The 965,095-nt window shown below is 37.9% G+C and overlaps 6 protein-coding genes, 1 non-coding gene and 5 pseudogenes across 20 annotated transcripts; 5 read left to right on the top strand and 7 right to left on the bottom strand.

The window, feature by feature from the left end:
* The first annotated feature begins 24,266 nt into the window (after nt 1–24,266).
* PCCB (propionyl-CoA carboxylase subunit beta) lies at nt 24,267–121,188 on the top strand. 3 transcript variants are annotated; one of them, XM_015074286.3, is made up of 15 exons: nt 24,267–24,508; nt 26,895–27,014; nt 28,015–28,083; nt 30,979–31,035; nt 33,558–33,671; nt 61,000–61,110; nt 80,384–80,492; nt 83,571–83,691; nt 85,709–85,790; nt 104,363–104,486; nt 117,881–117,988; nt 118,241–118,341; nt 118,772–118,870; nt 119,652–119,751; nt 120,871–121,188. In XM_015074286.3, exons 1-15 carry the CDS (start codon nt 24,326–24,328, stop codon nt 120,990–120,992), a joined length of 1,620 nt encoding a protein of 539 aa, XP_014929772.2. In that variant the 5' UTR covers nt 24,267–24,325; the 3' UTR covers nt 120,993–121,188. The 3 variants fall into 3 exon arrangements, with proteins under 3 accessions (XP_014929772.2, XP_014929781.2, XP_026917597.1); XM_015074295.3 differs by lacking the exon at nt 33,558–33,671 and having other exon boundaries at nt 24,268–24,508; XM_027061796.2 differs by lacking the exons at nt 30,979–31,035; nt 33,558–33,671 and having other exon boundaries at nt 24,268–24,508.
* LOC113600047 (uncharacterized) lies at nt 35,633–35,735 on the bottom strand (annotated as a pseudogene).
* On the bottom strand, nt 53,227–53,494 carry LOC113599958 (barrier-to-autointegration factor-like; annotated as a pseudogene).
* On the bottom strand, nt 106,897–109,213 carry LOC113599994 (60S ribosomal protein L27a-like; annotated as a pseudogene).
* A 4,758-nt stretch (nt 121,189–125,946) lies between the features above and the next one.
* On the bottom strand, nt 125,947–520,495 carry STAG1 (stromal antigen 1). Of its 4 annotated transcripts, XM_027061785.2 has the most exons (34): nt 520,282–520,495; nt 406,949–407,059; nt 397,091–397,193; nt 384,209–384,373; nt 348,599–348,695; nt 305,142–305,218; nt 289,315–289,519; nt 269,283–269,434; nt 267,075–267,148; nt 248,851–248,974; nt 233,322–233,420; nt 232,726–232,805; nt 226,429–226,536; nt 223,325–223,439; nt 215,563–215,680; nt 207,484–207,587; nt 199,767–199,859; nt 199,572–199,661; nt 199,220–199,423; nt 197,958–198,028; nt 196,098–196,185; nt 178,407–178,487; nt 164,256–164,348; nt 161,783–161,957; nt 159,746–159,885; nt 156,976–157,077; nt 153,119–153,267; nt 152,266–152,394; nt 136,680–136,885; nt 132,879–133,053; nt 130,656–130,766; nt 129,978–130,092; nt 128,065–128,145; nt 125,947–127,982 (listed from the first exon to the last, which is right to left on the bottom strand). In XM_027061785.2, exons 2-34 carry the CDS (start codon nt 406,975–406,977, stop codon nt 127,959–127,961), a joined length of 3,777 nt encoding a protein of 1,258 aa, XP_026917586.1. In that variant the 5' UTR covers nt 406,978–407,059; nt 520,282–520,495; the 3' UTR covers nt 125,947–127,958. The 4 variants fall into 4 exon arrangements, with proteins under 4 accessions (XP_026917586.1, XP_026917587.1, XP_053077391.1 ...); XM_027061786.2 differs by lacking the exons at nt 406,949–407,059; nt 520,282–520,495 and adding an exon at nt 386,525–386,626; XM_053221416.1 differs by lacking the exons at nt 397,091–397,193; nt 520,282–520,495.
* Nucleotides 200,902–206,813, bottom strand: LOC128315358 (60S ribosomal protein L9-like; annotated as a pseudogene).
* On the top strand, nt 353,435–353,541 carry LOC113600071 (U6 spliceosomal RNA). The gene has a single exon (XR_003421039.1). It is a non-coding gene; the product is annotated as a U6 spliceosomal RNA (small nuclear RNA).
* A 56,997-nt stretch (nt 520,496–577,492) lies between the features above and the next one.
* Nucleotides 577,493–620,868, top strand: SLC35G2 (solute carrier family 35 member G2). Of its 2 annotated transcripts, XM_053221415.1 has the most exons (3): nt 577,520–577,633; nt 579,885–580,146; nt 619,426–620,868. In XM_053221415.1, exon 3 carries the CDS (start codon nt 619,444–619,446, stop codon nt 620,680–620,682), a length of 1,239 nt encoding a protein of 412 aa, XP_053077390.1. In that variant the 5' UTR covers nt 577,520–577,633; nt 579,885–580,146; nt 619,426–619,443; the 3' UTR covers nt 620,683–620,868. The 2 variants fall into 2 exon arrangements, with proteins under 2 accessions (XP_026917585.1, XP_053077390.1); XM_027061784.2 differs by lacking the exon at nt 579,885–580,146 and having other exon boundaries at nt 577,493–577,633.
* A 5,402-nt stretch (nt 620,869–626,270) lies between these two features.
* Nucleotides 626,271–707,927, top strand: NCK1 (NCK adaptor protein 1). 5 transcript variants are annotated; one of them, XM_027061782.2, is made up of 4 exons: nt 626,271–626,424; nt 687,963–688,206; nt 704,303–705,015; nt 706,999–707,927. In XM_027061782.2, exons 2-4 carry the CDS (start codon nt 687,981–687,983, stop codon nt 707,191–707,193), a joined length of 1,134 nt encoding a protein of 377 aa, XP_026917583.1. In that variant the 5' UTR covers nt 626,271–626,424; nt 687,963–687,980; the 3' UTR covers nt 707,194–707,927. The 5 variants fall into 5 exon arrangements, with proteins under 5 accessions (XP_026917583.1, XP_026917582.1, XP_026917584.1 ...); XM_027061781.2 differs by having other exon boundaries at nt 626,301–626,459; XM_027061783.2 differs by having other exon boundaries at nt 626,304–626,509.
* On the bottom strand, nt 657,467–658,893 carry LOC106976859 (tripartite motif-containing protein 77-like). The gene is given in 1 exon segment (XM_015074323.3): nt 657,467–658,893. A coding segment is annotated over 1 exon segment (1,356 nt). The 3' UTR covers nt 657,467–657,537.
* Nucleotides 666,246–666,779, bottom strand: LOC106976810 (40S ribosomal protein S13-like; annotated as a pseudogene).
* A 7,944-nt stretch (nt 707,928–715,871) lies between the features above and the next one.
* IL20RB (interleukin 20 receptor subunit beta) lies at nt 715,872–751,991 on the top strand. 4 transcript variants are annotated; one of them, XR_008297975.1, is made up of 8 exons: nt 715,872–718,401; nt 731,371–731,497; nt 732,975–733,165; nt 737,206–737,330; nt 739,097–739,247; nt 743,234–743,376; nt 747,260–747,478; nt 749,945–751,991. XR_008297975.1 is itself a non-coding variant. In XM_053221413.1 (7 exons), exons 1-7 carry the CDS (start codon nt 718,362–718,364, stop codon nt 750,050–750,052), a joined length of 885 nt encoding a protein of 294 aa, XP_053077388.1. In that variant the 5' UTR covers nt 715,875–718,361; the 3' UTR covers nt 750,053–751,973. The 4 variants fall into 4 exon arrangements, 1 of the variants encoding a protein (XP_053077388.1); XR_008297976.1 differs by lacking the exon at nt 747,260–747,478 and adding an exon at nt 742,836–742,933 and having other exon boundaries at nt 749,945–751,988; XR_008297977.1 differs by lacking the exon at nt 749,945–751,991 and adding an exon at nt 742,836–742,933 and having other exon boundaries at nt 747,260–747,396.
* Nucleotides 751,992–965,095: the final 213,104 nt, after the last annotated feature.

Below are 965,095 nucleotides of genomic sequence, written 5' to 3'. Positions count from 1 at the left end.
TTTCTGCAGGAGACCAGGACACATATAAATAAACAAGCTTAACTTAACGTCGGATTCCCCTCTCCTCAAAAGGTACAAAACCGCACAGGAACCATTTTTTATCTCTGGATAACACCAAAGCTCTTCAGCATAGTTTTTTGCACAAAATAAATGTGCGTGCACACACGCTTGCAAAGCGAAATTTATGACATACCTTTTGGGGCACAAATAGTTTTAGGGACTTGCTACTTAAAGTAGAAATTGAGAAGCCATATAACTTCCGATAATTTCTAGTGCCACTTGAAGACAGTTTTATTTTAGTATGTTATCTGCACTTACATATTAATAAGAATCTAACTTCTAATTTTGTTAGGTAGCAAGCAGAAATTAAAGCTGTGCAAAGTACATTTGGTCATCTTGTATCTGGAAACCGACAAGTGTTCTCAAATTCATTCTCTTGTTTAAAAGCCCCATCTTCCTTGGGTTGGTTGGTTGATAAGTGATGTTTTCTAAGCTCACCTTCAAGTAAAACTGTTACATTATACATTTCTATTTTTATTTCAGACTCTAACTTCTTCCACAAACCACAGGTTGTTTTCCTCCAGAGGAGCAACATGGAGAGTAAAATAATCAGTACTGTTTTCCATTCAGACAACATAAATTATCAAGTGATTACTTGCAGGCCCTTAACCTTGCTGATTTTCTCATAACTGGATTTTTTTTAATCACTTGAGATGTGCACAACCCAAATTAAAATTAATTTTATTGATGGTTTGTGTGTGGGGGGGGACTTAAACCAGTTTTTTTTAGGGTCTGAAATTGCTTACAACTGGTGATAGTTTATGGCACTGAGAGGCAAAGCATCTCATTGAAATATAGTACCTGGTTTAACTATTTGGTTGCTGGAGGCTTGCCTAAAAATAAAATAAATGAACTATTTATAGAAAATGAAGTGTTTGGATCAAATATTTAGGAGAAATCATATATAATGTAACTCAAATCTCAAGTTATCAATTGAATATAATTTTTTCATATTTTATCTTTAATTATTATTTGGCAGTAACAATGTTAGGGTTGCTAGATCTAAGGAATACAAGATACCAGTTTAAAAAATTTTAATAAGCTTTTTACTTGAGAACAGTTTTTAATTTTCAGAATTATTGTACAGATAGTACAGACAGTTCTCATATATTCCATTTCCCCTATTATTAACATCTTACATTAGTATGGTATATTTGTCACAATCAATTAACCAATAGTAATACATTATTATTAAACAAAATCCATATTTTATTCACGTTTCTTCAGTTTTTTCCTAAATGTCCTTTTTCTGATCCAGGATCCCTCCAGGATATCACATGACATGTAGTCATGTCTCCTCAGGCTCCTCTTGGCACCCAGCTAAATATTCATTTCAGACGAACAACAAATACTTGTTTCCTTCTTATTGTCTGTATTTCCTACCTATTTTAAGTTAAAGCTCACCTTTTCCATCCTCCAATGTTGCCAACTCCTTGCTGCTTTTATTGCACTTCTCAAACTACATGGCAGTTGTTGGCTTTACCCTGCCTTCTCCCTATCATACTATAACTACTAGAAAGTCAGAGTTTCTCCCTCTTTGCCTTTTATCATCATTGCCTAGCATAGGGCATATATATATGACATATAATGAGTACTCGGTAATTGTTAAAACAATGATAAATTACTAGAAATGCAGTAATGTAAGTAAACTCCCCAGTACAGTGTAAGATGCAAAATAGGCATGGACAAGTGTTTGCCTTTCCTTAGGGAGATACACAAAATGTCTTATAAATTTAGAGACAGTTCTTATCTCAGCTTGATCAATGTCGATTCTAAGATCCTTAATAAAACCAGAAGTGTGGATTGATTTGAAATACTCAGAATAATCAATCAACAAGTATTTATTGATTGTACTTAAGCACTTTGAGGACAATGAAGGAAATGCATAAGTAGTTGTAGCTATACTTTCAAAGAACAAAGATCAGGTTGGCAGTAAGTCAGAGGGACTTTATGAGTGGTTAGTCTCTTTATAAAATTATGAAATAGTTTGCCTCCCTTCCCCTCCCCCCTTTCTCTGCCCCCACCCTTTTTCTTTCTCCACCAAAAGTATCCAGAAGTTATGTTCCCTCTCTCACCTTCCCAGGTTGCATTCTCCCTGACCTCCTAGTATCTCCACTCCACTGCCTTCAGTATTATCTTCATCTCTTATGAACTGAATGTTTGTGCCCTCACCTGCTTCCCAAATTCACGTACTGAAATCCCAGCCCCTACATGATGGTATCAGAAAGTAAGGCCTTTGAGGGGCAATTAGGTCATGAGAATAGAGCCCTCATGAATGGGATTAGTGCCCTTACAAAAGACCCCAGAGAGCTCCCTCAGTCTCTCTGCTATGTGAGGATAAAATGGAAAATCAGCCTCATCTTCAACCCAGAAGAGAACACGCACCAAGTGACCATGCTGGCACCCTGATCTCACACTTCCAGCGTCCACAACTGTGAGCAGTGTTGTTGCTGTTAAAGCCACCCAGTTTATAATATTGTATTACAGCCACCCAGGTAAAACACCATCCCTACCAAATTTTAAGAAGCACTTACTGTCATTGTGGAAAGAAATCAATCTGATCAACCTCAATCTATGGGAGAGTGATAATACTTTAATCCAAACTAACAACAAATCTTCAGAGACTGGCCAGAGCAAATACCTCTTTACAGAGAGCAATAAACCAGGGGAAAGTAAATCAGGGCCTAATCCAAACCAGTCCTTTCATTTTTCCCTGACCACTGTTCTCTGTTACCAAATCTTATCTTCTCCTTAGCTGTGGTCATACATCTCCCCTCCTTGGTCTTAGAGCCCCTGAAAAGAACTGCTTCCCTTTGCATATCAACTCCTGTTGATATTTTTTCTGTGACTTTTTTCAAATCTGTACATCTATCCACTTGCTTCATCCAAAAACATTTTTTAAGCAAGTCTAGCACCCACTTTATACCTTAAATATTAAATTGCCTCCAGCATCTTCCCTACCTCTAGCCCAAACAAAGCAGTTTGCTTTATTGGTCATCTGCCTAATACAGTGCCAGACACTTATTAAGGTACCCACTAAATGTTACTGTTTTTATTCCCTAGCACACTTTCAACTCTATTCAAATGCCTATTAAATTTGTTCATTCATTTATGCAACCAACATTTATTGTCAGTTATATGCCAGGCATTCAGAACAGAAAATGAATAATTCAACAGTTTCCAGCCCTCAAAGAGTTCACAGTCTAGTTGAAGTGGCAGCTACGTACATAGCTAATTTATAATTCAGAGTGGTAAGGATTTAGGGATGCACTCAATGTAAATCCAAAATGTCTTAGCAGATATTTCTGCAACATTATGGGTTAAACAAGCTTGTGTGGACTTCCCTGGGAAAATAACTGCAATTATTCATAGCATTGTTTCTAAGGGAAAATGTGTTCTGCATTCCAAACAGTCAATTTAAAATTGAATTTTTGGAACACAGCCCGTTTGTCCCTGGAGGCTATTTCTCCATTATCTAAGGTCTCTATCTGTCTTAGGACAATGTATATCTTTTTACAACTCCCACCTGTTTCCATACGGCGGGCGGGGGGGGGGGGGGGGTTACTAGCTGACGGTTGCTGGTCAACTTACTTTCCAGGGCTCAACACTGCACAACTGAGACTGCTCTGGTCAAGCAGGTTGAGTCAAGCAGGGGATCAAAGGAGGCTCAGTCTTAAATTTGTTCAACATTTTGCTCTTTTACTATTAGGGAAAGTAGGAAAAAAAGTACATTGAGTGAGTGCTGAAAGTTTGAAATTGCTGCAATATGAAATGAGAAAGGGAGCTGCTTAGGGACAGGAAAGGACCTTATCTCTATTTTAAGGAGAGAATCAAGACCTTCTCTACATCAAATGTTCCATAATTCCCCATCACTCATTCTTCCCTTCTGTTTCTGGATTCCAGAGTTTTCTTCAATGGTTTTCCCAAGGCTTACTTCTTCAGCCTGCCACCCCTCTTGCTATATATATATATATATATCCCCCCTTCTGCCTTGCTATGCCATATGCTTCAAAAACCATCTTTCACATATTCTCTCTTTCTCTCTAATCTGTCAAACTTTTGATAGAGCTCAACCCCATTTCCTTTCTTTCATTAACCATTAATTTCTTGACCTCTTTTAAAAAAACTTTTTTTTAGGGGCGCCTGGGTGGCTCAGTCAGTTGAGCGGCTGACTTCGGCTCAGGTCATGATCTCAAGATCCATGAGTTCAAGCCCCGCGTCGGGCTCTGTGCTGACAGCTCGGAGCCTAAAGCCTGCTTCTGTTTCTGTTGTCTCCCTCGCTCTCTGCCCCTCCCCCATTCGCGCTCTGTCTCTCTCTGCCTTTCAAAAATGAATAAATGTTAAAAAAATTTTTTTAAAAACCTTTTTAAAATATTTATTTATTTTTGAGAGAAGGAGAAACAGAGACAGAGAGACAGAGTGTGAGTGGTGAGCAGGGGAGGGGCAGAGAGAGAGGGAGACACAGAATCTGAAGCAGACTCCAGGCTCTGAGCTGTCAGTACAGAACCCGACACAGGGCTCAAACCCACAAACTGTGAGGTCATGACCTGAGCCAAAGTCAGACGTTCAACCAACCAAGCCACTGGGGGACCCCTTCTTGAACTCTTGAAGTAAGATATCTTTCTCTACCACTTTGCTGAAACTATATTCTTCAAAACCGCAGAGTGTCCCACTGTTTGACTTATTTATTGTTCAATCACTGCTTTCAAAAATGTTACATTAAAATGTCCTTTCCGGGGTTGCCTGGGTGGATCGGCCTGTTAAGTGCCTGACTCTTGATCTGGCTCAGGTCATGAACTCATGGTCCATGAGATGCAGCCCAATGTTGGGCTCTGTGTAGTCAGCCAGAGCCTGCTTGGGATTCTCTCTCTGTCTCTGTCTCTCTCTCTATCTCTCTATCTATCTCTATCTCTGTCTCTATCTCAAAATAAATAAACTTTAAAAAAAAAAAAAAGAGGAAAAGGGACAAGTGCAGTAGCATTCTTAGGTCCAGACTAGAAAGGGCAGTTGTGGCAATGCCTTTCTTCCTGTCAAGTTGAGGCGTCCACAGAGGAAAAGAGATTTGCCCAAGACCTGAGAAGTGGTCAAAAGACAGCAGTTGGTAATAGAGATTGGATGTTTGGGTTGAGGTGAGGCCAGTTAGTATCCTTGAAGAATGAGAAGGAGTCAAGGTAGGAAGAGAAGGGAGGTGATCCAGGATTTATGGTTGGCAGACAAATTCTGCCACATTCTGGAGTGAGACTCCAAGGATTTCAAAAATTCTAAATTCAAACCTGGCCTTTCATGTTGTTTTGAAAATATACTTGTCAGAGTAGGAGGATGAAACATATTTTATTTAAAATTTTGTTAGTTTGATTTATAACTTGTAAATTTGTACACATATGGTATGTGGGCTGCCAGTGGTACTCTTGCCCTGGGCCCTGCAAATGATCAGGTGGACCTGTACAATTGTCTGCTCAACTGAGAAGGACTGCATCTCTCACTAATGGTTGCCACTGCTTGTCTGGCTAATGTTAACTACCAACTGAAGTTCTGAGTGGCAGGCATCCAAGTTCAGAGTCTCTCTTAGGGGATGCATCTGCTTTTTTCTAGGACTACTTCTGAATGTTCACTCCCATGTACCCTCATGTGGGAGAATTATCTCTGGCTTGGCCACTTCCAGAGCCTCTTTGGTTCCCATTCCCAACACTCTATCCCATAGCCTCTTGCAGCTAGGACCCTTTTGTGGTGATAGATCCCTTAAGTGGGGTATTGCCAAAATGGTTCAATCCAAGTTACTTTCGTTAAGGCCCATCAAATAGGAAATACTCATCTTTGCTATGACAAAATGGTGGGACCTTAGACTAGACTATTCCATAGCACACCTCCAATCCCTGCTTGACATCTCTTCAGTTTCTTTGCCTTTGCTCAGATCGAATCACCTGCCTAAGAATATGTTCAATCAGGAATCAGCTTCCCCTTCCCACCCACCTCCACTCCAGCCTCACTTGATGTTGGGAATAGAGAAAAAGCATGGCTTCCCTGTGAGAGGAACCAAAAGCCTCTTGCCATAAACCCACAACCGTAAGGCTGGACTCTGACTCTCTATTTCCTCTCTCCTTTTCTGTGAACTGGGAAGAGAGAAAGGGTTGGGGTGGTGGCTGCTGGTGGCAGGGCTAGTTTTATTGTCTCTTGGTCCTGAGGAAGATGGTTGCAACGTTTGAGGTCCTCAGCTTCATTGTCCCTAGCTGCGGGCCCTAAGTTCCAATCCTGGAGTAAAGGATTGGCAGCATTCAACAATATCAGCCTAATTTACCAAATCTTAACCCTTACTTTCTTTCACTGCTCTGTCTGAAAAAAAAAAAAATTATCATATTACATCTCCCTTCTGAAAACATTCTCCATTTTTCTGTGATTTTGCACTGTTTTCCTATTTCTGTGTATTCTCTTTCTCTTTCTCATTTGCAGATTATTTCCTCCCATTTCAGTTTGATATTTAAGATACCCCTAAATTGAAATCAGCTATTTACATCTCTGTCTCACTTATTAGACTGTATTTTGAAAGCTTGAAATATTAGTTCATTTATTTTTGAATGAATGAATGAGTAGTTGAAAGAATGAATTCAGGCCACAGTCATTAGCCCTTCTTATTTCATACTCTCACTCTGGCAACTCATCCACTTGAATGGTGTAAGCTATTCCTTCTTCTTAAATAACTATTATATCAATATCTCTACTTTGATATCTCTTCTGAGCTTCAAATTCATGTCTCTAACTTCTTGCTTCCATTTTCACCTAGATATTCTGCAGTGACCTTAAAATGCATATATCCAAACCCAAATCATGATCATTTTCCCAATATCCAGAACTTACTTTACTCTTTTCTATGTCTTTTTCACTTTCTCTTTCTCTAAAACATATAACCTTGGAGTTCCCACTTTGACCACTCCCCACAAGTCTTATCAATTCCTTTTCTTAAAAGCAACAGCAAATCCCTTTATTACAATTATTATGATTCCACTTATATGAGGTATTTAAAAGACTGAAAGTATAATAGTGGTTGTCAGGAGATGAGGAGAGGGGATAATAGAGAGTTATTATCTAATAGGTATAGAGTGTCAGTTTTACAAGATGAAAAGAGTCCTGGGGATGGATGGTGGTGGTGATTGCACAACAATGTGAATGAACTTAATACCACTGAACTGGACACTTAAAAATGGTTAAGATGGTAACTATTATGTTATGTGTGTTTTACCACAATAAAAAAAAGTGAAAACAACAAACTACTTTTCTGTTGATGTGTACATAAATACATATATTTTTCTACCAAAATGAGATCATGACTATAATTTTATTTTGGAATCTTTTTTTCAATTGACAATATGCTATAAGCATTCTTCCATGTCGTTAAATTTTCTTCTTCAACAGTGGTTCTCAAATTGTGGTCCTTGGCAAAATCAGCATCATCTAAGTACTTGTAAATACAAATTCATTTTTTAATATTTATTTATTTTAAGAGAGAGGGCTTGTGAACACAAGTGGGGGAGGGGCAGGGAGAGAGAGAGAGAAATCCAAGCAAAGAGAGGACAAGTGGGGGTGGGCAGAGAGAGAGAATTCTTTGCTGTCAATGCAGATCCCGACATGGGGCTCCATCCCACAAACCATGAGATCATGACCTGAGCCGAAATCAAGAGTTGTATGCTTAACAACTGAGCCACCCAGGTACTCCAATGCAAATTCTTGCTCACTGCCCCAGACCTACTGAATCAGAAACTGCAGTAGCTCAGTAGGCTGTGTTTAAACAGACCCTTCAGGTAATTCTGATGCACTCAGAAGTGTGAAAGCCTCTGTTTTACAAATATAACTTTTTTTTAAGTTGATTTATTTATTTGAGAGAGAGAGAGAGAGAGAGAGACAAAGCGCAAGTGGGGGAGGGGCAGAGAGAGAGGGAGACACAGAATACAAAGCAGACTCCAGGCTCTAATTTGTCAGCACAGAGCCCAACATGGGGCTGGACCCACCAACTGGGAGATCATGACCTGAGTTGAAGTCAGACTCTTAACTGACTGAGCCACCCAGGTACTCCTACAAATGTGCCTTTTTAAGAGGTGATGGCTATTCCATTGAATAACAATGCCACAATCTACTTAAATATACTGCTATTGTTGGATATTGAGGTTATTAATTTATCACTATTTAAATAATACTCTAGTGAATATTGTTGCAGGTAATTTGTTTCATCTCTACACCTAACGTGGGGCTTGAACTCACAACCCTGAGGTTAAGAGTCATTCCCTCTTCTGACTGAGCCAGCTGGGTGTCCCTGTTGCAGGTAAATTTTGAAGACATCCATGAGAGAGAAATACACTTTTATTTCATTGAAGCCATTGTATTTAGGGGTTCTTTTATACAGCAACTTAGCTTATACCTTAATACACTGTCTTTACCTCTGCCTTATAATTGACTTCTAACCAGACTCTGTCATCTAAATCTCTCTAACCTATAATTTGTTTTAACCAGTATTTACTTATTAAGTTATCTGAAACTCTATTTTGCACAAACATCACCACCCTCCTCTGCTCAAGAACTACTGATCATTCATTCATGAATTCATCATCTATGGTACTATGCTAAATATGTTTTAGTTGTTGTCCTAAGTGATAAAAAAAGAATAAAAGTATAGACACAGTGCTTGCCCTCATGTGTCTTTACAGCATAGTTAGAGAGACTAACACCACTTACATTAATCAGATATTCACACAAATAAATATAAAATGATAACTTTGATAATTACAAATAAAAAGAGCACAGTACTGAGGCATATACAGAAGATCTGATTTCGGTAAAGAAGTAGGGAAGGCTTCTGTAACAAGTGTCACACTGAAATATGAGGTGAGCCTTCCACCTAGTGAAGGCAAAGACCCTGCAGAAGGAGAAAAATGGTGATTTTGAGGAGTTGACAGAAGACCAGTGTGACTGGAACAGATATTGGGGGATGGTACTTGATGAGTCAGAGCGATCAGTAGGGTCTAGGTTGTGCAGGGTCTTACAAGCCATATTAAGAATGTTTGTCTTGGGGCGCCTGGGTCGCTCAGTCGGTTGAGCGTCTGACTTCAGATCAGGTCATGATCTCACGGTCCGTGAGTTTGAGCCCCGCGTCAGGCTCTGGGCTGATGGCTCGGAACCTGGAGCCTTCTTCCGATTCTGTGTCTCCCTCTCTCTCTGTCCCTCCCCTATTCATGCTCTGTCTCTCTCTGTCTCAAAAATAAATAAACGTTAAAAAAAATTAAAAAAAAAAAAGAATGTCTTATATGAACATTGAGAAGCCATTAAAGAGTTCAGGTTTGAGAGTAGCATTATCATGAAATATGTGCCTGGATAGATTGATTAATGAAATAACTAATTAATTCTACCTGTAGACCTCTGCTCTACTCCATTTATATTCTCACTTGGGCAAACCACCCACTTTCAAGTCATGGGAGACTGCACAAAGGAGACTGAGAATGAGTGGCAAATGATACAGGAAGAAAGCTAGCAGTATGTTACACCGAGGAAGCCAGAGGATTTTTTTGGAAGGAGGAAGTAAAACAGGACAGAAGGATCATTAGTTTTTAGTTCTACTGAGAGGTTAGGTTAAATGTAGATCTACTGTTCATGGCTTCCCAATGCCTATAGGATGCAGTCTAAATTTCTTACCCTGGTAATCAAGGTATTCTATATTTACCTACCTCTCCAACATTTTTTCCTAAGACACTGCTAAAATGAGGCTTTTAGATAAGGTGTCCTTCAGATAAGGTACCCTATTTATTTTATCTAGAACACAATAGTACACTCTGCCTACCTATCTATGGTCAGTGAATGTATCTTCTGCCCATCACCGCTTCACTAAATCCTACCTATTTCCTAGGCCCTGATCCTATTTTGCCTCCTCCGTGAAGATTAATGTGGTGGCCATGAGGATACACTTCTCAGATCTCTGAATGCAGTGAGCATAATTGACCGAAGGCCTCAGCTACTACCCTCTGAAATTTATCACTGTGTTTGTGCCATGGTTCTTCTTCCTTGGGCTGCTCCCAGCCAATGACTGAGCATGGCAGATATACTAAAACAGGCCCATTCCTGGGAGATACCAGAGTCCTCTGACAAGTGACTGAGAAATCCCAAACGATCCTGTTAACTTGCTTTAGAACTGCACTGGGATGTAAGATGCTTCCATCCAAACTTCCTTCCTTCCCTCCTCCCTTTCTTCCTGCCTTCCTTCTTTCACTCAGGAGCAGACTTGCATTGTAGTCTCTTGGCTTTCGAAGCCTCCTTTATTTGCCTCCCCATTTTCTCTTATAGGCATTTTCTCTAATAAATTTCTTGCACTGTTAATCTTTTAAAAAAATTTTGTTTATTTAAATTCAAGTTAGTTAACATACGATGTAGCATTGGTTTCAGGAGTAGAACCCAGTGATTCATCACTTACATATAACACTTGGTGCTCAGTGCCCAGTGCATTGTTAATCTTATCTGGCATCCATTTCTTAGGGACCCAGATAAACACAAGTGGTACCGAGAGTGGTCCAAGAAAAAAGGGGTAAGATAGGAATTTGGACTCGCTCACCTACTGCCCATCAGGCAAAGAGGTTGCCACCCTGGTTAGTAAATGAGACATAGGTACTTCCTGGCACAAATGGTAGCTCAACTGCTTAAGTTTTCACCAGTGTTGACCTGGGAGAATGTCCCAGTGGAGAGGAATGTTGTGGCAGATGTGATGATGCAGGCATTTGAAAAACATGGGGCAGGGGGAGGGACAATGCCTACAAAGATAGTAAAATTGGGTGATCACTGTAAGTTGTATTGACGTCTTGCAGAGAAATCATGAGGGACTGAGGGCCATTAATAAGCAGTTTTTGGTTAAGTGAAAGAGCCATAGGGCCTTTGGGAGAGCTTACAAAGAGACCTTTATCTCTGTCAGGGGAAGGGAATGCACAGCTGAGTGGCAGGATGAAGACCTAATTGTTAGAGCAGCAGAGCTCCAGAGACATTAAAATGCTCAGCCAAAGCAGGTCTAAAATGACCTAACAGCACTGAAGTACAGTACAGAGGCAGCGGTCTGGATTGAGAAGTGGGGCCCTATAAGACGCAGTATATGTTTTTTTTCCAATGTTCATTTTTGACAGAGAAAGAGAGAGAGAGAGAGAGAGAGAGAGAGAGAGCATGAGTGGGGGAGGGGCAGAGAGAGGGGGAGACACAGAATTTGAAACAGGCTCCAGGCTCCGAGCTGTCAGCACAGAGCCCAACGCAGGGCTTGAACTCACGGATAGCGAGATCATGACCTGAGCCAAAGTCGGACGCTCAACCGACTGAGCCACCCAGGTGCCCTGGACACAGTGTATGTTTTAAATCACAGACCTCTATATAGTGCTGTCTTCAATAGTGAGAATACGTGGGTCTGGGAACCAAGAGATAGAAGCAGGAGTGATTCTACTTACTATCACACCAAATGCCCCATGGAGGGATTTTTTTGTGCTTCCTGTCCCCGCAACTCTTAACTCTGCAGGATTAGAGGTCCTAGTCCCCAAAGACAGCATACTTTTGCCAGGGGATATAGCAAAGATCCCATTGAATTACAAACCACAGCTGCTGCCGAGACACTTTGAACACCATGTGTCCAGGAACCAACAGGAGAGAAGAATTATCATCCAGCAAGGGTAATTGACCCTGATCAGCAGCGGGGGTTGGGGGAGTGCTTTTATACAATGGGGACAAGGAGGAACACATATGGAAGTCAGGTACTCCACTTTGGTGCCTCCTGGTATTCTCTTGCTTTGTTGTAACTATCAATGGACATAGGAAGCAACTCTGCCTTAAGAAAGGTGTGATTACCAACACCTCAAAACCTTACAGAATGAAATTTTGGGTCACACTACCAGGTAAGTCACCAATACCTGCCAAGGTGTGGGAATTTGAGAATGGATAGTGAAGGACCAAGAGGATGAGTACCAGTTATGACCCTGAAGTCAACTGCAGCAACAGAATTCCACTAAGTACCTTCAGGAAGAAAGGACCACAGGAAGCATGGAAGAACTGATTCCCAAACCTGTGGGAAAGAGGTAGATATGTGTGAAGCATAGAGTAGGCTATGATGGCCATGAGAATGTACCTCTCAGAACTCCACTTGCAAGGAGAGTAATTGACCAAGGGCCCCAGCTTCAGCCCTCTGAATTTTCATGGCTGGTTCACTCTGAGGCTACATATCTTGCAGGCTGCACCCAGGCAATGCTTGACTGTAGCAGGGAAACTGAAGCAGGCCCTTCCTGAGATATGTGGGACTCATCTGACAGGTGATTTTGCTCAAGGATTCCCTTGATAGTCTTTTTTTTTTCAAGTTTATTTATTTTGAGAGAGAGCACATGTGCACAAGTGGGGAAGGGGCAGAGGGGGAGAACCCCAAGCAGGCTCCACACTGTCAGTGCAGAGCCAGATGCAGGGCTGGAACTCACAAACCGTGAAATCATGACCTGAGCTGAAGTTGGACACTTAACGACTGAGCCACCTCACTGCCCCTCCCTGATGGTCTCTTTCCATTTTCCTTAACCTGCTCTACAGTGTAAAATGCTTCCACCCAGCCTGACTTCTCTTCATTCCTCTCTCCTTCATTCAGGGTCAGATTTGCCTTATGTTTGCAGTCTGAAAGCTCTCCCAGACTCCCATGGCTCCCTCCCCGTTTTCTCTCACAAGCACTTATCCTAATAAATTTCTTACACATTCAATCCTATCTTGGCATCAGCTTCTTGGAGGACCTGGACTAAACACATGCCCTAAGCTTCCAGCTGTCAGTGATAACTTCCCACTTTGAACCCTTAAAGTGTAGTACTTCCCACTACTTCCCAAATGCTACCCAGAAAACAAAACTTATCTTTCTATGTACGTATCTTCCCAATTAGTTTAGAAGCATTCTGGAGATGGTTACCATTATGTCACCTTTGCTAATCTCTGTGCTTCACCAAGTGCCCTGTACATAGAAGGATTTCAATTCAACTGTCATGGGAAAGAAGTTGTTAAGGGTGCTGAGTTGTTCAGACAATCCTATACCCTAGAATTAATGTTCCCCACCTACTTCAACTTCTCAGCATATTATCCCGTTTCCCACTCCCCAAATCACCTACTCAAATGGTTCCTCGTCTTCTCAGGGTCCTTTAATCCTCAATTCCCTGCCCTACTCCCTATATATTTTACCATATGCATTGACCCAGCAGAGGCTGTGGCATAGACAGCTATTCACCAACCAAAGGTTAGTGGATCCCCACCTCCCCCCACCCCCCGCCAGCCACAAACTTTCTATAGTGTGGAGTTGTTGCTGGAAAGTGGCTGGCCAGCAAGGGACTACATTCCCAAGCTTGACCCTATATCAAGTGGTAGCTAGGGTGTTTAAGAAGCAGACCTCTTCCTGGGTGCTGGGTGGCTCAGTTGACTAAGCATTTCACTCCTGATTTGGGCTTAGGTCATGATCTTGTGGTTTGTGAGTTCAAGCCCTGCACTGGGCTCTGTGCTGACAGTGCAGAGCCTTCCTGGGATTCTCTGTCCCTCCCCTTCTTGCTCTCTTTCTCTCTAAATAAATAAATAAATAAATAAATAAACAAACAAACAAACAAACATTTTAAATAAACATTAAAAAAAAAAAAGAAGCAGAACTCTTCCTCTACCTATATCCTTCATGGTCTCCAGTTGAATACAGAGGACTCTAGGGATGGTGAGGCCACAAGATGAGAAAAGCCTGTGTCCCTGAACTCCCACATGGAGGAAAGCTGCCCACTGGAATGTTACATGAGTGAACAGTACTGCCCTACACTGGAATGTTACATGAGTGAACAGTAAGCTTCTCTTATTTACGTTAGGTCACTGAAATTTGGGGTTTTGTTATAGTCGTTAGCATTATACTAAAGAATACAGATATCGTTGTCCTTCTTTTGGCTATTCCCATCTTTAAATTTTTCTTTAACATTTATTTATTTTTGAGAGAGACAGAGCATGAGCAGGGGAGGGGAAGAGAAAGAGGGAGACACAGAATTCAAAGCAGGCTCCAGGCTCTGAGCTGTCAGTGCAGAGCCCAATGCAGGACTTGAACCCATAGACCTCGAGATGGTTACCTGAGCCGAAGTCAGATGCTTAACCGACTGAGCCACCCAGGTGCCCCTTGGCTACTTCCATCTTAACTCCCTTTTATTTAGAAGGAGTCTCCCATTATGGGATTCTTGATGCCAAACGGGTTAGATCTTTCTCAGGCTGGGGTGTAGGCATGTTACTTAGTCTCTCACAATCTGATGCATTCCCAGTCAAAACTATGAATGTGGGAGTAATGCAAAAATACATGACAATATAGAAACTATTCACAGTGGTGGTATGGCCTTGAGAATCCAGGGTCAGTGGCAGCAAGGCCTGGCAATAGTGGTTTTAGGTCAGTATCCTAACCAGACCGTTCTTGTGGCATGAGCTTCTCTGTGTTTTCCTGCTTCTCAATTCACTTGATTTTTGACTTTTTTTTCCAGCTTTCTTTGACAATTTCCTCCTTCCAATAATTAATTTTCTTCTTCATATATCCAGAACCAATTTCCATCTACACTATCCGTCCCATCTATACTGTACTCTCCTCCCAAACTAGAGTCACTAGGATTACCATTTATTAAGCACCTAATACATACCTGCCACTGTGACAGGCACTTTACATATGCTATCAAACTTAATTCTTCCAAGTATTCTATAGTGTCAGTGTTATTATTGCCATTTATAAATATGACAATTATAGCTCAGAGATTGATTTTCCTGGTTACACTGCTTGTGAGTGTCACTTGGCATTCAGTTTTGATGGCATCAAGCATGTTCTTACATTGCACCAGAAATGCTTCACCAAGTTTTAAATTACTGCAGTACTTCTTTCTAGGGCTTCTTACAGCCTATGACCATTTGATTCTGTAAGTGAAGACTACATCAGCATTTACTTAATCCCTTCCCTTTCCTCCTTCCTTGCTTTCTTTCTCTCTTACCCTCCCTCCTGTTCTCTGTCCTTCCTTCTCGACAAAATAACAAACCATGTGTGATGGCAGAGAGTACATAGTGGCAATCAGTTCTCTTGCTGACCTTCCTTAGACTGCATTGCAATCTAAGATGTTTCCTCCCAAGCTTCCTTCCTTCTTCCTCTCATTCATTCAGGGCACACTTGCATTAATTATAAGGTTGAAATCTGGGGGGAATTGGATAGTATGAACTATACCTTGATGATACTCATTACTTTTGATGTTCCCCAGTAAGCGTGCCTCAAATGTCAACAACACCTTCAGAAAACAAGGTTCCCCAAGCCCCATGAGAAAGAAGCTGCCTCTAGTGATGGAGGTGAGGGTCAGATCATTTCATTTTTCGAGAGAAACTGGAGTAGGGAGAAAGACAATTCATTCAGTGATCGAATATCTTTCATATATCAGGACCCATTGGGCAGTGGAAACATAGAAATATAAATTATAAAATCCTTCCTCTAAAATTTTTTTTAACGTTTATTTATTTTTGAGACAGAGAATGAACGGGGGAGGGGCAGAGAGAGAGGGAGACACAGAATCAGAAGCAGGCTCCAGGCTCTGAGCCATCAGCCCAGAGCCCGATGCGGGGCTTGAACTCATGGACGGCAAGATCGTGACCTGAGCTGAAGTTGGACGCTTAACAGACTGAGCCACCCAGGCGCCCCTAAAATCCTTCCTCTAAAGAAGCTCATAATCCAGTAGAGTCATATCTAGTTAATTTTTCCAGTTCTAGATGTTAATTGCAATTGCTTTAGAACAGCATAATTCATAACAAGTGTTTAAAATCATCTATTGTAATAGAAATGATTGTGAAATTAGTATAATCCATAGAGACTTTTAGAATTGTAGCAGGAATTATGAAAGAAAAAGAAGTTAGGAGGCAAAGGCACTCATTAAAAGAAACATTTATTAATCTAGTATCATGACTCTTAGACTTTTTAAGTAGTTGGAAGAGGGCTAGGAAGGAGGAGGGTGAGAGAAAAAGGAAGAGTCCTTGTTGTATCATGGCTTCATTTTAGCTTAAATGCAATATACAATATCTAGAATGCAAAATCCAGTATCCAGAAATGTAGAGAATCACTAAGACTCTTTTGGTTGAGAAGAGAAAGGGCATCCTCAAGGGTGGTAGAATCACTATATTCGAAAGGCAATAATGGAACTGTCCTTGTGAGCTCAAAGACTCTTTGAATCTCCATCCCTTTTCATACCTTTAACCATTGCAGCTAGTGTACCCAGTGTTTCACTGTTCTGAACACATAAATCCAAACCTCAGGTATAGCTATAAACTATAACATGAGTGGGAAGGGTGAGGTCAGCAAAACGTGAACAATGCAACATATTAAGCAAGTACTCATAGAAGTAGGGACAAACTGTGGGAAAAAGAGAAGAGTGCACAACTTTTGTGGGATTAAAAGCTGTTGGGTATCAGAAGGAAGTGAACTAATACCTCAAGAAAATCCAGGAAGGTGAAGAGTATTCTTGGAGAAAGTGAAGGGTATCTAGTGGGTCAGGTACAGAGGTTGGAGAAGACCTCCAAGGAAGTACTGAACTGGTGGAGGAGAGAATAAGGAAGCAACTGGTGGCCTAAGGGGCAGAACTATGCTTCACAGGTCTGAAAAAGGTGGGAGACTGAGAGGGGGAAGTAGAGAAGGGGCAGGTTGCTGAGCAGAGGACAGGGGAAAAGGAGAAGCTAAGAGGCAGGAATGCAGGGAACTGCTTAGGGAAGAGGAATCACTAAAGTTCTGTTGGTTGAGAAAGACAGGGACCTTTAGATAGAGGGACCAGGGCAGCATGTTCAGTGATGGCAGGAGCAACACAAATGATTCTAGCCAGACCAAAGTTTCCAAAGTGAAATTTGCCGATGGGACAGTAGGGAAGCACTTTCTGCAATCCAGGTAGCCAGAGAAAGTGTAAAGCTCTCTCATATAGATAGCACCCATACAAGGTAGAAATTGATGAGAGCCATAAATGAGCAGGGGGTGGGGTGGGGAGCAGATGTGAGTTTAGAGAAAAGAGAAGTTACTTATAATGGGAAATAGTGGAAGAGGTGATGTTTAGAATTGGATACATTAGATTTGGATACACAGAGATGGGGTTGAAGAGAACAGCAAGGAATAGCAAGAATCATCCGTGATTTATTATAGTGTAGTGAATTGTGTCCCCCCCCCCCCCCCAAGAAGACATATTTAAATCCCTAATCCCTGGTGCCTGTGAAGGTGACCTTAATAGAATAGAGTTTTGCACATGTCATCAAGTTAATGATCTCAAAATAAAGTCATCCTGGATTTGGGGTGGGCCCTAAATCCAATGAATGGTGTCCTAACCAGAAAAAAAAAAAAAGGAGAGGGAGATCACAGACATGGAGACAAACGGAAGAAGGGTGTGTGAAGATGGACAAGAGATTGGAGTTCCTCAGCCCCATGTTAAGGAACACCAGGAACCTCTGGAAGCTGGAAAAGGCAAGAAAGTATTCTCCTCTAGAGACTTTGAAGGGAGAGTGGCCCTGCCAACCTTTGATGTTGGATTCATGGCCTCTTTCTAGAACTGTGAGAATAAACTTCGGTTGTTTTAAGGCACCAATTTTGTGGTTATTTGTTGCAGCAGTTCTAGGAAATTAATATAACTGGTATGATTTCTGTGACTTCTGCCAGCAACCGAGGGTGTCTCTGACTAAAGTCAGAGTTATCTAAAAGAAGGGTTGGGCCTTCACATGGTGATCATGATGGAAATGCAAGGGTTTGAGAGACAGGAGTGTTAGAGCAGGCAGAGTTTAAATACTTACACAGAGGGAACCAAAGTGTTATATTGAGGGCATGGACCAGGTGCAGTGTGAAGAAAGGGTTTGGGAACAGTAGGAGGTGAGTTGAGAAAAGTGCCTGGTTCCAGCTCTTAGAAGTGGAGCAATTTTTAGGGATTACAAGGTCCAGTGTGTTGGTGGCTGAAGTGGTTAAGAAAAGTGCCTGGTTCCAGCTCTTAGAAGTGGAGCAATTTTTAGGGATTACAAGGTCCAGTGTGTTGATGGCTGAAGTGGAACAGAGTTGAAGGCCTTTCATGTTGAGAAAGCTGAAGAATTCTGAGGCCAGGGAGCCAGGGCATATCAGCATGATGGCTGAATGGACTCTTTAAGAATGGTGGTGGACATGCATCTTTTCCTGCCCTAGGACGTCCACGCTCTAGTTCTAATACTTTCAGACTCAGATGCAGGCTTACGCCATTAGCCCTCCTGCTCTCCCTTTCTCAGACCTTTGGACTCTGACTAAATTGCAACGCAGGCTTTCATGGTTCTCCATCTTTTTAAAAAAATAAAACCATCTGATCTTTAATATTCATTGATATATATGAAAAACATGCAATAAACTATAAATATTACAGAGCACTTTTTATTGAAGTATAACTGACATACTATGTTAATTTCAGGGGTACAACATAATAATTTGATATTTGTATATATTGCAAAATGATCACTATAACAAGTCTGGTCACCATACATAGTTACATTTTTTTCTTGTGATGAGATTTTTAAGCTTTACTCTCCTAGCAAGTTTCAGTAATGCAATGTGGTATTATTAACCACAGTCACCATGCTGTACATTTCATCCCCATGAGTTACTTATTTTATAACTGGAAATTTTTACCTTTTGACCCTCTTTGCCAATTTCACTGACTCCCCACCCCCCACCTCTGGCAACCACCAATCCATTCTCTGTATCTATGAGCTTGGTTTTATTCTTTCCTTTTTCTTTCCTTCTTTTTTCTTTCTTTTTCTTTCTTTCTTTCTTTCTTTCTTTCTTTCTTTCTTTCTTTCTTTCTTTCTTTCTTTCTTTCTAGATTTCACATATAAGTTAAATCACACTGTATTTGTCTTTCTCTGCTTAATTTATTTCACTTTATGCCCTAAAGATCCATCCATGTTGTCACAAATGGCAAGATTTCATTCTTTCTCATGGCTGAATAATATTTTGATATTATATCTCATAACTCCTTTAGCTATTCATCTGTCAGTGGACACTTAGGTTGTTTCCATGTCTTGGCTATTATAAATAATGCTTCAATGAACATGGGGGTGCATATGACTTCTTGAGTTAGTATTTTTATTTTCTTTGGATAAATACCCAGACATGGAATTGCTGGATCATATGGTAGATCATTTTTTAATTTTTTTTGAGGATTATCCATACTGTTTTCCATAGTGGCTGCACCAAATTACCCTCCCACCATCAGTACACAAGGGTATTTCCCATCCTTACCAACACTTGTTACCTCTTATATTTTTGAAATTAACCATTTTAACAGGTGTGAGATGATACCTCATTATGATTTTGATTTGCATTTCCCTGATAATTAGTGATGTTGAGCATCTTTTCTTATACCTTTTAGCTATCTGTCTTCTTTGGAAAAATGTCTATTCAAATCTTCTGCCCATTTTTATTTTTATTTTATGTTTTTGGCAATTTTTAAATTATTTATTTGAGAGAGAGAGGGAGGGAGAGAGAAAAAGGGGTAGATGAAATCCCAGCATGGAGCTGGACATGGGACCCCATCCCATGACCCTGGGAACATGATCTGAGCTGAAATCAAGAGTTGGATGCTCAACTGACTGAGCCACCCAGGTGACCTGGTTCTGCCCATTTTTAAATAAGATTTTTTTTTATTGAATTGTATGAATTCTTGATATATTTTGAATATTAGCCTTTTATTAGCTGTATGATTTGCAAATATTTTCTCCCACTTAGTGGGTTGCTTTTTCATCTTGTTGATGTCCTTTGCCACACAGAAGACTTTTAGTTTGATGTAGTTCCACTTACTTTTGCTTTAGTTGCCTTTACATTTGGCATCAAATCAAAAAATCATCGCCAAGGCCTATGCCAAAAGCTTACTGCTTATGTTTTTTTCCTAGGAGTTTTATGATTTTTGGGTCTTATATTCAAGTATTTAATCCATTTTTAGTAAATTTTTGTGTATGCTATTTGGTAGTCATCCCAGTTTCATTCTTTTGCATGTGGCTGTATAATTTTCCCAACACCATTTATTGAAGACATTGTCCTTTTACCATTGTATATTCTTGGATCCTTTGTCATAAATTAATTGATCATATGTGTGTGGGTTTACTTCTAGGCACCCTGTGTTTCTTCCAATACCATACTGTTTTGATTACTATAACTTTGTAATATAGTTTGAAATCAAGGAGTGTGATGCCTCCAGCTTTTTTCTTCTTTCTCAAGAGTGCTTTGGCTACTTGGGTTTTTTCATGGTTCTATACAAATTTCATATTTTTTAATTGTATTTCTATGAAAACTGCCATTGGAATTTTGATACAGATTGCATTGAATCTACATACTGCTTTGGGTAGTATGGACACGTTAACAGTATTAATTCTTCCAACCCATGAGCTTGGAATCTCTGTCCACTTATTATGTCTTCTCCAACCTTACATTAACCTCTTACAGTTTGAAGTACACAGGTCCTTTATCTTGGTAAAAATTATTTTCAGATATTTTATTCTTTTGATGCAATTGTAAATGGAATTGTTTTCTTAGTTTCTGATAGCTCATTGTTAGTGTATAGAAACACAGTGGATGTTTGCATATTGATTTTATCCTGCAACTTTGCTGAGTTTATTAGTTCTAATGTTTTTCATTAGAGTCTTTAGGGGTTTCTCTATATAATTTCATGTCATCTGCAAATAGTGACAGTTTTATTTCTTTCTTTCCAATTTCGGTGCCTCTTGCATATTTATTTTTTTCTTGCCTACTTGCTCTGGTCCATCTTTCAGATAGAAGAATGCATGACTTCTTAGCCTCAATAACAACATGAGCCAATTCTTACAATAAATCTATTCATATGTATATCTACATATATCCTAATGGTTCTCTTTCTCTGGAGACCCCTGAATAATACAGCAGGAGAGAGGAGGAAAGTGAGCCTTATGTGGAAATCACAGGAGAAGGGAGAGGGGTGTGTGTTATGGAGGTCAGAAAATGCTGAAGGGTGGCACCAACAGATGGCAAAAACTTCAAAGAAAGAACAGCTCAACAATGGTGGAAGAATGGTCTGGAAGTGCCTCTGGGAAAAGGTACAGAAGAGCTCTGCTCATTTCCCACAGAGCTCAGGGAGTCAGAAAAGATGAGGATTTTGGTGTGTGGTGTGGGAAAACCAGTTTCCAGTTCTTAATAATTACAGTTTCTTTAAAAAAAATTTTAAATGTTTATTTATTTTTGAAGGAGAGAGAGACAGAGCATGAGAGGGGGAGGGGCACAGAGAGAGGGAGCCACAGAATCCGAAGCAGGCTCCAGGCTCTGAGCTGTCAACACAGAGCCTGACGTGGGGCTCGAACCCAGAGCCATGAGATCATGACCTGAGCCAAAGTCAGATGCCCAAACAACAGAGCCACCCAAACGCCCAATAATACAATTTTAACTGAAATTTAAAGACAGGGTTCTTATGACCCAATCTTAGCAGTCCAAGGCACGCAGTCTAGAAAAAAAAAAAGTAACTAAAGCATTTCATTTTTTTTCCATTAAAAAATAAAACACTAAGGAGAGAAGTACATTCATAAGGCATAAGAAACATCTTAAAAATCCTCTCTTCTCATACGGATGGCAGCTCCTCTCCAAAATTTCCTCTCACACCCTTTTACTTTCAACCACCTCAAACTTGCTAACGTGACAAGACACCTGGATTGCATTAAGAGTAATTGATTGATCTGAAATTAATTGCTGCATTTGTACTGAGGCCACACCTCTCATAGGCTGCTACCAGCCAAGCATGGGCAGGAATATTTTGGCTCTAGGACTCCTTGACAGCCTTGCTGAACTTTCCTTAAACGTGCACAGTAGTCTAAGGAGCTCCTAATCACCTTTTTTCCTTCCCTTTCTCCTTGGCTGGGGTTCAGACTTGTACTGCAATCTGATAGTTCTCCCAGCCTCTCCCAGCTGCTGCCCCATTTTCTCTCACAGGTCGTTCCCCTAATTGATTTCTTGCACATTTAATTCCTTTCTTGGCAGCTGCTTCTCAGAAGATCTGGATAACACGCTCACCCAAATATGTGTGACCTTTTCCAAATTTACTCCTTCCTTCCATTTCACCCATCTTCACTGACAGTGATCACTGACTAGGATAGAACAGCTAGGTCAGGGTGACTTCTGTTTCAAAATGGAGAAATAATGCAAGCAAGGAGGACTAGGGGCAGGAAAACAGCCGGGAGTATGCTAGGATTCCAGAGGGTAATTACCAGGTAGTTCAATCCTCCTTCTACCCCACCTCCACCCATCCTAGGCTGGGAATTCCATCTGAGGTAAAGAATAACAGTATAGATCTATAGGGCTGTATATATAATACCCATGGTAGGGCACTAAAACAGTGAGGAGGAAGAATGAGAGGAGGGGAAAGGGAAAGTGGAGAGAGAGGGAAAAATTGGATTCAGTCTAACAGTTATTTATGGATCCCTCCTGGGCTTTCTGCTAAGCACTGGTTATTGAAAGTTAAATAAGAAAAACTTCCTTGCTTTCCTGAGGGACTGATACTTTCCCTAACCTAGGCAGAAGGGGGATCAGAGTACTGCCTTGAGGAGATGATACCCGAGCAGAGCTTGGAAGGATGCATAGGTGTAGGAGAAAACCTCTTGAGCCACATGCCATTGCCTATCTGCTAGCTCAATTCAATTCTGCAAATACATTCTGAAGGCTTCCTATGTACAGGGCCTTGTTCTAGGTGCAGGGGCTACAGTGGTGAGCAAGCCAGCCACAGTTTATGCCCTCTGACTTGGGAATCTAGCTGAGAAATGAGCTAACCAATCTTACCACAGTGTGAGATGTGCCACTGGAGAGGGATCTGCAAAGCACGTTAGAACGAGAGTCTCATGGCCCCCAGCCCAAATGAACTCCCAATTTCTGAACATGGCAAAATTCTTCATACTTTAACTCTGTTATTGCTTTGCAGTCTCATTTACCACCATTCCCAAAAAGTGGATGGTAGAACCATACGGGAATCTGAATATGCTACATGCAGTTACATTTCAGAGCTACTCTTCTTGACACATCCAGCCTTGCCCAAATTCTCCCCTGTGCTACCAGGCAGATCCTTTGTCTCTCTCTCCGGGTTGATGAGGTTCTTAAAGCAGGGACCAAGATGCCGGGCCAACAACATCTACTATGGGGTTAGGCACATGCAGGTAGGCTTTGTCCAGTCACACAACCTCAGACTTTGGACCCTCAGCTTCCTTGCATGCTAGGTGAACAATTCCTACTCCAGGAAATATGAAAAACACTGGTGGTTCTTGGCACATAGTAGGTGCTCAAAAAGATTTGCTGAATTGAATTAACATCAAAGTCCCAACCCAGAATTTGGACTTTATGAAGGCTCTAGCTGTGAGCTGGAGCTTGGAGGGTTTAATGATCAATTTTAGTAGTTTTCTGTAGCTAAGAATGCAAAATAGACACCTTGCACTTTGCCTTAAAGAGCTGCTTGTTAGCTGGGGAAACAGATGGACAAGCTCCTAAGAGTTCAGTTCTAAATTCCTAGAGGAGTAGTTCTCAAAATCTAGCAAGCGTCAAAATCACCTAGAGGTCGTCTGGTGAAACAGATTGCTGGCTGCTCCCTCAGAATTTAATTCAGCTGGTCTGGGGCGGAGTATGAGAATTTGAAAGTCTGCATTTCTCACTTTTTCCCACTGCTGGGCTCACATTTTGAGAACTACCCACTAGACGTTAAGTGACCTGTGCTCAATATGCGGCACATAGTTGTCCTGTGTGTCTGAATCCTGGTTCCACCACATCTTTAGTGTTGGCTCTTGATCAAATCACTCTCCCTCTCTGTGCTTCACTTGCCTCATCTGTGAAATCAGGATAATAAGCTAATGCACGTGAGTGCTTTAAGCCACACCTGGCAGTGTTTAATACATGTTGGTTAGCTCCTATTACCTACTCATTTTCTGGAGGTGGTGGGACGGCCAAATTCGAGGTCAAGGTAGCCAGAGAAGAGCAAGAATTAAGTCCATCTTCTGTGCAGCAAGGAAGGCACCAGATCTGAGGACAGTACTATCGTTCTCAGGATGATGTCCCAGAGCGGTATGGAGTCTCAAAGTCTCAGGCTTTTCTTCTAAGCGCGCTGAGACGTCCAGCCCATAGGCTCTCTACGTCCCACCCATGCTGCGCAGGCGCAGAACCCGATACCCACGCTTGACGCAGAAGCGTACTCAGGCGCACCGGCTGGGAGCTCGCCGCGGAGCAAAGATGGCGGTGGCAATGCGCCTGGTGGCGGCTGGAGCAAGACTCAGCGTTGTGGTGGGCGGTCTCCGCGGTGCGGTCCGCAGCCTGTGTAGCCAGCCCGTCTCGGTTAACGAGCGCATCGAAAACAAGCGCAACGCCGCGTTGCTGGGAGGAGGCCAGCGTCGCATCGACGCGCAGCATAAACGAGTGAGTCCTAGGGAGACCCGACCATCCCCCTGGCGTTCGCAACCTATTACAGAGTTTCCGGCTCGCGGCGCCCCACTCCTTTCAGCCAATCCGCGCGATGCCGAGGAGGGGCGGGGACGAGAAGGTTCACCCTGACAACCTGTAGCCTTTCACCAAATAGCAGGTAAAACGAGAATAAGTACCTTTGTGCCTCATTGCCCTGTCCTTTACTTCTGGATTTTTAGTGGCAGCTGCTCGGCCCCAGACAACTCACCATTTAACTTCTATAAACTTTTGGACCAGTTAATCACTAGGAGTCAGTTTATTGAAAGGAGAAAATAGTATTTTCCCCCTCACAATCTTATTGGTAGAGCTACAGAAGCGATGACGGGCACTTAATAAAAAAACGAAACAAAACAAAAATTCTGCGTGTTCTTCTCATGCCCGGAGGAAGAGTGGTAGGTAGTATACGGTTCTTGCTCCATCATGGTAGCAGGAAAATCGAAGCATATGGTGGGGGAAGTAATTTGGGCAAACTCTCACATTAATCTGGGGTGGATTGAGCTCCCGGATCTTGTGGGAACTTCTGCCTCCTCAATGCTGGCTGAACGCCTTTAGGATCTCAGCATGCATAGACATGCTGGGTAGGAAAGGCACGATGCGCGACGGAGGCAGGGAGGTTTTTGAGGCGAGAATTACAGCTGGCCTTCAGAGATAAGGTGGGTGGCCATTTATCAGCAGGAGAAACTGAGGCCCAGATGGGTGACCAGGCACTTGGAAGTAGGCTCACGCGGTGCGTCACTGATATGTGTGTGAAACTGGACCTTTGTGCTGGGTGAGTTAAATAACCGGGAAGATGCAGAAGTGAAATTCTTAGCGGTGAAGGGCACCGAGGCACATGTCAAGCCTGGGGGTGGTGACTGGGGTGGAAGGCTGGGGGTCTTCAGTGAGGAAATTCGAACTAGTTCTTGATTGAATTCTAGGTGTTGATTTAGATGGAAATCCCCATTTGACAAGAGCATGAAGGTGACCATTCCTTTTTGACAAGTTACTTAATCCTGAGGAGTCAGTTTATTCTAAACAGAAGATAGTAATAATTCTTAACTCTTGGGAGCAAGATGTAAATTTGGTTGTGTGTGGTGCCAGGAGTGCTTTCCCTTCCTCCCCTGGGGTGGCTCTGTCTGGGTTGAAGGAATTTTTACATCATACTTTGGAAAGGCCTGGCAGTGCTCCTGTGCATGCTTTGTATTGGGGCCCGTTGCTGAATTCTCCCTGGAACATCACCCCACCTCTTTGCTAGGTGGACCCTACTGGGTTTTGATGCAGGCTCCAGAAGCTATTTTTCTTTTGCCAGAGCTGACTTAGGAGGCTGACTTGATTTAAATCCCCCACTCCACCCCCTTTTCAACAATTTTTGGATGACTTCCATAGGATAGATTTCCAGAAATGGAATCACTGGGTCAAAAGATAGGAATATTTTGAACACTCTAATATATGTTGCTAAATTGCTTTCTGGAAAACTTACTCCACACAACAGTGTATATGTTTGTCTGTTTTAAAACGACCTCACTGGCTTTGGCTGCTTTATTATGGGGGAAACAAAGAGCCAAACTTCAGGTTTTTCCCTGGGGTGGAGAGAGGGCAGAGGACAGTAGGCCTGGGTGTTTGGCTTAGTCTAAGGGCTTGAGAGTCCAAGCAACAGAGGCTCTTGATAAGTTGAAGGTTCCAACCTCATCTCCAAGAAGCATTTTTTCACTCCTCTCACATGAGCTCTTTACCACTCTGTTTAACTCCTTTTCATCTCAGGCACTACCTGCTGTGGGGTTGTTGCCATATTATAGTATCACTGTCAGGTGTGGGGTTTCTAAGCCGAGCCCCAATGTAGGATAGTAGGAGAAGCCATGGAAGAGGCAGAAGAACCAGGAAGTAGTCCTGAAAGTGTCTTTGGGGTTGGACACTAGTGAGGTGAGTTTGTGTGGGGTTCCCTAGAAGAAACTTGTGAATGTGGGGGTGTAGCCTTAGGCCCTTCAGTAAGCCTGATTTAGTTTTCCACCTCCTACTTTTCCATTCTTCTTTTTATTACTCCTTAGGTCTCCAGTAAATGTTTGTGGAACTAGTTATCTTGTTCCAGGGTCAGGCTCTCCTTACCCCCACTTCTCTCCATCTTTTCCTCTTCCTACTTCCTTATTTGCCCTCCACAGTTGGTAGCTCCTGGAGTAGCCTGTCTGCCCTGATTTACTTACTGGCTGATATCTACTGATAACACCAGTGTTTTGGGTGGGTTGATGGAATAGAGGCTTTCATGTGAAGTGAAGGGGCAAAACCTGTCTTCGTGGCCCACTCACAAGCACTCCTTGCTTACTGACCTCTATGATGACATGACTGAATGGTTTTTGTTGTATTTTAGGGAAAGCTGACTGCCAGAGAGCGGATCAGCCTCTTGCTGGACCCTGGCAGTTTTGTTGAGAGCGACATGTTTGTGGAACACAGATGTGCAGATTTTGGAATGGCTGCTGATAAGAATAAGGTATCTTTTTACAATGGTGGTGTGAGCCTCTAAGTTGCACTGTCTAGCCGTGGCCCTGCTGACCTACTCATTAGCCTAATAATGAAGGCCATCTGGAACTCAAGGTACATTTAACAGTTTTCAAGTTAGAGGCCTGAAACTGTAAGAGTGCCTCTGAAGAAATACTATTGGGCCTCCAGATTCCCCCAGTTACCTTTGCAGATGAAGGAATGGAATGGGACTGTTCATACCTTGTGCAGTGTGACTATGGCCCAGTTTCCAGGTCTCTGGTTGTGGGTTCAGAGTTCTTGCAGGTATGGAGTGACAAACTTAGAAGGAAAGGCAAAAATGTCTTGGTTGTGTTCTGGTCCATCTAGGCACCAGAGACCCCTAAAGCAGGACCACTTGCCTCTTTTGACACTTTGACTTTATGGAGTTTTTAAAGTCAGAGTCACCGACACTTTTTTTAATTGGATGTTCTCCATGGGTATGCAGAGTTCTCTGTATTCACTTTTGATCAGTTTTCCTCAGGTCTGTATATATGCTGTTATTCACCAAAGATTTGTGAACTTGGCATCGCATCAGCTGGCTCCGTTTGAGTCATTATGGGCTACACAGTATTCCAGGATTCCAAGCAAAATGATGGGTTTTCCCTAAGGCTTGGAGGTGGGGTGTGTGGCTTTCTAGAGTTGCCATGTGTTATTATATGCCCTTCTCCTTCCTGTGGCATTTGGTAGCAGTGGCCCTAGGGGGAGTCTTGATTATTTTACTGTTAAGAAGGAAGATGAAGCCTAACTATAGTGCCCGTTACTTCTGTTGATGAACCAGTAGCCTAGTGCTTGCTATTGCAGAGCTGAGAAGGGGAAGGGGAGATTCCTTCATGTTCTTGATTCATATTGAATTTTAAGAAATTTAGGGTGGGTTATTTTATTTTTTTGGTCTTTCATTCGGACATAATTGTCAAATTCATTAAAAGATGTATTTGGTTTTTTTAACTTTTATTTTTCTGTTTTTCTGGTAGTTTCCTGGAGACAGTGTGGTCACTGGACGGGGCCGAATCAATGGAAGATTGGTTTATGTCTTCAGTCAGGTATTTAATAACTCGAATAGGCTGAGCTTTCCTGGAGGGCAGAGCCAGGACCAAATATGTGAGAAGAAAGTCTTGAGGAATGAAAACTTGCCTGTAGTGGGGGCAGAAGAGGGATATACTTTGTTTTTCACTGCATGTGTCCAGAATATTCTACCATAGTATGTGTTTTTCTCAGAATCCTGAGTCTGTTTTAGGGATAATCACAGGGCAGTAATCATGTAAAAAGTCCCAGGAACCAGGAGTTTATTCTAAGTGAATGAGATGTTTCTTGGTGGGTTGGGTGTGTGCCTGGAGGGCATCCATGTCCTGGGCAATGTGTGGGCCTAAGAGAGTGCTGTGAATGCAGCCTGGGTGGAAGGGACTTGAGTCTCAGGAACATAGGCCCCTCAGTTTTGGGCTTCATGAAACTATTCAAACAAGTTTTGTTAGGCTTCCTAAGGACGGATACAGTTTCTTCACACTGAAACCATAGGAAAATATAGTAGGCAGAATAGCTCCCAAAGATGTCCAACTCCTAATTCTCAAAACCTGTGACTATATTACCTTACATGGCAAAGGGGAATTAAGCTACAGATGGAATTAGTGTCACTGATTAGCTGGCCTTAAAATAAAGTAGGCTGGGTTACCCAGGTGGACACATATAATCACAAGGGTCCTTAAAAGAAGGAGAGGCAGAAGAGGAGGTCGGAAGAATGTGCTGAGAAGGGCTTCACCTGCCATTGGTGTTTAAGAAGATGGAGGAAGGAGGTCATGAGCAAAGGAATGCATTTGGTTGCCAGAACAGGGAAAAGGCAAGAAAACAGATTCTCCCTTGGAGCCTTCAGAAAGACATCTAATCATGCTAACCTTGAGAGTAGCTCAGTGAGGCCCATGTAAGACTTCTTAATTACAGAACTGTGAAGAGAATAAATTTGTGTTGTTTTAAACCACTGAATTTGTGGTAATTGTTACAGCAGCTAATAGTAAACTAACACTATATTATTTTGGGTTTGATTACCACCCCTCTCCACCTCAAGACGTGGAAGAATACATATAATTCTAAATACTTAGTTCCTTTTACAGATCTAACATTATAAAGCTTGTTAAATATTAAAATTATGGGTTCAGTATTAAATAACTGGTTAATTTTAAATGTACTTAGACAGTACTCATTCACTTAATGAATTACCTTTGACATGTTTTAAAACTGTTATAAATGGGTCTACCAACTACTTAACTAGAAGAAATTATGAGAGCTAGGCAAAAACTTGTACAGAAAGAAAGATGCAAAAACGTGTACAGAAGGAATTATTAATAAGATAGCTAGAACAAAGTAAGTTATTGTACTTTCTGGACTCAACCTTCTAACTTTTGAGCAAATACAAAATTCATTGAATTGATACTTTTGATTACTTCTTATGCCCATGGGGTAGAGTAGGATGAGGATTGGGGGCGAGGAGAGGGAGATGACTGAGCCACAGTTCCTGCCCTGAAGAACCTAATCTCATTTTGTAGATAAATTGGGACAGAACAGGAGTTCTGTACAGATGAGGGCAAGAATGATTCTGGGTAAGTGCTGTGGGCCCGGGACAGTGGACGATCACATTCAGCCTTGAGGAATGCTTTAGGGAAAATGGGGCATTTGAAATAAGCCCTGAAGGATACTTAGGGTAGGGAGTGATGAGCCAGTTTTTTGTACTGATCCCCAAAATGTTAATATCTGCAGTTGTTTTTTCTGGGGATCTTCTGCTTTTCTGTAGAAGCAGCCTTAGTCTCTTGACTGATAATTGTTCATAGCTATGTTCTGGGGGAGGACAATCTATTCTTGTATAGGTTCCTAATCTCAGATGTTTTTAGCCTCACCTTTGCTTTCTTTTGCCACTGGTGATTGTGAATCCAGGGTCCTTCTGGTGAAATTGCTTTAGAGAATAAATGTTTCCTCTTCTCAAGGTGAAGGAGAGGCCCTGTGGGGTCCAACTGCTCCTAACCCAGAGTTTTTATCAGTCTGTTCCCCTGCCCCCCCCCCCCCCACTTCCTATAGTTCCTGGGTTGTTCCATCCTTGTGGTTACTCCCCCTGCAGTATATAGGCTTCCATTTGCTCCAAGTCAGATATTCTTTTTGTGCTTTCAGTTCCCCTGAGTTTGTTGTTCACTCTCTCCTCTGCCATTGTTTCCTCTTCCTTTTTTGTCCTCCTGGGCTGACTCTGTTTTTAATTACTCGCTTTTTGAGGTGGTTTTAGAAAGGAGGTCCTTCCCACAAGAAGCCCTTTATATCAGAAGGTAATGAAATTCCATAAGCAAGAGGAAGCCGTGAGGGCTCTGATTGTCTTTTTTTTTTTTTAACCTCTCGTCAAAATGGCAAATATTTCTTTTTTTTTTTTTTAACATTTATTTATTTTTGAGACAGAGGGAGACAGAGCATGAATGGGGGAGGGTCAGAGAGAGGGAGACACAGAATGTGAAACAGGCTCCAGGCTCTGAGCTGTCAGCACAGAGCCCGACGTGGGGCTCGAACTCACGGACCATGAGATCATGACCTGAGCCAAAGTTGGACGCCCAACTGACGGAGCTACCCAGGCGCCCCAGAATGGCAAATATTTCTAGTAATAGAAATGCCTGCCTGACATCTATAGAATCTGATTTTTCAGGTTAATTCTGCATGAAAAGTTTTCCTTAGAGAGCTAGGATTCATTTTTGTAGAGCAAAGACTAAATCTTTTGCTGTTGACAATACATGAATTCCCTCTAAGGTACAAATTACTCCATAGAATAGTGAATAAAAGACCATTCCTAATTTTTTGAACTCCTGAAAATCCTTCAAAAACTTTTGACTAAGAGTTTTTCATTTCGTCTTCCTCCTGGCTTTTCATTCCTGGCTAGTGACTATATTTTATTTGTTGATTTGTTTTCTTTTTAGGATTTTACAGTTTTTGGAGGTAGTCTGTCTGGGGCACATGCCCAAAAGATCTGCAAAGTAAGTATTTAATCTTGAAAACCCAGTACTTTCATCAGTCACATAGTTCATATTAAATATTGGGGTGCAAGACAATGAGCTGTGTATGTGGGGTGGGTGCAGACCCAAACATCCCTTTAGTCCAAGGCAGGAATTCTTCACATTTTTTGTATCATGGATCCCTTTGGCAATCTGGTAATGATTTACATGCATAAGATATGTAGGATTACAAAGAATGAAAAAATATTAAAAAAAATTACAATTATAATATTCATGCTTTTTATGTTTGTTTATTTTGAGAGGGAGGGAGGGAGAGAGAGAGAGAGAGAGAGAGAAAGAAAGAAAATCCCAAGCAGGCTCTGCACTGTCTGCACAGAGCCTGACATGGGGCTTGATCTCCCCAACTGTGAGATCATGACCTGAGCTGAAATCAAGGCTTGGATGCTTAATCAACTGAGCCACCCAGGCACTCCTATTTGTAATCTGTGTGCTTTCAAATTTATCAAATAACAAGATTTAGCTGTGCATTTAAACCTCTATAGTTTCAAAGTAGGCATGAGTGAAAATGCTACTTCAAGGGGCGCCTGGGTGGCTCAGTCGGTTGAGCGTCCGACTTCGGCTTGGGTCATGATCTCACAGTCTGTGGGTTCGAGCTCCACATCGGGCTCTGTGCTGACAGCTCAGAGCCTGGGGCCTGTTTCAGATTCTGTGTCTCCCTCTCTCTCTGACCCTCCCCCGTTCATGCTCTGTCTCTCTCTGTCTCAAAAATAAATGTTAAAATTAAAAAAAAAAAAAGGAAAAAAAAAAGAAAATGCTACTTCAAGATACCTGCAACTTTAGTGTGACATAAAAATATCCATGGCTTCTTTTAATATAAAGTCACAGGTATTTCTCATAAAATAATGATTTTGTTTCCTGTGTTCATAATTAAAAGGTATGGTAAAGATCAGCTAGAGTTAATAAAGGTAAAGATTAAATTTTTTCCCATCCAAGCAATGCATGGATGAAATCTATTACAGACCCCTTGGGATTCTGAAGACTCCAGGTAAAGAGCCCATGATCTAGGTGGAGAATCCAGGTACTAAAGGATAAAGAACAGTGCAAGGATTACATGATGGTATTTTAAAAAACACTGCTGGGGCACCTGGGTGGCTCAGTCTGTTGAGTGTCCAACTTCGGCTCAGGCCATGATCTCACAGTTTGTGGGTTCGGGCCCCGCATCAGGCTCTGTGCTGACCACTTGCTCAGAGCCTGGAGCCTGCTTCAGATTCTGTGTCTCCTTCTCTCTCTGCCCCTCCCCTGCTCATGCTTTGTCTCACTCTTTCTCAAAAATAAATCAATGTAAAAAAAATAAAATAAAAAAAACCTAAAAAACCTCCACTGCTAGTGATGAGATGCTCTGGAGATGAATAAAAGTATAGATCATACTTGGAGAAATGTGGAATTAAAGGTACGGTTGACTGTTAATAGTCAAGCAGTGCTTCCCTGTGTAATGGAAAACCTGGATTCTAGATGTAATCTTGTCATGTATTATTTCTGAAACCTTGGGCCAATCACTTTTAATCCTCTCTAATTTTTCTTTTCACTGCCTCTGTTATCAGGTTGAATGAGATAATGGAAGTGGAAGTACTTTGTGAACTGAAAAGGGTTCTTAGGAATGTTGCTTATTAAGCCCTCAACTACTGACCCATGAGGAAAATATGCCTTATTACAAGTGAAATCAGGCTTGGGCCTGGCTCTGGTTAACAGATGGATCTACATGTACTTTCATAAAAATACTATTTTGTTATTGTGTTTAGTGTCAGTTCTTTCAAAAGAGTAAGGGGGGGGGGGTAGGTGGTGACGCCTGACTGGCTCAGCCAGTAGAACATGTGACTCTTGATCTCAAGGTCATGAGATCTCAAAGTCATGAGTTCTCAAGGCCATGCCTAATCCCTACGTTGGGCATGGAACCTGCTTGAAAAAAAAAAGTTGGGAACAAAACTGGATACTGGAAAATATTATAGCCTGGGCCTGTGGCTCAGAAATGGTTGCTATGAGCAGTCTTATCCCCTGCTGGTGGGAAGTGCTTTGGCTCTTGGATGCCTGAAGGGCTTTAATCAGCCCTTAAAATTTTGGTTCTGTTTTCCATGGAGGTACCTAATCATCATGGGGAATGAAGCCAGTGTTAATGATTCCTGTTTTGAGAAGTGTAATTAGGGTTACCCAAATGGCTCACTTGGTTAAACATCCAACTCTTGATTGCGGCTCAGGTCATGATCTCATGGCTCATGAGATTGAGTCCTGCATCGTGCTCTGTGCTGACAGTGTGGAGCCTACTTGGGATTCTCTCTCTTCTCTCTCTCTGCCCCTCTCCCTATTCACATGCGCATGCTCTCCTCTCTCTCTTTCTCTCTCTCTCTCTCTCTCTCTCTCTCTCTCAGAATGAGCATTTAAAAAGAAAAGTGCACTTGGAACATTTTCCAGAAAACACCATGGTACTTTATAAATTGTTTTTGATAAAAGGATCAGTTGTCTCATAAAAGATTGCTTTGATGTCTCAGATCATGGACCAGGCCATGACAGTGGGGGCTCCAGTGATTGGACTGAATGACTCCGGGGGAGCACGGATCCAAGAGGGAGTAGAGTCTTTGGCTGGCTATGCAGACATTTTTCTGGTAAGAAACCTGTTAATAGCATTTACAGAATAAAATAATACAAGGCTTAATTTCTAAGCTGTGCCCTGGTTAGAGCTTTCCCATCCCTATTCCTTGTTATCTACCTTGTGTCTGTTCTGTGGCTTCTTCCTGTGTCACTGGGGAAGGCATGGAAGGTGTACAAAAAGCAAGAGAGTAGGTGGAGAGGGTTTACTTTTTTTTATCACAGAGGGCAACTCTTAGGGGAAAACAAAATTAAAGATCACTTATAGGGGAAATCACCTAATTATTTTTCTCAAAAGCAAGGGACATGGAATATTATGAAAGTTTAAAATGAATTGATTTGCTAGAATTAGGAATTAAAAAAATATGTAGTATTTTATTTTGTTTAAAACACAATATCATCATATGAAGTTCAAGTTGTAGTACAAAGAAGAAAAATCAGCCAAATCCCACTATTCGGAAACATTTGATGAACAGTATATCAGATCTTTCTGCTTACTTACAAACTAAAATTACAAAGAAAGAAATGAAAAACACAAAAGTAGATTAGATGTATTACTTGAAGTAGGAAGTATGTTATAAGAAGGTAAAGGAGGTTGGGGTAAGGGAGAGAGATACTGCCAGATGGAAACTTGAGGAAAGGGAGAGGTCTGTATTTCTGGGGAGGGGAGGAAATAGGGAGAAGGCAGGAAAGAGACAGGCAGACATTGTTTCTAATCAGGCCAGCTGTTCTTGTCATCTCCCTGGCCTGCAGGCTTATGAATGTTTTATCCCTGGCTACTGCCCTTTGTGATCCATCAGAAAAATGTGTATTTGTGTAAGCTGCTCTGCTAGTTGTGGGAATACACATGTTCGTTGAGAAGCCACTTTGTGAACCTACTTTTTAATCTTTAATCTTGAACTCTAGGAATAACCTACTGGGGAGAATTAGCACTTTGGGTGGCATAGTCAGAACAGTTTAGGCCTGGAAAATCTCCTTTGCCCCCTAACCTGGTAGTCATGCCTGTGTTGGAAATGAAGGAAAGAAAGCATGGCCATAAGAGAAGTGGCAGTAAATCCCCACATTTTAGAGGTTATCAGGGTTTTAGAATATCTCCTAGTCTAACCCATCTTTGTGAGTATAGGCTCACATCTTTGTGAGTATAGGTTGTGTTGTGTTTTCTTTTCAGGAGATAGGCTTCAGTGACTTTAATATTTACTAATGCTGCTTGTCATTTCTACACCTCCAGCCACTTCCTGCTACTGTACTGTTTAAATTTTTTTTTGTAATATAATAAAATTTCAAATTTTACATAAAAATTGCAAAAACAGTTCAAGGAACTCCCTGTATGTCCTTTACCCAGATTCACCACTTGTTTACATTTTGCCCATTTGCTCTATCATTTCTCTCCATAAGTATATATTTGCAGGTTATATTTCTCTCTGAAACATTTGAGAATAAACTGGAGATTGTACCTCCTTTAGCCCTTAAATCCTTCATTGTGTGTTTCCTGAGAACAAGGACATTCTGTGATAAAACGAGTACAGTAATAGAAATTAGGAAATTTAATATGAATTCATCAATATTTTTATCTATGGCAATTCAGATTTCATCAAGTGATCCTAATAAAGCCTTTGGTAGCTGTTCTCCTGTACCCCTATGCCCCATCCAGTCCAGGATTAAGTACTGTCTTTAGTTGTCTTACCTATTTAATTTCCTTTAATTTGGGACAGTTTTAGAGGCGCCTGGGTGGCTCAGTCGGTTAAGCGTCCGACTTCAGCTCAGGTCATGATCTCACGGTCATGAGTTTGAGCCCCGCGTTGGGCTCTGTGCTGACTGCTCAGAGCCTGGAGCCTGTTTCGGATTCTGTGTCTCCCTCTTTCTCTCTGACCCTCCCCCGTTCATGCTCTGTCTCTGTCTCAAAAATAAATAAACGTTAAAAAAAATTTTTTTTTTAATTTGGGACAGTTTTTCTTTTTCCTCTTTTTGGAAGTTTTATAAGAGGTATAATTTACAAACCCTAAAATCCATCCATTGTAAGAATGTAACTCTGAAAAGAACAGATACTACACTTGATCTTAACCAAAAGGCTGAGAAGAATGTAAGCATGTAATTCAGTGACTTTTTGAATTCCAGTAAAATTAACAACAGTATTAGTTTCAGGTGTATAATGTAGTGATTTAACAGTGCCATACGTTACTCAGTGCTCCTTACTGATAAGTGAACTTTTTTTTTTAAGTTTATTTATTCTGAGAGAGAGTAAAAGTACAAGTGGGGGGGGGGGTGAAGACAGGGAGGCAGAGGATCTGAAGCGGGCTCTGCCTTGACAGCAGAAAGCCCGATGTGGGGCTCGAACTCATGAACCATGAGATCATGACCTGAGCCAAAGTCAGACACTTAACTGAGTTGAACCACCCAGCTACCCCACAATAAGTGAATTCTTAATCCCTTTGACCTATTTCACCCATCTGCCTCCCCCAGCTCCTTTCTGGTAACCATCAGTTCTGTATACTTAAGAGTCTTTTTTGTCTTTTTCTTTTGTTCATTTTTATTTATTTATTAAAAAAATTTTTTTTTCAACGTTTATTTATTTTTGAGACCGAGAGAGACAGAGCATAAATGGGGGAGGGCCAGAGAGAGAGGGAGACACAGAATCTGAAGCAGGCTCCAGGCTTTGAGCTGTCAGCACAGAGCCTGATGCGGGGCTGGAACTCACAGAGCGTGAAATCATGACCTGAGTCGAAGTCGGACACTCAACCGACTGAGCCACCCATGCGCCCCCATTTTTTTTTTTTTAAAGTTTATTTTTGAGAGAGAGAGAGAGACAGAGATGAGTGGAGGAGGGACAGAGAGACAGGGAGACACAGGATCTGAAGCAGGCTACAGGCTCTGAGCTCTCAGCACAGAACCCAACATGGGGCTTGAACTCATGAACCGCAAGATCATGACCTGAGCTGAAGTCAGACACTTAACTGACTGAGTCACCCAGGCACCCTGCGTTTGTTTTGTTTCTTAAGCTCCACATATGAGTGAAATCACATGGTAGTTGTCTTTCTCTGACTTCTTCCACTTAGCATTATACTCTAGTTCCATCCATGTTGTTGCAAATGGCAAGATTTTATTCTTTTTTTATGGCTGAGTAATATTCCTGTGTGTGTGTGTGTGTGTGTGTGTGTGTGTGTGTGTGTGTGTATCACTTTTATCCGTTCATCTATTGATGGATACTTGGGTTGCTTCTCTAATATGGCTATTGTAAATAATGCTCCAGTAAACATAGGGGTGCATATATCCCTTGGAATTAGAATTAGTGTTTTGTATTCTTTGGGTAAATACCCAGCAGAGCAATTATTGGATCATAGGGTAATTTTGTTTTTAATTTTTTTTGAGGAACCTCCATACTGTCTTCCACAGCGGCTGCACAAGTTTGCATTTCCACCAGTGGTGCATGAAGGTTCTTTTCTCTGCGTGTCCTTGCCAACACTTATTGTTGTGTTTTTGATTTTTGCCACCTCACAGGTGTGAGGTGGTATATCATTATGGTTTTGATTTGCAGTTCCATGATGATAAGTGATGTTGAGCATCTTTTCATGTGCCTGTTGGCTAAGGATGTCTTCTTTAGAGAAATATCTGTTCATGTCTTCTGCCCAGTTTTTGATTGGATTATTTGTTCTTGGAATGTTGAGCTATATCAGTTCTTTATATATTTTGGGCACTAACCCTTTATCAGATACGTTATTTGCAAATATTTTCTCTCATTCAGTAGGTTGTTTATAGTTTCATTGATTTGTTTCTTTCACTCTGCAGTAACTTTTTTATTTTGATGAAGTCCCAATAGTTTATTTTTGCTTTTGTTTCCCTTAGGAGACCTATCTAGAAGAATGTTGCTATGGTCATTATCAGAGAAATTACTGCCTGTGCTCTCTTCTAGGACTTTATTATTATTTTTTATATATTTTTTAATATTTATTCATTATTTATTGGTGAGCAGGGAGGGGCAGAGAGAGAGGGAGACACAGAACCCTCCAGACTCTGGCTGTAAGCACAGGGCCTGACATGGGGCTCGAAATCACAAACTGTGAAATCATGACCTGAGCCAAAGTTGGACACTTAACTGACTGAGCCACCCAGGTGCCCCCTCTTCTAGGACTTAAATGGTTTTAGGTCTTTTTTTTTTTAATGTTTTATTTATTTTGAGAGAGCATAATCAGGGTGGGCCAGAGAGAGAGAGAGAGTGAGAGAGAATCCTAAGCAGACTCTGCCCTGTGAGGGTAGAGCCAGATGTGGGGCTTGATCCCATGATCCTGTGAGATCATGATCTGAGCCAAAATCAAGACTCAGACACTTAACTGACTGAGCCACCCAGGCACCCCTAATGGTATCAGGTCTTACACTTAGGTCTTTAATCCATTTTGAGTTCATTTTTTGTGTGTGGTGAAAGTGGTCCAGTTTCATTTTTTGGCATATAGCTGTCCAGTTTTCCCAATACCATTTGTTGAAGAGACTGTCTTTTTCCCATTGCATATTCTTGCCCCCTTTGTTGAAGATTAATTGACTGTATAATTGTGGGTTGATTTCTGGACTTTCTAATGTGTTCATTGATCTAAGTATTTCTGTGCCAGTATCCTATTGTTTTGTGTACTACAGCTTTGTAATAAAACTTGAAATCTGGGATTGTTATACCTCCAGTTTTGTTTTTCTTTTTTATTGCTTTGGTTACTCAGGATTTGAGTGGTTCCATACAATTTAGGATTATTCTAATTCTGAATTACTGTTGGTATTTTGATAGGGATTACATTAAATCTATAGACTGCTTTGGGTAGTATGGACATTTTAACAATTTTTCTCAGTCCATGAACATAGTATATATTTCCATTTGTATTGTTTTCAGGTTTTTTTTTCTTTTACCAGCATTTTATAGTTTTCACAGTACAAGTGTTCCACCTCATTGCTCTTTTATTCTTTTTGGTGCAATTGTAAATGTGCTTATTTTCTTAATTTCTCTTTCTGTTACTTCCATTATAAGTGTATAGAAAAATGCAGTGGGTTTCTGATGCTGATTTTGTATTCTGTGACGTTATTGAGATCATTTATCAGTTCTAGTAGTTTTTTGGTGGAGTCTTTATAGGGTTTTCTGTATATAGTATCCTGTCATATGCAAGTAGTGATTTTTTCTTCTTCCTTACCAATTTGGATGCCTCATTTTTGTTGTCTGATTGCTGTGGCTGTTTTGTGTGCTGTATTGAATAAGAGGGGTGAGAGTGGACATCCTTGTCTTGTTCCTGACCTTAGGGAAAAAGCTCTCGATTTTTCATCATTGAGTGTAATGTTAGTCCTGGGTTTTCATATATGTCCTTTATTATGTTGAGGTATGTTCTCTCTGACCCTATTTGTAGAGGTGTTTTTTTTTTTAATTTTTTTTTTAATGTTTATTTTTGAGAGAGAGACAGAGTGTGAATGGGGGAGGAGCAGAGAGAGAGGGAGGCACAGAATCTGAAGCAGGCTCCAGGCTCTGAGCTGTCAGCACAGAGCCTGATGTGGGGCTTGAACTCACAAACTGCGAGATCATGACCTGAGCTGAAGTTGGACACTTACCGACTGAGCCACCCAGCCAACAAGGTGCCCCTTGTTGTTTTTAATCATGGATGGATGTTGTACTTTGTCAATTGTTTACCTCTGCATCTTTTGAAATCATGTGGTTTTTATTCTTTCTCTTACTGACCTTATGTGTATCATGTTGATTTTGCAAATACTGAATTACCCTTGCAATCCAGGAGTAAATCCCATCGATGGTGGTGAATGATTTTTTAAATGTATTGTTAGACTTGGTTTGCCACTATTTTGTTGAGGATTTTTGCATCTATATTCATCAGAAATATTAGTCTGTAGTTCTTTTTGTTGTATCATCTTGGTTTTGGTATCAGGGTAACGCCTCATAGACTGATTTTTGGAAGCTTTTCTTCTATTTTTTGCAATAGTTTGAGAAGAATGGTTATTAACTCTTCTTTAAATGTTTGGCAGAATTCACCCATGAAGCAGTCTGGTGCTGGACTTTTGTTTCTTGGGAGTTTTTTGATTACTGATTTAATTGCATTGCTGGTGATTGGTCTGTGCAAATCTTCTATTTTTTCCTTGTTCAGTTTGGGAGGTTAAATTTCTAGGAATTTTCCACTTCTAGGTTGTCCAGTTGGTTGGCATATAATTTTTCATAATATTCTGTTACAATTATTTGTATATCTGTGGTGTTTTTTCTCCTTTTTCATTTTTTTATTAAAAATTTTTTTTTAATATTTATTTTTGAGAGACAGAGATAGCATGAGAGGGAGAGAGGCAGAGAGAGAGGGAGACAGAATCTGGAGCAGTCTCTAGGCTCTAGCTGTCAGCACAGAGCCTGACATGGGGCTCGAACTCACAAACTGCAAGATCATGACCTGAGCCCAAGCAAGTCACTTAACTGACTGAGCCACCCAACCACCCCTCTCCTTTTTCATCTCTGATTTTTGAGTCCTCTCTTTTTTTTCATGAGTCTGGCTAAAGGTTTATTAATTTTGTTGATCTTTTCAAAGAACTAGTTCCTGGTTTCATCGATCTGTTCTATTGGTTTTTTTAGTTTCTATTTCACTTATTTCTGCGCTACTCTTTAATTCCTTCTGCCGGTTTTGGGTTTGGTTCTTTTTATAGCTCCTTTAGGTGTAAGGTTAGGTTGCATATTGGAGATTTTTATTTTTGCGGTAGGCCTCTATTGCTATAAATTTCACTATTACAACAGCTTTTGCTGCGTCCCCAAGATTTTGGACTGTTTTCATTTGCCTCCATGTTTTGTTTTGTTTTTTTATTTTGATTTCTTTGTTGACTCATTCATTGTTTACTAGCATATTATTTAACCTCCATGCTTTGTGTTATTGACAGATTTTTTTCTTGTGGTTGATTTCATAGTGTTGTGGTTGGAAAAGATGTATATGACTTCAGTTGTTCTGAATTTGTTGAGACTTGTTTTATGGCCCAATATGTGATCTATTCATAGAATGTTAAATGTGTGCTTAAAAAGAATGTGTATTGCACTGTCTTAGGATGGAATGTTCTGGCTATGTATTAGATCCATCTGGTTCAGTGTTTCATTCAAAACTATGGTTTCCTTGTTGATTTTCTGTTTGGATGATGTATCCATTGATGTGAGTTGGGGGTTAAAGTCCCCTGCTATTACGGTTTTACTATAGAGTATATTTGTTATTAGCTGCTTTATGTATTTAGGTGCTTTTATGTTAGATGCATAAATATTTACAATTGTTACATCGTCTTGTTGGATTGTTCTATTGATGATTATATAGTGATGATTATATAGTGTTCAAACTTATAAACCATGAGATCATGACCTGAGCTGAAGTTGGATGCTTAACTGATTGAGCCACCCAGGCACCCTGGTCTGCATGTGTCTTTGTCTGATATGAAGGTAGCATATTGATTGGTCTGGATTTTTTATCCATCTGTCATACTATGTCTTTTGATTGGAGTGTTTAGTCCATTTACATTTAAAATAATTATTGATAGGTATATATTGCTATTTTGTTACTTGTTTTATGGTTGTTTTTGTAGTTCTTCATTTCTTCTCTTGCTCTTTCATAGTTTGCTGGCTTTCTTTAGTGATATACTTGGATTCCTTTCTCTTAATTCTTTGCATATCTATTACTGGTTTTTGGTTTGTGGTTACCACTGGGTATATAACATCTGCATATAACAGTTTATATTAAGTTGATGATACCTTAAATTTGAACCCATTCTTTACTCCTCTGCCCCCCACGTTTTAGGTATATGGTGTCACACTTTACATCCTTTTACTTTGTGTATATCTTGACTGATTTTTTTTATAAATACACTTAATTTTACTGCTTTTGTGCCCCCTACTGACTCTTATGATCTGTCCTTTCTATTCAAAGAGTCCCCTTTAATGTTCCTTGTAGGGCTGATTTAGTGGTGATGAACTCCTTTGGTTTTTGTTTGAGAAACTGTATATCTCCTATTTTGAATGATAGCTTGCTGGATAGAGTATCTTGGTTGCAGATGTTCTTCTTTTTTTTTTTTAATTTTTTTTTTAAATGTTTGTTTATTTTTGAGAGAGAGAGAGGGACAGAGTGTGAGCAGGGGAGGGGGAGAGAGAGAGGGAGACACAGAATCTGAAGCAGGCTGCAGACTCTGAGCTGTCAGCACAGAGGCTGGTGCGGGTCTCGAACTCAGAAACCATGAGATGATGACCTGAGCCCAAGCCAGATGCTCAACTGACTGAGCCACCCAGGCGTCCCACAGATGTTCTTCTTTTAGCACTTTTTTATTAAAAAAAATTTTTTTTTTCATGTTTGTTTAATTTTGAGAGGGAGAAAAAGAGAGAGCAAGGAAGGGTCAGAGAGAGAGGGAGACACAGAATCTGAAGTAGGCTCCAGGCTCTGAGCTGTCAGCACAGAGCTGACATGGGGCTAAGACTCACGAACTGTGAGATCTTGACCTCAGCCGAAGTCAGACGCCCAACAGACTGAGCCACCAGATGCCCCTCTTTTAGCACTTTGAATATATCATGCCATTACTCTGTCCTGTGAAGTTCCTGGTGAAAAATCAGCTGATAGCCTTAAGGGGTTTCCTTTGTATCTAACTGTTCGTTTTAAATGCTTTTAAAATGCTCTGTTTATTGCTGCTTTTTGCCATTTTAGTTACAAGGCTTTGGTGTGGACTCCTTTGCTTGATTTTGTTGGGTACTCTCTGTGCCTCCTTGATCGGGATTTCTGTTTTCTTCCCCAGATTTGAGAAGTTTTCAGTTATTCAAGTAAATTTTTGTCCCCCTTTCTCTTTCTGGGATCCCTATTATGTGAATGTTATTTTGCTTGATGGTGTTGCTGAGTTTCTGTCTCTACGGTTTTTGTATCATTTTTCACTTAACATAATTTTTTTTGAGGTTGATTCATATTGTACTTTGTGTCAGTTGTCATTTTTTTATTGCTGAATAATGTTACATGGATATACCATATTTTATCCATCTATCAGTTGATGGATGTTTATGTTGTTTCAACTTTTTGGCTGTCATAAATAATGCTGTGAACATTTGTGTATCACTCTCTGTGTGAACAAAGTTTTTCATAAGAGTGGAATTATTGGGTCTGATAAGCTTATGAGTTTTTAAGAAATTGCCAATTTTTTTTCCAAAATGACTACCAGTTTACATTACCACAAGCAATATATTCAGGGTTTCATGTTCTTCACATCCTTGTCAACCCTTGAGTATTTCAGTTTTTTTCATTATGGTCATTTTTATGGTATGTTGTAGTAACTCATTGTGGTTTTATTTGTATTTAAATGCTGACTAAATTATGTTGAGCATCTTTTCATGTACATGTTATTCATATGTATGTCTTTTACAAAACATTTTTTCTAATATTTATTTTTGAGAGACGAGGATGAGTGGGGGAGGAGCAGAGAGAGAGGGAGACACAGAATCAGAAGCAGACTCCAGGCTCTGAGCTGTCAGCACAGAGCCTGACACGGGGCTCAGACTCACAAACTATGAGATCATGACCTGAGTCGAGGTCGGATGCTTTACCAACTGAAGCACCCAAGCATCTTCCTATGTGTATCTTCTTTGCTGAAATGTCTATTTAGATCTTTTGCTCCTTTTATAATTGGGTTTTGAGTTGTAAGAGTTCTTTATATATTTTGAATACGAGTCCTTTATTAAATACATAGTTTGCAGGTATTTTCTTCTAGTCTTACAGCTCTTCTTTTTTCATTTCAAATGTCACCATTAAGAAAGAAATGTTTTAAGTGTTGAATTCCAAAAACTCAGTTTGTTTCCTTTGCAGATTATACTTTTATTGTCCTATGTAAGACAATGGTCTTTTTATTGTCCTATATTTTATTGTCCTATGTAAGAACTCTGTGTAATAATACAAAGTTATGAATATTTTGTCCAGTCTCTTTTATGTTAGGTCTGTGATACATATAAAATTTTTGTCTATAGTGTGAGGTCAGGGTCAAAATTCATCCTTATCTCACATTTATTGACATGACTATTCTGTCTCTATTGAATTGTCCTGGCACTTTGGTGCAAAATGAATTGGCCATAAAGGTAAAAATTTCTGGACTCCGTTCTTTTCCATTGATCTATATGCTTATCTTTATAAAACAACCCCTCCCCCCCTTTTTTTTTAATTGAAGTATAGTTGATGTATAATAGTTTCAGGTGTATAGCACATTGATTTAACATTTACATAAATTATGAAATGCTTGCCATGGTAAGTATAATTAATGTCTGTCAGCATACAAAATTGTTACAATATTGACTGTATTTGTTTTGCTGTATTTTTTCATCCTTAGGAGTTTATTTTATAATTGGAGGTTTGTATTTCTGAATCCCTTTCACCTATCTGGTTCCCCCACCCCCTCTAGCAACCGTTAGTTTTGCATATTAGCATCTGTTTCTGTTTTGTTAATTTAGATTCCATATGTAAGTGAAATTATATAGTATTTGTCTTTCTCTGACTTAATTCCCTTAGCATAACACCCTCTGGGTTCATCTGTGTTGTTGCAAATGGCATGATTTCTTTTTTTTTTATACACGCGCGCGCACACACACACACACACACACACACACACACACACACACACATTACCTCTTTAGGCATTCCTTTACCTTAGGTTGCTTAGGGTACTTAAGTTGCTTCCACATCGTGGCTATTGTAAATAAAGCAGTGAACATAGGGGTGCGTATATCTTTTTGAATTAGTGTTTTCATTTTCTTCCCATAAATACTCAAATGAAATTGCTGGATCATATGGTAATTCCATGTTTAAATTTTTGAGAACCCTACATACTGTTTTTTATAGTGGCTGACCTGATGTACATTCCATCAATAGGGCACAAGCGTTCTCTTCTATGTCCTCACCAGCACATGTTATTTCTTGTCTTTTCAATCCGAATCATTTTGATAGGTACGAAGTGATATCTCATTGTGGTTTTGATTTGCATCAAAAATGTTGAGTATCTTTTGTGTCTGTTGGTCATCTATATATCTTCTTTTGAAAAGTCCATTGAGGCCCTCTGCCCATTTTTTAATTGGAGCTTGGTTTGGTTTGGTTTTAAATTAAAGGAGTTCTTGATATATTTTGGATATTAACCATTTAATGGATATGTGATTTACAGGTAACTTGACCCATTCAGTAGTCTTTTTGTTTTGTTGATGGTTTCCTTTGCTGTGCAAAACTTTTTAGTTTGATTTAGCCCTAGTTGTTTGTTTTTGCATTTGTTTCTCTTGCCTGGGGAGAAAGATGAAAAAGATAATGCTACAACTGATATCCAAGAGTTTGCTGCCTTTGTTTTTCTTCAAGAATTTTATACTTTGGGTATTCTTACATTTATGTCTTTAATCTATTTTGAGTTTATTTTTGTGTGTGGTGTAAGAAAGTGGTCCAGTTTCATTCTTCTGCATGTCGCTGTCCAGTTTTTCCAGTGCTATTTGCTGAAGAGACTGTGTTTTTTCCATTGGATATTCTTTTCTGCTTTGTCGAAGATTAGTTGACCATACATTTGTAGGTCCATTTCTGGATTCTCTGTTGATTTAAGTGTCTGTTTTTGTGCTGGTATCATACTGTCTTGATGATTATAGCTTTGCAATACAGCTTGAAGTCCAGAATTATGATGCCTACAGCTTTGGTTTTCTTTTTTCTTTTTTCTTTTTCTTTTTATTTATTTATTTTTTTAATATATGAAATTTATTGTCAAATTGGTTTCCATACAACACCCAGTGCTCATCCCAAAAGGTGCCCTCCTCAATACCCATCACCCACCCTCCCCTCCCTCCCACCCCCATCAACCCTCATTTTGTTCTCAGTTTTTAAGAGTCTCTTATGCTTTGGCTCTCTCCCACTCTAACCTCTTTTTTTTTTTTTTTTCTTCCTTCCCCTCCCCCATGGGTTTCTGTTAAGTTTCTCAGGATCCACATAAGAGTGAAACCATATGGTATCTGTCTTTCTCTGTATGGCTTATTTCACTTAGCATCACACTCTCCAGTTCCATCCACGTTGCTACAAAAGGCCATATTTCATTTTTTCTCATTGCCACGTAGTATTCCATTGTGTATATAAAGCACAATTTCTTTATCCATTCATCAGTTGATGGACATTTAGGCTCTTTCCATAATTTGGCTATTGTTGAGAGTGCTGCTATAAACATTGGGGTACAAGTGCCCCTAGGCATCAGTACTCCTGTATCCCTTGGATAAATTCCTAGCAGTGCTATTGCTGGGTCATAGGGTAGGTCTATTTTTAGTTTTCTGAGGAACCTCCACACTGCTTTCCAGAGCGGCTGCACCAATTTGCATTCCCAACAACAGTGCAAGAGGGTTCCCATTTCTCCACATCCTCTCCAGCATCTATAGTCTCCTGATTTGTTCATTTTGGCCACTCTGACTGGCGTGAGGTGATATCTGAGTGTGGTTTTGATTTGTATTTCCCTGATAAGGAGCAACGTTGAACATCTTTTCATGTGCCTGTTGGCCATCCGGATGTCTTTAGAGAAGTGTCTATTCATGTTTTCTGCCCATTTCTTCACTGGGTTATTTGTTTTTCGAGTGTGGAGTTTGGTGAGCTCTTTATAGATTTTGGATACTAGCCCTTTGTCCGATGTCATTTGCAAATATCTTTTCCCATTCTGTTGGTTGCCTTTTAGTTTTGTTGGTTGTTTCCTTCATAAGGTCCCAGTAATTCACTTTTGCTTTTAATTCCCTTGCCTTTGGGGATGTGTCGAGTAAGAGATTGCTACGGCTGAGGTCAGAGAGGTCTTTTCCTGCTTTCTCCTCTAGGGTTTTGATGGTTTCCTGTCTCACATTCAGGTCCTTTATCCATTTTGAGTTTATTTTTGTGAATGGTGTGAGAAAGTGGTCTAGTTTCAACCTTCTGCATGTTGCTGTCCAGTTCTCCCAGCACCATTTGTTAAAGAGACTGTCTTTTTTCCATTGGATGTTCTTTCCTGCTTTGTCAAAGATGAGTTGGCCATACGTTTGTGGGTCTCGTTCTGGGGTTTCTATTCTATTCCATTGGTCTATGTGTCTGTTTTTGTGCCATGGTTTTCTTTTTTAATGTTACTTTGGCTTTCAGGGTCTTTTGTGGTTCCATACAAATTTTAGAATTGTTTGTTATAGCTCTGTGAAGAATGCTGGTGTTTTGATAGGGATTGCATTGAATGTGTACATTGCTTTGGGTAGTATTGACATTTTAACAGTGTTTGTTTTTCCAATCTGTGAGCGTGGGATGTTTTTCCATTTCTTTGTGTCTTTAATTTCTTTCATAAGCTTTCTATAGTTTTCACCATACAGATCTTTTACCTTTTTGGTTAGGTTTATTCCTAGGTGCAATTGTAAATGGGATTGATTCCTTGATTTCTCTTTCTGCTTCATTATTGGTGTATAGAAGTGCATCTGGTTTCTGTATGGTGATTTTATAGCCTGTGACTTTGCTGAATTTATGTATCTGTTTTAGCAGTTTTTTCTTGAAGTCTTTCAGGCTTTCCATGTAGAGTATCATGTTGTCTGCGAAGGGTGGGAGTTTGACTTCTTTGACAATTAGGATGCCTTTTATTTCGTTTTGTTGTCTGATTGCTGAGGCTAGGACTTACAACACTGTGCTCAACAGTAGTGGTGAGAATGGACAACCCTTTTGTGTTCCTGACCTTAGAGGGAAAGCTCTCCATTTTTCCCCATTGAGTAGGATAGTAGCTGTGGACCTTACATATATGGCCTTTATGATCTTGAGGTATGTTCCTTCTATCCCTACTTTCTTGAGATTTTTTTTATCAAGAAAAGCTGTTGTATTTTGTTGAATGTTTTTTCTGCATCTATTGAGAGGGTCCTGTGGTTCTTATATTTTATTTTATTAATGTGATATACCATGTTGATTGATTTGTGGATATTGAATCACCCCTGCAGCCCAGGAATAAATCTCACTTGATGGTGGCAAATAATTCTTTTAATGTATTGTTTGATTCGGTTTGCTTTCTTGGGAATTTTTGCATCCATTTTCATCAGTGAGATTGGTGTGTAATTCTCCTTTTTAGTGGGGTCTTTGTCTGGTTTTGGAAACAAGTAGTGCTGGCCTCATAGAATGACTTTGGAAGTTTTCCTTTTATATTTTTTGGAACAAATTCTAAATAATAGGTATTAACTCTTCCTCAAATGTTTGGTAGAATTCCCAGGGAAGCCATCTGGCCCTGGACTTTTTTGTTGGGAGAATTTTATTTACTAGTTGAATTTCTTTACTGATTATGGGTCTGTTCAAATTTACTTCTTCCTATTTCAGTTTTGGTAGTTGATATGTTTCTCTTTCTCTGTCAGAGGGAGTGCTTTTCATGCATGATTTTGATGCACTGCACTCCCCCCCGACCTTCTCTTTTTCTCTCTGACCTCTCTCTGCAAAAAAATGGCTCCCTATCCTCTGTAGCTCTGTGGCTTTTCTCTCACCTCTCCACACCATGTACCTGCCAAGTTCTCTGGTTCCAATTATGCATATTGTTCCATTAATCCTCAGATCAATTTCTTAGGTGTTCAAAATGGTTTGATGCAAATAAAGCTGTGTTTCAGGGATGAGACAAGCTTAGGGTCCCCGTGATGTTCTGGCATTTTTAACTCCTCTCCACTCACTGAATGTTTTTTTTTATTCTGTGTCCTCATCTCTAAAGTGAGGTTCCTGTGGAAAAATATGGAGATATTTTAATTTAATTTAATTTTTAATTTTTTATTCAATTTATTTAAACTTGAAAAGCATCTTCCCAATCTGTTTCCCTGTCTTCCCCACCCCCATCTGTTCTCTGTATCTGTAAGCTTCTTAAATATATATATATACATTTATTTTATTTAGTTTCCACATATATCTTATTCAGTATTTGTCTGTCTTTGTCTGACATTTCACTTAGCATAATGCCCTCGAGGTTCATCCATGTTGTTGCCAATGGCAAGATTTCCTATTTTATGGCAGAATAATATTCCATTGTACCTGTGTACCACAATTTATCCATTTATCCATTGATGGACACTTAGGTTGTTTCCATATCTTGGCTATTGTAAACAATGCTGCAGTGAACTTAGGGGTGCAGATATCTTTTCAAATTAGTGTTTTGGTTTTCTTCAGATAGATACCCAGTAGTTGAATTACTCGATCTTAGGGTAGCTCTAGTCTTAATTTTTGAGGAACCTCCATAGTGTTTTCCATTGTGGTTGCACCAATTTACATTTCCACCAACAGTACACAAGAGTTCCTTTCTTACACACCCTCACCAACACTTGTTAATTCTTTTTGATAATACCCATTCTAGTAGGAGTAAAGTGACCTCTCATTGTGGTTTTGTTTCATGTTTCTATGATGATTGGTGAAGCTGAGCATCTTCTTTTGTACCTGTTGGCCATCTGTATGTCTTTTTTGGAAAAATGTCTTATCAGATCTTCCCATATATATATATATTTTATTTTTATTTTATTTTATTTTATTTTATTTTATTTTATTTTATTTTATTTTATTTTATTTTATTTTATTTTATTTTATTTTATTTTATTTTATTTTATTATTTATTTATTTTTGAGAGAGCGAGAGCAAGTGGGGCAGGGGCAGAGAGAGGGAGACAGAGGATCCAAAGCAGGCTCTACACTGACAACAGCGAGCCTGATGCGGGGCTCAAACTCATACACCATGAGATCATGACCTGAGCTGAAGTTGGACGCTCAACTAACTGAGCCACCTACTTGCCCCAGAGCTTCCCATATTTTAATTGATTTCCCATGTGTAATTTAATTCCCACGTTCTGTTGAGTTGGGTGAGTTCTTTATATATTTTGGATATTAGCCCCTTACCAGATATGATTTGCAGATCTCTTCTCCCATTCAGTAGATTGCCTTTTCATTTTGTTGAAGGTTTCCTTTGCTATGCAGAAGCCGTTTAGTTTGATTTAGTCCCACTTGTTTATTTTTGCTTTTGTTATTTTTACTTTTGGTGTCAGAGTAAAAGAACTATTGCTAAGACCTATGTTAAGGAGCTTATTACCTATGGTTTCTTCTGTGAGTTTTGGTTTCTGGTTTTATGTTCAAGTCTTCAATTCATTTTGAGTTGATCTTTGTGCATAGTGTAAGACAGTGGTCTAGTTTGAGTCTTTTGCATGTGGGTTTCCAATTTTCACAACACTAATTACTTAAGAGGCTGTCCTTTCCCCATTATATATTCTTGGCTCCTCTCTCATAAATTAATTGACCATATATGTGTGGTTTTATTTCTGGGTGCTCTCTTCAGTTGGTTTGTGTCTTATCTTTAATTCAGTCCTATAGTGTTTAGATTATGATTGCTTTGTAATATAGCTTGAAATACCTCCAGGTTACTTCTTTCTCCAGATTGCTTTGCCTATTTTAGATCTTTTTTTTTTTTTAAGGTGTTTTTTTTTTTTTTATGATTTTATTTATTTATTTTGAGAGAAAGAGAGAGCGAGCATTAGTGGGGGACAGGCAGAGAGAGAATCCCAAGCGGGCTCCACTTTGTCAGCATGGAGTCTGATGTGGGGCTCAAACTCAGGAACCATGAGATCATGACCTGAGCCAAAGTCAGACACTTAACCAACTGAGCCACCCAGGTGCCCCTGTTTTAAATTTAATTTTTTATTTATTAAAATTTACATCCAAATTAGCAAATAGTGCAACAATGATTTCAGGAGTAGATTCCTTGGTGCCCCTTACCATTTAGCCCATCCCCCCTCCCACAACCTCTCCAGTAACCCTCTATTTGTTCTCCATATTTATGAGTCTCTTCTGTTTTTTACCCCTCCCTGTTTTTATATTATTTTTGTTTCCCTTCTCTTATGTTCATCTGTTTGGTCTCCTAAAGCCCTCATATGAGTGAAGTCATATGATATTTATCTTTCTCTGACTGACTAAATTCACTTAGCATAATACCCTCGAGTTCATCCACGTAGTTGCAAATGGCAAGATTTCATTCTTTTTGATTGCCGAGTAATACTCCATTGTGTGTGTGTGTGTGTGTGTGTGTGTGTGTGTGTGTGTGTATACATGTATATACATATACATATATATATACACACACACACATATATATACTTCATTGTGTGTGTGTGTGTGTGTATATATATACACACACATATATATATGTATCTATATATATATATCTATATATCTCACATTTCTTTATCCATTCACCCATCAATGGACATTTGGGCTCTTTCCATGCTTTGGCTGTTGATAGTGCTGCTATAAACATTGGGGTGCATGTGTCCCTTTGAAACAGCACACATGTATCCCTTGGGTAAATACCTAGCAGTGCAATTGCTGGGTTGTAGGGTAGTTCTATTTTTAGTTTTTTGAGGAACCTCCACAGTGTTTTCCAGAGTGGCTGCACTAGCTTGCATTCCTACCAACAATGCAAAAGAGATCATCTTTCTCCACATCCTCACCAACAACTGTTGTTGCCTGAGTTGTTCATGTTAGCCATTCTGACAGGTGTGAGGTGGTATCTCATTGTGGTTTTGATTTGTATTTCCCTGATGATGCGTGATGTTGAGCATTTTTTCATTTGTCGGTTGGCCATCTGGATGTCTTCCTTGGAGAAGTGTCTATTCATGTCTTTTGCCCATTTCTTCACTGGATTATCTGTTTTTTGGGTGTTGAGTTTGATAAGTTCTTTATAGATTTTGGATACTAACCCTTTATCTGATATGTCATTTGCAAATATCTTCTCCCATTCTGTCGATTACCTTTTAGTTTTGCTGGTTGTTTTCTTGGCTGTGCAGAAGCTTTTTATTTTGATGAGGTCCCAGTCATTCATTTTTGCTTTTGTTTCCCTTGCCTCCGGAGACGTGTTGAGTAAGAAGTTGCTGCGGCCAAGGTCAAAGAGGTTTTTGCCTGCTTTCTCCTCTAGGATTTTGATGGCTTCCTGTCTTACATTTAGGTCTTTCATCCATTTTGAGTTTAGTTTTGTGTATGGTGTAAGAAAGTGGTCCAGGTTCATTCTTCTGCATGTCGCTGTCCAGTTTTCCCAGCACCACTTGCTGAAGAGACTGTCTTTATTCCATTGGATATTCTTTCCTGCTTTGTCAAAGATGAGTTGGCCATACGTTTGTGGGTCCATTTCTGGGTTCTCTATTCTGTTCCACTGATCTGAGTGTCTGTTCTTGTGTCAGTACCATACTGTCTTGATAGTTACAGCTTTGTAGTATAGGTTGAAGTCTGGGATTGTGATGCCTCCTGCTTTGGTTTTCTTTTTCAAGATTGCTTTGGCTATTCGGGGTCTTTTCTGGTTCCATACAAATTTTAGGATTATTTGTTCTAGTTCTGTGCAGAATGCTGGTTTAATTTTGATAGGGATTGCAATGAATGTGTAGATTGCTTTGGGTAGTATCGACATTTTAACAATATTTGTTCTTCCTATCCAGGAGCATGGAATATTTTTCCATTTTTTGGTGTCTTCAAGTTTTTCATAAGCTTCCTATAGTTTTCAGTGTGTAGATTTTTCACCTCTTTGGTTAGATTTATTCCTAGGTATTTTATGGGTTTTGGTGCCCTATTTTGGAACTTTTAAAGTTTCATAGAAATTTTAGGATTCTTTGTTTTTGTTTCTAAAAAAAGTGCCATTGGAATTTTGATAAGGGATTGCACTGAATGTACATATTGCTTTTGGGTAGTATGGACAATTTATTCTTTCCATCTATAACTATAGAATATCTTTCCATTTGTGTTTTCATCAGTTTCTTCTATTAATGTTTTGAGGCTTCAGTATATAGATCCTTGGTTAAATTTATTCTTGGTTATTTTATTATTTTTTTAATGTTTACTTTTGAGAGAGAGAGAGAGAGAGCGAGCATGCACACATGAGTAAGAGAGGGGCAGAGAGAAAGGGAGACACAGAATACAAAGCAGGCTCAGGCTCTGAGCTTTTAGCACAGAGTCCAACATGGGGCTTGAACTCAGGAGCCACGAGATCATGACCTGAACTGAAGTCAGGTGTTCAACCGACTGAGCCACTCAGGTGCCCAGGTATTTTATTTTTTATTGATGTAATTGTAAATGGGATTATTGTTATTTTTTCTAATACTTATTAATGTGTAGAGATGCAGCATATTTTTGTGTCCTGCAACTTTACTGAATGTATTCTAATAGTGTTTTCTGGTAGAACCTTTCAGTTTTAGGATTTATTTATTGTTTTTTTTGAAGGCCACTGATTTAATTGATTTAAAAAACTTTATAAGGACAGTGACTGTTCTGCTAAGAAAGGAGCCAAAGAACATAAAACAGACCAGAGGTGGAGGTGGGAGTGGGAGGTCTGGGAGGGGCCAGGAATCCACTGGAAGAGGCTGAGAATTGTTGACATGAAACTGGCAGGGGAAGGAAAAGGGAGACTCATGCAAGAGGGAGAATTTCTGGAGGGGGAGAGAACTTCCAAAAGATTTTGAAGTACAGCAGAGGTTGAGTACAACAGAAATCTCTTCCTTTGTAGAGGACAGGGGAGGAGTCCCTACATGGCTGCACACTCTGAGACTCAATGCTGGGCCTTGGGGCTGGGGGCCCCCCAGAGAGCCTCACAATAAGGCGTCACACCACTCTTGAAGGCACCTAAGCAGTCCTGGGACTGTCTGGCCTTGGCACTGCATGTGTCCTTTAGCCATTCCTGGAAGAGATCTTCATCTTTCTTTAGCATGAGAAACTGGCCAAGGACCACATAGGCCTTGTCAAAGCCCCTTTTCTCCAGCTTCTTGCCCAAGACTTCACCAGTCTCTGCTGGCTCCCCACTGGCTTTTCCCCCATGGGCTCTGTCACAAAGTTTCCGTGCTTTGGGGAGGTTGTCATCTTGATCAGCTTAATAGGCAACTTTAGCTTCTGTAATGGCTCCTTCTACCACTCGGCTGCTCCCACTGATACCTTGACCCACTAGAGGGTTCAGTGTTTATATCTATATCTATATATCTATATATAAAATATGTCATCTGCAAATAGTTTTATTTCCAATTAGGATGGTGTGTGTGTGTGTGTGTGTGTGTGTGTGTGTGCGCGCGCGCGTATGTGTGTATAACTACTTGCTCTGGTTAGGACTTTAGTACTATGTTGCATAAAAATGGTGAGAATGGGCATCTTTCTTGTTGCTGATCTAAGAGGAATTGATTTTAGCTTTTCATCATTCAGTATGATGTTAGCTGTTGGCTTGTTATACGTGGCCTTTATTATGTTGAGGTATGTTCTCTGTTTTGTTGAGAGATTTTATCTTAAATGGATGTTGAATTTTATCAAATGTCAAAATTTTTCTGCCTCTGTTACGATGATCATGATTTTTATTCTTCATTTTGTTAATGTGGTATATGCTGGTGACTGACTGTAGATGTTAAACCAAGCTTGCATCCCTTGAATAAATCCCACTTGATCATGGTATATATTTTTAATGTATTGTTGAATCAAGTTTGTTAATATTTTGAGTGTTTTTGCATCTGTGTTTATCAAGAGTATTGGTCTGTAATTCTTTTTTCTGTCATCTTTGGTTTTGCTATCAGGGTCATTCTGATCTTGTAAAATGAGTCTGGAAGAATTCCCCTCTCTTCTGTTTTTTTTGGAGGAGTTTGAGAAGGATTAGTAAACGTGTAAAAGCTCTCCTCCAGGGGACAGTGGTAAACTGGAGCCTGTTAGAGGTTGAGTGCAAAGATACTGCCTGCCCTTTGAGGTCTCTGGAAAGGATTACAGTTGGCCCCAAGATACATCCCTAATTAAAAAAAAGTCTGCCCTCAGACTGCAATCATGATGATGAACTAACAGTCCTTCACAGACAGTTCCTGGGCCTGTTGCTCCTTGTAGTGCATTGTAGGTTATGGCTGCTTAAGAGCTTTTTCTCCTTGGTTACAGTCCTGCAGATCCTAGGAGTCTAAGTCCTACTGGCCATCAGAGTCAGGTGATGTAGAGGTGTCCCCTAGAGACAGTCGCAGAAATTAGGGTCCTCAATGGTGTGAGCTCCTTTCTGGGTCACACCAATTATTACAGTCCCATGAGACCAGAAATGTAAGGTCCTCTGGCCTCCAGAACCAAGTAAGCAAGAGTGGTCCCCTAGATGGCCCCTGCAAAAATTGGGGCACCAGGTGTATTCAAGAGCTGCCTTCTGGGAGACGCCGGTGTTCTGGAGCATGGCAAAGAGACCACAAGGATGGTGTCCCCTCAGCCTCCATTCCTGTTGAGTGTTCAGGCAGGCTCCTAGATGTATGTGTGTGTGTATGTGTGTGTGTACGTTTGCCTCTCAGGCTGATGCTTTTATATAAGCATGTGAGCCACCTTCACTGTAAGTCTGGGTGCAATTTGCTGCCTTTGAGTTGTGCTTTGGGGTGAGTTTGAGGGTGTGAGCCGCCCTTTAAAAATGGTTTTCCAGATAGCTTCAGTCTTGTGGGTTTCAGGACATGAGCCCTGGTAAGTTAAAAGTTAGGTGTTTTGGGGGCTTATCTCTCAGGTGTTTATCCTAAAAGTTTGGGATTCTCAATTTGGGGTTCTAACTCTTTGCTCCTGAGGGAGAAGGTCCAGGTTTTGAGTTCCTTCCTAGGTTGTGGGACACTGTGCCAGAGGTGGGGTGGAGTTTATGGTGATAGTGTGCCTCAGTCTCTCATATCTGCCTATGTGTAGTTTTCTTCTGTGTAGTTGTCACTCATTTAGCCTTTATGTGTGTTTTTTTTTTTTTTTTCCTTAGAGGAAATTGTTCCATATGTAGCTGTAGACTCACTGTGGTGTTGGGAGGGGGTGAGTTGAGGATTTTCCTATATTACCATCAAAAACTAGATTTTTATTTTACTTGCATTTATTTATTTTTTAAAAACTAGATTTAAATCTAATCTATATTAATAGAGGAACTTAATCCATTTACATTTAATATGATTACCAATAAAGGGTTTATTTCTGCTATTTACCTATTCTCTGTGTTACGTTCTTTTGTTCTTCAGTTCCTCTATTAATCTTTAGTGTCATTTTTTTAAGTGTGCCGTTTGGATTCACTTCTTTCATTTTCATTATTCTTCCCCTAGTAATTACCTAGGGAATTACAATTACCACCTTAAATTTACAGCAATTTTGTTTGAATAATACTAGTTTAGCTTCAATAGTGTGTGAAAGTTCTGCTTTTATACATCTCTATTCCTTCTCCATGTTGTTACCATAAGTTATATTTTTATATGTTGTGTACCCAAACATATTTATATTTGTTTTGTGCATTTGCTTTTTAAATACCTTAGGAAGAAGGAAGATGTTACAAATCAAACCAAAATACCAAAATAACACTGCCTTTTATGTTTACTTAGGAAATTACATTTACTAGTGTTTATTTTTTCTCATGATGTCAGGGTATTTACTGTGGTCCTTTCATTTCAGGCTGAAGGACCTGTAGCATTTCTTGTATGTCTACTGTAAACAACCTTCAGCTTTTGTTTGGAAATGTCTTAATTTTTCCTTTATTCTTAAAGGATAGTTTTGCTGGGTATATTTGACAGTTTTCTTTTTCCTTTTGAGACTATAATATCCCACTGGACTCTATGATTTCTTTTTTTTTTTTTTAAGTTTATTTTTGAGAGAGAGTGAGTGAGCCAAGTAGGGAAGGGGCAGAGAGAGAGAAGGGAGAGAGAGAATCCCAAGCAGGCTCTGCACTGTCAGCATAGAGCCCAATGCGGGGCTTGAACTCATGAACTGTGAGATCATGACCTGAGCCTAAATCAAAGTTGTATGCTTAGTGACTGAGCCACTGAGGCACCCCTGGACTCTATGATTTCTGGTGAGAAGTCAACTGTTAATTTAATTGAGGATTTCTTGTATGTGACAAGTTGCTTCCTCTAGTTGCCCTCAAATTCCTCTCCTTGTGTTTAGGTTTCAGCAGTTTGAATGTAATGTGAGTTTGGTGTGGATCTGAGTTCATCCTATCTGCATGGAAATTCAGAGATTTTTGGATGTGTATATTCACATCTTTCATCAAATCTGGGAAGTTTTCAGCCATTATTTCTTGAAATCTTTTGCTTCTTCCTCTGAGATAACTGTAATGTGTATGTTGGTACATGTCATGCATCCTTACAGATTCCTTAGGCTGTTCATTATTCTTCATTGTTTGCCTAGCTGCTCCTTAGACTGAATAGTTTCAGTGTCTTCAAGTTCTCTGAATTTTTCTTTTGCTTGTTGAAGTCTGCTTTTGAACCCTTCTAGTAAGCTTTTAATTTCAGGTCTTGTCCTTTTCAGCTTCAGAATTACTGTTTGGTTTCTTTTTATTTCTGTCTCTTTACTGGCATACTCATTTTGTCATTGTTTTTGCTGATTTCCCTTTTTTCCCCCCCTCATGATTTCCTTTAGCGCATTGACCATTTAAGACCATTGCTGTAACATCTTTGACAGTTCCAATGTTTTAGCTTCCTCAGCAATTTTTTTTTTTTTTTTTTTTTTTTTTTTTTTTTCCTGTGAATGGCCCATGGTAGCCTGTTTATGTGTTTGGTAATTTCTTTGTTGAATACTGGAAATTATGTGTATTTCTGGTAATGTTGGAAATCTAATTCACTCATTAGAGACTACAGAGTTTTGCTTCTTGGGGGCTGAATCTATCCATTTGTGACTTTCTGAGCTGTTTTTGCAAAATATGTTACATGTTTAGTGTGGTCACTGAAGATTCTGGCAGCCCGTCATTGAGCTGACAAAGATTTCCTGAAAAGTCTGGCTCCCAGAAGAGAAACCGTCTCTTTAAATCCCATCTCAGCCAGAGAGCTACTTGAATCTGTCAGGGTTCAAACAGTTGCCAGCCTCTCTGTTGGTCCCATATTGATCAAAAACCATGATCAGTAATCAGTACACATAACTCTGAGTTTTGGAGGACAGGGTTCTTATTGCTTACTCTGACACCAGCTAGCTGCAGTAGGAACATAGGCTGCCAATCCCCTGGCAAGGGGTTGCAGGGATGGGGGAGGGATGGTTCCACTACACTCTAGGGTTCCAAAATAGTTGATTCAGACAGTTCCTGCTAGCTCAATAGTGGGTTAGAGGCATAGATTCTTAGAACTTCTTGTTCTAGCATCTTCTATGATGTCACTCCAGTTCTTCCATGTTACGCACATATTTTTAGTATACCTTTCTAATTCCTCTGACTTAAAAAAAACAAAACAAAACTATGTTGAGTTAATGGGTGTTTGCTCTAAGGGTTACAATATGTATCTTAATTGATCACAGTCTACTTCAAATGAAAACTGACTTAATTCTGGTAAAATCTAGGATCTTTGATCTGATATAGCTCCATTTTACCCCCCTTTGTTTTCTTATTAACACTTTGCTGCTAGGTTTATAAGTTATTTAAAATTACGGCTTTATATAATCTTTTAAAGTATCAAGACAGAACTATATTTATACAGTATTATATATTTAATCACATGATGTTACTTGCTTCTTGTGGATTTTAATTACCATCTGGTATTATTTTCTTTTACCCTGAAGGACATTGAGCTGGTTTGGGCAGTGGTAGCAGCCTGAGTTAAGAATGCTACTGCTCTTAGCTCAAGTTTAGCAGGTTTTTTTTTACTTTAAATCAATAAACACTTCTCAAGTTGTTAATATTTGGTTGGGTTCCTAAGCCTTCAAATGTTTGTTTTTGATAATTCTTACTAGTTTTATAGTTGTTGTTTTGGAGGAGAGTTTTCTAAACTATTCTCTCTGCCATAGCTAGAAGTTCACCTGTGTACCTTGATATTTTTTGCATAGTATAGACAACTTTTTCAACTTTTTTTATTGTTGTAAAATACACTTGAAATTTACCAATTTAACCATTATTAAGTGTACATTCAGTGGTAGTAAATACATCCATAATGTTGTGCAACTATCACCAGTATTCATCTGGGTAACTATTTTCATCTTGCAAAACTGGAACTCTAGGAGTGCCTGGCTGGCTCAGTTGGAAGTACATGTGATTCTTGATCCTTGGGGTTGTGAGTTCGAGCCCCACATTGGGTATAGAGATTACAAAAACAAACAAACAAAACCAAACTGGAACTCTATACCCTTTAGGCAGTTTCCCCTATTATTCCCTCCCCCAGGTCCCTGGTAATCAGTCTTCCACTTTGTCAGTATGATTTTGACTACCTTATATAAGTGAAATAATATTGTTTTTATTTGTGTCTTTGTGAATGGCTTATTTCATTTAGTATAATGTCCTCAATGTTTATCCATGTTGTAGCAAGTTTTTTCTTTTTAAGGCTAAATAATACTCCATTGTATGTACATATCACATTTTGTTTATTCATTCATCCATTGATGGGCAGTGGGTTGCTTCTGTGTTTCAGTTATTGTGAGTAATGCTGCTATGAATATAGGTGTACAAATATCTCTTTGAGGGGCGCCTGGGTGACTCAGTTAAGCATCTCTCTCCCTTCCGGTGATGATCTCCATGCTGGGTGTGGAGCTTGTTAGAGATTCTCTCTCTCCCTCTCCCTCTCGCTCTCCCCTGTTCATGCACATATCTCTCTCTCAAAATAAAATTTGCTTCTTACAATGGTTCAAGTGACGGAATAAATTCTAAAAACAAAACAAAAAAAACCACAACACAAATATGCCTTTGAGACCCTCGTTTCCATTCTTTTTGGTATATTGCTATAAGTGGAATTTCTGGATCACATGGTAATTTTTAAATTTTTGAGGAACCTCTGTGCTGTTTTCCACGGTGGCTGTACCATTTTACATTCCCACCAGCAGTTTGCAAAGGTTCTAATTTCTCCAAATCCTTGCCAACATTACTTGTTTTCTGTTTGATAGTAGCTATCCCAGTGTTTCTGTTGTGGTACCTACAACACAACCTTCTAAAAAAATTTTTCTTTTTAATGTTTATTTTTGAGAGAGTGCGTGTGAGTGAGTGCGTGGGGCAGGGGCAAAGAGAGGGAGAGACACAGAATCTGAAGCAGGCTCCAGGCTCCAAACTACGGCACAGAGCTCGATGCGGGGCTCGAACCCATGAACCGTGAGATCATGACCTGAGCCAAAGTTGGACACTTAACTGCTTGAACCACCCAGGTGCCCCTGTGATACCTCATTCTAGTTATGATTTGTATTTCCCTAATGATTAGGGATGTTGAGCTGGAATGACAGGGGCTTGCAGCAATGAGGTAGGGAGGTAGAACCACAATGGCCACCGTCCTTTCTAACTACATTTGTGTAATCAGAATCTCAGCAGTGGGCAATCCGTGATATTTGGAGGACAGAGTGCTTTTTGTCTACCTGGGCTCTTTTTGAAAGCTCTGTATAAGCTGCTCCAGGAATATGTTTACCGCTGCTGGCCTTGTGGCTAAGGGGGCAGAGGATGAGTAGCTGCTGTTGTGCTAAGAGCTAAAATTGACCGAAATTAACTGCAGTTTATTCCCCAAAGTTTCCTCTGGGAATTGGAAGCCTTCTATAGACTCTAGAGTTTCAAAAAGTTTTTTCACATAGATTATGTCAGTCCAGGTGTTGTCTAGGTGAAGACAGATTCCTGGTGCTTTCTGCTCTGCCATCTTCCCATAATCCTCTCTATTAGATGGCTTTTTGTGCTATTCTCAGCTATGTCCTATGATTTATAAAAATTGGGTTCAGAGCCTAGACATGGCTAAAAGTGGACATGCTTCTCTTATGCTGATGGAGCCGAGGGAAAGGAAAACAGTTGGGAATTGGGCAAGGAGTCATTGGAGTATCATCTTGCTTGGGTCTTTCAGTCCCATTCCTTTCTTTCCCAGAGGTGGCCTGAGGCTTGGCCCTTTACATACCTTTTCCCCCATTGAAACATTCTGGCTTCAGCTGCCTCCCTTTCTCCATATACCCTGTCTAGAGGTGGGCAGACATTGAAGACAGAGAGTAAAGTTGCACCTGCTTCTTAACCTTGCCTTGTAACTGCTGGGTACCCTTTGTGGTTGGTGTGAAGGGACTCCAACTAGAGGTCATGGCTCCAGGGTAAGTGTTGGCTCTGTACATCCTGCCTAAGGCTTTCATTCATTTTTTCAGCCAGCTTTGTGAAGGTAGGGATGCTGGGCTTGAGGTGTGTTTGGGGCTGGGGTGAAATTGATGGGAGTCACTCCGAGCTCATGTCCTGATGGAGCTTTTGGGAAACTACTGTCAGGGAGGGGAGAGAGGGTATTTGCCCCAGAAATTAATATGCCAATAATCCCACCTGTTATGTGGAGAAATTGCACATATATAATTCTGGAAGAAACTGTACTGATTAGGTCTCTTGCCTCCAGGATAGAATTTCTGTGACTAAAAGCCAAATGTAATTTTATTATTGCCTTTATTTTTCTGCAGTTAGTGCAATGAACACCTCTGTAACAAGATGCCTTGTCTTTCTCTTTTGGCAGAGGAACGTCATGGCATCTGGAGTCGTCCCTCAGATTTCTCTAATCATGGGCCCATGTGCTGGTGGGGCCGTGTATTCCCCAGCTCTAACAGACTTTACGTTCATGGTAAAGGTAAGAAGGAAGGGCCTGTTTCTCCTGCCCTTTGAGAGTTGTTCAGTAACTCACCTGCAGTAAAAAGAATCCCTGACCTAGATCTGGGTTATCTGCATTGTCATTGGCTTTCAGCATAGTAATGATAAGATGTTAGTGGAGAGAAGGTTTTGGCATGAAATCTGTAGCTTATGGGGCTTCTGTGGCAGAATGTGTTTGTGTACTTCATTGGTGGGTGATTTTACTTGTTGATTTGAAATGCAAATGATTTCCAAGGAATCAAAGGATCCTATCTGCCCAGACAGATGATTGTTTACTGAATCCTTTTAAGAAGTTTCTCATGGTAGGCTTTCCTGTAATCTATTGGGAAGTTGTTTCTTATGTCCTACCTTTATTTTTTCAGCTTTTTGCCATTTCATTACATACTGTTTATAATCGTAATGGTAAATCTGATTTCTAACTTCATTTTGAGAGGTGCATATCTTTAGTACATAATTTTTATGGAATGATATTTTTAATTTTATTTTACTTATTTTTTTGAAAAAAAATTTTTAATTTTATTTTCTTAAAATTACATCCAAATTAGTTAGCATATAGTGCAACAATGATTTAGGAGTAGATTCCTTAATGCCCCTTACCCATTTAGCCCATCCCCCCTCCCACAACCCCTCCGGTAACCCTCTGTTCTCCATATTTATAAGTCTCTTCTGTTTTGTCCCCCTCCCTGTTTTTATATTACTTTTGTTTCCCTTCCATTATATTCATCTGTTTTGTCTCTTAAAGTCCTCATATGAGTAAAGTCATATGATATTTGTCTTTCTCTGATGGACTAATTTCGCTTAGCATAATGCCCTCGAGTTCCATCCACATAGTTGCAAATGGCAAGTTTTTATTCTTTTTGATTGCCGAGTAATAATCCATTGTGTGTGTGTGTGTGTGTGTGTGTGTGTATGTATATATACATGTATATAAATATGTGGTGTGTGTGTGTGTATGTATATATATATATATATATATATATACACACACACACACGCATATATATATATATACACACACACGCACCACATCTTCTTTATCCATTCATCCATCAATGGACATCTGAGCTCTTTCCATGCTTTGGCTATTGTTGATACTGTTGCTATAAACATGGGGGTGCATGTGTCCCTTTGAAACAGCACACCTGTATCCCTTGGAAAATACCTAGTAGTGCAATTGCTGGGTCGTAGGGTAGTTCTATTTTTAGTTTTTTGAGGAACCTCCATACCATTTTCTAGAGTGGCTGCACTAGCTTGCATTCCCACCAACAATGCAAAAGAGATCTCATTCTCCGCATCCTCATCAACATCTGTTGTTGCCTGAGTTGTTAATGTTAGCCACTATGTCAGGTGTGAGGTGGTATCTCATTGTGATTTTGATTTGTATTTCCCTGATGACGAGTGATGTTGAACATTTTTTCAAATGTCGGCCATCTGAATGTCTTCCTTGGAGAAGTGTCTATTCATGTCTTTTGCCCATTTCTTCACTGGATTATCTGTTTTTTGGGTGTTGAGTTTGATAAGTTCTTTATAGATTTTGGATACTAACCCTTTATCTGATATGTCATTTGCAAATATCTTCTCCCATTCTGTCGATTACCTTTTAGTTTTGCTGGTTGTTTTCTTGGCTGTGCAGAAGCTTTTTATTTTGATGAGGTCCCAGTCATTCATTTTTGCTTTTGTTTCCCTTGCCTCCGGAGACGTGTTGAGTAAGAAGTTGCTGCGGCCAAGGTCAAAGAGGTTTTTGCCTGCTTTCTCCTCTAGGATTTTGATGGCTTCCTGTCTTACATTTAGGTCTTTCATCCATTTTGAGTTTAGTTTTGTGTATGGTGTAAGAAAGTGGTCCAGGTTCATTCTTCTGCATGTCGCTGTCCAGTTTTCCCAGCACCACTTGCTGAAGAGACTGTCTTTATTCCATTGGATATTCTTTCCTGCTTTGTCAAAGATGAGTTGGCCATACGTTTGTGGGTCCATTTCTGGGTTCTCTATTCTGTTCCACTGATCTGAGTGTCTGTTCTTGTGTCAGTACCATACTGTCTTGATAGTTACAGCTTTGTAGTATAGGTTGAAGTCTGGGATTGTGATGCCTCCTGCTTTGGTTTTCTTTTTCAAGATTGCTTTGGCTATTCGGGGTCTTTTCTGGTTCCATACAAATTTTAGGATTATTTGTTCTAGTTCTGTGCAGAATGCTGGTTTAATTTTGATAGGGATTGCAATGAATGTGTAGATTGCTTTGGGTAGTATCGACATTTTAACAATATTTGTTCTTCCTATCCAGGAGCATGGAATATTTTTCCATTTTTTGGTGTCTTCAAGTTTTTCATAAGCTTCCTATAGTTTTCAGTGTGTAGATTTTTCACCTCTTTGGTTAGATTTATTCCTAGGTATTTTATGGGTTTTGGTGCAATTGTAAATGGGATTGATTCCTTGATTTCTCTTTCTGTTGTTTCATTGTTGGTGAATAGGAATGAAACCGATTTCTGTGCATTGATTTTATATCCTGCAACTTTGCTGAATTCATGAATCAGTTCTAGCAGTTGTTTGGTGGAATCTTTAGGGTTTTCCATATACAGTATTGTGTCAAATGGGAAGAGTGAAAGTTTGACCTCCTCCTGGCTGATTTGGATGCCTTTTATTTCTTTGTGTTGTCTGATTGCAGAGGCTAAGACTTCCAATACTATGTTGAATAACAGTGGCGAGAGTAGACATCCCTGTCTTGTTCCTGACCTTAGGGGGAAAGCTCTCAGTTTTTCCTCATTGAGGATGATTTAATGTTGGGTCGTTCATATATAGCTTTTATGATCTCGAGGTATGATCCTTCTATCCCTACTTTCTTGTGGGTTTTGATCAAGAAAGGATGCTGTATTTTGTCAAATGCTTTCTCTGCATCTATTGAGAGGGTCATATGGTTCTTGTCCTTTTTTAATTGATGTGATGAATCATGTTAATTGTTTTGCAGATATTGAACCAGCCCTTCATTCCAGGTATAAATCCCACTTGGTCCTGGTGAATAATTTTTTTAATGTATTGTTGGAGCCATTTGGCTAATATCTTGTTGAGGATTTTTGCATCCGTGTTCATCAGGGAAATTGGTCTATAGTTCTTTTTAGTGGGGTCTCTGTCTGGTTTTGGAATCAAGGTAATGCTGGCTTCATAGAAAGAATTTGGAAGTTTTCCTTCCATTTCTATTTTTTGGAACAGCTTCAAAAGAATAGATGTTAACTCTTCTTTAAATGTTCCGTAGAATTCCCCTGGAAAGCCATCGGGCCCTGGACTCTTGTTTTTTGGGAGATTTTTGATTTCTAATTCAATTTCTTTACTGGTTATGGGTCTGTTCAAGTTTTCTATTTCTTCCTGTTTCACTTTTGGTAGTGTATATGTTTCTAGGAATTTGTCCATTTCTTCCAGATTGCCCATTTTATTGGCATATAGTTGCTCATAGTATTCACAATAGTATTGTTTGCATATCTGCTGTGTTGGTTGTGATCTCTCCTCTTTCACTCTTGATTTTATTTATTTGGGTCCTTTCCTTTTTCTTTTTGACCAAACTGGCTAGTGGTTTATCAAGATATTTCTAATTTTAAATCAGGCCTACTTGCATTTATACAAGAACTTGCATTATACTTGAACTTGATAACATTTTTAAAAAATTAGTTTTTCTTTATAAAATACATTTAACAGTAATGAGCAAATAAATTCCAAGACTGATTGGGAGTAGGATGGGGAGAAAAGCTAGTCTTCTAGTATGAGGAGAACAATGTAAATGAGGGAATGTAAATAAGGAACACTTTTTTTCTCAAGGGTAGTTTGGCAGTAGGAATTGACAAGTTTTGAACCTTTGATCCAGATATTCTGTTTTTCTTGATGGATTGAAAGCAATCTGTATGTTCAACAGAGGTGGTTTTAACAATGAAGATGACCACTTCTCTTCCTGAACAAAGCAGAATTCCCTATACTTTGCCCACTCAGTCAATATATACAATACCTATCTGAGCTAACCCAGCCTTCTTCTCCCTGCCAGGAACAGAGGTGTCAATTCTTTTGGCTAAGGACATTCTCTCCTGCTCTCCCTACATTCATGCACATTGTGTAATAAGACTCCTCACACTTTTTCAGTAGCCAGACTTCTGTTTGTTCTCTTTCATCTACTGTTTTCAGCCTCTCCCTTTGTACTGGATCCTCCCATCAGAACTAACTCATGTTCAGGTATTTCTTATCTCAAAAACTAACACAAAAGTCCTCCCCTAGTCTGTATCTCCCTGTGGCTATTGCCCTATTCCTATCTTCCCACTTTCCTTAACACATTCCAATTTGGCTGTGTCCCCTCACTCCACTAAACCTGTTTTTTTAAAGGTCATCAGTGATTTCTGTGTCACTGTAAGTGATCTTTAGCATGCATTTCCCTCCATGTGTTAGCAACATTCTTTCCCTTTGCTTCTACTCTGTTGTCTCTGGCCTCTCCTCTCCCCTCTCTGGCTGTCTTGGTGTCCCTTGTCATCTCATGCTATTCCATTCACTGTATATGCTGGGTTTCATTCTACATGGCTTTCTCCCTCTTTCTTTGTGGTTATTTTCCAGCTTTATTGAGAGATGATTAACATATAACATTGTATAAGTTTAAGGTGTATGATGTGTTGATTTGATAAACTGATATTTTGCAAAAATAATTACCATTGTAGTGTTACTTAGCTAACACCTCCATCACCTCAAATAATTACCATTTCTTTTCTATGGTGAGAACATTTAAGATCTACTCTCGTAGCAATTATCAAGTGTATAATACAGTATTAACAGTAAGAGTCACTCTGCGCGTATGTGACATCTCCAGAACGTACTCACCTTATAATTGCAAGTTTATAACTTTCACCAGTACCTCCCTCCCCATTCCCCCAGTCACCAGCTGCTGGTAACTACCATTCTACTCTGTTTCTAGGAATCCAGATTTTTTGCTTCTTTTTAAAGAATATTTGTTTGTTTATTTATTTATTTAGAGATAGGGCACTCAGGTGAGCGAGCAGGGGAGGGGCAGAGAGAGGAAAAAGAGAGAGATTCCCAAGCAGGCTCTTTGCTGTCAGTGCCGAGTCCAGTGTGGGATCTCACAAACCGTGAGATCATGACCTGAGCCAAAATCAAGAGTCAGACATTTAACCAACTGAGTCACCCAGGCACCCCTAGGAGTTCAGCTTTTTAGATTCCACACATAGGTGAGATCATACATTGTCTGTCTCTTTCTGGTTTTATTTCATTTAGCATATGCATTTATACATGGCTAATAATAATAAGCTATGAGTGAAATGCTCTCAAGGTCCATCCATGTCACAGATTGGCAGGATTTCCTTTTTTCTCATGGCTGAATAATGTGCGTTTCTTATTTTCTTCATTTATCTGTTTTTGGACACTTAGGTTGTTTCTGTATCTTAGCTATTGTAGTAATGCTACAGTGAACATTGGAGTGCAAATAATATCTCTTTGAGGTGCTTATTTCATTTCCTTTTTAAAAAAAATTTTAATTCCGGGGGTACCTGGGTGGGTCAGTTGGTTAAGCATCCAACTCTTGATTTCTGTTCAGCTCATTGTCTCATCATCGTGGGATTGAGTTCCATGTTGGGCTCTGCACTGGGTGTGGAGCCTGCTTGGGATTCTCCTACCCACCCCTTCCCCCCACCCCATGACCCTACCCCAGGCACACACGCTCTCTCTTTCAAAATAATAAAATAAAATTTTAATTCCATTGTAGTCAACATACAGTGTTATCTTAGTTTTGAGTATACAATACAGTGATTCAGTAATTCCTTATATTATTCATTGTTCATCATGATGAGTGTACTATTAATTCCCTTCACCTATTTCACCTATCCCCCCACCCACCTTCCTCTGGTAACCATCTGTTCTTTATAGTTAAGAGTCTGTGTTTGGTTTGTCTTTTTTTTTCTTTGTTCATTTTGTTTCTTAAATTCCACCTGTGAGTAAAATCATATGGTGTTTGTCTTTCTCTGACTGATTTATTTCTCTTAGCATTGTACTCTCTAGCTCTTGCAAATAGTAAGATTTCATTCTTTTTGATGGCTGAATAATATTTCATAGTATATATATACATATATATACATATACACATACACATACATATATATACACACACATACACACACATGAATGCACGCATGCACACACACACACTGCATCTTCTTTATCCATTCATCAGTCAGTGGACATTTGGGTTGCTTCAACAATGTGGCTATTGTAAATTATACTGCAATAAACACAGGGGTTATGTATCCCTTTGAATTAGTGTTTTCATATTCTTTGATAGTATGATTACTGGATCATGGGATAGTTTTTTGAAAAAATTTTTGAGGAACCTCTATACTGTTTTCCACAGTGGCTGCACCAGTTTGCATTCCCACCAACAATGCACGAGGGTTTCTTTTTCTCTACATCCTTTAATGTAAGGTCTCATTGTAGTAATTTTGATTTGCATTCCCCTGATGATGAGTGATGTTGAGCATCTTTTCATGTGTCTGTTGGTCCTCTGGATGTAGTCTTTGGAGAACTATCTGTTCATGTCTCCTGCCCATCTTTTGATTATATTGTTCTTAGGGTGTTCAGTTGTATCAGTTCTTTAGTAACCCTTCATCAGATATGTTGTTTGCAAATATCTTTTTCCATTTAGTAGGTTGTCTTGTAGTTTTGCTGATGGTTTCCTTTGGATATATACCCAAAAGTGGAAATGTTGGATCATATAATAATTGTATTTTTAATTTTTTGAGGGACCTCCCTGCTGTTTTTCCATAGTGGCAGTATCCATTTACATTCCCGCCAGCAGTGCACAAGTGTTCCCTATTCTCCACATTTTTGCCAACAGTTATTTCTTGTCTTTTCCATAATAGCCATTCTAACAGGTTGAGGCAATACCTCTTTTTGGTTTTGATTTACATTTCCCTGATGATTAGTGATGTTGGGTATCTTTTCATATGCTTGTTGACCTTTTGTATGTCTTCTTTGGAAAAATGTTGAGATCTTCTGTTCATTAAAATTTTTTTTCTAGCTTTATTGATACAGTTGTCATATAACACTGTAAGTTTAAAGTGTACATTGTGATAGCTTGATACATGCATATATTGTGAAGTGTTTATCACAGTAAGGTTAGTTAACACATTCTTCACCTCACATAGTTTTCATTTTTGATTTTTGTTGTTTTTATTGAGTTATAGGTATTCTTTAACTGTTTTTGATATTAACCCCTTTTCACATACATGGTTTGCAAATATTTTCTCCCATTCAGTAGGTGGCCTTTTCATTTTGTTGATTTTCTTTTTTTTTTTTTTAATTTTTTTAATGTTTATTTATTTTTGAGACAGAGAGAGACAGAGCATGAACAGGGGAGGGGCAGAGAGAGAGAGGGAGACACAGAATCTGAAATGGGCTCCAGGCTCTGAGCTATCAGCACAGAGCCCGACGTGGGGCTTGAACTCACAGACTGTGAGATGATGACCTGAGCCGAAGTCGGACACTTAACCGAATGAGCCACCCAGGCGCCCCTCATTTTGTTGATTTTCTTTTGCTGTGCAGAAACTTTTTAGTTTGATGTTCTGCTTATTAATTTTTGCTTTTGTTGTTTCTGCTTTTGCTGTACTATCCATAAAATTGTTGCCAAGATCAGTATCCAGGAGCATTTTCCCTATGTTTTCTTCTAAGAGTTTTATGGTTTCAGGTCTTTAAGTCGTTAATCCATTTTGAGTTATTTTTTGTGAGCAGTCGAATATATGGGTCTGATTGCATTCTTCTGCCTGTACTTACCCCGTATTCCCAAAATCATTTATTGAAGAAATGTCTTTTCCTCATTGAGTATTCTTGGCTCCCTTGTCAATATTAGTTGGCATTATATATGAGGATTTACTTCTGGGCTCTTGATTCTGTTCTGTTGGTCTGTATGTCTGTTTTTATGCTATTACCATACTGTTTTTATTATTGTAACTTTGCATTATAGATTGGAATCAGAAAGTATGGTGCCTCCAGGGGCGTCTGGGTGGCTCAGTCAGTTAAGTGTCCAACTTCAGCTCAAGTCATGATCTTGTGGTTTGTGGTTTCCAGCCCCACGTCGGGCTCTGTGCTCACAGCTCAGAGCCTAGAGCCTGCTTCAGATTCTGTGTCTCCCTCTCTGTCTGTACCTCCCCTACTTGCATCTGTCTCTCTCTCTCTCTCTCTCTCTCTTTCAAAAATAAAGATTAAAAAAAAAAAGTGTGGTGTCTCCAGCTTTATTCTTCTTTGTCAGGATTGCTTTGGGTGTTCTGGGTCTTTGGTTCCATGCAAACTTTAGATGTTTTTTTTCTATTTGTCAAAAATGTCCCTGGAATTTTCAGAGGAATTGCATTGAATCTATAGAGGGCTTTGGGTAGAATGGACATTTTAACAGTATTCTTATCCATGAACCTGAGATCTCTTCCATTTATTTGTGTTCTCTTCTGTGTCTTTCACCAAAGTCTTAGAGTTTTCAGTGCTTAGATCTTTCACTTCTGTGGTTAAATTTTCTTTCTTTTTTTTTTTAAACATTTATTCATTTTTTGAGAGAGAGAGAGAGATGGAGTGTGAGTGGGGGAGGGGCAGAGGGAGACACATAACCTGAAGCAGGCTCCAGGCTCTGAGCTGTGAGACAGAGTCCAACGACAGGCTTGAACCCATGAACTGCGAGATCATGACCTGAGCCGGAGTCGGATGCTTAACCAGCTGAGCCACCCAAGCATCCTGGTTAAATTTATTTCCAATATTTTTTTATGTTTGATGCTGTTGTGGATGTGCTAGCTTTCTTTTTCAGATATTTTATTAGTGTATAGAAATGATACTGATTTCTGGATTTTTTTTGTATGCTTTCTCAGTTATGTGTTGCTATCATAAGCACTCCCATCCTCTACTTGCAGAACTTTCTTTAATGTCTGCATATTGGTGCCATCAGCCTTCTTTTGTCCTCGATAACTGATCATCTGGTCTTAACTATTCTGTATGTTAAGTATGTCATGTATTTAATGCGACTACAGTAAAAATGCTAACAGATTGGTTTTTTTTTTGTTTTTTCTTAAAGGACTAGACAGTCCATGAAAGAAGTGTAATGAAAGGCTAGCCCTGCCAGGTAATAAAATATAGAGTGAAAATAACTGTTTAATCAACTTGTAAGTAAGTAGACCAGAGGAACAGATTTGAGAAATAGATCTGAGTATACTTGGATAGCTAGTTTATGATGAAATGGATATTACTCTATTCAGGGTCACCCATGATGTCAATTTTTTGTATCAGAGACCCCAGAGATTCCTGCATTACTAAATCCATTTGACATTTCTCAGTCATCATCTTACTTGACTTTTTAGCGTTTGACCTAGCTAATCACTCCTTCCTCTGAAACATCAAAGTACCATGGTCTTTTGGTTTTCTTCCTCTGTCTCTTCTCTCATTCTCTTGGTGATCTTATCCCATCTTAAGACTTTATTTTTTTAATTTTTAATTTTTCAACATTTATTTTTTTTGGGACAGAGAGAGACAGAGCATGAATGGGGGAGGGGCAGAGAGAGAGGGAGACACAGAATCGGAAACAGGCTCCAGCCTCTGAGCCATCAGCCCAGAGCCTGACGCGGGGCTCGAACTCACGGACCGCGAGATCGTGACCTGGCTGAAGTCGGACGCTTAACCGACTGCGCCACCCAGGCGCCCCCCATCTTAAGACTTTAAATATCCATCTCTATGCTGACAACTCTCCTAACTGTGTCTTCAGGAATGAAACACTCCTGAACTCTAGAATTACATACTCAGTTGCTTACCAGTGTTTCCATTTGGACGTTAGTGGTGTCTCAAACTTGATGGGTTTTGGTCTCTAACAAGCCTCCTCCAAAGTGTTCTCTGACAGCCTTCCTCATCTCAGTAAATGGCCTTCCACTGGCTCAGGTAAAAAAAAAAAACAAAACATTGCAGTATTTTAACTCTGCCTTTTCTGTCGCAAGCTAAGTTCAGTTCGAAATCGTAGTCTCTCTACTTTAGGATGTAATTTGTAATCAGATTGTTGTGTACTTCTTACTATTTACACTGCTGCTGTTTAGATTCAAGCATCCCATCTGGATTATTGCAGAATCGTTCTAACTGGTCTCCCTGATTCTTCTTTGCCTCCTCACCTGTTTAATTTAAAAAATTTTGAGCATTGTTAATTGTCTCATACTTAGCGAGGTACGTGAAATATGTACAGTTCAGCAATTTCAAAGTACAAATCCACATAAATAACACTGAGATCAAGAAATGGTCGCCAGAGTCCTGCTCCCATTACCTTTATTGATCATTATTGCCTCCATTCATCCTGTCCAGAGTTATTACCTCAACTTTTATGGTAATTTTTTTATTTGCCTTGATTTACAGTTAAAAATCATGGTTTAGTGTTGCTTATTTTGACCTTCATGTAAGGTGAAAGGATATTCATTCTTTCGTTCATTCTTTTGTATATGGCTGTGACTCGTTGGCTTTAAGAGTTATCCATATTCTTCGTAAATGTAGTTCATACATTTTAATAGCTCCATAGTATATTAACTTATTCATTCTACTACCATTTGTGTTTAAAGACTTCTGCCGTTGCCATTGATGCTGATATAAGCATTCTTATAGTTGTATCTCGATTTGAGGTTCTCAAGGGCACAGTTATGTCATAGGATGTACATACCTTCAACTTTTTTAGGTAATGCCTGACTCTTCTGTAAAGAGGTTGCAGCAGTTTACATTCTCTTTGTAATGTTTGAGAATTTCACTTGTTCCACATCCTTGCCAGCACCTTTATTAATATAATTATGCCAGTTTGCATGTGGTGTGATTTCTCATTGCATTTCCATGACTAATGAGGTTTAGCACCTTCTCATGTTTCTTCTTTTGTGGCATGCCTGTTCATCTATTTTGCCCATTTAAATTTTTTTAATGTTTATTTTTGAGAGAGAACGAGGGAGCACACAAGCAGGTAAGGGGCAGAGAGAGAGGGAGACAAGAATCTGAAGCAGGCTTCAGGCTCTGAGCCGTCAGTGGAGAGTCTGAAGCGGGTCTCGAACTCACGAACTGTGAGATCATGACCTGAGCCGAAGTTGGATGCTTAACTGACTGAGCCACCTAGGCACCCCTATCTTGCCCATTTTAAAAATTGTGTTTTTTGTTTTTTTTTTCTTATTTTTAGGAGTACTTTGTATGTTCTGGATATAAGTTCTTTATCAGTTGTGTTGTACCTGTCTTCTCCCATGCTGTGATTTTGCAATTTTCCTCCTCTTAATGCTAGCTTTTGAACAGATTTTTTGAAAAGTCTTTATTTTAAAATTCATACTTGCAGAATTCTTAACCGTGTGTGTGTGTGTGTGTGTGTGTGTGTGTGTGTGTGTGTGTGTGTGTGTGTGTTTTAGAGTGTGAGTGGGGGAAGGGCAGAGGAAGAGGGTAAGAGAGAATCTTAATTAAGCAGGCTCCATGCCTAACACGAAACCTGATGAGGGACTTGATCTCAAGACTGTGAGATTATGACCTGAGCCAAAATCCAAGAGTCAGATGCTTAACTGACTGAGCCACTCAGGTACCCTAGAATTCTTAACCATTTGTGAGTGGGTGGTACATATCATGTCTCTTTATTGCTTAATGCTTTGGTATATAATTCTTAAGAATTAGGATATTTTCTTACACAACCAGTTATTCAAGGAGTTTAACACTGACACAGTACTTCAAAAGAATTGTGGTAAAATACACAAAAAAGTTTACAGTGGTAAATTTCAGTTACATTTCTGTTGCATTAGGTGCAATCACATTTTTGTGCAACCATCACCACCATCTATCTCCAGAATTTTTTCATCTATCCCAACTGGAACTTTGTACTTACTAAACACTAGCTTACCATTACCTGCTACTCCTAGTACCATTCTGTCTCTGTGAATTTGTGGAATCATATGTCATTTGTCTGTTTGTGACTGGCTTATTTCAGTTAGCATAATGTCTTCAGAGTTCATCCATGTTGTAACATTTATCAGCCTTCCTTTTAAAAAAAATTTTTTTTTTTAATTTACATCCAAATTAGTTAGCGTATAGTGCAACAATGATTTCAGGAGTAGATTCCTTAATGTTCCTTACCCATTTAGCCCATCCCCCCCCCATCCCTCCAGTAACCCTCTGTTCTCCATATTTAAGAGTCTCTTATGTTTTGTCCCCCTCCTTGTTCTTATATTATTTTTGTTTCCCTTCCCTTATGTTCATCTGTTTTGTCTCTTAAAGTCCTCATATGAGTGAAGTCATATGATTTTTGTCTTTCTCTGATTACTTTTGTTTAACATAATACCTTCTAGTTCCATCCACATAGTTGCACATGGCAAGATTTCATTCTTTTTGATTGCCAAGTAATACTTCATTGTATATATATACCACATCTTCTTTATCCATTCATCCATCAATGGACATTTGGGCTCTTTGCATACTTTGGCTATTGTTGATAGTGCTGCTATAAACATTGGAGTGCATGTGTCCCTTTGAAACAGCACACCTGTATCCCTTGGATAAATACCTAGTAGTGCAATTGCTGTGTCGTAGGGTAATTATGTTTTTAATTTTTTGAGGAACCTCCATACTGTTTTCCAGAGTGGCTACACCAGTTTGCATTTCCACCAGCAGTGCAAAAGAGATCCTCTTTCTCCACATCCTCTCCAACATCTGTTGTTGCCTGAGTTGTTAATGTTTACCATCTGACAGGTGTAAGGTGGTATCTCATTGTGGTTTTGATTTGTATTTCCCTGATGATGAGTGATGTTGAGCATTCTTTCATATGTCTGTTGGCCATCTGCATGTCTTCTTTAGAGAAGTGTCTATTCATGTCTTTTGCCCATTTCTTCACTGGATTATTTGTTTTTTGGGTGTTGAGTTTGCTAAGTTCTTTATAGATTTTGGATACTAACCCTTTATCTGATATGTCACTTGGAAATATCCTCTCCCATTCTGTCGGTTGCCTTTTAGTTTTTATCAGCCTTCCTTTTTAAGGCTTATTAGTGTTCTTTTGTATGATACACCACATTTGTATATCCATTCATTGGTCAGTGAACACTTGAGCTGTTTCCGTCTTTTGACTGTTGCACATAATACTGCAACAAATGTTGGTGTACAAACATTTCTTTGAATCCCTGTGTTTGTTTTTTGGGGCATACACCTAGGAGTGGAATTACTGGATCAAATGTTATTTCTCTTTAATATTTTTAGGAAAAATCATGCTGTTTTACGCAGTGGCATGTCAGGAAAAAATTCTGGTCTTGTATAATTCTTTTAAAATGTCGAGTTAGGTTTGTCATTATTTTGAGTAGTTTTGCATCAATATTTCTATGGGATGTTGATTTGTAGTTTGTTTTTGTAGTGTCTTTGGCTTTGGTATTAAGGTAATGCTGGGCCTTAAGAAGTGTTCCATTTACTTTAATTATTTTGGAAGTATTTGAGAGGGATTGGTTTTAATCCTTCTTGAAATGTTTGGTAGAATTCACTAGTGAAGCCATTTGTTATTGATTTAGTCTTGGTAAGTTGTTTCCAGGAATTGTCCATTTCATCTAGGTTATCCAATGTGGTGTAGAATTGTTCATAGGGCTCTTATGTATGTATGTGTGTATGTATGTGTTTATTTTTATTTCTTGTAAAATTGGTAGTAACGTCCCCATTTTCATTTCTTATTTTAGTAATTTGAGTCCCTTTTTCTTAGTCCACCTAGCAAAAGATATGTCATTTTTACCAGTCTTTTTGAAAAATCAACTTTTGGTTCCCTTGAGGAGTGTGTGTATATATCTATCTATATCTTGCTTTTCTATTTTTCATGTATCTCTGTGCTGATCTCTGCTAACTTTGGATTTAGTTGGTTCTTCTTTTTTCCTTAAGGTATAAAGTTATGTTATTTGGGATTTTTCTTCCCTGTTGTGTTTTCACTTCAGTGTGTCTCAGGCTATTTTCCTGTTTCACTTGATTTTTCTCTTTGACACTCTTTTTTTTAAGTTTATTTTCTTTTATTATTTTTTTAATTTATATACTAGTTAGCATATAGTGCAATAATGATTTCAGGAGTAGAATCCAGTGATTTATCACTTACATATAACACCCAGTGCTCATCCCAACAAGTGCCCTCCTCAATGCCCCCTGTCCATTTAGCCACATCCCCCCAACCAAAACCCCTCCAACAACCCTCAGTTTGTTCTGTGTATTGGAGTCTCTTAATGTTTTGTCTGCCTCCCTGTGTTTATATTATTTTTGCTTCCCTTCCCTTATTTTCATCTGTTTAGTATCTTAAATTCCACATGAGTGAAGTAATATAATATTTGTCTTTCTCTGACTAATTTCACTTAGCAAAGTACACTGTAGTTCCATCCACATTGTTGCAAATGGCAAGATTTCGTTCTTTTTGATTGCTGAGTAATATTCCATTGTATGTATGTATATGTGTGTATGTATACACACACACACACACCCCACATCTTCTTCATCCATTCATCAGTTGATGGACATTTGGGCACTTTACATACTTTGGCTGTTGTCAGTAGTGCTGCTATAAACATTGAGGTGCATGTGCCCCTTGAAAACAGCACTCCTATATCCTTTGGATAAATACCTAGTAGTGCAATTGTTGGGTCATAGGTTAGTTCTATATCTCATTTTTGAGGAACCTCCATACTGTTTTCCAGAGTGGCTGCACCAGTTTGCATTCCTACCAACAGTGCAAATGGGTTCCTCTTTCTCTGCATCCTTGCCAACATCTGTTGTTGCCTGACTTGTTCAATTTAGCCAGGTGTGAGGTGGTATCTCATTGTGGTTTTGATTTCTGTTTCCCTAATGATGAGTGATGTTGAGCGTCTTTTCATGTGTCAGCCATCTGGTGTCTTTGGAGAAGTGTCCATTCATGTCTTTTGCCCATTTTTTCACTGGGTTTTTTTTTTTTTTGGGTGTTGAATTTGGTAAGTTCTTTATAGATTTGGGATACTCACCCTTTATTTGATATATCATTTGCAAGTATCTTCTCCCATTCCATCACCTTTTAGTTTTGCTGATTGTTTCCTTTGCCATGCAGAAGCTTTTTATCTTGATGATGTCCCAGTAGTTAATTGCTTTTGTTTCCCTTGCCTCTGGAGTCATGTTGAGTGGGAAGTTGCTGCCTCTTAGGTCAAAGAGGTATTTGCTAGGATTTTGATGGCTTCCTGTCTTTTGTTTAGGTCTTTCTCTATTTTGAGTTTATTTTTGTGTATTGTGTAAGAAAGTGATCCAGGTTCATTTTTCTGCGTGTCGCTGTCCAGTTTTCCCAGCACCATTTTGCTGAAGAGACTGTCTTTATTGCATTGGATCTTCTTTCCTGCTTTGTGAAAGATTAGTTGGCCGTATGTTTGTGCGCACATTTCTGGGTTCTCTATTCTTTTCCATTGATCTCTGTGTCTGGTTTTGTGCCACTACCATACTGTCTTGATTACAACTTAGTAATAGATCTTTAAGTTTGGAATTGTGATGCCTCCAGCTTTTGTTTTCTTTTTCAGGATTGCTTTGGCTATTTGGGGTCTTCTCTGGTTCCATACAAATTTTAGGATTCTTTGTTCTAGCTCTGTGAAGAATGCTGGTGTTATTTTGATAGGGAGACACAGTGGTTTTTAAAAAGTGTGATGTTTAATTTTCACATACTTGAATTTTCCAGCTCTTCTTCTTTTTCTAGTTTCATTCATTGTGATTTCAATACTAAAAACTGTTTTATCATCTTAAAAACATTTTTTTTTAATGTTTGTTTATTTGGAGAGGGGGCAGGGGGAGAGAGAGAGAGGAAGAGATAGAATCCCAAGCAGGCTTTACGCTGTCTGTGCTGAGCCCAATGGAGGGCCTGATGTCATGTACTGTAAGATCATGACCTGAGCTGAAATCAAGAGTTAGAAGCTTAACCAAATGAGCCACCCAGACGCCCCATCTTTTTAAATTTATTAAGACTTGTTTTATGTGTGCCCAATATGTAATCTACCTTTGTAATACTTTTTGTCTACCATTCAGATTCTGGTTTGGTCAGTTGTCCCAATGATGTCCTTTATATCATTTTCTTTTTCCAGTGCAGGATCCATTTGGAGATCACATATTGCATTTAGTTGTCCTATCCTATTAATGTCCCTTAATCTGGAGCATTTCTTCAGATTTTGTCAAGGTGCTGACATTTTTGAAGGCTACAAAAACAAATTATTAGGTTGTTCCTCAGTTGTGTTTATCTGATGTTTCCTTATGATTAGATTCAGGTTGGGTAACCCATTCTGTCTGCTACATAAGCAATGTATCTTGGTCAGTTGATCACATCTAGAGACAAATGATGTCTATCTTCCCCTCACTGGCAATATTAATTTGATCACTATTCATTGAAGGTGTTATTTGGTTTCTTTGTGGTATAGTTACTGTTTGTTTTTGGTTTTTTTTTGGTAACTAATTAATAGTCATTGGGAGATACTTTGACATCATCCAAGCATGCTATTCCACATTATACTTTCCTCCTTGATTTAGCATCTATTGAAGATACTTGTCCAAACCAATTTTCACAAAATTGATATTTATCAACTGTACCATTTGTCATCCATCTCTAAGGAAGAGCCCTATATTCTTGGGCATTTGTTTATTTCATGGATTTATTATTTTTTTTTTCTTAGTGTGTGAATAAGTAGGGAAGGGACAAAGGGAGAGAGAATCTTAAGCAGGCTCCATACCCAATGCAGAGTCTGATGCAGGGCTCAAATCTTAGGATCATGAGATCATGACCTGACTGGAAATCAGGAGTCGGACTCTTAACTGAGGCATCCAAGTTCCCCTCATGGATTTATTATTAATGTGGGTTCATGGATTTCCTATTTTACTCAGTGGTTTCTAATTCATTGTTAGCATTATTTGTTTTCATGCTCAAATTGCCTTTCTCTTAGTGGGAGTCCATTTAGGTTTGCTTCTGTGTCCTTTTGATATGAGAACCAAAGTGAAATTTATACTTTATGGGTAATGTGTTTTAGTTCTTGAAGAACTTTTTTCAACCTCAAAGTCATGAAGATTGTTTGTTTTCTAAAAGCTTATTTTGCCTTTTACATTTATGTTTAATTCTAGTTGGAATTAAAATTACGCATAGTATGAAATAGAGGCTAGTTTCATTTTATTCAGCATGGTTACCTAGAGCCTTTTATTGAAAAAAAAAAAAAGTCCTTTCCTACTCCGCAGCACCACGTGTATCACGAACCAAGTGTCTGTATACAAGAGTGTTTCAGTGAGCTCTTTTGCTCTGTTTGCTTGTCCGTGTGCCAGTACCACACTGTCTTCATTACACTGGCTGCATAACAAATGCTGGCACAGCAAGTTAAGTTGTCCCTCCTTATTCTTCTTCAAGTGGCATGGGATATTCTTGGCTCTTTGCATTCCCACATTTTTTGCAACTTGGAGGCATAATTGTATCATGAACTGCACATATTTAAGTTGTGCAGTTTGAGTTTTGACACATGTATACAGTTGTGAAGCCATTACCACGGTCAAGATAATAAACATAGCCACCAACCCCCTAAAGTTTCCTCCTGTATTTTTGTAATCCATTTCTCCTACCTCTCAGCCCTGTCTTTAGGTAAAGTTTCATTTGCTTTCTATCACAATAAACCAATTTGCATTTTCTAGAATGTTACATAAACAGAATCATACAAAATGACATTTTCCATGTATAAAACATACAAAAACTGTATACCTTTTTGGGGGGGGGTGGAATGGGTGGATGCTGGCTCTTTTCACTTGGGATAATTATTTTGAAATTCACCTGTTGATGGACGTTGGGTTGTTTTCCAGTTTGTGACTGTTACAAATAATGCTTCTGTGAACATTTATTTATAAGTCTGTGTGGAATAGGGAAGAAAGACCTTTCTAGTAGCATTCCAAACCAAGGATCCATAAAATAGACTGATAAAACACACATAATAGTCTAAGGACTAATTCCTCAGTACACAAAAACAAATTTCCAATAGAAAAATGGGCAAAGAAAATGAACAGTGAGCTGAGAGAGATGACTCTAGTAAGATATTTACTGTAGAAATGCTTGTTACAGCAAAATACTGGACATATTCTAAATGACTTTTGGTAGGTGACAAATTATTATATGTATCCTACTATACTGATAGGGAATGGTTTTCAAGAAGATTCAAAACTGTGTAGAACACTGGAAAGAAAATAAAAGGACAGATTATCTATCTATCTATCTATCTATCTATCTATTATTCTTCACATATGTATGGATGTTTTGTAAGGAGAGAAACTGATAGTAGTTGCCTTTGGGGAGGGAAATTAGAGGCCTGGAAATAAGGGCTTGGATATAGACTTACATTCTACTGTTCTATTGTTTTTAAGTTTTTTACACTATACCTTTATCTTAAAAGTTTTTTTATTGGTTATTTTTGAGAAAGACTGAGTGCGAGTAGGGGAGGAGCAGACAAAGAGGGAGAGTCTCAAGCAGGCTCTGCGCTGTCAGTGCAGAGTTGTTGTGGGGCTTGAACTCCTGAAGCTATGAGATCATGACCTGAGCTGAAATCAAGAGTCAAATGCTTAACCAACTGAGCCACTCAGACGCCCCTCCCTTCATCTTTAAATTAGAAACTAAAAAGTCTGTCACCCTCTTGAAACACCAAAGCATTGATTATCATGGTCTTCAAATGGCTTCACTTATGATGGTTGGTTAATTTTAGGTAAACTGTATACTGTCACAGTGACTCAGTTTCCTCATTTATAAATGGGGTGATGATAGTACCTAGACTTTAAGGACAGAATCCCATGAAGTGCTTTAGAAAAATGGTGGTGCCCAGTGATCTCTGAATAAGGCCGCCCGTTAAGGTGTTTACAGATGAATGACCCTGAAATGTTAGCCACATGGCTGATAATTTTGCTGAGACAAAACCGTGCAGTGAAGATTTTGTTAGTTGTGGTACCTGGCTGGCTCAGTTGGTAGAGCATACGACTCTTGATCTCCAGGTTCTGAGTTCAAGCCCCATGTTGGATGTAGAGATTACTGAAAAATAAAATATTTGGGGGAAAAAACAATTTTGTTGGTAGTGAGACAAGGAAACTTTGAGTCTTTAGTTTGGATAGGTATCTTTGAGTGACCTCCTAATCTGGTTCTGTCCCCACATCACTAACTTCTCTGCATTTGTCTTGGCTGTGTAAATTCTAAGGCTCCATGTAGCTCTCGTGTTCTGAGACTGATTCTTTTGGAATTCTGATTTTAGGACACCTCCTACCTATTCATCACTGGCCCGGATGTTGTGAAGTCTGTCACCAACGAGGATGTTACTCAGGAGGAGCTCGGTGGTGCCAGGACCCATACCACCATGTCAGGTTAGAGGCCTTGAGGCTCACCTTACTGTTTTTAAACACTGAGAAGCAGGCACTGCCCAAGAGAATAGTTATAATGTTTTATAAATATCATTTAATTGAGAATTTGAGAGGGCTGTGGTATGGTATATTTACTATAGATATAATAATAAAGAGATTTAGTAGCTCAAATTTGTTAAAACAAAAACAGTTACTACTAAAGCTTTGATATTATTTAAAATTTTAAAAGTAACTGGAATGGTGGTTATAACATTTGACCTTTAAAAAAAAATAGTGTGACTTTAAAAAAAAATTTTTTTTTAATGTTTATTTATTTTTGACACAGAGAGAGAGAGAGAGAGAGAGAGAGAGAGAGAGAGCACGAGCAGGGGAGGGGCAGAGAGAGAGGGAGACACAGAATCCGAAGCAGGGTCCAGGCTCTGAGCTGTCAGCACAGAGCCTGACACGAGGCTCGAACTCAGACCGTGAGATCATGACCTGAGCCGAAGTTGGACGATCAACCAACTGAGCCACCCAGGCGCCCCTAGTGTGACTTTTTTTAATCCAAAGTTGGGTATGTCTGAGATGGCAGTGTTACCAATTGCTTTTGGTCAGGTACAGTCATAATGTGTTGGTCATGGCCCACATTTTCACCTCTTTGGGGTTATGTGTTACACATGCTGAATTCAAAATGTGTAAAGATTATTCTGTACATGGGCGTTGAAACAAAGGGTATTGTTTATGTAGAGTGGCACAGAATTTGGTGCAGGGAATGAACCTGACATTAATGAAGACATTTGTTGTTAGAGTGATATTTGGAATTTCATATTTTCTTGGAAGAAGACACCAAGTTGTGTAAGGATTGTCTATGACAACAGAAGCAGTGTAACTGAAGGCAGGAGAAATTGCCTCTTGGAAAGATTTCAAAGCAGTGAGAAGCCGGTGTGACCAATTTATACATTTCTTCTCCCACCTCAGGTTGGCATCAACTTTGACTCATTCCTTTCCCTCAGCCGTCAGCTCTGTTTAGCAGTCTCCAGCACACAGCTAGAATCAGAACCTTCTCATTGCTGATTCTCCCACAGCTGGTCCTCTCACTCTTGTCTCAGGGCTTAAATGACAGCAGTATTTTTTATTTATTTTTAGAGCGGGGGAGAGGGGCAGAGAGAGAGAAAATCTTAAGCAGGCTCCATGCTCAGTGCAGAGTCTGATGCAGGGCTTGATCTCGCGACTGTGAGATCATGACCTGAGCTGAAATCAGGAGTCGGACTCTGAACTGACTGAGCCACCCAGGCACCCCAGGTGTTTTTCTTTTTCACTGGGATCTAAAATAATGTTAAGTATTGGTGACATCTGAGGTATTCACCTGTATATCTCCAGAGCAAGACCTATACATATTTTTTTTCTTTTTAAAACAGCTTTATTGAGGTACAGTTTACATTTTATATTTGTGACATACTCATTTAAAGTATATAATTCAATGATTTTATGTGCTTAGTGTTTTTCAGTTATCACCACAACTTTAGAACCTTTTATTGCCCCTCAAAGCCCTGCATCCATTAGCATATGCTCCCCATATTCCCCCAAATAGTCTACCTCTAGGCAGTCACTGATCTACCTTCTATTCCTTTGTCTAGGAGTCATGTGATAATGGTCTTTTGTGAGCGGTTTCTTATATTTAGCATAACATTTTTAAGGTTAATCCATGTTGCAGCATGGATCAGTACCTCATTTTTATTGCTGGATAATATTTCAGAGTAGGAATATACCACATTTTATTCATTCATCACTTAAACACTTGGATTGCTTCCACATTTTGGCTGTCGTGAACATGCTGCTGTAAACATTCATGTACAAGTTTTGTGTGACATGTTTTTGTTTCCTTTGGAGTGGAGTTTCTAGGTCAAATGGTAACTCCCCCTTTTTGAGGAACTACCATGCTGTCCTTCAAAGTGACTGCACCAATTTATAAGTATTTCTTGAATAAAAGAATTCTGTGTTGAACACGAAACATTCATTCAACATATATTCATTGAGTGCCTGTGTGTCAAGCATTATTCTATGTGCTAGGAATACCTTTGTGAAAGAAACAAAGATCCCTGCCCATATGGGGTTATATTCTAGTACAGGATGTAGACCATAAATAAACTTAAAATAAGGCCATTGTATAGTATGGTAGAAGATAATCTGTGCTCTGGAAAAGTAGAACAGGGCCTGGGGTTGCTGTGGTTTGAAATAGGGTGGTAAGAGCAGGCTGCACTGTGAGGGTAACAGTTGAGCAGATCTGAAGGAGTTAACTGCATGAACACCAAAGGGAGAAAAGCTGCAGGCAGAGGGGATAGGCAATGCAAAGGCCCTGAGGAAGGGAAGTGGCTGGCATGTTGAGTGAACAGCAAGAGGGTGTTTGGAGACATGACATAATCTGGCCCAGTTTGGCTGCTGTGAGAAGAGATGGTAGGGGAAATGGTGGAAGCAGGGATTCTGGGAGAGAGTTTCTGGCCCTACTTTGTCACGTCTGTGGCGTTATTTGGCTGTTCTGTGATTTCAGAGTATTCTTGAGGAATGATGGCTTCATTCCTCACTAGGGCAGGTGGTTCCCCACCTTCCCCTCCACCGTTGCTGAGTACCATGACATTATGTGCCAGCCATTATTCTTTTATTTTTTTGTTTTTCAGCTGTATTGAAAGCTAAGTGACCTGTAGTGAGGTGTAATTCTTGATGTGGGACTATAGTGGTTTAAGATGGGCCTGTTCTCTACCCTGTTAGAGCTGATATTCTAGAGGAGATGTCATGCAGGAAACAAGGAAATGGACAGACCAGTGCTGCAGGGAAGGGTATGAAGAGAGCTCCCACAAGGATGGGGAGGCACATGAGGGCTGCAGGGAATAAAGAAAGGAGTGACCCTGCAGAGGTGTGGGTACAGAGCAGAGGGAACAGATTGCATAAATTGGAGGTCAGCCTGAAGATGTGTGGTATCCCATCCTCACAGAGGTGTTACTACGGTCTCCTGCCAACATGCCCTAGGAGTGGCAGGTGGACACGAAACAGCATCTGTGGGCTGACAGGTGTCTAGGCCTATTATAGCCCCTCTGTTTTTTTCAGGTGTTGCCCACAGAGCTTTTGAAAATGATGTTGATGCCTTGTGTAATCTCCGGGAGTTCTTCAACTATCTGCCCCTCAGCAACCAGGACCTAGCTCCCATCCGTGAATGCCATGATCCCAGGTGAGTTACAGGCCAGGGCACCAGCTCTCGTTGTGCAGGTTGACTTACCCTTTTCTGGCTCCACTGCCCTGGCAGCACCTCCAGGCTCTGCCCTATTGGGCAGCTTGGAGTGGATTGTGGAGTGGAGCCAGCGAGGCTCCTAGGTGTTGGCATGGTGGTGGCATGTCTGGGTACAGGAGCAAAGAAAAGAAAAATTTTATTTGTATTCATTTTTTTCCTCTCTGTAATATCTGAAAAATAACTTGGGAGTAAAAAGTGCCCCCACCCCCAGTTCTATAAGTCTTGATTTGTCCAGAATTGGAAATATTTTTTGTTCTGCCATGAAATGTGAAATGATGTAGACAGCATGCCCTTTTGAAAATGTGCTTATGCCCACCTGCTTGTGGCCAGAGGCCCGGGCAGTCCAGGGGAAGGTGTATTGTTGGCCACCTAGTAAACGCTTTCTCTCCTTATTATTGGGGCCACTGCCTCATGGGGTTACATCATCAAGTGAGCCAGAGGCTCATTTGGGGAACTATTGTTCCAGATCTCTGGCTATTTTCTTCTCCATTCTGTTTCCATTCTGAGATTCAAACTTCAGACTCCAACTACTTCAAACTCACTTGGCCTGGACTTTGTTTTGCAGAAAAAATTTAGAATTCTGTCTCCTAGTAAGAAGCCATTTTTAGACACTGTTCTGTGGAATGGACCTGAGCTTCCACATGCGTCAGCCCCACTCTTCAGGGGACCTAACCAGTGGTATATTATGTGTAGGCTTGAAAAGGAAGGTGGTCATAGGCCCAGAACGATGGACACAGCGTCCTTTTCTGAGCAACTGTACTATTTGGGATTCTTGAAAAATTTACGACATCATTTGAAGGTATTAGGGCCCAGGGGCTTAGGAATGACTGAATAGCCTGCTTAGCTCCAGTCATATCTCCTCTCCATTGATCCAAGAGTAGCTGTATGTATAAGTAGCAAATGAAAAATAAGGGAGGACTTTATCTGGTAGGGCTGTACCCAGTATCCCCCTATGTGGAGTTCTCTGGGAAGTTGGGCTTCAGGCATGTGGCTTTTACCAAAGTCAAACCTCAGCCCAGGTGTACATGTCAGGGCCAGAACAGTCCCTGCCTGCCTGCATGAGCAGGAGGGGATGAGAGCATGTGGGAGAGTGACACATTGCTGCTGAGCCCTCCTGTGGTGTGGGTGTGGGCCCTGTCAGGCTCTCTGCTCAGCCACAAAGGTGCATGAGGAAGCAGAATGCCATGAGCCTGGGTGACTAGTTAGTCCTCAGTGATTCTCCCCACCAGGGGGGCTACAGTTTTACTTTTTTAATATTTAGTTTTTAAAAATTAAATGTACTGTATCTCATTTTTTTATTGAGAGAAAGAAAGTATGAGCACAAGAGGGGAAGGGCAGAAAGAGAGGGAGGGAGAGAACCTTAAGCAGGCTCTGTGCTCAGAGCAGAGCCTGACATGGGACTTGGATCTCATGAGTTCATGACCTTAGCTGAAATTAAGAGTCAGATGCTTAAATGACTGAGCCACTCAGGCACCCCAGTTTTGCTTTTTTAAAAAGGAGCTTTAGCAGGTTTATTTTCCAACAGGGAATATGAACCCACAATGTTGAGTAACAGAACTCTGCCTTTGCATTTCCAAGTCCTTGTTCTTTTATTTTCAGTGTCTCAGAAAGTGAGAGTAGCACTTGCTAGAACAGTGTCTTGTTCACTACAGTGTCCTGTAGTGCCCCATACTGTACCTGGAATGTAGGAGGTATTCAGAGGGGATAAATGAAGGAACCACATTGAGGAGAATAAGCTCGTTTCTTCTCTCTGAATGAAAACAAAGATCTTTTGGGTTAATATCAAACTCCTTTCAGTTTGATATGGTGGTAAGAAAGGAATGCATCTTTTGGGACTACTTTGCAAGCCCAGCAGGGACAGAATCAGCTCTGCTCCCACGTTTCTCCCATCCCCCAGCCACAGAAGGCAAATGGCTCTTCCTGTCTTGATTGTATCTGCTTCTTTTTCTGTCCAAAGTGACCGTATGGTTCCTGAGCTTGACACAATTGTCCCCTTGGAATCGACCAAAGCCTACAACATGGTGGACATCATACACTCTGTAAGTGCCACATCTGCTGGTTTAGTCTGTGCTAGCTCAGCCACATCCATGGTCCTGTGCTTTGGCATATGGAGGAAATGCCAAATCCACAGGCTTTAACATTGGGCAACAGAGGCAGAGCATGGGTTGGGCACAGAACAGGGGCCACTCGTTAGTGTGTTCTAGGAAGAAATAGTGGCGGTAGCCTTTCTACTGCTTCTCCTGGACCTGAGGGCTGGGGGTGGGAGGAGCCACTTGGGTCAGGAGGTTTCAGGGGTCTTTAGACAGCACTGTGAGGTGCAGGGAGAAGAGTCGATGACCCCAAAGTCTGGAGTCGAAACCAGGGAGTCTTTTTGTTAGGTATCTTTGGAATCTTATGCCTAAGAGGGTATTTGTTTCTCTAGAGATACACAAGGTATCCTTTGACAAGTTAGAGGGGGAATGTGTGGTTCTGAGGATGATAAGAGTCATTTGTACCACCTTTTTCTCGGTGTGGCAGATTCCCGGATCATTAAGTGAAACAGTGTTGGGGCAAGCTGGGACATGGCCATTGTCTCCTGCACATTCTTAGGTCGTGCTGTGCTCTCAGCAGTCCTTGCTTGATGTGCCCAAGAGCCATCTGTGTTCCAACCTTTCCCAGACTTACGGCTACCCTTCTCCTGTATTTTGGGGAACCAGCATGAGCCAGCAGCAGTGGCCAGATTCAGCTCCTCCTCATTGCTCAGTTCTTCAGCCTGTTGAGCACCATTTGAGCTGTGAAAAATATACCTCGCTAGGAGCATGCCCTTCTCTGACCTCAGCCTTCAGGACTCTCCATATCTGCATGCTTGCCCCTGTCTCCCTCCCACTGCCTCTGCTCCCTGACTCTCCAGTTCCACTCTTCCCATTCCTCTGGAGCCCCTAGTCCTCCTGGCCTCTGCCTTTTTGGTCCAGCTTGGGTTCTGCCATTCTGCTGGATACTAATGACCAGGCACTGTTCTCAGTGCTGTAACTATAGGACACCATGAAGGGTAAAATCCCTGCCTCAGGAACTTCACTGTGGGATTGAGAGAGATGGAGAGCAAAAGTATACATGGCATTGGTAGTTTTAAGTCCAAGAAAAGTTTTAAGTTTAAAGAAGGTAAAATAGGGTCTCTGTCATCAGGTCCCCTGATTCTCCTTTTGCTGCATCCCACTGTCCTTCCATGTCTCCCCAGACTTACAGAATGAGGTTCCTCTACCTGAACTTCTGACACCATCCTTGCCCATCTGGGGTCTTGCTTGATTGATTGATTTGTATAAATCTCTTAACTTCTTCTCCCTTTAACTTGTCCCGCTAGCAAAACCCCCTCTTAACCCATATATGTGTTTAATTGCTGTCCAAGTCTTTTTCTTCCTCTTCATTTAAACCTCTTTTGTCTCTTTTTTCCTCCTCACTGGAATTTGGCCTTTGGTTGTCTCCCTCTCTAGCTACATGCATATCATTGCAAATGGCAAGGTTTCATTCTTTTTCATGACTGAATAATATTCCAGTGTGTGTGTGTGTGTATGTGTGTGTGCGTGTGTGTGCGCACGCGCACGCATGCATGTGTGTGTGTACACACACATTTCTTTATTCATCTATCGATGGGCTGCTTCCATATCTTGGCTAATGTAAATACTGCTGCTATAAACATAAGGTACATGTATTCCTTTGAATTAGCGTTTTATGTTTTTTGGGTAAATAACCCAATAGTGCGATTGCTGGATTGTAGGGTAGTTCTATTTTTAACTTTTTGAAGAACCTCCATACCGTTTTCCATAGTGGCTGCACCACTTTGTATTCCCACCAAGCGCACACGAGGGTTCCTTTTTCTTTTTAAAAAAAAATTCTTTTTTTAACCTTTATTTATTTTTGAGACAGAGGGAGACAGAGCATGAACGGGGGAGGGTCAGAGAGAGGGAGACACGGAATCTGAAACAGGCTCCAGGCTCTGAGCTGTCAGCACAGAGCCCGACGCGGGGCTCGAACTCAGGGGCCGTGAGATCATGACCTGAGCCGAAGTCGGATGCTTAACCGACTGAGCCACCCAGGCGCCCTGAGGGTTCCTTTTTCTTTACATCCTCGCCAACACTTGTTTCATTCTGACAGGTGTGAGGTGATATCTCATTATAGTTTTGATTTGCATTTCCCTGATGATGTATGATGTTGAGCATCTTTTCTTGTGTCTGTTGGCTATCTGGATGTCTTCTTTGTGAAATGTCTATTCATGTGTTCTGCCTACTTTTTAATTGGATTATTTGTTCGGGTGTGTTGAGTTGTATAAATTCTTTACATAGTTTGGATACTTTGTTCACATGCATATGCTGATCAGCAGTCAGATTAAGATTCAAGGGGGTACAACCTTAAACTTACACAGTATTATATGTCAATTATATCTCAGTACAGCTGGGAAAAGATTCAAGAGGAATCCTCTGAAGCTCTCAGGAACTCTGTTGCTCTTGCCTGTTTGGTATGCTGGGCTGCAAACTTTAGCTTTATCAGATATGTCATTTGCAAATATCTTCTATTCAGTAGGTTGCCTTTTGGTTTTGTTGATTGTTTCCTTCACTGTGAAGAAGCTTTTCATTTTTATATAGTCCCAATAGTTTATTTTTGCTTTTGTTTCCCTTGCCTCAGGAGATCTATCTAGAAAAATGTTAGTTGGTATGGCCAATGTCAGAGACACTACTGCCTGTGTTCTCTCTTAGGATTTTTAAGGTTTCTGGTCTCCTATTTAGGTTTTAATCCATTTTGAGTTTATTTTTGCGTATGGTGTAAGAAAGTGGTCCACTTTCATTCTTTTGCATATAGCTGTCTGGTTTTCCCAATACCATTTGTTAAAGAGACTGTCTTTTTCCCATTGCATATTCATTCCTCCTTTATCGAAGATTAATTGACTATATTGTGGGTTTATTTCGGGGTTTTCTATTCTGTTCTATTGACCTATATGTCAATTTTATATACCATATGACAACTGGTGTTACTACAACTTTGTAATATAATGACAAGTCTGGAATGGTATCATCTCCAGTTTTTTTCTTTTTCAAGATTGTTTTGGCTATTTGGATATATTCTGTGGTTCCATACAAATTTTAGTATTGTTCTAGTTTGGTGAAAATGCTGTTGGTATTTTGATAGGGATTGCATTAAATCTGTAGACTGCTTTGAGTAGTATAGACATTTTAGCAATATTCTTATAATCTATGAGCATGGAATGTCTTTCCATTTCTTTGTGTCCTCTTGAATTTCCTTCGGAGTACAGGTCTTTTACCTCTTTGGTTAAGTTTATTCCTAGATATTTTATTGGTTTTGGTGCAGTTGTAAATGGGATTAATTTCTTAATTTCACTTTCTGCTGTGTCATTATCAGTGTATAGAAATGCATCAGATTTCTGTATGTTGATGTTGAATCCTGTGACTTTACTGAAATTGTTTATCAATTGTGGTAGATTTTGGTGGAGTCTTCAGAGTTTTCTATGTATAGTATCATGTCATCTGCAAATAGTGAAAGTTTACTTCCTTCCCAATTTGGGTTTTATTTATTTATTTATTTACTTACTTATTTAGATGTCTAATTGCTGTGGCTAGCACTTCCAGTACTATGTTGAATAAAAGTGGTGAGAGTGGACATCCCTGTTTGTTCCTGACCTTAAGGGAAAAGCTCTCCGTGTTTTCCAATTGGGTATGATGTTAGCTGTGGGTTTTTATATGAGGCCTTTATTATGTTGAGGTATGTTCCCTCTGAAACTACTTTGTCAAGGGCTTTTATCATGCATGTACTTTGTCAAATGTTTTTTCTGCATCTATTGAAATGCTCATATGGTTTTTATCCTTTCTTTTATTGATTGTTTTACAAATGTTAAGCCACTGTTGTAACCCAGGAATAAATCCCACTTCATCATGGTGTTTGATTTTTTTTTTTTTTTAATGTAATGTTGGATTCAGATTGCTAGTATTTCACTTTTTATACTTTTGAGACCTATGGTCTCTTTCCCACTCAAAGAGTCCTCTTATATTTCTTGCAGGGCTGCTTTAGTAGTCATGAACTCCTTTCGTATTTGTTTGTCTGGGAAACTCTTTATCTCTCCTTCTATTCTGAGTGATGGCCTTGCTGGATAGCATATTCTTGGCTGCAGATTTTTCTCTTTCAGCACTTTGAATATGTCATGCCACTTCCTTCTGGTCTGCAGTTTTTCCTTAAAAATCCACTGATGTTACGGGGTTTCCCCTTATATGTAACTATTTTTTTTTCCCTCTTGGTGCTTTTAAAAGTTTTTCTTTGCACTGCTTTTGCCATTTTAATTACTGTGTGTCTTGGTGTGGACTGCCTTGTGTTTATTTTTGGGGGCAGGGGGTGCTCTCTGTACCTTTTGCATCTGGATATCTGTTTCTTTCCCAAGATTAGTGATGTTTTTAGCTATTACTTCTTCAAATAAATTTTCTGCCTGCTTTGTCTCTTCTTGTGGATCTATAATGCAGATATGATTATGCTTGATTGAGTCACCGAGATCTCAGACTGTTTTCAATTTGCATAATTTTTTTCCTTTCATTTATTCAGCATGGTTACTTTGCATTACTCTGTCTTCCACATCATTAATTCGTTCCTTTATCCAGTCTATTTATTCCATCAAGTTTATTTTTAATTTCACTTATTGTGTTCATAATCTCTGATTCAGTCTTTATATCTTTGTGTTTTTAAAGTTTTTAAAAAATTTATGTTGAGAGAGCACAAGCATGAGTGGGGGAGGGGCAGAGAGCAATGGGGAGAGAGAGAAAATCCCAAGCAGGCTCTGCACTGTCAGTTTAGAGCCCAATGAGGGGCTCAGACTCCCATACCATGAGTTAATAACCTGACCAAAATCAAGAGTCAGACACTTAACTGACTAAGCCACCCAGATGCCCCTAGTCCTTATCTCTTTGTTAAGGGTCTGACTGATGTCAGACCTCTACTCTTTTCTCAAGTTCAGTGAGTATCTTTATCATGACTTTATATTCTCTATCAGGCATATTAGTTATATCCATTTCACTTAAGTCTCTTGGTATGGTTTTGGCCTATTCTGTCATTTGGGACATATTCCTCTGTCTCTTCATTTTATCTAACTCTGTGTCTTTTTCTGTGTGTTAGAATCAGCTACGTCTCATGTTCTTAAAGGTAATAGCCCTATGAAGAAGAGATCCTGCAGTGCCCTGCAGTGTAGTGTCCCTGTTCGCCAGAGCCTGGTGTTTTAGGGGTGTCTCCTGTTTGTGTTGCGTATGCTCTTCTATTGAGTCTTGGTCTCTTTTTCCTTCAGTCTGGTTGTCTGCAGAGACTGTCTTTGCCTATTGTGGGCACTGTTTCATCCCCAGCAGGGCTGGGATGTATTTTAACCAGGTGTGTGCTGGTCTGCTTATAAAATGAGACCTGCCACTGCTGCCAGAACTGAGGTCCTGCAAAATGTACCATTTGGGAGATGAGTTGGTGTGGTTTGTGCCAGTCTTCTGGGGGACTGAAGCAAGACTGACTGGGATGGGCAGATCCACTGAAGCACAGAGAGGGTGGGGCTTGGTGTAAGTAAGTTTGTGTCCTCACTGCAGTGATCCCCTTAGGTTGCCCTGTGTTTGTGCTGGGGAGTGTGGGGGAGAGAGATGGCACATAATAGCTCCTTTGTTCTTGGAGGGGTCTCCCTTTGATCCCTCTGTCTCTGGACCTTGCTCTGAGATGAGTAAATCACTCTCCCTCCTGTCTGCCCCAGCAGTTTTCAAACTGCTTTTTCCAGGCTGTATATCTGAGGGCTGTTGTGCTGTATTGTTAAGGGTGGGGAAATCTAATTCCTAAGCCCTTCTGGCTCTCCCAGAGCCCAGCCCTCCAATTTTAAAAATTCCAGGCTTTGGGGCACCTGGGTGGCTCAGTCAGTTAAGTGTCTGACTTAGGCTCAGGTCATGATCTCCTGGTTCATGAGTTGGAGCCCCGCATGGGGCTCTCTGCTGTTAGCATGGAGCCTACTTCAGATCCTGTCTCTCCCTCTCTCTCTGCCCCTCCCCTGCTTGCTTGTGTGCTCTCTCTCTCTCTCTCTGTGTCTCAAAAATAGATAAGTATTAAAAAATAATAAAATAAGAATTCCATGCTTCAAGTCTTACTGGTTTTAAGAACTCACAAAATTCAGCCCTTTTCATTTAAAAAATGTTGTTTTAGTTTAGAGAGAAAGCAGGAGTAGGGGAGAGGGGAAGAGGAGTAGAGAGAAAGAGAATCTTAAGCATGCTTTATACTCAGTGTAGAGCCTGGCATGGGGCTCAGTCCCATGACCCTGAGATGATGACCTGAGCCAAAATCAAGAGTTGGGTGTTCACCTGTGGACTCCAGCCCTTCTCACTTACAAAGCCAAATATTATGGGGATTCATCTTCCCTGTGTGGGCTCCTCAGTGTGAAAGTGTTTTTCACCCTTGTCCAGCCACTGGTTTTCTCACCACCATGGATGGCCACAGTCCGTTTCCCTTCTGACAGTGTCTTTACCCTTCCTACCTTCTTTGATGTGTCTTCTTTTCTACCTTTAGTTGTGGAGTTTTGGCCAGTCTTCAGGTTGTTTTCTGGATTATTTATGCTAGTATGAATGTTACTGTGTTGTATATGTATGGGACGAGGTGAGCTTAGGGTCCTTCTACTTTGCCATCTTCTCCAAATGGTAATTACATGAAAATAGTTCTATCTTTTCCTTGGCAATTATTTTTGCCCTTTATTTTTTATTAAGAAATTTTTTTCTTAACATTTTTATTTATTTTTCCAAGACAGAGCATGAGTGAGGAAGGGGCAGGGAGAGAGATGGAGACACAGAATCTGAAGCAGGCTCCAGGCTCTGAGCTGTCAGCCCAGAACCTGACATGGGGCTTGAACCCACCAACTGTGAGATCATGACCTGAGCTGATGTCAGATGCTCAACCGACTGAGCCACCCAGGCACCCCAATTTTTGATTATTTTTTAATGTAGGCTCCATGCCCATCTTAGGGCTTGAACTCACGAACCCAAGACCAAGAGCACAAGTCACATTCTAGTGAATAGGCCAGATGTGCACCCCCATGCCCTTTCTTTGTCTTGTCCAGTTGAGTTGTCTATAGCTCCAAAATTTTTTTCATGTTTATTTATTCTGAGAGAGAGATAGAGCATGAGCAGGGGAGGGGCAGAGCGGGGGAGAGAATCCCAAGCAGGCTCCACGCTGTCCGTACAGAGCCCATCAATGGTTTCAAACTCATGAATCATGAGATCATGACCTGAACTGAAATCAAGAGTCAGACGCTTAACTGACTGAGCCACCTAGTGCCCCTGTAGCTCCAGATTTTATCACAGTGACGAGTAATGGTTGTGATAGTGGGCATATTTGTCTTGTTCCTAACTTCAGAGAGACTGCCATTAGTGTTTTCTGATTTTATCTTTTTTTCATGTTAACAAAGCTATGACTGGTTTCTATTTTAATTTTTGTTCTTGTTTACCTGTTTTTTCTTAAGGAAGTATTGATTATCTTTTAAATGCTTTTAGCATTTATGGAAATGATCTTTTTTCCCTCTAGATCTATTTATAAATTTATCTTAATAGATTTACTAATATTAAACTCTTCTTACATTCCTGAGTAAAAGGAATTTGATATTTTGTTAATATCTTATTTTGGATATTTGCATCAATGTCATGTGATATGAGCTGATTTGCTGATTTTTTTTGAGGTATTTAAAAATTTTTTTTATGTTTATTCATTTTTGAAAGAGAGAGACAGAGCACAAGCAGGGGTGGGGTGGAGAGAAAGGGGGATGCAGAATCTGAAGCAGGCTCCAGGCCCTGAGCTGTCAGCACCAGAGCCCAACGTGGGGCTCAAACTCACGAACCGTGAGATCATGACCTGAGCCAAAGTCGGATGCTCAACTGACTGAGCCACCCAGGCGCCCCATTTTTTGATGTATTTTAAACTTAGGTTTTTTGGTATCCATGGTGTGCTTATTTCATGTATTAGTCTGTTAGCGCTGCCATAACAAAATACCAGAGACTGGATTGCTTAAACAACAGAAATTAATTTTCTCATATTTCTGGAGGCTAGAAATCCAAGACCAAATTAACAACAGGCTTAATTTCTGGCGAGGCTTGTCTTCCTGGGGGTGTAGATGGCTTTCTTCTTGCTGTTTCCTGTTGTAGCCTTTCTTCTGTGTGTGCGAGGAAAGAACTCTCTGGTGTCTCTTTCTCTTATAAAGACACCAGTTCTGTCATATTAGGGCACCACCCTTATGACCTCATTTAAATAACTTTATCTCCTTAAAGGCTCTCTTACCAAATACAGTCACATTGGGGGTTAGGCTTCAACCTATGAATTTGGAATGGTGAGAACACAATTAAGTTCATTAAGTGTCCTAAAAGAATTTGCAGATTTTCTATGTTCTGATAATTTAAATGGCATTGGGATTATCTGCTCTTAAAAGATACGGTAGAGGTTCTCTTGTGAAATTGTCAGGACCTAGTGTCTTTTGTGTAAGGGAGGAGTGGCTTTTTGATAACTTCCTCTAGTCTTTAATGTTAATGGCTCTTTAAACTTTATCTTTGGGATCAGATGAGGTAAATTTGTAAAAAAAAAAAAATTATTTCTTCCACATATTCCATTTTATCTGCATAGGGTTTTGCACTGTAGTCTCACAAGTTTAATGAAATCTATTACAGTGGTTTTCTCTGATATTTCTTGTTTTAGCTTTTTTTTTTAAGTGGGGTATGGTTAACACAAAGTTACATTAATTTCAGGTGTAGAACATAATGAGTTGACAACTCTATACACTATGCTGTGCTAATAACCACATGTGTAGCTGCCATCTGTCACTGTAGAATGCTGTTCCAATACCTTTGACTGTATTTCCTGTGCTGTACCTTTCATCCTCATGAATTATTCATTCCACAACTGGAAACCTCCCATTTGCCTTCACCCATTTGGCCCATTACTTACACCCCTCCCCTCTGGCAACTACCAGTTCTTTGTATTTATAGGTCTGTTTCTGATTTTTGTTTGTTTTGCTTTTTAGATTCCACATATAAATGAAATCCTATGGTATTTGACTTTGTCTGACTTAAGTCACTTTCTAGGTCCACCTATATTATCACAAATAGCAAGATCTCTCATTCTTTTTTTTAATATTTTGAGAGAGAGAGAGAGACGGGGGTGGGGGAGAAGAGAGGCAGAAAGAGAGAGAGAGAGAGCGAGAGAGAGAGAGAGAGAGAGAGAGAGAGAATCTTAAGCAGGCTTTATGCTGTCAGTGCCGAGTCTGATGTGGGGCTCAGTCTCACGAACCATGAGTTCATGACCTGAGCTGAAATCAAGAGTCAGATGCTTAACTGAGTGAGTCACCCAGGTGTCCCTGGAACATATGGTATTTCTATTTTTAATTTTTTGAGGAACCTCTATACAGTTTTCCACAGTGGCTGCACCAGTTTACTTTTTCATCAACAGTGCAAAAGTGTTCCTTTTTCTCTGTATCCTTGCCAACACTTGTTATTTCTTGTCTTCTTGCTACTATCCATTCTAACAGATGTGAAGTGATATCTCATTGTGGAAATGATTTACATTTCCCTGATGAGTGAAGTTGAGCATCTTTTCATGTGTCTGCTAAGTCTGTATGTCTTCCTGGAAAAATGTCTATTCAGATCTCTTTTTTAATTGGATTGATAGGTTTCTTGGTGTGGAGTCAAAGAAGTTCTTTCTACAGTTTGGATATTAACCCCTTGTTGGATATATCATTTGCAAATGTCTTTTCCCATTCAGTATGTTGCCTTTCATTTTTGTTGATGGTTTCTCTTGCTGTGCAAAAGCTTTTTTATTTTGGTATAGTCCCAGTAGTTTATTTTTGTTTTCCTTACCTGAGGAGACACATCTAGACAAATGTTGCTAAGGCTGATGTCAAAGAAATTACTGGCTATGTTTTCTTCTAGTAGTTCCTTATTTTCAGGTCTCATATTTAGTTCTTTATTTAAGTTTATTTTTGTCTATGATGTAAAAAAGTGGTTGAGTTTCATTCTTTTGGATGTAACCGTTCAGTTTTCTCAGTGCCATTTATTGAAGAGACTGTCTTTTCCCCATTTATTGCATAAGTAAGAGTTTATTTCTGGACTTTCTATTCTTCCATTGATCTATGTGTCTGTTTTTGTGCCAGTACCATCCTGCTTTGCTTATTATAGTTATGTGATACAGTTTGAAATCTGGGATTGTGTTACTCCCAACGTTGTTCTTTTTTTCTCAAGATTGTTTTGGCTATGTTTAATATGAATTTCAGAATAATTTATTCTAGTATTGTGAAACATACAATTGGTATCTTTGATAGGGATTGAATTGAAACTGTAGATTGCTTTGGGTAATGTGGGTATTGTAACGATAGTAATTTTTCCAGTCCATGAGCATAGAATACATTTCTATTTGTTTGTGTCATCTTTAGTTTCTTTCATCCGTGGTTTATTTATTTGTTTATTTTTAATGTTTGTTTATTTTTGGGGAACAGAGCACAGGTGGGGAGGGACAGAGAGAGTGAGAGAAGGCGACATAGAATCCAAAGCAGGCTCCAGACTCTGAGTTCTTAGCACAGAGCTGGACGCGGGGGTCAAACCTACAAGCCATGAGAACATTACCAGAACCTAGTTGGATGCTTAACTGACTGAGCCACCCAGGTGCCCCATCATCTCTTATCAGTGTTTTAGTTTGCAGGGTACTAGTCTTTCACCTCCTTGCTAAGTTCGTTCTTGTGTATTTTATTCTTTTTGGTGCAGTTATAAATGGAATTTTTTTAATTTCTCTGCTACTTTGTTACTAGTATATGGAGATACAAGAGATTTCTTTGTATTTTGCATCCTGTGACTGCTGAATTCATTTATTCTAGTAGTATTTCAATGGAGTCTTTAGGATATTCTATGTGTAATATCATTTCAGCTGCAAATAATGACATTTCACTTCTTCCTTATAATTTTGATGCCTTTTATTTCTTGTCTGATTGCTGTGGCTAGTACTTTCAATACTATGTTGAATAAAAATGAGAGTGTAGATTTCCAACTTGTACCTAATCTTAAAAAACTCTCAGTTTTTCACCATTGAGTATGATGTTAGCTGTGGGTTTTTCTTGTATGGGTTTTATTATGTTGAGGTATGTTCCCTCTAAACTCATTTTCTTGGGTGCCTGGGTGGTTCAGTTGGTTGGGAGGCTGACTCTTGATTTTGGCTCAGGTCATGATACCACAGGCGTGAGTTCAAGCCCTTCAGTGGGCTTTGTGCTCACAGTGTGAAGCCCGCTTTGGATTCTCTGTACCCCTCTTTCTTCCCCTGCCTGGCTCATGCTCGCTTGCCCTCCCTCCCTCCTTTGCCCCCTCTCTCAAAAATAAATAAATGTTAAAATTTTTTTAAACTAATTTTCTGGAGTTAAAAATTTTTTTTCAAATGTTTAAATTCTACTTAGTTGACATACAGTGCAATATGGTTTCATGGGTAGAATTCAGTGATCCATCAAATATATACAACATCCAGTGCTCATCATAACAAGTACCCTCCTTAATACCCATCACCCATCTAGCCCATCCCCCATTCACCTCCCTCCATCAACCCTCGGTTTGTCTCTATTGTTGAGTCTTTTTGGTTTGTTTCCCCTCTCTCTTTTCTCCCCACTCCCATGTGTTCATCTCTTTGGTTTCTTAAATTCCAAATATGAGTGAAATCATATGGTATTTATCTTTCTCTGACTTATTTTGCTTAGCGTAATATACTCTAGCTCCATCCATGTTGTTGCAGATGGCAAGATTTCACCCTTTGTGATGGCTGAGTAATATTCTATTGTGTATGTATACCTTATCTTCTTTATCCTTCATCAGTCTGTGGACATTTGGGCTCTCTCCATAGTTTGGCAGTTGATAATGCATTTATAAACATTGGGGTGCATGTTATTACTCCTTTGAATCCATATTTTTATACCTTTTGGGTAAATACCTAGCAGTACAACTGCTGGATCTTAGGGTAGGTCTATTTTTAACTTTCTGAGGAACTTCCATACTGTTTTCCACAGTGGCTGCACCAGTTTGCATTCCCACTAACAGTGCAAGAGGGTTCTTGTTTCTCCACATCGTTGCCAACACCTGTTTCTTGTGTTAATTTTAACCATTCTGACAGGTGTGAGATTGATCTCATTATGGTTTTGATTTGTATTTCCTGGATTATGAATGATGTTGAGTATCTTTTCATGTGTCCATTAGCCATCTGGATGTCTTCTTTGGAGAAGTGTCTATTCATGTCTTTTGCCCATTTCTTAACTGGGTTATTTGTTTTCTTGGGTGTTGAGTTTGATAAGTTCTTTATAGATTTTGGATACTAACGCTTTATCAGATATGTTGTTTGCAAATATCTTCTCCCATTCCATAGGCTGCCTTTTAGTTTTTGAGTTTTCATCATGAACAGATGTCTAATTTTGTCAAATAGTTTTTCTGCATCTATTGAGATGATCATATAATTTTGTCCTTCATTTTGTTAATATGATGTATCATGTTATTGATTTTATGAATATTGAACCATTCTTGTTTCCCCAGAATAAATCTCACTTGATCGTGGTGAGTGATCTAGTTAAAATAATGTATTGTTTAATGAAGTTTCCTATTATTTTGTTGAGGATTTTTGCATTGATGTTGATCAGGGGTATTGGCCTGTGGTTTTCTTTTTTTGTGAAGTGTTTGTCTGGCTTTGGTATGACAGTATGGTATGGTATGGATCAGTATGGTAATACTGGCTGCATAAAATGTCATTTGGAAGCTTTCCTCTTTTTTTTTTTTTTTTTTTGTACTTTGTGGAAAATAGGTATTAAGTAAAACAAATTTTTTTTAATCTTTATTTTGGAGAGAGAGAGAGAGCGAGCGAGCACATGGGGAAGGGGCAGAGAGAAAAGGGGGACAGAAGATTCAAAGCAGGCTCCATGCTGACAGCAGCGAGCCTGATGCAGGGCTTGAACTCATGAACTGCAAGATCATGAACTGAGCTAAAGTCAGATGCTTAACTGACTGAGCCACCCAGGTGCCCCAGTATTAATTCTTTAAATGTTTGGTAGAATTCACTTGTCAATCCATTTGGTACTGGGCTTGTGTTAGGGGTTTTTTGATTATGAATTGTTTTGATACTAGTAATTAATCTGTTCAGATTCTCAATTTCTTCCTGATCCAGTTTTGAAAGGTTGTATGTTTTTAGGAATTTACCCATGTTTTCTACGTTATCCAGTTTGTTGGTGTATAATTTTTCCTAGTAGTCTTTTAAAATACTTTGTATTTCCATGGCATGGGTTGTTACTTATTTTTTATTTTATTTCTTTGGGTCCTCTTTTTTTCTTTTTCCTTCATGACTCTGGCTAAGGTTAACCTCTTTTATATTTTCAAAGAACCAGTTTTTGGTTTCAGTGATCTTTTCTATTTTTTTTTTTTTAAGTCTCCATTTCTTTCTGTCCGATCTTTTATAATTTTTTTCTTTCACTTACACCACTGGAATAGATCAGACAGAAAATCAATAAGGAAACAGTAGCCTTAAATGATACATAAAAATACACATATATAGTATATTTCATCCAAATACAGAATACACATGCTTTTCAAGTGCACATGAAACATTCTTATCTTAAATTCTTTTTTTTTTTTTTTTACGTTTGTTTATTTTGAGAGAGAGCGCGAGTAAGGGAGGGGAGAGAGAGTCCCAAGCAGGCTCTGCATTGTCAGCATGGAGCCTGATGTGGGGTTCGATCTCACAAACTGTGAGATCATGACCTGAGCCAAAGTCGGATGCTTAACTGACTGAGCCACCCAGGTGCCCCCTCAAGTGCCCATGAAACATTCTTAAGGAGAGGTCATATGTTAGGTCACCAAATAAATTGCAATAAATTTAACAAGACTGAAATGTCATTCATCTTTTCCAACCACCACAGTATGAAACCAGAAATCAATTACTGGGGTGAGGTGGGAGGAACAAAAACTATAAACAAATGGAGGCTAAACAACATGCTATTAAAAAAATCAGGAAGTCAACAAGAAAACCAAAGATAAAATAAAAAAATACATTAAGAAAACTGAAAATACAATGGTCCAAAGTCTTTGTGACATAGCAAAAGCAGTTCTAAGAGGGAAATTTATAGGGATATAGTCCTACCTCAGGAATCAGAAAAATCTCAAATAAACACTATAACCCTAGGCATAAAGGAGCTAAAAAAAAAAAAAAAAAAAAGCCCAAAGTTAGTAGAAGGAAAAAAATGATAAAGATCAGATAGAAATAATTGGAGACTTAAAACAGAAAAGATCACTGAAAACAATAGCTGATTCTTTGAATAGATCGACAGAATAGGTAAACCTTAGCCAGAGTCATGAAAGAAAAAGAAAAGAGACAAAAAGGCCCTTACATAATGTTAAAGAGACCAATCCAACAAGAAAATATAACAATTTTAAATATCTATGCACCCAACCCTGGAGCACCTAAATACATAAAAGCAAATGTTAACAGACATAAAGAAATTGACAGTTATGGTAATAGCAAGGAAATTTAATACCCCACTTACACCAGTGGAATACATCATCTAGACAGAAAATCAATAAGCAAATGTGAATATTGCCTTAAATGATATAAAAATAGACATATATAGAACATTTCATCTAAAAATAGAATACACATTTTTTTCAAGTGCACATACTGCTCCCTTCTGTCTACAAAGTTGGAATCCTACTATTTCCACTATTAACGTTTTACTAGAGATATTAGCCAATGCAATCAGACAAGAAGTGGATCACCTAAAGGCAAAAGCCTTGGAAAAGAAGCTAAGCTACATTTGTAGTTGATCTGGTATACTAAAAAATGCTACGGAATGTATGATGAAACGGAAACAATAACCAGGGAAAAAGATATAAAATTGACATATACATATTGTCATCAACACAATAACCAATTATGGTAGCATACAAAGAAAGAAGTTTAAGTATTTAGTAGTAACCCTATGGGAGAAATTTTTAAAATTCTGAAAGATATAAAAGTAGACGAACAAATGAAGAGACATTCCTTGTTCTGGTTGTTGAGTTAACATCATAAAAACAGTTCTTCCTGAGGTAGTTTGTAAATTTAAAGCAATCTTTAAAAAGTTTTCTTAATGTTTATTTTTGAGAGAGAGAGAGAGCGAGCACGCATGTGAGTGCAATTGGAAGGGGTAGAGACAGAGACCCAGAATCTGAAGGGGCTTCAGGCTCCCAGCTGTCAGCACAGAGCCCGATGCAGGCCTTGAAACTCATGAACCGTGAAATCATGACCCAAGCTGAAGTCAGGTGCTTAATCAGACTGAGCCACCCAGGTGCCCCTGAAACAAAAATTTTAAAATACATCTAGACAAGTTCATAGAAAAGTTCATAGGGATTCACTTCAACTTGTTTTTAAATTAGACTGATTTAAAAAGAAGACTAAAAGGGTGCCTGGGTGGCTCAGTTGGTTGAGCATCTGACTTAGGCTCAGGTCATGATCTTGCAGTTCATGGGTTTGAGCCCCTTGTCAGGCTCTGTGCAGATAGCTCAGAGCCTGGATCCTGCTTCAGATTCTGTTTCCCTCTCTTTCTTCCCTCACCTGCTCGTGCTTGTGTGCATGCTCTCTCTCAAAAATAAATAAACATTAAAAAATTTTTTTAATTAAAAAAAAAAACCCTAAAGTTTCCCTTAGTTTAAGAAAAAGATGTTCATATGAATAAGAATAACTAGGAATATACTACAAAAGAAAGACTATGGCCATATCCCATATTAAAGCATACTGTAATTAAAACAGTGTGGTGCTGTTCCATAAACCAGTGGGACAGAATAGAAAATCTAGAAGTAGATCCAAGTACATATAGAATATAGGTAATACGGTAAGATTATCTCAAATTCTAGGAGCAAAGATTAGCTTTTTAAACTTTTTTTTTTTTTTTTTAAGTTAGAGGAAGAGAGAGAGGAAAAAAAAAAAAAAGAGCCAGGGAGGGGCAGAGGGGGAGAGACAGAATCCCAGGCAGGCTCCATGCCATCAGAGCAGAGCCCAATGCGGGGCTCAAAGTCACAAACCAGGAGATGATGACCTGAGCAGAGATCAAGAGTAGGACACTCAACCAACTGAGCCACCCAGGAACCCCAAAGATTAGTTTTTTAATAAATGGTGGTGAACAACTAGGTAGCTAGCTGGTTAGAAAAATATAAAATTAGATTTGTACTTTATATCATACACAAAAATGAACTACAGATAGATCAGAGAACTAAATATAATAAGTGAAATTCATGTAAGCATTAAAAGAATGTATAGATGGATTTCCTTAACTTCAGGGGAAGGTAACGAAAGGATTTTGAATATGACTCAAAATCCAGTTTCAGTTTTGTTTAAAAAAAAGTGGCAAGTGTGACTGTGTAAAGAATTTAAAAATCTATAAAGAAAGTTAAAAGACAACCAAGTAGAAGGAAATATTTGCAGTGTACATCACAAATAAAAGATAATATCCCTAATATGTTTTTAAAAACCTCTTAAAAATTGAGGAAATAAAGACCAAAATTGATAGAAAAAAAGGCAAGAAACATGGATAGCTCACAAAAATGTATATAAAATAGACCTTAAACATATGGAAAGATTTTCAACTTGACTCATTATGTTTGAAATGAAAGCTAAAATTACACTGAGTCATCATTTCTCTCATCTGTCAGATTGGCATAAAATAAAAAACTTAAAAACGTTTTCCATTGGTAAGTCTGGCAAAGCACCCTGTCATAAATTACTGGCAAGGGAGTGTAATTGCTAAGACTAAATGGGCATATTTACATGTGAACCCCGCAGTTCCCCTTCCAGGTGTTTACACTGAACATATACTGATTCTCATCATCCAAAATTATAGATGTACAAGGTTACTACTGTTGTGTTATTTGCAATTGCAAAATATTCTAGGCATCCTGGATTTAACTTTTAAGTTGCTGTGAACAACACAAAGGAGATTGGTTGAGTAAACTTGGTACATCCACACAGTCGAGTAGTAGGCAGGAAAAAGTGAGCATGATCTCTGTGAACTGATAGGGAGTGATTCTCGGGATATATTGTTAAGTGAGGAAACCTGAAGTGCTAAACAGTATCTGTGTGTAGTAGGTCACTTTCCATTTATGATAGAATTGGAAATTAAAATGATTTGTTTTCCAAAACAAACACAAAACGAAACAAATACATGTATTTGCTCATTTCTATATTGCACACATGAGACATAAATCAGAAAATAATGGCAGGATGGATGGAAATAGGGGAGAAAGGATGGGGAGTGACATTAAATTATATTAATGTTTACATGTTAAAATCAAGACCGAGGGAAAACCTTTAAGATAAAAACAAATTAACCCATATTTCAAATGAATGACTTTTGAACATGGTATTTTGACTATGTATCTTTAGTCCAGTAACAAATAGTTGTAAAGTACTGAATTTTAGTGTGTTTTTTTTGGCAGTCATATGGGGTAGCAGTTCTGACACCAGTTTCTCAATATTTGAGGAATCAATAAGTCCATTTGGAAGATAATGGGAGTCTGATGTCTACTGTAAGGGGGAATCTAGAATTGCGGTCATTAGTATGAACCGAGCATTTTCTTACTACTTTCAGAAATGTGTGTGTGTGTGTGTGTGTGTGTGTGTGTGTGTGTGTGTATTTGTGGATTTCCTAGCTCTGTCCTCTGGGACAGCTTCTTGTTTTTGTTTTGAGAGAGAGAGGGAAGGGGAAGGGAGTGAGGAAGGGAGTGGGGAAGAGGGACAGAGGGAGAGAGAGAATCCCAAGCAGCCTTCTGGCTCAGCATGGAGCCCCACTTGGGGCTTGATCCCACGGCCCTGGGATCATGATGCTGGCCGAAGACAGAGACAGACCATTGCAAGCACATCGTGCTCTCAGGTTAGGCTCTAGAACCAGACTGTTGTTGCTGTAAAGGATATTATTGCAATAACTGGCAAAATTTGAATAAGGTTTTGTAATAGATAGTAGTGGTGTTACTAGTTTCCTGATTTTGGCAATCTGATTGTAGTTATGAGAATGTTCTTGTTCTTGGGAGATGCATACTGAGGTATCTAGAGGTAAAGAGGCATCATGTCTATAACTTATTGTCAGATAGTTGAGAAAATTCATATATATGTACATATGTAGAGAGAGGTGTGTATATATAAATACATAGAGAAAGGGGAGGTAGGTGGGAGGGATAGGGAATGACAAAGCATATGTGGTAAAATGTTAAGAAATGGAGAATCTGGATATATACTTTTTATTTTATTTTTTTACTATTCTGGAAATTTTTATGTTAAGTTTGAAATGATTTCTAAATAAGGTGAAAGAGTAAAATAATGCCAAATTCAAATAGAACCCTTAAAAAAGGCTGTGCTGGTATATCTTCCCCAGCAGTGTGCAAGAGGGTTTCCCCTCCAGCAGGGAATGGGTGCTGCCACTGCCCCCAGTCCTTTGTACTTGGAGAAACTGCGGTGGGGTCGGGGCTATCCAGCTCGGTCGTTCTGTACTGTGTCTGTCATTCTGTAATGTTGTATCTGGCTCTTTATCATTTTGAGCTCAGGTGTAAATTTATCCCTGCAGGTTGTCGACGAGCGAGAATTTTTTGAGATCATGCCCAATTATGCCAAGAACATCATTGTTGGTTTTGCAAGAATGAACGGGAGGACTGTTGGAATTGTTGGCAACCAACCTAAGGTGGCTTCAGGTAGGTACAAGAGGCTCTCACAAACCTCAGGTGGCAGTTGGGGGCCATGGCTGCGGGGTGTGGTGTCTGCCTTCTGCCTTTTCCTCAGATGAGTCTCCATGGCCAGAGAAAAAACTCAGGGAAATGTTGTTGTAAAAGCTCTCTTCTTGGGGCGCCTGGATGGCTCAGTTGATGAAGCATCTGACTCTTAATTTCTGCTCAGGTCATGATCTCAACTGTTTGTGGGATTGAGCCCTGCTTTGAGCTCCTCTCTCTTCCACTCTCTCTGCCCCTACCCATGCACTCTTGTGAGCACTTCTCTCTCTCAAAAAAAAAAAAAAAAAAAAAAAAAAAGGTCTTTTTTAATTGTTCATAACTCACAATGCTTCTCTCATAATTTTATTTTTTAAGGGTTTATAGACAACTTTCTTCAGCTTAAGATGGTTTTTACATTTTCAGAGGTCTGCTTTCTGTCTCCCCTAGTTAGATTCATGTCTCACCCCTAAACTATGAGTTCAGTGAGGGTGGGGGTGTTGGTGTCTTATTCGTAGTTTTAAATCCATTGTCTTCAGTGGTATCAGGTACAGCATCTTCCTGTGTCTTCCAGTGACATGGCCAGAGCTGAGCTACAGCCAGGTCAGGGGCACTCTTCTGTGGTTGTGCCCTGGGTGTGGCTGGAGGTGTGGGATGGGGACTATAGACACTGCTTTCCTCCTATTTCCTGTGTAGGTTTGTTTTGAATACTGTATAGGAGAAATATGCACTCCCTTACTGACCCAGACTTATCTTTTATGTCTGTCATGGCAATTTTTCCTTTTCTTTAGAAAAAAAGTTGGTTTTTTTTTAATTTTTTTTTATCATGGTAAAACATGTGTATAACAAAGTTTGTCATTTTAACTATTTTTAAGTGTATAATGTAGTGGCATTAATTACATTCATACCATGTGCTGCCATTACCACTGTCTTCCAAAAATTTTTCAAGTAGAAATGACTCCCTTTCCACCCTACCCCTGAGTCCTTGGTAATCTAAGTCTCCTCTCTATGAATTTACCTATTATAGATATTCCATGTAAGTGGAATAATATAGTAATTGTCCTTTAGTGTCTGGTTCCTTTTACTTAGCATATGTTTTCAAGGTTCATCTATGTTGTAGCATGTATCAGAACTTTATTTTCGGGGCGCCTGGGTGGCACAGTCGGTTAAGCGTCCGACTTCAGCCAGGTCACGATCTCGCAGTCCGTGGGTTCGAGCCCCGCGTCAGGCTCTGGGCTGATGGCTCAGAGGCTGGAGCCTGTTTCCGATTCTGTGTCTCCCTCTCTCTCTGCCCCTCCCCCGTTCATGCTTTGTCTCTCTCTGTCCCAAAAATAAATAAACGTTGAAAAAAAAAATTTAAAAAAAAGAACTTTATTTTAACTTTCATGGCTAAGTAATATTCCATTGTATGTATATACCACATTTTGTTTACTCATTCATCTGTGATGGACACTTGGGTTGTTTCCACCTTTTGGCTATTGTGAATAATACTGCAGTAAACATTGGTATACAAGTATCTGTTTGAATCCCCGTTTTCAGTTCTTTTGGGTATACACCTAGCAGTGGAATTATTGAGTCATATAGTAATTTTATGTTTTTGTTTTTGTTTTTAAGAAACATCATACTGTTTTTCACAGTGGCTGCACTGTTTTCTCAGTAGCAATGCATGAGGGTTCCACTTACTTTACACTGTCGCTTGAACTTGTTATTTTCAGGTATGTTTTGATAATAGCTATCGTAATGGGGTGTGGAATATTTTCTCATTATGGTTTTCATTTAAATTTCCCTAATAATTAGTGATGTTGAGCATCTTTTCATGTGCTTATTGGCCATTTGTATATCTTCTTTGGAGAAATATCTATTCAATTCCTTTGTGCATTTTTAATTGTTTTTTGTTGAGTTGTATGAGTGCTTTATATTCTGGATATTTATTAGGCCTTTATCATCTATGTGATTTGCATGTATTTTTTCCCATTCTGTAGGTTGTCTTTTCACTTTCTTGATAATGTCATTTGATGCACAGAAGTTTTAAAATTTGATGAAGTCCAATATACAATTTGTTTGTGTTTGGCGGAGTACCTGTTGACAAATCCAACATCATGAAGCCCCTCCCTGTGTTTTCTTTTAGGAATTTTATGCTTGTAGCTTTTACATTTAGGTTTGACCAATTTTGAGTAAATTTTTATATATGGTGTGCATTAAGGGCTCAACTTTTGATTCTTTTGCGTGTAGAAATTTAGTTATCCCAACACCATTTGTTGAATAGATTGTTCTTTCCCTATTGAATAGACTTGGCGTCCTTCTCAAAAATCAAGGGGCTGTAGATGTATGGGTTTTTTTCTGGACTCTTAATACTATTTAAGTGGTCTGTTTATGTTTATTCACATGCTGGTTTTGATTACTGCAGCTTTGTGTAGTAAGTTTTAATATCGGTAAATGTGTGTCCTCTCATGTTCCTTGTAAAGATTCTTTTGACTTTTGGGGCTCCTTGCAATTCCAAATGAATTTGAGGATTGGTGTTTCCATTTCTGCAAAAAAGGATGTTGAGGTTTTGATAGAGATTGCATAGAATCTGCAGATCACTTCAGGTATCTTTCCATTTATTTTGGTCTTTTAATTCTTTTGGCAGTGTCTTATAGTTTTTAGTGTATAAGTCTTTCACCTCTTGGTTAAATTTACTTTTATGTATTTTATTCTTTTAGATACTATTGCAAATGGAATTGCTTTCTCAATTTTCTTTTTGGAATGTTCATTATTAGTATATGGAAAGATGACAACACAACTGATTTTTGTTTGTTGATCATGGAACCTGCAACTTTGCTGAGCTTATTAGCTTTATGAGCTTTCTTGTGGATCATGTTTTTTGCAAATAGTGTTTACTTCTTCATCTCCAATTTGGATACTTTTTATTATTTTTTTCTTGTCTAGTTGCTTTGGCTAGAACATCTAGCACATTATTGAATAGCATTGGTGAAAGCAGGCATCCTTATTTTGTTCCTGATCTTAGGGGAAGAACTTTGTCTTTGACCACTGAATATGATGTTAGCTGTGGGTTTTTCGTAAATGCCTTCATCATGGTGAGAAAATTTCCTTCCATTCCTAGTTTTCTGAGTACTTTTTTTTTTTTATGAAAGGTTGATAGATTTGTATACCTTTTCTGCAACATTTGAAATGATCATGTAGTTTTTGTCCTTCATTCTATTAATGTGGTGTATTGTTTGATTTTTTTCTACATTGAACCACTTTTGCTTTATTGGAGTATATCTGAGTTGGTCATGGTATATAATCCCTTTGGTAAAATAAATTTTATTTTTTGGAGCTCTTTAAGTTTCAGAGCAAAATTAAGTGAAAACTGCAGAGTTCCCATAATACTCTATCACACATACACAGCTTACTTCACTGTGAATATCCTGAACCAGAGTAGTATATTTGTTACAATTGATGAATGTACATGGACACACCATAATTGCCTTAGGTCTGTATTCACATTAGGGTTCACTCTTGGTGTTATATATTCTCTGGGTATGATAAGTGTATAGTATGTAACCCACCATTGCAGCATCATAAAAAATGGTTTCACTGCCTTAAAAGTCCTAAGCGTTCCACTTGTTCATCATTCCTTTCTCCCAACCCTGATAACCTAGTAACCTCTGGCAACTACTGATCCTTGTACCCCTCCCATAGTTTTACTTTTTCTAGAATATCATATAGTTGGAGTTAGAGTATGTAGCCCTTCGAGATCAGCTTCTTGCACTTAGTAATATGCATTTAAGCTTCCTACATGTTTTCTCATGGCTTGATAGCTCATTTCTTTTTAGTGTTGAGTAATATTCCATTGCCTGGGTATACCACACAGTTCACTTATCTGTTCACCTCCTGAAGGACATTGTGGTTGCTTCTAAGTTTTGGCAATTATGAGTAAAGCTGCTGTAAATGTCTGTGTGCAGGTTTTTGTGTGGACATAAGTTTTCAGCTCATTTGGGTAAATGCCATGGAGTATGCTTGCTGGCTTGCATAGTATGAGTATGTGTAGTTTGTAAGAAACTGCCAAACTGTCTTCCAGAGTTGCTGTACCATTTTGCATTCCTGCCAGCAAGGAGTTACAGTTCCTGCTGCTCCACATCCTTGTCTGGATTTGGTGTTGTCAGTGTTCTGGATTTTGGCCATTCTAATAGGTGTGTAGTGGGATCTTTTTTTTTTTTTGTTTTTCACTTCACTTGTAAGTATTTAATGAATCTCCCTCCATGTGGCTTCAAGCTACCAGGACACAGGTGCCCTCCCCCCCCCCCCCCCCACACACACACACCCTTAACCTTCTCCTCAGCAATTCTACTGAAGAATTTGGCCCTCACGATGACAGGCTGTTTGGGGAGCTTTCCCTTTCCCAAAACTTTGTAGTAGCATGAATGCACCACATCAATGATAGGAACAAGTCCAGTCTTGTTTTTGGCAGCATTACCCGTGTCTGTTGACTGACCAGGGTCCACAGTTTAATCAAGGTTGACAGTTGGGTAGAATATCTGGTTCCTTTTTAAGTAGTAATGCCTCATACCCGCTTTTCCAAAGTAACCTGGATGATATTTGTCAAAGTTGATCCTGTGATGATGCATGCCACCAGCATTACCCCAGCCTCCTGGGTGCTTCCAGTGCTTGCTGATGCTGCTGTGGCTTACATGACTCCCAGGTTTCCAGGTCTTCCTCAGTCTGGATGGCATGTCAGCAGTCCAGACAAAAGACCTAGTATCTTCTTTTAATTTGCATTTCCCTGATGCCATATGACATGGGGTATCTTTCCATGTGTTTATTTGCCATCTGTATGTTTTCTTTGGTGAGGTGTCTGCTCAGATCTTTAGTGCCCGCCCGTTTTTAGTCTATTTTTTAATCAGATTTTTTTTCTTACAATGTTTATTGTGAGAGAGAGAGAGAGAGAGAATGTGAGTGGGGGAGGTGCAAAGAGACTGGGGGACAGAGGATCCGAAATGGGCTCCATGCTGACAGCAGACAGCCTGACATGGGGCTTGAGCTCACAAACTGTGAGATCATGACCTGAGCTGAAGTTGGACACTCAGCCAGCTGAGCCACCCAGGTGCTCCTGTTTGTTTTCTTATTGTTGAGTTTTAAGAGTTCTTTGTATATGTTAGATAGCAGTTCCTTTATCAGATGTGTATTTTGCAAATGTTTTCTCCCAGTCTATGGTTGTCTTCTCTTTCTCTAGACAGTGCCTTTTGCAGAACAGAAGTTTTTAATTATGAGGTCAGCTTATCAATTATTTCTTTTTCATAGATCATACCTTTGGTAGTGTATCTAAAAAGTTACCACCAATTCCAAGGTTATTTGTTTTCTCCTGTGTTATCTTCTAGAAGTTTATCACTTTTGTGGTTTACATTTAGGTCTCTGGATCCATTTTGAGTTAGTTTTATGAAATGTGTAAGGTCTGTGTCTAAATTTTTTTGCTTGTGGATGTCCAGTTGTTCCAGCACTACTTGTTGAAAAGACAATCTCTCTTCCATTGTATTGCCTTTGTTTTTTTGTCAAAGATCAGTTGATATTTCTTGGGGTCTATTTCTGGGTTCGCTGTTCTGTTCCATTGGTCTATTTGTTTTTTTTCATCAGTACCACATGTCTTGATTACTGTAGCAAGTCTCGTGGCTAGGTGTTGTCAGTCCTTCAACTCTGTTTTGTCCTTCAATACTGTGTTGGCTGTTCTAGGTTTGTTTTTGTTTTTTTGTTTTTTGGGGTTTTTTTTGCATCTCCATAATACACTTTAGAATCAGTTTGTCAACATCCACAAAATAACTTGTTGGGATTTTGATTGGAATTGTGTTAAATTAAGAAATCAAGTTGGAAATACCTGCCCTCTTGACAGTATTGAGTCTGCCTATCCATAAACGTGGAATATGTCCCCATTTATTTAATTCTTCCATTTTGTTCATCAGAGTTGTGTAGCATTCCTCATATAGATTTTATAATGTGTTTTGTTATTTTATGCCTGTGTATTTCTTTTTCTGAATGGCGGGTGCTAATGTAAATGGTATTGTGTTCTTTGTTTCAAATTCACTGCTGGTATATAGGAAAGTTATTAAGTTTTGTATATTAACTTTGTATTCTGCAACCTTGCTATAATTGCGTATTAGTTTCAGCAGTGTTTTTGTCAATTCTTTAGGATTTTCTACATAGATTATTATGTCATCTGTGAACAAAGACAGTTTGATTTCTTCCTTCCCAGTCTGTGTACCTTTTGTATATTTTCTTGCTTTATTGGATTAGGTATGACTCCCAGTACAGTTTTGAAAAGTGGTGAGAGGGGACATTTTTGTCTTATGCCTGATCTTAGTGGGAAAGCTTCTAGTTTTTCATCATTATGTGTGATGTTAGCTGTAGATTTTTTGTTAGATGTTCTTTATCAAGTTGAGAAAGCAGCCCTGTATTCCTAGTTTGCAGAGGGTTTTTAATCATGACTGAGTGTTGGATTTTGTGAATCCCTTTTCTGTATCTACTGATGTGTTCATGTAACTTTTCTTCTTTAGCCTGTTGATATAGTAACGTTGCTGGGTTTGATTTGCTTTTATTTTGTTAGGGATTCTTGCATCTGTGTTCATGAGAGTCATTGGTCTGTAGTTTTCTAGTAATGTGTTTGTCTGGTTTTGGTAATAGCATAATGCTGGCCTCAGAATGAGTTAGGAAGTATTCCCTCTGGTTTTTCTGAAAGAGATGGTAGAGAATTGCTGTAATTTGTAGAATTCATCAGTGAAACTTTCTGGACTGCATTTGTTTTTTTAATCACATAAGAAAAAATGGTTTTACAAATCAAAAATATCCTGTGTTTTACGTTTCCTTGTGTAGTTACCTTTACTAGAAATCTTTATTTCTTCATAATTTGTGTGGTACTGTCTAGTATTTTTTTTTTTTTCCTTTCAACCTGAAGGATTCTCTTTTATATTTCTCGTAGGGTAAGCCTAGTGGTAATGAACTCTGCAGCTTTTGTTTATCTGGGAATGTCTTAATTTGTCCCTCATTTTTCAAGGACAGGTTGCCAAACAGAGTCCTTGGTTGACAGTTTTATTCTTTCAGTGGTTTACATCATTCCATTGTCTTCTGCCTCCGTGGTTTTTCTACTCAGAAATCAACTGATAATCTTATTGAGGATCTCTTGTATATGGTGAGTCACTTCTCTCTTGCTGCTTTCAAGATTCTGTCTTTACCTTTTTTTTTTTTTTTTAAGTTTATTTATTTTGAGCGAGAAAGAGCATGAGTGCAAGAGGGGCAGAGGGAGAGAATCTCCAACAGGCTTCCCACTGACAGTATGGAGGCCCACGTGGAGCTCAAACCTGAACCGTGAGATCATGACCTGAGCTGAAATCAAGAGTTGGACACTTAACTGACTGGGCCACCCAGGTGTCCCCAGATTCTGTCTTTATCTTTTAATAATTCGATGATAATCTGTTTCAGTGGGGGTCTGTTTGTGTTTATTCTACTTAGTTTCTTTGATTTGTTGCTTCATGTCTTAAATTTGGGAAGTTTTTGGATGTATTCAGATAATCTCTGTCCCTTTTTCTCCTCCCTGTGGTATTGCCTTGCTGCAAATATTGGTTCAAGTGATGGTATTTCGTAGATCTGTAGTTTCTGTTCACTTCATTTTTTCTTTTCTTTTTGTTAAGACTGGGTAATAATATAAACTATCTTCAAGTTTCCCAATCGTGTCTTCTATTTTCTCAAATCTACTCTTGAACCCCTGTAGTGAATTTTTTATATCATTTATGGTAGTTTTCAGCCACAGAATTTGTTTGGTTCCTTTTTATAATTTCTTTCTCTTTATTGGTATTCTCATTTTGTTCATACATTGTTTTCATGATTTTTAAAGTTCTTTGTTCATGTTTTTCTTTTTTTCTTTGACCATCTTTAAGATAGTTATTTAAAATTTTTTTTAAATAAACTTTTTGTTTTAGAGTTGTTTTAGATTTATAACAAAATTTCTAGATAGCACAGAGTTTCCATGCACTCCACACTTAGTTTTCTCTGATTCTTAACATTTCACTTTAGAGAGCACTGTTATCAGATATTTCACTCTAAACAAAGAGACAGTGGGTGACTAAGCTAGAGGGAAACTGAGGTTAAATGGTTTTGCTGTTGGACTCAATCACTGGTTCCTTTCATTGGTTTTGTTTATCTGTCTGTTGGTTTAAGATGGAACAGACCTGATGTATAAACGATTAGAATAATTCTGAAGACAGAGGATGACGATGGCTTTGAGATGTGACTTCTTAGCTTATAACTGACATTATTGATGCTTTTAGACAAAACTGTTAAGCTATTTGATTTAAATTTTTTTTTTAATCTTTATTTCTTTTTGAGAGAGAGACAGCATGTGAGCAGGGGAGGAGCAGAGAGAGAGGGAGACATAGGATCTGAAGCAGGCTCCAGGCTCTGAGCTGTCAGCACAGAGCCCGACACGGGGCTCGAACTCATGGACCGTGAGATCATGACCTGAGCCGAAGGCAGATGCTCAACCAACTGACCCACCCAGGCGCCCCAAAGCTATTTGATTTAATGCACACTACACTGTCAGGAATAGTTTAGGGAAGCTCTAGTGTGACTCTCCTATTCTAAAAAAATGGACATTGGCCTTATATCTGAAGTTATTATTACCAGCTCATGTGCACTTTGACTCTGATGGTACTTCTGTGTACCAGGCTGTACATAGAAGTTCATTTCAAATCTTTGGGTATTTTTTCATTTGTTTACTTACAAATTTAAAAAAAGTTTTTTAATGTTCATTTTTGAGAGAGAGAGAGCACAAATGGGGTAGAGGCAGAGAGACGGAGACACAGAATCCGAAGCAGGCTCCAGGCGCTGAACTGTCAACACAGAGCCTGATGTGGGGCTTGAACTCACAAACCATAAGATCATGACCTGAGCCGAGATCAAGAGTTGGATGTTTAATCAACTGATTCATCCAGGCACCCCTATAAAAATCTTTATAATGTTTATTTTTGAGGGGGGGAGGCAGAGAGAGAGGGAGACACAGAGTCCAAAGCAGGCTCCAGGCTCTGAGCTGTCAGCACACAGCCCGATTCAGGGCTCGAACCCACAGACTATGAGATCATGACCTGAGCCAAAGTTGGCGCTTAACCAAATGAAGCACCAAGTTGCCCCCAAGACCATTATTTTAAAGTCTTTGTCTAATAAGTTCAGTGTCTGGGCTTCCTTAGGGACAGATTCTGTCAGTTAATTTTCTTCACTTGAGCGGCTTTTTTCCTGTTTCTTTGTAAGCCTTGTTATTTTTTTGTTGAAAACTGGACATTTGAATATTATGAGGTGTTGATCCTGGAAATCATATTCTCTCCCTTTTCTAGGTTTTGTTGTTGATCACTGAATGCTGTAATAGCCATCGTCTAGTGCCGTTTTCCAATTATTTTTGCAGACTATATTCCTTGCTGTAGGTGGTCATGGAAGTTTCTTTGCCTTAGCTTGTGTCCAGCTAGTGTTTTGACAGAGATATCCTTGAATACCAGCTACTAAAACAGGCAAACAAGAAAGTACCTCATCTAGTCTTTGAGAATTGGCCCTGTGCTGGGGCTCCTCTTCAACACTTGGCCAGACTTAAACTGAACTTAGGGGTCAGCCCACTGTTAAAACTTAAGGTCTTCTTAGGTTATTTGTTTTGTAAAGTATTTTCATTTTCATTCCTCTCAAGATATTTTCTAATTCCCTTTTCCTGGGTCTTTTCTGAGCATGCATCTGGTCCTAGGCATATCTGTGTCTTTCTGAAATGCCCTGTGTACACAGGTGTTCTTGACTGCCCTAATTTTCTAAAGAATCTCTCTCCCTGGTTCTTTCCTCCTAGGCCTTAGGCAGTCTCAAGCATCTGCAGGTTGTTCTTTGTTTTTGAGCAATGTCTGCCACTTTCTGGCCTGGTGAGCTCCATGTTAGGTAAAGCAGGGATGAAAATCCCTGCAATATGCGTATCTGACAAGATAGACAAATTAGAACACACCTATGTGATAATTTGTGACTGACTCTTTATTCCCTCTAGAACTAGGGAGAGAGTGGGGCAGGTGTAATTAAGAATGTCACAAAGCTTTCCTACTATTTTTAAGTTGCCTGTTTCTTGATTTGACTTTCTCTTGGTGGTTGGTAAACCTTCACTTGTTCCAGGGTTTCTGATTCTTTTGTGATGTTTTTGTTGGAGGGTAGGAGTTTGGAGCTGACTTCCCCCCCATTTTGTTGTTGAGAAAAAGTGTTTAAAAGTCAGGAATTCACACACACTGAAAATGCATTTTGTTCCTCCAGTAAATTCTTAACTGTTGATACATCCTTTTAGTTTCTCCTTTGAGCTGTGTCAGTCACTGGCATGGACTTCACATGATTTCTTGTGTCTGCTTCAAGATCTTTCTCATCCCATGACTACCTCTGTGGGTCCTGATGGCCTGCAGCACAGGTTGACTTTGACAACCCCACTTTTTAAGAAACTGCTTGGCTTGTCCTGGAAAGTGTATCTATAGATATCTAGGATGTCCGTCCCACTGCCCAACCTGGCTGGAGCCTGAACGCTTGATTCCATGGTGGTTCCTTGACTTCCCCTTTTCTTAGAAATTCTTTGTTATGTTTATGGAGTGGCAAGTTATGGAAGTTCAGTAGATTACTGCTTTTTTGAAAAAAAGCTTCATGCATTTTATGGACTTAATCATTCCCTGTTACTAAAAGACAGCTTCAGAGGCTTACATAGGGGGCTTCTGTTCTAGGTCTCATTTTTTCTTACAGGAATTAGCCAGTGCTCACTGGGCTCTCTCTGGGTTCCAGGCGCTCAGTCTAGTTCTGGGACGAGGCCTCAGATGCTAAGACCTGGCCTCTGGTCCTGGAGCCCGTCCCATGGCCACTCGGGCTGCAGGTTTTCCATTCCTGTGTTGATTTCCCCAGTGATTCCATCATGTTCTGGTTGTCGGTGCCCATCTTGCTTTTCAGTTTAAGTATAGCTTCTGGATACTTTTTGAAGTTTCTTAATTTAGAATTGTTTTTATTCTGGGACTTATCACTCAGATTTTTTATTTCAGGTCATTAACATAGATTTTGAGGAGAGAGGAAAGAGGGGAGATTTAAAACATTTTTATTGAGTTACAATTTACACACAATAAAATGCACAGGTTTCAAATGCTCATTTTAATAGGTTTTGATAATTTGACAGTAGTATACAACCTTGTTATCACCATCCAAAACAAGATACGGAACATTTCTGTCCTCTCAAAAAATGCATTTAGTAAGAGGGAAGTTTTGCCAATTTTTCTTTTTGAGTTCTTTTTGTTTCTAGCATTCTTTATATATTTTGGATGGGAGTCTTGTCAGATACGCATATTGCAAATATATTTTTTTCCTGATTTGTGACTTCTTCAATAAATTGTGTCTTTTGACTCACATATTTTTAAACATGTGATGAAGTCCCATTTATCAGTGTTTTTTATTTATGATTAGAACTTTTTGTGTCCTTTCCAAACAATCTTTGCCTATGACAATGTTGCAAACAAAGATAGTCCGATATCATTGGCTAGCTTTGTAGTTCTGGGTTTTATGTTAAGACCTATGATCTATTTTGAATTAATTTTTGTATATAGTTTATAGAGTGAAATAGTCTACTTTCATGTTCCCCCTCCCCCCCATATAGACAGTTAAGTGTTCCATCACCATTTGTTAAAAAGACTTTCTTTCCACAGCGAATTGGTTTGATACCTGGTCTGAAATCAGTTGTGTGGGTCCATTTCTTCACAATGTATCCATTACCATTTTGTCTACTTTGATGCCTGTGCCATACTGTCTTGATTACTGTAGCTTTATAGTTATCAGCTTGGGGCAGTTTCAGGATCCTGGGGACACTTGACAATGTTGGAAACCGTTTTGTTTGTCACAGGTGTGGGTTGTAGGGGAGTGAGTGCTACTGGCATCTAGTGGGTGGAGGCCAGAGATGATGCTAAACATCTTGTGCACACAAGACAACCCCCCACAACAAAGAATTACCCAGCCCAAAATACAGATGGCCCTGAGGTTCAGAAATCCTGCTTTGTAAGAAAGTCTTGAAGTCAACTAGTATAAGTTTTCCAATTAAAAAAACAAAACAAAACTGTTTATTCTGTTTCCTATGTATTACCATATGAATTTTAGAATCTGCCTATCAGTTTCTGTAAGAGAATGCCTATGATTTTGGTACTAATTGCTTGAAAATCTAGATCTGTTCAGTATGAGAGCTTAGTAAACTTCAAGATAATTAAATAGTATAGACAATTAAAATTGAATGCAATTAGAGACTTAGTTTCTCATTTGTGCTAGCTGTTTTTCAAGTGCTTAATAGCTTTAAGTGGCTATCATGTCAAATAGCACAGCCAGAGAACATTTCCATAATTATAGAAAATTCTTTTGGCCAGTACTGGTATAGATCATTTAGGAATTTATTTATTCTTATCAATGAGTGTATAAGCTTTTTTGTAGATACTCTGTCAGATTATGAAAGTTCCATTGTATTCCTAGTTTACTGCTTGTTTTGAATTATGATTGAGTATTGAATTGTCAGATGTGTTTTGTCTGTTGAGAAAGAAAAGCCTATAGGGTTTTTCTCCTCTATTTAGTAATTTTGTTGGTTTTTTCACATATTAGATCAGCCTTGACTTCTTGGGATAAACCCCACTTAGAATGCATCAGTGTTTGATTTCATAATATCTTGGGGATTTTTGCATCTGTGTTCGTGAGGGATTTTGTTTGGTCTGCATTCTTCTTTTACGATGTCCTAATCTTGTTGTGGTATTAGGGGAATGTTGGCCTCATACAGTATGTTGGGAACTATTCTAGGAGAGGAGACATATTAGTAACTGAACTCTTACTCTGCACACATTACAGATACCACCTCCTTAAATCCTTGAAACTATGGTAGGAGGTAGTAACATCCCAACTTTGCAGGTGATGAACCTCAGGCTCAGAAAGGTAAAGTCATTTCTCAAGGGCACATAGCTAAACTGGTGAATCTTATTCCAGGCTATCAGGAGTCTCTAACAGCAGCTCTTGAATGATACCTCTCACTACTGGTTCCATGGGGACAAGTCAGGCTGTACCCCAGGTGGGTACATAAACCTCAGTTAATGAGGCAGAGTCTAGCTGCCTGCAATAGACTGTGCTCCCGGCAAGAGAGCCTGAGGGTCCACTCTTGGACCCTCTTTGGCCACTGCCCGGTGGGTTCTCCTGTCTTTCCTCGAGTGTAAGGATTTCCCTTTACATTCCCTGGTGAGGAGACTTTGGTGCCTCCATAGAAATCAGCTCTGAATGGTTGCTGAGGGCACATTCCCGTTGGGGGTAGAGCTGGGAATTGCCCAGAAGCTCAGCATGGATAATCTCTCTCATTCTAGGATGTTTGGATATTAATTCATCTGTGAAAGGGGCTCGTTTTGTCCGATTCTGTGATGCATTCAATATTCCACTCATCACTTTTGTTGATGTTCCTGGCTTTCTGCCTGGTAAGTCATTGATAGGAGGGGGGCGAGGAGAGGTAGTTTTGCCCAGTAAGGCACCCACTTAATTTGGAGGTTTTGTAAAATTCTCTAAGGATTTGTGACTTCTCCATATTCTAGGTGTCTGGAAGATGGGGCTGTGGGGGGTGAGTGGCTCTCTCCTGGCCCTCTGGGGAGCAGGGGAAGACCTCATAGCTGAGAGTGACAGGCATACCTTGTAAGGACTTCTGTATCTCGTAACTCTTCCTCATGACATAGGCACAGCACAGGAATATGGGGGCATCATCCGGCATGGAGCCAAGCTTCTCTACGCATTTGCTGAAGCAACTGTGCCCAAAGTCACAGTCATCACCAGGAAGGTGAGAAGAGCTGGTATCAGAGGCTGTAAACCCACACACTTCTAGCAGCATGGCCATGGTTGGAGGTCTGGCCAAGAGTTTCAGGGGGGCTGGGAAGAGGAGTACACCTTGCTGACCCTTAAAAAGATCTTTGGAGCTCAGGCAACATTTACAGCCCTGTGGACACACCCTGCAGATATGTTGGTGGTCACGTCTGGGAAATGAGAGCATCAGTGGGAAAGAGCCAGGAATGACAGTGAACATTAGTTGTGAAAGGCCTCTGGACTGTGCCTGTGTTTTCTCTGCGCTGGCTTCCCAGCCTCAGAGACACTGGGCCTTCAGTAGCTCAGGAGGGCTTTTCCTTTTGTCCTCATTTCACTTGGCTTCCTAGAGTCTTTCAGGGGTATGATCTGATTCAGGCTCTAACATTCAGCATTTGGGTTTGTTCTAGGCCTATGGTGGTGCCTATGATGTCATGAGCTCCAAGCACCTTTGTGGTGACACCAACTATGCCTGGCCTACAGCAGAGATTGCAGTCATGGGAGCAAAGGTGAGGACTTCTAGCTTTCCCTTTTCCTGGATCCAGGTACTGGTCATTTCCCAGCAGGAGCTTGTAGTTACGAAATGTGGAGAGAGGCCCGGACCCCTTGGATGGGCCAGGATTCCAGGGAGTTGGGACCTAGACCTTGCCGAGTCCCCACCTTGACCCCTGGGTCAGCTCTGGGTCCTGTCCTGCACTGTCACTTTAGGCACATGCTGGTGTCTTCATGCTTGGGGGGTGGGGGTGGGGGTGGGGAGGGGGGGATGCTGAGTGGGTTTTGAGATTGTCAGTAAAGCAGAAAGGGTTGAGTCAACTGAACTAGCCTTTGGGAGGATTGGACATTCCCTGTGATCCCATTCCCATCTCCTCTCCCAGGGAGGGCCCCGGAGCCACTGAATTGTGTACTGAGGATAAGGAAGAAGGAAAACAGCATTTTACTTCACCTGATTCAGGGGACCATGGATCTAACTATGGAAAATGGGCAAAACATCTTGGCCTGAAAGAAGGATAGATGCAATTGGATGGAATAGGATGGAATTTGGGGAGACAAGTGACTGGCTTTGCCTGGGCTGCCTGTTGTTGGGGCAACACTGAACATTGGATCACAGCCCGTGGGATCGTGCTGGTTGACTCCAGCAGTGCTCACCTCTGTGCCCTGGTGCCTGGAGCCGGCATTTCTCGCCAGGGCACTGTGGCCTCGAAGTTCACAGCCACACACTGTGATAGTGGTTTGAGGGAGGTCGCCTGGGTTGGGACTGCCAGTTAAGTTCATTAACTTCTCCTATGACAGGGGGCCGTGGAGATCATCTTCAAAGGGCATGAGAATGTGGAAGCAGCTCAGGCAGAGTATATTGAGAAGTTTGCCAACCCCTTTCCTGCCGCAGTGAGAGGTAGGGACTGTGGTGGGGAGGGCGGTGTTGGGCATTTGTTGGGTCACTTGCTCATCCTTTTGCTCCAGAAAGTCTCACATCACTGCCCTTTGCCCTCACTGTGGAATCTGGAGACTGGTGAGGGTTGGGGGTTGTCTCTGGACATTGTATATACTGCTTTGGTCACCAAGGACTGAAACAATATTGCTGAAATGGCTAGTGGTGTTCAGTTACCTAATATTGTGTAAAAGTCCACTCCTAAACAAAGTGGCTGACACAGCCAACTTTTTTTTTTTTTTTTTTTTTTTTTGCTCATGTTTCTGAGGGTCGGCAGTCATTCACAAATAGTCAGTAGGTAATTCGGGGCCGGATAGTCCAAGATGGCTTCACTTACATGGTTGGTAATGGCAGTAGGCATTTTCTGCACAGGTTGCTTATTTATTTTAATTTTAATTTTAATTTTAATTTTAATTTTTATTTTTATTTTGAGACAGAGGGTACAAGTGAGCAAGGGACAGAGACAGAGAAGCGGTGCTCACCTGAGGTGGGGCTCAAACTCTCAAACTATGAGGTCATGACCTGAGCCGAAGTGAGATGCTTAACTGACTGAGCCACCCAGGTGCCCCATGGTTTCTCTTTCTGAACCTGGCCACACCGTGCTTGCTGGTGTCCTGAGCACCTTGAGACCTAGATTTGGAAATTGCATAGTGTCATTTTTGCCACATTCTGTTGGCCAAAGCATATCACAAGGACAAGTAAAATTGAATCCAGTTCTTGGTATGAGGGGTGATGAAATCACATTACAAAGGGACTTGTGTTACAGGGGTAGGAGGAAGGTGTACTGATTGTTGAAAATACAGACATATTTTCTTAATTTTATTTCCTATTGACTTCATCTTGGCAGCAAGGGGGTCAGATTGCATTTTTTTGCCAACTAGTCCTAGGCCAGAAGTTGAGGCCCTGCCAGAGGAACAGGGATGCTCCTGGGATATGGGGGAGGGTTCACAGGGCCCGTGCCCTCTCCTATCAAGTTGGGTCCTGCTCACACCCCAGAGATGGTGCCCAGGCTGAGCACAGATTGGGGGGGGTGGCCTTATTTGGGGATGCACATGATCTACTTCCTTTTCTATGCTTCACCAGGATTTGTGGATGATATCATCCAGCCTTCCTCCACACGAGCCCGAATCTGCTCTGACCTGGATGTCTTAGCCAGCAAGAAGGTACAGCGCCCTTGGAGGAAACATGCAAATATTCCATTGTAAACCAATCAAAGGAAAATAAACCAAGAGCCAGTTACCGCCTGGCCATTTGCACCCATCTCTGCCTTTTGCAATCATGAAACCTGGAAATCTAAATATCAGTAATAACTTGAAATGGCTGTTTATTAAATCCTAGGAAGATTTCATTTGTGCCTTACTGTAAAATTAATTGCTTTATTAAAAATTTGTTTAACTGGTATTTTTTGAGCACAAATTTCATTTTTTACGGTATAAATCTGAAAAATCTAGAAAACAGTGTATTGTCACTTAGAGCTGACCCTTATTTGACACCTCTGTGTATTTTCCTCTTCCCCCAAGATGTTTTTCTTTGTAGGTGAGATAATAAGCTTTTAGGGCAACATACTTACCTGGTTAGCCTTCATTCCGCACCCCCCCCCCCTTTTTTTAAATGCTTATTTGAGAGAGAGAGAGAGAGAGAGAGAGAGAGAGTGTACAGGCAGGGGGAGGGGCAGAGAGAGAATCCCAAGCAGGCTCCTTGCTATCAGTGCAGAGCCTGATGTGGGGCTCAATCCCATGAACCGTGGGATCATGACCAGAGCTGAAATCAAGAGTTGGATCCTTAACCGACTGAGCCACCCAGGCGCCCCTATTTCCTTATTTTTTATTTTATCTTATTTTTATTTTATTTTTTTAATGTTTGCTTATTTTTGAGAGAGAGAGAGAGAGGGAGGGAGGGAGGGAGGGAGGGAGAGCAGGGGAGGGGCAGAGAGAGAGAGGGAGACACAGAATCCCAAAGCAGGCTCCAGGCTCTGAGCTGTCAGCACGGGGCCCGATGTGGGGCTCAAACTCACGGACCGGGAGATCATGACCTGAGCCGAAGTTGGACACATAACCGACTGAGCCACCCAGGCAGCCCATAAATAATATTTAATAACATGCCCTCAATTCCTCTAGGAATCGTTGAGGATGTTTGTAGTTGTATCTGGCAGAATAGATGCTCAGTCATATGGGATATAGTACCCTATATTAAATGCTTTTCAGAAATGTGTTGTCACATTTTAGAAAACTTAGTTTGGAAAATTTCAGACCTGTAGAAATGTTGCAGGAATGGTATTTGTATATCTTTCACTGAGGGTATCCACTTAATTTTCTACATTTACTATATGTATAATAGCATATGCTATTATGTATGGTATATAGAATGTAGTATATAGAATACTATGTATTCTCTTCCATAAACACATAATTATTATTTTTATTGACCCATTTAAGTAAGTTGTAGAACCATGACCCTTTGTCCCCCACCCTGCCAAATGTATTTATTTCCTAGGAAACAAGGCTCATTGCCTTACAGTCTTTCATTACATTGACAATTTGGAAGAATGGTTGCCAGTTATTTTGTAGAATGCCCCTCAATTTGGGTTTGTCTGATTGTTTCCAGATGTTCAGACCAGGTAAGAATGTTCTATGTATCACATAAGAAGCACATGATGCTAGTTTTTTCCATTATTGATGAAATTGACTCATCACTTGGTTAAGGTGGTGGCTGCAAAGGTTACCATTTTTTCTTTGTAATTAATAGCTGATCTGGGGGCATTCTTTAAGCCCGTCAACAAATTTTCATCCTGTACTTTTAGTACCTATTGATGGTTCTTGCCTCTCAATCAGCCATACTGTAGAATCTGTTGATTCTAAAATGTTGCATTTGTTAGTTTGTTACTGTGCCAGAAGAGGTTTCTTTTCTGTTTTTAAGTATTTGTTAGACTCATGGATTCTTTTTTTTTTTTTTTTAAACATTTTTTCCTGAAATAATTTTTTTTCTTACCATGCTATCACCCTGTCAAATTTTCAAACACTAAGTACTTTTGCAGGTGTCCTTACTGGTGTTTCTCTGTGGCCTACCTTCAAGTTAGAAATCTTGTTCCAAGTTAATACACTAATTTCAGGTCTGGATTTTGTTGCATTCTTCTGCTCTAGCACTTCCAGTGCATAGGGCCTTTCACTCTGGTCATTAGCCCACAGCCCTGTCACCTCCCCCTTGGGACATCCTTTTGCTAAATAGCTCCAGTTTGCTCATGCTCAAGGACCTTAGTTCCTCTCAACCTGTGAGCTAGAACTGATTTTGCTTATTGCAGGTTTTTTTTTTTTTAAAGCATCTGAGTGTGCATTTTTTTTCTCTGTATATTTTTATCTTTCTAAGTAGATGGTGAGTTTCAAGGGGGCAGAGACTGGACACAAGTTCTTTATGTTCCTCTTTGGCACCAGCAGAAAGGTTATAAACTGTGGGAAAGGAGTTGGCCGATTCTTGGGCTTTTAGAGGTCTCCTAAGAAGCCATGCAGGTTGGTTAGCATGTGGCTCAATTGCTTAAAATTGATTAGCAAATCGAATTTCTGGGGTCAGCTAACCTAGGATTTGGAATGCTTGGAGGATGACTGTGCTATCATCTATATGAAAATAATACATACAAGTTTGTGGGGTTTTTTTTGTTTTTCCTTTTTGAGGAAGGGGTCCAAGATGTGTTTTACTAGGTTGTGAAATCTGGATGCTGAGAAGGGCTTGTTCCTGGGCCTAAGAGATAGAGGAACCAGCCTAATAAAACACTTGGGCAAGAGACTTCTGGGAAGCCTTGGAATGGAGATGGTTAATAACCAATAAACAAAGCTGGTGGCCAAGGAAACAAAAAGCTGCAAGACCTTGCAAGTAGACCAGCCTCTGTGGATGACAGAATGCCATGAGAATGGTGGCAGAGTATTTTCAGTGGCTGTTGTTTAGGAATGCCTTTCCCAGGTGGTATTCGGTCTTTAAGGGGAAAAAGAAAACTGTGGGCTTTAACCAGAGGACTTGGGTTTACTGAGCAGAGCAGTGGCAAGTGTCTCTCTTTAGACTGAGAGCAGGTAATATGGTGAGAATGGAGATGGAGTTTAAGAGGTACGGAGGGTCCTGTTGCACCTGCCCCAGCTCCTCTTGCCTTAAGTAAACCAGTTTATCCTGAGCCACGAAGCTAGGGTGGTGAAGCTGCGATTTGAACCCAGGCAGATTTGTCTCAACTCTACGTCTCTATAACCAGTCAAAACACTGCTTTCCAACTGATGTAGTAGGTGGGATGAACTCCTAAGAGGGGAGTGAGAAAGGTGGTGGCTCGCTCCACTGGAATTGTCTCACCCTGAAGAGCTATTAAATTTAGAAAGCTTTCCTACCTTATGCATGATGGCCTGTCAGTCCTTACTTGATTTGCTCGAATAGGGAGTAAATTCACAATGCAGCCTTCCAGTTGCTTGTGTTTGCAGAAAGTTCTCCTAGCTTCTCTTCTGATCATGTTTTGTCTCCTTACTGAGTCCTCTGCCTGTGGGTTCACTGATGCTTTTGGCTGCTTCGGGGTGTTTTAGATATGGTCTACCTAGAGAAGACCGTGAAGGACGCTCATCCATATATTAACACTTTAGAGCAAGCAAGTACGGGGAGAGAGTCAGGGAGAGTGGGAGAGAATCTTAAGCAGGGCTTAAGCAGGGCTCCATGCCTAGTGTGGAGCCCAAAGTGGGTCTGGATCCCACAACTCTTGGGATCACCTGAGCCGGCATCAAGAGTTGGACGTTCAACGGAGTCACCCAGGCGCCCGAGTTAACACTTCTGATGTAGTTGAAGCAACCTAGACTTAACCTGTTTGACAGATATGAATATTTTATGTCTTTCTTGTTCTAAAGGATTTCTAGACAGCTGTGGCTAGAAACTACTGGTTCTCATGCTGTTGCACCTCTGTGGGTGTGGGATCTCCACCACAGGACCTATGGCCACTTTAACGGGCAGAGCCTCAGTTTGGGGCTCCTATGGAGCCTAGCCAGAACATTTGGGTAGATGTAGCAGTCTTAGTAGGGAAGTTCTGACCATGTCCACACTCTCCTAGGTGGTGAGTAAAAAACCTCCTTTACATGTCCTTGGGAGCAGAAAGCCGTCCTTCAAAAAGTGATGTGTAATAAAGACCCCGATAGAGCAAGGCACTTAGGAGGGCAGGGCTGGAACCTTACTGGAGCTTGGTCTGCTATGAAAAACCTAAGGGGGAGGCACTAAGCCTTTATTTTCCATGAAGACACCGTTCATTTGATGGATTCTTTTCTGGAAGCAGGGCCAAAAGAGTGAGTGAAGTCACATCTGGGAGGTTTCCAAGTTTGTCCCAAGGTAGAGCTGCACTGAGTAAAGCCCTGGTCTAGTCTCATAAGCTTGTAAAGATGAGAGCTGCCGGAGACCCATCCTTATTATCTTCCTCCTGTGCCCAGAGAGCTCACCTGCTGATTTAGCCCTTATATCCCTGCTTTTCCTGCAGACATTTTAGGCCATCTAACAAACACAGCCCGAAGAACATGGCCAGGCCCATGAAGTGTAGGGCATGACTTTTTTTTTTTTTTTAGTTTATTTTTGAGAGATCAAGAGAATGGCAACTGGGGGAGGGGCAGAGAGAGAGAGGGAGAGGATTCTAAGCAGGCTCCATACTATTAGTGCAGAGCCTGACACGGGCTCAGTCTCACAAACGGGGAGATCAGGACCTGACCTGAAATTAAGAGTCCAATGCTTAACTAAGTCACCCAGGTGCCCCAAGGCATGACCTTTGTAAGAGTGATGTCTGGCACCAGTATCAAGAAACTCTCACATGGCCCTATAGAATCCAAGTAATCTTTAAAAGGCCACTGTTTGTTAGGGGGAACCATGCATAAGCCTCGGTGCTGGATATGTGGCCAGGGCAGGATCCAGGCTACAAACTCTGAATGCCTCCTTCAGAATTCAGCCTGCAAGAGACCTCCTCTTGAATCATAGACAACTCAGCCTACCCACTTTCTCCAGGGAAATCCAATTAATGAAAGATAATGAACTAGTCCTAAATTTCTTTCCTTTAAAAACAAAACTGATACAGTTAAATGATTAGAGTGAGCAAACTCTCAAGAGCATTGGGACATAAAATCATCTCTGAAGCTTTACATAGTAAGAACAATAGGATGACAAGCCTGATTTTGAATAGTTTATTAAAGGAAAGGTGAAGCATCAGTTTCAAATTGTACAAAAGGAAAAAAACCTCATATTGCAAATGTACAATTTACAGAATTACTAGCAAAACCAATCAAGGAGACACTGAAAATACAAAAATTCGATTGACTTCAAACTGAACTGCAAACCCATTTGAGTAGATATTAAGCCTTTTTTTTTTTCTTTTTTTTCTTTTTTTTGTTGCATGTAGTCTACAATTCTAAGTCAGCATCTGATTTCCACATGAAACTGTCAAGCAAAGGATCAATCTGTGCATGTGCCAAAGCACCTCCCAGCTTCCTCCCTGGCCAGAACCACAGGCAGGGGTGACGCTGGTGGACGGTCCAGTTATTCCTGCCCCTTCATGTCCAGTGAGGTCCACATTTCTGGAAGAAAGTGAGACCCCAACCCCTCAAACTGGAGCCCAGGAAATACTAAATTAGCAGATAAAATATTTTTTGGTGACCAGGTTTTTTTCAGAACTGTACAAATATTGAGAAAAATCTGTTTTGTGTTTACTAAAAGAATGAATAGAATAATCCATTTCCTTTCCCAACAAAAGATAATCAATTATTGGGTGCAAAGATTAGTAAAAAAAAAAAAAATCTTTTCATTTTTGGTAAGAAGGGAAAGCCTCATGATTCCATTGCAGCTACTTTAAAAACCAGCCCAGAAACAGCTGTGGATGGATTGGTTTGGAATTGAGGCTTACTTTTAAAAATCAGAAAGAAACTAAGTGGGCTTTTTAAAACAATAGCAGCAAGTCATAAAAGTCTAAGCAGAATGTAACTCTAAACCATTGAAGGCTGTCCTGAAGATTCATAATTTCTTTCCCCAAAATAATTAATATGCACATTTAACACTGAAATGTAGCTGTATTTCAAGGTAAGCTTAGGAACTTCACCCTCTAAGCACAGACTTCTATGCAGCACATACTTCTATAATTGGTAAACTTAATTCACAAAATTAGCGCATAAGGTATTAAGTGCATGGGAAGTAGACACAGTTATGTTACACTTAAAATTACTTTTGAATGGCAAAGAAGTTCTTCATGATTATCTTTTTAAGAAAACGGAAGTTTATGTAACTTGAATTTGGCAGGGCATGAAATAAGTAGTAAAAACAGCAAACTGATAACTTGAGAACCATTTTTTTTCTGAGAATACTTTATTTGCTGGTAGAAGTTGCTAAAAATGCACAGAACAAATACCAATAGAAAATGTACTGTATTTGAATCTCCCTATTCTATATAAAATGAATGGTGCACAGCATCTGTTGGAAAATGGCTGCGTGGACATTTCTTATTTTATGCCCCCTTATAAATAAAAATAAACCTTTTTATTCAAGAGTATATAAAATCTGGGAATCCATATCCACAGAGGGTGTGTGGTTTTTGGCAGAGATGCACTGTCAGAATTTCATCTTAGCTTGTCGATATTCTGCTCCTCCGCATTTCTGTATTCCACAAGGTCAACCAAATCCAGTGAGCTCCAAAACACTCTTCGGCAATTAGGATGAGCTGCTTACTCATAGGTTTAATAAAAATGGTTAGCTTTTAAAACATAAAAAGGCAAAATGTTAAAACGGTTTTTAAATTGTACAACAGGAAAATAAAGTTAAAAATATTTTTTTTTACTCAATGCTGAGTTTCATAAAACAGGTGTATAACAGTGTTTATCTTGACAGTTGTTTTAAAAATTTAAAATTTTTTCCTCCCTCCAGAAAAACACACACATCTGTATTGGGATAAGTCCAATATTAGGACACAAATGATTTTTCAGGTCAGTCTTTCTGAGGTGACATTCACCAACATTCCCTTGGGTAATTTACATGCTCCTCTTCTGTCACTGCAAAAAGGGATTGACCTCAATCATTTGATTAAAAAACAAATCAGATCACATCAAAAGTGTTTTTTCCCCCATACAAGCTATCACAGTATATAGGCCTCTAGCTCTAAATAATAGAGTTCCAGATTTGTAAATTTTCTTCAGACTTCAGAACATAGGCATTCCAAATCCCTAGAAAAATGAAAAACACAATTAATTTCATGCATACGCAAGACCTAGAAACCATAAATAAAAGTAATAATTTAACATTTACTGAATCGTCTTCTATGATAGCTGCAGAATCAAAGAAATCTGGCCTCAGCTCAGCTCTCTCTCGCCGATTTCTTGATGGGGGCTAGAAAAAGAAGCCAAAATGTTTTCCTGAGATATAGTAAGACAATGAACTGTGATAATAAGCAGCTAATATTTCTGATGGTATCACAGAATAGAGCTACTAAAGATATAATTTTGAAATGAAAAGAATGTGGCTTTTACATGGAGCCCACCTTAAAAAAACAGGATTTCAAATTACAATGAATAAGCTGAACAAGTAAATGCATGTAATTTGGGGGCCTACAAACATACAACATGCCTTTGAATCGTAGAATGATTATAAAAATTGATCCCTAAATTCCCCAAAGCAGGTAGATGGAAAGCTACTGATGGGAGGGGAGAGACTGGAGGCATATGATCTCCTTTACATTTCTTAGAAAAATTTTTCATTATGGAACATTCAAAACCTGTAAAGAATGTTATAGGCTAAATTATGTCCCCCCCCTGCCCCTGGCAAATTCATATATTGAAGAGGTACCCCCAGTACCTCAGAATGTGACTGTTATTTGGACAGAGGACCTATAGAGAGGCTATTAAGGTAAAATGAGGTCATATGGGTGGATTCTAATTTTTAAAAAAATTTATGGGCACCTGGGTGGTTCACTCAGTTAAGCATCTGATTTTGGTTCAGGTCCTGAGTTCACAGTTCGTGGATTCGAGCCCCGCTTTGGGCTCTCTGCTGACCACTCAGAGTCTGGAGCCTGCTTCGGATTCTGTGTCTCTCTCTGCCCCTCCCCTGCTCACACTCTGTCCTCTCTTTCTCAAAAATGAATAAAACAAAAAATTTTTAACTTTTAAGTTTATTTTACTTATTTTGAGAGAGATCATGGGTAGGGAGTCAGAGAGAGGGAGAGAGAATCCTACTCAGGCTCTGCATTGTCAGCACGGAGCCCGATGTGGGGGCTCAAACACACAAACTGTGACATCATGACCTGAGCTGAAATCAAAAGTCGGTTGCTCAACCAACTGAACCCCCCAGGCGCCCCAATTCTAATCTGATTCACATCCTTATAAGGAGACAGAGGAAAGATCACATGAAGATAAAGGGAGAAGATGGCCATTTACAAATCAAGGAAAGAAGCCTGAGAATGAAATAAATCTTGCTGACACCATGATCTCAGACTTCTAGCCTTCAGAGCTGTGAGAAAATTTCTATTGTTTAAGCCACCTAGTCAATGGCATTTGTTATAGCAGCCCTAAATACATAAAGTGGTATGATAAACTACCATGTACTCATCACCTAGCTTCATCAACTGTCAAATCTTTGACCAATCTGTTTCATTGAGTCTCCTCACGGTTTTTTTTCTTTTCTATGTCATTTCATCTATAACTACCTTCAATATGAATCTCTGATGGAAATTAAAAAAAAAAAACATAACCACCATGCATTACTATTCCTGACAAAGTCAATAATTTCTTAATATCACCTACACCTAGTCCATATTCAGGTTTCCTTGCTTCAAAGATGTTTTTTCCACACTGAACAAATATGGTCCATATTCTGTGTTTGGTTGCTGTGCTGGAACACACTCTATATATCATCAGACTCCAAGTTAGTTTAAGAGACCAGATGTACACTATACTGAAAGGCAGATCTAGTGAGAGCCCCTTCTCAAGAAGGTAAGGAACCAGTTTCCATTACTGCCAGAAATTTACAATCTGACTGCTTAGAAAGTAAGCTTGAGAAACACAGCTCATCCAAATGCCCTAATAAGTGTGACACTGGTCCTGCCTGCTGCTATTCTATGTTACCACCTCCACACCTCTCTCCTCGGGCTTCTGGAAACAAGAGCATCATCTTACACCGATGCCTTCACATATTTTAAAAGAAGAAAATGTACTGAGTTTCTTTACCAGATCAATAACCATGGTGTCTTCAAATTCTTCATTCATATCTTCTAACTGGCTCCGGGATGACATCATCACATCTTCAAAGATGGGCTCAGCATCTTCCTCCATTAGGCCCCGACTGATAAGGAAAAACCATCGTCAGGAGACTGTTCAGACTCATCTAATGTGGAGTCCTGGCTCTTATATTAGGTCTTATAATCAATGAAAAGCACATCTTCCAGTTAAAATCCACGGGCTGCACAAACTATGATCCTGAACTATTAAGATAATCAAGGATCATTCATTTGTTTCATTCAAGATTTCATCTCAACTCATCAAAAGGAAGTATAATTTAAATGCAATAACAACAAAAGAAGTTAACATTTATTTAGCTATGTGTCAATTTCCACAAAACTATGTGATTGGTAGTATTATCCCATGTTTACAAATGGAGAATCTGAGGCACAGAGGTTTCAGACTTTGCCCAATGCCACATAGCTGGCAAGTGGCAGCACTAGGATTTAAATGCTGAAAGCTTCAGAAGCCCACACCCTCCATTCCTATTCTATACTGCACAGGAGATCCTGAATTATGATCTTAACTCCTTTTCTAAGACCAAATGTCAAAGGAAACCAGTCATTCCACAAAATGACCAGCATCACATAGTCATTATGTTTTTGCAATACTTGATGTAACACTTACACGGCATGCCTTACTCCAGTTCTCACTTTCATGTAGTTCATTCCTGTTCTGTCCTTCCGATTTAAGTCTTCTAATTTCGGCTGGCCTAACCAAGAGATCTGCATCTGAGGACTAAGGGAATAGGAATACATTATTCATTTATGGCAGAAGATGAATTTCGCTCATCAGTCCCATGCTAAGAAAGCCACCGTTGGCTTGCCTAATCCCCGAGTATGGGGAGTTAGCTGGATTTACTTGAGTCAAGGGTGAGACAGACCATTACTGAAGGATCTACCTTTGCAGAAATGGCATTTAGTTGCTCAGAGATGCCTAAGTCTCTAAGAGAAGCTGGCTGTGGCCAGTTGTTAGCTGTAAAGGAAACCAAAGTATGTCACCCCAAAATACTGCTTCTGAGATAAAAGTTATTTTGAGCTGAAGGCAATTAAGAAGTGGTAAACACAGAAAAACCTCCTTTTCTGCTTAAAGGCAGAATTCTTGTTTTATGGGAGACAGACTCTTACCAACTCAGAGATGGTACCAGAGCAATCTGCAAACAAACCTTCCTACTAGTTAAACTAACCCTTACCTTCCTAGTTGAGGAAAATGTAGACTACATAGTCTCAGTTAAACTACTCCTAGTACAAAACCCTTTGTCTTGTCAATTCTTCAGGCCTTCATTCTCTGCTGAAAGCTCCCCTGGACATGTAAAACACTCAATAAAATGTGTATCCTTTTCTGTTGATCTGTCCATTTAATTTTCAGACCCAGTTAGGGATCCTAAGAGGATTGGATAAAACCTTTCCCTCCCCTACAGGTGCTTAATTTATCAGCTTTGTTCCCCAAATCTCTGCCAAACAAGAGACTGCTTCTGAGACCTCTGTATCCAGCTACTGCCCTGGAACAAGTGTTCCTGCTTGGACAGCCAGTCCCCTAAGGGACAGAAAGGATGCTGGCCTTGTGGGAAGAGCTCTTCAGAGTTGAACAAGGAAAGGTATTAACACATTTTTTTCTCAGTCCTTCTGAAAAAATTTGGAGTCAGGTGCATGCTGGGTCAAATTTTCACCTGTCCTCTATACTTACTGGTACATGGACACTTGCATAAACATGCCTCCTGGGAATTTTACAGGATGTAAACCTTAATGATTTTTAGTAGATAACATCTGTCACATGAGCAGCTGTCTTTATATCATATAGTGTTACCACCTTGATTAAACCTATAAACAAACCTACAGCAGGGAAAGGAAAGTAGACCACAGAGGGGAGGAATTGACAAGTGGTAAAGTCAGGGAAGTAAGACAGGCTGCTCAAATAAGGAAGAATCCACCCTCTAAGAAGCAGGGTGAGAATGCTGGTCATAAGGCAAACTACCCTCTAAGAATGCTGTTACGCAGTGGCTGTCTGACAATGATTATCCTTTTAGCTTTGAAGAAAGGCAGATCCTCTGAGCAAAGAGGCTTTCTGAAAACCCAGGATCTGAAAAATTCTAACATTTCCTCTTTCCATTTCCAACCTGCTAAATTTGTTGATTTTAACTGAGAATTCTCTTTTCCATCAGAGTAAATCACAGCATTTTACCCCAATGAGTAGAAACATAAGAAACTAGAAGAATTACATAGTTGGATAGAAAACAACAAAGAAAAAGTTCTTTTATAGCAAAAGTCGTACCATTATCTTGCCTTTTCCAAAATTTTTGGGGCCATGGTACTAGAAAACATACTAATTACTACTAGCTTGGAAAAAGGTAAGACTTTGATTCTCTCTTAGAGAAAAGGCAACTGTTCTCAGAATTTATCAAATATCTTGACAAATACCTTAATCCCTAACAGTTTAAGTTTAAAATATAAACTTGACCAAGACAAAATGCTATTAATGAATGAAAAAGGAATAGTCTATTTGTTCAGACTAGTACAACCTTAGCAGAGACTCTTATAGGCTTTCTTTCCAAGGAAGTAACTTGCATGTCTTCTTTGCAAGTCCCTGAGAAAAAACAGACCTGCCCAATGATAATCTGTAAACTCCAACTGAAATCAGCACTTAGTGATGCACCATGGTTTAAAGGTCTTTGGGCTTTGAGTAACTGATATCCACAACTGTTGGCAGACTTATGTATCTTCTAATACAAATTATTTAGCCTCTGCTTGTGGTTTTTCCTCATGAACTGACCAGTAACATGCTTTAAGAAGGTTTTTCTTTTTTTTAACAATTAAAGGTTTTATACCAAGAAAATAAATTTTTACTACTTACTTGTGTAAAAAGTCAGGTTCAGAACCATGTTCAGACTCAGGTTCCTGAATCTGTTCCCCCACGGGCCTACTATTCTCCCGCAGTACAGTGGAAGTGAGCTGTGGTGCTGGCAGGGGCCCAGGAGTCTGAATCATGGTGTCAGTCCTGTTTAGCCAGGTATTATCCAGACTTTCATCTGTAAAATTCCAGTTAGAGTCACAACATATCATTAGTGGAATGAACTCTGGTAGAAGTTCTAGAACACACTAGAAGAGCGTGGCTTCTGGGTTAAACTGTCTAGTTTGAATTCCAGTCATACCACTAGCCTGTGTAACTTTCTGTAAGTTACTAAACTTCCAAAACTCCGTTTTCTTATATATTCTTACATTATCCTCTCTTCTGAATCCCTCCATCTATAAGGATTAATTCAACCACAGGAAGGGAAGAATGGGGCCAGCCAGAGATACTTCTAACCTTGCTTTACTCAAGCAATAAAGGGCCTATTTGCTGGGTCTTAGAGGGGCCCCAGGTAGCAGCACTTAAAGTCTGGTGGGCCTTTACTGACAAATCAGCAAACCCCACTGCACAACTGGGATATTGGAGAAATAACTTTTTTCTAGGCAATTCAATATGGGGATGGGTTAAGAGGCTCACTGTTTTCATGCTTCTAAGTTCTGCCTCTTTAGGGAAGCCCTCCTCATTCATCCTACCCAGCCCCCACTTCCCATTCTCCTTTAACTTCTAGAGGAAATAGAATCATTCCTACTTACTAAGGATTTAATTATACACTGGCCTGTGTTGGCAGGTCATCTGTCAACTGTATAGGTTATCTCTTTAATTAAAATTAAATTTTGTCAAGGGACCAGGAAGTGTTTCTTCCTTTTTCTGAAGATCATTCATGAAGATCTGAACAGATTAAAGCATTATTTGCATATGTAAACTATAGCCTCATATAATGTTACATAATTATAGTTTCTACTACAAACATTCTAAGTTATTTTCCTAATATGGGAAGACTTAAAAGTATTACTGCTATGCCTTCCCTTCTGAAGAATTAAAAAAAAATTTCAATCACAAAGTACACAGTATGAATCTTACTGTTTTTCTTCCTCCATTAAGTCTTAGAGATGTGTGCATGTTAGGTTCTGTATTTGCTATCAAGCATCCCACCTCTCAGTGTTTCAACAATTGTCAGACATATGTATATGTTCTGGATCAGCTTCTCAGTTCCTGAAAATACTTACCTATTGTCTTGTTAATGTCATTCCAGTGATCTGAAACTCACTATTGAATCTTTTCTTTAATCAGCAAAAAGAGGTTTCATCTTCTTTTATTCATACCACTTTTGTTTCAACATTTAATTCCTAACTTTTATCTTCTGCTGCACTTAAAATTTTGTAAAAATGGTACCATTTAGGTTCTTAACCTGGTAAACCCATGTTTCAGCTCTACTACATACCATATTTTACAGAAAATCTTTCCTGATTCATTAAGAGTTCGATCACTCCCTGTATGTACCCAGAAAATCTTTTTGGCCCATCAGAGCACTTCCCTTGCTGAATTAAAATTGCCTGCTTCTGTCTTCCCATCTGTACTATGAGCATTTTTTAAAGTAAGTTTCATGCCTAGCACAGAGCCCAAAATGGGGCTTGAACTCATGACCCTGAGATCAACAGTTAGATGTTTGACTGAGGTGCCCATGCACCCCTGAGCATTTTTATTAATACTTAATCTCCAGCATTTTGCAGGTCTTTGAAAGGTGCTTGGTAAAGACTTGATGAATGAATGACTAACTTCAGGAAGAACTCACTCTTCTTGAGGAGATCCTGCTAACCCCTAAGGGTTCCTCAATGAAAACACTTCTTACAAGGCTTTCTCATCTTTATTCCAAACAGATGAAACTGCTGCCTAAGGATTCTGGGCACATGACCTATGTTAGTCGCTTGGTAAATTTCAAACTGACATACAGCAAGTTTTCTTTTTTTCAGTCATTATTTAGACAGAAGTTTAGGATTCTACACTACAGAGAGGGTTCAGTATTTTCATTCTCTGAACCAAAAGATTTTAAATCCCAAAGACAAAACTTGACACAAAATCTTTAACATTAATTCTGTAAATATTTTTTTCTTTTTTAATTTATATCCAAGTTAGTTAGCATATAGTGCAATAATGATTTCAGGAGTAGAATCCAGTGATTCATCCCCTATGTATAACACCCAGTGCTCACCACAACAAGTGTCCTCCTTAATGCCCATCACCCATTTAGCCGATCCCCCACCCACCACCCCTCCAGCAACCCTTAGTTTGTTCCCTGTATTTAAGACTCTCTTATGTTTCCCCCCTCCCTGTTTTTTGTATTATTTTTGCTTCCCTTTCCCTATGTTCATCTGTTTGTATCTTAAATTCCACATGTGAGGGGCGCCTGGGTGGCGCAGTCGGTTAAGTGTCCAACTTCAACCAGGTCACGATCTTGCGGTCCGTGAGTTCGAGCCCCGCGTCAGGCTCTGGGCTGATGGCTCAGAGCCTGGAGCCTGTTTCCGATTCTGTGTCTCCCTCTCTCTCTGCCCCTCCCCCGTTCATGCTCTGTCTCTCTCTGTCCCAAAAATAAATAAAAACGTTGAAAAAAAGAATTAAAAAAAAAAATTCCACATGTGAGTGAAGTCATATGATATTTGTCTTCCTCTAATTTTGCTTAGCATAATACCTGCTTGTTCTATCCATGTTGTTGGAAATGGCAAGATTTCATTCTTTTTGATTGCCAAGTAATAGTCCATTGTGTGTGTGTATGTGTGTGTATGTATATGTATATATATATATATACACACATACCACATCATCTTTATCCATTCATCAGTCGATGGACATTTGGACTCTTTCTATACTTGGTCTATTGTCGACAGCGCTGCTATAAACATTGGGGTGCATATGCCCCTTTGAAATAGCACACCTATATCCTTTGTATAAATACTTAGTAGTGTAATTGCTGGGCTGTAGGGTAGTTCTATTTTTTTTAATGTTTATTTATTTTTGATAGACAGAGTGTGGGCAGGGGCAGAAGCAGAGAGAAGGGGGCAGAGAGAGAGAGGGAGACACAGAATCCGAAGCAGGCTCCAGGCTCTGAGCTGTCAGCACAGAGCCCAACACGGGGCTTGAACTCATGAACCATGAGATCATGACTGGAGTCAAAGTCAAATGTTTAACTGACTGAGCCACCAGGTGCTCTGAGTTTTCTTAATTCAAGAGTAATGCTCTAATAAAGCAATTTTTAGTCTTTTTGAATATATGAATAATTACACATTTTCACATTTTCATGACAATTCAACTCCTTGTTTCCCACAGTCCATGAGGTATGTTATAAAACCAGAGTCAGCTATCATTATTTTAATGCACAAGAATAAGTTATATTCCTGGGGTAGAAATCGAAAGTTGTTTTGGTCATGTTCAATTTGCTGCACAGGTCTACCCTTAGCTTATCAGAATCTCTTCTATATTAGGATGAATTTTGATAATTAATGTTATGACTACACCTTATTTTAAATTTTAATGTATTAGAGGGTCTATGATATGGAGATCAATTTTATAAACCTTTGTAACTGTTTTCTCTTTTTCTCTGTACCTATCTTTCTCTGTGTTTCATGCTCTTCTAACTTCTTTCTCCTTGACCCTTTTCTGTTCCACTTTGTTCTAACCTTTGAGTATGTGTCAAATATACAAGGAAATAATATGGTTAACAGTATTACCTTGCTTCAACAGATCTGTCACTTTATTTACCTTTGCAATAGTAAACAAATTACTTGTCTCATAGGTTAAAGGTAGACTTACCTTCTACTCGTTTTTTGTGAAGTGGGGGTCGTCCTTTCTTATTCCTTACTGAGGAGGTTTTGCTGCTGCTACTTCCACTGTTAACAGACATCCTATCATCTTCACCTCCAGTGACTAATGAATTCCTATAGGAGATAAGTGGAAGCCACACATCTTCTCTCCTTTCCATCATCTGCTCCGTAAGGAATTTTTCTAGGTATGAATGACTAGAAACACAACAAAGGAAACAGTGATTTTCATAGAAGCACTTCATGTATCACTTATTTAATTTTTTCATAGACTGAGGCTGTCTCTCTGCAAGTTCTGAAGAATCCCTAAGGGTACATATTACATTGTTAACAGTGGTTACCTTTGGAAAAGAGGGATGAGAATGTAAGGTTTTGCTGCACATATTCCTGGAATGCTTTTATTGTTCCAATTTTAGTACATGTGCTGAAGTGAGCACTGGAATGCTTTTAAATAGGTGAATGTATTACTAAGGCTGTGTATGTGTGCGTGTGTGTGTGTGTGTGTGTGTAGTCCTTCCTAGGCCAATGTTCAAAAAAAAAAAAAAAATCAGAAGTTTAGCTCAATAGGCTATTGAATTTTTTTTTAAACTGTTTAAACCAGGGCAGGATTTCTATAATGGTGGAGAGAGGAACTAGGCATATCCTCTTCCCAGCAAAACAATTTTTTAACTGGTGAAAATGATAAAAGACAATCATTTAAAGTCTTTAGAAACTGTCCTAAGGGCACATAGCAAATGGAGAAACATTTATTCAAGAAAATTCCTAAATCTCAGTAAAAACAGAGTTTGTTGCATTTGCATCATAACCTGTTCCCCTCCTGTGTCCCCTCTTCTCCACCACTGTCCTGTGCTATGAAGGCATTACTCCAGGAGCTCTACTCTGGGTAGACATGGATAAGAAGACAGGGTTTCCCTCTTTCTTTCACTTCTCATCCGGAGCTGCCCTGGAAGAAACACTATTCTGGACAGCAGCTGGGAGGAAGGAGGCTTCCTTCTTCCCCATCCTCTACTTGTCAAGTAGTGACTCTCTCTTAGGCACAGCAGGCAGAGACCACCTGGAGGGACAAGCTGACAATGAGGGGTTACCCTTGGTCCCCTGCTCACAGAATAGAGGTGTTATTCTGGGAGAAGAGGGATGCTGTCCCACCCCCAGTTCCTGTTCAATGGCATAAAAGTTCTGCCCAGCAACCAAAGAGAGTAGATAAGCCAGAAATTTAACAGAGAAAACGAGAGAAAAGCTAGCCAAGAAGAGCCCTCAGACAATCTTGGAAGTTGGGAAGGCTCTGCACATATGCTTAAGCTGCACCTACTCATGGGCAAAAAGAACAGGGAATGAGGGCAGTGTTGAAATCATTCCCCAGGCCCCACACTGACCTATCAACACAGGGAAGAAGCCTCACTGGCACCAGGGGCTTAAGCACAACTGCTAACCAAATACTAGTTGAACAATAAGCTGCTCTGACCCAAGAGCAACTCTTAGAAAGCCAGACTTAAAGATAAAATCATAGTAGACTATTTTCCAGTTCTGCGTATAAGGAGTTTCAAAGTTGTCACTGCATCCTAACAAGTAAAAAGCTCAACAGACTAAAAAATCAGCAACTTCCTGGATCCATAAGAGAGGAAAATAGCTGTCCCCAAGATTGGGAGATATATGTGAATACAGGAGGCAACAGCTTATTGGAACAAACTCACTAGTGGAAACTAACTTGAGAACCAGTGCTGGAGTAGGAAAACCTGAGCTGTAATTCACAAACTGGGGGTGCCTGGGTGGCTCAGTCCATTAAGCATCTAACTTCGGCTCAGGTCATGATATCACTGCTCTGAGTTTGAGTGCCCCATCAGGCTCTGTGCTTGATAGCTCAGGGCCTGGAGCCTGCTTCAGATTCTGTGTCTCCCTCTCTCTCTGCCCCTCCCCCATTCATGTTCTGTCTCTTCTTCAAAAATAAACAAACATTAAAAATTTTTTAATTCACAAATTGTTGGAGGTTCACTGTGGACAAGTCTGAGAGTTCAAAATTCCAGGAGGACCCAGTCCAGGGTCCAGTCCAGGGGGACCTCCCCATAATATGAGATTTACCTCCAGAAGTTCAACCAGGTTTCCACAGTAAACATTAGAGCAAACTCCTCTGTGCTTCCAGCAAGGGGAGAGGAAAAGGATATTATTTTGAAATCTGCCAGAGTATATTGTTTTTAACAAAGCCTCTCCTCAGGGGAAACTGGTAAAGCAGAGCACAGCTTACTGGGATATTAGTGGATGTTAACCAATCTGGGGGAAGGGAAATACCAACTCCAGCCCACTCCACCCATTATGTCCCAACTATGGGTTAAGAAAAAAGTGAGAAATACTTGAGGAGTTCACAGTCCAGAGGCACAGGCTCACTAAGACACAAACCTATAATCTGAGATTATAGATTGCTTCCCCTCCTCCCATACCTCATTACCATATTACTAAAGGTATATTTATAGCAGTTCCTTCTACCCAGTACATCACGTCTGCTAATCAAGAAAAAATTATAAGGCATACCAAAAGGCAAAATTACGATTCAAAGGACAGAGCAAACATCAGAATCAGACATGGCAGAAATATGAGAATTATCAGACTGGCAATTTAAAACAACTATGACCAATATGCTAAGGGCTCTAATGGGAAAAGTAGACAGCATGCAAGAACAGATGAGCAACAAAAGCAGACAGATGGAAATCCTAAGAACCAAAAGAAATGCTAGAGATAAAAACTGTAAAAGAAACAAAGAATGCCTCTGATCGGTTTATCAGTAGACTGGACACAGCTGAGGGAAAAGCCTCTGCTCTAGGGGACACAACAACATAATCTTTGAAAACTGAAAGCAAAGAGAATGATGATGGAGGAAAATAGAATATCCAACTATAATACAACTACAAAAGGTGTTAACATATTGAGAATGTCAAGGGGAAGCAAGAAAAGAACAATAGCAACAATAATTGAAAACAGAAATGGCAGGGGTGCCTGGGTGGCTCAGTCTGTTAAGTCATCCAGCTTCGGCTCAGGTCATGATCTCATAGTTTATGAGTTCGAGCCCTGCGTTGGGCTCCCTACTGACAGCTCAGAACCTGGAGTCTGCTTTGGATTCTATGTCTCCTTCTCTCTCTGCCTCTCCCCCGTTCATGCTCTCTCCTTCAAAAATAAACATTAGACAAAAATTAAAAAAACAAACAAACCCCGAAATGGCAGAGAATTTTCCCAAATTAATGTCAGATACCAAGCCACAGATCCAGGAAACTCAGAGAATACCAAGCAGGATAAAATGACAGAAGAACTATATCTAAGCATACTGTTTTCAAACTATAGAAAATCCAAGGCAAAGGAAAAATCCTGAAAGAAGCCAGAGGAAAAAAAATGCTTCATACACAGGGGAATAATGATATGAATTATACCTAACTTCTCAGAAACCATGCAAGCAAGAAAAGAGTGGAGTAAAGTGTTAAGAGAAAAACCCCACCAAACTAAAATTCTGTGCCCTACAAAACTCTCCTTCAAAGTGAAGGAAAAATTAAGACTTTCTCAGGCAAATAAAAATTGAGAGAATTTGTTGCCAGTAGACCTGCTTTCCAAAATTTGTTAAAATAAGTGCATTAGAGTGAAGGAAAGTAATATAGGTCACAGACATGAATCTATATAAAGTAAGGAAGAACAATGAAGAAGGAATAAGTGAAGGTAAAATAAAAACTTAAAATTTTTAAAAATATTTATTTTTGTGACAGAGAGAGAGAGAGAGAGAGGGAGCGAGCATGCAGGGAGGGACAGAGAGAGAGGGAGACACAGAATCTGAAAAAAGGCTCCAGGCTTTGAGCTGTCAGCACATAGCCCGGCGCGGGGGTTAAATTCATGACCCATGAGATTGTGACCTGAGCCGAAGTCTGAGGCTTAACTGAGCCACCCAGGCACCCCTAAAATAAAAACTTTTATTTTTCTTAACTGATCTAACAAAGGAAATTTTTGTTCAAAATAACACCAACAATGTATTTGATTATGTATGCTTATGTATATATCACATATATGCATAGATATATATGATTACATATGCTTATATATTAAATGAAAAGAATGACAGCAATGATACAAGGGAGAGGAGGGAGAAATTAGGATTATTTTGTTATTATAAGGTACTCATACTACTCATGAAGTCATAGAGTACTATTTAAAAGTGGATTTGGATTAATTGTAAATGCACATTGCAAATTTTAGGGCAACCACTTAAAAAAAAGTATCAATATGCTAAGAAAGTAGAACAAATGGTATCATAAAATGCTTAATTAAAACTTTTTACAAACAGCAGAAAAAGAGTGGAAGACAAAAAATAAGAGCAACAAACAGAAATAGTAAGGAATATGGTAGGTATTAATCCAACTGTATTAATAATCAATCTGAACATCAATGGTATAAAAGTGCACCAAGTAAAAGATTGCCAGAGTGGATCAAAAAACATGACCTAAGTACAGGCTGTCTACAAGAAATCCACTTTAAATGTAAAGACATATAAAATAAAAGTAAGTAAACGGATGGAAAAAGTTATACCATGCAAACACTAATCAAAAGAAACCAAGAGTAGTTACATTAATTTCAGAGCAGACTTCAAAGTACAGAAAGTTATCAGGGATAAAGAAGGGTATTACATAATGATAAAGGAGTCAGTTCTTCAAAAAAGATAATAATTCTTACCATGTATGTGCCTTAAAACAGAGCATCAAACTATGTGAGGCAAAACTAATTGTAAAGAGAAACTGCAATTAGAAATGCATGAATCCACTATCACAGTTGGAGACTTAATCCTCTATCAGAAATGGACAGATTCAGTAGCCAGAAAAATCAGTAAGGACATAGTAGAAATCAAATACACCATCAGTCAAGTGGATATAATTAACATCTATAGACTAATCCCATCCAAAAGCAGAATACGTATTTTTTTCAAATTCACCTGTAACATTCACCAAGAGATCACATTTTAGGTCATGAAACACATCTTTTTTTTTTTTTTAATGTTTTTATTTATTTATTTTGCAAGCACGGGAAGGAGGGAGAGAAAGCGAGCCCATGCACTCAAGCAGGGGAGGGGCAGAGAGAGAATCCCGAGAAGGCTCTGAGGTGTCAATGCAGAACCCAATGCGGGATTTTGATCTCAGGAACTGTTATATCATGACTCGAGCCGAAATCAAGAGTTGGACGCTCAACAAACTGAGCCACCAAGGCACCCCAGTCACAAAACACATCTTAACAAATTTAAAAGAACAGAAATCATACAATGTCTGCTCTTAGATCACAATGGAATTAAACTGGAAATCAGTATCAGAAAGATACATGGAGATTAAAGAATATACTTTAACACATGATACAAAGAAGAAATCCCAAGGGAAATTTTAAATGAAAATGAAATGAAATGAAAATAATAGCACTTCAAAATTTGTGTAATGCAGTGAAAGCAATGGTTAGAGGGAAATTACAGCACTGAATGCACATATCAGAAAAGAAAAATCCAAAATCAATAATCTAGAAGCTTCCACCCTAGAAAACTAGAAAAAGATGGCCAAATTGAATCCAAAGTGAAAGAAAAGAAACACTAAAAATTAGAGTAGAAATCAATGAAATTAAAAACATAAAGCAATACATAATATCAGCAAAATCAAAAGCTGGTTCTTTGAAAAGATCAATAAAATTGATTAGTCAGCCAAAAAGAGTTGGGGGGAAGAGAAGCTACAAATTATTAATACCAGAAATTAAAGAGAAAACATCATTACAGATCCTATGGACATTAACAGGAGAATAAAGGAATACTATAAACAAATCTGTGCCTGCATATTTGATAATCCAGATGAAACAGACCAATTCCTTGAAACACACAACTTGCCAATTTCACACAAGAAGAAATGGACAATCTGAAAAGGCCTATATCTATTAAATAAATTGATTCAATAACTAATAACTTTCCAAAGCAGGAAGCACCAAGCTCAAATGAGTTAACTGGTGATTCTACCAAACGTTTAAGGAATAAACCTACCAATTCTCTACAGTCTCTTTCGGATGACAAAAGCAGAAGCAGTACTTTCTACCTCATTCTACGAGGCCAGCATTATCCTAATACCAAAATCAGACAAAGATATTACAAGAAAACTACAGACTAATATCTTCATGAATATAAAGCAAAAATCCTCATCAAAATATGAGTAAACTGAATCCAACACTGTACTGAAAAATAAACATATACACTATGATCAAGTGGGATGTTACCCAGGTATGCAAAGCTGGTTCAACACTTGAAAATCAATTAATATATTCCATCACATCAACAGGCTAAAGAAGAAAAATCAGTATCTTATCAATAAATATAGAAAAAGAATTTGACAAAACCCAACAGCAATCCTTGATAAAAACTCTCACTAAATCAGGAATAAAAGGGGATTTTCTCAATTTGATAAATACAATCTACAAAAAACCGTATAGCTAACATGCTTAATGGTGAAAAACTTGAAGATTTCCCAGTAAATCAGGTATAAGACAAGAATGTCCCTGCTCACCAATCCTTTTCAACACTGTACTGGAAATTCTAGTTAATTCAATAAGACAAAAAAGGAAATATAAAGTATACAGAGTAGAAAGGAAGAAATCAGTTATTATTTGCAGATGACACGATTGTCTATGTACAAAATCCTAAAGAACTGACAGAAAATCCCTCCTGGAACTAACATGCAATTGCAGCAAGGTTGCAGGATACAAAGTTACAAGTGGAATTTGAAATTAAAAACATAATGCCATTTACATCTGCACCCCTGAAAATGAATTAAGATATAAATCTAACAAAAAATATACAATACCTATATGAGGAAAACTACAAAACTGATGAAATGAAAGAATTAAATATATGGAGACACGTTCCATATTCATGCCTACAAAGACAAAGCACTAAGTTCTTTCTAACTTGATCTATATAGTCCATGCAGTTCCAACCAAAATCTCAGCAAGTTATTTTGTGGATATTGACAAGTGGATTCTAAGTTTTATATCGAGAGGCAAAAGACCCAGGATAGCCAGTACTGATGGAGAACAACTAAGTTCGAAGACTGACATGACACAATTGTAAAACTTACTATAAAGCTACAGTAAAATCATTTTGCAAAATATAAGTATACCATCATCACACTGTATACCTTAAACTTATACAATGCTATATGTCAAATTTATCTCAATAAGGCTGGAAAAATGAGAAAAAAAATCTATAGTAACTAAGATAGTGTGGTACTGGCCAATGAATAGACATATAGATCAAAGGAACAGGCCCACATAAATATAATCAACTGATCTTTGTGACAAAGGAGCAAAGGTAATAAAATGGAGTAAAAGCAGTCTCTTCAATAAATGAACAACTGGATGTGCAAAGCAAATAAATGAGTTGAGACACAGAGCTTACGTTGTTCACAAAAACCAACTCAAAATGGATTATAAACCATTTTGTAAATGTAAAATTTATAAATGTAAAATGTAAGACTATAAAACTCTTACAAAATAATATAGGAGAAAACCTAGATAATCCAGGGTATGGCAATGACTTTTTACAACACCAAAGGCAGGGTCTCTGGAATAATAATTGATAAGGCAGAGTTAATTAAAATTAAAAACTTCTGTTCTGCAAAAGACACTGTCTAGAGAAAGAGAAGACAACCACAGACTGGGAGAAAATATTTGCAAAATACATATCTGATAAGGGAATTGCTATCTAACATATAGAAACAACTCTTAAAACTCAACAATAAGAAAACAAACAACCTAATTTAAAAATGGGCTACACATCTGAACAGATACCTCACCAAAGAAAATATACAGATGGCAAATTAAGCACATTAAAAGTTGTTCCACATCATATGTCATCAAGGAAATGCAAAATTAAAATAAGACACAACTAGGGGCACCTGGGTGGTTCAGTGGGTCAAGCGTCTGACTTCAGCTTAGGTCATGATCTCAGTTTGTGAGGTCAAGCCCCGTGTCGGGCTCTGTGCTGACTGCTTGGGGCCTGGAGCCAGCTTCTGATTCTGCGTCTCCCTCTCTCTCTGCCCCTCCACCACTCACGCTCTGTCTCTCTCAAAAAATAAACATTAAAAAAAATTAAAAAAGAATAAGACACCTATTAGAATGGCCAAAATCTGAAACAATGACAACACCGAATCCTGGTGAGGATGTGGAACAAAAGAAACTCTCATACATTGCTGATAGGAATAGAAAATGGTACAGCAACTTTGGAAGATAGTTTTACAGTTTCTTATAAAACTAAACACACTCTTACCATGTGATCCAGCAATCACAAGCCTTAGTATTTACCCAAAAGACTTAAAAATTTAAGTCCTTACAATTACCTACACAGGGATGTTTATATCAGCTTCATTCATAATTGCAAAAATTTGGAAGCAACCAAGATGTCCTTCAGTAGGTAAATGGCTAAATCAATTATGGTATTTCTAGACAATGGTATAATTCTCAACATGAAAAAGAAATGAGCTTATCAAGCCATGAAAGGACATGGAGGAACTTTACATGCATATTACACTAAGTGAAAGAAGCTTATCTGAAAAGGCTACATACTTTGTGATTCCAACCATGTAACATTCTGGAAAAGGCAAAACTACGGAAACAGTAAAATCATCAGTGGTTGCTAGGGTTTGGGGGATGAGAGGAAAGATGAACAAGCACAGCACAGAGGATTTTTATGGAAGTGAATAAAATACTCTGTATGATTCCATAATGATGGATGCATGTCATTATACATTTGTCTAAACCCACAGAATGTACATCAAGAATGAACTATAATGTAACCAATCATGAACTTTGGTGATTATGATATGTCAAGGCAGGTTTATCAATTATAACAAGTGTATCATCTTGGTGGTAGATGCTGATAATGGGGAGACTATGCATGTGTAAGGGCAGAGTGATACATGGGAATTCTCCTTCCCTTCCCCTCAATTTTGCTGTGAACCTAAAACTTCTCTAAAAATTAAGCTAAATCAAATCAAATCAAATCAAATAGTTCTCTGTTAGTTTGGAAGACTGCACATACCCAAGGCTGCCCCTTCTCAGGAGCAATGAGAGAGGGAACTTCCAAGCTGCTAGTCTTCTGGCTGACTGTGGAGCAAAATAACACCCCTGAATTGTGACAGCAGTCTTCAAGCAACACACACAACAAAGAGGAAAAAGTAAAAATCTAAATGGCCAAGGAGGTTTAAGCACAACCTTTGATTAATGAGTCTAATGCTGACATAGGCTTGACTCCTAGGAATTCAAGCCAAATGATAAAAAAAAAAAAAAAAAAAAAAAAGGGGGGGGGGAAATCTGAGTAGGGATAGCAGAGGCTGCACACTGTAAGAGAAATAGACTTCATAGTTTGTTCATCCAAATCTCTAAACAAATGACCAAGCAAACAACATCAATCTCTAGGGGTGCAGTGAATTGGTATGAAGTGTACCTAAATTATTTCACAACGTATCATGTATGCAACATATTATCTAAATTGTTCAGTTTTAAACAAAAAATTATGAGACATGCAAAGTAATAGGGAAATATGACCTACATATAGCAGTAAAAAAGTGAGCAATAAAAACAGTGGCCCATAAAGATTGCAAAGCAATATTTTAAATATGTTCAAAAAACTAAAAAAATATATACATAAGGAATGAAAAATATGTCACTATCTCATTAAATAGAGAATAAGAAGAATAAAAAGAAATGATAAAAAGAGAACAAATGGAAATTTTGCAGTTGCAAATTACAATAACAAATTAAGAATTCTCTATAGGAGCTCAACAGATTTGAACTGGCAGAATAAATAGTTGGTAATCTTGAATATACATCAGTAGAAATTATGTATTCTGAAGAGCAGAAAGAATAAAGAAAAATGAACAGAGCCTCAGAAATGTGCGATACCATTAAGTGCACTGATAGGTGTAGTGGAAATACCAGGAGAAGAAAGGAGTAGAAATGCATTTAAAGATATAATAGGAAAAAAAAAGATATAATAGTTAATACTTCCAAATTTGGTGAAAAACATTAATCTACACATTATCAAAGCTCAACAAAGTCCAAGCAAGATAAATTCAAAAAGACCCACACCCCGATGCATCATAGGCAAAATGCTAAAAGCTAACACTAAAGGAAAACTCTTGAAAGAAGAGCAAGTAACTCATGATTTCTCATCAGATACAACGGAGGCCAGAAGTCAGTGGGGTAGTATCATCAATGTACGGAAAGTAACACACTATCAAATCAGAATATTTTATCTAGCAAAACTATATTTTAAAGCTAAAGATAAAATAAAGACACTCCCAGATGGAATAAAAATAGAGAATTTGTTGCTGGCTGACCTGACTTAAAAGAAACAATAAAAGATGTTCTTCAGGCTGAAAGCAAATGATGCCAGAGAATACACATGAAAAAACAAAGAGAGCTAAAAGGTAATTATTAAGTAGTTATGAAGGCCAATATAATTACATATTTATTCTTTTCACTAATTTAAACAAGAATTGTATAAAATAATATGTATCACTGTATTGTTGAGCCAATAACATAGAAATGTAATATATTTGGTAATAAATACAAAAAAAAAAGGTGGGAGCAAAGATATATTAGTGTAAGGAAATGATGCCAGATGGTATATCAAATCCACAGAAAGAAATGAGGAGAACCAGAAAGGGCAAATGAGATTAATAATATAGCAGGCCCCTGGGTGGCTCAGTCAGTTAAGTGTCCAACTTCAAGTCAGGTCACAATCTCATGGTTTGTGAGTTTGAGCCCACACTGGGCTCTGCTGTCAGAGCAGAGCCCACCTCGGATCCTCTGTCCCACTCTGTCTCTGCCCTGCCCCCACTCACACTCTCTCTCAAAAATAAATAAACACTAAAAAAAAGGTTACTATAACAAACTCTATAATAAATGTATACTTGGCTCCATTTCTTCTCTCAGTGTATTTAAAAGACATACAATTATATCAAATATAATTATAATGATGTACTGTTGGGTGTGTAACATATTTAGATGCAGTATGTGTAACAATAATGGCACAAAAAAGAATAGAAATGGAGCTATATAGGGGCGCCTGGGTAGCTCAGTCAGTTAAGCATCCGACTTCAGCTCAGGTCACGATCTCACGGTTCATGGGTTCAAGCCCCGCGTTGCGCTCTGTGCTGACAGCTCAGAAGAGCCTGGAGCCTGCTTCGGATTCTGTGTCTCTCTCTCTGTCCCTACCCTACTCATGCTCTGTCTCTCTCTCTTTCAAAAAAATAAATAAACATTAAAAAAAGAAAAGAAAAGCTATATAGAAGTAAAGTTTTTATATTTCCCTAGAATAAATTTGAAGAAATTTTGATAAGATGTATATTTTAAGGCCTACAAAAACCCACTAAGGACATAACTAAAAAAGTACAATTAAGTAATTTTGAAGTAAGGGACACCTGGGTGTCTCAGTCAGTTGGGTGTCCAACATGATTTCATGGCTTGTGAGTTCAAGCCCTGCATTGGGCTCTGTGCTGACAGCTCAGAGTCTGCTTCAGATTCTGTCTCCTCCATCTCTCTCTGCCCCTCCCCTGCTCACACTCACTCACTCTCTCTCTCAAATACAAACATTAAAAAGAAAAAAATTTTAAATAATTTTGAAGTAAAATGTTACACTAGAAAATATCCACTTAATATAAAGGAAGTCATGGCCAACTAATCTTTGACAAAGCAGGAAAGAATATCCAGTGGAATAAAGACAGTCTCTTCAACAAGTAGTGCTGGGAAACCTGGACAGCGACATGCAGAAGAATGAACCTAGACCACTTTCTTACACCATACACAAAACTAAACTCAAAATGGGTGAAAGACCTAAATGTAAGACAGGAAGCCATCAAAATCCTAGAGGAGAAAGCAGGCAAAGACCTCTTTGACCTTGGCCGCAGCAACTTCTTACTCAACACGTCTCCGGAGGCAAGGTAAACAAAAGCAAAATTGAACTATTGGGACCTCATCAAAATAAAAAGCTTCTGCACAGGTAAGAAAACGAGCAAAACTAAAAGGAAACCGACAGAATGGGAGAAGATATTTGCAAATGACGTATCAGATAAAGGGTAGTATCCAAATCTATAAAGAACTTCTCAAACTCATCACCCAAAAAAAAGATAATCCAGTGAAAAAATGGGCAAAAGACATGAATAGACACTTCTCCAAGGAAGACATCCAGATGGCCAACCAACACATGAAAAAATGCTCAACATCACTCATCATCAGGGAAATACAAATCAAAACCACAATGAGATACCACCTCACATCTGTCAGAACAGTTAACATTAACAACACAGGCAACCACCGATGTTGGCAAGGATGCAAAGGAAGAGGATCTCTTTTGCATTGCTGGTGGGAATGCAAACTGGTGCAGCCACTGTGGAAAACAGTATGGAGGCTCCTCAAAAAATTAAAAATAGAACTACCCTATGATCCAGCAATTGCACTACTAGGTATTTATCCAAAGTATACAGGTGTGCTGTTTCGAAGGGGCACATGCACCCCAGTGTTTACAGCAGCACTATCAACAATAGCCAAAGTATGGAAAGAGCCCAAATGTCCATCGATGGATGAATGGATAAAAAAGATGTGGTATATATATACAATGGAGTATTACTTAGCAATCAAAAATAATGAAATCTTGTCATTTGCAACAACGTGGATGGAACAAGAGGGTATTACCCTATGTGAAATTAGAGAAAGACAAGTATCATATGACTTCACTCACATGAGGACTTTAAGATACAAAACAGGTGAACATAAGGGAAGGGAAGCAAAACTAATATAAAAACAGGGAGGGGGACAAAACATAAGAGACTCTTAAATATAGAGAACAAACAGGGTTGCTGGAGGGATTGTGGGAGGGGGGATGGGCTAAATGGGTAAGGGCATTAAGGAATCTACTCTTGAAATCATTGTTGCACTATATACTAACTTGGATGTAAATTAAAAAATAATTTTTAAAAATATATAAAAAAGGCAATAAGGGAGGAAATAGCAAAAATAGATCTATAGAAGCAAACAGTATAATGGCAGAAAGTGAAGTGTCTGACTCTTGATCTCAGCTCAGGTCTTGTTCAATCCCCACAGTGGGCTCTGTGCTGGGTGTGAAGCCTACTTAGAGAAAAAAAAAAACAAAAAACAACCCAAAACATGATCAAACTACACGCGATCTATAAGAAGCAGAGTTTACATTCAAAGACAGAAAGCCAGAAAGTGAAAGGATGGAAAAAAAGTATACCATGCAAACAGTAAATAAAATACAACTGGAGTGGTTATATTAGTATCAGACAAAATAGAATTTTAAGACAAGAGTTACTAGAGCCAGGGAATGACATTTTATAATGCTATTTAAGAGTCAATCCATCAGGAAGACACAAGTATACACATAAATACACCTAACAAAAGAGCTATCCTCAAAAGGCATGAAGCAAAAAATCGACAAATTTGAAAGGAAAAATAACAATTCAGTAATAGTTGAGGAGACTTCAATACCCCACCCTCAATAATGGATAGAACTAGACAAAATATTAACAAAGAAATAGAAGACTTGAACGCTATTAAAAAAAAAAAACAAAACCAACAATATGCCACCTGACCTAACAGATACCTCAACACCACTGAACACCAGCAGAAGAATACATATTCTCCTGAAGTACATATGGAACATTCTCTAGAATAGACCATATATTGGTCTATAAAACAAGCCTGAATAAATTTGAAAGGATTAAATTATACAAAGCATGTTCTCGGGGCATGTGGGTGGCTCAGTTGGTTAAGCGTCCAACTTCGGCTCAGGTCATGATCTTACAGTTCGTGCCGGCAGCTCTGAGCCTGGAGCCTGTTTCAGAATCTGTGTCTCCCTCTCTCTCTGCCCCTCCCCTGCACACTGTGTCTCTTTCTCTCAAAAAAATGAATAAAACATTAAAAAAATTAATTAAAAAATGCATATTCTCTAACCAAAATGTAATGAAATGAGAAATCAATAATGGAAGGAAAATTTGGAAATTCACAAATATGTGGAAATTAAATAAAATACTCCTTAATAACTAAGATAAAAGGATACATCACAAAGAAAATGAGAAAGTCATGGAGATGAATGAAAATATAAATGCAACATATCAGAATCTGTAAGATGCAACTAAAGTAATGCTCAGAGGAAAATGTATATCTGTAAATGCCTAGAATAAATAAGTTTTCAAACTAACCACCCCCCTGCCCCCCCCCCCCAAATACCCAACATCACTCATTCTCTATCATATTATTCTATTTCAGTGCCTAAGACTCTTGTTCCTATGTTATGTTGTGTCCCCCTTACATTAGAAACTTTGTATTGTTCGCTGTCTGGCCATACTACAATAACAGTTATACAACAGTACCTGACCATATTGTTTAATAAATCTTTTTTGACCAAATGAAGTCGGCATCTCTCCTTAGAATTATCACTCATATTCATATGATTTTTAACTGTCTCTCCAAATTTCTGTTCATTTAACATTATTACAACTGATACACCTTTCTACCAAATTCATAAAATTCAGTATCCCATCAATATTTTTTATGAAAACTGCATATACTACTTCTTTAAACTATTATCAGTTATCAAAAATAAAAAATAGAAAAAGAAATCAATCTTCTTGGACCAAGTCAAATAAAAAATTCAGTTTACCTTTGAACATGGATTTGAATTGTGCACATCCACTTAAATGTGGATTTTTTTTCAATAAATACACTACATACCATAAATATATTTTCTCTTATGACTTTAACATTTTCTTTTCTCTAGCTTACTTTATTATAAGAAAGCATAAAATATATATAACATATGAAAGATGTTAACTATTATCGGTAAGGCTTCTAGTCATTAATAGGCTACAAATAGTTAAGTTTTTAGGAAGTCAAAAGTTACACAGTACAGCATAGAGGGTATAGTCAATAATACTGTAATAATGTTGTATGATGACAGTTACTAAATTTACCATGGTGAGCACTGTGTTATGTATAGAATTCCTGAGTCACTATATTATATACCTGAAACTAACATAGTATCATATGTCGACTATACTTAAGTAATAAAAAATAACATTTAAAAAGTGTGAAATTTAAAATTTAATAAATACCCTTTTATTTTAAATTAAAAAAAAGTTAAAACACGATTTTTGATTGTGAGGAGGTCTGCACCCCTAACCCATGTTGTTCAAGAGTCAACTGTAAAACTAAAATATAATTAATGTAAGAGGGAGAAAAGAAAGGGTTACACAATGGCTAAGCCAATGTTCCTACTTCTTTGAATTGTGGAATAAGAAAAGAAATCATTGCCCACTTATTCAATTTAATCTTGCAAATTCTAGAGTACTGAAGGTGAACAGTGAAAGAACAATTATATAGATGCTTGAAAGAAAACTATGGTTCCTTAAAACAATCAGAGCATATGTTATCAACAGTAATTATATCTAGATGACTAACATTTTTCCAAAAAATAAAACATTTAAAATTACAAGGGTATCATGATGAAAGTAACTTACACAGTCTTTTTGTCCTGTCGAAGAAGTTTAGAAGAAAATTCACTTAATACTTCCAGGAAAGCCAGATTAGGAGGGGGATATTCTTGTCCTTTCTGATTTTGGTATTTAAAGGCAAACTCTATGCCATCCCTGAAGTAAAAGAAAATAACTTCTTATTTTTCCAGATAAGCAGTGTAGTTCTCTGAATGGGTTAGAATTTCAAAGTAGTTGGAAAGGCAGGAAAATCATCACTGAAGGAAGTAAAATCCGATAAATTTGAAGGGCAAAACAATGTTAACTTGTATGACATATATACCTATTAGTATTCTATTATTTACAGTAGAAAAGTATGAGTTGTAGCAAATAATATAAAAAATAGCTGAATAACCACAAAGCTAAATTCCTGTATGTATCTTATAGGGGTAACACAATACCCTGGAAAGGGCACTAGACTGTCAGAAACTTTGGTTCTCAGAGTTGGGTCACGGGACCAAGCAGCTATATGAGGTATTTAAACGTAAGGTATTTAACATTTTCTGTCATTCAGTTTTTAGTTATGAAATAAGGTTGACCAAATTAGTATAGTGTTTTTAAACCCATGTCTCCTATAACATTTTCTCACTGACTGACCAGATATTTTGTTAAATTTTACTTTCTATTCTTTATAAATGAAAAAATAGACAGTTGAAGTATTTTTCAAATTCAAAAGGCCCTCCTAGTTGAGAATAACTAGATGACACAACCTCTGAAGTTATTGTAACTTAAAAATTCTATCATTTGTCACTTTAAAAATGGGCCAAATAACATTTATTTCAGTTAAATTCCAGTAAAACTAAAATCTTTATAACATAAAGGGTTTAGTCAGCTCACTCACTTGTGAAGTGTGGCAACTGCTTCTCGTGTCTTGATCTGATCCAGTCCGAACGTAAGGGCAAAACGACGTGCCAGTTCTTTAATGCCACTGACATGGGCAGATGTCCTATCTAGATTGGGACCTTGCTCTTGGACAAGTTCATTAAACAACTGGTTGAAAGAAAAAAAGAGGAAAAAATCTACAGCTAAGAAATATTTATTTCCTTTATTATTATTAGAATAGGTAATATAATTTAAAAATATTTAAAAGGCGCATGGTAAAATTTCCCTCCTTATATTTAACTGTAGTCACACTGTTCCCCTTCTCCAAGTCATCTACCATTACTAATTTCTTGAGCTCATTTTCATGCTACTTGTGTGATTAAATGTGAACAGGAATTTTTTTTTTTTTTAAGTTTATTTATTTATTTTGCAAGAGACAGAGACAGCACGTGTGGGGAAGGGGCAGAGACAGAGAAACACACACAGGCTCATACAGCCCATGCTGCCAGAGCAGAGCTTGACGTGAGGCTTGAACTCATGAAACTGGGAGGTCATGACCTGAGCCAAAAGCAAGAGTTGACACTTAACCGACTGAGCCACCCAGGTGCCCTAGGAATTTATTTCTTTTTAACAAAAAACTAATATATTTTAAGCTGGGGGAAAAGAAATATGTTTATAGAAATACACTTTATATTCATAAACATTTATGTGTTCTTTTTGTTGTTTCATAAGGATGGCAATACACGATATATAGGGTTCAGAACGTTGGTTTTTTTCACTGATTATATCTTTAGACAAGAACACTATGTAAAAAAAAAGACATTTGGATATATGGGGTGATTTTTCCTACCCACCAACAAAATATACAAAAAGGTTCTTAAGCTGGGTGGAGGGATTTTATAAATTACACACAGATTGCACATATTGTATCAAAATCACAACAACGAAATAAATCTGGAGTACTAAAGAATATAAAAGCTATCATTGTTCTACCACCAACGTCAGACACTTAAATTTATCTATACATATCTGTCTGCCCTACAAGATATGAATAGTCCAGGCTTTCATCTAAAGCCACTCCCTACTTATTTACTAGATCTCACTCCATTTTACCTATTTAGCAATTTTGCTCTCATGCTTACTGCTCTGTCCTGCATCCTTAACTATTCCCTCTCTACTACCTGCATGCATCTTAAAAAGAAACCAACATTAAAAAAAAAATATATATATATATAACTTAACTCTATCTCCTATGTCAGCTAGTAACACATCGTTTTGATTCTCTTTATGGCAAAGATCCTAAAAAGGATTGTTTACAATGTTTTTCTTCACTTCCTCACTCCCAATCTCTCAGTTCACTCTAATCATACTATTCCATTGAAATGGCTCTTCTAGTAATTATGTTGTCCACCTTCTCATTTTCTTCACCAACAGAGTGCCATGACTAGAAACAGCAGGTCTTCAAAAGATTTTCAAATTTATTTACAGATAATTACTTATAAATTTTTAAACTTCAAAATGTTTTCAGAAATGGTTGTACACAATAGCCTTAAATTTTAAAATGTATACTTAAAATGAATACAAAAAATATATCTTTGTGCAAAATTCAAGTAATATAAAAATAAAAGTTCTCCTTCCTCTGTCCCATTAAATATCATTCTTCTCTCCAAAGGTAATTTATGTTAAAGTTTCAAGGTTTTCTAGACTAGTTTAGACACACCAATATATCACATACACAAAACTTCTAATATAAATGGTACTATTCTATATATTTTGTCCTGAAACTTGCTCCGTTTTTTCCCGCTTTTTCAAGTTTTTATTTAAATTCCAGTTAGCTAACAGAGGGTGTAATATTAATTTTAGGTGTAGAATTTAGGGATTCATCACTTACATACAACACCCAGTGCCCATCACAACGAGTGCCCTCCTTACTACCCATCACCCATTTAAGCCATCCCCCCACCTACCTCCCCTCCATCAACCCTCAGTTTGTTCTCTGTTAAGAATCTGTTTTGTTTCTTAAATTCCACATGAGAGAAATCATATGGGGTGTCTCTCTGACTTGTTTCGCTTAGCATGATGGTCTCTAGCTCCATCCACACTGCTGCAAATGACAAGATTTCACTCTTTTTTATGGCTAAGGAATATTCCATTGTATATTTTTGTGTGTGTGTGTGTACCTCTTTGAATGTGCGTGTCTCTTTCAATTAGTATTTTTGTATTCTTTGGGTAAATACCTAGTAGTGCAATTGCTGGGTATTGGACAGTTTTATTTTTAACTTTTTGAGGAACCTCCATACTGTTTTCCAGAGTGGCTGTACCAGTTTGGATTTCCACCAACAGTGCATGAAGCTTCCCCTTTCTCCAAAACTTGCTATTTTTCACTTAATATTTTGTCTTAAAACTTTTAGCTACTTCAGAGTTTCACACTTTAACCAATCTTCTGCTGAATCTCCAATCTTTCAATATTATAGACTGCTACAATAAAACATATTTTACATACATACCTTTGTGTGTACCTGCATGTACCTCTATAGATACCTAGCAGCAAAAAGTGACTTTTCAAAGGAGTATTTATCTTCAAGTTTGATATATTCTGCAAAATTGTATTTCAAGAAGGCAACAGAATTTTCTTAAAAAAAAATTTTTTTTTTTTAAGTTTACTTCATTTATTTTTAGAGAGAGACAGAGAGAGAGCACGGGAGGGGCAGAGAGAGAGAATCCCAAGCGGGCTCTATGCTGACAGTCATGTGGGGCTCAAACTCACGAATTGTGAAATCACGACCTGGACTGAAATCAAGAGTCGGACACTTAACTGACAACTGAGCCACCCAGGTGCCCTGGCAATAGCAATTTCTTTCACAAAAGACCCTTTTTCTCTACATCTATATCAACTGTTGGTATTAACAATGATTTAAATTCATGCTAATCTGTTCATCAGTGATAAATATCTCTTTGTTTCAATTCGTATTTCATCAATTATTTAAAAAAATTTTTTTTAATGTTTTATTTATTTTTGAGAGACAGAGACAAAGCGTGAATGTGGGGGAGACACAGAATCTGAAGCAGGCTCCAGGCCCTGGGCTGTCAGCACAGAACCCATCACGGGGCTCAAACCCACAGAACGCGAGATCATGACCTGAGCCAAAGTCAGACACTTAACCAACTGAGCCACCCAGGCATCCCTTTATTAATTATTAATGAAGTTATGCCTCTTTTCATAGGGTTATTGTTTTATAAGATTTCTCTTCTGAAAAGTAACTTTTCATATCCCTTGCTCACTTTTCTAAGGAATGTGTTTTTGTTATTGATTTGTAGGATTTATTATGTATGATTGAAAATATTTCCCCCAACCTGTCATTTGTTTTTTAACTTTGTTCATAGGGCTGGTTGACATATAAATGTATTTAAGTTTACATACACAAACCTAAGGCCCCACCTACCCCCTGAAATCTCTGTATTAATTCATGAGGCATTTATTAGGGACTCTGATTTATATATGTGACCAATTTCATTATTTGAATACTATTCTTGCCCTTTCTTCATTAAATATGTTAAAAAAATATTTATGTATTTTTCTTTTTAGATGAGTACTTTTTAAAATATCCATTTGCATTTCATCTGGTCCAAGAGTAGATCACTTTAGGATTTCATTATTTGAAATGTGTACTATAAGACTATCTTCCAAAAGAAAAGACAGATAACACATGTTTTTGTACCAGAAAGTATCCATAGTAATGTACTGATTACTACTTATTATTACTTAAACAATGACCTAGTTTAAGTGAGGTAAAATATACCTAGTACATACTAAGCACATAAAAGTGCTCAGTAACATTAATTCTAACCTTTACCTCTTTCCTTTAGATTTCTTACCTGCTGTAAACTGAGAATGAGGGTCTTGGCACACTGAATTTTATCAATCTGTCTGGTTTTACTCAGTGTTTCCTTAATAATATCACCATAGTCATTGTAATACTATGAGAAAAAGAAAGAAAATACAGCTTTAAAATTATTGAAATTTCATGAGACAAAGTAGATTGGTGAAAAAAATGGAAGGGGGAGTTCAGAGGTGTTTAATTTCTTCATCTTAAACATAATGAGAGACAAAAGATATTGTCTAAAGTTAAAGGAATACACATTTGATATTTAAGATTAAGAAACAGTGAAAGTTAACGATAAAACTGAAAACCGGGAATTGTAGAAGAGGAAGATAGGTAAACAAAATTCCTTATTCTCTGTAATACGGATTCAATAGACATCACTTAAAAGGTAACAAATCAACAAACAGAACTTTGGTAGAAACTTAGCAAAGAACTAAACCAGAACAATTAAAACTGCTTACCTCTGGGGAGTGAGCCTAAATAAGTGGGAAGGGCAGATTAGGGTCACAGACTTAACTTTAAATACTTTTGTGTTGTATCTTATTCCCTGTCACCACCACATGTGTGTATGTTACTATTATAAAAAATAAAAACAATGACTTGTTCGATAGTGACTGAGAAAAATCTAACTAATTTCTTTATAATTCAGTTTTTTGATATAGGATTTAAAAAATTTTCCTTGTGAGTAAATAATTTAAAAAACCCTTATTTAAAGCCATTAAATCTGGATGTTATTTCCAAGTGAAAGCTTAAAAACCTACAACTTATGTGAAAAAGTAATATATTAGCTTAGTAATTGGATTTTTATAATTTACAAAAAAGATGGCTATGCGTCCATGATATAAGGTGCAAAAAAAGAGAAAGATACAATAATACACTAAAGTGGTTAAACAGGGAGATCTCTAATAAATTCAGATTTGTAATGGTCATACAGAGAACTGGGGCAAAAAGCTATATATACATACCTAAGGGTATATAACAAAGACTAGCAAATAACTATCAGAATACTCTCAAAAAGATTACAGCTTTTAATGAGAAGCACAACAATTGCTAAGGATGATAATAAATTTTGGATAAGGCTCATTTCTTGAAATCAATACAGTATTATAAAGGGATGAAAAGGAAAAACCATGGTATACTCATATTTATCCATCCAAACATAATGTTTAGATATTATGCTAGGAAGCCATCTCAGACTCCTTTCACTTAGGTCTCTCTCTATATCCTGTGTTTGCTTTGTAATTTGTACATCTACCACTACAATAATTGTGCTGAGGTTTTATGGTCTAGTGGGAAGAGCTAAGCTTGGAAGCTAGACAAACCTAGAATCAAATTCCAGTTTTTGCTATTTATAATAGTTATGTGACCATGGAAAGTTACTTAACCTCTTTGAGCCTTAATTTCCTTATCTGTAAATGACAGGATTACTGTAAACAACAAACATTATGAAAGAGCCTCAGAACAGTATCTCATATATAAATTGCACAGAACAAAGGCAGCCACTCATTATTACCATGTTACATTATATTATGCTTGTATTTCAGTTTCCCTATTAACCTGTAAGCTCCTTAGTGCAGAAATCATGTTTTATTTAAATCTCTGGCTATCAACACAGTGTTGGTCACACGGCAGTTGTTCAGCAAAATATGATGAATTAATTACTATTTATCCTACCTAGAACTGGACCATACATAACTAAACATGGATAAAGATGCAAGTGGATCAATGGCACACACAATATTCTGAACATGCGCAAAACAAAACACTATCTGTGTCAGGAGAACAAGGTAAAAACACATAAACTGAGAAGTCTGCCTGTCATAAAGATTTCTGAGCAATGCTTTTTTAGAGGGTCGGGAACAAAATGGAGCTTAAGGAAAGCAAATAGCCAGGAAGGTGAGTACCTACCAAAATCCTATCATAGGAAGAATGGTTTAAAACCCTTCAGCGTTTCCTTACCACCCTGAGGAAAAAAATTCAAGCTTCTCACACAGCATATAGTCACTAATGACACCTTCTTTAAATCTTATCTCTTGCTCCACTTTCATAAGCAGTGTATGTTGTCACATCAAATTACTTGCACTTCCCACAAAGAATTCACATTCCTTTGTCTGTACATGAAGTTCAATCTGCCCACAAGTCCTCCCACTACTTCTTTGCTTACTAATTTATGCTTAATGTCTTAGACTTAGTTCCGAAGTCACCTCTAAGCAATTTCCATTAACCCTTATATTTCTTTAGAATATATAAAGAAACATATATTGTCTGTTTTATATATTTCCAGGAACCCCTATACATACCTTGGTTATACTATATAATGCAATTGTCTAATTGTTGACAGTCTTTTTGCCTTTAGACTACTTTAGAATGGAATTAAAGAAAATCTTTATAACTTCAGTGCCTGGCAGGCAGCATGGTATATAGTAGGCATACTTATAAAAATGTCTTGAAGAGATGTCATAAGGAAGAGAGATTAGGTTTCTTCCATGTTATCAAGAGAGTCTATAAAGCTTCATGGAAACAAAAAGGTGTTCTTCCAATAAATGTGAAGATCTCCCACATTATGGGGTTGATATAATGGAACAGATTGACAAAAAGCTTATACTTCTATAAAAGAGAGAAACTTTAAATATATCAGAAAATCATCAACAATACATAGGTAAAAGCTGTGAATTTTAGCTTCTGTTCTCATCTTTTCATTTTAATTGCAAATTTCTCTGCCACTGAGATGGAAGGAGAAAAATAAGGATATGAAACTATACCTTCATGTAGTGTTTAAAGATGTCTGCAGCTGCATGCATGTCAACAATATCATAAATGATAAGTTTGCTGAAGGCAGCAAGTAGATTCCTTCTTTTATGTAAGGCCTCAATTTTATTAGCTTCATCTTCTTCATCACCCTCTAACCACAGAAAATAAATTCGTTATGAACTTTGGCCCTTTATACAAGGCAAAACAAAATAGACAATCTGTATAATCAAACACTGGCTTATAACTTTACAAGTAGTACCATTCAGTTTTAGATAAGATAAAAATTGTGATTATTTTAGGGTGGTATATTTAGTTGCACTGATTATACATTTAGTAGGTACCAAGGTTCCTACTTCCAAGAGACTGTCACAGCAAAGACTGCGTAAGATAAGCAAATCATATATAAATTCTTTTTCTGATATTTTTATCCTAATAATACTGTTGTCTGTCAATCTTGAAGATGCTATCTCTTCTAATTTCAATTACATGCTATTAGCTATATTTTAACAGAGAAGAAATTTCTGGAAATGTTTAAGACATAGAGAAAAAGTTTTCTTTTAGAAAGAAATATGCGGGGAGTAATGGAAATATATGGAGGTGTTAGTTTTCAGTGCTTGTCCTAAACATGGTTACATTATACATTTTGCAAAACATTTATGTATATATACATTTTTTAAAACAAAGCTTACTATCAAATACTTTCCAAATGAGAAGTGTTTCTTCCTCAGTTTTTTAATTCTCAGGTTCCACTGGCTTGTCTATCTTTGATCCCTGAAAAAATTTCTTCATAAGGCTCCAGATGTTCACATGTTAATGTTTGTTTTAGGCTCTGTACTGACGCTCCTATGTCTTGGCCTGCCCATACTTGGAGAGTGTTCTTTCTTTCCTTCTTCACATGTATATATTCAGAAAAGAACTTACTCAACTTTTCTCTTCCCTTTCCATTAATTACTCCTGCTGTGAAGCACCAAGGCTTCGAGAAGTTGGAAATCTTTTTGCTTAAAACAAGTAGTAGGTAAATTTTATCTCCTGTGATTAAAATGGACTCTAGAGATTTTGTTTCACAATTGAGTATTTTCTAAAATGTTCTGTTAAGTAAAGAATACTCTAATAGCACCAGACAGATCTGCAGATTAGATATACAGATCTTAAACAGCTGAAATAATCTATTTCACAAATATCCTATATAACATTTATTTATAGTCAGCCTAATTATGCTATGTTATCATTATGCAGGTTTAGCATAATTTTGACTGGTAAGGTTTGATAACAGTCTTTTAGCACTTAATACCTTACAGTTACATTTTGTTAAGAAATATATGGTCATTCTCAGGAATAGAAAGGAACTTGGATGCTTTCCTTTAGAGAAATTGTGAACCTGGACATAGTTCAATTAGGAACATATCTATCCTATATATACATTTTGCACATGTGGGAAATGACAAATGTACACATTTACTGTAGTATAATTTATAATAAGCAGAAGATTGAAAACTAGGGGTGCCTGGGTGGCTCAGTCTGTTAAGTGTCCAACTTTAGCTCAGGTCATGATCTCGCAGTTAGTGACTTTGACCCCATGTTGGGCTCTGTGCTGACAGTTCAGAGCCTGGAGCCTGCTTCAGATTCTGTCTCCCTCTCTCTGCCCCTCCTCCGCTCACACGCTCATGCACACTCTCTCCCTCTCAAAAAATGAATAAACATTAGAAAAAAAAGATTGGAAAGTAGCCTAACATCAATCAATAGGAGACAGATGACATAAATTATGCTATAACGAATAATTATGCTATAGCTGTTGGAAAAAGAATAAAGAAGCTCTGTATGTAGTGACAGGGAAAGACCTCTGGGGTACTATTCTAAAGAAGGGAGACTTTCACTGTGTACATTTTTATTCTTGTTGGTTCCTGAACCACATGAATGCATTAACTCTTTTTTAAAAGAGAGAAATGCTAGTACTTTTTAGGACTGAATTTGAATTTTTTCCTAGTATCTTTTGTGATCGGTTAAAAAAAAAATCAATATTATATTGATGAGATAATAACTAAAAATACCCATGCTCTGGTTCTCTTCGTCTTGGTCAATGAAAACATGATCCATCACAAAACTGAGGAGTTCAGACTGGAGTCCAGTATCTGGATTAAACACCAAAGGCTGGAGGCCTTCCCTGCCACCTGTCATTAATTGGTGGCTAAATATCATCAGAAGATCACAGAGTAACATGAATGCCTAGAATGCAAAGGGAATTAATTCATCAGTAATGTAATATATAAATAGAACTATAACTAGAGATCAATGTTAATGAAAACATACTAAATTAAATGTACTTCATTAACAATACCATAACAGAAACTGAGTAGTTTTAATTTCCAAACTTATTGAATATACTTTTTCTCATTAAATACTAGTCCCATTTAAGACTTTTCCTCCCTAAACATAATCTATTTCTTTTACATGGCTGTATTAACTCAAAACAGTTAAGAGATTTTGACTTGAAGTTAAGAAAAATGACTTAAAGCTAATTGTGGAAATACAAAATGAACAAAATAAATTATTACAGAGGACAGAAATCAATCATACACTTCTTAATCAAATAATAAGCATAAATCTTAAGACAAACTGTATTATTCAACAAATTACAATGCAGTACTCTAAATCTTAAAGCTACTATTTAAGGATTCTGCTTTAAAAAAATCTAACGTGGGGGTGCCTGGGTGGCTCAGTTGGTTAAGTGTCTGACTTCAGCTCAGGTCATGATCTCATGGTTCATGGGTCTGAGCCCTGCATCAGGCTCTGCTGACAGCTCAGAGCCTGGAGCCTGCTTCACATTCTGTGTCTCCCTCTCTCTCTGCCCCTCCTCAGCTTGTGCTCTTTCTCTCTCTCTCAAAAATAAACTTAAAAAAAAAAAATCTTTCAGTAGGTTTAAAATTGAATTTAAGACCATTCACATAAAAATCACTATATGAAAGCTTGCCACAAGTTTAATCACATAAGGGAATTTTCAATACATTTCCTAAAGAAACAGTATGATAATGTTGTCAAATTTGCCCTATTTAATGGATGGTATGAAATGAGTCTGTGTTATCAGTTTACTGTAACTGAATGATTTTGTTGTAGGATAATCGAGGGCTCTGGTAACTCAAAACAATTCACTTACACTGTTCTAAATATTGATTTCTATGGGAAAACACAATTTTGGTATGTATTTGCAGATGAGTGCATACTTGGCTGTCTACCTCCAGCAAGAATCATGGCAGTTCATGCTCTGACTACACCACCATGAACTACTAAATGTCTAAAGATATTCAGAAAGAGCCACTTGAAAAGGGGAGCATGAAGAGAATCCAGGGGGATGGATATATATAGAGAGAGAAAGAGAGAGGGAGAGGGAGAGGGAGAATCCAGGGGGAGGGAGAGGGTGAGGGCAAGGCAGAGGGCAGAGGGCAGGGGCAGAGACAGAGGGAGAGGCAGAGGGAGAGGCAGGCCACAGTTTTGGACATCACCAGTGATGATGCACAAACAATGAATTTTTGGTTTAAATGTCCTAAGCTAGGTAGTTTTAGACAGCACTCACTGATGGGGTTCAGCAGGTTTAGAGAGTAAGGTTTAGAGAAGACCATCTCTGTTCCCATTTAAGTTAGATGCTGATAACTTAATAGATAACTAATAGATGTGATAACCTACTTAGAAGGGATAGCAAAATGTGAGTACTACAGTATTCTAATTAACTAGACATTTTCTAGTCCAACATTACGATGAAAAGAACAATATGGAAAAAAGTATTCTTTTATATAAAACAGTATATAGAAGTTTTTATATAAAACAGTATATAAAAGTACTTACCAGAAGAATAGTATAATTAAACAGTTTTAAAAAATCGCTTCATGGAAACAGTACTGCCTCGGGCTCTGCTTTGACCCTCTTTGGGCTGTGCTGCCCTTCCCAAGGATTGAGGAGTCTGCTAAACCAGTGGGATATATCCACCTGCACTCCTACTATCCAAGTACAGGGACTCAGGGATTCCTTGCCCTAAGAGACCTGATTCTGCTATCAAAGCCTGCACAGCCCTCTTCTCTGGGGAGACTATATCATTTGTGTGTGTACTCCAGGTCTCAGGGTGGCTGTTTGAGGGGATAATGTTGATAGTTTGGATTTATAGGCTGAAGTGTTTACATGCATGTGTGAGAAGTTCTTCCTGGTGTGATGAGAAGAGGGTAAGGTCAGAGGAGGGTGGACCACAGGCCAGCTTCAACCCTCCCAGTTTTGGGATAGAAGTCCCAGGAATCAGGAATTATGGAACCAGGTCATTATGATAGTGTATTTGTCTAGATAAAAAGACATAAAACAAATCTGTTAGCTTGCTTTGTTAAGTTAAATATTCAGACATCCATATTTTTGTCCCAGGTTCCTTAAATGTTAGGGATAGATCTGTATGTTAAGAACTGTCATAAAAAATTTACATCTTCTTACTGTTCTTCAATGAATTTAGTTATTTTTATTGAGAGCTCTTAACTGATAATTTCTTACCTGTTCCTTCACTGGAGTATTAACATTAGATAGGCACTGTTGGCAAACAGCCAAAAAGGATTTCACTGTTTTCCTCAATACCAACAAATCCTCCTGTAAGACACATTCAAATTTGCAAACATGAATTACAATATCCTATAAACCTGATCCGTAAGAAATAATAAATGGAAATAGCCAATTGACTTACTGTTAAGGAAATTCATAAAACCAAATTTATTGTTGGGAACCAAATCATATAGTTATTTCCTAGTTATCCTAATGGAAGGGCATAATCCCAAACACTCAATTCTATTTAGCTATGGAATGCTCAGTATGATTTCCTCCAACATGTTTTCCTTTATAAATATGGTTTACTTGGGTTAATATTAAAATTGTTAGACATTCCAAAATACATACTAGTTGGTAGTAAGGTGAGGGGGCAGAGCAGCACACTGAAAAAAAATCATTAAGCAACAAATGTGCACTTAATTTCCCCCATATTCTCAGCACTCTGCAAAATGTCAAGGGAAGAAAACTAAATGTTTTTTGAGAAAAAATAATTTTAAAACAGTGTCCTTGCCCTCAAGGGGTTAACATCCTAGCAGGGAGTTAGGCTAATCACAGAGTAATTAAATGTTCAATTTTTTTTTTTTTTTTTTGTACTATCTCTACCTCTAACTGTAGCAGAGAGAGCTGAGCTGGAGGGACTTTTATAAAAGGATGGGCTTTAATTTAAAATTGAATGAGTGAACAGGATTTAATTAGATGGCCATATAATATTCAATGTGAAACATTTAAAAAGTATAAAAGGAAATTTAAATTTATCAAGCACCTAAATGTGTCAGGCACTGGTTTGAGGGCTTAGTGTTACATAATCTAACATTTGTATTGATTAGTAGTAGTCATTATTAGCAAGAGTTTGAAGCCAGGATTGTCTGATATCAGAGCTCATATTCTCACTAATGAGGAAGACACATGAGATAATTCAGTATTACATCGATATTTAAAATAGTAATGAAGAGTAATTAAATTAGGCTGATGTAGAAATCACTTCTAAAAAGTATTCTGTTACTAAAGTTCTTAAAGCTACTCTTTGTGCAGATGACAGTACTAATTCCTTTTGGGGATCTTCACATCCCAAATAAAGATACTTAAAAAATTATACACATTTCCTTTTGCTATCATGAGTGTAGTATTTGGAAGAAGGAATAAGCTCATTTTGTGCAGAATAGTAAAAAAAAAAAAAAAAAAATGCTGTCTTAAAAACTTTTCATGTTCCTGCAGATGAGCACCCAATAACCAAAACTCAACATTCTTTGACCTTCTCTAATTTCAAAGATTCATTATACATTAGGGGAAACAGACAAGAGAACAGTCAGCTGCAACAGAATGTAAGAAATACTATGTTGGAAAGCCTAATCCAGAGTCAAAAGTAGTCACAGAAGGGCTCCCAAAGAAGGTAACATGTAAGCTGAGCTCTGAACAACTAAAAATTATCCAGCTATATAGAAAAAGGTATCCCAGAGGGCACAAAATGTTCAAAAGCCTGAACATGCTTGTGAGAGGCTGTTAATTTATTGTGGCTGGGACACAAATACGGAGGTGAGTGGCAAGAGAGAAAGCTGAAGAGGAAAACAGGATTTATTTCCATTTAAACAGGAGATCACTTAAAATTCCGTGTTAAATCATCTGGTTATTATCCTACTAGCAATAACGAACTACTGTAGAAGAATCTTTATTATGAGAGTGCTACAATTTTGTTTTAAAGAATAATATTATAAGCAGAATGGAGAATGATATGGAATAGGGAGGCTAGTTAATAAATACAATCTTCTGAGTGCTAATTATGTACTAAGTACTGTGTTCTACGGTCCATAAATTTAAATCTCACAATCACCATATGAAGTAAGTGTTAATATTTCTTTTATACCCATGAGGAAACAACTTCAGAACACCCATGGATTCTAAGTGATAGGGTAAGGATCCAAATGTAGGATTATCTTACTCTTGTGACTCTAAAGTAGTCCATGTTCTTAATCATTATTCTTTGGTTCCCTTACATATTAACAAAGGCCATAGGAATAATTTAGAATGAGGGTCTGAAAATAAAATGTTGGCAGTGAAGATGTGAATAGACTAAAGAGAAATTATAAAGCAGCAGCATAGAATTTAGGAACTAATCAGAATGGGGCTGTTGATGAGTCCTAAATTTCCAGGTAGTCACCTATTAGGTGGATTATGGTGTTTATCACTGAAATAGTTAATGTAATAGTTCACAAAAATGCTAACATAATAGTTCAATTTTAGAGATGATGATCTGAGATTCCTGAAAAATATCCTACTGATGTTTAGTAGGCCATTGAATATAAGAGTTCAAAGGCCATGGGAAAGAATTTAAGCAAGAATAAAGATTTGGCAGTCCTCGGCATTTAAACGGCAACAGACATGATGGAAGAAGATGAGATCACTCAATGAGGATATGTAGAGAAGGTGGACAAAAGTATCTTGGGGAACACCAACATTTAACAGATGGATAAGAAAGAAGAGCATATGAAGAAATCTAAGAAATGGTATGAGTAGGAATAAAAACCAGAAGAATATGGCATATTCTGGAAAGAAAACATTAAAAAATGGTTTTCTAAAAAATGTTTATTTACTTATTAAAGTTTACTTATTAAGAGAGAAACCAAGAGCAGGGGAGGAGCAGAGAGAGAGAATCTCAACTTGACTCCAAGGATCGAATTCACAAACCATGAGATCATGACCTGAACCAAAATCAACAGAGGCTTAACCAACTGAGCCCCTCAGCTGCACCTAAATGTTTATTTTGAGAGAAAGGGTATGCACACATGTGAGTGGATGGGAGAGGCGGAGAGAGAGAGGTAGAGAGATAATCCAAGCAGGCTCCATGCTGTCAGCACAGAGCTAGATGTGGGGCTCACTCTCACAAACCATCAGCTCATGTCCTGAGCTGAAATCAACAGTTGGATGCTTAACCAACTGAGCCATCCAGGTGCCCCAGAAAATGTTTTTAAGGAAAAAAAAACATTAAAAAATGGAGATAGTAATTTAATAGTGACAAATGCCATAACAGAAAAGACAAGCTAAGGATTAGAAAGTATCCCATAAAACAATGATGAGGTTGTGAGTGATTTTGGGGAGAAAACTTTTAATGGAATTAAAAGGGCTGAAGTCAGACTGCAGTGGAAATCTTCCATTTTCTTGAATGGAAGAAAAAGAAGGCAACTCTTTGCTGAATAAGTAACTGAAAGAAAAAAAGCAAGCCATGCTACTGACTAGCTCTATGATCTTAGTCAATTATTTTATGTCTCAGAATTACAGAGTTTAAAAATCTATAAACAAGACAGCTGAACTATGAGATTCTATGGTACTCTGTGATTCTGCTGAATTCACTCATAGGCACTCAAACGAGAACAAGACAGGTGCTAAGTGATAATAAACCTCCCACTATTCAAAGAATGAATGTTCACTGTTCCATTGCTAGTACCTAGAATAGTGCTTGGCACACGGCAGGTGTTTAATAAATACTTACTGAATGAAATGCAAGTATACGTAATACAGATAATATCACAATCCTAGGGTCAATGTGTAATATCTTCATTTTATCAAACTCTAAACAGAGTTTGAAAAAATGGTGCTAGGAGGTATTAATGCTCCTTTATTTCCTTAAATTTCTCAGCGTGCAAAGAAGCAGTCTAGGGAATCAGCTATCTTTGGAGTTGAAACCAAATATTCCTTTAAAGGTCGATCATAAAGCAGATGTGTCTTATGTAAAATGGTAACTTGCCAATTCTTTTGAAGAATTATAAATTAACATCGCAACTAAGTAAGCCGCCTACCAATGACTAATCAGTAGAAGTATTTTAAGAAGAAACTGGAAATGGGAAGCAACCAAGAAAATAGAAGCTAAAGTCCTTTAGCAGTAAAGTTTGCACTAGATTTGGATGCAACTTAAATATTATCTGAGTGCTCAAGAAAATTAATTTAATTATAGTCAGTTCGATTCCATTAAGAGAAATATAAAACTAATAGTTTTAGGTAAATGGGCAGAGATACTATATATTTTAACTAAATCTTATATGGTAAAGCCCTTTAAACAGCTGGGAAGAGACAGGTTCTTGTAGATTTCAGAATACAGTGCTTTTATTCACTTTACAATATTTCATTTGATTAAAATAGTTGGAATGATGACTCCCAAGGCTGTGATTGTGCTAAGTTAAGGCAGGCAACCACTTCTGGGATATGTGGTAATAAATATCTTGAGAAATTTTCAGGATGTTCAATCAAAACTTTAAAAGAGGTTCAGGGTTTGCCAGCTTAAAGCTCAAGTATTAAGGTAAGTTTCAGAGAATGGGCTTTATTCTTAATGTCTCTTAAAAAACAAGAATAAGGATAAGAAAAAATAAAAACATAAAAAGATTCTAAATAGGGCCAATAATAAGAGCTTAGTTTTAAAAGCACAAAAATTAGTAATTTACTTGAACTCCTTTAAAATATAAACCACTGAGGGGCACCTGGGTGGCTCAGTTGGTTTCAGTATCTGACTCTTGGTTTCAGCTCAGGCCATGATCTTACAGTTCGTGAATTCGAGCCCCATGCTGGGCTCTTGCTGACAGTGCAGAAGCTGCTTGGGATTCTCTTACCCACAAGCCCTCCCTCCCCCACTTTCTGCCCCTCCCTGGCGCACTCTCTCTCTCTCAAAATAAAGAAATAAACTTAAAAAATTTAAATATAAGCCACTGGCTATTTTAAAATTTGAGAAAACTTATTACATTCCACGTATTCTGGAATGAAATACTTTCTCTCCTGTTGTAATAGTTGCAAAGTCATTGTGAAAAAAATTAAATATGTTCAACTTACACTGAATAAACAAGAGCATTTTGTATGCGGTATTTTTCTGGGCTAGAATTCAATAGTAATAAAGTTAACATTTACTGGCACTTACTGTGCACCAGGCACTAATCTTAGCTTTTCATGAATTAAATTCAACTAGTCCTCATAACTGTGATGGGTACTGATATTATTATCACTCCCATTTTATATATGAAGAAACAGGCACAAAGATGTTAAATGCAGGCCCAAAGACCAAAGCAGTGTGCTTCTAGTCTGTGCTCTTAACCATTCTGCTATAATGACTTTTTTCTATAAATTGAGAAAATTACTATGTTGAGGAAACAGGCATTATGGAGGTAAGATATTTGAAACTCAAATTACTCAAGTATATTTACATATAAACAAAACAGCCAGTCAACCTGATGGACTCTGAAAAACAATAACCCAAGAACAAGATATGCTGATTATCCAGACTGCAATTTTAAGAAACTAGAATATTTAGGGAGTACCTCTACAACTTTTAATAGGATGGTACTTCACTTATAAATTCCCTTACAAGCCAGAGTACCTGAATTACAGAGGTGAGAAAACAGAAGAGTAATCTGCCACTTAGTCCAGGATAAGCTATATATAAACTAAGTATATGGTACTTCTTTTCAAACACTTTTTCCTAAATGAAACAGTATTGTCTCTTATTTTCAGAAAGCAGCTTGGCATCATGAACACTTTTCCCTAAAGTAGCTATGGAAAGGAATTCAAATGGGTCAGGTGATAAGATTATACTGAGACTTAAGTTATATCTTGGGGCTAGATTCTTTCATATCCATTTTGCAAGCTGCTTAACTAGCCTGGCTGAAGTTTTTCATTTTTTGGTTTTTTCTTCCTGGTAGTACTGAAACCAAAATTTCAAGGAATTAAGATGTTTTACACCCTGGTCGGCAAAATCTCAACAATGAAAAATTTTCAACAAGGCTGGCATAATTAAGATGGTGAATTTATCATATAAGCCATATTAGAAAGAAGTTTTCTCAAAGGCACAAAGGCTCAAAGTTGACTTACTCTAACATCTTGAGAAGAAAAACAGATCTTAAATGTAGACTGTGCCTTAAGAACCAAGTATCTCAACATGATTATAGTCAGTGGAGAAAGGTCAGAGTTTAGTTCCTACACACACGAATATGTAGCTACTGTAGATCTGACATGCAGCATGGTAGATTTTGTCCTTCATCTGCATTTTGGAATAATGTTGGAAGTTAAGTTTGTCCCTTTGGTCCTAACAGTCACTATTTTGCCCCTATAACTCTGACTTCTCCTTTAGCTTTCTTCATTTTTGTGATTCCTTTTTATTACGTATCACAACTTTACATGTCGAGAGAAAGACTAAATTTAGTTGTCCTTTTATCTACAGCTATGAAATACCCTTAAGATAACCACAGCCAGAAACTGAAGCCACAGAAAAACTAGTAGTACATCCATAAAACTCATTCAGTATTACCTGCCAAATACACATTTTTAAAATGGGCATAAATAGAAAAGTTGTAAAATAAGGACCAAGACCAGGTCAAAGATGTCAGGATATGAAAATAAAGCCTGTAAAGAATTTGGTGATCAGTGTTCATGACAAAAAAGGGGCACAAGACTAGTTACCCAGAAAAGACAAATAGGGTTATTGACAAACAAGACCATGGGGTTACCTTACGAAGCCAGGGATTGGCAAACTTTTTGTGTAAAGGGTCAGATAGTAATATTTTAGGCTCCATCAGCCATGCAGTGTCTGTCCCAACCACTTAACTCTGACACTTAATATAAAAGCAGCCCTATATAGCACATAAATTATTGAGCATGGCTGTGTTCCATTAAAACTTTATTATAAAAACAGGGGACAGGCCACATTTGGCCCACGGCCTGTAGTATGTCCTGTCTGTACTGGGCTATAAAACTCTTTGAAGTATAAACTGTGTTATGTTTACCTGTATTTAGCACCCTTACTAACACATAGTGAGGCTCATTATTTTTCAGTCCAGTAAGTGATTATTCACATTAAATATGATAAAAACAAATGAAACTATATTCATTCACTTGGGATACATCAGTGAGCAAGAGACATAGTAAAAAGTGTCACCACTGTAGTGGGGTACACACTATGTTTAAAACTGCTTTCGTATGTTTCAACCCCATGTTTAAAAACCCTTTAAAACTGCTTTCTTGTATGAATAGCTGCTACTAGCTTCTCTTTTGGGGGATGGGGACAGGGTGCGCCCCTTCTGTGAATACACAGTAAATTAACTACTGAATATTTAACCCCCAAATGTAATACCTAGTTTTCAGTGTTGTTGCTGTTCTTGGTAATTTGAATCCCCACCTGCTGACTCTTGCCATTGCCTCAGATTAATCCATTTATGATCCAGGTACCCTTAAACTGCCTACTGTAGTTCCAAAACATCTTCTGACTTCCTTCCTATAGTGTACCAAGATGAAGGAAGCTAAAGGAGGAATCAGAGGGGCAGGGGAAAAGTAGCGACTGTTAGGACCAAAGTGAGAGACCTGAATCCCCCAATCATTCCAAGATACAGATGGAGAACAAACAACTACCATGTTTTCTCTACACTAGCTACTGGGCATGTTTACCCACTTCCACAGCCTAAGATAATAGTTCATTTAGCACCCATTCTTGGTTGTGAAAGGGGAGACTAGGAAAGCATAGACAAGGACTCAGTTTAATGCCATCAAAACAAAGTTGTTTGCTGAAACACTCTTTTCAATTCAATCTTCCCAACAACCATATCCAACAGTGATTGATCACATACCCATTAGGAAACTCAGGTTCAAAGGTGAAGTAACTTGCTTATCTTTGCCACAGGAGGTAAAAAATGGCACCAAAATTCAAACTTACATTTAACTCCAAAGATAATGCTCCGACACAAAAAATTCTGGAAATATACCTTATTTACAAAGTAGGAGCTTCTTATATATATATGAATTGGGTATGTGACAAGAAATCATATAACAAATTCCTAGAAATTTTAGAATGGCTGCTGGAAAAAACATTTTAAAAACAAAAAACCTATTGTAGGAAGGAAAAGGCATTATGATATCAGAGGATATTAAGTAGAATATAAAACACACATTTCCTTTCTATTCTAAATGGACAGAGGAAAACAAAGTTCTTTTATCACTTATTCTGGTGAGGCAAATCTCCAGTCTCTGTACAAGAAAGTGGGAAATGTTATGTTTTATTTAAACATTCTTAAAACTGCTTTAGACCTCAGATAAGCTCTGTTAAAACATACTTTTACATTATAATAACTGTTACTTAGAACAGATCTTCTCAGTCCTGGCTTACTACTTATATGAAAGGCATTATATATGTTAAGGAGTTTCAGTGTTTATAAATTAGGTGCTTTAAAGACCACTGTCCCCGTGTAAGTAGAAACAGCACCTGACTGGACAAGCTAGTAAAGCTTGAGGAAGACTTACATGGTCTTTCCCCACCAGACAGCAATGTTCAAAACTGGAGGCCCAGGAGGAATAGGGTTGCAAACAGCATGTAATTCTTAATGGAATGTTAGAATCATGGCTTGTAAGTTCTTTTCTAAGTTGAACATATTTACTTCTGATTTCAGAGATTTTTAGAATGTTATATAAAATTTTGGAGAAGTTTGGAATGTGGTATAAACAGTCATCTACTTCAGTATTCCAGACTTTTTATTTTTCCTTCAAAGAACATTCTGAGAGCTGAACAAGAAAAGGGTATTAAACAAGATCTGGATCCTTTTCCCCTAACTTTCCTAGACCAGCCATAAGGCACCTGAGATAGGACTTAATATTAATAGAAACATAACTATCAAAGAATGACTATGAAGTCTTGGAACAATCAAAATGAAAGGCTTTAAATTAACTAGATACTTACTGAGGATGGAATTCTCATGAAATAAAAGGTAAGGGTTAAAGATTTAAGAAGAAAAGAATGAAGTAAAATGGTTATATGCTACTAAAAATTTGTTCCTAGAGAGACAACTATTACTTCCCATTCTTGGCCCCATTCCTTCCCCATACAAAGCAGTTAACTCTGCAGATGGAGAGGTATTTTATGATTCTAGGAATCTGGAGCAAGGTCCCAAGTGAGCTCTCTTATTTTTGTTATTTTAAAGGACTAGGAAGGGAAAAGAAAGAGGTGTAGAAAGCCGCCTGTAGATTTTTACACATTTTAAGACTATTTCTAGTACATTTCTAAAAATGTATGTTTGTACAAAGAATAGCAAGGTTAAACGTCTCCTCACTGAGCTTGGCCATCTTCAGGTCCCAACTTCACCCTAACTCTTCCCTTCCTCAGTCTGTTTGGAGGTAAACAAGTTGGACTCTGCAGAGGAGACTCTTCAGTGAAGAAGGTAATGGAGGAATAAATTTTGCAGCTAAATACCTCAATAATAATGTGACTTACAGTTACCTGAGGGATGCTGATTTTCTTTAACTTTAAAGATTAGGGAATAGGGCCAGGGTCCAAAAGGCAGGGATGTCTGCCCCAGGCCCTGTCTACCACTGTCTTAGGAACATGCAGGGTAAGGGAGAGAGCTACAAATTTAAGGTTAGAGAGAGTAGGACAGCTCCTCCCAGGAGGGAAAAAAATACTTAGGGTAAATTCTAGATCCCCAGGCCAAAAACGGCAATAGGGGCATTATATTAGCCCTAACTCTTATTTACCTGGCTCTTTAAATGTCTTTGTATATGTCCAGAAGGAGCTGAAGGAAGAAGGATGTTTTCTGTTAGAGAAGAGAAACTGAAGGCTGCTTCTACAGGACCAGCACTAGGGGGCACCGGAGCAAAGTATACTGAGCATGACCTGTGTGACTGCCAAAGAGCTTCAACTCTGGAAATTAGGGGAACAGAGGAAATACCCATTGGTGAAACCCAATGCACTTCCAGTTCAAATAAAGATCTAATCCTGTTCTTGATATAGTCTTCTCACATACTTAATTTTATAAAAGTGTTCACTGTTGTGTTGAATTTAAACTTCAAATATAACTACCATTCATAAATTTCTGAATGACCATGTTCATGACAACAGAAAAGAAAAATAAATTTTAGAAAGTACTCTCTGAAAGGCAATTTGGCAATATAAATCAAGCCTTAAAAGTATGTACCATCTTTGACCCAGCAGTTCCATTTCTGAGAATATAATACAGGATGAAACAATGTAAAACACAGAACAAACTTTTGTACCAGAATGTCCATCATGGCATTAATTTTATTTCTTAACATGCTTAAACAACCTAAATATCCAAGAGATAAGAGTGGTAAAATAAATTATGGTAGAGCTATACAATGGACTATCATGCATACATTAAATATATTATCTATAAACACTTAATAACTGAAGGAAATGTTGATTGTAGAGGAGACACAAAATTTTGGAAACTGCAAACACATTATGATTTCAATAAGACTGAAATATGTTAGAAAAAGTATTGAAGGAAAATACACCAAAATATCAACAGTGGTTATCCATAGGTGGTAAGATTCAGAAATTTTATTTATATATTTTTTACAATGAACAAGTACTCTAATAATAGAGGTCAAATTTATGAAAACCTTTCTGCTTTATATTATACACCAAACACTAATAAACAATTTATTAATCAAAAACATAAGTTGACCTCATAACTGTATACTTAAACTGTAACCCACTGGGCATTACAAACTGAGGCATTTAAAATCACAGTCACTTCTCATTTAAATGTATCCTCTTCAGGGATACAGAATGATGAAAAGTGGCTATATAACATAACTTCAGTATCCAACTGATTAACACACATTGTTAGCTTGTGTTCAGCAAGTAGTCAACCAATGTGTCCTTAGAAAATTTGTTTAACAACAACAACGACAACAACAAAACTCTCTAGAGCTAGTTGTATTAAAATCTTAATAACGGAAGAATTTAAAAAGTGCTAACAGAAGAACTACTCGATTGAGATTCAAAAGAATTGTGCTCTAAGTTTCCGATCTTAGTCAAGTCCCAATGTTTCTAAGTATCAGGTTCCTTATCAGTACAATGGGGTTATCACAACATCCACTTTAGAATTATTAGGAAGACTTAATTAAAGCATTTAATTCAAGTGATTTACAAAATCACTTGATGTAAAACATCAACAAATATTAACAGCAATGTCCTCTTCTAGGCCTTATCTACAACAGGTTCCATCAAATCACTTCCAAACTTCCTTATAGCTTTAATATCACATTTATAAACAATAGAATAATGTTGCTACAACAAATAAGATACAGGACACATTAGGCATTTTTCTAGTATTCATCCAAGTTTAACAACTCTGTGAGTTATATATGATAAGTCAAAACGTAAGATTCGGATGGAGAATCAAGATGTTTTTGTACTAGTAGTTTTTGAAAGTTGTTGTGATAAAATTATCACTGTTAGATATCATCAATAAAAACAATCCCTCAAACAGTATCAAAAGGTATAAAGCAAAAAGTAAATTTATTTCCTTACGCCTGCCCCCAAAGAATTTCTATTTCCTAGAGCCAATCACTGTTGAGATTCTTATACATCTACCAGACATCTGCAGTTAAGGAAGTTATTAACCTTAGCAGATTGAAGAATTGTAGAGCTAGAAAAAATTGGCCCAATATAACTTTCAATTTTATAAATAAGTAACCTGACACACGTGATTATTTTAGTTGTTATTAATACCTGGAACGCAATTCACAATAGATAAAATGCTATGACATAAATTACTGGTTTTAAAATTATCCAAGTGATTTGCCTCAAGGTTATTTACACAACAAGCTAATGATGTGGCTGGAACTACAGTTAGGAAGCTGATAACAAATGGGATAGTAATAACATATATTAAATGCATACAAAGCTTACGTTTTTAAAGTTTCAAAGATCTTAAAGTTTCAAAGATATTCTACATCATACAGCGGATTACAAAGTTTGGCAATTCATGAACTAGTTATTACTATGCATAAAAATCAATACAACTGTTTTATAAGGAGAAATCTTAGCAATGAGAGACTTTTAAAGTTTGCCTGTGTTTTGAAGATTCACGCTTTTCAAGATTATCACTTAGAGAATTACTTTTAAATTATAGATATAAACAACACACAATGGTTAATTACTGAATACATTTTGGTTAAAAAAAAACCCAACAACTTCAAAATGAGAAGAAATAATGTTAGAGAGACACTTAAAGTAAGGAGAATTTCATATATGATATGAATGCACACAAGACTATAAACAGAAATCAACTGAATAATAAAGCACCTAAAAGATCCTGCAGCATTCTTTCTAGCATAAAGAAAATCAGTGTTGACCACAAAAGCTGCATTGCCACTGTGGCAATGACAACTACAAAATCTGTATTATGACTAATGACAAAAAAAAGGAAGATATCTTTTATTAGAAGAATGTGTGAGAAATTAAACAGAAAGGTAAGGAATCTCAAAATAATTCTACCGTAACAGGATTTAAAAAAACAGAAAACATTCAAAGAAGTGGGTTCAAGAATAAGTCTCACTCCAATTATGGAATATAGTTATAAAAGAACAAAACTGAAATTAAACTTAATAGAGGAATTAACCATTAATTATGCTAAATTTTTAACAAGTATATATTCCAATTTACTTAAATACAAGTATCAATATCCAGCCAAATTATAAAGAGCTCAGATAACCTAAATAATCTAAGTGGAAAAAAAATGAATGCCAAAATCAGATGGAAAAATCAAAGTAAAAATTAAGTAATTGTGTGTAATATACACACTCTTGCTATCAAATTATAACTTACATATATTCAAGCTCCTTTAATTTTGCCATATTAAAGAACATTTCAAAGACATGAAAATGTAATACACCTTTAAATGACTTTTGTTAGTAACAAAAGGTTAACTCTGATTTTTGCTTTTTAAGACTAACATTGTCAATAAAATAGAAAAACGAGGCGGCGAACCAATATATTACTGTTGTTCTAACTGAAAATAAATAAAACCCCAAGTATTTTCTAAAGGCAGAAAAATCCTCAAATTATTAACAGGAAAGAAAAGAATGCTCCATATCAAGTTGTTGGTTCTATGATGTATTATTAGCCTTCTTTACTGGTTGAATAGCACCTGTTTTATTAAGAGGAGGATATGTAAACATAATATTTTTATTTGGTTCTTTATCAAGTATTTGTTTTTACTCCTATGTTCAAGCCTTTCTCATTTCATGAGACAACTGAAATATATTTATATTTGTATCAGACAGTTCTAATATATAAATAGTTTTTTTTTGGTCTGATTCTCTTCATGGTTCTGTTCATGGTTTCTCATTTTCTTTTTAGTTGAGTAGTCTTTACTATAAGCTCATTTTTCTTTAAATTTTCTTTGCCTCTTAGAGGCAAATTCCTTCAAAAAGGAATTACATTTGATTCTATTAGGTGCTTGAAGATATCACTACCACAAATATTTTAAATCAAAATCTTAATTTGCTTTAAAAAAATTTTTTTCATGGAGCACTGAAGTAGTATGAATTTAGGGTGGGAACCTATATGAAAACTCGCTCAAGGCTATCAACTTTCATGAAAGACGTATTTTCTCCCATTTAATCAATGACAAATTTTAAGACAGGCTATTTTCCTTACATCCCCCCATGAATGGAGCTGGTGTGGGCTTATTTCTAATTTACCCTTGTGTGGGAAGTAGCTCTTTAGGATCCCAAGTTTATCAGGGAGATGTGCTACCCATTAGATATTCCACCTTGGAAGGGCCTTGGGATTTGTCTAGATTAGACAATATCCTCAAGGTTAACTAGGCTTTAGGCTCTGATTTGATTCTCTTAGATCCTAGTTTCATTTTAATCTCTGATTTGTATTTCCTTTATTTCGAATGGCTATGCATAGATTAAAATTTTAAAAAATTTATCTAACAATTTGTTTTTAACAAGAATGTTGTTTAGTTTGGGCCCCAAGGGGCCATAATTCAATAACTAAGAGCTACACAGTATTACCTTCAGTATTTTTCTTTTAAATAGCATGCCATTTATCAGAGCTCTTGTGGTTTCCACTACAATTATTCCTTATAAGACTTTTAACTTGGTGTATCTATACAACTCTGCATCTGTTGAAGAACTGGTTATCTTCCAAAGAGGTAAAATATACTTACTCATAGGATAAAGCAAAATTGATAACAATAATTATTATATATTTTATTAAAAATTATAATTTATTATAATAACTGGTAACAATAAATTATTAAATAATGATTTAAACAAGGTTATTTTGTTTTAGTAATAACCCTTCTGCCTTCAGAAACTCTTACTTACTTTGGAAGGAGAACCATCAGTAATTTTCACCAACTGCCAAAGAATCGAGTAATGGGAACACTGCAGTGCCTGTACGACTATCTGTATCAAATAAAAAAATTCAAACAAATGAGACATAATTTATGTTTGTACAGTATTAACAATGTTTATCATAGTTTTTTTCTTATAATAAGGTTTCAAGTCCAAATTTTTGTAGAATTAATGGAATGTGTAAAATAATATTTGGTTAAAAAAAAGACAAACCAACATATCAATCTAGAGAATAAAGATATAACATGTCTTGATAAATATGGACCCAAATAACACTATGTTTTAAACAAAAATCTACTGTTATGAATAGTTTGCACAGATTTTTAAAGGGAGACTGAAGAAATAAGTTTTATCCAAATTTTATAATGATTACTTTTGTTTTAAAGCATTTTTACTATGAAATAGAACACTTATACAGAAATATACATAAAACATTTAATAACTTAATATAAAGAAAGTTATCTATGTAACCACCACCCAGATCAAGAAACAGAACATTGCCAGCAATTTCTCCCAATATTTTTCTTCCCTCTAAGGAAGGGTAATAGTCATTTTGACTTATCAGGCAGTCAGTACATTTTATCTACCTAAGTCTCCATCTCTAAATACTGAGTTTATTATGTCTAGTTGTGAATATTATATAAATGGAATCATGTAATATGTATTACTTTGATTCTGATTTCTTTCATTTTAACATTTATAGTTAGGATTCATACACATTGCTGCATATAGCTATAGTTCATTATTTCTTTATACTATATTTAGAATATCCTCCTATTTATTCATTCATTCCATTGTTGCTTTTACAGTGCTTATAGTTTGAGGCTATCATGAATAATGCTGCTATGAACATTCTTATTCTATGTCTCCTGGTACCCATACATGCATTTGTCTAGCTAAGAGGTTCTTGAAGTTTTTAGTTCTCAGGACCTTTCTACACTCTTAAAAATTACTAAAAAATTCCTTTCAAAGAAACCTAAATTGCTTTTATTTATGTGAATTATATAACACATTTATCATATTAGAAATTATAAGTAATGTTTCAAATACACATTAATTCATTTAAAAATTAATAGAGGTGCCTGGGTGTCCCAGTTTGTTATGTCTGACTCTTGTTACCGGCTCAGGTCATGATCTCACAGTCTGTGAGTTCAAGTCCATGTTGGGCTCTGCACTGATGGCATGCAGTCTGCTTGGCATTTGGTCTCTCCTTCCCTCTGCCCCTCCCCCACTTATGTGCTCTCTGTCTCTCTTGCTCTCAAAATAAATAAGTAAACTTAAAAAAATTAAAATGAACAAATTATATAATAAAGAATACATATTTCTGAAAAAGCACTAAATTTTCTAAAATGAAAATCATTTAGTGGGAAGAATGGCACTGTTTCACAGTTTTGCAAATCTCATTAATGTCCAGCTTAACAGAAAACAGGGTTTCAAATCTGCTTCTGCATTTTATTAAAATATGCTGTTTTGATTGAAGTATGTGAAGAAATTCCAGTGTCACAGATTGCTGGAAAAAGAATTACATTTTAGTAGTCTTTATAGATAAATGTGGATATTCTTTGACATGACACCAATACTTCAATGTACATTTGTGAGATAATAAAAGCAAATAATATCTTCCTCTTATCATAAAAATAGTTTGATCTCAAAGACCTGTCCTGGAAACTAACAGGGCTCTCCAAACTACACTTTGAGGGCCACTGTTGTACGAATAGGATTGCTGGATTATATAGTGTGTGCATGTTTAACTTTATGGTAGATAGTACCAAGAGTACTATCTTAATGTAGTATTAACTTACATTTCTCTAAATACTAATGGACATAGGCACATTTTCATTTTCTATTGGCACTGAATTCTTGTTCTATGAAATATCTGTCCCTATTTTCAGAGACAAATAACAGAATTCAGGAAGACAAAACTGGTTAAGAATCATAACTATAGAATAATTTCATTTTGGATAGGGCTTTTACTACATTTTTGTTTGAATACATGATATATTTTTATTGCAATAAAGCATTATCTAATAATATATTCCATCATTATAGTATCTCTATTATCTTCCCCACTTGATAAACTAAAAATTATAAGAAGAGATATATGTAGATAATAAATCAAAATAGAAATCAGTAAGTAGAATGTGAAGAAAGTGGTTAAAATTTCAGCTGGTTTGAACTTCAAAAATTTTAGGATCCAGATCACATAAGCAAAACATATCTCCAATACACCTATTCACCACTGAAAATAACTCATCAGAATTAGAGGGATAAGTAGTGCTGCCTTTCATGTAACATCAGTAAGATGATGTCAGGATCTTATCAAACATAGTAATAATTAAATGACTGACTCATGTCAGAAACAAGACTACTGAAACACTGTCAAGTTATGAACATTAATGCTAAAGAAATCACCTCATTATACTCAGGAAATGCTCAATATGCGTACATATAATGGTTGAGACATACTGTGATAACCTCTAATTTAGAATACAGGTACACTGGTAATGTGATTTGTGTGGAAGGAAAAGAGAATATTAAAAAAAATTCTTATTTGAAACAACCTGAATTGTTAAACTACCGGAAAAGTAATATACAAATAACATTATCAGTAGGAAATTAAGATATAGAAAAAAGTAATGTTGAAGAATAGCTTAATTTTACCATTTCTCCTAATCATCACAAATATAATTTCCTTTCCTTCTACATTTCTATTGACCTATATACTAGGAAGTTATGCAAACTGTTCCAAAGTTTTGCAGAAGTATCTTAGAAATGGTTATGAGGAAAGCAGACACTTGTCCACTCCAATATTTATTTCAAATACAGCATCCCCATTTTATTTTTTCATAGGTCAGTATTCATCATGAGTTTACTTCAAAAAGGCTCTACTGCATTATTTTAAAATAAAAAGCTCACTTTCACTGACTAGGAAGCATTCTGTCTTCTCACAGGTATAATTATATAACAATATACCTGATCCCATTTCAAAAGAAAATTTAGAATGCTTTCTTCCTGGCTTTACATCATTATCCTCCATACTAGTGATGTTATACTAACTTGTCCAGACATCATTTATTCAGCAACTTAATTTTTCTGTAGTAGAGACAGATGAAACAAGGACAAACAACAAAAAACAGAAAAAGCCAAAAGAGATTGTTTTAACTGGTGAGGACCACAGTCCTTCTCCCTTTCCTTGACTCCCTGGAGAGGGTCTTCCAATAATATATCAAGTATAAGGCTGATGACAAAGAATTTCTTCCAAACCTACCCCTCTGTCCTCCTGTTTCCAAGAGCTAACACTGTTCCTGGGAGAACACAGTAATGTATACTGCACACTTCTGGGCAAAAGTAGTTAAGAAGCAGGAGTGCCTATTCTATCTTCTACTCTCCTATCTGCCAGCAGGATACCAATGACCCAGGAGACCTTGGGTCCTTCAATGACTGGGTGGTGCAGTGACACCCCACTTCCCTTAATTGCACTTTATAAGAGTGAGAATAAATTTCTATTGTGTTAAGCCACTGAGATATTGAGATTAATCTATTATAGCAGTTAGCATTACCATAATCAACATAAAATTATTTATTAGCCCTTTTCCTTAATAATTACTTTTACCTATTTAAAGGAACAACAGCTCTTTATCTTTGATTAACAGATTGAATTAATGAGAGTCAATCAACTTCTGGCTAATGATATCACATATCCTAAAGATGAACTGTAGGATTATATGTAAATAAAGAAAGGTGGTGGGGAGGTGCCTGCGTGACTCAGCTAGTTAAGTGTCCAACTCTTGGTTTTTGCTCAGGTCATGATCTCATGGTTTGTGGGTTTGAGCCCCATGTCAGATTCTGTGCTGACAGTGCAGAGCCTGCTTGGGATTCCCTCTTTCCTTCTCTGCCCCTTCCCTGCTTTCTCTAAGTAAATTATTTTAAAAAATAATTAAAAAATGAAGACTAAATGACAAGCTCCTAGAATGTTTATGTTTTGAAAAACTGAATTTTTATGGAAAATACAATATGACTATAGAATAATAAGAAAAATGATTATGCATACGTAATATATACATGTGTAGATATATATTAACTACATGCATAGGGCATGTTTAAAATACTGAAAATCCACATAATGACTGTGGGATAAATTGGGGTTGTTTCACTTTTCTGTTTGCAACAGACTTTAAGGGGTTGGAGGATCAATTTTTTTTAGTAGCTACATGCATGACAAGAGAGTAAATTCAACCTCATACTAGTCTGCTTTTCATATCCAATACTGGTTTTTCTATCATATTCAGAGTAGGTTAATGTGAGTGACAATATCCCCTTAAAAAAACGTCTTTAGATGCAAATTGATAATCAACATGGCTGTACCAAGAAGAATGTAAGGCTGGCAAATAAGCACATGAAAAGATGTTTAACATCATTAGCATTAAGGAAATGTACATTAATTAAAAGCACAATGAGATACCACTACATACCTACAAGGAGGGCTAAAGTAAAAACAAGCGCTGCTAAGGATGCGGAACAAATGGGACTTTCGCGTTGCTGGAAGGAATGCAGAATGGTGCAGACACTCTGGAAAATGGTGTGGCAGTTTCTAATAAAGTCAAACACACACTGATACCCTAATACCTGCAACTATGCTCTTGGGCATTTACTTTCGAGAAGTGAAAACTTATGTTCATATGAAAAGCTGTACACATATGTTCACTTTAGTTGTGACAGCGAAAAGATGGAAACAACCCAAATGCCTTTCAACAGGTGAATGAATAAAACAAACGGCTACACAATGGAGTAGAATTGAACCAACGATTAATTAAAAAATGAACCAACTACTGATTCAAACAATTTAGATTAATCTCAAAGGCATTATGGTCAGTGAAGACATTATGCTCACTGAAAGATTTTATGTTCTAAAGGGTTACAACACTTTATGATTTCATTTATTTGGAAACCTTAAAAAGACAAATCCATAAGTGATGGAAAACAGAGCAGTGGTTTGCAGGAGTTGTAGGTAGGGCAAGCATCTAATTATAAAGGGATCGAATGAAGAAAAAAGTAGATATGTGATATCCCTTGTGATGGTGATTATATAAATCTATGCACATGTTAAAATTCATAACTTTACATAAAAGAAAAAAAGGTCAGTTTTACCATATAATAATCAAAAATAATAGTCAATATGGCAAAGAGTTTGCAGTAATAATTTTCTTGAGAAAATGCTAACAAAAGCAAAAACATTAAGGCAAGTCATAGTGATAAGTAACAAATAATTCTTTAATAGAGAAGAAAGATTCCTAAGTTCTACATGTGCTTTGAGAATGAAGAATCATCCCATGCATTGTATTACCAGTGGCCGTAGTATACTATACATTAAAAAAAAAAATCATCGTAAGGGTAAAAAACAGAGTTAAAAATACAAATAGTAAAAGATTAACTTCTGCAACTAAGAAATTAAAAAACTTCTCAAGGAATGGATTACACAGCAGGCTAATGCATATTAATCCTTAACAGTTTTGGACCCTGGAATTCTGCTGTCAAGCTTTCTCATAAGTTCCAAGTAGTATTTAAAACAAGGAAGAGTGGGGCGTCTGCGTGGCTCGGTCGGTTAAGTGTCTGACTTCGGCTCAGGTCATGATCTCGCAGTCCGTGAGTTCGAGCCCCGCGTCGGGCTCTGTGCTGACAGCTCAGAGCCTGGAGCCTGTTTCAGATTCTGTGTCTCTCTCTCTCTCTGACCCTCCCCCGTTTATGCTCTGTCTCTCTCTGTCTCAAAAATAAATAAACGTTAAAAAAAATTTTTTTAAAACAAGGAAGAGTATGAAGAAAAATGTGATATGTCAATGATAAGGTCCAGTGTGGAATATTATAATCTCTTTTAGTGAGATTTCTTCATAGTGATCTCCAAAAGAGGGTTTGGCATATAGTGAAAAGGACACTGCCCAGGCATTCACATCATACAACCTTAGGCCTACTCTTAAACAGTTCATGTGTACTAGCCTTTTCTTCCCAAACAATGTAGGCTTTAACATCAAAAAAGATCTTGCCACTTTTCATGTCATTGATCAGCTTGAAAGATCCAATGAGCAATTTCTGCTGACCTTGAAATTCTCTAGTAATACAAGCAAACAATTGTCCAAACAACATATACAACATCTCAACCATTCCTAAATCATTAAGAAACCATAACATAATACTTAGTGGAGACAGGATTTTGGTCCACATAAAATGGTGAAAGTAGGGAACATTCATAATTCCAAGAGAAGAATAGTCACTTAAAGACATATTCAAAGTAAAATGAATAATTTATGCAAATAGATTCCAAACATTTTTTTTTAAGTATATATATATTTAGAGAAAGAGAAAATGCAAGTGGGGCGGGGGCAGAGAGAAAGAGAGACAGAATCTCTTTTCGTGGGATTTGATCTCACAAACCGTGAGATCATGACCTGAGCTGAAACCAAGAGTCAGATGCTTAACCGAATGAGCCACACAGGTGCCCCCCCTAAACATTATAAAAAATAACACTATTAAAACACAAGAAAAAAAAGAAGTGAATATTTAAATGACTTAGAAATGTGTGGGAAGGCTTTCCAAGTAAGACATCAAACAAAAAACTGATAATTCTGATTATATAAAGAATATTTATATACCAGACAAGATATAATAAAATTAAAAATTCCCATTGGTAAATTACTGCAACAAATGACATAAGCTTAAGAACATTAATATAAAGAACTTAAAAAGTCAAATGAAACTGGAGATCTGCCATACAACACTGTGCCTATAGTTAACAATACTGTACTAGAGACTTAAAAATTTGTTGAGAGTAGACTTCATGTTATGTGTTTTTTACTATAAAAACAAAAAAAAATAAAATTAACACAACAAAAAGATAGGGAAACATAAAGAAAGGTTATTTTAGAGAGGCATATAAAAACTAATCAGAGATATAATTGTACGGCAATTTAAAACTGTAATCTGAAAAATAAGAGCTCTGTTTTTCTAACAGATGTTTTACTCAGTATCCAAGTCTTCTGCTAGACTAGGAGCTTAAAACAAATATATTACCTGATCTTAGAGAATAATCTAGATGGAAAATAAGTTTCAACTGTAACAATTTAGTAACTGGTGTGACTAAGTGTACACATGCAGGGTCAGGTGTTAAGGGGCAAGAAGAAGGACTCCTGTCTTAGCCAGGAAGAGTAATATGGTTAGGAAAAACTTTCTAGAGAAGCAAAAGTGTATACTAAATCTTTAAAGAAAGATGTAAGATTTAACCTGGCAACAAAGGGACAATGTAAGTTGAAGAAAAAGCAATTTCAAAAAAAAGCCTCACCAATAAACTGTGAACAGTCTGATACAGAGTAAGTATAAGCATATACTGAGGCTAGATCAGCAAAAACCAAATCACAGAGGGCCTTATAAAAGAGTGACTATATATACTGGTTTATACCTATGTCTTGGAATAATCATTAACAGTACTCCTTTTCACTTTCAAAAGTACACTTGTTTGGACAACAACATGGTCACCTCAGTATGACAAAAAAATTTGGGTGTTATCCTAAGAATGCTAGGTAATGCACAGATAGTAACATGTTCATATCTGAACAGAAGAGTAACATGATCAGGTGTTTCAAAAATATCCTACTAGCAAGAACAAAGAAAAGTGCTTCCATTTGTTCTTTGTTAAGATATTTTAATGTAATATTTGATACTTCAAAATAGTTGTATTATAAAGCACAATAATAAAATTAACCTATGAACAGACTACCGAATTTAAGAACTACTATGATATCAATAATTTGGTATCCATCTATGATCTCTTCCCCTATTCCTTAAGACTGGCAAACCATTCTACTAAATTTCATATATATCATGTCCTGGCTCTTAAAAAAATAGTTTTATCACATATACATATCATTGGAAAATACACTGTTTGATTTTTCTAGTTTTTCAACTTTTAAAACATGGTATAACACTATATGTTGTCTTCTAAGAGAGCAGATGTACTTCACTCTAGCCATGCTTCTGAAGGATCTATGAAGATTAAAAAATAGAAATTTTCATGTTGCACCCCTGAAGATTTAGAGTCAACAAAAACAGTCCAATAATCGCTTTAAACAACTAATTTTAATTTAAATAATATCGGCAGCCATTATATATAACTTTGCTAGAGAGCTGAAAAATAAGAATGAAGGTTATATCAAACTTTTCTACCTAAGGCTCTTGGTTCTGAAATTTCCACCATGTGATAAATGTTTTCTTTTGTTCTTATGGTTGCGTTTTGGTCCGGGGCTTTCTAAACTTCAAAACATACATTGGTCAGGCTTTGAAATGGACTTCATTAAGTATGAGCAATAATTACTCTTATTTTTGTCCTTGTGCATTAAAAAAATTAAGATATAATTTATATACAAAGAAAAATTTACTGTTTTCAACATATAGTTCTGCAGTTTTGACAAATGTATCATCAGGTAGTCATCAAAACAATCAAGAAACAGAACAGTTCATCATCCTTCAAATTCCCCCATACCCTTCTGTAGTCAGCTCCCTGCACCATTCTGGATTTGTTTTCTGACTCTGTAAGTTTTGCTTCTTCCAAAATGTATAATAAAATTGTACAGCACATAGCTTTGTGCATCTGGTTTCTTTGACTCTGTATGTTACTGAGACTCATCCATGTTGTTGCATGACAGTGGTTCAGTGGTACCTTCCATTTTATTGCTGAGAAGTATTCTGTATGGATGATAATATAATTTGTTTTTATACCTTCACCACTTGATGGGCATTTGAGTTGTTGGCAGTTTGGGGCAATTATGAATACAGCTGCTATACACATTCCAGTATAGGTTTTTATGTGAAAAAAAAGTTTTTATGTGAAAACTTAAGTTTTCATTTCTCTTGGATAAATACTCAGGAGATGGACTGCTGGGCCAGATGGTAAGTGTGTATTTAACTTTATAAGAAATTGCCAAATTGCTTTCTGAAGTGAATGTACCATTGTGCATTCCTTCCAGCAACATACAAGTTCCACTGCTTTCTAAATCTCATCATGCTTTTAATCTGCATTTCTCTAATGACTAATGAGATAAGCTGCTTTTCATGTGTTTTTCATCTATCTTCTATGGTGAATTATCTGTTGTTTTTACCACTGAATTTTGAGAGATCTTTATCATTTTGAGTACAAGTCTGTTATCAGATATGTGATTTGTAAATGTCTTTTGGTCTTATATGCTTGTATTTTCAATTCTCTTAACACGATCTTTCAAGAGCAGAAGTGCTTAATTTTGCTGAATGTGTATTTTTGAAATTTTTAAATTATGGATCATGCTTCTGATGTTGTATGTAAGAAATCTTTGATTAACTTAAAGGTCACAAAGATTTTCTCCTGTGTGTACTTTCAGATGTTTTATACTTGCAGGTGGTGCATTTAGTTTTATGGTCTAAAGGTCTATTTTGAGTTAATTTTGTAGATGGTATGAAGGGTGAACTGAGATTCTTTTTTCTCCCCATATATATATATTCATTTTAGAACCATTTGTTAAAAAGGTTATCCCTTCTCCAAAGAAATGCCCTAGCACCTCTGTCAAAAATCAACTTACCACATATATGTGAATGTATTTCTGGATTCTCTATACTGCTCCTTTGATCTATGTCTAGCCTTTCTTCAGTACCACACTGTCAAAGTTACCATTTAGTCTTTAAGGTAGTGTGAATATTCTACCTTTGTTCTTTTTAAAAATTATTTTGCCCTTCAATATAATTTTTTTTTTACATTTATTTATTAATGAGAGACAGAGAGACACAGAGTGTGAGCAGGGGACAGGTAAAGAGAGGGGAGACATAGAATCCGAAGTAGGCTCCGGGCTCCGAGCCGTGAGCACAGAGCCCAACGCGGGGCTCCAACTCACAAACTGTGAGATCATGACCTGAGCCGAAGTTGGTCGCTTAACCAACTGAGCCACCCAGGCACCCCTGCCCTTCAATATAAATTGTATGAATCAAGTTGTCAGTTTCTACAAAAAATCCTGCAGAGATTTTAAATGGAATTGTGTTAGTCAACCTAAGATCAGTTTGGGGAAAAGTGACATCTTAACAATATTAAGTCTTCTAATTCATGAACATGATATAATCTTCATTTATTAAAATCTTTGATTTCTTTCATTAGTGTTTTGTAGTTTTCAGCATACAGATCTTGCACACATTTTGTTGATTTATGCCAAAGTTATTTCATGTTTTTTGGTGCTATTATAAACCATACATAGTTTTTAATTTTTTTAATGTTTATTTATTTTTGACATAGAGAGACAGAGCATGAGCGGGGGAGGGGCAGAGAGAGGGAGACAGAATCTGAAGCAGGCTCCAGACTCTGAGCTGTTAGCACAGAGCCCGACACAGGGCTCGAACTCACAGACTGCGAGATCATGACCTGAGCCTAAGTTGGACGCTCAGCCGACTGAGCCCCCCAGGCGCCCCTAAACCGTACACAGTTTTCAAATGTCAATTTTGAGTTATTCGTTACTCAACAACAGATTTTTAAATTTAAAAAGCAACTGATGTACATAGTGAAATATCCAACAGTATAATGGTGTACAATTCAAACTAAGTTTCTTGAACACTACCGATCTCTAGTTTTCCATTAAAAAAGCCATTGTTCAACAGTTCCTTATGTATCATCCCATATACAATCTGTCAATTAACAGGTGTCTGTATATTGAAATCTTATCACCTCTTTAAATTTATATAACCATTCTACTCCTTGCCTTTTGCATTAAATTTTCTCACATAGAATATTTAACATAAATAATATTAACACTTTAAAATTTACAGTGACCTAGCACTGCATAGAATCAAAACTATCCTACCAAAGCTAACTGGTTCTCTCCTGATCAAAATTTAGATTATTTCAAGTTGTAATTTTTTATAAGTAATGCTACGATGAACGTCTTTGTACCTACGTCTTTTTACACATCTCCAAGTATATATCTGTAGTCTAAATTCCTAAAATATAAATGTCAATCAAGGGTATATCTGCTTTTAATTTTGATAAGAATTTGACAAGTAACTTTCTAAAGTGATTACACCAATTTAGTCTACAATGGTATTTGAAAGTATGTGAGTATTTAAAAACAAAAAATAAAACATCCAACAACTCCATAAGGTTTTCTGATACATACATACAGTTGAGAATTACTAGAACAGAGCCTAGATTAGAAAAAGGTTAAAACTAAGGTTACTAAGACAAAATAGGTAACTACTACTGATTCACAAGAGAAAATATGAAGGATTAAACTAAGAAAATGATAGTAGGGCTAAAAGAATGGTGGCAAAAGAGATATTGAGGAGGTAGAATTTTTTAAAAGATAAAAATCTCTTGAGATTAAGGATGCTTCTAATATTCCCTCCCTTAGGATCTGACACTCAAACACATTTTTGATCAATAATAAAAAGGTAGGTGGTAATCTGGATGTATGTGGGGGTGGTAGCCATATTTTGATATAACATGCCCAAGGAATAGTCAGGAGTAACTGAAATAATGTCTAAGTTCAGTCAAGGAAAAAAGTGTGTAGTCTTCTAAGGAACATATCAGCATTCTTCTAAAGACAGTATGACTGCATTATTTACACAGAAAGTCATAATCTATCCAACAGCAATAATGTTACTGAAGTTAAACTCAACCTATGTTCATTCTAAAGAAATGTGTTGATTACGAGTTTATGATGGTAAAGTACAAGCATTTAATCTCTCCCCACAATTCCCACTGAAAAAATACAAAAGATGTTTAGACAAAATAAAAGATTAAAAAAAAAAAAGAGTTTGACACGGGGCAAACATCAGAAGGGATGCGATAGCAAACAGCAGTAGCAAATTAGTAGCAAGAAATGTGAAGAGACACTGAAAAGAATTTAAAAGCTTGGTTTGAGTGGATATGCAACAGCTATGTAACATTAGGCAAGTTATTTAATATCTCGATGTTTCAGTTTCATCATCAATAAAAATAGTATAAGCATACATATCCCATAGGGTTGTCATAAGGCTTAAACAAATGTATACATGTAAAGACTTAAAATATTACTATATGTGAAAAGTACAAAAAAAATTTTCTATTATTGATGCCTTGAGAAGCCCAGAGTTAGTGACCTGTGATTATATTCCCTTCCTCTTTATGGGTTTACTCTCACTATCTTGTTATATAGCAAATATTTACCAAAACAATTCACAAATGTTCTTTACTGGCTTTCAATTTGTAGGATCAATTCAGACAATTCTGGCAACTATATATTAAAGCAGAAGTTTAATATTTTATTTTTGATAGATGTTATCTAAAACAAGGTATAAACTTACAAGGACACCAACAGGCAATAGGCATAAAATCACAAAACAAAATAGGGAGAATTTAAATATTTCTTGCCTTTATTTTACAAAAAAATTATATGAAGAAATACTACAAATTGGGGCACCTGGGTAGCTCAGTCAGTTAAGTGTCCAACTACTGACTTCGACTCAGGTCATGATCTCACTCCTCGTGGGATTGAGCCCTGCGTCAGGTTCTGCGCGGTCAGTAGAGCCTGCTTGGGATTCTCTTTCCCTCTCTTCTCTCTGCCCTTTCCCTGCTGGTGTTCTCTCTCTCAAAATAAATAAACTTAAAAAAAAAAAAAAGAAAAGAAATACTACAATAAATTCTGAAATGTGGATTGTTTACTGTGTTATAGAACTGTAATAATTTTTAATACTTTTTGTAGGTTAAAAACTCATTAGAATAGGGGAGGACACAAACAGATGCCAGATGCCATATTCTTGCTCCGAAGTGTTCAAAAAAATATTTAAAAGCACACAGGAGGAGGAGGTATCAAAGCAACTCCCTCTGTCTAATTCCACAACAGTTTGAACACCAAAATAAATTAACAATAGAACTCAATTTTAACCAGCTGGACAGAAGAGGAATAAAGTAGTAATCCACGAGTCTATATGAATTTTAAAAAATGAATAAATGACTGAAGAAGGGCAAGTTCTTCTTTATAGCAGAGGGCCAACAAATAAATGACATAAATAAATGACATAAATAAATGATGGAAAGTCACTATTTACTTCATTTGTGACCATGAGAGAAATAAATGACTGAGGCAAGAATCATAAATGGATGCTAACATTATATCAAAGTTTGATAAGAAACAGGAATATTCTTAAGGAATCTTTCCACATTAAAAAAGAAAATGGAAACTCTACACAGGATAGACTTGGCAGAGCCTACCTTATTAAAGTGATCAAAGTTAATATCACAATAGGAAACAAAATGACATCATGTGCCTCCTGATGTGATGCACTGAGGGCAGAATATCATTTATTGTAGCATTCTACCGAGAATGCATTATATGAATGAATCTAAACATGTAGATTAGACAAAACTAAGTTGAGGAGATTCTTTTATTATTTTTTTAAATATTTATTAATTTGAGACAGGGAGAGTGTGTGTAAGCCAGGGAGAAGGACAGAGGAAGAGAGAGACTCTTAAGCCCCAAAGTGGGGTTTGATCTCACGACCCTGAGATCACAACCTGAGCCAAAAACCAAGAGTCATTCGCTCAACCAACTGAGCCACCCAGGCACCCCAGTTGAGTACATTCTATAAAATAATTAGTCTGTATCTTCAAAGTGTCAATGTCATGAAACACAAAGAACAAGAAAGCATTCCAGATTAAAAGACCAAAAAAAAAAAAAAAAAAAAAAGACATCAAAAACTGGATGCAATGTATTATTATTGCTTGAATTCTGGGCTGGGGGAAAACTGCTATGAAGAATATCATTAGGGGTGTCTGGAGGCTCATCGGTTGGACTTCTGAGTTTGGCTTAGGTCATGGTCTCACAGCTTGTGAGTTCAAGCTCCGCGTTGGGCTCTGTGCTGATAACTCAGAGCCTGGAGCCTACTTCAGATTCTGTGTCTCCCTCTCTCTCTCCCCCTACCCTGCTTGTGCACTGTCTCTCTCTCTCTCTCAAAAATAAAATAAAACATTAAAAAAGAATATTACTATTTTACATATGCATATTTATATGAAAATAAAATATATATATATGGGGAGAGAGAAAGTGAGAAAGCTTGCGAGTATGCAACTGTGGAAAACTTGTGACAATAGATGAATCAGATGAAGGAAATAAGAGTTTATTTTTCTATATAACTCTTCTATAATTTGAGTTAAAAGATTATTATACACAGGTAAATTCTCCTAAACTTCAGTCTCACATATTCTAAACCTGTAATAGTTAAAACAGTATTGGCATGAGAAAAGAGATCAGTGGAAGAGGAAAGAAAAAAAAATAACTCAGAAGACTAGGAAACTTCTAGTTAAAACGGTTACCATGGAAAACAAACAGTCAAGCATATGGACAATACAATTACCCAAAACTGCTAGATGATTAATTTTAAATTATCTTCAGAATATTAAGCATAACTAAAGGTAAGCAATCACAAACATTCTGGTAGTTATTTGTTATCTTTACTCAAAAAGGGTATTTTCTCTGAATTTTAAAGTACAGAGTGGCAATCTACAAAAGTGAGCCTGTATGGTCTTATGAAGAACTGGTTGAATTCTGTATACTTTGCAGATTTTCAATTGTAGGTATCTAAAGACATGTTTCTAAGAGCTGCTGACTGCTAAATAGTTTCTATTGCTAAAACAAACAAGAGCACAATCTAGTAGTGATGCACTAAAACTTCATATACATGATTAAAGTTTTAAGGACATGTCTAACGACACAAATAGAAATATATTCCATGATTGTGGATTGGAAGAACCAATACTGTTAAAATGTCCATACTACCCAAAGCGAACTACAGATTCAATGCAATCCTTATCAAAATACCGACAGCATTTTTCACAGATCTAGAAAAAACAATCCTAAAATTGTGACAGAAGATCTTGAACAGCCAAAACAATCTTGAAAAAAAAAAAAAGAACAAAACTGAAGTTTGACATAAACTACAAAGTTGTAGTAATCAAAGCAGTAGGGTCCTGGCACAAAAACAGACATATAGATTAGTGGAACAGAAGGGAGAGCACCAAAATAAACCCATGATTACATGGTCAATTAATCTTTACAAAGGAGGCAAGAATATGCAATGGGAAAAAGTCTCTTCAACAAATGGTGCTGGGGAAACTGGACAACATGCAAAACAAAGAGGCTGGGACCATTTTCTTTCACCATACCCAAAAATAAACTCAAATGGATTAAAGATCCAAATGTGAGACCTGAAACCATAAAAATCCTAGAAGAGAGAACAGGCAGTAATTTCGCTGATGTCAGCCACAGCAACATTTTTTTAGACAGGTTTCCTGAGGCAAGGGAAAGAAAAGCAAAAATAAACTATTGAGACTGTATCAAAATAAAAAGCTTCTATACAGCGAAGGAAACAATCAAGAAAACTAAAAGACAACCTATGGAATGGGAGAAGATATTTGCAAATGACATATCTGATAAAGAAAGGGTTAGTATCCAAAATGTATGAAGAACTTACACAACTCAACACCACAAAAACAAATAATACAATTAAAAAATGGGAAGAAGACAGAAACAGACATTTCTCCAAAGGAAACATACAGATGACCAACAGACACATGAAAAGATTTTCATCATCACTTATCACTAGGGAAATGCAAATCAAAACTTCAATGAAATATCACCTCACACTTGTTAGAATGGTTAAAATCAAACAGGAAACAACAAGTGCAAACATGGATGTAGAGAAAAAGAAACATCTGTGCACTGCTGGTGGGAATGCAAACTGGTGCGGCATTCCTCAAAAAAATAAAAATGATCCAGTAATTCTCCTACTGGGTATTTACCCAAAGAATACAAAAATACTAATTTGAAACATTTGCACCCCTATGTTTACTGTAGCATTATTTACAATAGTCAAATTATGGAAGCAGCCCAAGCATCCATCAACTAAATAAATGGATAAAGAAGATGTGGTATGTATGTATACATGTATATGCATGTGTGTTTACACACACACACACACACACACACACACACACACACACACACACCAGTGGAATATTATGGTTCATAAAAAAGAATGAAATCTTGACATTTGCAACAGCATGGATGGAGCGAGAGGATGTAATACTAAGAGAAATAAGTCAGTCAGAAAAAGACAAATACTATATGATTTCACTCATAAGTGGAATTTAAGAAACAAAACACAGAAACACAAAACAAAAAAAGAGACAAATAAAAAAACAGACTCTTCACCTTAGAGAACAAACTGATGGTTCCCAGAGGGGAGGTGAGTGGGGGGATGGGTGAAGGAGGTGAAGGGGATTAAGAGTACACTTTTGATGAGCATTGAGTAATGTACAGAACTATCAAATCACTATATTGTACACCTGAAACTAATATAACACTCTGTTAACTATACTTGAATTAAAAAAAAGAAAGTATGTGTTAAGATTAACAAAGTATAAGCAAATGTCACATGTATGTGTTCTCTTACTCTAAGAAATTAAAAATGGAAGAAATAAGAAAATAAGTAAGAGAAAACCAAGATAATCAAAGACGACAACCAAAGAAGTCACAAGTCAGTTCTACAACAATAAATGATGGTGTAGTGAATTAAAAATAAATTTTGACATAATTATAATCCCCAGATGAAACAGAGTTGTGCTATTCTCATTATCTTCTTGAGGAAAATGAGGAAACCAAAACAAGGAATACCTCAACTCTATCCCTTTCAACTTTAAAGAACAGCTTGAGAATATAAACAGAGCAATGAGAAAGTATATTTCTCTGATTAACTTTTAATATGAAATCATAATTGTTATACCTGCTGAAATTCTTACTGCTTTAGTATTTAAGCATTCATTACCAAATGGAAATACATGAGACCACCCCTAAACACCACCTATACTTCACTATTGGTTGATATTTTGGTCTAATGAATGAGTATATGCAGTATACAAAACAACTCTTAATTCTTACAACAGACTGTTATTGCTAAGTAACAATAACTATATGTAATTGTCAATTAAAATTAACTACATTACATGTAACCACTAACAACTGTAATAACTGTTAACTGTTAATTAACAATTAACAACTTAATTCTCATATAGAATTGACTATTTTAAGTGTCTTCCAGACTAGAGAAATTTGGTGAATTCCTGCCCTTTCCATTCCAACTTACATATGAAGGCAAAAAGGTCTAAAATCTAAATAGAGGCTCCAAGTTTACTTAGCTATGGTTCTGCTATAAAAAGTAAGCCGTACCTCAGGCTTACCATTATCAATACCTAGAACAGTACCTACAATATAGCCATAATTAGGAATTTTCATCAAACTGAATCAAGTTTTGAAGTTACTACTATGGAAATTAATGGGATTTTTCCTAAAAGAACAATAATGTTTACTTTAGTATTAAATTTTTAAAATACATTATAAAAAAGTTTCTCTACTTTTTTCTGTTCAAACCTGAAGATATATTACACCTACCAGTAACATCCAATCATGAACACCTGCAAGTAATATTCAATTACTATAGCAATAATTCTCAAAAGAGGCATCCGCATTTAAGGATTATACTTTCTATGTAAGGCTTTTAATAATCCTGTGTGATCTCAGAGAAGCTTCGTCTTCTAAAATGGACAAAGAAGGAATATCAACAAACTCCTACCTGTTCTGGCATAGCTCCATGTTCAATTCCAGTCTTCAATAATCTGTAGCAATTACCAAATAGATCCCATTTTGTGAGATCATGAGCACTAAAATAAACAAAAATGCATTAACTTTATTCTAGAGTAGAAGAAAATTGAAATTTGAACTCAGTTTGAGTAGGTAGAAGTATAAACTAACTTCATTTTCTTATAGAATCAAAAAAGATGGATAAAAAATGTTCAAGTACTCAGAAAGAAAGGAAGAACTAAAGAGGATGGAAGTAGAGAAAAAAGGAAGGAAGGAAAGAAAAAGGAAGAAAAAGGGAAAAGGGAAAGAGGGACAAGGACGATGAAGGGGGAGAGGAGACAAAATATATAAGCTGATATTAGGAATTAATTAAAAGAAACTAATTAACAATAAAAATTTGCACCTTTCAATGAAGGTTACTACTACATAGTCAACCTAAGCTTGTATTCCATTTCATTCTTCCTAGTATATTTTTAAAACACATTTTAACAAATCCATTCATAATTTCAAAACATAAAAATACATATGTATTTTTTAAAAATTTTTTTTTAACATTTATTTATTTTTGAGACAGAGAGAGACAGAGCATGAACGGGGGATGGTCAGAGAGAGGGAGACACAGAATCTGAAACAGGCTCCAGGCTTTGAGCTGTCAGCACAGAGCTCGATGCGGGGCTTGAACCCACTGACCACGAGATCATGACCTGAGCCGAAGTGGGCCGCTTAACCAACTGAGCCACCCAGGAGCCCCCATATGTATTTTTAAAAGAAATTTGTATTCATAAAATAGGGATAAAGAAAGACAGAAATAGGGGAAAGGAAATATGGCAAAGCATGAAATTTAGTGTGGCTATAGGCTTCTTAATTGAAATAATGCTGACATTTTATTTTCTCATGAGTTCTACTACTAAAAATAGATCAGTGAATGTTAACTTTCATTTTGAAATGTCAAAATATTTTTTAAAATAGGAGTTTTGACATTAGTTGTCAATTATTATTTTGAAATGTCAAAATATTTTTAAAACTAAGAGTTTATTTCTCCATAGAAGTCTAAAAAATGTACGTGTGTAAAAAGAAAATCTAAAAGTCTTAGATTTTAGACATTGCTTTTGAAATCTGAAGTGTTCATTAATGTAAGGGCTACACTTAAACATTCTTTAGAAAACAAAGATCTTTATTTTCCTTTCTTTATGGAGCACACTTCATTAACAAGGGACATGTAAATTACAATTTGAAAATGACACTTAGATGAACTTTCATGGCTTCCTCCCAAATTTTTTTTTATTAAGATTTCTAAAAGCTATCAATTGAAAATTATACCTATAAAACTCTATCTAGCTTATGGGGCGCCTGGGTGGCTCAGTTGGTTAAGTGTCCGACTTCGGCTCAGGTCATAATCTCAAGGTTTATGAGTTTGAGCTCCATATTGGGGTCTGGGCTGACAGCTCAAGCCTGGAGCCTGCTTCAGATTTTGTGTCTCTGTCTCTCTCTCTGCCCCTCCCTCACTCATGCTCTGTCTCTGTCTTTCAAAAATGAATATTAAAAATTAAAAAAAAAAACAACTCTAGCTTATAGAGTAAGCCCATCTAATGTGTTAATAATATTGATTAACAAATTTTTACAGTGTACAGTGTACATCTGTTACACTTGAATTATAAATCTTACTCCTTAAATAATCAAATAATAAAAACCAATAATTTATAGAGAGAAAATCTGAATAGTAAAAAAATCATAACATCTCTATATTTGTCTAAAAATTTCCATTGTTATACAGACGTCAAATATTATCAAAACAGTCTATTTTACGTTGGCTAATATATGTTATTAACCAAATCTAAATAAAATGACGTACTTATGAAAAGAGGTTAACCGCTTTAATGTAGAAAGAACATTGTAAATATCATCATCATCAGCTTCTTCTCCCTATAAATAAAAAAAAGACATCACTTCATTACCATAACTTTACTCACCCTCAAATTCACACGAAAGTCTGTTAATGCTTACTGCCTAAAAGAATTCTTTTTTATTATATAAAGAGTACATATTCACTGTTGGTAAGAAACAAGGTACAAATAAGCAAAAAAATAAAAAATAACAGCCATAATTGTAATACCCAGAGATAACCATTTTTGCATTTTAAACAATGTCATAAATGTTAACTTTGTACATTTTTTTGATTAATAGTTTAGCATAAATTCACTGAAACTGCTGAGTGAAAAGGTACGTGCTTTAAAGATTTTAATGGTTACTTCAAAGATTTTACTGTCAGTTCCTTTGGTAGCTCAAAATCACAATGAAAAATAAAAAATGGTTGATAAAACTCAGAAGTTAAAATTAAAAATTAGAAGTTGGAAAAATTGGTTACATAGATTAAAAAGAAAATCCTATCAGTCTGGCCATCAGAGCACAGAAATCTGTGGGGGTTCCAAATTGCCTTACAATGATTGGAGGAAGAGGGCAAGAAATGGGAATCACAAAAGTAATTATAAAAATAACCAGCTGGAGAAGTGCCTGGGTGGCTCAGTTGAATAAGTGTGTGACTCTTGATTTTAACACAGGTCATGATCTCACAGTTTGTGGGTTTGAGCCCCATGTTGGGGCTTCAGATCCCCTGTCTCCCTCTTTCTCTCTGCCCCTCCTCTGGTCATGCTCACTCTCTTTCCTTCAAAAATAAAACAAACATTAAAAAAAAAAAAAAACAGTTGGGAGAGGTCTGCTGCTATCCTGGGCACACCACTGGTGAGTGGCTGTTCCTTATAAGTACACTTAATTTTTATGTTGTATTCATTAGCACATTATAGGAGTTGAATAATATTAAAATATAATTTAGGTTCCAGGAATAAAAAATGAAAAAATGAATTAAGAAAAGCCAGACCTTAAAAAGGTATTTCTTAAAAGAGAAAAGATTTAGCTTTCATGAAATAGGTGTTTAAAATAAAGTATAACCAAGGCTAATCTTTACAGGATGAACAGCTGCAATAATGCTAAGATCTGAAAGAGGTAGGGAATTCTACTAGATTTTACTTTAAAATGGAAACAATTTACACATTCAACAACTCTGAATAACTATTAGCCAAAATTATCACATATATACACATTAACTTTAAAACAGACCTCTTGCAGTAGATCTTCCACAGAATGATTGAATCGATCTACAAACTCGTCAATTAGCTGACTTCGAGCTATGTCAACTCTGTTCTGGATGGTATACTCTTCACTGCATAATATGCTATAGGTTTTACTGCAGGCTTCTAGAACATCTGATTCTACATGTTTCTCCACAACAAATTTAATCTGTTTTAATAAAGCATCCAGATGCTGAGGAGGAAAAAAAAAAAAAAAACTATGATATTTAGATTAATAAAAATAAGCATCTGTCAAATTATAAGCCTATAGATTACATGAAATGAAATAATCTAGTTAATTAAACTGACTATAATAGAATTTCAATTTCACAGTGTCTTACCTTTTCCATTCTACCTGTGCTATAAATTTCTAGATCAAAATACTGTGGGATTTGTAGCAAGTTTGCTACCTTCTCTGCATCTGCAGAATACTAGAAGGAAGAGAAGCAAAGAAAAAAGAAGTGACTACTTTAATAGTTCAGTGTAATAAGCAAACTCAGTGGCATATTAGCACAGAAATGTAAATGAAACTATACCTTTGATAGCAACATAGGAAGTGTGATAATAAAATGCTCAGTCAATTTGTTTCTATCATCAATTTGAGTTTTTCTCTCTTTGGCAGTTAGCACCTAGAAATAAATTTAAATGGGCAAAGAACATAATGTCACATACTAATTTATAAATCTAGAATGTTACACAGAACAATGAAGCACTGGCAGATAACGTACCCGAGAATTTTCAGAGAAGCTTAACAAACTAATTACTAAAACAAATATCTCTAGTTTTATGCTTATTTCTAGTTAACATGCAGTATTACTTTATGAAATAACTACTTATTTAAGAATCACCCAAATTTAGATAAATTACTACTTGTTTAGGTTAAATAAAACAAAAACAAACACTTCTATAAAACCAATTATCAACATAAAAATATTAGAACTAATGGTGATACAATTTTTCCAGAGTTTTAACCTCAATATGTTAACAGTAATCTCCCCTATGTTAAATACACTTTTCTGAAAATACTTTAGAAAGTAATGCTTTTATATTATCAGCAGCTAATAAATTTTCACTTATTTTTTGACGCATATACTAACAATATCTGTGCACTCAAGATAATCATTTCCCCAAAATATTCTGCATTTTGTATTTATCTTGAAGGAACTTAGGATCATAATGTTGAATGGTATTACAAAACAGAAACATTCCAATATAAATTACCACTTTATAAATGTAAACCCTCATTTAAAAAAAAATCAATACAGCTTTTATTGTATCTTTAAAACACCACAAGTAAGTCTGAGAAATCATTTGGTACCTTGCTGTTTCTGTAGCTGGGACATCTTTTCTATTGTCTGAGAGTGAGAGAGTGCGGGGAGGTGCAGAGGGAGAAGGAGAGAGAGAATCTTAAGCATTAAGTTAGATGCCTGGAATGCCTAGGTGGATCAGTAAATTAACTGTACTTAAGCATTCAGGCTCAAGTCATGATCTCATGGTTCTTGAGATCAAGCCCTGCGTCAGGCTCTACACTGACACTGGGATTATCTCTTTCCCGCTCTCTGCCCCTCCTCTGCTCACACTGGTGTGCGCACGCTCTCTCTCTCAAAATAAACTAGAAAAAAAAAAAAAAAGAGCTGACTTTTAACCGACTGAATCACCCAGGCACCCCTGGAAAACTTAGATCTTATTCATCAGGCTGCTGAACTTTTTTTTTTTTTTTTCACAGATACCATCCCAACATTTTCTGATATTCTTGTTTTTAACTGTTGTGGCTTTCTGAATCAAAGCAGCTGAATCTGACACAAGTTCACTGTCATTTGCTTAACGAATTAACTCATCTTTCTGGGCCTGAGATACTCAACAAGCAACACCTTGGCCTCATCCGAAGCTTGCAGATGTATTTTTCACTCAAGAAATTTCAGACTTCAACAAGAGAACCACTGTCCCGAATAACAATGTTGTTGGGGAAGTGAGCATACAAAGACCCTCCCTTGTAACGGAAGCCCAGTGTAACGCCCTCAATCATGTTCTGTACATGACTACAGATAATGCGAACCAGAGCCATTTCTTTTCTATTTGCCCACCATTTGTCAATTTGGAGCCTCTTCTTTTTCTTTCCAAGGAGACTGAGTCTCTTTGCAGGGTTTGTCTGGCATCCTTCACAATAGTAGTGCATCCCTTCAGAGCGATGTCAACATTTTTTGGAATGTTGATAGTTTGCTGAGAATGGTCTTCATTCTCACAGATGTTTCAGAATGTGAAAGAATAGGGTCTCCTATCTGATTCTTCTTCCAGGAACTTAATATTGTTTTTCTACCTCTTAAAATACAAAATAATCACTCTGGAATGATTTACCAAGTATTGTATTCAGTTCTGCACAAAGTAATAAAAAGGACTACATATAAAGTGGAATATACATCTAGGAATGTATTCAGGGTATTGAGAAGTCTTGAAATTCATTTGATAATGTATGAAAGGTCTAAGAATATTGATTTTAGGGAAAAAGCTGTCTTTGATTGAGTGATCATGTTAGGCAGTCTACATGCACGAACTCAGTTAATCCTCCCAGTATCTCTGATGGAATGGTAAAAATGGAATACCACGTATGAAGGGAGACTTTGCCAGTATCTAACAAAACTGTATACATATCTTTCCTCTGATCTAATGATCTCACTTTGAAGCAATCTACCCCACCAACACACATGGTACAAGTATGAAATGACACAAGATTATTCACTACACATTATTTCTAATAGTAAAAGACTGGCAACAATCCAAAAGACTCTCAGTAGTGTATCCACATAATGGATATTATGCAGCCATAAAAAAATAAAGATCTCCAAATACAGTTATGGAGTGATATCTAGGATATACTGTTAAATAAAAAATGTAAGGTACAGACACTGTACAAAATATACTATCTTTTGAGGGTGAGAGAAAGGAGGATGGAGTACATGCATTTACCTATACTTGTAAAATGAAACACTGAAAGGATAATCTGAAAACAAATAAAAATGGTTACTGGTAGGAGGGAGAAACGTGTATCAAAGACTTCTCTGAATGTTTTTTATTTAAAAAATTTTTAAATTTATATCCAAGTTAGTTAGAATATAGTGCAATAAAGTTTTCAGGAGTAGATTCCAGTGATTCATCCCCTATGTATAACACCCAGTGCTCATCCCAACAAGTGTCTTCCTTAATTCTTCTTACCCATTTAGCCAGCCCATTCCCCCACCCACAACCCCACCAGCAACCCTCAGTTTGTTCTCTATAGTTAAGAGTCTCTTATGTTTTGTCCCCTCTCTGTTTTTATATTATTTTTGCTTCCCTTCCCTTATGTTCATCTGTTTTGTATCTTAAATTCCATGTATGAGTGAAGTCATATGATATTTGTCTTTCTCTAATTTCACTTAGCATAATACCCTATAGTTCCATCCATGTTGTTGCATATGGCAAGATTTCATTCTTTCTGATTGCCGAGTAATACTCCTCTGAATGTATATTTTTACATATTTTTCACCTTTTAACTACATAAATGTTTTACATATTTCCAAAAACTAAAAGAAAAAACATACAAAATCAAAGAGGGAAAAACCTTGTTATGCTAAATTTAAGTCATAAATATCAACATAAATGTGTAATTTAGTATATATGGATATATACAGAGAAATATATACATACATATTTTTAGCTCTGTATACTCAAAATGCCTATCAGAAATAATAATCAATTGACAGTGAGTACTCTTAGGTACAAGATTTTAACTTTAAATACTACTCTATTAAAAGGAACCAGGGTTTCTTGGAGATTCCTATGCTAGGGTAATGTAAGAATCAGCCGTCAAGTGACACCCAGTAACTCCTTCCTGGTATTCATGCCCTTGTAGTCTCTTCCCACAGTGACTAAGGCTGACATGTGTAATCAATAGGAGATTGTGGAAATGATGTTGTGTGACTTTTGAGAACTAGATCATAAAAGACACAGAAGTCTACCTTACTTTCCTTTGGTTCATTCATTCTGCTTTATTCTCACTTTGATCATTCACTCTGGGAGCAGGGGGAGGGGGTAGCAACCATGTCCTGAAAGCACTCAAACAGTCCTACTGAGATGTCCACATGGTGAGGATCTAAAGCCTCCCACTAACAATCAACACTAACTCGCCAGTCATGTAAGTTAAGCCATTTATAGAAGCAGTAAAATAACAATAAAATCTTCAGAGGCTAAAGCCCTGACTAACATCTTAAATGCAAACCTATAAGAAACCTTAAGCCAAAAGAACAGCTAAGGCACTCCCAAGTTTCTGACCCACAGAAACTGTATGAGACTATAAAGCCTTATTGTTTTAAGTCTCTAAGTTTTAAAGTAATTTTTTTACATAGCAATAGAAAACTAATATAAACAGTAAAGGTAGAAAGTAAACTTGTTGAGAAAGCAAGAAGGTGCTTAAAAAATGATTAACACAAGTCAAAAGGGTAAGAAATGTTTAGCCTGAAAGGGCTCAATTAAAGTTGGAACAACACATAAAGTTTTTAAAACTTTTATTTTGGAAAAATTTGAAAGTACTCATTCTGTCACTATTACTTCATTCATTTCCTAAAGACTTTAATTTCCTGTAGCATTTTAAGGCAAATTCTTGGTATATCATTTCACTTCACCCATAAATATTTCACTGTATGTTTTTAACAGATGAAGACTTAAGAATAAAACTTGCCATCTCCAACAAAATTAAACAATAACTCCTTACTATCTTTCCATAGCCAGTCCATAGTTTTTTCTATTTTTATTTTTTGGATTTCTGTACATTCATATTTAATGTAAGCTTTGATATGGTTGCATTTATGTCAGCCATTTTGTTATCTATACATCTCATCTTTTTTTGTGCATTCCTTCTTTACTATGTTTTTTGGAGTTAAACATTTTTTAGTATACTATTATAATTTATTTGTTGATTTTGCTTTCATTTTCTTTAGGTATCAGTAGTTGCTCTAGGGATTATAATATACTTCTTTAGTTTACTATAATCAACTTTAGATTAATATTGAGTTACAGCAAAATACAACAATTTTGCTCCGATATAATTCCATTTCCTTTACCCTTATTTTATTATGTGTGTTATTATATATGTGTTATTGCTGTAACATATATCTGCATATCTTATAATCTTAATGCTTTAGTGCTATAATTATTGCTTTTATTAATCTTATGTCCCTTTAAAGAAGAGGAAAAAGAGATATATTAATATACATGGCCTTTTATAGCCACCCACATAGTTACTATTTCTGGTGCTCTTCATTCTTTCCTATGAATTAGAATTAACATCCAGTATTACTCTTTATAGCTTAAAGGACTTCTTTCAGTATTTCTTCTGAGGCAGGTCTTCCAGCAACATATCTCTAAATTCTCGTTTATCTGGGGATGTTTTTAATTCACCTTCATATTTGAAAGGTAATTTTACTGGATTTAGAATTCTTGGTTGGCAATTTTCTTTTCTTTCAGTGAATATTTCATTCTGTCAGTCTTCTGGCCTCTACTGTTTTATAAAAAATTAATTAGTAATCTTATTACAATTGCCCTCTACATGACATGTTTTTCCTCTTGCTGCTTTCAAGATGTTTTCGTCTTTGGCTTTCAACAGTGACTATCCTGTCCAGAGATGAATCTTTTGTGTTTACACTACTTGAGTTTTGTGAAGCTTCTTTATCTGTGGATTATGTTTTTCACCAAATTTGGGAAGTTTCTGGCAATTATTTCTTCAAGTGTTTTTCTTTCCTCTTTCTCTCCTTTCCTTCTGGACCTCTCATTATACAAACTTGATGCACTTAATATTGTTTCACGTATTTCTCAGGCTCTGTTCATTTTTCTTCAATCTTCTTTACTCTCTGTTCTTCAGAATGATTTTTATTAATCTAGGTTCATGTAAGATGTTTCTTGTCATCTCAAATGTGCTGTTAAACCCAAATAATGAATTTGAAATGTCATTGTACTTTTCAACTCTAGAATTTCCATTAAGTTTTTTCATTATTAAGATTCCTTATTTCTGTTATATTTTCCTGTAATCCTTTGAACATATTTTCCTTTAATTCTTTCAACATATTTTCTGAAGTATTTGCTAAATCCAATAATTAGGCCTATTGAAAAGCCATTTCTATCGTCTGCTTTTTTCACCCAGAGTATGGTCACATTTTACTGTTTCTTTGCATGGCTGTAATTTTTCTGGAAGAGTCAACATTTTTAGGTAATACGGTGAAGCAATTATGGATTTTTAACTGATTTTTCTGAGTTTCATTACTTAAAAAAGTAATCTTAAACCTGAAATGTATATATAATCTGTCTCTCCCATGATGTATGTGGCCTCTGCTTAGAATTTTCATTATTTTTGTTTTAAAGCCTGTTTCCTAAGAGTTTTCAGTATTTCAATAGATTCCTGGTCAATCAATGATTTGGGCAGAGTTGGTGCTTAAATACTTCCAACATATAAGGCTTCTCCCCTCTGAGACCTGGGTTAGAAAGTATATTCAAAGATCAGCCACTTCTTCAAGAAACAACAAGTGTTGGCGAGGATGTGGAGAAAAAGGAACACTCATGCACTGTTGGTAGGAATGCAAACTGGTGCAGCCACTGTGGCAAACAGTATGGACATTCCTCAAAAAGTTAAAAATAGAACTGTTCCACAATCTAGTAATTGCAATACTGGGTAAAATGCAAAAAACACAAAAACACAAACTGAAAGGGATACATGCAACTCTATGTTTATTGGAGCATTATTAAAATAGTCAAATTATGGAAGCAGCCCAATGTCCACTGGTAGATGAATTGATAAAGAAGATACTGTATACATACACAATGGAATATTATGCAGCCATAAAAAGGAATGAAATCTTGCCATTTGCAATGACATGCATGGAGCCAGAGAGTATAATGCTAAGTGAAATAAGTCAAGACAAAGATAAATAGCATATGATCCTACTCATAGGCAGAATTTAAGAAACAAAACAAACGAGCAAAGGAAAATAAAAAGAGACACACACAAACCAAGAAACAAACTCTTAACTATAGAGAAGGAACTGATGGTTACCGGAGGGGAGGTGGGTGGGGCATTTGGGGATTAAAGAGTACACTTATCATCATGAGCACTGAGTAATGTACAGAATTCCTGAATCACTATATTGTACATATGAAACTAATATAACACTGTATTTTAACTGTACTGGAATTAAAATAAAAAACTTAATAAAAAAAAAAAAAGTCCAGCTAATACCTAAGTTTGCTTTGACTTTTATTTTCCATTGGGTTTTCTCAGGTTTCTCAGTCAGCCAGTGATGTATGGAGAGCTCATCTCATCCTTTTATGGCTTTTTCATTTCCAGGATTTTTTAGATTCTTGGCTGGTCCACTGTTCTTCCCATCTGGGACCACAACCTCTGAATATCACAGCTGTGGGTTTTCCTTGTTTGTTTCTACCATGTTTGCCATTTTTAGTTCACAAAGCTCTGGACTTTTGCCATTTGTACCATATTGAGTCTGCCCCCTCTGTGAGCAAAGCTGCTGTTTTTTGCAGACAGTACCACTCTGGTAACACGACATCAACTTTGTGGATGGGTGTGTGTGCATCATAATCCCAGGCAAGAAGGCAGCAGACTCCTGTTGCTTTTACCTGAAGCTTTAGCAGCTTTTCAAAACAAATCCTTCAATTTGTTTTTTTATCTCTGGTGAACTTCCAGAGCTCTTTGATAAGTTTTTTTTTAACAAATTTTGCAGTTTCATTTTTTCTTTTTTTGTAGAGAGAAATTACCTACCTCTGCACACCACCAGAGCTGGTCTTTCCATCAATGACTATCTCAATTCATCTTTATAACCAATAAAACTTGCATTATTAGCTCCATATTACAAATAAGAGAATTAACACACAAAGAAAATAATCAACTATCTGAAGATTAAATAGTTGCTAAATGGAAGAGTAAAGTTAGGCAGTTTGCTTTCAGAGCCTTTCTGCATTTTTAACAGATATGAATGTGAAAATTATTAAAGTACTAGAACAGAAGCAGGTACAGGTGCTTTGGGAACATGGAAGAAAAGAATCTATTTTTGAAACCTAAGTGCAGTAGACAGTATATAATGACAAAGCACCACAGCATGTATCCTTTACAGAAATTCCATGTTTTTATGCATACATATACCATCAAAATTTTCAAATATTTAAGACAGTTAATTACATTAAAAGTCTTTTGGTAGATTTCTCACTAATTTAACTTACTCTCTTGCCAGTACCCCTTCCCACTGGAGGATGTGCCTCAGCAGCTTGACGAATTGTACAAACCATTAGCTCTATAAGAGCACTCTCTTGACGGTCAGACATTGCTAAAGTGAAACAAAACGCATTAGTATGAGTAGACAGTTTTATAATAACCATATATTAAAGAGAACACACAGTTATAAAAAACTGCAAACATATTCTATTACTGGTTATTTTAAAGACCGAAGTTAAGCTCGCTTATCCTAAGTCAAACATGAAAGAGAATTAGAAAGTAAAGAAAAAGAGGACACTGGTTTCTTCTAATACCCAGTCTAAGACCATATTTCTGAATTAGGCAATACCAAAATTTTACCATATTTCCTTCTCATCATTTAAAGCTCATACAATAAGACATCTTCTTCTAAATAAAAAGTGAGCTCTACATATTTTTAAAAAATAACAATAGATTTTGAGTATCTTTCAAGTCACTATGTACACATTATGAATAATTTCTTAAATAATTATAAGTTATTACATAATAAGTGTTCCACAATTTAGTCAACCTTCTTCTACCTTTTACTCAAATTGTTTCCAAATTTTTGTCACTATAAACAATGCAGTAACAAATATCATTAACACACATATATTTATGTAACTGATACTTATGTTTCTGTAGAATAAATTCTGAGACAGGGTAATGGGTCAAAGGTTAAAATAAATATAAGGTTATTTATGGAAATTCAAACCTCCAACTGCAATGATGTTTGGTTCCTCATATCCCTAGCCAGCACTAAATCTCACAAATCCCTTTAATTTCTGCCAATTTGAAAAATGGTTATTTCGTTATTTTGCTTCTTCCTTTGTACTAATCAGTGAAATGTATTTTCTTGTTTTATTGGCTTAGAACTTTTTTCTGAGATTTTTATATTTATTCTTTGCCCATTAAGGAGTAGTAACTTTGTCTTTTGAATGAGGCAAATATCTTCTCCTAGTTTGTCCTTTTGATGCCAGAATCTTCAGGGTATCTTTTGTTAGACTTTTTTTTTTTACAGAAATTGTTAATTTTTACAAAGTTACATCTGTACTGTTTCATGGCTTCTGGCTTTTTTTTTATCTTTCTAGTTTTAATGAGATATAACTGACATATAACACTGTACAAGTTGTACAGCATAATGATCTGACTTACATATATTGTGAAATTATCACAAAGTTAACAAACATCTATTATCTCATACAGATACAAAAAGGCTCCTGGGTTTCTTGCATTGCTTTCAAAGATCTCCTTGTCCTAGAGATTATTGGAATATATTTTCTTTAATTAAAAAAAAGTTTATTTTTGAGGGAAAGAGAGAGCAAGCAAGGCAGGGGGGGGGGAGGGACGGACAGAGAGGGGGACACAGAATCCAAAGCAGGCTCCAGGCTCCGAGAGATTAGCACAGAACCTGAAGTGGGGCTTGAATGCGTGACCTGCAAGATCGTGACCTGAGTTGAGGTCAGATGCTCAACTGAGTGAGCCATCCAGGCGTCCCTAAAAATATATTTTCTAATTCATTTTCTTCTCTCTCTCTAGCTTTTATAAATTTATTCTGTCTGAAATTTATTTCTGCTGGTTGCATGAATATGGCCTATTTATTCCTACACCAGATGAACAGCCAATTATGCCTCTACCATTGTTAAGTAAACCAGCTTTCCCTGCATTTAAATGTCCCACTTAAACATTTAAAAAATGTTTTAGGCTCTCATATATGGTTAAATGATTTCTGGATTCTTTAGGTTCACTAATCTATTTGTCTATTTCTATTACAACGCCATCCTATTTTGATGATAGCTGCTTTATAATGTGTTACACCTTAATATATAACTTAATTCAACTAATCTGAACATTTAGTTGAACAAGATTCCCTTACCCAGGCCTTTTTCTAAATATTTTCTAATTTCTATAATGTTAATAGCAAACAATTAAGCACTGAAAAAAAATTTTTTAATGTTTATTTTTTAGAGAGAAAGACAAGAGCATGAGTGGGGGAGGGGCAAAAAGAGGGAGGGAGACACAGAATCCGAAGCAGGCCCCAGGCTCTGAGCTATGAGTAGAGAGCCTGAAGCAGTGCTCTAACTGTGAACCCCGAGATCATGACCTGAGCTGAAGTTGGACACTTAACTGACTGAGCCACCCACACATTCCTAATTAAGCACTTATTATGAGTAAGGCACTGTTGTAACTGATTTGTATGTTAACTTGTTTTATCTTCAACACAATTCCAAGAGATAGAACTAATATCTTCACACTTTACAGATAGGGAAAGTGAGCCACAGAGTTAAGTAACTTTCAAAGTACTCAGGTAGTAGTGGAGTCAAGACATGGACTCAGGTAGTCTGATTCCTGGGTCTGTGCTCTTAAGCACTATCCTTTTAAACAAAAGAAAACATTTTATATGAAATCATTTTGCTTAGTTCCTCCTCTCATCTCATCTTGAAGAACTTGCAGAAACCCACTGGAATTCAAACTGGTATTTTATTTTATTTTCTTATTTGAGAGACACAGAGAGAGAGAGAGAGAGAGAGCGAGAGAGCATGAGTGGGGCAGAGGGAGAGAGAATCCCAAGTATGCTCCATGCTCAGTGTGGAGCCTGACGCGTGGTTTGACCCCATGACCCCAGGGTCATGACCAGAGGCAGAATCCAGAGTTGAGTGCTCAACTGACTGAGCCACTCAGGCACTTCTTGCATTGGTATTGAAAAAAAAAAAAATTATATACTACACGGGAAGAATGGACATTTTTGTAATATTTTCAGTCAAGTACATAGCATAGCTCTTTATTTTTGAGATCTTATCTAATGTCAAATTAACAAAATGCTATGGTTTTCTTCACACTGATTTGGTACTTTTCTTATCGAATTCATTCCTATATATTTTTAAAGATAGAAATTTGACACTGATTTGAATAGCTTAATTCTATCTGTCTGCCTCTCTCCCCCTTTCTCTGTATACTTATTTATGTTAAAGGCTAAAAGATACGGGGATTATAGAGACAGACTTAGGTATAAATTAAAAGAGATTAAGCTTTAGAAGTTATATTGATTATTAAAAAAATGGGCAATATCAATGAGAAGGAAAAGACATAATAAAATCCTGTCCTTTTTATTCTGTACTAAAATCATCCTGTATAATATGATGTATGGATATCTTAATGCAATCATTTTTTGGTTTTAACATTTTAATTGTCTTAGGAAAAACACATGAAGTTCAGCCTGTCTTAGGAAAGCCACATGAAATAGCTTCAGCTCTTCCATTTATACTCCTTGATCCAAATAAAAGGAAAAAAGCTTCCCACTCAATAAAACAACTAAGTTTCTATTTTTATGATTCTAGAATTTTATACTTTTTCACATTTGATAAAAGGAATGACAAGTTTGTCTATGAACTAAATGTATTTTCTTTTACTTATGAAGAAAATTTAGTTGTGTAGAAAATGAGGAGAGAGAACTTATCAAGTACAGAAACATTCCCCTACTCTGTATAAAAATCCTTAGTGTTGAAGAATAACCCAACCTTACAGTGTCCAATGACATTAATTTTGTTAGTTTATAATTTTGAATCATCTATTTAGACATGGTAAACTCAAAACAGTTAAAATTTAATTGAAATTCCCTTTGAGATATGACAGCCAAGCCAAATAATAAAATTTAAAAGCATAACAAGCCATAAGTCACAGACAAGAGCCAAACAGCCACAGTGAGGGTAAGAAATGGGTAGCTGTTTGCACTATGAATTAGCAGGTAACTATACAACTTTCTAAAGCTTCGGAAACCTCTTTGTACATTATCTCCATTTCCTCACTAATGTTTTATTCACATCACCTTGAACTGTGGCTTCTTTCCCTGACTACGATTGAAAAGAAATGCTTAAAAGTCACCAACAACCTAAATCACCACTAAAACTAATAATCTTTGCAGTTTTTCTTCTTCTCTGTAATATATGTTATTAACCCCAGGTCTCTTGAACATCCTCTTTACTGAGCTTCTATAGGGTATAATAATTTCTTACTACCTTTTTTATATAGCTTGCTAGAGGCTCTTAGTCTCTCTTGCCCTTCCTGCTTTTGTCCCCTAGCCACAATCTTTAAAACTCAGCCATGGGCTCTTTTTTTTCTTTTTCTTTATAATTCATCTTCCTCTTCTATATTTTTATTATCATTTCCCATACAGACCATCACGGCAGTTTCCGAACTGGTCTTCTGCCTATTCCAAATGATGTTTGCAAATATCACTTTTCTTAAAATATGAATTGGATCATATCACTCCCATGTTTAAAATCTTTGCATGCCTATTACTTAGAATGAACTAAATAAATCTCCTTACAAGCTAAAATGTTCTACATTATCTGGCTTCTGGCTGTATCTCATCTTGTGCCATTGGTTCACTACACTCTAGCTACTGCAGCTCCTGCAACATAATATCATTCATGCTTCAGATCCTCTATAATTGCTATCTACCCTACCTAGGAGGCTCTCTTTTGACACTTCCCATGGCTAGCCTCCTCATCCTTCAGATTCTTTTTTTTTTTTTAAATGTTTATTTGTGTGTGTGTGTGTGTGTGTGTGTGAGAGAGAGAGAGAGAGAGAGAGAGAGAGAGAGAGAGAGAGAGAGAAAGAGAAAACATGAGCAGGGGAGGGGCAGAGAGAAAGGGAGACACAGAATCAATTCAAAGCAGGCTCCAGGCTCCGAGCTGTCAGCACAGAGCCCGATGTGGGGCTTGAACCCATGAACTGCGAGATCATGACCTAAGCGAAAGTCAGGTGCCTGACTGACTGAGCCACCCAGGCGCCCCCTCATCCTTCAGTTTCTTGACTCACAGGTGGCCTCCTCAGCGAATTCTTCCTTTAGGGATTCAGTCTAAAGATAGACCCCTCATAATATTATCATCCATCACACTTATTAACTCCTAAATTATTCTTTTACTTGGTTTTGATCTGCCTTCGTTAAGAGAATGTAAACTTCTTATGGGCAGTTAGCTGACCTCGCTCAGGAATTCACCCTGAGTGCTTAGTGTTACAGTTAGAATACAGAAGGTGGTTAATAAATATTTTAAAATTGTAAATAAATTAATGATTCCTGCTTTGAAGAATTCCATTTGCCCATATATACTTTATCCAGTACCTAGATACTAGAATTCTACTAGCAGAAATGACCACAGAAGATTATCTACACTAGATTTTTTGGGATTTTCTTTTTAACAGATGAAGAAGCAGAAAACCACATAAGTCAAATGACTTAGTTATGGTTTTGTTACCTGGCTACCTGTTACCCAGGCCCTCATATTATACTAAAAATTTATCCAGTAATTTGATTCTGCTAACACACACACACACACACACACACACACACACACACACACACATATCAACAAAACACCACCACCACCATCACCACCACAACTTGACCCTTAAAAACACCATGAGGCATTCTTTAGGATATGATGATTTAAACTGCTATTGTAAATCTTTAACAATGTGTCTGTTTCCCCAAATTTCAGTCCTCTGTCTCCAACTGTTAACTGAACTTTCATCCACTGTCATGCTCCACCTACCTAAAACATAACTTAATTTCTAATCACTCTCAAAAATAAAGGTTACTAGTGGTATTTTGTTACCAGAAAATACAGCTAAATACTAGCAAAGAAGATTGCTTTGGATGCCATTCCATGCCTGAGCTAGTATGTGGTACAGCATGCATGGGAACAAATGTGTGAAAAAAGTGGAGTCATGATATAGATACAGTTTTGTGCTTGTTATTCATAATCTCTTCAGCCTTGCCTTCATATCCTAAAACTTTGGTTCACTTAAAAACTTTTTTCCCATTTTATAACTCACTTTTCTAGCTAAAATCAAACTAAACAAACCTATGTCACGCTAAACCAAACTAACTTCTTGACTGAAGTTAAACCCAATGTCTTAACTAAACTTAAATCACAAAACATCTAAGAGTACGTAGTTATTTCAACAAGATAAATCCATGCAAAACACCTTGACAACTGACATAGTAATTACTATTTACTGACTGACATATCTTATTTAAATGAGTAAAAGGTTAAAAGTACCAAAGCATAGCACTTTGTCTATTCTTTCCGTAATTTATATTCCCCTGCCTCCCTTCTTCTCCTTGGAAATAATCTTATAGAGCATGGGATGACAAAAAGAAAAAACAACAAGTTCTAACCCACTCTGATAATACGCTGATTCTCTGGAAACAGTCAAGGGTAAAAAAAATGAATGGAACGTACTACTATATACTATGGCAGGCACTTTGCTCAAGTGTTGACTGGACTGTATTTTATTAGAGAAAATGTTAAGATTCACTAGAAACAGAATGCATAAAGTCAGTGAATGTAGCAGGAACCCGTGTAAGTAAAATAAAGAGAAAATTTTGGTGTAATGTTGAGAGTTTGACCTAGTGAAACTAGTTGGACCATCAATTTTGAAATAGGGCCATCTTCTTAACAAGGATATCCAGGGAGAAAAACACATGAGAATAAAGTAAATTATAAAGTAGGGTCAAATATACTATAAATACCTGCACCTTAAAAGAGGGTCTGGGAAAATTTGGGGAAGGATTTTTGTTACAGATTAAGAATGAGGTGTGAGGCAAATATTTGTTTAAATGAGGCAATGTGAGCCACTTTACTGGAGTGTATTTGTATATGATGCATACCTGTTGTTTCTCTCACTGAATTTGTTAAAGTCAGAGTAGATAATGCCAATTAGCATCACTGCTTAGAAAGAACACTAGGGGATGATCACTTTCCTAGTGACCTGTTCAGGTAGTCTATTGCAGGAGATGGCTCATTTTATTCTTTTTTTTTTAATTTTTTTTTTTTAATTTTTTTTTCAACGTTTATTTATTTTTGGGACAGAGAGAGACAGAGCATGAATGGGGGAGGAGCAGACAGAGAGGGAGACACAGAATCGGAAACAGGCTCCAGGCTCTGAGCCATCAGCCCAGAGCCTGACGCGGGGCTCGAACTCACGGACCGTGAGATCGTGACCTGGCTGAAGTCGGACGCTTAACCGACTGCGCCACCCAGGCGCCCCCTCATTTTATTCTTATATCCCAGAGGGCTGAACCACACAGAAAAAAAAAAATAGGGGAAACCGAAGAGGAAATCAAAAGTATACTACCTTATTTAATCCTCACAAAACCCACATAAGATATGTAAAGAAAATAACCTCTGTATTATGAAGAAAAAGAAGCTAACAATCAGAAAAAAATGAGAATTCTAGTGACAAAAGATAAGAGTTAAAAATCTGAATGTATTTCTTTTGATTCTGAAGTCCATGTTTGGTTCACCCCAAGTGTCACTTATATCAAAGTGTCCATATTCCAGGTCTGTTGTATGGATTAAGTAAAACAGCAGTTCTTTAAAGTATTATCATGGGTTAGTTTGAAAAACAAACCATTTGTAGGAAAAAGCATTTCTAGTGTTAAGGAGCTCATATTCATATAAGCTTTTAGAATTAGAATATAAATACTTTATTAAATATACATATCCATTTTGCTGTTCATATTAATTATGTAACATGTAGTAAGATACATACTTCAGAAATTTTCATATAACAATTATTTCTATTTCTTGAAACTAGGTAAATGACTTTTTATTTCCTGGTTTTAATATTTAAGAAAATATAATAAAAGGGGATGGCTCTGGTCTAATTAAATCCTTTTCCAAATTCACACATAAATACAGTAAAATTCTAGGGGCACATTTTTTTTTTTTTAATGAAGTACATCAGTATTTTGTGTCTTAAATCAGCATAAAGAAAACTTTTTTGAGTATTACACAACACATGGATTTTTAAAAACTGTGCAGCATGGTAGCAGTCTTAATCTAGAACGATGTTATAAACTCTAAAAACTATAGAGATGTTATAAACTTTATAAACTATAGAGACATTCTTACTTGTTACAGGAAACAAATTGTTCTCTTTGCAAAAAGACACACAGTGTGCTTACATATATTTAATTTTAAGAAGTGACCTATATAGGATGGTATGATTATTCATGAAAACCCAAACACCATGTAAATCAACTTGTCAAAATACTATACCTTCCTCTCCTTGAACAGGTTCTTCTAATAGCAACTCTGTCATACATTCCCAGTCTTTCAATAGTTCTTGAGAGCTCTCCCACAAACTGTCCACCAAGTAGGCTGCATGTTCATGTAACTAAAAATAACAAATCAACTGTGACTGAAGAACATTTAATGAAGAAACTACTAATAATAATTTCAATTTGATAAACCATTTTCTTCATAAATGAAATGGCTTGGTCACAATATTTCCAAGAGCCACTTAGAAAACAATAAACATATTTGTATGTCATTGTAAATAATGGGGATGCAGTATGAAGACTTGATAATTTTTTGTTTTTTCCAGTAGTAAGGTTAAGGATCTATCTCCTAGTCCAACGGCATCATTTATAGATGAGGAAACTGAAAGTATAACTAGTTAACAGAATTCCTGAAATTATAAATTAGATCAAGGTCACTTTTCATTATTCTTGATTTGTTTCTAGAACTAGCTTTTTTTAAAAAAGGACATATATTCCTTTCTCCCAGAATTCCATTTGAAAATTTGGTGTCAGAATTACTTACTTTACATCTCTCATCTTGGTCAAGGTCAAAATGTTATGTTAAGCTACTGTATTTCTTTTCTTTCGTATTGTAATTTCCATTTAACTCAATGCATTCCCATCTCACCCCAAACCAATTTTTTGCTGCTCGTTACTCTTGACAATCTTCTTTGGAATCTATGTTTCCACAGTAACAAACACTCTCATGTTCCTCATCAAACACTTCACAGTACACTCTCTACCACTTGTTAGTTATTACACCATGAAGAATATTACTCAAAAAGCTCCTCAGAGAAGGTAAGTAGAGATGTTGGTGTTGCTCTGATTTCTGCTACTATAACTAACTTCTCCACCCTTATTGTAAAAAAGTTCTTCCACCCTTGAGGCTCATGACATCCAGCGAAGCCCAAACTAGTTTCTTGTTAAAACTAATTTAATACATTGAGACCAATATTAAAAAAAAAAAAATAGAAAAGAGTATATAGCACATATAAAGTTTAAGTACTATTTCATACAATTCTTACTTCAGTTTTATGTGCTTGTACTAGTGAGAGACAATAGTTTTCACATCACGAATACTGGTCCCAAAATGTATAAAAGTGTCCTTTCTAGATGTACTGGTTGTTTGCTGATATACTGGCATAACTGAGAAGTGAGCTGGTTTTCATCCTCACTCCTAATTCTATCATTAATTCTTCTATGTGCATTTTGATGATATATTTAAAGTTCTGCTTCATTTGCACTCCTTAATTCTATACTTCATTTCCATCGTATTTCAAATCTTCCATTCCTCAAATGCCTCAGGAAAGCCACACATACATATATGCACATGCATATGCACACACAGTTTTCCAATGATTTTCTCCAGAGTAGATAATACTTATTACTATCTCTGCTTAGAAAGAACACAGGCAAAAGTTTACAGCAAGATACATTCAAACTTTCCAAATTTACATATCTTAGAAAACTATTCCTAGGCCATCAGTAACATCATTCCAACAATGACAGGTACAAGTAGTGTACAACTTGGTTTCAAAAATGAAAATTTGCAGCAGAAAACAGAAAAATCAATCATTTTCAAGTTGTAGCTATTAAAACCTATGCTGGAATGGAGTTATTATTTAAGGGTACAGAGTTTCAGTTCAGGAAGATTTTTAAAAAGTTCTAGAGATGGATGGCATTGATAGTTGCACAGTCATGTAACTGTACTTAATGCCAATGAACTATACACTTCAAAATAGTTAAAATAATAGATTTTATTGTCTACTTCATCACAATTAACTCCTCCCCCATGTTCAATAAACTTGCTTTTATGCCTATGTGCACGTTACATATGTCTGTAAAACAGGTGTAAAAAAGATTCACAATTGTATTTTTGGTGGATTAGACCTTCAATACATATAAAACCTCCTTTCTCTTAATATATTTGGTTCTCAATTCTGGCTTATCTTATATGATACTGTCTCCCCAGCCTTCTTTAAGCATTTGTTAATTATATCTAGCCTTTATTCAGCTTGTTTACTTCCTGTGTTGATTAATGTTTTAAAAACAATACTTTTCATTTTATTTCACCCTAAATGACAATCTGCCTTTTATAAAGCATGTTAATCCAATTATACATTTACTGAGATAACTGATATTGGAAATTCTCCTGGCAACTGATTCCCTGTGCTCTACTGATGACATTTTCTTGTCTTATCTGTGCTTTTTTCAGTTTATTTTCTAACATCTATTTTCCGTCACTAAGGTTGCTAACACATTTATTTACTTCTCTTCATTTAAGTTTACATTACACTCCCACATTTTAAGAATAATTTTAGGTATTTGCCTTAAGTTTCACTATCATATATTTAGGTTTAGTTTTAGTTTTTTTCAGATTTATTTGCTCACCAATGTTACTGACATTTCTTATTTTCCTTTTAGTGTATTTGTTTTTTATTTTTCTAGAAAACATCCTCAAGTAATACTCTGTATATAGGGTACATGGGTAGTAAACATTTTAACTGCCTGTCCTTAGATTAGTTCCTCTTCTCTATTCTCTCCACAGAACTCCTAACTAGATGATAAAACTTAATCTGTACTACCTGTCTTTTAATTTCCTTCTCACAATTCTTTTGTTCCATCTTCTGGAAAAACCCCATGGTTTAATCTATAGTCAATCTTTGACTAGGTTCATGTGGGCCATTTAATGAGCTGCTTCACCTCTAAATTTTGGAAATCATGTTTTTAAGTTCTATGAACTCCCCTCCTCTTTCATAATAACTTCTTACATTCAGGGGAATTAATCAAAAATTTTCATCAGTATGTTGGGTTTTATGCTTGCTCAAGTTTCAGTGATTCGTGGTTGCTAGTTCATGTAATGTTAATACTCCAGATTCAAGAATACTGGTAGCTAGAATCCCTTTCTTAAGTCTGATTGCAAAGTCCTGGGTTCCTTGGTTGTACAGGGGAAGTGAAAAGAGAGAATCTAGAATCTATAATCGGGCAGCCTTTTCCCTCTAACCTGTAGGTATGCAATGTCTTTTGAATGCCAAAGTTCCCTGTTCCTCCTGGTGGCTATAAATTATCTGGGGCATACATCAGCTCCTTTGTTCTCAGACCAAGGTCCACATCCCAAATATACTTGTAAAGTGAAGAATAAGCTCAACTAAAGGCAGCCACTTAATTACTACCTATAGCTTAATCCTTTTACTAGCCTGTTCTGCTCTGACCTTTGCTTTATTTCAGATATCTATCAGGAAACCTCTAAAAATTTCCCTCTATTTTTGTGCCTTGTATGGGACTCCGGGTTATTTAACTCTAATAGAATTCATAATAACGTACTTTATAGCTTCCACAAATTCCTCACAGTTCTTTCATCTTGAGATATTCAGCATAAAGTTTTCAGGTGAATGAGTTGTTGGCACAATTCAAGGCTTTAAATAGTATAATTCTATTACCATTGGCATTTTAAAAAATGATTTCTCTATGCCTTGAACCACAGCATATTAAAACTTAGCTCAGGTATGTATGTTGTCATTGTTCCAGAAATTTTTTTGTATGTGATAGCCAATACTCTCAATATACTTGCTAACTTCTTTGACAACTTCCTTATCTTTTTGATTAGTTAAGATGGTGGCTTAGTAGAACCCTTCTGTTAACACCAGTAACCACTTCTTGCAAACTGAATGTGTATACTAGAAGGACATGACAATGTGTTGGCCCATTTTCTGATTATGAGTTTCAAATTCACCAATATTAGCAACAATAATTAGCATAACATGATCAGTCAGGAATTAGTTTGACATAATGTTTATGATACAGTCTCTCTATCTTGGGGCATCTGTGAAGACCACATAACTTGCTAGTTTCAAATCTCCTCAAGAATACCACGTAAGTCCATGTCTGATAAAAAAAATTCTAACATGGCCAGTAAAAGCTTGTAATCATCTTTCAGACACTTTATACCAAGGATCTATTGGTAGTGAAAGATAAAGCTATCGAAAGGAAGGCCTTGAAGTGTTCTCAGTGGCTATAAAAAATCCTGGGAATAAAAAGCATGTGGAGCACTAACAATGAAACAAAAATAAATTTTCTAAAAATAGTTTCTGGTATCATAATTTTATAAAAACAGCATGAAAATCAAGTATCTGGAAGCATACTTCAGGAAGCATTCTTCAGGAATTAGATTTAAAAAACAGTAACTCTATAAAGAGTCATTGTGTATCAAAATAATTAAAATTACATTTAAATTTATTTAAAAACTATATGTAACATATAAATTAAGATTATATATAAAATTATATCTATATCAAGGTGGATTTTACTCTTCTATATCTGAGTGTAATTTATTTCATAGGTTCTCCTTTAAACCTATATGTAAGACAAATTAATCTCATTTCCCTGGTGAGTAATTACAATTTTCTGGGTATATTCTGATTCATCTTTAATTGGCTTCAAAATTACTCATAATATTTTAACTGAAATTTTCTCTGCCTGCTGACTTTTCTGCCAAGTAGTTAAATACAATAAGGAGTTCACTGTATAATGGAATCTTATTTTGATTCTTTTTATGAAAAATCATTCACAGTGCAAATAATTATCCCAAGTTACTAAGCTTAAAATTCTAAATACTCTTATATGGGGTTTTATTCTCTGCTGAAATAAAGCCAGTTATTGTTGTATCTTGAATACATAAAAAAAAAGTTATCATTCATATACTATCATTCATGATCACTCTGTAGAGATTTCTTGGATATGTCAATAAATCTGTTAATTTTCTGTCTTAAATGACTGATATAATTAACTTCATCATTTCATATGCTTAGAAGGAGGGTGACCATACTTCTGTATATTATCTAGCAATGTCTTAGGCTATGCTAGTTGCTGTGGAATAATTATTAATAACATTTTTGTCACTCTGAAAAGCCTCAGTTTCTATAGTAAGTTCTATGGTCACATTAGGAACCTGGACCTACCACATTCAAGTACTGATTGTCATACGTCTAAAATACACAAGGTATTTTATCATTGAAATCACTGAATGCTATAAAGGTTGTATTGGCTTTAAAATGTTACTTTCTGATACAAAAAGAAAAGAAAATTAACAACTAGTTTAGACCTATCTCTTAATCTCCATTATTTCACCTGTAATTCATGGAAGCTACTCCATGGACTATAAACTTCTTTTAATTCAGTATTTTAGAATTCTATTACTAAAATGTCACTCTTGTCATCCAGTAAAAGAAAAAGGAAAGCAATAGGATAATCCTTCCAGTTAATCCTAGTTAATTGACTAGTTAACTCATCTATAAGTTAAACTCATTCTTTTTTAAAATTTTTAAAATGTTTATTTATTTTTAAGTGGGGGTCGAAGGGCAGAGAGAGAGGGGGACAAAGGATCTGAAGCAGGCTCTGCACTGACAGCAGAGTGCCCAATGTGGGGCTTGAACTCATGAACTGAACTGTGAGATCATGACCTGAAACAAAGTTGGACGCTAACTGACTGAGCCACCCAGGTGCCCCTAAGTTGGATTCATTCTATGTTATGACTTCTAGGGTCTCTTGCAACTCCACTTTATATAAGTCTATTACTAAAATATTACTAATTAATGTGTTGTAGTAAAACAAAGAATAATTCAGAGTAGGACACCATCAGAATCCCACCCTAAGAGTATGGCTTTAACAAGCATCCGGCTCCAGGTGTACACTAGTTTTATAGGGCAAGAAGGAAGATTTTAATAAACAATGTTTCTTATGAAACAGAGGAGGGCATAAAGAGCATATTATGATTATGAACCAACTAAAAAATAAATATGATTTGCAGTCGTTCTGCAACTGAAAAGAATGCCATAGAGGAGTGGGAAATATATTTTAATCTTCTTATAACATTTCAGTAAACAGCGGCAAACACAGGAATACAGTAATGCCACCTGAAAATAGAACAGTAATATACATTATAAATTACTGCTTTAATTAAAAAAATGAAACTATAAAACTAAGTACTTATACCTTTTAAAATATCAAAAAGTCCTTGAGCTTTCAGAGATTTGAAAATTTTTCCTTCAATTAATAATCAAGATCAGTTAGTCCAAATTATCACATATTCCTTAAACTTTTCAACAAATAGTTTAAATAGTATTTGCATAGGGGTGCCTGCGTGGCTCAGTTGGTTAAGTGTTCAACTCCTGATTTTGGCTCAGGTCATGATCTCATGGTTCCTGAGACTGAGCCCTGAGTCGGGCTCTGCATTGACAATGCAGAGCCTGCTTGAGATTCTCTCTCTCCCCCAACCTATAAATAAATAAACATTAAAAAAATATCATTTGCATATCCCATCCCTATCAGTTTTTGAAACTATTGTTGTTACTAAAGTCAAATTTTCATACAGAACCTGATTTTCTGTAATACTTGTAATCATGCTCCTTTAAAACCTATATGGCTAAAGGTATAACTTGAAATGGCCTATCACAAGGGTGATATTTACTGAATATTTAGTGTTTTATCTTAAACCTTACAAGTATTTTGTATTTTACACCATTCTATATCTACACTTGCTTTGTTAAGAAAATGTTTTAAACCCTTACAACATAAAGTGTAGTCAGTCTCTGGACCAGAGGCATAAACAACATAAATATGCATCTAAAAATATTTAGAATATGCTACACCACATCCCAAAGCTACTGAATAGAACGGGTATGCTATTTAACAAGATCCCCATGTAATTTCTATATGTATTTAAAACACTATTCCAAAAACATCCTTTACTCGAATGTAACTCTCCAGACGTTTTGTTTCTTTATTCATTTTCTGTTCATTCCAATTTGCTTAAAAAATATCAGTAACTCTTCTGCCCTGTTTTGCCCTAACTCCACTCATTCCATTGACACAGTTCCTAATTCTCTCTGATCTCAATTTTCATATAAGCTGCCTGTTTGTCTATTTCTCATTCCTACAGTTTCTTCAGTACTTTCAAATTTGAATAAGAATCTTTGAAGTATCTTACCTTCCTGGACATTCGACACAAACCAAAAATATTTTTCCAAGTAAAATTCAGGGTCCAAGATTTCTAGATTTTCTCCATTTTAATTCTGTTCCCACTCATTTCTAAGACAAGTAGTTTATTCATTCAGGGACTCTCTTTAGGTTTAGTTTACCATTCCCTCAGTGTCATACTAGCAGTAGGTTCTAATACCAAAGAGCATTTTAGTGGGCAAACCAAAGTTCACTTGTGGAAGCAGATTCTGATTGACACTACATTATGAATGTTAATTACAAAATTATTTAAGGATAACTGACATCAAAATGTCACATGGAAATACTGCTAATGGAGATTATAATCTTTCAATTAAAACATTTAAATTCATATTTTTATTTGTCTTTAAAAAATGTAATTTTCAAACAAGTTAGAACTAATTTACAACCTGACAATTTTCACAGGCTCTTTATATAATTTAAAAGCTACAGGCAGAAATTCAAGAAAAACAAAGAGGAACAACAAACAGGTATGCAGTACTATATTATAAAAGTTTAAAAACTGTTAGCCTCTATTCAGTGTTGACCCACACCTACATATGTACTCCTACAAAAGGCAGAATAGAGATTCTATAATCAGGAAATCCATGCAGGCAATTCTGTAAGAAACAGGCTTATTTTCATAGGATTGAAAAATAGCAATTAATTGCAATGAATTAAATAAAAATTTTATTTAAAATTTAATCTAATACAAAAATAAAACAAAGAGCTATGTTAAAATTTACCTCACTTTCAAGAAAGAAAAGAACCAGCATTCTAATGAGGTTCCCATTTGGACTATTCCTTCCCCTCCTCTTTGCTAATGCTTCTTCTGCTTGTGGATCATGTCTGCTAAACAGCCTAGAAATAAGTAACAAAACAAGAGTGTTACAAACCTGCATAGATATGCATTTTAGTCTTTTCCTTCACTGTGCAAATTATTTCAGTGTTAAAAAAACAAACTATCAGAGATCAGGTTACTGATTTATTTCAAACCATGTAACTGATATTTTTATAGGCTAAAAAATGGTTAGATCTAAAGAATTTTGTACAATTCAATCATATATACACTGTAAAAGGAAGCTTTTTAACTTAGCAGTATTCAAGTATTTATGAAAAATATAAACTGTTTTATCCTATATGATACTAGAATATATAATTTTAAATAGTCCTATTTTCTTAAATATTAATTTCAGAGTCAAGTTATTAAAGAATTTAACCAAATGTTCTATCAACAATTATAAAAATTCACACTTGTAACAATTGTTTCTAGCATTCTTTTCAGCTCATTACCTAAAAACAGTACTAACTACAGAATAAAATGACATAAACTGGAAATTTTAAAAAATATCACTTAGTGACAAAACTTCTAAAATATGATGAAGATATGACTTGAAATTTTTCATTGGCTAATAAGATTTATTCTAAAAAAAACCTTAAAGACTGCTATAGGTGCCTTATTCCCAGGCATTGCTCTAGCTAAATGGGATATAACAGTGAACAAAGACAAACTTCCTATTCTCACTGAGCTCTCACTCTAATGGATAGAAATAAATAGTAGGTAAATATATGCTATCTCAGGTGTTATAAGGAAAAACAAAACAGTAGAAATAGTGATATAGTATATGATGGTTTAATTATGGAAATTACAGTGGGCCTTTCAGATGAGAGGCTAAATAACTGAATAAAGAGAATAATTTCATATAACATAAAAATAAACCAATCTCAAGCAGAAAATGAGTACAGAATAACATAAAAATAAACCAATCTCAAGCAGAAAATGAGTACAGAGAAATTGAGTTTTGGGGGAGAAGGGAAGGGGAAGCTATATGGCAGGGGGAAAAGATTAGAGCATTACTTTGAAGCTACATCAGCATAGCTATCAGACTGGTTTAAGAGAAAGTTCTGTTTGCTTGGGTGGCTTTCAGAGGAAAGAATAAATGGGAAAAAAATGAGGGTCCTTTATAACTAAAATGTACAAAATTAGATAATTATATCAGGTACTGAGGAATTAACCTAATTTTTCTAAAACTAAATTATAGACTTTTGATGACATTAAAGTACTCATTTCAGATATGTTTTACTAATTTATGGATGTATGGTTAACCTTGTGTATAAGCTTATAAACTAAGCTGCTAAACAGACTAAATGTGTATGTGCATGCAGGCATATTTTCTTCTAAACTTAATCATAGAACTCCTGGGGCTATTCTACAGCTTACTTGTTAAGATTTTAAAGATCACAATATTAAATGATGGGAGAATGCTCAAAGACATCATTAAGAATCAAAAGTTCTCAAACTGTATCTCAAGGGCAAGGGCATAGAACAAGCTTATTGAGTGAACCTTCCATTTGAATAGGAATTGGCTTCATTTTCACAAAGAAATAAGAAATAACAAAGGCTTATTACACTTGTGGCTTTTAATGTAGAACATTCCAATTTTAAACTTTTTAGCAAGTATTTCAAACTTAGCAAAATACAATGTAGATAAAATAAGATATATCAAAGGGTCTTTCTGACACAAGTGCTGCCAGTTTATGGTCTCTATTCTGTAGAGAACCAACCAATCTCTATAATCTATTTTTTCACAGAAACTATAATAGCAATAAATTCTAAAAACACAAAGCTTTTTGAAAAGTAAAGTAGAGAACAGACGCTAATGAGAATATAACAGTCCTGGAAAAGGAAGAAAAGTTAAGACTATAGTACACCCTTGATATTTGTGACAGACAACACCTCAAGATAAATATGGAAAGAGAACGGTTCTACTAGCCATAGATGTCACAGTCAGTGGCAAATTCAATATATTACTTTAAAAAAAGTCATGCTTGAAAAATCTGGACATTCTTCCTTACTTTCATTACCAGCATGTACTAGTAGTCAACTTCTGTCTTAAAGAAAGATTTTTCACATAGAAATAACTTTTCCCACTTTGAGAGGTACCAGTGAGTACACAACAGTTTGTTGCTGCAGCACTGAGATGCAGATGCTGAATGGAGGGCTAGGCCTGCTCATTATGAAAGTTAATCACCCATGCACAACAGATGCCTGGTGCATGATTTATATCTGTGCTTAGCATAGTCACAAATTACTACATGTAGTAGACTTTTGGGGTTCACCTGCCAATGATCAAAGTCACTAAGTTAAATCTATAAACGAAAAAACAAAAACAAAGTAAAACACAGCCCCCTCCCAAATATGTTTATACTTTAAGAATGATTTACTAATAAATTATAGAACATACAGTAGGCCACCATCAAAATGTACTGCATAAGAACAATTATACTCATAAAATCTCATTAGCTCAAGCCTTTTCAGTAATAAGATAAAAGTTTTGCTTTTTAATTAAACCGCAACTGTATAGCTTTCAGAATCATTATAAATTACTGGTCAAAATAATCTTCACCCCCATAGAAAGAGTGAAAAAAAAACATGAAAAGTTGGAAGGCATTTTGAAGGTGATTTTAGATTACAAATGTTGAGAAGGTGATGAGAACTAAGAATTTTAAGAGAGGGGAAAAAAAACCCTGGTGAAATGAAATATAAATTATAAACTTCATGTGGAGCTTTTATAAACTTCATGCACTTCCCCAATCTCCACTCACACCTCTAGCTGAGAACCATCCTTTTAGATTTCAGGGAAAAGGAGTATGTCACAAGGGACATCAGTCTTATGCGGATCTGATTCGTGATATGCACATAAGGTTGTAAGCAAATTATAGTCCCCAGAATTTGAAGTGGCCACTTGTAGCACTGTTTTTAGTCACTATTACTTTCTTCCACTAACACTAAAACAACAACAAAACAAAATGCAAAATTAGAAACTGTTTTCAAAGATCATTAACTCACTTTTTGTGAAGGAATTCTCCAGCTGCCACAGCAACAGGGCGATGTGCTGAGTACACCAAGTGGTAAACATTTTCACAGTCTTCATTGGAAAGAGCTTCTTCACTTCCACTGAAAAATTCAGAAAGCAACATCTGAGCCAAAATAAATGTTTACTTTCAGTTCTATCTCTATTTAAATTTTGTAAAGTTCATAAAAGCTCAAGGCATACTGACTTTATTTTTGTCTCTTTTAATCTTACTTTGAAAGTGTATTTCTCTTTCATTATAAAATATACCTAATCATCATTATGTAAAATTCAGAAAATACAGATAAAATAAGAAAATAAAATGTCCACGTTTCTTTCCACACATAGACACCCATGGTACGTACACCTTGGGATATAGCAGCCCAAATTAGCTAAATTTCTTTAAATGTGCCTAACATTTTTGTTGACAGGCACTAGGAATATATCTGTCCCTTTCACAGTTAAATTATTATTATAGTAGGTAACTCTTCTTTCCAGAACTGTCTTTCTTTCTTTTCTTACTTCCTTGCTCCCTCTCTCTTTCTTTTTAAGTAATAAGCTCTACATTCAATATGGGGCCTGAACTAACGAACTCGAGATCAAGAGTTACATGATCCACTGACTGAACCAGCCAGGTGTCCCAGAAAAATGTCCATTTTAAATTATATTTTATCACTATATTTACAATACCACTTTGTCTTCTTTCTATATAAAGTGGATTCAGTAGTCAAAACCATTCCTTCACTTACACAAATTCCTCATCTTTCTATTCATGTATTCTTAAAGTAGGAGCCATTTCAGCAATGTGTTTTTAATTTTTTTTCCAAAAAAGGAACATCCATTTCCTGACTATTAACATGTTTAAAAAGGTCTGATACAATTAAAGATGAACAATGAATAAAGTACAGAATTCTCAGGCTGTACAGGTACTTGACAAGATGTAGGGGTATAAGTTCATTCCTCAGAATTCAATCCTAGATATGCCTCAGAAGAGGAAATTGAAGGAACTGTCAAATAACCAGAAAATCAGAGTAACCTTTGCAGCAAAAGAAGGTAGTTGCATCACAGTATAAGAGGCTGTAGTTCTGAATGAAAAAGGGCTGCGTATCAAGGATGGCAAACAGGTTAGAGCATTTTTTTTTTAAAGTATATTTTTCCCCCTCTCATCAATGCCTGTTCTAATTCCACTGTGAAGCAAAAACAGTAGCCAAATATAGCATGAGAGGGTTACAATAGGGTTGTGTTGGAACCAAGAGGCACTGAAAAATTAACAGTATGTTTAGGCAGACTGGCTAGCCCATGACCTAAACGTCCCTGTATTTCCCTTCCATACTCTGAGAGTCATGAGATTACCACTGAAGGAGACAGTTTTAACACTGTCAAGGAGAAGTTACAAATTATAACCAGAGGTTTTCTGTCTTGAAGCAGAAATGTTTTGCCCATGTCCAACTCATACCCCTAAATTATGAGGAGAGGTACAAGGCTAAGGCCTAAGTTTTATTCCTTCCCCCAATTATATGATGACATCAGCTAAATTAGCTAATACCTTTACGAGAAAGTTAAACTCACAGGAAACAAAATTTAATGAGATAACTCAGGAACCCAAATTTATAAGTGAAAAGAAAATAATCTATACCCAAAGAAGGAAAATTAACAGATAGAAAAAGAATTTAAAGGAGATATAACAGGATTACATGTGACTTTACATGTTATTTTGATAGAGATCCCATAAGCCAAGAGAAATAAGGCCAGATCATTTCATACAAACGCTGTCAAAGACTAGAAAGCTGGTTTTGTGATCCTCAGCTCATTACTCACAAAAATAATATACAAATAGAAATCAGGGGATTGAGCAATACAATGGATAGAGAGTATTTCTTTCAAGAGAAAATGTCAGAGTATTGTGTAACTCCGAAACCTCCCCCAGAGAAATTAGAGCCAAAGTTTCAGAGAACCACTATAAAAATTTTATAAACATCCCTTACAATTGTGAGGAGGTTTAAGGAAATGGTACCAGGTGTAGAACTTAAAAAAGTGTAAATGTGAAAAGCTGACTGGAGCAACACATGGTAGTAAATTAAGATGAGAAGGGATACAAGGGGACCATTCATAAATGGCTGTGTTACCTGTAGGCTGGATACGGAATACTTAAAGGGAGCCAGTCTGAATAGTTTTAAAAGACTTTGCCCAACAAGACTACCTATAGGGCAAGCAACGCCAACAGAGGAAATATGAAAGTCAGGGGCTGAGACTCAAAAGTAAATAGCCAGAGGAGGTACCATCTACTCGGGAAATTGAAGTCACAAATACCTAGAGTGGGGAGAGATCTCTGAGGAATCCCTAAAAGGACCAATGTACCTAATGAATCAGGATATCTGATAGAGCTGGAGGGCCATAACTGTACCTTTTAAAGAAGGTTGTACCCAAATCTCCTCCAATGAAAATGGAGAAAAGAACCTTAAAACTAGACTTTTGAAACCAGCCAAACCATTTTCTGAAGTGTGAAGAAAGTAGGATTTTTTAGCCAACAAGGTCTCAGATGATTTGAAACATTCTTCAAGAAATAAACCAGCAGGAGAAATAATCTTGGAGAAGTCTACGAAATAATTACTCTTCCACAGAAACAAAGGATGAAGAAATATCAAAGAGAAGTTTACTCTTGTCTAAATGAGCAAGTATTGAAATTAGATAAAGGACACACAAGGATGGATGGACACACACACACACCCTTAACAATACATATCTTAAACTCCAGATAATTCCAACAAAACAGACAGGTGAATGTCAAGTATTTTTTTATTTGAGGGAAAGATACTGGTAAGTTTGTGAAATTTACAAGGAAACAATAACTAGGGTGTCAAATATTTTAAAATAGACTTGAAAAGGAAAAAAGTTCAAAGATATAGGTAATTTAAATAAATTCAAAGTAATGAATATAAATACATAACTGTACACGCAGTTAGTTGTTTTTAAAACATATTTAGAAAATACAGAAAAATGACCAAACCACTCAGAACACATTCTCAGATAATACAATAAAATAAAAAAGGACAACTTAAGACAATCTGATTTGGAAGGAACAGAAACCTACCACTGAATAATCCATAATTAAATCAGTAATCATAAAAATAATCAAAATATTTTTCACTAAATGTATATACAAACACTTTATGTCCAATTTTTTTGAAAAGTAGTAAAAGAGTACTTAAAAGCGTATTTATTACTTTAAGTATAATTATTAGAAAACATGAAACAAATGACTTAAAGAAGCTAGTTCATTAAAAAGAAGGTAAGATAGGGGTGCCTGGGAACTCAGGCAGTTAAGCATCTGACTCTTGATTTTGGCTAAGGTCATTATCCAATGGTCATGATATTGAGCTCTGCGTTAGGCTCTGTACTGAGCATGGAACCTGCTTAAGATTCTCTCTCCTTCTGCCCCTCCCCTGCTCAAGTTCTCTGTCTCTCAAAAACAAAAATAGTAAGACAGACATGACTGATCAACAAAAAGAGGATACAAATAAAATAGATGAAAAAGAGAAATAGCACAGTTTTATAGAGTAATAAAAATATCAACTGTAAAATTTAAAAACTGTGATGAAACGGATATATAAAAAATGTTTCTAAAAGCCAAAATTAGTACAATAAGAAATAAAAGTTAATTTAGACAGATAACCAATGAAGAAGTAAAAATGGGAATCAAAGACTTTTTTTCCTCAAATTCAAAAGTAACATGGCTTTGATAAGAGTATACTCTCAAAATTGCAAGGAAGTATTAATCTGTCACAGAACATTTGTTTCAGAAAGGGAAGGCAAGAAATTACTGAAGATAATTTTACAAAGAGGATAAAACCTAGATTTCAAAATTGGATAAAGGACAAAAAAATTCTGTCAAATTTAGACATAAACACAGATGTGAAAATCCCAAGATATTAAATATGACACTGTATTCAAGCAAAGCACAATAAAACCAAATATATTCTGTTCAAATATGATTTATTCTAGAAATGCCAGGGTGATTTACCACCAAATTATTAATTTCATTCAGTCTCATCAATACATGAAAGGAACCTCCCAGAAAACTTATAATACAAAGGGATTTCTATCATTTATCAAAAACCTATCTTAGAAACCACAGCAACAAGAACTTTAGATGCCATCCTAGAACAAGAATAAAAAGATTCACTCTCAGTGATACATCACAGTGCTCAAAGTCCTGCCTAATGCAATTAGCATGAGAATGAAGCCAAAGTGTTAAGGGGAGGAAATGAGACAAAACTGAAATTGTTTGCAGGTGATATATAATCATCTACATAGTAACTCTAAAGAATCGACAATTCATCAGAATACATGAGAGTTCTAACAGGTTGCATGTATAAGACTAACATAAAAATTAAACATTTCTGTGTCTCAGCAATAATCAGGTAGAAAATATCATTAACACTAAATACTAATCATATAACAACAAAACCATAAAATATTTCAGAATTGACCTAAGAAATACTTTTATGAAAAAATTAAACCTTATGTAGAATATCTAATGGGATTTGAATAGAGAAATGCATCAGTTTAATGCATAAATGACACAAAATTGTAAAAAACTGAATTCTCTCCTAAATCTATCATAAAATTCAATGTGTTAGCCAGCCCTTTTCCTCAACCACAGACCTCAATAGTTAAAACCAAAAACAGACAAGACAGCTTAACTCTCACCAAACATGTTCTAACCAAACCCATTGTGATGATTTCCTATCACAGCTTCTTGAGGCACCACTGCTAAAGGTGTTTTGCAATGACTGGAACATCCTTACTGCCAGACCAGAAAAGCCCTAATAGTAACAGAATGCCTGGGAAGACCACACCCCACACATCCCTTCCCTGTCCATGATGGTGGGCTGAACACATACTGATCCTCGTCCACGATGATGCGCTATTTGCCTGCTCTCTTGTACGTACCCCCCCAGAACCTCTCCCTATAAAACTCTAGGTGTCCATCTTGCTGATGCAGAAGTCAGTTGGTAAGACCTGAGCTTGCCATGTCCCTCGGCTGCCAGCACCCCGAATAAACTTCTCCCTTTCTCTTTTCCAAGCCCTCATCTCTTGAGTACTGGCTTCTCTTACAATGAGTTTCTCTGAGTTTGTTTGGCAACAGTGTTGGCAAATCTAGACAGGAGCTATGCTTTCGATTTGTCCAGTTGCTTCATTATTCCTCGGGAAGAAGTATGGCTGCAGCAGAACACTAAGGTTTACTCATTTGGTTTCCCGAGTTAGCAGTTAGGAATGAAAGATTGTTCGGTAACAAATGCAGTTCTAATATTTAAAAAAATTTTTTTTTTAACATTTATTCATTTTTGAGACAGAGTGTGAGTGGGGCAGGGGCAGAGAGAGGGAGACACAAAACCTGAAGCAGGTTCCAGGCTCTGAGCTATCAGCACAGAGCCTAACGCGGGGCTCGAACCCATGGACCGCAAGATTGTCATGACCTGAGCCGAAGTCAGATACTTAACCAACCGAGCCACCCAGGCACCCCAAATGCAATTCTAATATTTAAAATGCCGAAGTTTTTGAGCAATTAGACAAATGTACTTAAAAAAATCATACAGAAGAAAAATAATCCACAGGTAGCTAGTGGTTTTAAAAAGAAAGGCAAAGAAAAAGGAATCAACCAAAAAGGGGAGGTCTTGCTTATAACATATATCATAAAGCTACAATGATAAAGAATATGGTACTAGAGCATAAAGGGGTAGAAAAGATCAAAACAGTAGACATGGTACAGATGGTACATGGTGTATGATAGAAACAATGTAACAAACTGGGAGAAGGATTTGTAATGATTTTGCTAAGACATGCATTCTCTCACATGCATTCTTCCCAGTTTTTAGTCAAAGCTCTATAGATAAAAACTACTGCTATTAAAAAAATCTCTATCATACGAATGACACAATTTAAATGGCTTATTTCCCTTCCCCTACTTCTATACCATTCCAAAGAAGCCTATTTGAAAAACCTATCCCTTTGGATACCTTCTCTTTCTTGCTCTCTTTTTAAAAATAGAAAGGTATTTACTTTGCTGATATTTCCTCTGGACTGCAAAAGAAAACTTCTACATTGAAGAAACAAACAAAGTCAAAATAAAAAACAAAAAGAGAGACAAACAGAAAACATTTCCTTAAAATGTAAAAGTAGAATCTAATGTGATAACAATATATATTAGGGTTATGTATGTGAAGTACATCAATAAAGCTGGGAAAAAGACATTAAAATATCAAGATTAAATTATTAACAAATATACTTACTGAAGTATCAGAGTAACCAATCGAATAGCTTCCACAGCAACATCATATTCCTTATCAAGTGTCATTGATACAATGCGATCCTGAAAAAAAAGTTAAAAATCAAATGAAACATGAGCAGAAAATAAATTGGGACTGACCCAAGAGAATATCTTTGGGAAGTATATGCAAGATTAATGATAGATTAAATAGAAAGCTTTACTCTTAAAACCATATTATCATAGTCTTACACATATAAAGGAGGTGGTTAGTATAAATGTTCATAATCTAAAATCTTTCTCATCAACTGGCATTCCCTAACACCGAGACTAGTAACACTTCATGTACAAAATTAATATAATTATAAAAAGTTATATATAAAGAAAATATTATTTTAAAGCAGGAGAGCCTTCTGCTGAAGGCAATACATACGAACTCATGTTGGTAATATCTTTTGTAAAGCAGAGATTCATTAATCTATTTAATACAGACTTATTTAAAAAATATGTAGAAAAGAATATGAGCTAAACACTTGTTATGGTAAGGTTATTTGCTAAACTAGCTAGAACTAGCATGTTAAAAGTAAAAAACAAAATAAGCTAAGCATTTTTGATGCTTACCTTGAATCGGTTAGTGAATAACTCCAACTTGGGGAATAATTCTCTATTGGTATATAGACTTTGTAGAGCTTTCAAACATTTCAGTCTGACTTCTCCTTGCTTCAGAAATACAAATAAAAACACAACAGAAGAAGTCAATTCCACACCACAAAAGTTGAAAAGATTTAAGTCTATGTGAAGACTAAAGTAATTTTCAGCTTAACTATTCAATTTACATAATAATGTAACTCAACATAGGGTAGAACTGAACAATTGTATAGTCTGTGTTGCACTTCTATTTAATTAAAAATGCACTGAAAATCCCTTAGTTGCTTGAGAGTAAGCTACACCTTTTTCAAACATTTATCAACTCTGATTCAACATAGAGTATTTCTCACACAGTACTGTGGCATTTTGGGAAAATGTTTAACCTATGGTTTTAATTAGAGCAGGGTATGCTAATTTGCCCTTTATGTAACTATTAAATAATCCCGTAGAAAAAACTAATTTCATATTATAGGGTCATCATTTTTTCATTTAACAAATATTTTCTGGGTGCATTTTACATTCCACAAAGAGGAGTTAGGAAAGAAAACAGGTAAAGAGAAGAATGCTTAAAACAGAAACAAACTGATAAAGTGAAATGTCCTGAGGCTGCTATTTACTAGAGGAGTATCTTCAATAAAGCCATTAACTTGGAATAGAAAATGTTTGTGATCAAAGTATATTGACGATCACCTAGAAATTTAGCCAACCCTCTCAAAGGATTCAAAAAAGAAAGCAATGTGCTATAACAGAAGTCCACATTCTAGAATCAAACAAACTAGATTTAATTTCAAATTCTATAGCTTATTAGCAACATGAGAGATGGCAAGTATATTAATCACTCTGATCCTCAGTTTTCTCATTTATTAAATGGTGAAACCAACTTCATAAGGTTGTAGCAAGGATTAAATACAGGTGTATGCTGGTCAAAGTTTGAACAACCAGTTCTGGGGGATGGGGCCCCGAACTGTTGCATTTGCAGATTTCTGTGATGTAAATACTCCATCTACAGTCAGTTTCAAGCTACCAACAACAGATGTTATGGAACTCGTATTTGCAAGGGGATGTGCATAATGTCTTGTAACCTGATTCAAGTTATCTCTAGCATATCACTGAATGAGATGACGTTTGTTGGTAAAGTCTCGACCACATAGGAGGAACTTGAGACACCTGTAGTAGATGCTGTTGATGCCCCACCCAGATCCCCATATCCTAATATACAAGGCTAATCTTCCTACTTGCTCCTGTGTTGACTGCTAATGGTTCATAGCTGCACCTCTCTCTGGAGAAATGACCATGCTTGAAAGGAATCACCTGACACAAAGATTCCTGGGAGGTTATGCTCCACAGTGTCCTCCTGTCTAAACCCTTTCCCTCCTCCATGATAAGGCCTACAGCCAGTGGGGAATGATACAGGATAAAACAGCCCAATCTCCTTGCTCCAGGGCAGGACGACCTCTAAGATGACCCTTTAATATGAAATTAGTAACTCAATATATGCTACGGAGTGCTATAGGAAGGGGGCAACTTGAACCAGCAAGAACCAGGAGAATATGTCGGTGGTTGCTGAGGGTGTGGGAACAGAAAACAGAATGTGGGAGACTTTTTGGATAAAGGGCAGTCTCCTTTGAAAGAGGATGTAAGGCCCTGTAAGGGCCTTTGGAAATGGCCTAACACATTGCTGGATAGCTCTAGGAAAAAGCAATGGTGAATATTACATGAAACAGAGATGCGAGAATCACTGTGGCACAATGAGAAAGGAAGAAATTTAAAGACAAAGAAAAGCATGCCGGATAGGATCTATTATATAAGCTCAGAAGACCTACCAGTTGAATATGTTCCTCATAAGGGCCCAGAGAATACTCTGTTTACCAAGGTAATAAGGAAAATACTGGTGATGGGTGCACAGACATTACTGAGAAGATCCAGAGTGATAGTGTTCTGTAGACTAGGGCTGACAGGAGACACTCAAAATTTAGCTTCTGGTAGCGATGGAGATAAGAGCACAGAATAGCAGAGATAAGGTAGAATTACGTAACCATTAGACGCAAGGGAGGCATAAATATGTTAATGAGCAGCAAAGTCAAAGGGCAGTCCAGAGATTCATGGAGATGGCTCAAAGGAGATGGTCTTCCTGGAGGCAAGATAGGGAGAAACCCAAAAAAAGTATTATGTGATATATTTACTCCCAAGAAATCAACAATGGATGAGCCAAAGACTAAGGAGAGCTGTCCCAGCATAAAATCACAACCCCAGATCTAAGATAGCATATAGGTAGTTTCCTCACTTCTTTCCAATTATAGATTTGAAAATAGGCCATCAGGGCGTCTGCGTGGCTCAGCAGGTTAAGCATTTGACTTAGGCTGAGGTCATGATCTTGTGGCTCATGGATTCAAGCCTTGCATCAGGTTCTGTGCTGTCAGCTTGGAGCCTGGAACCTGCTTCAGATTCTATGTCTCCCTCTCTGCCCCATCCCAGCTCGCGCTCTGTCTCTCTCAAAAATAAACATTAAAAAAATAAAAGAAAAAAAAAAGAGAAGAAAGCCATCAAAGATGAAATGACTATCCAAGTTCCACAGCCAAATATAGGTAGAGCAAAGACACTAACTGAATCGTACTTCACTTTATCCAGTCATGCCTCTCAACTGACTGCCTCTCTTCCTAAGTCTTGGTTCTTTACCTATAACATGCCCTGCCCACAATGCAGGAACTTAATTAAATAAGATGGTACCCATGACAGCACTTTAGAAACTATAAAATAACTTAGATGAAAACTCCAGTTGCCTTTTTGGTAATGGATCTATTTTGGGTTTCTACTATACTCTGACGCTTATTTCTATTATACTATCTAAAAGCATTGTTGTCTTCCATTACACAAAATTCTATTCAAATGTGAATACTGTTTAACACAGTGCCTAATACATAGTTGCTTCTCAATAAATAATTTTGAATGAATAAATATACAAATATATGAAAACAGAAAAGAAACACAGATGAAATGATTTGCTGAACGAAGAGGCTGGGCATATTTGTCAGATGCTCTAACTAATCAATATTTTTGCAAAATTCCTTTTGAAAGAAAATGTTAAGAGCTGTAAAAATTATTGTGTAGCATGATATCATAATGAGTTGTGTTTTTAAGGGACAATAATTCATGCTTCTAGAAGAAATGCTAATTTTTACTAAAATGCATTTGTGTTATATGAATACTCCCAATAGGAATACAGTGAAAGAGTTAAAATGAACCAAATGCAGGTGGCCTGTCAAGAAGAGGATGTGTTTGCAGCAGAAATACAAACAATAATAAGACATTATTATGAGCAATTATATGCCAATAAAATGGGCAATCTGGAAGGAATGGGTAAACTGCTAGAAACATATACACTACCAAAACTGAAACAGGAAGAAATAGAAAATTTGAACAGACCCATAACCAGTAAAAAAATCAAATAAGTAATAAAAAAATCTTCCAAAAAACAAGAGTCCAGGGCCAGATGGCTTTCCAGGGGAATTCTACCAAACATATAAGGAGGAGTTGACACCTGTTGTCTTGAAACTGTTCCAAAAAATAGAAATGAAAGGAAAACTTCCAAACTCTATGAAGCCAGCATTACCTTGATCCAAAACCACACAAAGACCCCACTAAAAAGGAGAACTATAGACCAATTTCCCTGATGAACATGGATGCAAAAATCCTCAACAAGATATTAGCCAACTGGATCCAACAATACATTAAAAAAATTATTCACCATCACCAAGTAGGATTTATACCTGGGATGCAGGGCTGGTTCAATATCCACAAAACAATAAATGTGATTCATCACATCAATAGAAGAAAGGACAAGAGCCACATGATCTTCTCAAAAGACGCAGAGAAAGCATTTGACAAAATACAGCATTCTTTCTTGATAAAAACCCTCAAGAAAGTAGGGATAGAAGGATCATAGCTTGAGATAATAAAGCCATATATGAAAGATCCAACATTAATATCATCCTCAATGGGGAAAAACTGAGAGCTTTCCCCACTAAGATCAGGAACAAGACAGGGATGTCCACTCTCGCCACTGTTTTTTAACCTAGTATTGGAAGTCTTAGCTTCAGCAATCAGACAACACAAAGAAGTAAAAAGCATCCAAATCAGGCAGGAGGAGTTCAAACTTTCACTCTTCACAGATGACATGATACTCTACATGGAAAACCCCAAAGATTCCATCAAAAAACTGCTAGAACTGATCAATGAATTCAGCAGTTACAGGATATAAAATCAATGCATAGAAATCAGTTGCATTCCTATACACCAAGAATGAAGCAACAGAAAGAGAAATCAAGGAATTGGTCCCATTTACAATTACACCAAAACCCATAAAATACCTAGGAATAAATCTAACCAAAGAGGTGAAAAATCTATACATACTGAAAACTATAGAAAGCTTACGAAAGAAACTGAAGAAGACACAAAAAACTGGGAAAAGATTCCATGCTCCTAGATAGGAAGAATATTGTTAAAATGTCAATATTACCCAAGGCAATCTACATACTCAATGCAATACCTACCAAATAACACCATCATTCTTCACAGAGCTAGAACAAACAATCCTAAGATTTGTATGGAACCAGAAAAGATCCCGAATAGCCAAAGCAACCTTGAAAAAGAAAACCAAAGCAGGAGGCATCACAATCCCGGACTTCAACCTATATTACAAAGCTGTAATCATCTGGACAGTATGGTACTGGCACAAGAACAGACACTCAGATCAATGGAACGGAATAGAGAACCCAGAAATGGACCCACAAACATATGGTCAACTAATCTTTGACAAAGCAGAAAACAATATCCAATGGAATAAAGACAGTCTCTTCAGCAAATGGTGCTGGGAAAACTGGACAGCGACACGCAGAAGAATGAACCCGGACCACTTTCTTACACCATACACAAAAATAAACTCAAAATGGATGAAAGACCTAAACATAGGACAGGAAGCCATCAAAATCCTCGAGGAGAAAGCAGGCAAAAACCTCTTTGACCTTGGCTGCAGCAACTTCTTACTCAACACGTCTCTGGAGGCAAGGGAAACAAAAGCAAAACAATTGCTGGGACCTCATCAAAATAAAAAGCTTCTGCACAGGGAAGGAAACAATCAGCAAAACTAGAAGGCAACTGGCACAATGGAAGAAGATATTTGCAAATGACATACCAGATAAAGGGTTGGTATCCAAAATCTATAGAGAACTTATCAAACTCAACAGCCAAAAAACAAATAATCCTGTAAAGAAATGGGCAAACGACAGGAATAGACACTTCTCCAAAGAAGACATCCAGATGGCCAACCGACACATCACTCAACATCACTCATCATCAGGGAAATACAAATCAAAACCACACTGAGATACTACCACACATCGTCAGAATGGCTAACATTAACAACTCAGGCAACAACAGATGTTGTTGAGGATGTGGAGAAAAAGGATCTCTTTTGGGGGTGCCTGGGTGGCTCAGTCGGTTAAGCGGCCGACTTCGACTCAGGTCATAATCTCATGGTCCGTGAGTTCGAGCCCCACATCAGGCTCTGTGCTGACAGCTCAGAACCTGGAGCCTGCTTCAGGTTCTGTGTCTACCTCTCTCTCTCTAGCCCTCCCCCCTTTGTGCTCTCTCTTTCAAAAATGAATAAGTGTTTAAAAAAAAAAGAGGATCTCTTTTGCACTGCTGGTGGGAATCCATACTGGTGCAGCCACTCTGGAAAACAGTATGGAGATTCCTCAAAAAATTAAAAATAGAACTACCCTACAACCCAGCTATTGAACTACTAGGTATTCATTCAAGGGATACAGGTACGCTGTTTCTAACGGACACATGCACCCGAATGTTTATAGCAGCACTATCAACAACAGCCAAAGAGTTGAAATGTCCACTGATGGATGAATGAATGGATCAAAAAGATGTGGTGTATTTATATACAATGGAGTATTATGCGGCAATCAAAAAGAATAAAATCTTGCCATTTGCAACTACGTGGATGGAATAAGAGGGTATTATGCTAAGCAAAATTAGTCAGAGAAAGACAAAAATCATACGACTTCACTCATATGAGGACTTTAAGATACAAAACATGAACAAGGGAAGCAAAAATAATATAAAAACACGAAGGGGGACAAAACATAAGAGACTCTTAAATATAGAGAACAAACAGAGGGTTGCTGGAGGGGTTGTGGAGGGGGATGGGCTAAACGGGAAAGGGGCTTAAGGAATCTACTTATGAAATTGTTCCACCATGTGCTAACTTGGATGTAAATTATAAAAAATACGTAAATTGTATAAAAAAAGAAGATGTGTTTGTATGCAGCAAGTGGAAGAGAGTAGAGAGAAGGAAGTCTTTTTTATTTTTAAGAATTTTAGTGAGACATAACAGATACACAAGGAAAAATTCATGTTTGTTTGATGAATCTGGACATATGTGTACATGCATGATATTACAATCAAGGCAATAACATATCCATCACTTCCAAAAGTTTCCTTGTATGCATTTTTTTCCTTTTTCTTTTTTTTAATTTGGTAAGAAGAGAGGAAGTAATATTGAAAGGGACTTGTTATGTACCCTTGGGTAAGGCAGTCTTATGCATGCCGTCTTTAGACCCTCAACTTGGTAAAGACCCCCAACTTAGCTGCATAAGAATGGGCCTTGGGCCTGGAACACTTCCTTACCAAGAGATCCAGAGCTGCTAATAAAACACCATGAAATGGTGGACACAAAAGGGCTAGCCCCACTGAAAAGACTTGCCAGTTCTGTAGATGGGGTAGTAGTGATGGACTGACTGTACTGGTCTCTCCCTCTGGACATATGATGACAAATGGGATGTGGATTATCTAACAACAAGGATGAGCTGGTGCAATGGATGAGGGTGGAAATGTGAGGTGGGTTCTCAAAAGAGTATGGAAACTATATTCTGGCTTTTGACTGCCTTCCTGCTCTCATGCCAACTCCCAACTCACATGGTGTCTTAGGGGTCACAATTGATCTCAGAGAGAAGTAAAGGGGTCCCATGTAGGAAATGTCTCCTGATCCTGGCTTCCTACACACATCAAATAAGATGAGTTTTCACTTAGTGTGAAACCACTGATGGCATTGCTGAAAACAAAACTGTTGAAATGAACTCCTTCTCTGTAAGTGGAGGACAGATGTGGATGGACCCAGGGGAGCCTCATGCACCCTGGCTGGTGCACGTTTGATGATGGGGCATAGTAGACTCAAATGTCTACAGCACAGTTAGGGATGGGGCCAAGGTCTCTGAGTCCCTACCTGAAACTAGAGGCCCTATGCCCCTGTCAGGACAGAATGAAAGATGGAGGTGGAATTCAGACTTTTATGGGAGCCCTTGGGTACTGGTACTCCAATGGCAATAATTTTAGGTCCTCGTAGGAGTAGCTTTTGGTGGTTGAGGATGGTGTAGTTACCCATGATGGATAAGTCCACGTGTGTTTGTGGATAGGGTCCTCTGGACCATTTTGTGTGCTGATGATTATAGTCCCCACCACTAAGTATATAATTAGGTTATTAACATTCTGACTATGTGTAGTATTGAATGCCATCACCACCTCAAGGGGTATGCACCACAACAAGGACAGACTCAAGCATAATGGGCCAGGTACATTCCTTGCAAACTACAGAGTTGCCCAAACCACTGCATACTGTTCAACAAAAATACTGAATCCATGATGGGGAAAAGGACACTATTCTGTTAATTCAAGACAAGATAAGCAGAGGAGCTGATAGCCATCCTGCCATAATATAATAGCCCTGTCTGGCTAGTTAGGAAAGCCTCAGAGCATGGAGGTTGACAGATTTTCACAGGTTAAATGGAGAAGTTCCAGCTTTGGCCCTTGATATTGTCATCAGTACACAATGGTGGCAACCCATAGGGAAAACTTGTACACTGTTACTGATCTGGCTAATGACTTTTACTCAGTCTCTTTGCATGAAGAGGATTAGGACCAATTAGCATTCACACAAAACAGCCTGCATACACTTTTACTCTATTTCTTGTAATATGTCATTATTGACTAGGTCTTGATCTTCAATAAGCCCAAGTCCTCATTGACATTTTAGTCATCCATTACATTAATAACATTCTGACAGTAGGGCTAACTGAAAAACATGTGGCTGCAGTGCTATACTTAAGTCACTGATGAAATGATTACTGCCAATGTGACTATAAAACTAGATGAAGTCCCGGGCCTGGCGTATCAGGTGCAATTATTAAGGGGCACTTGGGTGGGAAACTAAAGAAGTATCCCAGAGACAATCAAACAAAAATATAGGCATCGGCAGCACCCATTAATAAAAAGGAATCCCAAAAGCAGTGGGCCTCTTTGAGTAATTAAAGAGCATGTGTCCCACCAGGGTGCTTTCTTGGCTCCTTTAATTAAGATGAACCACAGAGCAGCCAATTTTATTTATTTTGAGAAAAAAACAGAGTGCGCACGCGCGCACACACACACACACACACACACACACACACACACACACACACGAATGGGGGAGGGGCAAAAGGGAGAGGGAGAATCTCAAGCAGGCTCCACCATCCAGTACAGAGTCTGATACAGGGCTCAATGTCTTGACTGTGAGATCATGACCTGACCTGAAATCAAGAGTCAGACGCAACCCACTGAGTCACCCAGGTACCCCTTAAAGCACCAATTTTAAATGAAGTCTTTTGCTGCAGCAGGCCTTGGAAGCTATTCAACAAGCCAAGGCCCAGACACAGCTTTGGGGACCTTTGAAACTTGCTAGACTGATGGAACTGCAGGTTTCCACACACCCCTAACATACTGATTGGTCTGTGGCAGGAGGAAATTGCCACTGTGGTGCCCTGGCTTCTTGGACTCTGGATCTGCAAAATTCCAGAAGCTACCACCCAATACACCCCTTTTGAACGACATTTCCTTGCTTGCTATTGGGCACTAATAGAGATGGAGCATCTTACATCCAGAGTGCTATACACAAACACTACAACTTGAACTGTCTATTTTCACTTGGGTAATTACAAAGCCTACCAATAAAATTAGAAAGGTTCATACCAAAGTTCAATCATAAAATGGAAATGGTACACCCAATATAAGGCCTGGACAGAATCCCAAGGGACTAGCAGGCTCCATAAGCAAATAGCCAGCTTACCAGAAAGGCACAAAGAACCTATAGGGGATGCTCTGGCCTCTCCTAAGGCTACCTAGGGCACAAGATTTTAAAATGTGCCTGGTGACTGTAAGCCATGGTTTACTGACTGCCCTGTGGAACTTAAAGCAGATAGGGTCTGCTGGGTTGCAGTTGCCACCTGGCCAAGAGATGGCCATCTTTCGACTGAGACAAGATGTGGATGTTCTATCCAATGGCCCAAGCTCTGTGCTTTGGTGATAGCTGTACAGGCCACCCCTACCACCATGCCATGATACATTTTTACCAACTCACAGGCTCTCGTCAATGGTCAGGAGAAGGGCAACTAAAAGACTAGACTGTTAAGGGATGTCCCATATAGGAAAAAGAACCAAGGCAGCAGCTTACTGTCTATAAAGAAAAAAATATGTCACTCATGTGGATAGTCAAGACAAAAGACCTTTTAAAATAAAAGCATAAGTAGCACTCTTATGCCAATCCACCCTGTGCCTTGCAGGCTGCAACAATCTCTCACTGGGTATATCTATGAACTGGACATGGGAGTCCACTGCATATGTGAAAAATGCAGCAAAGCCCAAGGGATAACCCTGGAAGACACCAAGACTAAGGATGCAGTGCAATCTTATGATTCTTCTCAATATACTCAAATCATCTAGAGAGAACTGGGACACATTAACCAAGGACTGGGACCCACCTGGGTCTAGTAGATTGATCACACTGTATCCCCAACCCATAGCCATGAGCACAGATGCTGCCTCACTGCCATTAACACCTACTCAGACTATGGTATTCCTATTCCAGTCTGACATTTGGACGCTGACTGAAACTATCATAGCTGTCCTTGAACAAACCTTATGTCATATTTTTGGATGCCCTAAAAGATTTCACTCTGACCAAGGAATATCCTTCATTGCCCAAGCAAGACAACAATGGGTATATATTCTCATGGAATATGAACTTTTTATGCATATTATCACTTTCATGCCAATGGAGCCACTAAATGAATGAATGGGTGACTTACACAGCAACTAAAGAAAGAATACCAAGACAGCCTGCTAATGAATTGGTACCCCCATCTGACTAGGGCTGTATGGCTACTAAACAGTGCACGGCAGTACAAGGGGAAAATGGCACTATGATGCATGCTGGGAAATACTGAGGTTAGATGCGGTGGAAGGCAGGGAGTAGGCAGCCATGTGTTTAGGCTATGCCTGCAAAATACCAATCTCAGTATAGCAGTCATTCTTTTTTCCCCTTGGTGTACTGGTTTGCAGTTCTGGCTGCCACAGCACACCGGACGTGGCCCCCTGACCCTACTCTGGATGTGATGCTTCCATTGGGCACCTCCCTTCTATGGGAAACCATAAGGGTAGGAGACAAAACCAAGAAGTACCACAGTGCTAGTGTCCTTCAGATCAGGTGGGTGATGTTACTGGAATGTCAAGTATGTGCAGCACATGACCTCCCTTTCTGGATTGGCCAATTAAGGCCAAAAAGTATGGATCAAGCAACGACACTGGGTGCTCAAAAAGATAGTAGCATCAGGATTGGGGCAGATAGCCTGGGTTGCAACACCTAAGTAATTAGCACCACAAGTAGTAGACTGGAGCATCTTTGGCCTTAGGAGGTTCATGGAGTAGAAGACAGGGAGGAACATTACTCTTTCTTCTCATTCCTACAGAATCCTCTGCTACAGAATGCCTGGTAAAACAACAACTTGATAAAAATCTGTACAGCCACAGTAAGAGAAGGGAAACTTAACCAATGCTGGATTTGTTATTCTGGAATAAAGTCCCTCTTGCCCTGCATTCCCACTATAATGTCCTGGCCAATTACAACTATTCAGACCTTCCTTAGTTATCAATGGGTCAAATCACTGGGTGAGTCCTTCAATACAGTCCAGATGCAAGCATACTCTGGAGTCTCCTGCTTTATTTTTTTTATTTTTAATTTTTTTTAACGTTTATTTATTTTTGAGACAGAGAGAGACAGAGCATGAACGGGGGAGGGGCAGAGAGAGAGTGACACACAGAATTGGAAGCAGGCTCCAGGCTCTGAGCCATCAGCCCAGACGCGGGGCTCGAACTCACGGACCGCAAGATAGTGACCTGGGCTGAAGTCGGACGCTTAACAGACTGAGCCACCCAGGCGCCCCTGGAGTCTCCTGCTTTAATATCATCCATGATGTGACAGAAAAAAGACCCCTGTACTAGAATGGTTATTACTAATCTTTATTGAAATTCTGGATGTGGACACCCAATATGTAACTTTTCTTTCTTGGTAACCACATGGCAAAAGCAGGCTGAGACGAGTCAGCATTTTGAGAACAAATCCCTGGTGGATGTCACCCACACTCTTGTATTACGTATTTCTCTGTGGACTCCAATGGACAACAGAATGTATGCCTCCAAGGGAAAGATTTTATTGCCTCACTGTCCATGTCAGGAACTGCAGAGAGGGCTGGAAAGGACATGCTTTGCTGACACACCACAGAGTGATGCACAGTTCCCTCCTGGGAAGACATATTAACCACCGGTTTCATTCAATTATCCAAATTCTAATACTGGGTATAGGTATGTAGCCCTAGAAAAAATGGTATACAACCTGTCCTTAACCATGGCAGAAATAGTTAATGCTACTGTGTAAGCCATTCAAGATCAACAAGACTCAATGAACTCACTAGCCAGTGTGGTGACAGCCCTCGATCATCTGGTGTAGAAAAGTGTGGCATGTGTGTACATATGTCAATAATTCAAGTTAAAAACTGAGCTGGTGAATATCCACATTCAGATGGGATGGTTATTAGCTGTATATTCACAGGCCCTCAGACTTAGTTTTTAACCTCTTTAGTTGGCCTAATCTAGGCACTTGGGGTTTCTAGTTGAGCACCATCCTCCAGGGAAGCCTGATCATTCTCCTGGGTCTGGCTCTCTTAAGCACCCTGGTAAGTGCCATCTCCAAATGACAGGGAAGCTGTATGAGCAATCCACATCCATATAGGTTGTTCAAGGACCCTATCGGACCTAATTCTGTCTTCGGGTTTGGAGCGGGCAATGGTCCTACAGGATATGATTTGCTTTATCTGCCACTTTGATGACCAAGCAGGGGTGAGGTGTGGACTGCTGGGAAAGGTAGTCTTCTGCATGCATTCTTTTGACCCCTACTTGGCTGCATAAGAATGGGCCGTGGGTCTGGAACATTTCCTTATCAAGGGATGAGTCTTTGCAACCTGTGCTGGGATAACTGCCTTTTGTGGAAATATCGTTCCTATTTCAGACTCATTGTAGGTCCCCATGGTCTTCTTAACCATGTGAGTCACAAGGCACCTGGCCAAACTCACTACTAAAACTATCTCTTCAGGGGAGAGGACAGGGTCCTTAGTTTTGTGGCATAAGAGAGGTACATGCAGGGCAACTGCCCCATGCTGATTTGCTGCTTGGAACCTGCTGGCCATGGAGGACCAAGGCCCACTAGTAAAGTCGATATTGTTCTGTCCCCTCTTATGTGAGTAAAACATTGCTCCATCCAGTGCTTGACTGTGTTGTCTTTTCCTTGGCAAACCTGGTTTCAAGATGCAGTGGGCATAAGTGTTTGAACTTCTACCCTGGTGACAGGCGTCAAGTATCATTTTGCTTGACATATAAAGAGCTAAAAAGGTTTTAGATGAACTTAAAGAGGATATGGGATGATTCAACACAGAGAAGAAGAAATGGGGTGGAACAACAGAAAATAGGTTCCACCCAGGAACTACAGAGATTCTGATATGAGGTATCAAGCACAGGCAAGAAAGAAGAATTTTACAGAGCGCTAAAAGCAAAAACAATAAAGAGCAATACTGACAAACCATAAAGGAAAGTGAAAGGTAATCTAGTGTCATGAGCATAAATGTAAAGAGACTAGGATATTTAGTCTAGAACACAGAGATTACCACAGCTGAATTTAAATTAGACCTATTTTGTGTCACCATCAATGAAAGAACTAAAAAAACCAACGAGTAGAGAAATTAGAAATAAGTTTTGGTCAATAGAAAGACTAACTGAATCTCTAATAAATAACTCCTTTAGTCAGAGACTGCTTGTCTTTCTATTGACCAAAACTTATACAACAAAATTTAAATGAACTTGCAGTATTAAGAAAAAAGTTTGTCTTATTGAGGAATGTGGACTGATATTCTGAAATCAAGACATAGGAATATCAAATCTTTATGTTGTACACCTTAAACTAATACAATGTTATGTCAATTATATCTCAATAAAACAAAAAATGCAATTTATAATTAAAATGTAATCTTAAAAAAAGACAGGAATTTTATCAGCTCATTTGAAAAGGCACAGGACAGGTTGGAAGGCAGAGGCCACAGCCTATAGAATAAGCACTTTCAAACAGATGATTAAAAGGAGATAAAGAAGGGCGCCTGGGTGACTCAGTTGGCTAAGTGTTGGACTCTTGATTTCGGTTCAGGTCATGATCTTGCAGTTCGTGAATGACAGCCCTGTGTCAGACTCTGTGCTGACAGTGTGAAGCCTACTTGGGGTTTTCGCTCTCTTCCTCTCTCTCTGCCCCTCCCCTGCTTGTGCACACGAGCTCTCTCAAAACAAATAAACACATTAAAACAAATTTTTTTAAAAAGGAGAGAAAGCAAATGACTACAGTCCTCATATGGAAAAAAGTGCAACATTTCAGTGATATTAGAGTGACAAAAAGGAAAGCTTAGAAGGGATTACTTACTACTGACACTCTTTTCTAAATAAAGTAATTGTAAAAGAGGTTTATAAAAATCTTCTACTGAAAATAGTATTCTCATATCCTTTTATCAACAATGTACAAAACCTCCCTCCCTCTTCCTTTATCTGGACAGAAAACTTCTATAAACATGGTTTTGGGATTTATTTTAAAGTAATGGTGGTTTGTATTTGGTAAGTCCCAACAAATATGTCTTCCCCAGAATTTGCAGCCCTACATAAATTCTGTTAAAACTGGCAATTTTACTGTTACTTAAATTTAGTAGGATACTCTATTAGGGAGATAGGAGGAGGGAGGAGAAGAAGGAAAACTGGTATGGTAGTGGTGAGGAATAAAAATACAAGACTTTAAATTTATTCCTACTAAAAAGTTTGTCTTGTTGGATTTAGCCATGCGTGTATGCTTGTGAGGACACACTGTATAATTCTTTCTCTCAAAATGCATAAAATTTAATTGGATAAACCTGAGATGAGGCTTAGCTGTGAAAGTCCTGAATTCCACACGAGGATTAGAAGAAAGAAAACATAGGATCAAACTTGGGATTTATTAGTGTAGAGAAAAGGATTCTGAATTGCAGCAAAGATAAATATTCAGGAAAAAATTCACTGTGTACTAACTGGATATTCCTTCAAATAAGGTAGGGGATAAGAACCCCTTATAATCATCAATTAAACATTAGTAATTGTGGGGTTGAACAACCAACGGGTGATGATCTTCCTATACTCTGAACTATTTCTTATAGCAAAAGTGGTCTGTAAAATCCCCTGGGCTGTTTTATTATAATATATGAAATTTTATTGTTTTCAAATTATCTTTGGTAATATTTAGCATGCTTTTATTTAAAAAGTAAATGCCCTACAGGCTGATAATGGTAATACATAAAAAATAAGTCTTAGAGTATTACCAAATTGTCTTAAAAGTCTAATAATATAATTGCATTTAAAAATTTAAGATAAATTATAAGGTTTCTCTATTAGTGAATATCTGGCAATTTAAGTTATAGAATATCAGGTCATTCAATATAAAAATTCCAATAATTTGTCACTCCCCCCCCTTGGTTATTTTGAGGATTACTTATTCAGCATTTGATAATGTGGGATTCCTTTCAAAATGAGCGCCTTTTCTAGGAGCACAGAAATAAAAATGGATTTTTAGATCAAATATTCTAAAATCCAACAAATCTACTCAACTCTTATAAAATACTCTACTGTCATATGGCTTTAACAAATTCAAAACAAGAAGGTTTTGTTGTTGTTGTTGTATATTAAGAGAAACAAGGAATCTCTTTTGATTCCAAGCTAGAAAAAGATAATTAGCTTCTTGGGATGGTATATTCTCTTAAAACCTTAGATGTACTAGATTGTCAACTTGGTTTAAGATGGTATTACAGTAAGTTAAGACAGAATTTCCACACAGGCCAATGTCTCAAAGTTTTGTCATGGCCATCAAATGAACAATTTATTTAGGTGTATCATCTTAAATTTTCATATTATTACAACTCTTAAAAACAAAAACTCAACTAATGCCATCATAATTCCTAGCATTCTAGTATTGAGACAAGCATATCTTCTATCAAAGTCTGAAACAGTAACTTACCCTATCATGAAGAGTCCAGCCAACATATTTTAGGTAACTGTCATTTAGGAAGGCATCACTATACATTTTCATCCATACTCCAATTTCTTCAATACAAATGGCTCTAATCTCAGCAATAGCATCACTAGAGAAGAAAACCAGACAAACCTCAGATTAACATCCAAAGCTAGAATGTACTTCATACTCATTTACAGCAAGTAAATATTAACATTTTTCCTAATACTGTATTTATATCTGCACTCTAAAAAATCCTCCAGTTTTAGTATATTCTGTTTTTTAGATGTCTTCTATAAAATAAAAATTACCAGTACCAAACTGAAAAAAAATATGCTTCTGGAAATCATCTAATTTTGATTTTACTTTCATTGGACTAGGAAACCTGGGAGCTTTCTGAAAGCCTCACAACTATTATGGAGTCAAGAAACATGTTAAGTCTGAGGAAACCAGCATACCATCATCTAAACACAGAATAATATGGAACTCAAAAATTGTTTCTCTAAATAATTATCAATCTTTTAAGCTAGCACACATCTACTGAATTAAGAGAAAATAAACATGACCAAAACACAAACTAGTATCTTTAAGGGAAAATGATGGAAGCATATATTATTTGAAAATGTACAATAGTTTAAAAACCAAAACCTTGAAGTAACTGCCCTAATAATTCACAGTCAAAATGGGAACAATCCTGGTGACTACACTGTGAAGTGTACCAAGTCAGGTTTCTGGCACCGTGCCCAGATGACTTTTCATCTCACTTTAAGCATCTAATATAACACTCCTGGGATGATTTTCATACTGTAAGACTTGTGAACCACGAACAAATACAATTTTAATATTTTTACTTTATCTTTTAACAGGTTATTAGTTATAGCTTTAAAAAATCATATTAAAGATCATACGATAAATCTTAACTTTCTTTTGTAGCTCAATCTTCGAGGTTTCTGATTTACCATATATAGGTAAGTTAAAATTTTAGGTAATTTTAATTCTCCAATTTAAAAAAGACAATCAATCGTCTGTTAATTAATTGCTAATCTGGCAATAATTCAGCTAGAATTTTACTGTTAATTCGGGAGCTTTTCTTAGTTTCTCTTTTATGACAAAAGAGAATTCAGAATACAGAATTCTGGTATTTGATTCTCTGTTTTAATAAATCTCAATTCCTTCTAAGTCCCCTTGTTCAAGAATAAAAATGTGAGAAATTTTCTTTCTTTTTAAAAATTTTTAACGTTTATTTATTATTGAGAGACAGAGCATGAGCATGTGAGGGACAGAGAGAGGAGGAGATGCAGAATCTGAAGCAGGCTCCAGGCTCTGAGCTGTTAGCACAGAGCCTGATGCAGGGCTCGAATTCCCAAACTGCAAGATCATGACCTCAGCTAAAGTCGGACACTCAACCGACTAAGGCACCCAGGAGCCCTGATATTTTCTCTTTTAAAGCCATTCTACTAAATTACAATCTTTAGTTTTCCTACATATTTTTAATGCCTTTTTCTTATGGAAAGATCCTATTGCACAGGCTAATGGTACAGACTCTGGAGCATGACATACTAAGTTCAAATCCTAACTCCACTATTTACTAGCTATGTAGCTTTAGGCAAGTTACTTCCCTCTTAGATTTTCTCAATTGTAAAATAGTTATAATAACTGTACCTAGCTTAGGGCTCAGAGTTACTGTGAGAATGAACACACCTGGAACCTACTAAACCTTCCATAAATGCTCCCTTCTGTATCTTTATGCTTTAAGTTCATATATATAGCTTTACAGATTTTAAAGCTTTACATAAATAGTATCTTGTAGGTATCCTCTCCAAAAATGATGTTCAGTTCTCCTTTCTGCATACAGAGAAATTATTATAAATTATTTATACATTTTCTCATTGGCAGACATTTAGGCTGTTTCCAAGTTTTTGCTTTTATTAACAATGAATGACATAAACATTCTTGTATATGCCTTCTTGTGCACACATCTGAAAGTTTACGTAGGGTAGTGTTTTCAAACAGTACATGACTACCTATCAGCACATTATGAAATACATTTATTTAGTGAAAAACAAAGGATTTAGGATAGAAAATATGAAAAAGTGTCACATGAGGTAAGCCAAGTGAATATTTTTTTTGAACTATTGTGTATCTGATGTTAGGATATGGTCAACTGAGTCTGTAACACACTTTTTATACCTAGAAGTGAAATTTCTGGAAAAGGAGTAATATACATCTTCTGCATTATTAGATATTAACAATCTTTTCCATAAATTAGTGTTTCATATCCTTACCCAACTTGGTATTATTCTACTATTTAATATATATTTCCATCTCTGTGAACTACAATTTCATGTATTTTGTCTTCCACTGGGTTGACCAAATGAAAACAATAACAGCATAATTAAAACAATCACAAAACACCCAAATCTTATCACTTTACTCTCCCAAAGGTATGTTACACTTATTCTGTGCTGTATTACCCTTGTAAAAATCAATCCTAAAAAACAAACAAAACAAAAACAAAAACAAAACAAAACAAAAAACCACCCAAAATCCAGAAAGTTAAAAAACAGGCTAAGTTTTTGTTTGTTTGTTTATTACACAATACTATGAAAGCAGCCTGAAGACAAAATGAATGGGTATAGTACGTTGATGAAAAATTACAAAGACTGTGGGCTCCTGGGTAGCTCAGTTGGTTGAGCATCAGACTTTTGATAGTCCAACTCTTCTTTTTTTCTTAAAATTTTTTTTAACATTTATTCATTTTTGAGAGACAGCGAGCGAGCAAGCAGGCAGAGAGAGGGAAACAGAATCTGAAGCAGGCTCCAGGCTCTGAGCTGTCATCACAGAGCACAATGAAGGGCCCAAACTCGTGAACTGGGAGATCGTGACCTGAGCCGAAGTCTGATGTTCAACTGACCAAGCCACCCAGGCGCCCCTTAATAGTCCAACTCTAGATATCAGTCCAGGTCATGGTCTCATTGTCAGTGCTTCACACTCCCTTAGTATGGCTCTGCACAGAGCTATGTGGAGCCTGCCTGGTATTCTCTCTCTCTGGCTCTATGCCCCTCCCTCTCCCTCTCAAAATAAATAAACTAAAAAGAAAAAACAAAACCTACAAAGACTACTAAGTATGGTAACTGCACATATACACAGTTCAAACATTCTTCCATTCATTGCCACTGGTATTACCAATACGAATACCATTACTATTGGTATTAACATCATGAGTGTATCGGTATTAAGATCTAGAAATGACAAAGGCTTATAGCTTTCAGGAGAGAAATCTTGTTCAAAATCTTTTTATAACCATCTTTATGTCTAAATCTAATTTCTAATGATTATTAGTCTTACCATTCTCCTAAAAGCTTATGTTCTTGGAAATAGATCCTCTCTGCATGCACTGCCAACATTTTGATACAACTCGTCTTCTTGGAATCCCAATCCTTGTCTATTTCAGATGCCAGTCTGACCCCTCCCCCCCTTAACTAAAGAATTTTTAATATCCAGGGCTCCTGGGTGGCTCAGGTGGTTGAGCATCTGACTTCGGCTCAGGTCATGATCTCATGGTTTGCGAGTCTGAGCGCGTGTCGGGCTCTGCGCTGATAGCTCAGAGCCAGGAGCCTGCTTCAGATTCCGTGTGCTCTCTCTCTCTGCTCCTCCCCTGCTCGTGTGCTGTCTCTCTCAAAAATGAATAAACATTAAAAAAAATTTTCTTAATATCCTTTCTAGACTTACAATTTGACTATGTGTGGTCAGACAGCACATTCTGCTACTATTAAAAGTCCCGAGGCAATTTGTTTCCTGTTCAGGTTTTGAAATTCCAATCCACTTTGCCTGCTGATACCATCCTATTAGACTAATCATTCTCTATAGGTAATTATATTGTGTAATCACAGATTATACATAAAATTAGAACTCCTTTGTGGTAGTTTTAAAATATGTCCACAAATTCCTTGTTCATTGTTTTTCGTAGAGATACATTCTTATTTTTTTAAATGTGGGTATACTTAGTAATTTGTTTCTAACAAATACAGTGTGGTAGAAATGATGGATTTTGACTCGAGGTTAGGTCATAAAAGAGATCGTGACTTCTGCTTTGTGACTTCACTTTCTTGGATCACTCTCTCTGAGTCATGTCCTGAGGACATTCTAGCTGCCCTACAGAGAACTCCACATGGTGAGTAACTGGGGTCTTTCTGCCACCAGCCACCTAAGTAAGCCATATTAGAATCAACCACATGGAGTGGTTTGTTACATGACAAAATATATCATTACTTTCTACTATTATCGAAGACCCATACCAATAACCAATCTTCTAGTCTGGTCCGTGAGTGAGTTCTTCCTTAGTCCAAATAGCTTAAGTGCATCAGTATCTACATGTCTGTGGTCATCTCTATGCTTACAATGCCTTCATTTTACTCTAAATAACAACACTGATTGTTCTTTCAAGCTCCTGTGATGTTAGTTCTGTCATATCCTCTTATTACCAGATAAAGCTTTCTTGCCCTCTATGAACATTTTGAGCAAAGTGTACAATAAAAATGCAGTATGTTTTTGAAATATTCCACTAACCCTTGATTTTCATATTAAATTTCTTTTTAACACCTTAATATCTATTTCCAACACCCTCAGTCCATTTGGAAAAGTAATGTTTAGGGGTGCCCAGCTGCCTTAGTTGGTCAGGCATCTGACTTCAGCTCAGGTCATGACTTCATGGCTCATGAGCTCCAGGCCCACACTGGGCTTTGTGCTGACAGCTCAGAGCCTGGAGCCTGCTTCAGATTCTGTGACTCCCTTTCCCCATTTGTGCTCTGTCTCCCTCTCAAAAATAAACATTAAAAAAATTAAAAAAAAATAGTAATGTTTACGTGATATTTGGGAATTTCCAAAGCAAAGATTAAAGGGGGTAAAAAAGTTAGTACAACAGGGGAAGGTGTAAAGGCAATCATAAGATTAACTGATTTTCCTAATTGTGGTATTGCAGCCTTGAAATGAACAACTAAAACTGAAGTCAGGTTCACTTTACTTTTGAACTCAAAAAGAAAAAAAAAAACCTAGAAAATAATAATTCTGTGGTGATCAATCATTTGTTGTAACTCTATGTCACAGCACAAAAAAATTATGTTCATTTCTATGAAAAACTTATCTAATTGACTGACCTTCACAGTTAGTGTGCGTTTATGGGAGATGTGGCTCTTTATTTATTTATTTATTTATTTTTCAACGTTTATTTATTTTATTTTTGGGACAGAGAGAGACAGAGCATGAACGGGGGAGGGGCAGAGAGAGAGGGAGACACAGAATCGGGAACAGGCTCCAGGCTCTGAGCCATCAGCCCAGAGCCTGACGCGGGGCTCGAACTCCCGGACCGCGAGATCGTGACCTGGCTGAAGTCGGACGCTTAACCGACTGCGCCACCCAGGTGCCCCAAGATGTGGTTCTTTAACATATAGACTTTAAAGTTTTCATTTTGAATTGCTTTCTTGGCAGATGGAATTGAAATTATTTTCTGCTTACAACAAAATAAATTTTAACTCCAGTGTATTTTAATGAAATGTTTCTTGTACTACTCTTACAGATGCTTTCCCAGTAAGGAAGTAGACTAAATTAAAATGACTGCAATACAAATTTTGGAGAATAACTCTTGGCTAATATGGGCATTTTGACACTTACAATTATCTCTCATGTACAAGGAATCTCACGAGAGCTCTAGAGTGAGAAATAATTACAAGTGCCAAGAAGGCTGCTATCTAAATTGTAGCACAAAATGAATTCATGTCTCAACCAATTTTGTCACTAATATTTGGCTAAAAAAATTACATTTTCTAAACTAGAACTTAAAGAATTAAAAAAAAAAATAGCCCAAAAGCGAAAGGAACAGCTAAAGAATTACTGAAAAGTCATATTGTATCCTTTATTAGACTGAGAACAAGAACTTAATAAAAACCTTAACTTACAGAAAGATGCTTAAAATAAATTATCTAAGCAAATGATAAATGTTAGTAAAGGGCAGTACAGGGAACACAGAGGCATAGAAAAATGTTAGAGGGGTGAAGATGGGGTCAAGGAAGGATTCTGTGAAGCAGTAATGTTTAAAAGCAGACCCGAAGAGCTGCAACTCTCTTTTCTGTTAGTTAAATCCAGATTTTTCATTTAATTATTTCAGGATAATCAAATAACGATCAACCTGGATTATCCAGGATGATTAAAATGCATTAGAAATACAATAGTTTAATAAATTGCAAATATTTTTCACCTCATTTTTATTCCATTATCCTTTAGTGAAAATAGTGACAAAATGAAAGGCACTACATCACTGAGAGTTTCATACAGAGCAGGTGACATGGCTATCTGCTATCCTGCATTACTATTTTACTATTAACAAAAGTTTAAGGCATAAGATTAAAAGTTGAATGTGAAGAATACATTAACTTTTAAAGAACATTATCTTTAATTTATATTCACATTTGAACTATCAACCTGACACACAGGTTAAGTAAGAAATGAAAAATATTAGGGGTCATGGGTGGCTCAGTTGGTTAAGCATCAGACTTCAGCTCAGGTCATGATCTTGCGGTTCATGGGTCTGAGTCCTGCATGGGGCCCTGTGCTGACAGCTTAAAGCCTGGAGCCAGCTTTCAATGTGCATCTCCCCTCTCTCTGCCTCTCCCCCACTCGTGCTCTGTCTCTCTCCCTCTCAAAAATAAATGTTAGAAAGAAATTTAAAAAAATATTAGGAAGATGACTAAAATTTTAAAAAGATGGCAATTTGCTCAGAATAAATCATAACAAAGTATTGTATAAGAATAACTCTGAAAACATTATTACAAAATGTTTCACTATAGTATAAAAAAGTAAAAGAGAACAAAAGACATCCATTTTTTGTCCTCTCAAATTATTGCAATCTTTCCTCTGTTACCTCCTCTTCCATTGTTTGTTCCTACGGTGTGTTCCACCACTGAAATAACAGTCTTTTTTTTGGTTGCTTTTAAGATTTTCTCATAATGTTTCATGTTACGCACTTTTACTATGGCATGATTAAAAGTGAAATATTTTCTTAACCTACTCAATACTCATTAAGTCTTTCCAATCTGACAATTCTATTTTAACTGATTTTATAAAATTTCAGCTTTCTCATTAATACTACTTCTTTCCAATACCTTTCTCTTCTTTTGGAATCCTATGTAAAGAACTTATGAAGCCTCTCAAACAATCCCGCATGTATTAGAAATGTTATTCCAGATCTACTTTGCTGGGGTTAAATCCTCAGTATTATATTCTAATTCACTAATTGTCCCTTCAACAGTCTAGAGTGTATTTTGTTCACTAAATATCTATCTATATCATAAATATATTTTTCATATCCAATATTTTATATTGTGTTTTTATACCTACTTGTTCTTATTATATGCCATTTATTTGTTGAAGGAAATGGGTCAATTTGGTCTGTATAATTCATTACATTCTGGGCTAAAATGATACCATGAAGACGGAGTCATACAAAAGCCTCTTATATTTTCCATTATCTCCTATAAATTAGTAGTTAGATCTACCAGCATATAGATTAATATTCAATATTTTTATTTTATAATTTTTTTAACATTTATTTATTTTTGAGAGGCAGAGACAGAGCGTGTGAGCAGGGGAGGGGCAGAGAGAGAGAGGGAGACACAGATCTGAAGCAGGCCCCAGGCTCTGAGCTGTCAGCACAGAGCCTGATGCGAGACTCGAACTCACAGACCGCGAGATCATGACCTGAGCCAAAGTCAGACATTTAACCGACTGAACCACTCCAATATTCAATATTTGTCTGACATTAAAGTAGCATGTGAGACTCAAGGCATTAAAGTGCCATCACTGCACAGCACCTTCTATTTCTAGTACGTACATGCAGTAACATCACCCCTTTACAGAGTAAGTAATACTTCTGGAAAAATCAATGATTGGTACCTCTAACTGATAACTTTGGAAGGCAGGTCACATTCTCAACTGTTTGTAATTCTGGTTCACACAGCTAAAATTTTAATGTATCAAAAGTAAGCTGTGACAGATGAATACTAGTTTAAGGCCTCATTAAATAAAAATCAATAAGGTAACAGAAAATTAAAGAATTGTTGTTTTTATGAGAATGATTGGTTGAAGCTTTGGCAAGATTCAATAAGGGTGAAACTCTAAAATAAAAATTACGTAATGTTAGCATTGAAGACTAAGGTAAAATAATGAAAAATAATATGGATTCCGTACTAAGATTGCATGGCTGAGTCACGATGGACAGGATTTAAATACCCACTTGAAAAAACTAAAAACCTGAGTAAGATATATAAAATAATAACTTTTAGATGTTGGCTATTAGGCAGAGCAGGACAGTAATCTTTGAGAGAGGGTAACAAATAAGGTAATTCAGAATGCACCAGATTGGTGCCTGCCAGGTAGCAGTATTGGCAGAGGAACCAAGACAGAGCCTGGGTATATCCCTGAGTTGAGGAGAAAGAGTTGGGACTCTAGAGTACAAAGTGGCTAGATTTTTACAAGGCATAGTATCAGAGGGGAGAGATGTACATAGACAGTAACCTCTGAAGATCTGCACAAAGACTATATCACCTCATCAGCTGAATACTAAAAAGCACACACACACACGAACGAACCACCTAAAGCTGGAGAAAGAATGGGGAGAGGAGATAGCACATGCAGAGCTGGGAGTATTTTGTGTCCCAATGAGCCAGAGCAGAAAAACCTTGTAATTCACAGGGCTAGAGTTCAGAGTAGAGTTCAGTTCAGAAAATGCTATTATCTTACTATTGGAAGGAAATTAGTCTTAGACAAAATACTGCTCTGGTCCATATAACAAACCTTAAAAATAAGGATTACACATAATCATGTCTAAGAAAAAAGTAGATGAATATTTATAAAAACATTCAAACAGTTGTTATAACAAGTATTATGTTTAAGGAGAGCATGGAAGAGATGAAAGAAACATTAAGAAAATGGCAGCAAAGAACAGTGTAACAGAATAGGTTAACAGCATTGGTTATCTCTACTAGTTGTAGCGATAAAACTTTTAAACGCAATCACAGCAAAAAAATAAACTATAAAATATGTAAGAAAAGAATGACAGATTTCTTTCTAGTTGGAATCAAGGGAAACCAAAGAGAGTGGATCAATTCCTTTCAAGTGCTAAAAAAAATCCCAAAATGTCAACCTAGAATTCCATAACAAGAGAGAATATCTTTTAAAAATGAATGTGAGGCAATAGGAGAGTGAAGTGGTTGGGAAATGTTTTCTCCCAAAAAAGAACTATGAAGACAAAAACAATCATTTCAGCTTCCTGGAAATCAACCAAAAGAACTGAGAAGCATTTATTCAAAAAAGTTGTCAACCTTTGGGTTAAAACAGCAGAAACCTATGGCATTTTGGCATGGAACTATTTTTTTTTTCAATAATTCAAAAGGACAGGGAAAAAACAAGTCCCATTAAATGTAAAATGATTGAAATCCCTTAAAGTATGTTTAATAACCACAACAAAGTTAAATTAGAAATTAATAATAGAAATTAATGGAAGATCTCCAAATATTTAAAAATTAAACAAAAGACTTAATAACCCATGAGTCAAAGAAGAAATCTCAATACAGAAATAAGGAAATGATTTGTATGGAATAAAAATTAAAATACATCATTATCAAAAATCCTGCTATGTCACTAAAGCAGTGCTTTGTGGAAATTTATAGCTTAAAAGGCTAGATAAGAAAGGAAGAGGGATATAAGATCAGTAACCTCAGTTTCTACCTTAAGAAACTAGAAAGAGATGAATAAATTAAAATGAAAGCAATCAGGGGCGCCTGGGTGGCGCAGTCGGTTAAGCGTCCGACTTCAGCCAGGTCACGATCTCACGGTCCGTGAGTTCGAGCCCCGCGTCGGGCTCTGGGCTGATGGCTCAGAGCCTGGAGCCTGTTTCCGATTCTGTGTCTCCCTCTCTCTCTGCCCCTCCCCCGTTCATGCTCTGTCTCTCTCTGTCCCAAAAATAAACGTTGAAAAAAAAAATTAAAAAAAAAAAAATGAAAGCAATCAGACAGGAAATAAGGAATAAAGCAAAAATCAGTGAAATAAAAAATACATAAATAATGTCAATGAAACCAAAAGTTCAACCTTTGAAAAGATCAGTAAAATGGATAAACCTTTAGCTAGACTAAGACAAAAAGGAAAGAAGATACAAAAACAAACAAAAATCAAATAGGCATCACTGCCAATCCTACAGAAATAAAAAGGATTCCAAGGAAATATCTATCAAAAGCCACACTATGCCATCAAATCTGCAATATACATGAAATGGACATATTGTCTGAAAGACAAAAATTACTATAATGAATCAATAAACAGAAAAACCAGAGGCACCTGGGTGGTTCAGTCAGCTGAGCCTCTGACTTTGGCTTAGGTCATGATCTCATAGTTTGTAAGTTTGAGCCCCGCATCGGGCTCTGTGATGACAGCTTAGAGCCTGGAGCCTGCTTTGGATTCTGTGTCTCCCTCTTTCTCTGCCCTCCCCCACTCGCACTCTCTCAAAAATGAATGAATGTTAAAAAAAAACAAACAAACAGGAAAAATGTATAACAAGATATTTAATCAGTAAATGAAAATCATCATCCAAAAATACCAGCTAGGCTTAAAGGGCTTCACTGGTGAATTCTATCAAATTAATAAAAAAGAAATAATACTAATCTTTCATAAACTCTTTCAGAAAACAGAGCAGAAGGGAAGACTTCCCAGATATTCTATGAGGCCAGTTAGCAGATTAATGCCCCCCTATGAGAGGAGACACAAAAATCCTTAACAAAATATTAGCAAACTGAATCCAGCAGCATGTAAAAGGATTATGTATCAGGATGATGTAGAATTTTTACCAGAATGCAAAATTGGTCTAATACCTGGAAATCAATTAATATAATTAATATAATGCACTATCTTAACAGAATAAAGGAAAAAGTCTGTATTTTCATCTTAACTGAAACAGAAAAAAAATAAAATCAGTCAATCATGATAAAAACAACATATGAAATAAAGTTATAAGGGAATTTCCTCATCTGACTAAAGGGTATCAATATAAAACTTAATAGCTACTGACATTAAAGGCTGTTTTCCCCTTAAGATTAGGAAAAAAGGAAAGCTGTCCTCTCTTACCACTTTTACCCAGTTTTGTAGTGAAGTTATATAGCCAGTGCAATAAAGTTAAAAAAAAAAAATTAAAGACACAGAAATAGAAAGTGTTTAGACTTAGATAGAAAGTAGGAATTAAAACGGTCTTTATTCACATGTGACATGACATGTTATGTAGAAAATCCTAAATAATCTACAAAAACAAACAAAATCTCAAGACTATAGAACAATGAAAGTATCTTGTAATTCTGAAGGAATAAAAAAAAAATCACCTGTATTTTTTATACATTAGTAAGGAAGAATCTAGAATAGAAATTAAGAGAACAATTTCATTTACAATAGAATAAAAAATGAAAACACTTAAACTAAATTTAATGAAAGTAGTAGTGTAAGATTTGTACTTGAAAAATCATGAAAAACAGCCAAGAGAAATTAAAGAATATCTAAACAAGTGGAGATAACAATCTATATTCATAGATTGGAAGATTCAAAATGTGAAAAATGCAATTCTCTCTGCATTGGTCTATAGAGTCATATTCTCCATCAGAATTCCAGCAGGCTTTTATGTAAAAATTGACAAGCTGGGGGCACCTAGCTGGCTCAGTTGGTTAAGCATCCGACTCTTGGTTTTGGCTCAGGTCATGATCTCACAGTTCATGAGATCAAGCCCCGTGTTGGGATCTGTGCTGACAGCGTAGAGGCTGCTTGGATTCTCTCTGTTGCTCTCTTTTTGTCACACCCCTGCTTGCACTGTCTCTTTCTCTCTCTCAAAATGAAGAAATACAAATTTTTTAAAAATTGACATGTTGACTCTAAAATTTACATAGAAATACAAAAATCTATCATTGTCACAACAATTTTGAAAAAGAACAAAGTAGGAGGATTTAACACAACCTAATTTTTTAAAGGTACTCTAAAAAAAGACAAGTAAGCATGTTCTACTTATACATGGAATCTAAATAAGCCAAACCCAAAGAAATAGAGTAGAATGGTGGTTGCTGGAGGCCAGGGAATGACAGAAATGGAGATATGTTGATCAAAGCGTACAAACTTCCAGTTATAAGATGAGTAAGTTCTAGAGATCTAATGTACAGCATTGTGACTATAGTTAACAAAGCTGTATCTATTACATACTTGGAAGTTGCTAAGAGAGTAAATCTTAAATGTAATCACCACCATACAAAGAAGGTGCTTACGTGAGACAACTGGGGTGTTAAGTAACCTTACTGTGGTAATCACTTCACATCATATATGTGAATCAAATCATCACATTGTACAACTTAAACTTACAGTTCCTACATCAATTATGTCTCAAAGCTTTAATCAATACAGATGGTATGGGTATAAGGACAGATTAGAAAAATCCATAAATTAATCTTTGCATTCATGTTCATCTAGTTTTCAAGAAAAGCTCCAAGGAGGGGTACCTGGCTGGTTTAGTCAGTAGAGTGTGGGACTCTTAACCTAATCTGGGGGTCATGAGTTGGAGCCCCACATTGGTTGTACAGATTACTTAAAAAAAGAAAAAAAGCTCCAAGGCAATTCAATTGGAGGAGGGTAGTATTTCACCAAACGGTGCTTGGACAAATGAATATCTATACGTAAAAAGTGGACTTATACCCTTATATCCAAAAAATACATAATAGTTAACTGTATATATATTTTAACTTATAAGATTAAGTTATTGAATTTCTAGAATAAAACACAGAAAAAAATTTGGGGTTAGGAAAAATGTTCACAGATATCAAAAGCATGTACACAGAAGAAAAGTGAGTAAATTACTTCATTCAAATGGAATACTTTTGCTCTTCAAAAGGTAAGGTATCATTAAGAAAATGAAAACAAAGCCACAGGCAAGAAAAAAAATTGCAAACCATTTATGTGATAAGGGACTTGAATCAAGAATACAAAAGTACTTCTACAAAAACCCCCTCAATATTGGTTAGAATAAACAGACAGAAAATCAGTAAGGATAGAAATTACTTGAACAACACTAACAGATTTTGACCTAAAAACAAAAGCACAGTATGTAATTTTTCCTGAGTAAATAGAACATTTCTTAAGATAGACCATATTGTGGGTCATAAAACACAACTCAATAAATTTGAAAGCATTCAAATTACACAAAGTATGTTCTCTGACTACAATGGAATTAAATTAGAAATCAGTAACAGAAAGTTCTCAGATGTTTGTAAACTAAATACTTTCTTCTTGTCAAGGAAACAAGTCAAAAGGAAATTAGAAAGTATTTGAGCTGAATGAAAATGGAAACACAACATATCCAAATTTAGGGGATACAGCTAAAGCAATACTAAGAGAGATTTATAGCAGTAAACTCTACTGTTAGAAAACAGGCCTCAAATCAATTACCCCACTTTCCACCTTGTGAAGCTAAAAAGCAGAGTAAATGAAACCCAAAGTAAGCAGAAAAAGGAAATAAATAAAATTGCAGAAATCAATGTGATAGAAAATAGAAAACTAATAGAGTTCAATGTAACCAAAATCTTATTTTTTAAGAAAAATAAATACAATCGGTATGAGAGATGTGAAACCAATGATATTTTATGAACTTTATGCTGATAATTGTTGAATATAATTCAACAACGCAGATCAACGTATCATTTTCTTGATACTGAAAAGACTTATATCTATTAAAAAAATTTAATTTGCAATTAAAGACATCCCTACAAGGAAAACACTCGGTCCCAATGGTATAATGCCTATGTGAAAAAAAAAAAATATTAAACTCTTCCAGATGATTAAAAAGGAGATAACACATTGCAACTCATTCAACAAAGCCAGCATTTCCACAGTACCAAAAGCAGTCAGAGACATTCAATAAAATTAAAAGTTAAGAGATACACATCTCTCTTGGGGAGCCTGGGTGGCTTAGTTGGTTGAGTGTCTGACTTTTGATTTTGGCTCAGATCATGATCCCAGGGTTGTGGGATCAAGCGCTGTGTCAGGCTCCGTGCTGAGCGTGGAGCCTACTTGGTATTCTCTCTCTCCTTCTGCTCCTATGCCCCTCCCCCTTGTTGATGCACATGCTCTCTTCTCTCTCTCAAATTTAAAAGAAAAAAAATTTTAAAAAAGATCTATAGAGATCTCTCTTGAACACAGAACTATAATTCTTAGGAAAATTTTAGCAAATTTATTTAGAAAGAAAAATTTATCATAACTGTGGGTTTTAGCCAAAGAATTTAAGGCTAAGATTATAAAATCAACCAATTTAGTTCACATTAACAGTCTTAAAAAAGAAAAACCATATATACCAACCTCCACAGATGTAGAAAAGTATTTGACAAAATCCAAGATTCATTTCTAATAAAAAGTCTCAGAAAACTAGGAACAGAAGGGATATTTCCTCAATCTGATAAAAGGCATATGTGAAAAACTTATTTAAACTCATGAAACTTATGAACACTAATTAGGCTTAGTGAAAAAAGTCAGATGAAAACAACAACAAAAATCAGGAATACATACTGTATAATTCCATTCCTATGAAATCCTAAAAAATGTAAACAGTTAGCAAACTGATAATTGACTGATTCTGGGGAGCAGGAGAAGACTGGAAGAAAGGGAGGTAGGGAGGAATTACAAAGTGGCAAGAGAAAATTTTTGAGGATGATGGATATATTCCATTATCTTGCTTGTGGTAGTTGTACAGGTGTATATATGTCAAAACTTAGGCACTTAACTGTGTCTGACACCAACTCTTTTTGGGTTCCTGGACCCAATTTGAATTTGGGGCATGGGTTTTTGCCTGCACGCACACACACACCAACAATACCTACTGGTTTCTGAGAATTCAGCTCAATTCTGACACTATCTACCTGGACACAGCATCAGACTCTACAGGTTAAGAGCTCAGTCCTTCAAGATTGTCCTCTATCCTCCATTTCAAATGCCAATCATTAGCCCTAGGCTTTTTGTTACCAGTGCTTGTGACCCATGGGCTATTAGACTGGAGGTTCCAACCACATCCTCTTTATATTCTTTTAATATGCAAGAGCAGCTCATAAAACTCAGGGGAACAATTACATTAACCAATTAACTAAAGGAGATGATAAAGGATTTGAATCAATAGCCAGATGAAGATATACACGGGGCAAGGTATGGAGAAAGGGCACATAGCTTTCATGCCCATTCTAGGTGTGTTACTTTGTTTGTATTCACCAAGCTCTCTGAACCAGTCCTTTGGATTTTTATGGAGGTTTCAAGCCACTGCCATCAGCTGATTCAACCTTCAGTCCCCCAGGCCTCCAGTGGTTGGCAGGTATGACTAAAAGTCCCAAAGGACCAAATATATAGATCTTATAAAAAATTATATAACATGTAATTTGTTTTACATTAATTATACCTTTATAAAGTTATAATAGAAAAAGACTACATGGCAAATATATGGAAATTCTTGTTTTTTAAAAATTTTTTAATGTTTATTTTTGAGAGAAAGAGTGACAGAGCATGAGTGGAAGAGGGGCAGAGAAAGAGGGAGACAGAATTTGAAGCAGGCTCCAGGCTCTAAGCTGTCAGTTCAGAGCTCAATGCGGGGCTTGAACCTACGAATTGTGAGATCATGACCTGAGCCTAAGTCAGACACATAACGGACTGAGCCACCCAGGCGCCCCTGGAAATTCTGGCTTTTTAAAAAATTAACTTTTCCATAACTTACTACATGTGTAGTTTATGAACAAAAGAGAATATGAAATTATAATCAAATATTCCATACTGAAATTAAAGGCCTTGGTCCTATTTTTTTTTTTTGGTGAAATAAAGAGTTTTTCATATAAAAAAATAAAACAGGCAGAAGTAAAGCAATAACAGAGAAACTCAGGAATGAGGAAAGCTGGAAATGGTAAATTTGTGAGTAAATATAAATAATTTTGTTTTCTTATTCTTAAGTTTATTTAAAAGACAGGTGGCTTTTTTCCTTTTCTTTTTTTTTTTTTTAATCGATTGGTTTAGTTCCCCAAATCCCAAACATCTCCAACTTCAGGATGTGTGTCCCTATCAGGCTACAGTCTCTCTCAGTATCTTTTTTTAATCAGCTATTAAACACATTTTCCCAGTGCGTTAAAGAAAAAAAAAAAAAAAGGTTTATTTATTTTGAGACAGCATGAGCAGAGAAGAGGCAGAGAGAGAGGGAGAGAGACAATCCCAAGCAGGCTCTGTGCTATCAGCACAGAGCCTGACACAAGGCTCGATCTCATGAATCATGAGATCATGACTTGAGCAGAAATCAAGTCAGACACTTAACTGACTGAGCACCCCAGATACCCCTTCCCAGTGTATTGTAATCTTCCAGGTTTCTTCTAAAAGTTCTATTATTCATTCAAGAAGTTAGGTGCGAATTTATTAAACTTGCCTAAATTTCCTAATACTACAGCAGATAGTCACAAATTACTAGATAACAGCGAGCTAACTTCTGGTGCTGTTCAGTAGTTCATCTTTTTTTTATCCTTTTTACTTTTTGACCCCCTTCACCCATTTTCCCCATCCACCCATTGGCAACCACCAATCTGTTTTCTGTATCTATGAGTTTGTCATTGTTTTTAGATTCCACATATAATCCACAGTATTTGTCCTTCTCTGCTTGAGTTATTTCACTCAGCATAATGTTCTTGAGGTCCATCCATGTTGTTGCAAACTACAAGATTTCATTATTTTTTAATGGCTGAAAATATTCCATTGTATATATAAAATTTCTTTATCCATTCATCAACCTATAGGTTGTTTTCATATCTTGGTTATTATAAATAATGCTGTAATTAACATGGGAGTGCATATCTTTTCAAGTTAGTGTTTTCTTTTTCTTTGTATAAATATCAAGAAGATTTAAAAAAAAGGTAGGGGGTGTGTGGGTGGCTCAGTCCGTTGAGCGACCAACCCTGGATTTCAGCTTAGGTCATGATCTCATGGTTTGTGGGATTAAGCCTCACATCAGGCTCCATGCTATGCATGGGTTTCTCTCTTTCCCTCTCTCTGCCCCTCTCCCACTCACGTGGCGTGTTCTCTCTCAAAATAAATAAACATTAAAAAAATTACCAAGAAGATCAAACGTCTTTTTCATACTCTGAATTAAAACAAGACGTTTAAGTTAAAATATCAAACTACATTTCTTTTTTTTTAATGCATTTCCCTGTTTCAACTAACTTTTTAAATTAACTGGCCAATTAAAAGTCTCAAATGTATCTAAAAACAGTGCTTCTATTATCTGTGTCTATCTACCTAAACATACATCATGCCTAACTAAAAGAACGTAGCAAGTTAATGTAGATGATTCATTAATTCTCTGTGAAATATGCTGCTTAATAATGTAGTCAACAATTAAAAACTTCACAGAAAGACTAAACTGGCTTGCAATGGAGCATGACAAAAATACTTTGGTTCTATTTTCATGTGTATAGATGAAGGTAAAGAGGAGTTGTTGATTATTTACAGAGGTGCCCTTTTTTTGTCAACTTTTCTCCCATCTTCAAAGATGTATTTTTAAAACACTCCTGGTTAATTTGACCGTGAAACAAGATGAGTATCACAGGACAGGAAGCAGGGCATTGAATTTTTTCAAATATCAAGACAATCACATCTTATTAAGGCCACATTAATTTAATGATATCCTATTAATAAATACTCCATCAGTATAAATCCAAATATACTGAATGCTTCTAACAATATATGATCTGAACTTAAAAGAATATGGCAGTGTTACAATTTCTTCCACAACAGGGGTGCCTGGGTGGCTCAGTTGGTGCAGCATCTGACTCTTGGTTACGACTCAAGTCATGATCTCATGGTTTGTGGGTTTGAGCCGCATATTAGGCTCCATGCTGATAGTGCAGAGCCTGCTTTAGATTTACTCTCTCTCTGCCCCTTCCCCACTTGTGCTCTTTTTCTAATAAACTTAAAAACAAAAAACAATTTCTTCCACAACAGTAGTATGACATTTATTTAGCTTTTAGAGCCAAAGCTGTTTCCCAAAGAACAAAACAAATAGAGAGTTTCCTATTTTTATAATTACCTAGGACTACAAAAAAAGCAATAAATTATTTAAGTTAAAAATCTAAGTGATTTTTAAAATTCCTTACCGGTATCTATGAACAAATATACCCTTAAAAATAGAATTCATCATATTTTCAATTTCATCCTGGTTTTCCTGTAGCTGAAATGAAAAAACAAAAAAAGTTAAATCCTGATCATCTTATTTGAAATGAACAGCTCCAGTTATTTTTAATTCCCAGTTATTCCCATTCTGAATAATAATCAATCCTTTTTTTCACTTATTGTGTGTGCATCACTTGTTTGAAATTACCAGTACTACTGCATTACTTCAAAAGCTTTACTAAACTGACTTCAGAACCTCTTTGTCTCTCTTTACACATACATACACACAGTAACTAACAAAAGTGTGATGTGGCTAAATGTGGCCAGATTCCAATATCCAAAATACTACCTGCTTTGAGAAGAGGCCTCAATTTCTTTCTTTCTTTCTTTTTCTTTCTTTCTTTCTTTCTTTCTTTCTTTCTTTCTTTCTTTCTTTCTTTCTTTCTTTCTTTCTTTCTTTCTTTTTCTTTCTTTCTTTCTCTCTCTCTCTCTCTCTCTCTCTCTCTCTCTTTCTTTCCCTTCCTTCCTTCCTTCCTTCCTTCCTTCCTTCCTTCCTTCCTTCCTTCCTTCCTTTCTAAGAAGTCTCAATTTCTATACCTCTTCCAACAAAGTCAGGCCCCTGGCTTGTTTTGCCTCTCTTGGTAACAGGCCATCCTTGATCATATTTGCCACTATAAAAGAAACTTACTATTCGACCTAAAGTATCCAAATATTACTCTGCATCTGTTTAGCCCATAACTGAGACTAGGCCAAGTTCCCAATACAGAAGGCATAATTGAAGATAGAAGCAATCCTCGCCATTAGTCATAGAATGCAGCAACAAAATAAAATAGTCTAGTAATGATATAAAATTCAGGAAATACTACTGATCATAGTTAAAGTTTGAGCTTATTTACTGCTCAAGAGGCACAAAAGCACTTATACAAAATTACATTCCAAGTGATATTTCTTATTATAATCTCTTGTGTAGTAATACTCAGTGAAATAATTTGCTTTTATTACATATAAGAGTGTGAGAATAAAATTCCTTCAGACTTGCTCTTTTGCTGTATGCTTTATTTCAGTTATACTGAAATAATTTTTTTATTTTATGTTTTATTATATAAAAATTTAATTTATAAGAGGCATACAGTTTGGTTAATAGTACTTACTGACGCACAGTTCCAAAATTTACTTTCACAAAATTTCAAGTATTATATATGATTGTAACTGTGTTCCTCAGAAATTCATATGCTGAAGTCCTAATGCCCCAGTACCTCAAACCTTATTTGGAAATAGGATTGTGTCAGATGTAATTAGTTAAGATGGGGTCATTCTAGAGTAAGATGGGCCCTGAATCCATTATTACTGGTGTCTTTATAGAAAGCAGAAATTTAGAGACAAACACACACACGGAAGTCATGGAGAAACTGGAGTCATCTTCAACTTGAAGCCACTTAGTCTGTGTTGGTATCTGTTATAGCAGCCCCAGCTAGCACCCTAATACAGCATGGGTAATAATTTAAAATTAGTTTGCGTTTCGTGTTGCCTGTTATAACCCATTATTCATCAGTAATTTATTTGTAGCAATGTGATATTATTCTGTTTTCAAGTTAAAATACTGTATATTTAAAATTTGATTTCCTATTGGGCAAATAAAAATATTACCTACTAAAAACCCAGTTTAAAACACTTTCAAGATAGATATATATATATATATATATACACACACACACACACACACACACACACACACACATACATGAAAATTGCAGTATAAAACTGAGACCAATCTTATTTATAGGAATGCCTTATTCATCAGCTAATAAGTAGTCTTTGGCTTCCTTCTAGAAGGGCAGCTTTGCTAGCACCCAGCTCTGACCATACTATTTATTATGCTTTCTGAATTCACAGCCTGATAATCTTTCTGAGTTACCTGACCCCTAGACTACCTTCTTTCAAACACAGGATTGTTTTATGATTCTCTTCAGCCATCAGACAGCACTCAGATAATCAATGGCTAAACATTCCAGTTTAATTTGAAACCTTGAGATCACACATCTGACTTAAATAAATAATTTAAAATACATACAACACACTTGCTCCCTCCCTCTGTCCCTCTGTCTCTCTCTCACACACACAGCCACACGCAGCCCCAACAAAAACAAACAAAAAACAAAATCACACATACCTTAAGACAGTATGAAACTTACCTCTTTGCGTTTCTGAAGAAGTAACTCCAACCTTTCATTGGCTCTCTTCCCAATCATTTTATTTCTCTCAGCTTCATATTGTCTTTGTGTGTTATCCTGATGAATACTGAGGTTTAAGGCAACATTCACCAATGCAGTCATGAGCTTCATGGCTATGAAATAAAGGAAGATTACGGTTTTCACCTATTAATCAGATTTTCATCCGTAAGATAACAAATGTATAATGGAAATGGGTGAAGGAAACAAATAGTCAGTTTCTATGTTTTTACAACTCCAGCATAACAAATTAAAAAAAGAAAACTTAACTTTATAGAAATAAAGTCACGATCTTAGGCTGCAACATAATTTTCTGTGCCTTAGTGTCTCTATAGCTTAGTTCACAACATTTTCCTCCTTAAAATCAGCTCCATCCTAATTAGCAGCAGGAAGAATTTAACACCCCCTCTTCCCGACCTTCAAACATGCATGTTAGGTTTTTCTCCTGCCCATGAGTTCTGTGTATACAATTGCATCTTTAATACCTTTAGACACTTCAAAGATGGCTTAGATATTTACAATCAATTCACGGCCCTTACCCACAAAGATGGTTTGTTCTCAGTGAATAGCCTAGCTCCCAAACCCTGAAATACAGATCCTACCAAACTCATTAATCAAAAATGTACCCCATGAACTTCTGATTGACCTATTTTCCTCACAGTGTTAATGTACTTTTAAATGTTCACTTGGATTTGCAAATCTTTAAATATTTTCAAACTTGTGTTTCAAGTCATCTGAAAAACAGGTATAACACAAACCTTAAACTTTTCTCTACTCATATTTATTTTCATTATTGATAGTGTAGAAAAATACTGACAAAGGACTAAGAATTTGTGCTGGTAAAAAAAACTTCCTTTTTTTTCTTTCTAGGTTATTTATTCATCTGCAAGTATGAACGAATGTGCAGTTTTAAAAAATGAACTGATCAATGTTTTGGAATACTGATCCACTTATCGGCAAACATCCATAACTATATAGGAGCATGCATGTCTCTTAAAACTTATGATTTCCCTTTAAACACATCTATTATCTATACTCGCGCGCGCACGCACACACACTATATATATATATATATATAATGTTAACCTGAAACTCTGTCTGCTTTTTGGCAACTCCATGTTAATAGTGATTGCTGCCTTTAAGCTAAAATATAAGACAAGATGTAAACAAATATATTTAAGTTAGTGACTACTTAGAAATACATTTAATTAAAATACTTTTTCCTAAGATACAGTGTCTCACAATAGTAAGTTGAGAAATATTCTCATGTTTCAAAATACAGGCTAGTGATTTTACAATATTTTACACACTGTCAGAGTATCTGATGATACTGTGAAAGTTAAAAGTACTTTTTTTTTTTTTTAAGTTTATTTATTTTTGAAAGAGAGCACAAGCGGGGAGGGGAAGAGAGAGAGGGAGACAGAATCCAAAGCAGGCTGCAGGCTCTGAGCTGTCAGCACAGAGCCAGAGGTGGGGCTCTAACTCATGAAGTGCAAGATTATGACCTGAGCCGAAGTTGGATGCTTAACTGACTAAGCCACCCAGGCACCCCTAAAAGTACTTTTTAAATTAATCTGTATAAAAAAGGAGAATAGCTCAAAGAAAAGGGGGATCTGGGGCATTCACACTGCCCAAGGTCATGGAAAATATTGCAACAGAGTTTGTCCTGAGCATACAAAATCATACCCTTTGGAGTTTTAATTCAGGATATACCTCCAGGTCCCCAAAACAAAATGACTTATATGTCAAGGAGTTGAAAAGCTTTAAAATTAACACCAACCCTGGATGGAATTCCTTAGTGGAAGCTGAGACACAAATTTTCTTCAATTTAATGATTTTTGCTTTTAGTTACATATCTCCTTATGAACCCAGATCCCACACGCCAACTGCCACTGTGTAATGACCCTCTTCCCATCCTAGACATATAAACATAATGCAAAATGGTCAATATGTTTTCACAAAAAGACAGGATATAACAGTATTTACTGAGATAAAATGCTTATTGATCTGTAAAACAAATTTCAACTGAAATTTTCATTTCATTTACCAACAATTAGCAAATAAATGGCTACTGAGAGACTGCTAATTTAATGACACATACATAACATGGGGACTGTGATGTCTGAGTCTAGTGAAAAACACTCATTCCTACATAGAGTGAGCACTAATTAAATTTCACTGGTATTGCTAAAGGAATTATTTTATAAATTAATAATTCTACAGGAATTCAGCCTGGTTCTGTGACACTGGCTAGGAAGTAGTTTCTCCTTGTTTACCGAAGAGAAGAATACTTCATTTAGCCTTCAAATTTTAACTACTGGGTATAGAAGGGCAAACCTGTTTTAATGCTGTGCTACTCATAGTATGGTCTGCAAACAGGTGCTGACCACAAATGGTTTATTCACAGTTGATTATCAGTACAATTCAAAAGTAAGTTTTTAGAAATTTTCTTAACAATCTGACAATGATTGTATGTCTACTGACTAATAATATGACACTAAGAAACATATAATTCATTTGCTTGCATTTTACAAAAGTATTAGATTGTGAAAGACTGGTAATTAAAAAACTAGCCTTAATACCACAGAGTTTAATAAAAACTTATTTAGTGCTTCCTCATTCACCTATCAATCCAGTATGTACGTAACCACTATTCTACTACAAACTAGACGTACAGAAGTGAATTAGAGTATCTATCTTCATGGTTATTACATTCTAAGTTAGTGAACATAATAAACTAATACAGAATATACAAACGAAAAAAGTATGCCAGTTAATAAAAAATCTATAATGAAAAATACAGAATTTTTTTAAAAAGTATGGTAAAAAGAGTAGTCACAGGCAAGAAGGCCTCTCTGCAGAGTTCACATTTGACCATTAAGTGAAGGGATGAGTATATGATTATATGACAGAACATTGTTCCAGGGAAAAGGAGTCCAAAGGTTATAAGATAAATTGTTATGAAGAGGGCACTCATAAAAGAGCAAGGTATTTAATGTGGCTGAAGCACAGAAACAGAGGCAGGAGATGAGAGTAAGAAAGAAATCAAGAGACCAGTTTACAAGAGTTCTACTAGAATCTAGTCAGAACTCAGGAATTAAATCTAAAGCAGATAAGACCCACCAGAAAATATGGTATAGGTGAGAAATAGTTTGATTTGCATTTAAAACCGCTGTGCAAACAGATTATAGAAGAGTAAAAGTGGAAGAAGGAAGACTAAATAGGAGAACACTAGGAGCTGAAAATATTTTGCCAAAAGTTTGGAATAATGATTCTCAAGTTGTTGGCTTTCAGCAACTCAGTACAACAATGCTGGCGTGAAGTAAAGTGTTAACCAATAGGTAGAGAGGTTCTGAAGATTTAGCTAAAAAAAAAAATTATAGATTATAATGTAGGAAAATAAGATCAAAAGAAAAGACAAGGGTAATTAGAAAGCTTTGATTTTATTAGGTATCTAAGTGGAAATATCCAGTAGATATATATATTTGAAGTCATCATCAAAGACATTACTTAGAGCAAATAAAACAACACATCATCCAATGAAAAATGAGGCATGATTTATGTGCTGAAAAGAAAAGCTTATCAAGACATTTGTTGATGGGGGAAAAAAAAAGCAAGAAGCTTGTGAGTATGTATACAATGCTATCATTTATGAAAAAAAGGAATGTTATTTATTTTTATGTGCCACTCTTGTAAGCTCTTTACACATACTTAGTCATTTATACCTCATAACTCAAACAAGTAAGTATATTAAAACTATTCTTTTTGTACATAGGAGAAAACTGAGACCAAGATCAGCTAAGAGACTTGAAAGTTACACAGCCAGCAACGGGCAGAGACAGAATTTGATTACAGGGAGTTATGCTCCACAGTCCAAGTTCTTAAGCACTATATCACATACTGCCTCTCAATCAATATGTATGTGCTATTATATTCATAATCTTTGGAAAAAAATTTATGAGACTGCCAAATTTGGTTGCCTTCAAGAAGATAATTTGATAGCTCAGAGCCATGGGTGAACGACATTTTACCATATATATAAATCATGTGACTATATTACCTCTTCCACCATCATTATTTTCTAACAAAAATAATAAAATTATGGAATTGGTTTTCACTTTATTCACCAAAGAGTGAAAAAAGACAGGAAAGACAAAAAGGTCTGAAGACTGAGTTCTGAGATAATTCAGTATTTACAATTTAGCTTTTTAAGATCCATTATGACAGTGTGTATTCCAGAGAACAAGTTCAGACAGTGACTTAAGAAGGAAGAAGTAGCTATGTCTACTGAGAGAGAAACATAATACCTGGGAGCTTCCCTGTGATTTGGACAATAAAGAGGTAACTGCTGACTAAGAACAGAAACACTGAAGTGGCAGAAACAGATATCTGACTGGAGTGTGTTTAAAGAGAATTAAGAAGACAAAAAGGAGTGAACATAAATAATTGAGATTTGCTGCGAAGAAAAGGAGAGTATTAGGACTGTAGGAAGAAAGGCATGAGGAAACAAGGGAGAATGTAATGGTCAGTCTTATGTATCAACCTGGCTAGGCTACAGTATCTAGTTATTGAATCAAATACTAATCCAGGTGTTACTGTGAAGGTATTTCATGGATATAGTTAACAGCGACATCAGCCAGTTTTAAGTAGAGGAGATACCCTCAATAAGGTGGTGGGTTTCATGTAGTCAGTTGAATACCTTAAGAAGAAAAAACTAAGGTTTCCTGGAGAAGGAAATTCTGCATCAGGGCTGTACAACTCCAACCTCCCTCTAGCTTGCTGTCCTACACAGATTTCAAATTTGCCAGTTCCCACAATTGTGTCAGCCAACTTACTGAAATACATCCCCCTGGCACAGACCCCTCGCACGCACCAAGTCTACTGATCATAGAGTGTTGGAAAGCTTCAGTTTGAGGGGAAACAGGATCTATCTTCATTCTTTTTTCACCCTTGGATCTAGCTTCTTTTAACAAACAAACCAAAACACACCTAGAATCTAGCTTCCTTTTCTGGGGGCTGGTGGGGGGGAACCTCGTCTTAATATAGCCATTACTTGGAAGAGTACAACGGTCTTTCGTAACAATCAAATGCAGAAAGTAACCCAGACAAAATGAGAAGACGGGAATTAACCCCAAAAGAAAGAACAGAGAAGTCACAAGGATTTAATCAATGCAGATAAAAGTAAGATGTCTGAACCAGAATTTAAAACAGTAATCATGAGGAAACTAGCTGGGTTTGAGATAAGCACAGAAGACACTACAGAATCCTTTACTGTAGAGATAAAACAACTAAAAACTAGTCAGGCAGAAATAAAAAAATGCTATAACCAAGATGCAAAGCCAAATGAATGCAATGCTAATGAAGATGGATGTAGCAGAATAGCAAATCAGCGATACAAAAGATAAAAACTATGGAAAATAATGAAGCTGAAAAAGAAGGAAAGAAAGGTATTGGATCACAAATGTAGACTCAGGGAACTCAGTGACTCCTTAAAGCATTATAATGTTTGTATCACAGGAGTCTCAGAAAATGAAGAGAAAAAAAGGACCAGAAGGTTTATTTAAGCAAATTATAGCTAAAAATCTCACTAATCTGGGGAAGGAAACAGACATCAAAAAACAAGAAGCATAGAGACCTCCCATTAAATTCAACAAAAGCTGCCATCACTAAGACATATCACAGTGAAGTTCAAAAATACACAGTCAAGGAAAGAATCCTGAATGAGGAAAGGGAAAAAAAAAGTTGTTAACATACAAGGGAAGACAGATCAGGTTCGCAGCAGATCTGTCCACAGAAAACTGACAGGCCAGAAGGGAGTAGTATGATATAGTCAACATGCTAAATGGGAAAAGTACGCAGCCAAGAATACTTTATCCAGCAAGGCAATCAGAGTAAAAGGAGAGTTTCCCAGACAAAAAATGAAGGAATTCATGACCAGTAAACAGACCTTCAAGAAATACTAAAGGGAACTCCTTGAGTTGGGGGGAAAAAAGACCAAAAAAGCAACAAAGACTAGAAAGGAACAGAGAACATCATCAGAAACACCAACCTTATAGGTAGCATAATGGCACTAAATTCATATCTTTCAATGATTACTCTGAATGTAAATGGACAAAATGCTCCAATCAAAACACAAAGAGTATTAAAATGGATAAAAAAAGAAGACCCTTCTATATGCTGCCTATAAGAGACTCATTTTAGAACTAAAGACATCTGCAGATTGAAAGTGATGAGATGAAAAACCATATATAATGCTAATGAATGCCAAAAGAAAGCCTGAGCAGTCATACCTATATGAGACAAACAAGATTTTAAACCAAAGAATATAGCAGATGAAGAAGAGTATTATACCATAATTAAGGAGTCTATCCATCAAGGAGATTTAACAATTATAAATATTTATGCCCTCAACATGGAAGCACTCAAATACATCAATCAATTATTAACAAATACAAAGTAACTCAATGGTAATAATACAATAATATTAGGGGACTTTAACACACCACCTACAACAATGGACAGATCATCAAAACATAAATCAACAAGGAAACAACAGCTCTGAATGACACTGCACCAGATGGACTTAACAGATATATTCAGAACATTTCATCCTACAGCAGCAAATGCACATTCTTTTCGAGTGCACATGGAACATTCTACAGAGCAGATCACATACTGGGTCACAAATCAGCCCTCAACAAGTAAAAAGACTGAGATCAAACCATGCATATCTTCAGAACATAAAGCTTTGAAACTTGAAGTCAATCACAAAAAAAATTTGGGAAGACCACGAATACATGGAGATTAAAGACCATCCTACTAACGAATAAATGAGTTAACCATGAAATTGAAGAAGAAATTAAAAAATACATGGAAGCAAATGAAAATGAAAACACAAAAGTGCAAAACCTTTGGGTTGCAGCAAAGTCAGTCTTAAAGGGAAGTATATTGTAATATAGGCCTATCTGAAGAAGCAAGAAAAGTCTCAAATACACAACCTAACCTTATACCTTAAAGGATCTAGAAAAGGAAAAGCAAGGGGTACCTGGGTGGCTCAGTTGGTTAAGCATCTGACTTTGGCTCAGGTCATAATCTCACAGTTTTGTGAGTATGAGCCCTGCCTTGGGCTCTGCACTGGCAGTGTGGAGCCTGGTTAGGATTGATTCTCTTTCTCTCTCTGTGTCTGCCCCTCCTCCTCTTGCACGTGTACATGCACGCTCTCTCGCTCTCTCTCAGACTAAATAACCTTAAAAAAAAGGGAACAGCAAATGAAGCCTAAAGCCAGCAGAAGAAGGGAAATGATAAAATCAGAGCATAAATAAATATAGAAACAAAAAAATCACATCAATGAAAATAAGAACTTTTTCCTTGAGGTGATAAACCAGTAGACTAGACTTATCAAAAAGAAAAAAAAAGAACCCATATAAATGAAATCACAAATGAAAGGGGAAAGATCATAACCAATATCATAGAAATACAAACATTTATAAGAGAACGTTATTAATAATTATATGCAAAAAAAACTAGGCAATCTGCAAGATATGAGCAAATTCCTAGAAACATACAAACTACCAAAACTGAAACAGGAAGAAATAGAAAATTTGAACAGAGCCATAACCAGCAAAAAAATTGAGTCAGTAATCAAAAAACTCTCAACAAATAAAAGTCCAGGGCCAGATGACTTCCTAGGGGAATTCTACCAATGTTTTAAAGAGTTAATACCTATTCTTCTCAAAATGTTCCAAAAAATAGAAAAATAAGGAAAAACTGCAAACTCATTCTACAAGGCTAGCATTACCTTGATTTCAAAACCAGACAAAGATCCCACTAAAACAGAGAATTACAGGCCAGTATCCTTGATGAACATGGATGCAGAAATTGTGAACAAAATTCTCACAAATGAAATATACAGTACGTTAAAAGAATTATTCACTATGATCAAGTGGGATTTATTCTTGAGCTGCAGGGGTGGTACACTATTCACAAATCAATCATCATGATACACCACATTACAAAAAGGATAAGAACCATATGATCCTCTCAATAGATGCAGAAAAAACATTTGACAAAGTATAGCATCCATTCCTGATAAAAACCTTCAATCAAGCGGGGATAGAGAGAACATACTTTAACATCATAAAGACCATATATAAAAGACCCACAGCTAATATCATCCTCAATTAAAAACTGAGAGCTTTTCTTCTATGGTCAGGAACAAGTCGGGGATGTCCATTCTCACCATTGCTATTTAACACAGTACTGGAAGTATGAGCCACAGCAATCAGACAATAGAAAGAAATAAAAAGCATACAAATTGGCAAGGAAGAAGTCAAACTTTCACTATTTCACAGATGAGATGGTACTCTATGTAGAAAGCCCAAAAGATTCAACCAAGAAATTGCTGGAAGTGATACATGAATTCAGTAAAGTTGCAGGATATAAAATCAACATACATAAATAAGTTGCATTTCTAAAGACCAATAATGAAGAAGCAGAAAGAGAAATCAAGGAATCTATCCCATCTGCAACTACACCAAAACCTGTAGGATACCCAGGAGTAAACCTAACCAAAGAGGTAAGAAGTAAAGGTCAAAAATCTATACTGTGAAAACTATAAGCACTTATGAAAGAAACTGAAGAAGACACAACTAAATGGAATAACATTCCATGCTCATGGATTGGAAGAACAAACATTGTTAAAATGTCTATACTAATCAAAGCAACCTTCACATTTAATGCAATCCCCATCAAAATACCATGAGCATCTTTCACAGAGCTAAAACAAACAATCCTAAAATTTGTATGGAACCACAAAAGACCCTGATTAGCCAATGCAATCCTGAAAAAGAAAAGCAAAGCTGGAAGCATCATGATTCTAGACTCCAAGTATATTACAAAGCTGTAGTCATCAAGACAATAAAGTACTGTCACAAAAACAGACACATATAGATCAATGGAACAGAATACAGAACCCAGAAGTGGACCCATAACTACATAGTCAACTAATTTTCGACAAAGCAAGAAAGAATATCCAATGGAAAAAAAAAGACAGTCTCTCCAACAAATGATGTTGGGAAAACTGGACAGCGACATGCGGAAGAATGAACCAGGACTGCTTTCTTACACCAAACACACAAATAACTTCAAGATGGATAGAAGACCTAAATGTGAGATAGGAAACCATCAAAATCCCAGAGGAGACCACAGGCAGCAACCTCTTTGACTTCATTGGAGCAACTTCTTAATAGACACATCTCTGGAAGCAAGGGAAACATAAGCAAACATGAACTATTGGGACTTCATCAAGATAAAAAGCTTCTGCACAGCAAAGGAAATAATAAAACTAAAAGGTGGCCTATTGAATGGGAAAAGATATCTACAAATGACGTATCTGATAAAGGGTTAGTATCCAAACTCTATGAAGAACTTATCAAACTCAACACCCCAAAAATAAATAATCCAGTGAAGAAATGGGCAGAAGACATGAATAAACATTTCTCCAAAGAAGACATCCAGCCAGACAGCTAACAAACACATAAAAAGATGCTCAGTATCACTCACCAACAGGGAAATACAAATCAAAACCACAATGAGATACCACCTCACACCTGTCAGTATGGATAAAATTAACACAGGAAACAACAGATGTTGGTGAGGATGTGGAGAAAGGGGAACCCCCTTCTATTGTTGGTGGGAATGCAAACTGGTGCAGCCTCTAAGGAGAACCATATGGAGGTTCCTCAAAAAATTAAAAAAAGAACTACCCTATGATCCAGCCATTGCACTAACCAGGTATTTATCTAAAGGATACAAAAATACAGATCTGAAAGGATACATGCACCCCGATGTTTACAGCAGCAATATCAACAACAGCCAAACTATGGAAACAGCCCAAGTGTCCACTGACTGATAAATGTGTACACGTACACGCACACACACATCCATCCATATCCAATGGAATAGTAGCCATTAAAAAGAATGAGATCTTGCCATTTGCAATGATGTGGATGGAGCTATACTGTATAAGAGAAATAGTGCCAAGAGAAATAAATCAGTCAAAGAAAGGCAAATAACACATGATTTCACTCATATGTGGAATTTAGGGAACCAAACAGACAAACATATGGGAAGGGAATGAAAAAAAAAAGAGAGGGAAGCAAATCATAAAAGACTCTTAACAGAGAACAAACTGAGGGTTGAAGGAAAGATGTTGGTGGTAGATGGGCTAAAACCCAGTGACGGGTATTAAGGAGGTATGATGAGCAGTGGGAGTCTTATGTAAGTGATGAAATCACTAAATTCTATTCTTGAAACCAATACTACACCATAAAATTTTGGAAAAAAAGAATTTCATTATTAAAACATTTGCCTTCTGAGAAAAAAAATAATTAAAAATAAACTTAAAAAACCCCTCCCCCTCCTCAATATATATGTGTATGTGGGTATGTATGTATGTATCAGTAAGGACATCTTCTCTTGGTTCCGTGTCTCTAGAGAGCCTTAACTAACAGAGAATGTTTCTAAAAGATAAGAGCAACTGCGGCATATTAGTATAATGATAAGAATTATCTAATAAAAGGGGGGAACTGAAGCCAGTAGAGCGAAAAGAGCAAAGTTCTTGAGGGAGAGAACAGGGCTCAGATCTACTGAACAAAGGCAAGGACTGACCTTAGAAGTAACTGTAGTAAGAGAAAAAGTAGAGAATCTGGGTATAGCTGCACCTAGATTAGTAGGTTTAATCCTTGAAGAATTCTCTGTTGACTCTATTAAGCAATTAAAATAATCAGCTAAGTGTGAAAAAAAGATAATAGGAGATATTACAGGTCTGAGGAGAAGGTATGAAATAATCCTGTAAGAAAGTAGGAATAATATGGAGTAGAATGCTGTAATGGGATTTCTAGGCAACATTAAAGGTCCACTTGTGAGAAAAATCTAAAGCCTAGCCATTACAAGTATATGTTTTTCTTCAGCCACTTTCAAGCGCTCTGGTACAGGTACGGAGCAGGTGGTAATATAGGGTTTTCAAAGGAGGCATGATGGAAACAGAGGCAAGGATGTTGAGGATATGAAGACGGACAGGATTATAATAAATCTAGTTGAAAATGATCTATGCTAGGAAAACTGAGGAAATGAGGAAATGGTGTGAAGAACACTAAAACTATGGCATCAAAGGATCTGAAGTCCCAATGAAAGAAAAACAATACTGGAATTGGGAACACAGAGGAAAAACACTGAAACAAAAAGAAGTGGTTATTGGCAAATGGGATGGTTGAAATTAAGATTGTAGACATCGACTCTTTCAATCAATATCCAACAATTTATATTTATGTGTTCCTAAACATAAAAACAAAATCTAAAAAACTGCATTTATATTTAATGATCTATTTCTGAAATACACTTTAAAAAAATTTTTTTTAATGTTTATTTTTGAGACAGGGAGAGACAGAGCATGAACAGGGGAGGGTCAGAGAGAGGGAGACACAGAATCTGAAACAGGCTCCAGGCTCTGAGCTGTCAGGACAGAGCCTGACGCAGGGCTCGAACTCACGGACCGCAAGATTATGACCTGAGCCAAAGTCGGCCGCTTAACCAACTGAGCCACCCAGACGCCCCTGAAATACACTTTTGAAAACTAATACTGTATACCAAAGAAATATGTTTGATAATGGGACAAACTATATTTTTAAAAGAGGGATGATTATATTCCTTTAGTTTTAAAAAGCTTATTTTAACAAACAAAAAAGCTTACAAAAAGCTTCCACTTTACAAATAACAGTTTGTTTTTAATTTTTCATTTAATTTTATTTTTAAGCAAACTCTATGCCAAACATGGGCCTCGAACTCATGACCCTGAGATTAAGAGTTGCATGCTCTACTGACTAAACCAGCCAGGCACCCCCATAAGATAGAGATTTAACCATTCCCTTTATCTCTTAAAACCCAACCAAAATAATGAGAAAACAAATTTCACCTTCAATAAATTAAGAAAAATACTGGTAAACCCAAACCATAATATATGTATGTATGTGTACATGGAAAGCAGGAAAGTAAGCACAGAGCATACAAATCACACCAAGTGGTCAAAAAAGGAAATACAACTAGGTATATCTAAAAGATAAAAAAGAAAAAAACACACAAACATTTCATTCTGCAGAACCCAGAAGCATTCAGGAATTAGAAATACCAGGTTCCATAGAAGAAGGAGGGAAGTAAGGTCTAAAGTCAAAGTTTATAAAATAAGTAATTAAATCCCTAAGGCTCTACTCCAACAACCAAGGGCAGTCAAGCAATTTTTCCCCCACACACCCATCTTGAAAGTCCAGAAAGTTTATTCTCTCAACAAAATTAGCGAGAGATTTGGAATCATCAAACATATCAGAGGGATATAAGTGAAATCCAGATTGCCCTGGATGCTGCTTCACCCTGCCAAACTCCCAAATGGTAGACAGCAACTAAACTTAAGTAGATTGAAAGATCCTCCTGCAAAGAAGCTGAACTTTCCCAGGGAAAATAATTATCAACAGTTTAGGATCTACAATGAAAATGCCAGGTGACCACATAACCGTCCTACAGTGATGCTCACCAAAGAAGACAAAGCCACTGCCTTACCCTGTCAAATACAACACATTCACAGAGACACACACAGCCCCTCTGTTAACTGCCTTTGTAGTGCCATATTCTAAGCAACAGAATACCAAGAAATAGCTATTTGAGGAAAGGTTCCAACATGAAAGAGAGTGATTGGAGCAGAGAATCAGAAGAAAAGAGTAGGGAGCAGAAAAAACTTCAGAGTAATAATAATGAACAGTATCAAAGATATAAGAGAAGATATTACATCCATGAACTAATACTTAAAAAAAAAAAACCTGGAGAAAGAACTCTTAGGAAACTTATATGATGGTCAAAATTAAGTTCAATAAATTTGAGGAAGTATAAGAAAAAATGTAAAAAAACACTAAGAAATGGAAAATGGAAGAGAAATAATAAGACACTGAGGATTGATTAAAGAGATTAATATCTAAGCAATAGGTATTCAAAAAAGAGTACCAAGAATAATGAAAGGGAAAAAATAAATACACATCAGAGTGTATCACCATGCTATCTCAGAACACGAGGAATAAAGAGAAAAATCTAAAAGCTTCCAAAGAAACAGGATCAGAATCAGAAGCTGAAACAGCACTGGACTTCTGACTTGTTAAGAAATGATAATCAGCAACAATGGAAGCTAGAGGAAAAATTCTGAAGATAATTTTCAATGATGAATTCTATATTGGGTCAGAGAATTAAACATGAGTATATAATATACTTTTCAGGCATGTAAAATCTCAAATATATACTTCCCCAATACCTCTTTTCAAAGCTATCAAAAAATAAGCTAACCAAAAAGAAGAGAATAAATTAAGAAAGAAAGCAAAAAATGATAGGGAAAAATGGAAAAGTGGTCTCAGTATGCTGGGTAGCCAGTCTTGACCGCTGGTGAAGTTAACAGGTCACTCTCTTTTCCAAAAATAGGTCACCATCTTTTCCAAAAAAAAGATGAAGGATTCAAATAATAGCAGAAAAGTTAAGAAACTTAAAGGACATCAAGATTTTAGAAAATGAGCCTGCCTTATCATACATGATTATAAAAATTAAAAGCATAGAAAATACATGCTATAAAATTGATATTACTATTTGCTTAAAAATGAAACAAAAAACCCTCAAAACTATGCTTATGAGGAAAAAAACTGAAGGAAATACAAACATATTCTGGGCACAATGATAAGTAGAACTATGGGTAATTTTTATTTTTGTACTTTTTTCCTTTTCTGAATATATCACTATAGTAATTTTATATGCACAGAAAACATTTAAATGTACAATATGGAAATGTTAATGAAATATATACAAAAAATTTTCTCAATTTCTCTGCCCTCTTTAGAACTAAGCCAAGTAAGCTCTGTCATTCTGTTGTAGTTATAGTATCAATTTTACTGGGTGACTTTTATATGTTAAACATTTAACACGAATTCATTTAAGCCTTTCATTCCTACAAGATGGGATTATTAGTATTAACAGTATACAGATGAGGAATGTGAGGCACAGAAGTGATTTGTCTAAGGTCACCAAGCTAATAGATAATGATAAGCAATGTTTGTAAAGTGATTTTAAAACCATGATTTCTTTATAAAAGCTGGCCCCCAAAAGAAAGCTAATTTTCATATCTGATGAAAAAGATAAACCTAAAAAAATGATAGTTAACTAGAAAACTTAACACATTACTATAGATACCTATATTTACATATTTGAAGTAAATATTTATATCACTGCATTTTTAAAGTTTACTGTATTTTACAGATACAGCTAGAGATATAGTGGCATTCATAAATTTGGTCAATTATTGAGAACACTTAAGGTCTATTCACAAACTCTGGAAAACTGGGAACTGTTATCTTTAGGGGAGAGGTTAATAAAAACAAACAAAGGTTATGAAGTAAAAAAAACAAAACAAAAAATACAACGGTAAGAGTACAAAGCAATGAGAAAGTAAGACTTTAGAAGAATAAAAAAATGAACATAAGAAAAAATGAAGAGATTATTTATACTCTATAGTCTGCTTTTTGATGATGTCAGACCTAAAATTTTCAAGCCCTAACCATAGAAACCAAAAATATTCTGTCTAGTTAAGAATTCCAAAACACTTAACTGAATGTAATAAAGAGAATTTGTGACAAAATTAAAATAAAAGATAAAATAAAAGACGAGACAAAAAATAAAAATGCATGCTATTAGTTTTGTTTTTATTATTTTTTTAATTATTTTTTTCTTAACAGGAGTTTTTGAAAGATCTAATTTGTTTCTGATTTCCTCATTGGCAATGTCTTTTATTACTAAGAGTAGGTGTTCAATATATTCTGAATAAAAACATGAATGAAGTGAAACACTGCCAACACTATTAGCTCTTCTTGTCATTACAGAATAATAGGAACAGCTTATTAAATGTCAGGCACTGGTCTGTGCTCTCCTAATTTCTTTCTTTTAATCTTTTTTATTTATTTTGAGAGAGAGCAAGTGTGCCTGAGCAGGAGAGGGGCAGAGAGAATCCCAAACGGCTCGATGCTCAGCATAGAGCATGACAGGGGCTCAATTCCACAAACCATGAGATCATGACCTGAGCTGAAAAGAGTCAGATGCTTAACCAACTAAGTCACCTAGGCGCCCGACTCTCCTAATTTCTCTTAATGAGATCACTATTATGATATTCCTCACTTTGCACGTGAAGAAAGTGAGGCCAGGAAAGTTAAAGATTTGTCCAAGTTACCAAACCAGTAAAAGGCAGTGAAGGATGTGGATCCAGACAGTCTGGTGTGAACCACTATATTATATGGTTTCAGCAACTGAAAGTGAAAGAAAAGATGCCAATTTACTGATGCAAAGTGATTTTCAGTCTATGACTGGAGAGCAAAGCAATTTCATATATTGTATATTTCTTCAGAGTAGAAGTCCAGAGACTGTGACTTCGTAAGAAATGATAATCAGCAATGAATCATACGTCAATATAAAATTAACTATATGTAAACATAATAATGTTAAACAATAAGGTATAAAGAAATGTTTATTCCCCCAAGGGTCTGAGAGTGACCGATTAACTTCAACAGTGGTCAAGTCTGGCTACCCAGCATACTGAGACCACTTGACTCTCATATGATGATCTTAACCACATTTTCTAATTTTCCCAGAATTCATCTCAGAAAAAAGTAGAATAAATCACCATGCTATTATTAATATAATTTTGTGTTCTTAATCCTCTTTGTCCAAATTAGCATTTTCACCTTAGTAGTGAGTGGTAGCCAATATTAATCTATTTGTAATATAATAGAAAATCATATAGGTAAGAAAAGAGAAAAAAAAATAACGTTACATCAACATTACTTATCCTACAAATTACCACCTAACAAAAATTAGAAATAAACACTTTATGAAGTATTGGCATACATTTTTAAAGCAAATGTCTAAAAATAATGTAACTATAGATCTGAAAAAGATTCTTTGAGAGTAGAATTATCTTCATAACACCAAACAACAAAGCTATTTTTTTTTTTTTGACCTTCGAGGAAAAAAGACAGATTATTACCTCATGAAAAGTTCATCAAATTGAGGAATAAATAAATGTGCCCAGTCTCAGATTCTAAATCCACCAAAATAAGGACAAAATGTTATTTAAATTACATCCACAAACTATGTTCCAATATGTGCAACTGAGGAAGCTATTTAGAACAGAAATAAGGGCACTTAATTCTAAAGATTAATAGTTAATGAAAACTGTACTGCAACCTGAAGTACTACCTCAAACAAATTGGAGAGCATGTTTTAAAATTCCAATTAAGAGAACAGAAAAAATAATAAGGAAAATAGAAAATGTAATAGCTAACAGTGTGTTCAAATTTAACAGCAAAAAGAATTTCAATTAAAGAGGAAACATAGTTTACCTCCAATGGAAAAATGAGACTACTGTAACTGTAGAATAAACAGACCTAAAGAACTACAGAATGATGAAAATTTTCAATAAAAATATGGTAAAAAGTATACAATTAAATGCAATGCATAAACACTGACAATACGGGACACATTATTTAACTGAATAAGAAAATGAGTTATCTGGAAAACCAATTAAAAGTGCTACTGATAAGATCACTCTGATGACTTATCAAGCTCTGCAACTCATCACATCTGTACCCTACAGAACAACTAACCTGATTGTCTCTCTTCTCAGCTAAGATATAAGCAATGTCAAGGAGCATTTTATTCCAAAGCCGATAATCATATCTGGCCATAACTGCCTTGTAACTGTCCATGCACATAGTCTTTGAAGCAGAGGATTAAATGTTCCTGCCCATTTTATCTAGTCCCCAAGACTCGTCCTGCAAAGTGAATAAAAATGATTATCTTTTCATCTGCCCCTTGCATACATACCATAAAAAAAAAAAAAAGAGAGAGAGAGAGAGAGAGGAGGGCAAAGATGAGAAAAAAAAAAATTCTTGAAAATATGGATAATTATTATCTAGTCTAGAATTAAGTCCTCAGTAAGATCTCTGTGCTTTGTTGAAGGGTGGGTGATTGATATGTCCCACATTTTATGAAACTGGGCCTTGGGAGATACGATCATTAATTAGTCATATAGTAATATTTTGAAGTAAATTTGAAAATGACTTGAAAATTAAGTTTCTACTTTTGAAAAATCAGTAGAAATATAATGTTGATCTCCTTCCATTTTTCTTATCATATTTTTAAAAATAATTTCAAATTGAAATAGGCTAGATCATGATATACAAAGAGCTTAGGTAAAAACAAAATGGCATTTATCAAGCAGTTTCAAAAGCTATCATGATCACGGGTAAACTGTGGGAAAAGAAAGACAGAAAGGCACTGGAAGGAGGAGGAAGCTACTCAACTCAAAAGGAACAGAAGAGCCATAATTAAAATATATTTAAGAATATTTAAAATTAACACATATATAGGTCATGAAAAGGATAAAAATAGGGAAAACAATAATAAAAGTCACTAAAAACAGGCCAATGGAAAGGAGGTGGAATGGACCATTATAAAGTCAGTAAAAGAATGTAATACTTTGTTTACACTGTAGTGGAGAACAAATGCAAATGAAAATTAAGTGCATTTTTCAGGAAACTGAGACATTTTAAAAGTCAAAATATTCTATATTATTCTCTTATGTTCTTAAATACAATATGTGGCATATATTTAATCTTTTATACAGAATACACACAGGTTTCTGGATTAAAGAGAAGTACCTTGCCCCTACAGAAAAGCTCCAGGTTATTCTCTCTCTCAATATCTGTAAGCAAAATCTTTTGTTTTCTTTTTAGTATAAATTATTACTTCATAGTTCTATCAGCAGGACAGCATTTAACATTTACCCTCCACTGGGCATTCCTTCATTCCTCCATTGTTGGTTCTCCTTTCTCTCCTGGTCTTATGAGATGAAAATATAAACTTTTTATGAGAGCAACTTGGACTATTTAGAAGCAATTTCTATTTTATGTTTAGTTCCATTTATTTCAAACTGCTGCATTTACCATGCATCTGACAACCAGCTAAATGGGCATTACTGCATAGGAGGAAGATGAAAACTAAATAGAACATATAAAGAAAAAAAGAGCAAACTAAAATGCAGAAGATAGCAAAAGTCATGAAATTAGAAAGGAAAATGTATAACATCAGATAATTTAAAAATAATAGTGTATTTACAGTATCTTTAAAGGATCTTGGGTATAAGATCTCTTTTTCTTCCTAATAATGAGGAAGAAAATACTCTCAAAACACAGAATTTAAGGTATCTGATGTGTGTCCTGTACAGAAATTTTTTTCAGCAATATAACTGTATTTTTATTTTACCTTTTTAAAAAAAATTGGGTAGATATTCCTCTTTTCCTAATAATAAGAAAAATATTACTCTCAAAAGCAAATATAGTAAAACCTTGGTTTGCAAGCATAATTCATTCCAGAAACATGCTTGTAATCCAAAGCACTTGTATATCAAAGCAAATTTCAAGAACCACTGGCTCGGTCGTGATCATGTGACATTCGGGGTCACATACTGATGCCGTATTGCAAGACACTGTATTGCAAGACACCGTTCATTTATCAAGTTAAAATGTATTAGAAATGTTTGCTTGTCTCAGGGAACACTCACAAACAAGTTACTTGCAATCCAAGGTTTTACTAAACTGTTTCATGTTTCATACAGACATGTAACTAAAAGAATAATGGACACTAATATAGATTAATCACATTAAAATAAGAAAAAAAAAGAAATGAAAAAAGAGAAATGGACAAAAATATGGATGACCCAAGGTAATATACAGCTTTAGGCAACTGATTACGCCAGAATATGACAAAATTTTAAACTAGGGGTTTGCAATGTGTATTCCCCAAAGTATTAGCATCAGTATAACCTAAAGTTAAACTCTGGGGGTAAGTCCATGCAATCTGTTTTAATAAGCTCCACAGATGATTCTGATGCATGCAAAAGTTTGAGAACCAATGTTTCAAACATATTTGATAAATGAGAAATACAATGTAAATGCAAGATGAAATGTAATTAACAAAATTAAATTTGGCGTTTCTTATGATAATGTGTAAGATGAATATAAAGTCACTGCTACTAAAAAGGATGTAATCTGGGAGTATTTACACATAGGTGCATGTACACACACACGTGTGTATACTCCACATCACAGATCAAAAAGAACAGTCATTTTAGGTAAGCAGAGTTAAAGTAGTTGAGGGAAAACAGAACAATTGCTAAATTAATAAAATTGCCTTGTTATGGAAAGAAACAAGGAAAAAATGAATATACTTAGCTGAAAACTCTCTAGATAATTCTAAAATGAAAATAAAAGTGAGACCTAATCTGTCAATTCCTCAGATTATCTATAGCTGACCTTAATGAACTGACTGCAGAGATATTACAGTTAGATACAATCAAGTTATTACAGCAGGAGAAGAATGCTGGCTGTGCAGTGACTGCAATTAGATGGAATTGTTTCAAATATAAAAACAAATAAAAATTTATACACTTAGGTATAATAATGAGCAATAAAGCAATGTACTTAAATAAAAAAAAAGACTGAATCTCAAACTTCAACTACTAATTTTGGGGTTTATCAAAGAATATGGCCTAATGAACTCCTAAAATATCCTGAATTATGAAATAATGATATATGAAAGTAATTAAATGTTGAGAGACAAATTTGCTGAAATTTTCCAGAAATTTTCCATTTTCATTCTCAAGGCAATCAAATGCCAGTTATCAAAATCGGCATATATCGTACCTAAACAGATAACATAAGCCATTCAGATGAATTTGGGGGAGGGGAGAGATGGTATTTTTCAGGAGCACAGCAATTAATTTAAATACTTAATCTAAATAAATTTTAACTGGAATAGAACATTTAACAAATCTAATTGAAGAAGAAATAAAATGTTGGTTACTTACCAGCAAGGGTACTTGTATGCCTAAAAGCTCTGACCTGGGAGTCTGACAAACCAGTCAAAAGGGAAATTACTGTGTCCATCATATACTCATCATAAATTATGCTATACTGACATTGTCGAATCAGGACTCCAATAAATTCACAAAAGTTTGAACGAAATTTTTTCCATTGAGGTCCAGGCATGGTAAGGGGATAATCACCACTGTCCTAAAAAGGATAAAAAGGACATTATTAAATTTGACATATGATATCAATTTGATCAAAGTTTTTTTCCTATGTATAAGCCAACATTTTTTTCTCAAAAGTAGATGTGGACAGAAATTGAAGGTACACTGAAGACTTTGTATTTATTGTTTGTTTTGATCTCCCACAACTAAATAATTCATAAAGTATTCAAAATTGTTACTGAGAACCAGAATTTAATTCATTATTCTAAGCCAACATTAAAAAAAAAAAGTGATTCCAATTTGTATCCTAGTTGAGATAATTTGAAGTAGGAAACAAAAAATATTAAAGAAGTTTAGACTAGAAAGGATATCTGCTACTGAATTCAGGTCAAACTAATCATGATTCCTGTAGCATATAGCATCTTTCAGTTATTTTAAATAGAATTTTTAAGAATTGAGAGATTCAAAAGTGTAAGCATTTCATTAAGAAGTCCAAACCTAATTTTTCACATCCGAAACTGCAACCTTATCTCTTCCAGTTTTACAATATACGGGTTCTATAACTCTATTTTACAGAGCAGATTTATCAACTTTTCAAAGAATAAAAATCTAATATGGGCTCTTGATATTACCAGATTGTGTCATCTTGTTTAAAACATGAAATTGACAATGAACCCAATTAGAGGTTTCCTACTCTAGCCTAAAACATTTTGGTAGAGAAATGTAAATTCACAAGGCAAAGAATGAGAAATCCTGTGAACATGGTGCCTGAATATTCTCATTTTATAGCTATTTGGTTTTTTCTAGGCCAAACTCTGCTAGAAAATTAGTTATGAGTGAAGTTATTAGCTGCATATATTTAATATTTTCTTTTTTTAATTTAAATACTTCTTTAGAAAGTTTTTTTCATGTTTATTTTGAGAGAGAGAGACAGACAGAGCATGAGCAGGAGAGGGGCAGAGAGGGGAGAGAGAATCCCAAGCAGGCTCCATACTGTCAGCAAGCACAGAGCCCAACACAGGGCTCCAACCTATGAATTGTGAGATCATGACCTGAGTTAAAATCAAGAGTCACTCAACTGACTGAACCATCCAGGTACTCCAAATACTTTCTTTAAGTTTATTTACTTATTTTGAGAAGGACAGAGATAGCGTGAATGAGGAAGGGGTAGAGAGAGGGAGGGAGGGAGGGAGAATCCCAAGCAGGCTCCCTGCTGCTAGCACAGAGCCTGACTTAGGGCTCAAACTCACCAACCATGAGATAATGACCTGAGCTGAAATCAAGAGTCAGATGCTCAACGGACTGAGCCAACCAGAGACCTCTAATATTTTCTACCTTAATTAAACAATTCAGCTAATGAATCGAAGGAAAGAATAGTCCTACTAATGATAGGAGATTCGTTAGTGGTCTGGAAAATAATGTGCAAGAAATATCTGAGGAAAAAACATGTATTTGGTTAGGTGGGGCTTCTGGAAAAGCCTTTAACATGACCAGACTAGGTAAGTATGACATCTTCAGTCCTTTGTCCCTTCCCCTCTCAGTGATCTAAAACTCATGTGTAATGCTGGATGTTCAACAGTGATTTTGCAACCATCAAGGGGACAAGTATGGAGATAAAAATGACAGAAGGAGACGGAAAAACTCTAGGTCTCTGCACTGCTGAGATGCAGTACAATAATGTTTTACCTACTCCCAGATTTATTTTGCATAAGACAAATATACTCCTGTGAATTCAAGCCATTGTTGGTCAAATTTTCTACTACTTACAGGCATCAATCCTACTGTTATGGTAGAATTATAAATAGTGGGGAAAGATGAATTTTTCAGTGAGTGATTTTGGTGCATTTGGCTTTTCGTTACAAAGAAAATGAGACAGATATTGCACCTTACACCAAAATTAATTCCTAAATGAATCAAAACACCTAAAACCAGTAAAAAAGAAAAAAAAGGAAAAAAGAAAAGAAAAATAAATGGCAGACAACATGGGAGAATATTCTCAGGGTGAGGAAGTCTTTTACTAAACACAATACAAAAATTAGAAGTCATAAAAGACCAATAGGTTCAACCACATAACATTAATTTTTGTATTTAAAAAAAACCATTAAAAGCAAATCCAAAAGCATAACAATAGGGTTTGGCTTTCACTTAGAATGTGGAAATCTACCAACAATGAGAATAAGCTGAATCAACAACAACAACAAAAGTTTTCTTGAGCCCATCTTGAACTGAAGTAATTATCATTCCAAAGAATAAGCCCCTCCAAGAAGAGATCAAACATACAAGCTCTATCATGTATGGCACAGCCTAAGAAGAAAAGGTGGTCTCCACAAAAATGAGTAAGAAGATGTGAGCCTAAAATTTTAAGGAACTATCAAAGATGAAGTGTGAGCTAGTTTGTCACAGTGGTACAACAAGGAGTTTACACTCACTCAAAAGCTCTTTTCCATAGGTCTCAAGTGGGTACTTAAAAACAAATTCTGAGACAGAGCAGAACAGAGAGCACCTCTCTTGGTGCAGACTTGCAGGTGATGATCTTCAATTACTGGGGGAAAGGTAAGAAGCCTAGCTCACATCTCCAGGCTTTTCGTCCCCTGCAAACTAAAAGACAATCTGACGGAGGTGAGTCCGCAAACTGAATCACCACCATAGTCAGGCAAAGAATCACTGCAGCTAGGAGAAGGTAAAAGAAGAAATCTTCCATCTGGGGGAGAGAATAAGACAAAACACTGGCCTGGACCCTGAATCCTAATACCAATATCAAACCAGAGGTTTGATAGCATTGGGAAGGGGACAGGAAACCACCTGAGGCCTGTCACAGAAATAATGGCCAGGAAAGCTGAGAGGGTCCCTCAAGGGCTCCAGGCACAAAAGGCATGATTAAGACTCAGCACTAGGGGCACCTGGGTGACTCAGTCAGTTAACCGTCCAACTTTGGTTCAGGTCATGATCTCATGGTTTGTGAGTTCGAGCCCTCCCTGCATCAGGCTGTGTGCTGACAGCTTGGAGCCTGGAGCCTGCTTCAGATTCTGTATCTCCCTCTCTCTCTGCTCCTCCCCCACTCATGCTCTATCTCTCTCAAAAATAAACATTAAAAAAAAAAAAAAAAAAGACTTAGCACTAGGACAATAAAGAGTCCCCATGCCCTCATTATAATAGAAGGCAATAAAGCAACACCAGTCTACCACTAGATGGAGGGGCAAGAGTGTGGGGAAGGAGTGCTCTGTGCCACAAGAGAACAAGAGAGCTGAAAGCTGAGGGTAGAGCATGAGTACTGAGAAAACCCCCTTTGGGTATCCTATGAAAAAGGCAACAGCAGTTACTGTTAAAATCTGAAAAACAGAGAAATATGAAGATTATGGCACACTAAAGACGGTATCAACAGCAGAACACAAAACTAGCTCAATTCCTAACTAAACTGACAATGTATACTATTATATCCTTTTTAAATTTTTGTATCGTGCAAAAAGTTATTAAAATGAAAAACATTTTTAAAAAAGAAAGAAAAATCTGTATCTACTTCAAAAGACAGTTTCTTGCTTTACTCTAATGCCAGTTATAAATTTCTCTTTGTTAGACACATTTATACATGCCATGTAAAAATAATTGTCTAGGGGCACCACGGTGGCTCACTCAGTTGTGCATCAGACACAACTTGATTTCGCCTTAGATCGTGGTCTCGTGGTTTGTGGGGTCAAGCCCTGCACTGGGCTCCACGTTGTCAGCACAGAGCCTACTTGGGATTCTCTCTCTCCCTCTCTCTGCCCCTCCCCAACAAATGCACACCCATGCACACACAAATGCTGTCTCTCAAAATAAATAAATAAACTTAAAAAAAAAAAAGAACTGTCTAGAATTGAAGGGCAGAGGTGTACTGAAAACTAACTTCCTTCACAAGGCAATAATTTCTTTTTTTAGCAAAGCTAAGAAAACAAAATAATAATAGCAAAATAAAGATAATAATCAAGTAGCCTAAATACCTTATCCACAAGTAGTATTTAAATTCTTTGAGTGCAGTTTTACTATGATGCTCTGCACAAGGAAATTATTGAATAAACTAATGAAAAGTAAGCAATATCAAATACGAGACAAGTATAGAAAGGAAGAAAGATGCTCATGGTGCAAGAGTATCAGGCAGAAATCTGCAAGAAGGGTAATAGAGAGCAAACCAAAAAGGTCCAGTAAGAAAGCAGTTTCTCCAAATACATTTAGATGACTATAAGGGGAGAAATTTCCATGTACAAAACATAACATAGCTAGGATTTATATTGTATGCACTTTTCACATCTGTAATTTTGTATTATCAGTATACTGTGGTAAACACTGGTATATATAAAGATAAGAGAAATAAGATCTTAAGAAGTTGTCCTAGGTAACAGACATACAGGGTTCTAGTTCTGGGACTGTGAAGTCCACGTATTCTTAACTCTACAATGGAGCTTCATCTGGTTTACTATAGGAACCTTGGAGGACATAAGGATTATCTAGTAATTGCTCTTCCAAGGAAGAACATTAGAGTTCTGCTAACAAATGGACACACAAGCAACTAATGGAAAAGTTTATTTTGGAAGTTTTGGGGACAATGATGGGGGAAAGAAGTAAAAGGATACCAACCCTCAAAGATAAGAGCCAGCAACAAAAAGTACAAAATTTAGAGCCCCTGAGATGAGAGCAACAATCTTAAGAGAGGTCCACTGCAAGGTAGAGCTCATTCAGCTGACAGAGTTGGAAGGTTAACTACCTAATCCCTAAACATTTGATATTTGGGAACCCAATCTGGTCACAAACTATAGATAGCTGAAGAGATAAAATACTCTTTTAAGAGTAAATCCAAGAGAAGAGCAGCTGGGTGGCTCAGTGAGCTAAACATCTGACACTGGATCATACCATGATCTCATGGTTCAGGAGTTTGAGCCCCCACACTGGGCTCTCTGTCAGCACAGAGCCTACTTCGGATTTCTCTGCCCCTCCCCTGCTCAATCTCTCTCTCAGAAATAAACATTAAAAAAATAAAAATAAGCCAAACAAAAACAAAAAGAATTGTTTAACTCAGCTGATGGACAATGTCTCTCTCTCTCTCTCTCTCTCTCTCTCTCTCTCTCTCTCTCACACACACACACACACACACACAATCACCGGTTTTTGGTGAAACTGGCTTTTGGTTACCTAATTTCAACATACTTACCCAAAGACATATTACTAGGACTGCTTAAAATGGTGATGTGTAAACACTTACTTGGAGAAAGTATCCATCCACCCAACTGTCCATCTATTCAGGTATTTACTAAGCAATAAATATGCTCCAGGCCCTATGCCAAGTTCTTAACATACAAAGATGAACGCAACAAGGATCTTCTCCTAAGAACTTCTACTTTATTTTTTTCCAGCCTTACTGAGATTTAATTGATATATAACACTGTTAAGTTTAAGGTATAAAAGAAGCTGATTTGATACATTTATACACTGCAAAATGATTAACACCATAGCATTAGCATAACACATCCTATCACATTACATTACTCACTTATTTTTTGGTGAGATCATTTAAGATTTCTTAACAACTTTCATGTATATAACATAGTACTATTAACTACAATCACCATGCTGTATATTAGATCCTCAGAACTTATTCAACTTATACACCTGGAAGATTATACTCTTGGCTAACTTCTTCCCATTTCCCCCCATACTCCAAAGAACTTCTACTTTAGTTGAAAAGAAGGACACATAAAAAATAAACAAGTAAATTAAGTACAATGATAGGAACGTTATATGGGTACACAGTACTACTTAGGAAGGAATGTCAATTCTCTGCAGAGGCAACTGGGCAGGGGAAACAGGGTCAACAGCATTCTAAGCAATAACATTAGCAAGTGCCTATAAAACAAAGCTAAGCTATGACAATGAGATTACAGAACTACTTTAAGTTTGGCAACCTAAGCCAGATTTTGTGGTGGTAACCAAGAGAAAAGATGGGGCCAAGTCACAGGGAGCCCCTTCCTCCTATAAAGTCTTCATTAAAATAAAGCCAAGCTTTATTCTGGAGATAATGGGTGGCCACTGAAAAATTTTGGGCAAATAAGTATCATGAACAGATGTGAGCTTTAAAAAATATTTCTGGTTCCACTGTGGAGAGTAACTGGAAGTAAAGGTGAAGGAAATGGAGGAAGGAGACTGCTGCCAAGAGATCCAAAAACGAAGGAGGCGGGACAGAGAGCGCCTAACTAAGGTAGTAATGATGATGATGGACCAAATAGGAGAGATGTGATATATACTCAAATACTAATAAAATAAAATCTACTGAAGTAAATGACTATTGGACAAAAATGACTTATTTCTGGTTTGATTAACTGTTGGGTTTATTCACAACTGGAAACAAAAATGAATTGTTTGCCCCTGACTCCCTGCAGGAAGAATAACTCTTTTGTTTAGGGATGCCTAATTACTAAGTCCCATAAGAGACCAATACCCTTTAATAAACAACTGATACAGAATATCCTATTTCCAGACTTTAGGACACAATGGTTTCTACATTCAAAATAAAAAAAAATTTCAGAAACAGATCAATGGATATTAAAACCACTGAGTGGCAAGTTGAGTGGCATAAGCGTAACAGAGTACTAATATTTGATAGTTGCAAATGTAAAGCATTTTTACAAAAAGATTCAATGGGGATCTCAGTAAACAAGTGACCAATTGTAACAACCTACCTGAACAACCTGATATTGCATATACTATCTACAGTGACCTAACATGCAGTACACAGCATCACCTATGAAATTTCCTTGCAAAAAAATATAATGAAGTCATAAGACCTAACTTTCAATTATAAAATACAAGAGATTTAGGAACAAGTTAAATGAAACCATGAGGAAAAAATTAGAGGAACAAAAATGTGGGATACTTTACAAAACAACTACATTGTGGTCAATTAAAAGTTAATGCCATGCAAAGAAAAAAAAATGTGAAGGAACTGTTTTATATCTTGGAAAAGTACTGACAACAAAGCAATCAAATGCAACATATAAAACAGTGCACTCTAGCCGCACTGGCTTCTTTGTTGTCTCTAATACCCTAGGTATATATATATTTCTGCCTCAGGGCCATTTGTGCATTTGAAATTTTCTCTTCCCCTAGACATACCCATGGTTGCTCGATTATCTCCTTCAAGTCTTTACTTAAGGTCACATTCTTAGGTTTTCCTGACTATTCTATTTAAATTCATTCTTCCACTCCCAATCTCTTCGCCCTTCTCTGCTTTATTTTTCTGCATAGCATTTACTATCATTTGTCATAGTATAATATTTTGCCGACGTATTTTATTCACTGGCTGATTCTCTACTCATCCATAGATCTTCACAAACATTTTGTTAAAGGTAATAAATGATCTATCAAAAAGAAAAAGAAAACTTTATAAAATTCAAGATTTTGATTACCTCCAGAAGCACTGGAATGGGAGAATGGAGGAGCACAAAGATATTTGGGTAGTATTAGCAGTATTTCAGTTAGGTTGGGGGTGGCAGATTTATATACATATATATATTACATATATTCTTTTGGGTATATCAAATGACACATGATTTCTTTAAATGAGTACATTAAAACGTGTTTGAAACTATCCACATTAACATCCTTGAGAATACCATTTCCTGAAATTACTAGGAGAAATTCCAAATTCTGGAGTACCATTATCTAAATTATCACAATGTTACAGTCAGTATTTAAGATGCAAAATCACCTGTGAATTTATATATCACAGTGACTGGATGAGTTTTTCACTTTTGCTTTCCCTCAAAAAGTTAGAATGCATAAAAACTGTGTGTCAAGGGAACAAAAAAAAAAGACATATTACTTATCCTTGGAAAGATCCAGTGGATTTTTATAAAACAAAATTCTGAGTGGCCTAAATAAAATTGGTTATTAAATATATTGTTTGAGCTTTTGTTTTTAAGTTAAATAGCCATAAAGATTAATTATTTAGACAGATTATTTTGGCTGACTGCCATAATGCAATTAAAGAGAAAATGCTCTTTACTATCAGACCTCTGCTAATTAAACCTAAGATAACTCTTCCAATTCTGGCAAACCTCAGCCTTAAAGTATCAAGAAATTCAAATGGTATATATACACCAGTTAAAGAAATAATGCAAAAATACATTTGGAAAGAAAAATTCTACAAGTCAATGCTATAAAATTTTTGTTGTAATTTTCAAACCTCTATCTTATCTCTGTTAAGTCCAGCATTTATCTAAGACATTGTCTAGTGTGCTCAGGAGCACAAAAATGTTTTGGGGATGGCTTATTTGTAAGTATTAAATACAATGGGGCACCTGGCTGGCTCACTCGGTGGAATGTGAGACTCTGAATCTTGCGGTTGTAGGTTCAAGCCCAACAATGGGCATGAGATTACTTTAAAAAATCAAGTAAAATCTTAAAAAAATATTACAGTTACCATAATCTGTATTGTCCAGTTTCGTATCTGTTTCCTTCTACACATCCAAACTATGTCTTTCTGATAAGCTCCTTCCTGGTTTTTCTGGTGAACTTCTATTGATCTTTCAAACCTAGTTTTAGGGCTAAGTAACTTGTGATGCTCCCACATCTCAGAAAATTTAATTCACCCTATGGGTTCTCACGGGGTGTTATATTTCTCAACTACTGAATGTGTCAAGGTATTACTGCTATTAGTTTACAATGCTTTCCCCCCATTTAAACATGAACTCATTTTCTAGAGCTATAACCTTGTTAATCTCTAAATATACAGTTCCTAAGACAAATGTTATGTTCAATGGATGTTTACTGAAGAGAATAAAGTGAATATTAAAAAATAAATCCTGTATAAATAAGTCTGAAAGACTAAATAGTTCATTTAGCAGCTGTTAAAATAAAAAGTTATACAAAATCAATAAAAGATATAGAGCTTTTACAAAATGTTTATTTATTTTGAGAGAGTGCACTTGAGAGGGGGAGGGGCAGAGAAAGAGGGAGATAAAATCCCAAGCAGGTTCCATGCTCAGCACAGAGCCCAACTTGGGGCTTGATCTCACAACCATGAGATCATGACCTAAGCCTAAATCAAGAGTCGGATGCTTAACCAACTGCACCACCCAGGTGCCCCAAGAAATAGAATTTTTAATACCTAGCTTTAGCTAGATAATTTAAAAGGTGTCCATAATGATTAGCAAATATAAATGTGGTTCCTTTATATCGCTGTAAAATCATGTTTTATAGACATATTTTTTTTATTTATTTATTTATTTATTTATTTATTTATTTATTTATTAAGAGAAACAGTGAGCAGGGGAAAGAGCCAGAGGGAGAGAAAGTGTGAATCCTAAGAAGGGTTCATGCTCAGCACAGAGTCAGACGCAGGGTTGGATCCCACGGCCCTGGGATCATGACCTGAGGCAAAATCAAGAGTCAGATGCTCAACCAACTGAGCCATCCAGGCACCCCTCTAGATATATTTTAAAACTGAAAAATAAAAATCTTGAAATGTCCAGGGTGTAATTACAATCTCAGTACATAGTTCATCATGACTAATCACAATCAGATGTGGATTTAAGCCAGTACCCACTGACACAAATGTTATTGTTGGCTTATGATTACTTCATTTAAGCATTTCTCATAATGAGAGTTGATGTTTCAAACAATATAATGGAATGGCGTAACTCCAAAAAGATTTAACATATATCAATAGAATATAACTGCTCCTTTCAAAAAGATACTAATTTAATTCCATAACTTATTTGGTCAGTCATAAGACATCTGGTAATAAAAACAGCTGGAAATTTATTATATGACTGAAGGTGTCTAAGTGGACAGAGCAAAATTTGTTACTTGAGTGACCCTTTCTCCAGCTACTTCAGGTTACATACTTGCAGTTGTATACTAGGCAGAATAGGGTAGTGGTTGTAAGTATGAATTCAGCAGCTAGATGGTTTGAGTTTAATTCATTTACTAACTGGTGGGACCTCAGGCCAAGTTTCTTAACCCCTTTTGCCTCAGTTTTCTCATCTGTAAAATGGAGATAGTAATGATATACAAGACCTATCTCATAAAATGTGTATTATTAGATATATGTAAAGAATATACAACAGTGCCTGGCACAGAGTAAGCATAAGTATTTACTATTACTTTCATTCAACATGTTTCCTCTGGTCTCCAACCTATTTTGTACCTTTTCACCGTACAAAAGATTACAATTTCTTGGATCTTCATGAGTTTTTCTATGTGATTATTCCTTTTCTGGGCACTTCTCACCTCCAACTTTGCTTCCTTTCTTTAATATTCTGTTTACCTTCCTCAATGTGAAACAGACTCCAAAGTGATATGTACAACACAAACTGAGTGGTGTACTGCAAGAAAATATTAAAACCGCTCTTTAGTTTTAATTAAATTAAGAAATCAATTACTACTATTTAATATATAGAATAAGCTTTGTATGCCCTCACTAGGTCCATATTTTAAACTGGTTTGTGTCACAAAGGTATCTGAGGTAGCCCAAGAGAAAAGAGTAAGAAGAGTTCAATGCTCAAGGGGGTTAGTATTATAACACTTACGTTAGTATTATGACGCTCTTTCCTGGTTTATTCATTTTGTAAGTTGCATATGACCAATGCAATGGATATAAATATATTTTAAAATATTTATTTTAACTCTTCAGAAAATGGAAACAGATTTCGGGAAAAAACAGAAACAAAAAGAAAAATCTGAGTGCGTAATAACAAGTGAATTACAAAAAATATGAAGGCACTAACATTGCTTTTATAAGCTCATCTTACACCACTATTAAAGTTAAAGCCACGATGATCTAATAACATCTGATAAGAAACTGATCTAGCAATGTATGCATTTAATTCTATAAACAAACATATGCTGCAAACCACACTGTAATATAAGAAATGAGGTCTATATACTCAGTCTTCTGATTACCAAAGATAGAAGGAAAAAAACCTTTTGTCTATTTTTATCAGATATTTAGAAAATAAGGTTTAGTTCAGAACTAAGGTAGTTACCAAGTAGTTACGTCTGTTTTATAAAGCTAGATTGAGACTTTTAATTTGCAACAGAAAGACTTAAGAATAACAGACAATATCAATTTTAGGGTGAGTTAACCAACATAATTTTATTAGATATTCAATTTCATCTTTTAAAAATTTTTTACTGATCCATTTCCTCTTTCTATCATGATTTGGATTTCCTTATAGATATGAGTTAGGATTGACCATTTATACTCTTTACAACTATTTTCATTGTAATCTATCTTTCTAAATTACTAAACTAGCATTCTATTTCTGTACTGACTTTCTGAATGGGTTGAACACAGGAGATATGCTGACTATGAAATCACATACTCATACATTCTGGTATATAAGAGCTATTTTAGAAAGTTACTTCTAATTAATACATTGGAATGCTGTTGATATAAATAACTCCTACAAGCAAGATTTAGGTTTATATCAGGTAGTTACTTCTTAAGTACTCTCCCTACAAAATAAGAACTCTACCCTTTTGAGAAGAAGCATGGAGTAGAGGGAGAAGAGGGGAGACTAATAATTTAGTTTTATCATAGGTATTCACTATTAAGACAACAGACTAAAAAATATTTTATTGATGGAGTATAAAATAAAAAATTAGACTTTAATTTGGGACTGGAGATAATATCTTTGGCATTTCCTTTTTATTTTCTCAGTTTGTATAATATTTAACCATTTTTACATTTCTTAAAATTTTTAATCCTTTGATTAGTAAATGCTCAAATGGATAAACAAATGAAGAGTTCTATACTTAAGTTTAAATAAACAAATCCATAGAAGCACACAAGATTAGAAACAAGAGGAGAAAAAACAAGACTCTGGATAAGTTGGACTCATTACACAAGGGCACAATATATAAAACTCTGTGAGCAATATAACACAAAATAACACAGACAAGAATTTAAGGCACTAAGTAAGTAATATATTGTGTTGCAAAGTTTCCCTACACATAGATGCCACACTTCCATATATGAAAACTATGCAAATTGGCCTTTGGAACACATAACTTAAGAGTTTACATTTGCAGATGTGACTCTAATAATCTAATAATAATAGCAGTAATACTATTACATTTTGCTTTATGTGTTGGGCTCCAACAGGAACTAAATGTATCTACCAACTCTAAAGAGCTACAGACTGCTCCAGGAATTAATATATTTCTAAATTAGGTTGCCATTACAATTACAAAGCATTTTGGCTATGTGCAGGTTTGTAAGCCTTAAAAAAAAGTAATGAACATTAGAATAGAATCAGTTTGTAATAAGGAATAGTAGCTACACTATACTTTCTCAGGCAGTAACATACTCTTGGACCACCTTACCCAAATATAAACACCTTCAACTGAAACTATTTCTAATTTATCTAATCTTTATTTTGCTATAATATAATATATAGATTTATGCAACAAAATTTCAATGGCTACTCCCTATGAAGCAGACATTGCTCTAAGCTCTCAGGATCCAGTGGATCTTATTATCAGATCTTTCTGAATTTTACTAAAAAGTACAAATTACCAGGGTACCTGGTGGCTCAGTCAGTTGAGTGTCCCACTGAATTCAGCTCAGGTTATGATCTCACAGTTCATGAGTTTGAGCGCCCTATCTTGGACTCTCTGCTGTCAGCACGGAGCCTGCTTCAGATCCTCTGTCTCCCTCTCTCTCTGCCCCTCCCCACACACTCACTCTCACTCTCTATCTCTCAAAAATAAACACTGGGCCGCCTGGGTGGCTCAGTAGGTTAAGTGTCTGACTTCACTTCGGCTCAGGTCATGATCTCACAGTTTGTGAGTTCAAATCCCGCACTGGGCTCAACTCAGAGCCTAGAGCCTGCTTTGGATTCTGTGTCCCATTCTCTCTCTGCCCATCCCCCACTTGTGCTCTGTCTCTGTCTCTCAAAAATAAATAAATGTAAAAAAAAAAAAAATTAAAAAATAAAATAACCATTAAAAAAAAATACACTTCACCAAAACTAACCTCCTTCCACTCCCAGGGGACTAAATGACCTATACAGTATTCTGAAGAAACAAAAACAATAAAATACTGTATATTTAACAATATGTAAGCATTTAAATGCAGTTTCTTGCTAAAATGCTTAGTGATAAAATGAATAGCCTTAGAAAATAATATATAATTCTTCTTTAAATGAATATATTCTAATAAAACTGTGTTAGCTGTACTGTCAAACAGGACAGAAAATAATTGTTTTAAAGAATCTTTCCTAGTTTCATTCATTGATTTATATATTTTTATTGAAGTATAGTTGACATACAATGTTACCTTAGTTTCAGGTGTACAATATAGTGATAAAACAACTTCATATGTTATGCTATGCTCACCACACGTGTAGCTACCACTGTCACCATACAACCCTATTACAGTATCATTCACTATATTCCCTATGCTGTCTGTATCCCTTTAACCTCATGAATTATTCATAAAATGGTGGTTTTTAAAAAATTCTTTTTTGATTTAGTCACTATTCTCAAATATTGGGAGAAAAATATTTAACCATATGAACACTTTTTGAGTAATTTCATTTGCTGCATTTAACTATCAGTTTTGATAACAGTTTACTATTCTTCCAATACCTGAGTATTTGACAATATTCACAGGAATATTTTCTTGGGTACATCATGATCTTCATTTTGCTGAATTCCTCATCTTCCCCTATTTATCTCAATATCTTAATACAAAGCAATGATAATCTTGTTTTGAATTTTCAGTGTATTTTCTCTCATACTATTTTCCTATATGAAGTGTTTTTATAACTTAAATCTCAGTTTTGTCTCAAAATCTCTCCCGAACTTTACTGTGCATTGGAGTCAGCTGGTGACCTTTTAAAAATCCCTATGCCCTGGATGCATGCCTTAAAATTTAAATAAGAAGGTCTGGGGATAAGGGAGAGAGTCAGGCGTCAGTTTCCAAATATACCCAGGTGTTATTAATATGCAGCAAACTTTGGGAACTACTGTCTTAAACTCTTATATAGTGCCCTGAAGGTCCAATATGCATACTATTTAATCTGTGACCTCAATCACTTGTGTTGCAAGCCTGGCATGGTAGTTAGTACAGTAGTTGGTGAGTAAACCTACTACTTGCACCTTAATCTGGCTTGGTTATCTTCTATTTGCCACATATAAACTCACAAAGTTACAATAAAAAGCTTAGTTTTAAATGAAAAGTAATTTCAAGAATTATTTCAGAATCCAGAAATTTTTGAATTTGAGAAGTTAACATAATGCATCTATTTTAATTCCATCACAACCCAAGAGAATTTGGGGCAGCCCCCTGTAATCGAGAACCTTAATATTTCACCAGGAATAAATATAAATATTCACGCTGACTGAGGTAATAAAAATTGTAATGAATAGCCTCAGGTAAGTTGGGGCTAGGTTTTGCCACCATTAAATTGTGAAAGAAAGTCCTTTGGAATTTCAGAACGTTTTGGATTGCAGAAATGAAGACAAGTGATTATGGACATATACACATAGGTCACAAAGTAAGGTCTCCCCTCCCTCCCAGAGAATGTGACTAAACAGCATGAAAGTCATTGACAGAATGTTTCTGTAAAGATGCACATGACAATGTTTTGGTGTGTATCACTAGAATAAAGGTGAACACCTGATGAGAAAGATATGTATTGTGTGACATGTGTTTGTTTTACCATGCATGTGTAATACTTTTGTCAATTAAATATAAATATTCCTACTAAAAAAAAAAAAAAAAAAAAGCCTGAGCCCACCTCACTGACAGAGTGGATCTGGAAAAAAAAAAAAATCTTTGTTATTAGTTTTAAAGTTAAGAAAAGGGAACACCTACAAAAAATAGAAATCTTATTTAAATCAAAAGGCAGAATGTTAAAACTAGAATTAATGGTGGCATAGAGCATGACATGAAATGAGTTCACCATAAACAAACAAAATTGTGAAAGTGTTTACACATTTCATTAATGTAAAGTTGATTAATCTGTGAAGACTAGCAAAGAAAACACATACATTTTTTTCTTTTAAGAAAATACGTATTCTAAGTGGAAATCAGAATATTTTAAAGTAGACTGCCCCAAACAGAAACTTAAGTTTTACAGGAACACAGAAAAAGGGAGTGAGGGGTGGGGAAGTAAGGAGAGATGCACATCATTTTAGGAATTCTGGATTGCATGAAGTTAAGCAGGCTATTTTTCCATCAGGATTTCTAAGAACCTTAAATAATGTGCTTTGACAATCTCTAAACAGGTATAACATGCAGGCTATTAACACTTATTTGACCTCTAAATCCTTTTTTCTTTAAAGCATTTAATATGACAAATTCCACAGAACATAAAACTATTGGAGATGTATTTATAAATTTAGGAATTTTAGATGGTCTTCAAGAATGAATGTCCAGAACCAACTTCTACTTCACACCACTAATTTTATTATCCTTATCAGTTACCAGTCATTAAGTGATACCTCCATACAATGCAATGAAATCCCCAAAGATCGTTAACTATGGAATTAGTAGCACGGATTATTACATAAATGAGAACAGAGTATCTTCTCTTAAACACCGAATCAAAATAAAACTTAAAATATATTCACCATTTTAAAAGTGTAAGTTGGCAATTTGTATAAATATTGAAATGCTATACCTCATCAAATTCTTCAGTCATTTTTCTGATGATTTCTGCATTCTGCATATTTCGAAACATCTCTATTCTCACAGTACCTGTGGAACAACAGATTTTACAGTTAATCCTTTTCTATCCCATGCTAAACATTAAATTTGATCTGACCAATGTTTGAAAAATTTTATTTGAAAGTTTTTGGGGTTTTCTCCTCCCCCAAACTCCTACCTAAAGGAATCCCTTAAGAGCTTCAAAGTTCTTTAGACATTTTTAAAAATCCCTGAATATTCTGCGAATAAGTATGAGGGGGGAAAAACTGAGAGGAGTGTTGGGGCAGGAAAAGACAAAAAAACAATATATTTATATAAGGATTGACTGGTGCTATCCAGACATATAGCTGATATTCTTTATCATCAGAATATTCTTCTATAAATTAAAACTAAGCGTTCCTTAATCTAATTAATACGTCAGCTAAATCTGTTTTCTGTTAACATGAAAAATAGCTCAGTAACTTCAACCTAAGTATCGAACCAACAAAAAACAAAGTTAACCCCTTTCTCTCTCATTCTTTAGTATTACTTTTGCGTTAGCTATATAATTTTTATCTCAAGTATGGCTATATAAATATTACCACTCTTAAAATAGTAAGAGTGGTTTAAGACTTGTGTTAAAAATTAACATAATTTAAATAAAATAAGGTTCAAAATCTACCTTGAGCACAGAGAATATTGAACTAATAATTACATAAGGTTCAGTTTCAACTCTATACATGTCAATATTCAAGATAAAAATCACAGGAATAAGACTCAATGAATCAATAAGAAAATACTTTATACCCTCTGACAGATTCCTTGCCAATGATTAGCAGCTCCAATTCAAATCACATTTAAGAATGTAAGAAGGAAAAGTCTCTAAAGTGTACTGTACTTTTACAAGAAAGAGCATGGAACAACTGACAGCCACTAAAAGTCATCAAAGTGTGCTCTTCATTTAGAGTCCCAATAAAAGACTACAGTGGCACATTTCGCATATCAAACTTAATTTGACTTTTTATTAATCTGTAACATGAAAAAAATGAGATCTTTCTCATCATTTTAATTACAACCATTTCTAACCATGTTTTAGTTACTTGATATATAGCTCTTTTGTTCATTTTCAGTATAATGAATTAAGTACTACCAACAGGTATCCCTACACCAAGCTGTAGAGATGACAAGTAAATCTACTCTCAAAAAGTACTAAGCAAGCAAAAGAAATAAAATGAGATTTTTAAGTTATTAAACATGAGAAGAATTAGTTGTTCTTGGAGAGATGGAAATATTTTATGTTTTGGAGTGTCATTAAATAGCTATATGCATTTCTCAAAGTCATCTATCTGTACACTTAAAATGTGCAACTTTTAATGTATGGAAATTATAACTTGGTAACACTGATTTTTTTTAATTTTTTAATTTTTTTAGATTTACATCCAAGTTAGTTAGCATATAGTGCAACAATGATTTCAGGAGTAGATTCCTTAATGCCCCTTACCCATTTAGCCCATCCCCCCTCCCACAACCCCTCCAGTAACCCTCCATTCGTTCTCCATATTTGAGTCTCTTATGTTTTGTCCCCCTCCTTGTTTTTATATTATTTTTGCTTCCCTTATGTTCATCTGTTCTGTGTCTTAAAGTCCTCATATGAGTGAAGTCATATGATACTTATCTTTCTCCGACTATTTTCGCTTAGCATAATACCCTCTAGTTCCATCCACATAGTTGCAAATGGCAAGATTTCATTCTTTTTGATTGCCAAGTAATACTCCACTATATATATACACCACATCTTCTTTATCCATTCATCCGTTGATGGACATTTGGGTTCTTTCCATACTTTGGCTATTGTTGATAGTGCTGCTATTTAACATTGGGGTGCATGTGTCTGTTCGCAACAGCATACCTGTATCCCTTGGATAAATACCTAGTAGTGCAATTGCTGGGTTGTAGGGTAGCTCTATTTTTAATTTTTTCAGGAACCTCCATACTGTTTTTCAGAGTGGCTGTACCAGTTTGCATTCCCAGGTAATACTGATTTTTTAAAGAACTCAAGAAAAAGGACAACACTAATCATACCAGTTCACTAAAAAGTGACACGTTATTGTTAATTATTAAACAATGTTCTATTTTATTTCCATGACTGATATGGCAATTTTCATATACAGTGGAGTCTTAACTATAATTACAATGGACTACCAAGTTAGTTCATAAAGGGAGGAATATTTTGCTGCATTAATTAAAATTGTAAAGTGAAAGGCAACAAAACAACAACTAGCATTAGAAACAACATAAAAACCAGTCTCATGCTTAGCATCTTTAAAAATGACTACCATATTTAGGGGCATCTGGTGGCTCTGCCAGTTAAGCATGTAACTCTTGATTTCAACTCAGGTCATGATCTCATGGGTCATGGGCTCAAGCCCTGCTTGGGATTTTCTCTTTCTTTCTCCCTCTGCCCCTTCTCTACTCACTCTCTCTCTCTCAAAATAAATAAATAAACTTCTAAAAAAATTGACTACCATATATAAGTAACAATGACTAATAAAGTAAAATCAGATGTTTAAAGCTGTAATTTTGAAAATGAACAGAGCCTGTCACTGAAAATTTTTTAAAGAAGAAAATCCTGCTGCTGTCACAATGACTTTTGATACATAGGCCTATTTACTTACTACGTTCTACCTGTTCATTCTCCTTCCATTAGGTCCAACAACTCTACTGAAACTGCTTCCTCACACCTATTATCTGCTAATTGTTACATCAAGCAGTCTTTCTTTAGTAATACCCTACATATTCTATTGAAAACATTTGCCCATTATATTGGTTTCTATTAACACTATATCCTTGTACTGTATTCTCTAATGGCTTACTTTCATTTCTTTCACTTCTACTTACCTGAATACAGGTTATTTCCAAAGTTCTGTCCTACACATTTTTTTTGTCCTTTTCTACATTTTCTAACCTGGAAATGGTTCACATCTAGCTTACCCACCAGAGAAAAGTATGGCAGAATACTACTTATTAATCTTTGTATTCTCTATAGTTCCTTGAAATATGCCTAACATCTTAAGTCTTCTCTCTACTATTTTAAGCTTTGACAATGGATAGCTATTAAAAGTAAATTAAAGGGGCGCCTGGGTGGCTCAGTCAGTTAAGCAGCCGACTTCGGCTCAGGTCATGATCTCACGGTCCGTGAGTTTGAGCCCCGCGTCGGGCTCTGTGCTGACAGCTCAGAGCCTGGAGCCTGTTTCAGATTCTGTGTCTCGCTCTCTCTGACCCTCCCCCGTTCATGCTCTGTCTCTCTGTGTCTCAAAAATAAATAAACATTAAAAAAAAATTTAAAAAAAAAAGTAAATTAAAGATCTGAAATAATTCAGATTCAGAGAAACAGAAATATTTGAAAATAAGGAATGAAAAAAAAATAGATTATCTTCCACTCCCTAAAACACTATCTGCGAGAATCTTCAAATAATCTACCAACATACGTATCTTACATTAAAAAATAAAAGATTGTTTGATCAAGCCCTACTGACAGGATTATACCTCTAATGAAGATAAAGGAAGAACTTTCAAAAGTGTCGTTTTTTTTTTAATTTTTTTTTTCAACGTTTATTTATTTTTGGGACAGAGAGAGACAGAGCATGAACGGGGGAGGGGCAGAGAGAGAGGGAGACACAGAATCGGAAACAGGCTCTAGGCTCTGAGCCATCAGCCCAGAGCCTGACGCGAGGCTCGAACTCCCGGACCGCGAGATCGTGACCTGGCTGAAGTCCGACGCTTAACCGACTGCGCCACCCAGGCGCCCCAAAGGTGTCATTTTTAACTATCAATAATTCCAGAAATAGAATAACATCAAAAAACTACCATCAAGTTACTGATCACTTAACTTTTATCAAACTGCTGGAGAGAACATAACTTGATACAATCCCTATGGTATGCAATTTGGCAAATATTACCGAAATTACAAATTTACATACTCCTTGGCCTGGATATTGTACTTGTTGCGAAAAATCCATAAACTCACACACATATGAAATAACGAAGGTACAAGGTTATTCCCTGAAACACTGTGATAGCAAAAGGAAAAATGCATATACCCATAAATAAGATTCTGATTAATAACTGCAAGTGTTGATGATAATGACGATGGTGGTGGCAGCTAACACTTGGGTGCTCACTATCTGCCAGGCGTTGTTCTAATAAATATGCCCTATTAAATAAGTTAAAACATTTACTTTTCACAACAATAGAAGAATGTACTACTTTTCTCTCATTTTATAAAAGAGAAAATTGAGGCACCTAGAGATTTAGCAACTTGCAAACAGGGTTTCCCAGTAGCAGATTCGTGGTCTATACGCAGACAGTCTGGCTACAGGGTCCATGACTAACCACTACTTTTAACTGACTAAAATCAATGGAATCCATGCAGCTCTCAAAAACAATAAAGTGGTCTATGCTTGATATGGAAAGCTCTGTAGGATATATTCATAAATGAAAAAGGAATATTTATGCATTTGATAATATATGATTTAAAATATTTCTATAAAGATACACAAATATCTGGCACAAGTGGTTGCCTCAGGGAAAGAGAAATATGTGGTTGAGGTTTAGGGATATATGGAGGTATTATATTGCATACCCTTTGCATTTCCTGAAATTTGAACTATATAAATGTATTACTCAAAATAAGGAATGAATACATTTCAAATAAAAAATAAAATGTTAAAAAACGAAACTGAAGAACAGACTGCTATTAATCTTTTCCTGTCAAGCATTTGTGTAGTCACTACCAATATGCACTCATTAGAGGGTAGGCTAAGAATGCTCCATTTAAGTTTGCCAGAAATGTGAAATTTTATGTTTTACTTACCAGGCTATTATAGAACACAAAAAATGAAATTGAAAAGCAATATGAAAATGAGGCTGGAGAACATATCCTTGGCAAAATTAGTGACATGGACAACAATGAAAAGAAACTTTAACTGTGGTTATAGCAACCACAACATTTAGCAGAACCCTCAAGAAGTCATCGTAGGGTCATTTAAAATCTTTGGCATTAGACACAGTAGGGTTTAAGTCTCAGCTCCCCCAGTTACTAAGCTATAGGAGACTGAAAAAATCAATTGTTTTCTATAAAACTCAGATTTCTAATCTTTAAAGTGGTGAGAATACCAATGCAGGGATTTTTTTTTGTTCAATGCTGTAATTCCTAGTACATAAGCAGCACTGAAAAAAAATGTGGAACAAATGACTAAGGATGATATGAGAACAAAATAAGAAAACAAGTATAAAGAATTTAGTATTGTGCTTATAGCACGTAAGATGCAAGATGCATGTAAGATGCTCACCTACTTTGAGCATTCCTTTTTTGAAAGATTATCCTGCCCATTTAGAGGAAAGCTAAAAGCTCGAGTTTTTGGGCTCTACTGAAAGCCAGATCCCTAATTGTGCATGTTGTCAGATTATTGCCACTTGAAGAATGAGACCAGTCATCTCTTTTATTCCAGAACTAAGCAAAGTCAGCAGTTTTCTAAGCACCCAGACCAAAGCTTTTACTTCCAGACACTAACCGTCTCTTTCCAAAATGTCTAGAATCCACCATAACGATGAGTTAAGGTGATAAAGAAGTCAATGCCGAAGAAGCAGGAACCCACAAATTCTTATCCCCATTTACACGAACCCCATGGTTTAGAACACGGTCTCATCTCATCCTCTTCATTTTGAATTTTACCCTTACTCTATTCTATGATGAGATCCAAAGCCAGAACTCTAGCCTTGTTTGTATCCTTCCAACTAGGTACAGAAGCAGACAGAAGAGAAGACTGAAAGCAGAGAGAACTTTCTTTAAAAATATTTTTTAATGTTTATTTATTTTTGACAGAGAGAGAGAGAGAGACAGAGAGACAGAGTATGAGCAGGGGAGGGGCAGAGAGAGAGGGAGACACAGAATCTGAAGCAGCTCCAGGCTCTGAGCTGTCAGCACAGAGACTGATACCGGGCTCAAACTCGCAGACTGCGAGATCGTGACCTGAGCCAAAGTTGGACGCTCAACCGACCGAGCCACCCATGCACCCCACATACAGAACTTTTTGAGCAGCAAATCAACTTACCCAAATACAACAAAAGGCCCTTCTGGGTTTATACCTTTTATGACACTAACATTCTGGTTCCCTCAAATTACTGAACCTGGCTCCCTTAAATTACTAAACCAAACCAATTACTGGTGTTATATACTAACACTGCCTAAGAGTGTTTAACAGAGAGCCTTCCTAAGAGCTTTCTTACTAATTGTACCATGTATGAAACAGGTTTCTATTTTAAAGCTTTTATTGTAAAGACTGGATTATAAAGTATTAATTTAAAAACCTAATCTGGTGATGGACCAGAGATAATTCATACATATAACAGGAAAATTTCTGGTAGTCTCATCTTCTGCTTCATTTTTACTGTAAGTAACAGTACATTATACATCAAAATAAAGTGGAGAAAGACTGAAAAAAGTATGGATAAATTACAAGACAAAATCTAAGTCAAAAAGGAGAAGAAATGCTGAGGCTACTAAAACTGAGAAGTATTTACTAAAGAAACACTGCATACCAGAATATAGAATTTAACAGTTACCTAAGATTGCAGTGACTGTTGAGGAAAGGGAATGGGGAAAGATAAAGAGACAAATACTTTGGTTGCTTTTTAATGATCACTTCAAGCTTAATACTGGAGCTTGGTTTAGCCATGTTAGTATAGCCCAGGAACAAAAGCAAGCATTGTCTTATAACAGTGATGTTTCAAACTACTTTCACCAAATCTTCCAACAACTATTAAAATATCCTCAAGGGACGCCTGGATGGTTAAGCGCCTGACTTCGGCTTGGGTCATGACCTCATGGTCTGTGCCCACGTCGGGCTCTGTGCTGACGGCTCAGAGCCTGGAGCCTGCTTCAGATTCTCTGCCTCCTTTCTCTCTTTACCCCTTCCCTGCTTGTGTTCTGTCTCTCTCTCTCTCTCAAAAATAAAATAAATAAACATTAAAGAGAATTTTTTTTTTAATATCTTCATCTTCAGTCCACATAAGAATTAAAGGACAGGGCGCCTGGGTGGCGCATCGGTTAGGTGGCCGACTTCGGCCCAGGTCATGATCTCGCGGTCCGTGAGTTTGAGCCCCGCGTCAGGCTCTGGACTGATGGCTCGGAGCCTGGAGCCTGTTTCCGATTCTGTGTCTCCCTCTCTCTCTGCCCCTCCCCCGTTCATGCTCTGTCTCTCTCTGTCCCAAAAATAAATAAACATTGAAAAAAAAATTAAATAAAAAAAAAAAGAATTAAAGGAAATGGCAATGAAAAAAATAAACATACTTTTTAAAATGTCCATCTGCTACCTCAGGCATTACTACTAATATTAACATGATTCAAGAGAAGCAGGACTTCTTAATCTATGGCACATGGATTCCTAAATATCTATGGACCTTTTGTATGAAAATTTAGGTCTATGCAACTTTTGTGGAGAAAGACCCAAATTTTCAGGTTATTATTAAAGGAATTGGAGAACTCAAAAAGGTAACAATAGCACATTAGAAGAAAAATATCAGCCAAAGATTTTTAGTCTTAGGGAACTGAAGACAAAAATTAAATTGTGGCAGTAAAGAATAGCTCTAAAGAAGAATTACTCTTCATAGCATGGTATGGAAAAGCAAAAACTAGGGACTGAGAGATGCAGGGGAAAAAAATGCTGAATTATGTTTCTTTCTCATAAATTAGACCATGAGTGCAATGGTTATCATCTAAGTAGAACCAGGTTTCATCTCCAAGTAGCAAAGGAAAAAGAGCACAAGAGAACTTCCCCATAACGTTGTAAGAATCCATAAATTAAAGAGTGAACATTTTTATTTATAAGTACCTTGTTTAGAGCCAACACTACATATCTGACTTCAGTTACATAATATATATAAGATAATTTAGGATTTAAATGTGTGAGATAATTTAGGATTACTTTGTATTTTCCTATCAAAGTGCATATAAATGATCAAGTCATACTCTTTAAGCTGTACTTCAAAGGTGTGTCACTACAAGGTCCCAAATAATCTCAAGTATACTTTTGCAAAGACTCTCTCACAATTTATTTGCCACTAAGACTTTCTCATCTTTCTCTAGAGCACCACTCTTTTCTATTTCATTGAACTTCTATGTATATGATTAAAAAGGGGAAAAAAAAAACTAGGTGGTTGGGCTTAATAAGAGTCTCAAAGAATTTTCCTTAAACTGAATTCCACAATGTTTTAAAAAATACATACTTTTTATTTTAGAATAGTTTTAGACTAATAAAAATTACACAGTGCAAAATGTTTCCATAAACACCAAAACCAGTTTCTCTTATTGTTAGTACCTCATATTAATATTGTATATTTGTCACAGCTAATGAGCAGATATTAATAACATTTTTGTTCTTCCCCTAGCTTCACTGAGAAATAATTGACATACATCACTACAAGTTTAAGGTGCACCGCATCATGGTTTGATTTACATATATTGGAAATGATTATCACAACAGGTTTAGTTAATATCCATCATTTCTTATAGATATAATTAGAAAAGTAATTTTTCCTTGTGTAGAGAATTCTGAGGATCGATTCTCTTAACAACTTTCCTATGTATCATACAGCAGTATTAACAGTAGTCATTCACTTACACTACATCCCTAGTATTTATTTATCTAGTAACTAGGAAGTTTGTACCTTTTGATCGTCTTTCTCAAATTCTTTCTCCCCTCAACCTGATAATATTAACTAAAAGTCATATTCAGATGTTCTTACTTTTAACCTAATATACTTTTTCTGTTCCAGGATCTCATCCAGAATACCACAAAAGGTGGTAGTTGTCGTGTCTCCTTAGGGTACTCTACACTGTGACAGTTTCTAACTTATTTTTGATCATCATAATGGTGTTACAGAGCAGTCAGGCAGTTTACAGAATGTCTGTCAATTTGGGTTTGTATGATGGTTTTCTTATGGTTAAATATGGTTTTTGGTTTTTGAGAGAAAGATCAAAGAAAAAGTGCCATTGTAATTGTATCAAAACAAAAGTATTTTTTAATCATATGCTAATTAATCATGATCATCTAACTGAGGTAGAATTTGTCAAGTTTCTCCAAGGTACGTTATATTTTTCCCCTTTTTCCATACTATATTCTTTGGAAAGAAGTCACTATGTACAGCCCACACCTAAACGTGTAAGAAATTATGCTTCTTTAAGTTTATATATGTATCTATATAAATTACATTGAATTCTTCTACATGAAAGATTTGTCTATTACCCATTTGTTCCATTTTCAATCATTTATAACATGGACTCATGAATATTTTATAGTTTACATTATAAGCCAATTCTACAGTATTTTGTTGCTCAAATTGTTCCACTTTTGGCTACTGAGTAGGGTTCTTTTCAGTTGGTTCGTATGTCCTTTTGACAAACCCTCACTGTCGTTTTGTTTTCACTGAGCACTTATTTACTTCCAGAAACTATGAAATGCTTCAGGTTCACCTTGTATATTCCCTGTCCCAGTCTTAGAATCTAATATTGCTGTAAGGATCCCTGACTTCCTCAACTGGAGAATGGAATAAGAAGCCAAGATTTATATGCTAAGTGTGTTCCTTGCTACCGGCTCATTGTTAGTGTAATGTCATTTCTTTTAGGCCCTCTCGGCTTAAAGAGCAAGGAAATATATATGTATGTAACTACTTCTGTATGTAGCCATATGTATCTATATTAAGCTATATATGAGTTATACTAATATCTTCAACTCCATGACCACACACACCACACGGAATATTCCAGAGTTCTCCCCTTGCTTTTATCTATGATTTCCTACAGTGAAATCTCAAACAGTGAAAACTCTGGTTCCCACCATCAACTATCTACTTACTTAATTTTTTAATTCCAGTTATACATATGTATAGTGATTTCAAAATTGTATACACATGTATAGTGACTTCCGTACCACAATGGAAAATAACTGCCAACCAGAGTACCATCCTTACATACAGTTCCTTTTGCCTTTAGTCTTATAATCTCTACTCTTAAGTATTTAGGACAGTACTTTTATCCCAAACCCCTGCAGTGAGGTTATTTCATGTGTTTGTAATACAGTTTGATTCTTTTGTTAGTCTGACTTCAACTGGGATGACCTCGTTAAGTGTTTTTTTTTTTTAATTTGCATACATCAATGTTTACTTTTTGTTCTAGCAGTTCTATGGGTTTTGAGAAATGCACTGATCATGTATCTACCGTTACAGCATGATACAGAATAGTTTCACCAGCCTAACCCCTTATGATTCACCTATTGAACCCTTCTTCCTCCCCAAAGCGCTGGCAAACATGGATCTATTTACCATCTCTATAGTTTTCCCTTTTCCAGAATGTAACAGAAACTGGAATCATAGTATGTAGCCTTTTTAGACTGGCTTCTTTCACTCCACAATACCTACTGAAGACTCATCTATGCTTTTTGCATGGTTTGAGAACTAATTCCTTCCTATAACCGAATAATATTCCATTTCATGGATGTACCACTGTTTATCCCTTTCATCGACTAAAGGACACCTTGATTGCTTCCGATTTTTGGTAGTTAATGAATATAATTACATTAAACATATGCAGGTTTTTGTGTGGGCATGTTTCAGATGAGTTGGGTAAACACCTAAGAGCACAATTACTAGATTTTACAGTAAGGTTATGTTTAGTTTTGTAAGAAACTGTTACACTGTCTTCCAATATGGCTACACCATTTTGCATTCCCATCAACAATGATTTCCTGTGCCTTCACATCTTGACAGTGATCAATACTGCCAGTTTTTTGGACTTTAGCCATTCCAATAGCTGTGTAGTGATATCTTTTTGTTGTTTCAATTCACATTGCCCTTATGACAAATGATGTTGAGCATCTTTTCACATGTTTAATTGCCATCTGTGAAATGTCTTATTCAGTGAAATGTCTATTCAGGTGTTTGCCCACTTTTTATTGGGCTGTTTATTTTCTTATCACTGAATTTTTAGAGCTCCTTGTATATTTTAATTACAAGTCCTTTACCATATATGTGTCTTGCAAATATGTTCTCTCAGTCTGTGATTTAATTTTCTCAATAATGTCTTTTGCAGAGCAGAAAAATTTTAATAAGGTCCAACTTGTCAATTGTTTCTTCCATGGGCTTCCATGTACTCTTGGTTGTTACAGCTAAAAACCTCAAAACCTCATCACTAAACCTAAGGTCATGTAGTCTTTCTCTTACGTTTTACTTTAGAAATTTTGAGTTTTACATTTCACTTAAGAAAGGGGTAAGATCTTTAAGTTCATTTTCTCCCCATGGATATCCAATAGTTCATGTACCATTTGTTGAAAAGATGATTATTGCTCCATTTTAATTGCCTTTATATCTTCAAATAAAAAAATGAGTTGACTATATTTGTGTGATTCTTATAATATTTTTAAAGAATAATTTAGGGCACAAAAATTTGATATATATACAACCCTTTAGAAACCCATGGGGCCTAGAAAAATGAGGCTAAAATATACCAAAATATTTCTCGTTCCATTCTCCTATTTTAATAATTCTTATTCTGTACTCTGTATAACCAACAGCTTTTCCTAAATAATAAACTCATCAGGATTATCTGTGGTTTTCATTGCACAATTCCTAAAACAATATCTGAATATGTCTACATTTGAAAGTTCTTCCAAAAACATAAGAATAAGAAATTAAGACTTTAAATAGTGCCAAGAGACTAGAGTCCATGAAAGTAGAAATTGCAACAATATAAAAGATAAATATATGAAATATGTCCAAAGCTTGGAAAGTTCAAAATTATGGCCTACATTTACACATACACAATTATCCAAGGGAACAAATATGTTAAGTTGGTATATAAAAGTTTTGATTATGGTAGTACTATACACAATATTATTTATATAAACAGTTTTCCTGAAATGCTAATAAAAACATGAAAAACATTTTGAAAAACATCTAAAACCTTGAGGATAAAGACAAACTAAAAGCAGAAAGCAAGATACATAAAGAGCGCTAAAATCACTTTTTCTCTGATAATATTTATTGAGCCTATAATGCACAAGCTGGGACTTCTCAGGTGAAGGGTCTAAAAGAAACAACTTTTTTATGAAGTGGGGCTCAAAGGATTTCATTTGTAAGATAAAGTTAAACCAGCAGTAAATCTAATACCTCATACTTTGGGATCCATAAAGAAAGCTTTAAAAAAAAAAGTTTATGTATTTATTTTGAGAGAGAGAGAGAGAGAAAGAGCACACAAGAGCAGAAGAGGGGCAGAGAGAGAGGGAGAAAGGAGAGAGAATTCCAAGCAGGCTCTGCATTGTCAGTACAAACCTGACACATGGCTCAATCCCACAAACCATGAGATCATGACCTGCCCTGAAATTAACACACTTACCCAAATGACCCACCCAGGTGCCCCAAGAAACCTTTTTATAATACAGATACCTGGGAGATAGAAGTCAAACACTGGTGCTCTCACAAATATCCTAAATTCACTTAATCTGATCCAGAAAACTGCAAACTTGATTTAGGTGTAAATAGTCGTCGATTTGTAGTACCCTTGGATACCTGTCAAGCAAATGCTAAATATTCTCTAGAGGAATGTACCTTACTTAGGTTTCTAATAATTTGGAGAGAAAATGTGGAGCTTGGAATAAAAAGTAACTAAACACTCCAAGAAGAAAGGAATGCAAAGGATATGCAAAGGAATAACCAAAAATGACTGTATAAACAGACTCACAAAGACTTCAAGTATTAGAATTATCAGATATAGACTGTAAAAAACTCACCATATTAAAAAAGGAAAATACAAAACCAAATGAATAGTCACAGGGAACAATTCCATGGACTTCTTTTCCTATAAAAGAGAGTCACATAACTCTAACTTCTAGAAATGACCAATACAGTAACTGAAACAGACTGGCATGGATGAAAAAAAAGTAAGTGAACTGGAAGACAGGGGAAATATTACACAGAAAGGAATATAGGAATTCAAAAATGCAAAAAGGTACAAAGAAAACAATAGGCAAAGTTTAAACAAAGTTACTGAGGGAGAAGAGAAATAAAATGAGAAGCAGCAATATTTTAAAAGATAACTGAGGAAAGACACCAATCTAAAGAAATATGTTCTATACCTAGAACATAACAGTCAGACTGCAGAATACCAGAATACAAAGAGAAACGTTAAGCTTTGGGAAAAACAAGTATTGAAAGAAAGGAAAATTATTATTCCTAGCTCTCAACAACAATCTAAGCCAGAAAACAGTAAAATGTCTTCAATATGAAGACGGCCAATGTTATATGATCTATCTATCAAAATATACTTTCATAAATAAAGACAAGTTAAATAAATCTTTAAAAAAAGTCCAACAGAGCCTATACAATCCCTGATAGAAGATCAATGGAAGTTCTAAACGATGCATTTTAGGCAGAAGTGATCTCAGATATATATGACATTAAAAAAAGAACAAATACAATGGTACGTATAACAGTAAAACTAAAAAAAAAAATTAACTACCTTATTTCTTTAAATAATAATGACTAAAGGGAAAACTAAATAGATTTAAATTACAACACAAGGAAGGAAGTAAATAGAATTATTGCTTTAGGTCCTTGTACTTTCTAGGAAAAGGGTAAAAGTGGTAATTACATTTTAGATTTTGTTACATTAATTATGATTTTTATAATCTCTAGGGTAACCATTAAATGCATGCAAAGAGTACAAAGTGTCCAAAAAAGTAGAGGGGGGGGGAATGAATTCTTTTGAATTCAAAGAATCTAAAGGCAAGAAAGAAAAAGCAAAATAAAAAAATACATAGAGCAGTCAGGACAGAGAACAAACTGGTCTGATATAACAGTCAGGACAGAGAACAACACTGGTCTGATATAAATCCAAACATCCACTGTTTACATTAAATGTAAAAAGGATTAAGTGATACAGTTAAAAGAAAAATAGTTTTCTGACTGAATAAAAAAATACCATCCGTCTATTTGCTGTTTACAAAATGCATCTAAATAGTAAGGATAGAAGAACAATGAAAGGAAAAAAAACAGAAAAAGTTGGGCCAGAAAAAAGCCATAAAAGGAGGTATGCTTTATTAATATTCAAATAAATGAAATACGAGAAAAAAGCACTACCAGAGATAAAGAGGATCATTAAATAAATGTAAAACATTTGAGTTATAGAAAATATTAGAGTATTTCTAGGCACCTAATAACAAAGCAGGTGATGGGAGAGGACATGAAAAAGAGAATGATGGAAGGGGAAGGCCTTCAAGGAGAAATCAAGAAGAAATATATAAACCTACAATCATGATTCTAAAATACGTCCCTGAGTAACTGCTAGAAAAGTAAATAATAGGTTAAAAGGATATGAAATATGTCAACACAATTATTGAACAATCTTAACCTAATGGACACAACTGCACTTAAAATATGCATAAGGGATGCCTGGATGGCTCAGTCAGTTGAGCATCAACTTCAGCTCAGGTCGTGATTTCAAGGTTCGTGGGTTCGAGCCCCACATAGGGCTCTGTGCTGACAGCTCAGAGCCTGGAGCCTGCTTCGGATTCTGTGTCTCCTTCTCTCTCAGTCCCTCCCCCGTTTGTGTGCACTGTCTCTCAAAAGTAAATAAAAGTTAAAAAAAAAAAATTTTTTTAATGCATAATACAGACAGATTTCAAACACATGTGAAACATTTGCAAAAACTGACCATAGGACCTTAAAACAAGTCTACACAAACTAAAAAGGATGAAAACCACACAGATCATTTTCTCTGGCCTCAAATTCAATTAAGCTAGGAAGAAATCAGTAACAAAAGTTAACTAGAAAATTCCATGTTTGGAAGTTAAGGAATATGCTTTTAAAATAATCCATGAATCAAAGAAAAAAACAATTAGAAAACATTTTGCATTGAACTAATGAAAAGGAATATCACAAGAAGTTATACACACTATAAAAAGAGAAGGGGCTATTACACCTATTACAAATAACAATATTAAATAAGTCTGCAAATTCAAAAAGAATGGATAATTTCCTAGAAAATATAGCTTGTCAAAAACAAACAAATCTGAATATTGCTAAATCAGTTTAAAAAACTGAATCAGTAATTTAAAATCTTCCAACAAAAACAAAAATTTCAGACCCATATGGTTTCAATAGCAAATTCTACCAAATGTTCTGGAAACAATTCCAATCTCAAATACTCTTGCAGAAAACAAACAAAAAAAAGATGATATTCTCCACAACTCACTTCATAAAGTTAGCAAAGCCTTGATAATAAAATCTGAGATGGAAAGAATGAAAAAGGAAAACTGCAGGCCAATCTCATCAATGAATACAAATATAAAAATCCCTAAACAAGACATTAGCAAACCAAACCAAGCAATAATTTAAAAGATATAACACATCATGATTAAGGTGAATTCATTTTAGAAAGGCAGTTAGACTTAGCATTATGAAATAATGTGGTACTCATCGCTCAGTCAGTTAAGCATCTCTTGGTTTCAGCTCAGGTCATGATCTCCCTGTTTGTGAGTTCAAGCCCTGTGTCGGGCTCTGTGCTCTTGATGCAGAGCCTGCTTTGGATCCTCTGTCTACCTCTCTCTGCCCTCCCTCACTTGCACTTTCAAAAATCACTAAACATTAAGAAAAAAAAGGGGGGTGGTACTCAGGAATGAGGGGCGGGGAACTGTGAGTGGAAAGAGATATCCAGAAGAAAACAGTGGAGCTTTTTAGAGCAATTGAAACTATTGACTTTGATACTAGAATAATGGATATATAACATTATACATTTGTACAAATCCACAGAACTTTGAAGCACAGAGAACCCTAATGTAAACTATGAACTGTAGTTAATAATGTACCACTGGTTTATCAATTGTAACAAATGTACCAAACTAATGCAAACATGCTAATAATAGGAGAAACTTGAAGGTTAGAGAGGAAAGGAGAGGAAGTGGGAATTTTCCATAATTTGGGGTTATTTTTTTTGTAAATCTAAAACTCATCTAAAAAATAAAGTCTACTTTAAAAAAAGACACTATTTATAATAATTTTTTAAATGTTTAAATCCAAAAATACAGATTTTAGTAACATGTATGAAACCTTTTCACTCATACGCAAAAATACCCTCTAAAAGACTGAAAACATAAAGATGTAAATGGAGAAATATACGCAAAGATCATGAATTTGAAAACTTCATTTTATAAAGGTGTAAATTCACCCCTCCTTATTTATACAGCAGTAGTTCTCAACCTTTGCTTCTCACTCCCCACATACAGGAACAACTGAAGGTTGGGGTAGGGTGCTACTGACATTTAGAAGTAGAGGTCAGAGATGCTGCTCAATATTCTACAATGCAGGAAAGCTCCCCATAACAAATAATTAGGCAGCCCCAAATGTCAACAATTATGGAGATTGAGAAGTTTGTTATACTGTACAAATTAAATATAATTTTATTCAAAACTCAACAGTTTTTTTATGGAATTTGACAATCTAATTCTAAAATTAATACATGTGAAAATACAAAAAGACAAGGTATTTCTACAATCACTTCAGAGAACAGTCTGGCATTACCTGGAAAAGCCACATCTCTTATATCCCAGTAATTTCACTTCTCAGTATACAAACTATAGCATCTTATATATATGGACACTGCATTAATATGTACCAAAGACAGCTAGCTTATAGTAGCACTGTAGATCCTATCCAAAAGCTGGGAACAACCCAATTACCTTCAAGCATGGGAAATTTAAATAAAGTAGTATATTCATATACTAAATACTTTAGGGCACTTCTCACATTATGGCAATTTTGGCCCTCAGGGGACTTTTAACATTGTCTGCAGACATTTTTGATTGTCAAGAGGAGAAAGGGCTGTGGAAGGAGAGACAGGAATGTGTAACTGGCATCTAATGGGTAGAGGCCAGAGATGCTCCTAAACATTCTACAATACAGAGAAAAGCCCACCAGACCAAAGAATTGTTTGCTTTATATCAATGAAAATAAGTGAAATATAAATGAATCTCATAAATAGAACAAATATATGAGTGGGAAAAGACAAAGAGCAGGTACAGTTAATTATGTACAAAAGAGAACATACAGTTAATTATCTAAAGAAGAAAGAAAGGCAAAACTAAACTGTTTTAAGGATAAATCCACTCATGGTAAAACTATAAAGAAAAGCAAGGAAATAATTATCACAAAATAAAAGTAGTATTTATCTCTGCGGAAAATGGAGGTGGTTTGATAGAGGAGGAGCACACAAGACATAAGAGAAGGAGTCTTCTGAAGTCCTGACAATGTTATTTTCCTTGAGCGGAGTACTGATTACACTGGGATTCAGAAAATAAATACTCTGTAAGAAGTATATCTATAGTTTATTTAGTCTTCTGTGTAAATAAGATGACACAATTAAAAAGGATTTAAGAAAAATAATATTGATCTATATATACTGTGCATGCAAAGAATTCATTAAAGTAGACTTTGAAACAGCATATGGATTGATATGTAATAAACCATAACAAACACCTGCTTCTATCTCCCAAAGAGACTGAGACTATTAAGATACCAGTAAAAGTAATTTATTTGGGGGAAGATCCCATATAGTACTGGTAATGGATTCGGGAAATGAAACAAGTTGAGAAAGGCAGACAATAACAAGTGCATTATCTAGCCAATCACTGCCATGGATAACTGGAGCCTAATTAAACTCCTTGGGAAACTGAAAATCTGAGTAGGTCATGGACTTCACAGTTATCTCACCTGAAGGGCAGAGGAATTGGGGTATTGTCAATCACTGGTTAAACTGAGAACTGCGATGCCCTTGGCTACCAGAGCAAACTCATACGGCAATTGTGAGGTATTTTAAATTTTCAAAGAGAAACACAGGAAAATCAAACATTTGTCAAGCACAACAGGAGCTATTAGCATGAGGTAATTTCCAGCTTCAAAATCAGATCATACTTTATTCGTTTTGATTATATTCTATCATTGAGTTCTCATAAATACTGCTGGAAAACCAATACAGAACAGGAAAGGAGAGTGTTTCTAAAGTTTAATAAGTTGTACAGTACCCAATGGATACATATATCCATTAGTAACTAATTATGGTTATTTAAGAATAGCATACAATTTTTATTTTCATTTCAATTGTGTTTATTTTCCTAAAAAACTCCTAAGTTGTTAGGACACAAATAAATACACTGGAACTAACTACCTCAAAAAGGAAGTGGCTACAAACACCATGAAAATATTACTGAAACACTAACGGGCCTACAAAATGGGAAAGTTCAGGACACGTTAGGAGTTAAGTAAGTGTTCCTTAGAAGGAGATCCCTAATAATTCTCTAGCAAACCTGCACTTCTAGAAGACCCTCATGAATCTAGAAGTCCAATGTTAGGCACAAACACTGCATAACGGAGCCATTACTTGTTATAACCAATTAAGAAACAAGTTACTTATAACCTACAAATCACAAGTTTCATAAACACACCCTTTATTAAGTAAAAACCAGCACATTTGTCAATGAAAACTCTTTATCAATACTCCTAATATATATTTCTGAAATGTATTATATACTGGTATTAGCATATACCCAAATACATATGCCTATATCATGGGTGTATTAAGCAATAATAATATTTAAATACAGGTAAAACCTATCTTTATTTTGGTATGCATAGTATCATAAATATATCCCATCAATCTATGTTGTCTTCGTTGCTTCCTAAAAATTTGTTCCTATGAACTTCTATAAAGTTCTATAGCTTTAAAGTGCAATTATAAGTCAAATCAACATTTCCTTTCCCATCCTTCCTACTCCACTGATATTAGATACATTCTATTATTACACACTTAATCAGTCACTATACTCTAAGAATTCCTAGCAATAAAGGCAATTCACTCCAAATGATTCAAATGAAGAGGTTTTAATGAGGACACTACAGATGTGTGGGCAGACTTAAGGAAACAAACAGGGGTGATGATGCAACTTAAGATAGCTAAAGTAGGAAACGAATAATATCCACTAGACTCCAGGGTAAAGATGAGAAAGTGGTGAAACTAGAGCCACAAAGAAGAAGGGCTGCCCAGAGTGGAGAGAAATGGAGAGAGAGAATCCCATGCAGGCTCTGCGCTGTCGCCATGGAGCCAGGCATAGGGCTCCATCTCACAAACTATGAGATCATGACCTGAGCCAAAAATCAAGAGTCAGATGTTTAACTAACTGAGCCACTCAGGTGCCCCTTGCTTATTTTTATCTTAAAAAGGGAGTCTTTTACCTATACGCTGAAAAAATTAAACACTGATGAAACAAAACTCAAGATGACATAAACAAATGTAAAGACATTCCAAGCTCATGGAATAAAAGTAAAAATATTATTTAAAATGTCTATACTACCAGGGGTGCCTGGGTGGCTCAGTTGGTTAAGCGTCTGACTTCGGCTCAGGTCATGATCTCACGGTTCATGAGTTCAAGCCCCGCATCTGGCTCTGTGCTGACAGCTCAGAGCCTGAAACCTGCTTCAGATTCTGTGTCTCCCTGCCTCTCTGCCCTGCCCCCGCTGGCATTCTGTCTCTCTCAAAAATAAATAAACATTTAAAAAAGTATGTTTAAAAATGTCTATACAACCCAAAGCAATCTACACATTTAATGCAATCTCTATCAAAATATCATCAGCATTTTTCACAGAACTAAAACAGACAAACCTACAATCTGTATGGAGCCACAAAAGACCACAAATATCCAAAGGAACCTATTTTTTTTTTAAGTTTATTTTTATTTACCTTGAGAGAAAGAGAGAGAGCGATGGGGGAGGGAGAGAGAATCCCAAGGAGGCTCCATGCTATCAGCACAAAGCCAAATGTGGGGCTCCAACTCATGAACCAGAGTTCATAACCTGAGCCAAAATCAAAAGTTGGACGCTCAACAGACTGAGCCACCCAGGCATCCCCAGCCAAAGCAATCTTGAAACAGAAAAACAAAGCTGGAGGCATCACAATTCCAGACTTTAACCTATATCACAAACCTGGAGTTATCAAGACAGTAGAGTGCTGGCACTAAAACAGACGCACAGATCAAAAGAAGAGAAAACCCAGAAATGAGCCCACAAATGTACAGTCAATTAATCTTCAACAAAGCAGGAAAGAATATGCAATGGAAAAAAAAAAGTCTCTTAAAAAAAATGCTGTTGGGGAAACCAGACAGCCACATGCAAAAGAATGAGACTGACCATTTTCTTACAACATGCATAAAAACAAATTCAAAATGATGAAAGATCTAAATGTGAGACAGGAAACCATCAAATCCTAGGGGAGAACACAGGCAATAACTTCTTTGACATCTGCTAGAGCAACTTCTTTCTAGATTGTTTCCTGAGGTTAAGAAAACAAAAGCAAAAATAACCTTCATCAAAATAACAAGGTGCACAGTGAAGGGAACAATTAATAAAGCTAATCTGGCAACCTACAGAATGGGAGAAAATATTTGCCAATGACACATCTGATAAAGGGTTAGTATCCAAAATCTATCTAGAACATATAAAACTCAACACCCCCCCAAACAAATAATCCAATTAAAAATGGGCAGAACACATGAATAGACATTTTCCCAAGTAAGACATACAGATGGCCAAGAGACACATAAAAATATGCTCAACATCACTCAAAATCAGAGAAATACACATCAAAACTACAATGAGATTATCACTTCACACCATCAGAATGGTTAAAATCAACAACACAAGAAACAATAGGTGTTGGTGAGGATGTGGAGAAAGAACACTCTTGCACTGCTGATGGGAATACAAACTGGTGCAGCTACTCTGGAAAACAGTATGGAGGTTCTTCAAAATGTTAAAAATAGAACTACTGTATGATCCAGTAATTGCATTATTAGGTATTTATTCAAAGAATATAAGGGGCACCTGTGTGGCTCAGTTGGTTGGGCATCTGACTTTGGCTCAGGTCATGATCTTGCAGTCCCTGGGTTTGAGCCCCACGTGGGGCTCTGAGTTGATAGCTCTGAGCTTGGAGCCTGCTTCTAATTCTGTCTCCCTCTCTCTGTCCCTGCTCCACTTGCACTCTGTCACCATCTCTCTCTCAAAAATAAACATTAAAGTTAAAAAAAATACAAAAATATGAATTCAAAGGTATACATGCACTCCTATGTTTATAGCACCATTATCTATAATGGCCAAAATATGGAAACAGCCTAAGTGTCCATCAAATGATGAAGAGATAAAGAAGATGTGGTACATATATATAATGGAATATTATTCAGCAATAAAAAAGAATGAAATCTTGCCATATGCAACAACATGGATGGAGTTAGAGAGTAATAAGCAAAATAAGTCAGACAAAGACAAATACCATATAATTTCACTCATATGTGCACTTTAAGAAACAAAACAAGTGAGCAGAGAGAAAGAAAGAGAGAGAGAGAGAGACAAACCAAGAAACAGACACTTTAGAGAACAAAGTGATGGTTACCAGAGAGGTGGTGGGTAGTGGAGATGGGTGAAATACGTTATGGGGATTAAGGAGTGCACTTGTGATAAGCACCAGGTGTTATATCAAAGTGCTGAATCACTATACTGTACACTAAAAACTAACATTACACTGTATGTTAACTAACTGGAATTTTAATAAAAACCTAAAAAGGGAGGGGGAGGGATTTCTATTTAATTCCATTATCTCTTCTAACTGGCTATTCTTATATAAACAAAACATTTTAATTGATCTATATTGACTCTACAAGCCCAATAATTTACTGAATTATTTTACTCATTGTATTAATACTGCAAATTCTGTTAAACTTTCTAAATATTCAACAGTATTTTGAATTAGGTATCATACTTACTTCATTTTATTGAAATGTGTTGACTTGTATCACCAATGTAATGCTAAAGAGTTGTGAGAGTGGGTGTCCTTGCTTGTCTGACTGTGAAAATGACTCTACTAGTTTCCCTTGAGCATGATGTTAGCTTTACGATTTAAAATTTTTTTCCTTTCTTCTTTTTAACTTTGACTTTCAGACATTACAAAAAAGTTGTAAGAAAGGTCCAAAGAATTTCTCAATACTCATCACCAAATACCCAGAAGTACTTTACATTTGTTTTATCCCTCTTTCACTCTTCACATATCACTTTATTCTTTAATACTTCAGTAGTATATTTACCCCAACCAAAACAATCTATTTTACAACCACAGCATAATCACCTGAACCATGAAATTGATGACACAGTACGCATTATGTTCTAATGCACAGAACTAATTCAAACTGCAGTATAGGTATTTGTCTCAATAATGTCCTTTATGTCAAAAGAAAAAATCTAAAATTATACACTGCATTGATTTGTCATGTTTCTTTAGTCTTTAACCTGGAATAGTTCTGAGTAATTAAGTTGTATTTCACAACATGACTTTTTGAGGAGTATAGAGTATTTATTTTTAACAATACCTCAATTTGAGCTTGCCTGATGTTTCCTCATGAGTAGATTCAGGCTTTGCACTTTGGGCAAGAAAACTACAGGAGCAAGGTTGAGTTCATCTTTTAAAAAAAAAAAAATTTTTTTTTTTGACATTTATTTTTTGAGAGACAGAGCATGAGTGGGGGAGAGACGGAGTGAGAGGGAGTGAGATTCCTAAGTAGGCTCTAGGCTCTGAGCTGTCAGCACAGACCCAGACTCAGGGCTCAAACTCATGAACCAGGAGATGATGGCCTGAGCCGAAGTCAGATGCTTAAATGACTAAGCCACCTGGCTGCCCCAAAGTTGAGTTCTCCTAATGCATTCTAGGAAGCACATGCTATCGACTAGTTAAATAACTGGAAATATCTGTTTTCATCATTTGGTTATGGTGGTATCTATTGCTTATACACTGTAAGATTATTATTTTACCCATTGTAAATAATAGGTATCTTGCAAGAAGACATTTTGAGACTAGGCAAATTAGTCTGTTTTCCTTCAACATTATCCTACTAGTTTGAAAGCCTAAAAACCGAATTCTAAAGTTACTTTACCTTAGTACTTTTTACACTATAAAGTGTGGCTGTTATTTATGATATGGCAAGGTATATGGTTTCTCTTTTCATTTGCATACAACTTAGGACTTTCCTTACATCTTTGGTTGGTTTGTTTGTTTTTTGTTTGTTTGTTTTGAATATGGGAAACATTAAGATAACTCCAAAAGTCAGGAGTATCCAACAGAATGTTCGAGGAGTTTGGGAGGATCCCAAAGTATGAGGATCCTGAGTTCACTTCCTCCCACAGACACACCAAGGCTATAACTGTATATATACTACAACTCACTCTGAAAATGACCTGAAGCCTGAACAGCTCTTCCACAGCTAACAATATAAAGAAAAAGCCACCTGGAGAAGGGTAGGAAGGGCAGGGCCCAATCAGAAACAAATGATAGCAACCACCAAAACAAATCCACAAAAAGCAAAAAACAGTGCAACAGCCCAACAAGCAAAAGGGTTATCACACACACAGAGAAATAAGAGGGTCAAATCCCACATCACTCAATACCGACACCCTGTCGATCTGTATCACGAAGATGAGCCCCATAAAGTCTGTCTTTGAAAATCAGTAGAGCTTAACTTTGGAAGAGCAAGACGACTATAGGAAACTGAGAATATTCTTAATGGGCTAGTACACACTATCATTCATTCTGAGATCCAGCATTGAGATAGCAGTGTGCAAAGCACCTGCACTGCAAAGATTTATTGACTAATTTTAGAGCAGGTGCCAGAACAGCAGGGATCTGTAGGAACTTCTTCCAGGAGCGGAAGTGCTGGCAGGCACCATTTTTCCTGCTCTCCTTCAGCATAGGTGGACCAATGAGATGACAAGTGTCAGTTCTAACACTCTCCATCTTGTTGGCACCCCTTGTCATGCCCTGGTGATTCCATGGGGACAAGCACCATCTGGCACACAACGAAGCGGCTCTTGCTCAGTCATACCCAGAAGGTAACCTCAGTTGAAACCAGTGTCCCCACAAAGTGACTACTGCCCTGTCACACCGGCAAGTAGCCCTGGTCAGGACTGGGATCCTTGCAAAGCAACTCCTGCCCTGGTAAGGGGGAAAAACCCTCACCACCAGCATTAAGATAGCTGCAGCTAGGCCTCTCAGCCAGCTGTGGCTGGGGGCTAATCACACCCAAAAGAACAACGGCAGAAGCTGCAGACAGAACAGTGAGCCAGTTCAGGAGATGTTCCTCTCCACTAGTGTGCTTACAGTAGATAAAAAAACTAATTGCAGCTGGCTGGGCTAGAGGCCAGCCACACCACAAAGCACAACCAAAGCAGACACAGCACAGTCACAAGAGAAGGCACATGCAGCCCACACAGGGGAAACCCCTGAAGTGCCTAGTTTTGGTGCCCTCGGGAGATTGAGTTAAGGGGCCCCACAGAATGCTTTCTACATAAGGCCACTACTTTCAAGACCAGGAGATGTACTTGACTACCTGATATATAGAAATATACATAGAGACTAACACATAATGAAGAGACAGAAAAATGAAAAAACAAGACATCTTGTTTTGAAAGAACTAAATGAAATAGTGATAAACAATCTACCTGATAAAGAATTCAAAATAATGGTCATGAAGATGCTCACCAGAAATAAGACAAGAGTGGATAAACTAAGTGAGAACAAAGGATAGAAAATATAAAAAAGAACTAATCAAAGCTGAAGAATAACTGATATGCAACAGACAACAGAGGGAATCAGCAGCAGATTAGAAGATGCAGAATGGATCAGTGATCTGGAAGACATCCAGGCTGAAACGAAAAAAGAAAAAAAGAATTTAAAAAATGAGAAGAAGTTAAGGGAACTCTGCTTAAACATCAAGAGTATCAGTATTTACATTGTAAAGATCCCAAAAAAGAAGATAGAAAAGGATAAAAAACTAATTTGAAAAAAATAGCTGAAAATTTCTCAAAGCTAGGCAAGGAAACCAACATCCAGGTACAGACAGAAGAGTCCCAAACAAGATGCACCCCAAGGAGACCCACAGGAAGACAAATAACTAAAATGCAAAATTTAAAGATAAAAAGAGGAGTTTTAGGCGGTAAACAGGGTGAAGAAGTAGGGGGACCCAGAGTTCCTTCGGTCCTCAAACACAGCAGTGTTGAGGCCAGAGGACTTGGAATTCCAAGTCTGGGCTGCAGAGTGACAGAGACATCTCCAGGAGCCCACAGGACAACTTGGCGGGCCATAGGTGCATAATTGTTAACTGGGAGAGATAAAACGGGCAGCATAAGAATGGAGGGGAGAGATCACCTTCTGCAGAGAGGCAAAAGGAAGAGAAAGACAGTCTGTGGAAGTAGAGGATTGTATTTGGACAAGAGAAAAAAACACGGATGGGGAACAGAAAAATGGAGAAAGAACCAATTTCTAAGTGGCACTTTCTCCAGACTGGGGCTGGCTGCCCTGTTGGAGAGCCTGGGGAGGAGGGGAGCTAGCCACAGGCTGGGTAACTAGCTCAAAAGTGCAGTCTGCAGTCAGAGAAACAAATCCCCTCCAGTGAGTGCTGTGGGAAGAAGGCAAAGAGCTGTTCCAAGGACAAAAGACCCTGCTTGTGCCTGCCAGCCAGAGGTCCTTTGTTGGCTGGCTGGGCACAGTGGCACTACCCCAGAACTGTACGGGGCAGTATCCTTTAAGATATGGGGGTCTGAAACCCAGTCGAGTGTCTGGGAGGCACTGAAGATGGTGGAGCGGAAGAAACCAGCCCGCTGGAGCCTGGCACAGCACTGTGAAAACAACTTGAACAGAGTGGTTAGGGACACCTGGTCTGGGGAAGAGAGACTGGGGTGTCGCCATTCTTCTCCCCATCACCGACAAGGTGGGGCTTCAGACAATGCACAAGGGACCCACATTGCAGGTGCACCAGCCTACACCAAACCATGACTCTCGGCGCCTGTTAACTGTGTATCTACTGGAGCAAGATTGACACTGACCACACCAGACAGCCCCTCCTCCAGACCAGCGCAACCACTGGTTCGAAGGCACCAGTGGTTCTGCATTTTCTGATTTAATTCTTGGTGAATTCTTATTTTATATATATATGTTTTTATGTATTTATTACTTTATATTATTTTATATTATTATATACTTTATATATTTATATTTATCTTATTTATATATATATATATATATATGTTGTTTTTTTCTCCTTCCTTTTCTTCCTCTTATTTCTTCCCTTCTCTAGTCTGGTTATTCTGGTTGTTGGTTTGTTTAAGCAGACATACTTAATCTATTCTTTTTATACTTGTACTGTATCTCCTTTTTATTTTCCTCTCTCTCTCTCTCTGGATTAAGCCATATAGTTTCTCTGCCTCGTTAATCTTTTCTTTTTCTCTGCCTCTGTCACTTCTCTTTTTGTATGGAACAAGACTTCTTCCACCATCCCCTCCCTTTGTAAAAAAATTTTTTTCCAGGGTTACTTCAATGAACATATCAAAGCACACCTGGTGGAAGGTCCAAACCATGCCTATAAGTAGGGAGATAAAGCAACCAGAGTTGCAACAATACAGAGCACATAATACATTCCAAAAACACCTCCTGAACAGCCAGTACCGGGATAGTTTATGACCACTTTTTAATACACTAGTGCTCGCAGGTGCAGGACACATAACAAGCTATTACAACACCTAAGGAACAGAAAACTAGCCAAAATAACAAAACGGAAGAACTCTCCTCAAAAGAAATTCCAGGAAGAAATGACAGACAATTGCTAAAAAAAGATATAAACAATGTATATGATCAAGAATTTAGAATACTAGTCATAATATTAATCACTGGGCTTGAAAAAGCATAGAAGACAAAAGATAATCTATTGTTGCAGAGATCAAGGAACTAAAAAATAGTCACAACAAATTAAGAAATGTAAATGAGGTGCAAAATAAACTAGGTGCAGTGACAGCAAGGATGGAAGAAAGAGACAGGAACATAAGTGAAAAAGAAGATAAAATTATGGAAAATGATGAAAGAGAGGAAAAGATATATAAGAAAATACTAGGGGTGCCTGGGTAGCTCAGTCGGTTGGGCGGCCGACTGCGGCTCAGGTCATGATCTTGCGGTCTTTGAGTTCGAGCCCCCCATCAGGCTCTGTGCTGAGCGCTCAGAGCCTGAAGGCTGCTTCTGATTCTGTGTCTCCCTCTCTCTGCCCCTTCCCTGTCTCTCTCTCTCTCTCTCTCTCAAAAATAATAAACATTAAAAAAAAAAATTAAAAAAAAAAAAGAAAAAGAAAATACTAGACCATGAGGGGAGAATTAGAGAACTAAGTGATTCAATGAAATGTAATAATATCCGTATCATAAGAGTTCCAGAAGAAGAGAGAGACAAAGGGGCAGAAGGTTTACTTGAACAAATTGAGCTATAATCTGGGGAAGGAAGCAGACATCCAAATCCAGGAGGCACAGAAAAATCCCTTCAGATTTACCAAGAACAGGTCTTCTCAACAACATATCATTATGAAACTGGCAAAATACAAAGATAAAGAGAGAATTCTGAAAGCAACGAGGGACAAATGGGACTTAACCTACAAGGGAAGACACATAAGGGTAGCAGCAGACCTGTCCACTGAAACTTGGCAGGCCAGAAGAGAGTGACAGGAAATATTCAATGTGCTGAATAGGAAAAATATGTAGCCAAGAATCCTTTATCCAGCAAGGCTGTTATTAAGAACAGAAGCAGAGATCAAGGCTTTCCCAGACAAAAACTAAAGGAATTCACGACCATGAAACCAGCCCTGCAAGAGATCCTAAAGGGGACTCTGTGAGTGGAATGCTGCAAGGACTACAGAGGACCAGACATAACCACAAGCATGAAACCTACAAATAACACAATGACACTAAATCCGTATCTTTCAATAATAATGCTGAATGTATAGGGACTTAATGCTCCAATCAAAACACACAGGATATCAGAATGGATAAAAAAACAAGATCCACCTATATGCTATCTACAAGAGATCCATTTTAGACCTGAGGACACCTTCAGATTCAAAGCGAGGGATGGAGAACTATCTATCATGCTACTGGAAGTAAAAAGAAAGCTCGAGTAACCATACTTCTATCAGACAAACTAGATTTTAAACTAAAGGCTGTAACAAGAGATGAAGAAGGGCATTATATCATAAGTATAGGGTCTAACCATCAAGAAGAGCTAACAATTATAGATGTTTATGCTCCCAACTTGACAGCACCCAAATATATAAATCAATTAATCACAAACATAAGCAATCTTATTAATAAGAATACGGTAACTGCAGATGACATTATACCCCACTTACAACAATGGACAGATTATCTAGGCAGAAAATCAATAAAGAAACAATAGCCCTCAATGATACACTGGACCAGATGGACTTGACAGATATATTCAGAACTTTCTATCCAAAGCAGCAGAATACACATTCTTCTCCAGTGCACATGGAATAGTCTCCAAAATAGATCACATACTGGGTCACAAAACAGCCCTCAAAAATACAAAAGAGTTGAGAACATGCCATGCATATTTTTAGATCACAATGCTATGAATCTTGAAATCAACAAGAAAAAATCTGGAAAGCCTCCAAATGCATGGAGGTTAAAGAATATCCTACTAAAGAATGAATGGGTCAACCAGGCAATTAAAGAAGAAATTGAAAAATTTATGGAAGCAAATGCAAATGAAAACACAACAGTCCAAACCCTTTGGGATTCAGCAAAGGCAGTCCTAAGAAGAAAATACATTGCAATCCAGGCCTATCTCAAGAAACAAGAAAAATCCCAAATACAAAATCTAACAGCACACTTAAAGGAACTAGAAGCAGAAAAGAGCAAAGAAACTCTAAGGCTATCAGAAGAAGAGAAAATAAAGATTACAGCAGAAATAAACAATATGGAATCCAAAAAAACAAAACAAAACAAAATCGGTAGAAAAAAAATCAATGAATCTAAGAGTTGGTTATTGGAAAAAAATAAAATTGATAAGCCCCTAGCCAGACTTCTCAAAAAGAGAGAGGACACAAATAGATAAAATCATGAATTAAAAAGGACAGATCATAACCAACACCAGAGAAATAAAAAAAATTATCAGAGAATACTATGAAAAATTATATGTCAGCAAACTGGACAACCTGGAAGAAATGGAAAAACTCCTAGATTCCCACACATTACCAAAACTCAAACAAGAAGAAATAGAAAATCTGAACAGACCTATAACCACTGAAGAAATTGAATCAGTTATCAAAAATCTCCCAACAAATAAGAGTCCTTGGCCAGATGGCTTCCCAGGGGAATTCTACCACACATTTAAAGCACAGTTAATACCTATCCTTCTCGAGCCATTCTAAGAAAACAGTAACAGAAGGAAAGCTTCAGACTCATTCTATGAATCAAGTATTACCTTGACTCCCAAAACAGAGGCCCCACAAAAAAAGAGAATTATAGGCCCATATCCCTCATGAACACAGATGGAAAATTCTCAACAAGATACTAGCAGCAAATCAAATTCAATAGTATATTAAAAGAATTATTCATCATGATCAAGTGGAATTCATTCCTGGACTGCAGGATTGGTCCAATATTGACAAATCAATCAATGTGACACATCACATTAATAGAAGAAGGGATAAGAACTGTATGATCCTGTCAATGGATGTAGAAAAAGCATTTAACAAAATACAGCATCCTTTCTTCATAAAAACCCTCAAGAAAGACAGGATAAAAGGAACATACCTTAACATCATAAAAGCCATATATGAAAATCCCACAACTAACATCATCCTCAATGGAGAAAAACTGAGTGCTTTCTCCCTGAGATCAGGAACAAGACAAGGGTGTCCACTTTCACCACTGTTGTTTAACATAGTTTGGAAGTTCTAGCCTCAGCATTGAGACAACAAAACGAAATAAATGACAAATTGGCAAAGAAGAAGTCAAACTTTCACTTTTTGCAGATGACATGATATTCTACATGGAAAACCCAAAAGACCATCAAAAAGCTGCTAGAACGAATACATGAATTCAGCAAAGTTGCAGGATACAAAATCAATGTACAGAAATCAGTTACATTTCTATACACCAATAATGAAGTAACAGAAAGAGAAATCAAGAAATCGTTCCCATTTACAATCACACCAAGAACCATAAAATAACCTAGGAATAAACTTAACCAAAAATGTTAAAAGATCTGTATGCTGAAAACTATAGAAAGCTTATGAAGGAAACTGAAGAAGACATGAAGAAATGGAAAAACATCCCATGCTCATGGATTAGAAGAACAAATATTGTTAAAATGTTGATACTACCCAAAGCAATCTACACATTCAATGCAATCCCAATCAAAATTGCACCGGCATTCTTCTCAAAGCTACAACAAAAAATCCTAAAATTTGTATGGAACCATAAAAGACCCTGAATAGCCAAAGTAATGGTGCAAAAGAAAATCAAAGCAGAGGGATCACAATCCCGAACTTTAGCCTCTACTACAAAGCTGTAATCATCAAGACAGCATGGTATTGGCACAAAAACCGACACACAGACCTATGGAATAGAATAGAGAACCCAGAATTGGACCCACAAATGTATGGCCAACTAATCTTTGACAAAGCAGGAAAGACTATTCAATGGAAAAAAAGACAGTCTCTTTAGCAAATGGTGCTGGGAAACCTGGACAGCAACATGCAGAAGAATGAAACTAGACCAGTTTCTTACACCATACACAAAAATAAACTCAAGATGGATGGAAGACCTAAATGTAAGACAGGAAACCATCAAAACCCTAGAGGAGAAAACAGGCATCAACCTCTTTGACTTCAGCTGCAATTTCTTGCTTGACACCTCTCCAAAGGCAAGGGAAATAAAAGCAAAAGGACTAATTGGGACCTCATCAAGATAAAAAAGCTTCTGCACTGCAAAGGAAACAATCAACAAAACTAAAAGGTAACTGACAGAATGGGACAAGATATTTGCAAATGACGTATTGGATAAAGGGTTAGTATCCAAAATCTATAAAGAACTTACCAAACTCCACATCCGAGAAACAAATAATCCAGTGAAGAAATAGGCAGAAGACATGAATAGACACTTTTCCAAAAAAGACATCCAGATGGCCAACAGACACATGAGAAGATGCTCAATGTCACTCATCATCAGGGAAATACAAATCAAAACCACTGAGATACCACCTCACACTGGTCAGAGTGGCTAAAATGAACAATTCAGGAAACAACAAATGTAGGCGACGATGTAGAGACACAGGAACCCTCTTGCACTGTTGGTGGGAATGCAAACTGGTGCAGCCACTCTGGAAAACAATGTGGAGGTTCCTCAAAAAATAAAAAATACAACTACCCTACGACCCAGCAACAGCGCTACTAAAAATTTATCCAAAGGATACAGGAGTACTGATTCATAGGGGCACATATACCCCAATGTTTACAGCAGCACTTTCAACAATAGCCAAATTATAGAAAGAGCCCAACTGTCCATCAACTGATGAATGGATAAAAAAGATATGGTTTATATATATACAATGGAATACTACTTGGTAATGAGAAAGAATGAAATCTTGCCATGTGCAACAACATGGATGGAACTGGAGGGTATTATGCTAAGTGAAATAAGTCTGTCAGAGAAAAGACAGATATCATGTTTTCACTTATACGTGGAACCTGAGAAACTTAACAGAAGACCATGTGGGAAGAGAAGGGGGGGAAAAAAGTTTCAACCAGTGAGGGAGACAAACCATAAGAGACTCTTAAATACAGAGACAAACTGAGGGATGATGGGGGAGGAGTGGAGGAAAGGGGAAAACAGGGGATGGGCATTGAGGAGGGCACTTGTTGGGATGAGCCCTGGGTGTTGTATGTAAGTGATGAATCATGGGAATCAACCTCCAAAACCAAGAGCACATTGTATACACTGTATGTTAGCTAAATTGACAATAAATTATATTTTAAAAAATATTTTATATTTTAAAATAAATTATATTTTAAAAAATAAATACATTTAAAAAAATATATAAAGACAAAAAGAAAACTCCTAAAAGGAATAAGAGAAAAGCAATTAGCTACATACAAGAACACCAGCATAAGACCATAAACTGAGTTTTCAAGAAAAAGTTTTCAAGCCAAAAGAAGTTGCATGATACATTCAAAGCGCTGAAAGGAAAAAACCTACAACCAAGAATACTCTACCTGGCAAGGATATCATTCAGAATTAAAGGAAAGATAAAAAGTTCCCCAGGCAAAAGTTAAAGGAGTTCATCATCACTTAAAATTCTAAAGGGACTTCATTAAATGAAAAGAAAGAATCATTACTAGAAGCACAAAAATTATGAAAATAAAAGATTTCACTGGTAAAAGTAAACATACAGTAAATGAAGTAGATCACTTATAAAGCTAGTATAAAGGTTAAAAGTCAAAAACACTAAAATCCATTTTACCTACAATAATTCATTAAGGAATACACAAAATACAAAGATGTAAAATATGATATCATTTACATAAAACATGGAAGGGGAAATAAAAGGTAATCTTTTACAATGTGTTTATACTTAAGCAACCATCACCTTAAAATAGTTACACATAAAATGTTATATATGAACTTCATGATAACCACAAACCAAACCTACAACAGACATAAAAAAATTAAAGAGAAAGAAAAAAGCATATACTAAAAGTCATCAAATCAAAGGGAAGAGAGTAAAAGATAGGAACAGGGTAGAACTACAAAAATTACCAAAAAATAGTTAACAAAACAGCATTAACTACATACCTATAATTAACCCCTTCAAATGTAAATGGAATAAAATGATGTAATCAAGAGACAGGGCAACTGTGTATATAAAAAAGACCCATCTGGGGATGCCGGGGTGACTCAGTCCATTAAACATTTGACTCTTGATTATGGCTCAGGTCATGATCTCACAGTTCGTGGGAATGAGCCCTGTGTCAGGCTCTGTGCTGATAGCATAGAGCCTGCTTGGGATTCTCTCTCTACCCCCCCCCCCAAAATAAATAAACTTAAAAAAAATAAAAAAATAAAAAAGATCCATCTATATGTTAACTACAAGAGATTCACTTCAGATTTCAGAACACCTACAGACTGAAAGTAAATAAAGAGACAAAGATATTCTATGCAAATAGAAACAAAAAAAAATTTTAAAAAGCTGTGGAAGCAATTATTTAGATCAAACAAAATAGACTTCAAAACAAAGACTGAAACAACACAGAAAGGCAATACCTAATGATAAAGCAATGTCTCTAGCAAGAAAACGTAACTATTTTAATTATCTATGTACCAAACATAGGAACACCTACATATATTAAGTATTTAGAGACATAAAAGGAGAAACTGACATTAGTACAGTTACAGCAGAAGTCTTTACCAGCTCACTTACACCACTGGATGAACCATTCAGCCAGAAACTCGGCAGCTAGTAGAAACACTGGCTTTGAACAACACAATACATGAGACAGGCTTAACAGATATATACAGAACATTCCATCAAAACTCATGAGAATACAGTTTTTAAGGGTATTTAGAACACTGTCCAGGATAGATCACTTGTTAGGTCACAAAAAAACCCTCAGTAAATATAAGCAGACTGAGATCATATCAAGCATCTTTTCCAACCACAACACTATGAAACTAATGATCAATTATAAACCAAAAACTTGAAAAAACCCACAAATACATGGAGGCTAAAGAACATTGTACTAAACAACCAATGCATCAATAAAGATCAAACAATACATCAGAAAATACCCGAGTCAAATGAAAATGGAAACACAGCAGTTCAAAATATTTGGGACACAACAAAGTCAGTTGTAAAAGGAAGTTTATAGTGATACAAACCTACCTCAAGAAACAAAATAAAAGCTCAAATAAACAAATGTAACTTCACACCTAAAGGAAACACAAAAAGAAAAACAAAGCATAAAGTCAGTAAAAAGAAGGAAATAATGACAAGAGAGTGGAAAAAATTACTGAGTAAAGAAAAGATCAAACTAAGATCTGATTCTTTTCAAAGAATCAAGTAAATTGATAAATTTTAAGTCACACTATAAAAGAAAGAGAAAGGACTCAAAAAAATCAGAGATGAAAGACAAATTACAACCAACACCATAGAAATACAAAGGATAAGAGACTCCCACAAAAAATTAAACACCAACAAACTGGACAACCTAGAAGCAATGGATAAATTCCTAGAAACAATCTTTCAAGAATGACTCAGGAAGAAAAAAGAAAATCTGGACAGATTACCTGTAATGAAACCAAATGAGTAGCCAAAAACTCCTAACAAACCAAAATCCAGAATCAGATGGCTTCAGAGGTGAACTCCACTAAACCTCTTAAAAAGAGTTAATATCTGAGGCACCTGGGTGGCTCAGTTGGTTAAGTATCCCTGATTGCAGCTCAGGTCATGATATCTCACAGTTGATGGGTTGATTCCCACATTGGGCTCTGGGCTGACATCTCAGAGCCTGGAGCATGCTTCAGATTCTGTGTCTCCCTCTCTCTCTGCCCCCTCCCCTGCTCCTTCTCTCTCTCCCTCTCTCTCACAAATAAATAAACATTTAAAAAAATTTAAACACTTAATACCTATCCTTCAGAAACTATTCCAAAATATTCAAATGGAAAAAATGTTTCTAAATTCATTCTCCAAGACCAGGATTACAAATATACCAAAAGCAGACAAAGACACTAAAGAAAATGGCAGGCCAATATCCTTGATGGAAATATATGCAAAAATCCTAAACAAAACATTAGTGAACTGAATAAAACAATATATTAAAGGCCCATTGGCTATAATCAAGTGGAATTTATTTCATGGATGCAAGCATGGCTCAATATCTGCAATCTGCAATCAATCAACCCATGTAATAGACCACATTAACAAAATAAAACATAAACATAAAACACTGTGCCTAGGTGGCTTAGTTGGTTGAGCGTCCAACTCTTGATTTCAACGCAGGTCATGATCCCAGGGTCATGGGATCAAGCACAGAGCCTGCTTAATTAAGATTCTCTCTCTCTCCCTCTTCTCCTCTCCCTGGCTCACCTCTCTAAAAAAAATAAATAAAAATAAAAAATAAAGGATAAAAATCCTATGATCATCTCAAGAGATGCAGAAATAGCATTTGGCAAAATTCAACATGCATTCATGATAAAAACTCTGAACAGGATATAGAAGAAACACATTTCAACATACTAAAGGCGATATACAACAAATTGGTTAACATCACAATGGTCAAACAGCTAAAAGCTTTTTCTTCAAGATCAGGAAAAAAACAAAGATGTCCATGCTCACCATCTTTATTCATTATAGACTAGAAGTCCAAGTCACAGCAATCAGGCAAGAAAAAGAAAGAAAATTCATCCAAATTGGTAAGGATGGAGTTAAACTGTCAGTATCTGCAGATGACATGACACTATATATAAAAGATCCTAAAGACTCCACCAAGAAACTCTTAGACCTAATAAACAAATTCAGTAAAATAGCAGGATAAAAAATTAATATGAAGAAATCTGTTATGTTTGTATATACTAATAAGTAACTAGCAAAAAGAAAAATTTATAACTGCATCAAAAAGGACAAAATACCTAGGAATAAATTTAACTAAAGAGGTGAAAGACCTATACTCTGAAACAATTAAGATATTGATAAAGGAAACTGAAGACAACACAAATAAATGAAAAGTTATGCCATGCTCAATGACTGAAAGAAGTAATACTGTTAAAATGTCTATACTACCCAAAGCAATACACAGATCCTACACAATCCCTACCAAAATACAAACAGCATTTTTTTACAGAACTAGAAGAAATAATCTCAAATTCAAATGGAACCACAAATGACCCCAAATAGTCAAAGAAACTTAAGAAAGAGGAACAAAGCTGGAGGTAACACACTTCTGGATTTCAAACTATATTACAAACTATATTACAAAGCTATAATAATCAAAACAGACACATAGATCAATATAATAGAGTCCATTATAAACTCATATATATATGGTCAATTAATCTCTGACAAAGGAAGGAAGAATATACAACAGTGAAAAGACAGTCTTCAGTAAATGATGCAGGGAAAACTGGGCAGCTACACATAAAAGAATAGAACTGGACCACTTTCTTATACCATATACAAAAATAAACTCAAAATGGAGTAAGGACCTAAATGTAATACCTGAAAACATAAAACTCCTAAAAGAAAACATAGGCAGTAAACCTCTGAACAGTCTTATCAGTATTTTTTGGGTTCTACCTCCTCAAGAAAGGGCAACAAAGGGCATAATAAACAACTGGGACTATATCAAACTAAAATTCATTTGCCCAGTGAAGCAAACCATCAATAAAACAAAAAGGTAACCCACCAAATAGGAGAAAATATTTGCAATCATGGTCCTTTGGATTAATGTCCAAAATACATAAAGAACTCATAAAATTCAACTCCCAAGGAACAAATAATCAGATTTTAAAATGGGGAGACGGGGGGCCAGGTGGCTCAGTTGGTTGAGTGTCCAACTCTTGGTTGAGTGTCCAATTCTTGATTTCAGCTCAGGTCGTGATCCCAGGGTCGTGGGAATGAGCCAAACATCAGCTCCATGCTGAATGGGGAGCCTGCCTGAGATTCTCTCTCTTCTCCTCTACCCCTCTCCCCCGCTTGCACTCTCTCTCTCAAAATAATCAATCAATCAATATTTTAAAAATGGGCAGAGAGCCTAAATAGAATTTTTCCTAATAATACATAAAGATGACCAAAAGACACATAAAAAGAGGATCAACATCACAAATCACCAGGGAAATGCAAATCAGAACCACAATGAGATATTACATCAAACCAGTCAGAAGGGCGAGTATTAAAAAGACCAGAAATAAAAACTGCTGGCAAAAATGTGGAGAAAAGGGAACCCCTTTGCACTGTTAGTGAAAATACAAATTGGTGAGCCACTAAGGAAAATAATGTGGAGGTTCCTCAAAAGATTAATGATAGAAATATCTTACTATCCAATAATTCTACTTCTGGGTATTTACCTGAAGAAAATGAAAATACTAATTTGAAAAGATATGTGCTTGCCTATGTTTACTGCAGCATTATTTACAATAGCCAAGACACAAAAGCAACCTAAATGTCCATCGACAGATGAATGGATAAAGAAAAAAATGTGTGTATGTACACACGTGCAATAGAATATTACTCAGCCATAAAAAAGAATGAAATTTTGCCATCAGCATGGTAAATGGATGGAAATCTATTATGACAGGGATAGACCTAGAGGGTATAATGTGATATGAAACAAGTCAGACAAGGAGAGATACCACATTTTCACATATACATGGACCCTAAAAAACTAATCAAATGAACAAAGAAAATAGAAATAGCCTCACAAATACAGAGAACTGATGGTTGCCAGAGGGGTGGAGGAAGGAAGTGGGGGAATGGGTGAAATAAGTGAAGGGGATTAACAGATAAAAATTTCCAGTTATAAAATAAGCCACAGGAATGTAAAGTACAGCATAGAAAATACAGTCAGTAATATTGTAATAACTTTGTATAGGTGAGAGATGGGAACTATACTTATTGAGGTGAACAGTGCATAATGTATGTAAATATGAAGCCATTATGTTGTTATACCTGAAACTAGTACAATATTATATGTCAACTACACTTCAATTTAAAAGAAGGGATTTCAAATTTAAGTATCATCCTTTCACCCCAGTTCCCTCTAGGCTTTCCACTTCATCTATATATATACACACACCCTGCAGGTAGCCAGTCAATATTCTTTTTTGCCTTTCCTCTGTTTCTTTTTGCTCAAAAGAAAAGATACACGTTTATATTCCATTTTTCCCTTCCCAAGAAAGTTGCATTCTTTAGACACTCTTTGGCACTTTGTATTTCATCCTTAAAAATGTATCCTGAGAGTCTCCCTGCATCAGTCCAGAGATCTTCGTCATTCTTTTTGACAATTTACTTAGTCACTCTCCTACATATGAGCATTTAGGTTATTTCCAATATTTTGAAAGGACAAATAATAATGTACTGAGTAACCCTGTGCATTTATTTTCTTAATTCTAGAGTTATATCTTCATGGCAAATTTACATTAGTAGGGTGGCTGGATAAAAAACAAATGTAGTTTTGATAGATATTGCCAAATCTCTTTCTATCAGAGATGTATCAATTTTTATTCCAGGAAGCAGTATAACAGTGACTATTTTCTAACAGCCTAACCAAACTGTCATTGTAATTTTTAAAGTTACCAACCTGAGAGGTGAAAAATAACATCTCAGTGTAGATGTAATTTGCCATTCTCTTCTTTCATATGTTTTCAGATATACTTACTAAAATTTCATTAGTACTTGGGTATATTTCTGGATTTTTATTATATTCCACTGATGCGAAAACAGTGTGCTTTCTTTGTTAATCACAACAAGAAAAGATCTTCCTAGGAGCACCTGGGTGGCCCAGTCAGTTACATATCTGACTCGATTTAGTTTTAGGTCATATCTCACAGTTTGAGGGATTGAGCCCCACACTAGGCTCTGCACTGACAGAGCAGAGCCTGCTTGAGATTCTCTCTTTCCCCTGTCTCTGCCTCTCCCTTGCTCGTGCAAGTGTACACACACATGCTCTCACTCTCTCTCAAAAATAAACATTTAAGGAAGCACCTGGGTGGCTTAGAAGGTTAAGCATCTGACTCTTAGTTTAGGCTCAGTTCAAGATCTCACATTTTGTGAGTTCAAGCCCTGTGTCAGGCTCCATGCTGACACTGCAGAGCCTGCTTGGGATTCTCTCTCCCTCTCTCTCTCTGTCCATTTCCTGCTCACATGCGTGCAAGCTCTCTCTCTCTCAAAATAAACTAAAAAAGGTTAAAAAATAAACATTTAGATATGAGAAAAGATTGTTCTGTGACTCATACCAAAATATTTTAAAATCTATTTTTTAAGATGCCTCTTCAGAAACTAAGAGGACACCAGAAAAGAAAATTGGCAAAGGACAGAAACAGAAAATTCAAAGAAAAAGTAATAGAAATAGCTCTCAAGCCTCACTCAGATGAGAAATACAAGTTAAAACCATCCATATAAAAAATTACCCAAGATCAACAACCTAATTAAAAGGCTGAAACTATAAAACCACAGATCTTCCTTCACTTATTATGGGGTTACATCCTGATAAACTCATCATATGTAAGTTGAAACTATTGTTAAGTCAATAATGTACTTACTATATCCAAACCACCAAATATCACAGCCTACCTTAAATGTGCTCAGAACACTTCATTAGCCTACAGATGGGCAAAATCACCTAAGACAAAGCCTATTTTATAATATAGTGTTGAATTTCCCATGTAATTTATTGAATACTGTACAGAAAGTGAAAAGCAGAATGATTGTAGAGGTAAAGAATGGCTGTAAGTGTATTGGTTGTTTACCCTCATTACTGTGGGGCTAACTGGGAGGTGTGGGTCAGTGTTTCTGCCCAGGATCAGGAGAGAGTATCCTATCATGTATCTCTAAGGCAAGAAAAAGGTCAAAATTAAAAATTAAAAGTACAGTTTCTATTAAATACATATTATTTTACACCATCATAAAGTTAAAAAATCATAAGTTGAACCATAATAAGTTGGGGACTGTCTGTATTTGAAAAATATATAGGGATAAATCTTCATGCCCTTTTATTTAGCAATGGACTCTTAGATTTGACATTACAAGCATGAGTAAAAATAAATAATAGATAAAATGAACTAAATTAAAATTTAAATGTTTTAAGTATGAAAGGACAGCCTTCAGAAAGTGAAAAGACAAGCTACAGAATGGGAAGGAAATTGTTCCAAGTTATATATCCGATAAGGGTTTAGTATTCAGAATATATACAGAACTCTTACAATGCACAACAAAAAAGAAACCATCTAAGTTAGAAATGAACACAGGGCTTGAAAACACATTTCTTTAAAGAAGACATATAATGGCCAAAAAGCACATGAAAATATGTTCAAGATCATTGATGAGATACCAATGAGATACCACGTCACACCCACTAGGACAGTTAAAATTTAAAAATTAGAAAATACCAAGAGTTGGCGAGGAAGTAGAGAAAAGGGAATCCTAGTACACTCCTGGTGGGAATATAAACTAGCGCAGCCACTAAGGAAAACAGTATGGAGAGGATGTGAAGAAATAAGAGTTTTCATACATTTTTTTGAGGAATATAAAATGTTGTAGATGCTGTAGAAAATAATTTGATGGTTCCCTAAAAAGAAAAAGCAGAATCACCATATGATCTGGCAACCCCCAAGTACTCAAACAGAATTTGTTCATAAATCTTTATAGGAATAGTATTCATAATAGCCAAATGGTAGAAATAACCCAATGTCCACTAACAGATAAATTAAAAAATTGTGATCTACACTACCAAGTTATTCAGCCATAAAAAGGAATGAATTATAGATACATGCGACTACCTTGATAAACCTCGAAGGCATTATGGCTAAGTGAAAGAAATCAGACACAAAAGGTCATATATTGGACAACTACTTTAATATAAAATGACCCAAACAGTCAAATCTACAGGAACAGAAAGCAGATTAGTATTTGCCAAGCATTAAAGGAGGGAGGACAGACGAATGGGGAATGATTACTTAATGAATATGAAGTATCCTCCTGCAATACTAGAGAGTGATGAAAAAGTTGCAATACTAGAGAGAAGTAGTTCAACATTGTAAACATGCTAAAAAGCTACTGAACTGTACAATTTAAGATGGTTAATTGTGGTGCCCCCAGGTGTCTCAGTTGGTTAAGCGTCTGACTCTTGGTTTTGGCTCAGGTCATGATCCCACAGTTGAGGAGTTCTACCCCTGCATCAGGCTCTGTGCTGATTGCAGAGCCTGCTTGGGATTCTCTACCTTTCCTTCTTTCTCTGCCTCGCTCTCTCAAAATAAGTAAATAAGCTTAAAATTTTTTTTTCATTAAATGGTTAATTATAAGAATAAAAATAAAACTAGATAGATCAACAAAATGGTTGATTGTATATTAAGTGAATTTCAACTCAATTAAAAAAAATCACACTGGTACATCATTTTTCAATCATTTATAAGACCAACTCCAAAATTTGATAAGAACACTTTGTTGAAAAAACTGAAAAGAAACAAACATTCTCATGTATTACTAATGGGAATAAAAATGGGTACAATCCTAGAGCAGGAGTTTGGCAATATCGAACAAAATTTACAAATATATTTTCCCACAGACATCCTTCCACAAAGAGCAAATAAGGTATACACAACATAACTCATTACAGTACTGTTTGTAATAGAAGAAGACTACAAATAATGAAAGGGCCTGTTAATAGAAGACCAGTTAAATTAAATTATCATACATAAAAGGAGTGCTATGATCCTGGATTGAAAAAGCTCCCAATATACCACTATCCTTTGTGTAAGAGTAGCGGGGAAGGAAAGAATATATATTCCTATATATATTCCTACTTACATGTATGGAAATTTGATAAATAATGCAGACAGACAGGCAGACAGATGATATACAACAAAATAGTTAAAAGCAGTTAACTCTGGAGTAGATGGGAAGGCAGGAAATGGTAAAGACTTTTTGCTTCATATCTTTTAAAGCTTTTTGGTTTTTTGATTCCTGGGAATTACAAAAGGAAAAAATTCAGAGACTACCAACTGTTTTAAAACCAAAACCAAAACCAGCGTGCCTGGGTGGCTCAGTCAGTTAATCGACCACTTCTTCATTTCAGCTCAGGTCATGATCTCACATGGTGGGACTCAGCCCCACATCTGGCTCTGTGCTGAGCATGGAGCCTGCTTGGGATTCTCTCTCTTCCTCTCTCTCTGCCCCTCCCCCACCCATGCTCTCTTGATCTCTCAAAATAAATAAATTTTTAAATCAAAACACAATCCAACAGAACACTTACATAGATTAGATAGTTCACTTAAAGTATGTCACTCGTGCTTTGACTTACCAATTTTAAGACTGCAAAATTAACAGTCTTTTCCCTCCCAACAGCATAATCTCCTGCCACTCTTCATCAACTTCAATGCTCTAAGATTCAGGTTCAAACTCTATGTCCAAGAGAGTACCCTGCTTTCTTGTCTTGAGGCTTTTATACCCAATCTGTTAACTTTGGCCTTTCTTGGCCCTCTTAACTTTGTTTTACACAGTCTCAGTCTCACCACAGAGATTTTCCTCTAAGATGCACTTTTCTTACAAATACTCCCACATTCACACATACATAGAGATACAAAGCCTAGGCTAGATCAGAAGTCCTTCCTTGGTATTCCCACAGTATCCTGTCCTTAGGGACACAGACTCCAGATTGAGACAAGCCTGACTCCAAAACTTGAGTTTGGCACTTAAACTAACTGTATGATGTCCAAAAATTTCTATAAAATCATATCTGCCTGATAGAACTGTTAACCAATATGTTAAATGAGTTAATGTATGTAAAGCACAGAGCATGACACATTAAATTGTCATTAAATAGTAACCAGTGTTATTACTCTTTAGGTGGCACTGAGCACTTTATACTAACTAATGGAATAATTTCCCTCTTTGCTCCTTATAATAAAGCCTCCTTTGAAAACTATACATACTCTAATACTGACTGGGGCACAGACTATCTTCATAACATTAGGTATATTCTGGAACAGTGCTTAGTACAAGATAGAGGTGTTCTGTAAACATTTGATAAACAACTTGTGTCAATACTGTGAGTGACAAATAAAAATAAAGTCTTCAAGATATCAACTGAATCAGTGATCTCAATAAAAGATCACTGTACTTTCTGCACTAGAAAGCAAAGAATGCTGATTCCCAATCCCCCCTCTCATGTAACACAGCATAATCTGTTAGGATTTATCTATTCTTGAGAAGAAAAATATCAGTTATCTATTAATACGATAAAAATAAAATTACATTTTAAAAAACTATCTATAGATATCAAACAGATGATAAACTTAAGAAACCAGATTCTGGTGCTTACTTAATCTATGCAATGAGGACCAATATACATACTGACAAGAAAAAAAATAATACTAGGAACTACCGAAATTCCTAATACAAAGCACAAACAGAAATACTATCAATCAGTAAATATTAATTATAAAAATTTATGATATAAAAAGTCAATTCAAATTCTTCAAATGAATTTTAGATTTCCTTGAAAATGTCATAAAATTTTATAGATCTGTTCTTTCATAGCAAAACTGAACCAAAAAAAATGAAACAGCTTTAAATAACAATAATTTTCTTTATGAGAAAAAGATCAGCACATTGTACTAGGATGGATTATATATAATGAATGAAAGGTGAAATAATTTGACACTGCTGGACTGACAGACTGAATGTACATTATTTATTCCATCATTATGTACCTCGACATCCTGAACACTGGATAAAAAAGTTGATCAAATCCAGAAGTGCGATGTCCCTGTCTTGTTTATATGATTCAATCCAGTCATCCACCACAGACTGTAGGAAAAAAATACATAAAAATGAAAACTCAAAAAAATTTGTATTACAACCAATAAATTTTTTAAAGTTTGTGATTTTATCTGTGTGTGGTCTATTTAAAATACTTACCCGAAATCATTTCTCTGTAGCCAAATAAAAGTAAAGATTCCTTTATTTTTCAAGAAAATTAAAAGATGAGTTACTAGGTTTCAAAAACTTGTTTAAACTGGAACACAATACAAAACTGACTAGTTCAATAATTATTAAGCAACTATAGATACCAATATTCAAACCACATTGTGAAAATACAAAAGCTAAACTAAATACACTTACACATAGTAACTGTTCATATATCAAAAAACCTATTTCATTAGTAGTGCATAAAAAGAATACACACCTTATATAAAATGCATTTTTGTCAGGAATGAAAAAATGAGTTAATATTAGGAAATCAAATAATTCAATTATAAAGGAGAAAAAATTAAATGAAATTACTAGATCTCAAAATGGTATGTGACAAATAAGTACAGCCACCAAGCTTAATAAACAACTTCCAGAAAAAGTAAAGTTAGATGAAATATATACAAACAAGATACAAAGACTAAAATATATTTATTGTTGAAATGCTCAAGACATTTCAACTCAAAATGGAACAAGGCAAGGATGTATCCTTAATTATTTGACACAGGTTTTAAGTTTTTAGTAAAACGAAAAATTAGTTAAATGATAAAGAGAATTCTCCCCTTCCAAAAGTTGGAAAAATACCTAATAGTCTCTAGTAAAGGGACTCAAAAGATTCCTACCGGAAAAAAACTGATTAAGACAGATGACAAAAGATAAATGTGCAAAATAACTTTTAGATATTGCAAACGTATAAGAAACATAAATGGATGAGCAATCTGTTCACACCTAATTATAAATTCAAGAAAGGTATGTTGATGAGGAAAATTATAAAAACTAGAGGATATAGGAAATCACCTAAATAAGTTTTATGTATTGAGTTAAAATTAAAAAAACGCTTCGAGTTCTATCAATAAAGTCTTTCCAGATTGTTAGCCAATTTAATGTGATTCCATGAAGCCTACTTGTAGGCTACATTGTTTGAGGTTTGTTTGGGTGGAGGAAGGATATTACAGAAAACGTATGAAAATAATTTTAAATACTTTTAAAATCAATTTTTACTTTTGTATGTAAGTACAGTTATACACAGTAAGATATAGGAAACTTAAGTTACACCTTGATGAAATTTTACAAATATATACACATCTGTGTAATCATAACCAGTATGAAAATATAAAACCTTTCCAAAACTGAAATGGCTCCCTAATGCTCTCTTCTAATCAGTAACCATTCCAAGCCCAGAGGGTTTAACCACTATTCCTTAACAGTGGACATGTTTTTGAAACTCATATAAATAGTATTATCTTTTATGTCTGACTTCTTTTAATCAAAGTTGTATCAGCTGTTATGTGTACCACTACTTCCTTTTTTTGAATTTCCAGATAGCATCTGATTATTTAACATACCACAATTTATTACCCATTGAACTAGTAAAGGACATGACTGCTCTTTCCATTTTAAAGCTATCATGAATAAAATTGCTGTAAATATGACTGTACACATATTTTGATGGACATCAACCCTTGTTTCTGTTGTATATATACCCAGTAGCCAAACTATTAACACATGGAACACATGTATGTAGATAGTTAATAGACAATGCCAATGTTCTAAAACAGGTGTATTAAATTATACATCCACCAACAATCTATGAGATCTACCAATGTAGGAGACTGGGTGTTCCACATCCTCATCAATACTATGTATTATCAGTCCTATTAATTTAACCATTCTGATTGAGCACATACCTTCTTTAACAACCTCTTCTAGTCAAGAGCAACCACATTCCCTTCTTCCATGTGAAAAGAGAGAACTTTTTAAAACTGCTCATGAACACTATGTATCTCTATTTCTTCACATTGATGTCTGGGAGGATTTACTTTAAAAGTAAACAGAAAATTAGAAAGAATACATGGTTGTAGAAGAGGGTTAAAAAAAAACTAAAAAAAAAAAGAAAGGATATCATAGTATCTGTAGAAAGTTAAGCTTGGCAGAATAATGTGTCAAGGACATGATTGACTAAGAATGGTGGTGAAGACAAAGAATGGATAAAGCAGGTAAGGTGATTTTTAAATTGATGACCCAAGCAGAAATGCTTTCTGAACAAAGTAAGGAAGTATGGCACAAAGCTAAAGAGGAACCATTTCTCCACTTCTACATGGGGCCCAGCATTGTGAAAACACTCTGAAGATGGTGAGTACATTTTCTTCAATTCCCAAAGTGAAAGTGTCAATTTATAATCCCACCAGTTATATGTGAGGAGCCCAGAAACATTCTGAATAAAACTAGTGAACAGGGAATTGCATAAATATCAAAATTTAACACAAAGACACTGAAAACAATATAGACTGAAAATAACACAGAACTAGAAAAGTAATGTAAGAAAATAGAGTGCAGAAATAAATCCAGGTATATTATATATAGAACTTAAGCTGTGACAAAGGGGATACTTAAATTTTTGAGGGAAAAGGTGGTAAATTTAATAAATGATTCTTGTGTAATTGGTTATTCATCTTAAAGGACAAAAATTATACCTTTTAAAAGAGTGGGGTGGAGGCAAAAGAATCTAAAGAACTGAACTCCAGAGAGATAAATCCTTCTTGGATTGGCAGACACTGGTGATTGTTAGAGGCACTGCCAAGTATGGGCATAGGTGAGTGGATTATACAGTATTTCATAATATATAAGGCCTTGGGCTGTGAGACAGGATAAAACAGAAAACTTATATAAGGCACATCAAAATTAAATTACGGGAATCTTCAATAGAGAAAAATTTTTAAGTAGCCATAGGGTAAAGATAAGGGGACCAAAGGATAAGAATATGGTACACATCTCATCAAAAAGAATGAAAGCCAGGGGATTAAGGAAAGACATATTTAAAGTGCTGAAAGAAAAAAACTGCCCATCAGTTGGCAAAAAAACCTACCTTCCTTCCCTATGATCCCACAAAGATCAACAACTGGACAGCAATACACAAACAGTCCCAGGAGACCACTAGAGTCCACACAGAATGTTTTAACAATAAGTTAAAATAATCACAGAACAGAAGGAGGGCAACTTCATCTTGCCTGCACAATCCCATCCCCCAACCTAACACAGTTCACAATGCTCAGAAGAAATCTCCCAGCCACCTGAGTGGCTCAGTCGGTTAAGCGTCCAACTTCAGCTTAGATCATGATCTCATGGCTCATGAGTTCAAGCCTCACATCAGATTCTGTGCTGACAGCTCAGAGCCTGGAGCCTGCTTCAGATTCTTGCCTCACTCTCTCATAGATGTACTGAGCCAGCTAGGAACAATGAATAAAAGCAGAAGCTATTAATAGCAGACAAGCACCAGGAGCCATCATGGTTCACAGAGACCTGCTCTGCAGACAAACTCAGTATATTTCACAAGTGACAAAGCCAAAGACTAGCACAGCCACTGTGGACTCCCACAGATATTGCCAGCTTCCCACCCTTGGGTAGTTTTGTTAGCTGAAACCAGCTGCATGAGTCCTTTTCTAAAACCTTCCCCTGCCACCACCAGATCTGTACCACAGCCATGCAGGATTTCTATGGCTGCATAAATACAAGAAGCCAGTCACGTAAGTCCTTCCTCAGCCACACAGGAGCCAAGGGGCTGCACATGCAGCCAACTTGAGCTTCTACAGCTAGATGAGTATAAGACACCAGCCTAGTGCACCCCCCATCTCTGAACACTGTTGCCCATGCTCAGAGCTAGCCCCTCTAGCTGTGCACCACTGTCCTAACACCCATCACTGACCTGCACTGCAGCATGCACGCACAAGGTGGGGGAAACATACAGCCACTGGTGAATATACAGAAAGCCATGAAACCCTGCAGCTCATATCAGGTCCTGCCTTCTGTCACTGTCCAGTACCACCTTGCCCACCTGTACCTAGCTCCTCCAGGCTGCGTATCTATACTCCCTCACTCAAGCTCCCTTCCATGGTCTCCACTGCAGAGTGCATGCCTGGAGGGAGAGTGTGCAACCACAGGAGGGGCATTGTCAACCAGGGCCTCCACAGTTGCCAGGGAGCCCATAACTGGCTTTAGGCCTTGCTACCTGCACTGATACTCACCACTAAAACTGTGTCTGAGACAGGTCTCCTCCACCATATAGATACCTGAAGCTGCCCACCACAGCTCAGTGTGTGCACACCACTGGCTCTGGCTACCACCACTGCTTGCTTTGGTCCCTAGCTACCAAACCTGGAAGTGTTGCTTAGGACCCCAACAGCTCTCACAGGCACTGCAGATCTTTCACAGTGCTCACCAAAGATCAATCGGTTCAATGCAGAGGAACCTGGTGGCCTGAGCATGAAAGACATCATGCCTTCCTGAACCCAGTGCCACCATACGCCAGATTTCTCACCCTACAACACTAGACCCAGGGTCAGTGCATGATTAAGTGTGCCTTCACACAAAGGTGAAAGTTTCCCCATATGGAAATCCCTCTTTCATCTGGAAGAGGTAACTGCTTCTCCAAATACATAGACATGAAAACATGATTCTTCATGATTATGAAGAATCAGGGAAATATGTCTCCACCAAAGGAATACCGTATACCTCTAGTAACTGGCCCAAAAAAATGCATATCCAGAAAATGCTGAATAAAGAACTCAAAACAGTTTCTCATGCTCACTGCTGCAGCACATACACTAAAACTGGAACGATACAGAAAAGATTAGCATGGCCCTTGTGCAAGGATGACATGCAAACTCATAACACGTTCCATATTAAAAAAAAAATTCTATAGCTAGTCAGAAAGCTACAAGAGAACACAGATAAGCAATTAATAATATCAGAAAAAAATATATAATAACAAAATGAGAAGTTCAACAAAGAAAGAAAACATAAGAAAGCACAGAACAGAAATTCTAGACCTGAAGAATACAATGACTATAATGAAGCATTCAATAGACAGTTTCAACAGTGAGCTTGAAGAAGCTAAAGGGAAAATCAGTAAGCTACAACACAGATCAAGTAGAATTATCTAAATGCAGGAGCAAAGAGAACAGTGAAAAGGAATGAAGGAAGCTTATGGGAATTATGGCATACTGACAAAAGAAATAACATATGCATCACTGGAGTCCCAAAGAGAAATGAGAGAAGGAAAATGTAGAAAGCTGGTTTTAAAAAATAATGGGTCAAATTATTTTTTAAGTTCTCTTTTGATTTCTTTTGACACATCTGATTGTTCAATAGCATGTTGTTTAATCTCCACATATTTATGAATTTTCCAGTTTTCTTTGTGTAACTAATTTCTAGTAATTCACACTACTGTGGACATAAAATATATAACTTGGTATAATTTTGATTCTTATTAAGACTTGTTTTCTGGACTAACATATGATCTTGGAAAATAGTTCTATGTGACTTGAGAAGAATGTGTATTCTGTTCTTTCAGACATAATGTCCTTCAAATCTGTTAGGACCATTTGGTCTAACCTATCATTTAAGGTTTCCTTATTGATTTTCTGCATAAATGATTTGTGAATTGATATAAGTGGAGTATTAAAGCCCCCACTAATACTGTATTGCTGAACATTTCTCCCTTTAGGTTTCTTAATATTTTCTTTACATCTTTAGGTGTTTCTATGTTGGGGGCACAAATATTTACAAATGCTATATCTTCTTACTGGATTAACTCCTTCATCATTATGTAACATGACTCAATGTCTCTTATAATCTTTATTATAAAATCCATTTTGACAGGTATAGTTATAGCTAATCCACCTTTCTTTTAGTTTCCATTAGCATGGGATACCTTTTTCCATCCCTTTGATTTGTGGCCCTGTGTGTCCTTGTATCTAAGGTAAGTCTCTTACAGCAACAAGTAGATGGGTCTTTTTTTTTTTTTTTTAAATCCATTCAGCCACTCCTTGTCTTTTGATTGGCAAATTTATCATTTACATTTAAAGTAATTACTGATAAGTATGGGCTAATTGCATTTTGTTAGTGGTTTTCTAGCTATCTTTGTAGTTCTTCTCTATTCCTTTCTTCTTCCCTTGAGACACAGGAAAATGGAAAGGTAACACCAAAATGTATGGGATGCAACAAAAGCAGTTCTAAGAGGGAAGTTTTCAGTGATAAATACTTACACCAAGAAACAAGAAAAACCTCAAATAAGCAAACTAACTTTACACCTAAAGGAACTAGAAAAAAAAAAAAAAAAAAAAGAACAAATAAAGCCCAAAGTTAGAAGAAAGGAAATAACAAAGATTAGAGCTGAAATAAAGACTAAAAAGATAACACAAAAGATCAATGAAACTAAGAGCTGCTTCTCTGAAAAGATAAACAAAATTGACAAACCTTTAGTTACTCATCTAGAAGAAAAGAAAGATGACTCAAAATCAGAAATAAAAGGAGATGTTATAACTGATACCATAGAAATAAAAGGATTATAAGATATTACTATGAACAATTATGTGCTAACAAATTGAACAACCTGGAAGAAATGGATAAATTCTTAGAAAAGAAACCTCCCAGATAGAACCATGATCTAACAGATAATCTGAACAGACCACTTACTAGTAAAGGAGACTGAATAAGTAATCAAAAGCATCCTAAAAAACTGGTCCAGGACCAGTCAGCTTCACTGGTGAATTCTAGCAAACATTCAAAGAAGAATTAATATAAATCCTTTCTAATAGAAGAGGAGGGAACTTTTCCAAACTTACTTATAAGGTGAACATTACCCTGATACCAAAACATGACAATAATGCCAAAAGAAAATAAAATTACAGGCCAATATCCCTCAATCCCTCATGAACATAGATGCAAACTGACTAAGAAAATATGAGCAAACTGAATTTAACAATATATCAAAAATACCATACACAATGATTAAGTCGAGTTTATTTCAGGGATGCGAAGATGGTTGAACATTCACAAATTGTCAATGTGGTATACCATATGAACAAAATGAAGAATGGAAATCCTATGATTTTCTCAACAGATGCAGAAAAAGCATTTGAAAAAATTCAACATCCATTTATAATAAAAACTATCAACAAAGCAGGACAAAGGAAATGTACCTCAACATAATAAAAGCCATATATGACAAGCCCACAGCTAATAACATACTAAATGGTAAAAAGATGAAAGCTTTTCCTCTAAGATCATGAACAAGACAAGGATGCCCACTATCATCACTTTTATTCAATACAGTAGGGGAGGTCCTAGCCAGACCAATTAGGCAAGAAAAAGAAGTAAAAGGCATACAAATCAGTAAGGAAGAAAGAAGTAAAACTTTCACTATTTGCAGATAACATATACAGAAAACCTTAAAGACTGCATCAGAAAATTGTTAAAACTAATAAACTCAGTAAGGTTGTAGTATATAAAATCAATATGCAAAAATCTGTTGGTTTTATACACTAATAATGAACAATCAGAAAAAGAAATTAAGAAAATAATCCCATTTATAATTACATCAAAAATAAAATATGTATAAAAAAATAATGGCAAAGAACTTCTCAAACATGGTAGAGATCTGGACATCCAAGTTCATGAAGCTAAAAATTCATCTCAAAATTTCAACTGAAAAGTCTTCTCCAAGTCACATAATAATAAAAGTGTCTAAAACTGTAGAGAGAGAAGTTTAAAATAGCAAGAGAAAAAAGTAATTCTCTCATAAAACAAAACCCCAATAAGGCTATCAGCTGATTTCTCAGCAGATATCTTACAGGCCAGGAGAAACTATAATGATATATTCAAAGTGCTAACAAGAAACTGTCAACCAAGAATACTTTACCTAACAAAACTGTCCTTCAAAACTGAAGGTGAAATAAAGCCCTTTCCTAAACAAAAGTTGAAAGAATTCATCACCACTAAACCTATATTACAAGAAATGCTGAAAAGAGATCTCCGAGCTGAAACAAAAGGACACTAATTAGTAACATGAAAACGTGTGGCAATATACAACACACTATAAAGGTAAGGAGATAGTTAGATTCAAACCCCCTAATATTGTAATAGGATAGAGTGTTGACTATTTTAGTATAAAGATTAAAGGACAAAAATATTAAAAATAGCTATAGTTTTAAATTTAATGAATACACATAAAAATGCAAATGTGACATCAAAAACAAACATAAAACAGAGGGATCTTGTAGAGATATCTGCACTCTAATGTACACCGCACCATTTTTCACAGTGGCCAAAATATGTAAACAACCTAAGTGCCCATCAACAGATGAATGAATAAGGAAAATGTGGTATCTAAACAACAATAAACAAAAACAAACAAAAAACAAAAATGGAAAATGTGGTTATCTATACACTGGAATACTTTTCAGCCAAGACAAAGAAGGAAATCCTGTCACTTGTGACAACCCAGATGAACCTTCAAGTCATAATGCTAAGTGAAATAAGTCACAGAGAGAAAAATATACACTGTCTGATATCACTTATTCCATAGGAATCTAAAAAAAAGCCAAACAGACATAGAGTGGTGGTTACAAAGGACTGGGAAATAAAGAAAATGGGAAGGAATCAGTCAAAGGGTACAAACTTCCCATTAGAAGATTAACAAGTTCGGAGGCAACATAGAGAATGGTGATTATAGCTAGTAATACTGTATTCTATAATCTTAAATGTTCTCACCACAAAAAAATAACTGGAAATAATACAAGGGAATGGGGGTGTTAGCTAAACTATAGTAGTAATCTTTTGTAATATTCAAATATATCAAGTCACAATGTTGTACGTCAATTGTATCTCAATAAAGTAAGGAAAAAAGGAAAAAAATGCAGAATTTTTTACCTAGCAAAAAATATCTTTCAAATAAAAGCAAAATAAAACCTTCTCAGACTAACAAAACTAAAAACCAAGCAAATGGACTGAACATTCCCTCTAAAAAACAGAGACCACCCAGACTGTATAAAATGACCTAATCACATATATCTACAAGACACACTTTAAATACAGAAACACAGACAGGTTATACTGAAAGAATGAAAAAATATATATCCTGCAAACTTTAACTATAAAAAAGCTGTTACAACCATTTTTATATCACAGTAGAAACCAAGACAAGGAGTAGTATAAGTATTAAAAGACAGATTTTATAATAATAAAGTGGTAAATTCATCATGATATAACAGCTCTGAAGTTTTATACACCAAATAAAAAGATTCTTAAAATACATTAAACAAAAACTGAACTTAAAAGAAATATGCAAATTCATAATCATGTTTCATATTTTAAATATATCTCTCAGTAACTGTTAGAATGAACATAAAAATAGTAAATATATAGAAGATTTGAAAAGCACTAATAATATATCTATAAAACACAACACGAACAATTGTAGAATACATATTGTCTTTAAATACATTTTTGAACACTTACCAAAAGACCAAAGAGCAAGTCTCTATGAGTTTTTAAGGACTAAAAAAATACAGAGCACATACTTTGACCATAATGGATTTAAGTAAGACATCAGTCTTACTGATGTCACAGTAAGAACACATCTAAAATATCCTCAAATGTTTGGTAATTAAAAAATGTTTTGAGCTGAATGATAATGAAACACATTATCAAAATTTGTAGAATGCAGCTAAAACAATGCTTAGTGGGAAATATACAGCTTCAAATACTTACAAAAGAGAGGTCTAATTCAATGATTTAAGCTTCCACCTTAAGAAACTATTACATTTTCTTATATAAGTTGTCCTCATTTAGGGAGTAGGGAAAGATAAGCAGTATAATTTCAAGATTCTCAGGAAGAATACTTCATTTTCTTTTTTTCTAAATAATCTCTATGTAGACCCAACATGGAGCTGGAACTTACAACCCTGAGATCAAGAGTCCCATGCTCCCCATTCCCCATGTCCCTCCTCTGAAAAAAAAATTTTTAAAAAGGAGTCACATGCTCTACCAGCTGAGTCAGCCAGACATCCCACAATGATAATATACCTACAGTCTCTCAAAGAGAAGGTCTAGACAGAATATCTATATTACTAGTTATAGCTACACAATCATTCCAGCACCCAAGCTGACAGATGCTCTGTTATTCTCTATAAGAGGCTTCCAAGGTTGACCCTGAGAAATCAGTATCTAGCTGATGGAAAACAAAAACACAGAAAAGCATGGCAAATGTTTATAATTCAGGCTTAGCAGTCATACATATCACATTGGGTAATACTTCATTGGCAAGAACTTGTTAACTAGCCACATTGCAAAGGAAGGGGAGTGGAGACACTGAGTCTCCATTTGCCAATACCCTCCTTGAACTTATTCCACTATGAAAAGGGAAAAATAAAACTTTGGTAAGTGGACAGTAACGTCTGCCAAAAGCTGCCCCTCTGGCTACAAATATTCATATGCAGGCTTCTTCCTTCACAGAAAAAATACTTGCATGAATACTGTAGTACTATTTACTGGAGCAAAACAGCTTAGCAATCTATCTACAAAGGAATGTTTCACTAAATTATGATATATACATACAGTAAAATGAAATAACTATTAATACAAATGAGCTATACCTATGGTAGCACTAATTCCATAAAAGGTTGTTTATGACATACTAAGTGAAAAAAGAAATATATATGATTCTACATTTAAAATAACATCACATACATATACATATAAAGTAACATGGAAAAAGGTATGAAAAAATTCAAACTGTGACACTGATAGGCTTGCCCTCACTTCATTCCAAAACGTTCAAGTCTGAGACTTTACTATAAAGAAAATCTCTAAGAACTTAGCCACATATTCTCATGAAAACCATACGCAGCATTTGAATCACAGATTACAGTAAAATGAGAAAAATAATTACATTTGCTGTAACAGTTTTCTCATATTCTATTAGAGAAGAGTATAATAAATAATTTTAGGCAGTTAGAAAAATAACATTCTAAAAACTGGGAAAGAACTAAAGAGAAAACAACAAAAACAAATCAGGGTTTCAAAGAGAAAATACAAATATGTGGCACAGAATAAGTCAATGTTGTAGTTAAAAATGAGTTTTAAATTTTCTTCTAAGGTTTTAATAAGCTAAACCTAAAGGAAAGCTCAGTCAATTCAATCTGGATCTCTACACAGTACAGTGAGTGCATACTCTTCAAACTCTAGTAGATAAATGTAGTTCTTTCAACAGGCTATTTGATAAGACCTTGGTTAAGCAGACAAGGACACAAAGAATTAGTATTCTATACTCTTGCTTAAGAGTAAATTCATTTGCTTTGGAGAAACAAAAGCAGATGGCACAGATAACATGCTACATTGTAAACTAAAGGCCCTAACTAGAAATCTTAAATAAATAACTGTATAATAATTACTATTTCAATGATTTTTTTCCATGTAGCTTTTAGCAATATGGAGTACATGCTTTCCATAAATGTAAATGTAAATACTGCACAGGCAGACTACAGTTATTACTCCAGGAGACTAGACTGTTATTTTACCCTCAGGTATAAGCTAAAATGTCCTGGTTTTCAGAGCTCTCCAAAGACTGTTTTTTTCCTGTTGTTGACTCTTTTTTGTTTTGGTTTTTTGTTGTTGTTGTTTTGGTTTTTTAAGTTAACACTTCAAGGGAAAAACGGATTGATCCTCCACATGTAACGCTATTTCTTTCATTCCCACTCCTTTTCCTCCCATATTAACTAACTGCAGTTTCTGGTCAATGTGATCCCATCACTGCCTTTCTACTTAACTATATTATTGCATAAATTAAGAAAAATTTGATTTTAAGCTCAGGTAAATGCTGTGACCCTTGAAGTGGCAGGACAGATTTTATTCCATAGTTAGGAAGGGAATCACAGGTTACAACAGCATTTCAATACCATTTTTCAGACAAATAAACATAATGTCCCACACACAGCAAATTTCATACTTCCACTTGATACTAGTTTTGTCTTTTGTTTTATATTATCTGATTTGAAACAGAAAGACATTATCAACAAGTATACTTTTCACTTTAATTTGGTAACCTACCTAGGTTTAAGCCTGAGTACTGTAATAGTGTATCTAAATAAAATGGTACAGGAATGGCACATAAAAATTAAAATAACACATTAAGTATCATTACTCTTAATGTCAAGATTTTATAATATCTCTCCAGTTCATAACAGGTCTTTACATTTGTGATATTTATCTTGCAGAAGCTCTCATCTGAGAAATTTTGGCAAATAAGGGCCTGAATATAAGTTGATGCACTCTCCCTCTCCATCACACTTCCATTCAGGACAGAACTGCTAGGGCAAGCAAGGTAGCAAAGCCTTCAGGGTGCAAGCAAGTCTATGGATCCTTTTAGGAGTTGTCAGAGAAAAGTAACAGCACAAAATTAAGTTACTTTTTGAGCTAAACATGAGATCAGTAGATACTGGCCCAAAGGGTTTCAGGAAAAAAAAACCTAGAAAAATTGCAACTTCTTGTTCCTTCAAAAACTGGAGGCTTTAGAGATTACTTAATCTTCCTTGGGACAGTAGAAACCCTGTGGTATATGGTCCTAGGAGGGCCTCCTATAAACTCTTGGCCTCAGGGGCATCTAGATGACTCAGTCCACTGAAACCACTCTTGGCTTTGGCTCAGGTCATGATCTCACAGTTTGTGGGATCAAGCCCTGTGTCAGGCTCTGCACTGTCAGCGCAGAGCCTGTTTGGGATTCTCTCCTCTCTCTCTGCCCCTCTCCCTGCTCACTCTCTCTCTTAAAATAAATAAATAAACATTAAAAAAAAATAAATTATTGGCCTCAGAAGAACCGCAAGGGATCACTATAATAAGATGAGTTACCTCCTAGTCTTAAGGCTGGGAAAGTACTATCCAATTAGCAGAACTGTTGTTTAATGTGATACTCATAGGAATGAAGACTATGACAGTATTTATATGTGAATTTGTGCCAAAGGAGGGATCCTAATAATTTGACGTAACCACCCAAACTGAAAAAGCCTTAAGAAGTCAAAGCAAAGGGCACCTGGGTGGATCAGTCAGTTGACTGCCAGACTCTTGATAGCAGCTGAGGTTATGGGGCTGAGCCCCCTGTGGGACTGGCTTCATGCTGAGCTTGGAGCCTGCTTGGGATTCTCTCTGTGAAATATTCTCTCTCTACTGGCGCTCTCTGTGTCTCTCTCTCTCTCTCTCTCCCAAAATAAATATTTAAAAAAATAGAAGTCAAAGCAAAATAATACGCCTAAAAGACTTACCAAACAAGAAGGAGAAAAAAACATTATACTAGGTATATCTGAAACAGATGGAAACTTTAAAGAGCAGAAAGAACGTTCTAAAAGTTAAAAAAAAAAATCAAATTTAAATACTCATCAGCTGAATGAAAGAATAATCACTGGAGGAACCTGGCTGGCTCAAATCAGTACAGCATGTGACTCTTAGTCTCAGGGTTGTGAGTTTCAAGCCCCACATTGGGCATGGAGCCTACTTAAAAAAGAAAAAAAAAAGAAGAAAAGGAAAAATGAATTTAATGGAAAATGAATTTAGTGTCCTAGAAGTTCAGTGGGGGGAAAAGTCTCAACATAAAAGAAAAATACACAAAAGGAATTCACAAGGAAAGGAGTAAAATACTTGGCAAACGTATATAGGAGATCTAACATATATAAGTGTTTAAGAAGGAAAGACAAGGAAGAAACACAATTAAGCTGATCATTTTAAGAGGAAAATCTACCTTATCAATAAAAGATTTAAATCTGAACATTAACATGGCTTATCTAGTTTCTGTCAGAATTAATGGGAAAATGACACATATAAGCATAGGTAAAATTTATGAATTCCAAGGAAAAAGATAAAATCTTACAAATATCAGCACCAATAATTAAACACAACATATACAAATTCTACCTCCACATAGAGCATCCATCTACATTCAATGCCTCTCTTTTAAGATATGCAAATAGGGGCGCCTGGGTGGCTCAGTCGGTTGGGCTTCCGACTTCGGCTCAGGTCATGATCCTGCGGTTTGTGGGTTCAGGCCCCACGTCAGGCTGTGTGCTGACAGCTCAGAGCCTGGAGCCTGTTTCGGATTCTGTGTTTCCCTCTCTCTCTCTGACCCTCCCCCATTCATGTTCTGTCTCTGTCTCAAAAATAAATAAACGTTAAAAAAAAAAAAAAGATATGCAAATAGCTGCTACCACCAGACACTTGAGGAAAACCAATTTATTGTGCCTCAGCACCAAAATTACCCCAGCAGTATCTGCTCTGTAATAATGGACTAGACTTTACAAGCACTTCTGCTTCACAGCAAGCACTATGTTAAGCTTTAGTAGCACAGAGCTCTGGAAGGACAGTCCAGGAGGAAGGGGGACTTCTTTTCCTGGTTTCAAAATGTTAAGAGCTTTGTGTTTTTATTCTTGCTGCAAAGTCCAACGGTGGTGGTCTGTCTCTTCTTCATGCTAAGAGTGGGCAGTTCTTTGGAATTTTTGTGCCTCAGATTAGGATTGGGTGATTATCCTCTTGATGCAGCCCTCCTAACACTGACAATGGCCTGCTCAAAGTTTCATCTGACAGCAGTACCTCAACTTCCATTGTAGTACTGTCCACCACAACCAACACAACTGTATCTCAGAATGTTGTTTCCTGCTGCCTAGCAAATGTAAACCAGCTCTGGCTAAGGCATAAGGCTTAAGGCATAAGGCATAAGACTGACTCTGTCAGTCAATAGGCTGCAAACCCACCTTCTCCAACAAGGTCCAAACCCAAGCCTGAGGAAGGGGACCCCCACGAATCCAAGTTTTTCTCTCCTTGAGAAATTTCTTTAAGCCCTAGGGTCTCATTCAGAGTTATCCTTACATCTTTAGGGGCGCCTGGGTGGCTCAGTTGGTTGAGCGTCCAACTTCAGCTCAGGTCATGATCTCGCGGTTTATGGGTTCCAGCCCCGCGTCGGGCTCTGTGCTGACAGCTCAAAGCCTGGGGCCTGCTTTGAATTCTATGTCTCCCCCTCTCTCTCTGCCCCTGCCCTGCTCACACTCTGTGAATCTCTCTCTCTCAAAAATAAATAAAACATTTTTAAAAAATAAGAGTTATCCTTACATCTTTATAGTTATTCCTTTATCATAGTTTACTAATTATATATAATTATACCAATTCAAGAAACTGTGTGGTTTCTGACTCCTGATTCAATCCAGAAAGGTTCAGAACCAGGAGTGGTTCTAGAATATAAGCCAGTAAAGATTAGATTTGGGGACTGGTTTGGTCATGTGTTTAGGATTAAGCATAGGGCTGAGCTCTTTGCCAAGGAAATGGGATGATCGTAATCTATGGCATGCAGTAGTTTCAGAAAACCAATCAAGCTATCACCTATGGTACACTGTGATGAAGCACCAACTCAAGCACATTCTTTGAAAGCTTAAGTGGCCACTATATTTGCCATTATGGCAGTAATGATGACTATGGACAGGAGTACAAGTTGTTAAAGTTAAAATTGTTTCACAATTGTTAAACAAGTTGTTACAAGTTAAAATTGTTTCATTATATTACTCTTTATATTTAATTCTTTACTACATCTAGACTTTGGTGTATGGTATGATGTAACAAATCTATCCTTCTGTGTATACCTGAGAACTCAGAAAATGACAGGTTCAAGTCCACTAACTCTCACGCTTAAGTGACAATGAAAGAGCCAGAGAGCTTCTAAGATTCCCCTGAAAGAATTATCTTCTTTCTTGTAGGTATGGGACTGATAATGCTGAAAATCAAGGCAAAAATTTATTTGTGTAGGTTGCTGAGTTACAACAACAGTTGAATTTCAGTCTCATCAAGTTTCTCATTTGAAAATTAGGACCTGGATCAGGAATAAATGAGATTCTGAAACTGAGAACAGAGATATCTGGTTTGTCCTAGATGAAACTTAACAATTTTGAATCTGTCCTCATTCCCAATTCCCCTAAACTGCACTTATAATTGGAAGCCTCCAATACCAGTAAAAGTAGTTTGCTTTCCCAGTGTCTGAGAACACTAGCTTTCCTTGGCTTGAAAAATCTGATTATTTCACATAAGCAGATGCCTTGAAGGGGGGTGCTCATTCTTTAAGACCCACAACCAGCCCCATTACCACTATATCCATAACTAGGGTCAAATCTCAGTATGCTCCAGGAATACATGTACACACAAAGACACAGCAGGAAACAGCTTACATACTCAACAGAAACTCAACGGCCACATGTGGGAGTGGATTCTAGAAGCATTTGACCAAGGAGGATGGAATATAATGCTACATCAGGCCAAACTAATGGATATGGGTGCACTTACTGGAGACTCCAAATTTAATGTGTTAGTTCACGTAGCTAGAAATGACTGGTTGGTGAGCTAAAAGTAGCCTTTAAAGGTTGAGGGACAGAGCTTCCCTGGCACTGATATGGAAGGAGTAAAGAATCCAATGATTTAGGGATTTAGGAATATGGGACTGGAATTATGTAAGAATTTCATACCCCTACTCTTCCTCAACTGTGCTCCACAAGAGAGCCCAGATGGCAGTGAGAACCACATTAGTAAAAGGTGGATCTATACCCTTTTAAAGGTCTGTGGTTAGTCTCCTATGTAAGCCAGGTGTAAGTATAGGGGATGCAGCCATTAAGAAAACCTCTCAGGTTTCAGTGGAGATGATGGGATCCAAGGTAACACAGCCCAAGTGGCCACACTTAATCATTAAAGATAAGGTAGGAATGTAATGCTGTTAAGAGCAGCAGGAACATAGTGGTAATCAGAATGTCCTGATCTACAGAGATCTTTGGCAACAGATGATGACTGGAGTACACCTAGGAACAAAACTATGAACAAAACAGGCCAAAGGCCTCCATAATACTATTTGATACATACAACAGAAAAAATTCTAGATCCAGTAGCCAGAAGTCCAATTTGTATTAACCAACACAGTGGAGAATTATAACTTTCTCACCACTTGTCAATTATGGGTTAGCTCACAGATCCAGAATACACTAAATGAGATGGAGACCAGGTCCCTTGAAGAAAAATCTTGCATAACTATTACACGCACACACCACACATCCTCTAATCCTTCCCCAGAGACTTGCAGCCATTAATTAAAGGTACTGAGCATTGTTAAAAGGAAACATCTACACATTTCATGTATAAATAAACAAAGTCTCTCAAATGACCTTAAATTCCTGGGGATTCAAAATGCAACCGTGGTCTACTAGTTAAATTAGGGGCTTATGGTGGTCAGGTGATACATGGGGATGTAAATCAAGTCTGGATGATAGCATAAATTGTCCAATGACCCATCCTATGGTTATTTCCTTGGTTTCTAAATATTTACTTGGAACAGACATACTTGGCAACTGGAAGAACCCCAACATGGACTTTACCCATTAGGTAAGGGGTATAATGGTAGGAATGTCTGAAGTTGACAGAACTTCCCTCTATTACCAAAACAATAAAACAGAAGCAATACTATATCCCTGGAGTGAGTGCAAGGTTTCATCAAAGACTTCAGAGAAACAAAGGTGGTGAAAACTATCACATCCCTGTTAAACTCACCAGTTAGGCATACATAAGAGTCAGACAGATCATAGAGAACAACTATGGATTATCATAAACTTAATCAGGTGGTGACTTTCACTGTAACTGCAATCCCTAGCATTTGATATGCAGCTACTATAACCAAGCTAATGCCTTTTTTTCCAATTAAAAAGGACCAAAGTAAGTCATTACGTAATGCCTAGAATAGATGAAAGGATACCTTCCCAGTGTTGCTTCTGTGCTATGTTAATTTTCCTGCTCTCCATGTAGTTGTCTTGGCCATCTATTGTCTCACAATTTCTGTGATTCAGAGTCTAGACCCAACTCACCCAAATCTTCTGGTTAGGGTCTCACATTGCTGCAACCAAGGTGTTTACTATTCTATATTCTTATTTGGAGGCTCAAAGGGGGAAGAATCCATTTCTAAGCTTGTTTACATTGTTGAAAAAATTTATTTCCTTGTACCTGACCTTCTGCTGGTGACTGGACACAGCTCTCCAAGCCAAGAAGATACCCATAGTTCCTTGTACATGGGCTTCCCCAACATATCAGTTTGTCAAACCAAGAAGGAAAATCCCTAGAGCAAGTGTGCTGGCAAGACAGCATCTTATATAACATAACGTAATCAGAATCGCCCTCCCCTTATCTTTGCTAGAATTGATGGTTAGAAGCAAGCCACAGGTCTCAATGCAAAGGAAGGGGTAAAGAGCATGAATAATACCAAGAGAAAGGAGTCATGAGGGTCACACAGTTGAGTCTGTCCACCACAACAGTCTACAGATACCTTCATCATCTTTACATTACACAAAATTATCATGCTACTTCACTACTTTTATGACATATCCCCAACCATGGAATGGCAAGATACTTCACTGAGATAGCCACTGGCCTCTACGTTATTTAGGGGGTTATCTCCCAACCTCTATTTTACATATGTCTTACTAAGGCTTTAAATGTATTTGCTACTTCCTGATCATCCTATTCACTTAATACAAGGTTGTCAAAATTAAAATTATGTGGAATAAATACCAGAAAAAAAATGAAAACAAATGAAAACTTTAAGGAGCATGACTGGGGGTGGGCAGGAAAAGAGAGAGGATTGCTATGTGGGTCACTGTGCCATTTGACTTTTCTTTTAAATCATGTACATGTATTGCTTAATAATAAAGTTCGGTTTATAAAAAGAATATAAAGATGTAGGTAAAAAATAAATAGAAACAGAAAGGCTGAAATGGCAAAATTAACACCAAACTGACATTAAAGATTAGAAGCACTAAACAAAAATAAGTATTATAGAATGGTAAAAGCTAAGTATTGAAGGTATTTAAATAAGTAAAATATTTACTTCGTTTGCTTTTGTAGCCTTATAAGCCTTAAATCAAGTTTTTCATCTAAATTTTTTTAAATTTTTTAAAATTTTTTGTTCTGAAGTATGTTATTGGAATCCTTTTGACAAAACCAAGTATTCGTTTATGATAAAGAAGTCAAAGTGGTCTAAATGATATGTAACAGTCTCAAAATTTCTAGGTAGTTTTTCCCCTCCAGTAAGGTGACAGCTGCTCACAGGCTAATGCAGTAAAGCTAGATGAAGTTCCTAGAATTTGCCAAACACCAGATAGGAGACATCCTCTGTGTTAGCAAAATGCAGAGTAGCCACAGAGAGAGGATGTGGCTCTTCACTTCTCATCACAGCCTGTAGATTAAAGTGGCAGGAGCCATTATGTAGGCATCCCAGACATCTCAACAGCACTTCTCCAAGAGGGTAAATCCCCAATTTCAGCCCTTCAGTCACCAGATTACTGCCTAACCTGTGAAAAGGTACTGCCCCACCTAGGCTTCAGAATAACCATACTTTATTCAGAGGTAACATGATGGACATCTTGAAACACCTGAGTTCATCATCACCCCCATGTTCTGTCAGGGCCACCATCTACCACTCCATCTCACACAATCCACTCACCACCGTGGCACTGTGGACCAGCCTGCAAAGACCAGGGACATGCAGGAAGCAGTGCAAAGACAGAGCAGAAGGCCAAGGCTGCTGCCTCCCAGAGTTGTAGGGGAGGGAGCCATTGCACCCCCCCAGGCACAATGCAGCATGTACACATCCTCCAGCAAGGCATTCATCGCAGAGAGAGCGTTTAAAATTGCCTCATTATATTACTCTTTATATTTCTTTACTACATCTAGGCTTTGGTGTATGGTATGATGTAACAAATCTATTTTTTTCAAGTTGTTAATCAGTTATCAACTACAAAGAGAAAGGAACAGATGGAACACAATTTTTAATTATTATATATACTTAGGTCTGCTTGTGTTCAACTGATTCACCTGCCAGTTGTTGAACCAATGACTTAACACTAATATTTTTTGTAGTTTTATGATACAGTCCACTAATTAGCAGAGTGAGCTGCTCATTAGTCATTTTCAGAATTTTTTGGCTAATTAACTTTAACTTATAAGTCTCAATCCAAAAATAATCCCTAAAGTTTTTATTGGTTCTGCATAATATAAATTTTTTAAAACTTTTAAAGGAAACATAATTGGACAATAAATATTTCCGAAAATATTTCTTTTAATCAAAGAAACAAATTTCTGATAATCTGAACTGCCACCATTTTTCTCTCAAAATGACAAATACTATGTTAAAATGATGAGTCTTAGTGTTACCAAGGTTTTGGAAAATGCATTTTTAATTCAAGTACAATTAATATTCAGTGTCATATTTGCTTGAGGTGTACAATGATTCAACAATTCTATACATTTTTCAATGTTCATCAAAATAAGTGTACACTTAATCCCTTTTATCTATTTCACACCCTTGACCCAAACCGACTCCCCTCTGGCAACCACCAATTTGTTCCCTGTGTTTAAGAGTCTGTTTTATTTTATTTTTTAGCCATTCTTTGTTTACTTGTTTTGTTTCTTAAATACTTTATGAGATCATAGAGTATTTGTTTTTCCCTGTATTTCATGTAGCGTTATACCCTAGGTCCATCCATGTTGTTGCAAATGGCAAGATCTCACTCTTTTTAAATGCCTGTGTAAAATTGTGTGTATGTGTATGTGTGTACCACATCTTCTTCATCCATTCATCTATCTATGGACACTTGGGTTGTTTCCATAACTTGGCTATTATAAATAATGCTGCAATAAACATAGGGAAACTTTTCAAATTAGTGTTTTCATTTCCTTTGGGCAAATGCTCACAAGTGGAATTACTAGATCATATGGTAGTTCTATTTTTAATACTGTTTTCCATAGTGGTTACACCAATTTACATTCCACCAATAGTGGATAGGGGTTCCTTTTTCTCCACATCCTTGTCAACACTTGTTATTTCTTGTATTTTTAATTTTAGTCATCCTGACAAGTATAAATGTTGGTATTTTGATAGGAACTGCATTACATCTGTAGATTGCTTTGGGTAGTACAGATATTTTAACACTATTGGTTCTTCCAATCCATGAGCATAGAGTATCTTTCCATGGGTTTGTGTCACGTTCAATTTCTTTCATCAATATTAAGTAGATTTCAGGTCAGGATACAAGTCTTTCACCTCCTGGTTAAAGTTATTCTTAACTATTTTATTCTTTTTGTTGCAATTGTAAATGGGATTGTTTTCTTAATTTCTATTTCTGCTACTCCATTATTAGTGTACAGATATGCAACAGATTCCTGTATGTAAATTTTTTATTCTATGACTTTACTGAATTCACTTATCACTTCTGGTAGTTTTTGGTTGGAATCTTTATAAAGTTCTCTCTCTATATAGTATCAGGTCACCTGCAAATACTCAGTTTTACTTCTTTACCAGTTTGGATGACTTTTATTTCTTTTTCTCCATTGACTGCTTTGGGTAGGACTTCCAATGCTATGTTGAATAAATATGGTAAGAGTGGACATTCTTATCTCTGATCTTAAAAGCAAGGGGCTCAGTTTTCACCATTGAGTATAATGTTTGCTGTGGGTTTTTCATATATAGGCTTTATTATGTTCAGGTATGTTCCCTCTAAACCTACTTTGCTGAGGGTTTTTATCATGAAGGGATGCTGTACTTTCTCAAATGCTTTTTTCTGCATCTGAGATATGTTTTTTATCCTCCTCTTATTATAAATGTAATGTATCACTCACTGATTTGTGAATACTGACCCACTCTTTGCATCCCTGGAATAAATCCCACTTGTTGATGGTGAATGATTTTTATAATGTATTGTTGGATTCAGCTTAATTATTTTGTTAAGGATTTTTACATCTATCTATTTTTACATCAGAGATACCGGGATGTAGTTTTCCTCTTTGGTAGTATCTTTACCTGATTTGGGAATCAGGGTAAAGCTAGCCTCATTGAATGAATTTGGAAGCTTTCCTTCCTCGTATTTTTTGGAATAGTTTGAGAAAGTATAGTTATTAACTCTTTAAATGTTTGGTAGAATTCACCTGAGAAACCATCTGGTTCAGGACTTTTTTTTGTTGTTGGGAGTTGTTTTTCTTTTTTTTAATTACTGATTCAGTTTTATTGCTAGTAATCAGTCTGTTCACATTTTATTTCTTCCTGAGTCAGTTTTCAGGTTTTTATGTTTCTAGGAATTTCTTCTTTTTTTCTAGGTTGTCCAATTTGTTGGCATTGCAAATTATGTATTTTTTTTCTAAATGTTTATTTGAGAGCGAGAGAGTACGTGAGAGCAAGGGAGGGGCAGAGAGAGAGAGGGAAGAGAGAATCTCAAGCAGACTCCACACTGTCAGCAGCAGAGTCCAATGCAGGACTCAGTCCCACAAACCATGAGATAATGACCTGAGCCAGAATCAAAGGTCAGATCCTAACGTACTGGCCACCCAGGTGCCCCCAAGATAGATATTTTCAATGCTGATAGGATTAAGGGGCTATTTGGAAATATTTCTGTAAAACCTTTAAAATAATGTATTTTGATCCAGTAGTACTAGTTATATGAATCACTTATAAAGAAAATGATATGGGCATCAAGATTTCTAAATGTCTAATTTTATTTAAAATGAAAGTTACAGGGGCGCCTGCGTGGCTCAGTCGGTTAGGCGACCGACTTCAGCCCAGGTCATGATCTCGTGGTCCGTGAGTTTGAGCCCCGCGTCAGGCTCTGTGCTGACAGCTAAGAGCCTGGAGCCTGTTTCAGATTCTGTGTCTCCCTCTCTCTGACCCTCCCCCGTTCATGCTTTGTCTCTGTCTCAAAAATAAATAAACGCTAAAAAAAAAAAAAAAAAAAAATTTTAAATGAAAGTTACAAAACAATCAAAATAGAAACACAAATTATGAAACACTGTGTGGTGAAAAGCCTTGTATTCAAAAAATACCAAAATAAAATAAAATACCAATAGGGAAAGAATCATTCTACTTTGATACAAGTATAATTTTAATATAAATCTAGAACAAACACATAGAAATACACCAAAATATTATTTTTTAAGATTTTATTTATTTATTTTTAGAAAGCAAGCATGAGCAGGGGAAAGGGGCAAAGGGAGACAAGGAGAATCTTAAGCAGGTTCCATGCTCAGCACAGAGTCCGACACAGCGCTCGATCCCACGACACCAGGATCATGACCCGGGGATCATAACCCATGTGAAATCAGGAGTCAGAGGCTTACTGACTGAGCCACCCAGGTGCCCCTAAAGATTTTATTTTTAAGTAATCTCTACATCCAACGTGGAGCTTGAACTCACAACCCTAAGATCAATAGTCATGTGTTCTTCTGACTGAACCAGTCAGAAGCACCTATACCAAAATATCAAAAATTAGGATTATGGGTAGTACTTTTCTTCCTCTAAAATTTTTTCCTAGCTTTTTGATAAGAGTTTAATGCACAATAAATAAAAAAAGTAGTAATATTTTAAAATTACACATCAAAAAAACTCTGTCAACAATTTACTAGGTGCTGACTATATACATTTTACTATGGAAGGTGATATGATGAATACAAAAAGTGCTTACAATATTTCCTGATAATCAAAAACAATCTAGGGGGAGTAAGGAGGCATCCAAAGTATGTACCTAGTGTCTGGTATAAGAGAAGTTCATGCATTAAACTAGACTGGAGAAGGCCCCCCACGCTTTGAGCAAAGCTAAGGGAGTTTGCCTCATATTGAATAAGAGGCTTCTCAAATAATAGTTAACTTTTACCCCCTATTTCTCAGTATGCCATCAGCAGGAGCTGTTAATGAAAAATAAAAGCAACTGTTCTCTGCTACTTGCTAATGGTATGATATTAGACTTTAAGTTTGGATTCTATAATTTAATAATTCAAGATGTTAATATTTCATGAACGAGCAAATCTCAAAATATAATTTGAGAGATCAGAATGGGATGCCAACAATTTAATAGTAAGAAAAAAGGGGAAAAAGGAGGAAGAGACACTCATTATTACATGCCTATATTTTTCTCTTTTGTTTGAATTAGTATCAAAGAATTTGTGGAACCATTCTCAATTTGCTATGCTTCTTTATACAGTCACATCCCTTCTTTAATATAAAAGATAATGGTATCAAAAGAAATCAACTAAAAATGTCCAAATGAGTTATTTTTATTAAACTAAGCATCTTATTCTAAGCAGCACTTTCTTAGGTAAGTTTTCTAATACATGTAGTAAAAGAACATGATTAATTTGGGGTAAGGGACATTACATATGTTTGGCAAGGCCTTTCCTGGATCAAAGCATGACTTCTCAGAATCCTTCTCCTTGTATCTCTTCCCCAGCCTTAACCTAAATTTTAACATAACATATTCTAGAACTCAATAAAATATCTATTTTTATTTATAAAATATCTTCAATATAAAATACCTTCAGAATCAGAACCACATTAAGCCACTGAAAAGCAAGCTCTAAATTTCATAATATAATTTGTCACACAAACAGGACGCTTACTAAAAGATGAAGGATGGTGCTATTAATAATTATGCTACAAAAAGCCTATCCTAAATCCTACAATATGTCTTTTCAATCTCTTAAATTACTTCCAACTGCTGTGTGTTCAGGCTAGCTTCAACCACCAATAGAACGTTATCCTGGAACTTCTGCTCAAGTAGCCGAAAACCTGGAGTTTAAGTTAACCTAGCTATATTTTTTTCTCTTCCATCTTAATCTGGGATTCCTTCTGGAATCCTTCTGGAATTTATGAAGAGACTAAATACGAGAAAAACAAACAGATCTAAAAGAATTTTTAAAATAACATCTTAAAAAAAGATATCCTGCCAGTGTTTAATAACTGAAGAATAATCTGCTGTTGTATATAGTATGGGGTGAAGGTGTGAAATGCCTAGTTCTGAATGATGAGGAAGTGATATAGCAGATAAATCTAAGAAATATGGATGGATATGATGGAATGCAAAGTCTAGCAAATATATAGTAAGGAATTACCTCAACATATATATAATTTTCTTCAGTTTAAAAAGAATTTGTAAAGTGTTTTGGTGGGTAGGGGAAAGAGATCTGCACTATATATGATTAAAGTTAGTACACAGCATAATAAATGGTACAAGCACACTCAATTATTACTGAAAGTATAAGTAAGGTATTTTAGCCAGAAGCATTAAAATAAGTTAGGTCCCCCTCTTTGATAACAAAACTAGTAGAATTACCACACTTCATGTATTATTTCTTATATTAACATATTTCTTATATTAATAATAATACAAATACTTGTAAGAATGTACATAAAGGCATTTTTCCTAAAAATGACTTCATAAAATGAAACCATTATATTGATATAAATATATATAGATACAGATAGTAACAGTCATATCTTTACTTACTTGTCCAGCCTTTGAACATCTGCATAAAAGATGACATAAATGTGGATGATGCCTTTGGAAGATTAGGGGATATCATGAAGAGAATTAATAATACCTGGAACACCCAGGTTTAAGGCACAGCTTGACATAAGTACTGGAACAATACAGCAATGTATTTACCAAAGCTAAACATGTGAAAACTGGTAGGTACCTTTGGATGTAACTGAATAGAGGCTATGAAAATTCTTAGAGTTCCTAGCTTTTAGGACTTAAGTTCTAAATAACTCATACACAATTAATGCTCTTATCCTAGCACTAACCAGCTTTTACAATGTACTGTCTTCTGAAAAAAATAAAATATTTACTGCATATCTTTCACTCTAATTATCTAAAAGTAAGTGTGGCATGCAGATTTGTGTTCTCCTTTCCAGAGTGTGTACAAAAATGGGAAAGCAAGTACCTAGCCATGAATTACATTACCCAGATCACCATCACCATCACCTTCATAGCCAAAAGCTTCTAAGAAGTAGGTACTACTCCATTCTCTCTATCCTTCCACCCACTGAATGCAAACAACATTGCGGCTCTAGAGGAAAGAGGGACCAAAAAATGGAAGGAGCATGATCCCTGAATCACTATATGAAAGAAAGATGTCTACCACTAATTCTGGTACAGAATGGTTAGAGAATGAGAAATTATGTGTATCATGCATTTGAATTTTAACTTTTATAGCATGTAAAATTACTCTTATATAGCTGCTAAATTGTTAAGAAGAGGTTAAAATACCACAAAGTTAATTTCAGAGAGACATTCTAATTATGTGTAAAAAAACCAAACAAACCCAAAACCCTACTTTTAAGTAAAAACCCTACTTTTAAGTGAATATCAACCTATCATTTGAGGATTTTCAAATGGTTATGAAATAAAATAAGCAGTTTACATTTACTGCCCTAAAACATTCTGTATATATTACTTTTCATTCTAAGAAAGTAGGGGAAATCAAGACTAAAGTGCTTTGAAAAAACAACTAATTAAAATACTATGTAACAAAACACACACAAAAACTGGAGACAAAGTTTATGTTTACAACTTCCTTACTCTTCTTCTCAAACAACCTAAGAGTTTTAAGGCTCTAAATTGTGAAATATCCTGACCAGTTCTTATCCTTGTAGAAATTACGAGCAGGGGACATCCATGGAAGTGTATATTGAGACTGCTTTCTATTGGGAGAGTAATTCATCCCTGGCCCTCTTCTCAAAATAGGCAGAGCTAGCAACGTCCATCTCATCAAGGATCTTAACACTTACTGAAACTTTCAAGCTTTGCAATGAACATTTAGAAACTCAAACGTTATATAAACACTTTTATCCATTTTAGTAATTACTCAGTGGTGCATGCAATTTCCATGAAATCATTACATAACTTAGCAATTCAAACACAAGTTAACAGGTAAGATTTAATAAATAAACTCAAAGGTGCTTTTTCGCATTCTTTGGTGTAGTCACAGAGTAAAATGCACTCAGCCAAATCTTGGGGAAGAATTCCTGTGCATTTTATATGTTGAGATTTGGCAACAACTCCATTTGTAAATTAGAGACTAGGAAAAAATCAATGTCCTTTAAAAGTCCAAGTTTTCTTTACATCAGAACAAAGCTCCCTCTTTCACAGACTATTCTCTAAGACACCCATATCCCTTTCCAATTATATTTCTTTTTAAGTTATTTATTTATTTTAAGAGAGGAAGTGAGTGGTAGAGGGGCAAAAAGAATCCCAAGCAGGCTCCGTGCTCATCACACAGGGCTCAATCCCACAAACCATGAGATCATGACCTAAGCCAAAATCAAGAGTCGGCTATTCAACCAAGTGAGCCACCCAGACACATGGCAATCATATTTAAATGGATAAAACCAGTTTTCCTTTCAGAGTCAGAGAAAGATACCATACGTTTTCACTCATATGTGGATCTTGAGAAACTTAACAGAAGACCATGGGGGAGGGGAAGGGGGAAAAAAGTTACAGAGAGAAAGAGGTAAACAATAATAGACTCTTGAATAATGAGAACAAACTGAGGGTTGATGGGGGGGGGGGAGTGGGTGATGGGCATTAAGGAGGGCACTTGTTGGGATGAGCACTGAGTGTTGTATGGAAACCAATTTGACAATAAATTATATTTTTAAAAAAAGCAAAGAGAAGACTAAACTGTGTCATTATGTACATTTGATTTACAGTCTGACTCCAGTTTCTTATTTATAGAAGTTATTATTAGTACACTAAGATGATTACTATTAATCTATAGTTTCTCATGACATATTACCAGATCATTTGATTAGTAGAATGGATTTCCTTTCCCTTGTATGATTAGAAAATCTATGAAGGCAAGGATCGGGCAAGTTTAGTTCATTTATATCTCTAGCACCTAACCCAATGCCTGAAAATAATCGGCTTTTGAATTTTTGTTGAATGAATAAAATGTAAATCCAACGTTTTTAGTTGACATCTGAAGGTACAAAATTCAAATGCCAATGGATTATAGACACTCATTTAAATGCTGACTAAGCTCATAACTACTACAATGACAAATATCCATTACATTAAGTAGCATGAATGCTCCAAAATTCAACATGTGTTTCAAAGTCAAAATGCCCAAACCAAATTATTCCCATACCTATCCTCCAACACCTCTCCTCATGCAAATTTTCTTTCAGTGAACACCACCAAGTCAAACAGCTAGAAATTATCTTAGATTCCTTCCTTTTTCTCATCTTTCAGAATCATTCCAAAGCCTTAATATTTATAGAATCTCTGTCAGTTCCTCTTCATCCTCACTGATACTCTATAAATTTGAACTGCATTTCTTTCCAATCGGATCAGTAAAAAAACTAGATTAGTAAGAAAAAAAGTCTGATTCAAGCCCTACACCCTCCAAATCATTATCTAATCTGCATCCAGAAAAGTATTTCTAAAAATGCTAATACGATGAAGTCTTTTTCGTTGTAAAATGCCATCAATTTCATAAAAAGTCAAAACACTCAATGTTCATAATCTAACCTCTCTCAGCTCTATTTTTACTAGAATATCTTATGCCATCTGTGGTAAGAGGTATAGATCTCATCTTGTCCTGTTTCTACTGTAAGAAATACTCTCTGCCACTGCATAGCTAATTCCTACTCCTGTGTCAAGTCTCAGTTCAAGTTTTATCTATTCAGGCAAGGCCTTCCATGACCCTGTTTCTAGACAGGCCTAAGTGAACTTTTAGTGTTTTCAACCCACCCTGTAGATCCCTTTCACTAAAGCATTCTATTACATCTTTTTCCCATGAGAATATATTCCATGAGGATGAAAGTGTGGTTTTAGTTCTGATATAAAGCCTTGGATTATAGGAGGTACACAAGTCTCTATTTAGCTAGTGAAATGGATTCTTTACAATTCTGATCGGGAGAAAAGATAAGACGACAGTAAAGTCATAAATAGTTGTAGGAATCAAGGATGTTGAATAAACAAAAGAAATCAGGTCCTTTAATACAAATTTTATCAAAGCCTTCACATTTTGTACCTCTCCAAAAGGGAAGGGATATGGTCCTTTTCCAAACACACTGAATACAGAAGTCCTCCTTTGGGGAAGCATTTCAAAAACACCTATTTTTATTTCAGATAATAAACAAGAAAGGAAGGTAAAGAGCACTCAGGTTCAAAAACACTTAACATTTTACAACCACACTTGTTTCTTTTTGTTTCTCTTTCAGTTTCAGTTGTAGCACCCCACATACAACTCTCTAATCCCATTCTCTTTATCCTATCTTCTCAGTAAGTAACCAGTATCAACCACTTGATTTTAAATAATCTCATTTTACATAAGTGGAACAATGTATTATGTATCATTCTGTAGCTTGCTTTCTCCTTTAAAAACACACTTCAAAGGTAAGAGAATTAAAAGCAAAAATGAAGTATTGGGACCTCATCAAGATAAAAAGCTACTACACTGCAAAGGAAACAATCAACAAAACTAAAAGGCAACTGACGGAATGGGAAAAGATATCTGTAAATGACATACCGCATAAAGGGCTAGTATCCAAAATCTATAAAGAACTCACCGAACTCCACACTCGAAAAACAAATAATCCAGTGAAGAAATGGGCAGAAAACATGAATAGACACTTCTCTAAAGAAGACATCCGGATGGCCAACAGGCACATGAAAAGATGCTCAACGTCACTCCTCATCAGGGAAATACAAATCAAAACCACACTGAGATACCACCTCATCCAGTCAGAGTGGTTAAAATGAACAAATCAGGAGGCTATAGATGCTGGAGAGGATGTGGAGAAATGGGAACCCTCTTGCACTGTTGGTGGGAATGCAAACTGGTGCAGCCACTCTGGAAATCGGTGTGGAGGTTCCTCAAAAAATTAAAAATAGATCTACCCTATGACCCAGCAATAACACTGCTAGGAATTTACCTAAGGGATACAGGAGTGCTGATGCATACAGGCACTTGTACCCCAATGTTTACAGCAGCACTTTCAACAATAGCCAAATTATGGAAAGAGCCTAAATGTCCATCAACTGATGAATGGATAAAGAAGTTGTGGCTTATATATACAAGGGAATACTACTTGGAAATGAGAAAGAATGGAATATGGCCTTTTGTAGCAACATGGATGCAACTGGAGAGTGTTATGCTAAGTCATACAGAGAAAGAGAGATACCATATGTTTTCACTCTTATGTGCATCCTGAGAAACTTAACAGAAGACCATGGGGGAGGGGATGCGGGGGAAAAAAGTTACAGAGAGGGAAGGAGGCAAACCATAAGATAAACTGAGGGTTGATGGGGGGTGGGAGGGAGGGAGGAGAAAGTGGGTGATGGGCATTGAGGAAGGCACCTGTTGGGATGAGCACTGAGTGTTGTATGGAAACCAATTTGATAATAAATTTCGTATTAAAAAAATAAAAATAAAAAAAAAGAAAATGCATTTCTGAAATATATCCATAATGGTGCCTAGAGCTCTAGTTCAATCACTATAAAGAATTTAAGTGTTCCAATATACCACATTTTATTTATCAATTGTCCTTTTTATAAACATTTAGGGTTTTTTAAAATTTTTTGCTGTTACAAACAAAACAGCAGTAAAAATTCTGCATTTGCCTCCTTTATATATACCAAAATTTCTCTAGAGGTTACATCTAGGAATTGAATTGCTTTTCTTCAAAATAATTTTTTTCTTCAAAAAAAAAAGAAAGAAAAAAAAGTGGCTTCCACATTGTAGGTACTCCTTATATATTTACCAAATGAATGCAAAATGAATAGGTCATTCAACTTTTCTTAATACTGCCAAATTTTTCTCCAAAGGGGTTATTTCATATTTATACTCAGAACAGTTGGCACTCTAGTGCCTTACTGACTCTTAGCATCTTCCATCCTTTTAATGTTACTCAATCTGATGAGTGTGACACAGTGTTTTACACTGTTACAGCCAAAATTTTATTCTCTCATCCTCAGTACTTTATTTGAATGGGCTCTTATTTCCTATCACATGTTCTAATTGATTATTACTGCTATACAGAAGGCTGATTTTTTTTTTAATGTTTATTTTCTCTCTAGGAATTGTGCCCAATGAACACTTTCATTAGTTCTAATGGTCTACAAAGACCATTTATCCCAAAATTTCTACAAAGACAATTATGTATTCTGTGAATATAAATAATATTATATCTCCCTTACCTACATAAGGAACTTCTCTCTTGTTCCTAATGCACCAAGAGTTATTGTTCATCACAAGCATCACCTAAATTTTATCAAATGCTTTTTCTAAACATTTCGCATCAGTTCAGATAAGGCTCGGTTCCCGCTTCCATTTGGTATATTATAGTAAAAGATTTGCTAATACTAAACTATCCTTGCATTTGTAAGATAAAACCTCTAGGTCTTAAAAATGTATTGACCTCAAATTGTTAATATTTTTATTTAATTTTCTACTACTTTTTCTATTTAATTTCCATTTCAACTTTAATTATCTTTCTTCCTAAGTACTTTTAGATTTGCTGTTTCTTCTAGTTTCTACTGCATTTGCTAATATTAATACATTTAAGACAGTATATTTATTTAAGTAGTACTTTAGCTGGTCCCACTATTTTTACTAGCAGTACTTTCACTAACATTCACTCAACTCTGTATATTTCCTCTTTATCACATGAATTACTTAAAAGTACCTTTTTACATTTGTAAGTATAATTTAGAAGGGGAATTTATTTTTTGTATTTCAATATTACATGTACTGGAGTCAGACAATAGGATCAAGTATTCCTTGATGAAGTATTTCAAGATTTTCTTTTAATCCTCCCTGTTCTGCGGTTTTACTATACTATTAAGAGCTATGTAATTATTTTCACTTACCTTGCTCACTTCTGAGAACAAACTCTAGATCTGAGGAAATATGTCAAGAAATTTTTCCAAAACTATCTCTTCAAAAAACAATGTCTTTTCTATTCCCTTTGACTTCCTCCTCTGGCATATTCTGGAACCCTTCACAGCTGCTGTTTCCTATTTACTTCTCTGGGCTACATTATAAATGAATGCCTAACGAAGGTCAATTCCTGAATTCTACATTTGATGGCATCCATTTCCTTCAGCAAAACTAATTTACTAAATTTATCCCCTTTTTGTGTTACATACAATTTCTTCTTTCATCTCTCCAGTATCTTAAATATACTTATTTATTTCTTTTACTACTCATCCCTCTCCATCTAAAGTTTTTGTGATCACCTCTGCTCATTGTGGTCACTCCACTGCAGAACTAGATCATATAATGTGGGCTTAGAACTTCCTGCTCTAGGGTAATATTGTGAATTTTTAAAGACCCAGTCACCGTAAGTGAAGCAGACATTTCAATCCAGGTCCTGGTTTTAAGAACTGTCTGCCTTCTCCCTTTCTTTAGCCCTTGATTTCCCATTAATGAGGTTTTAGAGCAAGTTATTATCCAAATGAAGACCCTCCTGAGTATTAAAAAGGTCTCTACTATTAATAACTACATAGACAATAACCATAAACTAGGGGTTTGAAAGGTATCCTGAGATATATGATCACCCTAAACAGAAGCTTTAGCTTATGTGGCAGTTATCAGTGGCTTTCTTCAGACTCCTTTGCAAGTGTAGAGAGTCATGTTAGGCCCTGGCTTCATGTAATTAGCCTGACTCTATTCCTCTATGTTTCATGAAACATTTTTATTCCTTTTAACACACAAGAACCAAACTCTTGGCTACAAGTACCTGCTTCTCTACACTAAACCCAATACTATTTATCATTATATGTTATCTTCTACGTTAAGCACAGAAACATTTAGTTTCTAAACTCATTAATGTCTGCATTCTTTTTTTAAAATTTTATCTATCATTACTTTCTGTTTGAAATGAGGTAATAAACAGCAAGATTAGTGTGCTACTTTCAACAAAAGAATCTTATCAATTTTTTTAAACATGTATTCCCTTTATTCAGCAACTACTTTCAGTAATTTGTTACAAAAACACTCCCACATGTAGATTTCAGGAGGATATAGGAGGATTCAAAGAAGTACTATTTTTAATAGAATAAAACTATTCTAGTTTATATGGATAGTAAATTAGTTTTAGTAGTGTAGTTTGTACCTTACTTCTTTTTTAAGAATAAAGCAACCCAAATAAAAACTGTTTAAATAAATCATGGCCAAGCCATGTTAAGAAACAGTATACAAACATTAAAAATTACAAAGTAAATTCACAGAGGAAAAAAAATCCCACAATAGAATGCTGAATGAAAAATAAAAATCACAGAAGTTTGTAGATTAATTTGAACATAGCTAGGAAACAAAAATATAATATGAATAATAAAAAATTATACCAAAGTAAAAAATGTTTGAGGCAGAGGTCAAGGAAGAATAGATACAAAAAGTTGAAAAGGTGGGTTAAAACCAAATTATGGAAAGCATTAGTGTCTGAACTACTTATCTTTACCTTTCACAAAATGTGGGTTCAAAAGAATTTAAGCAAAGATTGTTAGTATGAAGTAGCATTAGGGAAGAGTAATAAGAATAAAAAATACAGAAATCTGGACAAAAATGAAAAATTTGTTTTAGTTCCTGTTTTGTTTCAAATACTAGGCCAGATTTTATTGACATTAAATTTCAAGGATTTTGGGGGCGCATGGCTGGCTCAGTCGGTTAAGCATCCAACTTCGGCTCAGGTCATAATCTCACGGTCTGTGGGTTCCAGTACTGCACTGCACTCTGTGCTGACAGCTCAGAGCCTGGAACCTGCTTCAGATTTTGTGTCTCCTTCTCTCTGTCTGCCCCTCCCCCTGCTTGTGCTCGTTGTCTCTCAAAAATAAACAAACATTTAAATATTAAAGATGTTTTCATGTTTTTAAAAAGCTGGTATTGACCTTTAATACTATATACATTAAAAGTATCTTTATATATACAAATATCTTGCAAAATAAAGTTTTACGTGAAAAAAATGAAAGCAAAGTACAGAAATGCAATGTTTAAATTTACACATAAAAATAAACTTCCTTCATTTTTCTACTTGTGTTTCCACCTAAAGGTGGAAAGCCATAAGGCAGATCTCAAAAATAAAACATCTATTATTTTTAAATCTTATTTATGTAACTTACAGTTTGTTCATTCCCTCAGATAACTGGAAGTTCAGTGTTTCTTTTACCATTAGCATCATCACACTATTCCACCTCCCTCCCTTCCCACACAAATTCCAAGACTCCTGATCATATCAATCTGGTAACATACATAAAAAGCAGTAAAGACTAAACTCCCTTAACACAAAAGGATATACAGGGAGAAAATAAAAAGTATACTAAATAAAAAGTTGTAAGAGTAAATCTGTTTCATAAATTACCTAATTTAAAAAGAAATTTTAATGTTTATTTTTGAGAGAGAGTGTGAGCTAGGGAGGAACAGAGAGAGAGGGAGACACAGAATCTGAAGCAGGCTCCAGGCTCTGAGCTGTGAGCACAGAGCCCAACACAGGGCTCGAACTCATGAACCGTGAGATTATGACCTGAGCCAAAGTCAGACACTAAACCGACTAAGTCACTCGGGCACCCCCATAAATTACCTAATTTTTAAGAAATTAAAAATGAAGTATCAAAAATGAGCAAATAGTGAATAAAAATATATAACTTTTATCAATCACTGGTGATCAAAGAAATGCAAATTATTCTGGATTACAATTTTCACGTATGTTATCAAATAATTCCTAAATTTAAGTGTTGCTAGGCACACTTCTGGTGAAAGATACACCAGTAAAATTTTGGGGGGAGTAATATGATATTTATCACCCAGTTAAGAAATACCCTTTCACCAAATTACTTTACCTCTAGTGTTTTAAAATGAAAAAAAGAGGGGCTCCTGGGTGGCTCAGTTGGGTAAGCGTCTGACTTCGGCTCAGGTCATGATGTCTCAGTTTATGAGTTCGAGTCCCACATTGGGCTTTGTGCTCACAGCTCAGAGCCTGGAGCCTGCTTCAGATTCTGTGTCTCCCTCTCTCTCTACTCCTCCCCTGGCTTGCACTCTGTTTCTCTCTCTCTCTCTCTCTCTCTCTCTCTCAAAAATAAACCTTAAAAATATTTTTTTAAGTAAATAAATAAAATGAAAAAAGATCTGAAGACATAGATACGAACAATGAATAAATTCTGTAACAGTAAAAAAAAAAATGTAAGGACGTACTAAAAGAATAGTAAAATAAGGTTTATCCTTATAATGAATTAGTTAGAAGTCAATAAATAAGAGCTTTTGCAGAGAGGAGAGAGTAAGAAGGTTATAAAATCACATACACACATAAAATAATCATGAACTATTAATTGTGGTTATTCCTAGTTCACTACATAGGAATTCTATTTTATAGCCTTTTTTCTTTTAAATATTGTTCAATACACATATGTTACTTATATTAAGTGAAATTCTAAAAAAATAGACTACAGCAATAAATCTTCTCTTAGGCAGCTATCATATGCAAGTCATTTTACTCAGTACACTGTAATCGAAAGTGCATCTTACCATTAAACAAAATGCCTTTTGACAGTGTTTACAAAACAAGTAAAACAAAGACAAACTTAAACTTCTTAATTATACCATCAGCAGGAATATATAAAACATCACTTAACAGGTTCCACATAGATTAGTGACTATATTGCTTTGTAAATAAAACAAAAATACTTAAAATTTACCTGCATTGCACTTTTCCCCAATTTCACCACTTCAAATAGTGTGACAGGCTCCCCTTCACCATTCTGTTGAGGGTGCCCATTAGCTCTTCCACGGCCTGTTCCTCTAACAGTAGCTTCAATTCTACTCTTCTCTCCTGGAGATTTTCGAGGTTTCTTGTTTGTAGACTGAATAAAAGATGAGGAAAAAATTCAATTAAATACAGGTACACTTTGCTTTTATGCAAAGTACCGGTGAAAGGTACTAAGAACTACTACACATAAGAGACTTAATTCCTGACCAAAGGAAGCTTTACAATTTGTTTTCCGTAAATTAAAGTGCAAATGGTAGTTTAAGCTATATAAGACAGGAAAATTTATAAAAAGATTTAGTGTTTTACACAACAATAATGCCAATGCTGAAGATTTTAATCACGCCCTCTTTTGACATCTCCCTCTTTATACTTTCAATTCTTTCCTATTTCTTCAGAAACTTTATTCAATAAAACATTGCTTGGAAATACTGTATATTCAACTTCTCTCTCTACAGAGGTCCTCAAATATTTCTTATCTAGTCATGTAACAAATATATAGTGAACATACTTATAACTATTCTAGGTACTAGAAATTCAACAATAAATTAAACAAATATTCCTGCCTGACAGAATTTACTCTTCAATTAACATCACATCCCATCCCATGTTCCCATCCCCCAATTTTTCAAAAAAAAAGTCAACATCAGCTATACCCACCTTATCTATGTCACACCTTTCAGCCAAGGGTAATTTGAGATAACTGGCCACAGTCACTAATATCATTCCCATAAATTTCATTCATATATAAACTCATCACAGTTGCTGCTTCACCAAACTTACCAATGTAAATAGTGTTGCTAAATGTAACAGACATGTCTTGAAACTCTTTCAACAAGCCACATGATTTCCTCCTCTCGTTTCAGATATCTTTTCCCTCTCTATCTGTCTTACCTGTTAGGGTTACCTTGGGTCTCTATTTAACACCTTTTTTCTCAATCTTTATACTCATTTTTGAGGGACTTAATTCATTCTCACAATAGCCTGTTTCAGTTATCAAATTATCAATTTATCCCTCATCTCCAAATCTACCCTTATTTATCCCACAGTGTGATCCTGGAGCTGGACCCTGTAAACATTTTTCTTATCTGCTGCAGTGTTTGGCTTTGTAACTAGAGGGCATTGGAGGAACACTACAAAGTATGGCATGTAGAGACTTCCCTCCCTACTTAAAGTATGTGCTCCCTTCACTTTCTATTCTTGTATTCTTCATAGTACTCTTTTAACTTCTCTTAGTTAACAGTCTTACAGCCATTTTTGTGTGTGGATTAACACACAATAAATTTACTATTTATTTTTAAGTATATCATTTTAGAACAGTTTTAGATTTACAAAAAAAACTGACGACAGTACAGAACATTTCCAAATACATCATATCCACTTACCTTTATTATTACCTCCTTACCACCTGTATGGTACATCTGATACAGATAGTGAACAAATACTGATAGATTAACAAAAGTCCATACTTAGTTCAGATTTTCTTAGGTTTTTGCCTTATGACCTTTTTATGTTCCAGAATTGCATCCAGGATACCGTATTACATTTATGTCATGTCTCCCTAAGCTCCTGTTGGCTTTGATAGGCTTTCCCTGGTTTTATGGTGACTTTGACAGTTTTGAGGATTACTGGTCAGGTGTTTAAACGTTCCTCAACTAGGTTTTGTCTGATGTTTTTCTCATCACTACATTGGGCTTAAGGGTTTTAAGAGGAAGATGTAAGAGATAAAGTGTTATTTTTATGACCTCATATCAAAGGTATATACTACCATAATGATTTCTTACTGTAAATGTTGACCTTAATCATTTGACTGAGGCGATATTTGTTAGATTTCCCCACTGTAAAGTTACTTTCCCTCCTCTTTCCAATGTACCTTTGGAAGAAAGACAGTATGTGCATCCCACATTTAAGGGGCAGGGAGTTATACTCCACCTTCTTGGGTGGGGGGGGAGGGTAGTATTTACACAAATTACTTAGGAATTTTTAGTATGGGAATTTTGTTCTCACTCATTTATTCAATTATTTAAAGTAATGGACTCATCAAAATTTATTTTATACTTTGGGGTATACTTCAACACTTTTATTCTGTTGCTCAGCCTGTTTCAGCTCTGACCACTGGGAAATCTTTCATGGCTCCCGCATTCATTTCACATATTCTCATCTATGTGTGTCTTACTGTTTACCTTCTGGCAGCACAATATTCTGCAGGCTCATCTTGTATATCCCCTTCCTCAATTTTAGAACCAACCAATATTCCAAGGAGCTCTGGTTCCTTTTACTGGAGAATGACATTAGAGATGAAGATCTGGGCTAGGTTTTGCTCCTTGATACTGCGTCCTTCTTCTAGGCTCTTAAGCAGACAAAGCAATACATGTTCCACAGACATACACATAACTATAAATATCTCTGTATATAATGACATATTATCTATGTTAAATATCTCTGTATGTAATGATATATTATCTATGTTAAGCTAAATATAAATTCATATTGGTATGTCCACCTCTAATCCATTACCATATGTACGCATCTTCTGCATTACTAATCAATATGGTCCCGCCTCAACAGTGAGAAACCTGGTGCCCACTGGTATACAAATGTAATAGTATTAGAGCTGTTAAATCATACCCCAACAGAAACATTTTTATTAACTAGATTACATTGCTTATATATACAATATAGTTTCTTTGATTTTAGTCTTACAGATTCATTTCAAAAGTTACTTAAGTCAGCAACTTCCTGCCCAACTTCCCTCAGTGACATTGTTTCAAATACTTCAAACAGCATTAGAATGCTTTATCATATTCTACATTCCATCCTGGTATTCACTTAAACTCCTAAGTGACTTTTTAAAATCTGTATTCATAAAATTCACTTTTTCTGTAAAGTTCAATGAGTTTTAACAAATGCATAGTGCCATGTATGTACAATATGGTATCGCAGGGAAGCGTTTCACCACCTTAAAAAATCCCTGTGCTTCTCCCATTCAATCCTCCCACTTCTCTTTGGCAAACAATGAATTCTTTTACCTAACTATAGGTTTGGCTTTTATAGAAAGTCATATAATTAAATCATATATTATGTAGCCTCTTTATACTGGTATCTTTCCCTTTAACAATATGTATTTAAGATTTATGAATGTTTTTTAGTGGCTAAATAGCTAAATTTTTAATTCCTAAATAATATTCCATTGTCTGAATGTACACATTCTGTCACCCATTTACTCAATGATGGACATCCTGGTCACCATTTCTTGACAATTAGGAATAAAGCTGCTATATGTATTCACGTGCAGGATTTTGTGCAGACATAATTTTCAAATGAGTTATGTAAGCATCTAGAAGCATGATTATTGAATCATATGATAAAACCACGTTTAGCTTTGTAAAAAACTGCCAAACTGTTTTCCAAAGTAGCTGTAACATTTTGCATTGCCACCAGCAATGAATGAGAGTTCTTGATGCTTTGTAACCTTGACAGCTTTGTACCTTTGTCAGGTTTTTGGATTTCAGCCATTATAATAGGTATAAAGTTGTTGTCTCATTGTTGTCTTAATTTGCAACTCCAGAATGACAAATGATTAAGGACTTTTTAATAATTAATCATTCTTGATATTAAATTTTTCTGTTCCAATTACTGGAACAGATACTGTCTTCTAACTACACTCTGATTCTGTATACTTGTACTCTCTAACATGGTAACCACTACTCTCATGTAGCAAATTGAGCACTTGAAATATAACTAGTCAAAAACGAAATGTGCAGTAAGTATAAAATATCCTCAAGATTGTAAAGATTTATCAAAAATCACATATGAAATCTCATTTATAATGCTATATTGATTACATGATGAAATAACATATTATACTGATTAAATTAATTGCATTACCCATTTTTTTGTAACTCACTAGAAAATATTAAGTTGCAGATGCAGCTCATATTCTATTTCTGCTGAATAATTCCACACTATTCTAATACTATAAACACATTAATTCTTGTAATACAAACCTAATCCCATCACTTCTCTGTTTATTTCTCTGCTCTTTAGTCACCCTCATAACCAGCAATCAATAAAAAATCCAAACTCCTCAGCATGGCAAATAAAGTTATCATTTACTACCTGTTCAGTCATCTACCATATCAGCTCCCTCTTTACAGGATGATAAATTTTAAGTTGCCTAAATCCAGCATTATTTCACACATTCATTCTTTTTAGCTGGACTCTAGATTTTGGCTCCTCCTAATAAGTCTTGTTTCTGTGCTCACTCTTTAGAATGATAGGATTTTCCCAGTATTGTGTATGCACACAAGTGTGTGTGTGCACGTATGTGTAGGCACATGTGTGTGTGTGTGATGAGAGCAAGGGGGAAATGTTATTTTTCCTCATTAAATAATACATTCACATGGCCCAAAATTTAAAAGGTGATTAAACTTTTACAATGAAAACATGCCCACTCCTGCCCTCAAGCCACCATCTACTTTCCTAAGAGGCAAACAATACTATTCATTTCTTAGACATCATCTGAACAAACTGCATGTGAAACTAAAGAATAAATAAATGGAAACCCATTCTATGTTCAGGTACTTGAAGAGTTAATATTAAGATGTCAATACTCCCTAAAGCAACCAACATACAGATTTAATGCAATCTCTACCAAAATCCTAATGACCTTTTTTGCAGAAACAGAAAAACCCATTCTATAATTCAAAGAGAATCTCAAAGGATCTCAAATGACCAATTCTGAAAAAGAAACCAACACTGGAAGATACATACTTCCTGATTTCAAAATTTACTACAAAGCTACACCATCAAAACAGTGTGGTGCTGGCATAAAAGCAAACATACAAACCAGTGGAATAGAATAGCCTATATATGTGAAACAAACCCTCACATATATGTTTTAATAATTTTCGACAAGGGTGCCAAAACCATCCAATGGGTAAAGAGCAGAAGGCAACCCACAGAATGGGAGAAAATATTTGCAAATCATATATCTGATAATGGATTAATATCCAGAATATATAAAGAACTACTAAAACTCAACAAGACAAGGAACCTGATTTGAAAATTGGCAAAGAATTTGAATAGACATTTCTCCAAAGAGGATATCCAAAGCCCATTAAGCACAAGAAAAAATGCTCAATGTCACTAATCATTAGAGAAATGCAAATCAAAACTACAATGAAATGGAACCTCACACCTAGTGATAAAAAGAGAAAAAACTTCTTAGAGGGGATGTGGAGAAATTAGAATTCTTGCACTGTTAATGGGAATGTAAAATGGTATGGCCATTGTGGGAAACAGTACATCAATTCCTCAAAAAACTAAAAATAGAATCACCATATAATCGACCAATAACTCAAATAAATATATACCAAAAAGAACTGAAGGCGGGGACTCAAAAAGTTATTAGTACACTCATTGTCACAGCAACATCATTCACAGTAGTTCAAGCTTGGAAACAACCCAAGTGTCCATTTGATGCCATGAATGGATAAGCAAATGTGGTATATACACACAATGAAATATTTTTCAGCCTTAAAAAAGAAGGGAATTCTGGCATAGTCTATAACATGGATAAACCCGAAGGACATTATGCTAAACGAAAGAAGCGAGTAATAAAAGCCAAATATTTGTATGATTCTACTTATATGATGTACTTAGTAAAAAAATCACAGAAACAAAAAGTAAAATGGTGACTGCTGGGGGCTAAGGAAAGCAGGAATAGGGAGTTACTATTTAATGGGTATAGAGATTTACATTTTTGTTTTCACTGAAGTGTAGCAATATTATATTAGTTTCAGGTGTACTACAAAGTGAGTCAATATTTATATATAATACAAAGTGATCTGGGCGCCTGGGTGGCTTAGTTGGTTGAATGTCCAACTTCAGCTGAGGTCATGAGCTCATCAATCCTGGGTTCAAGCCCGACATCAGGCTCTGTGCTGACAGCTCAGAACCTGGAACCTGCTTTGGATTTTGTGTCTCCCTCCCTCTCTGCCCCTCCCAGCTGACTCTGTCTCTTTCTCAAAAATAAATAAACCTTTAAAAAAAAAAAAAAGTAAGGGGCATCTGGGTGGCTCAGTCAGTTAAGCATCCAACTTTGGCTCAGGTCATGATCTAGCAGTTCGTGAGTTTGAGCCCCATGTCAGGCTCTGTGCTGACAGATCAGAGCCTGGAGCCTGCTTATGATTCTGTGTCTCCCTCTCTCTCTGCCCCTCCCCTGCTCACGTGCTGTCTCTCCCTCTCTCAAAAATAAACATTTAACAAAAATTTTTTAAAGTAATCATTACAATAAATCTAGCTATCACCTGTCACTATACAAAGTTCTTACAATACTACTATTTCCTATGCTATACATTGCATCCCTATGTCTTATTTATTTTATTAGAGTTACAGTTTTAAAAAATGAAGAAAGTTCTGGAGGTGGTGGTGATGACTGTACAATATTATGAATGTATTTAATACAACTGAGGGTACATGTTAAAATGGTTAAATTGGCATTTCTGGTGTATTTCACCAGAAAAAAAAAATTGGAAAAAACCCAAATGCATATATGTATTTCCAAAGACCTATTATATTTTAAGTTATTTATGCACAGCTCTGCATCATTCTATTTTCACAATTTTTAATCTACAGTATGTCCTAGAAAATATTTTTTTCATAAGTTTTTCATTTTGGGGGAGGGGATGAAGGGCAGAGAGAGAGAGGGAGGGAGGGAGGGAAGGAGGGAGGGAAGGAATCCCAAGCAGGCTCCAGGCTGTCAGTACAGAGCCTCATGTGGGGCTTAATCCCACAAACCATGAGATCATGACCTGAGCTGAAATCAAGAGTCAGACACTTAATCGACTGAGCCACCTAGGTGCTCCTGTCCCAGAGAATATCTTAATTCCTTTTCAAAAGCTGCAGTGTTCCATTGCACAGATGTACATAAATTTTTTTTAGCCATTAACCCACTGACAATCAACATTTCTTTCTTCTGGATCTTTTACAATTACAAATAACATTCTATTACAAGTAAGTTTGTATATGTGTAGAAATGTTTGTGTGAGTTACACGCATGTACATTATTATACATATATAGTATATAAGTAGTATGAACTAAGCTCCATAAATACGGGAAATAAACCACAATTCTCACACCAGGAAACCTTTACCATTGGTTATAAAGGAGGTAGGGAGTAAGAACATAAAAAATCCATTTGATCTTATCTAAGGTCTATCTATTTTATCCTCATTATCCCCAGAGTGATTTTCCCATGACAAACCCAGATAATAATATAAAGAAGTTCAGAAACATTGCCCCTAATAAAAATAAGAGGGAAGATAATGACATATAATTAAAAGAAAACCAGAAACACAAATAACTGTAAAATAATATAGTAAAATATAGTATGTAAAAAAATATTTTTCACAAAAATGTGGTTTAAGTGATAGAAGGGTTCTATTAAGAGACAGATAATTTCTAGTAACAGATAAATAACCAGAGGAAGTTTCACAGAAGAGATGAGCCCCATTAAATATCTAAATGAAGATGATCAACAAACATGTGGATAACTTTGGAGTCTAAGTCCAGCCTGGAGACATAAATCTGAGAGACATAAACTTAGACATGGTACTTAAAGTCATGAGATTGGATGTGATCACCAAGGGAGTAGTGTGTGTAGACCAAATAATGTCTAGCATTTGTTAATACAATCATAGGGTTAGTATAAACATGACACAATGTTTGCTAGAGATTGTTAATCATTTGAGTAGAGAGCTACAATAACAAACATCAATCAGGACAACTACAAAATAAGAGTAGTTGTTTAATAATAAACATAAGTCTCTGAAATAATAGTATACCAAAAAGAAGTACCAATAATGAGATGCCCCCTAAGAATTTGGAAATGAAAACAATACTACCTATAACAGAAAGTCCTTATACTATTTGTTTTCATATGGCTGAGTAAACAAAACCAGAGATCATGAAGTCTTCTCAAACATAAACAGTATTAAAACGGCTAAACAAAGCATGTATCAATTGAAACTCTGAACTGTCAAAAGTGGAGCCAGCTGACTGAAAATGTTTAAGCAATCTTCGTAACAGGTACTGGAGCAAATGTGTCAAATCTGATCATACTGACAATCAGATCTCTCAATATAAATTAACAGCTTGGTAGTTCAGCATTCTTTTTTAAAAAATGTTTATTGGAGAGGGGAGAGGGAAAGAGGGAGGGAGGGAGGGAGAGGGAGAGGGAGAGGGAGGGAAAGTGTGCACACAAACAAGCTGGCGGGGGGGGGGGGGGGGGGGGGGAAGGAGGGGGAGGGTAATCCCAAGCAGGCTCCATGCTGTCAGCATAGAGCCCAACACTGGGCTTGATCTCACAAACTGTGATTAAGACCTAAGCTGAAATCAAGAGTTCAACACTCAACTAAGTCACCCAGGTGCCCCTGGCATTCTTGAGATAAGGACTTTCAGAAGTTTAAGATGTGAGTTCAAAACTTAGCTTTGCCATTTATATGCTATGTGTGACCTTGGGCAAACTACCACTTCCTATTTTTGTTTTCTACATTGTAGATCACTTATGACACAGTTTCATAGTACTGATGTTACAGTTAAATGACATAAACAGCATCAGCTTAGTGCAAAGCCAGAGTAGAAATTCAGCAAGCTGCGTTGTTTCAAACATTAAGAAATGGGGTTGAGGTAGGTGGGAGTATAGATGCCCATGTGAATTAATAAGTGTGAAAATATGGACGAAAGTCTAACTAACACAAGTCTCTAGAATGTACCATCCTATCCTGGTAAAATCCTTTTCAATTTTATAAATATGGGATGAACGTATACTATTTACCTATAAGGATTATGGGGTAGTAATTTTAGTAAAAAAATCATACTTCTACCCATAAAACAGCTAAATTAGGATATGCATACTCCTTTTCAACAAGGAAAGCAAAAATATTACAGGAATGCAGTTACTGACATATCAAAATTAGAGAAGTTCTAAAGAATAACATAACAGCCTGCTGAAGGGGTGAGAAATTTTTTTAGAAAAAAAAAAGGTTTTCTTGAAGAAGGCAGCACTAAAGCACAATCTTATGAAGTAAAGAATTTCAATTGGAGGAGAACAAATTCAAGTAAGCAACCATATAGACAGTTTATTCTCCTACCTTCAATCACATTTAGTCTTATTTCCCATTTGCACCTATAACCCACAAATCCTAGTGAAAACAATGTAACTTGCCACTGCCTCAGAAAAATCATATAGTGGTAGTAAGGGGAACTAGAATAGTCTCCAGCTTCTAAGTGTAAAACTTTCATTTTTCCCAAAATGCTTTTGTAAGGAGTATTCTACCAAATATTCTAACAGAATTAAGAGGTGTTATAAAGAGTGATTTTAATGTATGTCTTTTCCTCCACAATTTTTTCCCTCTAAATAAAGGTGGAGGACAAAAGCAAGTATAGAGAAAAATGGTAGAAGTTATCCTTTCATCCTTTCTTTTAAGACTTTGCTCAAAAATTAAAGGTTATGGAGTTTCACTGAAGCAAATTAAAAACTAAGGCAAACACGGACAGAACAGCAATAACATAAAAAAAAAAAGTCTTAAGTCACAAGGACATATATACAATAATTGGTTGACATAATCATCAATTGCAACAAGTGGATCTTATCTGCATCATGATTCAAACCAACAAACTGTACTTTAAAAATTGGGGTGCCGGGGTGGCTCAGTCAGCTAAGCATCTGACTCTTGGTTTTGGCTCAGGTCAAGACCTCACATTCTGTGAGTTTGAGCCCTGCATGGGGCTCTGTGCTGACTGTGAAGCCTGCTTGAGATACTCTCTCTCTTCTTCTCTCTGCCTGTCTCCTGTTCTTTCAAAAATAAATAAACATTAAAAAAGAAAAAAATAAGTAAAAATGATAATATTTATGAAATGATTATAAACTTTAAACTGATTATTTGGTGCTGCTAATATAATATTGTTATCTTGAGATATGATAATGATACTTATCATTTAATAAAAAAAAATTAATCATGCCCCGGGCAGAGACCTAAATAAACATTTTTCCTAAGAAGACATACAGATGACCAACAGACACACGAAAAGATGCTAAACATAGGCGCGCCTGGGTGGGTCAGTCGGTTAAGCATCCAATTTCACTCTGGTCATGATCTCCTGGGTCCATGGGTTTGAGCCCCGTGTCAGGCTCTGTACTGACAGTTCAGAGCCTGGAGCCTGTTTCGGTTTCTGAGTTTCCCTCTCTCTCTGCTCCTCCCCAACTCGCATTCTGTCTCTCTCTCAAATATAAATAAACACTTAAAAAAAAAAAGATGCTGAACATTAATAATTGTTAAGACAATGCAAATCAAAACCACAATAAGGTATCACATCACACCGGTCAGTATATCTAATATTAAAAACAAACAAACAGAACAAAACAAAACAAAAAGAAAAACCAAGAAATAATAAGTGCTAGTAAGGATGTGGAAAAAGGGAATTTTCATGCACTGTTAGTGGGAATGTTTTTGGTACAGCCACTATGAAAACCAGTATGGAAGTTCCTCAAAAAAATTAAAAATAGGGGCACTTGGGTGGCTCAGTTGGTTAAGTGTCCAACTTCAGCTCAGGTCATGATCTCACAGTTCGAGTTCGAGCCCTGCATCAGGCTCTGTGCTGACAGCTCAGAGCCTGGAGGCTGCTTTAGATTCTGTGTCTCCCTTTCTCTCTACCCGTCCCCTGCTTGCACTCTTTCTCTCTCTCTCAAAAATAAATACACATTAAAACAAATTTATTAAAAAAAAAATTAAGAATAGCAATGCCAGGGCGCCTGGGTGGCTTAGTCAGTTGAGCTTCCGACTTCGGCTCAGGTCATGATCTTGCAGTTTATGAGTTCGAGCCCTGCGTTGGGCTCTGTGCTGACAGCTCAAAGCCTGGAGCCTGCTTCAGATTCTGTGTCCCCCCTCTCTCTCCGCCCCCCACCCCTCACTTGTGCTCTGTCTCCCTCTGTCTTTCAAAAATGAATAAACATAAAAAAAATTAAACAAAAATAGAAATGCGAAATGACATTCCACTACTGGTAATTCCACTACTGGGTAGTTACCCAAAGAAAATGAAAACACTAATTCAAAAAGATATATGCATCCCAATGTTTATTGCAGCATTATTTATAATAGCTAAGATTTAGGGGCGTCTGGGTGGCTCAGTTGGTTAAGCGTCTGACTTCGGCTCAGGTCATGATCTCGCGGTCCATGAGTTCAAGTTCAAGCCCTGCATCGGGCTCTGTGCTGACAGCTCAGAGCCTGGAGCCTGTTTCAGATTCTGTGTCTCCCTCTCTCTCTGACCCTCCCCCATTCATGCTCTCTCTCTGTCTCAAAAATAAATAAACATTAAAAAAAAATTTTTTTTAATAGCTAAGATTTAGGAAAAAAAACTCAATTGCCCATCGAAAGATGAATAAAGGTGAGACACACACACACACACAGGAATATTACTCAGCCATAACAAAAACTGAAATCTTTCTATCTGTATAGCAAATGAATAAACATCCATCCCACACGGATTGATCTACAGGGTAGTATGCTAACTAAAATAAATCAGATGGAGAAAGACAAATACCCTATGATTTCACATACATGTGGAATCTAAAAAACAAAACAAAGAAGACAGAAAGAGACTCATAAATACAGAGAATAAAAGTAATGGTTGCCAGAGGGGAAAGACTGGCAGGGTGGGGAAGGGGTGTGTGTGAGCAATATAGGTAAAGGGGATTAAGAGGTACAAACTTCCAGTTATAAACTAATCACAATAATAGAAAATACAGCATAGGGAATACAGTCAATAATGCTGTAGGTACACTGTATAGTGATAGGTAGTAATTACATTTATTGTAGTAAGCACTGAATCATGTATAGAACTGTCAAATCACTATGTGGTACACCAGAAACCCAAAAACATTCTATGTCAACTATACTTCAATAAAAAAATTTTTAAAGAAAAAGGAAGCTCCTATCTTTTAGAGATACATTCTGAAATATTCACAGATGCAATGAGGTCTGCATGACCTTGAAAATAACATGGGAAGGAAATAAGGGATGGAGAGATAAAACAGGATTAGCCATGACTTGATAGCTGTGGTAGCTGGGTAACAGTTATATGGAGAGTTCATTGTAATATGTCTCTCACAAAAGGAGAGTGAAATTTTCCATAACAAAAACTTTCATGAATAGAAAAAAAATTGTGAAGACCAAATCAGATTGTAAAATTGAGTGCGAAATAGTACAAACCTTAACCCCTGACATAGTGAATGATACTACGATCTCTGAGACCTTATGCTACCTTAAATTAAATAATAACCAGTGTACTCACAATACATAAAGATACCCCCACAAAGTAAGGACACCCAGAGTTCTTCTAAACTTCTCAGTCATGTATCAGTAAGAATATATTCTGAGACTGGATCCAAATCCCAAACTAATACTACCAAAATGCACACTTAGGAGCTCACAACAAATCAGAGTTGCATCTAAAAAGCAGGAAAGTCATAACTAACTACATCTCATTTCATGTTAATCTAATCATCTCCACGTCTTCACATGGATCACAATTTATTTACAAGGGAAGCATGGAGAGCAGAAATGATACTAAAATCAAATTCCTTTTTCAGATCATTGTCAATCCAATTCATGAAGCAAAGTTTTCAAGAATCTCTAATATGCTGCTGAAATTTTAAAAGATGTATTAACAGAACTAGAATTAACAGAAAGCTTATATCAAGCTCCTTTACTCAGTAACCATTACAAGAACAAAGGCAAGCATAATACATACTGGAGGCCGACCAGGACGACCCCTTTTTCTTTTTCCTTTGATCTCAGTTTCTTCAAGTTCGCTGCCAGCATCAGAATGGGCAGTAGTTTCATTAGTTGAATCCCTAGAAAATGTGATATATTATTTTAGTGAACAAAATTAATTCATATATACAATGCAGTTCTATTCCACTACTTTCCTTACTTCCTGGTATACAGCTGATAAGAAGGGTTTTTCTTCCGTTTGCAGAAAAAATCTTTAGGGAAAGGAAACTATTACCCTTCCTGCCAATATCACATAATATTGAGTGACATGAAGGGCGCCTGGGTGGCGCAGTCGGTTAAGCGTCCGACTTCAGCCAGGTCACGATCTCGCGGTCCGGGAGTTCGAGCCCCGCGTCGGGCTCTGGGCTGATGGCTCAGAGCCTGGAGCCTGTTTCCGATTCTGTGTCTCCCTCTCTCTCTGCCCCTCCCCCGTTCATGCTCTGTCTCTCTATGTCCCAAAAATAAATAAACATTGAAAAAAAATAAAAAATAAAAAATATTGAGTGACATGAATCCCCATATCGATACGGAAACAAAGAGGAGGAAATCATTGTGGAAATGGCAGCTGCTATACAAAATATAAATGAAAATTCAGTTATGAAAGATGAATTATTCAATAGAAAAAACAAGTCTTGGGAGGAATTTTATTTTATAAAATCATGAATAGTTAGTAGCGTGCTAGTAAAAGTTTAACAAATGGCTCCTCAAAAAAATTATGCACGTTAACGATTAGAAATTTTACTGAAATAATGGTTCTATAAAACGAATTTACTGACAATAAAATACACAATATTCTTTTGGTTTTTTTAAGTTTATTTATTTATTTTGAGAGAGAGGGAGAGAGAGCTCCAATGGGGTAGGGGCAGAGAGAGGAGACAGAATTCTAAGCAAGCTCCGCACTGTCAGCACAAAGCTCAACATGTGGCTCGAACTCACAAACTGTGACATCATGACCTGAGCAAGATCAAGAATCGGATGCCCAACCAACTGAGCCACCCAAGCACCCCACATAATATTATAAATCCCATACAACTAATTGATTCACATAAAACAATGATTTTGTCACAGATGTATCTATAGCTAACCTTTGATTGTAACTGATGAACAAACAGGATCCCTATATGAACAATCACGGATATCTTTGTTCACTTAATGAATAGGATACAGGTGATATGACAAAGACATTTGTTAGAACTTCACTCACTGGTCAATGTTGTGGACAATGTCTTTACTGAATCAGGTAACAGTTCTCAAATAGTGGAAGGATACTTCCTCAATTATTTTTTCTATCATATTGTAATGGATATAAACTGATACACCTTTCCATTTAATCTGCATTATTAACAGTATCTCCATAACTTAATAAAGTTTATAGAGAAATGAAAGAACAATAAATTGAGCCCTGATGTGTAGTGTTTGCTGATTTTCATAATGTAAATATTACCACAGCCAATTTCAAACTGCCAAAGTGATATCAACAGAGTTGAGAATAAACAGCAGTAGTACACACTAAATAAAATAGGTGTATACAAATACACACATACATACAATAGGTGTAAATAAAAACTTCCAGAGCATAGAAAACAGTAACATAAAATAATCAGGAAGTGATGAGTTTTGAGGATTTATTACTTTTACTTTTATTTTTAATATGATTTATTTAGTCTTAAGTTTATATAATTTAACTTTTTATAAAGACATTGTTATTTTAGTAGGGTCACAAAATTCCTGGAAATTTACTTTTCAGCTCTCCAGGACAATACAAGATGGCTCCAGCATACCACTGCAATAGTATTAACAACTTCTTTGCTAGAATTTATACTACTAACAGTATAAAAGATCTATAAAACTGCAAACACAATGAAGGGAACACAGCAAATAGTGAGTCCAACACACAACCTATTATTTCTTCATCTGCTTCAACAAATGCTCTCAGTTCCATTTCCTTTTTGTATTGATTCGTTAAAGCTCAAGTCTGTAATGTCTACCACTCCTCCCTTCATACCACGTTCTCTGGAAGATCTCATCCACTTGATGTATAGCTTCTATGCAAATAACTTCAATATATTATCAATGGGCCTGATCATCTACAATTGAAGATTTTTAACTTCACATGTTAACAGCTTCTTTGAATGCCTATCAAATTCACCAAATACCACATACAAAATTAAGTCCAACACTAACTTATCTCTAGCACTCTGTTCATGGCAATACAATTAACAAACTGATTTAATTAATGCAGGAGTGTACTTTAAGTTGTATGCAAATTTATTATGGTCACTGCTATCCTGTCTTATATTCTTAGAATCGTATCAATCTTCCTCTTGTGCCATCAGCTAACAAGGGCAATCATGTTACCTTCCATATAATAATTCTCCAAATTCTTTCCATGATTATTACCGTAATCACCACTCCCTGAATTAATCTCAACTTATCTATTTCTATCTCCCTCGTCCAGGACATTCTACACATAATGCCAGTAACATTCTTGTATCGTGATACCTCCCTACTTGCAAATCTTCAAAGATGACCTGGTATTTAAAACTGTGCACAGAAAAAAGAACTGAGACTTCTGGGAAAGATGGAGGAGTAGGAAGAGCTCACCTCAACCTCTAAATACATGCAAATAATACCCACATCAGCATATATAACCCAGAAAACTACCTGAAGACTGTCAAAACAGACTCTCTATAGGTAAATGTAGAGAAGAGGCCATATCCAAAAAGGTAAGAAGGGCAAAGAACTAACTGGGAGCCAAATGGACCCACAGGAATGTCCATGGAAGGAAGGGATGCTATAGGCACAGAGAGGATATTGGACACCACACTAGGCACACCAGGCACCCAGAACAGGGGACCTGCATTAGCAAGACTAATCAACATAACGTCTGGCTTTGAAAATCCGAGAAGCTCAACTTTGTAAGTTCTTACAATCACCAGGGATTAATACCAGGAACTTTAAAAATCATCAGGCTGGCACTGGGAAGGCTAGAGGGCAATAAGATACTAGGTCCCCACCCTTTAAAAAAAAAAAAAAAAGCATCAAACAGCCGTGTGGAGATATAACACAGAAACAGTAGGTTGAAAAATGACTTGGGTGTATGAGAGGGAGATTTGTTTACTAATCTCAAAGCATTTGCTGGAGAGGTATGGATCTTTGGGAGATTTCTCCAAGAACAAAACTGCTGGCAGACACCATTTCCCTCACCATCACTCAGCCTAGATACACAGACACTTGCATAACCAGTGCAAACACACTCTCCTTCTAGCTTACTAACAGCACCTTCAAGTCTAAGATCTCTTGTGGACCCACCCCCTCCAACCCAGCCTCCACAGGAGTCTATCCAAAGCAGTATCACAAGCATAGCAGTGTGCAAGCAACCCCAATAGGGACAGAAACACCTCAAAGTGACTCCTGCCCTGGGCAAAGGGGAAGACAGCTGGTCTGACTGCAGGCCTTGCCCACTGATGAAAGCTTCTCAGGGAACAGCAAAGGTAGAGTGCCCTGCAGTTCGCTGTCACTACAGCTCTGGCAAATGCCCAGACTGACCCAACTCAATCCCAAGGCCACCCCAGACAGGCCCACTAATGACAGAGAAACCAAAACCTGCACATAAAAAGACAAGGAGAGCCACTACAGATGACCAAACTGCAGGCAAATACAGCTCAGCCACAAAAGTAAGGCAATACAACACACAAACGAGACACCACTGAAATGAAAGGTTCAGGTGAACAGGGAACACGGCACTGTACGGCACTACAGGACCTCTTCTTCATAAGGCCACTACTTTCAACAGGAGATGTAGCTGCCTTTCCTAAAACACAGAAACAGACATGAACCGTTAGAAAAGGTGAGAGAAAAGAGGAATGTGTCTCAAAAAAAAAAAAAAAAAAAAGACAAAATCACAGCAAGAGATCTAAACAAACAGAAAAAATATGCCTGAGAAAGAATTTAAAGTACTAGTCATAAAGACACTCACTGGACTTTAGAAAAGACTAGCAGACCTCAGAGAGAGCTTTAACAAGGAGATAGAAAATACGAAAAAGAACCAATCAGAAACGAAGAACTCAATAACTGGAATTCAGAATATACTAAGGGAATAAATAGACTAGAAGAAGGAGAAGAACGGATCAGCGACCTGGAGGACAGAGTAATGAAAAGGAATGAAGCTGAACAGGACAAAAAATAGTAATAGTAATAATACATGAAAAGAGACTTGAACTTAGTGACACCATTGAGCATAATAACATTTGCATTAGGGATCTCAGAAAAAGAAGAGAGAAAAAAGGGGGCATAACATTTATTTGAAGAAATAATACCTGAAAATTTCCTGAATCTGGGGAAGGAAACAGAAATCCACATCCAAGAGGCACAGAGAGCCTCCAACAAAACAAACCCAAAGAGGTGCATACCAAGACACCTAGTAATTAAAATGGTAAAAACTAGTGATGAAGAGAAAATTATAAAAGCAGCAAAAGAAAACAGTTACATAAAAGGAAAACCCCATAAGGTTATCTGCTGATTTTTCAGTAGAAACTTTGCAAGACCGAAGGGAGTCGCAAAATATATTAAGAACGCCAAAAGAAAAAAACCTGCAACCAAGAATTATTCTATCCAGGAAGGCCATCATTCAAAATAAAAGGAGAACTAAAGAGTTTTCCAGAAACTCTCTGAATGGAAAGGAAATACCCTAAAGCAAGAGTAAGCAAGAGTAAGAAATGTAGGAAGCAGTAAAAATAAGGCCTATAAAAATCAAAGGATTCACAAAAGCAGTGAATATTATATTTTATACCTGAAACTAATATAACAATGTATGTTAATTATACTGGAATGGAAGTTTTTGAAAAACTTTTTAAAAATAAACATAAAATTATAAATAGGGGCACCTGGGTGACTCAGTCAGTTAAGCATCCGACTCTTGATTTCAGCTCAGGTCATGATCCCAGGGTTGTGAGATTGAGTCCCACATCAGGCTCTGTGCTGAGAATGGAACCTACTTAAGATACATTCTCTTTCTCATTCTCCTTCTCTTTCTTTCTCTTTCTTTCTCTCTCTCTCTCTCTCTCCACCCCCACCACCCCTCTCCCCTGCTCACGCTCTCTCTCTTTCTGAAAATAAAATCTTTAGTATTCATAAAGGCAGGTGTCTGCACAATTAGCAGTAGTTGATTCCTGATCTAGCTGATCTTACTCATCTCTACTAAAGAGTAATAAATCAGGGATACTTGGGTGGTTCAATGAGTTGAGCATCCAACTCTTGCTTTAGGCTCAGGTCAAAATGTCCTGATTCATGGGATCGAGCCCCATATTGGTCTGCGATGATAGCATAGATCCTGCTTGAGATTCTGTCTTTGTCCCATTATCTCTGTCCCTCCCCCAGTCACATGTGCACAGGTTCTGGCTCTCTCTCTCTCTCTCTCTCTCTCAAAATAAATAAATTAAAAAAAAAAACAAACAAACAATAAGTCATACTGCTTTTTCCTCAATATGCACCAAATAGTTTATGTTTACATATATGTACTGTGTGCTTGTTTCTATACATGATCTAGAATAAACATGCACAAAAACCTTGTAAGAAAACACAACTGTATCAATTACAAAAATAAATGAAAGATCTGAAAACATGATAATCTTGTCCATAGTCATACACCTAGTAAGCACCACAGTCCACTTAGATCTCAAGGTAAACCTGAATTCTCTATCTCCATGTCAGGACACTAGAATGCAAATATTATGTTTTCTATTTATCTTGTGTGGATAGAATCTACTAGTGCTTTTGATGCTTGCAATCACTAAGCAACTACAGGAACAGGTTTGTTCCACCATAGAATATGTGACTCATTAGTGAAAATAATTTATCCTTGAGCACTACACGTTACTCATAGAAGAGTAAGGTACAACTTATTTTCTAATTCTGACAACTGCAGTGAGTTTAAAAAGTGATGACTATTACCAACAAATAACTACTACATTCCAATTAGTATACACATGTGTATGCATGTTTATTAGAATATATGATACATATTTTTTAATTTCAAGCAATAGAGAGAATATACGAGTTTCACATCACCACACCCTAACTCTGAATCTCAATGTGCAGACTAACATTACTGATGGTTTAGATCAAGACCTAATTTTTTTTTTTTTTTTTAATATTTGAGAGAGAACATGCATGCACAGTGGAGAAGAGGGCACAGGGAGAAAGAGAGAGACAGTAAGAGCGAGAGAGAGAGAATCTTAAGCAGGCTCTATGTTTGTGGAGTCTGACACGGGGCTCAATCCCAAGACTCCAGGATCATGACCTGAGCTGTAATCAGCAATCCAACACTCAACTGACTGAGCCACCCAGGTGCCCCTTAAATTTTTTATTAACAGGAATCTTCATACAAATACACAGAATTTCTGAATAGTATCCCATAATATATGTGAAATTTATTTAATTACTTTCCTGTCAATGAGCACTTAGATTGTCTCTAGCTTTACAGTATTACAGAACTAAAACAACTGTCTTTGTACACTACCTCTTATTACACAGTAACAAATTTCTCTCTAGGATAGACAAAGAATACTTGATCAAGGGTAGGCAAACTCAAACTTTGACTAACTGCTATAAAAGCCTACAAAAACCCTGCCAATCTCTAATGTTCGCATTTATAGACATAAATTAAAAGAAAGAAAAAATCAGATGAAATCTTCTAAGAATGAATTTTTATCCCCTAAAACTCTCTAAATTCTGTCTATCTCTATTTGCACTGTAATCACTTCAGTTCAAGTTATCAACATATCTGGCCTGCATACTACAATATCCTCCTAATAGGTGTCCTTGCTTCTATTCTTGCCCCTCCCAAATAATCACTATACTGCATGAAGGGTGATTTTCTGAATCTCTCCCATGCATCTCTTCCATGCTTAAAATCCGACAGTGACTTCCTACTGCTCCTAAGAAGAAAAACTCAAAATTCTTGCCATCATTTAAGCAAGTCCCTGTACGATACAGCCCCACTCTGCTCCTAAGCCTTAATCTCATGCCACTCTCTATCACCAACCCTGAAAAAAGAAAAAGTACAGTTTTATTTCACTTTATCAAATATACCATGATTCCTCCTAACTCAAGGTCTCTGTACATACCATATTCCTTCAGTCTGGAATTAACACCATTATTCCTTCTTCTTCCCCCACAGTGTTCCTTCAGTTCAGAGTTAAGCTCAACTGTCTTTTCCAGAGAAAAGAACACTAAATGAAGGCATGTGGTAAAATTCTCACAAAATTCTCTAATTTAACTTCCTAGCACCCATAATAGCAGCTCTATATATCTGCGATTATTTCATTAACATATATTTATTATACAAGCTTCATGACAGTATGGACTGAATCTCTACTATATGCTTTCTCCTCCAGAACTTAACATACTTCCAAGAACTGTATTATGTAGTAGAATATAAAAATATATGGTAACTGATAATATTTGACAATGCTTAATAGTAAATAGCACTAAGGTCACAAATTTATCAGTGATAATAATATCTAAGTGAAACAAGAAATAACAAGGTCATTCACTGGAATTACCTTTCTCATGTCTACATTAAAAATCATTCTAAATGTTATTTATTCTGAGAGAAAGAGAGCATGAGCAGGGGAGGGGCAGAGAGAGAGAGGGAGAGAGAGGATGTCAAGTAGGCTCCATGCTGTGAGTATGGAGCCCAATATGGGGGCTCAATCTCACAAACTGTGAGATCATGACCCAAGCTGAAGTCAAGAGTCAGACGCTTAACTGCCCCAGAAAAATCATTCTTGAAATAAACATTAGGAATTGCCGGATCAAAATATTTTTGTTTGTTTTTGAGGAGACTGTAGAGATCAGTTTCTAATAAACTGTCTTCACTTTACAAATGATAGAAACTCAAGTTTACAAATACTAAGAGACATATTTCCTTTCACTTACAAAGCAAACATGACACTGCTGGCTGGATGGATTAAACAAGATTATATATGTTGCTAAAATATGTCAAAATCCTTAGAAAACTTTATGGCCTCAATAAATGTTTCTCAGATCTCAACTCGACCAAGAGTACTATCTCCCACTGACGGACTGAAAGCAAAGTTCATTCACCCACCTCACAGATCACCACTATCCACTACCCATAATCATAATACAGGTTTTCATTCTATGAAAAAAAATCAGTTACACACAAAAAACAAGGTGAAATACCACTGTGTCAATACAATTTCTCTTTAAATACAACAGTTATTGAAATACAATCTCTGTGCCATATTTAATCAGAGATACTAACTAAGGGCCTGCCTAATATACAATAGTATGAGATAAAAAAGTGGGGGCACCTGGGTGGCTCAGTCATTTAAGTGTTTGACTCTTGATTCTGGCTCAGGTCATGATCTCATGGTCTTGATATTAAGCTCCACACTGGGCTCTGTGCTAGGCATGAAACCTGCCTAGGATTCTCTCCCTCTCACTCTGCCCCTTCCCCACCCACGCACTCTCTCTCTCTCTTTCTCTCTCTCTCTCTCTCTCAAAAAACAAAAAAAATTAACAAGATGAAAAGGTGCAGTTCAGGCAGAAACAACAAGAGTTATAAAACATTAGGTTAAGTATGGTGCTGGAAGAAAAAGCAAAGAACATTACAGGAGCACAAAAGGAAACCTACCCCAACTTTGAGAGGGAAAAAAAGCTTTTCTGGTGGCATAATACATCAGCTAAGACTTACAGGATTAGTGGGTTGGCCAGGTAAGAGCACAGGTGAGTACGCACTGCAGGCAGGACAAAGATTTTAAAGAAGAAAGAAAATACTATGTGAGGACCTCCAAACTTGGTAATACATTTAAGTTAGGGAGTAATAAAGACACAGGAGTTAAGTAATTAGAAAGGGCTTAAATTTAATCTCCTATATTTGGGAGAAAGAAGGAGGATAGGTATTGATGGCTTTCCAAGCAGTAAAGAAATCTAGACAGCCTTTTTTGTCTTAGATACCTGGAGGAAAAACACAAGGCCAGGAAACCAATTAAAAGGTGCCTACAATCTCTTGGGGAAAGAGGTATATAAATGAACAGGGGCATTAAAAATTATAAATAAACAAACTGTTGATCACTTTCATTGTATCTAAACCACTGTTCTCATACAGGATCACAGTATGCAGACTCCTAATTTGTATCTTGATGAAACCTCTAAAAGGAAAAGTATCTGCTACTACATTGATCATATTTCCCAAAGAAAACAAAATAAGACCCAATTCTAGATCTGTCCTACAACTCCAACAAATCTAATGAGATGCCATCAGAAATGCCAACTTGGTATATCCTTAATATTACTTCTGGCAGCCAGAATGGTCCAATGATCTGAATCTCAGGGAAAATAAGGTGGGGAGAGGTGGGAGGGTATGTGTTGGAGAAACCGTAGGATATAGGAGTTTATAAACTATTGTAAATGGTCCAACAAAATATTTACACTTTGCAGGCAATTCATTCTCTATCACAACTTGTAGCACTAAAGCTGTCAAACAATGTGTAAAGGAATGAGCATGGTTCTGTACCAGTAACACTTTATTTATAAAAATAGGCAGCATGCCAGATTTGGTCCATGGATCACAGTGTGCTGACCCCTGAGAAGAAGAGTAACCTCTTCTTTGCTCAATACCACAAAAATACTCCTATAACAATAGTAAGAGCCCTGGATGGATATGGTAATTGTACAGTCTAACTGCTGTTTGACTTCAGACGTATTGCTCAACCATGAGAGAACCTATTTGATGTGATGACAGAAGTATTTCATGTACAAAAGTGTCATGTATTTTTTTTAAATAGAGGAAAAGTATAATACTTACTGTAATACTGGTAACTCTGAAGTAATCATTGCTGAAGAGGTCTTTCCACAATGTAGCAAAAGAATCAAGTGCTGTACAACTCAAACTTTTTAAATAACTTCAAAGTCAATCCTGTTAATTAAAAAAAAAAACAAGACAATTATTTTATTTCCAATTTTATGGAGGTATAATTGACAAATAAAATTGTATGATATTTAAACCACATGTGATGATTTGATATACGTACACATTGTGAAGGTCTTCTACCCCCCCCATCAAGTTAATCAACATATCTATCACCTCACATACTGACCTTTTATGTGTAAAAACATTTAAATTCTACTCTCTTAGCAAATTTTGATTATACACTTCAGTGTTATCAACTATATATTACCATATTACACAAGGTAATGTTACACATTAGACTTCAGACCATATTCATCTATAACTGAAAGCTGTACCCTTTCACCAACCTCTTACTACCTCCCCCACCCCCTAACCCCTGGCAATGACATTTCTACTCTGTTTCTATGAAATCAACTTGTATATGTGACGCCATGTGACATTTGTCTTTCTCTCACTTCTTTCACTTAGCATAATGCCTCTAAGTCCATCCATGTTGTCACAAATGACAGGATTTCCTTTAAGACTGAATACTGTTCCTATACACAAATAATGTACCAGGTTTTCTTTATTCATTCATCAACAAACAGGTTTTCCATACAGTGGCTACTGTAATGTTGCTATGAACACTTGAGTACAGATACGTCAGGATAATAATTCCATTTCCTTTAGAAATACACTCAGAAGTAAGACTGTTAGATCATATGGTAGTTTTAATTATTCACAGAACCTCCACACTGTTTCCCATAGAAACTGTGTTAGTTTACATTCTCATTAGCAGTATAAAAGGTTCCCTTTCCTCCACCTCACCACTATTAACCTCCTGTCTTTTTGATAAGAGATATCCTAACAGCTGTGAGGTGATATTTCATTGTAGTTTTGATTTGCATTACTCTGATGATTAGTGATATTCAGCACCTTTTCATGTACCCACTGGTTATCCGTATTTCCTCTTAGGGAAAAAATATATTTAAATCCTTTGAAAAAGAAAATTATTTTAAAGTGAAATGAATATGCTAGAATATTTAGACTATATCAATCAGTACTATCAAACACAGTCATTGATATTTATCAAATAAATTAAAAACTTATGTCCACACAAAAGCTTACACAAAGATATTTATAGCAGCTTTATTTAAAGTTGTCCAAACATGGAAGCAACCAAGATGTTCATCAGGAGGTGAATGGATAAACAAACTGTGGTACAGTTAGAAAATGGAATATTATTTGGCACTAAAAAGAAATGAGCTAGCAAGCCTTGAAAAGACATGGAGAACGTTCAAATGCTTATTACTAAGTGAAAGAAGCCAATATGAAAGATTTACATACTGCATAATTCCAACAACATGGCATTCTGGAAAAGACAAAACTGTGGAAATGATAAAATGATGAGTGGTTGCCAGAAGTAAAAAGTACATAGGGAATAAATAGGCAGATACAAAGGACTTCTAGGGCAGTGAAACTATTTTGTATGACACCATTAAGGTGGCTGCATGTAATTTTTATACGTTTATCAAAACCCATAGAATATATAACACCCAAAGTGCACCTAATGTAAGCTATGAACTTTGGATGATAATGACATGTCAATGTAGGTTCATTGATTGTAACAGATGTACCAGTCTGGTGTGAAAACCTGAAAGTCAGAGAGGCTTGATCCATGTGAGAACTAGGGTATAAGAGAAATCTCTCTACCATCTGTTCAATTCTGCTGTTAACATAAAACTTCTCTAAAAAATAAAGTCTATTAAGGGGGGAAAAAAAAGGGGGCAGGGAAAGTGGGAGAAAACAGAGCATTCAAGACAGACCATGACACAGTATCAAGGGAATCACGTAAGTATATAAAACTGGAACTCCAAGAGAAAGAAAGTACAGGGTAAAAGAAATAATAGAAGAGAACTTTCTCAAAATAATGTAAGATACTGAAACACAAATACAGGATCAGGGAATTCCCAATTAGAAAAAATACTATAAAATATATATACTGCTAAAAACCAAAGGTTAAGGAAACAAAAAGGAAGTTAAAGGGACACCTGGGTGATTTACTCAGTTAAGCGTCTGACTCGACTTCAGCTCAGGTCATGATCTCACGATTTGTGAGTTCAAGCCTCATGTCAGGCTCTGCACTTACAGAGCAGAGCCTGCTTGAGATTCTTTCTCCCTCTCTCTCTCTCTGCCCCTCCCCTGCATACTCCCTATCTCTCTCTCTCTAATAAAAATAAACTTTAGGAAAAAAGGAAGCAAAGAAATAGGTTTTCTCACACACTGAAACACAAAAATAAGAATTTTATCAGACTTTTTGTTGAAAACTATATAAGCTGAAAGTCAGTGGAAGGACATCTTTGAAGTGCTGAGAGAAAAAAATAAACATTTGATTTATATACTCGGTGACAGTCTTTGCAAATTCAAAGGACAGACTGATCTCATGGAAAACGAAGGAGTAGAAAGCTCCATGAACCAGCCCTTCCAGTAAAGCAAGTCTTAGGTTTGTGAAACTGACAAAATCAAATTTTACAGACATCTGAAATTTAAAACAAATTATAACAGAGAAAAGAGGACCTAACAAAGAGCCTGCTAAAATGTGGTAAGGAAAAGCACTGTGCGGGCATCTGAGTAGCTCAGTCAGCTAAGCGTCTGACTCTTGATTATCAGCTCAGATCATATCTCATGGTTCGTTAGACCAAGCCCTGCATCGGGATCTGTGCTAACAGCAGAAAGCCTGCTTGGAATTCTCTCTCTCTCCCTCTTTCTATGCCCCTCCCCTGCTTGAGCATTCATGCATGTGTGCTTTCTCTCTCAAAATCGTTTTTGTTTTTTTTAAAGAAAGCACTGTAGAATTTTGTTTTTCTACCAACTCCCCTCCCCCACAATCAACAGTATCCATAGGGATGACAGACCAATTTCCTGGTGCATCTTTCTGGTAGCAAAAATAAGAACATGGATCTTGTTCTAAAAAACTGTGGTTGTGTGTTTTGAAGGGATTCTGGACTACCATCTTTCCAAGGAAGCTGAAATCATACACTACAAACAGGTGAGGCAAGAGACAGTGGATGTGACAAAGAGCAGACAATCTGAAAAGCTTCAGAATAAGGAGGCTAAGGAAGAAGATATTCTGGGGATCAAGGGCTTTAAAGAGTTAATCACATATACCAAGAAACCCAAAGTGCTACATACATGCCCAGGGCCAGAAGCATATTTGCAGAAGACATGAGAGGACACAGGCTTGCAACTCTAGCTAATCTTTGGGTTCTGTGCAAGCACAAAGTGAAGACTAAGGCAGAGCAGTAAGCAACCTGGCTAACCTTTGAAGGAATACCTCAGCTACAGATAAATAGCCAAGACCAAAAGACTGCTTTTCTTCCTTTTGATTCCCATTGGCTCAAAATATCTGTAAGTTAACTGCTGCCTATGGATATTATAAAATTTCATTAACCATACATGACAATGAGTACAGTAATTGAAAACAATACTTTAGAAAAGTCACTACACACATGGCTGTAGCCCTCAAGAGGCAATAAACCTCAGGGAAAAGGAGAGAATCTAGTGTCTAGAGTTATCATATTACGATACTGAAAAAAAAAATTTTTTTTTGAGAGAAAGAAAGACCATGCACAAGCAGGGAAGGGGCAAAGAGAAGGAGACACAGAATCCCAAGCAGGCTCCGCACCATCAGTGCACAGCCTGACACGGGGCTCAAACTCATGAACACACGAGATCATGATCTGAGCTGAGGTCAAGAGTCAGATACTTAACCAACTGCGCCACCCAGGCACCCTGAAAATGTCCAGTTTTTAACATGAACAATCACAAGGCATACAAAGAAAAAAAAATACGGCCCATTAATAGGAAAAGAGGTTGACAGAAATCATCTTTGAGTAAAACAAAACTTAGGCTTAGACTTTCAGAGGACAAACTATCAGAAGAATATAGACTATCTGAAAACGTGCCGATGAAAAACTTTCCAATTTTTATACAAACAAAAATCTACAAATTCAAGAAGGTCAAACAACTCTAGATAGGACAAACTCAAAAGAGATTCACAGATACAAATTACAATCAAATAATGAAAGCCAAAGACAATGAGAAAACACTGAAAGAAGTAAAACAGAAATGACCCATAACATACAACTAACTAATCCTCATTAAGAATAACAGCCAACTTCTCATCAAAAACTATGCAAGGTAGAAGGCAGTAGGATGGCATATCTAAATTGTCGGGAAAAAACTGCCATACAAAAAAAATTTGTTTTAATGTTTATTTATTTTTGAGGGAGTAGCAGCTGATGAGGGGCAGAGAGAGGGGGACAGAGGATCCAAAGCAGGCTCTTCACTGACAGCAGCAAGCCCGATGTGGAGCTCGAACTTACAAACCACGAGATTGTGACGTGAGCCAAAGTCAGATGCTCAACCAACTGCGCCACCCAGATGTCCCGCAAACAAAAATTCTATATCCAACAAACTATCACACAAAAATGGAAAAACTTAAGACATTCCTAGAAAAACAAAAATGGAGGAGACTTGTTGGTAGAACTCACCTACCATACAAGAAATGGTAAAGAAGTCCTTAACAGACAATAAACCCACAATAACTTGAAGCCATACAAAGATTAAAGAATACTAATGGGGCGCCTGGGTGGCTCAGTCGGTTGAGCGTCCGACTTCGGCTCAGGTCACGATCTCGCGGTTCGTGAGTTCGAGCCCCGTGTCGGGCTCTGGGCTGATGGCTCAGAGCCTGGAGCCTGCTTCCGATGCTGTGTCTCCCTCTCTCTCTGCCCCTCCCCCGTTCATGCTCTGTCTCTCTCTGTCCCAAAAATAAATAAACGTTAAACAAAAAAAATTTAAAAAAAAAATACTGGCAAAAGTAACTACAGAAGAAAATGCAGAAAAAAATATTTACAGAAGAAAATATTTTTTGCCTGTAACTTATATTTTTGTTTCCTGTAGGATTTAAAAGACAAACTTTTAAGACAATAACTATATAACTACTATGTTGTTGGACACACATGTATAAAGATATCGTTTATACTTTTGGGAAAACTGGACAGCTACATGCAAAAGAATGAAACTTGACCACTTTCTTATACCATACACAAAAATAAACTCAAAGATTAAGGACCCAAATGTGAGGCCTGAAATTTAAAAATATCCTAGAAGAGAAAGACAGGCAGTAATTTCTCTGATACCAGCTGTAACAACATTTTCCTAGATATGTCACCTGAGGCAAGGGAAATAAAAGCAAAAATAAACTTATTGGGACTATATTGAAATAAAAAGCTTCTGCACAGTGACAGACTAAAAGACCTCTTATTGAATGTGAGAGGATATTTTCAAGTGACATATTTGTTAAAGGGTTAGCACCCAAGATATATAAAGAACTTAGACAACTCAACACCCAAGATATATAAAGAACTTAGTCTCAAATAATCCAATTAAAAATGGACAGAATAGATGAACAAACATTTCTCCAAAGAAGACATGAGAAGGGCCAAAAGACACATGAAATGATGGCTCAACATCACTCATTGTCAGAGAAATGCATTTCAAAACCACAATGAGATATCACTTCACACCTCCTAAAATGGTTAAACTCAAAAACACAAAGAAACAAGTGTTGATGAAGATGTGGAGAAAAAGAAACCCTCATACACTGTTGGTGGGAATGCAAACTGGTGCAGCTACTATAGAAAACAGTATGGAGGTTCCACAAAAAATAAAAAATGAAACTACCACATGATCCAGAAATTCCACTAATGCATATGTATCCAAAGAATATGGGAACGCTATTTCAAAAGGATATGTGCACTTCTACATTTATTGTGGCATTATTTACAATAGCTGAATTATGGAAGTAGCCCAAGTATCCACCAGTAAATAAATGCATGAAGTATAGGTGATATGCATAATCAAGTATTGAGCCATAAAAAGGAATGAAATCTTGCCATTTGCTACAACATGAATAGACCTAGAGAGTATAATGCTAAGTGACATAAGTCACTCAGAGAAAGACAAATACCGTATGATTCCACTCATATGTGGAAATTTAAGAAACAAAACAAACAAGCAAAGAAAAAAAAGCAACAAACCAAAAATGTACACTCTAAACTACAGAAGTAATGGTTACCAAAGGGAAGGTGAGTTGGGGTGGATAAAATAGGTGAAGGGGATTAAATGTATCCTTATCACGATAAGCACTAAAAATGTAGGGAATACTGAATTACTATATCGTACACTTGAAACTAATATACACAGTATGTTAATGATATGTGAATTCAAAAAAATTTTAAGATATAATTTATAACAATAACATAAGGAAAAGGGATAGAGATAGTATCAGAAATTTACAAGCTATTAAAGCTAAGCTACTTTCAATTCAAACTACTGGTGTATAAATTTGGAATGTTAATTATGATTACCAGGATAATTACTAAAAAAGTACTTTTAAAATATAGAGAAAATGAAAATGGTATACTAGGAAAAGATCTAACACAAAAGACAGCAGTTTTGGATAAACTGAGCAACAAAGAAGATGTAAGACATAGAATACAAACAGTAAAACAGCAAAAATCCTTTCTTACCAGTGATCACTTTAAATATATTTGTGAAATTAATAAAAGGAAACAACACTGGAGCGGCACCTGGGTGGCTCAGTCGGTTAATGGTCCGACTTCCGCTCAGGTGATTATCTCACAGTTCCTGAGTTCAACTCCCAAATAGAGGTCTCTGCTGTCCGCATAGAGCTGGCTTCAGATCCTTTGTCCCCCTAGCGCTCTGCCCCTCCCCAACTTGTGCTCTTTGTCAAAAATAAACATTTAAAAAGTTTTTAAAAAGGAAATATCATTTAGAATGGTTTTGGGAGCCCAGCAAAAAAGAACACTCTCACAACCAGTACCCAAAATTAATTGCAGATCCAGCAAGAAGAGATGGACATCGCATTACTACTTTACTATCTTAGCAGAATGGAAAGTTTCTTCCTCCACCTGCAACAGACTAGCCAATCAGAGACACTCACAACTCAGCCAATAAGAAGCCATTATACTTAGAACTCTGAGTTTACACCAATGGAGTTTTTAACAGCCCTCCCACTATCTCCAACTCCTTTCCTTTGTTTTCTCAACTTCCGTATAGTTTTGCCATAACTTCTTGTCTCAGATTGCAATTCTCTGTTATTCCCAAATAAACCTCTAACTTTTGCTGGTAAAATAACTGACAGTTTTACTTTTAAGGTTAACATATCAAACTCATCAGCATTAAGAGACAGAACAGCATAATATGGATTTTTAAAAATTGATCCAATTACATGCTGTTTACAACAGATTCATTTTAGACTTGGATACACAAAGAAATTGAAAATAAGAACATGCAAAAAATATATATTCTAGGGGCGCCTGGGTGGCTCAGTTGGTTAAGCATCTGATTTGGGCTCAGGTCATGATCTTGCAGTTTATGAGTTCGAGCCCTGCGTTGGGCTCTGTGCTGACAGCTCAGAGCCTGGAGCCTGCTTCAGATTCTGTGTCTCCCTCTCTCTCTCTCTGCCCCTTCCCAGCTGGTGCTCTGTCTCAGGCTCTTAAAAATAAATATTAAAACAAAGTTTTTTTTAATGTTCTATTCAAAGACTAAACAAAAGAAAAGCTGGAGTGGTTGTGCCAATATGAGACAAAATAAATTTTAAGTCCAAACTTTTTATGAGAGACAAAGAACAACATAAATGGGCAGAATTCATCAGAAAGATATTACAATCATGAACATACATTTACACCAAACAGCACAGTTCCAAAATATAAGAAACACAGAACTGGAGGGAGAAATAGTACTATAATAATGGTGATTTCAATACACTACTTTTAATAAAACACAGAATTAGATCAATGAGGAAACAGAGAACTTGAACAGCACCATTAACCCACCGGACCTAACAAATATATATATAACACTCAACCCCAAAAGAGAATACATACTCTTCTCAAGTACAAATAAACATTCTCCAGGATAGCTAATTAGGCCACAGAAAGTCTCAATGTCAAAATAGGAGATGCAAAAGCAGTGCTCTGAGGGAAATATTAGGTGTAAACATGTGCTTTTTTAAAAAAAATTTCAATTCAGTAACCTAACTCAGTTGAAGAAACGAGGAAAAGAAGAGCAAGCTAAACCTAAAGGCTAGAAAAAGAAATAATAAAAATTAAAACAAATAAACAAAATGGAGACTAGAAAAATAAGAGATAATTAATGAGATAAAACTGGTTCTTTGAAATGATCAACAAATCTGAAAGACTTTAAATACCAAAGACAAGATGTAAATAACTATAATCACAAATGAAGGTAGGAATATTGCTATCAACCTTATAGAAATAAAAAAAATTACTAGAATGGACAGTTTTATACCAACAAATTACACAACCTATTATTAAATGGACAAATTCCTAGAAACACACAAACTGCCAAAACTGGCTCAACAAAAAATAGAAAATCTGAACAGATTATACTGATGTAAAAATTCTGGGGCAGGGTGGGGGTGGGGAGACAAGCAAACAGAATACAACTACAAATTAAATGTAAAATATATCATGGGCAAGTGTGATTTATTCCAGGAATGCAAGAGTGGTTCAACTTAGAAAACTCGGTGGATTTAACACATCAATAGAAAGAAAGAAAAATGAACTATATGATCATCTCAAATTATGACAGAAAGTATCTGGCAAAATCCCAAGGGAAACCAAAAAGCCGAAACACTCTTCCATGATAAAAGTATTTTAAAAACTAAAAAGGGAACTTTCTTAATATGATAAAGGGCACTTATGAAAAATATATAGGGGGGGTGCCTGGGTGGCTGAGTCGGTTGAGCGTCTGACTTCCGCTCAGGTCATGATCTCAGAGTTTGTGAGTCTGAGCCCCGCATCGAGCTCTGTGCTGGCAGCTCAGAACCTGGAGCCTGCTTTGGATTCCGTGTCTCCCTCTCTCTCTGCTCCTCCCCCACTCATGCTCTCTCTCTCTTTCCAAAATAAATAAAAACATTAAAAAAAATTTTTTTAAAAGAAAAATATATAGGTGGCTTCATATTCAAAGGTGAAAGACTAAAATAAAAGCTTTCCCCCTAAAATCAGGAAGAAAACAGTAATGACCATTTTCACCAAAGCTTTAAAAATGTACCACTATATGTCCTAGCAAAAAAGAGACTAGAGACAATTAGGCAAGAAAGAGACATAACTGAATCCAAACAGAAACAGAATTAAATTATCTCCATTCAAAGATGCCATAATATTTTATATACAGAAAATCTCAAAGAACCAAAAACAAAATACTAGTAAATTAAAACTGCAGAGTGCATATAACACAAAAATTGTTTATTAACTAACAAATTTATCACTGTTACATGATACAAATAAAATATGCAAAAATTGGTTTTGTTTTTGTACACTAACAACGAACAAGACAAGAATGGAAATATAGGAAAAAATTCCATTTACTACAGCATCAGAAAGAATAAAATAATTAAAAATAAACAACCAAGGTGAAAGACGTGTACACTGAAAACTACAAAACACTGCTGAAAGATATGAAAGAATATACCAATAAATGAAAAGATACTCTGTTCATGAATGGAAAAACTTAATATTGTTAAGAGGTCAACACTGCCCAAACAATCTACAGATTTGATGCACCTGATATCCATATACCAATTACTTTTCTGCAGAAATAGAAAATTCCATCCAAAATTCGAGTGGAATCTCAAAGGAGAGACTCTTAAAAGACAAAACAATATTGAAAAAGAGGACCAAAGTTGGAGGTCTCACACTTCGTGATTTCAAAACCTACTACAAAGTGACAATATTCAAGACTGTGTTTCTGGGATAAAGACAAACAACAATGGAATAGAGAGCCCAGAAATAAACCCTCACATAAACCGTCAAATGAATTTTTATAAGGGGGTCAAGACCATGCAATACGCAAAGGACAATCTTTTCAATAAATGGCACCTTCGATACTCCCATACAAAAGAATGAAGGTGTACCCTGACGATACACCATATACAAAAATTAACTCAAAATGGATCAAAATCTAAATGTAAGAGCTAAAACTATAAAACTCCTTTTTCAGAAAACATAGGGCAAAAGTTTCATGACACTGTATTTGGCATTAATTTCTTAAGTATGACACCAAAAGCACAGGCAGCAAGACAAAAAGTGGACGAGCTGGACTTCACCAAATCAGAAATTTCTGTGCATCAAAGGACACTATCAACAGACTGAAAAGGAGAGCCAAGGAATGGGGGAAAAATATGTGCAAATCATGTATCTGATAAGAATCTAGTATCCAAAATACATATTCTTACAACCTACCAAGGAAAAAAATCCAATAAAAAATGATCAAAGGATGTAAGTAGACACTTCTCCAAAGAAAATATATAACTGGCCAACAAGCACATTAAAAGAGGCTCAACATCCTTAGTCCCTAGAGAAATACACATCAAAACCACAATGTAATACCATTTTGCACCTATCGGGGTGGCTATAATCACAAAACTGGAAGATAAAAAAGTATGAGAATAGCTTTGTCACCTTGGGTTAGGTAAAGAGTTCTTATATATGACACCGAAAACCATCCATCAAAAAATATATACATATGACTTGGACTTCATCTTTTCTCTCTGCAAAAGACACTGTTAAGAGAATGCAAAGACAAGTCATAGACTGGGAGAACACACCTGCAAATCATGTATCTGACAAACAGCTTATAAAAATATATAATGACCTCTCAAAGTCAAAAATTAAAAAAAAATTCCAACATATTTTAACAAGATTTAAAAAAAATTTTTTTTCAACGTTTATTTATTTTTGGGACAGAGAGAGACACAGCATGAACAGGGGAGGGGCAGAGAGAGAGGGAGACACAGAATCAGAAACAGGCTCCAGGCTCTGAGCCATCAGCCCAGAGCCCAACGCGGGGCTCGAACTCACGGACCGCAAGATCGTGACCTGGCTGAAGTCGGACGCTTAACCGACTGCGCCACCCAGGCGCCCCAAATGAGCATAAGACTTAAAGAGACATTTCACCAAAGAAGATAAATGGATGACAAATATTAAGATGGATGCTATTTATTTACCATTAGGGAAATGGATATCCGAACTACGATGAAATAATACTACAAACATTTATTACAATGACTAAAATTAAAAAGATAGAGCATTTCAAACATTCGTAAGGAGACAGAACAATGGAAACTTTCACATATGGCTAAAGATAATAAAAAATAGTATAAACCCTTTGAAAAGAAGGTTGGCAGCTCCTTAAAAAACTATATACACATTAACCATATGACTAAAGAATGCCTCTGCTAGGTATTTATCCAAGTGGAAAAAAAGCCTACATTCATACACAAACATATATTCATATGTTTATAGCAGCTTTATTCCTAATTACCAAAAACTGAAAACATCCCCCAAGATGTCCTGAAACAAATGATTGGATATATGATAAGGTACATTCATAAGGTGAAATATTATTCAACAATTAAAAGGAAAAGACTACTGATTAATACATGCCACAATATTAATGCATCACAAGTGCAGAGACTATATACATACTATTTACTTCCATTTATAAGATATTGTGGGAAACTACAGAAACAAAGAACAGATCAGTGGTTGTTAGAGGCTGGGAGACAAGAGGACGGACTAAAAAGAGACCGCATAATAGAAACAGAGGGTAAATGTTGCATGCAAATTAACTTTTCTTTTCAATCCAACTAGGATTTTTTGTAGAAATTATTGAGATTATTCCCAAATAAATAGGAAAAGAAAAAGCAACTACAAGAACCAAAACAATCTGGAAAAAGAACAAAGTCAGAAGATTCCTATTACCTGATTCCTATAAACATACAAGCTTATACAACTTTATATAAAATTGAATGTTTTACATATTTCTATGCAATTTGCATTTTACACTCAGAAAAGTACTGTGGACATTCTACCTCATTTGTTTTCTTTGTTAATACTTATACACTTTAAAATGGTCTCTTAAAAAATTGAAAACATTCCTTAGTGAAAATTTAGCATGACTCTAATTTTTTGCTACTGTAAACAATGCTGTCATCTATCCTTCCTCAATTGCACAAACATATTCATAGGACATATTCCTTGTGTTGAACATGTATAAAAATTCATACAATTTTTTACTGCCAAATTTCTCTCTAAAAATACCGTACCAATATACACTCATTTTACCAGTATACGTTGAATTAGTTAAATATAAAAGTATACTCCCTATATATTTAAGCTTCCTTAAACTAGTATGGTTTCAGTTTTACACCAATATACCTTTAGAAGGTAGCACACATCAGTTCACCTTTCCTGCTCTAGCCTGTAATCACCTTGCTTTGAAAATAAAGTGCACACCAGGCTTTTAGATCATACATCAACCAGGCTTTTAGATCATACACCAAGATGTCTAATGATGATTTCAGGACATTTGCAAGATTTCAAAAATCTCAATTAATAGATATTTTACTTAAGAAAAATAATCTGGTGCATTCTTATTCCCTACTCACTCTTTTCATTGAGTGTCTTATTTTATTGAGCACACCCAACATTATCTTAGAAATCTATATATTTTGACTCATGTACTCTGCACGGCTTTAAAAATATTTCCTTAGTGGAGAAGATGTAAATACATGATAAATTCCAGTCTTTCACTTTACATTATGCCAACACTTACCTAATTATTTTGTTCTAATCATAGCTTTAAAAGCCTTGTTTGTATTGAGTATATTTTTCATAAGTCATCCTAACATTACTGCTATAGTTCTATCAATTTTATAAATCATCCTTAATCACATACAAATCCATTCCATTTTATAAGTTGTCTTCCTTAAACTGGTATTGCTCTGTAACCATTTGGATTTCCTTTTATTCCTTAATATTGCGAACACCCAATATTCATTAAATAAGTATCTACTGAGTACTGCCCACATGCTAGGCACTGTGTTAATTTTGATTTTCAAGAATGAAAATTCCCCATTTTTTTTCACAGTTAGCTTGGTTATGAAGATACTCTACATAAAAAAAAAGTCTCTTCCTCCCTCTCCTCACTCCCATCTCTCTCTGGAAGTTTTTCTAATATCTAAAGTACATTTCTCATCATCAGGAATGTTGTCCTCCATCCAGATGGCCAACCGACACATGAAAAAATGCTCAATGTCACTCATCATCTGGGAAATACAAATCAAATACACAATGAGATAACCATCTCACACCTGTCAGAATGGCTAACATTAACAACTCAGGCAACAATAGATGTTGGCGAGGATGTGGAGAAAGAGGATCTCACACACACACACACACACACACACACACACACACACACACATATACACACAATGGAGTATTACTTGGCAATCAAAAAGAATGGAATCTTGCCATTCCCAACTACATGGATGGAACTAGAGAGTATTACGCTAAGCAAAATTAGTAAGAGAAAGACAAATATCGTATGATTTCACTCATATGAGGACTTTAAGACACAGAACAGATGAACACAAGGGAAGGGAAGCAAAAATAATATAAAAACAGGGAGGGGGACAAAACATAAGAGACTCTTAAATATGGAGAACAAACAGAGGGTTCCTGGGGGAGGGGGGGTGCTAAAGAGGTAAGGGGCATTAAGAAATCTACTCCTGAAATCATTGTGGCACTACATGCTAACTAACTTGGATATAAATTTTTAAAAAAAGAGGAATGTTGTCCTCTAGGCTGACCTGATTACCACTTCAAAAGGTTCATCATGACCCTTCTGTTTCTCCAGTCAGTTCTCACCCTCAAAATAAAGTGCAAAAGAGTTGTTTCCCTCATTCTGTCAAATTTCTAAGAAATGTCAACAATAGGAAACAGCAGGTAGAAAATCACTAAGGACACAGGTAAACGCAGTAACTTCACCAATCAACTGGATATAACTAACGTCTATGGACTACTTCATCCATTAATTCACATTGTTCTCAACCTCACTTAGAACAGTCATCAGACGGACCACATTATAAGCCATTAAATACACATTAAGAAACTTGAAAGAATAAAAACCATACAGTGTACACTTCACACTATAATGAAATTAAATTAGAAATCACTACCAGAAAGATAGCTGAAAAATCCCAACACACTTGGAGATTAAACAACACACTTAACACTATCAAAGAAATCTCAATGGAAATTTTAAAATACTTTGAGCTAGGGGCATTTGGGTGGCTCAGTCAGTTAAGTGTCTGACTCTTGATTTGGGCTCAGGTCATGATATCTCATGGTTCGGGATATCTAGACCTGCTTTTTGCTCTGGGATTTTCTCTCTCTCTCTCTCTGCGCCCCTCCCCCGCATGCATGCATGCACACACACACTCTTTCTCAAAATAAATTTAAAAACTTAAAAAAAAATAAAATATTTTGACCTAAATGAGTATGAAAATACAACTCGAAAAATTTATAGGTGCAGCCAAACACAGTGCTTAAGAGAAATTTATAGCACTGAATACATACATTACAAAAAAATCATCTAGAATCAATCATTTAAGCTTTCATCTTAGGAAACTAGAAGGAGAGCAAAAGCAAGCAGAGGAAAAATAATAAAAATTAGAGCAGAAAAATCAAAGAAGTTGAAAACAGTGAATGAACAATGAAAATAACTAAAACCAAAGCTGTTTCTGAGATCGATAAGATCAATAACCTCTAACCAGGCTAGTTAAGAAAAAATGAGATAAAGACACAAATTACTAAAATCCAAAATGAAAGACGAAATATCAGTACAAAATCCCATGACAGTAAAAGGATAATAAAGGAAAACCGTGAACTATTCCCACAAATTTGATAACTTAGATGAAATAAACCAATTCCTTGAAAGACACTACCTGCAAAAAATATGAATAGGCCTATTCTATTAAAAAAACTGAATCAATAATTAATAACCTTGCAACACAAAAAATACCACATTCACTAGGTTCACCAGGTTCATCAGTAAATTCTACCAAACATTTATGGAAGAAATTACCCCAATTCTATACAATGTCTTTTAGAGATATAGAGGAAATACTTTCTAAGTCATTCTATGAGAACATTACCCTAATACCAAAACCAGACAAAGTCATTACAAAAAAACTATAGAGCAATATCTCTCCTGAACACAGATGTAAAAATCCTCAACAAAATATTAGCAAATTAAGAATTTTAAATGTATTACAAGAATTATTCACTACAACTAAGTGGGATTTACCCTAGGTATACAAGACTAGTTAACTTTGAAAATCAAATAACGTAACCTATCACACATCAATAATAAAAGAAAAAAATCACACGGTGATATCAATAGGTGAATGAAAAGCATTCTGACAAAATCCAATAGCTATCCGTGATTTTAAAAACAAACAAAACCTCTCAGCAAGTAAAATAGAAATCTTCCTCAACTTTATAAAGAACATCTACAAAAATCCTACAGCTGACAACCTACATAATAGTGAAAAACTAGAAACTTTCCCGCTGAGAATAGGAACAAAACAAGGATAACTCCTCTTACCATTCCTTTTTACCAAAGGTCTAACCAGATGCATTTAAAGAAGAAAAGGAAATAAAAGGTATACAGAGTGGGAAGGAAGAAATCAAGCTTTCTTCTCTATGGGAGTCTGTGTAGAAAATCTGAAAGAATAAATAAATAAAAAACCCTCCTGGAACTAATAGCAATTACAGTAGGGCTGCAGGACATAAGGCTTATGTATAAAAGTCAATAACTTTCATATAAGCAAACAATGAATAATTGAAATTTGAAATTAAAAACACAATACCATTTATGTTAGCACCAAAAAACAAGAGAAAACAGGTATAAATCCAACAAAGTATGGATAAGACCTATATAAGGAAAACTATAAAACTCTGATGAACAAAATCCAAGTACTAAGTAAATGGAGAGCTATTTCATCCCAGATAGGAAGACTCAATATTGTCAAGACATCAATCCTTCCCAACTTGATCTATAGATTCAACACAATTCCAATCAAAATCCCAGCATATTATTTTGTGTATACCACAAACTGATACAGGCAAAAAGACCCAGAATAGTCAACACAATATAAAGGGAGAAGAACAAAGTTAGAAGAGTAACACTACCCAACTTACTATAAAACTACAGTAAACACAACTGTGTGACATTACCAAAAAACCAAACAAGCAGATCAACAGAAGAAAGGACCCAGAAATAGATTCACACAAACAACAGTAAGCTGATCTTTGACAAAGGAGCAAAGGTGATAAAATGGATAAAAGACAGTCTTTTCAACATATGGAACTAGGTATCAACATACAAACAAAAACAAAAACCTTAAACGCAGATCATACATTCTGCACAAAGTTAACTCAAAATGGGTCAAAGACCTAAATGCAAATTCAAGAGTATAAAACCCTTAGAAGATAACATAGGAGAAAATCTAGATCCCTTTAGTATGATGATGACTTTTTAGATACAACACCAAAGGCAAAGCTATGAAAAATTTTCTGATAAAGTGGACTTCAACAGAATTTAAAATTTTTGCTCTGCAAAAGACACTGTCATGAACATGAGAAGACAACTCCCAAACTGGTAAATACTATTGCAAAAACATTTTTGTTCTTTAAATTTCTTAAGTGTCATTCAAAATATACAAAGAGTTCTTAAACCTCCACAAGAAAACAACCTATTTAAAATACGGGCATAATATATGAACCAAGACCTCAATGAAGAAGATACACAGATGGCAGTTAAACATATGAAAAGATACTCAAACATGTCACTAAGGAACTGCAAATTAAAAAAAAAAAAAAAAAAAAAAACAGATACCCCTAAACACCTACTAGAATGACAAAAATCCAGAATTATGACAAAATCAAAGGCTGACAAAGATGAGAAGCAAAAGAAATGTAGTGATACAGCAACTTTGGAAGAGAGCTTGGCAGTTTCTTTCAAATTACACTCTTGGAGCACCTGGGTGACTCAGTCAATTAAGCATCCAACTCTTGATTTCAGCTCAGGCCAGGATCCCAGGGTCCCGGGTTTGAGCCCTGCATAGGAGCCTGCATAGGATTCTCTCTCTCCCTCACTCTCTATTCCTTCCCCACTCACCTGTTTTCTCCCTTTCTCTCTCTCAAAATAAATAAACTTTAAAAAAAAAAAAAAACTGGGGCACCTGCATGTCTCAGTCAGTCGTGCGTCCAACTTTTGATCAGGTCATGATCAGGTCAGTTTGTGAGTTTGTGCCCCGCATCAGGCTCTCTGCTGTCAGTGTGGGGCCCACTTCAGATCCTCTGTCCTCCTCTCTCTATGCCTCTCCCCTACTCACTTTCTTTCTCTCTCTCTCAAAAATAAAAACATTAAAAAAATAAAAATTAAATGCTAATTTGTTTTTATACCTTAACATTACTTTTCCCTGGACAATCTCATATTTTATGTGGACTTAAAAAAGTACACATCCATAGGGCACCTGAGTGGCTCAGTTAAGCATCCAACTTCAGCTCAGGTTGTGTGATCTCGTGGTTCATGGGTTCAAGCCCTCCATCAAGCTCTGTGTGGACAGCTCAGATCCTGGAGCCTGCTTCATATTCTGTCTTTCTCCCTGCCCCTCCCCCACTCATGCTGTGTGTCTCTCACTCTCTCAAAAAATGAATAAACATTAAAACAATTTTCTTAAATAAATAAAGCACATGTATGCAAGAGTACATGTGTATTCAGATACAGAGGCACAATGCCCTTTCTACTTAAACATTCAGTATCTCCGTTTGTCATGAACTCACTGCCACAAATGAGGAGAGAAGAAAGATGCAGAATATAATTCCTAGTCTGTTCATTTCCGAGTATAAAACTGTTTTATAAATTCTTATTACCTGAATTAAGAACAAAGTTTAAAGACCAATATCAGCAATATCTGAAGTATAGTTTATTTCTAATTAGATGCATTTTCACCTGTACAAGATCCTATTCATTAATCAGAGGAATTCACTCTGTAGGCAAAGACACAGAATACAATCTAATTCAGACCCCTCTTTTATCATTCCTAATTTTTTAACCTAAGTTGTCTTAAAGAATGTCTTAGCAGCAAATCTGTATGTACATGCATACAGATAGACGCACACACAGACAGACACACACACACACACACACACACACACACACACCCAGGTAGTGGTGGGGTACCACATGATTTATAAGGCAATGATTAAACTGGTATTATTATTTCTAAAACTGCTTTTCAACAATTTGAGTAAGTACTACACTGTGCCAACAAAGAAGGAATATGTTCACTTACTACTTTTACTAGAATTAGGATTCTGTTACCTGTTTACGATATCAAATTAAAGATGTTAACAAAAATTTTTGTCCAGTACAACACCCTTGAATATATACTTCATATTATAAAGAACTTAACTACAATTTAATCAAGAAAATAAAATCTGAATCTCTCTTCCCAGTAAAATTTAGCCCATACAGTTGACCCTTGAACACAGGTATGAATTGCACAGGTCCACTTACGCGTGGATTTTTTTTCAATAAACACAGCACAGTACTATAAATGTATCTTCTCTTCCTTATGATTTTCCTAATAACATTTTCTTTTCTCTAGCTTACTTTACTGTAAGAACACAGTACAGAAAACATGTAACATACAAAATATGTGTTAACAGACTGCCTATGTTACCGGTAAGGCTTATGATAAACAGTAGGCTATTGGTAGTTATGTTTCAAGGCAGTCAAAACTTATATGGAGAATTTCAACTACAAGAGGGATTGCTAACTCCCTAACTCCCATGTTGTTCAAAGGTCAATTATAAATGAGAAAATTTTCTAGCTCTTCTACTGAATAAAAAGAATGCCAAAATAGAACGGATCCTCCAAGGTACTTAGCAATTCATATTACAAGATGGCCCAAATAGGAAATAGTCAACATTAAGATACAAGAAACGGGGGGGTAGTAAACTTTTGAAAATATTAATCTAAAAAATCTCAAATATTAGACAGAAGGATAATTTACAACAAAACTGAATTATGTGCTCAACAGGACAGAGATAAAAGGTTCATCAGTAATACCAAGTTGATTTGTTAGAGTGCTTTCTCTTCTAATTACGTATTACAAAAAGGTATCCTTCTTAGCATTTCTGAGTAACATAACCTTAAATATCAAAAGAAATATAGCAGAGTGGTTTCAGAGTTTATCCAGGCTCTTAAAACAGATATGCTTTCTAACTGAACTTACTATGCCTCAGTATTCTCATCTCTCAAAGAGGAATAATAAAAGAAGCAAACTTCAAATGGTTATTGAGAGTATTTCTAAGAGTGCCCATAAATAAGTATTAACTCCTAGCTATAGGAGGAAGGAGCAGACAAAAATGTAAAGGAATGTCAGCTCTAGGAGGGCAACTATTTTTTTTTCTTTTTCATTCACTGCCATATTCTTAAACCCTGAAGCTTAGTAAATTTTTGTCAAATAAACAAGATTTGCATGCATGCATATACATATATTTTTTTAAAGCAGAGAATGAAAAATTGAACATGAGGAGAGCCCCCAGAGTTAACAAACTAACCAAAGATAGGAGCTTTTTCTTTAAATAAAAAAAAAACAAAAAGAGGTAAGATTTGAATTCTCAGTTAACTCATTTAGCAGTGACACCTAAAGCTGGTGAAGTGGGAAGATGGAAGGCAAGCAGGGGCTAGAGGATGAGACCAAAGAGTAGGGTACATCAGAATGGAAGACAATTAAGTGTGATAAAGTCCCCACAAATAATCTTATACACATACAATATACACAACTCAGATGAACTAATGGAAAATGCCAAGCTTTTAATTTTTTCTGTATTAACTAGTCTCTCCCAAAAGCTTTACACATTAAGCTCTGAAAATTCCATGATAAACATATTAAATTTCATTCCCAAAATCCTGCCTCCACATCTTCTCTATCTACTCGTATGTTTTTCTTTTACTTTGAATATTCCCCCAACATTATCTTCTTACATTCCAACACCATGTAATTGCACCAAGAACCTTAACACTCTCCTACAATCTCAACTTCAGTGCTCCTCTCCCATTACTCTAGTCTTAATTCCAAAGTGCTTATTATTTCTCTTACAAAACCACTTCTTTTGCTTCTGCGTATGTGCACATACTACCTCATGCTACATAACCTATTCTTCCTGAAGCAAACTGGGAAGCTCTAATATTGAAACCTAGGCAGAGTTAGGTCTCACAATTAAAAGCTTTCACGCCACATTGTACATACGACTGAGGCACTTTTTGCCACACATTCTGTGTATAAATGTATTATTTTGTAATCAGGAGTGTTACAAATTTCATTCAGTTCCTTACTTTTATTACTCCATGTTAGTCTTTTTTTAATTAACAAACTTTGTATTTTTTGGAGTAGTTTAAGTTCACAGCAATTTACCACATATTTAATTGGCATTTCTAGCTCTTCAGGAGATTTATGATCTTTTAGAAAGAACTGTCCTCTCTTTCTGCTTCTAAAGAATTGTATAGTACCTGGCACCCAGAAAAGGGGCTTATTAATTAGCAACTGCAAAACATAAAGATGTACCATGCCATTAGGATGTAACAATAAAGTGGTAAATAAACAACTAATTAAGTAAGCTTGTTCTTAATTCTATTATGCATCAGGTCTTTTTTCATTATGATTTCTAACTGCTTACATAGCTATTATATAATTTACCTTTTAATTTAACTGTATTTCTGATTTCTGGACATCTATTGAACACTGGGGCCACAAAAGGAAGTCAGATCATGGCAAGCTCCACATCTGGTTCCTCTCTATGGAATAACGCATCCAGGCCAAAGTAATGAGTTGGGTTTCAGGAATACAACTAAGGCAAGTATAATAAGTGAAAAGGCAGAAAAACCTAAGAGCACCAATTGGATACATCCAAACTCGAGTTTTGATGAAGGATAAGAAGTTAAAAAATAACAAATCTAACAAACAGGAGTCAAATTAGAAAAACAAAGAGGAAGCAAGAGAAAAGAATCAAATATAAAATACTGTACCAAACACCAGAGCACGTTGGAAACAAAGTTCAAAGACTACAGGAGCATAAAAGATAGATATGTGGCAGACATTCACTCATATCTCTAGTATTAATACAACTCAATCAAAATTTAAGAAACCACTGTAAATACATGATCATTAGCATCTTTAAAAGAAAATTTTTAACTTAAATAAATGTATGTAAATACTAAGGTTTCCAAAGTTACCTACGTCATGTAAAGGATACAAATAATTGCTCACAAATAGACATGTTATTGATTGGTTGCTCTAAATTTAAAAGAACATTAAAAATGCCATCAGCCTTTTTCTTTAAAGAGAAGGGAGGATGATGGCAGAGTAAGAGAACTCTACAGTCACTAGTCCAACGAATACAATTAAATAACTATCAAATCATCCTAAGTACCCCAGGAATCAATCTGAAGAATGGCAGAAGAAACACCACAACTAAAGGTAGAGAAGAGGCTACACCAAAGAAGGTAGGAAGTGAAGACACACAGCTTGGGAGAGAAATGGACTATGGCTGCTGCAGGGAGCCACGGTTGTGAAGAAGGAAGAGAGACAAACTAGCACACAGGGGAGCACATGGGGGAAAACGAATCCCCATAGCAACTGGCTTGGAAGGTGAGAGGGCCCAAAAATCCTGAGTTTCTACATCCAGTGGGGCTTAAGGACTGGAGTAGTAAAGGTCACTAGGTTTGGCTCTCAAAGACTTCCAAGGGCAGTGCACGACACCTGGAGAAAAGGCAGGGGTAAACAGTCTGTGGACTTACAGCATAGAAACAGCATTATGAAGAGTGCCTCAGGCACACAGTGAGGAGGCTAGCTGTTCATCTCAAAGTGTGTCCCTGAGAAGCGTTTACAGGGTGAATCCTCCAGGAAAAAAAGAACTGGCAAGGGCCATTTCCCTCCCACTGCCCCTCAGCATAAATATAGAGCCATGAGCAGGAACCAAAGCAACATGAACACGTGATACCTAACTGGCTTACAACAAGCCCCACCCCACAGCACTCCACGAGAATTGCTATTCCCAGGCACACCTGCCTCAGTCCCAAAGTGGTGGGCCCCCTCCACAGGAAGACTGGTCTAAACCCCTGCCACCACCAGGTCTCCCCATCCATTTCTGTCAAGTCACCATTTTGGTGGCAGCAAAAGGTCTCATTTCACAAACAGACCAGAGTACACCTACTTAAAACAAACCACATTTAGGCCAAGAACCAAACACTGCCAACAACAGGCAAAGAGAACCTCTGCAGACGACTAGCCTCAAGGATAAAATGGCCAGAACACAAGAGTAGAGTGCACAAAGCACACAATGGAGATACTCCTGGAAGCGCCAGGTCCTGGAGAACAGCAGACACTATACTGCAGGGCACTACAGGACTGCTTTTTCATAAGGCCATTATGCTCAAGAAGAGCAGACACAGGAGACCTTCCTAACACACAGAAACAGGAACAGAGACTTAGACAAAATGAGAAGACAGAGGAACTTCTCCCAAATGAAAGAACAAGACAAGGCCATGTCCAGAGATCTAAGCAAAACAGATGTAAGTAACATACCTAATGGAGAATTTAAAGCAATAACCATAATACTCACTGGGCTTGAGAATAGAGTAGAAGACATCAGTGAAACCATTAACACAGAGATAAGAAATAACATAGCAGAGATAAAGGGCTCAAAAACAAAATGAGAAACACACTTGATAAAATGAACAACAAGCTAGAAGAAGCAGAGGAATGAATTAATAACCTAGAAGACAGAGTAATGGAAAGTAATCAAGCTGAACAAAAAAGAGAAAAAAAGAATTATGCAATAGGAGAATAAACTTAGGGAACTCAGTGACTCCATCAAACCTAATAACATTTGTATTACAGGAGTCCCAGAAGAGAGAGAGGAAAGGGGACAGAAATTTTATTTGAAAAAATAATAGCTGAAAAAATCCTTAATCTGGGGAAGGAAAAAGATATCCAGACCAAGTAGGCACAGAGATCTGCCAACAAAATCAACAAAAGCAAATCTACACCAAGACATATTGCAAATTACTAAGAAGAATATATTGGGGAGCCTGGGGAACTCAGTTGGTTAAACATCCAACTCTTGATCTCAAGAGTCATGAGTTCAAGCCCCACATTAGGCTCTAAGCTGCACATGAAGCCTACCTGAAAAAAAGGGGGTGGGTGGAAATATACAAAGAAAAAATATTAAAAGCACTAAAAAAAGAGTAAAAAAAAAAAAGACAGTTACCTATAAAGGAAACCAGCAGAAGGAAATCAGCAGATTTTTTAGCATGATCTTTCTAAGTCGGAAAACAGTACCATGAAAAATTCAAAGTGCAGAATGGGAAAAACCAACAAGAATACTCTATCCAACAAGCTATGATTCAGAATAGAAGGAGTAATAAAAAAGAGTTTCCCAGATAGGTAATAACTAAAGGGGGTTCATGAACATTAAACCAGCCCTGAAAGAAATATTACAAGGGACTCTTTGAGTGGAAAGGAAAGACCAAAAATGACAGTATGGAGGTAGGAAACAAAAAAAAGCAATAAAATTAATTATTTATGTAAAACAAACAAACAAACAAAACTCAACATGGATGAAAGACCTAAACATGAGACAGGAAGCCATCAAAATCCTAGAGAAAACAGGCAAAAACATCTTTGATTTTAGCCATAGCAACTTCTTACTCAACGTATCTCCAGAGGCAAGGGAAACAAAAGCAAAAATGAACTATTGGGACCTCATCAAGATAAATAACTTATGCACTGCAAAGGAAACAATCAACAAAACTAAAAGGCAACCAACAGAATGGAAAAAGATATTTGTAAATGACATACCGGATAAAGGGCTAGTATCCAAAATCTATAAAGAACTCACCGAACTCCACACTTGAAAAACAAATAATCCAGTGAAGAAATGGGCAGAAGACATGAATAGACACTTCTCTAAAGAAGATATCCAGATGGCCAACAGGCATGTGAAAAGATACTCAATGTCACTCCTCATCAGGGAAATACAAATCAAAACCACACTGAGATACCACCTCACACCAGTCAGAGTGGCTAAAATGAACAAATCAGGAGACTATAGATGCTGGAGAGGATGTGGAGAAACGGAAACCGTCTTGCACTGTTGGTGGGAATGCAAACTGGTACAGCCACTCTGGAAATCAGTGTGGAGGTTCTTCAAAAAATTCAAAATAGATCTACCCTATGACCCAGCAGTAGCACTGCTAGGAATTTACCCAAGGGATACAGGAATGCTGATGCATAGAGGCACTTGTACCCCAATGTTTATAGCAGCACTTTCAACAATAGCCAAATTATGGAAAGAACCTAAATGTCCATCAACTGATGAATGGATAAAAATATGGTTTATATATACAATGGAATACTACGTGGCAATGAGAAAGAATGAAATTTGGCCATTTGTAGCAATGTGGATGGAACTGGAGGGTATTATGCTAAGTGAAATAAGCCAGGCAGAGAAAGACTGATACCGTATGTTTTCACTCTTATGTGGATCCTGAGAAACTTAACAGAAGACTGGGGGGGGTGGGGGGTGGGGGGAGGGTAGTTACAGAAAGGGAAAGAAGCAAACCATAAGAGACTCTTAAATACTGAGAACAAAACTGAGGGTTGATGCTGGGGGAGGGGAGAGGAAAAAGTGGGTGATGGGCATTGAGGAGGCACCTGCTGGGATGAGCACTGGGCGTTGTATGGAAACCAATTTGACAGTAAATTATATTTAATAAGAAAAAAAGAAAAAAGAAAAAAATTCACAGCTAACATTAGTAGGGAAAAACAGAGTCTTTCCCCTAAGGTCAGGTATAAGACCAGGATGTCCACTCCCACCATTTTCATTCAACATAAAGTCCCAGCCACAGCAGTCAGACAACAAAAATAAAAAGAGTAAAAGGCATCTAAATCAGTAGGTAAGTAAAACTTTCACTACTTGCAGATGACATGATACTAAAATAAAAAATCTGAAAGACTCCACCAAAAAACTGCTAGAATTCATAAACAAATTCAGTAAAGCCACAGGATATAAAATCAATCTATAGAAATGTTTCATTTATATACAACAATAATGAAGCAGCAGAAAGAGTAACTAAGAAAACAATTTCATTTACTACTGCACCAAATATAGTAAGAAAGCTAGGAATAAACCTAACCAAAGAAAGATCTGTACTCTGAAAACTATAAAACACTAGTGAAAATAACTGAAGATGACACAAAGAAATTGAAAGACATTCCATTCTCATGAATTGGAAGAACAAATATTATTATAATGTCTTTACTACTCAAAGCAATCTACATATTCAATGCAATCCCTATCAAAATACCATCTGCACTTCTCACAGAACTAGAACAATCCTAAAATTTGTATGGAACCACAAAAGAAGCTGAATAGCCAAAGCAATCTTGAAAAAGAAAATCAAAGCTGGAGGCTTCACAATTCCAGACATCAAATTATATTACAAAGCTGTAGTGATCAAAACAGGATGGTACTGGCACAAAAACAGACACATGTTTCAATAGAACAGAACAGAAAATCTAGAAATAAACCCACAATTATATGGTCAATTAATCTTTGACAAAACAGGAATGAATATCCAGTAAGAAAAAGAGTCTCTTCAACAAATGGTGTTGGGAAAACTGTACAGCAACATGTAGAAGAATGCAACGGGACCACTTTCTTATACCGTATACAAAAAAAAAAATCTAAAATGGATTAAAGGCTTAAATGTGAGACCTGAAAGCATAAAACTCCTAGAAGAGAGCACAAGCAGTAATTTTTCTGACATCAGCTGTAGCAACTTCTTTCTAGAGGTCCGCTCAGGCAAGAGAAACATAAGGAAAAATAAACTATTGGGACTACATCAAAATAAAAACCTTCTGCACAGAGAAGTGAACAATCAACAAAACTAAAACCTACAAAATGGGACAGGATATTTGCAAATAACATAACCGACAAAGGATCAGTATCCAAAATCTATAAAGAATTATACAACTCAACAGCCAAAAACGAATAATCCAATTAAAAATGGGCAGAAGCCCATTGAACAGACATTTCTCCAAAGATGACATCCAGATGGCCAACTGACACATGAAAAAATGCTCAACATCACTCATCATCAGACAAATGCCAATCAAAACTATGAGATATCATCTCATACCTGTCAGAACAGCTAAAGTCAAAAACACAAGAAACAACAGGTGTTGGCAAGGATATGGAGACAAAGAACCCTCATGCACTATTGGGAATTCAAACTGGTACAGTCATTGTGGAAAACTGTATGAAAGTTCCTTAAAAAGTTAAAAATAGAACCCTAAAATCCACTGATGGTATTACTGGGTATTTACCCAAAGAATACAAGAATACTAATTCAAAGGATACATAGCAGTTTATAGCAGCATTATTTACAACAGCCAAGATATGGAAGCAGCCCAAATATCCATGAATTAATAAATGAATAAAGAGTATGCATTATATATACACAATATTGGCTAAATATTATTCAGTCATAAAAAAGAATGAAATCTTGCCATGTGCAAGATGGAGCTATAAAGTATAATGCTAAGTAAAATAAATCAGTCAGACTAAGATAAATACTATATGATTTCACTCATGTGGAATTTAAGAAACAAAACTAATGAGCCAAAAAAAAACAAAAAAAAAAAAAACAAAATACAAAAAACAGAAAGTGAGAGAAAGAGACAAACCAAGAAACAGACTCTTAACTACAGGGAACAAACTAATGGTTACCAGAGGGGAGGTAGGCAGGGAGGGGGTTAAATAGACGATGGGGATTAAAAAGTGCACCTGTAGTGATAAGCACCGTGTGATTAAAACAAAAACTTAAAAAAAAAATAATAATCCATCAGCTAGCAAGAAAAAGGAACCCCAAGGAAAAAAAGTTGCCTTACATGAAATCACACTGTACTACAATATGTAAGAAAAAAATGCGTGCAAACAGAAAACTGACAGACGTTTGTCAAAATTGGAACTCATGTTTATATTTCCGTGTGCTTTATATGAAAACTGCATTATGATCCTTTAAAATTACAGTTTGACCAAAATTAAAATACCACCACCATTTAAATTTTCCTCACCTAAAATTTACATTCATAAATATTTTCCTAATGGAAATACTGACTCATACAAATAATAGTTGTCTGACAACTAACAACTTCATTATGAAAAACAGTATATATCACCAATTTAGTGACTACAGATGGGGAACAATAAAAATATTCCAAATATGTTCTCTGTCTAAAACATATCTACTGTTAAAAGAATTTCTGCAAAAATAAAAATACTTATGGGAAAATGACTTTGTAAAACAAAACATCAAAATAAGCTGTATAGCCCCATGATTTTCATATAAAAATTATTTCAAGTGTGGAAACAACCATCACCTGACTACAATCCTAAGGAAAAAAGTATAAAATTTTTAAATAAACACAAATGGTAATTATTTTTAATCTGGTGAAGAAAACATCACTAAAGGCAAACCTTTTTTTTTTCCAGTTACCCTCAAAATATGTGTGAGCATATTAATCCAGTAAATAAAACTTTGCATAAACAAAAGCTAAAAATTAAAATTTGAATGGGGCGCCTGGGTGGGTGGCTCAGGCCATTAAGCATTCCACTTCGGCTCAGTTCATGATCTCATGGTTCATAAATTCAAGCCCCGTGTAGGGCTCTGTGCTGACAGCTCAGAGCCAGGAGCCTGCCTTCAGATTCTTTGTCTCCCTCTCTCTCTGCCCCTCCCCCACTTGCACTCTGTGTCTCTTCTCAAAAACAAACATTTAAAAATTTTTTTAATTAAAATTTGAACCATAATTTATAGATCAAGTCAATACCTTATATAATCCACTCTGTTTCCATATAATCACTATCTCCATCTTTTATTAAGTCAGTTTGTACAGCATTAATTTGCAAAACTGGCTCTATGTCACTAATTCTAATTCTGAAACAAAAACAACATAATAAACCTTTCCCACTGCAACAAGCACATTTCTGTTTTCTGGGCTAAATATGAACATGTAGTCTTCAGGAGACATTCTCCAATAGTTTTCTATATGCTTAGTTTCAATGGGAAAAAACACCCACAAACTTAAAAATTCTAAATTATGGCACCTGCTCTTAAGAACTTAAAATTCAGAAAGACAGAAAAAATACAAAGAGACCATGATAGGTAGATTCTAAATTTCTTGGAGAAAGAATATATGCTTATTAAGTTTGATGAAGCAACAGAAAAACAAATTCTGTGGGAACATGATTAAGAAGAAATAGGTTCTTAATTAATTATTAAACTAAACTAACTTTAAAGAGTAAGGTCCAAACCATATAAAAAATGTAAAATTTTAGTGGTTCATTACTTTGTGGCTTGGTTTGGAAATCTCTTTTACAATTGGAAATACAATAACCAAATGCTGGTGATTGAATTAAAGTATATAATTGTGTGTTGTTACTTTAAATCTAAGGAGAGCTATGTGTAAGTTCTCTTCCCATCTATTGATCCAGGGCGCCTGGGTGGCTCAGTCAGTTGGACTTCTGACTTCGGCTCAGGTCATGATCTCACAGTTCTTCAGTTTAAGTCCCTTGTCGGGCTCTGTGATGACAGCTTGGAGCCTGGAACCTGCTTTGGATTCTGTGTCTCCTCTCTTTCTGACCCTCCCCCACTTGCACTCTGTCTCTCTCTCTAAAATAAAAATAAAATGTTAAAAAAAAAATCTATTGATCCACCATCAGGTAACATTTTATCTTAAATTCTGAAACATCTTTGTACACGGGTATTAGAAAAACCTGACCAATAATGGAATAGAACCACAGAATAGGACCATTATCTAAGATTCCATAATGATGTAAATAAGAAATTATATGAAAAATTACACGGGGGGAAAAAAGAGAAAGGGTTTTTTTTACGGTAGCAAAAGTAAATGTAGAAGGCATGATAGAAATAGAAAAATCATCATTTGATAAACATAATTTCTTTCAGACAACAATCATTAGATACTAAAACTGGTAGGCAAAAGTGTAGTAAGAAACTTACACACTATCCCAAAGTATCTCCCTACAAGAGATTAATTATTAGAAAGAAGAAAATAGTAATATTACAGTGGAGAAACCTGGCAACCCTCTCCTTAACCAAGGGATCATAGTTAACACCACGAACATTGAGATATATCAGCAGGGGCCTCCCACCAATACAATGAACAAAGAAGGGAACCTTCAGTTCCACGGTCTTCTTGCCAAAAAGGAAAAACTTGAATGTAATCACAGGATAACCCAACCTGAGGGACATACTACAAAATAATGAGCCAGTACTCTCCTCAAGTGTCAAGGTCATGAAAGACTTGGAACCGTGCTATGTTAGAGAAGAAACATGACAACTAAATGCAATTTGTGACCCCAGTTTGGATTCTGAATCAGAAAATGTACATCAATTGGACAACTGATAAAATATGAATAAGGTCTGCATGTTAGTTAATAGTATGGTATCAGTTAACTTTCTGGTTTTGATGATTATGTTGTGGTTATGGAAGACAGTGGCAGATGGAGAAGCCATGTGAAGGGTACAGAAGAGAAACTTTTTTTTGCAACTTAAAGACTAAAATTATTTCTGGAGGGAAGGAGAAGAATCCAAACTGCCCAACTGTACACTAACGTACAATACAACACGTGAAAACATCCCAGAACATGAAGAAAACCAGGTAACATATTGTACCAAATTGATATTCCCACTTTCTCTCCAGGTTCAAAACATGTGTTTATACTTAGTAATTTTACTAAGTATTCTTAGTAAAAGCTGGGCATCTGTGCTATGCAGGTTCCCCTTCCCCTCCCTTACTCAATATGGTCTCTATCTCCTGAAGATTGAGACTATGATAACTATTTTAACTAAGTATAATCAAATTGCACTTAAACAAAACTATTTTCCTATCCCACAAAGTTCTATAAGACTGTTAATAATTTCAATAAATCCTTGCAGAGGTTTAAAAAAAAAAACTATCTATTAAAACCAATGATATTTTTACATGCCTCAAAATATCAAAAATGTTCAAACCCAGGGGCGCCTGGGTGGCTCAGTCAGTTAAGCATCCAATTTCAGCTCAGGTCTCATGGCTTGTGGGTTCAAGCCCGCATCAGGCTCTGTGCTTTCAGTACAGAGCCTGTTTTGGATCCTCTGTCTCCCTTTCTCTCTGCCCCTATACCCTGCTCACATGATTTTTCTCAACAATAACATAAAAAAAAAAAAAAGATGGTATTTCTAGTTCATAGAATCAGACAATAAATAAAAGGATAAACATGACAATTTCAGATTGTGAGAAGTACTTTAAAAGGAGAGTCTTAGACTTTCTAAAGCAATCCCTAACAAAATAACACCCATTTTTTCACAGAGCTAGAACAAACAATTCTCAAATTTGTATGGAACCACAAAAGGCCCGAATAGCCAAAGTAATGCTGAAAAAGAAAAGCAGGGGTGCCTGGATGGCTCAGTCAGTTAAGCATCCAACTCTTGATTTCAGCTCAGGTCGTGATGTCACATTTCATGACACAGAGCAGAGGAGAGCTGCTTAGGACTCATTCTCTCTCTCTCTCTCTGCCCCTCCCCTGCTCACGCGCACACTCTCAAAAAAAGAAACAAACGTTAAAAAAAAGAAAAGAAAAACAGTGCGGGAGGCGTCACAATTCTGGACTTCAAACTATGTTACAAAGTTGTAATCAAGACAGTATGGTACTGGCACAAAAACAGACACACAGATGAATGGAACAGAATAGAGAACCCAGAAATGGACCCACAACTATATAGTCAACTAATCTTTGACAAAGCAGGAAAGAATATCCAATGGAAAAAAGTCTCTTCAACAAATGGTGTAGGGAAAACTGGACAGCAACATGCAGAAGGATGAAACTGGACCACTTTCTTACACGATACACAAAAATAAATTCAAAATGGATTAAAGACCTAAATATGAGATAAGAAACCATCAAAATCCTAGAGGAGAAAATAGGCAGCAATCTCTTCGACCTCGGCTGCAGCAAGTTCTTACTAGACATGTCACTGAAGGCAAGGGAAACAAAAGTAACAATGAACTATTAGGATTTTATCAAGATAAAATGCTTCTGCACAGTGAAATCAACAAAACTAAAAGGCAACCAACAGAACAGGAGAAGATATCTGCAAATGACATATCTGATTAAGGGCTGGTATCCAAAATCTATAAAGAACTTATCAAACTCAACACCCAAAAAATAAATAATCCAATCAAAAAAACAGGCAGAAGACATGAACACACATTTCTTAAAAGAAAACATACAAATGGCTAACAGATACATGAATAACTATTCAACCTATAATCAATGAAATACAAATGAAAACCACAGTGAGATACAACCTCAAACATGTCAGAATGGTTAAAAATTAACAACTCAGGAAACAACAAATGTTGGCGAGGATGTGGAGAAAGAGAAACACTTTTGCCCTGTTACTAGGAATGCAAAGTGGTGCAGCCACTCTGGAAAACAGTATGGAGGTTCCTCAAAAAATTAAAAATAGAACTACCCTCCAACCCAGCAATTGCCCTACTAGGTACTTATCCAAAGGACACAAAAATGCTGATTAGAAGGGGCACATGCACCCCAGTATTTATAGCAGCACTATCAACAATAGCCAAAGTATGGAAAGAGCCCAAATGTCCATCAAATGATGAATGAAGAAGTCGTATATATACACAATGGAATATTACTCCACCATCAAAAAGAATGAATTCTTCCATTTGCAACAACATGGATGGAACTAGAGTGTATTATGCTAAATGAAGTAAGTCGGTCAGGAAAGACAAATGCTGTATGATTTCACTCATATGTAAAATTTATGAAACAAAACAGATGAACATAGGGGAAGGGAAGGAAAAACAAAACTAAAATAAAAACAGAGGGGGAGGCAAACCATAAGAGACTCTTAACTGTAGAGAACAAACTGAGGGCTGCTGGAGGGAGGTGGGTGTAGAGATGGGCTAAATGGGTGATGGACATAAAGAAAGGGCACTTGTGGGGCACCCGGGTGGCTCAGTTGGTTGAGCGTCCAACTTTGGCTCAGGTCATGATCTCATAGTTTGTGGGTTAGAGCCTGGAGCCTGCTTTGGATTCTGTGTTTCCCTCTTTCTCTGCCCCTCCCCCTCTCACTCACGCGCACGCGCGCTCTCTCTCTCTCTCTCTCTCTCTCTCTCAAAAATAAGTAAATGTAAAAAAAAAATTTTTTTTTGAAAAGGAAGGGCACTTGTAACAGGCGCTGAGTGTTATATGTAAGTGATGAATCACTAAATTCTACACCTGAAACTAGTATTACACTATATGTAAACTAACTTGAATTTAAATAAAATCTTGGAAGGGGGCACCTGGGTGGCTCAGTAGGTTAAGCATCCGCCTCCAGCTCAGTCAAGATCTCAAGGCTTCTGAGTTCAAGCCCCTCATTCCAGCCTGCTTCAGATTCTGTCTCAGTCTCCCTCTGCCTCTCTCCCTCCCGTGCATTGTCTCTCGCTCTCTCTCTCTCAAACATTTAAAAAAAATAAAAATAAATAAAATCTTGGAAAAAAAGACTTCCTAAGGGAGTAATATTGGAGCTACAACTTAAAGAATGTACAAGTGTAATGGCCAAGGTAAAAGGCTGGAGCATTTTTCTTGACAATGGAGGTATTTGTTTACTTAAATAATATGGCCATGTGGCAATGGTAGAGACAGCAGACAATTTAATAGGCCTAACTTTGAACTACGTGATTCTTTTTTTTATTTAAACTTTTTGTGTTTTATTTATTTTTGAGAGAGAGCACGCACAGGAGGGACAGACAGAGAGAGAGGGAGACACAGAATCCGAAGCAGGCTCCAGGCTCCGAGCTGTCAGCCAGAGCCCGACATGGGGCTCAAACTCACAAGCTGTGAGATCATGACCTGAGCTGAAGTCGGACGCTCTACCGACTGAGCTACCCAGGCGCCCCTAAACTACGTGATTCTTAACTCTTTTTTACTTTAAGAGAATCTTGTCAGATTTTGCACACCAAAATGTTAGACACTTAATTTTTATATTATGCTATTTCATTATGGATAATTAACATTTTTATAGCCCATGATCACACCATGAGATTTGGCTGATCACAAACCATGAGTTCCAAAGGGCACTAATTTAGTCACTGCAAGCTAAGTCAAAATAATGTATTGTTATGATATTAAACTGTAGATTATAAATTGTAATATTTACTGATAAGTAAATAGTATGCTCACAACTAGGAGAAAATTAATTTGAGGAGAAAAAAAAACTTTTAAGAAGAGGTATTCCAATAGAAAGCTTCTCAGAATCCCAGGGACTATAAAATTGAGGGTGCAGAAGAAAGTTAGGTGAAGTGTATGTATCAAAATCTCAGAACAATCATAACCATACGCTTTGATCACTACTCACAGGAGCACCGTGCCTGCCAGCTGCCCCAGGCAATCATCTTGATTAAATATACTCCAGGGACGACTCTGGTCACATTCCTTTATTTCTCTAGCATTCCCCACTGCCAAGCTTACTACCATCAATGATAGTGATTCAGGGAGTTAGTGAAGATACAAAAACTATTGTACTAAGTACAAAATTCTAGGATATTGTTGTAGCTTAATATAGTTTAACACGATGATCAAGTTAATGCAGGCTGATACATTTAATTACCAGTCTACTACAATCATCTGTATCAGTTCCTACACACATGAAATATTTCAGTCATGTGCTTATATTAACCATTAGGTATTCCAGAGACTACAGCAAAACCTCTACTAACCAGAATCTGTAGATTATAAATGATTCCATGTTATAAATGTCTAGGAAAACTGATGTTTTACATTAAGTCCCAAAACACTTACACATATTGAATGGCAAACCAAATTATATACTAAACTCTCCCTTGATTTCACTTCTCAGAGCTACAATGCTGTATCTCCCCATCACCAAAAGGGTTTATAAGGGATATTCTTTTATGGGAAAAGCAAGGTTTTACTTAGGAAAATGTAGCGAAAAGGCTAAACATAAGGTAAGTTTTTTTGGTGCTAAAACTTACTACCTTTCTTCTCCAACGACCCCCTACCCACATGCTCAATAATATGTAAAATGTTAAGTTTTGTGGTCTTCCGCCCCAATTGCCTGTGCTCATGCCATTCCCCGCCTCCATATCAACTATACCACCACCACATTTCCCTCTTCTTCCATATTTCTGTATCTCTTGAACATTTCAAATGTTACATTAGCAGAATCAAGTGATAAATCGCCAAGATTCCTAGAATTTTACAGACCATGGCATTCACGGGACCTATTTACAAAATTGCCCTGTTTTATACTTATACATGACTATGTTCAGCTTTATGGGAACAAACAAGGTCTCAGACGTTTTCATGTAGAAACATCTTAGTTATCTGGAACACAGATGAAAACTAGAACAAATATTATCCCACACTCTGAATTCTCTTGGTTACCCACTGTCTCTCCTAAATCATTATCATTCCCACCCTCCACAGGGATACCACCTTCTAATCTTATTCACCACTATCATCTACTCACTTCCTGACCACCTAGCACCGCTCTTCACGTTTGTTGAAGATGTTCGCATGTGGGTCAGATTTCTGTCCTACCGTATGTCCTACCACCATGGGCAACATTTATCTAGAGCTCAAGTCTTGAGATTCCTGAACCTTATCAATTCCAAAGACCTTCACACAGCCTTTGGACTTCATTTATCAACTTTCACAGCCATACACTTTACCAATCTGATTCCATCTTCCAGTATTTACAGCTTCTTTGTGTCAGCTCAATTTCATACACACAGCCTAGCACTTACTCCTTACAGTTTACTTGTCCCTTTGTCACGTCCTTTCCTGAGTAAGCATATACATGAATGTTCCTCTAAACCACTTCCTCACAAACACATTTTGTCCCTGGGTTCTTCCATAGGACTTATAATATAAAAGTCTAAGCCTAAAATAATCCCACACACTATCTTCTCTTAAACAACCAAGCAATTCTGTGGTGTTGGGAAAAGGATCACAGAGACATGAAAGTTTGTACTACACTAAATTTTGATTTCTAATTTCAGGTGGAATCTTAATCCCACTAAAGCAATCTTTTTATTTGTCTATGATGGATTCCCTCTCCCATTCTCTTCAACAACTATTCCAAATTCTCACTCTTCTTAAGATCCTTTCCTATAGCCAACCTCCACCCTCCCTGAAGTTCATTAAAAAAAAAAAGAAAAAAAAAAGAGATCAATTAGTATGAACTATCTGCTAAACTTTTTGCCTCTTCCTCACTTATTCTCTGTCCTTGAAATGTTATCACAGTAAATAAGATATCCTTCCTCCTGCTCCTGTTCCATCCCCCCATGTCAATATTGCATTCTCCACTCTTCCCCCAAACCTACAAACCACTCAAGTGTCCCCATCACTTAAAACAAAGACTATAACTCCCTATCCTTCTTAAGTACCATACTCCTTGTTTTCCTTCCTAGAAAAGCAGCTTTGATTTTCTCATTCCCTCCCCTTGTTTAAAATTTTTATTTTACTTTTAATTCTCTGCTGAAACTATGTTTTCAAATCACTAGGAAATATTTTATGATGTTATAAAATGATTACTGATGCTTTTAATGTTTCTTAAAGTTACTATCTTTAATAGACACCAACTAAATTATTTACAGATGAAATGATACAATGTCAAGGATTTGCCTCAAATGAATAAAGAATCAAAAGTTTACACATGAAACAATACTGAGTTTATTAATGTTGAAGCTGGGTAATAGCTACAAAGTGATTCACTATACAATTCATCTACTTTTGCAAATGCTTGAAATTACCCTTAATAAAAAGCTCATAATAAAAAAAAAATACCCACATCATAGTATCCCTTTCAACTAGACCATGGTTTGTTTTCTTTTTAACTTGTAAGATATTTTTATTGAATTATGATTGATATACAATGTTATTAGTTTCAAGTGTGCAGCATACTGACTCACCAGTTTTATACATTATTCAATGCTCACTACAATAAGTGCAGTCGCCATAAAATGTTATTACAATATTGACTTTTTATCTCCATAACTCATATATTTTATAACTGGAATTTTATGCCTCTTAATCCCCTTTACCTATTTCACTCATTTCCCCACCCACCTCCCTTCTAGCAACCATAAGTTCTCTATATTTAAGAGTCTGTTTGTTCATAGACCATGGTTTTCAACCACCACTAAGTCACTAAGTCACCTAGGTTGGGAGAGCATGCCTCTCTTCCAACCTCCCAAAACATTCCCCAACTCTTGCCCTGCCAACATTAAACTGTTTAACCTATGGGATATGGACATGATGAATCCTTTAAGTATGTTAGGCAGTTAAAAAGGCTGTAAATGCAGGGGGCCTGGCTGGCTCAGTTGGTGGAGCATACCACTCTTATTCTTGGGGTAATGAGTTTGAGCCCCACACTGGATGTAGATATTACTTTAAAAAAAGGGGGGGGGGGATGTTAATGCTAATTTTTAAAAGTATCTAAATGACCACAAAATATTTCAGATCTGATTTTACCATTGCCTCATATACACATTTTGTTAGCCGCAAAATTAAGACTTTTAACATAACATGCCATAAATTGAGCTTTTCTTCTCAAGAATACACCACCTCCCTTTCAAAAAAATAATAATTTAATAAATTAAATTTTAAAATTATGTTTTCCCTGGGTGCCTGGGTGGCTCACTCGGTTAAGCGTCGGACTCCTGATTTTGGCTCAGGTCATGATATCACAGTTCATGGATTTGAGTCCCACATGGGGCTCCACGCTGACAGTATGGAGGCTGCATGGAATCCTCTCTCTGCCCTTCCTGGCCACATGCACACATGTGCACCCTCTCAAAATAAACAAACTTTAAAAAAATAAAATAAATTATATTTTTCCTTATAATTATTCATCTCATCATCTTGTCACACAAGCTAAAAATTCAGAAACCCTGAGATCAGGGTGAACTCCCTTGAATCTTGCCCATTTTACCAGTAAAATGTATCTTAAATCTATCCCTTCGTCTCTAATCCTATTCACACTGCGTTAATAAAGGCTCCCAGTGTCCCCATGAATATTTCAATAGTCTCCTAACTCTTCTTGTTTCCCACAATTCAATCCTCCATCCTATACCCAGACTGGATTATTTGAAATATTAATTTAATCACACCAGATTCCTGTTTAAAAATATTCCAAATATATATCATTTGTAGAATAAAATTCAAGTTCCTAAACACAGCAAGCAAAAATCTTAAGAATCTGGCTCTTCCTAGCCTTAATTCCAACATTTCAAATTAACATTTTAATTTATGTCTCCGGTAATACCCAACTACTTGTAGTTCGCTGTAAGCACCTGTTTCACACCTTCATGCCTTTGCTCATATTATTTTGTACCTGAAACATTCTATTCAACATTGTTTGTTAAATTGAAAGATTCCAGTTAGAATTAATAAGGACTTCAGTAAGAGAGCTAATAAAATATAGAAAAATGCATAAATTTCTATAGAAAGAAAATAAAAATAATAGAAAATAAAGATTCCAAAGTTCATAACAACACAAACTTAAAAGTTATGTACAAACTAAACAAAACACACATAGGATAAATATGGAAAAAAAAGTCAGCTCTTTTGTAGTTCATTTTTAAAAGACCTTACTAAGAGGGCACCTGGTTAAGCATCTGACTTCAGCTCGGGTTATGATCTCACAGTTTGTGGCCTCGAGCCCCACATTGGGCTCTGTGCTGACAGCTCAGAGCCTGGAGCCTGCTTTGGATTCTGTGTCTCCCTCTCTCTCCACCTCTTCCCTGCTCACACTCTCATTCTCTCTCAAAAAAATAACCTTAAAAAAAAAAAAAGACGTGACTAATGATTATCTCTGAATAGTAAAATTGGACATTTATTCCTTGCTTTTGCTTCTCTGTACTTACTGTAAATAAATATTACATGTAATAAGAATAAAATGTAAGATTTTTAAAAAAGATCTATCAAAATCTGAATGTAACTTGTTAGGAATACATTACTATATTATGTATACATACACTTACATATACACACCTCCCAGAGCCTAGCCAAATTGTGAAAGGCCTTCAATGGCAGTTCAGGAAACTTAAGACTTTTGTCCAATGAAGCTATATTTTATAAATATTAATTTCACGCAGGATATAGGAAAGACCAGAGGGATTAAAGCCTAGATACAAGAAAACCAATTATAAGGTAATTATAGTACTGGCAGGAGATGTGAAGAAACTCAACCATGGTGCTAGCAGCAGACAGAGAGAGAAGTTCAAGAAACCATATGAAGGCCAAACTGGTAACTCTTAGCAGTAAACTGGATGAGGTGGATCAAAAAGTGCCACTGAAAGCAATTCATTTCTAATTTTACACATTAGAGAATGGTGGATGAACACAAAAGACAAAAAAAGGAAGCTGAATAAAGAGGAAGGAAGCACTCTCCCAGGAGAAACAGTAAAGGTAATAGGCTCAGTTTTAGAAGTGAAAGTTAATAGTGGATCATTCAGTCAGAAATGTAAAAACAAAAATAATCTGGGTAGGAAGTCTAGATCCCTGTACACTTATCAAGCCTGAACTTCAGTGCCATGTCACCAATGGCCCCTAAGGTACCTCCATAAAATCCTGAGCTCTCTGTAAACCAATGGGCAGAGGGCAAGGGAACAAAGTGGATAAACAAGGTTATATTATCAATCTACCACTTCAGGAAAAAAAGTAAAACCTGAAGTGAGGTGTGTGATTTAGAACAAAGGGAAAAAAATTGGTAAGCATAGCCTTGTTTAACCAGGAAAATGTTACTGACAGAAGAAAGTTTTAAGAAATTAAGAATCTTCTTGTGCCTAAAAGCAATAAAAGATCTTACCAAGGATAAGATTAGACTTCATTAAAAATTATATTTCTGCACATCAAAACAAATAAGCAAGCTAAGGAAACAACCAACCACAAAAAACAGCCAATGTGTTAACATTTCAGTAAGTCTTAATTTATAAAAACACAGAAACAAACTAAAAAACTGGTTAAAGACAAAAATACAGAGGAAACATGACCAAAGCACTTGTAGAAATATTCTTAATATCACTAGTGCAATACAAAATATCACTTCATTATTGCTTTATTGTTATATCTTTGTTCAATAATGAAGTTAAGCATTCTTTCCTCAAGAACACATCTTTAGTGGTAATAATAATGGCAAGGTAAAATGAGATTGATACCCTTACATTTTTGGTGTTACTTGATGTTAAGAAATTTTAAACTCTTTCCATAAAGCTGGGAACACGACAAGTATACCCACTATCACTGCTACCATTTAATAGCAAAGGTCTTTGACAGTACTATAAGAGAAAGAGAGATGGAGGGGACGCCGAGGTGGCTCAGTCAGTTATGCGTCCCACTCTTGACTTTGGCAGAAGTCATGATCTCAAGGTTCATGGGATCAAGCCCCGAGACGGACTCTGCACAGACTGTGCCAAACTGCTCTCTCTCCCCCTCTCTCTGCCCCTCCTCCACTCACGTGTGTGCTCACTCTCTCAAAATAAAGATTAAAAAAAAAAAAAAAAGGCGATGGGGCACCTGGGTGGCTCAGTTGGTTAAGAGTCTGACTGCAGCTCAGGTCATAGTTTCACGGTTCATGAGTTTGAGCCCCACACTTGGTTCTGTGCTGACAGCTTGAGTTGGCTTCAGATTCTGAGCCTAGAGTTGGCTTCAGATTCTGTGTCTCCCTCTCTCTCTGCCCCTCCCCTGCTCACGCTCCCTCTCTCAAAAATAAATAAACATTATGGCACAAAAACAGACACTCAGATCAATGGAACAGAAGAGAGAACCCAGAAATGGACCCACAAACATATGGCCAACTAATCTTTGACAAAGCAGGAAAGAATATCCAATGGAATAAAGACAGTCTCTTCAGCAAATGATGCTGGGAAAACTGGACACTGACATGCAGAAGAATGAATCTGGACCACTTTTTTTACACCATACACAAAAATAAACTCAAAATGGATGAAAGACCTAAATGTTAAGACAGGAAGCCATCAAAATCCTCAAGGAGAAAGCAGGCAAAAACCTCTTTGATCTTGGCCACAGCAACTTCTTACTCAACACGTCTCCAGAGGCAAGGGAAACAAAAGCAAAAAGGAACTATTGGGACCTCATCAAAACAGAAACCTTCTGCACAGCGAAGGAAACAATCAGCAAAACTAAAAGGCAACCAACGGAATGGGAGAAGATATTTGCAAATGACATATCAGATCCAAAATCTATAAAGAACTTATCAAACTCAACAACCCAAAAAACAAATAATCCAGTGAAGAAATGGGCAAAAGACATGAATAGACACTTCCCCAAAGAAGACATCTGGATGGCCAACAGACACATGAAAAAATGCTCAACATCACGCATCATCAGGGAAATACAAATCAAAACCACACTGAGATACCACCTCACACCTGTCAGAATGGCTAACATTAACAACTCAGGCAACAACAGATGTTGGCGAGGATGTGGAGAAAGGGGATCTCTTTTGCACTGCTGGTGGGAATGCAAGCTGGTGCAGCCACTCTGGAAAACAGTATGGAGGTTCCTCAAAAAACTAAAAATAGAACTACCTTACAACCCAGCAACTGCACTACTAGGCATTTATGCAAGGGATACAGGTATGCTGTTTCAAAGGGACACACGCACCCCAATGTTTATAGCAGCACTATCGACAATAGCCAAAGTATGGAAAGACCCCAAATGTCCATCGATGGATGAATGGATAAAGAAGATATGGTACTTATGTATATATATAATGGAGTATTACTCAGCAATCAAAAAGAATGAAATCTTACCATTCCCAACTACACGGATGGAACTAGAGGGTATTATGCTAAGTGAAATCAGTCAGTCGGAGAAAGATAAATATCATATGACTTCACTCATACGAGGACTTTAAGACACAGAACACAGGAACACAAGGGAAGGGAAACAAAAATAATATAAAAACAGGGAGGGGGACAAAACATAAGAGACTCTTAAATATGGAGAACAAACAGAGGGTTACTGGAGGGGTTGTAGGAGGGGGAGGATGGGCTAAACAGGTAAGGGGCATTAAGGAATCTACTCCTGAAATCATTGCTGCACTATATGCTAACTAATTTGGATGTAAATTAAAAAAAAAAAAAAAAGAAATTAAAAAAAATCTAAAGAATGAAAAGCAGCAACATTTGTTAGAAACTAAATTCCATCTTTTTATTAGTGTATTTTAAAATATATATTCAATTGCATATATTAAGTAAATTATATTAACAATGTTATATTAACTATATTAAACTAAATACATTATATTAAATATAGTGAATACATATAATGTAATAATATGGAATAAAATATTGAAATATAATACATAATTAAAATGAAAAATAAATAAACATTAATACAAAAAGATGAAGGAGAGAAAGGAAAGAAAAAAGAGAAATTAGAAGGAGAGCAGAGAAATTAGAAGGAGAGCAATCTACAGACGAGAAAAAATTCACCTGGATTGCCAGATACAAGGTAACAGAAAAATCTGTAACATTTCCCTCAAAAAGCAATAACCAATTAGAGAATAAAAATAAACACCATTCACAACATCATATCTAAACAGAGTTTCTTAACCTCAGCATTATTACATACTGAGCTGATAACTGGGGTCTAGCCTGTGCTCTATAGGATGTTTAGCAGTATCCCTGGCTTCTACCCAATAGATGCAGTAGCATCTCCCAAGCTGTGACAACCAAAAATATCTCCAGATAATATAAAATCTGGAATATCAAATATCAAATTTTGTGCCCCCACAAAAAAAATTAAGAGCTAGTGATCAAGAACAGTAAGTACCATGGGGGCATATGGATGGCTCAGTCAGTTAAGCATCTGATTCTTGATTTTTGGCTCAGTTCATGATCTCACGGTTGATAGGATCAAGCCCGGCATCAGCACAGAGCCTCCTGGGGATTCTCTGTCTCCCTCCCTTTGTGCCCCTACCATGTGCCACGTGCATACTAGCTCTCTCAAAATAAATTAAAACTTAAAAAAAAAAAGAATAAGTATCATGAAGAAACAAAAGACAATCTAATCTCATTAAAATACATAGAAAGTTTTGATCACTGGAGAGCTATTCCATGCACTTGGATAGGGCAAATTATGATGTGATTTCTCCCTCAAATGTATCAACTCAATGCAATTCCATTCTAAATCTCAGCTGGATTTTTTAAACTTTGGTAGCATTTACTGTGGGCCCAGCCACTATTCTAACATTATACATGTATTCACAAAGGCAGAAAACTTCCCCTAAGTTCATTTTACAAATCACAAAACTGAAGCAACCCTATACAAAGTGCAGGGTCACCCAATTACTAAACAACAGAGCCAGGATTCAACTCCAAACTGACTGGATCCAGAGTATATGCTCTTAACTACTTCACTATTCTACTTGGCAAAAACACTGCAATGATACCAACCTGGAAAGACTGAAGAGAAGTTACTAGAAAACAATTACACTTCTGCAACCTGGAGGTAAGTAGCTAGATTAAAAACATTATGCCTACCTTTCCTACTAATTTTGATAGGACTCACCACACTGGTATTGGGATTTATCTATAGTAGAAATATAGGAATCCTCGTATACCCCTACTGCAAGTAAAGACTGGTACAATTACTCAGAGGAGAAATCTGGCAGTATTTAGTGAAACTGGGTATGTATACATCTAATCCAGTTGAATAATACATATCCATAAGGGGATTATGTATAAAGATGCTCTTTTTCAGAAATGTCTGCAATAGCAGAGAGCTGGAGGAATCACAGTGTTCATCACCACACTGGGGTAATGGAAACATGGCAGATGCACACTATGGAATACTAATGCACACTATGGAAGCCATTAGATTCAATGAAACAAGACAGGCAAAGTACAACATGAATAGTACTTTAAAACACAATACTGCGTGGGGTGGGGGGAGAGTAAATAATAAAAGGATGCCAATTCTACTCTATGTTTGAAATTGAAAAAACCCACACAACATGTTTTATAAGAATGCATACCAATAAACATATGTATGTATGTATATATGTATGTATGTATGTATGTGTATATGTATACAGAACACACATATATATGTATATTATATATATATACACACACACACACACACACACACACACATACACACACACACACCTCAAGCATATTAAATGAATGCCTATGAGAGGAGAAGAAAAAGAGCGGATAATGCAGATAAAAGGAAATAAAATGAAATCAACCCCTTGAACTAGCCAAGAATTACCATGTGTTATGAACAGAGAACAAAATTGATTCAACCCTCTGCAATTGAGGTCCACCCAGTACATTTTTTAAATTTCCAAATCAAAAATATTATAAGTTCTTCTAAAAAGCAACTAATACATATTGAAACGTTTGTAATTCAATAATCTTTTATTCTGTGATTCCTATTCTATCATTCAATGCTAAAATAAAAAGAAAAGTAAACATATTTACTTGGAGAAAAGCTGTTTATCTGTTCTGAACTAGCAAAACAAAACAAAACACCTGAAAGAACCTAAGCGCTACAAATGGAGAGCATTTACTTGTGAAATATTTTTATGTATCATTAAAAATATTTCTAGAAAATTAAATATGAAGTGTTTATGATATATTACAGAAGGAAAATACACAAAGGATGGTCTCCACTATAAGTTTTATATACATTTGTGCACAGAAAGACTGAAAAGGAAATGCACTAAAATGTTGACAGTGGCTACCTATGAGTTACAGATTTATACGTGACTTCATTTACTTTTCCTTATATTTCCTGATAAAATGGGAGCACTATCAATAATTATATTAGGTAACAGCATAATCCACCACTACCAGAAGTGCCAAGGCAGACCTGGACCTATAGTCACCAGGCATTTAAAAACAAAATGATTTTTGGGTGCCTGGGTGGCTCAGTCGGTTAAGCATCTGACTTCGGCTCAGGTTATGATCTCAGGGTTCATGAGTTCGAGTGCCGTGTCAGGCTCTGCGCTCACAATTCAGACCCTGGAACCTGCTTCGAATTCTGTATCTCCCTCTCTCTCTGCCCCTCCCCCACTCATGCTCTGTCTCTCTCTCTCTCTCAAAAATAAATAAATGTTAAAAAAAATTTTTTTAATTATTTTTTAAAATATTTCCAGAGGTCATAGTGATGATGAACTTACAGATTTTGGAGTTTAAGTGTTTACTGAACCTCTAAAGTGTTTTATCAAAACTCTATACTTATATGTAGTCTATTATGAAAAGTGTTTCTTTAATATCCCAAAGTATTTCCTTAATAAAGGAAATAATAAACTAAACATAATTTAGGGTCTGAATAAGTGCTGATTAATTTTTTAATCACCAGGTTTTTTTGCAAGCAAAATTAGAAAATCTAACCTAATCCATACCAACAGTTATAATTTATTTAATGTATCAATGTCAACACTACCACCATAATCAATTTTTAAAAACCCTAATATAAAATAGAAACAGCAGATACTTAAAATAAGCTATATGTCCTAGTCCTATTTCCTATACTTGCTGAACTAGCCAGTTGACATGGGTTTTACAAAGTAAAAGTATTCTAAAATGATGTTAACTTAGTATTTTAATGCATTTAATCTAAATTTTAAATTACACAATGTAGTTTAATTACACTTGATATTATGTAACTGCCAAAATTGGTAAAACTGTCTTCATTCTAGCACCACAGTTACAAAGGAGGTGGGTGGTAGGTAGATGCTGATGAAAACTCCATCATTTAACGAGACAGGTATTAATGTGTCATTTGCGTGACTCTATTAATTTTACTATGGCAGTTCTCAATTAGACTTCTTTCTACTTACTTTATAGGCCTCAAAACCCCAAAGTACATACCACCACTTCCCTTTTCACACCATTCACATACCCCTAAGAGAGGCAGGTTCATAGGACTACCTTAAGAATTCAAGTCAGATCAGACTCTAACTCATATGACCAGAGTAAATTTAGACATGATTCCTGATACTACCATTCTTTCTGACCCAGCACAATTAACAACCTTCTCATGACTCAAGCTAATTAACGCCTCTGAGGTAGGTGCTACAAAGGGTAGAATACAAAATGTAACTGATAGCTGTGAAGAGTGTTTCTTTAAACAATAGTAAAGTGAAAAAAGGTGACAGGAGAAGCTTTCAACATTCTTCAAAGGGTTTGGAAAATTGTTTTTTTCCAAAAATTCATCCTGTCTCACCTTCGTTATTCATAAAACTACTTCCAGTACAATTATATAACAGTAATACAAGTGTTAAATTTTTATGCACTGTTCAGTTAAACTTCAAGAGGTTTAAGAGGATTCCTTCAAAACCCTCTTTCATTTGCTCAATTCTCTTCTCAAGCATATTAGACTCCATTAACAGCCAATCATGTAAGCTGAGCTGCAAGTGACCCGAGAGTTGCCATAGCAACAGCTGCTTTCCGAAATACGTGTTATGCATTTTAAAAGCTCTCACAGAGAGGATACCACATCTATCAATTAACAACTAAAGCTCAACATAGCATATTACCCAAATGAAACAAAAAACTCAACTACCTTAACAGAGCAACTACTTCACTGCAAAAGAGATACTTGATATTCTTGAACCAAATGCTACTGTAGTTATAAATTTCAAAATCAAGCCTATAATTAATAACACAGAACGAATGAATACCATGCTTAGTAATGTACAAAACTGATAAAGAATGATCAGAACTACATTCAGCAATGGATCATCAAGAGTAACGAATGAACGAACATGTGCTCTAATAAACTGCCAAATTTTCATGCAATTTTACTAATGAAAGTGTTGGCCTTAAATGTGGTAGACCAAAACGTTTTTCAACATCCATATGGCGTGTGTGTGCATGCATGTATGTCACATGCATGTATTAGATGCAAAAGAAATATCTACCGTTTTCCAGAAAAATCATTCTTTTAGCAATCTTCTTCAGAGTATCCCGGGGAAATTCCCTCTCATAAAGAGATGGCACAGTTAGCCAGAGTTAACCAGCAAAGTCATTTAAACAGTGTGCAATTCTGTAATAAAAAAACCTTCCAAAAAAACTTGTCTCTGCAAAGTAACTTCAAAATTGATACTAAATGAACGTCCATAATTAAAGGGAAAAATAGTAAACAAAACTTAGATTTATTGAGAAATCTATTTCCAAAACTATACTCAAACATCTAATGTATGTAAGTAAACAGAATAATAAAAAGTATTACTCAAAGTGTTATGTAATTAGGAAAAAATTGCTACGAATAGGATTATTAGATAAAAACATACCGGGATGTCTAATAACTTCACTCTAATACTCGAAAACTGGAGAGGAAATATTCTGAGTAATAAACTCTACAAAGAAACTATAAACTGTAAAATGATATAAGGTTCTGTTTCTTACATATTTTAAACTTTAAATTTTGTACAATTTCAAAGGAAGGATTTTAAAAACTCAGTACTAACTGGCTAGCTGTTGAAAGAAATAGCAACAAGTTACCTTAGCAATGACTAGGTGTGCCTCCTAAGACCCTCCAGGAACAACCTTAGGCCCAATGACTGAAGTACTGCTGTTTTAATGTAGTATTTACTAACCTAGATAATTCCTTTGTCCTAAATGCTATTCCATCTTTAAAGAATGGAAACAGTACATTTCTCTTTTCAATATAAAAATCTCACCCTTTATTTCAACCCTGCATTCCTAATGCTTACACAAACTCTAAACAAGAGACCAAACCCTAAATTCAAAATCCTAGGAAAATATTAACACTACTAACAACTAAATACATCTAAGCAATTTTGTATGTGTTAATTCATGGGATATTCACAATATCCCTTATTATCTCCACTTTACAGATAGTCAAACTGAGGCACAGAAAACTTAAGTAACTTACCCAAGGACATATAGCCAGTATGTTGCAGGATCAATATTCTAACCCACTCTGTTTCTATATCCCTTACCTTTATTATCCATGTAGCCCATGTAAGTGAATATGGTTGGCAATCTCCAACCCTTCATCCTAACAAACTGATGTTTCTCTAGTCACATTTCACCTTTCTCTCCTTGATTCAGCTCATTCTTAGTTATGCCAATATCCCACCTAAAAATTCCAGCAAAACAAAAATGAATTAGGCTTTTTTTAATGAAAATGAAGTAGGCTGAAAACAAAGGAACAACTGGCTCAACTATGAAGCCTAGGTAAAAGGCATTCAAGAAGATAAAATATACGTTATTTTCTTTTTAAGAAAGAGAATATATATGTGTGGATGAGTATGGTTATGATGATGATATAAACAAATAACATTAAATTCTTACTACATGACAGGCACTGTCCTAAGAGCTTTGTTCACATGGCTTAACATTTAATTATCACAACAATCCTATGAAGTAGATACTGTTATCCTTGCTTTAGAGTAAGAAAACAGGTACAGCAAATTAGGTAATTTGCCTAAAGGCAAAGAGCTAATAAGTGGCAAAACTGGAATTCAAAAACCTCTGACACTTCACCAGAAACAGCCTCACTTAACCATGACCCAACAAATTAGTACTAATGAAAAGGGGAATTAAAGATTTTACAGGTCACACAAGTATATATGTCACATGGGTAGTCAACAAATTAAAATCATTCCTAAAAATAATCATGGCTATGCATGCAGTTTAGCAATAATGAGCTTTTAGAAAAACTGGATAACACCAAAATATAGAACACATGCAAACTGTTAAATAAACTACAGGACTTCCAATTCAAGATGGCAGACTGAGCTGAGCACAAAAAATGTGTCTTTTCTCCCACTCCTGGTTTTCAGGTAGACAGGAAGTTGTTTTGTTCTATTTTTAAACAAACTCAAAGAAAATAAATCAAATTATAAATGTATGGGAGAAAAAGCATTCTGTCAACAGGTCAAAAATTCTGGGTAACACCTTGAAAATACAGAACAAATGAGATCAGATTAAGAAAAAGTGAGCAGGGCACCTGGGTGGCTCAGTCAGTCAAGCATCCCACTCTTGATTTTGGCTCAGGTCATGATCTCAGGGTTTACGAATTGGAGCCCCACATAGGGTTCTATGCTGACAGTGCCAAGCCTGCTTGGGACTCTCTCTCTGCCCTTCCCGCCCCCCCCCCCCCCCCCCGCAGCACTCTCTCTCAGAAAGAGAAAGAAAGAGTGGAAGAGTGGAAGAAAAGGAGGGGACGGTGGGGGGGAGGGGCGGGGAGAGGAAAGGAGAGGTTAAAATATAACCAGCAAGAGGTAGGGGTGGATTTCATCAAGGATATAACTAAGTAAATCAGTAATTAAAGAACTGCATTCCAAATGATTTAGTCAACTTGGCCTCTCCTCTCCCTGCTTAAAGAGAAAGAGCTGAGAGCAACAGCTATCAGCCTCAGGATTAAGTCCAAGTAAAGTGTTCTTCAAACTACAGGTGCGAAATAATTTTGGTGGGTTACAAGTAGCAATTTTTAATGATCTAAAATAGAACAGAAAATACAGGCGTGCCCGGGGTGGCTCAGTCGGTTGGGCAGCCAGCCTCAGCTCAGGTCATGATCTAGAGGTTCCAGTTCAGAGCCTGGAGGCTGCTTAGGATTCTGTGTCTCCCTCCTTCTCTGCCCCTCCCGCAGGCGCGCGCGCGCTCTTTCTCTCTCTCTCTCAAAAAATAAACATTAAAAAAAAGTGTTTTAAATGTGAGAAAATACAGGAAATACAATGTGAGGTATGTACAGTTTCATAAAACTTTTGCTCAGTTATGTATTTATAAATTTGTAAATACATGTGTATACTAAGTTACAGTATAAAACATTTTATACTATGGATCACAAAAAAAGAAAACTAATTCTTTAAATACAGTGTGCACTTCAGTGGAGGGCTCCTAGGGTGGATGTTGAGGCCTGAAAGAAAAGCAGAGCAGCACCTGAGCCACTAAAGCACTCCATTCTCCCAAACAAGCTATGATTAGTTTGACAATTGTAGGTACATAACAGTCTGCCTCCTCCTCAATCATGTAAGTACTATTTTTCCACATTTCTTTCCATTATTGACCTTCAAGGAGTTTTTTTTTTTTTTTAGATATTTACCCCCAACCATACCCTCCAAGAAATTTTAGTACCACATATGTACTGCATGTTTGTATACTGTATGTGTATCTGTGGCTTATCCATAAAAAATTTTTTTATTCTCCCAATTGATATGATATCCCTTTGAGAATGCATGTCTTAGAATAAATAAAGAACCCTACTACATGCCACAGTCTAGAGACAAACACATGACTGAAAAAACCTGCAGCAGAGAAACTCGCTCCAGTTACGCTAAACCGACCAACTTAACCTTTCTTTCATGAGTATGCACAGACAACCAAGATTTAGCAAATCTGAGGAAGAAAAGATGGAAAACCTACAAAAGTAACCAGAGAGGGTAAGCCCAGAAGGTAAAGCTGCAAAATACAAAGATTTATTCCCAGGCCTAGAAATCTAGTGGTGTTTCCTAGCTGGCTTTTGAAATTACTAAAGACTTGACTACTATTTTCTATTTTCTCCCTTTTTGAACTAAACTGTCTATAACTGTCATCCTAAAGCTGTACCACCATTGTATTTTTGGATGAAATTATTTGTTTCTTTAGTTTCACAGGTAGGTCCACAGATAGAAAGTCTCCTTCATATCTGATTTAGATGCAAGACTTGGGACTTAGGAGCTGATGAGATTTAGCTGAGTTTTTAAACTTTGAATTGATACTGTAATAGGATGAGACCCTTGGAGACCGTGAGATGAGGTGAATGTGTTTTTTATGAGATGGATATGGATCACAGAGGCCTAAAGGAGCATCACGGTTAGGCAACATTCTGGCCCCACCGTTACCTTTACTCTCTGCTGTTACTCCTGTGTATGTCTCACTACACAGCAAAAGAGTTAGGAACTTAAAAATAGGGAGATTATCAGAGATTACAAAAGTAAACCTAAATGTACTCACGTGAGTCCTTTTTTAAAAGTAAAAGAGGAAGGCAGAAGATCAATGATCAGCAGAAGCAGCAGGAGAAATTTGAAGCTCAAGAGGAACTCAACCCTGCATTGTTGTTTCTCAGCTGAAGGGGACCATAAACCAAGGAATGTGAGTGAACTCTAGAAGCTGAGAATGACAACAGTCATTCTCATGTCAACAGTCAAAAAAGAAACTGGAGTTCAGCCCTACAACTTCTTAGACATCAATTCTGCCAACAATCTAAATGATCAAGAAACAGTTTCTCTCCAAAAGATTCCAAAAAGGAACCAGTCCTACCAACAGATTTGGCCCTTGTGTAAGACTTTACAGATACTCAACCTGACCCACTGAATTTCTCAAATATGAATACTATAAGTTGTTGCATTGTTGTAATTTGTTACAATGGCAATAGAAAACTAATATAAGAACTGTTATGCCAATTTTGCAATTCAGAGAGCTTAACTTGTTCAAGATCACATAACCAATAACTGCTGAAGCTGGGATTCAACCCCAAGTAGTATGGCTTATGTTCTTAACCATTAAAGAGGACAACATGAACAAAAGGAACAGACATAGTTGATCATCTAGAATAAAACTTGAAGATTTTCCTTGGCAGAGCTAATGGAATTACATTCCTCCCTTATATTTCAATCAAATCAGCTGGTTCAGGACTAAATTATATTTAACTAATTATAATATGGTAAATGCTATTACTGATCTTCAATCTTTAAGATCAATTTATAGTCAAAGCAAAGTCCAAATTATAGATACAGTTAAGTGAAAACAAAGCCTTGACAAGGTAAAAATAACAACATCACTAGTTAAAAATTAAAAGATGGGGAGGAAAGTAAAAGAAATTTTAAATATACTAATTCCCTTATATTTCACAAGAGTAAGATAATAGATAGTACCCAAAGTTGATAAATCAGGAAATCATTATATTAGTGAGAATATGACATAGGTATAAAAATAAGGATTGCAGGGGGAGGCGCCTGGGTGGCTCAGTCAGTTAAGCATCAGACTTTGGCTCAGGTCATGATCTCACGGTTCTGGAGTTCAAGCCAGCTGTGCTGACAGCTCAGAGCCTGGAGCCTGTTTTGGAGTCTGTCTCCCTCTCTCTCTGCCCCTCCTGCCACCTCCCAAAAATAAATAAACAGAAAAAAATTTTTTTAATGAGGGTTGGGAGGAGGGAGGGTATTTTAATTTTCATTTTGAACATTTCTCTGCTTTTTTAAAACCATGAACACTATTATCTACAACTCTTAAAAATACTTATTTAAGGGGCACCTGGGAGTCCCACATTGGGTAAGCATGAACCCTGCTTCTCTCTCTCTCTGTGTCTGCCCCATATGGGATTCTCTCTCTCTCTCTCCCTCTCTCTTTCTGCCTTTTGCTCACTTGCACCCTCTCTCTCAAATATATGTATACCTGTACATATATATGTATATTTATTAAAAAAAAAAAACAACACATACACCTGAATGCGTGTCATATTAAGTTGTCTGGTGAGAAGAACCAAGATGGAGTTAGAAATTAAGAAATTCATTGGTAGAAATGCCTACGAAGAATGAAAGGGAGAAGGAAAAGTTGAGCAAGCAAGGAAAGCCTTCTGGCTGTGATGCAGGTCTGATGACTATGTTCAGTCTCAGATCCCTGCAGCTCCTCTGCCAGCCCAATAAGCAACTCAGATGCAAAGACTGACCATAAAGTCCCAAGTTCAGATGAAATGGCTACACCCTCAGTTTGTTATGCTCAGTTACTGGCAAGGAGCTGCCCAGGTAGAATGTGGCCATGGCTCACTGCCGCAACAAATCCCAAAAGTCTCTGTAGCTGGAGTCTGTCAGCTAACAACATTACTCCAGGCAGGTTTCTTTCAAGAACACAGCTAAGCAGAACACCTACAAGACCATCACAGATGCCATATAAGGAAATACTCTGCAGCCATTAAAAATATTTAGCAAGGCGCACATGGGTGGCTCGGCTCAGTTGGTTAAGCGACCAACACTTGATTTCAGCTGAGGTCATGATCTTACAGTTCCTGAGTTTGAACCCATTGGACTCGCGTAGACATCGTGGAGTCTGATTGGGATTCTTTCCCTCTCCCCCTCTCTCTCTGCCCCTCCCTCATTTGCGTGCATGTGTGCACTGCACATGCACTCTCTCTAAATAAATAAATAAACTTAAAAAAATATTTAGTAGAGATTTTCAACTATGCATCCTATACGAAGGCATAGAGTTCTTCAAAGGTACCTCTAAGACAGTCTGGGCTAGTAAAGAAAGCCAAACACTGAAGCTTTGAATTTCCATCCTACCTTCAACCAGAGCAACTCCACATTTATCTGTTTTATTTACCATATTTCTCCCTAAGATGTGTTTGAACTAAGAACGGCAATGCTAAAAGGAATCCAAAAATCATCTGTCACAAAAAGTACCTTTTAAATGAAAAAAATAATAAACATATATTTAGAATTAACTTTTGTGTTTGTGTATAAGCCTGATCCTGCAACACATATAAAGATTGGAAGGATAAACATCAAAATGTTTTAACAGTGGTTGGTAAGAGTATAACTTTTTTTCTTTTTGCTACTTACATTTTCTAGACTGTTTACAATTCATATTATGAGATTTTGGTAAGTAGGAAAAATAAATTCTTTCAAAATTTTACATTAATAAAAAGGTCCTGAACTAACAAACTGATTCTTCTCAAAACTTCAGAGCCATATTACTACATAAAATTATTTAGTTTCTTATTAACAAGAAAAAAATCATTTAAATTCTAACATCCGCTACAAATAACACTCTCTCTGTTAAAACATAATATATGCCTTTAATTATTCCAGATAACATCTTTACATTTGACTAGTGGAATCATGGCACTTAGCACAAAAGTAACTAAAACATATATCATTTTCAGGAAACTTTCAATGATCTCTCTATATAAACGTCAGCAATAATTTACAGTCAAGTTATTCAGTAATCACTTCAATTTTATAGAATCATTCAAAATAACCAGCAACATCTGTGGCTAAAAGCACATAATTACACATTATCTCTTGGTTTTCTGAACCCTGTAGCCAAGAAAACCCCTAGTACTACCATTTAATAAATGCACAATTTGATGTATGAGGTCAAGGTCACCAAGCAAATAAGTGGCAAAGCCAGGGAAAAACACTGATTCATAATTAAGTGATTTTTAGACTGCACTGCAGTATTCACACATTCTACCAAGATCCTAATTCACCACAACAAAAATATATTCAATTTGAAGAGCTTAAAAAAAAAAAAACCTGTTTTTTTAATCAACCTGTATTTTCAATAAGAATCATGTATCCTAACACATGTTGCAATGTATGTTAATTGACCCATAGTGAGGGGTTTCAATAATGGATGGATTTTCCTCTTCTTGGTGGATTTTGTATGTTTTTGTTTTACATTTACAAAAACTGTGCCAGAACCACACAAAAATAAGCTCTTAATTTTTAAATGAGATTTTTTTATCTTTAAAATAAACTGCAAAATAATGTGTGTGTATATATATATATATATATATATATATATATATATATTTCCTATCTTTTCTCTTCTAGATGCTGTATAAATCTATGACAAGCACTAGTACTCTATTTGTTTCTCAATACCACCTACTATCTTCACAAATGCAGAGAGATATAAAATAAAGGCTCAAAGTCAGTATCTGGACCCAATGTATCTCTAGATAACTCCTTTGAAAGGATTAAGAAAAATGTAAAGATAAAATGGAAAGTCTCAAAAAAAAAAAAGAAGAAGGGCTTTTAAGAAGGATTTTAATGAGAAAGTAATATACTGAAATGATGAGCAGATACAAATGAACATATATAAATGAACTCACTGATTTAAGAACCAAAGAAATAAAGGAATAAATTAACATTCTCACTTGAGTGACTTCCAAGGTGCTAATAAGTTGAGATGCTGAAACATGAGCTGACTCACATAACCCACTCACCAATAAAACACTTTTCTAGAGTTTCACTCAAATGAATATTCAGAAACACTTCTCTACTTTTTTGTTGTTGTTAAACTCCTTACCAAAGCAAGGATTTCCTTGACCTGCAACTGGCATTTGTAAACAACACATATGTGCTCAACTAGAACAACAGAAATGTCATGAGAATTCAGACTAGCTCACAAAAGTAAAACCTACGAAATGAAAATTTCTGCTCCTGCTATAATGCATCAGTTAAGGTGGAAACAGCATTTTATATATTTTTTAAATACATTATTATTGTTTTTTAGAGAGTGCACCAGCAGGGGAGAGGGGCGGAGGGAGGGAGGGAGGGAGGGAGGGAGAGAGGGAGAGAGGGAGAGGGAGAGGGAGAGGGGGAGAGAGAGAGAGAGAGAGAGAGAGAGAATGAATGAGAATGAGAATGAGAATGAGAATGAGAATGAGAATGAGAATGAGAATGAGAATGAGAATGAGAATGAATCTTAAACAGGACCCATGCTCAGCATGGAGCCCTATGCAGGGCTCAATCCCATAATCCTGGGATGATGACCTGAGCCAAAGAGTCAGGCGCTCAACAGACTGAAGCACCCAGGCACTCCAGAAACCTCATTTTAAATGGGTGTGTGTGCACACACAGATATGCGTGTTCTGACATGACAAAAAAATCTTAAATTGGGGGAATGGAGGTGAGAAGGTAAATAAGGATACACAATATAAAGTAAGACTTTTACAATCCATGACCCCAGAGGTTAACTGGACTCACTGTGACCAATTTGTATCTTTCCAGACTTACTACATGCCTAAACAGGTATATATGTATATACTGAATGTTTTTTTAAACAATGCAATTCAGAGAAAGAAAAAGACTATAACAAAATCTTGCTATTTTGTATTTTTGACATCCACACATATCCACTGAAAGTTTACAATGAAACACAGAAATTAACATGTTGTCATCACGATGTAAAAATCAAAAACTAGAGAACCTGGAACAAAGTAAGCATTTAGCAAATGTACCAACCCCTCCATTCCAACCCCAACACACACATACACACACGCAAACGCACAGGCCATGTGTGCATACATGCACCCACAAGTTAGTCACAGGAAGATACAAAGAAATTAGTACAGCAAATAAACTTCAGATTTTGAAATACAAGTGTATTGTTAGACAAAGGCCACAGTAAAGAGGAGACCTAAACTGGTAATTCAACATGAGCATACCAACATGGAGTATTCAAGCTCATTAGCCCAGAAGGAAGATGGAAGAACACCTGATTCCCAAAACCAAAGTGTGATGTTAGCTATTCCTATAGTGGCTTTACCACTGTCATTACACTTTTAGCATGATCCTAATAGATTGTACATCCGATGGAGATAGCTACTTTCCACCAAATTGGAAAGTGAAATAAGGAAGATAACAAAATACAGAGCAACCCTACAGAGGGTGAACCAGTTTACTCTTAAATTTCTAGGAACAGCAAAATTAGATGTAAACCAATTAAAGCTGCATAACTGGGTTGTCAGAAATGGGGGGAAAAAAATCTCAAGAGTATCAAAAGGTTAGAAATAAACAGATAAATGCAACAATTCCAATAAATACACTGCATTTATGTATGTATCTATGTATTTTTGTAATTAACTGCAATAAATGCAAAACGAGGGGCACCTGAGTGGCTCTGTCAGTTGAGCTGCCGACTTCGGCTCAGGTCATATCACAGTTTGTGAGTTCAAGCCCTGCTATCAGGCTCACTGCTGTCAGCGATGAACCCGCTTCGAATCATCTGTCCCTCTCTCTCTGCCCTTCCCCTGCTCAAGCACGCACGCTCTCTCTCTCAAAAAAATTTAAAAAAAGTAAATAAACAAAACCTAAAAAAACATAAATGCAGAAACATAAGATATAACAAAGCTAGTACTAGCTTTCAAACATACTAAATGACTGTGTTTACTGGAGATTCTTAGTTATAACTAGTTTTTACCTTAAAATCTCTTTACCCTGTGATAAAGCTGAGTATGCACTGAGCCCAGGAGGAATACATATTTCCTTTCTTAGTTTATTTTGAAGAGGAAAAAGGGGTACTAATTTTAATACAAGTAGGACATATGAGTGGTTAAGATCTAAAAAAAAAAAAATTGAAGGTTATACCAAGATGAATTTTAGGTCATCAGAAATGACTGCTTGATATAAAGTTTAGAAAACTGTGTGGCTGGGTGGCTCAGTCAGTTGAGTGTTCCACTCTTGATTTCGGCTCAGGTCATGATCCCAAGGTCGTGGGATCGAGCCCCACATCAGGCTCCACACTGAGCATGGAGCCTGCTCTTTCCCTCTGTCCCTCTCCCCCACTCACACTCATGCTCTGGCTCTCTCTCTAAAAAAAAAAGTAATATAATTGGACCCAAAGACCTATAGTATGCTGTATGTATATGCTATAATGTCACTACCTTAATATTTCAAACTTTTATCATAACCAATATCTAAGAAGAGAAAAAAGTTTTCATTTGAAAGCCTATTCATTGAATGACACTGCTTCTTGGTCTCCAATTTTGTTGTCTCCGTGCATAAAAAAGAAACCCACTGGCTAAATTTCGAACAATGTTAACACTGAAAGTAATAACTATAATTGATTACAGAAAATATAAAAAAACATAAATCCACAAAGGTACTCAAAAAAGACAAAGAGAAACTGAATTGCTATAATAAGAATGTACATAAGAAAAACTCCTTATTCTGAATAAACTATTAATTAAAGGTAAAGAAATAACCATTTTCCCTGCATTTTTAGACAGAGCTATCATTCATCCCTGGTTGTAGAGGGAAAATTATTTTTAATAAAAAATGCCAGCAAATAAATGTAGATGAAACAGAAAAATTAGCAAATTACCATTTTACATTCCCTAATGTAATAACTGATTCAAGTAAAGATCATCCATAAATCTGACACCATTACATGAAAGATATTGTCAGTAGTGGTATCACTTTACAAATTGCAAAGGGAAAGATCTGGCAAATATTACCATCATATTAAATAAATGAGCAGATTCATTATCACAGTGGGAAAATACTGACATTATGTTCCCCTGAAGTGATGAAATATAAGTTACACAACATCATCCATAAACTACCTCTGCAACAATAACAACAAAAAAAGTTTGACCATAAATTAATCAAGGGCTTAGGCTGAATTTTCAGTTCACAAGAAATACAGAGATAAAGTAACAAGCTAAAGAACACCTCTAAAACATTTAGAGAAAAAAATTAAAAACAAGTTAGGGACATTTAAAAAATAAGCAGCCTTGTCTATTTAAAACGTCAATATCTTAGAAGGAGAGAGTAATTTATTGTACATTAAAAGAAAACAAAGACACAACAACCAAGGGCCTTGACACAGTCCATTAACCACACACACACAAAGGGGGAAGGGCACTATGAAAGACTTCCAGAATCAACTGAGTAAACATGAATACAGAGTAAATTATTATAGTAAAACATTACGGTGATGTTCCTTAGAGTAATAATGGTAATATAGTCATACAGACGTATCAGTAATGTAGACTGATGTTATTTAGGGAAATGACAACTTACAACCACACAGACTTGTACACAATTGTTCAAGAAGAGATTTATTCATAATTTCCTCAAACTGATAACAACCTAAATGTCCAACAGGTAAATGAATAAACACAATGGAATGCTGTGTACTAATAAAAAAAGAATGAACTACTGAAAAATGCAATATGCATAATTCTTAAAAGACACTGCCTCACCAAAAGAAGCCAAAAGAAAAACAGTAATGTACACAATATGATTCTATACACCTACATGGAATTCTATTTAAACCTGGAGCCTACTTCAGATTCTGCGTCTCCCTCTCTCTCTCTGCCCCTCCTCCACTCTCTCTTTCTCAAAAATAAGTAAACATTAAAAAAAAAAATCTGTCCCACATAATGAAAGAATGTAAACCTGTGGATGCTTAAGAGAAGAGTAGTAATGGGGTAAAGGACTAGGAAAGGGCATAAGAAAACTTTCTAGAGTGCTAGAAATAGTTTTCATTTTACCTAGCAGTGGTGGTTACAAACATGTATACGTCTGTCAAAAGTGAAACTACTACCTGCACACCTGAAACTAATGTAACACTGTGTGTCAAATATACTTAAAAAAAAAATACACTTAAAAAATCACACATTGTATAAACACTATTTCCCCAGTAAAGCTGACTGTAAGAAGTTATCAAAAAAAGAATCCAGGGATGCCTGGGTGGCTCACTCAGCTAAGTGTCCAACTTTGGCTCAGGTCACAATCTCGCGACCCGTGAGTTCAAGCCCTGCGTTGGGCTCTGTGCTGACAGCTCAGAGCCTGGAACCTGCTTTGGATTCTGTGTCTTCCTCTCTCTCTGCCCCTCCACCACCCATGTTCTGTCTCTGTCTCTCAAAAACGAATAAACATTTTTTAAAAAATTTTTTTAGTTTTAAAAAAAGAGGACACTAATATTTTAAAAAGCATCTTGATTGAGGTGGCTGATATTTCCATAGATGTACAGTTATGTCAAAACCTAATAAATTGTACACTGTAAATATGTACACTTTATTGTATGTCAATTCTAATTCAAAAAAGCTCTTTAAAAACATAAAGCTAAATGGAGTCTTGAGTAATTAGTTCCTTCTTTCCCTTTAAAAGGGACTTTGAAAAAAGAAAAAAACTGAGTGAACTAGGAAAACTTCTTAAATATAAATGAGACTATGAAACCAACAACAAATGTCCTTTTCAACTGTGAAACATTAAATAACTTCAGTCAAAATAAGGATCTAGACAGGAAAGCTCAGGGTCAGGAAGTTTCAGATCTAAATCTCATTCCCCACTATCTTTTCCCCAAACAACTTCGAGCCACAAGTGGCCATTTAACATGGTCCAGACACGGAGACATGAAGACTCCTTTGGAGTTCCTGGTACAGTCATTGTTGCTTCTTCTCCTCTATAATCCAGTCCCTGAAGCCATAACAGCCATATGCAAACATGAAAGAGAGGCCAAGAATTAATCATGGAAACATCTATTATAATATCATTGTAATAATGAATCAACAGTAACAAGTATGTAAGAAAGATAAAATCTATTTTATCAAGCCAATGAGGTCTGGTTTTCTGTTATCTAATACCAAATTCAGCCCTAAGATACAATTACATTCGCTGCTACATTCTAAAAACTGAGATATAATTCACATACCATAAAGTCCTTTTAAAGTATACAATTGTTTTTAGTTTATTCACAAGGTTGTATAATCATCACCAATTCCAGAATATTTTCATCATACCAAATCACTAATCTACTAATCTTTCAATCACTAATCTACTTTTCATCTCTCTGCGTTTACTTACTCTCAACATCTATATAAATGGAATTATATACTACATGAACTCTTGGGTTTGGCTTCTTTCACTAGGCATAAAGGTTTCAAGGTTCATCCATGTTACAGCAAGAAACAGAATTCATTCCTTTTTATGAGTAAATTATATTTCATCACATGAATATACCACATCCTGTTTATCCATTCACCAGTTGAAGGCTGGAGAAAAGAGCAATACACAAAATCAATTGCTTTTATACTGGAGAAACAACAATCACAGAAATTGAAGTGACATTAAAACAGTCTCACTACAACAGCAACAAGACCTGTATAATACTTGTGAATAATAAAATAATTTGGCACTAATACACAGAAATGATACACTCTTATTTAAATGCATCAACACTATGATATATTTGGAAAGCACTATCATAGAAATGTCAGTTGTCCCCTGTATTTGTAAATTCCATGTAACTCAAATTAGAATCCAAATAAAGCGTTTTATTTTGTTTTTATAAGGAAGAAATTATCACATTTATATATAAGAACTAATGCTGCAGACCAGCCAAAGATGAAAAAGAAGTTGAACCTGATTTAAGTATCAAAACAGATCATCAAAGAAAACAACTCAATACAGTATTGATATACAAACCAACTATTATCAATAAGGGCAATCACTCATCAGTAGAAAATGAATGACCTAATTTTTTTTTAAAGTGCTAGTAAGCTTCCAGGAAAAAATGGAGTGCCCTAACGTTGTAAGACTTACAAAAATAAACTCAAGATGAACGTGAATTGTGAAGAAAAGACAATAAAATCTGTGGGAAAAGAGTCTGGGCAACATCATATTCACAACTCAAAACTAAAAAGTATAAGGGATTTATATAAAAATTAAAAGTTTTTGTAACTGTGGAAAATAAAAGCATTTGCAACACAGGTAACAGGGTATAAATGTTTTAACATACGGTGAGCTACTATAATTTTTAAAAAACAGACAACAGAATTTGGGTAAAGGATATGAAAAGAATGATTCACTAAAGAATGTAAGCAAATGTTCACAAACACAAGATGCTCAAAATCATTAACACTCAAGAAAATTCATATTAAAAGTGTAACATCACCCTATTAGACCTATATAAGTATAACATTACACCTAAAATCTATAGCCCAATTTCTGGCAGAGACATACAGAAAAAAGGATTCTCACACATTTCTACTAGCAAAATTTGTGGAAAGCTATTTGGTAAAACCTGCCTTCAACCCAGCAATTGTACTTCTGTAAATCTATCCCACAGAATTATAAGCATCTGGAAGTAAGGACATATATTCAAAGAGGCAACCTTGATTAATATACTGAAAAGCGGGAAACAGAATATTCTCATAAATGTGGGAATGGTTAAATAAATTTTACACAACACACCATAAAGCCTTCATTATGGCGTCAAAAATAATGAATCAGAGTATGCATTAGATGGACAGTAGAATTATACCTTAGATGTGGGATTTCTCTGAGACATCAGTGAAAACAGAAAGGTGTAGACAATTATATATAATGATCCATTTATTTATTTATTTATTTACTTACTTACTTACTTAAGAGTGCAAGCTGGTAAAAGGGGCAGAGGGAGAGAATTTCATGCAGGCACCACAGTCAATGCAGAGCCTGACAGAGGTCTCAATCCCACGACCTTGGGATCATGATCTGAGCCAAAATCAAGAGTTGGACACTCAACCAACTGAGCAATTCAAGAGCTCCTTGATCCCATTTTTTTTAAATTCATCATGACAACAATTGGGAATATAAAATCTGCCTAAGATTATATGAACACAGAGATGATATATGGGGCAATATAGAATACTATGCTATTTATACAGATTTAGTCTGAGGTGAGTGTAGATTTGACACAATAGGAAGCAAAAGTTGAGAGCCAAGCCAAAAGAATGGCACAGGGGATAAATTCTTATTTATGTCTTTATGTAAAATGATAAACTAATACTTTTTCATCTTAAGCAGATACGTCAAGATATAAATTTTGCCAAATATAAAGGTGAAAGAAATACACTTACATATAATTAAAAAAAAAAAAAACACTAAACATTGGTTGTTGCAGCATACACACAAAAACTTTAGTGTTAAGAATACATAAATATGAAAAATGAAGTATCAACCAATTATACTGAGGAAAATAAATCATTTAATATGTATATTAGACTATAATAATATGTAATAATTAGAAGATATAATATGTAATATATTAGACTAAAATTATATTAATCTAAGAATTGTAATTCAGAATGTTATAAATGACAACTTACCTATGTACTACTTGCAGAATATGCATCTTTCATACTAGAACTGAAAACTGTATCAAACTCACCAACATTTCATTATGATTTAAGTGAGCATATGTGAAATTAATCCCTGCTGTTCATGTGAAATTAAGCCATTCAGTTATATTATGGATCTGCCTACAAGGCATATAATCCAAATAAGGCAGTATATAGGCATGAGGTCAAAATTAAGAAATACCAGGCAATACAAACTCATTTAAAAAAATGAACATAGCCCTTGGCATTTACTAAGACTAGAGCATATAAACAAAAATAACTTTTTTTTAATGTTTCAAGACTCAACTGAACACTAACAAACTCAAGACCATATTAGAAGGACTGTATACCATAACGAAACGAGATTTATACTTGGAAAGTAAAGATAGTTCAACACATGAAAATCAATGTAAGGCACCACACTAACTGAATATAATCTCTACACTCAATGTGGGGCTCAAGCTCACCATCCAGGGATCAAGACTCACATACTCTACCAACTAAGCCAGCCAGGTGCCACTCTACAATAACAAAATGAAAGAAAAATATTACATGACCATATCAACTGATGCAGTTAAAGCATTTTTAAAAATTCAACACCAGGGGTACCTGGGTGGCTCAGTCTATTGAGTGTCTGACTTTGACTCATGTCATGATTTCATGGGTCATGAGTTCGAGCCCCACGTTAGGGTCTATGCAGACAGCTCAGAGCCTGGAGCTTACTTCATATTCTGTGTCTCCCTCTCTCTCTGCCCCTCCCCCATTGGTGCTCTGTCTCTCACTCTCTCTCAAAAATAAATATAAAAAATTAATGTCTTTTAATAAAAATAAAAAATTCAACACCATGGGGCACCTAGGTAGCTCAGTCAGTTAAGTGTTCAACTCTTGATTTCAGCGCAGCTCATGATCTCACGGTTTGGGAGTTTGAGACCTGCATCAGGTTCTGCATAGTGTGGACCCTGCTTGGGATTCATTCTCTATCCCCCCCCTCCCTCCCTCTCCCTCTCCTTCTTGCACTCTCTCTCTCTCTCTCCCCCCCCACCCTCCGGTGCTCACACTCTCTCTCTCAAAATAAATAAACATTTTATTAAAAAATCAACACCCTTTCATGATTTAAAACATTCAACAAATGAGGAATAGAAGGAAATACATTAACATAATAAAGATCATGTATGAAAAACCCATAGCTAACATCACACTCAGTAGCGAAAACCTGCAAGTTTTTCTCTAAAATCTAGAAGGGGTTATGGATGCCTACTTTCACCACTTCTATTCAAAACAGTGGTAGAAGTAGAAGCCACAGCTAGTAGGCAAGAAAAAGAAATAAATGGCATCCAAATTGGAAAAGAATTAAAACGGTCTTTGTAGATAACATATTATATGTAGAGAATCCTAAAGATTCCACACAAAAAACTTTTTAGCATTAATAAAAAGAATTAGTAAAGCTGTATGATACAAAATCGATGCAGAAATATCACCTGTTTCCATACACCATATGTGAGTCACTTGAAATTAAACTAGGAAAACAATTTCATTTATAATATCAAAAGAATAAAATACTTAAGAATAAACGTAATGGAGGCAAAAGCCTTATACACTAAAAACTACAAAATGCTGCTGAAAGAAATTAAAGAGGGCATAAATTATCCAGCAATTCCACTTTTGAGTATATACCCAAAGAACTGAAAGCAGGGTAAGAAAGAGGTATCTGTAACCCCACATTCAGAGGGGCATTATTCACAACAGCAAAATTTGGAAGCAAACCAAATGGATGGATGAATCGATAATAATGTTGGTGTTGGTGTTGGTGGTGTGTGTGTGTGTGTGTGTGTGTGTGTGTGTGTGTGTGGTGTGTGTACACACATGTATAGTGGGGTATTATTCAACCTTAAAAAGGAATGAAATACAGTTGCTACATCATAGACGAACTTTAAGGACTGTACTAGGTGAAATAAATCAATCTCAAAAAGATAACTATTCTATGATTCCCCTTATATAAAGTTCCTGGACTAGTCAAATTCATAGAGGCAGATAGGAGGATGGCTGCCAAGGTCTATGGGGAGGAGAAAACAGGGAGTTGTTTAATGGATATGGTTTCAATTTTTCAACTTGAAAAGAATTCCAAGATTGGTTGTACAACAATGTGAAAAATACTAAACACTACTGCAACATACACTTAAAAATTCAGATGATAAATTTTTTGTTATATATATTTTAACACAATTAAAAAAAAAAAAAACCTACAGCTAAACTGATACTTAATGGTGACAAACCAGAAATTCTGCTAAAATAAGGACAAGGCAAGGATATCCCTTCTCATCCCTCTTTTTCAACACTGTAGCAGAAGTCCTGGCTAATGCAGCAAGAAAAACAAGGAAATTAAAGATCTACAGAATGGCAAAATAAACAAACAAATGCCTTTATCAGCAGATGTCATGATTGTCTATGTAGAAAACTGAAAAAATAGAAAAACTCCCACATTAATAAGCTATTATAGCAAGGTTGCAGGATACAAGGTTAATATTCAAAAGCCAATCACTTTCCCATATGCCGGCAATGAACAAGTGGAATGTGAAATCAAAAACACAATACCATTTATACTACTACCAAAACAAAACAACAACAACAAAAATACTTAGATATAAATCTTAAAAACTACAAACAAGATCTATAGGAGGAAAACCACGAAGCTCTGAAGAAATTCCAGAACCAAATAAATGAAGAGCTATTCCATGTACATGGAAAGGAAATCTCAATATTTTCATGTTGTCAGTACTTCCCAAATGATCTGTAGATTCAACACAATCCCAATCAAAATCCCAGCAAGTAATTCAGCAAGTATACCACAAACTGGTTCTAAATCTTGAATGGGGAAGCAAAATACCCTGAATAGCTAATATTAAAAAAAGAACGAACTCAGAAGAATGACACTATCACTAAAATTTAATATAAATCTACAATAACCAAGACAGTATAACACTGGCAAAAAAGCAGTCAACTAGATCAATAAAACATTATACAGAACCCAGAAATAGACCCACAAATATAGTCAAGCCATCTTTGACAAAGGAGTACAGATGATAGATACAATGGAGAAAACATGAATCTTTTCAACAAATGGTACTGATACAAATTAACACACACACATGCGTACAAAGAATCTAGACACACATCTTATAGCCTTTGTGCAAATTAACTCAAAATAGATCACAAACCTAAATAAAATTCTCAGAAGGTAACACAGGAGAAAATGCAGGTGACTTTGGGTTTGGAGACAACATTTTAAATACAACACCAAAGGCACAATTGAGGAAAGAAACAATGATAAATTGGGACTTTGTTCAATTAAACACTTCCATTTTGCATAAGACACTGTCAAGGGAATAATAAGCAAAGCCACAGACTGGGAGAAAATATTTATAAACAATATATCTGACATAGGACTGTATCTAAAATATACAAAGACTTCCTAAAACTCAACAGTAAGAAAAATGAACAATCCAATTAAAAAATGTGGAGAAGATTTGATTAGATACCTCGTAAAAGATACACAGGTGGCATATAAGCATATGAAAAGACACTAAACATCAATAAAACAAGATACCACTAACACATTTATTAGAAGAGCCAAAATCTGGCTGCTTTCACTCTCCCACAGTACTTCACACTTTCTTTCCAACCAGGGCCTGTCAGAATAGCTCCCACAAAGAAAGTGGCAAGGAGAAGAAGGGCCTTTCTGCCATCAACGAGGTATGACCTGAGAATACACCATCAACATTTACAAGTGCATCCATGGAGTAGATTTGAAGAAGCATGCAACCTCAGGGCACTCAAAGAGATCCAGAAATTGGCCATGAAAAGGATGGGAACTCCAGATGTGTACACTGACACCAGGCTCAACAAAGCTGTCTGGGCCAAAGGAAAAAGGAAGGTTCAACACCATATCTGGGTGCAGTTGTCCAGGATAAAGGATGAAGATTCACCAAATAAGCTCTATACACAGGGAGCCTATGTACCTGTCACCAAGTTAAAAAATCTATAGTTAAATGTGGACTAATCACTGATTGCCAAGTAAAGATATAAAACTGAAAAAAAAAAATCTGTAACACTGAAAATATCAAACGCTGACAAGAATGCAGATCAACAAGAACTCTCTTACACTGGCTGGCAGGACAGCCACCTGGAAGACAATTTGGCAGTTTCTTACAAAACTAAACATACTCTCACCATACAATCCAACAACTGAAAGTTATTCAAATGAACTGAAAACTCATATTCACACAAAACCCTTCACATGGATGTATATAGCAGCTTTATTCATAACCGCTAAAATTTGTAAGTAACCAAGATGTCCTTCAGCAGGTGAATAAACTGAGGTATTATTCAACAATTTTTAAAAATGAGTTACCAAGTCATGAAAAGATAAGAAGCTTAAATGAATATTACTAAGAGAAAAAAAAGCCAATCTGTATGATTCCAACTATATGACATCCTGATAAAGGCAAATCTATGGAGGACATTAAAAGATAAGTGGTTGCCAAAGATTGAAGGAGTGGAAGGGATGCACAGGAAAAGCACAGATTTTTAGGATAGTGAAATTATTATAAATGATACTGTAATGGTGGATTCATGCCATTATACTTTTATCAAAACTCATAGGGGCACCTGGGTGGCTCCATCGGTTGAGCATCCAACTTCGGCTCAGGTCATGATCTCACGGTTTGTGGGTTCAAGCCCCGCGTCAGGCTCTGTGCTGACAGTTCAGAGCCTAGAGCCTGCTTCAGATTCTGTGTCTCCCTCTCTCTCTGCCCCCACCCCCTAACTCACACTCTGCCTCTCTCTCCTTCAAAAATAAATAAACATTAAAAAAAAAAAAAAAAAAAAACCCTCACAGAATGTTCAATAGCAAGAATGAACTAGGATTCATCCTAATGTAAACCACTAACTCTGGGTGAAAATGACATGTCAGGCTGATTAGAAACAATAAGCCACTGTTGCTAGTGAGAAGGGTGTGTATGTATGAAGGTAGGGGCTCTGTGTAAAGTCTGCACTTTCACCTCAATTTTGCTGTGAACCTAAATTGCTGTGGAAGGAAGGAAGGGAGGAAGGAAAAGGAAAGAGAAATGAAGGGAAAGAGGGAGGATGGAGGATAAACACAGCAACATGAATGAATCTTAAATGAATTACACTTAGTGAAATGTAAGAAACTAGAGTGAAAAGGTTATACACTAGATAATTCTGTTTATAGGACATTCTGGAAGAGGAAGAGCTGTGAGGTGAGAAAAGAAACCAGACACTGCCAGAAAGTGAGGTTGGAGCAACAGCTGACCACACAGGGACATGACAGATTGTTAGAACTCCTACATTTTGATTCTGCTGATGGTTGCACAACTAATCCATTGGTCAAAACTCATGAAAGAATAAGTTTTACTGTAATTTACCTCAATAACCCTGACAGAGAAAGAGAGATAACATCTGTTTTCTTTAACATCTATGGAGAATCTTTTTGTTAAGTTACTATCTATAAGTTCATTATAAATGAACTTTAAAGATTTAACACTCCGGGAAACAGTATGCACGTTCCTCAAAAAGTTAAAAATAAAATTACCCTATGACCCAGCAATTGCACTACCAGGGTTTAATGCAAGGGATATGGGTATGCTGTTTTGTAGGGGCACATGCACCCCAATGTACACAGCAGCACTATCAACAATAGCCAAAGTATGGAAAGAGCCCAAATGTCCATCAATGAATGAATGGATAAAGAGAATGTCGTGTGTGTGTGTGTATACAATATACAACACACACACACACACACACACACACACACACACACACACACACACACACACACAAAATGGAGTATTATGCGGCAATCAAAAAGAATAAAATCTTGCCATTTGCAACTATGTAGATGGAACTAAAGGGTATTATGCTAAGCGAAATTAGTCAGAGAAAGACAAATATCATGTCTTCACTCATATGAGGACTTTAAGATACAAAACAGATGAATATAATGGAAGGTAAACCGAAATAATATAAAAACAGGGAGGGGGACAAAAACATAAGAGTCTTAAATATGGAGAACAAACGGAGGGTTACTGGAGGGACTGTGAGAAGGAGAATGGGCTGAATGGGCAAGGGGCACTAAGGAATCTACTCCTGAAATCATTGTTGCACTACATGCTAACTTGGATGTAAATTAAAAAAATAAATTAAATAAAAATTTAAAAATAAATAAATTTTTAAAAAGCCATGGAATGAATCAAATCCTCAGTATCGGAAGGAATAGCTTATACAGGAGTTTCTTACCTAATTCATTACTTAATTTCAAAGTGGATACCAAGTGGCAATTCAATTCAATATGCCTATTTTCTCTTAAATCTATTATTATAGACAAAAGCAATAAGCCTTTCTTCCTCAATTATCTTCATTTAAAAACATCCAAGATGCCCTTGAATATATTGTTAATTCAGACCATCATGATGATTTCTTTTACTTTCACAAAATACAGGATTTTTATTATGAAAGGTCACTGTCATGGTTTACATCCATACTTTCACTGATAAACTAAGCCATAATTTTCCTAAAGAAAACATAAAAGATGATTTCCCAACATTGTGAGAAAAAGATAAAAGGTATCTTTCAGGCATTAAATCTACACACACATAAAAGAGTGGAGTTTTAAATTAAAAAAAAAAAAGGAGGGGGGAGTAAGAAAATTAGAAATCTAGACAGAGGGTTCAAAGAGTGGTGTGACAAGTCATATCTAGAACTCAAAGTTTTAAGCGGTAAGAGCTGCATTTCATACCAAAAGTGGTTTTCTAATGGTCACAAAGTACCAGTTTTCTGTGAGTTAAACTGTTTTATCACTGCAAGACTACTTGATATTTTAAGTTCGGTAAGTCAAACTACATTCACAAGTTCTACTTTTGACCTCAAAGATTACAAAGCCCTTTTTTTTTTTAAAAAAGCATTTTATATTAGGGTAGGCTTATTCTGTCATTTGATTAAACTAATAAAGGAAGATTAACTGTTAACTGCAAAGAAAAGAAGGTTATGCATGTCTCTTAAAAATACACTTAAAGTCTGGGCACCTGGGTGGCTCAGTCAGTTAAGCATCCAATTCTTGATTTCAGCTCAGGTCATGATCTCACGATTTGTGAGATTGAGCCCCGTGTCAGGCTCTGCACCCACAGCACAGAGCTGCTTAGGATCCTCTCACTCCCTCTCTCTCAAAATAAATAAACATTTAAAAACTACACTTAAAGTCTATTAAATAATTGATACTTTCTTTTAAACAATCAGCTTCATTTTTAGGAACCTTTACAGTCAAAAGCGTGACAAAATATTTAATTTCATTACCAATTAGAGAAAAGCTAAAGAAAACAGTAATATACTATTTTTTATCCATCAGATAAATTAAAGATTCTAATATTCAGTGTTGACAACACTCAAACTAAAGGTGGGAATATAAATTAAAAGTCTTTTATGAGGGCATATTTCGCAGATCTAGGAATTAGACAAATATACTTGAGCAACAAAGATCTAAAACCAAAATTCTTTATTGAAGGATCAGAAATTAGAAATAAACCAAATGTCCATGCTGCACAATGCATGGGCATGTCATACATAATAGATCCATCCTACCAATATACAATGTAATTATTATAAAAGAACAAAACTTATCCTACACAGTAACATGAAAAGTACTCAAGATAAAAAATTAAAAGTTGTAGAAAGAAGTGTATAGTACAAGCCTGTATTAGTTCTGTAGGACTGCTATAACAAATAATCACAAATTTGGTGGTTTAAAATAATAGAAATTTACTCTTCACAGTTCTGGAGACCAGAAGTACAAAAACAAGGAGTAGGCAGGGCCCTGCTACCTCCAAAGGCTCTAGAAGAAAATTCTTCCTTGCCTCTTCCAAGTGTTCCTTTTACTTGTGGCTTGCTTGATTTCAATCTCTGCTTTCATCTTCATATCATCTTCTTCCCATGTTCACTATCATCACATGGTCTGCTTCTCTGTGTCTTCTCATCTAAGGAAGATTCGATGCCACCCTAATCCAAGATAACCTTATCCTGAGAGCCTTAAAATTATATTTGCAAAGACCCCTCCTCCAAAAGGCACACTCACAGGTTCCAGTAGTTAGGGCTTGAACATATTCAACCCTACAGAGCCTAGTTATATTTTATTTTTAATTGTATGAATATACAAGCACATATTCATAAGTAGGTACAAAAAACAGGATGTAAGGACACAGACAAAACCATCAATAGTAGTTACCTCTTCAGAAGGTAAGCAGATAATAAAGTGAATAAAGTGGATCTCATACTCTATTTTATATACCTCTGAAAAAATAATGAACATCTACTTTCCCATTGTCCTGGACAACCATTTCACCCACATTAAATCTCCCTTCAATCCTACAATAAATGTTCTCCCATCTTTGCTTAGCTCCCTACTTCACAGAGAAAACTGAAAGCATTATAAAAGTTCCACAAATTAAAAACCCCGTATCTACCCACACACAAGCAGCTACACTTAGATCCTTTGCCCCCACTTCCAGTTACCTTGGAAAGATGTGTCCCCACAATTTCTCAACCTTTTTCCTACATCAGTTTTTCACTCACTACTCAATAATTAACCTCAGCATAGAAACACATTTTCAATTTCTTTTAAAAACCTTCTCTGGAGTCCACTGTTTATACTTGCTATTTCCAACATCTGTTGTCTCATTACCACCTAATCCCACTACTATAAACCTAGCTGAGATCACCATTAACTTCTTGTTGCTAAACCCAATGGTCAATATTCAGTCCTCATTTTAACTTGACCTATCAGCTATATAGTCAAAAATGAAAATATCTGTTGGCTTCCATGTCTTCTAACTGTGCTCCTTTGCTGGTAGCAACTTTACTGGATCTTCCTCTCTCCTCCCCAACCACTTAAGATTGGAGTACATATCCCAGCACCAAATAAAAACCATCTATACTCACTGCCTACAGATAACCCCATCTGGTCTTATAGTTTTCAATATCATCTAAACAGATTATCTCAATTTTATATCTCTAACCTAGAAATCTTTCTTAAAACTCTTGATTTGTATTATGCAACCTCCTACACTGACATCACCACCAGATAATCTGAAAAGCTCTTTCTCCACCAACAGATATCTACATCAGATATTTACTCCTTTGGGTCTTTGGTTCAGTAAGTTTATTCTTACCGCTGTAATAAAATTTGCAACCTTTTACCACCCAGCAACACTCTCAATTCCCTTACCTTGTTCTACCTTTTCTTTTACAAGAGTATCAATTCTCAGTTTAGTTACGCTTACCTATTGTTTATACTGTGCCCTCCTCCCCAAACTGAAATTTAACTTCCATTAGGACAGGTATCTTTGCCTTCTTTGTTCACAGATTTACCTACAATAGAGCCTGTCACCTAGTAAACATATTTGAATTATTTTTTAATTAAAACAATTTGTTAAATATAAAGGCCATTTCTCATTCTATCATTTGTAGTTCATTTGCTACTCAAATTTCACTTCTGTGTACCTGTAAAATTCACTACTTCTATTTTTTTTTCTTAAACATAATTGGACAAATCCTCCTCCCCAATACATCATTCTGTGTCACATCTCCTCTCCAAAACAACAATCTGTTTCCGTCTTAAGTAAACATATTTTAAAGTTCCTACCCTTCATCATTATTTTAAAGCTTTCTTGCTCAGACTCCAGCCAAATTACTTTTCTCTATTTGACAGATATTTTTATATTAAATACTTTAATGAATGAAGTGAGTATATCAAGTAACTTAATTTTTTGAATGAATTATACTTGACACACAATGTTACATTAATTTCAGGAATACAACAGAGTGATTTGACAACTCTATACATTATGCTATGCTCACTAAAAGTGTAGTCACTATCTGTCACCATTCAGTGCTATTATAATACCATTGACTATATTCCTTAAGCTACATCTTTGACTTATTCATGCTATATATAACATGACTTATTCATTCCATTACTGGAAGCCTGTATTTCGACTCCCCTTCACCCATTTTGCCCATCTCCCCACTCCCTTCCCATCTGGCAACTATCAGTTTGTTCTCTGTATTTATAGACCTGTTTCAGCTTTTTGTTTGTTTGCTTTTTAACATAAGATTTTAGTTTGATTTATTCATTTTCTTTTTTAACTCCTTTTTTTGGTAGGCAGGTAATGAACTGATGCAGAGCAAGTCCCCTGGGTAGTTTTTTCCAAAATACAAGTAGCATCTTCCTCTCCTCTCTGACTCTACACATTTACGTATTCTGATTTATCAGAAGAAGACATAAATGGGTATATGATTTTCAAAAACCCTCCCTAGACCATTTTGATGTACTACAATCACTAGATTGATGGCCACTGAATTAAAATATACAAAATGACAACTACAGCTTGTGATTCATAATCTGTAAGTCTCTACATCCAGGCTTTTCTAAATGAAAAATATTTTCAGAGGAACCAAGAAGTTAACAGCAAACAGGTTTGATTAATCCTAAGAAATAAGTAGTGATGGCATGTCTACCTATAACCACCTTCAAAATTCTATGCTTGTTACCATGTTACATCCTTTTCCAGTCTTCCTCTTACCTGCTAATGCCTATAAATTTATAATATTCAAAACTGCACTGTTGTTGAAAAGGAATAATTTCTTCTTCCCTTTCTCTGATATGCTGTGTTCTTCTATATGTCTATAATATGACAATGTCCTTCTAGGTCCTCTAGTTTTTGGCATACTTCCCAAACTGTTTTTTTTTTTCCTCTGTCTAGAAAACTTCGACTAGAATTGTTAAAGAAAACAATTTCTGGATACTCACACTAGCCTCCATTTCTAATCTGGAGCAATTTAGAAGACTTAAGAAAAAGGATCACTAGAGAGTGGGTTTCTAACCTCAGTAACTCAAACTCAGTTTTCTCCTCCATTAAATGGGTATATAGAACTAAATTATCTCAAAAGTCTCTTCCAGCTCTAGAATATATGAACCAATTATTCTGTTATTTATAATGGGATTACTAGCAAGAAATTGGAAACAAGGTCCCTCAAGAACCATTTAAAAAAATAATAAATGTGCTATCTCAAATATTTTAAGTAAACATAATCCTTATCTTGAGTGGCTACATCTTTAAAAAGGTTTAAGTATATTCTATTTTTAAAATACCCCATTTATCTGGAAAATATATTGAACTTTTTATAAAAATGGATTTTTATCTTTTAACTGTTTGATTCCTGATTAAATCCTAACCCCTAGGTGACATAACACCACCAGTAGTCTATCCTCAACTGTCTATGTGTGTATACACACACAGTTGACCCTTGAACAATGCAGGAGTTAAAGGAAGCACACCCTGAATCCCTCTCACACAGTAAAAAATCCATACATACCCTACTGAACTGGTGAAGTCAAGTTTTACTGATGACATGAAGAGTTGATTAACACATATTTTCTATGAGGTATATATTACATACTGTATTCTTATAATAAAGCTAGAAAAAAGAAAATGTTATTAAGAAAATCATACAGAGGAAATACATTTACAGCACTTTGCTGTATTCATCAATACTGTAAGTTTACCTCGTTCATTTATAAGATGAATCGTCTGTCAGAACCTAAATCCGTACTGTCTTATATGATACAAAACACTGTAGATGTTATACATATTAACACTAGATATCAAAAATGAAAAGATAATACAAAACAGAAATTCATAGTTATTTACAAATATAACAATTCATCATTGATAGCAAAGAAATAATATCATTTCTTTATGGTAGCCTAGCATAATCAGTGCAACTGCTTCATGGTAGCCTAGCCTAGACACTAAAGAATGAGTCATTATAAATCTGTTACGACATACAATATTGGAGTCATGTTCATAACACAGCATTAAAAACATTGCTACTTTCAGGGGGTGGGGACACCTGCGTGCCTCAGTTGGTTAAGCGTCCAACTTCAGCTCAGGTCATGATCTCACTGTTTCTGGGTTTGAGCCCAGGGTCAGACTCTGTGCTGACAGCTCAGAGCCTGGAGTGTGCTTCTGTTTCTGTGTCTCCCTCTCCCTCTCCCTCTCTCTGCCCCTCTCCCACTCGTGCTCTATCTCTCTTAAAAATAATTAACACTTAAAAAAATTATTTTTAAAGAAACATTGCTACTTAAAAAAAAAAAAAAACACTTTCCTGTGATGACAGGCTGATACACAGTTTCTCCAATTGTGAGAGAGAGACATATTGTACAGTAATGTAATTCTCTGAAAGCAAAATTTTAAAACAGTGGGGAAACTAAAACATTATTAATATGATATTAAATATCACTCACCTTATTGATTCCTATGTAAGGACAGGCTATCCATTTCCATACAAGTCTTGCACACAATGTCCTACATAATAAATACTTAGGCAACAATGATGATGACACAAAAGCATCTCATACAATTCTTGCCATCCATTTTTTAAAATTTTTTTAATGTTTGTTTATTCTTGAGAGAGAGACAGAGTACAAGCAGGGGAGGGGCAGAGACAGAGGGAAACACAAAATCCAAAGTAGGCTCAGGCTCTGAGCTGTCAGCACAGAGCCCAATGCGGGACTCAAACTCACGAACCACAAGATCATGACCTGAGCCCAAAGTCGGACGCTTAACCGACTAAGCCACTCAGGCACCCCTCTTGCCATCCATTTTCAATGGTGTAATCTTTCCAGACTTTCATGTTCTCTCTTTCGGGGTTTTCTTCCACAATGTTAATGATCCTTTCCATCACGTACCATGTAAAATAATCTTTAAAGGTCCTTTTGACCCCCAGATTTACAGGATGAATTAGAAATGTGTTTGGGGACAAACAGACCACTCCAACGCCACTGGTGTTCAACTCATGGTGTTATGGGTGGCCACAAGCATTGTCTGATATCAAAAGAACTTTATTTAAAAGGCAATCCCTTCTGGCAAAGGTACTTCCTGACTTCAGGGACAAAGCACCAATGAAACCAATCCAAAAAAGGGTTCTCACCGTCCAGGCCTTCCTGCTATACAACCAAAAGACTGGCAGCTGTTGGCTGTCCTTTTCCTTCAAGGTTTGGGTGTTAGTGGCTTTACAGATAAGGATAGTCCTGATCAGTTAAGTTAGCCTATCCATCCCAGCCTTAAATCCTGGTGCTCGCTGCTTTCCTTACTAATAAATGTCCTTTGTGGTTTCACCCCCTCCCTCTAGAATAAGGATTTTCTGTCTGTATTAAAAACCTGTTCAGGCAGATATCCCTTCAATGATTTTCTTAATTCCAACTGGGAACTTGTCTTCTGTCCTTGGTCAACAGAAGCAGCTTATCCTGTTCTCTTTGACATTTTTTAAGGCAAACCACTTTCTAAAATTGTCAAACCAACCTTTGCTGGCACTAAATTCTCCAATTTCAGGTCCTTAACCTTCCTTTTGTTTAAGGATGTCATATAACGACTTCCCTTTTTCTCAAGTCATATTAGAGTCTATATAGGTACACCTTTCTTACAGAAATCACGCATCCTCATAAAAGCTGCATTTTCAATAAAAAATAAGGTATTTTTGCAAAAAGTGCAAGGTTTTCATGCCTACTGGCGTAACTGCAGCAACAACTTCATGAATTTTCTTTTTTCTTAACAATGGTCCTTACACTAGAATCATTTATATTGAAACGGTAGGCAACCCAGCTACAGACCTCAATCTACAGTACATATCAAGCAATTCAAATATTTTTTATAAAATAATGACTCTTCTCTGTTTCTTGGAAGCACTTCCAACATCACTAGTGGCACTTCATATGGGTCCCATGGTGTTATTCAAAGTTTATGGCATTGTGCTAAACATGATGAAAAATAACACAAGAACCACAAGAGATCACTTTTTACTGTGATATGCAATTTACTGGAAAGATGAACTGTTCATGCAGAGATGATTAACATCACCCGGTGTTTTAAGTAGATACTTCCAACACTTGAGTTCACCAGAACAGCAATATGAGGTCATTATGAAATTATCACAATAGTACCATAGGTACCACAGTTAATTTTATGCAGTTACGACTTAATGCTGCATTTTTATATTTATTTACATTTATTTTGACTCCAAATGGTACCATGTATGATCTATAAGTATTTGTGTGCCTAAGTTTTGACAAATTTTAACTTTTTATAATAGAATTCTACACATCTTATGGTAGCAAATGATAAAATAAACTACTTAAGGATATTTTACGCATTCATGACATGCCTAACATTTTCCTAACTTTTTCAATAATTATAGGGGCGCCTGGGTGGCTCAGTAGGTTAAGCGGCCAACTTCAGCTCAGGTCATGATCTCGCGGTCCGTGAGTTCAAGCCCCGCGTCGGGCTCTGTGCTGACAGCTCAGAGCCTGGAGGCTGTTTCAGATTCTGTGTCTCCCTCTTTCTCTGACCCTCCCCTGTTCATGCTCTCTCTCTCTGTCTCAAAAATAAATAAACGTTAAAAAATAAAATTTAAAAAAAAATAATTATAGACTACGTGGTTTGTGAGCAAGTTTTTTTAAACTGTCACAAATCTCTAAAAAATCTTCCACTATCTTTATTGGAAAAAAGTCAGTATATACAAGTGAGCCTACATAGTTCCAACCTATGTTGTTCAAAGGTCAACTAGTGAAAAATCTTTTTAAAAAAGAATCTTTACTTCAGTGAAAACATCAGTACCCATTATCTCATTATAGGAAAATTGTCCTACAGAATAAGTAGTTCTCATTCTACCCTTTCAGATAAGTTCTAAGTCATTTCATGCCATTATCTAAAGCAGCTGAAAAAAGTACAAACAGCTACAAAACTTGTACTTGTTTCCTACCTCTGTGACTGAACACCTGGTATGCTGCTCCCTCCCTCTCCGCAACCAAATAAATACACTTACCTGCCTGAGCATCAACTGGAAAGATAAAATGACTATCTTGTAGGGATGATATGAGGATAAAAACAGATCTAATACATCTTTTGGTGTCCTGAGAATATAGCAGTCACTCAATAAAGGCTAGCTAAAATCATTTTACAAATCCATTCTTTTTACCCATTGAAACTTCAAATGAAGTCCACCAATTAATATAAGATATGAAGAAATATTTCTTTGCCCTCATAATTTTACTATATAAGTTAAATTCTGATTGATTCAAACCTAATATGGCTATTGTTTTACATTTATTTTTTAAAATAAAAATCACTAACAGGTGGCACCTTGGTGGCTCAGTCGGTTAAACGTCGTCTGACTTTAGCTCAGGTCATCATCTTGCGGTTCATGAGTTCAAGACCCACGTCAGGCTCTGTGCTGACAGTTCAGAGCTGGAGCTCCTTCAGATTCTCTCTCTCTCTCTCTCTCTCTCTCTCTCTGCCTCTCCCTGTTCATGCTCTGCCTCTCTCTCTCAAAAATAAATAATAAAACATTAAAAAAAATTTTTTTGAAAATCACTAATAGCTAAAATGACCAACCAATATTGGTCAATATTAAATTAAGTGATTAAATTAAATCAGCGAATATGACTTTATAAATTGTTACATGTTTGCTTATAATTAAACTTAAAATTCACTTCAATTATCCAGGTTCATTCACAGATTTTAGGCCAGCAAATTGTTTAGATAAAATATCAACAAGGTTGACCCTTGAACAACAAGGGGGTTGGGGCAATGACCTGTGCAGTCAGAAAAATCCACATATAATTTTGACTCCCCAAACCTTAACTACTAACAGCCTACTATTGACCAGAAGCCTTACCAATAATATAATAGTCAACTAACACATATTTTGCATCTTGTATTACATACCATATTCTTACAATAAAAGCTAGAAAAAAGAAAATGTTAAGAGAATCATATTTTAAAAATCAAAGTAAATACTTTATAATACTGTACTGTATTTATCCAAGAAAGTCCACATATAAGTGCACCACACAATTTAAACTCATACTGCTCAAGGGTCAACTGCATATAAAAGTAAAGGCTAAGGTGACATCACAGAAGATGGTAGAGAAAGAATCTCCAAGAATCAGAACCAGCACTGAAACAATATTGAGCTGGCAAGAACTATGAGAATCAACTATTACACAGGCACCTGGGTGGTTCAGTCTGTTAAGCTTCCAACTTTGGCTCAGGTCACGATCTCATGGTTAGGAAGTTTGAACCCTGCATAGGGCTCTCTGCTGTCAGCAAGAGCCTGCTTCAGATCCTCTGTCCCTCCTTTCTCTCTGCCCCTCCTCTGTTCATTTTGTCTCTCTCTCAAAAATAAATAAACTTTAAAAAAATATTAAAAGAATGAATTATTTTGGAACTCTGGACTCTAGTCAAATGATTGCAATAAAGCAAGAGTTCTTAATAAGAAAGAGACTGGTAAACCTTGGTTAATTTCTGCATTTTGTGTAGCAGCCACCATCCCCTCATCTACCAGCATGGAAGCAAACACCTTGTACGTATGGCAGCTTAGGTTCCTGCTGAAGCTTACTGTGCTAGGGTGGGCAGTAAGGACTTACTCTCTCCAAAAAATGGGGTTATGTGTTTTGATCTGCCTGCCAGGTAACTGTAAGACTAGCACAGAGGCTGGCCATTATTTCAATTCCACGGGGCTAAAGTGGCTTCCTGGACAGCATTTATCAAAGAAATGTAAGACTTTTTTCCCCCCTTTCATTACCAGATCAAAGCTCAAGGAACTATCAGGTCACTGCCTGACCATGAAGATAATAAAACAGAGACTTCAATGACCACATATAAATAGCAAAGTGGTGGTAGTTCTTACCAGTAAATACTATAAATGTAAAAGGCTTAAACGCATCAATTAAAAGACAGAGATCAGTGGGGTGCATGGGTGTCTCAGTAAGTTAAGCATATGACTCTTGGTATTGGTCAGGTCCTGATCAGTTCCAGACTAGGCATGGAGTCTGCTTAAAATTCTCTCACTCTCTTTCCCTCTGCCTCTTCCCCCCTCCCTTGTGTTCTCTCTCTCTCTCTCTCTCAAAAAAAAAAAAAAAAAAAAAAAAAGACATAGATTGGCAAAACGTATTTAAAGCTATGATCCCACAATATACTCCTTATAAGAGACTCACTATAGACCCAAAGAAACAAATAGTTTGAAAGTAAAAAAAATGAAAAAAGATCTTTCATGCAAATAGTAACCAAAAGAGAGCTGGTGTATCAATATTAATAGCAAACAAAACAGATTGTAAGCCAAAAATTGTTACCAACGACAAAGAAAAATATTACATATTGATAAAAGGATTAATTTGACAAGAAAATAACAATTATAAGCAAGGGAAAAGCCCCAAAACAATAAGAACTGAAAGGAGAAACAGGTAGTTGAATAAGTAATACTTGGGAGATTCAAAAGGCCCACTCTCAGAAACAGCTGAAACATCTAGACAGAAGATCAATGAAGAAACCAAGGACCTGAACAATATTATAAATCAACTAGATACTACAGACATGTGCTCAACATCCCCCTGCCCAACAGGAGCAGAAGACATATTCTTAAGTCTACATGGAACATTCTCCAGGACTCTATGTTAGGCAACAAAACAATCCTCATAAATTTAAATTCACTGAAACCTACAAAGTATTTTCTCCAACCACAATGGAATGAAACTAGAAATCAATAACAGAAAAAAAAACTGGAAAATTAGCAATATGAATCCACTCTTAATAAATACTTCAAAGAATAAATCACAAGGAAAATTAGAAAATAACTTGAGGTTAATAGAAATGAAAATAGAAATGTTACCCAAACATTAGGATACAACAAAAGCAGTACTCAGAAAGTAACTTACAGCTTTAAAGGCCTACATTCAAAATGAAGAACTATCTCAAATCAACCTAAATTTATACCTTAAGAAACTAGAAAAATAGCAAACTAAGCCCAAAGCCAGCGTAAAGAAGGAAACAATAAAAACTAAAGCAAAGATTAACAGAGAACAGGAAAACAATGGAGAATCAATGAAACTAAAAATTAGGCTTTTTAAAAGATCAACATAATTGACAAATCCTTAACTAGACTATGAATAAAATAGACAAAATACAAATAAATAAGATCAGAAATGAAAGGACATTGTAATACTACCCCCCAGCCCCTACACCCTTATTGCTTTCTGCTATTTCAATTACCTGTGGTCAGTCATGGTCCAAAAGCAGGCGATCCTCCTTCTGACTTATCAGAAGATAAATAGTAGCCTAATGCTACGTCACAATACCTATGTCATTCACCTCACTTCTCTCATCACAGAAGCATTTTATCATCTCATCATGTAGGCATTTTATCATCTCACATCATCACAAGCAAAAGGGTAAGCACAGTACAATATTATATTTTGAGAAAACATTCTCATACCTTTTATTACAGTAAATTGGCTCTTATTCTATTGTACTTTTAGTTATTATTAATCTCTTACTTTCTTCAGTGATGGTCAAGGAGCTTTTGAGTAAGAGTAATCTCTTACTCTCTTGCCTAATTTATAAACTAAATATACCATAGCTGTGTTTGTATACGGAAAAACACTATATGTAGAGTGGGGTACTACATGTAATTTCATGCAGTCACCGGGGGTCTGGGAATGTATCCCCCTAGATAAGAAGGAACAAAGGACTACTTAATTTCACAGAATATAAAAGGACTGTAAGAGACCACTATGAACAATTACACACTTATGAATTAGATAATCTAAATGAAAAGGACAAATCTGTAAAAACATGGAAATTACCAAAACTATCTCAAAGAGAAAAATAAACCTCAACATGCCTGTAACAGGAAAGTGAATACTCAAAAACTCCCAAAGAAAAGCACAAGTCTAGAAGGCTTCACTGGTGAACTCTACCAAACATTTTAAAAAGAACATTGGAGGTGGTTCAAGATGGCAATGTGGGAAGATCGTGAACTCACCACCTCCCACAGACACAAAAAACCTACAGCTACATATAAAATTACCTCTGAAAAAGATATGAAAACTAGCTGAACAGCTCCTCCAAAACAAAGGATAAAAGTGCTACATTAAGACATGAAAGATAGGGAGAGTCTCCTCAACAATCCTCTCTCACCCTCCTTCACCCTCAACAATCCAACTCCCACCCCCCTTCACCCCAGCATTACAACCCACAATCAGGAAGGATCTCACAACTACAGAGTTTCTCTCTGAGAAGCAAAGGGGTGTGCTCCACACCAGACACCTCAACCCTTGGGACCTTCACCAGAGAGATAAGCCCCCAACATGTCAATCTTTGAAAACCAATGAGGCTTATGGTCCCAGAGGACCAAAGGACTAGAGGATTATAGGAACAGAGATTTCACTATTAAAGGGCTCACATAAAAACTCAACTGCCCTGGGGGCCAGCACAAAAGGGATACTTTGAAAAGCTCCTTGACCATCACTGAAGAAGATTCATTTGCTAATATTAAAAGCATCAACCATACTGGCACAAAAACAGACACTCAGATCTATGGAACAGAATAAAGAACCCAGAAATGAACCCACAAATGTATGGCCAACTAATCTTTGACAAAACAGGAAAGAATATCCAATGGAATAAAGACAGTCTCTTCAGCAAGTGGTTCTGGGAAACCTGGAGAGCAACATGCAGAAGAATGAACCTGGACCACTTTCTTATACCATACACAAAAATAAACTCAAAATGGATGAAAGACCTAAATGTTAAGACAGGAAGCCATCAAAATACTTGAGGAGAAAGCAAGCAAAAACCTCTTTGACCTCGGCAGCAGCAACTTCTTACTCAACACATCTCCAGAGGCAAAGGAAACAAAAGAAAAAATGAACTACTGGGACCTCATCAAAACAAAAGGCTTCTGCACAGCGAAGGAAACAATCAGCAAAACTAAAAGGCAACCAACAGAACAGGAGAAGACATTTGCAAATGACATTATCAGATAAAGGGTTAGTATCCAAAATCTACAGAGAACTTACCAAACTCAACCCCAAAAAAACAAAGAATCCAGTGAAGAAATGGGCAAAAGACATGAATAGACACTTCTCCAAAGAAAACATCCAGATGGCCAACTGACACATGAAAAAATGCTCAACATCACTCATCATCTGGGAAATACAAATCAAAACCACACTGAGATACCACCTCACACCTGTCAGAATTGCTAACATTAACAACTCAGGCAACAACAGATGTTGGCGAGGATGTGGAGAAAGAGGATCTCTTTTGCACTGCTGGTGGGAATCCAAACTGGTGCAGCCACTCTGGAAAACACAGTATGGAGGTTCCTCAAAAAATTAAAAACAGAACTACCTTATGACCCAGCAATTGCACTACTAGGTATTTATCCAAGGGATACAGGTATGCTGTTTTGAAGGGACACATGCACCCCAATGTTTATCAACAATAGCCAAAGTATGGAAAGACCCCAAATGTCCATCGATGGATGAATGGATAAAGAAGATGTGGTGTGTGTGTGTGTATATATATGTGTATATATATACACACACACACATATATATACATATATATATATATATATACACGCACACACACACACACACACACACACATACAATGGAGTATTATGCAGCAATCAAAAAGAATGATATCTGGCCATTTGCAACTACATGCATGGAACAAGAGGATATTATGCTAAGCAAAATTAGTCAGAGAAAGACAAGTATCATATGACTTCACTCATATGAGGACTTTAAGATACAAAACAGATGAACATAATGCAAGGGAAGCAAAAATAATACAAAAACAGGGAGGGGGACAAAACATAAGAGATTCTTAAATATAGAGAGCAGAGGGTTGCTGGAGGGGTTGTGGGAGGGGGGATGGGCTAAGTGGGTAACGGGCTTAAGGAATCTACTCCTGAAATCATTCTTGCACCATGTACTAACTTGGATGTAAATTATAAAAAATGAATATAGAAAGTAAAAAAATAAATATAATAAAACTAACTTCATATCTGTTACCAAAAAAAAAAAAAAAAAAAAAAAAAGCATTAGCCTGAGGTACAGGACTATTAGAACTCCCTCCAGGGACAGAGGCATTGACAGATACCATATTTGCATACTCCTCCTACCTTGCCAGCACCAGTGCTGGCAGGAGCCGTATCTGTACTCTCCCTCTAACCTGCTAACACTTCCAAGTGTGCTCTGCTCCCATATGACCTCCACTATCCTGCCAAAGCCAGAGGCTGTGTGTAGGCAGGGTACACCCTTTAATGCCTAGCCCTGATGTCCAGAGAAGATTGTGCTTCTGGGGTCCATGGATCTGAACCAGAGAGACAGTTCTTGGCAGTCTACCACTCCCAGGGCACTGCATAGACAGCAGACTGAAACACATCCCAGTCTTTCTGTGCAAAGGTCTATTTACTTGCACTGAAGCTTCAGCCTAAAGAGCATAATTCAGAATTGCCACTCACAAAGAGGCTACAAATGTGCTCTTGGGGAATGTAAGTCAGTGGACACCATCTTTGTGTTCTCCCTTGGCCTTGCTACAGCTTGCCGTTATCTAACACAAGATATCATACTCTCCAAGAGCCCCAATTTTTGCAACTGTCACCAGGAGGACACCTCTAGATTGCCTGGTCTGGAGTCCAGCATGATTTATGACTGCCATCCCACTGGACTGTGTATATCTCTGAGAAATTAAAAGCCTCTCCCCACAGGTCTAGCTTCTAATTAGCCTGAAACCAGAGGTGGACTGAGATCTCTCCCTCTGGAATACTCACAGATCTTGGCACTTCCTCAACAATTGGACTTATAAAGAATAAATTAGGCTGCTTAGACAATAACAAAGGCTAAAGAGAAAGCCAAGAGCTAGGGTAAGTTTGTTTAAAGGATAAGGTTTATCTCCTACACAAGGCCACTCCTTCAGGACTGGGAGAGATAGCTGTTTTGCTTAATACCCAGACAAAAACATGGAGAGTCGGGCAACAAAAGGGACAGAGGAAAATGCTCCAACCAAAACAAGATAAAACCCTGGAGAAAAACATTAATGAAATGGAGTTAAGTAAATTTACCTGATTAAGAGTCCAAAGTAATGGTCATAAAGATGCTCACTGAACTCAGGAAAAGAAATCAATGAACACAGCAAGAACTTCAGCAAGAGGCAAAAAATATAAGGAAGTACCAAAGAGAATTCCCAAATCTGAAAAATACAATAACTAAACTGAAAACTATAGTAGAGGGGTTCAACAATACGCTAGATGAAGCAGAAGAAACAATCAGTGATCTGGAAGACATGGCAGTGGAACTCAACAAAACAGAAAATAAATATAAAAATAATCATCATCATCACTATTATTAGTGATAATAGTGATTATTATTATTATTATTTGAAAAAGCAAATCAAGCTTAAGGAACCTACAGAACATTAAGCAGAATAACATTCACATTATAAGGGTTCCAGAAAGAAAAGAAAGGGACAGAAAACTTAATTTTAAGAAATGGCTAAAAACTTCCCTAACCTCTGGAAAGAAACAGACACCCAAATCCAGGAAGCCCAGAAGAGTTCCAAACAAGATAAACCCAAAGAGACCCACATCAAGACACATTATAATTAAAATGCCAAAAGTGAAACAAAGAATCTTAAAAGCAGCAAAGACAACAACTTCTTATATATGAGAACCTGTATAAAGCTATTAGCACATTTCTCTGAAAAATCTTTGCATACAAAAAGGAAGATACAAAATATACTGAAAGTGCTGAAGGGAAAAAACTTCCAACAAGAATATTCTCCCAGCAAAGCTATCATTCAGAACTGAAGGAGAGAGAACAGTCTGTTCAGACAAAAAAAACAAAAAAAAGGCTGAGTCCATTGCAACTAAATCAGCCCTACAAGAAATGTTAAAGGTTATTCTTCAAACTGAAAAGACATTAATTATAAGGGAAAACACACACACACACACACACACACACACACACACACGAAAGTAAAAATCTCACTGGTAAAGGTACATATAGGATAAACTAGTAGGTTCATCACTTATAAAGCTAATGTGTAGGTTAAAAGGTAGAAGTGGTAAAAATAACCAATTACAATCATTAAGATATGTACAAAATTTTTAAAAGTAAAATGTCACATTAAAAACATTAAAAGGGGAGGCCGTAAAAACACAGTTTCAGAATGCATTCAAACTTAACTATCATTGAAAGTAGGAAATTAACCTGCTATCCTTAAACAGAAAGTCATCAAACCAAAAGGGAAAAAGCAAGAGAAGAAGAAAGGTATAGAGATGAACTACAAAACAGAAAACAATGAACAAAATGACATTAAGTACATACCTACTAATTAGTTTAAATGTAATGGAAGTAAATATTTTAAAAGACACAAAATGCCTGAATAGATTTAAAACAACAAGGGGCACCTGGGTGACTCAGTCAGCTAAGCAACCAATTCTTGATCTTGGTTCAGGTCATGATCTCAGGGTTCATGAGATGAAGCCCCACATCCAGCTCTGCACTAGTAGCGCAGAGCTTGCTCGGGATTCTCTCTCTCTCTCTCTCTCTCTCTCTCTCTCTGCCCCTCCCCTACTCATATGTGCACTCTCTACTCTCTATCTCAAAATAAATAAAAAACAACAACAAAAAGGGGCTCCTGGGTGGCTCAGTTAGTTAAGCATCTAGGCTCCACACCGGGCATGGAACCTGCTTAAGATTCTGTCTCTCTCCCTTCCCCTCTGCCCTTCCCCTGCTCAAGCTCTCACTCTTATATACATATAAGAAATGGAAATGGAAACATACATACATAGTATATATATATATAGTATATATATACTATACATATATAGTATAGTATAGTAGTATAGCATACTAGTATAGTATACTATATATAGTATATATATATATAGTATATACATATATAGTATATATATATATACACTATATATATATATATAAAGAAAGTGAAGAAATGGAAAAGGATACAGGCTGAAAGTAAAGAAATGGAGGTTTCGTGCAAATGGAAACCAAAAGAAAGATGGGGTACTTATTGCTTTTGCCAGACAAAATAAACCTTAAAACAAAGACTGTAATAAGACATAGATGGGCATTACATAATGACAACAAGGTCAATCCCCAGTAACAAGATACAACAGTTCTAAATATTCATAAACACAACACAGGAACACCTGAATGTATAGAGCAAATATTAGCATATCTGAATGGAGTAATTGATAGCAATGCAATAATAGTAGGGGGATTTAATACCCCACCACTCACATCAATGTAACCATCCTGTCAAAAATCTATGTAGTCAAAGTTGAAGAGTCAATGTAATTATCTAGTTAAAAAAAAAAAAGGAAACAACAGCCTTAACACATCAGTTCCATAAAAACTTAACAAACATATACAGAAAATTCCATACAACAGCAGAATATAGTTTTTCTCACGTGCACATGGAGTATTCTCCAGGATAAGTCATATATTAGACCACAAAAACAAGTCTCCATAAATTTAAGAAGACTGAAATGTATCAAGCATCTTTTCCTATCTCAATGATCAGAAACTAGAAATCAACTGCAAGAAAAAAAATTAGAAAAATCACAAATAGGGGCACCTGGGTGGCTCAATTGGTTAAGTGTGTGACTCCTGATCTCGGCTCAGGTCATGATCTCACAGTTTATGGGTTCGAGCCCTGTGTTGGCTCCACACTGTCAGCAGATTCTCTCTCTCTCCGTAACCCCTCCCCCCACTCAAGTTTTCACGCGCGCACGCTCTCTCTCTCAAAAATAAACTTAAAAAAAAAAAGACTACCTAAAAACTGTTAGAATAAATGAATTCAGTAATGTCGCAAGGTACACATATGCTGCATTTTTATAATCACTTACTTTTAATGTTTATTTACTTTTGAAAGAGAAAACATGTGCAAGAGCAGGGGAGGGGCAGAGAGAGAATCCCAAGCAGGTTCTGCCTCCTGAGCATAGAGCCTGATGCGGGGCTTGAACTCACAAACCGTGAGATTATGACCTGAGCCAAAACCAAGAGTCTGATGCTTAATCGACTGAGGTACCCAGGCGCCCTGGATCATAGTTTACTTCTTAATACCACTTTAATAATGGAAACAAACATTAACTTCACCCTCACTTACTCATGACCCTGAGATCATGACCTGAGCCAGAATTAAGACTCTGAGGGTTAACTGACTAAGCCACCCATGTGTGGCTTATCATTAAGCTCAATTAATAAGGCAAGGATAAACAGACTAATTTAACAGGATGGAGGATCAGAGACAGACCACGCATATATGGATATGTATTACAAAAAGATGACACTGCAGAGCAATGGGACAGCTTTGTGACACTGTGACTCATTATTTATAAATGGTGCTGGAACAACTGGATATCCATCTATATGAAAAAAAAAAAAAAAGTTAAAACCTGACCTAACACTATACATACACAAAAATCATTTCCAGATGAAGTACATCCCTAAATGGGAAAGGTAAATATTTCTTGGTGATATAGGAGAATAACTTCATAATTTCCAAGTAGGGAAAACAATTTTTACACAGGGCAAAAAAAGCACTAAGCATAAAGGAAAAGACTGAAAAATGTAAATATATAAGAACTTCTCTGCACCAAAAGTTAGCATTTAAGCACCTCACCCAACTACAGAATGGAAGATATTAGTAATCTATTGAAACTGACAAAATGCTCCTATTCAGATTATATAAAGAACCCCTATGAATCAAAATACAGACAATCCAAAAGAAAAATGGAGAAGTGACAACAATCACTTTACAAAACAGCGTATCAAAAAGGCCAAAGTTGAGGTGCTCAACATCAATAATAGCCAGTAAAAATACAAATAAAAATGCTCAAAAAATGGCTAAAACTTTAAAAGGCTGGCAACAAGTGCTCAGGAGAAAATTAAGGAAAGGCAATTCTAATATACTGCTGGCAAATTTAAAGTCTGGTAGAACCACCTTGGAAGCAACCTGTCATTTTCTAACCTGGTCTACCTTAGGACCAAGAGATTTTATTCCTAGACATGGATCCAAAAGAAATGGCTACACATGTGCATTAGAAAGATACAAAGCAGTGTTTTAAGAAGCATTATTTGTAATGGCCCCAAACTGAAAATTATCTCATGCACATCAAGAGTAAAATGGATAGGGGCGCCTGGGTGGCGCAGTCGGTTAAGCGTCTGACTTCAGCTCAGGTCACAATCTCACGGTCCGTGAGTTCGAGCCCCATGTCGGGCTCTAGGCTGATGGCTCAGAGCCTGGAGCCTGCTTCCAATTCTGTGTCTCCCTCTCTCTCTGCCCCTCCCCCGTTCATGCTCTGTCTCTGTCTCAAAAATAAATAAACGTGAAAAAAAATTAAAAAAAAAAGTAAAATGGATAAACTGTGGTATAATCACACAATTGAATACTAAAGTAATAAAAATGAACTACAGATCCACACAACATGGATAAATCTCAAAAATGTGCTACTGAGTGAATGAAACAATACTCAAAACATACAGCGTGATTATGTCTACATGAGATCCAAAACCAGACAAAGCCGAACTATATAGCATTTGGAGATACAGACTTAGGTAGAAACGTTTTTTTAAACAAGAAAATTATAAACATAAAAGTCAGGCTAATGGTTCATTTAGGGGAAAGAGGTAGAGCTTTAATGCAAATAGGCATGCCATGGAGGAGTTTCTTCAGTGCTGACAATGTTCTAGTCCTTGACCAAGTAAGAATTTCATAATGTTTACTTTATAATTATTTAAATAGTACATTTATGTTTGATGCACTTTATGTGCTTTATTTCACAATTAAAAGTTCTCAAAAGGCTTATTAATGTGAAAAGTCTACTAGACATTTCAGACAATTACTGTAGCTAAAAAAGATATATATCAAAGGTGTGTGTGTGTGTGTATATATATATATATTGACATGAATAACTTATAATGGTTCCCATCACTTAGATAAAGACATCACTTTTGGTCTGATTACAAATGGTTTCTGCTCTGGCCTTGCTCTTGCTTAGTAATGATGAAGTATAGAAGCAGAAAAATGTTTACCTTTAGCCTGTAAGGCTGACCTACGGCATGCAAGTTTCGATAAGAATCAAATACGTGCTGGTTACTACATCCTTAAAGGGTCTCATGACTGCCTGCATATCTCACCAATAGTTAATATCAAACTGAATGATAAGCACCAGAGAAATAATGCTAAAGTAGTTTTATGAGGAGAAAATCAAAGAAACATTTATGATCTAATACTCCCTGCACATCCCCTCTCCCTTGAGCACTAAGCATATAACCACCAGCCTCATACAGCACAAAGGGCAGTCCTTTCTGCCCATGAGTCCTGTCTCCATCCTTCTTAAATAAACTTACTAAATTGCACCATACAACGTCTCAAGAATTCTTGACCATCGCGCTTCACAACCCTACTCCAATACAAATGCCTGCACTTTCCTTCGATCAATCTTTACCAGCTTGTTTTATCTTGGAAAAAGATAAAATCCTTAGGGTTAAATCTCCCAAATAAGAGTTTTCCAATGAGCGGTAATGCAAACCACTAGTATCTAAGTAGTTTTGGGTGCTATGCTAACCAAGTTTTTAAAGTTATACTTGTTTACTGATTTTAAGTTTTTTATTTATGGCAAGTGACATTAATTTCCCACTCACTATAATAAATATATATTCGTTTCCTTTTGAAATGAATTCAGAGAAAAACAACAATTTTAAAAACACACTAAGTAAATAACAGCAATGGTAGTAAATACCTATTGCAAAATTGATGACATTTGTACCTGAATAACTGAAGTTCTGCAAATACTACTATGATCCATACTTTGACCATGTGCTTCTATGATGCTTATCCTACAAACCCAATTTAGCCATGTAGACAAGAAAACATGACTCAAACAAGTTCTCTTCTGTAAAAACAAAATAAATTACTGACTAAACCCACAAATATGGCTATATTACAACTACCTTCTAATTAGCTAACTGGCCAAAGCAGCTTTTAACATTTCAGTGCTTGGGCGGGGAGGGGTGGAGTAAAAACATCTGTTAATTCTCTCCCTCGTATACAATGGTCCATAGTAGAAAGAAGCATAAACTTTTAAATTAAAGCTGTCCTGGGCTCCAATGCTGACAGTAACTAGTTGTAAGCTGACTTTCTCCAAATTATTACACTTCTCCAAGCCTTAGTTTTCTCATATATTATAGTGAGGAAACAATATATCCCTTCTGCAAATTATTTCACATTTCTGAACCTTGGTTTGGAAAGAAGATAACAATACATCCCTTCCAGCATTGTCCTATGGATTAAGTTGGAATTTATTTAAATGGCTCATCACAATTGTCCTTAACAGGCACTTAATAAATAGTTGCACTCTGTCTCTCGTCTGGTCTTTGCTCTTCTTTATAAATGCATAGAGCATAAAGCCACACAGTATTGGTAACCCTGTCCCAACACCTATACCCAAAAAATAATCCACATGCACTTATTTAACTTCTTCATTTTGTCCTCTGGACAATCATGAGTGAACTAAAAACAGATATTATAATATCTCCACGTCACAAGTCAACTGAGGCTCAAAAAAAGCAGAGTACCCATATAGGTCAGTAGAACTAAAATGAAAGCCCTACATTTACCATAAATAGGTACCATTGATTTTGATGTTATAGGCATTTTAGTCCTAATAGACTAAATATAGTCCTACATATCAGGAAAAGAAAACCTATAGTGTTTTGAGAAAACAAACAAAACAGACCATGGATCTGAGATCTGAGAGTATCCACAGACTCTATAATCCAAATCAGGAATCACATTATGGAAAGTAACACTTAAAACTTTAATTTTTAACGCAAGTGAATTCTGAATGTAAATGATAAAAGTCATTTTCCTAAAACAGTAATAAATTCCAACTAGAATTGGCAGATTCCAGGGGACCTGGCTGGCTCAGTGGGTAAAGCATGTGACTCGATCTCAGGGTCGGTAGTGAGTTCAAGCTGCGCGCTGCGCATGAAGCATACTTTAGAAAAAAAAAAAAGTGGCAAATTCCTAACCTCACTCCGTGTTCCAAACATACTTATTCTCATGTAAATGGCCCAAATGGTAATACAACCCAGCCTCCCTCAAAACTTGAAGATTTTTTCCCCTGGAGGTGGAGAGGAAAATATACAATCTAAAAATTCTAAAAAAGGAAGAGATTTCTTAACAAACAAAAACAAACTCATATGTTTATATAAAAGCATTCCAGGGGCGCCTGAGTGGCTCAGTCGGTTAAGCGGCAGACTTCGGCTCAGGTCATGATCTCGCGGTCCGTGAGTTCGAGCCCCGTGTCAGGCTCTGTGCTGACAGCTCAGAGCCTGGAGCCTGTTTCAGATTCTGTGTCTCCCTCTCTCTGACCCTCCCCCGTTCATGCTTTGTCTCTCTCTGTCTCAAAAATAAATAAACGTTAAAAAAAATTTTTTAAAGCATTCCAATTCCTCAGATTAGAGATCTGTTTTCAGTATTTACGTTTTTAAATAAAGATAGACATACTTCAACTTTTCTTTCTGCATCTCATTCTTCAAAAGTAACAAATTATTAGTAGTAAAGAATTACTATGATCAGCTGTAGGTAGGACAATGGCAATGTTTATCTTTAAGATGTCTAGAATTTGCTTCAAAATAATATGGGGGAGAGGGTTGCTAATATGGGTATAGATGAAACAAGACTGGGCATGACAACAAATTTGAAGCTGGGTGATGAGTATGCAAGGATTCACTAAACTCTTCTATCTTCAGATGCAGATTTTAAGTTATCTAAAATTAAAAGTTAAAAAAAAAAGTTATTTTTAACAAAGTGATAAATTTTGACCACTGTTCTATGAGAGTCCTTTGACTTACTGTATTGAAATTTTTCTTTTTGTACTGAAATTTTTCAAATAATCACATTCACCTAGCAGAAAATCTGGGTTTTTAAATATTCAGCATTATATTTTTGCATTTAAGTGGAATTTTAGTATTTTTTTCCCAGCTGGAGTAGTAAAATCATGAGATGCTAGGATTTTTGTTTGCTGACAGCAGTTAATGTCATGTGATATTGTAATCTAATCAAATACACATTCTAAATATTCTGATAAAAAAAAGGCGGGCAAGCTGAAACTCTCATACACTGGTAAGCAGAAACATAAAGTGGTACAACGATTTTAAAAAGAGTTTGGCAATTTCTTAAAAGCTAAACATAAATTTACTAGATGATCCATCAATTCCTTCCACTCCTAGGTATCACCGGAAGAAAAATGAAGTATGTCCACACCAAGATTTTTACACAAATGGTCATAGCAGCATTACTTACAACAGCCAATTGATAAATGGATAAACAAATGGAATACTCTTCAGCAATAAAAAGCAAAGTACTGAAACATGCTATAACATGTATAATCCTCAAAAACATTGTTAAATTTGGGGCACCTGGGTGGTTCAGTCGGTTAAGCCTCTGACTCTTGATTTCAGCTCAGGTCACAACCTCACTGTTGTGAGACTGAACTCCGCGTCAGGCTCCATGGTGAGGAGCCTGTCTGGGATTCTCTCTCTCTCTCTCTCTCTCTCTCTCTCTCTCTCTCTCTCTCTCTCCCTTTCTGCCCCCCCACTGCTCACACGCACACACATGCTCAATTGTTCTCCCCCTTTCTCTCTCTAAAACTAAAGGAAAATAAAGTAAAACTGAAGAATAACTTTTAAAAAATTAAAAAAAAAACCCCACATTGCTAAATGAAAGAAGCACAACAACAAAATATCACATATTGCGTGATGCCATTTATATGAAATGTCCCAAGAAGGCAAACTTATACATACAAAAAATTGTTTAGTAGGAAAGTGACTGCAAATGGTGTAGTTTCCCTTTGGGGTGATGGAAATATTATAAAATTAGATTGTGTTGATGACTGCATAGTTTTGCAAATTAACTAAAAATCCCTGAATTATATACTTAAAAATGAGAGTATTTCATGTTGTAAATTACATAAGTGTGATGGAGAAGGGGAAGTGGAAAGGAGGAGGAGGATTATAGTGCCTCTGGGAAAAAGGTAAGTAGATACACGGATCTTAAAGAAGTTAACTTGGGGGCACCTGGGTGGCTCGACTGGTTAAGCGTTTGACTCCTGGTTTCAGCTCAGGTCATGATTTCACAGTTCATGAGTTCAAGCCCTGCATCAGTGTGGAGCCTGCTATGGATTCTCTCTCTCTCTCCCTCTTTCAATAAGTAAGTAAATAAGGGGCACCTAGGTGGTTCAGTTGGTTGAGCATCCAACTCTTGATTTCAGCCCACGTCATGATCCCAGGGTTGTAGGAGCAAGTCCCGCATCAGGCTCCGCACTGAGCATGGATCCTGCTTAAGATTCTGTCTCGCCCTCTGCCCCTACCCCTCTCTGTCTCTCACCAAAAAAATAATAAAATAAAATAAAATACTGGGGAAAAATAAATAAACCAACAAAACTTTGAGAATCAAATTAGGAAGAATCAAACATAAGATAAATCATCTGTAGAATGAAGTAAATACACAAAATCCAAACAAGGTGGCACAGAAAGCAGAAGCCAAATCTTGCCCATGACTAGATGAAAGCTGAAACCAAATAAACTGAATAGTGAGGAGTGTTCAAACAAATTAAATTTGGCAGTTTGTCTCCAACACTGTCCCTGGATAGAGTGTACTGACCCAGATCTGCTACAGTGCAGACAGATTTGTCAGGCTATCACAGCTCAGTAACACTGACAACTAAAATGATCCAACTCGCTTTGGATTCATTCCAGGTTTCCTGGTCAATCTTCAGATTATAATCTGTGTCTGATACAGGTCTTCCTACAAGAGAAGGCACTGTTGGTGAGCACAGTCTATTTCATTTGAAGTTACATTTCTCAATGTATATCAATAATGTGATACTCCAGACTTGAAAACACCTGAAACCTGTATCACTCCAAGATGTAAAGAAAGTGAACTTCTAAACATATCAATTCTGAGACCAGAGTCTGACACATAGTTCATCGGTACCTGTCACGCATAAGAACTGACTTATCAGGCAGTCAGCCTTCCCTAAAGACACACTACTGCCCTGCTGCATGATTCTGAAAACTGCAACTTGTATTTTGTTTTACAAACTGGATGAAGGCTGCTTACAAATCTGCAAACGTACAAAAGGTCACCCAAAAAAGACAACTGCTTATATTCATGTTTCATAGTTTACAGAGCACTGTTACATTAGCTCATTTACTAGCCAACACCCTCTGAAATGACCAGGATTACATGTTTATTTCCAATACAAGTGAGGGAGTAAGGTAAAAATAATTTACAAAAGGGCATGCTGCTAATAAACACACTGACCTGGATTAAAATCCAGGTCTTTAGTCTCTGAATCCAGTACTTCTTCTACTTTATTTACTGCAGTCTCTAAAAGGCCAACCCAATAAAACCAAGGCGGCCTATGTTTCTGCCAGGAAAACCAATGATTATTTTCTGCAGTCTTATGAGCAATCAGAGAAATTCTCTAATAAAGAAGATAATCTTACTGGGATCAGAACAGACTACAACAGAGGAAAATGTTCAAATGTGAATAAAGGAATAAAATATTTATAAACAATACTGAAGGAAGTACTAACAGAAACAAGTAGTTTAATTTGGATCAAATGAAGAATTCTAATTTCACATGTAAATGAAAACAAAAAAGTGCCTTCTTTTAGACTCTTGCTACAAAATCTAGTTAATGCTCTCTTTGTATTTTTTTATCCTTTATCAAAAGGAATGACACTGCTTATAGATAAGTAAGGGTGAAGTTAATGTTTGTTTGCATTATAAAAGTGGTATTAAGAAGTATACTGTGATCCAGGCCTCCTGGGTGCCTCAGTCGGTTAAGTATCAGACTCTTGGTTTTGGCTCAGATCATGATCTCACCGTTCATGAGTTTGAGCCCCACATGGGGCTCGGCGCTGAGAGCACAGAATCTGCCTGGGATTCTCTCTCTCCCTCTCTCTCTGCCCCTCCTACTCTCTGTCTCTTAAAATAAACTTTAAAAAAAAAAAAAAAGTATACTACGATTCAGCATTCCACTGTAGATGTAATCACCCAAAAGAAATGAGAGTTTATGTTCACCACGAAACTTGTATAAGAATGTTCACAACAGCTTTATCACAATACCCAAAAAATGAAAACAGCCCAAATGTTCATGCACAAAAATTCACACTACCATAGCAATAAAAAAGAATTGCTGATACATGCCATTATATGGATGAATCTCACAAAAATCATGTTAATAAGTAAAAGAAGCCAGACAAAGTACAAATTTAACTGGTGGCTACAAAAGTTGGAACACACATGGGAATGGGAAAGTGAGAACTGAGAAAAGATAGAGAAAACTTTCTGGAATGCCAGAAATGTTTTATAAACTGATGTAGGAGACTGCATAGGTAAAAATTCATCAAGCTTATAAACAGTGTACTTTATGTACTAATATGTTATACTGCAATTTTAAAAAATTGGCATAAGACATTTATTTGGAATCTTTTATATAATATAGAAGAACTTCCTTTAATCTTCAATCTCAAAACACAAAACTACTCTGAGAATATAACTGTAATTGAGAAAAAAGTGATTTTATACTAAAATTAGTTCACAGTAGAGTTAACCAAAATTACCCCGAAGATACATATTTCAAGTTCTGTTCTAAAATGTGTATCTTAGTATCCTATTGAGGTTGCCAAAAAAATAAATTAAATTAAATTAAAATATCTTAGTTTATTGCATGCCTCCACAGGATGGGCACAGCAAATGTCAGGGTAATCTCTATCCAGCCTCGTTTCAATTTCAGCATCTTCCAGAACTAAAATAATTAAATCTAAGTTTCTCAATGAATAGATGAGATCATCTACTGAGAGAGATGAAGGGTGCTATAAGAAGAGTAGAAATTTTTAAATAACTTCTATAAGAAATGAGAAAGAACTAACTAGGAAAAAAAAGGATTACTGGGTAATGATGAGGGTCCAATTAAGATCGGAGAGCTGGATATTTAGTGGCTCCAGTCTGCAAAGTTGTGATTTTCTCCAGATGTGCTTAGTAGCCAGGCATATAGAAATAAAAAGATTAACTGATCTATGGTTGAGTGTTGGACAAATACAATAAAGAGACAAAAGTACACCGCAGCTCAACATATCTCAAAAGTTAAATAAGGTGCCAGGCTAGCCAAGAAAATTAAGGCAGAAGGGAGAGAAAAGCTATCAAAGGACTAAAAGACTCTTTAAGACTGAAAACAAACTATTGCTATGTAAAAAAATAAAAAAGTTCAACAACATACAAAAATTAATGAATAGGTCTTTTATAGCAAAGTATTATTTATTATTTTAGAAACTGGAATGCTCCTCACAATTCTACTTTCCTTTTTTAAGAGAACTAGAAAGGTTCCAAATGCAAACATCCAAATGTTTAAAGTATTCTAATTGCAAATCTATTTGTTCCTCAATGTTTCTATGTAAATCCAATGATACTTTCAATCAACAAAGGAACCTTCCAAATATCTTGGTGCATCAGTGAACCTTTACCAAAAATATTAATTGTAATCAAGCTAGTCACCCAACACATCAATACGATACCTTTCAATAGACAAGAATTTGTGCGTGTTTGTATCCGCTTAAAATGTGGTCAAATGTCAAAAGAATTACTTCCTATTTCCAAGTTCTGTCTAGCCTGACCTTAGAATGAAACTGGCCAGTAATAGCGTGTAATAAATGAATGAATAAAGTAAGCAGGAAAAGGTGGCTAAAAAGATTTAGAAACAAATAGCACAATAACAGAATCTGACGAAAGAATATTATCAGCATATATAACGTAACAATCACTAATTAAAAGGCTTAAAGTAGACCAACCAGGCATAGTCTATGGTAGAAATCAAATTGCTCAATTTGGTTGAACGTAAGTACTATTTATTGAATACCTATGACTTTACCCAGCACTCTGCTATGTATGTGTGCTATGGAGCACACAAAAGCACATCTCTTCCCTAAAGACACGTAATAGTACAGAAAGGAAAATCACACCTGAATGATCAGTTTCTCACAATACAAACCATACTTAAGTGCCAAACAAGTAAAACAATGTCATAGTAGGGTATTTGCAACCTAACCAATGAATTATTTTTCTCTGAAAAGGTAATCTCAAAAAAAAAAAAAAGACTATGATTTGGGCGAAATTAATTAGAAAAAGTGTCACTATCAGACCTGAGAGGAGTATCTGATGTTTCTGTGATGTCTGGCTATGGCTTGAACTAAACCGTCACAGCTGTGTTCCTGCTGAAAAGTGGTGGTAGTAAGAGATTTGGGTTTTGTACATCGAAGAAATTATATTCACATACACATGCATATATGCGCCATTTATACATACAGGAACTCTGCTTTGGTTAATAAAATTTCAGTATATCTGTTTTAGGTGACAGTTACCATCCTTTTAACATAACACAGCAAAACTATTAGCAAACTGGTTTTTCAAAGCTATGTAATTTAAACTAGAACTTACAGTGTAATGTGAAAAAAATGGCAGTTAGGTTGTCTGGCCAAAATTAAGATATATTTGCCTACAACTTTACTCTGTACTAACTGTGCTGCTAGTACTGGCATACACCCTCAAAACACACATGTACACAATTTCATCACTTTTATTTCATCACTTAGCTTATTTCATCACTTAGCCTAAGAACTATTTCTTAACTTGTTGCCTCTTTACCCATTCAACAAATTCTAACACTAGGTAAACAGCTCACTGCAAATGCAAATTTTCACCTCCCACTGATTTCCTTAAAAGGTAAGCTTCCATAACACAAAACCATTCCTACTGTGAACACTAGTACCATTATTACCCCTATTCCCAAGGAACTATCACACTAATACAACCTAACCCTCCCCTCCTCCATTCCACCCCCATTGAAAATATTCACACAGCAGGTGAAGTGTAAGTTCTCCACCTTGGCACTATCAACATTTTGGGGTAATAACTCCTTGTTGTAGGGGGCCATCCTGTGCAGTGAATGTTTAGCAGCATCCCTGGCCTCTACTCACTGATGCCAGTAGCATATACCATCAGCCCCAGTTGTATAGACCAAAACTGCCTGCAGACACTGCCAAATGCCCCCTGGGAAGAAGCAAAGTAACTTGTTGAGAACCACGGAATTAGAGGGATGTTTTTAAATAATAAAATGCACACTCATTAGAGCCCTTACTAACCTACATATACCCTACATAATCCCAACTCTGGCCTACCTCTCTAACCTCATGTAATACCACTAACACTCTTCCTGCATTATGCTCCCTCTATAGTCACTATGACCTTCTCTCACTTCCTAAAATACCACAGCCATTTCTGGTATAGAAATTTTGCTTTTGCTCTTCCTTGTGCTTGATTCTCGCCCAGGTTCTGTGCATGTCCCAGCTTAAATTTCATGCCCTGGAAAATGCCTTTCCTGACTGTATATATGTATATATCCCATTATTACCCATTACAGTAACTAATTTATTCCCTTTATAGCATTCATCAGTACATGCATCAATATAGCATAATCACTACACGATTATTATGTTTACCTGATTCTTGACTGTCTCTCACATGAGGACATACCTCGTCTGTCTTATTTCTAGTAAGTAGCCAAAATGAAATGAACAAACATATAACTGGAGAATCTTAAGTACTAGATGAACTGGCATCAATGATAACCTCAGCACAACCCCCACTGCATTCCCCACCTGTATTTACCATCATTCCCCCTTGAAGTGGAGGGGAGGAAAATGCAAGAAAGAGGAAGAGCCAACAATGCTCGTTTGTAAAATATCTTTGCCAACATCATATTCTCTGAAGGGCTGTGTAGAATGCCATATGTAATGAACCTAAAGCACTGGAAAGGTGTAATAAAGAGCCTGTATTCAATAAATGATGGCTATGTATGTAAAGCACTAAGCACAATACCAATAGCAGATAAATGAAAAACACCACTTTCTCTTTTTTTTTTTTTAAAGTAGGCTCCATGCCCAATGTATGGCTTGAACTCACAACCCTGAGATCAAGAGTCACATACTCTGAACCAGCCAGGCGCCCCGAAAAATGCCACCTCTCTTGCCCCTTTTTATTTTTTAATTTTTTTAACATTTTTATTTATTTTTGAGAGACATAAAGAGAGCACGAGCGGGGGAGGAACAGAGAGAGAGGGAGACACAGAATACAAAGCAGGCTCCAGGCTCCAAGCTGTCAGCACAGAGCCCAACACAAGCCCAAACCCAGAAACCGTGAGATCATGACCTGAGCCGAAGTCGGACGCTCAACCGACTGAGCCACCCAGGCGCCCCCCCATCTCTTGCCCCTTTTAATCTCACTCTACCACAAGCTTGCTCTGAATATGGTTAAGAATAGAACTCTGTCCCCAAAAGATATTTCCCTTTCTGCACCTCCACGAACATACTGGGTGTAACGTAGATTAGTTATTCATATACACTGACTAGGGAAAGCCAAATATCCATTAACCAAAACCAATTCATCACAAAATGAGCTCAGAAGTACATTGCAATTAATGTCAGTAAACAAAATAATCATATTAAATATTCAGTTTTTGGACCCAGCTTTAAATTAACCTTGGGTGGGGAGGGGGATCAAAATTGCTGTTTAATAATATCAGTGTTGGTTACTAAAAATACCTACTACATCTAATACAAGTCTACTTATAGGAAATAAAATAGTAAACTGAGTTCATGATTAGACTCAAATAACAACAAAGAGCAAAATACTATAAAGCACTACATAATATTTAGTTAATAATTAGAACAAAATTATTTCTCTTAAATTACCTTTAATATACTATTTCTAACAGCATTCTGTAATGCATTTGGGGGTTTGAGGAAAGTGGTATTACAAAGGGAACATAAAGGAAGCCAAATAGCCAGTCTGAATCCTCGTCCTGCTAATTACTAGTTATGTGACCTTTGGGAAATCACTTAACTTCACTGGGTCTCAGTTTCCTCATCTAGAAACTGAGACTTAACCATAGTACCCACCTCACAGAGTTGTAAGAATTACATAACATATTAAAATGCTCAGAACAGTGTTTGATGTATAAGAAATCCTATTAGCAATATTATACGATATTATTATATTGCTGTTAACTACTATGATATAATTTTGTTTCTTAAACATGTGCATCACTGCAGTAAGTTCTATTGAACAACACTGTATCAGACCACAGGGTAGTTATAATGCCTGGTGAGATAATGCGTATCTTTTTCTTCTCTAAGTTTTTTAGGAAGAGCTTAGAAAAAAAAGCACTCTAAACCCAAAGCATTTTTTTTAATCTAGTAACTTTCACATGTAACAAAGAATTTCAGTTTCAGTCCTATTTAACAAGTCAAAGAAGAGTGGGGAAGAAAAGAGACTATCTCTAAGGATCTCTTTTCTGAGAGACAACCAAATAAATGGACTTTTTCATTCCCTGTCCACCCTATACATCAAGCTATCCACTAAACTCAGCAAATGGTACCATGCTTAGTTAAGGAATTACCTATTATATTCAAATATAATTGTTAACAAACTAAAAAAGCAAATTTGTGATGTAGTAATATAAGCTTCTCTGACACAGTAAATAAAAGATCTAAAGTTGCATCTAACAATTAGCCTGATTTTTAAAGTACACATTATGATAAATGGTTTTTAGGACAACTGCAATATGTGCAACTTAAAAATACTTGATTTCTATTGGTAACAAAACCACAAGTATTGCTAGTGCATCTGTGGTTTGCTGCCCACATTGGAAATCAAAGAAAATGCCAAATCTTGCCTATAGGTTAATGAAGATAAACACGTGATTATGTTCTAATCAAAGTTCATGAGCCCTGGTTTAAAAAGATTGCTTTAAGGGGCGCCTGGGTGGCTCAGTTGGTTAGACATCTGACTTCGGCTCAGGTCATGATCGTGAATCCAAGGCCCACATCAGGCTCTAAACTGACAGCTCAGGGCCTGGAGCCTGCTTCGGATTCTGCATCTCCCTCTGTCTCTCTGCTACTCCCCCACTGGTACTGTCTCTCTCAAAAATAAACAAACATTACAAAAAAAAAAAAAAAAAAAGGGTTGCTTTCAGAGATTAGAGTCACAAAACCCTGTATTCAAACTCACCACTTCCTAGCTAGGTAATACTGGGAAAAGGTACTTAACCTCTCTACCTAACCTGTGAAATGGGAATAATACAAACATAAGACTTCTGTGCTATCTAGGGGCACCTGGGGGTGTCTTAGTTGGTTGAGCATCCTACTCTTGATTTTGGCTCAGGTCATGTTCCCAGAGTTGTGGGATCTTAAGTCTCTCTCTTTCTCCCTCTGTCCTTTCCCCACCTTGCGCTCTCTTTAAAAAGAAAAAAAAAAAAAAAAAGATTGCTGTGGCATTTCATTACTATTATACTACTAGATACAGTATTTAACACACCTTCAAAAAACATATATACTATTATAATCAGTAACCAAGGTCTAACAATTATATAGTTCATAACCCTCACTGTGCATCAGAAACTCAGATTTGTGGAAGTTGATCTGAGGTAGATCCCAATCACTGGTATATTTTTAAAGCTCCTACATGATTCTAATGTGCAGCCACTGGCCTAAAGACAAAGTTCAAACTCTTTAGTTTGGCACACTAAGAATTCTTATCACTAGTTACAGCTCTATATTTTAATCACTCCTCCACAGGTAACCAATACTCTGAACACACACTGAACTAACACTTTCTCAACAAGTGGACTATAGTAGTACCTCTCAAACTTCAGCGTGTATCAGAGACATCAGAAAGACCTGTTAAAAACTGATGTCTCTCTGCAAAATTTCTAACTTAGGTGGACTTGGGAAAGGTCCAAGAAGATGTATTTCTTAACAAGCTCCCAGATAATATTGACACTGCTGCTGCATGGACCACACTTTGAGAACCACCAGGCAACCCTAGATCACAACCCTGTCCCTTTATATTCACCTAAAATGGCATTCCTATCTCCACCATCCCACTCTTGACTGGCTAACTATCACTTTTCTTTCAAAACTTACTTAAGAATTCACTTTCAGGAAGCAATTGCTCATTTCATCAAATCACCTCAAGACACTTATACTATAAAACTTGACTACGAAAAAAAACCACTATAGAATGTTCTTAATGGTACACTAATGCTAGCATATGCGACTACAAAAGTTAGGTAAAGAGGCCTCCTTTGGATAAATTTTAAAAAGGTGAAAAAGGCAAATGGACAGTCTGTCAAACAGAATGAAATCTGGATTTCAGCCCCCACCTACTCCCTTGGCCAGACACCTTTATGCAGAGCACCAATTCTACAATCAGTCATTACAGCCCTGGCATAGCATTACTACTAAAACACAAAGGAAGTACACCTAGACCAACCCCGGATATGAGGAAAGGAGGGAGAGAAGGAGCAATAAGGCTATCAGGAAAGGATGGAGAAGGTATCAGTTAAGTACTAAGTCATGAGTTATTTTCTCTGTACATAGAACAACAAGAACTGTTTTAATGTCTTTATACCCACAGTGTATGGCTCACTGTAAATTTCAATAAATGCATGAATGACTTACAATGAATAAAATTGTATGAAAACAGTTGCTAATATAGCTCTTTCTCACCAAATAAAGAAGCAAACACACACCCACAGCTGGCACCAAAAGCTATAAATAACTATCTAAATAGGGGCGCCTGGGTGGCGCAGTCGGTTAACTGTCCGACTTCAGCCAGGTCACGATCTCGCGGTCCGGGAGTTCGAGCCCCGCGTCGGGCTCTGGGCTGATGGCTCAGAGCCTGGAGCCTGTTTCCGATTCTGTGTCTCCCTCTCTCTCTGCCCCTCCCCCGTTCATGCTCTGTCTCTCTCTGTCCCAAAAATAAATTAAAAAACGTTGAAAAAAAATTTTTTTAAATAAATAAATAAAATAACTATCTAAATAACGTTTTGGTCTGTACACTTATCAGCTAGAAGAAAGCACAAATTTTTCTAATAACCAGATGGGAGATCAGAAGGCATAAGGAGCCTGCAGAAAATAAACTTAGGTATTTCAAAATTAAAGACTTTCAAATCAAAACCTATGTGTTACCTGATTCAGAGTTGATTTCCTGAGTATTTTTCAGTAGACACTAAAAAATGTACAGGAATCTTGGAAATAGGTCCAAGACACTAATTTCACAATGAAGAAACTGAGACCCAGAGAAGTAATGATTCAAAAACACATAGCTAATTAGTGGTAGAGCTGTAATTAAAACTCAGGTCTCTACCCCTTCGCTAGTTTTCTAATACCATGCTGCCTTTACATTTTTAAAATAAAATACTAAATAGTCATAACTTAAAAACTTGAGGGTTTTGTTCCTTGTATCCCATTTTTATGAAAGAACAAAGCAGTCACTCACCATCTTATTTTGTCTAAGAATTTTCTCAAAGATGTAACTTTGAACATAAGTTCTGCTCTTGGTAAAATTCATTCCTAATCTTTTTGTATGCAAAATTACACATGCAAAACTATTATTTGTAAATAATAATCCTGGTACTACAACCATCAAAATTTTGCAAAACTATTATTTGTAAATAATAATCCTGGTACTACAACCATCAAAATTTCTCAATTACCAAGAAAGGATTACAATACCTTTACAGGAAGCAGTACATTCTTAAGAAAGAAAAAAGATAGGGGAGGGTGGGTGATGGGTATCGAGGAGGGCACCTTTTGGGATGAGCACTGGGTGTTGTATGGAAACCAACTTGACAATAAATTTCATATATTGGAAAAAAAAAAAGAAAAAAAAGAGCCTAATTTTTGAAATATGTTTAACAATAAGCAGAAAATTCTGGCTATAAACCTCATCTTAGTTAACCAGAATATCTCATCCTCTAACCACTCTTATTAATAGTTTTAATCTAATACTACTTCTATGTGCTGATAAGACAAAATTAATTAAAATTCTTTGCTTCTGGAAAGTAACCTCATCATTTATAATTTTATTCACCTTTTAAATGCAAAATTAATGTCCTTTGAATTTATGTGCAATGCAATACAGTCTAACAGTTAAAAGCTAACTTTTTAACTTCTACAGCAACCCATGACAGAGGTATGTTTCGGTTTTTGGGTTTTTTTAAATACTTATTTTTGAGAGAGAGACAGAGCACGAGGAGGAAAGGGACAGAGAGAGACAGAGACACAGAATTCATAGAAGGCTCCAGGCTCTGAGCTGTCAGCACAGAGCCTGACACAGGGCTGGAAGTCACTAGCTGTGAGATCATGACTGAGGTGAAGTCGCACAACTTCACCCACTGAGCCACCCAGGTGCCTCCAGAGGTATGCTTTTATTCCCGTTTTAGAGATGAGAAAACTGAGGGTTAGAGAAGTTAAAGAACTCACCAAGTTTACATACCTAGGAAAGGGCTGCATTACAATTTAACAGAGGAGGGGTGCCTGGGTGGTTCCGTCAGACTCCTGATTTCAGCTCAGGTCATGACTTAGCAGTTTGTGAAATCAAGCCCCTTGCTGGGCTTTGCATGGATAGTGTGTAGCCTGCTTGGGATTCTCTCTCTCCCTCTCTGCCTGTCCCCTGCTTGTGCACATGCTCTCTCTCTCTCAAAATAAATAATTAAGCATTAAAAAAAAAAAGATTTTAATACAGGCAGTGTGACTCAGGTGCTAGCAATTCTCTTAGACAATGGCTTTCTTGGCCATTTATCATGGGATAGTGCTTCCTTCACCTGTAAACATACAAACTTTTTGACTATCCCTAACAATGTAAGACACACAGAAATGCATTTTCCTCCCAAAATGGAATTTAAGCTCTAATAATAAAGTAGAACACAACTTAAGATATTTTTAGCTTTTATATCCTCCATTATGTCATAGAAATTTCTGCACATTTGCTACTTTATACTATCTCTACTAGAGAACAGAGGACACCTACCTCTCAGTGCTATACATGAGACAGAAAAAATAATAACCTGATATAATCAGGGTCAACAGAGCTTTGAGAGTAAGAGGGAATCAGGTACCTCAAAAGAGACAACCAGGTCATGTTCATGCTTGACTATGTATAAAGCTCATTTTGTCTGCCTCTCTAAGATTAAGAAGATAGGCAATGATCTCTCAAATCTCTACCTGGACCTTTAAACCAATTCAACAATCAGAAGAGAAATTTTGTCAGAGAGCCTAAAAACAGTACCAGTAATATTTAATTATTAATGTCACCATGAATAGAAAAGAAAGGGACTCTGGTGAAAAACTCTTTTGACTCTTGTTTGTGGCTTCCATTTACTATTTCGGAGGGGGGGGAGCCAGCTCCCCATAATTCTGCATTTTATGCTTCCAAAGTATCTTGAACCTAACCCCCTCCACAACATTTCATGTATTATTCCTGTTGGTTTCTTTTACTGCTTTGGGGTTTTTGTTTTAGTTTTTAATCTCTCCTAATAGAACAGAAACTTAAGAGCAAAACCTATGTATTTATGAACTTTATATACTCACTACTCATCATGGAGTCGACCCTCAAAAATATTTATCGAAAAAATCTTAATTGGATTCCCATCATAGAGATAAGACAACGAAGACCTCCAGAAATTAAATGTTGCACCCAAGACCACACAACCATTAGATGGTGGAAAAGGGAAGAAAACTAAATCTCTATAAAATAAACTTCAAAATGCAAAGGATTTCAACATGCAGAAATGAGGCTGAGAGAAAAATGACCTTTTAAGAGATTTAGAGTCTGGATTCAGAAAGTAAGCCTGGGCTGGCTTAAATACTGGCTGTATCATTTATTAGCTGTACAGTCTTGGGACAATCAATGTACAATACTACACAGGATACTGTGCCTCACGAAGACTACCACTTATCAGACCTTGTGATGCCAACAATAAATGCAATAAAACAATTGGAACAAATGAAAATATATAGAGGATGATAAGTGCTGGCAAAGTTATCAGGAAAGATTTTACACAGACAGATACGACAACTCAGTATTTACTTTTTATTTTTTTCTTTGTGAGCTGTATCAATTATGCAGCACAATACATAAAATCTCAATAACAGTTTAAAGAACTGTTTGCTTTATAAGCAAACACCCCACATACCCCCTACTAAGGTCAACAAACAATACTCGAAAGATTTCTTTACATTGTGCCCCTCTCCCATCACAAACTTGGGAAGTTTAATCTAATTAATATTAAATTTAATCTAACCTATAAAATGGATAATATAACAATAACTACCTCATCAGATTACTGCAAAACATTTATTGATACATAGTAAATGCTCAATACACATATAAAACAGAACAAAGATGGGAAGATAGGCTAGGATACAGGTATGTTAATCCAATTTGCGGAAAGCAAAAACTCAAAGATGAGCATAGTACAGAGATAGAGCTGAAAGGCTAGGTTGTAGCCATATGAGAAATACAAGGAAAACTAAATCACAAATAACATAGGGAAAACTAAGAAAATTCACTGGGAAGTTTTGGGAGACAATCCTCCATGGGTCTCTCACTTTTCTGCATATCTTCAAAACCGAGGCACTGAATGCCCATGTCCCAATCTTTTCAAGAATATTAGTATAGTGAACAATCTTGGAAAGACAAACAGCATCTCCTTCAAAGAAAATGGGAAGCATGCTTACCATTTATCATAAGTTCAAGTTTCCCCACTGCATATACAGATCTTAACACTACCAATAGTGCATAAAAACTGGGGCTCAGAGATCTGATGCAAATGCTGATTCTGTCATTAACTAGCTGTATGGACTTGGAAAAATTAGTATACAACACTACCCAGGATACTGTGCTTTATAAACACTGCCACTTACCACTAATGGTATTGCTGTAATGCATTGTTCTTTACCTCTGATCAAGGAGCCCCATGGCTCCTACCAGCATCCATTAAACTGTGGCAGGTTAACTTGTTAGCCCTCAAGTAGGGTAAAATCTCAGGCCTTTCACCATTCATGACATTACCACATAATCAATGTCTATTGTAAGTGAAAGATTCCACTTCCATATTATCAGAAAGAAGAAAAAAGCAAAACAACTACATGCTGCCTTCAAGAGGTAGATGTAAAATACAAAGAAAAAAAGTTCTTTAAGTAAATCAGTAAAAAAGATATACAATGAAAAGAGTAAGCTCGAGAAAGTTGAAGTGGCTATATTAATATCACATAAAGTAGACCTGAAAAGTATTACCACGAATAAATAAAAATATTTCTTAATGGTAAAAAGATCAACTCATCAGGAAGACATATTATAAACTGTATGTGCCTAAAAACAGAGTTTCAAAATACATAAAACAAAAATTGACAAAATTAAAGGAGAAATAGGTAACTGTAAGAAATAGGCAATTATGACTAAAGTCATAGTTGTATATTTTAACCTCCCTCTCAGCAACTAAAAGAACTAGACCTCTCTCCAAAATTAAAAAACAAACAAAAATAACAGCAAATACACAAATGACTTGAAAATGCTACACCTTAATCTAATTGATATTTACAGAATACTACACTCAACAACTGCAGAATACACATTGTTTTCAAGTGTGAAAGATACATTTACCAAGACAGACCATGAAACAAGGTTCAATAAATTTAAAGGAATTAAAATCATACAGTATATTCTCTGACCTCAAAATGAAATTAAGTTAGAAATCAATAACAAGATCTCTAAAATCATCCCAAATGTTTGAAAATTGAACACATTTTTAAGTAATCCACATATCAAAGAAATTACAAAGCAAATAAACTATTTCAAGCTGAGTAACAAAAATACAACATATCAAAATCTGCGGAATACAGCAGTGTTTATAGAAAAATCGATAGTTTTCAATGTTCATATTAGAAAACAAGAAATGTCTATGGAGCACCTGGGTGGTTCAATCAGTTAAGTGTCAGACTTCAGCTCAGGTCATGGTCTCACAGTTCATGAGTTCAAGCGTAAAGCTCTGTGCAGACAGCTCAGAGCCTACAGCCTGCTTCAGATTCTGTGCCTGCCTCTCTCTCTTCCCTCCCCCCACTCACACTCTCTTTCTTCCTCAAAATAAACATTAAAAAGAAAAAGGAAGGAAGGGAGGAAGGAAAGAAAACAAGAAATGTCCAAAATTTATGACCTAAGGTTCCACTTTAAGAAGCTAGAAAAAAGAGATGGGGCACTTGGGTGGAGCAGTCTGTTGAGCAGCTGACTCTAGATTTCAGCTCAGGTCATGATCTCACAGTTCGTGGGACTGAGCCTCTCATCAGGCTCTGCACTGAACATGGAGCCTGCTTGGGATTCTCTCTCTCCCTCTCTTTACCCCTCACCCATCTTTTCTCTCTCTCTCTCTCTCTCTCTCTCTCTCTCTCAAAACAAATATTTTAAAAAGAAACTAGAGAAAAAAGAGCAAATATGTAGAAGAAAAAAATTATTACGAAAAGAAAAAAATGAGATAGAGAAGATGAATGGAGAAAAGTAGCAATGTTATTACCTGAAAAGACAGTAATACTGGTAAACCAAGAATGAAAACTGGTCAAGGAAAAAAGAAAGAACATACACCACCAGAAATTAAAGAGAAGATACCACTACAGATCCTACAGACATTAGAAGGATAACAAGGGAATCTTGTAAACAATTTATATCAATAAATCAAATGAGATGAACAAATGTCGTTTAAATACAATTTATCAAAACTGACATGATGAAAAAAAAAATCTAAACAGCCATGTCTACTAACAAAACTAAATTTGAATGTTATCAAAAACCTTCCCCCCCCCAAAAAAAAATCCGTATCTAGGCGGTACCATTGGTGAATTCTAGTAAACACTCAATTCAGAATGAATATCAATGCTAGACAAATTATTTCAGTAAACAGACCTATTTTATGAGGCCATCATAACCATATACTGAAACCTGACAAAGACATTACCACCAAAGAAAACTACAAAGCAATATCCTTTATGAATATCTCCAAACCCCTAAACAAAACATTAAATATGAAACATGAAATACTCCGACCAAGTGAAAATTATCCTAGAAATCAAGGATAAAACAAATTCTTCTGCAAAATAACTGTGTCAATTTATACCACTGCCAAAAGCAGGAGTATAATTTCTTCACATTCTCACCAACACTTGATATTATCAGAATGTTTAATGTTTGCCAATTTGACAGAAGCAAAATGGTTTCCTCTTATGGTTTTACTTGGCACCCTCCTGATTACCAAGGTATAATTCACTGCTCTCCAGTTCAAAGTCACGGTATCACTTAGGTGAGATGCAACCAACATTCTTTATTTAAAAAACAAAATCTGAAAATATCTGAGAGCACAACATAAAGGCTAAATACTATTTCATGAAACTTTTATTTCCTGTGTGTGTGTGTGTGTGTGTGTGTGTGTGTGTGTGTGTGTTTGTGTGTGTGTGTTTGTATTGGGTCACAACGTAAAATTTTTTTGCTACCTGTGAGCTTCTAGCAAGTTAAAAGCTATTACTGTAGCTGTTTAAGTATAGCAAAACTCTACGAGATATTTGGGCAACTTAATAGTGCACCCTTTCTGCCCATAGCACAAAGGAATGTATTTTATAAAAAAAAAAAAGTAGGATTTAAGATGTCCTTCAAGCACAAACTGGCAAAAACAGAATTAAAAGAGGAGGAGGAAAAACCTAAGGGAAGCAATAAGGGATGAATTATATGGAGAAAAGATTCTATAAAACCAACTGGTCTATGACCTACTTAAAGCTCACTTTAAAAGAATCACATTTCTCAATAAAACAGGGTTTCTCTCAGCACTAAGGTAGGAAGCTAGGATCCTATCCTCTTAACTATTGAAATGACAGAAAGCTAACCCCTCCTTCTCTGCAGGCATTCCCCTAATTCCCATCTCAAGATTCATCTCATCCTGGGGCTTAAGTAAGAATATTCTTTTAGGTCTCTACTTCCTGCTTTAGGTAGAAATACCTTAATTCTAAAAATTTATATGCTTATTTGGCTAACAAAGATTTACCAAGCCCCTATTATATCACCTCTCTATTAAGAAATCAAATTGTATCCCCCTAACAATTTTAACTCTTTATATTGAAGAGCTATATTCTTTAAATTCTTTATATATTCTTTAAAGCTTGATATCCTTAACTATAACTCTCCTAATTGCCTCCTCTTGAAAATATTTTGCTTCTTGGACTCGAACCATCCCACATACCACCTTCTGCTACCTTCTTTGTTCCACCAACAATATCTCTGACCCTTACAAATAACTATTTTCGTAAGAACAACTTCTTTACAATCTGCAGACCAATCAAGCCACAGCAATTGCCTGCTGCAATCAGTATGTGAATCTACCTGTCACTTAATGGCTTAAGCATTAAAATCTCTTACCTTATTAGATTCAATCTTATCTCTAAAATGGGTAAAACGATAGGTATGAAGGAATAATGATAATTAATTTCCTATTGCCTTATTACCTGAAGTTTTTTAATTCTAGTTTTTAATTTCTTTTAAATGCAATAAAATATTTTTATAGAGGGAGGCACTTAAAATGAGGTATGAGGAAATAATGGGAAAGTAAAAGGTTTAAAGACAAGTAAGTATGAGTAAATTTATCAAGTGGGTTATTGCTCTCCCTCTGTGCTCTCCTTATATGTCTGGATTCTAAAGACGCAAACGTAAAGATACCCCTTTCCCAATGGCAGGCAAAATTCTAAGAACCCTCAATGACCCACATCCTATAAATTACCTTCCCTTTGAGTGTAGGGGACCTGTAAACATAATGGGGTATCATTCCAGTGGTGGTTACATGGCAAACAGACTTTGCATATGTATTTAAGGTCCCTAATCAGTTGAGTGTGCCAAAAAGGAAATTATCTTGGGTGGGTCTGGCCTAAGGAGATGAGCTTTAAAAAGGGGTCTTAAAGGGGAGTCTAAAGGTCAAAAGAAAATGAACATACTCCGGGGCGCCTGGGTGGCTCAGTTGGTTGAGTGCCCAACTTCCACTCAGGTCATGATCTCACTGTTCATGGGTTTGAGCTCTGTGTCGGGCTCTGCGCTGACAGTTCAGAGCCTGGAGCCTGCTTCAGATTCTGTGTCTCCCTCTCTCTCTGCCCCTCCCCGCTCGCGCTGTCAAAAATGAACAAATGTTAAAAACTAAAAAAAGAAAAGAAAGGATGAAAATGAACATACTCCTTTACTATAGGATTAAGCAGCAAAGAAAAAAGGGGAAAAATCGAAGAAGAGAACTTCCAACTACCTCCATTTTGACATCAGTCTGTACTTTCTAACTGATTAAACCCCTCTTTCCAGCTCCTCTCTTAAATCAGGCAAAACACCCAAAAGGCAAAGCATCCCCTGATGGGACCAAAAGTACACCCACAAGCAATAAAGACTGCACTGAGCCAGTAAGACCCATTGTGACTGATGCCTGGAGCCAGGTGCTCTTGTACCCATGCACCCATGCTGCAAAAAAGATGTATCTTTTTCCCCAGTACACTATATGCAACTGCACTGATTATGAAGATACACAGATCCAGAATCAAAGGGAAAAGCTAAAATTGTATAAAATGTTTAAGCTTTGTTAAACTACCCTATACTTTATAATCTTCCATTTTAGTGATGAGAAAAGTAAGGCTCAGAGAGTGATATCCCAAAGACAATAAACCTGGGGAATGTTTAAAGTAACTTCCAGAGCTCTTTCCCCTACACCACACCCCCCCTTAAAGCTTTAAAAACGCCACTGAAATCAGTTAATTTTATTACTGTCTTCAAAGGAAACAATCCTAGTAACATAACATAATTTCCCACCTTTCACATCTATTTCAGTAACTCAGCTTTGTCAGAACATCAAAACTAAAGTGGATACTGAGAAATTTCCACTCAAAAGTAGTCTGGCTGTAAAAATGACCATCGGTAAACTGCTTGAATAAATTTAAAATACATTTATTATAAATGTGAAGAAAAAAAATTAGCAAAACACCTGTAGGTTTCCCAGAACTTTATTTAGAAAGCAAACAGTGTTACGTGTTCACAAAAATTAAAAGCAAGTAGACACCCTTTCCACATCTGTCAGTATTTCTCCTTGTGCAATTTTTTAAATCTGAAATCATCACTGTAAATATGAGAACATGGCACAATATTTCGTACAATAAGTCCTTTTATGTTCACTGTTGTGTATATTTCACCATAAAAATTTGCAATTTTCTTAAAACACACATGGAAAACTAAAAGGTAGAGTCGTATTCGAATCCCACAAGTTACAAATCACACAACTTTCTTTATACTAATTCAAATACTTTCACAAACACGGTATTTCCTAGGAAGATGAAAAATATAGTCCTTTCTAGTCACGACCACGCGAAGGAATAAACCATATTCATCACCTTAACAAGAACTTTAACAGCAAATAATTCGCTACCGTCACATACAAACAGCATTGTTTTGAGTCTATAAGCTTCCAAAACCATCCCATGATTTATACGCCCCGGGCACGATTCTCTGCAATGTGAAGAGAATCGATAACATTTCAAATGTGGGTAGAAAGGGTGACGTGACAATCCTAAGACCTGAAAATTTTTTAAGTCCCTAGAGCACACAAGAAGCACCCAGTTCAGACACTCCAATCGAGGCCCAGGTCCAACTCCAGGCACTCCAGTTTCCCAGCTCTTCACCCCGCCCCCACCCCGAGAAAGGAGGGAAAACAACTTTTATTGGCCTCTTCTCCCGGGGAATTGGCAAACTAGCGGGGCAGTGCTCCAGTCTGGACACGTTTTACAGTGAGGCCTCCGTCGGGGGCGGGGAGGGCAGATAGCGGGAAAGCCTGGCTTCGAAGCCCCCTCTCCCCCAGTCGCAAGCCCCCTGCCCCACCCCACCAAGAAGAGGCCCCGGCCGGCCGCCACGCCGAGCGACCCCCAGGCCCCTCCGCTAAGGCGAGCTTGTTGTCATGTGACGACGCCGCCGCTAAAACACCGCAGAAACGCAGGGCGGCGGGCGGCGAAACGCATTCGCACCAGCCCGCCTTGGCCCGGCCCCGCCGGGCGCGGGCGAGTCCCGAGAGTCCGGGCGGGGGGGGGGGGGCGGAGGGCGGAGGGCGGGCTTGGCGGCGGGCCCGAGCGCGCCACAAAGGCTCCCGCGCCCGTCGCTGTAGTGCCCGAGCGGGCGGGGGCACGATTTTCAGGCCCGCGGGAGGGGTGGGGAGGGACGAGGGCTCTGGGGTGCCCGCCGCGCCCACAGCCGCCCGCTGGGCGCCCGGACGGCCAGCGACCGCCGCGCCCCGCACAGGCCCACGCGGCCTCCCTCCCCCGCGCGGGGCCCGCGCCCGGCCCGCCCGCCCGCCCGCCCGCTCCTCGCTCGCGCTCTCTCGCTCTCTCGCTCTCGCCCGGCCTCCATCTTGGATCCGCGCTTCCAGCCCCCGCGCCGCTGCCGCCGCATTCCCCCTTTCCCGCCCCCCGCCGCCGTCGCCGCCGCCCGCACTCACCTCAGCTGCCCATCCGGGCGCCGCCGGCCGTCGACCTAGTTTCCCCCCAAAAGTCTCCGGTGTGTTATTCCCGATGTGGGGGGGTTGTTACGGGGTGGTCGCCGGGGGTTCGGGAGCGGGGGCCGCGCCTTCAACGGAGCTGCAATCCTAACCCGCCATCTGGTGGCATTTTCCACACGCCAATGGCGCCGCTGCAGACTTGGGTCCGGACCGCCCTCTGCTGGCCGCGGCGCTTACTGCCTAGCTGACGGGACGGGCCTGCCCGGAAAGGGGAGGGAGCTGAGGCGCGAGCTGGGGACCGCAGCGGGGACGCGCGCAAACGCTTTCCTGTGGGGATTGCGCGCACGCGCACCAGCGGGGCGGGAAACGTGGCCGCTGCGTGGAGACCCCGCCCCCACACGGAGCCGTAGCCTAGCTCAGCCAATCGCAATCGGCGGATACCTCTTGATGAGGGCGCTGTGGACGGTTCTTGGGCCGCCTGAGGCTGGCAGAAAGACGGCCACGGTGGCGCCTGCGCGCCCTGCTAGCCGAGTTGCTGCCCGCCATTTTCGGAGCTTTTCCGAGACCTGGGAGGGAGGCCCGCCCCCGGCTGGTTCACTGAAGCCCCTCCCCAGGTCGCGAGACTGGCGCTTCCCTGCAGCCTCGTCTGACTTGTGCTGCCTCCACCCCACGTCCGGAAAGCGCTCTGCGGAAATAGGAGGGAGTGAAGGTGCCAAGCTTTTCATCCAACTCTCCTGGGTCTAACGAGGGCCTCTGAGCTTAGCATTGTATTAGCTACCTTTTGTTGACTGTTGGGAAGACGGTTTTGCGAGCGAGGGTGAAAAGGTTTCGAGAACTGTTTAGGCCCTCCCTTGCCGACCTAGACGCTACAGTGCCTGCCCCAGGCCGATTGGCGTCGTCCCTGCCTCTGTAAAGCAGATCCTCTCCGTAGTGCCGGCTTTGCATAAGGCGGCAGCATTGGCTAGTTAGTGAAAAAGGAATGTAGCTGCACTGGGAAAATACAGCCTCAGCTTTGAGAGTTCTCTTCCCACAGCGTAGGGCAACTCTCAGTGGCTCTGAAATGAACGTATTGACTAACGTGAAATGTAACCAAAATATGTCCTTGAACGTCGCCTCTTCTACCCGCCTTTCTGTGGCAGTGGCTCCTACATTTCACCTGCTCACAACTTTTCAATACAAAAGTGAATCCTTAATCTACCTGGTCAGCAGCCCCATTCATGAAAATTCTTTATTGCTAGAGCCAGCTCTGTTTTAATATTGCCTTAGAATCCCTCAAATCCTTTAGTCTTCAGACCCAATATCCAATAAATTACCCCTATTACCTGTTTCTTTCCCAAAGGTCACAAAGTGTGTGGCTGTTTCACTGGAGGAAGTCACAGTCGACCTAGTCGGGTATGAATTCGTGACTGGCTTCCCATCTATAATTTTTTTTTAAACTAATCTCTGGTTGACTTCTCATATTTTCCTCAAAGGCTTTACAGCTTTCCTTATTAAAGGTTCCAGTCCCAATCCATACTAATAGGTAACTTCATTTAGTTTCCTGGAATCTAAGCTCTGGAATTCCCAATTCTGGTTTGATATTCTCTCCATCTTAAAATATCTGTAGTCACATTCTGTTCATGATCTCAAAAATTCTCATCAAATTAGCCTGTTCTCCCCTTCTCTCCAAAGCCAGTCCTCCCTGGACTACGAATGCCATCCCTTCACACTTCCTTCCACCACTACTTTCTTAAGGTCTTGTATCTTCTTGTCCTTATCCGTCAGTTTCTTTTCTGCTTTTCAACACACAGTTTCCATTGTCTTTTTAAAATTTCAGTGCTACTATTCTCTTGAGTAACGATACTATCAACCTTCCTTTCACTGTCACATTTCTGACAGGGTGTAATCACCACCTCCATTTACACTTTATTCCTTAGCGTGTATTAATCAGACTTTATAATAGCAAAATGAAATTACACTTTAAGGTCAACAGAGTTCTAATTTCCAGCCATTCTTTCATTCCTCATTTTCTTGGCATACCAATCCCTATCCTCTCTTTAAAGCCCTATTTCCCTTTATTGTAAGACAATTCCTATTATCTACAACCCACCTGGTTTACTGGTCTTATTCCTTTGCTAGCTCCTCCTCTTTCTTCCATCCAATAATTCAACTCCTAGCTCTCTGTTCTTCTCCACTATATTCTTTCACTTAGGAAGTCTCCCAAAATAGGGGTGCCTGGATGGCTCTGTAGGTTAAGAGGCCCACTCTTGACTTCAGCTCAGGTCATGATCTCACAGTTTGTGGGTTTGAGCCCCACATAGGGGCAGGCTCTGCACTGATGGCACGGGGCCTGCTTGGGATTCTCTCTCCCTCTCTCTGCCCCTCCCCTGTTCTCTCTCTCTCAAAATAAATAATCTTTAAAAAAAAATTTTAAGTCTCCCAAAATTACTGTTTCTGATTTTTCCTTAACTAAGATTCCTCGTGTTCAGCTTACTTGCCAGGAAGCTCCAGCTCAAAATTTAAACATTTAAAATAAAGCATTTGGGGGGCACCTGGGTGGCTCAGTGGGTTGGACGTCCAACTTCGGCTCAGGTCATAATCTCACAGTTTGTGGGTTTGAGGCCCACATCAAGCTTTGTGCTGACAGCTCAGAGCCTGGAGCCTGCTCCAGAGTCTGTGTCTCCCTATTTCTCCTATTTCTCTGCCCTTCCCCTGCTCATGCTGTCTCTCTCTCTCTCTCTCTCTCTCATTCTGTCTCAAAAACAAACATTTTTAAATTTTTTTAAATAATGCCCTTTTCTTATTCAATAATAGCATTGTAATCTCAGGACTCGGGAACCATACTGCTCTGGAAAGCTGTGTGATCCTGGACAAATCTCTTTGTGGCTTAGTTTCCCCTGATTGTTGGAAATAACAGTAGTACCTATCTTATAGATTTGCTATGAGTATTAAACAAATTAACATTTATAGAAATGCCATTGGTATTGTTGCAGTGTTGTTTTTATCTTGCTAAGAACTTTTTAGCAATTTTTTTTTAATATCCAAGAGCATGGGTAATCAACTTTCTGAGTTTAGAGAAATCTAAAATTTTTTTTATTTTGCCCTCTCACTTAACTCAATAGTTAAGCTGGTGTTTGTAAATAATTACCTAGTTTCCTATGTTCTGAATTGTAGAGCTAGTCTTGACTCTTTTCCTTCAAAATAGCCAAACTCCCATGATATTGTTATTCAGATTCCTGGCTTTTTCTCCCACTGCTTTTATCCTTATTCAAGGCTGGCCCTCCTCACAAACTCCCATTGTCTTACACATAAGAATCATGATAGCATTCTAAACAGTCGATGTCTTTCATTCATCACCCTTTAAAAAAATGGGCAGAAGTTTTCTATGATTCCTGGTTTATAAAATATAATTGAAAATACTTAATGATATTCAAGAAATGCCTTGATCCTTTTCCAGATTCTATTTTCTTATAAATTCTTCAAATTAGTTGATTTATTCTGAGAAATCATAAATGTAAACAAAGGGTAGATACATTTAAAGTTTAGCTTACTCCAAGTTTCTGTGTGTCCTTGGAATTTCCACCTTATTGCTTATTTTAAAAGATCTGGAATGAAGCTTGACCCACTTTAGGGAGTCATCCTTGATAGGATAGATGTCTAAAATACTGTTTCCATGGGCACCTGGGTGGCTTAACCAGAAGAATGTGTGACTTTTGATCTAGTGAGTTTGAGCCCCACGTTGGATATAGAAATTACCTAAATAAATAAAACTTTAAAAAATATATTGTTTCCATGTAAACAAACAAACAAAAAAAAACAGCATCTATTTTTTTTTCTAGTCAAGGAAATGCACACATGGCAACAAATAGAAGGAAACAAATTAAATTGTAATGGATCAAATAACACAAAAGAATTTATGATGAAAAGCAACAAACATCATAACGCTTTCTACTTCTAGAATCAATCTCTGGGGCCAACCTCTTTTACATGTTTTCGTTTGTGATTACTTAAGTATTTCTAAATATGCTCATATCAGCTATAGAATATCTAATGACTTCCTGGCATAAAAGGTAAGAATTATGCTAACATCCACTTCTCCAACATTTAACAGTTACATTAATTTTACCTTTTTTTATTGGTTATCTTTGCAACTTTTAATGATATACTATAAAACTCTAAATAATATTTCAACCTGAGGTAGATACTATTTCCACACTCCAATTTTAATATTGCCATTCTTCCTTCTCACCTTTCACTCACCTCCCTTGAATATAGTCAATAAGTCTTTTGTATTCTGTCCATAGGTTGACTCATCAAAGTTAACAGCCAACTTCAAGGCTAAGGAGAATGCCAAGATTGCATTTTCTGCTCCACAAGACTTCTGTCAGAACCACTAGAAAGTCACTCAAAGGAAAATGTGCAGAACATCAACATCAAATGGATTCTCTTCCCTTACTATCAATTGCATAAGTATTTATGCTTCATATTTGGGCCACAAACTCTTATATGGCTTTGTTTTTCCTAGAGTTTCAAATTGCCTTTTTCCCCTCACTGTGTATTTTACCTAATTTGTCATATCAAGTTTTTTCATTTTCCCTACTCTTTTACAGAGATATTCTCTTTCTTTGGCCCCCTGGTAATTGCCCCTAATCAGCTAACGAAACTTTGGCTTTCTGTCCACTTAATCTAATTGTTCTTTAACCCTGCTACCCACCTGAGAACTTCCCTTTACTCTGCTCCAAGGTTGGAGCCACTCTTTTCTAGAATCCATATCTACTTTTTTGGTTTATCTTCTTGGTTTTTTAGAGAACATCCTTGCTAACTACTTATGAAAGAATGGGAAAGAAACTTTCGGTTTTTTAATATTTGCAAACATTTTCATTCTGCTGGGTCAGTAGATCTGATTTACTTTCCCTCAGAACTCTAAAGGCATTATCTGCTGTCTTCCAGTATTCAGTGATACCGATAAATTGGATGGAAGTGTGGTCTTATTCTTAATAAATGACTAGTTTCTTAATTTGCTCATCACCACCAGAAGCTTATACACTTTTAATTTACTTTATTTGCTATAAATCATCTCTGGGTTAAATTATTTTATGAGGACACCTGGGTGGCTCAGTCAGTTGAGTGTCCGACTCATGATTTTGGCTCAGATCATGATCCCAGGGTCATAGGACTGAGCCCTGTGTTGGGCTCCACTCTGGGTGTGGAGCCTGCTTGGGATTCTCTCTCTCTCTCTCTCTCTCTCTCTTTCTCTCTCTCTCTCTCCCCCTTCCTTTCCCTCCCTCCCTTTGCCGCTCCCCTGCTCTGTCTCTCAATAAAATAAAATATTTTATGAAAACCTATTCAAATCACTTCCTATAATCTTTTAGTGCATGTTTTTTGTAATCAAGTTATTTCTAAAAAAGAACTTTTCAATATAAATATCATATGCATGCAAACTAATTTAAAAAGTGGAAGTTACTTGCCTTTCCTTTTCCCTTGACATCTTAGTCTCCTTTCCAGAGGCAGCCACTATTATCCATTTCCAGAAGGTTTTAGACTATCTCTTTAATCTGAGTGTTATAACATTCCTAGGGATAAAAATGTAATAGTAAGCAATCAAGATCAGAAATGCAGATTTTTGTCTCTGAATCAACAAGAGTATAAATATCTTCTGTCAGTAACATCTATGTAGAAATTTATTAAGCACCTACTAGTATAAATGGCAGATACTTGGTGTGTGTGGTTTTTGTTTTTGTTTCGAGTTTTTTGTTTGGTTAGAGCTTTATTAAGGTGTGATTGACATATAGTAAACTGTGCATGTTCAAAGTATGTGATGTAATGAGCTGTGACATATATATAAACCTATAGAACCATCACCACAGTCAGGATAATAAATATACTCCTCAACTCCAAAAGTTGTAATTCATCTCCCCCTGCCTCACTTATTCATCCCATCCCCAGGCAGCCACAGCTCTGCTTTCTGACTACTGGTCACTATAGGTTAATTGCATTTCCTAGACTTTTATATAAATGGAATAATACCATATGTACTTTTTTTGGTCTTATTTCTTTATTCAGCATAATTGAGATTCGACCATGTTGATGTATACATCAATCATTCATTTCTTTTTAGTGCTGCTGTAGGTATTGTATTGTATGATTATATTACAGTTTATCCATTTACCTGCTGGTGGATATTTTGTACTTTTTTTTTTTGTCTTATAGTAAAGCTGCTGGATGCTCAGACACTGTGATTATGTTTCACTGAATTTGGTCATTAGGTAGACTATAAAAAGCCTGTCTTTAGAGCAAGGGCCAATAATTCAAATGCCTACAGGAGCCAGACAGATAACATAGGTAAGTAGAGGGAAGGGGGGAAACTCAGTGTAATAAAAGCAAGAATTTAGGCCTTATGGTGAATGACAAACTGACAGTTGGCCTCTGTGTGGGGAGGGGTAGAGATTATGACTTATGGGGGAGCTCATACTCAGTCTAAAAGAGGTACCTGCTTCTCAGAGCCAGCTGGTTGTTGCTATGTTGTCCACGGTTGCCAGGTTTTCTATTTTTCTTGTCCCTAGGGGCAGTCACAAATCCAAATTTTATGTAAAGCTTCTTGATTTTTTTTTTAATCTTTAAAATGGCACTACTATTTTATTCCCATTCCAAGTATGGAAACAAATAGGAAATAAGATTCAGCAGTCAGACAGAAGAAAATTAAAATATTGACTTGAATAAAAAATCCAGACGTTTGTTTAATTGGATGTTTGTTTAATTGTTGAATATATTCTCACTCATTATATTATTCTCTCTCCTTTTGGTCACGTTTGAAATTTTCATAGTAAATGCAATTTCTAAAAATTAGCTTGGATAAAGTCAATTAGAGAAAGAGGTTTGGTTTGGCAAATGGGTTTGCTATTGGTCTCCTCACTGTGACCCACAACTGAATACTTCACCTTGTCATAGGCAGAGCTGGACAAACTCAGGCCTGCCTCATAACACAGAAAAGCACAAAATTTCTTGAATCCTACTGACAAGCCAGGTAAAAAGAAAGCCAGAGAGAAGGGGAGTGAGACAAAGACAGAGACAGAGAAAGCCCAGAAAGTGTTTAGTCTTTCAAGCTTGACTCCTTTTCATAATCTCACCTATCAGAGAAATCATTCCTACTTCCCTGGGGAGAGAGACACTGAAGAGTACTTCTCATTCTTTTTCCTCAAGGAGAATGGAAATTCTCTCCCCTGTATGGAAACAGGAGTGAGACATTTAAATGCTTCACCCCTGTGATGAACATTGTGATCCACTTCCCAGATCCCCCTACAATAAGGACTTGTCCCAGGAACTGGGTGTACTGTTAACAGAGCCTTTGGTATCTTCAGGATTGCTACAATTGCATAAAGCTACATTGCTGGAGTTTAGGCCCCCTCCCATGTTGTCCCACATTCAATTACTGAACAAAGTTGGGACATAAGAACCTGACTCTCTTAGCCAACCTGAGACAACTCTGAAGGTCAGTTCTTTTCTCCTGAGTTCCCTATGGAGCATGCAACTCAGTTTCTCCCTCTGCTCAATCTTGCTTCTTTCCCCTCCCTTCTACAACTATTAATCCTAAGGGCACTCCTTAATAAATATCCAGCCTTTTAAATTCTGTCTCATAATCTTGTTCCCTGAGAACCCAACCTATGACAGTAGGTGCCAGGACTGAGATCTGAGAAAACAGGCACAAAGATGGGGTTTTGGAGCTTGAGCATTAGCTGCCTACCTACCTGACAATAAGGACCCCTATCACAAGATTACCATCCAGTTGTTGAAACTTTCACGGGCGCTGAATCAGGTTGGTATACCAGCGGAAAGGTATGTATTAACTGCTGTGATGTATCAAGTATTTCAGAAATATGGGGAAAATAGTAACTATAAGGACAGTGAAATTGAGTGGTACTATGGATTCCCCAAAATTCACATGTTGAAATCTGAATCCCCAGTGTAGTTGTATTTAGAGAGAGAGCTTTTAAGAGGTAATTAAGGTTAAATGAAGTCATATGAGTAGGAGCCTGATCTGATAGGATTAATGATCTTATAAGAAGAGAAACAGAGATCTCTTTCTCTCCCTCTCCCTCCCTTCTTCCTCTCCCCCCTCCTCTCTCTCTCTTTTCCTCTCGCTACGCCTCCCACACTCTCTCCCTCACTCTCCATGCATGCCAGAGAAAGGCCATGTGAGCACATGTGAAAAGGCAGCTGTCTGCCTGCCAGGAAGAGAGTTCTGAGAACCAAACTGACCAGCAGGTACCTTGATCTCAGACTTCCCAGAACTATAAGAAATAAATTTGTTCAAGCCCCTTAGTCTAATGGTATTTTGTTATAGTAGTCTGAGCTGACTAAAAGAGGTAGCTATTTCTTAGACAGATTGATGTGCTAGAAAAAGATAATGAAAAGCTAAGAGTGATTAATCATCAATTGAAAGTTAAAAGTAAAGACTACAAAGTCTTTTCAGGAGCATGTAAAGTGGCTCTCATCTCTTGCAGTGGGAGACTAAAGTGAGCTAAAGAATAACTCAGTCATGGTGAACTATGCTCCAAAAATTAAATTTCTAATCAAATAAGTATGCCAAGCCAAGGTCAAGGCTTTGGGTGGGAAAGAATGGGACTTAACACAATAGATGAGGATATTCCCAGGAGTGGCCCAAAACTTCCCTATTAAGACCTATCTCTTCCTCATTGTTCAGAGATGATGAAAGACCTCTTCCTATCAAAACAACTAATGACTTCCCTCTCAAGTTTTGCTCCTAGGATGTCTCCTGTCCAGTAGGCCTTAATGATGTTAAGTCTCCATATGCTGGAAATGATAATGGAGAAAAGGAACTATACCCCAAAGGAACTTGAATAGCTAGTCAACATAAACTGAGATTGTATGTATAGAACTGAATTTTGAGGGCGCTTTATGAAAAGAAAAGGAACATAAGATGGAAAACAGAGAAGTAAGATTTGGGAGCACTTTCCCCATACTCAAGATTTAACATTATAATGAGAATCCCAGGAGACAGTGTGAATTTGCTATTAGGACAGTTTCTAGAAGCATGGAAAAAGTGATGGTCCCATACTAAATGAGGTTAAAATGTTATAGTTGCCATGACAGACACTGGAAGAAAGAATTTAAAAGACCAGACAACTGGTTATGCTGGAGACCATGTACTATGTAATGATGAAAACCCACCAGATAATTCATTTACAGAAGGTCAGGAGGCTGCACCATATATCAAGGACATAAGAAATGTACTGTTGTGAGGGGCACCGGTCTCATTAAAAGGCTCAGTTGTGACTTTTTATAAGCCAGATCAGATGGTAAAGGAAGCCATTAAAGAACTGGGTTTACTGATAGCTATAGAGATAATAAGACCCCCAAATTATAGAGGCTAGATTGTGGTGTTTAGTGTACAATTATTGTAACATAAAGTCAGAAGAACAGTCAGAGGAAGTGATCCACAAAGAATTATGGAGATAATTAATATAACATGGTGTCCTGAGGGGAAAAATAGATGGGTAGCCTATGAGGGTACTACTCAATTGGTATTATCAGATGAATTAAAAAATATATAGCCAGGAGACTGAGTCAGTCACCCCAATTAACATCATGATTCCTTACCAAGTTTCAAAATGTGAATCTATTTTTAGACCTGGAGCCTATTAACTGAAAAGACTGTGTCCCCGTGAGGAAGGAACCTGCAACACTATGGCAAATGTACACAGTAATGATTTCTCAGTCTTTCCCCCCAAATTGTTCCAAAACCTTTGTACCTAAGTTCATTTACTCAGGCAACTGTACATTGGGAAAATAGGAACATGTAAATATTTCAAGGACTGTGATCACAGAGTCTGAATTGACACTGATACTTGGAGACCCAAAGACTCGTCATGGTCCCCTTGTGAGAGTAGGTGCATATGGGGGTCAGGTAATAAATGAAGTCTTATCCAAGTCTAGGTTACAGTCAGGTCACTGGTTATAGACCCACATGTTACTTATTTCCTCAGTCATCAAATACATAATCAGAACCTATATACTTCATAGGTGGTGCAAACCCCTCTGAGTCCTTGGCCTATGAAGTAACAGCTATCATAATGGGGAAGACCAACTGGAAGCTTCTGAAACTGCCCCCTCTCCTAGCCAAGATACAAATAAAAAACAATATTGCTGGGGGGAATGGTGGAAAATAGTGCTACATTTAAAGAGCTAAAGGATGCAAAGGTGGTGAATCCCTATCATTTTTTTAAAAGTTTATTTTGAGAGAGAGAGTGAGTGTGCATGCATATGCCTGAGCGGGGGAGGCAGAGAGTGGGGGAGAGAGAGAATCCCAAGCAGGTTCTGAGCCATCAACGTGAAGCCCCATGTAGCACTCATTCTCACAACCGTGAGATCGTGACCTTAGCCAATAACAATAATCGGACACCTACCCAACTGAGCCACCCAGGCACCCCAAGAATCCGTATCATTTTTATTCACTGGTCTGACACTGCAAAAACCATTGACTCTGGAGAAAGATACATCTTGTACAGAGTCCATGGACTCTGTACTTTTACAGAGTAACATGGACACATGTATATGCTATATGATCTTTTAACTGACAAGTATATTCTTTTCCATCTATCTCAGAAAGGAGAAACAGTTTTCATTGATAAGGAATGGATAATAGTATATATTTACATTTATGCCCCACGGCTATGTTAATTCTTTCACCCTTAGTAATAACATAGTTGTCAAGAACTGTGAAAGGTCTGAGATTTTACCCTATTTGCAAGCTAACAAGCTAGTTTGCCACTCTTATGAATGGTGGCAGAAGACATGAGACTCCTGGGTTAGAAACTGGAGATTTTATTGCTCACAGCACAGCAAGCATCATGAAACTTATGTTTGCATTGGTTTTCTTTGTTCCCCAAGTACCATGAGGAAGATGTGGAATAACCTAGATAGACCCTGTGCATGCACTGGGTTTACATCATGGCTGAGGTACTCTGATCTTTTATCAAACAATCTTCCCAGTGTTTCCCCAGAGGGAGACATAATCTTTATTATCCTGGACAGTAAATAAAGCTGTCTTTTATTCTGAAGAAAGAAGCCACCTCCACCTCTATCTTCTAAGGCTGTTCAGTATACCAACATCCTTGAAAAGATAGCTCAGAACTAAAGCTGTTGGTGTCTTCTTGCAAGATGTGCAGAAATGTAAGAGATCCATGGTAAATTGTCTCTCAACTCTGAGATCTGCAGGATTGGAGTTACAGGTCTCCAAAAGGAGAACAATTTTACCAAGGAACACAGTAAGACTTCCACTGAACTACAAGGTATGGCTGCCAAACTGAGCTCTTTGTGTTCTTTGAGTCCAGAGACCAGCAGGCAAGAAGAGGAGTTAACATTTTGGCATAAGAAGGTTATATACAGAGGCATGGAGGAATATGTTTGGCATTCAGATATCACAACTGAATACCTCTTGGTGATGTACCCTTGTCCAATTTTGACCATGAATGGACAGGTATGGCACTATCAGCCCAAGACAAGCATAGTGACTAGGAGTTTGTACCCTTGAAGGATGAGGGTCTAGGTCATGTCACCAGGTAAGCCACTGAGACCAGAAAGAGTGATAGCTGAGGGTAAGGGGAATCTAGAATGGACAGACCAAGAGGGAGATAATGAGTATCAGTTGTAGCCCTAAGACTAGCTGCTAGGCCAGGAATTATAGATTGTTTCGTCAACCTTCTTCTTTTTTTTTTTAAGTTTCCCAAAGAAAAAGCGGCCCACCCTAACCGTAGTGTTGCTGTTCCCAGAACATGTATGAAGAAATATATCTGGATAGAACAAAGGGTAGACTGGTGGATATTGACCATCATATACAGCCCTCACCCCTCTTTTCCTTTTTTTAAAAATGTTTATTGAATTATTTTGAGAAACAGAGAGAGAGTGTGCATGGCATATGTATGTGGGGGAGAGGCAGAGAGAGAGAGGGAGAGAATCTCAAGCAGAGCCTGACAGTGCCTGACTGGGGGCTGGATCTCATGAACCGTGAGATCATGATCTGACCTGAAATCAAGAGTCAAATGCTTAACCAACTGAGCCACCCAGGCACCCCTGCCCACATCCTTCTTGAGTGAATAATTTGTTACCCTAACTCTCTAGGAATGCTGCTAGCTGCTTCAGGGATTGCCTCAGCTGCAGGGAAGCATGTGCCTTTCTGGGATGGCCGATATCCATGACTGATCATTGCCAGGCTATAAAAAGGCCTGTTCATCTCTGCCCAATTTGGGATAAATCTGAGAGGCTAGTCCAGCACCAGAACTTCTTATGAGGTCATCTGAGGCTCTTTAGTTGGCTTGCATCACATTTTAACTTCTCCCCCTGTTCAATTCTGCTTCCTTTGCCTCCCTTTCACAGATGTTGCTATGAAGGGCACTCCTTAATAAATGTCTTGCATCTTAAAATTTATCTCAGAGTCTGCTTCTCAGGGGACACAATCTGAGACAGCCATTTATAGTATATCCTTATACTAGATTACTGTGTACCTATTAAAAAGATACTATATCCCCATATTATCTATTGGCTTGGAAAGAACTATTAAGCTAAACAAAATCAGGTTACTATATATAAAGAAAAAGTCTGGATATATATTTTTGGTGTTAACAGTAAGTATCTACGGAGAGTGATTTTTCTTTTTCTTTTTACAATTTACTGTTTCTGAATTTATATATTTAATGTATATTAATTTATAATCAAAAAGTATAACAAAAGTATTTTCATTTTTAGAAAATCAACTTTATAGTGAATACACAATCTCTTCCACACCTGGGATGGTGGAATTAGTCTGGAAAATAACTTCACATTATATATAAAGACTCTTAACTGTCAATAATTCTACTTTGCATAATTTATACTAAGAAATTTTAAAATGGAATTAAATAAATTACTAGAATCAATTATGTATAAAGATATTTATTATAGTTTACTTATTTAGTCAAAAAGAAAAGATGAACAAGATAAATGATTCACACATATACACAGACATGTGTGTAAACATTTTTATAGAAATTCAAATATTCTTTGTTTTCCAATAATACTGACATAAAAAATATCATAATATAATAATAGTAAATGGTAGAAGTTAGTATACAAGATTAAAGATACAGTTTGATACCAATTTTGACACTATTTTGGGATTGTTTCTTATCAGCACATATACATGGCTGGCTATGTATATATCCACACATACCTATATATACACACATAAAGGAAAGGACTGGGAGAAAATATGTCAAAATGTTAACAGTGGATATTGCTGAATATTAGAATTGCAGGGTCCTTCTAAACATCAGGAATTGGGGATCATTAAGGCCATCCCAGAAGTTTGCCTACCACAATGGGACAGGAGAGATGTTTTCACAATGGCCAGAGAGCAGAAATGAAAAGAAAGCTGAAGCAAGTGGATAGCTTGTGGTTCCCACATGTCTGGAAACAAGAGGTCAAAAGTCTAGCATGTAGAAACTTACAGTAGATTGCTGAACAAGACCAAGCAGCAGAAAGTTCTGTAGTAAAATATAGCACAAAATTCATTTTTGTTTGCTTTAAGGTTTCTTGTCAGTAGAAATATTGGCTGCCAGTTATATTTATATTGCATTTTCACAGGGAAACAGAGTTTACATGTCACTAAAACTCAAAAGCATTTCTCAGTTTTTCTTGACTTGCTGACCATTGCTTTTCTCTCCTTCAAGAGCCTTACTTTCAATTGGCCACTTCTGAAATGTAGGTGTTGCCTATGGTTGAGAATTGTGCTCTTTTTTCCTTTCTCTCATTTCTCTCCCTCACAATTCTTTCACTTTCACACCATTAACAATGCAGGAAGAAAAATTCCAGATCTACCTCATTAGCTCTCTCTTCTCCAACTGCCTATTTAAAGTATCCAGCTGTTTCTTGGAACATTGCCACCATCATAATCCTCAACTTAATGTGTCTCAAGCCAGAGTCATCATCTTTCCCTTAAAACCAATCCTTCAAATAAACACACGGAGGAAATCACTAACCATGGTTAACTGAATAACTATGGGGTAAGGGATTGGGGCTTCAGAGTGGGGGAGATTCTTACTTTTCATATTAAACCTATCTATGCTATTTTTACTTTTCACACAAAGCACATTTAATATCAAAAGAAAATAATTAAAAAGAGATCATATTTTAAACCTAGCCAGCTTTTCCTTCTGATTTAAGCTGTTGTGTTTCTAGTCATTGTTTCCCATCCCTGGTGACCTAGACTCTATCTTCTCTGTGATTCTCTCTCTTTCAGGTTCTATTCAAGTGTCTAAAGTTATGAACACCGGTGTCACTTCCTACAGTGACAATAGTGAGGGGTGATCAAAATGCAAACTAGAGACTCAGGAAAAAAAACATAAACCTAATCAGAACAGGCTTTGGGCATGGATACAGGACAGAAACTCTTGAAGTATGCATTATTTTGATATTGTTATGGTGAAATCTTGTGCTCATCTGAGAGGGAAAAGACCAGCAAATTAGGAAGGCAGTAAGAGTGGGTAGGTCAGAGGACTATGTGGTGAGTTCCTGAGATCAGCATTAGGGTCAAGGCCAAATCTGCAAAGGCAGATTTATCGTGAAATCATTAGAGCTTAAGCTTCAGGCACCCTGACATGTACAGACCTTTTCCAGAGTTCTGGGAAGGACCCTAGTAATATGTTTTTATGGAGATATATTTTTGTAAACCATACAATAATAAGGGAATGATTTTCCATTTTTGATTCTCCTATGTTATACTTCTTGAATTGTTTAGTGTTGGAATAGTCATGAGCATGTTGGGGATCTGGTTAAGAGGAAGTTGATTTGGAGAAACACTCAGTTTGAATTTTTAGTGAAGTGTATTTATATGCTCATCAGTTAATTTCATACGTAGCAATTTATTATTTGCTGTCCTGGTTAGAAGTGGTTCCCTAAAATCTCCTATTGCCCAAAATGCTGACTCACTTGGCTTCATGATATGAAGGCACTGGGTTAGAGGGCTGATTACCATATGAAGTTGTCTACAGAACCTGGCAATAGAAGTGTGTGGGTAGTGGAAAGATGATTTGAAATATATAGATCTGTATGTTAGTCTGTGGAATATTTTAGCAATCATTACACATGAACAATTGTAAGCAGGTAATTCTATTGTCATCCATGGATTTGGGGAAAATACTTAGTAACACAACATTTATTATTTTTTTTATGGAATCTCTATGAACTAGAATTTGTCAGAATTTCTGTATTTAACTTTCTGGCTGATTGAATGTCAGATATCGATATACACAAAGACAATATAAGATGCAAAATATACCACACTACAACTGGAACATTGATAACATACCAATGAGTGAGTGTCTTCAGTTTAAAAGGTATTTAAGATTAGCCCCTGTGTTAGTTTACTAGGGCTTGCCATAATGAAGTACCACAAACTGAGTGGTTTAAACACCAGAAATTTATTTTCTCATAGTTTTGGTGGCTACAAATCCAAGATCAAGGCGTCAGCAAAGTTTTGTTTGTTTTTTTCCCCCAAGGTCCATTTCTTTGGCTTGTAGATGGGCATAAATGGAGAAAAAGCATATGACCAAATACCAGTTCATGATTAAAAAATTCTCAACACATTAGGAATAGAAGGAAAACTTCCTTAATTTGATAAAGAACATCTATAAAAAACCTACACAGGATAATATACTTAGAGGAAACTCAAAGCTTTCCCACTAAGATCAGGAAAAAAGCAAAGATATTCCCTTTCATCACTGGTTTTTGAAATCATATTGGAAGTCTAGCTAATGCAATAAGACAAGAAAAGGAAATAAAAGACATATATCTTGGGAAGGAAGAAATAAAACTTTGTTCAGAGATGACATGATGATCTATGTAGAAAATATGAAAGAGTCAACAACAACAAAAATCCTCCTGGAACTAAGCAGCAATTATAACAAGTTTGTGGGATACATGGTTAACACACAAAAGTCCATTTCTTTCCTACATGTCAGTGATGAGCAAGTAGAATTTGAAATTAAAGACACAATACCATTTACATTAGCACCCCAAAAATGAAATAATTAAGCATAAATCTAACAAAACACGAATAATATCTACACAAGAAAAACTGCAAAACTCTGATGAAAAAAATCCAAAAAGAGGGGCAGGCACCTGGGTGGCTCAGTCAGTTAAGTATCTGACTCTTGATTTCCGCTCAGGTCATGATCTCATGGTTTGTAAGTTCAAGCCCCATATTGAGTTTTGCAGTGACAGCATGTAGCCTGCTTGAGATTCTCTGTCTCCCTGTCTCTCTCTGCCCCTCTGTCTCTCAGAAATAAATAAGTAAACATTAAAAAAAAAAAAAGAAATCCAAAAGAACGAAGTAAATTAAGAGCTAGTTCATGTTCATGGATAGGAAGACAATATTGTCAAAGTGTCAGTTCTTCCCAACTTGCTGTATAGATTCAACACAATCCCAATAAAAATTCCAGCAAGTTATTTTGTAGATACTGACAAATTGATTCTAAATTTTATAAGGGTGATGTCATCAAGGTAACAGTGTAGAAAATCCCAGTATTGAACCCCTCCCAATCAACAATTAGACAAGTGTCTACAGACAAAAATAACTCTGGGAGAGCTCAGGAGTCCACTTAAGAAACCTCAGCAAAAGGGGTGCCTGGATGGCTCTGTTGGTTAAGCATTTGACTTTAACTCAGGTCTGTGGGTTCAAGCCCCACATTAGGCTCTGTGTTGACAGCTCAGAGCCTGGATCCTGCTTCAGATTCTGTGTCTCCCTCTTGCTCTCCCTGTCCCTCCCCTGCTCACACTGTCTCTCTCTCTCTCAAAAATAAACATCAATTTTTTTTTTTAAAAAGAAACTTAAGCAAGATTGGAACAAAAAACCTGAGAACAACTACACAAAAAGAGAAGAAAGAACAGATTCATTTTGCCTACATTATCCCATCCTCCAGACCAGCACTGCTCAGTGCCAAATGAGAACTCTCCAGCTAGAAAGAGTTTTTCTCCAGTAAAGGGAGAGTGGGATGAACAACCAGCATCCCCAGCCTTTTGGGGCAATACATAAAAGACCCATTTCAGTTTCACCCCACTGTCAAAGTTGAAACATACAGAGATGGCTAGAAATAAAGAAGAGCAAGGGCTACCAGTAACAGCCATACAGTGGGAGACACTGTGATTCCCAGTGACCTGCTCTGCAGAGGACTCCAGCAGCTTATGTGACTGAAGAAACCAATGGCCAGAACAGCCACTGAGAATGCCTTGCAGATTTCAGCGGTTTTTGCCCCACAGATTTTCACATTCAAAGACATCAACTGCCTGAATACCTCCTCACTCCTTCCCCTGACCCCCTACCTGAACCCTCCCAGCCCAAGATCCACACTGGTAGTCAACCCCTATTTCTGAATGTAAGATGCAAGCCTAGACCCTAGGGCTGACCTCCACCACTGTGCATTTGCTTGTGGCAAACTCCTATAGCCACAGTAGTATATGCTGACAGCCAAGGCCCCCAAAGCTGCTTGTGGACCCAGACCTGGCCCTATCTCCTGTCACTGGCCTGTGTTGCTGGATTCATCTGCAGCTGCCCCCTCCAGCTATGTACTTGCCCCTGCTGGTCTGTGTCCTGTCACTAGCCTCCACTGCCATGCATCTGTGGCAAGACTCTGCAGCTGTTGGAGTCCAGGTCAACGACCAGAGTCCCCACAGCTGCTTGTTGACTCAGATCAAACCCTGTCTCCTGTCACTGGCCTGAACCTTTGGAATCATCTGCAGCTAGCTCCTCCAGCTGTGCAATTGTACATCACTGGCCCAACTCCTGTCACTGGCATCCACTGTTGTGTAATGCCTGTGGTGAGTCCCTGTGGTCACAGAAGTGCACGCTGACAGCTGCTATATACCTGAAGTTGGCTCTGGTCCTTGCTGCTGGCTCTGGCCCTTGCCACTATAAGTGTGTCTGCAACCAGCCCCTGACACCACATAGGCACCTATAGCTGGCCCAGACAGGCAAGTGCACACCCCTGGCTGTAGCCATCCCCAGTGCCTGCTCTGATCTTTAACTGCTGGACCTAGAAGTACCCAACAGTCCTTACAGGCATTGTGGACTCCCCACAGCATTCACCAAAGACCACACAGTTGTTGATGCTGTGGACCTCAGCTGCCTGAGCCATTATCATTATGCCACCCTGGGCCTGGAGCTGCCACATGCCCCCATACCCTTCACAACTAAACCTGCAATCACAGCATGCTCCAGTGTGCCCCTGTCACAGTGAAGGTCTTTTTTTCCAAAGTCCATCCAGAAATTCTAGAAGAGGCGACTGCTTCTTCAAATGTGCAGACATGTATGCAAGGTTATGAATGAAGATCATGAAGAATCAGGGACACATGACACCACAAAAGAAACAATAAACTTCTAGTGACTGACCACAAAGGAATGGAGATATATGAATTGCCTGACAAATAATTCAAAATAATTGTTCTAAAGATGCTCAGAGAGCTACAAGAGAACATAATAAACAATTTAATGAAATCTGGAGAACAGTATAAGAACAAAATAAGGGGGCACCTGGGTGGCTCAGTCAGTTGAGCGTCCAACTTCGGCTCAGGTTATGATCTCATGGTTTGTGAGTTCAAGCCCCGTGTTGGGCTCTGTGCTGACAGCTGGGAGCCTGGAGCCTGCTTCGGATTCTGTGTCTCCCTCTCTGCCCCTCCCACTCTCATGCTCTTGTCTCGCTCTTGTCTCTGTCTCTCAAAAATGAATAAATGTAAAAAAAAATTTTTTTAAAAGAACAAAATAAGAAGTTTAGCAAATAGATAGAAAACATAAAAAACTCCCACAAATTTTGGAGTTGAAGAAAACAATTACCTAACTGAAAAATTTAATAGAAAGCTTCAACAGAAGACTGGACCAAGCAGAAGAAAAAAAATCAATGACTCAAAGACTGATCATTTGAAATTATCCAGTTAAAAAGACAACAACAATAAAAAAAGGTGGGGGAGGATGAAGAAAGTCTATGGGACATCATTAAGATAAATAATCTATGCATTGTTGAAGCTCCAGAAGGAGACGAGAAAGAGTAAAGGATAGAAAGCTTAGTCAAAGAAATCATGGCTGAGAACTTCCCACAACCTGGAGAGAAATTTGGACATCCAAGTTTATGAAGCTAATGGGTCACCCCAAAATTTCAATCCAAAACAAACTTTTCAAAGATGCATTTTAATAAAACTGTTTAAAATTAAAGACAAAGAAAAGATTTTTACTTTTTTAATTTAAAAAAATGTTTATTTATTTACTTTGAGAGAGATAGAGAACGCGAGCAAGGGAGGGGCAGAGAGAAAGAAAAAGAGAATCTGAAGCAGGCGTGGCACTGTCAGCCTGGAGCTTGACTTGGGGCTGAATCTCATGAACCAGGAGATCATGACCTGAGCCAAAATCAATACTCAGATGCTTAACCAACTGAGCCACCCAGGCACCCCAAAGAAAATATTTTTAAAGCGGCAAGAGGAAAAAGAATTCTCTCATATAAGAGAAATCCCCATAAAGCGATAAATGGGTTTATTAGCAGAAACCTTGCAGGAGAGCAGGATGATATATTCAAAGTGCTGGGAAAACAAAAAATAAAAAACAAAAAACTTGCTACCAAGAATGCTTTACCGGGCAAAGTTGTCCTTCAGAAATGAAAGCAAGATGGGGCACCTGGGTGGGTCAGTTGGTTAAGTTCCAACTCTTGATCTCAGCTCAGGTCCTGATCTCAGGGTTGTGAGTTCAAGTGCCATGTTGGGCTCCATGTTGGGTGTGAAGTCTACTTAAGTAAAAAGAGAGAGAGAGAGAAAGAGAGAGAGAGAGAGAGAAATAAAAGGAAGATAAATACTTACCCCAACAAAACTAAGGATGTTCATCACCACTAGACCTGCCACACAAGAAGTGATTAAAAGAGTTCTTCAAACTGAAAACAAAAGGATGCTAATTAGTAACAGGAAAATACACAACTTTGGCAAAGGTAAGTGTATAATCAGATTCAGAATACTCTAATACTGTACTATGGTGGTGTGTTAACTTTTTAACTCTAGAATGAAGGCGAGAGAACAAAAGTATTAGAAATAGCTATAGCTACAATAATTTATTAATAGAGACACAATGTAAAAAGATATAAATTGTGACATCAAAATCATAAAATGGAGGGGGTAGTAAAAAGGTAGAGATTTTGTATATGATTGAAGTTGTTATCAGCTTAAATAGGTTATTATAGATACAAAATATATCAAGTAAGCTTCAGAGTAACCATGAAACAAAAACCTATAGTAGGTACACACGAGATAAACACAAGGGAATCAAAGTATACCACTATCAAAAATCATCAATTCACAAAAAAGCCTGCAAGAAAGGAAGAAAGAACAAAGGAACTACAAAAAAACAACTAATAAGATTGCAATACTACATCCTTACCCATCAATAACTACTTTAAATAGATATAAATAAAATTCTCTAATCAAAAGGCATGGAATGGCTGAACAGACTTTTATTTTTTATTTTTTTTAATATGAAATTTATTGTCCAAATGGTTTCCATACAACACCCAGTGCTCATCCCAACAGGTGCCCTCCTCAATACCCATCACCCACCTCCCTTCCCTCCCACCCCCCATCAACCCTCAGTTTGTTCCCAGTTTTTAAGAGTCTCTTATGTTTTGGCTCCCTCCCTCTCTAACCTTTTTTTTTTTTATTCCTTCCCCTCCCCCTTGGTCTTCTGTTAAGTTTCTCAGGATCCACATAAGAATGAAACATATGATATCTGTGTTTCTCTGTATGACTTATTTCACTTAGCCACTCTGGAAAACAGTATGGAGGTTCCTCAAAAAATTAAAAATAGATCTACCCTATGACCCAGCAATAGCACTGCTAGGAATTTACCCGAGGGATACCGGAGTGAATAGACTTTTAAAAACCAACTAAATGCAGCCTACAAAAGACTCATTTCAGCTTCAAGGTCACACATAAGCTCAAAGTTAAGGGTTGGAAAAAGATGTTCCATGCAAATGGAAACCAAAAGAAAGCAGGGATAGCTGTACTTATTTCAGACAAAACAGACTGTAAATAAAAAACTAGAGACAAAGGAGGTCATTATATAATGATAAAGAGATGAATTCATCAAAACTATATAACAATTATATATGTATCCAACATTGGAGTACCTAAATATATAAAAAAAAAATTGCTAACAGATCGGAAGGAAGAAACAGATTATATAATAGTGATAGGGAATTCCAATACCACTTAACCAATGGAAAGATAATCTAAACAGAAAAATAATAATAAGGAAACACTGGACTTGAGCTATAATTTAAAACAAATAGATCTAACACACGTATATGAAAACATACATCTAAGAGCAGTACAATACACATTCTCCTCAAGAGCATATAGAATATTTTCCAGGAGAGATCGTATGTTAGGTCATAAAACAAGTTTTGGCAAATTTAAAAAGACTGAAATCATACCAAGTATCTTTTCTTTTTTTTTTTTTAAAGAAAGACACATTTAGTCAGCGTCATGATCAGACTATTACATTTAACAATCAACAGCATGGGTGCAAAAAAACCCTACATTAAAACTATGTGTTGCAAAGTTTTACACTTTCCACAGAACAGAAATTAAAATAGCCTGTTATACAATTAGTACAAATACAGTCCTTGAGTTTTTTGCCCATACATATGAGTATTGTCTAAAATATGTCTTCTTTGTGGCAGCGAGGCCCCGCCGCCACTGTGCTTGGCTGGGTTCGCAAATCTGTTGTAGCCTGTAGCTTCCCTGTCACTTCTCTAGCTCTCCTCTCCTGCTAAGCTTTGTTTCCTGGCAGTAATTAAAACCTTCTGCCACTGCCATAGCTACTGCTGCTCCTGGAACCACCATACCCACCTTGGTTTCATGGTTTGCCAAAACATTAGCCTCTACCACCATAGAGGACAGTTTCTGCCTCCGAAATTCTCCTCTTTCATGGGCCCAATATTTGAAGATTGATTGTTGTAATTGCCAAAATAATTATAGCTTCCACCACCTCCAAAGTTGCTTCCATCATTACCATATCTATTATAGCCATCCCCACTGCCACCATATCCACCACCACACTGACTGCCACCAAAGCCACCTTGCCCTCTAAAGTTTCCTCTACAACCAAAGTTGTCATTTGCACCAAAACCACCTCCACGACCACCACCAAAGTTTCCAGAACCACTTCAACATCTTTGCTTGAAGCACTAGCCATCTGTTGCTTAGATAGAGCTCTGCTTACTTCACAGTATGACAATCTTGTCCAAAGTCATGTTCATCAAGTGTTACAAAAGCAAACCCTCTCTTTTTGCCACTGCCTCAGTCAGTCATGATTTCAATCACTTCAATTTTCCCATAATGTTCAAAATATTCTCTTAGATGATGTTCTTCAGTACCTTCTTTAATGCCACCAACAAAACTCTTTTTCACAGTTAAGTGGGCACCATGTCTTTGAGAATCTTCTCTTGAGACAGCCCTCTCTGGTGCCACAATTCTTCCATCCACCTTGTGTGGCTTTGCATTCATGGCTGCATCCATCTCTTCCACAGTGGCATTCGTGACAAACCTAAAACCTCTGGAGAGCTTGGTGTTTGGATCTCATTACCACACAGTCTGTGAGCGTTGCCCATTTCGCAAAATGGCTCCTCAGACCCTCATTGGTTGTTTCAAAGCTCAAACCTCCAATGAAAATCTTCCACAGTTGTTCAGGCTCTTTGGGAGACTCTGACTTAGACATGAGGGGGTGGGAGGGGAGGCTTTAACAATGCTTACTTGGCGGTATCCATGGGCAGAAAGAGTCAAGTATATTTTCTGATCACAATGGTATGAAACTAGAAATCAATAACAAGAGGAAAACTGGAAAATTCACAAATATGTGAAAATTAAACAACACACTCTTGAGCAGCTAATGGGTCAAAGATGAAATCCAAAGGGAAATAAAAAAAATACCTGAGACAAATGAAAAGGGAAACTCAACGTACCAAAACTTATGGTATATAGCAAAAGCTGTGATAAGAAAGAAGTTTACAGTGATAAATATCTACATTAAGAAGAAAAAAAAAGAGGAGGAGGAGGAGGAGTTAAGATGGTAGAGAAGTAGGGGGACTGGGATTTCCCTGGCCCTCAAACACAGCTGTATTGAGGCAAGAACACTTGGAACACCCAGGAAATCAATCTGTGGAGTGACAGAAAATCTCCAAAGGTGGAGGGAGACAGCTTGGCAGGACAGAGGTTCGTGTACATGAATTGGGGAGATAAAACAGCATAGGCACAGAGGGGAAGGACAAAAGGGAGAGCAAAACAGAGAGTCAGTGGACTGCGGTATTGTGTTAGTACAAGAGAAAAACCTCTCCAGGCCATGGACTGGGGAAGGAGAAATACGGAGAGCGTCACTTTCTACTTTGCAAACAGCCTTACGGGCTGAATATCAGAGTTTTTAGGGGTGCACGACTTTCTCCAGACCGAGGCCGCCATCATGTGCATGCTCCTGGTGGGTAGGCAGCCAGCTCTGGTGTGGGGTAGTGATCTCAGAGGTGCACCGAGAGAGAACAGTCCCTTCCTCGAGTACTGTGGGAAAAGGGTTTATCGCCCCCTCCCCAAGGACAAAAGACCCTGAAGGTGCCAGCCAAAGGCCCTTTATCGGCTGGGTGAAGTGGTGCTACACCAGAACAGAATCCATGCAGTCATGCAGTGCAAGGCCCCTTAAGACTTGGGGATTTAAATCCCCGACGCGTAGGAGGCGCAGGAGATGTGGAGCAGGGCAAGCTGACCGCTGGTGCTCCTGTGTGAGGGCTGCCAGAACAGCGTGGTTTGATCCACCCGGTCCAGAGAAGAGAGATTGGGGTGTTGCCATTTTTTTCCCTATCCCCAACACTGTGGGGCTTCAGGGAATAGGATAGTGGCCCTGCCAATGGAGGTGGGACCGCTTATACCAAAGCCCGCCCCTCCATTCCTGGCAACTGCTTATCTACTGGAGAGGGACTGACACTGAGTGAACCAGAGGGCCAACTCAGTGACAGGTCCCAGGCACCAACAGACAACTGTCCTGTGGTTGTGTATGTTAATCTGTTTCTTTCTTGTTTTTCTTTTCTTTGTTTTCTTTTCTTTTCTTTTCTTTTCTTCTCTTTCCTTTCCTTTTCTCTTCTTCTCTTTCCTTTCCTTTTCTTTTCTTCTCTTTCCTTTCCTTTTCTTTTCTTCTCTTTTCTTTTTCTTTCTACCCTTTTCTTTTTTTTTTTTTCCTTTGGAATCAGGTTCATACTTTCTGATTTGATTTTTGGTCAATTCTCATTATATATGTATTTTTTTCTCTCTCTGTTTTCTTTGTTTAATCAGGCATTTTTACTCTATTCTTTTTATACCCTTTCTATATCTTCTTTTTCTTTATTTTCTTTTCTCTCTTCCTTGATTAAGCCTTATAGTTTCTTTGATTCTCTGCTTAGTCTCCCCCCCCCCATTTCATTTTTTTCTTTGTATGGAATCAGGTTCCCTGCCCTTTCCTTTTTTCCAGGGTTACTTCAATGAACAAATCCAAGCACACCTGGTAGAAGATCCAAACAATCCACAACAATGAGCAAGGAGGAGCTTTGTAGAGGACTGACCAGTGGGATAGAGTAGCCAAATACACAACAACAGAGGGCACACAACACACTCCAAAAACACTTTCTGAAGAGTCATGCCCTGGGCAGTGTATGACCCCTTTTTAATATTGTAGTACTCACAGGTGCAAGATACCTTTAAAACACGTAAAAGACAGAAACTTAGCCACAATGATGAAATGGAAGAATTCTCCCCCCCAAAAAAAAAAAAAGAAATCCAGGAAGCAATGACAGTCAGAGAATTGCTCAAAACAAATATAAACAATATATCTGAATAAGAATTTAGAATAACAGTCCTAAGACTAATAGTTGGGCTTACAAAAAGCATAGAAGACAGCAGAGAATCTATTGCTACAGATATCAAAGACTGAAGAAATTGTCATGATGAATTAAGAAATGCTATAAATGAGATGCAAAATAAACTAGATACAGTGACAGTGAGGATGGAAGAAGCAGAGGAGGGAATAGGTGAAATAGAAGATAAAATTATGGAAAATGATGAAGCTGAAAAAAGAGGGAAAGGAAATTACTAGACCATGAGGGGAGGATTTAAGACCTAAGTGATTCAATGAAATGAAATAATATCCATATCATAGGAATTCCAGAAGAAGAAGAAGAGAGAGAAAGGGGCAGAAGGTTTATTTAAACAAATTATAGCTGAGAATTTCCCTATCTGGGGAAGGAAACAGGTATCCAAGTCCAAGAGGACCAGAGAACTCCCTTCAAAATCAACAAAAACAGGTCCACACCACAACATATCATAGTGAAACTGCAAAATACAAAATTAAGGAGAGAATTCTGAAAGCAGCTAGGGACAGACAGGTCTTAACCTACAAGGGTATACACATAAGGGTAGTAGCAGACCTGTTCACTGAAACTTGGCAAGCCAGAAGAGAGTGGCAGGAAATATTCAATGCGACAAATAGGAAAACTATGCAGCCAAGAATCCTTTATCCAGCAAGGCTGTCATTCAGACCAGAAGGAGAGATAAAGACTTTCCCAAACAAAAACTAAAGGAGTTCATGACCACTAAACTAGCCCTACAGAGGATCCTATGGGGGACTCTGTGAGTGGAAAGTAGCAAAGACTACAAAGGACCAGAGACATCACAAGCATGAAACCCACAGATAACACAGTGACACTAAATCCATATCTTTAAATGATGAACCACTCTGAATGTAAATGGACTGACTAAATGCCCCAATAAAAAGACATAGGCTATCAGAATGGATTAAAAAAACAATATCCATCTATATGCTGCCTACAAGAGACTCCTTTTAGACCTGAGGACACCTGCAGATTGAAAGTGAAGGGATGGAGAACCATCTATCATGCTACTGGACATCAAAAGAAAGCCAGAGTAGCCATACTTGTATCAGACAAATAGATTTTAAAACGAAAACTGTAACAAGAAATGAAGAAGGGCATTATATCATAATTAAGGGGTCTATCCATCAAGAAGAGCTAACAATATTGTTTATGCCCCTAATGTGGAAAACCTAAATATATAAATCAATTAATCACAAACATTAAAAAATGTATATATAATAACACCATGATTGTAGGAGACTTAATACTCCAGTTACAACAATGTACAAATCATCTAGGCAGAAAATCAATATGGAAACAAGGTTATGAACGACACATTGGACCAGATGGATTTAACAGATATATTCAGAACCTTTCATCCAAAAGCAACTGAATACACATTTTTCTTGAGTGCACATAGAACATTCTCCAAAATAGATCACGTACTGGGTCACAAAACAGCCCTCAACAAGGCCTCAAAAAGGATTGAGATCCTACCATGCATATTTTCAGATCACAATGCTATGAAACTTGAAATCAACCACAAGAAAAGATTTGGAAAGCCCCCAAATACATGGAGGTTAAAAAAAATCCTACTAAAGACTGAATGGATCAAACAGGAAATTAAAGAAGAAATTTTAAAATATATGGAAGCAAATGAAAATGAAAACAAGACAGTCCAAACCAGCACACCACATTAATAGCATGAAAGACAATAATTTTACAATTATCTCAATAGATGCAGAAAAAGCACTTGGCACAATTCGACATACTTTTATGATAAAAAAAAAACTCTCAGAAAATTGGGTATAGAAGCAACATATCTCAACACAGTAAAGCTTATATATGACAAATCTACAGTTAACATCATACTCAATGGTAAAAGGTTAAAGCTTTCTTTCTAAGATCAGGAACAAGACAAGGGTGCCCACTCTTACCATTCTTATTCAACATAATATTGGAAGTCCTAGCCAGAGCAATCAAGCAAGAAAAAGAAACAAAAGGAATCCAAATTGGAAGGGAAGGAGTAAACTTGTCTTTATTTGCTGATGACATAATCTTATACATAGAAAACCTTAAAGAGTCCGCCAAAACCTATTAGAGCTAATAAACCAATTCAATAAAATCTAAAGTCAACATATAGAAATCAGTTGCATTTCTATACACTAACAATGAACTATCTGAAAAAAATAAAGAAAGAAAACGATCCTATTTACAATAACATCAAAAGCAATAACTACTTAAGAATAAATTTAACCAAGGGGGCACCTGCGTGGCTTAGCTGGTTAAGCCTCAGACTTCAGTTCAGGTCATGAACTCATGGTTCATGAGTTCAAGTCCTGCATTGGGTGAGCTTGAGCACTGCTTTGGGTGAGCCCTGCCTCTCTTTCTCTCCCTCTCTGTCTCCTTCTGTCTCTCTCCCTCTCTCTGCCCCTCGCTCACTTGTGCCCCCTCTCTCTCTCAAAAAAAGAGAATAAATTTAACCATGGAAATAAGAGTTCTATATACCAAAAACTATAAGATACTGATAAAAGAAATTGCAGAAGGTACAAATAAATGGAAAGATTTCTTATGTTTGTACATTGAAAAAGTTAATATTATTAAGATGTCCATACTAGGGCCACCTGGGTGGCTCAGTTGGTTAAGTGTCTGACTTCGGCTCAAGTCATGATCTCACTGTCCTGAGTTTCGGCCCCACGTCAGGCTCTGTGCTGACAGCTCAGAACCTGGAGCCTGTTTCGGATTCTGTGTCTTCCTCTCTGTCTCTGCCCCTCCTCTGCTCTTGCTCTGTCTTTCTCTCTCTCAAAAATAAATAAATAAACATTAAAAAAATTAAAAAAAAAAGATGTCCATACTATCCAAAACCATCTATAGATTCAAAGCAAAAATCCCTATTAAAATTCCAATGATATTTTCACAGAAATAGAAAAAGCAATCCTAAATTCATTTGAAACCACAAAATACTCCCTAACAGCCAAATCAATCCTGAGAAAGAAAAAAGATTGAAGTATCACAATTTCTGATTTCAAACTATAATATAAAGCTATAGTAATCAAAACAATATGGTCCTGGCATAGAAGCAGACACATAGACCAATGGAACAGAATTGAGAGTACAGAAATAAATCCACACATATACTTTCAATTACTATTTGAAAAGAGAGCCAAGAATATGCAATGGGGAAAGGATACAGTCTTCAATAAAAGATGTTAAGAAAACTGGATATTTACAAAGAAAGGAATGAAATTGGATATCTATCTAAAACCACTCACAAAAACTACTTTACAATGGATTAAAGACATTCACACCAGCCTTGAAACCATAAAACTCTTAGAAGAACTCGTAGAACATATAGAAAAAGCTTGGCATCAGGCTTGGCAATGATTTTTTGGATCTGACACCAAAAGCAAAAGGAACAAAAGCAAAAATAAACAAGTGGGACTACATCAAACTAAAAAGCTTCTGCACAGCAGAAGAATCAATCAATAAAATGAAAAGGTAACCTAAAAAATGGAGGAAATATTTGTAAACTATATATCTGATAAGGGGTTAATATCTAAAATATACAACTCAAGAATAAAAAGCCTCCAAATAATCCAATTAAAAAATGGGCAAGGAAATGAAATCACTATCTTGAGAAGATATCTGCTTTCATATGTTTGTTGCAGCATTATTCACAGCAGCCAAGACACGGAAGCAACCTAAGTGTTCATCAATATATGAATGAATAAAGAAAATGTGTGTGGCACAGGTATATACACATGTACACATATATAAAATATTACTCAGCAATAAAAAAATTCTGCCATTTGCAACAATATAGATGAATACTTAGTGAAATAAGTCAGATGAATACTGTGTGATCTCACTTATATGTGAAATCTAAAAACATCAATATCAGGGCACCTAGGTGGCTCAGTTGGTTGAGCATCCAACTTCAACTCTGGTCATAATCTCACGGTTCATGGGTTCAAGTCCCATGTCGGGGTTTGCACTGACAGCTCAGAGCTGGCTCCGGATTCTGTCTCCCTCTCTCTCAGCCCCTCCCCCACTTTCAAAAATAAATAAACATTAAAAAAATAAAATAAATAAAAACATCAATGTCATATAAATAAAGAATAGATTGATGGTTGCCGGGAGCTGGGCTGAGGGAGGCATGCAGAAATATTGGTCAAAGTGTACAAACGTAGATGAATTAGTTCCAGGAATCTAATGGACAGTGTGGTGGTCATTGTTAACAATATTGTATTGTATACTTGAAAGGTGCAGTTAAGAATAAATCTTAAATGTTCTCATCATAAGAGCCACAACAATAAGACCATAGAGAACAATGAAAAGTCAACCTGCTGAATGGGAGAAGATAGTTGCAAATGATATATCCATAAGGGGTTAACATCCAAAACATATAATATATTATATATCTACATCTCTATCTTTATCTCTATCTCTGTCTATCTATCTATCTATCATCTATCTATATCAAAACCACAATGAAATATCACCTGTCAGAATGGCTAGAATAAAAAAGACAAAAGGGGTGCCAGGGTGGCTCAACTGGTTAAAGTGTTTGATTCTTGATTTCTGCTCAGGTCATGATTTCATCATTGGTAAGTTCCAGCCTTGAATTGGGTTCTGCATTGACAGTGTGGAACCTAGATTCTGTCTCCCCCTTTCTCTCTTCCCCTCCCCGATTCATGTGCACACGTGTGTGTGTGTGTGTGTGTGTGTGTGTGTGTGTGTCAAAAATAAATAAGTAAACTTTAAAAAAAGACAAGAAATAACAAGTGTTGGTGAGGATGTGGAGAAAAGGAACCTTCATGCACTGTTGGTGGGAATGTAAATTGGTACAGCCACTGTGAAAACCAGTATGGAGGTTCCTCAAACATTAAAAATAGAAATATCATATGATCCAGTAATTCCACTACTGGGTATTTACCCAAAGAAAACAAAAATACTAATTAAAAAAGATATATGCACCCCTATGTTTATTGCAGCATTATTTAGAATAGCCAAGATATGGAAGCAACCCAAGTGTCCATCAATAGATGGATAGATAAAGAAGATGTCACACACACACACACACACACACACACACACAGAGACACACACACAGACACTGGAATATTACTCAGCCATAAAAAGGATGAGATCTTGCCGTGTGTGACACCACGGATGGATCTAGACAGTATTATGCTAAGTGAAATAAGTCAGAGAAAAATACCATATGATTTCACTTATATATGAATCTAAAAAAACAAAGCAAAGGAATAAACAAACAAAAGCAGAAACAGACCCTTAAATACAGAGAACAAACTGAGGTTGCCAGAGGGTAGGAAGTTGGGCAAAATGGGTGAAGGAGAGTGGGAGCTACAGGCTATCAATTATGGAATGGATAAATCATGGGAATAAAGGTACAGCATAGGAAATATAGTCAATTATATTGTAATAGGACTGTAGGGTGACAAATGGTAGCTACACTTGTAGTGAACATAGCATAATGTATAAACTTGTCAAATCACTATGTTGTATACCTTAAATTAATATAATGTGTGTCAAATATATTCCAACAAACAACAAATAACAAAATGGTAATTATGTGAGGCAAAGGCTGTATTAACTAACCTTATTGCAGCACATACTTTGCAATGTATATGTCTATCAAATCATCAAATTGTACATCTGGAACTTATACAATGTTTTATATCAGTTATATCTCAATAAAGCTGGAAAAAATACATTTAAATTTAAAACCATAAGCAAACAGTTTATACGGAAAGGCAAAAACCCAGAGTAGCCAATACAATATTGAAGGAGTAGAAAAAAGAAGGACTGACATTACCCAAGCTCATGATTTACCAGTAAAGCTACAATAATCAAGACAGTGCAATATTGGCAAAAGAATAGACAAATTGATCAGAATAGAGAGGCCAGAAACAGACTTTCATATAGTCAACTGATCTTTGACATGAAGCAAAGGTGGTACAATAAACAAAAGATAGGCTTTTCAACAAATGGTTCTGGAACAACTGGATATCCACAGGCAAAAAACAAAAAACAAAAAACCTAGATCTTATATCCTTTACAAAATATTAACTCACAATGGACCAGACCTAAATATAAAATGCAAAATTATAAAACTCCTAGCTGATATCAGAGGAGAAAACCTTTTGACCTTGGGTATGGTGATATCTTTTTAGATACAACACCAAAAGATATAATCTGTGAAAGAAATAATCAATAAACTGGATTTCATTAAGATTAAAAACTTCTGCTCTGCAAAAGACAATGTCAAAAGAATTAGAAGACAAGTCACATTGTGAGAAAATATTTGCAAAAGACACATCTGACAAAGGATTGTTATCCAAAATAGACAAAGAATTCTTAAAATGCAAGATGTATGAAAGTTCTTAAATGTAATTTAAATTACATTTAAATTTAATTCTTAAGAATAAGTAAACAACCCAAATTAAGAAAAATGTAAGAAAACAAACAACCCAGGTTAAAAAACAGGTCAAAGATCTTAACAGATATCTCACCAAAGAAGATATACAGTGGCAAATAAGCATATGAAAAGATGCTCTACATCATGTCATCAGGGAAAAGCCAATTTAAACAACAGAAAGATCCCACTACACACCCATTGGAATGGCCAACATATGGAACACTGACAACACCAAACGCTGACAAGGATGTGGAGCAACAGGAACTCTCTTACAATGCTGTTGGGAATGTAAAATGGTTTAGCCACTTTGGAAGACAATTTGGCAGTTTCTTACAAAACAAAATATACTCTTACCATATGATCTAGCAATCACACTCCTTGGTATTTATCCAAATGAGTTGAAAACTTATGTTCACAAAGAACCTGCATAGGAATGCTTATAGCAGCTTTATTCATAATTTCCAAAACTTGGAAGCAATCAAGATGCCCCTCAGTAGATGAATGAATAAGTGAGATTTGTATATCCCGACAACGGACTATTATTTAGGACTAAAAAGAAATGTGCTATCAAGCCATGAAAAGATATCGAGGAAGCTTAAAGCATATTATCAAGCGAAAGAGGCAATCTGAAAAGCCTACATACTGCATGATTCCAACTGTATGACATTATGGAAAAGGCAAATTATGGGGACAGTAAAATATCAGTAGTTGCCAGGGATAAAGGATGGAGGGAGGGATGAATTGGCAGAGCACAGAGGCTTTTTAAGGCAATAAAACTGCTTTGTAGGACACTATAATTATGGATACATTTGTCAAAACCTATATAACCCCGATATAAACTATGGACTTTGAGTGATAATAATATGTCAATGCAGGTTTATCATTTGCAGCAAATGAACCATGATGGTGTGGGATTTTGATAATGGGTGGGGGAGATTTTGATATGTGTGTGGTGGGCTGAGAGTATATAGGAAATTCCTGTTCCTTCTGCTTAATTTTACTGTGAATCTAAACCTGCTGTAAAAAAAAAATGTCTATTTAAAAGTTGAAAAAATATGGGAACAGTTTACTATCTCAAATTATATTTTCTAGGAAGCAGATCTGAGGGGGAGGTTAGTGTGCTGGCTGTTTACTGGGAAGTGCCCTTGGGATCAATTCCTGCTGAAGGAATAGGAAGGAAGCAGGAGCTGACAGGGAGAAATCAAACTATGTTGCAAGCCCAACAGTAGCCTTGGCTCCTTCAAAGAGAGTTTCAGAGTGAGGATGGCCTTTCAGAATTTTCCAAAGTTAGGCTTAAGTGGCCAGAATTTTATTTCCTGCATCTTTATTTACTGGGCATGGCCAGCCCTGAAGAACTGACCTTGGTTGAGGCTAATCTCTACAGATGAGACAATTCCTGAAGGGACTGATGGCTAAAGACTGTTTGCCAATAGCACTTCAAGCATTTGGGTCAACAATCCTGCATTGAAGGGGATCTTAGTAGTATTCACCATGGCATACCATGACATTCACAAAGGAGAAACTCACCAGAGCTGAATGGCCCAGCTGTCTGGTTGGAAGGGGGTAGCCTTTGACATTGTATTTAAGAAAAGTAAAAATACAGTTGGAGAGGGTCGCCTGGGTGGTTCAGTCAGTTGAGCATCTGACTTCGGCTCAGGTCATGATCTCATGTCTCATGGGTTTGAGCACCATATCTGGCTCTGGTGCTGACAGCTCAGAGCCTGGAGCCTGCTTCAGATTCTGTGTCTCACTCTCTGTCTCTGCCCCTCCCCTGCTCACACTCTGTCTCTCATTCTCTCTCAAAAATAAAATAAACATTAAAAAAATAAAAATAAATTAAAAAATATAGTTGGTGAATCCTAATTTCAATTATTTGCTAATTAATAATAATAATAATAAATTATAATAATTAATAGTGGGCTCCAATCCCAGCATGGGGCTTGAACTCAACTCTGAGATCAAGGCCTGAGCTGAGATCAAGAGTTATCTCTTATCAGCTTAACTGACTGAGCCATTCAGGCGCCCTCTAACTTCAATTTTTTAAAGTTTTATTCGAATTTCTTATGCATCACTAACTAGTGTTGAAAAAATATTGCTGATACTTGGAGGATATGTCTCAAAAGTAACATTTTCAAACTTTGGGGTATGAAGAAGGGAGAGAGAAGTCATTGCTAGGTAACCAGTTGGCCAACAGCTTGAAACTCTATAGTCTCTTCAAGTTTGGATATTATAATTTTTAATTGGAGTTTTCTTTTGCACTCTTGATTCTGGCACTATCCTTGTTCACTTCCAGAAATTCACTTATAGTTAATTCTTCTGTCTTCTTGACAGCAACAAAGGAGCAGTGAAGCATATGTTTCATATTCCTTAATGGGATCTTCTTCTGGCCCTCAGCCTACTGGCAGCTCCTTGAAATGCAAGAAATACAGAGCCAACAGAGGCTGAGTGAGTGCAGCTACAGCCTCTGAGAAGGGCCTCTCTCTGCTTACATACAGAGGCAGAACTGACAGGTCAGCACAGAAGATTGCCCTCATCCTGTCTCAATTCCGTTTTGAATAGGACACAGAATCACTCCAAGAGTCAAGGGAGAATTGGCAGAGGGCACAGGAATTGGTGATCTCCAGGGCTGGTGGGAGCCTCAAAGGATATCTTCAATGCACAAATGCTCCATAAACTGGGATATACTGGACAATCACCAGGAGATTTTTGTGTTTCTCTTACAGTGTGGCTGCCCTTGTTAAATAAATACTCTTTCCTTGGCAAAAGAATTTTAGTCCCTTCTAAGAGCTCGGGGTAGCCTGGTGCCCTGAACGTGTCCTCAATTACAGTCATGAGGTTTGGATTCTAATCCCCAGTCTCTTCCACCTTAATCTCACTTAATTTTTCCTCTGAAGTGAGAAAATCAGAGTCCATGACTACAGGGTCCCCTCCTAGCTAGGTTAAGCTGATGTGTACTGAAGGGCACCGGACACATTGGGATTTAGGATATATGCAGAGGAAAGAACACCAACTAGAATATGGAAGACTTAGTCCTGATTCATTCTTCCATTAACCAGCTGGATGATCTTGGGCACACCACTCAAGCTCTCTCAATATCAAATTGGAAAATAGAGATAATATAACAGATTTGATGATTTATTATGAGGATTAAATAAAGTAATTTATGTAAATTAGCTATCAGTGCCTGGTTGCCTTCTTAACTATCTCTTGGCCTAGCTGTGGCAGAAAGAAGGTAGCTGGCACTGCTTTCCTGTTAGGCTCCAAAATTCGGCACCTGCTATAGATAAGCTCCACCAACCTTGTTAGGGTTGAGCCATGAGATTGAAGAATGATGTCTTTAGAGTGAGCAGCAGAACTAAAGTTCATGTGTCCAGTGGAACTTCGTGACAGCTGGGATATTATGAGGCCTGATGCACAAAGCTGGGCCCACCACACAGGTCCCCTGTGAACTGAGTGGAAGACCAAGGAAATGTCAGTAAGTGTAGGAAAGGTACAATAGCATTATTGGGCTGAAATGTTCCAGGAATTGTCAGTGTACCTGCCAGTGAGCTACAATCACAATAATTCTTTGTGGCAACTCATCCCAAATTCATTTATTCTTGCTTGTGTGTCTGGGAGTTGACTGATCTAGACTGGATTTAGCTGGCTTCCTCTGCTTCAAGCTGTGGGTTCACCTGTGCTTATCTGCTCATTAAGAGTAGGGCTCAGATATGCTCCATATGTGTTCACTCTGGGGCTCAGGCTGATAAGCCAACCACTCTGGGGACAGTTTTTCTCATGGTGATGGCAGAGGTACAAGAGAGCAGGCCCAACTGCATAAGCATATTTTAAGCTTCTGCTTGCATAATGTCTGCTAATATCCTTTTGACCAAAGGAAGTCAAGAGGCATTTCACACAGTAAGGAGAAACACATTCTGCCTCTAATGAGAGGAACTTTGAAGTCATATGGCAAGGGGTGTGGATGCAGGTACAGGTGAAGGCTTGGTGCCAATAAATCAATCTATGATACTGTCTAAATGTAATACACCTCCATTTAATGGGCTACATAGTTGCGATAAGCATTCTGTCACATATTTCAGACAGGACTCATAATAGAAGAGGTCACTTGAGTTCGCTTATATGAAGGATGCATTATTGTAAGAGGTCAATGGACAATGTCCTGAGCATCTGGGGGCAGGAAATGAGGCTGTACTTGTGACACAGGATTGAAAACAGAAAGTCAGGACCTGAAGCTACCCTTCTAGTTTTCATGAAGTTGCATGACTCTTAGTATCTGCTTTTTTTGTATTTGCTCTATTAACCTGTTTCTCTGTGAGGACCAGTTTCTTCTGTCTTTCCAAGGTGCCTCTTCTCCCACTATTTTACCTTTCTACTGGTTGTGGTGCTGGTTTGTCCCTGTGCTGATTTTGGTCTACACTCTATGGCTTTTTAAATTAAAGTGTCCATCAGAGACAATCACTGGACTTCTCAGCTTAAATTACCAGGGAATCTGGTTGCCTTTAGGTCATTTTCATTGGTTCTAAGAAAATGTGACCAGAGGAAGTGGGATTACAGGAGGAGTAGGAACTAAACAAGGCATCAAAATCTCTAAGAAGGAAGGATTGTCTTGGAGGCAAAAATAAACATGTCCATTTCACAGTTCCAAAAGATCTGGAGAAAGGGGAAATGTGCCACCCTGAAATATTTCAGAAAACCAATTCCCCAAAGGAATTTATGCAAGCCTTACTGACATAAGCTCAAAACCTCTTCTTATATTTGGCTCTTACTTCTCTGGCCTCCCAACATCTTCCATAAGTGCTCCTTCTTGGCTCTTCCTTCAAATATTTGTGCTCCTGGGACTCCTGCCTAACTGGACATCACCTGCAGTCAAGGCCATCTGCCTGATTGTACAGCTGGTTGTGAGGTTCAAACAATGTTTTCAGAATTCTGTCTTTATTTCTCTAAGCTTGTTTCCTCTCAGTTGACTCTTTGTGGGCTTAAGCAGTTGCAGGCATGCAGCCTACTAATTTCACAATGAGCGAAAGGAGAGATTATTTTCCCAATGGTTCCAAAAAAACTTTCAGAGTAGACTCTCACTGTCTAAGATTAGCCTGGTTGGAACAATATAGTAGTAGATGGTTTTGGCGCTCCACCCAGATCCACTCTGTCAGCTGGTATACCCCTTTCCTTCCTTACCTCTCTTCCCACCACCTATAGCTGTTTCAGAGCTGTGGCTAACAGCTTAAACCTGTGACCTTGACTTAATGAGAGTTGCCCTTGGCTGATAAGAACCTCTTAGCCCAAAGATGCCTGGAAGGTTACACAGCCTCTCTCTAGACCAATGACTGACAGATAAGAAGTTACAAATGGCAGCCAGCCTTGACTCACGGCAGAAACAACTCTGTAGTACAATTTGTGTTCCAGAGGCAAGCTTCCCCTTCCACATACAAAATCAGGCCAAATATCAGGCCTGAATGTTCAGGCTTTATCTGAAACTACTTCTCTGCTTGGGTTCTTTCTCTTCTCTGTCTTGCTTCCCTCACTCCCTTGCATGTTTCTCCTGAGAGCACTCCCTGTCTTTCTTACCTCTGAATCCTTGCTTCAAGCTCTGCTTAGAGGGAACCCCATCTAGGACACTTGCATATTTCTGAGCCAGTTATTAAATGGGTACTTAAGGGGATAGATTATATTAAGGGATAATCCAGATCATATGCCCACCTATACCACATAAACCTGAATTCCTGAATGTTTCCTCAAGGACTTTGATTTGTTCACTGCTATAAGACCCTATGTCCAGAATAGCAGAGAGTAGACATTTAATAAGCCTATAAATAAATTGAGTGGGCTGGGTGTATATTTATTATTTCCCAAGAAAGCTGGAGAGTGGGGAAGGTTGGTGGTAACTGTTACCAGAGGAAAGGGGATTGAGTGTAGGAATGTGAAATGATAGATGTGTACTACAGAGATGAACAAACAAGCAGAACTTGACTTCAAAACCAAAATCTCTTTCTCTCTGCCAAAGGCCAAGTTCCTCTCAATGACAAAATGTGCCAAGCATTTGTGATCCTAAGCAGTGTTTACATTTTAGGATTTAAAACACATTCTAAGGAATGTGTTTGTTGCTTTTTTGCCATCTGGTGAGTAGTGGAATTACTTCAAGTGGATAATGAGAATCTGCTTTTTTATTTAATATGGGAATTATAGAGAACAGTAACTAAAATCCAGGAAATACATTTTTTGCTGAGTCATTCACCCTTGCTCAAGACAAGCTTTCCTTTTCCATTGAATTTTAATGTGATGTTTCTTCATTGTCTCCTACCCCTCTCTTACTGTCAGTAATTTCTCTGGGGCTGGCGTGACATTGCCCTTCCAAAAGGATCAGGCAAACTCTGCTGAGACACTTTCAGGGATCCTCATGCCTTTTCACTTCCAAGTGCATATTCATGATTTCTCCCCCAAGAGAGAAAGACCTCATTGCAATACAAACTATGCATCTGGAAGAAAAATCCACTTGTTTTCTCAAAATACATTAATTGTACCAAGCATGCTAGCACAATTCCAGCCCAAAGTAAAGCAGGTTTAATTTACTTGCCCTGAGTAAATGTATGCTTCCCATCAAGCTTTATGACATAATGAAAATTTTGGGAGTCACTGAATATCCTTATTCCAGGGAGATGTATTTGCAAAGATTATACTGGGTTGGATGGGAGCAAAGTCAAGTCAGGAATAACCACCAAAAGACTTTTGGTAGTCCAAGAGAGAGGTTGTTAACTTTTTTTTTGAGAGAGGGAGAGAGGAAGTGTGGGTGTGGGTGATCAAGGAAGGGGCAGAGAAAGAGGGAGAGAGAGAATCTGTTTTTTTTTAATATGAAAGTTATTGTCAAATTGGTTTCCATACAACACCCCATGCTCATCCCAACAGGTGCCCTCCTCAATGCCCATCACCCACTTTCCCCTCCCTCCCTCCCCTCATCAACCCTCAGTTTATTCTCAGTTTCTAAGAGTCTTTCATGGTTTGTGGGAGAGAAAGAATCTTAAGCAGGCTCTATATTCAGCACAGAGCCCAACACAGGGCTGGATCTCACGACCGTGAGATCATAACCTGAGTCAAAATCAGGAGTTGGGCCCTTGACCAACTGAGCCACCCTGGCGCCCGATGTTAATTAAAAAAAAATTTTTTTTAAATCTTTATTTATTTTTTAGAGAGAGAGAGAGAGAGAGAGAGAGAGAGAGAGACAACAGAGTGCAAGTGGGGGAGGCAGAGAGGGAGACAGAATCCAAAGCAGGCTCCAGGCTCCAAGCTGTCAGCAGAGAGCCTGACGTGGAGCTTGACCCCAGGACTGTGAGATCATGACCTGAGCAGAAGTCAGACGCTTGACCGCATGAACAACCCAGGTGTCCTTCGTGCTGTGCTAATTTTTTAAAAATTGTCAAAAATGCTCCTTGGAGTAAAATTGACCACCTCCAAGAATCTGTCTTGACTGTACTATATGGGGGGACCATATATGGGAGACTGGAACTAACAAGACTCTCTGAGCCACTATACTCACCATTTCACCTGAATAATCTCTGTAGCTGTCACCAGGTGGCAGAGGTTGGGAACCTGGGTCCTACATGTAACATTTGTGGTTAGGTGCTCAAAGCCAAGGACAAGTGAAAGAAGTTCAGTCCATATGATTTGGTTCTTAAATACAAAACTTATTGGGGTGCCTGGGTAGCTCAGTCAGTTAAGCATCAAACTCGTGACTGACAGTGCAGAGCCTGCTTGGGAGTCTCTCTCTCTCTCTCTCTCTCTCTCTCTCTCTCTCTCTCTCCCCCTCTCTCTGCCCCTCTCCTGCTCTTGTGCACATGCTCTTTCTCTCTCTCAAAATAAATAAACTTTAAAATTTTTTTCAAAAACAAAAATATAAAGCTTATCATTGATATGAATTAGTCAACTACTTGCTACTAGCAGGACTGACTTATGACTTTCATGGGCCCTGGGCACTTTTGAATTTTGGGGCCCCTTCCCCCATAAAAAAATTTTAAAAATTATATTTTAAGACTGTGTTGTCAAACCAACCAACCAACCAACCAACAAACAGAAAGATACACAAGTACAAACTAGTGGTTGCCAGAGGGAAGGGGGAGATACAGGCTTTCAGTTATGGAATGAATAAGTTGCAGAGATGAAAGGTACAGAATAGAAGAGTCAATGGTATTATAATACTAACATATGGTAACAGACGGTAGCTACACTTGGGGTGAGCATAGCATAACATGTAAAATTGTTTAATCACTATGTTGTACTGAAACTACACCGGACACACACCTGTGTGTCAACTCTTTCCCAATTAAAAAAAAAAAAGACTGTGTTGGAATAAAGGTTAATATAATGCAGGCTGGATTTACATTTTTTGTTGTGGTAAAATATACATAATATTAAATTTACCATTTTAGTCATTTTTAAGTTTACAATTCAAAGGCATTATGTATATTTATGTATTTGTTACTACTATATTTTATTTTTATTTTAAAAGAGAATTAAAATTAAAATTTTCATGGACCCTTAAAAGTATCATGGATCCTATAGGCTTTACTTGCTCTGTCTAATGGGTATGTTGGCCTTACTATAAGATGGCAAAAAAGGGCAAAAAAGAGCAAAATTGAAATGCTCTCAAATTCACTTTATAGTTCACACACACAAAATGACATTCAAATTTACCTTTTCTTTCTGCAGGGAAATACTAATCCTGGGAAGTCATGTGTCTGAGTGGATGGAGGCAGACTGAGATCAAGCCCTATTTGTAGCCCTTACTAGCTGTATATCCCAGCCAGCACACCCAGGGCTAGAGACAGGCCCAGTGAGAAGCCTTGGGAACAGGTAGGGATTGAGGGGGACAGTGCCAGCAGGCTCAGAAGTAGTGCCAGCTCCTGGCCAAGAAGTCTGTGCAGAGACTCCAGATGAAGCCCAGGACAGTCCCCAGGATTCCAATGGGGGAGAATCCAGAGTTCAGTGGAGGACATAAGTATCAGTCACAGTTGCAAACTGGAGGACAGAAACACAGGCAAAAGGGAGACCTAGGGGAGAGGAGAAAATGCCAGCTAGTCCACTGCAGAGTACTGCTTTTCAAGAGCCTGCTTTTCAAGAGTCTCCTTGTTCTTGCTGCAAGTGCCACCTGTTGCCTGAAACTGTGTGCCCGTGGGCACTTCTCAAGCCTCAGTTTCCCCATCTGTACAATTAGAAATCAGACTAATGACCCCTAAGTCTGATGAGCCATTTGCCTATTCCCAGTTTCCTAATAGCTCCAAAACTTTTTTTTTTCCTGTTTAGAGCTCGTTGAAACTCAGAGCTTAATGTCCGTCCAAGTTCCTTAGCTAGCAGAGGTTGCAAATTGTTAGCTGCTGGGCCAAATCTATCCCACAAGTGGGCTTTGTTTGACCTGCTCAATGTTTTTAAACTTTGGCTTAAATGCCAGCACCCCTGAATCAGGAGATGCTTCATAGAACTCTGAACTTCTGCCTTCTCTTGAAAAGTTGGCAGTGTTCCCTTGCCACTAACTACCAAGCCTTGATTCTCTGGTCTTTCTGCCACCTGCGTGTCATAAGGGGAGGCTGGTGTACCATGTTTACTTAACAGAGGTGGAGAGATAGAGAAGAGAAGGCAATTTGATCTGCATCCTGCTAGTAGAATCCAGTATCTTTTTCTGTATCCGAATAATTCAGAATCAAGGAAGCTTACAAAAAGCTTCCCAGGGAGTGGACTACACTCACTCATGCTGCTTCTCCCCTCCCCCACTGCTTGGCCCCTTCCGTCCTTTGTGTGAGCTTCAGTTGCAGCACATGGCACACTAGTATGCCAAATTTTTTCAGTTCCAAAAAGCTATAGATTGTAAGATGTTTTTTAATCTATTAAATTAATAATAGATATCTAGGTCAGAGGACCCCAGGACATTAAATGAACTCATCCATCAACACATGATTTCAGAAGCGTTAAGGTGTAAAGGGAAAAAAAAGCATTTTTAAATCAAGGAAAATAAGGTAATGATTATTTTACACTCTTTCTCTCCAACAGACTTGTGAACTTGGTTGGGTCAGGGACAGTACCTTTTTGGCCCTCTCCCTTTCCTGCTCCTGCCATGCCTATTGATGCCCTGAATGAATGTTTCATTTGGAGAATTTTCTAGATGCTCCCTTAGTTACCATGGTAATCCAAAATTGGTTTCACAGTCCTGTGCACCAAGGGGAGCCCTGCTGAGGAGGGCTGCCTGCTGACCTGGACCCTGAACCGTGTTGCATATGCTGGCTTTCCTTCCTGGGCAAGCAGAACATTGACGGAAATCAAACACTTGCAATGAAAACTTCAGGGATAGCCTTGTGAATATAAAACAATTTATTTAAAATAATTCTGTTGTCAATTGTCAGATTTTATATCAATGCACACACACAAAAAAAAACACACCAAAAAACACAAAAACAAAACTGTCCTTTCAAAGTGGTTTCTCAGTGAGCCTTAAATAATTTGAACAAAAGACTCTCAGTGGAGAGTTGGAAAATCTATTCTCACGGTTCAGCAATTTGTTGAACTTCTGTTGAATCCAGTTATTCTAAGAAAGAATGCCTATAAATACAACAATACCTTCCATTTCCTAGGTGCCTGTTAATGTTCCAGGCACTTTGCATACACTTACTTGACAAGCACTAATGCATTAATTCCTATGTGCCAGGAACTGTTCTAAGCACTTTGCACATAGTAATTCATTTAATTCTCATAATGAGCCTATGAAGAAGCTTCTATTGTTATCCCCATTTCACAGATAAAGAAATTGAGGTATAAATAGGTTAAGTGACTTGCCTAAGGTCACATAACTAGTAAGCTATAAATGCAAAATTCAAACCCTGGTTGCCTAGCTCCAGAATCTGTGCTCCTAATCAAGTTGTTACACTATCTCTCTTAATCCTTTCAATAATTCAATAAAATAGGTGTTACTATGGTTACTGTACAGATTGGATACTGAGGCAGTTAGGTAGTATGTCTCTATGGCTTCTCTCTTCCTGACCACATTCTGATCTGGGGAAATTCTGGAAACTCTCCTAAGGGTTAGACTCAACCCTCCATCTTCCACCTCCCCCAAACACATCTTCATACATTCACAGAAAATTTATAATGCTTCTCTCAAACTTATTTTTAGGAGATTAGGAGCCCGATCTTTGTAGACAAATTATTTTGAAGTGATGATCTAAGGCATGCACTGGTAGGAACTGAATATGCACATTTAATGAGTTTAATTAATTAGAAGAGAGTGTTTCTTTTAAATCACAAAATAACTGCTTTTTGAAGTGAGAGCTGGGCACTGGGTGTTGTATGGAAACCAATTGGACAATAAATTTCATATGAAAAGAAATGCAATGAGAGCTGGTAATTGGGAATATAGTAACTTAAATGCTTAAAGCATCTGAATTGTATTATCCTAGGAAAGTGCTCTTGGAATATGGAAGAGTGATTGTCTTGAACAGGTGAGAAATCTGTCAGAAGGGAGAAAACATAAATTAACAACCTAAAGTTAGGGTCACTTTTCTGAGACAAATTGTGAGTCCCTTGAACATGTAATAACAGAGGGGCCAACCAGGATGGAACTGTCTTGATTTTAGCACTAAAAGTCCCTCATTCCAAGGAAATCTCTCAGTCCTAGGAAAACTGGATGGTTGGTCACCCTAAATTAAGGTCAGTTATGGATGACAATTTATGGGAGAAATCCACTGTTGGACAGAGAAGAGGAACTGAAGGGAGAGGGGAATGGCATCTTGGGCAGAGAGAGCAGCTTGAACAAAGGCCAGAGGTATGAAATGGAGGTTTTGGGGAATTGCAAGGATCCTGTATAGCTCTAGCTTGGAGTTGACAGAAGAGGCAGAGTGGAAAGTAAGGGGAAGAGAGGTGGCTGGCCAAATATCAAGTGATGGAATGTGAAATGGGCAGATAGAATTCTATGAGCTTGGCTCAATGCTGAGAAGCTTATCCTTGGTACTAACAAGCAGTTATCAGGACCAGGAGCCCTTTTATGGTGGTGGTTTTGGGTGTTGGGTCTTAATTTAAGACAAAACAAAATAGAAATTGGCTTGGCTTGCAGAATCTTAACTCAGTGGTAGTCAAACAATTTTATTCCTAAGTTCCCTAAAAGAATTTGAAAACTATGCATTCCTTTGCGTATTTTTAAGTTGATCTTTAAAATGTTTATCAAAAGTTTAATCATTCCATAGGATATACTTTCTGGTACTTTATGAATATTGGAATTTTAAAATGAATGGTTATATAATTTTTTTAAATGAATCCAATGCAATCTAAATACCAAAGCAACTAGGTACCCTGCTTCAACTAATATCTGCTTCAGACATATATGATTAACCTCTTTATCAAGGGGAAATTTTAAATCATTCTTTTTTACCTCCTTTTTTTCAAAGTTTATTTATTTATTTTGAGAGAGAGATAAGGGGAGGAGCAGAGAGAGAGGGGAGAGAGAGAGAGAATCCCAAGCAGGCTCTGCACTGTTAGTGTGGAGTCCAAGGAAGGGCTCGAGCCAACAAACCGTGAGTTCATGACCTGAGATAAAACCAAGACCTGGCTGCTTAACTAACTAAGCCACCCAGTGCCCCCCCCCTTTTTTCCTCCTTTAACTTATATTTCCATTTTACTTTTTACACAGAATTTCATCCTAATATATCTTTATACTTGAAAGGCTTTTATTGATTACAATATTGTACTTCTTCATGACAAAAATTATGTATATAAGTGGAAGTTGAATTTAAAAATATTTGCTATGACCATTAGACTTTAATTATTTAAACATTGCTTCTGGATTGAATCATCATTATAATTACTATAAGCACATAATCAATCAAATCAAAAAAATATCACAAACTTTGATAAATAATATTAAACATAAAAATAAAAATTTATCAGAATAAGTCTATTATAATGAGGTGAAGGGCTATTTAAAAACTTGGTTCATGGGGGCGCCTGGGTACCTCAGTCAGTTAAGCCTTCAACTCTTGATGTCAGCTCAGGTCTTGATCTTAGGGTTGTGAGTTCAAGCCTTGTGTTGGGCTTCATGCTGGGTGTGGAGCCTGTTTAAAAAAAAATTAAAAATTGGTTCATGAATGCATGGCTGGAAATTACTTATTGCTTGAATCAGACAGCATTCAGCATCAATCACATTTTTTGTTTATATATAAACTTTGAGAAATCTTTTTATTTTTTAAAGATTTTCTTTTTAAGTAATCCCTACACCCAACATGGGGCTCAAATTCACAACCCTGAAATCAAGAGTCACACACTCCACTGATTGAAACAGCCAGGTGCCCCAAGCCTTGGGAAATCTTATTTGTGTAAATAAGATGATAGAGGGGCACCTGGGTGGCTCAGTCAGTTGAGCTTTTGACTCTTGATTTCAGCTCAGGTCATGATCCCAGGATCATAGGATTGAACCCTGAGTGGGGCTTCTTGTTGACTACAGAGCCTGCTTAAGATTCTCTCTACCTCCCTCTGCTCCTCTCCCAACATCACGTGCACATATTCTCTCTCTTCTCTCTAAAAGGTAAAATAAAATAAGTTGATGGAAACGGAAGGCATTTTGTTATTAACAAATGTCACTGAATGCTTCAAACTCCTCTTAAATTGTAAGCCCCAAACTAGCCATATGATATAAAAAATTATTTTTGTTGAGATATCAGCTGATAACTTTGATTAGATCCTTCAATTTTGTTGAAGAAAGGATAGGAAACAACTGGCTCACAGAAAGCTTTTATCCAATGGTTCACTTTCTCAGCACCAACACCAAAAAATCAAATCCTAAGAGAGCCAAAGCATAAGAGACTCTTAAAAACTGAGGGTTGATGGGGGGTGGGAGGGAGGGGAGGGTAGGTGATGGGCATTGAAGAGGGCATCTTTTGGGATGAGCACTGGGTGTTGTATGGAAACTAATTTGACAATAAATTTCATATAAAAAAATAAAATAAAATAAAAAAATAAAAAAAATAAAAAATCAAATTCTTCACAACACAACACATGCATACTTTTTTGGGGGGAACCACAGTGAGATTCAGGATGGGTGAGGAGTGTACCTTTCTTCTGTAAAGAGGGAGAAGAATAACTATAAAATAGTAGGTAGGAAAGGAGAACGTGCAGGATATTAAACCAGCAATCATTTAGAACAAAAGAAGACAGTTGAGGATCTGAAAATTCTTCTCTTAGAATCATCTTGCCTTTGAACCCCTTGGAAAGTCTTCATGGGCCTCTAGGGAAGTACGTGCCTCCAGTTGAAGACCACTGTCTTAGGAGATGTTATTGCTGACCTGTGTGGGAGCTGGGATGGGAATGTCTGCCTCCCCAGTCCAGAGCAAACTTTGTAAATAAGAATTTCCTAAGAGAAAGAAATCCTCTTCTTGTGTCTTGCCATGTTGGCCTTTGCCTTAAACTCGAAGATGTTTGTCTTAGAAGGGTTCCTATACCTTGAGCTTTCTGTGTCTGTATCATGACCCTCATTCAGCTCTACTTCTTAATCTTGGGCCCTCTGCTGGGTGGCTGTTACCAATAGATGCAAAATACCAGGGTATGTCTTTCCTATCCCTACCCTGATTCACAGGGGCTAACCCCAGGAAAAGATTCCAATGGAGTCATTATCTTTGGTGATCATGGGCAGATTCTTATTTTGAATCTACTGAAAGGGAAATGCAAATGGACCCAGAAGTCTGATATTTTTCAGGCTGTGTCCTTAGCACAGTTTTCCCCAACTCTGACCATGAACACCTCTCATCCATCTAAAGATCACTCTCTCTCTCTCTCTCTCTCTCTGTCACACACACACACACACACACACACACACACACACACCCCAAGACTAAAAGCAATGAGACAGTGAGACTACTTAGGAGACCATTATGGTCCATGCAAGAGATGATAATGGCCTGAACTCAGGCAGGAACAGTGGAGATGGAAGGAATCAGTAGTCTTGGGAGATGTTGAAGAAAAGGAAAGGACTTATTCAACTTAATGACCGATTTGATTGATCAGAGACAGAGCGGGGTTCATGATGAGTCCCACTTTTCTGATATAAGTAACTAGATAAAAGGTAGTACATCCACCAATGAAATACAAATAAAAAATGATTTGAAGGGAAGATGGCAAGTTCAATTTTTGCGTGATTAATTTGAGGTGTCTTCTGGATAGATAGGAATAATTTTTTTCATTTTTTTAATGTATATTTGTTTTTGAGAGAGAGAGACAGAGCACATGTGGGGGAGGGGCAGAGAGAGAGAGAGGGAGAAGGAAACACAGAATCTGAAGCAAGCTCTAGGCTCCAAGATGTCAGCACAGAGCCCGACATGGGGCTCAAATCCATGAACCTTGAGATCATGATCTGAGCCGAAGTGAGATGTTCAACCAACTGAGCCACCCAGGTGCCCAATAGGAATAATTTTAAAGTAAGCTGTTAAGTACATGGGTCTGGAGCCCAGGAAAGGGGTCTGGGTTAAAGATACAAGTTTAGGAAATCAATACTCTATAGGTGGATGTTCAAGTCATAGAAGAGGATTAAATTACCAGACAGAGGATGTAGAAAGAGATGAGGAGAGTACCAGGTGCAGAATCCTTAGAAAAACAAACACTTAAATCTGGGCAAAGAAGAAGAGGAGCTAGCCAGAGATGATAAAAACAGAAGAAAGGTGGAAAGTGAACCTAGAAAGGGAGGGGAGCTTCCAGAAAGACATAAATGGTCCCAGAGTTTAATGTTTAAAAAATATGCTTTGGATCTCTCCTAGATAGATGCAAACACATTTTCCCCCCCAATCCCATTGCCCTATTAATAATTCCTCCATTTCCTTCCCTTGTCTAAATGCTAAAATTCTGGAAGGAGTTGTTTTCTATTTTTGTCTCCAATTCCTCATTTCCAGCCGTCCCCTTAGAATCCAGCAGTATGGCTTCTGTCTATTGTATTCTACTGATCTTGATCTTTCAAGGACCTTCATGCTGTTTTATCAATGGCCGTTTCTTATTTCAGTCATGTGGAGATGATGCCAGGAAGTACCAGTAGAAGTGTAGGGAAGTGAGAAAGAAAAAGGAAGGAAGCCAAAATAAATGGTGCTCTATCAAGTCAGTAACCATTGTGAGTAACTAAAACTAAATCTTGCCTGGGCACTCTAAGAATTGGTATAGAGCATAAGCCCAAAGTTATCGTAAGAGATGTGGGATCTGGGGTGTTTATACATCTACTCTAGTCAGTCATTGGTTGAGAGTTGCTGTATTGGAATGAGGACAGAGAAGCATCAATTCCCCCAGTGTTTCTGGCTTGATACTGATGGCTCAGAGTGGTTTCCAGCAGCCAAAGGCCCTTAGACAATTGGAATCAGGAGTTCTATCATGTAACTATAAGACCTGAAACTATCTGGATAGGGCACTGACTAGGTCTGCTACATCCCTTCTTGGTCTCCTCAGCATATTTTATTCTGCCCACTACTGTTTCTTCAGGTAATCTCTTTAATTTCTGTCCTGGTAAGCTAACCAGGTTCTTATTCCCATCTTTGCCCCCTCTCTTTCTATGGATGGTTATTTCCTCCTGCTGTCTCAAACAAGAGCAAATTGGAAGGTGAAACTCTAGTCCTCAGCTCTCTTGTTTCTGTACACACATACTTGATATTTTTTCTGTCCTCATTACTTCAACCCTTGCTTCTATGCAGATTACTCCCAGTGTGTTGCATATAATTATGTTCAATGACTTAACTGTTGAGATAAAAATTTCTTTAAAGGTCTTCAGGAAAAAAAAGACTTTGGGTGTCTTTTATAACTCAACAGACTGAAAAATCTATAAATGTCTGCTGGGAGTCATTCAGGAATTACACTTCCCGCTGACAGTGTGAGAAGCAGGCTCAATATATGACTCAGCTTGCAATCAATGGAGCATTATGCTTCAAGGAAATGGGAAAGTCTTATACCAATTTAGAATTTGTCACTAAATCTAGCCTGATTCTTTGTCCACAAAGAAGTGCAGCTCCCTGCTATCAAGGCCTGAGCTCTTGGGATCTTTGCCTATTTCCTTGGCAGAGCCATAATTAACAATGTTCGCTATCAAGAAAAGTAGCATGATTGAAGCCCTCAAGTCAAGGCAGTGTGACAGAGAGAGAGAGAGAGAGAGAGAGAGAGAGAGAGAGAGAGGGAATGGGGCAATGAGTGCAGAAGAGTGGTTATTGCAGAGGTGGAACCTAAGGGAAGAGTAAGGGGAAGGCTTCCAGGCAGGTTTTTGGCTCTTGCTCCATCCATCCCTGTGGCTTCTCAGGGAGTAGTGGAGAGGAGAGGGAGTTTTAGACTTTTAGACTGGACTTAGTCTTCTGCTATCATCATTTACAGTTTTCCTTTGGCTTCTGTCTTTAACTCACATCTGTGTTTTTAACTATTTAAGAGTGGAGCACTGAAAATTTGGTTGGAATCTCTGAGCACATCACAAGGGCTTTGTTAAGAAGCCCAAGAATTCTGATTCCTGATTTTTTTTTTAATATGGCCTATTTAAAATTTTTTGTTTATTTTCTTTCTAGAAGATACAAGATGTTCTGTTTGTTCCCAGAGTTCTGAAATTTCACTAAGATATGCCTTGATGTGGGTCTATTTTAGAGTACTGTGCTGGGTACTTTATAGGCCCTTTCACTTTGTAAAGTAGGATATTATCCTGAATTATTTCAAGAATTATTTCCTTCCCAGGGTGCCTGGAGGAGGAGGGCTCAGTCAGTTAAGTATCTGACTCTTAATTTCAGCTCAGATCATGATCTCATGGTTCATGAGATCGAGCCCTGGGGTCAGGCTCCTTGTTGACAACACGGAGCCTGCTTGGGAGCCTCTCTCCCTCTCTCTCTCTGCCCCTTCCCCATTGACTCACATGTCACACACACTCTCTCTCTCTCTCTCTCTCAGAATAAATAAATAAACTTAAAAAAAAGAATTATTTCCTTCCCTCTGTGTTCTCTGTTCTCTCTTTCTGGACTCTTTATTTGGATGTTGGACTTCCTGAGCAGGTATTTTAATCTTCTTACCTTTTCAGGTTTTTTGACCTTCTAATTTTCTTATCTTTTCTTACCAACATTCCATCTTACTGTCCTTTTGCTTCCATATCATGGGAGACTGGCTCTTTCAATCTTTTTATTAAGTTTTTAAAACATTTGTACTACCACATTTAAAATTTTAAGGCTCCTTTTCTACAAATACACCCTTTACCTTTTTGTAAATACTTCCTTTCCGGGGCATCTAGGTGGCTCAGTTGGTGGAGTGTCTGACTCTTGGTTTCAGCTCAGATCGTGATCTTGGGTTCATGGGATTGAGCCCCATGTGGGAATCCACACCCAACATGGAGCCTGCTTTGGATTGTCTCTCTCCCTCTACCACTCGTGCTCTCTCTCTTTCTCTCTCTCAAAAATAAAAAAGCTTATAAATACATCTTTTTCTTATTTTAATGATGTAATATATCCATCTGAGAAATTTGATAATCAAAAACTTTTTTTTTTCTTCCCTGGATAGGCTCTGTTTCCTCTAAGTTATCTTTATGTGTTTGTTTCTTTTGATCCATCTGAGGCTTTCCTTAGATGTGTGGTGATCTTTGGCTTCCACTCATATTTAAGGATGGGCCATAAAAAGCTGACTGGAAACTCTAAGAACATGAATTGGGGCTTGTCAGTTGTGGATTTCACTATACAGTGGTCTAGTAGGGTCAACTGATTAGCAAATCCCTATGTCAGAATTTGAAGTCTTTCTCTTGAGCTTGTCAGAATAATCAGAGAAAGATCTTCTAGTCTCCGGGACAGTACAGACCTGGCTCCCAGTCTTCTGGGGGCTGAGAGGGAGAAGAGGGCGGGTGGTTTCAATATTCACTGTGTAAACATTCACATCCTTCTGTTTTCCATATGGATCTTCCTATCCTCAGCTGTGCCTGATGTCCCCCAGAGTAGACCTTCAGATTTGTCTTCTTCAGGGAACATTCCTCTTTATTCTCAGAGGAAAGGTCTCCAGCCTCCCTCTAGGGTTGGAACCTGTGATTTTTAATTTTTTGTTTGGCATTAAGTATACTTACATTGTTGTGCAATCATCAACACTCTATTTCCAGAACTTTTTACTTTTCCCAACTGAAATTCTATACCCATTAAATATTAAGTCCCAATTTTCCCACCCATCCTGCCCCTGATGCTGCCATTCTGAAATAGTGTCTATGAATTTGACTAAGGACCTTATGTAAGTAGATTCATGCAATATTTGTCCTTTGTGAGGCACCTGGATGGCTCAGTCAGTTAAGTGCCTGACTCTTGGTTTCTACTCAGGTCATGATTTCATGGTTCATGGGTTTGAGCCCTGCATTGGGCTCTGCACTGATAGTGCAGAGAGCCTGCCTAGGATTCTCTCTCTCCCTCTCTCTTTCTCCCCCTTCCCTGCTTACTCACTCTCTCTCTCTCAAAATAAATAAACATTTTTTAAAAATTTGTCCTTTGTGACTGGTTTATTTTACTTAGCCTAATGTCCTTAGAGTTCATCCATGTTGTTGCATGGGTCAGAATTTCCTTCCTTTTTAGGGCTGAACAATATTCCATTATATGTATGGATCACATTTGGTCGATTCATTCATCTGTCACTACATATTTGCTTCTACATTTTGGCTATTGTGAATAGTGCTGCTATGAACATAAGGGTATAAATATTTGTTCAGGTCCCTGCTTTCATTTCTCTTGGGTATGTACCAACAAGTAGAATTGCTGGATCATATGGTAATTCATTTTTAATTTTTTGGGTAATTGCCACACTACTTTCCATAGTGGCTGTTCCACTTTACATTCCTACTAGCAATGCACAAGGGTTTCAATTTCTCCACATCCTTGGCAATACTGGCTATTTTCTTTTGTATGTTTGTTTTGTTTTTTATAACTAATTGTTGTGAAGTGGTATCTCATTATGGTTTTGATTTGCATTTTCTTAATGATTAGTGATACTGAACATTTTTTCATGTGCATATTGGCCATTTGTATACCTTCTTTGAAAAAGCATCTACTCGAGTCTTTTGATAATTTTTTATCAGTTTTTTTTAGCTGTTGTTGAATTAAAAACCTTTCTCAGATAAATTATTTGCAAATATTTTCTTCCATTCCATATGTTGTTTTGGTTCACTCTATTGACAGTTTATTTTGATGCATAAAAGACATTTAATTTTGATTTGTTTCTTTGGTCATCTAAGAAATCAATGCCAAGTCCAATGTGGTAAAGTTTTTTGCCCTATGTTTTCTTCTAAGAGTTTTGGCTCTTATATTCAGGTCTTTGACCAATTTTGAGTTAATTTTGCACATGGTTTAATGTCATTTATTTGCTAGTGGATATCCAGTTTTCTCAACATCATTTGTTAAAAAGATGTCCTTTCCCCATTGCATGGTCTTGGCACTGTTTTCTTGACCATGTACGTAAGAGTTTATTTCTGGGCTCTCTATCTTACTCTATTGGTTTGTAGGTCTCCCTTATGCTACTACCACACTGTTTTGGTTACTGTAGCTTTGTGGTAAGTTTTGAAATTAGGATATGTGAGATTTCCAAATTTGTTCTTCTTTTTCAAGATTGTTTTGGTTATTCAGGATATCTTAAGTTTCCATACGAATTTTAGAATGGAATTTTCTGTTTCTGCAAAAACATCTTTGGGATTTTGATAGGGATTGCATTGATTTGTAGATCACTTTGGGTTGTACTGACATCTTACTAATTTAAGTCTTATAGTCTGTGAACATGGGATGTATTTCCACTTATTTTTGTCTGTAATTTCTTTCAGTGATGTTTTATAATTTTCAGTGTACAAGTTTTTTGTCTCTGTTGTTAAGTTTATTCTTAAGCATTTCATTCTTTTTGATGTTATTGTAAATATAATTATTTCTTAATTTCCTTTTTAGATTGTTCATTGTTAGTATATAGAAATGCAACTGATTCTTAAGCATTGGTTTTGTGTCCTTCAATTTTGCTGAATGCATTTATTAGTTCTAACAGTTTCCCTTGGTAGAATATTTAGGGTTTTATACATAGAAACTCATGTTGTCTATGAACAGAGATACTTTTATTTCTTCCTTTCCAATTTGGATGCTGTTTCTTTTTCTTGCCTAATTGCTCTGGCTAAAACTTGTAGTATTATGTTGAATAGAAGAGGTAACAGTGGGCATTCTTGTCTTATTCCTGAGGAAAAGTCTTTCACCATTGAGTATAATGTTAACTTTGGGTTTTTCATATATGGTCCTTATTATGTTCAGATAGTTCTTCCTATTCCTAGTTTGTTGGGTGTTTTTATCATGAATGTATTTGCATTTTTAATAATCAGAAATTTTCACACACAAAAAACAAGGTTTCTACCCCTTTTTAAAAAAATCTCAAAATCTTTTAACACTGAATTTACATTTCATTATGGTTTCTGAAGCCGAATTAGCAACTACTCTCTTTATACAGCATGTTCTTTAGACATAATCTCCATCTAAACTTTTTCACTCATTTTACATATCTAGGGGGATTTACTTTTTGGCCTCTGTTATCATAATAGCAAACATTTACTTAGTGCTTATTGGTGCCAGATACTGTCCTAAGTCTTTTGCATATATGAGTTTAATCTACACGATACCCCCATGTGGTAGTTGCTATTATCCCCCTTACCTGATAAAGAATCTAAAGCACAGATCTAATAAGTGGTAAAGTGAACATACATGGTGGTAGATTAGTAAATGATAATGAAGAAAGAATTGATTGGGGAGAACAGATATATATTATTTTATACACAATTTTTTAAAGTTTATTTATTTATTTTGAGAGAGAGATAGAGAGCACACATGAGCAGGGTGGGGGCAGAGAGAGAGAAGGAGAGAGAGAATCCCAAACAGGCTCCACACTCTGAGCACAGAGTCTGACATGGGGCTCGAACCCACAAACTGTGAGATCATGACCTGAGCCCAAGTCAAAAGCCAGACACTTAACCAAATGAGCCACTCAGGTGCCCCAATTTTATATATAAATTGAAGACTAAGGCAAGCGCTTATACGTTGTGACAGTTAAGTTGCCTCACTTATTTCAAGATGTGTGGTTATGTGCCAGGTACTTGAGGCTGATAAAAGTCTGAAAGCACCTTAAATGTGGTGTTACTGTGTGCCTTCCTGCGTGGGTATACAAACCAAATCTTAGTTGTTTAGCCCAGAGTGCTATAAGTACTGAGATTTGTGTCTGATTGCAAGATTGAAGTAGTGGTGCTGATGGGAGAAGCAAGTATTTCTACAACGGTAATCAGAAACTCTAGAAACTTCTTTGGACTTTGAGGGATCTGAATTGTTTCTGGGACTAGAAAATGGACCTCTTCACTTCTTTTATTTTACTGTTTTTAAAAATGCTTATTTATTTATTTTGAGAGGGAATGAGAGAGAGCATGAAGGAGGAACAGAGAGAAAGGGAGAGAGAGAGTATCCCAAGCAGGCTCTGCGCTGTCAGCACAGAGCCGTACACAGGGCTCAATACCACAAACCATGAGATCATAACCTGAGCCAAAATGAAGAGTCAGATGCCAACCTATTGAGCCATCCGGGCACTGTGACCTCTGTACTTAAATAAAGGCTATGTGTGTATGGAAACTCAGAACAAAATATTTAAAAAAATCTTTTCTGGTACCTCTTCATATAGGAATGGCAAGACATTTCACTTTATTTTTTAGGTCAAAAGAACATTTAAGCTGATTTGCTGCTCATGTCAACATGTTTCTTTTCAAAAGAAACACTAGTCCGGTATAAAAAAAAATTGAAAAGTAATATAGATCTTAACTGAAGTTTCTTTGAGAAATACCTGTAGTAAACATGTCCTTTTTCACCTGCCCGTCACTATATGATTTCTTCTGATAACAGAACCTTGATTTTCCTTTGGAGAATGAGCTCTCCTCCATTCTTTGTGCTCAGACTAAGACATATGGTTGGGTATATGATCCAGAATGCTAATGAGACATAATTTCAAGACTTTGTTGGAATTACTCGGAGGTAAATGCTCTGTTTCTACTTGAATTGTTATCTATAAGGATGGCATAAATTGAACACTGGGGAAAGGTGGGAAGGTGGGAAGAAATCACTAAATGTGAATAAACTCTTTGAAGTCAAAGAGAATAGAGACCATATCCTGATGACATTGTTTGCACTCTCGTTCTGGCCATACCTGAAGCTATCTATACAGATATGTAATTTTCAAATATTAAGCTACAAATATTCCTTTTCTTAAGTCAGTTTGAGTTTGAGTTTTTGACACTTGCAAGAAAAATCCCTCAATGCAAAAAAGAAATCAATTTGTTACATATAAAGCAACATCTAAAAATCCTTTCCCTTGTTTCTCAGTATCTTTCAGCATCATTCAGAAAGGCAGCTATTTTAAATACCTAGTTTTACCCTCTCAAATCTCTCAGAAATCTTCTCTCCTAAACTTGGCTCACTCTACATCCTCGTTTTTCTCACTCCAAGACTCAAAACTTTCCTGGCTCTTGTCCTCCCTTCCCCTTCTTCCAAGAGAAACATAAAATCTAGCTGAGTTTTGTAGATTGGTCTAGCCTTCTGAGGCTTCTTTGCTTTTGTACCTCTTTTCCTTATCTAGATCAGTGCAATTAATGTCCAAGCTGTTTTGTGAACAACAAAGGATCCTTTCTCTTTGAAAGGGTGAAAGGCTGAAAATACATGTTAAATTTTCTATTCTGGTGTCATTTATATTCAGTACAAATAGTGTGTTTACTTGGATGTTAATTATGTTTGCAAACAGCTACTCCTGGGGGTCTTTCTCTTTGGGTAAGTTTTGCAACAATAGTGCCTTTTTTGTTTTGTCTGTGTTTTTTGAAGGGGAGTGGGGGAAAGAAACTAGTTAAACCAATTTGATTGCTTTTAAAAGCCAGAGAAATGATCAGGCCCTGGATTTAAACCAACCTGATATGGAGTGCTAGGGGCAATGTAATGACTGTTACTCTATTGCTTTTTATTTCTCCCCTCTTTGGGAGCATTCTTTGGGTTTTTACAGAAACAGCCAGATACTCTCATTGACAATTGCCTCACTCAGCAGCTCCTTCATAAACACATTTTTCAGACACTGTGCCCAGGACTCTTTTAAGTGTCCTAAGAATATTGACTCATTCAAAAGCAACTCAGCTGCAGTTGGGAGAGCACCAGCACTTGCTCCATAAAGATCTGGATTGTCTCTTCACATCAAGAGGCATCCAAAAGTTCTATTATGCTGGACAGTCAGATGATGCCCAGCTTCTTCATGAACACATTGGTTACGAGTGGTCTGAATTCCTTTCTTGGGTCTAGTCAAATTGTCTTTGGTGCCCTCACACTGGGGGACCCATTGGGGAGACCACCTAGCATGATGGCTGCCTGGAGCCCAAAAAACTGTCAAGATGACTGCGGGAGACATCTCACCTTTTAAAAAACACATTTTTCTTTAACATGTTTTTGTTTTGTTTTCTCATGAATCTTCCCAACCACAGTGAAGTATAAAATCAATTATAGTGCCCTGGAATGGTAAGAAAAAGATGTCATGCCACACCCATGGGTAGTTGAGAATTTAAGGAAGGGACTTTAAAAAAATTTTTTTAACGTTTATTATTGAGAGACAGACACAGAGCGTGAGCAGGGGAGGGGTAGAGAGAGGGGGAGAACAGAGTCTGAAGTAGGCTCCAGGCTCTGAGCTGTCAGCACAGAGACCGACACAGGACTCAAACTCACAAACTGCGAGATCATGACCTAAGCCTAAATCGGTCGCTTAACCAACTGAGCCACCCAGACGCCCCTAAGGAAGGGACTTTTAAAGGTGTGGGAAAGGTTAAAGGAAACCTCTGTGAGCTATTACTAGCCCCATTCCTGAAGGGGCAAGGGCAGTGAGTGATAACCAGATCCAGAGAGAACTGTAGGAGAGGGCCACAGGATTGGAGTAATGGCTTTCAGGTAAAGAATACAGCCACTGCTAACAGAAAGGCCCTCTGGGGAAATGGGGAGCTGTCCTGAATACTATCCTGCTCTGTGATGTCCCGCAGATGCCTCCCATTGGCCAAGACCAAGTGAAAGCTATTGAACAACAACTGATGTAGTTCATAAAGGTCAGCCCTGAGTCACAGAGCAGGATGGAGAGTGGATCTGGGGAGACAGAAGAAAAACCAGCAGTCACGTTCTGTCTTTTCCCACAGCTAGCACCTTGGTTCAGTCCACATTCTTTGTTGCCTGGCCTAGGGTAGTAACGGCCTTCCTGCCTGTCCTCTTGACCCATCTAGACCATTGCTTTTATGACTAGGTCTGTTTCCAAGAGACTATATTCATTTCACACGGGATGGGGTGTATAAACGTGAGTCCAAGAACCAGCTCAGCAGTGTCAAGACCCTTATGTCAGAGATCTCATCGGTAGAATGCCGGGTGGACTCAGGGATGCCCAAAGCCCTTTCCCGACCACGATTTACCGATGCTAGACATATTTTTAAATACCGAGGCATCGACTAGCTACTTTTAAACACAAACAGATGGGTGGAAATGGACCGAAGCTGCCTCCCTGCCCCCTTCCAGAAGACCACGTCATCCCAGCTGACGAGCGATTGCTTCAATCCTGCCGTCTCCAAGGGCATGGGCTAAAGGGGTCCGGGGCAGGCAGTTTCCCGGCGCCTTGGACCCTCCCATCGCGCGGGTAGGGGAAGTCGCGCAGCTCAGGCACAAATCCTGGGCGTCCCGGCGGTCTTCAGCTCGGGCCCTGGCCGCGTTGGGGGCGGGGGAGTGGGCAGCAGAGAGCGCAGGCGCAGTGTCCGCACCGCGGCGCCCCTCTCCACGCCCCGCCTGGCGGCCTCAGCGGCCCTGGCCACGTTTTTTCCTGGCGAAGCGCGCGGCGGACACAGCCGTCCTAGAGGCTGGACTAGGCGCGCGGTAGCGGGCATCCCGGGCCGGAGCGCCGCGCGCCCCTTCTTCGCAGTGAAACGAAGGTAACCGGGCCCGGAGCCAGGCGGCAGCGGCAGATTTGCACCTTGACGCTGCCTGCCAGGACGCCCCACCCGAAAGGAGTGAGAGCCGACCCCGAACCCCATACACCCACTTTTAGCCATGGTACCTAGGGGGCAGAGCCCCTCTTTTGGGGTTGGGCGGGGCCCAGGGCGAGGCACCCCGCCCTCCTTCACAACCTTCGTATGGGGCTCTGTTGGACGTCAGAAAGGCCGCGGTCCCCTCACTGCTCTCCTGGAGAACCGGGACACCGGGTCAGCCGGGGTCAGCGTCAGCTAGGGCCCCTGAGCCCCCCGTGTTCTGCCACCGTCGCACCTATTGGGCCCTTCCCCAACCCCCATGATAAAGGCTAGGGTAGTTGCTTTCCTCTGGCCGAGGAGCCCACCCAAGTGAGTCCCTGTGGCGTCATGAGATCAGTTTCAAACCCAAACTTTAAAAAATGTTGAATGGTTTTAAAAACAGCCAAGAATTGGTAGTTTTCTTTCTTCTCTTATGTGTGTGATTCTGGAATGCCAGTCCATATGGGTTGAAATTTTCGTGGAGAATAGATGGCTTGTAGAAATTTTTCCACAACGAAAGGCGAAGGCAAGGAATAGTTGGAGGAAGGGCGGGCTATGGCCAGTTGTGCTGGCTAGAGGAGCAGGGCAAGTCCATTCAGCTTCCTCAGCTCCGGGGAGAGAACCACGAACCCTCCCTGACCGGTCTCTGGGCGCTGAAGAATTTCCACACTGCGCCCGTTTGGCCTCTTTTGAGAGGAGGAAGAGGATGGAAGGGTCGCGCGGTCCAGCCGGAAGGAGACTCGTGTTGGGGCGAGTGGGGCCCTGCATCTCCATCCAGGCTTTCGCGGGGTTTGGCGAAGAGCGAGACGGAAAGACTGCCTCCGGGTGACGATTGAGGGTCCGGAGATAGTGACGCACTGGGCGGAGTGGGCTGGGGGCGACTGGAGAGAGGCGGTTTCCGCTGGCAGTTCTGCCTTAAAGGACTTTGATTGGCGTTGCCCGTGTCCTTGGTGCTGAAGTAAGTGCCTCAAGCGCCTTCGTTGGCTCACTTCTCGGGCTAGGGCTTCCTGTACCCTTGTACTTGGCACCTTTGCCAAAAATAGCCCATCTCCAAAGCAGGTGCCAGAGTGGAGCCTGGCCGACACTGAATCCCTTTGTAGATGGGTTAAATGCTGGTTTCCTGAAGATAAGGTGAAGGCAAATGTAGCTCCCTTTTGTGGATGCAGATAAAGCATTTGTGTAACAGGTTTGATTACTTACATGCAAGTACTCACGGCGACCTTAAACATGAACTCTCACGTATGCATCTGTAGGATTCAAGTATGTGTATATGCACGCAAATACAATGCACATGTAAATACACTTACTGTTTTTAATGCCATCGCACGCTGCAAGTTACACTTTTTTTCCAGAGCTTTTTTGTAATCCATCTTTATTTTCTGACACCTCTGGTGTTTCTCAACTCTGCAGAACCATTTTCATAATCATCTGTTCCAAAGTACAGAGCCTGTGGATTAAAGTGTTTGGTATTATGCTGAGCAATTAAGTGTTTATGCATATTTTAATTTGAAACAAAGATAGTCTAAAAAGATGTAAAGTTGATATACAAAAAATGTTCTTAAGGGAAGTTTAAAAAAAGAATTAATGAAAAATTTAATAGAGAACAATAGCTAGATAACATCTTACGGAAAGCTGTAATCTGAAGAAAATATGACTAAGATGTGTCATAATGCTGACAATTTCAAATATACTGGTGGTATATACTTTGTGGACTCAATAAAGATTATATAATGTATTTTTTAAAACATCAATATCTATGATTTTTCTCTCATAAAATGTATGCTTATTGTAAGATATTTAGGTAGTAGAGGAATGCATAAAACCAGAGAAACCACAGAAAACCATTGTAAACAGATTTTCTTTTAGGTGAACATACATGCATTTTAAATAGATCAATCTTCTGTTGGTTGCATTTGCATTATAAAATTTATCACCAATATCTTTCAAAACAATACATATAAAAACTAGGTCATCATTCTTAAGGGTTGCATAATATTGCACTATGTGTATAGAACATAATTTATTGATTTAAACAATGCCATAATTATGAATATTTATGTATTTCCAGTTTTCTGCTATTACAGACAGCTCTGCAAATAACATATTTGTCTTTCTTTCTTTCTTTCTTTCTTTCTTTCTTTCTTTCTTTCTTTCTTTCTTTTCTTTCTTTTTTTAGAGAGAGAAAGCACAAGCGGGGAGAAGTACAGGGAGAGGGAAAGAAAGAATCTTAGGCAGGCACCAGGCCCAGCACAGAGCCTGACACCCACTGGGCTGGACTATGATGAGATCATGACCCGAGCCAAAATCAAGAGTCAGATGCTTAACTGACTGAGCTACTCAGGCACCTCTGCAAATAACATATTTGGTCAAACATTTGTGCACTTGTTCTGTTCTACTCTTAGAACAAATTCCTAGAAGTGAAATTGTCAGCTCAATGGGTAGGTACATTTTAAACACGTTGATTTGTTCATCTATTTGTTCAGTAATTTCCTGTCTCCTCTTTTGTCTGTTTCATTCTTTATCATGTTCTCAGCATCTACAACAATGCTAGATATATAAGTATTCATGAGATATGTATTGGAAGAACACTATTTCCAGATTGTGCTGCAGAAAGTGTGTATTAGTGTATATCACTATAAATACTGAATTAGAATTTTGGTATCCTCACACTATCACCAAAATTAGGTTATTAGGTTTTATCAATCTTTTAAAAGTATTTTCCAATTGGATAGGCCAAAAAGAACATATTTTCCATATGTTTGTATAGGTCATGCTTATTGTTTCTTCTGTGAGTTTCCAGCCTTATTTTTCTATTGGTGTGCTTGTATTTTTTCTTGTTTGTAGGAGCTCTTTGTATAATGAGGACTTTGTTACATATGTTGCAATTTTTTCTTGATTTTTTATTTTTAAACTTTGTTTATGGTATTTAAGCTGCCATAGAAAATTTTAATTTTTATGTAGTCATATATATATACACTATATATACACTATATATATATTATTTTCTTTTAATTTCTGGCATTTATATCAGTATTTCACTTTTCTGTATTAAAAGATAATCTGCCATATTTTATGGTTTTATAAAAGATTATATTTTAGACTCTAGGTTATACTTCCTTTTTAGTAAATTCATTGCTAAATGTAAAATTCTATTGACGATTGCTTTGTAAGAAGTAGTTCTGGGGCGCCTGGGTGGCTCAGTCGGTTAAGCGGCCGACTTCGGCCCAGGTCATGATCTCGCGGTCCGTGAGTTCGTGAGTTCGAGCCCCGCGTCGGGCTCTGTGCTGACAGCTCAGAGCCTGGAGCCTGTTTCAGATTCTGTGTCTCCCTCTCTCTGGCCCTCCCCCATTCATGCTTTGTCTCTCTCTGTCTCAAAAATAAACGCTAAAAAAAAAAAAAAGAAAAAAAATTAAAAAAAAGAAGTAGTTCTTTATTTTTAACTCACATATGCACATGTCCTCTATAAGAGGTAACATATTACTCAGTTTGAGCTCTTTAACATGATGTATTTAATTTCTAGATACTTAATGAAAGTGTTTTTCCTTAAAATGCTTTTTAGTCTGTATGATTATTATTATTATTATTACTATTTGAGAGAGAGAGACCGAGAGAGCAAGCCAGGGAGAGGGCCAAAGGGGGAAGAGAGAGAGAGAATCTTTTCTTTTTTTTTTTAAGTTTATTTATTTTGAGAGGGGCAGGGTTGCAGATAGAGGGAGAGAGAGAATCCCAAACAGGCTGTCAGCGCAGAGTCCAATTCGGGGCTCATACTAATGAACCATGAAATCATGACCTAAGCCGAAATCAACAGACGCTTAACCAGCTGAGCCACCCGGGGCCCTATGAGAGAGAATCCCACAACCCTGGGATCATGGCCTGAGCTGAATGAAACCAAGAGTCAGACGCTTCTGCCCCTAGTCTGTAGTATTTAAAAACATTTTTTTTTAATGTTTATTTATTTTTTAGGGGGCGCCTGGGTGGCTCAGTTGGTTAAGTGTCCAACTTCGGCTCAGGTCATGATCTCACAGCTTGTGAGTTCGAGCCCCGTGTCAGGCTCTGTGCTAACAGCTCAGAAACTGGAGCCTGCTTCGGACTCTGTGTGTCCCTCTCTCTGTCCCTCCCCTGCTTATGCTCTCTCTGTCTCTTTCTCTCTCTCTCAAGAATAAACATTAAAATAAAAATAAATAAATAAATAAATAAATAAATAAATAAATAAATGTTTATTTATTTTTGAGAGACAAAGATAGAGCACTAGTGGGTGAGGAGGAGAGAGACACAGAATCCAAAGCAGACTGCAGGCTCTGAGCTGTCAGCACAGAACTCACAAACCATGAGATCATGACCTGACCCAAAGTCTGATGCTTAACTGACTGAACCCCCCAGGCGCCCCTGTAGTATTTTTAAACTGTTAGTATGCAATCTTTTTAAAAAGGAGCTATTCTTTTTGTATTTTGTTATTTGTATAAGAAGGAAAATATGACAAAGTCTACTTTTTAGCCAAATTAAGAATTGATGTCATTGAAATTCATAAGAATGTGCACACATAAGTTTGGTCAAATACCTTAAAAAATTTAAAAAAAAATACTATTTTTTGGTATCTGTCATGGATCAAAATAACTTTTTCCAAAAAACAAAAGATTGGTTATTGGAGCATTGATGAGCTATTCTGTATTATTTTTTTCCTGGGATTTAAAAACCTTTTAGAACAGCAAAATGGGAATAATTTTATTGTTATTATGGAATAAATCCTAAGATGTAGCTGATTATAAAAAATGAGATCAACATCAGAATAGAAAATAAAACCCTCTAGTAAGACATTCTCCACAGGTAACTATGCATATTGGTTTGGAATAAAGACTTCCAGATTATTAAATTTATAAATAATGATACATTTCATTGAATGTAAGATGTTGTCAATTGTTTTTTTTTAATTACAGTTATTTTGAATGTTTATTTATTTTTGAGAGAGAGAGACAGAGTTTGAGCAGGGGAGGGACAGAGAGAGGGAGACACAGAATCCGAAGCAGGATCCAGGCTTTGAGCTGTCAGCACAGAGCCCGACGCGGGGCTCGAACTCACGAGCTGTGAGATCAGACCTGAGCCGAAGTTGGACACCTAACCAACTGAGCCACCCAGATGCCCTAATGTTTATTTGTCTTTGAGAAAGAGAGAGAGAGAGAGACAGAGCATGAGTGGGGGAGGGGCAGAGAGAGAGGGAGACACAGAATCCAAAGCATGCTTCAGGCTCTGTGCTGTCGATACAGAGCCTGATGCAGGGCTTGAACTCATGAACTGGGAGATCATGACCTAGGCGAAGTCAGACGCTTAAGCCACTGAACTACTGAGGCGCCCCAAGATGCTGTCAATTGTAAGATGCATTTTAATTTTACGAATGTGAGAAAATGTGCATGTTAAATTTGGTGTATCATAAATAGAATCATACTGTATCTATTTTTCTGGTATTTTTTCCACACAGCTATAGATATGTTCTTATCTGATACATGTAAGTATTGAATTAATCAACATCCTATTTAAGTTCAGATTATTTACAACTTTTGCATAATATAAACAATGCCATATTGAATATTCTTTTAATATACATCTGTGTAATGATATTCCTTCCTTAGGATAAATTCTTAAATGAAATTTATAGGCTAGAGAATTAATACTTCTGGTGCAAAATTAACATTTTGGTGCATATTGTCTATTCTCCAAAATTCTTATAACAATTTGCCCTGCAAAAAATAGTGCATGATGTTCTAGATTCTTCATTCACGCCAGAGATAATCAGCTTTTCCTATTTTCCTCACCTAAGAGGCAAAACAGGTATCTCACTGTTTTTTAAATTCTTGTTTTTCTTTTATAGAAATGTGCATATATGCATCTTTCCATATGTCTATTGGTTATGTGTATTTTTTTGTGTGAATTGCCTATTCATGGGCTTTGTGCAATTTTTTTTGAGTTTTTAAGAGCCCATCTTGTATGAAAGATGTTAACCCTTTGTTGCTATTGTTGTTTTTAATTAGTCATTTAAAATTTTTTATGGTTTTTTTTTTCATAGATGATTTAAATTTTCATGGAGTCAAACCAGTCCATTTTCTCTTTGTGATTTTTCACCTTGGTGTTACACTGAGAACACTATTCTAGTTCCCCAACCCAAGATTATAAAAATATTCTCTGGTGAGGGAAAGAGCACAATTAAATTTTCAAAGGAGTAGAACTTAGAACCATATTATATTTAGATATCACCAATTCTGTTTCTAAATAGGATTTATTAAGTTTTGTTTATTTGTGTTGGTAGATCTATCAATTGGCTCCAGCCAAGAGGTGGGTAGTTGTAAGTAGAGGGGCCAAACGACCTGAAGAGGGGCAATGGTCACACACTGGTTTCATTTAACTAATATGGTTAACATTTTTGCTTTACCTAATAGAAATGGGAGTTAGTGAATTTAGTCACAAGAGAAAATAGTATTTGGGAGACTGTCAGGGAGATTGATTAATCATACCTTTTTCCATATTTTTACATAAATTAGAGTCTTTTCAAAGACACAAAATTAATGAGAAAATGTAAAGATGTAAATAATTCAATTATTAAATTTAAGTTTGATTGGAGTTTTTGTAAGGTTCACAATATTTTAATTCAGGTGTGAATAGCTGAATTCTCCAGTACCTTTTAACTTGGATAGCTTTGCTATCCCATGCTTCAGACCTAGCTAATCTCAGCAGTTGTTGACCTATCTAGCAATCTGACAGTTTGTGGTTATCATGAGGATTAGACACACCTCCCACCCCCGATTATTAGATGCTTGAAGAGTCTTTGCCTCCTGGTGACCTGAGTAGAAATATAATTTTCCAGTTTGGCATTGGAATTTGTTGGTGAGGAAAAGATATATGTCATTAATCCTACTCTAACTAACCAAGCCTTTTATTCTGAACACTTTTTTTAAGCTTATTTTTTTATAATACATTTTTAATTTTTTATTAAAAGTTTTTTAATGTTTTTATTTATTTTTTGAGAGACAGAGTGTGAGTGGGGGAGGGGCAGAGAGAGAGGGAGACACAGAATCCAAAGCAGGCTCCAGGGTCTGAGCTGTCGGCCCAGAGCCTGACTTAGGGCTCAAACTCAGGAGCTATGAGATCATGACCTGAGCTGAAGTTTGATACTTAACTGACTGAGCCACCCAGGCACCCCTTTTCATGTTTATTTTATTTATTTATTTATTCATTCATTCATTCATTCATTCATTTATTTTGAGAGAGACAGAGAGAGCCCGAGCAGGGGAGAGGCAGATAAAGAAGGAGAATCCCAAACAGGCTCCAGGCTCAAACCCATGAAACTGTGAGATCATAACCCAAGCCAAAGGAAATCAAGAGTTGGACGCTGAACTGACTGAACCACACAGGTGCCCCTGAATGCTTTTAAGCACTTCATTGGCAGTGAGAGTCTTGTTTCATCTTCCTTGCTGAGGCCACCTTGCACTATGGATGGTATTTCTTAAACACTCTGATAAATCATAGTTCCAGGATGTTATGGGCCACTACTATATCTTCCTTCTTATTTCATGTTTCTCCTGCATTATTTTGATTGTAAAATCAGGCAAAATACCCTTATTATCACCACACATATTTTTTTTTCCATCCTGCCCTTAGTAATGATTCTCCAAGTAACTAAAGTGTTACATCAACAGTCACTGTCTGCTGGCTCCTGGCTTAGGTATGGAAAGGAAAATGATGATCACTCTAGTATCTCTCCTTTCTTACTTTTCGTCCATCTACCTTCTAGTCTAGACACAGGAAATAGCCTTCTATTTGGTAGGAAATGTCAGAGATAAGTTGAGGTCACAGTTTTATTTTTTTTCTTCTGAGGACCAAAAGTTTATTTTGCCCTATAAATTTTAATATACATATATAATTTAAAATTTTTGGCTTATATACCATTACACATGTTAGATTGTTTATTAATTCTGGTTTCTCTTACAGTCATTGCTGTAATAGAATTGTATGTGATCAATGGGCACTTAACACTATTTCATAGTTAAAATTATATAGGAACTTAATTCATATACCTGTCATCTTTACTAAAGTTCATTTAATCATTTTCTGACTGTATCAAAATCACTTGGTTTGTATCTCTTTACTTTTATCTAAGATCCCAAAGTATTAGCAGGTTTACTGAACTTTGACTTTAACTTTAAGAACTTGACAAAGCAACGAAGAAATATTAGGTAATTTCCCATTTATTTTGCCCTGGTCTCTGTGTAACTCTAGCTGAGCCATTGTTCTAAATGGGAGTGAGAATCCCAATGGTAAGGCTTCTGAGGGTGGTGGTGAACCAAAGCCAGATACTCACATTACTTCTTGGATTCCCTTAAATTAGGGTTAGGAGATAGAAGATAGAGTCAGGTTGCAGGAGTATGATTACCAAAGCTCAGCGCCACAACTAATCAGATCCAGTATTAGAAGTCTCTGTTAAGAGGGTGACTTTCTGCAAAGCAGGTCAGCTATGCCAGAGGACTCCCAACATTTGTTGAGTTCTTGGAACAGTAACACTTTATTGGTGATTATATAATTCACAAGTTACATATGCAACTCACAGCAATACCATACGGCAAGGACTCTAACAGTCCTGTAGAAAGTGTGTTTTCTTTTTAATTTTTTTTTTTTTTTGAGAGAGAGAGAGAGTATGAGCAAGGGAGAGGGGCAGAGGGGAGAGAGAGAGGGGGAATCCCAAGCAGGGTCCATGCTGAGCATGGAGCCCAACACGGAGTTTGATCCCATGACTATGGGACCATGGACCTGAGCCCAAACCAAGAATTGGATACTCAACCAACTGAGCTGCCCAGGTGCCCCCAGTAGAAAGTGTTGTTTTTTTTTTTAATTTTTTTAATGTTTATTAATTTTTGAGAGAGAGAACGCACAAGCAGGGGAGGGACAAAGAGAGAAGGAGACAGAATCCAAAGCAGGCTCCAGACTCTGAGCTGGCAGCACAGAGCCCGACATGGGGCACGAACCCACAAACCGTGAGATCACGACCTGAGCCGAAGTCGGACACCTAACTGACTGAGCTACCCAGGTGCACCTAAAGTGTTCTTAAACACAGGGAGGAACAATTGGTTACTGAGAGGCTTCTCCAATTAACTCACCAGGAGCATTGTGAGGTTGTGTTTAGAGATTTGCCAGAGATTGCTTTGTGGGGTTGATGGCCTCAAGTTGGGCTGGAAGCTGAGGGTTTGGATGTGAGGCCTGGCTGTCATGTTTAGCACCTTTGGAAGCTTGGGCAAGTCACTGTACCTGGCTGAGGTTCACTTAATTTTTTTTTTTTTAAGAGCAAATAATATTAGTGCCTACCTTGTTAGGGTTCTTGTGGGATTAAGTAAAACATTACATGTAAAGCACTTGGTATAAGCCTGTAGTAGTCTAGTTTATTTGTTTATTTTGCCTTTATAGAGCTGCATGTAAATCACTCTGGACAAATGATTTTTGATTCTTTTGTCAGAGTTTTCAATGGCAAAATGGACTATATAAACTCTTTGTGTCTTCCGGATCTGTATGATAATTTCTTAATTTGGAATTTTCTCTTTTAATGTAGCTTAAACCCCAACCTTCTGCTTTTTATCAATTCTCTTACTGTCCCAAAACAAAATAGGCCTAGTGTGGCATTGTCATGACTTTAGCGTTGTCCTTTAGTACTCTGATGTTAGACTCTGGTCTAACTCTGATGGTCCTTCCTTTTACTGTATATAGAAGTTTCCATGTCTGTTTTGTGGCATTTGTAACTATATATTGTTTCTCCCAAACTAACGTGCATTTTTAAGAGAAAGCTTATGTCTTCCTAATCTTATCTCTCATAATGTCTCAGACTAGTGCCTTCCACGTCATAGGCACTCAGTAAATATTGACTGAATGAAGGAATAAATATGAATGCATGAGGCTGCCAGAATACCTGGTGTGATCTCAGGCTGCCCCCATAGAAACGGAGTCTCCTGAATAGGAGAGATTATAAAAACCTGGTGTATGTTCAGAGAAGAGTGGTTAAGATGGTGAGAGGACTGAAAACCATGGTTACACATGAAATAATTGAAAAAAAAAAGAGGTTTTCAGTTTGGAGAAAACTCATAATGGGGGACTTGCAATAGGGAAGGCAGAAGGCAGGAAATAGTTCCTGATATTGAAATGTTGTCATGTGGAAGATGGAATTGATCAGTGACCCCAGAGGAAATACATAGGAACAGCCTCTGGAAATTATATGGAGAAAGATTCTAACACAATGTTAAAAAAATAATTTTCTAGCGATCAGTATGACTCCCAGGTGGCTGCCTTGGGAAGGAGTGAGCTTCCTGTCATTATAGGTGTTCAAACAGCGTCAATGCTGTCTGTCCACTGGAGATGCAGTAGAGGATATACAGATGGTCCCTGACTTAAAAATGATTTGACTTATAATTTTTCTACTGTATGATGGTGCAAAAGCCCTATGCATTCAGTAGAAACAGTACTTGCAATTTTTATTTTTATTTATTTATTTATTTATTTTTAAGTAGGCTTCATGCCCAGTGTGGAGCCCAATGCAGGGCTTGAACTCACTACCCTGAGATCAAGACCTGAGCTGAAATCGAGAGTCAGTTGCTTAACTGGCTGAGCCACCCAGGTGCCCCTCCAACATTTATTTTTTATTCATTAGTTGATATTTTATTATATAAGGAAGAGTTTTCTCTTCTTCCTTTTTATTTATTTATTAATTCACTTATTTACACCAGCATGATTTGTAGATTTCTGTTTTATTCAATGGGTTATAACAGACTGTCATTATTGATTTCAATGCTAAAATAAATGGTCAGAGATTTGGCCATTCAAATCTCACTCAAGCTGGTTCTTGGGTTCTTTTGACATCTCTTATTTTAATCTTGGAGTACTTTCTGGTGTAAGATGTTTCAGGCTTATCTTGTACTTTTCTTACCCAACCATTGCAGTCATTTCAAAAGCTATTTCTTCAGGAAGCCATGGTTCCTTTTAGTAGACAATGCAAGATCTAGGTGCTAGATGTGGTTATTAACACTGGGGTGTCATCACTTTCATCCTAGCAGACAGAGCCAGGAAACTTACAAACACATAAACACATGCATCTATATCTATTTCTATATCTCTTCATCTACTTATATTAAAACCCATGAGTTTAGTCTAATATCTCCAACTCCACTAAATACCACAGGCTTCATTCCAGTCTATTTGTAATTTCCTTTCTGATGATGAGAAATTTGGCCCCCATTATCCTCAATATTTAATTATTGGTTCATTCTCCTGTTATATAACCAATACCCTGGCCTCATGGGCCACCTCCTTGGCCCCAACTCCTCCTCAGACTCTTTCCTGCTGGCCCCACCAGCCTCCTCACAGCCTTAAGTCACAAAGCTGGAAAGTAGTAGAGCAGGAAAAAAACCCCCAAAGCTCTGACACGCTGCTAATTACTTGACAGAGAGTCCTTTTTTGAGTCTCCAAGGACATCTATTTGTGAAAATGCTCCTGTGAAGATGTTGTAAGGAAAAAGGGCCCTTTAGCTAATGAGATGAAGATTTAACCAGGTAGAGTGGCAGTCCTCAGGGATGCCCCTTCTGTGAGAAACTTGGAAAATGAAGGGTGGAGACAGCCAAATGCTACCACCGGCCAAAAACCACAATGAAGGAATTCTCCAAAATTGGTTTGGTTCAGGGTTCAGTCAACCACTATCTCCAGTGCCACTAATCTCTCACTATGTTTTGTTACTATGTCAAGAACACATTCCATTAAGACAGAAACTTATCACTTTCTAAAGAGGAAAATATTGCTTTTATTAGGAGCTTCTTAAATTGAAATTGAAATTGAATTTAGGAGATGGATGATAGTGTCTGTTGTTTTAGTGCTGACTTCATTTCCTGGTCCAGAAGATCAGAAATCTGTTTATGTTTTAGAAAACAGCATGAGGTCCATCTGTTCAGGTCAGATTTCCCCAACACAAAGACTTATGGAGTGGTAACTTATGTAAAAAAAAAAACAAAAACAAAAACCAATGGTAGTTATATTATTTGTTGCCATTTGGAATCATCATTATTTTTTGTTAGCCATGAAAATATGGTAATAGACACACAAATGTGCACAATGAATTACTTTCAAACACTATGTATGATAAAGGCATCCTCCTAAGTTTATGTAGTGTTTCACTTCTGTTTTGTTTTGTATTCTAGACACCATCCATTCAAATTCTGTGATACTGTTTATCCACAGTTTTGCTTCCAACAGAAGGTACAGACAGACACACAAGAGCTACATTTGGCTTTCTCGGTGACTATTCTGGTCTGACTGAAATATAGAATAATGATTTTTTTTCCTCTGATGAAAATAGCTTGATCCCCCTACACCCCGGTTTTGAAGTAAACACATACTTAGAAAATTTTTTAAAAAGTATTAAGTACCAAAAAATTGAAGTTCTACCATCCACAGTATAAATTGTTTTATATTTAAAAAAATCATACTATGAATAGTTTTTTATGCCTTTTTTTTTACTAGCAATGTGACATGAAGTTTTTTTTTTATGTCATCAGGTATGCATATATTCTCTTTTTGGATGACTGCATAATATTGCATTGATGTTTTCATTTAGCCAGTCCCCCATTAAAGGTTAATGACGCTATTTTCAATTTTTTTTATTGTGTAAAGAAAGCCATGATGAATATCCTTGCATGCCATCTTTATATATTTCACTAGTTATCTCCTTAGGATATATTCCTATAAATGGCATTCCTGGGTCAAAGAGTACACACATTTAAAATTTTGATACATGTTGCTGGTAAAAGTAACTCTTACTGAGATAGATTATACTACGCTTGTCCTTCATATACAGTGTCTCCGCTAATGATGAGACTTTGCAAAGTCTCTTTTCAACTTTGCAGTAGTATTATAAATATGTGTGTGTGTTCTCTAATAGACATTTAAGGGAGTGATTTTAATAAATCTAGGTATGCAGCTTAACCAACCAGGTGTTGTCAGGTTTCACTCAAAATATGATTTTTGGTTCGGTTTGGAGCAAGATGACATTTGGTCACCCTTTCTTTTTCTTTTTCTTTTTTAAAGTAATCTCTACACCCAATGTGGGGCTCAGACTCATGACCCCGAGATCAAGAATCACACACTCTTCTGAGTGAGCCAGCCAGGCACCCCTGGTCCCATTTCTTAATTGTTTTTTCTTATTTGAGTTTAATGAATTATAGTATATGGTATATATGACTGATGTAATTTCATGGAGTGATGTCTATAGTGTGCAGAATCAGATATGATTAAATGAAACCAAATTTGTGAAATTTTGATCTGATTCATTTGGCATTTTCATATGTCTTAGCCTCAGGAGGGATTTCAGGCTTGGCTTTCTCATGGATAAACAGCAGCAAGAACAGGGCAAATGTGACCAGGTAGTGTATGTAGCATTTGAGGGTTTTGAGAGTAGACTCTGTTGATCCTTGGTGTTCCTTTTTTTTTTTTTTTTTTTTGTTCAGGGACTGGTGCAAGTCCTGTGGTGGTGAGGGTTGGGGGGGTGGGGGGGGTGGGGCGGGGTTGGTAGGCTTCTTTGAACTCACCTGGACTGTTTGATACTTTCTCATGAGAATTAGGTGAAGGATAAGCAAGCAATCATACTTCAACAAGCAAATCAGAACAGCCCTAAAATCTGTTTTACATTTAATTAGCATCTAATGTAATTGGTGGTTTAACCACTTAGGCATGTACAAAAATAGAAAAGGATCATTTTATTCCTGCCCCTCCCCCTTCTAAGGGTGGCTCCCTGCCACTCTTAACAGATTTACTCAGCACAAGTGATTTTTAAAGGTGCTGATTCACTGCAGACTGATGCTGCTTTTTTTTTAAAGACAGTAGAAAAGTAAGTGGTAGAGGATAAATTCATCTTTCAAATTCACAGTGTTCACTGAGAATGTCATAGTTTATGCAAATTGATAGGTCCACTGCTTCAGAGATTAGAAAAGCTCTTTCCTGGAAAGGGAAGTGTCGATTATAAATGGTGAAAGACTCTTACATTCCAGCAAGTTCTTAGCTGCCAGCCGACATATTCATCAGAGTGTGCCAGACTGGATTTTAAAACGGTACAACATAAATTGCTCTGCTCCAAATCAGGCATCATTGCCTTCACACAAGCCAAATCAACCTGCTTGTTTGAAAACTGCCAAATAAGGCTTTCTTTCAATCTCAGTTAACTTTTTCCTTTCTTGGTGTGCATAGTTCATTACAGCCTACTAAAGTCATCAACCACAATTGAGTATAGAGGAACCAGGCTCCTCACCTTGATTTTGCCTACACAGCAACAGGTGCACTTGCTTCCAAGCTGATGGCAGGAGAGAATGTTTAGCTTAGCTCTCACCAGATTGATAACTCCCTTCGCTACTTCCCCTTTTCCACCCCTTTTCCCCTCCACTTTCTGCTCTTTAGTTCTTTTCTTTTTCTCACTTGTTCCTCCCAGAGCTAGCTGTTGATTCCTAGCAGCTCTTGCACAGTTGATAATCCCCAAGTATCCCTTCAGTAACTTTCTGCCCTAGAACTGTCCACTGAGTCTCCAGCTCACACTTGGGCTAAGCCTCCTGTTTGGTGCATCTCTCCCATTTCTCCTTTCTATCTCCCGCCCCAACTCCACACCCATCCCATCAAATCTCTTTACCTGACCTTATCTCCAAGTCTCTTAGCTGTAATTTTCTCCTCTCCAGGAAAAAAACTGTCTAGGATATATATCCTAGACTGACATAGCCCAGAAAAATCCTCAGGTCTCTCTCCTATGTTCTCATATCCCACACCTTAGCTCACTTCCTCCCAGCTCCCTTGCTCCTCCCAGTCGGGCCCCCTTTGGAATCCAGTGTCCACTGCCTTTCCTAGTTCAATTAAGCAGCCTTCATCCCCAGCCCATCCTGCTATACCCCTGGCTTCAGCCTGGCTTAGCCCTATCAAAGCAGCCTTAACCCACACCCTCTTGGGCAGCTTCTGCTTTTCAGTGCAGAATAAGGTTTCTTTCATGCCTAAGTATCTCTTTGTTGAGCTTATGTTAGCTAACATGCTGAAGAGCTTATCGTTGAGTCTTTGTGCCTCAAATCTATTTCTAGCCTGGAATGGGTGAGCTGTCATGCAATTTTGGTGCTGTTGTGCATTTATTAGCACTGCAGGGAATGAACCTCACAGGAATTGTCACCTCATTGACCTGTCACCAGCAAAGTATAGTGGTGACAGGGCAATTGGATTTATTCTTCCACATTCATCCCTTGATTTTTCTTTCTTTCTGTTTTTTAATGTTTATTTACTTATTTTGAGGGGAAGGGGAGGAGCAGAGAGCTAGGAGAGAAAGAATCCCAAGCAGGCTGTGGACTGTCAGTGCAGAGCCTGACGTTGGGCTTGGTCTCACAAGCCACAAGATCATGACCTGAGCTGAAATCAAGAGTCGGACAATTAACTGAGCCACCCAGATTTTCTTCCTTTGATTTTTCTCAGCAAGAAGATGCATTTGTAAGATGGTCATCAGGGTCAGGAGGTGCAGTCAGTGGCTATAGAAACAAAAGCTAGCTATTGCTCCAGTAGTACAGAACTGAGCCTTATCTAAGGGCTGGGCTGTCAAGGTGAGAGAACTAATACCAGATTCCAGAATGCAACAAATTTGCCATTCCTCAGACTCTAAAAGTAAATTATTTTCCCTTAAGAACAAGATGCTTATGTATAGCATGAAAGACTTTCATATCCTACTAATTTTTGAGCCAAGATGTTTCTTACTGGTAAATAATGTGAACATAAAGACCAGAATTCATCCCCAGCAACCCCCCAAATAACATTTTTAGGGTACCTAAAGAGTTTCCACCATATAGTCATGTCTACAAATCATATGGGAAATACTCAAGTTTATAGCCAGTTTAAAGTCCATTCTAAAATTAGAACAGAGTTGCTGGATGGGAGGATAGTGGGGGGTGGGTGGACTAAATGGGTGATGGGTACTAAGGAGGGCACTTGTGACAAGCACTGGGTGTTGTATGTAAGTGATGGATCACTAAATTCTACTGAAATGAATATACTATATGTTAAGTAAATAAAATTTAAATAAAAACTTTGAAACATTAAAAAAATGTATCTTTTTACTCCAAAAAATCTAAAATGTGGAAGGTAATCACTTCTGGCTAGTATAAATGAAAGGTACTAATTAAGCAATCATATTTAACACAGAGTTTAATAAAATGTCATAAAACTTCTGGTAAATATTTAGATGATGACTGAAGTGTTTTGTAATAACGGAAGATACTACCCTTATTTCATAAAGCTATGTCTAATATATTAATACTTGTTGCCCTTAAGGGAATTCAAAGTATAGCTTATTCTAGCCACCAAAACATTTTGAAAATGGAAAAAATAGTAACACCAATAATTTTTTGGTCTTTTATATTGCAAATACTTAATGCCAGTCTTTCCATGAATATGCTTACTCCATTCATTCAATCTGATCTTATTGCCATTTCCTTATTTCTTCCTTGCTGGATAGTTCAGGATCAGCTTCAAATGACAAGGAGATATGAAAAATGAGGTTCAAGGGCTTTCCTATTTTTAGATTGAAAACTCTTCAATGAGATAGCACAAATGAAAGTTCTCTCAACCCAAGAACTCTGCAGAGACGTTGTCCCTTCTCCCAGGTGAATCCTTGCTGGGTTCTTCTGACAATTCTGGGCCAGCATGGGGCCAACATAGACTCAAGGGCAACCCAGACCAGGAAGGATTCCTCAGCGATGTAGAGCCAGTGTCCCAACACAGAGAGTCAAAATTGCAGCTAAATGACAAAGATAACAGTGTGAGGACGATCTCAAAAGTAAAATCAGGACAGAAGTAGAATGAGCAGCAGACCTGTGAGACTGTGAGAACTGATCGCAAGATGGGACAGAGTTCTAGGAGCAGTTGTAGAATGCAGTTCAGGACTGACCTTTTTTTTTCCCCCTATGAGCATTTATTAAATGTGTTATGTGTGCTAGGAACATAAATATTAATGAGAACTCTCCCTCTCTTATTCATGGAACTCCCAGGCCACAAAGGAGATACTGACTTTGGCATGCTCCCTTTAGATGGACCTGAATCTGTTGAGGGAGTGGATGCGGCAGATTAAAGGAGCCATCTTAGGCTGTGCACAATCCAGATCACTTGGGATGTGTTGACAAGTTCTGCCCAGCATGAATGTGGGAGGAGGTGGAGTCATACAATGGCAGCTTCTAACTTTTCTGTGGCTCTGAGCCTTTTCAGAAAGAGCACTTTAAAAATCAGAGGTCTGGGGGCACCTGAGTGGTTCAGTCAGTTAAGTGTCCAACTTTGACTCAGGTCATGATCTCACAGTTTGTGAGTTCAAGCCCCACTTAGGGCTTTGTGCTGACAGCTCAGAGCCTGGAGCCCGCTTTGGATCCTGTGTCTCCCTCTCTCTTTGGCCTTCCCCTGCTCACGTTCTGTCTCTGTCTAGCTCAAAAATAAAATAAACATTAAAAAAATTAAAAAATAAATAAATAAATAAATAAAAATCAGAGGTCTGGGTACCTGGGTAGCTCATTTGGTTAAGCATCTGACTTCAGCTGAGGTCATGATCTCACTGTTCGTGAGTTCACGCCCCACAATGGGCTCTCTGCTGTCAGCACAGAGCCCTTCCCCTGCTTGTGCTGTCTCTCTCTCTGTCAAAAATAAATAAACATTGAAAAAAAAAAATCAGAGGTCTGAGTGAATTTTTTTTTAATGTTTTTATTTTTGACAGAGAGAGAGAGACAGAGCATGAGCAGGGGAGGGGCAGAGAGAGAGGGAGACACAGAATCCGAAGCAGGGTCCAGGCTCTGAACTGACAGCACAGAGCCCAATGCGGGGCTTGAACTCATGGACGATGAGATCATGACCTGAGCCGAAGTCGGACGCTCAACCGACTGAGCCACCCAGGCGCCCCCTGAGTGAATTTTAATATTTGCCCCTTGGCATGGAATTTGCTAGGTGGGCCTAGATGAAGATTTGAGTAGAAATGCTTAGGGGAGGGGCACCTGGGTGGTTCAGTTGGTTAAGCATTTGACTCTTGATCCCAGGGCTTGATGTCAGGGTTGTGAGTTCAAGTCCTGAATTGGGCTCCATGCTGGGTGTGGAGCCTACTTAAAAAAAAAAAAAAAAAAAAAAAGTGTTTGAGAGAGTAGATAGAGTGTGCAAGGGAGTTAAAAGAAATCAAATTATCTTGATAACTGCATTTCCAGAGAACTATCTAACTAATCACATAAAATTTAAAAGGTTCCCAGTAGAAAATGGCTTGAAGGAGTTACTCAGATTCTGTCCTGTAATTAGCAGCCCTAAGTCCTTATTTACCATAATTGACATGTATTTCTTCAGTATCAGCTCAAAGTGCTGTCTACCCATCTTCAAGGAAATCTTATTATTATGCCAGACTGCCAACCAATTCTGGTTGATTCTTTCAAATATCTACTCTAGCTTTCTTGGTAAATTGTAGGCTATTTTCCCCAAACAATAACCACATGAGGATCAAAATGTAGACAAATTGTCTGCTATGAATTACTGTTATATATCATCCTATGCCATCAAGAAAATAATTTAAGGCATTATCTTCAGTGTTTGATTCATTAGACCACCATTATGTGTGAATGAATACTTTTCCATAAATTTCAAAATATTAATGCTTTATTAGCATCTGTATTAAAATAAGTATTGTTAAGAGCAGAATAGGCAGAAAAGGTTCCTTGATTGATGGGATTCAATTTTAAACATTACATGGTATGCTAATGTATATGCGTATGAGACAGGGTTTAGTTACAAGTAACAGAAGTTCTTTAAATCAGAAAGAGATATAATACAAGGAATCTGAAGTTTCTGAAATCTGTAGAAGGGCTGGAGGAGCAGATTTCTTTAAAAAATTTTTTTGTTTTTCTAACATTTATTTATTTTTGGGACAGAGAGACAGAGCATGAACGGGGGAGGGGCAGAGAGAGAGAGGGAGACACAGAATCGGAAGCAGGCTCCAGGCTCTGAGCCATCAGCCCAGAGCCCGACGCGGGGCTCGAACTCACGAACCGCGAGATCGTGACCTGAGCTGAAGTCGGACGCTTAACCGACTGAGCCACCCAGGCGCCCGAGGAGGAGCAGATTTCAAGCTGGGCCTCCAGGCATACTTCCCTGAATGCATGATTTTATCCTTAAAAAATTCTTAATCTAGCAATTCATAACCTGTGTATAATAACCTTCTTGCTATAGAAACAGCAGAGAGGAAAATAAGCCTCTCTTCTATGCTAATGTCAAAATCTTCATAGTATTTGACAAATAGGAAGCAAGAAAGCTAGTATTTATTGAGCACCTGTTATGTGCCAGGAACTGTTCTAGATGCTTTTCATCTATCTATATTTTCATTAAATCCTTATTAATAATCTTTTCAAGTCGGTAATATCAACCAATCTTACAGATGGGGAAACTGAGGTTTAGAAAGATTAGGTGATGTATGCACAGGTAGAAAATGATAGAGGCGTAATTCAAACGCAGATTTGCTGCCTCCAGAATTGGTTAGACTTGTTTTCCAATATTGGTTATTAATCTAAAATCCTATTTGATGGCATCCAACCAAAGTTTTGATTCAACATTTAATAACTACATCCAGCAGGCCAGTTAGCTCAACCATTAAGAGATGTTTTATAATTGGGGCACCTGGGCGACTTATTCAGTTAAGCATCCAACTTTGGCTCAGGCCATGATCTTACAGTTTGTGAGTTCGAGCCCTGCATTGGGCTCTATGCTTACAGCTCAGATCCTGGAACCTGCTTTGGATTCTGTGTCTCCCTCTCTCTCTGTTCCTCCCCTGCTCACACTCTGTGTGCCTCTCTCTCTTTCACAAAAATAAAGATTTTTTAAAAATTTAAAAAACGAGATGTTTTATAATTCACTTTTCTAATATTTATTTTTTTATTTATTTTTAATTTTTTTTTAATGTTTACTTATTTCTGAGACAGGGAGAGACAGAGCATGAACAGGGGAGGGTCAGAGAGAGAGGGAGACACAGAATCAGAAGGAGGCTTCAGGCCCCGAACTGTCAGCACAGAGCCCCACGCGGGGCTCAAACTCACAAACCGTGAGATCATGACCTGAGCCGAAGTCGGACGCTCAACTGACTGAGCCACCCAGGCGCCCCAATTCACTCTTTTTTAGATGATCCATGTGAATGTGGTTCTTTTTTTTTTAAGTTTATTTATTTATTTAAGTTTATTTATTTATTTTAAGTTTATTTATTTATTTATTTATTTATGCAAGTTGGGGAGGGGCAGAGAGAAAGAGAGAGGGACAGAGAGAATCCCAAGCAGTCTCCGTCCTGTCAGTGCAGAGCCCAACATGGGGCTCCATCCCATGAACTGTGAGATCATGACCTGAGCCAAAATCAAGAGTCAGATGCTTAAACCAACTGAGCCACCCAGGTGCCCTGAGGATGTGGTTCTTAAAAACAAGACATTTCAGACAGTATTTCAGGGGGCAAGCAAGCAGCAAGTAGTTTCTATCTTAGGCCAAAATAATCTTGTCCATGTCACTTGACCTAGAACTTTGTAGTCTTATCCAACATTTTTGTAGATCTTAAGAAGATCAGAAATTATTTTGTAGGAAAACTCATGGGTTTACATGCAGGCAATTTTTTTGTTCACATTTGTACTAAATGTGTGGGTCTTCTAAGAATACAATTGGATCTTTAGACACTCACAGAATGATGGTTGTATGAGTTTTGTTTGCTGCTATAACAAATTACCACAAACTTGGTGGCTTAAAACTACAGGAATATTATGTTACAGTTTTGTAAGTCAGCGGTCTAGTATGGATATCACTGGACTAAAACCGTGGTGTTGGCAGCGTGTATTCCTTACTGGAGGATCTAGGGAAGGATCCATTTCCTTGCTTTTCAGAGGCTGTCCACATTCCTGGGCTTATGACCCCCTTCTGTCTTCAGTACCAGCAACAGCAGGCTGAGTTCTCACATTGCATCACTCTGACCTTGCTTCTGTTGTCACATCTCTGATTTTTCTGTCTCTGTCTTGCACTTTTAATCACTTGTGATTACATTAGGCCCAATCAGATAATCCAGGCTAGTCTCCCTATTTTAAATGCAGTTGATTAAAAGCTTAATTCCATTTGCAACCTTAATTCCCCTTTGTCATATAAGGTAATGTATTCACAGCTTCTGGGAATTAGGATGTGGACATTTTGATGGGGATGTGAGTGGGGCATTATTCTGCCCACCATGGATGGTTACTTTGCAGAGTAGTACAGAAGAAAGGGCTTGGGAATGCAGATCTGGATCTGAATTTTGTCCATATCATTAACTGGTTATGTCACTCACTAATTGGCAAGTCACCCAAACTTTCAGAACTCATTTTTTCATATGTAGAATGGAAATTATAATACCTACTTCATAGAGTTGTTTTTTACCTTTAATTGAGAAATAAAGTTCTTAGCACATGCCTGGCACAGAGATAGGGCTAAATAAACATAGCTATCATTATAGTTAGAGAATCTAGAGCCATATTCAGGACCAAACAATCCAAAAGAGTGAATCCCAGGTGTATGGAAGTGTCTCTGCTTGATATTTCCTGTGGTTTTATTTTTCCTTTAACCCTCATTGAATGATTACTGCAAATCCTTTCAAAACCAGTGTGTTGATCCTAAATAAACACACAAAATATGAATGAAGACACACTTTATTTTACTTTTAGTCTCAGCTAGTTTCTCTCCATAGATGATGTTGTGAATGGAGACCAAACATGAATAATCTTGATTTATCTCCTGTTTGTTCCTTCACAATTTTCCCCTAGCCACCAAAACCAATTTCTTCATTTACATTCAGTGGGAAAACTTCACAATTTTTTCTGTTCATTTTCACGTATGTGGCTTTTCCCATGATGGTTATGGATGTATCCCTGCACAAAGAATCAGTGACAGTGGTCATCCCATTTGCCTTTTAGCTCTCAGAAAGCTAATGAGTGACTTATTATGTTCAAAGCCCTTGTTGACTAGCCATTAAAAATGATATTATAGAATATTTAGTGACATGGAAAAATATTTACAATGTATTGATAAGTAGAATGGGGGAAGTTATACACTGGGATATAGTGTTTGATGCCTTTTTTTTTTTTTTTTTTTTTGGAAAAAAAAAAATGTTCACAAATAGAAAAAGGCCTGGAAGGACCAGTGATTATCTCTGGGTGATTACAAGTGGTTTTATTTTATTTGTTTGCTTTTCCACATTTCTGAATTTTGTACAATAAAAATATATTGCTTTTATAATAAGAATACAATTTTTTTTTAATGTAGAGATCTGATGGTGATAAATAGCTTCTGAGTCAGAAGCTTGTTTTGACAGGCCCAGGGAAGCCTGATGAGGGACTGCAGTGACTTTGTGGTGGTGGGACTTACCTGACTGGGCCAAGCTGTGAGATGTGTACTGGGAAGCAGGGACATAGCAGCTAAGTTCAGCCTGGAAATGCTGAGAGACATGTTTCTTCAGCACCCTTCCTCAGTGATTGAAAATGGTTTATTTAAGAAAAGGAGATACACATTACTTAAAGAACACCTCCAGTTATGCCTGGGAAATTTAATATTAAAGAAATATGGGAGACGTATCAGCAGAAACAGAGCCAGAGGTAGAGAAGCTAAATAAACAAATTATCTTAATAGCCAAACTGCACACTGTAATGTGTATTCTTGAAATATTATTAAGGACTGTAAAGTGTTTTAGTGGATACGGTTCCTTACTTGAGTTACATGAGCCATTTAAATCCATTTAAATATGTTACTTAACTTTGTTCTTAACAAAATTTGCTTCATTAAAAAAAATAGTCCATTAATTCATTCAACAGCACTTACTGAACACCTGTCTGTTGCCAAGCACTGTGCTAGGTGCTGAAAATATAAAAATTAGAAATGCCTAATTTTAATACCTGTGGGGTTAAAACTCTCCTGGGTCTAGTGGAAGAGAAAGACAAAAACATAGTTGTAATTCAGTGCAGTAAATTCTATTCTTGAAGGTATAATGAAAGAATGAGGGTGTGGGCACATAACGTAGATGGAGGTAAGAGGTAGGCCAGAGAATTTTGCAGAGAAGGTGGTATTTCATCTGAGCCTTGAAGAATAAGCAGGAATTTACAAGGTAAAAAAGCAGGAAAAAAGTATTCCATAAAGGAGGAATAGCATATGTAAAAATCCAGAGGTATGAAATAGCATGACATTTTGAAAGAGTTTCCTGTAGTTTGAAATAGCCAGAATTTTTGTGCATGTGGAGGACAACCAGAGGATGAGGCTGTGATAATTTTATGTGTCAACTTGGCAGGCTAAAGACTATTCTACATGTTTCTGTGAAGGTGTCTTTGGATGAAATTTACGCTTAAATCTGTGGGATTGTGGCGTGCCTGGGTGGCTCAGTCAGTTAAGTGTCTGACTCTTGATCTCAGCTCAGGTCTTTTTTTTTTTTTCCAGCTCAGGTCTTGATCTCAGGGTCATGAGTTCAAGCCCTGTGCTGGGCTCCACGCTGGGCTCTGCCCTAGGTGTGAAGTCTACTTAAAAAAACAAATGAAAGAAAACATTAAAAAAAAATCAGTGGAATTGAGTAGATTGCCTGCCATGAAGTGGGTGGGCCTCATCCAATCAGTTGAAGTCCGTAAAAGAAAAGACTACTATCCCCTGAAAAGAAGGGACTTCTGCCAGCAGACCATTTGGACTTGAACTGCAACTCTTCCCTGGGTTTCCAGTCTGCTGGCCAACCCTGAAGATACTGGTCTTGTCAGGCACCACAATCACATGAGCCAATTCCTTAAAATAAATCTCTCATACGTATATGAGCATGCCTAATTTATTGCACATTTCTTTATTGTGCATTTTTTACAGATTGAAATCTTGTGGCAACCCTGTGTCTACTGGTATCATTTTTCCCACAATATTTGCTCATTTAATGTCTGTGTCACATTTTGGTAATTTTCACAATATTTCAAACTTTTTCATTATTGTTATATTTGTTATGGTGAACTGTGATCAGTGATCTTTTATGTTATTATTGTAATTGTTTTGAGGTGCCATGAACTGTGTCCATATAAGATGGCAAATTTAACAAATGTTATATGTATTCTGACTGTTCCACTGACTAGCTGTTCCCCCACATCTCCTCAGGCCTTCCTGTTCCCTGAGGTATAGTATTAAAATTAGGTTAATTAATAACCCTACAATGGCCTGTAAGTATTCATGTGAAAGGAAGAGTTGCACGTCTCTCACTTTAAAACAAAGGCTCGAGGGGTGCCTGGGTAGCCCAGTTGGTTAAGCACCCAACTTCAGCTCAGGTCATGATCTCATGGTTTGTGAATTCAAGTCCCATGTTAGACTCTGTGCAGACAGCTCAGAGCCTAGAGCCTACCTAGGATTCTGTCTCCCTCTCTCTCTGTCTGTCCCCCATTTGTGCTCTGTCTCTCTCTCAAAAATAAATAAACATTAAAAACAATTAAAACAAAGGCTTGAAGTGATTAAGCTTAGTGAAGAAGGCATGTTGAAAGCCAAGATAAGCTGTAAGGTAGACCTCTTGTGCCAAAAAGTTAGCCAAGTGGTGAATACAGAGGCAAAGTTCTTGAAGGAAATTAAAAGAGCTACTTCAGTGAACACACAAATGTTAAGGCAAAGCAGCCTCATTGTTGATATGAAGAAAGTTTGAGTAGTCTGGATAGAAGATCAAACCAGCCACGGGGTGTCTGGGTGACTCAGTCGGTTAAGCATCTGACTTCGACTCAGGTCAAGATGTCATTGTTCATGGGTTTGAGCCCTGTGTCAGGCTCTGTCTTGACAGCTCAGAGCCTGGAGCCTGGTTCGGATTCTGTGTCTCCCTCTCTCTCTGCCACTTCCCTGCTCACACTCTTTCTCAGAAATAAATAAAAAATAAAAATGTTAAAAACCAAAAAGATCAAACTAGCCATAACATTCCCTTAAGCCAAAGCCTAGTCCAGAGCAAAGCCCTGACTCTCCTCAGTTCGTTGAAGGCTGAGAAAGATGAGGAAGCTATTCTCAAAAGAATATCTTGAAACTAGCAGAGGTTGGTTCATAAGGTTTAAAGAAAGAAGCCATCTCCATAACATAAAAGTGCAAGGCAAAGCAGCAAGTACTGATATAGAACCTGCAGCAAATTATCCAGAAGATCTAGTTAATTAATTAAGTTAATTAATGAAGGTGGCTGCACTAAACAATAGATTTTCATTGTAGATGAAAACAGCCTTTTATTGGAAGAAGTTGCCATCTAAGGCTTTTATAGCCAGAGAGGAGATGTCAATGCCTGACTTCAGAGCTTCAAAGGACAGACTGATCCTCTTGTTAGGGGCCAATACAGCTGGTGACTCTAAGTTGAAGCCAGTGCTCATTTACCATTCCGAAAAACCTAGAGAGCTTAAGAATTATGCTTATTTACTCTGCCTGTGTTCTCTAAATGGAATAGCAAAGCCTGGACAACAGTACGCTTGTTTATACAATGGCTTACTGAATATTTTAAGCCCACTATTGAGAGCTACTGCTAAGAAAAAAAGATTCCTTTCAAAACATTACTGCTCATTGACAATGCACCTTGTCACCTAAGAGCTCTGATGGAAGATAATACAACAAGATTAATGTTGTTTTTCATGCCTGCTAACACAACATCCACTTTTTTTTTAGTTTTTTTTTTTAATTTAATTTTTATTTTTTAAAACTTACATCCAAATTAGTTAGCATATAGTGCAACAATGATTTCAGGAGTAGATTCCTTAATGCCCCTTACCTGTTTAGCCCATTCCCCCCCACCACAACCCCTCCAGTAACCCTCTGTTTGTTCTCCATATTTAAGAGTGTCTTATGTTTTGTCCCCCTCCCTGTTTTTATATTATTTTTGTTTGCCTTACCTTATGTTCATCTGTTTTGTATCTTAAAGTCCTCATAGGAGTGAAGTCATATGATATTCATCTTTCTCTGACTAAATTCACTTAGCATAATACCCTCCAGTTCCATCCATGTAGTTGCAAATGGCAAGATTTCATTCTTTTTAATTGCTGAGTAATACTCCATTGTATATGTATACCACATCTTCTTTATCCATTCATCTGTGGATGGACATTTGGGGTCTTTCCATACTTTGGCTATTGTTGATAGTGCTGCTATAAACTTTGGGGTGCATGTGTCCCTTCGAAACAGCATCCTGTATCCCTTGGATAAATACCTAGTAGTGCATTTGCTGGGTCGTAGTGTAGTTCTATTTTTAATTTTTTGAGGAACCTCCATACTGTTTTCCAGAATGGCTACAACAGCTTGCATTCCCACCAGCAATGCAAAAGAGATCCCCTTTCTTCGCATCGTTGCCAACATCTGTTGTTGCCTGAGTTGTTAATGTTAGCCATTCTGACAGGTGTGAGGTGGCATCCCATTGTGGTTTTGATTTGTATTTTCCTGATGATGAGTGATGTTAAGCATTTTTTCATGTGTTGGTTGGCCATCTGGATGTCTTCCTTGGAGAAGTGTCCATTCATGTCTTTTGCCCATTTCTTCACTAGATTCTTTGTTTTTTGGGTGTTGAGTTTGATAAGTTCTCTATAGATTTTGGATACTAACCCTTTATCTGATATGTTGTTTGCAAATATCTTCTCCCATTCTGTCAGTTGCCTTTTAGTTTTGCTGGTTGTTTCCTTTGCTGTGCAGAAGCTTTTTATTTTGATGAGGTCCCAATAGTTCAATTTTGCTTTTGTTACCCTTGCCTCCAGAGACGTGTTGAGTAAGAAGTTGCTGTGGGCAAGGTCAGAGAGGTTTTTGCCTGCTTTCTCCTGGAGGATTTTGATGGCTTCCTGTCTTACATTTAGGTCTTTCATCCATTTTGAGTTTATTTTTGTGTATGGTGTAAGAAAGTGGTCCGGGTTCATTCTTCTGCATGTCGCTGTCCAGGTTTCCCAGCACCACTTGCTGAAGAGACTGTCTTTATTCCATTGGATATTCTTTCCTGTTTTGTCAAAGATTAGTTGGCCATACGTTTGTGGGTCCATTTCTGGGTTCTCTATTCTGTTCCATCGATCTGAGTGTCTGTTTTGGTGCCAGTACCATACTGTCTTGATGATTACAGCTTTGTAGTATAGCTTGAAGTCTGGGATTGTGATACCTCCTGCTTTGGTTTTCTTTTTCAAGATTACTTTGGCTATTCAGCATCTCTTCTGGTTCCATACAAATTTTAGGATTATTTGTTCTAGCTTTGAGAAGAATGCTGGTGCAAGTTTGATTGGGATTGCATTAAATATGTGGATTGCTTTGGGTAGTATTGACATTTGTTCTTCCTATCCAGGAGTATGGAATCTTCTTCCATTTTTTTGTGTCTTCTTCAATTTCTTTCATAAGCTTCCTATAGTTTTCAGTGTATAGATTTTTCACCTCTTTGGTTAGATTTATTCCTAGATATTTTATGGTTTTTGGTGCAATTGTAAATGGGATTGATTCCTTAATTTCTCTTTCTGTTGCTTCATTGTTGGTGTTAAAAATATTTTTTTAAATTAGTGTCTGGGTGGCTCAGTTGGTTAAGCGTCTGACTCCTGGTTTTGGCTCAGGTCATGATCTCACGATTTTGTGAGTTCGAGCCCCACATACAGCTTCATGCTGACAGTGCAGAGCCTGCTTGGGATTCTGTCTCTTCTCTGTGCTCCTCCCCCACTCATGCTGTCTCTCTCTCTCTCAAAAATAAATAAATAAACTAAAAATAAAAAAGAAGAACATTGGTGATTCATGGGAAGAGGTCAGAATAACATTAACAGGAGTTTGGAAGAAGTTGATTCTAACCCTTGTGGATGACTTTGAGGGTTTCAAGACTTTAGTGGAGGAAGTTGATCACAGATGTGGTAGAAATAGCAAGACAACTAGAAGTGGAGCCTGAAGATGGGATTGTGTTGCTGCAATCTCATGATAAAACTTGAATGGCTAAGGAGTTGCTTCTTATAGCTGAGCAGAGGAGTGGTTTGTTAAGATGGTATCTACTCCTGGTGAAGATGTCATGAAAATTGTTGAAATGACAACAAAGGATTTGGAATATCACATAAACTTAGTCTCTGGATCATTTGAGGGGATGACTCCAATTTTGAAAGAAGTTCTGCTGTGGGTAAAATGCTATCAAACAGCATCACGTGCTACAAAGATCATTTGTTAAATGAGAGTTAACAGATGCAGCAAACTTCATTGTCGTCTTATTTTAAGAAATTGCACCAGACACCCCAAACTTCAGCAATCACCATCTGATCTGTCAGCAGCCATCAACACTGAGACACTCCCTCCCCTACTCACTCTCTCTCTCTTTCAAATAAACATTTTTTAAAAATGTGAGATCATGACCATGAAGTAATGACCTGAGCCAAAATCAAGAGTTGGGCACTTAACAGACTGAACCACCAGGGTGCCTGTAAACATTAGTTTTATACACATGGGAAAACCAAAAAATTTGTTTGATTTGCTTTATAGCAGTATTTGCTTTATTGGGATGGTCTGGAACTGAACCTTCAATTTCTCCAACATATGGCTGTATATGCACATCCTATTGATTCTGTTTCTGTGGAGAATCCTCACTAATACAGAGGGTAAAGGCAGAAAATAGGGAAAATTTCTGTAGTGTTATCAAGGGAAGCAAGGCTTTCAGTCACCCAAGACTATTAATGATTGAGTGGATATCTGGGCCTACAAGATCCTATAGAGATGTCAGTAGTCTTTTTTCCTTTATCTTTTTTATTGAAGTATATTTGACATATAATATTCTACTAGTTTCAAGTATACACCATAGCAGTTTGATATTTTAAACATTACAAGTTGATCCTCACAATAAGTCTAGCCACCATCTGTCACCATACAAAGTTATTATAATATTATTGACTATATTCCCTATGCTGTATTTTTCATCCTCATGACTTATTTATTTTATAAATAAAATAGTTTGTTTCTCTTAATACTCTTTACCTATTTTACCACCCCGAACTCCTCCCCTCTCTGGTAGCCAACAGTTTGTTTCTTGTATCTATGAATCTGTTTGTTTTGTTCTTTAGATTTGTGAAATCATATCATATTTGTCTTTCTCTATCTGACTTATTTCAGTTAACATAATACCCTCTAGGTCCAGTCTTACAAATGGTAAGATTCCATTCTTTTTGAATGGCTGAGTCATATTCTGTGGTGTATATATATATATATATATACCATATATATAAATACACATATATATATACCATATATATAAATACACATATACATATACCATATATATATATATATATATATCACATCTTTATCCATTCATCTATCAATGGGCACTTAGGTTACTTCCATATTTTGGCTATTGTACATAATGCTGCAGTGAACATAGATTGGTGTTTTTGTTTTCTACAGATAAATACCCAGAAGTGGGATTGCTGGGTTGTATGGTAGTTATATTTTTAATTTTTTGAGGAATCTTCATACCATTTTTCCATAGTGGTGGCACCAATTTACATTCCCAACAGTGTTCGAGGGTTCCCTTTTCTCCACATTCTCACCAACATTTACTGTTTTTTGCATTCCTGATAATAGCCAATCTGATTATATGTGGGTTGTATGAGTGATATCTCATTATGGTTTTGATTTGCATTTCACTGATGATTAGTGATGTTGAGCATTTTTTCATGTGCCTGTTTTCTATCTGTATGTCTTCTTTGGAAAAATGTCTACTCAAGTCCTGTGCCCATTTTTCAACCTATTTTTTTAAATATTAAGTTGCATAAGTTCTTTATATATTTTGGATTTTAACCCCTTATAGGTTGTATGATTTGTAAATGTCTTCTCTGAATCAGGAGTTTGCCATTTTGTTTTGTTAATGCTTTCCTTTGCTGTACAAAGGCTTTTTAGCTTGATGTAATCCCCTTTATTTTAGCTTTTGTTGCCCTTGCCTAAGAAGACTAGCCCAAAAAGATATTTCTAAGACCAGTGTCAAAGAGTTTACTGCCTATGGTTTCTTCTGGGAATTTTATGGTTTCAGGTCTTACATTCAAGTCTTTAATCCATTTTGAATTTGGTTTTGTATATGGTGGTCCAGTTTCATTCTTTTGCATGTAGCTGTCCAATTTTCCCATTACCATTTATTGAAGACACTGCCTTTCCCCCTTGTATACCCTTGTGTCCTTTGTTATAGATTAATTGGCCATATATGTGTGGATTTATTTTTGGGATCTCTTTTCTATTCCATTGATATATGGGTCTTGATTACTGTAGCTTTGTACTGTAGTTTGAAATCTGAGAGCATGACATCTCCGGCTTTGTTCTTCTTTCTCAAGTTCGCTTTTGCTATTTGAGATGTCAGTAGTCTTAACATCATTCCCTATTCTTTTCCATGTCTCCCTCTTGGTTTTCAAATCCATTTCATTCCAGCCAACAAATATTTACTGAGTGCCAGGATGTGCCAGCTACTGTGTTAGGAGCTGAGGATAAAATGGCATGAAAGTCTGCTATCCAGAAGTGTACCATCTGGTGGGAAAGATAGGATAGAAACAAATGAATGTAGGGATAGTGAGGGCACAAAGGTGGGAGAGGTCAAGGAAGACTGCAAAGGAGGAAGTAACACTTGGGCAAACCACTAAAGCACAGATGTGAACTCAATAGATAGACAAGGACAAAAAGGAGGACCAGATCATTCCAGGCAGATAGAATAATGTGGAAGAAAAACTAAAATTAATTGAGCACTTGCTCGATGTCAGATACCAAGTCTTTGTATTAACTGATTTAATATTCAGTCTACCCTATGAGGTAATATTATTATCACAATTTTACAGAAAAAGAAATGGGCAAAGAGGTTAAAACAAGTTGCTGAAAGTCATAATTTTAATAAGTTCTGTAGCTAAGATCCAAATCCAGGCAGTCTGGCTTCACTATCTGTTTTGTTTTGATTTGTTGTAACTTTCTAGCCCTGTGCTACTGTCTTCTTCAGTTATGCAGTAACACATTCGTTAGATCTTAAAACCAGAAGGGCCCTTGGATAATTTATTCAGGTGGTTCTTGCACAAGGAAATTATACATTCGGATAACTAGGGAGGTTTTAAAAAATACCAGTGCCTAGCACTGCCTCCCCCCTCACCTCCAAGCCACACAGGAGGAACCACAACTCCCTCACACACCGCCCCACCCCCGCCTTTTTAAATTATAAATTAAAAAAATTTTTAATGCTTTTATTTATTTTCGAGAAAGAGAGAGACAGAGACAGAGAGAGACAAAGTGCAAACGGGGGAGGGGCAAAGAGAGGGAGACACAGAATCTGAAGCAGGCTCCAGGTTCTGAGCTGTCAGCACAGAACCCAATGCTGGGCTCGATCTCATGAACTGCTAGATCATGACCTGAGCCGAAGTCTGCTCAACCAGCTGAGCTACCCAGGTGCCCATGCCTTTTCTAATTTTAAAACTTGTGGTCAAATATGCATAACACAAAAATTACCATATTTGCCATGTTTAAGTGTATATAATTCAATGCCATTAGTTACATTCTCAATATTGTGCAACTGTCACTACTATTTCCAAACCATTTTCCTTATCCCAAACAGAAACTCTGTAACTGTTAAGCATAATTCCCCATTTCCCATCCTCCCAGCCCCTGGTAACTTCTAATCTATTTTCTGTTTTTAACAATTTGTCTATTCTAAATACCTCATTTAAGTGAAATTATACAACAGCTATCCTTTTGTGTCTGGCTTGTTTCAATTAGCGTAATGTCTTCAAGGTTTGTCCATGTTGTAGTATTTGTTAGAACTTCATTCCTTTTTATGGCTGAATAATATTCAATTGTATGAATATATCACATTTTCTTTAGCCATTGATCTGTTCGGGCACATAGGTTGTCCTCTCCTGCTCCCAACCCTGCCCACCAAAAACACATGGGGGAACTACTACTTTTTATTTTTATTTTATTTTAGTTTTTTAACTTTTTAAATGTTTATTTATTTTGAGAGAGAGAGAAAGAGAGGGGGGTGGGCAGAGGGAGAGGGAGACACAGAATCCAAAGCAGGTTCCAGGCTCGAAACTGTCAGCACAGAGCCTGACACGGGGCTTGAACTCATGAACCATGAGGTCATGACCTGAACTGAAGTCGGATGCTTAACCGACTGAGCCACCCAGATGCCCCAGGAACCACTACTTTTTAAAACTTAACATTGTCATACACAAAGAGAACAAAATGACAAAAGGAGGCAGAGGCTGAGTACCAAGTGGCACAGGGAAAAGGCCCAAAGGAGTGAAAATGCGTACAACTAGTTTGGATGGCAATAAGCCATGTTTTCGGGTGGGATTCTCTGTGGCAGAAGTGGTCTTGTGATTGAGATTTTTCTCCTACTTTCCATACAGATATTTTGTCATCATCACTCCTATTACCTATCAGAAAACTTACGATTTTTGGAAAATGAAAATAGTTTTGTCTACTATGAAAGCAGAATGTGATCCTGATGGTGATAATACTTTGTCATTAAGGCAACGAGATAAATATTTTTCCTGAGATTATTTGCATGAAAACAGCTACTTCCAGGCTAGAATGTCAGACAGGGCTCCTGTGGGAGACAGGAGTCAAATTGAGAATGTAAAGTAGGGGAAGAGGGAGGGAATTGGGAAGAGGAAAGGAGAGCAGAATAGGGAGGAGAGACTAATTTTGGGTACTGTGTGAAAAAGTTCTAAACAACCCTCTGGCACAAATTCTTTTCGACAATAGAACCTACTGACCTGCTCTGTGCCACATAGCCTACCTGGTGTCCTTCACATGGAGTGTGTTCAGTAATGTCTACCAAATTAGTTTCTTTTACCTCCTTTTAAGTTCTTTCAGTTCAAAGTGAGGTAGGCCATTAGCTTTCTCCAAATTTTTAATTGTTTCTTCAATGCTTCCCTACTCCTAAACCTCCTAAGGTTTCACTTCCTCTCAAAGCTGAGTTAACCCATGTTTAGTGCTTAGCACGGTATCTATACAAATGTAAATATCAGTATACCTGGCTATTGATGTTATTACTGTTACTGACTTCTTCCACCTTTCCTTCTTCCTTCTGTTTTCACTAGATTTTAGAGCCATTAGTTTTGCCTTTCTTTATTCTATTTGATTTTCCATTCTTGCTTTTATCCTATTTTGATTGTTTCTGTTAGAGTGCTGAAAATATTGTTGTGGTGTCTGGCTAGATCAAGGTTTTCTTTGTCTTTTTAGTCTCTTTCTGATAGCTCATTGCAAGGATGCTTTAATCTAAGTATTACAAAAGCGGAAATGATTATTTGCCTTATATTTTGTTTTCCTAAGTGAGAGGTCGATGGACTTTTTTTGTCAAGCAATAAACTGTTGCAATATGAGTGATATTTTTATTACAAGTTCTGCCACTGCATATACTATATATGTCCTAAGTAATACATCTGATTTTCAGAATTTGCTCCAGAAATTTCCTTTTATATTTTTATAGAGGTAATATTCAGTTGGTTCACCATAGGAGACTACTATATGACTGTAGTATATGTCTATACTATAGGAGACTATATGTCTCCTCTTTTATTATTTATTCTTCTGTCAAATCTGCCTATGGTGGGCTCCTATATAACCTGAGTATTTGATTGAAGTCTTATACAATTAACTTTTCCTGTAGGCCCTCTTTTACATCTTCATAAACTGTTCAGTTTCATGATTTGATTTTATTATTTGCTACTTACATGCAACATGAATATTATCACACCTTATAAGAAAGGCAATTACTTCTGATAAATTCTTCACTTCCTAAGTGTGCCTGATGCAAGAAAAGGCATGTCCTTTATCTTCTACTCTGTTATTTCGCACTTATTATCAATATTTTTGTCTCTCAAACTCTATTAGTTTAAGAAGTGATTTTCTAGTTTGAGAGATGGGAGTTTAGAAGCAAGTTCTTTTTTCTCTAAAGCAGTGTGCCTTTGCACACAAAGGTGCAGGCTCAAGGAGTATTAATAAATTACAAGCAAACTTAAATGCTGCCTCTAGCCACCCTGACCTTTAGGAATTGCAGTGGGGAAGGGAGAAGAATCCTTATTCAAAGAGTGGTGTTAAGAGTTATGCCAGCCAGGGTTCAGCCTAAGGATGGGTAGAATCATGCTGACAGCCTTTGGGGCCTCAGAACATGGGCCCCCATCATCATTTTGGATGGAGGAATGGCTTCTCTTAGGAGGTATATTTAACAGCACAGAACCTGTGCATGTCCTAATGTCTCACGATATCCTGGAAAGGTAGTTGTTGTGTCCTCCCTTTTAGGTGATCGGTTAGGTGATCATTTTCACTCAGGGGCAAGACTGTCAAAGCAAATTTGGTTAATAAGCTATTGTAGGGCGAGGCTGCTCAGGTTTAAGGTACTAACCTATTAGTTCTTTTTGTTTATTTAAAAGCCAATTTTATTCATATGTGTCAAATGTTACATTAGTACCTACATTTAAACCACTAATATTATAATCAAATTGTAGTTGCCAGTTTTATAGCTAATACTTTTTACCACTGTAGGGATCAGTCTGGTCACTAAAGAAAGAAACTCTCACTACCAAGTAGCATTTGCTTAAAGTATAATAAGGGTATTGACCCAAGAATTCCTACCAAGACAGTAGGGATGTCAGTGTTAATCTTCTCAACCTTGGGAGAGAATTAATCATGGGCCTTATGTTGTGGAATGTAGCTTAGGAAACAGAGCCTCTTTTGGAAAAAAATATTGGTTTCAGGCTGACCACACTGATTTGTCCCCATTGTTCAAGCAGACACCAAACTGTGCATCCTTTTAATCCATTTGTGTCAAGCATTTTAGCCTTGTGTCAGGCTCTGCACTAACAGCACAGAGCCTGCTTGGGATTGTCTGTCTTTCTCTCTGTCAATCAATCAATCAATCAATCAATAAACATTTAAAAAAACACAAACTGATTTTAAAGAGAGTTGAATCAAAAGATCCCAATGAATACCATCTAAAACTCTTTCTCTTGAAATAGAATAATTATTACTTTAGCTGGTGGCAAAGTCAGAACTAAAAACCAACTTTTCTGACTTTTAAATTTCTTATCTCTAGAAAAAAATTTTTTTCTCCTTTTTACTTGACGAATTGTCACATATGCATAAAGTCCCAATTCAGGTATCCTTTTCACCTGGAAACTTGCTAAGATTCCCCTTTATCTGGGTTAGATGCCCTTTGTATGTGCTCCAGCCTCTCCCTGAACTTCATATAGTTGCTTGCATTATTAACTTATTAAAATAATAAATTTGACTTTACTTGTCTCTTCCACTAGTCTATGAGCTCTCTGAGTGAAGGAACCGTGCCTATTTTGTCTTTATATTTATAGAGCCTAGCATGATGCTGAGTTTATGGTACCTCAATTAATATTGATTGAAGTGAATACATGTTGACTTACATGTGCAAAAATGTAAGAACTAGTCAGGATTTCAGGTTCTTTTCAAGAACTGTTTTTTATGAAAACTATAATTAAATCAAAACTAGAGAGACTGAAGAAGATTATTATGTATCTCTTTAGTATAAGATTGCTTTTGTATTTTTTAAAAACTGTTTATTTATTTTGAGACAGAAAGGAAGAGAGAGAGAGAGAGAGAGAGAGCTCCCATGCACCCGGGGGATAGGCAGAGAGAGAAGGAGAAAGAGAATCCCAGGCAGGCTCCACGCTGTCAGTGTGGGGCTCAATCCCATGAGCTGTGAGATCATGACCTGAGCCAAAATCAAGTCGGACACTTAACTGACTGAGCCACCCAGGCACCCCTATAAGATGGTTTTTGAATCAGTGGGACACAATATAAATTTAATAGTGTTGACAGATATCAGTAATATATCTGTCATAAACTAATTCATGAATAGAAATGAACAAAAAGTTCACCATGCGAATAATAGTTTAAAGTATGCAGGTGGACTAAGGTTAAATGCACTAATGTATGCCTAATAGGATGTAGAATAAAACTTTTATCTTGGAATTAGTGTCCATGATCTTACAATGGAGGGCAAAATGCTCCACTTTTGAAAGTCCATCAGTTAGGGCCAGATATAAGAGGCCTTTCCTTTAATTATCACTGAGATCCCTACTCCTTCCCATTCCTTAAAATACTGGGGAAGGCACTGGATAACTGGTGTTCCAGGTATCTACCACAGGTAACAAATCACTCCAAAGCTGAGTAACTTAAACAACAATCATTTTATTATCTGTCATAGTTTCTGTAGATCAGGAATTTGGAAAGGACTTGGCAGGGAGATTCTGACTCAGGGTCTCTTATATACTTGAAATCAGATGGGTGGCTACAGTTGGAACAGCAAGGGAGCTACAGTTGGAGCAGCTGGGGGCTGGGGCGTGGCCAGGCATTTCTCTCTCTTTATATAGTTTCAGAACCATTCTATGTGGTTTCTCTACATGGGCTAGTTTGAGCATCCTCACACCTTGGTAGCCTCAGAGCTACCAGAGGAAGGCATAGCGGTTTCGCTTCTTATGACCTCACCTCAGAAGTCACAATATGCCACTTGTGCCATACTCTATTGGTTGAAACAGTCACGGAAGCCTACCTACTTTTAATGGGAGGGGATATAGACCCTACCTCTCTATTTAATAATGTCAAATTCACATTAAACAAAACAAAACACAACCAAACACGTAGTATAGGAGATATTAGATTTGTGGTTCTCTTTGAAAAATACTATCTGTCACAGGGATCATATTATCTTTATGGTCTTTGGTTTAAGAAAAACGTTATGCTTTTTCCTAATGGGAGAAAGGAGAGGCAAGTCCCCTCTTATAGCTGACTGAGGGTAAATGTTACCAGATCGTTATGTATGATGATTGAGTGTGCCTTCTCATTCTCCATTTCTAAGTCTGCTTAGATAGCACATTTTAATTTGCCCTTTGCTTGTTTGAATGAAGAGAAATAAAGTTGGAGAGAAGGGGACAGCGGCACACTCCACTGAGTGGTAAGGGTATGTGTTTCCGGTAAATACTGTTGGTGCCTGCCCAAGAGAGATGTCCTCCAGGGAAGAGGACCTAGCAGCAAAAATCTGTGGGCCATAAGCCCTAGGGGAGGAGGTGCTGTCACATCAGGGATTTATGCCCTGGGGAGGCCCTACAAAATTTCCCCAAGATAGCCTGAATTTGGATACCTACAACCTAGAAAGTATCAGTGACCTATCAGAGCTAACAGAGAAACAAAGACAACAATCAAAGAATGAATTCCAACATGTTGTCAGAATCAGGGTTCAACCTGAGACTCAGAATCAGTAAGAGATTTATTACAAGGAATTGGCTAATATAATTGTGGGGACTGGATAAACAAGTCTGAAGTCTGTAGGGCAGGCAGTCAGGAAGAGAAGATCAAGAACATGTTGGAATCCCATGAGCACAGGCTGAAGCTTTGCCCACTGGCAATGAGGAAAGAAGATCGAGAGTAGGCTGTAACCCTAAGGGAGTTAAATATTTGGAATATCCAAACCCAAGAGAAGCCTAAGCCCTCTTTTAAAGGGCTCACCCAATCAGGTCAGGCCCATACAGAGTACACTTTCTTTTGATTAGCTTAAAGTCACTGATTAGGGATTTTTCTCACATCTGCAAAATACCTTCACAGCAACACCCAGATTAGTTTCGATTAAATAACTAGGGAATGTAGTTCGGCACAGCCAAGTTTATACATCAAAAAGCCACATAACTGTAGCCAATATAAAACATGTGTTCTTTTCCTTGTCCTTTCTCCCTGTGCCAATATACCAGGGGAGCTAGAGCCTAGAATAGGGAGATGGAAGAGGTGTCCCAGAGGCAGAGTCACCACCGTCCCACAGACTCCAAAGGGAGGGAATGGGAGAAGGAGCAAAATTGCAGAACACATTTTCTCCCTGTCCGTGCCCCTGTAGCTATAAATCTGGCCTGCAATGGGAAGGAGAAAGCTTTTAATGGATATAAGACAAAACTTTAACAATGGGTAGCACATGAGAAGTTATGCGTTCTAACAGAGATGTCATCAAGATACTTGCTGACTAGCAAGGAAAGGAGATTAAAAAAAAAAATTTTTTATCTTTATTTTTGACAGAGTGCGCGTGGGAAGGAACAGAGAGGGAGACACAGAATCCGAACCAGGCTCCTCTCTCTGAGCTGTCAGCACAGAGCCTGACACAGAGCTCGAACTCACAAACTGTGAGATCATGACCTGAGCCGAAGTTGGATGCTTAACCTACTGAGTCACCCAGGTGCCCCGCAAGGAAAGGAGATTTTAAGATAGAAATTTGAGTACAGTAGCTGGAGATGAAATGCCACCGAGTTGAGACAACTAAATAATAAAATGATTAGATTACAAAAATTAGAAGAACTACTGCAGATGTTAAACAAGAAAGGAAAAAAATAAGAGGCTAGAGTGACCAGGGAAGGCTTCTAAAAGGCAAAATTTGGACTGGCCCTTCTTAAAAAATGAGCAGTGTTTAGAAAGTTGGAGCAGAGGAAACTCATGAGTATAAGACTTAGACATGTACATGTAGGGAGTGAGGTCAGGGAGGGCACTGGACTGATCACAGCAGTATGTGTGTTAAGGAGTCAAGTACTGATAGGGGCTAGATGAGGTAGGGTCTGGAGAGCCAAGCAAAAGAGTTGAGATCCAGTGAGGTAGCCAGGAAAAAAAAATCACTGTAGGTTCTTAAGTGGGGAAAGCTTAAGGGAAATTTTTGTTTTGTTTTGAATCTTTTAAAGACAGCCTAAGTGGCAGTGGTATAATATAGACGGATTTTAAGGGAGAAGGGTTAGGATTTAATGGGTCTAGTTAGGATGCTGTTGCAATATTCTAGATAGGAATTCACAATAACCTGATCCAGAATCACAAAGGTAAAATGGAATTGGAGAAGAAAGGAAAAATCAGAAATATTTCAAAGACAAGAACAGTAAGATTGATGACCAAATGGAAGTATAACAGCAAAAAGGATAATTGAGAGTATTCCCTGGTTTCTAGTTTGGGGAACTGGAGAAATGGTGGTATCGCAAACAAAAATGAGGAGGTTAGGGAAGGAAAATCTATGTGGGAGATGAAGACTATTCAATTTGGGATTATTGAAGCTGAAGTCACAACATGATAAAAGTTGGAAGAAAAAAGGAGTACCTGGGTGGCTCAGTTGGTTAAGCGTCTGACTCTTCACTTTGGTTTGGGTCATGATCTCACAATTCATGAGTTCGAGCCCCACGTTGGTCTCTGCGCTGGCAGTGTGGAGCCTGCTTGGGATTCTCTCTCCCTCCCTCTCTCTCTCTGCCCCTCCCCCACTTGTGTGTGCTCTCTCTCTCTCAAAATAAATTTTTTTTAAAATTTTTTTTCAACGTTTTTTATTTATTTTTGGGACAGAGAGAGGCAGAGCATGAACAGGGGAGGGGCAGAGAGAGAGGGAGACACAGAATTGGAAACAGGCTACAGGCTCTGGGCCATCAGCCCAGAGCCTGACGCGGGGCTCGAACTCACGGACCGCGAGATCGTGACCTGGCTGAAGTCGGACGCTTAACTGACTGCGCCACCCAGGCGCCCCTCTCTCAAAATAAATTTTAAAAAAAGTTGGAAGAAAAGAACATCATATTGGCTTGATAGCAATATGCAGGAATGACTGTAAGTAGGAGGTCCAGGCTAGGAAAGTGAAAAACTTGGATGTACAGGTGGTGTTTTGTAAAATGACTTCTTCCAACTGAAGATGGTGTTGTTTAGAAGAGAAAAGAGTAAAGAGGAATGAAACAGTTGGCTACCCAGATGGTGTCAAAGAACAAAATAGGATTTGATTTCTAGACCATGGTTTAAGATCCTGGACCTTGTGAGTTTTTGGCAAGGACAGGGAGTATGTTATAAGGACAAAAAAATAAAAAGGTTTCCTTTTTTTTTTTTTAGAAGGGAGAAATCATTGGGAAGGAAATAGGAAATTGTTCTTAGAAAAAGAGAGAGAATGAACAGAAAAGAGAACTGAGTGAACAGATACAAGTCTTGAAGAAAGAAACAATGTAGAAGATACCTAGTGTTTTAAGAGAGTTAATTATAGGTAAAAGGAAACTGAATTCTTGTCAACATTTATTGAGGATTCATGATGTGCCTGCACTGTGCCAAATTTTTTATATGCATTATCTCATTTAATCCTTACAACAAGCTTTTTTCCTACTCAACAAAATGTCATGGACATCTTTCAGTGTCAATAAAGATCTGTCTTGTTTTTAATGGATATATAGCATAGTATTTTAATTTATGAAGGGACATTGGGGTAAGCTACAATGAACACTCCTATTCATACATTTTTTTCCATAATTTTTTGTATGCTCTTTTTCTAAAATAGCAGAACATTTTGTTTTAGTTTATAATCTAATTTTTTGAACAATATTGTGATTCAAAAATAAAACTACAAAAAAGTATACAGTAAAAATGTTTTCCTCCATTCTTGTTCCTTGTTCCACTCTAATAATTGTTAGTTTACTTTGTATCTTTCCATAATTTCTGTATGTTACATAAGCACATATAAAAATGTATTATTTTTCCTTTTTTTAAACACATAAGATAAAAAGCATCTTGTGGTCAATTCTTCAGGATAAAATCTTAGAAGTGATATTGCTGAGGGGTGCCTGGGTGGCTCAGTTGGTTAAGTGTCTAACTTTGACTCAGGTCGTGATCTCACAGTTCATGGGTTCGAGCCCCGTATTGGGCTCCACGCTGACAGCTCAGAGCCTGGAGCCTGCTTCAGATTCTCTGTGTTCCTTTCTCTCTCTGCCCCTCTCCCCACTTGTGCTCTCTCAAAAATAAATAAATAAACAGTGAACAACAACAACAACAACAAAAAACCTTGAAACTCCTTTAAAAAAAAAAGAAGTGATATTGCTGAGTTAAAGAGTAGTTTCAGTCAAAATCTTAAAACATATTAACCAATTGCTCATCAGAGATGTAATACACACCAACAATGCATGACTGTCACTAAATCCACTTATTTATTTGTTTGTTTGTTTATTTATTTATCTATTATTTTTTAAGTAGCCTCCACACCTAGCACGGAGCCCATCGTGGGGCTTGAACTCATAACCCCTAGATCAAGATCTGAGCTGAGGTCAAGAGTCAGATGTTTAACTGACCAAGCCACCCAGGCACTCCCATTTTATTTATTTTCTAATTTTTGTCTATCTAAATATGTATGGGGAGCCCAGAATAAATGTTTAAAAGACAATAATTAGTAATATAGAGCTAAATGTGATATTATACAGAAGGGATTATTCAAAAAACATTGGACTTATCCATTTAAAATTTATAATAGACAAGGAACACAGTAGAAAGGAAAGATTTTATCTAAGTTGTTATTTACTTTTCTGTGTTTTTCTTATTGGATGAGTGGAGAAACATGTAGGAATGAAAAGATGGGAAAATATCAGTTGTTTGAGGTGTAAACGTAAGCAACGGGGCTGCACGAGACAAAGAATAAACAGAATGAGAAATAGCGGCAGACATAGAATAAAAGTGAAAAAAGTGCAGACAATTTCCTTGGGCCTCCTACATCTGATAAGGCACAGCCAGATCTTCTCTTCCTATTACTTTTTTTAAAAACTCCTGTTACAACCTCTACTTTCTATTATTAAATTGGTGTGTATGATTATAATAGAAATTAAAACTAAATTTCCACTGAATGAATATGTACATTTGTCTTTTGTTTTCTTAAATAGAATTGCTTATCTGAAGAAATGGATACCTCTCCCTCCAAAAAACATCCAGTTAAAAAACGGGTGAAAATACATCCCAACACTGTGATGGTGAAATATACTTCTCATTATCCCCAGCCTGGGGATGATGGATATGAAGAAATCAATGAAGACTATGGAAATTTTATGGAAGAAAATCCAAAGAAAGGCCTACTGAGTGAAATGAAAAGAAAAGGAAGAACTTTCTTTGGAACCATGGATACTCGACCTCCACCAACGGAAGACCCAATGACGGATGATATTGGACAATTCCAGAGCTTTGCAGAAAAAAACATTTTTCAATCCAGAAAAATGTGGATAGTGCTGTTTGGATCTGCTTTGGCTCATGGATGTGTAGCTCTTATCACTAGGCTTGTTTCTGACCGTTCTAAAGTTCCATCTCTAGAACTGATTTTTATCCGTTCTGTCTTGCAGGTCTTGTCTGTGTTAGTTGTGTGTTACTACCAGGAGGCGCCCTTTGGACCCAGTGGATACAGATTACGACTCTTCTTTTATGGTGTATGCAATGTCATTTCTATCACCTGTGCTTATACATCATTTTCAATAGTTCCTCCCAGCAATGGGACCACTATGTGGAGAGCCACAACCACAGTCTTCAGTGCCATTCTGGCTTTTTTACTTGTGGATGAGAAAATGGCTTATGTTGACATGGCTACTGTTGTTTGCAGCATCTTAGGTGTTTGTCTTGTCATGATCCCCAACATTGTTGATGAAGACAATTCTTTGTTAAATGCCTGGAAAGAAGCCTTTGGGTATACTATGACTGTGATGGCTGGACTGACCACTGCTCTTTCCATGATAGTATACAGATCCATTAAAGAGAAGATTAGCATGTGGACTGCACTATTTACCTTTGGTTGGACTGGGACAATCTGGGGAATATCTACTATGTTTGTTCTTCAAGAACCCATCATCCCATTAGATGGAGAAACCTGGAGTTATCTCATTGCCATATGTGTCTGTTCTACTGCAGCATTCTTAGGAGTTTATTATGCCTTGGACAAATTCCATCCAGCTTTGGTCAGCACAGTGCAACACCTGGAGATTGTAGTAGCTATGGTCCTGCAGCTTCTAGTGTTACACATATTTCCTAGTGTCTATGATGTTTTTGGAGGGGTAATCATTATGATTAGTGTTTTTGTCCTTGCTGGTTATAAACTTTATTGGAGGAATTTAAGAAGGCAGGATTATCAGGAAATCCTAGACTCTCCCATCAAGTGAAGACTTGATTATTATTTTGTTAACATTCACTTATTCATAGGTACACTGCCATTTTAATGTTTACCTATAAATGTTTTGTGTTGTATAAGTGACAGAATGCTATATAATATATAATTAATATATGCAGATGTAGAAAATTCTAGTCTAATATATTCAAAAACAAATATTAATAAATATGTGAAACATCATGAACCCAGTGTCTTTACTGTTATTAACAAAAGGTAATTGTGGTAGGAGAATGTTAACTTTCATCACTAAAGAACATAAGACTTGAGGAAATGACCCCTTTTGAATGGAACATCTGTTGTCCTAAAAAAATGTTCATGCCCAATGTTCTACAAGTGTTCAACAAAAATCCTTCAATATTCAAAAATATTCATTTTTGAAAAGTACACAATAAGGTAAAATGCTTAATACCAAGCCCTGTTTTGTCACCTATTTATATTAGAAAACTAGAGGTGAGGGGTACCTGGGTGGCTCTGTTGGTTGAGTGTCTGACTTTGGCTCAGGTCATGATCTCATGGTTTGTGGGTTTGAGCCCCACATCAGACTCACCACTGTCAGCACAGAGTCTGCTTCAGATCTTCTGTCTCCCTCTCTCTGCCCTTCCCCTGCTTGAGATCTCTCAAAAATAAATATACATTTGGAAAAAAAAACATTTAAAGAAAAAAGAAAACTAGGGGTGATTGGGTTGGGTAAGGAAGCTTGAGTTGAGGCAAGAGGGAACAAAGGAATAGTGTTGCTTTTTCAATGACCATAGTGGTTGTCCTACTTTCAAATAGGAAATTTGTCTTCTCTTTGCTAAGGCTACATTAAGTAATGCATACAAAAGGGAAGTAGGGAGAAGACTGGATTCTTGACAGCTCTACTTGGTCTATGCCTTTTTGTGCCTAATTGTGGGAGACGTAATGTGGGGGCAGGGTCTATTTATCCTCAGTTTTACACATCTTTTCCAAAACTGTCCTTGTTTTTGATTTTGTAGCAAGTACATATGTGAGCTGCCGTAAAGGTACTCTTTACTAAAGACAGTAACAGGAATCACAGTATAGCAGAAAATTGTTATAACATGGTAACTTGAAATTCTTTTCAGAGGGGCATACAAGTCTGTAAAAGCATATAAGCATACCAGTATAAAAGCATACAAGCTTGTAAAAGTATTAATTTGGGTCTAATTTGGGCAATTTTTACTAATTTAGCACAACAAATGTTAATATGGTTATTAAGATATTGTTATTGAGGTATCTTAGCTCCAAATTCACCCTTCTGTACTTTCCTCTGTGATGCAATGGCTCAGACCCTGCAAAGAACATTTTTCCTGTGCCAGCTGGTGTCTCACGAGGTCCCACCAATAAAAGCCATTGGAGGGAGACTGGAGGACAGAAGGGGAGAAAGGATTTCCACCTTTCTATTTGTTTGCAGTTTCTGTCATTGTTACCCAGTGGTAAGCAATAGTCCTTTGCTTCAGCAGCAGCAATTGGTCTCAGCCTTGAGCTTCTTTTGGCACTCCTCCGTCCCCAACCAGCTTCATCTTATCCCTCTCAGTGGTTGGAGGACCAGTTAAACAGCATCCTTTCAGGGAACTGAGCTACTGCTCAGCTGGGTCATTCCTCTGAGTGTCTGAGACCTTATAGTCCAGCCTTGACCCTTCTTTTTCAGTTGCCCTAATGGTCATAGCTGCTCTGTACAGTTATCCTTCTGGTCTACTGCAGCGCTCCCTTTTTGCTTTGTCAGTCCTTCAGTACCCAATATCAGATTCTCTCTGTTGTAATATCTTGTGATTTCTGTCTTCTTGACTAATATGTCTCTAAGCTTTCCTCAAAGGAACCCGCAGTCATTAATAGGGTCACTGTGCTTTTGGGAAAATGTTAATGTTCAGATTTTCAGGAATTACCAGACACTGGATCTCAATTATCTAAATTGAAGAAATTATCCAAATTGAAGCACAGAAGAAAAAAGATTTGAAAAAAAAAAAATGAACAAAGCCTAGAATGACTGGTACTAAGGACAAAGAAGTCTAGCATAAATGTAAATGTCTCAGAAAAGAGAGGGAAAGGGGCAGAAAGAAATATTGGCCAAAAGTTTTCTAAATTTGATAAAAGGAAACAGCAACAACAAACAGCAATCCACAGATCTAGAGAAATAGGTGAACTCTAAGCTGCATAAATACAAAGAAAACCAGCCACACCTAGAAACATAGTGCAAGTGCTGAAAAACCTAGAAACAAAACTTTAAAAGCAGCCAGGGTGGGGGTGGGTGGGGGGGAAGACATACAGGAAAACAATGAAACTTACGGCTAGCTTTTCATCAGAAACAATGGAGGCCAGAAAACAACAGAATGAAATTTTAAAGTGCTGAAAACAAACAATCACAAACAAAAAAAAACCCTTCGATGGCTTCCTATCATCTATAGAATCAAGTCCTTAATTTCTATAACCTGCTAGTGCTTACATTTCTAGTCATCTTCAGCTCCAGCAATATTGTGTAACACCTTTTTGATTGTGTAATACCTTTTTCAGTGCAGGCCCCTCTATGTGGAAAACCCTTCTCTTCTTTGCCTTCTTATTTGCCTGACTAGCCTGACCACACAACTCTCCCTGTGGCTTAATGCTCCCCTGTACGTATCTATAGCTGTATTAACTATATTAATAATAACTATATTTAAAGCTCATTCTCTGACAGTGGATTGAGCTCCTTTCAGTTTAAGACTGATCTTCAGATCTCTAGCACCTATTGTAGTGCCTACCACAGAGAGGACTCAATAAATTTTTGTTCAAGTTAATTCCTGTAAAGGCATAACAATACTCAGTCCAGATATTAAATTTAGTTACCAGGGTCCCCTAATTTCTATACTTCACAGTCAAGCTTGTGATTAGTTACTTCTTGTTGATTAGCAGGTAGGACTTTTTTTTCATTGTTGTTGTCCTAAACTGTCCTACCCAGCAGTGATGCTGAAGCAGATCATTGTCTCATCATTTCTAACTATAAGCTATCAAGTCTCCTGGGAAAAGTCTTGAGATATGGAGGCTTGATTTTCCCTTCTTTGTCTTCCCAAATCCTTTCCTTTGGGATTAATGAAGTGAGCTGCCTGCATGTTTTTATCCTAGACCTGCTATTGCTTACATTTCCAAAGCCCCATTTCCAGTCCAGAGGTCATATGTTTTGGCCCAAATTTTATTGTCATCTGATTCTGGCTAGTGCCTGGTCCACTCAGCACTAATTAGCAGGGGTGATTCCCATTTTTGGTTTGAGTTCCGCTAAAAGAGAGGAAGAAGAAGCCATGCGCATGTTTGTGTTTGGAAGTTGGGGAAAGAGAGTGTGTGAAAGGAAGTCTCTGGGACAACTCCCACCCCATGACAACATGTACTCCATTCCTTCTAAGTCACCATAATGCAATTTCATACATGATTTTTGCCTATCTACCCTTTTCCAATGCTTTTTTGTTTCATCATTATTTTTGTTTCATCATTATTTTTATTCAACTTTTTCTCCTTTTCATATTTTTTTGAACTTTTCTTTCTTTTTTTTTTTTTAAGATGTCCTGGTAAGAATGGGTGATGAGGAAATTTGAAGAAGGACCACTAAAAGGAAAAAAACAAAACAAAACAAACATGTTTATAGGGAACTAAAAGCCTTTTTAAAAAACTCTTTCTCTTACTTCTTCTATTGTTTAAATAGGTGACACACAGAACTCAAGACATACATATTCCCTTACACAATAAAATCTAAACTTATGACTTCAGCATATTTTTCTGGGTTTATTTTCCCTACTTAAGGCAGTGGTTAAGACAGAGCTACCTGATGGCAAGAACCACTTTACCTGTAGTATTTGTATTAACACCTCCAACCGCATCACATGTCAAATATGTAAGTAGATTTGAACTGAGCCACATTTTGCTAATAGTTTGTTGTATGATTTTGGAGAAACAGCTTTAACCTTTGAACAATCCTTTCTCCAGCTTCAAAAATGAGTATAATAGTATCTCAATCCATACCTTTATAAGATGTATCAACAAATAAAACTATTGTGTTAGCTTGGGTTCCAATAACAAAATACCAACAACTAGAAGCTGAAGTCCCACATCAGGATGCCAGCATGGTCAATTACAGGGGAGAGCTGTCTTCCAGGCTTGCACATGGCCCCCTTGCCACTGTCCTTTCATGGTGGAGATAGCAAGCTCTCTGTTATCTCTTTCTATAGGAACACTAATCCTATAGGATTGGGTCCCCACTCTTATCATCTCAAAAAGTCTTAAGTACTTCCTTAAAGGCCCTATATTCAAATACAATCACATTGGAGGTTAGGGATTCAACATACAAATTTTGGGAGGGGATATAACTGCAACAGCCACTATAAAATATGCAAAGGTATTTAGACCCTTAGAATAAATTTAAAATTCACTTCCATTATTCATTTTGGATGCTAATAATGGGATATAGACATAGAATAGCTGTTGTCAAGAGTTTCATGGTTTACTTGCTGGAGCCAACTTGAAGCCAGGAAGGGGTCAATAGGTGATTTGTGCTTGACCTTGTGATCCTAAATAATAGCAACCAAACCATACATATCAGCACTCAAATGAATAATTTTGAAGTTAAATGCAGAAAAGTGTGAACTCTTGGGAGTTACGGTCAGGGCCAGGATTAAAGAAGGGATAGGAAAATGTATTAATTTTCACTTAAACTGTATTTACTTAACGATCTATCAAAGTACTAGGCAGTGGAGAAAAACAATACTGACATGGTTCCTGACTTAATAGAGTTTACCTTCTAGGTACGGATACGGACAAGCTCTTTTAACAGCTTGGGTGGGGAAAATACCAGTGCTTCATGAAAGGTACCTAACACAGCAAGCTTCCTTGAGGAGGCAAGGAAGCGGAGCCAGAGTTGGTTCGGGAGGAATAATGCCCGCTGAGGGCGAGGGGCTGTAGTACCGGCGTGGGGAGAACCAACTCATTGATGACCCGGCAGGTGGCTGGGGCTGGGTCCCCAAGAATGGGCACACCTGGCACCGAAGGTCATTGTCCTCCTCACAGAATGGCTACCACTGAGACTGGAAAGCTATCCACGCACCAGGGCACTTACAAGGCCCTCAGACTCAGCTTATTTCGGTTTATGGCCCAAATTAACCATACGTCTTCTATTTTTCTCTCAAGTCGTCATTTCAGGCCGTTTGGTTTGTTTTTCGTTTTTGCTCCCCGCCCTTAAAAATCTGCTGGCAAGACCCTCTTTCAGGTGCCGAAACCAGAAGGGAGTTCCCAGAACAGTTGGGGCTTAACTTGGGAAGCAATAATTTCTGCTATGGAGTCCCTAATGTGGCACTGAGGAAGAAATGCCCAAAGTAATCAGCCAGAGCAACCGAAGAGGCAAAAGCGAAAAGAGTCAGGGTCAGGCCAAGCGCTTCCCAACCTCTCGCTCTCTCCCCGCGGAGCTGCTTCAGCTAGCTCCACGCCCTACACACCGCTTGATTGACATGCGGACACGAGCAATCCGAGCGCGGCGCAGACAACCCTCGCTTCAGGGATAGGAGGGAAGGGAGCGACTGAGCCTATCGGATTGTGCCGGGAGGGGGTTTCCTGCCCGCGCGGATCCGCCCGCCGCCTCCCGGCCAGTCGGTGCTGGAGCCCCGCCCGCTCGCCGCGCGCCTCCCGCCCCTCTCCCGAGAGCTACGCGGCGGCAGAGCGGAGGCCTCGTGCCGTAACGGCCATCGCGGCGGCCGCGGCGGCGTCCCGGTGCCCTCCTCAGGTGAGCTGGGGCCGCACGGACCCGGCAGAGGGAAGGTGAGACAGTCCGGCCGACAGGCAGACGGCAGACAGCGGTTCCTTCCCCCGTACGTCCACACAGCCTGTTACTCGCTGCGTCGCTTCCTCTTCTCCGGCGAAGTTAACTCCCCGGGCGCCGTCTGCCGGCCCGGAGCTGAGCCGGAGGGGGCGGGGAGGCCGCTCGGCCGGGCCTGGGCGTTTGCACCGCGGCTCCGCGCGACCCTCTGGTCAGTGCCCCGGGTGGCGCAGCCCCAGGCCTCGCTCTGGCCGGCCGCTCTTGCGAGGCTGGGAGGTCGAGTGTACGGCGTGCGCGCTCCCCCGGTTCTTTTTCCTCCTTAAAAAGTCCTGTTGGCTGTTGTGGCGTAATCCGAGGCCGGGAAGGTAGGGACCTGGTAGAGGAGGGAAGGGGCACGCTCATCTCCAGCGCTAGAGAAGGGGAAGGACCCGCAACCTGTGTTGAGGGTGGACATCCTTGGGATGCGCCCTGTGCCCCTCCCCTCCCCCCCCCCCCCCCCCCCCCCGCCGTTTCCCTCGTTCTCGGGAAATCTGGGTTATTTAACTGTGTGGTCCTGCTGTATATACGTACGTTTGCTTGTTGCTTGCGCTGTGAGCTTTTGACTTTAAGTGTAATATACCCGGTAAAAGAAAGAAATCTCAATAGTTGGTTTTGTACTGTTTTCTTAGGCGCTTCCATAAAAGTTAAATTTGCAGTTAGAAGCTTGGGAAGCTGGATTTTTTTTTTAGGGCTGAGAACTGTAACATTATAGGAGCTAAAGTTAATGTCGAACGGATGAGCTGGTCACCTAAAAATAATTTTACCCGTTAGATTTGGTAAGAAACCGTAGGAGTTAGGAAAGAATGAAGTTGAGAATTTCTAATCCCATCTTGGATGGTGAGCGAAGAAGATCACTGATCAAAACGGGTAAATGTTGCAAGAGGTATTCATTTTTAGAAGGCCTACTTTGGTAAATTTATGAAAAACCAACCATACAATTTGTTAAGCATTTGGAAAGCACTTTTTTTAGAATCTCAGTCTTCATCGAGGTCACAAAGTAAATGGAGAAATAAGCCAAGAAGATTTTGTTTGTTTGATAATTGTCAGTAATGTTCAGTTCTTAAATAGGCTCCCATTCACAGTTTGATAGTAACTCAAGAACTAAGCATTGGTTGTTTAATAGTAGTTTTATTCCATCTTGATCACAGACTCCAATTTTCTTTTTTGGGAAAATTGTGATCTGGAGGAAATAGTTATAATACCTGTAAACACTATTTGCAGAGTACTCAAGACTTAGCTGTCCTTGTTCACATATTACATTTTAAATTTCCGCTTTATTTTTCTGCACATTATCTTTTAATCCAGGCTTCACCAGTGCTTTCAGGTCCATGTAAATAAAATTTCACACATACACAGAATGTTTTGTTAGATACCGAATGATACTTTATGCCTATGGGTTTATTTTCTTTTGGACCTTTGAGAGCTTTCTTGCCAAAAAGCTCAAGGTAGATTTGATGTGATTATTGTTATAAATCACTTGTTGGAAAGGCCTGGGTGGCTCAGGTCACGCTATCACGGTTCATGAGTTCGAGCCCCACATCTGGCTCACTGCTGTCAGTGCAGAGCCTGCTTCTGATCCTCAGTCCCCCTCTCTTTCTCCTCTCTCTCTCTCTTTCTGTCAAAAAGAATAAATATTAAAAAGTAAATACAGGATACAGTCCACTTTTTCCTATCGTAGTATCACAGTTTAACAAGTTTCACAATTTACTTACCTTTATAATATGGAAAGATACCAAATATTCTCTACCTACATCAGGAGATTAAATGATTATTTAGTTGCTAAGTAAAATTGGAGGAAACTCCGTGAAATCACTAAGCATTTAACAAATTCCTTGTAAGTACTTGGCTGTGCTGTTTTAGGAAGACAACTGATGTTTAAAGATTGTTTAAGGCAATGATTCTCTCTGGATGATCCTCATTTTACTGATTCCATATATGCTTTGTTTTGGTATACCATACTTTCAGCTATCCAGACACAAACCTTGTGTCTTTGACATCTTTCATTAATATAATATTGGCAAATTTTCGTCCACCATTTTTTTGGAAATTTCTTTCGTATATCTTTTCCTTTAGCTTTTAACTAGGTTTTCTGCCTACCTTTTCTCTCTATTCAGTATGTTCTGCCTTCTGCTTTAATCTTAAAATAATGCTTCCAGCACGTCAGTCACTGTGAAACCAGCAATAGCTCCCTGTTACCTACAGAGTATACTTCAGAATTCCTCATCTTCTGATAGTCTGCTCAAAGCCTACTTTTTTTCATATGACAGTGGTATTTCTCTATGGGAGCTGTCCATCCTAACTAAACCAATCTCTCATTCTCATTTAGACTTTGTGTTTGTCTACCTTCGTATCTGTTGAAAATTTGATTTCCTATCCATAGCCCTCTTATTCTTTAAAAGAAATCCCCTCAAACCCCCCCAGATTATTACCAAAGTAGCAAATGAAATCCTATTTTGTTGAAATTTAATTTTTAGTCCTGAAGTCAGTGCAGCCTTCCAGAACTTTCTGTTCCCTGTGTTGTTGCTTTCCTTTGAACCCATAGCCTTACTGTTTTATCATTCCTTTTTTTTTTTTTTTTAATCTAATGTGGGCTTGTGTCATGATATGAAGCAATATGGCAGGAACATTGGAATTCCAACCATTTGATTTATAGGTAAGGAAAATGAAATCCATACAGAATAACTACACTAAAATTCACACATCTAGTGATGATGGCAGTGCTGAAACCCAAACATTGATTTCCTAAGTCAACTTCTGTGTATTTGTTTTTTTTTATTCAATTTTAATTTTTTTTAGTGTTTATTTTTGAGAGAGAGAGAGTGTGCATGCATGCACGTGCCAGCAGGGGAGAGGCAGAGAGATAGAGGGACAAAGGATCTGAAGTGGGCTCCGTTCTGACAGCACAAGCCCAGAGCCCAATTCGGGGCAGAACTCAGAAACCAGGAGATCATGACCTGAGCCAAAGTCGGATGCTTAACTGACTGAGCCACCCAAGTGCTCTTTTTTTTTTTTAAAGTTTATTTAGAAAGAGCGCGAGAAGGGGAGGGGTGGACAGAAACAATCACACAGTCTTAGTGCAGAGCCTGATGTGGGGCTTGAGCCCAGGAACTGTGAGATGATGTCCTGGGGCAAAATCAGAGCCGTTAAGCTTAACTACTGAGCCACCCAGGTGCCCCAAGTTCTTTGTATTCTTTAAAAAATTTTTTTCCTTTGAATTTTTTTTAATGTTTATTTATTTTTGAGAGGGGGGAGGGAGAGAAGGAACAAGTGGGGGAGGGACCAAGGGAGAGGGAGACAGGATCCAAAGCGGGCTTTGTGATGCCGGCACAGAGCTGGATGGGGGGCTGGAACTCATGAACTCACAAACCTCAAAATCATGACCTAAGCCAAAGTTGGACACTTAATCACCGAGGTGCTCTTCTGTGAATTTCTTATGAAGTTATACTACTTCTCATATTTTGCAATGTAGTTTTGTATTATTTGCTTCACATTACTTTGCACTTTGTGTTTTTATGCCTTCTCATTTAGATTTAAAACCTGTACGTAAGGGCAGTGGAGTCTTTATGACTTGGATTGTTTAATCATTAAAACTGATTTAAAGTCTTTTTTCTATGCTTGTTAGCTGTATTAACAGTATTAACAAAAATAATATTGTCATCTCTATAGTTGAGTCCCTGATTCATTAAAAAGTGAGTGGATCTCTTAGAACTATTACTACTGAAGGTTAGTTTGCTTGACTCTCTTGACTCAAAGAGACTGAATGGGTGTCTTCAGAGTAAATGTGAACATTGCAGTGGTTTGGAGGCAATCTGCAGGGTTTATCACATAACTATATTTAATGATCTAGCTAAATGTTCTTTTTCTCTTTTAGATTCTTAGAACAGCAACACTTTTACATTTTTCTACTTTGTCATCTTGTTCATCTGTCAGGAAGCAGATTATTGAGCAATCTGCTTATTGAGCAAAGTATTCTGCAAACATTTCCATTTCGGGAGTCAAAGCTTTTTTATATTTGTTCTTGACATTTTTTTCTCCTTTTGGCTGTAAAGTTTCTGTTAATAGCATCAGCATAGGGTTGCCTTGGTATTTTTTTTTTTACATTTATGTAGTAAGAGTTAAATGGTGTAATGTAGAACAGAAAACTGTCCGGTGAAATATCTCTGGAGGGAATGTTTTCCTCTTTTTTTGAAACAGGTTAGAAGCTGTTTTTCTTTTATTTCCTGGTTTATAATTGTTTTCTAAATTATTTTTCATTAAATTTTTTTTTAGTGTTTATTCGTTTTTGAGAGAGAGAGAGAGAAAGAGACAGAGCGTGAACAGGGGAGGAGCAGAGAGAGAGGGAGACACAGAAACCAAAGTAGGCTCCATTCACTGAGCTGTCAGCCCAGAACCCAACGTGGGGCTCGAACTCATGAACCATGAGATCATGACCTGAGCTGAAGTCAGACACTTAACCAACTGAGCCACCCAGGTGCCCCTATAATTGCATGTTTTTTATTTGTTTAAATAAATTATCTGCTGTGGGGTGCCTGGGTGGCTCAGTTGGTTAAGCATCCACCTCTTGATTTCAGCTCAAGTCATGGTGTCACGGTCCTGGGATCGAGCCCCATGTCAGATTCTGCGCAGATAGCAGGGAGTCTCTCTCTGTTTCTCTGCCCCTCCCCCCTCAAAATAAATAAATAAACATTTAAAAATAAATAATCTGCTAAAATAAACTGTTGAAATACTATCTTGTTCTGTATTCCTGAAATTGTATTTAAGGATTGCTGAATTGGATGGAAGTATGGTATGAATAATTTCTGCTTTTCCTCAAACAGACCAATTGAATAAAGCAGTGAGAATATGGCTTTTAAAAAATGGATATGTCTAAAAAGGTTTTTAGTTATTGTTGTTGTTTTAAGAATTGGCCTTCCAAAAATTTCAGTACATACTTCCAAATCATGTTACATTTAGATCAACTCAAATAATTGATATAACAAAGAATTAATATGCCCTGTATTTTGAGTATTCTAGCAAAATAAAAATTTATATTTACAACAGAAATATTCCATTAATTAAACAAGGCATTGGAAAAATTTCCTTAGAAATTTTTGATTGCTTACAGGTACTACATGTTCTTGATAACATTATTTATTTTTAGAAACATTTAGAATACTTTGTGTACAGTCCCATTCGCTCCCCCCCCCCCCAATTGTGCTGCCCAGGGAAGTCACTTTAATTTTTCTGTGTTTTTTTTTTATTTCCCATTTCCTTTTCATATTCTTTTTTTTTTCTTTTTAAAGATTTTAAGTAATCTCTGCACCCATTGTGGGGTTCGAACTCACAACCCCATAATCCAGAGTCGCATGCTCCACTGACTGAGCCCGCCAGGTGCCCTTCTGTATTCTTAAAAAGGCCTATAAGGCCTTCCGTTATTTGGCTTTTGCCCACTTCTAGCTGCATCTCTTGCCATTTTCCCTTTCCTTTAGGCTGCTCTTTGGGCCTTCTGTTGCCAGGCTGGGTTTGGTTTTGTTTTTTTTTTGGTCTTGGAACCTGTGAACATGCTCTTCCCTATGGGCAGATGGCTCCCTTAGGTCAATTAGTATTAAATTTGGCTGCTGCTAATAGAAAGAGGCCAAATAATTTCTCTCTCACACCAGAGAGGTCCAGCATTTGTGTGGCACTCATTTACTACATGTTATTTCCAGGTGTTTTTTTTCTGTAGTGTAAATAATTGTGAAATACAGATCTTTGTGTGTAAAGCCTTAATTTTTTCCCCCTTTTGATTAATTCCTGTTACGGGATGCAATTGAAAATGTCATTAATTTCCTTAAAAACTTTTTAGAGAAAATGTGGTTAAATTTTTTAAAATAGCAAAGTACACAAATTTCATTGTATAACTCAATGAGTTTTTATATTTGTAGACATACACCCATCACCCAGGTCAAGTATAGAACATTTCCAGTGCTCCAGAAGGCTCTGTCATATGTCCTCCCTATCATTATTTCTTGTCCCCAAAAGTTAATTACTGTTCTGACCTGTATCATTACAGGTTATTTTCCCCTGATTTTGAATTTAATATATCAATAGAACCATACACTATACATGTTTTGTGGGTGACTACTTCTGCTTAATATTGTGCTTATGAGATTCATTTATGAAGTTGGATGTAGCAGTAGTGGGGTCTTTCTTACCAAGGGTAGTATTCTGTTGATGAAATCTACAATTAAAAATTCACCATTAATGGATACTTTGTTCCTAGTTTTTTTTTTTAGCTATTATGAATAAAGTTGCTATATACATTTACTTACAAGTCTTTCAGTGGACATACACACTCATTTGTTTTGTGTATGTATCTGGGAGTATAATTATTTTCTTGTCTACCAGTTTTTGAACGTGCTCGGAGCAGCTTTCTGTCTTGTCCATGGCAGTTTTGGTGATTTCTCTCTCTGCCATAAAGCTAGTGATCCCCCTTGCCTTTCTCCTGTGTTAAATCTCTTAATTCCTGTGAATCATGTCGCTTTGACCCCACAGTAGATTGCTGTTAAAGGCTGAGATCTCGCATGAATGAATGCAAGATCTTTTTTTTTTTTTTTTTTGGTCTTCCCACGTGATTTTGGTGAGTGATGAATTTAGGTTGGAAATAATTTACTTTCAGAATTCTGAAGACCTCGCCATTGTTTTTGGCTTGTGATCCTTTTGAGAATTTCGAGGATATTCTGATTCCTGATCCTAATGTTTTTTGCTTTTTTTGGAATTTTGTATCTCTTATATTCTGAAATTTCATGAGGGTGTGACTTGGTGTACATGTATTTTTGTGCGTTTTCCTGGACATTCATTGTTCCAGCCAGATCTGCAAAATTATATTTGTTAGTTATGGGAAATTCTTTTGAATTATTTCATTGATCATTATATTAGTCTGCTAGGGCTACCATAAAAAAATACCACAGGCTGGGTGGTTTAAACAACAGAAATTTATTTTCTCACAGTTCTGAAGCGTAAGAAGTCCAAGATCCAGGTGCTATCAAGGTTGGCTTCTGATGAGATTTCTTCCTGGCTTGTAGACCGGCCTTTTCACTATGTCCTTACAAGGCTTTTCTGTAAGGAGAGTAGTCTATCTCCTCCTGCTCCGCTTCTGAGGACATCAGTCCAGTTGGATTAAGGCCCCACTCTTATGACACCTCCTAAAAGCCCTTTCTCCAAATTCAGTCACATTGGGAGTTAGAGCTTCAAGATGGATGTGGAGAGGGGGAAACAATTTATTCTATAACAGTGGTTTCCTCTCCTTCCTTTTTCTTTCTGAAAATTTTATTTCTGCTAGTTTATTTGTATATCAGACTACTCCTTCAGTATTTGTTTTTCTCCTTTATTTTTCATTTCCTACTCTGTTTGCTCTATATGAGAGGTTTACTTTATTTCCTGAGCCTTCTGTTGAATTTTTCATTTTTGCAAGCAAGATTTTGATTTCCCAAGAACTCTTTGTTCTCTTAAAAATTTTTTTTAATAAGGAGCATTCTGTGCTAGTTTCATAGATACATTTTCTTCTCTAATTTCTGAGACTATAAAATGTCTTTTTGTTTTGTTTTTGTCTTTTTTTTTTTCCCCTTGTTTCTTGTTTGTTCTTGGAGACACTCTTCTAAATTGGTCTAAGTTTTATGTTGGAGGTTTGCTTCAGGTGTCAGTAATCCTTGGATGTTATCGTGAGATTGAAAGCTTGAATTAATGGGGACTTAAAGACTTTGAACTTTATTGCATGGTGGTCCAAGCGAGCCTTTTTTTTTGAGAAAACCCTGAAGGTGTTTTTTTCTTAAGGGAAAACAGTTCTGTTTGAAGGCTAAAGTTTTGACTGCCTTTTTTTTTTGGTGTAAGGGACTGGTTTCTCATTCCCCACATTTGGTAGGGTACACAGATCTTTAATTATATCTGGTGATCCTCCAGTTCAGAGTTAGGTAGCCAACCATCAAGTAGATTTGGGGAGGAAACTTCTAAGTTTTTAACCACTTCTTAGCTTTCACCCAGTCTTCCTTACTTAACTCCCTCTTTTCTTAGTTTAAGCAGTAGCAGGTGCTGCTAGTTCCTGACTCCTTTGAGGTTTCCAAGGTATAAATTGGGTTTTTCAATTACTGGGTTAGGCTTCACCTTCTGGAATTCGCTGAGGTAGTTACCAGTTGTCTCTCTTTGGTTACAAAAATTTGTTGCTATTGTTTGCTTTCCTGTATGTTTTGCCTTCTGTGTTAATTTTCTTCAAAAAAAAAATTAAGTGTTAAATCCACTATTTTGATTGAAACCTCTCAAAAACCTTATTTGTACTGCCCTAAGCTAAGAATGATTTTACATTTTTAAAGGGTTATAAGAAAAAAATATGTGACAGAGACTGTGGCTCACACAGCACAAAATATTTACTATCTGGTCCTTTAGAGAAAAGTTGGCTTACCCTGTCCCTTGTTATAGTTTCTGATTTCCTTTAATAAAGCTGTTTCTAGACTACTACTTTACTCCCACTGAAGCTTAAGTTTACAATTTTGGAACTTCCTGAAGCTGTTTATTTTAATTTAGTCTAGTGCACATCATGGAAGTTATGACTAAGAATTGGTAGGTTCTACTCAATTATCAGAGATGTGGGATAATTGTAATGTAAAATCTCAAGGAGTAGGATAGCAAAATATTGAAGAAATAAGTCATGGAACATGCAATATATACATAGATACATTGTTCTTTGTCTTTGTCACTTAAGTGCAGAATTTAGGCACCAGTACTTTTAGTAATGGGAAGAGGGACAGTTGTCATAATGACAATAGGCTCAAGTGTTATTTTAAATGAGCACTGTTCGGGGCGCCTGGGTGGCTCAGTCGGTTAAGCCGCCGACTTCAGCTCAGGTCACGATCTCGCGGTCCGTGAGTTCAAGTCCCACGTTGGGCTCTGTGCTGACAGCTCAGAGCCTGGAGCCTGTTTCAGATTCTGTATCTCCCTCTCTCTGACCCTCCCCTGTTCATGCTGTGTCTCTCTCTGTCTCAAAAAAAATAAACGTTAAAAAAAAATTAAAAAAAAAAAATGAGCCCTGTTCATCAGCCCTCTCTAGTTGGTAAATCATAACTGGCAGAATAGTTTTGGCTCTAGGCAAGAGGCTGTTCTAGGCAGTAATATATATACACATATAAGTGTGTGTGTATGTATATATATATATATACATATATATATACATACACACATATATATATGTATTTTTCTACCTGATGCCAGAAATGAGAGGGAGACTTCATTTGAGCCACATGTCACAATGGGAGAAACAGGATTACATTGTTGTAGGAAAAAAAAAAGTTTTTTTCTTTAAGTTCCACTGCCAGAAAACTCAATTATGTTTAGTCTTAATTGGTTTTTATATTTTAAAATTTTAACATTTATTTTTTTGAGAGACGGAGAGAGCGAGAGACAGCGAGAGAGCAAGCGTGGGGGAGGGGCAGAGAGAGAAGGAGACACAGAATTGGAAGCAGGCTCCAGGCTTCAGGCTGTCAGCGCAGAGCCCAGTGTGGGGCTTGAACTCACCAACTGTGAGATCATGACCTGGGCTGAAGTCAGACGCTTAACCTACTGAGCCACCTGGCGCCCCTGTTTAGTCTTAATTGTATGAGCAGTCTCATCACAGATTGCTTGTATAATTATCTTTAATTCCTATAAATGGTATCTTGTTTTAGTATTTATCACTGTTATTTTTTGTATGTTCCAGAATTATTTCTGTGAATATACAAACTCATGCTCACTTTTAAAAAATACGCTCATATTCTACATCTTATTTTCTAATTTAGAGATTCTGGAGTCAGCCTAAATTCCACTGTAGGCTTCATCACTGTTTGTTTGGGGTTAGACCTCTATAAGCCTCATTTTTTTCTCCTTTGTAATACGGGATGATACCTAATCAAAGGATTATTATAAGGATTATTATAAATGCAAATTCATTTCCAGGTTCCACTTGATTGCTAAGTAGTGTTTTGTGCGGCTGCTCAAGGGTATGGGTTTCTTTCTGGTGGGGTAAAAATGTTCTAAAATTTATTGTGTTGATGGTTGCACAACTCTGAATATATTAAAAACCATTAAATTGTACACTTTAAATGGGTTATTGTATAGTATGTGAGTTATATCTCAGTAAGGTATTACCAAAAAAAGGAAAAAAAGCTGCTCAAACCTAGATCGCTTCATCAGTTTGTATAGCTAAGTGCCTGTCCTCTTCCTGCTTCAGCAGGAGATTGAAGATTTATCCTCTGTAAAGGACAAAATAGTGTCTCTGAGAGAGGGGTGGGCACTAGACATAATTGAAGATGAGGTGTCCCATGGAAAACACCTGAATTACCTGAAGTAAATGTACTCAATGTTGGGACCCTTATTAAGGCCTCTTCTCCTTTTTGGCTCCCAGATTTCTGGCTATCAGGTAGGAACTTACAGGATGCTTCTTTTAACTAGCCCCAGAGGAAAAACTGTAATTCACAATCAGCTTTTAGGGTCTTACTATTATTTTATTTTACTTTACTATATATACACATATATATACATATAATAAACATATTGAACAAGTACCAAATGTAAACTTTATGCTAAATGCTCTGTGGTATGTCAAAGAAATAGAAGACTCATGATTTGTAAGAGTTCATAATCTAGCTTTAATTAAAGAACAGTCCTAAGAAATACATTGACAAAGACAAGTTTAAGAAACATCTTACCAGAAGTTCTTAGTAAATAATTGGGGTTGATGGAAGGCAAGTGAGGCCAAATCAGTCAGGTAAGTATAATCAATAAAGGAATGATGTTCTGTATATTAATAAATTTTCTCTTAAACACCTGCTGAATATCTAGGCTGGTGATACCCATATGTACAATGAGGACTTCTGCATTTTCCATGAATTTTTTATCTTGGAAGTTAACAAATCTTTCATTACCCGGGGGGGTCATCCCTGCCAATTTATCACTTAAAATACATGACTCAAGCACTCCAAAAACACTCCTTGACCCCTGAATTCTATTTGTCTTACATCTGGCTAAATAAACGATCCTTCTGCTGTAGTAGCAAGCAATAATCAACTATGACAGGCATCCTGTCCTGAAAATGCTGCTCCATCACTTAGATTTTTCCCTGGTCTGGACACTCTTTCAGAGCTCTTTCTACATAGTGGGATAGATTTCTACCATCTTATCTGGAACAATAGCCTTTCACTTACTGGTATCCCCTGATAATCCCACAACTCTTTTCGTTTTCCTTCACAGAAAGACCATGCAAGAGCTCAAGACTTCTGTAAGACAGTCTTGTTTCAGGAGATGACCCAGTCTCTCCAGCTTATCGTCACATAAACAGATTTTGTCTCCAAATGAAAGATTTGACCACCATAGCTACTGGTAGATTGATAACAAGCCTTCTCCAACCAAAGCCAGTGCCTGGCTGACATTTCCTGTGGTAGCTGGTGATTTGAAATGGCTGCTGTTAACAGACCAACTGAACTTTTGAGATCTCCACTGTTTCCAATTCCTCTTGAGTCTGCTGGTCAATCAACTTGTCTGTTCAACTTGTCTGTTCAAGAGTACAGCTGTGCATGAATTTATCCAAGTAAGGTTGATGAAATCATAGTATAGGTGAAGATTTTTTTTGCTTATTAGTAACATATCTTGCTCCAGTTTCATCTCTTAACCAATAGAAAATGAACAACATCTCCTCTGCAGAAGGCAAGCATGGGATTCACATAATTATGCACTGCCACAAAATGTCAGGCCAGCTATGGAACACTGGAAGAATACATCCATCCATAAGGAAAAGTCATCCACACTTTCAGGGATTGTTTCAATCCAGTGACCAGTATCTTTGTTAAGAATGCCATGGCCATGGGGCACATGGGTGGCTTAGTCAGTTGAACGTCCAACTTCAGCTCAGGTCATGATCGCATGGTTTGAAAGTTCGAGCCCTGTGTCGGGCTCTGTGCTGACAGCTTAGAGCCTGGAGACTGCTTTGCATTCTGTGTCTCCCTCTTTCTCTGCCCCTCCCTGCTTGTGCTCTCTTTCAAAAGTAAATAAACATTAACAAATTTTTTTAAGAAAAGAATGCCATGGCCGATAAGGAAAAAACTGTGAGATGAGCTGGATCTTTCAACTTAGGCTTAGAATGGAGAGGCTCAATACAGCAAACTTCACCCTTGGAACCACTTAAAAGACACCTAGACTCACATGTTCTTTTTCCCATTGCTCTTTAATGTCAATGCAAAAACAGCCTCTGCTGTCATTATAGATTGCAAGAGTTGGATCATCTATAAACTTAATATGCAATATTGCTATTCCTGGAGGATGAACATCTGTTATTGATCTTAGAAGTTTTCCATTGGCCAAATCTCACGTCATGGTAGGTCCTTTAGCAAAGCCACAGAGAAGTCTTGAGTAATCGTTGTTGATACTGAGGGCAGAGATGGTTCCATACTGTCCTAAAACACTAGTGCTTCCTAGTTGCAAAGCTTGATTCTGATCACATATTAAGCCAATTCATGAGATGTGCTGCTATTAGATTGGACACTAATTGCTGTTGGCAAGCCAGCATCCACTTTGTTAGCTACAGACCCTATCTGGGCAGAAATTCCCTTCAGTAGTGAATGTTGCCTAATCCAAGGAGTGAAAAAGAATCAGGTAATTTCTTCTTCATTTTTAAGTTTGTCTTGTCACCACTATCTGAACTTGCTACAGATGAAGTATCATAGGAGTGAGAATCAGTAGTATCAATGTTTAACAATGTAAGATCCTCAAGAATAAAAGACTCCTCTTCATCATCAGTCTTACTGATTATGCTTTCCAATGTTGGAGGAGTATCAGCTGTAAGGGATATCAAACTCCTTGTCATCAATCAGATTATTTTTTTTAAGTTTATTTATTTTGGGGGAGAGAGAATGTACTTGTAAGTGGGGGAGGGGTAGAGAGAGATTCCCAAGCAGGGATTCACTGTCAGCATGGACTCTCATGCAGGGCTCAGTCTCATGAACCATGAGATCATGACCTGAGCTGAAATCAAGAGTTGGATGCCTGACTGAGCCACCCAGCTGCCCCAGTCATATCATTTTTAAACTCCAGTTCCTTGTCTAGATCCATGTAAGAGAATTTTGAAACTGAAGGTTCAAGATTGAAAGACTTATTCAGCTCTTCTTCAGTAGTCTTGGCACAGAGGCTCTGTTAGACATTTTTGTGGTCTGGTTCATTTTCCATATTTACTCTTTTTTTTCTTTAAACGAGAACAAATCTACGCCTTTATTTTTTGGTAAATGTAAATCCTTGAGGGGTATAGTATCATTTGGATCCTGTGGCCAATGGCTTTAGCAGGAAGGTTGCTTCAGAATTTGGCATGAACCATGCCAGTGTTGCTGTGAGCACGTTATTTTTCCACAGATTACTCTGGTTTTGTTCAGTTTGCCATTAAGAGTCACTGTGTTTTTTGCTTTGTACATTAAGCACATCTCTTGCCTAGATAGAATTCAGTTTCATCTCGAGCATAAACACCTTCAGTTTTAAGAGGAGCTGTGTGTTCCCTCTGCTTTCAGAGAACCTGCTTATGGCCAGCAAAAATGGCCTTAGACCACAGCCTTCCAGATATATTTGTCGTTTTAGGAGTCCCGTTCCCAGCAGGCCTCTACAGGTTCTAAAATGATGGAAAGAGCCCATTATTAACTTTTAATAATTATAATTCACTCAACCCAAGCAAATTTTTACTTGGTTTTGTTTTGATTTTTGGCTTTAGATCATGATGACCTGAATGATGATCTCTACTTGCAACCATTCCAGCCCAGGACCATTTATTTATTTATTTATTTATTTATTTATTTATTTATTTATTTATTTCATTTATTCACTTATTCATTTCTTTTAAAGTAATTTCTACACTAAACATGGGGCTCAAACTCACCACCCTGAGATCAAAAGTCACATGCTCTACTGACTGAGCCAGCCAGGCTGCCTCTAGGGCCCTACTTTTAAATATGAGCAGACAATGAAGGATCACCACGTGCATGAAGTAAGCTTTTAACATGAGATCAATTACAAAAAAAAAAAAAAATTTTTTTTTGCAACAGTCAGAACAAAAAATAATTCTTTAAAATTAGAGCATAATAGTAAGAAAAAACAGTAGAAGAAAGGAAGTTGAAGTAGAGATCTTTAATAAAGTAGAGGAAAATATGGAAAATAGGTTATAAAAAGAAAAAAGGTCAGTCCAGGAGGTGAATTTCCGTGTAACAGAAATGCCAGTGAGAAAAGAGTGGAGAAAAATTATCAGTGAAATAATGAAGAAAAATCCCCAGAGTTGAGGAACCTCATTTTACAAATTGAGAGGCCTTTTGGTACTCAGGAAAATGGATGAAAATAAATGCATACCTTCAATCTGGGACTAGTCAGGAAAATGGAGACCACATTACTTATTATAACAGAATTTTAAGAGTTGTTTAGCTATATTATGGGTTGAATAGTGTCACCTCAAAAAGATATGTTGAAGTCCTAGTCCTTCAGCATCCCAGAATGTGACCTTATTTGGAAATACAGACTTTACAGAGGTAAATCAAGTTAAAATGAGGTGAGTGGAGTGTGCCCTAATCCAATATGATTGGCATTCTTTAATAACAGTGGAGGAATTTAGACAAATTTGGATGAAGACAGGCATAGAGAGAACATGGCCATCTAGAGGCCAAGGAATGCTTGAGGCTACCACAAGCTAGGAGAGAGTCCTAGAACAAATCCTTACCTAGTTACCTAGAACATTGCCAGTACCTTGATTTTGGACTTCTGGCCTCCACAACTGTGAGATGGATATTTGTGTAAGCCAACCTAGTTTGTGTTTCTTTGTTATAGCAGCCCTCAAAAACCAATACACTAGATAACTGGAGAACTGAAAAGACACTAAGGGAATACTCAGGTATCATACAGATAGTAACCATAAAAGTAAATTACTAGCTTCTAGGGCTGGAAGAAGATCTTGGGATTATTAGAATTTAGAAGCATGAAGAGTGGTCTGGAGGAGCTGAAACTGAAACTTCTGAGGAGTTGCTACCTGCTCAGAAAGTAAAGGTATTTTAGGGTGGTCTGTGAATGGCAGGAAAAGCACAAAAGCAAAAAAAAATTGCTAACTGGAGCCAGTTGCTGCTGCTGGAATCATTGCTGTTGCCAGAGTGAAGTTTGTTGGTTGATGGTTGTTGGTTGATGCTGACCTGAAGGAGTATCTCCTTGTTCCCTCCTTTAGTCTTCTAGTGTCTTTCTTGTATGGAGAATACAGAGTCTGATAGGGAGTCAGCTAGCAAAGGAGATATGTGATTTATAGGGTTCCAGCCTCCCAACATTGCAGAGTAGAGAACTAGATTTGAAGCCAGGAGCAATGACTAACTAGTACACATAGACACTGAGGTATGTCCTCATGAAAGTTTGAAGTACATAGAACAAAGAACATCCAGAGGTAGGGGAAATGAGTCATTACAGAGATTCAGTATTCTCAACTGCAGACTCACAAGCCAGAAGGTAGTGAGCAATGCTCTCAAAATCTGAGGAAATGATTTCCAAGTTAGAATTGTTTTCCCAGTCAAATTAAGCATAAGTTTAGAGTGTAGACATTTTCAGACATGCAAGGTCTCCACAAATTTCTCTTCCCTACTTCCTTTCTCAGAAAGCTAATGTGTGATTTGTTCTACCCACCAAAAGGAAGGAGAAAACCTCCATAAAAGAAAAGGTGAAAGATACAGGAAACAGGAAATCAGATTTTAGAGAGACAAAGGGAATCCTAAAGTGATAGTAAAGAGGATTCCCTGAATGCTGATTATCTAATAAAAGAGCAGTAAGTCCAGATTGTACCAGGTAAGAAGGCATTGGTAGCTGTATGACAGTGAAATTAATAGAATACCTGATGTCTGCATATTTAATTTAGGAAATTTGCAAGGAATTTGGAGTTGAATAAGTGATATCTTTCCTTTGCTTAGTTTTTTATATTGGCATTTTAGAACTTTGTTCTGGAATTACTTCCCTCTTATACTCAGTCCTGTGACTTTTAAGTATCAATAGGTGGATGCTTTACAAGTTTATATCTCTAGGAAAGATCTCTACCATTTTACATTCCCACCAACAGTGCACATTTTACATTTCCATCAACAGTGCCCAAAGATTCCAATTTCTCCAAATCCTTACCAATCCCTTGTTATTTTCTTTCTTTCTTTCTTTTTTCTGATAGTAACCATCTTAATGGGTATAGGGTTTTAGCTCATTGTGGTTTCTGTTTGCATTTTCCTAATGATAAGCAGTGTTGAGCATCCTCTACTATGTTTATTGGCCATTTATATATCTTTGGAGAAATGTCTAAGTTCTTTGTTTTTTCATTGGGTGGTTGTTGAGTCTTGACAGAAATGTATCAGTTGTGGTTTTTCTTTCCTTTTAACTCATTCTTGATAGAGCAGGCAGAGAAATGTTTTTAAGATTTCTGTATTAGTCATGGTATGCTAACAGCCCTAGTAAGCAACAAATCTTTGTGGCTTAACACAGTGGAGGTTTCTATTACTTTCTCACATTACAGTCTAGTGTATATGTGTAATGGAGTAGGAGTTGGGATACCTCTGTTCCATGCAGTCATTCAGGGAAAGAGGCTCCTATATCTTTTTAAGTCATCACTGTTACCACCATGTGGCTTTTGGGGTTGTTTTGAAAAGAGAAGGGAGTATAGAAGAAGCTTTTAGTCCCCATATTGGAAGTGGCATATATCACTTTCACCCAGATTCCATTAGTCAGAACTGAGTCACATGATCCCACCTAACTACAGGGGTGACTGGGAAATGTAGTATAGCAATGTGCTAATGAAGGAAAGGAGAACACAGATCTTAATGAGCACTAGCAGTCTCTGTCAGAGTGTATACTAGATTAGAACTTCTTGCTTAAAACTCTTTAAGAACTTTATTTAAAAAAATTTATTTTTAAGGTTCATTTTTGAGAGAGACAGAAGGAGTGAGTAGGGAAGGGGCAGAGAGAGAGGGAGAGAATCCCAAGCAGGCAATGCACTGTCAGCACAAAGCCTGATGTGGGGCTTGAACTCCCGAATTGTGTGAGATCATGACCCGAGCCGAAACCAAGAGTCGGATGCTTAGCTGACTGAGGGAGCCGCCTAGGTACCCCTAAGGACTTTTTTTAATGCATAGAACAAAACTGGCCTATGTCTGTTTCATCCTTACTTTGTATCACTTTTTCCTTTATTATTCTCAAGCCACATTAGACTAGGTCATTTCTCAAAACACGCCAGGCTTTTTCCCTCCTAGAACCTATGTGTTTTGTGGTTTCCTTTGCTTAGAGAACTCTAAATATTTACATGACTGTCTCCTTTTCATCTTAAAATGTCAGCTAAATTCCATCTCTAACTAAATTTCTGAAGTAGCCCTTCTAGTTCTGTCCCTTACGAAAGCAATGTGTTTGTATCATAGCATTTGTCACAATCTATAATTTTTTATGTGAACATTTTGTTTGCTTTTCCTGTGTCCTCTGCTAGAAAGAGATGTCTTTTTTTCTCACTGTTCAATTTCTGCTGCCCAGCCAGTACTTAGCATATGCTAGTCATTTCATAAGTGTGTTGTATGAATGAAAGACTATTTATTATACACAAACCAAAGTGGAGAGACTAGAGTGAATAATAACCAAGAGCTCATGATAATTTAGATGAATTGCTGAGGACTTGGGTTTTAGTGGAGTCTGTATCAGTGGAACCAAAAAGGATGAATGAGGGACATTTCAAAGGAAAACACAACAGAAATTGCTGTGTGACTTAAGGGGGGAGCCTGGGTGAATGGGATGATGATGCTTTGTGATTACCAGAGGTGAGTAAGAAGGTTAGAAAAGTTGGCTTTCTGGAGATTATAACTGGTTAGGATTGTTGCATGTTGAATTTGAGGTATTGAAAGAAGAAATGTTGAGGAATAGTAGTTTGGATTAGAGAACACAATTGGAATTACAGACTTGGGAGTCACCCGGCCAATAGTGATAAGATGAAGCCATAAAAATGGATGATCTGGGGCACCTGGGTGGCTTAATCAGTTAAGCGTCTGACTCTTGGTTTTGGCTCAGATCATGATCCCAGGGTTGTGGGATTGAGCCTGTGTCAGGCTCTGCACTAAGCGTGAAGCCTGCTTGAGAGTCTCTTGCAACCTCCCCCCTCCCCGTTTTTCCACCCTCCCCCCCTTCATGCTTGCGCCCACTTCGCGCGCGCGCGCACACACACACACACACAAATAGAAGATCTGTTGGGAGAGAGGGTATACATTGAGAAGAGCAAATGACTCAAGGGGAGAAAAAAGAGGAGCCACAAATAGAGACCAGGAGGAGTAGGTGGAGAGGGAGGAAGAGAACCGATTTAGTATAGGGTTAAGGAAACCAGAAAAGAGTTTCAGGAAAGAGTGATGGTTAGCTTGGGTGCTTCTAGTATGGCTATTCCTTGTGATACGTATTTGAAGGTTCTAAAGTGTTACCTTTCATTAAGGTTATAAAATGGTGATATTAATATCTGCTTCTTAAGATTGTTGTGAGGATTATTAATATATTGTATCAAAAACAATATACTTAATTCATGCACTATGTCCAATAAACATTTTGAAGTAAAATACAATGGGACAGTACAGTTAGGGATTAAGGAGCATTAAGGAGTTTGCAGAGGGAGAAAACAGTACTGGGCTTCTGTAGCAACTTTAGAGTTATATTCTTAAATGTTACAGTAAGTTAAAATTGTACTAAAAGCTTATATAGAGATACCACTTAAGAATTTTTGTTGAAATGTTTTTAGTAGGAATTGTGTCATCACAATGGTTATTTTTCTTAACCATATAGGTTTACTCAGTCTTATTCTGGAAGCATTTATAATGCACATGCCCCTTGGAAAGTCATTGTCCTTTAAGATAGTTTGAATAAATTATTATTTAACATTTAAATGGAGGTATATTTAAATAAAGAGTAGAGTATATTTAAATTGGAAGCATAGTTTAATATGTCAAATTGCACTAATACCAGCTTAAAGCATCTGACTCTTTTTGGTGGTGGAACTTCACTTGTGGATAGTATGGAGAAATTCCAATTGTTGCAGGATTCTATCTCCAGCTGAACAAGTATGAGAGTCATTAACACAAGGGAAGATGGAAGCTTTCTTGCATTCCTTTTTATTCTCATCTTTTAAAGTTTGTTCATCTTTTTGTTTAGGGTACTTGGGTGGGTTAGCTGATTAGAGTTTGGTACTATATCATATCTTGTATCATCAGTCATATATGAAATATATTCATATCTTAACATCTATTATAATGGAAAAAAGTAAGATGTTGCCTTTCTCATGATCAGTAGCAGTCTAAGAATAAAACTTTGGAATAAAGGGTAAGGTAAAAGGCAAATAGGTAAAGAAAGAAGACACAAGGGGAGACAAAAAGAAATTGAGAGATAATTGGTGAAAAGAGCTGTTTAAATTTATCTTTCCTTTGCATTGGGTTTTAACTTGCTGTGAATTAGCAGTTGAGAATTGCTTTGTCATGTAAGTGTCCATTGGCTGATGAATGGATAAAGATGTGGTATATAGATACAGTAGGATCTTATTCAGCCATTACAAAGAAGGAAATCTTGCCATTTGCAATGACATGGATGGAGCTAGAAAGCATTAATGCAAAGTGAAAAAAAGTCAGAGAAAGATAAATACCAGATGATTTCACTTACATGTAGAATTTAAGAACCAAAACAAATGAGGGAAGCCTGGGTGACTCGGTTGGTTAAGCATCTGACTTTGGCTCAGGTATGATCTCGTGGTTCATGAGTTCGAGTCCCTTGGGCTCTGTGCTGACAGCTCAGAGCCTGGAGCCTTCCTTGGATTCTGTGTCTCCTCTCTCTGCCCTTCTCCCACTTGTGCTCTCTCTTTCTCTCAAAAATAAATAAACGTTAAAAAAAAAAAAAAAGAACCAGAGCAAGGGAAAAAAAATAGACAAGCCAAGAAACAGACTCTTAACTATAGAGAACATACTGATGGTTAACAGAAGGGAGGTGAGTAGGGGGATCCGTGAAATAGATGATGGGGATTAAGGAGTGCACTTGTAATGAGCACTGGGTGATGTATGGAATTGTTGAAACACTATATTGTATGCCTGAAATTAATATGCTATATGTTAACAATATTGGAATTAAAATAAAATAAAATAGCTTTGCCATTAAAATATAATTGGTGACTTTTAGGTTATTTGCTACCCAGAGGAGACATGGCTTCCTAATTGTAAAATTCACATATAAGTATCATTGAATTTATATCCATACAATTGGTGGTGGAATTTTTAGCATTAGGTAGGAGGACAAGGGAGGGAAGGACAGCCATATAGCAGTTACTATACTAAGTGTTTTATGTATTTTGTTTAGTTTTCATAGCCACCCATAGGTAGATGTTACTGAAGCTCAGAGAGTTTAGGTAACTTGCTCAGTGTCACACAGATAATAAATGGCAGAGCAAGAATTTAAACTCTGGTGTTTCTGTCCTCTCTTAGTTATCTTTTATTTATCCCTTTGCTTCATTTTACAATTCCATTCAGTCACTTGTTGGTCTATTGGCTTAAAAGAAAAAAAAAGCTCTTTTGAGATACAATTCACCCATTTAAAGTGTACGATTCAGTGGCTTTTAGTATTTTCAGAGTTTTGCAACCATCACCACAATTTAGAACATTTGCATCACCCCTTAAAGAAACCACATTCCTATTAGTCATCACTCTTTAGCTTTCCCTACTCCCAGCCCTAGGCAACCATTAATCTGCTTTCTGTCTTTATGGATTTGTTCATTCTGGACATTTCATGTAAATGGAATCATACAATATGTAGTCATTTGTGACTGGCTTCTGTCACTTACCATAATGTTTTTAAGATTCATCCATGTTAAAACATGTATCAGAACTTCATTCCTTGTTATTGCTAAATAATATTCCATTGTATAGATATACCACTTTTAAAAAGTTTATTTATTTATTTTGAGAGAGAGACAGCTCTAGTGGGGGAGAGCCAGAGAGAGAGGGAGGGAGGGAGGGTGGGGGAGAGAGATAAACAATATGTATTCTGGATATTAATCCCCTATCCTATGTACGACTTGCAATATTATTTCCCATTACATGATACACAAAAGAGTATGATGATGTCCAGTTTATTTTTTTTGTTGCCTGTTCTTTTGGAGTCAGATCCAAGAAATTACTGCCAAATTCAGTGTTGTGATGCTTTTGCCTTGTTTTCTTCTAAGAGATTTATGCTTGCAGCTTATTTGTGTCTTTGATGCATTTTGAGTTCTTGTTTATAGTGTAAGGTAAGGGTCCAACTTCATTTTATAAGTGTTTATGTGAATATATGTTTTCATTTATCTTGGCCATATAACTAGGAATGGAATTCCTAGGCTAAAGGTTAAACTATGTTTAGACTTTGAGGAACTGCTGAACTGTTTTCCAAAGTGGCTGTACCATTTTACATTCCCACTAACAGTATATGAAGGTTCTGGTTTCTCTGTTGCTTTTCAAATCCAAACCACATTACCTTCTGACTGGCTTATTTCAAAAATTTCCTTGGATGGCCTCTTTGGTGATAATCTCACAACTCTGTCTTTCTCTTGTCCTCTTTAAGCAATCTTAATGCTGTACATTGTATCATAAAAAATTGGAGGTGAAATGAACTATAATCATAGAAGTTAAACTGTTTTTCAATTGATAAATAAAATTTGGGGAAGAGATCTGACTCCATTTTAGAATGATAGTATCAAGACTAGATCCCTTACTTTGCATATAGCTTTCATTTATTTATCAATTAAATTTTAAAAAATCTTTATTTATTTTTGAGAGAAGGGGAGACAGAGCGCAAGCAGGGGAGGAACAGAGAGAGAAGGAGACACAGAATCCAAGGCAGGCTCCAGGCTCCAAGCTGTCAGCACAGAGCCCGACACGGGGCTCATACTCACGAACAGTGAGATCATGACCTGAGCCAAAGTTGGACTCTCAACCGACTGAGCCACCCAGGCGCCCCTATAGCTTTCATTTTATTAAATCATTGTGTTTCCCATCGATGTGTCTAAAACTCTTTACCTAACTGTGTTCACTAGTTTTCCTCCCCACCATCTCCCCTAAAGTAGTCTAAAAGCAAGGAGTTATGTGCAGGTAATTTATTTGACAGGTGATCCTAGGGAACAAGAATAAAGGACCAGGGTAAATAAGAAGGAAAGCTAGTACAAGAATGTATTATTGAATTACTCACTGCTGTGGCAACTAGGGCTCAGTTGTAGTGGGAACTTCTGAGAATATAGGTGCTTCTCAAATTGTCTCCTCATGGATGGACAGGAGTAAACTGTTGCCTGCTTTTGTTCTCCATTAGTTGGCAGTTGCCCTGGTTAGTATAAAATCTTTTGCCTTCCCTTCATCACTTTAAGATTCCACACAAGAGCCAGCCAAGTGGGTTGGTTCCTTGTGCTGTCTCACTTCATGGCCTCAAAAGAGCCCCAGAGCAGAAAGCAAACAAATCCCAGTGTGTTCTGTGTGGGGAATAAGTCAAAACTTACCTGGAACCATTAGCCTGAGCTTATGACAGGTGTGGTGGTCAGAATAATGATCTCCCAAAGATGTCTATATCCTAATCCTCTAAATCCGTGAATATGTCACAAAAGAGACTTTGTAGATAGTGAGATTTTCCTGAATTATCTGGGTGGGCCCAGTGTAATCACAAAGAGCTTTGTTTTATAAGAGGGAGGCAACAATGTCAGTCTAAGAAAGAGATATGATAATGGAAGCAGAGATTTGTCATGAGGTGTCTGAGAGCCAAGGAATACAGGCAGCTTCTAGAGTTTGGTATAGAGAAGGAATGAATTTTCTCTTAGAGTTCCTGAAAGAATGCAGGCTTTGATTGTAGTTCTGTGAAACCTGTTTTGAAATTCTTATCTTTAGAACTTTAAGATAACAAATTTGTGTTCTAAGCCACTAAATATATGGCAATTTGTTACACAGCAGTAGGAGACTACTGTTAGAGCTAGCATCAAAGGAGAGACCGACAGCATGAAGGTGAATATGCCATGGTCATATGCTTCACCATTAAATAGATCTTTTGGTTTGGGGTGATGTTGAGATGGATTTTGATAAAGCAAGCATTTTGAAGCCATTGGATGATGGTTCTGGGCAGAGGTACTGTTGAGGGACACTTTGGATAGGGAAGGCAATATCATTTAAGTAAGTGTAAATTCTGCTGCCTTCCACAGTGCTAGAGTCCCAACCCCATTACGCCACCTGATCAGCTTTATGTCTGATAAGTTGCTGTGTGTATTCTGCAGTGATCCTAATCCTACTAGAATTTTTTCAGTTTTAGTAAGCTTTTTTATTATATTTTTCAAAAAGTAAATTGATGTTTTTGATAACAAGGATCTGAGGAACGTGAGTTTTAAATTTTAATATGGTCACTTGTATGATTTTATTTATAAGGAATTCAAGAAAAGGCAAACTATAGTGACAGAAGGCCCATCAGTAGTTGCTAGGGGGAGAGGATTGACTATAAAGGGGCACAAGGGAACTTTTTGAGCGATAAAAATGTTTTAGAGCTTCATTGTGGTATAAGTTACACAGATGTAACACAAAATGTATTTTGTACATTAATTAAGATTCATTAGATCTTTCAGCGACTGCGAAGCTGGGAAGATCTGCCTGGGCCAGGGACATAACGATCTCCTTGTCCTCCTCCCCTTGAACCTTTCTCCAAAGTTCCTCAATAAAATGGTTTGATCACCCCCCCTCCCACTCCAGAAAAAGACTCATTAAACTCTATACTGTTTTTAAAAAAATCATTTTTAAAAATATTTATTTTTGAGAGAGAGTGTGAGTGGGGAAGAGTCAGAGAGAGAGGGAGACACAGAACTGCAAGCAGGCTCCAGGCTCTGCTCTGTTAGCACAGAGCCTGACATGGGGCTTGGGCTCACAAACTGTGAGATTATGACCTGAGCTGAAGTCGGATGTTTAACTGACTGAGCCACCCAGGCGCCCCTTATTAAACTCTGCACTTAAAATCAGTGTAGATTAAGTCTCTCAACTTATTTGAAGGAAAGAAGAGGATTTAATGTACTCCTTTTTCAATCTTTTCTATGTTTATTTCCTTTTAGGTAATAATTTTTGATTCTTAGGTTTGAGAAATTCTTCCCTTCTCTGGGATTTTTTTTTTCTTCTGATTTTCCCATTTTATTAATTTCTGTTCTTTGTTTCCTTTTATTATCTTGAAATATAACCAGGATGTTTTAATCAGGTAGAGTAAGACCCACAGAATAGAAATGACTGTCAGAAGGAAGAAGGTTTTACTCAGTTTCCTAGCAACTGGAGGCACAGCATTCCATGCCACATCATGGTGCCACATGGAGAAGCACCAAGGTTGGTCAGGAGGCAGAAGGAGCAAGGGGAAAGCATGTCCAGAGCCTTTATTGTGGTTAAGTGGGAAGGAATGGATGAGGCAGGGTAGGCAAGCCTGAGCAAGTTGAGGTTTGGATAATTTGAATAATTTATAGCTCTGGGTGATAGGATTTGTCTCTAGCTGTCTAGTACCGGGCCCCAGGGTGAGTTAGAACAGTGGGAATACAGGTTTAGTATGTGAGAATTTTTGAAAGGAGAAAGGATGCTGTATTTTGTCAAATGCTTTCTCTGCATCTATTGAGAGGATTATATGGTTCTTGTCCTTTCTTTTATTGATGTGATGAATCACATTAATTGTTTTGTGGATATTGAAATAGCCCTGCATTCCAGGTATAAATCCCACTTGCTCATGGTGAATAATTTTTTCAATGTATTGTTGGAGCCGGTTGGCTAATATCTTGTTGAGGATTTTTGTGTCCATGTTCATCAGGGAAATTGGTCTATAGTTCTTCTTAGTGGGGTCTCTGGTTTTACAATCAAGGTAATGCTGGCTTCATAGAAAGAGTTTGGAAGTTTTCCTCCATTTCTATTTTTTGGAACAGCTTCAAGAGAATAGGTGTTAACTGTTCCTTAAATATTTGGTAGAATTCCCCCGGAAAGCCATCTGGCCCTGGACTCTTGTTTTTTGGGAGATTTTGATTACTAATTTGATTTCCTTACTGGTTATGGGTCTGTTCAAGTTTTCTTTTTCTTCCTCTTTCAGTTTTGGTAGTGTATATGTTTCTAGGAATTTGTCCATTTCTTCCAGATTGTCCATTTTATTGGCATATAATTGCTCATAATATTCTCTTTTTATTGTTTTTATTTCTACTGTGTTGGTTGTGATCTCCTTTCATTCTTGGTTTTATTTTTTTGGGTCCTTTCTTTTTTTTTTTTTTTGATCAAACTGGTTAGTGGTTTATCAATGTTGTTAATTCTTTCAAAGAACCAGCTTCTGTTTTCATTGATCTGTTCTACTGTTGTTTTTTGTTTGTTTGTTTGTTTTGATAGCATTACTTTCTGCTCTAATCTTTATTATTTCCTGTATTCTGCTGGTGTTGGGTTTTATTTGCTGTTCTTTTTCCAGCTCCTTAAGGCGTAAGGTTAGGTTGTGTATCTGAGATCTTTCTTCCTACTTTAGGAAGGCCTGGATTGCTATATACTTCCCTCTTATGACCACCTTTGCTGTGTCCCAGAGGTTTTGGGTTGTGGTGTTATCATTTTCATTGACTTCCATATACTTTTTAATTTCCTCTCTAAATTCTTGGTTAGCCCATTCATTCTTTAGTAGGATGTTCTTCAGTCTCCAATATTTGTTACCTTTCCAACTTTTTTCTTGTGGTTGATTTCAAGTTTCTTAGTGTTGTGGTCTGAAAATATGCACAGTATGATCTCGATCTTTTTGTACTTACTTAGGGCTGATTTGTGTCCCAGTATGTGCTCTTCTCTGGAGAATGTTTTATGTGTACTCGTGAAGAATGTGCATTCTGCTGCTTTAGGATGAAATGTTCTGAATATATCTGTTAAGTCCATCTGGTCCAGTGTATCATTCCAAGCCATTGTTTCCTTGTGGAGTTGTTGATTAGATGATCTGTCCATTGCTATGAGTGGGGTGTTGAAGTCTCCTACTATTATGGTATTACTATCCATGAGTTTATGTTTGTGATTAATTGATTGATATATTTGGGTGCTCGCACATTTGGCGCATAAACGTGTACAATTGTTAGGTCTTCTTGGTGGATAGACCCCTTGATTATGATATAATGCTCTTTTGCATCTCTTGATGCAGTCTTTATTTAACATCTAGATTGTCTGATATAAGTATGGCTACTCCAGCTTTCTTTTGTTGACCATTAGCATGATAGATGGTTCTCCATCCCCTTACTTTCAATCTGAAGGTGTCTTTAGGTCTAAAGTGGGTCTCTTGTAAACAGCATCTAGATGGATATTGTTTTCTTATCCATTCTGTTACCCTTTGTCTTTTGATTGGAGCATTGAGTCCATTGATGTTTAGAGTGAGTACTGAAAGATATGAATTGATTGCCATTATGATGCTTGTAGAGTTGGAGTTTCTGGTGGTGTTCTCTGGTCCTTTGTAATCTTTGTTGCTTTTGATATATATCTATATATATCTATCTATATATATATATAGATATGTATATATATTTTTTTCATCTTTTCTGCCCTCAGAGAGTCCCCCTTAAAATTTCTTGCAGGGCTGGTTTAGTGGTCATAGACTCCTTTTACTTTTGTTTGTCTGGGAAACTTTTTCTCTTTCCTCCTATTCTGAATGACAGCCTTGCTGGATTAAGAATTCTTTGCTGCATATTTTTCTGATTCAGCACACTAAATACATCCTGCCACTCCTTTCTGACCTGCCAGGTTTCTGTGGATAGGTCTGCTGCAAACCTGATGTGTCTTCTCTTGTAGGTTAGGGACTTTTTTTTCCCTCGCTGCTTTCTTGATTCTCTCCTTGCCTGAGTATTTTATGAATTTGAGTATGATATGCCTTGTTGATGGTCGTTTTTTGTTGAATCTAATAAGGGTCCTCTGTACTTCCTTGATTTTGATGTCTGTGTCTTTCTCCAGGTTAGGAAAGTTTTCCGCTATGATTTGCTCACATAACCCTTCTACCCCTGTTTCTCTCTCTTCCTCTTTTGGGACCCCTATGATTCTGATGTTCCTTTTTAATGAGTCACTGATTTCTCTAATTCTTAAATCGTGCTCTTTTGCCTTAATCTCCCTCTTCTTTTCTGCTTCATTATTCCCTATAAGTTTGTCCTCTGTATCACTGATTATCTCTTCTGCCTCATCCATCCTTGCCGCCGCTGCATTCTTCCGTGATTGCAGCTCAGTTATCGCATTTTTAATTTCATTCTGACTGTTTTTTACTTCTTTTATTTCTGCAGAAAGGGATTCTGATCTATTTTCGACTCCAGCTCATATTCTTATTATCATGATTCCAAATTCTGGTTCAGACGTCTTGCTTGTATCTTTGTTGGTTAAATCCCTGGCTGTCGTTTCTTCGTGCTCTTTTGGGGTGAATTCCTTCATTTTTGTAATTTTGAAGGAAGAAAAGAAATTAATGAGGTAGAAAAATTTTAAAATTAAAATTTAAAATTAAAATAAAATAACACACGCACACACAGAAATCGAATAAATGATGCTAGATCCTAGGTGTGTTTTGGTCTGGGTGTTGAAAGTGGTTTGACAGATTAGAGGGAAAAATGGGAGGTGGAAGGAAGTCATTTGAGAATCTGACAAAATGAATACACTGAAGTACACTAACATGAGATGATGGGAGTAAAATAGAATTTGAAAAAATGTACACAAAGGGAAGAATGTAGTAGAAAAAAAAATATTTTTAATAAAAATTAAAAATAAAAATGAATTTTTCTTTTTCTGTATTCAAGAAAAAGAAAAGAAACAAAAAAGAAAAAAGGACAAAATAGAAAAAAAAGGAAGTCGTCTGAAAATTTGAAAAGTTGAATACACTGAAGTAGTCTAACATAAAATGATGGAAGTAAAATAGAATTTGAAAAAATTTACACAAAAATAAAAATATAGTAATAAAAATTAAAGAAAAATATTTTTGATAAAAATTGAAAATAAAAATGAATTTTTTCTTTCTGTATTCAAGAAAACGAAGTGTAAAAGAGAAAAAAAAAATTGAATAGATGAACCTGCTAACAGATTGAAGTATGACCGAAATTACTTCGTTTTCCCTTAGAGGTCAGACTGTGTAGCGCTTTATAGTCTATAAACTAGGCAGGCAGTGAGACTTGTGTTCTTGAAGAGCGAAGTTGGCCCAGTTGGGCGGGGCTCAGTTTAACAGCTCCGCTCTCCACTAGATGGTGCTGCTAGCCTACTGGGGTAGAGTGTTGCGGTGCTGTAGGTGCGTATGTGCATGTGCGGGAGCAGTGAAAATGGCACCACCCAGCTGCCCAGTCTCTAGCTTTGGAACTCTGTTCTCCCGGATCAGTAGTTGTACACTCATCCGCTGTCTTCACCTTTCGCCCACTCCGCTTTTTCACTGTCTGTGACCAGGCGCCAGGCAGTACCTCTCTCCTGAGTTTCGTCTCAGATGCGGCTGTTTTCCCCGGCCCCTTACTTCTGAAGGACTGTGGCTTTGACCCATTCTGCCCCTCTGAGGGAAGGGTCTCACCTAGCAATGGCTGAATGAGCAATGGTTGAATGTTGGCTGCACCCAGGAACGCTTGCTGGACCCTGCTGCTGCCAGTGCCACGAGACTGTGGCCAGGTGCCAGCCCGCCCCAGAAAAAGTTCGCGAGACAGTGTAGCAGCAGCATTTCAGGGATTATGAAAATCACAACACACATCTGGCACCAGGCTTCACCCTTAATGACCTTGTTCCAGCACCAGCGAATGTGGCCGTTTTCTGGGGTCTGCTGGGATCAGGTGGCTTCAACAGTCTCTACCAAATGTCCTTCCAGCAGTGGAACTGCTTTTCCCCGTGTGGCCTGAGAACCTCCCGGACCCCACTCTGTTCCTGGGGATTCGCCCTTCCCACCAGAGCACCGCCAGGTATCAAGCTGTGGAATTGCAGCCTTTGCGCTCCCCTTGTTTACAGTCTTAATGGAATTTAAACCGTCTCCTTTCTCCTTTCTCCCTTTTTAGTTTAGCCCCTGCGGCTGTTTCCAGTTTTCCACTTTCTCTCCAGCTGCTTTTGGGGAGAGGTGCTTTTCCCATATTCTCTGCCCTCCCCCCCCCCACCCCGCCAGTCTCTGTCCTCTCTCCACTCGCAAAAGCACCTCCCTTCCTGCTCCTCACTCCCCAAGTTCACCTCTGCACCGCATACCTGCTGAATTCTGTGGTTCAGGTTGTGCAGATTGTTGTGTTAATCCTCCCATCAATTTTCTAGGTGTGTAGATGGTTTAGTGTTGGTCTGGCTGTCTTTCATGTACACGAGACACACAAAAAACTTCCATGCTGTTCTGCCATCTTGTCTCCTCCCTCTACTCTTTTTTTTAAATGGAGGTTTGTGGGTGTTTTTTTTTTTTTAAGAGCAGTTGTAGGTCTACAGCAATATTGAGGGGAAGATACCAAGATTTCCTGTATACTCCCTACCTCATACATGCATAGCTTCTTCTATTATCAGCATTCCCCACCAGAGTGGTACAGTTGTTACAATTAGTGAACCTACAGTAACACATCATAATATCCAGAGTCCATAGTTTACATTATGGTTAACTGTTTGTATTGTGTACTTATGTCTTGTTTAATTTCTTTCACTACATTTCACAATGTAGTTTTCATTGTAGAAGTCTTTCCCATCCTTAATTAAGTTTATTACTAAAGATTTTATTCTTTTTGATGCTCTTGTAAATGGTAAATAGTTTTGTTAATTTCCTTTTCAGATTGTTCATTGACAGTGTTTACTAACATTGTTAGTGTTAGAAATGCAGCTGATTTTTGTGTTGATTTTATATCCTGTTACTTTTGCTGAATTTACACCAGCTTAACTTTGATAACAGAAAAACTTTGCTATTATAAGCTTCATTCTCATCCCCTTCCATTCATTGATGAAATGATACACATCTTTAAACATTGTGTATTGAAACAATTATTATTGCAAATGGCAGAAATTGGGTTTTAATGCATTAGTCTCATATATTCTCTAGAAAGGAAAAATGTAGAGTTACAAACCAACGTTACAATAATAGTAATTTAGACTAGTGGTTTTAAAAATTGTTTATTAGTGTCTTAAATCTTACCAAAAACAAAAAATAGAGTTGCAGACTGTATTTTCAATAATTCCATCTTTAAAAATTTTTTTTTAATCTTTATTTTTGAGAAAGAGAGACAGAGTGCCTGCAGGGGAGGAACAAAGAGAGAAGGAGACACAGAATCCAAAGCTGGCTGTAGGCTGTGAACTGTCAGCACAGAGCCTGATGTGGGGCTCGAACCCATGAACCGTGAGACCATGACCTGAGATGAAGTCGGATGCTTAACCAGCTGAGCCACCCAGGCTCCCTTCAATAATTCCATCTTTTATGATTGCTCATGTATTTACCTTTATTGAGATCTTTATTTCTTTTTTTTTTTTTTAATGTTTACTTATTTTTGAATTTTTTTTTTTTCAACGTTTATTTATTTTTGGGACAGAGAGAGAGACAGAGCATGAACGGGGGAGGGGCAGAGAGAGAGGGAGACACAGAATCGGAAACAGGCTCCAGGCTCCGAGCCATCAGCCCAGAGCCTGACGCGGGGCTCGAACTCACGGACCGCGAGATCGTGACCTGGCTGAAGTCAGACGCTTAACCGACTGCGCCACCCAGGCGCCCCGAGATCTTTATTTCTTAATATGACTTGAATTATTGTCTAGTATTATCTGGGAATGTCTTAATTTCTCCCTCACTTTTGAAGGACAGTGTTTTTTTTTTTTTTTTTAAAGCGATTACTTGTCTTTTCTATTTTATTTCAATAAAATAGAAAAGACAAATGTACATCCTTCACAGTGTCACCACTTTAAAAAATAATACAGCAAATGTATATCCTGAAGGTAAAATGAAGTTCAAGACCATGAGGTATCAGTGATTTTCCCCACTCAAGAAGTCACCAGGATAGAACCCGCCCCAGCTATTAAAATTGCTAAGACCTTGGTCAGGTTTGTGAGCTGTTCCTGATCATTTGGTTACATAACAAATGAAAGGTCTGAGAGGGAAGGAGAAGGAACAGGAAAGGAAATTACAAATGAGGGAACTTTTGGTAACATTAACAAAGCTTACTATATCAAATTCATAATCTAAAAACACCCCTACCAAGCCCTGGGGTCTTGGAATGTAGTGGCACAGTGGCGGGGAGGCAGAGAAGAGACGGCAATGGTTATCCACGTTGACACACAGAAGTAGAAAGATACCCTCAGAGTTGAGCAGCAAGTCATGGTGTTTTGTCCAGGATTCCCTGCAAAGTCCTTTAATCCAATTCTGAGAGTTTCCCACATCCACCTCCCAGTAATATTTGCCAGAGGTGAAGGCAGCCTGAGCTGCCCAGGAAGGCTTATACTGTGAACTCGCTGGACTGCGGGGCAGGTCTTGATGGTCGGGACAGCACTGCAAACGTCTCAGGTCTTCAGACAGAGGCACACAGTAATTCCTTATGTTATCATCAAATGTAATATACACTCAGAAGTTGTTAAGCCTTTCAGACATCCCGGTGATTGTCCACTCACTGGGCTGTGGGTCCACAGGCTGGGGCAAGTGCGCCTGCACTAACTGACTCCTTTTCATGATGTCTTCCAAATCCTGGAGCTGGTGCACATCTGCTTTGAGGCACATTTCCTTCAGCTCCTCATAGATTCTTTTCAGGAGTTTCCCCATTTGAAGCATTCTAGCTACGTTTCTCCAGAGTCGATGAAAAATTACCTTGCCTTCAATTGCCAGGCTCTCTAAATGTTTTTGCTTTTCTTTGTGGAGGTATTGGTACACCTTAGGATATTCAGCCTTGATCATCACCATCCTTAGATTTACAAAACCCTGCCATACTCTAAGTAAGTTGTACTCTTTGTTTATATTTCTCTGATTTCTCTGCCTGTTTTTCCAAATAGATTTCATTTGCATCAGAAGTTTCTCCCTGCAGTGCTCAGCGACCTGTGAAACTGGACAGTGTATGTGAGTGGTATGCCCTGGCGAATGAGAGCATTGCAAACACAGCAGGCTCTTGTCATTTGGACAGAAGATATTCTTTAGTGCTTGGTGTATCCAACACACCTGCCTGGCAGACCTTGGTAACTGCTTGGCAACTGATTCTTTTTTAGCACGAGCTTGTCCCTCAGCAGAAATAATGCTTTTGAAGTCCATGCGTGGAGATACTGCCCTGTATACAGGGCAACAGGTAGGATGCTGGGCATCTTCCCACAGGAGGCAGAGACACGGAGTACAAAAGCTGTGTCCACAGTTAATGGTGACAGGGTCTGTGAAATAGTCCTTGCAGATGGAACAGATAAGCAGACTGGGGGCGCAGCGCACAAAAGTAGAATCCATGTTTCTTCCTGTCAGTCTTCTCCTCCGGGAAGCTCTCTTGCCTGTTCCTGTCTGCCCCCACCACCCAGAACCCATGTTCTGTATCTCTACCTAAACTGTCCAGGTTCAGGAAGAGGAGGATTTGGGTGGGAGAGGGCAAGAGAAGCTTCCCTTCTCATCTGTGCTGTTTCCTTTCTGAGCAAGAACTTGAAGGACAGTTTTGTCGAACATTGGATTTTAGTTGACAGTTTTTTATTTCAATATTTTGAATATGTCAGTCTACGGTTGACCTTTGAACAACATGGATTTGAACTGTGTAGGTAAACTTATATGCAGATTTGTTACTTTTTAATTTTAATTTTAATTTAATTTCTATTTATTTTTAAATTTACATCTAAGTTGGTTAGCATATAGTGCAATAATGATTTCAGGAGTAGATTCCAGTGATTCATCCCCTATGTATAACACCCTGTGCTCATCCCAACAAGTGTCCTCCTTAATGCCCCTTACCCATTTAGCCCATCTCCCCACCCACAGCCCCTCCAGCAACCCTCAGTTTGTTCTCTGTATTTAAGAGTCTCTTATGTTTTGTTCTCCTTGTTTTTATATTATTATTACTTCCCTTATGTTCATCATCTTAAATTCCTCATATGAGTGAAGTCATATGATATTTGTCTTTCTTGGACTAATTTCACTTAGCGTAATACCCCCTAGCTCCATCCACATAGTTGCAAATGGCAAGATTTCTTTTTGATTGCTGAGTATTACTCCATTGTAAATATATACCACATCTTCTTTATCCATTCATCTGTTGATGGACATCTGGACTCTTTCCATACTTTAGCTATTGTCAATAGCAGTGCTGTAAACATCGGGGTGCATGTGCCCCTTTGAAACAGCACACCTATATCCCTTAGATAAATATCTAGTAGTGCATTGCTGGGTTATAGGGTAGTTCTGTTTTTAATTTTTTGAGGAACTTCCATATCGTTTTCCAGAGTGGCTGCACTAGTTTGCATTTCCACCAGCAGTACAAAAGAGATCCTCTTTCTCCGCATCCGTGCCAACATTTGTTGTTGCCTGAGATGTTCATTTTAGCCATTCTGACAGGTGTGAGGTAGTATCTCATTGTGGTTTTGATTTGTATTTCCCTGATGATGAGTGATATTGAGCATTTTTTCATGTGTCTGTTAGCCATCTGGATGTCTTCTTTGGAGAAGTGTCCGTTCATGTCTTTTGCCCATTTCTTCACTGGATTATTTGTTTTTTGGGTATTGAGTTTGATAAATTCTTTATAGATTTTGGATACTAGCTCTTTATCTGATATGTCATTTGCAAATATCTTCTCCCATTCTGTTGGTTTCCTTTTAGTTTTGCTTATTGTTTCCTTTGCTTTTTATGCAGATTTTTAAAAATTTATTTTTAATGTTTTATTTTTTGAGAGACAGAGTGCAAGCAGGGGAGGGGCAGAGAGAGAGAGAGAGAGAGAGAGAGAGACAGACAGACAGTTTGAAGCAGGCTCCAGGCTGCAAGCTGTCCATGTGGAGCCCATTGCTGGGCTTGAACCCACAAATGTGAGATCACGACCTGAGCCGAAGTGGGACACTTAACTGACTGAGCCACCCAGGCTCCCTATTATGCAGATTTTTTATACTACAGGACTGTAAATGTGTTTTCTCTTATGATTTTCTTATCATTTTCTTTCATCTAGCTTACTCTATTATAAGAATACCGTATATAATGCATATAACATACAACATATGTGTTAATCAACTGTTTATGTTATCAGTAAGGTTTCTTGTTCAGCAGAAGGCTATTAGTTGTTAAGTTTTGGGGAAGCCAGAATACATGGGTTTTTGACTGCGAAAGGATCCCAACCCTTGCATTGTTCAAGGGTCAACTCTACTTACCCTCTTCTCTCCTCCAATGTTTCTTTTTTATTATTATTTTTTTTTAAATGTTTTTATTTATATTTGAGAGAGAGAAGACAGAGCATGAGTGGGGGAAGGGCGCAGAGAGTGGGAGGCATAGAATCTGAAGCAAGTTCCAGGCTCAGAGCTGTCAGGGCCTGATATGATCCGTGAGATCATAACCTGAGCCGAAGTCAGACACTTAACCAACTGAGCCACCGAGGTGCCCTGCATCCTCCAAAGTTTCTAATGAGAAATCTATTGGTGATCTTATTGAGGATCCCTTTTATGTGATCATTCACTTCTGTTGCTTTCAAGATTCTCTCTTTTAATATTTTCATTTATAGTATGTCTCAGTATAGATTTCTTGCGTTTATCCTACTTGGAGTTTGTTGAGCTTCTTGGATGTTTAAATTCATGTCCGTTACCGAATTTGGGACATTTTCAGCCATTATTTCTTCTTCTTTTTTTTTTTTTTAATTTTTTTAATGTTTATTTCTGAGACAGAGAGAGACAGAGCATGAGTGGGGAAGGGGCAGAGAGAGAGGGAGACACAGAATCCGAAGCAGGCTCTAGGCTCCTAGCTGTCAGCACAGAGCCTGACGCGGGGCTTGAACTCACAAACCGTGAGATCATGACCTGAGCCGAAGTCGGTCGCCCAGCCGACTGAGCCACCCAGGCGCCCCAGCCATTATTTCTTCAAATAATCTCTTTTCCCCTTAGTGTCCCTCTTTGCCTTTTGGCACTCTCAGAATGCATCTGTTCGTTCTTTTCCTGGTGTCCCACAGATCCTTTATTCTCTCATTTGTGTGTGTGTGTGTGTGTGTGTGTGTGTGTGTGTGTGTGTTCGTGTGTGTGTTCCTCAGGCTTGCTAATTTCAATTGCCCTGTCTCCGTGCTCACTGATACTTTCTTTTACCTGTTCAGATCTGTCTTTAAATCCCTTTGGTGAACTTTTCCTTTTTGTAATTGTACTTTCCAGCTGGAGAATTTCTTAGGTTTTCTGTTTCTTTGGATACTATTATTTTGTTCACACATCATTTTCTTTACTTTCTTTAGTTAGTTAAGCATCTTTAAGATATTTGTTTAAAGTCTTTGGTGAGTTTGTCAGCTGGTCTTTCTCCAGGATGGTTACTATTGGTTTTTCCCTTTGAATGGATCATACTTGCATGTTTCTTTGTATCCCTTGTGATACATTGGTTGTTGAAAACTGAATGTGTGAATTTAATAATGTGGTAAGTCTGAAAATCAGATCATCTCTTCCCCAGGGTTTCCTGGGTTTTTGTTTTTATTGTCGTAAACTTTCTCTGTGCCAGGAACCACTTTGAAGTATAAACTTAAGCTTTCCTCAGGTCTTCACTGAGCTTGTGCCTTTTTCTGGATATATGTGGTGACTTTCTTAATACCCCTATTACTAGTTCTTTAGTGTCAGGCTCCTGAAAGGAGAAGGTTAAAAAAGACTCCAGCCCTGTAGATAAGATTTTCTTCAGCCTGAGGGAAAAGGGCTTACATAATTGGTGGGTGGGTGGGTGTGTGTGTGTGTGTGTGTGTGTGTGTGTGTGCGCGCGCGCGCACGCATATGCCTCTGTCAGCACCTCAGTGATCAGAAGCATCATTCAACTGTCAGAACACAGATCCCTGATATATGGATGACAGGCTCATTTTGACTCTTGAAAGCTGCTTTTGGAACTAATGTACAGCTACGTGGCATGGGCCTGGGGAGTGGAAGATGCTACTACTAGCCATTGCTGAGCTAACTGAAATTAACCAAAGTTAATAGTCCAAGACTTCCTCTGGAAGTTTCAAGCCTTGGGGTAGTCTCCAAAATTGTAAAATAGTTCAATTAGACAGATTCTGCTAGTACAGTTGTTGTCTAGGTGGAGAGACCAAATTTGGAGGGCTTCTTATGCCACCGTCTTCCCAGAATCTTCTCATAACTTTACAAAAGGGAGTTTCATTATAGTTTCAGAGTTCAATCTTTTTTCCCTTGTTTTTCAGATTATACTTCAAAATAAACACATATGAGACCTTTTACTTAGTTTTTAAGTCTAGATAGCAGATACATAAAAGAAGGAATTCTTGTTTTCTGATATTTTTTTTTCCTAAGAAGAAAACCAAATGCTTCCAACTGGAAGCGGATAAGACTGGAAAGCAAGAGACACCTTAAGGAGGCAAATGCCTTCATTACTACTAAGGTGATGGTAGTGAGAATGGATATAACATGGAATCATTTGAGTCCTATGAAGGAGGTAAAAAGGACAAGAATTGAGATGCAGGGTTTGACTGAATAGGGTTTCATTAATCCAGATAACTAGATTGATAGTGTTACTGTTTACTGAATTATAGAGCACAGAAGCAGAAACTTTGTAGGGATAAATGTGAGGTGCCTACGGAGTAGATAAGTACTGTACTTTAGAAAGCATTTTCACACCTAGTTTTTTTTTTTTTTAATGTTTATTTATTTATCTTGAGAGAGCATGCATGCGAGAGAGCATGCATGCAAGCGAGCACAAGCTGGTGAGGAGCGGGGAAAGAGGCAGAGAATCCCAAGCAGGCCCTGTGCTACCAGCACAGAGCCCAGCTTGGGGCTCCATTTTAACGACCATGAGATCATGACCTGAGCAGAAATCAAGAGTCAGATGCTCAACTGACTGAGCCACCCAGGCTCCACCACCCCTAGGAATTTTAAGTGATAGTGTACTGGTTCTCTGTAACTCTCTGGTAGGTCCTATTGCATGCATAAGCCAAAAGATAAAGATACAAGCCAATTTTAATAGTAAGGCTTAAGTGGTAAAGCCCTGAAAATATTTTTGAATACAAATTACATAAGCACATGGAGAACATGAGGGAGAATTAGAATTAAGTATAGCAGTTAATGTGAAAATACTCATATTATGATTAATTGCATGTTAAATATGTCCTGAATTTCATGTTACATACAAGTTTTAGTATATGTTAGGAGAATATGGTTCCTAAATGTGATGGTATAATCTAAACCTTATTTGTACTATATAGCGTGGGGAAATGATAGTTTCACTGTCCCCTGTGCTGTGTGTATTCTTTTGAAATGTGTACAACTTTGGAAACATGACTTGGAATGACACTTAAAAGAGATTTGGTAATTAAGAGTATATTAAAGAGTAAAGACTAGAATACCAAGGGGCTAAGATGATGAAAATATTAGAAAACACAATACAGATCTGGTTTTATTTAGTCCAGATAATTTAAGGAGAAATTTAGTTAATAGTTTTGATATGATCATAGTTTTGATATAACTCAGGAGACTTTTTGATACAATCTGATTCAGTTCTCTTATTTTACCAATAAGAAAATGGAGTTTCAAGGAAGTTAATATGACATTCCTTGACTCATAATTAATGGCAAGGCAGTTTAATGGCAACTCTTGTTTGTTAAGCATGTTTTATTTCTAGGAGCAGTAGAGCAGAGCTGAGACTAGAGCAAGGCAAGCAAGTTGCCTAGGGTACAAAGTTGAAGGAGGCAGTCACTTTCAGGTGCAGATCCTGGACTTGGAAGATCCTTATTTATCAAAGTAGTATTTGAATAGTCCTAGGACACAACTCCCAGCCCTGCAGATTAGGGATAGCCTGAGGAAGCTAGATGGCTCACTGATGGTGGAAGAGAATTAACCCTCAAGACCTAGGCCTTTGTATGTGGTAATCTAACAGTTTGCAAGTACCTGTGGAGTATTACTTCACTTAATGTGAGAGTGGTGTGGGGTTTTCTGTTCTCAGGCCTGGATTGGTTCCTATACTCCTTTTTTCTTTGAATCAGATCTCAGAGGCTGTAGTTCCTTTTGTTCTTTTAATAATTTAAAAAAAATGTTTATTTTTGGGGCGCCTGGGTGGCTCGGTTGAGCATCCGACTTTGGCTCAGGTCATGATCTTATGGCTCGTGGGTTCAAGCCCTGTGTCAGGCTCTGTGCTGACAGCTCAGAGCCTGGAGTCTCCAGCCTGCTTCAAATTCTGTGTCTCCCTCTCTCTGTCCCATCCCTGCTTGTGCTCTCTCTCTCTCAAAAATAAATAAACATTTAAAAGAATTTTTTTTAAATGTTTATTTTTGAGAGAGCTAGAGAGTGCAACTGGGAAGAACAGAGTGGGGGAGAGTGGGGACAGAGGATCTGGAGTAGGTTCTGCGCAGACAGCAGCAAGCCTGACGTGGGGCCCAAACTCCTGAACTGCAAGATCATGACCTGAGCTGAAGTAGATACCCAACCAGCATGTGCCCCCCCCCCAAAGCTGTTTTCACCCCAAACCTCTTGGGGGTTCTGTCAACTTGGCTGGTGAGTTAGAAAATCTAGACATACCTCTCATTCCTTTTCTTTTACAGCCCACATAGCCAAATATGGAATCAATTTAGAGATAATAGTGACAAAGATGTAAGAGATTAACCTAAATCTACTTTTATTATCATGACCTTTGTTCTCTAGTTTCTGACTGCCATTTTATTTTTCAGGGTGCAGTCACCTAGTGGAGCTCCATTCCCCTTAGGTAAAGGACAAGTTTGTTTATGAGGGTCTTTCTCCCCAGCACTTAGGGGTTAGAGGCAGTCTAGACTGAATGAAATCCCTACATCGGTGTCTCAGGAAGATTATTTGTTTTTCGCAGAACCTCCACAGTTGATGGCACAAGTGAGTAGAAAAACCGTTCTCCAAATATTTAAAAAAAATTTTTTTTTTTTAACGTTTATTTATTTTTGAGACAGAGAGAGACAGAGCATGAAGGGGGGAGGGGCAGAGAGAGAAGGAGACACAGAATCGGAAGCAGGCTCCAGACTCTGAGCCATCAGCCCAGAGCCTGATGTGGGGCTCGAACTCATGGACCGCAAGATCGTGACCTGAGCTGAAGTCAGACGCTTAACTGACTGCGCCACCCAGGCGCCCCCGTTCTCCAAATATTAGTGGCTCCCTTTTTGGCATTAACTTATGGGAAGAGAATAAAACCAGAATGCACGGCTTTTGTCTTAGAACTAGTGGGTATAAAGTTGTTATGCTGCTTCTCTGGATCTGTCTTTTTTATACTGGTACCTAGCTTGCCTCCTTAGGACCATTATACTTTTTGTTCTTAAGGCCTTTGGAGTTAAAGGCAGACCATTTGTTTTTATATTACACTTTAAAATTGGTGGAATCTGGAAACCAGAAGTGAAGACAGGTGGTTTTACTGGCTTAGTCAAAGGTGTATCTAAATGTATATAAACATTCGCAGTACATTAGACCCAGTTTACAAATGCAATTGGCATAGTTTGTGATGCTCATGTGAGCAGAATAAGTTTAATGTAAGTCAGCATTACAGATGAAGTAATATTGGCAAGAAATGGAACTTTTTCCACTAGCTTGTAAGCTCTTTCAGGACAGACTTATCTTTGTAAACTGGATAGCTCATACTGTGTCTTGCACGTAGTAGAGCCTTGAAAAGATAAATAATACACAGGTGAAAGCTTGGTTAAATCAGGGGTTTGGTTCATAAGATCCACATCGTTTTCAGTGTTAGTTTTTTTTTCTAGTTAGACAATGATTTTATTGCGTGAGTACATAGTCAAATTTATGCAACCAGGGCAGAGGCTGTGGGTGACTCGTATTTCCAGTTGCGGGGAGAGGACTCCTTTGGTCTTAATATCAAGCCAACTAGTGAAGACAGCTCTCGATCAGAATCAGTGGGAATTTAACATCCTTTTCTGTTCCTCTCAAGATTCTTTCGAACAGCTTTCTTAATCAAATGGTCGAGATCCTCAGGAACATCAGGAGCAAGTCCTTTGGACTTCAGAATTCTCAAAATTTTATTGCTTGTCACAAAATGTACTTGTGCAACACCATGTGAGTCTCTCTCAGGATTACACTGATTTATGAGGGAGTCAGGACCTTCTTGGCCAGTTTGTAGATCTGTTCCTTCACGTCGGCAGACATCAACTTCAGCCAGGTGGGGACGCTGTGGCGATAAGGCAGAGCCAACTGGGACAGGCCCTTTCTGGGAGCATGCATGCGAGCTATGAGGCAGCAATCAGGCAATGAAAGAGTCCAGTGTTAGCCTTCATTAAACCTGGTCCAGAGTGTTTACACGTAACACACACACAGAGTTGTTAAATTTGGGAATGTCTGTACTTGCTATTAGGGTTTTCTTAATCTCCATTTAGTTTATTTTATCCTTGCTTTTGCATTTTTCTTACTTCTGAAGTCTTTCTTACAGAGTGTGCTTTTTTTTCCTTTAAATTTGACACTCTAGGGATGCCGGTCTGGCTCAGTTGAAAGCATGCTCTCTTGATCTTGGGGTTGTGAGTCATGCCCCTCGCTGGGTGTAGAGATTATGTAAACAAACAAACTTCAAAAAACCAAATTTGATACTCTATTTTTTCTTTCAGTTCAGGTGCTCGTTATCGTATATTGGCCCTGTTTGTTTAACAGAAAAGTAATTTTGGTTTATGAAGTGAAATATCCAGGGATAGATTCTGGGTTGAGGAATAATTAGAATTGGAGGCTCAAAAAATAGAATCTAATCTCTGTGCACCTCTCAGCTTCATTGTCGGGTTCTGTATAGTGACATTTACTCTGCTTTCAGGTTTAAGTCTGTTGGGAAAAGAGAGAGTGCTTTCCCAGTAACCTCTGTAGACATCCTAAGAAACTTTATGAATGAACAACTTGTTTTAAGCCCATTCTTCACTAGTCACAGGAAATAAGGGGATTTAATATTCTGATTAGCTGTGCCTGATTGCATATACTAGCCCTGGGTTGGAACTCCACCTAAAGAATGTCAATATAGAATTGGTGGATGGGGGCAGGGATGGAGAGGATAGGGTCTGAGAAGGAAGCTGAAACACTACTATGAAAAGAAGAGAAAACGGATGCTCATACAGCTTGAATGTCAGCTAGCTAGCTATTCACCATTTTGGTTGACTTAAGTTTGATTTTTAACGGATCAGTGAGGTTTTCTAATTTTTTCTTAATTATCAAAGTAATATATGAACATAGATGAAAATGTCAGACAGTGTTGGGGCACCTGGGTGGCTCAGTCGGTTAAGCATCTGACTTCGGCTCAGGTCATGATCTCTCATTCATGGGTTTGAGTCCCGTGTCGGTCTCTGTGCCGACAGCTCAGAGACTAGATAGAGCCTGCTTTGGATTCTGTGTCTCCCTCTCTCTGCTCCTCCCCCACCTTGCACTTCTCTCTCTCTCTGTCTCTCAAATGAGTAAACATTGGGGTGCCTGGGTGGCTCAGTCGGTTAAGTGTCCGACTTCAGCTCAGGTCATGATCTCACAGTTCGTGAGTTTGAGCCCCCCATCAGGTTCTGTGCTGATAGCCAAGAGCCTGGAGTCTGCTTTGGATTCTGTGTCCCCCTCTCTCTCTGCGCCACCCCTGTTTGCACTGTCTCTCACGGTCTTTCAAAAATGAATAAACATTAAACAATTTTTTTAAGTGAATAAATATAAAAAAAATTAAAATGTCAAATAGTGCTAAAAGGCCTAATAACAAAAATAGCAGACCTTTGCTCTCCTTTTTCTACCCCCTTGCCTCAAGAAGTAATCACTTTAAAATTTTTTGAGCTCTTTTAGAAGCAACAGCGTAAAAAGTTGAAAGTGGTGACTTCTTGACCAGCAGGAGGAAAAAGGAGGAGGAGAACAAAGGACTGTTAACTTTTGTTAGAGGCCTTATAGTACTATTTGACATTTTAAACTATATTCATGTATTACTTTGATAAATAAAAAACATGTAATTGTTTTATCTCCTGATGGATTAGTTTTAGACACCTACTGATTTTCTGTTAAGGTTAATGAGGTTATTTATTTATTTATTTAGCAATCTCTGTACCCAGCTAGGGCTCGAAATCACAATTTTGAGATCATGAGTCCCATGCTGTACCTACTGAGCCAGCCAGGTGCCCCCATTTACTTTCTTAACCTTTCTTAGCCTTATTGTCTTAGTTAAAATTGTATATTCATATTCGGGATTTTCATCATTATGACTATATAAAACACATACATATTGTTTATAGCTGACCCATCTACTATGATTAAATTTTACTTCTTGTGTAATTTTTTTAATTTATAAGAAATTTATATGGTTTACATTTAAAATTTAAAATTTTCTTTGTTGTCTTTGAACTTATAGCTAAGCCTTCCCATGTTCCAGCAGTTCTGTAAATAGCCTAATCTGTCAGATAATTTTACCAGGTTTTTTTCTTTTTTTGGAATCCTCCAATTTGGACTGTTTATTCTAGATCTGCTTCTGATCTTAATTTACTTTTGCTAGCATTTTGGAAATTCCTTTTGCCTTTATTCATTGCTTTTCCTGCTTCCTAGATTCTGTGTCTTCTTTTTTCTTGCTTTACTCCTTTGTTTTGCTGGAACATATTGTCTGGTTGTTTCCTAAGTCAGTGTAAATTGGAATTAAATTTTATGAGAATGGTTGTCTGAAAATGACTGTTATTCTTACACTTAATTTTACTTGGTAGTTTGGCTGTATAGGGGAGTTATGATTTAAAGTGTATAGAATTTCAGTTTTGCAAGATCAAAATTGTTCTTGAGATGGATAGTGGTGATAATTGTGCAACATGATGAACGTACTTAATGCCACTGAACTGGACACTTAAAAATGGTTCAGATGATAAATTTTATGTGTATTGTATCAGTTAGCTAGGGTTGCCCTTCAGAGTATCACAGATTGGTGGCTTAACAGAAGTTTATTGTCTCAAAATTCTGGATGCTAGAGTCTAAGATCAAGTTGTCATCAGGATTGGTTTCTTCTGAGGGCCTCTCTCTGGCTTGTAGATGGTTGTCTTCTCCGTGTCTTCATATGGTCTTTGCATAGTGTGTGTCCTAATCAGCTCTTCTTAAAAAAAAATTTTTTTTTTACATTTATTCATTTTTGGGAGACAGAGACAGAGCACAAGTGGGGGAGGGGCAAAGAGAGTGAGAGGGAGACACAGAATCCAAAGCGGACTCCAGGCTCCGAGCTGTCAGCACAGAGCCCGACGTGGGGCTGGAACTCATGAACCTTGAGATCATGACCTAAGCCAGAGTCGGATGCCCAACCGACTGAGCCACCCAGGTGCCCTGGTAATCAGCTCTTCTTATAATGACACCAGTCCTACTGGATTAGGAGCTACCCTAATGACCTCGTTTTACCTTAATTACCTCTTTAAAGACCTTATCTCCAAATACAGTCACATTCTGAGGTACTAGAGGATAGGATTTCAGCATCTGAATTTTGGAGGGGAAAAAATTCAGCCCATCATATGTATCACAGTTTAAAAAATGCATATTAAAAACATGAGTATAGTTGATTATCAACCCATTTAGGTTTAATTGCCATGTAGTACAATAAGGATTAAATCAGTTAATGTGTTTACATTTGTTGTATTAATTATGCCAGTAAATTCTTCATTATGTTACTTTTTTTCATAATTGGTGATTTATACCATAATTATTTATCATTTAGTAATATTAGCAAGATTATTCCTTTTACTTTAGTGGTAATGTATAATGGTTTCTTCTTTAGATTATATAAAATGTAATATTCTTCAGAGTGTAAAATGGTGATATGTTCTTAAGGTGATCTTGATACAGCTTATAATTCAGAGTAATAAGTAACATTTTGTGATAGCTGACAAAATAATCATATAGGGAGTAGTAAAGCATTAATGAAATAAGTTTTTGAAAAATAGAATTACAGTTGATTATTTTGAGAACATGTTTTGCTTGATATACCTTTCTTTACTCTCAGGCCTTATTAGCTCTGTGTCCTGTTAGTCTGTAAAAACTACTTAGTAAATATTTGTTGAATTAATTTTGGTATGCACAGAACTATTGCCTGTGGGTTTTTTTGTTTGTTTGTTTGCTTCTATTGGGGATATGTTCAAAGTGATATTTGCAAAACTAAATAGAAGAAGGTGGCATTTTATTTGACCTGTTTAAAAAGAAAAAGTCCTGATTTTTTTTTTTTAAGAGCCTTTATTTCAGACTAGCCTATAATCTTTTATTTTCCCCATGATGGGATTCTTACCTGTGTTGTTTCATTGTAAGAGTGTTTAACAATCAAAATTACTTGACAAGATAGTAGGGCTTAAAACATTGAATAGAATAAAATCATTTTATGAATTGCTTTGTCTTTTTGCATTACTTACAGCATATTGAAGTTAGGTATTTGGGGATTTTTTTTCCCCCTTCATTGTTTACTGAAAGATCTGTAACCCAACCAAACTTCCGGAGTTAGTCATTTGGGTATTGTCACTCTGCTGATTTTTATCAGAAACAGGAAATTGTCAAGTTATGTGTTAAACTATAAGAGAGTCTAAAATTGCATTTGTATTAGCATGAGAGATTTCTTTTTAGAATTTTTTTCTATCACTTGCTAATTCCATACTTCTCCTCAGAATGTAACAATTGCCTTGCCAAAAACGGTCATATTTATCATGGGCTATATACATAGCAAACTGTACTCTTCCTCATAGTTTACATATTACACACAATATGATTGGTAACATGATTTGACAGACTTAGTGTCATTAATATATAAATATACCCAATAAATGTATAAAATATAAAAGTAGGTTGGGGAAGAATATATTTTTAGGTGTTTGGCCTGATGTTATTATTACTATATTTAGATTAGCAATTCTCTGGAGGTTCCTAACATACCTTTTAAAGAGTCTACAAGACCAGACTATTTTCATTATACAGAGATGTTAATTTCCATTTTTACTCTGGAGATTCTAGAGGCTGTATGAATGCAATGATATTTTATAATAAAATGTCAACATTTGAAGATCTGCAAAACTTAGTGAATGTATATTACATGATGATACAGAATCATGTGAATATAAACAAGCCCATTTAAAGTATCAGACTGAGCAGTGAATATTTTCTGCCAAATATTTTAGTTTACATTCAGGAAGATTCACACTTTTTAGAGTGTGGTTGAGATTTGACACAGTTATATAATCACTGCCACAATCTAAATACAGAACAGTTTTTCACCCCCTCATGCTTTTTTTTGTTAATATATTTAAAAAATTTTTTAACATTTATTTTTGAGAGACAGAGACCGAACAGGGGAGGGGCAGAGAAAGAGGGAGACACAGAATCTGAAGCAGGCTCCAGGCTCTGAATTGTCAGCACAAAGCCTTGTTCAGTGCGGGGCCTGAACCCAGGAACCGTGAGATCATGACCTGAGCTGAAGTCAGAAGCTTAACCGACTGAGCCACCCAGGCGCCCCACCCCCTCACGCTTTGTAGTCCAGGATGTCATACGTAGCCTTTTGAGTCTGTTTCAAGGACATTGTATATGGTTTATCTATGTTTAACTTTATAAGAAGCTGCCAAACTGTTACCCTTTAGGTGGCTATACTGTTTTGCATCCCCACAAGCGCAATGTGTGAATTCCCCTTGCTCTGCATCCTTATTGACACCTGGTACTGTTGTGTTTCCTCTCCTCTCCTCTCCTCTCCTCTCCTCTCCTCTCCTCTCCTCTCCTCTCCTCTCCTCTCCTCTCCTCTCCCCTCCCCTCCCCTCCCCTCCCCTCCCCTCCCCTCCCCTCCCCTCCCGTCCCCTCCCCTCCCACCCCCACTCTCCTGTATGTCCCCTCCTTCCCTTCCCCTCTCTTCCTTTCCTATTACCTCCCTTTTTAAGCCATTTAATTTGCTGTGTCATGATATCATTTTGTGGTTTTAATTTGCATTTCTGTAATGACTTATGATGCAGAGGATCTTCATATGAGTTTATATGTCATCCTTGTACATTATCCCCTTTCCAAAAGTTCACATTATGCCACTTAAAGACCTACATCAGTATGGTAATGACTTATTGTGAAAGTGAAAATCCTCTTTGGATTTCTTTCGGTTGGCAAAAACAGGTGCTTAGTACGTGAGATATTCTTCAGTAAAAGCAAAATGGTGTGACTTGAACTTTCAGAAAGAAGGGGATACATTGTATGTCATTTTTGCTTGTGAAAGGTTTCATAGGAATGCTGTACTTTCAGGTAGTGGGGGAAACCTCTGTCTTCTTTGGTGAAGTATCTGTTCAAATATTTTCACCATTAAAAATGTTAAATTTTTAAATATTTTTGTCCATGGCTTTTCTGGGCACAGCCTGAGGCACAGTGCTCCTTAAGGAATAGCATGCCAATGGCTCTACTGGCCTGGCCTCCATGACTTTGGGCTGGCAGTCTTCCAGCCTGTTGAAACCCAGGTAATGACCTTCTTTTTTGAGATGGGGGAGGTGGCCTTAATGATCTCTGAATCACCTTTTGGGTCCTTCTTCCCTTGTCTTGAAGAGTATCTCACATTTGCAGTGGCATATCTGTATGTCGCATCCTATTAAATCTAAGAACACTGACAGTCTTTTTTCATCTTTGTCTCCTTCCAGTTCATATTGGCTATTTCCTGCTGGGGTGGCTCATTGAATCCCATGTTCACACCTTTACAAATCCCTATTAAAGAATCTCTTGCCACACTCATAGTGTTCTGTTCTGAATGTGTTTTCTCTCTCTTGCTCGTTCTCTTCTTTTTTTTTTTTTTTTTTTGGCAGTACAGCAGAGTGAGAATTTCTACCTTTTAAATTAACTTCCCTTTTGATTAGCAATTATATCTTTAAGATATTTTTCTTCTCATGTTTTACTGTAAGCACTCAAGTGAAACCAAGCCACAATTTCAACACTTTGCATAGAAATGGCCTCAGTCACATAGCCAGTTTCATCCTCACAAGTTCTACCCTTCCACAAAACACTAGGATGTGAATACAGTTCAGCAAAGCGCCTTACCATCTTCTAACAAAGATCACCTTTCCTCCAGTTTCCAATAACATTTACCTTATTTCTGTCTGAGATGTTACAGATTGGCCTTTACTGTTGTTAAAAAAACAAATTCGACTGGGTAAATGTAAAGATCTTACTGACTTTATTTGATGATGCATGAATTGGGCAGCATCTCATCTAGCAGATAGAAAGGAACTCCAAAGAGCTGTACAAAATTAAAGCCTTTTATTGGTAGAGAAAGGCAGGAAAAGGACGTTTCTAGCAAAGAGGCCACCTTCCTGTGGAGGATGGAAAGGTGCTGGGTAGGGTGGAGGATGGAAGGATGGAAGGGTACCTCACTGGTGCTGACCAGGTAATTTCAGATCGACTGGTTAAAGGTTACATTTCTGGGAGAGACTGAAACTGCAATTATGCTAGGTATTGAGTCTTAGTTTTCTGACAAGGGGCTTAGTATGAGGGACTCCATTTTCGGTCTGTTGTCTCCCTCTTTTTTTTTTTTTTTTTTTAATGTTTATTCTTTTTTGAGAGACAGAGAGAGACAGAGCATGAGCTGGGAAGGGGCAGAGGGAGGGAGACACAGAATCCGAAGCAGGCTCTAGGCTCTGAGCTGTCAGCACAGAGCTCGACGCGGGGCTTGAACTCATGAACTGCGAGATCATAACCTGAGCTGAAGTCAGATGCTCAACCAACTGAGCCACCCAGGTGCCCCCGTTGTCTCTTTTTTTAACACTGTATTTCAGTCAGCATTCTGTTCATGACCACTTAGGGATTCTCTTAAAAGGATTGAGGCTTTCCCTGCATGTCTCCCATTTCTGAGCCTTCAGAAGAATTTAACCTTAATGGTCTGTTCATGGCAATGTAGAATTTTTCTAGCCTGTACTTCCAGATTCTGTCCATTATCCAGTTTGAAAGCCACTCCCACATCTTTAAGTATTTGTTACAGCTGTACCCTCAATTCTTGGTACCAGTTTCTGTATCATTATGTTTGGGCTGATAATAACAAAATACGGTAGGCCGGGTGGCTTATAAACAGCAGAAACTTACTGCTTGCAGGTCTGGAAGCTGGAAGTCTTGAGATCAGGGTGCCAGCATGGTCAGGTGAGTCCCTCCTCCATGTTGCAAGCTTCTTGTATCCTCACATGGTAGAATGGGTTTAGGGAGTTGTATTGGATTTCTTTAATAAAAGTACTAATCCCATTCGTGAGAGCTCTATCCTTAGGGCCTAATCACCACCTCCCAAAGGCCGTGCTTCATAGTAACTATCACCTTATGGAGGTTAAGATTTCAACATTAATTTTGGGGAGACACAAACATTCAGACCATAGCAACAGTATTTCATTATGTTTTTAGTTTTAGGTTTCTTTCATTTATGTTTCATTACATTGGTAATTTGTCTTTTTGGTCATTTTTGCTAGAGAGTTATCAATTTTGTTGATGTTTTCAGAGAACATCTTTTGGTTTCAATGGTTTTTCTCTAGTTTCTATTTCAGTCTCACTGATTTCTGGTCTTTATGATGTCCTTTTGTTTCCTCTGGGTTTAACATGCTCTTTTTCTAGTTTTTTAAGGCAGAAACTTACATTATTGATTTGGGACTTGTTTTCTAACATTTTATTAATGACAATACTATAACTTTCTTTGTAAGTACTTTATTAGCTGCATCTAAAAAATTTTTATATGTTGTGTTTTCAGTTTTATTTAGTTCAAAATATTTACTAATTTCCTTTGAGTTTTCCTCTTTGATAACATGAATTGTTTAGAAGTGTAGTGTTTAATTTCCAAATACTTAGAGATTTTCCAGTTATCTTTCTGTCACTGGTTTCTAGTTTAATTCTGTCATGGTCATAGAATGTATGCTGTACAATATCAATTCTTTTTACAATCATTAAGGTTTATTTTAGTGTCCAGAATATGATCTGTCTTGGTGAATATTCCATGTGCCCTTGAAAAGATGTTTATGTTGCTGTTAAGTATAGTGTTATGTAAGTCAGTTGGATTCTCTTTGTTGATATTGTTTAAATCTTTTTTTTTTTTTTTTTTTGCTGCTTTTATACATGTTCCGTGAATTACTGAGAGTAGTTGTAGTTTCCATGAATAGTGGATTTGTTTACTTCTTTCAGTTTTAATAATTTTTGCTTTATGTATTTTGCAACTCTGTTAAGTATATATACATTTAAAATTGTTGTGTCATTTTGGTGAATGGACCTTTTTCTCATTATCTCTTGTTTCTATACCCAGTAATTTTTCTTGTTCAGAAATCTACTTTGTCAGATATTTATATAGCAGCTTTACCTTTCTTTTGATTCCTGTTTGCATGATCTTTTACTTTTATGCTATCATATTTAAAATGGGGTTCTAATAGTCTTTTATTAATTGAATCTAACTACCTCTCTGTCTTTTAATTAGTGTAAGACCATTTAGTGTAATTATTGATATATTTGTGTTTAATTATTTGTTTACTGTGGAGGTTTTTCTTGTCTTCTTTTGGATTATTTGAATACTTTCTTAGTATCCATTTTATTGTATCTATTGGTTTTTGGTTATATCTTTGTCCAATTTTTTTAGTGATTGACCTAAAGATTATAATATTCTATGTATACTTGACTTTTCATATTATATCTAGAATTTATATTTTACCACTTCAAATAGAACATAAGACCTTACTGGGTGATGGGTATTGAGGAGGGTGAAACGCCCAGAGTCTAAGAGACCCCCAAAAACGAACCACCAGAGTCCAGAGTCAAAGCTAAGCAGCAAGGGTCATTTATTGCAGGTTCGAACCTGGACCTCTGCGCCCCCGTTGCTGGTGGCGCCAAGAGGCCCTGAGAGAGGTTTTTACACCCCTTTTATAGACAGGTACAAACAATTCATGGGGAAATCAGGAATTTTCCACAGTTACAGAGCTGCGATTGGTTGGTGTTTAAAGTTGGACACTTAACAGTATTCGATTGGTTCCTGCCTTTAGGTCAGACCACAACCGGGGGTACGGGTATCACAATGATTGATCAGGAATACACGGATGTGCCAAGCAACAATGATTGATCAGGAGTACACAGATGTGCCAAGTAACAATGGTTGATCAAGAATATACGGATGTGCCAGGCAATAATGATTGATCAGGAATACATGGGCGCGCCAAGCAATTGTACAGAAGCGGAACAAGCTGGTTAAGCTTGGTTAGGTTTCAGTTTCCCATAACTTAAGCTTTTAAGTTTCAATTTTCTCGGGCCTCTCAGAGGGCACCTTTTGGGATGAGCACTGGGTGTTGTATGGAAACCAATTTGACAATAAATTTCATATATTGAAAAAAAAAAATAAAGAAAAGCAAAATGTTCCCTGGGGAAAAAAAAAAAAAGACCATAAGACCTTACAACCAAGTAGGTCCCGTTGCCCTTCCCACTTTATATAATAATTATCATATGAATTATACATATGAACCCCCATGATGGTATTATAATATTCCTTCTCAAGAGCTATGCATGTTTTAAAGAATTTAGAAGATAAAAAATAATCTTACTATATTCACCCACGTATTTACTTAAAAAAAATTTTTTTTAATGTTTATTTTTAACAGAGAGAGAGAGAGAGACAGAGCATGAGTGGGGGAGGGACAGAGAGAGAGAGGGAGACACAGAATCTGAAACAAGCTCCAGGCTCTAAGCTGTCAGCACAGAGCCCAATGTGGGACTTGAACTCAAGGACAGCGAGATCATGATCTGAGCCAAAGACGGATGCTCAACCGACTGAACCACCCAGGTGCTCCTACTATTTTTTTTTTAAGTTTATTTATTTATTTTGAGAGAGCACATGTGAGCAGGGGAGGGGCAGAAAGAGAATCCCACACAGGCTCTGCATTGTCAGCACAGAGCCTGACACAGGGCTGGATCCCATGAACTGTGAGCCGATGCCCTGAGCCGAAATTAATAAGAGTTAGTGCCCAAGCCAACTTCAGGTGTCCCACGAAAGGCCTCTAATTGAGAAACAGCCTCTTCTCCAGTGAAACATTTAGTTTGGTAAATGTGGTTTGTGAATTTACTCCCTGTTTTCACATTATATTCAATTTATATGATTTGAACTAAGCTTGGCTAAAAGAGATCAAGAGAGAAATGGCTGTTAAAATAGTGCAAATGTTTCTACCCATTCTACTCTTAGTTTATGCCTCAGGGTACACATGAGATAGGAAGCATTACTTTGCTTTTTCAGTTGGCCTCAATAGCTATCCCGATGTTTTGTCATATGTAAAGATACATCGTTTTTCCTACTGTCTGGATTCTAAATTCAAATTAACTCTTACCTAACTGAAGAAATGATCTTCAGAGGAAATTTAACTTATTAGTGTTTTTTTTTGTTTGTTTTTGTCTGTTTTCTTTTTTTGTTTTTGTTTTATTTTGCTTTATGTTATAATTATTTAGGTGTTAGTTGTGGTTCTACTATAAAGCAAATTTACTTCATACCCTTATTTCTCTTACATTTCTTTTTCTGTCATACTTTTCCCAATTTTCCTCACCCCTACTTTGTATTTTGGCTGCCAGTTCCTATTAGCTAGTTTTCCATTAGTTTTATCTTTTATAGTACATTAAAAAATAAATAAATAAAGTAGGAGTGCCTGGGTGGCTCAGTTGGTTGAGCCTCCGACTTTGGTTCAGGTCATAATCTCACGACTTGAGAGTTTGAGCCCCACATCAGGCTTGCTGCTGTCAGCACAGAGCCTGTTTTGGATCCTCTGTCCCCATCTCTCTCTGCCCCTCCCCCGCTTGCACTCTCTCCTTTAAAAATAAATAAAACATGAAAAAATAAAGTAATATGTATTCAAACCACACAGATCTGTGGCGTACGGACTAAGTTTTACCCACCTTACCACTCACTGATTGAGGCTATCACTTTTACAGCTTGCAGTATATCCTCCCAGAACTTTTGTTTTTTGTTTATTTTTGAGAGAGAGAGAGGAAGAGAGAGAGCACAAAGGCTCATGAGCAGGAGAGGGGCAGAGAGAGGGGACGGAGGATCTAGAACAGGCTCTAAACTGACAGCAGAGAGCCCGATGTAGGGCTCAAATTTACAAACAGCGAGATCATGACCTGAGCCAAAATGCTCAACTGACTAAGGGCATCCAGGCCTCCCCCTCCCAGAACTTTTTAATGCCTGTACAAACATCTGTAATTGGAATTTTTTTCAAAGTAGAATTATAATCCTCTTATTTTGGAATTTGCATTTTTACTTAATATTTATTGGCCATTTTACCATACCAGTACTTTATAATTTAGACACTCTTGGTGTGCATTTCTTTTTTTTTTTTTTAAGGTTTTATTTTATTTTATTTTATTTTATTTTATTTTATTATTTTTTTAATTTTTTAAAATGTTTTTATATATTTTTGAGAGAGCGTGAGTGGGAGAGGGGCAGAGAGAGAGGGAGACAGAATCTGAAGCAGGCTCCAGACTCAGACCTGTCAGCACCACCCCACGCGGGGCTCGAACTCAAGGACTGTGAGATCATGACCTGAGCCGAAGTCAGATACCCAACCAACTGAGCCAGCCAGGCTCCCCTAAAGATTTTACTCGAACTCAAGGACTGTGAGATCATGACCTGAGCCGAAGTCAGATACCCAACCAACTGAGCCAGCCAGGCTCCCCTAAAGATTTTATCCTTAAGCAATCTCTACACATAACGTGAGGCTCAAATTTACAATTCCAGGATCCAGAGTTGCATGCTTTTCTGACTGAGCCAGCCAGGTGCCGCTTGGTGTACATTTCATTCCTTATTTTTCATAGCAGTGAAACAGCAAACATTCTACATAACTTTAAATACTTGCATTATTTTTTCCTGTAGTATGTAGGTTGCTGATTCAAAGAAATGTGCATTTAAAATTTTGACAATTATTGTGAAGTTTTTCTTGAAAACTTTTGTACCTAAAATGTAATAACCAAGTTAAAAAGATACATGACTGGAAAGATTTATGTCAAAGACAAAGGGCAGATATTCCTGCTATATCCAGTTGGTGTTCTAACCACACAGAAGCATATATTCTGTCTTTCCTGTTAGGGTCTGTGTATTAGCGTAATCATAAATGTTCTTAGTAAAACATTCACAGTTTCCTAAAGCAGGTTGAGCTAGCAAATCATCATTTTGGAGATAGTAGATCTGGGCAGTGATCGTCAATGGCTGATAAAACCATTAGGTGAAGGTTTGATGGGGAGCTTGATGATAGGTGAATCAGTTTGATATTATGAATCCACCATTCATTTTAAACATCAACCAGATATAGGGTGCCTCCAGTTTTATGCCAATAAGTACACATGAGTATCTCTGAAGTCTTCCTACAAAAACAATAATAGAACCTGGGGTGGGTCAGGGGAGTAAACCCTCTATATAAAATTACCAATTTATAGGAGATAGGGAAGATAAAGGAACACCATGAGGATGCACCTCAGTCAAATCCACAATGTGGGAAGTGCTCTAGAACAAATGAAGCCAGGTTCTTCAACAAATAAATGGCATGAAAATAGTGGGGAAAGAGAACTGTGTTCTATAGATTAAGGAGATTTAAAACATTAACCAAAGTGCAGTATACAGACTTAGTTTAGATCCTGGTTCAAACCAACTATAATTTTTTTTTTTTAATTTAAATACGCTTAGCAAAACTGAATGAAATGAAAGAATTGTTGGAGGTGCTTTTAAACTTAATAAAGAAGCACTTATATTTTTAACGGCACAAGTTTTAAAAAAATATGTTGATAGCTGAATTTCAATATAGTTTATTGTATTTGCAATCTTCTGTATTTTTATGCATTTAAAACCTTATTCTGAGTAGGAGTAATAGGTTTTACTAGACTTAACTTTCTTTTTCCTATGGGGTGAAGGCCCATGGCAGAAAAGGTAAAAGCCCCTTGATTAGTTGCTAATTTTCATGGGGTATGTGTTATCTCTTAGTACTTATAGGTGAGATCATAGGATTTCCACACTCCCACCAAAAATTGGGGGGATAAATAAACCACAAAGGCAGAATATTGATAATTGAAGTTGGGTGATAGGTGGGGGGTTCATTATACTATTCCTTACTATGTATGTGTTGAAAATGTCCATAATTAAAAGATACAACCTTTATATCAATTTTTAGTTACAATTCCAGTAAGTAGTAGAAGGCATATTTTGTACATTCGGGGGGAGCTTTGAATAAACTTGGGCTATTTTCTATTTTCTGTTACTCTGATAGGTAAAGACTAATGCCTCAATTTTAGTTTTCATTTCTTTATATAAGGACATTCAAGTGGATCTTTTACAGTACTTTTTGACTCCTTTCTTTTCCATAATTACTTTTTTGTTCTTTGCCAATTAAAAAAAAATTGTTTATTTTTTGAGAGAGAGAGAGAGAGTATGAGTGGTGGAGGAGCAGGGGCAGAGAGAGGGAAACACAGAATCCAAAGTAGGCTTCAGGCTCTGTGCTGACAGCTCAGAGCCTGACGCGGGGCTCGAACTCACAAACTGTGAGATCATGACCTGAGCTGAAGTCAGATGCTTAACCAACTGAGCCACCCAGGCGCCCCTGTTCTTTGCCAGTTTTTAAACTTAGTTTCTTAACTTTGTTTTTTGATGTTGGTGGTAGGTGGAATAAAGGTTCCTGAAAGATGTACACATTCTAATGTCCAGAACCTGCGAATATGTCACCTTGTATAGTTAAAGAGACTTTGCATATGTTAAGGATTTTGAGATGGGGAGATTATTTTGGATTACCTTTATGGGGCCACTGTATATTATAAAGGTCTTTATGAGAGGGAGGCAGAAAGGTTAAAGTGAGCAAAATAGATGTGAGGATCACACTAAAGATCAGAGTGGTGCAGTCATGAGCCAAGGAATGCAGGCAGCTTCTAGGAGCTGGAAATGGCAAGGAGTAGATTTTCCCCTGCAGCCACCAGAAAGAACACAACTCTGCTGACACTTTGATTTTAGCTCATAAGACCCATTTCATACTTCTGACCTCCAGAGCTGTAAGGTAATTTAAGTCACTAAGTTTGTGATAATCTGTTACAGCAGCAGTAGGTACTGTCCTTTGCTGTAAAAAAGTTTAAATTTCATTTTGTAGTTTCTAATACTGGAATCATGGTAATAAAAGACTTCCTTACATCAGGAGTGTGAAAATATTATTTCTATATTTTTTGTTTTGCTTTTTTCTCTCTAATCAATGTATTTTATTTTTAACTTTTAATTTTGAGATAATTATAGATCCATATGCAGTCATAAGAAATCTTACAACTTACTGAGAGATCCAGTGTCTCCTTTACTTAGTTTCTCCCAATGGTGACATCTGGCAAAAGTATAGTACAGTATAACATTCAAGATAGGAATATTTATATAGTCAAGATACACATTTTCATCACAAGAATCCCTGATGTCGCTCTTTTAAAACCACCCCCACTTCCCTCCCAATTCCCATTCCCTTCTTAACCCTAGGCAATCATTAATCTCTTCACCATTGCTATAGATTTGTCATTTCAAGAATATCCTGTAAGTGGAGTTACACAGTGTGTAACTTTGGGATTGGTGTTTTTTGGGTTTTGGTTTTTGTTAATTTGGGGTTTTTTTTGGTCACTCAGCATAATTCCCTGGAGTTACATTCAGGTTATTGCATATATCAGTTATTTTTTTCCCCTTTTTATTGCTGAATTATATTCCATGGTATGGAATGTACCACAGTTTATTTAACCATTCTCTTGTTGAAGGACATCTGAGTGGTTTACCATTTGGGGCTATTACAAATAAAGTTGTTTTGTATTTAGGTAAAAGTTTTTGTGTGAATGTAAGACTTCATTTCTTTGGGATAAATGCCCTGGAGTACAGTTGCTTGGTTGTGTGGTAGTTGCATGTTTTATTTTACAAGAAGCTGCCAAGCTGTTTTTCAGAGCATCTATATCATTTAACATATTCTCATCAGCAGTGTATGAGTGATTCAGTTTCAACATGTCTTTATCAACATTTGGTATTGTTACTGTTCTAATTTAGCCATTCTGGTAGGTGTGTGTGACATTTCAATGTGGTTTTAATTTGCATTTTCTTAAGAGCTAATGATGATGAACATCTTTTTATGTCCTTATTTGCCATCTATGTATCTTTTTCAGTGAATGTCCCTTCATGTCTTTTGTTCATTTTCTACCTCTTTCTGTTATTGAGTTTTTCCTTCTATGGATCTTGCTTGTGGTGTCAAGTCTAAGAACTCTTTGCCTAGCTCTGTATCCTGATATATTTTTCTTAAAATTTCATAGTTTTACATCTAAGGTTGTCATTCATTTTGAGTTAGTGTTTGTATAAGATGTGAGATTAGGTGTTGTACTTTTTTGCCAGGGGTTGGGAGGTGGCTATTAATGTCCTTTTGCTTTAGCAACATTTGTTGAGAAAACCCCATTCCCCAGCCAGTGAATTACTTTTTATACCTGATCAAAATCCAGTTGGGCATATTTGTTATGGGTCTGTTTCTGGGCTCTCTTTTCCATTGTTATATGTGTCTATTTCTTTGCTGATATTATACAACTTGACTATTATATCTATATAATAAGTTTCCCCAAATCATTTTATATTGACTTAAAGAAATGTTTTAGCTTATTCTAGTTATTTTGCCCTTCCATCCAAATTATAGAATAATACTGTGTATATAAGCAAAAAAAATTTTGCTGGGACTTTGATAAGAATTATGTAAACCTGTGTATCAATTTGGGAAAAATTAGTGTCCTTACTCTGTGTCTTCCATTTCAGAAACACTTTTAGATTTTCTTTAATTTCTTTCATCTGCATTTTGTAGTTTTCAACATATAGTCTCCTTCATGTTTTATTAGCTTTGTACCGCTTTCATTTTTTCCCATTTTTAGTAATTATAAATGGTATCACATTAAAAAAAATTTTTTCTTAATGTTTATTTATTTTTGAGACAGAGACAGAGCATGAATGAGGCAGGGTCAGAGAGAGAGGGGGAGACAGAATCTGAAGCAGGCTTCAGGCTCTGAGCTGTCAGCACAGAGCCCAACGCGGGGCTCAAACTCACAGACCGTGAGATCATGACCTGAGCCGAAATCTGAAGCTCAACTGACTGAGCCACCCAGGCGCCCCAGTGGTATTGCATTTTTAATTTTGGTGTCCATGTGTTCCTTCATAGAATATAGAAATACAGTTGATTTTTGCATGTTGATCTTGTGTCCTATGACCTTGCTGAATTCACTAGTTAGTACTGGGATGGAGTTTTTTTGTTTTTGTTTTTTGGGGGTTTTTTTGGTAGCTTTCTTAGAATCTGTGTTATCAGTCATATCCTCTGCAGATAAGGAGAGTTTTATTTCTTTTCTGATCTGTGTGTTGTTTATATCCTTTACTTGCCTTGCTGAACTGGCTAAAACTTGCAACACTTTGTTGATTAAGAGTAGTGAGAGTGGGTATCTTTACCTTGTTCTTGATTGTAGGAGGAAGGTATCGGTCTTTAACCATTAAGTATGTTGTTAGCTGTAGGTTTTTTGTAGATCCCATTTATCAAGTTGAGGAAGTTCCCTTCTATTTCTGTTTTTCTGAGAACTTTTATCATGGGTATTGAATTTGTCAGATGCTTTTTCTGCATTGAGTAATATGCTCATATGATTTTTCTTGGCTTGTTAATGTGAATTATACTGTTTAATATTTGAATATTGAACCAGCTTTGTATCCCTGGAAAAAACCCTACTGGATCATGGCATATTAATTCTTTTTATATACTGCTGAATTCCACTTGCTTATATATTTTTTAAGGATATTTGCATCTATATTAATGAGGGATATTGGTTGGTCATTTTTTCATACTGTTGTTGTCCAGTTTTGACATCAGGGTAATACCAACTTCAAAGATAAATTGGGAAATATTTCTCCCTCTACTATTTCCTAGAAGAGATAATGTAGAACTGGTGTAAGTTTTTTAAATAATTGGTAGATTTCTTGAGTGAAGTCATCTGGACCTGAAGATTTCTTTTGGGGGGTAAAGTTTTTATATTATGAATTTAATTTCCTGAATAGTTATGGGGCTATTCAAATTATATAGTTCATAATGAGTGTGTTTTGATAATTTGTATTTTTTGAAGAATTGGTCCATTTCCTCTAAGTTGTCAAATTTATGTGTGTGGAGTGTTTATAGAATTCCCTTATTATTACCCTTTTGATGGGAAGGAATGACTTTGATTAACCCAAATACAGCTTTGAAGCTAGAGTCAGTCCTCCCCAATTGCATGGCTAAAACAATAATAGTGAGGTGACAATTAGAAGGATAATTGAGATATTGTGAGGAAATGAGAAAGTTCTGGGTATACAACCTACAGCGCCATCACACCAAATCTTAAATTTAATAAAATATCATTTGCCGGTTTTATATGATTACTCTTCTAAGTAAATTTTAAACTTGGTTTGTCACATTTCAAAATAAATTCCACTGGGACCTACAATTAAATTTTATTAAATTTATAGATTAATTATAAGGGTGTGTGTGTGTGTGTGTGTGTGTGTGTGTGTGTGTGTGTGTGTGCGCGCGCGCGCGCGCGTGCGCGCACATGCAGTTTCCCACAGGGAAGGAATCAGAGTCAGTGCTTAAGTATGCCCGAAAAAAAAAAAATCCTCTGCTTTTTATTGCCTCAGAAAATTTATCACTCATTGCTGTATATTTTTGCATCATGTGCTAGTAATTATTTAGACTTGGTTGTAACTTATTTGGAAGTGAAGTAATTACATACAGAAAAGTTGCAGGAATACAAATTGATTTTTCTGATTTCTCCCTGTTCATTGTTTTTTTTAATACTACATCATCCTCTTATTTTAGCATTATTAGTTATTTCACTGCTTTACATACTTGAGTCATTCTTTCCAAAGAATATATGGTAGGTTTTGAGGCCTTGCATTGCCCCCCAAAAAGTATCTGCCTTATAAACACAAAACTATCTACACTTGAATGCTAGTGAATGTTGAATTCTAGATTAAAATGCATTTCTTTGAGAACATTGAACAACTTGCTTCATTGTTGAGAAAGGAGAATGCTATTCAATATCCAAACCCAAAAGCTGAATTTATTTGCTTGCTAAGCCAGAGATAGCTTTTTATGTATGATGATCTCTCTGAAGAAAGTAGGAAGCTGAACTAGTAAGTTCAAGAGTGAGTTAGACTTGTAAATTTCCTTTCTTTTTTCTGAAAGAGTTTGTGTAAATTGGAATTACAATTCCTTGTATTTTAATAGAACTTGCCTATAAAACTGTGTGGTTTTAATGAACATCAGGATGTTCATTATGGGAAGGTTTCTTAATGACTAAGATTGAATGCTAGTACCTTTTTAGTTTTTATTTTTCTATAAATTTGCACATTTTAGTTTTCAGATTTATTAATAAAGTTGCTTATAGTATTGCCAGGTGTTTTGAATGTCTGAAGCATCCATAATTAGGACTCCCTTTTCATTCTTGGTATTTGGGTATGTTTTTCCTTTATTCATTTATCAGTCTTGCCAAACTATGTCCATTTTTAGTCATGGCAAAGAACTACCTTTGTATTCTATTGAGCCTTTCTCCTATATCATTGTTTTCTGTTTCATTAAATTCTACTTTTATTTGTATTACTTCATTTTTTCTACTTTATATTTTACTTTTCTAACTGCTTAAGACAGATGCTCAGTTCATTAGTTTAAGATTTTCTGATTTTTCTGATGTAACTATTTACAACTAGGATTTCTCTATATATAGTCCTTTTGCTGCATCCCACAGATTGGCTATATAGTCTTTTTATTACTTTACTTCTCTAAATATTTTCACAATTCTATTATAATTTCTTCTTTGACTCATAAAGTTTTAGAAGTTTCCAAACAGGAGGTTTTTATTTTATTTTTAATTTTTTTAGCTTTATTTATTTATTTATTTATTTTTTTCAATATATGAAATTTATTGTCAAATTGGTTTCCATACAACACCCAGTGCTCATCCCAAAAGGTGCCCTCCTCAATACCCATCACCCACCCTCCCCTCCCTCCCACCCCCCATCAACCCTCAGTTTGTTCTCAGTTTTTAACAGTCTCTTATGCTTTGGCTCTCTCCCACTCTAACCTCTTTTTTTTTTTTTTTTTCCTTCCCCTCCCCCATGGGTTTCTGTTAAGTTTCTCAGGATCCACATAAGAGTGAAACCATATGGTATCTGTCTTTCTCTGTATGGCTTATTTCACTTAGCATCACACTCTCCAGTGCCATCCACGTTGCTACAAAAGGCCATATTTCATTCTTTCTCATTGCCACGTAGTATTCCATTGTGTATATAAACCACAATTTCTTTATCCATTCATCAGTTGATGGACATTTAGGCTCTTTCCATAATTTGGCTATTGTTGAGAGTGCTGCTGTAAACATTGGGGTACAAGTGCCCCTATGCATCAGCACTCCTGTATCCCTTGGGTAAATTCCTAGCAGTGCTATTGCTGGGTCATAGGGTAGGTCTATTTTTAATTTTCTGAGGAACCTCCACACTGCTTTCCAGAGCGGCTGCACCAATTTGCATTCCCACCAACAGTGCAAGAGGGTTCCCGCCAAACAGGAGGTTTTTAAAAAGCTCTTTTTGTTATGGTTGTCAGAGAATATGGTTGTAGGATACCAAGTACTTGAAAGTTACTGGGAGTTTCTCTATTGCCTAACATTTGATCAATTTGTATGTTTATTCCATTTGTATTATCTCTGGAAGTAATATATGTGTATGTTTATTAGATCAGATTAATGGTTTTGCTGTCAGTTCTTTTTTTTCTTTTTAAGTTTATTTATTTTGAGAGAGAGAGAGAGAGACAGTGCACATGTACAAGCAGGGAAGAGGCAGAGGGAGAGAGAGAATAGGAAGCAGGCCCTGCGCTATCAAGCATGGATCCCCTCACGGGGCTCCATCCCACAAGCTGTGAGATTGTGACCTGAGCTGAAATCAAGAGTCTGGTGCTTAACCACGGGGCCACCCAGCCACCCCTTGATGTCAGTTCTTACCTAGCCTTACTAATTTTTTTTGTCTCCTTGATTTATACTGAGATAAGTATGTTAAAAATTGTCCTCTGTGATAATGGAGTTGTCTACTTTTCCTGTGGTTCTATCAATCTATTTTGGAACTATGTTAATAGGTACATATAAGTTTAGCTGTTAAATATATTTCATAACATCTTCTATTATGTATTGAACTAGTTTTTGTAGTGAACTTCTTTATTACTGGTAATAGTTTGCCTTAAAGTCCTTTTGTGTGTTATTAATATAGCTACACTAGTTTTGTTTTGATTAGTATTAGTATTGCCTGTTTTTTTTTGTGTTTTTTCGTATTTTTCCTTTAATCCTTTCAGGGCTCTTAGGGTTTTGGTGTATCTCATTTGAAAAGCATGTATACTACTACTAATTAATTAAACCTCATAAAAAATGTTCTCTATGTGGTTACAGTGCTGAAGCTGCTGAAAGATGGCAGAAGAAGTGGTGGTAATAGCCAAATTTGATTATGTGGCCCAACAAGAACAAGAGCTGGACATTAAGAAGAATGAGAGATTATGGCTTCTGGATGACTCTAAATCCTGGTGGCGAGTTCGAAACTCCATGAATAAAACGGGTTTTGTGCCTTCTAACTATGTGGAAAGGAAAAACAGTGCTCGGAAAGCATCTATTGTAAAAAACCTAAAGGATACCTTAGGTAAGTTATTTTGTATTAAAACACCAACAATACTTTTTTTTTTTAATAGTTTCTTTTAATTTGTATTTATTTTTGAGAGAGAGACAAGAGCATGAACGGGGGAGGGACAGAGAGAGAGGGAGACACAGAATCTGAAGCAGGCTCCAGGCTCCGAGCTGTCAGCACAGAGCCCAACGCGAGGCTTGAACTCACAAACCATGAGCGAGATCATGACATGAGCCTAAGTCGGATGCTTAACTGACTGAGCCACCCAGGCACCCCAACAATACTTTCTTTTAAATGGATGCTAGAGCTTGGTTTTTTGTACAGAATTTTGGCAGCATTGGGCAGAATTGACCAGAGAAGACCAGGACTAGAATTTCAGGTAGGCCAGGTAAGCTTGGCTTGTAGCAGGTATTCAAGTCAGAAGACTGTTAAAGGTCATAAGTGTTAGTGGGTATTTTCTATAAATCTAGCTGATGTTCAAGGGCCAAACCAGAGTGGTGCTAAATAGCAGAACTGACTTCTAGCCTGTACTCCTTGAACCATGAGTGCCTGTTGGAGTGTAGGTAGATTCTGCATTTAAGTGAGACAAGGATAAATGAGGGAGATTTAGAATTGCTTCCATGGCGTTAAGGCAACTTATTTAACTTGGCATATTGCTGTATTTTAACCTTTAATAGCTTACATTTCAAATTTTGCTCTCAAAAACAAACCATCATTTTATTCTTCCATTTGATGAGAGTTTTAATTTGTGAATCATTACTGTAGATTAGCATATACCAAACTGATGTCTTTCCTATTTTGTTTTTCTTTTTTGCCTCTAACTGTAGTTTGTTTTTACTAGCCCTCCATTAGGACCAGAGATAATGGAACCCATTTCACACTGGGCTTGGCTGAGCTGATAGGAAGGAAATATGCACAGATGAGGACTGGCCTCTTTTTTCTTTTAATTTAAACTCTCCTTGGCTGACAGGAAGGAATTGGGAGGGACAGAATTTCATTTTTGGTATTCAGGCAAACATGCTGTTACTTAGTGGTTCTTTGTCTATATGTAGAAGAGAAAGTAAAATTTTTCCTTGCAGAGATACTTTGGGAATAATGTGGCATGATTAACAAATATGAAATATTATTGACTAACTGCTTTGTATTTTATTTCTTGTTAAACATTGTTATTCTAGACTAGAGTGTTCTTTCAGTTATCAGCAATAGAAGACAAATAGCAAAAACTAAAATATAGTATAACTCAAAGTAAATATAAAATGTTAGAATATTGGTTTGTGTGATAATAACATTTCCAGTATTCTAAAGGTAGTTTAATAACGAGTTATTAATCTGAATTTTCACTGTAACTTTTAACTGTGTATCTGAGGTTACCTTTTATTATGATTTTAAGGTTTTACAAATGAGACCATTATTATTAGTTTTTTTTTTAATTAAGGTTTTTTTTTTTAATTTTAGAGAGCACAAGCAGGGGCGGGGAGTGAGAGAGAGGGGCGGGGGGAGTCAGTCTCAAGCAGGCTCCACACTCTGTGCAGAGCCCAGTACAGGGCTTGATCCCATGCGCAGAGCCCCATGTGGGGCTGGAACTCAGGAACCATGAGATCATGACTTGAGCAGAAATCAAGAGTCGGACACTCAACTGACTGAGCCACCCAGGCACCCTTATTAGTTTTTAGTATTCGTTTTTTAAGTGGAAGACAAATCAGAAGACTTTCCTTGACTAGCTGAAGATACCAGAGTTAGAATCAGGAATACTTCTGATTTTGTAAATATTGGACACTTACTTAAAGCATGTAGATCAGAAGTATTGGGGAAAATTAAGGTAACTTCTATCAAGAAAGTATGCCTCATAGTGATGAAGACACAGAAAGGACTAGGGCTACACCTAGATAGACTTTTTTGTTCCTTTTGAAAGGATACTGGTATCCTGGGACTAGAGCAAATGTGTAAACAAAAGATTGCGAAAAACCTTAATATCATAGAGCAGAGAAGAAAAATATCCCACTTTTAGATACTATTTTATATAAATTTATAAAGCCCAACTAGATAGGGGCACCTGGGTGGCTCAGTCTGTTGAGTGTCCGATTCTTGATTTCAGTTCAGATCATGATCTCCTGTTTCATGAGTTCCAGTCCTACATGGGGCTCTGTGCTGACAGTGTGGAGCTTGCATGGGATTCTCTCTCTTCCTCTCTCTCTGCCCCTTCCCTGCTCATGTTCTCTCTCTCTCAATAAATAGACATCAAAAAAAAAAAAAAAACAATTTTATATATGTATATAAAAAGCCTAACTAGATAGAATGTTTATTATTTGTTAACACTCCTGGGAAACCTTGTATACTATTTTCTGATATTATTAAGATAATTTTGGCAAGACTTTAAGTTCTAGGATATCTCTGTTAACTTTATTACTATATTACATTTATTGCTGCCTATATTGCAGGGTACTTGAAAGCATTTGTTTTATTGTAATGATTTTTAGTTCTCCTATATAATGATGTATATCCACCTTTTGTATCAGATTGCCTTCTCTTTGTATTTCTAACCCCCTTTTTGGTAACTTAAATGTCCCATGTAGTTAATGGTTTTGTTTGACAATGATTATGCTGGTGGAGACTTTGTTTGAAAGTTAAGAAAGAAAAGGAGAAAACAAAGGAAAGCGTGAATGCATGAATATATTTTCAACTACTGAAAATACATGCTTTAAAGCTTCTTCCAAAATAAGGCTGAATAATAAGGTAACATTTGTGGCCATGATGATATACTTGTTTTACAGGTTCTGTTTTAGTTTAGAGGGGAAAGAGTTTTGGAAGGAGAGAAGCCTCAGAAAGGCTTTCTATTCCCTGGGTGTGGGCCAAGTCACATGGATTGGGTGTGGGGAGTTTCAGTGTTGCAGAACAGACCAGGAAGCTCACTGAAATTATCCTGAGCTGTGTTAACAGACTGACAAAAGAGAACACGGGATTTTTATTCAAAATGGATTGGTTAAACGTCTTTAAAGATTTTTTCAGTAAGTTCATCTGTTTATTAAATCCATACTTTTCTTGTAGTTTTTGAGTTAGATATTTCACTTTAGTGAATTTAAAGAAAAACTGTATGGAGAGAACCAGGTGCATTTATATAATAGGCTGGTGCTTTGTATTGTCTATGATACATAAGCTAAATGGTGATACGTCATAAAATATTAGTTTTGACTTGATAAGTAAAATAGTTTTAAAATGCTTTAGTTCCAATGTTTAAATAATAAGTAGGAAAAGGATATAAATGAGTTTGCAGTTTTAATTTGGTAACTTTGAACTTAGCATAGACATTTGAAGTGTTAAATTGTAAACATATTAAAAATGTGAAGAAAAGAACGGATTAGGTGAGCAAGTTCCTTCAGCCTCAATATTTGAATTAACATAATATTGTTTTAGTACTTTTTACCTAGATTTTAGAGAAACAGTGTAGAAAATAATATTGAATAAAGCAGCAATAAAAGGAATGTTTTGATTTAATCAATGTAAGATTGCTAGAAGCTGCTATTTTGGTAAATGTGAGATTTTATATTTTGAAATGAGTTGGAGAGCAGCTGCATCCAAAGAAAATGAAAATACTGAAAAGCATGGTGAATTATTGGGATTGTTTTTGAGTTCATTTTATAAAGTAATACTAATACTAACTTATAAGAGCCTAATGTGTATATTTGCTGATGGCCTTTTTATGATCTTACGATAGTGAACTTGATTTGATCTCTTTGAACATTTGCTTGGTGTTTCTAGAAAAATGAACAGAGGAGTTGTAGAAGTTTCTTATGCATAAGGAATCTAGGGAAACAAAGAGTAACCTGTTGAGAGATTTCAGGGAAAGGGCAAAATGGAAAAGGAGCAAGTACTTTGTTGAAAAGAATACTGTAATTGTACTATTAAGACTCATTTGTTTCTTCAGTTAACTTTGGTGGCCAAGTGAATCCTTCTGGAATAGATCTCCTTTGTTTACTTTTTGGGAAGTTAATACATTTTTAGATCCACTGTTTGGATTAGTTTTCCTTTTAGAAAGCTTATTAATTTATTCATTCATTTATCAATATATTTTTCTTGAGAGCCAACTGCAAGCCAGATAAAAATTATAGAATGAAAAACTAATACTAACTCTCATGAAACTTACATGGTGAGGAGGTAGATGGTAGTGGTTATTTAATATTGATAATACAGTGGATTTCATGTCTCAGTTTGGTTGTAAATGATGTTGACCATAAATCAACTATAGAAATGGTATAAAAAGAATATATTGTATCATTAAGATGGTGATTCATTATATACCATCAATTCAATAATAACATTATCATTTACTCTTTTGTCTTAGAAAGTTGATAATCTTAAATATGTTTGTAGACTGAGGGTCAGGGTTTATAACCAAGGTATTCCTTTTCTCATTACCTGCAGCAAGCCAAAGCTTGAATTTATTTTGCTTTGCAGTGGAAGATACAGTGTATCTTTGTGTGGTGGCTAGAATAAAAAAAGAGGGCTCAGGATTTTAGGTAAAACAATAATCAAAAACAATTTATTTTATTTCATATAGGTGAAATGAACAGATAAAAATACAAAAATTTAAATAAAAACCTTTAATGGGAAAAGTGCTTGGGCAGCTCAGTTGGTTAAGCATCGGACTCTTGATTTAAGCTCAGGTCATGATCTCACAGTTCATGGGATTGAGCCCCAAGTTGGGTTTTGTACAGATAGTGTGGAGTCTGCTTGGGATTCTTTCTCTCTCTCCCTCTCTCTCCCTCCCTCTCTCTCTCAGTCTCTCTCTCAGTCTCTCTCTCTCTCAATCTCTCTCTCTCCTTCTCTCTTTCCGTCTCTCTCTGTCCCTTCCCTGCTCATGGGCACATGCACTTTTTTCTCTCTCTCTGTCAGATAAACTTGTAATGAAAAGAACACCATTTATATGTATTTAGAATTCCCTAGTTGTGCTCCCAGATGTACCCCTTACTTAGCCATGTGGTTGAAGGTATATAACTAAACTTCCCTGATTTCTTATTCCTTATTTGTGAAGGAGAGAGTTAGGCAAGACTAGATGATCCTGGGAAGTCCCTTCTAATTCCGAAAGTCTTATAATCCTGGTAAACCACTGATGAGTTTTACGTGTGATAGAAATCAGGGGAAAATCCATGAGGGAAAGAGAACTAGTTTTGAAGAAGTAGGAACATAAGAACAGAACTATATAGTTCCTTAAAGAATTAGAAGGATCAGTAGTACTTTCTTCGGCTTCCTTTTATTGAACATTTATTTAGTCAGTGATTTAGATGGAGGAAAAGTGACATGCTTAAAATAAAGAAGAGCTAATGCTGGAAAAATAATACATTGGGTTCAGATATATGTTTGAAAGGTAAAAACTGAGAAATAAACAAGGTGAATTGGGACAGACATTAATGTAAAATTCTAATTAATTTGAATTAATTTAAAATTTTTAGTTACTTAAAATTGATTTTAATGTTTATTTTTGAGAGAGAGAGAGACAGACAGTGCATGAACAGGACAGGGGCAGAGAGAGACGGAGACCCAGAATTCGAAGCAAGCTCTAGGCTCTAAGCTGTCAACACAGAGCCTGACACGGGGCTCGAACCCATAAGCTCGTGAGATCATGATCCGAAGTTGGATGCCCAACTTGACTGAGCCACCCAGGCTCCCCAATGTAAAAATTTTACAGGGAATTAAAAAGATTGCTGAGAACCTGGCTTGGCAGGATTTTATATCAGTAAAAGACACATCGAGAGCTGCTGTGATAATGTGGGTGCTAAAGAATTTCAATGCAGTTCATGATAACATTAATTCAGATCTTTGCAGTTCAAGTGAAAGGATGCAAATAGCTACTTCATGTGTGTGTGTGCTGGCCAAATAAAATGTGACATAGTTGTCCACTTTGGATAGATACATACTTGAACTGTGGTATTGAGAAAACTTAGATGCTTCCAAATACTGGCATCCAGTATTGCAGTATCAAGGATCTGCAAACCAGGTTACATAAACGTAGTTATGGGTACAAAGATTTGCCTTAGGAAAAGGACAGTTGTCATGTGACTGGAATATTCACAATGCTCAACTAGATTCTTAAAAATTAGATTCTTAAAAACTTTGTTAATAATACATTGTTTTGGTCAAGAAACAGTACTATAGGAGGAAAGAAGTAAGACCAGTGGGTAAGAGTGAGGGTAAGATTGGAAGCTATACTAATACTTTTGGTTTTATTTTTAAAAAAGCTAATGATAAAAATTGATAACGTTTTGGAGTGGTGGCAGGGTTTGGAGCTGATGGCCAAGAAAGTACTCTTGAAGACGTCTTTAGTGCAAAAAGGTGGTCTTGTTAAAGCACGGGGACTGGACCTGTGGGCAGAAAGAGCTGCCCTGGGACCGTGACTGGTTATATACTTGGGAGTTGGGGGAGGTAAAGTCAAAAGGGCGTTTCCAAAGAGATTTTCTTCTGCTAAAGAAGACTCAAAGGATACTGGAGGCCTAGGGTTTTTTTTTTTTTGTTTTTTTTGTTTTTGTCAAGCTAGCATTGTTCTTCTCTTTAGCAAAGCATTAACGTTAAGATAGTAGGGAGTTCCTGGAGAAATGTTTTTTTACTCTGCCAGCCTCAAGTATTTGTCAGTAGGCTGCAGGTTATAAGGAAATTTAATTTTATCTGCCATTTCCTTCTGCCTTTGTTTCCCACATCAAAAATGACTGCCTCAGAATTGTGCACATCCTCAGTGCTGAGACCTGAGCATTCCCTTCCAACTCTGGCCAGGTCTAGCTATAAAATGCAATAATAAATATATAAGTGTTTTTGAAAAATTAAGTGCCAGAAGCACTAGGAGTAATAACTACTATTGATTAATGGAGTGCCTGCTATGTGCTATGCACTGTGCTGAGTGCTTTACATATAAACTTAAAAAAAAATTTTTTTTTCTAAATTTATGCAGTAGGTATTTACCACACACCACCATTTCACAAACCAGGAAACTGGAGTTTAAAGAAAATTAAATAACTTGACAAGATCAAATTGACCAGTAAATAGCAGGACTAAAATTTAAATTTAGGGTTTCATTAGACTTTTCCTAGTTGTACCCATTATGACTAAAGAGTAGAGGAAGAATTAGAGTCAGATAAGCAATGGATTAGTAGGATTTGACACAAAAGAGACTAAGATTAGGAGGATTGTGGAGGACTAACTATGAAGTTGAGAAGAATTTAGAAAAGGTAATACCTTGATCTGAGGGAGCTTGCTTATTGTGGAATGATCTCATTATTGCTGATTATAACATAGTTGAGAAATTAAGAGAAACTGATATTTTACGTTTGTATAATTTTGTAAAGTACTTTTCCATGCATTTTCTCATTGTTAACAAGAAATCGGAAGGACCATGTTTTAGCAAATAGAGAGAGAGGGAAATAATAAACAGGTTCTTCCCAAAGAGTTGGAAGCAGAGGGGGGAAAAGGCAAGCTTTCGATTATACATACATTTGTCAGTCATTCCCATGATGGACATTAATGGAACACTTAATATGGGCCAGACAGTGGAAATAGGTGATTAAAAACATGGTGTTTGATCTCAAAGAAATAAATATGGGTGTACAGAGGGTTGAACATTGTTGTAAAAATATTTACAAAGAGCAGTAATGCCACAAAGGGGAAATATATCTGTTCTGTTTTGGGGAGAGAGGGAAAATCTCCAGTGAGAAGAAGATACTTTGTTTGAGTCTTGAGGAATGAGGGTGGCAAGTGTTTGAAATAAAATACATTGTGGGCAAAGGCTCAGAGTCTTTCAAGAGCATGAGTTTTTTTGGGTACTGAGGAGCTTATATGCCTGTAGCATTAGTGTGAGGTTGAAGAAATGCTCACAAGAGAGACAGAGGGTTTTGTGTTGCATAGAAAAACAAATAGAAGCTTATGTTTTTTTCCCTGAAATATTTCTGGCCTCTGAGATTAAAATAGGTTGTTTTCAGTGTTTTCCATGAGTCTGTCCAAAAATTCTTCATTCTTTTTTTGACAGTGTATACTTAGTCTTAGACATCTTTTTCAGAATTAAAAAAAATCATTTTGAAACTAGCCTTTAGCTTCAAGTTTAAAATTTGGATTTATATCACTCTTCAATTTTAATCAATGTAGCAAACGTTTATTGAGTATCTGGTATGCACACAGTTCTAAATAGCATAGGAAATGCAGAAGATTAGTGAGACATGGAATGCTCCTTTCCGGAAGCTGATGACTCTAGTAGATGAGCTTAAAAGACTTGTATGCTGTCATACAAGTACCTCAGAAGTACAGGGTGCTGGGTGCTTTAAAAAGGAGAGCTTACATCATTGGCGGATGATGGTGGGAAATGAAGTATGTTGGAAAACATAACATGGGAAATGAATAAAATAATTTGAAATGGCACTTCTTGAATAGGTATGTTTTTGATAGGGAGATGTTTTAATAAGGTTTTGGGAAGAAACTAGCAAATAAGGCAAAGGAAGATTGAAATGTTATTTATTCAGGGGACTTAAGTGACCCATTTTTATTAAGATTTAGGATAGTTTATCAAAGCTAGAACAAACATTCCTAAAATTCATATGGAACCACAAAAGACCCCGAATAGCCAAAGTAATACTGAAAAAGAAAACCAAAGCAGCAGCATCACAATCCCAGACTTTAGCCTTTACTACACAAAGCTGTAATCATCAAGACAGTATGGTATTGGCACAAAAACAGACACATAGACCAGTGGAACAGAATAGAGAACCCAGAATTGGACCTACAAATGAATGGCCAACTGATCTTTGACAAAGCAGGAAAGAGGATCCAGTGGAAAAAAGACCGTCTCTTTAGCAAATGGTGCTGGGAAAACTGGGTAGAGAAGAAAGATACAGGATAATTGCACGGCATTATGGGAAGAATCTTTTATTTAACATTTATATCTGTACTGTGCTCTTACTTTACCTTATTCACTTCTTACTATCATGGTAAGTAGTGTTTTCTCCATTTCTAAACTCAGAAAAATGAAATCATTTGCTCAAGTTTCCACAGTAAGTGGCATAGCTGGGATTTGAACCCAAAGGCTCATATAAAGTCGATGCTGTTTTCATTACTCTATACCATAAGCCTAGAAAGGAAGGGTGAGGACATTCTGGAGAGGGCTATAGATTCTAGGAAGAGTGCTTCTCTTAATTTGATAGGTATGAAGAGCCACTGTTGGCTTTTGAGCAATAATATCATCTGATTGCAACTATATTTACAGTTATATGGATGATGGGTAGAAGTGGGACAGATTGGATTAATAAGAAAACTAGTTTAGAGGGTATTGAAGACTCAAGCACAACAAAATGGGCCTGAAATAGTGTGCAAATAGTGGGAATAGAAAGTGTTGGCAGAAAGGGAATAAGGATTTGATGCAGGAATCTTTTTAAGAAAGAAAATTTGTATGAGGTATAAATCATATAACAAAATGAATCTTTTTAAAGTGTGTTGTGCAACCATCATATCTAGTTCCAAACCATTTTTATGACCCCCCCCCCCAAAAAAAAAAACCCATTCCCATTAAGCGGTCACTACCCATTACCCTATCTCTTTATCCCATGGTAATTGATAATCTGCTTGCTGTCTATCTGGATTTACATTCTGGCTATTTCATGTAAATGGAATCATAAAATATGTTATCTTGTGTCTAGTTTCTTTCACTTGGCCTTCTGTTTTTGAGGTTTATCTGTTGTAGCATATATCAGTGCTTCATTCCTTTTGTGGCTGAATAATACTCCATTAAATGGGTATGTACTGTGTTTTGTTTATCCATTAATCTGTTGATGGACACTTGGGTTGTTTCTACCTTTTGGTTATTGTGTATAGGGAAGCTATGAACATTTGCGTACAAGTATTGGAATATCTGTTTTCAGTTCTTTTGAGTATGTACCTAGGAGTGGAATTACTGGATCATATGGTAATTATGTTTTTAACATTGTGAAGAACCATTACGTTGTTTTCCACAGCAGTTGTAACATTTTACACTTTGATCAACAGTGTAAGAAGGGTTCCAGTTTTCCCATATCCTCACCAACACTTGTTATTTTCCTTTTTTGTTGGTTTGGTTTGGTTATAGCTATCCTAATAGGTGTGAAGTGGTATTTCATTTTGGTTTTGATTTGTATTTCCCTAATGACTAATGATGTTGAACATCTTTTCATGTGCTTTTTGGGCATTTGTATGTCTTTGTTGGGGAAATGTTTGTTCAAGTGTTTTGTCCATTGTCGAAATAGGTTCTTTTTGTTGCTAGGTTCTAAGTTCTTTAGATGTCCTGGATATAGACTGTAATATTTATTTATTTATTTAAGAAAGAGAGCACAAGTGAGCAAGGGGCAGAGAGAGAGAGAAATGGGGCTCACCTGGGGCTCATGCTTTACCCAAAGCGGGGCTCATGCTCACCCGATGTGAAACTCGAACTCATGAACTGTGAGATCATGACCTGAGCCAAAGTAGGATGCTTAACAACTGGGCCACCCAGGTGCCCTATTTATTTATTTTTTATTGCTTATGCTTTTGGGTCAAATCTAAGAATTCATTGCTAATACACAGGTCATGAAGATTTTCCTCTGTGTTTTCTTTGGAGGATTTTAAAGTTTTAACTCTTATATTTGAGTATTTTATCCATTTTGAGTTAATTTTTGTTTGTGAAATAGGAGTCTAACTTCATTCTTTAGCATGTAGATATCCGTTTCTCCTTGTACCATTTGTTAAAGAGACTATTCTTTCCCCCATAAATGGTCGTGGCACCCTTGTTGAAAATCAGTTGACCACAGATGTAGGAATTTATCTCAGGACTCTCAGCTCTATTCTTTTGGTCTATATGTCTGTCCTTTTGTGCCAGTACCATACTGTTTTGAATACTTGGGCTGAGTAGTAAGTTTTGAAATTGGGAAGTGTGAATCCTTCTGTTTTATTTTCATTTTTAAAGATTGTTTTGGTTATTTGGTGTCCCTTGCAATTCCATATGAATTTTAGAATCAGCATTTTCATTTCTGTAAAAAGTATTGGAACTTTGGTAAGAATTACATGGAAGCTGTGGATCACTTTGGTTAGTTATTGCCATGTAAAACTATTAAGCCTTCAAGTCCATAATACAGAATGTCTTACCATTTATTTAGTCTACTTTAATTTCTTTCAGCAGTACTTTGTAGTGTTCAGTATACTGGTCTTGTATCTCCTTGATTAATAAATTTAACCTATGTATTTTATTCTTAATGCTATTATAAATGGAATTGTTTCCTCAATTTCCTCTTCAGATTGTTCACTGCTGCTGTACAGAAATACAACTGGTTTTTGTGTGTTGATTTTGTATCTTGCAACTCTGCTAAATTTGTTTAATGTAACATTTTTTGTGTGTGGATTTTTTTAGGATATTCTCTGTATATGGTTATGTCATCTGCAAATAAAGATGATTTTACTTCTTCCTTTCTGGTTTGGATGTCTTTTATTTCATTCTCTTGCCTAATCGCCCTGGCTAGCACTTCTAGTACAGTGTTGAATAGAGGTGGGTGAAAGGGCATCCATGTCTTGTTCTTGATCTTAGCTTTCAGTCTTTTACCATTGAGTGTGTTGTTAACTGTAGGTTTTTTTAAATAGATGCCCTTTATGATGTTGAGGAAATTGCCTTATATTCCTAGTTTGCTGATACTCTTTATCGTGAAAGGATGTTAGATTTTATCCATTGCTTTTTCTGTATCAGTTGAGATGATCATGTGGGTTTTTTCCCTCTGTTGTATTAATGTAGTATATAATGTTGATTTTCAAATGTTGAACTACTCTTACATTCCTGGGACAAATCACCCTTTATCATGATGTACACTTCTGTTAATATGCTGCTATATTGTTTGCTAGTATAGATTAACCCTGTTTTTGCAAATTCCATATTTGTGAATTGGGCTCCTTGTTAAAACTTATTTATAAGCCCTCAAATCGATAGTTGTGATGCCTTTGTGGACTTGTGCAGAGTGGCAGAAATTTTGAGTTGCCTGATGCACATGTTGTCAGCTGAGGTTGAACAAGGTGATGCTCTGCCTTTTTTGTTTCAGCTCTCATATTGTAAATAAGTGTCCTTTATGCAGTCGGTTTAGTGCCATGATTTTTGCATTCTTGTGCTTTTTAAAAAGTCTCTATATTGTAGAACTGTCAGTTTCTTTCTTTAATTCTGTCATTTTTTGCTTTATATGTCTTGGGGTTCTCTTGTTAGGCGTGTATAATATTTGTAATTACTATGTTTTCTTGATGGATTGACCCTTTTATCAATATATAATGTCTGTCTTCATCTTCTGTAACAACTTTTGTCTTGAAGTCTGTGTTGTCTGATACTAACAGACAGCTGTGCCACCCCAGCTCTCTTTTGGTTATCATTGTCATGGACCATCTTTTTCCATCCTTTCATTTTCCAACCTGTCTGTATCTCTGGATCTAAAGTGAGTGCTTATAGATAGCATAGAGTTGGATCTTATTTTTAAATCCGTTCTGCCAGTGTCTGTCCCTTTAATCCAGTATTTTAATTCATTTATGTTTAAAGTAATTACCCATAAGGAAGGCCTTCTGCTGTTTTACTCTTTATTTTCTACAGGTCTTAAGCCTTTTCTCTCCTCATTTCCTGTATTACTGTCTTGTTTTGTAATTGATTTTTTTTCCTGATGTACCATTTTCCCTTCTCATTTCTTTTCTATATATGCTTTAGTATTTCCTTAGTGATTACTGTGAGGATTACCATTAACATCTTAACTTTTTAGCAGTCAAGTTTGAATTAATGGAAATTTAGCTGGTATGCAAAACTATTCCTTTGTAGTTCCATTTTTATACATTGGGTGCCCATTTACCTAGATTTGAAATTACTGTTTTCTACATTTGTATCTTAAATCATATAGGAAAAAAGGATGTACAAGCCAAAAGTCTAATACTACTGGCTTTTATATTTATGAATGGAGCTACCTTTACTGTTGTTCTTTATTTCCTCATATGGCTTCAGGTTACTTTTCAGTGTCTTTTCATTTTAGCCTGGAGGACTTTATTTAACATTTCTTGTAGCACAAGTCTAGTGTAACAAACTCCTTCAATTTTTGTTTATGTAGGAGTGTCTTAATTTCTCCTTCATTTCTAAAGGGCAGTTTTGCTAATTATAGAATTCTTGGTTGACAGTTTTCTAGTATCAGATTCTACCCCCTTCTTAAGGTTTGATGTTGCTTCTAATTGTGCATTGTTGTTAGCTTGTTTAGTGACTTCCCTAAACTGTTTTTGTAAACTCTGTATTCTTTGTCGTGTGTGGCCTCTGAAGGTGCTGTTCTGTCTTTTCCTTCCTTCAGTCTGTCTGTTCCTTATCCTGGTCGTTGTCCCTTACCCCAACGTGCTGCATCAATTAAATGATTTCAGTAAAAGAATGGGAATGTTCCAGGTCCAGTGAAACCAAGGCAAGCCATTGTGCCAGTCCTTCACGTGGCTGCCAGACACGTTGAAACTCACAATCACAATTCTTTGAGAATAAGCTCCCTCTGGCATTAGAAGTGCCAGTTGCTGTCCTCAAAGCCATTGTGGGCAGGCAATTTGAAATGCCACAGCATTCTCTTACTTCAGAGCAGCAGCTTTTTTCACTACGCCTTGCCCTAGTTTTTGTAAGGTTTTTCTAAGTTTTTTTTTTTTTACTAGATTCCAGAGTGCTGCAAAAGTTTATTCTGACAGTATCTGCCAGCTCATTAATTAGTTTTTTGGATGGATGGAGCCCTAGAATTAATTCCCTATTCTGTCAGAAATCTCTGATGTGAGGATTTTTCAGGATGATATCATGAATACCACAAGTAAGGAAGTTGGGAGGGAGGGAGTTGATTTATGGTTATGGGAGAGGCTAGTTTCATTTGGAAAAGAGTGTTGTACTTGAGGTGCTAAGAGTACAATCTGGTAGATGTATAGCAATGTCTGAATTGTAGTGCTTGAATTCCAGAAAGAGCTTAAAACTGCAAAGAGACCTTGGAGCTTTCTATATAGAAGTTATGGAAGATGAAAGTATAAGATTTCTTTGAAGTAGAGTGGAAGTCCAGGCACTGTATCTTGGGAAACACTTTTCAACTATAAGGAATCATTCACTTTTTCATTCAGCAAACATTCACTTTGTTCCTATTACTAGTGTGGGCACTGGAGATACAAAGGTACTAAGATCTAGTTTTCTAGTTTTCTGTCTTCAAGAAACAAGTATGATGCAATTTTATAACAAGGTTTAGAGGAGCCCAGACAGATGCACACAAGAATATTTAGTCACTAGGGAATGCAGGAGGCTTTTAGGGAAGTTAAAAGAGACAACAGTAGAGAGAGTAATCTGTGATCTTGGTTGCCACATAAAGAGTTTGAAAAGAATGAGGACTCTAAAAGGTACTGATTTGGCAGTAAAGAAATGACACAGTTTTTCTAAGAATGGTTTAATGAGTGGATTTTGTAGAATGGTAAAGATTAAAGGACCAGATCATAAGGAGTTAGGGAATGAGTGCTTGAGTGGTAAAGAAGTTGAAGGAGGGGCACCTGGGTGGCTCAGTCAGTTAAGCATCCGACTTCAGCTCAGGTCATGATCTCATGGTTCCTGGGATCAAGCCCCGTGTCAGTCCTGTGCTGACAGCTCAAAGTCTGGAGCCTGCTTTGGATTCTGTGTCTCCCTGCCTCTCTCTGCCCTTCCCCTGCTTGTGTTCTGTCTCTGTCTCAAAAATAAACATTAAAAAAATTTTTTTAAGTTGAAGGAAAAAACACCTTTTTAACAGTTTTTTTAAATGTTTCTTTCTGTTTTGAGAGAGAGACAGAGTGCGAGCAGGGGCAGGGGCAGAGAGAGAGGGAGACAAAGAATCTGAAGCAGGTTCTAGGCTCTGAGCTGTCAGCACAGAGCCTGACATGGGGCTCGAATCCACGAATGGCGAAATCATGACCTGAACCGAAGTCGTGGCGCTTATCTAACTGCGCTATCCGGGCACCCCAGGGAGACACCCTTTAAAGAATGGTGTAGTTCAAGAGGAGTAGCAGAGTTGAAGTAACTTTATTTTGGAATACAAGTGGTCTGAGTTTGATTTTAGACAGTAGAAGGGAATAAGAAGGAGGAAAGCAAGGATGGTCAAGAGTCCCAAAAGCAGCAGGAACAATGGTATTTAAGAACCCAGAAGGATCGGAGGTTGAAAACTTGCATGAAGAAAAAGAGGGTAATAAAGAGTTCTAAGAAGGTTTGAGAAACTTTTTAAATGCCTCAGTTCTGTCAGTAAAAACACAACACAAAATTATGTGTAAGAAATGATCAGCAGTGAAAATGCATGACCAAAGTTGATGTAGCATATATTTAGGGTGATAATATTCTTTGGTGCTTTTCCCACTTCTTTCAACAAATACATATTAGGCATCTACCATGTACTAAACATTTTCTACGATTCTTGGTGTGATATTTGTGAAAAAGTAAAAAAAAAAAAAAAAAATCCTGTCCTTGAGGAGCATACTTGTGAATAGTGTGAGGGAAACAAACAAGTAAATAATATATTATTTTAAAATAAACATAATGAGGTAAATAGGGAAACATGGATCTGGGAACTAAGAAAGCAAATGGAAGGAGTACCCAGACATAACTACAATTTTATATTGCGTATCAAGTTGTAATTTGTTGTTCTGTTTCAGTACAGCTAATTGTAGAATCAAGGTTAATAAAATAAAACAATAATATGGGTTTGGTGGAGCCTTCATTACTTATGTTGTAGATGTGAGAGAAATAATCTATATTTACATTTGGAAGAATTCTTGTTAATTCAGGAAAACTGTCATTATGTTACACAATTATTTCAGCACCTTTGGTGAGAGAAAAGATGAGAAGGTAAACTGTCATACAATAACTGCATTTACATGTTTGGTTATGAAAAGAGAATTTATGAAGGAAGTCAAAAGGTACAAACCTCCAGTTATAAACAAGTCATGGAGATGTAAAAGAAAGGGGAAAAAAAGAAGAAAGAAATTTGTTATCTAACTTTAAAGGCTTAAAAGAACTACAGAGTTGAGGATATTTTTTAATAATGAATGAATTGGGTTTTTCGGTTATCATTGTCTTATAATCTCTTATTACTCTTTTTTATATCAACAGGCATTGGAAAAGTGAAAAGAAAACCTAGTGTGCCAGATTCTGCATCTCCTGCTGATGAAAGCTTTGTTGACCCAGGGGAACGCCTCTATGACCTCAATATGCCTGCTTATGTGAAATTTAACTACATGGCAGAGAGAGAAGATGAATTATCATTGATAAAAGGGACAAAGGTTATTGTCATGGAGAAATGCAGTGATGGGTGGTGGCGGGGTAGCTACAATGGACAAGTTGGATGGTTCCCTTCAAACTATGTAACTGAGGAAGGCGACAGTCCTTTGGGTGACCATGTGGGTTCCCTGTCAGAGAAATTAGCAGCAGTTGTCAATAACCTAAATACTGGGCAAGTGTTGCATGTGGTACAGGCTCTTTACCCATTCAGTTCGTCCAATGATGAAGAACTTAATTTTGAGAAAGGAGATGTAATGGATGTTATTGAAAAACCTGAAAATGACCCTGAATGGTGGAAATGCAGGAAGATCAATGGAATGGTTGGTCTGGTGCCAAAAAACTATGTTACCATTATGCAGAATAATCCATTAACCTCAGGTTTGGAACCATCACCTCCGCAATGTGATTACATTAGGCCTTCACTCACTGGAAAATTTGCTGGCAATCCATGGTATTATGGGAAGGTCACCAGGCATCAAGCAGAAATGGCATTAAATGAAAGAGGGCATGAAGGTGATTTCCTCATTCGTGATAGTGAATCTTCGGTAAGTTGGTTTTCAAAGGTAAATGGAAATAGAGCTCTGAGTAGTAAAAAATAAATAAGTAGAAAATTGGAGAGGTTCAGTTGCTTCCCTAAAATTAGCCAGGCAGTAAGTTGGGACATAAACTTAACATGTTCCAAAGCTAAAGTCAGTGTTGTTTCCAACCTTATTTTGAATAAAATATACCCCAGCAGTGATACCTCACTGGATTATTCGGCCTTATTTAAAGTCTGTTGGTCTTGCATTTCTGAAATACCTTCTGTCGCATTAAACTGAAAAATGGAGAAAGTTGAACCCTGGATTCTTCATTCAGAGTAAAGCAATGCAGTAGACTAAACTGGGAAAACATGTCTTAAATTGCATATTGGATGCACTGTCATCCTTCTAGTAAAGAAAATCTGTAAATTAAAACAATTGAGATTTAAGTTTCTTCATAAATTGGTTGTTTGGAAGTTGGAATACACTTATTATTTACCTGAAAAACCTATTTTAATACTCAATGTATTTGAAATGCATTTGCAATAAAAGATATTTTTATTCTAGCACTAGTAAAACAGTAAAACTATAAAACCACAAAAATTGAAAGAAAATAGCTATATGGGCTCTTGGTTAGGGTATTAGAAATTTGATGATACTTATTTCCGTTTAAAATGGTCTTTATTTTTCCTTTTAAAAGGATACCACTACTTTTCCACTTTTCAAATCATTAGTATTGGCTTTGTTTCTGTGTATCTGGTTGTACAGAGGTGAAGGTGTGATTGTGCAAAAGACTGAAAGTCAGAAGAAAACCTGTGTGGTGTGAGTGTGTGCACACTCATATGATGTGTCTATATTTAAGAGGGAGGGAGGAAAGAAGAGGGAGAAATCAAGGCTAATTGAACTGCTTGATACAAAGTTCAGGAAATGTAACCCCTCAGGAAGAGCAGGATTGATGATAGGGAAGAGTGGTGGGATTTGTTTTCTGTTGGATGCCTGACCTGGTCCTGCTTTCTAGGACAAGCAGTGGGTAATAGGGGTTAGGAAGGGAGTGACCCTAGAGCAGGTAGTAAGAGTAACCATACGAATAGGGTATTTCCAGGAAGCCCACTGTTGGAAACTTTGGCAGTAACTATATAAATGGAGGCTTTTAGACTGTTCAGGAAAGTGTTAGGTTAAAAAAACCAAACAAACAAAAAAACTCAGAAAGTAGCTTGATTGCAGAATACTATGTATTTTCTTGTGGTGGGTAATTGAGCACGGATATTAGCCAAAATACACCATTTTACCAGTAGAATTTTTAAAGTAAAGGTCTCAAACAGGCATATTTTCTTTGACCTGAGCAATATTTTTAAACATTTGAATTTGTATTTAAATATTGAGATTTATTATAAAAATTCAGATGACAGACTTCCTTTTGAAATTGGAGGGCCTGCCAACATTGCCTATATTCCTATAAAGCAGCAATCACAGCTAAGTGGATTGGCCTTTGGATTGGCCATGGACTGTTGTTCCTCCTTGTCTGTCCACTCTGACTTGTTTACATGTCTTTTTCCCCTTGTAGGCATTTGAGTTTATGATTTCTCATTAGTGTCTTACTGTCTGAGAATTCAGAGCATTATCTCAGTCTGTAGGATAGCTACTATTAGCCCACGTTTTCTCATGTGTTGCTCCAATAGTCTGATAGGAGAAAAGCTAGCTCTTGTGTCCCAGATGTTAAACTAAAGGATTTGCTGGTGGGCGTTAGAGCATATTATTTAAGAGACTTTGGAGTCTGCTTGAGTTTGAATCCTGCTCTCTTATTAACTAGATGGATGATTTTTAGTTTCTCTTGGCCTCAATTTTGTCATCTCTAAAATAGGTTTGTTAGAAGTTGTAAAGGAGATAATCTATGTAAATAATTTAATTAGAGCCTTAGTAAGTGCTCAGATTTTAGCTATTATTAGTTTAATATAAAAATGGTAATAGATGTCTTTCATAATGTTTACCCTACCTGTTTTTTTCTTTTAGCCAAATGATTTCTCTGTATCACTAAAAGCACAAGGGAAAAACAAGCATTTTAAAGTTCAACTAAAAGAGACTGTCTACTGTATTGGGCAGCGTAAATTCAGCACCATGGAAGAACTTGTAGAACATTACAAAAAGGCACCAATTTTTACAAGTGAACAAGGAGAAAAACTGTATCTTATCAAGCATTTGTCATGATAATACTGACCAGAAGTGACTGCTGCACGGCTATAATTCGTCACGTAATTGAAGACTGAGAAAATGTCAGTCCAGTCATGCTTGATTGGAAATTGCTTTCTAACTCTACATGAGAATGACTGTAATACATAAGTATTTTTATTATAACTCAGCCCATACATATATACTACATATGCAAAGCATCTGCACAAAGCAATTCCTTATCCTTGGTCTTCTTTTTTATTGTTTTCTTTGCTGTTTTTCTTTTTGCTTCTAATATTAAGGTTTTATATTTTGAGAAAATGATGCAGATCAGAAGTCTTTATATGGAAGAATTTATTGGGTTTTTTTTTTTTTCCTTTATTTCCCTGTAAGGGACCATGTTAGTCATTTCCGCAGTGGTTTTTCTTCATATAAAATTATTATATCATTATATGGCATATGCTAAAATAAATTTCATGGAGAATGTTGATCTTTTCTGTGACTAAATAGCAATAATAAATGGAAAATTAGAAATTATTTTCAGGTATTTGTTGTAAGCCATTGTAAATATCAAGTATGTTGTGTCTCCCATTTTAAAAAAATTATTGTCTTCATTGTAAAGCAAAACAAATGGGATATAGGTTAGAAAATATGTCTTGTATACTTTTAATTTACAGCTATTGGAAACAAAAATCTCTGAATTTCTAAGATTTTTTGAGGGGGTGCTTCTTTCTTAACTGGTTATTCAGGAGAATAAAACAGTGTCTGAGATATTTAGCTTTTCAAACTCTAAGTGGATGCTTTAGTGTTATATTATTCTTTCTCTGTTGTTATTTTACCAAAGCATCTTGTTTTGGGGTATGTTGATATCTATGTCAGTGTGAAAAAAAGCTGTGGCCAAATGTTGGGAAAATAGGACGCAGTGAGTTACTTGGTTTCTTCCCACCTCTGAACATCAGTAATTACCAGGCATGGTATTTCTACTATTTTCATTTCCTCCTTTTAGCTTTGAGTTTTGTCGACTGAGATACTAAAATTGATTATACCTGAGGAAAAAATGGAATGTGCCAAATGGTTAGAGAAGGTTATTTTTAAAATCTTACTTTTGCAGGGGTTTCTATTAGGTTTTTGTTTACTAACAAGCAGAAGTTTTGGGAGACTACTCTGGAGTATTGAATCTACTTCTGCAGGTCACAGAAGAAAGAAAACAGCTGTATTTTGTGGTCTTAGCTCCCCAACCCCACATTATTAATTCTGGAATTTAAATTTAAGCAAAGTAACCTTCAGTATTTTAATTAAAATGCTTACTAAAGCCATATAACTTACTAGGAAATCATACGATATTTTCAAAAACTCCCCAGTGCTGCCTAAGCAAATAAATGTTTCTGTTCTTCAGTATGTTCTAGATAAGCATTTCATACAACAAAATTACTGATGTTAAAATTGAAGTTGTCCAATACATGAGGTTTCTGGTTTTGTGTTTTTAAAATTATTTTAAATATTTTTTATTCTTTAATTCTTAAAATCATTTAAAGACTTACATTGCCACTGGGTGGCAGCCCTGGCTTTTCCCACTAAGTAACAGGAGTCTGCAAATATAATTAAGACATCGATGTACAATATTTCATTTTCATCACATCTGCTTTTAAAAGCTTTTCAGTTCATATTTCATTATCTTTGTCAGTCTCCCTTTTTTATTAAGATTATTAGTGGGCAAGTGTAATGGAAATAAAAGTCATGTATATATACCTTTTTTGCTATAAAATCACTTGAAGTTGAGAATAGTTTTAAAGTGGTTATAAATATGACTAGGTAGTAAACAACTTTTTATTTAATTTTAAACATTTGACAATGCTTTCTTTTTCTCCATTTTCCCCCAGTCTTTTTTTTTTTTTAATCAATTAATACTTTGTATCACAGTCACGAACTATTTATAGCAAACTCTGCTGAGCTTATGTTAAGGATTTTGAGAAAGCAGCTAGGAATGGAGTAACAGTGGAAGTAGATTGCACATTTCTGTGCCACAGTTAGATTTATAATAACTAGAGCGTTCCCAGATAGCCCCTATGACCATGTTAACAAGCACTGCGTTTACTCATCTTCAGCTCATCAGAGTTGGGCATCTGATTGTTCAACAAAACAGAGCTTGAAGAGCATCCAGTAGGTGAGGCAGGCAGAGCAGGCTGTATAACTCTTTCATTTGTCAAAGCAGACAAGAGAAAACCTATTCCACACAGATACAAAAGGTATCATCATTCATCTTTTCTTTTTCTGTTGCCACATTTTTCTTCTTTCAAGTCCTATAGTTTCTCAAGACCAGGTGGATTTGCACCAGGTGGCCTGCAAATGCCAGGGAGATGATGAGCCAATAATATCTATTGTGTGCTCTTGTTATTATGGGATGAAAACCTCACTGGGAACTGTGGAATTTTGTACTGAAATGTTTTATCAGTTTTTTAAAAGTCTTAAACCGGTCTTTACTTTATTGGAAACCAGGTTTCCTTATTCCCAGCCTGGTACGTCCTGTATCATACCACACTGCCCTCTGTGTGCTTGCTTTAGACTAAGGAGAGTTCTGGGAAGAGCAGTATTACAGAAATTTTCTTCCACATAGAAGGAGACACTTGGCCATCAATTTAAACACAGATAACACACACACATAACCCTGCCCAACCCACTTCTATAAATAACTTCTCCAAAATCTTGGAAGAACTTATTTCAGAACTTTATATAAGTTCAATAATGAATAGCTTTTTGCAGTAGCTGTTAATTGGTCATAAGTTGTTAGGATTCAGCTGGATATATATGAACACATATAATGTATCTTTTACTATGAACAGTAACACAGGTGCGTAGCGTAATTCAAGACAGTGTCCCAGGTATATCACTGAAAACAGGAAGACTAATCCATTGCTATTGCTGGAAGAAGAAAAAGGCCTAGCAGATGAGTAACTTGGGTTGTTAGGAAAAGACCATCCTTATAGATCTGTGGCACATAAATTATCTCCAGCTTTAATGCTCTCATTCTGTCATCTAATCCAGAGATTGCAAAGAAGTAGGGGCACTACTGTCAGCTTAAGTACTTTTGTGAGAATTAGGAAACCTCTTTCCCCTGCCCCATCAATGCAAGCCCAGCCTTTTTCCTTGTTGAAAAGTCCCAAATTTCATCACTACCCCTTTCCCACATCTTGGCCAGGTACCCTGTTCAGCGTACAGCCAAATAGGAATACAGCCCACACAGTGCTTTAAAAAGTCATTGTTAACATTTAAAAATTGGGGAATTTCACATAAAATTCAGAATTCTGGTTTACCTTGAATAATAAGCTGGCAATCCTAGAGTTGAATTCCCACAAGGTGACTATTGGATAGAACCTAATGTGAATGGTCCCCTTATGTTTACTGATGTACATGGTAAGAAACAAAAGCCCCCCAAAAACTCTAATCTACTTCCCAACCTTTACCCCCCCAGTTCATGTTTCCAAATGTAGTTTTTGTTAGACCCTGTCTTTCCTGTAACATGGATTTTTTTGGTTTAGAATCTGGAAACTATCATTTTTCAGAAATACCTCAGATGCAATGTCCAAATCAACAAATTAGAAATGTAGTATTACAACATGCTTTAACTTACTCATCTTTAATATCATGGTTTTACAACTGTAGTCATTTCTTCCTTAAAGGACATTTGATACAAGAGAAATGACATCTTCATTTTATGTTCTGAAGAGCATCCAGTGGACTTTTTAAAAAAATACATTACTGCTAGGGAAAACCATTATTTGATTCTACTCTGGGCAAGTAGGAAGCTTCTGTGTTCTCATAAGCTGGTTCTATTGGTTCAGCAAGTTTATCTGATTCAACTCTCTCATCTTCTAAACACGTGCAGACCAGTATGCTATGCATACTCCACACCCTAATTTCTTGTTGTTACAGGACCTAAACCAAGTGACCAAAGAACTGAAATACATTTTTCTAGTTTACTAACGAGATGTTCTTTTGATCTGAAAGTGTACACCGTTTGCCAAGACTTTTTTAAGGAGTAGAACCTAAAATGAAATTGTGAGATTTTGAAGGACAGAAGGAGTTTCAATTATAATTGGCCGTGTTCATAGAGGTAAATGTTTTAAGCCAAAGTGCCCTTTTAAAAATATGTTTGTTGGCCAGAACACTTTCATTATCAAATATTTCAGAATTGGCCTGTTGCCTACAGTGGCATAGCACATTTAATTTACCTACCAGTCTGGCTTGTTTTTAAATGTTTCTCTCAAATTACTTTTTAAGCTGTTTTTAAAACTAGGTAAAGCTGGACTCAGCATTTTGTAATATTGCTAATTTTATTTGTAGTTATAACCACAAAAGATAAAAAGAGTAGCCAATTTCCTTTATTTCATGTTTTCTGGTACCTTTTGGAATCATAATGACTGAAGTAGGAAAACATAAATAGACAAAATGGACATCTAAGGTAAAGATATCTAGTTGGTTTAAATAAATTTCTGGGCTGGCTCTACAAAAATTTGTATCTGGAAAAGTTGCAGATAGCCTTTGGGAAATTATGGGGACGGGTGGGTTCCAGAATAAGACTGACGTGTTCTCTATTTTGGAGGAATGGTTATTAATTGATTTTCTTGAATTCTTTAGAAGAAATTTGTAATCCCTGAATATTCAAGCCTGTTGTTTCTAGGAGAGTGTAATGCCAAATTTTACTTGTTTTGATATGTTTTCTAGATTATAGATAACGAGGATGTTACAGAAAACAAATACTGATTTCCTTGGGGCATATGCTAATCACTTGGTGCCAAGATGAAAAAAATAATTTTTGAACCGTTACATCTGTGTATGATTGTGTGTCAGTGTTTAGCTTTTGGAGATATTTATCCATCCATCTAACCAACTCACCACAAATATTTGAATGCTTAAGTATCAAGAGTTCTGAGCTAGCAATGTTATAGTGAAGAAAATAGACAAAGTTGTCTAAAAGTTGTCATAAAACTTACCTTTCTAGTGATGCCTGATGGAGAAGTGCTCTAAAGAAAGAATAGATCAGCAGGTTGTGGGGGTTGAGAGTAAGAGTGAGGTGTTAATTTACATAGGGTGATTAAAGGAAGCCTCTGATAAAAAAAAAAAAAAAAATTGACCTTCAGGGCACCTGGATGGCTAAATTGGTTGAATGTCTGACTTCAGCTCTGGTCACGATTTCACCGTTCATGAGTTTGAGCCTTGCATCAGGCTCTGCGCAGAGCCCACTTCGGATCCTTTGTCCCCCTTTCTCTCTGCCCCTCCTCCACTCATGCTTGCGCTTTCTCTTAAAAATAAACATTTTTTTTAAAAATTGACCTTCGAGCATAGTGTGCTCCACTTAATAGAATCATTGACAACTCACTGGGGTTATACCAGTGGTTGAGTGAAAATACAGTAACCATAATCATTTGAAAATTGTATTACGATGCTCACTTTTTTTTTTTGTAAAATTTTTAATGTGTAATTTTGAGAGAGACAGGGAGACACAGAATCCGAAGCAGGCTCCAGGCTTGCAGCTGTCCGCACAGAGCCTGACGGGCTCCAACTCACGCATCGTGAGATCATGACCTGACCGAAGTCAGATGCCTAACCGACTGAGCCGCCCATGTGCCCCACGATCTCACTATTCTTGAGTTCGAATTCCACAGCAGGCTCCACACTGACAGTGCGGAGCCTGCTTGGGATTTTCTCTTTCTCTCTCACTCTGCCTTTCTCCCGCTCTTTCTCTCAAAAATAAATAAACTTAAAAAAATTGAGACTGGATTAGAACTAAATGTTAGATGTACTAAAAACACAGGACTTAGATACTTAGAAATCCCGGAAAAGGGAAGGGAACTACTCTGTGCCAAGAAGGTCAAGGAATGGTTTTTGGAATGAAGTAATTGATCATGCAGTCTATGCCAGGGCACCAGGACCTATCTTGCACAACCTTAACAGTCTGTGCTTCAAATTTTGCACCCTACTGCCCCTTGCTTCATTCTAGTCCCTGCCCTACAGGACTCAGAGGGCTTTTTAGAGATCTCTTCTTTGACCATCAACCTCCTAATCCCTACCCACTGCCTCTCTACCTTTCCATAAAAACTTATCTCCTTTCCTTTTCTTCCATAATTAAATATCAAATAGTTGAGTGGCAAATAGCATAACAAAAAAATTCCTATTTCTAGACTCTACTTGCTTATGGTAGGAAATAGTTTTGTTTTTCCAGCAGTTCGTTTTCAGACCTAGATGATCCTTCAACTCTGGAAAGCAGTAGACATTAACCTGAGAAGTGCAGGAAACAGGTTAAAGGATAGTTTGGCTTGGGCATGTTGCCTAGACAAGAGACCACAACCAGCTAATGAGAAGGAATAGAAAGAAGTACCTCAAAGTCTGAAGAGGAAAGGCAAGATCAGAGTGGGGATATCTAGTCTAGGCCAGGATAAGAACTAGGTGAAGCACAGCCCTCCAGAAGTCCTCGCTAATGTCAGGCCCAAGCAGAGGTGGATGGTCTGAGTTCCTTGAGTCATGAACCAGTCCTGACAAGAGACTGTCATTCAAAAGCTGTGGCAGGCAGGTAGCGTTAGCCCTCAGTGTCCCTTGAGTGTGCTGAGCCCAAGACAGAGACTCTCCTTGCAGTGGCTTGTGAAGGATTGGTAGGCAATCCTGCCTTGTCAGCATGGCAGACAGCCATCTTAACAGGGACTCATAGTGCTTAACTATCCTAAGACCCAAAGTCTGATGAATAACTCTCCTTCCCCCACAGCATAAGTAAATAAGTGTTTTTCTGTCTCATTTTCTGTTTACTTACCTTTTCCTTTCCATTCTCCTGTATTCCCTGCAACTTTTCAATCCTTGGGCCTGGCTCATGCCATTCTCCCAGTTGGAATGCTAAACTGAATGCATCTCTCTGACCCAAATCTAAATTGGTAGATCCTTAGGATTCCCTATTGAGATTTGTCTATTCCCTAAAACCATTGCTAATCTCTGGGATCACTCACCACACTGCGCTCCTCAAACACATTATAGGACAGTAAGGTGAATGACAGGGACGTGGAGTTATGCAAACCTTGGTTGGAATTCCTGTCTCCATCCCTGACAGGCTCTCTGATATACAGTAAATAAATTTCTCTGAGCCCTGTCCTAATCTGAAAAGTTGGAAATGAAATCTTACCTCGCAAGTCTGTTGTATAAAACATGGAAATGTTTATGGTTGTGGAAAGTCTTTAAGACAATTCCCAGCACATAGTAGATACCCAGTACACGTTGACTATTACTGTTAGCTTTTAAATGGAGATTGTGGGCAGAAGGGGATTTAGGATAGAGGAATTAGGAATTAGGAAACCAGGACTGGGATAACAAAGATAAAACTGGGGACAGGTGGTGAGGCCAGCATATATGAAGCACTCCCAAGTTGGGGTGTGTCCAGACCCAAAGGCAAAGGGAACCAGTATCAGATGCCAGGGGAGCAGTGAGAGACTGTACAATCAGCTGGTGACCAGAGGTCAGGACACAGATGTGGCCACTGATTCACATTGCTGGGATCGAGGAGAGTATCCACCAAGTGTTCTTGACCATGATGTAGTAAAAAAAAAAAAAAAAAAAAAAAATATATATATATATATATATATATATATATATACACACACACACACATATATATGTGTATATATATATATATACATATATGTGTATGTATATGTATATATATAGAGAGAGAGCTAATATTTACTGTAGACTTACTTTGCTATACTCCATTCTAAGTGTACCATCTCACTTAGTCCTCACAACAGTGCTAGGAATTAGGTACTATTATAATTGAGGACACTAAAACAGACTGTTTAGATGACTTGCCTAAAAAACAGCTAGTAAGTGGCAGATCCCAGATGCCAATCGATTGTGTCTCTAGAGCCCATTCTTTTAACTACTACCCTCTAATAGAGATCTTGAACTGGAAGCCTTTCTTTGCCGATCCAGGGGCCAAACCATAAGATGGGGAGCTGGAAAGGGCTAGCTAGCAGAGCTAACTAAAGGGCTAGTTTAATTAGAGTAAACTATTTACTGTATTTTTTTAAAGATTTTATTTTTAAGTAATCTCCACCCAATGTGGGGCTCGAACCAACAACCCTGAGATCAAGAGTCACATCTGCCACTGACTAAGCCAGCCAGCCACCCCTGTGTTTATTGTTAACATTATTAATATTACAAATGGTTAATACAGCTTTGTGAAGCCTACTGATTTCCTGGCACTGGGCTAATTTGTTTTGTCTGTATTCTTTAATCCCACAACTACTATGTAAAATATTGTCTATTGTGTTAATGAAAACATGAGGCTTATGGCGTTGCTTTCTTCCCCTTCACATCAAAGGAGTACTACTTTTCCCATCCACTTCTCAACCTACAACTATCTTCTGATCCAAGCTCTCCACTGAAATTCCTTAGTGAGATTACAATGGCCTTCCTGGTGCTAAATCCAGGGGATATTTTTCTTTTTTTTTTTTTTTTTAATTTTTTTTTTAACGTTCATTTATTTTTGAGACAGAGAGAGACAGAGCATGAACAGGGGAGGGGCAGAGAGAGAGGGAGACACAGAATCTGAAACAGGCTCCAGGCTCTGAGCTGTCAGCACAGAGCCCGACGCGGGGCTCGAACTCACGGACCATGAGATCATGACCTGAGCCGAAGTCAGACGCTTAACCGACCAAGCCACCCAGGCGCCCCCAGGGGACATTTTTCAACGATCAATTCAGTGACGCTTCTGCACTCCCCCTTGATTTCTCCATCCTTCATCATTTCCAGGACCATAGTTTGTTCCAGGGCTATTTCTGTGACCTATTTTTTCTCCCTGTTTCTTTTTTCTTGTGCTGGTTCTTATATGTGAGTCTTCTCCAGGAGCACATCCACATGTCTCCTTAATCTACATACTCTCCTTGAATGTTCTCACCCACTTCCTGGTCTCAGCTACCACTGGAATGCTGAAGGTAGGGGAAATGGTGCCATACCCTTGACACCGACTTGAGACAAAGATCATTAACATACTTAGACTGCAGCTGCCCCATAAGCATCTCAAGTTGCAGTGTATCAAGCTTAACACATGCAACCTTTTACTGTACCACCCTCAACCCTGCCTGGCTTTAAACCACCTCTCCCTCCTCCTTTCCATTATTTCAATTGAGGTGCTGTCATCCACCCAGTTACTCAAACCTAGAACTTGAAAGTCATGTTCTCCCTCTCCACCCTCCTAATCCATTCTAAATCTAAGAGCTGTCAATTCTACCTCCTTCATCTTTTGAATTTAGTCACTTCTGTCTACAGACCTAGGAAAACCTAATGGAAGCCAACAACATCTCTCATCTCACTGACCAACATAGTTTACTCCTTGTCCTCTTGCCTCCAGTTTGGCCCCTTCTACTGTTTGTTTTCTCCACTCCAGTCATAAACTTTTTAAAGCTCAAATGCAGGGAATAACATGCTCAGATTTGAGCTTTTAATCCCTCCTTTGACCTTCATTGCTCTCAAAATGAACTCTAACCTTTCAACAAGGCATTCAAAGCTGTCTGGAATCCTGGTTCTGTCTGCCTTTGAGCCCCATTACCCAGCCTTGCTGCTCTCTATTTGAATGAAACTTCTTGTAGTTCCCTAAGCACACCATGCCTCACTAATTTTTTTCAGCATTTATTACTCGGCTTAAAAGTCACTTCCTTCAGGATGACTTCTCTAATCCCCCAGGCTAGGTTAGATATTTTACCTTAATGCTCCTATATATCTGTCACTTCATCTTCAATATTGATTTATTGTTTGTTCCATACGTATCTTCCTCACTAGTTTGTAAGTTTTTGGTTTAGGGCAGGAACTATTGAATTCCCAGATCTAGTATACAGTAGGCCCTTAGTGAGTGTTTGTTGAAAGAATAAGTGATTAACTTTCTTAAGGTTATATTGCAAATAAGTTCTGAAACTGGAAACAAAATCTGCGGTACTCTAAAACCCATGTTCTCCCACTAATGTATACATCACACAGTATAAAAAGATACAGCACCCAGAAGAATTGAAAGCAGGGTCTCAAAGAGATGTTTCTATACCCATATTCATAACAGTGTATTCAATAGCTAAAAGGTGGAAGCAACGCAAATGTCCACTGATGGGTGAATGAATACATAAGCAAACTGTGGTATATACATACAATGGAATATGATTTAGCCTTAAAAAAGAAGGAAATTCTGCAATTTTCTACAATATGGGTGAACCTAGATGACATTATGCTAAGTGAAGTAAGTCAGTTACAGAAAGACAAGTCATTGCATGATTCTATTTATATGAGATACTTAGTGTAGTCAAAATCATAAAGGCAGAAAGTATAGTGGTGGTGGCCAGGGGCTAAGGGGAAGGAAGATACAGAGTTTCAGTTTTACAAGATGAAAAGATTTATGGGGACAAATGGTGGTGATGGTTGCACAATTTGAATTAATATCACTGAACTGTACATTTAAAAATGATCAAGAAGGTAAATTTTATGTTATGTGTATTTTACCACAATAAAAAATTTCCAAGGAAAGCCCCCAAACACACAAAATATATTGCAAGGAGTCAGTCCCATTTTTCTCCTACATCTTCCCGATTCCCTCTTTCTCTGCCCCAAGGTAACCAATCTTATTAGTTTCTGTATCTCCTTCCAGGTTTTCTTTTTGCCAATAGAAGCAAATATAAAGCTATATTCTTTACCTTCTGACCTTTTAAAAATTTTATATTAGAAAAAATTTTAACTACTTTTTCTGAAGTATGTAGCACAAGGAGCTAATAAGTACTCAGCTTGAATGAACTCACAAGATGGAGACTTGGAAGAGGATAGCTATTTGATGAGAGGGTAAAATAATCTTGCTGGCTCACCACCAGTGGGGCCTCTATGGAAGCTCCTCAGAGTTATCTTTTCTCTGGAGCTCTCCTAGACCACTCCCTCTGATGCAATATATGGGTTTGGACAGAAAGGAGGGTGCTGCACAGCCCGCCCCTTCTGAGCTGTCTGGGCTGGCTCCTCCTAGAACAATTCAGGCTTCACAGCAATTCAGACCTCAGCTCCAACATCTACATTCTGAAGCAAGGATGGCTGAGATGGACAGAATGCTTCATTCTGGAAAGAAATGGTGTTCCAGGTCGAGCTGAGTTGGCCAAATACAGACCCCCTCTACGGTTCTAGAAGAAATTTTGGCAAGTCTTATCATGTGGTTTTTCTACACCTTGATTCCATGTTTGCTCATTGGTAAGTACGAATTAGAATATAGCCAATAGCTTGGGATTCAAATATAGGTTAAGAAGGTGAAAAATAACTTCAGCAGAATTTGGAGTTGTAACATATGTGTAGAACATCTTATGTCTGTTTCTATAAAAAGGTTTCTCACTTCCTAAACCTTCATCCCCATATCACAAAGCAAAAGCCAGCATTCTAGTTGGAAATCTCTTTCCGAATGGTCACAGAACAATCTAGAAAAATAAAATGTCAGAACAAATAGTTTAAAGGTTAGCAGAGCTCCATGCATTTTATTATTTATCTCATCTGGTTTTAAAAGGCACAACATGGTCATCTCAGTCTTTGTGTGCTTTGGAGATGTTATCTGTAAGGACAGGTTAAAGTAAGATAAAGATTCTAACAAAATACACATGAATAAAAAGGCTTACTTTGCAACCTTGATATTGGGTATAAGACTTACAAAAATTGGACTTCTTTCCTGATCACTGCAGAAAGAGTAGCAGTTGGATATTCCATAGCATTTTAAAAAATTTGGTTTGGGGCATTTTCCCTACCAGTCAGTTTTACATAATTTTCTCTGCTCCACCCCTGGCTGCTTGTACCTACATGCTTTATTGTTCCAAAATTGAAGCTCTTTAGTCTTTGATGTTTCTTCATGTCAAAACACCTTTAAGAGAAATTTCTAATTTTAATGCTCCAAGGTACTGGGCACTTTGCAGTGTTGGTAGGAGCCTTGAGTACTTCCTGTCTTGTCTTTTTTTTTTTTTTTTTTTTTTTAACTGAGAACTAATTGTTTTAGTTTCAATTCGGCAACAACTTACTGCTAAAGTGATTTGCAAATGTTTAAAATCGGCTTTAACATCAGATTTATGGTGTCCCAGTTGCTCAACACATGGTGTTCGAATCTGCTGTTTATTTCGTGACCCAGCATATTCAGGCCTCAAGTCTATTTCTCACTATTCCTCGACAACAAATACAAACTACAGGCAGCTGCTGTCTTCACACTGACATGTAACACCCTCATTTCCTCCTCCTGGCTTTTCTGATGCTTCCCACCAGAAACACCATCTCCGGCCCAACCTCCTATCATCTTTCTGGATGGGTTGCTCTTCTTTCAGACCCTTGCTGGACTGCTGTCCCCTTTGACCCTTGACCCCACATACTCTACTTGGGTGGGCTACTTCTGTTAATTGCACTGACCTGAGGGAAGGGCCTGGGCATCTTTTCTGGTGTCCTCGAAGCTCCTAGCATAGGCTAAACATGTTGGTTAATTGGTCGGTTAGCTGATTGATCAGTTGGTGGAACAAGTTGCCAGAAAAACACTCCCTGCACTAAGCCAGAGGGAGAAGATGGGAAGGCCGAATGAGAAGGGGAAAGCTCAGCATTTTTCCCCCCAGGTTCTTTTCCCTTTATTGAGGTATCTTGACAGATAACATTATATTACTTTCAGGTATACAACATAATGATTTGGTACTTGTACATATTGCAGAATGATCGCCATAATAAATCTAGTTAACATCCATCACCATACATAGTTATGTAACTGAACCCATGTGAGTTCGCTTCTTGAGGAGTCAGAAACTGCACCGGCTTCATTTGTTGCACAAAGAAAACTTGTATTTGCAGCAGATAAGGAGATCATGGGGGAATGGCTTCAAAAGCAGTAACTCCCAAGGGTGAATGGGTTCCTTTTATTTAGGGTTAGGATGAATATTCAGATAGGGAGGCCTTGTCATGGTATATAGAGGTAGGCATAAGGTCACACATGCACCTTAAGGCAACATGCCTGTACATACAGTGTATGTTAGGTAAATGGACCGTGTGCTCCTCCTTGGGTGGAGATTTTATTATTATAATGAGGTAAAGGTAATTGCTGGACTTTCCAGAGGTCACTCTGTGGTTTATCTGCACAAGCACAAGTCAGGGGTTTAGCACAGTCTATTCACCATCCTCCTCCTCCTCATCCTCCTCCTCCTCCTCGTCCTCCTCCTCCTCCTCCTCCTCCTCCTTGTCCTCGTCCTCTTCGTCCTCGTCCTCCTCTTCCTTGTCCTCCTCCTCATCCTCCTCGTCCTCCTCGTCCTCCTCATCCTCGTCCTCCTCTTCCTAGTCTTCCTCCTCATCCTCCTCCTCATCCTCCTCCTCCATCTCCTCCTCCTCATCCTCCTCCTCCTCGTCCTCATCCTCCTCCTCCTCGTCCTCGTTGTCCTCCTCCTCATCCTCATCCTCCTCCTCCTCGTCCTCATCCTTGTCCCCCTCCTCCTCCCCTTCCTTCTCCTCCTCCCCTTCCTTCTCCTCCTCCTCCCTCTCCCCCTCCTCCCCCTCCTCCTCCCCCTCCCACTACTACCACCACCACTACTACTACTCCCATACTACTACTGCTGCTACTGCTGCTGTTACTACTACTACTACCAACAGCAACAACAATAATAATGGCCGCAACAATCACACTGGCCGTTTCTGAGCACACACTGTGCTCCAGATTAGCAAAAATGTTCTCTTGACTTCTCACATCAATCTTGTCAGGTAGGTGGTGTTATCCCCATGTTACATCCTAGGAAACAGAGATTCAAAGAGGTTCAGTGATTTGCCCAAGTTTATGCATCTCGTAAGCGGGAGAATTGGAATTTGACTCTGGTTTGGCTGATTCCAGAGCCTGTGCCCTTTGCACTTCTCTGCAGAAGCAGCTGAGACACTGAAGCACACCAGGAAAAGGGAGGACAAAATACAGGGAATAAAGGAATGGTACTACCTTTTCTGAGCATTTGCCATAAAGACTGTTGGAGGTGAAAGTGGCAGAAAGGAACCCAAATGAGGGGAGCTGACAGCAGACCCAGTGGGAGGAAGCCAGCATGGCATCATTGTAGGGAGGAGAAACAAGGATTTCTGCCTGGAAACTTTGCCCAGGGGCTTTGCGGTGAGCCTTTACTTAGCAGCAAAAATATCCAAAGCAACATAGGGGATTAGGAAAAAGGAAGTCAGGCTGAGGCTAATTTCATGAAGGGAGCCAAGCCTTGCTTCACTTACTTAGCTTTCATCACTTGGCACTTCCGGTACCCACTATGTGCTGCGTTCTGGGCAAGGCACTGATTATAGATGGACAAATTGGAGTCTCTTGTCTTTAGGAAACCTAAAGGCCTGCTGGGAAATACATTTAAGTCTTTGGCGTTTGGGACTTTACTATTATAGTTTCAACTACTCTTTGGCAACGGAGTGGGGGGGTTGGTAAGGTCTGGATTAGTGGTACTCAAATGCACATTGCAATCACCTGGAGAGCTCTTAAATGCCTGGGTTTCACAGCCAGAGATTCTGACTTAATTAATCTAGGGTGCTTCCTGGTCATTGGGATGTTTCAAAACTCCCTGGGTGGGCCTTCTGAGAGAAGTGGTTTGTTCCAGGACTGGGCAGAGAAAATACAAGTCTAGAACATTTGTGGTAAGAAAGTGCTCCAAAAAGGATGGAGGCCTAAATGAAATGAGTATCGTTAATTAAATCCTGGATTGGAAAAAGAACATTAGTGGAAAACCAGGCAAAATTCAAATAAGTGTGTTTAGTTAGTAGTAATGCACCAATGTTGGTTTCTTAGTTTTGACAAATATATCATGGCTATGTAAGATGATAGTATTGGGGGAAGCTGGGTGAAGAATATATAGAAACTCTGTGTACTGTCTGCAGTTTTTTCTGTAAATCTAAAATAATTCCAAAAATAAAAATTCTATTAATAAAAATAACATGAAAAAAGAGAGTGAGGAGTGGGAGTAAGTCAAAAGGACGCAGGAACCAATCTCAAAGAGCTCCCAATGGCCAAAGCTGGAATTATTTGAGTAACAAAATAAGTAACAATAGAATAAAATAAATATTCATGAGTCCATACTAATATAAGTAGTTGAACGAAGGAATAAATGAATAAATAAATAGAGGAGAAGGAACAGCTCTTCCTTACAGAATTCTCATTAATAAATGGAAAAATCACCGTTAACTAGAACATCCCAGCAGTAATTGTTGTAAATACTAGCCATTAGTAAGCGCTAAAATTAATGGATGAAAGTTTGAGGAGAAGCAGAATATTCATAGTGTCACAGTATCTCCCCTAAGTTATTTATTAATTAAAAAGGGGGGAAATGGTACTTTTTACATTAGAGACGCCTAACACCACCAGGAATAAGACATACTAACATCATGTACTCCCTGTGAATACATGCCAAAAAGTATTACCTCAGTCAAATTATGGGAAAACATCAGCAAAACCCAAACTGAGGAATATTCTACAAAACAACTGAGTAGTACTCTTTAAAAAAGGGAATGTCATAAAGATAAAGACCAAGAACAGACTGGAGGAGACTAACTAGATATGTGGTAACTAAATGTGGGATCCTGGATTGGTTCCTGGGAAAAAAGAAAGGACGTTAGGGGAAAAACTGGTGGCATTTAAATAAAACCTGAAGCTTAATCAATGATATTGTATCAATGTTAATATCTTGATTTTCATAATTGTACTATGCTTATGTACATATGGATGGCTGAAGTAGAAGGGTATATGAAATAGAGGGTATATGGGAGCTCTCTGTACTACATTTTGCAACTCTTCTCTAAGTCTGAAATTATTTTAAAACAAAACTTAACCAAACAAAATCAAACCATCTCCCTCATGATTCTAATGGGGCAGCCATGGTTGAGAATAGCCTCTAGACCCATGTTTCTCAAACTTTAATGTGCGTATGAATTACCTGGGGATCTTGTTAAAATGCAGATTCCGGTTCAATAAAATGTAGGTTGTAGCCTGAAGTCTGCATTTCTAATAAGCTTCTGGGTAATGTGATGCTGCTGATCCAAAGACCATACTTTAAGACTATGAATTAATCTGTCACTTTCCTGAGGCATGAATTTGTTTGCGTACCTTTTAAAGCTGGGTTGTAGGCACCAGTTTCTGCAGCAGCGAGTGATGCCAGCAGCCTGCTCAGCAGCCATGTCCTCGCTCAGCCTTGGCCTTTTCTTCTTCTGCTCATATACAGAGTAATTTTCTTACAATAATTGACTGTATTTGAGGGAGGAATTTTAGGGCATAGTGTCGTTTATAGAGCCAATATCCTCTGTAGTGTAAGCCCCATGTCATAAGCAGAAAAATGGTCCTCCAAAGATGTACATGCTCTAATCCCTGGAACCTGCGGTAGGTTACCCTCCACGGAATAAGGAATTTTAAAGATGTGATTAATATTATGGAACCTTGAGACTGGGAGATTATCCTGGATTATCAGAGAGGGCCCAATCTAATACATGAAAAATTGAGAACCTTTTCTGGGTGCAGTGAGAGAGAGATGGGAAGACAGAAGAGGAGGAGGAAGAAATTTGAAGCATGAAAGGGAATCAATCAGCCATTGTTGGCTTTGAAGATGGAAGAAGGGGGCCATGAGCAGGAATGTAGGCAGCCTCTAGAAGCTGGAAGGGCAAAGAAATAGATTCTCCTCCGGGGCATCTAGAAAGAATGCAGTCCTGCCAACTCATAGGCCTAGTGAGACCTGTGTAAGACTCCTGACTTACGGAACTGTAACATAATAAACGTGTGTTGTTTTAAGATGCTAAATTTCTTTATGCAAAAAAAGCATAAATATTTACAAGGAACCAAAAGATCATACAGAGGGTTCCAGGATCTCTCTCCAACTCTGGCACGAATTCCTATCCAGCATGGCTAGAGATAGAATTCTTTCAGACTTTGCACCCTCCTCAATGTGGCTAATCTCTGTCCTGTCCACACTTCCAAGTTTACTCTTACTTTCCCCTTGACTATACAGTTGAGCCTTGAACAACATACCAATCCCGGTGCAATAGAAAATCCACATATAACTTCTGACTCTCCAAAACTTGACTACTAATAGGCTACTAATGACCAGAAGCCTTACCAATAACATAAATAGTTGATTAACACATTTCATATAATACATGTATTATATACTGTATTCTTATAATAAAGTAAGCTAGAAAAAGAAATGCCATTAAGAAAATCATAAGGATAAGAAAATACATTTATAGTACTGTACTGTATTTATCAAAAAAGATCTGTGTATGAGAGGACCTGCACAGTTCAATCCCTTGTTGTTTGAGGGTCAACTGTATTCTTTGTTTTTGCACTTGCACATTTATATCAGGTAGAGTCTTTTTTAACTGGTTTCTTCAGAGACTTGACATCAATACACATGACTGAGGACACTTCTTATAAAGGAGAATGCTGTGTGCATAACAAAGTTTTCTTTTTCTCCCCTTAACTGTGTTCTCAAGACCATATTCTGTAACAGTTGGAGAGGATTTTTTTTTTTTAAACACTTTGAAGGTGGGAAGAATCACTTTTGGCTTGAGTTTCCATCTCATAGAGTCATTTCCTATTTCCTGGTTAGTGTCCTAGCAGAAAAGGAATCATTCTTCATGCAGTGCCATGGTACTTTCTATGTAACTCTATTAAATGTTGCCTGGCCTCAGTAGTTCATGGGCATTACTGTTTTTCCATCTCATACCCAGTGTACATGTGTTATATAAACCCGGGCAAAACAAAGATGATATTTGGAATACACTATACAAATAGCATAAGGATATTAAAGACGTTACCTTTAGGGCTCAAAAAGAAGCAGCAGTTTTCATTTTGATAAAGGAATGAGACTGAGTATTTTGCCCACAATGGATTTGTGAATGGATTCTGTGAAGTTCCACAGGTAGAAGAGAGTCACACAAGTGCAAATTATTGCATTAACACAATGGAACCACCTAAAGGTTGGGACATCTTTTGCTGTTTTCCTGCCCTAGGTGCCTTCTTATGAAGAAAGACATACTGCGTAATTCAACCTCAGAGTGTGTTGCTTAAATCCTTAAGTGACCTAATCATCAGGTTACCCTCCCTAAACAGGTCTCCCTCACTGATTTAATTGACTGGACCTAATTATAGAACTTCACATTTTTCCTAGGTGCATTTCATTTTGAGTTTATCCCATCATGATCTTTTAAACTCTCTTTTTAATGTTTATTTTATTTTTGAGAGAGACAGAGCGTGAGGAGGGGAGGTGCAGAAAGAGAGAGGGAGACACAGAATCTGAAGCAGGTTCTCTCTGAGCTGTCAGCACAGAGTCCGATGTGGGGCTCAAACCCACAAACTGTAAGATCATGATCTGAGCTGAAGTCCGATGCTTAACTGACTAAGCCACCCAGGCGCCCATCATGATCTTTTAAAATATATCCTGTCGTTCACATAATCAGAATTAATACTATTAATATGTCATGATATTATGGTTGTATTTTTTAATTGAAATTGTGTTGAGGAAATTCTAGATTCACATTCAGTTTTAAGAAATAATATAGGGATTGGGGCACCTGGGTAGCTCAGTCAGTTGAGTGTCAGACTCTTGATTTCGGCTCAGGTCATGATCTCACAGTCGTGAGGTGGAGCCTGTGTTGGGCTCTGCACTGACAACTCGGCCTGCTTTGGATTTTCTCTCTTCCTCTAGCTCTGCCCCTCCCCCGCTCACGTGAGACTGCACACGTGTTCTCTCTCTCTCTCAAAATAAATAAATAAACTTAAAAAAAAAAAGAAATAATACAGGGACCCCAGTTTCCCCCAGTGGTATTTTGGAGAACGGTAGCATAATATCACAACCAGTATGTTGACATCATTGATACAATTCTGTCTTGTTCTGATTTCTCCAGTTTTACTTGTACACATTAGTTTATGTGTGTGTGGACAAGTGTGTGTATACGTTTGTGTGTTTGCCACCAGAGTCAGCATACTGAACAGTTCAGACATCACAATGATACCTCCTGTTGCCTTTTTATAACTATACCCACCTCCCTCTCACCACCCTCACTTCCCCACTGTTTCTAACCTCCGGCAACCACTAATCTGTTCTCCATTTCTAAAATTTTATAATTTCAAAATGTTATATAAATAGAATCATACAGTATGTAACTTTTTGGGATTGGCTTTTTTTATTCAGCAAAGTTCCCTGGAGATTCCTAAGTTGTTTTGTGTGTCACTAATTGGTTCCTTTTAGTATTCCATGGATGGATATTCTATAATTTGTTTAACCATTCAGCTCTTGAAGGACATATAGGTCAATTCCAATTTGTCTATGGACATTGTGTATAGATCTTTTGTGATAGAAGTTTTAATTTCTTTGGGATAAATGCCCAAGAGTACAATTGCTGGGTTGTACAGTAATTATAAGTTTAGTTTTACAAGAAACTGCTAATGTATTTTCCAGAATGGCAAATACCATTTTACATTACCACCAGCAATATATGAGTGATCCACCTTCTCTGCATCCTCACCAGGATTTGGTTTTGTCTTTTTTTTTTTTAATTATTTATTTTATTTTAGCCATCTGGATAACTGTGTGTTGCTATTTCATTGTGGTTTTAACTTGCATTTTCCTAATAGCAAATGGTGTTGAACATCTGTTCATGTACATATTTTCCATCTGTATGTTCTCTTCAGTGACATGTCTCTTCATGTCTTTTTCCCATTTTCTAATTATTGTTTGCTTTTCTACTGTTGATTTTTAACAGTTCTTTACATGTTCTAGACATGAGTCCTTTGTGAGATAGGTAGTTTTCTAATATTTTCTCCCATTCTGTAGCTTGTCTCCTCCTTCTCTTAATAGGTTCTTTTGCAGAGCAAAAGATTTTAATCTTGGGGCCTGGGTGGCTCAGTTGGTTAAGTGTCTGACTTTAACTCAAGTCATGATCTCACAGTTTGTGAGTTCGTGCCCTGCACTGGGCTCTCTGCTGTCAGCACAGAGCCTGCTTCAGATCCTCTCTCCCCCACCCTGCCCCCTGCCCTGCCTCTCTCCTGCTCATTCTTGCTGTCTTGCTCTCAAAATCAGTCAATAAATAAATAAACCAAAAAAAAAAAGATTTTAATTTTGATGATGCTCAGTTATAAATTTTTCCTTTTATGAGTCTAGTTTTTGGTGTCAAGAGTAAGAACTCTTTGCCTAGCCCTGAAAATTTTCTCCTTTGTTTTTTCTTAAAAGTTTTAGAGTTTACATTTTACATTCAGTCTATCCTTTTTGAGAGAGAGTGCATGTACATGCGTGTGTGAGAGGGGGAGGGGCAGAGGGAGAGGGAGAGGAAAATCTTCAACAGGCTCCAATCCCAGCACAGAGCCCTACGAGGTTCAATCTCACCATCTGTGAGATCATGACCCGAGCCGAAATCAAGAGTCTGATGCCCAACCAACTGAGCCACCCAGGTACCCCTCTATGGTCCATCTGAGTTCATTTTAAAATAAGGTGCAGGGTTTAGGTTGAGATGTATTATCATTTGCCTTGCAGATGTCCTATTGCTTTAGTATTATTTGTTGAAATGGCCATTCATCTTCTATTGAATTACTTTTGTGCCTTTGCCAAAAATCAGTTGAGTATATCTGTGTGGGTCTATTTCTGGGATCTCTATTTTGTTTCATTGGTCTATGTGTCTTTTTTTTTTTTTTTTGGCCAATACTACACAATCTCAATTACTATAAGTCTTGAAATTGGGTAGATTTATTACTCTCATTTTATTCTTCTTCAAAATTGTTTCCTTATACATTTGAGATAAAGCTTATCTATATCTACAAAATCCTTGATGGGTTTTGATAGGAATTACATTAAATCTGTATATGAACTTGGGGAAAATTACCATTTTAATTATGTTGAATTGTCCAGTCCATTAACACAGTATGTGTCTCCATTTATTTAGTTTGGCCTTGAAATCCTTGACCAGCATTGTGGAGTTTTCTCTCTACAGATCCTAGATATGTTCTATACCTAAGATTTATTACCATTTCATTTTTTTGAGTGATTGTAAATAGCATTTTTAATTTTGGTATATAAATGTTCATTGCTAATATATAGAAATACAATTTTTTATGTTTATCTTGTATCCTATAATAATACTTGTTGAACTCAGTTATTAGTTGTAAGAGGTTTTTGTTTTTGTTTTTGCAGATTCTGTGGGATCTTCTCTTTTTTTAAGATTTTATTTTATTTTTATTTTTTTTCAAGTGTATTTATTTTGAGAGAGAGAGAGTGCACAAGTGGGGGAGGGACAGATTGAGAGAGAGAGAGAGAAAGAGAATCCCAAGCAGGCTCGGTAGTGTCAGCACAGAGCCCAGTGTGGGGCTTGAAGCCACAAACTGCAAGATCATGACCTGAGCTCAAGTCAGATGCTTAACCAACTGAGTCACCAAGGTGCCCCTTTATTTTTTTAAAGTATTCTCTACACCCAATGTGGGGCTCACCCTCACAATCCTGAGATCAAGAGTCGCATGCTCTACTGACTGATCCAGCCAGACACCCTCATTCCATGGGAATTTCTACATAGCCTATCATGTCATCTGCAAACAGGGAGAGTTTTATTACTTCCTTTCCAATCTGTAATGCCTTTTACTTCTTTTGTTTGATTCATGACAGTTGCTAGAACTTTCAGTATTATGTTGAATCAAAGTGGTGATTTCAACTACATGGTTGGAACTCGAGGGTATTATGCTAAGTGAAATTAGTCAGAGAAAGACAAATATCATATGACTTCACTCATATGAAGACTTTGAGACACAGAAAAGATGAGCATAAGGGAAGGGAAGCAAAAATAATATAAAAACAGGGAGGGGGACAAAACATAAGAGGCTCTTAAATATGGAGAACAAACAAAGGATTACTAGAGGGGTTGAGGATGGGAGGATGGGCTAAATGGGTAAGAGGCATTAAGGAATCTACTCCTGAAATCATTATTGCACTATATGCTAACTAACTTGGATGTAAATTAAAAAAAAAAAAAGTGGTGAGAATGAACATCCTTGCCTTGTTCTTGATTTTAGGGGGAAAACATTGAAGTCTTTCACCATTAAGTAAGGTATTATGAGTAGGTTTTTTGTAGATGGTCTTTATCAAATTGAGATAACTCCCTGCTGTTCTTTTTTTTTTTTTAAACGTTTTTAAATTTATTTTTGAGAGAGAGAGAGACAGAGCATGAGTGGGGGAGGGGCAGAGAAAGAGGAAGACACAGAAGCCTAAGCAGCCTCCAGGCTCTAAGCTGACAGCACAGAGCCTGACGTGGGGCTTGAACTCACGAACTGCAAGATTATGACTTGAGATCATGACTTGAGCCAAAGTTGAATGATTGAGCCACCCAGCCTCCCCTTCCTGCTGTTCTTAACATGAAGAGAGACATCTTCTTTTTAAAATCATGAATGAGTGTTAGATATTATAAGTACTTTTTCTGTGTCAATTGATATGACTGTAGGATTTTTCTTCTTTAGCTTTTTGATATGGTGGATTACATTAATTGATTTTCAAATGTTGAACTAGCCTTGTGTACCTGGAATAAATTCCACTTTGTCATGGTGTATAATCTTTTTTATACATTATTGAGTTGGGATTGCTAGTATTTTGTTCAAGATTTTTGCATCTAAGTGCATGAGATATATTGTTCTGTTGGTTTTTGTTTTTGTTTTTAAAATATATTACTATCTTTGATTTTGGTTTCAGGGTAATACTGGCTTCATAAAATAAGTTGGAAAGTTCTTTTATTTTGTGGGAAAAGGTTGTATAAAATTGGTGTTAATTAAAAAAAAAAATTGGTAGTGTTCTCCAGGGAAACCATTGCCTGGAGATTTCAGTTTTGAGAGTCTTAAAGTTATGAATTATAGCTGTATATTTACATAGCTATGTGATACCCATATATCTGACTAGAGAAATATTTTGAATACTTTAGCAGAGGAAGGATGTCAGAGAGAACCATGCCCCACCCTCTTGTGCCACCCCACTGCAGCTGGCTCTTTTCCTTTTCATCCCTGGGGTGATTGCAAAATTGAGTGGGGAGGGTAAGAGGCCTTCCTCTGGGTACCCCAGGTGTTTCCTTGCAGGGCAGGTTGTGGATGCCAAGAGTAGGATGGAGGTGTATCACTGGAGTCCTACATTAGAGAAGCAAGGGCATCAGCCCCCCATCCCCTCATGGTCACAGGGCTTGATAATGAACAACAGGTGCCAATCTGGACACAGGCACAGAGATGAAAAGGCCCCTGGTGAGGGCCCCAGTTCCCCCCACACTGTGCTACTGATGTTATCACTGTGGTTGTAACAGCAAAGGGAGGCAGGTGTTAGGGACTAAAAGAGAGGTGTGTCAAAGTGGGAGGAGAAGAACCACAGCAGAAGATCCAGACTGCACCCTTGGCTGCATGCAGGGATGAATCCCAGGACTGCCCACCTCCTTAGGAGTGCAGCTTCAGTTTCACAGGTCTCTTTGATTCTGTGTGAAAACCATAGACCCACTGTGTGCACACCCTGGGCACACCACACACCTATGTGAGCAGATGATTGTGTCCCAGCTGCCTCAGGGGCCTGCAGTCTCCCTGGAGTGGAGTCTATCATCTGGCTTGGTGCCCTTCTGGATTGGACTCCTTCCACAGCAGACCTGAGCCTGTATTTCCCAGCTGGCAGCTGACTCCCCGTTTGACTTTTGGGGGATGTGAAGGGATGTGCTTTGGTACCCGAGTGGCAATAGTGGAAGGAGGTAATGAGAAAGGGGCTGGAACCTGCATGGGTTTAGTCACATGGTCAGTGGCAGAGTCAAGGCCTGCATCTAGATGGATCTGACATAAGAGTTGTAAATAATGTGCTTTAGTTTTCTCATTTATACAGTGGAGAAACCAATGGTCCTTACTTCACAGTATGATCATGAGGATTAAGTGAGATAATCATGTAACAATGTAACACATGGCCTAGATAGAACATGGTAAGTGCTTAATAATATCAGCCATTATTATTACTAATGTTAATATGCCATTTATCACCAAAGGCAGAATTACAATGACGATAGCAACAATTTAGCATTAACGCAAGTATGATAAAATTAGAATTGTTTCAGTTTTGTTAACATGTGAGGCCTTTCATTAGAAACTAATTTGAAGCTGTGACATTCCCCTGATATGAGTTCAAGTGTCAGCCTGTCTAACTACCTCAATCCCAGATGGAGTGGCCATCCTGCCTGCCCCTCAGAACCTCTCTGTACAATCAACCAACATGAAGCATCTCTTGACGTGGAGCCCAGTGATGGTGCCTGGAGAAATAATATACTATTTCGTTGAGTACCAGGGGTGAGTTTGATTTATTTTGTTTTGTTTTTAATTTTTCTCCCTTAAAGAGTAGTTGATTCCTGTAGATAGAGTCGTCATGCCAGAGCTGAAGGAGGCTTGGTGAGCCCAGGGATAGATTATTTTCCACGATCTGCCTCCTCTGTTTGCATGGGCATTGGGACAGTTGAAGAAGCAAGGGAAATTGTGCTGTAGATTTTACAGTGAGCTCTCTGGGAATACAAGTGTGTATAAACACATTCTGGTAGAGCTTCTTTTCAACAGTAAGCCAACTGTCCAATGCTAAAGAAAATCTTAAGAAATGAGTTTGGCTCTGACTTGAGGTGGATAAATCATTGGAGTCACAGATCTTTTGGAGGTGGGGGAGGCCTCAGTTTTCCTGACTATGATCTTGCCTGTAGGAGCCAAAAACAAATCATGATCCTAAAGATTAGCAGGACCTGGGGTTAGGAGGATCTACTCTTCTTCAGGTGCTCAGGCTCTGAGAGCTCTTGAGAAGAGACAGGGACAAAGAAGGCTCTCAATATGTTTCATTAACAGTAAATACACACTGAACACCTATGTGTGTAGACATTGCTCTAGGATCAGGGGTACAGATGACAAGATTTCTAGGTATAGGGAGCTTCCATTTAGAAGAGGAGACAGACAGTAAAATGGTAAAGAATCAAATACACTAGGTCTACACTGTCCAGTGTGGTAGCACTAGACACAGATTGCTACTTAAATTTAAATCAGTTAAAATCACATTAAAGCATCTGTTTTTCAGTCATACGAGTCACATCGCAAGTTCTTAATAGCCACATGTGGCTAGTGACTACCATATTGAACAACACCGATATGGAAAATGTTCTATCGGGCCGCACTGCTCTAGGCGGTTTCAGATATGTTTAAGCCGGTATCTGAAGGACAGGAGGAGCATTGTGAACAGCAGGGATGGAACATTTGAGCCACAGTGAACAGGTAGTCACAGGTCCTAAGGTAATAAGAGCTCAGCATGGGAGGAATGGCAAGGAGGCCAGTGTAGAGGGAACATCATGTTTAGGGGCAGTGAAGGCCAGAGAGTGTTGCAGGTCCCAGGGAAGAGTTTGGATTCTGTTCTAAGTGCTTTGGAAGCCATTAAGAAGAGAAATGTCACGATCTGTTGAGTGATGAATGGTTTGAAGAACACCAGAAGTGGAAGCTGAGTCAGGAGACCACAGCAAAGCCAGGGATGAAAGTAGCCAAGATTCAGGGGGTGCTGTGGAGATGGAGAGGCCAGGACAGATTGGGGTTTATGCCTAGGTTTCCCTTGTCCCGTGATAAAAGGAGTAAGAAAGTATGGATGGTGGGTGAAGGAGGTGGATGGAGGAACTGGAGAAAGGAGCAAATGCTTCTTTTGCTGATCCATAAAAAGCAGGTCAATGAGGCAGTTACTTGCACCCATCATTGAGCCTAGGTAGAAGGGGCTGGTATGACACGATGTCCTCTTCTCCTTGGCCAGAGAGTATGAGAGCCTGTACATGAGCCACGTCTGGATCCCCAGCAGCTGGTGCTCACCCACCAAAGGTCCTGAGTGTGACATCACTGATGACATCACTGCCACTGTGCCGTACAATCTCCGTGTCAGGGCCACCCAGGGTTCAGAGACCTCAGCCTGGAGCACTCTGAAGCCTCCCTTCAATCGAAATTCAAGTAAGGCACTTCTCTTCTTACTCCCCCATCCCCATTGGCCTCCCCTTCAGGAACCAAATTCACTGAGAGTTTCAGAATTCTTGTTAGCATCAAATTAGCCTTGAACACAAACAGTCCTAACTGGTCCATTTATTTATTTGTTGTAAATGTTTATTTATATTGAGAGAGAGAGTGGGTGTGCATGTGTGGGTGGGGGAGGGGCCAGAAAGACAGGGAGAAAGAGAATCTCAAGCTGATAGCCAAGAGGCTGATGCAGGGCTCCATCATGACCTGAGATGACATCGAGAGTCAGATGCTTAACCGACTGAGCCACCCAGATGCCCCCTAACTGGTCCATTAAAAAAAATTGTCAACTGCTAAAATAAATAAATAAATAAATAAATAAATAAATAAATAAAAATTGCCACTGCTTCCCACATGCCCTCTCATTTTGGAAGAGACTTTGGAAGTCATTCCTGGCTGTCTCTGTCAGGGTCTGCAGGTGGTGGGGAACATGGAAGGATTGGGTAGAAATCAGAACATGAGTGAGGCCAAGGTAGAAGGGGCTGAGGAAGGTGAAGACAGATTTGAAGGGGAAGTTGACCCTCTAGAGTCAGAGTGGTATGATTCAAATCCTAGCTCAGCCACTTGATAGCTGGCTCCCTGCCTTCTCACCCATAAGAAGGGCAACAGTTTGCCTCACTGGGTAGTTGTGGGGACCATATAAGGTGTACTATGTAAGTGTTCTGGGCAGTGCTGTCCTATCATAGCACTCAGCTACTGGTAAGTGTTATTATTATTATTACCTCGGGGATGCCCAGAGTTGAGAGCCAGAGAGCTGAGAAGGGAAGAGGTGGGGGCAGGAGTGAGACCCCCAGAATGGGATATCAATAGGAATTTTGGTGCAAAATGTGGGCTTCTCTGCCCAGGCCTCTTTCCCCAGGCACTGAGAGCAGATACCATGGGGGCAGTGGGATCCCAGTATGAGGCACTGGCGGAGGCTGAGGGTCACTGGAGGGTGCAGTGCCCAGGCAGCACCCAGCACCACCTCTCTCCAGCTCCTAGAATCCTGGGACTATAGCCAAGACCATCGCTGGGGACTGGCAGCTATTGTTGGAAAGGAAGGCATAGGTCAGATGGAGATAAGAAAATGCTTATAAAACTATGTGGGCAATGGTGTGCAGTAACAACTTGTGCTTGAGAAGCCCTGTGTAAACAGGAAAAGGTCTTACTGCAGGAGCAGCTGAGGAACAGGAAGGAGCCTCTATACCTGCACCAGAAGGTAGAAGATGTCATCCTTTGTGATCGCTGCGTGGGTGGAGTTAGCTACAGATTTAGGATGGAATCATGACTCCGAAAGGGGTATTAAATCTGTTCTTTTGCCTTTGAAAAGGGCCACCCTAACTTCTCCCCAGGCATGTGAAAAATCTTGTTTTAAGGCTCTTCTGAAAAAGCTCTCTTACTCTTAAGGGAAGCCTTATTTAAAAAAATTTTTTTTTCATTGATGATTTATTTTTGAGAGAGAGAGACAGACAGAGTGTGAGCGGGGGAGGGGAAGAAAGAGAGAGGGAGACACAGAAGCAGAAGCAGACTCCAGGCTCTGAGCTCTCAGCACAGAGCCTGACGCAGGGCCCAAACCTATGAACGGTGAGATCCTGACTTGAACCGAAGGTGAATGCTTAACTGACTAAGCCACCCAGGCGCCCCAGTTAAGGGGAAGCCTTGTTGAGAGTAGAGGTTCTTAACCTTGATTGCACATTCCAGTCACAGCAGAGCTTTAGAACCACATGTCTGGGGCCCATCCCCAGAGAGTCTGATTTAAATAATCAGTGTGCATTTTGTTCACTGGGAGTTTGTAACTTCCTCAGGTTGTTCTCATATATAGCTAGTTTTGAGATCAACTCATACAGAGACTAAATATCCCCACACAAGAGTCTAGAAATATGGAAAGCCTTGGTCTCAAATTCCGGCCACTAACTATGTAATTCTGGGCAAGTCATATAACTTCTCTGACTTCTCAATTACGTCACCTGTACCACCTTCCTGAGCTTGCTGGATGGATGAAATGAGATAAATATGTAGAATGTATAGGACAGAGGTTCCTGCCCCAACACTGTCAAAAAATTCTCCTCTGAACTGAAATGACTTTAGGTCATTTTCTCTAATTCTATTCTCAATAAATTTGGAGAAGAGAGGATCCAATATTAATCATGTTTACTTAAAACTGAAGCTTCTGAACTGGTTATGTTTTGCAGTTGGTCCCTGACTTCCCGGTTCTCCTGTCCACTATCCAGGCAGCTCTTCAAATGCCAGGAAATGCTTTGCTCTCCAAAAACTCCCTCTAGGAACTGCCTTTCCTCTGAGTATCCACTGACCTCAGTGCAGGGGGATTTAGCCCAGAACACACACCACTGTACTTCCCAAGCCAAAGCCAACCATTGGGGTGGCCCTTCTGGTCATGCAGTGTCTAGATTTGATAGGCAAGTATGGGCCCGCCATCAGCAGCCAGGGACAGGAGGCTGCCTATGTGCACCCTTCTGTCCTCAGTCTGCTGATGGGTAAGAATCCACAGGGGCTGCTCCTGCCCTGTTTGGGATCCAGCCATATGAAAGATGGGAGTTTGTGCTTAAGCTGTAATTTCTGGAGTTGATTACTGGAATTTGTAAAGCCCTCTGACTTTCCAGCATCCCTAGTAAGAATACGAGATGAAGAATTCTTGGACCAAGAATAGAATGGCCAACCCGTCCACAGGTTGCTGATTTCCTGATGCTTGAAAGTCATCAGCAGCCAATATATGTCACTGATTTATTTGAGTTACAGTGATACACATGTCCCTGCTGGGTATGTTCATTCCAGGGGGGCAAAGAATGGACCCAACTGTTCAGTATGGAACTGAATTCATGCAGGTGTTTGGCAAGCATTATGAAATAGCATCTGCTCACTTAGATGAGTCAAGGTGAGGAGAAATTTCTGCCAAAAAAGTAAAAAGAAGAACATGGATTATAAAATATTAAAACAGAGGGGTGGCTGGGTGGCTCAGTCGGTTAAGCGTCCGACTTCAGCTCAGGTCATGAACTCATTGTTTGTGAGTTCGAACCCTGTTTTGGGCTCTGTGCTGACAGCTCAGAGCCTGGAGCCTGCTTCAGATTTTGTATCTTCTTCTTTCTCTGTTCCTCCCCCGCTCACACTCTGTCTCTTTCTCTCTCTCTCAAAAGTAAATAAATATTTAAAAAAATAAAATTTTAAAACAGAAAGAAGTGTTTATCTGAGTACTGAGTCACTTTTCTTGAGTATGTATGCCTCTGAAGAACAGAGCAGAGGACTTTATTATGGTCAAGGAGAAGAGTGAAAAAGAGAATTATAGTAAGTCTTCATTAAAAAATTTTATTTTGCTCATTATTCAAAAAGCATTTACTGAGCACCTGCTAAGTACAAGAGAGTATTGGTATACAGAGGTCCCCCTAATTTGCAGGGGATATGTTCCAAGCCCCCCAGTGGATGCCTGAAACTGAGAATAGTATCAAATTCTATATATACTATGTTTTTTCCTATATGTGCATACTTATGGTAAAGTTTAATTTTTAAATTAGGCACAGTAAGAGATTAATAGCAATAACTAATAACAGAAGAACAATTACAACAATATGCTGTAATAAAAGTTCTGTGAATGGGGTCTCTCCTCTCTTAAAGCACCTTAATGTGCCATACTGGCCCTCCTTCTTCTTGTAGTGATATGAGATGGTATAATGCTTAAGGGATGAGATGGAATGAGGTGCATGACATGGACACTGTGACGTAGCGTTAACTACTGACCTTCTCATTGTATATCAAAAGGAGGATCATCTGCTTCCCTCCCCACCACAAGTACCTGAAACCATGGCAAGCAAAATCTCAGACACGGCAGATGATGGTACAGTTTCTGCGTGCTGGGAAGTGACATCACAGCCCTCCCTTCCCTACAACCCTAGCATGTTTCTACTGATGACTTGGTTCTGGTCTCTCAGGACAGAAATCAGTCCTGTCTGGGGCTGGCTCTGATTCTCCCCCTGTCTTGCCAACAGCCATTCTTACCCCACCTGGGATGGATGTCACCAAGGACGGCTTCCATCTGGTTATTAAGCTGGAAGACCTGGGGTCCCAGTTTGAGTTCCTTGTGGCTTACTGGAGGAGGGAGCCTGGTGCCAAGGTGAGACTTCCGGCCTTGGCCTTGGAGTCGGGCCTCAGGGATGGAGTCACAGACCTCTGAGAGGTGGGCAAGGAAAGCCGGCCCCTAAAGTGCTCACTGTCTGGGGGTGGCCCGAGCATGAACAGGCCTAGGTGGAGGATGGGAAAGGAGAGATGGGAGTAGACTGACAATCCTAGAGCCTCCTCTTGAAAGAATTGCTTTGGTCCACCCCACGCTTTGGCTTGGAGCCTTCTCAGGCCAGATTTGCTGAGGTGTGAGGGTTGCCTCTTTGCCCTAAACTCTAACATAGTACGATCCATAATATCTTTCAGTGCCTTTCTCATTCCTCATCAGCCTGTCTCCTCAGCCATTCTCCCTAAAGTATGTTTAGGTACAGCAGACCAGAGTGTTCTAGATTATACAGATGATTTAAAAAGCATATGAGACTGGCACAATCCTCTTAAGGGCGTGTATCTGGGTAGGGTGCAGAAGTTGGGGCAGAGAGCCAGGAACTGGCTTGTGAATAAACCTGTCTAATTAGTGGCCAGTTGGCCACCCAGAATGCCTAGATGGGGCACTGCCCCATCATACTGTGGGATAGTTGCTGCAGACTGGGTTGGGTGGGATGTTGGCACTCCCAGAGTGAATGGCCAAACAAACAGAAACAGCAGAAGGGCTAGAGCTCGAGTGGGAACTAAGGGATAGCCAGACCCACCAGAGACCCCACCCAAGATGACTTACAAAGGCTACTGTAGGCAGCATGAGGGAAACAGCCTTCATTATAAATCTGGATAGGAGGCAGCAGAGAGCTTTCACAGAATCTATGAACAGAGCTGTCCGAGGGTGCCCCTGACCTCACAGCAGTATCTGGGGGGCCAGGCACATGCCCTACCATCTACTCAACAGGGGCTGTAATTTGGGTATTTTCCCCTGAAAAGTGACATGTGTAGGTGGGGCAGGCAATAACAATGGTTTCCAGTATTTACTTGTGCTGGGTCAGGGCCCAGTGGTAGGACATGGCATTGCCAGCCAGGCAGAGGGAGTAGTATGGGGATAGATCAGGGCCTAGGCAGGAGGGAGCATGCAGCTCCCTCAGATTCTTTGGGATGGAGCCCATTCCCCACCCTTGGAAACTGGCAGGGCCAGTGCTGAGAGAGGAGCATGTACTCTGAGTCATTGGGGCTTGGCCCAGACAAGCCTCTACAGGTACAAATGTGGAGCACAGGCCTCACCAGGTGGGTGGAGGTAGAGGGGTATACAAATGGGTGGACAGATGGGTAAATAGATGGATGGGTGAGGAAGCATATCCTACTGGCTCCATTGCTCTTGTGAACTGATCACTTTGGCTACACTGGCCATGCCAAGTCCCCTGGCTCAGTCAGATTTCTGAACTTGAGGTGTTTGCACAAATGTTACCCTGTCAGAAAGAACTTCCCTAACCACTCTGTTTAGTCCCTTCTCATAATTCTACCTCCTTGCCCTACTTCCTTTTTCTTCACAGCTCTATCACCACCTGCCATGTGGCCTATAATTGTCTCTGTCCCCCATGTAAGCTCCATGAGTGCAGGGACTTTATTTTGTTCAATGCTATGTCTCTGTGCCTACAATAGTACCTGGCACATAGTAGGTACTTAATAAATACATGAGAACGAATGAATGAATAAATGAGAGGGAACATTGTATATGCATCTCAGAAAGGAAATATCTAGAACTTTACTTCCTTGGCTCTTCTTGCCTTGTCCTGTCCTGCTTCCCTCAGGGTGTAACTGTTTTCTGGTCTCCTAAAGGAACATGTCAAAGTGGTGAGGAGCAGGGGCATTCCGGTGCACCTGGAAACCATGGAACCGGGGGCTGCATACTGTGTGAAGGTCCAGACATTCGTGAAGGCCATCGGGAGACACAGCCCTTTCAGCCAGGCAGAATGTGTCAAGGTGCAAGGTACGGATGGCTTGCCTGTTTCCTGGAGTCCTACATAGGTGAAGGCCCCTCCTGGTGGATGCTGGGTTGTCTGCTGGGTTCCTTTAGTTCTGAGTTTGCCCTAGGTTTCACTGACCTGCCCCCGAGCTGGGTGGGTTTCTGTGGTGAAAGTGTACTTTCCTGTAATTCTCTTAGAAGCAAGATTTCACCTTGGGGCTTGTTGGGGTCACTTGAGCAGCTGTCTAGAACACTTTCCTCCTGAAAGCTCCCTAGGCCTGAGGCCAGATGTTGCAAGCACTTGTGAACCAGGGTGGGCTGAGGGTGCCAGAGAGGTATGAGAGTCAGACCTTGCAAGGAGGCACCCCACTGTATATCACCGCTACTTTCAGCTGGAAGGGACTTGATGGAAAGTCTACAGAATCCTCGGGTTTGACCTAACTTTTTACCCTTGACTTTTTATTGTCTAAAACTTACAGTGTTAAAAAAAAATCCTTTGAAAAGAAACAAAACAATACCCCATATCCCACGATTCTGCCACTCAAGCACCACGAATGACATTTTTGTGTAACATTTTCATCTTTAAATAATTATTTTAAAAATTTAGTACTTTCATATGATTCAAAAAATATAAGATACATGTGGAAACTCTCCTTTCTACTTCTCTTCCCCATCCTTGCAATTCCAGCCCCTTCCCTATAGGTATTCATTTCTTGTATACCCTTCTAAAGACTTTTAAATACATATACAAGTAAATGAAAATCAAAACCACACTCAGATATCACCTCACGCCAGTCAGAGTGGCCAAAATGAACAAATCAGGAGACTATAGATGCTGGCGAGGATGTGGAGAAACGGGAAGCCTCTTGCACTGTTGGTGGGAATGCAAATTGGTGCAGCCACTCTGGAAAACAGTGTGGAGGTTCCTCACAAAATTAAAAATAGACCTACCCTATGACCCAGCAATAGCACTGCTAAGAATTTACCCAAGGGATACAGGAGTACTGATGCATAGGGGCACTTGTACCCCAATGTTTATAGCAGCACTCTCAACAATAGCCAAATTATGGAAAGAACCTAAATGTCCATGAACTGATGAATGGGTAAAGAAATTGTGGTTTATATACACAATGGAGTACTACATGGCAATGAGAAAGAATGAAATATGGCCCTGTGTAGCAACATGGATGGAACTGGAAAGTGTTATGCTAAGTGAAATAAGCCATACAGAGAAAGACAGATACCATATGGTTTCACTCTTACGTGGATCCTGAGAAACTTACCAGAAACCCATGGCTGGCGGGGGGGGGGGAAGGAAAAAAAAAAAAAAGAGGTTAGAGTGGAAGAGAGCCAAAGCATAAGAGACTCTTAAAAACTGAGAACAAACTGAGGGTTTATGGTGGGTGGGAGGGAGGGGAGGGTGGGTGATGGGTATTGAGGAGGGCACCTTTTGGGATGAGCACTGGGTGTTGTATGGAAACCAATTTGACAATAAACTTCATATATTGGAAAAAAATACATATACAAGTAAATGAGAATATATATATCCCTTTATTTTAGCACAAATGGTAGCATACTTGATGTGCTGTTCTGGATCTTGTCTTTTTCACATTATATATCTTATAGATTTTTCCGTATCAATAAAGAACTTTTTCGTCCTTCTTTACAGCCTCACAGTATATAGTTGTGTGTATATGTGACTAATTTAACTAGTCCTTCATTGATGGACATTTAGGTTTTTTTCCCAATATTTTTCTCTTCTAGCCAATGCTTTAATTAATTACATCATACACAGATCAGCTTGGTGGTGTGTGTATATTTGAAGGATGAATTCCTGGAAGTAGAGCTGCTTGGTCAGAGGCATCCATATTTGAGTTTTGAGCACTGTTCCCAAATTGCTCTGCATGGTGGTATGATCATTCCACCATTGTCCACGTGTAGACACTTGTGCATACACTCTGTGCTTGCTTTACACAGATATAACATTCATAACATTTTCCACGTGGATTTCCTGGTTACTATTTTATACTACTTTTTAAAATCATGTAAGTCAAGTTTGGTGAAGAATCCAAATAACAAAGAAGTGTATAAAGTGAGAGGTACATGTTCTCCATTCTCCCCCATACCATTCAGGTTTCCTTTGGCAAGTTTGATGTTGAATCTTCCAGTCATTGTGTGATGCCAATACTATAGGCAAAAATGGGACTGTACTGTGCTTACCATTCTGTACCTTACTTGTCTTCACTTAGAAGTATATTGTGAACATCTTTTCATGTCAGTACATGTGGACAGGCCTCATTTTTTAAAGATTATTTATTTATTTTGAGAGAGAGAGTGAGCACAAGCAAAGGAGGGACAGAGAAAAGGCTCTGCATCAGTGCAGAGCCCGACGTGTGGCTCGAACTCATGAACTGTGAGATCATGACCTGAGCTGAGATCAAGAGTTGAACACTTAATCGACTGAGCCACCCAGGCATCCGGACCTACCTCATTTTTAAAGAAGATGTATAATAAGTGAATTAATCAATGTGCCAAAATATATATAACAATATATATAATATATATGATATTATAATGTATATTATATATTCTGTGCTTTCCAGTCTTGCCATTAGAAATCAGGCTGTAGTGAACAAATTTGTGTATATCCCAATTCCCATTTTAATAGCTGAATTCCTAAGCTACCATGCCAATGTCACATAATATATTAACTTGTCTCCTATTTTGGGGTATTTAGATCTATTTCTGTGTTTTAGGTGATTTCCATTTGCTTTTGATGATGATGTTCATTGACTGATTGATTGATTCATTCATTCATTCAGTGACTACTTACTGAGCATTGACTATGTGCCAAATACTGGCCTAGTCACTGGGATACAGCAGGGAAGCCCCTGCCCTCATGGGAGCTTATTCTCTAGTTGGGGAGACAGGCTACAAACAAGTAAACAAATGAGATAGTTTCACTTGGTGGTATGTGCTATGAACAAAACACACCAGAGCATACATGGAGGTGGTGGGAGGTGCGGAGGGAGACTGGTTATGGGGCTGTTTGCCCCAGTCCAGATGTCTCCACGAACCGCTTTCTGCGTATAATTGTTTCCTTCCTTGAAATTATTTTTTGGAATCCACTCAGAGGAGTAAATGAAAGGGTATGAACATTCGTTTATTTCTTGACGTGTACTGCTGAAGTATTTTACAAAATCACTGAAACAGAGCACATTGCCCCTAGCCATATATCTGATACCACAGCCTTCCCTGTGGCCTCGCTGGCTGTGCCACCCTTCACACCGTGGGTGAGGGGTCTGACCTAGAGGGGCCCAGTGAGTTGCTCCACGTCACGCGGAACAGAAAGGTGGGAACATAACCGATCACCCCTTCTGCATCTGCAGATGCTCACACTTGGCACTTTCTGATTCATGTACTGAGCATGCTCAGTACAATGACTCTGGGCTTCGGAGCCAGCCCTAGCTGTGTGACTGGGGGTAAGTCACTTAACGATAGCAGGGGCTCGGTATATCGTAGTTATAATGTGACTGTTTTCTGAGGTCAGTATTTCCCTCCATAGTGTAAGTCAATGCCAAGAGCAAATTGTGAAACACATTTTGTTTTCAGTTACCACCAGCTCCCTTCTGTGCTGTTCTCTCTCGGCACCTCCCCCTCATCCTGCCGGTGTCCTGGCACTCTGCCTTCCTCCCGGCAGCTGCGCCGAGGTACGTGTTAACACAGCTAGTGGCCTAACACATGATGCTCCTCCCTTTCCCTTCCCAAGAAAAAGATTTTAATCTTCCCTGGGGCTTTCTGAAAACAACGCCTTAATCTGGATTCTAAGAAAAATGGTTTTAATGGTGGTAATTTTAGTCACTAAGGCAGACGTCAAATCTCAGGATGTTGGCATCTGCCGTCCTGGCCGATGTGCAAAGCCAACTCCAGGAAAAAGCGAGGGAGGCCAGGGTGGGGGACTTCACCTTCTCTGTTGTCTCCTAAGCCTGTTCTTATCTTTTCATTTCCAGGAGAGACCCTCCCCCTGGCGCTGGCCCTGTTTGGGTTTGTTGGCTTTATGCTGATCCTCGTGGTTGTGCCCCTTTCCATCTGGAAAATGGGCCGGCTGCTCCGGCACTCCTGTTGCCCCGTGGTGGTGCTTCCCGACACCTTGGTAATGATATTCTTTTTTCCTTTCAGCATGACGCTTACCAGATGGAGTTTGATGAGTCTGGCATGGGCACACATTCTGTGGCTTTACAAGCATTTGCACAAAGAGGAGAGAAGAGGATTTATAGGAATTCACTTCTTTTTTTTAAATGTTTATTTATTTTCAAGAGAGAGAGCATGCAAGAGTGGGGGCAGGCAGAGAGAGAGAGGGGTACAGAGGATCTGAGCTCTGTGCTGACAGCAGAGAGCCCGATGTGGGGCTCGAACTCACAAACTATGAGATCATGACCTGAGTGGAAGTCGGACACTTAACCAACTGAGCCACCCAGGTGAATTAGAATTCACTTCTAATTAGAGGGGCTGAGAGAGAACCTTCTTCTCTGGGGAGTGGTGGCCTTCCTCAGGCTCCCATCAGGCCACTGCTTCCTGCCCTCAGGACCTGGCACAGCCAAGAGAGCAGGTGTGTTACACCATTCAGGATGCTTGGCATTTCAAGAGTCATGCACAATCTTACACTTCTGTACTGACCTGCGAGCATTCTTGGTCCCTTGCCACAATTAAAACAGCAGCTACATCCATTCATGTTCCAACCCAACATATTCAACTCATATGCCAAGAGCCTCATTGGTTCTCAGGGCATAGTGCATGTGCGTGAAGCATGGACCATGCTTTGCCTTTGGCTGGGGGCTGGGGGACAGTCTGGACCTGGCCAGAGACTACCCATGGTTAGGGGTCCCCACCTGTTTTCTCATCTCCTTGCCAAGGCAGGTTTGAGTCTCCAATGGGGGTAGGTCCTATGCCCATGCCAGGGTGGGAGGAAAGCAAAAGCAGGCCTCCAGTATCTCCCTATGTGCCATTTTGCTAACTCCTGTGCCCCCCATGCCACCTAGACCTTGACACTTAAAGCAGCACAAAACAAAACAAAGCAACAACAAACAAAAACAAACCCATCCCTGTCACCTCAGGGATTTCTCACAGATCTCTCCTGGCAGGAGGGAGTTAGCAGTCAGCTTCTCAGAGGCAACTAGAATCAGAAGTGCCTATGGTTCTTTATTAGCCTGGAGTCACTCTGGAAGGAGTTACTCTTATGATATCTGCATGACCCTGCGAGCACAGGCCATGCTCTCCCTGCACGTGGAAGTAATCCTCCCTGTGACCCAGTCTCCACCACACCCTCCACCCTGTCATCCTCACACCAGCTCTTTCTCTTTCTAGCGCTTCTACGTAGACCTAACTTTAGCTGACACTAGTGCAGAGTTAAGTGCCAGACACTGTTCTAAGTCTTTAAATATATTGACTCATTTCTTTTTCCCTTTTCCATCATTGCTTACCAATGTGCGTTTCATCAGCGCCCCACCAGCCCACTCTAAATGACTAAATGGTTCACTGCCAAACAGGAAGGCACCGTGGTATAGCAAACACAGGGGGGCAGGGCCGGCCTATTCCCCTTCAGCAAGAACCCTAGGGGCTCAAAGTTGTGGGACCATTAAAGGATGTGTATTCTGGGGGTGCCTGGGTGCTGCAGTCGGGTAAGCGTCTGACTCTTCATCTCAGCTCAGGTCATGATCTCACAGTTCCTGAGCACAAGCCCCACATCAGGTCTCTGCAGGAATGGTGTGGAGCCTGCTTGGGATTCCGTCTCTCCTTCTCTCTGACCCTCCCCCTGCTCGTGCTCATTCATTCTCTCTCTGTCCCTCTCTCTCAAAAAAATAAAGATGTGTCTTCTGCAGTTGTTGGAGTAGTGTTTTATAAATATCAATTGGGTCAAAATATTTGATCATACTGTTCAGATATTTTGGTATAGTTCTATTAGTTATTGAGAGTGAGACAACAAAATCTCCAACTAGGAGAGTAGATGTGTCTATGTTTGTCAGTTTTTCCTTCATGTATTTTGATGCTCTGTTTTGGGTGCATGCATGTTTATAATTGTCATGTCTTCCTTAATAATTGAGACTTTTAGGGGCACCTGGGTGGCTCGGTTGGTTAAGTATCTGACTTAGGCTCAGGTCATGGTCTCATGGTTCGTGGGTTTGAACCCTGCGTTGGGCTCTGTGCTGACAACTCAGAGCCTGGACCCTGATTCAGATTCTATGTCTCCCTCTCTCTCTGCCCCTTCCCTGCTCATGCTCTGTCTCTGTCTCAAAAATGAATTTTAAAAAATATATAAACAATAATTGAGACTTTTATTATCATAAAGTGTCCTGCTTTATCTCTGGCAATATTCCTTATCCTGATATCAGTGTAACTCTTTGTTATTTACTGTTTGAACAGCCTATCTTCTATCCATTTTACTTTATACTTATCCATATCCTCATATTTAAAGTGTGTCTCTTGTAGCAGCATATATTGGTCTTAAATTTTTATTTTTTTAATAAATCCATTCCAATAATCTCTGCCATTTAGCTGGAATGTTCAGTCCATTAACACTGAACTCTGGTCCTCTCACCATCTAACTTTTGTGTTTGCATCCATATCTGTCACTGTTCATGGCACCAAGAGAGACTTGCCCTCAGTCGGGGAACTGTAAAAAATGTGAAACTCACCCAGTGATGTTATCTTCTTTCAAGTGTCAACTGTTCATTGCTCTCCAGTGACCTAAGGAAGTTGATTTTATATTTTGATCAGTTTTTTTTTAAGTTTATGTATCTTGAGAAAGACAGAGACAGCATGAGTGAGGGAGGGGCAGAGAAACAGGGAGAATCCCAAGTAGGCCCTGTGCTGTGAGTGCAGAGCCTGATGCAAGGCTTGGATCCATGAAACCATGAGGTCATAACCTGAGCCGAAACCAAGAGTCAGATGCTTAACTGACTGAGCTATCGAGATGCCCCATGTTTTGACCAATTTTTAAAGTTGTTATCTGTAGGAGGATTGGTCTGATCAGTGCTCCTCCACCATAAGTGGAGTGAAAGAGAAGGTCCTGGACCAATCCAAAATGATAACGGTAGGATAGCATCCCTGTCTGAGGCAGGTCATAGCTCTTCTTTTTCACATGTGGTAAAAAATTTAGCCTTCCTCGGCTGGACTCCATCAAACCATCTTTTATGGTTTTCCTCTCAACTCTGTTACTCATGCTCACCCTCTACTCACAGGGTATTCCATTCCTAACACTCTCTCTCATTTTTCTTCTTCCAGTCTACATTCAGCAGCCCAGCAGAGGTCCCTCCTTACTGCAGGATGAGGGACATAGGATCCTTCCAAGACCCAAAGTGAGTGACAGAGCAAAGGGCCAGGAAAGAACCATGTAAAGGGTCAGTTGCTTATAGAATTTCAGGTACACAGGAAGAGCCCTCAAATGGCAAGAAGTCCTAGGAATTCGAATGCATTAAGAGCCACACTCTAGGAGTGCCTGGGTGGCTCAGTTGGTTAAGTGACTGACTTTAGCTTGGGTCATGATCTCACAGTCTGTGAGTTTGAGCCCTGCGTTGGGCTCTGTGCTGTCAGTTCAGAGCCTGGAGCCTACTTTGGATCCTGTGTCTCCCTCTCTCTCTGCCCCTCCCCTACTCATGCTCTGTCTCTCAAAAAAAAAAAAAAAAAAAAAAAAAAGAAAGAATAAATGTTAAAAAAAAATTTTTTTTAAATAGCATTTGGAGAAAACCAAACAACTTTAGAGGAGACCAGAAATAAGGATATTCTATGAGAATATGACCACTTTTATCCATGGGAGATAGATACCACTATCCTTGCCTACCTTTCCCTTCTCTGTTCTTAACCATCCTCCCTACATCATTCTGGTGTCTGTTCCTGTGCACATTCCTTTCCATAAGGTTTTTAATTGTTATTCTTTTTCTCCCTAGATGTTTTCAGTGAACAATTTCTCTGAGTATATGTATATTTCCCATAGTGCTGTATGAGAACTCAATCACTAGTGTTCATTAAATCCCAAACAGATTCTGGAGTTGTATGTCACCACCACCCTCTCTCCTACCACAGCCTTGACTTTAGTACAGCCTAGCTGTACTTCAACATTTGCCTTAGTGATAATCTTCTAAAGTACTAAAAAGCAACTTCCAGCCATCTTTGCAAAACCCACACATCTTTCTAATCAAACTTTGGAAAATTACCAAGTGGAAATCCTTGACAGTTCTTCAAAAAGCCCTATGGAGTTTGTAAGTGTTTAATTTATCTGTTTGGATTAAACACTTCATGTCTACATCTATAATTTCACGGTTGGTGATGGTTGAATTCTAAAATACACCATTAAGATTTTCTTTCCATTCAAATTTATATCAACAAGTAACAGTCTAAAACAAAAATATATATGCAAAGAGAATTATATCAAGAATGCTCAGGGGCGCCTGGGTGGCTCAATGGGTTGAACGTCTGACTTTGGCTCAGGTCATGATCTCAGAGCTCATGAGTTCAAGCCCCGTGTCAGGCTCTGTGCTGACAGCTCAGAGCCTGGAGCCTGCTTTAGATTCTGTATCTCCCTTTCTCTCTGCCTCTCCCCCACTCACACTCTGTCCCTCTCAAAATAAATAAATATTAAAAAATTTTTTAAAATGGGGTGCCTGGGTGGCTTAGTCGGTTAAGCGTCCAACTTCAGCTCAGGTCATGATCTCACAGTTTGTGGGTTCGAGCCCCACGTCAGGCTCTGTGCTGACAGCTCAGAGCCTGAAGCCTGTTTTGGATCCTGTGTCTCCCTCTCTCTGCCCCTCCCCTGCTCATGCTCTGTTTCTCTTTCTCTCAAAAATAAATAAACATTAAACATTTTTTAAAAGAAATTAAAAAAAAAAGAATGCTCAGTGTATAGTCCCTATTTTAAAGTATTATTTCTTTTCCTTGTCTTTCATCCATAATTGCTTCATAGGGATGGAGACTTTGGTGCGAAAGAGTCTTCCTTTTCTTTCTATGACTGACTTTATTCTTTCTCTTCTTGCTGTCCCATTCCACAGGAATATGGGTATGCATAAAGGTGGCCCCAAGGAAGTCATTCTTCAGTGGGCCATCCCAAGTTTGGCTTAGTGTGCTTTGTAGAAAGTGGAGTTTCTGTGTTCAGATGCCTCTGGGGCCCAGACAGGTACAAAAAAAAAAAAAAAAAAAAAGTGCACTGCAGTGAACATAATTCGACAGAGAGAGATGGTGGGGACCATGGCAAACATGCTCCCCAGCTAAAGAAGGCAGCTGTTTTTCAGCTCTGCATGTTGTTGCTGAGAGGGAATGTGAACCAGTGCTACTGGATCTCCAAGTTTTAAATGAGGAACCAGAACTCTAAATGTTTATGGGAAATCTGATTTTTAAATGTGGAAAACTAATCCAGATTAAAAAACAAATCAACTGAGCCTTGCTTGAAAGTCTGTTCTAGCCTACAGGACGAGAGTTTCATACCTTCTGAGCTTCTGAGATTGTGCTGTTTTACTTTCGTGTTCTAGAACTACACTTTCCAACATGGTGGCCGCAATCCATGTGTGACTATTAAGCCCTTGAAATGTGGCTAGTCCAAATTGAGATGTACTGTAAATATAAAATATGTAATAGACTTTGAAAACTCATTTCATTAATATTTTTATATAGATCATAAATTAATATTTTATTTTAAAAAGAATGTACATTATTAACATTAATTTCACCTGTTCCTTTTTTACTTTTTAAAATGTGCCACTAGAGAATTTTAAGGTGTCTATATAGCTCAAATTATGTTTCCATTGGACAGTGCTGCTCTAGAGTTAAATAATCAAATGTAATCGCTGCAGATTTAGGTAGCTAGTATCCTAAGGATCTGACTGGACCAGCAGCAGGGAATTGGTGGTGGGCTCCACACAGCACTCCCCCCTCGGTGAACCCTGTACGTTGTCCTTCCCCGTTGCATGCCTGTGAACACTAGGACTGAGCCCTGCAGCTGCCTCTTTGCAAACAAGGATCAAGGGCACCTGGCTCCCTGAAGCTGATTTCTCCTGAGCACTGAGGTGGAGGAACCTCTTGCTTACTTGCTGTGCCCTTGTGCTCCTCCTTGGAGTGATGACAGGAAGGGTCGTGGGAGACAACTGTAGAAGAACCTAGTGAATTTGGTGGAGCAGTGGGGAGAGTCCCTCTGAAATGCTGACACCTGCACTTTTACAGCCAGTTAGGAATATGTATTGGAGCACTGGGAGAAGATGGTAGCAACACGAATATGAGTGGGAAGGGACTCCCATTTATGGAGCGCCCCCTCTGGACTGGGCACCCTGCCACATGCTGTATGTCGAGCATCTCACAAGGTCATTATTTTCAGAGCTCTCTGGTGGAAGGAGGTTAGACTTTTTGACCAGAGTTACATTCTGGGCTTTTGTGGGGCAGTGTCCCAGAGAGATGAGCACGGACATAGCAGGGCCCCAAGACATCTGCTGGTCTGTGAACTGGAGGATGATCTCAGTAAATATTGGAAACCCCTGATCCCAGGGTTAAAATTATCTTTGGGTTTTTTTTTTTTTCCTGCTTGAAAGTTAATTAATCAAATAGCTGAGATTTCTGCAATATTCTCTATGATTGTGACTACTACTTTATTGCTACGATAATGTAGCAGTAGTATAATATTTTACCATAATGAATATTATGACATGATAATGAATGAATATTAATGAAAATTATTTTTTCAGAAAATAACCAATTCACCCCAGAAGTTAATCAGCTGCAGGAGGGAAGAGGTGGAAGCCTGTGCCACTGCTATGCTGTCTTCGGAGGAGCCCTTCAGGACCTGGATCTAGGCAGGCTTTGGAAGGGCCCAGTTGAAACTGAGAAGCTGGTTGGCATGGCACAGAAATAAGGAAGGGAAAGGCTGTGGATCAGTTTTCCTCCATGGACAAAGGACAAGAAAAGCAAGAAGAGCCTGCTGGGTCCATGTCTAGAAGCGACTGTCAGAAGCAGAGTGGTTTGGCAGACAGAGCACTGAGTTGGGGTGAGAAGACGTAGCCTCTTAGAACTGGATCTGTCTGCCATTCACTGACCGAATGACCTGGAGAAAGTGACTTGAAATGGGGGAATTCACTATACAACCGTTAAACCACTATATATATATGTATATGTATATCCAGCACTTGCAGAGCTTTGGGAAACTGGCAACACTGTACATTGTGATTGTTTCACCTTCTCTGCAGAATATAACAAGAGTGTAACAAGAATGATAAAAACTCTTCACACCGGCTGGCTTGGAGATCCCACTTTCCTAGAGGAAACCTTGAAGAGGAAAGGAAGGATGGGCACAACAGTGTTGACTTCGCTTCCAGCCAAATGCCTGTGCGGAGGTGAATGGCTCAGCCAGCTCTACAATACATGACCTAGAGGGAGGCCCCAGGCCCATGGAAAATGGGATGCTGTGGATTCATGAGATACTGTAAAGAGTAAATAATGTGTGCATACTAAAGGCAGGTAAAATGTACATGTATGAGGAGAGGAGAATGCAGGAGGATGTCAATAATGTGTGATGTTTGCTGTGTTCCCTTTACCTGTAGAGTTGTTAAAGTATAGAATTAAAAATAAAAAAGGGTTACCTTCGTAATCTTTTTGGCTTCTTACAAAAAAGTGGTCTTTGGGGTTCTAGTTACATTATCGACCTTGTGTCCAGAGAGGCTCCTGAAGACCACCGTTGGTCAGGAGTTGTGGGGGTGACCTCAGGTAGGGGATGGGACAGGGAAGGAGAGCAGGCAGCTTCTGGCTTCATGAGAACCCTGACTGACGCAGCCGGCCACAGCTTTACCTGGTCAGGGTGATCCTGGATCTTCCTGGAGGCCTTGCTCTACAGGAAATCCCTTTGGGTACCTCTCCTGCCTAAGACAGCTTCACTCAAGGTATCCTCAGCCCCTTCCAGCATGTTCATCCATGACTCACCTCTGGAAGCCTCTTCCTGCCCTTCTCCCTACCAGGCGAGGAAAAGAGTCAGGGTTAGAGAAGGAATAAAGAGGGAAGTTTCTTGAGAAGTAAAAGGTTTGATGGGCAAGACCCATGCCTCCCTTCTTAGGCCCCACCCCCTCCCAGCTTTGGAGCCTCAGAGCTGGTTTGTCTCCATGCCAAATTCTTGGGCGCCTTCCAGCCAGCCCAGAGGTGGGGACAATCTAACTGTTTCAACCAGATAATTTCCCCTACAAGATAGAGGTCTACAACCCCCTCTCCACCCGGTGGGGTCTCAAGTAGCCAGAGGTGGACTCTCCAGAAAGATGACATTACAGAAGATCTTTTCCTTTGTACCATTTATATGCTTCTGTGTTGTTTGACTCTTTCATGAAGAGTATGTGTTGATTTTATATTTAGCCTAAATTGGAGACATATTTTCAGTTTGTAAAAATAAAGGCCATCTTACTCTACTGGTCATCACTCTCCCTCCTCCTGCTTCCACCCTGGGGCTGCTGTCCCTCTGTCACCTGTCCAGGACTAGAATCCAGAAATCACCTAAGATTTCCCTCTGCTTGAGTCCCTCTCACAATTTGTCCCAGTGCGTATCCATTCCTGCTGGCACGTATATGTATAGAGAATTTTCTCCCGATTATTGTTGTCTTTCCAGTTCCCAAACATGCACCCCCTGAGGTCATTGCAATCATGCACTAGACATTGAGCTAGTCCCTAATAGGAGAGGGCTTGCCTCCTCTGTAGCTGGTCATTCCCTCTCCCCTGGAGTGCTTATATCCTGACTCCTGAGGCCTCCTCTCCTCCCCTCCGATCCATTTACCCCCATCACCTGGTTCTTTGAACTGTGACACTTTAAGGAGTGAAAAGAGGGGCACCTGGCTGGCTGAGTCGGTAGAGCCTGCGACTCTTGATCTCTGTGCTGTAAGTTTGAGCCCTGCATTGGGTATAGAGATTACTTAAAAAAAAAAAAAAAAAAAAAATCTTTGGGCCTGCCTGTGTGGCTCAGTGGGTTGAGCAACAGACTCTTGATTTCAGCTCCAATCATGATCCCAGGGTCATGGAATCAAGTGCTGCATTGGGCTCTGCGCTGAGAGTGGTGGAACTCTCAATCTCTCTCTCTCTCTTTCTCTCTCTCTCTTTGGGGCCCCTGGGTGGCTCAGTTGGTTAAGCATCTGACTCTTGATTTGGGCTCAGTGCATGATCTCATGGTTCATGAGTTCAAGCCCATGTCAGGCTCTGTGACGACAGTACAGAGCCTGCTTGAGATGTTCTCTCCTTCTCTCTACTCTTTCCCACTATGCATACTTGCACTCTCTCTCTCTCAAAATAAATAAACTTATTATATTAAAATTATTATTATATTATATTAAATTTTATTGTATTAAAATTTTTTTAACATTTTTTCATTTTTGGGAGAGAGAGAGAGAGAGAGAGAGAGAGAGACAGAGCATGAGTGGGGGAGGGGCAGAGAGAGAGGGAGACACAGGATCCAAAACAGGCTCCAGGCTCTGAGCTGTCAGCACAGAGCCAGACACAGGGCTCACAGACCACGAGATCATGACCTGAGCTGAAGTCGGATGCTTAACCGACTGAGTCACCCAAGCGCCCCAACTTAAAAAAAATATTTAAAAACTTAAAAAAAATTAAAAAAAAATTTAAAATAAAAAGATTCTTGGGGCAGGCTGGGTGGCTCAGTTGGTTAAGTGTCTGACTTCGTTCAGCTCACAGACTTTGGCTCAGCTCATGATCTCATGGTTAGTGAGTTTGAGCCCTGCGTCGGGCTCTGTGCTGACAGCTCAGAGCCTGGAACCTGCTTCGGATTCTGTGTCTCCCTCTCTCTCTCTGCCCCTCCCCCACTCACGCTCTGTCTCTCCTTCAAAAATAAACATTAAAAAATTTTTTTAAACAAGATTCTCTCTCCTTCTGTCCCTCTCCCCTGCTTACTCTCTCTCTTTCCCTTTAAAATTTAAAAAAAAAAAATCTTTAAGGAGTGAAAAGGCACAGTTAATAACTACAACAGAACAGGAAGACTGACCATCTGCAATTTCTCAACCCCATGGAATGCCCCTATCCCCAGAATCAAGCCCAGCTTTCTTTCTTTTTTTTTCTTTTAAATGTTTATTTATGTTTGAGAGAGAGGGCACGCTCCAGCGGGCTCTGACAGCAGAAAGCCCGACTTGGGGCTCAAACTCACAAACTGAGATCATGACCTGAGCCGAAGTCAGACAATTAACCGACTGAGCCACCCACGTGCCCCCAAACCCAGCTTTCTTACCCTGCCCTCAGGGAACTGCCAGAGTCCAGTGAACAAAACCCACTGCTCCATGAAGTTTACATTTCCACAGGGGAAGGGGGAAAGACGAATAATAAGATAATATAAAATCAAATAATGATAGTAATTATTATTTTTAAGTGACTTATCTGGCATATTGGGGGTGTGGAAGTCTAATGAAAAATGAAAAGGTAGAGCAGAAAATGGGGATGGGGGCAAGTTGCAGCCTCCTCTAAATCAAAGTGAATGGAAACAACTGAACCACAACTGTTAGTTACATCCTTACATAGCCAGGGGTGGGGGGTGGGCAGGGGAGGGAGATTACCATTAGTTCTAGAACGGAGTAATTTGGGAAGAAGTCTTGAGGAGTATGCTCTCCAAAACGAAAACTTTTTTTAGTATTTGTACTGTTTGTATTGATAGTGTTTTTTTTTTTTTTTTGGTTTGTTTTTGGAGATATTCTCTTAAGTTGTCAGATACAGCAAGTAGATAGTTATATTTATTTTGATAGGAACCTAGATTTCAGGATTGGTGAAAGAGAAAGCCAATTGTAGACTCAAAAATTTGAGTAGGAGCAATGTATTGTTAGAACTGAATTGAACATATCAATACACAGTCATGCCTTTGTAAAACACTTAATTAAAAATATATTTCTCTTTCTGCAAGTTTTTATCTTGAGATAGTGCACACATGCGTGCACATGTGCAAGAGCGGGGGGAGGGGCAGAGAGAGGGAGAGAGAGAATCCCAAGCAGGCTCTGGGCTGTCAGCATGACACCTGATGTGAGCTCGAGCCCACAAACTGTGAGATCTTGATCTGAGCCCAAATCAAGGGTAGGATGCTTAACTGACCGAGCCAGCAGGGGCCCCCAAATTTCTTTCTTTTCTGGCTTTTTTCCCATCAAAATGGCCCAGTAGCAATGTTACCCCATAATGCACACTAATGCCTGCATTATGGTTTTTAATGCTATTTTTCTCCCCAAAGGAGCCAGGGTTTCTTGGAACAATGTCTGATTTTATGTCTGGTCTGGGGCAGAAGAGTATGAGGCAATCTCAGAACACTTATCACCTTGTTGGGCCAGATTTCTTCTGGCTTTAAGTAACTAGGTCGTTTGAAATCTAAAAGGGCCCCCACCAGCCAAAGTTGGGACAGTGTGAGCATCAGAATGAGAATATTGGCTGACATCAGTTGGCAGAGTTGAAATGTCATGAGTCCATAATAACACATAAAAAAAGCAAAGCTAATACAGTGAATTCTCAAAAAAAGATGAATAGAATGCATTTCAGTGAGTCTTGTTATGTAGTCATGTTGGGCTTATTGACTCACCATATCAATGAAGAATAGCAGTAAATGTAAATACCTCAGTCAGAAGGCATTTTTCTCCAACACCACCAATCCCTGGCCCAAGCCACAACTCTCTTCTGCCTGGACATGTGCAACAGCCTCTTTACTGGCTGCTCTCCATTTCCAGTCCTTCCATCTTGCCTGTTTCCTGTCCTGCCAGGGATTCCCAGTGACATGCCTTTATTTTCCTTTTACAGAGGCTTTGTAGATTCAGTTTGTCTGCCTCTTCCCTATCTTTTATATGTGTTATGTATATATATAATATACATATTTTCTATGTATAATATATATGTGTATACTTTTTCTTATTTTCTATATGCCCCATTTTATTCTTAGGCTCTCTGTGGGTGCAGAGCTCTTAGTTTCCTTTGAATCTGGTCTGAATTGATTGATCCCTTCCAGGAACTTTTGCAAAGCTTCTGGAGCCCTCTTGGAAGGGGACCTCATTAAGTTCACGGGTGTCTGGCGCCACCTTGTGTGGAGTGCTGGAAAAATTTCTTCTTGTGTTCCCACTCAGCCAACCGCCTAGAGTTTCCTGGATTGAGAAAGGAAAACTCAGAAAAGTTTCCCAGAATGAGAACTCAATTACAAAACTTCATGGGCTTGGCCTCTAACAAACCTCCACTGTCATTAGTTGATTCAGAATATAGTGGACATCATCTCCTCACTGGGGCTCTGTCTCCAGCATGTCATTAGGGGCTTCTCTCTGCCCATGTGGCATTCCCTTCCCTACTTGGGTGTCCCTCTTTCTTCTATGCTGTCCTTCCCTATCTCTTAAAAAAAAAAAAAAAGAGATTTTTGTTTTGTTTTGTTTTTGTTTCTTCTTCTGTGTGTCCTGTTTCTAGCCTATCCCTAGATTAGACTGACTTTCTGAAGTGTTCCTCAGGCCATTGTTCATGAGCTCATGTTATTTTTAAAATGTTTTAATGTTAATTTTGTATTGACAGAGAGAGAGAGAGAGAGAGAGAGAGACAGAGTGCGAGTAGGGGAAGGGCAGAGAGAAAGAGAGACACAGAATCTGAAGCAGGCTCCAGGCTCTGAGCTGACAGCACAGAGCCCGACACTGAACTCATGGACTGTGAGGTCATGACCTGAGCCGAAGTTGGACGCTTAACCCATTGAGCAGCCCAGGCGCCCCCATGAGGCCATGTTAAACTACTGTGACACCTAGTCTGTGAAATTTGAAACTGGCATACAAGAATTGACCCCAAATTACAGTTTGTCTTGTGGGTTCCAGGGACTTTCAGGTCCTGGAAAACCCACTCTTGCCTGAACTGGGAGCATGTACATGTGAGAGCAGGATACTCCCAAAAGGAAGATGCAGGCCTTCCTGCCTCCCTGTGAGAGGTTGCAAGCCCAGGAGAGGTTGTAAAACCCGGTTAAGGACCGTGGAGGAAAAACTGAGCAGGAGCCTTCTTGGGCACCTGCAAAAAAGTTCCAAGAGCAAAAACACAAATCCTCTTACTGTGGAGGAGATATTTGTCCCTGGTCCCTCCATTTGACTCCCTTGGGGAAATTTATAATGACTACTTTAAAAATCCTGGCACAAACCTCAATAACGTCTACATTTTGCTCCTGTCCTTTAAACCAGTCATCTATGAAGTGGCCCCAAGTCTCCTCATTTCCTGGAGATGCCTTAGTGTAAGATTAAGTCTACAACCATCATCTTTGGTTTCTAGCCTTAGGAAATCATCCCCCAGAACTAGGGCCCTCTGAGGTCATCCCACCTACATTAACAAGGCTGAAGGGCCTTCCCAGGTGAGACTCATGTCATGAAGTTAACTCTCCATCTCCACTCTCTGACCTTCACGTCTGAGTTTTGCAATTGGAAATAGATCAATATGGAATAGCGCCCTCTCCTCAGATTAAGCCTAGATTGTGGAGGATTGCCAATGGGGTGAAGAATTATTGTATTTTAAGTGAAGAGATTTAGGTTAGCAGATAGATGGCAGCAAGTAGATGCTATAAATTTAAATATGGGTGACTGTAAGCAGTTCAGTTTTAAATTATGAGATAAGCTGTTTGTCAGATATAAGGATTTGCCTCCTTTCTTCCTTTCCCTCCTCATCTTTTTCCTTCTTCCTTTCCTCCCTCTTTCCCTCCTTCCCTTTCTTTCTTTTATTCCTTTTTCTAACAAAGTTTTAAACTCTGCAGAAGAAGCTTAATTTTGGGTTGGCAAAGACAAGCTGCAAATTGAAGAACTGATAGGCAGCAGCTGGATCTGAGGGATGGTTCTAACCCTGCTGCCTAAAAGCAAAAAGCCCAGGTTCTGGAGACATGTATGATATCAGCAGGGTGTATGCCAGAAGTGGGGCCGGTTCTTTCCTTTGGCTAATGATTCATTTAAAAAAATCACACCTCCCCCCCCAAAAAAACCACATTTATTCCAAAATTATTTTTTTAATTAAATACCGTTCAAAACTTGAAAGAGGCATCAACAATATTGATAACTGAAACCAGATAATCTATCTTTTTATCCTAAATTCAAAGAATTTGTGATTCACTTGAGGTCCCTCCTACAGATTACAAAGTCAGGAATCTGGGGCATGACATATTTGATTCTGGGCAGAATTTTGATGTCTCCTCTAACATTAACTAGTTAATGTCCTATGAAGCAGTGTGCTATAATTTCTTTTTTTAATGATTTTAATTTTATTTTTTTAGAGACGGCATGCAAGTGGGGGAGAGGGGAACAGGGGGAGAGGATGAGAGAATCTTAAATAGGCTCCACAGGGCCTGATGAGGGGCTCCATCCTGGGGTCATGACCTGAGCCGAAATCAAGAGTAGAATACTCAACCAGCTGAGCCACCCAGGCGCCCATGTGGTATCATTTCTAAACAGTGATATCTTTTATGAATGGGTTCTATGAGAATCTACACAATCTGGAAATTTTATTAATTTGTAAAAAGTTTCCACTTAAACTTTCTGAGAATGGTTTAAAGGTGAAATAATCTGTTGTTTCAGTCATCAAAAAATTGTGATATAATTTGATATATCTGGCTATGTATTTTTTAATTGAAACTTTATTGAACTGTATCTGGTTGTATTTCATGACGTTCTTATTTGGCTTTGGCAAATTTGGATTTTGTATAGAATGAAGGTAATTGGTAACTGTGTTTTCCAAAGACTTTGGAGAATTTGGAGTTCTACTCTCTGTTGATCAATAATTCAAATAAGGACAATAATGATGTATATGAAATAAAGTCTGAATTTTGATCCATAAGTCAAAAAGGATTTCAAGTAAAATCTCAAGATTATGCATTTACAGGCACTGTTCTTGGATAATCATAAAGAATTCGATCCTTTTGTGAGAAAATTAAAAGCTTTGACTAGTTCTGGGCTTAAGACACTGCTAATTGGTTTTGATTCTTCACTGCAAACCTTGAGGTAACAATACATAACACCGTGTATTAGGTTGGTAAGGGAATGTTGAACGTTATAAAAGAAGTGAGAGCTTGTAGCTCATAAAAGGAGCAAGATAAATTAAAAAGCTTAGGAGATTAGAACAGGACTTTACAAGAAAAGAAAAAAAAAACAACAGAATGTTTGAAAATAATGTAGATTGGATAGGTTAGTTAACAGGAGGCAGAATTGGTTCTTTCAGCCAGAAATCATGTGTACCAGTCTTGATATTATCCCTATGGGGTAAGCCATTGTAGATGGACAGATAATGGTGAAATGCAATCATTGTGCAGAATTCTGGCCACTACACTGCTAGAGGTGTCTCCATCATCTTGTGTTACAGAGGACATTCTTTCTCCTTGTGGCTACCAGTCTCCACCTACTAAGAGCTTTGGTCTGTGGGCTAATCTAATGCTAGGGCTCTCAGATTGAAAATGAAGGAAAATGGGGGCACCTGGGTGGCCCATTTGGTTGGGTGTCTGACTTCAGCTTGGGTCATGGTCTCACGGTTCATGGGTTCGAGCCCCACGTCAGCCTCTGTGCTGGCAGCTTGGAGCCTGAAGCCTTCTTTGGATTCTGTGTCTCCCTCTGTTTCTGCCCCTCCCCTGCTCGTGCTCTGTCTCTCTCTCTCTCTCTCTCAAAAATAAATAAACATTAAAAAAAAAGAGAGAGAGAAAATGAAGGAAAATGGTTGCATCAAAGCTCTATGCCAGGACTCACAAAGCCAAATAGACTGAGAGATTATAAATGACTCTAGAGCAAACATTTTTTTGTTTTTTGCAAATCTTTAGTGGAATGTGGCCTAAAAACAAGCAAAAAAATAAGCATTAGAAAAATTGAACTTTATTAGGTAATTTGATAATTTACATTAATGTTGTAAAGTTATTTTAGAATTATTTTCTTTTCAAAGAAAATAAGCAATTATATTAATTTTTTTTACGAATCTAGACTTTTTTTTAGCATAAAAGACAGGATATACAATTGTAGAATAAAGGATTTGAGTAGGAATACTTTATTGTTAGAACTGAACTGGAAAAATCAATACGAACTCATGCTTTTAAAAGAACAAAAATAGTAAACTAAAAATACATCCTTTTGTCTCTTTGTCTGCTGAAGTGGCCAGGGAGACATGTCACCCAACAATGCATCTCAGCTTCCACATTCTGGTCTATAGTTCTCTTTTCCCTCCAAAACACCTTGGGAGAAATGGCAGATTCTGTACTTCGAAAGTTCAAGGTGAACTTGAACAACTGAACAACAAGACCAGGAAGCAGGAGAGTTTAAATAAATTAATGGAATCAAAAGGACATTGGAGCCAATCTAAAAGGGGCTTCCACTGGCAAAGTTAAGACAACTTGAACATCAGAAATAAGAGTGTCGGCTTACTGTCATAGAGCAAGCCAAGTTGACATAGGGTAAATCTGAGAAGTCATGAGTCTAAAATGGTATGCATAGTGCATTTAAATAATGGAGTCTAAGAGAAGATTAAAAAAGTGTATTATGTTGGTATTACTGTCTTCTCTGTTGCATAGATGAAGTAAACAGAAACGCATACACAAGAATACCTCAGTTAGAAAGAATTTTATGTTTCAAGGACAACATAAGTGGATTGACCCTGCCACTTGAAACCCTGAGTCAGACAAGGCCACATAAAATATCAAACTCCAATTAAAGTATCTTTGATTATACTCATGTATTAAAAAGACCCATAAGATTAATGCTTTTAGGAGTTGAGTTTTAATGGATCCTGTCCTTCCAAACTTCCTGAGTCTGCCTTTTCTGGCCAGCTCCTGGCACTGTCTGGGGACAAGCCAGGAAGGAGGAATTGTGTCATTTCGGTGATTCCATGCAAGAGGTAAATGCTCTGGTATTTGCGATGTAAAAATGAACAGTAAAATTTGGTTAATATTTAAAAATTATAATATTTTTTTTACTTAGAACACATTAAACAGCAAATAAAAACCACTAGGACAAGCATAGAAAAATATCACAGAAGAAAGTAAAAAGCTTCTTCTGTGCCTTTAATGACTTTTTTTCTGCTTCATGCACCAGGAGACCCACAAACTATGTATTTGGTCCTACTTATAGTCAATGGGCTTAGCCAATGAAAGAGACAGAGGAAGGAAGAATAATTACGTGAGTCCAGGGTCTAAGAAACTGGAAGAATGACAGACTGGGAAGGTGGAATGGCCTGTGCTTGGGGCAAGGATGATGAGTTTGTTTTGGGATGAGGTTTGGGGTGCCACGTGTCCAGGAGGCAGTGAAAGCAGCACTCACAGGACACAGAGCCCATCCCTGCAGCGGGAGGGGCTGGCTGTGTACAGGGAGGTTAAGAGGTGTGAGCAGAGAACTGAGGTGGTCAGTTCGTTCTCTCTATCTTTGTAGTTTTCTAGAACTTGAGGGAGGTGAACTGTAAGGAGAGGGTAGTTGTCAGCATCCTGTGCTGTGGAGAGAAGAGGCCAATGGGTCTGGCAGGAGGGCTGTGTTAAATGTGGGGGCTGAAGGCCCCACTGCCTAGAACTCTGAAGGGAGCTGGAAAGAGTAGAAGAGGCAGCCCATTCCTTCCAAAAGCATGTGTACAGGAGGAAAGAATCAAGGAGAGCAAGAATGGCTGGAGTAGCAGATCCCAGAATGCTAGAGTCACTTGGGGGAATGTTAAAAAGGACAGATGTGTGGTGCTTGGATGACTTGAAGAAGGATTTCCTGGGGAAGGTTGGAGGGGTGGGGGAGGAGGGGAGGTTGCTAATCTGCTGTTCAGTAAACAGGCAAACAACAACAAAGTAAAGGGAAAACAAAAGACTGTAACTATTGAGAAGGTGCCTAGGATTCAGAAACACTAAACTGGAGCCTGCTCCTGTTTAGAGATACATTTTTGTCCTGATGTAGCTGGTTCCTTGCTGTATGACCTTGGACACAGGGGTTTGGGGATTGGCCTAGTGCTACAGGCCTGGAGTGCCCAGACTACCCAAAGCTGATGGGATTGAAATGAGTATGCCAGGCCTTGCAGGTCAGGGGAGCCAAGCATCTGGAATAGGGCAGCTGTAGGGAAAGACCAGATCACAGGAGCAGGTGCTTGGGGGTATGTGACATCTACCTTATTCCAAGCCTTAACCTACACAAATGTGCATATATCCCCTGAAGGCAGAGCTGGAGGCATCTGGACTGCTTGCCAGGGTGGTGGCTGTTCTGGACAGTTGGGGTACCCTCCAATAAGACATATCTGGGAGCCTTGATTGTGGCCAAACTCCTAGACTCCATCAGGCAGTCCAAATGGGTCAGACTGTTGCAAGTTTAAGGCTGCTGCCTCTGATAGATGTTCGGGGGTGGGATCCCTCCACGCAGGAGTCTGAGCAGGTGGTTTGGGGCTTGTCTGGGCTCCATACGCCTGGAGGGCCCTGGCTGCGCTGGGTGGGCGGATGGGGTGTGTACTGCGCATGCGGGAGCCGCACAGGTCCTGGAAGGCAGGCACCGGAAACATGGCAGCTGTAGAGAGAAGCTGAGTTACCTGATGGAGCTACTGGGGTTACCTGGCATCTGCCTAATTCCAAGCCTTAGCCTACAGAAATGCACATATTCCCCTGAAAGAGAAGCTGGAGGAGGCTAGAGTGCTTGACGAGGCTGCCCGAGGTACCATTCCCTAAAAGACATCTGGGAGCCTGGATGACTGGTAAGCCGGGGACCCTAGCAGGCAGCCAGTCCAAATGGGGACTGGCTGTTGTTCCTTTAAAGCAGCTGCCTCAGAGAAGTTTTTCGGAGTTGGGCTCCCTTTACCCTGGTTTGGGACCGACCTGAGCTCCACAGGCCTGGAGGGGCGGGGCTGCTCTGGGCAAGCTGACCGGTGCTTACTGGGCATGTGTGAGCCGTGCACGTCAGGGGAGCCAGGTTCCTGGTACAGGGCAAGTGTCGCACAGGCCCAGTCAAGGTTGCTGGGGGCTGTGGAGGGTACAAGGCTCCAAGCTCCCCTGGGAACAGAGCTGGAGGCTTGTGGGCTGCCTTGCCACGGTGGGGCCACGTGAGAAGGTCAGATTAATCTCCAATAAGAGACACTTGGGGGGCCTTAAATGCCGGAAGAGCCGAGGACACCGTCAGGCAGCTGGTCCAAGCAGGGACTGGCCGTCCTCAGTTTCAAATGGCGCCTCAGAAATATCTTCAGGCTGTGGGCTGTCTACACCCTGAAGCCATTTAGTTCGTGGGGTCCTGCTGGAGACCCACGGGTCTAGGGGTGCCCCCTTCAAGTGCTGGGTCTGCTAACAAGGTGCTGTTTGTGGTCTGTGATTGTGCATGCGCGGACAGGACGGGGGAGCCAGGTCCTGGGACAGAACAACTTTAGGTGAGGCTGGCTTACAGGAAAGGATTTGGGGGACTACTTGGCATCTCCCAAATTCCAGGCCTTCACCTGCACAAATGTGCATAATTCCCCCCTGGGGGTGGAGCTGGAGGCATGTGGACTGTTTTGCCGGGGGGGGGGGGGGTGGCATACATGGGCTGCTCGGTACCCTCCGGTGACAGACACCTGCTTGCTGGAGAAACCCAGAACAACATCAGGTAGCCATTCCAAGTGGGGACTGTCACTGGTATAAAGCTACCAACCTAGGAAAGATTTTCAGGGAGTGTGCACTCTCCACATCAGGGGCCATGTAGGTTTTTGGGACTGGGCTGAACCCAAAAGGTCCAGAGTGCCCTGGTGGGCAAAGGCTGCCTGGCACAATGCAGGCTGTGCATATGCCAGCAGTGCAGGTCAGAGAAGCCAGGGACCTGCAACCAGGCAGCTATGGGAGAGACTGGGTCACAGAAGCAGGCCACTGGGGTTACCTGGCATCTTGCCTAATTCCAAGCCCTAAATGGCACAAATGCCCATATTCCTCCTGAAGGCAGAGCTGGGGGCATCTGGATTGCCTTGCAAGGGTAGGGCTGCACTGGACCTTTGGGGTGCCCTCCAACATGAGACACCTGGGAGTCTTGATTGCAGGTGAACCTTGGGACCCCAGGGTAAATGGGATCCTTGGGGGTCCTGTTGCTCTGACTCTGTACGGTTGGAGAATGTCTCTTGCTTTCCATGGTGCAGCCTTCCTTTACTCCCTATTGCCTAGACAGAGGCCCAGTGTCTTCTTGTCCCTCCCAGAGGAGCAGACACCTCTCCATGAGAACTGATGTGGGGTGCACTAGCTCAACATCCTGGAGAACCCCACTGCCAGAGGCAGTGAGAGCAGAGGGACCAATAGCACTGCTTTGGCTTCAGACTCCCTGGGTTTGAATTATGACTCTTATCACTTAATAGCTGTGTGATCTTGGACAAGTTACTTAACCTCTCTGAGCTTCAGTTACTCATCTGGAAAATGGAGCTAACATTACCTCCTCAATCATGGTGGGTAGATAGTAAATGAGAAAATATATGTAAAATTTTTAGTGCAATGTCTGGTGGATAGTTGGTACTCCGTGATTCCAGTCAGCTGAACTTCTTGCTGATTGGCCAGTTGCTCTGCTCTCAAGGAAGGTGTGTATGGCTGCTGAGGCCTGAGGGGTGTGACTCCATGGGCTGCTTCTATGTCAAGCAGATGTGGTTCCTGAGGCATCCATGTTGCCTCTCTGGGTCTGGACTCTCTACCTTCCCCAGTGGGAGTGCTCAGGCCCCTCTTCTTGTCTTTCTTACCCTGTTTGTTGGAGCTTCAAGGCTTGGGCTGATCAGCCAGGCTGAGCCAGGCTGGGCTGGTGGTGCAGCTGCAGGAAAGAATAGGAGCCTGGTGAGAGCATTGGAGGCTCAGAGCCTTCCGAGCTTGTTGGAGTAGCCAGCCGACCTATGTGGTATCAGCGTCTGCATCTGAGATTTTACCTGAAAGTTCTGAGTCACCTCTGAAGTTCCTTATTGTGAGTGGGAGGGCTTGGGGGAGCTTCTGGCACTGTGTTTCTCCAGAATGTGGAACAGTCTGTCCTATATCAGCTGTCCTGGAGAGGTGTCCACTCTTCTGAGCAGGCAGGACAAGAGAGGGAGGGATTTCTGCCAAAGCCAGTAATAAGCAAGTGCCTCCCATCACTAAGGGAAAATGTAGTTACTTGTAGAAATGGGCTTGTCTGCTCTGTTGCTGAACTGAGGTGACTTGGGCCTGGGATATACAACCTGCTTGTCTAGTAGCTCAGCAGTGTCTGAGGCATGACTTGAAGAAATATGATCAAGTTGGCAGAGTGAGCACACAAACCCTCTCTGTAACCTCCTCCAAACACAGAGGACTCTCTCTCTTTCTCTGTCTGTCTCTGTCTCTGTCTCTCTTTCACACACACACACAACACACACACACACACACACACACACACACACACACACACACACATGCATGTACGCACACACACTGTCTTTGTGGACCAATAGTGAAGAATAAATCTATGGAGTAAGCTGATGAAGTGTAGCCCAAGTGTATAAGGAACTGGGTATACATAGGTTGGGCTTCAAAGCTCATGTGGGAATGGAAATGAATGTACCTCACACTTGGCAGGAGAGTGGACCCATGCTCACTGCATGAAGCTGGGGCTGGGGCTGGTTGTCTTGTCTACTTAGTGAATGGTGACTGAAAACACTCCAGAAATGTGCTATTGCCCAGGGTGCAGGAAGAAAAAGGGACATCCTTGTTAAAAAATGGGAACTGGCTGGTTCTGCACAGGAGTGTGGCACCAGGAATTTTGTTGGCTGAGAGCAAACACTTGAAACTCCAGAACATAAGACCTGGTCCCAGGTGTGCAGACTGGGAAGAATGGGCTAAGGCAGCTGCAAAAGTACCTACCGTGGAACGACTTGTTCGAGGAAAACACTCCCATGCAGAATGAGCTATAAAAGAAAAATGACAAAGGACATGATGGAATCCATTATGATTTTCCATTATATTTCACTTCCATTATATTTCCATTATATTTCACAGACTCAGCAAACAGAAAAATTCATAACACAAGAGATGGAAGTAATCGCTTTGAAAATCTACTGACTCATGGAGTGTCCCCCACCCTCCTTTAAAATTTATCTAGTGGGGGCAGTTTTTTTCCTTGTCAATCGATGACATTTTTGGTCACTCTTCGGTGATAGAAAGCTCTATCGTTACTTTAATTCAATCACTTTAATTCAGTTCATAACTAAAATCACCTATTCCCAGACAGTAAAACTGAACATTTATGAGGGTGAAACCTTCTTTTGTCTTTAGCAGGTGGGGTTCCTTACTTCAGGGAAGTATGTGGTCTGTTTCCATCTCTCTTTTTTTTACTTCTTCCTCCTTCTCCTGCTGCCATTTTGGGCCTGTCTGATACTGGATTTCAAGAAGGGGCTCAGGGAGGGGCTTACGTGATTGGAACAGTTGAAAGCTGGGTTTGGATTCCCTGGGACTGGCTGAGGTTTAAAGCTAACTTCTTTCTCTATGGGCACTTTTGTGAGCTCTTTGTAAGCTTTTCTGTTGAAGTTTTCAGATTGTAACTCCATGATGTAGGCAATTAATTTTATTTTTCCAGCTTTAGATGGTTACTTTTATATGTCAACTTGACTGGGCCATGGGAGTACCCAGATATTTGGATAGGCATTATTCTGGGTGTGTCCGTGAAGGTTTTTCTGAGATTAACATTTGAATTGGTAGACTGAGTAAAGCAGATTGGCATCCCCAATGTGGGTGAGCCTCATCCAATCCAGTGAAGGCCTAAATAGAATAAGAAGGCTGAGTAAGAAAGAATTCTCTCTCTGCCTGTTATCAAGCAGAGATAACAGTTTTCTCTTGCCTTCATACTCAGACTGGAATTTACACCAGTGCTGTCCTGGGTGTCCAGTTTGCCAAGTACAGATCTTGGGACTTCTTAGTTTCCATAATTACATGAGGCAATTCCTTATTATGTATCTATTCACCCATCTATCTCCCAGACCAATACAGATTTTGATAGAGTGGTTCTAGAAGAAAAGAATTTTAAGGATGAGTTTTCTGAATTGGTTCTGGGGTTTCTGGAATTGGTTCTCTAATCTGATTAGATTTAAAGATGCTAATGACTTTATTTCCGCTAGTAAAGAGAACACTGATAATTCATGGCATAGTTTGACAATAAAGATGTACCAAATATCTTTATTGGATACTCTTAATCATCCACTAATCAAGGAACTGGGTAACTGTGTATATAATACTTTCTAACATTTTTTGAAAAATAACAAATCTAATGAGATTGGCTGGTTGCTTCTAATGTTGCTGGACAAAGTGGCAAAAGAAAAGGATGAACTCAGGGATTTGAATTCCCAGCTCAAATGCCACGTAAATCACCTGAAAGCTTCTATGTGTGCCCTGAAGGAGACTCTTTTATCTACTATAGCTGAAGAGTTGAAATTGCTGAAAATCAAATGCAGAATCTTACCCTGCAATTGGCTGAATTATAATGTAAATTGAACTCCCAGCCTTGCAGGGTATTAAAGTGAGGGCATACTGGGAAAGAATGGGATCCTGTAAGTTGGGTTGGAGGTGTGTGGGATGAAGTCCCTGATGAAGCTGGGGAATTTGAGCCCCTACATTATTTTTTGAAAAATTTAAAAAAATGTTTATTTATTTTTGAGAGAAAGAGAGAGAGAGAGAGAGAGAGCGAGCTTGAGAGTGAGCTAGCAGGTGCGCACGCACAGGGAGGGTTAGAGAGAGAGGGAGACACCGAATCCAAAGCAGGTCCCAGGATCTGAGCTGTCAGCACAGAGCCCAGTGCTGGGCTGGAACTCACAAACTGCGAAATCATGACCTGAGCCGAAGTCAGACGCTTAATGGACGAGCCATCCAGGCACCCTGAGCCCCTAAATTTTGAGGAATCTTTTTTGCCTGTGGAAGAGGCCTCCCTGCCCCCCAGTAGAAGCTGCCTTCCCACCTCTAGTGGTAGAGATTCCCTACTGAGAGAATTAACTTTGCCTTGTCTGAGGAAACTATAATGGCCTCCCCTCCCCTGAGGCAGTTGCCAGACAATGGTGACAATGGTGAGTTTCCTTAGGCCCCACCTCCACCTCCCTTCTTTGTGTCTAGACCTATAACTAGACTCAAATCCCACCAATCCCTAAAGATGAGGTACAAAGTGTGACCCATAAGGAGATGCACTATACTCCAAAAGAACTACTTGAGTTTTCTAATTTGTGTAGACAGAAATCTGGGGAATGTGTGTGGGAATGGAGGGTGTGAGGTAATAGTGGAAGGAACATTAATTTGGATCATGTGGGATTTATTGATACAGGTGCACTAAGCAGAGATACTGCATTTATGTTGCAGCTCAAGGAGTTAGGAACGGCTGTAACTGTTTGGTTGACATAAACGGACCAAAAGGCGGCCCACAGTGAGCAAAGTAGAAATGACCGACCTGTCTTGGCTTAACGTAAAGGGATTCACAAGCTTGGGGAGATTAGAATGTTAGAGTGGATCTGTCATTTAAGATTTACTCACTCACACTGGGAAGGTACAGAAGACATACATTTTGCTGTAGAACTCTGTGATTGCTCTTCTCTGTAGACCAGGCCTTCTAGTGAGAGCGCAGTCATGGAATTGGGAAACCTAAATACAGTGGGAGTAATTGGATCTTGGGGTGGCAGGGGTGAAGTGGTGGTGCTCAACTGCCAAAGGCAAGGTGAGTGTGGTTACTGTAGTGGACAGCAGAGTCAAAGCAGCAATCAGAACAGTCCAACTCATACTGACCTCTGGCATTGGCTATTTGCTCGTGGTATTCCTAGAAGTAGGTGGGAAGCCTACTAAATGTTTACTTGATCTGTATAAGAAAATTTTTAAGTGAACAAGTTTAACCTGAATTATAAAAACAGAGTCACAGCTCCTCAATCAATTCCCAAATGTGAGCCAGTTTATAAACCCAGAACCCTGTGAATGAAGGGAGGGCTAGATCCCCTCTAGGAAGGACTTTGGTATACAACCAAAAATTTATACTACTCATCTTCCTCCCAGCCTTCCCCAAAGGGAATTATAGCCTCTGGGAGGGCAACTGTGCACTGGAGAAAGGAAATAATCAGGGCTTTGGGGATTACTGGATACTGACTCTGAATTGACCCAGGATACTGGATACTGACTCTGAATTAACTCCAGGAGACCCAAAATGTCATTGTGTCCTACCAGTCAAGGGTAGGGAGTTATGGAGGTCATGTGACTAATGGAGCTTTAATTTAGATTTGACTCATGGGGCCCATGACCCATTGGGCCCATGAACACATCCTGTGTTTATTTCCCTTGTTCTAGAATGCATAATTGGAATAGATATACTTAGCAGCTGGCAGAATCCCCACACTGGTTCCATCATTGGTGGAATGAGGGTTATTAGGATGGGAAAGGCCAAGTAGAACTGTTCTTACTTAGGAAAACAGTAAATTAAAAGCAATACCAAGTACCTGGAGGAATTGCAGAGATTAGTGCTACCATCAAGGACTTGAAAGATGCAGGGGTGGTGATTCCTTCTATAGCCCCATTTTACTCACCTATTTGACCTATTTGGAAGACAGATGGATCTTAGGGAATGACAGTGGATTATGGATTATCATAGGCTTAACCAGGTGGTGACTCCAGTTGCAGCTGCTGTACCAGAGGTGGTTTCATTGCTTTAGTAACTCAACCCATCCCCTGGTACCTGGTGTATAGCTGTTAATCTGCCCATTGCTTTTTTCTCAATACCTGTTAGTAAAGATCACCAAAGCAGTTTGTTTTTGCCTGACAAGGCCAGCAATACACCTTCACTATCCCACCTCAAGGGTATATCAACTTTCCAGCCCTGTGTCATAATTTAGTTCACAGAGATTTGTTTTCCCCTGTGACAGTTGTTTGTTATAAAGTTGAACCCTGATTCTCATGATGGGCTTATCGGTAGGATTTCTGATAGTGAGCATGACCACCAGGACTGCCAAACTTTCCGGATTCACAGTGCTGGGGATCACTTAGCAACAGGGTCTGGTGGTACTGGATGAGGATGTCTTTGATCTTCTTCTTGGAAGCCTCATCCATGTACTTCTGATAATAGGCCACTGAGGCTTTGGAGGTGGATTATGTAAATCCATCTGGGCTATGTAACCACCACCCTTTACTTGGACTCAGATGTCCACTCTGGCAAAGTGCACCTTTTCCAGAAGCAGAACAAGGTGCAGTAGCTTGTATTGCAGTGTGTGAGACTATATCATCTCCAGGGGCTGTCCATTCAACTTGATGAGGCCATTGCTCCATTAGCAGTGCACCAGTGCTGTGGCCATCTTCTTGCATCTAAAGACCTGCATGGACAGTGTGGCTGTGAATGTAGAGAAGACCTCCTCACCGCTTAGTGCCACAACCAGGAAAGGAAGTTCATAGGGATCTTGACCACCTTTCTCTTCCACAAGATATTGCACTGGTCCATTACATTGATAACATGATGCTGATTGGATCTGGTGAACAAGAAGGAGCAACTACTCTAAACTTAGTGGTAAAATATGTATGTATTAGAGGGTGGTAAATAAATCTGATTAAAATTCAGGGGCCTTCTATCTCAGTGAAATTTCTAGGGGCCCAGTAGTACAGGGTCTGTTGAGATATCTTTTCCAAGGTGAAGGGTAAAATTGTTGCATCTGGCCTCTCCTACAACCATAATTGTGGCATAATGCCTAGCGGGCCTCTTTGTTTTAAAAAAAAAATTTTTTTTTAACGTTTATTCATTTTTGAGACAGAGAGAGACACAGCATGAATGAGGGAAGGTCAGAGAGAGAGGGAGACACAGAATCTGAAACAGGCTTCAGGCTCTGAGCTGTCAGCACAGAGCCCGACACGGGGCTCGAACTCACGGACCGCAAGATCATGACCTGAGCCGAAGTCGGACGCCCAACCGACTGAGCCACCCAGGCGCCTCCCTAGTGGGCCTCTTTGTATTTTGGAGGTAACATATTCTTCATAAGAGTGTGTTACTCTAGCCCATTTACCAAGTGGCCCAAGAAGCTGCTAGTTATGGGTTGGGACCAGATGAGAGACAGCTCTGCAACAGGTCCAGGCTGCTGTGTGAGCCTCTCAGCTGCTTGGACCATATGCTTCAGCAGATCCAATGGGGCTTGCACTGTCAGTGGCAGGTAGGTATGCTGTTTGGAGCCTTGGGCATGCCCTTACGGATGAATCGTTGCATAGGCTCTTAGGATTCTGTAGCAAAGCTCTGGCATCTTCAGCAGATAACTACATTCTTTTTGAGAAGGAGCTCTTGGCCTGCTCTGGGATTTAGTAGAGACAGAATGCTTAACCATGGGCAACAAAGTTACCATGTGACCTGAACTGTCAGTCATGAACTGGGCATCATTTGACACACCAAGCCATAAAGTTGGACACAACAGCACTCCATCATGAAATGGAAGTAGCATATATATGTGATTGGGCCTGAGCAGGCCCTAACGTCATAAGTGAGTTATATGAGGAAGTAGCCCAAGTGTCCATGATCCCCACTCTTGGAACACTGACTTCTCCCTTTTAGCCTGAACCTTTGGCCTTATGAGGAGTTTCCTGTGATCAGTTGACAGAGGAAGTGAAGACATGAGCCTGGTTTATAATTATGTAGGTACTACATGAAAATGGACAGCTGTGGCACTATTACTCCTCTCTGGGACATCCCTGATGGGCAGTGGTGGAGGGAAACTCTCCCAGTGGGCAGAACTTTGAGCAATGTGCCTGGTGGTTCACTTTGCTTGGCAGGAGAAATGGCCAGATGTGCGATTATATGCTGATTTATGGGCTGTAGCCAATGGTTTGGCTGGATGGTCAGGGACTTGGAAGGAACATGATTGAAAAATTGGTGACAGGGGCATGTGGGTGGCTCAGTCGGTTAAGCACCTGACTTTGGTTCAGGTCATGATCTCACTATTTCGTGGGTTCAAGCCCCGCATCAGGCTCTCTGCTGTTAGCAGGGAGCCTGCTTTGGATCCTCTCTCCCCTCTGTCTCTGCCCCTCCCTTGCTTGTGCTCTCTCTCTCTCTTTCTCAAAAATAAATAAACTTTAAATAAAAAAAAAAAGAAAAATTGGTGACAAAAAATTTGGGGGAAGAGCTCTGTGGTTAGATTCCTCTGAATGGACAAAAAACATGAAGATATTTGTGTCCCATTGAATGCTCAACAAAGGGTGCCTTTGGAAGAGGAGGATTTTTTTTTTTTTGAAGAGAAGGATTTTAATAATCAAGTTAATAGGATGATCCATTCTGTGGGTTCTGTTCTCTTTCCCCAGTCACTTCTGTCTTCACTCAATAGACTCATGTATGAGGTGGCCATGGTGGCAGGGATACAGGTTATGCATAGGCTCAATAACATGGGTTTCCACTCACCAAGTTCAGCCTTGCTGTGGCCACTGCTAGTGCCCAATTTTGCAGCAGAGACCAACCTTGAGTCCCCAGATGGCACTATTCCCTGGGGTGGTTAGCTTGTGACCTGGTGGCAGGTTGATTATATTGAATCATTTTCATTATGAAAGGGACAGAGCTTTTTTCTTACTGGAATAGACACTTATTCTGGATTTGGATTTGCCTTCCCTGTATACAGTGATTCTCCCAAAACCACCACCCATGGTCTTACAGAACACCTTATCTGCTATCATAATATTCTACACAGACAGAATTACTTCTGATCAAGGAACTTCACAGCAAAAGAAATGCCACAATGAACCCATGCTTATGTGGAATTCATTGATCGTACCATGTTTCCTACCATTTCAAAGCACATGGCTTGATGGAACTATGGAATGGTCTTTTAAAGACTCAGTTATGGTACCATCTAGATGGCAATACCTTTGCAAGGCTAGGACAGTGTTCTTCACAAGACTTTATGCTTTGAGTCAATATCCAGTATAAAGTAGTACCTTTCTTCCCATAGCCAAGGCTCACAGGTCCAAGAATCAAGAGATGGAAATGGCAGTGGCACCACTCATTATCACCTCTAGTGACCCACTTGCAAAATTTTTGGGCTTCCTGTTCTCATGACGTTATGCTCTGCTGGCCTAGAGGTCTTAGTTACAGCAGGAGGAAAGCCTCCACCAAGAGATAAAACAATGACTCTTGACCTGGAAGTTAAGCCTGCCACCTGGCTACTCTATAGTCCTCATGCCTCTGAATCAACAGGCAAAGAAAGGAGTTACTGTGATGCTGGGTGATTGATTTTGACTACCAGAGGAAATTACATTCCTACTCCACAGTGGAGGTAAGGAAATGTATGGAATATAGGAGATCCCTTAGGGTGTTTCCTATTGTTACCATGTGCTATGATTGAACTCAATGGAAAACCACAACAATCCAGTCCAGTCAGGACCACTAACAGTCCAGACCTTTTAGGAATGAGGGTTTGAGTCACCTCAGCAGGTAAAGAACGAGGCAAAGGAAATGGGTAGCAGAAGAAGGTAGTTGTAAATACCAGCTATGACCACATGACCAGATACAGCAATGAGGAGTCTATCACAATTATTCCTCCTTATTGTTATGAATGTTTATAGGTGTGTGAATATATAAAAGAAATACCTTTAATCTTCCCTCTCTTATTCCTTTATCATGCAACATAAGATATACTGACCTTATATCATGTATATCAGTATTAAAATAATGTTAACCTTATATCCCATGGATATCAAAGAGAAGTAAACATTACTCAAGGACTTTACCTCTTCTGGGGAAAGAGTGTGGTTTTGTTTATATGCAGAATAGTTATATCATGTTGGATGGCATTATGACCTTTTATTATCTTTATTTGGAGATGAAGCATGTTTAAAATTTTTTTAATGTTTGTTTATTTTGAGAGAAAGAGACAGAGAGAGGGAGAGAGTGAGCAGAGGAGGGGCGGAGAGAACGGGAGACACAGAATCTGAAGCAGGCTCCAGGGTCTGAGCTGTCAGCACAGAGCCTCACATGGGTCTTGAACTCACAAACCGTGAGATCATGACCTGAGCTGAAGTTGGATGCCCAATGGACTGAGCCATCCAGGCACCCCTGGAGATAAAGCATGTTTTAAGGAGAGGCATGTGAAAGCCAAATTGGCAAGGGGTGGACTTGTGATGGTTAATTTTGCATCAACTTGACTGGGCCATGGGAAACCCAGACATGTGGATAAACATTGTTCTGGGTGTGTTTGTGAAGACATTTCTGGATGAGATTAACATTTGATTAACTGGTGCACTGAGTAAAGCAGATTGCCCTCTTCAAAGTATGTGAGCCTCATCTAATCCACTGAAGGCCTGAATAGAATAAGAAGGCTGAGTAAGAAAGAATTCTCTCTTCACTTGTCATCAAGCTGGAATATCAGTCTTCTGCCTTCAGACTGGGACTCCGACTGAAACTTGTACCATTGTTCTCCTGAGTCTCCAGTTTGCCAGTCTCCAGTCTGCAGATCTTGGGACTTTTCATCCTACATAATCATGTAAACTGATTCCTTATAATCTCTCTCTCTCTCTTTCTCTCGTTCTGTTTTTCTGGAGAACCCGAACTAGTACACAGCTGCGTTTTCCTCCTTGGTGTCTGGTTTTCCCAGATGCTGCCATCTACTCAGCATTCGCAGGCCCTTGGCCTCCTCAAATTGAGCCAGGCACCCATCCCCTTTGTTCCCCAACAGCAAGGAGCACATATTGGGTTCTCTGCATGGAACCCTAAAGTTGGGGTTTAGAGATAAACTGCTCCCCTTTCACCCTTCCCTGGGGGCAATGAAACTCGGAGCACTTCAGAGACATCTTCCTCACAAATCCTTTGAAATGTCCAACAACTCAACCCTTTTATATCCTGTCAATGGGTGAGTTATAATATTTGAATATTACTTTTAAGTTTAGCATCATGTTATATATTGAAGAGGTAAGGAGGGAATAGCATCTCTGCAAGGAGACCAGGGGATTATGAAACATGAATATTATGAAAAATACTGCTATTGGAAGTAAAAAACTACAATAAATAGGATAAACAACAGGCTAGAATAACTGATGAGAGATGAGTAAATCAAAAGATAGAAATTTCATATAATATACCATCAGAAGATAAAAATATGAAAAATATGCATAAGATGTTTAGTCACAGAAGGTAGTTGAGAAATTCCAACACACATCCAAGAAGAGTTCCTGAATGAGAAAACTAGTGAGAATGTAGGAGAGGGAATGGCTGAAGCATTTCTATAATTGCAATAAAATTCCAGTTTGAAAAGTACACAGATTGTGATGAAGGTAAAGTAGTAAAAAACAAACAAACAATCTCTCCCAAGCAGCCCCATGCCCCACTGGGAACAGGAAAAGGAGATCAAGTATCAGTGAAGTTGTGAGACAGTGTTGCACCAGATTATATTCCTATCAAAGGGAACATCTGGGTTATAAGAGTCTCCTGCCTTCCTTGGTTCAGGGTAGGAGAAGAGGGGACATGTGACTGGAGTCTCCATAACCTTCTACAATTTTCTTCTTTCTCTGTAAACTGATTAAACAAGTCTTTGTTTGTTTGTTTTTGTTTTTGTTTTTTTTTCCATTGGGGAGGGGGAGAAGACTTTCTGCTGCTTCTCCTCCTTCTGTAGCTTGTGATGAACTTGAGGCACTTGTTATTTAGGGCTCAGACACATGGTACAGCACACAGTAGGGGCTCACTCCAGGAGGTTTTCTAAGTGTTGCAACCTGTCTCAGTGTTTGGGGCCCCACTGATTCAGGTCTTCTAGAAGAGGCAATGAAGTTCTGTTAATATGTGGTGTGTCTCCTTCTAGATCCTTTTCTCTCTAAGATGGGATGATATGTGCAGTATCACCAGTTATGGTTCTCCCACTCCATACTGCCTTTACCCTGGATCCCTCCTCCACTCAGGATTTAAGAAGGTAGATGGGAGATACTCGTTCTAAGGAAGCTGTCACAGTGGAATCAGATGAAATATGCCAAATTCTTGGATTTTAAGCTAGAAAGTTCTCATCTTAGTTATAAAATAGAAAAGATAGAGAAGATTATATATTGACAGTTTTCCTCCCTCCTCCCATCCCCAGACTAGATCAAGCTGAGGAGGAGGAAGAGGAAAGATGGGGAAGAAGTAACGAAAAAGTTAGGGTGTCTAAAAGGGAAGCCTTATGTGCCTTCCCCTGGAGGTTAGATATCATATATGAGGGGGTTATAGAACTCTCCAGATCAAGTTTGGGGACTCAGGGACTGAGGGGTCAGTGATAAACCTCCATTTGGAGATTTGGGGAACAGACACCTTCCCCTTAAAATGTGATGAAATAGGCCCCTAAATTTAAGAGCCAAGGTAAGGAAAGAAAACTGCATTGACTAAGTTGAAATATAAAATGCCTGACTTCTTCCAGGACAGACCATGATTACATTTTCTGCTATCAGGAGCAATGGAGGCTCCAAATAAAGGTAAAATTGAATTCGGTAATGATAACAAAAAAAATGCCATATCACGTATACTGTGTATATATGTATGACTTGTCATGTATATTGTACATATTGTTACATACATATTGTTAACATATATACATGGCGCCGTTAGGTTATTTTCTCTCTTTCCCATTCATTCATTCATTCATTCATTCCAAACACTAATGCGATGGCTATCTTTGCACATTTGTGTGAGTATGTGTAGGACTGATTTCTAAGTCATAGAGATGTGCAATGTAAAGATGGATTCCACTTATGCATTTGATTCAATTCCTCCATTTCTCTTTCTCAATGACCTGGCTTTATCCTGAGATGGGATGAAACAGTTATGGCTTCAATATATGCCCACCCAACACCCCCCCCCCCCCCCCCCCGTGCGGTTTGACAAGTTAAGATATTTAAACATTAAAGGTGGGTTTATCTATCACCAAAGGGGTGTTGAAAAGTGAATATTTGTTTCTCACTCAGTCCTCTTTCTGGGTATTAGTGAATATCTAGACGAGTGGCATTGTTCAGCTTTTGGAGCGGCTTTCCAAGCAACCCGCCAGAGCGGCTGCAGTTCCCAGAGAGGCCACTAGGTGTCATTGTAGGTTTTGGTTGCCGCCAAGTGGCGGCTGCCGTTAATTTCGTTCGGTCTCGGTGGAGCCTCAGCGACCTCTCCTGCAAAATAACAAATGTCCTCCGTGGAGCAGGGCACTTTCTTCGGGAAGGACTCCAGGGAGCTCAGGAGTTTGCATACGAAGCCGAGGGAGCGAGGGGCTCTGATAATGATATTCAGCGTCTAACGGAGTCGCTCACAGGCAGAGCCGGGGTCTCCCAGATTTGATATATGAGATTATTATGGAGAGGTAATGCAGACCGACTGATGCTGTGCCCCGGATTGCGACGTGGATTCCTGTGTGAATTGTGGGGCTTGGCGCAGCAGAGATGGTCGCTTCACAGCGCTGACGAGAGGGCGGGGTGGGGGAGGGGAGGGTGCTATGGGGACAGCCAGGGACCCAGGACTGCCACGGAATGCCAGGCATTCTCTCTGTTCGTTCTCAGCAGCCACGAATTGCTCCTCTCCCCCGGGTGCAAGAGAAGACCAGACTCGGAGGAGCATTCCCCCTCAGTCCTGGGGGAAGTTGGGGCAGAGGGGGCTACCAAGTGGTTGCTATTCTGGATTTAAGAAGCTTGACTGAATCAGTATTAAACTTATGTGGGGTAGCTCTTCAATCTAGGACCTTATGCCGGGGCTAAGAGAAAGTGGAGGCGTGGGTTGGCACTCTGGAATGCGGTCTCAGTCGATCTCTAAGGACAATGGGTATAGGGCTGGTAGAAAGTTCTCGGGGGACCTGGTAGATCCCCCTAGAATGGTTTACCAATAAAATAGTCTTTATTCTCTCTTCCAGCCTGTGCCAGGCCTCTTTCATGATCCACTCTATTTAGACTGGAAGGTTGATTTTTTGTTTTAAGATTTTTACGTTTGAGCCTGATCAATAAAAATTCTATCCTCTTGCTTTAATGTTTCTAACTACCCTGGTGAGTTCATCTTCCTGCAGATCTAGGGGCACTAACAGGGGTATTGCCTTCACTGCACCATATAGCCCTGCTACACTCCTCTAGGGCGTTATACAATGAGGCACCATATACCTTATATCCCCATGGGGTCTTAGCATCCTCTTTCCAACTATATATGGCCTTAATTTGCATAACAATAAGGGTCCCCCAAGGGCCCCAAGGTGACCAGCTATCCTTATGCAGTGGACCAAGAGGTAGTTGGTATAATTTGTTCAATTTTGGACTCACTTTGGACCTAGTTACTTTTACTGTTAGCAGAAAGCTCCTTTGTATCTATACATACTCAAAGTGAATCTGTAAATATTGAATTTTTATTTGCTAATTTCTGTGGATAGGCACATAGGCAATTACTCCATTTTCAAATGAGTGAATGCAGGGTTCTTAACTTCAGGACACGATGGAATGAATGGTTGCCAGCCTGACAAGAAGGGTGAGTGGAGGGGTTGTGTGTGTCATGCTCACTCCCATTCTCTTATTTTCTTGTTCTTTCTCATTCCTTGGCCTCTATACCTGAACCTGAGCACTCAGCCTGTTTTTGGGGCCTGGATGTTGGGTACCTTGCCTTGCTTAGTGTTCTCTGCTGCTACAATCTACAATGGGAGGGGCATTTAATATTACATTGGATAGAAGAGTCTTCATCTTGGGTCTGGGACAAAACACAGGTATCATGGCACTTTTTGTGTGATTGACACCATTAAATATGCCTCCAGGCCCTAGCAGTTGAGGGTAAGGAAGAGGGTGTGGGTGGTGGGGTTGTGGTGGGGATACTAGGGTTCCTGATTTAACCATTTTATGCCTAGTGTCATGTAGAAGGCAACATAAATATGGTTCACTGATTGTCAGGCAGCCAGTTGGGTCATGGTATTCCCAAAGAGGTGAGAGGGTTAGGGAGTGCTGGTACACATGAATTATAGGCAAGAGAGAATTCTGATGGTCTGGGTCAAGCTCTGGAAAATATCTAAGACTCTTTCTCAGCATTCAGTACTGCCTAGGACTTGTAAACTGACTTCCATGTGAAGGGTCTGAATTCCAGAAGTGGATTGCTGGCCATTAGGGCAAAAGCATGGTGAAGCCAGGAGAGAGGTATACAGAAATGGCGAAAGAGATCCAAGAGGATCTGGTGGAGCATTGAGAATGTCCCCTCCACATGTCTGTGTGTCCTCCCTTGGCCCTTGTGCATGTTGTTTGAAACTGGAACCATCAGTGTACACCCTCTTGGGCAAGTGATGAAAAAAACTCTCAGCCAGACCATACCCAGGATTCACATTCCTTTTCAAAGAATGTCAGACTCTTCAGTCTCTACCCATTGTCCTCAGACCCACCTTTTTGGGGTCTCTATGCCTCTTGGAAGATCCTTTCCTCTTAGTATCAACTCTAGTTGATCTGGGATCTGGGCTTTTCTTGAGATGAGGGCTAAGCCAGAGCTTAAGTGGGATCCCCAGCTAGCACCTCAGCTGCTCCTTGCTGAGAAAGGAAGCCCTGAAATGGTATGGAGAGGACTAGAGTGGTGGTGAAATATGGCCCTTAGGCACTGTCCACATACAGTCAGCACGGGGATGTCATTGGTCATTTATTCCACGCTGGGCCTCTCATAGATAGGGACACAGAGGCGCAGAGACATGGTTACTCTGAACTCACTGAGGGGCCTCCTGGCCCTGGCTTCCTTGGGTGGTTTCATCACAGGTTATTGTTCAAGTGTCTGTCTTCCTGGGTCCAGGAAAATGGGAAAATGCATTATTATCTTATCACTGCCGGAAAACACCTTTTAACAGTTTCCCACAACTCTGAAGCCCCCAGGCACGTCGGGGTCTTCAGAAGAGGTTCCCTAACAGTACAGCTGGGGCTCACTCTGCTGCACAGTCAGCTTTTATTGGAACAAATGTCAGGTTGAGCTGCCTCTGTTTCCCTAGACTGATGAGTTCTTGGATATTAAAGAAGAAATGGCCCAGATTCACACTGGGCCCCCATGTCTCCTCCTCCATTCTCTCAGCTAAAAGAGTTCATCATCAAATCCTCTTTATTTTTGGCAGGGGGGAGGAAATTACTCTACCTTTTAAAACAATAATGATGGGACAGAATCATAACAGGGAGCATTTAACAAGTTCATTCAGCTCAGGCATAATGCCCTGCAAGTACCTGCTGAATCACACTAAACTATGGAAAAGTCTATTCTGAAAAACCCACAAATTTGATTAATGCATGTTTGATGTTCCAGTTTTATTCATCGGGGATAATATGTGGTATGGGTTGAATCTGCAGCAAAATTTTTTTTTCTTTTTTTAAAAATAACAAATGACATCCTGTGGTCTCTTTTCCATTTTTATTTTTTTATTTTTTTACCACAAGTACAATGCACACCGATAAAAAAGATGTACGTCGCATGTATCCGTGATAATAGCCATGGCAAAGGCAGTCTGAGGCATATTAACAACAGACTTATCTATGGAGCAGCACCTTATGTAAGATGCATTTTCCTCTAGAGCCAAGCAGCAAAGAATCCACCTATACAAGCAGATAAGTGGCCCCTGGGCCCACGTGCAGCCCAGCGCCAGGCCCGTGGCAGGGGGAGTTTTCTCACCTACATAATTGACACAACAAGGGTATGATTTCTTCCATTTAGCACAACAGAAGCTAACATGTAAATTGGCACTTGATGCTCTGCAGTCTGGCTATACTAATGTCACCTATGGAGTCCAAGATAATTTTAGTGACATCTTTCTTTTCTCTGGGGGAAGAAGTGTGCTTTCTGCCAATGTCCATCTGACAAGCTTGGATAAACATTTGCATGGCAAGTGGAGACTGTATTTCAGGTTTACTTGAATTGAGTCATTCAAGATGTCTTTTATAACTACCCTGTACTCCAGCAGAGAAAGATATAGGGCTAAATAATGATAGAAAACTTGGTCAAAGCTGATGGAATAACCTTGAGTCCCTTCTTTCCTGGTGGCCACGGGCTTATTAAACTGTGGTAAGCATATGGGTCATCCAAGAAGGCCAGTAACCTTCATCTACGCATCTTGTTAGTGATGTGACACGTTCATCTCCAGCCTCCCGCATCTAATCACAACCACCTCCTCTTCAGCCCCATGTCCTACATCACACTCAGCAGACCAGCAGCATTGTAACTATAGATTGGCTCTTCATTCTTCCATGCATGCCATCACTCAACAAGTGTTGATGGAGGCTGCCCCTCCCACTTCAGTTCTCTACTGCCTAGCCTTCTCTGGCTTCTCTGCCCTTTGTACCCAGCACCCCCCCCCTTTTTTTTTTCTGCTGTTGGTTTTCTACCTATGCTCTCTCTAGCAGCCCTGCCTAGCTCACTTTCCAGATTCTGCATGAAGTCATCCTTCTGACCCTCCAACCCAGCCATCTCCAATGTTTGATTTCTTGTTCCTTTTCCAGACCTCTAGGCCTGCTCAGGAGAGTCAAGGAGGTTGAGTCAACATCTCAACTCAGCTGGATATGCTAAGAATCACGTTGAACTTCTTTTCCTCTTGTGGCCCCTCTAGGGCATTTCCATGGAAGCGCCTTTGAGCCTGAGCACCCCAAGACTTGGTCTGTTTCTGCTTCCTCATGACTCAGAGGGGTCTTTGCCTACAACTTTCATATTTCAATGACTGTGTCATTCTTTATCCTCCTTTGGCCTGATTCTCCCTCAGACTGTAGTCTTCTCTTCATCTTCCATTGCTGGACTTTTTTAAGGAGTGGTCAGCATTTCTGCCTCCTTTTCTTTACCACTTGTATACTTCTAATCTCTTCACATTTAATTTCCACTCCTTCCATTTTGTGAAAACCAGGTTTTTTTTTTTGTTTTTTTTTTTGTTTTTTTTTTTTTTAAGGATACAGATGAGGACTGTGCCTGGGCTCAGTGTCTTTTCCTCAGACCAGTGGCAGTGTTGGTCTTGTGTGATCACTATATCCTTCATATGGTGGATAGATTAATGACCTTCCAGAGATATCCATGTCCTAATCCCTGGAACCTGTGAATATGTTACCTTACATGGCACAAAGGACTTTGTAGATGCGATTAAGTTAAGGATTTTGCAATGAGGAGATTATCCTGGATTCTCTCGGTGGTCCCAATGTAATCACAAGGATCCTTATAAGGAGAAGAGAGAGACAGGAGAATCCAGTTCAGGGAAGGAGAGCCATAATAATGGAAAAAGAAGCCAGAGTAATGCTAGGTCATGAGCCAAGGAATGCTGGCAGCCTCTAGAAGCTGGAAAAGGCAAGGGATGGAGTGTTTTTATAGAGTCTTCAAAAGGAAAACAGCTCTGCCGATAACCTTAATTTTAGCCCCATAAGACCCATTTCAGACTTCTGACCTCTAGGACTGTAAAAGAATAAATCTACATTGTTTTAAGCCACTAAGTTTGTGGCAATTTGTTATAGCAGCAATAAAAAACCAATGCACTTGTCAAAACTCTCTTCTCCCTAGATTGCCACATCTAAAGTGATGGAAACTACTTCTGCTGGTCCTTTTGAGTCTATTTCCTGTAAAATGGCATACCTTTAAGCCTCAACCCTCTTCTCTTGCTGTGCATTTAGCATTTTCACAATGAATATTTGTAGAATTAGTCTCTGTGTTTAATAATACCACTGTATTTGGCACATTTGGGGATAACTGCTTCACCAACACTCTCTTCTTAGAGAATCTTCCTCCACCCACAGCCCCTGCTACACAGACAGCAGGCCATCTGACCCTGCCCCAGTCATAGCTGATTGGCACAAGGATGTGTACCTCATCTAAGGGCAGCTCATTGATAAGCTTGCCTGGAGCACAAAAAGTGAGTTGGGCTGGTCAGATGCCATTCTGGGGAATCTAAGTGATACCAAGTAAGTGTTCAGTTTATGGTAGGCACTGGAGCAGAAAGACTGTGGTAGAGTTTTGTCTCGGGTGGCAGTAAAGGGGTACATGAAGTTTGCGAAAAGGGGCAACTCAGAGGTAACGGATTGGAGGACAGGAAGGGAGTGGAGGTAGTTAGAGAAGCTGAGGAGCCACTAACGAAGGAGAGTCTTGGAGTGGACTTAGTTTCGCCTTCCCTAGGCCTAGAAGTTTTCTGCATTCCTCTGAGATGCTTTGTGTCTTCATAGAAATCCTTCTTTCTTGAGCTAGTTTGAATGGATTTCTGTTCCTAGCAACTAAAGCTGCCCAACTAGAATGAGCTGTATTTGTCCAGTTGTTCAAGCCAAAGACCTGGGGGTCTGCTTTGACTCTCCTTGCCTTTTCTGTTGTCCTAGAGCCTGAATACAAGAGAGGGGGAGAACCTGGGACAGACCCAGAGGGATACTAATGTTTAAGGAGTGGAAGAAGAATCTTCAAAGGAGGATGAGAAGGAGTAGAGAAGTAGGAGGAAAACTAGAAATGCATCCTTGAAGCATCCCTGAAGTGAAGGGAGTGGTTAGAACATTAAATGTCATCAGATCCTAAACCAAATTGCTTTTGTTTTGATGTCAGGAGCCCTCTGGGTGATGAGAAAGTAAATAGCTTTTTGTAAATCCAGTAACTCAAAACTAGGAGCTTGAAGAAGAGCATTTGAGTGAGAGAACACATAAGCAATCCTCTGGGGGAAGCCAAGGAGACTCATTTGTTAACACCAACTACAAAATATGTACAGGGACAGGAAATGAGTGATGGGGAATTTCAACTAGGTCTGACCTTGAGCTCCTCAAGGTCAGGGTATGTGTCTTTTTCACCAACCTATTTGCAGTGCCTGCCTGAGCTCCTGGCATTCATTCATTCATTGTTTCCACAAATGTTTACTGTACATTTGGGTGTGAGGAACATAGTAGGAATTCAGTTGGGCAAATTAAGCTGTTTTTACATCATGTTCTGAAAGCTATGCATTAAAAAACTGCAGATTTTCTTGGCTGACAATTTTAACTCCCAGAATGCATGGGAGGAAGAGACAATTTGTTTAGAAGTAAAGATATTTTCTAATTGTCAGTGAAGGAATCCAGATTTTGAACACTTGTGTGATAATGAAAATATTTAATGAAAAATATTGTTGTTGGATGGATCCATACAACTAAAATTTTAATACAGAGATACTCTTCACTAAAAATTTTAAGGATAGGGTCCTCTCTGGTATTAAGTTGGATATGTCCCTGAATGAAGGGGAGTGCCCTGAATTTTCCAGGGCACCACTCTGAGGTCACAGTGATCCAGATGAATTACGTTATCCCACCAAATGAGATTCAACATGGATCCTGGACAGCGTGGACAGTGGAAAACAAGCTCCCTTGCTCTGTGACTCACTTTGGAAAAAAGAGAAGAGGAATTATCATAAAATGTGGTCTTTTGGAGATTCTGGGAGCATAAGGACAGAAACCTTGTGGGCAGCATGCTTAGGTTGGGTTGAAAATACACTGGAGTGATTCTGTGTCCATAGGAAGCCCTCCAGGTTGGCCGCAGCCTGGCTTTGTGAGAGCTTATTAGGATGCAAAGCAGTAATGCAGGCTTGTTCATGGAGCTCATCTCACCTCTGTCCTCTCAACTCTGCCTAGGCCCATTCCTAAGTGTGAAAGTTCTGATTGTTATCTTGGTTACAGAATCCCATTCCTTGTCTGTTTTCTTTTGCCCTTATCCTCACATTTCTTTGAATGTCCTTTCATGGGACGCCTTGATCTGCTCCCAAAGAAATGCAATTATCAGAAATCAACCTCTCTCACCCATTTCTGCCCTAAGCAGCTTTTGCCCACTGGTGAATTTCACATTGTACTGAGAAAGTCAGCAACTAATACTAATAACAATAAAATATGTTTGTATTTTTTAGATGACTTTTTCCACTGGGGACTCCCTGGTGAGAGCCAGGCGCTGAGCAGAGTGAGTGTGTATATGAGCTGGAAATAGAGAGCAAGAAAGAGACCTGGCCGGCTGAAGCCTTTCCTTGACAGCTAATTTCCATTTTTTGGTATCAAGGGGTCTGTGCCAGTAATTGGCATGCAGATTGTGTCTGATGGGCCTGTTATACAGAATAAAGGAATCTGCTAGTTAGAATAAGCCAACCCCAGGCTGATGGATGGGGCATAAGGAGGTCATTGCAAAAGAGAAATTGTGTGTGTGTGTGTGTGTGTGTGTGTGTCCCTGTGCGTGCGTGTGTTTCACAAGAATTCCTACCCCCTCCTTTCTCCCTCTTTATCCAGCAAACTCTAATCTTTCATATTGCACTGAGACAAATGTTGCTCCATTTCTCTGCCTCTCTCTGTTTTTCCCTTGAAGGGATATTTGATGGAACCCACTCCAGGTTTTAATAAAGTGTGGGGGCAAAGGAGAAATTAAAGCAGTGTCATGGTTTGTTAGCAGCCCAGGATCTTCCAGGATGGGCCCAGGCTACAAATTATACTCTGGAATTAATTGGCAGAAGGTAGTTCTCCTGTCCATCATTCTTAATCCAAAGGCGTGGTGGAAGCAGCTATGGGCTATCAACAGGAAAATGTGTGCTGCTATCCATTTCCCCTTTGCTTTGTCTAAGTCATTGGTCTGATTAGGCACCTATTTTTTTGACCCCCACCCCATGCCTTGATTAGGTAGGAGTTGTGCTATTTACTGTTAACTTATAGATTAGCCAAATAATTCTAGGCATCCTCTGAAGCTGGGTGTTTCCAGTTCAGGTACCCACTGGGAATCACAGGGGTCCACAACTAGGCTTCCCATAGCCATGGGAAGCGGAAAGAGAATTCAGCTTCCTTTTCCAAAGCTGCATTTAAGCCAGAAACACTACAGAGTTTATTCTTATTAATATGATATATGTGTGTTAGATAGACTATCGTGTTTAGGGTAAGATTTAAAGAAACATAAAAACATAGGAAGAACCAACTTGCTTCTGTTTACCCATCCCTGGTTCCTCCCCTCAGACTGGGATAGATGATATTGACTCTTGCTTGCTTTGTCTGGGATGTGCCAGAACACTGGTCTCAATAGTATTTAGACAGCTTGGGAAGGTTCATGCCTTCAGCCAGCACTTAGCTTTCCCTAAGAGCCCAGATCCCTGCCTCTTTGTATAAGGGAGAAAATAACTTTGTACTTTATAGGCCTCTGTCTTTCTTGGTACAAAAGAGGAGCACTCCTCTATGTTGACCTTAGAAATCCTTAGGATGACCTTTCCCAATTAGAAAGGAGTAGTTTTCTCATGTCCAGCTCCCTTCTGTCTGAATACAAACTTAAGTTTGTTGAGTGAATTTTTAAACTCCTATTTACAATATTTGTGGTCTTCCTTACAGTTTTTGGGCCTTATATGTAATAGTGTTTTTGACAATAAGGTGCTTGACGCTTCTAATTTTTTTATGTTTATTTTTTAATATGAAATTTATTGTCACATTGTTTCCATACAACACCCAGTGCTCATCCCAGAAGGTGTCCTCCTCAATGCCCATCACCCACTTTCCTGTCCCTCCCACCCCCCATCAACCCTTAGTTTATTCTCAGTTTTTAAGAGTCTCTTATGGTTTGGCTCCCTCCCTCTCTTACTTTTTATGGTGCTTGAGGCTTCTAAAGACTTTTCTTTAAAAACATATTCGAACAGGACATTATCATATTTAAAAAAAGAAATAGATGAGTTCCTTACAGAAAATTGTGTGCTTTCTTATTTTTTATTAGATAAATTCAGTTGTGTCACTGAGCAGACATCAACAAGTGTTCCAAAATTCTTCCTTTGTCTTCTGAACTGATCCAGAAGGATCCCATGGGGTTATCTCTTTGGGACATGTCTTTCCCCAAGGCTGCTTTAACAGGTGAACAAAGAAGAAACATTTCAGAGGGTCAAAGCCATTTCTGACCCAGTCCTACCCTTCTGCTTAGCTCTGCATGCAGATTTTTTTTTTTTTTTTTTGGGTAATCTCATTAATCCCTAAGGGTGGGACCAGTGTCTTTTATTTCTTTTTCACTTCTAACAGCATGTAGAAAAGTGCTCTGTCCACAAGTAGTACTGGAGAGAAAGTGGAATGAGGAGGGAGGTAGAAGAGCAGGAAGGAGAAGCAGGTAAAAATGAAGACAAAGGAAAGGAAAAGGGAGAGAGGAGAGACAAGAGCAGAGAGGGAAGGGAGCTGAACAGCCACCTTCCAAACCCCATTCTCCCTGTAGAGGCTGTCTGCCTCTTGGCCACCTGCCGGGGCATATCCCCTGCTCTGGGACATTGCTGTGTGCCATCTGCAGGCATGGAGGTCAAACAGGAGGCAGTAAGTGCCACTACAATATTTCTTTTAACTGTCCAGAGCCCCTGCTTAATGCCCTCCCCTGCCGAGGAGAGACCTCCTTGGCATACTTCTGCCAAGTATACCAGAAAGTCTTCTGTTGGCTGCTGATATAGATAGTACTATTTCTCTCTCTTAGACATATCAGTATCTGGGAATTTTTGCTTTGTAACTGGAAGAGCATAGAGGATTTTTTGGTGGCAAGAGATGTAAAAAGGAAGAGGGGGAGATTGAGTGGGGGTCTGGTATCTGCTTAAAGTTCAGGTCAGTATATTGGGCATGAGGCCCTGTAGGCTGAGAGTGGGGAAACCCTGGAAGACACAGAGGTCCCTGCTGGTGCCCAGGTTCCTCCAAGTTGCCCAGGCCCAGAGGTGGGGATGGAGGTACTCCAGGAGTTGATGGGGCCACTTGGTGAGACTCTGGGTGCTGACAAAGCTGCTTGGGGACCCAGGTGATGAGGAGAGGCACAGAGCTGTGAGGAGATCATTCTCCCACTTCTGGGGCCGAGCACTGTGAGGGCATCTCTGGAGGGTGGCTTTGGGATCACCTGTCATAGCATCTGTGGCATAGCATCTGTGCAGAGGTGAGGCTCATGCAAGCAGCTTTGTGGGCAGGGTGATATGGACAAATGAGATGTGGGGTCCAGAGGAAGGAAGGGCTGATGCTTGGTGGCAACTGCATAGCCCGACTTACGAGTACCTGCAGGCTCCCCTCGAGGATGCCCAGAAATAACTGTGTGTGCTTAGGTCTTTCTGGGTTTCTGGAGTCCTGCTGTTTCATGGGGTGGGGGCTGTTGTTAAAGCCATCAGAGGTCAAACTTGATTTTCTAAGTTCTGAGGCTGCCCTCCCGAATGACAGAGAAAAGAAATGAAAAGAAGGCTGCAGCTATGGGGAACAGGCCACTTGTCAAAGGTGTGGGTCCCCTTGTAACAGGGGTTCTTCCAGCAGGGCTGCAGTAGTCACTGCTGCTCTCTGCTCCTCCAGAAGCAAGGCTTTCCATATTTTAATACCCCAGCCTTGCCTCTGGACAGGGAACCTCCTTCTTAAGAGTCCCTTCTCCTTGTGTTCCTGAAGCATTAAAAACCTTAAACAAAGTTCTTTAGTGGTCAGGTAGGCCTTATTTTTTTTAAATGTTTATTTTTGAGAGCGAGAGAGACAGAGCATGAGTGGGCGATGGGCAGAGAGAGAGAGGGACACAGAATCCAAAGCAGGCTCTAGTCTCTAGGCTCTGAGCTGTCAGCATAGAGTGTGATGTGGGGCTCAAACCCATGAACTGTAAGATCATGACCTAAGCTGAAGTTGGATGCTTAACCGACTGAGTCACCCAGGCGTCCCTGCCACCTTTTTTTTTTTCATAATTTTTGGCAACTCTAGAGAGGGCCAAGGCTAGCCAATGAAAATTAGGGACACCTCTGAGTAAGTTATAAAAAAGTGCCCCTTCCCTGAGAAGAGCCCCTTGTAGGGTACATAGTGCAATGAGTGAAGCAAGGCTAAATTTGAGCCACACTCCTTCCTTGTCCCAGTGCCCTGTACTGAATAAGCTAGAAGGGGTGCTGGCCTCTTCCAGCTTCTCAACTTGTCAAGGGTACTACCATTGTCATATGATCACATGCTTCATTTTCAATATTATTTTCTTACTGTCTACTTTGAGTTTTGTTAACTTTTATTAAAAATTATCTTTGTTTTCCCCTCAGGTATGTACTTTTAAAACTCTTTTAACCACGTGGGCAGTCAGGTTTTAACTGAGAAAACAAAATCACTTTGGTTATTGCAACAGAAAGAATTTAATGCAGGAAGTTGTTTAAGCAGAGGGTAGAGTTGCTGAGAAGACCAGCAGTGGATGGAAGAAACAACCCAGAAATTAGCAATGGCAGGAAGCTGCTCCCACTCCTTGCTTGGAGAGATGGAGGGAAGAAGTGGTGTTACCAGGAACAGCCATCCTGCAACTGTGAGGCTGCAAGCATGGGGGCTAAAAGCCAGCAAGTTAAAGATGGAAACATGGAAACACAGGCACTCTTGGTTCCTCAATGGCATCATTAGGTTGTCAGACCAACTCTATGATCACCTTTTTCCCATTTTCTTGTTAGCAAAAAATAAATGCCTGCATTGTTTGAATCAGTTAGATTTTCTCTTACTTAGAACTGAATACATCTGCTGTAATATTTACCCATTTACATTAATAACTGCATTAGATTAAATAACTGTATTTACATTCACCCAGCCCTTTGAAGCAATAGCTGGCTGGCTGAGGCAACAATGATGGCCCGGCCTGGCCTGTGGGTGCAGATGCCACCCCAGGCCCACAAGGGCAAATTGGAGGTGCTGGTCAGTGGTCAGAAGTGGAGCTGGGAATGACCCATGCTGGAATTCAGCTCAGAGGTCTTCCATTGGACACCACCACTGTGTGGTTCATTTAGCAAGCCTAGCTGCTGTGTTCCCGCTAGGGGGTCCTGGAGGAAGTAATTTCCATTTCTATTTGGCCAGTAGTAGATGCAGTGTTTCCTGATTGGCCCACACAATATAAACATGCCATTATAGTATTTATCCTGGAAGCTCCCTGAGCCTGCAACTCAACAATGTACTCAAAGATCTCCTCTCTTTTCTCTTGGGTTCTGTGATCTCAGGGCTGTGAGTTAACAAAGAAAAGAGATGTCTTGAGGCAAGGTCCCATTTTCTGTCTCTTTACTGATGATTTTCAGTCTGGGTTGGTTTCACTTGTTTATCTGGAATGGCAGTGGGTAAGTGAACCTTGGAGAGTGATAGTACAAATATTTGTTTAAAGAGTTGTTGAACAGTGGGTCCATTTTGCCCACCTGGTATGTTCAGTTTTGGGGCACACAAACTAGGTTCAAATACTCCACAGACTGGTGGAAATTGGTTTCACAATAACCAGAGAGTAAATAATTTTTGACGGGTTTTGTCTTTTCTTTCACCTTTTGTGTGTTACAAAGCTTTTTAATTTTCTTACAAGCATTACGCACCCCCTTTTCTGTCTTATTATTACAGGGCACAAAAGTTCTGAAGTTGATATAATTCAGCATCATTATCATAGGAAAATGTATCATAGGGCTTACTATATGCCAGGCACTGAGCTAAGCACTTTCCAAAAACTAACTCATTTTAACCTCATAACAGCCTTAAAAGGTAAATGTTAGGGATCAGATTGTGTCTTCAGTCCTAATCCTAGTACCTTAGAATGTGATCTTATTTGGACATAGGGTCTTTCCGGAGACAATCAAGTTAATGTAAGGTCATTAGGGTGGGCCCTAATCCAAAATGACTGGTGTCCTGATAAAAAGAGAAAATTTAGACACATAGATATACATTCAGGGAAGATGAGGTGATGACAGAAGGAGAAAATGGCCATCTACTAGCCAAACAGAGAGGTCTCAGAAGGAACCAACCCTTGATTTCAGACTTCCAGCTCCCAGAACTATGAGACAGTAAGTTTCTGTTGTTTAAGCCATCCAGTTTGTGATATGTTGTTCTGGCAGCCCTAACAAATGAATATAGTAAATATACTGCTATTGCCTAATGATGCTACCATTATCTTTGTTTTCAGATGAGGGAGCTGAGGCACAGAGAGGATGAGAAACTTGTCTTGGTTTATAATACTAAGTAGGAAATTGTATGCCAAACCCTGTTATGATGTGGGGGTGGGCCTAGCTTCCTGGTGGTCCAGGTTTCATTTACCACAGATACCCCTCTTCTCCAAGTCTTTCACTGATGTGTCAGTGGACTTTGTGTGGAAGTAGATCTGATGTTTGCTTAACTGAGAATGGAAGCTATGTTACTCAAGGGCCCAAGACCCAACTGTTTGCTGGCCTGTTAGAAAGATGTAGGTTCTGCTGGCCGTGGAGATGTTCAGACACTTTAAATTACAAAGGAGAGCTAGATACAAGCACACATGCATGTGTACATGCACCTACCATCTCTTGTATGCACACACAGTGGTACGCGCATATTCCTCAACTACGTCCACATTTGCAAACAGAAACACACACACATCTGGACCCATATAAATACAGGCAAACACACTTGTTTATATGTATATACTCATTCTCCAGCAACACACCTATGTACTTCCATACCAACATGCCTATTCTCACTCTCTCACACACATACCTGAGAACACACTCAGTTAAATGGCTCAGACCTGGTGGCCTTGCGTCTCTTCAGAGTGTTTGCCAAGCTAGTGTTGTGTCTTAAGTTGCCCAGAAGCAGATACTGAGATGAGAGGGAGTGTGCCAGTGATTTATTAAGGAAGTGCTCCCTGGGGAGACTTGTAAGGGAGTAGGATAAGCAGGACAGGGAAGAAGAGGAAGCTGGACAGTGTGATTTGAGGCGAAGTTTCTGCTTTGGCTTGATCCTTTGCAGTACTCTGGAGCACAAATTATCCCTCATTTTGCCTCTCATTGAGAAGAGAAGTTGCTTTCCTATAGCACCAGTCATGCACTGGCTTCAGGCAGCCTAGGGGCATAAACTCCCAGACATTCTGTTTATCCTTGTGTCTGGATAAAGTTTCCAGCAGCCCAGGGATCATTCTCTGAAGGCTGCAGGATGAGAACTTTTTGAAGCAAAGCACACAGGGAGAGAATCTTGGTAATGGCACACAGTACTGGTAGAGGGGATCTGAGGGGATCTGGGTACAGTCCTGTGTGTGTGTGTGTGTGTGTGTGTGTGTGTGTGTGTGTGTGTGTGTTGAGGGTAGTGCAGGGGGCTATTGCATGGGGAGACCTCTTTCAAGGAGTAGAAGGATGATCCAGGGATATAGTGAGGGGTAGAGCCTAAGGGTATTGGTTCTGGCCCAAGATGGCCACCTGAGCAGGGGCTAGAACAGGTAGCTCAGTAAGGGTGACCCATTGAGCAGAGGCTATGTACCCCTCAGGAATCCTCATGTCTCCTTGGCCAGGATGTGAGGAAGACCAAGGTCAGCCTTGGAGTCAGCTGCAATTCTGTGCACCTAAGAGGAGGGGCAGATCACAGGGAAGGCAGACAAGCTGAGGTTCCAGGCACAATGCAGCATTTCTTGGCTGCAGGTAGTCCCGGGCTCTCCCCATACTTAGGAGCTTCTAGGCGGCTGCTGCAGAGAACTGGTTGTGCTGGTGTATCCAGTGGGGGATGGAGTAGGAGGGGTCATTTCTCTTGTTCATCATCCCCTTTGGCCAACTGGACTTCAGCTTCTGTGTACAAGAATGGCAGAGCCCCTGAATCCAGGATGAGGGACAGGGGGAGCAAACTAATATTTTCATAGCACCCCTCTAGTAGGTATTACTTTTCCGGTCTTGAAAATGAAGAAACTGAGTCAGGAGAGGTAAAGTGAGTTGTCCAAAGTGACACAGGGGTTCAGTGGTGGAATTGGGATTCAGAATCATACCTGTACTCCTAATGGCTAGATTGCTTCAGGGCCCGGGGCCTTTGGGATAGAGGCAGCAATGGTAGCAGGGGCAGAACCCCAAGTGTGGGGTTCCAACTGGCCAGGCTGGGGAGCAATTGCCAAGCTCAGCCGGGTATGCTCTCCTCACGGTGAGAAGACTGTCAGGCCTGATGTTTCTGCTGGCCTGGCAATCTACTGGGGAAAAACACTGGAGATAGATAAAGAAAGGAAATATTTTTCACGAACAAGCAATAATTTTCAGGGACTGGGCAGCTTAAATTCATATTCTAAAATAATTTATTTGCAAGGGCACAGTCCTGCTAAAAAGTAAACCAAATTTTCATTAGTGAACAGAATACTTAACATCTGAAGCCCTGACCAATTCAGGGCTGCTTGCAGAAAAAGGGGTAAGAAATTGCTTTATCTCTGTCTGCATGACTAAAAAGGTCACCATAGAAAGAAGAAAGGGAAGACCTGCCCAAGGACAAATTCCAGCTTAAACTTTAGGATGCAAAATCCACTTGGTTACCAAAATGACAGTTCCTGAGCTTCAAAAATTAAGCCTCAACTGTAGCAGTGGCAAGAAGCTGTTGGCAGCTTTAAAATATTAATTTTCTGTGCTACAAGTTGTTTACTTGAGAGCTGGTGCCTGGCTTTCAAGCAAGATTGCTGTGGTCCTTAATAAATATTTGGCAATTTGGTTAAAACCCAGCACTTTTAAACCTACCTTTGGCCTTAACATTGCAATGTTTGAGAGCTGACTCCTCAAATAATGGGAGGCTGAGGATAAAGACCCCACCACCTGGGGACTTTTTCCTAGAATATCAGAATTGGTAAAGAATAGCCATGCTCCAAGCTTCTGGACTTTTGTTGAGAGCCCGGGTGTGAATCTGGAAATTTATTTATTTAAAAGAAAATATGTTACAAAATTTTCATGAATTTTAAAGTATTTTTCTTTTTTTTTTTTTTAACGTTTATTTTTGAGACAGAGAGAGACAGAGCACGAATGCGGGAGGGTCAGAGAGAGGGAGACACAGAATCTGAAACAGGCTCCAGGCTCTGAGCTGTCAGCACAGAGCCTGACACGGGGCTCAAACTCACAGACCATGAGATCATGACCTGAGCTGAAGTTGGCCGCTTAACCGACTGAGCCACCCAGGCGCCCCTTAAAGTGTTTTTCAATTAAACTTTTTGCTTTGAGATAATTGTAGATTCACATGCAATTATAAGAAATTATGCAGAAAGACATGCATTAAAATATGTGTGTGGCGGGTGCCTGGTTGGCTCAGTTGGTTAAGCATCTGACTTTGGCTCAGGTCACGATCCTCATGATTTGTGGGTTTGAGCCTTGTATCTGGCTCTGTGCTGACAGCTCAGAGCATGGAGCCTGCTTTGGATTCTGTGTCTCCCCCCGCCCCCCGCCTCTCCCCTGCTTGTGCTCCCCTTCTCTCTCAAAAATAAATAAATAAACATTAAAAAATTACAAAACAACCCCTGTGTGTGTGTGTGTGTGTGTGTGCGTGCGCGCACACATGCATTTTTTTCTATCTCAAGATGCTTATGAACACCATTACTTATTCTTTCTGGTCAGTAGGGATTCCTGTGGAAGGGTGAAGCATATGGAACTGTAGCATCCTGAACTCTGAGCTGCTCTGTACCAACCCGCCACACACAGAACTAAATGGCTGGATGTTCTTATCCTCAGTTAATGTTGTAAGGGAAGAATTTAGCCATGTATGTCAGAAGTCCAGGCAGTAATGAAATTTACCTCAGGTTTGCACCTTACAAATGACCATGAAACAATCCATAAAAAAATCAAAAGAGGATGAAATAGCATATTTATTTCTACAATGGAGGAGAAATATATTTGCGATATTTAAAGCAATAGAAGATATCATCAGAAACAAGGCAAATCAAATCAATTACAAAAGAGTTTTAACTTTTGGTAGCAAAAGAAAATACTAAATGAAATAACTTATAAAATCATTTTAATCATTATGAATAAGGCTTATGGTTCAAAATAGATACAGAATTATGCAAATTTATGGATAAGACCTGGACACTATGTGAAAATTTATCAAAAAATATGAAGATATTGTTTACATATAAAGAATGACAGGCAACATCTTTCCTTAGTATTGCCTTTACAATTTATAATGTTTCCATATTATCCTAGTGGGTAGATTTGCTGTAGCAAAATGTCTTTTTATTTCTTTGTCTGCAAATAGGAAACTAACATGAAAAATGTTTAGCTTGAATAGTAATTGAAGACATGCAGATTTGAACAGCAATGGAGGGCCAATATTAAATTAACAACAACAAAAATAAGATCAATAAGACCTGTTATATTAGTTTCTGCGTTGAAAACTCACACACATTACTGGCTAATCTGTAATTTGTCCCTATTTTTCTGAAGTGCAAGCTGGCAATTTGTAATGGAAACTATGAAAGCATTCATACCCTTTGAGTTGGTAATCCCACTTTTGGGAATATACCCTAAGGTAATAATTCAAATGAAAAGAAAAGTCATTTATACAAAGATATTTATGGCATCAAATTCATTATAAGGAAAGATGGAAAGTGACCAAAATGCCTAGTGAGTGGGAATGGCTAAGAGAAGCATGGTATATCAGAATTCTCTGTGACCGCTAAAACGGAGACATATGTGAAAATGTGCATACATCACCATGCTAAGTGCAAGCAAAACAGAATGCAGAATAGAATAGTCACTCTTACAGATTTCATGTACATGGTGTCTGTGCTTTGATGAGTCTGGAAAAAATATAGATGGATGTGAATAGCTGGGTGTTTTAAATTCATGGGATATTTTTCCTATAAAATTCTTTAAACAGTCAAACATCTATTTGACAAAACAAAAAATGGTGGTTAAAACTTTATTACATGTGTAATCCACGTAGTAAATTCTTTTCAAACACATAGGATGCTTCTACCTTTCCTTGGAGAGCTGACCTTACTATTTCTGTACTGCTACTATTATTGTAGTTAGGTTATCACCTGTGGGTAGGGTCTGCTGCCTGTGCAGGAAACCAATATAAGGATGCTGCAAATATCTGTGAATGGTCTGGAAGAGGAGGAGTTTCCCCCTCTGTTCCAGATACAGACTTCTCACTTTTCCTTAAGTTAATACATCCTCTGAACCTTGAGGAAGATTAAGTAATGCTCTGCTCCAGGGTTCAGAGAATGAATCTGAAACAATGTAGAATGAGGGCAGGTTTGGGTGAGGATCTGACTTCATGCCCCTGGTCTAGCAATCTTTTTGCCTTGTATGTATCTTATAAGGTATAACTCTAAGGTAACTTGACTGAAAGTTCCAGAAAATCTTGCCTCAGTTTACTCAAAAACTGGGAAAAATTATTATCCCTTATGTGAAGAAGCCCACAGGCAGGGCAGCTCCAGACTGGTTAATTCCATGGCTGAAGGTTCTTTCCATTTTTCCATTCTGCTAATCTCAGAGCATCAGCTTTGTCTTCTGTCAGCTTCAATGGTAGTTCCAGCACATCTGTTCTGACTCTAGTCCATGGACATGACACCTAATATCAGGACTTATTCTCTCCCACTTGAAGAGAAACGTTTACCAAGATTTGCCTTCTGCCCTCACTATCAGCAGCCTTCCTTTCAGATCTCATTGGCCAGACTTGCATTCCATGTCATTCCTAAACCAATTACTGTCAAGAGGAATGAGACCAATGGTTTGCTGAAGTTAGGCCTATCAGGACTTGTCCCTGTGGCTGGAGTCTCCCTAGATATTAGTTGGCTCCCAAGGTCTTCCTCTCCTACTCCTCTGGCTGAAAAGCTGCCCACTCTGCCATGCACTTCCTGTGACTGCCCACAGTCATGAAATGAGTGAATAGGTAGAGAAAAAAAAAAGCAATGGGGATTCTCCCCATATTATGGAGACCCCACTTTCTCTGGTCAGAGAGGACTCTCTCTCAGAGTTTTAGGTGCCCACCTGGCTACTGCTCCCATCTATTGTATTGCCATGAAATTGCCTATGGGCTAGGGAGTGAGAATGGAAAAAAACAAGCAAAGCCAACCCACTCCGTCAGATCTGTAGGGGCTTGCTTTCTTATGCCTCAGAACAGAAATATAGATCGTTTCCCTTGGAGTTCTTTCTGTCCTCAGCTGGTGCACAGCTCCAGTCTTCCAACTGCCTTTGAGACTAGGCTCAAAGACACTAAAGGATGAAACCAGAAAACTCACTGTTCTTTTGGTGGTTCTTTGAGTTCTGTTTTCCTTCCCCAATCTACCTGCCACCGTTTACTTTTCAGAGTTCTCAGATAGAAGCTCCATGTACTCTGTCCAGGATTTTTGATTGCATTCAGTGGGAAAGGGAGACTGGATTGTACTTACTCTATCTTGACTGAAACTGGAAGTGTATCTTTTTTTTAACTTCCAGTATTTGGAAGACAGATGCTGGGTATCAGTCTATGAGAAGGAACAATCTTTCAAAACTTGTAGAATCTAGAAGTGATGATTATTTTGGATTTGATGTCAAAGGAGAGGAAAGAAATGGTATCCCTTTAAGGTTTGAACGGGTGGTACAGGAGACTGAAGTGGGCATTAATGGGAAGGAAGGGCAATCTGAAGTTGGAAACATGGACTTTTAGAGGATGGGTTTTTGCTAAGTTTAATTTCCTGAAAGTCATGGTAACAAACACGGGTAAGTAGCATTCTCCACCTAACCCTGCTTTAATGACTTAGCAAGATTGAAGATATTTTGCACATGTAAAAATGTTTATAAGTATATGAATAGTGCAGGCTTTTATTACAGTCTTCACATATGTCTTGTTAACTAAGACCATTTTGATTGCAGGTGATGGGACTCATCTTGAGCAGACTTGGGTAAAAGGAGGAATTGGGTCATGTACATCAGTTAAGATTGAACCGTTATACTGTGAAAAGGGAAGGGGAACAATGGGGTTTCAGCAACGATTTGATCCATGGTCTTGAACATGGCCAGTGTTCCTTCTCTGCTTCTCTGTGCAGATGGGCTTTCTCCACATGGTGAGAAATGGCTTTTGAGAGCACATGAGTTTTGTTTCTTTAAGTCTACATTAATGAAAAACATTCTGGAGAAGGGCTGTCTTTGGTCTAGACCATGGATGTCCACCACTAACTTAATCAACTATGGCAGAGATAGGAAGATAGATTCATGGAAGGAAATGGTAGCCATTGAAGATACTGCATGGGGGGAGTGTGGGGCATGACCAGTTAACTAAAAGGGAGAGTTTTGGGCAAAACCAATATGACAGCATAAAGGAGAACCTTGCTTTCAGCCAGACTGAGATGTTATATCCTTGTAATCATATAGTTCTATTACGTTCTATTTTTCTTCTCCAGAATCCAAATTTACCTGCATCCTCTGGTCTTCCTTTCCTCCAATCCTCCTTATTATTATTATTTTTTAAATCATGTTTTGGTCATGTGCTATTTTTTTTTTCTTCTCAAATTTCTTCCAGTTGTTGCTTTTTCCTCTCAGCTTATCAACTTCTCTCTGTTTTTCTTCTTGACTTTCTCCCTGTGCTCTGTGCACACTGTTTACGTAGAGGCAAACTGAAAAATTAAGTTTTCTGAAGAGATTATGGTCCCTAGTTCATAGCGGGAAATAAAAGGAAAGAGATTGAACATTGGTTCAACATTCACTGAGTTCAAGGTCTTGGGCTGCCTATTGTAGCCCAGTGGTAAGTGACCCAGCCCCTGTCAACCATGAGCCATGGTTAGCACAGGGTGAGAGGCAAGTAAGCTGACAGTCATGGAATGGATTAGGCTAATGGCAGAGGAAGTCTAGGGTCCTGGGGACAACTGGATTGCCTCCCAACCTGGATTTCCAAAGGAAAGATTAATGTTTGGGGAGTCTAAGTAATTTGCCTTGACTCACATGTCTGGGAAGTGGGTAAAACAGGAATTATCCTTGGTCTGTGGAGCCAAAGCCCATATTTCCTCCCAATACACTTGGGGTCGCTAGAGGAAGAGCATGCATGAACTAGAGTTCAAATCAGGATTTGTTCCTCATCACAGCTGCCTTGAAGCTTCCATCTTCCCTTTCTTTAGGCTCATTTTGTCATCTGGTATAGCTCTACAGAGATGAGATGTACTTCTTGTGTCCCTTATCACCTTTTTGGGATTTGTCATTGATTGGATAACACATTGTACAGATACATAGGAGGGAGAGAACATCAGAGGTCATTAATCTCAACCGTCTGCATTCTAGTCAGGGCTATCTCAGATGGGGTATCTCTAAAATAGTGTGTGTTAGGGATATACAAAATTTCAGAAGGTAAGCTTGGCAGATAAGTGGAAAGATTTAAAGACACTGACATCAGGGTCCCTGACAAACAGCCTAGCCAGATCACCCTACTGTGAAGATGATGGTTCATGAACTCTATCACACACTTGGGACTTACCGTCACCTTTTTAGAGTCACACTCTTAAGCAGATTGGTCTCGGATATACATAGTATGAAGAAATCTTACATGTAAGAGAGAGATTAAAACAAAGAGATGCAAACACTTTCAAGTAAATTGTCTGCAGTAGGAAAAAGTGTGAGGGTGAGTGGCTCAGTTGGTTAAGCGTCTGGCTCTTCATTTCAGCTCAGATCATGATCTTATGGTTTGAGAGTTTGGGCCCTGTATTGGGCTCTGTAGACAGTGCAGAGCCTGCTTGGGATTCTCTCTCTCTCTGTTCCTTCTCACTTGTGCTCTCTCTCTCTCTCTCAAAATAAATAAATAAACTTAAAAAAAAGGAAAAAGTGTGAAAAACAACTACTACTAATATCCTCAGAGAACTAAAAGTTTGTTTCATTCACGAAACAAGAAAAGGTTACTATTAAACAAGTATCTATTAGAGGTTAAAAATATGAGAAATGAAATTATAAGCTCAGTAGAAGGATAAGAAGAAAAATATGATGAAATCTCTCAAAGATAGAAGAAAAAGTCTGGTAATAGAAGATAGGGGGGACAATCCAAGAAAGTTAGAGGACCAGTCCAACACCCAGAAACTAAAAGTCCCTGAAAGAGAGAATGGAGACATCAAAGAATGTATCATTAAAGAAACAACTCAAGGAAATTTTGAAGAATTAAAAATTCAAGTATTCAAATTGAGAAGTCCTGCTGAGTGTCAAACACAGTGAGAGAAAATCAGCTGACTCTAAGACACACCATAAAATTTCAGAACAGTAAGAATGAAGAAAGATTCAGAGAGAAAAATCAGGTTCTATAGTGAGGGTCAGGAATTGAATAATATTGGACTTCTCAATAGCAGCACTGGGAGGTAGCATAGGATGATAAAGCAACACCATCAAAACATTAGATGACTCAGATGCCCAGTAGTATCAGAGTTCTCTAGAGAAACAGAGCCAATGGGCACTATTTCCCTTATTGGGTATATAAGTGTATAATTGTACGTATTTATGCAAATATAAAAATGGATTTTTTTTCCCCCAAGAAATTGGCTCATGTGACTGTGGGAGAGCTGGTAAGTCTGCAGTCTGTAGGGCAGGCTGGAGATGCAGGCAGGAATTAATGTTGCAGTCTTGAGGCAGAATTTCTTCTTCAGGAAACCTGTTTTTACTCTTAAGGCCTTTCTACTGGTTGGCTGGGGCTCACCCACATTATTGAGGGCAATCTCTTTTATCTAAAGTCAAAGGATTGTAGATGTTAAACACATTTATAAAACACTTTTCACAGCAACATCTAGATTAGCATTTGATTAAGTAACTGCGTACTATAGCCTCGCCAAGTTGACACATAAAACTAACACACCAGACAAGCGGTCAGTTATGTGTGCCGGTAGCGTAAGATATTTTTCAAACATAGGTCTTCGATACTGGAAGATGTGTTCCAACAAACCAAGGGATTAAACCAAAGGAGGACATGTATTTCAGGTTGGGCCGCCTTGAAGACTCTGAGATGTGGATTCTTGTGCAACTAAGGAGAATAGAAGAGAGTGGAGGAAGTAGAACAAGAAAATAGAAGAGGCCAGGCAGGGTGTGATTGCAGGCATAATTCAGTCTGATCCTGCAGGAAAATGCTGGAGTATAAGTTACTTTAGAGCTTTCCCAACCTGAAAAAAGGAGCTGGCTTGCATGCTCCCATACTAGTCCATCAATGGATAAGAGCTGTTCTGGGGCATGTTGGGTGAGTGATGAAAATTCCAAGGTACTTGGATTTCTGGCTTTAGGCAAAGCACCTCTAGTAACCCAAGGGTAGTTCTCCTCCAAAGAGCTATAGGTGTTGGTTATTGGAAGCAAAAGTACATGAAGTCAGGAAGGATGTGTGCGTATGTGTATGTACATGTATGTGTGTATACAAAAGATGGTGAAATGGGATATGACATTACAAACTGGGATATGAGAAACAGAGAATCCAACCCCGGAGAGAAACAAAGGAATCCTCAGGTCTATGGTAAAGGGAACTCCCTAGATGACAGTCATGCAAACAGTTTAGATTGCCCAAGTGGGTCAGAAGACTGGGAGACAATTACTCAAGAAGATAAAAATGATAAAATGCCTAATGAGTTTAAACATATTGAGAAAAGATTTACATATATGAAGAAGAGTTCACAACTGAATGAATGATAAGGGTATAGGAAACTTAGCAAATGAAAGACCAAGACAATCATAAACTCCAGGGAAAACAAAATGTATTAGAAAGTAAAGTAACCATATTTCATAAGCCCCATGACTCAGTTGTGAATAACATTGCATAATCATAATAATGTAAACACTGAGTGTACTGAATTTAAATCATATAGTAACACTACTGAGTGAATGGAAATAGGAAGTAGGTGTGTGTGTGGTGGATTGGAGAGAGTGGCAGGAGTCTCAGTTTCCATGTCAGGGTATAGCGGATAGAACATCTGAAAAATCAAGGAGCAACCTCAGTATGTTACTTACAGATGGAGAGGAAAAAGGCCAAAACAGTCTTGTAAAGGTTGAAAGTGGGTTTCCTTGGGTGGTGAGAAAGGGGGAGGGATAGGGCACTGTGTGCAACTACTATTTTTCGTATAAGTCCTACAAAAAATTGGACTCCTGAAATTGTGTGCATGTGAAACTTTTATTAAAATAAAAGAGTAAATTAAAAAAGGAGGAAAGCCCTACAGGCAGAGATGACAAAGATGTGGGAAATTAGGAGGAATAGGAGTCTGATTCAGATACATTTCAGATATATTAGTTTGTGTTTCCACCACTCCCAAGCAGGACCCAGTAGATAACAATGCCAGGAGGGAGCCTTTGATCTTCAGACTTCAGCAAAAAAGAATCTCAGAACTTTGAAAACTTAAACTCATAGAACCGTAGAAGTTTGGAATCTTATATTCATAGAATCTCACTTTAATTCATCTTTTAAATCTCAACTCAGGTGTCACTTCCTCCAGGAAGCCTCTACTGACCTTTCCTGCACATCCCTAAGACCTCTTCCTTTTCTGCTATTCTAAAACTCATCAGTCTGGAATATCAGGTTGTTTACTTATCCTCCTCCTCCGCTGATGGTAGAACATGCATCCTAATTATTTCCAGGTAGATGCAGCCATTTCCAGTTTGAACACAATTGTTCAGGATTTTTGCCCCAGCTCCCACCTTGTCCCTGGAGTGGCATCAAGTACAGGGAGTTGGAGATATCTCAGCTTCATGGAGAGCTCTAGGTCTTGGTCACAGCAAGAGTCCATGCTGGCTTTGGGGATGTGTAAAGTTACACATCCCAGGTGTGTGTGTGTGTGTGTGTGTGTGTGTGTGTGTGTGTTTAAGTTTATTTATTTACTTTTTGGGGGGGAGGGGCAGAGAGAGGTAGAGACAGAATCTCAAGCAGGCTCAGTGCAGAGCCTGATAATGGGGCTCAAACTCAACAATTGTGAGATCATAACCTGAGCTGAGATCAAGAGTTGGATGCTTAACCTACTGAGCCACCCAGGCACCCACGAGATGTGATTCTTGGCATTCTGAACTATTGGCACCTGCAGAGATGTATGTGTCATTGGCTTGTGCCTTCTGTGTTCCGACCAAGAAGCTCTTCCTTGTCTGCTGTTCCTCCTTAGTTATATCCTTGAGCCCCTTGAGTGAACTCTGGAGTTTCTCCGGGGTGAGGAAGACTCAGGGACAGCCATGCCAGGCCCTATTTGCTCAGACATGCCCTCCACCATTTTCTTCCACTGGGTCTGCACCACAGTGGGGCTGTGAAACTCTCAAGGACCTCACTTACCCTGTTGGGTCTTACCTGTGAGTGGCATGCATCCCTTCTTCCACAGATCCCTGAACTAATCTGTGCTCGTCTTCTGTTGCTGCACAACAAACATTACCACAAACCTAGAGGCTTAGAATGAGACACAGGTATTATCTCCTGGTTTTAGTGGGTCAGGAGTCTGGCTATGGCTTAGCTGAGTCCTTTGCAAGGCTGCATTTGAGGTGCTGCCAGGGCAGGGTTCTCTCTCACCCAAAGCTCAGTCAGGGGAGCATTTGTTCCCAGGCTCACATGCTCTTTGGCAGCACTCAGTGCCTTGTAGGCGGCCACACCGAAGGCCTGATTTTCGTTGGCTGTTGGTTGGAGGAGGCTCTCAGTTCCTTGTCACATGGTCATTTCCATAGAGAAGCTCACAGCACAGCAGCTGGCTTTTCAGTTAACAGGGACAGTGTATTCTTGCAAGATAGCACCAAAATTGTATACTGTGCAGTCACATACACATAATCACGTACATTCTGTCACCTTTGCCGTATTCTATTGGAGGGCAGTAACAGGTCCTGCTCACACGAAAGGGGAGGAGATTATGCAGAGGCATGAGTACCAGGAAGTGGAGATCACGGAGAGCCGCCTCAGAGTCTATCCATTGCAAGGTCTAGTTCTCAGATCCAGAAGCCCCACTGGGGTCCTCGGCCCCCACTTCTTTATTAATCTGTGGCTCTCTCTCCATCTCTCTGCCTCCTTCTGGCCTGTGGAGTTTTGGGTTGGGGAACTGACTTGCTCTTCCTCAGGCATGTCTTCTTAATTGTACTGTTAGTACAGAATGCTGCCTTTTTGTACTCAGAAGCCAGGATTTTGAGATCTAAAGCTGTTTTTTTTTTTTCTACCAGAAGTTCCAAAATTCTATTTTCACCTCAAAAACTGGAAACTCACTTTTTTGTTCTTTGGTTTTTATGCCCTTCCTTTCCAATGCAGTAAGCCCGACTGCCCTAAATGCTGCCTGAAAAGTAGGGAAGGTCGTGGGCAAAAGTGAGTGACTGGAATAACATCATTATGCCCTACCACAATCCACAGGGGCTGCTGGAACAAATGCAGATACAACATCAGGGACCTGGGTGCAAATTCTGGCCCTACCACTTACTAACTCTGTAACTTAGGGCAAGTCATTTATTTTCTATGAGCCCCAGTTTCCTCCCCTATAAAATAGGGATAATGATACCTCCTTTTTTTTTTTTAATTTTAGAGAGAGAGAGAGAGCATGAGCAGGGGAGAGGGGCAGAAGGAGAGAGAGAGAATCCTAAGCAGGCTCCATACCCAATGTGACCCTCAGATCATGACCTGAGCTGAAATCAAGTTTGATGCTCAACTGATTCAGTCACCCAGGTGCCTCAGTACCTACTTTTATAATGTTGTGAGGATTAATTGGAATAAGGTTGGGAAAAGTGCCTTTGTAAATTATGATGTATCATATGTATGAGCATTACCATTATAGTTGCACAAGTGCACAAGAGGGCCCTTTAACTGATTGTATACCCCAGTACATGTTGACATGGCTTCTTTATAGTTATGGATTGGGGACCAAAGCCTTTGATGTATTATGTGTGTAAGAGCAGGGGCCAACTGCAGGCTTGTAGCTGGGTCTTGGGCAAGGGCTGGTTTGACTTGAGATTTTACCAAATCATTGTTACAATAACCAGATGGTAATATTATGTGTGTGGATGCTTCTGGTAAATTACAGAGGTGGAATGAATGAACCATCAGATTCTAAAACTGGGAGTGTTATTCTAAAAGGCCATTTGGACAGAGTTTATTCATTCCTGGCACAATGTTCTTTCCATCACAACAGCATTGCAACCCATGATGTGATGCTATCGTGTATGGTCCCAGGCTGTGTGCAGGGGAGAGTTATGTTATGCATAGACTTACAGAGTTTTTTCTTCTCTTTTGACTTGCTCAAACAATATTAATTTTAATAAGTATTTAGGAGGTCAGCTGTCATGGGGTGGTATGGATGACAAAAGCAGGCTATAAAATTCCTTTAACTTTCTCTTAAAAATCTCATCTTCAGCTGCCTAGTAGCTCATCTTTTCCTAGAAGAAAGAAATTGATATATCAGATTGCAGACCCAGCTGAAGGCCTATAAAATGAGGGAATCAACTTGTTACATGGGTATGAAATTAGGGCCCTCCTGATGGTAGAAGGAACTTCTCGACAGGACCACCTCATTTTGGCCACAGATATTTTGAATTTGTCCTTCTTTAGTGGGATCTTTCCACATCATCTCTCTTTAAAGTCAGCTGAATTGAACATAGAGTGTCTTTGTAAACTGCATTATTTATCTAACATTCTTAGAAGAGTGACTGTAGGTGTACCTTAGGCTTCATATTGAAATGGGAAAAAAGAGAGGATGATTCAATAATCTTAAGTGGTGGTGTTTTGGGTACAGTGAGAACTCAGAATGTGGTTGGCAGAGGGAAAGCATTAGTCCATAGGGGATCAGAGCAAAAGCCCATCTTGACCTGCTCTGCAGAAAATAAATATGCGGACAGGGGTATCAGTATGGGGGAGGCTTCCCCTGCCTAGGGCATACAAGCGAGCAGGGTAAGCACTGCTCCCAGGCTGAGAGTGCTTGCTTCCTGCATTATTTTTCTAGGTTCACTAGTCTTAACTCTAGAAGGGGTAGGCAAAGGCTAATGGGTGTTACTAACATTTTTGTTTTTTTATGTGCCAAGCCAAGTGTTAGGGACTTCATGGATGGAAGCTCATTTAGTCACAGTAAGAACTATATAAAGCAAATACAATGGTCATGACTTTTATGGTCCCAATAGCCTCTAAGACTCAGATGAGAAGAAATGAAACTAAAAATTTCTCTAACATTGAACACAGTTTGCAAATCCCTATTCCTGCTGCTAGAAAAAATGTAATCTAGCACGATTTCAGCTCTTCAACCCAACATATTATTTTTTTGATCATTCCTGGTTTAAAATATAACCATTTCAAGGTCTGCTGCCCCCCCCCCCCCCGCCCCCATACTCATGCATTTTGGTTAAAGGAGCCTTCAGGACCTGGTGGCATCGAGTTGGTGGGCATCTGGCCTGTGGTTGCCTCACTGATGAGGTATCTCCTGCAGATGCTCCTCTTTGTCTCTCTTCCCAACTCAGTTTGTGCTTAGTTTGGGAGCAGGGGTATCTTCCTCTGCTGACTTGGCCCCACTTCTGGCCTTGTCACCCTGAGCTTAGTTGTAGAGAGCTTCTTCTGATCTGTCCTCCCCAGCCTCAACTATGGGGCCTACCTGACTATGCTATGGTTACATCCAGGCTAGCTCACAAGTGCTCATTCTCAGCAAACTTCTGCTTTCCATTCATGCCCATTGAAACTCCTGGGATTCCTATAGCCAGACCCATAGTCTCTTATTGTCATCTCTGCGAGGCTGCCCATCAACTTTAAGAGCTCTAGGATGAACAGGGCCCAGCCCCCTCTGCTCTCAGAGCATCTCTGCATAGCCTGGGCCTGCCCCAGGGATGAGAGGTAGGGAGTTGGGTTGCTAGAGGATGTCTCCTTCTTTCTTCCCAAACTCGTTTCCTTCTCCTCCATCTTGGAGCTCTTTCATTTGCTGTGATGTACAAGGCCAAATATGCTTCCTCTATGGTATCTCCATTTACAGATTTTCTTGTCTTACACTCAGGAAGTGTCCTTTGACCTTAGAAGGTGAAGAATGCAGCACATTTGTCCCCAAAGGTAACCATTGCTACATCAGTGGATATCCTTCCCTTTAGTTGCAGAACATTGGTGGGAGAGTAGTCACTGTACACTATACAGCCACTTATCAACTAATGCTTTGAAGTGTTACTTCACTATGTTAAATGTTATGTCACTGTATAATGTTAGTTCACTATATTATCTCCATTTCACACATGAGGAAATTAAGTCTCAGAGAGTTTGAATATTTGATCAAACTGGGGCAAAACCCAGAGTTGTCTTTTTTTTAATGTTTATTTATTTTTGAAGTGGGGGGGCAGAGAGAGAGGGAGACAGATAATTCCAAGCAGGTTCCTCGATATCAGTCTGTAGCCTGACATGGGGCTCAGACTCACGAACTGTGAGGTCATGACCTGAGCTGAAATCTAGTTGGACGCTTAACCGACTGAGCCACCCAGGTGCCCCCAAAGTCACCTTAAAGTAGATGCTTCTCATTCCCCCTCCCCCAAATCATACTACTTCTCCATAGGAAGCCCATATTCCTTGTCAGGTTTGGGGTGGCTGCAAAGAAGGCCCCATGAAGTATGACAGGCTCAAAGTCACACTGGAATTGTTGACTAGGTGGGACTGTGAGAATCAAGGTAACTGTAGAGGCAATAAATAGGTGTGTTCTGGCAAGTAGATCCCTGCTGCTTCAGTTAAAGCAGGAAGGAGGAAGATATGGTGAGTAAATTCCTCAAGATGCTGACTATTCTCTGCATTCAAGGAAGCAGAAAAACCAGCGAGAACCCACAAGTGGGTTCTACCCAGAGAGATGGCTTCAGAGACACAGGGGGAAAAGATACAGGGACATTCTTGACTTTTGAGGGCTGATTCACCAGCAGGCAAAAACACAGTATTGGAGACATAAAGGATACATGTGAACTCCCTATTTCCCAGAAAAAAGAAAAAGATTACTGGTCAGAAGTGTAATAGAGCACTTTCAGTTCAAGGTGATGGGTCTATATACTTATTTCTTTTCCCTACTCAAATCTCACTGAAATGACAGAAGGAATAAAAACCATACAAACCTACAAGGACAAAGAATGCAAGAGAAAACAGATCTCCAGACATTGATATTTGGAATCCCCCACACAAAGTGGCTAGGTCACCACCTGACCCCCTGCTATAAAGCCCAGAAGTCAACAAACTGCATCTAAACACACAGAGCTTCCATTCAGTTTTTTAGGACTTTACTGTTAGTTGGACAGCCAACTAATAGTTGGATCAGCAGACATTTGTAAAAAATCTCTCCCAGAAAAGATAGTGACCCAAACAAGCAAACAGGAAAAAGTAACTCCAAAGAAACACAAATGTGAAAGAAAGAAGAAAGCCTAAAAAAAAAAAAAAACAAAAACCCTCCCTCTAATTAAATATCCTTAGAGGTAATGTGAGGTATTCTTAGAGAGATAAGAAGGGATATGACATGGAAGTACTCCTGGGATTTAAAATATGATAAAAATTCATATTATATTCAATAAGTGAGTTCAAAGACAACACTGAGGAAGATAATGTGGAAGACAGTTTCTCAGGAATATAATAAAAAATAAAAGAGATGAAAATAGGAAAATAGGAAAGAAAAGATGGAACTGGAGAACCAGATCAGGATGTCAGTATTTGACTAATAGGAGCCCCAAAGAGACAAGAGAGAAAACTGGAGGAGAGGAAACTATCCAAGAAATAATACAAGACATTTTACAGAAATAATACAGGATAATTTCCAGGATAGGAGCTTCTGGTTTTAAAGTCCCAACAAAATAAATGAACAGAGTTTGACTATAAAGTACATCTTCAAGTAATTTCAGAGCATCAGGGATATAGAGAAGGGCTTAAAATTGTCTTAGGAGAATAAGCAGGTTATGTACAACATAAACGGCATGGAACTTATCAGTAGGTACCTTAGAAGGAAGACAAAGCTTTCAGAATTCTAGGACAGATACATTTCAATCTAGAATTCCATATTCTGCCAAACCACCAATCAAGATCGAAGATAGAAGGACATTTGCAGACATACAAGTTCTTACAAATGTATCTCCTTTGCATGATGTTCAGAGAGCTACTGGATGTGTGTTCCACAAAGCAAGATGGCAAACTAAGAATGAGGAGAACATTAGGTCAGTGTGGGGAGAGGCAACACAGGAGAGAGACAAAGGGAGTTCCTAGGATGGTAGGGAAGAGAAGTTCCAGCGCTGCGGTTAGTTTGCACATCTAGAGAGCACCAGGTGAAATTTGAGCAGAAAGATGGAAGTCTCCGGTAGGAATGTTTCCAGGAAAATTACTGGAACTGGTAGGTTATCTGATATGTTTGATGGCATTGAGATGGTTCGTATCATCCACAGGAGGAAGTTGACAATAAAGTATAAAATAGAAATATCAAGAAATAAGAATGTAATTGGGAATGCAGCCACTCTGGAGAACAGTATGGAGGTTCCTCAAAAAAACTAAAAATAGAACTACCCTATGACCCAGCAATTGCACTATTAGGCATTTATCCAAGGGATACAGGTATGCTATTTCAAAGGGACACATGCACCCCCGTGTTTATAGCAGCACTATCAACAATAGTCAAAGTATGGAAAGAGCCCAGATGTCCATCGATAGATGAATGGATAAAGACGATGTGGTATATATATACACGATGGAGTATTACTTGGCAATCAAAAAGAATGAAATCTTGCCATTTGCAACTACGTGGATGGAACTGGAGGGTATCATGCTAAGTGAAATTAGTCAGAGAAAGACAAAAATCATGTGACTTCACTCATATGAGGACTTTAAGAGGCAAAACAGATGAACATAAGGGAAGGGAAACAAAAATAATATAAAAACAGGGAGGGGGACAAAACATAAGAGACTCATAAATATGGAGAACAAACTGAGGGTTGCTGGAGGGGTTGTGGGAGGGAGGATGGGCTAAGTGGGTAAGGGGCACTAAGGAATCTACTCCTGAAATCATTGTTGCACTATATGCTAACTAATTTGGATGTAAATTAAAAAAAATAAAATAACAAAAAAAGAAATAAGAATAGACTAATATTATTTAGAAATAAGCCATCAGAAGAAACTGTTGAAAAATTAAAAATGGTTGTCTCTGAGAAGCTGAATTAGGGATGCAGTGGTAGTAGTCCCCAGTATTGATAAATCCATAGTTCTGTTTAAAATATATGGGGCGCCTGGGTGGCTCAGTCAGTTGGGCGTCCAACTTCAGCTGAGGTCATGATCTCACACTCTGTGAGTTCGAGCCCCGTGTTGGGCTCTGTGCTGACAGCTCAGAGCCTGGAGCCTGCTTCAGATCGTGTCTCCCCCTCTCTCTGCCCCTCCCCTGCTCATGCTCTGTCTCTCTCTGTCTCAAAAATAAATAAAAACATTTAAAAATTTAAAATATGTATATGTATTATTTTGAAAAATATTATTTTGAAATTGCTGATATTTGTCAGTTTTGTTTGTGAAAATGGCAATTATACATGATTCAACTTTATTAAAATAGAAATGTGAATCATTAACAGTAATGCTATACATACCAGAATTTATTGGTTCTACAGTAGTATGAAAATCAAGAATTTTTCATCAAGGTAGAAAAAGGAAAACAAAATTATAAGTGCTTTTGTATAAACTCAGTGGATGAAAACACTTCAGTTATATCCTCCTTGCCCTTCCTAGTTTTCCACATGTTTCTGTGTGTGAATTGTTTCTTCATGGCTGCACCTCCCTTCTTTAGCTGTCTAAAATTTCAGCCATGGTTGTGGTTTCTTTATTGATAAACGATTATTTGAAAACCATGCCAAAACACTTGTCTTGCTTTTTCATTTCTTGGCATCTCATCATGCCTATACCTTATCTCTTTATCTATCTCTATCTCGGTCTCCTTCTCCTGCATCACTTTTCCAAACACCGTGTCTTTCTTCACTTTGTTCAGATTTCTGGGCAGAGATTGGACAGGATTCACACTGTTAGGGTTAGGTGAGATACAGTGGTTCACTGTACAGTGCTGGTTCTGGACCTTAGCACACAAACACATCTACCCTGGAGTACCCTGGGAACTGCTCCTAGTGGCTCCTGGTGAGCCCAAGGCTCATATGCACTGCAGGATGTAGCCCCTTAGTCACAGCTGATTGAGACAGAGATGGTACCTAACTCAAGCTAGGTCAATCAGATTCCCTTCTCTAGGAATTTGGAATTGAACTGGGAGGACAACCTGTTACTTAGTTTCCTTGTGGAGCTGCAACATGCTGCCTTAGGAGCTGTGGGCTGCACAATCTGTCCTGTGGGTAAGGATCAGGAAATGCCACTCTTCAGAAATAGGACAGTGAAGCAGATTTGCAGAGAAAATCAGAGATGAGGGATGGAATCAAAATCATGATGACTTCCAGTTGCATGTTCTAGTTCTTTCCTGAGAAAGGCTGCATTCTTCCTCTTGGATTCTGTAAGACAGCTTAGTGGCCTTAAAGAAAATCCCCCCCCCCCCCCTCCTTTCTTTGCTTAAACTAGATTGAATAGGCTACAGTTACTTGCAACCAAGAGACTACCAATGGAGACATGTTAATCTCTAGGATTCTGTAATTCAGGGACACATTGGGTTGCTTATGATTTCAGGGGTGGGGAACGTGGGAACTGAAGTCTTGGGCAATGGGAATGGGGTTCTGTGTGAGTGAATTATACTGGGCTTAGTGAATATGATAAGGTCCTCCCCCCACTACTTTGCAAGCATATCTATGGGGGGAGCTTGACTACACTAGCTAAATATTCTTCTTCAAGTTTTGATGTTAATATTGGAAATGCAGCAGATAAAACCCCAAGTAAATCCAGCTGGTATTTAACTGTGGTAAGGGGAGACACCCTTTCTGATGAAGATTTTTCTTTCTGGTCTTCAGTGTGTGCAGTGTGGAATCCATTCTAGAAAGCTCCTGTCTATATTAAATCCTTCTCATGCTTAGTATTTTTCTTCCTTCCTTGTGCTCTGTCTGACCTGATATGATGTCATTTGGGCTGTATTAAACATTTTTTTTTGAAAGAGTGAACATTATACATTTCATCCAAAAAATGCTATTTCTGGGTCTACAATTCATCTCTGCCACGGCATTTTCCTGGTTCCTAAAGGACTCTGGTACAGACGTACCTTCTCCCCCTCCTCCCTTTCACCTTGGATTCAGCACTAAAAAATGTAAAAGACGTTAATAAGGCAGGAGGTGCTTTATGCCACAGGGTATAGATGATACTATTGGAAATGAGGAATCTTCTTCCTGAATGTTGTCAATTTGTTACTTTTCTGAGTCTGCTGGTGGCAGCTCAGCATGGGGCCCCGTTATCTCCCTGCCCAAGCAGCTGGCTTTGGGCGCAAGTCTGGACTAGGAGAGATTGCTTCCTGGCCCCAGTGGGGCATTTCACAATTTTCTTTTCCTTGAGAAACTTTAAAAAGCTGTCTAGGCTACATTACCTGTGTACTTCATTTGTAGCAGCTATCATGTGACTTGGTCCAGGAAAGGCAGCAGCCAGATACCTTGCTGTGGAGAGGGTGAAACGTGTCACCCTGTTGTGGGCTGGCGCCTGGGACACAGGGTTCACTGGTCTCTGAATCAGGCTATTTTGGCTCAACCAACACTTATTTGACACCTACTGTGTGTGAGCAGTTTATGCTAGGCCTGGGGATACAATGGTCAGTAAGAGGTGGTCTGTGCCCTCAAAGAACTCACAGTAGAGTGATGAAGGTGAAAAAAATAAACAAATACCTAATATATAATGGGTAAAGTCAGAGAGAAGAGGAAATGCAGGAGCAGGAGGAGGGAGCATCTAGAACTGGTATAGAAGGGTGAGGGATGGAATATGGAGGGAGGTGGTCATCTGATCTGCATCTCAAGGAACAAATTGGAGAAGCCAGGGGTAAAAGTGAAGGACAAGCATTTGAAGCAGGGGGGACAGCATGAACAAAACATGGAAGTGTGAAATGAGTGGCCTGCTGGGGAGGGGGGATATATGAGACAGGGCTGGCGAGGTAAGCAGGGCCCAGGTGGTTGTGTACCATGTTGCAGAGGAGGGGTTGACCTTTCTTTTATAGGTGTTGGGGAACCATCAATAAAAGGGCATGCCTTGCATAGGTGGAAGTGCTGAGCCTGAGGAGCAACCGAAGGGCTGAAGCCCAGGCCCAGAAACTCTGGGAAGGAGCTGGTGGTGGAGGCAGAACTGAAGGGCTGGCAGCAGTGCTGGCTACCTTCACATGCTGAGGGTCTGAGCAGAACGAAGACAACCAGAAGACAGACAGGTAGGTAGATGGGCAAGGAAGAATCCATGGGTGTGCAAGCCTTGAGGGCTCTGGATCTGAAGTCTGCACAGTGAGGTCAAGCTCAAAGAATGGGGCAGGTGTTGAGGGTCAGAATAAGCCTAAATATGTCAGAATTGGTCAGAAGCTAGAGGCCCACTCAGCTGCTGGCACAGGACCCGTCAAGAGTTGTGACACCTGCCTCCTTAACATCTGGCCCTAACCACCCCTATCCTGTTAAGCTATCTTTAGGAAATTATAGGTTTCCCCTCAGAAGTCCATTCCTACTATTCTAGAGGTGACTGACAAGAACCATGCTTGGTCATCAAGCTGCTGATATGGTTCCTGTCAATAGATATGGTGGTTTGGGCCAGTGGTGGCAATGGAGGTAGAGATCAATAGACAGATTGAGATGTATTCTGTAGGTTGACACAACAGGACTTGGTTAGAGATTGGATGTGGGGCTGAGCAAGAAGGCATCTCAGGACTGACTCTAGTTTCTGGCTTTTAGCTATTAGAGGTTGGTGGTACCAACTGCTTACATAGTGTATTAGTTTGTTAGGGCTGCTGTCACAAAGTTCCAAAGACTGGATGGTTTAAACAACAGAAGTTTATTTTGTCACAGTTCTAGAGTCTGGATGTCCAAGATCCAGGTGCTGGCAGGGGTGGTTCCTTCTGAGGGCAGAATCTATTCCAGGCTTCTTGTTTTGTAGATGGCCTTGTGCTCCCCGTGTCTTCACGTCATCTTTCCTTTGTAAGTGTTGGTGTCCACATTTTCTCTTCTTACGAGGACACCAGTCATTTTGGATTAGGGCCCACCCTAATAACCTCACTTTAACTTAATTATCTCTTTAAAGATACTATCTCCAAATATGGTCACATTTGGAGGTACTGAGTGTTAGGACTTCAACGTAAGAACCTGACTGGGGAGGTGAACGATTCAGCCCATAACAATGGAAGTCATCAAGAGAGGAGCAGTTTTGTGAGGAAATTCAAGAGTTGAGTAATGCATATATTAATTTTGAGATGCCTACTATATATATATATCTATATATCTATACATAGATATATAGATATATATATGAAAATGTTAGATAAGCAGTTGTATATATAGAATCTAGAGCTCTGAGATGAGGTCTGGGTTGCAGAGACAAATTTAGGAATGGTTGGCAAGTTGAAAATTTATTTAAAGCCATGAGAATTGGCCCTGTGTGTGCTGGGGAAGGGCACTTGTATACAAAGAATCCAAGTTGAATCCCAGGAAGTCCACAGAAGTTCTTCCCTCTGTGATGCTATGGCCCATGTCTTCAGGCTTGCCACAGAGTCAGTCCCCCAGGTCAGTTACAATGTAGAAATTAGCTCAAAAAGAATTGTGGAGGGGCGCCTGGTGGCTCAGTCAGTTAAGTGTCCGACTTCAGCTCAGGTCATGATCTCACGGTTCATGAGTTCGAGCCCTGTGTCGGGCTCTGTGCTGACAGCTCAGAGCCTGGAGCCTGCTTGGGATTCTGTGTCTCCCTCTTTCTCTGCCCCTCCCCCGCTCGTGCTCTTTCTCTCTCTCTCAAAAATAAATAAGCATTAAAAAAAAATTGTGGATTACTTGGCAAGACTCTTCCATTGCAAATAAAGATTTATTTTAAAAAAGAGTCCTGACTATATATTATCATTATAAATATAACACATGCTTACTATTAAAAAAATCCCTGCAAACTAAATGGTATGGTAAAGGAAAGTGAAAAAAATTATCCCATTTTGGACACTTGATATTCTCTTACTTTCATTCCTTATTATAGGATCAGCCATAGCAAATAGCTTTGTAAGGTTTGACTTCTTTCCTTTGACAGCACCTTGGCTCAAGCAGTATGCTGAATATCTTTTGCTACTTATCTTGGGGCTACTGTACACATATACAAGACTGATAAAAAGTAGAAATAAATTTATAGGAATGAGAGAATTTTTTCTCTCTTGAATGAGGTATAGTTGATATACAACATTGTGTAAGATATACATGATGATGTGATAAACTTATATATTGTGAAATGATTATCACATTAGGATTAGTTAACACCTCCATCACCTTACATGATTACCATTTCTTTCTTTTTTTTATGGTGAGAATATTTAAGATTAGCTTCATAGCCACTTTCAGTATATAATATGGTCCTGGTAACTATAGCCATCATGCTGTTCACTAGATCCCCAGAGCTTATTCATCTTACAACTGGGAATTTATACCCTTTGACCAATATCCCTTGATTTTCTCTCATCCCCAGCCCCTGGCAACCACCGTTCTATTCTGTTTCAATGAATTTGACTTTTTTAGATTCCGCATGTGAGAACATACAGTTTTTATCATTCTGTTTCTGATTTTTTTCACTTAGCATAATGCCACTAAGGTCCATCCCTGTTGTAGCAAATGGCAAGATTTCTTTCTTTCTCATGGCCAAATCTCTCCCTCTCTATCTATATATTGTCTCATAGAATTGTCTTTCTCTCTATATATCTATATCTATATCTATATCTATATCTATATCTATATCTATATCTATATCATCTATATCTATATATCTATCTCTATATATCTCTATCTCTATATATCTATTCTATATCTATATATCCATTTTTATGTAAATGAGCACTTAGATTATTTCCATATCTTGGCTATTGTGATAATGCTGCAGTGAACATGGGAGTGCAGATATCTCCTTATGATATTGATGTCATTTCTTTTGGGTATATACCCAGAAGTGGTATTTCTGGATTGTATGGTAGCTCTGTTTTTAATTTTTAAGGGAATCTTCCTGCTATTTCCATAGTGGCTGTACCAATTTATAATCCCCCCAGCAATGCGCAAAAACTCCCTTTTCTCCACATCCTTGGCAGCACTTGTTGTTTCTTGTGTGTCTTGTCTTGACAGCCATTGTAACAGGCACGAGTTGGTATTTCATTATGGTTTTGATTTCTGTTAACTGATGATTAGTGATGCCAAGCATCTTTTCAAATACCTGTTGGCCAGTTGTATGTCTTCCTGGGAAAAGGTCTCTTCAGATCCTCTACTCATTTTTACATTGGATTATAATTATTATCGCTATTGAGTTATATTAGTTCTTTTTGCATTTTTGATATTAACCCCTTATAAGATACATGATTTGCAAATACATTTTAGGTTTTCCTTTTCATTTTGTTAGCTGTTTCCTTTGCTGTGCAGAAGTTTTCAGTCTGATGTAGTTCCACTTGTTTACTTTGCTTTTGCTTTTGTTGCTTGTGTTTTTGGTGTCATATCCAAAAAAATTGTTGCTAAGACCAATGTGAAGAAGATTTTTCCTTATGTTTCTTTCTAGGAGTTTTATTGTTTCAGATCTTATGTTTAAATCTTTAATCCATTTTGAGTTAATTTTTGTGAGAGGTGTATGATAGGGTTTCAGTTTTATTCTTCTGCCTGTGATTGTCCAGTTCCCCCAACTCCACTTATGGAAGAGACTATTCTTTCCTCATTGAGTGCTTTCCCCCCTGGTCTCATAGAATTGTCTTTCTGTGTTCTTTACTAGCTTATTGAGTTTCCTTAAAACAACTATTTTGGATTCTTTATTAGACAAATTGCAGATGCCCATGTCTTTGGGGTTGATTACTAGAAGGTTATTGTGGTGTCATGTTTTATTGATTTTTCATGTTCCTTGAAGTCTTGAGTTGCTGTCTTTGCATTTGAGGTAACACTCACCACCTTCTGTCTTTACTAACTGACTTCAGGAGAGGCATACCTTTTATTAGTCCTACTAGGGTTTCTGAGGCTTTCTCAGATCTTTTATGGATATACCTACTCCACACTTCTTGCTCCCTCTTGTGGCAGATTTCTTAACCTTATATGCCTTCTGTCTGGCTACAAGGGAGGAGATCAAGTGCTGACAGCTTCCCCTTTGTTTTCCCGAAGGTGGTACTAAGGCTCAAGTTTATGGAGTCTCCTTGGCCTGTAGATTTGGGCTGACTTTCTGTGTCTGCTCACTAGGCACCTGCCAAAACTTGCTCTCACTGCCATTGGTAGTATGCCTTGAGAGCTGGCCGCTGGGTGGGTGTATGTGTGTGTGGATGAGGTACGTGGAACACTGAGGATGCTTATGTGTCAGTTGTGAGGACGTGTGGGCCAGGTGTTCCAGCAATTATGGATAGGTTTGATGGAGTCCTTGACATTGTTAATAGGATCACATCCCTTTAATGCTCTCCAAGATTCCCAACTGCTGCTTTCCCACTGTCTTCCTGCACCCTACTTATGAAGCTTATGACTCAAGTCTCTGGATGGAGTGAGAGAGGAATGGACCTCCTTGCCAGCACCCTGCACAGCTAGGGAAGCCAGGTGTTCACCCACACGCTCTCATTTCTCCCCACAGGAGAAATCACAGGCCAAGATGTCTCTTGGCCTTGAGCTGTGCCGTCTTGGGGAAAGGATGATGCAGGTAAAACAAACTGTTCCTCTTACCCTTTCTAATGGATTCACACTGGTATTTCCCTCTTTCCAATGGTATGCTGGAACATCTTCACTGGAAACCTGGACTTCCACAAAGGCTTTTTCTTCCCTGGGTAATTGTCTAAGACTGTTTTCCAGGGGCTCCCACACCATAGCTGAGAGGGACTGGAACTGGTTTGGGGTCACTGCAGGGTACACAGCCAGGAAGGAGGTCTCTATGCCTATTATCTGATGCCTGGGTGGGTGTGTCCTCCTGGTTCCTTGGCAAATGGTGCTGGATCTGACAGCTCCTACAAAGACACTTCTGTCTGTGGATGGATGCCAAATTGTTGTTGAGGTGGGGGGAGGACACAAATGAGGGATGTCTTAGTCATATAGGTGATGTCACTCCAATGAGATAATTTTATGTATCTTCAAATAGTGTTTTTTAAATATAGCAAAAGGAGATCCTTGAAGAGAATCTAGGACCAGCACCAGGGTGAGGTGACTGAGAGTTCTGTGGTACATAATTTTAGGAGGGTCATGCACATGCAGAGTCAACCTCTCATCTCACCCTAGTCCCAGGCCTAGGTGGATCGGTGGGGTCTCTTGATGACTATAGTCCTGAAAGCTTCTTCAGGGACAGGGCATAATGCCTGCTGAGTATGGGAGACATTTGGGGGCAGGATATTTCCCTCCATATACCACATCATGTAGATGAATGAAGACAGCACAGTCTTAACGAGAACAGGTTTTGGGACCAGATGAGCCAGGCTCAAATTCTTGTTCTGCCATATGCTAGTTTTGTGACCTCAGGCACCTACATGAGAATTCATCTGTTGGAGAGTGGTGAGCAAAGCATGCCACAGGATGTCTGCTCCACTAGAGGTCTAGTTTTGGCCCTTATTCATGAGATGGGTGCACTGAGAATCCTAGGACAGTGTGAATCCTGGGAAATTGGAAGAAAATACAGTAAAGGAGAGGACCACTAGGTACATTTCAATTTAATAAATAATTACCAAGGACCCATATGTATAAGACATTGTGCTGCGCTGTAGGGGATATAAGGGTAGAGGTGTAGTTAGGGTAATAGATACCCTTAAGCTCTATTATCCCCTCTCCTCATAGGGGCTGTGTCTGGTCTGGCTGGTGATGTGTTCTGTGGAGGTAACAGGCCACGAGTTTGTCCTTTACCTGGAATTGGTTTGGTTGCTGAACTTAAGAATGTTTTAAAAACTGGGGGTACAGTAAAGGTAGGAATGGGAGGGTGAACTAAAAATGGGATCTGAATGGGTCAACAAAAATGAGGAGGGTAAGAGACACTTACTGGGGCCAGAGAGAAAGACAGCTGGTGGGGGAGAGTGGGAGATAGATCAAGAGAATAAATGTGAAGAGGGTCATGGGTGAGTACTTGGCAGAGAACCTGTTCTCCAGAGCTGGCTTTTACCTTCATGGCATGGCTTGTGGCAAAGTGATGGGACAGGTGCCTATCACCTAATGTGGGAGTCATCTTCTTGCTTCCTTCCCCAGGCTTGAGTGTTAGTGTTTCTGAGGAAGCATGGCTACATTTTCTAGAGACACAAACTCTGGAAACCCTGCGTTTAGAGGCAGTAGCATGGAAATTAACAGTTTTTGTTTTCTTACAAGTCAGCATAGTCTGGGCATCAAGTCAAAGCTCAGTCCTCCATTGCTGTAAATCATCTTATTATTATTGACTTTGCTGAGACTGATGTCTCTCAGTCACAAAGGTTCAGCCATAGCATGCAAGACTTGTTGGTCTAAGGGTGTGAATCTTGCTTTGGGTACGAGAGGTCCCAGGTTCAAATCTCGGATGAGGCATGCGTCCTTGTTCTCTACTATTGGGCCACTTGGGTGGCTCAGTTGGTTAAGCGCCTGACTCTTGATTTCAGCTCAGGGCATGCTCTCATGGTTCATGAGATGGAGCCCCCATCACTGGGCAGCGCTAAGCCAGCTCAGACCTCTCTCTCTACCCCTCCCCTGCTCATGCTCTCTCTCTCTCTCAAAATAAATAAATAAAAAAACAAAGGTTCAGCCATAAACATGTATATAAACTCATGAGCAGTATTGGATACAGCTGCTGTTTTCTACTTTACAGTAAATTAAGCTCATTTTTCTCTGATATTAAAAATATTCTTCCTTGACCCATTCTATCTTTGTGTCTCTCTATTGCTTCCAAGCTCTTTGAAGTAATATACTTTGTCTCCAGTTTCTCATTCCCTCTTTTCTTCACATGAGCTCAACTATGTAGTTTTCACCACATTTATTCCACAAACACTTGCTCACCAAGATCCTCTGTGGGTTGCCACATCCAGTGGGCCTCTTTTAGTATTTACCTAAAGTCCCCACTGTGGCACCAGATACTGTTGACCACCCTCTTCTAGGTTTTCTTCTTTGGCTTCTGTGTTATTGTTCTCTTCTCTGTCTTCTTCCATCTGTCTGGCTGTCCTTGGTGGATTCCTTTTGGTTCCTCTGCCTTTCTGATGTTGCTGTTCCTCAAATTTGTTTCCTGGTCCTCTTTGCTGTCTCACCTTGAGTGTATTTATTCATTCCCATAATTATGCAATTATTATCCTATATTTAGAATTCTATAATTATACCTATAATAGCTGTAATATATAAGTCCTTGACTCCCACATCAACATCTATAATTTGTATTGTACTGAGATTTCAGACCTATGTATTCAGCTGCCTACAGGATGTTCTAGAAGTGTTTCAAGCTTAACATGTCCCAATTTGGACTGATTATTTCCTAGAAAACCTGGTCCTCTTTACATATTACCTTTATCAGTAAATGCCAACCCTTTGTTCAGCCACCAGGGCCTTAGACCTCATCCTAGACACCCCCTTTCCTTTATCCCTCACATACAACTAATGACCACATCCTGTTCTTTCTGTCATTTCAACATCTCTCCTGTTCATTCTTCTCTATAACCTTCTAATTAGTTTCCTTGGCTCCAGTTCGCCACATGCAATGTGTTCTTCAAACTCTTGACAGTGTGATCGTATGAAATACAAACCTGACCATTTCACTCCCTGGTTTAAAACTAGTCAGGGGCGCCTGGGTGGCTCAGTCGGTTAAGCGTCCGACTTCGGCTCAGGTCACGACCTCGCAGTCCGTGAGTTCAAGCCCCGCGTCGGGCTCTGTGCTGACTGCTCAGAGCCTGGAGCCTGTTTCAGATTCTGTGTCTCCCTCTCTCTCTGCCCCTCCCCTGTTCATGCTCTGTCTCTCTCTGTCTCAAAAATAAATAAACGTTAAAAAAAAATAAAAAAATAAAACTAGTCAAAGGCCTCCTGCTACCCAAGAATAAAGCTTAGACCTCTTAGTCTGGCCTACCTGAGTTGCACAGTCCAGCTTCTGTCCATTTTGCCAAGCTTGTCTTTAGCAGAGCTCTCCTCACATACTTTGCCTACTAAGAGAACAAATAAATGAATGAATTCGTGATTGAAGTCACTAATAAGCACAACAAAGTGTACCAAGTAGTTTAAGATCTATTCCTGTTGGAAGTCCACTGTGTTGATAAGCCCATATGATGTCCTGAATTAAACATTTAAAAATTATAGGCAATATTTATTCTTTGTAACTGAGGAGGACAGTAGCATGTAATTTCAGGGAGCAAGGTTTCAAGTCAGCATAACTTTATACCGATGAGAGCTGACCACAAAGCGGTGGATTTCTGTGAAGTAGGGAGGTCCCCACATCTGGAGGCGACCAGACAGGAGCTGAGTAATTACTCAGGCAGGTTGGAGGAGGGACTTCTGCACTGTGTAGAGAAATGTATTATAGGGCCTCTTATCTCCCTGCCATGAGAGGAAGAAGAGGGAGGGAAAAGAATTAATGTTTGTTGAACACTTACTATGTGCCTGGCGTTGTTCTTGGTGCTTTATATTTATTTGTTCATTTTCTCTAATAATTGTTTTAGAGGAGAGTGCCATTACCATCTTTGTTTTATTGATGAGGACTCTTAAATGTATATATTTTTATGATTACAGTTTTCTTTTTTTCCAAAATTTTATTTAAATTTTAGTTAGTTAACATAGTGTAATATTGGTTTCAGGAGTAGAATTTAGTGATTCATCATTTACATATAACACCCTGTGCTCATCATAACAAGTGCTCTCCTTACTACACATCACCTGTTTAGCCCATCCCCCTCCTTCCATCAACCCTCAGTGTGTTCTCTATTGTTAAGAGCCTCTCTCTCTTTTTTTTCTCATTAAGAATCTCTTATGGTTTATTCCCCTCTCTTTTTACCCCTTCCCGGATGTTAATCTGTTTTGCTTTTTAAATTCCACATATGAGTGAAATCATATGGTATTTCTCTTTCTCTGGCTTATTTCACTTAGCATTATACACTGTAGCTCCATCCACGTCATTGTAAATGGCAAGATTTCATTCTTTGTGATGGCTGAGTAATATTCCAATATAATATACAATATATTGTATATATACACCATATCTTCTTTCTTTCTCTTTCTTTCTTTCTTTCTTTCTTTCTTTCTTTCTTTCTTTCTTTCTTTCTTTCTATGAAATTTATTGTCAAATTGGTTTCCATACAACATCCAGTGCTCATCCCAAAAAATGTCCTCTTCGATACCCATCACCCACCCTCCCCTCCCTCCCACCCCCCATCAACCCTCAGTTTGTTCTCAGTTTTTAAGAGTCTCTTCACCATATCTTCTTTATCCATTCATCAGTTGATGGACATTTGGTCTCTTTCCATAGTTTGGCTATTGTTGATAATGTTGCTATAAACATGAGGGTGTGTGTACCCCTTTGAATCTGTATTTTTGTATTCCTTAGTAAATACCTAGTAGTGCAATTGCTGAGTTATAGGGTAGTTCTAATTTTTAACTTTTTGAGGAAGCTCCATACTGTTTTCCAGAGTGGCTGCACCAGTTTGCATTCCCACCAACAATGTAAGAGTGTTCCCGTTTCTTTGTATCCTCTCCAACACCTGTAGTTTCTTGTGTTGTTAATTTTAGTCATTTTAACAGGCATGAGGTGGCAGTTTTGATTTGTATTTCCCTAACGAAGAGTGACATTGAGCATCTTTTCATGTGCCTGTTAGCCATCTGTATGTCTTCTTTGGAAAAATGTTTATTCCTGTCTTTTGCCCATTTCTTAACTGGATTATTTGTTTTTGGGTGTTAGTTTGATAAGTTCTTTATAGATTTTGGATACTAATCCTTTATCAGATATGTCATTTGCGAATATCTTCTCCCATTCCATAAGTTGCCTTTTAGTTTTGTTGATTGGTTACTTTTTATGCAGAAGCTTTTTATCTGGATGAAATCCCAGTAGTTCATGTTTGCTTTTGATTCCCTTACCTCTGGAGGCGTGTCTAGTAAGGAGTTGCTGTGGCTGAGGTCAAAGAGATTGCTACTGTGTTCTCCTCTAGGATTTTGATGGTTTTCTGTCTCACATTTAGATCTTTCATCCATTTTGAATTTATTTTTGTCTATGGTATAAGAAAGTGATCCAGGTTCATTCTTCTGTATGTTGCTGTCCAGTTTTCCTAACACCATTTGTTGAACAGATTCTTTTTTTCCATTAGATATGCTTTCCTGCTTTGTTGAAGGTTAGTTGACCATATAGTTGTATGTACATTTCTGAGTTTTCTATTCTGTTCCATTGATCTGTACGTGTCTGCTTTTGGGCCAGTACCATACTGTTTTGATGACTTCCATTTTGTAATATAGCTTGAAGTCTGGAATCGTGATGTCTCCAGCTTTGCTTTCTCAGGATTACTTTGGCTATTTCGAGTGTTTGTGGTTCCACACAAATTTTAGTATTGTTTGTTCTATCTCTGTGAAAAATGGTGGTATACTGATAGGGATTACATTAAATGTGTCTATCGCTTTGGGTAGTATAGACATTTTAACAATATTTGTTTTTCCAATCCATGAGCATGGAATGTTTTTCCATTTCTTTGTGTCCTCTTCAATTTCTTTCATAACTGTTCTACAGTTTTCAGAGTACACATCTTATCACTTTGGTTAGGTTTATTCTTAGGTATCTTATTGCTTTTGTTGCAATTGCAAATGGGATTGATTCCTTGATTTCTTTTTCTGCTGCTTCATTATTAATGTATAGAAATGCAATGGATTTCTGTATGTTGATTTTATATCCTGCAGCTTTGCTGAATTCATGTATTAGTTCCAGCAATTTTTTAGTGGAGTCTTTTGGGTTTTCTATATAGAGTACCATGTCATCTGCAGATAGTGAAAGTTTGACTTCTTCCTTGCTGACTTGGATGCTTTTTAATTTCTTTTTGTTGTCTGATTGCTGAGGCTAAGACTTCTAGTACTATAATGGTGAGAATGGATATCCCTATCTTTTTCCTGACCATAGAGGAAAAGCTCTCAATTTTTCTCCATTGAGGATGATATTATCTGTGGTCTTTTGTATATGGCCTTTATGATGTTGGGGTATGTTCCAGCTATCCCTACTTAGTTGAGGGTTCTTATCAAGAAAGGATGCTGTATTTTCTCAAATACTTCTTTTTTGCATCTATTGAGAGGATCCTTTCTTTTATTAGTGTGGTGTATCACATTGATTGATATGTGAATATTGAACCACCCCTGCAGCTCAGCAGTAAAACCCATTTGATTGTGATGAATAATTCTTTTAGTGTACTGTTGGGTTTGATTTGCTAGTATCTTGTTGAGAATTTTTACATCCATGTTCGTCAGGGATATTGGCCTGCAATTCTCCTTTTTAGTAGGGTCTTTGTCAAGTTTTGAATCAAGGTAATGCTGGCCTCATGGAATGAGTTTGGAAGTTTTCCTTCCATTTCTATTTTTCAGAAAACTTTGAGAAGACTAGGTATTAACTCTTTTAACATGTTGTAGAATTCTCCTGGGAAACCATCTGACCCCGGACTTTTGTTTGTTGGGAGATTTTTGATTACTGATTCAATTTCTTTTCTGGTTATGGATCTGTTCAAATTTTCTTCTCCTGTTTCAGTTTTGGTAGTTTGTGTTTCTGGGAATTTGTCCATTTCTTCCATATTGGCCAGTTTGTTGGCATATAATTTTTCATAATATTCTTTTATAACTGTTTTATTTCTGTGGTGTTGGTTGTGATCTCTCCTCTTTCATTAATGATTTTATTTATTTGGATCCTTTCTCTTTTTGAGAAGTCTGGCTAGGGGTTTATCAATTTTATTAATTCTTTCAAAGAACCAGCTCTTAGTTTCATTGATCTGTTCTGCTTATGTTTCTATATTGTTTATTTCTGCTCTAATCTTTTATTATTTACCACTTTCTGTTGGCTTTAGGCTTTATTTGCTGTTCATTTTCTAGCTATTAGGTGTAAGGTTAGGTTGTGTATTTGAGACTTTTCTTGCTTCTTGAGGTGAGGACTCTTAAATCTCAGAGAGGTCAAGTAACTTTCCTAAGACCATTTAGGAGGTAAATGATAGAGTTGGGCTTATAGCCCTAGAGTGGCTCTCAAAGTATATTTCCTAATCAGTAGCATCAGCTACTGGGATCTTGTTAGAAATGCAAATTCTCAGGTATTTTCCCAGACCTATTGAATCAGAAACTCTGGAGGTGGTATCCAACCATCTGTACTTTAACAAACCCTCCAGGTGATTTTGATGCCCACTAAAATTTGAGAATCACTGCTCTAAAGAACATTCCATTAAATCTCATTATGTATATTGGAAAATATTAGGAAAACATTCACTTCACATTTTGAGAGAATTTTTAAAAACAAATCTGCTCTCAGTCTATATGGCATCTACATTTAGTCTGCTGCCTTTGAATATGGGGCAGGTCAGGGGACTTCATGGTGGGTCTGAGCATCCAGCAGCTCCCAGCAGATTGCAAGGTAATTCAGAACCACATTTCCCCTGAGAATAGCTTCTTGTAGCTTCTCAGATTGTTTCACATAAGGAACAGTGTGAACCTGGGTAAAAGAAAAAAAAAACATAACTAAAAACAACACCTTCCAGTTTAAAATATGAAGAAGATGCCACAAATCCTCCAACCCCTTTTTATAGAATGAATTCAATAAAAGCAAGAGAAATTTTGTGGTAAAAAAAAAAAAGCCAGATAGAACTGCTGGTAGTATGCTATCATTTATTTTGTTAATTCAGCAACATTTCAAGTGAGACCCAGACACTATAGCATTTAAAAATAATGCAACCTTGCTCCTGATGCAAGTGGCAAAAGCGAGAGGTCTCCACAGAGCTTTGCTAAAGGGGAAAAAAAAAAAAGAAATTAAAAACCGTCCACTAATGTGCTGGCGAGTAATGAAATAAGAATCTGACACTTGGTGCATTGAAATGCAAACAAGATGTCCCTGTGTTACCCTGGCAATTCATCATAAAGGCCGGTGCATTTCTGCTTATTATACATGAGGTGCAGTGAATTATTACCAGGCTGGTTCTTCTAACAAACTTTTCAAAGTATGTACATGATAGGGTCAAAAGAGATTTATATGTGTGTTTGTGTGTGTGTGCACTCATGCTAGGATGTGCACGTAGAATTGTATGTTTCTCTGCCTGTGAATACATGGAGCCAGATCCATCTGGATTATAAAGGAGAAATTCAGGTGATGACCCAAGTTTTTGGAAACATTCTCTCTCTCTCTTGTTCCCTCCGTCCCTTCCTGTCTCTTCTATCTACCTATTTGTCTGTCTGTCTGTCTGTCTGTTTGTCTACCTATCCATCCATCCATCCATCCATCCATCCATCCATCCATCCATCCATCTTATAGGTCCCAAGGAGGGGAGAATCAGAGGAGACATGGTCCTGTGCGCTGTGTAAAAAATGCAGTAATCGTTCTCAGGCAGACGGATTGGGATTTAAGGGGCTTCCTTGTTTGCTGTGGGAGAAGCAGGAAATGGTGGGAGTGAGGGAAACAGGAGGAAGGTTGGTGTGGGGATTGCAGTGATTTCTCTGTGAAAAATTTCCCACATCTCCTAAACCAGTTTCATTATGGGATTTGGCATAAGGTTGACACATTAAGTGGAATAAAAAAATGGAGATTCTTATAGAGTGCACAGAAAAATATCTGGAAGGATACACAGTAACTTATAATAGTTATTACTGTGGAATGAGATTATGAGAAGGGAGAAACAGGAGGCTTTACATATTCACATACCTCAGTTTTATTTGTAAAAACTTGTCATGGAATGTTCCCAAACCATACAAAAGTAGAGAGAATAAAAACAAAATAGAATACTTGTACTGTGCCCCAGTTTCAATAATTATCAACTCATGGCCAATCTTGTTTCATTTTACCCTACTTCTCCAGCCCATTTCTTAACTTTCCAGCTTATTTTGAAACAACTCCCAGGTATAGCATTCACTAGTAGTGTACTAATTTAAAAAAGGAAAAAAGAAACATGTTCTAATATAAAATAAAAAAAGAGAAATTAATTTGGAATCTATAATAATTCAAATATGGCTGGAGTTTCCATCTTCTAGTGAGTTTTTCTTAAGGTAGTGATTCTCATACCTGACTGATCACTGGAATTTCTTGGGAAACTTTTTAAACACGTAGGTTCCAGAGCCCACCAGGACCCACAGAATCAAAATCTCCATGGTGGGCCCAGGGATATCTGTGATTAAAAAGTTCCATATATGATTCTGATGATGAGCCAGGTTTGGGAACAGTTGGTCTACTTAAGATAAACTGTTTCAAGTACCTTCAAGCACTTTGGAAAGACTTAATTCCATATAAGCAGTTGATACGCTAATTACAAATTTGCCTTATCTAGTCATTAAATTAGGTTCCCTAAGGACTACTCTGAATCCCTTGGATTAAAGGAGTAGTTGAATCTAGTTAACCCAGTTCTGATTAGTATATAGCTATAAAATAGAAAAACACATTTTCTTAAAATATTCTATAATTCATACTTATTACCAATGTAATACTAGTCTTTGCTATAATTGGTGAAAACATGTGCTTTATTTTTGCCATAGATTCCCTAAGTTTAAGGTAAAGAAATGGGATCTCAAAGCAATTAAACAGTTTTCCTAAGGATATATAGATGGTTAATGGCTGATCCAGGGCAAATTCAAAGCCTGCATTGTGATAGGCACTGGTGAATCAATACAAATAATATAGGGTTCTAATGTTCCAAGGACTTAGAGTTTAGTGAGGGAGAAAGACACGTATTGTGGACATGACTCAAAATACCTGCAGACTAGAGCAGTGATAAAAAGTAGTGGGAAGATCTCATTAAAAAAACTCAGGTGCCCCAAAATGAAACTGTTTTCATTTTTCCAGAACAGAACTTAATTTCTATTTTAAACTTTTCTTCTAACAACAAATGGACACTTTATTTTGGTCAATGTAAGTAATCCTAGTCACTTCAGGATTTCCTGCCCAGGCTCTTACCATGAGTTTGAATTGAATTCTGGGGGCAGGGTTGGGGGGGGGGGGGAATGGGCATCAGAGTGCTTAGGCTGGGGAGAACTTAGTACCATTTTCCACCCTGCAACTGCTGACTATCTCATCTCATTTCCGTCTGGTCCATAAGGGCTGGCTCATTTAGATGGTAGCTGTATTTTTTTATCCTAATCACAAGGCTTTTTAGATCTGGGTCTTAGCTGCTCCCACAATAGTTTTGGTTATACCCAGACAGTTGGCTGTTCCATGCACTGTGCTGATGTAGTATAATAAGAATGTATATTTGGTCTTTGTCTCTGGTTCTTGGCATAGAGCTTTTTGGAACTTCCTGAAAGATGAAAGTGATAGGAGCATCTTTTGTTAATCATAACAAGTCCTTTTCAACTGTAACTGAGTTTGGGCTAATGAAGCAACTGTTGGCAGGTTTTAGATAGTTTTAGGATGGGGGCTGGTCACCAGAAAGACCAAACCTTGGTTAGAAGCTTGGGACTTTTTTTTTTTTTTTTTTAATGTTTTTATTTATTTTTGAGGGGAGGGGGAGGGGCTGAGAGAGACAGAGAGAGGGAGACACAGAATCTGAAGCAGGCTCAGGCTCTGAGCTGTCAGCATAGAACCTGACATGGGGCTTGAACTCATGGAAGCTTGGAACTTTCAGGTCCACTGCTATACTCAGACCTCTGGGCTGGAGATTGAGTTCAATCACTAATGGTCAATAATTTTATCAATCACTTATGTAATGAAATCTACATAAAAATCTCTAAATGGCTGGGTTCAGAGAGCCATGATGCTGGGCTTCAGGAAATTCCATTATTTTTGCTAATTACTGGACTTTACCTGGGAACTGAGCACAGATCTGCCTTATTCTTGGATCTCCAGGTCTATTTGGCAATTCTGTTATGCACACTCCCTCCAAAAGACTTGGCTTGGTGTGTGTGTGGGTTGTTAGGGATAGGTGGGAAGAGGTGGGAGAATAAATGGCATGGGTATCCCTCTCAGAGGCCCACCAGGGTCTACATTTATTTCTTCTTTTCTACTTAGTGATTGCAATACTGATTTTTGATGTCCCAATATTCCCACAGAGTATACTTATTTTTCAGTAGCATAATGCCAGTGTGTTTCCCTTTGATCTTCTCTCCCCTTTGCCTCAGCTCCCCAGATTATAGAATATTATGCATTTTCCTATGAGTGGGGATTGGTAAAAAACTGTTTTTAAATGTTTTTGATCACACATTTTTTCAAATCTTTTTTTTTTAACTTTTTAATGTTTATTTATATTTGAGAGAGAGAGAGAGAGAGACAGAGTATGTGAGCGGCAGAGTGGCAGAGAGAGAGGGAGACACAGAATCCAAAGCAGGCTCCAGGCTCTGAGCTGTCAGCACAGAGCCTGACGCGGGGCTCGAACCCATGAACTGTGAGATCATGACCTGAGCTGAAGTCGGACGCTTAACTGACTGAGCCACCCAAGTGCCCCTCAAATCTTTTAATTTATGGCATAAACTATGACTTGACTTCTTCAGAGCTTAGAATGTCAATGCTCTCCAGCCAAGACCAGCAGGAACACACTTATAGTTGAACAAATTTGGCTTATTATTTGTTGCAGTGAGGGAGAGCACATACCATAAAGAATCAAGGTGTTGTCTGTAAGAGGGTATTAGAAAGGACTTATTATAGAATTTGGGCTTGTGTTAAGAGATTTTGAAAGGGTTTAAGAAAATGAGGTTTTGCTCTGGATTGGATGCTGTCAGGAAGTAGGGTAATTCTATGGTTGGGTATCTTAATACATTTTATCTAGTAGGAAGGAAGATTAGAAAGAGGCTAAAGCTATAATTGGTAAAGAAGCAGCAGTCATTCATATTAGCTGGGGGAGGAGGATGTTGGGTATTTTTGTGGCTTGGACAGGTTTGCATTTTGATTGTGTTCAGACATGATTATGGACTGGTCTTGTTTTTGTCTTGATCCATTATAGTTTCATAGTGGCCTTGTCTGATACTGACATTCTGTGAAACTTATGATTGACAAGAGAACATTCAGACCTATCTGTGGGTGCCGGGCCAGCTCCTAGCAAAACCAAGGCCAGGCTGATAGTATTAAGCCAGATCCCAAATGTCAGGGGCTGTGTTTTTCTTTTTCAGTATATGAAATCCAGATTTATGTCCCCTAAATGGATTTTTGAAGCACAAAAGCCAAGAATACATTTTTTATGTTTTCCTATGTTCCCAAAGTCTAGCTCCTCAAAGAGAGGACAGCCTTGAGATATCAGGTAATCTTAGAGAAAATGACATCAGTTACAATGTTAAATCATTATCCTGTTATCTGTACAATGACATTAGCAGATGATTGGAACTATGATAGAGGTAACATTGTGTAGGGAGAACCTAACACAGCCTCCCTGGAAGAGGTGACCTTTGAGATGACTTTTTCACCAGAAGAGGGAGAGGGAAGAAAAGATTCTAGGTGGAAAGAAAAGCCACATTGGCAGAGCTGGGGGAAAAGAGAGTACACTAGAGAAGTCAGTCATGGTACTTGCCTTGCTCATGGTTCCTTATAAGTAAAAGCAAAAGATTCCACCCCTGTCTGAAGCTGATTGGATCAGAAGTGCTTACTGACCCAAAAGGGCAGCTTCTTTCTAGGCTGGTCAGCAACCTATGAAGTTGCCCTGCACATAAAGAGGAGCTGGGTCAATCCAATTTTGTTTCTTTTTCAGGATCGTGGACTAGGAAATGTCCAGAGAAACAGGCTTTGAGGGGCCAGAGTTGAAGTTTAAGGGCTGTGTGAAGAGGAGCCTTGAGGAAAAGTGGGAGTCAGGAGGGATCATGCACAGTCGACATTATGGGGAGCAGGGACTCAAGGCAGAGAAATGGCAGGTTGAAAGAATAAGCAGTGAGGTAACTGGAACAGACAAACCACAGTAAGAGAAGATACCTGACAATAGTTGAATCCTCTTAGTGCAGAGCGGCAAAATGGAAATCCACTCACTCCTGAAGTTCCTCTTTTTCTGTGGGTAGAGAATGATTCAACCAGAATCTTTGTTCCTGGAGTTCAGATCCTTTCCTCCTCCTCAGCAATCTACAGAGAGCCTTACAGTGCTCCTCCACTGACTCAAACCTATTTGAATTCTTTGCAACTGGAAGACCCCAACTAAAGCACAGAGGGAAGCAGGGACCAGAGCCTGGCAGGTACCATCTGCTAAGACTTGGGGCTTAGAAATAAACACCTCATCAGAGCTCATACAGTTGTAAGTGCAAGAAAACCCAACTCAGTTTGGTTTAAGACCAAATAGCACTGTGTTACCTCACATAACCGGAAAGTCCAGGAGTGGTTGGTGTGAGGCATGCTGGATTCAGGACTTGGACAATGTTATCAGGACTGTCTCCCCATGTCTCTGCTCTCTTCTTTTCTGTGTGGTCTTCAGGCAGGCTCTTCTCTAGGTTCCTATAGACATAGAGTGTCTTCTTAGTTGCTTGGGAAAAAACCCTGGGAAGGAGGATTAGGCCAACTTGAATTAGGGACCTGTCTCTGAATAAATCTCAATGGCTGTTAACACCTGGTATATTGGTGGGACCAGCCTTGCTCAACTGCAAGGATAAAATTGAGGGTAGATGCTAGACAGGCAAATTTGGAAGTGTGTCCTCATGTGGATGTGCTTGTGCATTTAAACTCCTTTATTAGTTCTAGCCACCAGAAGATGAGAAGCCTAGATAAGAAGGACAAAACAAAACATAGCCATTATCTGGACAGGAATGCATCTTTTAATTTTAGTAAGAATTAGTTCAGAAGCCGAAATATATTTAATCTGTTGTTATTACTTTTTTTTTTTTTTTATCTTTCCAAATAGCTTTGGAATTTGATATAGTTGGTGGCACCATGATTAGAGAGTCTGGAGCTGAAAGGGTTGAATCTGGTTCTGCATTTGCTGGCTTGAGTCATTTAGTCCCTCTGGGCTTCAGAATCTGTAATTGGGGAGGATGATAGACATCCTGTAGTGTTGGTGAGGGTTAAATGCAAGATAAAATGTCTGGCATATGGGAGGTGCTGACTAATGGTAGCTATTGTTATCCACAGGTTGCTTCAAGGCTACATGGCTCAGCCTTCCAAGATCCTCCTGCCTTCAGGGAGTACACCCCCAATCACTTTAGACTCCCTGTCAGGCTGTTCTACCTGAGTCTACACTCAGCCCACCCCAAATAAAGAAAAACCCTGGTTGAAATCAGTTGATAAGGGACAGTTTGAAAACTATAGGTTGAATTCAGCTGACAGCAAGTTAATAATTAGCCAAAACTGAGAAATATGTTTAGAGAAAACATATCAGAATTCAGTGTTTTTATTTTCCAAATTAGTTTGTGTATACGGTTATTGACTCCTGTTATAAATGACATTCTAAAACCTTATACCTAGCAGTTTGCAAAGCAGTCCTAGAAACAGTGTGTATGTGTGTGTATGCATTTGTGTGCACATGTGTTTTGTGTGAACAAGAGGAACAGTGGTATTGTTGAAGGGGCCATTCACCTGGGAACAGAAGCTGATGAAGCCCCTGGCCGGTGGTAGGACCCTTGCCAAACCTGTAACTGGTTCCTAGGGATTGACTGAGGGGCTTGGGTCCCTGTTGAGGCTGTTCTTGTTGTGGCTGTCTGCACTAGAGAGCAGGCCCAGAGAAAATGTCTCAATGGAAAATTCAAAAGCTAGTTTTGAATAGAACCTTGCAGCAGCCAGTGTAATAAGAGACAGTGGGAACCTGGCTCTGTGGCTCACAAGCTAAGCACTGGGCCAGAGCTCTGCCACTGTCATCTATGCATTAATGCATCTTCTGCCTCATACCTGCAAGCCAGGTGTGGGATTGGCAGCATGAACCAGCTCCAAATCAAAGCCCACGTGGACGTTCTGAACTTCTTTCATTGGCCTTTCCTCTAGCTTTTCCAAGGAGGAATAGCAGAAGCGCAGGATGGTCACTTGGCAGCTGGAGTTTTATGAAGGTCATGTCAAATTTTAAGGCTTATAGTTCGTGAGTGCTGTTGGCTTCCAAGACCTATTTTTCTAGCCCAGAAATAAAGTGCAACCAGCGTTCATTCATTTGTTCATCCATTTATTCTACCCTGTCTACTTCTTAAAAGAAACAGAAGCATTTTTCAATTAAAAGAGAAGCCGTGGAGGATCAGGAATATAGATGTTCCTCAAACCTCAGTTGATATTTTAATATAATCTTAAAAATAAAGTTCTGAGCTTCCTAGAAGAAAGGGAACACATTGTATCTGATAAAGGGAGGCTTACCAGCACATCTCCAGAGAAACATTTTCTGTTATGATTTCCCTGAATGCCAAACAGGTGTGTAAATTTCTCTAAATCAGTGGCTCACCTCATGTGGTCCTTGGGCCAGCAGCATCTGGGAACTTGTTAGAAATGCATACTCTCAGGCTCTACCCCAGACCTAGGAATCAGATACTCGGGTTGGAGCTCAGCAGTCTGAGCTTTAGCAAACCCACTAAGCATTTCTGGAAGGATCCTGAAATTTGAGAACCACTGTTCTAAATGTGCTTAGTATTTAAAGAGGAGCCAGGTGCTACTAATTACTTTGATGCCTATTCACTTTGTTTAGCATGTCCATAGCAATCTGCAAAAGCAGGTGATCCATTTCATGGCCTTCCCCATACCTATGGTCTTTGCATAACCCTGGAATAGGGAGGCCAGACTGTCTATCATCAGGCTTATTCAACTCCAGCTTGTTTTTAGGAAGATGATGGCTATTTTTGAAAAACACATTTCTATCAGTTCTTTTCACCTTCAGACTAGTAGTGATGTAACATAAATGCGTTTTCTTCAGCTGCAAATCTTTGTCAGTATTTTTAGGAAAAAACCCTACAAAATGTAACAGGTGTAGTTTCTTCTCAGTTTCTCCCTTAATATGTGCCTTACCATCTTATTAGAGGTAGAAATTTAATTTACATGCAGTAAATCTAATCAAAATTTCTAATTCCTTGCAACATACATGTGTATTTGTCTTCTCTGTTGAAATCAGCACACTCATCCATCTGGATATTTGCAGAACAACTAGCTTTTCCCTCCCTATGGAATTTCATGCCAATTTTTTTCTTTTTTTTTTCCTTCTTTTAATATGAAATTTATTGTCAAATTGGTTTCCATACAACACCCAGTGCTCATCCCAACGGGTGCCCTCCTCAATGCCCATCACCCACTTTCCCCTTCCTCCCACCCCCCATCAACCCTCAGTTTGTCCTCAGTTTTTAAGAGTCTCTTATGTTTTGGCTCCCTCCCTCTCTAACCTTTTTTTTTTTTTTTTCTTTCCTTCCCCTCCCCCATGGTCTTCTGTTAAGTTTCTCAGGATCTACATAAGAGTGAAAACATATGGTATCTGTCTTTCTCTTCATGACTTATTTCACTTAGCATAACACTCTCCAGTTCCATCCACGTTGCTACAAAAGGTCATATTTCATTCTTTCTCATTGTCATGTAGTATTCCATTGTGTATATAAACCATAATTTCTTTATCCATTCATCAGTTGATGGACATTTAGGCTCTTTCCATAATTTGGCTATTGTTGAAAGTGCTGCTATAAACATTGGGGTACCCTATGATGCCCCTATGCATCAGCACTCCTGTATCCCTTGGGTAAATTCCCAGCAGTGCTATTGCTGGGTCATAGGGTAGATCTATTTTTAATTTTTTGAGGAATCTCCACACTGTTTTCCAGAGCAGCTGCACCAGTTTGCAATCCCACCAACAGTGCAACAGGGTTCCCGTTTCTCCACATCCTCTCCAGCATCTATAGTCTCCTAATTTGTTCATTTTAGCCACTCTGACTGGCGTGAGATGGTATCTGAGTGTGGTTTTGATTTGTATTTCCCTGATGAGGAGTGACTTTGAGCATCTTTTCATGTGTCTGTTGGCCATCTGGATGTCTTCTTTAGAGAAGTGTCTATTCATGTGTTCTGCCCATTTCTTCACTGGATTATTTGTTTTTCGGGTGTGGAGTTTGGTGAATTCTTTATAGATTTTGGATACTGGCCCTTTGTCCAATAGGTCATTGGCAAATATCTTTTCCCATTCTGTCGGTTGCCTTTTAGTTTTGTTGATTGTTTCCTTTGCAGTGCAGAAACTTTTTATCTTCATGAGGACCCAATACTTCATTTTTGCTTTTAATTCCCTGGCCTTTGGGGATGTGTCAAGTAAGAAATTTCTGTGGCTGAGGTCAGAGAGGTCTTTTCCTGCTTTCTCCTCTAGGATTTTGATGGTTTCCTGTTGCACATTCAGGTCCTTTATCCATTTTGAGTTTATTTTTGTGAATGGTGTAAGAAAGTGGTCTAGTTTCATTCTTCTGCATGTTGCTGACCAGTTCTCCCAGCACCATTTGTTAGAGACTGTCTTTTTTTCCATTGGATATTCTTTCCTCTTTGTCAAAGATTAGTTGACCATACTTTTGTGGGTCTAATTCTAGAGTCTCTGTTCTATTCCATTGGTCTATGTGTCTGTTTTTGTGCCAATACCATGCTGTCTTGATGATGACAGCTTTGTAGTAGAGGCTAAAGTCTGGGATTGTGATGCCTCCTGCTTAATTTTTTTTTCTTAAAGCACACTTAATGAACAGTTTAAGTAAACGCAAATGAAAAATTCAGATACTTGTCCTTCAGTTTCAAAGACAAATGAGAGACATGATGTTTTGGTTTTTTTTTTTTAATTTTTTTTTTAATGTTTGTTTATTTTTGAGACAGAGAGAGACAGAGCATGAATGGGGGAGGGGCAGAGAGAGAGGGAGACACAGAATCGGAAGTAGGCTCCAGGCTCTGAGCCATCAGCCCAGAGCCTGACACGGGGCTCGAACTCACAACCGTGAGATCGTGACCTGAGCTGAAGTCGGTCGCTCAACCGACTGAGCCACCCAGGCGCCCTGATGGTTTGGTTTTTATTCAGGTATATCATGTTATATAAACTCACTCAATGTATATCACACTCTTGAAACATCTCCAAGGATTCTGCATTTAGGGCTTTTCAAACTTCTGGCCAAGGTCAAGTAGAATATCACGTGTGTAGTCTTTTTTTATCCACCCTGTCTAGGACAATGCCACTGATACTGTTTCTGTATAAGAGCATGAGGTCTTGATTATTGAAGCTATATAATAAGTCTTGAAATTCGGTAGACAGATTCTTCCCAATTTCTTCTTTTTTCAAAAATAGTTTTAAGTGTTTTAGTTCTTTTGACTTTTAATATAAATTTTGTAATCCTGTTTATATCGACAAAAAGTATTGCTGGGATTTTGGTAGGAATTGCATTAAACTACATATCAATTTGGGGAGAGTTGACATCTTTACCATGCTGAGTCTTCCCTTCCACAAATAATGGTATGTCTCTACATTTATTTAGATCTTCTTTGATTTCTTTTATTGGCATTGTGTATTTTTAAGTATACAAGTCCTGTCCTTTTTCATTAGATATATATACCTGAGTATTTCATTTTTTGAGAGATTGTAAATGGTATTATATTTTTCAATTTGGTGTCCAATGTATTCATTGTTAGTATACAGAATCACAATTGAGATTTTTGTTTATTTTGTATCCTGTGACCTTGTTGAATTCGTCTATTAGTTCTTGGAGGTTGTGGGGTTTTTTTTTTTTTTTTTAAGATTCCTTGAGTTTTTCTATGTAGAAAATCAAGTCATCTGCAAATAGGGATTGTTTTATTTCTTCCTTTTTGATATGTATGTCTTTTCTTGCCTCACTGCACTGGTCAGAACCTACAGCTTTATGTTGAGTGAGAGTGGTGAGAACAGATAATTACCAATCTGAGGGAGAAAGCATTCAACTTTTTCCCAGTAAGTATGATGTTAGCTATAGTTTTTTGAATATGACCTTTATCAAGTTGAGGATGTTTTCTTCTCAGTGTTCTGAGATTTAAAAAAAAATCATGACTAGGTATTGGATTTTGTCCAGTGCTTTTTCTGCATTGATTGATCAAATGATTTATCTTCTTTAACCTGTTAATTTGATTGATTTTTGAATATTGAAACAGCTTTGCATCCCTGGGGGGGGGGAGCCCACTTAATCATGGTGTATCATTCTTTTAACAGATTGTTGAATTCTACTTGGAGTTCCATTTGCTAATATTATGTTAAAGGTTTTTACATCTGTTCTCATGAGGGATATAGGTTGGTAGTTTTATTTTTTTTAGAGTTTATTTATTTATTAAATTAAAAAAATGTTTATTATTTTTGAGAGAGAGAGAGAGAAAGAGTGTGAGCAGGGGAGGGGCAGAGAGAGAGGAAAACACAGAATCTGAAGCAGGCTTAAGGCTCTGAGCTGACAGCATAGAGCCTGACATCAGGCTTGAACTCATGAACTGTGAGATCATGACCTGAGGTTAAGTAGGAAGCTAAACTGACTGAGCCACCCAGGCACCCCTAAAGTTTATTTATTTATTTTGAGAGAGAGGGAGAGAGCATGTGTGCACATGAGTTGTGGAAGGGTACAGAGAGGGAGGGAGAGAGAGAATCCTAAGCAGGCTCTGCGCTGTTAGCACAGAGCCTGATGTGGGGCTGGATCTCAGGAACTGTTAGATCATGACCTAAGCTGAAATCAAGAGTTGGACACTCAACTTACTGAGCCACCCAGGTGCCCCATTTTTGTATTGTTTTTGTCTGGATTTGGCATTTGGGTAATAATACTGGCTTAAAATGAATTGGAAGGTGTATCCTCCTATTGTACTTTCTAGAAGAGATTGTATACAATTGTTGTTAATTCTTCCTTAAACATTTGGTAGAATTCTCCAGTGAAACCGTCTGGGCCTGAAGGGTTTTTTTTTTTTCCTTTGTTTTGGTAGTTTTTAAATTATGAATTCAATTTTCTCAGCATTTACAAGGCTATTCAAATTACTTTCTATTGGGTGATTTGTGGCAGTTTGTGTTTCTTGAGAAAGTGGGTCATTTCATTTACTGTTATATGTATGTGTGTAGAGTTGTTCATGATGTTCCTTTACTTTCCTTTTTATGTTTGCATGGTCTAAATTGATGTCCCCTGTTTAATTCCTTATATTGGTAACTTGTGTATTGTCTTTTTTTCCTTCTCAGTTTTGCTAGAAGTTTATCAATTTTATCAGTCTTTTCAAAGACCAGCTGTTTGTTTCACTGATTTCTCTTTAATGTTTTTCCTTCTGCTTGATTGGGATTATTTTGCTTTTCTTGTTTTGGTTCTTGAGTTGGGAGCCTAGATTATTGCTTTTAGACTGTTACTCTTAGTGCTATAAAATTTCCTCTAAGCACTGTTTTAGCTGTACCCCACACATTTTGATAGTTTGTGCTTTCATTTTCACTCAGTTCAATTAAATTATTTTTTACCTTGAGATTTCATCCTTGACCTAAGGATTATTTGGAAGTTGTTTAGTTTCCAAGTATTTTAAGATTTTTCCTTTATCTTTCTGCTACTGAACTTTAGTTTGATTCCATTGTGGTTGTGGAGCACATCCCTAAGATAACAATTCTTTTAAGTTTTTGAGGTTTATTTTATAGCCCCAGACATGATCTGTCTTGGTATGTGTTCCATAAGCCCTTGAAAATCATGTGTATTCTGCTGTTATTGGGTGGAGTGTTCCATAAATATTGATTAGATCTTGTTGTTGAATGCGTTGTTGAGTTATTTTATATTTTATTTTCTGTCTAGTTGTTCCATAAATTGCTGAGAAAGGGGTGTTGAAGTCTCCAACTGTAATTGAGGATTTGTTTCTTTCTCTTTTCAGAAGAGAGATTTGTCTCTTTCTCTTTTCTCTTTCTCTTTGTCTTTTCTCTTTTGTCTTCCATATCTTGCAGCTCTCTTGTTTTGTCTATACACATTTAGAATTGCTGTCTTCTTAGTGGACTGACCCTTTTATCATTATATAATGTCTTTCCCCATCTCTAGTAATTTTCTTTGCTATGAAGTCTACTCCTACTTTCCTTGGTTACTGTTTATGTGATTTATAGTTTTCTATTATTTTACTTTCAACCTGCCAATTTCATTACATTTGAAGAGAGTTTCTTGTAGATAGCATATAATTGGGTTAGGTTTTGAAGTCTACTCTGCCAATCTTGGTCTTCTAATTGATACATGAAAATCATTTATGTTTAATGCAATTATTGATATGTAAATATTGACATGTTAATATGTCAATAAGCCTGCCATTTCATTTTTTGTTTTCTCTTTATTCTGTTTGCTTTTCCTGCCTTGAATATTTTCCATATTCAATATTGAATATTTCCTGCTTGAATATTTTTCAAATTCCATTTTGATTTGTGTATGGTATTTCTGAGTATATATTTTTGTATATATTTTTTCGTGGCTGCTTTAGATATTACATTATATATACACATAACTTACTATAGTCTGTTGATGTTGTTATTTTACCAGTTTGAGGGGAGTATAGAAACCTTACCTCTGTATGTGCCCTTAGCCTCTCCCATTTATAATGTAATTGTCTTAAATATTCCCTTTCTATGCATTTAGAACCACATGATTCTATAATTTTTGCTTCATTATCAGTCATAATTTAGACCTCTCCAGTGGAGAAGAAGCTTATTTTATTTACCCATAATTTAGCTACCATGTTCTTACTTCTTTCTTGATGTTCTAAGTTTCCTTCATTTATCATTTCCTTTCTCTCTATTTTTTTTTCAGGAACTTTCATGCTGTTTTCCATATTGTCTGTACCAATTTACAATCCCACCACCAAAGTTTCCCTTTTCTCCACATCCTCACCAACACTTGTTATCTCGTCTTTTTGATAATTGGCATTCTAACAGGTGTGAAGTGGTTTTGATTTCTGTTTCCCTGGTGATAAGTGTGATGTTCAGCATCTTTTCATGTACCTCTTGGCCATCTGTATTTTCTCTGGAAAAATGTCTATTCAGATCTTTTGTCCGTTTAAAAAATCAGATTATTTTAAAAAAAGTATTATTATTATTTTTGCAATTGAGTTGTATGTGTTCCTTATATATTTTAGATATTAGCTTATACTTATAAGTTAGCTGATATACTTATCAGGTATATGATTTGCAAATGTTTTCTCCCATTTCATAGATTACCTTTTCATTTTGTTGATTATTCCTTTTTCCCCCAGAAACTTTTTAGTTTGATGTAGTTCCACTTATTTATTTTTCCTTTTGTTTCTTGTGTTTTTGGTGTTATACTGAAAAAGTCATTGCTAAAACCAATGTCAAGAAGCTTTTTTCCCCTATGTTTTTAAAAGGGATTTTATGGTTTCAGGGCTTACATTTAAGTCCTTAATCCATTTTGAGTTAATTTTTGTAAGTGGTATAAGATAGAGGTCCAGTTTCATTCTTCTGCATGTGATTATCCAGTTTTCCCAGCATCACTTATTAAAAAAGACTGGTCTTTCCTCATTGAATATTTTTGGCTTCTTGTCAAATATTAGTTGGTTGTATGTGCATGAGGTTATTTCTGAGCTGTCTTTTCTATTTCATTGGTCTGTATGTCAATTTTTAAGCCAGTGCCACACTATTTTAATTACTATAGCTTTGTAGTATAGTTTAAAGTCAGGAAGTGTGATGACTCCAGCTTTGTTCTTTCTCAAGATTGCTTTGGCTCTTTGGGGTCTTTTGTGGTTCCATATGAATTTTAGATTTTTTTTTCCTATTTCTGTAATACCATTGGAATTTTGTAGGGATTGCTTTGAATCTGTAGATGGTTTTGAATAGTATGGGCACTTTAACAATATTAACTCTACAAACACAGTATATATTTCCATTTATTTGTATCTTCTTCAATTTCTTTCACCAAATTTTATAGCTTTCCATGTAAAGATCTTTTACCTCCTTGGTTATATTTATTTCAAAGTATTTTAATCTTTTTGATGCTATCACAAATAGGATTGTTTTCTTTATTGCTCTTTCATATGTTTTGTTGTTAGTGTATAGAAATGCAACTTATATTTCAATGTTGATGTTGTTTCCTACAACCTTACTGAAATCATTTATGATTTTAATAGTTTTTTTTTTTTTTTTTTGTGGAGTCTAGGGTTTTCTCTCTATATGTATACATCTCATGTCATCTGAAAACAAAGACAATTTTACTCCTCTAATTTGGGTGCTCCCAAAGGCACTTTTGTCTGTGGGTGGTTGCCAAATTATTGTTGAACAGGGATACAAGTGAAGAATGTCTTACTTGACCATCTTGCTGATGCCACTTATCCCCCTTTTCTTCTTTTGTTGAAGCAACCACTATAATGAACTTGTTATATGACATTCTTGTCCACATTTTTTTCTTGTCCACATTTTTACACATTTATCACATATTTGTATCTAAAGTCTAGCACGTCCATGTCTGGTATTGCTTTACATGTTACAAACATTTATATATTGATAGAGATCAAGTTCATTTATTTTAATTACTGAATAGAATTGTATTGGATGGATATGCCTCATTTTATTTTCATTGATCAATAGTTCACTGCCTTTAATATTTGATTATTATCAAGGCTGCTACTATGTGCATCCCTGGACATGTCTTTTTGTGCAGTAGTTGAGAATTTCTCTGTCAGATTCCAGGAATGAATGAAAGTGCTAGACAATATGGTAATGCATTTTTAATTTTACCTGAAACTGTCAAACTGCTCTCCAAAATGGCAGTACATTCCCACCAGCACTGTGAGTGTTTTTGTTTTCCTCTAATTCTCCAACACTTGATATTTATTGTGCAACTTAAAAAATATTTGAGAGTCTAAAAGATTTGAAATAAGTGATCTCTCAAAAAACACAAACAGTATTCTGTCACATCATGCCATCCCTACCCCCAACCCATCAGGGGTCCTTACATTTAGAATAAAATCTACATTAAAAAAACCAGCCTATCAAAGCTGTACATGGCCTGCCTTCTGCCCAAATCGCTACCACCCCCTAGTGCCATTCTTTGTTGTATTTCAGATGCTGGGGTCATACTGGCCCATTTCTGTTTCTTAAGCCAGTTAAACTCAGTTAAACTCTGACCTGCCTTTAAATCTTTATATTATAGTTCTATCTGCCTGGGCGGTTCTGTTCCCAGTTTGACCATCAGCTTATCCTTGAGGCATCAGGATGAAGGGACAAATATTACTTCCTTAGAGTGGCCTTCCTAGAGCATCCTGTCTATGTAAGGTAGCAATAACATCCTCTCCTTTCCCCATTTATTTCCTATCAGATTGCCCCCTTTCACCTACCACCATTTGTTTATTTGTATTTACTTGTTTACTGTGAATAGGCAATATAGCTTCTTCCCTCCCATCTTCCAAATGTCTAGCAAAATGTCTCTTGAGTTCCATACTAACCTAGGATTATGCAGGAAAGGGGGATTTTGGGAAATGTAGTTCTAGCTCAAGTAGGTTGACACAATACAAATCTACCACAAATTTAGCATTGTTTTTATGGGCTGGGAAAAGAGAAAGATATTTATTGGATATGTTTTATGGGCCAGGGACCATGCAAGGTAATTTATACATATTTTCACTTAATTCTGAAAAGAGTTCTGTGAAGTAGTTGGTATTGTCCTCATTTTATAGAAGACTGTAGCTCTATGAGGTTAAATAGCTTGCTGTATATCATATAGTTACTAAATGATATCATTGGTATTTAAATCCAAGTCTTTCCAATTCCCAAACCCATTCATTTCAATGACATAGTCCCAGTTTTTAAGTACTTAGTTTTATTACTATTTACATCATTTTGGTAGATTAATTTTGTCTTAAAAAAGTAAAGCTGTCAGTGACCATTAGCTTTTTATGTGTAAAAGTGTCCAGTGGGGAGATGATGGCTTGAATTGCCCACTGAAGCCAAGATGACTATCTGGGGCAGAAGGTATCAATTAGTTAATTTTAATTTTTTCCCTCTACAAATTATTTTGCTGATTTCCCATTATCTTTAACATTCAGTACAATTGGTGCTCTTATTTTACAGTGTCTTTTAGATAGAATTGACATAAAGCACTGTACAATTTTAAAGTGTATAGCATAATGACTTGACTTACATAAATTGTGAAATGATTACCACAATAAGTTTAGTTAACATTGAATCTTAATTATTAATGGGAATAGAAATCACCCATAGAAATGTGGTCCTCACAAGAGTTTCCCAAGCTTGTCTGAAGGTTAGAACCATCTGGAGTGCTGGTAAAAAGTATAGATTTCTAAGCCACTCTGCAGGAGATTTGAGTCATAAGGTTTGTAGAGGGGAGCCTACCTTTAAACAAATACCCCAAGCAATTTGTATCATAAGGCAAAATTGGGAAAAAACTGCCTTACTTTCCACTTCAAGAACTTTTGATGGAGTGGCAGCTAATTTGATTTTGGAAGAAGAAGGTTCCTAGAATTTTAGTAAGAATGGCAGGAGTGCAAGGAATGCCTTGCAGATGCAACCAAATTTCAGAGCCAAATATCCATACAACCAAATGTACATAGAAATATGTGAGTACTTGAATAGTCAGGCTTGACACAGTGGAAAAAAATGATAAGGCATTTCAAGAGAGAAATTTATCCAGGAATTAGTAATAAGGGTGTTGGAAGGGCTGGGAAAACAAAACAGAGTAAGGTGAGGTTACTCAAAGAGGCATGGAGAAAAAAGGGGAAATAGGGTGATCTGGAACCAAGAGGCTACCGAGGTACCTGCTTTGGAGTTGATTCCCAGGCTTAGCTACCTGAGGCTTAGTCATTGCTGAGGTGGACTGCAAAAAGAGGGGAAGAGAGAGAGGAGAGAGAGGAGGGAGAAAATGAACACTAGTTTCTGCCGTCTTCCTGCTCTTCAGTCTCTTCCAGTGCTTCCCATTGGCTGAACTTGACTGGAATTCAGCTGGGAAACAAGTGTGGGGATTGTAGTCTGCAGTCTGCAGACTGTAGTCTTCGTGATACGAAACAGAACATAAGTGGTGGAAATAGAGCTGAGAGCCAACAGATGATTATTTAATCAACTGGAGGGTCCAGGCAAAACAGGGTCATGGCTTGAGGCAGTCTGTAGCTAGGGGAAAGAAACCCACGTCACTCCTCAAAGCAGGGAGTTGTAAGAGTTCAGGTTGGTAACACTTGTGTCCATTTTACTTGGAAATGTTGCTTAACACCCTCTGTGATATAGTTTATGGCTTAATCAATGGAAAGAGAATCTATTATAATTGTCCAAGTCAGAAGCTGAAACTCCATCCTCAGGGGTGAGTCAAGTCAACAGCCTTATTCTGCAAAACTTACAAATGTTTAAAAAACTTTAGAATACATTTATATCAGGGAAACCATAAGACATTTACTTATTATACTTATTATAAGGTTAATGAGAACGATGAGTCAGTTTTCATGAACACATACATATGAAATCAGGTTCTGGGTGATCATTGTGCTTTTCAAACTCAAAATCCAGTTCATTTCTGAATTTTGTTGCGGCTGCAAATACTGAGAAGATTCCAACCCACACAAATCAGTAGTTGCAAATGGTGGAAGATTTTAAACAGCACTTTTTGCAACTTAGAATGTGTTTCAATTAAACAGAGGCAAGAAGAGATTATACGGAATTTTGGACATAAATAAATTAATGTAGTAGCAGGAGTCTGTGTCAGCAACCTCCCAAATGTGTTAACATTTGAGTTACTTAAAAGTTAAACTTCCAAAAATTGTTTCTTAACCACAGTCATATATCTTCACATAGTTAAAACACTAATGGTACAAAAAATTTATGATAAAATATAGTAGTTGCTTTTTGTAGCCCTCCCCACCTCGATTCTTTCTCAACAAATACAACTACTTTCAACCACTTGAGCTGTTTCTTTGAGTGTTTACCTTCACATCTCTCAATAATCTTGTTCAAATTTTTCTTGAATAACCTGTTTGGAATATTATCTGTTATCTTTCTTTTATGTTGCCCGAGGATTTTATAGGTGCCTACTCTCTCCTGCCTCCTACACTTTTGCCACTCCTCGTTTTCTCAGTAGCACAAACTTTGGTTAAGTTAGTGTTAACATTGTATGTCAACTATACTTAAATAAAAAAGAAATTAGTCAGTGTTTACACTGTAATGACAATGTAAATATTGTTTGCTGCTGACCATCATTTACTGTGGTCATTTCTCCTACAACTTTATTTTTCCTGGAGTTAATAACTGCTTTATTTTTTTTCACTTGTTTAGTTTACTATGTGACCGTTATAGCCTGAATTATGGCCCCCTCCCCAAATTCATATGTTGAAGTCCTCACCCTCAGTACTGCAGAATGTGACTGTGTTTGGAAACAGGGCATGTAGAGAGGTGATTATGTAAACATGAGGTCATTAAGGTGGGCCCTAATCAACATGACTCGTGTCCATATAAGAAGAAATTAGGACACAGATCCTTAAGAGTCTTTAAGCCAAGGAGGGGCCTTAGAAGAAACCCACCCTACCAACACTTTGATCTTGAACTTCCAGCCTCCAGAACTGAGAGAAAATAAATTTCTATTGTTTAAGCCTCCCAGATGGTCCAATGAACTTACTGATAATTTTTTCCAAACACTTAAGAGTTCCAAACAGCCTGTCAATTCCACTTTTCCTCCCCTTTTCTCTTATTGCCTTTTTTCAGTTAAAGCACAGGCTAATACAGAACCTGGATACTCCACTCTCCTCAGAATACCTGACTTGGAGAGCCAAGTATAGGCTGGATTTCAGCCCCACTGATCTGGGTGGAGGTGGAGTACCTGTGTGCCAGACATGAACTGTACAGCTGCACTCAGTGCCCTCCTGTATGTCTTCCTGCTCTAGTCTGTGCTCTTGTCTTCAAGTCCCTTGCTGGGGTACTCAGACTTCCCTTCACCCCTGTCCTTGTCTGCATCATTTGTTTTCCGGATCCTATGTTATCCTTTTTTTGGTTTACTCCCTTCTTTTGCCAAAGCAAGATTTCCAGTAATTTTCTTTTTTTTTAAAGTGTTTATTCATTTGTTTTGAGAGCAAGACAGAGAGCACGAGTCGGGGAAGGGTAGAGAGAGAGAGAGAGAGAGAGGGAGAGAGAAAATCCTAAGCAGGCTCTGCACTGTCAGTGTAGAGCCCAATGTGGGGCTCCATTCCATGAACCATGAGGTCATGACTTGAGGTGAAACCAAGACCTGGCTGCTTAACCATCTGAGCCACCCAGGTGCCCCTCCAGTAATTTTCTAAGAACAATATATGGGAAAACAAATCTTGAATCCTTAAATATCTGAAAATGTCTGTATTGTACCTTTACACTCGACCAATAGTTTGGTCAAGTAGAAATAATTTGAGATTAAGAATAATTTTTCCTGGAGAAATGGGAACTCTCTTGCACTGTTGGTGGGAATGCAAACTGGTGCAGCTGCTCTGGAAAACAGTGTGGAGGTTTCTCAAAAAATTAAAAATAGAACTACCCTATGGCCCAGCAATAGCACTGCTAGGAATTTACCCAAGGGATATAGGAGTGCTGATGCATTGGAGCATATGGACCCCAATGTTTATAGCAGCACTTTCAACAATAGCCAAATTATGGAAAGAGCCTAAATGTCCATTAACTGATGAATGGATAAAGAAGATGTGGTTTATATATATATATATATTGGAATACTACTTGGCAATGAGAAAGAATGAAACCTGGCCATTTGCAGCAATGTGGATGGAACTGGAGGGTATTATGCTAAGTGAAGTAAGTCAGGCAGAGAAAGACAGATACCATATGTTTTCACCCATATGTGGATCTTGAGAAACTTAACAGAAGGCCATGGGGGAGGGGGAGACAGAAGAAAGTTACAGAGAGGGAGGGAGGCAAACCATAAGAGACTCTTAAGGACTGAGAACAAACTGAGGGTTGATTGGGGGGGTGGGGGAGAGTGGAAAGTGAGTGATGGGCATTGAGGAGGTCACCTGTTGGGATGAGCACTGGGTGTTGTATGGAAACCAATTTGACAATAAATTATATTGAAAAAATAATTTTTCCCTCAGAACTTTTGAAGTTATTGGTCTACCATATTCTGTCACCTAGTGTTAAAAGCTCCAGGGTCTTTCTGATGATCAGATTACGTGAATTGGTATAGATGAGTAATTTTGAGATCCACTTAAAAACAGTAGTTGGCAATTGTGCATCTAAAATTATGCAAGAATAATGTGATTTTACATTGTGGAATAATACATGCAAAAGCACTTAAACTTTGAAATGCTAGCTATGAGAAATGTTCTTATCACAGTTTTGACCTCAGTTGGAGGGGTGTGAGATAATATGGAAGAGAAAGACCCTTCTGATGATGTGGAATGCAGTTTATTTTAGGCTTGATTAAAATTTGGGGTAGGGAATCCAGTCATTTTAAGGAAGCATAGAGAAATGGCTTTTTGCATGATATCTAAGGAGGCTTCATCCTGAAACAGGCCGCAAAATTACTGTCAGTGAATGTTCTGTGGCTACAAGGAAATTGTGTGCTCTAGAATTCATTCAACAAATGTTCACAGAACACGGTCATGTGGCAGGCCGTGTGCTGGGGTCTGGGGATGGAGGAGTGAGCCAGACAGACCTGGCCTCTGCCCTCTTGGTGTCTGCTCTGAGTGCAGGAGAATACATTAAGCAGTAACTTAAAGTAACATGGGTTATTTTTTTTTTTAACAGAGTGCAGGGGGCAATGGGAAGGTCTGGGGGGGGGGGGTGGGTGGGCGGGGCAGACCCTAATCCAGGGAGCATGTGAGTCAGACTGCTAGGGTAGGGGAGGTTGACAAGCGTAAAGAATGGGTGGGATGAGCCATGTGGCGTGCCCAGAAGGGAAGAGAGCTCCAGACAAGGAAGTAGTGTCTGCTGGGCATGGGAGGAAAGTGGTATTTTAGGGACCTGAACACTATCTGTGTGGCTATACCATGTGGGGCAGGAGATGGTGTGACAAAGCTGGGGAATTCAGCAGGGTTGCAGCCATGAAGAGATTAGGTCTTGATCCTGATAGCAACAGGAAATCATTGCAAGGTTTTGTGAAGGGGAATGACATGATCGGATTTGCTTTTTAAAAAGAACACTTTGAAGGGATAGAGGAAAGAGTGGAAGCAGCCAACCAGCTTGTACTCATCCAGGGGAGAGATGAGGTGGCCTGAATACATGTTGGTGGGGTCAGAAGGAAGTGGGAAGAGTTTGGAGATACAGGAAGACACAATTGACTGAAGTGCCATTTTGTTCTCCTGAAAGAGAGTGTTTTCTCCAGGGGTGAGAGTGGCTGCAGTATGTAGAGGAAGATGAGACAGGGATGGTGGGACAGTGACCAGTAAGAAGGAACCCCCAGGGTCACACAGTTCCTGTAGGTCAGGGCCCATAGGAGTCTCCATCCAGGCAAATGTAAGAATCAGGAAATTGTGTTTCAAAGGCTCAGGGTTGAACAAGTTTCTGATGTAGAGACAGCAGTGGGGTGGAGGGACAGAGCATCAAGAATTCAGTTGGTTGGCAAGAAAGTCAGCTAAAGGCCACTTAGAAGTGCAAGGAAGCCTTAGTGCTGGTTCATGATTCTGACTGAGCAGGGTTCTCTGAACTCTCTATGAGGGTAGGAGTGCTCTCGGCTTCCTACTGAGGGCAGGAGACTGGATAAGTAAGGATTCCCACCAGTTTTTCCCATTCTCAGGATGCAGATGTGGGTGAGATATGGCTCTTCAGATGTGACTCAGCTGTACCAGTATGACAAAAAAGCCATGTGTCCCAAAGTATAGTTCTGTGAATACTATTCAAGAAGGGGAGGGGTGCCTGGGTGGCTCAGTCAGTTGAGTGTCCAACTTTGGCTCAGGTTGTAATCTCAAGGTCTGTGAGTTCAAGCCCTGCATCAGGCTCTCTGCTGTCAGCACAGAGTCTGCTTTGGGTCCTCTGTCCCACCCCCCTTCTCTCTGCACATCCCCTGCTAGCTCTCTGTCTCTCAATAAACAAACATTAAAATAAAGAAGGGGACATAGTATATTCCATTGCCCAAATGTATTTATTCACAGAACCTTTTTCTCATGGAGCATCTCACAGAATGGGAAGGTCAGAGAAGGTGGCTTTTCAGCTGCAACTTGAAAAGTATGTTGGAGTCTGCCTGTTGGATAAGCAGCAGCTGGGGGAAGTTTGGGAAGGGGTGGAAGTGTGCTCCAGGCACCATAATTGGCTCAGAGAGATGAGCACACTCACACATCACACAGGATGTGTTTCACTGGGATGTGAATCACTGCTGTGAATGGAAAGGCTTTGGGCCTGTGGAAGAAAATGTCTGACGCAGGAATGAGTGAAAAATATGGAAGCATGGAGCTAAGATTAGTCTATGGGAGTTGGCTAACAATGAACAACATGGAATTTTCACATCCTTTGCAAAGCCAGGGGAGAGGGAGCATTACCTAAGATGGAAAGAGTATCCCCTGGGCCTATTTGGGTTTGAGGTTTTGTCCTTGACCAGTTGGATGAATGGTTTATTGGCATTCTGTGCAAACAGATTAAAGTGAATTTGTTTATGGCTTTCAACCCTAAAATGACAAAGTTCCTTGTTGGGGATTTATGCTTCACTAAGAGGCTGCGACATGCTGTTATAATAACACAGTGACCATAAGAGGGCGCCAAAGACAAAAGTATGTTGCTATTTTCTGGCGGAATGAATTCAACAGAGCACTATCTTAAAATAGGGCATGAAAGGGAAGGGGAGAGATCTGAAGAGGGCAAGGAGAAAAAAGAAGAAAGGATAAACTCACTGACAGAGGGTTACAGATTCATATATAGTCTTGGTAGCAAAGTGGGAAAATATAGAACAAAACAAAATCTACCCATTATTCAAGTAGAGTCTGCTTTAAAAGATTTTAGAAAGAGACTTAAATATATATATCTTTCCAGAGTATAGTTTGTGTTTTGCCTCCAGACCCTGAAAGCATTTGTGGGTGAATAGGCCTCTCCTCTTTGAAGACAATGTCTGTCTTTCTCCAGGCTCTAAGTGAAGATAATCCCTTCCGTTGGTGGGTCAGGACAGACTGAAACCGGGAGAAAGGACATTTCTTCCTGGGTTGCTTCTTAGGGGAAAGATGAAATTATATTTCAATATATTTAAATTGTCCAGGAGCCACTTAAATAGTAATACTTGTTCTTTGTTTTTCAAATTACTGAGGCACATCTCAGGCTTCTCAGCTTTTATTTCTGTGATGTTAACATGTATAAGCAATGCCCATGCATTGAAAGCTTTAATAGAATCATAGGACTTTAAGACTTATTCAAATTATTTAAAAATGCCTGTTTGGACGATGAAAAATTAAATGTTTTTTACCTCTCCTTTCCCAGTAGTTTATATTTATGAACAGCTAAAATGCTAACCTTCATTAAAATAAATGGATTTCAAAAAATTCTATGATTCGTGACAGACTATTTGGAATTTTTATTAAATAACACAGGAATTTATCTTGAGTTTTTTTTTTTTTTTTTTTTTTTTTTTTTTTTTTTTTTGCCCAGGAGTATAACGCAAGAATTGCTCCTTTAAGGAAATGGAGCTCTTTCTCTGGTGCCACATCTCCCAGTGAAAGCAGAGGAATTCAGCTTATAAATAACCATCCATTAGGAAGTCCCAAAGACCCTGAAAACCTTATGCTGTCTGGTCTTCTTTGGATACCTAGACAACTTTAAATAGATTGACCAGAGACTGTAAACTAATTTGTCAGATTGGGAGACTGGTTTCTAGAGTGAAAACTTGTGCCTCGCTGACCATATATTTTTTCTTTTCTTTTTCCTTATTGGTGAGGGTGTTAAAAAAAGTTGTATGGGTGTGATGCTTGCTTAAGCTTAAAAAGATCCCACTAAACAATAAATCTCTGATAGTGCTTAACATTGAATGCTGTTTCCATGGAACTGAGGAAGCCGTTTTTATACAAGAGAGGAACCAGGCACAGAGATAATAAACAAGGTTAGGGATAAATGAGTACCTCGTGAATACATAAGTGCTAAAAGTGGGGATTTTGTGGGATCAGTGTTTTGATGCATCTGTAATAGATGCATCAGAAAGAGATGAAGGACAGGAAACTCTTCAGGTTTGTGGAGGATACCAAATGCACAGAATCCTCACTGGGCTGAGAGTCAAACACTCTCAGCAGGGAATAGAGGAGGCAGAATCAAGTGGGGAGAGAGAGAGGGAGAGAAAGAGAGAGAGAGAGAGAGTTTAGAGACCTCTGTTGTTGTGGACCAGGAGTAGATGTGCCAAGTTCAAAGTTACGAATGAGGTGATGCAGCACCGGTGTGATAAAGCCAGGGAGTGGCTGTGAGGGCTGTGTGAAAACCTAACTCATTAGTTAGCCATTACTGCCAGATAGGGGGTCTGCTCAGCCTGGGTTCCAGAGGGCTACAGGTTAAGTTAATCCTTTATGTGCTGAAAGTTCTGTGTAAACCTTCTACAATAGTTTCTTTTCGATAAGATGCTTTTCAGGCTTCATAGAGCGTAGGAAAAACGAGAGTATTTTCTTTTTCGCTACGTTCATGAGCATCTCTGAATGTGCTGCTTCTCTTGCATTTGGCTGGAGTGCAACAAATACTAGGCATCCTTGGAAAAGGTCAAATGGGTTCTGCTGTCCGCAGGAGGCAGGTAGAATATGACCCTGAATCCTCTGCTGGGTTGTTCAAACTATTTTGTCTCTTTTGTTGTTGTTGTGATCATGTGTCTTCTCCTTTTTTCCCCCTTCCTCTCTTCTTCTTTCACAAAATATATGAAATGTATCGAAAAGAACTGAAATTACCTTAATAAGTATTTTTATACTCCCCACTGAGATTTAGCAGTTGGACATTTTGTTATGTTGGTGCCAGATTATTTTTTAAATACATAAAACATTACACATTCGATGGAGGACTCTTTGTTGTGTCTTAAAACCCTTTCCTCCCTCTCCCTCCTTCCTTCCTTTCCCCTTTCCCAGAACTAACCACTTTCTCAAAGTCTGTGCATATTCCTTCTGTCTGATGTTATGTTTTCACCGCATTGTATATATTTCTTTCAAAAAGTAGTATATTGCTTTTGTGGGAGTATTTCTAAAACTTTACATAAAGGTATGCTATATGCATGATTCTGCAGACTGCTTTTGTCATTCATTCAGTGTTATGTTTTGAGGCAGTGTCATGGTGATATATTTAGCTTTAATTTATTCATTTTAATGACTCCTTTGTATTTCATTATTTAATATAGCAAAATTAGATAATCTAGACACCTTTTGATGGACATTTAGATTATTTACAATTTCTCATTACTTACAAGCAATGCTGCAACAAAATGTCCTTGTATCACTCTTGGTGATTCTCTTGAGCATATGGCTAAGGATTTTCCACCAGGACATTAGCCACTAGTCACACTGTGCTGTTGAGCACTTGGAGTGTTGCTAGTCCAAATTGGGCTGTGCCGTGAGTGTAAAATACGTGCTGGGTTTTGAAGTTTTAGTATAAAAAAAGGAATGTAAAATCTATACTTTGAAAATATTGATTATGTGTTGGAATGATATCTTAGATATACTGGGCTGAGTAAAATAAGGCATTAAAGTGAATTTTACCTGTTCCTTTTTTTAGTGTGTCTACTAGGAAATTTAAAATTACACATGGAGCTTGCATTTGTGGCTCACATACTTCTATTGGTCAGGTTACTCTTAGTAGGTTTCTAGGGTTTGGGTTTTGTATATTTTTCTCATTTTCTTTCCCATTCCTTCTTTTTGCTCTTAATGGCACTTGATTTTTAGAGTCTGTGTTTACCTATGAAGGAGCACCTTTCATTGCCAGCTCACCAATCATGTCATTCTTTCTGTAATCTTTCCTCTCAGGCTCTCTCTGGCTTCTAATTTCTGTCTGTGCAGGGTGACTGCTAGGGATACTTGGATGTTTTCAGATACTCTGGATGGCTGAGGGTGTTTGATGTTTGACTATCGGATAAGAGGGGTGTGACTTCATTATTTATGGAGTTTTGGGGTTATCACAGCACTCCATTATGCCTTCTTAAAATTACTGGTTTGAGATTCTTCCTGAGGACACAGATTTAGCTCTAAGCTATCACACCCAAACTTATAGTATCTGTGAGTCAGCTTCTCTACCCAAGAAACTGAATAAATCTCTGAAATGCTAATCCATCTTTAAGGAGCCCAATAGTCAGAGTTTCAAGGCAGAGGTTCCCCTCCCTTTCTCCCCCACGAACCCTTGCCATTATTCTCTCTAAGAAGGCAGGGATTTGAGACACTCTCAATCCTGCTTGAGACAGGGATTGGGTATGCACCATTCTCACTGCTATCACAGCAGCCTAAAAGATGGCAGCTAAGCCAAGCTGGAAGGAGCTTCTGTTCCCTATAGTGGTGGCTCCCCCATGTGTGACACGGCTCTGCTCTCTTAGCTTCACCATTTCCAATGAGAAAATAAATTGCCTCTGTGCAGTCGCATGCAAAGTAGAGAGTCCTCTTAGCTGGCTAGAGCCGGGAGGTTGATAGAGAGCCGGAGTTGTGCGCACCAATTGTTAGTGGGTAGAGCTAGGGACGATTTTTCATTGTCTGCTGAACTCTGAGCACACCCTCTTGGAGTGGGTCTCAAATTTGAAAACAAATCTTCCCAGTGGCTTTTCCAGCCTGCTTGATTTTAGAAGGATGGAGCTGTTGTCCAAATTTTTCAAAAATCCACAAAGTTGAATGACACAGCTTATATTTTAGCAGAAATATTTAACACTGCTATCTACCAAGGCTTTGTCTGCACAAAGGGAGAGGCTGTGCTGTAGTTAAATGTGGGTTTCGTGGTTAGGCAGAGCTAGATTTGAACTGTGATTCAACCACTCATTAACCCTGCGGGCTTGGACGAGGTATGACCACCTAAGACCACCATAAGCTTCATTTTCTATGGCTGCAAAATGGGGACAACAGTAGCACTTTTTAAAATTTCTCTGTTACTGGAACGATGGTAACTATTATTACAACTATTATAATGCAGACCAATTTGCAAAGATACAGTTGAATCACACAAGTGGTTGCTTTGGGAACCAATTGGTTGTATAGTTGGCTTTAACCAGTTGTTTTCAGTCTAACTCTGAGATGTTTGCTTTATGCTTGAGTCAATTTTTCCAGAAGAACGATTTTCACATGGGTACCCTGTCCCCACCTCTAGAGATGCTTAATCAGGATTTTGAGAAAATATGGCCCCACAAAATCATATTACATTTTATATCATGATTTAAATTTTGAAAATAAAAACTTGTTTTTATAAAAACAAAACTTATTTTTATTCCACCCTAATTGTGGTCAGGAAGTACGACAAAATCTTCACTGGTGGGGCTATGCGGAATATAGATTCTAAGAGTGGTCTTCAAGGTGGGGTGAGACAGGTATGTGTGAGATTTTTGTGAGAAACACAAAACTGCTTTAGACCTGAGTGATTCTCCATTTCATCTATATTTCTGCAATTCTGTTACCTGCCACTAGAGGCATGTGAGTGCCATGCATGGCACCGCATGCATAACCACCGCAATGATTATAATCAGGATAATAAATCTGTTCCTGGCTAATTTGCTTGTTGTACTTGTTTTATGAAAATATAATTTAATGTAATCTATTGATTGTGGTTATTAGAAAATTCTGTGCAAGATGGAAGAAAAGAGTTGGAGCTAGGCCACACATTTTCCAAGAGCACGATGTCACTTTGAATGGGGTAAAAATTGGTGATTGGGAGGCAAAGAAAAAAAAGAAAAAAATCTAACACTTTTTATGTATCCAGTACAGATATGTATGTATATGTAAACAGGTATACAGCATATCTATGGTATTAAAATGTAATGGGAGAGCTATTAAGGAAAAATACCTAAAATGGCTGCATAGAGAGATGATAATAGAAAAAGGCTGAGGAACATGGCCTCGCTTCATGTGGTTCATCGGGGCTGATTCTGGTCTGGTGAAGTGATGGATTCTCTAGACCCAAAGATTCACTCTCAGCTTTCCTTGGGAGACCCCTGAACATGCTCAACTCCCCCACCAGGCCTTCTGCTTGGAAGGGCCTAGAGTAAAATCCTCTAGTAGCTTTTATACTCCATAAACACATTACCTTAATGAACCTGCTTGCAACAGCTGCCTTACTTCATTTTCTTTCTGCTCTTCAATTTGGCCTTCAAAACCTATCCCTTTTATACTTCTCCTGCTGTTGCTATTTACTTCTAAAATAAGAGAGAGAGAGAGTCCCACTGATGGGTGAATCTCAGTTGTGCCCCTGACCCTATGACTCTTAACTTTCAAACAGGATATAATTAGCTGGGTGGGTGAGTTACTATATTAATCCAGATTATAGGCTGTTCTTTCCATTCATACAGTCGTCTTCACCCAGGGCCGGGCTCTGCAGGAAAAGGAGCCAGTTGCTGCCTGTGGGGCTGGTGCTGTGTGTTCCTTCCCTCCTCATGGCCAGGCAGAACTGATCCTGCCTTCCCTCCTTCCACTACAGGATTTTATTTAGGCCTCTGATGTTTTTGTTCTTATCTCACTATACGCAAATGATGCCAAAAATCACACATGGCCCTAAATCTTCATTTCTTGGGCTAAAAAATGTCCATTTCCATGATTACCTGTACTCTTTTTTAACTAGTAATATTTAGTGAAGTTTAAAAAACTCAAATAAATAGAGACGGGGTGCCTGGGTGCCTCAATCAGTTAAACATCTGGCTTTTGGTTTTGGGTCAGGTCATGACCTCACAGTTCATGAGATTGAGCCCTACATTGGGCTCTGTGCTGACAGTGTGGAGCTTGCTTTGGATTTTCTCTCTCTCTACCCCCCTTGCCTCTCCCCTGCTTGTGTGTGCATGCTGTCTCTCAAAGTAAATAAATAAACATTAAAACAAAATAGAGACAATAATGACGAACAAGTAGATAATGAAAGATATTTTTTAGTTTGGCAACATTGGGGATGTGTAATTTTACTTTCCCCTGGTTGTTCTATACTCTTTTCACAATTTATTTTTGTCTCTGTTTTGGACTTGCAATGTAACACAGCCTTCTGAGGTAATATACGATTATGCCAGGGAAGGTCAGCACGCAGAACATGGCACAAGGATGCTCCAAAGATCAGATGCTCCTGGAACTAGGCCAGGAAGGGGCAGCTTTTGCAAGAGGAAGACAGGAAGTAATCCCATCCGCTAGTTGTGTCTGATTCAGGCACAACAAATGGAGTCCTTTCATCCAACAGGATAAATGGCTGAATGACTTGGAACTCATTTGTTAATATAGGAGAGGTAAACATAACCCATGAGAGAGACCTCCAGGATCCTAGGAATGCCTGTCATTGGGGAGCTTCTTTTAGCTGAGCCACTAGACTTCCATGTGGCTTTGTGCTAGGGAATGTAGAGAAAGGTATTTCTTTGTCCAGATTTGATGATTACTTGCATGTAAAATTTTTGCTGCTCTCTTCAGACAGAAACACAAATGGAGGTATAAATGTGTTCTCATAGTGTTAGATGCTTTTGCACATGCTGTTTCTTCTACCTGGAATGGCCTATTCCCACTTGCGCAACTGGTAATTTGATTATTTGGTGAAGTTTGATGTTTCAATTTACATTTTCCTGATAGTGCATATGTTTATCAGCCATTTGAGTTTTCCTTTTATAGAACTGGCTTTTAACTATTTCTAGTGGATTATTCTTGTACTTTATATATTACTCTTTAATATCCTGATAATAGTCATCTGTTGGTTATATATACTGCAAATATGTTGTGTAAAATATGGCATATTAGAAAATTAATGTTAAGATTACTTTATTTTATTTTTTAATTTTTAAAGTTTTATTTATTTAAGTAATCTCTATACCCCATGTGGGGCTCGAACTCACAACCTTGAGATCAAGAATTGCATGTTCTCCTGACTGAGCCATCCAGGTGCCCCATGATTAATTATTTTATAATAATAAATTATATTAGTTACATAATTGTCACATGAGACACAATTTTGGCCTGTGAAATATATTCAATTTTATAAGAATTTTCCAAGCGCCTCTCAGAGAAGTTTTATCATTTTTCACTTTCGTCAGCAACAAATGAGAATTCCATTTGCTTCAGATCCTTGTCATCACTTGGTATTGTTAGTTTTTAATTTTAGCCTTTCTGGTGAGTATGAAGTGGTATATCATTATGATTTTAATTTGCACTTTTCTGATGACTAATAATATTAAGCACCTTTTTATATGCTAATTGGCCATTTGGATAACTTATTTTGTTAAGAAAAAGAATTTTTAACTGTTAGGACATCCTCTTGTATTAGAATAAACTACTTACTCATCATCAACTTTTTCATACTCTTTTAATTAACTTTGCCAGTATTTTATTTACTATTTTTAAACCTTTTTTTCCAAAGAGAGATTAACCTATAATTTTTCCATCTTGAAATCTCCTTGTCCTATTTTGTATCAAGGTTATATAAACTTCATTAAATGAGTTGAGCATCCTTCCCTTTTTTCTACTCTTTGGTACATTTTGATAAGGTAAGGATTATCTGTTTCTTGAAAGTTTGATAAAACTTAATTGTAGAACTGTCAGGGCTTGATGCTTTTACTGATTATGGTTCTAATTCAGTATTCTATTTCTTCTTTAGACAAGTTTGGCAATTTATCTTTTTCATGTCATCTCAATTTTCAACCAACTGGCATAAAGTTTTCTATAGCATTTCCTTTTGATTTTTAAATATCTACTGAATCTGTGTTTTTTTAAGGACTTTTAGTATTATTTTTGTGTTCTTTCTTTTTTTTTTTTTTAAAGTTGTTTATTTATTTTGAGAGATAGAATGAGCAGAGGAGGGACAGACAGGGAGAAAGAGAATCCCAAGCAGGCTCTGTGCTGTCAGTGCAGAGCCTGATGCAGGGCTCAGTCTCATGACTGTGAGATCATGACCTGAACTGAAATCAAGAATCAGACGCCTAGCCAACTGAGCCACCCAGGTACCCCATGTGCTTTCTTTTTTATTTTTAGTTCCTTTGTCAGTCTTGTCAGAGATTCGTCTATTTTATTGCTCATTCTACTTCTTTTTGTTGTCAATTTCATTAATTTCTTTAATTTATTACTATTAATTTTATGATTTGTTATTTCTGTCCTTCTACACTTTGATTTTACTTGTTTCTTCTAATAACTTCTTACGGTGGATGCCCACTTTGTTACATTTCTATTTATCTCTTTTTAAAAATATGCATTCAAGACTACAAATTTTCCTCTAAGTACCTCTTTAGGTATAGCTCACAAATTTTTATATGTAGCTTTTCCATCATTTACTTGTAAATGTTCTATACTTTGTTGTGACTTCTTTGTCCCATGGATTATTTAGAAGTGTCTTTTATAAATTTCCAAATTCATGGGTCTTTTCTTCCAGTGAGGTCATCTTTTCTTATGAGTTCTAATCTTAGTGCATTACAGACCGAACACATGTTCTCAGTTGGTTGATTTAAATGACACAGGTATCAGCCTTTGGCTCTAGAATCTAATACTTCAAAATCAGGATTAGTAAAACCAAAGACAATAAAGAGATCAGACGGAATTAGTTCCTTGAAGAAGCCCCACAAAGGAAGAAGAGTCCTTCTGTGATGTTAATTCAGTAGTGAGACTGGGTTCAGGTCTCTGAAAACTATAGGGAGTCTTATTTGAAATCTCTGGATTCCTGGTGTAGATTCTTTAGGGATGAAGGCAATTCTGCCCATCACAGTCTGAGTAACTGAATATTAAAATGGAAGTTTTAGCTGAAACTCAAAGACAATGAGTGAGAGATACCATAGCAAGGGGCCAAACATGATACAAATTTTCAGAGAAAGTGTTAAAAATTAGTTTCTCTTAAATATACATTTACACTAGGGATAAAAACAGTTGGGTTTTTGGAGATTAGAGAGAATTTGTGAGGAGAATTCTTTGGTAAGATCTTCATTGTGAGTAGCCCCTGTCCTCACCATGGGAGTGGTGACTTATGCCTGATTTTGCCTCAAGCCTAGAAAAAGGCACATCAGTGGGATTACTCAGAGTTTCTATGACCTCATGACAGTGGCTTTGGGGCTGGCTCCCACTGGGTAGATCTTAAAAGAGTGAGAGATGGGCTGGCTAGCTAATGGTGGATGACTTGAGGTGGTGTCTGTGTTGGGATTCCCTTGTCAGGGCAGAGGGGCATGAGTGTTTCTTAGACGACTGCATGTGTATGCAAGAGCTGAGTCTCACCCACTAGGGACTTCTGGAAGGGTCAGTGAGACCCAAGTGACAGAAACTGGAGGTAGACTGCCCAGGGTTTGTGGACACAAGAAAGTGACCAACTGGACTAGAGGTGGATTTGCTTGGGTCAAGGACATTGCAGGGGAGAAATCAATGGGGAACTCTGAATACGTGTGAAAGTGCTTCACAGGCATATCAGGGTAGTATATGCCATGAGTAATAACTATGGAACTTAGGATAGTGCCCCTCAACCTTCTCCCTGGGCCCCCATTCTTGGAAAGTCAGAAACAGGAACTGGGAATGAGAGACATGAGCAAGGAAGATGGAAGTCAACTATTCCCTCTTCCCAGGTAGCAAGCCAGTGCTGGGGAGAGAAAGAGCAGCTGTAGCCTGGAATGAAGTTAGAAGTTTCGACTATACATGGGACTAGACATTCTAACTGCCCTTTTGAAGCTGTGCCTGTAGTCTTCTTTTTCTTACAAGTCATTAGAAAAGTCATGGAGCCAGTATGAGTTTTATACAGGGGCAGAAGTACTTACTCTACTGGTAAATTTTAAAGGGATACAGAAAGACAAAATAGAAATGCTTTGTGATTGCATTCCACGTGTTCTGCTTATTCAATGTGTTGCTTTTATCCAATATAAAGTGGAATTCTTGAGTCTTTCAGAAAATTATTGCTTGTATAGGGCTGCAGTGTGAAGAGGCTGATGACCAAAGAGGATAATAGGGTGTAAGTAATAGTATCAGCCTTGGCACATTCTCTTTTCATGCGTATCCTTAAGGAGGTAAACTATTAGACATCTTTTTAAGAATCTTTCTGCATAGTGCTTGCCTTGAGTAACATGAGGACCTGCTAGACCATGACTGGTTATCGAAGAAGCTACCTGATGCTCCTGAATCTTTACCTCCAAGAAGAGGTAGGGCCCTGCCCCTGGTTTCTGTGTGAGGATATAGGATCAGGGTGACCTGGGTTATTGTGAAACACCATTGTCATGGTAATCACTGAAGGGGCCTTCCCCCCCACCCCCATGTGCCCACATGTGTATATGGATCATTGTACTTACCACATCACATTATAATTATCTGCTTATGCACTGTATTAATCTGGTTGGCTGCAATAACAGAGTATCACAGGCTGAGTAGCTTAAACAACAGAAATCTATTTTCTCTCAGTTTTGGAGGCTGTAAGTCCATTGAGGCACCAGGATTGGTTTCTGGCAACATGTTTCTCTGGTTTGCAGATGACTGCCTTCTCATTGTGTCCTTACATGGTGTTTCCTTTGTGTGCGCTCAGAGCAAGAGAGCTCTGGTGTCTCCTCTTCTTATAAGGACACCATGTTTATCAGGTTAGGGCCACACCCTTGTTACCCAATTTAACTGTAATTATTACTTTAAAGGCCCTATATCTAGATATAGTCACATTTGGGGTTAGTGCTTCAATATATGAATTTTCAGGGGACACAATTCAGTCCATAGCATGCATCATTCACTACCATAAGATTGTGAGCTCCTTGAAGATAGAGACACTATATTATTTATCTTTGGATCCCTAGTGCTTAGTACAATGCTTAGCACATCATAGGAGCTTAATCAATGTTTGCATGTTTGCTGGCCTCATTTCCAGACTCTCTGTTTTGTTCTCCATGTGGCTGTCTTCTCCTCATGTCCTTGCTTTGTGTGAACTCTGTCATGGACAAGCATTTAAACCAAGTGTGGTGGTCATTGCTATTGTTCACCAAATACCTCTGGCTTCCTATTTTCTGGGAACCTATTAGGACTGTATTTATTGAGCCATTTGTGATTGGAGCCTTGGATTAATACTGGACAAAGAGTTGTGAGTGAAAGTGATAGGAGTCACTTTCAAGCTGGAGCATTTAAATGATGGCATGAAGCCCTTCAGAGATCTCTTGCCCTCTCCTATGATGGCCAGCAACACTCCTGATAGAAGCTTCTTCATCAGCCTGCATCCTAGAATGAAAGAGACACGAGGTAGAGCTCTAGCCAACCATGGTTAACATGTAGTTGACTAACATATGTGTTATTGTTTTAAGCTATTGAGATTTGGGAGTTGTTATTATAGCACAAAGTAGCCCATTCTGATCAATACATTGTCTCATCCCCTTCAGCCCCTTGTACCATCCAGACAATTCAAGGGTACATTTAACTAACTTCATATGATGTTTCAGTCAAAGGAGAAGGCCTCCCTATCATACTCTTTCAACATATTGAAATCCCGCTCATTCTTAAGCCCAGATTAAATTCCTTCTCCCTAAAACATTCCTTTGCCATACTCCATTGGAGTCTGTCTTTCTCTCTTCAGGATCCCACATGACTTTATACTCATTCATACTTGAAGTGTGGTAGTTTGTATAATGGTCTGTTTCCTCTACAATATTGTATTCTCCATGAGGGTAGTGATCCTGATGTGTGTGTCTTTCCTCACAACTACTAGAAAACCTGGTGAAGGATGGTGTAACTGAATTGAGGCTTTCCTTCTACATCCACTTCCAAGAAATGGTGGTGGTAGTGGGTATTCTAGCTTCCTGAACTGGAAAGAACATGGAATTTGGATTCATACAGATAAAAGTTTTAATTTTTAGCCCTGCTATGTACTAGCTGTGTAGCCTTAGACAAGTCACTAAACCTTTCTGAGTCTTGGTTTCCTCATTTGCATAATGGGTAATTCTTATATTAGAGGCTTGCTATGAAGACTAGATAGCATATGTCAAACACCCAGCAGTGTCCAGTATAGTTCAGTTGCCAAGCAGTGCTACCTCCTTTTCTTCTTTAATTAGTCCTTTTGGGAAAGCAGGGTTAGAAGCTGAGTGAAGGTGGTCTCTGACAGGTTGTGGAGGAGACATTCTAGAACACCTAACCCTTGTAGTTTTCCCCTAGAAAGATATTTGGAGATTCTGTAGAATCCTTTTTCATTTTTTTCCTCTATTTTTAGGCAGCCCTAAACCTCACACCTGAGCCCATTAGTGAGGAGTAATATATGACAGTAAAATATTTAAGTGGATTGCATTGGTTTATTGCTGTTTTAACAGGACATTTTATCTAGAAAATTCCTGGTTGTGAGATCTTTCTTGTCCTGATAAATTCATCTTTGTACCATAGCAGAAAGTCCCTTGCATTAGCCAGCGGTCTTTCAATTATAAGTGGAGAAAGCCACAATCAAATTGGCTTATGCAGACAGGGGGGTTTATTGGCCCATTGAACTGAGAAGTCCAGAGGTAACCCTGGACTCAGGCTCACTTGGATCCAGGTGACCGTTAGTTGTCAACAGAACTTTCTCAGATGCAATTTCTTAGCTTTGCTTCTTTTTTCTCTTGGCCTCATTTTTTTTTTTCCTTCTCATAATAGACATGTTTCCCCTTTACTTCTCTCAGGCAAAGTGGTGGAAGTTCCTGTCTTACTTCCTTCCAGCACTATGACCCTCAAAGCAAGAAACAGTTTATCTTAGTGGCTCTACCAGAAAAGTCCTGGTGAAGAATCTAATTGGTCATCTGTGTCACATGCCTATTCCTGGGCAAATCAGCATTGTGGGTTAGAAGGTAGGTGGGAATTCTGATTGACCAGACTATGTTTCAATCCCATGCCTGTGTGGATGGGGGAGGAAGAGGGAGTTCCTTGTGACTGACAGCCTCTCAGGTCCACATAGGCTAGGGAAGGATGTCTCCAGAGGAAGAGACTGGCCAGGCAAATAAATATGGTGATTTATTATACAGAATGTCTCAGTTTCCACAGTCCTTATCCTTTATTATTATTTTTTTCTCTAGAGGGCTCCTTTCATTAAGTGTTTTCCTCACATGTAATACAGTTTCCTCCACTGTTGTGTTTAATTAGAATTAAAAGACCTCTTAACCTTTCTTCCGTATGTAATTCGAATGGTGAACGCTCAGTGGATTCCTTGGGAATGTCTCTGTAAGGAAATAATGAATATGATAACATCATCTGAACTATTAGTATGATTAGTTGCTCCTTTCTTAGGCATTTTCTCCAGGATTGAAAACTGTGTTGGGTGATGAAACTTCAGACTTCACCCAGGTAGTGAGGGAGACAAGCACTGCTGCTTCTGGGGAGCTTGTGGTAAGGCTGTGACTTTAAAAACATGATATTGTGCTTTGGTAACCTAGCTGGAGGGCCAAAAATTTATATGTATCATTCCATAATGGAGACCTTGTGAGGCTCCAATCTTGTAGTTGTTGTTATGGGTCAGATTTTGTGGAATAAATTGATATTATGATTAGAGACCAAAATGTGCCCAAATTTTGCCCTGCCAGTCACTCCCTGTGATGGTTAATTTTGTGTTCAGTTTGGCTGGGCAAGGGATGAAACGTTATTTCTGGGTATGGATGTGAGGGTGTTTCTGGATGAGATTAGCATTTGAATCAGTGGATTCAGTAAAGTATGTTGCTTTCCTCAGTATGGATGGACTTCATCCAATCCACTGAGGACTTGGACAGAACAAAAACGTGGAGGAAGGAGAATTTGTCCCCTTTTGTTTCCTGCCTTACTGTTGAATTGGGACATCTCCTCTTCAGTCGTTGGACTAGGTTTTAAACCCATTGACTCCCCTGGTTCCAGCTTCCCAGGTTCCCTAGCTTGTAAACAGCATGTTGTGTGACTTCTTAGTTTCCATAATTATGAGCCAATTCTTCATTATCTATCTATCTATCTATCTATCTATCTATCTATCTATCTATCCTTCTATCTGTATATCTCTCTCTGTATTTCCATCCTGCTGACTCCATTCCTCTGGAGAACCTTATCTTCAGGACACCATAAGTAGCTGATATCTCCATTCAGGTTCTCTGGAAAAGGCTTGGTTAAAGCATATTGCATGGGCCTGAGACCTAAGTGGGTATCTCCATGTCTTCCAAGAATAAAAATTTTGGAATTCTTACTACCCTCTGGTTGGCCACATGGAGAAATGAAATGGAAGATGTGTTGAGGGATGGATATAGTCAGATTTGTAGAATAGGCTGGAACTCATTCTCTTCTTTCAGCTGTGTGTGAGAAGGAAGAGAAAAAGAAATAATAGGGCTCTTTTGTGGCCCTGGCAAGATTTCTGGTTCTTCCACATCAAGAGGAGGATGCAGGAAAGTGAGTGCAGCCCTTTAAGCTTCCATGGTCTCACTCATGGTAATTATGGCCTAATCAATGTCTGGACTAGTGACACATCATATCGGTACACCTTCTTGGAAGGGAGCAAATAACTGAGACCCCACAAGGCAGAATTAGATCTGGCAAGGGAGAGGGATCTGAAATAATTTTTCCCCAGGACTTTATTTTGTTCCACGTTCTGGCCTAATTAAAAAATCTAAAAACATTGGATTGTTGGCCATCTCAGACCATTAAAAACATAACCAAAAAATTTACCTACTGCTGACATATATACAAAAGACAATGGGTGAGCCAGTTCAAGCATTTTATCTTGAATAAGCATGTCTTTAATAATGTAATGTAAGCTTTTTTGACAAAACCCACCTTCTACAAAATTGTATATGAGAAATAACAAGGATTATGGGAAAATAGAATGAGAAACAGACCACTCAAAACTTTGTCACCATAACACTGAAAAGCAGTTGCAACTCTAGTAAAAATATTAGCACAGTGAAAAAGACATGTTAAATCCCTGAGATATGAAAAATACTGCAGCAAATGTAGGCCTTACCCTAAAAAAATGCTCAATGGAAATACAGATAAGGAAGTGCTGAGGATGATGGGTTGCAGAAACAAGGGAAAATAAAGGTGGAAAGAAGCCTGCAATAGTACATCTGAGACAGAGGAGGTAGTCTTACTGACTTCAGAAAGAACTTCGGATGAATGATGGGTATCATGTAAGATACCCAGCTTACTACATTTGCTGAGAAACATGAAAATGTTGGCAAAAATTGTACGTGAATTAACATGACTTCTGTGTTAAATTAACATCATTTCTGTATTTCTCAGTCTTGTATGAACTAATTTGCATGACAGAAATGTGAATTGTAGAAGAACATACTGTATTTTTCTGGACACATGCTAATAAATATTTCATAGTTATTTTGAGTTTCATCTATAAAAAACATTTGTCTCAGATTTGTTAAATGAAATAATGCATGTGAAAAATTTAAATAAATGACAAATCGGCGTGCATCTCTTTGGTAATGAGATCTTACAACTTGTTTACCAGCCTTGGGAAAGTTACTTAAATGCTCTTTGCCCCAGTTTTCTCATCTGTGAAATAGGGATAAAAACATCTTCCCTGTAGAGCTGTTATAAGATTAAGTGAGATGATATAAAAAGTACTTAAGACAACTTTGATGTATTTCTTATGATTAGATTATCATACTATCACTGGAAAACCAACTTTTAAAGTGGACTTAAGCATCTTTCACCACTTTTAAAGGAAAACAAAACCCTCAACCAGATGCCCTTCTAGATATTCTGAGTTCTGTCGGTGGGCATGGATCATCTTTTGAGGGAAGGGCCAGCCCCATTTCCTTCATCCTCCCTCCATCCTGTAATCTGCAGCTCTCAGGCTTCTCTCTTTTCCTTGCGCAAATGTAGTAACTCTCTTTTATTGTGTGTGAGTATGTTTCCTCAATTACTTATTTAATCTTTCAAATTAGCTCATTTAATTCTCTGTTGGTGAGTATATTACTATCTCCAATTGATAAATGGAGAACAGAGAGGTTAGGAAACTTGCTGAAGACGTCCAGTTTGTGAGTGGCATGGCTGAGAGTGAGGAAGGTCTGTCTGATGCCAAGGATGGTAGTCCTAACCTGACCCCATGCAGTGGGGCCAGTTTGGTCAGCACTGTTAATTGGTTTGAGTCACCTCTCTATCTCTGGTGTTTTTCTTGAAGTTCTTGGGTAAATGCATCTGGCTGGCTTCTTCTAGAATCCTCCTCAGGGGACTCTGGGAAATGGAGTCTGACTTTGTAGGAGAGAAGCACAGAGACACCTCTGAAATGTTTCCCCTCACAAACAACACTTACGTGGGCTAATAAAATAATTTTTAGGAAACATGCTATCTATTAAGAAGTTATGGGTATAATCATTTAATTCATATCTTCCTTTCTATGAAAGGATGATTCCCAATCCTAGTTTTCTTTTTTTTTCTCTTATCCTCAAAAGTTGGTTTCTTTACTTCCAAAGGAAAAATTTATTATGCATTTTCCTTCATTTAAAAAATATTTAACAACTGATTTGTATGTTGCATGAAAGTTACACATTTCCTAAGATGCATTTGCTATTTTATTTTCTTTCATTCAAAAATGTGTCAGTAATCTTTTTGTTAACATGAAGATAAAGGATTAGTAATGCAAGATGCAGTTTTCTTGTAACCTTCTTGAAAGCAGACTATAGTTTCTTATCTGGCTCCAACATTCATTTTCCTGAATTGAAAAAAAAAAGCGACTTAAAATGAAATAAACCACATTTGATTCCTAAGAGCATTGCTAGCAGGGAAATGTACTGAGAGAGGCAGACTTGGTTGGATTCCAGAAAGCCCCTCTGCTCCCCAAGTGAGAGAGTTGACTAATTTTGCATTTTAAAGAACAATTTTAATGCAGGAAAGAATTGTGAATTGTCTGTCATTAATCACTAATCAGAAGATATGTATGATTTTATTCCCTGAAAATTCCAGCTCTTAGGAAAAAACAAAACAAAACAACCCAAAACAATGAGGTGTAAATCTTCAGGTTTTGGTTTAAAATTTCATTTTATTTATTGAGTGCCTCTTCTGAGCAAGGAGCTAAGTAAGTTGCTGAGAACATTCAAAGAGGAAGAAGAAAAGCCCCTGCCCTGGATGGGTTATATCGACTCCCCTCCACCCCTGCTAGTAGAGGAGGGAGGCACATGTGGTGGAAGAAATACTCTTGGTTTTTACCCTCAACTGCAAAGTTCAGGCACAAATAGAGGGTATTAATAGATCATTTACATACTTTATATGTGGTCTGAGATTGCCTCAACCTTCCTTGCCTATCATACATACACCCTTGGCAAGTGTATATGTGGAGGTGGGGACTCAATGTGTATATGTGGAGGTGGTGTTTGAAATGTCACCTGAGCACAGATGGGGACTTGTTTTTTCAGAATCTCTCAGGTCAATGGATCACCTTGAGGGGCGTCCTGAAACCTGTAATGACCCTTCACATGTGCCAGTGCCAAAATGTGAGTATCTAACTTTGACAGAAACTTGTGATTGTGTCACCACAAGCTGTCCAGAGCCAGCCAGGGCATTTCTGGGTGTGTTGCCGTCAGACATTCAGCTCAGGCCAGGAAACACCTGGCCTACCTTGTGCCAGACTCTGGGCTGGACCCTGGAGGAACACAGGTGAATGAGATCTTGTTCCTGTCCCCTAGGAAGTACTCCTAACATATACTAAATGTTAAGATGGGGGTGAGTGCCAGTCCTGGGAGTGTCAGAGGAAGGGCCCACAGATGAAATTGAGGGTTCTGGGGAAACTCCTAAGAGTGTTGGAGGGGAAGGAAGAGGTGGTCAGGTCAGGAAATGTGAGGAGGCACTGCAGGAAGTCAGCATGAAACTTGGCAGAAAGTTCCATGCTGTCATTGCACAGGCCTAGAAAGCACCTGTGGAATCTGGCAGTCAGGGCCATTGGTGTGCTTTGTGAAAGCAGTTCCGAGACACGATGGGGCAGAGACCAGGTTTAAGCGTAAATGGGAAGCAAAGAAGTGAAAACAAATGGGCAGTCTGAGGGTAGCGTAGGTGGCAAGGAGGGCATGAGAGGAACTAGGGAGAGGGCACAGAGGGAGAGAGACCTTTGGTGCAGCTGGAGGTAAGTAGAGGGAAGGATACTGGAGGGGAGGGTGTTAGACCCAGGTTTGGGGAGGGGTTGGTTTTGTGCAGGAGGAAGGGCTCCTCAGGTCTGGCCACCTGGACCTATTTGTAGGTGCTGAGTTGGCATGGGGCTGATTCACTCGGGGTGAGCTCCATCTTCTCCACTAGGGAGGTGAGGCTTTCCACTTAGAGGAGCCAGACAGGGACATTGCTGATGGAATAGGTGGAGTGCAGACCAGGAAGGGGAGCATTTTATCTGCAAATACTTCTGTATGTAATCTTCTAAAATAAAAGACTGTTTTAGAAAACATAGCTCTAATATGAGCATTACATCTAAATATAATCAATAATTCCCTAATTTCTATGTACATTTTCTTTATTAACTTATACATTTTAAACAATCCCTTTGCATTTTAAACAATCCCTTTGAAACCCCATTGTATAACTGGTACTTTGCAAAGTCGCCCTTGTTATCCTGAAATAAAATGATAGATAAGTATGACCTACCTATAGAATAAAAAACAAGCAAAATCCAATACAATGCCCTAACTGAATAGAAAAGAGAAATAAAATAAAAGTAACATAAAATTAAGCATGTCTTTCAACATTTAAGTAGTTGGACACTATTAATATAGTTCGATGCTTGAACTTTAACACAGAACTGCTATAAAAGTGACAGACTTGAACACAGACTGATATAGAGGTATCATGTGGTAACCTAATTATTATGAATGACACTGTCACTAGTGACATATGTTTTGGAAATAAACTCTTGAAAAAATTTCTAACAAAATAGGGTACAGTCTTCCCTTAATTTATATTGTTGCTCTTCCTGAAAATTCAGGGTTTATTCAAAGTGTGTAAAAATTGCTTTGTGTTTATATGTAAAATAGAATTAGGCTCTCAGTGCAGATAATTTTAAGTTATTTTTTATTTTATTTAAACAATTTTCATTTATATTTTATTATTATTATTTGCTTTAAAAAACCCAAGTTGGGGCACCTGAATGGCTCAGTTGGCTAAGCGTTCAAATTTGGCTCAGGTCATGATCTCGCAGTTTGTGAGTTTGAGCCCTGCATTGGGCTCTGTGCTGACAGCTCAGAGCCTGAATTCTGCTTCAGAATCTGTGTCTCCCTCTCTTTACCCCTTCCCCAGTTCACATTCTATCTCTCTCAAAAGTAAATAAACATTAAAAAATAAAAAAAAAAACCCTAACTTTATTGAGGTCTGACTGACATACAAAAAGCTGTAGGTATTTAACGTACATAATTTGATGAGTTTGGAGAAGTATATACTCCTAAAATCATTATCATATACTATACCATAAACATATCCATCATCTCCAAAAGTTTCCTCCCACCATATAAATGATTTTTTAAACTGCTATGAACGTCTGGGGAAATATTCAAAAGTCATGTGGGATATAGAACAATTCTTTATTGGTAGGACCATCCCATGCATTGTGAGATGACTATTACTTATGCTTCCTGCCCACTAAGTGCCAGATATTTAAAGTGTGTGTGTGTGTGTGTGTGTGTGTGTGTGTGTGTGTGTGTGTGTTTAAGTAGGCTCCATGCTGAACATGGGGCCCAATGTGGGGCTTGAACTCATGAACCTAAGATCAAGACCTGAGCTGAGATCAAGAGTCAGATGCTTAATCAACTGAGCCACTCAGGTGCCCCATTCCAGAACTATTTTAGATTAAAGGAGATTAAAGAGACTTGATAACTCAATTCAGTTATGATCCTTAATTGAATCCTGGATGGAACTCAAAAGCAGCTACAAAGAACATTATTGGGATAATTGAGGACATTTAACAAATTATATAATAGATAATAGTATTGATGTTACATTTCCTGATCACTGGGATAATTATTGTTCTAATCTTGCAATTCTTCCACAGATTTGAAAGCTTTCAAGATAAAATGTTTTGGGGGAAATGCCCTCACAAATTTTCAAAATTGCCATGGGGGGCAGTACCACTCCCACTGAGAACTGGTGCCATAAGTGATAGGTCCAGAGGGAAGAAGGAGATGGAGTTGTGGAAGAAGGAAGAGGTTAGAAGTGGGAGTGAGGTTCCCTCCCTGGGCACCGCCATGGGGTGGACCTAGGAGGGGTACCTAGAAACACCTTTAAATTTGGGTTTCTAAGAATAGTAATGACTTATAACCTATTTATCGTCTGGAACTTTAGAAGTGGTAGCCTGGCTAATATTTCCCTGGCCACCATGGCAGGAGAATAAAGTGCCCCTTGGACAGCATCACAAGGAGAAGTACATTAGTGTCTGATAAAAGGTGAAGAGTTCATGCCAGTGGATGCTAACAGATGGGTGAAGTTGGCTGTGGTCCAGAGGTCCCCTCTATGCTCACTCCCACATCCCAAACTTTCTTCAGCGGCTACCCTGAATAAAAAAGGGATACAAAATGGGGGATAGGGTGAGGTGGAAGACAAGGGACCCACAAAACTTGACAGAGTTAAATTTAAAATATTGGAATGATCACTAATTTAAATTTACTTGGGTATGGCTAAATTGTTTGCTGCTGTCAGATGGAAATGGGGGATCAAACTGAATGGAGTTACAGAAAATGAAGTTTCGTTTCTTTTGGTAAATATGATTTTGTGGCTTGTAAAAACTTGAATCTGCCAAAGCAGTTAGATCAGATGTGCCCATGGAATAGAGGATTCAGTTTCTAAATTCTACAGTACGGTTTTATTTATTTTGTTTCATGGTTTACAGTGCTAGTGTTTGAATTCTCAGAGAAGTAGAAAGGTCAGGGGCATCACTGTACATATAGGATGTATCAGAGAGATGACAAGGGAGTGGACAAAAGGTTGTGCAAACATGGAAACAGCGTTTTGATAGAGACAGGGAGCTGCTGGGGAGAAGTCACGTCTGAAATTCTGAGTATGGGAAATACCAGAAGTCTTGAGAGTCTCTTTTCCAGTTCTCTAATGAAGAAGAGATGAAGACAACTTGTTCATTTAGTTACAAAAAAACAAAACAAAACAAAAAAACCCCTCATACTCCTCAATGAAGCCTGTGGAGAATGTATGGGCTCCTGTAAAATAAAACGCCTGCACCTTCAGCTGGCCCCCTTTGTTTAATCAGAGGATGCCGTAGAAACCAGCAAGGGCAGATGGCCGAGATCCTATCGCAGCAGCCCCAGGAATTAGGAACATTAATTTTAAAGGGGGATTAAAGCACAGAAGAACATTTTTAAAACATCATGCATTTTCATAAGCATCTAGGCACACTCCCTGGCTAGATGTTTATGTGATGATGGGTCTTTGGAACAAAAACTGTGACAGAAGCAAAAGAGCTCTATGTGTGTGTGTGTGTGGGGGGGGGGGGGATATCAATATTTGCCTTGCTAAAGTACCAGGAAGTGTTCTTCTCTTGTCTCAGTTTTGGTTGCTTGGCCCATGGGGTGGAGGGAAAGTCTGGCATTATTTTGGCTTGGCAGATGATGGTGTTTCTGGGAATTGAAGCTTCTCTTAAGACATCACAGCTTCCATGAGGAATTCTGTCCTAGGCATCTAGGAGCTATGAAGCAGTCTGTCCATTCTGGGCCAGACCTCTAAGAGATTTCACTGCCCTGCACTTTAGACATCAAGTCACCATGGTGTTGTAATCTTCAGACCGATGAATGCATGCTCCTAGGGTTACCCGGTGATGTTCCATGCAGCAAGAGGGTACACAGAGAGTTTAGGTGCCCAGGCTCCACATATTTTCTTTCCTAAGGTTTATCTGCCTGGGAACATACCTGAAGACTGCAGATACTCTTTTTTCATTTCCTCTTGCTTTAGAAAACATAGGCATACCTCTTCCTGCTCTGGTGCTTTATTTCATGATGGATAAACCTCCAGTGGCAATAAACAAAAGGTTTTTTTGGTTGAGAAAGTGACTGGCTTTAATGACTGGGTTAAAAATCCTTTCATTACTCAGTTCGTTAATGACTCTTCACTTTCGTCAATATTGATGTGTGTCCGTCGTCCCTGGCCTGCAACCTTCCTTTTTACCCAGGGTAGCATTACAGACATAATTATTATGTTTATGAGAGCATTGGCTGTGTCGGATATCAAGATGTGTCTCAGAGTCAGTGGCACCTTATAATTCTTTCAGTTAGATCTTAGTTGTGAAGTTGCTTTATAGCCTGATAATTCTATGTAAGAAAGCTCCAGAATAAAAAACTTATGGAACAGTGTCCATGGCTTGGAAGAAAATCCCAAAGACAACAGTGGAGCACTCTTATAAGAAATGTTGCTTCACTGATGTTCTTGATAGCACAGAGTATAGTGGGTACAAAACTGTAATCGTTAATCCTTAGGTTGAAAATTCATTCTGAAGACCTAGCCTCAGACTGTGAAGATGTTGTAGCCAGTTTATTTCATTTACGTTACCCTTTTTATGAATGCACAAGAATGATATGTAGTTAAAATCTGTGTCTAAAGTCTAAAAGAGCTATTCCAATAAATCTAAAAAAAAAAAAATCCAAGGTGATAAGAAAGTATTATATCATGGTTTAATTGACAGGACTTTTTCCCCCTACAGGTGTATTAAGAAATGTGTTTTAAAATCAGTAATGTAGTATATTCAGTGAAATGCTATATGTTTAATAATTACATACCAACATATATAATAATTTATGTTGCTTCAAATAATTGTGTGCTTATAGGCACATTGATAATGTAGTTCAAAATGTTAACACTTAGAACTTTAGGGATATAGAAAATAAAACTTCTCTCTCTTTCTCTGGATCTATACACAAATTTGTAGTAGTGGTTTGCACAGGGTCTAACATATATCCCTGTATTTCCCTTGAAATTTTAAAATATCCATGTGTTTGTTGTAGCATCCTGGGGTACCCCATCACTCAGTTTGGGAACCACAACTTTAGGCTGTATTCTTAATCATCTTTGCTGCCTTAATGAAGTTCAGGCTCTCTGGTTTCCCTGAGGTGGTTAGGACTCTGACAGCAGCTGGGGATGAAAACTTAATGAAGCCGGGCAAAGAAGAAACCAAAAATAGACCAAGGAAAAACCCTGGGCTCAGTGACCGCCTTTCACTGGGACAAATAGCCATTTGTATATCTAATTTTGAGAGGTCTCTAATCCTGACTAGCTGCTAAGGATTTTTGCATTACCACATGCAACATTCTCTTTTCTAATGCAGTCTGAAATTATAAACTCTGAGAGGGCAAAGGCCATGTCTTCTTCAAAATTATATGGGACACCTAAAATTATGTATAATTTTATATTATGCCCTACACAGTGCTTGGACTTGAGGAGGTACTTAATAAATATTTATTGATCTAAAATCAATAAATCAATGGAAGAAAGAGAAATATATTGTATCCAGTGCTAAATGGAATTCTTTGAGCTTTGTTGAAGAAAAGTGCTTAAACATAGTGTTGTGTTTTCTTAGGACAGATATTCTCCTACATCAATGGGAGTATCAAATCTTTTACCCAGGTATGGTTTAAGAAGAGCACTAAGCTGTGCAAGGCGGGAATGAGGCCTGCCAACATTCCCCTTCTATCACGGAGAGGAACACTGGGCAATCCTGCTTCTATACCTAACATTTCTAGTTTTCAAATTCTACTTTTCCTTTGTCTACAGAGTTAGAAAACAATTTTTTGGTCTTGTGAAGAGAGAATAAAACACTCTTTTTTAAATGTGTTTTAAAAAACACTCTCTATCTTAATGAAGAGTTCTTTTTTTTATGCCAAACTGCATCACCCCACCCACTTTCTTTAAAAATGTAATTAAAAGTTTGCAGTTGTTGTATCATATGACTTCACTCATATGTGGAATTTAATATACAAAACAGATGAACATAGGGGAAGGGAAGCAAAAATAATATAAAAAGAGAGGGAGACAAAACATAAGAGACTCTTAAATACAGAGACAAACTGAGGGTTGCTGGAGGGGTTGGGGTGGGGGGATGGGCTAAATGGGCAAGGGGCATTAAGGAGGGCACTTGTTGGGATGAGCATTGGGTATTATATGTAGGGGATGAGTCACTGAATTCTCCTAAAGCCATTATTGCACTATATGCTAACTAACTTGGATGTAAGTTAAAAAATATATATATATATTTTTAAAAAAGTTTGCAACTGTTAATTTTTTTTAAAGCACAAGCATTTTCTTTAAAAAAAGTTTTTTTAATGTTTATTTATTTTTGAGAGGGAGAGAGACAGTGCACAAGCAGGGGAGGGGCAGAGAGAGAGGGAGATACAGAATCCAAAGTAGGTTCCAGGCTCTCAGCTCTCAGCACAGAGCCTGATGCGGGGCTCAAGCCCACAACCCATGAGATGACCTGAGCTGAAGTCAGATGCTTAACCAACTGAGCCACCCAGATGCCCCTGCAGTTGTTAATTCGTTAAGGTCATTTGAGGTTCTGAGTTCCTGGAATTCTCTTTGTTTTCTGTGAACCCTTGAACCTCTGGCTTGAGCTTTATCCATCTGTATTTTCAGTACTGGTTGCTCTGTCAAGTGTTAGACCTTCTCTGCTGGGACTGTGCTCCCTGCTGTTGCCCTGCATTCTGCAGTTCAAGGTAGAGAGAGGCGGCTGTAGGCACCAGAGATGAAAAATGGAGGCCTTGCACAAATGCTAGAGCATCAAACCACGAGGCTTCTTTTAAGGGAAAGGAAAGGCCGTGGTGAAGTAAAAGTGATGAAGAGGTGTTTTTAGCAACAACTGGTGACCCTGATGATTATTTCAAAGTCAGTTATTTTGAATAGTTTAAGGTGTTAACCTTGGCCTGGCCTGGCTGCCTTTAGCCACAGAGGCTGAAGGTGTCCAAAGTGAATTATACAGAAGGCCATTTAGGCTGAGCCTCTTGGCACTCTGAATCGGATGCCATTTTTAATTTTTATTTTCTCATGGTTGCTGTGTGTGTGTTTGTGTTTGCAAAAGCAGTTTAGGCCCTGGAATTGCAAGCTGTTAAGACTGGGCTGCTTTGCTATCTCCTATCTTTGTTCCTAACCTCATTTTGAAGGATTGTTACACATGTGTAAGTACAATGGGATTATTTATTCATTGTGTCTGTCCACTCTTTTCTGTGCCACAAAAGGAGAAATAGCGTGCACCGCGACTTAAGAGCTTTCTGACCGCTCCAAAGTCATGACGTTTCCTTTGCTTTTTGATGGCTGGCTTTGAAAAGCGGGGGAAGCTGGGTGACAAACTCTGTTGGCTCTAGGAGGGAGATGACTTGTCGTTGTTGTGAAAAAGCACATTTAGTCACTTTTAAAAAGCAAACTGCGGACCTAATAGAGCCACACAGCCTTCTTTGGAGATTGCTACAAGGTGGATTGTCTTGATAAAACATTTGAAGCCAGAAACCCATCAAGCGTCAGTGAATATAAGCACTGACCTGAACCCAAGCACACAACATTCTCACCACACTTCAAAGTTATTTTTTTTTTCTAATAGAGAAAGGATAACTGTCCAGTACCTTTCATTTTGTCTTTTTTGCAATTCTTCCAGTTCCAAATCAAATGAAAGAGTATGATGATGAACTATTTCGAGTATATCTGAGACCATACGCACTGGTATCTGTAGGGTCAGCTTTTTGGCTTTCTGCAGAAGCTGTGAACATGCACTTGAAGCTGAGTATTTAGCAGGTCCTTTCATGGCCAAGGGCAAATCTCTATGTTAAACAGAACAAATGCCTTCTTTGCATTACCCTCTCCCAAGCCCCTTGATCACTGTGATGTTTCCAATCACTTTTTAGGGGATACTGACAGATTCTAACCTCAAGTCATGTGGCTTTCCTCCTAGGCACTTACCTGTCTTTGAGGTAGGTGCCACCGGGTGAGGGTAGAATCTTGAGGCATGACAGCAGTTTGCTAGATGTAGATGAGAGCAAGCAAGTGACAATACATGGCTACTGATATTTTTGCCATTAAAGTAACAGCTATCCTAAGTAATAATATGAACAATTAACTATGTTTTAATTACCAAGCCTTCTCCCAAAACATCATTTCAGTCTTTGCGTCACTCCCTTTAACAGCAGAGAGCTCCCTTCCTACTCCTGGATTGTTGATGAATTGTGATTCAATGGACTATGTTGAGAAAACAAAAAAAGCTGAAATTTAAAAAGGGATTTTATTTGAACAATGAAACATGCACCTTGCAGAATGGTTGTGCTCTGTTATAAGCAATGTACTGAACAAGATGAAGAGAAGACAGTTTAGGAGGGGCAATGGCAATGGACCCATGTTGTCTGGCCCCTGTTTTCCTGGCCCATCAGCCTAGGCCCTCTGAAAGGCTGTGATCGTAGCATTCTTCTTTCCACCTTTCCTTTCTGGAAAAGAAAAATACAGAAAAATAGAAAGATCAATGTAAGATTAATACTTGTATACTCACTGCCCAGAATTAACTAATATTGACATGTAGACATTTTTGCTTTAGGTTTTTAAAACCATTTAAAAGCAATAGTACCTTACAGGTAAAATTGAAGTCCCCTTTATTTTTCCTCCCCAGTGCCATTCATGTTCCCCTTCCCACAGAAGAGTGAACTTTATGACCTTGGTTCTCCCCAACACCCCAACAAAAGCCTACAGTGTTTTTAGTACCATGAATTAAAAAAACGCAAATGGTGTCACAATGTTCATAGTACCTTCATTGTTTTTTCACTCAGCGTTTTGTCTTCCAAATCTCCCCATATTGAGATATGTATGTGTGTTGAGTCATCTAAATTTTTGTATAGTATTTAATTGTATGAGTATATAAAACTTTCCTCTTGATATGTTCAAATATATCAGGTGTTCTGCCAAAGTCATCTTCTTGAAGAAGTGTCCCTGGGGGCCTCTAACCTCCTCCAGTTAGCACTAGTTACCTTTACATTGCAGCATATCTGCTATCCTAAGAATTTTCCTTTTGCATTTCCTGTATTGGATTTCTTCTTTCATACGTCCTCTATCTTCCACTTTCTTAGTTTACAAAGAAAACTAAGTTGTAGCAATCTCTTACTCGACACATCCCCAAAGGCAAGGGAATTAAAAGCAAAAGTGAATTACTGGGACCTTATGAAGATAAAAAGCTTCTGCACAGCAAAGGAGACAACCAACAAAACTAAAAGGCAACCAACGGAATGGGAAAAGATATTTGCAAATGACATATCGGACAAAGGGCTAGTATCCAAAATCTATAAAGAGCTCACCAAACTCCACACCCGAAAAACAAATAACCCAGTGAAGAAATGGGCAGAAAACATGCATAGACACTTCTCTAAAGAAGACATCCGGATGGCCAACAGGCACATGAAAAGATGTTCAGCGTCGCTCCTTATCAGGGAAATACAAATCAAAACCACACTCAGGTATCACCTCACGCCAGTGAGAGTGGCCAAAATGAACAAATCAGGAGACTATAGATGCTGGAGAGGATGTGGAGAAACGGGAACCCTCTTGCACTGTTGGTGGGAATGCAAATTGGTGCAGCCACTCTGGAAAACAGTGTGGAGGTTCCTCAGAAAATTAAAAATAGACCTACCCTATGACCCAGCAATAGCACTGCTAGGAATTTATCCAAGGGATACAGGAGTGCTGATGCTTAGGGGCACTTGTACCCCAATGTTCATAGCAGCACTCTCAACAATAGCCAAATTATGGAAAGAGCCTAAATGTCCATCAACTGATGAATGGATAAAGAAATTGTGGTTTATATACACAATGGAGTACTACGTGGCAATGAGAAAAAATGAAATATGGCCTTTTGTAGCAACGTGGATGGAACTGGAGAGTATGATGCTAAGTGAAATAAGCCATACAGAGAAAGACAGATACCATATGGTTTCACTCTTATGTGGATCCTGAGAAACTTAACACGAACCCATGGGGGAGGGGGAGGAAAAAAGAAAAAAAAAAAAGAGGTTAGAGTGGAAGAGAGCCAAAGCATAAGAGACTGTTAAAAACTGAGAACAAACTGAGGGTTGATGGGGGGTGGGAGGGAGGAGAGGGTGGGTGATGGGTATTGAGGAGGGCACCTTTTGGGATGAGCACTGGGTGTTGTATGGAAACCAATTTGACAATAAATTTCATATATTAAAAAAAAAAAATACATTTTCCCTTGAAAAAAAAAAAAAAAAAAAAAAAAAGAAAACTAAGTTAGTATGCCAAAACTTAGTTTGCCTTAGTTTGGCAAAGGCCATATTATGGTAGCTTCCTGAAAAGCAGTTCATGGGAGAGAAACTTTTTGAAAAATTAAATGTCTACGAATGTCCTGTTTTGCCTACTTTTATTGGATATATACTTTTAGGTTGAAAATAATTTTCCTTCAGAAAAATTTTGAAAGTATTGCTCCACTGTCTTCTACTTTTAGAATGTTGTTATTTATGCCTGTGAAGCTATTCTGATAATTGTACTTTATTTGACACCTCTCGCTATTGTATTTCCTTTTTGCAATAGGGGCGCCTGGGTGGCTCAGTCGGTTAAGTATTTCCTTTTTGCAAGCTTGCAAGCTTGAAGGATCTTCAAGGGTTCTGAAATTTCATGAAGGTAGGTCCTGATGCGTGTTAATTGTGATCCATTGTTCTGGGCAGTTACTGGGCCCATTTGGTCTGAAAATGCATATTATTCATTTCTGGGAAAATTTTTGAATTATTTATGTGATCATTTCCTCTCAAGGTTTTATAGTTTCTCTTGTATCTTCCATCTCTAGTTCTTTGTTCTACTTTAAGGGATAATCTTTCACCTTTATCTTTTAACCCTCAACATGAGGTTTTTCATTTTGCTATTGTCTTTTTAATTTTGGGTGGTCTAAAAAAACTTCTCCATTTTCTTTCATTTAAAAAAAATGCTATCTTGTTATTAGTTCATGGATATATAGTGTCTTCTCATGTCTGTAATGATACTAATAATGGTTTTCAAAGTTTTATTCTTCTCACATGGAGTCTTTTTCCTTCAAATTTCCTTTTAACCTTTGGTCTTTCAATTAGGACTTTTACAAACGGTGGGGGGGATCCTCAGCTGTCTAGTATTTGAATGGGGCACTAAACCTGATTGGGACTTGCCAACTGTGGGTGTCACTGTAGGAAGATTGGATTGGAAAATTGTGTTTAGAAACTCCCAGTGTAATATTTTTTAGATCTTTTTGGTAGGAATTTTCCCTAGAAAATCTTTTTATGTTATTGACTGGAACATATATAAACCTGGCTATCAGAATTATGGAAACTAAGTGGAGAATATAAGCCAAGAGTCTCAACCTTCAGAATTAAAATGTTTACTTCAATCTTACTGTTTTCATCAGGTGCCCTCAACTAGGTTGATGCCCCCCCATCCATAGACCTTCTATTCTATCCTCTCCATGAATAAACTACAGGGTAAGGAATGGGCAGTTTCCCTTGCTGGCAAAATGAGTATGGGATTTGGGGGTTTAAATTTTTTTTTTTTTTTTTTTTAGGTTTGTCTATTTATTTATTTACAGGTTGGGGTGGGGGTGGGGAGAGAGAGAGAGAGGGAGGGAGGGAGGAAGGGAGAATCTCAAGCAGGCTTTGTGCTGGTAGCACAGAGCCCATCCTGGGGCTTGAACCCATATATGGTGAGATTATGACCTGAGCCAAAACCAAGAGTCCAGTGCTTAACCAACTGAGCAATTCAGGCACCCCCTAAATGCTTCTTTAAAAGTCTTTTAACAATTTTCTTGTTTATAGCTCAATGTTATTCTCACATCCTGGTAAAGCCAATGATAAACTTTTTGATACTGTGTCCAGTAAATCAGGTTGCTTCTTGGTGTCTTCACTGCCAGTTTAGAATCTGGCCTCTTGGGGTCTGTTAAGTAAACTACTGCTCACTCATCTGTGTTTCAGATTGCAAATTATGCTGTTGCTGTTAATCTTTCTATTCCTTTTGTTTTGTGGTTTCCTGTCTTGGAAATCCACTAATTGTTATTTTACTGGGACTTAAAGAGGAAGCAAATACTAACATATGCATCTGACTTTCTGTCTTTAATTGGAAACCAATTTTGCTTCATCTTTCAATTTTAAAGTTTTGATTTTCACATTTTTATTTTTAATTCATCTGGAATTTACTTTTATGTGTAGTTTAATGTTGTTGCTTGTTTTTGTTTTCCAGATAAGAATTCAAATTTTTTAACATTCTTTTTTAAAAAAAATTTTAGTGGCACCTGGGTGGCTCAGTCAGTTAAGCGTCCAACTTCGGCTTGGGTCATGATTTCGCGGTTTGTTAGCCTAAGCCCTGCGTCTGGCTCTATGCTGACAGCTCGGAGCCTGGAGCCTGCTTCAGATTCTGTGTCTACCTCTCTCTGCCCTTCTCCTGCTCATGCTCTGTCTCTGTGTCTCAAAAATAAATAAACAAAAAATAAATAAAAAAAAATTAAAAAAATTTTTTAATGTTTATTTTATTTTTGAGAGAGAGAGAGAGAGAGAGAGACCAGGAGAAGGGCAGAGAGAGGGGGAGACACAGAATCCGAAGCAGGCTCCAGGCTCCGAGCTGTCAGCACAGAGCCCGACTTGGGGCTTAAACCCACGAACTGCAAGATCATGACCTGAGCTGAAGTCAGATGCTCAACCGGCTGAGCCACCCAGGTGCCCCCCCAGATTACATCTTTATTCAGTTTCCCATTCATGAACAAGGTATATCTTACTTATCCAAGACTTTTTTTATCCTTTCATAACATTTTATAATTCTTTCTTAAAATATTTTGTTAGATTTATTCCAAGTTTCCTTAAAATTTTTGCCGCTGTTGTGAATTGCATGTGCATATACACCCTATTGTATTTAAAACTTGTTACTGATTGATGATTATTGTTATTGCTAGGAATGTTACTGATTTTAGTATATTGATTTTGTAGCCAGCAAAAACTTTCTTGTTGCTTCTAATATTTGGTCTGTAGTTTATCCTGCATTTATACATGGAAAATAATAGTTGCAAATAGCAGCAATTTAGTGTCTTTCTTTCCAGACTTCTTGTTTTTCTCCCCTTGGTCTTACTGCTTTGCCTGGTACCTCCACAACAGTGTTGAGCAGTAGCAGGAGAGTGGATATCTTTATTATATTTCTGACTTTAATGACAGTGCTTCTAAGTTTCTAACATTATGTGTTGTGTTTGCTCTAGGTTTTTGGTGGATACCTTTTTTATATTAAAAAATTCCCTCCTATTCATAGTTCATGAAGACCACTTAAAAAGTCACGAATGAATGTTCATGACTTGTCAGCACCTACTGAGGTTCCCCCTTCACTTCCTTAATGGGAGTTACGTCTTAATGGATTTTCTGATGTCGAAACTTCTTTGCATCTTGGGCTAAACCCCAAGTGATTATGATGTAATTTTAAAAATATACTATTAACAAATTAATTTGTTAATATTTTAGGACTCTTTGCCTATATGAATAATTATGTAAGATTGGTCTATAATTGTATTTTATTGCACTGTACTCTAGTTTCATTATCAAATTTGTTATAAACTTAGTAAAATTAGTTGGTGGCTTTCCTTTCGTCCCTCCTTGAAACGGTTTCTGTAAGATGAAGGGTATCCTTTCTTTGAAGTTTTGGTAAAAATAATTTATAAAACAAAATGGACCCTGGTGGCTTTTGTAGGCCAAAAATTTTGACAGCTGATTCCATTTCTCATTTCCAGTTTCTGGCAAGACTCTGAAAGGACTCCTTTGTGATGTACAGAGGCCAGTTTACCATCTGAGTTGACTAAACTAATTAGAATAGATCTGTAGCCAGGTACCAAGGGGAAGATGCTCTTTACCAGGCTGGAGGTTGTCATGTACATCTTTTTCAAGTATGTTGGCTTCAGTGTACTAAAAACAAGTGTTACCATAGAAAAGGGAAGGAGAAAGACACTAATAAATGCCAATGACTTACAATGGACCCCAAATGACGCTGTTTGTTCTCTAATTTAAATGTGCATTATTAAAAAAAAATAGCACTGTATATCATCTGGACATCTGTAGTCCCACAGCCTTTAATGTTAAAAATGGAACACTGTCCAATATCCTTTTGCAGTCTTGAGAGAAGATCGGTCAGTTGTCTTGCAAACAGAGTTGAATCCAGACCTGTGATTATGCAAGGACATAGGCAGCGTTGGGTCAGAGGGTTGTTTTTGGAAACAGTCTCAGGAGAAGCTACATTTTTTCTGGGATCACTTTTTTTTTTTAATTTGCAAAGTAAAATTTATAACATTTAAAGAACCTTCATTTTTAATCATGTGGCTTCCTGTGTTTAAATAAAATTTTCACTTGAAATGAATACAGTCCTATCTCAGTAATTACTTTCCAAATCTTAAAGAACTTAGATAAGCTTCCTTCTTAAATTCAATTCTCTTTTGAAGAGAAACAAGTAATGACTTTCAAAGTACTTAATGTATTATAAAGGAGTGGCAATGGGACATAAATTTCCTTTAATATAACCTCTTATTTTAGAAACATAGGTACAGATCTGATTGAAGGAAAGTCTTTTTAAGTATATCAATTGTCTTATCTCAAAACAAGGGTAATGCACTGAAAATTGGGTCATAAAAACACAAACTTTATCTCCTGTTGTTTATTCAGTATGCCAAAAACACCTGCTGGAGGAAGGGCATCCTTTCAAGTGCCATTAGTTAATTGCCAGGGAAAGCTGGATTTTGTCTTAGTTTGTCATTTTAGCCTAGGGAGAACTAATTCTTATAAGCAAATAAGTTAATTCTTAGTCTTTTTTTTCTTACTGCTCTCAATGTAAAGTGACATGATTCGATTTCTTGGATTTTGTTTTAGGAGAAAAGGAAGAATCTGACCTTCTTTGGGCTAGATACCAGAGTAGCAAATTGGGTACGGTACACTTTGCTATTGGCCAGGCTTTGTTCCCAAGCCCCAATATGGATTCCCAGCTCCTGAGGGGCAACTACATTACTGTATACTAGGCAGGCAAAAGTGGCCTCAAATGAAAGCAGTCTTTTGGAATGATAATGATGTCTTTCTGTTCAGATAGACAAATGTTTTCATCTTAATGGGCTCATTCAGAGGCAACCATAAATCTCATGTTGAGTGAAAGGGAATAGGAAGTATTTGCATACTTCATTGCAAGAGGTTCCAGTGTCCTCCCCTGGACCAAGTTAGCCTGTACGGCTAATGTTAGTGTATCCTGTGTCCATGCTCCTTTGTATTCTACTCAGGATGCACATAGTCCTGCATCCTTTCCATTAATAATGACTTTAGGATTCAAATGTCTTGTTAGTGTGCCAGTTATTAACTCTCTTTTCAATATCTGGCATTTTTTTTGGTACTTTTTTTTTTTTTTAACCAAAGTACACATGTGTGTGTGCATGTGTGTGTGTGTGCATGTGTGTGTGTGTGCGCGCGTGCGTGTGTGTGTGTGTGTGTGTGTGTGTGCAAAGGAGAGAGAGGGAGAGAGAGAGAAAGAAGGTTGTAGTATCATTTTATAGTAGGGTTTAGAAATGTGATATAAAGAAGGATCTCATGTTGGGAGCTTTGGACTTAGGTGGCTAGGGCACTAGGGCAGCTAGCCCGATATAAGCAAGGCAGTAATTACTAAAGACCATTCTATGGCTTGTCCAAAATGGGAGCTGAACATAAGAGCAGTTCTGCAAAATTCATCTCAGTGTTGTACCCCTTGAGAGCAAGCCATAATCTTCCTTTTTCAATATTATAAGTGTAGTCCTTGTACCTTGATCAATACCTATTTGTAGTTGATGGGCTCCACGTTAAAGATGCCCCAATATAAATGTAAATACTCCAGGTTTCTGATCTTAGAGTTGGTCATGGGGAGATGTTCTGCCCCATGTTTTTGTCATGTGGAGTGGCTGGGCTGTACCACAGGATGCTGTGTGAGGATGAAATGATATTTATTATTCTGATGCTGTAAGAAGTGTCTACCTGCTTAAAAGCTGCCATTGCCCCCTGTTATGATTTTTTGAGATGTTTCACAGTAAGGCAAAGGAACAAAGTCTGTCAATCTTGCAGTTTTGGGGTTTATATTATTCTAACGTTATTTTTGTGAGTATTCTGGCCCTCCCTTAGTGGATTGCACAATATTTAAAATATGAAATTAACAGAGACTTTAGGTTTTTAGAGCCACAGTCCTAGCAGCAGAGAAAGGAGAATGAGTCTACCTAGAATATAGGAGTTGTTTTAAATTTAATTTTCTAGCGTCTAGTTGCTATGGCTAGTGTGGGTAAATGGATGAACAATGAATAAAGAGAATGAACAGATAAATCAATATTAATGTTTTCCTTACTGGGCCTCAGAATCAATCATAAGACCATCGCTGGATCCCAATTTTTGGCACCAATCAAAATGATAACCTTGGTTGCTGGGACCATCCCTTGATGCATTTGTTTTTGGAGGGCAGAGATAAACTGTGGAAAGATGGAATGCTGTATTTTACCACCAGAGACATTGTGTTGTTCTTGTCCTTTTTTCTTTTAGAGAGGCCAATGAGGCCCTTTGGTCCAGGGCTGTGTGCTAATGTTCCTGGAGTCACCAGTGTGCTGCTCAGAGCACAGACCAACACAGCATTTCCTTTCCTGGGAGATTCCAAGGGTTCTTCCAGCATCATCATTTCAGTTTTTCCCACAGAATGTCCTACCGGGAGACTTTATAAATGTGGTAGCAAGTAAGTGGACTGCACTGGTAGAAGAACTGGCTGCATAATATGCAATGCCCAGTGCAAAATAGAAATGTGGGGCCCTTTGTTAAAATTACCAAGAATTTCAAGACAGTGACTGCAGAACATTAAATCAAGTGCAGGTCCCCTTCTAAATGGGGGTCCTTGTGGGGCTGCACAGGTCACATGCCCATGGAGGCAACCTTGAATGTCAGGGTGTTTGCCTTTTCAAGAGGATGCTTTAGAGACAGCTTATCTGAGGTGGGGGCAGCCAGAAAGACTTTTTCCATGCCTCCTTTTTTCCCCCTTATCTTGTCTGGTGGTGCCATGACTCTGTGACTTGGAAATAATGGCCCTGTTTGGGAATGTCTCTGGTGTAGGGATACAGCCAAAGGGAATCTGCTCCCTCGAATCTTTAAAGAAGTTCTATTCTTGATGGTTATCACTGCCTGGAGAAGAGAGGATGCCCTGGGTAACTGTTGTAAGAGGGTGTGAGTGGTAGGAGTTTATGGTCAGATCCCATTTTAGAAGATTCTCAGTGTCCATTGTCATGTTAAAAGCTCCAGGGTCTAGTGGTATGGCAGTCAAGACATGAGTGAACTGTTCCCAGATTTATTTCATAGTGGATTAAAAAAATCTAAAACCCAGAAACACCCCAAGCATTTGGATTCTGCAGAACATACTTTGGGAAATGCTTCAATAGAGCAATAAGAAGAAAATGTTAGGAGATAATGAGCCTGAGGCCTGGGTTGAAAAAAAAGATGCTTTCTAAGATGCTGACTTAGGGACCCAGAGTGGGACTAAAGAATTCACCTTGGGGTGCCTGGGTTGCTCAGTTGGTTAAGCAGCCAACTTCGGCTCAGTTCATGATCTCACGGATTGTGAGTTCGAGGCCTGTGTCGGGCTCTGTGCTGACAACTCAGAGCCTGGATCCTGCTTCAGATTCTGTCTGTCTGTCTCTCTCTGACCCTCCCCTGCTCATGCTCTGTCTCTCTGTCTCATATATAAGTAAACATTAAAAAATAATAACAAAATAATTCACTTGAAAGCAAAAGACATGGTAATTAGACAAGGGCACACATGAAACGAATAGCCCCCTTACTTGTGCATGTGTCTGTGGGCCTGCGTGGCATGCTGTGAATACTTTGTACCAACATCTGTGTTCCTCTGATCACCAAGGATGTCACTTTTATGAGGACTGGTCTATAGCATGTGTGGTGGACTGTTTTTTCTCCTTTTAGCACCCATTACCCTTTTCTGTTTATGGTTGCCTCTTTTTCTTTGGGGGGGATCTCTCTTCCCATTCTCAGTACTTGTGGCTCAACTGGGGCTGACTCTTCTCTGGATCTAGAGGTGGTACCATGTCACATAAGCCATCAGATCCACAAATAGTGCAGGCAATAGCAATTGGTCCAGGAGAACCAGTGAGAAACAATGATGCTCTTATTGGCAATGCAGGGGTAGAGCATTCTCTATCCACACACGTGCAGGGGCTGTTTCTGGGTTTTCTATGCTACTGCATCAATCACTTTTTTGATCCCTGTGCTGACTGTGTCCTATCTTCAGTACTGTAGTTTATGAGATGTCATGGTATTTGATAGCACAGTTTCCCTCAATTTATTCTTTAGGAATGTCTTTGGACACTGCTCTTTCATATAAATTTAAGCAACTCAAGTGTCCTCTGACAGATGAATGGATAAAGATGTACACACACACACACACACACACACACACACACACCCCGGAATATAATGCAACTGTAAAAAAGGATGAAATCTTGCCATTTGTGATAACATGGATGTATCTAGAGAGTATAATGCTAAGTGAAGGAAGTCAGAGAAAGACAAATACTATCTGATTTCACTTATCTATGGAATCTGAAAAAACCCAAATGAGTAAATAAACAAAAAGCAGAAAACACCCATAAATACAGAGAACAAACTGATGGTTGCCAGAGGGATAGGCAAAATGGGTGAAGTGTAGTGGGAGGTACTTCCAGTTATGGAATGAATAAGTCACAGGACTAAAAGGTACAGCATAGAGAATATAGTCAGTGGTATTATAATACACTGTATGGTGACAGGTGGCAGCTACACTTGTGATGATGATAGCATAATATATAGAGTTGTTGAATCATTATGTTATATACCTGAAACTAATGTAACGTTGTGTGTCAAATAAAAACTCAGATAAAAACTAACTGAAAAGAGTAGACAAGAAAACCCTAAAGCCTGATTTGAGTTTACAATAAATCCATAGATCTTTTTGGGGGCATTAGGATTTTGAGTTTTCTTAAATACAACATTGGGTACCTCTCCATTTTTTTTCTGGCTTGTTTTCACAACTTTCAGTAAAGTTCTATACACTTCTACTTCCAGTTTTTACATATATTTTATTAGGTTTATTTTATATTGTTTGTTGCTATTACAAATTATATTTTTTTGAATTATACTTTCTAATTTCTTGTGGTAGTATATTTGAAATACAACTGATTTTTGTATATTGATCTTAAATCTAGCCACCTTAAGAAATTCTCTTATTAATTCCAAAACTTTGAATTCTCAGCCTTCTTTTCACTATTGCCTCCACTCTCTATGAGCCTTTTGAGATTTTTTTTCTTATTGCTCCCTTCCCCCAGTCAATTTCAATACCATGGTTAGACTGTATATTTATCTATTTTTTAGGCATACCTATACTTAATACATAGAGTGAGGTTGTTTTTATTTTTGATTTTTGCCTACCAAGAACACATTTTCTCTCCCAGGGGGTGTTATAACCTCACTGAGAATGCATGCCCTGGATAAAAGACCATTTGAGACCTGAAGCACATGTTTTAGAAGCTCCTTACTGGAGTTCTCTTGGTGGTACACCCTCAATGATAGTTTTGCTGAGCATAACTCCAGGTTGATCATCTCTTTCTCTCAGCACTCAGAAGACATTATTCCACTAACTTCAAGGTTTCATTGTTGTGGTTGGGGAATCAGTTTTGTCTTTTTTTTTTTTTTTTTTTTTTAGGAGATCTGTTTTTCTGCTATTTGAGTGCTTTTGAGATCTTCTTATTTTCTTTGGTGGTCTAAGTTTCACCATTATGTTTCTGTGGACTTATTTTTATAAATTCTGAAGGGTAATGTTTTTTATCAGTTCTAGAAAATTCTTAGCCATTTTCTCTTCAATATTTTTCCCCCCATTCTCTCTATTCTTTTATTCTGGTATACTCCGATTGATGCCTATTACTGTCTTGCCCACATCTCTTAAACTCTTATGTTTTTATATGAGTTTTTCTATGCTGTAACTGAGATTATTTCTTCAGCTCCATGTTTTAGTTCATTGTTGTTTCTTTCACGTGTGACTAACCTGATGTTTAACCCATCCATTAAATTTTAATTTCGATGATTACATATTTATTTCTAAAAGTGATAAAAGTGGCCTTTAAAAATCTAGGTCATTTTGATACTTTTTAGTTATGTCTACCTTTTATTTCTTTAATCATTTTATAGTATTTATTTTGAATTCTGCTTTGGAGAATATTTAAAGTACTTGGGTATCAACTATGTTTTTGGTTTTCTGCTTATTCTTACTTATACATGCTTGTATAAGAAACATGGTTTCTTACATTTCTTACACGTTCATACATGGACGGTTTTGGGTCTGAGAGTGAAAGGTCTCAGTGAAATCTACTGAGAAAAAGTATCTGTAGAAAAAAAACAGCATTCTTTTGAAGTTTTAAAAATCATCTATCCTTTTTGATTTTCTTATTAGTGTTTTTGATGACTACATTAATAAATTTTGATGAGGAACAATTTATCTTGTATCTTGTATCTTGTCCAAGATTATGAAGATTTTTTTCCTTTTTTTTTAACTTTTGTAGTTTAAATTTTTACTTCTAGAGCTGTTTATCCATCTCTAATATTTATGTATGATGTGAGGTAGGAGTTGGGTTCATTTTTCCACCCATATATTCAATTGTTTCAACATCATTGGTTGAAAGATTTTTGTTCCCTGCTGAAGTACTTTGGCATCTTTGTCAAAATTGTCCATGTATGTGGGCATATACCTGGACATTTTATCCTAGTCCATTGATCTAATTGTCAATATTCAGTGAACTATAAACTTAAAACCTGTGCATTTTTGGTATGCAAATTATACCTCAATAACAAATGATGTAATAATTAAAAAATCTTATTTTATATCTGGATCATGTTTGCCAAACAAAGATAGTAACTACAGAATTAGAAAATATATGCTTTCATTCCAAGTATTCCATTTTTATACAGATGTCCATCTACCCATCCATTTAATTATTAGGAGCTCTTACCTGTTAGACACCATGGTGGTCTCTGGACATACCGAGGAATAACCCATGGTCCCTGTTCTTGAGGAGCTCATAGTTGAGTGAGAGAAGTTAGACATGAGAATGAAAATGTACAATCTATTGTCATGAGGATTGTGCGGTAGGCAAATGTGGGAACCGGAGAGGGCCGTCCAACCCAGTTGAGAACAGTTAGCTCAGGAAAGGATTTATCCAAAAGCCTGTGAACTGGTTGGGCACTCAAAGTAAGTGAGAGCTGGTCTGGCTGTGCATGCCTGTGGTCATAATGAAGGTGGGGAGGGGTGCAGGAGAGGGAGCTGGGAAATGAAAGGCCCTACGAACAGTGATTTTTAAATGTTTAAAATAGGAGGGTACACAGGGTCACTTAACTAGTTGAGAGAGTTGCATCTTCATAAAAATAAAAGTTCATATTCTTTAAATTTTGTTTTTAATATTTATTATTTTTGAGAGAGACACAGAGAGACAGAGAGAAAGCAGGGGAGGGGCAGAGAGAGAGGGAGACACAGAATCGGAAGCAGGCTCCAGGCTCGAGCTCCCAGCACAGAGCCCAAAGCGGGGCTTGAATTCACAGACCGCAAGATCATGACCTGAGCTGCAGTCGGCCGCTTAACCGATTGAGCCACTGAGGTGCCCCTAAAAATTCATATTCTTTATGAGAGAAGTGAACAGGCTTGATGGGAAGAATGACTTGCAAACACCCAGTGCCATGGAGAACAGGGTCAGGGACAGTCTCTGGCCCTTTGGAGTGGCAATAATGATGCCTAGGGCTAGGAAATGAGTGGAGGAGTAGGAGAGTGGGCACTGAAAGGATAACAGCACAGATGGGGATACTGTGACAACTAAAACACTTGGTTTGTTTTATAATTAAATTAACCCATTAATGACACCGATTCCTATTATGGATAGAAAAATATAATGAACTAAAGAAATTCAAATAATAGCTATGGTAGTCCACCTTATCTGTGTTTTCACTTTCTGTGGTTCTAGTTACCCATGGTCAACTGTAGTCTGGAAGCAGATGGTCCTCCTACTGACATCACCATGCCAATCATTCCCCTCACTTCATCTCATCACACAGGTATTTTACCATCTCACATCATCACAAGAAGAAGGATAAGTGTAGTACAGTAAGATATTTTGAGAGAGAGAGACCACATTCACATAGCTTTTATTACAGTGCAGGCATACCTCAGAGATATTGTGGGTTTGGTTCCGGACCACTGCAATAAAATGAATATCCTAATAAAACAAATCAAATGAATTTTTTGGTTTCCCAGCACATATGAACATTATGTCTACACTATACTGTAGTCTATACAGTGTGCAATAGCATTATGTCTAAAAAAAATAATGTATATACCTTGGGGTGCTGGGTGGCTCAGTCGGTTAAGCGTCTGACTTGATTTCAGCTCAGGTCATGATCTCATGGTCATGAGATTGAGCCCCTTGTTGGGCTCCATGCTGGGCCACTGGGAATGGAGCCTGCTTAAGATTGTCTCTCCCTCTTTCTCTGCCCCTCCCCCACTCATGTGCACTCTTATTTTCAAAAATAAACAAAATAATGTACATACCTTAATTAAAAGATATTTTATTTATGGCAAAAAAATGTGAATCCTCATCTGATTTCAGTGAGTAGTAATCCCTGATCATAGATCATCATAACAAATATAATAATAATGAAAAAAGTTTGAAATATTGCAAGAATTACCAAAATGTGACACAGAGATAGTAAGTGAGCAAATGCTATTGGAAAAATGGTGCTGATAAACTTGCTTGATGAAGGGTTGCCATAAACCTACAATCTGTAAAAAATTCAGTATCTGTGGAGTGTAATAAACCAAAGCGCAATAAAATGAGATGCCTGCTTATTGTTATAATTGTTCTACTTTATTATTATTGTTGTTAATCTCTTACTCTCCTAGTTTATAAATTAAACTTTATCATAGATATGTATGTAAAGGAAAAATCATAGTATGTGTAGGGTATAGTATTATTTGACTTTTCAGGAATCCACTGGGGGTCTTGGAACACATCCCCTATGGATAAGGGGGACTACTGTTCCATTGTTCCATTAATTGAATGCCACTATGTGTGGGTGCTGTGCCCTGTTTTTCACATTTATTAAATGCAGCCCTCTTCATTTACAACTACCTTTTTACAAGTTAGGGCAGTGTGGTCAGGAGCTTGCGTCATTAGCTTAACAAGTTCACTCAGCTGGTAAGTGTGAAGTTAAGATTTGAATACAAGGCATTTCAAAGACTGTGTTCCTATCACTATTTAATATAGCTTATCTCTAATTGTTTATTTGAATTTTGCAAACAGTTAATTTTTCCCCACAGAATTGTGCTATTTATTTATTTTTAATGGTTTCAGTATTTTATTAAATAAAGTTTCCCTACTTAAAATAGTATAGAAATGCAGATTTAGAAAATAGAAGTATCCATTCTCTGTCACCATTGGGTACCATGCTGTTTGTTTTTAATCTGCAAAACAAACTCATGAGTGAACACTCATTTTACTTTTGGAAGTAGTTGATGGCTGGACTAGGGGAAGGATGATCCGAGCAAACACTGTTTCATGAATATTCATCATAGCAGGATGGCTATGTGGATGGAAAGGTGAGGTGATGGTGATGATGGTGTGGGAGGGACTGGGAATGACTTCTGCTAGAGACTTGGCCAGTGAGTCACAAACCTTCTTCTCAATGGTTTTCTTTGAGATCCTTAACCCTATTTATGAAAACTGGGAAATATCAATAAAGTAGTATTTTCAACATAATGTTTTAAAACAGAAGGTACATTTTGATCATTCTGAGCAAAATGGTTAATGAACATTATTGAATAAAATATTTATAAAAGGACCAATCAAATATATACAATCTCAGTGATTTTACATTCTGATAACTGCTCTCAAGGAAGACTTTCTTTTGTAGGCCATTTTGTCAAGTATATAGTTAATAGTGTTATTTGTTAGACATATTTTCTCATTGTCTCTTGATTTTATGCTTAGTATTTTCATTCTAAGTATTATGTTTGTAAGGATTGATTTTTAAGAAACTACTACCTTTTGTAATGTTATATGTTCTAAAGTATCTGCCTACATCCTCACTCTGATTTGGAATTCCTAGTAGTTGGAATACATACTTTTACATGAATTCTCTTCATTTTCTTTTATTTTGAAATGTGAATGTCCTATTAGCCGAGCTCAGACAATTGTAAAGGGCTGAAACTTAAGAGAGCAGGTACTAAGTGTGGCCCCACCTACAATGGCTAAGAAAGGCCAATCCTGCAGAGAATATTGGGTGCACTGGGATATTGGCCTGATTGGAAGACCACCCCAGTAGCGGGCACTGGAGGGGAAAGGCATGTGTCCACCTAAAGGAATCAGAGTTCTGAGAGGCATGTGGCAAATGGTGCATCAGCCAAGATGCTTTCAGCTGTGATGGAAAACTCCAATGCAATGGACATAAACAAAAAGGAAATTCATTAAGTTATATAACTGGAATCCCAGAGTCAGGGCTGACTTCAGGGTTGATTTATCCAATGGTTTAGGCTGCATTCCTGTGTTTTTTCTTCATTCTGTTTCTCCTCCATGCCAGAATTATCCTTAGACAGATGATGAGGTGACTAACCACTCCCAGGCATTGTGTATGGGTATGATAATGTCCAGAGGAAGAGTGAGAATGTCCCTTTGGGAAGGTCTCCCAGAAAAGCAAGGAAGCACTTGCCCAGAAGCCTCTAGAAAGCTTATCCTCATTGGCTCATTTTCAAACCAATCACTAGCAAGGAGGATGAGATTCCTTTGGATTGTCAGGCTTATTACTGAGGTTGGGGGAGCTATTTGCTTCCCCTGAACATTGTGGCTATGTGGGAGAGGGGCTTTTTTGGGGGATGATGTGGGGAATAGGTGCTGTGTAGGCTATCTGGTTGGGAATCCAGAAACAAGTGACCCTTAAAAACTTAGATATGTTGTGAGCACCGGTGAAGTATGAAAACAGTTAGTAAAGTCCTAGGCACCAAAAGAGGGCTGATATTATTCAGGGAATGGGATATAGATAAGATACTAAAACCATGGTCCAAGGACAGGGTGATAGGCCAGGAGCCTAGATTAGACAACCAGGACGCAAGGTTGGATCCAGATCAGCACAACTGTGAACTGATAATGGAGATCAGGATTGGCCTCAGATATGTGCCTTTAAGGGCTAGGGGCATGGGCCCTGGTGGGGCAGTGGAGTTTAGGAACATCACTGCATGGATTAGACAAGAGTGAGTAAGAGAGGGAAATTGGGCTGATTCAGTAAGGTGAGCTGTTGCCCAAGTGGCAGACCAATGGTTAGGACTATTCCCTTGACTGGGCGGAGTCACACAGTAAGAAGAAGAGGCAAGGTTGTGGTGGGGCTGGGAAGGAGGAAAGGGTAGTTTGGGAGCAGGGGAGGTGTCATTACTACTTACTGCACCCTCTTTAGTTGTGTGCTGGCCATATTTGTGTTTAAAGGAATAGTGCTCATTGATTGCTATTGATGGCCAAGTGGCCTCATTTGAGGGGTGAGGAAGAAAGCAGAGGCTGAGACTAGTTCTGTGTGTGAAAAGTGAGAAATTTGATGTTGTTGATGCATTCCTGGGTGTAGTTGCCACTCAGTGTTCTTAATGAAGTGAAAAAAAATCTTCAAGCTGAAAATCCGTTCTGAGGTCAATGAGAAAGGTGACAGGTAATGTGTTACTAGCTTTTCTGTCGATTATCCATTATGTTACGAGGATTGTGTGTTGAAACACTGCAGATAAAGTGTCTCAATTAAGACTTTAATTTAGATTTAATAAGAGTTATTATATGTTAATAAAAGATCAATTAGCAGTTAAATAGCCATTGATCCAGGTACAATAAGTATGTCAGAAAGACATCAAGTTGTCATTGAAATAACTAGAAATTGCATGGGCAACATGTGAGCAATTAGATTCTCAATATATTCAGGCTATAATGAATGTCAATGAATTTAATTGCCATTTAACAAGAAAGCTTAATGTAAAGTCTCATGCCTATTAACTCACATACCTGTTCACAGTTCTCCAATAGATTTACTTATTCATTGGTTCATTCAACACATATTTAATTAAGCACACTCCAGGTAAGTAGGAGTAGGGAAACAGGAGGGATAGGCACATTTGAATCTTTGCCTTCAAACCACTTAAAATCTAGTATTGAAATAAACTTACCTACAGGAAAGAATGAAGGGACAAGGTAGACAGTACTATGTTTTTCACATATTTTCTGATTAAGTTCCAACTATCACCACCATGAACTGAAATTTCTCAAATATTGAAAGAAACTTTCTTGAGGAGCTGGGTTTATGTCATGTTCCTGAGACATGATATAGCAAAGCTGACTAATATAGTGATTAAAAGAGGGGTTGATTGAGTCAGGGCAGGGATGTGTGTTCTGGTGTGATGTCCCAGGAGAAGCTAAAGCTTTATCATCCTGGATATTTGGAGAGAGGTACTTGAGAAATACATTAGCTCTCACTAGGGCAAGTGGACATTGATATGTGAAAATTATTCTCAGTGTTTTCATCCTCAGCGTCCAGGAATCTCAATTTCTCTGGGAGCATATAAGGATCTGGGAGGGAGGTAGTCACCAATGTCTGAAAAAAAAATGGTTAAAGTGGTGAATTTATACTATATGAATTTTATCTCAATGAAAAAAAAGGGTGATTTATTGATTGTAACTAGAGTGGGCACATTTTTGACAGCAGTAAACTCAAGCTCTTGCTTCACTGAGAACTGTATGGCTCCTCGTAAGGAGGTCCTTGTGGCCATGGTCCCACCTTGTGATGTGGCTCCCTGGTCATGCTAAGGCTTTTCTGATGTAGGACCTCTCTATGAAGCTGGCACTCTGTCCCGGGCATTGCTCTGAAAAAGTGCAGCACTGGTCCGTTTTTCTTTTGGGATTTCTTCTTTCTTCAGGCTCTTTTCTGCAAGACCAGAAAGGTATTTTATTTTTATTAAAAACAATTTTTTTTTTATTGTCAGGGAGAGAAATGACTCTTCTGTCATTACTGCACTCTATTCCATTTTTGAATACATTTCACAATTAGTGTTGAAATGCTTTAGGCTCTAGATCTTGGAAATCATAATTCCTTTTCCTTCCCAGAAAGCTCAGCTCTTTCTAGGAACTTCAAGGTCTTCTTTACTTGCTCAAAAGACAATTGGTCTTTCTCCAGCCCTTCTCTGAGTGCATATGGAGGGCTGGAACTGCCTCACTGCTGCAGGGTGGGTCAGTTATTTAGTCCTGGGAAGCAAAGCAGTGAAAAGTATTTGTTGTATATGCTGTGGCCTAGCTGACCCCAAGCCCAAACTTCTGTAAATCTCTTGTATACACCAATCTTGGTTAGTGCTTGACCTGGGGAAGTAAAGATAAAGGGCCTGTGCTCCACCCTTAAATCAACCAGAAGCTTAGATAAGAGACCTACCCCAGGAGATGAGAGAGAGTGAGAGAGAGAGAGAGAGAGAGAGGGAGAGGGAGAGAGATTGAGAGTTCAACAGAGGGAGGAAACTTGAGCCAGAGATGGTTGTGAGCATTGTCCTAGAAGACATTGCTGGACATCTTCTGGATGTGGGAAAGGAAACCCCAGAGGCTGGAAATCTGGGGACATCTATGCAGGTGACACCTGAAATTACAACCATAAAATAAACAAATGAATAACCAAAGTAACAACCTAGTTGAAAAGTGAAAAATTTAGACAAGTAAGATATTTTGAAGATGGGTTAAAAGTTGGTTCTAAATTCTATATTCTTTATCCATCACAATTTAAATTTAGTTAGGTGAGTTTGTATCAACAGAGTGAAACTTTAGTTTTGCGTCGTAAGAAATGACTTTCCAGGATCTGCTGTTCGTATGCATTTACTTGTGCAGCAGGAGGAGCTCTCTGTTGTACAATCACTGTGTGAGGGGGAAGATTAACTTGAAGGGGGCAAAGATAGAAAAGACAGAGGTTAGACCTCAAGGGGAGCAGCAGAGAGTGGTGTGGGGGAGGGAGGAAGCCCAGGCAAATAAACAAGTTATTTTAGTGTTATAGACAGCTCAGTGTGGAGGTAGGCCAATGAGGGTTTTGTTTATGTCCAAATCTTATTTTATCTGATAACCAAATAGATGAAGGCACAGCAGAGTAGTTATTTTACAGTTAAGCTGCCTCCCCACTTTTGGCAACGGGATGAAAGACAAAATAAAGGAACTGATGTGATGGACGCTTTGTGTGCTGCTTGTCCTCAGACCTTCTCCTCCCCTAAAGGAGTCTGGGCTGGAATAGACAGGACATCACTGAGTGAATTAATCCTGACCGTAGGCAGCAAGGGAAGCTTCCACCAGTGCCCTACCCTGTACAAATGATGGGCTTAAAGGAAGTAAAAAGGCGATTTGAATAGCAAGCACTTAAAAAGACTCCCTTGTTCTCCGCCTTCAGGTCTAATAGCCCTCCTCAGAGCAGACACAGAGTGTTCTAAGAGAAATGAAAATATCCCTCCTAAACACACGCAAGCACATAACAAAAGCCAAGTTAAGAAGGTTAGCGACTTAGTTGTCTCAGCAACATGTCATCAAGTTGAGATGAGCAGGAAACACAGATAACACGAGGAAGAAGGAAAACATCATAAGCCCACAAAGGGAGGAAAGCCGGGATGCTGAGAGAAGAAAAGCAAAGCCCCTTTTCTTGCTGTTTCATTAAGGGGAACTTAACTTTTAAACAGCCTCTCAAGAAAGCTAAAATAGAATCTGCTTTTGTGTAACCTGTGTACTTGGTGTGTGTTAAGAAATTGTGTTATCAGCATTTCCTGTGTGGCACACTGTTCAAAAGGAAAATTGTTACGAATGTTCATATAATTCCACAGGGAAACAAAATAGTGTCATGTGAAAATGGGATTTGATTTTATATTAGAAATTAGCAGTATGGGGTAAACATACAGAAATGGCCAAATGGAACCAAAACTCATCATCATAATATTACAGCACAAAATGAGACAAAAGGACATTTTAGAGCCTGATTCTTTCTCTCCTAAGATTGTATTCAGAAAATTGCTGACAGTTAGTTCTTGGGAGAGGGACATTTCTGATTGTGGAACTGCGAGATCTATATTCAGCCAGGGCTGTAAACTTGTTATTGGAACAGGAGTATGGCAGTGGGAGGGAAGTTAAGGGAAGGCAGGAAAAGAGGCAGGAGGGGGAGGACCATTCCATTGTTACACAACTCTAGTTATTAGAAAAAATGTGTTTTAATGTTAAATCAAAATCTATCCCTGGGTAACTTTCCAAAACCTGTATTCTGAAACGACGCAGAACAAATCAGCTTTCTCTGGGTCACAGCAGTTCTTCTGATATTTGAATGATAGCATGTCGTCCCTTGATCTTCTCTTCCCTCTTCTCTGGGTCAGGGGTTCTGAAAGTGTGGTCCCCAATTTGCAATGTCAGCATCACCCGAAAACTTGCCCAAAATGCAAATTCTCAGCTTTTCTCCCTGCACCTAGGGCATGGGTCCCTGAAACCTGTGGTTCAACAAGTCTTCCAGGTACTTCTGATTAATGTTTAAATTTGAGAACCACTGCTCTGGCTAAGAATCCTTCATTCGGTGCTCCAGCTGTAACTCATCCATCCATCCATCCATCCATCCATCCATCCATCCATCCATCCAGTACTTATAGGCCAACACATTGTAGACGGGGACTAGGGATAAAGATAAGAGGGATAGTTTGTGCACTCAGACAAGAGTTGGTTTTGAGAGCCCTCCCTATCCTGACTGTCCTCTGGTTGCCTGGTTGGTTGTAATTCTCAGATGTAATCAATGAGTAGCATGTAGCACAGCAGGACTGCTTCCTCCCTAAATTTAACATTTTCAACATTTTATCCACAGGGTGGGTATGAGAGAAATTGTTCAATGCCTCATTGAATCCAAGAGAGGATTGAGCAAGGGTTTGGGATAATGGAACAAGTGTTTGGGGAAGATTAATCTAGGAATGGGGTTAGGACTGAGTTAAGAAATCTGGTAGTTTGCTCCTCCTAATTCACCTCCAATGAGTAATTTCAATCCCTGTGCCTGGAGCACTATCCATGCTCCTGTAGTTCCCGCCCACATTTATGCTGGGCTTGGTCATGTGACATGCTTTGGCCAATCGGACATCAGCATCCATAAAGCAAGAAGAAGCTTGATAAATGCTTATGCATCAGGATTTACCTTATCAGAATGCTGCCTCCACCTTGTGTGTAAGCCCAGCGTGGTATGGTCTCTTTGAAGCTAAAAAACACATGAAGGAAGTGTGGAAATCCCAGCTGACCTTACTGCCCCAGCTGAGTTGAATGTCAAGCAGACCTTCCAACTGCTGGAGTTAGTGATGAGGTGAGCTGCCCAACCAACTCACACAGTTGTGGAAAGTAATACATTAATGGTGTTTTAAGTCATTAAGTTTGTTACACAGTAATAGATAACTGACAGTGGCGAGTACTAAAGAAATGAGGAGCTTTGGGGGCTAAGGTGATCAGGATTCCAGTGGGACAGAAGCATGGAAACGCAAAAAGGAAGAAACCTCATATATGGGGCAGTTTACCTGTGGAAGGAGCTAGTCTTTGGATGATAAGTAAAATGGTTCTGAGAATTTAGAAACACGGAAAATGACAGAGTTTAAACAAAGTATATTTCTACTCTTGGAAAGTATCTGTATTATATATTCTTGAGGGAGAACAGTTGGTATTTTGGAGATTATCTGTAATACTAGGGGCTATCATCAGGGGTCCAGAGAAACCCTTTGTTGAGATGCTTTGTTAGATCCTGTTGGCACTGTGATACCAGGTATAATTATGATCTATGGCTATGTTACAAATCACCCTAAATTTAGTAACTTAAGAAACACCTACTGTCTCACAGTTTATGTGTGTCATCCAGATGTGGTTTTCCAGGGTTCAAGGTCTCTTACCAGGCTGTAGTTAAAGTGTTGACTAGAACTGCAGTAATCTCAAGGTGAGACTGGGGAAGGATTCATTTCTAAACTCGCATACCAGCCTTTTGGCAGGTTAAGTTCCTCATGGGTTGTTGGGCTGATGGACCTCAATTCCCCACTCACTGTTGGCTGGAACCTTTCCTCAGTCTCTTGCTATGCGGTCCTCCGCTCAGGGCAGATAAGAACATGGTATCTGTCTTCTTTGGAGTAAATAAGAGGACAAGTTTAACAGGAAGCCAAAGTCTTTTTTAATGTAACCTTGGAAATGATATCTCATCATTTTCATCATATTTTATTCATAAGGAGTGTGTCAGTAGGTTAGTCCACACACAAGAGAAGGGCACTAAGCAAGGGCATGCATACCAGGAAGTAAAAGATCACCAGAACCATTTTAGATGTTTCCTACTCTGGGATTGGGATAGGTAGTACCTCTGCACAGCTCTAGGTGGCCACAACCTGTTAGCCTGAGCCAGATTTTCTATATACTTAGATAAGGAAGGTGGAAAACATCCTAGAGCCACCCTCTAGGCTTTAGGTTCTCTGAATTGATCATATAGACAGATTTATCTTCTGAAATACATCATTCCTCTTTTGCTGAGAGATCTGGACTATTCTAATGGGATGGCCCTGTATTCTCTCCATTTCACCTCAGGACATCTAAGTCTGTATATACTTGTCTTTCCCTCTATTCAAACTCAAGTTCTCTCTCTTCAGCAAATCTGCCACCTTAATAAAGCCTTTACTTGATTCACTTATTCCCTGTGATTGCTATCCTATTCCTTACCTTTTCATCACCCCAAAGTCTCTACAATAAGTAGTCTTATAACCCCTGTATTCACTTTTCCCCCGTAACTTTCACTATCTACATCCACCTCCAGCTCCCTACTAAAATTGCACTCTCCAGAGTAATCAAGGGCTCCCATCTTTCACTGCAGCTGCTGGCTCTTTGTCAGAACTCACTCTCTTTGACTTCTTTACAGCATTTGACAACATTAGCACCTTCTCTTTCTTGCAGATGTTTTCCTTTGGTTTCTGTGTGCATAGTGTCTAGCACATAGGAGACAATAAATACTTGTGGTTGAATGAATACTCTGCTAGTGTCTTCTGTTTTTATGATTATTCCATATATGTTTCTTTTCTTGGCTCATTTTCCACTTCTTTCCCCTGTAAATATGGATTTGATATTTGATTCTACATGAAGTGTTTACCTCACTTCGCAGGGTTTAGCTATTGCTTAGAAAAATGTTTGGTGGAATATGTTTTTCATGATATTGGTCAGTAGATGTGAGTGACCTTCATATTTCCTTTCTGGAAGACGTCTAATATTTTGGACATTTAGCATCTGTCAAACCCTATGCTGATCCCCTCCCAGACCTAGGAGCCAATCACTGTGGTCTCATTTTCTTTGCCACAGGTTGGTTTATCCCTGAATTGGCTGCAATTTGTTATTATGACTTTATTCCTTTTGTATTATTTTAATGTTGACTCAGTGGACTTGGGGAGACAAATATATGTGCTTAGTCTTCCATTTAAATCAAAAGCCTGACCATGTTTTAACACACTGAACCTATGTTGACATGTATCAGTTACCTATTAATGCATAACAAACCACCTCCAAATTAGCAGCTTGAAACAATAGCTGTTTTTCTTACTCATAATTTGGTGGGGAAGCAATTTGTGTTGGGCTCAGCTGGGCAGCTTTTCTGCTAGCCTCATCTGGGGTCGCTTAGTGGCCTTAGTCATCTGGTAGCTCTACAGGGGCTGGATGGTCAAAGATATCCTCATTCATACATGTAGTGGTTGATGCTGGTTGTCAGCTGGCTAGTCTAGTGGGCTTTGACTGCTCAACTCTGTTGCATGGCCTCTCCTCCTTCAGTAAGTTAACCAAGGCTTCTCCACATGGCAGTCAGGGAAGTATTCTAATACCATGAGAAAAGAAGCTGCAAGGTTTTTTTAAAGCCTATGTTCAGAAGTCATGTGTTATTTCTGCCACATTCTGCTGGATTAGAACAAGTCAAATCATAAGACCAGTTCAGATTCAAGGGATAGAGAAGTAGATTCTGCCCCTTAATGATGGAGCTGCAAACTCATTTTGTAAAGGGGCATGCATATAGAGATGGGAGGGTTTTATGACCAATTTTGCAATCTAGTATTTGAGTGCTTAAGGCTAAATGACTTTGTTGTTCTTATTTAAGTAATATATGTTAAATATAAAATATGTAAGCAAAAAAATCCAAACACACACACACACACACACACACACACACACACCCCAAAATATCACCTCATCCTGTGAAGAAGTAACCTAGTAACTTCAGGTGAACATCATTCCTAGTAGCTCTTTTTGTGTGTAAATGGAATGAAAAATGAAGAATATTTTTGTAAAAATTGGGTCTTACTATATATTTTTAGAAAAGGAAAAAAAAAAGCATTAAATTGAATTTTTGTTGAATTTAACAGAAGAAAAAGAAACCAAAGAGAAACCAAAGGAATTATGGAACTTCAGATAATGTGTTTTCACCACAGAGATATTAGATCCTAAAAGTTCTCCCTAAGGTTACAAAGAAAGATTATAAAAAAAAATTAAGAAAGCTAGAGGTTTTTTTTTCTTTTAAAGATCCATGTTTAATTTTAGACATATTGATTGACTCTCTGCTATGAAAGATAAGGAAATTAAAACTTTTAATCTTCCTCTCACCTCATTTCCCACTCCCCTCATCTTGAGTTTTTAGTGACATTATTTTAACAAAATGTCAGAGTATAAAGCATTTATATTCTACATTTATAATTCCTTAATTCCATAATTATCAAGGTTTAGTCTTACATCTATAATTAAATGAATTTGCTACTCCCCCTTGCCCTACCTGTCCTTATACCACAGTTTCTGCTTTTCTGAATTATTTTTTAAAATTGTGATTCATTTTCAGTAAGCTGGATTTCCTTGTCAAGTTTTTTCAAGATGAACTCATGTTACTTATTCTCTGAATTCTTGCATCCCTGAAAATTTCTGTTGGTTGCCTTAACATTGACCTGGCTGGGTTTGGTGTCCCAGTTTCTTTCTCATGAGGCTGTGGGCACAGGTCCACTGTCTATAGGTATTGGATTTTGCACTGTTCCCTTTATTGGTGCTCCTCCATTCATTCTCGACTGGCTGGATGCATTATTAGTTAGGTTTTTCAAGAAGGATTCTTAGATGCTTTATCCTTCAAATTCTTTTATGTTGAGAATATTTGTTACTTTTACATGTTTGGCATTTGCCTCTTTATAGGTGATCTGTAGTTTTTTGGAGTGTGCTGGATGCTTGAATAATTCTTTCATAGTCTTTGTATCTCAATAGTACAAGAAGGTGATGTCTTGTTGAACTGGAATTTTCTGGCACATGGTATTAGTTCTTTATAGCAGGGAATTTTTCTTGTGTTATATCTCTAACTACATTTCCATTCTGTTTTCGGGATCTTCTTCGGGGACAATTTCTACGTTAGACAGCCTTTGTCCTTCATCTCTATTATTTTCTAAGTGCTTTTAAAACTCTTTATTTTTTTCCCCCAAGATTTATTTCTTATCTCATGTCATTTCTCAGTCAACAAGGCCTGGATTGTTCATTGATGTTTCTAATTTGATTATTCTTTAATGATGTGATTTTGGTCTTTACATTATGTCATTAGCTATGTAATCTCTCTTTTGGTCTCATTCTGTTGTTTTCTAATTTTGCCTTCATATTCTTGATTATTGATTTTATGTTTTTATGAAGTATCTCTGTAGCCCAACTCAGATGCATGAAATTTTCTTCTAAAATGAGTACTTTGTCATTAGTGTGCTACATTCCTTTAGATGTGGTATATTTGCATAGCTGTTACTTATTTATTTATTTATTATTTATTTATTTATTTATTTATTTATTTATTATTTATTGTATCTCGTTCATGTTAATGTGAGCAGCTCCATTTGTCCTTCTATTTTATCTGATTGAGTGTGGATGAAGTTTTTTTGGCTCTCTTTCCTCTATAACTGAGATCTGTATTTCTCAACTACAGTTTAAAGGCTGAGCTACTGCAGTTTTATTTACTTTTCAATTTCCCCCAGGGCACAGGGCAGGAGCTGGGTTGAGAGGTGGAAAAGCAGAAGACTTCTGAAGGCAGGCTAGTTTTGCTGTGTGGCTTGGACTCTGGGTTGTCTTCTGGGATTTTATTAAAGGCCTCATTCTGAGTTTAGACCTTCTAGTCAGGGTATGTCTGTTTTCTAGGGAGGAACAGGCTTTAGACCATCCTCACAATGCAGCCTGGCACCTTAGAAGTCTATTTTACTGCTTCTTTACGGAGATCCCAAGATGGTACTGTGAGAGATAGGGGGTTGATATCTCAAGAGTTTTAACTATGATGTTGACTTGGCTCAGCCCTTAGTCTTCTCTCCAGACAGGAGGCTGTTGGAGGAAGTCTCAGAATTTTGTTGACTCACCTCTTTTGCCAGTTGGGAGCTGAGGCCAATGTTAGGACCTTACAGAGCCACACCATAAACTTGATTCACTTCTTGGTCACCACTTTTTGAAATTTGCAGATGTTTGGATTGTTGCTGATGAATTTTTTTTTTGCTGGTATTATTATTATTTGCTAATTTCAGATTAGTTCATCAGATATGAGAGGAGATTATGTTTTATTTCTTTTTGCCCCTTTTGCCCTCAAGCTCTGACATACTTTATTTTTATATAGTTATATATATTGATTGCTTACTTTGAAATTTTAAAGTGGTAATATAAGGCAGTTTTTTCAGATGTATATTTACGTTCTAGAAAGTGTAGGAGATTCTCTTTTTACTTCTTTGGTTCTGACAATTCCCCAGATACAGTAAAGAATGGTGATAGCTAAGAATAGAAAACAAAAACACAGATTAACAACAGCCATAAAAAATGTCAAAGCTAAAAACATCCTACAACTTTTATTGGATCCTACAATTGAGCCCAAAGTCAAGATTTTCACAGATGATATTATTTAGTTTGAAATAAGTAATAGTCTCACTTTTAACTGAGTAAAATGAGATTTAGAGACTTTAAATCACCTTCAAGCTCAAGGTCACACAGCTAATAAACCTGAGAGTCCTACTTCAAAGGCAGGCCTGTGTTCCTCTAAAGCCAAAGTTCCCTTTCAGGGCTCCTCCAAGAAGAATCCTATCCTATTTTGCTTAAGGGAATGCAGAAAGGGGCTGAGACAACAGCTTCCCCAGACAAAGAGAGCACAGAGGAGCAGCTCAGTTTGTTAGTAAGAATATCCTATTTATGATAGTTCCCCAAGGGATAGAGTCCCCTGAAGAATTTAAAGCATGGTCATCCTATAGTTTGGGTTTTCAGACAGAGGCTAACAGAGTTATAATGGGGAGGGGCTTAGGCACCAGGTGTAGATTGCATGAATCACCTATTGCTGTGTAACAAAGTAGGTTGGAGATGAATCATAATCTAATCTAAGTGTGGGTTCAAAATGTGACTTCACTCTTAGAGGCCTCACAATTTGCTAAGCATTAATCAAGAATTAACCTGGAGAAAATGTGCAGGGAAGGTGTGGCTTCAAACTGATCCAGTGAACACTTAAAAAGAGGAAATTGACAGCAAATGCTTTTCCAGATTGAAGAAAGAACCATCGAGGGACTTCCCTTCACAAACCAGATGGCAGCCTCCAGCTGGCTGCCTGAGAGATACTGAAATTGGAAGTGCTCAGTAGCCAAACAGACCTGCCCTCTTTCAGGTCTGCAGGAGGCCCAGGATTCTATGGTTTGTAATTACCTCCCAACTGAGCCTTTGTGTGGAAACATAGCTGGCAGAGTTGAAGCTACTGCAGCATTTTCTGTATTAATTTGAAATTGCCTCAAGTCATATTATTTTATGGATGTAAAGACATAGTGCTGGTTAAATCAACACTTAGTCCCTGAGAGGTTTTTTTTTTTTTTTTTTTTTTTTGGTATAGGATAGTGGCGACAGTGGGATAGAGGTGGGGGAGTTTAAAAACATCTCTTTCTCACTTATACTCTCAAGTACCTTTGGTGGTGATGTAACCTCACTTGGATTTTTGGAGAGATTGATGATGATTATCAAAATTTAAAATGTGCATGACCTTTTGCTTCAGCCACCTTAGGAGGGTCTTGTGGGCATCTTGTTCATATCTCAAGAGCAAAGGGAAGCTATTACAATGTTTTTAAAGCAAGAGGGACTGGATGTTGGGATTGATAATCTGATCGGATTTATAATTTGAAAAGCTTCTTATTGAAAGATAGTTACAGAAGTTTAGGTGAAAAAATATGGTAGCTTGGACTCAAGTGGTAATGATAAAGATGAGAGGAGGGGTGAATTTGAGTGAATTCAGGAATCAAATATACCAGGACTTGGTAAGTGACTGGATGGATAGTGATTCTCTTCACTGAGGATTGTTTTGGAGTATGAAATACAACGCAGTGATTAATAAGAATAAGGTAGACCAATCATTCAAATTACCCAGACATAGACAAATGTCCAGAACATATTATTGAGTAAGAAAATTAGATTATAAGTAGTATAAATAATATTTTACAATTTGTTAACATTCATCTACCAATTTTTATATGTTTTGGAGGGATTTCTGAATATAGGCACAGGCTAATAACAGTGGTCATCTTTAGGGTGCGGGTGGAATGATTGGAGATCATTTGATCTTCTCCTTAATATACTTTAATGTCATTTGATGTTTTTGTAATAAACTTGTTACAATTTGGGAATTATACATATTATATTTGGGATTCATCTCCAACCTACTTTGTTACACAGCAATAGGTGATTCATGCAATCTACACCTGGTGCCTAAGCCCCTCCCCATTATAACTCTGTTAGCCTCCCTCTGAAAACCCAAACTAAAGGATGACCATGCTTTAAGTTCCTGAGGGGACTCCATCCCTTGGGGAACTAACAAAAATGGGATATTTTTACTAACAAACTGAGCTGTTCCTCTGTGCTCTCTTTGTCTGGGGAAGCTGTTGTCTCAGCCCCTTTCTGCATTCCCCCTCATCAGAGGGAGGTCACAAAGACTGGGGGCTGAGTATTTAAGGATCTAGGGACTCAATGGAGGAGCTCTACAGCTTGAGGGCAGAAAACAGACCCTGTGCCTTAGCTCAGCTCAGCTCAGAAGCCAGTGTATCAAGAGGAGCCAGTGAAAGGAAGGGCAGCTTTGAAAGAGACCCCCGATGCTTTACCTGTGCCAAACCAGGAGGTATGAATCACAGTGTCTCTAGACTCTGTATAATCCAGTGCATTGTGGTACAAGTTGTATATATGCTGTGCTGCAGCCAGTCTCTGGAGAGGCAGAGGAAGGAAGGGTGGCCATATATCACTGGTGCATGAAATGTTCAAAAAAGGGAATACAATCTGAGCAGGCAGAAGTGAAAACTTGAAACGTTTCTGCAGTTCATTTTCCTTTTCTGTTTTTCTGATGTTCTATCCATCTCTACATGGAGCCAGAAGCCACAGAGACATCCGTACCCATCAGGAAGACTGATGCTTGTCAAGGATGCCTGCAGTCAGCCCAAATGTGAGGTGGTTTAATCCTCTAATTATAGATGACTCCAGTAGCAACAGGAACTCTAAGCCCCCAGCCAGGATCACAAGAGACACAATCCTGGCTCCTCCAGGTAAATCCTGTGATTACCCAGCACAGGAAAAAGGTGGGATCTGAAGGGTTCTTTATTGGAAGCCCACATGAGCGCTGGCTTTCTGAAGCCTGGCTTCACAGGCCCCATGTGGCGTCCATCAGCTCATTCTCTTCACCGCACAACCCAGACTATGCTGTTCAACTTGCTACCAATTTGTGGTGTGAGTTACAATTAATAATACTCTTCGTTACAACCCTGAATATTTGATGCGGCATAGCACAGTGTGGCCTGTTGGGCTTGAATCCAACTCTACCACTTACCCAGCAGTATGAGTTTTGAGAAGTTACTCTTTGCTTCAGTTTTCCCATCTGCAAAATGGTAATAACAATAGTACCTACCTCATAGGATTGAGACCCTTAGGGTTGTAGTGCAATTAGCATGCAATAAACACTAATAACGTTTATTTGTTGTATTTTGACTAGCGTTAGATGACCCGAAGTCCTCAGAATAAATCAATTCCACTTCATTGCCACGTTTGAAAGTCTTCTGGGATTTTGGAAGTGAGGAAAATAAAGTTTTCTTTTGAGGACAAACCAAAAAGATAAATACACAGGAAATCACGACAGTCACCTCAAAGTGACAGAATTGTTCTTAGGCAAGCAGGGCTTAACTGTAACCACTCTTTATTCACTCATGCATGCATGTATGAAATAACCTCTGAGTGTCTACCATGTCTCAGGCACTAGCCTGGTTGCTAAATGTAAATTGGGACTTGGTATTAGCCTTCATGGAACTTACCAACTATTGGGAAAATGGGCAATAAATGAGAGTAAGCAAATGGACACATATGTGGTAACAAATTGCGTTAGGTGTTATAAAGAAAAAGGGCACTGTTAGAAGAGGGTTTGGCTATACAGTATTCCATGTCTGACTACACCGCATACTATCCATCCTATTATTGATGGAAATTAAGGTTATTTTGATTTTCTTTTTTGGCAATCATGAATAGTGCTGCTAGGAACATTCTTATATATAGGAATTTATATATAGGAATTTCTAATTCCTAGGTTTAAATAGTGATTTAGAAATTAACAATAACAATGATAGTACAGTGATTGGAAATGCAAAGGAACAGAATTTGAGTTACATGAATTCTATCATTCTATGTGACCACTTTGGAGTTTATAAACATCTGTAGAGATATTTGAAAGGAAGTAGAATGGATCCCAAAGAACAGAGGCATGGACAGTTTTGAAATTTCTGGAATTTATTATGGAGTGGTACATTTATTAATCATGTACAAGCTTAACATTGTGTTTTAACATTAGGCTTTTCCTAACTGCTTGAATATCTGCCCATTCATATGAAAGATAATTTTTAAAAATTAAAATTAATAAAGTGTTTTTATCTCAACTTTGAGTGAAGATAGTTTGGCAAATCTGGCTAAGTTGCCTGTGTGTATGGATATGTGAGAAAGATCAATTCTGATGAAGTCGTTGAAAAACTTGGAGTTTAGGCTCAAAATCAGAAATTATTTCTATTCACTGCAATGACAGATTCCTATGTGAGTATTTTCTCTTTTAAAATATATTAGCACAATTCAAAAGTATTACTCCATTACTTTTTCATCCTTTTTTCCTATAATATTATTTTTTTTTAACATTTATTTATTTTTGAGAGACAGAGCATGAGTGGGGAGGGACTGAGAGAGAAGGAGACACAGAATCTGAAGTAGGCTCCAGGCTCCGACCTGTCAACATAGAGCCCGACACTGGGCTGGAACCCACAAACTGTAAGATCATGACCTGAGCTGAAGTTGGACACTTAACTGACTGAGTCACCGAGGCGACCCTTTCCTGAATATTTTTTTAAAAATGTTTATTTATTTATTTTGAGAGAGAGAGAGAGAGAGAGAGAGAGAGAGACCGAGCAGGGGAGGGGCAAAGAGAGGAGAGAGAGAACCTCAAGCAGTCTCTGCACTGTCAGTGTAGGGTCTGATGTGGGGCTTGATCTCATGAACTGTGAAATCATGACCTGAGCTGAAATTAAGAGTCAGACACTTAACTGACTAAGCCATCCAGGCACCCCTGTAATATGTATTTTTAAAGATTTTATTTTTAGGTAATCTTCACACCCAACATGGGGCTCGAACCCACAACCCCAAGATGAAGAGTTGCATGTTCCACCAACTGAGCCATTCAGGCAGGCAGCCCTTTCCTGTAATATTTTATTGAAAAAAATTTTTGGTATGTGTTTACTAGCATACAAAGTTCAGCAAAATAAATTTTCATTGTGTTTCTTTTCTGCATTATTATTATTTGTTCGATTACATGATTGTTCCTGGAAACAATTTTGTTGAATAGAAGTTGGGAGTGTTAAAAATTATATATTCTGGGTATCAGATATGCCAAGTATTCCATTTCATATGTATTTTTAAATTTGTAACTATTAAGTTGCTCATAATTTTCTCCTACCTGTTTGATGTCTTTAGCACCTGAACGGATTTCCTTTTCATTCCTGCTGTTATCTGTGCCATCTCTTATTCTGGAGAATGAGCTTTGGCTTTGTTTTTTATTCCTCCTCCCTTCTTCCTGCCAATCTCTTTTATATTTGCTTTCTGTTTTATTGATAGCTGTTATTCTCTCTTTTGTAGATTTCTTCCCCCCTCTTTTCTTAAGTTTTTGTGATGGATGCTTCACTCATCAATCATTTTCCCTAAGTAATAGATGCATTTTAAGGCCAATATTTCATATAGGTTTCAGTGTGTAGTGTTCAGTATATAGTAATTTCCTTATTACTTAGCCTGAAGTGTTTGAAATTTCCATTATTTCTTCTGTGACCCATGTTTAATAATATAACTTTAATTCCCAAATTTTTGAGAATTTAAAGATCATTTTAATATTGTTTCTGGTTTAATTGAATTTTGGTCAGAAAATATACTCTCATCTCAGTTGTTAGAAATTTGTTGAGACTTGCTTTATGGCCTATTATATGGTCTATTTTTGTAAATATAGGTGTAAGTTTGCAAAAAGCAGCGTATTCTGTAGTTGTTGGGTATAGTGTTCTCTAGATAAACATTTGGTCAAGTTTGTCAATCCTGTTTTTCAAATCCTCTATATCCCCACTGATTTTGTTATCAGCATATTTTATGAAACACTTGAAAGAGTGTTGAAATCTTCACGATTGATGGATATTTACTTTTCTGTTCATTTTATTAATTTCTCCATTATATATTTTAGGCCATATTATAAATGCACATAAACTTAATATTTTCTGTTTTACTCATGAATTGAAACTTTTTATTATTATGAAGTGACTGATCTTATCTCTAGGAGTGATATTTTCCTTAAGTTCTGTTTTGTCTGATACTGATACAGCTACCCCATCTTTTTTATTAGTATTTTTATGCTACCTTTTACTTTGAACTTTTCTATACCCTTATATTTTATGTGTCTTTTGAAAACAGTGTATAGTTGGATTTCATGGTTTTTTTAAATTTTCATTTTTAAATTAAAAAGGAAAAAAATTTTTTGAGACAGAACAAGAGAGCAAGAGTGTGAGCAGGGGAGGGGGAGAGAGATAATCTAAACAGGCTCGGCATGGAGCCTGAAATGGACTTGATTTTACCACCATGAGATTGTGAGCTGAGCCAAAATCAAGAGTCCGATACTTAACCAATTGAGCCACTCGGGCACCCTTTTGTTTTTTTTAAACCTCATTTTCTTTCTTTCTTTCTTTCTTTCTTTCTTTCTTTCTTTCTTTCTTTCTTTCTTTCTTCCTTTCTTCCTTTCTTCCTTTCTTCCTTTCTTCCTTTCTTTCTAAGTTTATTTATTTATTTTGAGACAGAGCACGAATCAGGGAGGGGCAGAGAGAGGGAAGGAGAGAGAGAATCCCAACTAGGCTCTGTACTGCCAGTGCAGACAGAGCCTGACATGGGGCTCGAACCCATGAAACCTGAGATCATGACCTGAGCTGAAACCAGGAGTTGGAGGCTTAACCGACTGAGCCACCCAGGCATCCCTTAAACCTCGTTTTCATAATTGAAGCATTGTTGGTTTAAATTCATCATAATTACTGATATTTTTGGATTTTTTGTGTTATTTTCTACATCCTTTTATGTTTCTCCATTTTAGTTTTTCCTGTTTTTGTTTTTTTTTTTTTTAATTCCATCCCTCCTAAATTTAGGGGGTAGGTATTAGTGTTATTTTGTTCTTTTAGAAGTTCCTCTGGAAATTGCAAAATGCATATTTGAATTATAAAAGAAAAAGTTAACTTTTCTCCATCTTCCAAGTAACACCTTAGAACACTGTAATTCCATTCACTATAGCTTTGACTATTACTCTCTGGCAATAATGCCTTTAAATTTTTTAACCCTATGGGCATTATTATTACTTGTTTATGCCCATGTTTATTTATAATTCCTCTTCTATTTCCACTCAGTTTTCACTTTTTACCTCCTGTGTCTCAGACCTTCAGTCTGGGATTATTGCTTATAGCATATCCTTCAGAATTTTTTTTGTGAAGCTCTGCTGATAATGAAATGTTTTAGTATTTTTCTAAAATAATATTTTATCTTCTCTCTTAAAAGATATTTTTGTTGGATATATAATTCTAGGTTGTGTTTTTTTTCCCCCCTGCAGGACTTTGAAAGATTCTCTGTTGTCTTTTAGTTTTGATTTTGGTTCTGAAGTTGGTTGTCTAAGTGCCATTTCTTTGAAGGTAATCACTCCATTTTCAGTGACTGAATTTATGATTTTTGATTTATCTTTTGTTTTCTTCAAATTTTCTATGATTTGTCTGAGGGATAAATTTCTCTTTATTTATCCTGCTTGGGATTTTCTGGGATTCTCAAATCTGTGGATAAAAATCTTTAATCGGTTTTGAAAAATCGTAGCCATTTCTCTTCACAAATTACCTCTGTCCCTTTCTCTTTTTCTCTTCTGAGTTTTAAATTTTGGTCATTATATTTTTCATTTCTATATATTCTAGTTAGTTATTTCCTAAACATAAACCTTCTGATTTATGAAATCATTTTTTAATTTAACATTAATTGGGTGCTAGCCACATTCTAGGCACTGGTCACACAAAAGTGAATGAAAGACAGTCTCTCTTCTGATGGTACTTCCTTTCTATAGGGCCATTTCTTTGCCATGATGGAATCTTCTTTTCTTATTATTCCATCAACGGTGAACATACTTATTAGCCAATGAAGTGAAATCTTCCTTTTTCTTTTCTAATATGATTATTTACTACTATCTAGTACCTTTTTCCCATTCCAATTTTAGTGACTTTTAAATCATGCAGGAGGGCTACGTTCAGAATAGTTCGACTGTTTCTTACATTTTACCTCACTGAGGATGAATCGACTTCAAATGTACCTTCTTTCTCATCCCTGACCTTATATGACCTCTGAATTTTGCTCTTCTCTCTCTTTCTCTCTCTCTTCCCTTCCTCCCTTCCTTTGTCTTTGCACAGGTCTTAACACAATTCCATAGGCTTTGACATAAAAAGGTACCACCAGCCCTGTACAACTCATTTATTTTATCATAATTTATTTTTTCTCTTTTAAATATACTTTATTTTTAAGAGCAGTTTTAGCTTCACAGAAATATTGAGCAGGAAGTACAGGAAGTTCTCATATATTCCTTGTCTCTGCACATGCACAGCTTCCCCCACAGATAGTTGATAAAATCCTGAACCAGGAGTATACTTTTTATGGTTGATGAACCTATACTGACACATCACTGTCACCCAAATAGGTTACATTAGGGTACGTTCTTGGTGTTGTACATTCTGTGGGTTTTTACCAATGTATAATGACATGTATTATTTGTATATCATACAGAACGGTTTTGCTATCTGAAAAATCCTTTGTGCTCTTCTTATTCTGCCCCCCTTGCATGACAGCAACTGATCATTTTACTGTCTCCACAGTTTTGCCTTTTCCAGAATGTCATATGGTTGTAATTATAGAGTATATAGTCTTTTTGGATTAGCTTCTTTTACTTAGTGATATGGATTTAAGTTCCTCCATATCTTTATATGGCTTGATACTTCATTTCTTTTTATCATTGAATAATATTCCATTGTCTGAGTGTATCATGGTTTGTTTATCCATTCACCTACTGAAAGACATCTTAGTTGCTACCAAGTTTTGGCAATTATGAATGAAGCTGTTATACACGTCTATGTACAGGTTTTTGTGCGGACATAAGTATTCATCTCATGTAGGTAAACTCTAAGGAGTGCAATTGCTGAATCTTATGGTAAGAAATGTTTAGTTTTGTAAGAAACTGCCAAACTGTCTTCTAAAGTGGCTATACCATTTTGCATTCCCATCAACAATGAATGGAAGTTCCTGTTGCTCTACATCCTTACCAGCACTTAGTGGTATCAGTGTTCTGAATTTTGGCCATTCTAATAGGTAAGGTGGCATTTCATTGTTGTTTTGATTTGCATTTCCCTAATGACATGTGATGGGCATCATCTTTTTGTATGCATGTTTGCCACTTGTATTGTCTTTGGTGGAGTGTCTGTTCAGGTCTTTTCTTATTTTAAAAATTGAGTTGTACATTTTCTTATTGTTGAGTCCTAAGAGTTCGTTATATATTTTGGATAGCAGTCTTTCATCAAATGTATCTTTTGCAAATATTTTCTCCTAGTCTGTGGCTTGTGCTCTCATTCTCTTGATAATGTCTTTCAGAGATCTGGTCTGTTTCTCTACACACAGCATTCTGACACCAAATGTGTGGGTTTTCCACAGTAAATGATTTTCTGCTAACATCAACTTAGTGTCCTACAGTTTCATTAAATTCTGATACTAACTATGTGGAATTAATGCACACTTCACAAGTTAAGTTCAGTCCCACAGGACTGCCTCTACCTTCAGATGCCAATCACAAGTCCAGGCTACCTGTACTTCTGGCCAACTGGCTATAAAGTTCCTACAACCCCCTTCTCAAGTTTGATAGTTTTTTAAAATAATTCACAGAACTTAGGAAAGAGCTTTACTTACTATTATCAGTTTCTTATAAAGGATACAACCCAGTAGCAGCCCAGTGGAAAAGATGCATAGGGCTAGGTATGGGCAGGGTGGTATATGGAGCTTCCGTGTCCTGTGTGTGTCACCCTCCCAGTACCTCCATGTGTTCACCAACTGGAAAACTCTCCAGATAGTGTTGTTTAGAGTTTTTATGGAGGTTCCATTATGTAGGCATGATTGACTAAATCCTTTGATGTTTATCTCATTTTCTAGCCCTTCTCTTATCTGCAATGGTCAGAGAATGGGGCTGAAACTTTCAACCCTCTAATCACATGGTTGGTTCCTGTGGCAACTAGCTCCCATCTTGAAGTTATCTTGGGGCCCAACAAGAGTTATCTCATTAGCAGAAACTCAAGTATGGTTGAGAAGGACTTATTTTGAATAACAAAAGATGCTTCTCTCACTCCTATCATTCAGGAAATTCCAAGGGCTTTAGAAGCTCTTGTGTCAGGAACCAGGGGTGAAGACCTAATATATATTTCTTATTATATCACAATATCATAGTAGAGCAGATGTTTTTAATGTTAACAAAGTCTAGCTTATCAATTATTTTTTTCATGGATAATGTCTTTGGTGTTGTATCTAAAAAGCCATTGCCATGTCTAGGGCATTTCTTATGTTATTTCTCACGTTATTTTCTAGGAGTTTTATAGTTTTGTATTTTATATTTAATTCTGTGATCCATTCAGAGTTCATTTTTGTGAACGGTATAAGGTATTTGCCTATCTTATTTTCTTTGTATGTAAATGTCTAGTTGTACCAGCACCATTTGTTGAAAACACTGTCTTTTCTCCATTGTATTGCCAACTTCTTTATATTTAATTTCCATGCAGTTGTCTCTTTGTTTAAGGGATATAGGTAGTATGAGAATAATGACTGTATAAGTATTGTTTGGGGGTGCCTGGATGGGTCAGTCTTGGTTTCTGCTCAGGTCATGATCTTGCAGTTCATGAGTTTGAGCCCCGTTTTGGGCTCTGAACTGGTAGAGCAGAAGTATCTTCACTGCTTGGGGTTCTTTTTCTCCCTGTCTCTCTGCTGGTCTACAGCTCGCTCTCTCTGTCTCTCAAAATAAATAAATTAACTTCAAAAAAATTTATAAGGATTGTTTGGGGAAGCAAATATGAGTGATCAACCCAAAGATTTTCCTTTAAAGTAAACTATCTTCACATTCAAGTGAAGTTTACCTTCCTCTCTTCTTGGGTGCTGGGGAGACATGAGTCCTGATGACATCCTGTTAGCTCTGAACCAAGCCAACTTGAAGACTACAGTTAGGTGGCCCATTATGTCTACTTGCTAAAGCTCATCTGGAAAGGTAATGGCAGCACCTATCTTTTTCCAACTGTGCCTCACTGTGTTACTTCTCTTTGGTTAGGAGAGCATAGACAATGTTCAGGATAAATAACCGTTAGGGAAAACTGTGCGGCTACAAAACCCTTGCTTAGTCACCCAGATGCATTATCTATAAACTGTCAGGAAGTTACATGCTTGGAAATATATGAGCCAGGAACCAAATCTGACCATGTCCTGGTTCTGTCATTCACTAGCCATGAAGCTGAGGCCAGTTTCTTTTCCTCTAAAGCCCTCAGTATCTTCACCTGCAAAATGGAGGTTTTTACCATTGTAAAAACATACATTCAAGTTCATATCCTCTCTTGAATTGCAAAACTTTTCTGAATATCTTCATTGTAAATTTTTCTTAAAAGAGAATTCATAGCTTTCATATGACTCTCAAATTTGGGGATTGTGACTTTAGACTTAAACTCCAGAATCTGGACTCTTCATTCTCTCAATACATCAACAAATGTTTTGGAAATTTATAGACAATAGCAGAGTCCCATTTTTTCCCCATGTATAATGTTGAATATGTTTTTTAAAGAAAAATTTCTTTAATTCTCTTAAAGTTTTATTAGTGCTTGGTCCTTTTTGGTAAGTTTTCTGGGGGGAGTGGGTTATAGGGAAAGTCAGGGTGCTTGGGTAGCAGGGAAAGTCCAACTGTGCCTTGTAGGGGAGTGGCACCTGACTGACTCCTTCACAGCACACAGTGAGAATGTGAGGCTGAAATCAAAGATAGTTAGGAGGGCCCCAGATTTCCAGAATGCTTGTGAATGAGTGGGTTTTTTTAAAAAGTGGAAACCTTCAGCAAAAACTCAGATGGATGCTGTGTTGTCCTTTACCCTTCTGGTAATGGGTAGCCCAGGGTGAATTCTTCTGGGCACATGAAATCCGGTGTCTTAAGAACATGCTCAGTGATGTTTGCAGCTCTGATCACAGCATCTGCTCCAGAGCTGAGAGATATATCATGAGAGTTGGGTCAGGGTTTTGCTGCTGAAATCTTTACCTAGGTATGGCCAAACCAGCCAACTCTAGGAAAGAGGATATCTTTTATTTGTAATTTTATAACTTTCCAAAAGGGGGTAGATATTTATAGAATCACCCTAATTTTATCTTTTCTCCTGAAGCTCCTCCTTATTACTGGCTATAAGACTAGGGGGTGGGGTGGGGAAGGAGGTGAGAGAGAACACGAAAGAGCACACTCACTTATCAAGAGGTTTGGACCATGGCCGATTTGAAATATTACTAACCTTGCATTTTCAAATTTGATGCACAACAACCAAGATGCTAATACTTTCCTTAGTTTAGAAAAAAAATCCTTTCACCCATCTCTTCTAGCCGAAGATTAGGAAAGAGGCTTTAAGAAGATTTAAAAAAAAAAACCCAACTTCTGAGCAGCGGAAAAAATGGTTTGTGATTCAGGGGCTTCGGGCAATTCATCATGGAAATTGGGTTTCTTAGCAGACATCGTGTGAATCCTTTCGTCCCTGTCAACTTTTAATACATTACATTGAGAATGTAAATCGTGTTGGTGAGGGGGAGCGGAGAAAAAAAAAGAGCAAGAGAAAAGAGAAAGCTTCCTTATTTTGGATTTAGAAGGGAGGAAGCATGAGGCCTGTAATTCATATTAACTAAATAATAAAAAAAAAAACCTGTATAAATATATAGATGCAGGTATATCTGGGGAAGAAGTGGGGAGAAGTGAGTGAGACAGAGTAAAATTGAAACCATTTTATCCTCTTTAAGGGTCTTTAATGGGTGCTCCTTATAATTTATTTCCTTTAGTTTTTATTGATTTAGATTTGTTTCTTTAGCTATATGAATCAACTTATTCCCCTCCCCCTGCCCCCAAAGCAGAGGACAAAGGCTTGAGGTCAGGGGTTTCATAACTGGAGAAAAGAGGAAAAAAAAGAACAGAATTATTGGGAGTCATTAGCATCATTAATAGGGAATATTGCTGAGAGAGCTGGAGCTTCTGCCCTATTTCTGTCACCATCAGGACTGGCAGAGCCCTTGGTTGGCCTCCTTACTACACAAGTGTTGTCCAACTTCATTGCTTATTCTGAAGGTGTTTCATTCCCTCTAACTCAGTGGTTCACATCCACTCAGGGCTGTTGGCAGATAAGATTAACAGATACATTGCTTGCCGGCTCTATAGAATGTTCTTCTGTCTTTCCCTCAGTGTAATTTGCAATCATTTTGGTCCCCATGTGTGTTGGTCACTAAAATTCATTGTGGAAGTCCTTTTGTGTTCTTAGTTTTCCTGGGTGATGACATGACTGTTTGGTCTTCTGGAGGCTGAGGAAGATTCAGTCCAACAAATTTCCTCTATGGATGCAAAGGTTCAGCAATATAGTCCAACCAGAGTGGGAACTGGGGTCTTCTAGGGCCATTTCCCTATTAGCATTCCTGGCAAGGGGAGAGATAAGAGAAAGGAGGTGAAGTTTGATTCTGTGGCTTCTTTCTTTCCATGTTCCTATCAGCAGTTCAGTCTTATACATATAGGCAATCATGCATTATTTAGTCAGAAGTCTAGTCAACTCTTGAAATAGGGTTGAAGATTGGTTTCCTGTTGATTGTGTTGTGTATAATCAGGTAGGAAGATGGGGTAGAGGCCTGGAATCTCACTTTTGATTTAGACCTCACACATTTCAACTAATATTCCTTTGCTTCTTACCACTGAAAAAAAAGGCAAAAAAAAAAAAGTTCTTCCCAGAAACCCGTAAAGAATCCTATAGGGTGACTTATCAGAAACTTGTGAAAAGGAGTGGTACCACCTCCTTTGTTGATGTTCAGGGATCATAATAGAATTAAATGGAGACTTTTAATCATTCTTATGTGTATGAAAATGGACTGATGTTTGATTTTACTTTACAAAGTTAATTTAGATTTCATTTTTATTGATGTAATATAGTTACATATTACTAAATAGTGGAAAAAAGTCTCCTACATATCCCCCAGTCCCTCTCTGTTCTTGAAAATGTTTCTTATATGTAAAGATGTGATTATTCTCATCTTTCTTCATTAATCCATTTTGCACAGTATCTACTCACTCCTGTTTTGGTAGTTGAAGACCTAGCTCTCTTAATTTGCTCCGTCTCTCACCACCCCTCACCCTTCCAAAATAGCTATAACATGTTTTATAACATATAGCAGTATGTTATGATGAATATGTAGATACTGTTCACGGCTGAGCAAAGTAGGGTGCCAATGCTATTGGTTCCTCTGTCCTCTTTTTTCATTCATTATTTTATTTGTTTAAAAAAATTCAAGTATAATTAACATACAGTGTTCTATTAGTTTCAAGTATGCAATATAATGATTCAACACTTTTATACATTACTCAGTGCTTATCACAATAAGTGTACTCTTAACCCCGTTCACCTATTTACTCCTCCCTCCTCCCCTCTGGCAACCACCAGTTCTCTATATTGAGGAGTATGTTCTTTTTTTTTTTTTTTCCTAACGTTTTATTTTTATTTTTGAGACAGAGAGAGACAGAGCATGAACGGGGGAGGGGCAGAGAGAGAGGGAGACACAGAATCGGAAGCAGGCTCCAGGCTCTTAGCCATCAGCCCAGAGCCTGATGCGGGGCTCGAACTCACGGACCGTGAGATCGTGACCTGAGCCTAAGTCGGAGGCTTAACTGACTGAGCCACCCAGGCGCCCCGAGGAGTATGTTCTTTTGTTTTTCTCTGTTTTACTTTGTTCATTTGTTTTCTTTTTTCTTTAAAAATTTTTTATTTTAATGTTTATTTTTGAGAGAGAGAGAGAGAGAGAGAGAGAGCGAGCTCCAGCAGGGGAGCGGCAGACAGAGAGGGAGACACAGAATCTGAAGCAGGCTCTGGGTTCTGAGCTGTCAGCACAGCCCAACAATGGGGCTCGAACCCACAAGTTGTGAGATCATGACCTGAGCCAAAGTCAGACACATAACCAACTGAGCCACCCAGGCACCCCTTTTTGTTTTGTTTTGTTTCTTAAATTCTATACACCTCAACCTAATAAAGTCCATATATGAAAAACCCTTGTATTCAGTGGTGAAAAACTGAGAGATTTTCCCCTAAGGTCAGGGATAAGGCAAGGATGTCCACTCTCACCACTTTTATTCAACATAGTACTAGAAACCCTAGCCATAGCAGTCAGACAGCAAAAAGAAATAAAAGACATCCAAATTGGCAAAGAAGAAGTAAAAGTTTCACTATCTGCAGAGACATGAAAGTATATATAGAAAACCCTCGACTTCACCCAAATGATAGATGAATTCAGTAAAGTTGCAGCATACAAAATTAATATACAGAATTTGTTACATTCCTTATACACTAATAATGAAGTAGCTGAAAGGGAAATTAAGAAAACAATTCCACTTACAATTGCACCAAAAAGAATGAAATGCCTGGGAGTAAACTTAACCAAGGAGGTGAAAGACATGTACTCTGAAAACTATAAAATGCTGATGAAAGAAATTGAAGATAACACAAGCAAATGGAAAGATATCCCATGCTCATGGATTGGGAAATCCTCAGTCCTCTCTTCTGCTCAATCAGGACTCAAGTCTGCTGAAGATTGTCTTGGGATTTTTATTTCCCCTTACTCCTGGGCTGGATCCCCTCTTCTCTGGATCTCCATGTCTTACCTTTTTGGTTTTATATTTTGGTTTCCTCCTGTAATTAGCCAAAACATATTCTCTAGTAGCTTTCTAAGAGAAATTGTTTAAATGAGAAAAAAAATTGGGAGCTCTGTGTCTGACGGTTCTATCTTTCTTACCCTTGTGATTCATTGATAATTTAGTTATTTATAGAATTCTATGTTGAAGACCTTTCCCTTCAGATTTTGAACGCATTGCCCTACTGTTCTCTAGCATCTAGTTGTGTGGTTGGGAAGTAGGATGTCTTTTGGAATTTATTCTTCTGAGTGTGATTTTTCTTTTTTTAAGGACGTTCCATTTAACCCAGTATTCTAAAATGTCATGATGAGGTGTGCTCTTTATTCCCTCATTGTACTGGGTCCCCAGTGGACTTTTTTAATCTGGAAACTCAAGTCCTTCATTTCTTATATACTTTCTCTGAAAATATCTTCTGTTGTTTTTATTTTGTTCTGTCTGGATATCCTGTCTGGATATACTTCTCAAGTTTCCTTATTAGTTCTCTTTTAAATTCTTTATCTTTTGCTCTATTTTCTGGTAGAGTTTCTTGATTTTATATCTATTCTTGTGCTGATTTTTAAATTTTTGTTGTCATATAATTCCCCCCTGCCACCCCCCCCCCCGCCAAACCCTCACTAGTTCTTTGTCTCTTCATAACTTTTGTGTCTCTGAGATTACTTTTTTCAAGTTTTCATTTGTGCCAGTGCTGTTATTATTTTAGTTTGGAGGTTTTTGTTTTTCTCTGCCCAGAGCTGTAATGAAAAACAAACATACAACAACAACAAACCCTGACATTGGAGACCTTTTTATTCAATACAAATAATTCAAGGCTTCACATGAAAAACTTAAAAACTGTCACAGTTTTCAGTCTAAAAGCATTCCACATACCCTCCCTCCATACAACTCCAACTGGGAAAGTGAATATGGGAGAGAAGGAACCCATGAAGGAGAAAAGTAAGGGAAGAAGGGATTGTGTTAGCTCCCAGCAGCAGCCATCCAGAATAGCATCTTGATTTCATAAATACCATTTTAGCATAAATTATCTCATTTTTAGCTTGTCAATTTGGATAATCTTGGCCCCAGAATGGATTCAGGTGGTCTTAAATGATCTGGTTTGGCTCTTCACGGATTCTGAATTTGCAGATAATTGCCAGAGCTCTTTTGGCTGGGTAAACTTGTTATCAATTGCCTTTTTAAAAGTCAGCCCTAAAATAATCATTCCCGTGAGCAAAACCCATTACAAACCTTAAGTTTGGAGCATAAACACATTTCAGGCTGGGGAACAAATGTGTAAGATTTCATCATTGCTACATCAGGAAAGGCTTGTGAGAAGTTGGACATGCATCAGGAGAGTCCCTGTGGGGCTGAGCCTTAGGCCTGGGCTGGTGATCAGACACTCTCAGGGGGCTCTGAAGTGGAGCCACTGAGTGACACTCGTGTGCCACACCCTGTGCCTGCTGGGCAGAGATGCAGCGACCTTATGAGTCACCATCAGCTCAAGGACATCCCTGTCCTATCTGCCACAGTATTGCCCCAAGTCAATTCCTTCCTATGCCAGTCAGCCCCATCCTCTTTGGCAGGGACCCTCATTTATAAGAGAAGAACCTCAAGATCGGACTGAAAAAGCAGTTAGTTGGTTAGTGGAAAACAGTGGCCAAACAGGCTGGATAGAGCCTGGGTTCTGGCTCCTGTCACTGACCTTAGGCAATTCAACTGCTCTAATACCCTACGAGAGGGGTGTTAATACCTGTTCAGTGCCTGTGTTGTTATAAAAAACTTTATAAGTTTATATGTATTTAACATTTACATTATAAAAATATTAATGTATTTTTATATAAAAGGACCATATTAATTGTTATTTTCACAGGACAATTATAGGAGTCTCCATTCTGGTTCTCATTTCTAATCATTATACTATAAAACATTTATAATACTTACAAATGTAAATTATTATGTCAAGATGGGAATGGGCCTAATCCCATACCAAAATTTGATTTCTTGAGTCTTAAGCTACCTAGAATATGTGTAATTAATATGTATATCAAACTTTTGAAGTCAACTTAATTTCTCATGCTAAAGTTTATGTCCATGTTTTTGGCTTTGGCCCCAGTATTTGTGGGCAATGGGTAATTTCTCATACCTTAGTATAACTTGATTTGAATGTAAAGGCAGCCCATGTTATTGTCTTTATGCTTTTCTCTGAGAGGAGATGAGGTATTTCTTGTGTTCCCTATGTTTATCATTTAGTAGCATCTGAGAGAGATCCCACCAGCTCCCTCTCTCATTCTTAATGCAACTCTTCCAGAACCCCACCTTCACCCCTTCCTCATGGCCATTATTCTTCAATCTTCCAAAATACTCTGAGAAGATGATCCATTTCTTACCTCTCAGGGAAACAGGGGCCTCCAAGAGATTCCCTCAACTCCCCTCCCATCTGCAAGGGTCCCAGGGAGGAGCAGTGAGGAGGCAAAATGATGGAATGGACTAGAGAAGGGAGGTCACACAGTAAAGACTGTGGCTACAACTCAGTGTGATAGGAACCTTTGGGAAGTTCTGCGCAGAGAAGTGCCATATTCCAACTCCTGTTTTATCAAATCACACTGGCTGTTCTGCTGAGACCCGAACTGGTAGGAGATCACAGGCAGAAACGGTGGATCCCTTAGGAGGCTAATACAATAATCCAGCTGAGATATGGTGGTGGATGTCTCTAGCATAGTCCATATATCCACCTGCTCACTGCACATGTCCACTTGAATGTCCCACAGATAACTCAAAATCACCATATCCCAAACAAGACTGTTCCTGAAACTGTGCTGTTTTGTGTTCCCTGTTTCAGAGGGTGGGAGGCTATGTTCTCTGGGTTCCCTGGATGCATCTTTAGTTCCTTCCCCTTAACTCTTACATCTGGTTAGCAACAAGATCCGTTGGCTTCCATTTCCTAGATAACATTCAGTTCTGCTCCTTCTTTCTATTCTCATGGCCACTCCCTTAAGTCTTTTCACAGGACAACGGTAGGAGTCTCTATTCTGCTTTCCTCATTTCCAATCTCAGACTGCCATCTGCTCCAGTCCATCCTCCAGGCTTTCACCTGAGTGATCTTTATATAATCTGAAAGTAACTGAGTTTTCAGGCTCCATCAAATGCCAACCTTGCAGTGAAACTCTTCTTTGCATATTGTCACATCTGCTCCCCAAATGCAAGCCTTCTGAAAGCCTTGATGGACAATGTAACATTTACAGGAGATTTCAGGGGGAGGTGGGGAGAGGGTTACATCACACTTAGCTGAGCAAATCTTCCTGAAATCCTGTAAACACCTAGGTCTGTTCCAACATTCCTTTCCCAATCTGTAGCAGCTGTCTCAAATACCCTCTAAGCTGGTAACAAATAAAAGCTAACTTAAAAACCAGAGCACAAGCATGGTCCCTTTCCCAACTCAATCCTCCCACCTAACCTGCAGATAAGCTGTCTCTGCATCACAAATCTGATCAGCTCAAAACAAAACAAAATACTTCGCAGTTTTCCTTCTGCCCTCTGGGTAGATACCCAACAGCCTGGCTCAGGAGATCCTGTCTGCCCTGCTCTGCCCTTTCCTCTTGTTCCCTACACACCAGAAGTCCTGGGTGAGGAAGCACCTAAATCCCCAGAAGCAAGCCAAGTTCTCCCGAGTCTATACCCTATGTGTTGCTGCTATTTTCCCAGAACGTTCTTTCCCCCTGCTTGTTCTTCAAAACTCTGTTCAGGTATCCTCTCATCCAGTATGTCTTTTTCTCCCCCTGCCTGGGTTAGGGTCTGTACTATTGTCTTCGACCTGTACTTGTGGGTTGTTTTAGCTCCTTCATGAGCTGTGTGAGAAGTAGTGTCACCCTCATTCCTGGGACCTCTGCACCTGGCACAGGACAGGCCACAGATTGAGTGAATTACTGATATGGTCCCCTAGTGGTTGATGATAGCTCATCCAGGAATCTAGCCCCTGACATATTCAAACAAAGACGTTTTTCTAAAGGGGCTTAAATGGCCCCACATTTTAAAAAGTCCTTAATGTCATTTTAAACAGTGAAGCGTAGTTTGCTCCATTAGCAACTTGTGACAGTGTGGTGGGCAGAAATGCAAAACCAGAAGTGACTGGTTTGTGAAGTTGCAACTATTGACCCCAGCAAGGAAGGGTGTGGACTAAGGCAGCCAGTCTCAGTGCTGCTGAGAATTCTGGTTCTGATGTGGAATGCCTGGTAATACAGGTGCTGTGATGGTTTGGGGTCATGTGTTTTGAGAGGAAGCAATGATTTTAAAATATTGATTTGTGATTGTGAAACTATGTGTATTATGATTGTCGTTTCCTTAGTCAGTATAATAGAGAGCAAAATCAGGAGCCAGCATCTAGAAAATGTTGTTATTGAATTGGCTTTTCTTCCCTATTATTTTGGTCTTTTAGAGTCAAGACTTTGTAACTCTGGAAATATTATTGATTAAGAACAGGTTGGGTCCCAGACATTTTTGGTAAATATCTCTCCAATATATGGCAAATGTGGGGACTGATGAAAACTCAGGATGTGAACAGTTGCTGGATCCACTGAAGGCTATTGTATTCTGGAGAGGAAATACTTGGTGAGAAAATACACCATAATTCTTAATAGCCTCTCTGCAGATTTCTTGTCTCTCCAAATTATTCCTACTTTAGTTTCCTCCTTTCATCTTCCTTATAACCGTATCCTCTCAGAACCAGCTACATAATTTGTGGGGCCCTGAGCAAGTGAAAATGTGGAGTCCCTTGTTCAAAAATTAAGAATTTCAAGATGGCCACAGCAAAGCATGGCACCCTTCTAAGCCTGGCACCCTTCTAAGCACAGGGCCCTGGTGACTCTACAAGTTGCATGTCCCTGAAGCCAGCCCTGCCCTCAATCATTCCATACATTTACTGAAAGAATTTTATATGTCCGGCTCTGTGCTCAGCACTAGAGATTGAATAGGAGTGAGACACGGTCCTGCTCTCTAATAATAATAATAACAATAAATATAGTGATGAGAATGGCAACGAGGACAAAACTAGCAAACATTTATTGAGCACTTATGTATTAGGTACTGCACTAAGTGCTTTATATGAATCACCTCTGTTATTCTCCACACTGTTTTATAGATGTGGAAACTGACTGAGAGAGGCTAAGTGACCATTTTTTTTCCTTCTATTTCTAGGAATTTGTTTAACTTAGGTTATCCAATTTGTTAGCATACTATTATTCATAGTATTCTCGTAATTTTTTTTATTTCTATATGATCAATAGTAATGCTACCTCTTTCATTTATTTTTTTAAAAATGTTTATTTAAATTCCGGTTAGTTAACATACCATGTAATACTAGTTTCAGGTGTACAAGTTAGTGATTCATTGCTTACATACAATGCCCAGTGCTCATTACAAGTGCACTCCTTATAATTCCCATCACCTATTTCACCCATCCTCCCACCTATCTCCCTTCTGGTAACCCTCAGCTTGTTCTCTGTAGTTAAGAGTCTGTTTCTTGGTTTTTCCTCTTTCTCTCTTTTCCCCCGCTATACTTGTTTGTTTTGTTTCTTAAATTCCACATATGTGTGAAATCATATGGTATTTGTCTTTCTCTGACGGAAATGTTTTGCTTAGCATAATACTCTCTAGCTCCATCCATGTTGTTGCAAATGGCAAGATTTCATTCTTTTTTATGGTTGGATAATATTCTTGTGTGTGTGTGTGTGTGTGTGTGTGTGTGTGTGTGTGTATTTCACATCTTTACCCATTTATCATTTGAAAGATACAGGCTATTTCCATAGTTTGGCTATTGTAGATAATGCTGCTATAAACATTGGGGTGCATGTATCCCTTTAAATTAGTATTTTTGTATTTTGTGTTTTGTATATTAGTATTTTGTACCTAGTAGTGCAGTTAGTGGATCGTAGGGTAGTTCTATTTTTAACTCTTTGAGGACTCTCTATACTGTTTTCCAGAGAGGCTGTACCAGTTTGCATTCCCACCAGCAGTGCAAGAGGGTTCCCATTTCTCCACATCCTCACCAACACCTGTTATTTCTTGTGTTGTTGATTTTAGCCATTCTGACAGGTTCAAGGTGATATTTCATTGTGGTTTTGATTTGTATTTCCGTGATGATCGGTGATGTTGAGTATCTTTTCATGTGTCAGTTTGCTGTCTGTACATCTTCTTTGGAAAAGTGTTTGTTCATGTCTTCTGCCCATTTGTTGATTGTTTCCTTTGCTGTACACAAGTGTTTTGTTTTGATGAAGTGTCAATAGGCTATTTTTGCTTTTGTTTCCCTTGCCTCAGGAGGTATATTTAGTAAGATATACCGATGTCAACTGCCTGTGTTCTCCTCTAGGATTTTTATGGTTTCAGGTCTCCCAGTATTTAATCCATTTTGAGTTTATTTTTGTGTGTGGTGTAAGAAAATGGTCCAGCTTCATTCTTCTGCATGTTGCTGTTCAGTTTTCCCGTCACCATTTGTTGAAGAGACTGTCTTTTTCCCATTGGATATTCTTCTCTGCTTTGTCAGAGATTAATTGATCATACAGTTGTGAGTTCATTTCTGGATTTTCTGTTCTGTTCTGTTGATCTATGTGTCTATTTTTGTGCCAGTACCACACTGTTTAAATTACTGCAACTTTGTAATATAACTTGCAGTCTAGAATTGTGATGCCTCAAAAAAAAAAAAAAAAAAAGAAAGAAAGAAAAGAAAAGCTTTCCTTTTCTTTTTCAAGTTTGCTTTGGCTATTTGGGGTCTTTTGTGGTTTCATACAAATTTTAGGATTGTTCTAGCTGTTGGTGGTATTTTGATAAGGATTGCATTAAATGTATGGATTGCTTTGGGTAGTGTAGACATTTTAATAATATTTGTTCTTCCAATCCATGAACATGGAATGTCTTTCTGTTTCTTTGTGTCTTCTTCAGTTTCTTTCATCAGGGTTTTATACTTTTCAGAATACAGGTCTTTCACCTCTTTGGTTAAGTTTACTCCTTGGTATCTTATGGATTCTGGTGCAGTAAAAAATGGTATTGATTCCTTAATTTCTCTTTCTGCTGCTTTATTATTAATCTATAGAAATGTAATAGATTTTTGTACGTTGCTTTTGTATCCTGTGACTTTACTGAATTCGTGTATCACTTCTAGCAATTTTTTGTCCTGCAGTCCTTCAGGTTTTTTTTTTTTATATATAGTTATCATGTCATCTGCAAATAATGAAAGTTTGGCTTATGGGATGCCTTTTATTTCTTTTTGTTGTCTGACTGCTATGACTAGGACTTCCATAATAATAATAATAATAATAATAATAATAATAATAATTGAATAATTATTATTCAATAATAGTGGTGAAAGTGGACATCTCTCTCTTCTTGCTGACTGTAGTGGAAAAGCTTTCAGGTTTTCCCATTATGGATGATATTAACTGTGGGTTTTTCATGTATGGCCTTTATTATGTTGAGGTATGTTCCCTCTAAGCTTACCTTGTTGAAGGTTTTTATCATGAATGGATTTTGTACTTTGTCAAATGCTTTTTCTTCACTTATTGAAATGATCATATGATTCTTATCCTTTCTTTTATTAGTGTGTTGTATCACATGGGTTGATTTGCAAATGTTGAACAACTCTTGCATCCCAATTGGTCATTGTGGATGATTCTTTTAGTGTATTGTTGGATTTGGTTTGCTGGTATTTTGTTGAGGATTTTTGCATCTATGTTGATCAGGGATACTCGCCTGTAGTTCTCTGTTTTAGTGGAGTCTTTATCTGGTTTTGGTATCAGGGCAATGCTAGCCTTATAGAATGAATTTGGAAGTTTCCCTTCCTTTTCTATTTTTTTTGGAATAAGTTGAGAATAGGTATTAACTCTTCTTTAAATGTTTGTTTAGTAGAGTTTGCCTGCAGAGTCACCTGGCCTTGGACTTTGGTTTGTTGGGAGAATTTTTATTACTGATTCAGTTTCTTTGCTGGTTATTGGTCTGTTCAAGTTTTCTATTTCTTCCTGTTTCAGTTTTGGTAGTTTATATATTTCTAGGAATTTATCCATTTCTTTCAGTTTGTCCAATTTGTTGGCTATAGATTTTCATAATAAATTACCTGTTTTATGTTAGCAATTTGGCAGTGGAGTTGGGTCTTAAACCCAGGTTTGTCTCTCTTCTAGAGTTTTGGCCTTTATTCTTTTCCCTTGCCTTCACCTAAACTATTCCCTTCACTCTGGTTATCTGGATTTCCCTGGAGGATTCTGGATATTTTCTTTTAAGGGTGTCCTCTTTCATTTATAGCTCTCTGCTTCAGAGAACACCTGGCCTGGTCAACGTTCATGCATTGCAGCTACTACCCCTGGTCCCATGTGTTGCCCTTCTTCAGATTCTGGGTGCTTTGTAACTGTGGCTTTACCAGGTTGAGTCTGAGAGTAGCTGTTGCATCATTCACACCATTCACATCATCTTGGGATCTTTTCTTAAGCCATGCCCAAACTTCTTAAAGACTCTATCTACTTTCAGAGTCTGGTGAAGTCCAGCTGATGCATGCTCCCAGCACTGTGCCTTCTGGTCCCTATTCATCCCCCCATTCTTTCTTGCACACTCCCAGAATGTGTCTGTGTGAAGAGATTGCTTTACATTTATACTGTAAAATCCATGTTTAAATGTTGGGATAAAATATTCCATGGTAAGAGATACAGATGCTTTATAAAAGATTTTTGGAAATCACTTATGTCAGAAACAGCTTAAAATGTGTAGGTTGTGTGGGTGGCAAAGAATGCAAATTTCAAATAATACCTATCCAGCAGCTACTGTGGGAAACACCTAACTGGAGGGAAGATGTCTCTAGGAGTTGAGAAGAAAGCTACTTTCATTGAAGAATAGCATGAGTCATGGAATTTTCACACTTCAGCAGCATGATTTTTCCTCTTTCTCTACTTCTGCCAAATGAAAGAAAGAGAAGAAGAATGAGAGGGAAGTAGAGAGGACACAATTCTCCATCCTTCTGATGGTTCCTTCTCATGGCTGACAAAGAAGCCTCAAGTGCAGAGAAGTTACCAGCAACTATAGGACCTGGATTAGAGAGGCATTTGATGTTACACTGTTCTATATTCTTAGGGATGTTTCCCAGGCCTTAATGGGACTTGACACCATGGTAAAATATAAGGTGAATTAGAAAGGGCCTGCCCGTATATCTTCTGTGGTTGTAGCTTTACCACCCCTTCCTCAAGTGTAGTCACCTGGTTTTACCTAAGGACTCTGTGCTGCTTATACCCTTGGCTTTGTCCACCCGCAACAGGAAGTATGTAAGAATCTTCAGGTTAGGTCATACATTTTCTTTATGATCTTCTTGGCCTGTGCATCTTCTGTGTGATGACCAACAGTTCTGACTTGCTGCCTGTTTTGATCTCCTGCTTGTTCCTTAATCCCTGCTGGACATACCTGGATCTCTATTTGCTTTGACCTCCAGTGCTCATTGAAGTGCCAAGGGTCAGGCTCTGCCTTAGTCAATGGCAGAGTTGACCCAGAAATGCACTGGAAGACATTGGAATTGATTTATTAACTATTTTAAGCAATGATCATGCCACTAATACGTGCCATATTCAGCTCTTCAATATGTGTACTTAAATAAAGGAGAATGGAAAATTTATTGTCCAGTTCTTGATCTCAGTAAGCCTTGTGATAAAAGTACCCTACTAGAGGATGTTAAGAGGCCAAAGACCAGCCTTTTGAATAATTCATTACACAACCAGTGTTTGGAAATGTGGTTGACATTGTTTTCACCTCCTGTCCAAGACACTTCCTCCACATACCCCTTCCAGCCAGTGCTTTCTTCTATGTTCTTCATGTCTTCAGTCTTTCCTCTATTGTATACCCACAGGTCAGACTAACTAAAATACTTTACCCCCAATTATCCCTCATGAACATCAGCTTCTGGATGTCGCTGCTTAAGGGATGGGGCTGAGCTTTCCAGGCTGTGACCAGGCCTTGTTGTGTGTCCAAATAGATGTAATTTCTGGTATAGACACCCAGGCCCCAAGAGCTTCAAGGAACCTCAGGATTTCACCAGGTCCTGCTGTTTGTTCTTCTGCATCCATGGGCTCCAAGACTTTTTTTTTTTTTTTTTTTTTTTTTAACAGAATGAAGCCCAGGAGGTTGAGTGACTTGTTCAGTTGAGCAGGGCATGGTATGGGCAGGGCTTGGAGGTTCTCTCCAAAGGAGGCTCAATGCTCACACATCACAAATTCATAGTTACGAGGGTGTCTGTGTTCTCCTACATTCAGTGCTTTGGGACTTACCTTCAGGATTCTGCCTCTGGCAAATGCCATCAACAGATGAAAGGGGTCCCATTTGTCCTGACATCAATCTCAAAGCATTAGGAATACCCTGAAGGCGCCAGCTTTCTTCATGAGATCTGTGGAATCTCTTCGAGGCACTGCTGTGGTCTGGCCAGTTGTCTTCACCTATCATAACATATAAATTCTACCACTCCTACCTTCCTGTCTTGGTTCTGCAATTACTGTTTGTGGTCCAAATGTCTATTCTTAACTCAGCAAATTCAGATCTGACAGGTCTGGCTCAAGCTCTACCTGAGAATCAGTCTCCCCAAACAGATTAGGCTACACTGTTTACTCCTAGCTCCAAATTCCTGTAGCATATTAGTCTGTGCTGTAGGATCAATATGCTGGGTGAGAGGGTTCTGGGGGAGCAAAGGAAAGGGCCACTAGTTTCCTTCTGCTGCTGTAACAAATTACTACTAACTTAGTAGCTTAAAACAACACAAATTTATTCTATTAGAGTTCTGGAGGTTGAAATTCTAAAATCTAGGTAGTGCCAGGGCAGGAGGCCTCAGTGGAGAACCTATTTCCAGTTTGGAGGCCACCTGTAGAGGGAATCCTGAATTTGATGAATTTTTCCTTCCAAAGAGTTGAGTTTTATGTTTATTTTATTTTCGTTTTATTTTATTTTTGAGAGAGAGAGAGAGAGAGAGAGCGCGCGCGAGAGCGAGAGCGCTAGTGGGGGAGGGGCAGAGAGAGAAGGAGACACAGAAACTGAAGTAGGCTCCAGGCTCTGAGCTGCCAGCAGAGAGTCTGATGCAGGGCTCAAACTTACGGACAGTGAGATCACAACCTGAGCAGAAGTCGGACACCCAACTGACTGAGCCACCCAGGTGCCCCCAAAGAGTTGAGTTTTAAATTGGAAGTCAGTAGTACCTTGAACTGACAGGGGTAATTTTTCCCTCCGGAATGAAGTAGGAAGTAGGCTCAGAATCCAGGTTAAAATATAGATTAATGAAGGAGGTTACAGGATTATATACCTGATTTCCTTTATTGTTGTGACTTTGAAAAAAATCTGCTACGTGCATACTTTCAAACTTCCCTTTAGAGAGATTGTACTAATTAGTGCTTTCGGTAGTTATAAGTACCTCTTTTTATTGGACCCTTGGCAATAATAACCACTGTTATTTTTTGAAACTTAAGAGGGGAAAGTGATACTTCATTGTTGCTATAATTAGCATTTACTGAATTACAAGTAAAGTTAAATCTTTCTTTCATAGATATTTGAAATATTTTTGAGTATGATATGTATTTCCTAGGTTCTCTTCTCTGTTTCTAGAAAACTTTGTTTATGTCTTTGTTAATGTCAGGAGGACTCATTTTCCAAATTCTGCTCTCTTCCTCTTCCTTGGCAATAGGATCATAGCACTGCACACAGGTGCTGCCGTGAACTACATTTCCCAGGTTCCTTACAAATAGATGTGGAGATGTGGTTAACCTCTCTCCAATGCATGTGAGTGGAAGTGATATGTGCCACGTCCAAGTCTGGTCCATGAGAGCTCCCATAGAACAGCAACCAGAATATCATGGCAGCCACATAATGAAGATGGTGGACTCTCTTGTCAGTATGGTGGGGGACCCTGTGTCTGGGACTATTGCACAAGCAAGATTTAGCTTCCATTTTATTTGAGCCATTGCAGTTTACTTTGCCTTACACAGTGCTAACACATTTGCATCTTTTATTTATTATTTATTTTAAATCAAGTTCTTTTACCTCATTGAACTGTGAATAGAGTACTGGTTTAGTCATTTTTGTAGCCCTATGGCACAGAGTAGGTTTTCAATAAATATAAATGAAATTAAATGAGTGAATGAATGAGTTGAATGTTTACTTGAAAAGACTCTTGCTGCTTCTCCTAGTTCAGTTCTCAGAGACATTGTTTGTTCTCATTACCAAGGAAAAAATGGGACACCACACATGTGAATTATATGTTAATACTCAAGCCGATTCCAGGACATATTTCCATATTTGTAAAATGTGATCTATTTTCTTATCTGGTAAGTCAGAGATCACAAGCTGCTTATTGTATAGTTTCCTGACTTCCCATGTGATGAAGAAGAAAATGGGTATGGAATGATTATTTATTGTGGTATGACCATTACCACTTCAAACTGAGTTCATGTGAAACTTTAGGCCACCTGTCTGGAGAAGAGTAATTTTTTATCCCACACTAGAAGTTAAATGGGCCCACTGAGATCCAAAAAGCTTAACAAATCCTCTGCTTTGTCACAGTGAAGACCTTTGCCTAATGCAAGGTCTTATCCTGCAGATTGCTTGGGGCCAGAAGATAGCCTGGTTAATCTAAACTGCTCCTACATTCCTACAGTGTTCACTGAACTGGGTTTTTTGTCTGTGAATAAAATGGACCAGATTTGGGTTGGTTGCCATGGTGACTGTATCAAGAGCCTCTGGGCTCTCTATCTTCCTCTGCTGACAGCTCCCATGCAATGAACCCCCTGTGGGGCGTGGGTGCCTCCGTCTACAACCTTATAGAATTACCTACCTAAGAATGTAAAGTTTATTATAAAGAGACTGGCCAGTTTGTAAGAGAAACAGGTCCCTGGTTGCCCCTTTTGGGACTGGCTGTTTGATTGTACGTGGCTTGCCTAGATTATGACCTTAGGAACTCTCATTAATTAGGATTTCCAACGGAAATCCCTCTGGACCAGGGATGGTGGCCTTTAACCCCCCTCATCTTCTTCAGCCAGGACCAAAGCTTTCTGAGTTCGGAATTTGTTATTCCTGAGTAGGTTTGGAATTATAATTCTAGCTACATGGAGGCAAATTCCTTCTTCTTGAACTTGAAGGCAACATCTCTGCATCTGTCCCAGGGTAAGAAATGTGGCTTGGTTCATTGGCTCCTTCCCAGGGTCAACCTGCTACTTACCAAGGACATTCTGAAGGGGTGTCTCGAGCTCTTGGCTCAACCTTCTTGCCCTGATGGATGGCCTCACTCAAAATGATGGTCTGAGGAAGGTGGAATTGACACTGCTTATCTAGGTTAAAGTGTCAAAAGCAACCTATTTCCCTTTCCAAATAATAGCCTTGTTTCTATATACCTGAATATCTATATAGCATTAATTAAATAGTGACCATTTATGGGCCACAGGCTATCTCAAATTCAATTCTCTTTTGCACCTGGAACCCCAAACTTTGTATGTTCAAGACTGTAAACATGGCCACATCTGGTCTGGATCACTTCAGTAACAACCTAACTGGTTCATCCAAGTCTACTCTTAACCCTCCAATCCATTCTCCACTTAGCAGCCAGAGGGGCTTCTTAAAATTCATGTCTGATCATGTAACAGGCTGGAAGCCTACCAGTGACTTCCTCTGCTCTTGGGATAAGGATGTGGCTGGCAGGGCCCCGACTGCCTTCACAGTTTGTGTTGCACACTATCCCTTTGTTCTCTGTGCTGCAGCCACACCAGCCTGCTTTTGCTTAATCCCTGCACTGGGTTCACTTCTGCCACAGGGTCTTTACCCAGGCTTCCCCCTGCTTGGTTTCTCTTCTTCTTTCTTCATCGCCTTGGCTTTTAGACATCTTTCAGATCTCAGCCTAAGTGCTACTTTTTTGGGAGGATGCCTTTCCTGACTCCCTAGACCAGGCCGGGTTTCCCTATTAGGTGCTCTCATGGCATTAAGGGATACATGTTTCCTTCACAGCACTCTGTAGGTAATTACACATGGATTTGTGTGATTATTTCCTTGCTAGACTATGAGGTCCACAAGAACAGGGTCTGGCTCTGTGGTTGTTCATCATTATATCTCTGTACCTTGCCAGGAATACAGAGGGGCTCAATAAATGTTTATTGAGTGAATACATGAATCCTCATAATCTGTGGAAAAGTATGGATTATTATGGTTATTTTACAGATGAACAAATTTAGGGCAAAATCTCTCAATATCTACTGATGGCTCATTAAAAGTTCCCAAAAGTTTAAAATCTGATGTTAAATCCCAAGGACTAATGCTTAATAATTGCTATTTCCATTCCGTGTATGAGATTCAGAGAGACTCAGAGGAATTCAGGGGTCTCTGAAATGCAGTCATAGCTGCTGCCAGAGATTGGGAGCATTTGGAAATATGCAGAAGGAGGACATCAGAGCTTATGGAGGTCTAACCTTCTACTCTTGAAAGCATACATTTCAACCTGACACCTCTAACCCAATCCAGCATCTCATTATGTAAATACATCTCCCTCATTCATCTGTATCCTCCAGTCCTGCCGACTCAAAAATTTCTCGTGAGGGCAGGTAACCCTCCTCTGAGATCCCATGGTGGACTGTGGTTATTGCTGTTTGCGTCCTTCGTGGTGTGTTCATTACAATTAATTTTTCGTGATGTTTTTAATTGTTTTTGTGACTCTCCTATTCTGCAAACTTACCTTTTCACACTCACATCTCTGTGACTCAGCTCCTGGCATCCAGTGCCTGGCATGGATTTTAGTGGTTCTTTACCCCAGCTGCACATCAGAATTGCACAGGTGATTGTTAATGCATCGCAGTGCCTGAGCTCTGAGTCCATTGCTTTGGGGTAGGGCCCAGACCTCAGCAATTTTTCGGATCTTGCAGATGATTGTGATGTGTAGCCAAGTTTGTGACTATCTGGGTTAGTTGCTCAACAACTAGTTTATTGAAGTAAACTAACTAGAATCATCTTTCTCTGAGTGTATATGAATGAATATATGGATGTGGGGAGTGTTGGGTCTAGGGAAGAATTGATTTCGGCACTGGCAAACCTCTGTGCTATTCTTTTCTCTTCCAGTGAACCTTGTGGATTCTGAGGATCTGGATAGACTTGAGGGGTTGGAGGGCTTCCAGGAACAAAGATGAGGGATGTCATGATTGTTCACAGACACCTATTCCCCAGCTCCAATTCTGGGCTGAGCACAGGGGAGCAAGTCAGCAATTTATCTGCTTTATACTGCCAAATGTAGTAACAAGAACATTTTTTTTCCTGATTCTGCATGCTATTTGGAGGTCCAAGTCAATTAAATTTGTTAGGTTTTGCAGCTGATGCATTGATTTTTAAAATTCACTTATTAATTCATTTACTCCCTCAATAAGTATTGATTGATTATGGGTGTAACATGATGCCAGCTCTGTGGCTCACATGAAGGAAATGTGATACAGGTGCCCTGAGGAGCTTAAAATGTAGCTGGGTAGATAGTATATGCACATATACAGCAGCTATACATTCTACCATTAAGAGGCAGGCTTTGAGCCAGGCAACCTGGTTGATTGCATGTCCCGCTATTTATTAGTTGTGGACCCTGGGAACATTACTTTACCTCTCTAAGCCTTAGTTTCTTCATATGAACATTTCTCTTCTGTGAATGATAATAAAAACTGTATCATAGGGTTGCTGTGAGGATTAAATGAGGTCATTCCTATAAAGCATTTAGCATAGTGACTGGCACATAGTAAAAATTCAAGCAAGTGTTATTAGCTGCTATTATAGGAAAGATAGCAACCTGGGTTAGCTAGTGAGCAGGATTGAGAATAAAAGATATACAGGAACTTAGAGAAGGTAGAGATCAATGTGGTTGTGGGGAGATGGGAAAGAAAGTCTCAGGAAGGTAAAAACTGAGCTGATTTGGGGGATGGGTATGATCTGGAACTGTGGCAGTGGTGAGAAGCAAAGACATGCTGGGTGTGTAGGGCGGGGGAGGGTGGGAGGTCTGGCTAGGGGTGAGAGCACTTGCTATTTGAAATGTGGCAAAACAGTTGATTATTGACCTGCACCCTCACCTCTGTTCCAGAAATGCTTGGGAGGCTGATATATTAATTGGTTATACCCGCTAGTCCCCTTCTAACCCCATATTCAGCAAGTGTGGTGATTTATCGTTATGGACCAAACGTTCCAAAATGCCATTTGCAGAGCTGGGAAGGCTAAATTTAGCATAACAGTCCTGGGTGTTTAGAACTTCAAGTGAAATTCTAGATTCTGAGATCAGGTTAAGACCACTTTGGCCCTTTAACTTCAGTTAACATTTCCCTTGAAAAATTCCAACCTTTAAAAGCCTCTATTTGACAACTAGCTTGCCAATATTTATGTTCCACTCCATTAGCATCACCAGGGCTGACTCTCCACTTTCAAAGATATGCATTCGGCTGGAAGAAATCACTGCTGTTTGCTCATTTCACATGCTCATACAAATATAGGTGCACACACACACACACACACACACACACACGCACACACAGCATGCCCCTGGTCTATGTGTATATGTATTTGGTCCTCTGGGAAAGTTGTCCTGAATGTCTTCTCTGTGTTTGACTTCATCTGTCCTTATTTCCTTTAAGTCTTTCTTTTTCTTTATTGGCTATGAGTCTTCTGGAGAACTGAATGGCAATGTATTCTTATGCTCTAATATTTGGTTCAAAGGTTAATTATTTTAAATACATTTTGCTATCATAAGATCCCTAGTAAGTATCCCATGGATTTCAGGGTTAGGACTGCTAGAATTGCCTTGTGCCTCAGAGATACGGACATGGACTTTGAGGACTATGAAGGAAAAGAAAAGAATAAAAACTTCATTTTAACCCAGATCCATAGACTGTTGATAAAAAAAAGTCCACTCTAAGAAACGGGAACCCTCTTGGACTGTTGGTGGGAATGCAAACTGTTGCAGCCACTCTGGAAAACAGTGTGGAGGTTCCTCAAAAAATTAAAAATAGATATACCCTATGACCCAGCAATAGCACTGCTAGGAATTTACCCAAGGGATACAGGAGTGCTGATGCATAGGGGCACTTGTACCCCAATGTTTATAGCAGCACTTTCAATAATACCCAAATTATGGAAAGAGCCTAAATGTCAATCAAGTGACGAATGGATAAACAAGATGTGGTTTACATACACAATGGAATACTACTTGGCATTGAGGAAGAATGAAATATGGTCTTTTGCAGCAACGTGGATGGAACTGGAGAGTGTTATGCTAAGTGAAATAAGTCATACAGAGAAAGACAGATGCCATATGTTTTTACTCTTAAGTGGATCCTGAGAAATGTAATAGAAGACCAGCAGGGAGGAGAAGGGGGAAGAAAGTTATAGAGAGGGAAGGAGGCAAACCATAAGAGCCTCTTAAATACTGAGAACAAACTGAGGGTTGATGGGGGGTGGGGGAGAGGGAAAAGTGGGTGATGGGCATTGAAGAGGGCACCTGTTGGGATGAGCACTGGGTGTTGTATGGGAAAAAAATCACTGACCTAGTGAAATGTATATTTTCTGATGGACTCTGAATTAGTAGAAAGAGCAAACCCAAAGTCATATTTGGTGGCATATGGTAACATTGGTGACATTTGGTGACATTGTCCACTATATTATGATATGCCACCAAATATGACTTTGGGTTTGCTCTTTCTACTAATTCAGAGCCCATCAGAAAATATGCATTTCGCTAGGTCAGTGATTTTTTTGAAGTTTATTTATTTATTTATTTTGGGGGTGGGGAGGGCGAGTGGGGAGGGACAGAGAGGGGGAGAGAGAGAACCCCAAGCAGCCTCTGTCCTAACAACACAGAGCCCAATGTGGGGCTCAGCCTCACAAACCAAACCATGAGGTCATGACCTGAGTCAAAATCAAGGGTCAGACACTTAACTAACTGAGATACCCAGGTGCCTCACTAGGTCATTGATTCTTGATCCTTTTTAGGGGTATATGTGAATGGGTGGGTAGTCTTCAGGAATGTGATAGAAGCTATAGATGCCTTCTCCAGAAAAATGCACATAAACATGTTACACACATTTTCCGCATACGGTTTATTTTGCTGCATTGCAAACATATCTTTCACATAGTTAGAATGTTAAAACAATACTTAAAAAGTCTTTGTAATCCTCTTAATCTCAATTTGCATGCAAAATTAATAGCCATTTCCTGAAAAACCTTAGTAAGTCATAATGTGCAAATAAAAATAAAATGTAATTTAGTTTAAAAGTGAGTTTCATAAGGGGCACCTGGGTGGCTCAGTCAGTTCAGCGTCCAACTTTGGCTCAGGTCATGATCTCTCAGTTCTTGTGTTTGAGCCTCACTTTGGGCTCACAGCTGTCAGCCTGTTAGGGCAGAGCCTGCTTCAGATCTTCTGTCTTCCTTTCTCTGCCCCTCCCCCACTTGCGCTCTTCCCGAAATAAATAAATATTTAAAAAAGTGAGTTTCATAAGATTGCTGTTGCTTGGTTAGAACAAGAGATTAAAATTATAGAGTGTTTTTTTTTACATGATAATGCAAATATCTTTCACATCCAATCAGTTTAGACTTTTCGCTTTAGTAGTAACAAAGAGCAAATTCTACTTACTGTAGTATTTGCTAACAGAAGAGTTAGAGTTTTCGGAGGTTATTCTGATGGATGAGGATAGGCTTACATCAAGGAATACAAAATTCTCTAAAAACACTTTGAGTTGAAATCATGTAATATTATTTTATTTGTCTTCAATTTAATGAGATCAACTTTGTCAATGCCTGAATCATTAATGTTGTCTTTGTCATATGAAAGAATCAGGACCATGCATTTTAATTTTAAAGTTACCCAACAGAAATATTCTTCAAGGGTTTTTTTTTGTCTGCCCATTGGAACCTGCACAAGAACCAGCAAAGCCTTTTCAATCTTGGCTCTGGCTTCCAGATGCCCTTTCTCAAACAATTCAAGGAGCACACAGCTGTCTTTCTCCAGACACCTCTCCACAATGGTAGCCTGGTCAGGAGACTAAGTTTTTTCAACAGCACCCAAATGGAATCTGCTGGACCTTGAGTCAAGAGTTATGGCTCATTCAGGTGGCCCAAGATGTCACTCAAGTCCCTCAAGTCATGAGTGGAACTCTTTGTCAAATCAGTCCGAGAATGGACTTTTCTAGTCATTTAAGCAAGGTAAAACTTTCTGCCCGAAGTTAATTAATTGCTTCAACACCTGTACTTTAGAAAGCCAGTGAACTCCAGCAATTCTTTCTTTTTTAAATTGAAGTGTAATTGATATATGATATTACACTTGACTCTTGAACAACATGGGGGCTGTGGGGTGCTGACCCCTGTGCAGTTGAAAATTTGTGTATAACTTTTGACTTCCTGAAAACTTAGTTACTAATAACCTACTATTGACTGGAAGCCTTATGTTAATAACAGAAACTGTTGGTTAACACATATTTTATATGTTATATGTATTATACATATATACACATAACATGTTGTATGTATATACGTATAATACATATAACATGTCATATGTATTATATATTATATTCTTACAATGAAGTTACCTAGAATGAAGAAAATGTTATTAAGAAAGTTACAAGGAAGAGGAAGTTACATTTATAGTACTTTACTATAAAAAATCCTTGTATAAATGGACCTTTGCAGTTTAAATCCATGTTCAAGGGTCAAATGTTTATTAGTTTCAGGTGTAAGCATAGTGATTTGACATTTGTATGCACTGTGAAACAACCACCACAATAAATCTAGTTACCATCTGTTATCATACAAAGTTAACACAATGTTATTAACTACATTTACCATGCTGTACATTCTATCCCATTGACTTATTTGTTTTATAACTGGAACTTTGTACCTCTTGACCCCTTTCACCCATTTCATCCCTCCCAACCCCACCCCCTCTGGCAATTGCTAATCTGTTCTCTGTATCTATGAGTCTTGGTTTTATTATGTTTTGTTTGTTTTGTATTTTGTAGATTCCACATGTAAGTGAAATCGTACGGTATTTGTCTTTCTTTGTCTCACAAAGTTCACTTAGCATAACAGCCTCTAGATCCATTCATGTTGTTGCAAATGAAAAGATTTCATTCTATTTCATTGGCTGACAGGTATTCCATTGTATGTATATACCACATCTTCTTCATCCATTCATCTATTGATGGACACCTAGGTTGTTTCCATATCATGGCTATTATAAATAATGCTGCAATGAACATAGGGATGCATATCTTTTCCTATTAGTGTTTTTGTTTTCTTCAGATAGAAACCCAGTAGTGGAATTTCTGATCACATGGTAGTCCCATTTTAAATTTTTTTGAGGAAACTCCATACTCTTTTTCATAATGACAGCCAATTTAAACCTCCACCAACAGTGTACAGGGGTGCCCTTTTCTCCATATTCTCACTACCATTTGTCTCTTTTCTTTTTGATAGTAAACATTGTAACAGGTGTAAGATGATATTTCATTGTAGTTTTCATTTGAATTTCCCTGATGATTAGTGATATTGACCAGCTTTTCATCTGCTTGTTGGCCATATGTACATCTTTGGAAGAATGTGTATTCAGATCCTCCTCCCATTTTTAAATGGGATTTTTTTTATTATTGAGTTGTATGAGTTCTTTATATATTTTGAATACTAACCCCTTATTGAATATATGATTTGCAAATATCTTCTCCCATTTATCAGGTTGCCTTTTCATTTTGTTGATGGTTTCCTTGAATGTGTAGAAACTTTTTGGTTTGATGTAGCCCCATTTGTTAATTTTGGTTTTTGTTTCCCATGCTTTTGGAATCAGGTTAAAAAAAATCACCAAAATCAATGTAAAGGAGCTTACTGTCTATGTTTTCTTCTAAGGTTCTATGGTTTCAGGTCTTATAATTAAGTCTTCAGTCCATTTGGAGTTGATTTTTATAGAGGGTGTAACATAGTGGTCAAGTTACATCAGCACTTTTGCTGGAGCTGTCCAATTTTCCCAGCACGATTTACTAAAGAGATTGTTCTTTCCCCATTGTATATTCTTGCCTCCTTTTTAAAAAATTAATTGACTATATATATGGGCTTACTTTTGTGTTCTCTATCCTATTCCATTGATCTTTGTGTTTGTTTGTGCGCCACTATCATATTATTTTGATTACTGTAGCTTTATAGTATACTTTGAAATCAAGGAGCATGATACCTCTGGCTTTGCTCTCCCTTCTCAAGATTGTTTTGGCTATTCAGGGATTTTTGAGGTTACATATACATTTTAGAATTATTTTATCTAGGTCAGTGAAAAATGCTGCTGAAATTTTGATAGGTATTACATAGAATCTCTAGATTGTTTTTTTTAATATGAAATTTATTGTCAAATTGGTTTCCATACAACACCCAGTGCTCATCCCAACAGGTGCCCTCTTCAATGCCCATCACCCACTTTCCCCTCCCTCCCACCCCCCATCAACCCTCAGTTTGTTCTCAGTATTTAAGAGTCTTTTATGGCTTGGCTCCCTCCCTCTCTAACTTTTTTTTTCCCCTCCCCTCTCCCATGGTCTTCTGTTAAGTTTCTCAGGATCCACACAAGAGTGAAAACATATGGTATCTGTCTTTCTCTGTATGACTTATTTCACTTAGCATAACACTCTCCAGTTCCATCCACGTTGCTGCAAAAGACCATATTTCATTCTTCCTCATTGCCAAGTAGTATTCCATTGTGTATGTAAACCACATCTTGTTTGTCCATTCATCACTTGACGGACATTTAGGCTCTTTCCATAATTTGGCTATCATTGAAAGTGCTGCTATAAACATTGGGGTACAAGTGCCCCTATGCATCAGCACTCCTGTATCCCTTGGGTAAATTCCTAGCAGTGCTATTGCTGGGTCATAGGGTATATCTATTTTTAATTTTTTGAGGAACCTCCACACTGTTTTCCAGAGTGGCTGCAACAGTTTGCATTCCCAACAACAGTGCAAGAGGGTTGCTGTTTCTCCACATCCTCTCCAGCATCTGTAGTCTCCTGATTTGTTCATTTTAGCCACTCTGACTGGCATGAGGTTATATCTCGGTGTGGTTTTGATTTGTATTTCCCTGATGAGGAGTGACGTTGAGCATCTTTTCATGTGCCTGTTGGCCATCCGGATGTCTTCTTTAGAGAAGTGTCTATGCATGTTTTCTGCCCATTTCTTCACTGGATTATTTGTTTTTCAGGTGTGGAGTTTGGTGAGTTCTTTATAGATTTTGGATACTAGCCCTTTGTCCGATATGTCATTTGCAAACATCTTTTCCCATTCCATCAGTTGCCTTTTAGTTTTGTTGATGGTTTCCTTTGCAGTGCAGAAGCTTTTTATCTTCATGAGATACCAATAGTTCATTTTTGCTTTTAATTCCCTTGCCTTTGGAGATGTGTCAAGTAAGAAATTGCTGCGACTGAGGTCAGAGAGGTTTTTTTCCTGCTTTCTCCTCTAGGGTTTTGATGGTTTCCTGTCTCACATTCAGGTCCTTTATCCATTTTGAGTTTATTTTTGTTAATGGTTTAAGAAAGTGGTCTAGTTTCATTCTTCTGCATGTTGCTGTCCAGTTCTCCCAGCACCGTTTGTCAAAGAGACTGTCTTTTTTCCATTGGATATTCTTTCCTGCTATGTCAAAGATTAGTTGGCCATACTTTTATGGGTCCAATTCTGGAGTCTCTGTTCTATTCCCTTGGTCTATGTGTCTGTTTTTGTGCCAATACCATGCTGTCTTGATGATTACAGCTTTGTAGTAGAGGTTAAAGTCTGGGATTGTGATGCCTCCTGCTTTGGTCTTCTTCTTCAAAATTACTTTGGCTGTTCGGTGTCTTTTGTGGTTCCATACAAATTTTAGGATTGCTTGTTCTAGCTTCGAGAAGAATGCTGGTGCAATTTTGATTGGGATTGCATTGAATGTGTAGATAGCTTTGGGTAATATTGGCATTTTAACAATATTTATTCTTCCAATCCATAAGCATGGAATGTTTTTCCATTTCTTTGTGTCTTCTTCAACTTCCTTCATAAGCTTTCTATAGTTTTCAGCATACAGACCTTTGACATCTTTGGTTAGGCTTATTCCTAGGTATTTTATGATTCTTGGTGCAATTGTCAATGGGATGAGTTTCTTCATTTGTCTTTCTGTTACTTCATTGCTAGTGTATAAGAACGCAACTGATTTGTGTACATTGATTTTGTATCCTGAGACTTTGCTGAATTCATGTATCAGTTCTAGCAGACTTTTGGTGGAGTCTGTCGAGTTTTCCATGTATAATATCATGTCATCTGCAAAAAGTGAAAACTTGACTTCATCTTTGCCAATTTTGATGCCTTTGATTTCCTTTTGTTGTCTGATTGCTGTTGCTAGAACTTCCAACACTATGTTAAACAACAGCGGTAGAGTGGACATCCCTGTCATGTTCCTGATCTCAGGGGGAAAGCTCTCAGTTTTTCCCCATTGAGGATGATATTAGCTGTGGGCTTTTCATAAATGGTTTTATGATGTTTAACTATGTTCCTTCTATCCCAACTTTCTCGGGGGGGGTGTTTATTAAGAAAGATGCTGAATTTTGTCAAATGCTTTTTCTGCATCGATTGACAGGATCATATGGTTCTTATCTTTTCTTTTATTAATGTGATGTATCACACTGATTGATTTGCGAATGTTGAACCAGCTCTGCAGCCCAGGAATGAATTCTATTTGATCATGGTGAATAATTCTTTTTATATGGTGTTGAATTCGATTTGCTAGTATCTTGTTGAGAATTTTTGTATCCACATTCATCAGGGATATTGGCTTGTAGTTCTCTTTTTTTGCTGGGTCTCTGTCTGGTTTAGGAAGCAAAGTAATGCTGGCTTTATAGAATGAGTCTGGAAGTATTCCTTCCCTTTCTATTTTTTGAACAGCTGGAGAAGGATAGGTTTTATCTCTGCTTTAAATGTCTGGTAGAATTCCCCAGGGAAGCCATCTGGTCCTGGACTCTTATTTGTTGGGAGATTTTTGATAACTGATTCAATTCCTTTGCTGATTATGGGTCTGTTCAAGTTTTCTATTTCTTCCTGTTTGAGTTTTGGAAGTGTGTGGTGTTAGGAATTTGTCCATTTCTTCCAGGTTGTCCAATTTGTTGGCATATAATTTTCACAGTATTCCCTGATAATTGCTTGTATTTCTGAGGGATTGGTTGTAATAATTCCATTTTCATTCATGATTTTATCTATTTGGGTCATCTCCCTTTTCTTTTTGAGAAGCCTGGCTAGAGGTTTATCAATTTTGTCTGTTTTTTCAAAAAACCAACTCTTGGTTTCATTGATCTGCTCTATAGTTTTTTTTTTAGATTCTATATTGTTTATTTCTGCTCTGATCTTTATTATTTCTCTTCTTCTGCTGGGTTTGGGGTGCCTTTGCTGTTCTGCTTCTATTTCCTTTAGGTGTGCTGTTAAGATTTTGTGTTTGGGATTTTTTCTCGCTTCTTGAGCTAGGCCTGGATTGCAATGTATTTTCCTCTCAGGACTGCCTTTGCTGCATCCCAAAGGGTTTGGATTGTTGTATTTTCATTTTCGTTTGTTTCCATGTATTTTTTAATTTCTTCTCTGTTTGTCAGGTTGACTCATTCATTCTTTAGTAGGGTGTTCTTTAACCTCCATGGTTTTGGAGGTTTTCCAGACTTTTTCCTGTGGTTGATTTCAAGTTTTGTAGCATTGTGGTCTGAAAGTGTGCATGGTATGATCTCAATTCTTTTATAGTTATGAAGGGCTGTTTTGTGACCCAGTATGTGATCTATCTTGGAGAATGTTCCATATGCACTCGAGAAAAAAGCATTATCTGTTGCTTTGGGATGCAGAGTTCTAAATATATCTGTCAGGTCCATCTGATCCAATGTATCATTCAAGGCCCTTGTTTCTTTATTGACCGTGTGTCTAGATGACCTACCCATTGCTGTAAGTGGGGTATTAAAGTCCCCTGCAATTATCACATTCTTATCAACAAGGTTGCTTATGTTTGTGATTGTTTTATATATTTGGGGACTCCTGTATTCGGCGCATAAACATTTATAATTGTTAGCTCTTCCTGATGGATAGGCCCTGTAATTATTATATAATGCCCTTCTTCATCTCTTGTTACAGCCTTTAAGTTAAAGTCTAGTTTGTCTGATATAAGTATGGCTACTTCAGCTTTCTTTTGACTTCCAGTAGCATGATAGATAGTTCTCCATCCCCTCACTTTCAATCTGAAGGTGTCTTCAGGTCTAAAATGAGTCTCTTGTAGACAGCAAATAGATGGGTCTTGTTTTTTTATCCATTCTGATACCCTGTGTCTTTTGGTTGGAGAATTTAGTGCATTTACATTCAGTGTTATTATAGAAAGATATGGATTTAGAGTCATTGTGATGTCTGTAGGTTTCATGCTTGTAGTGATGTCTCTGGTACTTTGTGGTCCTTGCAACATTTCACTCACAGAATCCCTCTTGGGATCTCTTGTAGGGCTGGTTTAGTGGTGGTGAATTCCTTCAGTTTTTGTTTGTTTGGGAAAACCTTTATCTCTCCTTCTATTCTGAATGACAGACTTGCTGGATAAAGGATTCTCGGCTGCATATTTTTTCTGTTCATCACATTGAAGATTTCCTGCCATTCCTTTCTGGCCTGCCAAGTTTCAGTAGGTAGGTCTGCCACTCGTCTTATGGGTCTCCCTTTAAAAGTTAGAGCATATTTATCCCTAGCTGCTTTCAGAATTTTCTTTTTATACTTGTATTTTGCCAGTTTCACTATGATATGTCATGCAGAAGGTCGATTCAAGTTATGTCTGAAGGGAGTTCTCTGTGCCTCTTGGGTTTCAATGCCTTTTTCCTTCCCCAGATCAGGGAAGTTCACAGCTATGATTTGTTCAAGTACACCTTCAGCCCCTTTCTCTCTCTCTTCTTCTGGAATTCTTATGATACAGATATTGTTCCATTTGATTGCATCACTTAGTTCTCTAATTCTCCCCTCATACTGCTGGATTTTTGTATCTTTCTTTTTGTCAGCTTCCTCTTTTTCCATAATTTTATCTTCTAATTCACCTATTCTCTCCTCTGCCTCTTCAATCCGAGCTGTGGTCGCCTCCATTTTATTTTGCACCCCATTTGTAGCATTTTTTAGCTCTTCATGACTATTTCTTTTCTCTGTTGATCATAATATTAGCTGTGTCTTTGTCATAAATGGCCTTTGTTATGTTGAGGTACATTCTGTCTGTATCCACTTTGTTGAGAATTTTTGTCATAAATGTGTGTTGAATTTTATCAACTGCTTGTCCTATATCTTTTGAGATGTTCCTGATTTTTATATTTCATTTTGCTAATGTGTATCATGTTGAGTGATTTGCAGATGTTGAAACATCTTTTCATCCCTGGAATAAATCCCAGTTCATCATGGTGTATGATTCTTTTAATGTATTGGTGAAATTTGTTTGCTAAAATTTGTTGAGGAGTTTTGCATCTATGTTCATAAGTGGTATTGGCCTGTGATTTTTCTTTTGTGGTCCTTGTTTCGTTTTAGTATCAAAGTAATGCTGGCCTCATAAAATGAGTTTAGATGTATCCCCTCCTCTTCAATTTTTTGGAAAGGTTTGAGAAGGAGAGGTATTAAATCTTTGAATGTTTGATAGAATCCAGCAGTGAAGCCATTTGATCCTGGATGTTAGGAGATTTTTGATTACTGATTCAATTCCTTATTTGCAATAGATCTATTTCTTCCTGATTCAGTCTTGGAAGGTTGTAAGTTTCTAGGAATTTATCCAGTTGTTCCAGGTTATCAAATATGTTTGCATATAATGGTTCATGGTAGTCTCTTATGATCCTTTATATTTCTCTGGTATCAGTTGTAACTTCCCCCCTTTCATTTCTGATTTTATTTACTTGAGTCCCTTTTCTTTTTTTCTTGGTGAAGCTAGCTGAATGTTTGTATATTTTGTTTATCTTTTCAAGAGACAACTGTTCATTTTATTTATCTTTTCAAAGAAAAATATCTTCATTTTATTGATCTTTCTTTTGTCTTTTTAGTCTATTTCATTTATATCTGCTCTGATATACTAACTTAGGGTTTCATTTGTTCTTCTTTTTCTAGTTCCTTTATGTATAAAGTTAAATTATTTATTTGAGATTTCTCTTGTTTCTTGAGGTAGGCCTATATTACTATGAACTTTTCTCTTTGAACCAGTTTTGCTGTATCCCATGGTTTTTGGTATATAATATTTATGTTTTCATTTGTTTCTAGGTATTTTTTTTTAAATTTCTCCTTTGATTTCTTCTGTGACTCAATAGTTATTTAGGGACATGTTTAATATCCATGTAATTGTCGTTTTTCAGTTACATTTTTTTAATGTTTATTTAATTTTGAGAGAGAGAAAGAGCACGAGGAGGGGAGGGGCAGAGAGAGAGGGAGACACAGAACCTGAAGCAGGCTTCAGGCTCTGCGCTGTCAGCACAGAATGTGACACAGGACTCAAACTCACAAACCATGAGATCATGACCTGAGCTGGAGTGGGATGCTCAACTGACAGCCATCCAGGTGACCCACCAGTTTTTTTTTTTTCTTATAATTGATTTCTAGTTTCATACTGATATGGTCAGAAGGGTGCTTGATACAATTTTAATCTTCTTGAATTCTTGAGACTTGTTTTGTGACCTAACTTGTTTTGAGACCTAACGTCTCTATCCTGGAGACGTTCTATGTGTACTCGAAATGAGTGTGTGTTCTGCTGCTTTTGGATGGAATGCTCTGTATATGCCTATTAAATCCATTTGTTCTAATATGTTATTTAAGGTTGATGTTTCCTTATTTATTTTCTGCCTGTACAATTGATCCAATGAGGTAAATGGGGTGTTAAAATCTTCTACTGGTATTATATTGCTGTAAGTTTCTCCCTTTATGTCTGTTTATATTTGATTTATATATTTTGGTGTTTCTATGTTGGATGCGTGTATATTTATAAATGTTATATCTTTTTCTGGATTGATCCTCTCTTTTATTACACGCTTTGTTTTAAACTCTATTTTGTCTGATATAGGTAGCTATACTGGCTTTCTTTTCATTTCCATTTACATGGGATATCTTTTTCTGTCTATTTACTTTAGACTTATTCACCCATGAAGTGAGTTTCTTATAGGTGGTATATGTGTGTCTTTTGTTTGTTTATCTATTCAGACACTCTGTGTCTTTTGAGAATTTAGTACATTTACACTTAAAGTAATTGTTGATAGGTATGTACTTGTTGCATTTGTTAATTGTTTTCTGGCTTTGTTTTAGTTTATCTCTGTTCCTTTCTTTTTCTCTTTTTTCTCTTTCAATTTAATGACTTTCTTTAGTGCTATGTTTAGATTCTTTTCTTATTTTTCCCTGTGTGTATATTATAAGGTTTTGCTTTGTGGTCACTGTGAAGTTCCCATATATCATCTTAACATAACATAATAGTCTATGTTAAGTAGATAGTAACTTCTATAGTTGAACATATTCCAAAGTTCTAAATTTTCACTGCTCCCCAATTTTGTGTTTTTGATGTCATATTTTATAGCTTTTAATTTTATGTTTCCCTTAACTAATTATTATAATTTTATTTAATTATATTACTTTTGTCTTTTAACGTTCATAGTAGCTTTAGAAGTGACTAATCCACATCTTACTATATATTTACCTTTTCCAGGGAGGTTTTCATTTTTATATATTTTCTTGTTATTTGTTAGTACCATTTTTTTCCATTTTAAAGAAGTTCCTTTAATATTTCTTTCAAGACAAGTTTAGTATTAATGAACTCCTTTAGCTTTTGCTTGTATAGAAAGCTCTATGTCTTCTTCAATTCTTAATGATAACCTTGTTGGGTAGAATATTATTGGTTGGACATTTTTTTCCTTTGAGCACTTTAAATGTCATGCCATTCCCTTCTGGTCTGCAAAGTTTCTGCTGAAAAATCTGCTGATAGCCTTGTATGGTTTCCTTGTATGTAACACTTTGTTTTTCTCTTGCTTCTTGTAAGAGTCTCTCTTTAACGTTTGATATTTTAATTATAATGTGTCTTGGTGCAGTTCTCTTTAGGTTTATCTTGTTTGGAATTCTGGGTTTCCTGGTCCTGGATGTCTGTTAAGGAAATTTTCATTTATCACTTCTTCAAATAAGTATAAGTTTTCTGCTTCTCTCTCTCTCTCTCTCTGTCTCTCTCTGTCTCTCTCTCTCTCTCTTTCTCTGGGACCCCTATAATGCAAATATTGTTTCACTTGTTGTTGGCCCAGAAGTCCCTTAAGCTATCTACTTTTTAAAAATATTTTTTTCTTTGATCTATTCTTCTACTTTATCCAGTCTGCTGTTGAACCCCTCTAGTGTATTTTTTCAGTTCAATTATTGTATTCTTCAGCTCTGTGACTTCTGTTTAGTATTTGTATTTTCTCTTTCTTTGTTGAAGTTCTCACTGTGTTCATTGATTCTTCTCCTGAGTTTGGTGAGCTCTTTATGACCATTACTTTGAATTCTTTATCAGGTAGATTACTTATCCCTGTATCAATAAGGTCTTTATCTGAGGTTTCCACTTGCTCTTTTATTTGGAACATATTTCTCTGTTTCCTCATTTTGCTTCACTATTCTCATTTTGCTGCACTATCTGTGTTGTTTCTATATATTAAGCAAAGCAGCTACCTCTCTCAGTCATGAAGGGGTGGCTTTGTGTAGGTGGTGATCCTTCTTGTTCAACCTTGTCCTAATTCTTGGTTGCCTCTCAAACCTTTGTGATTGTCTAAACTATCTGATTTATTTTTGACATGTTCCCATTATTGAGGGTGTGCCAAGACCTGTCAGTGATCCAAGGGGAGGAATCTCATTTAGCACCTAGTTTCTGGATGATTGGAAGCCAGACCTTCAGGCAGCAGCTTTTAAAGTATGCAAATATATACAGTCCTGTTGGGCTGCATTTGTAATCCCTGCTGGGCTCCAGACCAGGAGTTCTGAAGATGTTCCCTGGGTGATAGTTGCAAAAACTATCCCTTTCTGGGATAGTGTAAAAATCCATTTCTGGGAAGTTTTGCTGAGCTGTTATGAAGTCAAGAGGGTGTATCAGGATGGTGTTGCCCTTCTTATGTTCTCTGAGAGTGCTTCCATAGCCTCTAGATATGTGGGAAGTCTGAAGCCTAAACCTTAAGCTAAAGTTCAAGGCTAAGTAAATAGGCCGTTTTTCACAGGAAGACTGAGGTTGTATCTCAGCCTGCTGTCTGTGCAGTGCTCTGGGGGTAGTTACATGCCAGGAACTGTCTTTCCAATTTCTATGTTCCTGTGGAGTTCAGGAACCAAGCCCCTTTGGCCTCAAGGACTAGGTGATCATGGAGTGCCCCCTGTGTCGACTGTATGTACCTGCTGGGTTTAGCTATACAGCTGCATAATATAGAGGTCTGGGCACACTCACTGGCTTCAGAAAGACAGCGGGAAAATGTCTTGACTGCATGCACTCTCAGGCTTTAAGAATGCAGCAGGAGAGTGCCCTGTTTGTGCATGTATACCAGCTTTAGACTGGTAGTAGAATGCCACAACCCCTTATGCTTGCCAGCCCCAGTCAGGGAGTAGGGGAGTGTCACAAACCCCATGACTGCTGACTTTATCTAGGGAGTAGAAGAACTCCATGATCACTGGTGCTTATCTGCCCAAGCTAGGGAGGGGGAGAAATACAACCACCCATGCTCAATGGTTTTATCAAGGTGACTGCTCACCCCCTCCTGTCTTAGCAGGGCAGGGAGGATGCCGTACTGGAGCTTGCTCACCTGTGCTAGCCAGGTAGGCAGAGTGTAGAAAGTTGTCATCTGCCAGTGCTTCTGTCTTTAGGGAGAGTTTCAACTGCCTGTCTTGCAGATACTTTTAGATCAGCAAATGAATTTACTTCACATGTAGTCCAGGCACTTTTCAAATTGCTGTTTTTTTGCCTGGTCTTGGGGCAAGTGAGACTACATACAAACTCTTTAAAATGGGAATCTCTGTTTCTTATAGCATTTTGAGTCCTTGGATTTTAGTCCCATTTGTTTTCTAAGCCAGATGTTTTCAGGGCTCATCTTTCTGGTGCAGATCCCAGGGGTTGGGGTGCCTGATGTGGGGCATCAGTGAGGGACTGACTCACTCTTCCGGGAGAAGTACTGGACTAGTGAGATCACTCCCTATTGTGCATTGCTGCCTTGGGAGTGGGGTTTTGGTGAGATTGTGTCTCTGCCTCTTCTACTCATCTCGATGTGGTCTTTTTATATTTTATTTGGAGAAGCAGTTCACCTAATTTTCAGATCTGTTTCATAGGGGAATGATCCCTACGTATCTATAGATTTGGTGTGTCTGTGGAAGGTGAGTTCCTATATGCCATCTTGTGGAAGTCCCAGCGTTTATTTCGTGACAAATTAATTGATAAAGCATGATTCAAGATCCCGACTCTGTTGTGTCCATCACATTTGGGATTAAACACAAGGAAACACAGTTTCTTCAACTTTATTTTCTTTGATGTTTTCCAACCCAAGTTAGGCCATGTACTTAGAATTGATGCTCACAATTACAGTGGAAGCTTACATCTAGAAATATTTATCAGTAGGAAGGCACTTTGATGATGATGACTATTTGCTACCTGATGAAGTATAGTAATATCCCATGTTGCTTTACACTTGTGAGGTAGGAAAGAATTCCCTAGAAACAGAATTTGACAGGGGCGCCTAGGTGGCTTAGTTGGTTGAATGTCTGACTTCAGTTCAGGTTATGGTCTCACGGTTGGTGAGTTCGAGCCCCACATTGGGTGCTGTGCTGACAGCTCAGAGCCTAGAACCTGCTTTGGATTCTCTGTCTCCCTCTCTCTCTCTGCCCCTCCCCGCTCATGCTCTGTCTCTCAAAAATAAACATTAAAAAATTTAAAAAACCCACAAAATTTGACAAAAATTAATTTTTTTTCCACAGAGACAAGTTTCATACTATTTGGAAGGACGTAAATATGGTAAGTCTCTCCTCCACTTCACTGATTCCTTGAAATCCATTTAAAGACCCATGAACCCTTAAATCTAGAAAAGACCGTTTCGCTGAAACAAATTGTGAAAAGGTTGAAACTGTAACAAGAGAGGAAGTATATTCTTCCATTATTGTTTGAATAAACTCCAGAAATTCACCTATAGCCCCAAAAGTCAATGATTTGGTCCATCTTGGGCCATTCTGCTACCAATAAGGCTGACATAGAAATATAGCATACCTCTGTAAAGCATTTTCTAGGCTTATCTTACCCAGACTAAACGGGGTACTCCTTGAGGGGAGGAACAATTTTTTTTTTCATACTTTAAGGATTAATTATTTTGTGTAGTACTTGGCACATAGTGAGCTCCTCTAAATGCTTGAGGAGTAACCATCAAATGTTCTCAAATTAATCATTTAATAATATAGTTTAAATACTGCTAAGAATAGAGCTCATCACCAGTACTTGATACATCTGACATTTATAAACCATGCTTGCCTGTGGCCTTTTGTCTAGTATTAATTAGTTTTACCATTTTTGATATATTAAGATCTGTTATAAGGGCCCTCTTAGGGCCTCTTAGGAAAAAAAAGTCCCTCTTAGGAAAGATAGCCAGGGTTAATCATATAGGATGCCTCATAAGGAGATAGCTGTAAAATGTGCTTGTGTTTCTGCCAGGCTGCCAGGTTTCACAGTGGGAGGGGCTTGCCCAGTCCAGAATAGATGAGGAGGAGCTTTTGATGATCAGTGCCCTGATTGCTACTGAGATACTTATTGTCCAAGCCCTTGTGTTTCCCTGAAGGCAGGTGTCTCAGCTGCTCTTATGCTACACTCAGTTGAGAGTGCTCTCCATAGAAGCACTACAGTCCTGGACAACCTCTTTTAGCTCTACTAGGAGGCAAGGCCAGGTTCTAACACCAGGGGCAGGCACCTGGGCTGAGGCTCTCAGCGGCGCTCCTTACACCCAGTGGAGGCCTCTGCCTCCAAGGTCTGCTGGGGAAAAGGATCATCCAAACTGGAAAGGCTCCTTCCTGAGACTTATTTCTCTCTGTGTCTGACTGTTAACATTTCATGGAATAGTTCACAAGTTTACTACAATATCTTTTCATCACTTTCTTAATAGCAATCATGTCAACCTCTTAGCCTAAAGAAAAAACTTGAAAAGATATGACTTTTATAATATAATCTTTATTTTTTTTAATGTTTATTTATTCTCGAGAGAGAGAGAGAGAGAGAGAGACAAAGCATGAGTGGGGGGAGGGTTAGAGATGGAGGGAGACACAGAATCCAACCCAGGCTCCAGGCTCTCAGCTGTCAGTACAGAGCCTGACATGGGGCTTGAACCCACGGACCATGAGATCATGACCTGAGCTGAAGTCAGTTGCTTAACCGACTGAGCTACCCAGGCACCCTGAAAAGATATGACTTTTAGAAAATGTTCTCAGGGAGCATCCAGTCCTAGCCCCAATTGTTAGTGGGTACTTTGGCTGGTTTACCAGTCCCCCAACGCAGGAACAATAGCTTTTTTATCCTCACACCCTAGAGAGTGAGGGAGCATAATCTCTTCAAAGAGTTTTGGCTTTCAACAAGAGCTAGGAAGAGGGCCTTTTCAGGTAACTTCAACTTTCTGCCTTGTAACACAAGTACCCCTGAGACAAAGGAACACAAAAATAGTCTTCTTTGCGGAATGAGGAAAGAAAGATACAATGAGAACATACTAATAGTTTCCTAGTTATTCTGCCACACACTCTTGTTGCATATCCTTAGTTGGATATCAGAGACTCCCAAAAGTCTAGGATTTCAGGAATCACTCAGTGTTAGATCCATACTATACATCTTGACAGTCAGGATTATTAGTAAGTACCTTTCTTTTTCCTACAGCTTGAAGTATGCTTGGATTAAGTAATGTTAGAAGTATTTTCCTTCTATTTGAAATACTGCTAAAGAAAAACATGCAGGTGCATTTAGGTGGCTCAGTCAGTTAAGTGTTTGACTCTTGATTTTGGCTCAGGTCATGATTAACAGTTGGTGAGATGGAACCCTGTGTCAGGCTCTGCACCCACAGAATGGAGCTTGCTTGGGATTCTCTCTCTCCTTCTCTGTCTGTCCCTCCCCTACCCCCACCCTTTCTCTATGTCAAAATAAATAAATAAACATAAAAAAATAAAAATGTACAACATCAATGGAATGGCAGATGCTAACTTCCCTAAAATGTAACTTCTAGAATCCTGCCTGTTTTATTCTAATTTTAGTTACCAAATAGTTTACACTATTCTGTATCTTAATTCTAAACTTTCATTCAAAATATAATCAGAGATTTCATTCTTTTAAAAAGTAAGTCAAGCTGGCTGTATTTATACTAGAAAGGGGTTAGCTGTTTTTTAATAATTTTATTATAGTCACGTGTTTGAAAGGATACACTTTTCTCTCTAATTTCCACTAATTCCTAGGGGATTGATTGCTTTAACTGTCAGAAGCAAGATGTTGGCTCCAGACTGCAGCCCATGACACAATGTATCTTGCAGGATTATTGCTTTTATTTAGTTTGCTCATCTGATGAGAGCACACAGAGAAGGCAGAGGCGAGCCCATGAGGAAGGGAAAGAGCAGCTGCAGGAATAGAAGATGGCATTGCTCATGCTGGGAGCAGATCACACCAGAGTGATCTCAGCACCCTTGGCCATCTCTGTCAGGCCATTGTGATTAACGGCATATACATTTCATGGGAATCCGAGTGACAAACTTCAAACAGTGCAACATAGAAACACTAATTTTCACTTTATGTACAAAGTGTAAAGGAATACAACTCCCCCTAAATGAACAGCAGCAACAATGGAAACCAAAGTACTCATCACACAAAGAAAAAACAAAACACCAAAATGGTAAAGATTAGAACAGAAATAAAAATAGAGACTAAAAATACAATAGAACAGATCAGTGAAATCAGGAGCTGGTTCTTTGAAAAGAACAATGAAGTTGATAACCTTTTAGCTAGGTTCATGAAAAAAAGAGAGAGAGGGCTCAAAATCAGAAATGAAAGAGGAGAAATAACAATCAACACCACCACAGAATACAAAGGATTATGAGAGCATATTATGAAAAATTATATGTTAAAAAATTGGACAACATAGAAGTAAATAAATACCTAGAAATATATAGCTGTCTAAAACTGAATCAGGAAGATATAGAACATTTGAATAGACTGATTACCAGCAATGAAATTGAATCAACAATCAAAAAACTCCCAACACACAAAAGTCCAGGACCAGATGGTTTCACAGGTAAATTCTACCAAAGATTTAAAGAAGATTTGATACCCATTCTTCTCAGACTATTCCAAAAAAATAGAAGAGGAAGGAAAGCTTCCGGATTCTTTCTATGAGGCTAGCATTATCCTGATACCAAAACCAGATAAAGACTCAGCAGAAAAGAACTACAAGCCAGTTTCTCTGATGAAAATAGATGCAAAAACCCTCAACAAATACTAGCAAAATGAATTCAACAGTACATTAAAAAAAATTACCACAATCAAGTGGGAATTATTCCTGGGTTGCAAAGTGGTTCAGTATAAACAAATTCAATCAACATAATACATCACATCAACAAAGTAAGGATAAAAACCATATGATCACTTCAACAGATGCAGAGAAAGCATTTGAAGAAGTGCAACATTCATTCATGACAAAAACCCTTAACAAAGTAGTTTAGAGGGAATATACCTCAACATAATAAAGGCCATATATGAAAACCCACAGTGAACATCATACCCAATGGTAAAAAAAAAGAGCCTTTCCCTTAAGGTCAGGAACAAGACAAGGACGTCCACTCTCACCACTTTTATTCAACATAGTACTGAAAGTCCTAGTCACAGCAATCAGATGACAAAAAGGAGTAAAAAGCAGCCACATTTGTAAGGAAGAAGTCAAACATTCACTCTTTGCAGATGACATGACACTGTATATAGAAAACCTGAAAGACTTCACCAAAAATTTGCTATAACTGATACACAAATTTAGTAAAGTCACAGGATACAAAATCAACAAAGAGAACCAGGTTGCAATTTCTATACCCTAATAATGAAGTAGCAGAAAGAGAAATTAAGGAATCAGTCCCATTTACAATTGCACCAAAATCCATAAGTTACCTAGGAATACACTTAACCGAAGAGATGAAAGACCTGTACTCTGAAAACTATAAAACACTGATGAAAGAAATTGAAGAAGACACAAAGAAATGGAAAAACTTTCCACGCTCATGGATTGAAAGAACAAATACTATTAAAATGTTTATACTACCCAAAGCAATCTACATGTTTAATGCAATCCCTATCAAAATACCACTAACATTTTTCAGAGCTGGAAAAAACTTGTATGGAATCACAAAAGACCCAGAATAGCCAAAGCAACCTTGAAAAAGAAAAGCAAAGCTGAAGATACTACAATTCCTAACTTCAAGTTATATTACAAAGCTATAGTGATCAGAACAGTATGGTACTGGCACTAAAACAGACACATATAGATCAATAGAACAGAATAGAACACCCATAAATGAACCCATGGTTGCATGGTCAATTAATCTTCAACAAAGCAGGAAAGAATATGCAATGGGAAAAAGATGGAGTCTTCAATAAATGGTGTTGGGAAAACCAAACAGCAGTATGCAAAAGAATGAAATTGGACCACTTTCTTATACCATACATAAATGTAAATTCAGAATGGATTAATGGCTTAAATGTGAGACCTGAAACCATAAAAATCCTAGAAGAGAGAACAGGCAATAATTTCTCTGACATTGGCCATAGCAACATTTTCTAGATACGTCTCCTGAGGCAAAGGAAACAAAAGCAAAAATAAACCATTGGGACTACATGAAAGTAAAAAGATTCTGCACAGCAAAAGAAATAACCAAACTAAAAGACAACCTACTGAATGGGAGAAGGTATTTGCAAATGAAATATCTGATAAAAGGTTAGGTCCAGAATACATAAAGAACTTACATAACTCAATACCCAAAAAACAAATAATCCAGTTAAAAGTGGACAGAAGACATTTCTTCAAAGAAGACATGCAGGTGACCAACAGACATGAAACGATGCTCAACATTATTCATCATCAGAGGAATGTAAATCAAAATGAAGATGAAATACCACCTCACAGTGGTCAGAATGGCTAAAGTCTAAAACAAAAGAAGCAATGAGTGTTGGCAAGGATGTGGAGAAAATGGAACTCTCCCACTGTTAATGGGAATGCAAAGGTGCTGTGGAAAACAGTATGGAGGTTCCATAAAAAATTAAAAATAGAATTACCTTATGATCCAGTAATTATACAACAGGGTATTTACCTAAAAAGCTCAAAAACACTTAATTCAAAAGGATACACACACCCCTGTGTTTAATGCAGCATTATTTACAATAACCAAATTATGGAAGCAGCCCAAGTGTCCATTGATAGATGAATGGATAAAGAAGAGGTAGTGTGTGTATGGGTGTGTATATGTGCATGTACAGATACATATAATGGAATATTATGCAGCCCTAAATATGAATGAAATATTGCCATTTGCAATGACATGGATGGAGCTCAAGAGTATGATGCTAAGCAAAGTAGGTCAGAGAAAAACAAATGCCACATAATTTCGCTCACATGTGGAACTTATAAAACAAAACAAATGAACAATGAAAAAAAGGGAAAAACCAAGAAACAGACTCTTAACTATGGAGAACCGATAGTTACCAGAGGGGAAGTGGGTTGAGGAATGGGTGAAATAGGAGTAGGGAATTTAAAGTACACTTATCTTGATGACCACTGAGTGATATGTAGAATTGCTGAATCACTATATTTTACCCCTGACAATAATTTAACACTATATGTTAACTATACTGGAATTAAAATTAAAAAAATTAAAACAATGGTCACATCAAAAAAAACAAATAAAAAATAAAGTACTCATCCCAGACTTGGAGGACCCATGAAGTGAGAAATGTGTTTTTGTTGCTATCACATCGTGGTGCCACTGTAGCTGATCTGCGGCATCTGCATTTTGTGGCCCTTCTGTTGCTTTCAAGCCCCTGAACTTCTGTGAATAATTTTTGGTGGCTGTTGCCCTGTTGTTTTAACATCCACCTGTTATAATTTAGCAAAGCCATCTAAGCATTCATTAGGTGACGTTTGTACAAGTGATGAAAAACTTACCAGAAAGATCAATAACTTTGAAATAGAAGTCAGAAGTGATGAAATACTACAAGGAAGCCTTACAACTGCCATGATATGCTATTAATGTAAGAACAAGCCCTCTGCAAAATATTAGAGCTAATGCTAAGAAAATAAAAAGCTGCATTAGAACACATTATTCTACAATGTTTGTAGATTTATGCACCCCTAGGATACATTCCCCATTTAACTTTTATTTCTAAGAAGAATTAGTCTTGAATTATGGGAGGGCTTCAAGAGCTCATCTATAGCATAAACCTGACAACCTGTGTTTGTTTACTGTCCTTCCTTTCTCCTATTATGTGGCTTCATTACTCATTCCAGTGCCCAGCAGGGTACCTGAAATACTGCAGGGGCTTGGTCAAGGTTTGTGGAAAATAGCTAAGATGTAGGGAGTATTTTTTTTTATGTCCAGAAACTAGTTAGTACTTTACATGCATTATCTCCATTATTACTTGTACAGCTCTAAACAGTAATCATTATTATCCATAATTTTACATATGAGGAAATCAGGTTCAGAGATGTTAAATAACAGCCAAGATTATACAACTAGTGACTGGTAGAGCCAGGTCTAAACCAGTGTGACTAACTTATATTGCTTCTCTAACAAATTAGAGGGGGAAATTACTATAATTAAGACCATAACTGACTTCTACAGCAGAAGTGGTTTCTGGATACTTTCAAGCATCCTTTGGGCAGCTAACTGGGTGTATGCTTTTTTCTAATCAGTTGATGAACAAAGGTAGACCTGGGGTAGACCTGGTAGGGCTGGAGAGAAATGTAATCTATACCAGTGCTTCTCAAAATGTAGTCTCCAGACTAGCAACATCAGCATCACTTGAGATTCTGATACATGGTCAAGTTTGAGAGCTACTGACCTACCCAATAGAAAAGTATGATATTTGGATGTGGAATTCCTCATGGAAGTTGGGGAGAAAGGCAGTGAGGAGTGAAACATGTTAGAGTTGAGAGTGGAGAGAGAGAGAGAGATCTGAATCTGGAGAGATTCAGGTCTCTGTATAGCCTGAGGTGGCTAGGATGTGTGCCTGAAAGAAATAAGGCTGTCTGAAATTTAATTTGTAGTTCTGCTGTGTAAATCACCTTAGTATGCCCAAACACACAATAATGTCTGATTCACAGACCAAGACTTATATGACTTTTTTTTGTAAACATCAGAGTAAGCTTACGTCTATTAACTTTGGAGAGATGACCTGCTGACAGAGGTAATTCAGCAAAAACAGAAGCATAGAGCAGGAGGCTATGAGAAAGAAGGTTGTATGGAACTTTACAAAAATCTTAGGGAGGACATTGGGACCACTCTTCCCTGGTTTTTAAAAGTTGATCCTAGAGAATGAGCAGGTGAGGTTCTGGTCCTTGTATTGCTGGGGCTGGGACATGTTCTGGTGCCAGAGTGCTGACTCCTAACTCTCAGGATTACCTAATTAGTATTGAAGTATGGAGTGGCAACATTTATATAATCTCTAGTGATTGATAGGCCTATTGGTCTGGTTATCTAATGTTGCAAAATAAACTACTCTAAAACTGAGTGGCTTAAAACAAGGACAACATTTATTTTGCTCCTGAATCTTCAATTGGGACAAAGTTTGGCAGGAATAGCTTTTTTCTTCTCCACTTGGAATCAGTTGGGGTATCTTGAAGAAATGGGCTGGGATCATCTGAAGTCTCACTTACTCATGTGTCTGGCTGCTGATGCTGGCTATTGACTGGATCTTAGCTGGGTCTGTTGTCCAGAACACCTACATATGGCCTCTCCAAGTAGTGTGAGCTTCCTTACAACATGGTTGAATTCTAAGATTGAAAGTCCTGGATAGAGAGAGCCAGAAAGAAGCCATATTGCCTTCTATGGCCTTTTCTTAGAAATCATGTGGTATCATTTCTGCCACATATTCTATTATTGAGACTGTCATAATGGTTTCCCTAATTTCAAGGAGAAGGAAAGTCTTCATTTCTTGATGGGGGAATGGCATAGTTCAAGAAGATTACGTGGAACAAATAATATTTATAAGGTCATGGGCCTAGGTGGGAGGAAATACAACCCTTTCATCTCAAGAGAGAGTGCCTTTCAAGGAGGCTCAAGCTCTGTGCAGATTGCAGGTAGGTGGGGATAGGGGAATGTGGTGGCTCCACTTTTCTCAGTCTACATCTGAGAAATCTAAAAGAAATCTAAAAATCTCTGACTGGCTGAACTGCCACATTGGGGTCCTGCACTCACAGGTTGTCATGGCTAAAAAGATATGAACGTGTATTGCAGACCAGATATGGGTGTCACATGAGAGACTTTTGGTAGGAGGTTGCTTTATGTCCTGTATTCTAGGATGGGTAGGGTGATGGCCCTCAACACACAGAGGTTGGAAATGGATAACCATATATATGGGGCTACAGTCAGTGTCAGTGACAAAGTAGAAGAGACAAGGGCTCTTCTGTTTCCAGAAGCTTTTTTTGAGACATTCATGCACACACGCACGCACACACGCACAAGAAAGGAGATAAGCTTGTTTCTTTTTTAATTTAATTAATTAATTAATTAATTATTATTATTTTTTAAAAGTTTAAATCCAAGTTAGTAGACACATAATGTAATAATGATTTTGGGAGTAGTATTTAGTGATTCGTCACTTACATATAAGTACCAGTGCTTATCCCAACAAGTGCTGTCCTTAGTGCCCATCACCCATTTAGCCCATCCTCCTACACAACACCCCTCCAGCACCCTCAGTTTGTTTTCTGTATTTAAGAGTCACTTATATCTTTAAGAGCCCTCTCTCTATTTTTTAAATTTATTTTTAATTTATTTTTATTTTTTATTTTTTATGCAGTTTTTAATCCATATATTTTTAAAATTTTCATCCAAGTTAGTTAGCATATAATGCAACAATGATTTCAGGAGTAGATTCTTTAATGCCTCATACCCGTTTAGCCCATCCCCCCCTCCCACAACACCTCCAGTAACTCTCTATTTTTTCTCCATATTTAAGAGTCTCTTATGTTTCACCCCCTCCCTGTTTTTATATTATTTTTGCTTCCTTCCCTTATTTTCATCTGTTTTGTATCTTAAAATCCTCATATGAGTGAAGCCATATGATATTTGTCTTTCTCTAACTGACTAATTTTATTTAGCATAATACCCTCTAGTTCCATCCACGTAGTTGCAAATGGCAAGATTTTATTCTTTTTGATGGCCTAGTAATACTCCATTGTGTGTGTGTGTGTGTGTGTGTGTGTGTGTGTGTGTGTATACACACACACACCACATCTTCTTTATCCATTTATCTATCGATGGACATTTGGGCTCTTTCCATACTTTGGCTATTGTCAGTAGTGCTGCTGTAAATGTTGGGGTGCATGTGCCCCTTCAAAACAGCATACTTGTATCCCTTGGATAAATACCTAGTAGTGCAATTGCTGGGTCATAGGGTAGTTCTATTTTTAATTTTTGAGAAAACTCCATACTGTTTTCCAGAGTGGTTACACCAGTTTTCATTCCCACCAACAGTGCAAAAGAAATCCTTTCTCCACATCCTCTCCAACATCTGTTGTTGTCTGAGTTGTTAATGTTTACCATTCTGACAGGTGTGAGGTGGTATCTCCTTGTGGTTTTGATTCGTATTTCCCTGATGATGAATGATGTTGAGCATTTTTTCATGTGTCAGTTGGCCATCTGGATGTCGTCTTTGGAGAAGTGTCTATTCATGTCTTTTGCCCATTTCTTCACTGGATTATTTGTTTTTTGGGTGTTGAGTTTGATAAGTTCTTTATAGATTTTGGATACTAACCCTTTATCTGATATGTCATTTTCAAGTATCTTCTCCCATTCTGTCGGTTGACTTTTAGTTTTGCTGATTGTTTTCTTGGCTGTGCAGAAGCTTTTTATTTTGATGAGGTCCCAGTAGGTCATTTTTGCTTTTCTTTCCCTTGCCTCTGGAGATGTGTTGAGTAAGAAATTTCTGCATCAAGGTCAAAGAGGTTTTTGCCTGCTTTCCCCTCCAGGATTTTGATGGCTTCCTGTTTTATGTTTAGGTCTTTCATCCACTTGAGTTTCTTTTTGTGTATGGTGTAAGAAAGTGATCCAGGTTCATTTTTCTGCATGTCGCTGTCCAGTTTTCCCAGCACCACTTGCTGAAGAGCTTGTGTTTATTCCATTGGATATTCTTTTCTGCTTTGTCAGAGATTAGTTGTCCATACATTTTTGGGTCCATTTCTGGGTTCTGTATTCTGTTCCATTGATCTGAGTATCTGTTTTGGTGCCAGTACCAAACTGTCTTGATGATTACAGCTTTGTAATACAGCTTGAAGTCCGGGATTGTGATGCCTCCTGCTTTGGTTTTCTTTTTCAAGATTGCTGTGGCTATTCAGGGTGTTTTCTGGTTCCATACAAATTTTAGGATTGTTTGTTTTAGCTCTGTGAAGAATGCTGGTGTTATTTTGATATGTATAGCATTGAATATGTAAATTGCTTAGGGTAGTGTTGACATTTTAACAATATTTGTTCTTCCTATGCAGGAGCATGGAATATTTTTCCATTTTTTTTGGTGTCTTTTCAATTTCTTTCATAAGCTTTCTATAGTTTTCAGTGGATAGATTTTTCATCTTTTTGGTTAGATTTGTTCCTAGGTATTTTATGGGTTTTGGTGCAATTGTAAATGGGATTGATTTCTTGATTTCTCTTTCTGCTGCTTCATTGTTGGTGTATAGGAATGCAACTGACTTCTGTGCATTGATTTTATATCCTGCAACTTTGCTGAATTCATGGATCAATTCTAGCAGTTTTTTGGTGGGATCTTTTAGGTTTTCCATATGAAGTATCATGTCATCTGCAAAGAGTGAAAGTTTGACCTCCTCCTGGCCGATTGGATGCCTTTTATTTCTTTGTGTTGTCTGATAGCTGAGGCTAAGACTTCTAATACTATGCAGAATAACAGTCGTGAGAGTGGACATCCCTGTCTTGTTCCTGACCTTAGGGGGAAAGCTCTCAGTTTTTCCCCATTGAGGATGATATTAGTGTTGGGTCTTTCATATATAGCTTTTAAGATCTTGAAGTATGATCCTTCTATCTCTACTTTCTTGAGGGTTTTTATCAAGAAAGGATGCTGTATTTTGTCACATCCTTTCTCTGCATCTGTTGAGAGGATCATGTTGCTCTTGTCCTTTTATTGATGTGATGAATCACATTGATTGTTTTGCAGATATTGAACCAGCCCTGCCTCCCAGGTATAAATCCCACTTGGTTGTGGTGAATAATATTTTTAATGCATTGTTGGATCCAGTTGGCTAATATCTTGTTGAGGATTTTTGCATCCATGTTCATCATGGAAATTTGTCTATAGTTCTACTTTTTAGTGGGGTCTTTGTGTGGTTTTGGAATCAAGGTAATGCTGGCTTCCTAGAAAGAGTTTGGAAGTTTTTCTTCCATTTCTATTGTTTGGAACAGCTTCAAGAGAATAGGTTTAACTCTTCTTTAAATGTTTGGTAGGATTCCCCTGGAAAGTCATCTGGTCCTGGACTCATGTTTTTTGGGAGATTTTTGATTACTAATTTGATTTCTTTACTGGTTATGGGTCTGTTCGAGTTTTGTTTCTTCCTGTTTGAGTTTTGATTGTTTATATGTTTCTAGGAATTTGTCCATTTCTCCAAGATTTCCCATTTTATTGGCATGTAATTGCTCATAATATTCTCTTATTATTGTTTGTATTTCTGCTGTGTTGGTTGTGATCTCTTCTCTTTCAATCTTGATTTTATTTATTTGGGTCCTTTGCTTTTGCTTTTTGATCAAACTGGCTAGTGGGTTATCAATTTTGTTAACTCTTTCAAAGAACCAGCTTCTGGTTTCATTGATCTGTTCTACTGTGGTTTTTTTTTTTTTGTTTGTTTGTTTGTTTTTGTTTTTTTGTTTTAGATAGCATTGATTTCTGCTCTAATCTTTATTATTTCCTGTCTTCTGCTGGTTTGGGGTTTTATTTGCTGTTCCTTTTCCAGCTCTTAAGGTGTAAGGTTATGTTGAGTATCTGAGACCTTTCTTCCTTCGTTAGGAAGAACTGGATTGCTATAACTTCCCTCTTAAGCCCAGCTTTGCTTTGTCAACCCAGGTTTTGGGCTGTGGTGTTATCATTTTCATTGGCTTCCATGTACTTTTTAATTTCCTCTTTAACTTCTTGGTTAGCCCATTCATTTTTTTGTGGGATGTTCTTTAGTATCCAAGTATTTGTTATCTTTCCACATTTTTTCTTGTGTTTGATTTCGAGTTTCATAGCATTGTGGTGTGAAAATATGCATGGTATGATCTCGATCTTTTGGTACTTGTTGAAGGCTGATTTGTGTCCCAGTATGCGATCTATTCTGGAGAATGTTCCATGTACACTGGAGAAGAATGTGTATTCCTCTGCTTTAAGATGTAATGTTCTGAATAAATCTGTTAAGTCCGTGTGGTCCAGTGTGTCATTCAAAGCCATTGTTTCCTTGTTGATGTTCTGTTTAGATGGTCTGTCCATTGCTGTAAGTAGGGTGAAGTCCCCTACTATCATGGTATTATTATTAATGAGTTTCTTTATGTTTGTGATTAATTGATTTATATATTTGGGTTATACCAAATTTGGAGCATGCTTACAATTATTAGGTCTTCTTGGTGGATAGACCCATTAATTATGATATAACGCCCTTCTTCATCTCTCATTACAGTCTTTATTTTAAAGTCTAGATTGTCTGTTATAAGTATGGTTACTCTGGCTTTCTTTTGTCAACCATTAGTAGGATAGATGGTTCTCCATCCCCCATCTTTCAATCTGAAGGTGTCAGTAGGTCTAATGTGGTTCTCTTGTAAAGAGCATATAGATGGATCTTGTTTTCTTATCCATTCTATTACCCTATGTCTTTTGGTTGCAGTATTTAGTCCATTCACGTTTAAAGTGAGTACTGAAAGATATCAATTTATTGCCATTATGTTGCTTGTAGAGTTGGAGTTTATGGTAGTGTTCTCTGGTTCTTTCTAGTCTTTGTTGCCCTTGGTCTTTATTTATTTATTTTTTTCATCTTTTCTCCTCTCAGAGAGTCCCCCTTAAAATTTCTTGCAGGGCTGGTTTAGTGGTAACAAACTCCTTTAATTTTTGTTTGTCTGGGAAACTTTTAATCTCTCCTCTATTTTGAATGACAGCCTTTCTGGATAAAGAATTTTTGGCTGCATATTTTTCCAATTCAGCACATTGAATATATCCTGCCACTCCTTTCTGGCCTGCCAGGTTTCTGTGGATAGGTCTGCTGCAAACCTGATCTGTCTTCCCTTGTAGGTTAGGGACTTTTTTTCCCTTGCTGCTTTCATGATTCTTTCCTTGCCTGAGTATTTTGTGAATTTGACTATGATATGCCTTGTTGATGGTTGGTTTTTGTTGAATCTAATGGGAATCCTCTGTGCTTCCTGGATTTTGATGTCTGTGTCTTTCCCCAGGTTAGGAGAGTTTTCCACTATGATTTGCTCACATAACCCTTCTATCCCTTGTCCTCTCTCTTCATCTTGTGGGGTCCCTATGATTCTGATGTTGTTCCTTTTTAATGAGTCACTGATTTCTCTAATTCTTAAATCATGCTCTTTTGCCTTAGTCTCCTTCTTTTTTCTGCTTCATTATTCTCTATAAGTTTGTCCTCTATATTGCTGATTCACTATTCTGTGTCCTCCACCCTTGCTGCTGTGGTTTTCATTTGAGATTGCAGCTCAGTTATAGCATTTTTTATTTCATGCTGACTAGCTTTTACTTCTTTTATGTCCACAGAATGGGATTCTAATCTATTTTTAACCCCAGCTAGTATTCCTATAATCGTGATTCTAAATTCTTAGACATCTTGCTTGTATCTGTGTTGATTAAGTTCCTGGCTGTTATTTCTTCCTGCTCTTTCTTTTGGTTTGAAGTCCATTGTTTCATCATTTTGAAGGAAGAAAAAGATTTAATAAGGTAAAAAAATTAAAATAAAAAAATTAAAAGGAACGCACACAAAAATCAAATTAGTGATGCTAGATCTTAGGTGTGTTTTGGTCTGGTTGTTGAAAGGAGCTTGATAGATTAGAGAAAAAAGGGGAGAGGAAAACAAAAAGGGAAAACGTTTGAAAATTTGAAAAAATGAATACAATGAAATAGAATAAAATGAAATGGAGGTAAAATAGAATTTGAAGAATTTACAAAAAAAGTAAAAAATGTAGAAAAAAATTAAATATATTTAATAAAAATTGAAAATAAAAATGAATTTTTTCTCTTTCTGTATTTAAGAAAAAGGAAAGATATGAAAAACAAAAAAAATTGAATAGATGGACAAGCGAACAGATTGAAATACGATTGAAATTACATCATTTTCCCCTAGAAGTCAAACTCTGAAGCACTTTATAGTCTGTAAAGTAAGCAGGTGGAGAGACTTATGGTGTTCCTGAAGAGGGAGATTGGCCCATTTGGGTGGGGCTTAGTGTAATGGCTTTTTTTCCACTAGATGGTGCTCCTTAGCTTACTGGGGTGGATTGTTGTGGTGCTTGTAGGTGTGTATGCACATGCGCAGGAGGAGTGAAAATGGTGTCACCCAGGTACCCAGTATCTAGTATCGGAACTCTTCTTCCCCATTAGTAATCATGCACCCATTTTTTGTCTCCAGCTTCTGTCCACTCTTTGCTTTTACACTATCTGTGACCAGGCCATCAGGTTGCTTGGCGGTACCTCCCTCCTCAGTTTTTTCTCAGATGTGGCTATGTGTCCCAACTCCTCACTTCTGAGGGACTGAGGCTTTGACCTGCTCATATCCTCTAAGGGAGGGTCTCAATGAGCAATGGCTGGGTGCCAGCCACACTCAGGAACG

Source organism: Acinonyx jubatus, chromosome C2 (genome assembly GCF_027475565.1).
Source record: "Acinonyx jubatus isolate Ajub_Pintada_27869175 chromosome C2, VMU_Ajub_asm_v1.0, whole genome shotgun sequence".
NCBI lineage: Eukaryota > Metazoa > Chordata > Mammalia > Carnivora > Felidae > Acinonyx > Acinonyx jubatus.
Note: the sequence above shows the minus strand (reverse complement) of the source record. Positions and strands in the feature narration are given on the sequence as shown.

What these genes read in the sequence shown, in the direction of transcription:
- PCCB (XM_015074286.3), top strand. Translation starts at nt 24,326, where the DNA reads ATGGCGGTGGCAATGCGCCTGGTGGCGGCTGGAGCAAGACTCAGCGTT. An exon ending in TCGACGCGCAGCATAAACGA is followed by an intron (nt 24,509 to 26,894) that starts GTGAGTCCTAGG and finishes GTTGTATTTTAG; the next exon opens with GGAAAGCTGACTGCCAGAGA. An exon ending in CGTGAATGCCATGATCCCAG is followed by an intron (nt 83,692 to 85,708) that starts GTGAGTTACAGG and finishes TTCTGTCCAAAG; the next exon opens with TGACCGTATGGTTCCTGAGC.
- STAG1 (XM_027061785.2), bottom strand. Translation starts at nt 406,977, where the DNA reads ATGATTACTTCAGAGTTACCAGTATTACA. An exon ending in CGAAGAGAACCAGAGCATGG is followed by an intron (nt 159,886 to 161,782) that starts GTATTTTTAGTT and finishes TTCTGTGGTTAG; the next exon opens with AGGGTGATGAAGAAGATGAA. An exon ending in CTATCATAGAAGACGATTCA is followed by an intron (nt 127,983 to 128,064) that starts GTAAATGTTAAA and finishes TCATTTTTCTAG; the next exon opens with GGATTTGGAATGCCTATGTT.
- SLC35G2 (XM_027061784.2), top strand. Translation starts at nt 619,444, where the DNA reads ATGGATACCTCTCCCTCCAAAAAACATCCAGTTAAAAAACGGGTGAAA.
- NCK1 (XM_027061782.2), top strand. Translation starts at nt 687,981, where the DNA reads ATGGCAGAAGAAGTGGTGGTAATAGCCAAATTTGATTATGTGGCCCAA. An exon ending in AAACCTAAAGGATACCTTAG is followed by an intron (nt 688,207 to 704,302) that starts GTAAGTTATTTT and finishes TTATATCAACAG; the next exon opens with GCATTGGAAAAGTGAAAAGA. An exon ending in TTCGTGATAGTGAATCTTCG is followed by an intron (nt 705,016 to 706,998) that starts GTAAGTTGGTTT and finishes TTTTTCTTTTAG; the next exon opens with CCAAATGATTTCTCTGTATC.
- IL20RB (XM_053221413.1), top strand. Translation starts at nt 718,362, where the DNA reads ATGTGGTTTTTCTACACCTTGATTCCATGTTTGCTCATTG. An exon ending in AGAATGTGTCAAGGTGCAAG is followed by an intron (nt 739,248 to 743,233) that starts GTACGGATGGCT and finishes TTTCATTTCCAG; the next exon opens with GAGAGACCCTCCCCCTGGCG. An exon ending in TGGTGCTTCCCGACACCTTG is followed by an intron (nt 743,377 to 749,944) that starts GTAATGATATTC and finishes TTATTTTTTCAG; the next exon opens with AAAATAACCAATTCACCCCA.